We start from the raw sequence: 987,917 nt of genomic DNA on the forward strand, positions 1-987,917 counted from the left end.
CTTATGGAAGCTTCCAGGTGGGAGAGACTGACTGTGGGAGACACTGGGTCTTGTTCTGATGGGCGGGGCCATGCTCAGTGAATCTTTAATCCAATTTTCTGTTGATGGGCAGGGCTGTGTTCACTCTCTGTTGTTTGACCTGAGACCAAACTATGATGGAGGTAATGAAAGTAATGGCGACTTTCTTCAAAAGGTCCCATGCACTCACTGCCGCACTCAGTGTCCCTGACCCTGGAGCAGGCCACCGCCAACCAATGCCTCTGACAGAGACTCCTGGACACTCACAGGCAAGTCTGGATCAGTCTTTTGTGGGGTCATTGCTCCTTTCTCCTGGGTCCTGATGTGCACAAGATTTTCACACAAGTATGCAAACACTGCTTGAACTGTTGTTCAATGATTAACTGGTGATTGCTTCCATCAATACACCAGCAAATTTGGAAAACGCAGCAGTGGCCACAAGACTGGAAAAGGTCAGTTTTCACTCCAATACCAAAGAAAGACAATGCCAAAGGGTGTCCAAACTACTGCACAATTGCACTCATTTCACACACTAGCAAAGTAATGTTCAAAATTCTCCAAGCTAGACTTCAACAGTATGTGAACTGTGAACTTCCAGATGTGCGAGCTGGATTTAGAAAAGGCAAAGGAACCAAATCTCAAATTGCCAACATCCATTGGATCCTCAAAAAAGCAAGAGCGTTCCAGACAAACATTTACTTCTGCTTTATTGACTATGTCAAAGCCTTTGACTGTGTGGATCACAATAAATCATGGAAAATTCTGAAAGAGATGGGAATACCAGACCACCTGACCTGCCTCCTGAGAAATCCGTATGCAGGTCAGGAAGCAACAGTTAGAACTGGACATCGAACAACAGACTGGTTTCAAATAGGGATGTGAGTACATCAAGGCTATATATTCTAATCCTGCTTATTTAACTTATATGCGGAGTACATCATGTGAAATGCTGGGCTGGATGAAGCACAAGCTGGAATCAAGATTGCTGGGAGAAATATCAATAACCTCAGATATACAGATGACACCACCCTTATGGCAGAAAGAGAAGACGAACTGAAGAGCTTCTTGATGAAAGTGAAGGAGGAGAGTGAAAAAGCTGGAGTAAAACTCAACATTCAGAAAACTAAGATCTTGCCATCTGGTCCCATCACTTCATGGCAAATAGATAGGGAAACAATGGAAACAGTGAGAGATTCTATTTGGGGGGGGGGCTTCAAAATCACTGCAGATGGTGACTGCATGAAGTTAAAAGACACTTATTCCTCGGAAGAAAAGCTATGACCAATCTAGACAGCATATTAAAAAGCAGAGACATTACTTTACCAACAAAGGTCAGTCTAGTCAAAGCTATGGTTTTTCCAGTAGTCATGTATGGATGTGAGAGTTGGACTATAAAGAAAGCTAAGCACTGAAGAATCAGTGCTTTTGAACTATGGTGTTGAAGAAGACTCTTGTGAGTCCCTTGGACTGCAAGGAGATCCAACCAGTCCATCCTAAAGGAAATTAGTCCTGAATATTCATTGGAAGGACTAATGCTGAAGCTGAAGCTCCAATACTTTGGCCACTTGATGTGAAGAGGTGATTCGTTTGAAAAGACCCTGATGCTGGGAAAGGTGGAAGGCAGGAGGAGAAGAGGAGGACAGAGAATGAGATGGTTGGATGGCATCACCGACTCAAGGAACATGAGTTTGAACAAGCTCCAAGAGTTGGTGATGGACCGGGAAGCCTGGCATGCTGCAGTCCATGAGTGACTGAACTGAGGTAACAGGCCATCTACAGATTAATGGCAAACCCAAAATTAATGCCAAGGACGTCTGATGTCTATCTCATGCCCTTTCCACAGTAGCTGTTTTGGTTTTTTAACCAATTAGTTATGTTACACTATGTTTACTCATATACAGCTTTCATATTCCATGTGGTAAAGCAGACACATGGGTTGTAATGCCTCGTGTTGTCTGAGCCTGACTTCTGGTTCTATTTATTGCATTCCAACTTTTTGCCTATCCTTCAGACTTCCTACAATAAGACAATTGGTTGTGCCTTCTTGATGCAGACACCAGGTGGTGCCTGACATCAGATCTGGAGAGGCTGTTGTCAAGGGAACCCACCCTGTGCCAACTTAGGAGGTGGGCTGGCTTTTCCCCTCCTGGAAAGTTAGTCCAGAAGGGAGAGGTGGTTGTATGCTGGATAAACTAACTATCAAGAACTCTCCCATTCCTGTCATTTGGAAAGGAAGGGAATTTTAATTTTTTCAGAAGATAAAGTCTAAATTTATAAGAAAGTTTACTCCTAAATAGAGTCATATGACACCCAGCTGCCAAGTAATCCAAAATTGATAGCCTCTTGATGTGCATCCAAGGCCTTCCCTGGGAATGGCATTTCCAAAAGGGCCCATTTCTGTGGCAATAGGAGGAAGCAGAACATACGCTCTAATAAGAAAAGCAGTTATTTGAAGGTGAAGAGACTCCAAAGGGAGCTGAACTGCAGCTTTGAATGAGAAATAGTACCATATTTCATAGAAGCTAAGATAGCATCAGTTATAAGTCTCCTCGCCATTTTATTTGCACTAAGAAAGAAATAAATCTCGTCAATTCAATTAAATCATTGATAGTAAGGCCCAACCTAATTTTAGAGATATTAAAATGTGAAAAACTTCACGTCTTTGAATCAATGAAATACAGTAAATCTGAGAACAGTATTCAGAACCAGTTGCCTGATAGATGTCTTAGCCTTCTCTAGCCTACAGCACCAAGGAAATGGACTTGAAAACAATGAATGGTACCAGGCTGCCAGGAAAATGGTTCTTGGCTTTAATGAAATTAAATGTAGGCTGATTTGTCGTAGTTTATTTGGTATGCTATAACCAAAGGCTGGGTGGCTTATAAACAACAAAATGATTTCTCACAGTTCTGGAGGCTGGAAGTCTGAGATCACATGCCAGCATGGTTGGGTGAGGCTCCTTTTTCAGGTCATTCTCCTTGAACCCTCACATGGCTAAAGGGACTAGGGAGCTTTATAGGGTCTCTTTTATAAAGACACTAATCTCATTCATTTTTAAATTTTTTTATTTTATATTGGAATACAGCCGGTTAACAATATTGTGATGATCTCAGGTGGACAGCAAAGGGACTCAGTGATATATATCCATGTATCCCTTCTTATCAAACTCCCCTTCCATTCAGGCTGCCACATAATACTGAGCAGAGTTCCCTGTTGTATACAGTAGGACCTTACTGGTTATCCATTTTAAATATGGCAGTGTGTACATGTGAATTCCAAGTTCTCTGTCTGTTCCCACCATTCTTCCCCTGGCAACCATAAGTATGTTCTCTGAGTCTGTGAGTCTATTTTTTTCCCATAAATAAGTTCATTTGTATCATTTCTTTTTAGATTTCCCATATAAGGGATGTCATATGATATCTCTCCTTCTCTGACTTACTTCACTCAGCATAACAATCTCTAGGTCCATCCATGTGGCTGCAAATGGCAGTTTCCTTCTTTTTTATGCCTAAGTAATATTCCATTGTATATATGTACCACATCTTCTCATTTCTCTGTTGATGGACATTTAGGTTGTTTCCATTAATCTCATTCTTAAGGTCTCTATCTGCATGACTAAATCACCCCCAAGGATCCCACCTACTAATACCATTTTTGGGGAGTTAGGATTTCAACACAAAGAATTTGGAAGGACAAAAATATTCAGATCATAACAGGTTCTTTCTGATTCTCCTTGGAGAGATAAACCAACCTGTAGAGTTAGTGGTAATTCACTGTAGTCACTAGACCAAGTGTTGTTAAACTGGCTGTTGGACAAATCTGGCCAACTGCCTGTTTTGTAAAAATTGTTCTTAATGTGTGAACATTTGCTATCAGTTTGATGATAGAAAGCACTGATTATGACCCCAATTAAGTGAAATATTACCCTCCAAATAAGAATTTCATCTTTGTTACTAGTAGATTGATATTGTAAAAAATTATATTCAATTATTATTATTATATTTTGAATTTCATCAATGCTAAGTAATATCCTTAATTTTGCAGCTTGATGCTCAAGGTCTAAAATATTTGCTATCTGGTCCTTTACCAAAAAAAGTTTGTGGACCCCTTTTCTAGATCAAAATGGAAATCATAGCTTATCATTAACAGAAGTGCCAGGATATCTGAAGAGAAGTCAGACTGAATAAGTTAATCAATTCAGTCACTCAGCCATGTCCAACTCTTTGTGACCCTCATGGACTGCAGTATGCCAGGCTTCCCTGTCCATCACCAGCTCCCGGAGCTTACTCAAACTCATGTTCATCGAGTCGGTGATGCCATCCAATCATCTCATCCTCTGTCGTCCCCTTCTCCTCCCACCTTCAATATTTCCCAGCATCCTGGTCTTTTCCAATGAGTCAGTTCTTCACATCAAGGGCCAAAGTATTGGAGTTTCAGCTTCAGCATCAGCCCTTCCAATGAATATGCAGGACTGATTCCTTTGGGATAGACTGGTCCAACACCAACTGTGGTGTTGCAGTCCAACACCACAGTTCAAAAGCATCAATTCTTTGGTGCTCAGCTTTCTTTAGAGTCCTACTCTCATATCCATACATGACTGTATAAGTCAACTTGCTGCAAATGGCCAAACCCAGTCAACTGATACATATTAAGAATGTGGCAATAAAGTAAGGAGATTTTAAAACCACTGGAATTTACACATATAATATCAGAAATATTTCACTCAAAGTAGACACCTAAAAGAGACTGTGATTATTCTGAAATTCTCAGAATGCTCTTCAGAACTAGTTTATGACCCATGCAATGAAATCTATTATCCATTCTGACTAGCATTTCTTGAGAGTATGCTAGCATTAGACTCTGAAAGGAGTAAAAGATGAATAACATATTCTGGCTAGAAATTTATAGTCATAGTTCAGTTCGACCTCAAATAATATTTACCCAATTTTAATCACAGAATTTAACTCTAAATGACTTAGAACACATTTCAAAAATAATATATACCCTCAAAGTTTGTTGATTCACTACAAAATAAAGATACTGATATGCTGCTATCAAAAAAGAGAATTGTGAAGGAATTTCAGAAATATCTGGAGCAGTGGCACAACTGCAATCTCCCAATATGATTGAAAGGAGACACCCTCTAAAAACTCTGGAGCATGCACAAGACATATTTTTGATAAAAAGTTTATTCTGATATTTTTATGATCACACTTCATGTACTCATATACTACATTGAATATTTGAAAGATAGTGAAAAATTATACTGCTTCAGAATTAATGGTCTTGATCATTTTTTAAAATAAATTTTATCTTTTAATTTTAATTTTAATTTTGGCTTCATTGGGCCACGGTTGCTGCATGTGGACTTTCTATATTTGCAGCAAGTGGGGGCTCCTCTTAGTTGTGGTGTGCAGGCTTCTCATTGTGGTAGCTTTGTTGCAAAGCATAGACTCTAGGCTCGAGGGCTTCAGCAGTTGTGGTGGGTGCGCCCTAGAGCACGGGCTCAGTGGCTGTGGTGCATGAGCTTAGTTGCCCCTTGGCATGTGGAATCTATCTGAACCAGGGATCAAACCCATGTACCTTTCATTGACAGGTGGATTCTTAACCACTGGACTACCAGGGGAGTCCAGTCATGATCATTTTAAATTCCCAATTCTCCAAATCTGATTTATAGCTGATTTCCTTGAGTTCAGTTCGGTTGCTCAGTCATGTCCAACTCTTTGAGAGCCCATGGACTGCAGCACACCAGGCCTCCTGTCCATCACCAACTCCTGGAGTTTACTCAAACTTATGTCCATTGAGTCAGTGATGCCATCCAATCATCTCATCCTCTGTCATCCCCTTCTCCTCCCACCTTCAATCTTTCCCGGCATCAGGGTCTTTTCAAATAAGTCAGTTCTTCACATCAGGTGGCCAAAGTACTGGAGTTTTAGCTTCAAAATCCATCCTTCCAATAAATATTCAGGACTAATTTCCTTTAGGATTGACTAGTTGGATCTCCTGGCAGTCCAAGGGACTCTCAAGAGCCTTCTCCAACACCACAGTTCAAAAGCATCAATTTTTTGGTGCTCAGCTTTCTTTATAGTCCAACTCTCACATCCATACATGACCACTGGAAAACCATAGCCTTGACTAGATGGACCTTTGTTGGCAAAGTAATGTCTTTACTTTTTAATATGCTGTCTAGGTTGGCCATAACTTTCCTTCCAAGGAGTAAGTGTCTTTTAATTTCATGGCTGCAATCACCATCTGCAGTGATTTTGGAGCCCAGAAAAATAAAGGCAGCCACTGTTTCCACTGTTTCCCCATCTATTTGCCATGAATTGATAGGACTGGATGCCATGATCTTCGTTTTCTGAATGTTGAGCGTTAAGCCAACTTTTTCACTCTCTTCTTTCACTTTCATCAAGACACTCTCTAATTCCTCTTCTTTTTCTGCAATAAAGGTGGTGTCATCTGCAGATCTGAGGTTATTGATATTTCTCCCAGCAACCTTGATTCCAGCTTGTGCTTCATCCAGCCCAGTGTTTCTCATGATGTACTCTGCATATAAGTTAAGTAAGCAGGGTGACAATATATAGCCTTGACATACTACTTTTCCTATTTGAAACCAGTCTGTTGTTCCATGTCCAATTCTAACTGTTACTTCCTGACCTGCATACACATTTCTCAAGAGGCAGGTCATTTGGTCTGGTATTGCCATCCCTTGAAGAATTTTCCACAGTTTATTGTGATCCACCCAGTCAAAGGCTTTGGCATAGTCAATAAAGCAGAAATAGATGTTTTCTAGAACTCCCTTGCTTTTTTGATGATCCAATGGATGTTGGCAATTTGATCTCTGGTTCTTCTGCCTTTTCTAAATCCAGCTTGAACATCTGGAAGTTCACAGTTCCCGTATTGCTGAAGCCTGGCTTGGAGAATTTTGAGCATTACTTTGCGAGCATATGAGATAAGTGCAATTGTGTGGTAGTTTGAGCATTCTTTGGCATTGCCTTTCTTTGGGATTGGAAAGAAAACAGACCTTTTCTAGTCCTGCGGCCACTGCTGAGTTTCCAAATTTGCTGGCATATTGGTGTGCAGCACTTTCACAGCATCATCTTTCAGGATTTGAAATAGCTCAACTGGATTTCCATCACCTCCACTAGTTTTATTCGTAATGATGCTTCCAAAGGCCCACTTGACTTCACATTCCAGGATGTCTGGCTCTAGGTGAGTGATCACACCATCATGATTATCTGGGTCATGAAGATCTTTTTGTACAGTCCTGTGTATTCTTGCCACCTCTTCTTAATATCTTCTGCTTCTGTCAGATCCGTACCATTTCTGTCCTTTATTGAGCTCATCTTGGCATGAAATGTTCCCTTGGTATCTCTTATTTTCTTGTAGAGATCTCTAGTCTTTCCCATTCTATTATTTTCCTCTATTTCTTTGCACTGATTACTGAGGAAGGCTTTCTTATCTCTCCTTGCTATTCTTTGGGACTCTGCATTCAGTTGGGTATATCTTTCCTTTTCTCCTTTGCTTTTCACTTCTCTTCTTTTCACAGCTATTTGTAAGGCCTTCTCAGACAGCCATTTTGCTTTTTTTGCATTTCTTTTTCTTGAGGATGGTCTTGCTTCCTGTCTCCTGTACAATGTCATGAACCTCCGTCCATAGTTCATCAGGCATTCTGTCTATCAGCTCTAGTCCTTTAAATCTATTTCTCACTTCCACTGTATAATCATAAGGGATGTGATTTAGGTAATACTTGAATGGCCTAGTGGTTTTCCCTGCTTTCTTCAATTTAAGTCTGAATTTGGCAATAAAGAGTTCATGATCTGAGACATGATCTGAGTCAGCTCCCGACTGTGTAGAACTTCTCCATCTTTGTTTGCAAATTATGTAATCAATCTGATTTCAGTGTTGACCATCTGGTGATGTCCATGTGTAGAGTTTTCTCTTGTGTTGTTGGAAGAGGTTGTTTGCTATGACCAGTGCTTTGATTTCCTTAGTGGAACCCATATCTGATAGACTGCCCAGGAATCACTAGACAAGTTAATTTTGACTATTGCAGATCGTGTTTGAAAAAGGAGTGAGAGAGAGATTGATAGTGGGAGAGGAGAGAAGGACAGAGATACACGTACAGGTAGATATATAGAGAGAGGGGTTGAAAGAGTAGATTAAGCAATGCAACAGAATCCATTGTTATCAGCATGTGTTCAAGAGTTAGGAATTGGATTCAAAGTAGAATAAAGGAAAATGGGAAGGGCACTCTACCCTCCCAGCCCTCCCCATTTATCCTTTTTACATAATTAGATAAGCAGCTAGGGATGTAATAGTTTACATCACAGTTTATGTAATTTGACTTGACAAACTGACCAGACTCATTTAATTTCTTTCAGTAATTCTCTGTTCTAGTTTCTCATAAAACTATGTCTCTGTTTGGAGCAAGGTAAGTTGTACATTCAGGGACCTCTGTGAATTCACTTTTGTTAATTATCAATTAGGATCTTACTGTCCATAAGCTTGGTTTCTTGAGGCTTTAGCTCAGATGGTAATATTCTTAGTGGTCTCTGAAATTTATGTTTGGAGGGTGGGACATATCTATAAAAGATGTCAGTATAGTTACATTAAAACATACAATTTTGTCAGGCAACTTTCAAAATGATGTTTTGTCATTTATATCAATAAGGATGCTTTTCTTAAGCTTGTTTTTATCCTTCTTTTAATGAACTGGTGTTAAGCAAGGTCATTTATTGCAGTCTTATGTTAGTAGATAAAAAGGGGCTAGGAAATCGTGAAGAGTCAGGCTACGGCAATCTTCAAACCAAAGAGGATTCCTTGGTAAGAAGCAGAGTATCAGCTAGTCTTCTAATGCTTTGGGGAATGTGATGAAATGAATTATTTCAAGGGCTGTCAAATCTTTGGCCTTTCTTGGATTTTCAATATGGCAATGTAATCAAGATGCAACCTGGATGAGAAGAATGAAATCTTGCTATTTGTTGCAGCATGGATGAACCTGAGGGCATTATGCTAAATAAGTCAGGCAGAAAAGCACAGATACCATATGATTATACTTATATGTAGAATCTAAAAAAGAAAAACCCCAAAAAAACAGTCTCATAGATAACAGAGAATAGTTTCGTAGTTAGCAGAGATGGGAGGTGGGGGGTTGGGTGGGTGAAAAGGGTAAAAAGATTGAAACTTCCACTTATAAAATATACAGATCCTGAGGATGCAATATGCAGCATGACAATTATGGCTACCATATGTACTGCATATTTGAAAGTTGCTAAGAGAGTAGAGCTCAGAAGTTCTCATCACAAGAAAAAAAATTTAACTATGTATGCTGATGGACATTAACTAGACTTACTGTTGGTGATTACTTCCCAGTGTATACAAATAGTGAATCATTATGTTGCACACTTGAAACTAACGGAATGTTATATCTCACTTATATATCAATGTGAAAAAAGATGCAGCCTGCTTCAAATCCTTGTTATCTGCTGCACTAAGATGGCAAAATATCATTTTCAGCCAGCTTCCATGGGAAGACCCACAATGAATTGACACTAGCCATAAATGAAGTCATGAAATCTTGTATGCATTGTTCTTTTCATTTGCCTTCAGCTAATTCATATTTGGATACCAAACTTCACCAGAGTCAGATTTCATGTCTTATAGCCGCCCAAAAGAGTTTCCTGAAAGAAATTAATGCTGAATATTTTGTCTTGTGTTTGACTTGTATTAAAAATGTTCTTTGTACAGAGCTGTCTGGAACTGATTATTCAGTGAAGCATTTTCTTTTATATGTTTTTAATGTTCATCCAGAGGATTTAGCCCTGGCTCACTAGATAAAAGATTCCACACACTTATGCATTCAGAAGATTTTAATTTTTACAAAATAAAGTTGAAATGCCTATTTTTTTTGGGGGGGGTCCAGATGCTGATCCGTCATTTTTAACCTGGGAAAACCTTGGATGGCTTTGGTTTTCTAATTGCACATGGATTCTGTACGTTGTGCCTTCTGTCTGCATGGTACTTGTGACTGCAGCCCCTGGGAGTGGATGTTGGAAAGTAAAGAGGTAGTTGGGGTTGCCCCTTAGAGTATCCTTCATGAATTATGAAAAGAAATACTATTCTAATGGATATGACACTTTTTAGATAAGACATTTTTACTGAAATTGGCATCCAAATGCTTCTGGTGACACCTGCAAATGTTAACAGCTGTAGAAGACAGGGATAGAAGTATAATTGTGGCCATGATTGTCAACTTAGAATATGAGATTATGGCTTATTCTTTTACAAACTATCCATGACCTACCAGCACATTTAAACTTTTTCCCTAATATCACTTGGAGGAAAGAGAGCTTCATAGTACCATGAGTTTCTTCTTTATTTATATTCCATAAACCATAAAAGAACTTTCTATCAAAACACATAACTATTACTACACAATATTTATGTATATAATTTATTGATTTTGTAGAATCTGCCAGCACTGTTCTAAATATTTTTGTGTGTGTTGACCCTTTTAACCCTCACAATAACAGTATGAGGTATATATGTTCTTTTCCTTCCAGAAAGACAGACTCTAACACCTAGTCATATATTGTGTGTGCTCAGTCGTTCAGTTGTGTCTGACTCTTTGTGACCCTTTGGACTATAGCCTGCCAGGCGTCTCTGTCCATGGGATTTTCTAGGCAAGAATACTGAAGTGGGTTGCCATGTCCTCCAGGGGATATTCCTGACCCAGGGATTGAACCTGTGTCTCTTGTGTATCCGACATCAGCAGGCGGATTCTTTACCACTAGTGGCACCTTCACCACTAGTCACATATGCTGCTGCTGCTGCTGCTGCTGCTGCTGCTGCTGCTGCGTCTCTTCAGTCATGTCCGACTCTGTGCGACCCCATAGACAGCAGCCCATCAGGCTCCGCCGTCCCTGGGATTCTCCAGGCAAGAACACTGGAGTGGGTTGCCATTTACTAGCTAGTGCTAATAACCTCTGGATTTTATTCCTGTCTGGATTCATATTTTACTTTCAGACAGTGCTGCTGTGGGGAGGGCTCTTGGGTATTTTGAGAGGTTAGTGAGGAGACACAGCAGAGGAACACTCTGGCTTTTCTGAAACCTCATCCTCCTCCCTGTCATCTTGGCCATGACATGGGTGCATATTTCCTGGATGACTTCACAGGGTCCTGAACCCTCGCAAAATGCTATCAAGTCAAATACAGCATCTTTCATCACATTGACTATTATAGAAATACTGCTAGATATGAGAGATAAATGTTGCCTACTTTTGTAATTTTTTGTAACTTTTTATTGTTTGAATAAAGAGGGCCTTGGAGGCACATGATGTTAGCATTTCCTGTGATTCAATAACTATACATTTTATTTGACTAATGTGGCACTAATGTTTTATGTTTGGGAGCTAACTATTATTAGGGTGTCATTTAAAATTTTCTAAAGTGGTCTTAATGGAGACCTCATCTGCAATCATGTCTATCAGGCAAAAATCATCTAATTCCTTGAAGTCTATTCACGTATTTGAAAACTATATAGGTGAGCCTTATAAATCAATTGGGTATGTCATGTATTGGATTTTTCAAAGGAAATATACAATCTTTCTTCTTAAGCTCATATTAAGTCAATACCTTCATGTGACAGATGACAGAAACTGGGTGAAAACAAACAAGCAATTTAACAAACTGTAATGGTGAGAAAGGAGGTGAGAAATGTAGATGCAGAAGAATTTTTTTCTAAAGAGATGTTTATTTTGTGAAAGGAAAATCAGAATGGAATGAGTACTGCTAAGAGAGCTCTCTACAATGAAACTGGGAGGCCATTAAGGAAGTATGATTTATGCAAGTCTCAGACTGCGTGGAATGTGATCTTGGGAGGTCAGATGAAGACATCCAGGACACCTTCCAGAAATTCAAGATTCTTATAGGAACCTTATCCTAGAATAACTTATGACAACCCATCTACTTGTTGGATCCCTACCATAAAGCAACTTGTGACTGCTTAAAGACAGGTATTTGCTGTCTTGTGTCAGAGTCAATCACAGTGTTCATCAGGCAAATTTTACCAACCTTGTGGCTTTTTTTGTTTTTATAAGCCCCTGACTCTTTTTCTTCCTGGGAACTCTTTATCAGGGTTACCCAAATCCATGTCTTCCATGTTGCAATTCTTAAGACCACAAATATACTTTTCTTATTTATAACTCCCTGCATCATTTATTTTTTAGTTAACAATTTAAATAAGACAATTAAGTAGTTTGCCTTAAAGGCCACAGTCACAGACATAACTAACCCTTCTATGGTTGTTGGAAACTGAGACTGTGTAGTGTTCTGAAGAAATAACAATTTTGTTCTTTTTGAGTGCCGTTATCTATAAAGGAAAACTCTCTATGTAAGCCCTTTGGTTTTTATAAAAATGCTGTGGTTATTAATTCCGCTAAATACTTTTTGAAGTCATTTTCCCCTTACATTTTGGACTTTCATTTTTAATTCTCCCCTCCCTCAATTTTACTTCATCCCCTCCTGCCCTGCTTGTGGAAAGGCAAACGTTTGTTTCTAATTTTAATGGAATCTTGCATTCTTAATTAAAAAAATAGTTGCTTATGAGTAAGACAATGGAAAGATACAATTTTTCCCCCTCAGTAATTTCAATCACTTCCTTTCCCAACCTTAATGTTGAAAGTTCTGATGAAATCTTACTGCAAATCAGCAAACTACTTGGTTTGTTATTAGGGAGGGCCAAACTATAGAAAGTGCTGGTCTGAAGAATTTCTGATAACCCCTAAGATAATTCTAAGGTAGTATTTTTGGCTCTATCTATCTTAGAGGGGTGCATGCTCCTGGAAACAGCAGTTAGGATGTTGATCTTTAGAACTCTAATACCTTAATTTTGTTGTCACTGTATTGCTAACTTCCTTCTGGGCATTATTTTGCCCAGACATGATGATTCACCCTTCAGTCAAGAAACAATTAAGATAATAGTTTTTGTCAGGGAATCAACTTGTTTCCAGAGTGTTTTTTTTTTTTTCTTTCTAATCATTTTGATTTCTTTAACTATTTTCAATTGATGGGAAGTAAACAGTATGCAAATTCACTTTCCATCAGTTGAAAATAGTTAAAGAAATCAAAATGATTAAAAAAATACTTTGGCCACATGATGCAAAGAACTGACTCATTTGAAAAGACCCTGATGCTAGGAAAGACTGAAGGCAGGAGGAGAAGCAGATAAGAGGATGAGATGGTTGAATGGTATCACTGACTCAATGGGCATGAGTTTGAGTAAACTCCAGGAGTTGGTGATGGACAGGAAGGCCTGGAGTGCTGCAGTCCGTGGGGTCGCAAAGAGTCAGACATGACTGAGTAACTGAACTGAACTGAAAATTGTCAGTAAAAATAAAAGATTTGCCCTCTGTGGTTTTTTAACTGGATCTGACCACTGTTTAGATTAGAGAGAGTACTGAGAAAAGTCTTAGCCCATTGCATTGTATACAGTTGTTCACTTAAATGTGTTTCTACCAGATTATAGCCACTTGAAGGCAAGAATTGTGTTTTATTCATATTTATATTCCCAGAGCTAGTATAGTTTTTAGTATCTACTGGACACTCAGCACAGGATAAAGAATGAGTGAATGTTGAAAGAAGTCCTGGATCATTCCTCTAATTCTGAACAGGACTGCATCCAAGCATCTAAGTGACATGATTATAGTATATCTTAGAGTTTAAGTCTTTGGAAAAGAGCTGTCTGCAGAAACATATGTACCATGTGGCATATTTACACAGTGAACTTTCCAAAGCACTTACATTATCACTTCTAATGATTAGGCAGTGTGGAATTGATCCTACTTAGGCATTGCATATAACAGGCAATGAATACTTGCTGAATGAGTGGAGAGCTAAAAAATTTAGCAGATGAGAGAACTGAAACATAACTAGACTATGGCTGACTTAACATTGCAGAGCAAGTTAACATTAGAATTTGAACTAAACCCCAAATCTTCTTCCTATAAACATATCATTTTGTCTCTTAGTGCATCTCTAACCTTACATAAATAAAGTGGCCACTTCTTCCAGATACTTGTGAATTTTTTTAAAGCTCACTAACAGCTTCATTTGGAGGAAGGTCAATATGTGTGTGTGTGTGTTGCTCAGTTATGTCCAGCCCTTGGCAATCCCATAGACTGTAGCCCACCAGGCTTCTGTGTCCATTATCCTATGTCCTGGATTATCCAAGCAAGAATACTGGAGTGGGTTGCCATTTCCTATTCCAGGGTGTCTTACTGACCCAAGAATCGAACCCATGTCTCCTATGGCTCCTGCATTGGCAGACAGATTCTTTACCACTGAGCTACCTGTGACACCCCAAAGGTAATATGACCTACTATAAAATTAGAAGTATGACATTTAAAAAAATGGACTTTGACTTTCTTCACTTGGTTTTCAGGGCATGACTTTCTCAGTGTTTACCCCCTACCTTAGAGGTTGAGCCTTTTCAGTCTTTGCTGAGTTGCTGTAGTCCAAGGCTCAGCCTATGATCCTATTTTCTTCTCTATGTGCATTCACTCCCATGGTGATCTCATTCAGTCTAATTGCTTTGAGTACCATCTGTATGCTGATGACTCCTAAATTTATATCTCCAACCCAGTTCTTCCTCCCAAACTACAGACTTGGACAGCAAATTGCCTACTTATCTCCACTTGAACGTTTCATGGACATCTTAAATTTAATGCTTCCTAAACTGAGATTCTGACCATACTTTCCAAACCTGTACCACTTGAAGATTCCCCACACCAAGGGAACTTCATGCTTTCAGTTGCTCTTTCCAAACACTTGGTCACTTCCTTCTCTCTGTCTTTTAAACTTGAGAGAGTCTATATAATTTTTTGTGCAAACCAGGATACTTTCAGAATAGAAAGAAACACTATTACGGATTTGTCCCAGACAACAGTGTTGTGTGTGTTGTGTGTCAGTGGCTCAGTTGTGTTTGACCCTTTGTGACCCCATGGATTGCAGCCCACCAGGCTCTTCTGTGCATGGGACTCTCCAGGCAAAAATACTGGAGTGGGTTGCTGTTTCCTTCTCCAGACAACAGGGTTAGAAGTGGGATTTTCCAAGGCAAAGCAAATCTGTGACACCTTGCTTCTACCCTACATCTAAGTCATCAACAAATACAAGTTATACCTTCAGAATCGGTCCAAAACCTACCAATTTCTTACATCTGCCTCTACTACAATCCTGCTTCAAGCCACCTTCATTGTCTCTTCCCTGGATTACAGCAATAACATCCTAACTGGTTTCCCTGTTTCCAGTACAGCAAGTCCCCTACATACGAATGAGTTCCATTCTGAGAACACATTTGTAAGTCCAATTTATTCGTAAATCCAACAAATCAGCCTAGATACACAATGAACACAGTCGACTACATAGTACTGTATTGCAATAGGTTTATAATACTTTTCACACAAATAATACATAAAAAACAAATGCAGAAAATAAAGAAAGCATTTTTAATTTTATAGTTCAATATCTTGAAAAGTACAATAGTACAGTACAATGACGGGCATACAGGAGCTGGCATCAAGTGAACAGGCAAGAGAAGTTACTGACTGGAGGAGGGAGATGAGGTGGGAGATGGTAGAGCTGAAGGATTGTCAGTAACAGGAGAGGGAGGGCAAGCTGCAATTTCAGTCACGCTTGACATTGATGAAAAAGGTTCAGTAGTTGTGGCTTCTGGGTTCTGGAGCACAGGCTGTGACACATGGGTTTAGTTACTCTGTGGCATGTGGGATCTTCCTGGATTAGGGATCAAACCCAAATCTCCTGCGCTGGCCAGTGGATTATTCACCATTGAGCCATCAAGGAAGCTTTGGAATTTTTTTTTGAGAATTTCCCTCTGTGTTGAATATCCCTGCTTTGTAGCAAATTTCTACTCTTTGAAAGGGAATTTATTTTAAAAAAATAGTTCAAAGTAATTTTGAATTAAGTTCAGTAAATAAAATTGTAACCATGCTGGTTGCTGTTGCTTTAAATAACCACAGACTCAGGCAAGACAAGGTAGTAGCTGCCAGAAAGAACTGTAAAAAAGAATGGCTTAGCCCACTTAGGTTTACTTCCTATGAGCATTGCTTTGATCTGCTATTGAGACAGCTGCACTAGTTACTTTGAAGAAACATAGAGGCAGGAATAAAAAGAAAAGAAAACATGTATTGGTGTCTTTGAAAGGGAAGCCCCAGCTCCATCCTCATCAACATCACCAATAGTTATTGAACAGTTCTAACAATCTGATTTTTGTTGACTGGGAACATTCTACAGTGCATAGAAAAAGTTCTCCCTCTCAAGAGTGTAGGAAAAAGTGAATTTAAATTTAAGGGTCATCTCTACTACTTACAAACTATGTAACCTCCAGCTAGTCATTCAGTCAGCCTGAGTTAGGTTTTCCATCTAAGAAAAAGAAAACTTACTGATCTCATAGGGAAGCTGTGGAGCTCTATCAAAATAATCCATAAGAAGTGCTTTGTAAAGATAAGATCAAATGTTAGTGGTTAGTCATGAAATTTTATTATTTTGATCACTAGAAAGCTAACACTATCATAATTATTAATGATGATAAATGTTTGCTGTTTATTGTTCAGTCACTAAGTCGTGTCCGATTCTTTGTGACTCCATGGACTGCAGCATGCCAGGCTTCCCTTGTCTGTCACTATCTCCTGGAGTTTACCCAAATTCATGTCCATTGCTAAGACACTTCAGTCATGTCCAACTCTGTGCAACCCCATAGACAGCAGCCTGTCAGGCTCCCCCGTCCCTGGGATTCTCCAGGCAAGAACTCTGGAGTGGGTTGCCATTTCCTTCTCCAATGCATGAAAGTAAAAAGTGAAAGTGAAGTTGCTCAGTCGTGTCTGACTCTTAGCGACCCCATGGACTGCGGAATACTTATTATATTAAACTATAAGATTAATAAAATTATTTGAATAACTCTACTCAATACTGAATGAATTAAAGGAAAAGTATCATCTCACCCTACATTGGATAGATCTGGAACATTAAAAAAAACCCATTATTCACAGAATCTATTTTTTCTCACATATCCTTTGTAACTTTACTGTTACTAACGTATCAGCTCTAGACAAGACTTTTTATGAAGTTTTATGCATTTTCTACATTTGGATTCCTTTTAAAATTCATGTGTATGTTAGTTTTCTATTCATTTTCTAGGACTTGAATCATACCTTCATTTATTCAAGTGATTTTTAAGAGTAAGATAATTTTATTTAGTTTCTTATATGTATTTTTATCATATATAGTACATATATGGTTTACTATAAATTTATTTATTTTATTTAACTTTTATAGTCTTGAAACATATTTCATGTATATGAATTGTTATAAATATATTATTACTGTTAACATTATTGTATATGTTGATTTTAAATGCCAAGTATTATCCTAGGCACTTTATGTACTCAGTCACTCAGTTGTGTCTGACTCTTTGAGACCCTTTGGGTCCTCTGTCCATAGAATTTTTCAGGCAAAAATATTGGAGTGGGTTGCCATTTCTGAATCCGTATCTCCTTTGGCTCCTGCATCTCAGGTGGATTTTTTACCTCTGAGCCATGGAGAAGACTTTACATATCCTCACAATGGCAATCTTAGGTTGGTTGTAGTAGTATTCTTATTTCACAGATGAGGAATTTGAGATACAGAGAGGTTAACTCATTTGTCCAGCTCCCACAGCTACTGAATGGAGGACCTGCCCAGGCTTTACAGCTGGCTTTAGGCTGTGTCTCTAACCAGTATGTAAACTGCCTGTGGATTTCACTCCCAAAGTTACAGAATTCCCTGGGTTACAGAGGGAGGTGTGACTGAATACCCAGAAATTCTCTTAGATTTCTATTTGGAAGCAAGTAACCTCAGATATGCAGATGACACCACCCTTATGGCAGAAAGTGAATAGGAGCTAAAAAGCCTCCTGATGAAAGTGAAAGAGGAGAGTGAAAAAGTTGGCTTAAAGCTCAACATTCAGAAAACAAAGATCATGGCATCTGGTCCCATCACTTCATGGAAAATAGATGGGGAAACAGTAGAAACAGTGTCAGACTTTATTTTGGGGGGCTCCAAAATCACTGCAGATGGTGACTGCAGCCATGAAATTAAAAGACGCTTACTCCGTGGAAGAAAAGTCATGACCAACCTAGATAGTATATTCAAAAGCAGAGACATTACTTTGCCGACTAAGGTCCATCTAGTCAAGGCTATGGTTTTTCCTATGGTCATGTATGGATGTGAGAGTTGGACTGTGAAGAACGCTGAGAGCGGAAGTATTGATGCGTTTGAACTGTGGTGTTGGAGAAGACTCTTGAGGGTCCCTTGGACTGCAAGGAGATCCAACCAGTCTATTCTGAAGGAGATCAGCCCTGGGATTTCTTTGGAAGGAATGATACTAAAGCTGAAGCTCCAGTACTTTGGCCACCTCATGCGAAGAGTTGACTCATTGGAAAAGACTCTGATGCTGGGAGAGATTGGGGGCAGGAGGAGAAGGGGACGACCTAGGATGAGATGGCTGGATGGCATCACAGACTCGATGGACGTGAGTCTGAGTGAACCCCGGGAGATGGTGATGGACAGGGAGGACTGGCGTGCTGCAATTCATGGGGTCGCAAAGAGTCGGACACGACTGAGCAACTGAACTGAACTGAACTGATCCTTTTTTTCCTCTCAGATCTTCAGAATGGAAGTTAACAATAGCCCTTATTTCAGGTGGGTTTCTTCTACTTTTGTATCCATCACAAACTGCTGGTAGCTGTTCCAAAGAGGCTCAATAAAGGAATAAAAAGAAAATCTTAGAAAGAGAAAAGCAAATATTGTATACTAACACATATATAGGGAATCTATAAAAATAGTACTGATGAACCTATTTGCAGGGCAGGAATAGATATAGGGAATCTATAAAAATGGTGCTGATGAACCTCTTTGCAGGGCAGCAATAGAGGCATGGATGTAGAGAATGGACCTGTACATATGGGGAGTAGGGGAGAGGGGAAGGAGAGGCTGGGACAACTGAGAGTAACATTAACATACATACATTCACTACAATGCGTAAAATGGCTACTGGGAAGTTGCTATTTAACACAGGGAGCCTAGCTTGGTGTTCTGTGATGACCTAGGGGGCGAGATGGCGGGGAGGGAGGCTCAAGAAGGAGGGAATATATGTGTACTTACAGCTGATTCATCTTGTAGCACAACAGAAACTAACACGACATTGTAAAGCAATTGTACTCCAATTTAAATAAATAAATAACATAAAAGTCAGTTTGGGGAGAGCTGATATCAGAACAGCTTTCAGTTTTATAACCCAGGAATACAGAAAAAGTTGACATTTATTTAGATATTCTTTAATTTCTCTCAGCAATGTTTTATAATTTTCAGAACAGAGGTTCTTCACACAATTTAACAGATTTATTCCTAAAAAGTGCCTCACACTTTTTATTCTCTTATAAATGATGATATTAAAATATTTTCGCTTTCCAATTACTGGGTTTTAATATATTGAAATACAGTTGATTTTATTATATTGATCGAAAGCATTTTGAAGCCCTGCTAAACTCACTCATAAATTTCAGTAGATTTTTGTAAATTCCATTAGCTTTTCTATGTAATAGAATTTGTTGAATGTCAATAAAGACCATTTTAACATGCATATACATATATATATATAAGTTATTGTTATACTGGTTTGACTCCAAGACAATACTGAATAAAAATGATGAAATTGAAGAAGAAAAATAATAAAGTCTTCCAGGGAGGACCTTTCTAATCAAATCAGGCAGATGTCAGCAATAAATCATTGTCATTTTCCTTTTCATCCTCTACTCTTCTAGGCTGGTCTGAGAATTAAATTGACAGGAAACAGGGTTACAGGAGAAAATCAATCAACAGTTTAATAACATGTAAACATGGGAGGTGGTGCAGTGATAAAGAATCCACCTGCCAATGCATGAGACATGAGTTGATCCCTGGGTCAGGAAGATCCCCCAGAGAAGGAAATAGCAACCTGCTTTCAGTATTCTTGCCAGGGAAATCTCATGGGCAGAGGAGCCTGGCAGGCAATAGTCCATGGAGTTGCAAAAAAGCTGGACACGATTGAGCAGTTGAGCATGCACACACACCCAAACATTGGAAAGACCCAGGAGAACTGAGTAACTCCCCCAAATGGTTGAAACCCTCACTTTAAATGCCATCTTCAGCTAAAGACAAAAGAGGATGTTGGTGTGGTGGTTTGGAGCTTCAAAGGCAGGAAGGCAATTCACACAGAGACAGAAAAGCAGATGTTTGGTAAATAAATATTTGTTGCACTGTGAAGAGATGAGGGGACAGAGAGAAATTTTAACGAGTAGACTTCTTGTTATTCCAGCTTCTCCCTATTCACAAACCTAGTTCATACCATAGTCATCCATGCTGAAGGCTCCCTTCCTGGAACAGGTCCTCTACTTTATTTAGGCAGCTGTGGGGGAAGGTCAGTTTCTTCCTGAGTCTTTTGGGCCTTGATTGTTTTCAGCTCAAAATCATATGCATGCCAAAGAGACATTCTGAGGGCGGCAAGTTTTGCTCCCCTACACTCCAAATCATCAGGGCCTGGATCCTTCTGTGGCTTCAGAGTCTGTGTTGAGGCCAGAGGAGCAGATACAATAAGGTCATAATGAGATTCTCTCTTTTGATGTTAAACGAATGAGAAAATGGTGAGTGGGCTCCAGTGGCAAACTTAGAGGCAAACTTCAAATCTTGAAATTTTTACCATTGAGGGATATTTCAGATTGACAGAGAATGGTAGAAGGTAGGTTGTGCTTAGTAACAAGATATATCCATTTTGGAGTCTATTTTCTAAGCTTCGAAAACTATTGACTTGTCCAATTTCAAGCCAGCTCAGACATCTGTCACCAATAGATAAAACTGATGCTGTGCGATGATGCTGAGTGATGCTTCTGACTTTGGAAGTGACTGTCTCTTCTTGGAAAATGTCCCTTGCTCTTATGCATATGTCTTTTAATCCTCCATTTGGCTCAGTTTTGCAAGTGGTAACTTCAGCTGATGCAGAAATTCCAGTTATCTCATCCTTAACTGATTTGCCAGTAAACAGAATGATCCTGAGTGACTGCCATGATTTTGGATAGTGGCAGTGGCTTTAAAAAATTGTCAGCAGCCCCAGAGTAGGTTCTGAGAAAGCCTTTTAATTTCTGTTTTTATTAATGAGCTTTGAACTTGAAATAGGCAAGCAGCTGCACTGGATGGAATTTGGCCTGTTAAATTTTAAAGGAGGTCTAGATGACATGGTTTCTTGACTTCTTTCGGTTTGTGTCTCTGTGTAGTGCAAAGCTGTCATTTAGGATCTTCCCTGGGGTTGCATCATGGCTCACCCAGGATCTATACTTTCCAGTCACTATCCATGAGTTCTTACAGAGATGTTCACATCACCAATTCAGTTGATATTTAATAACATAGTCTGGTGCTTGGTCACATGAGACCTTCACAGTGTCTTAAACAAATATTTGGATCAAAAAATGTCCAAAAAGCAATCCTCTAAAATCTGTATTGTGAAGACCTGTGAGAATAAAATGCCTATAAAGAAGAGCTTTTTTTTTTTTTTTTTCATGATGAAGCCACGGCCAAGAATATAAGTAAAAATTTCCCCTATACTGGGTATAATAGGATGCTGATAATATGCAAGCTAACAGAGAATTTTTACTGAATTTTTAACTAGTTATCCTTAGCATTAGGAAAAGGGCAGCAGGAGAATAACTAGCTTATATAGAATTCCCTGTCCATATGGCAGTGAGGATTGTTGATTTTGATCAGAAAGAACTGATCATCCTTTTACAAAAGGAGAAAATGATGAAGGCATAAGTGGAACGTTCAAGTAGCCATGGAGAAAGTCTTATCTTGGCTTGAAGCCCATAGAGAATTGGGTTGGATTTGTTTATTTCTTTGGAATCATCTCTGTACGTCCAGCCAATGTTCGAGTGTGCTTGGAGTAAAAGACTCCTAAACAAAATCTCAGCTCATCAGAGGATTTCTCCTGGGATATTTCAGGCCATCTCAGGCCTCACAGGAGATGCTTTTGGATCCAGTACTCCCTTAGCATCCTCAGGGGCTTTAAAGTGTTTAACCCTTCGCATCATGCCAGGACCCCTCCAGATGCTCTGTGCTTAAGGAAGATGCCTCGACCAGCAGGGTGAGAAATCAGTACTCTCACCTGTCAGGGTCACTTCAGGCACTGGCCAACTTCAGTGTATTAATTAATGCCTTTCTTCACCTAGCCTTAGGGCTGAAAGAAGACATGGCCTCTCTTTTCAGAGACAGACTCAAAGAATATCTTCTTAGATATGGTTTTGATGGAAACAAATGGTGAATCTAGACAAATATCTACAAATAAAACAATTAGATGAGCTTGGGGTTACAGGTCCACAGTATGGATGCTCATCAATTGAAACTTGAGAGAATTACAGTCTAGGGCCTTACCATCCTGAATACACCCAATCTCACCTCCTCTTGGAAGTTAAGCTGGTTTGGGCCTGGTTAGTACTTGGATGGCAGAGAGAATTGCAGTTAGATAACCAGGACTAAAAAGTAATTCCTGTATGGTCCTGAACTGTTGTGAATACCCTGGTTGTCACCCCCTTTTCACTTTCCTCCTTGTGCTCCAACCATGAGGGATCCTTAGCTAAGGTGATCCCATTCCTCCTTTCCACAGTTATGGGTTCAGGGTTAGGTAGGTCTGAAGCCAATTCAGGGCAATGAGACTTGATAAAGAATCATCCAGGCTTCTGGGAAAGAATACTGAGACATTTCTGGAAATGGCTCTCTCTCCTGCTGGATGTGAAGAAACAGCATGGTAGCATTGCTACCTTAGGAAGCCTTAGGAAGAAGCCAACTTTATGGACAGGAGAATGGAGACAGGGGGCAGCAACTTGGGTCCTTGATGACATCATTGTGATGCCTGGATGAATCAATGCTTTGGACAGGGATCGAGAGAAATTATGGATCTTCATGCCTAGGCCATCAATCAAGGGTGGGCAAATTTTTTAAACTGCAATATGTGAGACTTCACAGAGGACAGGAATGAGTCACCTAGTGTTTAAACATGATCTAGACTTTGCTCAGAAGCGGTGTTTGGTTACAATTGATTTCTGATGTGGTAGGACTTGTAGTCTAGGAACCAGACCCTACTGAATGCAACTGATGATGGAGAGAGTAGTGTAGGGGGTCTGGTGAGATATCACTAGTTTTAAAATATCCTGTTCAACAGGACTTGGGAATAAAGATCAAGGTTGTGACTGACTTGGGGAGATTTGCATGTGGTCTGGAAAATCTGTACAAACTGGGGAAAGAGGGAGTCACTGAAAGTTCTCCATATGAATAACATTTAGTCACTAGGCTTGTTTCACATCTGTTCAGGAATGAATGACACCAAACAATGATCTAATATTTTAGGAGTGACATGGATATATGTGATATTTGAGGCTATTTATTACAAAAACTTCTTTTAAAAGTTCAGTTCAGTCACTCAATCGTGTCTGACTCTTTGCAACCTCATGAATTGCAGCACGCCAGGCCTCCCTGTTCATCACCAACTCCGGAGTTCACTCAAACTCATGTTCATTGAGTCGGTGATGCCATCAGGCCATCTCATATCTGTCATCCCCTTCTCCTCCTGCCCCCAATCCCTCCCAGCATTAGAGACTTTTCCAATGAGTCAGCTCCTTTCATGAGGTGGCCAAAGTACTGGAGTTTCAGCTTTAGCATCAGTCCTTCCAAAGAATACCCAGGACTGATCTCCTTTAGAATGGACTGGTTGGATCTCCTTGCAGTCCAAGGGACTCTCAAGGGTCTTCTCCAACACCACAGTTCAAAAGCATCAATTCTTCAGCACTCAGCTTTCTTCACAGTCCAACTCTCACATCCATATAAAGTAGTAAGTCTCAAAAAAGGTTATACCCTTTGCTGGCTCATTCTCTTTCTTTCCTTTTTCCCCAATCTCACTCTTTTACATTTTGTCTCCCTCCATTCCTCTCTCTCTCTGATTTCAGGTGCCTCTCTTTGTTAATCTTTCCCTAGTTCTCATTCTAGTAATAATGTGGAAGTGAGCAATCCATATTGCATTTAATTTTCATTTCTTTTTATGCTCATGGAATTTTCATAACATACTCATCTGATGCTTTTTGTAAGACTCTTATAAAACATTGATTAAATCTTGTGGATTTTCCTGACTCTAGATCAAACCTTGTTAAATTTAGTCATTGTTTTTGGTTTGTTTCCTAGGTGAAAATCACCTGGACGAAGTGGATAGGGCCAAACTCCTAGAAATCTTCTCAATAGCAAGGGCCCAGAGTAGTCAGTTCTCTTGGGTTCTTTCCTTCTTTTTTTTTTGTAAAAATTAGCTCCTTTACTTTGCTTCTGTTGCCTACTGAAACAACTGACTCTTGGTAGCAGGATGAATCAACAGATCTTCTGGATGTTTTAAGACAAAAGCCTTGAATGTTTGCTACTAGGATTACAACAAAGCAAAGAGATTATTTTGCAAAGCTCAAATACATTTGAAATTAACATTGCTGGACATTTTCAGTTTTTCTGTCCATCTTGAAGCTTCCCTTGAATCTCCCAGTGGTAATTAATCATTTTCTCCTTGGTACTTCTCTCTCATACACCTTACCAGAATCTCTCATCAAAGATCTATGTAATTACAATTTATAATATAGGCTTTGGGCCATATTCCATTTATCTCCATATGCTAGCACTTGGTTTAGAGCCAAATACATAGTACATGTTGAGTTAATACATAACTATAAGGAAATGGGACATTTAGACCTCACTCATCCAACAAATATTTATTGAGAATTTACTCAATACTAAGTATTGTTCTAGGCATTGAATATATCATGATAAGTAAGATAAGATAGTCAAAGTTTCTGCCTTCCTGGAGGTTTCACTCTAGTGGGAGAGATGACAGTATGCAGAGAGTATATAATATAATGTCAAGCCGTGAAGTGTTAACAAAGAAATACAGAATGACATGACATGGTGATAAAGAGGATGGAGTGAGAGGGGGGTGGGGCACAATTTTTAAGAGAACTTAGAGGAGATGACAGATATTCGATGTAATAACACTCCAAGCAGAGTGAGCAACATGGGCAAAGACCCTGTGACAAGAACAAATTAGGCTTAGCCCAGGAACTGCAAGGCCAATGTGACAAGCAAGAAATGGTTGGAGCAAAGATTGGAATTGGCAAGACCAGATCACGTGGGGTCTTGCAGGCCTGCAAAAGCTTATATTCTGTGTGATGAGAAGCCAGTGAAAAGTTGGGCAAGAAGGAGATATGATCAGATATGCATTTTTAAAAGATCACCCTGGATGCGATATCCAAGATGGATTACATGTGGTACAAGTGGCTGCAATGAAACAGACCTGGAGAAAATATCTCCAGTAGATGTCGATTAGAGTATAAGTGATGAGGGGACTGAGCTGTGGTTAGATTCTTCATACACTTTGCAGTTCAGGCTATCAGGATTTATTTTGACATATTGAAACTCTCCCATGAGTATGGCTCAGGAAACTCAAACAGGGGCTCTACATCAAACTAGAGGAGTGGGATGGAGAGGGAGATGGGAGGGAGCTTCAAAAGGGAGGGGATATGTATATACCTATGGCTGATTCCTGTTGAGGTTTGACAGAAAACAATAAAAGTCTGTAAAGCAACCTTAAATTAAAAAATAAATTAATTAAAAAAAACAACAACAAACAACTCTCCCATGAAGTCTGTACTTTATGGAAGTGACTCTAAAATGAAGACTGATATTTGACTGCCCAGGCTATACTCTAACATAATGTTTCTTGAACTTTTTGATCTGAAAGTTCTTTATACTCTTAAAAGTTATTGAGGACCTCAAAGAGTTTGTTAATATGGATTAGATCTATTGATAACTGTTTTAGAATATGCATCTGTTGATTAATTTTAGTTAGTTCGGTCACTCAATCGTGTCCGACTCTTTGCGACCCCATGAATCACAGCACACCAGGCCTCCCTGTCCATCACCAACTCCTGGAGTCCACTCAGATTCACGTCCATCGAGTCAGTGATGCCATCCAGCCATCTCATCCTCTGTCCTCCCCTTCTCCTCCTGCCCCCAATCCCTCCCAGCATCAGTCTTTTCCAATGAGTCAACTCTTCACATGAGGTGGCCAAAGTATTGGAGTTTCAGCTTTAGCATCATTCCTTCCAAAGAAATCCCAGGGCTGATCTCCTTCAGAATGGACTGGTTGGATCTCCTTGCAGTCCGTTGATTAATTTTAAAACAATAATAATAAACCTAAAATGAACAAACCCATTACATGTTAACAGAAATAACCCATTTTTTGGTGAAAGCCAACTATATTCTCCATGATGAAAAATATTTAGTGAGAATAATGCCACTGCTCTACATTTAAAAAGTCTGGGGGGGACTTTCTTGTGGTCCAGTGGTTAAGACCCTGTGCTTGCACTGCAGGGGTCACAAGTTGGATCCCTGGTCAGGGAACTAAGATCCTACATATTGTGTTGAGCAGCCAAAAAAATAATTTCTTTAAAGTCATATAACAGAAGATAGGGCTTCCCTTGAGGCTCAGCTGGTAAAGAATTTGCCTGCAATGTGGGAGACCTGGGTTCAATCCCTGGCTTGGGAAGATCTCCTAGAGAAGGGAAAGGCTACCTATTCCAGTATTCTGGCCTGAAAAATTCCATGGACTGTATAGTTCATGGGGTCGCAAAGAGTTGAGAATGACTGAGTGACTTTCACTTTCACTTTCTTTTCACTTTCAACAAAAGATAGATAACTGGATTCTCATATCTACTTCTTCATTCAATCTATTGTGATATTACACATCATGTAGCCTCTGGAGAACTCCACTGTACTCTTGTAAAAGGATAGAATTATATGACCAGTAATATCTTTTTTTTTTTTTTTTGGTATAACCATTTTATTAATAACACTGAAGACGGAAGAAAAAGGCAACATTTTCAGCATATTATGCTTTAGGATTTCCAGAAAGGCAAAAATGCAACTAAAATGAAAAACAAAGATTTGTGTAGCGTGTGGAGAAGGTACTGTGACGTATTGAACGTGTCAAAAATGGTGTGCGATGTTTCGTGCTGGAGATTTTTTGCTGGATGATACTCCATGGCTGAGTAGACCAGGTGAAGTTGATAGTGGTCATATCAAGACATCAACTGAGAAGGATCAACATTATACCATGCCAGGCCAGTAACATCTTAGTATCATTATTTTTTAAATGCTGACCTCACTGACTCCCTGAAAGTATTTCAGTGATCCCCAGAGTTCCTTAGACCTCACTTTGAGAACTGCTAATCTAAAGGTGAACAATCTTGGACTACACCTCTGTTTAAAAGAGATATTAGCATTAATCTCATTGAGTTAGATGATGAAGCCATTATAGACTCCCTTTATCACCTGTAATTACTGGCTTTGAAGGTATGTAGAAAACCAGACCACAGTTTAAAAACTGCTTTGAATTGGGGGTCCACAGCCTTTTAAGTCCTGATAACATTAATAGGGTTACGTGTGAAACAATAAAGATTTAGAGAGAGCACAAAAAGGCAAGGGAAAAGAAGAAGAAATAGTGGTAGACCAATGAGAAGAAAGAACTGATTACATAGAAATGGTATATGTTTCAGGAGCAGGAGACTTATGATAAAATTGCCTGCTCAGTGGCTCCAGATACCCAGTAGCCATTCTGATCTAACAAGCCGACTTTGTTTCAGCCATCAGTTCCAAATGGTGTGTCTGCAACCTTCCCCACAGATGGGCCCAAAAGTGGAGACACCACATGTCTCAAGCCATATATTGGTCTAACATTACTCCATAGTGCACAAAAACAACCTCTGCTTAAGCTTCTCCAACTCAGATGCCAACACTCCATTTCTCCCAGTGAGACTGGCTTGAAACACCATAACTGCCATATAGTCCACTGTAGGTAAGTGTGACTGAGGGTAAAACAACTCAGCGGCTCATTTGCCTAAATCAGAAAAGGATACAATCAGACAATACCACGAGTGAAAGGAAAAGGAAAAACTTACCTCCCAACTGGGCATCCGGCAAAAATCTCAGCTTCTCCTTCCAGAAAATACAATGAATTAGTAACAGCATTCAAAACCAAAACTACATTAACACTCAACATTTCTCCACAGGAGCCACAGGAATCCACATCATTACAAGGCCTTGAACTTCAAGATGATGTGAGAGACAGAACAAGTTTGAAGGCCAGGCACAGGTTTACAAAGAAAAGCTCCTGAGTCCCACTCAGCCTCATAGAACATAAACCCAACTAATGTTAAAAGCAAGGTAGCTCCGAACTTCTGTGCTAGGTGAAAGGTAACCCAAGGTTTTAGCGACCTGCTTACTCCTGTTGAGGGCACGGGGCTTGGTATTCTGCCATATGTGTGACACCATTGGGAAAGGTTATTTAAGCCCATCAGGAACGCTGGGAAAAAAGTCTAAATTCTTACCTGCTTGTGGTTAGAATGGGTGCACCTCATTGGATTATCATAGGGTTATATGGAATTAATTATATATTTTTTAATCTTAAAAGCTTCCTCTTCTTTTTCTTTTCAAAAATGCAAATGAGAATAGCAATGATGTCTCTGGGCTTTGAGGAACAGAGGCTGTCTGTTGTGCTGTAAGGCATGACTTAGGGCAACCAGGGGTTGAATGGGGAGTTGTGGTGTCAAGAGGGATGTTTTGCCAAGAACAAGGTGTAAATCTGTGAATTCATGACTCCAAAGCCATAAGATAATCACCACTCATTTCTAACAACTTGTTTTTTGACACTGGGGTCATTTAAGTTTGTATAAGTTTGAATAGAGAATGATGTACATAGATTGGTTTCTTTCGGAAAAAAGCATGTCTGAAGCATTCCTGAGGTTCTTGTAGCAGTTATTACTTCATCTTATTTGTAGTCCCAGTTTAGCACAAAATAAAATTTGGACTGTCTCTCTGTGTGAAGATTTTATGTCAACTGCTTCATCAGGTAAAATTTTGTTCTACCTTTGTTGTGAAAAGAGGCAGGTTGAGAGTCATTAGTCACTGCTGATGTTTTATCAGTTGTTTTTTTTTTTTTTCTGATTCACTCTAGTAGCATTAGAGACAATAAAATAGGCTGCTAAATAAAACCCCTTGCAGGCAAATTTATAAAGTGGAAAAGAGATTCTCTTTGAATTATTCTTCCTTAAAGACAGTGGATGATGTTGTAGTGATAGCAAGAAGAGTTAATGTCATGGGCTTTGCAATTAGAGAGATCTGCTTAAATTTCTTCATTCAACAAATGTTTATTGGGTACCTACTAAGTGCTAGATTCTGTTTCAGGCATTAGGATGCAAGAGTGAGGAAAAAGCAAGACACAGTGCCTTTCTGGTGGGAGAGGCAGCCTCTTTCATGTAGGTGACAAACTCAAGGCTGACTCAGCCATGTGCTGAGATAGTGGGGCAGGTGTCACCAATGCCTTCTTTCACACATTACTCTGTGGGGCGGGCTGGGATTCTGTGCATTTCTCCTTTGCCAGCTGGCTTCCTGTTGTGTGCAGGCTAAGTCGCTTCAGTTGTGTCTGACTCTTTGCGACCCCATGGACTGTAGTCCGCCAGGCTCCTTTGTCCATGAGATTCTTCAGGCAAGAATATTGGAGTAGATTGCCATGCCCTCCTCCAGGGGGTCGTCCTGACCCAGGGATCCAACTCCATCTCTTATGTCTCCTGCATTGGCAGGCAGAGTCTTTACTACTAGAACCACCTGGGTTGCTGCTGCTGCTGCTGCTGCTGTTGCTAAGTCACTTCAGTCGTGTCCAACTCTATGCGACCACAGAGACGGCAGTCTACCAGGCTCCCCCATCCCTGGGATTCTCCAGGCAAGAACACTGGAGTGGGTTGCCATTTCCTTCTTCAATGCATGAAAGTGAAAAAGTGAAAGTGAAGTCGCTCAGTCGTGTCTGACTCCTAGCGACCCCATGGACTGCAGCCTACCAGGCTCCTCCATCCATGGGATTTTCCAGGCAAGAGTACTGGAGTGGGTTGCCATTGCCTTCTCACCGCACCACCTGGGTTAGGGTCTGCAAACAGGGACAGCAGAGAGACTGCAAGGATGGAGGAAAGGCCTTTCTCCTCCCTGTTTTCCTGTTGTTCCTCGCAGTATCACTCCAGCAATGGCCTTTGTCTGACAGCAGCAGTTAGTTCTGGTCTGTAGTCTCACTTGGCGCTATTGAAACCAGCCCTTGGGCATGTTCTCAGAATGTTAGCAGCAGTGGGGTCATCCCCTCCTCAGAGATCTGAGCCCTATCTCTGTGGGGCTCTCTCTGAGCTTCTGAGCTCTGATAATTCCAACCTCTTTCCTGGATAGCAGCTGCTCTTGCTGTTGTATATCAAGGTTACCGCAGTGACCCTGTTGGCCCATTCAGTCTTCTACCATCTGGAAAACCAATTCCCTGAAGTAATTTCATGTTAAAAATTCCTCCTGTGGTTTTTGTTTTCTTTTCTGGATCCTGACATATATACCATACCAGTTCATCTTAACATTTGTTACAAGGGTACTGAAGAATGCTAATTTATTGATTATGAAACACATCATCCTGGCATAGTCACCATAGTCAATAATGAAAGAAGAGCGAGTGCTTTTATTTGTTGAATATTTTGCGTGGTTCCAAAGAGGAAGAAGTATAAATGTCAACATTTACTTTCAACAGACCAACATTGAGTCTTTTTTAGGGCTAGAGGAGAAATAATTTTGTTACATTTTACCAAAAAATAATTGGTATTGTAAATACATATATGTGTACAGGGCTTCCTAGGTTGCACTGTGGTAAAGAATTTGCCTGTCAAGGCAAGAGACAGAGATGCAAGAGACGCAAGATATGTGAGTTCAATCCCTAGGTTGGGAAAATCCTCTGGAGTAGGGCATGGCAACCTACCCCAGTATTCTTGCCTGGGGAATCCCAAGGACAGAGGAGCCCGATGGGCTACAGTCCATGGGATTGCAAAAAGTCGGACATGACTCAGTGACGGAATGACAAAAATACTTTTAAGCCAAGCCCTTACTACTTCTTCATGTTAATTGCTAAGTATAAAATGAAATATTCTTCAGATGCAATCTAGTATGTAATATATTAGACTTAATTTTTTAAATTTATTTATTTTAATTGGAGGCTAATTACTTTATAATATTGTAGTGGTCTTTGCCATACATTGACATGAATCAGCCACGGGTATACATGTGTTCTCCATCCTGAATCCCTCTCCCCCCTCCCTCCTCATCCCATCCCTCAGGGTGTATTAGACTTTAGAAAACCAACTTCTTCATTTAATAGGATCAGTGTCTCCTTTTCAGATATTGATATGCTTATTCCAGTTCTGTCATATTTCTGTCAACTTACGAATCTTGAACTATGAAATGAAGATAATATAATTTATTTTTATAAATCAGCATCAAGTATTTGTTGTCTATTGGGCTGGCCAAGATTTATTTAGGTTTTTCTGTAAGATGCTATAGAAAAATCCAAATGAACTTTTTGGTCAACCCAGTATTTGCTATACTCTTTTACAGTTGCTCTGATATATTCTATAAATGAACAGTTGGCAAGAAACTATAGATTTGTTCACAGGCCATGATAAAACAAAAAGCCTAAAGTGCACAGGTTCCAATTTCACCTAATTTTAAATTTACAAATAAGGTGCCTCTTGTGAAAGTGAAAGACTATAATGAGTTGAGTTAATAATAAAAAATGATCACTTGATAAGTTTCTGTAAAGCAACTCTGTTTAGCTAGATTTCCCAGGAGCTGAAAAGTGAATGGCTTTAATCCCTTAATAACATACCCTTTTACAAGGCAGATTGTTTTCAATTCCTTGTTATCAACAAAATTGAAGAGGACTCCTTTGAATTACTTTGCCTTTAAATTGTCAGATGAAAGATCATGAAAAAATAATTTTTGATGATACATCACTGTGTGATTTTCAGCATTTAACTTAGGAGATCCAAAAATTGAGTAACACTACTCTAAAGGATGCTTTCCAAGGCCCACTTGACTTCACATTCCAGGATGTCTGGCTCTAGATTAGTGATCACATCATCATGATTATCTGAGTCGTGAAGATCTTTTTTGTAAGGTTCTTCTGTGTATTTTTGCCACCTCTTCTTAATATCTTCTGCTTCTGTTAGGTCCAGACCATTTCTGTCCTTTATCGAGCCCATCTTTGCATGAAATGTTCCCTTGGTATCTCTCATTTTCTTGAAGACATCTCTAGTCTTTCCTATTCTGTTCTTTTCCTCTATTTCTTTGCATTGATCCCTGAAGAAGTCTTTCTTATCTCTTCTTGCTATTCTCTGGAACTCTGCATTCAGATGTTTATATCTTTCCTTTTCTCCTTTGCTTTTTGCTTCTCTTCTATTCACAGCTATTTGTAAGGCCTTCCCAGACAGCCATTTTGCTTTTTTGCATTTCTTTTCCATGGGGATGGTCTTGATCCCTGTCTCCTGTACAATGTCACCAACTTCATTCCATAGTTCATCAGACACTCTTTCTTTCAGTTCTAGGCCCTTAAATCTATTTCTCACTTCCACCGTATAATCATAAGGGATTTGACTTAGGTCATACCTGAATGGTCTAGTGGTTTTCCCTACTTTCTTCAATTTGAGTCTGAATTTGGTAATAAGGAGTTCATGATCTGACACTTACTCCTTGGAAGAAAAGTTATGACCAACCTAGATAGTATATTCAAAAGCAGAGACATTACTTTGCCAACTAAGGTCCGTCTAGCCAAGGCTATGGTTTTCCCAGTGGTCATGTATGGATGTGAGAGTTGGACTGTGAAGAAGGCTGAGTGCTGAAGAATTGATGCTTTTGAACTGTGGTGTTGGAGAAGACTCTTGAGGGTCCCTTGGACTGCAAGGAGATCCAACCAATCCTTTCTGAAGGAGATCAGCCCTGGGATTTCTTTGGAAGGAATGATGCTAAAGCTGAAACTCCAGTACTTTGGCCACCTCATGCGAAGAGTTGACTCATTGGAAAAGACTTTGGTGCTGGGAGGGATTGAGGGCAGGAGGAGAAGGGGATGACAGAGGATGAGATGGCTGGATGGCATCATGGACTCGATGGACGTGAGTCTGAGTGAACTCCGGGAGTTGGTGATGGACAGGGAGGCTTGGCATGCTGCGATTCATGGGGTCACAAAGAGTCGGACATGACTGAGCGACTGAACTGAACTGAACTGAACTGAACTCTAAATGAATTCTGTCCATTTCCACTGAATGATTCCTCAGCACATAAATGCTAAAGTTTAAGAATTAATAGGATTGAACTGATGCTGAATCATGTTTCATTTCAACACGAAACAATTTTCATCCAAGCTTACATAAATTAATTGAGAAAAAAATCCATTGTGTTGAGGTATATTCCCAGTAACATTTTACTTGTTTTGTCCAATAATTACTTTTCAAAATCGAAAACATGGCTATATTACTTTAATCAACCATCTACAACTAATGATTTTAAGAATAACACTATGAAAAAGTAATTTAACACTTAGAGCTTCATATTTGCAAAAGAAATAGGTTCTTTGTTAATCAATAAAATATTTTCCAGCATAGCATAATATTATATGAGGGTAAAATTATGTGAGGAAAGTAGAATGAAAAACTTCACAAGGAAAGAAAATGTTGTGAAAATGTCCAACTGTCAGAGTGTGTTCACGTACCTTTTAAATAGATGATAGTGGGTATCAAGCACTTTGGTATTTAGATTCCATTTTATTTATTTAAAAATTAATGAAATGATATTAATAAATGCAAATATTTGCAATATGCTGGAGATTATGTCTTTGCAACTATTTAAACTAATATTTAAACATTTAAGATAATGGTCAAGAATATGTAAAGGGGTAGTTATTTTTTTCATACTTTAGGTTAGGGGACATATGAGCAAGAAAATATGAAGAAAGACTACTGGCATAAAAAGACTAGAAAGTAGCCAGTTCAGAGCAGAGCATTCAGTGATTTTGATACCGCATCTAGCGGCAGGGGGCATCTCTTACAAGATTCCCTGCTGGTTTAGGGTACAGGATACCATTTTTCAAAGGTGGACCACTGCATAATTATGAAAACAAGTATAAAATTACATTTAGCATTTTTCTTTCACATGCATTACATTTTTTCAGAACTAAAATATTATTTGGCATTCTATTTTTAATATTCTACATTTTTTTTCCCCCTGCACTACTAGTGTTCCAAGGATCATCATCTTGGTGTACTATTTTAGTCCAACTCGTTGGTGTGTACTTTGTTCTTTGCTTGGCATGCAGAAGATAGCCAATAAATGTTGTTTAATTAAAATTAAATAAAATAAAGTCCAATCAATCTTTTATTATTTAAAAAGGTGAACCTTTAACACCAATAAATAAATTTAATTCCAAAGACATAGAGAAAACTGGTGTGTCATTCCATAACTACCACAGTGTAATAATGAAAGAAGAGGCAATGTGCCCATAGCACAGAAAGTCAAATTCTACCAGTGGATATCTGCAACAAAGAAACTTCCCAGGTAGCTCAGTGGTAAAGAATCTACCTGCAATACAGGAGATGCAAGTTTAATCCTGGGGTCAAGAAGATCTCCCAGAGAAGGGAATGGCTACCCACCTCAGTGTTCTTGCCTGGGAAATCCCAAGGACAGGGGAACCTGGCAGGCTACAGTCCATGGGGTCACAAAAAAGTTGGACATGACCTAGCCACTAAACAACAACAAAGCGTTTATTACAGGGTGGTGAGCAAGAGAGCAAAGAAGGCAATGGAACCCCATTCTAATACTCTTGCCTGGAAAATCCCATGGATGGAGAGCCTGGTAGGCTGCAGTCCATGGTGTCACTGAGGGTTGGACACAACTGAGTGACTTGACTTTCACTTTTCACTTTCATGCATTGGAGAAGGAAATGGCAACCCACTCCAGTGTTCTTGCCTGGAGAATCCCAGGGACGGGGGAGCCTGGTGGGCTGCCGTCTATGGGATCGCACAGAGTCGGACACGACTGAAGTGACTTAGCAGCAGCAGCAGAGCAAGAGAGAAGGAGACAAGTCTCAGATCCACTCTGTCTTAGTCTTTGAGTTTGTAGGTTTTAAAGGGGAACAACAAAAAAAGAGCTAAGATTAACCATCATCTTCACTGGATCATGGAAAAAGCAAGAGAGCTCCAGAAAAACATCTATTTCTGCTTTATTGACTATGCCAAAGCCTTTGACTGTGTGGATCACAATAAACTGTGGAAAATTCTGAGAGAGATGGGAATACAGACCACCTGACCTGCCTCTTGAGAACTCTGTATGCAGGTCAGGAAGCAACAGCTAGAACTGGACATGGAACAACAGACTGGCTCCAAATAGGAAAAAGAGTACGTCAAGGCTGTATACTGTCACCCTGCTTATATAACTTCTATGCAGAGTACATCATGAGAAACGCTGGACTGGAAGAAACCCAAGCTGGAATCAAGATTCCTGGGAGAAATATCAATAACCTCAGATATGCAGATGACACCACCCTTATGGCAGAAAGTGAAGAGGAGCTAAAAAGCCTCTTGATGAAAGTGAAAGAGGAGAGTGAAAAAGTTGGCTTAAAGCTCAACATTCAGAAAACAAAGATCATGGCATCCGGTCCCATCACTTCATGGGAAAGAGATGGGGAAACAGTGGAAACAGTGTCAGACTTTATTTTTTGGGGCTCCAAAATCACTGCAGATGGTTACTGCAGCCGTGAAATTAAAAGACACTTACTCCTTGGAAGAAAGTTATGACCAACCTAGATAGCATATTCAAAAGCAGAGACATTACTTTACCCACTAAGGTCCGTCTGGTCAAGGCTATGGTTTTTCCAGTAGTCATGTATGGATGTGAGAGTTGGACTGTGAAGAAAGCTGAGCACCGAAGAATTGATGCGTTTGAACTGTGGTGTTGGAGAGGACTCTTGAGAGTCCCTTGGACTGCAAGGAGATCCAACCAATCCATTCTGAAGGAAATCAGCTTTGGGATTTCTTTGGAAGGAATGATGCTAAAGCTGAAACTCCAGTACTTTGGCCACCTCATGTGAGGAGTTGACTCATTGGAAAAGGCTTTGATGCTGGGAGGGATTGGGGGAAGGAGGAGAAGGGGATGACAGAGGATGAGATGGTTGGATGGCATCACCGACTCGATGGACGTGAGTTTAAGTGAACTCTGCGAGTTGATGATGAGCAGGGAGGCCTGGCGTGCTACGATTCATGGGGTCGCAAAGAGTCGGACACGACTGAGAGACTGAACTGAACTGAACTGAACTGTGACATTTCTATGACATTTCTTAACCTTCGTTTTGGGAATCAAGATGTCTCAGGTTTATAATTCTCTGACCAGGTGGTCCATGGCTGGGAGGTCTGTTAGGTCATCTTGCCCTGTAGAAATAATCTGACTTTGTACATTAACAATGATATCTTTAATAGCAATCTTGGTACATTAACAATAACATCAAGAGCAGTGATTTTAGTATGTTAATGATGTTATCTACAGCAACAATTTTAGTTGCTGACTCTGGTTGACTGGTATTCAGTCACATAGGATTGAGGATTGAGGATTGAGGAGATAAGAAAAGGATTGAGGTCAGAGAGAACAAGAAATGGAATAAAATTGTGGATAGAGAGATTAATCATAAACTTGGTAAGCAGGTTTTAGGTGAACTTTGTTTCAACAGTTTACAGCTCATCTCCAATCTGGCTATATTTGGCTGGTCAAGGTGGAAAAACTGGTTACCTATCACTTTTCCATGCCCTGATTGGAAAGACTTGGATGCTTGGTTCTAAATAAGACTTTTCAAGTCTACAGGGTTTGTAGGTTGCTCAAGTTCATACCAAATGTGTAGCCTCTAGACATAACTACAGATTGTAAGACCTGTGATTATTTTGAGATGATATGAAGCTCTTTGAAATGCACAAGGAAGTGGAACAACCAAAATTAATCTTGCAAAGTATTGAAATGTAAACGTCAACTTATCCTCAATTGGTTATAAACATTCACAAACTTATGTTCAAGCACTGGGGGTGTCTGGAACATTTGAAAAGCAAAATCCTTACTCTAAAAAGCAAAAGCAAAAATGTAAGCCATTTCTTCCTCTGTTTACAAATGTGTTTAGCACAAGTTCTATCAAATCCTTGCTCTGAGAACCCAACTTGAGTCATTCTGTATAAATAAACTGTCAGTGTCCTAATTTCCTACCAAGAAGTGGCTGTATCCTTGAAACTGCTGTTATACAAGATTTTTTTCCATTTCCTACCTCCAGCCTCATGCACTTTTGCCCTAAAATTGATTCCAAACAGTAGCCAGAAAACATACCCAGGAAAAGTGTATTCTGTGCCAATCCAGCCTTCCTAAAAGCAAGCAATCTCTGTGCTCCTGCAATTTGTATAGCCATACCATAAATAACCTGCTGCTGATGCTAGTGTGCTTTTCATTTGCACTTTTACAAGGTTGGTGAAGCTGCTCTTTGTCAAAATAATTTCGCAAACTAGAGGGATGGGGCTGGGCAGGTCAGTTTCCTGAATACATGTCAAGGTGTCTCTTAGTTTTGTATCTGGAGTTAATTCTTATTTTTATTTGTGGTTGCACTGGATTCATAATGCTATGCATGGGCTTTCTCTAGTTGCAGTGAACAGAGGCTACTCCTTGTTGTGGTGCTCGGGCTTCTCACTGTGGTGGCTTCTCCTATTGCGGAGCACAGGCTCTAGGCCCATGAGCTTCAGCAGCTGCAGCATGTGGGTCAGTAGTTGTAGCTTCTGGGCTCTGGAGCACAGGATCAATAGTTGTGGCATACAGGCTTAGTTGCTCCGTGGCAGGTGAAATCTTCCCAGACCAGAGATAGAACCTGTGTCCCCTGCATTAGCAAGTGAATTCTTATCCTCTATACCACCAGGCAAGTCCTAGAGCTAATTCTTTATTTAACTAACACAGCCAAGAAGGGAGTCACAAGGTATAGTGCGAAAAGTGAATACCGAGTTATTTTGTGAGAATGAGACACAGTCGAAACTTTGGATTTGTCTCTGTCTTTTTATGTGCTGTCTGGAGAGAGTTCTCTCAAAAGCATCTTTGTGAACACATCCGCTTCCCAGTACAGTTGAAGGTAGGGTTTAATAAATAGCCTGAATCCTGTACCACTGGCGAATTCAGTAATCTCTATATTTGAGTAACATGCTTCAGTAGACATGTTAGCATTGTTAGAAGACCAAAAAGGGGCAGAATTTGTAGCCTTAAGAAGGAAGAGAACTCAGTGTTTTTACAGACATAAATGAATGATTTTGAATTAAAAGAATTCTTCCTTTAATTTACATAACCTCTTGAAGGCATCTACAGGTATACATAATAACTTGGTGGTTTCCCTGGTGGCTCATTGGAGAAGGAAATGGCAACCCACTCCAGTGTTCTTGCCTGGAGAATCCCAGGGATGGGGGGGCCTGGTGGGCTTCCGTCTATGGGGTCGCACAGAGTCGGACACGACTGAAGCAACTTAGCAGCAACAGCAGCAGCACTTCCCTGGTGGCTCAGATGGTAAAGCATCTGTCTAGAAGGTGGGAGACCCGAGTTCAATCCTTGGGTAGGGAAGATCCCCTGGAGAAGGAAATGGCAATCCACTCCCGTACTATTGCTTGGAAAATCCCATGGACAGAGGAGCTTGGTAGGCTACAGTCCATGGGGTTGCAAAAGTCGGACAAGACTGAGCGACTTAATAACTTGTGTGCTTAATCGTGTCTCTTTTGTGACCCCATGGACTGTAGCCTGCCAAGCTCCTCTGTCCATGGAATTTCCCAGGCAAGAATACTGGAGAGGGTTGCCATTTCCTCCTCTAGAGGATCTTCCCAACTGGGATCAAACCTCCCGCATTTGGCAGGTGAATTCTACAAGTGTATCTCCCTCTAAATATTTTATTAGCCGAATTAGAGCATTCACATACACGCTCAGTAAAAATGGATTTTAAAGTCAGTCAGAAGTTCACAACTGTTAATGAGTCTGTTTGAAGGTAATGGAAATCCTTAGAAATACTCAGCCTGTTTGGTCTTGTTTGGTGAGGAGGTCAGTTGCACTGAATGACCCCCTCTTCAGATGACTGTTAAATAGTGGTAAGATGTATCTCTGAGGGTCCCTTCATTGCGTATGAGGCCACCAGGAGAATCAATCAAGACTGCAGGCCCTTAACATTTGCTGTTTCATCACATCGAGGCTCTAGGAGCTAATAGTTAAAGCTGCTCATCCACTGTGATGAGTTCTGAGTGCTTGAAACTTCTCTGGAAAAAGATATATTATGGGCATTGATCACTGTACTAGTGAAGAGGAGCATGTGGTTGTGGAGGTCAGAAGAGCTAACAGTCTGCTCTGTTAAGAGGGGAAGGGATAATAAACTAGAGAGCACTTAATATCAGCACCGCTGGAGGTGGCATGGGAATTGACAGGTCCCAGGGAAGGGAAAGTCTTGTGCCACTACTAACAAACCCCTTAATCTTTAAGCTCTTGTCACAGAATGCTGTGTTCCTTTATGTGTTGGCTGGACCCTGGTTCACTTCCCAGTACAAGACTGTCCCTTGAGCCCTGTTCAGTATGCACAGGGAGGGTTGGGGTGTATATTAATATTCCCATGCCAACAAAGGTCCGTCTAGTCAAGGCTATGATTTTTCCAGTGGTCATGTATGGATGTGAGAGTTGGACTGTGAAGAAAGCTGAGCGCAGAAGAATTGATGCTTTTGAACTGTGGTGTTGGAGAAGACTCTTGAGAGTCCCTTGGACTGCAAGGAGATCCAACCAGTCCATCCTAAATGAGACCAATCCTGGGTGTTCATTGGAAGGACTGACGCTGAGGCTGAAACTCCAATACTTTGGCCACCTGATATGAAGAGCTGACTCACTTGAAAAGACCCTGATGCTGGGAAAGATTGAGGGCAGGAGGAGAAGGGGACAACAGAGGATGAGATGGCTGGATGGCATCACCGACTAGATGGACATGGGTTTGGGTGGATTCCGGGAGTTGGTGATGGACAGGGAGGCCTGGAGTGCTACGGTTCACGGGGTCGCAAAGAGTCGGACATGACTGAGCGACTGAACTGACTGAACTGAACTGACTGATGCACCCCACTACCACTTCACACGAACATGCATCTACTCCGACATGAAACGCACACTCTGGGCAGGTTCACACCAGTGTATTAGTGACCACTGCTGATGGAGCCAGAATGTCATTCTGCGTAATTCACAGATGTCTTTAGCTTTCTCTATTATTCTCCATGCCAACCCTGCCGTAATTGTAGGGTGTTTCAGGGCCCTGGAGGATGGGGGAATCAGCCCCCATTAGACCCTCACAATTTCCCAGAACTTTCTAAACTCATTCCACTTCAGCCACCTAGGTGGAAACCTGTGCGCTCTCCTTGATTCTTTCCTCCCTATATCAAGCTTTGCTTAATTACCTCTTGATTATTAAATCCATCCTTACAACCATGCCCTACTTTAGAGTCTGAAGTGTTTCTCCACTTCCTAATATCTTCATCCAACCCCTTTTCTACAGTTAGCAGTGTGACATATTTTATTCAAATGTAACTATGAAAGTGCAAGTAAACGTGTTAGTCTCTCAGTCATGTCTGACTCTTTGCGACCCCATGGACTGTAGCCCACCAGGCTCCTCTGTCCATGGAATTTGCTGGGAAAGAATACTAAAGTGGGTTGCCATTCCCTTCTCCAGTGGATCCTCCCAACCTAGGGATCAAACCCGGGTCTCTCACACTGCAGGCAAATTCTTTACCATCTGAACCACCAGGGAAGCTGAAATATAACTGTATCAATTATCTATTTAAATGCTCCAGTTGCATTTTCTATCAGTTTTCTACAGGATGAAACTGAAAACCCTTATTGTGCCATACCTTCATGAGCCGCTTCCTGCTTATCTCTAGTCTCCTCTCTTCATGCTGACTGTTCTCTGCCTTAGGCCTGTGGGCCGCAACACTGAATAGTTTGTAGCTCCCTGTGTGCACTTGCTTCCGTGCTTTTACTGATGCTGTTCCTTGTACCTGGACTACTCTTCATTCTCCATCTTGCTGAACTTCCATTTATCCTTTGGGACCTCCCGTGTGATACTCATTAGGTAGCCTTCTCCCACTTTATGAGTTAGATACTCTTCCTCCAGGCTCTCACACTTTCCTGGGCATTTCTCTATCATTGCACTCATTCACCAGTTGGAATTGTCTGCTTATGTTTCTCTAGCCCCATCCGTACTGAGTCTCTTGAAGTCCTGCTGCTGCTGCTAAGTCACTTCAGTCGTGTCCGACTCTGTGTGACGGCAGCCCACAGGCTCCCCCATCCCTGGGATTCTCCAGGCAAGAACACTGGAGTGGGTTGCCATTTCCTTCTCCAATGCATGAAAAGTGAAAAGTGAAAGTGAAGTCGCTCAGTCGTGTCTGACTCTTAGCGACCCCATGGACTGCAGCCTACCAGGCTCCTCCATCCATGGGATCTTCCAGGCAAGAGTACTGGAGTGGGGTGCCATTGTCTTCTCCATTCTTGAAGTCCTAGAAAGTGCTTATTCATATTTCTGTTTCAATGCTTTGCACGAAGTGAGACATAATGATGAAAATAGGGGTAATACACTAACAGTCCCTTATGTTCAAGGCATTTAATATACATCTTTTCTCATTGAGGAGCCTGGCAGGCTACAGTCCATGGGGAGGCAAAGGATCAGACACAGCTAAGCAGCTAACACATCTTATTTACTCCTCACCACAACTCTAAGCGGCGGTTATTGTGAAGTCTATTTTACAGTGAGGAAACTGAGATTCAGAAAGATGGTGACTTGGCAAGTGAGTAGCAGAATTACAATGTGAATCTGTTTGTCTGACTCCAGAATACACATTCTGTTTACAACAACCACAAGATGAAGGTCATCCTGGAAGGGTGCTCTACTCTCTGAATCATAATGAGATGAAAAAGAATGAAAGCCACTGATAAGAAAGTTAGTATATTAAGTATCTGGCTGGGCCCCTCACCCCAGGCAAATACAGAATTTCCTCATGCCTGCATTTTCACTTTCTTTACCCAGGTCATTCTTGTAGCTGAGGACACTCAAAAATATTTTACAGAGCGATTTACTAAAATAAAATAACTTATAGAGCAAAGAATGACATAAAGAATATGCCTTTCAGGTTTTGGTTATGTAAAGAAATTGAAGCCTTTACAGAAATACAGCACCCACAGATGCTGTTTCACTCAGTGTTATTTTTTTCATGATTTGTATGAAAAAAATCTTAAAGGCATATAAAATAAAGTTACCAATGTAATTAATTACAAACTTCATTTTGAAAAAAATAAAAATATATGGACTAAAGACTGTACAGAAAAGAGAAAATATGAGCACTATATTTTATGAACCATCCCAGTGTAGTTACAATAAGTATAGCGTAGATGGCATCTATGCATATTTGAAAACCAAATATCTGTGACTTAGATTAGCATCTGTTGTTGTGACAGCTGCAAATGATTCCCAAAGCTTCTTGTCTTTATGTGGGGACTAAGCCAGCCTATTAGTCAGCATCAAGTCAAAATCTTTCTCCATGATGTCAGCAAGTGGATTTCAATAAATCGAGAAAATTCGACAAATATCTATTGAACATCTGCTGCATAATCTGAGTCAGGCATTGTGTAGGATACAAAGATAGTACATCTCTCCCTTAAGACTCTTAACAAAATCATCTCAGATTAAAAGTTAAATCAGAATACAAGGTATTGTATTAAAAATGAGTGTCACAGACAATGGATATTAGAGACTCCCTCATCCTGCTTTATATTTTCTTCATTGCACTATTTCCTGGAATTAAAAGATATTAAGTATAAATATGTGTGTGAATATATAAATGTGTGTATATATATATGTATATATACTTGTTGTTTAGTAACTAAGTCATGTTCAACTCTTTGCTACCCCATGAACTGCAGCACTCCAGGCTTCCCTGTCCTTCACTATATCCTGGAGTTTGCTCAAACTCACTTTCACTGAGTCTATGATGCCATCCAACCATTTCATCCTCTGTTGCCCCCTTCTCCTGTTTCCTCAGTCTTCCCCAGCATCAGGGTCTTTTCCAATGAGTCAGCTCTTTGCATCAGGTGTCCAAAGTATTGGAGTATACACACACACACACACACACACACAAAAATTATATATATAATTTGTTGTTGTTAACCCTGGTCTTCTCCACTAGGATTTTAAGCTCAATAAGAGTAGGAACTTGTGTGTCTCCCTCACCATTGTATCAACAGTACCTATAACAGTATCTGACCTATAGTAGATACTCCATAAATATTTGCTGAATGAATTAATTTGGAGAATATAGAAATTGCTATAAGCAGAGTTGACTGAAGAATGAAGTTTGATATAATTTTTAAAGGATGAAGACAATGTGCATAGCAGCTGAGAGGCATTTCAAGAACAAGATTTGAGGGTAAAGGTTTGGAAGTGATAATAAACTTGCAATAGATTTGCTTGGCTGGAGAGTATGTTTCCTATTGTGAATTATTCCTCCATAAAATGGATTGGGGTCGCGTTGACCAATACGTAAAGAATTTCTTCTGGAGCATAGGCACTAGAACTCTTTGAGATGCCGATCACTTGTGTCGAAGCAATTTCTGTTTTTGTAAGTTTGTGGCAGTCTGTGCTTGTAATTACTGGTTCGCTTCAACTATATGGGACCCCATGAGCATTGTCTTCTTGCTTATAGCAAACACTAACAAGACCCGTGTTGAGCAGGCTGTCAGCACTGACAGCCTCAAGTGTTACACTCCACTGAAAATGACAGCTCTCTACCAACATATTTTGCAGAAAAATCCTTCGGAGCAAGGATACTGGCTTTTCCAGTATGTTTTAATTCCTATAATTCCCCCTATCCCCACCCATGTGCTGGAAGATTCATCTATCTTGATTTTGCTCTGGAAGCACCCACAAAGATTGATAATCAGCGATTCAGAGTTCAAACCCCCAGCACATCCCTTATCAATCCTCCAGATACGTCTGAATGAAGACTCTGAGAAGTGTGCCAAGCTGAGTGACTTTGTCATTGAGGTCATCCTCAGTGGAGATAAGTTTGGAAATTCTAACTTTGGGTAATCCAAGTAAACTGGATTTCAATATAGAATGTTATCTAGAAACCAAAATTTATTAATTTCCTGAGTTTTTTTCATTTTTTGGCCCTTGGAGTTTTATCAAATTTGATTTTTGCCTCATATTCTTCCTCAAGTTTTAAAAATGAACGGCAGGAAAAGTCTATATTTTACTTATGGAGATAAAAAACTCAATTTCCAGCATTAGGTCTTTGGTTAACTTTTCTTTAACAGAGCCTTTTGTTAAATCCTCAAAGTATCTCTAAGGTATAAAAGAGAAGAGAGTAGCTCTGATTAGGGAACGAGGCCCAGAGCGCCCCCTCCTGGTTACATGTTTTCCTGCCTCTCCACCCTCACCTGCACGGTGGTGGTTTAGTCTCCCAAGTCTTGTCCGACTCTTGCGACCCCCATGGACTGTGGCCCACCAGGTTCCTCTGTCCATGGAATTCTCCAGGCAAGAATACTGAAGTGGGTTGCCGTTTCCTTCTCCAGGAGGCATGGCAGGCACCATTCGTGAACTCCACCGAACACAGTTTTATAAGCACTGTATCAAAGTGATCCCTAAGAATATTTAGCTGGACTGCTGTAAGAACAGTCATTAATCAAGAGCCCCTCTGTATTATAGTGGCCGTGATTTACCCATATTCCCTGATGAATTATGCCACCAAGTGTTCTTATTCTTCTGGAAAGCTCTTCCTCACTCATGCTTATTCGCTCAGTCAAATCAGGCTCTTTGTGACCCTTTGGATTGTAACCTGTCAGGCTCCTCTGTCCATGGGGTTTTTCAGGCATGTGCTGGAAATTTAAGCTGGTAAAGTACAGCCTGCATTATGTTCTAACTAAACACAGAGCACTGTTACAACAGTATAAATGATTATTATGAGAAAAGAATCTTGCAAAATTCTTTAGATTTTGCGTGAACTCTCCACATTTCAGTCACTTAGTAAAATTTCAGTCAGTCCACAAAATAGATGGTGGATCTGAGTTGTGAAATATTAACATGGCATTTTGATGGTCACTGGGTTCTCGATGGTATATAACCTTTCACTAACATTCAGAACCCCTGTTCATTAGTGATGCTACTCCCACTCCTGCGCAGATGGTACAGGGTAGCTATGCAGGCTGCCATGAGGGGACAGGTCACATCCCAGGCATGGGATAGGCTTGGAGTCAGGCTTGGCTCTTACCCTTTGATCCTCTCTAAGAGTTGGGCTCCTTTCATGTCACCTACAATTGAAAAGTAGCCAGTGTTGCCTGAGGTTAATTATATTTGGAATAATAAACCCACTTGTAAAAATACTAGTGCAAAGTACTCATAAGAATTTACCAAGACAGTGTAAAATTAATTAAATTTGCCAAAGGGCAGCCTCAGTCAGAGGCTGTGCATAAGTTGCAGGGGAGGAAAAGAAAACACATTGAGTGTGAGAAGAAAATATTAGAAAATATTTAAATTTTATATCATTTTACCATTTTCCTACTTTAAAAATATGTGTGCATTATATGACTCTACAAGTACATAATTTATGAATCTATACATGTTTAGGTATTGAAGTGTGTTCTAGAAAGATTTTGCTAATAGGATGTGAGAACTACTTCCTATGTCTTTTACAGCAAAAAAGTTAGTTCATCATTTTATTTTTTCAATAGTTCAAATGAATACAGATCCAAAGAGAGGGGTATAGGAGACAGAATGAAGATTTTGCTACCAAGAGGTCCTAAGTTCAAATCTCAACTGATCACTTACCGCTGTGGTCATCTAGGACAAGATTACATCTCCGAACATCAATTTCCTCATCTGTAAAAAAAGGATAATAGCTCCCATTATTTTAAATGAGGTAATTTGTTTAAAGTGCCTAGTAGATTGCTTGGCACAATAGATAGTACCTATTATCACTTGTAAAATCCTTTATTCAAGTTGTCATCTTATTTGTCACATTTTTACATGTGTTAATGGAACATGGTTACATTAAAAACATAAATAATGTTTACTCCCTTGGGCTAGAGAGAGATGAAGGTTTTCTTGTCCTTTTCAGCTCAGACCGTAAAGTGTACACCCTGCACTTATTAATTTATGCAAGAGCCCTTGATTCTCGTCTTCATGGGCTCAGCTCTGCTCAGCCATAACTGGATTAATGCATGTCCACGTCCACATTACAAGATTCATTAAGAAAAGAAAAGTCAGCTCACACTATGTGGTTAAGGATAATGGAAATTTGCTTATTAGAAGTCTTCCGGAGAGAAAATTTCTTAATTACTTGCTTTCGATTAAAATGAAGGTAAACAGAAGCAATTCTGAAGTTAACCTTGTGATCCTGTTTTCCTGAACATAGTGTGGAAGTCTGACAATTAGGAAGCAATTTCCTGAAGTTCTGTTACATTTGTCTGAGTCTCAGACAGTTTGCAATCAAACAAATAAATAGGAGAGTCACCTCACATACTTTTTGGAAGAGGGTGATATGAAAGTAAGGAGTTTACCAAGAAAAAATTTGCATCAGATCAGCCTAATTCTTTTAAAGGAGAAACTAGACCAGCTTACTCCTTGGAAGAAAAGTTTTGACCAACCTAGATAGCATATTCAAAAGCAGAGACATTACTTTGCCGACTAAGGTCCGTCTGGTCAAGGCTATGGTTTTTCCAGTGGTCATGTATGGATGCGAGAGTTGGACTGTGAAGAAGGCTGAGCACTGAAGAATTGATGCTTTTGAACTGCGGTGTTGGAGAAGACTTTTGAGAGTCCCTTGGACTGCAAGGAGATCCAACCAATCCAACCAATCCATTCTGAAGGAGATCAACCCTGGGATTTCCAGGATCATTCCTGGAAGGAATGATGCTAAAGCTGAAACTCCAGTACTTTGGCCACCTCATGCGAAGAGCTGACTCATTGGAAAAGACTCTGATGCTGGGAGGGATTGGGGGCAGGAGGAGAAGGGGACGACAGAGGATGAGATGGCTGGATGGCATCACTGACTCGATGGACGTGAGTCTGAGTGAACTCCGGGAGTTGGTGATGGACAGGGAGGCCTGGCATGCTGCGATTCATGGGGTTGCAAAGAGTCGGACATGACTGAGTGACTGAACTGAGACCAGTTAGTCAAGGGACTGCCTTAGACACAATGTATCTGATTTCCAAAACCCATTTGCAGGGTATATTGTGACAACTCAGTAGCCAACATGGAATGTATGGTCCTGACCACATGGTGGTTAGGTATGTAGGATTGTAACCCAGTGTATACAGGACAGGGAGTGATTAGGCAGTAATGCCTTGAGTGATTGTTCAGAGGGAGATGGTTAATGATGTAACATTTTTGGACAATAAGGGAATTCATTTTTAGTTTGGACTATAAGAAGAAAGTGATTCTTCTGATATTAATATTTAAAATGCTCCTCAAATTATAACAGGTTTCAGAAAACCCTGGTTGTTTCAGAAACAATGCACACATACCGTGTAGACAAAAAGAATTCCAGAGCTATGTCGTCATACAACCGTTTCCAGAGAAAGCAGAGGGTCAGATTCTCTCATGGGAATCAATTGTTAAAAAAAATAATTACCATGGTCAAGGGTGTGAGCACACTATTAACGTTTTTCTAATTAGCAAGGAAGATCTTTAAGAGTGGTGTGCTGGTGAGTGTTTAACAATGTATGCATTATAGATACCACAGAAGTAAATAACCACAAGGTTGCTGTTGTGGTCACTAATAAATAACCACTTTTATAGTTATAGTAAAATGTAGTAAAACTGGGAAGTGACATTTTAGGCATTTATTGCCTTTTCCAAAAACTTTTTTTTGAAACTTTAAAAACTTTTCATTTTGAAATAATTTTAGATTGATAGAAGAGTTGTAAGATAGTATAGAAAGTCCCCTACATACCCTTCACTCATCTCCCAATGTTTTAACATGTTTTAGAACCATTGTACATTTATCAAAACTAAGAAATGAATGTTGATAAAACTCAGGCTTTATTTGGTTTTCACCGGTTTTCCCACTAATGTTCTTTTTCTGTCCAGGATCCCATTCAAGGTACTGTGCTGCATTTATTTGTCATGCTTCCTTAGTCTCCCCTGGTCTATCACAGTTTCTCAGGCTTTCCTTGTTTGTTCTACGGCAATTTCAATATAATTTACTTAATTGTCAGTTAATTTTTGAGTCAGTTACTCATACGCTCGTAACTTATTGGCGCACAATACTAAAGAGTGTGGTTTAATGGATCAATGTCATGTGGACAGAGGTTTCTAGGGACATAACCACAAGGATTTGTCATTGGTCTTTGCTCTTCAACAGTCTCAATGATGCCTTGGAAACAACTGTTGCTGCCATGCAAGTCATGGCTTCCCTGGTGGCTCAATCAGTAAAGAATCTACCATGCAAATCATATTGGCATGTGATACAGATGTGGGAATGCAATAAGTATGTTGGATTATAGTATAGAACCACAGAGATTACAACATAATAGACAAATTTAACAGCATAAAATTTTATAGAGATAAGTGTATTTTATAACATAAATGTAACCAACATTCATGTACCAAAGCCACTTCCGTAAATGTGCCGAGGGAGACATGATTTAACAGAAGTTCACGCTAAACACATGCTTAGGGCTTGGGCTTTGTGGACAGAGTGGGAGCCCCAGGGCCCAGCAGGAAGGGAGGCTTGGCTTCATTTCAGGGGCAGGATCTCTCCTGAATGTGAGGAAAATGTGAATATTTTCAGGGACATGTCCATCCAAAAATCACATAATTTGTCTCAAATGTGCCATGATAAGTGTGATGTAATTTTCAAGGGAGAGTGTCCAGAATCACAAAGAGCCTCTGCCCAGCGAAGGCAGTGTGAAAAGGGACCTGGAAAGGTGAGGACAAGCAGAACTGCCTCAGCTCATGATCATGTTGCCAAAGAGGTCTTGCATAAGGTTCCCATGGCCAAGGGCGAGGCTGTGCCCTCAGGCTTAAAATGTAGTCTCTCGGTAAGAGCATGAGTGACTGCAAGTGGTGAGCCAGCACTGTGATTTGATTGCCAGGGCTTATTCTCTTGCTCTGCATCTGTGGAACTACAGTGTCTAGCTCAAATGAGCTAATAGACTCGCTCATGTTTACACTGTTCAGTCAAATCAGGAGCATTATGGTCAGTTCTGGACATCAGAACTCCGAGTATTTTAAAGGAAGGGAGCTGGAGTGGTCAGAGAATGCTAACCAATGCCATAGAAGGAACATGAGAGAAACTGGGGGATGCTTAGCCTGCTGAAGAAAAGATGCAGGAGAGTGAAGATTACAGTTTCCCAATATTTGAAAAGCTCTCTCATGCAGAAGCACAATTAGACTTGGACAAATCATTGCACACAAGAGAAGGACAAATTTTAGCTCAACAAACAGAGGAGCTTTTAATTATTAGTTCAGTTCAGTCGCTCAGTCATGTCCGACTCTTTGCGACCCCATGAACTGCAGCACGCCAGGCCTCCCTGTCCATCACCAACTCCCAGAGTTTACCCAAACTCATGTCCATCGAGTTGGTGATGCCATCCAGCCATCTCATCTTCTGTTTTCCCCTTCTTCTCTGCCCACAATCCCTCCCAGGATCAGAGTCTTTTCCAGTGAGTCAATTCTTCGCATGAAGTGGCCAAAGTATTGGAGTTTCAGTTTCAGCATCAGTCCTTCCAATGAACACCCAGGACTGATCTCCTTTAGAATGGACTGGTTAGATCTCCTTGCAGTCCAAGGGACTCTCAAGAGTCTTCTCCAACACCACATTTCAAAAGCATCAATTCTTCGGCGCTCAGCTTTCTTCACAGTCCAACTCTCACATCCATACATGACCACTGGAAAAACCACAGCATTGACTAGACGGACTTTTGTTGGCAAAGTAATGTCTCTGCTTTTTAATATGCTGTCTAGGTTGGTCGTAACTTTTCATCCAAGGAGTAAGTGTCTTTTAATTTCATGGCTGCAATCACCATCTGCAGTGATTTTGGAGCCCCTCAAAATAAAGTCTGACACTGTTTCCACTGTTCCCCCATCTATTTCCCATGAAGTGATGGAGTGCTCTCTAAAAAGGGAGTAAGCTACCTCAGGCAGAAATATTTAAGTAGAAGCAAAATAAACACTTGGTAGAAATGTTGTCTAGAAGACTGTCTATTTTGCTATGACAGTTGTGTTTCTAAGTGTGACTTAGTTCGTATTCTGTTGGCCACCAGCATAATGCTATCAGGATGAAGTGGGATGTTGTATTGGATTGTTAATGATTCTCATCAGCCCTTTGATGCTTTGCACCATCAAGCATTGGTGCCAAAGTGCCCTCCCACTGCTGACCATGGTGTTTCAGCCATGGAGGGGTGCAGTGCAGTATCCAATGCGACCACACTCCACACTGTGTATTCCAGTTTAGGAATACCTGTGTACTCTCCCCAGTCTTTGTGATTTTCTCCATCAAATATCATCTCTTTTAAGGTTAAGTATTGCTTACTCTTTGCAATAGGAGTAAGGAAAGTTATGATCAACCTAGACAGCATATTAAAAAGCAGAGATATTACTTTGCCAACAAGTGTCCATCTAGTCAAGGCTGCGGTTTTTCCAGTGGCCATGTATGGATGTGAGAGTTGGACTATAAAGAGAGCTGAGTGCAGAAGAATTGATGCTTTCGAAATGTGGTGTTGGGGAAGACTTTTGAGAGTCCCTTGGACTGCAAGGAGATCCAAACAGTCCATCCTAAAGGAAATCAGTCCTGGGTGTTCATTGGAAGGACTGATGATGAAGCTGAAACTCCAATACTTTGGCCACCTGATGCGAAGAGCTGACTCATTTGAAAAGATCCTGATGCTGGGAAAGATTGAGGGCAGGAGGAGAAGGGGATGACAGAGGATGAAATGGTTGGATGGCATCACCAACTCAATGGACATAGATTTGGGTGGACTCTGGGAGTTGGTGATGGACAGGGAGGCCTGGCATGCTGCGGTTCATGGGATCACAAAGAGTCGGACACGACTGAGAGACTGAACTGAACTGACTGTATACTACACATATCTTTTCTGAAGAAGTAGCATTTTAAAAGCCATGCTAGTGTTTTTCTGTTACTTTTCTATTGTTACTACTTTTGTTAATACCCTGGTTATCAAGTTGCAGGTGTTTTCTGCAATCTGCCTCTTTATCTATTTTGCCCATAAACTCTGGAATTTTTAGGGTGTTATTTGGAAGAATAAATGGCAATAGGACAGAATTGTTTCTTTTGAGTTAGGATTTACAGCAATTGTTCTCAATCCTGACTGTACGTGTCAACTCGTGCTTGTGGTCAATTGCTCAGTCATGTCTGACTCTTTGCGACCCCATAGACTCCCCACCAGGTTCCTCTGTCCATGGAATTTCCCAGGCAAGAATACTGCAGTGGATTGCCATATCCTTCTCCAGGGATCTTTGCTACCCAGGTATTGAACCCTTGTCTCCTGCATTGGCAGGCAGATTCTCTACTGCTGAGCCACTTGGAAAGTCTTCCTAATCAACTAGGGCCTACCTAAATTCATTGGACCTACCTCAAGATCTCCTAGGGGCAGAACCTGCAATATTGTGTTTTTAACAAGTTCATTGCAGTAAGCGTGGAACCAGATAAGAAGCTTTGGTTTGTAATCACTAGACAGATAACTCTTAGCTCTGTAATTCTGCCCTCACCCCCACCTTCCCTGCCATCTATTAAGACAAGACAAATGCTATCCTTGAAATAGTGAAGTAGCAAAATAAACATTTCAATGTGGACACGGACATCTGCCAGCATGGCAGTGAACTTCAGGTGTCCTGTACAGTGTGTATGTTAGAACCATGGGAATTTTGCAAGATAAGCATCTCTGGTTGAAATAGCCTTCAAATCACAACATTTTTCATACCACTAAAGTTCAGCTCTCAAGAAGATTGTGTTTATTAGGTTATTTTGAAGGTGCTTTCAGCCAGGCAGTCAGGAGTTTGAACAGATTAGCACCATTAGGAGATCAGAAAGCAAGTTGGGAATTGGACGTCAATTTATGACCATTGTCATCCCAGTGAATTCCCCATTGACGGGACATTTTGACGTAAATGAACATTTTCACTTGTGAGAGGTGTTATTAGAACAGGAAGGGTGGAGCAGGTAAGCATGGAGGTTTGCTAGCTGTGCAGCTGGTCATTCACTTGGGAGTTGTTCAAATCAATTTTATGGCCACTAATCTCAATATTGCAATTATAAAATGTACTTCAAAGGCCATATGTATGGCATCTGCTCCCCATTTCGAGATTGTCTCTCCCCGTCCATCAATATAATTCCATGGTGACTGCTTAACAGTTTTAAACAGGCAAATCTTGAACTTTACATATCAAATAGGGATCTAACTTTCTAGAAAGTTATCTCATGGTAAGATGTTTTCTCAGTCTTGGATTAAGCATATATAGACAGCTGAACTATGAGCCCTTTGCTGTCGAATCTTGATAAGAGAGATGCCAGAGGCTTGAAGAAGAGGAATAAGAAAAACCTGATACAAAGCTGTGCTTCAGTACCCTAGCAAATTATGGGATATTTATAACCCATCTGAGTTGTCTGAAGTGCAAGCGGGCGTATTATGGCAGTACAGAGACTGCAACCTCCCTTGTGTATGTCAGCTGTTTGGCAAAACAGATTTAAAGCAAGAAACTTCACTCACAAATCAAAGGTGGAAAAGAATTCATTTAAAAAAACACTTCGTTTTCTTGAAATGACTAAGCCCATTCAGCAACTGTGCTCCACAGCTATTGAAGCAGAATCATTTTAGAATGGCAAGGGACACATTTTGCGGTCAGGAACCTACACCTTGCAGCTGTGGGCCTCGGAGTCGTCACTACTTGCCCTGGTTTCTTGTGCTTGTCTTTACAGCAGTCAAACCAGAACAGCCTTTCTTCAGTCTTGTTCTAGAACAATGTGTGTACAAAATCATACCGTACAGGTCAGAGGGCTAAAGATGTAGCCAGCTAATTCAAAATAATGGTAATAAGAAGAAAGGAGTGAAACAAGCCCCCAGTAGAAACCGGAATCCCTGCCACCCTCCACCCTAAGCAAGAACATGAAGTAAAAGCAAAATTTTTTACAGAGTCCCAAATTCTCTTAAATGAGCAAGACTGAATCAAAACTTTTAATAGTCTCCAGGTTACTATAAAATTTTTTCAATATATTTTATTTTTTAAACTTTTTATTTGGTTATTATTTTTGGCTATGTTGAGGCTTCATTGCTGCACTCAGGCCTTCTCTAGTTGCAGTCCAGGGCTTCTCACTGTGGTCCCTTCTCTTGTTGCAGAGCCTGGGCTCCAGGGTGCATGAGCTTCAGTAATTGTAGTGCACGAGCTTAGCTGCTCTGCAGCCTGGGTATCTTCTTGGACCAGGGACTGAACCTGTGTTGCCTGCATTGGCAGGTGGATTCTTAACCACTACACCACCACCAAGGAAGTCCTTATTTATTTTTTTAATTGAAGTATAGTTAATTTACAATTTTGCCTTAGTTTCAAGGGTACAACAAAGTGATTCAATTATATATATATGTATGTATACATATTTTTTCAGATTCTTTTCCATTATAAATTATTACAAGATATTGAGTATAGTTCCCTTTGCTATACAGTAGGTCCTTGTTGTTTACCTGTTTTCTATATAGTAGTGTGTATATGTTAATCCCAAACTCCTAATTTATCTCTCCACCTCTGCTCCTACTGTTCCCTTTGTTAAGCATAAATGTGTTTTCTGTATGTGAGTCTGCTTGTTTTTTTCAATAAGTTCTTTTGTATCATTTTTTAAATTTTTTAAAATATTTAACTTTATTTTTAAACAATAATAATTTGAAAAATATAAGAGCATCTCATTTCAAAACTACAAAGTGTGAGGAATAGATAGAAAAAATGAATTAATCAGAAAAATATAAAAGATTCTATAGACTCTTTTATGTATCATATTTTTAGATTTCACAAATAAGTTACATCATATGATATTGGTCTATCTCTAACTTACTTCACTTTAATATGATAATCTCTAGGTCCAGCCTGTTGCTGCAAATTGCATTATCTCACCTTTTATGGCTGAGTAATATTCCATTGGGTATATATACCACATCTTCTTTACCCATTCATCTGTTTATGGACTTTTAGATTATCTAGGCTACTTCTTCATTTCTCTGGCCATGATGAGGGTCTTGCAGGATCTTACTTCCCTGACCAGGGATTGAACTGGGGCCACTGTAGTGAAAGTGGCAAGTCCTATCTATTGGACTACCAGGAAATTCCCTAGACTACTTCTTGAAGGATAGACTCTAAAGAGGAGCAGTCAAAAGAATGACTTTACAAAAAGTAACTGAAAATATAAGCAAGAAATAAGAGAAGAGGAAGAATTGAGAGGAGAAAAAAGGAGAAAGAGAGAAAGAGAATGGATAGAGAGGAGAGTATTTGATGTGCTGGGTATGGCAACATCTTAGAAACACCACTAGGAAATGACTGTTTTTTTTTCCCAGGAAGTTAAATCAAATATCAAAACATTTGGTTTTTCCATTTCTACTTTATTGTAAACTCCTCTATTGTGATTTATTTTCTTTCAGAGTATTATCACACACCTAGCACATAGTGGCTGTTCAATTAATTGTGAAAGGGGGAGGGGGTGGCAGGTTAATATTTACTTATTTATTTTAAAACTTATTTTGTTCTATTTTTGAATAAATATTTTATTACAGAATGAATTGTATCCCCCACCCCCCACCAAATCCATATTCAACATTGAATTACACCTTCAAATGTGACTATAGATAAGGCCTTTAAGGAAATAGTTAAGGTTATTAAGCTGGGGCCCTGATCCATTAGGACTGATGTAAGAAGCAAAAGAGGTAGAGAAGTGCATTAAGACCGAGAAAAGGTCGCAGGACGACACAGCTAGAAGGCAGCTGTCTGCAAGGCAGGAAGAGGGATATCACCAGAAACCGATCCTGCAAGCACTTTGATATTGGACCTCCACTGTCTAGAACTGTAAGGAAATAAATCTCTGTTGTTTAAGCCACCCAGTCTGTAGTATTCTGCATGGCAGCCCAAAGAGACTACTACAATACGGTTCAAAGATTAAAAGGTGAAATGAAAAGTCTTCCTCCTACTCTTGCCTCTTCCCCAAATACCCTTCCCTGTCTTTAAAACAGCAGGAAGAATATTACTGAACAATTTCCTTACCGACTCATGACTAATGGGTCTATTAGTAATGCAGTGGGCACTAATGGATTGTGGGTAGTGATGTTCTTATGACATCACAAGTTATACAGGGCTTTGAACACTTCTTTTATCCTCACCTTGTGGTAACTTTCAATATTTTTTTATTTTTTAGGAAAGATTGAGAAACAATTTCTTTGACTGTTTACCAGCAGTGATTGGAACAGTTTTTGTGCTCATCACTAGTATCTGCTCCACTGATGGCTGATTACCAGCTCTGTTAACATTGTTTATAAAATAGGAGTTAGTAAGAGCTAAACAAGAGCTGAGCCTTTTTGTATGAGGAAAGCACCCAGGCTTTGATCTTCCTTTTACCTTTTCAGAAGTGCTTTAAATTTGTTGTCTAGTTTCTGGCTATGTTCTGGTAGTTGGGGTTGCTAGAGAAATAATTTCCAGTTAGCATTTTATATTCATAAATGATCATCTGCCTCTATGATTTCAGTCTAACATTAATGGCTTTGCCAGGAGCTAACACTGCTTTGCTTAAGAGCTTCGTTATGGGATTCCCAGTGCTTGCCAGTGAGAATTTCAAAAAGTCCACCTCTTCTCAACCTCTAAATTCCTTATTATTCCCAGGCGATGTAAGAGTTGTTACAGAAAACTAGTTAGAGCAGTATATTAAAAATGAAACAAGGAGCCCCTTTACTTAGGTAAAAGCTTTCCACTAGACATGCATGTGATGTTCTCTGGAAAGGCTCACTGTGGGTAGTGCTCAGGCTGATGGCTAGACTTTGAGAGCTCCTCTGACCTGCTGCCCACCAAGCATCATCACTATCACAGATTAAAACAAGAAAAAGAAAAATTGCTCTTTAATACTCTCTCCTAGTATAGGAAGGGAGCAGATCTTTTTTTGCTTCTTGTTGCTGTTGCTGCTGCTAAGTCGCTTCAGTCGTGTCTGACTCTGTGCGACCCCATAGACGGCAGCCCACTAGGCTCCTCTGTCCCTGGGATTCTCCAGGCAAGAATACTGGAGTGGGTTGCCATTTCCTTCTCCAATGCATGAAAAGTGAAAAGTGAAAGTGAAGTCGCTCAGTCGTGCCTGACTCTTGGTGACCCCGTGGACTGCAGCCCACCAGGCTCCTCCATCCATGGGATTTTCCAGGCAAGAGTACTGGAGTGGGATGCCGTTGCCTTCTCCTTTCTTGCTTCTTAGGTTAGACTTAACTATACAGTAAAATATGACTAGTTCTTCATACTTAGTCCATTTAGGAGAAACAGCCAGGCCTGCATGTACCTTTAGTCCTTGAGACACATGAGTCTGGAGTTTGATGAACCTGAGCTCAAATCTTGATTAAAGCACTCACTGGCCAAATGAGAATATTCAAGTTTCTTCATGTCTCCAAGTCTCATTTTCCTTTAATGTAAAATAGAAATATTATATGGCTACTTTATAGGATTGATATGAGAGTTAAGTGAGATGGTGGATGGGCAGAGGTTTTTACTGGGCCTTGTAGTATAGAAGCACTCAATAGTTGTGTTTCATCAACCCCTCAGTATGACCAACCCAGATAGCATATTCAAAAGCAGAGACATTACTTTGCCAACAAAAGTTCGTCAAGTCAAAGCTTTGGTTTTTCCAGTAGTCATGTATGGATGTGAGAGTTGGACCATGAAGAAAGCCAAACACCAAAGAATTGATGCTTTTGAACTGCGGTGTTTGGAGAAGACTCTTGAGAGTCCCTTGGACTGCAAGGAGATCCAACCAGTCCATCCTAAAGGAGATAAGTTCTAGGTGTTCATTGGATGGGCTGATGTTGATGCTGAAGCTCCAATACTTTGGCCACCTGATGTGAAGTACTGACTCATTTGAAAAGACCCTGATGCTGGGAAAGATTGAAGGCAGGAGGAGAAGGGGATAACAGAGGATGAGATGGTTGGATGGCATCACCAACTCAATGGACACGAGTTTGAGCAAGCTTCAGAAGTTGGTGATGAAAAAGGATAGCTGGCATACTGCAGTCCATGGGGTCACAAAGAGTCGGACATGACTGAGCAACTGAACTGAACCCCTCAGTGTCTGTGTCCAGCATGGATTCACCAGAGGTGGGCGATCTTTTGGTGCAGAGACCAATTTAGGACGTATTGAATATTTATGAGCCACTTTAAAAATGCAAACTTAAAATATATTTCAGTCCTCTGGAAAGAATATATATCCATACAAATTAAATTACCTACTTTGTTTGATAGAAGAGTGATGATAAAAAAAAATGGCGCTACTTATCCACAGAAATTCTGTTGTCATGGTACCACTCTCTAATCTTTCATCCTCAAATTAGCTCCTGAGCCAAAAGGGTCCCTTAGATCTTGGAACTTTGGAACAATGATAATAGCTGTCATAAATTTGACTAACTTGACTGACCCATTTTTTTGTCACCATCAATAAATCAATAAGTAGGACATGAAACCATACTGTGTATATTCAATATTGTTGTTTCAAGTCTCATCCTCTCCTCAAAACACAAAGCGTTTTATTTAACAAAATCTGTATCCTTTTTATTAAATGAGTCTACAAGAAATGCCTTTAAAATGGTGGTCTAAGACCAGAATCACACAAGGTTGTTAAAACGCAGATTTTTGAGGCAGGGCTGGTCCTGGGAATATGCAACATGAAGGTTCCAAGTAATGCCAAAGTTAGAGAATTTTTGCCCTAAAACATACACAGGTTGGCATTTCAAGCCTCCCTCTTGAATTTTCTTTCTTTCTCGTTTGTTTTTTTTTTTTTTGGTAATCACTACAGAGGAGCCTGGTGGACTACAGTCGATAGAGTCACAAAGAGTTGGACATGACAGAAGTGACATAGCATAGCACGCACAATGTTAAGCTAGAACAGTGAATTCAAACTCCAGGCCCCACCTGCTTCTGCTTTCAAAGTGGAATTGAATACATGGAATAAGGTTTAGATCATTCTGATGTTTCTCTAGGAACCACTGTTTTGGAAATTCTGATTGGATCAAAGTTTTTGTGATTGTTAACTAGTCCTTCTGACTGTAAGGCAAATATCTTTCTTCTGTTAATTCCTTTTTTCAAAAATAGATTACAGTAAGTTTTATCCTACTGTGACCTTAAGACACATCTCAAGCTTTTATCTGATGGAGTAGAGTACTTAGCACTCTGAACAATAATGAAACATTTGGAACTTTCAAGAACAATCTAGAAATTTCAGTTTTGCAAAAGTTTCTTAATACTCTATGATCTGGATAAACATATCCTTTTCTCTAGGCTGAGTTAAACCTGATAACTCTAATGCACTAATCCAGATAAGTAATTTATGCCCTGTCTCATTTTCAAAACCAGAGCTTTGTAGAGGCATATTCTACTTTTCCTCAGTAAAGTCATCTTCTCCCATCTGATGGAGGAAGCCATCCTCTTTGGCTATCACCTCAATTGGTTCACTTATTTTTTAAGTTAAATGATTTGGCTTCTCTGTAACTGGAAGGGGTTCAATTATCTTAAAAACTTCACTGGCTTCTTATTGAGTATTTTCAGCAATGACTTACATTAGGATAAAGAATACTTCTCTGAAGGGCCTCAAGAAGGTAGATCTCTTTTTGAATCACCTAGAGCTCAAGACTCAACTTCTCAGCAAGGATAGGTGTCCTTCTTATAAGTGGAAATGTCAATATTCAGCAAATGTTCACTGAGTTGGAGTCCTAGATCTCAGGGAACAAGAATGAATAAGACCTAGGACTTTGCTTGAAGTCATGAGTTGGAGATAACTCTTGTTTTAGTGGCTGTAATATAACACAATAAGGGTCCTCCTAGTAGGTGTTGAACCAGGAGTCAGGGGAGCCACATGCAGGAAATGGTTAGTCTGCCTGGGAGGTGAGAATGAGGTAGAGGCTCAGAGCAAATGTAATGCAGGGGATGACAGCTGCATTTGGTGATTGAAAGCACCTTTTTTGTTTCATATTGTGGGGTGAGGGGGAAGGTGTGGTAGGGAGAGAGGTCTACCTGTTCATTTTCCATCTTTGGTGGAGTATTTGACTTCTGGGAGTTAAAAGTTGGCATTTCTGAAGTGACATTTAAGATTAGTCATATGGTTTTCATTTGACAGTGATTTGAGATGTCAAATGATCTCTTTTACACTTTGGTTACATGATAATTCGATAGCTACTATAAAATGGCTAAACCACTTGCCAAATTTTGAAAAGCAGGCCGTCAATCCAAAGGGAATGACATTGAATTTATATACAACCAAGAATTGCAAATGCAATTTCAGCACCAGCTTCTTCATCTAAGTAATTTGCCAGACCCTTGCATAAATCAATAGTTAAGATTATTTTTAAAGTTCCCCAGTGATTTAATGATGACACTTTTCCTGTTATTGATTATACATAGACATTGGTAATCTACACAGAGTCTAATTAATTTGTCCAGTTTACATGCTGAGACCCCTAGAGAAACCCAGAAAATTTCAGAGAAGGGTTATTTCTTTCACTTTCTTTCTCATGTCACCAAATAATTCCTTATGAACTCTAGAAGGAGGTAATCTATGTGCTTTATCAGGTCTTTTATCTAACAAAATAATTCTACTGGTTTTGCTCTGAATCATTTTCTGTGAGCTCGCTTAACACAGACATAATTCTTTCCCCCTCGGACTGAGAAATGCCCTAAAACTTTCTTAATCACTCTAGGCTGCTATTACTTTTAGGACAGCACCAGTGTATACGTAACCGTTGCCTTCATGAATTCTGGTTTATCACAGTGGGTATGCAGCAATAACCACCTTTCATGGAGTGGCCTGCAATTACTGTGTTTAATGTATGCCATTTACTTTAATCTTGCTCTTCACGGATGGTATTGAAACCGCAGTGCAAGGGCAGTAGCCCAAGGTTACCAACCAAGTGGGCAGGAAGATTGGGATTTTAACTAGCCTTTGGTTTCTGAAACCTATTTTGATAAAACTCATAAAATAGTTCTTTGGTTTCACTAAGTCCCTTACCTATTTATATTGACCACTTTAAATTAATTAAGTTTATTAGTTAAACTTTTGTGATGGCTAGTGATAAAAATCCAACTCAAACTAGTGTAGTCAAAAATGGGAACCTCTTGGGGTTCAGTTGCCTGTGAGAGGAAGCAGTGTTGCTTCTGAGCCCAGACATCCTGGAGTCAGGGATTCCTGCTCTGCATTGCCTCCCTTTCTCTCCATCCCTTTTTTCCTGCACATGACATAAAAAAATGCTTGTAAGAATATGGAGAGAGCTTCCCTGATGGCTCAGCTGGCAAATAATCTGCTTGCAATGCAGGAGACCTGGCTGGATTCAATCCCTGGGTTGGGAAGATCCCCTGGTGAAGGAAATGGCAACCCACTCCAGTATTCTTGACAATGGAATCCTGTGGACAGAGGAGCCTGGTGGGCTGCTGTCCATAGGCTCATACAGAGTTGGACACAACTGAAGTGACTTAGCATCCATGCATGCATTGGAGGAGGAAATGGCAACCCACTTCAGTGTTCTTGCCTGGAGAATCCCAGGGACAGAAGAGCCTGGTGGGCTGCCCTCTATGGGGCTGCACAGAGTTGGACATGGCTGAAGCGACTTAGCAGCAGCAGCAGCAACCCACTCCAGTATTCTGGCCTGGAGGATTCCATGTACTGTATAGTTCATGGGGTCAAAAAGAGTCACCTTGCTTCCTCCCATAGGCAACTGAACCCCAAGAGGTTCCCATTTTTGACTACAATGATTTGAGTTGGTTGTTTTGTTTTTTTTTTTAATCACTGGCCATCACAAAAGTTTAACTAATAAACTTAATTAATTTAAAGTGGTCAATATAAATAGGTAAGGGACTTAGTGAAACCAAAGAATTATTTTATGAGTTTTATCAAAATAGGTTTTGGAAACCAAAAGCTAGTTAAAATACCAGTCTTCCTACCCAACTGTATATTGTCACCCTGCTTGTTTAATGTATATGCAGAGTACATCATGAGAAACGCTGGGCTAGATGAAGCACAAGCTGGAGTCAAGATTGCCAGGAGAAATATCAATCACCTCAGATACGCAGATGACACCACCCTTATGGCAGAAAGTGAAGAAGAACTAAAGAGCCTTTTGATGAAAGTAAAAGAGGAGAGTGAAAAAGTTGGCTTAAAGCTCAACATTCAGAAAACCAAGATCATGGCATCCAGTCCCATCACTTCATGACAAATAGATGGGGAAACAGTGGAAACAGTTGCAAACTTCATTTTGGGGGGCTCCAAAATCACTGCAGATGGTGACTGCAGCCATGAAATTAAAAGATGCTTACTTCTTGGAAGGAAAGTTATGACCAACCTAGACAGCATATTAAAAAGCAGAGACATTACTTTGCCAACAAAGGTCCATCTAGTCAAAGCTATGGTTTTTCCAATAGTCAGGTATGGATGTGAGAGTTGGACCATCAAGAAAGCTGAGTGCCAAAGAATTGATGCTTTTGACCTGCGGTGTTGGAGAAGACTCTTGAGAGTCACTTGGACTGCAAGGAGATCCAACCAGTCCATCCTAAAGGAAGTCAGTCCGAATATTCATTGGAAGTACTCATGTTGAAGCTGAAACTCCAATACTCTGGCCATCTGATGCAAAAAGCTGACTTATTTGAAAAGACCCTAATTCTGGGAAAGATTGAAGGCGGGAGGAGAAGGGGATGACAGAGAATGAGATGGTTGGATGGCATCACTGACTCAATGGACATGAGTTTGAGCAAACTCTGGGAGTTGGTGATGGACAGGGAGGCCTGGCATGCTGCAGTCCGTGGGGTCACAAAGAGTCGAACACGACTGAGCAACTGAACTGAACTGAAGAATATGGAGACAAGGAACCCCTTGTACACTGTTAGTGTGAATGTAAACTGGTAAAGTCATAATGGAAGGTAGTAAGATGTTTCCTCAAGAAATTAAAAATAGTACTATATGATCCAGGCTTCCCAAGTGGCTCAGATGATAAAGTGTCTGCCCGCAATGCAGGAGACTTGGGTTCGATCCCCAGGTCGGGAAGATCCCCTGGATAAGGAAATGGCAACCCATTCCAGTATCCTGGCCTGGAAAACCCCATGAACAGAGGAGCCTGGTAGGCTCCAGTCCATGGGGTCACAAAGAGTTGGACATAACTGAGGGACTGAGCATGCATGCACAAGTATATGTATATGTAATATTCAGCATTAAAAAAAGATATCCTGTAATTTGTAATAACTTGCTTGAACCCAGAGGGCATTATGCCTAAGTAAAATAAGCCAACAAAGAAAGACAAATACTGCATGGTATCACTTACATGCGGAACCTGAAACAAAAAAGAAAAAAAGGAAGTCAAGCTCAGAGAGTATAAGACCATTATCAGAAGCTGCAGGATGAGGGAAACAGGTAGAGGTTGGTGAAAAGTTAAGAGCATTCTAAGTTGAATAAGATCTGGGGGTCTAATATATAACATACCAACTATAAATGAAAACACTGTATTGTATAAATGAAATTTGCTGAGAGAGTAGAATTTAAATGTTCTCACCAAAAAGAATAAATATGTGAGGTAATGGATGTGTTAAACAAACGCAAAATGACTTCCTCCTCTTGGTCGGAAACAAAGCCTCCAGCAGTATCCTTGCCAGGTTTGGGTCACATACTCATCTTTGGACTTGGTCAGCTGTGGCCAAAAGAATGGGGTCCTACCACATGCAGCCCTCATTAGAACCTCTACATGTGTGAAGTCACGGAGAAAGAAGTTCCCCAAAAGAAGGAAGTTAGCATTCCCAGAAGGAGGGTGGCATGGCTCCCGTGCTGGGAGTCTTAAGTGAGATTACCAAATACGAAGCTTCAGCCACCTTGTTCCTTTTTAATAAGGGGATCTCCTCATATAATTTTGACTTGCATCTTCATAAGGATAGAATGCTTTTACCATGCCTCTAATTTAAATTATAATTTTTGATTTTCTTATGTCCTAACCACACTTCCTTATGCTATATCTCACCTAGCATGATGCCTAGCACCCAGGGGATGTTCAAACAGTATTCTTGAAAGTATAAATGCATTTCACCCACTTTACCTTCATTCCACTGCTTCACTTGCAAAATAATGTATTTGATACTATTACCCCTCTAAAAGGGAACTTCCCAGGTGGCACAGTGGTAAAGAATCTGCCTGCAATACAGGAGATGCACGTTCAATCCCTGGGTTGGGAAGATCTCCTGGAGTAGGAAATGGCAACCACTCCAGCATTCTTGCCTGGGAAGTGGCATGGACAGAGGCGGCTGCCCGGCTACAGTCCACAGGATCATAAAGAATCAGACATGACTGAGTGACTGAGCACATCCCTCTAAAATAATATGTTTAAGTGGTAAGAATTCTGTGTTTTTTCCCCAAGAAAATAACAGTTGTAAATCTCATTCTAACCCCAGCTCTGCAGCTTACTAAATGACTTCAACCTCCTGACACTGTGGATGACAAGATGTGTATGTAACAGGAATAAAAGCCAGAGCAAGGAGTCTCATAGAAAGAACTTTAATCCATCAAACAAAAGTAATTAAAAGCAATTCAAATCTTTATTGAAGATTCTTAGAAAATATGTAAGCAAGTCTAATTTGTAATTCTAACCATATATACTTTCTTCATTCCTGTTGTTCTTAATTATTGAACTGTACTACTGAATGTCCCCTATGTGCCACACATGCTTCCAGAGTGGACAAAGTTCCAGTGCCTGTAAGAGCTTGTATATCTTCCTTGCCTCCCCTTGTACTCAACTCTCAACCTTAAACTGCCTGTCCAGTGCAGCCAGATGGGACTCTTGACTTCTATGACCTCCTCTTCCCTTCCAAGGTCTTCTTTAATTCTGTGCTTTTTTAAAAAGTTTTTTTTTTTTTTTTTCTCCAACAAGTATCTTGATCTTTACATGTGAAATCTAATGACTCACAGGCAGCTCTTATCATCTCTGGGACTTGGTGGGGATGAAGATGGGCAGGGAGAAAGAACTGATCTGCAAAGGGTGGCTTTTCCTTAGTACATGGAGCAGGCTGCAAAAAGTGTAATAAATTTCATTATCTTTCCTGTTTACTGCATGGCATTTCAAAAAGTATTTTTCTATAGAGAGTGAAGAAAGGGAAACATCAGTTGGGGGAAGGAAGAGGAAAGGATCACAGACAATAAAAGAATGGTTGGCAGCTAAGGAAATGAGAGAGTGAAGAGATTCCAGGTAACCTGTCTGCCTCCTGCCCTCTCCTTCAGCTCCCCAAGCGCCGTGTTTGCCAGCCTTCCTCTTCCACAGGGAACTGCTCTCAGCTGCTCCCCTCACCCCCCTTTTCTCTTACTCCTGTCTGCTGTTGACAGCACAGAATTTAGTTTTGGAAAGGTGTAGAGTCGGAGAAGGCAATGGCACCCCACTAGTACTCTTGCCTGGGAAATCCCGTGGACGGGAGAGCCTGGTGGGCTGCAATCCATGGGGTCGCTAAAGAGTCAGACAGGACTGAGCGACTTCACTTTCACTTTTCACTTTCGTGCATTGGAGAAGGTAAAGGTAACCCACTCCAGTGTTCTTGCCTGGAGAATCCCAGGGACGGGGGAGCCTGGTGGGCTGCCATCTATGGGGTCGCACAGAGTCAGACATGACTGAAGTGACTTAGCAGCTGCAGCAGCAGCAGAGTGGGAGAACAAATGAAGAAAAATGGTTGACTGCAAAAGGAATCATAGGAGTTAACCAGGAGAATGTCTTAAAATAATATTCCATGCTTTGAGGTCGTTGATATTCTTCTCTAATCTATAGGAACCTAATCTGGTAACTTTGTTTGGCTTTTCCAACCAGGTATCTCTTCTCCAAATATACCAGAAGAAAGCAAATTGACAACTTTCAAATGATCAACTTTCATGTACACTGATGGAATCTATAGGCTTCACTTCTTGAAGTCCAAGGGTATTTCTTTCTATATATATCAAAAATAAGTTTGAATTCTTAAATGGAGTAAGCTTGTATTTGAAAGAAATACATGTTTAACTTGTTTCAGAGTTAAAACAGAACTGTCTGTGAGCTGCTGCTGAAGCACTGAGGAGACCATGCATATTTTCAAATAAACTTTGATGAATTCATGAAACCTGGCAGGGGTGTATTAGTACACAGCCTATAGATGAGCGTCACAAAAGCTTATCACAGGGTTAGAAGAAATTGATGTAAAAATTGATCACATGAACATCAGAAGTTTCCTTTTATTGGGAAACTTTTTGCAGTTTGGGAAGTCTCTTATCATTTAAAGACCTGAGTTGTAGTTTAGTTAATAGGCATTTAAATCTGGCACTAGAAGTAGGTGAGATTTTACAATATCCCTGCCAGACCCTCATCACTAGAATTTCTGGATACCTTGTTATCCAGTTGCCTTACTCAAACCGGTGCAGTCTTTTAAATTTCTGCCTAAATTGCACTGGCATCTTCAGATATATTGGCAGCATTTTAAAAGCAACTTATTTAAAAGAATATGTGAATTTGAAAAAAAAAAAAGCATGGTATATACAAACTCTTGGATCAGAGTGTTTGGATATGTTCTATATATAGCATTTGGCAGATATCTAGCTGTCACTCAAAAAAAAAAATAGCTAATGTTCAGGCTAATCTAAAATACCTACCTGAAGTCTGATTCATTTTTTCCCAAGTTGCTCTGATAACTAAATAGATTGTATTGATGTGATGGGAGGGAGTGGAATGAAGGAAGTGTTTCCAGTCATTTAATTTAATTTCATATGTTTAAACATTCACAGTGAACATTAGAGAGTTCTTCAAACAAATGTTGAATGTCAGTCTGCCATTTAACATTACATTTAATGTCCCCTAATCAGATTGACGCTGAAAAGGACAACAGTCATTCTTAGTGGTAATCAACTCAGGCCCAAATTCATCTTTATTTTGACCGTGAATAATCAAATGCTGATGACCACCTGTGCTGATTGAAGTGGTTATCTTATTCTGTTATAACAAAATACCAGAGACTGGGTGGCTTATAAACAACAGAAATTTATTTCTTACAGTTCTTGAGATGAGGAGGTCCAAGATGGAGGTGGCAGCAGGCTAGATGTCTGGTGAGGGCCTGCTCTGGTTTGTACATGGTGGCTTCTCTTGGTGCCCTCACATGATGGAAGGAGCTAGGAGCTCTCTAGCATTTCTTTGATTAGGACACCAATCACCTCCCAAAGACCCCCACCTCCTAATACCACCACTTTGGGCATTCAGTTTTCAACATATGAATTTTGGGGAGATATAAACATTAGACCATAACAACTGTGGATCAGAAGTCAACAGAATTTAGGGGTTTTGAGGGAGGGTAGTTTTGGGGGAGCTTGTAAAAATCTTTCATGGGATTAAAGCAGAGCAGGAATTCACATTCTTGGTGCTTGAAATTTATCCTCAGTGTATACATGGGGATTTAGGACAACTGATTCTAATGGACAATGTTGATGGCCTAACCTGGATATTTTTTTCTCCCTTTTTTTAATCAGAACTTTGATTTTGTTTGAGTATTTCTTCCTTCCCCATATAGTCATGTGTTTTGAGAGTAGCTGACCCCAATCCTGGCTCTAGGGATGGGCCTGACTGGCTGACATATCAGCCTCCCACCCTTTGTTAATAATCTGGTTCAGTGACAGACATGTGGCTCAGCTGTGGACAATGAAACCAGACACAAAGTCTGCTGATGAGGGTAGGAGAGGAGTTCTGAGGAGCATTCCTAAGAAAGAGTCATAAAAAAATGTTCCTCAATTTCTCTGAATGTTATTGTATCTGTATGTGATGCCTGGAACAGCTGCAGCCATTTTACAACCATCCTGAGGATAATGCAATACTGAGAGAAACAGAGGAATTGGAAAGAACTTGGGTCTTTGATGACATTGATAAGCCACTGAATCAACTAACTACCTCTAGACTTCTTCCTTTGTGAGACGATAAACTTTCCTATTGTTATGCCATTGGATTTCTTTTACCACCAGCCTAAAAGGCAGAGGAACCAGAGATCAAATTGCCAACATCCGCTGGATCATGGAAAAAGCAAGAGAGTTCCAGAAAAACATCTATTTCTGCTTTATTGACTATGCCAAAGCCTTTGACTGTGTGGATCACAATAAACTGTGGAAAATTCTGAAAGAGATGGGAATACCAGACTACCTAACCTGCCTCTTGAGAAATCTGTATGCAGGCCAGGAAGCAACAGTTAGAACTGGACATGGAACAACAGACTGGTTCCAAATAGGAAAAGGAGTACATCAAGGCTGTATATTGTCACCCTGCTTATTTAACTTCTATGCAGAGTACATCATGAGAAACGCTGAGCTGGAAGAAGCACAAGCTGGAATCAAGACTGCCGGGAGAAATATCAATAACCTCAGATATGTAGATGACATCAACCTTATGGCAGAAAGTGAAGAGGAGCTAAAAACCTCTTGATGAAAGTAAAAGAGGAGAGTGAAGAAATTGGCTTAAATCTCAACATTCAGAAAACGAAGATCATGGCATCCAGTCCCATCACTCCATGGGAAATAGATGGGGAAACAGTGGAAACAGTGTCAGACTTAATTTTTGGGGCTCCAAAATCACTGCAGATGGTGATTGCAGCCATGAAATTAAAAGACACTTACTCCTTGGAAGAAAAGTTATGACCAACCTAGATAGCATATTCAAAAGCAGAGACATTACTTTGCCGACTAAGGTCCGTCTAGTCAAGGCTATGGTTTTTCCAGTGGTCATGTATGGATGTGAGAGTTGGACTGTGAAGAAGGCTGAGCACCGAAGAATTGATGCTTTTGACCTGTGGTGTTGGAGAAGACTCTTGAGAGTCCCTTGGACTGCAAGGAGATCCAACCAGTCCATTCTAAAGGAGATCAGCCCTGGGATTTCTTTGGAAGGAATGATGCTGAAGCTGAAACTCCAGTACTTTGGTCACCTCATGCAAAGAGTTGACTCATTGGAAAAGACTTTGATGCTGGGAGGGATTGGGGGCAGGAGGAGAAGGGGATGACCGAGGATGAGATGGCTGGATGGCATCACTGACTCGGCGGACATGAATCTGAGTGAACTCTGGGAGTTGGTGATGGACAGGGAGGCCTGGCGTGCTGCGATTCATGGGGTCGCAAAGAGTCGGACATGACTGAGCGACTGAACTGAACTGAACTGAACAGACCATGACTGATAAAACCATCCAAGGGGAGCCTTGGTTGGAGTCTTGGCTGATTCAGTTGCTGAAATAGCTTTTCTAGTGCCAGAACTTAACATAACATAGGCTGTAACTATTCTATCAAAGATGAAAGTTGTATAAGACAGCTTAGTTGGAGTATTTGCCATTTTGAGTAAGAATCAAAGCTAGACTCTGTGATCCGAGGTGATCCAAAAAACTTCATTGTCAATTAAATAGGGCTAAAAGCACCTCTATTTCTCAGGAGTATTTTCAAGATAAATTAAATTATATAGTTTAAAAGTGCCTTTAGAAGAAAGATACATCATGAATTCAAATAATGATAGCCCTTTTCCACATGTCTTTATATCTACATAGGAATGAAGGCTTATAGCATTTCCTCTCCTGAGCCTACAGGGTAATCATATTTGCATGCTATTGTAATTTCAGTGGTAACAGTGAAAAAAAGACTAAGGATGTTCTACAAAAAATGTTTTTAGAGACAAACTCCCCAAATCCAAATATCCACACATATGTAACACATTAGTAGTAAAAAGTGGGTTGCCATGCTTTTCTCCAGGGGATCTTCCTGACCTGAGGATGAAACCTGGGTCTCCCCCATTGCACGCAGATTCCTTATCGTCTGATCCACCAGGGAAGCCCCACATAACAAATTAAGTATATAGAATTTCAGTGTTAGAATTCTGACACACTATTGAATATTCATTCTTTGATATCATATGAAAATCCATAGAATATTTCTGAAGCAAGTTTGAAGAAGTTAAAGTTCAATTATTTTTAAGAGGCAAAACATGACATGCTTATGAATTGTTTAGTCGCTAAATCGTGTCCTACTCTTTTTGACGCCATGGACTATAGCCCACCAGGCTCCTCTGTCCATGCCATTTCCCAGGCAAGAATACTGGAGTGGGTTGCCATTTCCTTCTCTAGGGAATCTTCCTAATCCAGGGATCAAACCCCCATCTCCTGTTTTGGCAGGTGGATTCTTTACCACTGAGCCACCAGGGAAGCCCATGCATATGGATAGAAGGATTCAAATTGAAACATGCTAAATTTTAACGAGCAGAAGAATGAATGAATATGTTGGAATGTTATATAGCAGGCAAAATTAACAGAATTTACATACATTCACATAAAGAGACTCTCTCTATATATACATAGATATACATATATAACCATGAACAGAAAAATCAGGTTGCAGAATATATACAATATGATTGTATTAATACAAAATATAGAGCCATATAAAATGAAACTATTCTTCAGGGATACATACATTTATATATTGGGCTTTCCTGGTGGCTCAGTGGTAAAGAATCTACCTACAATGCAGGAGACATGGGTTCAATCCATGAATTGAAAAGATCCCTTGGAGGAGGAAATGGCAACACACTCCAATATTCTCGCCTGATGAGCTACAATCCATGGGGTCACAAAAGAGTTGGATACGGCTTAATGACTAAACAACAATATTTATACAGTAAGTATTAAAAAACTCTCATATTGATGATAATCATATCGTTTAGGATAATTGCTTCCTCTGTGTATTAGGAAAGGGAATGCGATTGGAAGGAGAGGCATTTGGTACTTCAAGCTTTAAATTATATTGGAAATATTTTATTTTTTAAGTTGAATAATGAATTCATGAGTCTTCACTCTATAATTTTTTAAAAATATTTTGTCTGAAATGTACAATATATTAAAAAAAATAAAAATCTCAGTTTTCTGCACAATGAGAGTGCTAACAAATTTCCCAGCTTTGTGAGGATAGGATTCTCTCTTTCTGTCTAGAAGATTCTAGCTTTCCCATTCACTGTAATGTTTTCTAACTAAATAGGGATGGAAGCTTCTTAGTATCTATATAAGAGAAGTAGACAAACATGCAAATTTAATTAGATTATCTGACTGATATATCATAATGATTATTTTTCTTTTAATACATGTCTGATCGCTAAACCCTATTGTAGCGGGATAGGTGATACAATTTGAATACTCATCTCCTGGCAAGATAATTAAAATCGTCTTTATCTTTTGTTACTATAAGTGCATCATCCCACTGCACCTTGCAATAACTTCTCCTTCAGACTGTACACTGCACACCTCTCTTCCACAGCAGTTATATTTATTTGTGTGATTATTTTGTCAAGGTCTGTTTTCCAGATAGGATTGCAATATCCAAACAGTCAGTGATTATCAGTTTTGCTCACTATTATATTCCCAGAGTTTAGTAAAGTGTCTGGCACAGAATAAGTGTCCAATAAAACTGGTTGAATGGATTGAACAAAATAGAATTACATCACTTTTTCTTTCTCACTGTAGCCTACTAACATTAAGACCTTCTCAAATTTTTCCCAAGTGATATGAGAAAATGGTTTACTATCTTCTTTTTCACCAAATCCTTCCACTTTATTTTTTTTAAGTACTTTATATCATTACTTGACTGTTTTATTTTAGGTTTTCCCAAGCTAAAGCCTGACTTGGGTGCAGATGATACCAGGAAACATAGGAAAGACGTGGGAAGAGTGAGGCAGCAAAGAAGAAAAGCCAGGGAGGGAGATTGGAGCGATATCTGGACCTGAGGAGAAGGAGCCTGGAAATTTATACCTGAAACTGACTGGCTAGTCCTCATTTCTTACTATAAACTGCACAGGAGAATTGGGAGAGATACTGGAAATTAAGCCAGTCAAGTCAGTGAGCCATTTCATTGCTCATATAGTTCTGGGGACATGATGTGGCATAGAGGTTGAGATTTAGATTATAGAGTCAGCAGCCAGATGTTTTACTCTTGCCTCTTCCACGGCCTTGGATTGTGAGATCGAGGTCCCTGACCAGGGATTTTACCCTGTCCCCCTCCACTGGGAGCATGGAGTCTTAGCTACTGGACTACCCATGGTGATTCACCTGCTTTTTTTCCCAACTGGTTTAAAAAAAAAATAGAGAAATCTTGGTTCTTTGCTTTTTCATTATCCCTGGTGCTTCAAATGGTAAAGAATCTGCTGGCAATGCAGGAGACCTAGGTTTGATCCCTAGATTGAGAAGATCCCCTGGAGAAGGAAATGGCAACCCATTCCAGCATTCTTGCCTGGAGAATCCCACATACAGAGGAGCCTGGTGAGCTACAGTCCATGAGGTCAAAGTCTTGGATAGTAGGAAATTCAGGTCTTCTGACAGGATAGTAGAGATGATAATTTAAGCTGGAAAAAATGTCAGTGCCATTCATATCTAAAGTCTTACATGTCCATGCAGAGAGTGACCCAGCTATCTGAAATGGTGGTGAGCTAATGGCATTGGAGGGAGGGTTGAGAGGGATGGGTTAGAACTAGGTGTTTTATTTAATGAACCCTGGATTTACATGGATTTGCAATCAATGTTATTTGAATTTTCAGTTGTATTGGTGTTACACTGAATGATAATATTAATTTAGAACCACACAATTCTGTGGAGCAGTCCACATTAAATCTCATGCATGTTGTTTTTATTGAAGTAAGTTGCTCTACTAGATCTGTTCCTGTAGTCCTTGGAAAGGTGTGTCCACTATATACGCACTTATAAGTCATTTATTCAGTATTTACAGCTGTGTAATGGAAGGTGTGATAGTGGGAGGTGTGATTAAGCGAGGAAACTAATTTTATTTATGTAGCTTATTGAGAACTATATTTCATTATTTTACAGCTTTGGCATATAAGAGAGTTAGCTTAAAATTCTTAAGGCTAAAAATATTAAAACATTTTTCTTATAAAAATAATACATTCATCTTAAGAATCTGGAAACTACAGAGAATAATAAGTTAAAAGTTGAAATTATTACTAATGCCACTAATATTTTTTATCTTAGAAAATATCCCTGTATGTACGAATATAAAAGCTAAGATGTTTAAAATTGTTTTAAGCTATTTGAATTGTTAATTTTAATATTTATGATATATAAGGTATACATATCTTTAACATATATATCTTTATACATATACGTTCATCTTTAAGATGTATCTGTATGTATGTCTAAGAATTGATGCTTTTGAACTGTGGTGTTGGAGAAGACTCTTGAGAGTCCCTTGGACCACAAGGAGATCCAACCAGTCCATCCTAAAGGAGATCAGTCCTGGGTGTTCATTGGAACGACTGATGTTGAAGCTGAAACTCCAAAACTTTGGCCACCTGATGCGAAGAGCTGACTCATTGGAAAAGACCCTGATGCTGGGAAAGATTAAGGGCAGGAGGAGAAAGGAATAACAAAAGATGAGATGGTTGAATTGCATCATCGACTCAATGGACATGGGTTTGGGTGAACTCCAGGAGTTGGTGATGGACAGGGAGGCCTGGCACGCTGTGGTTCATGGGGTTGCAAAGAGTCGGACATGACTGAGCGACTGAACTGAACTGAACTGAACTGAAAATATACTAAAGCAGTTTGACTTTTATTTACATTTGGTTAGGTTAGTCAGACAATCTTTCCTTATTGGACATTATATCAGATTTCTATAAACATGACATTGTTTTCCAAAAAGAAATTAATTTGAACTATATATACATATTATACATTATATATAACATCTTTGTTTAAATGACCAAGTTATGTCTTTTACCTACAGGTATTAAACCTAAAAAAACACAAATTTCCTTGCAGTAGGGTTTCTGTGAAGTTGATAGCACTCATTTTTTAAGAAGACTTATCTGATTTGAAATTGAACGTTTGTTCTCTGGTTTTGCCTTGAGTCATTTGATGTTGACTTGGAGAATAGCTTGCCTGGAGCTTTCCTAAACTCACATTGAAACCATTTCCTCATCTGGCGATTTTATGTCAGAAAAGTTCTGTGAACTTGTATAACATTTGCTCCTTGGCACAATGTTACCATGTTACCTGGGGAGAATGGTAAATTGAATCTTTTTTAACAATATATAACTCCTAAGTCTAACACTGCCAAGAATATGAAACTCTAAATCCCTAGCCTGTGTAAATGTGTAATTATCTGTGAAACTAGATTTTTTTTTTTTTGAGTCAAAATAGTTTTTTTGCCATCACCTGTAGGTAATTAGTTGGGATTACAGGGCGTATCTGGCCATCCTTTTAGAAATCAGTCTCTGTTATGCAGAACAAATAAGGTTTCTGAGCCTGGAAACAGCCCCCTACTAACCTTGGTGAAATAGCAGTAGCACTCACAGCAACTCTACCTTGATTAAAAATTAATGGTGATGTGAGCAATGGGAATTAATTATAAACTGTGAAATCTATGTCTGATACATTTTAGAAAAAATGAAAGCTATGGCTGCTCAAAACTGACTTCTTTCAGTACATTTTGAATGTTTCCTTCATACAAAAGAAAAATGTTTAATTGATTTAATAGCTTTTTTCTCTTAAAGAACAATGTTAACGACATGTTTTGTTTTTCTATGATTTAAAGAAAATCTCAAATAATGCTTTCTTCCAAATAATTCTTTCCAATAAAATTGGCAATGCATTCTTAATTTTGTTGGCAATTTGAGTACAAGAATGTTTATATCTTATTGAAAGCTTAGGATAATGAGAATGAAGTCAGAAGAGGTTTGCTATTTGCTATTCTCTGTTATTTGTTAATATTATAATTACATGAAGTATATTTTGCATGAGATATTTCAATACGAAGGAACAGATGCTGGGGAAGATGTAAAGCAATCCCTTTGCCTTGGGAATTTTTTCTCCCATTTTTCATGATTTGGTATTTGGTGTTCTTCCAAGGTATTCTAGATACTTCATGAGGTCTGGGAAGAATGAGATGACAGGCTTATTGGAAGCGGTAATTTTTACAAATGGCTTCCTTCAGGATCTGCCCTCCGGATTTCACTACCCTATGTTTTCAAAGTAAAATCTTGACGTAAGTTACCTAAGTCTGAAATATTTGTGGGGTACATTTTTTTCCTCCACCCTCCTTGCCTGTCTGCCTTCCTCTTTTCTCTTTCCTCCCTTCTGTTCTTCCTTCCTTTCATGGAAAGGGAATGTTGTCTGCCATCAAGCCATGAGCCCTTGCAGTGACCAAATGTATGCCCTGAGGGGAATTCAGCATGAAGAAAAGCAGGAAACATTTGGTGCTCTGGATACTGGCCCTAGATAGTTAAGATGGATATCTAAGGAATAATTTCAGTGAACCCAGACTCTTGCACCTTCCCATACATAGAAAAGCATGAAAATCACTAAATGGAGATGTCTATTCTTTATGGTTAGCAGTAATCTTTTAATGTCCAACTACATGTTTTTTTCAACTACATGTTTTTTGTATTTTTCAGCAAAAACACTTATATATCATCCCGGATCCTCCCTTATCTCTTTGGAGCAGTTCCTCAGAACTATCTGAGAAACTATCTCCCAAACTATACTTTTCAATAAGATCCTCAAGTAAAACTTAAACTTTAGGTTGTGCCTTTTTCTTCAGGGTACCCTCCCTTCTTTCCTTCTGTTCTTCTTCCTTCTCCTTCATCTTTGTATGCAATCATTTATTCATCCTTCATTATTGATTGCCTTCTAGATATTCATTACATTTAGTTCTTTGTGGAAAGTGATCAAACAGAACAAAGCCTCAACTGAGCCTTTATTTAATCCCTCTAAAAACCCTATGTTTAAGGTTATTATTATTCTTGACTACTTTTAAGAAATTGAAGCTTGGAGATATTAAGTCCTTTTGCCTAAGGTTATTGAGCTAATAAACAAAAGGTCAGGGTTTTTTCTTCTGTCTTTCCCCACTTTGCAGTAAACCTTCTCCCAATATATCAGAGATGAGTCTACCCAGCTCTGTCATTTTCCAGAATGAAAGCTCATTATGCTACACTATTCTGCATTCAGACATAAAGACAGAAAAAATGTGTGAAAGAGAAAGTGTTGGTGGCTTTAAACAGAATCAGCTAAACTTCAGATGAATCTATGATGGCAAAAACTTTGGGAAATAAGAATAACTACCATTTGAGTGCTGTTGCTGTTTCCGTTATTTCCCCATCGGGAAATGCCGTGAAGTGATGGGACCGGATGCCATGATCTTAGTTTTTTGAATGTTGAGTTTTAAGCCAGGTTTTTCACTCTCCTCTTTCACATTCATCAAGAGGCTTTTCAGTTCCTCTTCACTTTCTGCCATAAGGGTGCTGTCATCTTCATATCTGAGGTTATTGATATTTCTCCCAGCAATCTTGATTATAGCTTGTGCTTCATCCAGTCTGGCATTAAGTAGAATGTACTCTACATATAAGTTAAATAAGCAAGGTGATAATATACACCCTTGACATAGTCCTTTCCTAATTTTGGACCAGTCTCTTCCACGTTCAGTTCTAACTGTTGCTTCTTGACCTGCATACAGGTTTCGCAGGAGGCAGTAAAGTGATTGTTATTTCCATGTCTTTAAGAATTTCCCACAGTTTGTTGTGATCCACACAGTCAAAGGCTTTAGTGTACTCAATGAAGCAAAAATAGATGTTTTTATGGAACTCTCTTTCTTTTTCGATGATCCAGCGGATGTGGCAATTTAATCTTTGGTTCCTCTGCCTTTTCTAAATCCAGCTTGAATATCTGGGAGTTCTTGGCTCATGTGCTGTTGAAGCCTAACTTGGAGAATTTTGAGCATTACTTTGCAAGTGTGTGAGATGAGTGCAGTTGTGTGGTAGTTTGAACATTCTTTGTCATTGCCTTTCTTTGAGATTGGAGTGAAAACTGACCTTTTCCAGTCCTGTGGCCACTGCTGAGTTTTCCAAATTTGCTGGCATATTGAGTGCAGCACTTGAACAACATATCTTTTAGGACTTGAAATAGCTCAGTTGGAATTCCATCACCTATACTAGCTTTATTTGTAGTGATGCTTCCTAAGGCCCACGTGACTTTGCACTCCAAGATGTCTGGCCCTAGGTGAGTAATCATACCATTGTGGTTATCTGGGTCATTAAGATCTCTTTCGTATAGTTCTGTGTATTCTTGCCACCTCTTCTTAATATCTTCTTCTGTTTGGTCCATACCATTTTTGTCCTTTATTTATTCTGTCCTTTATTTTCTTGGGCTGCAAAATCACTACAGATGGTGACTGAAGCCATAAAATTAAAAGACATCTGCTCCTTGGAAGAAAAGCTACGACAAACCTAGACAGCGTATTAAAAAGTAGAGACATTACTTTGCCAACAAAGGTCTGTCTAGTCAAAGCTATGGTTTTCCCAGTAGTCATGTATGGATGTGAGAGTTGGACTGTGAAGAAGGCTGAGCACCGAAGAACTGATGCTTTTGAACTGTGGTGTTGGAGAAGACTCTTGAGAGTCCCTTGGACTGCAAGGAGATCAAACCAGTCCATTCTAAAGAAAATCAGTCCTGAATATTCATTGGAAGGACTGATGCTGAAGCTGAAGCTCCATACTTTGGCCACCTGATGCGAAGAGCCGACTCCTTAGAAAGGACCCTGATGCTGGGAAAGATTGAAGACAGAAGGAGAAGGGGATGACAGAGGATGAGATGGTTGGATAGTGTCATCGACTCAATGGACATGAGTTTGAGCAAGCTCCAGGAGATGGGAAGGACAGGGAAGCCTGGTATGCTGTAGTCCATGGGGTTACAAAGAGTCGGACGTGACTGAGCATCTGAACAAGAACATTGAGTGCTGTTAGGTTCAGGAAACTTTCACATTTGCCTCCTATTTTTATAGCAGTTCTACAAAGGTTGCCCCCTTTATGGATGGAAAACTGTGGTCTAATTTAGAATGATTATCTTGATGAAAATTACAGTTTAGTAACAGATTGGAGATTTGAATCCAGGTTAATTTGATTTATGTTCTTTCCGCTACACCACATGATGTTTGGAGAATGAAGCCAGAAGGATCAACTAAGTATCTCAGACATTTTTTCTCTCTTTTATTTTTTACTCTGTTTTTTTTTTTTTTAATTTTTATTGGAATATAGTTGATTAACAGTGTTGTGTTATTTTCAAGTGTACAGCTAAGTTAATCAGTTATACATATACATATATCCACTCTTTCTTAACATTCTCTTCCTATATAGGCCATTTCAGAGTACTGCATCAAGTTCCCTGTGCTATATACAGCAGGCCCTTTTTAGTTATCAACTATATATATAGTAATGTATATATGTCAACCCCAATCTCCTGATTTATCCCTTGCTCCTTACTTCCTGGTAATCATGTTTATTTTCTACATCTGTAACTCTATTTCTGTTTTGTAGGTAAGTTCAGTTGTACCTTTTTTCAGTTCCACATGTAAGTGATATGACATGATGTTTATTTTTCTTGTTTGACTTACTTCACTCAGTTTGAGAATCTTCAGATCCATTCACGCAGCTGCGAATGGCATTATTTCATTCTCTTTCACAGCCGAGTCGTGCTCTCTCATTAAATGCTCATTGTGCCAGCGCTGCAGTGACTGTGGACACTCATAAAAACCTTCTCTCTAGTCCTTCTCGTATGGAAGCCAAAGTTGTTTTTAGCCCACTGTCTGTGAGAACATTTCTTATATGCTTATCTGTTTTGACTGAAATGGTGCATAAAATAGGGCCACATTTCTGAAACTGTTAATTAGGAGATTAGTTTTCTATTTATATGAAGGACAATTGACTTTTGTAAAGAGAGGAATAAATAGAAGTTCAGTGTTTATGGAACACTGGGCCACACTAACCATCACAAAAATGTAGGATGGAAGTCAGCTTTGGTGTGGCGTTCTCAGTTTTCAGTGTTTAGTTAAAAACTTTCTCCTAGTTGTTATGATTACATTTTATTCACAAAGGGGAAAGAGTAAAGGAAGTGACCTAAAGAAATAGTAATAAAAAGCCAACATTTGATGAGTATTCACTGCATGTATGCTGGGTACAGTGTCAAGTGCTTACACAGAGAATTTAATGTGATCCTCACAGTGACTCTAGGAGATAACCTTATAGCCCCCATTTCACAGAGGAGAAGGCTGGAGCACAGAGAAGTCTCAATATGGCCAAGGTCACACAGAAGAATGGGAATTTCACTAGGCAGTTGATGATCCAGATTAGTTAAATTCACTTAACAATTTATCATCTATCCCTTTATTTTGGTCATGGAAACACAGTATCTCATTCATTTCATTTAATTCAACTAGTAGTTTTGCTTTAAGCCCTCTACAGTATCATAATTATTCATAGTCATCACCATTTATTTAGCAACAACCTCATGCTTGGTGGTCAACATATATATATACAGTGTTTGGTAAAAGCTAAGGTGATATATTTTTCTTCCAAGTTTTTTATTTGTGTCCTCTCAATGTTGTATCTCTTCATATTCTTTCTGCAGAAAATGACAAGCTTTCTACAGAATACTAACGAGTTATTTCTTTTTATTCTGTGTAACACATTATTCAAATTATGGAAAATTTGTCAAAGTTTAGGTCAGTTAGCACAAGCATGTGGGATTCATTCAGGTTCTCATTTTTATAGCTATCTAAAATCAATAAGAACTGGAGTGTGTCTTGCTTTAAATTTTTTTTAGTATTTTGTCTTGCGAGATGATCTCAGTTCAGTTCAGTCGCTCAGCTGTGTCCGACTCTTTGTGACCCCATGAATCGCAGCACTCCAGGCCTCCCTGTCCATCACCATCTCCCAGAGTTCACTCAAACTCATGTCCATTGTGTCGGTGATGCCATCCAGCCATCTCATCCTCTGTCGTCCCCTTCTCCTCCTGCCCTCAATCTCTCCCAGCATCAGAGTCTTTTCCAGTGAGTCAACTCTTCTCATCAGGTGGCCAAAGTACTGGAGTTTCAGCTTTAGCATCATTCCTTCCAAAGAACACCCAGAACCGATCTCCTTTAGAATGGACTGGTTGGATCTCCTTGCAGTCCAAGGGACTCTCAAAGGTCTTCTCTAACACCACAGTTCTAGAGTTGACTAAGAATCAAGAAACAGGAAGCAAAGATCCATGCAAAGGTAATGCAAGACATAGGCTATTTGGTTGTGGGCAATCAAATAGTGGTTAAGAAAGGACATGGCTCAGATGGTGAAGAATCCACCTGCAATGCAGGAGACCTGGTTTCGATCCCTGAGTCAGAAGATCTCCTAGAGAAGGGAATGGCTACCCATTCTAGTATTCTTGTCTGGAGAATTCCATGGACATTAGGTCTGTGGGGTTGCAAAGAGTTAAACATGATTGAGCAACAAACACAAATATACAAGCCCCCCCCCCCCCCCCACACACACACACAGGAGGATCATTGTAGCCACCTCTGGCAGCAGGGAGCCAGGTTGACCTAGGGCTGCCTCTTGTTTGGCCATTCTTCATCCTTTGATGTGCTGTATCAGCATACCACTCCCAGCTCTGATCTCCAGCATTTCATTGTCAGCCATGGATATGTACCCTGCTGCTTCTCGCTTCCATCCCAAGGCCAGCCCCAGGCAGACTGTTTAAAAAAATAGCCTGTCTTGCTTCTCTGCAGATGGGATATTTTACATGAGAAATTATCCAGCTGATTCTTTTCTCCACAGTTTGAACAAGAATGAGCTAGCCTGTGGTTTAGTAGGGATTTGGGTCAGGAATGAGCTATGCCGTCAGAAGAAAAGGCAGTTAATGATGGGAGTTTGTGAACTCTTGGTTTTGAGCTCCAAATATTGATTTAGACATAAGTTCAAGAATTCAAGACCCTATACTGCTGTTTATTTGCCACCTCTGAGTCTCAGTTTCTTCTTCCATGAGCTCAAAAGTTAGTCCAAGAAGTAAAAGAGATGATGCTTACACCGTGTTTAACATATGGCCTGATACATGTTGAGTGCTCAATTAACATCATTTATTAGTGTTGTTGTTTTGGTTTTTATTTCATGGAGAAGGGAAAAACATCCAACCTCTGTTTTCAAATCTTCCCCAGAAGCATGGTCACCTACCTGTGTCCTACAAAACGGCTAATAATGTTGACCCCTTCACAACAATCCTGTTCTCATTGAGCTAGTTGACTATGCTTTGCCATATAAGTATCTAAGACTGTAAAAGGCCCTTCAACTAATGAATGACTTTTTCAGGAAATCCTCCTTTGGCATCTTATTGTAAATTTTGACCCTTCCTCTTTCCCCATCTTCCATATCCTTCCCTACTTTTGACTGATGATCTGTCCATTTTCTGAGAGACGTGTCTTTTAAAAATTATACCATGATGGTGCATTTTAAAGTTGCTCCTGATAATTACATCCATTTTTTACATTAGATGCTTTGTGTTTATATTGCTAGAAGCATGGAAATTAATACTTATATTACTTTCTTGGTATAACGTGCTTCTCGTCATCATGTAAAGTCTCTCTTTACCCTAATAGTACTTTCTGATTTAAATGTTCTTTTGCATGAAACTAATATTAAAGCACCGATTTTCCTTTCTGTAAATGGAACATTATTCAGCACTAAAAGAGAAAAAAATTAGTGATACATTTGATACGGATGAATCTCAAAAACATTAAACTGAATGAAAGAAGCCAGATAGAAAGATTAACTGTAGTAGAATTTATAGAAAACTTATAGAAAGTTATAATTTATAGAAAATTAGAAAAATTCTAATTTATAGACATAGAAATCAGGTCAGTGATTACTAGGGGATAAGCTGGTTGGAGGAATTGATTGGGAAGAGACATAAGGAAACCTTTCACAGTGAGGGAAATGTTCTGTACCTTGATTTGTAGTAGTAGTTACAAGTTTATATTTATTTGTCAAAGGTCATCAAATTATACCCTTAAAATGTTGCTGTTTAGTCGCTCACTCATGTCTGCCTCTTTGTGATCCCATGGACTTCTGCATGCCAGGCTTCCCTGTCCTTTGCTGTCTCCCGGCATGTGTTAAAACTGATGTCCATTGAGTTAATGATGCCATCCAACCATCTCATCCTCTGTCACCCTCTTCTGCCCTCAATCTTTTCCAGCATCAGGGTCTTTTCCAATGAGTCCCTCTTCACGTCAGGTGGCCAAAGTGTTGGAGCTTCAGCTTCAGCATCAGTTCTTCCAATGAATATTCAGGATTGTTTTCCTTTAGGATTGACTGGGATGGCTTTTATGGTATATAAAGTATGTTTTAATAAAGTTAAATAATATGAAAAGATCTGATTTGATGGTTTCTGTTCTTTAAAATATGAGCTTTTTTGCTCTCATTATGAATGATGGTTTAGCACCACACAAGTTTCTGGGTGGATAGTCATTTTCCCTCAAACTTCAGATGCGTTATTCTATTATCTGCATATCATTGTTCAGGAGAACTTAGTCCAGTTGCTTATGTCTTCTTTTCCTTCTTCCAATAGCTTTGAAGATTGATGTTTTGTTCCAGAAGTTGTACATTTTCACTAAGATATATATAGTTGAGGATTTGTTTTTTAATTGCTGTATTTGAAATTAAGTGTGATCCATAATGACTTACTTCTTTCTTCAATTCTGGAAAGTCCCTGGACATTCCTTCTTTGCATATTGGTGTTTTTTAATCTTCTCCATTATTTCCTTCTATAATTCTTGTCAGATATACGTTAGATTTCTTATGTTAAGTTTCTAATTTCTGAACACCCTTTTCACATTCCACATTTTGAGTGCTTATATCTCTTTGTGCTACATTATCCCAGAATGGTCCCCTTAGGCCTGTCTTCCACGTCACTAATTCTCTTTTCACCTGTTAAAGACTTTTATTTCAATGAAGGATTTTTATTTTACTCTTAAAATGTTAATTTTTAATACTTTTCAAACACATCTGTTTGTTTTTCTACTGTCCAGTTCTTGCTCTATGTTTTCTGTTTCTACCTTTATCTCTTTGCACATTTTAAATGTGTTTATTTCTAAGTCTGTTCATTTTCCTTTATTATCCCAGGTCACAGTGTGCCATTTCCACTTTCTGCTTTGTCTACATCCTATTTCTTTATATGGTCTGTGATTTTTTTTTTATCATAAGTTGATTTTCAGAAGGGTTTGTTTAATGTGTGAATCCCATAGGATCTGGAGTGATTTCGAGTTTGCCTCTGTGAGGTTGAGGTCCCTAGAGATTTCACTGGTTCTGGCCTGATTTTTATGTTTAACGTCTGTGCTAGATTGTGTTTCCATAGAGCATCATGACAGTATCTTCCCTCCCACAGGCTCTTTTATAAAGTGCTCTTGTCACTTTATTTAATTCCCCTTGCCCTGATTCCAGGCTGCCCTGTGACTGGCTTTAACTAATAGAATGTGGTGGAAATGATATTTTATAACTTCCAAGACTGAATTTTAAAATTTCCCCAACTTGTATTATCACCACTTAACTTGCTCCCTCTTGGAGGCCAGTCATCATGTTAGATGCCTAACTACCTTGAGACTACCATGCTGTGAAGAAATCTATGCTGTCCACATACAGAGGCAGAGGCTGAGAGAAAGGGCACCAAAGCAATCAACCATATGAGTGAAGATTTCTTGAAACTTTGCCTCACTCTAGCTGAGTCAACAGATAGATGCAGGCAAGTAAATAACCCAGCCTCAAGTAGAACAGAAGAAGCATCTAGCCAAGTTCTACCTGAATCCCTGACTACAAGATCATAAGCAAATAATTTCTTTTATATTGAATTTTGATATTTGAAATAATCTGAAACTATCAAAAAGCTTCATTTACATAGTCACATAGAAATGACCGAAACTCTAATTTTCTGTGGCTTTTATATTTCACAATTCTATTTTAAAGCATATTTGCTTTTTATTTTGTTTTTAAGTTGCATTAAACATTAAGATTTGTAGGAAAAACTAACCTAAGGACAGTAAAATTTTTCTTCTTGTTTCAAGCTTCAAAATAGGAGGTCCCTGGCTGTATTTTTTTCCCTCCAAACTTGAACTCTGCATAAACAAATAATTTTAATACACCATATATCTGCAGGTTTCTGATTCTTAATTGATGCTTTTCCACACATTAAGTGTTAGCCGCTCAGTCTTGTCTGACTCTTTGTGACCCCATGGACTGTAGCCACTGTGCTCCTCTGTCCATGGAATTCTCCAGGCAAGAATACAGAAGTGGGTAGCCATTCCCTTCTCCAAAGGATCTTCCTGACCCAGGGATTGAACCCAGGTCTCTTGCATTGCGGGCGGATTTTTCACCATATGAGTCACCAGGCAAGCATGGTATAGGTAAACGGCAAGCAATCTTACCACTGCCTTAATCTAGTGGATGCAGCCTTTCAAGTCCATCTTTCACTGAGGTCTTTCTATGTCCCCCAAAATGACTGGAAATGCATCCTAGCTCACTAGGACAATTCTCAACCCCTTTGGGATGATTTACTCTGATCATCATAAGGAAAATGAATATTTCCTCTCTCATGCTCTGTTCTACCCACAACATATAGTAGTTTCTAATTTTTTTTTTATAGAAGGAGAGTTTATTTTTTAGTTCAAGATATTTTTATTGAGGAAAATGCCATCTTTTCTGTCTCACTGGCCTTTTCACTTAGGTATGTCTCAGTCAAATTGAACTACCTACTCTTCCTATACATACCCCATTCTGCATCCTGTTTGTGGAGTTGCTCATGTTGTTCTCTTTGCATGAAATACCCAACCGTCTGGTGGCCATAAATAGATCTAACCAATCTTTCAGGCCCTGCTGAAGTGCTTTCTCTTCCATAAAGAATTTTTTTGATAGTTCAAGCTGTAATCTCTCCTCAATTGGTTTGTAATTGTCTTCTAATTTCTACGTTCTCAGGACTTTAAAGCGTAGTGGTTTAAAACAGAAGTTGGTGAAGTACAGCTCACACACATCCAGTAAACTGCTGGTTTTTGCAAATAAAGTTTTATTGGAACACAGTCACACTCATTCATTAATATACCATGTATCGTTACTTTGGCACTGCAATGGTAGAGTTGACTAGTTGGAACAGAGACCGTTAAACTCAAAAAGTCTAAAATATTTTCTATCTGGCCCTTTACAGAAAGATTTTGCCATCTCTGGTTTAAAGCATGAGAACAAGACTTCGTATCATTTTTTAACATTTATCAACTATTTGATCCACAGGCTTGCACTGGAAGTCAAATGATAAAAGGGGAATGAACTATTTTGGAACCTTTACAACATGAATATAGAGTATTTCTATTGCTGTTACTTTTGCCTTAACTTAGATCATATTATAGGGAATAAATCCTTCTCATAAAGAAATGAAAAGAAAGTAGAAAGATCATGGTGTTATGACATTATTACATTCTTTTCATACTATATATATATATATATATATATATATATATATAGACATATGCACACACACATATGAGGTGCTCTAGATAGGAGCTTCACTAAGCAAATAACTAGATTAAGCTTAGAAACAGAGAAGGCGATGTCACCCCACTCCAGTACTCTTGCCTGGCAAATCCCATGGACGGAGGAGCCCGGTGGGCTGCAGTCCATGGGGTCGCTAAGAGTTGGACACGACTGAGTGACTTCACTTTCACTTTTCACTTTCATGCATTGGAGAAGGAAATGGCAACCCACTCCAGTGTTCTTGCCTGGAGAATCCCAGGGATGGGGGAGCCTGGTGGGCTGCTGTCTATGGGGTTGCACAGAATCAGACACGACTGAAACGACTTAGCAGCAAGCTTAGAAAAAGAGGAAAAGTTTTCCTTTGTAAGCTCTAATGAGGTATGCTATGACTGCAAAGTAGACCAGCACATCTTTGGTTGTTTGTGTAAAATGTCCATCTCAAGATGATATTTAGAGAGTAAGGAAGTTGAAAGGATCCCTCAGCTTTGTGTTTTTGCAGAGCCAGATTTTGGAAAATAGAATGTCAAAGATGGTTTATCAGAATGAATAAAATAAGTGAAAGGTCACTGTCAAAAAAATAACCAAAAAATGGATAGCACCATGATGATGGTAAAGGGAGCCATATTTTAAAGAAAAATCTCTTAGCCAGTGGTATTTTAAAAGAAGGAATTACGTTCCATTAGGAAATTTTGCTTTCTTATCTCTTCTGAAAAAAAAATATTAAGTTTTTTTTCTAGGAAGGAGACCCCAGTAAACTATAAATTGTTTTCTTCACTATTAGTGCAGTGAAAATAGCAAGTGGGAGGGAGTATTTAAGGAGCCTGGCATTCTGCAGAGCATCGGGGCCTCTTTAATTAAGAGAGAGGCTGTCAGGGAAGATGGACAATGTCCCCTTTGTTAGAGCAACACAGTGTCTTTCAAAATCATATTTGTTTTTAAACTCAGTGGATTTGCATACAACCATGATGAGAAACAGTTTAGATGCTGCAGAAGAATATGAATAAGAGATGTTTGCCTTAAAAACTGTAACAAATAATGATACAGGCCTTGAAAACCAGGAGTTGCAATGAAAGAGTGCTATAAAAAGTTCACTCAAACTTTGAAATTTTCTGGTAAATGAGTTATATCAGCTTAAGGGGGACTATAATACACATGGATACTTTGGATATGAAAATGGAATCAAAACTATTCTCTTTCGGCAGTAAAAGTAAATTTTATGACAGTGGATTCTAGTTACCTTTGTTTTTTCTTTCTTGGGCTTCAATTTTACATACCTTCATACAGTAGTAAAATGATATAAATAGTGAAAACTTTAAAACATCTAGAAACATTTGACTCAGACAAGGAAATCAAGAGGGTTTATTGTTTCCAAGTATGTTAGTTCCAAGTATGTTCCAAGTATGTGATACCAAATTGTCCAAGGAATTTTATCTCTATGACAAATAGTCTAATATGGCTGGCTACTTAATAGTGTATTTATACCTTAACGAGGCTTTTCCTTTAAGAGAAGTGCCCTGGGGTTCGGGACCAGTTATTGAGATTCTGCCCAGGTCTCTGGGCATATAAAATGCATTTGTAGTGTTTATTTTCCCCAATGTGCTTTTATTATATGCAATGCTAGATTACCCAGAGTATAAAAAGCAGCAGCAAAGTAGGGACATTAAAAAAGAAGCAATTTGAGGTGGACAAAAATTGATACTGTGTGTGGATGTGTGTGTGTGCATTTATTCTTCATCAGTTCAGTTCAGTCACTTAGTCGTGTCTGACTGTGACCCCGTGGACTACAGCATGCAGGGCTTCCCTGTCCATCACCAACTCCTGGAGCTTGCTAAAACTCATGTCCATTGAGCCAGTGATGCCATCTAACCATTTCATCCTCTGTCGTCCCCTTCTCCTCCTGCCTTCAATCTTTCCCAGCATCAAGGTCTTTTCCAGTGAGTCAGTTTTTCCAAAGTACTGGAATATATATTATTCTTCATATATATATGTATATATAAAACAGCAGCAAAAATGAACTAAGAGTTATATAGAGAACTCTTTTTCCTCAATTTGCATGGTTAAAAATGTTTCTGAATATGCTTGTACACTTTATAAGAGCAATACTGCAAACAGAATTGACATTTCTTTGAAAGCTGATATTTTTCAGGGTCACACTGAGCAATTTTAAGTGACTTAGCACATATATATATGCATATGTATATACAGCATCAAAGTAATTTCCATAAAAATAAACAAGAGCTTTGTTGGACTTTCAGCTAATTTGTGTTTTTGTAGGGTTTCTATGCTGAATTATATGTTGAGGGAAGGGATACCATAATATTTTCAATCAGGACATGATTACATGTCTTGCATCATACTGGGCCTTTTAGAGGAAATTAAAGATACAACCCTTTTCTACAAGGAGCTTGTTACTTATACAAGCATGAAATATACCCAGGAAACAATTAGAGTTCTAGTTATAATTATATTTGTTTGACATTTATTTCATTTGATTATGTTGTTAACTATCATATTGATTGAGTCCCTTATTAAACTGTTAAATACCATATGTCCAAAATCTGGGTAATTTGCAGTTACTGATTAAATACCAAGAGAGATATTCCATCACATCACAGGTAGATAATCAGAGAGCATCTCTCCACAGTTGAAGTTTGCCCAGCTGTGGCCTAGTAGACTAAAAAGTATGGGAATAAGCTTCATGGGAATCCAGCTAACTGGAACTTTCAAATAATTGGAATTTCCCCCTTGCACTTAGGTTTGATGAAAAAGAAGCAATGCTAGGACAGTAACCAATGAGAGAAATTTTTTCATTGAGTTCCTGAGCATGGTTTTGAATCACTATATGTAAAGCCCAATTTCCTAGCCCATCTCCATGTGTAGTTCTGCTTAGTGAAAGCAATTATTGCTAAGAGTGGCCTTGAAAAACATCAGCTTTCAAAGGAATAATAATTCTGTTTGCAGTATTGCCCTTATAAAGTGGACAAGCATATTCAGAAGCATTTTTTTAACCATAAGAATTGTGACAAAAGAGTTCTCTGTATAACCCTTAGTTCATTTTTACTGAAATCACAGTTTTACTTACTTGGCTGTATTCTACCATTGAGGTAACTAAGTTTTATGTGTCTGGAAACGTGTTCTGTGGCCTGACACCCTTCTAAGGGTCTCTAAGGATGGCAACATCGCTAATCAGATCTACTAAAAAGATCCATCAACTAAGCTCACAACGTAATGAAGAGTATCCCAATTACCTCATGAGTCAGAGTTACTGGAAAGTCCATAGTTTAGGAGAGGAGTTGATTGCTGCAGGTACTGTAGGGCCAAGAACTGTGTTTGCCTTGTTCAGGGCTCCATGTCTAATGCAAGTGAATTAGTTGAATTAAGTATTTCCTATTAGAATGGTCATCATCTAGATTGTAGCTTTTGAATTGGTCATACAGAGATGCTGCTGAAGAAGAGAAGGAAAGACCTTCTGGGGGAAGAATGAGTGGTGAAAAAAATGCAGAGTGGAAAGAAAAGTGGGGAGTGGGGAGTGGGATTAGAAACTTCATTGAGTTAGAAAAAGTCATTTAGGAGATTATTCAGGGCACAATATCAGCCTTAAAGAAATATTAATTCTGTCTCATCTAATGCTTAGCCATGGTAGTGGCTTTAGAGAGGTACCATTTTATGTGTGTGTAGTTTTATTCTTCTATACATCATTCTTACCTGCTCCTCCTCTCCCCTACACACACATTTTAAATTAGAAGAAGGATCATTGCCTATTGCTAGGGTCAGCTTGAGTGTTAGCTTTGAAACACCCTAAACAAAATTGTTAACTGGGCATGTCTGCACCCCGAGGTGCAGAGCTGAAAGAAAGTTTTGCGAGATTCCAGAAGTATTTCATTTGACAGCATGTCTTCACTTTCCTTCAAGATGAACTCTTGGCTAAATCTCATTATTTTGCTATTCCTGAATCCATAAAGAAGCCACTTGAAGTGTCCCTGAAGGACACTAGTGTGTTGATTGTTAGCATGGCTGAGTTGGTGCATGAGGCCTTTGGCACTGTGTACCCTGCGGAAATGCCATCTCAAATGCATCATTTTGCTGAGTGCCTCTGCTCAATGCCAGTTCTGGTTTGTCCTCTGAGTAGGCGTGCTTCCTAGAAATTACCCTTCAGCTGACACCACAGCGCATCACACATTACATGTTCAGTGATGTCACGCCCATTCCCTGGCTGCAGACAAGAGACATCTGAGAAGGGGAAAGTTTATCATCGAAGGGAAGTGGAAAATGTTTATTTTATGTCTCATCAGAGGCTCGCTGCCAGACACACATTTCAGGGCCCAGTGTTCTGGACCTGCAGATGCACGTGGACACTGGAGTGTGGAGAATACAAGTGGAGTGCAAGACCAAAAAGACATGGGGAGGTCAGAGTGGTGTGTAATGACTTTAATTTGTTGCAAGGAAAATGTCAGTTTTCACATGAAGGAAGATTTTGGAAAGATTAGAAGTCCTGGAGCTAAATATCCCTAAAGACTGTTGTAAAATTTCCTTTTCAAATATGACAGATTCTCTCATTTCTGAGATGGATTAAATAGCACAGTCTTGCCATAAAACAAAGGGTTAATTCAGAAGCTCGCTTAAGGCATTTGTGCATCAGCCAAGTCTGTGTGACTGCTTCATGTCATTCAAAAATACAGTGACTCTGCAAATATAAGCGTCCTCCTATACTTACGTCCTCTAATTCCTTCCTGGGGTTAGCAATATTTGGGTTTGCTGAATATTAGAAAAAAAGAAAAGAAGAAATGTGGTTTGGGGCAGAGGGACTCTATTTAGTAATATGAACACCTTGAATGTTTAACAGAGCATCCATTACTCATCAGTAATTCAATCACCATTCTCTGCATAGCTAAAACTTTAATGACATTTTATGTAATCTCTGTTTACAAGAAAAATAGAAAGTGTGTGTGTGTGTGTGTGTCTGTGTGTGTGTGTGTGTGTGTAGCAGAAAAAAACAGAAAGACAATAAAATAAAAGATATTTTTTAAGTCAGTGGGTAAATATTTCATTTTAAAGCATACAGTGATAGGATGCTGATAGAAATAATATTTGGGGTTGGAGGAAGAATAAATATTTTGAATCTGTGTATACTCTAGAATTAGTTAATATCATTATATTTTTACAAAATTTGCTTCCTAAAAAGTTATTTGAGGTAGCTCACATTCATTCAACAAACATCACTGAATGCCTCATAATTGTCTATATTTGTTGAAAATAGGTAAGGAGTGTCAAATCAGACAAACTTCATAATGCCATGTACAGTGAATGTGATTACTAATAGGAGACAAATCTCAATTTGGCCTTGTAAGTTTATGTATATCTTGCCTTAGGGTTTCCCTCATGATTGTGATAAAGAACCAATTCAGGAGACACAAGAGATATGAGTTCAATGCCTGGGTTGAGAATGTCTTCTGGAGAAGAAAACCCACTCCAGTATTTTTACCTGGAAAATTTCACAGACAGAGGAGCCTGGTGTGTTACAGTCCATGGGGTCACAAAAGAGTCAGACACGACTTAATGACTAAGCAGCAACAACAGCATACCTTGCCTTTGTTCTGAATTAGCTTTTCAAGAATGTTTGTACAGCTACCAGTCTTGCAAGAGAAAGAATTTCCTTCAGGAGCAAAAGGCCAGCATGCTTACTGCCTATTATAAAGATCTGAGTTCTCTAAACTCAGGATTCTTCTACTATTAATAAAGGTAACCCACAGTGGGTGCAGGTTTGTGGTTTTTAAGTTATGTTGTAAGAACTGGGGCTTGGGGATTGGGTGCAAACACTGATACTCTGCCTGGAGTAATTGTTGAGAGTGCTAAATAGTTCTCTTCCTATAAATTACAGTCTTGTATCTCTGGTCTCAGGATCTTGGGCTTTAGTCAAGAGCCATAACTATGTACAGATACTTCCTTAGTTTGCATGTAGGGTAAAACCTCAGGCCGTTCACAAATCTTATCAACTACATTAAGTATTTGCACTTTATTCAAACACTGGAGCCAAACTAGTCCTTTCTTAAGGTGAAATATCTTCCTCGGTTTTTAATTTTCTTGTTAAATTTAAATTGAAAAACATTCTCAGGGGAAAAAGGGTAAAGGTTGTTGTAAATGAAGAAAGAGGTAAAATGGGGTGATGGGAATATCAAAAATAGTGGAAAAAAACAAGTCAAAGAAAAGAGCAGGGCATAGGTGTGAAACATTTTTGTATGTTTAGAGAAATGTAGTTTTTTTTTTAAATTTAAATTCATCCAATGGCTGTACTAATAGCCATGTTGCTGCTGCTGCTAAGTCGCTTCAGTCGTGTCCGACTCTGTGCAACCCCATAGACGGCAGCCCATACTTTTGTTGAAAATACAGAGAGGCTAATTTATCAGGAGAGAGGTGGTTTAATAATTTTCACCTATTTTTAAATGGCAAATTTTAATTGCAATTAAAAAATGGAGAAAATGGTAACTCATTTAAAATGTAAACTGATAAGAGTTAAAGGAAATGATAGTTTTCTAATGTTCTAATCATGCCATGCTTGTCCTGAATACTGCTGAATTCACCACTTGGAAGGGAAGACTAATCTTACTAGGACTATGTCATAATTTAGAATATGACTTCTCACTATTTCTTAATTACAAGTGTCAGTAAAAACTGCAAACTCAGTTATTTAAATATTCGATACCTTTGAAAATCCACATCTCTTCATCTATTAGACAAAATGAATTTATTTATAAGATCTGATTCATTTCATTTTAATAAAAATAAAAATAAAATAAAGTGAAATGAACTGGAAAAATAATAGCACAAGTCAGAAAGTAATTTTTAATGAGAGTAAATATTGGATAAACAGAATGCATTGTGACTGATTCAAAAATACTGTACATAGTGATTTTTAAAAAAGTATCATGATGGAAATAAGGCAGGTTTCATTTAGAAGAAAAGCATCACTGATTTCTTAATCAACTGAGAACACCCACAGGGGTAATTACAGTCCACTCTTGTCGTTAAACATGGGCTGCAAAATCCATCTAAATCAAGTAATCAGTCTGTTGATTAAAAAATAAAAAGGACTAAGATGATATATGCCTTAAAGAGAAATATAAGATGATCTGAGAGTATCATACGTGGTGGAAGGATTACTAATACAGGCAAAATTCTTTTCTCAAAATCTTTGAGTAGTGTTGAAAATGGTAGGACAGCCTGGTTTTTCAGGCTTATAAATTTGGGGCTGCTAACACTTTCTCACTTGGCATTCTTCATTATTTCTTCATAGTTGCTGTGTTTGCGGCACAGAGAAGTGAAAGATGCAAAGAAGAAAGAAATAAGTCAGGAAGCTTGTGATCTAATTGGGAAGTAAGGCCAAAAATAAAAGTCAAAATAAAGATTCAGATAATAGGACAAATTAATGTTAGAAGAAATGCCATGTGATAGGATGTGATTAACCAACAAAGATTTTTGCAAACTAATTGCTAGAATTCACATATAGGAATCTTTGGTAGACTAGGGTGTCCAAAAAGTCACCAATTTGATTTAGCCATGAAGGACAGTGAAAATTGTCTGCATGAAGAGTACAAAGATTAAGATGGGGTTGACAAACCAGTTTTGGGCTAAATCTGGCCTGGAGACTACTTTATACAACCTGCAGAACCAAGAACATTTTCCAGTTCAGTTCAGTTGCTCAGTTGTGTCCGACTCTGCAACCCCACGGACTGCAGCATGCCAGGCTTCCCTGTTCACCACCAACTCCCAGAGCTTACTCAAACTCATGTCCATTGAGTCAGTGATGCCATCCAACCATCTCATCCTCTGTCATCCACTTCTCCTCCTGCCTGCAATCTTTCCCAGCATCAGGGTCTTTTCTAGTGAGTTGGTTCTTCGCATCAGGTGGCCAAATTATTGGAGTTTCAGCTTCAACATCAGTCCTTCCAATCAATATTCAGGACTGATTTCCTTTAGTATAGACTAGTTGGGTCTCCTCATCAATTCTTCTGTGCTCAGCTTTCTTTATAGTCCTACTCTCACATCCATGCATGACCACTGGAAAAACCATAGCCGTGACTAGACAGACCTTTGTTGGCAAAGTAATAATATCTCTGCTTTTTAATATGCTGTCTAGGTTGATCATAGCTTTCCTTCCAAGGAGCAAGTGTCTTTTAATTTCATGGCTGTAGTCATCATCTGCAGTGATTTTGGAGCCCAGAAAACTAAAGTCAGCCACTGTTTCCACTGTTTCCCCATCTATCTGCCATGAAGTGATGGGACCAAATGCCATGATCTTAGTTTTCTGAATGTTGAACTTTAAGCCAACTTTTTCACTCTCCTCTTTCACTTTCATCAAGAGGCTCTTTAGTTCTTCTTTGCTTAGCCATAAGGGTGGTGTCATCTGCATATCTGAGGTTACTGATATTTCTCCCGGCAATCTTGATTCCAGCTTGGGCTTCATTCAGCCCAGCATTTCACATGATGTACCCTGCATATGAGGTAAATAAGCAGGGTGACAATATGCAGCCTTGATGTACTCCTTTCCCAATTTGGAACCAATCTGTTGTTCCCTGTCCAGTTATTACTTTTGTTTCTTAACCTGCATACATATTTCATACAAATATGTATTACATACGTATTTCTCAGGAGGCAGGTCAGGTGGTCTGGTATTCCCATCTCCTTCAGAATTTTCCACAGTTTGTTGTTATCCACACAGTCAAAGCTTTGGCGTAGTCAGTAAAGCAGAAATAGATGTTTTTCTGGAACTCTCTTGCTTTTTTGATAATCCAGTGGATGTTCCTCTGCCTTTTCTAAATCCAGCTTGAACATCTGGAAGTTCATGGTTCATGTACTGTTGAACCCTAGCTTGGAGAATTTTGAGCATTACTTTGCTAGTGTGTGAGATGAGTGCAATTGGGCGGTAGTTTGAACATTGCTTTTTTTGGGGATTGAAATAAAAACTGACCTTTTCCAGTCTTGTGGCCACTGCTGAGTTTCCAAATTTGCTGGCATATTGAGTGTAGCACTTTCACAGCATCATATTTTAGGATTTGAAATAGCTTAACTGAAATTCCATCACCTCCACTAGCTTTGTTCATAGTGATGTTTCCTAAGGCCCACTTGACTTTGCATTCCAGGATGTCTGGCTCTAGATGAGTGATCACACCATCGTGGTTACCTGGGTCATGAAGATCTTTTTTGTATAGTTCTGTGTATTCTTGCCTGCCAGGGTCCAGCCCCAGTGGATCCAGGGAATTCGAAGCGGGGACAGAGTTGGAGTCTGGGAAAGGACTATTTAATTAGAAATATAAAGAGATTAGGAAAGAATAGTGTAGTAGGAAAATTAGTGGAGAAAAGAGGCTGAATAACTTGGTTTACACAGAAAACTAATAAAACCTCGAGACAAGGTTTGAACTATCTACGTTAGACCACTGGTGCCCACTTGAATAGCGGAGGGTGCCCTGCCTTGGGCTCCCTCTTGTGTGGATCTTAGAAGCCAGGGCAAGTAAGTAGACTTGGCGAGCCTCTGTGCTCCAGATAGTAATTTAGCCAGAAAAGGGGAGAAAAGAACGACATGGGGGAGCCCAGCATCGGTGCAAGACTCAAGACTTTATTTTCAAAATCAGCTTATATACCCCAAGTTGTACATAAGGAAATAATGGAATACGCAGAGTTATGCAGGGGCAGCAGTCCTGACCCTCATTGAGACCAGGATTTCTTTTTGCATACCTTCCCGTATACAAAAGATCTCAGGTGGTTTACATTATCTTCTGGCCAAGAGGCCCGTTAACATTTTTATGGCTCTCTTCCTAGATAAACATCTATCAACCAGAAAACTTTTCCCTAGAAGTGTTTTTTCTTTACTCTGCATCACCCTCAAAGTACTTATAAAGTTACATTCCTGTGGAACAATGGTGTAGTGGGTTATAACAAAGAAAGTACTTAACTCAAAGACCTAATGTCGCTAATACCAGGTCTACTACCTGTTTTTCTACATACCAACTATATCTACAAACAAAAGATATGACAATTTGGCAGCAAGTATTGGCTTAACAAATGAAACCTTTAATCAGTCCTATTCTAATGATTTTGACTCCTTGGAAGCCCCTACATTCCTAGGATGTTTTAAGCTTCCTGTGCCTCTCACGGTCGGGAGGCCGCGAACAATCACATGTGCACCTGTAAGAGTCCAGCAGGCAGGCTAGAAAGCCATCAGAGGGGTTTTTGGATTGAAACAATCTTATTATGCCCAGGAGATTTATTATCTAAAAGCTCTTAATTAACTTTTTCGAGAAAAAGGTGGTGGGGGGACAGCCCCCTGTTAATGTCAGAAGAGTAGGTGGAAAGCATAACACAGTAAAGCAGGCAGACTCTGGTTTTTGGGGGTGGATGCTCAGGAAATTCCAGGGGGAACCCTGAAGCCTGATCACGCCCTTGCATTTTGTCAGGCTTCCTTCCTCATGACCTTTGCCATGGGAGGGATTCCTCACGCTGGCTCCCGGCACTTGCCACCTTTTCTTATGTTTGAAAAAAAAGAATCTTCATAACACTAAAATTTTATATGAAATTTAAACTTCAGTGTCCACCAATAAGGTTTTATTGGTACACAGCCATTATCCATTTGTTTACATCTATGGCTGCTTTTGTGGTACAATGCAGACTACAATGTACCTGTGTACCACAGGTACAATGTGGTACGGTGGCAGAACTGAGTAGTTGTGACAGAGAATAAATGGTTTAAAAAGTCTAAAATTTTACTGTATAGATCATTACTAACAAAGCTTGCTGACTCCTGGTGTAAGAGAATAATGGGCAATGATAATGGAAAGGAATGTTGGCATGCTTATAATATACCCAGCTTAAGATGAAAGGGAACCCTTGCAGGTTTTGAAAATAGGAGGAAGCCAAAATGCCTTTGCTTCCTAAACACATCACCTGTGCCTACAAATATCTGTTAAATCATAAAAAATGAACAACAGTGTTTCAGATTCTTAACCCCACTGTTGCTTTAGAATTGTTGCTCTTCAAAAGAATGAATGCCATTTCAGCAAAGGCCATGTACCGTGACTCTCTGAGGTTGTCCATCCTAATCTCCCACAAGTGTGCTGTGAGCAGCTCTCACAGATTTTGACATTGTTGGACGTGAAACAGTACCTTGTGTATTGGGTCTTCTCTAAGAGTGTATTTAGATGGCTCCTCCCTGGACCTTTCTTCTCTGGATTGTATGACATTGTTTGTCTTCTACTTTTCCTATATAGCTCAGATAGAGCTACAAAAAGTGAGACTTTGAACTGACACGAAGAATTGACCGAGAAAGCTAACTCTCTCTAGAGGGTTTGTGAGAGCCAGATGATTAGAGAAAAAGTGGTTCAGGTGAAGACACACTGCAGAAGGAGGCCAAATGTTAGACCCCTCCTGTGGGTGTTCATATCAGATCCACCATGGAGTCGTTTCAAATACCAAGTTTCTTCTAATATTCTAAGGCAGTGTGTCACCTAGCCTCGCTAAGGGGTGAAATATAAGAAGAGTGTAGAGAAACACATGGGAAGAACCTCACCATAAAAAGAAAACAAACTCTGGGAAATGTGGTTAAGAAATATCAGACTCAGTTAATAGTGGAGCCTTCAATAACTTTAGAGAAATCCAATACAAACCAAATTCAAATGACACGCCAGTGTTTCTAGCCATGTTTGCTTTCAGTTGACTATGTTTCTGAAAAATCTTAGGTGGAATTCTTTAAGGAAACCAAACCTGGTTAAAACCTACATTCTTCTAGGTAATAAAAGTTAAGTAAAATACCAATTTCACATTTTTCTCTTTTACTTAAAAAACAGATATCTTTTTAAATTTTTTGTCTCATTTAAAAAAATTTTTTTGAGAAATGATGGGACAATCATTTCTCAGTAGATCATTCAGTAGATTAGGGCAGAGATAAAGTTAAGGGAGAACATTGAGACTGAGAAAATTTACAATATTTTAAAAATGCAATTTAAAATAAAAATGTATAACTTGTTTTGGAGCTAATCCCAGAAAAGTATGACTATAGTGAGGGATAATGATGAAATCTGGATTAGAACTGTGTAAAGCTTTGAAAAAGCAGTAAGCTCAAGTGTTGGGAATGTAAAATGGATGAAATTTTGGAATGATCTTCTACCCTAAATGGAGGGCAATAAAGCTTAACTCACATGTCAATATAGTTTCATACTCACCTAGAAGAACACAACCACAGAATACTTGGATATAGATACAGATGCAGACACACATATGGACATGGACAAATAGACATGCTTTAGGGTATGAAAAAGTTCCTAGGACAAAATCGAAACAGTGCAATGCATTCTAGAAAAAAAATCATTTCCTATCCTGGCTGAGAATGTAAAAAAATGACTTCCCCACAACATTGTATAATGAATCTTCTAGCCACAGTCTCCTATAGAAGCATAATTTATGTAGTGGATGACAAGAAGAGTTTTATGATATCTGGAATTCATTTAAAAATTTTAGATGGGAAAAACTGAGATCCAATTAAAACTTTAATAAATGACTCTGCGTTGAATACAAATATATTAAATTAATATGTGTGCAAGATGAAATTGGAAAAGTTATGGGAGTCTGAATTTTAATTCTATTTCTATCAGGAAACATTATAACTCAGAGAATTATATGGTAATGGAACTGTTTACAATGAAAGCAAAACTGAATTTAAATAGGACATTTTAGCCCATGACTTGTCATAACTTACAAAATCTCAGGCTTAAGGCATATTAAAATTAAGGTGAAAGGCTGGTGAGGAAAAGGAAGATGGACCATTAGAGCCCAGAAGAACCCACAGGAGGCTGATGTAACAACAGGGCCCAAGGATCTTACCATGGAGGAAAGCAAAGGCTGGCAGGCCCCACCCACATCATACAACAATGAGAGATACAGCAGGAAGAGTCTTTGGTCAGATGAAATTCTCATGAACAGAAGGTGGTAATAGCTGGCTTTATGGGAAACCTGGATGGGATATGCAATGTCTTTGTTAAAGTAGGACCCAGGAGCTAGGGGTTGATAGATACAAGTGAGTATACCTATCCTGTACACTTGGGAAGACAGAATGTATTTATTCCCCACATACTTACATATTTGCTCTAGGTTTTGTATCCTAGTCTGTATCCTGCACGTGGCACATGTGCATGCTAAGTTGCTTCAGTTGTGTCCAACTCTTTACAACTCTATGGACCACAGCCCACCAGGCTCCTCTGCCCATGGGATTCTCCAGGCAAGAATACTAGAGTGGGTTGCCATGCCCTCCTCCAGGGAGTCTTCCCAACCCAGGGATAGAACCCCTATCTCTTACATCTTCCTGCATTGGTAGGCAGGTTCTTTACCATTAGTGCCTCCTGGGTAGGTCCCAGTATGTATTCTAGAGAGGATATAGTCTTACCCTTGGTTTTCTGACTATCAAATCTAAGACAATTAGATTAAACGTGAATGGTGTCAAATGATAGAGATTGGGCTCCTAATCTACCTGGGAGCTGAATGTAGCAGTTATGAGGGCAGACACAGAAGTCCAACTACCTCAGTTCAAATCTCTGTTGCCCTGCTTACCAGCTGAGAATGACAACATTCATATGGATGTCATGAGGATCAAATGGGATATTGTGTATTGTTGCAGGGTGCCTATGGTTGGTTATTATTATTTTTGGAAACAGGTTTTTGGCTTTAAGTCATGTAACTTGAGACTTAGAAAATTATGCTATATCTATGGGCTAAACTAAGCTATTCCTACAGTCTGGCTAGTTTTAAAACAGACAACCAGTACCCCCGCACATCTGGCTGTGTCTTCGTTCCCTAATAAGATCAGAATATGCTTTTATTACCATCCAACTGCTTTTTTTCTCACCCAACTTCTGTCCAGCTCAAAGAGTGACTATTAATATTGTTCTGTAAAACTTTTGGTCCAGACTTACTTTAGAATTGTTTGAGTTTGTTTTTAGGTTGTTATAAAATATAATAATTCCTGCCCCTATTTAGTTATAATTTATGGATGCTAACAAAAGAATAACATTTTGGGAAATGTGGACATGGGTGGGTGGGAGTTTGAGAGATCCATACACAAGACTGAGGGAGCTAGAGAAACCCTCTTGGCGATGTACCCAAGCCACAGGATGCTAGTTGTTTGCTCAGTGTTTATTTTTCTGAGACAGCCAAGAAGAATGGAAATCATCGTCTCTTTAGTCAACTTTTTTTTTTTTTTTTTTGCTTTAGAAAAAGAGCTACCATTTTGAGACTGTTCAAAGTGCCGGAGATTGAGGTGAGTGGATCTACAAGCATTATCTTATTTTTCACAAGGAATTACATATTATTAAATAAACTGAGGATTAAAGAGAGGTTAAGAAACTTGATCCAGGTCTTCCAGCAAGGAAGGGCTCAATGGGGTTGCTCGCTGGAGTCCACTGTGTTGTCTCCCAGAATGGAAAACTTTCTGGATGGAAAAAGAGAGCTCTATCTGCTCTTACCCTTCCCACCTGACACCCTGTCAGACTCAGTCCCTCTTTCCTTATAGGTTTGCTTCCACTTTGGATAAGGATCTTGTTGTGTTAGTCACTCAGCCATGTCCAGCTCTTTGTGACCCTTGGACTGTAGCCACCGGGCTCTTCTGTCTATAGGATTCTTCAGGCAAGAACACTAGAGTGAGTTGCCATTCCCTTCTCTAGGGGATCTTCCCGATCCAGGGATTGAATCTGGGTCTCCTGCATTGCAGGCAGATTCTTTACCATCTGAGCCATTAGGGAACCCTGGTTAAGGACCTTATCACATTGTATTATCATATATGTCTTATCTTTCCCACTTGACAGGACCTGAGATAATGTTAGAGACCACAGAAATCATTCTCTCATCTCTGATAGGTCCTGTAGTACTTCAATAAAAGTTTTCTCCTCCAGTTAATGTTAGCTCAAAAAATTTTTAATCTTCTAGTAGCAGCTCAATAAAAGTTTGTTGAATTCATAAACAGATGAAATACTGAGTATTCCTGACTCACTGAAGACCATGATAGAAAGTGGTGGTTTAAAACAAGCAGTCAGGATCAAGGAGTTCTTCCTTGAAAATACAGCAGATCTCTGAAACAGACGGAGGGGTTAGAGGAAGGAGTGGGAGAGCAGAGTCTCCTTCAGGGAGACTAAAAAGAGGAGTTTCCCTTGGGAGCAGGCCAGTTCCTCCACAGTCTCAGCCTCTGCAATCCCTCTCTGAGGTTCTTCCGGCTCTCCCAGGATTTTGCATGTTCTCATCAAGAAAACATCAAATGCCTTCCTTGACAGCGGGGTTTCTGTTCTATGGTTTGTGAGGCAATCTCAGATGTCACAGTCACCCTAGACTGTGCCAGTCACTATAGACTGGCAGCCTATAGTGCTTTTCCTGACTCCATGTAGGCAAACTAAACTGGGCTTCCAGCAAATGAAACTTTTTTTGGGTAAATATTTTGGGCCTAGTTTTAATATTTCTCTGACAGACCAAGTGGTGGAGATCTGTATACACACAGGTCAGTCTCTCCCTTTTTCTGCTATGTGTGTGATGTTACTTTCCACGTAGAAATAACTGTTTCTCTTAGTCAGTTCTGGATGGGGAATTGGGCTTTCCTTGTTGCTTTTCACTCAACAAGGAAAGGGGGCTTGCCGAAGAGAGGTGGAGAGGGCCCAGGACATGTCTTCTCCCAGATCACCTGCTTCTCAGGTGGAGCTGCTATACCTCACTGTGTTTTAGCATCAGAGTATTCAGGTTGGATCGGAGAAGGCAGTGGCACCCTACTCCAGTACACTTGCCTAGAAAATCCCATGGATGGAGGAGCCTGGTAGGTGCAGTCCATGGGGTCGCTACGAGTCAGACACGACTGAGTGACTTCACTTTTCACTTTCATGCATTGGAGAAGGAAATGGCAACCCACTCCAGTGTTCTTGCCTGGAGAATCGCAGGGACGAGGAAGCCTGGTGGGCAGCTGTCTATGGGGTCGCACAGAGTCGGACACGACTGAAGTGACTTAGCAGCAGCATTCAGGTTGGATGGTGAAAAATCGCCTCTCTGAATTTCCAATGCTAATAGGAAAGTTTAGATCTAACCTTGTTACTGAAACTGCAACAAAATTGTCAAATTCTAAACTTGTTGAAGGAAAGGGCAAAGTCCTGTGCGTGTGCATCCACGTGCGCACGCGCACACGCGCGCGCACACACACACACACACTTTATATATATATATACAGTTAATGTATTTATACGAGAATATATTTTCATATATACACATATTCTATTTAGTTTATTTATGTATACACACATTTTTCATGGGCTTCCCAGGTGGTGCTAGTGGTAAAGAACCTGCCGGCCATTGCAGGAGATGTAAGAGACACAGTTTTAATCCCTGGGTTGGGAAGATTCCCTGAAGAACCGCAGGCAATCAATTCCAGTAGTCTTCCCTAAAAACGTAAGCTTAAAGCAGGAAAGAGCAATGCGTTATCTGTTCAGTCGCTCAGTCGTGTCCGACTCTTTGCGACCCGGTGAACTGCAGCCTGCCAGGCTCCTCTGTCCATGAGATTCTTCAGGCAATGAAAGATCATCGAACCCAGGTCTCCCGCATTGCAGGCGGATTCTTTACCTCCTGAGCCACGAAAGGAGACATTGTGTACTTAGAAAAGAAATATATCCTACATAGGCTCCAGTTGGTTGTATCTTTCCTTGATTGATATCTGTGTTCCCTTTTAATGGCAAATTTAGATAAGGCCATCACAGGGTTTTAAAGTAGAATGAAGGCTCTTTCCTTGACCAGTTTAGGGAGAATTTTGCTACTTTTGAAGAATCCTTTGATGTACCCAAACCTGGAGAGAGATGATTCCAAACCCACTAAACTTCTTTAAAAGTGCGAAGGGTCTGCTATGAGTTCTCTGATCTGTTAGCGAAGACCGAATCGAGAAGAAAAGGCCACTTTCTCTCCCCAGCGGGACCCATCTGAGCTCCCAGCCTGCTGCTGAGCGACATTATATACGATGAACAGACAGAAGTTTACAGAAAAAAAAACAGAAAAGAAAAAGTAGCAAGTACCAAGAGGCAGCCGCAGGCGCCAGGGATGGCACGTGATCTGGGGGCGGGGCCTCGCAGGCCGCTAGCCAGTGGACGGGACCGGGGGCGGGCCCACGACCCAAGGGGCGGGGCCTGTGCCCGCGCAGCTCTCACCGCGGTCCCCTTATTTGGATCTGCGGGAATGTGGGCTGGAGCGGTCCTGCAGCGGTACCAGCCTCCAGCCTGTCGCCGGGACTGCCCCTGACCCAGGCGCGCCCGCTGCTCGGTGGCAGGAGGGCCGGCGGAGCGCCATGGCCTGCATCCTGAAGGTAACGAATCGCATCTATGGCTCGGACGCGTGGTTGGCCAGCCTCTTGCTGCTCAGAGGCGCGGAGTCAACCGCGGTCCCACCGCATCCTCATCTCAGTTGTCTTTTCCTGGCGTTGATTTTCTTTTTGTTCCTTTGGCAAATGCATATGGAGGGAGATTCAGAAACATGTAGCTGGCACGGTTTCTCTTCCCACCATTCCTGCCTGCTCGCGCCTGCATTGAAGGAACTGCAGACGGTTGGCTCCAGGGGAGAGAAGGGCTGTGTGCCGAATAATAGGGATGGCAGGGAGGGGAGGGGTGCTTCAGCGAATCCCGCGGCCCCGATGCCTGAGGCCTTTCTGAAGCCACGCACAGTAGAGCAAAGGCTGGCCACGGATTATTGGTGCTGAGGAGTAGAGCGCTTTTGAATGGGATGAGAGTGAGCAGAGGGAGTTCTGCCTCACATTTGATCATATGAAGACAGAAACTTCTGAGTTTACAGGTAGTCCCTTAGGAATGAGTTTTCTGTGAGATCAGCTAACTCTGTGCCCAAAGTTCCACTTTGGAAAAGTTCACAAGAGGATGTATTTATTAGTAGAGAATTTCAAGCCTAACTTTGGCTAAAAAATTTAAACAGTTGAACCTTTCTTTTGCTCACAAACAGATAAAATGCTTTCACTCCCTCTCAGAGTCTGCTCAGGCGCCCCTTCTTTGTTGAGTTTTCTTTCTCCACGTGTGTTCTTTGCCTGCAGTGAACATCTTTCCAGGTTCACAGCCTTGTAGCATCAGGTGGGAGGGCTTGGTTTGAGTGCCTCACTTGAGAACTTTTTATGCCACAGGGAATTTTGTTTATTTTTTCATTCAATTTGTTTGTTTGTTCATTGTTCTGCACTATTGTTTCTATTGGTGCCTAACCTGACTCCTGACTGTATATGAGTCAAAAACATTCACAGCATGAAAGTTTCCTGGGCCTTGACTGGAGAGTGTAAAGGCCTACTCGTTCCAAGTTTGGGGAAGCTGTGTGACAGAGGAAAAACACCAGAAATCAATGTGTGTGTGTGTGTAGGAGCGTTTGTTTTTCTGAGGGGTGATTTGAAGCCATCTACTGCTATATTAGTTACCTGAATCCTCTTCCAACATGCCTTGGTGTTAATGATGCAAATAAGAGACTAACCTAGTAGAGTTTGTTTCCATTTCTTATTGTAAAGGAGATGAGATATTTCCTGTGATTTCTCTGAACTTCCTTTGTTTGATTTCGGAACATTATCTGGGACGTAGTGGTAGCAAGATCAAATAATACATTTTTATTATTTACATTTGTACTGCAATGTGGGATTTTTACCTTGGAGACTTCTAGCACAAGGACTGAAATATGAATATGAGTCATCTCTACTATTTATTGGGTTATTAGCCTAAAGGGAAGCTGAGTGTGACATTTATTGTTGGCTGTCTTTTTCCCTTTTGATTTCTCCCCTATCTCATCTTGCATATGTTCCAAACATTTTTAAAACATCTCAAGCTACAGATGAATCTGATCCAACTTTGCCTTTCCAACCCCTCACATTGACCTCAGACATTTGGGACATATCTGATTGCTCAGACCTTGGGACATATCTGATTGCTCCTTGTTTTTTCTCCACTGAACCAAGCTGGAGTGCAGACAGGTAAACTGCAAAGAGCAAAGGCTTTGGACTCAGAAAGACCTTGGTCTGAACTCAGGCTCTGTCAGATGCTACCTGTGTGACCTTGGACAAGTCACTTAAAACATCTCTGAGTCTCAGTTTCCACAATATAAGATTAAAGTAACAGCACCACAAGGTTGTAATATTCCACAGGGTTGCTGTGGGGATGAAATAATATAAGATGTGAAAAATACTTTGTGGAACGGGCATTCAGTATGTGCTAGTTTCCCTCATAAATAATAATAACTACAATTTAATTAACCTTTACTATATCCTCAGCTCATTTCATATAACTTATTTTTATGTCAAGCCCTGCAAGGTGAGTATGTATCATTGTTTAAAACCTCATTTTACAGATGAGGAAGCTGAGGCTCCTGAGTTTAAGAGATTTACCCAGGGGAACAGGGTTAAGGGCAGGGTGAGCCTGGACTTAGATTCAGATCTGCCAGCCTTCTTTATATTTTAACTGTGTTCCCATGTGATGACTTTCTAAGTTGCTCTAAAACCATTCAGAATCCTTACCACCTTTGAGAAACAAAGTACCATTGTGCAACGATGGTCTTGATGGCCTATGGTTGACCTTTTCTCCTTGTCTTTGAAGGGCCATGTGTGGTGCAGTGGACAGTCCATACACCTAGATTCCATGCAAGCTTGATCTCCTGCATATATTAAACAGTCACTGCAACTTGGAACATCAGTTTGCCCAAGTTGTAGAATACCTGACAGGGTTTTGTGAGGGTAAGATGATATACTGTTTTTGTTGCTTTTGATGAAATATTTTCTGCCATATACTGGCCCTAGGCTTGCTGTTGGTATCACAAAATGTATAAGCCATTGACTCCATTCTCAATTGGCTTCCAGTATAGTAAGGGGGATAGAGAAGTAAATGAATGTTTATGTTACAATGTGAAGAGTAATAGGTCTGTGGAAGGCATAACAGAAGCATGAAGAGAGAAAGCAATGAACCCTCTAATTGGACAGTCAGGATGGACTTCTCACTCATATATGATTTGAACTGTAATTTGAAGATTGAATATGATGTAGTGTGATGAAGCTTGTGTTTTAGAAGGATAACTTTTGAGGCAGGGTCAACTTTATTCCATGGGCAAAACATAGTTCTCAACAGAGTTTAGAGGTAGATCTTCTTTTCCATTTTTACATATGAGAAAACTGAGATACAAAGAGGTTGATTAACCTATCATTATTGCCTAAATAGGACTTCCCTGGTGGCTCAGAGGTTAAAGCGTCTGCCTACAATGTGGGAGACCTGGGTTCGATCCCTGGGTCAGGAAGATCCCCTGGAGAAGGAAATGGCAACCCACTCCAGTATTCTTGCCTGGAGAATCCCATGGACGGAGGAGTTTGGTGGGCTACAGTCCACAGGTCGCAAAGAGTCGGACACGACTGAGCGACTTCACTATTGCCTAAATAGTGACCCTAAATAGGAATCCTTGACTAGCTAAGAGGAGGAGCCTATACTGTGGCAGTAAATGGTGGTCTTTGGGTGCCATACAGATTATCCCATACAGATTAGGTTTTATGCATAGTAAGGGCCCATTCTGCCCATGTGTAAAGCTGGTTCTCATAATGGAATAATGATTACCTACCTCAATAATCATTTTATTGTGGAATATATACTTACTCCACACTGCATGGACTTTAAAGAAATATGTGGGTTTTGTTTATGGCTCCACCACTTATTATTTGTGCAACCGCTAATAAGTTTCTTGATTTCATTGCCTCAGTTTCTGAAATGGAGATGATCTTGCATTCCTCAATGGGTTATTCTGCAGGTTAAATGGGAATATCTTCACATTAGTTAGAATACGCTAGTTTACTGTAGTAAAAAACAGCCTCAAGTCTTAGTAGGTTCATTTCTTGCCATGCTCCTGGTTAGGCAGCTCTTCTGGGGAGCTAGGCCATTGTGAACGAGCAAATAAAGGGCCACTCTCTTTCCATAGGGTGTTTTAAAAGTCTTTGAAATTTGGTAGACAAGAAAGATATTTACTTAGTACTTATTTGGTTATTAGTAAAGTAAAACTTTTAAATTTATAAAAGTCATTTGATTTTCTTCTCTTATAAATTAGACTTCCCTGGTGGCTCAGATGGTAAAGCGTCTGTCTACAATGTGGGAGACCTGGGTTCGATCCCTGGGTTGGGAAGATCCCCTGGAGAAGGAAATGGCAATCTACTCCAGGACTATTGCCTGGAAAATCCCATGGACAGAGGAGCCTGGTAGGCTACAGTCCATGGGGTCGCAAAGAGTCAGACACGACTGAGCGACTTATAAATTATAAGATTAGTATAAGTATTAATATCTTATAAATTACATATTAGTATTTGCTATAATGAAAACCTATTCATATTTTCTTTAATGATTTCTATCTTTGGCCAGCAGTTACTTTTTGAGAACAGTATCATGTATACCTTTGATGTTTAACATATATTTAGTGAGTTGTATTAAGCGTCTTCTTTTGGATTCTGTGCTGAAATGTACACTGAGTGGACATGTGGACACAGGACACTTCTTTCTGCCTTGGGAAAGATTATGGTTTTGCCAGGTTGCTGAGACTTAGGAACTTGAAGCAGTTAGACAATAGCACAATAGGTATATGACTAAGCTGCTGTTACCTTCTTTACCTGTCACCTATCCTTGTATGACCTTGATCTGTTTTTGGAGGGCCCTGCTGTGAGGCATGCAGGATCTTAATTCCCTGACCAGGGGTTGAACACATACCTCCTGCAGTGGAATGGAAGCTCAGAGTCTTAACCACTGTACCACCAGGGAAGTCCCTACCTTGATCTTGATTGATGGCAAATTTGATGCGTGTTGATATCCAGTTATGTATGGGCTTGGTGTCTTCTCATTTACTCTTCCCCCGCTGCTCGAGACCTAATCCTTCACCATGCAGCATCAATTCTATCTCAGGAAGATCTCTCAACTCTGCAGATTATTCTCCATCCCTGTCACCTCCGTCTTGTCCAGAGCCTCATATTTGGTCTGTGTTTTGAAATAGCCTCCTTTCCTTCGGGCTCCTTATAAACTCTCCCATCTTCCACATCACTCTCAGAGTACTGTGCTGAAGCACAGTGCTCATCAAGCCATTTGTAGGCTTAAATGCTTGTCTTGGCTCCCCAGCCCCTGCAAGATAAGCCCAGCTATTTAGCTTGACATTCAGGTTCCTTCTGAATCTGGCCCCTGCCTGCATATATGGCCTCACTGCCTACTACTCCCTTACCCATGATCTAGATACTTATCTAGATGAATTCCAAATCTTCAGATATACCTCCTTTCATGGTTCTGTGCCTTTGTAGTATAGTATAGGGATTGAAGGGGCTTCCTTGGTGGCTCAGATGGTAAAGCGTCTACCCGCAATATGGGAGACCTGGGGTTTGATCCCTGGGTTGGGAAAATCCCCTGGAGAAGGAAATGGCAAAAGCCTGGTCTCTGATGTCAGACCAACCTATTCCAGCAGTGAAATCTCTAAGCCTCAGTTTCCTCATCTGTGAAATGGGAGCAGAAATAGTGCCTACTTCTTAAGGTTATGAGGAATAAATGAGCTAACTTCTATAGCATATGACCTGACACATAATAAGTCCTTGATAAGTATTTGCTATTAGTTGTTATCGTACAGGCTGTTTTCTCTGCAGGAAATTCTCTCTGCTATCACTTTTCCTGCTCTGACAGAGTTCAACTTATCTTTCAACTCCTATTTCAGCATCACATTTGCAGTCAAGCCCTCCTTCCTCTGGCTCAGCAGACTTCCTTTGTGGCCCCACGGCTTGGTTTTTGTCTCCGTAGTGGACAAGTATTACCCTGTAGTGTAAATTAGCTGTTTATATGCTCAACTCTTTTGTTTTACTATGAATTCATAAAGCCCAGGGACTTTAGTAGGTTGATCAGCTAATGTTTCCTAAGCATATTGAGGGCTTCCCTGATAGCTCAGTTGGTAAATAATCTGTCTGCAATGCAGGAGACCCTAGTTTGGTTCCTGGTCAGGAAGATCCGCTGGAGAAGGGATAGGCTACCCACCCCAGTATTCTTAGGCTACCTTTGTGGCTCAACTGGTAAAGAATCCGCCTGCAATGTGGGAGATCGCTGGGTTCGATCCCTGGGTTGGGAAGACTCCCTGGAGAAGGGAAAGGCTACCCACTCCAGTATTCTGGCCTGAAGAGTTCCATGGACTGTATAGTAAATGAATACTGTTCTTGCTGTAAGTAAGACTATAGACTCAGTGAAAAGAAAGGAATACCTAGGGTATATGGGTGGTGGTGTTGGTAGTTATGTAATTGAATCTTGGAGGCAAGAAAGGTCTTGTCTTATTCAACTTGATATCCATAACAACTAGTCTGACTCTTAGTAAAGAGATTCCTGAATGTTGAATGGGCTTCCCAGGTGCTCAGTGGTAAATAATCCACGTGCCAATGCAGGAGACACAGATTCTGTCCCTGGGTTGGGAAGATCTCCTGCAGAAGGAAATGACAACCCCCTCTGGTATTTTTGCCTGGGAAATTCCATGGACAGAAGAGCCTGGTGGGCTACAGTCCATGGGGTCGTGAAAGAGTTGGACGCGACTTAGTGACAGAACAACAGCAATAACAAGATAGTGACTGTGTAAACGATATAATTTTTTTTGACATGCTAATTATAGACAACAGTCTAAGTTGGCCTCTTTTAGGAATAGCTGAATTCTTTTTAGATATAGCGTGGATTTTTCACTCTAATATAAGCAAGTAGATTGTAGTTTATCAATTAGTTTTCTTCTTAAGTTGCTTCTCAGTTCTGTTTCTTTTAGATCTGTGACTGCTTCTCATATAAAACTCTGGAGCCAGTCTGAAATCTGGAGGGAGGGAGAACAGAGAAATGGACTTGGAAGGAGAAAGAGGAAAGTATAGGAGTGACTTATGTAGTGTTACGATCATTTTGATTCTCTGGGTTAAAAGAAACGAAAAAAGCAAAAGCAAAAAACAAAAAACAAACTCCAGCATTCGCAACCATAATTTGTGTTTCTCAAACTATGAGATATCAAAAGAAAATAATATGGCTTCACTGAGACTGGACAGCCACAGAAATGTCACAGGTACACAGGTTGTAATCCTGAAACTCTAGGATAACCCCAGCACATAGAATAGACAAGGCACTTTGTTTAATAAATCTGCTTTATGACATTTCTTTCTGCTTCCCAAGGGATGCTGAAGTCTCCGTAATTGCCCAGCCTCATTTTTAGGCTTATGGTGTCTGAGCAGGTGCTTTTGCAACTTCCATCAGCTTACTTTGGGGAATGAGTTGCTTATGTAAAACTTTGCTCTTTGGATGAATTGAGAACAACAGCAGCAATAACAGTTGTTCTTTACTGAACACCTAGAGTGTGTTCAGGTTGGGTCCTGGGCTGCCTGCTTTTCATATATCATCTCACGTAAACTTTTACTGGGCTTTCCAGGTGGCTCAGTAGTAGAGAATCTGCCTGCCAATGCAGGAGACACAGGAGATGCGGTTTAATACCTGGGATACTGAAGTTCTGAGAAGCTAATTAGCTTGCCCCAGGTCCTGTGGTTAGTAAGTGGTGAAGGTGGGGTTGAACTTGGCTCTGGTTGGTGATGTAATGTGTATTTTACCTTCAGGGCCAATTTGGTGAATGTTCACAGGGGCTTTGAGTTTATTTCACCATCCTCTGAATCTACACAGCCTCCTAACATACTCCTGATGGGACTCATTTTTAGCTGTGTTATTTTTAGTTATCCCTTCCTCAGAGTTTCCTTTGTGACAGAGGAACTAGAGGATATAGAGGGGCCACAGAGAGGTGTGGAAATAAGGTTCTAACACTGCCTCTAAAAGATTAATAGCCTTTTGACCCTGAGCAAGTTGCATGATCACACACCCCCACTTTCCTGAGAAACTCCTATGTCCCTTTGAAGGTGGGAGTTAGCAGAGGAGTAATCGAGTTGGATTTACTGCTGGCCAAGCTTCAGGATCTGCACCCCACCCCACCCCCCTGACCCCACCCAAGGCTCTGAAGAAGTTCTGGCATTTTTGTATTTATAATATTATATTCATTTTCTTAAAGAGAACCACAGATTGTATAAGCTTCAGGCTTCCCAACCAAGATCCCCCCTGGGGTGGTGTTGGAATCTAAAAGAGATAAAGCTCGTGAATGTACTTTGAAAAGTAGAATGTGCTGTACACATAGGCAAATGATTATTAGTATTATTAATAATTAGATAACAGCTTGAATCAAGGAAACCTATCTTGGGGACTAGTAGGGGAAAGAAGAGTTTAGATTTGAGGAAAGCAGAGGGAATGCATTAAGCTTTCCGTCAGAGGTCTGGGAAAAGCTATGGTATCTCCTCCCCAGGAGAAAAATTTTTATCTGTTTGTAAAAATTTAACACATACTTATCCCCGAGGGTTGGAGATGGGATGAGTCCTCTGTTTTCTGGATTCAGCAAAAAGTGGAGGAAGGCATTTTTCTAATTGAACAGAGTAGATTTAAACAAGTGTTATCAGGATCCCATTACAGAAAGCTGCAGTTTAGCTCCTGGTTATTAAAAGGCTCATTATTCAGTTTATGGATTAGCCAGATCCTGTTGGTCCCTGGCCACTCTGATCTACACCTTTTATGCGTTTCAGTGCCAATTAGCACTCCCACCAGAGCCTGGAAAAGTCAGAGGAGCTAAGCCTCAAATTGGTTCATTCCTTTCCCTGTTAGCAGCTTTGTCAAGGTTTGTCAGCAGGAGGGTAAAGAAAAGGACTCAGATGCGGTGAAGAGATTATCTGTGATTTCACTATTGTTTTCTTTCTTCCTCAGCTGGAGAATTAAAAGTACTCTCTGGTTCTGATTTTAACTTGATTTAAAGTCACTAAATCAGAGATCTTGGCCTAGGGCATCCAGAGACTTCAATAAACAGCAGCCTCAGGGTAGGTAATATTTTCAGAGAGCCCTTTGTCCACATCCCACATCTCCAGGCCTCTGTCTCATTTCCTGTGAGATGTGGAGGGGTGGGGGCTCACAACTTCTGGTATTCGGGAGACTGGAAACAGTTAACTCCTAAAGAGATCGCTCAGGGGCCAGGAAAAGAGAGTCCTTGTCCTAAGTCATTCTAGTGTTTGTGTAAAAAATACGTGTCTCTACATACACATAGTAAATGGGCACTCACATTTATTCAATCATATCTTAATATGTATTGAGGTTTGAAAACCCTTGTATGTAAGATCCTTTTCTGGAAGGGACTTCTGTCTAACGTTCAGATCTGTTTCCTAGGGAATTTATTACCTGTGTGTTTACCAGACACAAAATAAAAGGTTCGGTCAGTTTTGAAAACTCTATTTGCATCTTGCTTTGAAAGATCACGATCACAAGGAAACTGGAAGTAAAATGTATGTGTCCTGCATTGGGAGTGGGTTGTAATGTGGGCTTATACTGTGCATGTGGTGCTCATCTTAGATTTTAAGGATCGGAACGAGCAAATGACTGTCCTTAGACACTTCCCCTCCTTCGGACAATAGGAGTGCACATCTGCAGAGAGCAGGGCTGCGATTCCCGGTATAGTTGTTTGGTGCTCTTGGCCCCAACGGTGTGCCTGACTTTGAAGAAATAGATGAGAAAGTCTCTCTCTGTGAAGGTTTGCCTTATCAATCAGGGAAAAGGGTAACCAAGAAAGAAGAGCTGTTCTCTAGGGTGTGGACAGGAAAAAGACCATGCTAACACAGACTCCAAGTCTGATTCCAGTTTTGTGATGAGTTTGAGTAATGACAATAATACCTTTATTTAATATTTTGCAGCAGTACTGTCCAGTAAAAATATAATGCAGGCCACTTAGGTAATTTTTTATTTGTAAGAGCCACATTAAAAAGAAAGTGAAAAGAAGTAGGCAGAATTTATTTAATAATATGTTTTGTTTAACCCCAAGTATTCAAAACATGTTAATGTTAATTTGGAGTCAATATCAATTTATAAATAAGCTATTTAACTTGTTTTATAAGTCTTCATGTCTGTGTATATTTTGTCATTGCAGCATATTTCAATTTGGATGACAAAGTTTCACGAGTTCTGGGAAACAAACTCACTCAGGACAATGCAGATAGTAGAGTGCAGTTTATTACACTGGCGGGCCCAGGGCAGAGTCTCCTCTTAGCCAAGGACCCCGACCAGCATTTGTGAAAATCTTTTATACTCCATGTGTATGTGTCTGAACCCACCACTCCAAATTCCTTGAGACTTACATAAACCAAGGAAAATACAATCCCGATAACCCCATCATTCACGTGCTGTGTGCTCATGTGCTCAAACAGTCAAACAATTAGCCAATAATCAATAAACCTGAGGTTACACTCTGATTAATACAGAAAAATTTATGGCCTGTCTGGAGGAAGGGGTGATTAGGGTATGTTTTCTCTCAGGCGATGAGTAACCAACATACGATCTTGGAGGTTCCCCTGTCTGGAGGGGGTCTTATCCTTCTGTTGTTTTCATAGGCACTAAACACAGAGTTCAGAGTCCATTGGAAAGGTGGCCGAGCATGATCAGCATGAACAGGCCTAAGATGGAGTCCAGGCCCTATGAATTCCGTCTTCAATACTTGACTCTATTTAGATTTTATAAAATGTTCAGTTGAAAAAGTAGATTCACATGTCTAAGTTGCTCCAAAGATGCATTTAAGCCTTTGATGAGCCCTTAAAATTTCATCTGAAATGGAGTCCTAAGCTTTTTCATATCCTGAGCCTGATTGGCCCCCCAGATGTTGAGCAGCTGTGAATTCTCCCAGGAGAGTGCTGCTTTGGTCTTAGTGAGGTAGGGTGAACTCCTGAAGGCTTTGAGGTCAGGGACAGACTTCATGCACTTTTATTTGAATAGTTCCTTTGCTCCAGGAGGGCGGTACACATATGGCAGCAATTTAGACCTACAGAGTAAACCACAAGTCTTCTTTTAAGTCAAGAGAGTAAGGTGATTGGAGTTCCTTTGTACAATTTGCTTATTTTTTGACTGTTTATTTGTGTCTATAAATTCAGCAATATGCTAATAGGTGTATGTCTGGTGGTACTTAGAATAAATCACTTTGTAAACCTGCAGCGCAGTTTTGCTTGCCTGCACTGAGTTGTATTCCTGCCCGGCTCTGCCTAGATTTCCTGAATCATAGAGTGTTAGCATTTTTTCATGCGGAGAATGTTTCATTGTCATAAAGACAGCAGGTGCCATTTGTTGAGTACCTTCTCTCTGGCAGACAGCCCGCCAGATATTTTACAGATATTTATTATCCCACAGCAAGATTACAGGATGGGTATTATTTCTTTCATCCAACAGATGACGAAACTCTAGTTCGTATCGCGTAACAACTTTGTTAATGCAAGAACCCTAGACCAAGGTCTGCAAACTAATAGCCCTTGGGTCAGATCCAGCCTGGTGCCTGTTTATATGTAGTATGCAAGTTCAGAATGGGTTTTGTGTTCTAAAATGGTTGAAAACAATCAAAAGAAGAAGATTTAATGATGTGAAAATGTTAAGAAATTCCAATATCGATGTCCCAGAATAAAGTTTTACTGGAATATAGCCATATTTATTCATGTCTTAGTGTCTTAGTGTGCTTTTATGCTGTAATGGCAGACTTGAGAAAGCTGACATGTAGGCTCTGTGGCTTGCAAAGCCTTAAATATTCACTGTCCTTCTCTTTACAGGTAATATGTGCCTACGCTGAACTGTTGAGTTCTTACTGTAAGAGCCAGGGTCAGGGGCAATCAGGGTACTCACACCTGGGCCTCACATCATGAATATCAGGGTTATTTAGTGACTATGAAGCCAAGAACTCCATGTGAAAGAGGAAACTAAAACCCAGAGAGGATAAGTAACTCCCCAAAGTCACATAGTGGGACTTTGATTCAGACTCCAAAGCTTGATCCCTAAGTCCATTGCTTCTCACAGATAAGCTGACCACTGCTGCTCAGCTTGAACTACAGGACCTCATGAAGGGCTTTTTACACCAGAGGTTTCTAAGCCCCACCCCCAGAGTCTATGATTCCGTAGTTCTGGACTGGCATCTAAGAATCTGCATTTCTAACAAGCTTCCAGGTGCTGCTGCTTGATGCCAATCATACTTCAGTTAGCCCTATCATACTACATCCTGCTCAATAAATTGCTGCTGAGTTATGAATGGCTTCAAAGCTGTGTGTGTGTTAGTCACTTAGTTGTGTCTGACTCTGTAACCCTATGGACTGTAGCTCACCAGGATCCACTGTCCATGGAATTCTCCAGGCGAGAAAACTGGAGTGGGTTGCCATTCCCTTTTTTAGAGGATCTTCCTGTCCCAAGGTTTGAACCTGGGTCTCCTGCTTTGGCAGGCAGATTCTTTACCATCTGAGCCATCAGGGAAGCCCTCAACTACAAATTTAAGTCAAGTGCATTCTAATGGCCTTTTCAGTCATTGCGATTGTTTGATTTCTGCCTACATTGTTCTCATTAAACTCCAAGCTTTCTGATGCTGTGGGACTCAGGCCATCATGAATGTTGAAATGCTTGTGCCTCTGTGTCTCGTAGCAAGGGACTGGGTCCGAAATGAATCTGTCATTGGTGCCATGCCTCTTGCATTTCTAGAAACTCTGTTTCTTTCAAATCAGTTTCAAAATCAGTTTATGAAGACTTAGAAACCGGGAATTTGGTTCCTGCTGATTGTATGTCAAGCCCTTTCTCACATTGTGACCCTCGTTTCTCTGCGGCTAACAAGAAGACCTGGGGGTGTAGGAAACAGCTTCTGTAGTCAGATTGTCCTGGCTTTGGTAGTGGAAGTTAATGGGTTAGTGCTGGAGTTCACTTTCTTAATTATTGACTTAGTCTCATATTTAAAAAGTCATTATTTTAGAATTAGGAATGGGAAAAATGAAGCCTGGTGAAAGATGATAGCTTTTGTTTTTTTCCATGTTCATGATTCATAGCCTTGTTTGGGACTTTAATAAGTAACAAAAAGCATTGGAAACTGCTGAGTTAATCTCTTATAGGCTTATATTGGCATAAAAAATAAAATAAATCTCTAAATGTTTGCTTTCTCCTGGATCTCCACTTATGTGCCTTTATTTATTGTGGAGCCCATTTTTCTGATTTTTCTGCTTTCATCTTTGGCCTCCTAGCCTGTCCCCAGTACAGGTGTTAAAGAGATCATTATCAAGTACAGCTCGTATCCAGGTATCCATCTATATCCAGGTATCCATCTGTCTCCTGGGGATTGGTTCCAACACCCATGGTGATACCAAAATCTGAGGATGCTCAAGTCCCTTATATAAAATAGCATCGTATTTGTATATGACCTAGGCATGTCCATCCACATGCTTTAAGTCATCTTTCATTGTGTGATAGTCACTCAGTCTTGTCTGACTCTTTGGGACTATAGCCTGCCAGGGTCCTCTGTCAGTGGAATTCTCCAGGCAAGCATACTGGAGTGGGTAGCCGTTCCCTTCTCCAGGGGATCTTCCCTACCCAGGGATTGAACCCAGGTCTCCTGCATTGCTGGCAGATTCTTTACCTTCTGAGGCACCAGGGAAGCCCAATCTTTGAATACTTACACTAATACAATGTACATTTTATGTAAAAAGTTGTAAATACAATGGAAATAGTTGCCAGCACAAGGCAGATCCAAGGTTTTGCTTTTGGAAACTTTCTGTAATTTGGTGGAGAGCAGAACTGGGATGAGCAGAAGCCACAGATGGCAGAAACTGGAAATGGCCAAACTTGGGGATGCAGGAACTTGTGGATGGCAGAACCTGAGTTCAGCTGGCTATGTCTAAAGAACCATTATCTTAGCCTTGTAAATCTTTGCTCTACAAGGGAAGCCTTATGGAACTCTGTTGCCAAGCAAATGAAATATCTTGCAGAGTAAGTTCCCAAGGTAAAACCCATTCCAATAGGAATTCTTCTCTGGGAAACCTAAGTCTTTTCTGTGTGTGCTCAATTGCTGTCGTGTCCAACTCTTTGTGATCTCATGGACCATAGTCCACCAGGCTCCTCTGTCCATGGCATTTTCCAGGCAAGAATATGGAAGTGGGTTGCCATTTCCTCCTCCAGGGGATCTTCCCCTCCAAGGGATCAAACCCTCACCTCCTGCATCTCCTGTATTGCTGTCAGATCCTTTACCACTGAGCCCCTGGGGCTCCTGGTGTAGAATCAGTGGTGTGGCATTGATGGCAGCCGATGGATGCCATCCCACACACCTTTGCCATGGCCTAGAGGCTGACTTTACTACTACTTTGCCCTTTTATTGCTGACTTTCTCCACCTTGTCCTCCTTTCTTTCTCCCTAGTTCTTGAAGAAAATTCATTCTCCAGCAGTAACAGGTACCTGAACCAACGACACCTTACGATGTTTTCTTAGTTATTCTTTACATTCTTTCAGTTGGGAGTTAGAAAATCTCTTTCTCTCATACCCTGATTTATGTCACTTAATTATTTGCTCCTTGGCAGGTTTAATATTTATTTAATTCTGCTTGCTGTTTAACCATAGCAACCTGGTTGATGACTTGAGCTGAGCCAAGATTTCTACACGTGACTTCTAACTTATTGGTAAATTGGGGTTTGTTTTCTTCTCATCCATTTTGTACCTTGATATTCAAATTTTACTTAAAGAAATGACATCTGAACCAAATACCACTCTAGAGTTCTGTGTTGGAACAATTGTAATTCACTGTATATTTTTCCAGATTTGTATAGGTTAAGGGGGTCTGTGTTTGACCTTTCCCCACCCCTCTTTTCTTCCATGAAGAGGAAGTTGATTACCAAGCAGTTAGAGAGAAGTCAAGTATTATGAGTAAGAGGAGGGGCAAAGGGAATGAAGATAAAACAGAAGCTGAAGATTTTAATTTCTTTCGAAATTATGGCCTGTATGAATAATAGTAACTGTAACAATAATCTACCATTGTTGTTGTTCAGTTACTAAGTCATGTCCGACTCTTTGTGACCCCATGGACTGCAGCATGCCAGGCTTCCCTGTCCTTCACCATCTCCTGGAGTTCACTCAAACTCCATTGAGTTGGTGATGCCATCCAACCATCTTATCTTCTGTCATCCCCTTTTCCTTCTGCCTTGTCTTTCCCTGCATCAGGGTCTTTTCCAATGAGTCAGCTTTACTGAGTGCTTACAGTTACTGTGTTGGGGCTTTATAGCTTTGTATCATCTCATTTAATCCTTTCAAGCTCATAAGATAGCTACTATTGTACATTTCCCATATAGATGAGGAAACTGAAGGTTGGAGAGGTTTGCTTAAGCTAAGTGACCTCCCCAAGATTGTACCCTTATTAAAGGAGAAGGTAGAATTTGAATTCAGGAGTTTGGTCAAAGATAATATTCCGATAGTCATATATGGGCAAACCTATTTGAAACTTGCCCACAATGATTTAGTAACCTAATGAATAAGATAACATCAGTATGCATTTTCTGGGCACTTGATGGTAGACACTGTGTTTAAGGCATATATATGGTTTCCTTTAATATTCAGAAGTCCTATTAGAAAAATACTATTATTATCACATCTGTTTTACCTGGGAGGAAACACTGATGCTTGCAGAAAACTTTAGTTCTTTGCCCCAGGTTCTTTGGCTAGTGGGTGTAAAATTTGTGTGAGCATATTATTTTATAATCATTTGTATTAATTAGCATTTGCTATATGCAGTAAGGGCCAGGCACTGTTCTCAGCACTTTACACTTATTGAGTCATTTAATTCCTGTTTTTCAGATAAGGAAACCAAGGCACAGAGTGGTTAGGTAAGGTCACCAAACTACTTTCGGCAGTAGTGAGAACTGAACCCAGGCAGTTTGGCTCTGGTGTCTGTATATGTACCAAGCGTGCACAAGACTACAGATCTCTCTGCCTCCCACCCCTCGACCCCCGCCCTGCACTTTGATGTTCTACCTCCTAATGCAGAGAATCACTTAGGACTATTGAAATCCATTCCAATATAAAATCAACCCACTTCAAAGGAGCTTGTGGAGATTTTTAAAGACTTTCTTGATTATTGATTGGATAAACTAAACTAAAAAATAAATTCTTGAGGTGTTTTATTTTATGCCTTTGAAGAATTTTGATTCAGATACATTTAGAAGAACCACTCGATCAAGTCAGACCTGGTGGCATTAGTTTCCAAGTGGAGGTGGAATTTCTAAGTGAGCATGAGACAGACTGTCATTCTGACTAGACGAGGGATGCCAGGCAATTTTTCCTCTTGACTGGTCTCCCTGTCCTTCCCTTCTTCACCTGTTTCCTGGAATAACTCCACAGGGAAACCAAAGTGGTTTTTAAAAAGTAAATCAGGTCATGTCAGTTTCCTTTTCTAAACTTTTTGGTGGCTTTCCATTTCACTTTGGATAACAACTCCTTTCCAAGGCTCACAAGTGTGCATGACCTTGCTCCTGCGTATTTTTGAGAAATCATCTGCATCTTGGACCCCTGATTATTTTCATTCCATCCAGTTCTTGGACCATGCCAAGTTCCTCTGCTTCAGAACCTTTGAGCTGTTATCCCCCTGCCTGCCATACTTTGGGTCCAGGTTCTCCTTGAGGCTATTTCTTCCTACCTTTCATGCCCTTAGTTAAAGTTTACTGCTTTGGACAGGCCTTTGCTGATTTATAACAATGAAATATAACTTCATGATATTCCCTGTTATGCTTCCCTATTTATTGTCTGTTTAACATTTTCTTAATATATGAATGCATGCATATTTGTTTGTTTACCTGTCAGTTGAAAGACTGAAAGGACAGAAATCATGGTTATTTTGTTTATCACTGTATGCCTAGCATCTAGCATAGTATAATCAAGAAAAGAAATGAATGATTTAAAGAATTACTATCAGGCAAAAAAGAATTGTAGGTGCAAAGATATGGTGGCATGAAGGAATAGGTCATTTTGGGGAAGAGTGAAAAGTTGTGGATGACTGTCACTAAGTTGGTTTTGGGAGCCGGAGGAAATGATATAGTTGATCAGATCATGAGTGGTCATGTTGGTCCTATCAAGTAGTGTGGACTTTTATCCTTTAGAAATGGGGAAACTAATGGGATTTAAATAGATCATTAAATGTGGTAGAGATATTGAGTCAGAGAGAATATTTTATTGTCTTATTTTAGAATACTTCAAGTCCTTGAAATGACTCTGGTCATTGTTCTTCATATTTGGAAATTACTTGTCCCAATTATGATTTTGCTACCATGTTTGCACAGGCAGAATTTCAAATAGAATGCTGGAAATAAAAATGTGCCAAAGATGTAAGTGTGCTTGTTTATAGCAGAGCCTGGAGTTTTATCCATGAAATAAGAAAAAGCCAATAACAGAATTAAACTAAACATTTTATACAAATAAATTATCGGTTGTTCAGGTTGTTGAACTTGCTGTTTAATGAAGGATAATGTCTTAGATTTGGACATTATCTTGGGTTGTTTAAACTCTGTGTGGTAGAGCTGACTCATATTCAGTTGACACTATTGCTGTTAAGGAGGATGTTGGGTCATTCTGCCCTGTGGGTCATTATGTAGCAACAGTCTTCCAGCCCTGCCTTGGAAGGACAGTAATATTGTCCTGGCAGCAGTTGTTATTTACAGAGCACCTGCCGCATGACAGGCACTGAGCTAATCACCTTACATTATGTGGGGGGAAACTTCCCAGCATCTGTTAGAGGTGTTTTGTATTCCCATTTTACAGATGGAGAAACAGGCCCAGGAAAGCTGAGTAAACCTCCCAAGTAGTGAAGTGAAGGGATTAAATTCAGATTTGTGTGACTCAGAATGCTCTGCTTTTAACTCTTGGCTTTCCTACCTCTAGAGGAGAGAATCATATAGGACTTTTGACGAAACATAACCACACTTTGAAGGAGCTTTTGAAAATAATTTTGATCTGAGTTAAACTGAATAGAAAAAGTCAAGGAATTCCAAAATAATTTTTTGATTGGAAGAACTTTTAAACTAGTTTACACTTTGGCAGACATTTATTTAAAACTCTTAGCTCAATTGAGCCCTAAGCTGAGCAGATATTTGAACAGAATCTTGATGAATAAGCGTGAGTATTATCAGGCAAACTAGCTGGGATGGCTACATTGTACTCATCTGGGCATCCCACCAGCTGTCTCCTCTTCTTCACTTATCACTCTGGAATCAGATCTTTGCATAGCAGCTAGAAGAAACTTTAAAAAATGCACATAAGATGATTTTATTTCCTTGCCTGACTGGTCATATTCTGGGAGAAAATATTTACAAATCATCTGTCTGATTGGTTAGTACCCAAAATGTGTAAAGAACTCGTTCAACTCAATAGCACAGCAAACAAAAACAAACAATTCAATTAAAAAATGGGCAGAAGATCTGAATATTTTTCCAAAAAAGATGTGTAAACAGCCAACAGGTACATGGAAATGTGCTCAACATCACTAATCATGAGGGAAATCAAAACAGTCATAAGGTATCACCTCATACCTATTAGAATGGCTCTTATCAAAGAGATAAGAAATCACAAATGTTGGCAAGGACAGGGGAAAAAAACCCTTATGCACTGCAGCCACTGTGAAACATAGTATGGTTCTTCCTCAAAAAATTTAAAAAAGTACCGTATGATCCAGTGATCCATGTCTGGGTATTTATCCATAGGAAATGAAAATACTAATTTGAAAAGAGGTGCAGACCTCTGTGTCCATTGAAGCATTATTGACATTTGACATTGTTTGTTCCAAATATGGTGGTCTTAATGATTACACAGCCAGAATTTTCTACTAGAAGGGTGTAAGATAAAATTTGGCAGTGTCATTTTTGTCCCTGGGTGTGGTACAATCAGTTACATATTTTTTACAATCAGTTACATTTAAGATACATGTTCCCTAAAGTCAAGGAGCTAGACCAGGATCCATTCTGTGTGTTCATGCTTTAAAGAGAGTGTGGCATCTGGACAATCTTTAAACTTCGGATAAGCAAATACACCAGTCCATTTTAAAGTGCTAATAAAACTAAAATATTATTGGCAAATGAAGCTGCTGAAATCTTTATTTAGCCTGGGCAGTCATAAGTTTTCAGTTCAGTTCAGTTGCTCAGTTGTGTTCGACTCTTTGCGACCCCATGGACTGTGGCACTGCAGGCTTCCCTGTCCATCTCCAACTTCTAGAGCTTGCTCAGATTCATGTTCATTGAGTCAGTGATGCCATCCAACCATCTCATCCTCTGTCATCTGCTTATCCTCCTGCCTTCAACATTTCCCAGCATCAGGGTCTTTTCCAACGAGTCAGTTTTTCACATCAGATGGCCAAAGTATTGGAGCTTCAGCTTTAGCATCAGTCCTTCCAATGAAGATTCAGGACTGATTTCCTTTAGGATTGACTGGTTGGATCTCCTTGCAGTCCAAGGGACTCTCAAGAGTCTTCTCCAACACCTCAGTTCAATACCATTAGTTCTTCGGTGCTCACCTTTCTTTATCGTCCAACTCTCACATCTATACATGACTACTGGAAAAACCATAGCTTTGATTAGACAGACCTTTGTTGGCAAAGTAATGTCTCTGCCTTTTAATATGCTGTCTAGGTTGGTCATATCTTTTATTCCAAGGAGAAAACGTCTTTCAATTTCATGGCTACAATCACCATCTACAGTGATTTTGGAGCCCCCAAAATGAAGTCAGCCACTGTTTCCACTGTTTCCCCATCTATTTTCCATGAAGTGATGGGACCAGATGCCATGATAATAGTTTTTTCAACATTGAGTTTTAAGCCAGCTTTTTCACTTTCTTCTTTCACTTTCATCAAGATGCTCTTTAGTTTTTCATCGCTTTCTGCCATAAGAGTGATATCTTCTGCATATCTGAGGTTATTGATATTTCTCCTGTGAATTTTGATTCCAGCTATGCTTCATCCAGCCTGGCATTTCACATGATGTACTCTGCATATAAGTTAAACAAGCAGAGCCTTTAGAACCTTTAGAAACAGAAGATATTAAGAAGAGGTGGCAAGAATACACAGAAGAACTATACAAAAAAGATCTTCATGACCCAGAGAGTCACAATGGTGTGATCACTCACCTGGAGCCAGACATCCTGGAATGTGAAGTCAAGTGGGCCTTAGAAAGCATCACTACGAACAAAGCTAGTGGATGTGATGGAAATCCAGTTGAGCTATTTCAAATCCTAAAAGATGATGCTGTGAAAATGCTGCACTCAATATGCCAGCAAATTTGGAAAACTCAGCAGTGGCCACAGAACTGGAAAAGGTCAGTTTTCGTTCTAATCCCAAAGAAAGGCAATGCCAATGAATGCTCAAACTCTGCACAATTGCACTCATCTCACATGCTAGTAAAGTAATGCTCAAAATTCTCCAAGCCAGGTTTCAGCAGTACGTGAACTGTGAACTTCCAGATGTTCAAGCTGGTTTTAGAAAAGGCAGAGGAACCAGAGATCAAATGCCAACATCTGTTGGATCATCAAAAAAGCAAGAGAGTTCCAGAAAAACATTTATTTCTGCTTTATTGACTATGCCAAAGCCTTTGACTGTGTGGATCACCACAAACTTTGGAAAATTCTGAAAGAGATGGGAATAGCAGACCACCTAACCTGCCTCTTGAGAAATCTGTGTGCGGGTCAGGAAACAACAGTTAGAGCTGGACATGGAACAACAAACTGATTCCAAAAAGGAGTATATCAAGGCTGTATATTGTCACCCTGCTTATTTACCTTATATGCAGAGTACATCATGAGAAACGCTGGGCTAGATGAAGCACAAACTGGAATCAAGATTGCTGGAGAAATATCAATCGCCTCAGATATGCAGATGACACCACCCTTATGGCAGAAAGTGAAGAAGAACTTAAGAGCCTCTTGATGAAAGTGAAAAAGAAGAGTGAAAAAGTTGGCTTAAAGCTCAATATTCAGAAAACTAAGATCATGGCATCTGGTCCCATCACTTCATGACAAATAGATGGGGAAACAGTGGAAACAGTGGTGGACATTATTTTTTTGGGCTCCAAAATCACTGCAGATGGTGACTGCAGCCATGAAATTAAAAGATGCTTACTCCTTGGAAGAAAACTTAAGACCAACCTAGACAACATATTAAAAAGCAGAGACATTACTTTGCCAACAAAGGTCCGTCTAGTCAAAGCTATGGTTTTTCCAGTGGTCATGTATAGATGTTTGAGTTCGACTATAACGAAAGCTGAGCGCTGAAGAATTAATGGTATTGAACTGAGGTGTTGGAGAAGACTCCTGAGAGTCCCTTGGACTGCAAGGAGATCCAACCAGTCAATCCTAAAGGAAATCAGTCCTGAATATTCATGGAAGGACTGATGCTGAAGCTGAAAGTCTAATACTTTGGCCACCTGATGTGAAGAACTGACTCATTTGTAAAGACCCTGATGTTGGGAAAGATTGAAAGTGCGAGGATAAGGGGACGACAGAGGATGTGATGGTTGGATGGCATTGCCAACTCAGTGGATATGATTTTGAGTAAACTCCAGGAGTTGGTGATGGACAGGGAAGCCTGACGTGCTGCAGTCCATGGAGTTGCAAAGAGTCGGAGACGACTGATAAACTGAACTAAACTGAACTGAACTTAGAGCCCTTAGAGCATTGATTCTTTTGAGCGCTTAGGGCGTTGATGTACAGTTCAGCTTCTTTCTGATACTGGTGAACAATGAGTGCTTGTAATCTTAAACTGTAATTTTGGATGAGTGAGGTACTTCTGGCCCATTGCCCATTAAATGTCTGCTGTTTCCTGAACCTGCCTTAGAATGTGGTTTCATATTACTGCCTTTGAAGCACCTTGTTTACATAGTAATACTGAGCTCCAGGGTCTTCCCTGGTGGCTTAGATGGTAAAGAATTTGCCTGCAATGCAGGAAACCCAGGTTTCATCCCTGGGTGGGAAGGACCCCTAGAGAAGGAAATGGCAACCCACTCCAGTCTTCTTGCCTGGAGAATTCCATGGACAGAGGAACCTGACGGTCCATGGCTTCACAAAGATTTGGATACAACTGAGTTGCCGGGAGAAATATCAATCACCTCAGATATGCAGATGACACCACCCTTATGGCAGAAAGTGAAGAAGAACTAAAAAGCCTCTTGATGAAAGTGAAAGAGGAGAGTGAAAAAGTTGGCTTAAAGCTCAGCATTCAGAAAATGAAGATCATGGCATTCGGTCCCATCACTTCATGGGAAATAGATGGGAAACAGTGGAAACAGTGTCAGACTTTCTTTTTTTGGGCTCCAAAATCACTGCAGATGGTGATTGCAGCCATGAAATTAAAAGATGCTTACTCCTTGGAAGAAAAGTTATGACCAACCTAGATAGCATATTCAAAAGCAGGGGCATTACTTTGCTGACTAAGATCTGTCTAGTCAAGGCTATGGTTGTTCCAGTAGTCATGTATGGATGTGAGAGTTGGACTGTGAAGAAGGCTGAGCACTGAAGAATTGATGCTTTTAAACTGTGGTGTTGGAGAAGACTCTTGAGAGTCCCTTGGACTGCAAGGAGATCCAACCAGTCCATTCTGAAGGAGATCAGCCCTGGGATTTCTTTGGAAGGAATGATGTTAAAGCTGAAACTCCAGTACTTTGGCCACCTCATGGGAAGGGTTGACTCATTGGAAAAGACTCTGATGCTGGGAGGGATTGGGGGCAGGAGGAGAAGGGGACGACAGAGGATGAGATGGCTGGCTGGCATCACTGACTCAGTGGACATGAATCTGAGTGAACTCCGGGTGTTGGTGATGGACAGGGAGGCCTGGTATGCTGCGATTCATGGGGTCGCAACGAGCTGGACACAACTGAGCAACTGAACTGAACTGAACTGAGTGACTGAACTGAACTGACTGAACTGAGTGAATGACACACACACACTGAGCTCCAGACATCAAAATAAGCTCCACATATGTATATGTGTCAGTGAAAGCTTCAGTATATCTGTGATTCTGTTTTGTAGTCTCCATGTGAATTTGTGCTGATGATGAGGAAATGTGGATTTAGAGAAATTGCTTGAGGTCGAAGAGTTAGTGGATCTAGGACCAGGGACTCCAACACGGTTCTAACTCCAAAATCCATGCTCTTAACCCCAGCCCTGTCCAAGATGTAAGGTTGTCCTTTAGACAGATCAGGATGTAGGGAGGAACATAGGGAGATCTCCTTTACTATAGATTGTAAATAAAAATGTCTTTCAAGCCATTTTGTCTAAAGCCGATCTTTCTGTCTTGGGTTCATTTCTCTGATTAGAGGTTCTTTGTTTTGCCTAATAAATATTGGAGGCATCAGTCTTGTAAACTCAATCAGAGTTAAATAAAGAAATCTGCTATTTCAAGGATTAGTTAATCCCTTGGTAAAGAATATTAATATTGAATTCACTATTCATATTAATTTCAAATAATATTCAATGTACTGAATATTAATACCTTAGTTATTATGGTTTATAACTTGACTGAAAAAAGTAACAATGGCAAAAGCTGATATTTGTTGATATATTAGGTTGTCTTATAAGCACTTTTTTCTTCTATGGGATTTCTAATTTGATCCTCACAACAACTCTGTGAGGTGGGTGCTATTATTGTGTCAATTTTCCAGAAGAGGAAACTGAGACACATGGAAGCTAGATGAAGGAACAGCTTCATGGCATGTGACATGTATGATCACAAAGCCTCATGCTAGAAGGGCCCACACTTGATTTAATGCTCTTTAATTGCTGTCTAAAAATTCTTCATAATTTTGAACAAAGGGCTTCACATTTTAATTTTGCTCAGGGTCCTTCAAATTATACTGTTGCTTCTGCCTAGGTGAGCTGTCCAAGGTCACTGTCCAAGGTCAGTGGCAGAGTTGGCATTCAAACCCAGACTGCCTGGCCTTAAGCTGACATGATTCCATTTACATTGTCTAGTTTCCCATATCTCATATTTGTAAAGCAAGGTCCCCCCTCAACCAGCTTTTTCTTTGGGACTGTCTTCAGAGGAGGGTGGTTTGATTCATCGTTGTTGAATTCTTTGGATTTAAACTTTGTTGGGCTGAGTGTCTGATACATACAATTTCCCAGTTAGGTTTGTAGAAGAGCAGTAAGGAAGATCTGAAGATATGGCAAGAATTGTACATCCTTGCCATAGTGAAAAAATCATAGACTAAAAATAAATAGGAGTAGCGTGGAATTACTGTGACATATTTGTTTTGTATTAATAGTTTTCCTTGGACAGCAGAAAAGAAAAGAAAAAGAAAGCCCTGGTGTATATGAAAGGCAAGCCATCCCTCAGCATTGCTTATCTGCATGCGGTGCTCTGTGGACTGGCAACACTTAATTACCCCATATAGTTTTATGGACTGTTTTATGAGAAGCTACTTTTTAGCCTTTCGTGGACTGCTTTAAAGGGAAATAGAGAAAGACAGAAGAGGATGTCTATCAGTTTGGTAAAAATTGTGCCTCCATGATCTATGCCTAGACCCTGAGACTACCTGAATTCCCCTCTCAACATTTCTTGAAAACTTTCTGTGAAGAAGTAGAGGCCAATGAGACACCAGGGTTTGAAGATGGAAAAAAGAGTGACTTTGCATAGTTACCTTAGGGTACCTGGGGCTACAACAGAGGCAGGCATCAGCCACAGGAGTCCCAGGAAAGCAGTTGACAAAGTTAAAAGTATAGGAAGCTCAGGGGAACTATCCAGGTGGAGAAGTGAGAGAGTGTTCTAGACGGAGGCAACAGTAACAACAAAATCATGGAGATGAAGGAGAAAATAGGGTGAACTGCAAGTATTTGGTCCTGGCTGGAGTGTTAGAGGTGATTTTGGACACGCAGGTGAAGACCAAATATTGATGAAGTTTGTATGGTAAGTTAAGGAGTGTGGATTTGTAGCCCAACTATTAGGGATGATAATGCCAATAGCCAACAAGGACTGAGGGCTTCTTCATAAATTATAACTCTCCATGTGGTTGCTTGGAGAAGGCAATGGCAACCCACTCTAGTACTCTTGCCTGGAAAAATCCCATGGACAGAGGAGCCTGGTAGGCTGCAGTCCACGGGGTCGCAAAGAGTCGGACACGACTGAGCGACTTCACTTTCACTTTTCAGTTTCCTGCATTGGAGAAGGAAATAGCAACCCACTCCAGTGTTCTTGCCTGGAGAATCCCAGGGACGACGGGGTGTGGTTTGCTGCCGTCTACAGGGTCTCACAGAGTCGGACACAACTGAAGCGACTTAGCATGTGGTTGCTGGTAACGTGTGCCTGTTTGAGTGATGTGTGTGCACACTCCCTGGTCATTTTTAGTGCATGAGATGACTGGGCACTCAGGTCTGTTAGGTCCTCACTTTACTATTTACAGCCCTTGGATCTGGGAGCAGGCAGCAAATGTTCCTGAACCTTTGTTTCGATCTCTAAATCATATCTGGTTTACTAATAATTGTTGGCAGGAACAACATGAAGTAAGACCTCATACTTTGGATAGACACAGTTTATTGTGTAAATTGTCCCTAGTGTAAGAAATTTTATTTACTACTGGTACTTTACTTTTGGGAGGAGTATCATTCATGGCAACTTTATGTACATTTCAAAGCTGGTGAGTTCTGGGTTCTAGAAGTGGACTGTGGTTAATTAGTTGCTTTTCACAAAGACTGGGTGAGTCATTGAGAACAGTTTCCTTCAGGCAGTGGGTCAGACTTCTCACTAGGTGTGACCTTGGGCATGTCACTTAACCTCTCTGAGCTGCAGTTTCCTTTTGGAAAATGAAGACAAAGCTGCCTACTTATAAAGACTATTGTGAAGAAGAATAAGTGAGATATTGGACATGAAGTGCTTGACACACAGCAGGTGTTAAATGGTAAATATTATTATTTTTTATCCCTGAAAAAACAGGAGTTAGTGATTCAGTGTTGAGTGTTAGAAGAGTAGGACACAGAGTGTAAGAGGTATTGATATACTTTCCTTCCTCTTCTCTTGGTTGTCCCTCCTCCCCGCATCTCCAATCTTTTTCTCCCCTCAAGGTGGAATGAAATTGGATGTCTCATAAATATGGTGCAGCCTTTGTTAGAGTGCCCTCAGACATGCCCTTCTAACATTTGGACAAATGAATCAAAACATGAACAGCCAAGGGAGATTGGGTTGAATTTTCTAACTGTTCATCCCGTCATGAGCGAGCTGGGTTAGTGCCAACACTGCCTGGTGAACTCAGCCCAGACAGATTGAAGGAGCTGGCACTGCTGGGAGAGGGCTCGGTTACCTAGGAAACATTTACCTGTGCTGATAACAGAGGGGCCCTCCCCACCACCTGACTCGTGCAGACGTGTATCAAGTTATGCGGAGATGGAAAGAAACAATTTTCTCTTGAAATGAGGTGGATGCAAGCATTAATTTCTTTTGAATGGCAGCTAATATTTTGTTTTTAGAGAAGCAGGATAAAGCTTAAACTTTAACTTCTGGCTAAAAATACTCAGCTTGTGAACCTGGCAAGGCCTCTTAAGGGAAAAGAAAAAAACAGTCCTGGCACTGGATTGTTAGGCTTCCTGTCTTTCAGCAGCTTATTGCATTTATTTTACTGCTTTGGGGGATTAGAAAATAGTCTCCAAAGGCCATTTCTTTAATGACTTGGAATATTAATGTGGAAAATCCGCCTGTTGGATAATACAGTGAATGCTATAGTTTTTGCCTCTAATTGGCTGTTGGGTCTTTCACTCCCCAAAATCTTTTTTTTCTTGTTTAATGTTTTCTTTACTGTGAAAGATAGTGCACACTATGAAAAGTACACAAAACAATAAACTAAGCTAATGACTTATCACAAAGTGAATGTCTTTGTGGGGCTTCCCAGGTGGCACTAGTGGTAAAGAACTGACCTGCCAGTGCAGGAGAAATAAGAGATATGGGTTCGATCCTTGGGTTGGGAAGATTCCCTGGAAGAGGGCATGGCAACCCACTCCAGTATTCTTGCCTGGAGAATCCCATGGACAGAGGAGCCTGGTTGGCTACAGTCCAGGGGGTTGCAAAGAGTTGGACATGACTGAGCAACTAAGCATGCCCACATGAATATCTTTGTTAATTAAAAATGTTACCTGCCATATCAGTAAACAAAGGATGTCACAATCATCAAGCCATCACATTACAGCCACCCCTGAAGGTGTACCCAGAAGGAACTTGAGGATGGAAACAGGATGTCTACCATCAGGCCATCAACAACTGCAGCCATTCCCCAGCAGGGCAGCCTGAGGAAACTCAGGGCAGGAAAACACAGCAAGCTGGCCCCAGATAACTGAGGCTGCATATGAAAGGAATGATTTCCATGAGCCCAGCCTTCTGCATCTTTCTATACATAGAAAGTGGAGAAGGCAATGGCACCCCACTCAGGTACTCTTGCCTGGAAAATCCCATGTATGGAGGAGCCTGATAGGCTGAAGTCCATGAGGTCGTTAAGAGTCGGAAACGACTGAGCGACTTCACTTTCACTTTTCACTTTCATGCATTGGAGAAGGAAATGGCAACCCACTCCAGTGTTCTTGCCTTGAGAATCCCAGGGACAGGGGAGCCTGGTGGGCTGCCGTCTATGGGGTCGTGCAGAGTCAGACACATCTGAAGTGACTTAGCAGCAGCAGCAGCAGCATACATAGAAAGTACTTCCCTGGTGTTTCAGTGATGAAGAATCTGCCTGCCAAGGTAGGAGATGTGGTTTGATTCTTGAGTGGACAAGATCCCCTGGAGAAGGAAATAGCAACTCAGTCCAGTATTCTTGCCTAGAGAATCCCCATGGACAGAAGGGCCTGGTGGGCTACAATCCATGGGGTCACAAAAGAGTTGGGCATGACTTAGTGACTAAACGACAGCAACAAAAATATGGAAAAGTGCTAAATTCACTAACTTGAAATGTCCGGTTTTCTTTAATTAACAGTAATCTTTTGGTATTCTGACTACCTGGTTTTTTTTTTTTTTTAAATTGTTGTTGTTTGTTTGTTTTGGCTACAAAACTCCTATTATACTGGCTCCTTGCTTCCCTCTTCAGAGCATCCCTTAGAACTATCTGAGAGCTGTCTCCTGGGCGTGAATTCCTCAGAAAGTCCACCAAATAAAACAAAACTCTCAACTTAGAGTCTGTGCATTTTTTTTTTCAGTCGACACGTTTATGATTATCACTGATACCGAGGTGTTCTAGAAGCACTCTTCCTATTACCTTCTCTCACTCCCAAGGAGATGACTGTCTTAACTTTGTAAAGAAAAGCTAAGAAATTATTACTAAAAGTTTTGTCCCCTATGCATATATTTCTAAACACTGTGGTTTAGTTTTGTGTTTATTTACTGTATGACATGGAGTCATACAGTAAAATATTGTTTTATGTCTGGCTTCTTTTTTCCCCAGCATTATGTATCTGAGTTTCTTCCCCCTTGTGCTATGTAGCTGTTATTCACTTGCTGGATTTTATTATCTGAATATACAATTTCTTTATCCATTTGGCCATTGATCGATGTTTGGAATGCTTCTAGTTTTTAGCTGTTGTAAGTAATGATGTTGTGAGCATTCTTGCACATGTCTCTTGGAGCACAGATGAACATGTTTCTGTTGGTTGGGATTGTTGGAGCATAGAATATATGTATATTTGGCCTTAGTGGCATTAAAGGATAGTTTGTTTGTTTTTTTTTTAAGTAAAATCATTACTCTGATACAAATATAAAATGAACATGTGTCAAAGATTTCTTTTGACACATCAATTAATGATAGAACCAATAAGATGTTACAACTGGTTCAAAGGAGAATTGAAAGACCCGTGCGTATACCGGCAACAAAGGATGCTGAAATGAATTGAATAGATGAAAAATGAGTCTGTACACAGTATTATCATCCATTGACGTCTACCAGACACAGTTCATTTGCATTTATATACATAAGAAGCATTTGTGTTATTAGTAGTTTTCTATAACTTAAGTAGTTGTAGAATAGCTCAAAGTCCATGAAAGGCAGGATACCATGAAAGGGGCACTAGTCTGGACCCTCAGTATATTTTTTCCCCTATTCAAAGTCTTTCACAATTTTTCCTAGCAATAGATAATACCAAATTGTTTTCCAAAGTAATTGTTTCAAATTACTCTCTCACTAGAAGTGTACCAGAGTTCCTATTGCTCCATTGTCTTGACAGCAGTTGATATTGTCAGATTTTAAACTTTTGCTGTTTCGTAGGTGTTTAATGGTATCTCTTTGTAATCATAATTTGTATTTCCCTGAAAGAATAAGATTAAGTATTTTTCACCTCTTTATTAGCTATTTGACTATCCCATATGTGAACAGCCTATTCCAGTCTCTTTTTTCCCCCATTAAAAAAAATGAGTTATACCTGCCTTTTTCCTTTTTTATTTGGTAAGAATTCTTTGTATATAGTCTGTACATTAATATATTATATATTTCTAATTATATGTGTTGCAGAGATCTTCTACCACTTTTTTGCTTGCCTTTTCCTTCTTTTACTGCATGTTTTGATGAACAAAGCAATTCTAATACAACCCAGTTTATTACTTCTATTTATGATTAATGATTTTTTAAAAATCTCTTCTTAGGAAGTTTTTGATTACCTAGATTTCTTAAAAATATTTTAGTGTATTAACTTTTAGAAACTATGTTATTTTACTCTTCAAATTTAGATTAAAGAACCTTTTCAAATTTATCAATTTGAATCAATTTGAAATCAATATCAAATCAATTTGAAATAAAGTATCAATTGCCCCTCCCCCAGTTTGATACCCAATTTTCCTGGCACCACTCCTTAAAAAGAGTGTTCCTTAAAGATACTGTTAAAACCAAAAAATAAAAATAAAAAGAGTGTTCTTCCATTCCCACCCAGCAGAGGCATCTTGGTCATATACCAAATATTCATATAAGTTTGGGCCTATTTCTGGGTCTTTTTTTAAATCCCATAGATTTGCTTGACTGTTTTTACACTGACACCACACTGTAGTGTTTTCATAGTAAGTTTTATAATGTATTTTGTTTTTTTTCTAATAGAGCCAGCCTTTGTACATGTTGTTGTTCTTTTTTTTTTTTTCATGTTGTTCTTCTTTAAGGCTAATTCTAACCCTTATATATCCTTTTGAATTTTAGAAGTAGTTCATCAAATTCCACAAAAACTGTGGAATTTTATTTGTGGTTTTTCAGACTGCATTGAATCCCCAGAAATTTTACTCCTAGGTGTTTATACTAGAGAAATGAAAACATATGTCTATGAAAGAGTTGTGCATGAATATTTATAGCATTTTATTCAGAATTGCTCAAGACTAGAAAGGACCAATGTGTTTGTATATTATAAAACTACCAGCAATGAAAAGGAGGGAGCTTCTGATACACCCAACAACATGGGTAGGTCTCAAAAATAGTGTCTTGAGCAGAAACCAGACCCAAGAGTACATATTGTGTAACTACCTTTATGAGAAGAGCTTCCCTGGTGGCTCATATGGTAAAGAATCTACCTGCAATGCAGGAGACCTGGGTTTGATCCCTGGGTTGGGAAGATCCCCTGGAGAAAGGAACAGCAACCCACTCCAGTATTCTTGCCTGGAGAATTCCATGGACAGAGGAGACTGGCAGTCTATAGTCCATGGGGTCCCAGAGAATTAGACACAACTGAGGGACTTTCACTTATAACAACCACAACTACTCTGTAGTGATAGATATGAAATCAGTGTTTGACTGGAGTGGAGAATGGAGGAGACTGGTGAGGGGAATGAGCTGTACAAGTCATATGGGTGCTGACTCTAGAGATGCCCCTTTAAAAATTTCTGACATTGGTTTTTCCTAATTAGTCATTCCAAAGGTTTATCAATTTTATTAATCTTTTTAACATTTCCCTTGGTTGATTCGCTGTATTATATTGTTGTTTTTATTTAGTTTAAGTTTACTGATTTTAAAAAATGATTTCTTCAAATGAGGTGCTTTATTCACTGATTCTCAGCTTTAATCCTATTATATATATTTAAATAATAAATTTCACTTTAAACATTATTTGTATTGCAAAGTTTTATATGAAATCATTTTATTATCATCAGATAATTTCTAATTTCTAACATAATTTCTAATTTCTACTGTCTTCTAGCTATTATTTTGTTATTGATTTTTAGCTGCATTGCATTGTGAGCAAAGAACATACTCTGATTTTAGTACTTTAAAATGTGTTGAGGCTTGTTTGGTTTCACAGCATATGGCCCATTTTTGTACCTGTTTGCTGTGGTCTTTAAATGTGTATTCTGTAGTTGATAGATACTTCTGTATATTCATTTGGCCAACTTTACCATTTATGTTCTTCAAATTTTCTCTGTCATCACTCGTTTTTATTTTTCTTATTTGTCCCATAGGTTTCTGAGAAAAATGTGTTCAAATCTCATACTTTGATTGTAGATTTATCATTTTTCTTCTTGTACTTTCATTAATTTTGCTGTTGTATATTTTAGAACTGTGTTAAATAAATTTGAAATTTGGAGTTGCTATATCTTCCTGATGAATTGAACTTTTTGACACTACAAATTGACTCCTCATACACCAAAAATGAGTTTTTGCCATACATTCTACTTTGTTTGCTATTAATAAAAACACACAAGCTTTCTTTTGGCTAATATTTGCCTAGCATATCTTTTTTTAAAAATCCTTTTAGTTCCCACATTTCTGTATCCATATGTTTAAATGTGTTTCTTATATTAATACATACAGTATATTATTGGATTTGACTGCTTTTGTCTTTAAATTGGAGCATTTGGTTCACTCACTTTTAATATAATTACACACAAAGTTGGGTTGAAATTACTATTGTATTAAGTGGATTTCTTTTAGTCCTGCTTGTTTCGTGTTCCTATTTTTCTTTTCTTCTTTTGGATTGAGTTTGTCTACCATTCCACTTTTTTTCTCTGTTAGCTTGAAAGTTTCACTTTCTTTTATTATTACTTTAATGATTACATTAGACATTTTAGTATGTATTCTTGATTTAGGCCTTAGAACTCTTTAATATAATTCAGATCTCTCTTGTTTCTTATTATTGTGCTATATTTTCTTTCTATATATTTCAAATGCCCAAGATACTACTATTGTTCTACACAAGCATTAATTCCGATTTACTCATGTATTTATTTTTCTCTTTGCTCTCCATTTATTCTTGTATCATTGATCTTCCATCTGGGATCACTTACTTAAGAAGAAATGTCCTTTAGTATTTCCTTTATTGTAGGTCTACTGGTGACAAATTCTTTCAGTTTTTTGTTTATCTTAAATGTCTTTATTTCACCACCATTCTTAAGGGTATTTCCTCTGGGCATAGATTTCTGGGCTAGCAATTAGGTTCTTTCATCACTTGGGCACACCTGGAAAATCTAGGATAAACTTCTTGCAGCACCTGTAATTTAATCATATCTTTTACCATATAAGGTAATGTTCACTCCTTTGCCATATGAAATAATATCCACAAGTTTCAAGAATTAGAACATGAATGTATCTTTTGGGGGGAGCCACCATTTACCCTACTGTACCATTCCATGCTGAAATTTTCAAGTAAACTTTTAACAAAATGTTTCAAGTCATTCCAAATATGAAGCCCTGTAGATCTATTTCTATTTCTGTTGTTTCTGCTAGTTTGTGTTTATATCTTCTTATCTTCTCAATTGCTGGTTATTTTTAATTGTGTGTGAGATACTATATTTGCACAATTGTTTGCAGATATGATTTGAGGTCAGTGTTATCCAGCTCTAGATGGGATTACATTTACTTCTGTAAGTACTTGGAGCTTAGTACTCCAGAAACAGCTTATTTCCGTTTCAGAGACTGAGGTGGTTTGAAGATAAGCTGCAGTCCTGTAGGGACCTGTTAGCTTTCTGTTCTTCCTTCCTGCTAGAGCGTATCTCTTTGGAGATCCTAACGCAAAGCAAATGATATGCTCAGATATTTTTACCCTGTTTCCAGCCTGCTGTGAACATAAATCTCTATTCTCCTGGCTCTTCAAGCATCTGTAGAGGGAAAACAGGTGCAAAATACCATCCCTTTTCTCTGGACTTCCTTTCTTCCCTTGATTCTTATTTAATGCCCCCCCCCATCTTGTTGACTTTGGGATATTTTTAAGTGTTTCATAAATATTTTGTCTATCTTCCCTTCTTGTCTTTGCTGGAAAGGTTTATCTGGCATATCTAATGGGTTATTCTCAGAAGCAAAAGTCTCCCTGAAGCTTTTCTCATCTATCTTAAATTTTTGTGATGAAAAATTTCTGACATCACAAAGGTAGAGAGAAAAGTACAAAAAAACAGGGTCTATACCACCACCCCAGTTCAACTATTATCAAGGTTTTGTATGTTTGCTTGGACATGTTCATGATGTATAACCAGAGAAAATTAGAAAGCAAGGCAGTATTTAAACCCTGAGTCATCCCTTTACCTCTTTGGTGCATTGGTCGCTCACTGTGTCCGACTCTTTGCGACCCCTAGTCTCCTGGATTGCATATGATTGTTTACCGTCTGAACTACCAGGGAAGCCATTTAAGTCCAGCATCAGAGACAGGACTTCTGCCCTGGTTACTGCTGTTCTCAGCTCCTAGCGCAGGGTATACCTGGTGTATATGTTGCAATTTGTGAGCTCCTGTTGAATGAATGAAATATTCTGTAATACCACAGGCTGTAGAAGCTGGAAGAAGCCTTCACTTTCCATAATGAACCTTGGTGTATAGAAGGAGATGCCGAGATCCTGAGATCTGAAGATGTGTTGAAGGTCATGCAGATGCATAGTAGAGTTAGGCCGAGGTCCTATAGCTCAGGGCTCTTTACAAATTCTGTACTTCTTCCTTACTTTGCTAGCTTGTTTAACCACCACTTTATCTTCTCTTCTGATAACACTGAAGTTTAAGGGCATTTCATTATAAGTATGATGATATAATATGGCATTAAGACACGACAAGGCAAGTTTTATTGGCCATTACTACATGCCTCAAGTGAGTGGCGAAGCCTTTGACCACTCAAGGCATATATTAATAGCTCCATAAAATACATCCTGGATTGCTAGTGCTATTATCATCTGGCTATTATATTTCCTAAAGTTATTGTACAAATACCGCTTTAAAGAATTTTCTTTTTTTTTTCTTTTTAACTGGGAAGGTTAGCCTTCTTTTATGAGGGACAATTCTTTATTGGTTAAAGAAACTAGAATTGTCAGTTAACTTGGGAATTTCTGAGTATGAGCTTTGGAGTCAGACTCATTTGTGTGCATATACTGCCTTCTTATTTACTGGGTCTGCAACATTTAGGCAATGTTTCTAACCTCTTTGAGCCTTAGTTTTCTCTCCTGTCAAATAACAACAAAATACCTATCTTTGAATTCATATGTGCAAAACACCTAACATAGTTTTTTGAACATAGTAAGAAGTCAATAAGTCATATATTGTCATTATTATTATGTCATATTATTGTCATTATTATTATGATGTTTGATCATATGATGTGATGATGAATGTAAAAGAGAGTTTTTCCCTTTGATTAGTCAATTTATTTGTAAGATTAAAAAGTGTCTCAGAGCGCTAACATTAACTTTATTTTAATTTCTTATCAATAAAAGAGCTAATATGAGTTGAACATTTGCTCTGTTCCAGAATGTGTACCAAGTGCCTATGTACACTGTTTAATTTAATCCTGGCTTTATGAGATAGATGCTGTTATTATATTCACTTACAGGTGAAGAAATTTAGAAGTTAAATGATTTGTCTGGGATTTTCAAGCTGTTAAGAGACAGAGCTCATGCTAAGCCTGGTATTCTCCTTGCTTGTGAACTTAACTATTTGGCTGCACTGCCTCCCTCCAGGACATCCTAAGCTCACAGTGATTCTGGGGAGTTCATTGAAAAGAAAACCTGTCTGAAAAAAGTGAAAATTGAGTGGGGAGAACTGGATCAGGAAAATGTTGCTAATGCGAACAGCTATGGTTAATTCAATGGACATGAATTTGAGCAACTGCAAGAGTGAGTGAAGGACAGGGAAACGTGACATGCTGCAATTCATGGGGTCGAACACAGCTTAGTGACTGAACAACAACAATTTGCTAATTTGGAGGCTGATGAATGTCTTGGATCAAAGTCTACACTGGTACTAATTTTGAAGGTAGTCATGGTTAAATAAATGAATCAGATGAACAAAAGAAATGTTCCTATTTAAGTAAATAGATGTTTCCCAAGCATTTTACCAGCCCTACACATACAACATTAAATGCAGTGTGTCCTAATGTGCTTATGATTGTGAATCCTTCATTTCTTCTCTGCTTGGTACACTTTTGGGCATTTGTTGGTTACTTTTTTTCAGTATCCACCTTCTTTTTCTCACAGCACGTAGATAATTCTTTTGGGAACCATTTTATACCTCATTCAGTAGTAGTCACTTAATTTGGGAAGAATGGATCCTGATTGGCAAGACCATCTTTCAAATACCATCCTCTTGAGGAGTACTGGTCAGTCTTTACTCAGTCAGTGCATAACATTTTCCCTGTCTATGTTGATGAGTTCAGCACTAGGCATGTGATCTGAATTGGATAAGTTAGTGTGATGCACTGAACTTTTGTTTGAGAAAGAGAAAATTGTTGTTTCTCAGGATGGTCTGGGTTGCTGTGTGAGGTCTGGAGCTGCTGCAGCTATTTTGCTTCCATGAGGAAAAGCAGCCTAAGGATGACACAGACACAAGGAGTAGGGAAAAGGTGAAAGAATTGCAGAGAAGCTCAGCTGGAGCAATGATCAAACCATCTCTAAGGTTTTTCCTGCTGCAGGACTTTTTTTGTTACATGAATTAATAAGTTTCTTTTGTTGTCCAAGCTAGTTTGAGTTTCCTGTTTTATGCACTTGACATTTTATTGCATTGTATATGTTGTTGTTGTTCAGTTGCTAAGTCATGTCCAACTCCTTGCAACCCCATTAACTGCAGCATGCCAGGCTCCTCTGTCCTTCACTATCTCCTGGAGTTTGCTCCAATTCATGTCCACTGAGTTGGTGATGCTATCCAACCATCTCATCCTCTGTCATCACCTTCTCCTCCTGCCTTCACTCTTTCCCAGTATCAGGGTCTTTTCCAGAGAGTTGGCTCTTCGCATCAGGTGGCCAAAGTGTTGGAACTTCAGCTTCAGCCTCAGTCCTTCCACTGCATTGTATATATACATTTCCTATGCTTTGGGTTTTTATGGTAATAGAGATTGAATCTCCCTATCACTGATTGGGGTAAACAAAGTTTAACTATTCAGGCAAAACTCCCTGGCAGAAAGCAATGTTGTCCATGTTCTCAAGAGCCATGTAACTTCTTGAGATTCCTTGGCAGGATTTTAGATGTGTTATATTATAGATCTTCTCTGTAAGCCTGTCTACTATGGGTCAATTTCTCCTTTACCCAGTTACGTGATATCTCTAACCCTCGCTTTCCACATTTGTAAATTCAGGATAGTAATAGTACCTAGTTTACTTGGGGGCTGTAAGGCCTAAGTAAGCTGATTTGTCTAGCATAGGGTCTGTCAGGTAGTGAATACTTAATCAGTGTGTTGTTTCTAATATTGGTATTATTGTTGTTGTTATGAGTTTTCTTAACACTCTCTTCCAGAGCAATCTTTGTTTCCTCTGTAGGCCTAAGCCCTAAAAAATTGAACTGAACAGTGTTGATTCGAGCAGAGAGGCAGACAGAACCATTTTGCAAAGTCTATAAAATGACCTTGAAAATTGTGATTTGTCTTCCCATGCTATGCTTCTGAGACTTGGGGGCTCTGTGAGTGAGTCCTGGCCTGTGCTTTGACCTCAGTGGTATGGCTTGTCCTTGGGATGCTGTGTCCTCCATGGGATTCTGTTGATGGCCTGCAGGGCTCCGTGCAGGGATCATGGGACAGTGCCACCAAGTTCTTCATAAGCTGACTAGCCCTGTTACTTGGTGAGATGAGGCAGAACAGTAGCAACAAAATACTTTTTTTTTTTTTTTTGCCTTTTTGAATTAAGCAAACAGAAAAATCCATTATTCAGATATGAGAAATGTTAATATTTAGATGGTCGAGAGTAGACTTATAATAACAACAGCAGTCTGGGACAGAGAATGATGACTGAAATCAGAAGGCCGGAGTACATAAATAAATCAGACAGTGGCACTTCCTGAGCATCTTTCTTCCCACAGGCTCACAGCTGCTATCATGGGAAAGACGTGTGTGGCAACATTCACTCTGAATTGGGAACACAGATATATGTATATTTCCCTTTGTCCGAGGTTTGTACATTTTAAAGAGCCTAAAGATGATTTTTTGTTGTCTTCCTGAGAAGTTAACTTCTGTCTGTCCCTTCCTGTGAGCCAAAAGAATAGTCGTCACATGCTACTCATGACTTTATGGAAAGAAACACAGGCCTCATTCAGAGTCTTCACCAACTGGCAAGCATTTCATGGTCATGGAGGGAATTTTCACTGCTGTCATGCACACGCGTTTCCCATCTGAGTGGAGTTGGCCCCTCTGCTGACTAACTTCTTCCCTGACTACTCTCATGAATACAATGGCTAATGAGAATGAAAACAACTATTGCTAATTAAGTATTCACCTAATCTATTATCTTTAAGAACATTCTCATTCTGTCCCATAATAATCAATAATCCAGTGTGGTTATTGGGTTAATAACATTAAGAACCCAATTATATTGGGTTAATAACGGGACAGGATAAATACCTGTCCTGTTTTTATCCTCCTTTCACTGAGGAGGGTTTAAACAGAGGCTTGGAGGGTTCAATAACTTGCCCAGGACACAATCTTAAGAAGTGCAGCCCTCTGCCCAACTCCAGATTGGTCTGACACTAGAGAATGTGTTCTTAACAACTATTCTACTCTTCTGTGATACCATGATGATTTCCTTGCATTGTAAATATTCTTGCATGTAGTGTTATGCTTGTATTCTTACTGTTCTTGATATGTAGAGGCGCCTTTATGCTTGCTCCTGCTCCCAGTTCCTTCCTGTTTAATCAGTATGCACATCTTTGTGACTGAGCCTCTTTTTCCTCTTACCCTACTCTCTAGCCCACCTCATGTTTACATAGTCCTATGGGTGGACAAGAGTGGGTAGCCCATGTACACAGGCTTTTCGGATGATGCACTGCGGAGAGTAATGGAAGCTCCAGTGGCAGGTCTAGGTTCTTTTTTCTACCTATTCCTTCCTTCTGCACCCCAGTGTATTTACTGTCTTTGCCCTTTTGCTCCCATATTCTTTTCCATTATCCTTGGAGCTCCCACACTCTGACATTCTCTCAGAGAACATTCAGATCTCCTGGATCTAGGCTACAAATCCCTAATACTTGGAGCAATTTTCGAAAGTGGGGAAAAGAGCTATTATTTTTAGCTATATATTTGGACTTACCTAACCCACTAAGTTATAAAGAGTAAAGTAGTGTTTGGTAAAAGAACTGAGGGACGGAGCAGCAACTCTATCAGAGCCTGGCTCTTACATACGTGATAATAGCTCAATATTGCCAATTTTCTTTCCACCATCTTCAAGTGCTTCCAAAGAAGATTTGATCATGGAAATGTTATAACCAGTAGTAAGCTGGTTCTCCCTGAGTTCATTTATTCAACAATGAGTTATTGTCTGTTCTCTTTAAGGTTCCTAAATTTCATTGCCTCAATAACCCTTTTAGAGAAAGCTATGGATTCTTTTCCCCTAAAAATCCACAGCTTTGCATGTAGGACTTGAAGTGATTCATGGACCTTTAAATTCCATCTGAAGACTCCCAGCTAGGAACCCCAGCTTTGTGAGGTACCACCTTTCTGGTTTAATCACATTCTAATCTCCACATCAAGTCCTTCTTCATATATGAATATATAGAGATATTCAACCCAGATTCTTAGATGGCACTGTACTCACCTAAGTCCTGTTTGTTCATCACTGAAACTTTACAAGGCTGTTAAAAAAGAAAGGAAGTAACTGTGCAGAATTACTCATAATCAAAGAGATGTCCTTAGCAAAGGCATCATCTTCATCTAGTCAGCCTTCTAAACTTGGTATGTAGGGTCTCTAAAATGTTTTATGGAGAATTTAAACACTTTGATTGAAATAAAGATCCTAGGAGATAGGAAAAAGAAAATCTCAGTTATGGTTAGGCATAGTGGGTTAGGTAAGTCTCAGTCATTTTGAAAAAGTAATACCAAATGCAATGAGTTCTCAAATCTGTAGATGTGTGTGTGTCTGTGTGTGTGTGTGTGTGTCTGTGTGTGTGTAATGTCTGAAGAAAATGATAATTTTCATACCAAAAAGAAAAGAGTGTCTTCCTTTGGGATTCCTTAGTCCACAGTAGTATGACAGCTAATCAGAAAGCTGCTACTCTGTGAGGGGTTTCACTGACTATGTTTTCATATTATTTTGTTGGATGATTTATAGTTTCTCTGACGGGTCTGCTGCAGCCTTTCAGTTCCTAGGAGAAATCATATATCACTCAGAGTCCTAAAACATAGGAAGAGAACAACTGTGCCTGCGCTTCATTGCTGCTGTGGTTTACATTGACTTCCATCACAAACAAAAGTTGACTGATTACAAAAAAACAAATAGAATTTTTTGCGGACTTTCTGGTTACACACTTACTGCTCCCTCTCCAGTAAGAGAAACAGGAGAATTCTCAAGCTGGAGCGGTATTGTGTTTCCATACAGAAAACCAAAACCTTGTATAAATTGAGATGAGATGCAAAGGCCATGAGATATTTGTCTTTCATTATTAGGTTTTCCACATTTCCACATTATACCACATATCATATACTATGGTATAATTGATCAAAGGGGCTCATTATCTAGAACTTCCCATACATTATTCTGGAATGTTCCACTCAAAGGAGAAGAAGCACAAGTCCCATCTTCACTGTTTGGTCAATGGGTAGTGTGTTCTGCTCAGTGCCAGAGTAACTTGCTGTAGCATTTTTGGAGAACCCGGATTCCTCTCTGGCCTGGCAGATCCTATCTTAGGCTGAGCGCAGAGAGGCTGCAGCCATATCTGCATCGCTTGCTCCTGGCTTTCTGCCAGGGCACCACGGAGAGCCTGGGTGAAGTCATTCTTCCCTGAAAACCGAGCCGGGAGATTTCTTCTGACATATCGGAATTGACTGAGAAGGTTAAGAAGAGCCTAGCTGAGAATCAGGCTGAGGAGGGTGCTCTTTCAAGTTTAGAAATGGATCACATTACTCTTACGTCTATGGTTTCCTCTACTAAAAAATTATTAAGATGAATTTCCACTGTAAAAAAAATGGCCATTTGAAAGTACTTGAGAATGTACTAAATTAAACATTCATTTTTAAAACTGTAAGGCACACTGTGTATGAGAAGATCAGGCAGTGCACTCAGAATTATCATTGAAGTTTAATTTGTCTCTTTGCTTATGGGTATCTGGATGGAAATCAATGGGGCTGGCCATGCTCATTTCTTCTTTCTCTACCTTATTCCCAAAGGGCCTCATTGTAATTCCTTTTTATCCTTTTAGTTCCTTCATTTTCTGCTCTCCACATCCTTTCTCCCCTGGAATCTCACTCTCAGGAAATAATCTGATCTCAGTTATCTATACCTTATAAGCTTTAATGTGAATGCAAACATGGATACTGATACTCCTGGGGGAATTAGAATGATGTCACTTACTGTGAAATAGAAGACTTGCTTCTTTCATGAAGGAGACAGAGACCAGTACCTAAATACATTTGAAAAATAAACTTGAATATTTACCAGGCAGGGGAGGTACCATGGTCACAAAGGTAGTTTTCCCATGGGGAGGCTCATCCATTACATTTGGATGTGCTGAGCTGTACAGTTTCTCCCAGTTGTGGAAAACACAGTTGCATAATTTGTCTAAATTAATGCTGAGTGTAACAGAGATACCAGATGTAGAAATAAAATTCTGTAGGCGGAGTTTGACCAACAAAACATAGTCACATATAGAAATTTGCAGAATCTAAGTGAGAGACTTGTGTTTCTAGTGGGCATGGAGTAGAGGGGGTTTCTAGCCACTCTTGAAGATCTGTCTAGATCTTAAAGGACAGATCAGGTGAAGCAGTTCCCAAATGACATTGTTACAAGATCTTATCTGCAAACCTAAAACTCTGATAAAGTCATGGTGGGTGAGCAAGTTTATAAGACAGTAGAAGGAAGAAGAAGAATCTGAAATGTGTTCCTTTTTGCTTCTGATTATACCTTTTGTATTATGTGATGACCTCATCCAGCAGTCAACAATGGTTTCCTTTTGGCCAGAGGTTATTTGACTGTTTGAGAGAGACCTAGAAAACAATTCCTTGGTTTCTTCTATGACCATTTGTGACTCACTGATGGCTGTCTTGCCTACTGTTGTTTCCTGGGTATTCTTAGGGAAATTCTGAGACAGACAAAGAAATTGTCTGTAGAAGTTAGCTCTGGAAATGACAAACGAAATTTTTATCTTCAAATAGTACACACTATTTAATCCCAGCTGGATAAAAATGTATGTATATTTACCAGTTTCCCTGAAAAAGTATAGGAAGCCTTGGCATCAAGATGGTAACTAGAGTAAGGAGTCCTACGGCAGTTTGCATAGCATCCTATCCTGTATTTTTGCCTTGTAGCATTTATCAAAATTGCAGTTCATTACTTGTGTAATGGTTGGTTATCAATTCCTTTCCTCAAACAAGGAATCTGTCCCATACCAGGCTCAGAGTAGTGTTAGCTAAACTTCTGACTGATGCAATAAGAGGTGCTTATTTTCTTGTTTCTGCTTTTCTCTAGTTTTACAGCTTCTACTGTGAGCATACTGTGTTCCTCATTACAAAATGCAAGTCTTACTAAAATGAAGGGTACATAATTAAGTATTCGCTATTACTTTTAAGAGAAGATATTTCTGCAGCTGAAGAAGAAACCTACATGGAAAGGACTAGCAAAGAAAGGGACACATTGAGGAGTGTGTGGAAATGGTAGGTTTCCTCTCTTGGATCTGAGCGCTTGTTAAGTAGAGGAGATATCCTAAAGAAAGCACAGAGCGTGCCAAGATCAAGAGAAGTCCATCCCCACAATAGCAGATAATTGACCTGGTGGCTTTGTCTTCACTTAAAATAACGACACAGTTCATATTTATTCTTTACCCTTTAGCATTGGGCTTGCTTTTTCAAGGAAAACAAAAATATGTGAGACTTACTACAGAATCACTTGTTAGCTGTATTATGTTTCAGGATATGTTTCTAGGCACTTCATGGTGGAAATTTGGCCCTCGGAGCTTAGCCTTGGTTTTCATTTATTTCCTGTGTCAGTATATTTTAGTATGTCTTTGAGTAAACTGGGTAGCAAACTCTCATCCCCAATAATTTATGACTGATCGGAATAGCTACAACTATTTTTACTGTCAGAAGAATTTAAACTTACTACATGACAGTCATATTCCACAGTCACATTTAGTATATTAGAACCACAGGAGAAGTTACTTACACAGAACAAGGGCAGTAGATCTTCAGTAATGGTCGTTTGGTAATGTATCTTTTGATTTTAGGTTGAAAAGAACCTTGATGTTTGGGGGTTTCTGATTTTCAGATGAGTGGCTAATAGCCTATTTTCAGAAAAGCACTGGGGACAGGAACATGTTCTTGGCTTCGTTGAATGCAGAAACTCTGCTTCTTGGTGGACCACAGTTTGACTTTGTTTGGAGAGCTGCTGTGATATAACAAAGCACCCTTTATGCCTTTGCAGTTTTCCTTGCCAGCCATCACCTGCCAATTGGTTCTTGTCTATGGAAGTGTTCTGAGTTGGAAAATGAGGTGAGAAATACTTTATTTAATTCTAGGCTACTCCTACCTTTTGGATACCATTACATTTGAAAGTTTGGGATTTGGCTGGTTCACTTGTTCATTTTTTCACTTGAAAATGTGCATTAACTTATCTTTGCTAATTTGTTAACTAATTTTTAAATTTGCTATCAGGGTACTGTGCTAGGCACTGTGGAATTAGATTCAGAGAGGAGAGACAGGCTGTGTTCTTATTAAGTTTACAGAATTAGAGACAAGAAAAACATCAAATGAAAAGCTACTCAGCCTTTAAAATTTTTTTTAAATTATTTATTGGAGTATTGTTAATTAACAATGTTGTGGTCATGTCAGGTGTACAGCAGAGTGATTCAGTTATACATACACATGTCAGCTATTCTTTTTCCAATTCTTTTCCCATTTAGGCTATTACAGAGTGTTGAGCAGAGTTCCCTGCACCCTACAGGGATGGTCCTTAGGTAGGTCCTTGTTTATCTGTTTTGAATAGAGCAGTGGCTACACAGCCTTTTAATTGCAGCTGTGATCTGGTCTGCTGTAGGTATTATGAGGAAGTCTAAGTGGAAGATACACTAGGGGGAAGATACACTAGATGGGAGGTATGCAGAAGGCCATGACTTTATGTGAAGGCCTTGAAGTAAGAAGGAGCTTCTGTCGTCACAGAGATGTGGTGACTGCCGCTCAGTGCGGGAGGGTGAGTATGCCCGCGGAGAAGATAGAGCAGGGGTCAGGGGTTAGATTGTAAGGCTCCTAGCCACGGTGAGAACTTCGGACTCTGAGCTCCGCACTTTCAGCTGATTTAAATGTCTCCTTTAGGAAGAATGTGTAGGGAACACATTTCATTTGCATGCAGTTTGGCCACCCCTCCATTAGCCCCCTCGCTGTTTTGGAAATCGCTTGCCTGTCGTTCTATCCCCATGATTATCATGGAGACAGTGGTGTTGCATTAGGCCATTCTGTGTCTCAACCACAGTGGATTTATCCAGGGGTTTTTCTTATTTAGTTCCCTGGGGTGTTGGAATTGACTCTGAGAACGAGAAGTTAGTTTCTTTCGTGATGGCTAAAACAGTGGACCAAAGTGAAGAGCTCTTAAGAGGCTCTGTTCTGTTGGGTGGCCTGAGACCAGAATGGAGGAATGAAGAACTGAAGGTGAAATCAGAGGTGGAATCCATTCCTGACTCCTCCACATGCTCCAGGCCTTGATTCTAGACATTTCTAGAGAAAAGCAGAAACAAGAAAATATGCATCTCTCATTCCATCACTCCGAAGTTTAATAAGAGTCCTCGTTTGAGGAAAGGAATTGATAACCAACCATTACACAAGTAATGAATTACAATTCTGATAAATGCTACAAAGAAAAAATATAGGACAGGATGCTATGAAAACTAGAATGGAACTCCTTACTCTAGTTAATATCTTGATGCCAAGTCTTCCTATACTTTTTCAGGGAAACTGGTAAATATACATGCATTTTATCTATTTGGGATTAGATAGTGCATACTATTTGAAGATAAAAATTTCATTTGTCAGGTCCTTTAGCCTTGGATTCCATAACATAATAGTATTCCTCTAAAAAGTCTTCTCACCCCGCTTTGTGTTAAAGCTAGCCAGAGTTAGTTTCAGTGACTAATGTAAAATTATTTTTTTTCTGTGTATGAAGATATTTATAGACATGTATTACAATTTTGCTTTAGGCCCATCTTCTGATTGTAAGTGAGCCTCAAAGCTTGTTAAGTCATGGAAAGTCAATTATCCTCTAGTTTAGTTTGAGGATACAAGAGAACAGGAGAAGTTCAGTTCATCTAACATTTGCCAAGAAGGAAAATGTGTTCCAAGGAAACTCTGCTGCTTAAGCAGAAACACTTTAACAGGATAATTTATGGATCTGAGTGTAAAACCTTAATGAGAAATGATATTTTACCTGTAGTATTCTCTCTCATCTGTGTCTTTACAGCTCACTCAGGTCTTATTTAGTTTTGAAGGTGGTGTAAATAGCAGTACTATTAGCATAAATTAAAAATGTGGTTTATTTATAAGCATGACCAACTGCATTTTCTGGTTTCTGTCTTTGCTGCACTCTCAGCTCTTGGAGTGAGCAGCTTTGCTAACAGAGGGTCACTTGCACCGGTCTGGCTTCTGGGTCTGCTAGTTTGAATGAACAGCCTCTGCCAACCACTGCTGAGATTTGAGAAAATGCTACTCTGAAAATAGGCAAATTAAAGACAATTCTGCCGTGGTGTGATTACCAGCTGCTCCTCTTACCTAGTTACCGAGCTCACTGCGAAACTGTACAGAACAGTAGAGAAGAACAGGATCTGTGGATTCAGGTCTGTGTGGAAACCCCGTCTCTGCTTTTCCCACACTGAGTGATTTCCAGCAAGTTACCGGATCTTTCTAAATCTCAACTTGCTTATCAATAAAATGGTTTACTAATAGTACTTACTGCATCAGAATCGTATGCTTCAGTAAAATAATACTTATGAAGCCATAATAAGCTTTTAAGTACTGCTGCTGCTGCTGCTAAGTCGCTTCAGTTGTGTCCGACTCTGTGCGACCCCATCGATGGCAGCCCACCAGGCTCCTCTGTCCCTGGGATTCTCCAGGCAAGAATACTGGAGTGGGTTGCCATTTCCTTCTCCAATACATGCATGCATGCTAAGTCCCTTCAGTCGTGTCTGACTCTGTGTGACCCTATGGACAGCAGCCCACCAGGCTCCTCTGTCCACGGGATTCTCCAGGAAGAATACTGGAGTGGGTTGCCATTTCCTTCTCCATTTAATTACTAGTATTGCTCATTATATTATGACTGTTATTATGTAAAGCAGTTACCACAATGCCTAGAATTTGATAAATGTTGTAACTCTTTTATTCTTAAAATGTACATATCCATATCTTTAAAAGTTCTCACCTGTCCTTTCTGTCCCTGCACAGCAGGTGAAGAATCCCTGACTCATTCCAACATCTCATTTTATAGGCAGAGACTGAAACCCAGAAGAGCGGCAGTTTCTTAAGGTCAAGCAGTGCCTGGCAGAGCTGGTTGTGGAACTCAGGGACCTCGTTCTTAATTCAGTTTTGTACACACAATGCCGCCTATTTCATATATAGACGACAGCACATTCTTTGGCTTCATTGATATGTATATGGAGGGCACATGACGTTTGTGAAAGATACGTTTGAGGCCATCCCAAACCTTCAGACTTGTGAATATGGAAATGTTAATATAAATCCTTGTTTGTCCCAAATCATATTTCTGTTAGAGATCACGTGTTTCCTGTGCAGAGCCTTATTTACTAAAGTATCTTCCTTTGGTTGGTGGCAAATTTTCCTAAGAATTCTGAGTTTGTAATCATTTCACAGGTATTATTGCACCCAAGAACAGGGAGGGAATGAATCTCCAAGTTTTATTGCCAGAAAGATTCTGGGCACCTGGATTCTAGATGATTGTCCCAAACACTTCTTACATTATCTGATGAGCTGTTTGTACTTCAATGAAATCGTACACTGGAACATGTCATGGATCTTTGGGATTGCTCATGAATAATTGAAGCAATGATTGTTAAGTCCTTTAATTCCAGACATTTACTCTATGATGGTTCCGTTATACTTGACATTGGTCAGACTACCGAGTTGCATGGAAGGCTATATTTTAAGAGGACTACAGCCAAACATAGTACACATAGGAGCAAGCAAAGAGGATGGGAGGAGTTCCAGGAGTTGAGTTCTGTGAAGGAGGGTAAATGAATGGGGTTTATTTGACCTGGAAGAGAGGTGAGGAGGGGTAGGAAATCTGCCTTCAAGTAAGTTCATCTGCATCACTTCTTTCCAGATTCCGTATATAAGGGATGCCGTATGATGTTTCTCCTTCTCTGTCTGACTTACTTACAGTACGACAATCTCTGGGTCCACCTGTGTTGCTAGAATGGCCTTATTTCATTCTTTTTAATGGTGAGGTAGTATTCCACTGTATATGTGTCCCACATCTTCTTTATCCATTCCTCTGTTGATGGATATTTACATTGCTTCTATGTCCTGGCTATTGTAAATGAACACTGCAGTGAACATTGGGGGTGCTTGTATCCTTTTGAATTTTTGTTTTCTTGCATATATGCCCAGGAGTGGGATTGCTAGGTCATATGGTAGTTTTATTTTTAGTCGTTTTTTAAGGAATGCAATACTGTTCATAGAGTGAACTCCGGGAGATGGTGATGGACAGGGAGGCCTGGCGTGCTGCGATTCATGGGGTCGCAAAGAGTCGGACACGACTGAGCGACTGAACTGAACTGAACTGATAGTGGCTGTATCAGTTTATGGTCCCACCAACAGTGCAAAAGGGTTCCCTTTTCTCCACACCCTCTCTGGCATTTATTGTTTGTAGATTGTTTAATGATGGCCATTTCTGACAGTGTGAAGGGATACCCCCGTATAGTTTTGATTTATATTTCTCTGATAATTAGTGACGTTGAATGCTGTGTCATGTGTTCGTGGGCCATCTGTATGTCTTCTTTGGAGAAATGTCTGTTCAGATTTTTTGTCCTAACAGAGCTCCTGATTCCTGTTCCTTCCCCACTGTTCTCTGTCTCAATAAATGGCATCATAGTCAACTCAGGTATATGAGTTTCCTATTGCTGGTGGAACAAATTACTACGAACTTAAAACAACAATAAATCTATGTCCCAGTTCTGGAGGCCAGAGTTCTCAAATGGGGTGGCAGGGCCACGTTCCTCCTGGAGCCTTCGTCTCATTGCCTTCTTCAGCTTCTGGAGGCTGCTTGTACTCCTCGGCTGCTGGCCCTGCGTCACTCTGACCTCTGCTTTCATCGTCACATCTCCTTTTCTGGCTCTGACCCTCCTGTCCCCGTATTTTCTTTCTGAGGACCCTTCAGATACATTGGGCCCACCCAGATAACCCAGGATAATCTCCCTCTCAACATCCTTAATTTAAACACATCAGCCAGTTTCTTTTAACATGGAATTGGAGATTAGAATGCAGATAATTTTGGAAGCCATTATTTGGCTTACTACATCTTTTCTGGTGGCTCAGATGGTAAAAAAAAAAAAAATCTGCCTACAGTGCTGGAAACCAGGTTCAGTCCCTGGGTCAGGAAGATCCCCTGGAGAAGGGAATGACAACCCACTCTAGTATTCTTGCCTGGAGAATCCCATGGACAGAGGAGCCTGGTGGGCTATGGTCTATGGGTCACAAAGAGTCAGACATGACTGAGCGACTAACACTTTCACACCAAGTTCTAGGGCCATAACTAAGGTGTTGCCCTGTTTTTCTTTCATCCAGTCCATCAAGTCCTGTTGGGGTCTCTACCATTACCACCTCACCTGCCACATTTTCTCACGTGTACCGCTGATGCCCAAGCCTTTTCATTTGGTTGCCCTGTGTCTGCCCTTGCCTCTCTCCTGTTTGTTCTCCTCACAGAAGCCAGAATGGCTTTTAAATATATGGGTCAGGTCATACCACTCCTCTGCACAAGCCCTCCAGGAAGTTTATATCTTACTCAGAAAAATACATCCACATCCCTTTCCATGGGTTATGGGCCTTACCCTTTGGCCCACTCAGCTGTGCATTTCTTACCTCCTCTCCTCTCTCTGCCTCGCTCTCTGCTCCAGCCACACCAGGTCTTTGCTGTTTTTAAGTTTGCTTGGGACATTCTTCCCCCAGATATCTACCTGGCTCCTTTCCTCCCTTCTTTCATGTCTCTGCTTGCATTTTACCTCCTCAAAGTAACAAAGTAAGTAACAAAGTAACAAAGACCATAAGCAGACAGTTAAATAGCACTGTTGAGTTAAGAATGGGCAGAGTGGGAAGTACCAGCTGCCCAGGGAAGGGTATCAAATCTGAGTGAGTGTGTGAGTGTGCTTCAGTTCAGTTCAGTTGCTCAGTTGTGTCCGACTCTTTGCGACCCCATGAACCTCAGCACACCAGGCCTCCCTGTCTATCACCAACTTCCGGAGTCTACCGAAACTCATGTCCATTGAGTCAGTGATGCCATCCAACCATCTCATCCTCGGTCATCCCCTTCTCCTGCCCTTTCCCAGCATCAGAGTCTTTTCAAATGAGTCAGTTCTTTGCATCAGGTGGCCAAAGTATTGGAGTGTCAGCTTCAGCATCAGTCCTTCCAATGAACACCCAGGACTGATCTCCTTCAGAATGGACTGGTTGGATCTCCTTGCAGTCCAAGGGACTCTCTAGAGTCTTCTGCAACACCACAGTTCAAAAGCATCAATTCTTCGGTGCTCAGCTTTCTTTATAGTCCAACTCTCACATCCATACATGACTACTGGAAAAAGCATAGCTTTGACTAGACGGACCTTTGTTGACAAAGTAATGTCTCTGCTTTTTAATATGCTGTCTAGGTTGCATATGTATTTATTTAGTTTTGGCCGTGCTGGGTCTTCGCTGCTTTGTGTGGGTTTTCTCTAGTTGCGGCGAGTGGGGCCTAGCTCTTTGTTGCTTGGGCTTCTCGTTGTGGTGGCTTCTCTTGTGCAGCACAGGCCCTAGGTGTATGGGCTTCAGTAGTTTTGGCACACAGGCTCAGAAGTTGTGGCTCTTGGGCTTAGTTGCTCCATGACATGTGCAGTCTTCCTGGACTAAGGATAGAACCCATGTCCCTTGCATTGGCAGATGGAGTCTTATCCAGTGTGCCACCAGAGAAGTCCCGTGAGTGTGTGTTTACTTGTGGCACTAAAAGGTTTGGTAGAGTGGCATTGACAGAAAAAGCCAGCAGAAAGACGTAATAGCTGAGGTAAGCTTTGAGGAAAGGTGCAGGGATTTTAAGACCAATAATCGTAGCTATCACTTATGGTAGTATGGCAGTGTTACACACCTGTAGTGGTTAATCACAAAGAGTCAGGAATGACTGAGCAACTAACATTTACTTACTTATTTACTTAGTGGTTAATAAGTAATAGTGATCACTTATTCTTCTTAGCGTGTTTCAGGGCCAGTGCAACTCATTTTATTTTCTATTACACTTATTCAGCACATTGTGTGTGTGTGTGAAGTCGCTCAGTCGTGTCCCACTCTTTGCAACCCTGTGGACTGTAGCCCGCCAGGCTGCTCTGTCAATGGGATTCTCCAGGCAAGAATACTGGAGTGGGTTGCCATTTCCTTCTCCAGGGGATCTTCCCAACCCAGGGATCGAACCAGGGTCTCCTGCTTTGCAGGCAGACGCTTTATCCTCTGAGCCACCAGGGAAGCCACCATTCAGCACATTACCTCATGTGAATCCTCACACATTTCTGTGAGATTGGTATGGTTATTCTCCCCATTTTTCAGATAGGAAAACTCAGTTGTAGAGGTCATTTGCCAAAGGCGATACAGCTAGCAAATGTCAGCAGTGGAATTTGGATTTTTCTTCAAAGCCTAATCTATTAACTACACAAACACTATTCTGCCTCTCCTCTTAAGGGTGTGTGTAGGTGTGTGTGGTTGGGGGGAGGTGCATGTATGTGCGTGAGAGGGAGGGGGCCCACCAACTGTGTTTTATTATTAAAGTATACAATAGGAGGTGGGGAAAATAAGGACATATGAGACACACGGCTGGCAGAACAGGCATGGTTCTGCTTCCATTTCCTAGGTTTAAGTATCAGGCTTTTCCTCTTTCCTCTTTCCTCACCCCCCAGGGGTGAGATTTCTAAGCAACAACTTTTGGAGTTATCCAAAGAGAAAAAGAATGCTCTTAGTCTCAGGTACAGCTGTGAGGCCTCAAAAGCTGGAGAAGTGAGGCCAGCAAATTGAGCTGGGCTCCTGACTGTGATTGCTGGAGCGCCAGGAGAAAGCTGCGCAATTCGATTCACCTCCATCTGCCCTTCCTTTTGGGGGGCCCATCTCACTGATGATGAGCTCGCGGTGGGAGGAGAGCCCGAGCCAAGTCCTGTTGGTGTCCCTGTGATGAAGAAATCACGTGCACCCTTTCAAGGTGATGTGAAGAGGTGACTAAACAATTTTGAGAAGCTCCAGCTAGAAATCTGGTTAGATGACATTGACTGGCCCAGGGAGGGGTTGGGTGCAGTCCCCCACACCTGACCTTGCATAATGTAGCATGTCCCCGGAATGTGACATGCAGTAGTCCATGTACTGTGTATTAAAAAGCTGTATTGGCTTATTCTTAACAGGGAACCAGCTCTGACCTGCATTTTACAGCAGCTGTCTGCTGCACTGTTCAGCATCAAGCACGAGGTCAGCCTGTCCCCAGCGTCTTTTCCTTTTGTGACAGTGTTATAAAAGAAAATGCTCCTTAATTGTTCCTGTTCTCCCTCATCTGTATTTGATGTCCTGTTTGCCACCTAGGCCTTTCAGAGAGCTCCTGTTGATCATACCCTTCTTCAGGTTTTGTTTAAATAAAATGTGGAGAAAGGTAAAGTGTTTGTGTGTAAACTGCAAATCTGCGTTGTCCAGTATGGCAGCTGCTAGCTACATGTGGCTCCTAAGCAGCACTTGGAATGTGGCTAGTCCAAGTAAGATCTCCTCTAAGGGTAAGATACACAGGAGATTACCAAGGCTCCATGCCACAAAAAAGAAAGAATGTAAAATACCTCATTAAGAATTTTTATATTGATTACTTAGTGGATGATAATATTTTGCTTTATTATATTAAAGTCTGATACTAAAGGGTTTCCCAGGTAGTGCTAGTGGTAAAGAACTTGCCTGCCAATACAGGAGATATAAGATGCAGGTTTGATCCCTGCGTTGGAAAGATCCCCTGAAAGAGGGCATGGCAACCCATTCCAATATTCTTGCCCAGAGAATCCCATGGACAGAGGAGCCTGGTGGGCTACAGTCCATAGGGTAGAAAAGTCAGACATGACTGAAGTGACTTAGCCTGCAGATGAAACTAAAGTTTATTTCCCTATTTATTTTTTACTTTTTAAATGTAACTCTGAGAAAATTAAAAATGATAAGTGTGGCCTACATTTTGGTTTGCAGTATGCTTTTGTGGGACAGCCCCTCTCAGCCTAATGAGATTTCTGCCTGCTGTAATCCATTCTTGGAGCAGAAGATCAAGTGAATTAAAAATATCCATCCTCTCCTCGCCCTTTGCCTTTGTGGTCCTGGACCCACTGATTAAATCCTGTTCAGGTATTAGGCACTGGGACTTTTGATCGCCAGGTTTTTACCATCCTTAGGCCTTTCTCTGGGCTCCTCAGCAGACTGTTCTCAATCTGCCAGCCCTAACTGTGAGCCATTTCGACGTTCTGATCTCAGCCTTCTTTCACTTTCCTCTGCTTCTCACTTTATACTTCCCTTGGGTGATTCTGTCCACGTTCATGGCTTCATTTACCATCTTCAGACTGATGATATACAAATTTGTATCTTCTGCCCCAACTCCTCTCCTGACATCACTGATTCAGCTGCTGGATGGATGACTGCAGTGAGTTGCCCTGCAGGTCCCTCAAAGCACAGCATGTCCTCAGTGGGACTCTGACTCTCTGTCCCATGTTTGTTTCTGTCCCATTTTGTCTTCAAGTCTTAGGAGTCATGGTAACATCCATCCATTTCTCCAAGGCAGGTACCCAAGCAATCACATCCTTGATGCCTGTCTCTTACATCTCTACGTCTAGTCAATACCCAGGCTCCATCAGTTCTGCTAAATCTTTTTGAGCCCACGCTCTTCTCACCACATTCTCTGCTACTTTCATAGCTCAGGACACTGTTTTCTTTCTATCTCCGTGTGCCTTCGTTTCCCCACTTCCTTCCTCTTTGCCTCTAGTCTTGCTTCCCTCCAGGTCCTTCTCTTCAGTACAACCAATATGATCTGTATAGGACATAAAAGGCCTTGCTTTTAGGATCAAGCCCATATTCCTTTATGTGGCCTACAGGGACCTGTGTTTTCTGGATTCTGCTAGCCTTTCCAGCCTTATCTCTTAGTTTTCTCCCCTCAACCCCAGTTCCCTATCCACTAGCCAAACCAGACTTTATGCCTCACAGGGCTTCCTCTCTTCCCTTGCTGGCTTTCTCAGTTTAGGTTAAACATTCCCACTGTGCTCCAGGCTTCCTCTACCACTGTTCTGATGCTGCTGCTGGGCCATAACTGTTGGTTTAATTGTCTTTCTGTGCCCTTTAGTCTATGAATCCAGGAGATCAGGGAGTCTGTCTTTCTTGTTTATCTGTATCACAAGGGCCTGTGCAGTGTCTAACTCATGCTGAGAACTTCAGTAAATCTTTGTGGAGTAAATGAATAGCTAATTCAACTATTGGAGGTGGTTATAACATTGGATGAACTTCCCAAGTGGATCAGTGGGTAAAGAATCTGCCTGCAGTGCAGGAGATGCAGGTTTGATCCCTGGGTTGGAAAGATCCCCTGGAGGAAGGCATGGTAACCCACTCTAGTATTCTTGCCTGAAGAACCGCATAGACAGGAGCCTGGTGAGCTACAGTCCATGGGGTCGCAAAGGGTCAGACATGACTGAAGTGACTGAGCATGCACGCATGCATAACATTGGACAGGAAGTGGAAGTCGGACTCACATCCCTTGGCTCCTTGCCTGTGGGTGGAGTGTGAGCACAGCCACTCAGAACAGTGCTAGCTGGCCACACGCCGGACTGGCTTCTGCTCCACCAGCTAGCTGTTCACCGATTAGTGACTGGATCACGGGGAGGCACAGAATCCTAGCAATCATTTGTGAAGTAAAGTGAAAGTTCAGTCGCTCAGTCAGAGTGGGTTGCCATTCCCTTCTCCAGGGCATCTTCCTGACCCAAGGACTGAACTCAGGTCTCCTGCATTGCAGGAAGATTCTTTACTTTCTGAGTCACCAGGAAACTGGCGCATACTGGTGAAAGATCTGGTGGGGGAAAGAGTTCACATTTAATGACTCAGAACAGTTTTTATTTGTGTCTGTGTGTATCTGGGACCTTCATTTACCTGTTTTGCTCTCACCTAAGCTTTCTAAGATGCATTGGCAAACTTGGAACACTTTATGATTGAAATGTACATGAGACAAGACCCCCGTGGGAGCTCTTCTCTTCTGTCTGTGGAGCATTTACCTGGCACTCCTGGGGAGGTGTATTTAACTTCCAGACAGTTGCAAGCAACAATGGCCAAGTGTGAGATGGAGATAGTTACACAACATGAAACATGTAAGATGGGCTTTGTTTCTCACCCAACAGTGCATTTCATGTCTACTTGAAGATGTGGTTTAGAGGTGTTCTCTAAGTTAAGTAAACATTTAGTGTCCAATTCGTTCTCACTTCGTTCCTCTGCAGGAAGACACAGGTGGCCTCTCCCTGTGCTTCTGGACTGTCTTTGCACTGCGTCTGCACTGAATCCTACCAAGTTGCTCACAACTTTGACAAGGTCTGAGGATTTGACAACGTTTAGGTCTGGATACAGCAGAATGATGAAACAGTGAGTGCTGGTGATCAGAATATGAGTGGTGGTTTGGGACTCAGCTTCACACTGAACCCCTTTCAGCTTGCAGTGCAAGGCTCTGTGGTCCATCTGGAAGGAACCATAAAGCATCTTTTGTCATCTTGTTTCAGTACCTAGAATAAATTCAGAAGATCAGAAGTGGGTTTCTCTGTACAAAAAAGCATGTGTTTCCCATCAGCAGACAGCAGACTCCTTTGTAGCTGGATTCAGAATCTTTGTTGTGGACTGCTCCTGGCATTATCTCAGCTTTTGCAGGTCTGGGGGTGACTCCTTTTCACTTCTATGCCTTCTCCTTAACAGCAAGATCTGCTTCATCCTGATATATTTTTAAGTACCAGTCAGGGTGTGACTTGTTCCCTTGCTAAGGTGTTCACTGATGCCCAGCACCCCAGTCTCTTACTTTAATTCCCAGTTTCTGTGTTAGAGTCTTATTTAGATAGATGGAACCAATTGAGTGGGCCCTGCTGAAGAGCCATATTCAGTTACTGTAAATCTTCCTCCTGGTGTTGCAGACAGTGAGGTCTCCTGGGATTTTGTTGGGAAATCTTATTGGATTTGCAAGACTTAAGATAATATAGAAACCCTCCTCAAATAGTAAAGGGCCTCATTTCTTTGCCTTGGAAGATGTTTTCAGAGTCTGTCTCAAGAGTCTTGCTGATAAGGAAGTTACTTCTAATATTTCAAGAAAAACAGAACACACAAAGCCTTCTATTTTCTTAGTGCTTTGCCTCTCCATGCCCTTATATCTCTTTAACATCATTTTTATGCTTTTCCTCTACATTTCTTTCCCTCTTTCTCTCACTCACTCTTTAACCTTAGGCCCGTGTTTCAAATGGACTTAATTACTAACCATGAAACTTGGTAATGATGCCCTTAGGGGAAAAGTCTTTCTTCTTTCATTTTCCCTGACTTTGGCGAGCAGGGAATGTCTCTTACAGACATAAGTGAATACGTTTCATGATAAAGTATGTTTTTTCCTAATCAAGTGAGCATCTCCTTGCTCATATAAAGGGTACAGTTCTGTTGCTCTGAGAAGCAGCATCTAACAGAAAAAAGAATGTTAGCCTTGGAGTCAGAACCATGTTAGAAACCCTGCTCCATCTTTATTTTGAGCACATTATATCACTGCTCTGCATGTCCATTAATTTGTCTGTAATACGGGGATAATAATATCTACTATGCCATGTTCACAGTTAGGAACAGTATGCACACTATAATAAGTACCTGGCATATAGTGGACATTCAAATGGTAGTTGTATACAACTCCAGCCAGGATCTTTGATAAATGTCTTCTTTCAGACTTCTTGAGTCCAGGAGCCTTTGTAACCTTCAAGCCTTCAGTAAGCTATATCTTGTGTTTCAAAAACTCAAAGACTAAAACTCTGGTTAAAACAAAATCCAGAGTCTTCCAGGTCTTCAGTGATGTTTTTAAAAGGAAAGTTTTGAGGCAGGAAATAAGATTTTTGGAATCATCTTTAAGATTTTTGTGTGCTCATGGTAATTAGCTTCATAAAATGCATGTCCTCAAAGATGTGGGTGGATGTGTAAACAAAGAAGCTGGTGTTACAGGAACCCATGCATCATGGAAGGCCCAAACAACTCCCTCTGAGGAAGAATGTCCTTGGGAGTTGGGCTTTAATCAACATGAGAAGCCATCATGTATGCCCCAGGCCATTAGTAATATTTCTATTGGCGGCAGAGTGATACTGTATCTGCTTGGCTAAAAAATATGAATTTTCTGGTCTCTTAATAACAGATGGTGGTGAAGGGGTACATAGTATCTGTTATGAGCTGCATGTTTGTATGCCCTCCAAAGTTCATATGCTGAAACCCTAGTCTTCAGTCTGATGGTATGTGGGCATGGAGCCTTTGGGAAGTAATGAGATCATGAGGGTATAACCTTCGTGATTAGACTAGTACCCTCATAAGAAGAGACGGGGAGAGCATGCTTCCCCTCTGTCTGTCTCTCTTTCTGTCTTTATCTCTCTGTCTCTCTCTGTCCTTTGTCTCTGTCCTCATCCCTGTTTCTGTCTGTCTCTCTCCTTTTTCTCTTGGCCATGTGAGTATCCATCCAGAAAGTGGCTCTCTATACACCAGACAATGGATCTGCAGTACCTTGATCTTGGATTTTCCAACCTCCCAAACTGTGAGAAATAAATGTCTATTTAAACCACCAGTCTATATTATTTTTTTTAGCAGCCCAAACTGACTAAGACAGCAGTGAAAGGGGCTGTGGCAAGTAGTATGTTATTCAAATAAAGTATGTAGACTTTAATGCAAATCAGAAATGGAAATAAAGTCAAGAGTCTGTATTTATTTATAATAAACTTTGTGTGTTAAGTGGGCTTTTCTGTTCTCATATTTTACTATGTGTTGAAATAATAAACATTTATGATATTCTTATGGCTTGTAGTGTTTTCACCATTTTATGTGGATTATCTTATTTATTCTTCACCATGGTGCTGAGGAAGGTATTAATATTTTCAGTAGCATCAAGAGGTTAGAATAAAGATTCCACAAGGGCACTTGGTAATGTGTTGGTGGTCTCTGTCTTCTGAGATTTCAGTGATGAAAGGGCCGTCTGCTCGTTCAGGGAGGCAGCCTCCTGTTAGTGTTATGAGCCATGGATTGTGTGCCTGGGTTTCTCCACACAAGGTAGGTGACCATGTGCACACCTTCCAGCTGTTCCCATTACCTTAGAACATCCACAGTCTCGATCACATCTTTAAGGCCCTATATGATTCAACTTCATCTTTTGTAACTCACCCCATATCTATCTTTTTCCTTATCCTGCTTTGTTTCCACATAGCAGGTGTTGCTACTTGACATTGCTATGTGTAGAACAGGAAGATCAAGCTACAAGCACCAGGTGAGGAGTCTTACCACGTGGATGATGGCAAAGAGCATGACAGTGCCAACCCACAGAGCTTAGCTCACTGCAGCACCTTCGCGCTCCAAGTCTCCAAGGAGGACTTAACACACAAAGTGCTGGTTGACACAGTGCTTTGCTTAGAAAGAAGTGATGCAGCAGGATCGGCATCTGTGGTGTGTCCTGTCTCTCACAGCCAGCGAGTCACTCCTGATAACTGACACACGGGATGGACTGCATATACCCTGCTGAACCTGAAGACCCCCTTCTCTTCCTGTGGAAAGGGCAGAGGGCAAACATGCTGGTGGGGCTTGCCAGGTGCTGAATAAAACACATGCTTAGGCAATACAAGGAAGTTCACTGCCTCCTGGAACAGGGGGCGATTTCTCCTAATGAGGAAGAGTGTCAGGCCAAGTAGCAGCTTGGCACCTGGCCTCCATAGGGAATGTTCCAGGCCCAGAGCACCCACTGGCAATCCTGGGTAGAAGATGCAGGTCATGCAGTGGCTGCTACCCCAACAGTCCACCCCCTGCCCTCAGCGTGATACTAGGAAAAGCAAAGCTTGTCACACTCAGTGGGACCATTGGCCACCTTGTACATGAGGCAGAGAGATGTTCTGTGTGGTTCATGCCCCACAGAGCCCCACAGTGCCCACCCAGTGGAAACAGCAGGTGGTCAGGGCCACTAACAGGACCTTATGAAGAGGTCCGACTTTCCTAGGAATATGACACTCAGCCAAGAGCCCCAGATGTCAGAGTTTAGCCAGCTGGAAAGGTCAAAGTGAGTGTAGAGGAAACTGGATTTACTGATGATAACCGTTCTGCCTTGGCATGATTTTTCTCCACCTCATTCTTTACTTTCCCCAAATTGTTGATATACATGCAGCAAGAGGTGTTAGCTAGAACACCCTGTTCTGCCAGCAGGTAACCCCACAGTGATCTGGTTACTCATCAGCAGCTTGGCTCATGAGTTCAGTGAGCCCTGTTGGTCCTAAATGGCCTGGATGGTGGAGTTAGCCATTTCTGCCATGGTCAAGGAGAGGGTGGGTATCATCATTTCTAGGGCCCATGTGCTATCCTGGTATTTAATTTCAGACAGTTGAGTGGAACCAACTGTCAGTCTTCCTCTTGGGAATGATGTCACCTGCCACCCTTCGATGGGCCAGCAGAGTGGGGACCCTCTAACCCATATGCAGTTACGCACCCAGATGGTAGGTCTAAGACCCTGAGGCAAAAAGACTTCTCCAGGGGAAAGGCCACAGCCCATCAAGGACCGCAAAGAAGCATATCTTGAGTGAGAGCCTGTGACTCACACTAGGGAGTGGTTGTTATATGTCATTGACTAATGCAGTTATACTTTATCTCTGCCTGCTGTTGCCAACTTGTGGCTTGAAGAGACAACTTATCCCTCTGCCCAGATTGCCTGTATGAGTCAGCAGCACCTGACTCCCTGCAGAGTCTTTTCCAATTGTGTTACAGGTGCCATTAACAGAGGACAGTGGAGCGATCCTGCATCTGAACTTGTAACAGTAGAGTCACTCAGTGGACAGATCCATTGATGGCCCAAGTCTTAAGTATTTGCCAGGCCACTAAGGTGGGAGACTGAGGCAATAGAGCCCTCAGTCTTGGGTGGCAGATGCAGCTTTGTTTCAGGGCATCTTGCTTGGCCATGGCAGTGCTGACTTTGATGAGGGTGTTGTCAATTTAGGCATCACCATGGGTCTTGGGAAGGAAGAGAGAGGTCAGTGCCCCAATCCCCATACCTCCCAAGGCAGGAGATGCTCCTTTTGTTGCTTGAAGCATGGAGTGTCTGGGGATGGCCACCCGGGCTGTCTGTCCTAACCCAGGGGCCAGCACTTCCTCAGGAACCCATTGCTCTTGCTGTTCCCTTCAGTCCTTTCAACCCATCATTTAGTCCAGGCAGTGAAGTTATTTCCTGTACAAGCTTGGCATGTCCTATAGCATCACCTGTGGAGAGGGGTTGGGAGTTCCTGATGCTGCCAGGGAATCCCAGTACTGTGGTATTCTGTGACTTGCCCCCTTAACAGCCCAGGGGACTCCATCAGCTTTCAGTTTGGCAGAACCATTGTTCAATCAGTCCATGACTTTGGAGGTGGTCCCTGGGTGGCTAGGGGAGCGGCCAGGGCATCCCTGTAGGCCACTCTGTTCACGCTCTCATGGTGGCTACCTGCTCATGGAGTCCATGAATCCCTCGAAGTCCTGGCTTGGCTTGGTTTGGGAATGACAAATTGGTAGAAATCCAAGTAAGGAGAGTCACATCTGGGCTCAGGGTCACATAAGGCCCTTCGATGGTGAGAGATTTCATTTCCACTGGAATCCAACAGCAGTGAGAGGCTTCCATCCAAAATGTCTACGTTGGGCAGTGGCTTCAGGCAGCTTGCAGGTCAAGAATCCCAGAGACTGGCACCCCAGTGTGACCACAGGCTGCAGTCAGCAGATGTGTGGGTGTGTGGGCATTGAGGCCACCTCACTTCCACAAACCTAGCAAGCACTGTGGTCACAAGGCCAGCCGCTGGCCTCAGCTTGTTGAGCAGCTTCCAGTGCTTGTTGTTGGGAGGAGTCCTATCCTAAGGCGGCTTCCAGAAGGACACCCAGAGGGGGTTTGTGCTGTCCCCAGTATCTGGAGAGGCCCTGAGCTTCCCCTTTGTTAGTGGGTGCAGCCAGCGACCGTGACCTCTTCAGCCTTCTCAAGAATACTCGCCTGATTCTTGTTGGTGTGCTCCTGACGTTGAGGTGTGGCAGCTGAACTCTGGCTGTGACTAGTATTCTGTTGGCTGCCTTGAGAAAATACTGGTCTGGGTTCATGTCATAAAAACCACCCTGCTTCAGAAACACTGTCTCTTTAAAGAAACTCTGAGTCTTAATAAATAACTTTTACCTGGTGGCTCAAATAGTAAAGAATCTGCCTTTAATGCAGAAGACCCAAGTTCAGTTCCTGGGTCAGGAAGATCCCCCTGGAGAAGGGAATGGCAACCTACTCCAGTATTCTTGCCTGGAGAATTCCATGGATGGAGGACCCTGGTGGGCTACAATCCACAGGGTTGCTAAGAGTCAGATACGGCTGAACAACTAACCCTTTTACTAAAACAGTAAAATTTTGCCATTATAAAGGTAACATTTTCTTCTTCAAAGAAAATTTGGGAAAAGAGAGAAAACTTAACTCATAGTCCCTCCAGTGCAAATATAGAACAGTTATGGTTCTAGTACGTTTCCTCCTATTCTGTTTGTATATTTGTTTGCTGCATGGCACAAAGCTGTGTTTATATTAATGCTTTGCTTTTTCAAATAATATATTTGCCATGTTGTCACATGACCCACTTTAAAAATGGACCGAATATTGAGTATCTACTGATACGACAGAGACAAAATGGGAGTTTCTACATAACTTAGCTCCTTTACTACAGCATCTAGTGAGGTGGATATCACTATCCTTATTTTGCAGTTGAGGAAATGAAGGCTCAGAATGTTTCCATCACTCGCCCAAATTGTAGAGCTAACAAGGGCCAGCATCCAAATTCATTGGACGTGGGACCGACTTCAAGAACCTGTGTTCTTTTGAGACGTCCCTGGTGGTCCAGTGGCTAAGACTCAGTGCTTCCAATACAGGGGGCCCAGGTTTGATCCCTGGTTGGGGAACTAGATCCCACATGCTGCTACTAAGAGTTCACCTGCTGCAACTAAAGATCCCTTGGGCCTCAACTAAGACCTCGTGCAAATAAAAATATTATAAAAAAGAGCCTGTGTGCTTTAATGGCTATTAAGTATGCTATCTAATTATGCTGTGTTGTGAAACTGAGCCAGTGAGAACCATGGTAAGGCTACCTGCCACCTGAGACATCCCTCCTCTTTTCGGGGAAAGTCTTGTCTTCCAGGCCCAACCCAGCACATGGGCATGTGGTAGAAAGGGGACTGCTTTCCTTCTTGGTGTAGATTTCTGTCCACAGGGCTCTACTGTGTTCTTGGGCACATCTGATTGGTTCCAGGTGTCACACTTGTCCCTAATTGTGTTGTGGCAAAGGGGCCCCCACAGCAATGCTCTTGAAAGGCTCTACACCATCCTAGAGTTGTAGCCCTGAATCTGTGACTTGGTTGCACACCCCAGAGTTTTCTGCTCTGGTTCCATCGGAGCCCTGTGCGTGGAGTGGACTCTTGTGGGGTCGGGCCTCTGGCGGTAGCTTGTCTGCAGTCTTCTGGAATCCGCTGTACAGGTCTGGGAAGCAGCGCTGCCTACCACAAACAGGCTCACAATGGAATTTCATTACAGGTGCTTTATTTGAGAAATTTATATCTTGCATTGTAAAGAGCTAATAAAACGAGACAGCTATAGGCCATTTATAGATGCACTGCTAGAAACAAAATTCAGAGGGTTTATTAAAAGGCAGGAGCCTGGTCAACAGCTGTTTTAAATGCATTTACTTCTGTTGGGAGGCAGCCTTTCTCCAAAATAGCTTTATTGTCAGTAGACTCTTCGTACCTTGATGTGTGCCTAACAGATACATTCATTCATTTACAGAATTTGCTAATGTGTGAGGGTTTTGAAATTAGTGGTAAAGTTGCAGTCTATAATGTATCATCTAGTCATCTTTGATAGACTCAGTTTTATTTTATTTTTTTTTCATAGGTACTACATTTTTGTTTGTTTCCATGTGCTATGCAATAGGATGTAGAATCAATTTTGAGTGGTGTCTTCTCTGATTCTCTGTAGAGATCTTAAAGCTAATTCTATTCTACTTGATTTTCACAGGGAAAAAATCCCCAAGAGGACTGTGTACTAAAGTGTGTGTATGTGTGTGTGTATGTGTGTGTGTGTTTGTGTAAAATACTCCTTTTAGATGAGCAAGCCCCAGAAGATGCTTGGTACTAAATAGCTTTCACAGTTGGGTAAGCATCAGAGGTGGGAAGGCCTGTGACCCCTGAATTATATGACATCTTTTGTGCACGCCTATTTCAGGAACCTTGTTGTTTAGGAAAATTTGGAACATTTGGGAAGCTATGTCTTTCAGAGAAGACAGTGGTACCCCACTCCAGCACTCTTGCCTGAAAAGTCCCATGGACGGAGGAGCCTGACCAGGCTGCAGTCCATGAGGTCACTAAGAGTCAGACACGACTGAGCGACTTCACTTTCACTTTTTACTTTCATGCATTGGAGAAGGAAGTGGCAACCCACTCCCGTATTCTTGCCTGGAGAATCCCAGGGATGGGGAAGCCTGGTGGGCTGCCGTCTATGGGGTCACACAGAGTCGGACACAACTGAAGTGACTTAGCAGCAGTAGCAGCATGTCTTTCTTTACAATTCCATGGTTAGGATGACTTGGAATCATAATCTTTGTCACTAACCCTTTGATGAGATAGTTCCTCCAAAGTCTGCTGAAATCTATAGGTCTTAGAAATGGCTATTCTCATACATATCCTGGTACTGATGTTAACCATTGTTTATCCAGTGTCAGCTCTAAGTGCTTGAAAAGTAACATCCTATCTAGTTTTATAATAGCTTATGAAGTTGATATTTTTAACTTACTTTTTTGATTGGAAAGCCAAAACTCAGATTTGTTTAGTAAGTTGGTCAGAATTATACAGCAGGAAAATGACAGAGGAAGGATTCAAAGTGAGGTTTGCCTGCTTAGGAATCTGTTTTCTGTCCACTCTATTGCCATCTCCTCTGCTACCCTGTCTGTTTAAGCAGGGAAGAGGTTAGTGCAAGGCTAAATGACTACCTGGAAGAAAACTCTGTGAAGCTGGTTCTTTCTATTATATTATCTCTGTCTGGGGAAGCCTGAGGATTTACTGTATTCTCAACATTTTTTTAGGCATCCTCAGCTACTAGCTGTTGTGTAGATCTAATGTTTGCCAGAGTTTTGGGGAACTAATGATCAGTTATGTGAGAATAAGATGACTTTTAAAAACTTGCTCCAAATAAACATGCTCCACAGTTGAAGTGTTTTGGTAGAAACATGTTTCTGGGAGGCAGGTGATCCAAGTGATAATGGTAAAGAAGCACAAGCTAGACAGAGATAAGACCCAAACAAATGCAATGAAAGTTCATGTTATTTTGTTCAAAGTAGAAACTTCCAGTGGAGAATGGCCCTGCCCTCCACCTCCATCAGCGCAGAAAATTTTGACTTAATAATTCTTTATGTGTCATCTTCAGCGTGTGAGCTCAGTCGTGCATGACTCTTTAAGGCCCCATGAATTGTAGCCTGCCAGGCTCCTCTGTCCATGGGATTTTCCAGGCAAGAATACTGGAGTGGGTTGTCATTTCCTTCTCCAGGGTATCTTCCCAGCCCAGGGATCAAATCCACATCTCTTGCGTCTCCTGTGTTGGCAGATGGATTCTTTACCACTAGTGTCTTTGAACAAAAGACATCACTGGCTTCCTTTCTCATCCAGTTAAGGTCATGTCCCCACAAGGGAAATTGTGGGTTACTGTGGGCTTCAGGATGGTGATTGTCTAGGCTAGAGATCCTTCTAAAGGATACAGTCCCTTACCTAGGGCCAAACTGCTTGTCTGGTTCAGCAGGAAATGACTACTTGAACATGCTTCTCTTGCTTTCAACTGTTTGTGACTGAATTCACTGGTGCCCTGGGGAAGTCTTCCCCAAATCTTTGACCAATACTCATTGGTAAGCCACTGACATGGCTTAAATGATTTCAGAGTCATGCTCTAAATATTGTTGCATCACCTCAAGAACAAATCGTCATGCTTTTATGGTAAAACTTGTTTCTGTGGTATTATATATGTGGTACATATATTAGGTAGTATCTTGGCTCAGGTAAACGTATGCTGTGCACCATGATAGGTTTTAGGGATATGGAGGAAGAAATACATGGTCTTTGCTCTAAAAGACTGCAGTCTATCGAAGAAGAATGCAGTGTCAGAATGTAAAAAAGTGTTAATTGAAAAGTTGTCACTTTTTATTAAACATAAGAAAAGCTAAGATCATTCTTAGAAGGGCTTGCGGAGGGGGATTTTCTGGTGCTTTAGGAGGACAACCCATTAATGCTTTAGAGCGATGGTCCCCAACCTCTGGGATCTAATGCCTGATGATTTAAGATAGAGCTAACATGATGATAATAGAAATAAATGGCACAATGAATGTAATGCACTTGAATCATCCCAAAATCATCCACTCCACCCCAGCCCATAGAAAATTTGTCTTCCACAGAAATGATCCCTAGTGCCAAAAAGGCTAGGGACTGCTGCTTTAGAGAGAGCCCAAAGCAGAAGGTCCTGGGGTGATGTGTCCTTTCAGGCTTCCTCGTGAGGGGATAGTGTAGGGTGCCTCCTGAGGGCAATATTGGTATTGCCAGCCTGGTCATGTGGAGACCAGTTAGGAAGTTTCAACAAGTGCATTAGCCATGGGCCAGAGTTTATTGCTTGAATCTTTGTAGCTCACATCACATGAGCTCTCTTGCTCTTTGTGGGCACCTCCCTAAATTGGTCATCATGAATAGATACAAACAGCCTTACAAGTAAAATACCACTGTTCAACTCAATGATTTTTTGTGTTATTTCTTTCTAAAATGGAGAGAAGTGAAACCTAGTATTTATTCACTTGGTGTACCTTTGCTGCTGCTGCTGCTTCTTTTCATAATTCAACATTTTAACACATTGAGTTATAATTGGCATATAACATTGTATAAGTTTGAGGAATACAGTGTATTGGTTTGGTACATTATATATTGCAATACAATTACTGCAGTAGCGTTAGCTGATGCTTTTATGAAGTCATATAATTATTATTTCTTTTTTTGTGTTGAGACCTACTAAAATCTAGTCTCTTAGCAACTTTGAAGTTTCATATATTACGGTATTGTTGACTGTAGTCACAATGCTGTGCATTAGATCTCCAGAGCTTTTTAACCTGTTTGTTTCAAGTTTGTACCCTAAAACAAATCTTTCCAACTTCCCCATCCCCCAGCCTCTGGTAACCAACATTCTACTCTCTATTTTCATTGAAGGAGAAAACAGACAGAGCTGGACTCCACGTTAGGCCTATTCATGCTGTTCATGCTCGGCCACCTCTCCAATGGACTCTGAACTCTGTGCTTAGTGTCTATGGAAACCACAGCAAAGGATAAGACCCCCTCTAGACAGGGGAATCTTGACGATCATATCCGGTTACTCATCGCCTAAGAGAAAACATACTCTAATCACCCCTGCCTCCAGACAGGTCATAAATTCGTTCTGTATCTATCGGAGTGTAACCACAGGCTTATTGATTATTAACTGTTTGGAAGGTAATTGTGGGCTTATTGATTATTAGCTGTTAGACACATAACACATGAATGATGGGGTTATTGTGATTGTATTTACCCTTCCTTTGTTTATGTAAGTCTCAAGGAATTTGGGGTGGTGGGTTTGGACATGTACACATGGGGTATAAAAGATTTTCACAAATGCTGGTTGGGGTCCTTGGCTGAAAGGAGACTCTGCCTTGGGCCCGCCGGTATAATAAACGGCACCCCACTATCTGCATTGTCCTTCTGAGAGCGTTTGTTTCCCGGAACACGTGGCTATAACATCACGAGTTCAGCCTTTTTTTAGATTCCACATGTGAATAATACCATACACTAGTATTTGTCTTCCTTTGTTTGACTTATGTTAGCATATCATCCTCAAAGTCGATTCATGTTTTCGTGAATGACAGCAATTCTTTCTTTCTCTTGGCCGAAGGATGGATACTCCCTTCTATCTGTCTGTTTCACATCTTTATCCACTCACCCATCAGTGGATGCTTAGGCTGTTTGCATGTCTTAGCTATTATGAATAATGTTTCAATGAACATGGGGTGCAGCTGTCTCTTCAAGATACTGATTTCAGTTCCTTCTCATATATAACCTAGGAGTGGGATTGCTGGATCATATCGTACCTCAAGGTTTTCTGATGAACTGTCATGCTGTTTCTCATATTGACTGTAACAATTAACCTTCCCACCAACAGTGTACATGGGTTCTCTTTCTCCACACTCTCACCAACATTTGTTATTTCTTTAAATAAAAGCCATCCTAATCATAGCTTCACATATATCTATATGTGTGTGTGTGTGTGTGTGCGTGCGTGTGTGTGTGCGTTTCTTCAGGATTTTGTTTACTTTTTAGAACTTTATTACAGTAACTTTTTCCATTCACCAAATACTAAAAAGGGCTACTAGGCAGGTGATCCCCCAGTAAGTATCCAGTGAGACAGATTTATAGTTTTGTAAACGCAGCCCAAACCAGCAGAATAAAGATTCCTATTTCCATTTCCTTCTCCTGCCCTCCATGATTATATGGTAGAGTTAAGAATATATACATAAATATATACATATTTAATATGCATGCATGCTTAGTTGCTTAGCTGTGTCCGACTCTTTGCGAGCCCATGGACTGTAGCCCGCCAGGCTTCTCTGTCCATGGAATTTTCCAGGCAAGAATACCAGAATGGATTGCCATTTCCTCCTCCAGGGGATCTTCCTGACCCATTGATTGAACCCTGGTTTCCCACAATTACATATACACACAATCAAACATGTAATCATATATATATGAACACTGCTGCTGCTGCTGCTGCTAATTTGCTTCGTTCGTGTCCGACTCTGTGCGACCCCATAGACGGCAGCCTACCAGGCTCCTCCATCCCTGGGATCCTCCAGGTAAGAACACTGGAGTGGGTTGCCATTTCCTTCTCCAATGTATGAAAGTGAAAAGTGAAAGTGAAGTCACTCAGCCGTGTCCGACTCTTAGCGACCCCATGGACTACAGCCCACCAGGCTCCTCCGTCCATGTGATTTTCCAGGCAAGAGGACTGGAGTGGGGTGCCACTGCCTTCTCCAATATATGCACACTGCTATAGACTAAATGCTTTTGGTGCCCCTCAGATTCTTATGTTAAGTCCTATTACTCACAGTGGTATTGTTTGGAAATGGAGCCTTTGAGAGGTGATTAGTACCCTTGTAAAAAAGACCCAAAGGTCCCTGTCCCTGCTACCATGTGAGGACACAGCCAGAAGACAGTCATTTATGAACCAGAAAACAGGCTGACAGCAGACAGTGAATCTACCGGCACCTTGAGCTTGTACTTCTAGCCTCCAGAATTGTGAAAAATAAATTTTTGTTGTTTATAAGTCACCCAGTCTATGGTAGTCTGTTACAGTAACCTAAATGGACAAATACATGCAGATTCACCAATGTGACCTTCACACACACACACACACACAGAGTAACCTAAATGGACAAATACATGCAAATTCACCAATGTGACCTTCACAGACACACAGACACACACACACACGTTCACAACTCTTAGACACACATATGCACATATACAGCACTGTTGCGTTCACACACAGATACAAATACACTTAAAAACATATGCATGTATGTACACATCTACACACACACACGTACAGTCTCATGAATGTTTCCTGCTTCCTGGGAGGAAACATGTATTTGGTGGCAGTGTGTTCTTTTCTTTAGTGTTTGCAGATCCACCCCTTAGCCTTCATCCCTGTAGGAAGCCAGGCTGAAAGCTTTTAAACAAGGACAGCTTTTGTCCTCATAGCTGTGTCTTCATGACATAGATTCTCAAGAGAGATGGGTATTAAAGGAAAAATGTCTCTAAGCAAAACATAATCTTTCCCGAATAAGTACTTGTCTAGTGCCAGGCTTCTGGGCTCAAGGAGGATTAGTGGGACAAGCTCTTGAGAGAGTGTTCAGGGCCTGAGTTCTAATTCCGGCTTTGCCGCTAACCAGCAGGGCAGGCACTTCCCTTCTCTGACTCCAGATTCTTCACCTGTAGATGAGGGACTGGCCAGATGATCTCTAAGATTTTATCTCTGAAATCCCATGCTTATCTCTTTCCCAATGACAGAGGAAGTAAAAAGCAGAATAGGATGGAAATCGTGTGTGACTAAGATCTGAAGATCTGAATCCCCACAAGTCTTGAGGAGGAATAAGATCAGTCCTCATCCCAAAATGAGAGATCCTCTGTACCCCCTGACTGCTGTGCTCAATGCATGTTAGGTGTCTCTGTCAATCACTGATTCATACAGGTGGTACCTCTTACCATGAAAACTAGGCTCTTGAACAATGTAATTGATCTAATTTTGGTTTTCTGATGCAGAAGTAAATGCTTCCCCTGCCTGTCCCTTGTCTCAGCTCTTATTGATTTTGATGGTGAAAGAGATTCATCTGATGCTCTGTGAAGCAGATATCAAGATTCTTTGAGCAGATATATTCAAATGGATAACTAACAAGGACAACGGATAACACATGGAATTCTACTCAATGTTATATGCCAGCCAGGATGGGAGGGGAGTTTGGGGGGAGAATGGATACATGTATATGTATGGCTGAGTCCCTTTGCTGTTCACTTGAAACCACAGTGACATTGTTAATTAGCTATACCCCATTACAAAATAAACAGTTTAAAGTTAGAAAAAAAAAAATCCTTTGAGCAGAGAGTTTTGCTTTCTGTCTGTTTGATATTTACAAGGTATTTCATTCATGCTGCGGTCAATTCATGTCCCTTTTACTTTTGGCCGCCCTTGCAGTACTGGTGAGGTTGGGAAGGCCTTCTTCTTGCCAGGTAAGGAACAAAAAAGGGGTGGCTGTAACACCTACCTGGAGCCTGATGGGCATTAGGTCCCTCTCAGGGCCCCTGGTAGTCAGATGGCTCCCAGCTTACCTGCCTGTCCTCATCTCTAGCCACTCCTACAGGTTCTTACACTTCCTTTAGCATAGTGCTTCTCAGAGATCTGTTTATTTCTGCCTCTTTCAGGACTGTGACAACCTTGAGGCTCTGTCTTATTTCTTATTGTATACTCAAATGACTTGCCTATAGTAGGTACTCAGCTCAATAAATATTTCTTGAAATTGTTAATGACAAGTTAATCTGGATGAAAGTGGAAGTGAATAGAGGAGGGGGTGGCCTGGAGACTTGTTTTTAGTACCCCATGCTGGGATGTCCCTAGCAGCTCCATCTACTGAGCTGGCACCAGCCAGGCTCCTTTGTGGCAGGCCTAAAGCATGTTTTTTTTTTTGGCCAGCCTGGCATATTTTATAATGCTGAATTGAAACACCCTGCATAGTGGAGACGGGTTTTGAGAGCTGTCCCATTCCTGGCTGGGAGAGAGAGTCCTCTTGTCTGTAGCACAGGGAAGAAATGAGTCTGCATGTCTGTCTACCTCTGGATAGCCTGAGAGGTGACCACAACTACTTGAATGCCAGACTGAAAGAGTCTAATATTCCAGCCAGACTCTGAAGCAAATAGTTCCTCCTTTGTCCCCCTTGGCCCATGTTCAAACCGCTTGAAGAGCCAGAGAATCCAGGTCAAATCTGGGGAGTCAAGATTTGACAAAAGATAGCATTCTTTTCTATTTTTTTTTAAGCATGAAAGACTGAAGCTTATCTTTTATGCAGATGGTCAGCATCATGTTTGCTCATGGCAGAAAAAGCCTAGAAAATATTTGGGGATATTTGCAGCTTAAAACATTTATTAAAATTGCTATTGTATGCCAGTTCTATAACCATGTTTTGGGAAAAATAACATGTATAGCTCCTCTTATCTGGAAATGAAGTAAAATTCTTTGGGCATTTTCATTATAATAGATATTTTAGGGTGCTTCATTCTTGTCGGAAGGATCTATTCCTTCATGTTTTCATGGGAGGGGAAATGTGGTATTTTAGGCTTTTCTAATGAGTGTCGAAGAATTTATGCTTTCGAATTGTGGTGTAGGAGAAGACTCTTGAGAGTTCTTTGGACTACAGAGATCAAACCAGTCAATCCTAAAGGCATTCAACCTTGCCTATTAATTGGAAGGACTGATGCTGAAGCTGAAGCTCCAATACTTTGGCCACCTGATGCAAAGAGCCAAGATTGAAGGCAAAAGGAGAAGAGGGCAGCAGAGGATGAGGTGGTTAAATAGTATCACTGACTCAATGGACATGAATTTGAGCAAACTCCGGGAGGTAGTGGATAGAAGCCTGGCATGTTGCCATCCATGGGGTTGCAAAGAGCTGGACACAACTTAGTGACTGAACTGACTCAAATGGAAAAGAGTCTCCTTGCAATGCAGGAGACCCAGGTTCAATCCCTGGGTTAGGAAGATCCCCTGGAGAAGGAAATGACAACCCATGCCAGTATTCTTGCCTGGAGAATCCCATGGACAGAGGAGCCTGGCGGGTTACAGTCCATGGGGTCACAAACAGTCGGACATGACTGAGTGGCTAATGCTTTCACTTTCACTTTAGTGACTGAACAGCAATAACGATACACTGCATTGCCCCTCCCAGGGAGAGATGAAGGGATATAGCCGTGAAACAATCAGGTCCCGTTCCAGTTAGTACCTGATCAAGTGCCGAAGCTTCAGATTCCAAGGGCAACAGAATCTCTAAGAAAGAGGGAGCTGTTAATGGAGGAATCTGTAGCGGGGAGACAGGAGAGGACATAGACCTTGCAGGGTGAATACGTTTGGTCAGAAAGAGGACCTCAATCAGGGGCAGGTATCCCCGAGACCAAAGACATGGAGATGGGAGGGCATGTCGGGAAGGCTGGAAAAATTCTATCTTGCTTGGGAAAGAAGTTCCAGATGAGTGAATTCATTAAGGAAGAGGCCAAGCTATTGGAACAGAGATTTTAAAAGTTAGGGACTTCAATTGAAGTTTGTTTCCCTTTCATGAGACAGTGTACGTGTAGCTGGGTGTCTAGAAAGGTTAGTTGGCTTTGTGCAATATGTCTTCCAGACACAGGTTTCATTTATTTCGGTGCCCCACCATCTCTTAGAGTCTTGTCTGTGTGCATGTGGTCACGTCTGTTTTGCCAGGGCTTCCCAGGTGGCACTAGTGGTAAAGAACCTGTGTGCCAATGCAGGAGACACAAGGGATGCAGGTTCAATCCCTGGGTTGAGAAGATCTCCTGGAGGAGGGCATGGCAACCCACTCCAGTATTCTTGCCTGGAGAATCCCATGGACAGAAGAGGAGCCTGGTGGGCTATAGTCCGTGGGGCTGAAGAGTTTGACATGACTGAATGCATTTGCATAGCCATTGGGAAGAGGAAGAAAGTCTTTTCATCCTTTTCAAGAAGAGACATGAAGTTACACGGCATTCTGAAGCACAGAATTAAGCTGTCTGGCTGTGCCTACCTGCAAGAGGGACGATAATGTAGCTTCTAATAGGGTAGGGGTACAGAATCTGTTGCTAAGAGAGGAAGGGAGACAGTCATCTCGGCCACTGTGCAATAAGTAATATGTGAATAAAAACTGTGAAAGACTTTAAATGCCTTAGCAGAGAACTTGTAGTCATTCTAAAGATACTGAAGAATCATGTTTTGAACCTTTTTAGCCGGTGAAGGAGCGGCCAGCTTTGGCTTTAAGCCATCTGGTGAGGGCAGAAGAGCAGAACTTGCTGGTAGTGGCCATGTGTCACTGTCTCGAAAACCTGATTTTTTAAAAAAAATTTTGCATCTACTTCTGGACTACATTACTGCAAGCCACATCGAGTCAATTCGCAGGAGGATTAGACATGAGTACACCATGTCTTTTATTTCTTCAGCTTTGTTCTGTTTGAATACGTTGGCCTGTAGCCAGAGCGGGGAGAGGATGTGGGAGAGATTACTTTCCTAACACAAGGAAATCAGATGCCTAAACTTGTGATACAGTGATTTTTAAAAAACCAGTTCTCAGGAAAATTGAACTTACTCTGTTTACCCTTATGATAGGCTTTCTGGGTGGTGGGGAGGAACCTATTTTTATTTCATGAAATGGATCTTGGCAGTAAAAGGTTTAAAACTAACATTGGATTTATTTAAAAAGTAATCTTCTTACCACTAACTTGTCTTCTGTTCTTAAAGAGAGAAGAATGTTTTTAGTGCTTAAAGAAGATGCAGTTCCTCTCCAGTTGTATGACAGTCTCATTAGCAAACTCATCTGTCAAAGCCTTGTTAAGTGATAACGAAAATACTAGCCCAGGACCCAATCAATGTGGACTTTTAACCAAGCCGTGTGTGTGTGTATCTATGTGCATGTGTGTGTGTCTGTTTATTTGTAGGTATATGTATGTCTATGTCTAAGTATGTGTGTGTGTGTGTGTGTGTGTGTATGTGTGTGTGTGTGTCTGTCCATCTGTCCCTGTGCATATTTGAAATGGGGTGTTTAGGACATGGTGATAAGACAGATGTACAGTATCCATTTTTTTGCCAAGTAGTCCCTCTGATAAAAGGCTGTATCCAGAAGAAGACTTAAAACATGTGAAAGAAAAAGTAGATTGAATGGTTTTGTTAGAATATAATACCAAACACTATGGCTTTTTTCTCTTAGCCTCTTCATGTTGGAGAATTCATAACAGTTTTCAAACAATTCAATAAATTACTCTTCAGCTCGCTCCCAAGTTGAGATAAGAACTGTGGGGGAGAGAAGCTGGTATCTAATAGCAATACTGAGGCTTCATTTGAAAAGAAACAGTCTTTCCTCCTGAGGCAGATGGGATCATTGCCCCTCATTTCAGGTACCAGAACGTACTTGAGATGAAGACTGTGAATCTGAAAGAGTAATGTCCAGGGCCTGCACATTGACAGGTGCAATATAGTTTTGGTTTGGGAGTATGGTTAGGAGAATGGCTTCTATAGCCAGATTGCCCAGGTTTTAAACTGACTTGGCCACTTCCTAGCTGGCTGACCTTGGGCAAGTCCCTAGCCTTTCTGGGCCTCAGGCTCCTCATCTGTGAAATGATGTGATGTCCCCTTGCACAGATGCTAAGAGGACTAAATGATGAACACCAGTAATGCTCAGAGAAGTGTCCAGCACATGGAAGCACTCAATAAAAGAACCAGGTTTTTACAACTCCAGAGCCCATGTTTTTCTTACTTTACCACAACACCTCCCAAGAAACAGGGGCTTGGGGATATAGCAGGCTCTTGGGCACAGAATGAGAGGATGAGGAAGCATCCTGCTCAGCCCAATGGATGGAGAAGGGTCACTAATGTTTGCTCAGAGAGCAAGAAAAGGGGAGGGGAAAGGAGAAATCAGAATAGCAAATGTCAGTAAGTAGGAAACTATAGCTTTCTTTCCAAAGTACTATTAAGAAAACGGATCTTAACTGCTTGTAGTCAGGGACTGTATCTTATTTATTGATATTTTTACATCTGTAGTGCTTGGCCCCTACTAGGAGCTCAATAAATGATGGAATGTGTTGGCCTCTTTCTGGATCATTCATTTATTCAGTCAGTAGGTAAATATTTAAGTATTTATTATGGACTAGGCATTGCTTAAGGATCTTGGTGATCAGCAGTAAGGAAAATAGACAGGGTCCCATCCCTCTGCCCCAGTGGAGCCTTCCTTCCAGCTGGACAGTGAGCCTGTGTTGGCTCGTATGTTCATCTCTTCTTTAAGTAAGTTCAATAGTCCACTTTCCCTCCCCCATCCAGTTTTGTTAAGCAAACTAGTCTCCAGTTCCTGATATTTTTATTTCTTGAAAGTTTGACATCAGTGGTTTTCTCAAATGTTGGTTACCAATGATGGTTTGGGGCTCCCCTTGGCTTCTTTCTTGGTGTCAGGAGACGTCCTGGAGTTGGATTTTAGCTCAGTTATGAGTTGGGTGGACTTGCATATCTTCCATGTTTCCAGTTTCTTTATTGCAAAATGAAAAGTGTGCTGTTTGTGTTAGTTGCTCAGCTGTGTCTGACTCTTTGTGACGCCCTGGACTGTGGCCTGCCAGGCTCCTCTGTCCATGGAGTTCTTCAGGCAAGAATACTGGAGTGGGTAGCTGTTCCCTCCTCCAGGGGAATCTTCCTGACCCAGGGGTTGAACCTGGGTCTCCTGCATTGCTAGTGGATTCTTTACCAGCTGAGCCACAAGGGAAGCCCAAGAATACTGGAGTGGTTAGCCTATCCCTTTTCCAGGGGACCTTCCCAGCCCAGGAACTGAGCCCAGGTCTCCTGCATTGAAGGCAGATTCTTTACCATCTGAGCCACCAGAAGAATGCTTGTTTCTCAGTAACTTATCTAGAACTTACTTGGTCCTAAGAATCAGCTGAGAATCTATAAAAATCTGAATCCCATACATTAACCCAGACTAACTTAAGAATACCCCTCTTTATTATTCTCAGCAGCTCAGAGTACAGAGCCTTGCACCAACACTACACTATAATTATTACACTACACTAGTATTTCGTTTCTCCTTTGCGTTTATTCTTCCAAATTTTGCACATATGATTCTCTAACCAGAGTTTTCTGAGTCTAACCAAACAGAAGGGGAGCCAGTACTTTTATAGAAGGTTCAACAGAAATCCGCAGGCAAACTAAGAGAACAGTTCAGTTGCTTTTACCCAGCTTAATTCGTCTAACCACACTGCCTTCCCTTCAGTCTCAGCCCTGGAAGATGGTCCATTCACTCATTTCTCAAAGAGTCCTGGATGTACAGCATTAGAGACATTTCTGGGGAGTTAGAAATGTGGAATCTCAGACCCCACCTCAGATCTACTGCATCAGAATCTGCCCTGTAATAAGCTTTTCACATTACTGTTTGAGAGGCACCAGTCCATTGACTACCTCTAGGTCAAACTACTATTCAGGTATACTGTTCTTTTTAAATGATGGTAATAGTTAGTGACTTGAAATTCATTACTGATGTAGGATTGCGTGGTTCTTTATTTTTATTTGGAACATTTATTTTAAAAAATTTGCTTATTTATTTATACATGACTGTACTGAGTCTTTGTTGCTGCACATGGAATTTCTCCAGTTGTGGTACGAGGTCTTCTCATGATGACGGCTTCTCTCGTGGAGCTCAGACTCGAGAGCACGCGGACTTCAGTAGTTGCAACTGGTGGGCCCCACAGCACAGGCTCAGTAGTTGTGGCACACAGGCTGAGTTGCTCTGTGGCATGTGGGATCTTCCTGGACTGGGGATTGAACCAGTGTCCCCTCTGTTGGCAGGCAGATTCTTAACCACTGGATCACCAGGGAAGTCCTGCATGGCTCTTTGAATAGATATATCTCTATAAATGCTGTTGCAATGACATCACAGAATTGCTGGGCTTTTATGAGCTAGAGAGTAAATTCTATATGTGTTGAAAAATTAGATGAATTTGAATTTCATATGACAGTATAATAGGGGCTTTAAAATTTTAACATGTATAAATCAGCTTCTGCTTTCTCAATGGCTTTCCTGAATAGTGGTATCAGAAAAGAAATTTGCATTATTCTGAGGCTTTTTTTTTCCCAATGTAGACTTATAAGTGATTAAATGATTAATTTACAAATTTGTTCTCTTATTAGGTGGTGACACTGATAATCTGGATCTGTACTGGTTTCCTAAGACAACCAGTACATAAACAGGTACATAAACAGAGATGGCTTCCCAGGTCTTTGCTGTTTAAGACTTATTGCCATCCTAAAGGTGTAAAGGCAATTTAATAAATACAGACAACCTGCTAAGCTGCCGAGGAAAAAGAGATGCTTAAATTATACGTGTCTGTGCGAGTGGACAAGATGTGCTTTTCAAGACTGATGATTTAAGATGCTCTTTACATCCGTAGCCTGATTAAACAAGGTTTAATTCTAAACGACACTTTCTTCTTTTCTTGCCTTTTCAAAATGCACTGTCCTTCTCCATCCCTTCAGGATTGATTGCTGGGGTGATCTAGGATGTTGCCTGTCTAAAGCCGTAACTTTGACTTTTTATAAAAGGAAGATTATCCCTTTCTTAATTCCTTGTTTTCATTGCTGTCAGATGAAGAGCTTTCAGAAAAAGTCAGTTAGCATTCATGGCAGCTTCCCAGAAGGTGGTTCAACTTTTGATTGAGATGTTCCTGAGGATTCCGTATTAGTGGCGTCTTGGCATCCTCCTGTCCTCTTTGACTTTGACGGCGCCTCCCTCCCCCTCCTCCCTGCTCTCCAGGCTGCGTCCAAGCAGATGTTTGCCTAGGCCTGTCATTCAACTCCTTTTCTCCCTTCGCAAATCCGTCCTTTTAAACACGGGGTTCTGTTTGTTGGTTGAACCACAGGACAACTCAGAACCTTTAATATGCTTCCAGGTGGGGGTTAAGTTGCTGGGTGTCTTAGTCGGAAATTTCTTTCCTGGTAGCACCCTCTTAGGAAATATTTAGTAAAACCAGTATTCAGTGAAATGTACTTTGGGACCTCTTCTTTGGTATTTCTCCCACGTACCTCTCTCTAGCCTATGCTATGTCTAATGATTGCATGTGCTGCTGCAAATTCAGTATTCTCGAATTTATCTCAATAGCTAACCTCTACTGATCATTGATTTCACTGCCAAGACGTTTACAAGCATTTTCTCAGAAAAGCTCCTTTGCCTCTTCAGTGTCTGTGAAATTAAATTTGAATACCTTAACCTGAAATTCAAGACCCTCTCTGCTCTTGAACCAACCAACTGGCAACCATGCTTCTCCTTTCCCTAGCATTCAGTATCCTCCATGCTTAGGTTTTCTTTTTAGGCCTTTGTTGTCATTGTTGTTTAGTCGCTAGGTCGTGTCTGACTCCTCTGTCATCCCATGGGCTAAGCCTGCCAGACTGTTCTGTCCATAGGATTTCCCAGGTGAGAATACTAGACTGAGTTGCCATTTCCTTCTCCAGGGGATCTTCCCCACCCAGGGATCGAACCCAGATCTTCTGCATGTCTCCTCTTTAACTGCTGAGTCACTGGGGAAGCCCCCTAATAGACTGTACCTTTCATTTATTTAGGTTATTGCCTGTCTTCCTCAACTAGAACATATGCTCCATGAGACTAGGATATTTGTTTGGTTCATATCTACCCCAAGCATCCACAACAGTGTCTAGCAAGTGGTAGGTGCTTGGTAAATGTTTCAAACTGAATGAATGATGAAGCATTCATCTCCTGCCTATGCTCAGTGTTGATTCTCTGCTCTTTCCTCATTCTTGTTCCCTTCTTTTAGCCCATCGTCTTCATCTGACATCATCTCTCTATCCCCCTTCAACACCTACCTCTCTAAGTACTGTTTATTCCAAAAAGTCTTCTCTAATCATGACCCTTCTCTCATTGTAAGGATCCTTCTCTATGGAATGCTGTTGTTTATACCTGTCTTGTCAGTAAATGTAGTCAACTTTTCAGTAAAGTTACTTTCAAACTGAAACACGATCGTGGGGTATTCATGTTTTCCTTTTACAGCACTGTAGAATATGCTCAGTAAGTGTATAAATGGAGGGAACAGACCCAAGCTTGTGCTTCTTGTAAGGTGAGCCCTGCTCGTGTCTGGGCTGCACGGGGTGGGTGTGGCAGTGCCCGCACGCCTGCATTCTCACTTGAGCCTTCCACGTGAATGCTTGACATCCTCAACAGTCGGTTAATGGGAATTTTTGCTTCCCCAAAGTTTTTTTTTTTTTTTTTCCTAAAAGATGTTTCTTTGGTACGTTACAGAGCTTGCATGGCAAAAATTTCAATTGCTCATCACATTAGGAGAGAACGGTCTAAGAACTGAGAGATGGGAGGGTGGCAAGCGGCTGGAGTTTATTTTCCTTTCAGGTTTCATTTGCCGATTTCATTCATTTTTCCCTCTTTGAGGCAAACAGGTTTCCCACTTCAGAGCAAAACTGTTTAAATGTTTTTATTTTTATCTTTATTTCTCTGTATCTTTGTTTCTTTCTCTGTTGTTTCCTTCCCCTCTCTTCCCTCAGAGAGAATTCAGACGCTCCCACAATGTATAAACAAATGCTGGGAAATTGCAATGCTCTTTTTCGCAAAGTACATTGCCATAGCCAGTGCTCGGCCCCGAGTGTGTTCTAAGGCTGCTGACACGGGATTTCCACTGAGCCACAAGAAAGTGTGCCATTCTTTCTCTTCCACAGAGTGACTTCTATCCCCCAAGGCACTCAGTGGCGGCCAACCCATAACTTGTCCTCTGGCTCATCAACCCTCTCTAATCCCGCAGGCCTTTTCTCATACGGCTTTTCCATTTATTCATTATCACTGGCTTTAATTTGTTCTGTTCCAAAGTGGGGGTTAACCAAATGAATGAATATATGTATTTGTTTGGGACATAGAATAGCAAAGGCTTGAAACCAGGCAGACTTTCATCCTCAGATTCTCATGGACTAGTTGTATAATCATAATTGTCTTCCCTTTCTAAGCCTCAGTTTCTTCATCTGTGAAATGGGGCTAGCATGCCTGCTTCATAAGTGTTGTGGCGAGAATCAGATCAGATAATTCACATGAAATTTGGAGCACAGTGTGTGGCTCCTGGTAGTCACTCTCTAAATGGCCAGCATAGGGGACTTCCCTCACAGTCCAGTGGCTAACACTTTGTGCTTATACTGCAGGGGGCAAGAGTTTTATCCCTGGTCGGGTAACTAAGATCCCACATGCTGTACAGTGCAGTCAAAATAAATAAATAAGCAAAAACAAATTAAATGGCCAAGACAGTGCATATAATGCTCTCAACCTTTCTGGCATCTGGGGTCTTAGGACCCAAACCCTTTTCAACCTCTATGCCTGACACATAATAGTCAAAGTGTTTTTGTTTCAAAGAAAAACACCCAAGATTTTACCTTCACAAGCCATTCAACTAAGTAAAGTGAGGAACAGGTTATGGGTGGCTCAGCCTGTTGCGTTCAGGCATTTAAAAGAGGAGGCTCGTACATGAAGCTCAGTGGAAAGGTGTATATTTCCTGGGAGTCTGGCTTCCCTATTAGTCTGTAAGCAGACCTGTAAGCAAAGGAGGGCCTTTATGAGCTGTTTAGTATTTTGGGTGACATTTCCTGGATGATATGGTGAGATTCTTGAGTAGGAATCTTGTTTTGTTCACGGATAAGTGAATGGAACAAACCCTGGGGTCCAGTAAAGCAAGCCCCAATTGTGTCACTGGCTGCACAGCGCCGATGGCATCAGTGCTCTCCAAGTGTCTCACTTGTGCCTTTGAGATGAAAGCTTGATGTCCTTCCCTGGAGCATGGCGGTGGCCTGGCAGAGGTGCCAGGAAGAGCTCTGCTTGGGAGAATGGGGTTTTCTTCCCATTCCTGCACACAGTCCTGCAGGCTTCTGGATTGCACTTCCTCCTCCGAAGGATGAGGAGACTTGGCTAGATTAGCTCTAGGATCTTCTAGCACTGAAGATGACATGTTTCAGGCCCCGGTAAAGAGCTTCTTTATATTTTCTGAGGGCATCTTCACCAGTCACCCCCTGGGGGGCTGGCTTTCACGTTGAGCACCCTGGTGTGAAAGGCATCCAACTCTCAAGTTGACCTCAAGCTTTCGTCTTTCACCTTTTCTGTTCCTGCTTCCCCTCTTCTTTCAAGGTGTCAAGTCAAGCCGACAGTGATGAATCAGATTTCCTCTTCTTTTGGTGACGTAGTATCGGTGAGCGGAGAGGTTTCGTCCCATCTCAGTGTGGGTGGACTCCGTTCCATTCTCACGGCCATGTTGCCTTTAGATGGCCCATGTGTCCCTTTCTGAAATTTCCTTGGAGTTTAGCATAGTCTCTCTTCATCATGTCTTTCTCTTCATCATCTAAGGTTTTCCGTAGGTAGTGCCATTTTCTTGCAACCTGCCGTGGAAAGCAACTCTGCTTGAATTCACAGGTTTGAGCAGATCCCTGGGGGAGTGTGGCTGGTACGGTGGTGATGGTGATGGTGGGAGGTGATGGTGGGATGCTGTGAAGCATCAGCAGAGGCGTGAGGATGGAGATGGGCGAGCAGTGATCACTCACCGCTTGGTTTCCATCTGTTTTATCTGGATGATGACAGCACCTCAGATGGGGTGCAAAGATTTCTCTAATGATAGTCCAATGATGGCCTGAATATCCAGCAGGTTGGGACCCAGAGGGACTATTTCAGCAGACCATGGCTGCAGCTGAGCCTGTTTCTGCCAAGCCAGGGGCTGTCTTGGTTTCAGTGGACCTGGGACTTTTGTAGCATTGTTATAGCCGGGGCTGTGATCCTGACGTTTCAACCTCTTGGACACTGAGGAGTGGTTGTGCCTTGAGTCTTCAGCCACAGCTCTCATTCAGCTTGCTCTGTGACCTGACATTTCTGGCATCTGGGCCCCTTTCTAAATGCATAATAACACATTGGCGGTCCCTATCAGAGAGGGAGCAGGGAGGGTGGGAAGTGGGGTAGATATGTTTTGATGCCTTTAGATCATTGCTCTGTCTTTGTTGGGGATTCCTGGGTTAGGACCCCTCAGTATTGGGAGGAGCCATCAGAACGGCCCTGAGCTGTTAAAGGGGAGATACACAGCTAAGCTGTGTCACTTTCAAATTTTGTATTCCTGTTTGCTCTGGAGAAAATTTACTACCTCCTACATCACAAGGAGAGAGTAATCATTTAAGAACAGACCATTTGCAAAGACTGAGACACTGATAGAAAGATACATAACCCCCTGCTCTAGTTTGAGTTTCCGCAGAAGCAGGACTTGAGACAAGAATTCCAGGTACCTTAGTTATTGGGGGATCACGCCGGAAAACAGTGCTGGGGACATGCGGAGTGAGGCAGGAGAAAGGATGTGTTAGCAGGCAAGCCGTCCTTGTGGACAACTGGCACCGGATCCCACAGGGAAAGTGGGGATACAGTGTAGCACAGACGACTTTGGGCTATCGTACCCGAGCTGTGAAGGGTCTGCTGGCCAGAGAGCTTTGGGGAAAGAGATGAAAGGGGGGACGTGACAGAGGCCGCGGCAGCTCTGTTCCAGCTGTTATCCCACATTCACCTTCCAAAGGATCATAAACAGGAGCTTAGTCATTTTCTTGTTTTTTGGCCTCACTGTGCGGCACGTGGGATCTTTGATCCCCAGCCAGGGATCAAACCCGTGGCTCCTGCGTTGGGAGCACAGAGTCTTAACCACTGGAGTGTCTGTGAAGTCCCTCAGTCATTATCTTCACAGAGAATGAATCCAAAACTCAGAAAAGTGACTGAGCCCCAAGGTCACAGAGCTAGTTCTTGAGATTCAAGGTCACAAGAATCCAGGTTTCCTGACTCGGGCTCTAGAGCTCTTTCCGCTTGACTACTCAAGGTAGAAATCTAAATTTGTAATGATTGATGAGGTGTATGGTATCTGATTAATGGAACAATATTCCCTTTTCGTTGTGGATTTGTTAGTCTTTTTCTAAGTGAAAAATTGTCAAAGGGATTCGATCCTGAGAGCCAGAAAAAGAGCAAAAATGAAAAAAAAAGGCTGAATGTGTAAATAAAGTCTCCCAGGAAGGTTATATTTTTGAAAGTGAAGTCGCTCAGTCGTGTCCGACTCTGTGCGACCCCGTGGACTGTAGCCCACCAGGCTCCTCCGTCCATGGGATTCTCCAGGCAAGAGAACTGGAGTGGGTTGCCATTTCCTTCTCCAAGGTATTTATTATTCATGTCTTTCTGTCACTGTCATATCTTAAGTGTTTACTTGGGCTTCGAGCTTTTTGCTTTTCCAAGGACACGGATGATCCATTCTAGAAGAGCCCAAAAGCCATCACCTTAACAATGGCTTATTAATATCCAGGTTATTTAAGATGCAGAAGAAATATTTATCACAGAAGAGCAGCTTCTAAATATGTCCCGCCAGGTGCGATGACAAAGGTGACTTGTGCGTATCATGCACTGTGGATCTCCTCTGGTCTGGATGAAAGGGTCGGGATTGTTTATAAAGCATCATGCTAGGTGAGAATCAGCTCACTTTTTGAGTCTGAAATACCCATAAGCCTTTGGTAATGCTGACAGAGTGAAGCATCTATCGATTTCCCAGGGCTAAACCAGAGGCTTTAACTAGCCTACACCGTAACCAGCCTCCACCAAGGGGAGCACACATGCTGAGCCTGCTGGGCATGACCTCTGACAGCAACAACACCCCCAGCAGCCTGGAAGTGTTTAAATTGTAAGTAAAATGCCTGGGTATAACTCTGAACCCATGGGACTAGCTAGAAGCATGACAGGTGAGCTTTGGGCTGCTCATGGGGTTAGCAAATGATGGTGGTAAAGTGGAGAAAAGGCTTGGAGATTCTATCTATACTTATGTCTAATTCTTGGATGCATTTTGGTTGTTGAGTTATTTCTCCGTTTTCTTATTTATCTGAAGCCAAAAGTTTAATGCCCATTATGTGGTCATTTATAAACTTTTAGAAAAGGGATCTTTCATATTCGAAAAGCTTGTCCAAGACTTCCTTTAGAATTCCCAGAAGGAAATTGCTAGGTCTTGAGGTCAGCACATTTTTTAAGGCATTTGGGCGCATCTAGTCTCCAGAAACGAGGAGCCCATTTTTATCCTCTCCTTTCTAGTGGTTTTTTTTTTTTTCTTTTTGTGGTATCTCTTTTCTTAGATCTTCTTCGGTAACGGATGTGTCATTCTTTTTAATTTTGCAAACCTGAGAAGAAGAAAATGATAGAACGTCATTGCTTTAATTTGCATTCCTTTGAGTATTATTGTGACATTTTTTCTTCTGACTGTTGCCTATTTGCACTTCATAGGAAGTTGCCTGTTGTTGAAGGACACTGATAATGCTCTCCTCCGCTGCTCTACCCTTTTCTGATGTAAGGATAACTTCAGCTAAGCCAGGCATTCCATTGCTACTTCCCCTGGGTCCCTATAAGCTATAGGCTAGAGGGCAACTGTGAGCCCCTGGGGAGATGGGCCACCCACTGGAGCTGCTTCCAGTGCAGGGCATCGCCTGCTTGTGTGTGAAAATTAGACCAAATGGTAGCATCTGGCTGACAAACCTGTTTGGCGGAAGGGCTTTCAGTCGCAGGATCATCCTCATTCACGACAATAATGCACAGAATGAGTCCAGGTAAGGAAGTCCGTTTTTTAGTCTCTAAAGTCAGACCTTTCTGTATTTTGTTGTTGGTGTAGCTTGTCCCATGTTGCCAACGTTTGACCACAAACTGTGTTTTCTTTAAAACAATAAACATGGCTTTCTTTGAGCACCTTGTTTTCACCTTCTAATGAAGTGATTGTAGGGAACAACCATATTCTCTGTAAGGACTTTCACTTCTCATTTTCCTCTATCTGGGATAATCTCTGGGATGCTGTTTTTGAGAGAAAGTCTGTTAAAATCAAGAACACCCTTGATTATCACCCTTTTGGTGTTTGCCCAGAGTTGGGACCCTTGGGAATGGTCAACTTTTCTCATTTGGGTGTTTCTTTAAGACCTTTCCTACTGGTTTAATGAGTTGGCTCGGTCATTGTTAGTGGTGATGAGATGTCAGCCATCGGTAGTCAGTGTTGAAGATGCGCTGTAAGCCAGGTAGATGCTGCTGGCTTTCGTCAGGAGAGAATTGAAGCTGAACCTGGCCCCATCCACATGAAAACAGGTATATTTATTTCCCCCAGGAATTTTCTTGTGTATGGGGATGACCTATTCTCTTGGAACACCACCACGATTGTAGGCAGATGCTTTACCATCTGAGCCACCAGGGAAATCCACGATAATGAAAAGGAGAAAGCAAAGAGCAGCAACCGGCAGCATGAACGGCAACCTGTAGTGACCGGTTTATCGAGATGTCTGGCACAGGCTTATACCCTGCATGCAGGACTCTTTCTATCCCACTAGAGGGCACTCTTGTCGCTCTTAAAGCGATAGTACCTGGGAAAAACTCTGGTTGTTTTTCAGTTAAGAAGTCCCCAGAAACACATTGCATTTAAGATGCTCCTCTGTGTCGCAGCTTCCATTCTCAAGGTGTGTTATGAATATAACACTCTCCAGCCCAGACAGGAGTGGCAAGATTAGTGTCTGGAAACTTCTGTGATAAATTAAGCATGGTCCCTGCTTATTTGTGTTTCATTAATGAAATGTGATTGCAACCCTGGGGCTTTTTGACACTTGCAGAAGCAGCATGCACATTTGAAGTGCTATACATCCAGTCTGCTCTTCTCCTTGTCCACCTACTTGGTATAAATGTGACTGCAGCAGGTTTGTATGGAGGTTGGTGGAAGATGAGGTCTTGGTCCTCTGTGTTGATCCTGTTTATTTTGGGAGAGCTGGAGAGTGCCCATGGTTGGGGTGCGTCAGCCTGACAGGAGATTTTCCATTTAGAGAGGATTTAGAATTTCAAGCAAGGGAAATTCAAGTCATATTTCACTCACTCAATGCATCACGGAGTGCTACCATTTAACAAAACCACCGTTCTGACTTCTGGGGTTTCTAGGTCATCTGGCAGCTGCTGTGTGGAATTGGTTCCTTGATCTTTGGTCTGAAGTTCTTCTGGATTACAAGGCATTTCTTTATTGACATCTTTGTATTTCCACCAGTCTTTTTTTTTTTTTTTTTTTAATTTGTCAGCCTTGGAGGACCTGTGAGGTGATCTGCCCTTTATTTGCAAGAATTGGGAGGGTAGTGGTGACTCCTCCCTAGAAAGCCACCAGTGTTAATCCCTAGAGCTGCAGGCAGTGCTATTCCTGATGGGGGTGTAGGTTTTGGGAGGGGTTGTTCCTTGGTGACTAGCTTAGTGACAGCTTATTTTCTGGATTCCTTTAACCTAAATTTCTACAGGAAGAGCATAAAGGACTAACATAGCAAGCATTCCTCCTCTCTACCCACTGCTACTCCCAGCATCATTCTGGTGCTTTAGTCGCTAAATCATGTCCGCCTCTTTTGTGACCCCATGAACTGTAGCCCACCAGGCTCCTCTGTCTACGGGATTCTCCAGGCAAGAATAATAGAGTGGATTGTCATTTCTTTCTGCAGGGGATCTTCCCCACCCAGGGATCAAACTCCGGTCTCCTGTGCTGTAGGCGGATTCTTTACCGACTGGGCCTTTGGGGAAGCCTCATCAGCATTGTTACCAGCTAGTAATTACATCACATTACTATGCCCCAGGCATGATTTATTTTTGTTTATTTTAATAAACTTTATGTTTTAGAACAGGTTTAGATTTACAGAAAAACTGCGAAGACAGTACAGAGAGTACCCTAGCATCCTATACTCAGTTCCCCCCTTTTTATTTAAATTAACATGGCACAACATGGCACATATATCACAGTTAGTAAACCGGTGTTCAGACCAGTTCAGCCGATCAGTTGTGTCTGACTCTGTGTGACCCCATGGACTGCAGCATGTCAGGCTTCCCTGTCCATCACCAACTCCCCGAGCTTGCCCAAACTCATGTGCGTTGAATTGGTGATGCCACCCAACCATCTCATCCTCAGTCATCCACTTCTTCTCCTGCCCTCAATCTTTCCCAACATCAGGGTTTTTTATAAAAAGTCAGTTCTTCGAATCAGGTGGTCAAAGTATTGGAGTTTCAGCTTCAGCATCAGTCCTTCCAATGAATATTCAGGACTGATTTCCTTTAGGATGGACTGGTTGGATTTCCTTGCAGTTCAAGGGCCTCTCAAGAGTCTTCTCCAACACCACAGTTCAAAAGCATCAATTCTTCGGCGCTCAACTTTCTCTGTTGTCCAACTCTCACATTCATACATGACTACTGGAAAAAGCATATTTTTGACTAGACGGACCTTTGTTGGCAAGGTAATGTCTCTACTTTTTAATATGCTGTCTAAGTTTCTCATAGCTTTCCTTCCAAGGAGCAAGCATCTTATAATTTCATGGCTGCAGTCACCATCTGCAGTGATTTTGGAGCCCAAGAAAATGAAGTCTGTTATGTTTCCATTGTTTCCTCATTTACTTGCCATGAAGTGATGGGACCAGATACCATGATCTTAGTTTTTTGAATGTTGAGTTTTAAGCCAACTTATTCACTCTCCTCTTTCACTTTGATCAAAAGACTCTTTAGTTCTTCACTTTCTGCCATAAAGGCGATGTCATCTGCAGATCTGAGGTTATTGATATTTCTCCCGGCAATCTTGATTCCAGCTTGTACTTCGTCCAGTGTTGATACATTGTTATTAACTAAACACCATACTTCAGATTTCTTTGGTTTTGACCCAGTGTCCCTTTTTTGTTCCAGGACCACATCATATTAATTGTCATGTCTCCTTAAGATCCTCTTGGCTGTGACAGTTTCTCAGATTTGATTTGCTTCTGATGACCTTGGCATTTTAAGAATGCTAGCCAGGTATTTTGTAGAATGTCCCTCTATTAGAACGTGTCTGAGGTTTTCCTATGATGAAAGTGGGGTTATGGACTTTTGAGAGGAAGACCACAGAGATGGAGTGCCATTCTCTTCACATCCTATCAAGGACACGTATCACTCACATGGTTTGTCATGGTTGGTGTTGACCTTTGTCACCTAGCTGAAGCAGTGTTTGGCAGGTTTCTTTCCTGTGAAGTTACTACCCCCATCCATACTGTGCTCTTAGAAGACAGTCATTGTGTGGAGTCTACCTGGAGGAGAGGGGAGTTATACTTCACTTTCTTGAGGGCAGAGTAGCTACACAAATTCTTTGAAATTTCCTGCCAGGGAAATTTGTCCCTTCTCACCTTTGTATTTATTTATTCAGTTGTTTATTTACATTATATGGATTAATGATTCATTTTATACTTTCAGTTCAGTTCAGTTCAGTCGCTCAGTCGTGTCCGACTCTTTGCGACCCCATGAATCGCAGCACGCCAGGCCTCCCTGTCCATCACCAACTCCCGGAGTTCACTCAGATTCACGTCCATCGAGTCCGTGATGCCATCCAGCCATCTCATCCTCTGTCGTCCCCTTCTCCTCCTGCCCCCAATCCCTCCCAGCATCAGAGTCTTTTCCAATGAGTCAACTCTTCGCATGAGGTGGCCAAAGTACTGGAGTTTCAGCTTTAGCATCATTCCTTCCAAAGAAATCCCAGGGCTGATCTCCTTCAGAATGGACTGGTTGGATCTCCTTGCAGTCCAAGGGACTCTCAAGAGTCTTCTCCAACACCACAGTTCAAAAGCATCAATTCTTTGGCGCTCAGCCTTCTTCACAGTCCAACTCTCACATCCATACATGACCACTGGAAAACCATAGCCTTTACTAGACGGACCTTAGTCGGCAAAGTAATGTCTCTGCTTTTGAATATGCTATCTAGGTTGGTCATAAGTTTTCTTCCAAGGAGTAAGCATCTTTTAATTTCATGGCTGCAGTCACCATCTGCAGTGATTTTGGACCCCCCAAAATAAAGTCTGACCCTGTTTCCACTGTTTCCCATCTATTTCCCATGGAGTGATGGAACCGGATGCCATGATGTTCGTTTTCTGAATGTTGAGCTTTAAGCCAACTTTTCCACTCTCCTCTTTCACTTTCATCAAGAGGCTTTTTAGTTCCTCTTCACTTTCTGCCATAAGGGTGTTGTCATCTGCATATCTGAGGTGATTGATATTTCTCCCGGAAATCTTGATTCCAGCTTGTGTTTCTGCAGTCCAGCGTTTCTCATGATGTACTCTGCATAGAAGTTAAATAAGCAGGGTGACAATATACAGCCTTGACATACTCCTTTTCCTGCTTGGAACCAGTCTGTTGTTCCATGTCCAGTTTTATACTTTGGGTTATAATAAAAGACTACTTTACTTTGTTGCTCCGATTGTTCCAGCTTTGGCCATGGGAGCTCTATCCATTGCTCTGTGTCCCTTTGACCTGCTTCTCTCATTGTGAGATGGTGGTGGTGGTGATTTTGAGTACTGTCTTATTTTCTGGCACAGGATACTCTAGGCTAATCTTGTGCATTTCCTGCCCTAGTCCTCAGTTCAGTTTAGTCGCTCAGTCATGTTCTACTCTTTGCAACCCCATGGACTGCAGCACTCCAGGCTTCCCTGTCCTTCACCAACTCTTGGAGCTTGCTCAAACCTCATATCCATCGAGTCAGTGATGCCATCCAACCATCTCATCCTCTGTCATCCCCTTCTTCTCCTGCCTTCAATCTTTCCCAGCATCAGGGTCTTTTCCAATGAGTCAGTACTTTGCATCAGGTGCCCATAGTATTGGAGCTTCAGCTTCAGCAGCAGTCCTGCCAGTGAATATTCAGGACTGATTTCCTTTAGGATGGTCTGGTTGGATCTCCTTGCAGTCCAAGGGCCTCTCAAGAGTCTTCTCCAATACCACAGTTCAAAAGCATCAGTTCTTCGGCGCTCAGCTCTCTTCACAGTCCAACTCTCACATCCATACATGACTGCTGGAAAAACCATAGCTTTGACTAGATGGACCTTTGTTGGCAAAGTAATGTCTCTGCTTTTTAATATGCTTTTAAATATGCTCTAGTCCTAGAATCAGTCATTTCTCCAAAGATGGTATTAGAAGCAAGATCTGGACACTAAGTGTCCTTGTTGCTACAGGGTTGCTGTTGCATATAGACCCTCTCACAGGACAGAGCCGGGAAATATATGTGTATGTATTAATTTGTAAATTTATGTGTATTTAACCATCTGTATCTGTATTAAGCTACACATAAGCATACAGATGTCTCCCAATCAAATTGATATCCACATGTGTCATTTGCTCCTCCTCGCCTTTGGGATCTGTGATTGCCTACTCCAACAATGGGGTAAACTTGGCTCCCACCACATGCCATGTATTTACCTAATCATTCAGTTCCAGTACATGTGTATAGCAGTGTCAGAATTTTGAACCAGACCCCCATGGAAAATAACTTTGTCCATAGAGTACTGTTTCTTATGTACAATTTCTTTGGCCTTTAGTTTTACAGACTCCTCATTTTCAGTTACTTAGTGAGCACCCTTTTTCCCCCACTGCTTTCAGTGAGGTTGTTTCATATATTTAAACACAGATTCTTTTGTCACAGTCTGCATTTCATCTTGAGATTCCCCTAATCTTTGCATGATTTTAAAAGTTGCATATGTGAAAGTTAACTCTTTGTGCTGTATATTTTAGTGGGTTTTTACATATCCAGGTATCTATACAGTGTTATAGAGAGTAGCTTCATCACCCTATGAATTTTCTGTTCTTCACCAATTCACCCTAGTTGACCCTCCCCTGATTTTTAATTGTCTAATTGTTTAATTGGTTTAATCCACTGATTTTTAATTGTCTCTGTAGCTTTGCTTTTTCCATAATGTCATATCATCTACTTGTAATAATACAGAACATGGCCTTTTCAGATTAGCTTCTTTCATTTAGCAAAATGCATTTAAGATTTCATGTCTTTTCGTGACTTGATAGCTCATTTCTTTTTACAATGTTTCATTCCATGGATATACTCCAATTTGTTTATCCATTCACTTATTTAAGGACATCTTCCTTGCTTCCAATTTTTGGTGGCTATGAATAAAGCTGCTATTCATTTGCCTGCAGGCTTTTATGTGGACATAGTTCTGAAGTCAGTTGGGTAAATACCTAGGAGGGTGATTGCTGGGTTACATGCTAGGACTATATTTAGCTTTGTAAGAAATTGTCAAACTGTCTTCCAAATTGATTCTGCCATATTTTATTCCTACCAGCAAAGGATTCAAGTTCCTGTTGCTCTTTTTCCTTGCTAGCAATTGGTATTGTCAATTTTTTAAAAATAATTTAACCATGCTAATAATATGGCTATGAGGTATGCTGTGATATCTCGTTGTTTTATTTTGTAACTTCCTAATAGTGATTTAAGGCTTCTTAGGTGGCTCAGTGGTAAAGAATCCACCTGCTAATGCAGAAGACATGCAGGAGATATGGGTATGATCCCTGAGTCAGGAAGATTGCCTGCAGAAGGAAATGGCAAACTGTTTCAGTATTCTTGCCTGGAAAAATCCCATGGACAGAGAAGCCTGGCGGGCTGCAGTCCATGGGTCATAGAGTTGGACATGACTGAGTGACTGAGCACGCATGCAGTAATGATTTAAAACTTTTTTTCATCTGCTTATTTGCCATCTATATGCCTTCTTTGGTGAAATCTCTGCTCAGATCTTTTGTCCATTTTTATTCAGTTCAGTTCAGTTCAGTCGCTCAGTTGTGTCTGACTCTTTGCAACCCCATGAACTGCAGCATGCCAGGTCTCCCTGTCTATCACCAACTCCCGGAGTCCACCCAAACCCATGTCCATTGACTTGATGATGCCATCCAACCATCTCATCCTCTATCGTCCCCTTCTCCTCCTGCCCTCAATCTTTCCCAGCATCAGGGTCTTTTCAAATGAGTCAGCTCTTCGCATGAGGTGGCCAAAGTATTAGAGTTTCAGCTTCAACATTAGTCCCACCAATGAACACCCAGGACTGATCTTTAGGATAGACTGGTTGGATCCTGTTGTAGTCCAAGAGACTCTCAGGCATCTTCTCCAACACCACAGTTCAAAAGCATCAGTTCTTTCATGCTCAGCTTTCTTTATAGTCCAACTCTCACATCCATACATGACCACTGGAAAACCATAGCCTTGACTAGATGGGCCTTTGTTGACAAAGTAATGTCTCTGCTTTTTAATATGCTGCCTAGGTTGGTCATAACTTTCCTTCCAAGGAGAGCATCTTTTAATTTCATGGCTACAATCACGATCTGCAGTGGTTTTGGAGCCCAGAAAAATAAAGTCAGCCACTGTTTCCCCATCTGTTTGCCATGAAGTGATGGGACCGTATGCCATGATCTTTGTTTTCTGAATGTTGAGCTTTAAGCCAACTTTTTCACTCTCCTCTTTCACTTTCATCAAGAGGCTCTTTAGTTCTTCTTCACTTTCTGCCATAAGGGTGTTGTCATCTGCATATCTGAGGTTATTGATATTTCTCCTGGTAATCTTGATTCCAGATTGTGCTTCCTCCAGCCCAGCGTTTCTCATGATGTACTCTGCATATAAGTTAAATAATTTTTATTAGGCTTTCTTATTGTTGAGTTTTATGAATTCTTTGGATACGAAGTCCTTTGTTAGATATGTGTTTACAAATGTCTACAAATTTCTGTGGCTTATCATAACAGTGTCTTTTGCAAAGCAGATATTTTTAATTTTAATAATGTTCAATATAGATCATCCTTCTAAAAACTCATCTCTAAACTTATGGTAAACTGGATTTTCTTCTTTGTTCTAAAAGTTTTACAGTTTTACATTTAGGTCTGTGATAATTTTGAGTCAATTTCAATGAGAGATATAAGGTCTGTGTTTAGCTTGTTGTCGTTGTTGTTTGCATCTAGATACATAGTTGTTCAGCACTGTTAGTTGGAAAGACTATCCTTTCTCCACTGAATTGCTTTTACTCATTTGTCAGTGGTCACGTGACTATTTGTGTGGATCTGCTTCTGAACTCTCTGTATTCTATTTCATTGATATATGTGTATATTCTTTCATTGCTGCTACTGCTAAGTCACTTCAGTCGTGTCCGACTCTGTGTGACCCCATAGACGGCAGCCCACTAGGCACCCCTGTCCCTAGGATTCTCCAGGCAAGAACACTGAAGTGGGTTGCCATTCCCTTCTCCAATGCATGAAATTGAAAAGTGAAAGTGAAGTTGCTCGGTCATGTCTGACCCTCAGCGACCCCATGGACTGCAGCCTTCCAGGCTCCTCCATCCATGGGATTTTCCAGGCAAGAGTACTGGACTGGGGTGCCATTGCTATGCTATTTTGATTACTGTAGCTTTACTATAAGTTTTGAAATCGTTTAGTATGATTCTTTTAATTTTTTTTATTCTTCAGTATTGCGTTTGCTAGTTTAGGTCTTTTGTTCTATGCATGGTTTTAAGTCCTTTACATATATTAACTCACAGTCCTCATAGTAACTCACTAAGTGGCCCAGAGAAGTTGAGAGCCCTGTTAAGAATCACAGAGCTGATAAGTGGAGGATGCAAGTCTGGGTGGTATGGCTGCAGAGGCTGACTCATAACCACCCAGCAGATGGCCTCTAAAGGTAATGAAGAAGGAATCCTTGTTTATTTTTAACAACTTAGTTATGATGTATACGAAGCAGTTTCCTAGACCCATTTTGTTGGAAAATAGCCAGCATAGTGGGGAGTTTCAGAGTTCTTGCTTTAATATCAGAAACTTAGGTTGACACCTGACTCCACCAGTTATAAGCCCCAGCTGGACCTTGAGCAAACAAGGCTCCAAGGTTGGAGTCTTTTCCTGTAAAATGAGAACATAGTGGACCCTTTTAATGGTACCCTGCTGGCTGACTAAACAGTTCTCTTTCTCAGCAGCAGCGGGGTGTTTGTGCAGTGTGGTTCTGATCCCTGGTCACAGCAGCTGGTTGAGTCAGGCCAATTAACTTCTCTAGCTTAGGAGTCTGAAACCCAGTAATGGGGATTTTTGGTGTTCAGGCGCCTTTATGCAGTCTAGAGCGCAGGTCTGTCAGCATTCACTGTTGCAGTTTCTGGGGTTGCCCCTGGTCTCTGCCCGGCCTGGGCTGATTGCTTTGTGTTTGATTCATTATTTTAGGAACTCCAGTACCTTAAAAAAAATTTTTTTTAAGTATTCTCATCTTTCTCCTTCTTCCTCTTCTTTCTTTTAGGTTTTTAAAACTTCAGTCCAGCAGAATCGTCTCCTATTGCTTACAAGTACTGTAGTTAGTACAGGAATAGTGGTAGCTATCATATTACTTCAAAGGATTAAATAAGATAACTCACAAAATACTTAGAAAAGTGCCTGTCAGTAAATAACCTGGTAACTAGCAACTTTTCTATTATTTAATAATAGCTCTTGATATTTACCTAGTGCTTTATAATGTAAACTGCATACTCTTTTGTTGCTTGCTTATTCAAGAAGATAACTTACAAAGTACTTGGAAAAGTGCTTATCAGTAAATACCTGGTAACTAGCAACTTTTCTATTATTTAATAATAGCTCTTGATACCTAGTGCTCCCTGGTGGCTCAGACGGTAAAGCATCTGTCTACAATGTGGGAGACCTGGGTTCGATCCCTGGGTCGGGAAGTTCCCTGGAGAAGGAAATGGCAACCCACTCCAGTACTCTTCCCTAGAAAATCCCGTGGACAGAGGAGCCTGGTGTCCATGGGGTTGCAAAGAGTCGGACGCGACTGAGAGACTTCACTTCACTTTATAATGTGGACTGCATACTCTTTCCTTGCTTGCTTATTCTCTTCAACAACTGGGTGGAAATGACATCCACATTTGATGGATGAGAAAACGGTGATATTGAGGAGCCTTCTCAGGATCTTGAGGCTGGCGAGTGGCTGAGCTGGGAACCCTACCAAGGCCCTTTGCTGGCAAGTGCAGGGGTCTCACCACTGTTTCAGGCTCCTCTGTGATTTAAGCAGGGATGAGTGATGATGGAGTGGAGAGGCAGTTTCCTTACCCACTTTCAATGGGAAAGCCCAGACACTTTCTAGCAGACAGGGCAGAACAGTCTAATTGAAGATGGTGTCTCCTTCTGTGGTCATGGTGAGTTGGGCTGGGGAATTTAGGCCTGGAGTCCTTTTCTGAACTGCCTCCTGAGCCATGGTCGGTGCCTGGAGTCTGCCTGTTTCTAGCTTCATCCATCTATATCCTGCTGTATTCATTGAACAATCATTTTATTTAGTGCCTTTCCTGTGCCAGACACATGCAGTAAGGACAGAGATGAAAAGATAAATGATGCTCATTAAAACTTCTGTCTTTTAAGTTACAAAATATTAAAGAAATCAGACATGAAAACAGTTAAACATAATACATTATAGAATCAGAGAGATGAAAACAAGTGTCTGGCAACACAGTAATTTAGGTGTGTGGTAATTTAGGAATGTGCATGCATTCTAAGTTGCTTCAGTTGTGTCTGACTCTTTGTGACCCTATGGACTGTTGCCCACAGACTCCTCTGTCCATGGGATTATCTGGGCAAGAACACTGGAGTGGGTTGCCACGCCCTCCTCCAGGGCTTCTTCCCAACCCAGGGATCGAACCCATGTCTCTTATATCTCCTGGATTGACAGGTTGGTTCTTCACCACTAGCACCACCTGGGAAGAACAATTTATGGAATACTTGCTGTTAGTATATGGGAGGCATTGTGCTAAATGCGTTAGTTAACTTAGTCTTCACATCAACCCTGTGAAGGAAGTAGTCATTGTTCCTGTTTGACAGATGGGGAAACTGAGGCAGGAGATGTTAAATAACTTGCCCAGGGTTATACAGATAGGAATTGTGAAGTCAAGTTCCAGAGCCTGCTCTGTTATTTATGGCACTGAACTGCTCCCACAGAACGTCTGAATATATAGTTCTTTCTGGGATAGTTGTTGAGACCTTCAGAGGAGGCATTATTTGAATGAACTATTAAAGGATGAATTGGAGTTTATAGATGAATTAGGGAAAGAGTGTTTCAAGTAGAAGAGACATGGGAGTTAAAGCACAGAGGGATGAAAGTATGTAATGTGTTCAGGGAATGCTTAGTAATCTCAGGGGTCAAGGGGTGGCAGGGAATGGTTGGCGATTAAACTCAAAGGATTAAAGCTAATGCAGCAAGCATTGGAGTACTCTCAGTAGAATTTAAGCAGGGGAGTAGTTACCTAAATATGTTTCAGAAAGATTCCTTTAGCGGCAGTATGGAGGCTGGCTTGAATGTGTGTCAAAACATTTTGTAGACAGGGGCACTTGCTGGAAGGCTTTCAATAGTCTAGATATGACAATGCATCAGCTCCCGAATAAGATGTGCCTGCCTCTGGTGGTTTTGAGAAGTTATACTTCACCAAGTGAAAGAAGAGATGTTACAGGTTCATTTGAGTCCCTCTGAGAAATACCACCTACGTGCTCCTTGAAGTAGTCCATCAGGGACTGTTTATTACTGTTCAGACCAAGATAGGGGACTTGCACCAAGATGTAAATCAATGCATTGCTTCCTTCATTGAGAAAGTCTTGGGGCACATATGTGTGTGCACGCACTCACACACACACACGGTAAGCTTCATGACAAAGTTGGTTTACATTCTAGAGCAAGCTTCTATCTCCTAGTAGCCTGGTAACAATTTATAGACCTTCACTAGACCACAACTGCAATTAGAGTTATTTGTTATATAATCAATTTATTATAGTTCTTATATGTAGGTATTATACTTTAAGTCTCTTTTTCTCTATGGTCAAAACTTACATGTAGAAATCATGGTTTCAACATTCTAAAAGTTTTCCTTTTATTTTACAGGCAAGCCACTTATGTCAAGGACTCCTCTTTTTTTGGAACCTTACATGATCACTTAACCTCGATTGATAATTAGTAACTCTCTATGTAGAGATGGGCTCATGACCTCGTCCTGCTCTCCAGTACTGTTAAGAGCTAGTTGCTGTTTAGACCTCAGGTTCTCTCCAATCTTCAAGACTTGGATTATGATTCCTCTCCAGGGTTTTCAGATATGACAGAGCCCTAGAGAGGGGGTGGGAGTAATGATCCCTCTATCACTTGAGTGTAAAGCGTAAACTGAATCAACACTTAGCAGTGATGTTATTAAAGGGATTCAAACATCAGTAAAGTGTCTAACTGACCTTGAATATTCTTTGTGACCCTGAGATTTTTTGGTTTGACTAAGGTCACAGAACTTACAGCAGAATGAGGACTGGCCTCTGGATCTCCCGAGCCTCTGTGACACTGCTTCCCTGCTTGATTCCAAGTCTCCTCCCCTCAGCCCTTTACCAAGAGCAAGAGAAGAAATGACAGGCTCCTCAGAGGATGAAACAGATGCCGAGGGTCTTCACTTAACCATGGGAGCTTTGGAGGCTTTCTTTCTGCTAATAAGCATGGCAAAATGATTTACATACTTTGCGTGCGTGCTAAGTCGCTTCAGTTGTGTCCAGCTCTTTGTGACCCTATGGACTCTGCCACCCTAGTCCACTGGGCTCCTCTCTCCATGGGATTCTCCGGGCAAGAATACTGGAGTGGGTTTCCATGCCCTCCTCCAGGGTTTGCATACTGTGCGTGCATGTGTGCTAGTCACTCCAGTCGTGTCCGACTCTGAGACCCCATGGACCATGGCCCGCCAGGCTCCTCTGTCCATGGGATTCTCCAGGCAAGAATACTGGAGTGGGTTGCCATTTCCTTTTCCAGTGAGAAAGTATGAAGTGAGTGAAGTGAGTAAAGTGAAGTTGCTCAGTTGTGTCCGACTCTTTGCGACCCCATGGACTGTAGCCTACCAGGCTCCTGCATCCATGGGATTTTCCAGGCAAGAGTACTGGAGTGGGGTGCCATTGCCTTCTCCCTTACATACTGTATTGAGATCTAAATTTAGGTAGCAGATGGGCTGACATTGATGTTCTAAAGTACACATTGGGAAGATAATTCCCAGTCTCCTGAGGAAAGAGGTGTCAAAATCAATTTTACTGATGAGCTTATCTATAATTTGGCTCTTCCAACTCTGGTTTGCCCCAGCAATGAGCCACATAATTTGCCAACCCTTGATTTGAACACAGTCTGTACAGATGGCAGTTTAACATAGTACCTAATATTGATTCTCTGCATTTTTATTGGTTTACCTTTTCTAAATTCTATTGAATTATAGTGGTTCCCATTGTTGTTTCAATTAAATATTATTGAACTTTCATCATAAACCCTTAACTGAAGATCAGAGTTGGTCAGAAAGTTTTTGGAAACAGATATTTGTCAGTGTCAGTTTGTCAAAGGCTTAGCACTTAGTTTGGGGTGTAGGACCAGGGGAAAAAAAAAGAACTTCAAAAAGTTTGTGTCAAAATTCTCTGAAATCCACTGTGAGTTCACCATTGTCCAGACTTACAGCTCATCACTTTAGCTTTGCTGCTCACCAGCTGTGTGGGTGGGCATGTTTCTCAGCTTCTCTGAGTCTGTTTCTGTATTATAAAGTAGAGATAAGTCCAAATCCATGGTATGATTGTGAGAATAAGCACCTCATGTCAGAGGTGTTTAGTCCACATTCAGGCAGTTGGAGGTTGCCAGGAAGAGTTTAACCTGAGTCTGTGGCACATGTACCTGGATGTCTCTGTGGACCATGTGATGCCGTTTTATTTCTGCCTCCATGGTTTTGCTTTGAGCCGGAGTTGGATATGGCCTAATGTTCAATGATCTGGTTTTGATGTCAGGCAATCCGGCTAGTGTTTCAATACTCTGTTGTGAGACATGGTGAATTAACTGACCTCTTCAAGCCTTAGTTTCCCCTGTTGATAAAGTGGCAGAAGTAATTGCACCCACCTTCCTGTAACGTGGTCAGGATTAACTGAGGTGAGGCTTATGAATGCTTTGTCAAGATAACCATGAGTCCACTTACAGAGCTCCTGTTTTGTGTTACTCCTGGACATTACTTTGCCAACTAAGGCCCATTTAGTCAAGGCTATGGTTTTTCCTGTCGTCATGTATGGATGTGAGAGTTGGGCTATAAAGAAAGCTGAGCGCCAAAGAATTGATGCTTTTGAACTGTGGTGTTGGAGAAGACTCTTGAGAGTCCCTTGGACTGCAAGGAGATCCAACCAGTCCATTCTGAAGGAGATCAGCCCTGGGATTTCTTTGGAAGGAATGATGCTAAAGCTGAAACTCCAGTACTTTGGCCACCTCATGCGAAGAGTTGACTCATTGGAAAAGACTCTGATGCTGGGAGAGATTGGGGGCAGGAGGAGAAGGGGACGACAGAGGATGAGATGGCTGGATGGCATCACTGACTTGATGGATGTGAGTCTGAGTGAACTCCGGGAGTTGGTGATGGACAGAGAGGCCTGGCGTGCTGCGATTCATGGGGTCACAAAGAGGCAGACACGACTGAGTGACTGAACTGAACTGAACTGGAGACAGAGTGGTAGGCAAACTGGACAGTACCTGCCATCATGGAATGGCCAGGTCTAATGAATATGTTACTATATACAGTTATAAATGTGGAAGTAAACAATTACAAGTAATTAAAGGGGTTCAAAGTCTTTAAAAGAGAAAAAGTGCTGGGAGCACTTAGAGGGGGACCCAGCCAAGTCTGGGAATCACATAAGATTTCACTGATAATGTGATGTTGAAGGTTGGTGTGAAGATTAAAGGCCAGATAACTGGGTCCAGAGGCAGAGAAAGATGGTTCCAGGAGAGGGAATAGCATGTGTTTAAACTCAGAGGCAGGAGAGCATGTGGTAGGTTTTGAAGGCGTGAGAAAAGTATGATATGTAAGTGTAAGATGTAAGATGTAAAGTGTAATTAAATTGCCATTGCTATTATCCTAAATTCTCTCTACGGCTACTGAATCCTAGCTCATAAGTTGGGGGTTTGTCTTAAGTCTCATTTTACCCTTTTCTTTCATGAAGTTATCTTTGGCTACCTTAGAACTGATTCTTTTTATTCTAAAAACTCATAGCATAGTCTGTACTATATATTTCAATATTTATGTTCTTGAAAACATGTTCTTAAAGTTTATGTATCTTTCTTGAATCAGATTGATGGAAAGTCCCTTGAGGAGAGAGCCTTGATTTTGTATTGTCTGGGTCTCCCAAGGGCTGAGCATAATGCTGAGTCTACAGTGATCAACAAATACATAATGCTGATGTTGGAAATAGTCCACCAAAAAATTTATAATATACCCTGTTATGTAGGGTACAGTGCCACATGATAAACTTGGGAGTGCATGCATTTGGGATCTGAATAAGTTAATTTGAACCCTGACTTTGTGATTTTGCATATGTGTGATCTTAGACGAATCACTCTTTTTGAGCCTCAGTTTCCTGAAAAAAAAAAATGAGGATGATATTATACAGTTCATTGATTTTTAAGACTCATTTTTTTCCTTCACATTTTAATGTATTTAGAACTTACATGTGTCTTACATGAATGATATATTATAATTGGCAGTATTCTTTTCTTCCTTGTTGGTGCATAAAATAATGGTGTGTCTTAACATTCAGTGACATTTTAAGGTTTGATGAAGTACAGTAACTTTTACTTTTTCTAAGATTGTTCTGAAAATTCGAGATGAAGTACACAATTCATCTGATATTTACCTGATGTGTCCACTACAGATTGAAGACTATAAAATCAGATCCAAGACTCAGTACAAGCTTTGCAAACTGTCAAAGTTAAAAAACTGACGGCCCATGCTTAGTGAAGCATTCCAAAGTTCAGAGCCACCTACCCTTAGTCTTCATGCCTCCAGATGTATTTTGCCAGTTTTAATATCATTAAGGTTCATAGCAAAATGCTCCAGATGCTGGGGTCTTTGAGAAGCTCTCTCTCCTGCCCAGGTTTGAACTTACTGTGGAATAAGATGAAAGAGCCAGCAGAGGGAAAACCAGAATGTCACTAGTTCTAGGTTAGAGTATGTAGCTTATATCTGTGGGTAGCTAGGCTCCCTGGTACTGCACCTGGAACTAACCTGTGCGTCACGGTGCACCAGCAGGAAAGGTGTGGAGGAACCAAGGAGATCTGGGTGCTCTGTGCTCTTTCCCAGAAGAGAAGGGAGGAGGAAGGAGCAGATGGCACAGGAGGCTCACAGATGAGATCAGTCACTCCCCAGCCCAAGAGAGGAACTCCAGCAGGGACCCCGCCAAGGAAAGGAGACTTGAGTAGGCAGAAATCAAAAAATTAGGAAATAGAAAAGAAAGGATGATGTTAGTCAATGACAAGGCTGATGTTGTGGAGTCAGAATGAAAAAGTATACTTGATTGAAAAAAAGTAGGCGTTTAAAAAATGTCCAAGGCTTTAAAAAATGCAGAAAGTAGTAGTAAGTTGCATTGCAGAAGAGAGGGGATAAAAATATTTAAGAAGGAAATTATTTCAAAGGTTTATATTGGATTTTGTCAAGCCTGGTTCATTAGTGAACTGTTCATCTCTTCACCCACCAGGGAGTTGACATGGAAGAGAGATCCATGGTGCTAAGAAAAAGCCACGAGTGTGTTTTGCACCGCATATGGTTTAGCTTTGTTTTTGTGTCAGACAAGCTGGTTTAATTTACAAGTGGAGTTTTGATACACTCAGGACTCTGAATAACTGTTGGGTGGGTAGGGGTTAGTTTGGTGAAAGGCAGACAAACCACAGTAGCTCATTTCCTTTCATTGATCCTAGCCCAAAGCATCCCTGTTGCATCTTAGATATTAAAATCCTTGATTCACATAAGAATAGTCTGGTGCAATGGGGATGACCCAGAAAGATGTTATGGGGAGGGAGGTGGGAGGGGGGTTCATGTTTGGGAATGCATGTAAGAATTAAAGATTTTAAAATTAAAAAAAAAATGTTATAAAAAAAAAAAGAAAAAAAAAAAGAATAGTCTGGTGCAATCTGGAAGGAAGTTGTCATGTTCTCTCAGAAGTAAATAATATTAATTTTTAAACACTCGCCAAGAATAATTAACATGATCTCAAGTATTCTAAAGCATTATGATGTACAGTATTTCTTACAGTGGAAGAAATAGCCAGATATTTTGAGAAAAGTACAAAGGTAGAACTGTGTGTTTTTAAGGACTAAATCTTTCTTCTGTTTGTTCTTAATTCACTGAGGCTATTGTGTGTGTGTTTTGGGGAGAATGTTATCCTAAATAATAAAATACAGATATACTCTATAATCTCCTACTCAAGAAACTTTCTGATAGATTCTACCTCTTATCCTATCTTGGCATTTCTCTAGTAGAGCTATGGATGTTGTCTAACCACTGTTTTCATTTTTATGAATGTCTTTCTAATATACACACAACTACATTAAAATTTTTATAATTATGTAATTTTAGGTATCGTATATATAAATTTTGGCATCCCCAGGTGGCTCCGTGGTAAAGAACCTGCTTGCCAATGCAGGAGATGTGGGTTTAATCCCTATGCCATGAATATCTCATGGAGGAGGAAATGGCAACCCACTCCAGTATTCTTGCTTGGGAAATCCCATGGACAGAGGAGCCTGGGGGACTACAGTTCATGGGGTGACAAAGAGTCGGACGTGACTCAGCAACTGAGCATATATACATTTTATGCGTATAAAGTGTATGAAAAATTTTATGTAAGTAAGATCATATATTGTTATATATTTTATTATATATGTATATATATAAGACAGTTTAATTGACAATGTTAATATACAAACTTAGATCATATTTATATATATTTTAATATATATAGTTATATATATCGTATAAAACACATTTGTATGTTTGTAGTCTGCCCATTTCTCTTTTGGAGAAGGGAATGGCAATCCACTCCAGTATTCTTTCCTGGGGAATCCCATGGACATAGAAGCCTGGGGGGCTGCAGTCCACGGGATTGCAAAGAGTCGGACACAACTGAGCAACTAACACACATACATTTCTCTTTTATTTAGTAATAAATCATGAAGGCTTTTTTTTATCAATAAACATTTCTATAATGTAATCCTTAATGGTATCCGTGTATTCCATTGTATGAAAACTGACTATTTACTTACCAATCTGCCTTTGATGGACATTTAGGTTTCTGATTTTTCTCTGTTGTGTAAGTGGCATCGTAAATATCTTTCCACATTCTTTTTTGTGCACATTGTTGATTTCTTCCTTTGTGTATTTTTTAGTGGTGTTTTTGCTGGATCAACATTATTCTTAAAATGAAAGACTTTGGACGTGTAAAACCAAAGCATCCTCCAGAAAGGCTGAAATTTAAGTTTACACCACCTTGGAGTTTCTTGAGTGTGCTTATTTTTCCATACCTTCTCATGCCAGAGAATCTCATTATTTTTAATGTCAGGCCAGAATATACAGTTGACCCTTGAACATCATGGAGGTTAGGGGCACTGACCCTCCGTGTATAATCTATAGTCGGCCCTTTGTATCTTCAGTTCCACGTCAAGAGATTGAGCCAACCATAGGTCATGTAGTATTACAGTATTTACTGTTGAGAAACAGTTCACATATAACTGAACCCATGCAGCTTAAACCCATGTTATTCAAGTGTCATCTGTGTTTTCATTTTTTATTTGCATTTTTTTGATTTTTTGATGTTAAATACTGCTAAGCTATTACTTTAGAGCAAAACTGAAATTATGAAGTCTTGGTTTGATTCCTTTGCTTTGAATCCCTTGGAGTCAGCTGCTCCCAGGCATAGGCTTTTGGGGTAGGCCTGGCCAGGATGGTGAACTTGTGGGGAAAGGAGTGAAATAAAGGTAGTTTGAGACTATCACTTCCCTCTAAGAGAAGTACCAAAACCTGAAAAAGAATTACAGAGAAACTAAACAGGGAAATCAAAGACATTAAAAAAAAAAAACAAAAAAACAAAAAACAACACCAAGATTCTTCTTGGGTCTGGTCTATGAAAAGAAAATTTCTTTCTCCCTGTTAGTTACCTTACCCCTTGGTCACTGTTCCAGAGCTTGAGACAGACTGTTTGCCTATACTTTGACTAATGTGGGTGGAATGATTTTTGTGTGATCTTTTAAGATTGGTGATCTCAATCACATCTTTAATATTGCATCTCCAGAAAAAATACTTTCTACATTACTAACATTGGGAATGTAAGTTATTGGTCATTTGGGGAACTACTTATCCTTTTATTTTTCAAATTTAAACATTAACCAAGGCAATCTGAGCTTTGCCTTTTTTTTTTTTCTCTTGGGTAACTTGATTCTCCAATTATGAATAATGATTATTTAATGTCTGTTAATTCTATGGCAGTTTAGGGTGAATTCTAATTAGCCTTTTCCCTACAATATGTGGTTTGTGGCTTGAAAGGCTTTCTAATGCCTTCCCACCCTGAAACTAATGACTCAGAACCAAGAAAGACTGACACAGATCTTCATATTAGGCCGGGGCTGCTAATGCTCCAGAGAGTGCCCACGCCCTCTTACAGCCTTGCTGCTCCATGGTGGATAATGCCCCCCACCAAGCTGGTCTCAGTATGGCTCCTGCTGTGCAATGTACCCAGAAGGCTTGGCTCGGCTCACATGATGCTCATTTCTGGGACGTCATAAGCACTATTTCTTCACTGGAGTCCTAGGTAGTCATTTCCCCTAGTGCTTTAAAAAGATTAAAATGTGGTTTTATGGATAATCATCTCCCAGAGTTTTGTGAAAATGTCTCTGATCCTAATTAATGGTATCAACAGATTCAGAGAGAGTAAAGAAAGATGTCTGCGGCTTCTGATTTAAATTAGGCTATCTGTATTGATTGGTCATTGTCTTAGTCTGTTCAGGCTCCTATAGCAGAATACCATAGACTGTATGATTTACAAACAACAGAAATCTATTTCTCACAGCTCTGGACACTGGAAGTCTGAGGTCAGGGTTCTGATGTCAGGTTCTGCTAAGAGCCCTTTTCCAGTTTACAGACTGCTGACTTATCGTTGCATCCGCACATGGCAGAATGAGAAGAAGCCCTTTTTTTTTTAGCCTCTTTTTACAAGGATACTAATCCAATTGATGAGCCATTATATTAGGGATTAGGTTAGGTTTTAACACATGTATTTCTGAAGAACTTAAGCATTCACAACGCTCACCAGCATTGGTCGGCAGATAAGAAGAATCATGCTCATGTACTCAGTTGTGACTGACCCTTTTTTTGACCCTATGGACTATGGTCCGCTGGGCTCCTCTGTTCATGAGATTTTCCAGGCAAGCATACTGGAGTGAGTTGCCATTTCCTTCTCCAAGGGATTTTCCTGACCCAGAGACTGAACTCTTCCGCATTGCACGTGGACTCATTACTGCTTGAGCCATCGGTAAAGCCCCGGTATGTAGATAATTGAAAATTAACTATGACTTTCTAGAACAAAATAACAGTTCTTTCCTGAGCATAATGTATAAACTGGGGTTAAAAGATGAGTTAAATCATAAAAAAGTTGCTCCTAATTTTATCCTATATGACATGTCATTCAAAATATTTAAAGAAGGGAGAATCCTGTTCAATAAAATTTTTGATTGAGTTAAATAGAGGGAAGTGGAAAGTTATTGCTTAATGAATACAGAGGTTCAGTTTTGCAAGGTGAAAAGGGATAGATGGTGGTGGTGTTTGTACAACAATGTGAATATATTTAATATCACCAAACAATGGTTAATGGGGTAAATTTTATGTTATTTGTTTTTCACCACAGTTGAAAAAGAATAATATGAGATTCCTTTTTTGAGACCTTTTTGATCCACGTTTTGACTTAGTAAATATGGGAGGTTAAATATAGCTTTGTGTGTCTCCTGGCTGTTTGAGAGTCATCCTTCTGCATGCAATCCTCATTTTACAGGACTGGAGAGGCAGAATATGTTTGGATCCAGGACATTTTTGAGAAGGAGTTTAAAATTTTCTTATATTGCTGTGCATTCCTGTAATTTGCATTCTTCTCCTAAATGTGCAGAGAGAAAAATAATTTGGATCCCAATTAATTGGGCTCTAATTGATCTTTGTTTTAGGCTGTATATTAAAAGATCAGCCACCCAAGGTATTGAATCATAATGATTTTGTATGTAACTGCACAGGAAGGGAAAGTTTAGGCGCAGCTTTCTTCACATTCGTGCTTTCCCTCAGCCATTGTGCTTTGCGTTCTTGAGATCCAGTGAATATTTTGAAGGTCAGCTGTGGTGCAGAGGAGAATTAATATTAAAATGCATTTAATAGATAAGCTGTCAGATGATTCCCTAAGATACCGTAGCAGCTGAAAACCTTCTTTCCGATCACTATGTACAGGGGAATGATGGTTAATATGGAGTCTCTGTTGGTGTCTCATAACGGGCCTTCAGTAATCATTTCTATCCCAGTCTTGCTCCATTGATGTCATCAGTCTTGAGTGACGGAGCAATTTTCTCACAGAAGACAGCCCCTCCCTGGGAAGGAGAGATAGTCATCTACCAGTATAACAGGAGGAAAATAGAAACAAAATCACAGATTTGGCAGAGAAGGCCTGCATACTGACCTTGTGTTCCTGGCAGTTTGAGTGAGGTTTTGGTCTTTGGTTTAAATTGTCATGATTATTTAATAGCATGTTATGGGGCCATGATTTTGAACTCTATGCTCTACATGGGCTCTGCCTGAAGGCAGAAGCTTAGGAAGATTAAACATTAATTAAAGTATCCAAAGCAACTACATAGAACAAAAAGTGTAAGAAGCAGAAAAATAACTGGCCTCCCCATTAGGGAAGGCCATTTTTAAAAGGAAGGTCTCATATTGTACTTTAGAAATGAATGTAATAGGACTTCACTAAACCCAAAGGCATGAGTAATTTCTCGGGAGAGTATTCTGCCTCTGATTCTTTAAAAGAAAATTGGAAAAGCTCAGCAGATTTTGGATCATCTCAGGGGCCCTAATGGTATGGAGAGAAAGGAAACAAGACCATGTTCAAGTTGTAACTGTACTTGATGTTTATTGAGAAACCACAGAGGGGATGGGAGACAGGGTTCCCAAGCCTGACTGGATGCCTTTCCTTCCTGGAGATTCCAGTCCAGTATTTTGGATGTAGACCTAAAGATTCCTGGTGTGCAGCATGGTTTGAAAACTACCAGTCAAGGTCAATAGTTTTCATGAAAATGACAGAGAGGGTAGTAGTACAGAGGGAAATTGACAAAAGGAAAGAGGGAGAAAGAGTTTTGGAACCCTTTGTCCAAATATCTGAGGAAGAGGACTATGTACCTCCATCCACAGCAGAGCTCTGCTGGCTGAACTGGAGGCAGGACACCTTTCTGAGTTTCCAAGGTCTGAGCAAGGCAGATTCACTCCTCATGCACTGGCCGGTGTAACGGCATTCCCTTCTTCCCCATCTGCTGCTCCACCTTCAGCCTCTCTCCACTGCCTCTCCCCTGTGTATCAACACTTCATGCACGTGATCTGCACTTGCAGCCATCTCTCCTGCTTCCTGTCTGTCTTCTGCTTTGGCTCAGTGGGCTCACAAGTGAGGCTCGAATTCAGCATGACACAGGTCTGCTTCCCCATAGTACTAGAACCTTCACTTTCCATGGGGTGGGGGAGCCCAGCCTGGTGGACATGACTGGACACTCAAGATGGGTCTGAATTAGATTTCAGACTAATTCTGACAGAAAGTGCACTGCGTAAAACAGCACGGTGATTTCAAGAGAGCATGGACTTTAAAGGCTGGTAGAGTTTCTGTAGGCTTCTCCTCAGTAAACGGCCCAGTGTCTTTCTATTTGCTAAGGACAAAATCCTTTGAGTCATCCTAATGATCTTCTGTCTTCTGTACCCCACACTTAAATAGTGATATATCCAGAGTCCATTTATTCTCACCGTCTTTATTATTTTTTAAATTTTATTTTATGTTGGCGAATAGTTGATTCGCAGTGTTGTGTTAGTTTCAGGTATATAGCAGATTGATTCAGTTATACATATACATATATCTATTCTTTTTCAGATTCTTCTGTCATTTAGGTTATTACAGAGTATTGAGTAGAGTTCCCTGTTCTCTATGGTACATCCTTGTTGATGATCTTTTTTATATATATAGAAGTGTGTATATGTCAATCTCAACCTCCTAATTTATCCCTCCCCCACATCTTTCCCCTTTGGAAGTCATAAGATTGTTTTCTAAGTCTGTGAGTCTATTCTGTTTTATAGGTAAGTTTATTTGTATAATTTTTAAAGATTGCACTTATAAGCAACATCTATGATATTTGTCTTTCTCTCTCTGACTTACCCTCACTTAGTATGATTATCTCTATGTCCATTCATGTTGCTGCAAATGGTATTATTTCATTCTTTTTATAGCTGAGTAATATTCCATCATATGTAAGTACTACATCTTCTTTATCCATCCATCCGTCAATGGACATTTAGGTTGCTTCCATGTCTTGGCTATTGTAAATGCACTGTATCTATTCTTAACACGTGGTCTAAACCATCATTGCTTGTCTGGATTATTGCCACAGTCTTCTAGCTGGTCTCACTGCTTCTGCCCTTGTTCCTCCAGTCTTTTCTCAGCACAGCAATCATAGTGATCCTTTCAAATATCACTTAGGCTCTCCCTTCTTCACTCAGAAGACTTCCCTCTCAGTGTCAGACCAGAGACTTTATGGTGTCCCACAAGACACCCCATGATGTGGTTTCTCCATCTCAGTTTCTCTCACCTCATCTCTGACTTACTTCTCTCTTGATCTCACTGCTCTAGCCATAGTTTCCTACTTGCTATTTCTCATTCGGCCAAGCAAATTCCTCTCCCTGGGTCACCTTCCTTGTTTCCTCTGCCTGAAGCATTTTAAAATGAAATATTTATATGATTCTCTCGTTTTCCTTCACATCTACTGATTTTTTGCTTTATGTCAATCTTGGACAGCTTATATAGAAATGGAACCGTTCAATGCAGGAGACACAAGAGACATGGGTTTGATCACTAGGTTTGAAAGATCCCCTGGAGAAGGAACCCTCTCCATTGTTCTTGGCCAGGAAATACCATGGACGGAGAAGCCTGGCGTGCTGCAGTCCAAGGGGTCGCAAAGAGTCGGACACAGCTGAGCACTCCTGCGATTCATTTCACATTTCTGCTTCGTTTTTCTGCACAGCACATTTCATCACCTGACATTGTTTGTTTTGTTGTGTTTGTCATACAAGCTCTGTGAGGGTAGGGCCTTTGTATTTTTTTACTGCAGATCCCCAGGTCTAGAAAAGTACCCAACACGTGGTAGGTGTTGAGAAAGAATTTGTTGAACAAATGTATTATGAGTAGATCTGGATTTTCAGTTTTATCGCTTATTATTAGCTTTATCACTTGTTATCTGTGTAACATTCAGTGTGCTATTCTTCAGAGTCCAGGTTTTCTCATTAAAAGAATGACCGTTGAACAGCATGGAGGTTAGGAGCACCAATCTTTCAGGTGGCTAAAATCTGCATATAATTTATAGTTGGCCTCCGTATCAATTGGGCTTCCCTTGTGGCTCAGCTGGTAAAGAATCCACCCGCAGTGTGCAAGACCTGGGTTCAATCCCTAGGTTGGGAAGATCCCCTGAGAAGAGAAACCTACCCACTCCAGTATGCTGGCCTGGAGAATTCCATGGACTGTATAGTCCGGGGGGTTGCAAAGAGTCGGACATGACTGAGCGACTTTCTTTCTTTCTTTCCATATCAATTGTATCTCGGTATCCTGAGCCCCGCAGCTGTGGACTCAACCAGCTGTGGCTGGAGTAGTTCTGTAACATTTACTATCGAAAAAATCCATTTATAAGTGGACCCTTGCAGTTCAAACCTATGTTGTTCAAAGATCAACTGTAACTTTTGTTTCATGGGGTACTTTCACAGAATAGAACTAACGTGTAAGTTTCCAACAAAAGTGTTAGATCAAGTTTGCACTAAACATATAATAGCTCTCATTATTTTTGCTGTTGTTGTTGTTAGTATTTATTGAGGTTTGATTTAAAAAACTGAATTTATTCAGGCATGGATTGGATTTCAATGAAAGTGGGATCCAGGAAGTGACTGCAACCCCGTAGGACAGTTTTGGTTGCTTCTATTCCACTTCTCCTAAAAGAGTGTGGGCTACCTGCTAATGGTTCTAGGGTTTTTGCTTGAAGGATCTTTGCATAAGTGAGAACTTCCATGGTGTAAATTTTCCTATTGTTAAGCAAATCTTTAAAATTAAATACAACTATAGAATGGAGACTATTCAATTTTTTTCAGTTACATCGGGTTTATGAAGGTTTTCCAATTGTATAGAGTTCATTCTGTATCTTTTTATACTTAATCAATATGCAATATTTTAAGTGCCTGTATCATTCATATGTTAAGGAGATAATATCCATGGTAACCAACCCTTTTTCACATTAGCCAAAAAAATATGGTTAGTGCTCAATTCTGTGAGAAGCATGCATCCAGATAGTTTGCTCATTAACTAGGTTACTAGGTTTGGTGTCATTCACACACTTATACTGTTAATAATTGCTAGCTATTAATATTGTAAATTTAGTTCAAATACTGTAAATGTCTGTTCTTTCAAGACTGAATGTTAAGATTGGAATTTAGTACAAGTATGTATAAATCATTTCAAATGAAAAAAAATGAATGCAAATCAGAGACCAGCTGGAGGGAGATTTGCATGATTATTTTAATGTTATGACAGGACACGAACACTCAGAAATTTGAATCAGAATGCCGTTTCTTATACCTGCAAGGGTTGTTGAATATCTCTTATGACCCAGCCTGTGTGATTAGCAGATCCTACTGATAAAAATTTGAGAGTCCACCATCAAGTCCACTCTGTTTATATGTTTTCTTTGTAGGCTGGGTTTGCAGATCGAAATGGAATAAGCATTTTCACCATAGTAAGCAGTGCTTAGCATTCACACTGGTGTTCCTTAGAATCACTCCAGGGTTTTTCAAGAGATAAATCATGCCATTTGATTATTGGAAATCATTTGTTCACTCAGCACCCTAATTCAGAATGCCCTCTGTGTACTGCACAGCCACCCTTAAGACAGAAGAAAAGAGTAACAACAATGCCATTTTTTGCCAGTGAGTCTGGACATTGTCTTTTCGATAGCATGGCTGATTGGGTCTTGTTGCAGATCATTTCTCATGAATGTGTTACATCCTTTACTGATATTCATAAAACCTCAAAATGATGACTTCATAGGAGATTCTTTTCTTTTCTGAGGCGTGATTATCTATCTGCTTTTAGTTTACTCTGTTGCACTGGGAGTGTGTGTGTGTGTATGTGTAACGTCCTCTAGCTTTTTTAGCAATGATTCTCATTTTAATTATTCGAATGAATTGCTGATTAAAATAAACTTTGATGGTCATGTTTATTTTTAAATATTGAAGATGATTCTGCTTTAAAAAGATAGCTGGACAAGTATTTCTTAAAATCAATAAGTAAGGTTATTTCTCCACATAAACAAAGTAATTTTTAGAAACAGAACACTTTATATATTGCTTGATGCTTCTGTCTGGTATGGTAGTTGAAGAGCATAAAGTTATAACAGAGATTTTCATTTTAATGGGAGAGTTGTAATACCCTCATAATTTTTTTTACTTCTCATTAGTTTTTACAACCTATGAATTACCTAAAACAACTTCAGTCATTTGAATTTTGACTTGCCACTTATTTTCCTGTGAGCGAAACTGTCATTTGAGAAATAGAGCCTATATTTATGGCGTTGGTGTCTAAGGCTATACGTGAGGAATATTACAGAGTTTGCAGATGCTGGCATGTGTTCTAATGCTGTCTATTTGGGGCTCTGTTCAATATAGGATTATGGAGAAGAATAGAAAAGAATGACAATGAAGTAGTGGTTACTGTCAGTCTTTTGGTGATATAATGAGAATTTAGGAGGCTTTTCTATACACCAATTTAGCTCTACTATTTTAGACTTGTCTGGAGGACATTTTGTATGATTTATTATAAGGTTATTTCTTCAGTTCATTTATTCATTGATATATTATCACATTATTATTTACCTACAAAACAGGTCAGCACAAGACTTCCAGTCTTAGTGTCCTTTTTGTTGTTGCTCTTGTCTACAATACATTTCAATAATGGCCTTTTTAGGGGAGTGGAATAACTATATGTACATATATGTTATATATGTATTGTTATATATGTATTCATATATGTTATTGATATGTATCACATATATGTTTTGGAAGGGTGGAGACAAGTGATGTTTATATATGCATATACAAGTTATTGAGTGTGCTGTATGTGTTACTGAAACCTCAGCTCATTGTCATGTACTACATGTACGTTGAGACACGGTCCAGTGTATGCATCCATATAGAATTATAACTGTGGATGTCATTTAGTGTTTGGTTTCTCTTGTTTCTCTGTGCCACTTCTCCTCTCCTTCTTTACTCTGAGTCTATCCAAGTAACCCATTTTAATAACTATTTTTATAATCCTTCATCATTTTCTTCCTTTAGCTCGTTTCCAATTGTTAACTGTGTTATGTGATCATCCTTACGTGAGCAAAATGCATCTCCATGGAAGCATTTCTCTGAGAAAACTGTTTCTGCTTCATTATAGATAAGCTAGCTTATCCAGGTCACAAAGTTCAGAGAGTTCTAGCTCTTCCCAGGTTTGCCCAGGACTAAAACTCGGAATACAGAATTGACCATTGACACTTTGAGCAAGGTCACATGGAGCAAACCAACTAATGAGACCCATCAGTGGGAGGTGATGCTGTTTGGGCTTGGGCTGGAAATCATGCTCGCTCTAGGGAGGTCATTGTGACTGATCAGAAGATGCTCTGTCACACACGGTGCATTGTGTTGGTTGGGGTGGGGTCTTATTTAGACCTGTTTATCCATGAGGGAGAGTTCTTATGTATCCAACTGTCTTATTTTGAGTTAAAAGCTTTGCCAGTGAGGATTTACTCCATTTTTCTTCCCACACTTCCCAGTTGAGCACAGCCATGCTCTTGTCCCTGGTGAGGAATGATAATGATAATGATCCTGAGTGTGATCTGAGAGCAACAGGGACCACTTGATGAACACTAGGTGCTCTCCCCTGCACTAACTTCTTTAAGCAGCCTGTCTCTTAACCCTTGTCACAACCCACAGCCCCATGAGCTATGGATAACCATATCTCCACTTTACAAGTGGGCAAACAGGATCAGAGAGGTAAAGTCACTTGCAGGTGGCCACCAGGCTAGTGAGGGGTGGAGCCGAGACTCGAATCTAGGGCTTCAGTTCTTCTGAACCCAAACCAATGTCATTCTGTGCTTCTGCTTCTCTTGATGCCTGACTTTGAGTTCAGTTCAAAAGCTACTCGCTGTGCCCTTCCTGTGGGTCTACAGGGACTGTTGCCAGCACTGCAGAATCAGAGATGACCAAGACATGGGCTTTGCATGGAGAAACTTACAGACAAATAGAGGAGGTAGACATGTAAATCATTTTACTGTAATGTAACTATGTCGTGCTAGGATGTAAGCTCCAGGAGAAGAGGCCTTTTCTTTTGTCTATTTCATTCCAAAGCACTTAAAATAGCACTTGGAACATAGTAGGGACTCAAATGCATGTATGGACATATCATGGAGGGAGACGCTTTTTGCCTTGTCTGTGGTTTTCAGTTGTGCTCTCACTCTGAACCCTACTCCTGACCCCTGATCCCTGGATAGCCTTGCCCACCAGCTTCTGGCACACTCTACTGCCCTTCCGTTGCACAAATGCTTTATGGAACACATGCAGTGTTCCAGGTATGGCTTTGGCATTAGGGACATAAAGATGGACAGGCTAAGCACAGGTTCTGTCCTTATGGAGGAATACTCATACTCAGACAATCCGAATTCATCTTAGCTCCTCCCTCACACATGATCCTCTGCCAACCGCCACCCCCCTCCCCCGCCCCCATCGCTGTGTCATTAGCAGGACTGAGTCTCATGGCAGAGAAGACCTACATGCCACAAGTCTGACTTGGTCAGATGCTGTACCCAATGACTTTCTCTGTAAAGACCTGCTGCCACAGATTCTCACATGAAGTCTACTTCTTTATTCATCTCATTATCCACGGAGGAAAGAAGTAGATCAAAATAAACTCATTGACCATTGAGAAGATTGTTAACAGGTATGAGTCTCTACTATGTGCCAGGCAATATTCTGGGCATTTCCTCCTTCATTTAATTTACAAAGTCACCTTGAGAATAAAGTGATATTTTCTCTGTTTTTCCAGACAAGGCCCAGTTAGCTTAGCAGGGTGTCCAGACTCAGAGGAGCAAAGGAGTGATCAAGTGGGGATGAGGAACGAAGCTCAGTCTCCCTGCCAACCTGCTTGTCTGGGACCGTGGTGTATTCCCAAGGCCATGAGAAAGGATCCAAGAGGGCTGGAGAGTGAGTGGCCCTGTGGTGCCTACTTATACCAGTGCCCTGAAAATTGTACCTGTAACTCGTTGCTGCCATCGTCTGTTTTCTGTAGCCTCATGGGGGGCATTTCTCATGTTCCTCTATAGATTAATGAGCTTGTATATGGTACTTCCACTCTACAGCAGTCTTTAAGAGTTCCCCGAAGATTCACATAGAGATCACAATTATTTAGGTTCTAAATTACCCTTGTCCAGTTTTAAGCAGATGAGCAGTATTTTCACCCTCTCAACAATGATTCCTAAGGCTTATTGCTGCAATAATATCACATTTAGTTTCCAAGGAAACTGCATATCCATTCCTTCTCTCCATCCCTTCCCTCCCACTTTCTCAAGCCTGAATTTTTTTTATTTTAAACTCAAAATGTGCCATTGTAGCCTCCTGCTATTGTTAAAGTTTTGGTTCTGGCACCAGTTCCTAAGAAATTACAGTTTTATTTCTGGTCTTCTTAATGTTTTGGATGCATCTCTGCAGAATAGCCATGCATTCTAAATGGCACTGAAACAAATTACTGCCTTCATTATGACTTACAATAGATGAATGCATCACATTTCAGAGTCACAGCTTCTTTAGGCAAAATACCCTGGTTGTTTAACATACTGTAGTTCTATAATTGCTTACTTGATATTCCATTGTGAGGCTGGGAAATAAAAGAAAGGTTAGGCTATGATATATATTTTACTCTCAGTGCATATCTATGATATATTCTGGCTAACTGACTGTATATATTCAATAAATTTTCAACCTCCAGATGAATTAATTACTGCATCTAAGCATCACTTTTTCATCAATTATGCTAGTAGTGAATAAAAAATATACTCGGACATTCCATAAACCACTGGATATGTTACTATGAAAGGCAAAGAAGTATGTACTTACTTTGTAATCCTATGGGAAGGCAGAGGGTAGCCACACAGTGCCATAGGATGCAGGCATGCAGATCCACTGCTTAGGCATTTGAGCTATGTTGATTGAAATATTTCTCTCCTGTCTCTCAGTTTCCCTACACTATCCTATGCTGCACACACACACACACACACACACACACACACTCGTCTCCTTGTAGAAAACAGCAGAGAACAGCCCTGTGTTTACAGAGACCCACTTGTGGCTGTGTGTACATGTGTATAGCAGCTAATGTCCTTTCCCTATCCTTCATGCTTTCCTGAATTCTCTGAGTTTTTCATATAGAGACCTACACCTTTGGAGCGTTTGTTTGTTTGTTTGTTTGTTTTTCTGAAAATTGCTCTGAGACTTAGCTCTTGGAGAATTTGGAATTTGGGATCTGATCTGTCTTCAAATAAATGAGTGGTAATTAACAGCTTATGAGTGGATAATAGTGGAATCGGTAATTGTATGTATTTTGTAGGTAAGGGCAAATGTGACTTACAGTGCTTTGGGGATTTGGAAGGAATTAGTTTATATAGGGTTAGATTGTGAAGTCAGCTAAGGGATTGTTGTACATGGAAAATGGATCTTCCATTTATCTAGTCTTTTAAGCACTTGGAAGTGCCTGGGGTTCTTACTAGGTACTAGTTTCTGGTAGGCAGTAGGTCCAGACCAGTCTCTCTAGAAGAGTTGGGTGGGGCCAAGAGGATGTAAGCCTCAAAGGATAATGGGAAAGCAAATTTCTTTAAGGGATTCTGGCTTTGCCAGGCTGTATTATCTGATAGAAGAATTTGTTCTTCTACAGGAAGAATGCACTTTGTGTGCCCACCTTTATACAGGTAAGTTCTTAAATTGTTTTCTTACAGTAAAGCAGCTTTTTTTTTTTTTTTTGCCTCTGTCTGTCACAACAACCCCTGTGTTGAGTCTATAATGTCCAGAAACCCAGAGATCAACCATGGGTGCATAGGACCTCTCTGGCTCTCTTGTGTCCATTTCTGTATGCAGTCACCCTGGACTTCTTGGTGTCCCCCTTTTCTTCTGAGCTGAAGTCTACAGGTCAGTACACAATGGAGTGAAACATGGACAGACTCAATTCACTTTGATCATTGTGATTAGTGAGTTTAGAATTTTCAAATCTGAGATGAATACATTTTATGATGAACAGTGACTAAAACGACCAATCAGAAAACAGAAGTTTGCAAAAAGTAAAACCACTACCAACAAAAAATAGTCTAGATTGGAAATGCCCTAAGTTTAAATGGAAATGCTGGCCTAATTTGCAATTAGATTTGTCTTCTCACCCCATGTGGAAGTGGAGAGAGACCAGCTCTTGGGGGAAGTAAGAACTCTCCAGCACAAATGGAGAGTTAAAGAACAGAAACAGGTAGAGGACAAGGCTAGCTATAGCTGGTAAAGGGTCTTCTGGTCCAGGATAAGGAGTTGGACCATCACCTTGGAGGCTTGAAGGGATCCTTGAGGGCTGTCAGGTAGGGGCTGACATTTCAAGAACCTTCCATGCCTGGCTGGAGGCATGAGTATCTAAGTCATTGGATTACAGAATGTGAATTCTGAGAGTTCTGTTGTAGGATATAAAGGAAAATTTATCTGATAGATGCTCTTTTCCTTATGAGAACCTTCTGACTTTGGGATAAAGCTCAATAATCCTTGCTTTAAGACAATTTGTATCTAACTGGTAATTAATACAACAAAAGTATTGTAGTTGTTCATGATATTCTCCAGTAGTCTTTTCTGCTTGTTTGTCCTGGAGTGTTCTGTGGTAGTGATAAGACCCAAGGATTGTATTGTCTGTGTCTGTGCTAATAGATTATAGTGTGAGAATAAGGATAAAAGACAGGAAGGAAAAATTTTTGGGTAGCAGTGTAAAATTGTTAGAAAAGTACACAGTAGCACCTTTCTACAGGGAAGTTCACTTCAGTTCAGTTGCTCAGTCGTGTCTGACTCTTTGAGACCCCATGGACTGTGGCATGGCAGGCTTCCCTGTCCATCACCAACTCCCAGAGCTTGCTCAAACTCATGTACATCAAGACGGTGATGCCATCCAACCATCTCATCCTCTGTCGTCCCCTTCTCCTCCTGCCCCCAATCCCTCCCAGCATCAGGGTCTTTTCCAAGGAGTCAACTCTTCGCATGAGGTGGCCAAAGTATTGGAGTTTCAGTTTTAGCATCAGTCCTTCCAAAGAACACCCAGGACTGATCTTCAGAATGGACTGGTTGGATCTCCTTGGAGTCCAAGGGACTCTCAAGAGTCTTCTCGAACACCACAGTTCAAAAGCATCAATTCTTCGGCACTCAGCTTTCTTTATAGCCCAACTGTCACATCCATACATGACCACTGGAAAAACCATAGCTTTGACTAGACGGACCTTAGTTGGCAAAGTAATGTCTCTGCTTTTTAATATGCTGCCTAGGTTGGTCATAGTGTTTCTTCCAAGGAGCAAGCACCTTTTAATTTCATGGCTGCAGTCACCATCTGCAGTGATTTTGGAGCCCAAGAAAGTAAAGTCTGTCAGTGTTTCCATTATTTCCCCATCTATTTGCCATGAAGTGATGGGACCAGATGCCATGATCTTCATTTTCTGAATGCTGAGTTTTAAGCCAACTTTTTCACTCTCCCCTTTCACTTTCATCAAGAAGTTCTTTAGTTCCTCTTCGCTTTTGGCCATAAGGGTGGTGTCATCTGCAAATCGGAGGTTATTGATAATTCTCCTGGCAATCTTGATTCCAGCTTGTGCTTCATCCAGCCTGGCATTTCTCATGATATACTCTGCATATAAGTTAAATAAGCAGGGTGACAATACAGCCTTGATGTACTCCTTCCCCAATTTTGAACCAGTCCATTGTTACATGTCTGGTTCTAACTGTTGCTTCTCGACCTGCATACGTATTTCTCAGGAGGTAGGTAAGGTGGTCTGGTAGTCCCATCTCTTTAAGAATTTTCCATAGTTTGTTGCAATCCATACAGTCAAAGTATTAGCATAGTCAATGAAGCAGAAGTAGATGTTTTTCTGAAATTCTGTTGCCTTTTCTATGATCCAATGGATGTTGGCAATTTGATTTCTGGTTCCTCTGCCTTTTCTAAATCCATATTGAACATCTAGAAGTTCTTGGTTCACGTACTGTTGAAGCCTCACTTGGAGAATATTGAGCATTACTTTCCTAGCATGTGAGATGAGTGCAATTGTGTGGTAGTTTGAGCGTTCTTTGGCTTTGCTTTTCTTTGGGATTGGAATGAAAACTGACCTCTTCCGGTCCTGTGGCCAACTGCTGAATTTTCCAAATTTGCCAGCCTATTGAATGTAGCACTTTCACAGCATCATCTTTTAGGATTTGAAATAGCTCAGCTGGAATTCCATCACCTCCACTAGCTTTGTTCATAGTGATGCTTCCTAAGGCCCACTTGACTCCACATTCCAGGATATCTGACTCTAGGTAAGTAATCATACCTTGTGGTTATCTGGGCCATTAAGATCTTTTTTGTATAGTTTCTGTGAATTCTTGCCACCTCTTCTTAATATCTTCTGCTTCTGTTAGGTCCATACTATTTCTGTCCTTTATTGAGCCTATCTTTGCATGAAATTTTCCCTTGGTATCTCAGATTTTCTTGAAGAGATCTCTAGTCTTACCCATTCTATTGTTTTCCTTTATTTCTTTGCATTGATCACTTAGAAAGGCTATCTTATCTCTCTTTCCTATTCACTGAGACTCTGCATTCAGATGGATATATCTTTTCTTTTCTCCTTTGCCTTTCACTTCTCTTCTTTCCTCAGCTATTTGTAAGCCCTCCTCAGACAACCATTTTGGCTTTTTACATTTCTTTTTCTTGAGGATGATTTTGATCACGGCCTCCTGTACAGTGTTATGTACTTCCATCCATAGTTCTTCAGGCTCTCTGTCTATCAGATCTAATCCCTTGAATTTAATCTCCAGGGAAAGTGAATCCCTACTGAGGCATGGCCAGTTGAGAAAGAATCTTGTCACCTTAAAGAAAAGAACACAGTAAAAGAAACTTTCAGCCTGGTCACTTATTGCTGCTCAGAAATGGTTGCCGTTTCCTTCTTTGTAAGCTTTGGGACATATGACCAACTGTTGGAAGGGTTTAGCTAACCTTATATTGAAAAATAAAGCAAGCCAAGCAAACAAAACAGCATCCCCTCCACTCCCACTGGTAAATACAATTTAGGTTATTTGGTGAGGTAATTAAAAAAAAAAATCAGCTTGATGTACAGAAATAGTTCTTGCTTCGGGTTCACAAGGGCTTTTGGAATTTAACCCACTCTGGCTGGTAAGATATGTAAAATAATGGTTCCATCACTTGCTGAAAAACTTTATTTGCTATTCAGAATATTTGTAATACACAGAGTTGACCTCTTCTTGAGATACAGGTTGCTGGTAATCTAGTCTGAACCCTGGCATTGACATGCTATTTGCCATTGTCCTTATACATATAGATGTATTGTGTATGTGTGTGTTTGTGAATTAGTGTTAGTTCGTGTTAGTCGTGTCTGACTCTTTTATGACCCTGTGTACTGCAGCCTGCCAGGCTCCTCTCTCCATGGGGATTCTGGGCAAAGATTCAGGTAAAGAGTCAGCCTGCAATGCAGGAGACCTGGGTTTGATCCCTGGGTTGGGAAGATCTCCTGTAGGAGAACATGGCAACCCACTCCAGTATTCTTCCCTGGGGAATACCCATGGACAGAGGAGCCTGGTGGGCTACAGTCCATAGGGTTGCAAAGAGTTGGACATGACTGAGTGGCTAAGCACACACACACATATATATGATAAATAAGATTGCACTATATTTATTTGAGGCCCTCAGGAGAAAACTGCTCTATTCAAAGGACATGTGAGTAGAATCAGGCAGTTTTCAATCCCCAGAATCCCATGAAAAAAAATGGATGTTGGTTCCAGTAGCATAGCTAGCAGCAGTGAAACTGGAGTGTAGAAACTTCTTGTGTGTGTCCTACTGACCAGAAGCATCAGCATCACCTGGGAGCTTGTGAAGAATTTAGAATCTCTGGTGCTTCTGCAGTCTTACTCATCAGTTGATTGCATATTAAAGTTTGAGAACACCTGGTGTGGACTACTCTTTCAGGAAGGCTGATTGTGCAGAAAGTTGTTGCGAGCGAAATGACACAAAGACAAAACACACGAGACACACAAGAGACAGACAATACACCACTCCGGGAGGAGGAAAAAAACTGCACAAAACTAATTGCGGTTTATTTTTATAAAGCCCCCTAGGCAGAATTCCAGACTGCATGAATAAGCCTTTTCAGTACAGCACAGGTGCATACATGTTATCGTACAGCAAGGGGAGTGAAATCCCTGTCTACTGCAGAGTCTATCCAGAGCCTTTTTTTTCTTCTTATCACAAGAAGGGAATGTTCCCTCATTTGCAAGGGACCATTAAACTCAAGGCTGTGTCCAGACTCCTTGGCAGAACGCCTCGTTTGCAAGCACGTTCAGCCCGAGCAGAGAGACCCGTTTGCAGGCACATCTCCGCTACCCTATTGTGGCTGCATTAACCCTTCAGAAAGTACAATAGATGTGGAGGAAGAAGGTTCTAGCTAGAGGTGGAGCATAGTCTCATGGCATTTTTTTAAAATTTGGACAAACCTTGAGTGAAAGAGGAGAGTGAAAAAGTTGGCTTAAGGCTCAACATTCAGAAAATGAAGATCATGGCATCTGGTCCCATCACTTCATGGAAAATAGATGGGAAACAGTAGAAACAGTGTCAGACTTTATTTTTTGGGGCTCCAAAGTCACTGCAGATGGTGACTGCAGCCATGAAATTAAAAGATGCTTACTCCTTGGAAGAAAACTTATGACCAACCTAGACAGCATATTCAAAAGCAGAGACATTACTTTGTCGACTAAGGAGGTCCGTCTAGTCAAGGCTATGGTTTTTCCTGTGGTCATGTATGGATGTGAGAGTTGAACTGTGAAGAAGGCTGAGTGCCAAAGAATTGATGCTTTTGAACTGTGGTGTTAGAGAAGACTCTTGAGAGTCCCTTGGACTCCAAGGAGATCCAACCAGTCCATTCTGAAGGAGATAGCCCTGGGATTTCTTTGGAAGGAATGATGCTAAAGCTGAAACTCCAGTACTTTGGCCACCTCATGCAAAGAGTTGACTCATTGGAAAAGACTCTGATGCTGGGAAGGATTGGGGGCAGGAGGAGAAGGGGATGACTGAGGATGAGATGGCTGGATGGCATCACGGACTCAATGGACGTGAGTCTGAGTGAACTCCGGGAAATGGTGATGGACAGGGAGGCATGGCGTGCTGTAATTCGTGGGGTTGCAAAGAGTCGGACACAACTTAGCGACTGAACTGAACTGAGTATGTATGTCCTTGTACAAAAGGCATTGTCTGGGAATGAGAGTTTTAAGTGAAAGGAGAGAAGTGGCTGAGGTTCTTGAGGATTTGGAGGAACAGAGACTCTGATGTCCAGGTTGGGAGCTAGGTTGACCTAGGTGATTGACACTTGTTCTTTTGAGGTGGGAGGGAGAGAGGAAAGGGTGGAGGTGTATATGAATTAGCTTCTATGTTGAGGAAGAATTAAGGAAGGAAGTTGGAAAGTTGAAAATAACAAAAAGTGACAGCTTGCTTTCATTGACAGTTTAGATAAGGTCATTTTCTGAGAGGGCAGACATGGCCATGGGACTTAAGGAAGTCCCAGGGACACTTGGAAAATCCGCTGTAGGGGGGAAAAAACCGTAACTGAGATTAAAGAGGAAATAGCTTACTTTGGCCATTGCTCTGACAATTTAAAACACCTTCCAGATGTCTGTAATAGAACAGTTATTCTAGATCTAAATATATTAAATTCCAGCACTAAATATCATATGGGCTTCCCTGGTGGCTCAGTGGTAAAGAATCTGCCTGCCAAGCAGGAGACACAGGTTTGATCCCTGGGTCAGGAAGATCCCCTGGAGAAGGAAATAGCAACCCACTCCTGTATTCTTGCCTGGGAAATCCCATGAGAGGAGCCTAGCAGGCTACAATCCGTGTGGTCACAAAAGAGTTGGAGACTACTTAGTGACTATACAACAAACATACAGATCTTCCTCAACTTAGGATGGTTAAGTGCGAAGTCGCTTCAGTCATGTCTGACTCTTTGTGACCCCATGGACTGTAGCCTGCCAGGCTCCTGTATCCATGGAACTTTCCAGGCAAGAATATTGGAGTGGGTTGCCATGTCCTCCTACAGGGGATCTTCTATAGGGTTGCCATTTCCTACTCCAGGGGATCTTTGAACCCAGGGATCGAACCTGCATCTGTCTCGTATGTTGACAGGTGGGTTCTTTACCACTAGTGCCACCTGGGAAGCCCTAGGATGGTTACAGTCCCCATAAATCCACCATAAGAGAAAATGCATGTTGAAAATGCACTTAATATACATAATCTACTGAATATTAGTCTAGCCTACCTTACACATGCTCAGAACACTCACATTAGCCTAGAGCTGGGCAAAATGATATCTCACAAAGTCTGCTGCTGCTAAGTCACTTCAGTCGTGTCCGACTCTGTGCGACCCCATAGACAGCAGCCCACTAGGCTCCCTCGTCTCTGGGATTCTCCAGGCAAGAACACTGGAGTGGGTTGCCATTTCCTTCTCCAATGCATGAAAGGGAAAAGGGGAAAGTGAAGTCACTCCGTCATGCCCGACTCTTAGTGACACCATGGACTGCAGCCCACCAGGCTCCTCCGTCTATGGGATTTTCCAGGCAAGAGTACCGGAGTGGGTTGCCATTGCCTCTCGCAAAGTCTGTTTTACAGCAAAGTGTTGAATATCTGTTGCTTACCCTCAAGATTGCATGGCTGAGTGAAAGCTGCTGCTTCTGCCTAACATCATAAAATAACATTGTACTGCCTATCACTAGCTAGGAAAAAAGTCAAAATCCACAACTTGAAGTAGAGTTTATATTGAATGTGTATCCCTTTCAAACTATTGTAAAGTAGAAAAATCATTAAATCCAACCATCATAAGTCAGGAACTGTGTGTATACTTAATATGCTGCTGCTGCTAAGTCACTGCAGTCGTGTCTGATTCTGTGTGACCCCATGACAGCAGCCCACCAAGCTCCCCTGTCCCTGGGATTCTCCATGCAAGAACACTGGAGTGGGTTGCTATTTCCTTCTCCAATGCATAAAAGTGAAAAATGAAAGTAAAGTCGCTCAGTCGTGTCCGACTTTTCACGACCCCATGGACTGTAGCCCACCAGGCTCCTCCGACCAAGGGATTTTCCAGGCAAGAGTACTGGAGTGGGGGGCCGTCGCCTTCTCCAGTATACTTAATATAGTGCTGGTCTAAAATGTAGTCCTGTGTTGACTGTATTAATGTTTACTTCTATAAAGCCAGAGCATCTTTACATATGATCTGATTTTCCTCAAAGGCCATTATCCTCACATGAAAGATGGAGATTCTTGGGCAAAGATAGAGGACAAGCTTTTTCCATAGTCACAAAGTGGGGTTGGTACCAGAATCTACTGGCTCCTAGGTTGAAGCTCCTTCCATGAGGCTATTTACAGTTCATGATTTATCAAAAACCTGCACTCTATTTGAGCTGGAAAAAGAGTTTTTGAAGAGTTCTGCTCTCACAGAACATCTGTGGGAATACTGAAGGAAAAGTTAAATTGAGACACACTTTAACATTAATAATTTATTGTCTTGACACAGCCTCAGAGGTCTCTTCTGCCAACAGGAAGTCATAGCTGTTTTTTATTCTTCTGCTGTCTGCTTATTGCTGGGGCCTGTATTTTGGTCAGAAGATGCTTTGTTTCTGAGGCCAGGTAGTTAAAATAGACTGGCTTAACAGGAATATTCATGGCTATGTACTTAGCACGATGGATCATTTTTCAAATCTTTTCACTGCTTTTGCTCTTTGATCAGGAAAAATCACTTAACAGAGAGACTGGAATCTCCTTTCATAGACTCCCATGTGTCCTTGTTTTCACCTGCTGGTCTTTGCTTGAAGAGTTTGACCTTATGAATTAAATTCTTTCTGATTGTAACATTAGTCAGGTGAATTGAGTAACTGGGGACTTTTGTTTATTGATCCTTTCATCTCCTCTGTTTTTGCCTGTAAAGGTCATTTTTCAATTTCCGCAGAAGGTAATTCTATTTCTGCTAGTAATTCTCAATGAACAGTAAGCTTAGGATATTAAAATAAAAGCCAGAATAAACATTAAGTTTAGAAGTGTCATTAAAAAAATCCTAGAAATAAGCATTTGTGCTTCTGAATGTAGCTTAAATTAGGTAGAAAAAACTCTAATAAGGTAAATTCTTCCATGCTGTGCAAGGTTCACAGAGGCCCCTTCTCTTTAGGAATCTAGATGTGAAGACTTCTCTTCATCCTTCAGTGAAATCATAAATGTAATTTTCTAAAAGATTACAGGAAATTAACCAAACTGATCACATGGATCACAGCCTTGTCTAACTCAATGAAACTATGAGCCATGCCATGAAGGGCCACCCAAGATGGATGGGTCATAGTGGGGAGTTCTGACAAAACGTGGTCTACTGGATAAGGGAATGGCAAACCACTTCAGTATTCTTGTCTGGAGAACCCCATGAACAGTATGAGAAGGCAAAAAAAGATATGAGACTGAAACATGAACTCCCACGTGGGCAGGTACCCAACATGCTACTGGAGAAGAGTAGAGAAAATAGCTCCAGAAAGAATGAAGAGGCTGAACCAAAGCACAGATAACACCCAGTTGTGGATGTGACTTATGATTGAAGTAAAGTTAGATGCTATAAAGAACAATATTGTATAGGAGGGGGAATGTTAGGTCCATGAATCAAGGCAAATTGAAGTGATCAAACAGGAGATGGCAAGAGTGAACATCGACATTTTAGGAATCAGTGAACTAAAATGGAATGGGCAAATTTAATTCAGATGACCGTTATATTTCCTACTATGGGCAAGAATCCCTTAGAAATGGAGTCGCCATCATAGTCAACAAGAGAGTCTGAAATGCAGTACTTGAGTACAGTCTCAAAAATGACAGAATGATCTCTGTTCATTTCCAAGGCAAACCATTCAATAGCACAGTAATCCAAGTCTATGCCCCAACCACTAATGCTGAAGAAATGGAACGGTTCTGTGAAGACCTACAAGACCTTCTATAACTAGTAGCAAAACAAGATGTCTTTTCCATCATAAGGGAGTGAAATATAAAAGCAGGAAGTCAAGAGATACCTGGAGTAACAGGCAAGTTTGGTTTTAGAGTACAAAACGCAACAGGGCAAAGGCTAACAGAGTTTTGCCAAGAGAATGCCCTGGTCATAGCAAACACCCTTTTCCAACAGCACAAGATGACTCTACACATGGAAATCACCACATGGTTAATGCAGAAGTCAGACTGATTATATTCTTTGCAGCCAGAGGTGAGGCTCTATACAGTCAGCAAAATAAGACCAGGAGCTGACTGTGGCTCAGATCATGAACTCTTTATTGCCAAATTCAGACTTAAATTGAAGAAAGTAGGGAAAACCACTATACCATTCAGGTAGGACCTAAATCAAATTCCTTATGATTATACAGTGTAAGTGACAATAGATTCAAGGGATTAGATCTGATAGACAGAGTGCCTGAAGAACTATGGATGGAGGTTCATGACACTGTACAGGAGACCATGATCAAAATCATGCTCAAGAAAAAGAAATGCAAAAAGGCAAAATGGTTGTCTGAGGAGGCCTTACAAAGAGCTGAGAAAAAAAGAGAGGCAAAAGGCAGAGGAGAAAAGAAAAGATGTACCCATTTGAATGCAGATGTGAAAGTCACTCAGTTGTGTCTGACTTTTGCGACTTCATGGACTACATAGTCCATGGAACTCTCCAGGCTAGAATACTGGAGTGGGTAGGCTTTCCTTTCTCCAGGGGATCTTCCCAACCCAAGGATAGAATCCAGGTCCTCTGTATCACAGGCAGATTTTAAATCACAAGGGAAGCCCATCTGAATGCAGAGTTCCAAAGAATAGCAGGAGGGATATGAAAGCCTTCTTAAGTGGTCAGTGCAAATAGAGGAAAACAATAGAATGGGAAAGAGTAGAGATCTTTTCAAGAAAATTAGAGATACCAAGGAAACATTTCATGCAAAGATGGGCTCAATAAAGGACAGAAATGGTATGTATCTAACAGAAGCAGAAGATACTAAGAAGAGGTGGCAAGAATACACAGAAGAACTATACAAAAAAGATCTTCATGACCCAGATAACCACAAGGTATGATCACTCACCTAGAGTCAGACATCCTGGTGTGCGGAGTCAAGTGGATCTTAGAAAGCATTGCTACAAACAAAGCTAGTGGAGGTGATGGAATTCCAGTTGAGCTGTTTCAAATCCTAAAAGATAACGCTGTGAAAGGGCTACACTTAATATGTCAGCAAATTTGGAAAACTCAGCAGTGGCTACAGGACTGGAAAATGTCAGTTTTCACTCCAATCCTGAAGAAAGGCAATGCCAAAGAATGTTCAAACTACAGCACAGTTGCACTCATCTGACACACTAGCAAAGTAATGCTGAAAATTCTCCAAGCGAGGCTTCAACAGTATGTGAACCAAGAACGTCTAGATGTTCAATCTGAGTTTAGAAAAGGCAGAGGAACCAAAGATCAGATTGTCAACATCCATTGGATCATAGAAAAAGGAAGAGAATTCCAGAAAATCTTCTGCTTCATTGATTATGTTAAACCCTTTGACTGTGTGTATTACAACAAACTGTGGGAAATTCTTGAAGAGATGGGAAGCCCTGCCCCCAGAAATCTGTATGCAGGTCAAGAAGCAACAGTTAGGACTGAACATGGAATAGCAGGCTGAGAACAAAGCTGGGAAAGCAGTACATCAAGGCTGTAATCATCACCCTGATCATTTAACTTATATGCAGAGTACATCATGTGAAATGCCGGTTTGGATGAAGCACAAGATGGAATCAAGATTTCCTGGAGAAATATCAATAACCTCAGATATGCAGATGATACCACCCTAATGGAGACAGTGAAGAGAAACTGAACAAAGTCTTGATGAAAGAGCAGAGTGAAAAAGCTGGCTTAAATCTCAGCATTAAAAAGATGAAGATCATGGCATCCGGTCCCATCAATTCATGGCAAATAGATGGGGAACAATGGAAACTGTGACAGACTGTTTTCTGTCAAAGAGTCAGACGTGACTGAACTGAAGAGATGCCTTCCTAAATGCCTACTTTCCTTCCAGTCTACATCAGTTGTGCCTTTTATATCTTCTCTTAATGTCTTTGACTTACTCCATAGCTTTTAACACAACTATCAGTTCAGTTCAGTTCAGTCACTAGTCGTGTCCGACTCTTTGAGACTCCATGGACTGCATCACGGCAGGCCTCCCTGTCCATCACCAACTCCCGGAGTTTACCCAAACTCATGTCCATTGAATCGATGTTGCCATCCAACTATCTCATCCTCTGTTGTCCCCTTCTTCTCCTGCCCTCAGTCTTTCCCAGCATCAGGGTCTCACCGGCTCAGCTGCCAATATACCATAGGTTAGGTGGCTTAAACAACAGAAATGTATTTTCTCATCATTTTTGAGATTAAATGTTCAAGATAAGGTCTGGCTGATTTGGTTTCTAGTTGGAATCCTCTTCCTGGCTTGCAGACAGCCACCTTCTTGCTGTATTCTCGCAGAATAGAGAAAGAACTAGCTCTCTGCTGTCTCTTCCTCTATGAACCCTAATCTCATCAGATTAGGGACTCACATTTATGATTTCATTTAACTTTAATGGCTTCCTTACTCAAAATACAATCTTTAATGAAGCGGGCACTATGATTACTTTTGCCTTATAAATGAAGATACTGAGGCTTAGAGCAAGGAGCTTTTTCAAGGTTACACTAGTAAATGGACTAGGTAGGTTTAAGTCAAAGTTATGGTGTACTCAGACTGGGCTCATATAGGTATAAAGATCTGAACTATGTTACATATACAATTTAGGTTTAAGTAGAGGTGTGATTATAGTTGGTTAGGTATAAACCAAGGAAGATTTTTGAAAGAGAAATAATCTGAGATACTTAGTAGGATTTTAAGGAACTATATACAAGGAGGAGGGTTTATAGACTAAAGCCATGTTCTCAAATTTTGTGTCTTAGGGCCTCCTATACTCTTAAAAACATTGAGAATTTTAAAAACCTCTTGTTTGTATGTTTCATCAATTTATCTTTATAGTTGCTGTTATTGTTGTTATTTAGTCATTAGGTTATGTTTGGCTCTTCTGTGACCCCGTGGCAACCCCCTGTAGTCTGCCAGGCTCCTCTCTCCATGGGATTTCCCAGGCAAGAATACTGGAGTGTGTTGCCATTTCCTTCTCCAGAGGATCTTCCTGACCCAGGGATCGAACCTAAGTCTCTTGCACTGGCAGAAGGATTCTTTATCACAGAGCCACCAGGGAAGCCCTAATACTTACAGTATTAGAAATAAAAACTGGGAAGATTAAAACCATTTATTAATCTATTAAAAGTAATAATGATAAACTCATGAATGTTAACACAAATAATATATATTTATGAGAAGTAGATGGTAAACTATTCCAGTGTTCTTGGTGGGAAAATCCCATGGATAGAGGAGCCTGGCAGGCTACAGTCCATAGGGTCACAAAGAGCTGGGCATGACTGAGTGACTGAGCATGCACACAGATAAGAAGTGATTATATTTTCCAAAAAAATTAGTGAGAATGTTAGCATTAAAACTTTTCTTTTTGCAAATCTCTCTAATGTCTGCCTTAATAGAAGACAGCTGGATTCTCATATCTTCTGCATTCAGTTTGTTGCAACATGTTGTACTGGTTGAAGTATATGAAGAAAATGCAATTTTACATGGATATTGGAAAAGGGAAGAATATTTAAATACCCTTTTCTGATAATTAGGGACATTTTGCTTTGGTACTATAGCAAAACTCCAAGTGGTAATTTTTTAAAGATTAGTTGCAGTGTGAAATCTGAAAGTGAATCAATGAACTTTTCATATTCTCTTATGTTAAAATTCCCTGTCTAGCTTGTACTCTGAGTGAAACTTCTACCCATTCATGATTTTGTCACATCTTGCATTGGTCATTTGAAAATATTGGTTCACTGAGTTAATGAAGATCGTTCAAATAATGACACATTTTATTACACAATAGCCAAATATTACATTCCTTAATATCACTTCAAATATCTCATCAGAAAAATCTTTTAAGTACTGGAAAGCTGTCAAGCGTGTGTTGGCAGATATAAGTTTTATAAAATCTTAAATTTCATTTGAAAAACTAAATATTTATCACAGGCATCAAGTACTGTTAGTTGCTTTTCTTGAAGTGGTAGGATCACTGCCTTCATTTTTCAGAAAAGAATCTGCCAAATGACCAAGTTTAAATAATCATACTTTGTTAGTTTTCCTTTCAAATAAAACTTGTGTTTAAGGAAAAAAGGCACTAGCTGAGCTCTTGAACCAAATAGTTGGACACATGCTTTTCCTTGTAACAGTTATATTTATCTATACGGAAGTACTTTTGGTATTTCCCCCATTTCATCACATAGAATATTTAAAGGAAGTGTATTCAAGGTTTAGTAAGATTGATAACTCTTACTGGTCCATTAAGAACACTCTTGATTGAAATCACTATTTATTTTATTGCATGGCCTTGAGGAACACAATGAATACCAGGGCAGTTTGGTGCCACTTCCTTAATCCACACTAAGGCACTAACACTTTAACCTACTACTGTTGCTTTTGTCTCTGTGGTGCCAGTGCTGACAAAGCAGCGAGGGCAAGTACACCTTTAATTGTATTGTTATGAAAGCATGTAGTCCACTACTGGGGTCTCAGGGACCTTCCCACCCCCAGGATCTCACTTTGAGAACAGCTGGGCTAGAGGAATGGTCTTGTGAGAATGGGTTCCCCAAGGGAAGGCAGGAAGCACTTGGTTTGAGTATAAATTTCAAGGATTAGCGGGTGTATCTTTGTAGTTGCTAGATGGGATTCTGCCCTATCCATTAAATTACCTCATAAGGATCAAGGATTAGCAACTCTGAAAGGAGTGTGGTATGGGTGACTGCTGGTATGGGTGACTGGGCAGACTGGGCAACCCTTGAATGAGGTTGATAGGAGGGAGAAAGATTTCAGCAGAGTCCTAAAGCTCAGAAGCTCAGATTCTGTGGTATTTGCTCTTCAAAGAATATTAGAAGTTTCTATAATTCATAGGAACAGAATGCTACTGTGCATTTCTTTCTTCATCTGCAAAATGGGAATGTAGTAGTAGTATTGTGTGAATTAATGTAGAAACAGCTAAGAACAGAGTCTGGTACATAGTAAGGCCTATATAACATAGTTATGGTGAAAATGGAGTTTGGAACTAGTTACAGGATGAATCAGGGAGCTGTTCTCGAACTTCAGTTGGCAGCAGAATGCCTTGGAGAACTTAAAACACCCATCGCTAGTCCCCACCTCTGGAGTTACTGATTAGGGATTTCTGAGGTGGAGGTCTGCTATTCTGTGCAACACATTCCCTGAAGCCCTGAGTCAGACGAGTCCACTCAGTGTCCTTTTCTTTCCTGGTTACTCAGCAAGCCATTGCCTTTTAGCTGATATCCTTGGATGAAAGGTAGTATCTTCTTATTCTTCTTGTTTCACTTGTTGGTTTCTTTTTTCATTTAATTTTGTCCAGGAGCTGAAATTTCCATGTGTGTATGTGTGGTTTTTCCTTGGGGACAGTACTGATTAAGTATTTACTTTTTAAAAATACGTGCTGTTTCGCCATGTGTAAAGTCACTTCAGTCATGTCCAACTCTTTGTGACTCGATGGACTGTAGCCTGGCTGGCTTCTCTGTCCATCGGATTCTCCAGGGAAGAGAGCTGGAAAGGCTGCTGTGCCCTCCTCTAGGGGATCTTCCCAACCCAGGGATTGGACCCACGTCTCATGTCTCCTGCATTGGCAGGTGGGTTCTTTACCACTAATGCCACCTGTAAAGCCATCCCTCATTTTTATTAAAGCCAGATCAGATGGTTAGTCTCTAAAAATTTGCCTAACTGATAATAACAGTTTTACTCACCTCCATGGTTTTCAACAGCTTCTAAATACCTTGTATAATGTCACGGGTATCTTTGTCACTTTTCTGAGCTTACCAAAGCTTACTTTTTTTCAGGACTTAGAAGTAAAGACAAGGCTTCTGATTTAAGACTGCTGATGAAGATGTCTTACATGAGGAGTGTTGGTAGTTTGATGATTACCAGTGATGTTAATTTCAAACTGTATATTCATTTATTTCAAATTGTATATTCATTTAATAGTAGGCAAGTGCCAGTTGTGTGAAAGGATTTGTGCTAGAAGCCAAGAACTAAACAAAAGGCAAGATAGGCATGGACAAGTCTGGGTCACTGATAAGCCAACCAACAGCTATGAAACATGGAAAGACTGGAACTGATTGGGCTGAAGGGGAACCTAATTCATGGGGCTAGATGTGTTCCCAGTATAAGTGATATCAGAGCTGAAACCTTAGGGAGACTATGAATTAGGTAAAGAAAGCAAGCAAACCACATAGACAGTATTCCAGGCTGCATAAATAGTGTGCAGGAAGACCTCAAGGAGCGTGAGATTACAGTATCTTTGGGAATAAGTTTAATTTGGCTGGGGTCAGGGGAATGGTGTAGAAGGTAGAAAATCACAAAAAGACAGGAAGGCTAGACAAAGCTCTCTATGCCTTTTGGGTTTCCCAGTCTCAGCTCTCTTGAATTTTGTGCCAGATATTTCTTTGTTGGGGTGGGGCTGGGGACTGTCCTATACATTATAGGATATTCATCCATATTTCAGGTGTCTGCCAACACCCTCCCCTCCAGACATTCCCAGTATCCCCTGAGAGTGGGCAGTAAAATTGCCACTGATTGAGACTTTTAAAGTTTTGCCTTTAAGAGTATTGGAGGGCAGTTGTCATATTTTAATCCGGTGAGTGATGTGAGTCAATTTACACCTTTGGCCAGACACTGTGATAGCAATGTGGAGACTGGTTGGGAGTTGGCAAGACTGGAGACATGGAAATACATTGCTGTAGGAGTTTGGGTGGAAAATACCAACCATTCGATCTAAGGTAGGGGGCTATAGGGATGGTGAGAAGTATGTAGATGTGAGATATATTTAAGTGATAGCATTGACAGGTGACTAATTATACATAATAGTGAAGGAAAGGGAGGAATCAAAGGTGTTCTCAAGGATTCTTCTTGCGCCCTGAAAAAGATGGTGGTGCTCTTCCCTGATGAAGGGAGCATAGGAGGAAGAACAGATTTCATTTTTAAACAAAACATTTTTAATATTACAGTACAGTACCTTGAAAAGGACAGTAGTACAGTACAACAGCTGGCACACAGGGGCTGGTATTGAGTGAAAAGGCAACACGAGTTACTGACTGAAGGAGGCAGAGGGGGTGGGAGATGGTAGAGCTGAAGGATCATCAGCAATGGAGTCAGAGGGCAAGCTGCAATTTCACTCATGTCTGACGTTGATGGCACAGGTTCTGGTTCTGAGGCTGGATTAAATTCTATTTACCCTCTTGAGAAAACAATCCAGTGATGTCTGGGTTGTTACTTAGTCACTAAGTTGTGTCTGACTCTTTTGCAACTTGATTGACAGTAACCCACCAGGCTTCTGTGTCCATGGGATTTCTCAAGTAAGAATACTGGAATGGGTCATCTTTTTTTTTTTTTTTTTTTTTTCTCCAATGGCTCTTCCTGACCCAGGGATCAAACCTGTGTCTGCTGCTTGGCAGGTGGATTCTTTACCACTGTGTCACTCGGGAAGATGTCTAGGTATATGCTGTACTTAGTTACTCAGTCATGTCTGACTTTTTGTGACCCATGGACTGTAGCCTGCCAGTCTCCTCTGTCCATGGGGGTTCTCCAGGCAAAAATCCTGGAGTGGGTTACCATGCCCTCCTCCAGGGGATCTTCCCAACCCAGTGATCGAACCCAGGTCTCCTACATTGCAGGTGGATTCTGTACCAATGGAGCTACCAGGAAAGTCCCTAGATATCTGGGTATTAGCTCTTTTTTTTTCTCATCATAAAAGACACAGTAGCCCTTAATTGCATTCCGAATGGCTGCTGCAACCTTCCTGTATCATTCTTCGTTTGGGTCCTATGCCTCAAAAACTAACAATACTAGGAAGAACAGATTTATTGGGGAGGATCAGGAGAAGATGTTGGGGATTTTGGATATGTCAAAATGGAGATAATTTATGACAGCCAAGAGGAAATTTTCATCTGTAAGTGAAGTTTTGGTTTCAGAACTTAGGAGAAAGATCACAGCCAATAATTTTGTGGAAGTTGAAACTCTAAGTGAGACTGAGGGAGAATGCATTGAGTGTGAAGAGCAGGATACTCAGGGCAGATCCTGGCAAGAGTAGGAGGGGCTGATATGGAGAAGGAAAAGCAGGATGTGGCAGTGGCAGTGAGGTTTAGAGGAGCTTGGTTCTGTGAAAAGGAGCTGACTGTGTGTCCACGTGTGTCTTTCCTTCAGTGAATTTAAGTTTCGTGTGGTTCCAGATGCTCATTAGGGTCATTCTACAGTGACTGGAAACTCCTAGATACAGAAGGGTATGACTGGTTGTGGAGACTGCCACATTTACTCCTGGTATGCCCCAAATAGATACTGTGAATCAGTAAATCCAGAATTGAAGACAGATGCTGTGCCTCTCCAGGCCTGATGCTGGCCTCCGCTGCTGAATTATATAGTGGGCTTTTGTAATGTAGACAAATCTCCCCATCCTGAGGTTGCTTGCCACTTCCAAAAAGAGAAATCTCTTTGGGGTTGATGAGTACCAGAACTGTGTTTCTGTTTCATAAAAGCCACTTTTGATGAAAAAGTAATAACTTTAATTTAGAGATTATGTAGCTATCACTGAAGGGTTATGATGACATATAACCAAGTCTCCAGGATCATTGGTGTATGATATTATATGATTTTTATTCCTGAGTGGTAGGTCCTCCAGATACCTGCCTGACCTTTGAAGGTACAATGTATTATTTACATGAAAGTAAGAGCCGGTACATTCTAAATGGCTATGGTTTATCATGACTGTTTCAGAGTTGGATCCTGTGGTCATATGCTAATTTGACTTGAAGGAAATTCTGTGCTGTGTACTTGGATTTCATGCTTAAATTTTTCATCAATAGTTTCAAGACTCTATTAATTAAAATAAGATGCTTCAAAACTTTTTCCCACATAATACGGAATGCACTGGGTAGCTCATATTTGAATTAAAACCCTTAGATGCTTTACATTTTCTGGTCTGGCAGTCTTTGTTTTTCTAATTTATGTGTCCCATTTGTCCAGAAGGAGTTGGGAAGTTGAAATTTACAGCCATCCCAACTGGGAGAATTAAGACTCTTGATTAAATGAGATCTTGTTTGTGTATTCAAATGGAAAACTGTGGTTGGGCAAAATAAAATTTGCAGTAAATTTCTAGTGAATTATCTCCCAAACTTAGTGGAGTGTCCCATCTCCTGGTAGTTCCACCTACCCAACTCTGTGTGGTGACCATGCTAAGTTGCGTCAGTCGTGTCTGACACTATGCGACCCCATAGATGGCAGCCCACGAGGCTCCGCTGTCCCTGGGATTCTCCAGGCAAGAACAATGGAGTGGGTTGCCATTTCCTACTCCAATGCATGAAAGTGAAAAGTGAAAGTGAAGTTGCTCAGTCGTGTCTGACTCTTAGTGACCCCATGGACTGCAGCCTACCAGGCTCCCCCATACCCTGGATTTTCCAGGCGAGAGTATTGGAGTGGGTCGCCATTGCTTTATAGGAGAAATCATTTTTGTATATACCACATTTTAGTAGTGACTGATTGGATCAAAATGGAATTTCAATACTAAGCTATGCTAACCAGCCCCTGCCTCTGGGACTTTGCAGTTGGTTCTACCAGATTCCCATCTCCTATCTTTAGGTGTGGCCATTTTCTGCTGTGTAAATAGTGAAACTGAAAAATCAGATCTACAGACACAGGATGAAGGATGAGGAGCAAAGACAAGCAACAGAGAGAAAGAATTTCTAGACTTCTCTGGAGCATCTCAGTCCCCAGTTCCAGAAAATTCTCAAGATCCAACTCATTCATGCCTTTGGGGATCCCTCATAGATCCCTGAATCCTTTGAATAAATAATCCTAAACCAGCTCACGGTTTCCTGTGCGCAGGAGCAGTGAAATGGGCTACATTGCCTAGATTTCTGTGTTCCAACTGGATGCTTGTTATTATGCTTTGTTTGTATCCTACAACTGGCTTTCTCATGAACTGAGCATCGTTTTATGGCTTTAAGTTGAGCTAGTCTTTGGTTTAAATGCTATTGATATTTTCTGAAAAATGTAAGAGTGAGTATAGGAAATGTAATAACACACACAGATAGAGTGCCTGATGAACTATGGAATGAGGTTTGGGACATTGTACAGGAGACAGGGATCAAGACCATCCCCATGGAAAAGAAATGCAAAACAGTAAAATGGCTGTCTGGGGAGGCCTTACAAATAGCTGTGAAAAGAAGAGAGGTGAAAAACAAAGGAGAAAAGGAAAGATATAAGCATCTGAATGCAGAGTTCCAAAGAATAGCAAGGAGAGATAAGAAAGCCTTCTTCAGTGATCAATGCAAAGAAATAGAGGAAAACAACAGAATGGGAAAGACTAGAGATGTCTTCAAGAAAATGAGAGATACCAAGGGAACATTTCATGCAAAGATGGGCTCGATAAAGGACAGAAATTGTATGGACCTAACAGAAGCAGAAGATATTAAGAATAGATGGCAGGAATACACAGAAGAACTGTACAAAAAGATCTTCACTACCCAGATAATCATGATGATGTGATCACTAATCTAGAGCCAGACATCTTGGAATGTGAAGTTAAGTGGGCCTTAGAAAGCATCACTACAAACAAAGCTAGTGGAGGTGTTGGAATTCCAGTTGAGCTGTTTCAAATCCTGAAAGATGATGCTGTGAAACTGCTGCACTCAATATGCCAGCAAATTTGGAAAACTCAGCAGTGGCCACAGGACTGGAGAAGGTCAGTTTTCGTTTCAATTCCAAAGAAAGGCAATGCCAAAGAATGCTCAAACTACCACACAATTGCACTCATCTCACATGCTAGTAAAGTAATGCTCAAAATTCTCCAAGCCAGGCTTCAGCAATACGTGAACCGTGAACTTCCTGATGTTCAAGCTGCTTTTAGAAAAGGCAGAGGAACCAGAGATCAAATTGCCAACATCCACTGGATCATGGAAAAAGCAAGAGAATTCCAGAAAAACATCTATTTCTGCTTTATTGACTATGCCAAAGCCTTTGACTGTGTGGATCACAATAAACTGTGGAAAATTCTGAAAGAGATGGGAATACCAGACAACCTGTCCTGCCTCTTGAGAAATCTGTATGCAGGTCAGGAAGCAACAGTTAGAACTGGACATGGAACAACAGACTGGTTCCAAATAGGAAAAGGAGTACGTCAAGGCTGTATATTGTCACCCTGCTTATTTAACTTCTATGCAGAGTACATCATGAGAAATGCTGGACTGGAAGAAACACAAGCTGGAATCAAGATTGCCAGGAGAAATATCAATCACCTCAGATATGCAGATGACACCACCCTTATGGCAGAAAGTGAAGAGGAGCTAAAAAGCCTCTTGATGAAAGTGAAAGAGGAGAGCAAAAAATTTGGCTTAAAGCTCAACATTCAGAAAACAAAGATCATGGCATCCGGTCCCATCACTCCATGGCAAATAGATGGGGAAACAGTGGAAACAGTGTCAGACTTTATTTTGGGGGGCTCCAAAATCACTGCAGATGGTGAGTGCAGCCATGAAATTAAAAGACGCTTACTCCTTGGAAGAAAAGTTATGACCAACCTAAATAGTATATTCAAAAACAGAGACATTACTTTGCCGACTAAGGTCCGTCTAGTCAAGGCTATGGTTTTTCCTGTGGTCATGTATGGATGTGAGCTGGACTGTGAAGAAGGCTGAGAACTGAAGAATTGATGCTTTTGAACTGTGGTGTTGGAGAAGACTCTTGAGAGTCCCTTGGACTGCAAGGAGATCCAACTAGTCCATTCTGAAGGAGATCAGCCCTGGGATTTCTTTGGAAGGAATGATGCTAAAGCTGAAACTCCAGTACTTTGGCCACCTCATGCGAAGAGTTAACTCATTGGAAAAGACTCTGATGCTGGGAGGGATTGTGGGCAGGAGGAGAAGGGGACGACAGAGGATGAGATGGCTGGATGGCATCATGGACTCGATGGACGTGAGTCTGAGTGAACTCCGGGAGTTGGTGATGAACAGGGAAGCCTGGCGTGCTGCGATTCATGGGGTCGCAAAGATTCGGACACGATGGAGCAACTGAACTGAACTGAACTGATTTGCAACCAGATTCTTAAAACAAAGGAAGATGTGTGTATAAGCAATGGTTGGTTCCAGGTCTAGAAGTCAAAGCCTTTTGAAGTTTGATGTTCAGACAAGGAACAGAATGCATTGTCTGAGTTGAGGTTAGGAGTGGTACTGTGGTGGCCAGAGGAGACCTTGGAGTGAAGAGGTGTTCCCAGGAGACTTTGTTACTCATTTTTTGGTCTTATTCCTCTGAGCCAACCAGTCCATCCTAAAGGAGATCAGTTCTGGGTGTTCATTGGAAGGACTCATGTTGAAGCTGAAACTCCAGTGCTTTGGCCACCTGATGCGAAGAGCTGACGCATTTGAAAAGACCCTGATGCTGAGAAAGATTGAGGGCAGGAGGAGAAGGGGACAACAGAGGATGAGATGGTTGGATGGCATCACCAACTTGATGGACATGGGATTGGGTAAACTCCGGGAGTTGGTGATGGACAGGGAGGCCTGGCGTGCTGTGGTTCATGGGGTCGCAATGATCAGACATGACAGAGCAATTGAAGTGAAGTGAACTGCCTGAAATACATACTTTGAGATCCCAGCCTAACCGGGGCCTCTGATTGCCCAGTGTTTTTAATGATTGGGAAGAAAACCGCTGTTGCGTCTTTGACTTTTGAAGGTTAATAATAATAAATAGCCTCCCAGAGTTCCTCTGACCATAGGATAGTAATGCAAAAATGAATTGCATCCCAGCGTATCTAGTATGTCCCTTTTTTTAAAAAAAAATTAATTTTTAATGGAGTATAGTTGCTTTACAGTGTTGTGTTTCTACTGCACAGAAAAATCAACCAGCCATACATATAAATGTATTTCCTCCCTTTTGGATTTGCTTCCCATTTAAGTGACCTCAGAGCACCGAGTAGAGTTCCCTGTGCTACACAGTATGTACTCATTAGTTGTCTATTTTATACATAGTATCAGTAGTGTATACCTGTCAATCCCAGCCTCACAGTTCCTCCCACCCTCCCTTCTCCCTCCATATCCATACATTTGTTCTCTATGTCTGTGTTCCTTTTTTATTACCCAAAAACTGGGAGTAAATGTGGGTTTATATACTGTATATATGAATATAAACATATAACCTAAACATAACCTAAACATAAACCTAAATATGCTGCTGCTGCTGCTGCTAAGTCACTTCAGTCGTGTCTGACTCTGTGCAACCCCATAGACGGCAGCCCACCAGGCTCCCCCGTCCCTGGGATTCTCCAGGCAAGAACACTGGAGTGGGTGGCCATTTCCTTCTCCAACGCATGAAAGTGAAAAGTAAAAGTGAAGTTGCTCAGTCGTGTCCAACTCTTAGCGACCCCATGGACTGCAGCCTACCAGGCTCCTCCGTCCATGGGATTTTCCAGGCAAGAGTCCTGGAGTGGGGTGCCATTGCCTTCTCCAACCTAAATATGAGTGTGTACTAATTAGGTTGTTAGATCTATGTGTGGTGTGTGTGTGTGTGTGTGTGCATGTGTATGTGTGTGTAAAGTTATAAGGGAAAATTGATGATTGACTTCTAACTATAATAGATTGGAAAATTCTGATTTCACTTAAAAATTTTTTAGATAAGTGAAAGTTGTGAATATCCACTTTCATTATTATTTAATTTCCAAATTATTTATTGATATCAATTGGTCTTTATGTAGCATGTTGCCATTTTAGAAATGCCAGTTATATTCATTTAAAGAAACCTTTTCACAGTCACTTTTATAATTTCACTTCATCTCATCCTGATTGTGGACTTCAGAATCCCAAAGTAAATTTCTTAGGAACTTCTAGGTACTTTTACTGAGTATTTATAAGTTAGCATCCTGTCATCAGTGTTTATGTAAGTGAGGGTGTATGGAAAAATGTTTAAGGGAAAGGGGAATTTGAGGAACTTGTCCAAGTATTATTCAGGATAAATGTGAATGAGCAATATTTCTTGGTTTTTCTTGGAATGAAAAAAAAAAAATTGTCGCAAACATTATGATAAAGAATCATACTTCTTGATTCTATTACTTGCTGGATCTTTGAATTTGGACAAGTTATTTAACCTTTCAGAGTCTTAGGCTTTTCATCTTCATTTATTCATTCATTAAATATGGTACAATACCATGATAATTCAAAAATTCCTCTTGGAACTTACCATCTACATTACTCCTAAAATTTTAGCAAGCATCAGAATCACCTGTGGACTTCAACACAGATAACTGCATTATGCTTCCAGATTTCTGATTTAGGCTGTCTCAGGTGTGAGTCCATAATTTCCATTTTTAACCAGTTCCCAGGCGAAACTGATGCTACTTGTTCCAGAACCACACACTGAGGGCCACCACTCTAGAGCTTGCCGGCATTAATCAAACTTGTCAAATTCCAACTTTCCATATAACTTCTAAATAGTGTGAAGAAGAAGGACCTGGTGCTACAAATGGGCATATGAACTTTGGGAGTTCAGGTAAGGTTTTCCTGACTATGCGATTCTTGAGCCGAAGGAAGAGAATGAATGGGTGGGTGAATGAGCAGTGAGGCTGAGTAGAGGTACTGAGAAGAGAGCCTGGAACATGCTAGTCATGGTTTAGTGGTTATGCTGAGAACCAGGGAGTTGGGGGTTATGAAATGAAACTGGATAGACAGGTAGGGCCAGTACAGAGCCATGCTAAGGATTTTGTCCTTTACTCAAAGGGTAGTGGGAGAGCACTTAATTTTCCTAAGGAGAGAAACAGAAAGTGATAGAATGGAATGGGAGGCAATGATGTGATCTGTTACATGTTTCAAGACAGGTCTCTTTACCATTGACTGCAGGGTTGAGAACATGAATGTGGGCAAACAAGAAAGAAGATAATGTCAACCTCCTGGTGAAAACTGATGGCACCTTTTAAAATAGGGTTACTAATACATAGGGTTGTAAAGATGAAGTAATGATACACATAAAATGCTCAGTGCTGGCATAGAGTAAGTACTTAGACAATACTATTTGCTATTATAATTAATAAAAACAAATATCTTGAGGCCCAGATGCTCTCAGGGCCATGGAAATTGCCATTAAAATGTCATCCATATTTGAACTTTCAGGCTTCTCCTACTCTACCCCAGGAAGAGTTACCTTTGAAAATATGATAGTGAGCAAAAAAGAAAAAAAAAAAAAGGAAAAGTTACCCAGATTATTGAATCCTTATGTTGAGACTGAGAATCTGAAAGGGAAAGAGAATTTATCACTGGGAGGAAACAGAACTGATAAGTGGCTGTATGGCTAGTTGGCACTGATGTTAATTGTTTGTAGTTCTCTTGTGTATAGGAAAAAATAATGGCTTCTCAGGAAGTAGGCGGTAGGGAGAAAATGTCTGTTCAAAAAAGGAAGACTACAATGAATAAAGTATATTTCAGTGGAGCTGCCAAATTGAAAAAAATAAGGGGGAAAAAAGATAAAAAGCCAGGGAGATTAAAAGCAAAAATGACAAAATAACATGAAAGGGTAACTCCCATAAGGTTATCAGCTGATTTCTAAACAGAAACTCTTCAAGCCGGTTGGGAATGGCATGATATATTTAAAATGATGAAAGGAAAGAAACTATAACCAGCAGTATTCTACCCAGCAAGACTCTCATTCAGGTTTGATAGAGAAATCGAAAGCTTTTCAGAGAAGCAAAATTTAAGAGAATTCATCACTACCAAACCAGTTTTACTACAAATACTAAGGAAACTATTCTAGGCAGGAACCACAAGAGAAGCAAAAGACTTACACAAAATAAACCCAAAACAATTAAGAAAATGGTAATAGGATTATACATATTGATAATTACCTTAACTGTAAATGGATTAAATGCTCCAACCAGAAGACACAGACTGGCTAGGTGGATGAGAACATATGCATGTATGAACTTCCCCTTACCACATCACTCTACTTAACCCCTCAAATTGTATGTAGTTAGTTTATATTGTTAGGTTAATCATGTTTCTGTTATGGCTTGCAATTGTAATTATCTTCTATTTTTTGTCTGGCTACTGATTGTGAAAAGTGATAAACATCCATTACTATTGTGATTATGTAACTATTATTAGTTTAACACCATTGTATCATGATTGGTCAACAGAAAATAATAGAATTCTATATCACAAAAACTAGCATTTAATAGAAAAAACTTGTAATCACTTTTTAAATTCAGATGCATAACAGAATTATCTTGGAATTTTTTGAAAAGTACAAATGCCCAGGTATTGCTTTTTTCTCCAAAGCTCCAGGTGTGTTTCTAATGAGCAGCCATGATTAAAAACAACTGGACTATATGATAATCTTTTACTTTTATCTAGTTTGTTTCACTTTTTCTATTTCATATTCAGTGCTCTCATTTCATGTATTCCAATTTCACCATCTCATTTTGTTTTGTTGTTGTTCTTTCTCAAACCTTTATCAAGCATAGTAGAAAAGCTTCTTTACACATATATATGTACGTATATACATATACATATATGTATATATGTGTGTGTATATATATGTGTGTACATATGTATATATATGTATTTTAGCAAAAAAGCATGGGAGAATCAGAGGCCTCAGCATGAAGGAGATAAAGAAGGGCCTTGGACAGAGTCATTTGGCATTCTAACAGGAAGACTTGCAACAGGGCATGAATCTGCTCTTGGTTGCAGAGTGTCAGTTTCTAGTTTATAATTACTCATAACCCAATGTACATAGTGTTTGGCATGTGCAAAATGTATTGGCAAATGCATTAGTAAAATATAACTATCCAAAGCTCTGGGAGCATTGACTTGGTAAAATAACAGAATCCATTAAAGCAAAAGTAATTAACTGACTCAGCACTCTTTCTGGGTAAAGTGGCAAGAAGTCAGGGATGACTGTGAAGGACACAGAGGGCAAATCAGGGGAATTTTCTGACTACAATACAAGGATGATTCATAGAGAGACAGAGCCATTGCACACACCTTTGACTTTAACTGAGAAGCACTGTTCCTCATCCAGAAAGCAGGGGGAAACTGTTAATTGATGTCATGGCATCTGGTCCCATAACTTCATGGCAAATAGATGGGGAAACAGTGGAAACAGTGACAGATGTTATTTTTGGAGCTCCAAAATCACTGCAGATGATGACTTCAGCCATGAAATTAAAAGACGCTTGCTCCTTGGAAGAAAAGTTATGAACAACCTAGGCAGCATATTAAATAGCAGAGACATTACTTTACCAGCAAAGGTCCGTCTAGTCAAAGCTATGGTTTTTCCAGTAGTCATGTATGGATGTGAGATTTGGACTATAAAGAAAGCTGAGCACAGAAGAATTGATGCTTTTGAACTGTGGTGTTGGAGAAGACTCTTGAGAGTGACTTGGACTGCAAGGAGATCCAACCAGTCCATCCTAAAGGAAATCAGTCCTGAATATTCATTGGAAGGACTGATGCTGAAGCTGAAACTCCAGTACTTTGGCCACCTGATGGGAAGAGCTGACTCACTGGAAAAGATCCTGATGCTGGGAAAGATTGATGGCAGGAGAAGGGGGTGACCGAGCATGAGATGGTTAGATGGCATCACCGACTGAAGGGACATGAGTTTGAGTAAACTCTGGGAGCTGGTGATGGACAGGGAGGCCTGGCGTGCTGCAGTCTATGGGATTGCAGAGAGTCAAACACAGCTGAGTGACTGAACTGAAGTGAAAGGGGTTCTTTAAGGATGTAGGGGTAGATTGTATGTGTGTATATATATATTCAATTAGCTCCAAGGTTTTAAAGAAACTCAACAGAAGTATTTATTATGAACCTTTGTGTAAGGCCTCTGAAAGGTTGTGGAGGTAATACATACATGGATGGAACCCTAAACTCTGCTTTCAGAAAGCTGAGCATTAGAGGAAGGTGAAGAGTGCCCCCACATCTACCCAAAGTCCTCGGCCTCATCCTCTTCCAGTCCTGGCTCTGTTGAAACTCTGCATGGGACCTGATGAATGTGCACAGTGAGTTATTGGAAAGGGAAGTAGAGGTGATTCTCAGACAACATCAGATGAAGAGGTGAAGAGTCTGCAATCAGAGACTGCCTATTTTATGCTGATGAGACCACTTAGTCTTAGATGTTGAGATACATTTTTTTCCCCCAGTGGAAAATCTGCCTAGAGCCTTTAAAAATTTAAGCCTGTCATCCATATGTGGCCTTAGTGCATTGCATTTTCAAAGTGCTGTTTTGTTAGGTGTATATCAATGTGGCCTCTAGGCTGTTGGTGTTAAAAAGGGAGATCTGAAAGTTCATCAGTTCATCTTAATTGTGAAGAAATTTTCTGTCAAGGAAGGAAATACTTCCTCAGATAATCAGGTCTATGGTTTTATAGGATTCAAGTATGGTCACTTTTAATGTATAATTAGACTATTGTTTCTGATTAATTTTTGGGAAGTTGTTGAATCAGGGTTTAGAAAGTTTTAAATGAAATTTCATTATATTTGGAAGAAAACTTAATGGCTGTCAGCCAAATGCAAGTACTGTGCTTGGTGTTAGGATATGTGTCAAAGAAATTGTTTGTTCTCAGTCTCAGCTTCAAAGTAGAGTCACCTGGAGCTTAAAGTCTATTAAGAAAATTTGGGAGACCCATGTGAAACTCAGATCAAGGAAAGCTTCACTCTGGTCAATGGAAGCAGCACTCAGATAAATGAATGAAACACTCAGGTCAATGAAGGACACAGATCAGCAAAAGTAGTGCTCAGATCAAAAAACTGGGCACTTAGATCAATGAAGGACACACTCTAGATCAATGGAAGCTGCACTCAAGTCAATGAAGGTAGAACTCACATCAATTAAATCAGAGTCTGTGGATATGTACCTAGATATCACTAGTTTAATAAAACTCCCCAGGTGATTTCACTGTGCAGCCATGTGTGAGACCTCAGTCAAAGCTCTGGAGAGTTAAAACGACCCAGTATTAATTAAATAAAACCTCTGGGGATTAGAGTAGTCATTGGTAAGTTTTACAGGCTCCCCAGGTGATTCTGATACACATTGAGGGTTGAGAATCCACGGAATGGACCCTTGCCCTCCAGAGGATACAGTTACGAGAGAGAAGAAGGTAATTTACGTGTGAACCTGTTCCTTAACAGTTTCCTGTACAAAAGTACAAGAAAGTCTATGTTCAAATACTGAAAATTTTGAATAAAAACCAAGGAGTCACAAGAAAACATAGGCAGTAATGTTTGATAATTAAATGATTTATGCTTAGCATATTGGCTGGATGGAAATTGTGTTTTCAACGTGTAGGAATTCTTGGAAATCCTTTTTTCCATCATACATTTTCACCATTTATTCTACATTATGGATAAAATCTTAATCCTCTCACCTTCCCGAATTACTCTAAATTCTAGAGTGAAAGAGCTGGAATTGACACTGCCCCTTTAATCTGGTCTCTGAACAAAGCCTAGTGTCTGTGGAGAAGAGAAGGGTGGAGCTGGGTGCCCTGGGAGAGCCATGAAGGTAGAAGGAGTTCTTTTTATCCCACTGTGGAGGTGGGAGATGGGGTGTGTCGGGGGGTGTAGTTGTTGGCCTGGATCCCTAGGAGCATGTTTCTCCTAGGTATCAAGTGAACAAACGTGCACTGTTCAGAATACTCCATATTGCAGGATGTGTGTTTTAATACTAAGACCAGGTAATAGCAGTGTTTTTCTATCAGGTGTAGAGAGATTTGATAGAATTTTCTCAAGTTAAATTTTATTGCCATGGGGGTGGCAGAGGATGAGATGGTTGCATAGCTTTACTGACTCAACGGACATGAATTTGAATAAGCTCTGGAGGAAAGAGGAGCCTGGCATACTGCAGTCCTTTGGGTTGCAAAGAGTTGAACATGCCTTAGTGACTGAATAGCAACAGATTTTATACATAGCGGTGTAAAAACAGATAACTAATGTGAATCACTAATGTGAATCTACTGTATAGCACAGAGAACTCAATGCTGTGTGGTGACCTAAATGGGAAGGAACTCCAAGGAAGAGGGGATATATGTATATGTGTGGCTGATTGGTTTTGCTGTACAGCAGAAACTAATATAACACCGTAAAACAATTATACTCCTAAAACAAGTAAATAAATAAATTTTACTGCCGTAAGTTTTTAGCACTTTGGTAACTGCTTCTTATAGTTTCTTAAGAAAACTCGACTGAGTGACTGAACTGAACTGAGGGATGACACAGGAGATTTCTTTGGATTTCCATAGCACTCCATCAGAATGCCAGTAGCCTTGGAATCTTGTATAATATTGTACCTTACTTTATAGGGGTCAAAAGGCAATGGCACCCCACTCTGGTACTTTTGCCTGGAAAGTCCCATGGATGGAGGAGCCTGGTGGGCTGCATTCCATGGGGTTGCTATGAGTCGGGCATGACTGAGCGACTTCACTTTCACTTTTCACTTTCATGCATTGGAGAAGGAAATGGCAACCCACTCCAGTGTTCTTGCCTGGAGAATCCCAGGGACAGAGGAGCCTAGTGGGCTGCCATCTATGGGGTCACACAGGGTCAGACACGACTGAAGTGACTTAGCAGCATCGAGACTTAAGTGAATTGGTATATGTGAATGCACTTATGACAATGCTGGGCTCCTGCCAAGCACTCAGTAAATGTTCAGTACAGTTCAGTTCAGTCACTGTCGTGTCTGACTGTTTGTGACCCCATGGACTACAGCATGCCAGGCCTCCCTGTCCGTCACCAACTCCCAGAGTTTACTCAAACTCATGTCCATTGAGTCGGTGATGCCATCTAACCATGTCATCCTCTATCATCCCCTTCTCCTGCCTTCAATCTTTCCCAGCATCAGGGTATTTTCAAATGAGCCCAGTTATTTGCATGAGGTGGCCAAAGTATTGGAGTTTCAGCTTCAGCATCAGTCCTTCCAATGAACATTCAGGACTGATTTCCTTTAGGATGGACTGGTTGAAACTCCTTGCAGTCCAAGGGACTCTCAAGAGCTTTTTCCAACACCACAGTTGAAAGGCATAAATTCTTTGGCACTCAGCTTTTTTTATTGTCCAACTCTCACATCCATACATGACTACTGGAAAAACCATAGCCTTGACTAGACGTACGTTTTTTGGGAAAGTAATGTCTCTGCTTTTTAATATGCTCTCCAGGTTGGTCATAAATTTTCTTCAAAGGAGAAAGTGTCTTTTAATTTCATGGCTGCAATCACCATCTGCAGTGATTTTGGAGCCCCCCAAAATAAAATCTGTCTTTGTTTCCACCGTTTCCCCATCTATTTGCAGTAAATGTTAGCAATTCTATAATTTCCTCACTACTAGAGTTGCTCCCATCATTTGTTTCCTGGGCTGTGGGGACCTTGAGGGCAGGCTAGATCTCTCCCTTGTCTTTCATTTCCCAGTCCCATACCACAGTGCTTGGCTCAGAATCATGACTCACTAAATGTGTGGTGAGTGAAAGATGGGCCAGCTTAGATCTGATTGGCCAAAAAGACTTGTGCAATTTTTCTAAGCGTAGTATGTCAGCATCTCGGTTCGACCTGTGTGAAGAGCTCATGCTGTGTCATGCTAGCACTGTGGGGAACAACTGCTTTAGAAGAAAGGGCAGTTTCTTGCTGTCTACTCACTGATTTACGGTCTCCCTTTGCCTACTTAATGTGGAGACTCCACTACGCCTCCCTGCGTCCCCCGATCACAGGTCAATCCCCAGGTCATCATGCCTTCTGGAAGACTGACTTCAGGGCCAGAAGCGTGGCAGAGGAAGTTGTGGGGAGGGCGAGATGCTGGTGATGTGCCTACTGGACATCTGAGCCCCATACAAAAGAGCATCTTGTGTGGTCCCAACTGGCATTCTCTGAGGGAAATAAGTGTGTGTTTGGGAATGGGACCCTTGCTGCTACTACTTTAATGTTGTCAAGGAGGAGGGGAATCTACAATAGGATTGAGAAATAATGAATATATATATATTTTTTCCTCCCAAAGAAACCAAAAGCATTTCCACAGCTGTATTATCCGATGCTGCTGATTTTATGCTTCAAAGAATGGAGAATGAATACCTGGCAGCAAGTACTAAATCTGTGTGTGGTGACTGACAGATTAAGCACTGGGGACGTTAAAGGAGATTAGACCATGGATTCCCCAAACAACAAATGTCAGTATTACTTTCCATCTTGGAATTGAATGAAGTTGCCTTTATGTTTCTCACTGTAGCCAGTGCCATTACATCCTCCCAATTTGGTTCTTACATTATTTCTCTCTTTAGAACCTCATTCATTTATTCAAATAGTGGTTTCTTGAACTCCTTTCGTGTAATGGCTTGGTTCTAGCTACTGAGAAGATATAACAAAACGTGAGGACTGGTCTTTAGATTCTAGAAGCTTATAAGTCAGGAGATAGAAAAAGGAGGTCGTAAAGAAAAACAAGACCATAAGATAATCCATGAAATCTTACATGATGAAGGTTTATGAAGCCATGTGGAAGGAATCTTTTCAGGTGAAGAGAGAACAGCACAGAAAATAATACCACCTTCGGGCATGAATATAATCTTTCCTCATCTGTTGTCAGCCTGAGATAGCTGAGGGCTGGTGGCTTTTAATTTTCTTCTAGGGTGTGGAAGATGGTGGGATGGTAGAATTAAGAGTATGGTCATTTGACCTATTTTTGACCTATTTTAGGATTTGAATCCAAATGGACTGGCCCTGCCAGTCTTCCACTGTAGGGCTTTCAACAGGTTGCCTGGGCTTCCCAGGTGGCGCTAGTTGTATCTAAACTGCCTGCCAATGCAGGAAACCCAAGAAATGTGGGTTCAGCCCCTGGGTCAGGAAGATCCCTTCGAGGAGGGCATGACAACCCACTCTAGTATTCTTGCCTAGAAAATCCCATGGATGGAGGAGCCTGGTGGGCTACAGTCCATAGGTTGCAAAGAGTTGGACATGACTGAAGCGACTTAGCATGCTTGCACACAGACAAGTTACTTAATATTTCTGAGCAAAACTAAATACATCTGTAACTTTCAGAGATATGTAAAGAGCAGCAGTAATGCTCACAGTTAGTAAAATACTGGCACTTAGAAGGCATTCAGTAGGTGGTGATGGTTAGTAACAACAATTATAGCAGTAAAAGTATTTCTACTGGGCCACTAAACTCACACATAAATGATTCCTTCCTGCAAAACAATTCCATTCACCTTGCTCAGGTTAACCTGTCTTTCTTTATATGACAGATTTAGTACTTTTCATTCCCCTAAATTAGCAGCATTAGACAATATATCATGGAGTGGTGCTTGCTTTCCTTGAGGAAGCAATATGTTTCTTTTTCCATTTTTTATTTTATTGACATTTCTTAAGAATTCCCAAAGAAGGAGGCCTCAGTTAGTTTCTACCCCATGTTAAGAGAGGGTTGTAAATCTAATATTTTTGACTTCTGGTTCTTCTATCTTTCTGTCTTTTTATAACAATAAGTTTTTTCCTCTTTATATTTGTCACTGTGTTGAATGTTTTACATGATTAATCTCGTTTAATTCTCCTAACAGTCCTGTGAGGTGGTTGTTAGCCCTGTTTTATAAATTATGAAGCCAGATCCACAGCTGGCCAGAGAGTGATACGGTGGGATTTGAATTCTGGTAGTTCTGCTCTAGAGCCTGTGCTTCTCCCCCATGGTGCCTGGCTGGCTGCTCCCTCTGCTCTTTGCACTTATGGGTTTAGCACCTTTTAGGAAACTACACAGTAAGGGTAGTTATCTGCCCCCGCCCCCCCGCCATTTCAAACTGATGCTAAAGGATGGATATTAAATTAATCTCCTCTCTGGTGTTGATTCTGCACAGTCCATGTTCTTTACTAGCTGTTCAGTTTTCACCTTGGATGCTCCAGTGTGCCTATCATATAAGTTCACCTTGGAACCTCCTTCATGAGGAAGCTGTACTGTCCTTAGACCTGTGCAAGAGGAACTGGACCCTTTGCACTGTCCCTGTGCTTCAGAGGAACACACCTTAGTGTTCCTTTGTGGCTGCTCCCACCCATGGAGTGAGGAGTCCTCACAGGCAAAGTGATGAACTGCCTGGAAACTATACCACCCCTTCTGCAACACAGGGACCCAGGACCCCAGAACTCTCCACCCCATCTCAGGACCTGCTGGGTCCTTTTCTCTGGGGCAGCTCTTGGGATGGTGCTGCATCTTACAGGATGTCCTGACAATCACTAAGACACCAAGTTTTCTGTATCAAAGTGTTCTACAGATGATAAGATGTTATCTTAATCTGTTTGGTCTTTTATAACAAAATGTCATACAGACTTGGTGGCTTATCAAAAAACAAAATTATATTTCTCATAGTTTGGGAGGCTAGAAGTCCAAGATCAGGGTGCTGGTATGGTTAGATGAGGGCCCTCTTTGGGGTGGCAGACTTCTCACTGTCTTTTTACATGGTGGAAGGGGAAAGGATCTTTCTGGACTCTCTTTTATAAGGGCATTAATCCCCCTTGTGAAGGCTCCAGCCTCATGATACAAGCACTTCCCAAAGGTCCCATTTGCTAATACCATCACCTTTTGTGGGGTAGAATTTCAACATATGAATTTTGGTGGGGACACACACTCTCAGATCATAGCAGGTGTTATACAAGTTTAGCCATCATAATCTTATACCTGCTTGGGCAGAAAAAGCTCAGGATTACAACCCAACATTTGATTGGAGAATTAGTCTGTGAAAGGATTAACAACAAAATCTACTGGAAGGAGAGCAGAGACTCAAACCATGTGCCTCTGTCTTCCAGAACCTTGGAATTGCTTCTGTGGATGAAATCCAAGGACTCTGAGTCTAAAACTTTCTGAGGGAAGCAGTCAGGGAACTTTTTAGTGCCAAGCCATTGAGTCAAACCTCAAAGGCCGAGGATGGGCTTGGAAAAGGTTGGGTGGGTTGCCATACCCGTTGCTGACTCATGTGCGACTAGGATCTGAGTGCCCTGTTAGCAGGATTCTCTTTCCGTTTTGATGATGGTGTTTCTGAATAATTGTTGATTCCCCACCTACCGTGGTTTTTTTTTCTTTTTTAATATATCTGCCTCTACCATTTTCCAGTCACATTGTACCTAGAGTAGTACACATCATAAATCTTTTTCACATTAAATGTTCTCTTGCACTGGGTTGTCTATATTTTGTAGGCTTTTTTTTCTTTTTTCACATTTCTCTGGATGATGAATGTTGGTAAGGATTTTATTTGCCTCTTTAACTCTCTCTTTGGTGTTTTCTTTCCTTCTCTTGGCCCAGTTTCAAATTTCTTTGGTCTCCAGAAATCTTCCATGCTTCATCTTTAGAGATGAATTTATCTTTTGTACTTCTAAAAGCTTTTGTGTTTAGTGGCTTATTCTGCACATATGTTAGTGCTTTCTTGGGTCTTTTATTACTTGATTCTCCGTTTTTCAAAGATGTCTTAGAATTTGCAGGGCTGATACAATTGACTTGGTGAATTCTAAGTTGCACTTTCTTTAGAGTAGGTGGGTGATGTTGTGCCCATCATGATGGCTGCTTCTACCTTGTGTCCATTGCACTTGAGGTGCTTCTTGTAACTATTGAGCTTGTGCTTGGATAAAAGCATGGACTTTTTACTTTTGTGAGTGCAGTGGCTCAGTTCAGTCGCTCAGTCGTGTCTGACTCTTTGGGACCCCATGGATCACAGCACGCCAGACACTCAGACTCACGTCCATGGAGTCAGTGATGCCATCCAGCCATCTCATCCTCTGTCGTCCCCTTCTCCTCCTGCCCCCAATCCCTCCCAGCATCAGAGTCTTTTCCAATGAGTCAACTCTTCGCATGAGGTGGCCAAAGTACTGGAGTTTCAGCTTTAGCATCATTCCTTCCAAAGAAATCCCAGGGTTGATCTCCTTCAGAATGGACTGGTTGGATCTCCTTGCAGTCCAAGGGACTCTCAACAGTCTTCTCCAACACCGCAGTTCAAACACATCAATTCTTTGGTGCTCAGCCTTCTTCACAGTCCAGCTCTAACATCCATACATGACCACAGGAAAAACCATAGCCTTGACTAGACGGACCTTAGTCGGCAAAGTAATGTCTCTGCTTTTGAATATGCTATCTAGGTTGGTCATAAGTTTTCTTCCAAGCAGTAAGCATCTTTTAATTTCATGGCTGCAGTCACCATCTGCAGTGATTTTGGAGCCCCCCAAAATAAAGTCTGCCTGTTTCCACTGTTTCCCCATTAATTTCCCATGAAGTGATGGGATTGGATGCCATGATCTTCGTTTTCTGAATGTTGAGCTTTAAGCCAACTTTTCCACTCTCCTTTTTCATTTTCATCAAGAGGCTTTTAGCTCCTCTTCACTTTCTGCCATAAGGGTGGTGTCATCTGCATATCTGAGGTGATTGATATTTCTCCCTGCAATCTTGATTCCAGCTTGTGTTTCTTCCAGTCCAGCGTTTCTCATGATGTACTCTGCATAGAGGTTAAATAAGCAGGGTGACAATATACAGCCTTGACGTACTCCTTTTCTTATTTGGAACCAGTCTGTTGTTCCCTGTCCAGTTCTAACTGTTGCTTCCTGACCTGCATACAGATTTGTCAAGAGGCAGGTCAGGTGGTCTGGCATCCCATCTCTTTCAGAATTTTCCACAGTTTATTGTGATCCACACAGTCAAAGGCTTTGGCATAGTCAATAAAGCAGAAATAGATGTTTTTCTGGAACTCTCTTGCTTTTTCCATTATCCAGTGGATGTTGGCAATTTGATCTCTGGTTCCTCTGTCTTTTCTAAAAGCAGCTTGAACATCAGGAAGTTCACGGTTCACATATTGCTGAAGTCTGGCTTGGAGAATTTTGAGCATAACTTTACTAGCATGTGAGATGAGTGCAATTGTGCGGTAGTTTGAGCATTCTTTGGCATTGCCTTTCTTTGAGATTGGTATGAAAACTGACTTTTCCAGTCCTGTGGCCACTGCTGAGGTTTCCAAATTTGCTGGTATATTGAGTGCAGCACTTTTACAGCATCATCTTTCAGGATTTGAAACAGCTCAACTGGAATTCCATCACCTCCACTAGCTTTGTTCGTAGTGATGCTTTCTAAGGCCCACTTAACTTTACCTTCCAGGATGTCTGGTTCTAGATGAGTGATCACATCATCGTGATTATCTGGGTCATGAAGATCTTTTTTGTACAGTTCTTCTGCGTATTCTTGCCATCTCTTCTTAATACCTTCTGCTTCTGTTAGGTCCAGACCATTTCTGTCTTTTATCGAGCCCATCTTTGCATGAAATGTTCCCTTGGTAGCTCTCATTTTCTTGAAGACATCTCTAGTCTTTCCCATTCTGTTCTTTTCCTCTGTTTCTTTGCATTGATCACTGAAGAAGGCTTTCTTATCTCTCCTTGCTATTCTTTGGAACTCTGCATTCAGATGCTTATATCTTTCCTTTTCTCCTTTGTTTTTCACCTCTCTTCTTCTCACAGCTATTTGTAAGGCCTCCCCAGACAGCCATTTTGCTGTTTTGCATTTCTTTTCCATGGGGATGGTCTTGATCCCTGTCTCCTGTACAATGTCACGAACCTCATTCCATAGTTCATCAGGCACTCTATCCATCAGATCTAGGCCCTTAAATCTATTTCTCACTTCCACCGGATAATCATAAGGGATTTGATTTAGGTCATACCTGAATGGTCTAGTGGATTTCCCTACTTTCTTCAATTTAAGTCTGAATTTGGTAATAAGGAGTTCATGATCTGAGCCACAGTCAGCTCCTGGTCTTGTTTTTGTTGACTGTATAGAGCTTCTCCATCTTTGGCTGCAAAGAATATAATCAGTCTGATTTCGGTGTTGACCATCTGGTGATGTCCATGTGTAGAGTCTTCTCTTGTGTTGTTGGAAGAGGGTGTTTGCTATGACCAGTGCATTTTTTTTGCAAAACTCTATTAGCCTTTGCCCTGCTTCGTTCTGTATTCCAGGGCCAAATTTGCCTGTTACTCCAGGTGTTTCTTGACGTCCTACTTTTGCATTCCAGTCCCCTATAATGAAAAGGACATCTTTTTTGGGTGTTAGTTCAAAAAGGTCTTGTAGGTCTTCATAGAACCGTTCACCTTCTTCAGCATTACTGGTTGGGGCATAGACTTGGATTAATGTGATACTGAATGGTTTGTCTTGGAAACTAACAGAGATCATTCTATCATTTTTGAGATTGCAACCAAGTACTGCATTTCGGACTCTTTTGTTAACCATAATGGCTCAGGAGGCTTTAAAAACTCTATCTTTTACATCAGAGCTTCTCATAGTCATGAAAATTGCTTCCTGCTCAAACATGCTGGCCCAAGGGCACAAATAGGGGCTGACTGCCAACCTTTGTTTCCCTTACCAAGCTTTGCACCTGGTTCAGGGCTGCACCCTCAAGGAGGACCCTTTTTCTAATACTGGAGAAGGTGTCATGTGGGCTGGTATCCTGTCTGCTTTAACTTATCTTCAGGGGAGAAGCTGGAAGAAGAGGTAGTGGTATTTCTTGTGGGGAACAAAGATCTGCTTACTCACCCGGAATCTTACTGCTGCTGCTGCTAAGTCGCTTCAGTCGTGTCCGACTCTGTGTGAGCCCATAGATGGCAGCCCACGAGGCTCCCTCGTTCCTGGGATTCTCCTGGCAAGAACACTGGAGTGGGTTGCCATTTCCTTCTCCAATCTTGAAGTACCCCAAATAAGAGAAGTTGTTAAAGGCCAAAGCAAGCTATATAAAAGTTGGTAAAGAACCACATAGCACGTGCTCATGCTTTTCATGCCGAGGATGATTTTTATGTTCCATCAGTTATTTAATACTCAGTGGAGGTCTTGCAGTGAGAGCCACCATCTGATTTCAGCCCGTGTAGCCCTTTGGTCACCCTTGCCTGCTATGTCCTACTCTCCCTAGAGAGTTGCTGCCCCCAAATTGTATTCAAGCAGCCTAGCTCTTTTAAGATACACTTGTCCCCAGGGTCTTCCATTTCCCACCTACTTGGGTTAATTCCTGGAGCAGCCCCACTGCGTTTTCTAGAAGTCAGTAACTCAGTAACTTGGCAGCCTTTGCCACACTGTAATTGCATCTGAGGGCTGCATATAGCTTAGGAATTTCATTTTTCCGCCCTCATATGAACCATAACTACCCGTTCTCCGACTTGTATGCTGAAGGGATAGTACACGTCCTTAGCAAATATTTCTTGATGTTGCCCTTTGTTCTGAGATCTGTGACTCAGACCTTATCTATAGTGAACTGAATTTGTTATCTTTTCTGGACACCTGTTCTAACATGGCCTGAGGCTCTCTGTATTCATCCTTCTATTTAGTACACTAGGACTCCATAACAAAATGCCGCAGACTGTGTGGAGTGAACAACAGAAGCTTATTTCTCACAGTTCTGGAGGCTGGAAATCTGAGATCAAGAACCCAGAAACGTTGGTTTCTGGTGAGAACCTTTTCCTTGTGTGTGTATTTGTGGTGTCTCTTTCTTTTCTTATAAGGACATCAGTCCAATTGGATTAGGGTCTCACCTCTATGACCTCTTTTAACTTAAATTAAATGCCTCATCTTCAAATACAGTCACATTGGGGTTAGGATTTCAACATGAATTGAGAGTGGATACAATTCAGTCCATAACAGCCCACACTTGCAAGCCTTTCTCATCTAAACATATCAAGTAGACATTAACAACATTTCATTGATAACTTTTTTGGGTCCATTTGGCCTCATGTAGCCATATTAAAGATTTCATTTCCACCGTCAGAAAAATGCTCCATCTCACAGTAATTACACTTCAGACCTTGCCCCTTAGATGGCGTCCTAATTGTTGTTTCCAAAAATCTAAGCCTCATTTTTGGAAACTGCTCCCCTACGTTAAATATAGTGAAATGCTTCCAGACAATCTCATTTTGTTAAAATTAAATTGGTGTTCTCTGGACCATATTTGTCCCATAAGCAGCATTTTCAAAGGGCTCAGCAGGCTGGGGCCTCCAGACTATGCTTGTAGTAATCATATTGATTTTTAATCAAGAGCCTTATTTTGGCAGGTTCTCTTTTTTGATCATTTGAAAAATGCTTCTTGATGGTTTACAGTTTAAATTCCCTGAACTTAAAGAGGTGCTGGATCACAGAGAGCAATTTTTCCTGGGAAAAAACACCTGCCTAATGTATAGTGCATTGGAGAAGGAAATGGCAACCCACTCGAGTGTTCTTGCCTGGAGAACCCCAGGGACGGGGGAGCCTGGTGGGCTGCCGTCTCTGGGGTCGCACAGAGTCGGACACGACTGAAGCGACTTAGCAGCAGCAGCAGCAGCAGCACTGTATAGTGCAGGCATGCATGTATGCCTGCTCAGTCGTGTCTGATTCTTTGTGACCCCATGGACTGTAGCCCACCAGGATCCTCTGTCTATGAAGTTTTCTAGGCAAGAATACTGGAGCAGGTTGCCATTTTCCTTCTCCAGGGAATCTTCCCTACCCAGGAATCAAACCTGCGTCTCTTGCTTCTCCGGTATTGGCAGGTGGATTCTTTACCACTGTGCCACCTGGGAAGTCCCTAGTATATATAGTATTAATGGTCAATTTTGCTAATGATAGTAATGGGGAGGATTTGATCATCCACCAAGGATCTTTAAAAATTTATGGAACATTACAATTTATTTCATGTCTGTCATGCAATATTGAAGAATTCCACAATTTGATTTTTTTCTATTTTTTTCTGGGCATGAGAGTGATTTCCATGAGAAGAGGTTTCTTTTTTTTTTTTTTTTTAAGACCATTTTGAAATGCAGGTGCATGATTAAAAAGTGCAAATTCTTTGGGGATTAATCATGAAATGTTTCAGGGTTGTTACAAGGAAGCTCATCAGTCTGGTGAAATTAAGACCACTTTCTTGGTACTGAATTTTCATTTGCACTATGTGATCAGTTACTTTCCGGGCTGGATAGTATCTGTGTATACCACTGATGGGTCTAAGACACGGGAAGAGAAAAAGAGAGCATCTGAGGTTTATATGGTAAAACCTGATCTGTTCTGTGCTGGAAACATTTAGTAAATAGCTATATCTGTTTCATATGCTTAAAATGAATAACTCGATGGATAAATGAATGCCTTCATTAATTCAGGATGGACTGTTTCTTAAATAACCCAACTTAGTGATAAGCAAAGACAATGCGATGTGTTCATCAAGCCTGTTCCTCCTGGCCACATGGCTAAAATTGCATTTCTCACTCTTTCCTGTTGTTGGATAGGGCCATGGGATTGAATTCTAGCCAATGAAGTTTGGTGGGAATGACATTTGGCACCTCAAAACCTGTTTCCTAAAAGTCCTCTTCTGTGATCCTGCACATACTGTCTCTTACCTTGTCCAATGATTGGATTCAGAGGGTACGGTGGAAAAGCTCAGGGATAGTGGAGCCAGAGACGGAAGCAGTCTGGTCCCTGAAACACTGCATGGAAAGAGTCCCCCATCAACTCACATGAAGCTGTGATGTGATCTGAACAAGAAATAGATCTTTATTGTGTTGTAAGCCACTTTAATTTGATTTTAGGGTTATGTTACAGTAGCTTGTATTACAATAATTATATTAAAGTTTCATCTTGGTTTTGTTTCTCAGTAATATTGTAATCAAAAGTGGGGTCCATCAGCTTGCCACTCAAACCAATAAAGAGACAAGTTCGGTGGAAAGAAAATTTGCTTTATCTTGAATGCCGGCAACTGTAGGGGTGGAGGGATGCCTGTCCGAAGGTCGACTCCTCCCCACTAACATTCAGAGGGCAAGGGCTTTTACAGGTGGGGGAGGGGGCGGCTACAAGCAGGAACAGTATAGTCAGCTCTGACAGTCATCTTGGAATTGGTCATTGGTGATCTGACCAGCATCATCTTGATTAAGTACAATTAATCTTCAGTTCCAGGGTCAGTTTGTTTCCATTTCCTTCAGGCTAATTCTTGGAACGTCGCTCAGTTGTGTCCGACTCTTTGCAATCCCATGGACTGTAGCCTACCAGGCTCCTCTGTCCATGGGATTTTCCAGGCAATAGTACTCGAGTGGTTTGCCATTTCCTTCTCCAGTGGATCTTCCCGACCCAGGGATCGAACCCGGGTCTCCCGCATTGTAAACAGATGCTTTACCGTCTGAGCCACCAGGGAAGTCCCTAATTCTTGGAATTGTGGCAGCTTAAATCATGGCTGTAGTCTGGTCATCATGTAGTTAACTTCTTCCGCCTGGTAAGCGTTTCAGTATCTATAAGACAGCTCACAGGATATGGCTCAGAATATTATCTATAGCCCTTGAGGGAGAACTGAAGGTCCTCGACTTTGCTTAGAGAACTAGAAAGAGAGAGAGAGTCTCTCAGTCATGTCCGACTCTTTTTGACCCCATGGACTGTAGCCCACCAGGATCTTCTGTCCATGGCATTCTCCAAGCCAGAATACTGGAGTGGGTTGCCAATTCCTTCTTCAGGGGATCCTCCCAACCCAGAGATTGAACCTGGATCTCCTATGCTGTAGGCAGATTCCTTACCCCCTGAGTCACCAGGGGAGCCCTTGCTTAATGACTAAACTATTATTATTTGGTCTCCTTTGACTGTTCTCCTTTGATTCCACAGTTTCTCACTTGTCTGATTAAACTCATTATTTGGGTAAAACTTTTCCGCAAACAAAAGACAGGCTGAGGACATGGGAGGCAAGGATCATAGTATCCTGCTCTGTTTCATTATTTATGCTGAAAAATATTTGACCTGAAAGCAACCACCACAACAAAATGTACCTATGTCAGTTTCTGACCTATTAAGACCATATTTTTTTGTTGTACTTATTCCAAGTAGAACCACAGGGATGTGCTAATTTAGAAGCCTATTGAATACTTATCAGAGGTCCTGTGAAGTTACATGCACATTAAAACAAACTTTTAGAGAGGGGAATAGTATCAGGTGTTATTCTTCCTCTAAAATCTGTTGAGGAATCTGCCTTTTCTAGACATAAGCCAGCAAGTGAGGTTATCTACCTCTGGTGGCTACCACCATCTGATTAAGGGAAGGCAGGCACCAATTCAGGCACGTGTTCTCCATTGTGAAAATTCCACAAAAGAGGTGCATTTGCAGAGACACAGCACATGAGTTCCATGTGTAAAGATTTGTTGTTTAGCCGTTCATTTGTGTCCAACTCTTTTGTGACACCATGGGCTATAACTCATCAGGCTTCTCTGTCAATGGGATTTCCCAGGCAAGAATACTGGAGGGGGTTGCCATTTCCTTCCCCAGGGGATTTTCCCGACCCAGGGATAGAACCTGTATCTCCTAAACTGGCAGGGGGTTTCTTTACTGCTGAAGGGAAGCCCCGATTAGGTATGATCATTACCTAATTTATTTTAGGTCAGAAGTGAATGCTTACTCTTTTTTGAATGCAATAATGGACTTCTTGCCCCTCAGAATTGTTTTAGGAGAAAACAACTAAATGTCATTGGAAGAAACCCAGGAAAAAGAAATAACCGAGGGCCATGAAGATTGAGTTTAGAAAATTTTTTGTCCCCCTCTCCACTTTGAGAGGTAGTCATTTCATATCCTACCTTCCTTTTTATAGCTGTGTGATCCAATATGGCAGCTGTTAGTCATATAGGACTACTTAAATTTAAGTAAAAATTAATTAAAATTAAATGAAAAAGAGATGGGAATACCAGACCACCTGACCTGCCTCTTAAGAAATCTGTATGCAGGTCAGGAGGTAACAGTTAGAACTGGACATGGATCAACAGACTGGTTCCAAATAGGAAAAGGAGTTCGTCAAGGCTGTATATTGTCACCCTGCTTATTTAACTTCTATGCAGAGTACATCATGAGAAATGCTGGGCTGGAAGAAACACAAACTGGAATCAAGATTGCTGGGAGAAATATCAATAACCTCAGATACGCAGATGACACCACTCTTATGGCAGAAAGTGAAGAGGAGCTAAAAAGCCTCTTGATGAAAGTGAAAGAGGAGAGTGAAAAAGTTGGCTTAAAGCTCAACATTCAGAAAACGAAGATCATGGCATCCAGTCCCATCACTTCATGGGAAATAGATGGGGAAACAGTGGAAACAGTGTCTTACTTTATTTTGGGGGGCTCCAGAATCACTGCAGATGGTGACTGCAGCCATGAAATTAAAAGACGCTTACTGCTTGGAAGAAAAGTTATGATCTAGATAGCATATTGAAAAGCAGAGATATAACTTTGCCGACTAAGGTCCGTTTAGTCAAGGCTATGGTTTTTCCAGTAGTCATGTATGGATGTGCGAGTTGGACTGTGAAGAAAGCTGAGCGCTGAAGAATTGATGCTTTTGAACTGTGGTGTTGGAGAAGACTCTTGAGAGTCCCTTGGACTGCAAGGAGATCCAACCAGTCCATTCTGAAGATCAGCCCTGGGATTTCTTTGGACTGAATGATGCTAAAGCTGAAACTCCAGTACTTTGGCCACCTCATGCAAAGAGTTGACTCATTGGAAAAGACTCTGATGCTGGGAGGGATTGGGGTCAGGAGGAGAAGGGGAGGAAATGATGAAAGAGGATAAGATGGCTGGATGGCATCACTGACTCGATGGACGTGAGTCTGAGTGAACTCCGGGAGTTGGTGATGGACAGGGAGGCCTGGCATGCTGCGATTCATGGGGTCGCAAAGAGTCAGACAGGACTTAGCGACTGAACTGAACTGAACAGTTTATTCCCTCAGTCACATTAGCCACATTTTAAGTGTGCAGTAGCATGACTGAAGCAACTTTGCAGCAGCAGCAGCAGCAGCCACGTGAGGCTAGTGGCTACCCTATTTGTCTTATTTGGACAGCTCAGATGTAGAATGTTTCCATCAGTCCTTAGAGTTCTATCAGCCAGGACTGGTACAGAGAGGTAGCTTTTGTATTTTCATTCTTTCATGCTGCAACTAAATTTCCAGATTTTCTCACTTCTCCTTTATTTAAAAAGCACTATTAAAAAAAACAGGCCCCAAATGGAGTCATTTATGGTAAGCCCAGTGTCACTAAACTGAGACTTAATTACACTTTTGCCTCTTTCAGAAGTGGAATACTAAACCAGTCAATCAGGAATCATTTGATCAGCGTTAGTCAGGTAATAGAATTGATTGCTGTTGTTTTGTTCAGTTGCTAAGTCATGTCCGACTCTTTGCCACCCCACTGACTGCAGCCCACTAGGCTACTCTGTTCATGGGATCTCCCAGGCAAGAATACTGGTGTGGGGTTGCTGTTTCCTCCTTCAGGGGATCTTCCCGACCCAGGGATCGAACCTGCATTTCCTGAATTGGCAAGTTGGTTCTTTTCCACTGAGACACCTGGGAAGCCCAATCTGTTTAATAAACCCTTGCTATCCTTAAAGGAAGTAAACTTGCAAGAACCAATCTGCTTTTTTTGTTCAGTGCAACTTACTCATTCCCGCTCCCTTCTTTCTATAAAATCTCTTGCCTTTTATAGCTCTTTGAAGCTCCTTTCTGTCTGCTAGTTGGAATGCTGCCTGTTTCATGAATCACTGAATAAAGCCAGTAAGATCTTAAAATTTACTCGGTTGAATTTTGCTTTTTTAACAGCACTATGCTATTTTTTTTTAAACACATGAAATGTTTTTAAGATTGTTGTAATATAAATTCTGGAAAAGGTTCTAGAACAAGTCACAAAAGGATGATTTCCGAGTACTCATAAAAGAAAGTTTGACAATTAGAAGCCATCAAGGATTCACAAGTGAAATTATGATAGATTCCTTTCATTTTCCTCTGTGATTGGCATAACAATATAAACTTCATGAAAGAAGAAATTTTTAAATCTATTTTTCATTGCTGAGTTCTCATATTTTCATTGCTTATACCGTAGAAGGTATTCAATAAATATGTGTTGAAACACTATTAGAAGAATAAGGTGGATGCAGTTAGTTTTAGTTTATCAAGACAAAGGAAACAGTTCTTTTGCTATCTATGAAGCAGTCATTGCTGGGTAATAAAACAATTGGGTGAGTTGCTAACTAGTAAATAAACTGTGGAAAATTCTGAAAGAGATGGGAATACCAGACCACCTGACCCGCCTCTTGAGAAATCTGTATGCAGGTCAGGAGGTAACAGTTAGAACTGGACATGGAACAACAGACTGATTCCAAATAGGAAAAGGAGTTCGTCAAGGCTGTATATTGTCACCCTGCATATTTAACTTCTATGCAGAGTACATCATGAGAAACGCTGGACTGGAAGAAGCACAAGCTGGTATCAAGATTGCTGGGAGAATTATCAATAACCTCAGATATGCAGATGACACCACCCTTATAGCAGAAAGTGAAGAGGAACTAAAAAGCCTCTTGATGAAAGTGAAAGAGGAGAGTGGAAAAGTTGGCTTAATGCTCAACATTCAGAAAACGAAGATCATGGCATCCGGTCCCATCACTCCATGGGAAATAGATGGGGAAACAGTGGAAACAGTGTCAGACTTTAATTTTTTGGGCTCCAAAATCACTGCAGATGGTGAGTGCAGCCGTGAAATTAAAAGACGCTTACTCCTTGGAAGAAAAGTTATGACCAACCTAGATAGCATATTCAAAAGCAGAGACATTACTTTGCTGACTAAGGTCCATCTAGTCAAGGCTATGGTTTTTCCAGTGGTCATGTATGGATGTGTGAGTAGGACTGTGAAGAAAGCTGAGTGCCGAAGAATTGATGTTTTTTAACTGTGGTGTTGGAGAAGACTCTTGAGAGTCCCTTGGACTGCAAGGAGATCCAACCAGTCCATTCTGAAGATCAGCCCTGGGATTTCTTTGGAAGGAATGATGCTAAAACTGAAACTCCAATACTTTGGCCACCTCATGTGAAGATTTGACTCATTGGAAAAGACTCTGATGCTGGGAGGGATTGTGGCAGGAGGAGAAGGGGACAACAGAGGATGAGATGGCTGGATGGCATCACTGACTCGATGAACTTGAGTCTGCGTGAACTCCAGCAGTTGATGATGGACAGGGAGGCCTGGCGTGCTGCGATTCATGGGGTCGCAAAGAGTCGGACACGATTGAGTGACTGAACTGTACTGAACTGAACTAGGTAACCGCGAGAAGCAGCTAATGAAAAGAGCTTTCAAGTTGCAGTTGGATTTAGAGTTAGCTTCAGTTGTTGGCTCTTTCACTTAATCTGTGTGATCCTTGGCAGTCATTTCACTTCTCTGAATCACTGGTTTCTCATCCATCTTCAGATTGTACATAATAATTTCAACATTATGAGGTTGTTGTGGGTGTCAGATATGGTGATATAAAAGGCTAGTGTGAACACAGCATGAAAGGAGGTTTCTAGTGGAATTTTAAAGGGTGAGTCTTCACTTCAATCTAGCTAATGTTCATATCTCTGATATCCGTAGGGATATATTGATTGGATTTGTGGATGACCTAACCTGAACTAAAAATCAGAATTCAAAGAGACTTTAATAGACTGAAAAGATAGTTTAAATCTAATCCTTTAAGGTGAAATCAGGAGAAATATGATGATTTACACTTGATTTAAAGAAATGTTGCAATGGGCATGGACAGAATTTGCGGCTTACAGTGCTGTGGCTGCCAGAAGTTAGTTTTAGCAATAGGATAGGACATCCAGGGTTGCACATTGGAACTCCTGGGAAGTTAAGCATGCTGATGACTGAGCCATTGGCACAGTTTCTCAGTTAATTGGTGTGGGACTCAGTGTTAGCACTGGGATTTTTAACCCCCCTTCCCTTACCCCTGGTGCTTCTAATGTGCAGCTAAGTTTGGGAACCACAGGTCTAAGCTGAGGGAGTCTCTCTGTATGTTCACTCCATGTTTACAGTCTTTAAATATTACTTGCATGGAAAAGTGCCTGCTGCAGGAAGTTCCAAATGTCCTTCTTAGGCTTGCAGTGTCTTCAGGGAAGATGTCAGGACAATGGGTGGACTGCCAGTTCTAACATTCTGAGGGCAAGTTGGAGGAAACAAAGCCCTTTGTGTGGAGAGGAGTTGGAAGAGGTAACAGTCTTGGACATTGCTTGCTTGTCCTGTCATAGGAAGCTAAGCTTAGTTCCTCTCTGGCATTTCAGAGAGTAGAAAGAGATCTTCTGAATGGAAGCCCCAGGAAAGGACTAGGAAAGTGCTTTGCCGACAGTAGTGCATCCTGGAGGTGGCCAGGATTGCCAGGCTCTGGAAATTTACACAGACCTCACAGATTTTATGGTGAATTTAAAGGCATTTAAACAGGCTGGGTGATAGGTTCGACCACCTCCAAGTTTTCTTTCATCCCATGCCTCAGGCACACTGGTCTCATTGCTGTTCTTTGAGCCCTGCCCCCATGCTTTCCAAGCACCTTTTCCATCTCATGGTCTCTGAAGTTGCTGTTTCTTCCTCTTGTAATATTTATTCTCCAGATATGTGCACAATTACTCTCACTTTCTTTAGGATTTTGCTCACATTACAGTTTATTCTTCTACTCTTTATCTCTATTTTTCTGTCACCATCTGAAATCACACACACACACACAGATACCGATGTGTCTATCTATATCTATAGGGCTTCTCTGTTGGCTCAGTGGTAAAGAATCCACCCGCAATGCAGGAGATGCGAGTTCAATCTTAGGTTGGGAAGATCCCCTCGAGAAGGAAGTAGCAACCCACTCCAGCAGCAGCAGCAGCAGCCAGCATTCTTGCCTGGAGTATTCCATGGAAGGTGAGCCTGATGGGCTACAGACCATGGGATCGAAAAGAGTTGGACACGACTGAGCGACTAAACAACAGAAACCATTCCTTCAATAGACTGTAAGCCTCAAATGGTCCAGGACTTTTGTCTGCAGTGTGCACTGATAAATCCCCAGGGCCAGAGAAGTGCTGGGCTTTCATACTGCTCAAGAAACATCTGCTGTTGCACCACTTATGTTTCATATTTTCTGTTCTGGCCTGGATAAATTTCCTGGAAGGAGGTCACCTAATTTATATCTTTGACAGATAAATTTGGTAATATACAGGCAGAATAACCACTTTCAAACTGTTTTCCTTTTTTTTTTTTCCTTTCTTCCCCTATGTCATATGGGAATAGCATCTTCTAAAGACAAAACTTTATTTATGATTAGTAGTTTTGAGACAACCAGTGAATGAAGTTCAATGTGAAAAGGAAATGTGAAACTTTACTGCAGTGTAATTTGTTTCTTCTGTACCACTTTGGGTACAGTAAAGGTCAATAATGCACAGAAAATCTGGGTTTAATGTCTTTGATGTGTAAAAATTAGTGCTTTGTCATCAATTGCAGATGCAGGAGGACAAATCACTGGCACATTAAGTTGTTCCTGCTACATAAATTACAAATCTTGTTAGGAAGAAAGTATTAGAAACATCCCTTGTTATTTTAAAAATGCCAGCTCTGATAAACAGTCAGCCTTGGGCATATATTAAAATGCTTGAATTCTCCTAAAATAAATTCAGCCTTTTAAGATAACACCTCATTTTAATTTCATACACGATTAAATCTATCAATTCAGAAGTCTTTTAACATATAAGTTTTGAAATCATAATAGTACTCTTTAACTCCCTGTGGAAAAACTTAAACCTCTCTCGGCTTCTTTAATAACTTTCCTTTATTGACAGAGAATTCTCAGAAATCCTCAGTAACTTTGTTTTGTGTTTTTGTGTGTTTTTCTCAAGGAGAAGAGGAAATTAAATTGTGATCCTAAATCCCTTTCATTTTTTGAAGCAGATTTTTCTTTTAATCATAGTCCAGAAGGAGGTTGAAAAAGCTCTGTGAATCAAGTATTTTATCTCTCTCATGATGAGATGGTCTGAATTATTGTCTTAGATCCAGCAAAATCTTTATTCCTACATCCAGTGGAACTTCTGAATTTCTCATTGTTAGCATAAATAGTGCCTCCTCACTGCCGCTCATTGTGACTGCTTCTTAGCTCTTTTGTAACTTAAAGGTGTTTTGCAAACATAAATTTGAGAAGACCAAAGGTCAGGGCAAGTTCTCACTGCCTGACCTGGCCCAGGAGGCTGTCTTTGGACAGAGCAGCACCATAGCCTTTCCAGAAGGTTGCGGCCTCCTGTCCAGCTTAGAGACCTTCGAGGCTTGAACTCATTCTGATGAGTACCTCTTTTCTCATCAGAAGCTCCTTTGAGAGGAAACTCTGTCAACAAGTATTTATTGTTATTGAGAACTTGTGCCTGTCGAAGTCTGCTTGGGGCTAGAGGTACAGTGGTGAGGAATTTCCTCAGCCTAAAGAATGAATGCAACATGTGCATATTGCCTGTTGGAAATAAAGAAAAGCTGAAAAAAAATGTTTATTTTCTGCAGAAAAGGTTATATATATATATATATACACAGTATATTCATATGTATCAATATTTATCAAATATTAATTTGCTTTTTCTTTCCCCACTCTTTCCTCTTTCCTCTTCCTTCTTTCTCCCTTCCCTCTTTTCTCCTCTTTCCTCTCTCCTTCCCTCTCACTCTACCCTCCATTCATCTATTCATGCATCTTGATTTTTATTACCTAAGTACTATATTGCAGATATAAGAATTAAGAGCAAAGCCTTCAGAATCAGAATGACCTATATGTGAATTCTAGCTCTGGCACTTCATAGTAATATTGTTGTATTTGTTATCACTACTGCTGTTATCCTTGTTGTTATTATTTTTAGTATAGATAACAATTGGGTTTCCCTTGTGGCACAGCTGGTAAAGCATCTGCCTGCAGTACGGGAGACTTGGGTTCGATCCCTGGGTTGGGAAGATCCCCTGGAGAAGGGAAAGTCTACCCACTCCAGTATTTTGGCCTGGAGAATTCCATGGACTATATAGCCGATGGGGTCCCAAAGAGTTGGACATGACTGAGTGACTTTCACTTTCACTTTCACGGATAACAATTACTTCTGCTGCTTGTATTTGCCACTTAACTGTATCAGAGACCCCAAGGGATTTGCATGCATTTTGTATTTAATTCTTTCAACAGTCCTGTGATGTAGGTAATGCTATGGTCCCTATTTTATAGCTAAGGAAATTATGCCTTGAGATTTTCTATAATATGTTGCTCAAGGTCACATGATTGTTAAGTAAGAAACAGCCTAGCTTTGTGATTTGAACTTTCTGATATTTGGTTTCCCCTTCGTAAAGCAAAGGTGCTCATTCCTGCCATGGAAACTGCTTGGATGATTCAGTGAGATGAATGGTTTCACATTTGCAGTTTGGTTCTTGGCACATGATAACAGAAGTACTCACAAGGCATATGGCTGATATGGTCTGCCTTCAGTGGTCTGTTTTGAAGACTGAATAATCTGCTTCCTTTCTTCTGTCTTCTTACTTAAGTTTGGACTTTGTTCTTGTCATCCTCCTAGATCACTTGTGATGCCTGAAGTATTGAGAACTCACGAAATGGTTTTGAGGTCCCATGTGATCCTATGATTAATGCAGAATGGGCGCAAATGTAAGCCTCCGGGCTCGTAGGTGTGACACCTCTGCCGGTGCTTTCTCCTGGCCTGTCTCTTCAGCCAAGCAGGTGCTGGGGGCAAGTGGGTCTTCTTCTTCCTGCACAGAAGTGAGCCCTCTCTAGAGGCACCACATGGGGGTTTTCCCGGTGACAAGGGCCCTGAAGACTGAATGGGAGGTTGGGTTTTGGCCATATGTTATTAAGTGCATGTTGTGAGTGGCATGAGGCAGTGGTAGGATAGGATATGGTGAACATGTCATATGATGTATGAAATGGCATTATTTGATAGTCTGAACTTTTCTCTCTGTAACTGAACAGAATTCTGTGGTAGAAATGACCCATTTGATGTATAGATTTGCATCCTCTAATTCTGTTTTAGTTCTTGTGGTAAGCCAGTTGGGGTTGAAGAATTGGATCTCTAGAGGCCTATGGAATGGTTCTAGATCTTGCTCTGGGCTCCTGAGCTGTAGCCTGTCATAGCCCTGCATCATTCCTGTGACTCGTGATGGTTCTTAAAGAGAAAGTGCTTATCAATGAATGAAGAAGAAGCTTATTATTATTTGTGAACACTGTTTTGCTTGAACATCTATAACGGCAAACTCTACTGAAGTAGAAGCTTTTTTCCCCCAATTAATTTCTTTTTACTGTAATTTTCTCAATTTTTTTGAAGGTTCTCACATTTCAAAGAACTTACTTAATGATCTAGTAAATTTTGTCAAAAGTGTGCGCAGAGGGTAAAACTTCTTAACTGTTTGCCCTGAAACTTTGGAGTATGATTATAAATAATTTCTTAAAGGCCTACCCATACTATCAATAGTTATGTATTTTGGGGCAGACAGTAAAGAGAAAAAGTTAAGTGTTGAAAGTATACATATAACACAAGTAAATTCTCAATTTTTATAGTTATTCTTTAAATGCATGTATTTTACACAAACTAAAAATATTTTAGTAGTTTGGTTCACTTTTTAAGGTATCTCCTATCTGTATGCCTGATTAATTGTCTTATTCATTCCATTTATTTAATACTTTAGTGTCTACTATATGCCAGGTGGGCTTCCCTGGTGGCTCAGATGGTAAAGCGTCTGGCTACAATGTGGAAGACCATGGTTCGATCCCTGGGTTGGGAAGATCCCCTGGAGAAGGAAATGGCGATCCACTCCAGTATTCTTGCCTGGAAAATTCCATGGACTGAGGAGCCTGGTAGGCTACAGTTCATGGATTTGCAAAGAGTCGGACACGACTGAGCAACTCCACTTCAACTTCACTTCATATGCCAGGTAGGGGGGCTACTTAAGCTTTCACAGATCCTGTAATCTATTGACAGACATAAATAAGTAATCAGATCATTGCAATTTAGGGGAAAGCACCATGGAAACACATAGTAGATAGAGGTGACCTAATTCTGACATGGGGAAGTTGGCAAGGGCTTCCTCCTGAAAAAATTAGAGTTAAAAAAAAAAAAATTGAAGGAGCAGTGAAAATTAACCTGGTTAAGCTGTTGGGATGGGAGAAGGGTTTGGACTGAGGAAATAGCTTATTCATATGCTTGGAACTGGGAACATAACATGGTGTTATTGGAGTCTTTATCAGAGATATTTATGAGAGCAAGAACTTCAAATTGTTCCTGATTGTGACATTTACAGTTTCGAAAGTATTGCAAAAACTTGGTGAATACCATCTCAGTCTTGACAGGTGCATAGTCCGATATGTCCAAAGATAAAACCGGCTGATGCCCTGCCCTTAGTTGGGGCACGAGCTTTAGCTTTTAGCAGTTTATTCTCACCCAGTGGTCAGGTTGGCTTTGAATTGATTAGTGCAGACTGATGCAGCTGGTATATGGGTCCTCCTGGGGATGAGGTGGGAATCCCTTGTAAATCCAAGATTACAGGACTGCTTCTGTTGGGAAGATAGAATTGATTGGTGTGAGATGTAAGAGTAAATATCAAGAAACTTTTTGTGTTCTGGAACCCCTAATGAAAATAAATTTTAGAGGCTTATGGATCCTTAGTTCTTGAGTATAATTTGATTAATCTCCCAAGAAACCAGATCCTGTTTTATGATGCATAGAGCTCTGAATTTGGGAAGAGTCCAAAAGGTCTGGGTTCTAGTTCCAGCCATGTGTTTTGGGGCCAATTATTTAATAACCAGCAGCACAGCTGTTATTGTTACGTGCTACTGCCACAATCGGGAACATCCTCCCTGGAGAAAGGAAAGGCTACCCACTCCAGTATTCTTGCCTGGAGAATTCCATGGACAGAGGAGCCTGGCGGGCTACAGTCCATAGAGTCAGGAAGAGTCATACGCAACTGAGCGACTAACACTTTCACTTTTTACTGCCACAGCATAGATTTGGCTGTAAGGGGCCCTAAATTACTATAGGATCAACTATGGCTCTCACCCAGCTGTAGCATTTTCTGGTCTTCATAGCATCTGTCTCCCAGTGCTTCCTGGAATATATTTTGTTGTATGTTGTTCAGATCGTCTTCCATCCATCATCCCAAGTCCTAGATTCTTGACTAAGTGATCAACAATGAGAACCTACTGACTACCCTATTTTTTCTTGCCTTCCCTCTTTCAAAATGAAAGAAGCACATGAAATATGTGCTCAACTATTCAAAACAAAAGAGGAAAACAGTATGATATGCATTTCTCATTGGATTTGAATGCAATCTTTGGAATAGGCTGCTTGTTCCTTGTAACAAATGATGGATTCTTCACGTAATTTAACTGAAGTGAGCAGATTATTGGTATAAAGATTATTGAGATAAAAACACTTTGACTCAAGAAATATCTCTGCCAATTCACACTCCATGCAATTTTGTTATCCAGCTCTTGGCATGAACTTTGTGTTGAAAGAATCAACTTGTGTTTCTGACTGTAATGTGAGTGATGAATAGGAGAATGATTGCTCTGTTGCTGGGTGGCCACCCTCATGAAGAAGATAATTCTGAAATTCTCTTTTCATCGCTTTTATTTCCCTGATTTTTGGCCTCATTGAAAGCTCTATCTCTTAAGAGTTAAAACTTAAATATTTGAAATGTACTTTTGGAAGTATGACAGGCCAGAGCTTATAAAAATCCATGTTACTGTCTTGATGTTGGCCAGTACAATTAAGAACCTGTGCAGTGGTGTTTTCTGCACCATTTCAACACTTTTTTCCATTGTCCAGACTCTAGTAATTCACTTTTCTGTTCTCCTTTTTGATGCCAGAATGATTACCCCTCCAGCTCCCCAACCAAAATAGTAATAATAATAAAAAACTCAGTTAAGTAAACTTTCTGGCTAAAACCTCTCTAGCTTTGCTGCTGCTGCTAAGTCGCTTCAGTTGTGTCCAACTGTGTGCGACCCCATAGATGGCAGCCCTCTCTAGCTTTAGGGATTCTTAAACCTGGGTCTACAAATTACAGTCAGGAAACTGGTGAACTCTCAGAATATGTATGCAAAATTTTATGTGTAAAGGATCCAGAGATTTAGTCTAAGTCTCAAAGGCATTCTTCTTTTGCCATTTTATTTGTATTTAATTGAAGAATAATTGCTTTACAGAAAGGCATTCTTGATCTACTCTAGAATATTGTAACTCTTTAATAAGAAACACACCTGTCCAACTTCACATGCAATCTCCAGCCATCATGTGATGATCGCTTCACATTGACCTGTTCAATAGTTCTGGGCCTTTTTTGCTTCCATACATTACTGCTTTGGGCGTTGATGATCATTCTGTTGTAATGCCTTTTCTTCATCCTGGGATTTGTCTGGTGAACTTCTATTTTACTTTCAAGATTTTATTCAAAGGCCACCTTCTCTGGAGAGATTTTATGTCCTTTGTCAGGAATAAAATGTTATTCTTTCATTTGTTTGCCTCTCTTATAATACTCATCACATTTGCCCCCTAAGTTTGAGGATAAGAAATGTATTCTGTTCATCTGTGTACGTCCAGCCTAGAAGATGGTGCTGGCACAAAGTAAAGTGAAAGTGTTAGTTGCTTAGTCACGTCTGACTCTTTCCAATCCCATGGACTGTAGCCCATCAGGCTCCTCTGTCCATGGGATTCTCCAAGCAAGAATACTAGAGTGGGTTGCCATTTTCTTCTCCAGGGGATCTTCCTGACCCAGGAATCGAACCCAAGTCTCCTGCATCACAGGCAGATTCTTTGCTGTCTGAGCCACCAGGAAAGCCCAGCCCAAAGTAAATGCTCATTAAATATTTGTTTAACAAATAGGCAAATGGTTGGTTGGAAAGCACCTTCTTTACTTAGATGGAGTTGAGACTGCCTTACAGAGCTACAGTGCTGGAATCAACATTGCCATCTTGCTGGTAAATGGTTTATATAATCTAAAATCAAGTTGCCTGTCCTCTGGATGAAGTATCATGGTCTCTCATGTTAAATAATTGTACATTGATTCTCTGTTCGACACAAACAGGTTATAATTGATTCATCTAAGTTTCATGAAACAAAAGATTTCTGGTGTTGGACATTGATTTCAGTACTTACAAGCTTCTCAGTAAATCTTGAAGGGGGCAGAAGGCCTAGACAGATAGAAAGATTTCCCCTAAATCAGCCTGATTAAAAAGTTCTGCATCACAGGATAGCCTTTGTCTTGTATTGAAATACACTGTTTTCCCACCAAGTGGCTTTGGACGGTACGTGAATCTCTTATGAAAAGAGAGATCTGATCTGGAGTCGTGGTCCCCTGGAGATTTATATTGTGGGCATCTGATGACAACAGAGAACCCTGAAGGGTCAGTTTGATTTACTTCTGAATTCATGGATGCCAACCTGGCATTATAGTATGGGTAGTTACCTAAACATATGGCCACTTCCTGACTTGTGGATCTGGAACAGGGACTGAGCAGCGGTCAGTGCAGTGATTCTTGCGATGCTTTTCTGAAGCCATCTTTTATTTTTTTCTACTGAGAAACTGAGCACCTACCTGTGTATCTATGAGACAAAACCTTCCTTATTTCAAAGTATGTTCAATATAATCAAAACCCGCTATTTGAAAAGACTTAAAAGAGACTCTAACTTTCCTGAAATGAGATTTAATCTGATATTGAATTTCGTGCCTTCTGTCCAAAGAATAACCCTTCCTCAACCCCCATACCTGTGTGTGGATGCTACAAATTTCATAATTATAAACTTGTTACTTTAGCTTAAAGTTTGGTCCCCTGTGAAGAACGCATTATGCTTTTTATGTAATGTGTGTTGGTTTGATGAGTTTATCAGAATCTCCTTTTCCTGAGATTAGACACTGATGGAGGTGAGAAAAGGAACTATTATAAACATGAGGGGAAAACCAGACCCATTAAAGAAAGAAAAGAACCCCTCCTCCTCCCCAGCCAACAATTGCATTTAAGGCCATCAGAGATAGTGTGGCCGATGTCACTATTTATCCTGGAGGCCGTTTCTAACCTAACATTAGCTTCACTGGATTTGGATGGCTTAGTTAAATGCCCTCTTGTTTTGTAAGGGAATAGTATTACTTAGGGGCTTCCCTGGTAGCTCAGAGGTTAAAGTGTCTGCCCACAGTGTGGGAGACCCTAGTTCAATACCTGGGTCGGGAAGATCCCCTGGAGAAGGAAATGGCAACCCACTCCAGTATTCTTGCCTAGAGAATCCCATGGAGGGAGGAGCCTGGTAGGCTACAGTCCACGGGGTCGCAAGGAGTCAGACACCACTGAGTTACTTCCCTTCACTTCAGTATTACTTAGATAACTGCTCACAGAAAAGTGGGAAAAGTGTTTACTAAGAAGTTGCATACAATTACACAGTGGAGAGAAAATAATGACAAATTGGGATGAGAGGGCTATGAATGTTATATGGAAATCAAAGATTTAAGTGTTGAAAGGAGCTATTTTAAGTCATTTTCTCTTTCTCTACTTATCTTAGAACACCAATTAATACTTGTTTGCTTCATCCTACCCCACTCCACCACACACCCACACATCAGTAACCCAAAATATCCCCAAGCGTTTTCTTTTAATGTTATTTTTGTGTTTAATCCTCATGAAGGTTAATAAAGTCTTCTCTCTCTATGTGGTATGAAAGCATAACCGATGACTTTATTGGTACAAATATATTATGGCTGCTTTGACATTTATGTTTTCAGCCCTGATAGATGAATGATTCCAATGATAGTAAATCAATTGCACCCAGACTATGGGTATAAAATACCGCACTGTGGATTTTCTTCCTGTCTGGCAGATAGTGGAGGGTGAGAAATATTGAAATTTGACTTAATACTGCATGTTTTTTCTGAAAGAGAGAATTCACTTTGTTTTGTACCCTAAAGCACATCTGGGATTAGTGTTTGGCCTGGTGTTTAGTACCAACATAGGGGCGGGTGTCTCTAATGCTGAGGCCTCTTTGCTCTCAAAGGAGCCTAGCTGGAATGACCTCTTTTTGCTACCAAAGGGTTGCATTCAATGAAAAATAATTACAAATATGACTATTAAGAATCTTGTTAGAGATAGCAAATAGAGTTTTACTAGAATCCCCATAAGTGGAAATTGTTGTTTTTCTGTTGCCTAGTCATGTCTGACTCTTTGCAACCCCATGGACTGCAACATGCTAGGCTTCTCTGTCCTCCACCGTCTCCCAGAGCTTGCTCAAACATACCAGGGAGTTATTCCAGTTTCTGGGTTCGGTATAAAAAGAGAAATACTTATTTATCATGAGGAAATACAAGTTTGCTTTTTGTTTGTTTTTGTTTTCTTGAAAGTAATTTGAGTTTACAATGGAGTTAAAACCAGATGCAACTGGAAATGTCAGCTGATGTGCAAACTGACAGGTAAATTCAAGAAGCGTTATCCCTATTTTCTTTTTGTTTTGAACCCTGTAATTCCTCCCTCTCCTATATTCAGTAGTACTGTGGCTCTGATCAATCAAAGTTGACTCTGGCCATAAATATCCAGTGTGGTGTTGGCGGTCTAGGCTGAATGGCAGCCTTTCCAGGTCCTTCCTGGAAGAAGTTGTTGCCTTCTCATTTTATATGCCTGAGAACTTCAAGATCAATCTCTTGTGGCATTTATCACATAGTATTAAAACTATTTGTTTGTTTTTCCATCTGAGTTTATCACTAGACAGTGAAGTCCTGAGGGCAAGGGCTGTATTTATATATCTTTGTATCTTCATCACCAATTTGATGGCATAACACAGAGACAGCTTTTAGTAAATATCTGAAAAATGCATTACAATTATAGAGGATGTTTAGAATATAACAGAAGCAGTCACAGAGGTGGAAAATAAACTTACAGTCACCAGGGGACTGGGAGAGGAGAGACACATTGGGAGACTGGGGTTGACATATGCATGCTAAATTGCTTTAGTCGTGTCCAACTCTTTGGGACCCTGTGGACTGTAGCCTGCCAGGCTCCTCCATCCATGGAATTCTCAAGACAAGAATTACTGGAGTGGGTTGCCATGCCCTCTTTCAGGGGAACTTCCTGACCCAGGAATCAAACCTTTATCTTGTATGTCTCCTACATTGACAGGCAGGTTCTTTACCACTAATGCCACCTGAGTAGTACATGTGTTAATCACTGGGTCCTATCTGACTCTTTGTGACCTCATGGACTATAGCCTGCCAGGCTCCTCTGTTTATGGAATTCTTCTCTAGGTAAGAATACTGGAGTAGGTAGCCATTCCCTTCTCTAGGGGATTTTCCCAACCCAGGGATCCAACCCCCTCTCCTACATTGGTTGGTGGATTCTTTACTATCTGAGTCATCAAGGAAGCCCAAGATACACAACCCAATATATATAAAATAGATAACTAATAAGAACCTGCTGGGAACTCAACTCAGTACTTTGTAATGACCTATATAGGAAAAGAATCTAAAGAAAAAAGAGTGGATATATGTGTATGTATAACTAATTTACTTTGCTATATACCCAAAACTAACACAACACTGTAAATCAACTATACTCCCAAAAATATTTTAAAAATAGAAACTTTAATCTAAACAAATGCAAATGTGTCTTTGTCTTGCGCACATTTCAGGATTTAGATCCCACTTACTGGAGTACATTTTAGCAGCAATTTAGGTTGTCAGCCTGATATTAACTGGGTGAATTTCTGACCTATATTTAAAAAAAATATTTAGGGAAGAAGATGCCAAAACTTCCTTAGTACTCTTTTTAAAAGTTCTATTATATTAATAATCAGTATCTACTGAGTATGAGGGTATGTCTGGTATTGTTTGCTCTCATGTCACCATATAGCATATGATTAGAGTGCTGCAAGAGATTTGCAGCTGGACTACACTAAACCTTGGAAAATACTATGCTAAACTTTTTGTAAGGGATTGGTTTCCAGAATTTCTGTTTGGGGAAAAATATCTAAAACCTGCAAGTACTCAATTGTGGAACATTTAATTTCATTACTTTGTTAACAAAGTGTGTTCCTGGAGGTAAACACCAATCAGCCACAATTATGCTTCAGGCTCAAGAGAATTGAGGTTAGGATGTCATGGCAGAAAGATGCGTATTGTAGCAAAATACATTTGCTCTAGATGAGGATGGATTTTCCTATTGAAATGTTGGAAATAAACCATGTCATAGAGGTTTGTCTACCACTTAGGAATTTTCAAGAACATTATAGTTCAAGAGTGCCAAATTTTAAGCAAAGCCTTGAGATTTCAGTAATACTGTGAATCAAATCATGACTGCTGTGAAAATAAGCTCTCTGACCAAGGTTGAGCTTTCTTCTCTATCTTGCATTAAACTGAGAAATTTATGGCACAGGTTCAATTCTTTTCCTTAAACACTTGTGCTAACCAGGTTAATTCAGAGGTGATCTGGTAACCCGAGAAAGAGAGGTCAGTTTGGAACCAGTGCATACGAAGTTCTTTCTAATTCATTTTGGCTCTATTTTACGTCTGACTTAATCCACCAAATTTCTATGTCTACGCTGTGCTCTGGGTCAGTCTTGCTGCACATTTAAAAACCCTGTAGGAAGTGGGTCTCAGAATGCTGACGAACTATTATGTTAGTCTTGCAAATTATTTTTTAATTACCCATTCCTCAGTGTCCCACTTGGTTTACTTCTGGAAAAACGTTATCTCTGTAAATGAGACATGCTCCCTATTGTAAGAAAACAAAATGTGTCACCCTTTTATTTTTAGCTGTGAGTAAATTTAGATCCAAATTGTTTAGTGTATATCAGTTTATAAGGTTAAAATGAAGCAACATAAACAGTTGTTTCTGCCTGGAAAAGTTCATGCTAGTTAGAGACAGAGCCCTGTGTGTGGATGGTCATTCTTAGATGATAAATCTTGATGGGTGTCTGAACAGAGAATAAAACAGCTTGGGGAAGGGAGCTGCCCTTCAGATTGGCTTTATCCGATTCAAGTTGGATCCACCAGGCCAGTTCTCACTGTACCTGCTTAGGTTCCATTTTGCACCGAGAGACTGAATATGCAAACAGACAGTGTGCCAGCCCACATATGAAAATAGAGATTTGACCTTTGACCTGCAGCAACCTGCCCAGGAAACCAACCACTTATCTACAATAAATAGCTCAGGCTATCTTACTGCTGTAAATTAGACATTTGTAAATCATTCTACTATCTCTAGTAACAACCCAAGAAGCTAAATGATAACTTCTATGACAATCAGGCCAGGCCAGGACTTTATTGATGATTGACAATTTCCCTACTTCTTCTTCCCACTTCTGGCTAAGGAGCAGCCAGAGAAAGCTAAATAAGTTCATCTAACCAGTCACATAGGATGTCCCATTTCTAGTTAGCTTCCTGGTGCTGGTGCTGACCTCCTGCAACAATCAGAGCACACCCGAAGTCTTCCCTTTTCCTCCCTATGACGCTTCCCACTCCTCTGCCTGCCTTTAAATCTCTGCCAAAACACAAGCAACTGTGGCTGGCTATCCCTCTCTGTATGTAGTAAGTGCTGAATAAATAGCCTGTGCTTGTGCTCATTTGGTTGGTCTTTGCTTATTTCCACAGGGCCTAGTTGGATAAGGAATGATATTATCCAGGAGGACTTTTTTAATCTCTGTAGGTGGGTGAATCTATGTGGATGTTGCTTTTAGGATACATTAGCATTTCCTGGCTCTAGAGGAGGCTGTGGCTGGCCTGAGAGAGATACACCATGCCTCCCCCTCCCCACCCCACCCGTTGCCTTTCTACGTGTGGAAAGGGCAGAGCAGTAAAGCACATTACTAAATGTCAAGGCAAGCATTAGGTATTACTATTCAGCGGAGGACCACATTCTCATGGCACTGAGTGGGGAGGTGCAGAGGGCTTCTTTGTGACAGAGATCAATGGCCAATGCCTTTTTTTTTTAATGTTAAAATATAAAGGAAAACCTTTTCAAATATTATCCTCAAAAGATTTGGAAATAGGAGATCTGAGTTTAGCAGGTCACCAAAAGGCTAATACTTGGCTTATAGATGAGTTGGCTTAGAAGCTCCAACTTCCTCATACTCTTGTTTTGACTCATAATAGGACTCAGTATGACAGGACTGAGAAACAAAAGCCAAGTTATTACTTTTTCTTTTCCTAATGAAAATTCAGTGACATTTCAACAGTGACCTCTCCTCAAACCTGGAGTACATATGAATGTTAAGATAAGAGTTGGAACAATGGCCTAAGGGCCATTTGAAACCATATCACACCTTATTTTGTTATTGTATTTAGTTCTTTCAGCATTGAGTTCATTATCTGTGTTCATTCCGTTATTACTATATTTAAAAATTGCAATTATGGAGCTTTGATAAAACAAAAGAAAGGTACATAGATACTTAAACATTGTTCATGATGAAAGATATACATTATTTTCACATTATCTTTTGTTACTCGAGCTTGTAGGCTCCTATGAATATATACTAGAGTCTAAGTGTTCTTTCAAAATAATTTTCTTCAATTATTAGCAGGTAAATGTAGTGATTGTATCAGTTTATAGAAGAACTGCGACATTAGCTTTATTAAATTTCATATTTTAGCTTTGGTTTGCCTTTTTAAAAAAGACTTTAGATATAGAAAGTCATATATCTCTATAAATGATATATAGCTTGTATATTTAGATATATATATAAAGACTGAGATATATATGCCTATTAGCAGTTGATGACTTCCTCATCTCTGTGATCAGGAGAAATACATTGGAAAGATACCAGCATCAACTGATTTGTCAATTGGCAAACATTTTTGGAATTTGAAGAATTATGACAATAACAAGCCTAACAACAAAACATAAGAACCCAGTATTGAATACTTGTACTGGTATAATACTGTACTGCTGGACACTGTCCTTAGCATTTTACTCCCGTCACCTTAAGTGGTAATTTCTTTGAGAAGATCTTTATAATTTCTTCACTGCTTATGCATGCCCATTTGCAGTCTAGATTTGATGTGTACCCTTCCCCACTCCTGAAGGGAATCTGTTTTTCCACTCTTGGAATCTAGGATAACTTTGTGACTTTCTTTGACCGACTATGGTGGAAGTGACGTTTGCAATTGCAAGTCAGAGTCTTGAGAGGTCCCACTTCTTGTCTCACCCTGGGAACACAGGACTAGGATGAAAGCCCACATAGTTTGGGAGGTCCAGCCGAGAGCTAGCACTAGCCTCTTGATATTTCAGTGAGGCTATAGTAGACTGGGTTCTCTAGAAAAATAGAACCAGTAGGAGATATCTAGATCTAGACTTATAAAGATATTTATTATAAGGATTTGTCTTAGGCAGTTATGGAGGCTAAGAAGTCCTAGGATTTGCAGTTGGCAAATCCAAAAACTGGAGGCCCAGGGGAGCTGATGGTATAGGTCTAGTCTGAGTCTGATTTCAAAGGCAGGAGAAGACTGATGTCCCAGCTCAAACACAGATGAACAGATATGGAGTATACCTTTAATTTTAAAATTTAACGGATGGGCAATTAAATGATAAGTCTAAAGAGGTTCCTTTGTTGTTGTTTAGTTGCTAAGTTATGGCTGACTCTTTAGCGACCCTCTGGACTGTAGTCCGCCAGGCTCCTCTGTCCTTGGGATTTCCCAGGCAAGAATTACTAGAGTGGGTTACCATTTCCTTCCCCAGGGGATCTTCCTGACCCAGGGATCGAACCTATATCTTTTACATGGCAGGCGGATTCTTTACTACTCAAGCATCAGGGAAGTCCAAAGAGGCTCCTTAAGGTGTTGGTAAATTTTTAAAAATATAAGAAGTACAGCCACCTGCTATTTTTTTTTTTATTAAATAGATGTGAAAATGTAGGTGGAGAGGAAGGTTAAATACTTTGCCCATGAACACAAAATGATTAGGTTTTGGGAGCTATGACTCAGACCCACATCTGTGGTGCCAGAGCCTGTGCTTTTATTCACTACCCCACACTGCCTCCTGGCGGCTTGCTCTCAGGGTGGGGAAAGAACTTTCTGACCTACCTTTCTCCAGGTATTTTCCTGCTTCCCTTCCTCCCAAATCCCTCTGTGCTGGCCTAGGACCTGTTACTGCTTTCCCCTGGTAGGATCTGAGATCCCACCTCCTTGGTATCATTGTTAGCCAGGAAGTGCTCCAGGACAAATTTTGGCTGCTGGGTTGGAGGAATGGATATTTGCATTTTAATATTATGTTGAAGAATTGCCCAGACTTAGCGATTTGAAACTGTGTGCTTTGTGTTAAAAGTGAAAGTGCTAGTCTCAGTCATGTCTGACTCTTTGCAACCCAATGGACTGTAGCCTGCCAATCTCTGTCCATGGGATTCTCCAGGCAAGACTACTGGAGTGAGTTGCCATTCCTTTCGCCAGGGGATGTTTCCAACCCAGGGATCAAACCCCGGTCTATTGCACTGCAGGCAGATTCTTTACTGTCTGAGCCACCAGTGCTTTGTGGACCCACGTAAATCATAACAGAAAGCAGATGCTTGTCTCTGAACGGCGCCTTGTCAGCCACATACCTTCATCTGACCCTCTTGACTAGAATCTCCTGCTGCTGTTTTATAAACTAGGCTCTACACCTGAGTTTCTCTGTATAGCAATTCCAAGAACATTCAATCTTCAAACACATTTCATCGTTAACAGAGGCAACCATGAGAAACACTTTGTAGTCGCTGTGAAAGGTTGTTGCTTTGGAAAAATTGAATAGACAGTCTCAGCTTTTTAACCAGGGTTTCTAGGATCAGTTTATCAGGAATAAGATTTCTTTTTCTTCTTCCCAGAGGGCCCATGGATGATGAGGAATTTAAGCAATAATAGCAAATCTATCAAATTTACCTTTAAACGCTTCCTTCACAAGAGCACCCCAGAGGGCCCTACTTAGATAATCAAATACCAATAGCCTACCCTTTCCTCCATCCAATACAGCCCACCTCTGGTCAGAATCAGGAAGGATGGGCTTCAGCTTCTCCAGAGATTCCAGTGTTTAAACCTGAGGGATTGGAGCCGCAGTGTGGGTACCCTCTGTAGGGGGCGCCAAGAGGCAGCCCCTCAGCTGATGGTCTCTGGCTCTCAAGGGAAAAGCAAGAACTGTTCAGAGCCCTTGTTCAAAAGAGAAAAATGGCTACTTCCCATGTATTTAGTACCCAGACTCACACATGTGAGTAAATTCCTTACCTACCTGGGAGGTCTATCAAAGCCAGGATTATTTTCTTGGAATAATAAATAAATAAGTGTCCCTTACTTGATAGAATAATAGTCTCTTGTGCCTCAGTTCTCCATCTTTAAAATGGGGATCATAAGAACACCCACATATATTAGATTTCAAGGGCTGCTATAACAAATACCACAAACAGGGGCTTAAACAACAGGAATTTATTGAGTCACAACTCTGGAGACTAGAAATCTTAGATCAAGGTGGTTCCTTCTGAGGTATTTTGATGTCTTGGTGGCAATCTTTGGCATTTCTGATCTCTGCCTTTATCTTCACATGGTTTTAGCCCTATGTGCAAGTCTATATCCAAATTTCTGCTTTTTATAAGGACACTGATCATATTGAAATAGGGGCCCATCCTACTCCAGTATAGCCTCCTCTTAACTAATACATCTGCTAAGAATACTGAAAATACTGGAGTGGGTTGCCATCTCCTTCTCCAGGGGATCTTCCCAACCCAGGGACTGAACCTGGGTTTCCTGCACTGCAGGTGGATTCTTGACCACTGAGCCACTGGGGAAGCCCAATATATCAGCAGGGACCCTATTTCCAAACAAAGTCATATTCTTAGTTACTGGGATTTAGAATTTTACCGTATACATTTGGAGAGGGACACAATTTAACCAGCAACACCACCTCATAGGGTTATCGCGTGGATTAAAAGGAGTAGTAGATAAAGTGCTGGAGAAGGCAATGGCACCCCACTCCAGTCCTCTTGCCTGGAAAACCCCATGGACGGAGGGGCCTGGTAGGCTGCAGTCCATGGGGTCACGAAGAGTCCGACACGACTGAGCGATTTCACTTTCACTTTTCACTTTCATGCATTGGAGAAGGAAATGGCAACCCACTCCAGTGTTCTCGCCTGGAGAATCCCAGGGACGGGGGAGCCTGGTGGGCTGCCGTCTATGGGGTCGCACAGAGTCGGACACGACTGAAGCGACTTAGCAGCAGCAGCAGCAGATAAAGCACTAGCCTTCCCCTGTGACTCAGCAGTAAAGGTTCGGCCTGCTAATGCCGTAACCACAGGAGAGGCAGGTTTAATCCTTGAGTCAGGAAAATACCCTGGAGGAGGGCATGGCAAACCAGTCCCGTATTCTTGCCTGGAGAATCCATGGACAGAGGAGCCTGGCGCGCTATAATCCATAGTGTCGCACCAAGCTGGACACAACAAAAGCGACTTAGCACACGCGCAGGTAAAGTACTGTGTGAGAATTTACTCTGATTATTACTGGCAAGCAGATATAGGACAGAATTGCAATATAAATAATTATTATTACTATTTGAGGCCCTACTATGTGTCAGGGACTATATTGTTATGCTTCCTTCTAATCCTCACAGTAATCTTCAAAGTACGTTATCTTCAGGATCCCCAGTTTACAAATGAATAAACTGAAGCTCTGTAAATGAATGAAGTATAGTCAAAACTATGGTTTTTCCAGTAGTCATTTATGGATGTGAGATTTGGACCATAAAGAAGGCTGAGCACTGAAGAACTGATGCTTTCAAACTGTGGTATTGGAGAAGACCTTGGACTGAAAGGAGATCAAACCAGTCCATCCTAAAGGAAACCAAACCTGAATATTCGTTGGAAGGACTGATACTGAAGCTGAAGCTCCAATACTCTGGCCACCAAATGCGAAGAGCCGACTCACTGGAAAAGACTCTGATACTGGGAAAGATTGAAGGCAGGAGGAGAAGGGGGCAACAGAGCATGAGACGGCTGGATGGCATCACTGACTCAATGGACATGAGTTGGTGCAAACTCCAGGAGATGATGAAGGACAGGGAAGCCTGGCATGCTGTAGTCCTTGGGTCACAAAGAGGCAGACATGACTGAGCAACTGCACAATGACAACAAAACTGAAGCTTATAGAGGTGAAATGATTTTAATGTGGTTGGAGCCTCCCAACTAGTTTATCATTGTAAATAAGACTGTCATCTCAACCCGATTGTGCAATACTTTGAATAATGGAAATAATGGAATTCTTAAAAATTTATAACTTCTTAGTTCCTTTGAATGTAAATGCAATTTTCCATGTAATGTATTGAGTTTTCATGATCAAGGTTCTGCCGCAATTTTCTATGTAGAAAGATCAGCTGCCGCATACAAACTGTTATTTAGACAAACATAAAATAGTCATTTTGATTTTGTCAGTAATTTCTTTAAAATATTGATGGTTTCCTGATTTAGTTAACACTCAGTGAACAGGGTGCCTGATACCATATTAGGAATCAGTAGACCAATAAAACGTGTCTCTTGCCTTCAGGGAACTTATGTTGGGTTCCTGAGTGTGCTGAAGGGGATGAGTCATTGGCCAGACTTGGGATTGGCCGAGCTGAGTGCATGGTGAGGGTCATGGTGAGGAAGAGTCAGAGTGATGGTATCTGGGGGAGGGATGTAGAAGGTCACATGGAACCCATGCATCCCTTCAGGCACTCTGATACTTATTTTCAATAAGTAGAGAGATGGGGACCCACTTCAGTTGCATATTTAGCCTCACTGAAGGAGCCAGTCAGCAAAGCTAAAAGGTCTTCTATAGGCTTACTTACATCAACCCTGATTTCCCAGAAATGCAGTAGAAGTTAAATGGTTTTTAGCTCAGAATTTATGAGGTAATCAGTGTAAGTGAAAACAGGAAAGTAGTTGTTGTTTTTTTTTTTGTCTTAGGGCCATCTCCCATGGAAATTCAGATGAGAATGAAAGAAAGTTACTTAGAGAGCGTTTAACACTCAATTACTCACCAGGACTCCTGACAAAATGAATATGTTTCTGTATATGGCAATGCTGTTTGGTGCCTTATGCAAAAATGCATATGGCATGGTCCTTGCTTTAGAAGAGTGTATGGCCTAGTTGGAGAACAGAGTTACTCCAAACTTTCCTCCTCATTGGTTTGAATATGAAACACTTCCTGCTCTTGAATGAATTATGTTGATGAATGATAATGGAATAATATTATTTTGCATTTGTAGGATGCTTTTAACTTTTCAAAGTGCTTTCCCATACTATTTTTCCTGCCAGACTCTCATACAAAAGCGCAGATGAATAGGGTCTGGGCTAAGACCAGAACTGGTATTTTGGGACTCTCAGCAGCCTAGCTGCCACTCTTGTGAGGGGAATGGCCTTCCCTTCCTTGCCATTCTTAGATTTTGGCTTCTGCTCTTCCTCTTCATTTCCCACACTGTGCTGTCACTGTTCTGTCTTCCTTGCTGTTGCCTTGGAGTTTTCTACATATCACACTGTGCTCTTTGGAGCAAAACTATTATAGAAATCTAATAAATAATAAATTTCAGTGCTCAGGCAGATCAATAAAATGCATGATAAGAAGAGGCCATTATGGCAAGTGAAAAAGCGCTAGAGGGTGCCCACAGCATGAGTCAACTTTCAGCCAGGAGACGCTGATCCTCTTGAAACACCAAAGGCATAGGTGTCTTGGGGGCATTTTGAAGTGTTTCTCCTTTCTTAGTTCATCCACAGAAGTTTGTTGAAGATCTGTGTCCTGCCAGACTGGGTGCTGGAAATTAGATGTGCAGAAGCATTCTGTATCCAGGAGCTCAACAATTTAGCCAAAGAGATGGGTGATGCAGCCATGGCTGATTGTAATGCAATGACATTGCCTCTGTAGACAATAAACAAAGATACCTGGAGAGCTCAGAGGAGGAAGAAACCGACTATGCAGAGGACAGGCTTTCATAAAAGTGATGACATTGGATTTCAACCATAAAGTATGGATAGGGATTTTTTTTTTTCTGGTGGAAGAGTTGAAATAAATGAGTGAGAATATTTGCTATGAGCAGGAAACAGCATGTGCACAAATGCTGGGTTGAACATATACTGACATGTCTAGGGATTTTTTTTTTTTTTTTGTCCAGACTTTTTATCAAAACATTTAAAGTCTTTCTCAGTCTGGGATGATGCAGATAACCAGCCTATCTTTTTTACTCAGCTTGCTCCAGTATTTTGGATTTTTACTGTTTAAGAAAATATAAGGCCCAGTGAGCAAGAAGTAAGCACAAGAGCAAGGATGCTCAGCCTCTAGCATGTTAGCAGAGCTGTTGTGGGCCACGAGCTGTTTCCTGTGGTTCTCAGGTTGGCCCAAGAGAGGGCAGAATCTGAAGGAAATGGTTCAGCCTTATTACCACCCTGGTCACATGGAGAGAACAGATGGAAGAAGGGGTGTTTTGCCTCAGTGATGCTCTTTCTAACTTTCCAGTTTCCTAATATGTGGCCCGAATCGTCATCCATGAACTTGATCTGTCAGTAACCCTAATCTTCTTCCATGGCAGAGAAGAGGAGAATGTGGAAATAGGAGGCTTGATTTCTCCTAGAAGGAAACAATTTTGTTATGAAATCTGATGCAAGGCTGAGGTGAAATGTTAAGAAAGCCCTGTGCCAGTAGAAGGTTCTGCTATTAGCACCTTAACCTTTTTCTTCTGGATTCTTCTCCATTTTAAAAAATCTTCCTACTCTTTATTTCCACCTCTCAGTTACAACATTTTATCCTCTGCATCATTTCAGCTTTTCCCTATTAAAATAGCCACTGATAAATTAATGGGGAAAAGTATATACACTTTGAAATCTATGAACTATTACTAGATTAGCACTGTCATTTTGGGAAAGTTAATTATCCTCTCTGGGTCTTAGTTTCCTTAAATGTCAATTGGGAAATAAATCTGTATCTCTAGATTTGCTCGTATGGTCAAAGCTATGGTTTGTCTAGTAGTAATGTTCAGACGTGAGTGTTGAACCATAAAGAAGGCTGAGAGCTGAAGCATTGATGCTTTTGAACTGTGGTGTTGGAGAAGACTCTTGAGAATCCCTTGCACTGCAAGGAGATCAAACCAGTCAATCCTAAAGGAAATCAACCCTGAGTATTCATTGAAAGGACTGATGCTGAAGCTCCAATACTTTGGCTACCTGATGCAAGGCGCCAACTCACTGGAAAAGACCCTGATGCTGGGAAAGATTGAAGGCGGGAGGAGAAGGGGACAACAGAGGACGAGATAGTTGGATGGCATCATCAACTCAGTGGACACAAATTTGAGCAAACCCCAGGATGGACACTAACAATGTTTTTTTCATTGTAGTTCTTCTTTAGTAGTGGTGTGATATACTGGAAAGAACTTCAGTCTGTAAGAGCACTCTCTCCAACAATTATTATCTGAAAACTGAAATTAGTCAAGGTTAAATAAGTTTCCCATGGACAAACAGATAATAATTGTTAGAGAGAACACTCTTATGGTCTCAAGTTCTTTCCAGTCTATCACACCACTACCAAAGAAGAAAATGGTACCCATCTCATTGAATTTTGGGCTTCCCATGTGGCTCAGCCTATAAAGAGTCCACCTCCACCTGCAATGCAGGAGACCTGGGTTCGATGCCTGGATTGGGAAGATCCCCTGGAGAAGGAAAAGGCTACCTACTCCGGTATTCTGGCCTGTAGGATTCCATGGACTGTATAGGGATCGAAAAGAGTCGGACACAATTTAGTGACTTTTACTCACTCACTCATTGAATTTTTGTGCAGGTTATTTGGGAAGACCTACATTAAATACTTAGCATGGTGTTTTACATAAAAGGAGCTTAAAATGCAAGCCTTTCCTCCTCTTTCAAGTCTATATTTAATTTATAGATTAACTCAGTTTAATCTTTGATAGTATTCTTCCTCAATTCCTTGCAGAATTATATCTAGTTAGCCATGCTGAGCAGTAACTTCTGACTGATCACCCCAATCAATTCTCTTATTCTTTTTTAGTTTGACCATCTCCATCTCCCAGCCCTCTTTGTAGTTAAGTGTGGCCATTTGACAAGTGTTTACCAGCAGAATGTGAGTGCAGGTGATGTGTGCCACTTCCAGGTTTGACCATCAATTTCCCACAAGTATCCTCTGTGCTGTTCCCTCCCTCCCAGACCACTGAGGTGCGTGACTATCCAAGGCCAGAGTGACCTTCCAAGGCCAGAGTGATCTTGGAAGCTAAGTTGCCCTCAACTTGAGTCCCTGAATAACTGCTGATCAGAGTAAACTCTCCACCACTACCACTCACACACACACACACACACACACACACACACACACACACACACACAGAAAGAAAGAATTGGAACATTTTTGTTCTGGCAGTTTAGCTTAACTTGATAATATTTTTACAGTTCGATCTCCCAAGTTTAAGTGACAAAGCTGGAAAATGTCACATTGTAAGCACTTTTGAAAGAGCACTGACCTAAAAGTAGAACTGAGTTTGAGACTTGATTTGCACCTAACAGCTATGTGATCTTAGGTCACAGCATTCTTGCCTGAGAAATCCCATGGACAGAGCAGCCTGGCAGGCTACAGTCCAGGGGGTTGCAATGATTTGGACATTACTTAGTGACCGAATAGCAACACAAATTGAACATTATCATTCAAAAAGGTAGCCACTAGCCATGCATTGATATTGAATACTTGAAATGCAGCTAATCTGAATTGAGATAATTTATAAGTATAAAACATGCTGGATTTTACAGGCTTGGTACAGGAATTTTGAAAAAAAATAAAGGTCAGTGGCTCAAATATTTTATTTGTTGATTGCTCATTGAAGTGATGATGTTTTAGATACATTAGGTTAAATAAAATGCATTATTGAAATGAATTCTCTTTTTTGAATGTGGAAGCCCACTTTCACTAGAAAATTTAACATGATAGACACAACTCACATTATTGGACAGTGCTGCTCTGAATGTTAAAGTTATCAGATATATATTTAGCATACTCGATATCCTTTAGTATCTCTGAACATGGGACCTGAGTAGTGGGAAATGGAAAGCAAGTTTTCATTAAATGAAGAGTATCGTTCTTAACTTGCTGGGCTGTTATTGGGGTTGAAGATTGTATATGTACAGTGCCTGGTGTGTAAACGATGTTCAGCAAATGACAGCTGTTGTTCTCCTACCTTTTTGTTTCACCCAAAAGCAGCTTACACGCTCATCAGTGACTGGCTTTGCATTTTCTCATTAAGGAAAACATTCTTTTGTTTCCTCTTTTAAAAATGCTTCTAAAATGTATTTGCATTATCAAAGCTGAGACTGCTTTTGTTCTCCTTTACAGCTTCTTTTTAATGTCACCATCTCCCTAAGTATAGTTATAACAGCTAACCTCTCTCTGGATCTAATCGAAGGAAACTGAGAGCAATTAGCTTCCTTGGAATTACGGAAATGTTTTTCAAGTCTAGCAATTCCTATTTAAAGCCCCATGCTTAGCTAATGTTTTTCTTTAATCAAATCACCACCTAACTTTTAAAAGAAGGGGGTGGAACTAAAAGGCTATTATTCTAAGCCCAGTTCAGTTCAGTCGCTCAGTCATGTCCAACTCTTTGCGACCCCATGAATCGCAGCATGCCAGGCCTCCCTGTCCATCACCAACTCCTGGAGTTCACTCAGACTCAGTCCATCGAGTCAGTGATGCCATACAGCCATCTCATCCTCTGTCGTCCCCTTCTCATCCTGTCCCCAATCCCTCCCAGCATCAGAATCTTTTCCAATGAGTCAACTCTTCGCATGAGGTGGACAAAGAAGAACTGTACAGAAAAGATCTTCACGACCCAGATAATCATGATGGTGTGATCACTCACCTAGAGCCAGACATCCTGGAATGTGAAGTCAAGTGGGCCTTAGAAAGCATCACTACGAACAAAGCTAGTGGAGGTGATGGAATTCCATTTGAGCTATTTCAAATCCTGAAAGATGATGCTGTGAAAGTGCTGCATTCAATATGTCAGCAAATTTGGAAAACTCAGCAGTGGCTGAAGGACTGGAAAAGGTCAGTTTTCATTCCAATCCCAAAGAAAGGCAATGCCAAAGAATGCTCAAACTACTGCACAGTTTTACTCATCTCACATGCTAGTAAAGTAATGCTCAAAATTCTCTAATTCAGGCTTCAGCAATATGTGAACCATGAACTTCCTGATGTTCAAGCTGGTTTTAGAAAAGGCAGAGGAACCAGAGATCCAATTGCCAACATCCGCTGGATCATCGAAAAAGCAAGAGACTTCCAGAAAAACATCTATTTCTGCTTTATTGACTGTGCCAAAGCCTTTGACTGTGTGAATCACAATAAACTGTGGAAAATTCTGAAAAAGATGGGAATACCAGACCACCTGACCTGCCTCTTGAGAAATCTGTATGCAGGTCAGGAAGCAACAGTTAGAACTGGACATGGAACAACAGACTGATTCCAAATAGGAAAAAGGAGTATGTCCAGGCTGTATATTGTCACCCTGCTTATTTAACTTCTATGCAGAGTACATCATGAGAAACGCTGGACTGGAAGAAGCACAAGCTGGAATCAAGATTGCAGGGAGAAATATCAATAACCTCAGATATTCTAAGCCCAGAAATGTTTTATTTTTCCTTGATTTTGGTTGATGATCCATAACTTGGACCATCTATCTGATGTACGTGTTTGTAAATTTTCTTTCTTCCTTTTTAAAATAATAGTGATATATTTACTTTTTGTAATATAGAGCTTCCCTCGTAGCTCTGCTGAAAAGAATCCACCTGCAATGCAGAAGACCCCGGTTAGATTCCTGGATCAGGAAGATTTCCTGAGGAAGGGATAGACTACCCATTCCAGTATTCCTGGGCTTCCCAGATGACTCAGACAGTAAAGAATCTGCCTGCAATTCGGGAGACCTGGGTTTGAACCCTGGATTGGGAAGATCCTCTGGAGAAGGGAATGGCTACCCACTCCAGTATTCTTGCCTGGAGAATTCCATAGAGAGAGGAGCCTGGCAAGCTGTACAGTTCATGAAGTCGCAAAGAGTCAGACACAATTGTGCAACTTTCACTTTTTCACTTAATTGAGACGTAATTCACTTACTATAAAATTTATCCTTTTAAAGTATACAATTCAATGGCTTTTAGTATTCTCAAAGAATTGTACAATCATTTCCTAATTTCTTCATTTCTTTGATCACCCCCAAAGAAGTATGTATTAGCAGTACTAATAAATACTCCCTAAAATCTCTGTTTTTATCTCTATTGATTTCCTGCTCTGGACATTTTCTGTAAATGGAATCATACAGTATGTGGCTTCCTGTGACTTGCTTCCTAGCATAATCTTTTTGGGGTTCATTTGTATTTAAACTTGCGTCAATACGTCATTGTTTTTATTGCCGAATATTATTGCCTTCTCTGAATTTACCACCTACTGTTTATCCATTCATCAAGTGTATTCACTTTCGGGCTATTATGAATAGTATTGCTATAAACATTTGTGTATAGGCTTTTGTATAAACGTGTTTTTAATTCTCTTGGGTATATACTTATGAGTGGGAGTGCTGATCATGAGGTAACCATGTGTCTAACCACCAAACTGTTTTAAAAAGTGGCTGTATCATTTTGCAAACCTACCAGAAATGTAAGAGGGGTAGAATTTCTTTACATCCTTGCTATCTCTTGTTATTTTCTGTCTTTCTGATTTTAGCCATCCTAGTGAAGATGAAGAAATCTTGTGACTTTTGAATTGCATTTCTCTGGTAATTAATAATGTTGATTACTTTTTGAGTGTTTAAGAGCCATTTGTATGTGTTCTTTGGAGAAAACAGTTTTTGAATGCTTTGCCCATTTAAAAAATTGAGTTATCTTCTTATTGTTGAATTGTAAGAGTGCTTTATATATTCTGCATACAAGTCCCTTACCAGATGTATGATTTGCAAGTATTTTCTCTGATTCTGTGGATCATCTTTTCGCTTTCTGATGGTATTCCTTGAAACACAAAATTTTAATTTTGATGAAGTCCACTTAATCTATTTACTGTTGTTGCTTGTGCTTTGAGTGTCATGTCTAAGGAATCATGACTTAATTCATAAAAGTTTCTTTCAGGGTTTAAAAACAGAGACATAATGAAGAAGCTAGTCTAGTTTATAATTTCTAACCTGCCCTTGTCAGGTCTCACTGGCTTCCAGACAAAGTTTTGGCTGTGCTATCAAAGAATTGTTAAAATCTTATTGTCATAGCAGGTCAGCGGTGTGAGGAGGGCACAGCTGCTAGGCATTTGGACACTGAAGCAATTGCCTTAATCGGGCATTCCTCACCTCTCCAGTCTGGCTTGTTAATGGCTTTTTAAGTGAGACGCACCAGCCAAATGAATTAGACTATTTGGCAAGTCAATTCTTGCTCACTTGGAAGCGTTAATCCATGGAAAATAAGCAGAGGCCTTCAGCCAGGAGGAAACCTGAATCACATTGCAGAGGTGAAAGAGAAAGAGCTGTTGTGTGCAATCTCAGAAGCTTCCAAGTTCACTTCCAAGGGCTGTCTGGGAAAAAGATCATCTTCCCTAACTACTGTCTCTCCACCACTCTTCCTTAATTCAGCAAATGCTTATTAGTACCTGTAACATGGCCATGAGGCATGCAAGGAAGGTGTGTCATGCTGTCTGCCCTAGAGGGCTTCTACTCACTGGAAGGAATAGAAAATACACACATGCGATGGTGAGAAGGAATTCTCTAATAATGGAAGATACTTTCCATTCTCTCAACTTTGTGTATTCTGGCCTCAGTCAACACTGTACACAAATTTCTTTTCTCAGAGAACAAGGAAAGTCACCAATAGCCTGTTGTTATTAAGTTGCTCAGTCAAGCTGAACTCTGCAGCCCTGTGGACTGCAGCACAGCTAGTTCCTCTGTACTCTGCTATCTCTCAGAGTTTGCTCAGATTCATGTCCTTTGAGTTGATGATGCTGTCTAGCCATCTTGTCTTCTGCCACCCCTTCTCCTTTTGCATTCAGTCTTTCCCAGCATCAGGACCTTTTCCAATGAGTGGGCTCTTCGCATCAGGTGCCAAAGTATTGGAGCTTTAGCTTCTGCATTAGCCCTTCCAATGAGTGTTCAGGGTTGATTTCCTTTAGGATTGACTGGTTTCATCTCCTTGCAGTCCAAGGGATTCTTGAGAGTCTTCTTTAGCATCAACTAAAAAGCATCAATTCTTTGGCAGTCGGCCTTCTTTATGGTCCAACTCTCACATCTGTACATGACTATTGGAAAAACTATAGCTTTGACTATAGTGACTTTGTTGGCAAAGTGATGTCTCTGCTTTTTAATACACTATCTAGGTTTGTCCTCTGAAGAGCAATTAAAAGAGCAAGAATCTTTTAATTTCATGGTTGCAGTCACCATCTGCAATGATTTTGGAACCCAAGAAAATAAAATCTGTCACTGCTTCCACCTTTTCCTCTTCTATCTGCCATGAAGTGATGGGACTGGATGCCATAATCTTAGTTTATTGAAAGTTGAATTTCAAGCCAGCCTTTCACTCTCCTCTTTCACCCTCATCATTAGGCTCTTTATTTCCTATTTACTTTCTGCCATTAGAGTGGTGTCATCTGCGTATCCAAGGTTGTTGACATTTCTCCCAGCAATCTTGATTTTAGCTAGTGATTCATCCAGCCACCATTCTGTGTGATAAACTCGGCATGTAATCTACTTGTTGCCAAACTTGATAAATTCCAAATTGGTGTCTACAGCCTTGACCATTCTTCTGGGCTCCACCCTGGATTTCCACTTGTCTATCACAGATCTTTACCTGCAAGTCTTGGCAGTACAAGTTTCAAACAACTAAAATTGAACTTCTTTTCTCCCTTCTTTCTCACTCCTTCTATCTTCACCCATCTACTCTACTCTTGATCATAGCGAAATCACCTACCTTGTAAATTACCAATTTCTACTATTTTTACCCCAGTGTCCCTGTGCATGCTAAGTCACTTCGGTTGTGTCTGATGACTCTTTGGGACCCCCTGGACTGTAGTCTGCCAGGCTCCTCTGTCCAAGGGATTTCCCAGGCAAGAATACTGAGCAGGGTGCCATTTCCTACTCCAGGGGATCTTCCCTACCCGGGCATCAAACCTGAGTCTCTTGAGACTCCTGTACTGATAGACAGACTCTTTACCACTGAACCACCTGCGAAGCCCCTCAGTGTCCCTAGTTATTAGTCTATTACTGTTTCCTCCTTTCCAGCCCTATTGTCTTAGTTCAGGTTTTGATTGTCTCTTTCCTGAATTTACAGTATAGAGCTGCTCTTCACTAATACACTCTCTAATCATTTGTCGACATTTCTACCAAAACTGTTTTTCAAAGCCCTGAGCTCTATTCTGCCAATGCTTTGTTTGCATCTCCAGTGACACCACAGCCTGACGTCTCAACTGTCTGTTAAGTAGCTTATGCAGACCTGTTAATTCTTCCTTCTACCTCCCTTTCTAAATCACCTTGTTCTCACATAGCTCTAACTTCCTCTCTGTTATCCAGTCACACTATGGGTTGCTATACATCCATGCCTTTGTCCACTCTCTTTCGTCTGCCTGGAGTAACCTTTCTCTTGCCTTTCTGCTCCATGAACTCTTTGTTTTTGTTTAGCTGTTAAGGAGTGTAGCCTGCCATGCTCTTCTGTCCATTGAATTTCCCAGGCAAGAGTACTGGAGTGGGTTGCCATTTCCTTCTCCAGGGGATCTTCCCCACCCGGGGACTGAATCTTGCATTGGCGGGCAGATTCTTTATTCCAGAGAATCCCATGAACTCTTACTCACCTTTAAGTTCTGAGACCCAAAATAAACCCCGGAAAGCCTTCCTTGACGCTCATGTCATCTTGCATTGGCTTCTGTTACAGTTGTTTTTTTTTTAATATAAATTTATTTTAATTGGAGTTATAGTTCTTGTCATACTTCTGTCATTGGTCACAAGTTTCTCTCTTGTCCCAGTCCCTCTCTCTGACTTTGACCAGTGCATTCTTTAATCCTTTGCTTTCCTTTCTCTCTCAATCTTTCTGAGTCCCCAGACTCCACTTACAAACCTATCAGCTCCTGGAAAAGCAGAGACTACCTTGCTACAGCACCTAGCCAAGTGCCTCACTCAGAAAAGATGTTAGGTAAAGGTTCTCATGAATGAGTTTGCCAGCTCAAATATGATTACTCCTCACCCACCTAAAGGCAAATATGTCCAAATTTTGAATTAGTCCACAGTATATTTTTTCATGTATCAATCGGCTTTGTTTGGGTCTTTTGGATGGTGGGAAGAGTTATTATGTAAGTGTAAGAAAACCCAGCTTCCCAGGTGATATTAGTGGTAAAGAACTTGCCTGCCAATGCAGGAGGGCCTAAATGACATGGGTTTGATCCCTGGGTCAGGAACATCCCCTGGAGGAGGGCATGGCAACCCACTCCAGTATTCTTGCCTGAAAAATCCCATGAACAGAGGAGTTAACTGGCTACAGTCCATAGAGTTGCAAAGAGTCAGACAGGACTGAAGCAACTTAGTGCACATACTGAAGGGACTTCGTGCACATGCATGACAAAACCCAGGAAAACCAGTGGGAGAAATTTAGTGATGCTGAATTGGTCATGGAGGGCCAGGGGCCAAGCCTGGAGTGGCTCATCTGGTCCTGCACTTGATTCAGCAGCTTCTATAACTGTGGCACCCAGTCCCCTAGAGCTGGCTTAGTGGATGGGTGGCATTGTAGTGTAGCAGTTGTGTGGACACTGGGATTGGAATCCAGGCTTATAGGTCTCATTTTAAGTCATCTGCCCAACTTCTCTGCACTTTGGTATCTAACACTGATATGAAACAAGCAATCCTCTCAAAGTTTTTGTGGGAATAACTAGGATAATATGTGTGCCAAGTCCTTGTGTGGGGTTGTCAAATGGGAGCTATTTCATACGTATCTTTGAAAAGGTATGTATGTATTATTTAACTAGTCTGGAAAATGTATAAATGATAATTTCTAATACATCTGACCTAGTTTCCTTAAGCACTGTCTCTTTTCATAATTTTTTCAACCAGGGACTAGGCTCAGATTCCTGAATGCTACTACTGGTCCTGAGAGAGATGTGCAGTTAAAGCCAGTGAACTGAAATTGTGCAAAGTGGAATTCTTCCTAGAATTTATATCCTTGGGGATATTTAAATAGCAATGTCCAAGGCTGTAAACACAGCTGAGAAATGCTGTTATTGCATTTAAGAATCTCTTTTCTGTAATATTAAGACATCTTGATTTAATTGGTAAGCTGCTCTGTGATAGCATTCAATTTAAATGAGGTTTGTGGAGTGGGAGATCATAAGGCAATCTTTCATGGATCAAAGACTGCTGATGAAGTCTACCTTATTGCCATGTGTCAGAAATTAAATCACTATCTACTGTCATGAACAGATCGATCAGATTCTCTTTTTGATGGTAGAATGCTAGTGGGGGCGGGAGGAGTAGACAAAGTGAGGATACAAAATAGAATTTTACGACTTCTGTATTGTTCTGCTCACTTTATAGATTGGATAGGCTCTGTCTTACTGTACTGGGGCATTATCAGTCATCATTTTCATATGATGCAATACATACTCAGAAACACACTTATAGACACAGACACAGGCACACATCCCAAGGCTGGAAATCTGAAGAAAATAGAATATAGAGAAAAGCATAATTTTGTTCTACAATGAGCCTTGGGTTTCTGTGTTTAGAATTATTTTCAATTCTGAACTTTCTTCTGCATTGTCCATCTATTAGTAAATTGACTACAGATTCCCTTCCTTTAAAAGGAGAGATAAGTGTTCTCTGAGTTTCCTGAAATCCTGGATTAAAAATTACTGTCATTGATGTCTTTGGGCTTGGATGAAGATGGAGGAGCTCATTTAAAAAATGAAGCCTTTCAGTATGAAAACTTCACATGAAGCTGAAGTGATGCAGAAGCAAAGCTTTTCTGAGAGCATGACAGAAAGAGATTGATTATGTCAGCACCCCATGTCTTGGAAATGTTTGCAAAGCATTGGGCTTCCCTGGTATATATCATGATCCTGCTAGGATGCATCTCAAATTTGGTCAAATTACCGAATTGTTTTCTGTTTCTTTTTTAAGATGGGCTTAATTGGAGCATACTTCCATGGAAAATTATGGGTGCAATTACATTAACCCTGGTCACCATGGTGACATATACTGATAAGCCTGGTTGAAAATACCGTAAGGCAGGCATACTGGGCATCATTTACTCTTAGCACAGGGGAACCTCTCTTTGCAGAACATCCTGACTTTTTTTTAGTTTCCAATATCCTAGCAGATGGCCTAGGTTCTTGGAGTACAATCAGTTCTCTGTGCACTGACGCATATCTTTCAGTGGGATTCTATGGAAAGATGGTGTGTGCAGCACAGATCTTGGGATTCTTCAAAGGACTCTCAAAGCCCTCAGTAGCCAATCAGTAGTTAAGGGGGAAATGGTGGTAAATGAGGTAGAAGCCTTCTGTGGATGAGATAATGATCTGGAAGGGCCTATAAGTTTGGATTCTCATTCTGTTAATTTTCTCTGTGACCTTGCCAATGACTTTTTCTCTGCCTTTGCAGAGAAAACTTCTCTACTTTTGTAGAAAGGAATCATGCAAATGGTCATCCACAACCTTGAAACCACAAAATGCTATAGAAATGCTAGATTTACACCATATAAGGCATATTCAAAAGCAGAGACATTACTTTGCTGACTAAGATCCGTCTAGTCAAGGCTATGGTTTTTCCTGCGGTCAGGTATGGATGTGAGAGTTGGACTGTGAAGAAGGCTGAGCACCAAAGAGTTGATGCTTTTGAACTGTGGTGTTGGCGAAGACTCTTGAGAGTCCCTTGGACTGCAAGGAGATCCAACCAGTCCATTCTGAAGGAGATCAGCCCTGGGATTTCTTTGGAAGGAATGATGCTAAAGCTGAAACTCCAGTACTTTGGCCACCTCATGCGAAGGGTTGACTCATTGGAAAAGACTCTGATGCTGGGAGGGATTGAGGGCAGGAGGAGAAGGGGATGACAGAGGATGAGATGGCTGGATGGCATCACTGACTCGATGGACGTGAGTCTGAGTGAACTCCGGGAGTTGGTGATGGACAGGGAGGCTTGGTGTGCTGCGATTCATGGGGTTGCACAGTCGGACACGACTGAGGGACTGAACTGAACTGAACTGAAAGTGTGATTTTCCTCTGCTCTTAGAGCAGTTACTATTTCTAGGCTCAAGTGGATCAAAGAATAGTATTCTGATGCTTTAAGAAGGAAACAGGTGTTAAGCTAGGTACTGGTGTGGTTAGCTACAATTAAATAAGCTGCTGTGGCTTTAGGGACTGACTCACCCTTCATCAGAATGGCAAAGCTGTCTCATGCTGGGTTTTTTATTTTTCTCCCCTATTCAATTTGTTAGAAGTTTCTCTTTTGTGATAGGAGAAAAGGACAATTATCTTCCTCTCTTGTTGTTTCCATTTTGGGTAAGCAGTCGGCAGAATTTCCACTGGATAGAATTTAAAAGGCTATTTTTTGTGAAAAATCATTCTTCTTGACACTGACAAAATGGTAGGGGAGAGACTAGAGTTGGCTTTTATTTCACCAGGTTCAGTCATCTCCAAAGGCTAAATTCAATGACTGTCGCATAGTTATTGCCACGATCTGCCTGTGAATGTCTAGCCTTAAAGATGTACTGAATTTTGCATTACACTGTTTTGTCCTGTGATGCTGACTACATTCAGTGTTGATTTCATTACCTGTTTCAGTTTCATCGACCTCCTCCCTTATACCACTGAATTGTTTGGGCTTGGGAGGAATACCAAACTGTTCTTAATGCAGGGTTAACTTGAACAAATTGTAGTTAAATGATAAAATTTTCAGGAAGAGAAGTTCACATTGAGGATGTGTGTATGCAGATTTTGGATTATCTGCTCTTTTGTTTTATATATTCTATAGTACTTTTGTATTGATGCCAATAAGAAAGGACCAATTGAACTTCCTGTTTGGAGGGAGATAAAACAAGGTGGGTAATGCAGTCTTGCCAAGGGTGCAAACTGGCCCTGTAAAGCTGAATCCAGCCCCTGTAGGTATTCTGTTCAGATGTTATAAACTTAAATACAACTGCATTTAAGTGACTTTCCAGTGTAGTTTGCTATAGTCCCCATTGCTCCTTAATGTCTTATACTCTTATCTCACCACCTTGATTGCCTCCTGCTCCCTGAATGAGTTTGCAGTCCCTGTTGAAAGACTCATTCCTACTAAGAAGCTGTGCCATTGATCTGTATGGCAGGAAAGGATATTTATGTATTGTTATTGTTTAGTCACTAAGTCGTGTCTGATTCTTTGCGACCCCATGGACTATAGACTCCTCTGTCCGTGGGATTTCCCAGGCAAGAATACTGAAGTGGGTTGTCATTTCTTTCTCCAGGGGATCTTCCCACCCCAGGGACTGAACCTTCATTTCTTGCATTGGCAGGTCGATTCTTTGCCACTGAGCCACCAGGGAAGTTCATATCTATGTATGCCAGAGCAATAGTTGGAAACTGAAAGGGTAGAAAGAAAGCAAAGACAAAAGCAAAAGGTGACAGAGGGGAGAGAGAAATGGAGTGTTGCTATTCAGTAGGTATGATGTTTCAGTTATGCAAAATAATTAAGTTCAAGAGATTTTCTTGAACAACATTGCATGTGTCTATAGTTGACAATACTGTGTTGTATACTTAGAACATTGTTAAGAGGGTGGAGCTCATGTTAAGTGTTCTTACCACAATAATAGAAAAAAAAAGCAAAAGGCAATATATAAATATCAGTAAAATAATAATATAAGGAAAATAAAATAAAAGTCAGTTGTCTTTTTTTCCATGAGAACTCCTATAAAGGAAAAGGAAAAAACAAAATAAAATGATAAAGGGTAAAAATAGAATTGAAAAAGTGAAAAGAATTTTAATGGTAAAACACACATACACACATGGTAAGATATAATTAAGGAAAGCTATGAAGGGCCCCCAAATCTAACTTACTTAACTAGTGTGGAAAAATATAGGTACTTATAATGTAAAAACTTGGCAAAATTGAAACTATCTAATTTTAAAGGTAAAAATTAAAGTACTTTAAAATAGTTTAAAAATATATTTCTACTTCATGTACATTTCACTTGTTATAACAAGTGTTAAATTACCTTTGTAATTTAAAAAGGGAAAGAAAAAAGGTAATAGTCTTCCTTCTCTCTCTTCAAATCTATTTCTTTGAAACAGCCATTGTTGAATACATTGCAAATCCACTCACTGTTTGAGATTGTAGTGATTTTTAAAGACAATTTTCATGTTAGAGAAGGGCAACTACTTGGAATATTCGCTAATCATAACAAAAAGACACTGAAACTCAGAGGCAGCAAGAGATGACCATTATGTGTGCAAAGCGTAGCAATGGAAAGGAAAGAAGGCTCCTGAACAAGCTCTTTTCCAGCCAGATTGTTGTATATTAAAGTGGTATCATAAGTGGCATTCTGTTGCTTCCATGAGTTTAAATTGTATCAACCAAAAATAAAAGACAATTAAAAAAATTAGAATTTGGAAGATACGTGTGTATAGGTTAGAACTGGGTCTGTGTTTTCGTAAGTAAGATTTAAAAATATCTCCTTCTGGTATTTATTATGGGTTTATAGGATGGCTGTAGATATCTCCAGCGGAATGGTTTGGAGTGTTTCATAAAGTTCTGAAAACAAAATTGCTTGGGATTATTTTTTTTTAGTCTTTAGGAAACTTGAACAAGTGCTGTGTAAGTTATAAACGGGACACCCTGAATAGTGATTTCACAAGAATGAGAAAAAAATACCTCAGCCACAAAAGTTAAAATTAGAGTAATCTGAGGCATTCACAATGCTTTGAATATCCTGTCCATATCCAGGGCTACTGATTATATTTCTAAAGAAACTTACAAAACCAGATGTCTGTCTGGCAATTGGTTTTGATGAATCTCCAAGTCTTAGCAGTGAGAAAATTTGACAGTTGTCAAAAGCAGATAGTTATTATGAGTGAGAGAGGAAATTTTCTTATCCGCAAGTTTGGAACTATTATGGGAGACTTTGCATTATAATGTTGAGTTTATAAAGAAGATTTTGGAGCATATAGTTTAAACCTCGAATTTTAAGAAGTGACAATTAATTGTGTGGGATGTTGGGAAGTATTTTAATACCTATGCTACATGAAGGTAGAGAAGGAAATGGCAATCCACTCCAGTATTCTTGCCTGGAGAATCCCATGGACAGAGAGGCCTGGCGGGCTACAGTCCATGGGGTCACAAAGAGTTGGATATGACTAAGTGACTCACACACACACACAACATGATTGTGGTTTTATTATCACCAATCAAGGTGCCTTCATATTTCTTAATTTAAAGAAATTCATTTTATGTTGCCAAGAATTTACATTGTGATGCTGATGTGGCTTTTAATAGTGGTTCTGAAGGCTGTGTATGCATGAAAATAATTTTGAGGTGTTTGTGAAATATTGCTTGGGTCCCTCCCCACTCTTGGGGATTCTGATTTAGTAAATCTAGGTGGAATTTAGTCATCTATATTTTCAGCAAGCCCCATGGGCAATTCTGAACCACAGTGAGGTTTGAAAAGCACTTGTTTGGGTAGCACCTGATTTAGCTCAAAGAATTTTCAAGTGTCTTTAGCTATGCTGGGCAATCCTATGGACAGAGGAGCCTGGTGAGCTATAGTCCATGGGGTTGCAAAAGACTTAGCCACTAAGCAACAACAAATCAGCAGCATTAGCTCCTCCTACTGAGTGTGCTGCTAAGTCGCTTCAGTCGTGTCCGACTCTGTGCGACCCCATAGATGGCAGTCCACCAGGCTCTGCCATCCCTGGGATTCTCCGCACAAGAACACTGGAGTGGGTTGCCATTTCCTTCTCCAGTGCATGAAAGTGAAAAGTGAAACTGAAGTCACTCAATCCTGTCCGACTCTTCGAGATCCCATGGACTGCAGCCTACCAGGCTCCTCCACCCGTGGGATTTTCCAGGCAAGAGTACTAGAGTGGGTTGCCATCAAGACTCAGTTCAGTTCAGTTCAGTTCAGTTGCTCAGTCGTGTCCAACTCTTTGCGACCCCATGAATCGCAGCACGCCAAGCCTCCCTGTCCATCACCATCTCCCGGAGTTCACTCAGACTCACGTCCATCGAGTCCGTGATGCCATCCAGCCATCTCATCCTCTGTCATCCCCTTCTCCTCCTGCCCCCAATCCCTCCCAGCATCAGAGTCTTTTCCAATGAGTCAACTCTGCATGAGGTGGCCAAAGTACTGGAGTTTCAGCTTCAGCATCATTCCTTCCAAAGAAATCCCAGGGCTGATCTCCTTCAGAATGGACTGGTTGGATCTCCTTGCAGTCCAAGGGACTCTCAAGAGTCTTCTCCAACACCACAGTTCAAAAGCATTAAGATTAGAACCCTTAATAAAGGCCTTGCCACATTCTGTACATTTATAACATCTATCCCCGGTAAGACTCCTACTGAGTGTAGGTTCCAGTAAATCTTCCCCATTTGCTTGTTAATTACCTTACTTGAGTCTCTGCTTATGCTCTGTCCCTAAATCCACTGTTTACTAATGAAAACCAGTAGCTTCTGAAATGGGTTAACTCACAGTTGATAATCAGCCTAGAAAGAATGACAGATAATTCTGTTGAATGAAATTGGGGAAAAGGAGTGTGAAAGAAGCCTAAGGATGTTATTTTATTTTCTATTCAGTATATTTGCACTTTTAGGTACTTTTCCTTTCATTAGATTGACTCTCACGCAGAATCTTCCTCTAGAGAGCAGATGAATGTGGAGCTCTTTGGCTGGCAGCCCTGCTCATTGGGCCTCCCTCTGACTCAGACACTGGTGTTCAGATGCCTCTCACGAACCTGAAAACTGCTGTGACCTTTAACCTTTTGTGTTCCATCTAAAGGCAATAAAGTATACTGCCATGGCTTTATCATGTTTAAATTGTCCGGTATAACTGGTATGTTCTCAAAGTAGAATTTGTCCTTGATTAAAATGATTTGTATAGAATTTAAAATGCCTTTTTATCATAAACCTATCCCCAGCTTTTAGCATGAGATTCGATTGTAAAGTAGGATGCAGTGTAAAGTTTAATTTTTTTGGAAGAAGACATTCTTTCAATAAATATTTTTAAGCACTTTGAAAGTATGACACAATTCAGTTTAAAAAGTGCTATTGTACTTCCTTATAAAATTGCATGATCTTTAAATTGGCAGGCCAGATATTATCATTTAAAATTGCTTCTTGAGGTCTTCACTTTCTTAGCTTTTTAAAGAAGTCAGCACCTTTAGCACAGATGGGTTTATATCTGGATGATAACTCCAGAGCCATCAGGGCTTTGGGTTGCTGTGGAAGGATATCAATTTATTGTTCACATGAAGGCTCCCCTGGGATGGAGAAATATTGGAGGAAGCGATGCAGTCTAGAGTGTCGACTTTTCAGGGGTTTGGGGTTTGCTTAAAAGATAAGTGATCTTGGACTTAAACTTCTTTTGAGTGCTGGCTATATATATAAGATTCTTTGGGAGGGCTGGGTGTACATGGCCTTGTAAGATGTGGCTCAGCTCACAAGGGGCTTGCAGTCTAGCTGAAAATAAATATCTGGAAGAAAGAAAACACAATGAATCCAAATAAAGGGTTTACACTCTGCATACTGCATGATGCATAACGTGGTGGAAGAAATAGAAATCACCAGGTTACACTTCAGACCTAGAAAAGCTGATAAGTTGTTTTAGACATACTTGTGATCCTCAAATTTTACTTCCTCAAAAATTTTCTAGTGAAGCCAGGGCATCAAAGAACTCCAAACTCTCCAGTGTGATTGGGGTGTCTTGTTTCTATGAGAAGATTTATAGTTTTCCTGCCTTTTCAATGCTGTTTTTCTATCTTATATGCTATAAACAAAATCTTGTTCAAGAAAATAGAAGATGAATGCATGCTCTGAAAAATATAGTATTATGACACTCAGCTCAAATGGCCATGATTTCTTTTAGGAAATGAAAAAAATTAAATATGTAGGTGAGAAGCATTAGAATGAAATGCTCTAGGTTACTATTTGCTTACAAGAAATTAGAAGCAACAATGGAAACTTCAAATGGCAGAAAAAATCAAATGCCAGACATTGGAGGGACTAAGGAATGTAGATACCTAAATGGAAGATGACATAGCGTAAGAGCTTGCGCTCAGAAGAGTGACTGCCTAGGTCTAAACTGTGGGTCATCACTGAGCAGGAGTGGTTACCTAACCTCTTCTAGTCTATTTCATGTGATAGTATCTATTCCATGAATTGCTGGGTAAAGCACTCAGCATAGTGCCTGGCACCTGGTCAGTGCTCAATAAATGTGAGCTGCTAATACCACCACGACCACCACCATCACTACTATCGTCCTTCTTTTCTTTCTTGAATAAGTCCATAATCTAATACTAGCACCTCCCTTTAAATAGTTTTAAAGCATCCGGTACTCCATAGATTGCTGTGGGGAAATTGGAACTGAAGTGGTGCTATGACCTATATGGTATTGGCAACGATGCCTCTTTCTCTATCAGCATATACATACTACAGAGCTGAGTATACACAGTCTGAAGCTGAATTTAATTAAACTTGGGCAGTGGCATTTTTTACTATCGATAAGCTTGCCTTATTTGCTCTGCTTTACAAGGTAGCTGGGGGTGTCCAGAAATTTAAGAATCTCTTTCCAAATTTAAAATCTTCTCCTTCCTTCCTATAGTTGCTCTAGAACCTACAGCAGCACTCCAGACGGTGAACCAGAAGACTGGCTCATCTGTCCTTTCTCATTCTCTTGCCCTCATTTTTCTTTTTTCTTTCTTTTTGCAACTGAAGCATGAAATAACTGGGCTGATCCATCGAGCTAATTAACCTCACCTGCTTCAGGGCCTTATAACCCAAAGACCTGTGGATGATCTGTGATCATGGCAAACAGGAAGTTTTGGAGGCCATGCTGCACATTTGAAATCATTCTGGTTTGAAAATGTGGGAGGAAAGCTGAGCAGCTAGAGTGGCATGTAGCTGCCTAATCAGAAGTTGAAATGGAAAGATGTTGGAATAGAAAATCAAATGTCATTTATTCATCGGCCCACGCTTTCACAAGTACCTTCCTGGAAACCTTAGCATATTCTTTGTGGTGGTGGCCTTTTAAATGTCAATCTGCAGAAGGATTTCTGTTTTTAGCAAAGGCTGATTTTGAAGGCAATTAGATGATAGTTAAAGTAAGAGCCACCAGTTATTGAGCACTTGCTATGTGCCAGCTACTGTGTTCAGCACTTTCTTTGCATTATCTCATTCAATCAGGACAATAGTCCTAGAAAGTGGGATATTATTAGCATCATTTTTGGTTGAGGCAGCTGAAGTTTAGAAATAAATGATGTGCCCAAGGTCACAGGTAGTTAGTTGCAGAGATGAAATATGAACCTGCATTTGTCTGATTGCAAAGCCTGTGCTCATAACCACTTTCCTATGTTTCTTCATGTCTATTTCAAGGGGTACAGTTTCTACTAAAAGAGTATTTTGGTTTGCAGGTAAATCAAAGAAACTAGGTCTAAAGAAAATTAGGTACAGACTCAGGTTAAATTCAGTGTGTCCAGCTCTGTCTTATTTCCCTTGGGCTCATTTTTTTTCACTTAACATTTTTTTAAGGGATTCTTTTAAAAAAAAGCAAACAAAAGTTAAAAAAATACCATGAAGATCCATCGAGGTTAATACATATCTGTTTGAGTTTTAATGGCTGCATGATATGGTTTGGATATACCATAATTTATTCAATTATTCTTTTATTGATTGTATACACCATAATTTATTTAATCATTCTTTTGTTGATGAGCATTCACAGTATTCCAGATTTTGCCAATTAGGTAAATTTTCCACTTGAAAGCTGCTGCTGTCTGTTTCTCCGTTGCTCTATGATAAAAAGGGGGTATTGGCGATGCTTGGGCAAGCAGGAGACACAAGTCCCGCAGGGAGCACCTAGATGGCCAACTCAGCTAGATCCTGGCCACCTGCTGTGTGACCTTGGCCAAGACATCCAGTCTCTTTAAGTCTCAATTTCTTCATGAAAAATTAGAGAAATATTGTTGCTCTCAAAGGATAACCCAGAGGACCAATGAATACGGCTTAGCACAGAGCCAGGCATGGAGTAGCTGCTATCCAACGGGGGCGATCATATCACCAGGACCCAACCAAATGTTCTCTGATTTGAACTAGAACATGAGTCTCTGAGCGCAGAACCACGCCATTCATCTTTAGGCTGGCTGCATAACAGAGACTCAGTAAATATTTGTTGATCAGAGAGGTCCGAAAACACTACTGTTCTGGGCAATATTTGTGTTTTCTTCCTTTGATCTTTATTCTAACTATTGCTGGACCACAGTTCAAGAGTGTCCTGGATGGAGAAGTTAGCAGTTTCAATAGTTTTACCAAGAAAATATTTTTCACGTGGAAAGAAGACAGGATGAAATTTTTAGAGACCTTGACTCACAGTTTTTATGTGCCCAAACCATGTGTTTATGGCTCCTATGCCTGAGCTCTTAACCACTAAACCACAGTGTGGTGATAATCATGATATGCTGATAGCCAACACTTACTGAACAGTTGTCATGTGCCACAAACTGTGCCCAGCACTCTCTCCAAACTATCTCCTATCAGCACAACAATCCTGTGCATATCATGGTGCATAGCTTATGGGCTTCTCTGGTGGCTCAGCAGTAGAGAATATGCCTGCAGGGCAGGCAATGCAGGAGACACACTTTCAATCCCTGGGTTGGGAAGATCCCCTGGACGAGGGTGTGGCAACTCACTTCTGTACTTTTGCCTGAAAATCCCATAGACTGAGGAACCTGGTGGGCTACAGTCCATAGGGTCCCACAGAATTGGAGATGATTAAAGCATGCATGCATGCCCATTTTATACTTATGGAGATGGAGACTCATTGAGATATATCGAATTTGCCCAGGTTGGTGGGGCCAGAACCCTAACTCAGCTCTGCCCAACACCAGAGCCCACCATGCCAATCCCATGCCATGCAGCTGTAACTGTGAATTACTGGCTCAGTTTTTATGGAAATCTGTATTGGTGAAGATATGGAAATATTTACTAAAATACATATGGTATTAAAAGAGGGATATACAAGGGCTAATATAGGAGAGTATTGCTTTGTCAAATTTGATGCCTCTTCTTTGATGTTAACAGATGGGTTGTCTAAGCAATCAACTTATAATCAGTTTGTCAACAAAGTTGGGATAAGATGAATACAATATTCAAGAGCCTGGTCTGGCTGCTTTGTGTAGATTGAGGTAGAGGTGATAAATGCTGGAAATGAGGAAAGCAGCTAAGAGACTGTTGCATTATTAGACATGAGGCAAGGAAATCTGGGGTGAGAAATGTTAATGGAAATAGAAGCAAATCAGCAAATGTGAAAAATGTTTGTAGTAGGATTTAACAGTGGTAATTAGATCTTCATCCTGGAGTGGATTGGGTGGCGGGACATGGTTCGCCATCCTTCAGGATGTCATCTGTCCCTGGAGTTTGGAAAGGTGTGCCTGAGTATTTCCTACTTCCCATTTTAAAACTTCAGGGAATAGTCACAGGTGGTATTTTCCAGGCTCTCAGAGTGGTGACCGTCATGTCCTTGATGAGGAAGTATCAATAGTTCCTTTTATCTGGGGCTCACTGGGTCCAGGGTTATGTGGTGATCTGAAGGCCATTTGGGTGAGGATCTTGTCTAAGGGTACCTCAGCCAAGTGTTCTCAGCATCAGTATCTTAGCTGAGCCAACATGGTTCAGACCTGACCTTCTGTCTAATGGGTATAGAAAAAATGGTTATCTTTAGGTCACCCAGTTCAGTCTCTGCCCCATGAAAGCTAAATTAGAAAAATAATATAAAGGTTATGGATCAAGTTCTTGCCACTTTTAACTGTGTTCAGTTCAGTTCAGTTGATCAGTCATGTCTGACTCTTTGTGACCCCATGGACTGCAGCACGCCAGGCCTCCCTGTCCATTGTCAACTCCTGGAGTTTACTCAAACCCATGTCCACTGAGTTGGTGATGCCATCCAACCATCTCATCCTCTGTTGTCCCCTTCTCCTCCCACTTTCAATTTTTTTCCAGCATCAGGGTCTTTTCAAATAAGTCAGCTTTTTGCATCAGGTAGGCAAAGTATTAGAGTTTCAGCTTCAACATCAGTCCTTCCAATGAATATTCAGGACTGATTTCCTTTAGGATGGACTGGTTGGATCTCCTTGCAATCCAGGGGTCTCTCAAGAGTCTTCTCCAACACCACAGTTCAAAGGCATCAGTTCTTTGGCGCTCAGCTTTCTTTATAGTCCAACTCTCACATCCATACATGACTACTGGAAAAACCATAGCCTTGACTAGACGGACCTTTGTTGGCAAAGTAATGTCTCTGCTTTTCAATATGCTATCTAGGTTGGTCATAACTTTCCTTCCAAGGAGCAAGGGTCTTTTAATTTCATGGCTGCAGTCACCATCTGCAGTGATTTTGGAGCCCCCCAAAATAAAGTCTGCCACTGTTTCCACTGTTTCCTCATCTATTTCTCATGAAGTGATGGGACCAGATGCCATGATCTTCATTTTCTGAATGTTGAGCTTTAAGCCAACTTTTTCAGTCTCCATTCACTTTCATCAAGAGGCTCTTTAGTTCTTCGCTTTCTGCCATAATGGTGGTGTCATCTGCATATTTGAGGATATTGATATTTTTCTCAGCAATCTTGATTCCACCTTGTGCTTCATCCAGCCCAATGTTTCTCATGATGTACTCTGCATATAAGTTAAATAAGCAGGATGACAATATATAGCCTTGACGTACTCCTTTCCCTATTTGGAACCAGTCTGTTGTTCCATGTCCAGTTCTAACTGTTGCTTCCTGACCTGCACACAAATTTCTCAAGAGGCATGTTAGGTGGTGTGGTATTCCAGTCTCTTTCAGAATTTTCTACAGGTTGTGATGATTCACACACTCAAAGGCTTTGGCATAGTCAGTAAAGCAGAAATAGATATTTTTCTGGAACTCTCTTGCTTTTTCGATAATCCAGTGGATATTGATAATTTGATCTCTGGTTCCTCTGCCTTTTCTAAAATCAGCTTGAACATCAGGAAGCTCATGTACTGTTGAAGCCTGGCTTGGAGAATTTTGAGCAGTATTTTGCAAGTGTGTAAGATGAGTGCAACTGTGCGGTAGTTTGAGCATTCTTTGGTATTGCCTTTCTTAGGGATTGGAATGAAAACTGACCTTTTTTTCCAGTCCTATGGCCACTGCTGAGTTTTCCAAGTTTGCTGGTGTATTGAGTGCAGCACTTTCACAGCATCATCTTATAGGATTTGAAATTGCTCAACTTGAATTCCATCACCTCCACTAGCTTTGTTCGTAGTGATGCTTTCTAAGGCCCACTTGATTTTGCATTCCAGAATGTCTGCTCTAGATGAATGATCACACCATTGTGATTATCTGGGTCATGAAGATCTTTTTTGTACAGTTCTTCTGTGTATTCTTGCCACCTCTTCTTAATATCTTCTGCTTCTGTTAGGTCCGTACCATTTAACTGTGTAACCGTGGGTAAGTTACTTAATGTCTCTTAGCTTCAGTTTCCTCACACTAGCATGGTATCTTCCTTGTAAGATGCTATGCTGATTAAATGGGCTCATGTGTGTAAAGCACTTATAGTAGTGGTAGCAGCATAGCAGGTTCTTGATAAACACTACATACTGGTATTATCATGACTGATCTATAAGTCAGAATTAACTTATCATTTGTGCTTGCTTTCTTGTGTGCTAAGTTGCTTCAGTTGTAGCTGACTCTGTATGTCGCTATGGACTGTAGCCCGCCAGGCTTCTCTGTCCATGGGATTCTCCAGGAAAGAATACTGAAGTGGGTTGCCATGACCTCCTCCAGGGGATCGTCCTCTATTATACAGTATCCTTTATATATAAATTCATATGTCAAGGACTGTCTGTGCCCCACTCCTTGTCACTTCTGTCTTCCACCCCCATTCTCTTATTAAGGTTACTGGGAACTATATCATTAATCAGATGGTAGCTCAAGGAACATGGAGTCAACAAAGAAAAGAGGTAATTTAGGCATATAATACTAAAGCTCTGGAAAAGTGACAAAATAGCCAAACCTCTGAATGGTGGTTATCTGTCTGGTAATGGAACTGTCTTAGTTTTCTCAGCTCCAATGTCTCATTCTTTTGGACACTGCTACGTAAAGATATTTGCCCCTCTAAACATCATGTTCCTCTAATGCTAATCCCTGGCAGTTGATGTATTCTTTCTGTCGATGTGTTAGTGTTATTCATTAAACCAAAGTCAGGGTCATCCTTCTTGTGGGCCTGGTGAGTGTTCTTTTTCTTTCCTTTGTCTGTTGATGATCTTTCGTGCCTGAATGGTATCTTGCAATGACATAGCATTATAATATCATTGTGACTTTGTACAACATGCAGAAACCTTTGCATACTCGTGGAGCTGGAAGGAACCACACAGATTACCTCCATCCCCCTCATTTTACAGATGAGGAACCTTCCTTAAGTAATAGCCTGAAATTCTATTAGAACCAGCAGAGAATGTGTCTGAAGGGAGTTGGGGTTAGCTCAAGGCAGCCGCTTCAGCATAATAGTAGTTACTTCAATTTTTCTTCATACTGCAGTGGATTCATTAGTTATAATGAACCTATCTATCTATATATATTATAGCCATCAAATTATCTTCAGTAACTAGATAGGTGTTATTAGTTTAAACGTTTAAGACCCGTGAAAATATTTTGGTTCACTGAGCACGTCTGCCATATGCACTTAAGGAGATTCTTCACTGAATGGTAATTGTAGCAACTGCTGCCCTACTCTTGTAATATCTTCTATAAAAATAATAATTTGTGCTTCAAATGTCTCTTTCTCTGAGTTGCTCCAAGTACTTTGCAGGAATCCTTTACTTATATCCATCCTTTGAGATGGAGTGTGGAATAGCTTACTGTGAGTAGCTCAGAAGGAGGTGGAGAAGAGTCTCAGGAGCTCCTATAATCTGGATCAAAACCCGGTCTTCTTCAGATGACATCCTTCTTAATCACATTAGAATAAGAACTTAGGTGTCCAAGACTATTTCACATTTGCTGAATTAATAGATTCTCATTAAATGCCTCTGAAATAATAGCAGTAGATATTGTGTTAGGTGATTAAAACAAGATTGTGCTCAGTTGCTTCAGACTCTTTGAGACCCCATGGACGGTAGCCCACCAGACTCCTCTGTCCATAAGATCTTTTCAGTAAGAATACTGGAGTGAGTTGCCATGCCCTCCTCCAGGAAATCTTCCCAACCCAGGGATCAAACCTGTGTCTCCTTCGTCTCCTGCATTGCAGGCAGATTGTTTACCTCTGAGCCACTGGGGCAGTCCAAGATAGGGAAGACTTATTTGGCCCTAATCTGATTATTGATAAAACCATACCCCATGACTCTTGACTATAAATCTAAGGCTTTGTCTGCTGGATTATATTACTTAGAGAAATGTTTTCCACTTTTAAGAAGTGGCCTTTACTCCTCTAGATTACAAAAAATAAATTACCTACACCTCATTATATGAAGCAAGTTAGCTCTTTCAGGAATATCAAGAGACCATTTACACAGCTTGTAAAAGATAGCACTCAATGCCATTTTGCTCCAGGAATGTTTATATAGGTAATATTTGACTCTGGCAACTGCTTTGAAGAAAGAAGAAAAGACATTTTGGCTAGAGGAAGGACAATTAAAAATTGACACATCATCTTTCAGGGTGTCATGTTTTGGGGGCATAATTCAACCTTTTGAAACCAATTATGGTTACCCCGAACATGAAGGTTACCTGTAGGCAGGTCACTATAGTTATGTGGAGTGGCAATACTAATACGATGTCACGATTTAGGAATGTTACAGGCTAGTAACCCAGCATTGCTAACCATCTTAAATCAAGGCCATGAAATTCAACTGTAACATTTCACTTCAGTGCACAAACATCACAGTGCTCATCTGTATTGCTATTTTCTTTCCTCCCTGTGTTTTTTCTACCTCTACTGCTCCTCATGTTCCTAAGTTGTGAAAACAACAGTGCCCACAAATGCAACTACATTTCCTCTCAGGTCTTTACTATAAGCATATACTTCCATCAAAATTAAAGTGAAGGCAGACTGAAAATGAGGCATAGGACATTCTACTTACTATTGGATCTGTGTCCAGTGTTCATTGAACTCATTCCTATGCATAAGAGCAAGGGTTTGGGATTTTGGCAGACCTGGGATGAATCCCAGCTCAGCTACTTACTGGTTGCATGACCTTGTTCAGGTCAGTTTCCTTATCTATAAAATAAGGAGGATAATACTTGCCTCATAGCCTAATTATAAGGATTAAAGAAAAGTGTGTATGAAGTCTCAAGCTTAGGACCTAGGATAGAGGGTTTTTCAGTAAATACATCTTTCTGTGTGTTTCAAATCATTGTATGCCTGAATATCACCTGCAGTGTGTATGAAAGCTTCAGATTCTTATACTCACAGCCATCCCCCTCCAAGGGTTTGGGAGCAGTAAATCTGATTAAAGCCTAGAAACCTACAGTTTTACAGATAGATGATCTGAGGATCATAGTTAGGAAAATCATGCTTCAGGTTCTAAGCAAGTGGGCTGTATAATGAGTTCTTCAAACTTTTCTGGGTTATGGTCAAATTCCCTCCATTTTTCAGAGGCAGAAATTATAACTTTCAGGGGTCACTTCACCGACTGCAAATAGCTAGTAGTAGAAAATTGGGTGTTGGGGAATGGAGTCACTTACCAAACGTTATTGGTCACCTTCTCTCTGGCAAACCCTCCCCCAGCTGCAGGCAAATCAGAGGGAGACAAGGCAGGCATGAAGGTGGAGCACTCAGTGACCACCTGCCTTTCCTGGGCACCCTGGGCTCCACTTCCCAGGACAGTTCTTTTTCAGCATCAGGGTGACTCTATCAAGCAGGTCTATAGATTCTTTCAAGTCCCCACTTTCTAGGATTTCTACTCTTGCTTCACAAATATGCTGGGTCATGAGAGAAACTGTTTCAGAGGAAGAAGAGCTGGAAGTCTCCACTTTGTTGGGACCAGACTCCACATTCTTGGCTAGGACCAGGAATTTACTTGTTCTTATCATCCAATGTGGGGCAACAGGTGTAACCTCTCACTTTCGAGGCTGCACCTTTAGAGGTGAAGCCTTTTAATGCCTAGAGGCAAGGTCAGGTCTCCAGAAACAAAACAAGAGCTTCTGAGGGCATGTTTCACAACTGGCTCAGTGGGTGCTATCTCCAGGTCTCATCTCCCTATTCTATCTTGATTCGAGCCATCCATGTGAGTTTCGCGTTGCCACCTTCCCTGTGAGTGTTAACAGTCACTAACCACACTCTCTTTTCTTCCACTTGAGGCAGGGATAGTCCAGCATGTTGGCAAGTTGGAAACTATCAATTTTGGCCTTATTTGACTCTCCAACCATGTTTTAAGTTTGGTGACCACATACGGTCTGAGGCTCAGCTGCTCTGGGGGAAACAGTCACAAGTGGCCCAGGGTTGTGTTATCATTGGGTTGTGCCCCATGGAGAGTTGTGCTCAGGCGTCCTTGAGAGATAGCATGGTAAATGGTGAGAGAACTGGGCTAGGGGTCATTAGTGCTAGTGAAAGCCCCTCTGCACCAGGCAGCTGCCCCCCCCTTGGCCAAGTCCCCCGTCCTTCTGGAGAGTTCCAACACTTCTTCCACTCTAGGACTGCTGTGGGGCAGGAGCAGACAGTGTCTGCATTGAGATCTTTTCCGACACACTTTGACTCAGGTTCCTGAGCCCTTGTCCCCAGGTATGGATCCTCAAGGTCTGTCCTCTTGATCATGACCCTTTGCTTGATGAACCTATGGAACTATCCGCCTCCTTCTTCCAGCTTGCACTGACCTCTCTTCTCTTGGACGTGGTCACTGGGCTGTTTAGTGTCTTGATAGATCATCTGCTCTGTTGCCTGCCTTCCCATCCCACCCAAGCTCTGTCCCACTGGGGTCCAAAGTCAGACAAGGCAGAACTGCATTCCTCTCACTGTCTCCCCCTCTGCCTCTCTCTTTCTTCCTTTGTTCCAGAGAAGAGCACCTGCATCCACCACCCCCCGCCCCCACCAAAGTGCTTTACCACCTTTTCTTCAGGGCCCCACTGAGAATCAGATAAAGATTCTGAAGGAAAATGTGTCAGCATTGAGGCTGAATATGAATCTGATCTTCATAATTCTCAGATCTGAAAATAGTATGTATTTTTTGAAGAAAGTAGACCATTATCTTAATTATCACCTCTGTAAAATTGCTAGAGGTCAGAGGCCCAGGAAATGACTTTGCTCTGACTATATGTGATATGCAAATGTAGTGAATTCATGGCTACTGAGACCCCGGCTTTAAAATCAGCTCTTTGTGAATCAAAAGCAGCCAATATTCTGTAAATCCTCCCCAGATAGGGTTTCTTACAGAAATACTGGCAGACTCTGTAATGACTGTGGCTGCTTTGATATGAGGATGTAGTCAATATCTCAGAAAAAAGACTTCAACTTTCTACCTTCAGCAGTATAGAGAGGAGGGGAGGAAGTACTTGATGTTCTCATGTCCGTCTGACTCAGCGACCAAAATGCTTTATAATTTTTTAATTGATTCGTCTGGATAGAGTCCGTTCCCTGTAGAACTCATAGATCTCCATTTACATAGGAGAGAAAATTGTAGTCATATCCCCATGGCTGCTTGAAATTCCGTTATTGATGTGATGAGCTCTTTGTTCCCCATTTTGACACAGAGAAGATATTGACTGAGGAAAATGTACAAAATATATCTTTCTCCACTAATAACCGAGAAGTGGTAGTGGTGATGTTTGTTAATTCAAGATTTGTTTTGCTTTGCCAAATGGATTTGCCATTAATTTCACTCAGGCCATGCAAAACTCTCCATCAGCAACATGCAGAAATAGAGGTAAGATTGTCGAGTGGTTGCCAGAGTTTGTCGTGATGCTACTTGAGGCAGATATAAGAGAGAGAGAAAGCAAAAGCAATACATTGTGCTGGGGCGCCGGAGCCATTGGCGGGGAAGGGTGCTCTGAGCTGACCCTTTCCTCCCTGAGCCCAGCCAGCTGACCCTCAACTTCCCCTTCAGTTCCCACACCCAACTCGTCAGCAAAACCATACATGGGTGATCTTGATTTGAAGAGAAAAAGAAATTGGGTCTTGAAGTCTCAGAGCTGAGGTACTTATGCAGTAAACTGTAAAAGGCATTTCATTTTTAACTAGCTTCATGTCTCCCTTGGTTTCACAACAACTCAAAGAAAATACTTCAGGAAGAAAGCAGAGCTGCTGGAAATTATGGGCAGTACCTGTCGACTGAATGAGCTTGACACAGCTTTGTTCCCATTGTTTTGACAGGATTGCATTTCACTTTATGCAGCTGGGGGTACGCTCTGCCTAACTGTGATGTTCCTGTCTTTCCCTGGCCCAACCAAGGGCTCCTTTGTAAGATCACTTTGTCACCAATACTACACATTTTGGCACTTTGTGTGGCCTTGTATTGCTGTTTCATGTTTAATACCTTCACAGGATTTAATGTTTTTTACTATAGAAAGACTGTATTCTACTAACGGGAGATTATATGACTTTGGTTTTAGACTATAAGCTGCAGTCAGCTGTGAAGAAGTTTGGAACCAAATTTGCAGCCCACCTCCAGCTAAGTGGATAGAATCGTGTGGTAGACACTGGGTCATGGCCCTATTCCTGGCTTTATAGTGTGCTTTCTTTCTCTTCCTCTCCTTTCTCCTTGTTATCTGTCTCTTCTAAATCTCTTTCAATCCTTTTAGGGATTAGGCCGAGTATAAATAACCTTCTATACGCTAAGCCAGAGGTCAACACAGGTGCTTGCAGCCTCCAGATAGGTAATGAAATGACTCAGCCCAGGGAAAAGGGCATGGCCTGTCTCCTCACAACACCGGGCAGCAGTGGCCGCACTGGAAGGAGGGCTGGTTATTGCCAAGTTTTTAGATTTTTCAAAACAAGTCAGATAGAATCTTAAGTAAACTCTACAATTTTTTAAACATAGCAATTCATGTGTGTGTATGTATGTTTTATATATATATATATATATATATATATATATATATATATATTCCTAGGTGCACCCCCAATCCCCCCCCCAACCCCAGTATTTAGCTGTCACAGTGCACCACTGGTTTGCACTATCTGTGTTAGAATTTTATTTGGTAGCTACCCGGTTGTAATAGGATTGACTGTCCTACTGTGGCTTTCTGCGTAGAAAGCCATGCGTATCTGGTCACTTGCCAAGTGCTATTTGCTGATCAGCAAAAGCTGTTGAAGGATTCTGAAAGAATAGAAAAAAGGAAAGCTAATTGCTTAGTTCCATAAAGACCATGGACTGTCACATTCGCTATGAATATACCTGACACAAAATCCTGGACCTTGCTAACGAGTGCTGTCTTCTCTCCCAGACTCTAACTGCTCTAGAATGTATGTGTGTCTGAAGCCCAGTGAGGCATTCAGTTAGAGTCGTAGCCATCTTGCCAGTGTCGGAATCCCTCTGAGGCTTTATCATTTTAGATAAGGGATTTATCTAGATAAGGGGGCATTTACAGCAGTGCTCTCCAAATGCTGGCTCCTGAGAAAATTTCTCTGACCTATAGCTGACACTATAGGTGTCAGAAAAACCAAGTATTGCATGAATTTAAAATTATTAAACTTACTTTGATATTATATACTTGTTATTTCCCCAGAATGTGCCAAAACACCCTGAAGAGTGCCTTTGCTCAACATAATGAAAAATTGACAACCTTAGAACGGTTCCTCCCTCCCCTCTTTTTTTCTAGATTGTGCTGGTCTTTGAAATGGAAGTGTTTGACCAGACTTGAGCAAAGCCTTTAGTTGATGGAAGGTGCAGAGAGGAGGACAGAGGGGCAGGGAACTCCAGTGCAGGAAGACAATATCCATTCTTAGTGAAAGTGATCACATTTGTGAGGGGGGCCTGTTCTCATTCAGTCCATGCTTGGAAGAAATTTACCTGAAAGCTATTGCAAGCAGGTCAAGGTTTTGTTTTCTTGTTGGCAGTGGTGGGGAGGGGGGCTACTGGTGATATTGACATTTTCCAGTTTTGGAAGGAGAATGTATGACTCTTGAGAAACAAAAGATCTTATTGTCAACATGTTTGAATTCAGCACACACACCTGGAATGGCCCCATCCAGGGATGATGGACTCAAAGAACATGGATGATACCATGTGATGTTGACCTATTTCATGTGAGAGTTGCTGAGCCTGCTTTTGGGAATTGGCTGCCATGTTTGTTTTATAAATTGATCCTCATATTGATTCTTTAATTGATGGCTGTGGAAGAGAAGTCTCCCTCTTGTTTATACTCATGTCTCCGTGGGGACATAAGGATCGGCCTGCTTATTAAATAAGCGTATCCCTAGTCCTTGATGACTTGGCAAGTTACTTTCTTGCTGAGAATTTTGCAAGCTGTAGAGTGGGTGTAAAGTGGTTTGCTATAATGGGAAAGGTTAGAAAAGAGGATCCTATGTCCATTTTTAAAAACATTACTCATTTGTCTGCACCAGGTCTTAGTTGAGGCATGTGGGATCTTCAGTTGCACCGTGTAAACACTTAGCTGCAGCACGTGGGATATAGTTCCCTGACTGGGGATTGAACCTTGGACCTCCGCGTTGAGAGCACGGAGTCTTCGCCACTGGACTTCCTTATCTCCATTTTGAAGTGATACTTAAGTAATATCACTTCTTAGAACCAGAAGAACTTATTCTTGGACTGAGAGAAATTATTCATAAATTCAAAATTAGTCACAGTAATTTATTGAGGACCCCTTTTATCCCAGGATCTATTCCAGGCACTGGAGCTATAAGCAATCACTAGATAAAACAGATCCAAAGGCCTATCCTCAGTGATTTTATGCTCCAGTGGGACAAAACAGACAAAATCAAAACAAAATCAAATCTACAACACAGGAGTACTATTACATAGTATGTAAAGAGGAGACAATTCTATGTGGAAAGCAGAGCCAGTTCAGGGTGATTAGAAGCATGGGAAAAGAGAATGCTACTTAAAACAGAGTGGTCAGAGCATATGCACCTGACTAGGAGACATGGAGTGGCAATTTTATTTATGCTTTAATAAAACTGCTTCCAGTGAGAGCAGACTGCAGAAAAGCTAGGATGGACGCATGGGGGACCCATTAGGAGGTCAATGCAATAATCCTGGTGAGAGAGGCTGGTGACTTGGAGCAGGTGGCAGCAATGGAGGGGTAAGAAGCAGATTCATACATTTATATGATTGGATACATTTATGAAATATGGAGGGACTTTAAGGATCGTTTAGACCTCATCTGAAGCCAAATAGGGAACAGAAGTGACTGAAACTAGCTGCGTGACAAAAAGAGCTTTTTAGAAACAGAGTGCTACACCCTATTACATTAAAATTTAAAACATCATGTGAACCGAACTAAATATATTTGCATAATTGGGCTGTGAACTTCCAAACTGCATCCTGTAATAGTCAAGCCCTTCATTTTACAGATGAGTGATTCAAGGTCCCAGGAACTCCATTGACTTGTCCAAGGTCATTAGAGGCAGAATCAGGATTGGAACCTCAGGCTTCTTTGTTTCTAGTCTAATGTTCTTTCATTACATCTGTACTTGAACCGTGAATAGCTTTTCCACCTTCATGTCACTCTCTGAGTAAGCGCCAATGGAGTAGAATGCTTTTTTTCTCCCACTGAGGCAGCATGATGTGTTTATTTTACCGTTCCTTTCATCTCTATCATCAAGTGTCATCTTCTTAAACCTGCAAACCCTCTCCTGTCCCAGCCCCCTACAGAACTCCCTTGGGACCGACTGTGCATGCCCTAAGGGTTGTGAATATTGAGAGTACAAGGGTAACTAAGATGCTCACTAGTTTGGTGGACACTGCAGTGAGGTAAAGAGTAACAGAGAGAATCTATACAGAATGGGACAGAGGGCTGTAGTTTGTTTTGAGCAGCTTGGTGGATGTATCAATGTTTACAAAACAGATCACAGAGATTATTGTGGGGGAGAAGAGAGTCCATTCATAAAAGTGTTCAAAGGTTTACTTATAGTCCTTTCAGTGATGTGAGGTTTGTTGCATTTATAAACTTAAAAAATTATAGTCTTTTCTCTTATAAAAGAAATATATCCTGGTATATGGAATAATTTAATGTATTTCATAAAATAGGCATTGTTAGGGAAAAATGTTGAGAAAATTAGATATCTGGGGAAGCATCAAGTTATATTTTCATCTCATATTGTAGACAGAAATAAAAACCTCCAAAGATTAGAATATAAATGAAAAAAAATCATAAAAAACTCTAAGGAAATTTAATGGGTTTTTATTTGATCTCAGAATGTAGAAGGATTTTGACTACCAGGAAAAGTAGAAAAAACATAGCATTTATTACATAAAAATTAAAACACAACCAGAAAAATATTCATAATACATATTTAAATAAAAGTTAATAACCTTAATGTAAAAAGTTTATGTGCTAAGTTGCTTTAGTCATGTCCAGCTCTTTGTGATCCTATGTATTGTAGCCCGTGAGGCTCCTCTATCTATGGGATTTTCCAGCCAAGAATACTGAGGTGGGTTGCCATCTCCTCCTCGAGGGGATCTTCCCGACCCAGGGATTGAACCCACTTCTCCTGTGTCTCCTGCATTGCAGGAGAATTCTTCAATGGCTAAGCCAAAGTTTATCTGTATCTTGAAGGAGAAAACCCAAACATTAATAGATAATTGAGAGGAAGAACTCAAAATTCACTAAAGAGGAAATCTAAATGGCAAATGAATTTACAGGAAAAGCTTTCACCTTCCTAGTATTCAAAGAAGATGAAAACTCCTCTGATGTCATTTTCTGTTTGTCAAGTTGGTAAAGGTAAAATACAAGTTTGAATGCTTAAAGCTAGTATAGACCCATTTGTATATTCCTGATAGAAATATTTCCTGCTATATCAGTCTGGAAAGCAATAGGCAACATTCATTGAAAGGCTTAAGATATTAATATTCATTGACTCATTAATATTACTTTTATTCTTAAAAAGAAAAAGCTAAAATTTGAGCAAAAGGTTTACATCACAACCATATTTATAATAGGGAACAGTTGGAAACAATCTAAATATCTGCTCAAGGTGTGTTTTTACTATACCACACATGCTCTGTCGCTAAGTCATGTCCGATGCTTTGAGACCCTGTGGACTGTAGCCTGCCAGGTTCCTCTGTCCATGGAATTCTCCAGGCAAGAATATGGGAATGGGTAGCCTTCCCTCCTCCAGGGGATCTTCCTTGACCCAAGAATCAAACCTGCGTTTCCTGTATATCCTGCATTGGCAGGTGGATTCTTTACCACTTTGCCTGGGATGGTAGAATGCTATTTCTGGAAGTTTCCTCACCACATACAGTCCTTATGCCTCTCTTGTGCTTTATATCCTATGGAGGTCTATTAAGTGTCTCTGACCATTTCCAAAGCCAGTGGCACCTCACTGCTTGATTCAGTGGGAACATGTTATATGGCTCAGAGATGAGAGTCTCATTTATCACAGAAACTTTGGAACATAAAACTAAAGGAAAGAAAAAGACCAGTCATAATCATGACTTCCAAAGTCAGACATATTTTGATATTTTTCTTTTTTTAATCTTTGTAAAATGTATTCATAGTTAGAGGGAATTTTACTTAACTGTCATCTGTCAATAATGAACAACTCTTTTAAACTATGCATAGATTATATATGTGTGTACTTGTTGGTTACAGATATATTTATGTATATATGTGAGCAAGTTTCATTCTAATTCTCTAACTTAATATAGACTCTGAACCTATTCCAATTTATATTAATTTTTTAAAGTTTTTATAAAGATTATAATTTACCCGCAGCCTTTTAAAAACACAACCTGCTGTGCAAAGTGAAGTTGGAGGACCCAGCTGTGAAATCTGTCTCTGTAAGTCTTTTAACCACTCAGTGGCCTGAAGCAAGCATGTAGCGAGCTTTCATGAGTTTGCCCTCAGCTCTCCCAACCTCCAGTAATACAGCCTGATCTCTGATCAGCCTCTTCTCCCATTACTCATTATTTCATGTCAGGAATCTCCAAGCAAGCAATTCAAGGACCTTGAGTGGAGCATGAGTTAAAGCTATTTCCTTGGCCCATATTTCTTCAATCAATAAAAGATTGCCAGCAGTTCTATAGTCAGAACTTAATAAATTCTAATTTTATTCTGATATTATTTTTAAAATGCTAGTCTCAGTCCTCCTTGTCTGATTTCTAATCTATGAAGCAAACAGTAAATGCAAACATAAGCAGTTTAAGGAGTGCTTGCATGATAAGTCGCCTCAGTCGTGTCCAACTCTTTGCAACCTTAGGGACTGTAGCCCACCAGGCTCCTCGGTCCATGGGATTCTCCAGGCAAGAATACTGGAGCAGGTTGCCATGCCCTCCTCCAGGGGATGTTCCCGACCCAGGAATCGAGCCTGCGTCTTTTATGTGTACTGCATTGGCAGGTAGCTTCTTTACCACTGGAGCCACCTGGGAAGCCCCTTAGTTTAAGGGGACAGGCATGAAATTGGGATGCTATTGCAGGATGCTCTCGTACTGTTTTCTTGGCAAAGTTGTGTGATTCAACAGTTACTGGTAGAAACTTTCATCAACAGTTTGTTACTATGACAGCAGAGGCACTCAAATCCAGTGGATGTTGAGCTTCACCTTGTGATGAATTCAAATCTGATTAAAAGCCATCGCTTCACTAGGAGATGGAAAAATGTCACTCTTTAAGACTGCATTAAGTGTGGTCTAGAGTTCTGCTTTATATACTGAGTGAGAGAATAATGACATAGCATCCTGGTAGACAGACTGACCTCCTGCCCATATAGAGACAGTGTTTTTCCAAAATCTGTTTGGTGCAGTTATAGTTTCTCAGCTTGTGGTAGATGTCCCTCTGGAAAAGTTCATTGCTCAAATGAGTTTAGAGAAAGATTCATTGCAGGGCTTTAAAATTCTAGGGAGCATTGTGAATCAATATGAACAGGTGGCAACATATAGCATTTCCTAAACCTATATGAACATGAACTCTTTGTTCATGAGAGAGAGTAGTGTTTTCGAAAGCTTACTTTGGGAAATTCTATCTCAGGGCCTTGCAGGTGCAGCAGATTTGAATCTTGGTCTACAAACTCAGACATGTAAGGATTAGCATTTTTATTTTTAGAAATATTAATTTCTAATTTTAAAGCCCACTACCTTTAAAATCAGAATTTTAATTTTAAAAATTTGTCCCCCTAGCTATTAGTGCCATGCCAAAGTTCTTGCTCATTTGTCTACACTTGAGCAGTTTTCTCTTGTCCTAGGCAGCTGTATGAGGAGGCCTTACAAATAGCTGTGAAAAGAAGGGAGGCAAAAAGCAAAGGAGAAAGGAAAGATATATCCATTAAAATGCAAAGTTTCAAAGAATAGCAAGGAGAGATAAGAAAGCCTTCCTCAACGATCAAAGCAAAGAAATAGAAGAAAACAATATAATGGGAAAGACTAGAGATCTCTTACAGAAAATTAGAGATACCAAGGGAACATTTCATGCAAAGATGGGCTCAATAAAGGACAGAAATTGTAGGGACCTAACAGAAGCAGAAGATATTAAGAAGAGGTGGCAAGAATACACAGAAGAACTGTACAAAAAAGATCTTCACGACCCAGACAATCATGATGATGTGATCACTCACCTAGAGCTAGACATCCTGGAATGTGAAGTCAAGTGGGCCTTAGGAAGTATTACTACGAACAAAGCTAGTGGAGGTGATGGAATTCCAGTTGAGCTCTTTCAAATCCTGAAAGATGATGCTGTGAAAGTGCTGCACTCAATACACCAGCAAATTTGGAAAACTCAGCAGTGGCCACAGGACTGGAAAAGGTCAGTTTTCATTCCAATCCCAACTACCACACAACTGCACTCATCTCACATGCTGGTAAAGTAATACTTAAAATTCTCCAAGCCAGGCTTCAGCAATACGTGAACCATGAACTTCCAGATGTTCAAGCTGGTTTTAGAAAAGGCAGAGGAAGCAGAGATCAGATTGCCAACATCTGCTGGATCATGGAAAAAGCAAGAGAGTTCCAGAAAAACATCTATTTCTGCTTTATTGACTATGTCAAAGCTTTGACCGTGTGGATCACAATAAACTGTGGAAAATTCTGAAAGAGATGGGAATACCAGACCATCTGACCTGCCTCTTGGGAAAACCTATTTTCAGGTCAGGAAGCAACAGTTAGACAACAGTTCCTGGACATGGAACAACAGACTGGTTCCAAATAGGAAAAGGAGTACGTCAAGGCTGTATATTGTCACCCTGCTTATTTAACTTCTATGCAGAGTACATCATGAGAAACGCTGGGCTGGAAGAAGCACAAGCTGGAATCAAGATTGCCGGGAGAAATATCAATAACCTCAGATATGTAGATGACACCACCCTTATGGCAAAAAGTGAAGGAGAACTAAAGAGCTTCTTGATGAAAGTGAAAGTGGATAGTGAAAAAGTTGACTTGAAGCTCAACATTCAGATAGTGAAGATCATGGCATCTGGTCCCATTTCTTCGTGGCAAATAGATGGAGAAACAGTGGAAACAGTGGCTGATTTTATTTTGGGGGCTCCAAAATCACTGCAGATGGTGATTTCAGCCATGAAATTGAAAGATGCTTACTCCTTGGAAGAAAAGTTATGACCAACCTAGATAGCATATTGAAAAGCAGAGACATTACTTTGCCAACAAAGGTCCATCTAGTCAAGGCTACGCTTTTTCCAGTGGTCATGTATGGATGTGAGAGTTGGACTATAAAGAAAACTGAGCGCCGAAGAATTGATGCTTTTAAACTGTGGTGTTGGAGAAGAGTCTTGAGAGTCACCTGGACTGCAAAGAGATCCAACCAGTCCATCCTAAAGGAGATCAGTCCTGGGTGTTCATTGGGAGGACTAATGTTGAAGCTGAAGCTGCAATACTTTGGCCACCTGATGCGAAGAGGTGACTCATTTGAAAAGACCCTGAAGCTGGGAAAGATTGAGGGCAGGAGGAGAAGGGGACAACAGAGGATGAGATGGTGGGATGACATCACCGACTTGATGGACATGGGTTTGGCTGAACTCTGGGAGTTGGTGATGGAGAGGGAGGCCTGGAGTGCTGCAGTTCATGGGGTTGCAAAAGCTGGGCACGACTAAGCGACTGAACTGAACTGAGGCAGTGCCTAATAACCATCTCGAGGTGTTTCCTGGACAATACTTTAGTTTTAAATAGGGATGTAAATCTTTCTCCTCTTCTGCTCTCTCTCTTTACTCCAAATGTGTTTTCCTCCTTATTCTTTTCTTTTATTTATTTAAACATGATTGATTTACAATATTGTGTTAGTTTCAGGTGTATAGCAAAGTGAATCCATAATACATTTATATATTTCTTCATATTATTTTCCATTATACGTTAGTACAAGATATTGGATATAGTTTCCTGTATTATACAGTAAATCCTTGTTGCTTTCTTATTTTATATATAGTTGTTTGCATATGTTAATCCCATACTTCTGATTCATGTTTCCCCTCCTTGCCTTTCCCCTTTGATAACCATAAATTTGTTTTCTATGTTTGTAAGTCTGTTTTTGTGTATCTTCCATTAATTTCTCCCATTTTATTTTTTCCTTAATTGATGGTTTCTTAGTATTTAATAAAGTTATCCCTCTAACACTTACATATTAAAAAAAAAACCAGGGGGGTATGTTGACTTATACTCCTGCATGGTTCACTGATAATGGACCAGGATTGGTTTGATTCAGCAGTTTAATAGTATCATCATGGCACCAATTTCATTCTTCCTTTTGAGGCTAAGATGTATTTCTTTGTCAGGAGGAAAATGGCTAAAGTGATTCCAGGCTTTATGTTTGCATACCGTATCTTCCAGAAGTAGAGACTGTTGACTTTGGGTAGCTTCTGAGAATATAAAAAATCCTTCTCTCACAGTAAGTGGTTTCCCTGGTGGTGCAGTGGTAAAGAATCTGCCTGCCAACACAGGGGGACACAAAAGACATGGGTTCCATCCTTGGGTCAAGAAGATCCTCTGGAGGAAGAAATGGCAACCCACTCCAGTATTCTTACCTGAAAAATCTCATGGACAGAGGAGCCTCGCAGGCTACAGGTATGGAGTTGCTAAGAGTTGGACGCAGCCTAGCACAAGACAAAACTCTCCTGTAATAATGCCCATCAAACCTCTCAAAACATCATATTGGTCTTTGTTGGATACCATAAGTCCATTAACATCATTTTATAACTTTAAAATATATATACCATATAGGATACATGGAGAATGGTGGTTTAGTTGCTAGGTCGTGTCCAACTCTTTGCCATTTCTTGGACTGTAACCTATCAGGCTCTTCTATGGGATTCTGAAAGCAGGAATACTGGAGTGGGTTGACCTTTCTATCTCTATGGAAAATAATATAATGGAAACTCTCATCTAGTTTAAAAAATATAGTATTACCAGTTCTGTTGGAGGCCCCTTCTAAACCTCCCTAGTTGTGCCTCCAACATTCACTGACTGAGCTAAGGTTTCTTTGTGTTTATTAATATCATGCTTTTTAACATAACTCTAGTCCATAGATACATATCCCTAAATAATATGTTGTTTAATGTATAGTTTTGAGTTTTTTGTTAATGATATACTTTATGTATATTCTTCTGCAACTTGCTTTCTTCATTCTGCATGGTTTGTGAGGTTTGCCTTTGTTGATGGACATTTTTGCTGTGACTTAGCATTTCATTGTGTAATTAAGCCACAGTTTATTCATCTGTCTACCCTTGAGGAACCTTGTTTTTTGGTTTCAGGTGAAGCCTATCATGAATAATGCTTCCAAGCAGCTCTCTTGTACATTCTGGTGCCTGCATGGAAGGTTTTCCCCAAATATACATATGTATAGTTAAGAATGACATTGCTGAATGAGATCAGGCACAAGTTTTAATGTTACTAGATAATGCAAAATTATTTTCCAAAAAGGATTAAAATAATTTTCAATGTGCATAAAATATCAGAAATCCTGTTGTTTCACATATTTTTTTCCATACTTGGTTTTGTCAGAATTTTGAATAGTTACCAAATTGGCCTGTGAAGATTACATTTTGTGGTTCAGTGTGCTTTTTTGACAAATTAATATACTTTGAGAAGATTTTCATTTGTTTATTGGTAGTTTTATTTCCTCTTTTCTGAAATATCTTTTAACATCTTACCTATTTTGCTATGGTGTTATTTTATTCTTGTAAATTGATTTGTACAAGTTCTTATATATTCTGCTTATAAATCAAGTGTCAGTTATTTATGTTGCAGTTTCTGCCCTTATTTTGTGATTTATAGTTTCACTTTTTGCATTTTTTAAAGTAATGTCTGTTAATAAATTTAAAAAATTAAGATGATTAAATATATCAAACTGTTCCTTATGGTTTATAGATTAGTGCCTTATTATTAAAATTATTTTCTCCCAAATTACTTCCTAATCCAGCTTCATCATACACATGCACATTCATACTCATAAATACTGCAGTTTTAATTAATCTTGCATGAAAAAGGAGCACCATTCCATTTATTTTTTGAATATGATTGTTATATGGTCTCAGCACCACTTATTTTCCCCAGTGATCTGCAATGACTTCACTGTTATCTACCAAGTTTCCATGTGTGTGTGGATTCCTTTCTGGACTCTTGTGTGCCATTATCTGTGTGTCTGTGTCAATATCATAATGTCATTGGCTTTTATGCCATTACCAGTTCAGTTCAGTTCAGTTCAGTCACTCAGTCGTGTCCGACTCTTTGCAACCCCATGAATCATAGCACGCCAGGCCTCCCTGTCCATCACCATCTCCCGGAGTTCACTCAGACTCACCTCCATCGAGTCCGTGATGCCATCCAGCCATCTCATCCTCTGTCGTCCCCTTCTCCTCCTGACCCCAATCCCTCCCAGCATCAGAGTCTTTTCCAATGAGTCAACTCTTCGCATGAGGTGGCCAAAGTACTGGAGTTTCAGCTTTAGCATCATTCCTTCCAAAGAAATCCCAGGGCTGATCTCCTTCAGAATGGACTGCTTGGATCTCCTTGCAGTCCAAGGGACTCTCAAGAGTCTTCTCCAACACCACAATTCAAAAGCATCAATTCTTCAGCGCTCAGCCTTCTTCACAGTCCAACTCTCACATCCATACATGACCACTGGAAAAACCATAGCCTTGACTAGACGGACCTTAGTCGGCAAAATAATGTCTCTACTTTTGAATATACTATCTAGGTTGGTCATAACTTTTCTTCCAAGGAGTAGCGTCTTTTAATTTCATGGCTGCAATCATCATCTGCAGTGATTTTGGAGCCCCCCCAATTAAAGTCTGACACTGTTTCCACATCTATTTCCCATGAAGTGATGGGACCGGATGCCATGATCTTAGTTTTCTGAATGTTGAGCTTTAAGCCAACTTTTTCACTTTCATCAAGAGGCTTTTAGCTCCTCTTCACTTTCTGCCATAAGGGTGGTGTCATCTGCATATCTGAGGTTATTGATATTTCTCCCAGCAATCTTAATTCCAGCTTGTGTTTCTTCCAGTCCAGCATTTCTCATGATGTGCTCTGCATAGAAGTTAAATAAGCAGGGTTACAATATACAGCCTTGACGTATTCCTTTTCCTATTTGGAACCAGTCTGTTGTTCCATGTCCAGTTCTAACTGCTGCTTCCTGACCTGCATACAGACTTCTCAAGAGGCAGGTTAGGTGGTCTGGTATTCCCATCTCTTGAAGAATTTTCCACAGTTAATTGTGATTCACACAGTCAAAGGCTTTGGTACAGTCAATAAAGCAGAAATAGATGTTTTTCTGGAACTCTCTTGCTTTTTTGATGATCCAGCGGATGTTGGCAATTGGATCTCTGGTTCCTCTGCCTTTTCTGAAACCAGCTTGAACATCAGGGAGTTCACGGTTCATGTGTTGCTGAAGTCTGGCTTGGAGAATTTTGAGCATTACTTTACTAGCATGTGAAATGAGTGCAATTGTGAGGTAGCTGGAGCATTCTTTGGCATTGTCTTTCTTTGGGGTTGGAATGAAAACTGACCTTTCCCAGTCCTGTGGCCACTGCTGGGTTTTCCAAATATGCTGGCATATTGAGTACAGCACTTTCACAGCATCATCTTTCAGGATTTGAAACAGCTCAACTGGATTCCGTCCTCTCCACTAGCTTTGTTCGTAGTGATGCTTTCTAAGGCCCACTTGACTTCGCATTCCAAGATGTCTGGCTCTAGCTGAGTGATCACATCATCATGATTATCTGGGCCATGAAGATCTTTTTTGTACAGTTCTTCCATGTATTCTTGCCACCTCTTCTTGATATCTTCTTCTTCTGTTAGGTCCATACCATTTCTGTCCTTTATTGAGCCCATCTTTGCATGAAATGTTCCCTTGGTATCTCTAATTTTCTTAAAGAGTTCTCTAGTCTTTCCCATTCTGTTGTTTTCCTCTATTTCTTTGCATTGATTGCTGAAGAAGGCTTTCTTATCTCTTCTTGCTGTTCTCTGGAACTCTGCATTCAGATGCTTATATCTTTCCTTTTCTCCTTTGCTTTTCGCCTCTTTTCTTTTTATAGCTATTTGTAAGCCCTCCCCAGACAGGATTTTGCTTTTTTGCATTTCTTTTCCATGAGGATTGTCTTGATCCCCGTCTCCTGTACAATGTCAGGAACCTCATCCCATAGTTCATCAGGCACTCTATCAATCAGATCCAGGCCCTTAAATCTATTTCTCACTTCCGCTGTATAATCATAAGGGATTTGATTTAGGTCATACCTGAATGGTCTAGCGATTTTCCCTACTTTATTCAATTTAAGTCTGAATTTGGTAATAAGGTGTTCATGATCTGAGCCACAGTCAGCTCCTGGTCTTGTTTTTGCTGACTGTATAGAGCTTCTCCATCTTTGGCTGGTGAGAATATAATCAATCTGATTTTGGTGTTACCATCTGGTGATGATGTCCATGGGTAGAGTCTTCTCTTGTGTTGTTGGAAGAGGATGTTTGCTATGACCAGTGCATCTGATTAGGCACCACCTTTCCACCTTCTATACATTTTTCTTCAGGAGTGCCTTGGCCATTCTTGGCTTTTTGCTCTTTTGCATAAGTTTTATTATTGCCGTGGAAGTTTCCAGTATTTTTATTGAATTACATTAAAATTATAGATTTGAGGGAGAACTGGAATCTTTATAATTTTATATATTGACTCTGTCTATCTGTAGCTTTATGTACTCATATCTTTGACCAGTTTAGGTCTTTGTGTCCTTAGTTGCTATTAGAAATGATATCTTTCAACATCACAGTTTCTAATTATTGCTAGGCATTTTTCTCACTGAACTTTAGTGTTTACATAGGACAAGAACAGCCTTTGATATCTTCTTACCTCCACTTTTTGATGAGCACAAATCCATGTGTCAAAGAATGTTAGAGTTTACTTACTTGTCAGAAAGGAGAAGGTACAAAAATTTTTAGAAATGGAGAACAATACAATTTAGAAGTAATTTAAATTAATTTGTCTGCCACACCTATATGATCTTACCCTCACCTCTCAGTGAAAGTGTTAGTTTGCTCAGTCATGTTTGACTCTTTGCAACCTCATGGATTTAGTCCAACAGGCTCCTCTGTTCATAGAATTCTTCAGGCAAGAGTACTGGAGTGGATAGCCATTCCCTTCTCCAGGGGATCTTCTGGACTCAGGGATCAAACTCAGATTTCCTGCCTTGCAAGCGGATTCTTTACTGTCTGAGCCACCAGGGAAACCCACCCTCACCTCTCAAGGTAGATGTTATTCCTGTTTGAATGACAAGGAATCCAAGGTTTAGAGAAGCCAAGTAACTTGCTTGAAGTTAATGTGTTTATGGCAAAGCCAGGATTTAAAAGTAAGTGAATTTCACTCCAAAATGGTTTTACTCATCATATTGTGCTTTCCCTCAGGCAAAAAGTATGTTCAGAATTTTCTAAGTGCTGAATACAATGACTGGAATGAATAATTCATTCTGTAGCCCAATTGTGTGACATTCCGCCCCCTCCCCAAAGTCGGCAGAGGTTTGATTGCACTGTGTCCCATTCCTCTTGTCACTGTTGCTGGCTGAGGAGACCACCTGGCCCCCAGGGGAGAGTTTTTACACACCTGAGGAAGCAGATAGCAGACGCCACTGGCATGCTTCCCTTAGGCTGCTTGTCGGTGTGCACAGCCAGTCTGGGGAACTGAAATAGTAATGCGGAAGTCTGTGTGGAGTCTTTTAATATTTTCTTAAACAGTCAGTGATGGAAGACTCTGATAACAACTCAAGTAAAAGCTTACGGCTGTGAAAAATCTCCTCTGCGGATTTGACTGGGAAGGATTCTCTGCTGAATATGGCCTGCATGCCTGAGCCCAATGCTCTTTGGTGAGAAAATTACCTCGAGTCATCTGGCCATCTGTGATCCTCATGGGTGAAATCGTCCGCTGGAAGACACAGTTGTTATCAATCAACCTGCACTATTCAGCAGGCCTCGGGAGCTTTGGTGGGATGTTGTTACAGAAGATACAGGAGGAGCCTTTGTGGGGAAGAGATGACTAGTGATCTTGATGGCTTGTTAGAGACAGGTAGCAGCCATTATCGAGTGAGTGCAGCATATGAAAGTGCTGGCTTCAGCTGTGGCGCCCGGGGTAATGTCTGCCAGCTGTCCACGTGGGGGCCATGGCCTCAGTCAGTCTCCCTGCTTTTTGGAGCCAGAGCACAACTGTGATTCCTGTACCAGCCATGCTGACCTCAGGGGCCTCACCTGGGTCTCCTCACCTGTGTCGCCTCAGAATCCAAAAATGAAATAGGAAGAATTAGGTTGAAAGTTTCCAAACATAGAGGTGATTTCAGAAACATGGTAGATATACGTTATTTAGCCAGAAGAGTTCTAAATACTTTCCTACCATAAAAGCTTTTGAGAAAACAGATGGTCAGAAATCATTCCTTCCCTCCCACGCATTTCTCTTTCTCTTTCCTTTTCTTGCCTCTGTCTCCTCTTTTCTCCCCTCTACCACTTGTTCTGTTCTGAGTCAACAATGCCAAAGTAGAAATTTGGGAACAATTCCAGAAGTCCTTTTCCTATATATTTCATCGGGTGTTTAAGTCTTTGGTGTGAGTAAACCAAGAATATGCTCTGAAAAATATGTTGCTAATAAAGATATACTGGAGACTGCTGCTCACAAATGTCTCTGTTTTCATTTGAGAACTACGGAGTCCTTTCCAGTTTGGGCACATGAATTACGTTTTTTGTATGATTCTTTCAGCACTTACTATTTTTAGCAAATGAATACCTAGTGTGCTATTGTGGGAGCTAAATTCATAATCATTTCGAACAAGGGTGAGGACTGTGATCTTTGGTTGGCATGTCTGTCAATGATGCCACCAGTGACAGAAGATTGAGTTGGCGGCACCATTGGCAGTGGCAGGGGCTGGTCTTTTGTACTATTACTAAGGATTCTTGTAAGAATGAAGTGAAATAATGGGCACAGAATTGAGAATGAAGTAAATGGTAGCTGTTATCACCATTATTAATGTTATATGCATGGTGTGGTACAAAATTTGGATTCAGATCAACCTCTTGTTCAAATTCCAACTCAGTCACATGCTAGCAAGTCACTTTATTCTATTTGAGACTGTTTTCTTTTTTGTAAATTGAGATCAAGAGCACACATTTATAGTTTGCTCATAGAGATGAATGAGATCATATATGAAATCATCTAATACAAAGAAAATGCTCACTGAAATTGCCTTTCTTCTCCCCACCTAAGATGATGTGTTTTGTAGATTTGACTCTTTAATATCGTAATAACCCTTTACTATTATTATGTTTTTACCCCATTTTCTGGGCTTCCCAGGTGGCTCAGTAGTAAAGGACCCAATGCAGGAGATACAAGTTCGATCCCTGGGTCAGGAAGATCTCCTGTAGGAGGAAATGGCAACCCACTCTAGTATACTTGACTGGAGAATCCCATTGACACAGGAGCCTGGCAGGCTATAGTCCATTGGGTTGCAAAAGAGTCAGACATGACTCAGCTACTAAACAGCAACAGCCCCATTTTACAGATAGGGACGCTAAAGCACAGAGAGGTTTAATAACTTGCCCAGAGCCACAAGGATAGTAACTGGCAGAGCCACTGTGACTTGTGTAAAGGTACCTGATTGTGAGCTTTCATCCTTTAAATTGAAGATGTTATTACCCTGAGACATTGCCTAGAATCAGTTGGGATTTTTCTCTTGAGTCTGCAAATTTTCCTAGGAATAAAACAACATGAAACAAAACTGCACTTAATTATGAGTTTATTTTCTGTATTCATGGAGTAGAGGGGTGAGTGGACTTTGTTTCGTTCCAGTCTGAGAGAGGCAGCGGATTGCAGCCCCGGCCGCTTGTCAGTGGTGAGGCTGGCCAGACAGTGACGCCTGCAGCCTGTGGGGCAGAGCCGGCGCCAGCTGCTGCGGTCATTTGCCTGCGCTTCTCTTCTGCACAGAGTGAGCGCAGTGTTCAAAGGCACACAGATGGGAATTCAAGTGGGGCCAGGATCACTGGGAAAACCACTGGAGAGTGAAGCCAAGCCAACAGACAGCACCCTTCTGTTTAACCAGAACTCGGGAGCCAGGTCCAGAGGATAATGACTACAAACTGGCTGTGGTTTGGGTTTATTCAGCATCTTGTTCTCATTTTCAAACGTTTGGTGCTTGGGAAGGCCCCAAGCCTCACTTTGCCACACGATTATACTGCCCATTTAGGAGCTTTCAAAGAAAATGGCCTGCATTCATTATTCTTGAAGATCATTAACATGTTTTTAGGCACAATTGACAGTAAGAAGAGGGAGGAAGAGACTGTATATTGAGCACACAGCAGGTGCCAGGTTCCTTGACAGCATTTCTACTTGTGTTCGCTGAATTGATGACAGGAGAGAAGCAGAAATACCTTCAGCAGTAATGGAAAAGGAAGGAAAAGGTTAATGGAGAGGGTAGGATGCACGGGAAGTGGAAATGGAAAAAGTAGAATGCCTTGAAACCTTTTTGATTCCAAAATTCATGTGCTTAAGTCATCTGAAGTGATTAGAAACAATATATAACCACCTTGTGTGAGAAGACAAGAATCATATTATGTGTATTTCTCATTTTTTTTCCCTCTCTTTCTGCTTGCTGAAGGAGTACAGCTTTATTTGTTCAATTCAATTCCTTTCCTTCTTTTTGTCTTGCCTTGAGATACTGGTGTTATTAAGCTTTTGTATGGATTTTAGGGTAGAGAGAGACAGTAAGAGGTTAATGGACACAAATACATATTCATGTTGCATTTATATTTTATATAACATAATTATATAATTTCATACATTATATATACATAGACAATATAAAATGAGATTATGCCATATTTAATCTTTTTAAAAATCTGTTTGAACTTTCAAGTTTATTATGAACATCTTGCCATGTCAAAATGTTTAAAACTACACTATCATTATTAATATTGCTTAAAACTCTATACTAACCATATGCTAAAACTTGATTATTGGATATTTAGGTCATTTCCAGTTTTTAGCTTTATTAACACTGTTGCAAGAAAAATTTGGAGAAAAAATTTGTTTTAAGTGGCGCAAATTCCTCTTTTTCAGGGAAAAGTTTTATTGTTTTTTTTTTTCTTAATTTTAAGTCAGAGGCATTATCTCTATTTTCAAGCTAATTTTTTTTTTAAGTACTAGAATCATTCTTGCAACAGTGTTTTATGGAAGAACCACTGTGTTGAAATCATAGAAATGGCACTTGCTTCCATGGATTTTCCTCTGCCCTGCAGTGACCCCTGAGCCTCCACAGTACCTCAGAATGCTCCAGGACTCTGAGCTAGGTATTAACTTTGTTTTCTGTGATGTTAGTATTTGCTTATGTTACACAGGACTGAAAATTTGTTTTTTGCTTGCACAGAAGAAAGTCTGTTTTCTTTTTGTAACTCGCATTGGTTTTTTTTTTAATGTTTATTTTTATTTATTTATCTATCGGACTTCACCAGGTCTGAGTTGCAGCATGTGGGATCTTTATTTGTGGCATGCAGACTCTTAGGAATTCTTAGCTGTGGCATGTGGGATCTAGTTCTCTGACCAGGGATTGAACCCGAGCCCCTTCTATTGGGAGCGTGGAGTCTTAGCCACTGGACCACCAGGGAAGTCCCTTCACACTGGGATGACCCTGAGGGATGGGATAGGGAGGGAGGTAGGAGGGGGGTTCATGATGCGGAACGCATGTACACCTGTGGCTGATTCATGTCAATGTATGGCAAAAACCACTACAATATTGTAAAGTAATTAGCCTCCAATTACAATAAATAAATTTAAAAATATATATATATATATTTTTTAATTGGAGGATAATTGCCTTACAGTATTGTGTTGGTTTCTGCCATATATCAACATGAATCAGCCACAGTATACATATGTCCCGTCCCTCCAACCCCCTTCCCGTCTCCCTCTCCACCCCCGACCCCACTTGTCACAGAGCACTGGGTTGAGCTCCCTGTGTCACACAGAAAATCCCCACTTGGAACAGGTTGAGTTTTGAGGTACTACTTAATGAAACACATTGATAATAATGTTCATTTTTATATATTATAATAGAGCCTTTATATTTAAACAAATTCAGACATGTTCAGGCAGTCTGGGGTAGAGCTCCCTGAAGGATTGATATGTATGAGCAGAACAGGAAGCCCATTCACCTTCCTTTGTCCCATCAATTTAGCAGAGGGCCCGAGGGATCAGGGCCTATGTGTCTCCTGAAACCAACAATGTAAAGAAAATCTGGCTTGGCTGGTACAACTAGCCTTCTCCAAGGATTTTTTTTTTTTTTTTTAATAATTTTATGTATCTATTTATCTTTGGCTGTGCTGAGTCTTCATTGTTGTGTGGGCTTTTTTCTAGTTGCTGTGAGTGGGGACTATACTCTAGTTGTGGTGAACGAGCTTCTCATTGCAGGGGCTTCTCTTGTTGCGGAGCACATCTTGGTCTTTCAGGCTTCAATAGTTACAGCCCCTAGGCTTTAGAGGATAGTTTCAATAGTTGTGGCCTGTAGACTTAGTTGCTCCGAGGCATGTGGGATTATCCTCCATCAGGGATTGAACCCATGTCTCCTGCATTGGCAGGCAGATTTTTTACCTCTGAGCCATCAGGGAAGCCTACTTCTCCATGGCTTGCCCTTTTTGATCTTAAGCTTGGGTTTGAAATGTTAACCCTACACATCTTGTCATACTTTAAATAGATTATTTTCCTTTGCAACAAGGTCCATTTTCTCTATGATTTCTATGTTTCTTTGATGCCGCTGAGATGGGAAGGAGTCGGGAAATATAATACAGGCATCCACTTTTGTGTTTTCATTGCATTTCTTTTGTATATTTCTTCCAAGGTGAATCCGAGTGTGATCACAGTTAGCTAATAAATAAAAAGGTGTCATTCCTTCTTCAGATGATGAGGTTTGAATTTCTTAGAAAATCACGTGTTGAGCCTAACTTACAGACTTCATGTGACCATACAAAAGGGAACCGTTATGAATATGTTATTAGGAATGTGATCTCTTTGTCATTCATACTTTTTGTGTCCTTGCTTGTTGAAAGATGAGAATTTTGTGATTGGTTTAAACCAATGGAAATATCAGAGAACTGAGTTAGATATGCATAGGGTATTGAAAGGACAGAAATTTATGCCTTAAGGTATTACCATTATTAGATTTATAATTTTAATTTTTCCTCTCATCTTTGATAAGGTGAATTGTTGACAGGTCTCTGAGACCAGAAGGAAATTAGAAGGTAAATGTGTGTAGGTAACACTGAAATCAGAGAGAGAAACCCATTAGCAAATACAAGCGAAGAGGAAGAGGGCATTATTGTAAACAAAACAGGTAAAAAAGGTTCAGGGCCAAGTGATCCTTTGAAAAGCAAGAAATCTCATCTAAAAGACCGCATTGGACCTATTTTTTTTTTTTTTACTGGAGCCAATGGAAATAGATAGGAAAGTACAATTGAAACAGGTGGGATTTAGTTGTTTTTTCAAATCTTTAACAAGCAAAAGAGGACATCTTTTTGGTCCAATTAGTAGCATTAAGATAAATTTAAAGTGCTGGCTTCCTGGGATTTGTGCCTTCAATTTATAAGCTTTACTGATAAAGAAGAAAATCAATTTCATTTTATTCTATTTCCCAAGAAAATAGCAAAAAGCTTAGGGATTTGGGGAGGACTTTTTAATTACGACTATTATAGAAACGAGTTAAAGAACCAAATAATACACCTGAAAACTATCTCTGGGGATAGCGTGTGGATGATGGTTAGGTTTGAAGGCAAATGATTATTCTCCGTCTTCATGAGCCAAGGTGATCAAATTTGCCTGCTCTTAAGCACACCATATGTCGCTGCCCTGCTAGTTCTCTGAGAAGACCAAAGAAGCTTTATTATGTTTGAGGTGCCGAGGCATCCTCAGATGATGGCGGTATGAGTTGCATCACCATGGGGCACCAGTACATGGTTGTGGATAGGAAAATGCATGGCTGCACACCCTTCTGCCTTCATCCAGCCAGGTCTCCCAGCAGGAGAGGCAGGAAATGAGGTGAGGAAAGGAGCATCTGATCCTGCTGGAGCTTCAGCTGCATTCCCAAGGCAGATGTCTAGTGGAGTGGACCTGGCTGCATGGAGAACTCCTTGTAGCTAACCTAGAACTAAGCGTGCAGGAACACCCATTTTGTTTCTATCCCGAACCTCTCACCAGAAGCTTCAATCTTAACCTTCCTGGATAAGGACAAGACAAGTGTTACCACCCTATCTGTGAGGAGTAAAAGAATGTACAGGAACAAAATAACCTTAGCCTCAAAGCTTAGAGGAGAAGTAAACTAGATGGTCTTGCTTAGAATTTTCTAGGCTGGAAATGCAGGTCCCCCCTCAACCACCTATTGGAAGGGTGTGGTATATGTGTGCAGAGGTGTGTGTATAAATAAAGACTCTGACTGCAGCCTCACAATAATTTTAGGAAATCTACAAAATATTAAATTTTCTTAATCAGGAGAAAAGCTAAATATAATAATAATGAGTACACAGTTATGAGAACATCCTGGATTATATTTGCCTCTATGCCAATGCAATCATAAAATGTGTTGTAATTATTTTTTCATACATGAAGGAGCCCATGAAGGCAAAAGTGCTGGGCCCATGAAAGTCAAAATGCAGCCCTGGTTGACTGGACAATCGTGATAGTCATAGATGGACGTGCACAGACAGACTGTCGAAGAGGGAGACAGAGACAGGACAGAGGGAGAAAGAGACAAGAAGAACACGCAGACTGAAAAAGAGGGAGACAGATAGAAGGAGAGAAAGAAGGACACACACTTGGAGGGAGAGACAGGCGGATACATGTACACATGCACGCGTGCACACACACACATACTCAGAAATCATCTGACAGATGCAGAGAGGCGGGGAGAGTGAAATAGACGGAGACCCAGGACAGACATCATTGAACTAGACAGACAGACAGACAAAGGTATCACAGGAAGCATTCTGCTGAAAAGGGGCAGCATCACCTTAGTGTGGTGCTTCCAACATCCTGGGAGCAAATGTGTCTGAAGAGTCACAGGCCTCTCTGACCACTCGCTTGTCTGTACTCACAGGGGATCAAGTGAGAGCAAAGGGAGGGCCAGACCTTCTTTGTTCCTGTGCTCCTGGGTACATAGCAGTCCTGAGAGGAAGGCTTATGCCAGTCCTTGGCTTTGACCTTGGGCTGTACTCCTCTTTGTGGGTGGAATGAGATTCAGTGGCCTGGCCCTTCCTCCCAAAAGCGCCATGGTTGATGCTCCAAAGCCACCAAGCTCATGGCTGTGCTTCTGCCAAAGCAGATGGGAATTGCAAAATTCAGGTTGGTCTGGGGACTGTCTTTCCACAGCCTGAACCCTAGGACGGCTGCCTTGATTGTGAATGTACCAGGAGAGTGGGACGATTGGAACATGAAGACCTTGTCACTAATTGAAAGTCACACAGTTCTTTTTCACTTATATTGTCTCTGGAAAATAGGGTTGGAGGTTGCTTATAAAAGATCCAGGGAGATATACACCATTTGAAGTGTCCTATAAGAAACTCCAGTGAAATGAAATAATTTACACTAAAAAGTGTATCTACTTCAATTTTCTCTGAATTCTGGTCTTCTAATCTTGCCAGGAGATGGTTGTAGGAAGAAATCAATAAAGTAAAAAAAAAAAAAAAAAGAGAGAGAGAGAGAGAGAAGTTATTAAACCAGGACAAGCTTGGCCTTTGTACCTTACAGGGCCAGAGAGGAAGTGATAGGCAGTGATACAGTGCCAGTCTTGAGGCAGAACTGTTCACATGTGCTTGGTTGTGAAAAGTGTTTTGGAGTGAAGTAATTGCTTATTTTGCACAAATGATCATAGTATGTGTCTATTTGTAAATTCATTCATAGCCACTGTCCAGCATCATTATGAAGATAATTTGCTTAGTTAAGAGAATAAGGACAGTTGAAGTTATAAGTTTGCCTTCTGTCCATTGAAGGTTATTTTTCTGCCATTTGCTGACACCAGTGGAGTGTGGGGTGGGGCATAAATCCCATCAGAAATGGAGTTATAGGATCACACTGAAGCCTCCCTCCCCCTTCTCAAGCCAATAGCTATTATTTTGGATTCATTTTGGTAGGTGTGAAAAGCTCATCTGTTTAGAAGATAAATAGTTTATCTAGGATATCTGGTAGCAGCAGGTTAATTAAAGAGTGACTCTGTCATCTCTAGCCCAGATTGTGGGTGCTATAAAAGCCAGCTTGCTTTATACTCTCCTGCAAGAAATGTACACAATGATGCCCAAAGAGTTCAAGCATTGTTAAGAGTTAGTCCCTTAGATGAGTTTGTTTTTCTTCCATATTATACAGACATAAAGAGCATCTGCTAGTTTCTTCTTTCCTGATTATATGCACTTTTTATTATATAAAAGTGCAAACAATAGTGTTTGCACTTGTGCAAACAGTAGTGCAGCTAACAACACTCTTCTAAGTGTAGCATATTTGTTACCACAGTCTTTGAGGTGAGAATACTTTATTAGCTCTACTTTCAAGTGAAGAAGCTGAGGCACAGAGTTGTTCAGTAAGTTTTCTAAGGCTGCACAGCTTGTGGGCAGAAGAGCTGGGAATAACACAGACTGCCTTAGGAACTAGCGCTATTATTGGTTACACTCCACTGCCTTTCTCAGAGGTAGCAATATTTGACTGAGAGAGCAAGCCCTTCTGCTCACTAGGATTTTTATCTGCTACCTTTTTAGCTTGTGGGCCAACTCTGTGACTATTGTCTAGAAGTTTTGGGTTAAAGGAGATAAAATCACTGTGGAAGCTGGAAGTGAAATGGTGCTTATTTTATCCTCCTCAGCCTTATATCTAATGTTAATGATTTTTGTTTGTTTGTTTGTTTTTGGCTGCACTGTGTATCATGAAGCCTCTTAGCTCCCCAACCAGGGATTGAACCTATGTTCCCTGGAGTAGAAGTGCAGAGCCCTGACTGCTGGATTATCAGGGAATTCCCATCCAGTGTAAATGTTTTTTCAAGTCCTGTGGTCCAGTGTCTGCTTTCAGAGTGACCAAAGCAATGTCTTTCCATACCCCTCTAAACAGATATTTTGGTATGCACATTGTAAGCAACAAACCACATCAGACCCCAGTTCCCCAAACATGCCAACCCATCAGTCACTATTTGCTGGGCTCTGTGGCAAGTACCTAGAAGTGTCAGTGCTAGCCAGGCTTTTCTGCCAGTTAATGATGGTCTCAGAAAGAATGGCATGCAGAACCAAGTCAACCCTTACAGCAAAGAGCTTCAGATGAACAGTGTACTCATTATGTGCCAGGAAGCTCAAACAAGTGACAGATCAAATCTTGCTGGGTAGGCAGGATTCTCCAAGGAGGCAACAGGGTGTGGGCTTGTTTTAGATGGGAAGGAGATTGGATTTGAGGTAGACCCTCAGAAGCAGGTTGGACTTGGATGACTGGAGAGAATGACATTGCTTGTGCAGAGCCTCTGGAAATGTGAGAAACAGGCATGGCCAGAGCCAGGGAGGGAGAATTGCTTTAGAAGTCCTAGGAGATGAGGTTGAAAAGATACCTAGTGACCCAGGCTCTCCCACAGGGAGAAGGAAAACATATACTTTGCTCACTGGGGGATGAAGGCGTGAAGCTCAAAAATCTGATTTTTGAGTGGAACCAGTCTTCACCCTCCGAAGTGAAGGTGTGTGTGTTCTCTTCTTGTTCAAGAAGCTTTATTTTTAGGTGCCACGAACTCAGGTAAAAACAGGTTTATTTTGTCTTTCCACTTGTGTTCCTGAAACCTGTGCTTACAGGACCTTACGTTACTTACACTCTGATCTGTTACCTTTAATCTCAACCTCTGTGTGCTGTAAACACGACGGAAAAGTGACACTTTTATTTGGAATAAACTCCATTGATCTCTGTCTATGAGGCATGTGAGGGCACATTTTATCTGAGAAGCAGCATGAACACAGAAGCAAGTCAGACTGTCTTCCTCAGTCAGACTGAGTTCGGACCCAGGTCTGACAAACGACGGTGGAACCTATGATAAGCACTTAACTTCTCTGTACCTCGGACTTCTCAGCTCGTGTGGATGAATAAGTATGTCCAATCAGGTGCAGTGCTTTAAGCAGTACCTGGTACCTAGTAAAGAATGAATAGCTGAAGTCATGCATCCTCAACAGGCATGAAAGCACTACCACAAGGGCAAAAATTCACGAATGGTGTAATTGGGGGAAAAAAGTGCCCTTTGGCAGGGGCTGGGATATATGTGTGCACAAAAAAAAGTACTAGGAAACTCTGATTTAAATCAACTCCATTAAATTAGACCCAATGAAGCATTGACCAGAAAAATCAAAAAAGTAATCTAGATGTACTTTGAGGCCTAATAATCAACAGAGTCTTTAGTTAATAGGCATCTAATGAGGGCCTGTTGGAAGCTCAGTCTGGGATCTACCTGTTCACTTTTTGGTCATTTGCAAAGTGAAATAACCAAGGGGAGTAACCCTCCTTCAGTTGAGTCCTTCCTTGGAGTCAGAGGTGGTGGAAGCGCTGAACTGAGGAGAGAGTGAGTTGCTTTGCCCATCTTGTCCAAGAGGAAAGTGGCCAGGACATGTGGGGTTTGGCCTGGGCAGATTAAATAGGAAAAGTTCATGTCTACCAAGCATTTTTTTTTTTTTTCCAGAGTAGTTTCATACACGTATCTCACAAGCACTCTTTTCCTTTAAAAATATCTTTTAATTAATTGCACACTCAATAAAGAAACACAATCTCTAATAGGAAAATTAACATATTATACATAAGAGTAAATATTCCCTTGGAACAGCACTTCCGGTCTCAGTTTCCTGCTCCCTTCACAGGGTTGGTCACCATTAATATTGTATTATACCCAATACAGTTCTATTCATTTGCATGCAAAGTATAAAAAATGTACAATGTTAACTTTGCACATTAATTCTTTTTACATTAATGATAGCATACCATACATAATTTCTACTACTAGCACTTTTATTTTTTAAACTCATGAGTATGTCTTGGAGATGATTCCATTATAAAACACACTGATTTGTCTCATTCTTTTGAACTGCTGCTTGCCCATGGAATGAATATTTCATTATTTACTTGCCCACTTCTCCTTCTGGGAGATATTTATGTTATTTCTGGTTTTTCCTTTAACTGCAGCAAAGACTACAGCCTCTTTGATTGATGTATTTCTATAGCTGGTCTTTGAAGCAGATGTTGTCCTACAGCAGCGGAAACCGAGTCCCAAGGGGTGACACAGGATGGGAATCCATGACTTTTTGTTCCAAATTCAAGTTTGGTGGCTGTTCTTCCCCTCCACTTCCAAAGCCATCTAACATTCTCCCAAGACTGGGCCCTTGGAGATATTATTTCTTCATAGTAGTGACATTTTAGGGGTATCCCCAAACATTGCTGCTTCATTTTCTCACTCAGTGATAGACCAGCTACTGCAAGTTCCCTGCAGGAAGGCGGCTCTCAGGAGACGGACAGCTCTGTGTGAATAAAAAGGGGTGGAGGAGACTGCGCAGACTGTAGAACCCAACCTAGTTACCAAGCTGTGGTGCCAAAGCAGGCACGGAGTTATCCATCCATGGCTGAATTTGAAAGCTCCAACCGAGAAATGTCAGAATGAAATAATTCATAAATTATTAAGGAAGAGAATACCAAAGAGGGTGAAGGATAATAACCTGTGGAGACTGGCTTATTTTGAACTGGAAAGGAGGAGATGGATGTTCTAATTGACTGTTTTACTTTAAAATAAAAAGGGTTCCTAGAGCCTACTAAAAAAGTTTAAATTTCAGACCTTCTTTTTGATGAGCCTTCTTCAATATTTTATAATATTGTTGAAAGAGTTTCTTGCTTAATTAAAGTCCCCCAGGATGTAGTTGGAGAGGGTGCAGGTCAGGATGGTTGATATCAGCCCTCTTTTCTCTAGCCTGCGGTGCCCCAGGCTAGGGTGTTTCCTTCCATCAGCTGCCCCAGCCCTGGGCAGGCCTGCAGCCCTGGCAGAGAGGATTCCAAGTGAAGCAGATTCCGGCAGAGAGCATGGAGCCCCTAGAGTTCATTGTGGCCTTGCTGGCCCAGTCCATCTGGACACTCCCCTGGACCCAATTAGCAGATTAGAAATACCATCCAAGTGTGTTGCATCCACTAAGTTAAAGAGGAATAGCAGACATGAAAGAATCAAGTGGGAAAAGAACATTTTGGATCCTGAAGGAGCACATTGCTTGTCAGAGATTTAACGAACCGAGACAAAATAAGTTGCTGCTCCTTAAGCCTTTTTTCTAACACTGCTGGGGTTCATTAGCTTGGGGAAAAGCACCGAAGTTGCAAAAGAAAAAAACGAATACTTATGGTTCCCATGTTCAATTTCTTACGTAATATAACTTTTCTTGGAAAAAAATATTTAATAGAAAAGGGAGGGCATCATTAATTTTAGAGTCTGCAAGAAATGAAAATAAAAAATGATCTGCTGATTAGTGATAGCAATTTGTTCCTTGAATATCTTCAATAATGTGTGAATGTCACATTACATAACACTTATAATGATTAAACCAGAAGATGAAATAAGATAGGCTAGATCTTGTGTTCTTCCCTTCACTAGTGGACAACTCATCTCATTAATCTCTCTAGGCTTGCAGCCTTAAATTGAATAAGCAGTGTTATTGGGGGGAGATTTATAGCCAGAAGGCTTAGCAGTCTCACCAAGGAAATCTTACAGTCCTATTTTGAGAGCTCTCCAAGACAATTGTGGGGATTTATATTCATTGTAGCCTGTCATAAAATATTGGCTGAACCAGTAATAAGGAGTGAAACTTCTTGGGAAGTTAATATTCTGATATTCTGACAGCAACACTGGAAATGGACAGTTGGCACCCCATGTCATAGGAAGTTAAAACATTCTTGATCCCCATTTATTTTGTTAGAAAAGGTGACTTCAGTCTAGTGGGAGACTATGCAATGATGTACCTGGGTGCTGAGAAATGCCCATGAAAAACCAGTGAGTTTTCAGCATCATAAGGGTAGGTTCCCACAGAGCAGGTGTAAGGAGACTTTACGAAATGTTTGTTGAAAGAATTAATCAACTGGTTACCATGAGTCCTCCTCTTTTCATTTGAGTACTTGCTGTGACTGAAGTTCTGACATTTGGAATATTAATTGGATTAAGTAAAATCAGCTTACTAAATCTAAGTTTTAAAGGAAATACCTTGCCACATCATGGACCAGTAACATGGAATTAAAATTAAAAAGAAATTTCATTTTCCACTCAGTTTTATTGAGGTATAATTTACAAATAAAGTTGTATATATTTAAAGTATACAGAGTAATGATTTGATATACATATACATTGTGAAACAATTAGTGTAATCAAGTTAAATAGCACATCAATGGCCTCACACAGTTACTCTGTGTGTGTGTGTGTATGTGTGTGTGATAATGATTAAGATCTATTCTCAAAGCAAATTTCAGGTATATATTACAGTATTATTTACTATAGTCATCATGCTGTATGTTAGATTTCCAGAACTTTTTAATCTTATAACTGAAGGTTTGTACTCTTCGACCAGTATCTTCTCATTCTGCCCCTTCCTCAGCTTCTGGTAACTACCATTCTACTTTCTGTTTCTGACTTCATTTTTTTTTGATACTACATTTACATGAAATGACAGAGTAATTATCTTTCTTTGTCTGGCTTATTTTACTAACATAATACGCTCTAGGTTCATCAGTGTTGCAAATAGCAGGATTTGAACTTGAAGTTCTTTCTTTCTCATAACCATATAACACACACACACATATTACATTTTTATCTGTACATCCATTGATGGACACTTGAAAAGGCAGTTTAACTTAACAAATCACCCAATACAAGATTTCCCTACACACAACTATATTTAAAATGCATAACCAATAAGGGCCTTATCTTCATAACCCAGAAAATCACAACGGTATGATCACTCACCTAGAGCCAGCTATCCTGGAATGTGAAGTCAAGTGGGCCTTAGGAAGCATCACTACGAACAAAGATAATGATGGAGTTCCAGCTGAGCTATTTCAAATCCTAAAAGATGATGCTGTGAAAGTGCTGCACTCAATATGCCAGCAAATTTGGAAAACTCAGCAGTGGCCACAACACTGGAAAAGGTGAGTTTTCATTGCAATCTCAAAGAAAGGCAATGCCAAAGAATACTCAAACTACCACACAATTGCACTCATCTCACATGCTAGTAAAGTAATGCTCAAAATTCTCCAAGCCAGGCTTCAGTAATACGTGAACCATGAACTTCCAGATGTTCAAGCTGGTTTTAGAAAAGGCAGAGGAACCAGAGATCAAATTGCCAGCATCCACTGGATCATCGAAAAAGCAAGAGAGTTCCAGAAAAACATCTTTTTCTGCTTTATTGACTATGCCAAAGCCTTTGACTGTGTGGATCACAATAAACTGTGGAAAATTCTGAAAGAGATGAGAATACCAGTCTACCTGATCTGCCTCTTTAGAAATCTGTGTGCCAGTCAGGAAGCAACAGTAAGAACTAGATATGGAACAACAGACTGGTTCCAAGTAGGAAAAGGAGTACGTCAAGGCTGTATATTGTCACCCTGCTTATTTAACTTATATGCAGAGTACATCATGAGAAATGCTGGGCTGGAGGAAGAACAAGCTGGAATCAAGATTGCTGAGAGAAATATCAATAACCTCAGATAGGCAGATGACACCACCCTTATGGCAGAAAGTGAAGAAGAATTAAAGAGTCTCTTGATGAGAGTGAAAGAGGAGAGTGAAAAAAATTGGCTTAAAGCTCAACCATCAGAAAACTAAGATCATAGCATCGGGTCCCATCACTTCATTGCAAATAGATTGGGAAACAGTGGAAACCGTGACAGACTTTATTTTTTTAGGCTCCAGAATCACTGTGGATGGTGATTGCAGCCATGAAATTAAAAGACGCTTATTCCTTGGAAGGAAAGTTATGACCAATCTAGACAGCATATTAAAAAGCAGAGACATTACTTTGCCAACAAAGGTCCATCTAGTCAAGGCTATGGCTTTTCCAGGATTCATGTATGGATGTGAGAGTTGGACTATAAAGAAAGCTGAGTGCAGAAGAATTGATGCTTTTGAACTGTGGTGTTGGAGAAGACTCTTGAGAGTCCCTTGGACTGTAAGCAGATCCAACCAGTCCATCCTAAAGGAGACCAGTCCTGGGTGTTCATTGGAAGGACTGATGTTGAAGCTGAAACTCTAATAATTTGGCCACCTGATGTGACGAGCTGACTCATTTGAAAAGACCCTGATGCTGGGAATGATTGAGGGCAGGAGGAGAAGGGGATGACAGAGGATGAGATTGTTGATGGCATCACTGACTCAATGGACACGAGTTTGAGTGAACTCCGGGAGTTGGTGATGGACAGGGAGGCCTGGCGTGCTACAGTTCATGGGGTAGCAAAGAATCAGACATGACTGAGTGACTGAACTGACTGACTGACTATATAGCACATTGAGAGAAAAGAAATAAAGAAAATGAAGTCACTCAGTTGTGTCTGACTCTGCGACTTCATGGACTGTAGCCTGCCAGACTTCTCTGTGCATGAGATTCTCAGGGCAAGAATACTGCAGTGGGTTTCCATTTCCTTCTCCGGGGGTCTTCCCAACTTAGGGATTGAACGTGGATCGACCATATTGCAGGTAGACTCTTTACCATCTGAGCCACCAGGGAATCCCCTATAGCGCATGGAACTCTGCTCAATATTATGTGGCAGCCTGGATGGGAGGGGAATTTGGGGGAGAATGGATACATGTACATGGATAGTTGAGTCCCTTAGCTGTTCACTTGAAACTATCACAACACTGTTAATTGGCTATCAGTTCAGTCACTCAGTTGTGTCCAACTTGTTGAGACCCCATGAATCACAGCATGCCAGGCCTCCCTGTCCATCACCAACTAACTGAGTTAACTCAAACTCATGTCCATTGAATCGGTTATGCCATCCAGGCATCTCATCCTCTGTCATCTCCTTCTCCTCCTGCCCTCAATCCCTCACAGAATCAGGGTCCTTTCCAATGAGTCAACTCTTTGCTTGAGGTGGCCAAAGTATTGGAGTTTCAGCTTCAGCATCAGTCCTTAAAATGAACACCCAGGACTGATCTCCTTTAGGATGGACTGGTTGGATCTCCTTGCAGTCCAAGGGACTCTCAAGAGGCTTCTCCAACACCACAGTTCAAAAGCATCAATTCTTCAGTGCTCAGCTTTCTTCACAGTCCAACTCTCACAATCATACATGACCACTGGAAAAACCATAGCCTTGACTAGACGGACCTTATTTGGCAAAGTAATATCTCTGCTTTTGAATATGCTGTCTAGGTTCCCTCCAAGGAGTAAACGTGTTTTAATTTCATGGCTACATTCACCATCTGCAGTGATTTTGGAGCCCCCCAAAATAAAGTCTGACATTGTTTCCACTGTTTCCCCATCTATTTCCCATGAAGTGATGGGACCCGATGCTATGATCTTTGTTTTTTGAATGTTGAGCTTTAAGCCAACATTTTCACTCTCCTCTTTCACTTTCATCAAGAGGCTTTTAGTTCCTCTTCACTTTCTGCCATAAGGGTGGTGTCATCTGCATGTCTGAGGTTATTGATATTTCTCCCGGCAATCTTGATTCCAGCTTGTGCTTCTTCCAGCCCAGTGTTTCCCATGATGTACTCTGCATATAAGTTAAATAAGGAGAGTGACAATATACAGCCTTGACATACTCCTTTTCCTATTTGGAACCAGTCTGTTGTTCCATGTCCAGTTCTAACTGTTGCCTCCAGACCTACACATAGGTTTCTCAAGACGCAGGTCAGGTGGTCTGGTATTCCTATCTCTTTCAGAATTTTCCACAGTTTATTGTGATCCACACAGTCAAAGGCTTTGGCATAGTCAATAAAGCAGAAATAGATATTGTTCTGGAACTCTTTTGCTTTTTCAATGATCCAGTGGATGTTGGCAATTTGATCTCTGGTTCCTCTGCCTTTTCGAAAACCAGCTTGAACATCAGGAAATTCATGGTTCACGTGCTAATGAAGCCTGGCTTGCAGTATTTTGAGCATTACTTTACTAGTGTGTGAGATGAGTGCAATTGTGCAGTAGTTTGAGCCTTCTTTGGCATTGCCTTTCTTTGGGATTGGAATGAACCCTGACCTTTTCTAGTCCTGTAGCCACTGCTAAGTTTTCCAAATTTGCTGGCATATTGAGTGCAGCACTTTACAGCATATTGAGTGTAGCGCTTTCTAGTAAATAGCTCAACTGGAATTCCATCACCTCCACTAGCTTTGTTCATAGTGATGCTTTCTAAGGCCTTCTTGACTTCACATTCCAGGATGTCTGGGTCTAGGTGAGTGATCACACCATCATGATTATCTGGGTCGTGAAGATCTTTTTTATACAGTTTTTCTGTGTATTCTTGCCACCTTTTCTTAATATATTCTTCTTCTGTTAGGTCCATACCATTTCTGTCCTTTATTGAGCCCATCTTTGCATGAAATGTTCCCTTGGTATCTCTAGTTTTCTTGAAGAGATCTCTAGTCTTTTCCATTCTGTTGTTTGCCTCTATTTCTTTGCATTGATCACTGAGGAATGCTTTCTTATCTCTCCTTGCTATTCTTTGGAACTCTGCATTCAGATGCTTATATCTTTCCTTTTCTCCTTTGCTTTTTGCTTCTCTTCTTATCATAGCTATTTGTAAGGCCTCCTCAGACAGCCATTTTGGCTATACCCCAGTACAAAATAAGAAGTTAGGAGACAAACAAACAAAAAAACAACTCACCAGTAACCCTTTGCATGAAGGCTTCTTCCTTTGGAGTTTTCACTTCATCAATACTTTGAGAGGAATCCGGTTCTGGACTTGAGCATGAGTCTCAGCCTATCTCTGTAGCTCCATATCTTGATTATGCCTGGGAAATAGTAAATACTGTAGAAACAGTTTCTAATATATGAAACAAAAGTTATTATTTGTATGAAGTCAAAATCTACCTCCCTGAAATTCCTCTTGGTAGACCTAGTTCTCAGAGTTTTCAGTGGCTTCAGTTGTGCCCAACAACTTGCAGCCCTATGGACTATCGCCCACTAGGGTCCTCTGTCCATGGGTTTCTCCAAGCAAGAATACTAGAGTGGGTTGCCATGCCATTCTCCAGGGATCTTCCCAACCCAGGGATTGAACCTGTGTTTTCTGTGTCTCCTGCATTGCGGGTGGATTGTTCATCACTGAGCCACCAGGGAAGCTCCCCTTAGGTCTATATGCTACTCAGAACAGAATGTGTCAACTTCTTCCTCTGAGTGAGAGTGTTTTGATGTTTAATCACTCATCAAGTTTTCCCTGCTCTAGATTAATCCTTATTTCCCTCAATTAATTATTTTCTTGAGCTGCTGTGTCAATCATTTTGAACTTTCTCATCAACTAAAACCTTAGGCCTATTTTCCCCTTCTAGTAATATCAAGGAAACATTTCCCTGCCATCTTTTATTGGAGCAATGCTTCCTCCCCCACCCCAATTTGTTATCTATCCCATTTATCATTGTACAATTTAATCATATTGGTTTTTCCCCATCTTTCTACCTTATTGAGAATTTTAATTGCTTATTTTGACAACATCATTGTTGTTGTTATGTTAAAATTTTTAAGATTTGATCAGTATAGTTGGTAACAGATAACTGTGGGTATTTGTACCTTGGTATACGCCATTAGGGTCTTTTTTCCCTTTATGGTGGCACTAATTCATCATTTACCTTTCTTATTTGATCATTAGGCCTACTAAATTTCCATACTGTGCTAGAAGGGACTTTTTAAAATATAAAATATATTGATTTTCTTCTCCAGTTCTGTGTATCAGGATACTGAATCCCAATAAGTCCAAAGTTACATAGTTGGTTAGCAGAAGCACCTAGATTTGAACCAGGGCCAAGTGCAGGTGCTGTTTCCTTTTTATTACAGCTACCACTTTGTAAAATAGACTTTTTAAGAGCAGTTTTAAGTTCACAACAAAATCAAGTTGAACATACAAAATTTTTCCACGTACTCTCTGTCCCCATTCATGAATAACCTCCCCCGCTATCTACATCCCTCACCAGAATGATTACAACTGATGAACCTATTATTATCAACTCATCATTATCAATACAGTCCATAGTTTAGGCTTCATTACTGGTATTCTACATTCTGTGGGTTTGGAAAAATTTATAATGACTTGTATCCATCATTGCAGTAACATATGGGGTAGTTAACTTCCCTAAATATCCTCTGTTCTTCACCTGTTCTTCTCTCCCTGTCTCCTAACTCCTGGCAACCACTGAACTTTCTTTTTTTTTTTTAAACTATCATGATAGTTTTGCCTTTTCAAAGTGTCATATAGTTGGAATCCTAGTAAGTAGCCTTTTCTAGTTAGCTTCTTTTATTTAGTAATATGCATTTAAAGTTCCTGCATGTCTTTTCATGGTTTGGAATGCATCTTTTTAGTGCTGAATAGTCCTTTGTCTGGCTTCCTGGTAGCTCAGTGATGAAGAATCTGCCTGCAATACAGGAGATGTAGGTTCAGTCCCTGGGTTGGAAAGATCCCCTAGAAGAAGGCATGGCAACAGACGCCAGTATTCTTGCCTGGAGAATCCTATGGACAGAGTAGCCTAGTCGATTACAGTCCATTGAGTTCCAGAGTCAGACACAATTGAAGTGATCAAGTACACATAGATACATGCATTCCATTTTCTGAATGTACCTCAGTTTATTTATCTATTCACATACTGAAGGACATTTGATGGCTTTCAAGTTTTGGCAAGTATGAATAAACCTGCCATAAACATCCATGTGCAGGTTTTATGTGGATATGGTTCTTATCTCCTTTGGAGCATGATTGCTGGATCATATGGTAATAGTATATTTAGTTTTGTAAGAAACCACTATCTTTCACAACTGTTGTTCTTCATATCATTCTCAAGTTTAACACTAGATAGACATTTAATGTTTAAATGTCTTCTTGAAATTTCCTAGTCTATTAGGTGAAAGTCATATACTAATGTTAATTTGGAGATAAGGTGGTAGTCTTTCCCCCTTTCTTTTTCTGAGACCATCAGTACAATTCCTTCCATTTCTAACAACTGGTACATTATAGGTAGAAGTGTGTGTGCGTGTGTGTATGCGTGTGTGTGTGTGCATAGCTCAACACCACAGTTAAGACTAGGAGAAACAGGATGATTTACTGGTCAGTGAAAACTTTTCGTGTAAAGGCAAACTGGTCATTTATGCACAGCCATTTGGGGTGAATGTAGCCTTGCTTCATGCTCACTAAGGGAGCTCTCTCTCTGATGAGACTGTGCATTTGTTCAATGGAAAGAAAATAGCTCTTTGTACCTTGCTGGCTGAATTCCTAACTATTCTTCAGGTCCCATTGTTCCCATTATTCAGTATTTAAATACACATAATGTCTTTAGTACCATTAGTCAGTATTTGCAAAGAGCTCTTTTTCTGAAATCTCTGAAATCCAGGACCAAAGAACACGTTTCTCTTAGGTGTATTTTATTACGGGTTACAATAGAACCATCCATAAATTTTCAAAGTGAAAAAACAGTAAGAAGAAGTTCCCCTTAAAATCTTCTTGGAACTTAGCTTTAGTATTAGACAATGTTTTTTTTAAAAAAGCACCTTTAAAATCTGTTGTTTCATCAGAATTGTTTGTAAGGAAAATGTAAACTCAGTATTGTTTAACTGTGGTCCAACAGAGGACTATCCTATTGCACTTCTAATCAAAAAACAAATTGAACATAGTGGTAGGCTTACAGAAAGAGAGAATTAGATTTGATTAGATTAGCTTTAACCTGCCTGGAATAAAACTGTCTGCCTTTCCTGTTATTCGTTAGTGTTTATAGCAGGTTTTGTCTACAATGCTTTCACTATTATTTCCAAGTGGTAAAATGCAGTCAAGCAGAAAAGACACTCATAAATGTCAGAAAAGAGTAAATTTTTTTGCATTTCAAGGGCGTTGAAAGTCAAGTTCAACCCACTTAAGGGAAGCAGGGTGATGGATGTGTATAGCATGTTGTTAGTTAATGTATTTAGGCATATAATTTATGTGAAATTAATGTATGTGTCTATTGTTTAAAGAAAGGGAAATATCCTGGGAAGATTCTATTTGTTGTATACATTTCATTCCCTGTTAGAAGGTACAATAAACCAAATTTCCATAATTTGGGATGAGGAAGGAAAGATGTTCAGTTTGTAAAAAGTGATCAGGATTTGGAGCACTGCAATTCTTTACTTGTGCTTCCCATTACAATCTGATTCTTCTTCCTGGCAGCTTCTCCACTCCATGCTATGAGAAAAGCTCTGTCAAGAATTTTTACAAACCAGTGAGAGATTTTTTTTCCTCCTGAAGACTTTATTGAGATGTTTTCTTTCTCTGTATGAGACTTTATTTTTTTTTACCCACCAGGGAGCCTGAGCAATTATAGTTTAAAGCTACCGAAAATAGGTATGTTCTTTGATATCAAAGAGCTTCTTGAAGATTTTTCCAACTAAGGAGACCCAAAGGTTGTATTTCAAGGTGTTACTAGCATGGGCCTTTGTAGTTTAAAACTCGGAATGTTCTACCAAGTGTATTATTCTTTGGAGGTGTTGTAGTACTCTTGCATTTGGTAAAGGTAAGGTATTTGAATCTCTGTGTGTGTGTGTATGTGTTTTCCCACCTCTGCTGAACTGAGACTTAGCAGTTACAAATTGTTTCTCTCATGATGTAGTGTGAATAGAGAGGTTAGGGAGTAGGAGATGGAAGAGACATTTACTGAATACTCACTGTGTGCCAGTTATGTAATATATATTACTTATTACTTTTTCAATCCTCAGTGTTACTATGAGAAGTGGTAGGTTACTATCCTCATTTTCCAGATTACAAATTCAGAGTGGTAAAGTGCACTTGTCTGGAAGCAAACTTAGGTTTCTTTAATGTCCATAGTTAGGGTCTTTGGCGTCTCCACTTGGGTAGGCTTCAGAGAGGAAGAATTATACATAGGGAAGAATAAATCCTGGAGATCAAAACCAAAGCGTGTGTGTGTGTCTCTGTGTGTGTGTGTGTCTCTCTGTGTGTGTGTGTGTCTGTGTGTGTGTGTGTCTCTGAGTGTGTGTGTGTCTCTGTGTATGTGTCTCTGTGTGTGTGTCTCTGTGTGTGTGTGTCTGTGTTTATATGTTAGCTGAAAGGAGGAAATACATTTTCATGGGATAAAATAAATACCTTGAGAACTGTAATATCAGTAGATGGTGAAAATTCATTCTTTCCTAAGAAAATGTCTTTTGGTCACTCCAGTTAGATCCTGGCTTTCTCCTACTTTCCTGCACATCTTTTCAACTGGCAAGCTTCTATTGCTTTTCCTAAGTGGAAAATTCACTTCTCTATTAACTTTTGCCCTCCATTTCCAGACCATGTCTTATCTTAGAAACCCCAAGTGTCCATGATAGTATTTTACTAAACAATGCGCTATGAATGTGTATTCAATAAATATATCTTGAGCACCATCTTTATACCAGGTACTATATGAGGATGATGTAGTACCAACAAAAAGAGAAATAGTTCCCACCCCTTATAGAATTTCAACCTAATAAGAAAAAATGACATTAAATTATTTTATAAGAAATACTTTAGTTTTTCTTCTTCATACTTTTCTGCTATCACCAGCTTTCTTATTTTAGGAAAACCGACTGAACTCAGACTGTATAGACATGGTGCATGTATATATGTGTTTAGTCACCTAGTTGTATCTGACTCTTTGCAACCCTATGGATTGTAGCCTGCCAGGCTCCTCTGCCCATGGAATTTTCCCAGTAAGAATACTGGATTGGTTGCCATTTCCTCCTCCAGGGGATCTTCCTGACCCAGGGATCAAACTGGTGTCTCCCGCATTTCTTGCATTGCAGGCAGATTCTTTACTGCAGAACCACCAGGGAAGCTTCAAAAATGTTAGACATGGTGTAGGTGCTCAATAAGTATGCATTGATTTATAGAAAATATTAAATTCTTTAGCTCTCATCATTCTGCTTACAAAAGTATTATTTTAACAAAGGAAAATATAAGCAAGGTGAAAAGACAGCCTTCTGAATGGGAGAAAATAATAGCAAATGAAGCAACTGACAAACAACTAATCTCAAAAATATACAAGCAACTTCTGCAGCTCAACTCCAGAAAAATAAACGACCCAATCAAAAAACGGGCCAAAGAACTAAATCGACATTTCTCCAAAGAAGACATACGGATGGCTAACAAACACATGAAAAGATGCTCAACATCACTCATTATTAGAGAAATGCAAATCAAAACCACAATGAGGTACCACTTCACACCAGTCAGAATGGCTGCGATCCAAAAATCTGCAAGCAATAAATGTTGGAGAGGGTGTGGAGAAAAGGGAACCCTCCTACACTGTTGGTGGGAATGCAAACTAGTACAGCCACTATGGAGAACAGTGTGGAGATTCCTTAAAAAATTGCAAATAGAACTACCTTATGACCCAGCAATCCCACTTCTGGGCATACACACCGAGGAAACCAGAATTGAAAGAGACACATGTACCCCAATGTTCATCGCAGCACTGTTTATAATAGCCAGGACATGGAAACAACCTAGATGTCCATCAGCAGATGAATGGATAAGAAAGCTTTGGTACATATACACAATGGAGTATTACTCAGCAGTTAAAAAGAATTCATTTGAATCAGTTCTGATGAGATGGATGAAACTGGAGCCGATTATACAGAGTGAAGTAAGCCAGAAAGAAAAACACCAATACAGTATACTAACACATATATATGGAATTTAGGAAGATGGCAATGACGACCCTGTATGCAAGATAGGGAAAGTGACACAGATGTGTATAACGGACTTTTGGACTCAGAGGGAGAGGGAGAGGGTGGGATGATTTGGGAGAATGGCATTCTAACATGTATACTATCATGTGAATTGAATCGCCAGTCTATGTCTGACGCAGGATGCAGCATGCTTGGGGCTGGTGCATGGGGATGACCCAGAAAGATGTTATGGGGAGGGAGGTGGGAGGGGGGTTCATGTTTGGGAATGCATGTAAGAATTAAAGATTTTAAAATTTAAAAAATTAAAAAAAATAAAAATAAAAATAAAAATAAATAGTCCTTAAGGAAAATCATCCTGTGTAGTTGACTGTCAAAATCAGTCAACATTTGTATGGAAATTAGGTGTTTATGAAGAAAGGGCTTTTGATAGGCTTTGATCCCCTGGAAAAGGTCATAGCTACTCACTCTAGTATTCTTGCCTGGAAAATTCCATGGACAAAGGAGCCTGGTGGGATACAGTCCATGGAGTCACAAAGAATCAGACACTACTGAGCAACTAACACTTTCATTTTTCACTTTCATAAGAGTTAAACCTCATAAATTTTTGAGGAAAGGGCTCTTACAATCTCCATTTTACACTTTAGGAATCTGTAGATAGGAACTAATTTGTCCACTCTGGAGCTAATTATAGTCTCTTGTCTCCAAATCATCTTTTGACTACACTGCCTCTTGAAAATGATTAAAACAAAGCATCAGGATATGTACAACATCTCAGTTTCCACTCATAATAACTGTTTTTTTTTTCATTTGAAAAGCACAGAGGCATTCATTTAATTTATTGATTCATCGACATTTCTTTCTTTTTCTTCACCAACATTTCTTGAGCACCTTGTATATGCCAAAGAATGAGTTTCCAAAACTAGGTGTCCAAAATGCAGTCTTTTCCTTCAAAGTATTATAGTTAATTGAAGTAGACAAAGATATAACTTAATAAATACAGAGCTATGAGATAAGATATCCTTGAGGTATAATGGAAAGATTACTAGATCCTTGGATAGTCTGGTTTGAATCTTGACATCACTACTTATTAGTTCTTGTCTTGAGACAATCACTTTTCCCCTTTGACCAGCAGTTTCCTCAACTGTAAAGTGGGGGATAAAAGTATTTCTGTGTATTTCAGTTGTAAATATTAGAGGAAATGTATGTAAAGGGTCTAGCACAATTCCACACAAGTAATAGATGCTCAATTAGTGCTACTACCATTACAAGATGACTGAACCAGGGAAAATTATGCATATATATGTATATATAGTTTGTTTTTATGTCTCTATTTGTTCTTTATCTCTCTTTCCTTTCCTCTCATCTGGCCAGGAACTCCCCAAGATCTAGGGATGGATTTCCTGATGAGGTAGTAGAAAGGCTAGGGGAACTGTCCAAAAGGAGGTAAAGTTTTTTAGAGTGTGAAGACAGATTTTTTGTTTGTTTGTTTTGTTTTATTGTGTGTGCGTGTGTGTGTTTTTTTTTTACCCCTGAACTGAACTTTTGAATGGAAGGAATTATGCTAATGTATGGAGCTATCAGAAAGCATAGAGCCTTTCAAGAAGCACAGGATGCTTACTGTAGCCAAAGTATGAAGAATGGGCTTTGGGAATACTGAGAGCTAGGCTAGACACACAGTCACAGGTCAGATCATAGAGGGGCTTGTATGTCATGTTAAGCCACCTGGACTTTACTTACCATATAAGCAACTTCTCACCTGAAGAGAAAAGGACCAGGCTAGAACTAAAATGGTTGAAACAACTTACCTTGGTTTGTGGAGTTCTTGGTTGCATAGAAAGGAGAGGAAATGTATTGAAAATGCATTTGAAAACCCAAAAAATGATGTATATTGACTAAGAATTTTTATAATCAGTGGATAATGGAGAGGTGAGAGTTCTAGTGAAATATACCATTAGGAAGCATCTTAAATCAAGTGCCAGAAGAAGCATGTGGTGTTGAAATGCCGCAGGCTAAAGCACCCTGGGGCAAATTTCATCCCTTACACAGCAAGTTCTAAAGCAGCAGAGACAGGTTCAGAGTTTCTGGACCCCAAATAGAACACTACCTTTTTCCCTGAAAGTCAACATAAATATTTGATAACGTCTCCCTTTCTGTAAAGGGGCCCTCTCTCAGTGGGAGTGGTATGTGGTTTCCCTCAGCAGAGCAGATTTATTTGTTTTCTTAAGGTTTTCTTTATGTCCCAGAGGTGGATTCTAAAAGCTCCTAAAGTATTTTGATTTTGAATTCTCACAAAAGTATTTTTTCCTTCACAGTAATTCAATATAAAAGGCAATAAAAGTGATATATTCAGAAGTATTCAGGACCTGCTATCAGTGCCACACGGGAATAAACTATCTTGCCACTTGCTCATCCCACAGGAGAAAAGACTCACAATTCACATACAGGAAATATTGCATGTGTTTGCCTCCGTTTTGCTTGTATTGTCTGCTCTGCTGAAAGGCAGATTTTTTTGCAGATAAAAGCCGCCCTGTCTTGCTGAACTGCTCATCTGTTTTGCTCAGGAAGAAAAGGCTTTGTTAAAATCAGGAGCAAAGTCTGATTTGCAAAATATCACCTAAAAATAACAAATCACAGAAAAATGTCAAAATATGCTGACTATGGTCCAACTTCATGCTTTGGGAAATTATTGAACAAAATCAGCAAATACTGTTTTTTTTTAAAGTGAACAGAAATGATGTGTTTTCTAAGCACCATCCTGGTCATTGGTGGTTCGATGGTTAGAGAGCAAACAAGGGTGTGGAGGTGGCCTCACCTTTCTAACTGACTATTTGTTGTTTACTCGCTAAGTCATGTCCAACTTTTTGTGACCCCATGAACTGTAGCCTGACCGGCTCCTTGGTCCATGGAATTTCCCAGGCAAGATTATTAGAGTGGGTTGTCGTTTTCTCCAGGGTATCTTCCTGACCCAAGGATGGAACCCGAGTCTTCTGCATTGGAAGGTGGATTCTTAACTATCTCAGCCACCAGGGAAGTCCTGTAGCTGACTGAGACCAGTAGACACGTAGTTTGAGAAGATGATCTGTGCCACACTCAGGCAGGCCTCCAAAACTGTTTCCAGATTCCTCATGTGTTTTGGAGGTCTGTTTACAGAAGGCTGCTGGCTTGGCTGCTTTTGCGGGTGGTGAAGCACTGTTGAATATGAGAGGTAGAGCTTTGGTTTTTCAAGAGTTCATAGTCCTGCAGAAAGAGAGATGTTAAGTTAGTCATTCCAAAAGTGAACAGAGACATTTAGTAAATAGGAAGTTCGGTGTTAGGGATGGTGGTAAACCCTTTAGGGGTTGTGAAAATTTAATCATTGGGACCTAATTCTGTAAAAGAATACCCACCTAGACAGGGTCTTGGGCACCAGAGCTGAAATTTTAGTTTAAATATTAAGATCTAGCACAAGCTTACCTCTCATCCACTGAATCTGTTTCTAAGTCTGGGGAAATGGCCTTTGTTTCTTCACAAATATTTATTGGTAATTCTTTTCCTGGAGCTATCATGGTATATATTTTTATGATAATGTTTACTGAATAAATCTGAATATTTGGCTCATGGAACTAATCTCCAGAGAAACTTCATCTTTAATGCAGTCACTTATAAGATACAATGGAGAAGGAAATGGCAACCCACTCCTGTACTCTTGCCTGGAAAATTCCGTGGATGGAGGAGCCTGGTAGGCTACCATTCATGGAGTCGCAAAGAATCAAATACGACTGAGCGACTTCACTTTCTTTCTTTCTATAGTTCCTTTTGGAGAGGGAAATGGCAACCCATTCCAGTGATCTTGCCTGGAGAATCCCAAGGATGGAGGGGCCTGGTGGGCTGCAGTCTATGGGGTTGCAAAAGTCAGACATGACTAAGCAACTAACACGTACATACACATAAGATACAAAAACAGATTTTTTTTCTTATTTTAATAAATATACATAGAATTGAAAATGTTCAGACTCTCTTTGCTTTGATATCAAGTTTTCAACAAAATAACTCAGTGGACATTTAAAATTCCTATTGGGAGGGTCAGGGCTCAGTGGAAGTGGTTTGGCCAGGGGTGTTAACCCGCTAGTGTCCATATACATGTGAAAGACTGAACCTGATCCTGTTCTATACAACTGGGTCAAATTACATGGAAACTTCTTTTCAGACAGGGTATAAAAAGGAAATAATCTCTTTTGCTGCAAACTTTTTCTCAGCAGGTACAAAATAGCTGCAATCAGGTAGGCTTTGGTAAGTGGCAGCTGCTATCTACCAAGCTGAAAGATCACAAATTCTCACCCCATTTCTATTTCAATTACATAGACACCAGGTTCAATTTTCAAGTGTCTGAAGGCATGCCTAACTCTGTGATAAGAAATGGGCCTGGACCCAGAATGGGGGCCTTGTGCAGAGCTATGCTGCAAACCTTTCTTGAACTGACATCAGTTTTGACCAATCAGGGTCCCTGGTCAACATTACAGTGTCATTAGACTTGACCACCAGCTGGTTTCCTAAAAATAGTCTGTCAAACAGGTGAGGAAATCAAGACCTAGAGAGGATAACAATCATATCTGTGGTCACACGGGTTATAGACTTATCAAGACATAGCCTCTGATCTTAAGTTGCTACCTGTTTTATGCCACAGAGGTAAATATACCAGGCTGATATATTAGCATTGCTACTGCCTGGAACATTGTGTTGAAAGGGTTTTGAACTTGCATCCTTACTCAAGGAGAAATGATACTATGGTTGATTAATTATGTCTGTCTGGGGAAAAAGAATGTGGAGGCATGGTATGCTATGTGTTTGCAGAATTTAGTTGAATGATGAAGGTTGCCTGTTAATTAAATAATTACTAGATGAATTATCTTCATGAATTATGCCTCAAAAAAAAAAGTGTTCTGAAATCTTCAAGGGTGATCAGGATCATTTTGGAAGAGATGACCTTTTGGCTTTGGTCTCAAAGAATAAGTAGCAGTTTTCTGACAGAGGCTTGCTTGGTGGCTCAGACAGTAAAGAATCCACGTGCAATGGGGGAGACCTGGGTTCAATCCCTAGATGGGGAAGATCCCCTGGAGAAGGGAATGGCTACTCACTCCAGTGTTCTGGCCTGAAGAATTCCATGGAGAGAGGAGCCTGGCAGGCTACTCAGACATGACTGAGTGACTTTTACTTTCTTTCACTTTCACTTTTCTGACAGAGAAAGGAAAGAAGAAGACATTCCATGAAAAAATGACAACTTGTGTAGGGGACTAGTATGTGGAGAACAGAAGGAAATTGATGATCATTTATTGCCTGCTATGCTTAGTCCTAAGCTTGGTCCTTTATGTGTTTTCTCTTTATTTAATTTTCATTATGATTCTATGATTTTATAGATGAGGAAGAAGGACAAAGAAAATTAAGATGTCCCATGTTGTATAGCTACTAAGCAGAGGTGAGATTTTAAGTATTGGCACTCCAAAGAGACTTTAATGGCAGCTACCCAGAAGCACACTAGGTAAGGAAGAGAAGGTATCATTAGTTTGGATTTGGACTACTGCTATTGCATTCGAGTTACCTCAGACGTCCAAATAGAGATGGCTAGTAGGCTATAGGAAATACAGCGCTGACTGATCTGGTTACGATAAAAAATATATCAGGAACTCACTGATGACAGACCTTGTGCATAACAATGGAGATCTTTCTGCCTTTGCTATTTTAGCACAGGAAACTATAAGTAATAAACTAATAGACTTTATGTTTCATGAGCAATTCAAATTACTGCCAAGAATTGATAGGAAACCTGTCTCACTTAGAAATTCGAATGTTCATGACACAGCACTATTTATTATCATCATGAAACTTATGCTCTGGCAAAACTCTAATTCTGTTCATAAAAAGACTGTTTAATATGTATGCATTCCTCTGCCAAGGTTCAACTTTGACCTCCAAGAGCATTCTTTAAAGAGATACTAGGAGGTGCAACAGTTGATATCAGTGCATGGAGATGGGGCCCATATGCGTGTGTGTGCAGGGTAGTCTAAACATTTTCCAAAAAAAGAGGGTGACTTTTTATAAACATTTTCCAAAAAAGAAGGTGACTTTTTATTTTTTGAACTTGTGCAATCTGGACAAGAGGGGAAAAAAGCCCTTGAGCGTTTTTACATTTGTGAATTCCATTGTCCTGGGAAGTTCCAGGGCTCTGTCAGACTCTGCGGATTTGTGGTTATGCTTCCTTTAGAGTTTAGGGTGAGGGACAGGTGTTTAAAATAGTCCAAGCTCCATTCTTGGTTCTCTGTTCCTTAGGATGACGATGATGATAACACTGACACCTATATCAGCAATACTGCCATTGCTCAGTTGCTCAGTTATGTCTGATATTTTGTGACCCCATGGACTGGAGCCTGTCAGGCTGCTCTGTCCAGGGGGTTATCCTGGCAAGAATATTGGAGTGGGTTGCCCTTTCCTTCTCCAGGGAATACCATCATATTTCATTTATTTAAAAATACCTTTCTATTTTTTTGCCTCTCTGAAAATGAACAGTTTTATACACAGTACCTAGCATTTGCTATTTCCCTACAATAAAGTTTAATTCATCCAGATGGGATTTGTATGTTGTTTCAGATGGTCATCTGGGGATACTACCATCCGGAGACCACTGTAAGTTGAATTATTTACTGACTTTTTCCTTGAATCACAGTGGTAATGTGAACTTGTATCAGAAGGCTGCTTGAGTACCTGACTGTAGTTCAGGTTCTTGGAGGAGATTATTTTTCCTTTCTGTCTTCTTGCTGTGCCTTTTTGGATGGCACCTTTATTTCTAGAATATTGTCACTTGAAAGGAACAGCATTTTGGTGTCGGCTCCCCACCTTGGTTTCCTTTCTTAACATATTTAGAGTAATATTGTGATGAACAATGGATGGTGTCTTAGATCTGATGAGATACTCTAACAATAAAAGCTGCATGTGTTAAGTACTTTCCTTTTGCCAGGCAGTGCTATAATGCCCTTCATAAGTAGTAACTCATTTAAACCTTTTACAATCATATTAGGCAGGTGCTATCCACCCCCGCCCCTGCCAATTTCATGTAAGAAAACAGAAGCACAAACAAGTTATACAGTGTGCCCAAGGTTACCTATATTGGCTCATTTAGTGTAACTTGACCACCCTGGGTCTACAGATAGGCTGCTGGTGAGAATCTAATTTCATCCCTATAAGATTCCTGGCACGGTACCTGATACTTGCTGAGCACACAGCTAACAGTTGCAGGTTCCTACTCTCAGAAAATGGGCCATTGTCCTTATTAGAAGGACAGGCTACCCTTTTGTTATCCACTTCTTATTCCATGATGTGGGATTCTAGCTTTAAGAGTTTTCCTCAGACAAGAGCCAGTTTTCTTAAAAATGTGAATTATTGTAAGTCTTTTCTTTATGTGCTGTAAAAAGGATGTTGCTCTAATCAGATCTGTGAGTTCTATCAGAACTTCAAAGCAATGCTCATTGAAAAGTCCAGTTTAACAAGGACTAGAATTCTTCCCACTTTAAGTTCCCCCATCGTAGTGTTCCTCTGTTCCTCCCTTGTCTCCTCTCCACACTCACATCAAATCTGCACAGATAGTTTTAAGTAAAGTGAATTATAAAGAAGAAAGAAAGGAAAAAATTGTAGGTTTTCCACTCATAAGAAAACATTTTTTTTCCTAATGACCCTAAACTACAACTTTTTGGATGATTTACTGCCTATATTTAGAAGAGAATAACTTTGAATCCATCCATCCTTTCTTTCTCTCTTTTATTCTTCAACAAATATTTGATATTCATTCTTTTAAATTCAAGACATTGTGTTTCGTGCTGCCTGTATGAGAGATGTTTCTCAGACTTTGTTCACATCCTCGAGGAATTTTTATGAACAGAATTATAGGAGAATCATTCCCCCTCCCTTCCTCACTCTGCATTTCTGCTAATCTCTTTCTTCTATCTTCTTTCATTACCCACCCCACCATTATTTATGAGCTGGGAGTCAGGGAGAAATAGAGAGCTTTGGGAAGATTACATGATTTAGGCTGAGTTATACTTGAACTTATAGAGATGGGGGTGGTAGAACACAGCAGGGCGATAGTGGGGAGCAGCCCAGACAGTCACAGGAACTGGGAGCCAAGGGGTTTTGGGGCAGAGTGAGAAGTCCAGCTGGAAACAGGAAGGGAATGAAAGGACAGAGGGGAGGTGAAACTTTCAAGCATCTGACCATCCCTTCTTGTTTCACTGGCTATGTGGAAAATCATGTGAGGTGGTAAGTCTGAAAGTGCTTAAAGGCAAGTGCTGTATACTGTAATGCTGTATAGATTCATCCTTGTCATTCTAATCATTATCATGATGCTTCTGGGCAGGAGCCCTGCCCTCATGACATCAGGACCACGAGAATTTATCCTTATGCTCCACTTCTGTGTCCTAAACAGAAAGTAAGAATTGGATTCTAAAAGACAAACTCAGTGGTTTAAGAGTGAACGATGCCAAGCTGATGTTTGTAGAAGCCTAGTAAGGCCAATGAAGACTATGTGTTGGCTGAGAATAAAACAAAAACTTTGGTCTGCTGACCTGATTGTCTTCATCACCCCTGGTTAGTTAGCACCTCTCTTCCCTCAACAGAATCCCAGGGGATAGGGAGAGAACAGCAGGTAGACTGGAACATATTTCTTCCTATAAGTACAAAGATTTAAGGACAAAAACATAACTTTAGGTTCATTTGCCCCAATCTCTGATGCTCTCACCATGAGAACTGGCCTTTTGGATTAAATCTCTCTATGTCTATCTGTACAGCCACACTGAGAGATTTTGCTTGCTGGGTCTTTCATTTTACATATTCAATATCCATCTTCAGTTCTATCTTGTGTTTCTGAAGAACTTTGATTTCTTTCTCTATATGAAAGGATATATGCTGAAGCAATATGTTTAAGATGAAGAAGCAAAATGATATAAAACTGGTTTTATATACTTTTACAAAATAAACTCAGTGAATGAAGCCATGATTGTTTTCATTTGATATTGTAGCAGTTTGAAAATCAAATTAGGCCAGGAAACCTAAACATCCTCCTCAAATAAAATAAGAAAAATGTGCAGGCATATTGAAAACTCATTGACATTTTTCATTAGGTTTTAAAATAAGTGTTAGAAAGTTCAGTGTGACCTCTTAACATGCCATCTGATACTCATAATGCTCATGTTAACTTGAACTTCTCTATAGGCTTCCTTGGTAGCTCAGCTGAAAGAATCCGCCTGCAATGCAGAAGCTCCCAGTTCGATTCCTGGGTTGAGAAGATACACTGGAGAAGGAATAGGCTACCCACTCCAGTATTCTTGGGATTCCCTGTTGGCTCAGAGAGTAAAGATCTGCCTGCAATGGAGGAGACCTGGGTTTGATCTCTGGGTTGGGAAGATACCCTGGAGAAGGGAATGGCAGCCCACTCAATTATTTTTACCTGAAGAATCCCCATGGACAGAGGAGCCTGCCTGGCTACAGTCAATGGGGTCACAAAGAGTCAGACACAGCTAAGCAACTAAGCACAGCACGTAGTGTTTGTAGCCACAGGAAGTTTCCTTTGGAGAAAAAAAAAATCCCCGAAGAGATTTTCAGTCAGTTCCATTCAGTTGCTCAGTTGTGTCTGACTCTTTGCAACCCCATGAACCACAGCACACCAGGCCTCCCTGTCCATCATCAACTCCTGGAGTTTACCCAAACTCATGTCCATTGAGTAGGTAATGCCATCCAACCATTTCATCCTCTGTCATCCCCTTCTCCTCCTGCTCTCAATCTTTCCCAACACAAGGGTCTTTTCAAATAAGTCAGCTTTTCACATCAGGTGGCCAAAATATTAGAGTTTCAGCTTCAACATCAACCCTTCCAATGAACACCCAGGACTGATCTCCTTTAGAATGGATTGGTTGGATCTCCTTGCAGTCCAAGGGACTCTCAAGCATCTTTTCCAACACCACAATTCAAAAGCATCAATTCTTCTGCACTCAGCTTTCTTTATAGTCCAACTCTTACATCCATACATGACTACTGGAAAACCATAGCCTTGACTAGACAGACCTTTGTTGACAAAGTAACGTCTCTGCTTTTTAATATGCTGTCTAGGTTGCTCATAACTTTCCTTCCAAGGAGTAAGCGTCTTTTAATTTCATGGCTACAGTTACCATCTGCAGTGATTTTGGAGCCCAGAAAAATAAAGTCAGCCACTGTTTCCACTGTTTCCCCATTTCTATTTCCCATGAAATGATGGGACTGGATGCCATGATCTTAGTTTTCTGAATGTTGAGCTTTCAGCAAACTTTTTCACTCTCCTCTTTCACTTTCATCAAGAGGCTCTTTAGTTCTTCTTCACTTTCTGCCATAAGGGTGGTGTCATCTGCATATCTGAGGTTATCGATATTTCTCCCGGCAATCTTGATTCCAGCTTGTGCTTCTTCCCGCCCAGCGTTTCTCATGATATACTCTGCATATAAGTTATATAAGCAGGGTGACAATATACAGCCTTGATGTACTCCTTTTCCTATTTGGAACCAGTCTGCTGTTCCATGTCCAGTTCTAACTGTTGCTTCCTAACCTGCATACAGATTTCTCAAGAGGCAGGTCAGGTGGTCTGGTATTCCCATCTCTTCAGGAATTTTCCACAGTTTCTTGTGATCCACACAGTCAAAGGCTTTGGCATAGTCAATAAAGCAGAAATACAATTATGGCCACATGTAATTTTCCTAGCATTTTGTATAGAATAGATTATTACAGTGGGGATGCCCACTGATGAGACCTCTACTGCTTTGGGTTTTGTTGATTGGATTTGTATTTCTTATTGGACTGTACCCATGTCTTAAAGTGACATGTTGATGTGGCTCCACATTCTTAAAATAGATCACCATATTGAAGATGTTCTACAACTTAACAAAATTCACTTTAATGGTTTGACTTTATTTATTTATGTGTTTATGTGTACAGTTATTTAAAGAAACCATCAATATTTTGCTGTTTGGCTGCATCTTCATTGAATAAAAAGATTATGGAATTGTGGAGCTGAGAAGGGAAGACATACCCATTCAGTCATGTTGGTTCCTGTAGACTTCCTGAATTAAGACTTCATACTATCGATTGACTAAGGGTACCTAATATTCTCTATCACAAGTGGAAGGATAATTGCTTTATTTTCCCTTAGAGCTAATGAATGGTACCCTGTAGTTGTATTTTTAATACTGGGAATAGAGCCAGAATTAAATCTGTCCACAAATTACTGATTTTGAAATAAATATAATTACCACATTTCAGAACAGCCCCTTAATTTTCCATATGAATTAGGTATTTTGCTTATTGACAAAATGTATTTAAAAATCTGCCTATGGCTAGTACCAGTTTTTAAAATTTCTGAACCAATCCTATAAGAGTGTTCCTCTTGGTATGAGTAACAATTAACAACTTAGTTAATTCATACACTAAAAGACAGACTCTAGAGTCAGAATATCTGAGTCCCATAGCTGTCTTTACTATTTTACTGCTCTGTGACCTTAGACACATTACTCAACCTCTCTATATCTCTATTTCTTAATCTAGAAGTTAGGGATTACAGATATATTTCTCCAACTAATATCACTCATTAAATGCTATCTTCTGTTAAGTTTATGATGGTTATTCACCCATGTCTGCTATATCTGGACTTTATTTCCATTGGCTTTTCTAGGAAAAGAAAAGCCAGGCATTGAATGTACTAATTGCAGTTTTCATATTGAGAATTTTTAGTGTCCATTAGTGATATCTGAAGAAGTAGTCCATTGTTGCCTTTTTTCATTGTCTTTCCTGAAGGACCTTTCCAGCCTCTCCATTCACTTACTACACTACCTCCAGAGTGAGCTTTCCATGATCAAGTCTGACCTCTCTATCCCACACTTAGACCCCTTCTTCAGAGTCTATAGTGAAAGTGCAGACTCTTTGGCATGATGTATAGCTTCCTGTAACCACATCCCTTCCTACTTTTTTAACTTCACTCTTCTGCCCTCTTCAAAGCTTGCTCCCAAAATGCATTGCTTTTTCCTATCACATTTTATTCATTAGCCTCCTGGATTCTGAAGTGCTGCTTATTCTCCCCTGTTGACCTTGTTTGACATTCACTTCTCTCTTCTTGATGGTCACAGTGATTCTATTACCAGCTAGCTGCCTAAGGCTGCCCTTGATAAGCTCTTGTGTGGACTCCACCAGTCTAGGATTGTCCACTTTTTTTTTTTAACCCTCTTTCTTATCCCCCCCAACACATGAGTGAGATTTTCCCCATAGTTTACCATAGTTTAGCAGTCAGGATCCAGTTTGTTGATTCAATAAATAAAATGAAACAAATGAAGGTTTTATTTATATACCCTGAGCTTTGCTAATTCATCCTTATACGAAAGGGATGAAGCTTTGTTGCATTCAGGGAGACCAGATTTGGAGCGTGGCCAATGGCACAAGGTAGAATTACATTGAAGATATAGCTTTTTATACAGGAAAAGAAATTGTATTTGATAAGTCACAAATAAGCAATGAGTAGAAAGCTGAGTACCGAAGAATTAATGCTTTTGAACTGTGGTGTTAGAGAAGACTCTTAAGAGTCCCTTGGACTGCAAGGAGATCCAACCAGTCCATTCTAAAGGAGATCAGCCCTGGGTGTTCATTGGAAGGACTGATGCTAAAGCTGAAACTCCAAAACTTTGGCCACCTCATGCAAAGAGTGGACCCCTTGGAAAAGACTCTGATGCTGGGAGGGATTGGGGGCAGGAGGAAAAGGGGACGACAGAGGATGAGATGGCTGGATGGCATCACTGACTCGATGGACATGAGTTTGAGTGAATTCCTGGAGTTGGTGATGGACAGGGAGGCCTGGCTTGTTGCAATTCATGGGGTCGCAGACAGTCGGACATGACTGAGCGACTGAAATGAACTGAACTGAACTGAGGTTCCCATGGCTGTGTGAGGTTACTAAGTAATGTTATAAATAATACAATTGACACTGTGTTTCATATTTATTATTGAGTGAGTGATAGCATATGGACAAAAGTGTTCCATTTTACTGCATAAACAGCTAATTCAGTCATTAAATAATACAATTTAAATAGAAAAATATACCTTTATACTGTTGTCTATCATTTACAGAAAATAAACCCCCCAAAAAATCTAGCAACCAACTAACCTAAAAGTTAAAGAACATATTCTGTGGTTAAAGTCTGTGATAAAAGAATGAAAACATAAAAATGTTAATATGGGTTGCAAAATTGCTAGGTCCACATATCTGCAATTGTTTTCTTCCTAAATCATGAATTCTCTGTGGGTTTTATTTTGAAATAGGTATTTCTGCTATAAAGTCTGATAAATGATATTTCTACCCTAAAGAGCAAGCAACTGGAATGCCACATTTTTGATGCATATTTTTGCAGCACAGAGGGGATTAAATTCTAAATATCTCAGCTGTTAAAGGTCCCTTCAGACTCGCCCAAAAGAAGGAGAAAGCTTTTCGTAAAGCAGTTCATCAGATCTATTTGGGCATGGTGACATTCTCTCAGAACTCGCGTGGATGAGTTGTGCTGAATGTTCATGTCTCTGCAGCTCCTTGGGATATTTAAGAAAAAGGTATCTCTCAGTTCTTATCATGTGTTCCCATGGGCTAGCCTGTGCTTATCACTGGCTCATGTCCTCCAAGGATTTCACAGTTAGTGGTCATATTGTAATAGTGACATCTTCCATTTTGTGTTCACTAGGTTCCCTGACCTGTGCTTTGCTTTTTCCACCTATTATATCATTTAGTGTTCACTGTGTGAGCTTAGGGGAATGACTTATTAAATTTATATCTGTTTTCTACAGTGTGAAAAGTTTGTTAAACTGAATCTTATCCATTATTAACTTGACAAGTATTTACTATTGCCTTCTCTTACCTAATTGTTGGTTGTTGAATCTGGGGAATGCTCTGATTACTTCAATAAAAACAGCAGTGATCAATTCCATAAACAAATTGTTAGATGTAGAACACACGTGTAAACAAGTAGAGTCATTTGCTGACTGTTGATGGACTTAAAACAGTTAAAAGAAGAAACAAATGACTGGATACACTAAAGTCAAACAACTGGAAACAAGTTGTGGTGTGTTAACTGGCAATTTGTAATATAAAGTGATGGACATATTTTCACTAGATTGGAAAGTGAAGTATACTTTAGAGTTATAAAACAGCACTTTATGCATTTATCATTTCATTATCCTAATGTATGGAAAGTGGGACAAATAAATGCATCTGACAATGCATTTGGTTTATTATTTTTTGTTATGATTTGAACCTTGTCCACTTCCCAGCGTATCTCCCACTACATATCAAATGTATTTGTCTTATCAAATGACTTGCATGTTTCTGACCAAATTCAGGCCTTTAAAAAACTTCTGTGCCTTTGTCTAAACTGTTCCCTCTGCCTGGAATGCCCTTCTCGTCTCCACTTGTCTATCTCCTCCTCATTCTTCAGGACTCCATTTCAACATCACCTCTTCAGACAAGCATTCTTTAGATTGTTTCATGCATGGCTCTCCCCTCTTTCCTCTGGGGTACCACACCGCCCTGTGCATACCTCTGTCACCCGATTTGATATGTGGTATTCTAATTTTCTGTTCACTTGCCAGGTGCACTAAGCTGTGACTCTTTGCAAGCATGGTCTATCTTCTGTAGTTTTGTTTCTGTTTTTCAGCACCTCGCCAAGTCTATACAGAGTGTGGACTCAGTGTGCAGTTATGACTTGGAGTAAATATATTCACATATATCATGAAGGCACATCTCTGGTGGCTCAGCAGTAAAGAATCCTCCTGCCAGTGCCTGTCAATGCAGGAGATATGGGTTCAATCCCTAGTCCAGGAAGATCCCCTGGAGAAGGAAATGGCAACCCACTCCAGTATTTTGCCTGGAAAATCCCATGGACAGAGGAGAGAGGAGGCTACAGTCCACAGGGTTGCAAAGAGCTGGACATGACTTAGCAACTAAATGACAACATATCATGTTGGTATTTTGTAACTTCCCCAGTTCCTATGTTCCTGTATAGACACACATACGTAATATTCTCACTGCATTCTGGTGTGTGGAAACTTCGAGTAGCCTCATTGTGGTTTTGTTTTAGCTGTTGAAACTCAAGGTCATGATCTGGCAGATGGGACTATGAGAAGAATGCACTCCACATTAAGTCCTGCTGTCCTTGAGTCCAGAATATGCTTGTAGACCTTTCCTAGTGAAACATCAGGGTGCTTCATATTAGGACTATGGGAATGAGTTTGTGTTAAACAAGAATATGGAAATATGAAGGAAGGCAAAGAATGAGGGTCAGACAATGCAGTAGAATCGAGGCTGGAAGCCGGAGCCATGGAAGAATCCTGTCTGGCCACTGTAGACTGTGGTGTAGGTCCAGTGCAGAGGAGTGGGCATCTGGCTTTCACTCCTCATTTGCCCCCCCTCATCCTCTCTATGCTCATTACTTGGTTCCCTTTGACAGAACATGGGAGGCAGACATGGATTGCTAGGTAGCAGGCTTTTACAACAATGATTTCATTCCATTTTGCAGTTTCTCTCAAAATGGCTGATTTATTTTCCTCCCATGGGTGCATTATGTATGTGTTGTTTTGTGAGATCAGTGAATTCACACAGGCCCTCCACGCTTTTGTCCCCCAACCCCAGCCATGCTGTGCAATGCAGCAGCTAAGAAGAGCAGAGAGCCACGCTGGGCACAAATCCCACCTGGTTTCCTTCAAAACAAGCTACTGGTTTGCAACAAACTACCGGATGGCGATAAAAAAGGTTCTTACCTGTTTACTTAATGGGTGACTGGCCCCTTTGCTTTTATTTAGCCATCTGTTCTGATCTATGTCCCTTTAAACTTGTGAGATCCATCACCTCATTTAAGCTGTTACCTTGACACATTGCAATGTTGTGGACATAATGTTCCCACAGAGGAACAAATTAAAACAGTTTTTCATGATTAGAAGGTTAAATGAGGGAAGGCTGTGGTAGTAAGTAGTGAGATAAGGGGTTCTAAGGAAGCAGAACTCAAGGGACTTTCAGGTGATTGGAAAATTAGGCTGGCTAGACAGGGGGATGGATGGGGCTTTTACAAATTCTGGGAGCTGGGCAAGAGAGAAGACTTCCTTTGGGTGTCTGACTTTGAGGCTTTATTCTGTTGCCCTTTCAGAGACTGTGACCATGGGCCCAGGGAGTATTCAGGGGCCAGCTTTGGGCTTCTTTTCTCCTTTGGGACATTCTGTGAGAAGTAAAAGGAAGCTGACTCTACCAGAAAGTGGCAAGCTAAAAACACAACAGCACCAACAACAAGCATTCAGTCTTCCCCAGAAAGTGATTTGGTTTCCCTTAAGTTTGAAGAAGAGTCAAGGGCAAAGCCCTTCCTTCAGGAAGGAATATTTCATTGTGTCTTCACCCTGGAGAGAAGGCAGTATTGTTCCTAACATCTGTCCTCAGCTCTCTTCTTTCTTCTTACTCTAGACTTGACTTTCTGTCTGACCCCTTGATGACCCATTTGCCCTTGAGAACTAGGACTTAGAAAGTCAAACTCTTTGTCCACTTACTCTCTTAAATCATTTCCTGCCCTGACCACCCTGATTTCTCCTGATATGATTAGTGTTATTGCAACTACCTGAACTCAACATCTGAGGCATCTCTGAATTTTCTGTCTGCCACTTCTATTCAGTCAGAAGCCAAGGTTTCTGTCTTCCACTTAAATTGAGTTTTTCTCATGTCTTTTCTCACCTTTTTACTACCCCCCCGCCCCGCTCCCCCGCCACTGTTCTCACTTCCATTCCTCATTACTTCTGTCCTAGACAACTGAAATAGTCTGCTAACTAGTTGCTGCCTGTGTTTGGTTTTACTCTGCTCCAAAGTGCCTCAAACACTGGCGTCTGATTATGACATAACAGTCACATTTCAAAAATTAAATAATTAAACAAAAAAATCTCCTCAAGTTTTCCATCATCTAACACACTCAGTAGAGACTTAGCTTGGTATCTGAGACAGTCTATAAAGTTATCATCTTTATTTTCAGCTTTTTCTTCTTCTCTGTGTCACAGTAAAACAAAATGCTATGTGGCTATGAATAACCTCATGTTTTCTTGCCTCCTTACTCTGTTCCCTCTTCCTAGAGAACTCTGCTCACACATGTCTAGTGAAAAATGCATGCATTTTATCAAGTTCAAGCACAAATACAGCTCTCCTTTCCCCATGGCAGTCTGATGCAGTTGCTCCTACTCTGCTTTGATGACAAACACATTTAGGGGATGTTCTTACGCTGCTTAATGTGTTTTTTTCCCTACTGTTAGTGTTAGCTTTTTTGAATCTTACTTTTGCATATCCTAAAGCACAAAGTTTCTTGCCTGTAAATGGTGCTGGATAAAGATACAGAATAATGATTTAAAATGAGCCTGGATCTACCAGAATGTGCAAAATCCATTTATTCATTCACACAAATGTTTGTGAGTGCCTACAGTATGTACTGTGCTAAGGACCTAGGATACAGAGCAATATGGCAGAGTGCAGCTCAGTTCTCCAGAAACTCAAAATTACGTGAAAGAAAAGTTATGTAAGGAATTATGCCATAAAAAATGTACAACAGGAGAAGGGCCTTCAAAGTACTGGAGGGGTGGGACTTCTTACCTCTATTAGGGTAGATAGGTTAGGAGTGAGGGGACAATACTGGGGAGGAAAATGAACAGGTAGGAAAGGCTTCCTATGGATGGGAAAGTCTGACTTGGATTTTGAAAGCTGCATAGGAATCACCAAGGATGATAGGAAGGTAAGGAGAAATAGGAATGGGGTGGAAATATAATCCATACTCGGTTTGTTTTCAGAGACTCAGCACATTAGGGCAATCTGGGCATCAAATAATTGTTTCCTGTCTCCAACTGAAATATCCTTTTTCTGAGACTATTTTTGATTGAAAGTCATTCATTCTTCTTCTTTTTTTAATGTTTTGTAGAGAAAGTCTGTGATTGCAGTGAGCTTCATAGCAGCATTTCTCTTCCTGCTGGTGGTGCGCCTTGTAAATGAAGTGAATTTCCCATTGCTACTAAACTGCTTTGGACAACCTGGTGCGAAATGGATACCATTCTCCTATACATACAGGCGGCCCCTTCGAACTCACTATGGATACATAAATGTGAGGACACAAGAGGTAAGACCTCAGAGGGTCACATAGGGTTTGAAGGTGTCCATGGTAACCACTTTTCTTTGGGTGCAAGGTGGCTTCCCATCACTGAACTTCCTCTATGGCCCAGTGAGCTTCTTTGGGTCCCTGACATTTCCTGGTTTCTGATTCTTAGACACTTTCTGACACATATCTAAAGTCTGTTGCCCCCTCCTGCATCAGATCTTCTGATTCGCTGGCTTCATGCGGAGTTGAGGAAGCAATTACTTGTTTTCCTGGTGGTTTGTGGCAGAACATACATATCTTTCCATTTAGAAACTCTGATCAGCAGTCGCCAGCTGGAGAAATGGCTGGCTTTATTTCCTGGAGGTCAGCTGGTTGGGGACAGCTCTTTGTAGAACTGCAAAGAGGCATTTATACTCTTTAAAACTCTATAATCCTTAGACCTGGAGCTAGAAAAGGCCAAGCTGATTTAAAAATTCTCAGTGGCTGCAGAGATAATGGGATTTAAAGAATTTCCAAATTTAAAGGGGTTAAAATCATTCAAATCCTATAATCACTGAACCTCTAAATCTTTGTAGCCCATTGATGGTACAGAAGAGGATGGAGGTATATTGACAAGTAGAAAGTGCACCCTGTGCTAGCATTTTTGCAAGCAACGATTTGTGTCATGGAGTGAAGTAAAAATAAAAAACTTCACAAAATATATGCAGTGTATAGAACTGATAATATAATTGTTTTCACTATTTGTTTCCATGGAGTGCGATGAGTGTGAGATTAATATTCATTGCTGCCAAGTCCAAGCCTTTGGAATTTGTTGGTGACAAAGGTACAAATCACGAGCGTGTCTACATCACTGGAAAGAATTTTGGATCAGATCCCACTGAAAGGGCATTTTTGCAAAAATACTAGAGAAGAGAGTTACCTACATAATGCAAATCCCATCCCAAGAATTATTCTTAGCGTCACTGAGGGATGTTGAAAACTGGCTTTGTCCATCCCGTTTTGTAGGCAATATCATGAATGATTCATTGCTTCTGGTTAATTTGATTCTTTGAAAATTGTTTCTATATATGCATGATTTATAGGCTTTTATTAGACTTTTATAGTTAAAAAGAAAAAGGCACCATTAATAACATATAAATTCTTAGGAGCCTTGCTTGTGTTTATCCTTTAATTGGCTTTGAATTAATTTTTTAAAGTGTCTATTGCTTGAATTTGTTGAATGTCCTAATAAATTGATTACTTATATAAAAATGTATCTCTTAGAGAATAGTTTGTTTCACTTTTGTCTTTTGTTACTTTATTTCAGACTGTCATTTAATATTCTGTAACTCTACTGGATTATGTTAATCATTTCACAAGTGCCTCTCATGGGTAGAAAATGAAACATGTGACTGAACTGTCTCATGAATTACTCTCATAAGAGAAATCTCATCAAATATCAAAGAACCTTTCATTTGTTTATATAATAATAGATTGGATTTTGGAATGTTAAGAAGAAAACTGACCTAGGGCTGCAATTATTTAATTACTCATATTAACTAGCCACTTTTGAAATTCTTTTGGTGTGATTTGTAATACAATGACTTTGCTACAAGATATTGATCATTATTTTGATCCTGTGAAGGTAATTTCTTGATAGGGAACATGATTACTGGAAAGAGTTTTTAGACTACAGATGCACACAGGCATGATTTGAGTACTAGTTCTCACACTTAGAAAAACAAGATCAACTAGCAAGTTATGGAAATGGCAACCCACTCCAATATTCTCTCCTGGAAAATCCCATCTACAGAAGAGCCTGGAGGGCTACAGTCCATGGGGTTGCAAGAGGCGGACACGACTTAGTGACTAAACCACCACAGCAAATTATTATGAGGATTAAATAGGACAAAGTACATGAAGTGCCCAGTTCTAAAGTGATGTTCAATGAATGAATTTCTTTTGCTTGCTTTGTACTTATCAGTTATGTCACAAAATGCCTAGTATGAACAACACCAAAATACAAAAGTTTAGAGTATGAAATGTAAAATTTTAAGGAATCTGGATTCAGGGCAGCAAATAAATGAAAGAGTTCCTAGTCTCATTAGAAATCAAAGTTTTGCAAATTTAAAGCCACAATGAGAAGGAAGAAAAAAGCACAAGGAAGTGAACGCTCACTAAAAATCACATTGACAAAAAGATCAAGAATCTGACAATACCAAGTGTTGGTGATGATGATGTGGAACAATAGAAACTCATATACTAGTAGAGGGAATAATTGCTTTGGCAAAAACAGCTTCCTATTTTCTAGTAAAGGCAAATATATGGATATTCTCAGTTCAGTTCAGTCGCTCAGTCATGTCCGACTCTTGCGACCCCATGAACTGCAGCACACCAGGCCTCCCTGTCCATCACCAACTCCTGGAGTTCACCCAAACTCACGTCCATCGAGTCAGTGATGCCATCCAGCCATCTTATCCTCTTTCATCATTTCCTCCCCTTCTCCTCCTGCCCCCAATCCCTCCCAGCATCAGAGTCTCTTCCAATGAGTCAACTCTTCGCATGAGGTGGCCACAGTACTGGAGTTTCAGCTTTAGCATCATTCCTTCCAAAGAACACCCAGGACTGATCTTCAGAATGGACTGGTTGGATCTCCTTGCAGTCCAAGGGACTCTCAAGAGGCTTCTCCAATACCACAGTTCAAAAGCATCAATTCTTCAGCGCTCAGCTTTCTTCACAGTCCAACTCTCACATCCATACATGACCACTGGAAAAACCATAGCCTTGACTAGACGATCTTTGTTAGCAAAGTAATGTCTCTGCTTTTGAATATGCTATCTAGGTTGGTCATAACTTTCCTTCCAAGGAGTAAGCGTCTTTTAATTTCACGGCTGCAGTCACCATCTGCAGTGATTTTGGAGCCCCCAAAATAAAATCAGCCACTGTTTCCACTGTTTCCCCATCTATTTGCCACGAAGTGATGGGACCAGAAGTCATGATCTTCATTTTCTGAATGTTGAGCTTTAAGTCAACTTTTTCACTCTCCTCTTTCACTTTCATCAAGAGGCTTTTTAGTTCTTCTTCACTTTCTGCCATAAGGGTGGTGTCACATCCCAGCATTTCTAATCATCCATGTATTCACTTGAGACATGCATGAACACATATAGTGGGAGGCATAGATGACATGTATAACAGCAATATTCTAGAACCTGGACATGTCTCTTAGTAGGAAAATGGTTAAATGCGTGGTATTCCATCCAATGGAGTACCACACATCAATGGAAATGAGGAAATTGCAGCTATATGTGACAACATGTGGGCTACCCAGGTGGCGCTAGTGGTTAAGAACCTGCCTGCAACCGCAGGAAACCTAAGAGATGAAGGTTTGATCCCTGGGTCATGAAGGTTCCCTGGAGGAGGGCATGAGAATCCACTCCAGTATCCTCTCCTGGAGAATCCCATGGACAGAGGAGCCTGGCAGGCTACAGTTCATAAAGTCGCAAAGTCAGACACAACTGAAGTGACTTAGCATGGATGCACATGACAACATGTATGGATTTAGAAAAGCATAATTTTGAGCAAAAGATGCAAAAATAAAAGAACACAAACAGTGTGATTCAATTTATAGATCACAGGAAGACTTTAAGGGAGATGTTTCAGAATGCTGAAACATCAGTGCAAGTAATAAGCAGAAAATTTTGCATGGAAGCTGAACAACAATGTATAACACCCCAAAAGAATGACAGATTTACCTCTGAATTCTGATAGTTGTAAGGCTAAATTGGGAGGAAAACAAAATTTGGTGGTTCTTTACCTCCATCCTCGTTATTTCATCTTTCTCAAAATTCTCCTCTTCCCACTGCATGTCTGCATTCTCTTACTCCCGAATGCTCTGTGCCTGGGTCCTTACCAAATAATGGCTTTAAGTGCAGGTCTTCCCAGAGATAGTTACATTAGACTATTAGACTCAGAAAGAAAATTCTTCAGGAGTCTAAGTAATACAGTAAAAATGGTAAGTGGTAGATTTGATGTTCTGGGGCAAATAGCTATATTAGTGGCCCTTGAATTTTGTTTCAAAGGTAACCACACACTCCTGTGTTCCTGTTCACTCAGTTCTAGTCTGGAAAAAGAGTCAATGGCTATGGCTGAGCTGAGTGGTCAACAAGATGATCTATTTATTTCAAGGTCTTGGTCCTTGAGGTTTTCTCAGAAGTTTCTCAGAAGAAAGCACATGCATTCTAGACACCACCAGATGTCCAAGAATTTTTTTGAACATGTAGACTTGCCAGCAATGATTTCCAGACTCAGAGCAGCTGCAAACATCACATTGTCAATGATGGTTTTATTGCCCAGTGTTTCAGTTGAATCAGACATTACTGCCACTAGACTAAGATTTTATGAGCAGAAATGTTTACAAGAAAGGATGTCTCTCCACTACTGTCTAAATAAAGATGTGGGATGGGACTGGCAGAATTAGGCTGAAGATTTTGTGGACACCAGAGAGCTGAGTTGCTTGGGAGCAAGCTGTGATTCTTTCGTTATCTTTAAAAGTGAGCTGAGTTCTGGTCCTTTAGGCTTGGCACAAGTAGAAGAATAAGTTGTCTCATGAATCTGTGACAATCTGTCATGAAGAACCCTCATATGGTAAATTATACCCAGTTGGAGCTTGGCTTCATTTGATCAACTCACATAGTTTTTGAACAATCTATTCCCCAAGGAAGTACAAGAAGTAACAGTACAAAGAACACGAGAGAAAAATAGATGGACTTGCTTATATTTCATATGTTGTTGCTCAGTTGCTAAGTTTTGTCTGACTTGTTGTGACCCATGGACTGCAGCATGCCAGCCTTCCCTGTCCTTCACTATCTCTCAGAGTTTGCTCAAACTCCATTGAGTCACTGATGTTATCCAGCCATCACATTTCATATGGTTGGAGTATTTTCTTTTTCTTGTCTAGATCCATAAAAAGGAATATGTAGTGAAAATTATGAGGGCCAGTCTAGAGGAGATAAATGGAAAGAATTTAAATACGCATCCCACCGTAATAATGACAGTCTAAATATTGGCTCCCATCTTTTGCCCTGTCTCCCTTCCCTTTCTTAATATAGGCTAAAGTTCTTCTATTTGGGGAATGAGAAATCTTGAGAAGCAGGGTAACAAAATGAGTGTCAGCTAACCTGGTGAGTGATGAAATTCAGGAAGTCCCTGCTGGCCAGAGAACCCAGAATTCCTCATCAATACTTGTTTGAGCTGACAACCAGCAAGAGGCAGTGCCATCCTGAAGCTGAGACTGTGAAAGATTTAGATTTTCAATAGGTCCTATAGCTCCCGTGTGTCCCACCCCCACTTTAATCCCTGACCCCCAAGCTGCTCACACTGGCCCTCTCATGTCACTACTGATGAATAATGCAACCTTCTATTTTAATAGGACCGAATTTGAGAAACTCCACGTATAGCTTTATGGCAGTTCCTGAATTATCATTTGACCTTGGACATAGCAAAAAGCATAAAACACCCATATGTGTTTCAAAAAGACACATCTATGCTTGTCAGTATCATGTGAATTCTCCTTTCTCCTTAATGCAGATTTTAATGATTTGTTTTGTGGCAGAATAAAAGATATAAAAGACTAAGGGACTGCAGGGCTTGGTTACAAGTAATCATTGTTTCTCCCTGTTGAGATCATGGCAGATCTGGAGGAAAGAGAGGAAAATGAACTCTAGGCTAGATTCTGTTTGCAATCTCCAGAGCATGGAATCTGTTGTCTTTTTGGTTGGTGACCTGATGTGAAGACATTGCTCAGAGCAAGCAACCTGCAACGTATTTGCATTAACTACTAAATAAGAGAGACAAGCTCTGGGGATCAATAGGATGCCACAGCCAGATCTTCCTGGTAATGGGGAGGAGGGTGACAGGTGTCTCCTTTAGATCTGATAAGAGAGTCCTAACACACTAGAACTGCAGAGGATTTCTAGTGTTTGGGGAAGAATGCCCATTCAGATGGTGCTAAAGATGCACTAAGTGAAGAGGCACAGGATTTCTAGAACATAGCAATCAAGTTGTAGGGCTGTATATTGATTTAACAATTTAATGAGGCCGAAATATGTCTCTTTAAAAAAGGAGGACATTTTAAAACCTCAGCTAGACTAAATAAGAATACATAGGATCAGTTGCTATGACAGGCCGTACTAGCCTAATTAAAGATGTGCATACCATATTGATGTTGTAATAGAATTTCCCAAATTGTGGTTATAGTGACAATTAAGAAACAGAGCTGACTTTCTTGGCAATAAAAGCACACACTCTACACATTCAAATAAATGTACACATGTAACTAAAGCTGACACGAATAGGCTTTCTGTTTTTGGGAATATGAGCTTTGGATTTTACATAAGTATACTGAGAGCAATTATATGCAAATATATGTTCCAGAAGTTTAAAACTCATCAATTTAATTGTTAATTAAAATCTGAACATTCCATTTGTATAACCGTAAAGTAAAATAACTTTCAACTATTAGATTGTTATAGAAAAGGAAACAACTAAATTAACATACAGCAAAGATGACTTCTTTGGCATGTGCATATTGAATTTGTCGTTTGGAAGATAATTTATCTTTTTCCTAAGTATGAGGACATATATTTATTGAGTGGAAAAAAGATTATGTTTCCTACTCTGGTTGTGAAATAGCAGCTCCCAAACAGTGGCTGATCTCAAGGCAATCTCAAGGGCACCACTGCCAAAGGAGAGGGACAGACCTTGCTGTGGGTTATAATTCTAGGAGGCATTGTTGGGGAGCTGAGACACATGCATAGGCTAAGGATTTGGATGGGACAGAGAAGAGAAAGCAGAGCTAAAGCAGAAGGTCTGACAGTAAATCGTCCATGTTCCTTCAGCTCCCACCACTCCCAACAGGCCAAGAGCTCTACGCAGAAGCCACAGTGAGCTCATGTTTGCACTAGGAATCCCCACCACCTCACACTCTGGTTCCCTTACCCTTAGTTCTTACCTTCCAGCTCCCCATATTTTTTGGTTGGTTATGCAGTCTTGGAGTATTCATATCTTGGTCCTGATGCCACAAAAAGTACATATAAGGTCACTTTTAATAATTCTTCATTCTGTGTACCCCTGACTTGGATATGGCACCCCATGCCCATGGGGCCCCTGAGATGCTACTATAGGTCTGCATGATTCTCTGACTTTCCAAAAAAGGAAATCAGACACATGTAGGGGCAGTAAGTAGGCCAATCTGCCTGGAATGCATTTTACTGTTGGGGATAGAAGATAGAGGTTACATTCACTGGGTAATTATGATCTGGGCATGTAAATGGAATCCCCGGAAAAGGAAAAACTATACTCTTACTTGCGAAACAGTAATATGTGTGTACAATTTATGCATTCATCTATATTCATGAACTAGTATATACAGATATACAAAAAATATATATTGACATATATAAGGACAGGATAAGTCACAAGACTTTCTTAAAGACAAACATACATAGACTATATACATATAACTATATTACATAATAAAATGATTAATGTATATAATTCCCCGATTAAGTGTATGTAGTGCCTTTTATGTTTGCCACTGTCCCTTCGTTACAGAAACAATCCCTTCACTTCTGACTACAGTGGTGAGCAGAAAATTCAGACCAGTGTTGGACGGATGCTCTGCGGGTTTAAGGGGTGGACACGTGGTCCCAGATGAGCCATTCTTAACCCTTCCAAAAGCTTATTGTTCTTCTGTGTAATGCTGTGAGAAAGACGCTCTTTTCTTTTGGGAAAAGAGATGCTGAGATAAGATGCTCTGGCTGTCAGTGGCTGTGTTCCCTGGAGTGAATGAGACCAAGACATTGAGAGAAGCAGAGCTCAAGCAAGGGCCTGGACAGAACTCTAGTACCGAGACCAGCCGTTCTTGAAGCCAGCCTACCCTCTTTTGTGGTTTGAGTGTGAAGCCAGTAAATTCCTGCCTTTCACGTCTGCAGGTGTAGGTTATGTTTTGGTCATCCACAACCAAAAGAGTCTAGCTGGTACCTACATTATATGTGATAATTGTTTTACAGCAACAGAAACCAAACATTGTGAAACTCACCTTTCAAGAAGGGGTTGCCTGGAGAATGTGAGGATCTATCCTTGCAAGCCCATACTCCAAGCCTGCTGGGAGGCTGAGCATAAGAAGAAATATCTGTCAGTCCATCAGTCGGTTCAGGTGTCCACAGAGATGCACACTGTATGTCTCCCTGATCAGGGACATGTGTTTAGGAAATTAGCTTGTGCTTTTGAGGGAGAAGTGTGAAGCTCACAACTTCCCCAGATTGTAAAGCCAAAAAATGGCCCAATAAGGCTCATTATTTACTGAATTTCTAGTCTTACTCAACTGATTAATCATATATTTTTATTATAATTATTCAGATGAAATCTTCCTTATTCTAAGAGACATCATCAGTCTAAACATTGATTTTCACTTTACAAATCATATCTGCTATTGAGGAAAGATCCAGTGTTATCATGGTTTTCAATGTAGTCATTGATTCCCCAGGAAGATAAAAGGGAATTTTATTCATTATCCTATCTTAAATAGAAAAATGCCATTTGCCAATTGTCATGTTAACAGTCTTGAAACAGGCTTATCAGGAATTCAAATATCAAATTGCCTCATTCATGACATGCAAAGAAAAACATAGGAGGGTAGCCACAGAGACCACTCTGAATTTAAAGTTGAAAAAGATCATAGAACTGGGGCTCCAATGGTAAGAATTTTTGTTCATCTTTTCTCCAGCTAATTGCCTGAGGGAGTGACCAGCACAAAACTATTCATCAAGTGGAAGTTGAGTCAACGAATATTGAGTACGTCCTTGTTCAGTTCCAGACAATGCGCTAAGGATCAACAATGAACTCTATTTAAAAAAGGAATTAAGATTGGAGTTCACTAAGGAAGAAGCTGGAGGAGGACATGGCAACCCACTCCAGTATTCTTGCCTGGAGAATCCCATGGACAAAGAAGCCTGGTGGGCTATGGTCCATAGGGTTGCAAAGAGTCAGACACAACTGAATGACTTAGCATGCATGCACACACAAGGAAGAGAACCAAATAGGTTTGATATGATCATAAGTACCTTGGAACAACACTACCTAGATAGCACTGACATTTCAGCATAACAAATTTATTCTGTTGCTGTTAAGAATAGATAGCATTCGAGTCATTTCAACTAAGCAATTGTATTCAATGTTTGGAAGATAATTTGTCACTAAGTAGATGGCATCAAATTGTGATTTCTCATTTTCCAGAGACTTATTTACAAAAGAAAAATATTCATTAAGTAATTTTTATTTCAAAAGTAACTATATAATGCCTATATCAAATATTATTACACAAGGCTTGGAAAGTGGTATACCTGGTTAATGAAAAATCTGGCTAATAGAATATTTTAAGTATTTAATAAATAGATTGTTTATTTAAAAGAAAAATGAAATTAAAGGTTCTGGTCTGGCAACATGGTAGACTAAGAAAACCTGACAACTCTGCTATAACACAAGGACGTGTTGGATAAAATATAAATTATTATTTAATGCTCAGCTGGCTTTGCTAGAAAGAAGGGAAATCGTCTGGCACCAGAAACTGAGAAGTAATGGAAAGAGAGATATAAGCAGGAAAACTGATGGTATTGTTTCCTGGGAGTTTATCAGCATCAGTGACTGAGGGGATGGGTAATATCCACCCTATAGGTTGGAGGGCAGGGCCTGGGTCCAGCAAAGGCAGAGAGTGAGAATCCCTTCCTCCCTTCCAACCTGAAGCTGGGCCCTTAACAAGCTTTCCCTAAGTGAAAGGGTGGGCTAGTAAGGAAATCCTGAAAACTGGCACAGGTAACAGATAAGGAAGCTTATTTATATCTTTGGCCTTTAGATAACAAAAAGTTATTCCTGGAAATGCGAAATGCCAGTCCTGAATGCTAGTGGGTCTTTTAATTTTACAAGTTGGTCCCTAGATGGTAATAAATTGAGGCTGAAGGAACTGGGACTCCTCTAGAGTCCAGCCACAAGGGATGTTAGAATCCACTTAAAAAAATTATAAGGAATTGGTCTATTTGTTGTGATGATTCACTTGCTTGGCTTTAGAAAACGTGACTGCTTGACTACAGTGTGTTTCCCTGTGCCCAGTCGTGTTTCATAATATATTGCACATTTGCGCTATCGTCCTCCTCAACTGAAGAATTCTGAATTCCAAAATATACCTAGTCAAAAGGGTTTGGGGTAAGGAATCATGGGCCTGTGTACTTAAATACTTCGCATACCATTATCTTTTAGCCCTTACAAACTACACACTATTTCATTGATTTAACTCATTGTCCAAGGCCCTAAATTGGTGATGCTATGCCTGTGACTTTGGTTATCCTGTGAGGGCAAAGGAAGAGAAGAAGATTGATTGTGTCAGCAAATTCCATTAAATTGTTTCATGGAGGCTTCCTCTGCTCAAGTCAGAAAACTCATTGGATCACACTTGCTGAAGCCACTATATGCTGGACACTATGCTAGGCTCTGGAATTGTAGAGAAGAAAACACTTAGTCTAAAAAAAATACAGACTAATTTTTGTTAATGTGAAATGGTAATAAGCCAGATAGAGTAGTATATGCCGAGGATTATTTTAACTCTAAATGTAGACATAGAAAAACGGTTTGAAGATAGTGCCTCAAAATATTAACTTTAGTGGTCTATGGAATCTGCCTGCAAGAGACACACTTCAATCACTGGATGGGGACGATCCCCCAGAGAAGGACATGAAAATCCACTCCAGTATTCCTGCCTGGGAAATTCCGGGGACAGATGAACCTGGTGGGCTTTAGTTCATGGGGTCACAAAGAGTCAGACACGACTGGGCAACTGAGGACTGCAGCACTGTCTGAAGTGTTACATTTTAGGTGACCTTTTACTTAAACGCATTTTCTAGTTTTTATACAATAAGCATGTGTTAGGGGAGCCTGGTGAGCTGCCGTCTGTGGGATCGCACAGAGTTGGACACGACTGAAGCGACTTAGCAGCAACAGCAGCATACTTGCTACAACAAATTATTAGAATTAAGTAGTTTATTTTTTAAGCAGTATCTTTCCATGAAACACTGTGTCTATCAAGAAATAGAGTTTAAATGTCTAGATAAATATATTACTTAGAGCAATTTTAGAAGTGAATATTCGTTTACTCCTTTGTGGGTAGCTTATAGTGACTTGCTTCCAAAAACATGGAAAGGGAGAAAAAAGTAATTTTATAGTGGAGAAACCTCACAAACACTACCTCAGCCAGGTGATCAAGGTCAGCAGTGATAAATCATGCTGGTAGCATGTTCCCTTAGGAGGATATGATGAAAATGGCACTTTGCCTCTGTGGTCTTCTATCTCCAAACCTGTAAACCCTAGCTAATGAGAAAAATCTAGGGCGGGGGGGGGGGGGAAACAGAAGGAAAATCTGAAAAACTACCAAAGCCAAGAGGATTCTAAGAAGATATGTCTACTAACTGTAATGTGGTACCCTGGATGGGCTCTTGAAACAGAAAAAGTGCATTACGTCAAAACTAAGGAGATATCAATCAAGAGTGAACTTTAGTTAGTGGTAATTTACCAATATTGTTTCATTCACTGTAACAAATCTATCATACCAAAATATCATTTTGATAATAGGGGAATCTGGATGTGGGGTGTATGGGAATTCTACATTGCCCTCTCATTTTCTATAAATCTAAAACTGTTCTAAGATAAGATAATTATTTTAAAAAGTGGATTTAGGTTTTTGACGTGTGTGTCTGGAAGGTCAGAATTGTCATTAACTGAGATAGAGGAAGCCCACAGAAAGAACGGTTGAAAATAGTTTAAAATATAAACTAGTCCAGCTCCATAGAGAAGGGCTGCATAAGACAAATGCATTGCAAATACATCATTGTTTTAATTTTGCATACTGAACACAATATACTTTCAGAAAAAAATTAGTATTATATTAATAGAAATAATTCCTGCCTTCTCAAAAAGTTTATGAAATATAAGTTCTTCAAGTATTCCCCCAAGAGTACATGTGGAGGTCAGTGTGAGCTTTTAAATTCCTTCTAGCTGTACTCATACACTTGAGCAGTTTATTATACAGCAAACCACTTTTTGGCAATGTAAATTATTTATGGAATTCCTGGGAAGAAAAGGTACAAAGTAAACAACTTTTTGGTGGATCCATATGGTATTATATTTTGCCAATAATTCTTTCTAATAAAGTTTAGTAATATTTGCTAGATTGAGAACACTTAGCTATCATTTACTTACTTTTCCCAAAGCTCACGGGACAATGTTTTCAGCATGTCCCCAAAGGATGGTAACTGTAACATAACAACAGTAATAATAGAGATGTTACAAGTGATAATAAACCAACACACATGGCACTTACTAGGTATCAGACATTGTTCTAAATGCTTTCAGATCAGTTCAGTTCAGTCGCTCAGTCGTGTCCGACTCTGCGACCCCATGAATTGCAGCACGCCAGGCCTCCCTGTCCATCACTAACTCCGGGAGTTCACTCACATTCATGTCCATCGAGCCATCTCATCCTCTGTCCTCTCCTTCTCCTCCTGCTCCCAGTTCCTCCCAGCATCAAAGTCTTTTCCAGTGAGTCAACTCTTCACATGAGGTGGCCAAAGTACTGGAGTTTCAGCTTTAGCATCATTCCTTCCAAAGAAATCCCAGGGCTGATCTCCTTCAGAATGGACTGGTTGGATCTCCTTGCAGTCCAAGGGACTAACAAGAGTCTTCTCCAATACCACAGTTCAGAAGCATCAATTCTTCAGTGCTCAGCTTTCTTCACAGTCCAACTCTCACATCCAAACATGACTACTGGAAAAACCATAGCCTTGACTAGATGGACCTTAGTCGGCCAAGTAATGTCTCTGCTTTTGAATATGCTGTCTAGGTTGGTCATAGCTTTTCTTCCAAGGAGTAAGCATCTTTTAATTTCATGGCTGTAGTCACCATCTGCAGTGATTTTGGAGCCCAGAAAGATAAAGTCTGACAGTGTTTCCATTGTTTCCCCATCTATTTCCCATGAAGTGATCGGACTGGATGCCATGATCTTTGTTTTCTGAGTGTTGAGCTTTAAGCCAACTTTTTCACTCTCCTCTGAAATGCTTTACGTATACTAATTTATTTAAGCCTCATAACAATGCTTATTAGAAGCGATTATTATCATCCCATTTTTCAATGAGAAAATGAGAAAAGAAAGGTTAAAAAAGACTTGCCAGAGGTTACATTGTCTTTAAGTGGCATTGCTGAAAGTTGTACCATGGCTCCAGAGTTCCTGCTCTTGACCACCACATATACCACTTCTTGTAATAATAGCTAACATTTATATAGAGTAATCACATTTCAGGTGTGGAAGGGCTTGTAAAACTTGAGGATAAAGAGTTCAGTTCAGTTCACTCACTCAGTCGTGTCCGACTCTTTGCGACCCCATGAATCGCAGCATGCCAGGCCTCCCTGTCCATCAACTCCAGAGTTCACCCAAACTCATGTGCAACGAGTAGGTGATGCCATCCAGCCATCTCATCCTCTGTCCTCCCCTTCTCCTCCTGCCCCAATCCCTCCCAACATCAGGGTCTTTTCCAATGAATCAACTATTTGCATGAGGTGGCCAAAGTATTGGAGTTTCAGCCTCGGCATCAGTCCTTCCAATTAACACCCAGGACTGGTCTCCTTTAGGATGGACTGGTTGGATCTCCTTGCAGTCCAACGGACTCGCAAAAGTCTTCTCCAACACCACAGTTCAAAAGCATCAATTCTTTGGTGCTCAGCTTTCTTCACAGTCCAAATCTCACATCCAAACATGACCACTGGAAAAACCAGGGCCTTGACTAGACAGACCTTTGTTGGCAAAGTAATATCTCTGCTTTTGAATATGCTGTTTAGAGTGGACATAACTTTCCTGCCAAGGAGTAAGCGTCTTTTAATTTCATGGCTGCAGTCATCATCTGCAGTTATTTTGGAGCCCCCCAAAAAAGCCGATAAAGTCAGCCACTGTTTCCACTGTTTCTCCATCTATTTCCCATGAAGTGATGGGACCAGATGCCATGATCTTAGTTTTCTGAATGTTGAGCTTTCAGCAAACTTTTTCACTCTCCTCTTTCACTTTCATCAAGAGGCTTTTTAGTTCCTCTTCACTTTCTGCCATAAGGGTGGTGTCATCTGCATATCTGAGGTGATTGATATTTCTCCCGGCAATCTTGATTCCAGCTTGTGCTTCTTCCAGTCCAACGTTTCTCATGCTATACTCTGTGTATAAGTTAAATAAGCAGGGTGACAATAAACAGCCTTGACGTACTCCTTTTCCTATTTGGAACCAGTCTGTTGTTCCATGTCCAGTTCTTACTGTTGCCTCCTGACCTGTATATAGGTTTCTCAAGAGGCAGGTCAGGTGGTCTGGTATTCCTATCTCTTTCAGAATTTTCCACAGTTTATTGTGATCCACACAGTCAAAGGCTTTGGCATAGTCAATAAAGCAGAAATAGATGTTTTTCTGGAACTCTTTCCCTTTTTCGATGATCCAGCAGATGTTGGCAATTTGATCTCTGGTTCCTCTGCCTTCTCTAAAACCGGCTTGAACATCGAGAAGTTCATGGTTCACATATTGCTGAAGCCTGGCTTGGAGAATTTTGAGCATTACTTTACTAGCGTGTGAGATGAGTGCAATTGTGCAGTAGTTTGAGCATTTTTTGGAATTTCCTTTCTTTGGGATTGAAATGAAAAGTGACCTTTTCCAGTCCTGTGGCCACTGCTGAGTTTTCCAAATTTGCCGGCATATTGACTACAGCACTTTCACGGTATCATCTTTCAGGATTTTAAATAGTTCAACTGGAATTCCATCTGTAACATTGTGTTTCTTTACCATCCCCATGGAAAAGAAATGCAAAAAAGCAAAATGGCTGTCTAAGGAGGCCTTACAAATAGCTGTGAAAAGAAGAGAAGCAAAAAGGAAAGGAGAAAAGGAAAGATGTTCCCTTTTGAATTCAGAATTCCAAAGACTAGCAAGGAGAGATAAGAAGGCCTTCCTCAGTGATCAATGCAAAGAAATAGAGGAAAACAATAGAGTGGGAAAGACTAGAGATCTCTTCAAGAAAATTGGAGATACCAAGGGAAAATTTCATGCAAAGATTGGCTCAATAAAGGACAGAAGTGGTATGGACCTAACAGAAGCAGAAGATATTAAAAAGAGGTGGCAAGAATACACAGAAGAACTGTACAAAAAAGATCTTCATAACCAAGATAATCAGGATGGTGTGATCACTCACCTAGAGCCAGACATCCTGGAATGTGAAGTCAAGTGGGCCTTAGAAAGCATCACTACGAACAAAGCTAGTGGAGGTGATGGAATTATAGTTGAGGATAAAGAGAGGGATTATTTTTTCCCTCAAAAATTGCCTCTTCTCCATTTCTTATATATGCCAGAGATAGGCAAATGCTCACAGAAGCATTTTGATAATTTAAAAATATCCTATATAGGTTATCTTGACTATAGTTTTAGTACATGGAAATGCTGTGCACAAATGTTATATTTTTCTGGGTCTCTATTATTTCTCCCCAAAACAGTTGAGACAAATGTATTTTTATTTAAATATGCTGTCGTGCAATCATTCTCTATATATTCTTTATCTTTATGTACACACATTTATGAAATTGTAATTGTGGTGTATGTGAAAGTTTGCATATTTCTTTTTACAATACTAAACTACTTATCATTATATTATTCTACAATCTTCTCTATCCCTTTGTTTTGGGATATTTTTATCATTTGATCTTCATGAACGGTGAAATGATTACCAATGTAGGTTCAGTTAATATCCATCTTCTCATATAGATACAATAAAAAAAGAAAAAAAAGAAGAGGAAAAGGATTATACTAATTTTAAACACTTTTCTGAAAAGTGTCTGTTTTGCCCATAATTTTTTTCCATTTTTTAATTAAAGTAGAGTCAATTTACAATATTGTGTTAGTTCCAGGCATACAGCAAAGTGATTCAGTTATATATATTTTCCATTACAGATTATTACAAAATTGAATATTGTTTGCTGTGTTATTCCTTGTTATTTCTGTGTTTTATGTATAGTAGTTTGAATCTGTTAGTCTCATAATCCTAGTTATACCCTCTCCTCCATTTGGTTACCATGTTTGTTTTCTATGTCTGTATGTCTCTTTCTGTTTTGTATATAGATTCATTTGTATTATTTTTAGATTCCTCATATAAGTGATATTATATAATATCTGTCTTTTCTTATCTGACTTACTTCACTTAGTATTCTCTAGGTCCATCCATGTTGCTGCAAATAGCAGTATTTCATTATTTTTTATGGCTAGTAGTCCATTGTGTGTCCATAGCCATACACATAATACTCCATTGTGTGTATGGCTAAGTATTAGTCTATTTTTTAATGGCTAATTAATACTCCACACCTATATGTATATATGGGCTTCTCAAATGACTCAGCAGGTAAAGAACCTGCCTGCATTGCCAGAGATGCAGGATATGTAGGTCCCATCCCTGGGCTGGGAAGATCCTGTGGAGGAGGGCATGGCAGCTCACTCCAGTATTCTTGCTAGGAAAATCCTGTGGACAGAGAAGCCTGGGGGCTACAATCCATAGGGTTGCAAAGAGTTGGACATGACTGAAGCAACTGAGCATGAATCTATATAAATTCACCTCTACATCATTTTCTTGAACAAAATAGAAACTCTTGGTTGTATCACACAACTATGTGCATAACAGTGCTTGTAACAAATCACCCCCAAACTCAGTGGCTTAAAGAATAGTCATTTATTCTTGCTCCCTCTTCTGTGGGTCAGTAGGGATCACCTGGGCTTAGTCTCAAGTCTGCAAGTTGGGTTCAGGTCTGCTTTCTGCATCACTCTTCACTGACGAACTCTGAGCCAACTGGAGTATATTCTCATGAGGAAGGCAAAAGCGCAAGAGATTAAGCCCCACTTTGGAGGCACACTGCCAGCTTCTACTGACTTCACATCTGCTGACATCTCATTGATCAAAAGTAAGTCACAGAGCCAAGCCCAAAAGAAGAGGCAAGAGAGGACACTTCACCCACCATGAGGCCAAGGCAAATTACATGGCCAAAGCCAACATCAGTGGAATGGAAATTGTACTCCTCCTATGGAGGTGAGAGTAGAGAGAATGGATATTTGCTCCAAATAACTTTATCAACCCACGCTAGTGACATGTTGATTAGAATCGCATTATATGTTAACTTAATAAAAACAGACATTTTAATAACAGTTGCTCTATTAAGAATATATTATCTATACAAGTAATTTTCTGAAAAAGAGCATGTATGTACCTTTTAATCAAAGTTCTTATGGAATCTAATAGAAGTCCAATAAATGTTTGCTGAACCATTTCACTTTTCTTATCTTTAGTACAAGTTTAAAATCATATTTATAGCCATTTAATTTTTGTATGCAGAAATGATATTAATTTTACATACTTGTCTTGCATTTGTTTGCTATACTGAAAAACTCTAGTTAAGGTGCAGACGTTTCCTTTGGCCTGTTCCAGTCTGCACTCTCAATGTTTTTAAATGATTTTTCTCACTTTTTTTCATTGTTTATCGCATTGACCAAAGCTTATCAAAAATTACGAATAACAGTTTCTGAAGAGAATTTTTTTAAAAGAATGCTTCTAATGTTTGATGACTCAACATAATGTTGACCTGACTCTTTACCATATTAAGGAAGAACTCAATTGCTTTTAGAACTATTTTTTCTAAAATTATACATGTTGAATTTTATCAAATGGCTTTGGGGCTTATATTGTTATGACTATGATTTTTCTTTTGAAATGTATCAAGATAGTACTTTCTTGCTTTGAACCATCTTTGCCAGTCAATTGTGTGTTTTTCATGATGTATGTATTAGTCAAGGTTCTCTAAAGAAACAGAACCAACAGGATGTGTGTATATATAGAAAGTGGTTTCTTTTAAAGGGTTGGCTCCTGCAGTTGTGGAGGCCTGGTGAGATGAAATAGTTCAGTGTGCTTGAGACTCAAGGAAGAGTTGCAGTTTGAGTCCAGAGGCAGTCGGTCAGTCTTTGTTTAATTAGGATTTCAACTGTTTGGATAAAGTCCATCATGTTATGGAGGGTAATCTGCTTCACTCAGTGCAAGTGATACTTGCATCCAAAAATCAACCTCACAGAAACATCCAGGATAATGTTTTACCAAATACTTGGATATCATGGTCTAGGCAAGTTGACGTTTGCAATTAACCATAACAGTGTGTAACTCTCTTAATGAATCATTGAATTTGAAAATTTCCCATGAATAGTTATGAGTTATATAAAATCATTCTCCTATATTGTAGATAAGGAAACTGAGATAAGAACAGATTATACAGCTTGCTCCAGGTCATACTTGCTCAGAAGGGTGGGACTGAGTCTTAAAATCCAGACTCCAGAGCATCCAGTGTACTGGAACCTTATTCTTTATATTGACCCTACTTCATTTGCTCAGGGGTCAACTGCCTAGGTCTTTCATATGTGACTTAATTGCTTTTGTTGAGCCAGATGATGAGTGTAAGAGTTGTGAATTGTACTTACTGGTATAAGCTGATATAAGTCGATTATCTTGGTGAAGTCCGCATCTGGACTGAGTACAAAAGTGAAGCCCACCTCTTGACTTTTTACTGTATTGTACTGCTAGGCATAACAACCACAAGACCACCATTCTTGCTGTCTTGTGATGAATTGACCTCCTGTTTATCTCCTTGCATTTTTTAAAAGAAACTGCTGTTTTGTGAGTTACTTAAGCTCTATTTCAAAAACAGTATGGCTGATAACTGTATTTCATCTCTGGATGCCCTGAGCCTCTTAACCCTGTAATTTTGAAACAATATAAGCTTTCAGACAGGATGTATTCAGAACAGCCTTTCAGAGTGAATATGTTGACTTTCTCAAATTAAAGAACTGGGGGAATATGGTAATAGAGTCTCTTGATTTTAAATTAGGTGGAAATTGATATTGTCTGTCAGGATCCACTGAGGATGAAAATGAGGCAAAGTTTTAGGTGCTGAGTTATGTGCCAAATAGCCCTTGTGTTTCTTCCTCAAATATCTACTTCAAAGAGGCAGATTTGTCTTTGATATCCCTGGGAACCACACAAATATGAACTAACTCCAATTACCCTCATCATCTCCAGAATTTATTTATTTATTTTTAGTGCATGGGTTTGTGGTTAATTTGCTTACTTGCTTCTCAAAACCAGCATGATCATTATAACTCTCCTTTTCATTAAATAACCCACTCTCAGCCTGTTGTTTTTATCCCCACTTAGAAGCTGCGAATGGGGTTACCTAACATGAGGTTATTCATCTCTTCAGTGAGTGGTGTGCCTCTGTTAGAAACACTTATGCTGACAAAAACATGGGAATCATGGCAACAGAATGATATTCACCATCTGAACTACCTTGACATATTCCTGCTAGCAGGAAGCTTTCTTTTTTCTGTTTTACTTTTAAGATAGAAGAATGCCTCAAATTCTATAGGCTACATAATCATGCCCATGAGCTTTCTCTTTTCAATGCATCCTGCCCCCATGACTTGTTTTTCCATAAGTGATGTTAAGTGTGAAGAAAGCCAATTAAGAGATTGCCCTTAGGATTTCTTCTCCTACTCATTTCTCAACGCTTATTGGCCTAACTACTAGAAAAAAATGATGTTAAAAGAAAAATAATGTATTCTATATTGGCCCTTCCATTTTTCACCTTCATACCTTAGCTCAGATTGGCAAGGTTCTCTGTGCTATCTTCACATGTAGAAAAATCTACCCATTCCTCAGAGCTCAGTCCAAAAGCTATTCCTCCATGGTGGTTTGCCTGATTCTCCATAGAAGCCATGGCTCCTTCCTGTGACCCTCTTCAGCACTTTTTGTTGTAACTAATAGTGATAAACACTTGCATAGTTCTTTAAGCTTTACAAAGCTTATAGACATATTATCCCATTTAATAAGTTTGTGAACTTGAGATATTCTCCACTTTGAATTGAAAACACTAAACCAAAGAAGCACAAAGAGGTTAAGTAATTTGTTAAGTGCCGCACAACTGTCCTCTGTATTCTGACATCAAATTTCTTCCTTTGTCAGCTATATTCAATTGCTCTCAAATCACCATCACCTTAGCTAGCCCTTACAGAGCACTTCTTTTCACCAGGCATTCCTCTAGGTGGGTAAATGCAGCAAAAGTAATACCTAACGCCTCCTTTTCAGATTCTCACAGTCTTCAAAGGAACTCTATGCAATATTATTATCCTTCTATTTACAAATGGTAATCCAAAGAATGTTCAAAATACTGCACAATTGGGTTCATCTCACACGATAGAAAAGCAATGCTCAGAATTCTCCAAGCTAGTCTTCAATAATCGTGAACTGAGAGCCTCATAGATGTTCAAGCTGGATTTAGAAAAGGCAGAGGAACCAGAGATCAAATTGCCAACATCTTTTGGATCACAGAAAAAGCAAGAGAATTCTAGAAAAACATCTTCTGTTTCATTGACTATGCTAAAGCCTTTGACTGTGGAGATCACAACAAACTGTGGAGAATTCTTAAAGAAATAGGAATACCAGACCACCTTACTTGCCTCCTGAGAAATATATATGCAGGTCAAGAAGCAACAGTTAGAACTGGACATGAAAAAATTGACTGGTTCCAAATTGGGAAACGAGGACATCAAGGCTGCATATTGTTACCTTGCTTATTTAACTTCTGTGAAGAGTACATCATGTGAAATATTGGACTGGATGAAGCACAAGCTAGAACCAAGATTGCAGGGAGAAATATCAATAACCTCAGATATGCAGATGACACCACTCTTATGGCAGAAAGTGAAGAAGAACTAAAGAGCCTCTTGATGGAAGTGAAAGAGGAGAGTGAAAAGTTGGCTTAAAGCTCAACATTCAGAAACCGAAGATCATGGCATCCAGTCCCATCACTTCATGGCAAATAGATGGGGAAACAATGGAAACAGTGACAGATTTTATTTTCCTGGGCTCCAAAATCACTGCAGATGGTGACTGCAGCCACAAAATTAAAAGATACTTGCTTCTTGGGAGAAACACTATGACAAACCTAAGTTAGTTCAGTCGCTCAGTCTTGTCCGACTCTTTGTAACCCCATGAATCGCAGCCCGCTAGGCCTGCCTGTCCATCACCAACTCCCGAAGTCCACCCAAACTCATGTGCATTGAGTCAGTGATGCCATCCAGCCATCTCATCTTCTGTTGTCCCCTTCTCCTGCCCCCAATTCTCCTAGCATCAGGATCTTTTTGAGTGAGTCAACTCTTCGCATGAGGTGGCCAAAGTATTGGAGTTTCAGCTTTAGCATCAGTCCTTCCAATGAACACCCAAGACTGATCTCCTTTAGGATGGACTGGTTGGATCTCCTTGCAGTCCTAGGGACTTTCAAGAGTCTTCTCTAACAACACAGTTCAAAAGCATCAATTCTTCGGCTCTCAGCTTTCTTCACAGTCCAGCTTTCACATCCATACATGACCACTGGAAAAACCATAGCCTTGACTAGATGGACCTTTGTTGGCAGTGTAATATCTCTGCTTTTTAAAATGCTATCTGGGTTGGTCATAACTTTCCTTCCAAGGAGTAAGCGTCTTTTAATTTCATGGCTGTAATCACCATCTGCAGTGATTTTGGAGCCCCCCCAAATAAAGTCTGACACTGTTTCCCATCTATTTCCCATGAAATGATGGGACCAGATGCCATGATCTTCATTTTCTGAATGTTGAGCTTTAAGCCAACTTTTTCACTCTCCTCTTTCACTTTCATCAAGAGGCTTTTAGTTCCTCTTCACTTTCTGCCATAAGGGTGGTGTCATCTGCATATCTGAGGTTACTGATATTTCTCCTAACAATCTTGATTCCAACAAACCTAGACAGCATATTAAAAGCACAGATATTACTTACTGACAAAGGTCCGTATAGTCAGTGCTATGCTTTTGCCAGTAGTCAATGCATGGATGTGAGACTTGGACCATAAAGAAAGCTGAGCTCTGAAGAATTGATGCTTTTTAACTGTGGTGTTGGAGAAAACTCTTGAGTGCCTTGGACTGCAAGGAGATCAAACCAGTCAATCCTAAAGGAAATCAATCCTGAATATTCATTGGAAGGACTGATGTTGAAGCTGAAGCTCCAATACTTTGGCCACCTATGTGAAGAACTGACTCATTTAAAAAGACCCCTAATGCTGGGAAAGATTGAAGGTGGGAGGAGAAGGGGATGAAAGAGGTTGAGATGGTTGGATGACATCACGGACTCAATGGACATGAATTTGAGCAAGCTCTGGGATTTAGTGATGGACAGGGAAGCCTGGTGTACTGCAGTCCATGGGGTCTCACAGAGGTGGACAGGACTCAGCCACTGAACTGAACTGAAACCAAAGTGCAGGGGTTTTCCTGGTAGCTCAGTCAGCAAAGAATCTGCCTGCAACGCAGAAGACTTGAAATCAATTCCTGGATTGGGAAGATCCCGTGGAAAGGGAAATGACAACCCACTCCAGTATTCTTGCCTGGAAAATCTCATGGACAGAGGAGCCTGGCGGGCTACAGTCTATGCGGTTGCAAGATTCGATACGACTTAATGACAAGACCACCACCACCACCAACCCAAAGGACAGTGATACACAACTTATTCAAGGTCAGGTAACTTTGAGAAACTACTGGGAGTGTCAGTATTCCACATCACAAATGTGGTATCTAATTAATGAAAATGCTACAGGTCACAACTGCCAGAGCTACCCTTTAGTCACCAATGCTACAGGAAGATTGAGTCCCAATTCAAAACTTGCAGGAGTGCATTCCATTACCAGAATCTGCATGGCATCCAGGACCCTAGTGGCCAGGAAATCTGGGAAATGTAGTTGTTAGTTTTCCAGCTTTTGCTATGTAGGATGGGGGGAGAGCATAGCAGGAGGTAAAAGACCAAAAGACAGTAGCTAGCACAGCTGTGATAATTTCGTGTAGCTACTGGCTATTCCTTTTGAATAAGATGCTGTTAAGATGTTCATTGAATATTTAGTACGTCAAATTTGCAATGGTTTCACTCAACCAAAAGAAAGAGATGAATCACTGCATAGTTTGATGTAAGGAACAGTTGTTTTTTTAACAAGTAGTATAATACAGGACTGAGAAAGGAGTGGATGTTTCCTATAGCTCATGAAGAGAAACTTATAATAACAGAAGCAAATGCTCAGAAGGCTATATCTAGATATATACTTTTGCAATCTTTCAGTGAATATGTGACTAACTCAATGCTTCTTTAATCCTTCAACTTTCTAAGTAGTGATTGAGTAGAAACTCTGTTCCCCTTTTCTGTTCAAATGCTATGTCATTAGCATTACTTTTTGCCCATAACCAATTATTTTCTAAATATTCTGCAACTTACTGATTTAAATATTGGATAAATTGCTATCAATTCCTCATCTGACCAGCCACTCATTTCACCAATTACTTGTGAACTCCTATTCTGGTAATGGTCTTACCATGAAAACGTCTCATGACTGTCTTTTCCCAGTGACTTCCAACTGATTAGGGCAAAGTTGGCTCTGATGAGTAAGTGTCTCAAGTGGGTCTTTGTTTGAAAATGTGTCACTACTTTTATGGGGAATTAATGTAAATGTAGACATTTATTTACTGAAGAGTCTGGACTCAGGAATTACTAGCTAATAATCACCCCACTTGTCATTGTCTTAGGTCTTTTCTGATTATTCCTCTCTTTTCATAAAGAAACCTGCCTACAATATCTCATGGATTTTCTCCCTCAAGTGTACTTTCAATGAAGTTTCCTGGAAGATTAATTGGAACAAGGATTTCAGTTCATGGCATCCTGTTACTCAGCTCAGATTTGTTAGTCACTAGTGCTATAACTTCTCTTGTGCTCACTTTCATGATTTTCTAACCTGGAGTTAATTCTGTGACAGTGTATTAATGTGGACAGCATATCTTTCACCAACTGAGTGTTTTTAATAGATCTTCCCAGGTTAATGACAATGGAGGACCCCAGAGGGAAAACAAGGCATTTAGTTCAGATGTCTTGTGGGATCTGAACCTACTAGAATGCTCTTATAGGGATCTCATCACTAATTGGCCAACAACAGGAGCCTGCACCTCATTCCCCTTCACTGAAGCTGTGGGATGTGGTGCAGTTTCTTTATCCAGCGATTTCCTTCTTCTCATTTTCTAACTCATGAAAGAGATCTGGAAACATTTGGAAGTGAAGAGGAACTAAAAAGCCTCTTGATGAAAGTGAAAGAGGAGAGTGAAAAAGTTGGCCTAAAGCTCAACATTCAGAAAACGAAGATCATGGCATCTGGTCCCATCACTTCATGGGAAATAGATGGGGAAACAGTGGAAACAGTGGCTGATTTTATTTTGGGGGCTCCAAAATCACTGCAGATGGTGACTGCAGCCATGAAATTAAAAGACGCTTATTCCTTGGAAGGAAAGTTATGACCAACCTAGATAGTATATTAAAAAGCAGAGACATTACTTTGCTGACTAAGGTCCATCTAGTCAAGGCTATGGTTTTTCCAGTAGTCATGTATAGATGTGAGAGTTAGACTGTGAAGAAGGCTGAGTGCCAAAGAATTGATGCTTTTGAACTGTGGTGTTGGAGAAGACTCTTGAGAGTCCCTTGGACTGCAAGGAGATCCAACCAGTCCATTCTGAAGATCAGCCCTGGGATTTCTTTGGAAGGAATGATGCTAAAGCTGAAACTCCAGTACTTTGGCCACCTCGTGCGAAGAGTTGACTCATTGGAAAAGACACTGATGCTGGGAGGGATTGGGGGCAGGAGGAGAAGGGGAGGACAGAGGATGAGATGGCTGGATGGCATCACTGACTCGATGGACGTGAGTCTGAGTGAACTCTGGGAGCTGGTGATGGACAGGGAGGCCTGGCATGCTGTGATTCATGGGGTTGCAAAGAGTCAGACACGACTGAGCGACTGAACTGAACTGAACTGAACTCATGAAAGAGATCTGGAAACATTTGGAAAACTTGGGACTCCGCAAATTGTGAGATTGATTTTCCTATGTTGTTCCCATAGTGTTCAGATTGAGATGAGGTACTTCACGTCACTGAACTCTAAGTTACCTTCTATAGAACAGAGTCAATACCACTTCCTTGGAAAGTAATAAGGCTGTGATGAGTCAGATTTTTACCATGTAGTCTGCACTAAGAGTCTCAGGGCTAATGGCATCACTTGAGGTAGCGGATAGGGTGGCCACAATGTAGAGCCTGTGCTGTGAACCAATCTATTAGTCCTTAAGACCATTCGAGGGACTTCTCTGGCAGTCCGTTGGTTAGGAATCCATGCTTCCACTGCAGAAGAACATGGGTTCGATCCTTGTTCAGGGAACTATTATACACACACACACACACGCACACACACACACAAACACATTCGGTCTATAGACTCTGACGTCTTCCTGCCTCTCAGCTAATCATTCATTTCATGCACTTCTTCCGAATGGTGCTCGATGCTTTGACTATGATGAATCACTTTGAATTCCAAAATACCCTATATATTCAAATCTTTCTGACTTTAAATGTCTACACCTCCCCTCACTTACCTGGTGAACTACTCACCCTCCAGGACTTTTCTGATTACCTTCTTCTCCTTGGAGTGCTTGGGTTCCTAATGTAGCTTCTACCTATTTCTGTTAGAGCACTTATAACCATTTATTACCCTTTCTTGTGTGCAGAGCTGACTTCCTCTATATACCCATAATCTCCTTAAAGGTAGGATCCTCTTGTCTCAAATCCCCTCTATTCCCTTCCTGTCTGTAGTGATGCCTCCAGACAGAGAGAAGCACATCCAAAAAATATTTTTTAATTTTGAGTTTAGAGGCAATATTTATTTCAACCCTAACAGAGAAACAAATTAGTTTTATCAGAAGATGTGGCTCTCCTCAGTTGTAATATGTTCAGTGGGTGTGAATTCTCTTGTATTTCATAAGAATCACAGGAAGGAGGACAGTGATTGGGAGTTGTGAAGGCACATTTGAACTCAATATAAGTATTAACTTTCTGGGCATTAGAACTCTTCAGAATTTGAAATGTGCTATGTTGTCAAATAATCAGGTCTCAATGACTGAAAGTATTTGTACCAAGACTCACAGATATGCTACCAAATATATATTCTCCTATTGATGTGGAATACATGCATTGCCAAGTTCTTTTCTAATTTTAAGATTCTAATTTTATCTGTAATTTAGTTCAAACACCATTAAGTTCTCATAATTGCTAATTATGGATTTGACATCCATCAATTTATCTCAGTCTTCATTTAAAATTTTTAATTAATCAAAGTCAATGAAAAAATTATCTTCTACCTCATTTTCCAATGAATCCAGCTGTCCTTGTTTGTGTGTGTTTTTACTCCTTTTCTATGTATATTATAAAATTCCCCAAATTTTTCTGATATCTTTCAATTTAAGAAAGCAAATACCTGAATGGGCCAAGTACAGCAGGAGATAAAAAGAACATATGATAATGATTATGGTAGCTAACATTTATCAAGTGTTTACTGGTGTTTTACACATATGAACACATTTGTCAGAACATTCCTATGTAGTTGGTACTATATTTCTTCCCATTTTATGAATTAGATTACTGTGGCACAGAGAGATTTACTAATTTGCCCAAGATCATAAGGTTGCTAGGTGGAAGAACCCAAGCAATCTGATCTGAAATCTAACCTATAACCAGTAAGCATTGTTGACCTTTGGTCAATAAATTTAATAAGATAATATCTCTTACTTCAAAGATTATTTCATCTAGTAGAGTTACCTGTGTTTATTATACACTGGATAAGGCAGTCTTTGCTAAAGATTTCTTCTTTGAAACTTCTCTTTATTGTTGTTGCTTTTGTTTCTTTATATTGTTGTTATACTGACATTGGCTAACTATACCATTTATGATTTTCTAAATTTGCTATCTAACTACATGTCTTTATTTTAAAACTTTATTTTTAAAATTTTATTGGAGTGTAGTTGATTTGCAATGTTATGTTAGTTTTTGGTGTACAGCAAAGTGAATCAGTTATACATATAAATCTACCCACTAGATTCTTTTCCCATATATGCCACTACACGGTATTGAGTAGAGTTCCCTGTGTTGTACAGTAGGTCCTTATCAGTTATCTCTTTTATATATAGTAGTGTGGATATGTCCATCCCAATCTCCTAATTCATCCCATCCCCCCACTTAACCCCTGATAACCATGTTTGTTTTCTACATCTGTAATTCTATTTCTGTTTTGTATATAAGTTCATTTGTATTCATTTTTTAGATTCCACATATAAAGTGATATCATACGACTCTGCCTTTCCCTGTCTGATTTACTTCACTCAGTATGACAATCTTGGTCCATCCGCTTTGCTGCAAATGGTGTTATTTCATTCTTTTATGGATGAGTAATACTCCATTGTATATATGCACCACATCTTCTTTATTCATTCCTCTGATAGACATTTAGGTTGCTTCCGTGTCCTGATTATTATAAATAGTCCTGCAGTGAACATTGGGGTGCACGTATCTTTTCAAATCTTTAGTTTGGACTCACAGGATGTGATTCTATTTTCAGGATTATGTTAATTATCCTCTGTGAGACTTCTCCATTTATATTTTTGTTTCTTTGGAAACCAAAATAGTATCAAATAATTCAAAGACAAGTTGACTTTTTCTATAAGCCCACCCTTGGACTTGGACTTCCTGGTGACTCAGACGGTTAAGCGTCTGTCTACAATGCAGGAAACCCAGGTTCAATCCCTGGGTTGGGAAGATCCTCTGGAGAAGGAAATGGCAATCCACTCCAGTACTATTTATTGCCTGGAAAATCCCACGGACCGAGGAGCCTGGTAGGCTACATGTAGTTCATGGGGTCGCAAAGAGTCGGACACAACTGAGCGACTTCACTGCACTTCATAAGCCCACCCAAGTCCCTGGAAAGATTTAGAGAAGCAATTTTCAAGCTTTAACATACATCAGACTCACCTGAAGGACTGGATCAACTACTCATTTCGGGGCCCTAATTCAGGGTTTCAGAGTCAGTTGATCTGGGGCCAGTTTCAAGCGTTTCCATGTGTAGCATATTCCCAGATAATGCTGATACTTCTGGTCCTGGAACCATACTTTGAGAGGCTAGGCTTTTTAGAGGTTAGGTGTTTCACGGATATCATGCATGTTTTTAGAACACTTCTAAAGCACACCAAGGAGTTACACACATTCACAGTATTATCCCAACTCTTTCACAATTTTTGAGTTGATGCCATTCAGTCCTCTACTGACTCTCTTAGTTTGGCCCAGAACACTACACTTTTCACTATTTGATAACATCCCTGCATCTACTTGGTCAAAAAAGTCATTTGGGAGTAGAAATCTGCTTGATGCCTACATAGGAAAAGACCAAGCAAATAATTGAGACTGTTAATACCTCCTTTTCCAAATTATATTTTGCAGTTTTCATACAACGTATATAGCAGATGCTCAAAGAATGTTTGTTAAGTGAATGAGTATCTCTTATGGGGAAACCTTATTCCGCCAGGCTAGACTGACTTACCACATATCTCTAACCATGCTGGAGTAGGGATAACTTATTTCTGATTAAAAAAATCATTAATTTTATTGATCCAAAAGAGCCATGTAAAATTATTTTTCTCTTCTTACTTGTTTCAATGTTTTCAATCTGGGCTCAGCCAGCAGTGCCACAGCTGAATGGGTTGCATAGATTTTAATAAGGACTCCTATTTCGAGGAAGGATAATAAGTGAGTCTGGAGGGCAGGGTCACTCTTTCAAAGGCAAAGATTAAAATGCTAGGGCAGGCTGAGAAGGCTGAGAAGAAGGTGCAATTTCTCACTGTGGATTTCCTCAGAGTGCCATTAGCTTACCAAGAAGAACTGGAGCTAGATTACATTTACATAAAAGAAGCAATGTGGAGCTGAGTTACCTTAATATTCTTTTGGCATCATTTCAATTATTTGTTAGAATAATAGGAATTTGATCTAAAACATGTTTTCTAGTATCGTATTTCTTAGCCTGGCAAAGCACAGAATATTTTCTGTTTTCCTCTAATGATTGTCATAGATGCCCTTACATTGACCATATAAGTGAATCCCAAGACACTTAAGTACAGAGATCTCCAATTCTAACAGTAGTGTATCTCTATTGCATAAATAAGGCTATTGTGTCTTGCTTGGCATCAATGCTAGAATCTTAGCATTTGGGGCAGCTTACAGCAATCATACACAGATTTGATCTCCATTAGAAATTAATGAGATAATCCTTGGGATTTTAGCCACATTATATAGGTATGGAGACTAAGTCACTACAATTTTAAGTGATTTGTCCAAAATAAACAACTATCAATGGTAAATAAGATTTATTTACCCCTTGCTCAATGTCAGATTCCAGATAATGTACTGCCCCACACCTCAGTAAAGCATAGCTTCTTTTATTCCCATTTCTCTGATGAAGAAAAATATGAGGCAGGGGCAAGATCAGGGCCAAAGGGCAAGGCTGATGGGGTGGTGTGAACAGGGGTGAAAGCTGATTCACTGGGGAAGTGCATCTCCTGAATCTAAGTAGAAACGCATTCCACCCTGCCATGTCAAAGGGATTCCTTAGTTTATATCCCTTTCCTCCCCTCTTAGTCTGGGCTGCTGCAGGTTTGTGAACAGCAGCTGCTCTAGCAAGTATCCAGGGCTCCCTCCAGATGAGCTGCTGTGCCGCCAGAGTGCAGACTAGCAGGGCTCCCCTCGCAGACCAAGAAAGAAATCTGCATTTGCCTTGCAGCCCCAATTATTCAAATCTGCTCACACCTCTGAGATGCGGAGATGCTGGTTGGTTCAAGCAGAGGCCAGCCTCTGTTCTTCGACTCTCCTTTACCAGCTTTGTCCCCTCCTGCTGCTTAAGCAGGGGCCAGGCTGTACCCCCTTGGACGAGGAGCACAGTCATTCCCGCAGTCTCCAAGACCCCTCTGGCTGCTCTGTCAGCAGTTGAATGCTTGCCTGGGCTCTGCAGGACTCTGGAGTCTGGAGCCTGTTGGCCCGGAGGCAAGAGGGCTGCCAGATGTGCTTGCAACCAAATGGCAGAAGCGACTGTGCAATTACAGTGATACAGAAATGATCTGGGAAATTCTTTCCCCACTAGGCTTGGAATGCAGAGTAACTGAGGTGAAACTAGTGTGCCAGTGGTTGTATCTGTTCAAGGATGTCTTCTCAGAATGAGGTCCTTTTCAGGGTAAGGGGTTTAAAAGCAGGTTGTTTAGTATTTGATACCGGAAGTGTGTCCTGTAGGTTACCATTCCTTGTAGGTGCTGGTTAGATGATATGTGAAATTCCGGGGCCCACTCCACACCTACCTAATGAATCAAAAGCTACATTTTAACAAGATCTACAGAAGGTTTGCTAGCATGTTTGAGAAGCCCTAACCTAAACAACACTCAGGAGCCTGGAGAGAATCTTAGGGGCTTGCTCAGCACTTGGCTGTGACATTTTCTGTGTCCTTTCCTAGCATAACTTGGTCACATCGAATGGGGTTTAACCTCCATTACTGGAGCGTGGGGTGATATTAACCCTTCTGTGCTTTCTGGCCCAGTGTGACATTTCCAGAGGACTGTGTGAAGTGGTGATGTTGAGACAAGGAATTAGTAATTGCATAAGGACTGCATGGCTTTCTCCTGGCTGTCCATGAGGCCATGGCCCTCCGTGGACCAGCCACTTCCAACATCACACCTTATAGTCAGAAAAACCCACAACAGCCCTGGTGGGGGCAGCTCCACAGCTAATGGAGGAAAAGCATACTGAAAATGATGTGGCTATTAACATTTTTATGGCTGGACTGCTTTGCAAAGCAGAGGGAAAGTATTACTCTTCTAGGATTAATATTTTTGACAAAAAGGCTGCAGGAGAGGAAGCTTTTGCTGATAAATATAATTCTGCTGCTGATTTATCTAGTAATGGAGACTTGAAATTACAGGAATCAATGTGTATGTGAAAGCCATTGTCATTTGGTTAATTGTGTTTTGCCAGCAGTATTGGGGAAGCGCTTTATGCTTGGTGCAGCCAAAAGCATTTCGGCCAGAATTCTGTATTGTAAGTGATGGGACTAAATGTAGATAAAGAAAATGACACCTACAATTTCAGGTCCCTGGACACTTGATGCGGCCGGAGGCTTGATGTCCCTGCTCCCTCGCACCTGGGCTGTGGCATTTAGATGTGTTTCCTCTATAGCAGTGGTTCTTATTTATTTATTTTACTTCTTTTTTTAAAACTATTTTTAATTGAAGAATACTTGCTTTACAATAATGTGTTGCTTTCTGCCATATATCAACATTAATCAGCCATAGGTGTGTATATATGTCCCCTCCCTCTTGAACTTCCCTCCCACCCCATCCCACCCCTCTTGATGTCCTACTCCATTCACAGGGTATGATCCACTGTAAAATGGACCTCGATCATTCATTCATTCCTTCAGTTATTAACAGTTATCCTGATTACCTATTATGTATCAGGATCTATTCTAAACCCCTGGGAGAGAGCAGTGAACAACACAGACTACCTCTAGCTCTAATCTAGTGACGGGATCCAATAAAATACAAAAAATATATAAATGTATAAGTGATACATAAGTGATAAGTGGTATGAAGGAAAACTGAAGCAGGAAAGGGAGTTGGAGTCCGGTCTATTCATAGGAGGTGTTTAGGGAAGGATTTTGTGAAAAGGTGACATGTAGCAGAAACCTCAAGAAAGTGAGGGAGAAAGTCATGTGAATACCTGGAGGAAGACTGTTCTCAGCAGAAGAAAAGGTGAGAACACATGGCCTGAGCTGGGAGCTTGTTTCAGGGATTTAAAGTACAGGGAGGGGTCAGGGTGTATAATGATAATATTACCTCACAGAGCTGCCACGAGAATTCTGGGCAGCAAACATGCAAACCCTGGGTAAATTTAAAAGCACCTTGCAAATACTCATTATTTTCATTGCTGTGGTCCCTCAGAGTGTAATAGTGGGGTTGCCAAGTGACTTGGAGGTTAAGCTTCATTTTCGGTCTCTACAAAAGCAAAGAGGGAATAGCTGTTGGCCCCAGACTCTGGTAATTGTGCACAGAGGCCCAGAAATAGGAGTATTTTCCCAACATGGAGCTGATGGCGAGTCTATGTGTGCCCTTCAGATTGACAAATCTTTTAGGTTGGTGAGGACAGAGTCGGTGGATGGAAGATCACTGTTGCCGTGACCAGTCTCACCGCGTACACCTCTCTGGTTCAGCAGAGTGCTCACCACAAGCCAGCTGAGGCTTCAGGCGAACAACTAGTCTCTCACAAAGGTACCCAGCTATACTGGGACAGAAATCACTGAGGAATTTAAAGACCTGGTCCCTGCATGGCCAGGGACCAGGGAGAAGCAGTTAGGGCAGCCTCTCACAGCCCAGGCTTGCCAACAACTAATCCCCAGGAGGAATCAAGCTCTCCCAAAGGATAAAATTGAAATATTTGAAATATAATCTGCACACATTTTTGTTTTTTTTTTTTCCCAAGGCAGGTGATGAAATGGTCTATTTTTTATAAAAGGCTGAGAAAATTAAAATGCTGAAAGGCTTTGTGTTTGGGAGTAAGACTTGACAGCTGGGGGCAGGGATTGGAGATGGCACCCCAAAGGCCCTGGGAGTCTAGACCTGGCCTGTCTGCCTACTCATTAACATCTTAGGTTTAAGGGGGCTTTTTCAATGTACTTTGCACCTCTAATCTCGTAATGACGACGGCAAGGTCATAGATGATGTGTGTGTCTTCCATCCTCCTTAGCTGAATAAGCCACTTGTAGCTGAAAGGCATTTCAGTCATTAATTTGATTATCCTGTTAGATTTTTTCCCTCAATGAGTTTCACTAAGCTGCCTTTCCCCACTCTTTGATAGATAAATGAAGTATCTTCAGAACTGAAAGATTAATGCTTGTGCTTTATCATCTGAGTTCTAAAACTTTCTCCTTTCAGACACACAGTAACAAAAGTTAAAATGGACATCTTTAGCTTTACCACTTTTCAGTGACAGGGTCTGTTTTATAAAACTTATGCTTTAATATCAGTTTATTCTGCAGTCTGGAGGGATTGTTAAGGAAAAAAGCAGGGGAACAGGAGGCTAAGCATAAAGACAACTCCAAACCAGGATAAATGAATATAAAAAATGTGAGATCATTATGTTCTCTGAGTTCTATGGGAACTGAGTCAACATCCTAGAAGGCTTGGGGAAGTAGTCCAGACCAGACAGAAACCAGGCAAGCAGCCAGGATGAGCAGCTAGAAAAACTCTGAGGCACCACGGCCTGTCAACGACTGGTATGAAGGCGGTGTCCCCTGTCCTCAAGGTCAGAGCAGATGCCTACTTCACTTCTTTCTTCTCTTTGACATCTATAGCAAACCCTACAGACTACAGAGGAGGAGAGAGAACCAAACGCCTCCTTCTAACTTTGAAGTGCTTTGATATTCTTTGCCTTTTATTTTCTTAAAGCCTTGATTATGTGTTACTGTCACGGAATAGCAGGATTCCTTTACATTATATGATAAATGTGCTGGTGAAAAGTAATTGTAAAACAACAGGTTTTTCACAGAGGAATTAAGGCTATCCATGATGATTGCTAGAAGGGTATATTCATTCATCTTCACAGAGTCGTCAGGCACTGAGCTGAGCATTGGATGTGGGCAGGTGTGGCAAGACCTTATCCTGGGCCTCCTGCTCATAAATATAAATGGTGGGGAGACAAACATGCAAATAAATAAACATGCAATTAAATCACAAGTTGTAGAAAGTGTTAGATGTGATATATGCTAGAGAGTGATGACTGCCTGGTAAATGATGAGGCAACTAGCTTTGTGTAGCCAGGACTGGCCTATCTGAGACCTGAATGATGAGGAAGAACAAGGTATATAGTAACAGACTAGGGATGGAAACAATTTTTCTCTAACTACTTTGAAAGACAGGAAAGTCTGTCAAAAGGAGATTTTGATTGACAGAGTCACCTGATCTAAGAAAAGCTTGTCCTCTTATGCCTCTAAGGAGACTTTATCTGTCCCCTCCCCACCTACCCCTTGTCATTTGGAAGTACTATTCCCTTTCTTCAGCATTTTTTCTCCTTAACTATTACTAATATCTGACATGCTTTCTAATTTGCTCATTTATCTAATTTATTGCCTATATACCCCAGTAGAATGTGAGTCTACAAGGACCTGCATTCTGTCCACTTTATTCACAATGACTGTCTCTGATTCCTAGAAGAATAGCCGGATGAAAACCGTTTCTGCTATACTAAGCTAGTTCTTTTGCCCCTAGAGAGGTGTACGGTTTGGAAGAAAGATCAACAATTTTGAGAACTGCCAGATCTGGAAAAACATGCTATACTTAAGGGTTACTGTGAGATTTGAATGAAGAAAATATATGTAAAAATGAGTCCCATGCTGGTATATTGTAAGGCCTGAGTAGTCGTCATTCTCCAATGGTTCCCCATCTCTCTTCTGGGGGTGAGAGCTGTAAACATTGTGAGGTAGAAGAAGGAATCAAAGTATTGAAAATCTCTCCATTCTCTGGTTTGGCTACCCTAGTATTTTTGAGTGCTTTCCTCTAGCCTTCTTCTCTATCACACATCACATGTGTCTGTACTCCTAGGCCCTCAGGACCATTGGCTCTGGTTTTCAAGGGAACAGCTGGTTAATCTGAAACTGATTCCTGCTGAACCCCACGCTTATGACTGCTCTCCCAGGAGCATGCCAGCCCTCTTTACCTATTCTGTGTAAGCATGGGCAAAGCAAGCAGACACCATCAACCTGCTTGTGGGCTCTGCTTCCCTCTCCCCTGGCAGTGAGGAACAGACACTGCACCTCTGAGCTTCTACCTATCCCGCTTCCTTGTTGCTAATTTTTTAATCCCTTTTTGCACCCCTTTTCCTTAGAGAAAAGCAGGGGAATGAGGCAGTATGGAAGAATGAGAAAACAAGGTTGGAGAGCAGAGGCAGAGAGGCGAGGGATGAGAGGAGAAGGGAGATCAGAGAATGAATCAAAGAGTGAAGGAGAATAGAGGCAGTGGGCAAACAAGCCTGCTGTGTGCATATAAGCATATCTCATACCCACGGAGAAGATGCTGACAGCGAGGTCCATGATAACCCTATCAGGGTAGTATCTCCAACTTGGAATATTATTTCTATAGCTAAAAGTAATAATACAATAATGTTCATTAATCACAGTGCTAAGAGTTTTATATACATTATCTCTTCTACATGTTTCTTTCAGTTGAAGGTAAATTCTTGTCATTCCTATGCTCAATATTCTTCAACCATGTTCCATCTTAGAGTAAACCCCAATATACTTATGGTATCCACTCCTCATCCCCACCTCTCAGTAGCATCAGCTTCTCACCCCCATGTCAGTATTTCTTCTCATTCCCTCCCTTGCTCACCTCATTCCATCCACATTGGCCTCTTTGCAATTCTTGGTCTTGTCCTGCCTCAAGAACTATGCACAGGTTCTTATTTTTCCCCAAACAATATTTTCCCAAATGTCCTTATAACTTTCTCCCTTGATTCCTTTGGGACTCTTCTTCCTTTGCTTCCTTCTTCCTTGTAAAATGTTAGTTCCCCATTGCCATCACATCCTCTTGCAACCCATTTTCCTCACCTTGCTTTAGTTTTCTCTGTACTACTTATTATCACCTGGCACAAATTATTTTATATCAATTGTTTGTCTTTTGACTCTAGACTGTGAATACCAGGACTATGTCAGCTTTCTTCTTAATTCATAGTAGACTTTTCTTGGACAATAAAACTTTCTTCGGCTTATTCTTTACCATTAATTATAGTCAAAATTCTATAAAGTTGAAGTTAATGAATAGAAAAGTATGAGATGCAAATCACTACCATCCAATAGAAAAGCAAATTATTTCTAATTGTAGAGAAGCTAACCCCAAATGTTTGGGTTTTCTTGCTCTCTAGACCATAAACACTTTTGGATATATATCTTAGAAATGTCATTTCAGCAGTCTTTTTTCCCGTCTATCTCTCCATCCATCTACCTGCCTGTCCCCCTACCTACCTACCTTCCTGTCAGTTTCTTATATTCTCTTTTGAATTAGCTTTATTGCTTTCTGGTTCCTTCATTAATGGTTTTAACATATCTTTGACACAGGCCTAGTCTGTATTTGTATGAGATTAATTATGTTTTTAACTTTGTGATGTATTCAATAGAATAGAATAGAATTGAGATGGAATGATACTATAATATAATATGGTCTCCTAGCAAGGAATTGGTGGTATCTGAGCGATTTAAATCCTGGTGAACCCTAACAACTGTCTAGTTCTCATGGTGCTACCCCCTGATAAAGTTGACTGCTTATAGCAGGGTTTACTCTACCTTTGTTTACTAGGTATGAGAAAGGTAGATCAGAGTGGTTAGGAACCAGGGTTTTGGTGCCAGATTGCTGGCATTCAAGTTCTTGCTTTGGCATTTATTAGCTTTTGTGATTGTGATGGTTAATCTTGTGTGTCAACTTGATTAGGCCAACTTGATTGGTTAAGTGTTGTTTCTGGGTGTGCCTGTAGGGTATTTTGGGGTGAGATTAACATTTAAATCAGTAGCCTGAGTAAAGGAGATTACCCTCTCCAATAGTGGTGAACCTCACCCAATAATTCTTTCTCTCCACCTGTCTTCAAGCTGGATTATTAATCCTCTCCTGCCTTTGGACTTGGACTGGAGCTGGAACAATACCAGCAGCTCTCCTGGGTCTCTAGCTTGCTAACTGTAGATCTTGGACTTCTCATTCTCCATAATCATGTTAGTCAATTCCTGATTTTAAAGAATCTTTTTGTATATCTATCTCTACATCTCTAGATGTATCTATCAGTCTATCCATTAATCCATTTAATCTATCATCTATCTATATCTGTCTATTTATCTATTTATCCATCTATCCATTCATCCATCTTATTAGCTGTGTTTCTCTGGAAAACCCATACTAATACAGTTGGGACAAGTTCAATTTGCTTATCTGTAAGGCTTTATTTGTATGTCTTATCTCAGAAAGCATTTTTAGAAGTACATTTTAAGTAGTGTTTATAAACTCTTCAGCATGGTGTCTGGTACGTGGTTTAACATATAATAGTTATTATGAAATGTGCCTGATGTTCATCTTAGAAACTTAAAGAAAATGGAACTTTACATGCTAATGATAGCATTTAATTTTAATACTCTCTCTGCAAACGTGGCAGTAATTGTGTAATGAGACAACTTTCTCCTGGTTTTCCAGAAGCCTATGAACCAGTAGCTCTGAGAAAAGTTTTTATAGTAAGGGATGTTCTATTTTTAGAGGACCCCTCAAAACAAAATCACCCATGCTGAATGCACTTGAAAAGTAGCTTCTGTTATTTATTTTCTAACTTTCTATATATACTGTGTTACAGAGTCAACTTATTATTTAGCACTGACTGTCTAGTCTGTAGTTCTATTGTCTTGTGCACTTTTTGACCCTATTGATTTACCCTGAAACTCTAATTTAGTGTGAGAGACCACCTGTGATTTTTGTATGTTTCAGAATGTGGAAGTATTCTTTCCAGCAACCTGTGCATTCTTATTTTCTTTGCACATGAGAGTTGATGTGGAAAAGGCAGCTGAGCAGAGGTTGGCAACCTTTCAGAAATGCAATGCCAAGTCTCCATTTATTCACTCTAATTTAAGGTTTTCTGTGCCAGAAAGAACCTCCTCTCCTCTAAACCATTGGAGACCATGAAGTTCCAAGACAAAGTGAGGCATAAATTGAAATTATCAATGAATGATAGATTTTTCCTTTTTTTTTCCAAATAACAAGAACTTTGAAAAAAATGATGCCAATTTTTATACTACTGAAGCAAGTTGATCATAGATGAGGTGGTTGCTGAGACAAGATTGTAGTTTTGGAATTTTTAAAGTTTTTCTCACATTTGTTATTTATGTTGCATATCTGTGTGCATGTACTGAGCGTTAAATTAATATTGGGCCCTTACCCTTATATATGCAATACTTAATTTTTTTTTAAATAAGGAATATAATGTATCTAAAGCACCTACCATAGTGCCTAGCTTATAGTAGGCATTCAGTGGTAAAAGTCAAGAGTTTAAAACTTTTTAAAATTGTACAAAGGTAATAAACGTAAATGTAAAGAATGTAATAGTACACAAGAACTGAAATAAAAAGGCAAAAATACCCTGTGTTGCTTCAGTTCTTTCCCAATCTTCTTTTTTTTTTTTTTTTTTGAGTCTTAGTTAAAAAAAAAAAAAAAAAAAGTTCTTCGGATAGTTGCCTCCGTTCAGTTCAGTCGCTCAGTCATGTCCGACTCTTTGCGACCCCATGAATCGCAGCACGCCAGGCCTCCCTGTCCATCACCATCTCCCAGAGTTCACTCAGACTCACGTCCATTGAGTCCATGATGCCATCCAGCCATCTCATCCTCTGTCGTCCCCTTCTCCTCCTGCCCCCAATCCCTCCCAGCATCAGGGTCTTTTTCAATGAGTCAGCTCTTTGCATGAGGTGGCCAAAGTATTGGAGTTTCAGCTACAGCATCAGTTCTTCCAATGAACACCCACGACTGATCTCCTTTAGGATGGACTGGTTGGATCTCCTTGCAGATAGTTGCCTATAGAGCATTAAATGATACAGGTACCAGTGGTTATACATTTTCCACTGAGCTCCCATGGATAAATTCCCTGCTGGGTCAATCTAGATTCACCTGGGTCAGATGCAAATTTCCCGCTTACCCTTTTTCAGGTGGGGGCCTTACAAGGGTTCATGATTGTGGAACTAGACCTTGCACTCATCTCACACGCTAATAAAGTAATGCTCAAAATTCTCCAAGCCAGATTTCAGCAATATGTGAACCATGAAGTTCCAGATATTCAAGCTGGTTTTAGAAAAGGCAGAGGAACCAGAGATCAAATTGCCAACATCCGCTGGATCATCGAAAAAGCAAGAGAGTTCCAGAAAAACATCTATTTCTGCCTTATTGACTATGCCAAAGCCTTGGACTCTATGGATCACAAGAAACAGCAGAAAATTATGAAAGAGATGGAAATACCAGACCACCTGACCTGCCTCTTGAGAAACCTATACTCAGGTCAGGAAGCAACAGTTAGAACTGGACATGGAACAACAGACTGGTTCCAAATAGGAAAAGGAGTACATCAAGGCTGTATATTGTCACCCTGCTTATTTAACTTCTATGCAAAGTACATCATGAGAAACACTGGAAGAAGCACAAGCTGGAATCAAGATTGGTGGGAGAAATATCAATCACCTCAGATATGCAGATGAGACCACCCTTATGGCAGGAAGTGAAGAGGAGCTAAAAGCCTCTTGATGAAAGTGAAAGAGGAGAGCGAAAAAGTTGGCTTAAAGCTCAACATTCAGAAAACGAAGATCATGGCATCTGGTCCCATCACTTCATGGGAAATAGATGGGGAAACAGTGGAAACAATGTCAGATTTTATTTTTGGGGGCTCCAAAATCACTGCAGATGGGTGATCGCAGCCATGAAATTACAAGACGCTTATTCCTTGGAAGGAAAGTTATGACCAACCTAGACAGCATATTAAAAAGCAGAGACATTACTTTGCCAACAAACCGTCTAGTCAAGGCTATGGTTTTTCCAGTGGTCATGTATGGATGTGAGAGTTGGATTGTGAAGAAAGCTGAGTGCCGAAGAATTGATGCTTTTGAACTGTGGTGTTGGAGAAGACTCTTGAGAGTCCCTTGGACTGCAAGGAGATCCAACCAGTCCATTCTGAAGGAGATCAGCCCTGGGATCTCTTTGGAAGGAATGATGCTAAAGCTCAAACTCCAATACTTTGGCCATCTCAGGCGAAGAGTTGACTCATTGGAAAAGACTTTGATGCTGGGAGGGGTCGAAGGCAGAAGGAGAAGGTGACAACAGAGGATGAGATGGCTGGATGGCATCACCGACTCGATGGACGTGAGTTTGAGTGAAGTCCGGGAGATGGTGATGGACAGGGAAGCCTGGGGTGCTAAAGAGTCGGACACAACTGAGCGACTGAACTCTACTGAACTGAGACCTGTTGTCCAGGTGGATGGCTTGGTGTGAAGTAGTCCACAGTTGAGGACAGCTCATCTGAATCCTTTCTGCACTGCTTTCCAGACCTCGTGGGAGCTGATCCTTTTCTGTCCCTCCAGGGTATCTTCCCCTTCCTTTCTCTGTGTCACCCCTCACCTTCTCTCATACTTTTCTCTGCATCCAGCCCTACTCAGCCTCTCCTAGAAGAAAAGCCCTGCAAATCTGAGTCTGGCTCTTTGAATCTTTGTTTTCCCCTTTGGTATAGGCTGAGGGTAAGTATGGAATGAGGAAAGTAACACTTGGGGAACAAATAAGAGAAAAGATGGGGAGAGAAATGCACAGGGAACAACTAAATTAGTATTCTGAGATAGGACCATCCTGCCTTATTTTTTTATTTGCCCTTGCTTGGCTTTTCAACTTGAGGCATTATTTATTGATTTCCCTCTATGCACAGGTGGGATTTCACTCATCCTCTCTCCCTACCTTTCTTCTCCTTCCCTTTCCAAAGTTTGATGGCTATGTTCATATTTCATTTCTTCTGCTAGTTCTCTTTTAGTTCTTTTTGTTTAGTTGCTAAATCGTGTCTGACTGTTTATGATCCCATGGACTGAGCCCACAAGGCTCCTCTGTTCATGGGATTTTCCAGACAAGAATACTGGAGTGGGTTGCCATTTCCTTCTCCAAGGGATCTTCCTGACTCAGGGATTGAACCCACGTCTCCTGCACATCTCCTATAATGCAGGCAGGTTCTTTGCAAGCAAGGTGAAAAGACAGCCTTCTGAATGGGAGAAAATAATAGCAAATGAAGCAACTGACAAACAACTAATCTCAAAAATATACAAGCAACTTATGCAGCCCTGTTTTCTTTTTAATTTTAAATAATAAACTTAGATTTTGATCTTTGTTCCATCACCACTAGGCAGCCTGTCTTGTCTCTCCACCAAGATGAGCATGTTGTCTCCCCTGCTCTTTTCTCCCTTTTTACATTGGCAAGGTTGCTAGTGTTCTGTTCTGTAATCATACTTGAAGTTTCCAGGTTTTATATATAATTTGATTATAAAAGTTGTAAACTAATAAACAGGATTTATAATAAGGCATGATTGGCAAAAGGAAAATGGACTGTATATTAGAAAAATTACTATTTACCTATTAAATTTCCTCATTTGCTAAATATGAACCATAGAAAGGAACCATCATTATACTTGCAGTATATATGATGAAGGGTCCAGAGGCATGCACTGTGTTTTCAAATACTTTAATAAGAATATGTATATAGGGACATATGGAAAGATTCCTAGATGGATAAAGAGATAAAGTAAATGTGGCAAGATGTTAACAACTGGTGATTCTAGGTACAGAAGATAAACATGTTCATTCTCTTACTCATGTAATTTTGATGTTGATTAACTTTTTCAAAATAAAAACTTGAAAGAAACAAACCAGTCTATTTCAAAGTTCAGAAATTTGAACAAGTTTAAAAAGATGAATGTATTAAATGTTCATATCTCCTTCACAAGATTTACCAAGTACTAAATTAAAAAAGAGAGATTTTAAGCTTAAGTTTTTTAAGATGTAAGAGAATTAATAAGACTAAGAGAAAAACTATGAAAATGTCCTTTGAGTGACACATTTTAAAAGCATTCATTAGAGTCAGATTCTTCAGCTCAAGTGCAATTAATAGTCTACTAAAAGTATCATCAATGAAATAGGTAAATGTGTGAACCATGTCTTAGATTTTTAAAACAAGACAGGTTGAAAATAAACACATTTTCCAGCTTCTCAGATAAGCTTTCTATTATACCAACTCTGTGACATGGATTAAAATTATGATAATGGATTAAGTGTATTGTTTTATCTCATCTAAAGCATGAAATATTAGTATCATAAAATCTTTTAGTGCTTACACTAATATGGGGACCGACAGTTGTGAAGCAAACATAGCGTTACTAGAGCTTTCCTAAGCATTATTATTCTGATATATGATCATACTATTTTAAACACCACATCTCAATTTTCTGACACATTTTTCACTTTTATAGTTCTAAGGATTTGCAGCATCACATTCTTCTCTAACTTCTTGCTCCTGTGACTAGGGAAAGTGTTAAACTAAGTACAAAAGTTTAGGGTGTAACCTAATGCTGAGAAGTAAGACAGATTTTTGTCCTGAATCATGCATATTAATCAGCTTGACCATTAATCAGTGATGGTGGATTAATTTGCTAGAATTTCTTTGGATGTGCATGTCTATCTTCGTATGAGAGACTACTTCTTTGTGTATTAACTGTCAAGTTTTGGCATTAGGCTTATGCTAGCTTTATAAAATGAATTGGATAACTTTCTGTCTCTTTTTTCAGCTTGGAAATATATTATGTAGCATATTATTATGTGTGTTTTGAAGTTTTCAAAAGATATTTTTCCAAAGAAATGTATGGCTTAAATTTGTTTTTGAAAATATTTCATCGATGACCATTTTAATTTCTTTCATGATTTCCCATACAGTTTTTAAGTCATTCTTGAGTTCATTTCAAAAATTTATACATCCCCCCTTTTATCTAGACTTTCAAATTTCTTAGTATAGAATGTATATACTTTCTATGACATTTAAATCTGTTATTTCTATATTTTGTGTTAGTTTCTGTTTTCTCTTTTTGTCTTGTCTTAGATTTTTCCATATTTGCTTATTTTTTTCATTTTTCTGACAAGCCAGCTCTTAGATTTATTGATTTGTCCATTTTAGAACTCATGTATTGCCAATTTTATCTTTACAGTCTATTTCAGAGTTCATGATGATCTCTGGATCACACATACTAGTTTGCTTGGGACATTTTGGTGTTTGCCTACTGTCCCAATACAGTTAGCAGTAACACCATTTCCTTTCAAAAATGTATCAGAAAAGTGAAAGTCGCTCAGTCGTGTTCGACTCTTTAAGGAATTCTTCAGGCCAGAATACTGGAGTGGGTAGCCTTGTCCAGTTTGTGTGTGTGTGTGTGTGTGTGTGTGTGTGTGTGTGTTTTGAACAAGAGTGATTATTTCAGAAATTTGACCATAGTTTTAGTTGGGTGGCTCCATATGGTTTGGATTGGGGCCCCTGCCAGGGCTGGGCCGGTGGGACAGAAAAGGTTAGAAAGAGGGCAGCTGGATGAGAGCCTTAGAGCTGCAGGAAGGTTTTGGGAGCCAGGTTGTAGGTGAGGACTTTACTCCTGGGCTCCAGGTTCATGGTCTTCACAATGTTGTCATCTATTGCTGTGGAGAATCTCTTGTGTCATCTATCTCAAAGAGTGGCAACAGAGAATTATTGAGTAATGGATCAATCTGTCCTTTTTCCATAGGCCATATGGGGTCAGCTAGGAGCTGAACATTGCCTTCCATCTTGTGGGCTCATCCCTGCTTTCCAGTTACAGAGGTATTGACCCTCAAATGGGCCCCCTTGGCCTTTCCAGCCCCATTCTTTTCCACAAACGCCAGCAAGTGGATCTTGGGAAATCCCAGGCTCAAGACGCCCTTCTTGCCCGTGTACAGCTCTGCCAGGTTCACCTGGTGTCCAGGCTCTCTTCACGCCATACCAAGGCCAGGGTGACATCTCTCACCTTGAGGGTGTAGAGGTGCTCCTGAAACTGTGGGTCCTGCCTCCTTCTGGTGGCTGTCCTGCTCCTACTGTTGTCATGACTACAGACACCCAGTGGCTGCCCCACTGAGAACAAATCAGCTTGACATCCTGTCCTAGGCTGCCTGATCTTGGCAGCCCTGCCTACCCGCTGGGCCACCATGTATCCTGTAGAGTAGTCCTGGAGTTTATCTTAGTTTGGGGCATGGCTCCTTTTTTCCTGTTGGTCTTTCACTTCCATCTTATCACCCCCATAGAAGAGGGGATCTTGTTGCTCCAGGTAAAATGCACCCTCAATAGCTAGAACAGCACCAGCCCCTCAGTAGGTATCAATATTTATCTCATATTTTATATAATGAACTTTTGGCTTAATTCTCATAGATCCAAATAATGAAATTTAATTTATTAAATGCCAAGGCTGTGCTGTATTAAAAGGATGATTGATCTGTCAGTTTGAAAATCAAATCAGTTTTTATTTATGTGAAATGTGTACCTATGTGGCTGGGTATATAGAGGAGAGGTCTCCTTTTTATTTCCTTCCAAATGATTAGTTATGCTTTGCCAGTATTGCTTCAGAAGTTCTATGAATGTTGGTTTGGGGAATGTAACCAGTACTGAGTTCTATGTTTATCTATATCTAGCTATCTGGTTAGTTATTTATGGTTTGTGTTTCTTTTTTCATTATGGTCCTTTAAAACAAAGCAAAGCAAAACAAAACATTTTTGTAGACTTTTTATTGAACTAAGAAGGGAAATTGTGAGGTTAAACAATATAAATTGTTTGAAATAATCTTTGGATGCAGAGACTGATTTCATGGACTAAAACAGCGTTTAAGAGGTATCTATGAATTCAGTATAATTTAATATATTTAGCATCTCAGCAGGGTGATTAGAATTGCCTGTGGTTTAGTCATCTCAAAACAATCAAGTGGATTCTTTTTTGTTTAAATTCAAAATGACTTGAATTGATACTAAAAAATCCTCTTCCCTCCCCAATTAATTTATTCTTTTGGTGGAGATGGCAAGCTGACAGAACTTTAAAATGACCCATGAGCTTATTGTCAAATAGTTTCAAGCCAGTGATCTGTCTTTTAAATCAGCCTGTTTTTATTTTTTTTTTCAAATTGCAGAGTAGTATGTATTTATTTTAAAGAAATAAAATAGAAAATATGCATATTCCCAGCAAAGAAATTTTCCATTTGAGTGTATTTCCTTTCAGTCCTTTTTTCTGATATATGATCTTTTTCTCTTTCACTTTGAGCTATGCATTGTGATTTCACTTTGTGATAAAGAGGATAAATCTGCTGGCTCGTTTCCTTTTATAGACTGCCACTTTCTCCACCAACGAAGAAAAAGTGTATTCTGGATTCCGCTTGGTTTGCAGCAATTTATGCTAGAAGAATTATAAAATGTAGAATCTGTAATCTGAATTTGGCCCATTCTGTATCAGAAAAAATAGCTTCCATCACAAGCCGAGAGGAAATTTTACGTATCACCCGGAGAGCCAGTGCTTTTGATACATATTTCATGATCACAGCTGAGGCTTTTCCAGGCTCAGAGTTGTCGTATCATTCATTCACTCTTTTAAACTGCAAAATTATTTTTGGCTCTTTGTGTTGGCATGCAGGACTCCCCTTCCTGATCTGCATGAACCATTTATCAAGACAAGGGTTTAATCTATCAAAGTCAGAATTTCTCTTTTCTGCTCTTCTGTCTTGGTTTCCCATATGGTACTGTAAATGTATACTGTTGGCTTAAAGAAGGTTATTTGGAATGCAAGGGTTTACCATGTTTCTCTGCTTTTTCAAAATAATATATTATGATGCAAGGTGATATTTTATAGGAAACAATAATACTGTTAATCAGTTTCTAGAATATCAGTCTCCAACCCAGCTTCTTTGCTAGTATTACTGGTTCCATTTTTGCCAGGAGACCCTACTTTTTCTACTTACTCACTCTGAAAACTTGAATTACCTTTGACTTCTTTCTCTCACCTTTTCCCAATGTTTATTGAATTATCAAATCCCTTAGATTTTCTACCTCCTGGATATTTGTTGAGTTCACCCATTCAGTAACACAGCATGCCTATGGGTGCCAAACTCTTTTCTAAGCTCTGGAGAAATGGCAATGAACGATAGAGTAAAAAACTTTTTTTTTACCTCATGAAGCTTACATTCTAGTGGGGACCGGGGAGAGAGACCAAAAATATCACATAAGTATGTAAAATGTAATATGTTGGAGGTTGTTAAGTGCTATGAAGAACTGTAAACCAATGAAGGGACATAAGGAGAGCTGGGGTGGACAAAGAAGGTATTAGATATAAAGCAGGTAATGGAGATGATAATGACATTTAATTAAAACTTAAAGGGATGTCATGGAAAAAAGAATACAGCAAAAGGTTATAGACACAGATGGAAATCAAGAATAACATTTGGTGAACTCAGACTGCCAATAGGAAACACTTTAAAATGCTTAGCCTAATATGCATAGTCCTCCATCAACTAGTTTTCCAACTTTTTCCCCTAGTGCTTCTGTTCACACTCCTTAATGCCAATCTTCTGATTTCCTTCCTTGCTGTCTTCTTTTTTTTACCCTGGCTGGAAGGCCTTTTATTTTTTTTTAACCATCTCTTCAGTTTATTCACCCTACTGGACTCTGCTGAATTTTTTTTTCCTATAAAAATGAAAACAATGACCACCTCTTCTGAATGGTAATAACAAATTCTTTGCGGGCACTTTGCATTGAGTTTACTTATACATCAGTGTGCCTTAACACTTCTGTTGAACTGAAACCTCTTTGAGAGTAAGTGTCTGCCCTGACTGATCTTGTATCATCCCTCACCCCCAGCAAGTGTGCAGCAGGGATGAGGGAATGATTAAAAACAGTGCTCTTGGGCATATTCAAGCAAAATATTGCCATAACAGAGTGCCTTCTTATGAAGACACTGGAACTGGAAGAATGTTGTGATATGCTTGATAGATGAAAGACAGGAGATGTTTAGGTTTGAGAAGAGAAGGGTAATGACAGATAAGTTTTTAAATTCTTTCCTTCCTTCTTCTTCTCCTCCACCTTCCCTTTTCTTTTTCTTTCTTTTCTTCCTTCTTTTTCTTAGCTAAAATTCTGGCAATATTTTTAGGTGTTTACCACTCCTAGTTTTTGAAACATTTTCTTCCTTCCATATCCAAGATATTAACTGATCCTTTTCCTCTTTCTTGCTGGCTTTTCTTCTCTTAGCTGGTGTTTAAATGTTGCAGTTTAAGCTTAAACTAGTAGCTCAGTTGGTTAAGAATCTGCCTGCAATTTAGGAGGCCAAGATTCCACCCCTGGGTCAGGAAGAACCCCTGCAGAAGGAAATGGCAATCCACTCCCGTACTCTTGCCTGGAGAATTCCATGGACAGAGGAGCCTGGCAGGCTATAGTCCAGGGGATTGCAAAGAATCGGACACAGCTGTGCAACTAAATTTCACTTTCAAGCTTTGTATCTTAGGTACTTTATTCTCCTCATTTTTGACTTGCTTATGCAATTGCAATATATATGGTGGAGATCTCTTATTTTTCCATTGTGGGCAAGGCTCTGAACCTCCATCTGCCAACTGAAAATTCCCTTCATGGGATTCTTAGACCCAACATGTGCGAGCAGAATTCATGAGCCTTTTCTGCTCTTTCCAATTTTAATGAATGGCACTGTTGGCTTTCCATGTACCCAAGCCAGAATTCTAAAAGTCATCTCTGACATTCCCTTCTCTTGACTCCTTATAAACAATCCACTTCCAAGCTCAGATTTGCCTCCTGACACATCTAGAACTCACTTAGAGACTAATCATTTCTAAGCAAGAGAACACCATCATCTCTTGCCTGGACCACACACATAGCCTCAAACTGGGCTTTTCTGATGCGCATTTGCCTCTCACCCTTTGTTCTTCACAGTTATTTACAGTAATGAGGGTGATTTGTAATTTTTAAATTAATTTTTATTGGAGTATAATTGCTTTACAATATTCTATTTTTGCTCTACAGTAAGTGAATTAGCTATATGTGTACATATATCCTGTCTGTTTTGTATTTCTTTCCCATTTAGGTTACTGCAGAGCACTGACTAGAGTTCCCTGTGCTGTACCGTAGGTTTGTAACAGGAATCTATTTTATACATAGTAATGGGAGCTCAGTGGTAAAGAATCCACCTGCCAAGCGGGAAAGCCAGGTTCCATCCCTGCTTCGGGAAGATCCCTTGGAGAAGGAAATGTCAACCCATTCCAGTATTCTTGCCTGGAAAATCCCATGGACAGAGGAGCCTGATGGGCTGCAATCCATGGGGTTTCAAAAGAGTCAGACTTAGTGACTAAAGAACAAGTGTATATATGTCAATCCCAATTTCCCAATTCATCCCAACTTCCCTTCCCCCCTGGTATCCATACATTTGTTCGCTATGTTTGTGTCTCTATTTCTGCTTTGCAAATAAGTTCATCTGTATCATTTTTCTAGACTCCACATATATCTGATATTATACAATGTTTGTTTTTCTCTTTTGACCAGGGTGATTTTTTAAAATGTAGATTTTATTGATTCATTTCCCTGAGTGAGACTCTCAGTGTTTAGCTATGCTTCCCCACAATCCTGTGGGTCTGGCCTGCGGGACTCTGTTTTATTCTTCCCTCCACTCCAGCCTCATCTCATGTCATGTTCCCCTCACCTCCTTGAGTCCCTCCTTTAAGCATGGAAGACGAGCTGCTGCCTCTATCCAGGATGCTTTTCTCTTCCTTCTTCAACTACCTACCTTTCAGGTACTTCACTTCTCAGATCAATCATAACATCCTCGAGGAAGCCTTTTCTCACCTATCTGATTAGTTCAAATCTACTATTAGAAAGCACATATTGCTATTGTAATTTTATATTTATCGTTGATGGTATCTGGGAGAAAAAATACACAGGGAGAAAGAGAGTTACAAGAAGTAAAACAAGAGAATTCTAGGGGCTGGATTATGAAGAATTTAGTAAAACGGGGATTTTATCCTAGAAGTAGTGAGGAGACATTCGATTATTTGAAGAGAAAGTGACAGTATCATATTTATATTTTGTAAGTGTATTGAGTTGAATTGTGTCCTCTCCATCCCACCCCTGCCATTCATATATTGAAGTCCTAGCCCCAGAACTTCAGAATGAGACTTTATTTGAAAATAAGGTCACTGCAGATGTAATTAGTTAAAAGTCAGATTGGAGTAGGATGGGCACTATTCCGATATGACTAGTGTCTTTATTTTTTAAAATGTCATGTGAATGACTAGATATGCACACAAAGAGAATGCCACAAGCTAAGAAAGTAGAAGCTAGGAGAGAAGCCTGGAAAAGACTCTTGCCTGGTGACTTTAAAAAAGGGTGTGGCTTGATTGTATCTTGAAATCAGAGCCTTGAACTCAGACTTCTAACTGCACAACTCTAAAAGACAATAAATTTCTGTTGTCTTGCCACTCAGTTTGTAGAACTTTGTGCCAATATGACTAACAATCTGATGGAGTGAGTATAAACCCAGATGCAGTATGGAGAATGGTTTGGAAGTTTGCAAAACTAGATTACAGGGAGAGAAGTAAAATAAAAGGTGATGCTGATTTGGGGAAAGATTAGAGAGTTCATTTTTAAAGTAAAGTCAACTAGGACACATGAGTGATTGGTCTTGGTTTGTTGAGAGAGGAGAAGAAAACCTTGAGAAATGATAAAGGATTTTAAGTTCTATTTATTAGTTGATGACTCCCAAATGTATACCTTTAGTTAAGACCTCTTTCCAGTCTTCCAGATTCTAATACTCAATGCCAGGTGAGTTCCACCTGGATTTTCCACATCCACTTTGATGATATTTGATTAGATAAATTAATTACTAATAATTAATAAGGGTTACATATAGATAAATAATCCATCCTTCCAAATAATTGTATACTGAAGGAAGATATACATCATTTTACCTAAGAAAAAATTTTTAATCAAACAGAACTTCCCAAAATGGAATGAATGCTCTTGGGAGATAGATTTTTATCTCTAATATCTTTGATCAAAGTCTAAGTGACAATGTCTATGACTTCAGTCTATTTTTCTCTCTTCTGAACTCCTATAGTCCTTTGTTTATTGTTTTTATATTGTTCTCGTTACATTTTAATTACATAGAGGCCTAGCTAAATTCCTCACTTTGTTATAAAAACTCTAAAAGCAAGGACTATGGTTTATTTTGCCAATAACTGTACCAAGCACTAAGCAGTATTGCTTAAAAACTGCTGCTCTGTGGAGAAGGAACATGTTTGAGCCCTAATTTCAAATATTCTCTATCCCAGCTAGTTCTTTCAATAGCTTAATAATAAATATACTTGTCTATTTCCTTACTTAATAATGAAAATGCAAAGTGTTGAGATGAAATATTTCTGGTGGCTAATCAATATTCCTGTTATCAATTATCTATGTAGAATGTATTATGCATTAATTTGATTCTGTGCTCTGCAGTCTGTGGTATGTGTATTGTGCAAAAGCATAATTGCTTGTGTTCATACATAATAAGTAGGTTGGGGAATTTGCCTGACGGTATATCTTAATTGTTAATAGTGATCATCAAGTGTACATTTCAAGCTTAGAAATTCACTGGCCTTCCGTGTCGGCGTCTCAATTTCAAGGAAAATTTAAACTTTTCCTTTCATGTATTCATGTTCATCAAATCCTGTCAAAATAGGAGATTTTGTGTGTTAGGAGAAAGAACTATAGGCTAATTAAAGGACTGATGGCAAGGGTTTCAGAGGCTTCTGATTTCTCTGCAAATGAGTGATGAATTAATTGTAAATAAGTCAGAAACATACCTTAGGGGTTTGTTTGTTTTTAAGATTTCCTTATTTTATTTATTTAACAAACACTTTATAATATTCACTAAGGACCAGGGACTTCTGTAAGCACTTCATAATCAGCAACTTATATAACCTTAATAATCCCATGGGGCAGATACCATTTTTATCAGTTTTATAGATAAAAAGGGAGAGGCCAAATAAGTTACATACCCCAAAGTCACACAACTAGCCAGTAACAGAGCGAAGATCTGAATACCCAGGATTGATGTCCTTTAGGATGGACTGGTTGGATCTCCTTGCAGTCCTAGGGACTCTCAAGAGTCTTCTCCAACACCACAGTTCAAAAGCATCAGTTCTTCAGGGCTCACCTTTCTTTATAGTCCAACTCTCACATCCATACATGACTACTGGAAAAACCATAGCCTTTTATGGTAAAAAAATATGTAACATAAAATTTACCACTTTAATCATTTTTAAGTGTATGGTTTCAGTAGCATTAAATACCTTCACATTAATTTTTGAATAGTTCTCCAGAACTTTTTCATCTTGTAAAACTGGAACTATATACCAATCAAACAACTCCCTTTCTCCTGTTCCTGCCCCCATCTCGTGATAGCCACCACTCTGCTTTATTCTATGAATTGAGCTACTTTAGATAGCTCTGTAAGTAGAATCATGCAATATTTGGTTTTTGTGACTGGCTTAATATAATGTTTTCCATGTCCATCCACGGTGTAGAGTGTGACAGAATTTCCTCCTTTTTTAAAGCTGAGTAATATTCCAGCTAATGCATATACCACATTTTGTTTATCCATTTATCTGTTGATGGACGTTACATCTACCTCTTGGCTATTGTGATATTTTAAAACTAAGTGTATTTTAAAATGTAAAGTACTTAGATAAGATTTGTGTTCAATTTTCCCTTTGTAAAAATTAAGAATATTTTATTTAATACACTTAAAAAATTATCAGAAGTCTTTGTCATTCAAGTCTGCTTATTCTAGATTGTTACTCTTTGACAATAGTGGTACCAAATATTTCTTTAATCAGGAAAACATTGTAAAACTCAGTGCAAGGAACATTTAAAATTCTAGAAAGAGATATTGGATGTTTTGACAGATAAGTGAATAGACTCTGGAAATGAATGACTCATGACCTTGTGAAGGATCAAGGAGACTGGACAGAGTTATTAAGAAAAATCTGTCCCTTTTAAAAACTCTTTAAAAATTAAATTCTTTTCCACCGTTACTGAAGACAAAGCTATTGTTTTTGTTTTAAAAGGGTACTGAGTAGATTTTTATGTGATATTTTAAATAATTTCAGAGTGTAGCGTCTGAAGCTCTGAGATTTGTAGTGAAAACCAATGTGTCATCCACATAGTTAAGATGTTTTCAAAGAATTCACAAGAACTTTGAGGATATATGTAAAAGTAAGCCATAGAATTCTTTCAAAATAATGACAAACATAATCTTTCCATTTTGTATGTTCTTAAAATTGATAAAGTAACAGATCATATGCACTGTCTCTATTTTCTGAAGATTATGTTCATTATTTTAATTCATTTTTCTTGTGTCAACTGCAAGAATATATATATATCTATAAATATAATTTTCCACTTTTGTTTGCTTTTTTCTCTCTTCTTTACTCTTTCCTTCAAATCATTATATTATCCACAGCTCCCAGTAAAACATGCATTAGGTGTGAAATTGAAAAATTGCCAGCATCAGAAAAAGTTATTGACTTACTACTTACTACTTACTACTTCAGACTGAGTCCCTCCTGTGTCTCGGTTCACATTTGATGGTTTCTTTATTTTCAGATTTAACATCTTGAATTTCTTTTTCTCTATGCTGATTCTTTTTTTTTTCTTAATTTTAAAATCTTTAATTCTTACATGCATTCCCAAACATGAACCCCCCTCCCACCTCCCTCCCCAAAACATCTCTCTGGGTCATCCCCATGCACCAGCCCCAAGCATGCTGCATCCTGCGTCAGACATAGACTGGCGATTCAATTCACATGATAGTATACATGTTAGAATGTCATTCTCCCAAATCATCGCACCCTCTCCCTCTCCCTCTGAGTCCAAAAGTCCGTTATACACATCTGTGTCTCTTTCCCTGTCTTGCATACAGGGTCGTCATTGCCATCTTCCTAAATTCCATATATATGTGTTAGTATACTGTATTGGTGTTTTTCTTTCTGGCTTACTTCACTCTGTATAAAATTCCTTTCAAGGCATTCAAAATGCATTGTCTTCTTTAGAAATCAATCTGTGCATGAAATATTCAGTTTTTAACCCAGCTTAATTTTTTTCAGTGCACTTTTTTTTTTTTTTTTTTTTTTGCTTTCGAAGCTGGAAAGAAATCTGTGAATTCAAGTCCATGGATCTTCTTTCAAAAATCTAACCTGATTAGCCCCTCCAAATTCTTTTCCTTGACTTTTAATTTAGCTTCTAAAATGAAGTATCTACTGCTTAAGACATTTGAAAGTAGATATTAAGTGCAAACAACGTGCACAGTCAATTTTACTTGATTCCTGAGTTTGTTGAAACATCACCTGTGAGGTTTTTTTCCCTCCACACATTATCTACTTCCCAAAAGAAGTAAATAATAAAAATGAATATAAGGACACCGGTTTCAAAATGACTGCCTTGTACCATGATCTTTCTCCCACTTTGAATATCTTACTTCATTGAGAAGCTCTAGGGCTTTCCCTCTTGGTTTGATTTCTTCTGTGTGATCCTGGATATAAAATGATTAAACAGGAACTTCTCATCCAGCAAATATCAAGGTCCCCCTGATATCATAACTTCAAATCAGTCAGAAAATCACTTTTTATTCTGGGTAATAACTAATTCTCATCTCCCTGGTCTGGCAGAAGGCTCAAGTGCTGAAAACAGAAAACTATAGGAGATAAATAGTACCATTGCTAGGCATGAGATTTGGAAGCTAGCACTTTGCAGGAACAATGGGAATAAACAAAACTCTATAGAAAAGCAGCTCATTAAATCTTTGTTATACAAAAGAGATTTAGAAGTCTTCAGAGTAGATATTAAAAATTCTGACGTAAAGAAATATCTGTTCTAGCAGATGAGTATTAGAAAATGGCAGTGTTGGACCCTGGGGCAGAGAATCAGTGGGACTGCAAAATCTAGACAAAATAAAGTAGAACAAGTTATAAATGACACCAGAAAGCAGAATATTCTCTGAGCAACACCTGGGTAATTCCTCAGTGTGAGGGAAATGGTGGTTGATATCGGAACCATATGGCTCATTATTCATGCAATTATACTTGTTACCTAAAGAGTGAACTATATGTAAAACTCATTTCAGAGCATTAATTCAATCAATATTGGTCTTTCCTTTTTCATTTATACATTAAATAAATACATATTGAGCACCCACCAATGTTTCAGGCACGGACTTACAGTGGTGAGAAAGATACAGCATTGCCCTCAGGGATCTTACAGGAATGGGGTGGTGGCAAGAAAGAACTGTTACTGTGTGTGAGCACAGTGCATGATGGGAACAGGAAGTGGGGATGTTTATCTGAATCCTTCTAGGCAATGAAAATAAATGTAACTTAAGAGCAAAAGATGGTAGGGTTGCAGGAGAGTAAGGGAGATGGTTCCAGGCAGAAGCAGACACTAAATATTGAGTGTGCTAGAGTTCACTGAAGCTTTTGCTGTCTTCCTAAAATTCTAAAGGAAAGGTTTTCTGCTCATATATTATTGATAGCTCTCTGAACTGGATGACTGTCAACTGTGATTTTAGAAAAGAACTGACGATGTGACCACACTGGGTATGCCACCTGCCTCCAGCATTTCATCTTAAGAGGACATGTCACATAGTTTGTCAGATAGTATGTTTATTCTGCATGTTGCTGGCAATTTGAGGCTATAGTTTAGAAACACAGTTTTTGGTCTCAGCAGCATGTAATGAGTTAGTGCCTGCCAGTAACTTGGAGAAAAGTATGTCCTATGAAAAATCTACACAAAGCGCAAATGTAAAAACATACCAAAAAGCACCTCTTTCTTTCAGAGTGCCACAAGAGCATTGCTTCAAGTTTGACTTGTAGCCTGCACAGGAAAGTGAACCTGTCGACATATTCCATTTTGCTTTATACTACTGTCCAATCCGGCATCAGAAAAATGCTGAAGGAAATTCACTGGGAGAGAGAGCTCACCACTTTGCCACTTGCCCTGTTATGCTCCAGAATTTTTTTTTCCATAAATGTGACATAGTAAATATTAGTCTTTGTAGACTATACAGTCTCTGTCACAACTACTCAACTCTACCATTTGTAGCATGAAACCAGATATAGACAGTATGTAAACGACTGTTCCAATAAAAGTTGATTTACAAGAGCAGTCAGTGTTCGGTGGGCCACACTTAATGGTTCTGTAATGCATGGCATCTGGACCCTGGCCCATGCGATTGCCAAGGCTTAGAATGCTGCTCCTCCCTCTCTTTGCCCAGCTGGATTGTGGTTATCCTTCAACTCTTTGGCATAGAAGTCATTCCTTCAATGAAGAAGCCCTCACCAGTGCCCCAAATCCAGGCTGTGGCCTTCACGAGCTCCCTCAGCCCTGTGTAGCTTTCCCTCCAGAGGACTGACTGATTCTAGTCATCCTGGGACTGGTCTCTCCACTCCATCCACTCCAGACTATGAACTCCACGAGGGCTGAAACCTGTCTGCTTTGTGCTCCTTGTATCCCCAGCACTGAACACACAGTGCCTGGGACATACAAGGGGACGAATCAGTATTAATGTGTGTTTAATGCTTGAGGAATGAAAGTATTTATGCCTTCCCTGACTCTGTTAGGATTGTACATCTAGCAGGTGAAATTTCTTTCTGGTTTTATAGTTTATGAGCCATGTCACATTTTATTCTCTGTATTGTAACAAAGCTACAGTTTACCTGTATCTTGATTCCTATGGCATTCAGAGGGCTGTGGACATCAATATTTGTAGCCCTTTGTTAGCTGAGTGCCATTTGGAGAGTCTGTGACCACTGACAATTTGTCCTCCTCCCCTTCCCCCATCTAGACCACTGCTCTCCTGAAGTGGAGAAGAGCGCCTCTCTGTCTCCAATAGTGTCTTACACTACTTAGAGGGGGTCCCAGGAACGTGCTGTCTGTGCTCCAGTGTTTAATAGGATTTTAGTAAAATGTCTCTTCCCTTTTTAATATAGCTCATTATCTCTGTAGAACCGAATAAGTCTCTTTGACTTATGAGACAAGCCTGGAGTCAGATCAGATGTAATCAGAATAATTCTGTCCTCCACGAAGATCGAGACTTTGTTACTGAATCTAAATCATGAAGCTTAGCCCTTGGGAAGAATTCTTTGCCAGGAAACTCCTCTAGCCCTTACAGGCACACACTTCAAAAAGTCCACCCCCAATTTGTCAACATGCCCAGACATCACTTTGAATCCTAGCCAGAGCAAGCTGAGACCTTGGCCACAGAGAATCTCTCTCTCTCTCTCTTTTTTTTTTTTTTTGTTTTTTCAGTTCTTCCACTTGCAGGAAGAACAACTAACAGATACGTAATGGAGCTCACTAGGCAGCAGGCATTCACTATCTACACATAGTAACTTATTTAACACTCATGAAAATTCGATTGCAGTATCTTTATTTTGCTAAAAAAATTATAGCACAGAGAAATTAGCTGCATCACCCAAAGTCACCCAGCTGGCAATCGTGGAACTAGAAGTTGAACTTGGATAAGCTGGTTCTGAGTTGGTGCATTCAGTCATTTCACTGATGCTACGGTCATTCACATTTTAGCCTTACTCCTTCCCATGGCATCTATAGTCTCCATTCTACTGTTCTTTTAAATTTTCAGAAAATAATGATAAAGAAGGGGCAGGAAACAAATAAGTGTCCATGATTTAATCTAGAAGCTGAGACAAGTAGAAATGTTCAGAGATCACATTAGAAATCAGGCAACAATGGCTCTACAATAGGCAGAAAATTCCAAATCAGGATATTGTGAGCCTTGAAAATCAGGAAGGAAATGAAAATGCCCTTGAATGGCTAGGCTGCTTTCTCCTTTCAAAGAGCTTGCCTGGAACACTGAAAAGATGTTCTTATTCACTGTTTTTCACAAAGTTTGAAGTAGAGTTTTAACCACAAATAGATGTTTTCTCTAAAATTGAAATCAACTTATGAAATAATGTAGAGAATATAATGCTATTTTTCCTAGTGACAATGCAACAGAGACCAAGCATGAGAAATGTAGCCGCCTTATTGGACCAGGTACTAACTCTGTCTATGGAATGGAGATGCATGAAATGATTCTCACTATTCCATGTTGCAAAGAAAAATTAGTGAACAATAATAATAAGCTTAACAAACTCACATGTGACACAGAAACTGATCACTAAGGATCTGAAGATCTCAGATCTCAATTGCTTTGTGAAAACTGTCTTCAGGATAGATGGTTAAATTAGCATAAACAGATATCCATTTTTTGATGTAAAAATCTTCCCTTTTTCTTCCAAACTTTTGCCATCTCATATTTTCATCTTCAATGGTTAGTTCTCACTTGAAAACAAAACAAAACAAAACATTACTTTTATAGGAAAATCCACAGGCTAAAAGATGTTCTTTCTGACCCAAAGAAACTGTTTCTTCATAAACTCATGGGCATTAAAATGTTTTTTACAAGGTCACCAGAAGTAACCTGTGCAGGGGCTTTTGAAGTCAGTTTAGCAATAAATTGAGAAATCAGATTCTCTGTCCTCTGTTTTTCTAAAATTATTGTGGATGAGATGAACCATCACTGTTTTTTTTTTTTTTTTTGGCCTGAGAAACTGATTTATATAGAGAATAGAAAATGTTCTGGGAAAGTTTATTTTCCCACTGATAAAGACGGTTTTCCACTTTGTAATCTATCCACCTACCCACTCATCCACAACTGATTTATTTTGTTTATTCTCTGCCTCACACTTTAGAATGTAAATTCTATTAGGTCAGAATGCTAGTCCCCTTTGTTCATAGCATATTCCCAGTACTTAGAATAGTACCTGGTGGTAAGTGATGATAAATGTGAGGTCTGTTGAGTGGCTTTTTATTAAATAAATATTTATTTACCATCTTCTACTGTTCCAAGTACTGGACTGACAGTCTAAAAAGATCCAAGGTGAAAGAGATATGGATCTCACTCTTAAGGAGATTCTAGATGAATAAGTCATCATCACAGTGTATTCTGTTAATAGCATCACTTTACAGGGAAAGTAGTTGTTACCATATGAGAAGTAAAGCAGAAGTGCTTCTTGCTGAAAGAAAGACTTCCCTGAGGAAGTGACATGTGAGAGAACCGTTGAATTGGAATGGGGGACAGGGATTTGGAAATGGGGAGTTGTAGTGGAACCACATTCTTAAAAAAACCCAGATAGTAAGGATCAACAAGTAGAGGTGGGAAATACAGGATATATAAGAGATGGAAAAGCAAGTGATTCCAATCAGAGGAAACTTGGAGACCTGAATAGCAGCAATGGAAGACCTATTTGGAAAGAGTGATTGGATCAAATTATGGAGAATTTTGACATCACTTGGTGGCAGTGGTGAGTCCAAGCTTCTCTTTCTCTGTTTTCTGAACCTCTCTATTTCATCTACATTATAGCTTCTGAGTGACTATATTCTGTGTTCCAGGTTTTGGGTTTCAGATCAGCAGCTTGGCCAACCCAGTTCCTAGAGCCTGGGAGGAATCTTGTGTGAAATGCAGATTTGGTCTTTGATCTACGTTTTGTAGGTCAACAAGCTCACTCACTTGGCAGTGATTACAGGGCTCACAAGGATGTTGTTCCTGAATAATTTATCTAATATATTAGCTACAAACAAGCTTTCACCACTAAGTAGCTCACTATCCTTGTTCTTGTCTTGCAGGAGGGAGCTATGTGTTGTCCATCCTCACTCCATTACAAGAGATTACTTCAAAGTTGATCTGGAGTATGGATTTCTATGTTCATCAGTCTTTCAGCCCTAGAGCTGTGAATTATGGAAAGTATTTTCTACTTCCAGTAGCATTTAGGGAGGACACCAAAAAGTGTTTTTCTCTTGGCATGTGAGCTTCTCGAGTATGTCCTTGCTCCATAAGTGTACTCTGGCACCAGGAAGCGGAGGCAGCAGCTTTCAAGTGATAGGAGAAGCAGGCTGATTAAGAGCTCTGCATGGCCAGACGGTACTAAAGCTGCTTGCAGAGTCCTTGCCTAACAGTTGGTGGTTTTAATGGAAATTTTTCCAATTTTGAATCTTTTGAGTAGAATTTATTATTTTCTCCTTCCCAGTTTCTTTACTTCTAAATTCCTTCCCTCTCAATGAATGCCATGAGTGTCCTATCTTTCTAGGTACTCAGATTTGAAACTTTAGTTTTAGGAAAAACTGGTAATAACATAATTTATTGAAATAAATTTAAATACTTTATTTATTTTAAAACACAGATGAGAACAATTTATTTAAATGTACAGTGAAGACCTGAGCTGATTTCTGTGGTATGGGTATTTGTTATTTCAGTTGATCTTCTCCCACTATTTTCACCACCTATCTCTTGAATGCATTCTGAAAAGAAAATGATATCAAGTGCTAATCCATCTGAGTGTGCCAGTTTTCCTACTCTGTGGGATATAGCATAGCTGTCTCCTCAAGAAAGCAATCAAGGTCATTTTCCCAGTGATTTCCCCGATCAGACCAGCCAGACATACTCCTGGCCTCCTCTCCCTTTCTATAATGATAAAAGATTGTATTTGTAATGACATCATACTTATTTTACATCCTCTTGAGGCTCTAATGATTATGACATTGAAGCGTTATCACTTGAGGAAAGACCTCAGGTGTGTGGCCAGGCAAACCTGTATTCAAAGGTTTGCATTTCGCCAAAGCATTCCATAGCCTCACCCTTCCTATCCCCAGCATTGTTTTCTTCTGGTACCTGGTCAAGATTACATTAAGATGTGAAGGAACACTTCAAGGTACCCAGCTGCCCATGTTCAAGGGCCACAGTTGCATTTCTCAGATTTATGTAGCCTGTGGTTCGACTACTAGAGAAAAGGAAACCTCATACATTTTGCAATGAGCCAAGGTAAAAGAGAACTCTTTTGTCAAGGTAATAATAACACTTAGCAAGTATATAGGACTTTTTATCTTCAAAGGGCTTTCTAAACATTAGCTAATTAAGAAGTCTGCTCAATGTGCAGCAGCTGTTGAAAAAATAAATGTGATGCTTGGGTATATTAAAAACGGGAGCAAAAACATGAGGACATCCTATATCAAGCAGCTGTGGTGCTCTGTCTTACTTGTTTGCTTCACCTGGTGGAATAGATCAGATGTTGACATAGTCCTGCCCCGAAGCAATAATGGTTAGGGATAAGGTAGAGCGTGCACACGCTGGAATCTTGCAAAGGTTACAGAATATTTAGCTGGAGAGGAAAAGTCAAAGAAAAGCCTCATCACTGCTCATTAAGCTTGCATAATCTCAGGCATATGCAACACTAATGAAACAGACATCTGACAAATAGGTAAGATGCACTAAGAAAAATCACTGGTATAAACAGGTATTCTCATTCATTTAAATTCACTCAACAAATATGCATTGAGCAATTACCAGACATTGGAGATGTATGTTTAAAAATTGCATGGGAACAATTTTAAAACAACTATGATTCCATCTTGGTATGTCACTTATCTATTGTGCCTTAATTTTACATTAATGTCAACACATGCTTGCATGCACACAAACATATTCAGTTCTATCCACATTTTCCTTTGTTGATTCACTGGCAGAAATGAGCTAACATACCAGTGCATGAGCTGAGCTCTGACTTTGGTTATGAAAACAAAAGAAACAAACTACTAAAAAATGCTTTTGGTTGTGGTTTTCCACACTTGGAGTTGGGAAATGGCCACATTTTCTTTTTTTCTTCCAAGTTTTATTACAGCAAAAAATTTATTTTTACTAGAATATTGTGTTTGTTGTTATTATATATTACATATATGTTATACTGTTATATAATTAATATACATAGGAATTTATAACTGCTAACTTTTTAAAGGGTCTATTTGAAAGATTTGAAATTCTGTAAAGGTGAGGTGAAGTGATACATGAAGAGGAAAGGGAGAGAGATCATATGATGTCAAACTATGAGTTTTTGCTCCACATTTGTGTGCATAGTCTGCTATTTATACCTGACTTCCCTGGTGGCTCAGACAGTAAGCATCTGCCTGCAATGCTGGAGACATGGGTTTGATCCCTGGGTCAGAAGATCTCCTGGAGAAGGAAATGACATCCCACTCCAGTAATCTTGCCTGGAGAATTCCATGGACAGAGGAGCCTGGCAGGCTACAGTCCATGGGGTCACAAAGAGTTGGACATGACTTAGTGACTAACACTCACTTTTCATGTGTCTGTAAAGCACATTAGAACATCTTACCTCCCTTGTCCTCAAGGAGAGAGGGCAGTTATACTTCTGATTGAGCTGCTTGTCAGATAGGGGTTGTAGGAAAAAGTAGTTGCTCATTCAAGGGGGACAAGTTGTGGCAGAGATGGCAGGGAGGTGAATAAAGGAGAGTGCTCTACGTTTGGGGAGGCAGTCTAGAGGAAAGTGGAGAAAAATGTTCTTAAAATGGAGAAAATTTTCTACAGGAAATTATAAATAGGTTCACTTTTATCAGGAAAAAAGTTGTAAGTCTAAAAATAAAGTAAAAATGGGAAGCTGAGTGGTGCAAAGCCAGGGACATGGCAACAAAGATAAATAAGCATCTGCTTAGTGTCTGTTAAGTTCAGCGCATAACACACTGTGAAGAGATTAAAAGATCTAGAGCTGACTTCCGAGACTGCAGACCGAAGGGTTGTGTGTGCATGTACAGGGTAGGACTGATGTGGTTAGAAAAAAATTCAGTGCTCACTGGCTCACCCTGAAGCATTAGTTATAATAGGAACTAATTAGAAATAAACTAAATACTCTTTTTTGTTGGATCATGTTTTTCAATGAAGAAAGAATTGACGAAGTAAATCAGGATTTATCTGTAGGAGGAATACTGTTCACCTGTTAAAACAAGGTGCTCTATCTACTAAAAGCTCAAAGATAAACTGATAAAGCAATGTGGGTGGTGGGGGAAAGTATATATGATATTAAAGCCTGTGATAAAACTGTGTAAAAGTCTGTGTGTTCATTCACACAGATTTCTATATGGAGAGACTGCAGACTATCTCTGGAAGGATAGGTAAAAAAATAGCCACAGTAATTACTGCTGGGGAAGAGAATGGTGGGATTGGGAGAGAGAAGCAAATGAGAGCCTTCCTTTTCAGTGTATATATTAAAAGAGAAAAATAATTTTTTATTTTGAGATGATTGTTGATTCACAGCAGTTGTAAGAAATAATACAGAGAGATTCTGTATATCCTCACCCAGCTACATTCAATGGTAACATTTTGCAAATGTATAATATCACAACCAGAAATTTGACAGTTGATGCAGATCATCAAGCTTATTCAGATTTTATTGGGTTTACATGCACAGGTGTATGTGTATGTGTTTATGTCTATGCAATTTTATCCCAGGTGTAAGTTTACATAACCAATACCACAGTCATGATGGAGAACGGTTACATCACAAGGATCTCTTGTGCTTCCACCGCCCTTTCTTAGCCATAGCCACCTCCCTCCTTTTCTCCTCTTCCTTACTCCTGGCAACAACTAATCTATTTTCCATGTCTATGATATTACCATTTTAAGACTGTTACATAAGTGGAATTACATGGTATGTAAATCACTTTTGAAATTGGCTTTTAAAGCAATATAATTCCCTTGAGACCTATCCAAGTCATTGCATGTGTCTATTATTATATACAGCATATTGTTGGATTGTTATTTTTATTCACTTTGCAAAAAACTCTGACTTTAATTGGTGTTTTTAGACCATTTACATGGAAGGTATTTATTGATATGTTAGGGCTTAAGTTTACCATTTTATTATTTTTTTTCTGTTTATTTCCTCCATTTCTCATCCCATTTCTCATCCTGAGGGTTACTTGAACATTTTTAGGATTCCATATATATTGATTTATAGTGTTTTTGATTGTATCACTTCATATAGTGTTCTTAGTGGTTGTCCTGGGTATTACCACATACATGTATAAATTTGCAAAATCTGTTAGTATTATTTTCCTTTATTAACTTTTGGAAGTTAGTAATGGGACCAAACTCATAGAATGGCTATGAGGATTTGCTGGGAAAATGTATGTAAAGTTCTTCGTATCATATCTTGCACATGACAAAAACTCAAATAAAGCATTGCTATTATGTAACTCATACCCCCAGTGCCTACTTTGACTCAGAGTTTGCAGTTGTAGAATGATATGGTGCCATTCTTCAGGCGAGAAGCTAGTGCCCCCAGACATGCCTTTTTGTGCTCTTAATTCCTCTGATGGCATAGATGGCACCATCTTTCCACTTTGCCAACAAGGCCAGATTTTACCATATGTTTATATGTCTGGGAGTGAAAAGGGCTTCCTCCAGTCCTCATGGCTCATTTCCTATGCTTAGACTAATGGTCTTGTATTGATAAAAGCAAAGGGTAACAAAAAGATAGATATGGATTCATAGGCTCATTCTTGGGAGGATGAAAAGATCTCAGAACTGGTGGCACTGTCCCTAGCAATAAGATACATAATCAGTCTTTTCCAACTTTCCACGCATCTTTGTTGACAGATCTTTGGGTAGAATCTCTTGCAGGGCATCAGTGATGCTTAGTTACTTTATACAGGACCCAGAGTATATGTAAATGACTCTTAGAGCTGCTTTTTTTGTGTGTTTTCTGTTGTATAGAAGATCATCCAGGTCTGTTAGATAACACGTCACACAATCAGAATGTGTGAGTTTAAGTTATTCTAACCAACCAGTCCATTCTAAAGGAGGTCAGTCCTGGGTATTCATTGGAAGGACTGATGCTAAAGCTGAAACTCCAGTACTTTGGCCACCTCATGCGAAGAGTTGACTCATTGGAAAAGACTCTGATGCTGGGAGGGATTGGGGGCAGGAGGAGAAGGGGACAACAGAGGATGAGATGGCTGGATGACATCACCGACTCGATGGACATGAGATTGAGTAAACTCCGGGAGTTGGTGATGGACAGGGAGGCCTGGTGTGCTGCGATTCATGGGGTCGCAAAGAGTTGGACACGACTGAGCAACTGAACTGAACTGAACTGAACCATACAGAGCACACTTCCCTGAAATGATTTTTATCTTCCTTATTCCTAACTTGATACATACATTTTCAAACCAGCAGAATATTTATGAGACCTAAAAATATTTTCCTCCTCTTGTGGCTCTTTCCTTTATGGATTCTTATCCTTTATTTAAACAATTTCTGATTCATTTTGACTATCTGTACATTTTTTCCCTAGGGCTTTTATCTCATATATCTTGCCAGTGTCCCTAATCCCATTTCACCCTTCACTAGATCCTACTAAATCTCCCATCGTGAATTTTATTCCCAGATTAGAAGTTTGGCCACATCTCCCATTCGACTGAGCAAAACTGAAAAGAGATTAAGACTAAGGGCAGTTTAGAGTCAACAAGAACTGAAAAAAAAGTTGCAGCTGGTGGTACCATCTGTGCTTGTCAAACTGTGGCCAAATAGTTTTCCATGGTGGAGAAAGACGGAGAATCTGATAATGGCTTTTGGTTTGAGGTTACTGAGAAATGAGGAATATTACCCTGGAGGAAGATTAAGAGAGCTGGTAGGCTGCTCGTTCTCTTTGCAATGTGTGGCTCATCTCCCAGAAAAACAGGCTTCTCCTGGCAAATGGTCAAATTTGACTTCCGAGACTGTAGAGTGGCCTCCTGTGTGTATTCCTTTTGTAGTCCATCTGCAGAATTCAGTTAGTGCCAGGTGCCCAACATGGCATGGGAAAGTAGTAGAGTCATGAGAGGAAATAAAAAAAACAAACCTCATAGAACTAACAAAGAACTTTTAAACAAACGTTTTCCAGGCTTCTGGTGATGCAGGAGCAGGAGGATGGTATAGAGTGGCGACAGGGGAGGAAGCGGGAGGATTCCTGCTGGCAGCATCCCAGGCTGTCCTCTGTTAGGGAGAGTCTGAGTCTTGGATGGAGTGAAGAAGTAAGCAGGAGAGTATGGCAGCCACAAAGTATGACCACATCATCCTGGTGAAGAAAATAAATGGAAGAAGGTGATGGGGCAAGGAGGGTGTTGAATTAACCACCTGAGAAGGGCTCCTGAGAAGGAAAGAAGACTTTTGAGAATTGTTCTTAAACTGGGTAAGAAACGGAACCGGCACTTCATGAAAGAGTGAAGGATAGTGAAATGGATAATGAATGAGTGGAAGGATACTCAACCTCATTACTCATCAGGATAATGCAAATTGAAACCGCGTGTGTGCGTGCTCAGTTGCTTCAGTCAAGTTCGACTCTGTGACTCTATGGATTGTAGCCTCAGGCTGCTCTGTCCATGGGAATCTCCAGGCAAGCATACCAGAGTGGGTTACCATGCCCTCCTCAAGGAGATCTTCTCGACCCAGGAATCGAATCTGGGTCTCCTTCATTGCAGGCAGATTCTTTACTGCTAAGCTGCCAGGGAAGCCCCAATTAAAACCACAATGAGATAAAAATATTATCAGAATGACCAAACCGAAATGACTGACAAATCCAAGTGTTAGCAAGGATATGCAGGAATTTGAACTTTGTTATGCTACTGGTGTGAAATAATTAACACAACCCCCTTGGTAAACTGTTTGCTAAGTCACTTCAGTCGTGTTCGACTCTGTGCGACCCCATAGACGGCAGCCCACCAAGCTCCCCTGTCCCTGGGATTCTCCAGGCAAGGAGTAGGTTGCCATTTCCTTCTCCAATCCATGAAAGTGAAAAGTGAAAGTGAAGTTGCTCAGTCATCACTATTAAATTGAACATATGCATACAGGCAATCCTTGCTTTACTATGCTTCTCTTTATTACACATTGGAGGTATTGCTTATTTTACAAATTGAAAGTTTGTGGCAACTTGATGAAAAAGAAGTCTATCAGCACCATTTTTCCAACAGCATTTGTTCTCTTCTTTTCTCTGTGTCACATTTTGGTAATTCTCACAGTATTTCAAACCTTTTCTTTATCGCCATTCTGTTTGTTATGGTAATCTGTGTTCAGTGATCTTTGATGTTACAATCATGACTCACTGAAGCTTCAGATAATGATTAGCAATTTTTTTAACAATAAAGTGTTTTTAAGTTAAGACATGTGCATTGCTTTTGTAGACAATGCTGTGCACACAATAGACCACAGTAGAGTGTAAACATAACTTTTATATGTACTGAGAAACCAAGAGATTTGTGTGACTTGATTTATTGCAGTATTACTTTATTGCAGCTGTCTGGAACTAAACTCCCAATAGCTCTAAGGTATGCCTATATCCTATAAGCTAACAATTCTACTTCTAGATATCTACTCAAACAAACTGAGTACATGTGAGCATTGAACATCATGCATATAAATGTTTATAGCCACTTTATTCATAATAGCTACATTTGAGAATGATAAAAAGGTCCATCAACAGTAGAGTGAATAAGCAAATTGTATATTTATATCGTGAAACACTATATGGTACTGAAAAAGGGTGAAATATGGGTTAGTCTCACATAGATGGGCTTCCCAGGTGGCTCAGTTGGTAAAGAATCTGCTTGCAATTTAGGAATCAGGGTAGATCCCTGGGTTGGAAAGATCTCCTGGAGGATGGCATGGCAACCCACTCCAGTATTCTTGCCTGGACAATCCCATGAACAGAGAAACCTGGCAGGCTACAGTCCATGGGGTCACATAGATGATAAAAAAGAAATCAGATGTTGAAAGCTACATACTGTGTGTTTCATTTATATAAAATTTAAATGAGTTTGGTTTTGTGGTTGTCTTTTGGGACCAGACAGGACAGTAATTGAGAAAGGACAGAGGGCTTTCTGAGGTCCTTGTAACCTTCCATTTCATGGCTCTTGGTGGTGGTTACATAATCATGAGCAATTTGAAATAATTCAGTAGCTTATACATTTATGATTTTTGCCTTTTTCTTATTCTGTACTTTAAAAAGTTTTATTAAAGAGGAGGAGGAGGAGTATTGGATTATGTCTTACATCTCATTTGTTTATTTAGCTATTATTTATTTTTAAATTTATTTTTGTTTTTAAATGATTATATTTTTCAACTCTATTCTTTTAACTGTGCCATTGTGCCCAAACAATATCACATGGGACCTAGACTATCTACCCTTCTGTATAATGTGTTCGGTTATTCCTCTTTTTGCTTTTTCCTTCCTAGCCCTTTCATACTACATACTTTCCTTCTGTGTGGTTCTCTTCTAGCAATGGAGAGTCTAGTATTGACGTTTAAGCCTTTCTGAGTCAGAGTTACTTTTGATTGTATGTGATAACTCCGCTGCCTCATCTAATACTTGTTTATTCAGATGTAAACAGACAGAATACTTAGGCCATGATGTATATTTAGCGTATTATGGAAGAAATACATAAGAACTTGAGTTCTTATGAGTACTAAAGAGGTGATGGTTATGCTCTAAGTTGTGTCTGACTCTTGCAACCCCATCGACTGTAGTCCGCCAGGCTCCTCTGTCCCTGGGATTTTCTGGGCAAGGATATTGGAGCGGTTTGCCATTTCCTTCTCCAGGGGATCTTCCCAACCCAGGGATTGAAACCAGGTCTCCTGCACTGAGGGCAGATTCTTTACCAACAGAGCTACCAAGGAAGCCTAAAATTAACTGAAAAGGCAAGCAAAGCAGAGTGAGGGATAAAATTCACTAGAAATTTTGGTTGAGCCATGAAGGGCCTTTCTATAGTAGGACTTAAGGAAGATAAAACACTTGGCAATGTTTTCAAAATTATGGCATTAATATTTAAGGATTATTTTGTTGGAAGAACTACAGTGTCAAAGAAATTGCCACTATGGTAGCAGTTTTTAAACTGGGTTCCTCAGAGTTTTAGGGCTCTAAGAGTATACAACTCAAGATTGTTTATCTATCTGTCAAAAGGAAGGTTGAGATAAAAGTAATCAGAATAGGCAGGTATAGATGCGTTTATTGGGAATCTATGTAAAATTTATTTGAAAATAGTTTGGGCTACTAAAACCAAAAATAAAACCAAATAACACACAAACATACACCCCTTTATCAAATTTTAAAGGACTTCATAGGACATTTTATGGTGATACAAGATTACCAGGCACCAGGAAAATCTGATATTATGTAACCTAAAGGCAATATATATGCACTTGCAATGCCAGGGACAAGTGTTGGAATAAAAGCACATGGAATTGTAAGTTTGGAGTAAGAGTTCCCAGGAACATTAACTAAAAGATGCTCCTGAACTAAACAATAGCTAATATGTAGAGCTCTTGACAGTGTGAATCACAACAAACTGTGGAAAATTCTTAAAGAGATGGGAGTACCAGACCATCTTACCTGTCTTCTGAAAAACCTGTGTGTGGGTCAGGAAAAAACAGTTAGAATCAGACATGGAACAACAGACTGGTTCCAAATTGGTAAATGAGTATGACAGGGCTATATATTGTCACCCTGCTTATTTCACTTCTATGTAGAGTACATCATGTGAAATGCTGAACTGGATGAATCCCAAGCTGGAGTCAAGATTGCTGGGAGAAATATCAACAACTTCATATATGCGGATGATACCACTCTAATGGCAGAAACTGGCTTGAAACAACATTCAAAAAACTAAGATCATGGCATCTGGTCCCACCACTTCATGACAAATAGGGAAAAAGTGGAAGCAGTGACAGCTTTTATTTTTTGGGGCTCCAAAATCACTGCAGATAGAGACTGCAAGCCATGAAATTAAAAAAATGCCTACTCCTTGAAAGGAAAGCTATGGCAAACCTAGACTGTGTGTTAAAAAGCAGAGACATCACTTTGCTGACAATATCCATATAGGCAGAGATACAGTTTTTCTAGTAGTCATGTACAGATGTGAGAGCTGGGCCATGAAGAAGTCTGAGCACTGAAGAATTGATGCTTTTGAATTATGGTACTGGAGAGGACTCTTGAGAGTCTCTTGGACAGCAACGAGATCAAACCAGTCCATCCTAAAGGAAATCAGTCCTGAATATTCATTGGAAGCTCTGTTGCTGATGCTGAAGCTCCAGTACTTTGGTAGCTGAGGTGAAGAGCTGACTCACTGGAAAAGATCCTGATGTTGGGAAAGATTGAAGGGAAAAGGAGAAGAGGATGGCAGAGGAGGAGGTAATTAGATGGCATCACTGACTCAATGGACATAAATTTGAACAAACTCCATGAGACAGTGGAGGAAAGAGGAGCATGGCATGCTATAATAATCCATGGGGTTGCAAAGAGTCCAGGAAGATTTACCAATTGAACAACAACAAAGGGATAATAATAACAGTAATATTGATTAAATATTTATGATTATTTAGTGATGTTAACTATTTTCTACAATATTTAATCCTGTAAGCAGACTGCTTACAGGAGTAGCTGGTATCAGACTTATTCTTCCACTAAGAATCTGGGTCAATTATTGTTTGAAGGCTTCAGAGCACACCTAAAGGGGCCAGAATTTGAGGGGTCAAGACAAATAAAAGAAGGGAATGTGAGCAGGATCTTTTCTGTGGCTTTGTTCCCCCCTTTTGATGCACTTGCAATACATAAAAGGGACATAGAACTGAAGAAAAAGTAGTGCCCTAGATCTCACAGGAATTTCAGTGGAACTAGGAGAGAAAAATTCATATTCAGGAATACTAAAATAGCCATAATATGCAGGACCAAGACACCACAGAAAAAGGAACTCAGAGACAGCTGAGCCAGCATTCTGCATGCAACTTTCCCTAGGAATTTGTGGACTTCTGAACTATGCACATGCAGAGTGAAAAATTGAGAAGCCAAGAATGCTACAGTTAAGAGACCAAAAGTACAAACAGGGATTTAAGCATTCCATAGAATTTAAGGGCAGAAATTAGAGTTCGGAACAAAATCCCCAAAGAAGAAGGGCCCTGGTAAAAATGGAAAACTCTCAGTTGAGACTTGGAAGAGCTAGATTCTAAAAGAAAAGAAAAACTGGAAATAGACCATTTTCTACAGGATCAAGATAATATTTCTATACTGTCTTACAGAAGAAAGTGAAGTCCTCTGTGTAGGAAGATATCATCCAAAGCTTTAACATCCTTAAATGTATAATAGTCAATGGACGTGTCCAGGTATGTCAGGAAATAAGACCAAATAACTGAATTTCAAAGACAGTGATATACTACAGGTTACTGACTTGGCTGATGGTACAATAGAAGGATGTGTACTCATCTTCTCCTATGAGAACACCAAAATTCAGCTAGTTGCTGAACAACCAAAGACAGGAGAATGTTGGAACCAACCAAAAAAAGATACCCCATGTCTAAGGGCAAAGGAGAAACTGCAGCAAGAAGCAACAATTAGAATTGGACATGGAACAACGGACTGGTTCAAAATTGGGAATGGAGTATGTCAAGGCTGTATATTGTCACCCTGCTTATTTAGCTTCTATCCAGAGTACATCATGCGAAATGCTGGGTTGGATGAAGCACAAGTTGGAATCAAGATTGCAAAAGATAAACCATGCAAACACTTATCAAAAGGAAACTGGTCTAAGTATACCGATAATAGATGCTGTCGATTTTAAGGAAATTAAATCATACTGAAAATGAAAGAAGCCATTTTATGGTGATGAAATGGAATTCCAAGAGTTCGAAACGAAATGGAATTTGAAAGGAATTTCAATAATCTTAAAAGATATGTATATAATAACACAAAATATTTGAAGCAAAAACTGAAAGAACAATAATCTGACAATCATAGTTGAAGATTTTAATAAATCTTACTCTGTCTTTAATTGTTGGCATTAGCAGACAAAAATATGACTAAGAATATATTATATTTGAGAACACAGTTAACAGATTTAACTTAAATAACATATATAGAACTCTACATCCCAAAGCTGCAAAATACACATTTTCAGATAAATATGACATGGGTGATAAAATTGATTATACACCAGTTAATAAAGTAAATCTTCAAAAAATTCAGTAGATTGAAGTTACATGTAGTATTTCCTCTTATCACAGTAGAATTAGACTACAAATCATAGCAAAAAGATACCAAGAACATACATATGTCTTGTGTTGTGCTTAGTTGCTCAGTTGAGTCCAGCTCTTTTCTACCCCATGGACTGTAGCCTATCAGGCACCTCTCTCATGGGAATTCTCCAGGTAAGAATACTGGAGTGGTTTGTCATGCTCTCCTTCAGGGGGATCTTCCCAACTCAGGGATCGAACTCAGGTCTCCTGCATTGCAGGAGGATTCTTTACCATCTGAGCAATCAGGGAAACCTAAGAATACAGGAGTGGGTGGCCTATCCCTTCTGTCGTGGATATTCTCAAACCAGGAATTGAACCAGGGTCTCCTGCATTGCAGGTGGATTCTTTACCAGCTGAGCTACCAGTGAAGCCCACAGATATCCTATGACCCAGTAATTCCATTCCTGGATATATAACACAAATGTGTACTTTTGGTAGGAAGGGAAATGTGCAACAATGTTCATGAAGCATAAAATAACCCTTTGTCTATCAACAGTAAAATGAAAAAATTATGTCATATATTTATACAATGGAATAATGAATGAAACACTGCTATATGTACACAAAATGAGTCTTGTAGATGCAATGATGAGCAAACCAAGTCAGACACAATAAAACATATCACATGTGATTCCATTTATAAATTCCAAGTGAAAGTCACTCAGTCATGTCTGACTCTGCAACGCCATGGACTATACAGTCCATGGAATTCTCTAGGCCAGCATACTGGAGTGGGTAGCCTTTCCTGTTTCCAGGGGATCTTCCCAACCCAGGGATTGAATCTAGGTCTCCCTCATTGCAGGCAGATTCTTTACCAATTGAGCTATCAGGAGAGTCTATAAAATCCAAATCAGGTAAAATTAAGCTATAATGATATGTCAGAATAGTGTTTTATTTTCTTACTATATATATATAGTACTTCATTAAATGTGTCTTTTAATAAAACTCCCCCCAAACAAAAAAAAACCTCAAGATAAGAAAATGAAGTGCCTTCTCCTTGAAAACGGTGGGCAAACATTACAAACAGGAAATTTCTTGGGTTCCAGTTCTGTATTTTTCATGAATCCTCCTCTACCTAATAAAATGTCTTACTTTTTTTAAACCCCATTAGCATTTTCATTTATTATTTATTATGGAAATAAACATACCAGCTAATGGTATTATTTGTCTCAGATCCTTGGGGCAGCATGATGTAGTGGTTAAAGAGAAAGCCCTGGAGACAGACTATTTGGTTTAAATCTCAGTTTAGTACTTGGACAAATCACTTGAACTCTCTGTGTCTTAGTTTCTTTACTGTAAAATCATGGTAGCAGTAATACCTATGTCATAGTGCTGTTTTGAGAATTAAATGAGTCAATAATTATTTCAAACAGTGTCTGGCACAAGAGTAAGCGCTCTATAAAAGTTTGTGATTGTCAATATTATTACCTTGGGGGATTTGACTGTTCTTTATATTTGTTTTAAATCCATCTAATACCTAGAACTGTACTTAGCAGTCAGGAAGCTGGGATTTCCAGAAAGCTAGAGGCATAGTTATTTTGGGAACCAACTCTGTTTTCTGCCTATGGATGAGGATGAACTTATACTGATGACAAGGTTGGCTCATGAACCAGAAGCTTAAATAGAGCAGCATAAATTAGTCTAAGTGTTAAGAATAAGATGAGAAGAATTTGTTTTCTTAATCCTGGCAGGACTCTATAAACCAGGAGAGTGTCAAGAGCAGCTTGGCACTGTGTTAGGGACCCAAATAGTAAGTGCAAAGACATGTAACATCAGTCCCTTCCTAAAGCACTTACCTTGCATCCACTGCTAAGAACTCATGGCTAAGTAAGTTGGAAACTTACAGCAATGGCATGCATATATCAGTTTCTGCAAATGTGTCAGATTCCTGAATACTGAGACCCTATGTATTTGAAAAAAAAAAAAGTTTGTGATTTTAATCTAATTTAATTATATTAATTTGAACTGAATTGACTATTCAGAGATAGTAAGAACTAGTTGAGTGGTTTAACTCATAGACTTTGGAGTCAGATAGATTTGAATTTATCAGATATGTAAATTTTCATAAAGCATTTAATTTCTCAGGGCCTCAGCTTCCTCATTTGTAATATGTGGGCAGTGATTATAGGAACACCACAGGGTTGTTGTAGGGATTAAATGAGATATGTGTTTGGTATATATATTAAATACTCAGTAAACAGTAGTTATCATTATTGTAGATGTTATTTTCTTAATTACCCTTAGCCAAGAGTCTAAAACCAAGCTGACCTGATTTATGAAAATGAGCGGTGAGCTTTCCAAATATTTCATTTCCCTCTTTCTTAAAGTCCATTTTATTCTCCTGGTAACCCTTAATATGGATAGGGAGGGGCTATTATCTGCAATTGGCATAGGAGATAACAGAGAAAGTGATTTTCCTAACAATTTCATAACTATTGCTGTTAGAGATGAACTTAGAAACCAGGCGTCCTCAATGCTAGCAATGAGATTTTTATTCCTTCCTGTTTTTCTACATTCTTATCTCCAGATATCCAGTGAGAGAATAGCACCTATGTAAAGGCTTCTTGAAAGAGAGGGATTATTTTCCTAAATTATCAGTACAAGAATATCCCATCTTTTCAGATGTAGTAGTTAGATGATTGACATAAGTCAGTAGAGGTTTTTAGGAAATTTAAGAGGTTTGATACAGAAGTTTCATTTAGGGATGCTCCCGCTTTTAGGACCCAACATTTTCACTCTCCCACACTATAGTTCATTTTAGCCTCAACCTCTCTCTAGAATGGCCTTTCATCTTCCTGAATTCTTGTTGTTCTCAGGTGAGATTTTTCTATTCTTCTGCTTCCCAGGCTGGAGATGATTATCACACTGTGGCTCCTACATTTGTTGCTCCTCATTTAAAACCATCAGCTCAGCAATGAGTTTTTGCATTGGAGCTCGGGGTTTCCTTGAAGAAAATTTAGGTCAACAGGCAAGCTATTTAAGTATTTTTTAAAAACTAACGTATTTCTAAGGCTGCAGGAAGCATTCTAGAATTCTACCTTCCCTCTTAGCAGTAACTGTGAGCTTCCTGACAGAATCCCCCAGGGCATGGAACATTACAAAGACTCATTAAGCAGTTCCTCAGTAAATGAATGATGTTCTGACTCAGAAACCCTTTACATTTTAGTTGATTTCCTATCGTTCGTATCCCTTTATCCATACTTTTCAAATTTTTGGTTTAGATTCTGTTTGGATGCTTTTGGAATTTTGATTATGTTAATGAACTCAGGTCTAGCTGCTCAGTGTACAAAAGCCAATAATTTTAGAGGCAAATATCAGCAGAAAGGAAAGGTGTTCTACTCAGAAAAGCTGGTAGTCTGAGGAGGAGGTGGACTTGTGTCCAGGGAGCAGCTCCAAAGATTCTGCTTAGCCATTACATTTTTCAAAGGGGAAAATGGGGGGAAGAATCTCAGTGAATCATTGAGACAGAAGGCTGGGTTCTGCATCATTCTCCATTGCACACAGACTGGTTGACTCACTTTTCAGGTGTTATCTTGCCCAGGTGTTCTACCTGCAGGATTCTTTAGGGGACTGGTGGGAGTAATGAAAGTAAAGTATGAGTCACTCAGTGGTGTCTGACTCTTTGCAACCCCATGGACTGTAGTCCGGCAGTTCGTGGAAATCTCTAGGCAAAAATCCTGGAGTGGCTACCCATTCCATTCTCCAGGGGATCTTCCCAACCCTGGGATCGAACCCGGATCTCCTGCATTGCAGGCAGATTCTTTACCATCTGAGCCACCAGGGAAGCCCATTCAGAGCAGAGAGCCAATCATTGTTTCACTACTTAATTCTTCATTCTTTTTATCTAGGAAAAGAACTGACAGGTTAGGCAAGGCGTGGTGTTCATTCAGGAAAGCATAAGTCAGGAGTTAGTTTCAACTGATTAGTGATCTTATCCCTATAGTTAGGTTTTTAAGGTTAGAGTGAAATAGAAATGGGTAAACAGGAAAGGGGCAAAAGAGTTCCTTCCAGTTATTTGGAAAGTATGTAGAATTGCTTTATATTCTAATTTAATTTCAAACTTCCTGGCTCCATAAAGTATTGTTTTCTACCCATACCCTGGTCCAAGTGTTTATGGCCATGAAGTTACCTGCTCTTGAATATTAGATTTCTTAGTAAATGAATTAAAAATGAAGCTATTAGTTTGTCTTAATTAAATTCTAGCACTGTTATTAAGTTATTAATACTTGGAAAACTTCAGATATAAGTTTTCTGATGATTAAGGTCATAGGATATTCTCAAAATTGGCTTTTTGTAAGATGCTACTTTCCACTTTCATTGCCAGAGCACACAGAATAGCATTTTGCCTCTATGAGCCATATTTTATTTCCCCTAATAAGACTTTTAATAGCCTTTTCTGACCAAACAAATAAACCTGTGAACAAATGAGCACCAAATAACCTCATGTAAGCTAGCCCGTGCTGGGTCTCCAGAGGAGTCTCTGGTGCTCTCTGGACCAGAAATGATGAGTTCCTTCAGACTCCTGGGCCTGCCTAATGCTATACAGGGAGCAGGGGAAGGTTGTTCGGCTTCCCTTTTGTGCTAAGACAACTGGAGACACTTTTAATCCACTGTATTTCAAACAGTTGCAAGCAAAGAAAAAATGTCATGGGAATATCCAGACTCGGGCAGATAACAACCCTGCTCTTTATGTCCCACTTATTAATCCATAGGAAAGAAGGGGAGAAATGGTCTTTGGATGGTCAGCTATCCATGTGCAGTAGTTGGATGCTGAGCCCTTTTCAAATGTACTCAGAATAAAAATGAAACCCTACTACTTGTTTTGCCCATTAGATAGCATTATCTCCATGGAACGCCAATTCATATCTCTTTGTGCTGTGTGTGGTTCTCACATATGGGATTTTAATAACCTCCATGCTGTGCTATGAATTTATAAGCAGGGCCGATAGAGAAAAGGCACCACAGGACTTTATTTTTTCATTATTACTCTTTTGACAAACAGGCTCTGCCTCATTTCTATAAGGTTCTTCTGACAACACTGACAGTGTTGCGGCTTGAAGTATAGTGTTACCATGGAAAGGAATAAGCTTTTTATTTATTTGCTATCTATTTTTTCTGGGCTCCGTTTCCCACCCCAATCCTGTCTTTAGCCCCCTCTGTAATATCCTATAGCACTGTACTTGCAGCTTCAGTGAACTGATTGCACAGAAATAGGCCCCGCTCTCCAGCTCTGTAGTTCATCTTACATTCTGATTTTTTTTTTCTGCAAATCCTTTTAAATGTGGTTGCATTTCTCCTCCATACATTTCTGAAAGTCACAAAAACCTGTTTAGTATGGTGGGTAGGAGAGAAGACTCTGAGCCAACTAGTCCTGGATATGAATGCTAGCTTTTCTCTCAGATTCAGGAAAAAAGTATTTGAATTATTTTAATTCATTTATACAATGGTAATGATACACCTTCCTCCTAAGGTTGATGGGATAGTTAATTGGTATATTATTTATGAGCTGTTTAGCACAATATTTGACAGTGTTAATAAGAGTTGCTATTATTGTTATTATTCATTTAACAAATATTTGCTGATTGCTACTAGATGTCAGACACTATTTCAGATGCTAGAGTTATACAAAGAACAAAACAATTACCTTGCTTTTATAAAACTCACTGATTAATAATCATTAAAACTGCAATTGAATATTATACTTTATACCCTTTTCAAATAACACTTAAAATCTGCCTTTTTCTTTTATTAAACGTGAAGGTTAAAATTGTTTTATAGTCTTATGTATAGATTAATAATCCTACAGTATTGTTAGTTTTTATTGGTCTTGCTTTCAAACCCCTCTTCTATTTTCATGTTTTATCCATCTGAACTGATCTGTTCAACCAAGAAAAAAAAAATCCTGTGATTCTGGATTCTCTAGCTATTATAACCCTTTTATTACAGATTCAAGTCTATTTTAGATTTAATCCCTCTAACTCACTATGGTACTTTATCTGAAATTTCACATTAGACCTCTTGGATGTTATAGTAAAATGAAGGTTAAAAAAAGCAAGTTTTGAAATGTGAAGGAGAGGAGAGAACTCAGGAGCTAAATCCTTACATATCTTTATAAAGACAGTGTCCCACAGAGCTGAGTGGGCATCTGTTTATAGGTATGTTTTGATATATGTGCACACATGCTTATGTACATAAGGGCATTTATTTGTGTGATTTAGACACGGAGTGCATTTTGTATTGTTTCCCAATTCAATAAGTAGTTCGTGAACTGTATATCCCCGTAGTACCAGAGATCTCCACATTGTTGGAGAATCCTCAGAATTCACTGCACTTAAAAAAAAAATTGAAGGCTTACTTTCTAACAAATCTAAATAAAGCAAAACCCTATTTAACATTGATGTTGGGTAATGGTGTTAAAACCACCCTCTCAGTAAACATCACAGATAACCAGTGTGATATTTACAGTACATCTGAGTCTGTTTTCATGAATTCAAATATTTATTAACACCTGCTCTGGGCAGGTAGCTTGTTTGTGTTGTTGATGCAGTGGCAAATAGATTGTTCTATTTCTCCAAGAAATTTAGGATCAAATAGGAGAGACTGACAATAAACAAGTAAATGGATTCATAAGCACATAAGTAAACTTATGGTAGTGTCTCTGAGGGTGCAATACTGTGAGCGATGAAAAGCTCTAATGGAGAGCATTTACTTTGAGCTGGATGGCTGGTCAGGACAAGACTTCTTTGAGAAGCTAACATTTAAGCTAAGTCCTGCTTGATGAGAAGGTACCTGCAAAAAAAGCAAGGGACATGGAGGGCAAATATTCTAGGACAAAAAGAAGCAGAATAGTCCAAACTTTGAGACTGAGACGAGAATATGACCTGGTCAAGAAACTGACAGAAATTAAGCTTGCTGGCTGATTATGACTGGAGCCGAAAGCCATGTGAATAGTTTGGAGTTTATTCTACATGCAGTAGGAACTTTGTTGATCTGAGGGTTAAATGAAATAAGAAAGCATAGAAAATGAAATAATAAGTCTCCTTAAGGAGACAATTCAAATAATGCCAGCTGACGGTGTCTTGCTTTACGTAGTTTGTGTTTGGATTCAGTTACTTTCCTGGACCCGTGTGTCTTTTGAGAGTGTGAAATATGGATTCTCAAGCTCAGGATCTCCATGTTTATTTTGAATGCTAATTACCACAAATATGTTTTTAATTGCTAACTATATCTTAGCACACTTCATTACACTTAACCTTTTAGATCACTTTTAATTCACCCTGTTAAAAAGTGTTTTCTATTAAGAAAGTATGGCACACATCAACCACATCTTAATTACTTTTTTTCTGGAAGACATTTGTCTTGGACAGGATTTATCTGTCAAAGAGGAAATGAAAAAAAATGATCATACTTTGCGAAAATAATGAAAATAAGATCAAGTGCCAAACATCCCAATGCATTTATTTACTTGATGATTTAGTATTGTTTTTACATGTGTAATGTGTGTGCCTAGTCTCTCAATCTCTTTGCGACTCTATGGACTGTAGCCCGCCAGGCTCCTCTGTCTGTGGGGATTCTCCAGGCAAGAATATTGGAGTGGGTTGCCATGCCCTCCTCCAGGGGATCTTCCTAACCTAGAGGCTGAACGCAGGCCTCCCACATTGCAGGTGGATTCTTTACCATCTGAGCCACCAGGGAACCATTCTGTTTTTGCATAATACTGTTTGTACATTCAGCTTAACTTTTTGGCACTGTTTATTAAGAATGTATATAATTTAATTTTTTGTAATAGCCAATGATTTAATACAGCTGGATATTTGCTTTCTCTCCTATCACTCATCTGCTACCACTTCCTATCATTATATCATACTGACCTTTAATCCAGCCTTTACATACAAAATCAGTTTTATGTATGATTCTTATTTTAATGGGTTTTGATAGATTTCCCTGTGCTCATTTATTTCTAGAAATGATTTATTATTTATATTGTTTTCATGGTACTTTTGTTTCTGTGTTTCATTTTGTTTTGAAGGAACCACCTTATATTCTAACAAACAATTCTGTGTTGGGTATACATGAATTTTAGAAAAGTTGTTCCATATAAATACTGATTATTCTTTCTGCCTGTATCTGCAGCTCTTATTATCTTTAATCTCCATATTTAAAATTTTTTTAAAGGAATTTATTGAATTAGATGAGAAGGACGTTGGTGTTAACTAATAGAGATGGCTGCTCCTCTCTGGCATCTACATTATCGATAATTTATTGACTACTGAACTTCTATAACACTAGCACCCATCAAATTTCAAAACTTAGCTATGATTTATTAAAGACTCTGCTACTGGTAATCAACGTTTTAGCTAATGGAGCATATACTGGGCTTTTGCACAGAGAAGGATGGTTCCCTCCCAAGGGGTTCTGGCTCCAGTGACGAAGTGTTGCTTTGTGGCTTTGGCAGCCATCAGAGGAGCCCGGCTGCTGGGAACTGAAATGCTCAGAGCTTGCCAGCCCCAAACCACTGTGTTCTTCACAGCTCTCTAGTGCCAGGAATCTGTGTGCCAAGGAAATAGAAACCTGTCTAGAAAATAAACTGTTTTCTCTTGACTTTTCCTTTAGGAAGACTAGGAGAGGCTGAACCTATAAGTTCCTTTAGATTAAAAAAGAACTTAAGGCTTTACCTTGGAAGTTTACTACTATAATTTCATACAGAAACAAAATGGTGCATTATTTATGCTCCCCCAAATTATTTTATTCCCAATTATCAAAATGTCTGTTAACTTTTTAAGTGATTAATAAAATGGTGGTGGTGGTAACAGTTATTTAAGCTCTTGTACTAAGGCAGTCCCTGTGTGTGAAAGGCCTGATGTGTAAATGGTGATGTGAGCCTGTGACTGGGTGGAAATTATTCCAGCGGGGTTAATATGGGTTATATGGGCAGGTAATGCTTATGATATTGATAGCATGTAAATTCACTAGCTAACAAAACCTTTTGCAGGATTGTATATTCTTTAGAAATAAATCACAAAGCTGTTTGGAATATACATGTTTGACCAATAACATTGGAATTGACTTTACTCACTTTTAGTCAACTGTCCCTGTCTCTTCTTATTTCCTCTCTTTGTATTATTTCGTATTTCTCCTTCAGTACATACTCTTCTCCATCCAGTTTTCATCAGAAGGAAAGTTTTCTACTTAATCTAGCACAAGACTGAGATGTAAATGTGGGATACTATGATGTTAGGGCTTGAGCTACATTAAGTACAACTAATATTGTTCTAAGAGGGTAGTCTCGTGAAAAATTGGTGAAACTTGGAGCACAGAAAAGATTAAATTCATAGCATTTGTATGGCTTAATTTTATTAGACTTATTGATAAGCAGTTATTAGAATTCCTTGATTTTTTTAGACCTGAGATTTTCATCCTCAGCAGTATTGACATTTCAAAAGAAAGTTGAAAGTGAAAGTCACTCAGTCATGTCCAACCCTTTGCAACCCCATGGACTATACAGTCCCTGGAATTCTCCAGGCCAGAATACTGGAGTGGGTAGCCTTTCCCTTCTCCAGGAGATCTTCCCAACACAGAGATCCAACTCAGGTCTCCCGCATTGCAGGCAGATTCTCCACCAGCTAAGATACAAGGGAAGGCCAAGATACTGGAGTGGGTATCCTATCCCTTCTCCAGGGGATCTTCTCAACCCAGGAATCGAACCAGAGTCTCCTGCATTGGAGGCGGATTCTTTACCAACTGAGCTATCAGGGAAGCCTTACTACTGGGCTTGCTATATGGCTTCCCTTGTGCCTCAGCTGGTAAAGAGTCTGTCTGCAATGTGGGAGACCTGGGTTTGATCCCTGGCAAGAATACTGGGGTGGGTTGCCATTTTCTTCTCCAGAGGGTCTTCCTGGCCCAGGGATCAAACCCATGCCTTCTGCATTGGCAGACAGATTCTTTACCACTGAGTCACCTGGGAAGCACATTAAGTGTAGTTTATTTTTTAAATCTGTTTTTAAAAACTGTATTTCCCCCACTTATCTCATTATTTCTAACAGCATTTCAAATTCAAAAGCTTATGTCCAATGTTAACAAAGCCTGAATAGATAGAAAGTAAACATCTTCCTTTTTATTAGATCAGATGTCCAGCAATGAAAAAGGATTAGCTTCCAAACGATACAAGCAGCTCATACAACTCAATTCCAGAAAAACAAACAACCCAATCAAAATGTGGGGAAAAGACCTAAACAAACATTTCTTCAAAGACATACAGATGGCTAACAAACATGTGAAAAGATGCTCAACATCGCTTATTATTAGAGAACTGCAAATCAAAACTACAAAGAGATATATCACCTCACACCAGTCAGAATGGTCATCATCAAAAAGTCTACAAACAATAAATGCTGGAGAGGGTGTGGAGAAAAGGGAATGCTCTTGCACTGTTGGTGGGAATGTAAATTGATACAGCCAGTATGGAAGACAGTATAGAGATGCCTTAAAACACTAGGAATAAAACCATCATATGACCCAGCAATCCCACTCCTAGGCATATACCCTGAGGAAACCAAAACTGAAAAAGACACGTGCATCCCATTTTTCACTGCAACACTATTTACAATAGCTAGGACATGGAAGCAACCTAGATGTCCATCGACAGATGAATGGATAAAGAAGTTGTGGTACATATATACAATGGAATATTACTCAGCCATAAAAAGGAAAAAATTTGAGTCAGTCCTGATGAGGTGGATGAACCTAGAACTTATTATACAGAGTGAAGTGAGTCAGAAAGAGAAAGATAAATATCGTATTCTAACGCACATATATGGAATCTAGAAAAATGGTACTGAAGAATTTATTTACAGGGCAGCAATGAAGAAACAGGACATAGAGAATAGACTTATAGACATGGAGAGAGAGAAGGAGAAGGTGAGATGTATGGAAAGAGTAACATGGAAACTTACATTGCCATATGTAAAATAGATAGCCAACAGGAATTTGCTGTATGGCTCAGGAAACCCAAACAAGGGCTCTGTATCAACCTAGAGGGGTGGGATGAGGAGGGAGATGGAAGGGAGCTTCGAAAGGGAGGGGAAATATGTATACCTATGGCTGATTCATGTTGAGGTTTGACAGAAAACAAAACTGTGCAAAGAAATTATCCTTCAACAAAAAAATAAGAAGAAAAAATTGTCTGTTTTTAAAGACTAGATTTCCCCAACTTATCTCATTATTTCCAACAGTATTTCAAATTCAAAAGCTTATGCCCAATGCTAACAAAGCCTGAAGAGATAGAAAGTAAGCATCTTCCTTTTTATTAGATAAGATGTCCAGCAATGAAAATCCCTGCATATAAAGAACTTGTTAAGATATATTATGTCAGATGAAAGTGCTATTTTAATAACTGATTGTTATTCTTAGCATGGATATTTTATTTTAGAAAACTGGATAATTAGCATTTTGGCTTATCACTTTGTCTCCATGAATACAAATAATTTGATAGACAGGCAACCAAGAGAGGCTTCATTAAATAATAGGTCTAATCATTCTGGGACTAGAGTAAATTAGAGGTTAGACTTCCAGCTTGAGAGTTGGAACTCAGAGTTTGGTGGCAATGTCATCTCATTCATCCAGGATATTTTTGTGGATTGAACTCATGTTGCAGTCAAAAACAAGAGCACAGGTCAACTGGCTAGAAATAAGAGTCAGAATTTAGCTTGGGAAGCCATAGGCTACACTGCATTTAACTTGCAGCTGGATAATTGCAAGAACACATTCAAAGCATAACTACAAGTCCTGTGGTGTTTGGACTTAGCACCTTCAATTTCGAAATAATGGTCCATTATTGATGTGGGAATATTAGAAAGTTTTTCAGGGAAAAAAAAATCAACCTGGAACCATTCCCCTTTGCATACATTATACACTTTACTGCCATCTGTGGTTATTCATACTACACAGAAAACCTAACTAGTTTTCCAAAAAGACTACAAATAACACTTTATTTTTTTGAGAACAGTCTTCCTAACATCCAGCCAGGAATCTATTTTGAAATTAATTTAAAAATAGTTTAACTTATCCTTTTATTAAAGAAACAAAGCCCGAGCTGTTTGATTTAGGACTATCTGATTGTCACTCAGAGGAGACAGACAACCATTAATGGAATTTTCCTGGCCTTGGTCATCTTTTGAAGCTTGCAGTGCAGTCTTAAGAATGGGTCACAATTGTTACTAAGATTTCCTCTGTGGGACAGTGGGAGAACTCGGGTCTGAGAAATTATTCCCATCATGAATGGAGAATGATTTTATTCACCATTCATACTCCACATACATGATCCAGCTCACACAGAAGCCTTCGCTCTGTGTGTCCTTAAGTTGCATTTGACATTTTACCTCCTGATGAAAACTAAGTAGCAATTTTGTGCCAAGCAGACTTGTGTGAAAAGAAAATGAAGGTAACAGTGTATGATGCTTCTGAATCACATCTATATTTATTCCTAACATCTTCTCGGAAAAATAGTAAAGCACAAAGCCCAAACAGAAGTATTTTATAAGTTCTGAAGGGAATCCTCACGTGATATAATGCAGGATATAAAAAGCCCTTATTTCCCCTTGAAAATGTGTGTGTGTGCTTTTATTTATTAATCACAAGATTTGTTATCGATGCATCTCTTAGGTGAGAAACTTCTTTCACTTAAGAAAGGTGAAAAAGTGAAAGTGCAATTGTTAGTTGCTCAGTCGTGTCTGACTCTTTGTGACCCCATGAACTGTAGCCTACCAGGCTCCCCTGTCCATGGAATTCTCCAGGCAAGAATACTGGAGTGGGTTGCCATTCCCTTCTCCAAAAGATCTTGATGCAGGGGTTGAATTCAGGGCTCCTGCATTGCAGGCAGATTCTTTACCATCTGAATCACGGAAGCCCTCTAAGAAGGGTGGATCCTGATAACTAGACAGTATTTAGGGGACTGGGGAGTGGAAGATGTGAGCATTCGAGCTTGAAGGAACCCAGAGAAATACACGGCTTTGTTAAAAAAAAAAAAAAAGGGGATATATTGGACTTCCTTGGTGGCCCAGTGGTTAAGAGTCTGCCTGCCAGTGCAGGAGATATGGATTCAGTCCCCGGTCAGGGAAACTTACACGTGCCAGAGGGCAACGCAGCCTGTGTGCCACGACTACTGAAGCCCACGTGCCTAGAGCTTGTGCTCTACAACAAGAGAAGCTGCCACAATGAGAAGCCCATGCACTGCAAATAGGCAGTAGCCCCTTCTGCTTACTGCAATAAGAGAAAGCCCACATACAGCAATGAAGACTCAGTGCAACTAATAAAAAAATAAATAATTTTTGTAAAAAGTAGAGAGAGAGAGTCTAGGGTATATTGTTTGGAAGAAATGAAGATCTGGAAGGGGAGAACCTTTTCCATATTCCCAAACCATTTTCAACTAAATTTCCATTCTCCAGATGAACTCTGTGTTGTTTTTTTTTTTTACTTTCGATGACTAGTTATATTGACTTTTACTCAGGTTTGCCATAGGGCAAATACAGAGGTTGCTCATGGATAACTAATAAATCAGTTGCACAAGTTAAGAAACAGAATCAAGAGTTGAAAAATCTTTGCTAAAGTACACAGATAGAAAGGATCAGAGAGGGAGTTGAATGCAAGTCTGATGAAAAGCCAGTGATTAATTTTATTCTATTATGCCACTAGGAACTGGTTCCATGACAATTTTCCTAAAACAGCTTAAATTCTTTAAGATGAGCTAGAAGCAGAATATGATTAAAGGTTGATGATATTGAAGTAACTCTATAAAATTATATACATTTATATATAAATGTTTGTATATTAAACTTTCAAAGTCCTGATATTAATGGCTTTTGTTTTAAATTATGTCTTCATTGTTTAACCCATTTTGGAAAAATGGTTTATGGGCAAATGTATGCTTTTGGAACCAAAAAGGCATAGAAATGATATGGCCATGGTATCATAAACTTTTTGTCTCCTGTAACAAGAAATAAACATTTAGTTGGAGCAAATCCCATATTTTGAAGTGTCACCTACACTTTGCCTATTATAAAATTAGCACTTGTTTGTTTACACATACACAAAACATTTTCATAAAAATTAGAATTAGAAAAATAATTTGACTCTTTGCACCCTCCCTCTCTGCTTCACCCACCTCATTTCCCCAACCTTCTAGTCCCCACCAAATGAATTATATGATACTGAAAGGTTATCTGTTTTTATGATAATCTGCATGCCAGTGTGCTGAGTTGCTTCAGTTATGTCCAACTCTTTAGGATCCATGGACTGTAGCCTGCCAGGCTCCTCTGTGGGATTCTCCAGGCAAGAATACTGGAGTGGGTTGCCATGCCCTCCTCCAGGGGATTTCCCAACCCAGGGATCAAATTCAAACCTCTTATGTCTCCTGCACAGGAAGGTTGGTTCTTTACCATTAGAGCCCTTTACCTATTAGCCCTTTACCTAGGAAGCCCTATGGTAATACATTTCTATCTAATTCATTAGATTGCTAATTAGGCCCTGTGTCTCAGACATGCAGCTACAGACTTGAGCCCAGGTCCGAGGCAGGGATGTTGGAACGGGGATTTGAATGTTACTTACAGCATGTGGCCACGACTCTTGCAAGGTTCAGATTTCCTTCTTTTAAGGTAAAAAGGAAACCCATTCTCTTCATGGCCTGTCAATAAACTTATATTGTAAGTGAAACAAAAGTTAAAAATCTGTTTCCATTTTGCATTGGCTATTTGCATTTTATGGCAATTGATCTGGTTTCACTTGAGAGCTCTTTTTTTCAGCTTTAAAATATGTAAGGTTGCTACAATATTCGATGCCTATGAGATGCTCAGATGGGGATTTTCAGATGGCGCTAGTGGTAAAGAATCCGCCTGCCAGTGCAGAAGTAAGAGAAGCCAGTTTGATCTCTGGGTTGGGGAGATCCCCTGGAGGAGGAAATAGCAACCCACTCCAGTATTTTCACCTGGAGAATCCCATGAATAGAGGAACCTGGCAGGCTACAGTCCATGGGGTTGCAAAGAGTGGAACATGGCTGAAGCGACCTAATATGTCTGCACAAGCAGGAGATGCCCAAAGTGCTTTTTATCAAAATGATCTCATGGAGAGTTAGTTCTAAAATCTGGTTGTATAGATTTTAGCAAAGACACTAAGAAAGTCTGAAATCTGCTCTTAAAACTGTGGCCAAGATGTACCATAGTTTTCAACAAAGTATTCTGGTTTACTCATCCTTCTAGTAATTGTTTGTTTATTGTTGTCATTTGATCTTTTGAGGCCTGAGTGGAGTCTTTAGTTTGTCTGGTTTCTACAATCTTGGGTCCTAGAAGAGTGGTAATTTTCACTTTTAGCTAATTGCTATGCTTTACATGGTTGTGCATTTTAGAAAACCACTTCATTAATGCATTAAAATACTGTGGGCTCAGTAATTTCATTTATTGGGTCAATAACCCATGATATCTAAAAGAAGATCTAAAATAGTTTAAAAATAATTATTCAAACAAGAAAGGGATTTCAAATTATAATTACCACAGCAATAAAGGAAAAAGAGACTCCAAAGCAAGCATAAATGTTATATTTAATATAATATCAGATTCTTTAACTCAAAGGGTTTAGCTTGTCCAATAGTAGTTTACAAGACCTTAGATCTGAAATAAACTTCTGCAAGCATTTAACATGGATATAGAAATTAAAATGCTTATTTTTCTTAAAACTACTTAGAATTCTGTATCCAGACAGCTTATTTATTCTTATATAAGGTGCTTATTTTTCTTAGGGCATTCATAAATTTCATATTGTTTTTTCCTTAGGTATTTTTCATGTTGGTTGCTACTGTACATTAGAGCTTTTTTTAATTCTAATTTTGTTTTTCCTGATGGCGCTGTTGGTCATTTTGTACATTTGTGGCTACAAGCTTTTTTAAATTCTGCCGTTAGTTCTAATTGTTTTTCTCTGATTAATTGTGCTTGCAAGAAAGATTATCATATCATCTACAAATAATGATGATTTTTCTCTTCTGTTCCAGTATTATACCTCCCCAACCTTGCCTCTGGGCTTCAGTTATTTCAGTGATCTCCAGTTACTTTGCTGAACTCCAGAACAATGTGAAATAATTATGGTATCAGTGGGCATTCACATCTTGTTCCCAGCCCTAACAAAAAACATATCTTGTGCAGAGTTTCCATACTATTTTCCAAATTCTTACCCCATAAAATATAAAAGTTTCCTTAACAGAAAAAAATGAGATGAGGTTTCCAAATAAATTTCTGAAACTGAATTAAACAAAATGAGACAGGTTTTCCTAGTGAATGACTTTATATAAACTTTAGTATTTAAAATGCATTGGCAGTCTTCAAGAGGTGGAGAATGTAGTGACATTTCTCAGCATGTCCTGTGCTGTGTTTCATCTTTCAGTCATGTCTGACTCTTTGCGACTCCCTGGACTATAGCCTGGCCATACTGCTCTGTCCATGGGGATTCTCCAGGCAAGTTAATGGAGTGGGTTACCATGCCCTCCTCCAGAGGATCTTCCCAACCCAGGAATCCACCAGGGGTCTCCTTCATTGCAGGTGGATTCTTCACCAGATGAGCTACCAAAGCACTGTTTTGGAAGATCATTGGATCAGATCATGAACTCCTTATTGCAAAGTCAGACTTAAATTGAAGAAAGTAGGGAAAACCACTGGACCATTCAGGTACGACCTATATCAAATCCCTTATGATTATACAGTGGAAGTGAAAAAATAGATTTAAGGGACTATATCTGATAGACAGAGTGCCTGATATCTGTCAAAATCAGGACAGAGGTTCATGACATTGTACAGGAGACAGGGATCAAGACCATCCTGAAGAAAAAGAAATGCAGAAAACTAAATGGCTGTCTGAGGAGGCTTTACAAATAACTCTGAAAAGAAGGGAAGTGAAAGGAAAGGAGAAGAGGAAAGATATACCCATTTGAATGCAGAGTTCCAAAGAATAGCAAAGAGAGATAAGAAGGCCTTCCTCAGTGATCAGCGCAAAGAAATAGAGGAAAACAATAGAATGGGAAAAACTAGAGCTCTCCTCAAGAAAATTAAGATTGGGGGCAGGAGGAGAAGGGGACGACAGAGGATGAGATGGCTGGATGGCATCACTGACTCAATGGACATGAGTCTGAGTGAACTCTGGGAGTTGGTGATGGACAGGGAGGCCTGGCGTGCTGTGATTCATGGGGTCGCAAAGAGTCAGACACGACTGAGCAACTGAACTGAACTGAACTGAACTAAAAAGGAACAATTCATGAAAAGATGGGCACAATAAAGGACAGAAACGGTATGGACCTAACAGAAGCAGAAGATATAAAGAAGAGGTGGCAAGAATACACAAGAACTGTACAAAAAAGATCTTCACCACCCTTCAATCACGATAGTGTCAATCACTTCAATCACTCACCTAGAGCCAGACATCCTGAAATGTGAAGTCAAGTGGGACTTAGAAAGCATCACTATGAACAAAGCTAGTGGAGGTGATGGAATTCCAGTTGAGCTATTTCAAATTCTAAAAGATGATGCTATGAAAGTGTTACATTCAATATGCCAGCAAATTTGGAAAACTCAGCAGTGGCCACAAGACTGGGAAAGGTCACTGTACATTCCAGTCTCAAAGAAAGGCAATGCCAAAGAATGCTCAACCTACTGCACAATTGCCCTCATCTCACACACCAGTAATTTAATAGTCAAAATTCTCCGAGCCAGGCTTAGCTAATATGTAAACCGTGAACTTCCAGATGTTCAAATGTAGAACAGATGTAGAAATGACAGAGGAACCAGAGATCAAATTGCTGACATCTGTTGGATCATCAAGAAAGCAAGAGAGTTCCAGAAAAACATCAACTTCTGCTTTATTTACTATGCCAAAGCCTTTGACTATGTGGATCACAATAAACTGTGGAAAATTCTGAAAGAGATGGGAATATCAGACCACCTGACCTGCCTCTTGAGAAATCTGTATGCAGATCAGGCAGCAACAGTTAAAACTGGACATGGAACAACGGACTGGTTCCAAATAGGAAAAGGAGTATGTCAAGGCTATATATTGTCACCTTACTTATTTAACTTATATGCAGATTACATCATGAGAAATGCTGGGCTGGATGAAGCACAAGCTGGAATCAAGATTGCCGGGAGAAATATCAATACCTCAGATATGCAGATGACACCACCCTTATGGCAGAAAGTGAAGAGGAACTAAAAAGCCTCTTGATGAAAGTGAAAGTGGAGAGTGAAAAAGTTGGCTTAAAGCTCAACATTCAGAAAACGAAGATCATGGCATCCAGTCCCATCACTTCATGGGAAATAGATGGGGAAGCAGTGGAAACAGTGTCAGACTTTATCTTTCTGGGCTCCAAAATCACTACAGATGGTGATTGCAGCCATGAAATTAAAAGATGCTTACTCTTTGGAAGGAAAGTTATGACCAACCTAGACAGCAGATTAAAAGGCAGAGACATTACTTTGCCAACAAAGGTCTGTCTAGTCAAGGCTATGGTTTTTCCAGTAGTCATGTATGGATGTGAGAGCTAGATTGTAAAGAAAGCTGAGTGCCGAAGAATTGATGCTTTTGAACTGTGGTGTTGGTGAAGACTCTTGAGAGTCCCCTTGGGCTGCAAGAAGATCCAACCAGTCTATCCTAAAGGAGATCAGTCCTGAGTGTTCATTGGAAGGACTGATGTTGAAGCTGAAACTCCAATACTTTGGCCACCTGATGCGAAGAGCTGACTCATTTGAAAAGACCCAATTGCTGGGAAAGATTGAAGGCAGGAGGAGAAGGGGATGACAGAGGATGAGATAGTTGGATGGCATGACCGACTCAATGAACATGAGTTTGAGTATACTCTGGGAGTTGGTGATGGACAAGGAGGCCTGGCATGCTGCAGTCCATGGGGTCGCAAACAGTCAGACATGACTGGGCGACTGAACTGAACTGAACTAACTACTGTCCTACAACATGTGACTGCTATTCTGATATGGCACTGTCCACTATGCTTTTGGTTTTGGTTTCAGAATGATGGTCCTTATCACATTAAAAAGCATCCTGTGCAGATGTGCTAGTTACTCAGTCCAGTTGTGTCTAACTCTTTGTGACCCCAAAGGCTATAGCCCACCAGGCTCCTCTGTTCATAGAATTCTCCAGGCAAGAATACTGGAGTGGGCTGCCAATCCCTTTTCCAGGGGATCCTCCTGACCCAGGGATGGAACCCTGGTCTCCTAAATTGCAGGTAGATTCTTTACCATCTGAGCTACCGGGGAAGTCCTTAAAAAAAAAAAAATCCTATTTCTAGTTTACTAAGAGTGTTGTATAAATAGAATCTTTTACTATGTGTTCCTTTGTAGCTGGCTTTTGCTCTACATAATGTTTTTAAGATTCATTCATGTTCATTTGTTTTCGATATTAGATGGTATTCCCTTGTACAAGTTTGTTGATGAAAATTTGTGTTATTTGCATTTAAAGGTTCTATAAAATTGCTTCTCTGAATAGTCTTGTAAATGAATCCTGGTACACAAAAGAATGCATTTTCATAGGATATACCTAGCAGGAAGTAGTATTTCTGGATTTAGGGTATATACATATATTCAAGTATATAGGATCAAGCTACAGTTTCACACTCTTATCAGTTATTGCTTTAGATTACCTGTTACTATACATAGGGACGGGGGGCATGAGGAGAAGGGGACGACAGAGGATGAGATGGCTGGATGGCATCACCGATTCGATGGACGTGAGTTTGAGTGAACTCCGGGAGTTGGTGATGGACAGGGAAGCCTGGTGTGCTGCAATTCATGGAGTCGCAAAGAGTCGGACACGACTGAGCGACAGAACTGAACTGAACTGAACTTATACATCCTTTTTAACACTTGATATTGTCAGACATTTTAATTACAGGCAACCTGGTAGATGAACAAGTACCTCTCATTGTTTTAATTTGCATTTTTCTGATTACTTACGATAGGCACCTTTTCTTATATTTGTTGTTTGAATTTCCTCTTTTATGTAATGACTGAATTTTTGTAGTCTTCCAGTTGCTTTGGCTGTCTACTTACTGTCTTTTATTATTAATTTTGATGAATTCATTATATATTTTGTATATTAACTCTTTCAGGATACACACACACATACACACACACTCACACGAGCATGCGTGTACCTCAAGAGAGGGAGAAAGTATATACAGTGGAAAGCATATACAACAAGAAGCTTAGAGGTACCAACCCTCCATGCAGTTGAAAATTCAGGCTTAATTTATACTCTGTTCTCCAAGGACATGGTTCCTCCATATTCCTGGATTCACGTCTGTGGATGCCACTAAGAGTAGACCATATAGTACTGTATTATTTGCTGTTGAAAAAATAATCCCTGTGTAAGTAGACCCTCGCAGTTCAAACCTGTGTTGTTCAAGGGTCAACTGTATAAATTTCTCTGTGGCCTGCCTTTTCACTCTTTAGTGCCATCTTTTGATGAACAGCTGTTCTTAGGTTTAACACAGTTCATCAATCTCTTTCTTGTTAGAGCTTTTATGTCTTAGGAAAAAATTTCCTATTCTGATATTATAAAAGTTTTCCTCATTTCTTTTTTTTCTTAAAGCTTACTGTTTTGTCTTTCAGATATAGGTTTCCAGTTCACCAGAAACAGATTTTTTTTTAATATAATTAAGAGTCTAGATGTACTTTTTTTCTATAAAATTATCCAGTCTTTCCAACTCCACTTTTTTTAAAGCCTGACTTTTTTCTCCATTACTCCGCTTGGTGCTTTCATCACAATTTTGTGGGCCCTATACTGTGTTCCTCGGGTATTTTTGTTTATCCTTGTGCCAGTAACAACAACCTTCAATCTGTAGACCCATATGAGGTGAATGTACATCTTTACTTACTAAGTTTTCGATTCTATGCCCATGTTATAACCCTCCATTTATGTGGAGTTTTAAAAATGTTTGTTGATAAATTTTGGTCATTTTCTCCACAGAGGTCTTGCCCATATTTTATGAGGGTTATTCCTAGGTATTTTATATTTTGATGTCATTGTAAATGCTTTACTTAAATTTTTTTTATTGTTGCTGTTGTATTGAAATACAATTGATTTGCATTCTAATTTGTATCTAACAATTCCAACTCTAATAAAAATGATAACAAACTATAGGTGGATACCATTTTAAGGGAGGAAAATTTTTCCCTTCTTTGGCCAGACTAATAATTAAACTGATATAAAACAGATTAACAGGAGAAAAGCAAACTTAATTTTGTACATATAGCAGTTCATAAAAATGTGGGAGTCAAAGAAATGACCAAAAGAGTCAGCTTTTATACCTTTTAGAAAAAATAGCAATGAATTTCTTAAGTAGCTTTAATTCAAAATAATCAGAACGCCAAGTGACATATTTTGGGGTGATTTGCCCTAAACACATCACCATTGTCATCTGTGAATAATTATATTTTCGTTTCTTCTTTCTCAATCCTTATATGGTTTTCACTGTTTTGCTTCAATGGCTAGGACGTCAGTATAATATTGCATAGCAATGTTGATAGTGGAAATCCCAATTTCAAAGAGTCAGATTCCAGCATTTTACCATTAAATGTGAAGTGCAGTGTTTGCTATAGGATTTTTGTTTTGTAGAAACATTTCATTAGGTTAAGGAATCTCCCTGTAACTTTCCCTTTACTGAGAGTTTTTAATCATTAGTTGGTGTTGAATTTTATCAAATTCTTTGTCTGCATCTACTGAGATGACCACATGATCATATGATTTTTCTTTTGAGGTGGTCATATTATTTTATTATTAATGTTTCAAGTTATATTGATTTTTCTTCCTAATACTTTTATTATGAAAAATTTCATATGAGTTGCAAGTTTCACTGAACATCATTTTTACTTGAAATAACAGCCAAGATTCATAACAGCCAGATTATGAATATTCAGATTTAGGTATTTGGCAGACATTTTCTCATATGAATGAAATGAGCTTGTCACTTCAAGAAAATAACAGGCAGCATATTTAGCTAATGACAAGAATTGAAATTTCAAGTCAAAATTAGCATTTTGGAAAATTTCTATTTTTCACCTTCAGCTTTCTGGTTTTCCAAAACTTAAAGGCTTTTCTGATGAATTCACTGGTAATATCAATTAATGTGTTTAAAATATACATTGGAAAATATCAGTGTTTCAAATATCTGCATAGCTTGCTGCTAAGTTGCTTCAGTCGTGTCTGACTCTGTGCGACCCCATAGATGACAGCCCACCAGGCTCCCCCGTCTGTGGGATTCTCCAGGCAAGAACACTGGAGTGGGTTGCCATTTCCTTCTCCAATGCAGGAAAGTGGAGTCGCTCAGTCGTGTCCAACTCTTTGTGACCCCATGGACTACAACCTACCAGGCTCCTCCATCCATGGGATTTTCCAGGCAAGAGTACTGGAGTGGGGTCCCATCGGCTTCTCCACTGCATAACTTATTGGACTCATATTTCTTCACATTAGCAGTGTATGATGCTATAAAATCATGCATGAGTTAAAGGTCTATGCAGGATGCTAAACAAATGAATTCTAACATAACAGGAGACAATTTTATTGATATGGTTTTAGATTATATATTGCAAATAAACTTTAAGAAATTGCCTGATCAAATTTGGTATAAATTCAAATAAAAATATCCACAATTATCTCCCTTTTCCTACTATAGATGTATATATCATTGTGAAACTGGATTTTCTTCATCTACTTCAACCAAAACAGCATATTTTAATGGATTGAAAGCAGGGAGATTTGTGAGAATCTAGCTATTTTCAATTAAGCTAGACATTAAAGAAATTTATAAAACTATAATATAAATAATAGTATTATTTTCACTATTTTTGTGGAAAATATGATTACTTTTCATAAAAATGTAAGTTAATATGAAATGGTCATACTATTGGGTTTTTTAATAGATGGATATTCAAAGTCTTTTCATTTTCAATTTTGAATATGGTAAGTATTGATGTATGTTCAGCTCACATAAACAGTAGATCCTTAGAATACTCAATAATTATCAAGACTGTCTATGGTACATGAGACCGAAAAGTGTGAGAACTACTGCCCTAGGAATACCAACCAGATGTCTTAAGTTTAGAAAATTACAATGTTATCCTCTTCCCATGACAATATAAGAACTTTAAGATATTTTTACTCCATTTGAAGTGAATTGAAGTCACTCTTTGAAGTGAATTATCCGACTCTTTGTGACCCCGTGGACTGTAGCCCACTCAGGCTCCTCTGTCCATGGGATACTCCAGGCAAGAATACTGGAGTGGATTGCCATTTCCTTCTCCAGGGGATCTTCCCAACCCAGGGATTGAACCTGGGTCTCCTGCACTGCAGGCAGACGCTTTATCCTCTGAGCCACCAGGGAAGCCCATTTACCCCCATCTCGAATTATATGCTCTTTTATGGTAATTTTGCTTCTGAAATTTTCTCTTTGTTTTTGTTTTTATGAAGCATCACTGTAATATGTTTAGATGTGAATTTATTTTTATTTATTTCTCCTGGCAAGTATCAGCTGAGCCTTTTGAATTTGGAGAGTCTTATAAGTTTTAGGGAATTCTCAGCTACTGACCTCTGTCCATTTTATCTCTTTCCTTCTTTGGTATTTCAGTAAAGTTGTGTTAGGCCTTTATATTATATTCTCTGCATTTCTGTCTCTCTCTCTCTCTCGTTTTTTAATCTCGTGTTTCTTTCTGAACAGTTGCTTCTGTCTTCTAGTTCACTAATTCTCTTTAACTTTTCTGGCAAGTTTGTCTAGCTAATTTGGTGTTAAATACATTCATTGAATCTTTTATGTCATGCACCATATTTATCAGTTCTAGAACTTCTAAGTGGTTCTTTTTCACATATGGTCCATCACTTTGTATAGTTTTCATTTCCCTGCCAACATTTTCACTAGGCTTTTATCTCCTGGAACACAGTGAACATCGTTGTTTTAGTCTGTGCCATGTAATTTCAAATGTGGAGCTCCTATGGGACTGCCTCTGTTGGTTACTTCTAATAATGTTTTGTCTTTTCAGATGTCTGGGTTTTTTAGATTGTGTGTTGGGAATTGTATTTGAAATTTTATTTGTAGCAATAATTCGAGGTCTAGGGGTGCTTTATTTCCCCTCCCCCCCCGGGGAAGAATTCCTTCAATTCTTCCAGGTATCTAAGGTCATTTAGAGTTTCAGTCCAGTTCATTTCTGCTGCTCAGTCGTGCCCAACTCTTTGAGACCCCATGAATTGCAGCACCCCAGGCCTCTCTGTCCATCACCAACTCCCGGAATTCACTCAGATTCATGTCCATCGAGTCGGTGATGCCGTCTAGCCATCTCATCCTCTATCGTCCCCTTCTCCTCCTACCCCCAACCCCTCCCAGCATCAGAATCTTTTCCAGTGAGTCAACTCTTTGCATGAGGTGGCCAAAGTACTGGAGTTTCAGCTTCAGCATCATTCCTTCCAAAGAAGACCCAGGACTGATCTCCTTCAGAATGGACTGGTTGGATCTCCTTGCAGTCCAAGGGACTCTCAAGAGTCTTCTCCAACACCACAGTTCAAAAGCATCAATTCTTCGGTGCTCAGCTTTCTTCACAGTCCAACTCTCATATCCATACGTGACTACTGGAAAAACCATAGTCTTGACTAGATGGACCTTTGCTGGCAAAGTAATGTCTCTGCTTTTGAATATGCCATCTAGGTTGGTAATAACTTTCCTTCCAAGGAGTAAGCGTTTTTTAATTTCATGACTACAATCACCATCTGAAGTGATTTTGAAGTCCCCAAAAATAAAGTCTGACACTTTCCACTGTTTTCCCATCTATTTCCCACAAAGTTATGGGATCAGATGCCATGATCTTTGTTTTCTGAATGTTGAGCTTTAAGCCAACTTTTTCACTCTCCTCTTTCAGTTTCATCAAGAGGCTTTTTAGTTCACTTTCTGCCATAAGGGTGGTGTCATCTGCATATCTGAGGTTATTGATATTTCTCCTGGCAATCTTGATTCCAGCTTGTGCTTCTTCCAGCCCAGCGTTTCTCATGATGTATTCTGCATAGAAGTTAAATAAGCAGGGTGACAATATACAGCCTTGATGTACTCCTTTTCCTATTTGGAACCAGTCTGTTGTTCCATGTCCAGTTCTAACTGTTGCTTCCTGACTTGCATACAGATTTCTCAAGAGGCAGGTCAGGTGGTCTGGTATTCTCATCTCCCTCAGAATTTTCCACAGTTTATTGTGATCCCCACAGTCAAAGGCTTTGGCATAGTCAATAAAGCAGAAATAGATGTTTTTCTGGAACTCTTTTGCTTTTTCGATGATCCAGCGGATGTTGGCAATTGGATCTCTGGTTCCTTTGCCTTTTTTAAAACGAGCTTGAACATCTGGAAGTTCACAGTTCACGTATTGCTGAAGCCTGGCTTGGAGAATTTTGAGCATTACTTTACTAGCGTGTGAGATGAGTGCAATTGTGTGGCAGTTTGAGCATTCTTTGGCATTGCCTTTCTTTGGGATTGAAATGGAAACTGAGCTTTTCCAGTCCTGTGGCCACTGCTGAGTTTTCCAAATTTGCTGGCATATTGAGTGCAACACTTTCACAGCATCATCTTCCAGGATTTGAAACAGCTCAACGGAAATTCCATCACCTCCACTAGCTTTGTTCATAGTGATGCTTTCTACGGCCCACTTGACTTCACATTCCAGGATGTCTGGCTCTAGGTGAGTAATCACACCTTCATGATTATCTTGGTCATGATCTTTTTTTGTACAGTTCTTCTGTGTATTCTTGCCACCTCTTTTTAATATCTTCTGCTTCCGTTAGGTTCATACCATTTCTGTCCTTTATCGAGCCCATCTTTGCATGAAATGTTCCCTTGGTATCTCTCATTTTCTTGAAGAGATCTCTAGTCTTTCCCATTCTGTTGTTTTCCTCTATTTCTTTGCATTGGTCCTTGAGGAAGGCTTTCTTATCTCTTTTTGCTATTCTCAGGAACTCTGCATTCAGATGCTTACATCTTTCCTTTTCTCCTTTGCTTTTCACTTCTCTTCTTTTCACAGCTATTTGTAAGGCCTCCTCAGACAGCCATTTTGCTTTTTTGCATTTCTTTTACATGGGGATGGTCTTGATCCCTGTCTCTTGTACAATGTTACGAACCTCCGTCCGTAGTTCATCAGGCACTCTGTCTATACAATTTCCAAAACAGGTTTTCAGAATCAACCAATTGACATTAAAGAAGATGACAGATTTTACAAGACTGTTTTTTTTTCAAAATTTATTCTTAGAATACATCTTAGAAGTCCTCATTCAAAGTGGATGTTGATTTACTCTTTTTGGGCTCTGGATTGTGATCTGTGTCTACTTAGACCGAAGAGGCTGACAGAAGCAGAATCCTGCTAATTATTCCAGAGCCACAAATACCTCCAGGGCAAAAATATTCCTTAGTGTTGATGTACCTCCTAGAATTCAAGACTTCTCCAAGCTGGCAATTCTCCACTATCTTGTTAGTTCTTGGATAGTCTTCAAGAGATGATTTTTTTTTTCTAGTTATTTTAGCTATCTGCCATGGAAAGGGTGGTCTGAATTCTTCAGGTTAACATAATGAAGCAGAATTGGTTCTCATTCTAGTTCTTTCTTTATTTCTATTGAATAAAAGGTTATTTAAATTCCATAGTGCTTCACAATTTTCAAAAGTTTCACACACATGATTTCATATAATTTCATAATAATCCTTTATTCCCCATCCCTATATTGCCCTCCCTCTCCCACTCCTTACTGGTAACCACTAGTTTGTTCTCTCCTTTTTTTTAAATTTTACTTGTTTTTTGTATTTTTTTAGATTCTTCACATGAATGATATCATGCAGTATTGGTCTTTCTCTGTCTGACTTATTTCACTTAACATAATGCCCTCCAAGTCCATCCACATTGCTACAAATAGCAAAATTTCATTCTATTTTATGGCTGAATGATATTCTGTTAGATACATATACCATATTTTCTTCATCCACTCATCTGTTGATAGACATTTAGGTTGCTTCCATATCTTGACAATTGGAAATAGTGCTGCTGTGAACATTGGGATGCATGTATCTTTTCAAATAAGTGTTTTGGTTATTTTCAGATATGTACCCAGAAGTGGAATTGCTGGATCATATGATAGTTATATATATATATATATATATATTTTTAGAAACCTCCATACTGCTTTCCACAGTGGCTGCACCAATTTGCATTCCCACCAATGAGCTTCCCTGGTGGCTCAGATGGTAACAAATCCACCTGCAATGCAGGAGACCTGGGTTCAATCGCTGGTTTGGGAAGGTCCCCTAGAGAAGGAAATGACTCCTCAGTCCAATATTCTTGCCTGGAGAATTCCACGGACAGAGGAGCCTGGCAGGCTATACTCCACGTGGACACAACTGAGTGACTAACACTTTTCACCTTTTCATGGTAGTTCTATTATTAGTTTTTTGAGAAACCTCCATACTATTCTCCATAGTGGCTGTACCAATTTATATTCCACCAATAATGTACAAGAGTTACCTTTTCTCCACATTATCATCAACATTTGTTATTTGTAATTTGATGATAGCCATTCTGACAGATGTGAGGTGATATCTTATTGTGGTTTTGATTGGCTTTTCCCTGATAATAAACAATATTGAGTATCTTTTCACATGCCTGTCAGTCATCTGCATTCCTCTTTGGAAAAGTATCTATTCAGGTCTTCTTCCCATTTTTCAATCAGAATTTTTTATATATTGAATTGTGTGAACTGTATATTTAGCCCCTTGTTTGCCACATTATTCACAAATATTTTTTCCCCATTCAGTAGGTTGTTTTTTTGTTTTGTCAATAGTTTCCTTCACTATCCAAAAGCTTTTAAGTTTAATTATGCCCTATTTGTTTATTATTGTTTTTATTTCCTTTGCTTTAGGATAGAAGTCCAAAAAATACTGCTACAATTTATGTCAAAGAGTGTTCTGCCTATGATTTGCTCTAGAAATTTTATGGTTTCTTGTCTCACATTTAGATCTTTAATCCATTTTGAATTTATTTTTGTATATGGTTTTAGAGAATGTTCTAATTTCATACTTTTGCATGTAGCTGTCAAGTTTACCCAATGCTACTTATTGAAGAGACTGTCTTCCCTTTGAATATTGAATATTTTTATCTCCTTACCATAAATTGACCATAAGTGTGTGGGTTAATTTCTGGGCTCTCTATTCTGTTCTATTGACCCATGTGTCTGTTTTTGTGCCAGTACCATATTGTTTGGATTCCTGTAGCTTTGTAGTATATTTTGAAGTCAGGAGCATGATTCCTTCAACTCTGTTCTTCTTTCTCAAGATTGTTGTGGCTATTCAGGGTCTTTGTGTTTCCATACAGATTTTTAAATTACTTGATTTTGTTCTGTGAAAAAAAGTGATGCTAATATTTTGATAGAGATTGCATTGAATCTGTAGACTTCCTTAGGTTGTATGGTCATCTAACAATATTAATTCTTTCAATGCAAGTACATGGTACTTTTTAACTATTAATGAATTTGAATATTCTCTATTCTTTGGCATTTGCATTTCCAAACTGGAAGGAATGACTTACACTACAGCTTCTTTCCTGAATTTTTTCTCAATTGAAATCATAGGCCTTTAATTTAAAGCCTAAATTAGCCACATTTTTCTCCTTATTTTCCAAATAAGCATAATCTTAGGGTATATGATACAAGCATCTCTCTCCCTATCTCCACTGAATGAACATAACCCCACTAAGACATTCTTGTTTCCTTATCTCTTCCATTTGCTCATTTTCTTACCATTTATTTCCTTCCACTATCAGCTTGAAATTTATATTATTAGTGCCCATAATTATTTTTCAGTGTCAAGCTTTCAGTATACCACTTGCCCCAAGCTTCAGCCCTGGATCAAGCTGGATAAGCTCTCTTCATCCTTGCCTCTGTGCCCCTAAACAGTACTTAGAAAGAATACAGAATCTTACAGTATCATCATCAAAAATATGCAATTTCTAAATTCTAACTGTGGCACAATTGGCAATCCTTTTGATTCTTGCCCAAAATGCTCTATTTCTCAAAAGTCCATATCTTTCCTTAATCCTGTTAACTTTACCTCTAAGTCTCTCAATTAACCCTTACTTGCTTTATAGAAATGTAAGGGAATCTGAGGTAAACTCTGGTTGTATTTCACTCTTGTAAGGTCACAGTTTCTTGTCATTCTTAATTCTTTTTTCGTGTCTTAGGGAAGAAGTGTCTATTTTTGCAAAGGCTGTCCATCCAACTGTATAGATAAAATAAATTTTATTTATTGTTGAACTAGTTGATTTAAAGTATTGTCTGCCTGCAATGCGAGAGACCTGGGTGCGATCCCTGGGTGGGGAAGATTCCCTGGAAAAGGAAATGGCAACCAATTCCAGTATTCTTGCCTGGAAAATACCATGGACAGAGGAGCCTTGTAGGCTACAGTCCGTGGGGTCGCAAAGAGTAGGATACAACTAAGCAACTTCACTTCACTATTGTGTTATATACCATATATATATTTATTCTTTTTCAGATTCTTTTTCATTATAGGTTATTAAAAGATGTTGAATATAGTTCCCTGTGCTATACAGTAAATCCTTGTTGTTTATCTAGTTCATATATACTACATGCATGCTCAGTCAGTCAGTTGTGTCTGACTCTTTGCAACTCCATGGACTGTAGTCTGACAGGCTTCTCTGTCCATTGACTTTTCTAGGCAAGAATAGTAGAATGGGTTGCCTTTTCCTACTCCAGGGGATCTTCCCAACATAGGGATCAAACCCACCTCTCCTGCATCTCTTGCACATGAGAAACCCATTTCATATAAAGTAATATGTATTTGTTATTCCCATGCTCCTAATTTATCCCCACCCCACCCATTCCCCCTTTGATAACCATAAGTTTGTTTTCTCTGACTGTGAATCTGTTTCTGTTTTAAAAATAAGTTTATTTATATTGCTTTTTAGATTCTACATATAAGTGATATCATAATATTTGTCTTTCACTGTCTAACTATTTGATTTAGTGTGATAAATCCCTAGGTCCATCCATGTTGCGGCAAATGGCAATATTTCATTCATTTTATGACCAAGTAATATTCCTCAAGAGTTTCCCTGATGGCTCAGTGGTAAAGAATCACCTGCCAAATGCAGGAGATTTGGGTTCTATCCCTGGGTCTGGAAGATCCCCTGGACTAGGAAATGCTAACCCACTCCAAAATTCTTGCTTAGGAAATCCCATGGACAGAAGAGCGTAGTGGGCTACAGTCCATGGGGTCACAAAAGAGTCAGACATGACTTAGCAACTAAGCAACATCAGTAATATTCCTTAAGTTATCAACTCCTCTCTTTTCTAGGTTCTCACTCCTTTAGTGGGCCTTTGTCATGTATTTGCAATTTCTCATCTTCACCAGCCCTTTCTCTCAAACTATAAACCCACTAAAGCATCCTTCAGCTTAGAAAATAGAACAAGATTAAAAAAAAACCTGTGTTGAATATTCGTCAACACATGTTCAGTTTATCGCTAGCTTTATATATCTGGCAAAAATTCTACATGACAATTAAAAACATTTATGAGGTAACATTAGTTTCCTAGGTTCCAAAGCAAATTCTAGCCAGAACGATAGCTATATAGAAATAAAATCCAGAGGTAAACTGGCCTCCCATACTTTGGCTACCTGATGCTAAGAGCTGACTCATTTGAAAAGACTCTAATGCTGTGAAAGATTGAGGGCAGGAGGAGAAGGGGACGACAGAGGATGAGATGGTTGGATGGCACCACTGACTCAATGGACATGAGTTTGGGTAAACTGCGGGAGTTGGTGATGGACAGGGAGGCCTGATGTGCTGTGGTTCATGGGGTTGCAAAGTCAGACGCGACTGAGTGACTGAACTGAACTGAACTGAAACTGGCCTCAAAATTAGTCAAATTTTTTTTATGACCTGACAGTGAAAATTACTCCCATTTTCTCATTCTATAGATAAAAATTCTTTTTTGGTTTGAAAAGACTCATTTGTCTTCTAATCCAGAGAATGCAAGGGGCTTCCCCAGTGGCTCAGCAATAAATAATCCATCTTCAGTGTAGGAGCTGCAGGAGGCACAGGTTTGATCTCTGGGTCTGGGAGGTCTTTCGGAGGAGGGCATGGCAACCCACTCCAGTATTCTTGCCTGGAGAATCCCATGGACAGAGGAGCGTGGTAGGCTACAGTCCATAGGGTCGCAAAGAGTTGGACATGACAGACGTGACTTAGCACACAGGCACCAGAGAAAGCAAACTGCTTTCATTTGGCATACCTGCATGATTATACAGATCCAGTTTTCACAGGAACTTCCAAATGAAGAGAACACATCATCTATGGTGACTGAGAAACTGAGTTTTATGTTGCTGGTTTTAGAATTATCTCTTGACATTAACATTTTTATGCACCCCCCTGTTAAGTTTTATGCTTGGATATAATGCCACCATGTAGGAATCAAGGTAAATGCCATATCCCAAACCCACAGAGAGCCAGAGCCAAACCGTGGGTTAGCAAATCAGTCTTTTTATGTGCAGTTACTCACACTGTATGATTTATACACACTGCTTTTGAAAGCTGCATTAACTGAAAGAAGCAGGTTTGTGGAGGGGCAAAGAAGTACATATACGGGCTGGCTTGGTTGAACTGTGTTGAATTCTCTTTAGAACCATCTTTACAAGTCTTTGCTCACAGTTAGAGGTCTGCTGAAAGTGACTCAGTGTGGATGAAAACAGCTTGCTTAATCATTCCTGAAACATGGGAAAAATTAAAATACATTTTTTTCTTTGTCAAGCAATAAAAACAATGCCAGATTGTTAATGCCTTTTTTGTACCTTTCACTTGAAAGACCTCAAAAGAACATCAAGGAGAATAAAGGCAAAATCTATTCCCCAATGGCATCATTATACATGTTGAAGCCTCTAAAACTAAAACTCTAAAGACATTCAGGAAGAGTAGAGAAATAAATGACAGCAAACTGAAGAGTGTGTCTCTGGAGCTTTGTTCAACCTGCTTTGTTCAAATTCATTCAAATTGCATGATGAAAAGCAAAGATCTCATTTGTTTCAACATTAAAGTAGGAAATTAGTGAGTGGTGAATTTGCTAATTGTCCTGTAAAGCATTTAAGATGCCAGGAGTGCCCCATTGCTAATATTTTAAATTGCATTCTCATGATTGAAGTGAAAGCAACCTTTAGAGTGGTGTAAAACAACGTTTTTAATAATTTAAGCTGGTTCGATTCAAACATGATTTTGTTCTGAAATATTTATTGAAGCTCCTGTTTTTATTTGAGATGAGCAAGTTTCATTTTAGACTTTAAGACATCAAATGGAAATTCATTTTGAATATAAGGATAAAATAGGGAGATAGATCAGTTCCATCCAGTGTGTGTTTCATCCCTGGCTGTGTCTGCTCGCTTCAAAGGATGTGGAATTAGCAGGTTTGGTTAAATTTTAGTTGAGTTTTTAGTGACCTTTTCTAATCCTGACTATTTCATAATTTAATGTCTTGACCTTCGTTTTCCATGGAGCCACCACAGTGATAAATGCAGAGATTTAATAACTAGAACTAGTTGACAGGTGACCTTTCGTACATGGCCATTTCTCTTTGCTGGGGAAACCACACTGTTTTGCAAGTTTTAATTCACAGATTTTAATTATCTATTCTATTGTCTATAAGCCTATTCATGGAGAAAAAAGTAAAGGTTAAATATTTCATTCTTCTTACTGATTAAAATGTAAAGCGCTTGGCAGTTGTCCCAATATATCATTCAAAAAGGATAGGGCAATTTGTCAGTTTCTTACCCAAAGAACAGAGAATGGACATTTTCCAGAGTGGTTTGGTTGGTAAGGAGCAGGATGGAAAAAGTGGTTAGGAGAATGAGCTGTCTCATTTGCAGGATGAGGGTGACTCTGTGTGTGTGTGTGTCTGTGTGTGTGTGTGTGTGTGTGTAAATTTAAAGCAGAGAAACAGAAAGAAGTCTTTAACTATATGTGTCCTAATTTGAAGAGAAAAGTGACTGTGACTCAATAAAAGGTGAGACTTCCTGATCAGAGTGAATGACCTATTAGTTTCGGTCATTTTTTTTTTAACCAGACAAGGATCAATTGGGCATGTCATAGTTCATTGGTTTCTAGAGTCTGCCTCAATAATATTTAGTCACAGGAAAATAAAGCTAATTATTAAAATACCACAGACTCTTCAAAAGAGATTAGAATGGCCTCATCTTCCTCTCTTACCACCATAGTATTAAGGATTCTCTTGCACTTGTATTCTTACGCATTTCTGCAAACAAGAATTCATTTCTGTACTGAATGCCCATGCTTATGATAAGTTAAAAATAAAAATCCACATGACTGTAAAATGACCTAAGGATGAACACAGTACCTAGGCACTCAGTGTCCTAGAATCTTCATATGTATGGAGAGGGGAGAGATTCAAAGAGTTAGAGGAGGGCTTGGCATCTCAGCTATCTTTGCTATCCAAGGAGTTGACAGTAGCCACTGTAAGCTTCTAAAGTGAATTTGCCTCCAAGAGACTTTGCACTGGGGAGAGGTATTCCTTTAGCCATGGAGCCCAGCTTATAAAAGCATCTGCCATGGCTTTGTGTTTTCTCAGACGTGGACTGTAATAATTTAATGCTTCAGAAAGAAACACAACTCACTCCTGTTACAAAAAAAGAGTTTGAAAAGCAAATTGAGTGAAAAATGTGGAGGACAATTTTAAAGCTAATAAAATCAGTCATGATTAGTTTATCTTAGACTGAAATTTCAGCCATATTTTACACTTAAAGATTAAGAAAAAATATCCACATAATTTCTTATGCCATCATAATGTCATTGCCAGAAAGGAGAGATTATGTCTATCCCCATACAAAACCCTAACACTCCTGAGGAGACTTTCATCAGTTAGGAAACTTTGTCCCCTTTTGGTGAAATTTTTGGCCATCAGCATATTTAAAAGCATTGATTTATAATAGTTTTAATATAATACTGGGTGAAAGTTGAGGTGTTTGCCTACATGTTTATTAGGGGTGGTGCAAATTTATAATAAATATTTCTTTACTACCTCCAACTTCTTATTAGCGCTATGAATGCATTTCATAAAAGATAATATGTGCTGTCTTTTTAACCTGAAAGATATCTAGTACTCACTGGACATCATGTTCATTTCAATTTCAGTTCAGTAATATGAAGTAAAAACTAACTTTAGAAGAATTTACTGAATGGAATAATGTAATGAAGTGCTGGGCAGGATGACTGGCCCATATTAGGTATTTAATCATGTTAATGTCAATAAATATAATACTCAGTATTCATATGTCTCCATCACACTGCTTTTTACCTCTCTCATCCTCTGCCTGCATGTCAGATAGGAATCAAATTCTTTTTCAAAAAGGAGGCAAATGTCAAGATTTGTTTTAGCAGAGAAAGGAGTTTTTCAAGGCAGTACATTAGACCTTTAAAACATTGGGTTGGCTAAAATGTTCATTCAGGTTTTCATAAGATGTTATGGAAAAACCCAAACCAACTTTTCAGCCAACCAATATTATATGAATTGACCCTGCTGCTGCTGCTGTTGCTGCTGCTAAGTCGCTTCAGTTGTGTCTGACTCTGTGCGACCCCATAGACAGCAGCCCACCAGGCTCCCCCATCCCTGGGATTCTCCAGGCAAGAACACTGGAGTGGATTGCCATTTCCTTCTCCAATGCATGAAAGTGAAAAGTGAAAATGAAGTCGCTCAGTCGTGTCCAACTCTAGTTGGTCATAAAACATCCCCACCTACCACAGAGCTGTATGCTGAGGTTAAAATTCACAGTAATTAAAATCCTAAAATTATTTTAGCCTTAACATAGCCTTGCACGGAACAAGTGCATGGTAAAAATTACTTGGTTGTGTCGACTAAAAAAAAAATGTACAGCTTGAGAGTTGTGAATTGTTTTATTTGGGGCAAAATGAGGACTACAGCCCGGGAGGCAGCACCTCACATAGCTCTGAGAGACTGCTCCAAAGCGGCAATGGGGGAAAGTCAATGTATAAGGTTTTGGTGAAGGGAGAGTTCAATGCCATGAAGCACTCATTTTATAAAAAGTTTTTGTTTGTCATGAGGATCTGATGTCACCGTGAAGGGATTTAGTGCTTCTCTAGATATGAGGAGATGCAAGGATTGAGATCATAAAATCTTTTCCTAAAAACATCCAACTCTCTAAGGACCTGTCCCACCAGATTCCCTGGGGTAAAGAGGGCCTCACTGGACCCTGAACTCCCTCAGGGGGTGTTGAAGGTCAACAGCTATAGCAGCATGGCATTCAGTCTCCGTAGAGGCAGGGCAAATGGCTGTGTTGTTCAGTCGTTGGCGATGCTCTTGGTAAGTGCCAATTTGTAGTTGACAGTTGTTTACTAGATATCATTGAATTAACTTTCCCCAAGTTGAGTATTTATTACCAGATATATAGTATAGTGGTAGTATATCTTATAAAGGGAGAAAATACCCAAATCAAATAAGGCAAACCTTGGAAATATTGCACATTCAGTTCCAGACCACTGCAATAAAGTGAATATTACAATAAAGTCACATGAATTTTCTGGTTTCCCAGGGTATATAAAAGTTATGCTTACACTATACTGTAGTCTGTTAGGCGTGCAATAGCCTATGTCTTAAAAAAGTACATCATTCATTTGACAAAACAGGGTTGCTACAAACTTTCATTGAGTCAGACAAGCTGTGGTCTGTGTGATCCGATTGGCTAGTTGTCTGTGATTGTGGTTTCAGTCTGTCTGCCCTCTGAGGCCCTCTCTCAGCACCTACTGTCTTACTTGGGTTTCTCTTACCTTGGACGTGGGGTATCTCTTCACGGCTGCTCCAGCAAACTGCAGCCACTGCTTCTTACCTTGGACGTGGGGTAACTCCTCTTGGCCACTGCCCCTGACCTTGGACATGGGATAGCTCCCCTTGGCTGCTCCTGAGCCATGGCCCAGCCATATACAGATGACACCACCCTTATGGCAGAAAGTGAAGAAGAACTAAAGAGCCTCTTGATGAAAGTAAAAGAGGAGAGTGAAAAAGTTGGCTTAAAGCTCAACATTCAGGAAACTAAGATCATGGCATCCGGTCCCATCACTTCTTGGGAAATAGATGGGGAAACAGTAGCTGACTTTATTGTTTTGGGCTCCAAAATCACTGCAGATGGTGATTGCAGCCATGAAATTAAAAGACGCTGGCTTACTCTTTGGAAGGAAAGTTATGACCAACCTAGACAGCATATTCAAAAGCAGAGACATTACTTTGTCAACAAAGGTCTGTCTAGTCAAGGCTATGGTTTTTCCAGTAGTCATGTATGGATATGAGAGTTAGACTATAAAGAAAGCTGAGTGCCAAAGAATTGATACTTTTGAACTGTGGTGTTGGAGAAGACTCTTGAGAGTCCCCTGGACTGCAAGGAGATCCAACCAGTCCATCCTAAAGGAGATCAGTCCTGGGTATTCATTGGAAGGAATGATGCTAAAGCTGAAACTCCAATACTTTGGCCACCTCATGTGCAGAGTTGACTCATTGGAAAAGACTCTGATGCTGGGAGGGATTGAGGGCAGGAGGAGAAGGGGACGATAGAGGATGAGATGGCTGGATGGCATCACCGACTCAATGGACATGAGTTTCAGTAACCTCCGGGAGTTGGTGATGGACAGGGAGGCCTGGTGAGCTGAGGTTCATTGGGTTGCAAAGAGTTGGACATAACTGAGTGACCGAACTGAACTGAACAAACCTTCAATTTGTTTTAAAAAAAAAAGAAAAAAAATAAAACACAGTATCTATGACGCTCAATAAAATGAAATGCAGTAAAGTAAGTTATGCCTATATAATGATATTACCCACCCCCCCAAAAAAATTCAGTATCTTAGACTTCAGATGAAAGGAAGCATTTGACATTTGTGAGATTTCTCTTAGGAACACAGCTGCCCAGATGGTTGGCTGAATATTTGTGGTAATCTCAGTTTATAGACACAGCCAAAGCTCAAGCATTTGGCTTGATGATGTTTTGAGTGTATGAGAGGGAAAGACAAAGAGGTCAAATTTGTTTTTAATGAAAAGAAACAAAAAATAGAGACAAGTCAACTGAAAAAGAGAGTTCAAAATTATGATAGGGCTTGATAAAGTGGAGCCAGATAAATCTTTCCAAAGGTCTCGGAAAATCCAGGGCCTGTATTTAGAAAGAAACTGCTTACTGAGGCAGAACTGAGCGAGTGGACACACATGGAATAAATTTTCAAGCAAAAGCCCCAAATCAAACAACATAAATGAGCTCAAGAAACAGCAGGACATTTTAACAAAGAAAGTTGAGATCACAAGATGCAGTGATAAAGCTAATAAAAGGAACTGAGATAACCAGATAAGAGCAGCCCTTGGGTCAAACATCCGTTCGTGCCCAGGTGTGTCTTTCTTTTTATCATGGCTTACTGTAGTTTGAAAGTGCCTTAAAATATATAGATGAGTCCCTTGTGCTTTAACAAGCTCTTCGTGTTACCTGAAGCTTCTGATTATGATTAGGAATGTTTCATTCATCTAGCCCTGCACTCCTATCATACTGCAAAGATGGTTCCTGCAACCATGTGGTAAATAGAATAGTCACACCTGCAGCCATGACTCCTGGTACCCCATTCAGGAAGCCAGACAGCTAGGCAGTTCTGAGACCAAGCAGTATAACATGAGGAAGTCTCATACAACCCTGGCCTTGGTGGCAATATGGCCAAGTGAATAGTATAAAAGAAAGGGGCAATTTAAAGATCACCACCTACCCCCAAAGGTATTATATTCATAGCACCCTGCCCAATTATGTATTTGTCATATAAACAAGAGGGCATTGTTCCCCATATTTGCCCTCAAGTTATCAGTCAGCTGCTGACCTCATAGTTGCACAGCTGATATGTTGTCATGAAACAGACTGTGATGTCTTAAGTGATCACTCTCAGAGGTTACAATTGTCAGGTGAAACCAGTATGCTGATTCTTATTAGTTAAATGAAGCCTTGTTGTAGCAGAATCAGCTAATTCACTTTAATGACTTGGAAATCCAGTGCAAATTGCTGCATTTTGGTTATTAGAATACCTCCAAGGCTTTTTCTTTATATCTTTCTTTTTGATTTTTTTTTTAATGTGTGGGGGTGGTACCCTAAAATGTTTTTAGTATACAGGGAAGCAACTTCTTGGAACACTAAATGGAACCTAACCTCCTGGCACCATATGCATTTTGGTGATAAATTGGAATGTGTCATGTGATACACAAATAAGGCATTGATTTATGTGACTGAGTTTGAAGGACTCAGCTAAGTCTAATGGATGTCAGGAAGAGCATTGTATTCTTCCTTACAATCTTCCCAAAGATTGTAGGGAAGGGGCTTAAATGCACGGGGAAGGGGCTTAAATGCATGAGGAAGAGGCTTAAATCAATGCCTATTCTACGAGGCATCCTCTTGTGCCTCCATTTGCCCTTTGGTGAAGTCTTTACTATGGCACCAACCTAGAAAATCCCATTGCCAAGTGCCCTAATACAGTCATCCACCTTGAGAGGAGCTATTCTGACCTGGTGCCTGGACCACCTGCTGCCCACCTAGGTTTAGAAATCTTACTGGAGCAGGAGTGAGGGACAGTCAGTCCATCTAATAGCAGACTTTTAAGGTACTTCAAAATGGACCTTTGTGGGCTGTATAAGTAAGGTTTTTAAAAATTCTTAATTTTGACATCTCAGATAAATAGATTCACTTGCCTAGATTGAACCTGTGGGTATGTTGATGTGTTTCTTCTGAATTGCTTTTCTCTTTTTAACTAAATCAGCAATTCTAGATGAATTGAAAAAGTCCACTTCTTTCCTAATATTATGTTTAGAGTCCTAATAAATTCTTTTCATTAAATTGCTTTCATTTCCTAACTTGACCATTGTGTATTTGAAATACTATAGTATTCCAGAGATTTCTGAGGAGTGGGGTTAAGTGAAGACAGACATTGAGCCTACTCTTATGGAGTTTGCTTTCTAGTGGACAGACATAATTAAATAATAAATTGTAACAGAACTAATACACAGTGTGGAAGAGGCCACTGACCAATAGGCACCAAGAAATCTGGGATCACACATCAGATATAAATGTAGAATCTCACAGAAAGAAAAGAAGAAAGGCATGTATCAGCAAAGTGCATTGTCCCCTTGTCACTCACTGTTTAAAAGTTCGCTTTTCTTTACTTGTGGGGGAATTGTAACAGGAATTTACAGTCATTCCTCCATACCCGAGGGGGGTCGATTCCAGGACCCCAGTGGATGCCAGAACCGGCAGATGCTCAATTCCCATGCCATGGGCTTTCCATATGCTCCAATTCTGCATCCACAGATCCAAGCAACCCGGATGGTGTGGTATTTTCTATCCGCAGAGCGTCGACAGTATTTGGTTTGCTTGCGAGTATGCTAAGTTATTTCAGTCGCGTCCAACTCTTGGCAACCCCATGGAGTGTATAGCCGGCCAGGCTCCTCTGAGAATCCATGGGATTCTCCAGGCAAGAATGGAGTGGGGTGCCTTCTCCTCCTCCAGGGGATTTTCCCAACCCAGGGATCGAATCCGTGTCTCTTCTGTCTCCTGCACTGGCTGGGTGGTTCTTCACCACTAGCGCCACCTGGGGAGGGAAAAAACAAGCAGAGAATAAGAGAGAGAGCGGTGGGTTTAGAGTTGGATCTAGAGTTGAATCTACCAATGCAACTGTATCACCTGCCAGCCCTGAAAGTTGATGCTTAGTCTCTCTGAGTCTCTGTTACCTCATTGGTTAAAGTAAGTGGAATCTAGAAAAATGATATAAATGAACCTATTTGCCGGGCAGAAATAGAGATGAGAATGGACGTGTGGACACTGGGCGGAGTCAGGGGGAGGGGAGAGTGAGACAAATTGGGAGATTAGGATTGCCGTATAGACGCTACCATCTGTAAAGTAGATAGCTAGTGGGAACCTCCGGTATAGCTCAGGAAACCCAGCTCAGTGTTCTGTGATGGCCTAGATGGGTGAGACGGTGGGGAGAATAGGGGGAGGGAGGTCCAGTAGGAAGGGGATATAAGTATAGGTATAGCTGATTCACTTCATTGTACAGCAGAAATTATCGCAGCATTGTGAAGCAATTAACTCCAATAAAGAAAGAAAAGGATGGTGGAGACTGTCTGTGTACGTGCCTTCTCTGAGTTCTTAAAAAGAAGCCTTTCCTATCCAACTAGAATAAACAAGAGCACAGCGGTTGTTTATCCATGGTGATGCAAGGGAATTTTTTAAGAATCTCTATTATATTTTTGCTAGCCTGAAATTTATCTTCAGTAGTTCTGGGTTTTGAAAATTCAGAATCTCATCATTTGCTGAATTTTTTATATTTTTATCAACCACTACATAATCATTCATACATATATGTAAACTTCAGAATTGATGCCTATATATACTTCTTTTGCATTTCTTTTTTTAGCCATCATCCTTATTAAAGAGAGCAAATCTTTCTGTATTTCCTTATTTCATTTGAAATAACAGTTTTGAATGAAGACATCATATAAAGTGGGAAACAAATGACTGCTTTTTCACTGAATTTCAAAGCAACACAAGAAAGAGAAATGAAAATTATTTCTTAGCAATCCATATTCACTTTTTAAATGGAGGCATGCCCCAAGCTTGATATCCTGTGGAGCTAGTGTTGGATTAGTATAAATATATTTCAGTGATATTCCCACACTCCACAATTATGCACAATATCTGGAATTTCTGTTTTCCCAGAAAAACTTGTTGGGATATGAGGAACTTTCTAATTTACACATTTCTCCTCCACTTGCCCTGTTTCTCTTTCTGTTTTTCAGCCTTTGCAACTGGACTGCAATCTTTGTGCCATCGTGTCAAACTCAGGTCAGATGGTCGGCCAGAAGGTGGGGAATGAGATAGATCAGTCATCCTGCATTTGGAGAATGAACAATGCACCCACCAAGGGCTATGAAGAGGATGTTGGCCGCATGACAATGATTCGCGTCGTATCCCATACCAGCGTTCCTCTTTTGCTGAAAAACCCTGATTATTTTTTCAAGGAAGCAAACGCTACTATTTATGTTATTTGGGGCCCTTTCCGCAATATGAGGAAAGATGGCAATGGCATTGTGTACAACATGTTGAAAAAGACTGTTGACATCTATCCCAATGCCCAAATTTATGTGACCACAGAGAAGCGCATGAGTTACTGTGATGGAGTGTTTAAGAAGGAAACTGGGAAAGACAGGTGAGTCCCCTGAGAAGTGGCCTTTTTGTCTTTCATGCTGTCTTTGCAGAATTCTTTTGCCAGCTATTAAATGAACAGTTATTTTTCAAACCGGTTGTTATATGTTTTTGACTATTATGATTACTTGATGAGCCAGCAGTGAGGCCCCATTTACTCCACCTACACCAACTTCTCTCTCTTCATTTTGATTGGATTGAACGCCCCCCCTCCACTGCAAAAACAAACAAACAAACAAACAAACACTGACTGCTTCCCCAAGATATCTTTAGGTTTGTTCTTGTTTAGTTCAATTTGCTATTGATTAAATTGGATATAAGCTGAAAGAAGTCTACACGTTTTTGTCTCAAAATAGAAATGTTAACTTTAGGAACTAAACTCCTTTGAAAGTTGTGGCAAAAATTTACTGAGACTGCAAAACAGAACAGGCTATTGATTCTGTAATAAGGTTGCAGAGTTTCTTGCCTGTAAATAGGCCCTACGTTTGTGAACTTGTGATCACCATAACTTAGCATTTAACATGTTAAGCAGAATATTATGTTGAAATTAAGCATTACTTAAAATCATTAACAGTGGGTTCTTGATGAGAAATGAGATATATATATAGATATATACCATTCACTTAATTAGCTAAAAACCAATTTGCATATTTTTATTACATATGGTTTTCTGCAGCATTCCGTAAACTACCTTTCCTGAGGTCTGCTTGTCTTACTTTTCTCCTGCTCCTTACTTTTCCTGCTTCCTCCCTGCTCCCTCTTCCTTCTCCTCTTCTTCATATAACTTACTTTTTTCTTCTTCTTTAGAAAGGTAACCAGCATATGACAGAGAAGCAGAGTTGTAAATCAGTCTATCTTTTATTTTAGTTCATATGTCTAGTACTGATAAAGAACTGCTGAAGGAAAAATTTTGAAACTGATTGCTAAAATTTTGAATTACCACTGAATATTGCTTACTTGTGCAATCAGTTCAGTTCAGTTCAGTTGCTCAGTCGTGTCTGATTCTTTGCGACCCCATGAATCGCAGCACGCCAGGCCTCCTTGTCCATCACCAACTCCCGGAATTCACTCAAACTCATGTCCATCGAGTCGGTGATGCCATCCAGCCATCTCATCCTCTGTCGTCCCCTTCTCCTCCTGTCCTCAATCCCTCCCAGCATCAGAGTCTTTTCCAATGAGTCAACTCTTTGCATGAGGTGACCAAACTATTGGAGACTCAGCTTTAGCATCAGTCCTTCCAAAGAACACCCAGGACTGATCTCCTTTAGAATGGACTGGTTGCAATATCATGGATAAATTGAGCATTGACTATAATTCCAATATTAACATTCTGATTTCCTCAAGCTGTATATCTTTTATCATTTATTATTATCAAATTTAAACCTTTAACTGTATTATGTGTTTGAGAAAGGGAGTTTCTAACATCTCTGGATAGAGTTTTAATGCTGGTAATTATTTTAAAAATCTTATGTGGACCAACTCTCTTATTGATAATGTGGGTCAAATTTAGTGTTTTCTGCTTCCGAGCACCAAAAATACATAGCTCCTAATGAAACGCAAGATAAATAGCCGTTGATAGTAGCCCCTTCCACTTTAGAGTTAGTGAGAAGAGTCCCAGTGTTTAAATTTGAATCAGTGTAGTGTAAGTGGTCCAAAGGGATAGGCAGTAGGGATAAAAGAAGGAGTTATGTGCTTCAAAGAAATATGGTCACCTGTATCATCATTCTGTATAAATATGATCCTTCTCAAGTGGCTTTAGAAATTTCTGATTTTTCTCTAGCCCAGAGCAATGCAGTTAATTAAGTATAGTTGGTTTTTCATTAGTAATAGTTTGCCCTTGGGCTATCACCTAGTCGAAACTATAGGCCCTTGAATAATTTAGGGGTATCAGAGAAGAACTCAGCATGCTGTTTGTTCCCGTGTGTTTTGCTTGTATCATGTTGGTTTTGCTGTGAGCTTTCAGAGACAGCACTGTCACAGATCTGTGGGCTGGGCAACAAGTGCTGGGAAAGAGTAGCTTTGGGAGGTTCATTTTCCGATTGTCTCTAAGGAGGAAAGCTGTTTATATAGTAGGAAAAGACTCAGTTGTTAAAATTAATTTTGCAGGTATAATTCATTTCATAGAGTTACCAAAAGAGAAGTATAAAAATCAAGCCAAAATGATTTTATGATAATTTGTAGCTGTTTTCTCCCCCAAATCTAATCCTGTGTTTCACTGAATACTGCAACCAGACCAAAGAAGACAACCAAGTAATAGAAATGAGCAGAATGGATAGTTTGGTAAAATCCATTTGAATGACAAAAGGCTGACCAAAATGATCTCAAGTGCTGCTATCTCCACTGTGATTTTAATCTGTGTCCTAAATATAGCTGTGTTGATTTGATTGTTAAAGATTTCCCATGGTGACCTGATGTACATTGCCACATTTCAAACAGAGACATTTTTAAACTTTTTATGAAGGGAAATGTCACACTTATAGAGAGACTAATCCTGTAATGAACTCCTGTGTACCCACAGTTCAGATTGAATATTATTAAGTCATAGACAGTCTTGTTCCATCTATACCTCTATTTGCTTTCTCCTTTCCCAGGGTTTGTTTTGAAGCAAATGGCAGGCATCATATTATTTTCATTCATAAATATTTCAGCATTTATCTCTAAAAGATAGACTCTTAAAAATAAACACTATGCCATTGCCCCACATAAAAATCAGTATACTCTCTTAATAACAATATATATTTAGTCTGCTTTCAAATTTCTCCAGTGATCTCATTAATATTTTTAACAGTTAATTGACTCAGGATTAGTGTTAAGGTCTATACATGTTCAAATAAGGATTAGCATTAGTCTATACATTATAAATAATTGATATGTCTCCTATATTTCTCCTAATCTATGGCTTCTTTCGGAAAAGGCAATGGCACCCCTCTCCAGTACTCTTGCCTGGAAAATCCCATGGATGGAGGAGCCTGGTAGGCTGCAGTCCATGGGGTCGCTAAGAGTCAAACACGACTGAGCGACTTCCCTTTCACTTTTCACCTTCGTGCACTGGAGAAGGAAATGGCAACCCACTTTCGTGTTCTTGCCTGGAGAATCCCAGGGACGGGGGAGCCTGATGGGCTTCCGTCTATGGGGTCACACAGTGTTGGACACGACTGAAGTGACTTAGCAGCAGCAGCAGCATGGCTTCTTTTCTCTCACTCTCTCCTCCCTTTATTATTGAAAAAATATCTAGTCATTTGTCCACAATCTATATTTTGCTGACTGCACCCCTATATTACTTCTGCTTTGATACCTTTGTACAGTAAGTCCCCTACATATGAATGAGTTCCATTCCAAGAGTGAATTTGTAAGTCTAATTTTTGTTCGTTTAAGTCCAACAAAGTTAACCTAGGTAGCCAACTAACACCATTGGTTATGTAGTATTGTACTGTAATAGGTTTATAATACTTTTCACAGAAATAATACATAAAAAACAAACACAAGAAATAAAGAAAATGGTTTTAATCTTAGAGTACCTTGAAAAGTACAGTATTGCAGTACAACAGTTGGCACTTCTTAGCAGTGCCAGCCACATCACCGTTGCTTTCACCCTTGCTTCTGGACATCCGGGGCTTGAAATAAAGATACTGTACTACAGTACTCTACACAGTACTGTACAACCACTTTTAGAGGATACACACACATATGACAGTGTATGCCAGACATGTGAATAACTTACTTAATTGGACATTCAAACACATGTTCACATCTTTGAAAGTTTGCAACTTGAAGGTTTCTATGTAGGGGACTTACTGATATTGAGGATTTATTGGATCTGGGTCTAATTTAAATTTTTTTTTATATCAAGATTACTAGGTAATACTTCTATCAGAATGAAGACTGTTTTCTCTCTTTTTATGTTAGCAGTCATTTATGATCATTGTCCAGATCTAATAATTCATTAGAATTATGGTGCAAAATGGTGATATTTCATATCTTTTTCAGTTATTAGCTGATATGCATTATAAACTTGCTGTCTTTAACCATTTGGTTACTGTGAGATATAAGATAGTACAAGTTCTTTCTCTTTGTTTATTAGTTTTAAGGCATTGACACCGTCATCCTCCAGAAAAGGACCAGTAAATTTATTGTTTTCAGTATTTACTTATCGACTTAGGTACTTAAACCTACTTGAAATACTTTAATTCATTAAAATTATGTTCTTATGCTTAAATCGTCCTATTTTGAGCTATAGGAACCTCTTTAAATTGGTTTTTGCATACTTTGGGCATGTCTTTAGTAGTCTTATAAAGCAAAGTCTTGTAAATAATTTTTATTTCCTAATATATGATGTTTAAGGCTTTTCTTGTACATATCCTGATGCATGCCATATCCAAATATTTTTCCCAATAACTTGGGTCCTTTTATTGATAGTATTGAAGAGAACATAATCTTGGCTCTACAGGTACTCATAACTACTGGATTGGTCTTTGTTTCTTGGTCTTTCCATTAGACTGAACTAGTATATAAACAACATATGCTATATATACTGTTTAAAGATAAAATGATTATGGGTTCAAATCGAAACTTCCAATTCAAATTCAGGACTATCAGGTTTTTATTTTATCTCATCGATCTTACATTTGTCTTCTTTCTGCCTTGCTGGCAATCACAGGTTCTAGAAACACCAATGTAAATACTCACCTGCTTTATCCCACAGTATACACACAACACTTAGAATTAAGAGTAACACTGCAACCAGAAATATGATTACTGTAAACATTTAAGATTATTCTGCATCAAAGAAGATGTTTTAATGCAAGCATTTGTGTGAGTCTATGCTCACAAAGAGTGTATTGCTTATATCCTAACAAAAGTTTTAAAATTTTTCTCCGAAGTAAATAGAATTAAGTGAATACATCATTGCAGGTATGAAGGGGTGAGGAAAAAGGAATGTCCGTATAATTTGACTTTTGTGTAAACTATTTGGTTGATTTGCCTGCACTTTCTGGAGGTAAGTGTTAATTTTCATCATCAGGTTTTTAGTGGTGACATTATGTCACCGTTATAGTGTATAATTCATAGAATTTAAAAAAAAAATGTGTCCCTAGTCATTAACATGATTCATGATAGGAAAATGATTAAATGGAGTTCTTCAAAGACCTATTTGCCTCTCAACTTGTTTCTTCAAATTATCAAAAATCCTTTAAAATATATATATAAGTCCCCTCCTCCATGTACAGTGGGCATCTTTTCATTTTTCTAGCTGTTTTAATTTTTATCTCAAGGAATTCGTTATTGAGAAAACATGAAGTAATGAAAGAAATACGTATCCTGTTAAATTTCTTAGAATGAATTTAGACCAACTCATACACATGTTGGAATACTTTTTCAAACCGAATGAAATTTAATTTGCTTTCTTATCAGTTACTGAATAAAATTATTTGGCTTGTCAATTAGAAAGGGTGACCTTGTGGGAAGGACTGAGAGAACAAAAAGAGAGGCTGCTTGCTCTTTCTCTGTTCATCTTCTGGGGCTCAGGTTTCTTTGGAATTCTAGGCCCTTTGGGTGATGGTCATCGTTATATCTTCACTTACCAAATATTTTTTTTCTGTAAAACAAACACCTTCAACAAACCAGGAAACTGGAATTAGAGGTCTTGTAATGAAAATAATCTGAACCAAAATGGATCTCTTTTCCCCCTTTGTATGATGGGTGTGCATACATAATAATAGCTTGCTGACATTTACACATTTGCATTAATACATCTTGAGACTGAAATACCCTAGAGGTGCTGCGGGGCTAACACTGGCTCCTGGTGCTACTTTCAGCATTTGAAGAATGGGATTATGCGCCTGGCCATGTACATTTGCAAAATGAATGTTAACTCTCCCGGAGAAGTGGCAGAGCCTGTGTGAGACGTTCTGCTTACCTATGGACAGATAGGCAGTTGCAGCTTGCCTCCCACTTTAGAAATACATTAGCAAATGCGGACACATTATTGAATTAAATAATAATTGAGAAAGCTATAGTTTTTATTAAAACTGCAAAGCTAATTCAGGCCTGATAAAGGGGCCTGAGCTGCCCTAAATAGGTCTTCATTAAGTGGACACCAATGTGGCTCTGCCTTCAGGAATGGATGAAATAAATGAAAGCTAGCAGCAAATAGATCAGTGTTTCGAGATGTTACTGCTTTAGGTTCAAAGGATGCGAAGGGAAGGAGTTACTTTTAAAGCATTTAGAAAACAGGATATACAAAAGTCACTTTCAGAAGACACTGTCAAAGTGAGAAACGGATTGGTAAGTATCAGCCATGCATGGCTAGGCTTTGTCTGTGTGCTCCATCCATTCCCATTCAATCTTGCAGAGAGAAAAAGAAATCAGCAATGTGTTGTTTCTCACCGTCTGATATTGGAGATGGATTTGTCATCCGGTGTGGGTTTTAAGTGCAGCCCAGTGGGTTTTAAGTGCAGCTTCGCTGTTTTAGCTGTCGACTAAATAGATGTACAACTTAAAAGTGGTGAGTTAAGTTTTATTTGGGGCAAAATGAGGACTGCAGCCAGGGAGACAGCACCTCAGATAGCTCTGAGAGACTGCTCCAAAGAGGCAGTTGGGGAAGGTCAATATATAAGGTTTTGGTGAAGGAGGAGTTCAATGCAGTCAAGTCTTTACTTACAAAAGGTTTTCTACTAGCCACGAGAAGCTAATGTCAGTAAGAAGGATTTTTCTGGGTACGAAAAATCTAGTGCTTTTCTAGATATGAAGAGATGCAAGGATTGGGATCATGAAATCAGTTTCTGAAAATATTTAACTACCTAAAGACCTGTTCCAACAGAATCCCTGGAGCAGAGCGCTTCACTTCACCCTAAATTCCCTAAAGGGGTGTTGAAGGTCAGCAGCTGTAGCAGCACAGGGTTCAACCTCCACAGAGGCAGATGGGAAATGCCCTTGTTGTGGTTGTTCACTCACTAGCAAATGCTCTTGTCAAGAGCCAATTTATAGTTGGCATAGCTTTGACCATTTTGAAAGTCTTTTGTGCTACTGTGTGATCGATTTTAGGGATTAAATTGGCTCACATCCCTTAGGTTTGCAAACCTTAGTAGTTCCTAGAGTGGAAAGAGGTTTCAAGCCTCTCCTTTGAGAATTTGGGAACTCCCTGAATGTCCCCCTTTGTTGGGACACAAAACAGGCAAACTGTCTCAACAAATGCAGTACAGCAAGGTGGGGGTGTTGGCAGAAACAAAACTCAGAAGCTGTGTTGGCCAGAGAGCCAGCCACAAGGCACAGACCCATGCTTAGTTGCCCAAAAAGGTACTGTTACTCTATCTGGACTCCAAAAACAAAGATGCCTAATTATTTCTAACTCAGGATAAATGGGTACTAACCTAGGAAAACCTGGCCCAAAAGAAAATAGGCAAAGTAGAAAAATTCTTGGATTGAGAGACAGAATATTAAAAACACTATTTTTCCTTTAAAGACGATCTTTGCAAATATAACAGCTCAGCACTTTTTTCAGGAGCAACATTGACACATCTCTGTTAACATGAATTAATGTTCTCACCCCAGCTGATGTATTTGGCAGAAACAGTGAGTTCACACAGCAGTTATGGCAGACCCATAGGACTCCTGAGTCAAAAAGCATAATAAGGCATCCAGGGCTGTGTTTTCATGCTAACAGGCATTAGGAAACAGGAGACTTCCTTTTTCCCATTATTCATGATGGCATCTAGTGACCTACATTAAGCCTCCTCTATAATACACATGGACTGGAAATTAAAATTTCAATAAAAAGAGGGAAGAATCTATTGTATTAATGGGAAGATGGAAGGGATGTTTGTAATTTATCAAGATATCAGTACTGAACTGTTGCATGTTTAAAAATACACACATTTGGGCAAGGGTGCACGCAGGTACATGCTAGGTAAAACTATATTTGACATGACAGCTTAGTCTAGGATTAAAACAAGAGAAACATCTTTAATTCAGTGACCGTATTTTTAAAAGGAAGTGTATCAGACTACTGGTAGTTGTAGAAATCAAAACTTGCAACCAGCCTACTTTGGAGACTGATCTTCTTCTGGGCCTTAGGATATGACTTGACTGAATAGCTCCATACATAGTGAGACTATGCTGTATAGAAAGACATCCCAATAGACAATTATGCTGAACACTCCCTCAATATAAAGGCTTTTGAACACTACAAAGGGTCTGAAACTCAAAGACAAATAGGCCTTCAATCAGAAGATTCATTAAAGTATATCTACACTTTTACCTTTATAAAGGCGTTAAGGTTTTTGTTTTTCATTTTCTTTTCCTGTTTATTTATTAATTTAAAGCCATCAGACTTTTATTTAAGTCATAAGGTTTATCTCTTCAGTTGTTTTACTTCCTACTATAATTTGGATTTCTCCTCTCCTTTAAAAAAAAATCATCTCTCTTCAAGTTTAGATAAAACCAAAAAAATTAAGAAAGATTATATATTTGTCCATAAGACATATGAACCAGGGGCAGTTTCTTTTTTCTTCAATTCTTACATGCCTGGACTTAAGACAGAGTTGGTTTCCTTGAAACTTTTCAGTCTATACCATGTCTATCTGTACTACTAGTTTTTTTTAACTGTTTGGTACCATTTCAGAGTACCTTGCACAGTGTCTGAGATGTTTTAGGAGCTCTACAAATGTTTATTGAATTGAATTTTTACTTCTCTGGAAACATGAGAGATTTTATTAGACGTGGTATTGTTGATGGACTTACCTTCTTAGCTTTTTGTTCTAAGAAATGAGTCTTCTTTGTACAGTACTTTTCTTTCTTTCCTTCTTCTTCCCTCCCTCCCTTCCTTGCTTTCTCTCACCTTCCCTCCCTCCCTGCCCTTCTTTCTGTTTAGTACAGTACTTTTCAAACTTGAGTGTGCTTTCAGTCACCTGCTGATTCAGGTGATTTGAAGTGGATCCTGAGAGTTTGCATTTTGAATAAGCTCCCACGCCAGGCCAGTGCTGTTAATCTCCAGATGATACTTTGAATTGTACTATTTGAGACTGCTTTGAATGAAGAGACAGGATATTTCACTGTTCCTTGAATCAGAGAAATATATAATGGAAGACTAGCTATTTCTCAAATAACCTTGGTAACTTGTTTGCAATTGGATTCCAATTTTGTGACTATGACCTGTTCCCGGCCATTTAAACGTAGTGCCCTGAAGTCCTTAAGAATCAATAAGGGTCTTATTTATCTGACCTTACTGTGTTTATTTGTCCATTTCTCTCATTAGACAACACAATTCATAAGAATAGGGATGTTGCTTATCTCCATTTTATTTCCAGACCTAGCATTTTATTTTCAGACCTAGTACAGTGTTGGGTTACCATCAAATAGCGTAGAAATGTGTTTTCACTCTAGTTCTTTCAGCTAAATGGCCCACAGATATTTCAGGATTCCTTGAAATGACCTCAGCCAATTACTCATGTTCTTTCTTCTATCATTACCACAAGTACTGCTCTAGTTGAACTCTTCTTTGCTTCTCACATGGGTGACCATGAATACAGCCTTGCCTTTATGTTTCTGTAGAAATTGCTCCTCTGTCTAAATTTTACTTCCTCCCATCACCATGCACACAAATGCATTCTTTATGACTAAATTAAATATTACCTCTTCCATGAAGCCTTTTGAAATACCTCTAATTAGAACTCATTTCCTACTCTGAAAGTCCATAGACTTTGGACTTTTTAAAAATAAAAGTCATCACTCTCTACCATGCATTATTGTCATTTATGTCTAATCTTCCAGGTAGTCCATACACTCTTTAAGGTAATATCAGCTCTTATATATTTGTTTCCCCACCACCTGATACTATGTTTGACTCTCCTAGGTATTTGGTATAATGTTTAATAGATGAATGAATTAATGAGTGAGTAAAGAGTGAAAGAAATAATACCAATAGTCTTTAAGTTTACAAGTCCCTTTGCCACTTGTTGAAACACTTGTGAACTTCCAAACACTTTCCTTCAGTATATAGGGGTCACAGTAATACCAAGTGAGGCAAGTTATAGAATTGGCTTTTGATAGAAAAGTTTCCACAATTCTGCTCAGACAGACCACCCCTTGCTCTGTCTTACCCAAAGGTTGGCAAGACTATTACCTTTTCCAGAAATTTTGTAGCTGGGCACTGGTTTTTTAATAAGTCAGTGACAGAGCCATTCTTCAAATACAGGTTTCCATTTTAGTTTCACTTCAGTGACAAAGCAGTTTCCAAGACTTCACTCACAGTTGTTAGCTGTCAGTTGCCCAATGAAAAAACCATTCCTAGGACCCAAGGTTGTACTCTTGGACCTTGGGCAGCAAACACAACAACCACCACAGAAGGCAGAAAAGAGAAAACCCAAGGAACGGAGAACTGATCACTGCCCAATTTATCTTCTAATTATTTTCTAGATAACATTTTCTTCACTGACAACAAAGAAAGTGAATTGCCTTAGTGAAAATACTTTTGAATAACTGCAGGAAGAACATTAAAAAAAAATAGTAGCGGTGTCTTTTAACCTGAGTCATAAATGGTTGATGAAATTATACATAGAGGAAAACTAATAAGTGCTTTGGCAGAATTCAGATCGTGTCGCTCTGCTGTTTAGTCCCCTGTTTCTCGTACAGTAAAAGCACGAGTTTTTATAATGACTTACAATGCCTTCCAGGGTGATCTGACCTCTTGTTTCCTCTCTGACTTCTGTGAACCAAACACTGGGCAAGCTCCCTCCTGCAGGCCTACATCTCAGCTCTTTGCTGGATCATCTTTCTCTTCATATATTGCATAATCAACTCCATCAACTCCTTCAAGCGTTTGCTCCTGTCACCCACTCAGTGAGTCTACCATGATGCTATTTAAAATTGAAATTCCCACACCTCATAAGCAGTATTCCCAGTTCACTTTACTTTGTTTAACTTTTCCTTTCTTTCCCCAGTAGCATTGTTTACCTTCTAACATTTTATATACTTACGGATTTTATCATTTATTATTTTTGTCATTCTCCCCTACCAAGATGTAAGCTCCTTCAGAGCAGGAATCATTGTCTGTTTTTGTGACTTATATATCCCAGCACCTAGAAGAGTGCATGGCATATAGTAGATACTTAATATTTGCTGAATGAATGAACAAGGGATGGAAAACCAATTAAGTCAATAAAGGATTCTGGCAAAGTTGCAAAACTTGTCTCATGGGGTCTGCCAAAGAAGCTTAAAAACTTAGCTTGAAAGGAAGAAAATACATGTGTTCAGAAACCATACAGTTAAGGTACAGATTTTTAAATTAATTTTTTAAATTGCAGTATAGTTGATTTGGGAGAAGGAAATGGCAACCCACTCCAGTACTCTTGCCAATCCATGGGGTTGCAAAGAGTCGGACATGACTGAGCAACTAACACACACATAGTTGATTTACAATGTGTCAGTTTCTGCTATATAACAAAATGAATCAGTTATATATATATCTATCTCCACTCTTTTTCAGATTCTATTCCCATATAGGTCATAACACAGTATTAAACAGAGTCTCCTGTGCTATACAGTAGAGAGTGTGTATAAGTCAATCCCAATCTTCTAATTTATTCCTCCGTCCTTTCCCCCTTAGTAACCGTGGGTTGTTTGCTATATCAAGGTACAGGTTTAAGGCAAATTCGTCTGCTTTTGTTCTACTAAAGGATACTAGGATGGCAACTCTCTTGTTTGAAGAGATCATCATGTTACTCAAGGAACCAGTTTGACTCATTTTTATTATTTAGCATATAGAGCAGTTGTTTAAACAGAATAGACCAAGTTATTTTTTTGGTATCTACCAAAAATCTCACTCTTTTTTGGGCTTGTAAAGCAATAGCTCTCAAGCATGAGCCTACACCTGAATCTTCTGGAGGGCTAGGTAAGACACAAATTGCTAGTCCTACCTCGATTGTTTCTGAGTTGATGGTTCTTGGACAAGATTCTGGAGTTTGAAGTTCTGACAAGTTCCCAGATAATGCTGTCATTGGTGGCCCTGGGACCACACTTTGAGAGCCACTGGATAGAGAAAAATTCTGAAATGGAATCATATTCAATTGTTTTGAATACATTTGGTCCTATAATCTTTATTCTGTTGGCAGAGTGTTCTGTCAGCATCCAAAGTTGTTTTTATTATGATTATTTTTAATGGTGAGGAATATTTTAGCCTCCTGTGAAAATCCTACTGTAGCTCTGCCATTTTACTCTTCCCTTTCCCACAGTCTTGCTCCTCTGTAATCATGCCAGATGGTGCTACTCATTAGCTTATGAAGAAGTGATGCTTTATCATTCTAGACAGAGACAAATCATTCTGTTCTCTGATTCTGAGTCAAGAATCAACATCTGGGTGTATGTTCAATCTACTATTTGCTTTACAATTTTGTTCATTAGGTATTTATTACCCTGACAGTATATGAGCTAGTCGTTATCCCTCTGTCATGTATTTTTCTTAAATTATATTCATTTAAAGTTCATATCAGTGCTGTTTGACAACAACCATCATCATAGCATTATCTCTACTAACATGTAATTTCTCTTTTGCCCAAATTATCTGGGTCAGGTGGTTATCTGGAGAGTATATCCATAAAATTAACCTAGTGGATAATATTCCATTCTCTGACTCAATATTCTAAAGGGATAAGTGGGGGGCAATTGCTGTTGCTGATTTGTGGAAAACCATAAAACCTAAGGACAATAAGTTATATTATGACCAATGTCATCACCTTCTTTTTCATTCATTGTATGTTTTTCTTAGAAGAAATCAGCAGGAGGAGCCTATATGATTTAATGAGAAGAATAAAGGATGAGGAACTTCCCAGGTGGTGCTAGTAGTAGAGAATCCACCTGCCAATGCAGACATAGGATACGCAGGTTCAATCCCTGGGTCAGGAAGATCCCTTGGAGGAGGGCAGGGCAACCCACTTCAGTATTCTTGCCTGGAGAATCCCATGGACAGAGGAGCCTGGCAGGCTGTAGTCCATAGGGTTGCAGAGTCAGACACGACTGCAGCAACTTAGCACACACCCATGCATAAAGGATGAGATGGTTAGATAGCATCACTGACTTAAATGGGCAGGAATTTGAGCAAACTTCAGGAGACAGTGGAGACAGAGGAGCCTGGCGTGCTGCACTCCATGGGATCACAAAAAGTTGGACATGACTTAGTTAGTGCTTGAACAACAACAGTAAAGAAACGAAACTAGAAACATTTAGTGAGACTGGCAATGTGGATGGAGAAGCTTTTCTCATGTGATGTGAAGAACTAGTTAAAACTCCAGATATGGAAAAAAAATAACATACTTGTGCTATTCAATTACTGGAACAAAACCACATTTTTAAAAATTGGTAATTTTCTCTAAAAGGATAATTCAAGTTACTGCTAAATAATGCATGAAAAGTGAAAGTGAAAGTCGCTCAGTCGTGTCCTACTCTGGTCCATGGAATTCTCCAGGCCAGAATACTGAAGTGGGTAGATGTTCCCTTCTTCAGGGGATCTTTCCAACCTAGGGATCAAACCCAGGTCTCCCACATTGCAGGCGGATTCTTTACCAGCTGAGTCATGAGGGAAGCCCAAGAATACTGGAGTGGGTAGCCTATCCCTTCTCCAGGGGATCTTCCCTACCCAGGAATTGAACTGGGGTCTCCGGCATTCCAGGTGGATTCTTTACCAACTGGGCTACTAGGGAAGCCCAGGCACTATTACCATGTAACAGTCTCTTGATGTGAATAGGTCATTTTTTCTCTCTAAGAATGCTTCTCCACCCAGTTGCAATATTGAACATGTCAAGTTTTCTTGAACTTTTGTTGATTCGGATATAGGAAAAAGATAAGGGGATATAGTTGAAGGCTTCTCGGAGAGGTTGTCAGTTTGTCTGAATTTGTCTAGTTGAGAGTAGATCTTTGACTATTAGATCTTTATTAACTAAGAGGTTCCTACTACGCAGCGTAGTTGTATCATTGTAGAGGTGCTGAAGCACTGAAGGTAAACGAAAACAAGGCATGCTTGCTTTTTCAAGGTGACTTTTCCACGATGCTTTCAGCATTTCTGTTAATGTTATGCAGTCCTAATCTGTCAGTCCATAACAAGCACAGTTGGGTTTACTTAGTAGTTCATTAAATTTTCTTCCATCAATGGAGCAAATTTCACTTATGTTTCATGGCAACCTAATCAATTCATTCTTTATAGTCCACTTTGCCCATAATTCATAGTTTACCATCCTACCTTAATTAGGAGACAAGATCCTTCCAGAGAGTGAAGCATTGGCAAGTCTGTCACCTGGAAAGAATTACATAAAATATGTTAAAAGCAGAAATGACTGCCTAACTGGTTCATCATATTCTCTTTAGCAGGTGGATTCTTAGTGGGTAGAGTGTGTGTTTCTGGTGCTTTTACTTGCCAAGCACATTGTGGGTGTTCAATAAATATTAAATAATAAGAAGAATTTCCTAATTAAGATGAACATTTTCCTCTATTAAGCAGATGGTGCTCAATAGGAGTAGCCCATTATTTACAAGTATGACACAAGGTGCTGGCAATTGTCAGGAAAGGTGGCTCTCACCTCGTATGCTGATTAGATGTTAAAGCAAACTTTTGTGACAAACAGCTTGATCGATATTAGTTAATGTTTGTGATAAGAACTGTCAATAGGGATGGAATTTGTGTGTATGGGTCTGTAATTTGGCTGCTTTGATTATTACTATTGGCTTCAACTATAAAATGTTTCTTGCTGTTTGCTGCAAGGCAAGTCTTGGCAAATCAGGGTTGATCTGAATTTATCCTGTAGGCTGGCCAAATGATTAAAACCCTCATTATTGCCTGATTTCTAAAGAAATTTTTCTTAAGTCCTTTCAGTATCTCTGGGTTACTAACACTGGATGTGAACACCTCTGTGATATTTGCAATGCTTATATTAGTAGCTAAGACCTCAGTGGAACTAACGAGAGTTAATTAAGCATTCCCAAAATACACATCATTTTATGATTTTGCAGATCACCCCAATGAAAATAACAGTCTAATTTTGTCAAGTCATATAAATTACAGTGAGAGGGATGATGAGAGGAGGCAATTCTCAGTTCTTTGGAGGAGTTAATTTTGTTGTCAGCACAGCCACATTTCGAAAAATCACAAACCACAGGCAGAACTTTCTAGCAAAAGTGAGATTTAGTAATCACATACTGTTTCCGTTTCTAACTTCTGCCTTCTATATGGTGTCTATGCAAATGGGGACTTTCAAGGATGTAAAACTCACAGCTTCCTCTATTAGGAGCTCAGTGAGCAGCTGCCATGCTTTCTCATAAAGGATAGAAAACATCCTGTTTACTAACATACCCACCCACATACACTCACACCAAGCTCTGCTATTTAAGCAGAACTTTTATTTTGGTTTGAGATAGGCAGTTAGAGTAGAGCATTATTCAAGTCTCTTACAAATGTTTCATTCATTCTTGTAGCACATATTCCCTGGGTGTTAACTAGGTGCCAGACAGTGTCCTCCATGTGGGGGATCCTCTGGCATTTGAAATGTGTTCTCTAGTTTTACTGGGAACTCATCAGAGATTCTGACATGTGTTGGCACGTTCTTTGCATCTGATCTCACCTCCTTATTTTTAATATTTATAAATCATTCTCATCAGGTTGTCAGTAGACAGGAAATGAAAGCAACTGAGAAAACTTGCCAAGATAGAACAAATCCCAGAGTGAACTAAAAGTATGTTGACCACAAGGATGTGCAGCAAACCAACATGTGTTCTTGAAGCAGCAAAAATAAGCACTGTGCCCAAGTCCAGGCTTTACCTTATTGTTGGAAAATTGGTGGCCTAGAGATTTTACCTATGCTATCTATAAGCCCTGTTAAGAAGACATGATCATGTTCTTTTCTAGAAGCCTGGAGTCTGCCCAAAACATGAGCTTATAAATATGTTAAAGTAAGGCTTATGATAATATAAAAGATGAATCATCTTCCTATTTTGAAAAGCATATATTCTATAACTGAATAAATCTGGAGATCTCCAAGGATCTGTATCATTTTTCACCTTTAGTTACTTTAGGTCTTGATTTAAATGTTGCCTTATCAGAGAGCCCTTCTTAGACAACACCCTCCCTCTGATCCCCCACCACAACCTGCTTACCAAACTCTATTGGCCTTCACGTCACTCTTATGGTTTGTTCTTGTTTTCCCTATCCCCGCATCCAGACTGTAAGTAACATGAGAGTTTTGTTCTTGTTTGGTTATGGAGACATTATGGTTTTGTTCTTGTTTTCCCCATCCCCACATCTAGACTGTAAGTAACATGAGAGTAGGCCTGTGTTTTACCCAGTGCTCTATCTCTGCCCTCTCACATAGCACTTGGCACACAGGTGATGCTCATTATGCAGTTATTGAGTGGATAAAGTGTCTGTTTGGAATTGTTATCTCCTTCATTTCAGAAGCAACATCGGATAAGAACTCTTAGGGTCGGACTGTAACTTAGAAATGTCTATCCCACTGTGTCCCAACATTTATGCAGTTTTACCCCTGTGGGCTTTATGCTTTGAAATATGTGATATACAAAAAACACACAGTACAATAGTGTTCCCTTCTCCATTTTTATAAATCTGAGACTAATAAAACTGCCATTAAAAATTCTGATGGCCAGAGGTGATACAGTTCCAGCTGGAAACTGAAAAAGTGGATGTGTCAATAAAACTTTGTGTTGGATAAATAAATGTCTCCTATTGACCTTTTGAAACTTTATACATAGTTTAAGAATTTCTCTTGCCAGTTTCTTGTATCCTTATCCAGAGATTTCAGTAAGGAATCTCCAAAATGAGCCCAACACATACATCTCACGGGTGAGGAAATCTGAGACCAGGATAGGTTTAGTGACTTTCTCAAGGTTGCATCACTTATTGTGTGAAGCTTTGATCACAGAGTCTTCTGAATCCTAAAAAAGTGTCATGTTTACCAGTTCACATATATATCCTGTGGACCACCTGTTTCAGAATCTCCTGGAGGGTGCTAACAAAAACATAGCCTGTTAGCCCTGTAGATTCATAATCTCCGGGAATAGAACTGGGGGCCCTGAATTTTAATCAGGTCCCCAGGTGTGTCTTATATATAGCAGTGTTTAAGAACCAGTAATCTATTATATGCCAGGATTCTTGATTCTCCTTCATCTGAACAGAAAAAAATCAACCGTTCAAGTCTTATTTGCCAAACTCTATGGATACATATTTATTGAACACTTTAACCAACATTTTTTCTCAGAGAGGGATGCTGGGGCATGTTAAAATCTGTTTCCTTTAATCATCAAGTTAGATAATATAAGCTACAAGTTACTTTGAAATTTGGGGTTTAAATCTAACTAGTTCAATAATTTCCTCCACAACATGTAGAGTCCAAGGGAGTCACAAATAATTGAGACAGGCCCAGTGTAGTTAGGGGAGACATACATGGTTTCAGGGGCTACAGGGAAGCCCTGAAGAGTGTGATGTCTCCATGCTGCTGCTGCTGCTGCTGCTGCTACTGCTAAGTCGCTTCAGTCGTGTCCAACTCTGTGCGACCCCATAGACAGCAGCCCACCAGGTTCCCCCATCCCTGGGATTCTAGAGGCCTCAAGTCCTATACCAGCTAAGGCTGAGGGGTTAGCAGACTTCATTTGTAAATCTCTTTGTAAACCACTGGGTATCCCTCCAGGTCCCCTAGACAGTGTCAGTCTTCACAGAAAGAATAATGAGTGAGTTCTCAGAAGTAAGGGATAGAAGCAAAATCTCTATTAGGTTATTAATATTATTTTTGTTATTGTTAGCTTCAGGACCCATGATTACTGCTGCCATAATCAACTGCCCAGTCACATTGCCCTTGGGCTTTGTTCTCATAAATGTCTTCCACTCTTCATCATCTCTGGGGATGTATCACACAGTTCATCAGCATTTTACTTCTTGACATACAACCCTGCGACTGAACAATTCAAAAAAATTTCTCAAAATGGCTCTGTGAGATGTTAATTTAATTCCCTGAAGGGCGAAAACTGTGTAAGACATTTTTTAGAGGTTAGGCTATTGAATATTTCATACCATGGAGACTGTCTGGGAGAGAGTTGGAGAATTAAGGCCACAAAAATGGAAGGAAACACACTTGAAGAAATCTTATAAACTAGAACTTCTTATAAGACTATTAATATATTATCTTTCTCCATCTTGAAATGTCCTCAGGCGTGTATTGAATGAGCTGACTTCATAGCTGTAGTTTCGTTGTTCTTTCTATGTTACTTTGCAATTCTCCCTGTGGCCATCATATTGATTTCAACACTGTGGTCATCATTATAGGAAAATGAAGGCATTAATAACTTGGTCTCCATGGACAGATTGTAATAGGAAGTCTTATAAATAATTGCCCACTAATGGGAAAATTGAAAATATGCACTGTACTATAGTGGTCATAATGTAATCATTTAAATTATAATTTTGTGACAATGAAAGAACTCATTATGCATTAGTTTATCTTTACATAATGTTAATAGCTAATGAAAGTGTGACAATTACATCTAATTAAGTTTAACAACATTTCCGCACTTCTTGTAAACGGACTACAGTTTGCTTAAAACAGTGTATATGGAGACATTAGTGAAACCAAGGTCCATCTCTATTATGAGCTTTGAAATGCAACCATCAGTTCAAGCAGAGACCATAACTTAATGCCATTTTGTTAAATGAACTGTAAATGTGAGCTCTTACTAAGGGTAGCTTTATAAAAAAAATTTACTGGATTATGTGATCGATAATATTTAAAATACCCACTAGCCCTTCCCCTCCCGCAAATGTGTATATGTGTGTTTGACTCAGATCTGTGTTTTATCTCTAATGATAGACTAGCTTTACTAAATTTTCAAGCTAGAAGAGGTTTGCTGAAATGGGGGTAGTGTTGGTTCTTTGCTTTAGATTATAGCACATGATTGTCCCCAACATCTAACCCGTGTGACTAAGGCCAAGAGTAACACTGTTTCCTACATGTAAAGTAAGGTTGGAATAATAATATCTGCCCTTTGTACTTTTGTTAGAATCAAAGTAATATTTATAAATGTCATAGCTAGAGCCCGGCACATGGTAAACATTAATAAAGATTTGTTATTATTATGAGTTATTTTACATCCATGTTACAATATCAAGAGAATAATTCCAAGCTAGTATCACTTTTCCTCCAACATTTTTTTAAATATAAAGTATAAGAAAGTCCTTACATGTATCATAATGAAAAGAGCATAATGGCCCATGATATGCAATCAACATGTTCTCCAGAATGGAGTTTTAAGACACTTGAGCCCTGGAAGACGTCGGTCAGGTCATCAGTGTTTCTAGCTATTCGGGTTTCACTTTCAGAGTGATGGACCCTTGACCACTGTCTTTGGTCATTAGGAAGCAGAGGCTACTCAAGGCAGTCCGGGTAGAAGTTGGTACATTGGTCAGTTGTTACTATACATCCAAGAAGCTGTAACACTGGTCTTTATTTTTCTTCTGATCCCTTGATATGTTAAGCACAAATGAAACATTCTCTCCCTGAGAGAACTCACTCAATTTCATAGTGTTGACCATCAGTATTATATGTTATCTCTACTCTGACATCACTTCTGAACACTGGTGTCTTAAATTATATCAGTCATGCAATTTCTAGGTGAAACTTAATATGTCTAAAACTTGGCTTATCTTTCCAAACCAAGCTTTGATTTAATTACCAAGTCTACCATATATTATTTCATAGTGCTGATTATATGTGCTATGCTCTGCTTAGTCACTCAGTTGTGTCCAACTCTGCAAACCCACGGACTGTAGCCTGCTAGGCTCCCCTGTCCATGGGGATCCTCCAGGCAAAAATACTGGAGTGAGTTGCCGTGCCCTCCTCCAGGGGACCTTCCTAACCCAGGGATCAAACCCAGGTCTTCCATGTTTCAGGCAGTTTCTTTACCATCCGAACCACCAGGGAAGCCTACTGATTATATGCTTTACTTCTATTTCAAGGTTCCCATCATCTCATGTTGAGACTACTAGAATTTTCTCCATCTGTTCTCTCCTTCCCATCATTTGTCCTTGAATCCACATTTTATACATCTACCACGTTTGTCATCTTAAATCACTTCTACATTTCATTCACCTACTCACAAATTTTTGATGGTTCCTCATGCCAATAGTATCTTTCATTTGGATCATTGTCCTAAGAGTTTTGCCCTGTCTTCTGTCCAAGTTTGTCACCAGCGTCTTTACCAATATTCTCTAGCCCAACCAAATGAGTCTGCTCATTACCTGCATGCTCTGAGCTTCGTATCTTTGCTGATACTGTTTCCCCAGCTGAAATGCCCTTCCTTCTGTATCCTTGTCATATAAATTTGTTCAGTCACAGCTTAAGAGACAACTCTTTCATGCAGCTGTTTTTAACAGCCATGTTTGTCTCGCCCTCCTATGAATTTTCAGGCATTTATTTTTCCTGCCCTATATCTTACACTTTGTTCAGGTTGCTTTGACTTTTTCTTATCCTTTATGTATGATTCTGGCTGACCAACGTGATTGGCCAGATTGGAAGTCCCCCACCCCCACCCCAAGGCTGTCTTCCATCTCTCTGTGCAGAGTACTAGGTATATTAGATCCTCAACAAACATTTGTTGATGAGAATGTCAATTTTGTAAGCACTTGGGGACAGCACTCAAAAGCCTTTTTGCAACTACTGGAATCTGCCTGGAGCCGATTTCATTACTTAGAAGGAATGTTTTCTGAGCCTCCTTCTTATAGGAGTCTTGTGAAACCTCTTGGCAGAATTAAGCACAATCCCCTCTGCCCTGAATTCAAAAACCTTCTCCTTGGGGAAGTATCCATTTAGCTGAGAGTTTGTGAAAACGGACAGAAACACACAGATCAGCATCACAGTTCTGGTAACCCCTCTCTGCCTGAGGGCAGCTTTCTCAATCTCCCATCTTAGTGGGGCCCTTAACTTCATTTCTGAAAGAGCAGGGGCTGGATCATCTGTAGCTGAGGCCACTTAGCAAACCCCAGAAACAAAAGCAGGTGAATGCCGAGTGTGCTTGCCTCAACTTTGTCACTAACTAACTGGGTGAACCTGGACAAGTCACTTCCCATAGTCTCTAGCCTCTATTTCCTTCATTCTAAAATGGGTAAAGAGCTCAAACATTAAAATTTGATGACTTTTTAATGTTTAATCAGTAGCTAGATAGATCCAAATAAAATGAAATCACATTTTGGTTTAAAAAAAAAAGTAAAATTCAAGACAAAACCACCTGATTTTTTGTAGCTCTTCATTTCATAGCTGCAAATCTATCTCAACTTCTCTCTTCTGTGTCATTTTCTGCCTCTCTGTCCCTCTCTCTCTCTCTCTCTCTCTCACACACACACACACACACACACACCACTTCTCTACCAGGTCAGTTTTTTCTCAGGTATGTCTTGCACCCTAAGTTCTCTTCCATGTAGGAAAAGCGGGCAATTAAATAAGATATGGAAATGGGATAAGAAAGTGATTTCCTTTTAGCAGGTTTTATTTCATACACTGAAAAATCCCAGCTAAAGGAAGCTAAGTTGCCTTCATCAGTTTTTCTTTTTTCTCTTTTATAGTGCTGAGTGATTTTGTTTTGTTAGAAATATTGACTATAAGTACACGTCATTTTCTTTCATTTGTTTCACCTAAAAACATTTTTATGGTTTAACAAAAAGCCAAAATACCTGGGTAGCTCACAAACTTGCACAGGTGGTCTTCGAAGGTGAAATGTGTGTGTGTGGTGGGGGTGGTTTGGCATCTTTAGTCTAGTGATGCTTTTCTTCTTGTGGTGATGCCTTTCTGCCTTCCCTGCTTCTTTCTGCCTCTCACGCCCACCCTCTCCTCTGGGTACCTGCTTTCTCTGTTCCCTCTGGATCTATCTCTCTATGTTCTTCCTCAGAGTTGTTGACTCTGCTACTCAGTGCTTTTTGGTGCCGCGGTTTTATAAGACAAGCTGATCTGATCACTGTCTTTTTCCCTTCCCTTTAAAAATTTTTTCCATCCTATGTATCATCCATATTTCTAGTAATACTTATCATTCTTGTAGGATTTTATTCTTGTTTTGATTTGAAGTTCAGTGAAGTTTTTCTTAACTCTATAAAAGAAAGATTTTACTCCTCCTCTATTCCAGGTTTTCTTTTCTGGTACATTTTGTACTTTGGAGATGCATTATGCCTTAAAGTCTGAGAAATGGTAGAGTAGGTGGTGGGCTTATGCATGATTTCTACTTTCTTCATTATAGTATTATATATTTTCTGAAATTGTTTCATGGTACATGTGTACAAATACTTATAGTTAGAAAGAAAAGGCAATGAAGCAATTTTAATTTTGGCATGGAAAAATATCATAATGAGTGCCTGGCTTTGGGTCTTGCTTCTAGTGTTCCATCAAATCTCCTTTTTTCTGTCTGTCATCACCACCAAGCGTGACTGCAATGGCTGGCTGAGCTGGAGATGGACAGCAGTCCCCAGGAATTGTGGAAGTGATCCAATGGTTAACAGATGCCTACAAAACTGTGAGTCATGGGTCACTTCCATTGAATTCCCCAAGGCTAGACTCTTGCTGCCAACTGTTATTGAATGGAGGAAATGGAAAGAAATAGCACTGACTACCTTAAGAAATCCAGCACTCTTTGTTAAATATGACAATTATTTTTAAAAGCTGCTGGTGATAACACATAGAGATGACATGTAGCAAGACATTCATTATAATAGTATCACACTGTGATTGCAGAGGTTTTAAAAAAAACCTTTTATCTATTCATTCATTCATTCATTCATTTATTTATGTTAGCTTTCTTATTGATTGCTCTTATTGATTGCTGGGTGCTCATTTAAGCTGCATGACCAGTGCTACTGCTTGCTCACTTCTCACAGATAACAACCTCAGAAAGCAAACCAGGGCAGGCCCCCTAGGAACCAAGATGGTAGGGCTCTGGATAAAATCTGGGCTCCCAGATTTCCTTCCAACTGATGTGATCATTAACATGGGTTAGAACTTGTCTTAGGTGGGAAGAGTCATAGGCAGAGATTATTTTTGGCCAGAGAGCAAGCCCATTTTTACACACCTGTAAAATTGCCACCTCTCATTGTGTACATGTGAACATAGACATGGTGTTTCATGACTATAAACTGGCATAGTCTAAACACTTTGGTCTATCAGGCTGTTAACTAAACAGAAGCTTGTCCTAAGGAATCAGCTCACATAGTATGACAAGTAAGCATTTTATCTATTTATGCCACAAGATTTATTGAGCATCTACTATGGGCTAAAAACCCTGCAATAATGAATAACATAGACATTTTTTAAAGCACTTCTTCTAGTGAGGGATGCAGACATTTTAACAAATGAATGCAAAGCAAGATTGTAAAAAGTATTTTAGAAGAGGTAGCTATTTACAGAACACAGTAGAGAGAAAAGTTAAAGCATAGCAAACTATTTTTTATCATCATGTGAACAAATATGTCTTTGTATTGAATTAACTGCAATTGACAAATACATGTGTACAACTGCACACAAGGAGCTGTCACTGGAAGATGACTTTTTATTGCTATTTTATATTTTGGTTGGGCTTCCCTAGTGGCTCAGTTGGCAAAGAATCTGCGTGCAATGCCGGAGACCTGGATTCCATCACTGGATTGGGAAGATCCCCTGGAGAAGGGAATGACTACCCATTCCAGTATTCTTCCTTGAAGAATCCCATTGACAGAGGAGCCTGACGAGCTACAGTCCTTGGGGTTGCACAGAGTCAGATAAGACTGGGTGGCAACTAAGCACACAGGCATACATGTTTTGGTAATTCACATTTAGTACTCTTATTTTCTCAGTATCTAGTTGTCTTTACTTATAAAGTAGAGTTAATAATTCATGTATTCAATGTGTAATAAGTATATAGATTAAGGATATTAAAAATATATATCAAAGAGTTGATTGAAAATATCAAGTCTGTGAATCTAAAAGCAATTTAAAAAATACATATATATCTATACATACACACATAAGATAAAAGATAATGTAGCTGTTATTATTAGGCTATATATGGGAAAAATGAGTAATTAAATAAATTTATACTTATTTATGGAAGACTAATTTATGAAAAGTATGACTGTAGCAAACAGTGAGAAAAATCTCGTATCTCCTATTTCAGAAATAAGGGACATTCTTATTTAGTTGCTAGAGCAAAGGTTAAAGGAAGGCTTAGCAGCCTGACGTTCCTATGTTTGAATGAGACATCACAGATAATGATTGTCATGAATGCTGGGTAAATAATTGAATAAATCTAAAATGTTTGGTCAAATAACATTGCTCAGGGAAAGAATTAGCAAGGCCTTGGTGCAGTGCACTTCACATTTTTAGATTTATTCAGTTATTTGACCAAAGCTAAAAAGACTTAGGACTCCCCTTGTAGCTCACTTGGTAAAGAATCTGCCTACAATGTAGGAGAAAAGCGAAAGTGAAAACGCTCAGTCATGTCCGACTCTTCGCGACCCCAGGGACTGTAGCCTACCAGGCTTCTCCGTCCATGGGATTTTCCAGGCAAGAGTACTGGAGTGGGTTGCCATTGCCTTCTCCAGGGGATCTTCCCAACCCAGGGATTGAACGCAGGTCTCCCGCATTGTAGGCAGATGCTTTACCCTCTGAGCCACCAGGGAAGCCCTGGGTTCAATCCCTGGGTTGGGAAGATCCCCTGGAGAAGGAAATGGCAACTCACTCCAGTATTCTTGCCTGGAGAATCCCATGGACAGCCAGGCTCCTCTGTCCATCGGGTTGCAAGAGTCAGACACGACTTAGCAACTAAACCACCACCACCACCAAAAAAGACTTAACTATAAATCTCCTAAAATGAATTCTTTTCCTTTCTGAAATAGTTTACATAGGATTATGGTTAATGTTTCAGTATAACTTTAAAATAATCTTTGTTTTGTCATGTTTGTGGTTGTTTTGGCAAACTATTTTCCACTGATGATTAAATGTCAATGATTCAGAGAATATCAAATGATAACATACCTAGTATCTTATACTTCACCTTTTTCCAAAATTCCTCAAATTGGAGTGAAAACTAAAATCACCTTCTTTGTTTTTAAAACTCCTTTGAATGAAATCTATAATCCAATCTCTTTTGCATTAAAACATTTGACTGAAAAAAAAGCTATAAATTTTCTGTGTCAATATATAATTTTCTAAATTCCTTTAAGCTCAGACTTTTAATAATCAAATGAGACAGAGTTTAAGCTAGATTAAAGGATAGATGACTGATAATGGTAATAATTCCCCAAGGACCTGGAAGCCCATCAGAATATCACTTTTGAGAACTGTTGGCCATTAAGGCTATCAGGTTATAAGTTTAAGCCTAAAGGGATGTGGCTTTCTTTTAGAATTGAATTAATCAGTGTTACTATTGAGTGATCCTGAATCACAATATTTTCATTTAATGAGGAATCTCAGGAATCAGGGTCAACATTTCTGTTTTACTTGTTTGTGGTATTTCAGTCATTACTTAATAAATATTGGAACTAAGCTCTTAACCAAATGTACAGTGGATATTTTAATGTTAGGGCTTCATTTTTAAAATTTATTTAACAAATCCTTAGTTTTGTACTGGACACTGTGCCAATTATTTTTTTTTCATATTATCTCATTTAATTCTTATAGTAGTTTCATAAGGAAAAATATACCTCTCCTTCCACACACACACCTGCATACCTGCGCACACACACACACACACACACACACACACACAGATAAGAGAATGGAAACATTAGGACCTTACATAATAATCCAAATTTATTTTTGCTTAAAATGATTTATAACATATTTGAAGATTTTTTAATTTAAAAACTTGTCCCTATTTTGAAAATTAACCCAACTGTTAATTATAGCATTGCCAATTTTAGGAAATGAACCATTGCATATTCTAAGAATTTTATCTCCAATCCTCAATCCAGGTGACATAATGGAAAGTGAACCCTTGCTGTGACCAGAGGTTTAGCATGGATGAGCTTTGCTATGCATTTGGCTGACCTAGTCTTACTATTATCAACACAGGGTTCTGAAAACTCTTTTTACCAATGAAGTGAAATGAAACTCGCTCAGTCGTGTCCAACTCTTTGCAACCCCATGGACTAAACAGTCAGTGGAATTCTCCAGGCCAGAATACTGGAGTGGGTAGCCTTTCCCTTCTCCAGGGGATCTTCCCAGCCCAGGAATCGAACCCAGGTCTCTGTCCCCACACACAAAAGAAAGTGTAATACACAAAACAAGGAAGACGCTTCCTAACCCTAGGTTAGGTTTCAATCATTGCCTTTTGGCAATCTGTTCAGTAGGATTTTCTATTGCCTGATTATTTTCACAGATTACTCTTTTGATTTCTAAAATGAATTTGTTTTCTGATAAACATATCCTTGGTTTACTTTTAGTTTCCAATGATGCCTTTTTTTTAAAACTTGCTAAATTTCTTATTACAGGAAGGTTACATGTAATTTTGTGTTAATAATGATTGATTATTTAGTTTCCTTTGGAACTTTTTCCATTTTTGTATTTTCTTAATTTCTTAAAATCATTTTTAAGAATTTTCTTGGCTAATAATAGGCTCTTGATAGCATTTATTTTAAAAATTAATGCCAAAATATAAAGAACTGAGTATTCTAAGTGTGATCAAAGCTTATGTAAGCTTATTTTTGCCTAAAATAATTCATTTTCCAAAGTTTTGAACCAAACCTGGATACTGATTTTTCAAATACTGATGACTTTTGGATCATTTAAATAACCTTAAGATTTTCCTTAAATTATCAGTTCTAATCATCATTACATGATATGCTATCAAACAACATATTCTGACTTTGTAATAAATCATTTAATTGTATTGATTCCTGCAGACCTCTGACTTCTTCCTTCACACATAAGATTCATGGCTATAGCCTCTGCCTTCCTTTTATGTAGCAGGAAAAATCTTTTTTATGATCCTCTCCCACCTCTCTCCTCCTTTTATAGTTTTAGACACCCTATGCTCCAACAAAACAATATTTTAAAGATTCTCTTTTTGCCTTTAGGTTTTTAAATGGTTTTCATCCTACCTGTAATTGTGGTCCCAACTGGCATCCTCCATACCTTCCTACCAGGTCAAGTAGGGTGCTTCCCTGAGGGTCAGAAGTGGCACCTCTTTGAGGAACCCTCCCTGCTCTAGCCCACACCTAGGCAGGGTGATTCCTTCTTTCATCTGAGCTCTGATACTTCTTAAATAGAGGCCAGATTATAGAATGGAATAGCTATTTGGGTAGATGTCTTCCTGGTCAGTTAGAAGTGAGCTTTCTTGAGAGCAAAGGGCAGTTTTATGCCTTTTTTTTTTTTTTGGTATCTATAACATTGTGCTCAATAAACATTAACTTGGAAATGAGAAAAGCAGTGATTCCATAAGCTAAGTGTCCCGTGGTTTATTTTTCTTCTTTGAAATAAGGACACAGTTGCTCTTTGCCACCCACGTTTCTTAAAGGCTGAGTGGATACTGAGATACCTTTAGAAATATCTGAAAGGTTTCTATAATAATACAGTAAAACTCTTCCATAATAATTCTTCAGCTAAACTTTGGTCAAGGTAAGTGATGTCCATGGAGGGCATGAAATATCATATATTATCTGTTTTCTTGTGACATTTAGTAGAAGTGAGTCCTGGAGAAATGATGTAGTAAAAATCTTTGCCAAAGAGTTACTGTCAAAACTAAACTAAGCTATTTCAAGAGGCTCTTAACTCTCTCTAATATGTATAGCTTAATATAAAATCTAATGGATAGAAATGAAAAAAGGACATTTATTTAAAAAGGTTTGGGCTTTGAAAAGCTATGCTTTATGTTTTCAATTTCTCCTTATATGTTTCAGAAACTCTTCAGGATTTAGTAGTGTGTAAGGCATTGGGTTATTGCTGTAGGCTGAAGCGTGTACTTTTACAAAAGTATGCCATCTCTGAAACTCATTATTTCCTCTCATCTACACACTCTCACTTATATTCAGTTGCCACTAAACCCATTTTTGCAACCCACTAAAGATGCAATAGCATACATGATGTTAAGGAGATCTGTAGAGAGCATAACTATAGTTTTCTTATTTGGATTCATGCAGTTGATAACCATTAGACAAGCACTGACTACATGTCTAAGATTCAGCACTGGACACTGAGAATCTGAAGGTAAACAAGAAAAGGAGCTTGTAACACATCAAACTGTAAAAAGGACAGAAGTGGCAGTATAAACAATATCCTACACTAGAAAAGAAGGCAGAATTAAATCTAACTGATTGAAAAAAAATAAAAATATTAAAAAAATATATCTAACTGATTGGAATTAGCTCCTTCTTACCAGTAGTGTGACTTTGGACATGTTATTTAAACTCTGTGTACCTCACTTTTCTGTAAATAGAGATGATATTAGTGCCGACTCATCCAATTTAATAGAGATTGAATTAACATTTATGTTGTAAGTGCTTAGATCAGTCCCTGACACCCAGTATGTGCTCAATAGATGATAAATATGAGTGGTTTCACAAAGGATATTTTGGACTTTTTAGAAGGGAAGATGAGAAAGGACTTCCCAGGCAGAGGTAATAGCTTGAGTAAAATCACAAAGGCGTGAAGTTAGGAAGTATGCTGAAGAGAAGTTCAGTGTTGGTAGATCTTTCTTTTCACAAAAAATATTGAGAAGATGTCCTGGGAGTGAAGTTAGGTGCCAGATGAAAAACAGCATCATATGCTAGACCAAGAATTTCTGAGCTTGATGTTTATATTTTCAAAAAATGAGTGCTGTGTCAGAGAATGACGTATTATAAAAAGATAGAACCAAGGACCCCAGTAAGGTCCATAACTGATTATTACAACAGCCCAAATTAGAGGTGGTAGGGCCAGGCTGTCTATGGAAAGGCAATAAATGCCAGGATCTGAAAACAGAGATTATATCAAGGGAAAAATACCCACTACAGGTATATCCCTTCACTTTTCCAGAAAATAGATTTGTGTTTGATAAAATCTTATTGTTCCTTATGAAATTCTGTTTCAAATTTTTGCCTTCAAATCACTCAGGAATATTATAGCCTCATAAACTATAATTGATTAATCTTATGACTCTCTATTTAAAGTAAATGGAAATTTTAAACTTGTTTTTTCTCGTGAGAGTCCTTGTCTGGCAGTAACTACACAGAGGAAGTAAGATAAAAGATGTACTTTTTTCCAAGAGCTACTGAATAGAAAGGGAGCAAAATGCAATGTGGACACCAAATCTTGAGGTATTATGAGAGCACCGTGAGCTTGCTGAAATCAGGAGGATGAATAAAGGTGTGTGGACCTATGATTTTTAATGATAATAAATATAATTTGTTGAACACTTGCATGCATGCATGCTAAGTCGCTTTAGTCATAACTGACTCCTTGCAACTCTATGGACTGTAGCCTGCCAGGCTCCTCTGTCCTTGGGATTCTCCAGGCAAGAATACTGGAGTGGGTTGCCCCGCCCTCCTCCAGGAGATCTTCCTAATCCAGGGATCGAACCTGCATCTTTTAGGTCTCCTGCATTAGCAGGAGGATTCTTTACCACCAGCACCACTGAATACTTAACTATATGCCAGACCCTGGGCTGTGTATACATACATCATTTCATCTGATAGTCTCAATAGCCCTATGAGACAGATACAAGTGTTAACTTCATTTTACAGGTAATGAAAGTAAGCCTCAGAAGACTATGTTACTCACCTAAGTCAGCAGGAGGAGGAACCATAGTGGAGAAAACGTGCTCAAGGCAGGGTTCCAACCCAGATTTAATCCTAGAACCCACACATGTACAGGTCCTATACTAAGAGGACCCCAAGAAACATTGCAGGAAACCCTGTGTGAAGCACTAAGCAATTTTAAATTGAGACAAATGTCATTATCCTTCGTCAAATAGGCTCTTTCTCTGGCCAAGATCTCTGAAGATGTACTTTGGCAGGGTAAGCTTCCCCCGATGCCCGTCTCAGTCATAAAGCATTTTAATCTCTCTAAACAGCCCTTTGATGATCTCTCATTCATCAGTTTAGAAGAGTTTTTTTGTTAGTGCATTTATATTCTTCCAGTCCACTCTAAGTATTAATGTGCAGATGCATGGAATACGTAGTAGGACTGAGTGGGAAGGATACTAGAGTCAGAGGTAAGGGACTTCTAATTTTCTGATCTGGGTCAGGTGAAGTAACCTCAGCTGTAGTTTCCCCTTTCAGATAATGAGTTGCTGTCCATTCCCATTTATAATAGAATGATCCATTAGCTCTAAATTTGCCACCTGGAATTTATCTACAGAAACACTCCATTCCATGCTGATTTATTCCTCCCACATCAGTTGTCTCCACGGCCAGTTGATGTATACTTAGAGGCTAGCCACTAATTTTCACATTTCCACAAGTAAAACACAAACACAAAGATAAACATGATGCCTCTCAAATAATACAATATTTTCTATAAACCCAAGAAAGGGACCTTCTGATTTTATACTCTGTTGTGTTATCCATGTTACTGTTTTGTTTCATTAGCATCACAGAGTTCAGAGTTGACTAGATTGGTTTTACTCCATGCACGTCCAAGAGCTAATCTATCTGTGTTGTGAGATAATTCATCTCAGGATTTATTGAGCAATGATGTGGACTAGGGAATAATGTATTAAGTGCTTTCTTTTTTCTTTTTCTTTTTGCTCAGTCTACCAAGAACACTTGCCTACTTTTTCCCCATCCGTTCACAGACTAGATCTGTTATGTGACAGGAATTTCCAGTTTGTACTCAGCCTGGCATTATTCTAACACCCCAGCAAGGGACAAAACTCAGTGGGCATTTTGACACTACTCTTTATAGGATCCCTCTTTTGACTTTCACCAGGAGAATGTGACTGCCAAACCAAAAATGTACCTTCATGGAATTAAAGACTCTGAAATCTGAGCGGAAACAACTTGGTTCTTCCTCTTTCATCAGACTCCTGGGGAATGCAGCCCTCATTTCTTCACACATAGGACAGATAAGGAAAGTCAAAATGGTCTCCTACCGTGTTTTGATCTTTCTCTTTTTTCTCTCTCTCTTTAAATTACTGACTTTCTATAGCTTCCTTCTGTGATCTCTGACATCTATAGTATCACAATTATGATTGCTCAAGATTTCTCTTCCTTGAAGTCTCAATTTCTAAAGTCTTGAGAGCACCAGCTTGGTTTTATTCCAGCACATTTACTGATATACTTTTGAATTATAAGATCCAAGTGTCTTGGCCAGACCAAAGCCAAAAGCAGAGCTACTATTGTTAATTAAAACAGTTTCTGGGACAAGTTAAAGCAGTGCTATTCAACTTGGCCTTAAAGAGTGATGGCTCTATCAGTTCATTTAGCCTGGAATTGGGAGGGCCCTGCCTCCCGTCTGCTAGAATATGTTGCAGAGTACAAGGCAGGACGTCTTAGAAGTCTTGATCATGGATGGGAACTCATGGCCTTTTGTAATTCCTAAGCATTCCCCCCCTTCCGTAATATTTACACATCAAGAATTTCTACACCAAAAGTATCTTACTTCCTGTTTTCAATAGCTTTGGCTAAAGTGTGAAGGAGACTGTAGTTTAGCTTTCCTGGCTTTGTCAAGTTTTTAAGCACAGTCTGATGCTCTATGAAAATTATTTTATGAAGTTTGAACAAAATGATTTGAAATAAAGATATTATGGTAGAAAGTATCCTCCTGATCTTTTAAAAAATTTTATTGGGATATAGTTGATTTATAATGTTGTATTACTTTCTGCTGTATGGCAAAATGACTCAGTTATACATATACATATATCCATTCTTTTTTAAAGTCTTTTTCCATATGGGCCATTGCAGAGAACTGAGTAGTTTCTGGAGCTATACAGAAGGTTCTTATTAGTTATCTATTTTATATATAGTGGTGTATATATGTCAATACCAATCTCCCAATTTATCCATCTCCCATGGAAACAGTGACAGACTTTATTTTCTTGGGCTCCAAAATCACTGCAGATGGTGACTGTAGCCATGAAATTAAAAGACACTTACTCCTTGAAAGGAAAGCTATAACAAACCTCAGTTCAGTTCAGTCACTCAGTCATGTTTGACTTTTTGCAACCCCATGGACTACAGCACACCAGGCTTCCCCATCCATCACCAACGCCCAAAGCTTGCTCAAATTCATGTCCATCGAATCAGTGATGCCATCTAACCATCTAATCATCTGTCATCCCCTTCTCCTGCCTTCAATCTTTGCCAGCATCAGGGTCTTTTCTAGTGAGTCAGTTCTTCTCATCAGGTGGCCAAAGTTTTGGAGTTTCCGCTTCAGCATCAGTCCTTCCAATGAATATTCAGTATTGATTTCCTTTAGGACTGACTGGTTGGATCTCCTTGCAGTCCAAGGGACTCTCAAGAGTCTTCTCCAACACCACAGTTCAAAAGCATTGATTCTTTGGCACTCAGCTTTCTTTACAGTCCGACTCTGACGTCCATACATGACCACTGGAAAACCATAGCTTTGACTAGATGGACCTCTGTTGGCAAAGTAATGTCTCTGCTGTCTAATATGCTGTCTCTATGTTGGTCATAGCTTTTTTCCCAAGGAGCAAGCGTCTTTTAATTTCAGGGCTGCAGTCACTATCTGCAGTGATTTTGGAGCCCAAGAAAATAAAGTCTGTCACTGTTTCCATTGTTTCCTCATCTATTTGCCATGAAGTGATGGGACTGGATGCCATGAGCTTAGTTTTCTGAATGTTGAGCTTTAAGCCAACTTTTCACTCTCTTTCACTTTCATCATCTTTAGTTCTTCTTCAGATTCTGCCATAAGGGCAGTGTAATCTGCATATCTGAGGATATTGATGTTTCTCCCAGCAATCTTGATTCCAGTGTATGCTTCATTCAGCCTGGCATTTCACATGATGTACTCTGCACATAAGTTAAATAAACAAAGTGACAACATACAACCTTGACGTACTCCTTTTCCTATTTGGAACCAGTCTTTTGTTCCATGTCCAATTCCAGCTAGACAGCGTATTAAAAAGCGGAGACGTTAGTTTGCCATCTAGTCAAAGCTATGGTTTTTCCAGTAGTCATGGATAGATGTGAGAGTTGGACCATAAAGGCTGAGCACCAAAGAATTGATGCTTTTGAACTGTGGTGTTAGAGAAGACTCTTGAGAGTCCCTTGGACTGCAAGGAGCTCAAACCAGTCAGTCCTAAAAGAAATCAGTCCTGAATATTCACTGGAAGGACTGATGCTACACCTGAAGCTCCAACACTTTGGCCACCTGATGTGAAGAGCTGACTCATTAGAAAATAGGACTCTGATGCTAGGAAAGATTGAAGGCAGGAGGAGAAGGGGACAACAGAGGATGAGATGGTTGCATGGCATCACCAGCTCGATGGACATGAGTTTGAGCAAGGTCTGGGAGATAGTGAAAGACAGGGAAGCCTGGCATGCTGCAGTCCCTGGGGCTGCAAAGAGTTAGACACAACTGAGTGACTGAACAGCAACATTTCCCCCCAGTAATCATAAGATTGCTTTCTACATCTGTAACTCTATTTGTGCTTTGTAAATAAGTTCATCAGTACCATTTTTTGATTCCATATATTAGTGATGTCATATGATATTTGTCCTTCTCTTTCTGGTTTATTTTACTCAGTGTGACAATCTCTAAGTATAGTCACTACAGAGAACAGTTCAGAGGTTCCTTAAAAAACTAAAAATAGTGCTACCATATGACCCTGGGCATATACCCAGAGAAAACCATAATTCAAAAAGATGAATGCACTCTCATGTTCATTTCAGCACTATTTGCAATAGCCAGGACGTAGAAGCAACCTAAATGTCTGTTGACAGAGGAGTGGATAAAGAAAATGTGGTACGTATATACATTGGAATATTATTCAGACATAAAATGAATGAAGACTGCAGCCTTCCGATCTTGACTTCTGCATAACAAAGACGTCAGGCTCTCACTCGAGAGATGGCAAGACAATTTATATTTCACATAAATGCGGTTTACTCTCACTCTAGAGAGTGAGACTTTGTAATGGGTACAATTTGGCATCTTAACAACTATTGGAAATAGTGTTTCCAGTCATTTCTTAAGAGAAATTTTCATTAGAGTAGTTTACTGGAGTAGTTCAGACCAGTGTTTCAGGTAACTGGAATTGACTTTCTACTCTTCACAGAATCAGAAGCGAAGAAGTTGGCTTCTTTCTAGAGAAAGAGGTTGCTCTTAATTTATGCTGCTGCTGCTTGCTGCTGCTAAGTCGCTTCAGTCGTGGCCGACTCTGTGTGACCCCATAAACAGCAGCCCACCAGCAATCCACCGTCCCTGGGATTGTCCAGGCAAGAACATTGGAGTGGGTTGCCATTTCCTTCTCCATAATTTATGCTGTACATGGCCAACTACAGGCATCATCATATCCAGAGTTCTTCCTTTTCCAGTGAGTCAGCTGATAGCTACTAGCATGACATCCAATCTTTAGCATTTATTTATCTAAAAATTAGTCTGATGATTGATCCTTTGAGTTAATTAAAGGGATATTAGAAGGTATTTTTTTCAATCCATCCAATTTCCTGGGGCTGGATGCTCTAAATGTACTCCCCAATTCTCTCATACAACTACAATATTTGCTTGCCATTTATTTGACAATTTTTACTCAGTACCAGTTCAAGGCTATACTCTGTGCTAGGCACACAGTCCAATGAGAGGCAGGCAAATTCACGAAACACCATAGTGAAGTGTAGTGAAGTGTGGAGAAGTTTTCAGAAATCAGCTCATGAAGAGACTCCTATTCTCATCTTGAAAATAATGTTGAAAATTCCTGGCAGATGAACATGACCATAAAGTCACAATACATTTACAGAGAACCTCTATTTTCTAAGTTAGTTTCGTACTTTTGATGTCATTGGAAATCTATGTCCACCCTGTGAAGTAAAGAGAGGGGATGTTTCTGTCTCCTGATTACAGATAAGAAAAAGGAGACTTATCCAGGATCACTCAGCTGGTGAGAGACAAGGCAGCCGTGAGGAAACAGGCTGTGGATTCCCAGATCAGAGGCATTTCATCCGTCAACCTCTGCTTAAGCACTTGGAGGGGAGAGAGTGGTATTCCCACTAATTACCTGTTTGTTCATGGGCAAGTGCTGATGCTATCTGAAAGATAACTGGGTCATCTCTGTCTCCTTGGCAGTGCTCACCACAATGACTTGAACCTAGTCAATGCTCAGTAAATGGCTTTCTGTGTGATGTATTATACACAGTCTGAGTTTCACATCATAAGTCCCCTTTATTTTTGTCCTCAGGAAATAATATAAATGTGAAAAAATTAATGAGGAGAAACTAGCTGGCCAACATGTGAGCAGAGACTGGTTTCTTTTTTGATGCATTCTTATCATTCTAAGCACCTGGGGATGCCCTTTCTGTTGCAGGGACTTCAAGGGCATAGGATCATGTCTGAGCTCTGGTAGGAGGCGCCAGTGTTGGTCCTTCTCCAGTTCTCCACTGTTCCCTCTGCACTGAAAAAATGATCAGAGGAACAGCATCCAACAGTGAGCAGAGCAACAGCAGGGAGTAGTCCTGACTCAACCAGTTGGTGTGTCTTGAGTCCTGAGCTTATTAGACTGAATTAGGACTTCCTTCCTCTTATTTTTAGGGACCCCAAACTTACTCAGGCCCCTTCCAGTCATCCCTAGTTCAGAAGATTTTGGTCATCAAACTATAATTCTTAAGCAATACTTTTTTTGTGTATCAAAGACATAGAAAATGCTAAGCACAGATGCTGATTTATCTGAAATGACCACTATTGACTAGAGAATTCTAGCCCCAAGCAGGAAGACATGATGCTAGTAGTTAGTATGTACAGTCCTGTCATTGGTAAATCCAGAATTTATGGTAAGTTTTGTGAGCAGTTGAAAATGATTTTTCAACCTGGTGAGAACTTCGGAAACTAGTTGGAACCATTCACAATGTGACTTGGGAGCATCTCCAGGAAGCCTGTGATGGCTGTGCTGGTCTCAGTGTATCAGAGAATCCTACACATAACATCACTTCAGCTCAGTTCAGTCGCTCAGTCGTGTCCGACTCTTTGCAACCCCATGAATCGCAGCACGCCAGGCCTCCCTGTCCATCACCAACTCCTGGAGTTCACTCAGATTCATGTCCATCAAGTCAGTGATGCCATCCAGCCATCTCATCCTCTGTCGTCCCCTTCTCCTCCTGCCCCTAATCCCTCTCAGCATCAAAGTCTTTTCCAATGAGTCAACTCTTTGCATGAGGTGGCCAGAGTGTTGGAATTTCAGTTTTAGCATCATTCCTTCCAAAGAAATCCCAGGGCTGATCTCCTTCAGAATGGACTGGTTGGATCTCCTTGCAGTCCAAGGGACTCTCAAGAGTCTTCTCCAACACCACAGTTGAAAAGCATCAATTCTTCGGCGCTCAGCCTTCTTCACAGTCTGACTCTCACATCCATACATGACTACTGGAAAAACCAAAGCCTTGACTAGATGGACCTTAGTCAGCAAAGTAATGTCTCTGCTTTTGAATATGCTGTCTAGGTTGGTCATAACTTTCCTTCCAAGGAGTAAGCGTCTTTTAATTTCATGGCTGCAGTCACCATCTGCAGTGATTTTGGAGCCCCCCAAAATAAAATCTGACACTGTTTCCACTGTTTCCCCATCTATTTCCCAGGAAGTGATGGGACCGGATGCCATGAACTTCATTTTCTGAATGTTGAGCTTTAAGCCAACTTTTTCACTCTCCTCTTTCACTTTCATCAAGAGGCTTTTTGGTTCTTCTTCACTTTCTGCCATAAGGGTGGTGTCATCTGCATATCTGAGGTGATTGATATTTCTTGTGGCAATCTTGATTCCAGCTTATGCTTCCTCCAGTCCAGCGTTTCTCATGATGTACTCTGCATAGAAGTTAAATAAGCAGGGTGACAATATACAGCCTTGATGTACTCCTTTTCCTATTTGGAACCAGTCTGTTGTTCCATGTCCAGTTCTAACTGTTGTTTCCTGAGCTGCATACAGATTTCTCAAGAGGCAGGTCAGGTGGTGTGGTATTCCCATCTCTCTCAGAATTTTCCACAGTTTATTGTGATCCCCACAGTCAAAGGCTTTGGCATAGTCAATAAAACAGAAATAGATGTTTTTCTGAAACTCTCTTGCTTTTTCGATGATCCAGCAGATGTTGGCAATTTGATCTCTGGTTCCTCTGCCTTTTCTAAAACCAGCTAGTGTTCAAAATGTGGTCCAAGGCCAGTGTCATCAGCATCTCCTGGAAATGTGTTAGAAAAGCAAATTCTTGGTCCCCGCCACAGATCTGTTCATCAGAAACACCTAGTGGAACGCTGAAGTCTGTTGAACCAAGCCTTCCAGGTTATTCTGATGCATGCTCAAGTCTGAGAACCCCTGCATCCTATTGGAAAGCACATCATATCAAAGCTGTCCTCTTACATGTGTGCCTCCATTTTGGACTGGAAGTTGTTTGAGGATAGGGCCTATTTGCTTTTATATCTACGGCATGTATTCACTGTGTGTGTCTGTGCATACCCATGTTTTACAAAATTGGAATTATACAAAATCGACTGTTGTATCTTACTCTTATTTTCTTCTCAACAATATATCATGAACATTCTTTCTTTTGGATGCAAATGTTTTGTGATATGGTATTTGATGGCTGTATAACACTTTACTATATTGGTTATATCAAAATCTTTAATTCTGTATTATAGGACAACATGAAGTTATTTTTTTAAATTAATGAAAATAATATATGCATGTTTAAAACTCTGTTTAAAAACAGCAGCCCATCCACTTCTCCCCACTTCTTATTCTTACCTCTAGTGGCGTTTACATCTCCACTGTGGATGATGCTATTTATATCCATGTTTCTAAATAACATACATATATGTCTCTGTTGTCTCAACTTTAGACATGACCTATTCAATTCCTGTGATGGCAGCTGAGAATTTTTCTCTCTCATGTCCTCACACACATTCTGCACCGATTTTCCCAGTAGAGCTTTAAGATAATTTTTAGTTAAAGCAAAAGTTTAGTGTTTAAAACTGTATAACTTTATCTTTATTGCAAAACAAAGAAATATGCTATGATTATGTTCTTGAAATTTTTTTCCAGTGATATTAATTGCCTTGTATGTTTACTTGTATAGTTTTCTAAACAGTCGATCAACACTGCCATATGCACATCAGTGTTTTTACCTGAACATTCAAACATATGTCCTCCAGGCCAATCACAGGGTAGACTTTATAGGACTGCATTTGTTGTTGTTGCACAAAAAATGTGGTTCCTACTCTTTCTCTTTGTTGGTAAATCTCTTATTTTTCTCTATGACCTCTTCCAGGAACTTCCTAAGAAAAAGTGACAAGAAAGATAGGGGGTTTTTTTTTTGCATTTTTTCTCCCTGACTGAGTCTTTATTCTAACCTCCTACTAGATTGATATTTGTTAAGAATAGCATTTAGCTAGGAAATCTTTTCCTTAAAAATTTTGGAGGAATTGTTCTATCATTTTATAGTTGGGGATCTGATTCTATCTTGATTTTTCGCTCCTTTGTGCCTGATTTTTTTTCTCATTAGGAACCTTAAGAAATTTTGTTCACCTCTGGAGTTATGATATTTAAATGTAGTAGGCTAAAATGTATATCCTCTTAAAAGAATTGTGCTCGACTTCAGTAAACAGATTGAGCGTGGAGATTCCAGTTTGATCTTATACTCTGGGAAATTTTCTTGGATTATTTCTTTGATAAATTCATCCTACCTATTTTTTTAGATCTCTTCCTGTTAATCTCAGATTACAGATATGGCTTTATTCTCTGGGTCTCTTTTCTTTTCACCTTTTTATTCTGCTTTAGAGCAGATTGACTTATATGTATATTCCAGTGAATAGGTTTTTAATATTCTGCTATTAAATTTTTCCTTTTCAAGAGTTCTTTTGCATCCTTAGATTCTTTCTGTCCCATAACAATCTGTTCTTATTTTATGGATGCAGTATCTTTTTTATTTATATCATGTCATTACATTTTTATGTTTCCTGCACATATTATGTATGCATATTACTTTTTACCATTTCCTTTATTCTGTTTGTTTTGATTTTTGACTTTCAGTTTGGAAGCGTTCCTCAATTTATGGCATCTTCTGCTGCTGATTTGTATTTAAGAATAAATCAAAGAATAAAAGCTGATTGAAAGTTGCATGTTGGGTGGAGTTTGCATTCATTGTAACTTGGTCTTGCTAATCCAGCTTTTTGAGAACTCTTAATTTTGTATGTGTAGGGTTTTTAAAAATAATTTTATTTATTTATTTATCTTGGCTGTGCTGGGTTTTTTGGCTGCATGGGCTTTTCTCTATTTGTGGCAAGTGGGGGCTACTCTCTAGTTGAGGTGCATGGTCTTCTCATTGAGGTGGCTTCTTTTGTTGCAGAGTGTGGACTCTAGGGTGCTCAGGCTTCAGTAGTTGGGGCATGTGGGCTCAATAGTTGCAGCCTCAGGCTCTAGAGCACAGGCTCAATGGTTGTGGCTCATGGGCTTAGTTGCTCCACGGCATGTGGGATCTTCCTGGATCAGGGATCAAACCACTGAGCACCCAGGAAAGCCCTATATGTTGGTTTTACTCTCGGGAGACATGATTTCTTCAGGGAATTGGGATATAACCTTGGTTTCTGGGATGCTGAGGATCTTTTCTCTTAGTGTGCATGTTTGGCGGTTTTTAGTTACAAGGTTTTGCCCCCACTTTCCGTGGCACCACTGCTCTCTCTATTTCAGCCACTCTAGATGAGAACTCTGCCTCCCCTCTGAGGGATAAATGCAGTTGCATCACTGTCATCTGACTACTGACTTTGAATCAGTTCTCCATCCATCTTCATCCTGGTGTTTTGCTTTGCCTCAGTGTACCTCGAATTCTTAGTCTAACTATTACTACCCCTACTGATGAATGTTGCTTAAATTTTCAGAGCTTCCTTACCCTTCTGTATAAAATGCCAACCTCACAAGAGCATTGTAAGGACTGAGTGAATTGCATATGTAAAACACTTTGTGAACTAACTGTAATAATTTTGAGTTGGCCAAAATGTTCATTCAGATATAAACCCAAGTGAAATTTTTGGCCACCCCAATATGTTTTTTGAAATAAGTTTGTCACTTTCCTGTGTGGCATTAGCTGAGATCCTCATACTTCTGTACCAGCATGCCCCGTGCTATGTTGCCAAAATTTTGTTTGGTTTGCTGGAGTTTATACAGTGCTTTTATTTATTTCTGAAGGCAGAGAATGAACTTGCTCCTTCAGTGACAGAAAACTGGTGGGAAATTTAAGTCTTTATAATGTTAAAAATACACATTTTTAAGATTGTACTTCTTGCATCTTGCTCCATAAAATCTCTGTTTTCATATAAAAATAATGTTCTTAGATCACTTATCATGGAAAAAATTGACAATTCAGGAAGATGTACTGTATTATTTCTGGTATTTATATAGTCCCAGCATGTCAATAAATATTCCAAGGACTGAACATATTTCTGCTTAAGTTGTACAGAAACAACTTCTCAACTATCAGTTCTAAGAAATTGGGTTCCTTCCTTTCCTTGTTCTTTAACTCAGATTCAAGATGGCCTGAAGAATCAAAATAGTGTCCTTAGACAATAACGTGTCACTATTTAATAGAGAGAAATATGAGGATAGAATGCAATTGATGGTGAGCTGCTGAGGGGAGTAGCTTATTACAGATATGTAAACATGCTTGCTCCTTGTCACTATACCAATTGCAAGGGGAGTCGAGAAGAAAATTCTCAGCATTTCCGTATTACTGAGGAGAAAAGTGGTGATGCTGAGAACAGAAATTATAGGCTATGCTCATTTAAATAAATACAGGTAACAAAATATGAACTTGGTTGAATGCACATCTATTTTACTTTCTGTGCATCCACAGCAAAAAATAGCATCTCATATTTGACTATTTAAAAGTGGAAAAACTGGCTACTTCTATAAGATGTTTTAACATGGGTAGTGCTGTGGAATACTTCTCATATGTTTCTTCCTTCCTAAATCTCCATCATCCTCTTACTTCCAGCTGGTAATTAGGATTTACTTTAAGCCTAAATAAATATCCATTTTAAGAGAAAACTGTGTTCATGCTTAGTAAACACAGTTTTTTGATTCTTTTATCAAAGTATAGTTGATTTATAATAATGTGTTAGTTTCAGGTGTACAATAAGGTTATTCAGTTATATGTATTTTTTCAAATTATTTTAATTATGGGTTATTAAAAGTTGATATTGAATATATTCCTGTGTTATGCATAAATGCTTGTTATCTATTTTACGTATGGTTGGGTTTAGTAAGTTGTGTCTGACTCTTGTGACCCCATGGAATATAACCTTCCAGAATCCGCTGGCCATGGGATTTCCCAGGCAAGAATACTGGAGTGGGTTGCCATTTCCTTCTCCAGGGGATCTTCCCAACCTGGAGACTGAACCTAAGTCTCCTGCATTGCACACAGATTCTTTACGGTCTGAACCACCAGGTAAGCCCCTTTATATGTAGTTTGTATCTGTTAATCTGATACTCCTAATTTATCCCTCTTACTATCTTCCTTTCCCCCTTGGTAACCAGAGGTTTTTTCTCTATGTCTCTAAGTCTGTTTCTGTTTTGTATGTAAATTCATTGTATTATTTTATAGATTCTACGTATAAGTGTTAGCGTGTTTGTCTTTCTCTGTTTGACTTACTTCATGTGTGTGCATGTACATGGTGCTCAGTGATATCAACCCTGTGACCATGTGGACCATAGCCCCCCTGGCTCCCCTGTCCATGACATTCTCCAGACAAGAATACTGGAATGCCATTTTATCTTTCAGGGGATCTTCCAACCCAGGGACTGAACCTGTGTCTCCTGTATTGACAGGTAGATTCTCTACCACTACTCTACTTGGGAAGCCTTACTTCACTTAGTATGATATTCTCTAGGTCATCCATGAGGCTACAAATGGCAGCTTCATTCTTGTATATGGCTGAGTAATATTTCTTTATATATATATATATATAAAGTATATATATATATACTATATATATATATATAGTATTCCATTATGTATGTGACTATAATATTCTATTAGATATATAGTATATATGTATGTGTGTGTATATATATACATGTGTGTATATATATATATGACAACTTCTTTAACCAATCATCTTTTGAGGGGCATTTGGGTTGTTTCCATGCCTTGAGTATTATAAATAATAGTTCTATGAACATTGGGTCACATGCATCTTTTCAAATTAAAGTTTTCATCTCTTTTGTATATATGCCCAGGAGAAGGATTGCTAGATCATACAGTAGCTCTATTTATAGTTTTTTTTAAAGGAAGCTCCATGTTCTCCATCATGATTTACCAATTTACATTCTCACCAACAGTTTTGGAGGGTTCTCTTTTCTTTATATCCTTTCCAGTATGTATTATTGGTAGACTTTCTGATGATGGCCATTCTGATCAATATGAGGTCATACCTCATTGTGGATTTAATTTGCACTTCTCTGATAATTAGTGATGTTGAGCATCTTTTTATGTGCCTGTTATCCATCTGTATGCTTTCTTTGGAGAAATGTCTATTTAGGTCTTCTGCCCTTTTTTAAAATTAATTTTGTAATATATTTTAATAAAGCAGTTACTCCCTACTATCCCTTCTCCAGACCCTGACATTTGCTCATTAATCTGCTTTCTGTTTCTATGAATTTGCTAATTCTGAGTATTTTGTATAAATGGGATCATGCAACATGTGGTCTTTGTATTTGGCTTCTTTCACTTAGCATATGTTCAAGATTTGTCCATGTTTTAGTGTGTGTCAGTACTTTATTCATTTTTATGTCTGGATATACTACATTTTTTTTGTTTGTTTATCCATTCATCAACTGATAAATATTTGAATTGTTTCTACCTTTTGGCTATTGTGAATAGTTGTGCTATGAATATTTTTGAAAAAGTACTTGTTGGAACACTATTTTTCAGTTCTTTAGGTATAAACTTAGGAGTTGAATTCATCTTATGATGATCCTATGTTTAACTTATTGAGGAACTGCCAAACTAGTTCATGGCATTGCAAAGAGTTGGACATGACTGAGTGACTGACACACACACACACACATAACTGCACTATTTTCATTTCTTCCAGCAATGTATGAGGGTTCCAACTTCTTTATATCCTTGCCAACACATTATTTTTTCTTTCTTTTTTTAATAGCTATCCTAATCCTTGTGAATTGGCATTCGTTGTGGCTTTGGTTTGCATTTCCATAATGACTAATGAGATTGAACATATTTTTATGTGCTTCTTGGCCATTTACATATCTTTGGAGACATATCAAGTCTTTTGCCCATTTTAAAATTCACTTGCCTTTGTGCTATAATATTTTAAGCATAAAACTCAAGACAAAAAATAAAGTTTCTTGGCTATTTTATTAAGAAGTAAACAATTTGGAAAAGTCTCAAGGATAAATATTGATAAGTTATTTGTCCACCATTCACTAAGAAGTGCCTTTCTTATTTCTTTCCCTTTGATCACTAGTCCCCTGGCTCCATCTGTCAAGAAACAAGGCAACATTTGATTCCAGCAAATAAATGATGCACTACAAAACCAAGTCTCACTTTGCACCTGGTTTCATCACTATGGGTTTCCAGGAGCTGGCATTGCCTTCAAAGACAATTGTTAAGAGGGCCTGACTTTATTCTTTTTCATTTGCATTAGCAACTGCTATAAGCTGGAACAAGATTATAACCCAAACCAGCATCCTGTTATCGTTCATTTATTTGATTTAACACATAGAGATGGAGTCTTTTAAAGAGCATTTAACTTCTTCACATCACCAAAATCATTCTCAATGGAAACATTTAGCCTGATAATGGGGATCTATTCCTTTTTAGATCCAGTGACTATGTTGGTGACTCAGAATTTCTGTTTCTGTTGAAGTATTTTGGGTAAGTGGGTAGAAGAAGGAATGGTAGCAGATTTTTACCATGGTTGGGTCAGAGTTCTGTAGTGAGATGTATACTAGTAATGTTTGTGATCGTTTTATTTGAATGTCTCATTTATTGAAGTAAGATCAGAGCATAAAAAATATAACTTAGGAAACATGGAAGTGGAAATTAAATCTTAGCAGTCAAGATTGGTCATTGTCTTCTTTAATCTGCCTCTTCTTCTTTCTTCTCACCTATAAAATTGTTCTTCGTAATATCCTCTATCTACTGGTAATTCATATTATCCAAGACTCCTCTAACTATGCTAAGCACATAGTGATCAACGATCAGTTATCATTTGCATCTTAGTTCAATTTAATGAGTTGGGCTTTATATTTAAGTTGTCTCTTCCCTGGTGGTTGCTCATGGCAGACTTTGAAGTTTGATAGCTATTCACTCCTTATTTTACATTTCATCTCTAAGTAATTATACCATGTGCTGTTTAGCCCCAAAAGCATCAGAATATTTAAAATCACACAATTAAACTATTCAAACAACAGTATTAAAACTTCAGGAAAAGATACTCCAGACCAATGACGCTTAATGTTGGAGCCTTTAGTCCACATCCTTCTCTAAAGACTTCAGGCCATGGTCTCTGTCTCAGCATGGACAACTGCCATGTTTGTACAAGTTCAGGAGGACACAGCCTCAGAAAGTCCAATCATTCGGGATACCATTTTGCAAGGGAGCTTTTATCTTGGAGGGAGAAAGCAGAAGGATGAGCTTGATGTTGACAGTGGTAGTGATAGTGGCAGTGAGCATATGTTGGATTCCTGGTACAATGCTAAGGTCCTTATTGTACATTGTCCTCCTTAATCTTCATCACAGCTCCTCTAGGTGGGCATCATTAACTTTCATTTTATAGATGGAAAGACTGAGGCTCAAAAGATTGTTCAAGGTCAGTCAGGTAATAAAAGACAGAATAAGGATTGAGACCTTGGTTACCTTAACTGAAGCCCTGAAAAAGCAACTTGGGCAGGTTCTTGAGGCTACCTAGCATGTCTTTAGCATGGCCTCCTGTGGACAGTGTACCTGACTTTCCAGTCTTGCTGACCACACAACCTCCTGTTTACTTGACATCCTGTATGTCTACAGCAGCTGATGTCATCTGTACAACAAGTATTTCCATACTTGTCTCCATCTTCCCAGATTGTGAACTTCTGGAGAGTACTGGTACTGAGTCTTTATCTCTCTATATGGAGAGAATAACACACAGCAGGAACTCAAAGTCTGTGGAATGAGTGGTTGAACTAATGGAAGAAAAATGTGTGTGAATGAACTAATAGGTTATTTCCTGAGTTCTGTCCCAACTCTTAATGTAAAACGGGCCCCGCCATCTCCATAGGTCCCTGAATAAATGACCCTGTTGTTTTTCTCTTTAGTTTCTCCAGTCCCCATCATTTTTTTTAAGGCTTCCTTGTACTTTCTTATTTTTCACAATTGGAATTTATATATAAGCTAAGCCAAATCAAGGCTTTTAACATTGTGGGTCTCTATCCATTAGTGAGTCTTGAAATTAATTTAGAGGGTAGTAGTCAGCAGTTTTTAAAGAAATAAATAGACCAGAAAAGAATACAGCTTATCAGCATGCATGGCAAATAGAAAGACACAGTATTTGTTTCAGATGGATGGATAAATAGAAGATTTCATGTATATCAGTAGTACTTTTTAAATATCATACATTAAAGCATGTTTTAAGCAGAGCAAATGCCACACTAACATTTAGGAAAATGCATATCAAAACGTTTGACCACTGTCTACACTAAGAAAAACATTTTGTGTTGTGATTCAGTATATATCTGAGTGTGTATTAGATTGCTATGTGAAGTCTATTGCATACTGTTTGAAATACACTGTCCTAAATGACATCCCACTGTGTGACAGTTGACCCAGAATCACCTGTCCTGCTTAAACAGTTCCTAAAGTTTTATATTTAGTCACCTTTCGTAAAACCTATGGTCAAGGCTTAGGAAGTTTCACCCTAGTACAATTATTTTAACACTGGTTTCCCAGATGACACTAGAGGTAAAGAACCCACCAATGCAGAAGATATAAGAGACATGGGTTCGATCCCTAGTCAGGAAGATCCCTGGGAGGAGGGCGTGGCAACCCACTCCAATTTTCTTACCTGGAGAATCCCATGGACAAAGGATCCTGGTGAACTATGGTCTGTAGAGTCGCAAAAAGTTGGACACAGCTGAAGTGACTTAGCATGCTACATGATCAAAAATAAAAATACCACAGAGAATTTTAATAGGAAAAATATAGAAAGTTTTTTAAAATGTAATGGTGGAAGCTTAACTTTGAAATTCACAGAATTATTTCATTTTTTGCTCTTCTTTAAATTTGCTTCTCCAAATGTTAACCTAAAAGTACTGCTGCTTTAGTTAAATTGTGGGGATCCATTTACATCAGTCAATAGCATTAATATAGGATTTAAACTTCAACTTGCTGGGAAGGAGCCAGACTTTGCTGTGGAATGCATTCATGTGCAGAGCTGCCTTGCACAGCTCATTGGAGATAAGACAGTTTTGACTTCACATGCCAAACTTTTGTCACTTTGTCTATTTTCCTATTTCTCCATGACTCCACAGAGACAAGCTTTTGATCAGTTTAGTAGCAAATTGAAAATATTCTTCTTTAAAAAAAATCCTGAAAATACTGAAGTGAAGAATACCCAAGTGACACCACTGTACCTATAACAAATATTTTTGAGAGCTTACTCTGAGCAAGGTAATTGTTGGACAATAAGATTACAAAGTGAGCCAGATGCGATTCTTTCTATCAAGGACCGTCTGGTCTACGAGTTTTCCCACTTTAAGACTTGGTTTCATCTTGCCTGGACTTATGGGTAGACCACAGGTCCTCCATCTGCCCTCCAGGCCCACTCTATGACCTTCACCTTGCTCTCTGCCCTGGGAGACTGGTCCACATGGATTGCAAGAACTCTCTTGCTCTCTGCCATCTGGTTGGGTTTAGCCAATGGATGCCCTAGCAGAAGATCAGAGGGAGGAAGGACAATGAAGAAGGAATATTTATTCTCCTTCCTTGCAAGGTCATGCCAGGCAGGCTCTATTACAATATCGAAAATCAGAGATCCTTTCAGGCTTTCTCTCCACACAGTTGTTTCTGTCTCTGCATTCCAGTAACCATTCCCCCTCCTCTTGTTCCTCCAATGCCCCTCTTTTGCTAGACCTGGGGTACAGTGTATCACTATGGTTTCTCTACCCTGATAACATCTTTCTAGATCACCCCTTCGGCATTGTATGCCTTGACAGAGCTCCACTTTTACTCTAATATTTCTCTGTAAGACCTTCCAGCTCTCCTGACTTATGCTTCAGTTAATTTTATGACAGACACATTTGAAACAATTTCAAAAGAGTTATTTATTTTTATATATGTTTCCAGGAAGCTATTTTATTAATCAATATGAAAAATTGTTTAAAACCACAACCTCTGGTTCCTACACAATACTTTATCTCTATCTAACAAATACTTGAAAAGCTCAATAAATTTGTCATTGTGGGTGATGTTGATCATGACCCATGAAGTGATCATAGCCTTCCTTGTTAATTACCCAGTTCACTAGGCTTTGTAGTATCTTGGGAGAAGGAGTCTTGTGGAAGAATGAGAGAACTGACCACCTTGCTAACAACTATCCCCCACTTTGTGAGTCCAAGTTGGGTATTTTCCGTCATCTGTTCTCAAGGAAGAATGCAAAAGTATAGGGGGATAACTTAAACCTCTGGCAGCAACAATGACAAAGCCTGTGGCCATCTATTTATTGCCTGCTGTATGCCAGGCTTTCTATATGACAGGCATCATACTAGAATCTTTATATTATCATTGCATTTAGTCATTGCAATCACTCTACAAGATGTCTCTTAACTCCATTCTATAGATGGAGAATTTGGGAGTTAAAGACGGTAAGTGACTTGTCCAGGATTACACAGCTAGTTTCAGGACTAAGGGTCAAACTCTAGCCTCATCTAATTCAGAAGTATTCTTTTCACTACTCTATCTCCCAAAAGCCTCTTTGTTTTTGCCATTAACTTTGCCAAAAATCTCATTTGCCATCATATCTGATCTTCTTAAAGATTCAAATGTGTTTTAACAAGTAGGCATTTTATAAATTGAAAAAATAATAAATCTGATTGGATCTATATCTTCCCTTTGAGTGATAAAAGACTAAAGAGCATGGAATTTGAAGGAGGAGGAGGAATAAATGAAATATATATTAGCAAGAGATTTTGGAAATCCTCAAGGAATAGCAATTAAGCATTGGATTTTTTGCACTTTAGATATTGAGTCATTTGCCCTAAAACCCAGTGAGACTTTCTCCTGAATTTGTTTCCTTGGGGGATAAAAGGCTTTATCATTGACCAGCTGGGTCACTTCTATGTGGTTTTAGAAGAACTCTACATACCCTCTATTCCCTTGGAAGTAAGAATTTCCCAGAGTTTCTATGCTAAGATGAGGGACTGGGGCTAAAAGAAAAGAGAAAGTCAAAAAATCTGTCTGAAAACTGTCAGTATCATCTCTCTTGATAGGGAGTTATGATGTTTTGACTTCAATGAAAGAGCAAAAGAAAGCAAACCAGTTGGTCATAAATTTAATTTATGAAAATACTACCACAGGCCTAAAGCATTCAACAGTACAACCATTGATTCTTCTTTCTTGTTCCTTGGGGAGCTGTTGCTATATTTGATATGGTGAACTTCAAATTGTCTTACTTTATCATTTAAATGTTAGAACAGCCATACCCTGAAAGCAGCTGAGGAGCTGCACACTTACTGGAAAAATACAAGGGAGTGTTTTTCACTTCTTTTAGAAACAAATATTCCTTGGTTGACAGATTTTCCCTGTTAGTGAGGAATGCTATTGTTTCCTATTCTTTTCTCTCTCCTTTGTTTTCACCACAATGCTCTGTTTCCTCAGCTCCATATGAGGCACTGGGAGAGGGTAAATCATGATGTTCCAGGTCTGTGGTCTTTCTGGTCTTTTCTTAACCTCTGGGATTATTTTCTTTAACACAGTTGTTGAAAAGTCAGCTGTTACCTGCCAGAAAATAAAACAACCGATTTTTTATCCCATGTGAAATAAACGTAGAAAAATCAGCATTGTACAAGGACCATTAGCTTATGTATCACTGTAAAATGTATTATGACTCTTGGCATAAAGGATGCTCATATAAAATAAATTGTGTTGTAAAAAACATTTTTCCCTGTCATGGTTTGTAATAGCCCTAATATCAAATAAATCTAAGTTGAATATTGTTAGTCTCCAGAAAAATTGACCTTCAGTTTCATATAGTTGGGTTAAATCATTGTGATGATGACACTGACTCAGATATAAGGAGATATAAACCTGTATCAGCTCCAGAGATGATCTTTTATTTAGAAGGGATGTCACAATGAGCTGAAATTGCTCTGGAGTGACCCATTTTATTTATGTATCTGCTTATTCCTTCTACCACTTCACCAAGTAAGAAACCTACACATAGTTCCCTGGGGGTTCTAGAGAGAGCAACCCGTAGAAATACCAAAATATTTTGTCGTTGCTTGTAATACTTGAGATCTAGACCCCTATCATTTGAGATTGAGGGACTGTAGAATTCAAGTCCAGTGTACAATGTGCCAGGGTAGGCGGGCGACCGTCCATGGGGTGGCAAAGAGTCTGACAGGACTGAGAGACTAAGAGTTCACTTCACTTCAAACCTCAACATGAATCAGCCATAGGTATGCATATATCCTCTCCCGTTTGAACCTCCCTCCAATCTCTCACCCCATCCCACCCCTCTAGATTGATACAGCACCCCTGTTTGAATTTCCTGAGGCATACAGCAAATTCCCATTGGCTATCTATTTTACGTATGGTTATGTAAGTTTCCACGTTACTCTTTCCATACCTCTCACCCACTCCTCCCCTCCCCTCATGTCCATAAGTCTATTCTCTATGTCTGTTTCTCCATTGTTGCCCTGTAAATAAATTCTTCAGTACCATTTTTCTAGATTCTGTATATATACGATAGAATATGATATGTATCTTTCTTTTTCTGACTCACTTCACTCTGTATAATAGGTTCTAAGTTCATCCACCTTCAGAACTGACTCAAATGTGTTCCTTTTTAGAGCCGAGTAATATTCCATTGTGTATATGTAGCAAAACTTCTTTAACCATTCATCTGTCGATGGACATCTAGGTTGATCCATCTTCCATTGTAAATAGTGCTCCAGTGAACAATGGGATACATGTGTCCTTTTCAATTTTAATTTCCTCAGGGTTTATGCCTTGGAGTGGGATCACTGGGTCATATGGTGCTTTTAGTCCTAGTTTTTTAAGGAATCTCCATATTTTCTTTCATATTGGCTGTATCAGTTTACATTCCCACCGACAGTGCAAGAGCATTCCCTTTTCTCCACATCCTTTCCAGCATTTATTGTTTGTAGACTTTTTGATGATGGCCATTCTGACCGGTGTGAGGTGATATCTCATTGTGGTTTTGATTTGTATTTCTTTAATAATGAGCAATGTTGAGCATCTTTTCTTGTGTTTGTTAGCCATTTGTATGTCCTCTTTGAAGAAATGTCTGTTTAGGTCTTTTTCCCACTTTTTGATTGGGTTGTTTGTTTTTCTGGTATTGAATTGTATGAGCTACTTGTATATTTTGGAAATGAATCCTTTGTCACTTATTTCATTTGCTATTATTTTCTCCCATTCTGATGATTGTCTTTTCACCTTGCTTATAGTTTCCTTTGCTGTGCAAAAGCTTTTAAGTTTAATCAGGTCCCGCTTGCTTACTTTTGTTTTTATTTCCATTACTCTAGGAGATGGGTCACGGAGGATCTTGCTTTGAATTATGTCATCAAGTGTTCTGCTTATGTTTTCCTCGAAGAGTTTTATAGTTTCTGGACTCACATTTATGTTTTTAATCCATTTTGAGTTTATCTTTGTGTATAGTGTTAGGAAGTGTTCTAATATCTTTCTTTTACATGTAGCTGTCCAGTTTTCCAAGCACCATTTATTGAAGAGGTTGTCTTTGCTCCATTGTATATTCCTGCCTCCTTTGGCAAAAATATGATACCCATAGGTGCATGAGTTTATTTATGGACTTTCTATCTTGTTCCATTGGTCTATATTTCTGTTTTCGTGCCATTACCATACTGTCTTGATGATTGTGGCTTTGTAGTATAATCTGAAGTCAGGAAAGTTGATTCCTCCAGCTCCATTCTTCTTTCTCAAGACTGCTTTGGCTATTCGGGGTCTTTTGTGTTTCCATATGAACTGTGAAATTTTTTGTTCTAGTTCTGTGAAAATGCCATTGGTAATTTGATAGGGATCGCATTGAACCTGTAGATTGTGTTTGGTAGTAGAGTCATTTTCACAATATCGATTCTTCTTACCCAGGATTGAATATCTCTCCATCTGTTTATGTCATCTTTGATTTCTTTCATTAGTGTCTTATAATTTTCTGTGTACAATTTTTTTGTCTCCTTAAGTAAGTTTATTCCTAGATATTTAATTCTTTTGTTGCAATGGTGAATGGGATTGATTCCCTAATTTCTCTTTTTGATTTTTCATTGTTAGTATATAGAAATGCAAGTGATTTTGGTGTATTGATTTTGTATCCTGAAACTTTGCTAGATTCACTCTAGTAATTTTCTGATAATATTTTTAGGGTTTTCTATGTACAGTATCATGTCATCTGCAAACAGTGAGAGCTTTACTTCTTCTTTTCTGATCTGGATTTCTTTTATTTCTTTTTCTTCTCTGATTGCTATAGCTAGGACGTCCAGAGTTATGTTGAATAACAGTGGTAAAAATGGACACCTTGTCTTATTCCTGATCTTAGGGGCAATGCTTTCAGTTTTTCACCATTGAGAATAATGTTTGCTGTGTAGGCTTATATACGGCCTTTCCTATGTTGAGGTAGGTTTCTTCTATGGCCATTTTTTGAAGCATTTTAATCATAAATGGGTGCTGAATTTGTCAAAGGCTTTTCTACATCTTTTGAGATTAAATGTTTTTTTTTATAATTCAATTTGTTAATATGGTGTATCACAATGATTGATTTGCCCTGTATTGAAGAATCCTTGCATTCCTGGAATAAACCCAACTTGATCATGGTGTATGAGCTTTTTGATGTGTTTCTGAATCCTGTTTGCTAAAATTTTGTTGAGGATTTTTGCATCTATATTCATCAGTGATATTGGCCTGTGGTTTTCTTTTTTGTGTGTTTTCTTTGTCTGGTTTTGGTGTGAGGGTGTTGATGGCCTCATAGAATGAGTTTGGAAGTTTTCCTTCCTCTGCAATTTTTTGAAAGAGTTTTAGAAGGACAGGCATTAGCTATTGTCTACATTTTTAATAGAATTCTCCTATGAAGCCATCTTGTTCTGGGCTTTTGTTTTGGGGGGAGATTTTTGATCACAGCTTCAATTTCAGTGTTGATAATTGGGTCGTTCATAATTTCCATTTCTTCCTTGTTCAGTCTTGGAAGATTGAACTTTTCTAAGAATCTGTCCATTTCTTCCAGGTTATCCATTTTAATACCTTATAGTTGTTCTTAATAGTCTCTTCTAATCCTTCGTATTTCTGCTTTGTCTGTTATAACCTCACCTTTTTCATTTCTGATTTTGTTGATGTGATTCTTCTCTCATTTTTTTCTTGATAAGTCTGGCTAAAGGCTTGTCAATTTTGTTTATCCTCTCAAAGAACCAGCTTTTAGTTTTATTAATCTTTACTATTGTTTCTTTCATTTCTTTTTAATTTATTTCTGCTCAGATTTTTGTGATTTCTTTCCTTCTACTAATTTTGAAGGGTTTTGTTCTTCTTTTCCCAGTTGTTTTAGGTGTAAAGTTAGGTTGTCTATTCAATGGTTTCCTTGCTTCTTGAGGTAGGATTGTATTGCTATAAACTTCCCTCTTGGAACTGCTTTTGGTGCATCCCATAGGTTTTGAGTTGCCGTGTCTTCATTGTCATTTGTTTCTAGAGATATGTGATTTCCCTCTTGGTTTCTTCAGTAACCTGTTGGTTATCTAGAAATGTGTTGTTTAATCTCCATGTGTTTGTGTTTCTTAAAGTTTTTTTTTATTATAATTGATGTCTACTCTTATAGCATTGTGGTCGGAGAAGATGCCTGATATGATTTCAATTTTCTTTAATTTACTGAGGTTTGATTTGTGACCCAAGATGTGATCTATCCTGGAGAATGTTCCATGTGCATTTGAGAGGAAGGTATATTCTTCTGAATTTGGATGGAATGTTCCAAATATATCAATGAGATCCTTCTCATCTAATGTACAATTTAAGACTTGTGTTTCCTTATTAATTTTCTTTTTTGATGCTTTGTCCATTGGTGTGAGTGGGGTGTTAAAGTCTCCTACTATTATTATGTTACTCTCAATTTCTCCTTTTATGTCTGTTAGTGTTTGTCATATGTATTGAGGTGCTCCTGTGTTGGGTGCATAGATACTTACAATTGTATGTCTTCCTCTTGGATTGATCCCTCTATCATTATGTAATGTCCTTCCTTATCTCTTGCAATCTTCTTTATTTTAAGGTCTATTTTGTCTGATAGGAGGATTGCTACTCCAGCTTTCTTTTGCTTCCCGTTTGCATGGAATATATTTTTCCATCCTCTCACTTTCAGTCTATATGTGTCTTTAGGTCTGAAGTGGGTTTCTTGTAGACAGAGTATATATGGGTCTTGTTTTTGTATCCATTCAGCCAGTCTATGTCTTTTGATTGGAGCATTTAATCCACTTACATTTAAAGTAATTATTCATATATATGTTCCTATTGCCATTTTCTTAATTGGGGTTGATTTTGTAGTTTTTTTTTTTTCTTCTTTTGTATTTCTTGGAGTATATAAGTCCATTTAACATTTGTTGTAAAGCTGGTTTGGTGGTACTGAATTCTCTTGACTTTTGCTTGGCTGAAAAGCTTTTGATTTCTCCGTTAATGTTGGATGAGATCCTTGCCAGATACAGTAATCTTGGTTGTAGATTTTTCCCTTTCAGTACTTTAAACATATCTTTCCATTCCCTTCTGGCCTGCAGAGTTTCTGCTGAAAGATCAGCTGTTAAGCATATGAGGTTTCCCTTGTGTTTTTCTTGTTGCTTCTCCCTTGCTGCTTTTAATATTTGTTCTTTGTGTTTCGTCTTTGTTAGTTTGATTAGTTTGTCTTGGCATGTTTCTCCTTGGGTTTATTCTGTATGGAACTCTTTGTGCCTCTTGGACTTGATTGACTATTTCCTTCTCCATGTTGGGGAAATTTTCATCTTGCAGCACAATCTCTTCAAAAATTTTCTCATAACCTTTCTTTTTCTCTTCTTCTTCTGGGACCCCTATAATTTGAATGTTGGTGCATCTGACATTGTCCCAGAGGTCTCTGAGACAATCTTCAGCTCTTTTCATTCTTTTTACTTTATTCTGCTCTTCAGAAGTAATTTCCATCATTTTATCTTCCAGCTCATTGATTCATTCTTCTGCTTCAGATATTCTGCTATTGATTCCTTCCAGAGTATTTTTAATTTCAGTAAGTGTGTTGTTTGTCACTGTATGTTTATTATTTAATTTTTCTAGGTCTTTGCTAATTGATTCTTGCATTTTCTCTATTTTGCTTTCAAGGTTTTTGATCATCTTTACTATCATTATTCTGAATTCTTTTTCAGGTAGTTTGCCTATTTTCTCTTCATTTATTTGGACTTCTGTGTTTCTAGTTTGTTCCTTCATTTGTGTAGTATGTTTCTGCATTTTCATTATTATTTTTTAAAACTTATTGTGTTTGAGGTCTCCTTTTCCCTGGCTTCAAGGTTGAATTTTTCTTCCCTTTGGTTTCTGCCCTCCTAAGGTTGATCCAGTGCTTTGTATAAGGTTCCTATAGGATGAGATTTGTGCTGAGTTTTTGTTCGTTTTTTTCTCTAGTGGGCAAGGCTGAGTGAGGTGGTAATCCTGTCTGCTGATGACTGGGCTTGTATTTTTGTTTTGTTTGTTGTTTAGATGAGGCATCCTGCACAGGTGTTACTAGTGGTTGGGTAATGCCAGGTCTTATATTCAGGTCATTTTCTTTGTGTGAGTTTTCACTGTTTAATACTCCCTACAGTTAGTTCTCTGGAGTCCAGGGTCTTGGAGCCAGTGCTCCCACTCCAATGGCTCAGGGCTTGATCTCTGGTCAGGAACAAATATTCCAAAAGTGGTTTGTTATGGCTTTAAGTGAGATTCAAACAAATATCCAAAATTGAGAAACCAAAGATCAACCCCAGACAAATAGCAGTTACAAAGTCAGGCAAATAATAAATAAAATAATGGAATATATACATATCCATATACACCCATGAACAAAGTCAAAACAGTCCATCAAAAATAAAGTACAGCAGACTGACTTGGTGAAAAAAGGAAACCATGTTGAGAGGAAAGGAAAGAAAGAATAGATATGCAAAGTTAAATAGAGGTAGATGAAGAAGATTTATATACATTAAAGATTAACTGCAAGGGGAAAAAGTAAGAAAGGCAAATACAGGAATAAATGTAGAAAAATATAATAGCTTTAAAACATTAAAAATTAAAATTAAAAGAAAGAGAAAAGAAAAAAATGGAAGAAGAAAGAAAATAGAAAAAAGGGAAACTCCACAGAACTGCAAAGACCAATGCAGAGGCAGAGTTTTATAAGAACAACAAAAGGTGTCACTGAATATATACATATACATATACACCCATTACCAAAATCAAAACAGTCCAACAAAAATATAAATTATAAATGCTTGACCCGGTGAACAAAGGAAAACAAAAATCATATCTACCAGACCAAAACTAACTAAAACACAAACTGGAAGCAAATCTAAAGTAAGGTGCCAATTGGGGAATAAAGCAATGAAAATAAAACTAACAAATATGTTGAGAGGAAAGAAAGAAAGTAAAGACAGAAAGAATAGATATGCAAGGTTAGAGAGAAGTAGATGAAGATTTATATATATTAAGGATTAACTGCAAAGGGAAAAGAACAGTAGGAAAAGCAAAGGAATAAATGTAGAAAAAATAATAATAGGTTTAAAAATTAAAAATTTAAATTTAAAAAAGAGAAAAGAAAAAATAAAAAAGAAAAGGAAAACTCCACAGGACTGCAAAAGCATGACATAGAGGCAGAGGGTTATAACAACAATAAAAAATGTGACAGAGGAAACAAAAAAAGCTCAAAAGCTTAATTAGATTTCATAGTGCCAATAAAATCGACAACTACAACAGAGAGGGGAAAAGGGAAAAGAAAAAAGAGAAAGAAAATTCAAAAGAATCTACAGAACAAGTCAAAAATTAAGAATAATAAATGTTTTCCTTAAGTCACTGCTATCACAGTCTTTTTGCTTGCTAGGAGTCACAGTCCCTCTCACCTCCCTAGGATGCTGCCCAACATATCCAGGGATCTCTGGACCTGCTGTGGTGCCAGCCCAGATTCTAATCTGGTCCTACTCTTACCTCCAATGTCCACAGGTATCAGAACAAGTACATTTTCTTTTGTGGGAGCTCTCAATGATCTTCTATATATTCCATAGACACAGAGTCTGCCTAGTTGATCGTGTGGACTTTGCAGTTGATTTGCAGCTTGTACAGCTGGTGGGAAGGTTTTGGGTCTTCTTCCTTAGCCACACTGCCCCTGGGTTTCACTTGTGGTTTTATTTCCACCTCTGCATGTGGGTTGTCCACTGGGGTTTGCTCCTGAGGCTGTCCTGTAGGACTTGGGTTTGTTCCTGTGAGGACCAGGTGTGGAGGTAGTGCAGCTGCTTCAGTCACAGGGGTTCTTGCAGCACCAGGTACTCAAGGGACTTGGTGGCTAGGGCAGCAGGAAATACAGTGCTCTAGAAGGGTATGGCAACCAGTACTGGCCAACGCACTCAAGTCTTCTTGGCTGGAGAACCCCCTCCCTGACAGAGAAGGCTGGCAAGCCACGGTCTACAGGGTCACGGAGTCAGACACTACTGAAGCGACCCTGTGAACATAGATGCAAGACTTTTTTTTTTACCTGTGGCAGCTCTGCCCCAGTGAGAGTTGAGCATGAAGGTGGCGCAGCTGCTTGGCTTGCAGGGACCCTGGCGGTGCCAAGTGTGCAGGGCCATGGACTGTCTCCACTGTAGGAGTTATGGCTCTCTCAGAGTCTTTTTTCCGAGCCTTTCGTAGCTGGCAATCAGAAGGCTTCTTTGGCCAGTCTTTGTGCATAGCTCTGCCCATTCAGGCACTTAGAGAGCTCCCTTGCCTGGGGTCCTTCTCTGTTGTTCAGCGCATCAGGCACATAGAGGGCCTCCCCTGGCTGGGGTCCTACTCTGTAGGTTGGCACGTCAGGCACTTAAAGGGCCACTCTGGCTGGGGTCCTGCTCTGTAGTTCAGTGCGCCAGGCATTTGATGAACCAGCCTCTCTGTTGTTCAGCTGCTAATGCTGGTGTGTGAGGAGAGAACTGGTGATGGCTCCATCCCGTTTGCTTGACTCAGCAGTGTTGTCTTGCTTCCATGGCTACCTGGGTTTCCTCCACTGGCATTTCCCACCACAGTCTCCTCCCTCACATCCCCTCGATCCATCTCTCCACAGTCAACAGCAGCCCTCGCCCTGGATTTGCTCCACAATCCCTAAACTCCAGCTCCCAGCCACTGAGCCTTCCAGGGGACCGGCGTCCCTGTCCAGGGTGTGTACAGCTGTGGCAAGGACTGTCTGATTCCCATTCCATTTAGGCTGCCGCAGATCAGCTGTCTCACTCTCAGCCTTAAATGTTTTTCCACTGACTCAGACAGTTGCCCAGATGTGGGGATTGGACCCCTGCTTCAGTTCCCCAACCTGCCAAGGGCAGGTCCAATCCTGCTAACACTCCTGTTTTTCCCCCTAGTTCTGCCATCCTATCAACTTTTGTGTGGTTCTCTATATTCTTTCCTCTGGTCAGGCACTCCTGGCCACTCTCAGCTGGTGTTCTGCATGCACTTCTGTGTCTTAAGGTATATTCTTGATATATCCATGGAGAGAGATGTACTCCACGTCCACCTACTCTTCTGCTATCTTGTTCTCCCCTGCACTTCTAATCAACAGCAAAAACTATAGAAATTTCTGCTTAACTTTTTATTGATTTTGTGTAAATATTTTTGAAGTAGAAAAAAAGAGGAGGCAAGAACAGAAGGAAGGAAGCAACAGAGGAAAAAGGAAGGTAGAGAGATGCTCTGGCATCACCTATGAAAAAATTAAGTCTTTACTTGATCACTGTATTTGCAGATGGGGTGTTTTCTGCTTCAGTCGTGTCTGACTCTTTGTGACCCAGTGGACTGTAGCCCACCAGGCTCCTCTGTCCATGGGATTCTCCAGGCAAGAATACTGGAGGGGGTTGCCATTTCCTTCTTCGGGAGATCTCCCGATCAAGCCCACATCTCTTATGTCTCCTGCATTGGCAGGTGCAGGCTGTTTACCACTAGTGACACCTGAGACACCTTGCAGATGGGGAATCATTGCTTTTTCTGCCTCAGTATATAAAAAAGAATGTCTCACAAGGGATGAGTTATTGATTATCATAATATTATTGGGATTTCCCTGGCGGTCCAGTGGTTAAAACTCTATGCTCCCAATGCAAGAGGCCCAGGTTCTATCCCTGGTTGGGAAACTAAGATCTCATATGCTGCATGGTACAACCAAGGAAACCTCCCCCAACACCCCCCAAAACAAAAGGCAGTGTTATTAACTAGGTAATAAAGTATTATTTATGCAGGAGACAATTACTGTGTCCATTTCTTATAAATTCCTCTGGTTATGTGTTGCAATGATTTAGCCTGGGGGTTAGCTAAAATGTTGGCTTTTATCTCTCCCTAACAAAAGACTTTTTTCCTGACTGTTTATTGCTACTGTAACTCCACACACCTCCTCCTGTTTCCTCCTACATGTCCTCATCATTTACATTTTTGTCACTTTCTTATGAATTTGAGGGATGATACCTAATAGTACAAAACATCAGATTGCCCCAGGATCCAGCACAGTGTCTTGCATAGTGTAGGCACTCAGTAAATATTGAATAAATTCAATTCAGAACCTTGGGGGAAAGAGTCACAAATTTATCAAATAATTCACAAAGAGACATATACCTGGCAGCTAATCCAGTTATCTGTATTAAGGGAAGCTGAATCCAGAACATGTTTCAAATCATTTCTCTTCTCATAAAAGTTTTGTTTAGTGGCTGGAACACTTGTTTCTCAGTATGTTGATCAAATATGACTTCAGCCAGAGAGATCCACAATAAATAACACTAGGAGGCTTATGAATGATGTATAAAGCCCGCCAATTTAATGACAGGTGAGGCAGAGGAGAGCAGTTACTTTATTTCAGAACAGCCAAAGCCAGCCTTGGCAAAGTATTGCTATCGTGGGAATACCGAGTAGCTGTGACCAACTTGTAGTAACTGCCCAGAATGAAAAAAGTTTGAAATGTTCAGATGGGTATTTGACTTATTTTTCTGTATTAAAGGAGCCACTGCTTCAGGTGATCAGAAATGAACATGACCCATGTTGAAATTGCTATATAACAGGGAGTCCAGCCTGGTGCTCAGTGTTCCTAGAGGGGTAGGATGGAGGGGAGGGGAGGGAGACTGAAGAGGGAGAAGATGTGAAAGTGAAAGTTGCTCAGTCGTGTCCTCTTTGTGACCCCATGGACTATACGGTCCATGGAATTCCTTAGGCCAGAATACTGGAGTGGGGGTAGCCTTTCCCTTCTCCAGGGGATCTTCTCAACCCAGGGACCAAACCCAGGTCTCCCACATTGCAGGCAGATTCCTTACCAGCTGAGCCACAAGGGAAGCCTGGGAGAAGATATATATATATATATATACACATACATACATATATGTATAATTATGACTGACTCATGTTGTATGGCAAAAACCAACACAACATTGTCAATTAAACTTTTATCAGTTCTGATGAGATGGATGAAACTGGAGCCGATTATACAGAGTGAAATAAGCCAGAAAGAAAAACACCAATACAGTATACTAACACATATATATGGAATTTAGGAAGATGGCAATGACGACCCTGTATGCAGGACAGGGAAAGAGACACAGATGTGTATAACGGACTTTTGGACTCAGAGGGAGAGGGAGAGGGTGGGATGATTTGGGAGAATGACATTCTAACATGTATACTACCATGTGAATTGAATCGCCAGTCTATGTCTGACGCAGGATGCAGCATGCTTGGGGCTGGTGCATGGGGATGACCCACAGAGATGTTATGGGGAAGGAGGTGGGAGGGGGTTCATGTTTGGGAATGCATGTAAGAATTAAAGATTTTAAAATTAAAAAAAATAATAATTATAAAAAAAAATAAAAATAAAAATAAGCAAATTATCCTCCAAAAAAAATAAATAAATAAAAGTAATTAAAACTAAAAAAAAAATAATAATAATAAAAAAAGAAAATTGCCCCACTTGTTTCCTCTAGCATTTGCCCAGTGGTCATTTTTCAGGCCAGCTGAGGGGCATTTCCAATATTAATCTCTTTGTACTTGCTACGACTCTATACTTTTTTTTTTGAAAACAGGATCTTTCATGACTTGTTTTCTCCCTAAAGCTTAGGTTCTGCAACAAATCCATCAGAAGATTTATTGCGTTGCTACTGTGTACCTAGTACTGTGATTCTCTGTGACTGACTTAGAAACATCATAATATTGTTGGGAACAGTATTGTTGGAAACAAATTATAGCTTGTGGGTGAAAGACATTCCAACATGATGTTTTAGATAGTCTAACCAAAGACTGGTTTCCTCTTCCACTAGATCTTTTCTATTTCTGCATATGAAACCAATCATCCTTTTCTTAAGTTTATTCATTAAATGAAGCTTTTATTGCTCCAGTCAGGATTCTTTTTATTTGAAAGTTAGATGAAAATTCCAGTTTAAAATGGCTTAGGCAGCTTAGGAATTATTATATCACAAGCATAAAATATACTCTTTCTTAAATTGTCTCTATTTTCAACAGGTTTTTCCCTCATATATACCCAAATATAATGGGGAAAAAATCAAGTGCTTTCTTCCCCAAGAGTTTGGACAAAAAGTTAAGCTCTGATTTCTTTAGTCCGAATTAGATCACATGTCCATCTCAAGAACTCATCACTGAGGCCAAGGTTTTGCCTGGGTGGACTGTTCTCCCCTGGAGCTAGGATCAGCTCCAACTAGGCTGAATGTGGGACAGGAATGATTTACTCAAGTGGTTTTACCAGAAACAGGAACTGGATGCTGTAACAGATGGCAGATGTCTACTCCACTGATTGATAGCTAGTTGTTGATAGAAATACAAGCATGACTTGGTTTTTTTTCTTTCCAAGAGAGAATCTCATCCCTCCTATCCATGTTAATACCACATTGCCAATTGAGCTCCTTAACTCAAAGTTCTAATCCCTTTCTATCACTCCTCAGTAATGTTGCTGATTCTTTATTGGGCTTCCCTGGTAGCTCCGATAATAAAGAATCTACCTGCAATGCAGGTAGACCTAGGTTTGACCTTTAGATCAGGGAGAGCCCCTGGAGAAGAGAATGGCTACCCACTCCTGTGTTCTTGCCTGGAGAATTCCATGGACAGAGGAGCCTGGTGGGCTACAGTCCATGAGGTCCTATTGATTAAAATACTAATTCCTTGGTTAATCTCCCAATTCTGGCGAAAGTGTTTGGTTATATATCTTTTGGGTTTTCTGGTCTCTATGGCTTTACCCTGAAACATTTATCTCCCTGCTTATCTATGGTAGTCTGAATCTCTTTCGGGTCCCAGTTCAAATACTATCTTCATAAAATACCTACCGAGTTCCTTATTTTAGTGTTTATAGTACATAACATGAACTTATAACAATTACTGTTTATTTAACAAATATTTGTTATATGCTTACTATATGCTTATAGCTGTTCCAAGTGTTTAAAGTATTTTTCCTACTTTGTATTATTGTTCATAATATTCTTGTTATTTTTCCCCTAGTGATTCATAAACTCATCAAAGATTACCCATCACGGGCACTCAGCATATGCCTCCTGAATGAATAAATGTTCACCAGTTTGCACATACAGTGAGCACTAGCATTTAAAGCCAAAGAGAGTAGGGCCTGTTTGTTTGTTTTTTCCCCCTCTCTGAATAGAGTATGGCAACATGCATGTACTTAGGATTCAATAAACATTTGTTGACTAAATGAGCTAGAAATGAAACATATTCAAATATCTGAGAATGAACTTTGCTTTACATTCTTCAGTCTTTTGGCATCATTCTTGAAAAGTTTTTGTTGTTATTTATTTTTCCAAATAGTGCTTATAAGAGTGTCTAAGGGCTTCCCTGCAGTCCAGTGGTTGGGACTTCATACTTTCATTGCTGAGGGTCCAGGTTCAATCCTTGGTTGGGTAACTAGGATCCCATAAACCATGCAGTGCGGCCAAAAGAGAAAGAAAGAAGAATGTCTTAAGTTCTTTTTTCGAACTTGAACCAGGATGCAGGTTATTTTTCAAACAATGGGGACTTTTTTCAGTATGGCACATACTGACATTGTTGACAAATTGTCAAAAGATGGGGTTTTATGAATTTCTAAGAGCTGTAGGACTTTGCAGGCCCATGCTCTGCGCAGGTGTTCGTGAGTAAGGTTATTCAACAGCCCTAGCAAAATTGGTGTTTAAGGAGGCAAACACTCGATTCGTGGGGTCGCTTAAAAGTATAATGAGCACTTGCCTCCATTTGTGAGTTTGTGATTTGAACTAACATTTCAGGTGTTTCTCTGTAGAAATGTGTTCTAAAATACATAAGCCATAGATGGGTGGGAGAAAAGATTCATTTTCTTGGTCTCAGCCATGCTGGACAAAGACCTGGTTTCCCATACTCTGCCCTCCCACCTGAACAGGAGATGGAAAGTCTCTGCTTTCTTCCTTTTCTGTTCTTTTCATTTCATTCCTCCTCATTTCTCTTCATGAGTAATTTGTCAGCTACCTGGAGAAGGGAATGGCTACCCACTCCAGTATTCTGGCCTGGAGAATTCCATGAACTTATAGTCCACGGAGTCACATAGAGTTGGACACAACTAAGCAGCTTTCACTTTCACTTTAGGTGAGTATCAACAAGTGTCCACTGAAACTGGAAATTAGCATGGCTTTGGTGATTTCATAAGAGCAGTTTCAGGGAAGCAGAGAAGGCACAGGCAGATTGCAGTGGACTAAAGCAATGAAGGGTAGAGTCAATAAAGTCTAGTGAGTGAGTCCACAGACTCTGAAACGCTTTTGACTATCGACAGGTTACCAAATATTTCTCTGCCTCAATCTCCTCTTCTACAAAACGATAATAAAAATAGAACTATCTCAAAGTTGTAATGAGGAGTAACGTGGACAAAATGGTTAGAACATTATTTATTTCCTTATAAGTCCTCAGTAAATATTAACTGTGGTTTTTGAAGTGTCTGCAAAGACAATTTAAGATTGCTTTTGAAGGTTGACCATGAGAACTGGACAGAAAATGAGGGTATAGTTTGGTAAGGGGCAGAGATTAGGAATTTTATTCCAGATAAGTGAAAGATGGATATTTTTTATGCTGGAGGGAAAGAAGCAGTTCTTTAAGAGCGAGGATTAAAGATGTAGAAAAATTAGGGATTAATTGATGAAATAGTACTAATGAGAAGATGAATGAAGATGGAATTTAGAGAAGAGGTGGATGGATGGATAAACCTTGGATAGAGGGGTTTCTTGTTTTCTAAGTCTAGGGCTAGGTTGGGGGTAGTAAAAAGGGGCAAAACTAAGAATGATCTTTTTGTGGGTGTGGAGCAGAAAGCTGAAAGCCTTTAAGACTAACAGCTGGTTGTCTTTGTGAAACAGGAATAAGCTCATCTAGAGGGAGAAAACAAGTGGCAAGAGTGAGGAATGGAGTAGGACTGATAAATGAAGCAGTTACACAGCAGTAACTTCCAGAGACAAGATGACACTATCCAGAATGTATAGTCTGACAAAGGAGTGAGAATTCTGGCCTGATAAGAAATTGTGTTCACAAAGTGACAGTGGTGTTTGCTTCCACCGGTGGAATATTTCTAGGTGATGACAAGTCTAAGGTGAGCATTTGAAAATGATTGTGGTCCATAGTGTGAAGTTAGAATTTATAATGATTCTCCACCAGAAAAAGATGACTCTTCACCACAAATAAATGATTGATTATACCATACTTTTCTTGCTTCATTGAGTCATCTTTCTCCTTACAAATTTGCAACACTACTAGAAAGGTAAATTTTATAGTTGGATTAGATCTTGCCCCTGTGCCACCCAACATGTTTTTGAATATACTTATACATGGGAAATTTTTTATAGGGCTGACCATTGTATTTTTGAGTAGACTGGAATCCACTAATGTAGAAGCATAAGTGCTAAAATACAGATTTTTTTTTCTTCTTGTGATGGTCACACAAAAAAGCCTTCCTACCCTACATGCCCTTTCACAATGTTATTTTGTCACTTTTCCCAACAAGAAGTGGAGTTTATCCCTTAAATCTGGGCTGTCCTTTTGACTCTGGGCTAGACTTATGAACGGAATGAAGTAAAAGTGACTAGTGTGACTTCTGTGCCTATGCCCTGGGAGACATTGCAGTTTCCTTTTCTACCCTCCAGAATTCCTCAGCTACCATATGAAAAAGTCCAACAACCCTGGCCTGCTGGAGAAAGAGGCAAGTAGATAGAGGCCCTAGGGGATGAAAAAGCATGGGAAGAGACAGGCCCACGTAGCCACAGCTAGCTCAACCACCCCAACAGTGTCACCAGACGTGTTAGTATTGCCAGCTTGATTCCTGCAGCCTTAAGTCAAGTTGCTCCAACCAATACATGAGGAGCAGAAACAAGCCATTGCCGCTGAGCTCTGCCCACCTTACAGAAACATGAGCAGCTAAATGGTGGTTTCCACTTTAAGCCTCCAGATTTTGAAAGCTTTATTATGCTGCAAAGGAACATGAAGGGAAAGATCTTAAGACAGGAGGTCAAATTAAAAGCCCTCGGACATAATCCGGGTGTCAGGTGATGATCTGCCAAGTACAGAAAGAGAAGTAGGGGAAAATGCGGGAGAACAGTAGGAGGCCAGGTTCAGTATGACCTGATGATTGGATGGGGAGCAAAGGAGAAGGGAAAATAAAATTATTATGAAATTCTATGTCTGGGTTGTGGGCAGAAATCTGTCTAGATAAAGAACTGTATTCTTGAGAAATGTAAGTCAAGTTTATAGTTAATTTTGATATGACAGCACAGCTTCCCTTTACAACTGCTCCCATAGCAGCTAGACTCACAGGCTGGAGCTGAGGGCTGAGTCAGGACTAGAATCATTAGAGGTTTCAACAAAAAGATGCAACTAGCTCTCCTTCCCTTTTGTTCCAGCCTAAAGGGTGTTTTCTAACTCCTTTTTCCTGTGTTTAGTTGCAAAAGCAGAAACATTAAGCAGAAGGCAGAAAGAAAGGAGAGGGAGAGAACACACACGTGAGAGAAAACAAGCAGCGTCTTATCCTGTGGGACTGTACCTTATTTTAGTTACACCTCCTGGAAGGCTATACTGCTTAAATAAAAGTTAGAATCACAACATACACACTCAACTAAAATTATCATATTCACAGATTCTCCCTTTAAATAACCTCAAATGAAAATAAGAAACTCTAACCTTAGCTTTTTAAATCACAATGAAATGACAAGAGATGTTTTCCTTTTATGAATTCTTAAACCTTCAGAAACGGTGCCTTTGTGTCTTAAGCAGAATGTCTGTGGGGTGTGTGTGTGTGTGCATGCATAGGAAGGAGGCTGAGACCCTGAGGCCTAAGGTTTCACCTAGCAGGCAATGTCATGACTTCCCATTTGCCAGGCTGTGCAGTATTTGTGGGGGGAAAAAAGGCAAAAAACTAAAGCATACTGCATCTCTTCTAAGGGAGTCAGTATTATGTTAAGATTCTATAGTATAAAGATTATGTGCCTTTGCTCCACAATCAGCTAGAACGGAGTTCAAGTCCTTGTCTCATTGTTACTAACCTTGAGGCTTGGACGCACTATTAGCCCCTCTGAGCCTCAGTCACCGCAGCTGTAAAAAGAGGAGAATGCTGTCTACCTCATGGAGTTGTTTTGAAGAGTCAATGCAACATTGTAAGTGAAGCACTTAATCTGATAAGGACACAGCAAGTGGTGCCTATGGTCATTAGACTTAGTGAAAATCTGGGGCTTTTTCATTTTCGGCCTATTGAGATGATTTTTCAGAAATGTTTACAACATAAGGAAATGAAGTCTGAGTGCATTTAGTCAATTATTTAAATGTAACACTTGTTTAATATAATATTATTTAATAACAGATCAGTTTATAATTTATGTGTCTTTATGATTTCTCTCTTGGGGGACAGTTTCTATTATTTTACAGAATCTTTGTAAATCTTTAGGCAAACCAGAACTGTCATGCTGGTTCCTCATTATTTCATTTTTCACAATTTTGGATGTAAGGAAGCAAACAATGTTCTAATGCAGGATTCAGCAAAAATTTTTTGTGAAAGACTAGACAGGAAATATTTTCATCTTGTGGATCTCTTATGATCTCTATCTCTTATTCTTCTTTGTTATTTTTTACAGCCTTTTAAAAGTGTACAAACCATTGTTTGCTCATATGAAAACAGGTTACTGGTTGAATTTAACCCATAGGCTATAGTTTGCAGACCACAACTCTAGTGTTAATTTGTATTATTTATTGCTAGGGTATTTATGCCAATGAGTACTGGAAGAAAAGAGTGAGAAAACACATTAAGTAAATAACATGTAAGCAATTCTGATTCTGATTCACACACATGCTGGCTTAAATAAGACCACTGATTATGTTCCTTGATGGAACAGGGCCATTTTTATTGAGAAGCAGTGAGCTTAGGTATGATTTTTGGGACTGGAAACCATTCAGCACATCAGTTCTGAACAATATCCTTGTGCTTTGCACAGATTTCTTTTTTTTTTTCCTCAGAGGAGAAGTTTAGACACAGGGTTTTATGGCATCAGGCACAAGCTGCCATTAAAACCCTAAACTGAAAATCTTGTTACCCTTTATGAAAATGAACAGCTGGCCCAGACCATTGGCTGCCAACACATCTATTTGTGTTGTGTACAAGTAGCTTGAATATCCCTTCATGATGAGGGGTTTTTAGGACATGTTTCAATCAGCCAGTGGGAGGGAAATCCTCATTGGTGGAAAATATCTCTTTCAGTCATTGCACCTGCCTTGGCTCCTGCCTCTCTGTGGACCCAGGAGAGAAATACTCTCCTGGAAGGCATAATCTAGGATTGTCTTGATCTTTTCTTTTCTGGCTTACATCCCAAGATGCTTCCTTGGAGACACCAGTAATGTCTTTCCCCTTCTCTTTACCCTGTTATTGTACCTATTTTTCCGCTTCTATTGACTAAAAAGAGAAAAAGGAGAAATATGTTTTAAACACAAAAAATATTCCCAAATATTTAGCACTGGCCATGCTGAGAGCAGACCCCATTGCTGTGTTTTAATCAAGCATGTTTTGATGAATCCTATATGATATGTTAAAGAGGCAGATGGAATCACGACCCACTAGCTATAAGTAGCACCTCAGCTGAGGTCTGGTCCACTGTGAGCCAAGCCGGACCAGCAGAGTTCCTTTTGGGTGGCTTGGTCTTGGTATATAACAAAGACCCTGGAGCAAATTAGGGCAAACAGCTTCCTTTCTTCCTTTTACCCTAAGCCTACTCCAGAGCCTGGCCTTTGGCATCTCATCCATCTAACAGGGAATGAAGGCTGGATCGGGAAGAACACATTTGTCAGGGAAGAGAAGCAGCTCAAGAAAGAACCTGAGCATGTTTGTCCAGGGTCCACGTCAGAGCTGGCCTGGGCTGCCTCTTCCAGACTTCTTGGGGCCCTCTGCTCCAGATGTTCTCAGAACAAGAGTTGCACCAAGAGAAAGAGAGCCTCCAACCTCCAGGCACTGCTTCATTCAATCACTAATCCACCCAACACAGGTTTATTGAGCAGCTTCGTAAGCCAGACACTCTTCTAAGTCCTGGCAATGAAGCAGTGAGCGTGAAACAAGGTATCTCGTCATTTTACTCCATACCTTGTTCTGAAGATACCATTTTTCCTTGGGTCTATCTTTGATTACTGATGTTCAGCACTGTGACACTTGTAGGCCAAAGAAAATGTCCTTGAACTGGACTAATCCATAGCATGGTCCTTTTTGGAAGGGTTGGTAGGGAGAAGTGATGAAAAGGGAGTTGTGAGTCTCTCCTGCCTACAGGTCATGTTTTGTTTTTTTTTTAAACTGTGGATGGTGATCTTTCATTCTCCCTGCCCACCAGGTCTCAAGAATAGGTGCAGTCATGTGAGTTTCATCTCTTAATTTCATCTGAGCCTATTGTGTTTGCTTGCTCTGGGCTAATTTCCCTTTACATGACTTTGTGGTCTTTAAGTCTAGTCTATGTAGGCCCGTGGCTGTCACACTGCCCTTGCAGATGTCATCCCTGCCATACCCTGCAGTCAAAGGTTGTTTTGTTTGGGGTAAGGATGTTTTTTCACTGGATGTAGGCCCCCTGTCCTGAGCTTTTGCAAACATATCCTTTTCTGTTTTGTGGTAGCCCTTTTGGTTTACTTTCTGAGAAAATTTTGTTGAAGCCCAGGTCGAACCAATGTTTGTTCTTTCTTTGATGTATCCAGGCTTTTCTGTTCTGACTGCTGTATGGTTGGTAATTTTAGAGAGACTTCAATTCCTCAGTGGAGTTGGGTTCCTTGACATCAGGCCCAGTATCTCTAACTCCTATGCAGATAGAGAATGGGCTTTTAATTCCCAGAAGACAAAGTGAATTTTTTCTGTTCTCAAATCAAGATACTCCCAGTACCATATATATATGTGCATATATATATATATATATATATATATATACACAGACATATATATACATATATTATAGTCATTTTGGTTCTAGATTTTTTATAATCTGGTTGACCTTCTTCTTCCTGTTTGTGGCTATAGCTCTTCCTCTATTCACTAATTGACAATACTCTTTCCAGCCAACACAGTATCAACATGCTTAAAATGCTATTCTGGAGACATATAGCACAACTGAAATACTGTCTAGTCTACATACATCTTTACATCTTAGAAGAGGCTACTCCAGGAAGTGGGTTGGGGGGGGACAGTCATTGGAATGTACAAAGTCAACAATCTTATTTTTCCCCCAAACCTCACTTAATGTCATACAGTCAAACAAGAACCTGATATATAGCCTGTAAGGACTTCCCTGAGTACATGAGTGTCAAACCCTTATTATCCAAATTTTTTATCCTTTTACTGGTCAATCCACCTATACGAAAAAAAAATCACATTTTTTAATATAGCATACTGACCAGAAAGTAGTGAAATTGTCTATAGTTGTTGGTTAATAAAAGAAACAAAACTGACAACTCTCATGTCTATAATTAAATGTGTGAAACTAACAAATGGAAATAATAAAGAAATGTTTTTTTTTTTTTGTTTACTGGTCATGTTGTGACATCAATTTGTATTAAACAATGAGAGTGGGAACTTGGAGGATTTGCTTTTCATTATGGTGCAAAATTAACATTCAACTACTGATCTGAAATAGATTTGCATAAGAGTTACCACTATCAATAATCGTTTAGAATTCATTTTATGAAATGAATAAATGATAAATCAAAATCTCCAGTCATAACATGCAAGACTTCTCCTTTGCACCGCTGAATGAAGATTAAAATAATGGCTTTTCCTTATAACTGGACCTTGAGGTTGGACACAAGTCTTGTATATGTGGCTTTCTCTATCGGTTCTTAGGTTTCTTTTAACTCCAAACATGAATTAATGCTTCATAAAACTAAAAGAATAAGATGGAATTCAAAGATAATTTGGACAGAAAAAGTCAGGAAGTCATAGGTAGAATAATACCAAAATGTCACCTACTCCATTCCCCTGTATGGGATACATAGGACCTCTGCTGCTGCTGCTACTAAGTCCCTTCAGTCGTGTCTGACTCTGTGCGACCCCGTAGATGGCCTCCTACCAGATTCCTCTGTCCCTGGGATTCTCCAGGCAAGAACACTGGAGTGGGTTGCCGTTTCCTTCTCCAATGCATGAAAGTGAAAAGTGAAAATGAAGTCAGTCAGTCGTGTCCGACTCTTAGCGACCTCATGGACTGCAGCCCACCAGGCTCCTCCGTCCATGGGATTTTCCAGGCAAGAGTACTGGAGTGGGGTGCCATTGCCTTCTCCCCATAGTACCTCTAGCAACTCTTATACTTAACTGATCTCCAGGAAGAAAGAGGAAAAAGATCCTTCAGCAATCATCTATTTAAGAGTCCCTTTACTCTTGACCCAAATACTAGTCCTTGAAATCTTTTTTATAGCAGTTAATTCTTATGTATGTGTATAGTTTAAAATGGCATATTTGTTAGAGATGATATATGTAATGATGAGCAGTAATCACTGTCCTGTTTTATTACCCTGCAAATATGGGATATAGCTGTAATATCAACCACAATCAAAATATCACATAGAGGTGTAGTGGATATTTCAACAGACTAGACACTCTTCTGAGTCCTTTTAAGCATCATTCCAATCCTATCCATTGCTACTTCTCTAAAGGAATAGAGACCTAGAGAAGAGAAGGTAAGTAATTTGCCCATTTCCAGTTTGTAAGGAACAGAGCTCGAACTTAGATCATCTCCTCCAAACCCTCCCTTTTTACCCATATGGATCCTGCTTCATCATAGAGTAACTGTGAATCTGCTGAAAAACTCTGATTAGGTCCCCTCTGGTGAGTTTCCCCATTTCTGAATTAATCATACCCCATTTCTAACAGTTTGTCATAGTGTCATGTCCTACCATTAGTCACTAACAGAGATGTATGGTGTGCTGTTATTTTAAATCCACACACATTAGGAAGGTAGTTACAGCTTCCTGATAATTAAGAATTTGTTGCTAGAGGAAGTTGTAGAATTTTCTCTTCTGAAAATATGAAAGAAAAGCATAGATAAGATTTTTAGAAACTCTGATTTGGACCCCAGTTTCCTGATTTTGGCAATGAACCATTCAGAATAGGTGATCTCCCTTGGGTCCCCAGTCCTAACATCCTGCAAGTCTGTAACTTCAAGTAAGGATTAGGTGTTTCAACCTTGCAAGGTCCTTTTTAGACTTCTATTTTTATACTTGAATGATTCTTGCCTCTCTTTGGTTCAGTTCCCTTTCTTGAGTCTCTTTCAAATGGAGATCTCATAAAAGTTATTATTTAACAGGATTCTAAATGCACAATGTACAGAATTATATACAACTCTGCATTTAGGGCTTCAGCAATCATAGTTCATCAGCACTGTCTCTTCGTTCTCCTATTTGATTAAGGTTAAACAACATGATGATATTTCCTCATTGGGTAGCATTTTAAAGTGCATTGTGTATGTGACAGATGGGATCTTATAAATGCATTAAGCATGCTTATTTTAATATCTAAGGATATGTAAAAGTTTTAGAAATATTTTACATGCAAATGTCTGGGGCTTTGCAAGGGCCTATAATAGAAATCCATACTCTTTGACTTCAAAGCCTTAGTCTCGACAACTAATCACTTGGCCATTTCTAAATCAAATTTCTTCAAACAAATCAAAGGCATTTGTCCTACCCAAGAACCAAGTTTAGTGGCAAGTTTGACATTTAAAAATCAAGCTGCTTATTGAGATATTCATTCACTGAAAAAGGCACCCAGAATTTCTTTCAAGGGATGAGAAACACCCTTTTTCATGCTCTAATGACTCAGAAATTTGTCAGAAAGAATTTTATCAAATTTTCTTCACACACAGACATACACACACCCCTCATCTTTGCAGTAGGAGCCAGCCTTTGGAATTTTAACCTAAAAGAGCTTTCATTTTCTGAAAGGTTATGAGCCACTGAGATTTCAATCCTCTTGGAGCCATAATCACTGTGTTGCTTCTGAGTTGTTAACAATAACACTGATTAAGAGGGAAAAAAGAGAAAATAGCCCACACACCAATATTAAATGGCTTCATGAAATAGGAATATTTTAAACACCACGGCATCTGCAGTGAGTAGAATAAAGTGCCCAATTTCCCAGGGAGCAGAGCAGAAAAGAAACAAAGAGAACAATCATGATAAATGATTAACCTTTATCCAGGGCTTCCAGTGTGCAAGGAACTGTGCCAATTCCTTCACATGCATTGTTCCATTGAATCTACTCAATAGCTCTCCAAGGAGGTACTTTTACTATAGCATTTTCACCCATGAGGAAACTGAGATTCAGAGAAATTAAATAACTTGACTGCAGTCACCTAGACCAAATTCAGGGTCTTTCCAAGTCTGTGTTCTTAACTGCTCAACTATGAACTGTCTTCTCTAAGAAAGGAGTATAATAAGAAGCCCTGGCAAAAAGAGGGAACTAAGGAATAAGAAGACCAGGATGAGCTTCCAATGGACCATTTTCAAGAGCCCACATCCCAGAACATACAGGCTGGCTCAGAACCAACACTTAATAAATATTTATGGAATGAATTACTAAATGAATGAATGAAAAGCAATGTAAGACAATGCAAGCATTCTGGCCTTTGACCCCCACTAAACTTCCCCAGTCATCCATTCTAGCTCATTCTGACATCTGTCATTTGTCTAAGATTGCCTATCAATCTGCTTCTGCTTCTAGAATCAGTGCTACACAAATGTGTGAAGAGAGCAAAATGCCTGTTTGGCAGCCTCTGCTCTTTCTTATTCTTTGCTGGTACTATTATTGCCCCAGCCCATGTTGTCCTCTATGCTTGCTGCTTGCTGCCCCAAACTCAGTAAGCCTAGGGAAAATCCCACTCATGGAATTTCTGTGATTGTCTTTCTTCTCCTTTCTCTTCCTCCTCAGTCAAAATTTCAAGGTTTCTGCAAACCACTGTTTCTTCGCTTGTCTGTCTTCTCTCTTTGAACAGTGAGACTTATAAAGACAAGAGCTGCATCATCATAGTATCTCCACTGCCCATCATGGTACCTGAAATAAAGAAGTTGTTTAGTCAACATCTGTTATCTCAATTAGTGAATGAATGGATGAATGCTTTCCACTGCAAACCCTGTTTATCAAGATTGCAGGGAATTGGGTACTACCACCGTTAATAATTATTGTAACATTGTACTTACTTAGAAGTATTACTATAGGAAGCTTTAGTTTTCAGAGTTGCATATATATGTGAAACTAGCTTGCTGTTCATTTATTCAACCAATAACTATTGAATAGTTACTATGAGCCAAGGCTTTTCTAGCATTAGGGTATATTGTTGATTAATATACAATCAAACCTGGAGAAGGGCATGGCAAACCACTCCAGTATTCTAGCCTGGAGAAACCCCATGGACAGAGGAACCTGGCAGGCTATAGTCCATGGGGTCACAAAGAGTCAGACACAACTGAGTGACTAAGTGTATACAATCAAAATACAACCTTGGTTGCTACCATCTCTTTACTTTTTTTTTTTTTTTTTTTTTTTTTGAGAAGGATTCTCTTTCCTTGAGTTTGGATGAAAATTCTAGTACACTTCATAATTCCTCTGCCTACTCACGGGTAAAATGGCCCTGAAATGTCTTGAAGTCACAAATACAGTCTTAATTCAGTAACTGTGATTTCTGGTTCTAAGGAATAACCAAAACTCTGAACATGAGTTTGCATTTGATCTTCTCCCTTCCCCAGGTGGAGCTCTGCAATCAAACAGGGGACCATGGGCATTTCAGATCACCCCAACACAGGGTTGAACAAGAGATGGGAGGAAGGTTAAAGGGGATAGTACCTCAGCCTTACTAGTTCTTACTTGACTGTTAGCTCTCTGAGTCTGCAAATGGTTCAAAGTGATCTGCCTGGTTGATGAAACTTTCGTGGGCCCTTCAGAGTTTCCCCACTTGGGCCCCTTCTGACGATTCTCATCCTAAGCAGGTTCCTGAGCATATTCTAGTCTAGATGCTCTCCTATGGCTTTTTCTTCTCAGCCCTTAGAAGCTGGATGGTACATATCCTGGGTGTGAGCCTTCTGGGCAGACTTCTTAGGGATGATGCAGGAAAATCCAACACTTGCTCTGTCTCCTATATGACCCAAGTCTGCCCCATGGAAACATGCATATCCTCCCTCCCATGAATGACTCTGGGAAGGTAGGCTGGTTAGTCAAGAATTGGATAGGCGTCAGTCTTCTCTAGCTCCTGACCAGGAAACACAGCCCACAGATCTCCCAGTGATCTTCCTCCTGATCCCCTCACCAGACTTGGGGTAGAGGTGAGGAGGTGGAGATTCAACAAAGCAAGAGTTTTCTCATGAAATTCCTTCATCATTTCTCTTCTTGCACCACACTCTAGACTCTCCTGGATTTTCAAAGTGGGGATTAAATTCTAGAATCCAGGAACAGTTTTTGAAAATCGTCATATGACGGGTTGATCTTAAAAATTCCTATATATTTTATATTGCAGTCTCTGCACATACTTCAGTTTTTACCATAATATTATGCTGCTGCTGCTGCTAAGTCGCTTCAGTCGTGTCCGACTCTGTGCGACCCCAAAGACGACAGCCCACCAGGCTCCCCCGTCCCTGGGATTCTCCAGGCAAGAACACTGGAGTGGGTTGCCATTTCCTTCTCCAAATATAATGCTAAACATATATATGTATATATATATATATATATATATATATATATATATATATATATATAGTATGTGTAGTATACATGAAAGTGAAAGTGATAGAGTTAGTTGCTCAGCTTTGTCTGACTCTTTGTGACCCCATGGACTGTAGCCTGTCAGGCCCCTCTGTCCATGGAATTCTCCAAGCAAGAGTACTGGAGCGGATTGCCATTTCCTCCTCCAGGAATCTTCCCTACCTAGGGATTGAACCTGGGTCTCCTGCATTGCAGGCAGATTCTTGACTGTCTGAGCCACTAGGGAAGCACTATATATAGTATATATAATATAGCATATATGTTATATATTTTATGGTACATATGTATACATATATATAGTATGTATATATGTATACATATATATAGTATGTACATATATATAGTATGTACATTCAAGTACATTGAAAACAGTTTGTGAAATATAATGACAAAATCATTTTGTCACCTCTCTCTTTAAAGTATTTTCAGTTTTTCCTCTGCTGTGGATGAAACCTCAGCTTGAATATACCCATGTCTTTTTCTGATACCTCTTAGGAAATAAAAATATTCTGATCACTTTAAGTAACAAGATACTGTCACAATTTGGAACTTGAAATGTCCAGTCCCGTAAAACACTCAAACCTTCTAACTTCATTCAAAGTTACAGCTCTTCTCTCTCTTCCCAGTGGGCCCACAGCCTGGAACTGTAATGTATTTGGTTTCTTTTATGCTCTGGCTTCTGTCTGCACTAGCTAGCTGCTATTTATAGACCATTTGGAATTGGAGCAAGAGGTGAGGAGGAGAGGCAAGCTCTTGCATGACCAGTTCTGCTGGATGTTGGCCTCAGGCCCCGTGGGTCTGACCTATTATATTAAAGCACTTTTTCCCATTGAACATTTGGAATTCGCCTCCCACCCTCAGTATTGGGAATCTCCCAGCAACACAATTCTCTTGATGCAGGCTATGATTCATTTTCTTCTAGTTCCTTACTCCTTCCATAGTCCCAAGGCAATAGGGCTGGGAGGATGAGGCTCAGCTTCTATTTGATGAGTTTTCCCATCTCAACGGCCCTATTAAACAGAATAGAACTTAACACAACCTCATTCTGGTCCCCTTGTTTACATGGGCTGTGTTTAATCTAAGACACACGCTCATACAATTTTTGTCCCAAGAAATTCTGGGAGACACTTCTCAAATCATTGTTGCCACTGAATGTTAGATGCCATTTTCACTACATCTACTCTGCTGTAGGGAATAGATACCACGTTTCCAAGTGGCCATGTCAAAGTCTCATCCAAAGTCTCTTGATTGGATGTAAAGGGATGAACACCCCTTTGGGGAAGGGACCTCATAGCGTAGCTCACACTGAAGTTCCTGCACATATTCTTTCCTGTCTCAAGCTTCTTATATTCTCTGTGGCTGACTTGCTTAAGATTATGAAATTGGTTTTAGTTGTCTCCTTTTCAAATCCTGCAGGTTGGTCTGTCTCATAAATCATTTTGGTGTCTATTGTCTATGAAAGCTGAATTTTCAGCCAAAACTTCCAATTTAACATCCTGATATGGATATGCAATTTAATGTACACTGTCCCAAGGCATTTGCAGCATATATTATTATTCCTGTTTGACAGATGAGTAAACTAAGTTTCAGAGAAGTTAGCAGCCCACACTGTGGCTAGTTAGATTTTCTCACTCCATAATCTTTGCTCTTTCCCTGCCAGTGAATTAACTCATTGCCCTTCTAAAAACGGACTGGAGGCCCAGTGAGTTAATGAATAGGAATAATTTTATTGGTGTTCTTTAAGCCTACAAAATTATCAAGAGAGCCTTACACTAGATAAATAAAACATAATTAATGAGAAGTAAAACAAAATAGATTTGATGATGCTTTCGTGTAAGTAATCTTATATGAGAAAAATGACTTACATCAAAAAGAAACAAAATCCAAAATATATGAGCTTATTAAAAATTAAAAAGAAAAAGCAATCTATATTGCAAACTAGCTATATGATTATTTGATGATAAAGTTTAATGTAGTTTGAAAGAAAACGGATTAGCAGAAGCTTATCACCAACATTGAACCCCACCCATTCCATACAAGGTGTCTTAGGAAACCAAGCTACCCTTGTGTAACACCATGGTAATATAAAGTATATATGCAAACCTAACTTGGGAATGGAAGTAAGCTGTGGTATAGGGCTACCTAGAGTACAGTATAAGCCACCCTGAGGGAAGTACTGAGCCGCAATCTAGGTAAATTCAAAATAAAACAATGAATACAGGGATAATTTGGGAATTAAATAAATATGTAACATTAATAAGCAGATTTTATTTTCTTGGGCTCCAAAATCCCTACAGATGGTGACTGCAGCCATGAAATTAAAAGACACTTGCTCCTTGAAAGAAACAGTATGACAAAGCTAGACAGTGTATTAAAAAGCAGAGACATTACTTTGCTGACAAAGGTCCATATTAGTCAAAGCTATGGTTTTCCAGCTTTGGAAAAAAGTATGGACATGAGAGTTGAATCATAAAGAAGTCTGAGTGCCAAGAATGGATGCTTTTGAATTGTGGTGATGGAGAAAGACTCTTAGACAGCAAAGAGATCAAACCAGTTAATCCTAAAGGAAATCTACCCTGAATCCTAAAGGAAACCTACCCAGTTCACTGGGAGGACTGATGCTAAAGCTAAAGCTCCAATACTTTGGCCACCTGATGCAAAGAGCCAAGTCATTAGAAAAGACTCTGATTCTGGGAAAGATTGAGGGCAGGAGAAGGCGATGACAGAGGATGAGATGGTTGGATGGCATCACCGACTCAATGGATGTGAGTTTGAACAAATTCCAGGAGACAGTGAAGGACAGGGAAACCTGGGGTGTTGCAGTCCATGGGGTCACATAGTCCATGGGGTCACAAATAGTCGGACATGACTTAGCAACTGAACAACAACAATAAGCAGCTGGATTTGGAAGTTTGGGGTACTGCAGATCTGTTGCACAGTAATGTCATTCATAAACCATATTTCATCTCCTGTTCTACTAACTAGCTGAATTTCTGTTCTCTCCTGGGGCCCTGAGATTGAATTGCTTTTAACCTTGCACCCTTACTTCACCCTAAGGGCTGGGCCTGTGAAAGGATGAGTGGGTAATATAGTTGACATCTTCTTACGTTTGTTGACTTATTTTTAAAGTACCACTAGACCTACTTTTGGGCTTCCCAGGTGGCACAGTAGGTAAAGAATCCACCTGCCAATGCAAGAGGCCTGGGATCAATCACTTGGTTGGGAAGATCCCCCAGAGAAGGAAATGGTAACCCACCCCACTATTCTTGCCTGGAAAATCCCGTGGACAGAGGAGATTAGTGGGCTGCAGTCCATGGGGTTACAAAAAAGTCAGACACGACTTAGAGACTGAAAAACAACAAGACCTACTTTTATATATCATTTTACTCCCTGTTGAGTTTAATTTTATATTCTTTTTTCTTCAATTGCTTATATCATTCAGTAACCTTTCAAAACTGAATGCTGTCTTTGGAAGTAAAGAATATCTATTATAAAACAATTTGTGCCAGACGTTTTTCAAGTGGCTGAAGAGGTAGATACTGCTGGGTAGAGTTGGCAGAGTCCAGAAGTCATGGCCTTGGGGCGCACCTAAAGAAGCTGAGAGAAACTGACAGGGAGACAACCCAGTCTTACGCCTTTGGAGTAGGACTTGGACAACAAGGGAATTTAGGGGACACCAGAAGTAGAAAGGTGATCTTAGTTTGAAAAGAAAGACCTAGAAACTACTGCTGTCATCTCTTCAGCTCTGGTGTCTGCTGAACCTTACCCTTTGCTCCTGATCTTGCATTAAGATCTCTATGTACTTAATTGACTCCTGACATCAATTATTTCTCAAATGTTCCCTGTTATCTTGAAATCATCTAGTTTTCTAAAATGTGAGCCTTCTTGAACTATCCAAAAGGAATACCTGTCTCCCAGCTTTGAATAAGATAACATGTTATAGGCATGTTTTCAGCTCTTTAGAATAAAAGACAGTGCAGGAATTTGGTATGCTATTTGTCTTTTTATTACAGTTTATAAGGCAATGGCACCCCACTCCATTACTCTTGCCTGGAAAATCCCACAGGCAGAGGAGCCTGGTAGGCTGCAGTCCATGGGGTCACAAAGAGTTGGACATAACTGACTGACTTCACTTTCACTTTTCACTTTCATGCATTGGAGAAGGAAATGGCAACCCACTCCAGTGTCCTTGCCTGGAAAATCCCAGGGACGGTGGAGCCTGGTGGGCTGCCATGTATGGGGTTGCACAGAGTCAGGCAGACTGAAGCGACTGAGCAGCAGCAGCAGCATTGTGATTTCAAAATATGAACAACGTGTATTGATTTATTTGTTTGGTCCACACTGTCCTTTCAGCATGTTCATTAAATAAGAAGAGGGATTGAATTTGGTCATTCAGAACTGTTTCAAATTGATATCAACAAGCTTATCAGGAATCTCCTTAATCTAAAAATGTTCCATTCAGTTCAGTTCAGCTTAGTCACTCAGTTGTGTCCGACTCTTTGCAACCCCATGAATCACAGTACGCCAGGCCTCCCTGTCCATCACCAACTCCCGGAGTTCACTCAGACTCACATCTATCAAGTCAGTATTGCCATCCAGCCATCTCATCCTCTGTCATCCCCTTCTCCTCCTGCCCCCAATCCCTCCCAGCATCAGAGTCTTTCCCAATGACTCTTTTCAACTCTTCGCATGAGGTGGCCAAAGTACTGGAGTTTCAGCTTTAGCATCATTCCTTCGAAAGAAATCCCAGGGCTGATCTTCAGAATGGACTGGTTGGATCTCCTTGCAGTCCAAGGGACTCTCAAGAGTCTTCTCCAACACCACAGTTCAAAAGCATCAATTCTTTGGTGCTCAGCTTTCTTCACAGCCCAACTCTCACATCCATACATGACCACAGGAAAAACCATAGCCTTGACTAGTCGGACCTTTGTTGGCTAAGTAATGTCTCTGCTTTTCAATATGCTGTCTAGGTTGGTCATAACTTTTCTTCCAAGGACTAAGTGTCTTTTAATTTCATGGCTGTAGTCACCATCTGCAGTGATTTTGGAGGCCCCCCCCCCCGAAAAAAGTCTGTACACAGGCATTTCCTCCTGGACACAAGCAAGTTCATGGAGATATCTCATATCTCCAAATTTGTTCCCCTTTCTCATCTGAGCACCTTTCTCATCTCTGCTCAGGCTCCTAGTAAGGTCTAGTTCATATCTCTATAAAGCTCCACAATTCTATGATGTTCTTCAAATAGAATATCTGTCAAAATGTCTTGGGATTTATCACAACATTGACTCAATCTTGGTCGTAGCATATCTGAATATATTTCTGGTTCCACTTTCCTAATACATCCCCTGTCCATTTTGAGGCCTAAATGATATTTTAACCACATCCTATGTTTCTTAGGATCCATACCACCTTAAATATTTAGCAATCCTATTTCTGATGTTCTACTAGAGAATCCTGGTTTTAAGTAAAGTTTCTTTTTTTGGAAGAAATTTTGGCCTTATTAAGTCTCTTGAATTAAGTTTTCTAATCCGTTTATTCATTTACAAACAATCATTGGTGTGTATTAGAGTTCTTCTGAGAAACAGAATAAAAAAAGATGGAATATATACATACATATGTGTGTGTATAGATACACACATATATGACTTACTTTAAGGAATTAGCTCTTGTGGTATGGAGGCTGACAAGTCCCAAGATTCGCAGTTGGGAAATGGACCCATGGTAGCCAGTGATCTAGTTCCAGTCCAAGGGCTTACAGGCTGAAGGCCTAAGAAGAGCCAATATTGAGTTCAAAGGCAGGAAAAAAACCCAACGTCCCAGCCAACGCAGTCAGGCAGGGGGAGTTTCTTCTTACTTACCAGAAGATCAATCTTTTATTTCTCTCCTGGTCTTCTACTGATAAGATGGGGCCCACCCATGTTAGAATGGGCAATCTGCTTTACTCAGCCTACTGACTGAGTCATAGTCAGCCACACTGGGGTACCCTGTGACTCAGTCAAGTTGACACTGAAGATTAACCTTCACAGAATGCTCATTGTGTGTATTCTAGGTACTCACTTAATAGACATTTTTACTGGTATTAGAAAATGGAGAGAATAATAGAAAGGGTAAGTTTTACTATTATTAGGAAAAAGTGCTGAAAATTACAGTATCCTTGTCATAATCTTGTTGCAGATAACTTGTCAGATACTGAAGGGGGGAATTTCTTGCTCTGCTTGACTTGCTATCCTATGGTTGACTTTGTAATCCCAAATAATGGTGTGTAAAGTCTCATTTGTTTGATAAAGTATTTGTCAAGGTAAGTAATGTTACCTTAGTGTCCTATAACAGTCTGGCCTGGTATTGTGCTAGCTTAATAAAAACAGTTATTTCTCACTTACATCATAGTCTGATAAAGGTCAGGAGGCTTTCCTAGGTCATTCACCTCCAGGTTGTAATTTCCAGTTGTAGAATCCTTCCATATGTTTGTGGTGGTTTGGGCTTCCCTGGTGGCTTAGCTGGTAAAGAATTCGCCTGTAATGCGGGAGACCTGGGTTCAGTCTCTGGGTTGGGAAGATCCCCTGGAGAAGGGAAAGATTACCCACTCCAGTGTTCTGGCCTGGATGGGGTCACAAAGAGTCGGAGATGACTGAGCGACTCTCATATTACCTGAGGCATATGAAGCATATCCATATGTTTAAATATAGATTTTTAAAACAATATGTATCTTACTGTACTTTGAAAGGGAAAGAGATATAAAATCAACCCCAAACATATACATGTAATTGATTACTGGCTTAGAAGTTGCATAATCTTAGATAGGTAACTTTTCTCCATTGATGATCTCTGTGGAACCCAGTAGGAAAAGACTACACACTGAGGTAGTAAATCAAGCTTTCCAAAAGTTTTATTATTTGAGAGTCTTCCTTTGCAGGGAATTTTAGAAATAAGGACTTGTTAGGATGTAGCTGAGGGAACCCACCAATTGAGTTGTAGATACAAGTACCAAACCATCCACATCAAGCTAGGTAACCTAGGCAAATATGTTAACTCTGTGCTTTAGTTTCCTACTTTTAAAACTTTGGATGTTGGCCTCACATATGTTTCTAAGATCACTTCCAAATCAAAATTTCAACTATGTTAATTGGACAACCATCCCTTTAGGTTTAAGGATGAGTTCTACTTAGAAGTGAGGGCAGGGAGTGAAAAGATGTGAAATGGTTCCCCTGTTCATATGAAATAATCCTTCTGAGATGCAGATAGGTGGTATTCAAAGCCTTAAGTCCATGGAGCATCAGCTGTGTTCCAAAGCGTGCTTTGTGCAAGCAAGACTGAGTTCACAGATCTTATTTACAGAATATTAGCTGCTTGTTAGTCACAGTGTGCCAGAGACTTAGCTGGAAAAGCTGAGGCAGAGGCAGCTCTGTAGATCTGTCACGACTACAGAGGGATGCAGAGGACCCATACCAGGCATTCTGGCTTCTTGGTTTGATATTTCTGGATTAGACATCCTCATTTTAATCTTTGTTCATTATTTCAATTTGTTAGCATTGTTATATCTGAGCTTCACCCAGAAGGCCGATTTGCTCAGACAAATTCCCAAGAGCTTGTAGCAGGAGCACTTAGAACCATCCTGGGCAGGCCCCAGCTGTGCCTGATGCATGCACTCCATTCTCAAAGAGTCACACAGACACTGCCTCTGAGCCACCCCACCCACAACCACACTGCTTCAACCTCAAGAGAAACCACCCATCTTGAGAGGTTTCCTTTCCTGTGAAGCAAGAGGAATAATTAGATTGTGTCCCAGCAGTGAAGGTTCCTTAATGACAATGGGCCAAAACTAATTGTATTGATTTGTTTATTACCGACTTAGGAGGCCCATCAAACAAATGGACTGAGACCATTTCCATATTCTTTTCTGTTGGGTAAATGAGAAACAAATGACCTCTCCATATGTCTGCATCCTAAAGTCACTGGCCTTGAAGGCTGACTGCTCTGTGGCCTCAGGTGGGAGCTTTCTCCAATGCAGGCCATTCTGCCATCTGCCTCCTTCACATGGGTGAAGAAACTGAAAAGTTTAGTTATTAGTTCTTTATTTTTAACTTATTTGGGGGATTCGTTTTTAATGCTTACCATTTGGAAACTTACCAAGGTACCAGATGGTCTGCTTTCTACAGGATATCTGTGCGTGCATGCTTCAGTTGTGTTCGACTCTTTGTGGCACCATGGACCATAGCTTGCCAGGGTCCTCTGTCCATGGGATTCTCCAGGCAATAATACTGGAGTGGGCTACCATGCCCTCCTCCAGGGAATCTTCCTGATCTGGGGATCAAACTGGTATCTGCCAACATCTCTTGCATTGCAGGGAGATTCTTTACCCACTGAGCCCTGGGGAAGCCCTCAGGGGACCTAGTCAGGAGTATTAATAACCCTAATTCAGGATTCTCTCAGGAAGGGAGGGGGAAGCTATAATATTGGAATGGCAGGAAATGAGGAGTCATTGATATCACATGAATTCAAAGAAAGGGACTCTCCATTTTCTGTCTGGGAGTGAGGTGTAACTGTGGGTGGCTTTGGAGGGGCCAGGGGAAGAAAGTCTGTTTTATCTGTGCCTGTTGGATCTTCTTGGTCTTTGGGAGCAAATCCATTTCCCAAACTGTTGATCCACAAATTAAGAGAAATGAAGAGGATTAGATGAGAGTTCTGTAGGGGGCCATGATAATGTCCAAGTCTGGAAAATTTGAGTCTAGGTGAAAGAGGATAAAATAAATATTGTTTAGCTTCAATATCAGCTTCAAAAGCATGAAGCTAAACCGTGGATGGGAGATTAATCTGTGAATCACTAAGGTGAATGAACAAAACTAAGCCTGATCCTTATAAAAGATGTAGAGGATACAGAAGGAAAACTAACATTTACTGGGTTTACATTCTGCTCCAATTACTCTGCTAAGTACCTTACACGTATTCTCTCTTGAATTCTCTCCCCTCTCCTGGCAGGTAGGCATTCACATCCCATTTTAGACAGGAGGCAGCTAGGGCTCAGAGAGGTTAAGTAACTTGCCTAACGGTTCACAGCTAGCATTGGTAGATTCAAAGCCAAAACTGTCCGCCTCAAAGGCCATGATCTTAAGGGGTAAATACTGATTTTTCTCTCTCTCCTTCTTCATGTTTATGATAGAAGACAAGCAAGTTCCATTCAGCACCTTCTCAACATGAGCAATATTCTCCTCTCTCTCAGTGTCCTCACTCTCCCCAAGGGAGGGCCTTGTCTGAAAGAGGAGAATGCAGGACAAGGCAAGAATGCAGAACGCCTGAGTGTCTTTGACCAGGCTGGGTCACAGGCAGGACAACATCAGCACTTTGGCTGAGCTCTCTCATGCTCTGTGCACTCATCTGAGATGGTTGGAGGAGCTTTGATCAATAAGAGAAAGAAGCCTTCATAAAATCCTCTCTTTGTCTTGCTTGAATTTTATATAGTTGATCACACAAATCTGAATTACATTTTCCTAAATCAAGGGGTTTTTTTTTTTTTTTTTTTGAAAAATTCAATTTCTAAAACTAGGTCACATTTTGACATCCTTAATTTGCAGGCCTAAACTACTTTACCACTCTTGTAGACTGTGAAGGGTGAAAAACCTCTGATAAACTTGGCCTCATTCAATTCTTAGAACAGCAGAGAGAAACAAAGGGAGACAGATGACAAAGTTTCCCTCTGTAGAGGTAGAAAATTACTGAAGTTTATGTGACTTATCCAAAATTACTTGCCTGGTAATTGGCTAGAATGAAATTCTGACTGCTTTCCTGTGTCATACATTAACCAGTTAGCATTAAAATATATCAGCACTTCACAATGGAAGCTGTAAGGAAAACAGTTGGTAGATTTGATTACTTAAGAAAATAAATCTTCTGCATAGAAATATTAGTGAATTAACAACATAAAAACACACATAATAACTTGCCCCACTTGATGGATAAAGGATTAATCTCCTAAATATGCAATAAACTCTTTACATATTAAGAAGAAAAATATAAACAATGAGAATCAAAGGAAAAAAAATAGACACAGAAGAAGACAAAGAATTGGTTCATGACCAAGAAAAGATGCTTAAACTTATATTGGTTGCCCAAAAAGTTTGCTTGGGTTTTTCAGTAAGATGTTAAGAAAAAACTCAACATTTTTGGTCAACCCACTATATAAAGAAATATTACTGTGATATTATTTTTCACTAACTGGCAATAATTTAAAAGTTTGATAATACAAAATATTGGTGAGGGTATGGGGAAAATCTCTAGGTGGGAGTAGAATTTGAAACAGCTTTTCTGGAGGGCAATTTGGCAATATTTATTATCACATCTTAGCCATGTTCATCATCTGTCAGAGTGTGAAGGTAGAGTCCCGTTATTGGAATTGAAGTATTAAAAAAAAACTCAGAAGTTTTGTTTGCTAGTCCTCTTAACTCCCTTATCAGACCACAAAGAGTCCAACTCAGATGAAAATCAGGGAGCCTCTGCTCTAATCTTTTTTCCTATGTCCTTTCTCACCTCCTCTTTTCATAATTCTGTCCCTCCTCACAGGGTTTTTTAAATTTTTGAGTCATCCTTCAGATTTACAGTTACCAGATTCTCAGTCCTATTAGGTCCTCCCTGGTTGGGATCCTCCTGTGTCCTGGGCTTAGTAGAAGGGAAGGGGCCCTATGGACTTCACTGTGAAAATATATAAGGTAGGAGAGCATTTCCCTTGCTGATTTTGATTGCCACAAACAGTATAACTCAAATGCACTGTACTAATAGAACTCTTCCTTGTAAGGAAGAGAGAAAATAGAGAAGGACATTCTATTCAACTATAATATACATTGACCAGAAATTACACTTGGAGGAATTTATGCCATAGACGTATGTGCAAGAGTACATGGAGATTTGAGGAAATTTATTGCAATCTTGTTTGTAATTGAAGAACATAAAATAGAAATGGCTGTCATAGACAAATAGCAAAATAAACCATTGTGCTTCTCTATTAGAGAGTACCAGGAAGCCCTTGGACTTCCCAGGTGGCTCAGGGGTAAAGAAGTCGCCTGCCAATGCAGGGGCTATAGAAGACGTGGGTTCAATCCCTGGGTTGGGAAGATCCCCCGGGAGGAGGAAATGACAACTCACTTCAGTATTCCTGTCTGGGCAGTCCCATGGACAGAGGAGCCTTGTGGGCTATAGTCTGTGGGCTTGAAAAGAGTCCACACAGCAATGCGCTCAGGCAGCCCTAAAGAATGGGAGATGGGAGGGAGGTTCAAAACGGAGGGGATATATGTATACCTGTGGCTGATTCATGCTGAGGTTTCATAGAAAACAAAATTATGTAAAGCAATTATCCTTCAATTAAAAAAAGAAAAGAAAAATGGGATAGATCTTCCATTACAACTCTCATAGAAAGTTGCCTAAAATGTAAAACAATCTCATACTCTCCAACATGAAAATTCTTTTTTAAAGGCTTTGGCTAACTTAAGTGTATATGCTTTTAGTATTATAAATGGAATAGTCAAATGTCTATTTATGTTTAATTTATTAATCTAGTTATATGGTTGCATTGAAGATCACATATCATGTAACATATTAGTTAATTTGGAAATGTCTCTACTTCTTTGCATTTCTTAAATCATTATTATTTATATTATTTAAATATTAAATAAACTGGATTTCTTTTCTGCGCCATCTAACCTATAATTTCCAAAGTACATGCATGCTAAGTCGCTTCAGTCTTGTCCGACTCTGTGACCCTATGGGCTGTAGCCCACCAGGCTTCTCTGTCCAGCTTCTCCAGGCAACAATACTGGAGTAGATGGCCATGCCTTTCTCCAGAGAATCTTCCCAACCCAGGGATCAAACCGCCTCCTGCAGCTCCTGGATTGCAGGCAGATTTTTTACTGCTGAATCAATAGGGAAGCCCCTAATTTCCAGAGTACATTTCACTTATTTCCATCTATTACTTGAGAGACAACATATGTTGGCCATCATCAGACACAGTCACTAGAAATTTTATCTGAGACCACAGGTGCCTGTTCACATAACATCAGGAAAATAGTTTTATCATTCATTCTGTAGATGTGTATGTGGTATTTCACATCACAGCTACTTATTCTGTTACCTATTAAATGATCTTTGAAAGACTTATTTACACAATGTCAAGCTTGAAATTTTGAGTTCTTGCCCTAAGAGTAAAAACTAATCAGATCAATTGATTGATTTCATTGCCCCCATTTTAATCAATTCCACCAGGAAATCTCAATAAGCGTTCAAAATTATTGTTGAATGAGGTTGTTGTAAGCTGATGCATCTTTCTCAAATAGCAATCTTTTGTTCAGAATTAAATAATGAGAAAAAAAAAAACCCTTAGGTTTACCAAAGGGGAAATGTGGGGGGAGGGATAAATTAGGAGTTTGGGATTAACATATACACACTACTATATGTAAAATAGATAATCAGCAAGGATCTACTCTATAGCATAGGGAACTCTGCTCAATACTCTGTAATAACCCACATGGGAAAAGAATCTGAAAAAGAATGGGTATATTTATAACTGAATCATTTTGCTGTACACCTGCAACTAACATAACATTGTAAATCAACTGTACTCCAATGTAAAATAAAAATTAAATTAAAACACAAGCGATGAGGAAAGCTCTCCATAATCTGAGAGATATTGCAAGGACCTCAAAATAATTATCCTTCCTTCTTGAAGGATAATTCTGGGAAAGCAATTTCACCATTTACTCAGGCATTTATGGAATGCATATGGATATGGGAAAATATCCAAGATGTATTTTGAAGTAAAAGAACAGGTTACAGAATAGTGTTTACTGTGAACCCATTTATACAAAATAAAAAGGCAATAGTAGTAAACATTATCTCTAATTATATGTGACTATGTATTCATAAACCTTTTCTGGATTAATGCATAGTGATTACTTCTAGGGTAGTGGGGGGAGGACTCCTGGAGGAGGAGGAAGACATATTTTTCTCTTTTTCCCTTGTTGCAGAATCGGCAGTACGGTATTAAATGGAAATTAGTTTAAAATGTGCTCCTTTCCTTATCCTCTCTGCCTCCTCATCCAGGCCATTTCTCATCTGGATTTCTGCTTGCTATTACCTTGGGCCAAATTAAACCATTGACCTCCTCCTGGAAAAGGCCAGAGCCTGTTCGATGATTCCAGTCTTTTTCCCATCCATTCTCTACTGCAGACAGTCCCCCCAGGCTCTGGGCCTGCTCTATCTATAATCTGTAAATCCCCAGATGTATACATGATGCTTTATAAGGCAAACCTTTCAAAAGGCAAGGTCCTTATCCCAGGAGATTATAGTCTAAGTCACACAAAACAAACACCGGGGAGACTAAACCGTTTTGTTGCGCTAAAACAGCAGGAGAGGAGGTCAGTTTAGGGGAAAAAATTGACTGAGGCGAGAAAAGGAATAGAAAAGAATAAAATATGCTTATGAACAAGCCAAATACAGTTTTTCCAAATTAATGATCTCAAAGATTGAGAAGCAGGATATGCAGGCAGCCTAAAAGAGTGAGGCTTAAGAGGCGGAGTCGGAAGGAAAGCCACAGAAGCTTAGACAGGCGAACAAGGGGAAAGGGAACCCATGTATGATGAGTGTACATTATGCAATAGCAGCCTTGTTTCTTCAGTTTGAAAATCCCTGGCTGAGATGCCCAAACAGTAGAAGTTTCTTCTTTCATAACAAGCAGTCTGGATCCAGGGAGTTGCTGGAGTTGATACAGCCAATCAGTGAAATCAGAGCTCCTGATCAGCTCAGCGTCTCTGTGATACTTTTGGCCTCCACAGCGTTCCCGCATTCTGAGACTTCAGTGTCAAGCATCACATCCTCCCACAGTCCACTTCCAAGCCTGAGACAAAGGGTGGCAAAAGGCAGTGCTTCTCCACCTGTGACTCTCTTGTCCAGGAACAATACCCTTCTCAAAACCCCTCCCCCCAGGCAGTTTCCCCTCACATCTCCTTAGCCGCTGCTGTGTCACCCTGTCCCAAGGATTGCACCCACATTTCTGAGATCGAGGGATCTTTTCCCAATACCTAAAGAAAAGTTGGAGCTCTGGTAGCAAGTAACAAAAGGTGCTGGTCTTTAGGCAAGTGACCAGCAATGTCTGACACATTAATGTTCTTAAATGACCTTAAGTAGTATTATTGTTATCAGTATTCGTTTTCTAGGGCCGTCATACCAAAGTACCACAATGTAGGTGGCTTAAACAACAGAAATTTTTTGTTTTATGGTTATGGAGGTTACAAGCCCAAAATTAGTGATGGAGGACTCTGAGGGAAAGATCTCTTCCAGATCTTTCTCCTTGGCTGTTTATTTTCCCTAGGTCTCTTCACATCACCCACCTTTTATGCAAGCCTGTGTATCCACGTTTTTCCTTTTTATAAGGATATCAGTTATGTTGTACTGAAGCGACACAACACAGCAACACAACACAGGGCCCACCTTAATGCACCTATTTTAGTTTGATTACCCTGACTTTATATCCAAATAAGTTAACATTCTGAGGTACCTGAGATTGGGACTTCAGCATATAAATTTTAGGAAGGCACAATTCGATCTATAACACCACTGAACAGAGGTCAGTAAAGATTAGATAACTTGCCCAAGACAACAGCAGCTCCAAACCTGTCTTTTTTTAGTAATAAAACTGTCATAAGAAAGCAAAAGTTAATGAATGAAAAGAGTAAATGAGTAATACTATGATATTTCTAATGTAATGTATATGACAGAATGTAGGAATATTATATGCTTATGTTAGTAAAATAAACACTTGAATCTATATCTGATCATGTGTGCTGTGCTTAGTCGCTCAGTCATGTCGAACTCCTTGTGACCCCATGGACAGTATGTAGCCTGCCAGGCTCCTCTATCCATGGGGATTCTCCAGGCAAGAATACTTACTGGCTAGAAATCATGAAACAGAACCTAAAAGTTTGGTATGTTTAAGCTCCATACACTAAAATAAATGAAGCCAGCAAAAGAATTCAAGAAATTGGGGGTAGAAAGAAAACCTGGCAAGGCTCAATTGGTCTAATTTGAGAATTTCATTTCATTTCCAAAGAGGGAAAGACTTCAGTAGGTTTGGATGGGGAATCACTTCTACATCCTCCGAGAGGCAGAGCTAGTCCCTCTGATTGTACATGGCTTGAAATGCAGCTGCTGCTGCTGCTGCTAAGTCGCTTCAGTCGTGTCCGACTGTGTGACCCCATAGATGGCAGCCCATCAGGCTCCCCTGTCCCTGGGATTCTCCAGGCAGGAACACTGGAGTGGGTTGCCATTTCCTTCTCCAATACATGAAAGTGAAGAGTGAAAGTGAAGTAGCTCAGTCGTGTCCAACTCTTAGCGACCCCATGGACTGCAGCCTACCAGAAATGCAGCATTATGTATTAAAAACATCGGAAATAAAGCTCAGAATGGAGGGCCTGCGGCTGCACTATCATGAATCTTTCACCTTTGCTGATCATAACAATCAGAAATAATTTTAAAATGGACACATGGGAGGAAGAAGTACCACTTAATTTCAGTGCCAGGCTCAGTGTTGATTTGACTGTACTTGTCAAGAAAGCCGCTGAAAGCAACCTTCTTAGTTAACAGCAGAGGGAAAAATGAAATATGTTCACCTCCTACCTTGAGACGGAATCATTATTTAATAATGTGCTGTATATGAAACGTGAGTTTTATTTGACACATCATATGCCAGTAAACTTCAGAATGTTGCTGAGTCCCATGGAAATGGGGTCTGTGAGATGCGGATAGTTTTCTGCTTTCATTAGGTAGTCCTCTGCACCCTATTGAATCTTGGGGCTCTTGCAAATCTTTATTAGCTGATGTATATCCAAAGGGAGAGAAAAGCTACTTCTACTATCACTGAAATATTACACAGGTTCTATAGTAGTAGAATAATACTGCCCTGATGTGGAATAAAGAAAGAAGACTCTTGTTTCAAGACAAAAAAGAGTCTGGGCCCATCCCAGGCAAAAGTGAATTCAGTGAAAAATCTCTTACACTAAAACCTCATCTTTCCTTTAATGGTCCCTTTCTCTCTTTCAGTGACCCGCATAAGCAGATGTTCATTGCCCTGAGGCTTTCCCTGGCTCTGTGCATCTTCGCAGGGCTGAGGTTATCAAAACCCTCCTCAGACTGTGCTGCTTGCTCCATACCTTCCCAACCTATTCTTTAGAAACATTACTGAACAACTGACTCGGTACTGGGGCAAATATGTGGGGGTATATTATTATGCTTTCCTTTCCAAGGCACATTTATGGTTCAAGGAGGACTTCTGTGTCTTATTCCAAAGGAGAGATAATAATGGGGGTTTTACGTTCAAGACATGAGGATTAGCTAGCTAGTGAAAAGGGGAGACTGGAGACACTTTGGTTCAGGAGGCTTGGATCAGATGACAACACTCAGATCATGTTGTAAAGGCGATCAGCCACCACCTCTCTTTGGAGGTCAGGCCCTGAAGAAATAATTAGAAATCAGCAGATATAAATACACATGAATGTTGACATAGTGGAGTGGAGCCTTGGAGCATACATGGAAGGTAACTGAAATAAATACTTAAGGTGAATATCCCTTTGGAAATAATGAAGAATCCCATGCAGTTGGGCTGTGGCAGGAGTTTTCAGGAAGAAACCAGCAGGATTAAGCAAATGCCCCCCTGCCATTCATTATTTCATGGGTTATGCAACTGATGCAGCTCAGGATATAATTGGGTGGGAAATATTCATTTGTTCCACTTCTTTTTTTATAAAACAAGTTTATTAAGATATAATTGACATGCCATATAATTGACTCATTCAAACTGTATAATGCAGTGGCTTTTAGTACAGTGGGAGTAACACAAGCATCACCATAATCAATTTTAGCACACTTTAATCACCCCCAAATGAAACCTACACCCCTTAGCTGTCATCTCTCAGGTCCTCAACCCCCTCTAGCCCTAGGAAACAACTAATCCATTTTCAACCTCTATGAATTTGCTTTCTTTGAGTGTTCCATATAAATGGGATCATACAATGTGTGGTCCTTTGTGACCGGCTTCTTTCAGCATGATGTTTTCAAAGTTCATGGATCAGTACTTCATTGTGACCCTGTGGACTGTAGCCCGCCAGGTTGCTCTGTCCATGGGATTTTCCAGGCGAGAATACTGGAGTGGGCTGCCATTTCCCTCTCCAAGGGATCTTCCCAACCCAGGGATGGAACCTACATCTCCTGCATTGGCAGGCAGATTCTTTGCCTCTGAGCCACCTGGGAAGCCCTGCGGAAGTGCTGGACTGTTGTTAAAGTAGTTGCATCATTTTACTTCCTAGCTAGTAGTGTGCTGCTGCTGCTGCTGCTGCTGAGTCACTTCAGTCGTGTCCGGCTCTGCGCGACCCCATAGACGGCAGCCCACCAGGCTCCCCCGTCCCTGGGATTCCCCAGGCAGGAACACTGGAGTGCCATTTCCTTCTCCAATGCATGAAAGTGAAAAGTGAAAGTGAAGTCGTTTAGTCATGTCTGACTCTTTGCGACCCCATGGACTGCAGCCCACCAGGCTCCTCTGTCCATGGGATTTTCCAGGCAAGAGTACTGGAATGGGGTGCCATTGCCTTCTCCAAGCCAGTAGTGTATAAAGGTCCAATTTCTTAGCATCCTTACCAATTACTTGCTATCATCTACTGGTATTTTAAAAAATATATCTATCCAATGGTTGGAAAGTGGTATGCCATTATGGTTTTGATTTGGATTTTCCTGGTGGCTAATAATGTTGAGCATCTTTTCATGCCCTTGTTGACTCCTCTCACTTTGATTGATGAGTATACATGCCTTAGACAGATTTGTACTGTAGAAGAGTTTCACCTCTGATGTCTGTGGACCAAACAGCCTCTTGACTGTCTGTAGAAAGACTCAGAAAAGCTGCAACCCACTTGAAGTTTGTCGCTTGAGTCCCAGTATGCTGAAGCATGATATCCAGAAATCTGCCACTAAAGCAAGTGTTGCTGAGCAAGGCATGTAGAGGAGGCCCTAAAAAGGGAGGGAGAAGGGTTTCACAGCAGGCACCAGTCAGGGGCTGAGCTGGACCCCAGGCTTCTAGGTGAGCATACCCCATGGCCTCCTCTCATTCTCTTCACTTTACGCTCTAAAATTGTAAAGATTTTGGAAAACAGAGTCACTTTTGCATTAATGAAAAGTTGACAATTGATGTTGAGTCTGAGACATTGAGCATATTTCTCATTTAAGAGCCAGTAAGAAAGGTTTTTTGGAGAAGGCAATGGCATCCCACTCCAGTACTCAAAATCCCATGGGCAGAGGAGCCTGGTAGGCTGCAGTCCATGGGGTCACTAAGAGTCAGACATGACTAAGCAACTTCATTTTCACTTTTCACTTTCATGCATTGGAGAAGGAAATGGCAACCCACTCCAGTGTTCTTGCCTGGAGAATCCCAGGGACGGGGGAGCCTGGTGGGATACCGTGTATGGGGTCTCACAGAGTCAAACACGACTGAAGCAACTGAGCAGCAGCAGCAGCAGCAATAGCAGCAGCAGGAAAGGTTTTTATTGTCACATGAAGATATACCAAAATTGCTAGAAAAAAAGAGTTCGTGAGCATACAGTGACAACTTAGTAAGGATAAATTACATTTAGAATAAATATATTACCAAGTAGGACAGAATTTTCTAGGTCCCAACAGCTTCTAATGTAAAAACCCATGACTTGAACAGATTGTTACTTTTAAACGCATCAAAAAATGGAAATGGGATTATTTATTCTGGAAAGACCAATAGAGTTAGTCTTCAATTATTGGTATATTATGAAATGATTTAAAAGCTGGTGGTCTAGGGAAGTATCTTTTATTACTCAGTTCAATCTAAGAAAAAAAATAAGTAAACAAATAAGCTAACATTAAATGGAAGCTGGAAGGTAAAGAAAAGGTGTGTGCTCACTATAGCTGCTATCGAAGTTTCATTCAAAGAATGATTTCAAAAATATCAGCAAAAATTCAAGAATGCTGGCTTGCATAAAATTGACTTACATATTAAGAATAGATGGAAATTTATAATATTGGGACTGTTTGAACTGATTCTACAGCAATATTTTGGTTAGAATCATAAAGAGAATGAAGAGCCATGCTTACTCTGACACTTAAATGTAAGAGCAGTTCTTGAGATATTGGAACTACATCAAAGGGAAGACATAAACTGGATATTGTTTGTACCAGTAAGATTCTAGTTAAGGGAATATATTGCAGCTGTGACAAATTACCACAGAATTACTGGTTTAAAACAACACAAATTTATTTTCTTATAGTTCTGGAATTACAAGTTGAAAATGGATTGGCAAGGTCCTTTGTGACTGGTCCTTCTAGAAGCTTGACGAGAAAATTTTGCTTTCTTGACTTTTCCAGCAAGAAATGCAAGGTCCTCCTCATTCCTTGGCTTATGGACCTATATCATTTTGACTTCTGTTCTATTGTCGTATCTCCTCTTCTATCTTTCCTGTCTTCCCCACCATTATTTTTCCTTGAAAAAGTAAAGTGACAATGATTGTCATGATAATTTCTCCATCTCAAGATCTTTAATTACAATTGCCAAGTCCCTTTTGCTATATAAGATAAGAATTCACAGTTTCAGGGATTAGAATGTAGACATCTTTAAGGGGCCATTCTAATTGGGAAGAAGGCATTGTCTCAATTATTTGAATATCAGCCTTAAGGTGGTAGAGAAGATGGTTTTGTTTTTATTTCTGGTTTTGTGTGTGTGTGTGTGTGTGTGTGTGTGAGGGCTGAGCCCAGCTCTTTAGAGCACCATTAAAACATGGTGGATTGTTCTGAAGTGTGTCATTTGCTAATGATGAAATCAAAGGCTTGAATGACATAGATTTCCCACATTAGAATAACAGATCATGGCACAAATACATGGGATGATTTAACCCACATCGTACTAGGAGCTGTAGACAGGAACTTTAGTATTCAGTATGGTGTCCATACTGAATTTATTTACATTTGGAGGCATGATTTTGAGCTAATATCATAAGATGTTTTGGGCTTTGGTTCCTACCCTTCACCAAAAATATCTTGAGGACCTTGAGTAAGGCAGTATGTGGGTGCTGGGGAAGGCAATACAAATGAGATACATAGATATCAGTCTAGCAGCCCTCAGCCAGAGACAGCACATGAATGTGTCATGATAGGAGCAACAGAGCAAGCTATGGAACCAGATGGGAGGGCCACTAGATGGCCCAGCAATTCAGAGCAGAAGGTACTACAGAGCAGAGAACCTAGGAGATTGAAGAATAACATTAATAATACCAAATAGTTTACTCTATGCCGTTCACTGGTCTCAGACCTTGTATGTATAAATTCATGTAATCCTCACAAGTCAAGGCTAGTAAATTAACCTCTAGACAGAGTTTCTCGGGCACGTCCATTTCCCCTACCTGCTGTTACCACTTTAATTCGGGACATCAGGATATTTTGCCCATGTTTCCTAATGGGCTTCCCAAGTGGCACCAGTGGTAAAGAACACACCGCCAGTGCAGGAGACAGAAGAGACACAGGTTCCATCTCTGGGTCGGAAAGATCCCCTGGAGAAGGAAATGGCAACTCACTCCAGTATTCTTGCCTGGGAAATTCCATGGACAGAGGAGCCTGGTGGGCCACAGTCAATGGGGTCACAAAGTCTGGCACAACAGAAGTGACTTAGCCAAGCTTCCCTCTCTTATCCTATGCCATAGAGATCCATTTATAAGGTAAATCTAACTGTGCTTTAAAACCCTTCATATCCTGTTCAGTATAAGACATAAATTTTTTAATTCTCCATTCAAAGGCCTAAAGAGTCTGACTTGGGTCCACCTCTTTGACCTCACCTTCACCCCTCTCTTTCCCCATTCACTCTTACTATTTACAGTCCAGATACAGTGGATTCTATCTCCCCATAGACAGTTGTGTGTTCACACCCTTGGGCCTGCCTTTTTACATTTACACCTCCTTCCCCCAGGTCAGTTCAGTTCAGTCACTCAGTCGCGTCCGCCTCTTTGCAACCCCCATGGACTGCAGCACACCAGGCTTCCCTGTCCATCAGCAACTCCCGGAGCTTACTCAGACTCATGTCCATCGTGTCAGTGATGCCATCCAGCCATCTCATCCTCTGTCATGCCCTTCTCCTCCCACCTTCAATCTTTCCCAGCATCAGAGTCTTTTCAAATGAGTCAGTTCTTTGCATCCAGGTGACCAAAGTATTGGAGTTTCAGCTTCAGCATCAGTACTAATTTCCTTCAGGATTGACTGATTTGATCTCCTTGCAGTCCAGGGGACTCTCAAGAGTTCTTCTCCAACACCACAGTAAATCCTGCACTTGTTCTCCCCTGAAATGCTGGCTTCTCCTCAGAAGTATTTGCCAGTCCCCTCCTCCTCTATCTGAGTGTGGTGCTGCTTACCCTCCTTCCCCCTACAACGCCTTGAGCACAGCCCCAGCTTACACCTCTGTTCTTTGCTGTAGATCTGAGGTGTCTTTAGACCAAGACCTCCCCTCTCCAGCCCTTGCACAATACTTGGTATACAAACCTTTGTTGTAGTCAACTAAACTGAGCAAAAACCTTCCCCCTGTACTATGACTATGCCTTATTGTATTCAGAGAGTAGCAGTACAATCGTGGGTGACTCAAGGACACTTACAAATGGAAAGGGCTTCAAAAGAAGGCCTATTGACAGTAATGAAAATGAATATCAAAATCAATATGCCATTCAGTTTAGGGATATGAATAAATGATTTCAAATGAATTGAATTTTCCTCTCAGCATTAAGTGGTGAAACAGCACGAATTATTAGGTAACATATTTGAAGTAATAGTTCTCTCCTGACTTCTCCTACAGTTTGTTTTCACTCCTCTTACAGACCTCTCTACTTCTGTCATGCCCACCTGAGAAATATTTATCTCCCTTAACCTTCCAAAGGGCAGGGACTGTATCTTAGGCTCCAGATTCAGAGTTATTTTCCGGTGTTAGTTTCTTCTTTTTCTGTGCAGCCATAACATCATTTCTTCCTTAAATGGTTCTTCTTACATGAGAAAACTTCATATTGGAATATTATGATTTTTGTAGGGGAGGAGTTTAATAATATGTAAAATAGAATTCAAAAATGTGAAAGATTGCCTCCATTTCTCCTCTAAAGTAACCTCTAGTAAAAGACTAGCTCTTTTTCTATGTGTATACATATACTCTCACACATCTTGCACTTATGTGGTATTTGTTCTTTCTGCTGCTTTTTTATTATTAGATAGATTTATATTAGCATTATCCAGCCACTTGAGTTCTTTTATGAATGTTCTTTCACAATATGTCTTGAGAATATTTCTATATAGATATATATATACATACATATTTACATATAAATATATATGTAAATATATACAGATTTGTGCATATATATTTATAACTATAAATAATCATATACATATATATAAATTTTCTTCCTCCTGTTGTTTGCTTTTAATGGATATATGATTTTTCCTTTTTGTTTTGATTACTTTTTGCTCAAACTAGTTGAGTTGGGCTTCTATAAATGGGAACTGAAAAGACTCCTCTCTACTTTTTTTCTTCTGCTATAACTGAGTATATATGGTTTTTGGATAAATGCAAGATTTTTGATAGAAGAGATTCCTAGAAGTGAGGTTGCAAGGCCAGGGTCTATGTGCATTTTATATTTTGATAGCTACACACTGACAGATTTCTTCAAAAAGAGTATATGCCTGGATAGTATCTGAACTTGCTCTTTACACTACATTGTCAAAAATACTATCAATTTTTTTCTACATTTGAAGTCTAATATATAGTACCTTATTTTGATTTTTATTCTATGTTAGTGAGATTGATGAATTTTGCCTAAATTCCTTAGCTACATACACTTCTTTTCCTGTTAGCTGTCCTTTGTTGAGATTTCTAATATTTTGTCTTCATAAATTTTTCAAAGAATTTTGCACAAAATTAATAATAAACCATTGTATATTATACATGTTATAGGCATTTCCTCCTAGTTATATTTTAACTTTGCTTATTGTAACTTTTTTAATATAGAAGTTTAAAAACATATTTTTAATAAAAGCATTTAGTCTTTTCCTTTATTTTTGCTAAACCAATTTATCATTTCATTCACAAATTTGGAATTGGATGAGATAAATCCAAATTAATTATGATCTAATTTCAAAGTTTTCTTTGATATTCTTGAACATCTTATTGTTCTGCCTGAACTAAGTAACTATCTGTTTAAATTTATAAATAACCATGGGATTGTGATTGAAATTTTATTAACTTTGTAGCTTTATATTGAGAAAATCAACAATTAAATTATGAACTTTTCTCACTCCAAAATATGATATATTGCTTCATTAATTCAGGTCTCCTTTTATGTCTTATATTAAATTTTCATCATTTTCTTTATATAGATCTTACATGTTTTGTGTAGATTTATGCCCTTGTGCTTTAGTTTTATTGTTCTAGTGAATATAATTTTTAAGTATGATCTTAATGTTTTATTTTAGGCATATAAAAAAGTTAATTACTTCTTATTTTTACCTAACTTATCTCATATGGTTTTTTATTAGACTCGTCAATTTTTTGTAGATCTTCTTTACTCTTGGAAAGAATCAGGTTTAACTGTGATTAATCAATCTTTTTTAAAGTTTACCTTCAATTACTGCTATGGTGTTTAGTTTCTACTTTTATTAATGCCTTCCTTTAATATTCTTTTATTTGCTTTGTTGTTTTTAACATTATTAAGTTGATAATTTAATTATTTCCTATATTCTTTTTGTTTTTAATTGGTGTATTTAAAGGCCACACTTTAAAAAATTTATTTTACCTTTAGGTTAGCCATTTTGATATGTAATCACTGTTATTCACTTCTAAGCAGATTTTGATTTTAACTTTGATTTCTTCTTAAAGTCAAGATTTATTAAAAGTAAAAGATTTTTGCATTTATAATTGGAGACTTATCTTGTTATCAGTTTTCTTTGTTTTGTAGGAAGGGATGGCTTGTTTTTCACTCTATCTAGTCAGACAATGGAGACTGTAATTTCTCCTTTCCAAAATGCATGAATTTTTTGTAGCTTTATGTAGCCAGTTTTTACAAATGTTCTATGGGTATTAAAACTGAGTCATTAGTTGATATGAAGTTTTAGCTGTATATATTTTAAAATACATGATAATGTTTAATATCAAAAAATCTGAATTCTTATTTACTTATGACTACTTCAGTCTGCTGATTTTTCAGAGAGATATAATTGCAGCATCTGAATATATTTGTAAATTTATTTCACCTTATATAATTCTAATAAGTTTACCTTATGTTGTTTATTTTATATTGTAAGTACATAATCATTTTAGTTCTTTTCATTTAAACTCAAGCACATTTATTATTGCTAGGGTTAGTCTTGCTTTACTGGTAAAATTTTATGTTCAACTTTTCTGTGCCATTGTAATATAGGTTTGACTACTTTAAAGATCATATAGCTGAAACTATTTGCATGTCCTATACAGCATCTATTTTAAATAAAGTATTTTAATTAATTCACATTTATTATAATAACTGAAATATGTATTCTGTGTTGATGTTCTTATTTCTCCTTTTCTATATTTAGTTGATTTTATTGAGTTTTTCTTCATTCCTTCTTTAGTAATTATACATTTCATTTTTTTCATAATTTATATGTTCAAATACACTATGAAAACCTACAATTTCAAATTCTGTGTTTACATTAAGTACTTTTCAAATTAACCTCCTGAACTAGATTCTTAGTATTTTTTCAGTTTCTCTTCACCTTCCTGCCCCTTCCTGTATTTTATTGAAGTGATCAGCAATTATATATTCAGTTTATTCATTTTTTTAAAAGAGCTTTCTTAGCAATTATCCATGGAAACTGCCTTAAGTGTCACAGCCTTATTGCCAATTGTTTTCTGGAGCATACCCTCAAGTGCTCCCTTCAAAAAGAACCTATGGGATAATACATCCTGAGGATGTGTCTTAAAATGTCAATTTCATTTTCACATTTGCAAAATAATTTAAATGTAAAATTCTAGGTTGAAACTCATGTTTCCTTAAAACTTTGAAGACATAGTTGGTTCTACAAGCTTTGGGCATCCAAATTTTCTGAAGAGACTGACATCAGTCAGTTCCTTGTTTCTCTGTAAGTAATCTTTATTCACTGTACTGTCCAAATTAGTAGCTGCCTACATCACTTATGATATTGAGCCTTTGAAATGTGGGTAGTGGGTAAATAAAATGAATTTTTAATTTTATTACATTTTAACTAAATTAAATGTAAATTTAGATACCCATGTATAGCTACTGACTATTGTACTAATACAGCTTTACACTCATGCAGATAGAGCTAGTTGTTTCATTAATCTTGATTAATACTCAGTATGGCCTTCCATTCTCCAAGAGTGTTTTTTCTTTCATACTCAACTCTGTCATTTGTACTGTTTTGTAGGAGAATCTCTCATTTTGATCTTCTAGTTTATTATTCAGTTGTCAACTATTCTGCTGATGTTTATCATAATTCTGTTTTTAATTTCCAAGAACTCTGCTAATTTATTTTTCATAGCAGCCAGTTGCTTTTATCACAAATAACATATTTTTAAAATATTTATGAAATTTAAAAAGTGTATATCTCTAATATACATGGTTTTTTTCCTTGTTTCCTTTGTTAATTTCTGTTTTCTTGCTGGTTACTTTCTGTTTGTTGAGTCAGTGACTCCTCCTGCTGTTGTTTCCATCAAATGTTTAGCAATTTGTACATGTTTGCTCATGTTTGTATCTGAGGATCTTGATTGAAAAGTATTGATAGTGACATTTATTTAGTCAGCACAAACGAGAATCTCTCTATTGACCTAGCAGCAAATACAGGCTCTGATAATAGGTTCCCGGGACTAAGCAAGGAAAGAGAGACTAACTAGACAGGCCCCTCTTTAGAGATAGTTCACAGCCTCTTATGTTGGCACTCTATCTTATTGTAGCCTCTTAGCTTGGCAGGAAATCTTCCTGACCCAGGGATCCAACTCAGGTCTCTCACCATAAGGCAGACTCTTTACCCACTGAGCCACCTGAGAAGCTCCTTATATAGCTATACTTAGACCTTAATTCTAAGGGCAATCATAGTTGGCTGCTCTAAGAGCCAGGGGTTGCCATAGTAAATTTCATACACACACACATAGAACAAAAGTACCTGACCAATCACCCAGCTTATTACTTCTAGCCTTCATCATTACTTCTAATCTTTTGGCTAGTTGAGGTTCTTCTGGAAATTTTCACTCATTTTGGAGGCCCTCACTTTTATCTGTATGGCTTACAAGTTCTAAGTTTTTTTATATCAGATACATTTGATTTTATCTTCCTGGTGGGCTGGCGCTTTATTATATGACCTTGTTTAGTCCTAGTAATCCTTTTGGCCTTATAATTTGGGGGCTGATATTGGTATAGCTATACCAGCTTTCTTTGAGTAGTATTTACCTGGTACATCAGTTCAGTTCAGTTCAGTCACTCAGTCATGTCCAACTCTTCGTGACTCCATGAATCGCAGCACGCCAGGCCTCCCTGTCCATCACCAACTCCCAGAGTTCACCCAGACTCACGTCCATCGAGTCAGTGATGCTATCCAGCCATCTCATCCTCTGTCGTCCCCTTCTCCTGCCCCCAATCCCTCCCATCATCAGAGTCTTTTTCAATGAGTCAACTCTTCACATGAGGTGGCCAAAGTACTGGAGTTTCAGCTTTAGCATCATTCCTTCCAAAGAAATCCCAGGGTTGATCTCCTTCAGAATGGACTGGTTGGATCTCCTTGCAGTCCAAGGGACTCTCAAGAGTCTTCTCCAACACCACAGTTCAAAAGCATCAATTCTTCGGCGCTCAGCCTTCTTCACAGTCCAACTTTCACATCCATACATGACTACTGGAAAAATCATAGCCTTGACTAGATGGACCTTAGTCAGCAAAGTAATGTCTCTGCTTTTGAATATGCTATCTAGGTTGGTCATAAGTTTTCTTCCAAGGAGTAAGCATCTTTTAATTTCATGGCTGCAGTCACCATCTGCAGTGATTTTGGAGCCCCAAAAAATAAAGTCTGACACTGTTTCCACTGTTTCCCATCTATTTCCCATGAAGTGATGGGACCGGATGCCATGATCTTCGTTTTCTGAATGTTGAGCTTTAAGCCAGCTTTTTCATTCTCCTCTTTCACTTTCATCAAGAGGCTTTTTACATAGTACCTTCTTATTGTTGTAAGCACATGTAACTTTTTAAGACCCAGCCTTTGAAAATATTAATATTTTACTTAAACTGTTTTGTCCATTTATAGTTAATGTGCTTATGTATTTGGGTTTACAATCACTTTCTTGTTTTTTAAAATTTGGCCCATCTGAGTGCTTTTTTAAATGCCTTTTACTTTTTTGTCTTCTTTGGGATTAATTGAGTTATTTTTGTCATTCAGTTTTTTTCTATTGAATATATTCTCAGCTTTACATTTAAAATAATAATTTCAATGGTTGAGATCAAAACATTTATCCATGACTTATTACAGCCTAATACAAATGATTATTTTTACCTCTTCTATAATAATAGAATTTATCCCTTTTGTATTACTGTGGTTACACATTTAATTCTACATATATTTTAAATTCCTTAAACATGACATTTTAAAAATTAATTTACTTTTATTGAAGGATAATTGCTTTACAGAATTTTGCTGTTTTCTGTCAAACCTCAACATGAATTCTGTGCCATTTATATTCAGCTATATCTACCCACATATCTCTATGTTGCTCCTAATTTCTTCCTCCATTTCTATATTTTCCTCTATGATCATACCCCTTTGGCCCCAAAACTTTCTTTAATATTCCCTTTAGTACAATCCTAATGACAATAAATTAATTACTTTTTATAGTAATATATATTTTTTAATTTTTGAGGTACATTTTCACTGGGTGTAGTATGCCATATTAACAATTATTTTGAACGCTTCTAAGGCATTATTCCATTGTCTTCTGACCTACTTCATTTTTATTGAGAGGTCAGCTGTTTTCTTACTGGTATTCCTTTGAAGATAGTATCTCTTTCTTCCCCTGAGTTCATTTAAGATTCATTATTTTTATTTCTCTTTTTAAACTCAGTTTCTTAATGATGTACCTTAATGATTTTTAAAATTATTTATTCTGCTTGTACTTTGCTGAGCATTTTGAATTTGTAAATTAATGTTTTTCTTCAGTTGGAAAAATTTTGTTCTCTCATCTCTTTAAATGTTGTTCCTTTTTGGTTATCCCTTCTTGTGATTTACCAATTACATCCATGTCATACTATTTCTCTTTTACTCTGTTTTTCTCTGCACGGATTCTTTGATTTCTCTCTCTGTACTTCCACTTGGATCTTTTCCCGTGACTCTCTCCAAGTTCACTATTTTTTTTTCCCTCAACTCTGTCCAGTTTGGTGTTCTATGCATTAATTTATTTCTTATTGTAATATAAGAGACTGTTTTACTTCTGCAATCTCCATCTAATTCTTTGTATAGTTTCCTTGGTGGTTTTTCATTGTGTCACTTACGCTCAGCTGAACAACACTTCCGAGAATTCTCTTGGTTGCATGTTTTTAGTTCATATGGACCACAGTAGACATTGTGTATGGGATCTGAGATTGAATTGGAGCAGTAGCCATATAGATTTACACTGAGAAGGTCACGCAGTGACATCAGATGCCATGGCACCTCACCCATGTCATCACTGGTCTGTTCACCTCACTGGGGTTGGGTGGCAGTCAGGTGTTCAGCCACTACTCCTCTTTCAGTTCTCTAAATTCTTAGCCAAATGTGTGTTCAACTGTGTGATGAAGGGTAAGAAATTTTTCTGCATGGCAGTTGCCACTAAAGTATAAATACTGAGTATAAATATTGAGGAGGTCCCAGATATTGTGATCTTGCATCAGACAAGGATTGTTTTTTCTCCTGCGAGGTAGAGTGAAATTGTTAGTCTCTCAGTCGTGTCTGACTCTTCACGACCCCAGGAACTGTAGCCCACCAGGCTCCTCTGTCCATGGGATTCTCCAGGCAAGATAACTGGAGTGGGTTCCCATTCCCTTCCCTAGGGGATCTTCCCCAACCAGGGATCAAACCCATCTCTCCTGCATTGCAGGCAAATTCTTTACCATTTGAGTCACCAGGGAAGTGCCAAGTGAGGGACTATTTTAATTCATTTAGGAATCAACCAGTTTGAGGGCTTTATTGAAGTTTTTATTAAACTGAAATAAAAACTCAGTCTATTGCTGTTTTCTCCTGCCTCTCATCCAGAGACCTCTATACTTTCAGTTAAGAGCCTGCCCTATTTACTAGGCCCATTAGCCATAGCAAGTCTGTCTTCTCAGCATAGGAGATGACAGGGTTTTCCACTGTACATCTCAGAGTTTGTAGTTTATCTCTTTAGTCTTCTATCTTGCATACTTTCAAGAGTATATATCTTGAGGGAGGAATCACTTCTCACTTGAAGCTCCCCAGGTATCCAATTGTGAGTTCATTTCAACTAAATAACAAGTATTTGCTGGTTTCTTTGTCTTTAGTAGTGGTCCTCTGCCCAGTGAGGCCCCTGGTTTCCAGCCTCCCCTTGGATGCTTCCAGGGAAAATGTCACTGAAGATGATTATTACATCCTTCCAAGAGTCCTCTTTCCACAACTTTAGCCTCTCTAGTCCTTATTATTTCTGAAGCTATGTATATAAATATTTAAAGAGAGGACTTTTGTGTTTTTCTGCTTTTTGAAAAAAATTCTCAGTGAGTGAATTGGTCTACCAAAAACTACATTAATCAATTAATACATGGGGCAGAAAGATCCGTCAATCTATTCTTATTTATTTCTTCCCAAATTCCTGTCAGTGTACTGCTCTGCTGTTAGGATGGCCAGTTTTCCAGTCTTTCCATGCTTTTTTTTCATTTTTCTATTTTCTGTCTGTGCCACACAGCATGCAGGATCTTAATTCCCCAACCAGAGATCAAACCCATGCCCTCTGCAGTGGAAGCGTGGTGTCTTAACCATTGGACCCCCAGGGAAGTCCCATGCCATGCTTTTATAATGGTTTGCTATAAAGTCACATCAGAAGTAACTTGAGAAGAAAGGCAGTACCTGCAGTAAGTCATTTGAGCTAGAAATCCCATAACATTTTGAACCTTCTGCCCTATATTATTGTTACTTCATTATATCTGTCCCTATGACTATATTATGCATTTCTTAAAGGTAAGAACTATACTTCATTCATGTTCGTACTTGCTATGAAAGTGAAAGTGTTAGTCACTCAGTCTTGTGACCCAGTAGACTTTAGCCACCCAGGATCCTCTGTCCATGAGATTCTCCAGGCATGAACACTGGAGTAGGTAGCCATTCCCTTCTCCAGTGGGTCTTCCCGACCTGGGATCAAACCCAGATCTCCTGCATTGCAGGCGGATTCTTCACCAGCTGAGCCCCCATGGAAGCCCCCGTGCTTGCTATAACACTTGGCATATGTAATCACGTGTAGTAGGTGCTCATCATTTACATGTTAACTAAATCATGAAGTAAATGAATAAATAGCCCTGAGGAACTCATGGTCAGTGACTTTATTTATATCTTTCACATTTTGAATAGTATTGCTTTTAAAAATCCAACAAATTGTATGAATATTAGAGAAATAGATGCAAATATTTTGTTTCTTTAAATAACATGGTATAGTCAATGCCCTTAAACAAAATTTAAACAATAATTAAAAACAATTTGTCTCTAGCTTCTCAAAGAGAATTCCTTAAAAATGAAGGACTTTAATCATCTTATCCCTATAGAATTTATAGCAGTTCAAAAAATATAGAAAAAAAAATCCTGATATATATTTAATTTCTCTTCTAACACGTATTTCCCTTTAGAAAAGAAAAAAAAATCTCATGAAAAAGAAAACTGAAAAGAAATGTTACCTAACACATAAAAAGTCATACTTTTCAAAGATTATATTTTCATTTCTACATAATATGCTCTCATTATGAAATCATCAGCGCATTTTTTTTAGTCATAAACAGGCACTGAAAAGAAAATGAATAGCAATGTAAATGGCTTTCCAGAAAGTGACATATATTCCAATCTCAGAAAAAGATTAACTTTCTGAAATATTAATTGATCATAATGAGGAGGCCAAACTTCAGATAAACAGATGAGCCAGGGAGTATTTCCCAGAGGCCTGCAGCTTGTTGTGAAGACACCTATGAACACTGGCTTTGAATTTAAATTTAAAGTAAATGAAAATAGATCAGAGTATCAAGCTGTCAACCTGAAGACTTCAACTGGGAACGCCATGCTTTGTTCTTCTTCAATTCAAACACAGAGAAGAAAGAAATACAATTGTGCGAGTAGATAAAATTGTCATGATTCCTGGCCATTAGAAAGGAATTCCTTAAAGATAAGCCTCTGTTCCTTTAATCTCTAATTTAGAAATAGATATGGGTATAGGTCATCCTGTGAGCCAGTGAACAAACGCCCAGTTGTTTTGGCAATATTTAAACCTGATTGAATATTAAGACTGAATATTAATATTCAAATATTCACGTAGAGAGTACATTAATCTAACACCTTTTTCATAAATGGTACAGGAGGCAGCACCGCTAGCTACAAACTTCCCAATCCCTTGTAGTCATCACATTCTGGACTTCTCCTTTGACTTTACACCTGAATATTTCATTTTCCATGAGACTACTGTTTATATAACTTGTTTGCAAGGAATAAAACAACTCATTCAACAGAGTTCCTTCAAACAGCAAACTTTCATTACTAGAAGCTTCAAATGGACATCTCTCTGGAGTGGGTCAAATGTGTGAATTAAAAAATGGAAGCAGACTGTCCAGATTCAATCTCAAGAACAAATGCCAAAAACAATGACAAATGCAGAAGCTGTGCAGTATGGTAAAGCATTCAGAAAGATGCCTGACCTTTCATCGTCTTTCCATTTTGTCCTCAAGTTGCTGCCACTGTATTTGGAATAGCATAAACTTAGAGGAATGAAGGCTCATCTGCCCCCTTCTTTTGCATATCTTTCCAGGAAGCTAGAACTTTCCTTTCTCTCCAGCATGCACCCTGTCCCTGTAGTTTGCAACCCTCCAGCTCTTCTCAGTGGCTTACTAGACACACAACTTCCATTTCCAGCACTGTTTGTCAAGCAGTGAGCTATAGGACCAAAATGAGGAAAATTTGTTTTTAGACTCTGGTCCCAGAAACCTGTGATTACAAATCCTGTGATTATAACTTCAGATAGTTTCATGCCCAGAGAGTGAGCTGTAGCCCTTTCCAAATGTTCATGCATGAAGTTCATTAATAATTTTCTTCTTTCAGTAACTGAAGATGAATCCTTTAATTTGAAGTAGCCATAACACTAATGAGTCATGTCATTACTCTGAAATCTTTTAAGTTGATTTTTTTTTCTTCACTGACTCAGTGAAGTAGAAATTAAGGACGGCTCCTATTAGCTCTCTATATGTCTGGAAACATTTGCTCATGGTTGTAAATTGATCCATCCTAAATATTTATTTGTCTGTAAATGTCATGGAGTCAACACTTCACTTTAGATTTTTCTTTTTTTTCCCAACACAAAATTTCTTGTAAAAGTTCTATCAATAGCATCATTTACAATTTAAATGACTTAAAAATATGATCTTTCCTACTGTGTTTTTTAATACTTCCTTCATATTTAATTGCTGTAGACACTTTAGTTCCTAATTAAACTTTATTGTTTATAATGTTGCAGTCATTAATAGACATGATAGGGGGAAAAAAAAACAGCTAGTTCTAGCAAATTCTCTGCTAATTCTAGCCTTAATACTTTTCTTAGCCATAAGGAATTCACAGGGCACAGAGGAGGATGGGTAGAAAGTGAGACAAAAGCAAGTACGCACTTGTTTTTGAAGATTAACTAGATATTCTGGAACACAAGCTTGAATTGGACTTAAATTGAATCGGACTTTTTGATTCATAGGGGAAATTACTTTAGAAATAGCATCTCAAACACTTGCAGGATGAATATCCTCATTTTTCAAGGCTCCTTTCTCCATCGTATCTCCAGGTTTTGCACTGGTAACAGAGAGGAGCATATATTGCCCACACAGAGCTTACCTCACTCTCAGAGCCTTAAAAGGCTTTTATTGTGAGAGAATGGAGACATTTGATGAATCCAATGGTTTTGGTCATAGAAAGATTTGCCATGAACCAATTGCAGCAGGGTTGAAATGCCCAAGAGGCTGACAAGCTTATTGCCCATTTCAGAGATTAAATAGTTTCAGAAAAATTTTCTCCCCTGGTGGTTGTAATTGTGTCTGTGAAATAAATGTTCATTCCGCTTGAGCAACGTGGTTTGAATGCTTCCTTGTCTATGTCCCCCTAGTGGATTGAGTCTTAAAAGATCTGCCCAGATTTCCCTGTACCAATGCAAATTAACCCATGAACTTGATAACATCTCCTTTGCCAATCAGAGGCACCATCAAGTTCCTTTATCATGCATTATCTTTGTAACTGTTTGAAGGGAGGGAAAGGAGTTGAAAAATCTTCAGGTTAATAATGTGGTAATAGGAAATGAACAAAAGCTACCATCAGTAACCTTGAGAGTCCTAAGCTGCCCTGCTGGGATAGCACTCATGAGTAGGTAAAGTGGTCATTTAGTTATTAGAACTTCTAAGGCATCTGGGAGGGCTTCAATTGCTCCAGATAAAATAGGGTGAGGATAACATCTCCAAAAGAGGGAACAAGCAGAAAAATACAGGCTCATCACAGACACATCAGCTATTCCCTGACTTTGCCCAGGGTCAACATTGCATATTAGTTTGCTAACTGCTGGCAAGGATCTGACCTTTGGGGTGATTTAGAGCATTTTTGTTTCTAGTCTGGGTAGATAAAAATGACCATGTGATAACAGAAACCACAGCATATTCCTTTTACACAGGCAGTAGTTATCTAGAATTCCTGGATTTATCATTTTAAAGAAGTCTCAATATCATACCTCAGAATTGAATGTGAAAACATCAAAGAACTCTGGAGACAGTTAATAATCTTTATTCCTGAATATTCGGTAAATCCCTGGCACTGGGCTGAGCCTGTGAGTGAACTATCTTATTTAATCCCATAGTAATTTTACCAGGTGGGTATTACCCTGGGGAAAGTGATACTCCAAGAGACTGAGCAACCTGCCTGAGATCACACAGTTAAGTAATTAGTTTAATCAATTTGAAGCCAGGTCAGGATGAGCTCATGCTAGAAAATGATTGTTTACTAACCAAGATTGTATGTTCACCTGCATTCAGTCTGATTTTTATGCCATTCTATTAAGGGATTGCCTTCTCAATATTTTTTAAAGTATTGCTTATGGCTGCAAATCCTCAGGTACCTTTCTATCTCCACTTTTTTGGGTTGTCAGTGTGATCAGCCTCCATAACTGAGGAGATGTACAGTAGTCACAGTATACAAGCGAAGAAGCAATGGCCAGAGACATCTTTGTTCAGGGGACTGGCAGGATTGCCTCGGCATCTCATGCTGTCTACAAGTAACCCTTAACCAGGTGACAAGAGAAATGAAAGGATCTCTACTGAACATAGCAAAAACCATACCAGATGTTAACATCAGGCAGATCCTTTTTGAGAAAAATTGAATTGGGGTGAGAAACAGGATATAGAATGTACACATAAAAACATGAAAATTCACAGAAAAAGCAAGTTTAATCAATGGAAGTGAGTCAACAATAAGATTAAGTGATTGATGTACAGACATTTGAAGTGAGTTGATTACTGTTTTCTTACATTTTAACCAATCAGAGGTGAATAATAATTATTATATGGATGAAAATGAAAGTGAAGTCGCTTAGTCCTGTCTGACTCTTTGCGACCCCATGGACTGTAGCCCACTAGGCTCCTCCATCCATGGAATTTTCTAGGCAAGAGTACTGGAGTGGGTTGCCGTTTCCTTCTCCAGGGGATCTTCCCAACCTGGGATTGAACCCGGGTCTTCCGCATTGTGGGCAGATGCTTTACTGTCTGAGCCACCAGGAAATCAAAGTTTATGTGTCAAGGGCAAACCTCTTAAGTCAGAGGATATTCTTTTTGCGTTTATTGCCCACATGTCTCTGTCATTCTTGGTTGTATGTGTTTCTTTCCTTACTTGGTTGATCTGAATTTTTTTCTTCCTTCATTTATCCACCGAGTATTTAGATACCAGCTAGTAGGAAGATTAAAAGCAGGTCAGGAGCCTTCCCTGTCTCACATGGATATTGTAAGGATTAACAAACTAACATATTCTAGAATGATTTTAAAAGGTGAAGTGCTATATGAGTGTCATGCATGATTAACTAGCAGCCAAGTTATTAGGCACCTGAATATTATGCATCTTTTCCTAATTTCAGAAAAATGGATATACATATTCATTTTCAAAAGGATGATTATTTGAATGATATTCAGACACTCAAAAGTCTAGCCCAATCCTAATTATCTCTACTTGTCTCATACCAGTCATGTAGATCTTAGGTGACATATTTATGCAACTGTGAGTAGGATAGATATAGTTACCAATCTCATAGAGTTTTCAGCACATCAGGACGAAGCACAACACAAAATATTAGTTGCTTTTCAACCTAAACCCCATACTTCTAGTGCAAGAAATATTGAGGCCTGCTGGTTAGGAGTGTGAACTCTAGCCCCAAATTTCCTGTAGCCAAACCTTCACTCCACTGCTGGTTAACTAAGTTTGGGCAACTAGCTTTACCTCTCTTTATAGTAGTTTATTTGTGTAAAAACTGAGGGTAATGATAGAATCTACTTTGTAGTTGATATGTATAAGGTGCTCAGAAAAGCAGTTCCTGGTTTTCAGTAACTGCTCCTTAAATGTCAGCTATTATAAGTTTTGTTAATACTCACTTAAGCCAGTTCCACACTCAGAGAGAGCAGTAACAAATCAGATTGGTAGTTAATTTGCTAAGACTCACATATGACATTTGGCAATTTACAAAGCCTATATCTACATAATATTAACCCATGATTTTTCAGCACTTTTGTAGGTGCTCATAACAACCTGGTGAGATGGGTTTAGGATAAGGTCAACTCTATTCCTTTATTTACTCAGCAAGGTTTTGATCCCCCTTCTTCTGGTAATTCACTCTAGCTACATTCTTTCACCCTAGGTGTAGGAGCAGGCACAACACCATGCCAGTTAATCAGGCCTCTTGTCCTAAGGTTAATATGGGAACCAGGAGGGCTTATTTCAGGCCTCCTCTGACATACCAGAGAAGGATTCAGTTTGAAAGTGAAAAATTTAAACAGTTATGCCTCTGGATTCATGATGCTGAAAGAATGTGAAGTTAGTATTAAAAGTGACCAGGTTCATTTCAAGTTGAGGAGGCATGGCTAAAATGGGAAAGAATGAAGTCAAGCAGAGCTGAGTCAAGAGATGATGAAGGGAGCGAGTCTGATGGTTTTGAATTCTAACCATAGCATTTGAGGACCAAGTTCCCATCCCCTGACTGGGTCAGATAGCCCAAAATCCTTCCCAGCCTTATGAGCCGGCAGACTTATTCTGTTTCTCTTCAGTTCAGTTAAGTCACTCAGTCGTGTCCGACTCTTTGCAACCCCATGAACCACAGCGTGCCAGGCCTCCCTGTCCATCACCAACTCCCAGAGCTTACTCAAGCTCATGTCCATTGAGTGGGTGATGCCATCCAACCATCACATACTGTGTAGTCCCCTTCTCCTCCTGCCCTCAGTCTTTTCCAGCATTAGGGTCTTTTCAAATGAGTCAGCTCTTCGCATCAGGTGGCCAAAGTATTGGAGTTTCACCCTCAACATCAGTCTTCCCAGTGAACACCCAGGACTGATCTCCTTTAGGATGGACTGGTTGTATCTTCTTGCAGTCCAATGGACTCTCAAGAGTCTTCTCCAACACCGCAGTTCAAAAGCATCAATTCTTCGGTGCTCAGCTTTCTTTGTACTCCAATGCTCACATCCATACATGACTACTGGGAAAACCATAGCCTTGACTACATGGACCTTTGTTGACAAAGTAATATCTCTGCTTTTTAATATGCTGTCTAGGTTGGTCATAACTTTCCTTCCAGGAAGTGAGCAAGCATCTTTTAATTTCATGGCTGCAATCACCATCTGCAGTGATTTTGGAGCCCAGAAAAATAAAGTCAGCCACTGTTTCCACTGTTTCCCCATCTATTTGCCATGAAATGATGGGACCGGATGCCATGATCTTAGTTTTCTGAATATTGAGCTTTAAGCCAACTTTTTCACTCTCTTCTTTCACTTTCAGCAAGAGGCTCTTTTGTTCTTCTTCACTTTCTGCCATAAAAGTGATTAAAAGTGATTTGAATTAGGTTTCTGTCACTTGCAACTTAATCCTTACAAGACAAATACTGTAATTCACCCATTTTATGCATAAATAAATCAAGGCTCCAAGAAGTTTAGTGATTTGTTTCTTGAAAATAACATTGCCAGTGATTTTCAGGATTTCATGCCCTATTTAATAAACCCAAATACTATATTCCAGGGAAGAGAGCAAAGCTGAAGAATTGGAGAGGGAGCTGGTTATTAATGAAAGGAGCAGAGAATTTTTAGGGCACTCTCAGGTCACAGCAATTCATCTAGTTAATTCATTCACTGGTTCATTAAATATTTGTTCAGTCACTAGAAACAATCTAAGGCAAGTTGTTTAGGTAGAGGAAGGAGTGGTCCGCAGGTACCTTCAGCTCTCCTGGCTGGTTGTCTGTTCTCAGCTGCTATCAGCACAAGAAGCGCTGAGATGCTGCAGAGACAACCTACATGAGTTTTTCAAGCTGCTATTCCAGTGAATGAAATGTATGCAGAACATGTCAAACACTGGAACCTCTCAGAAAATTGATTACGAAGCTTGCCCCTTCCTTAAAAAGCAAGCTTTTGTTTTTATTAGCATGTGTAAATATTGAATAATTTCTAAATGCAAATATGGATGACATTTTATTTTTCTGACATGTTTGGAAGCAGCCTGGGGCAAGGTGGCAGAAAATCAGTAAACATCATGGGTTCTACGCTGGGAATTCATCAACTGTGCACAAAATTAATGGGCTTATGCCATATGTTCCATAATAGTATGTTTGCTCACATGGGATTGGGCTGCCTGGTCGTATGACAGAGCTGCAACGTCAGTTCCTTGATGTATAGAAACAGGCTCTGCTAGCCAGATGTAGAAATCGAGCAAGGTCATTCTAGGAGTGATTTCCATTTTGTGTGCTTTTTTTCCCCCTCATTGACTGTAAGAGAATGTGATTTGCTTCATTACAATGTGATTCCAGGTGCATAACACAATAATGACCTTTATGCCAGAGTCTGAAGTTCACATAATTGATTAGATAGACTCTCATTCAGCAGGGCTGAAAACCATTAGCTGGGGCAGGAACCGTGTTAACTTCTTGGCACAGGAGATCAAAGGGTCAAGGTGAAAGCCCACATTTGGACTCAAATGAAAGGAAAACAGTGCTGCCTGGCATCATTGGGGTTTGAAATCTTCCCTCTGAGACACTCAGTGTGTAGTAAGCTAAGGGGAGGCCACTCCCCTTAGCATGTGATGAGCTAAGGGGAGGCCTGGGGAACCAAGGTGGGAACTGATAAAAGGGCAGCAGATTGCACTCCACAGCGATGGCCTTGAGTGATGGGCCTTTCCAAGCAGGAGTGCTGTGGTAGCTATCGTGTCCGTTCTCTTTTCAAATCTTTACTCATAACCTCTGCTTCACCTCTGACCCTAAAGTATGCCATCTATATAAAGATTTTTTTAGTTGATGTATAGTTGATTCAAAATATTGTGTTAGTTTCTGATGTACAACAAAGCGAATCAGTTATACATACATATATATATATATATATATATATATATATATATATATATATAGTTTTTTCATATTCTTTTCCATTATGGCTTATTGCAGAATATTGAATATAGTTTTCTGTGCTATATAGTAGGATATTGTTTATCCATTCTCTATATAGCCTCTCCTAACCACAGACTCCTCCTCCATCACTCTCCCACCCCACCCTTGGCAACAGCAGGTTAGTTCTCAATATCTGGAAGTCTGTTTTGAAAGTAAGCTCATTTGTGTCATATTTTAGAGTCCACATATAAGTGATATCACTTGGTGTTTGCCTTTGTCTGGCTTACTTCACTTAGTGTGATAATTCCAAGGTCCATCCATGTTGCTGCACACGGAATTATTTCATTCTGTTTATGGCTGTGTAATATTCCATTGGATATATCCTCCACATCTTCTTTATCCATTCTTCTATCCAATGGACAATGCGATTGCTTCCATCCATTTTTTATTCTAGACTGTTGGTGTTTACATGGGAAATCAAGGATTTCTTGTGGAGTCTTTTCAATAACTTGGGAAATCTGAGGAATCCATTTTCACTCACCCAGGAATGTGTTTGTTTCCTGCCAAAACCATGCCTGACTCCTGTCTTTTATTGAAAATGGCCAAACAAATTAAGTCTTTCGCTTGGTGATTATGGCAGTATTGACTGCCAGTTAATTAAACACACATTTACAAATGGCACCAGAATGTTCAATAATGCTCCAGACCTCAGGACCCTTGCTGTTCTTTCTCTTTCTTCTATTTTCACTCTGATGGAGAATGCAGTGTTTCATATCTCCTACAAATTACAAGAACTCTTACGTGAAAAATAGGCAATGAAAAGAGAAAGTGAAAAAGCACATGTTATCTGCAACCTGAAGCTTGTAAACAAGGAAAGAAGTAACAACCAGATGAGAATGCATTTGGTCAGAGGAAAAAGAATGGGAGCTTGAAGGTGTTAAGCAGAGGAAACAAGATGCTTAAAATGATAAGTAAAATGAATTGTTTGTTTACATTCCTGGAGTTATAAGTTTCTCTTTCTGACCATAGGTTAATAGTTTTTTAGTAGGAGTCTATTGTGTGTTTTATCAGTGTTTGATTTCCAGAGCTTCTAATTCAGTGTGAGACAAAGGCTCTAGCTTTCACTAATGCTCATAGATGAATAATACCTTTGTAAAATATTGCCAATTCCAGTGTCATTTCAGAACCCCAGAGACTCTGCTTAATAGGATGGCAGGCAAGCGAAGAAATGAGTTGGGTACAGAGGTGGCAGGGGTTAATTTCATATTCGTCACGAGATCTTGCATGATTTCCCTAAAAGATATTTAATTTCCACTGGGCATAATAACTTGCAGCTGCCGGAATATGCTGTATACTAGTGGTGAGTTCTTGTCTTCAGAGATTTATGCAAGTCGTTATTTAAAAATAGAGATCCGGGAGTTACAGCTGGCTAATTAATCTACCACTAAGGAAAGCTAAGCAAGTGACCCACTTAACTGTTTTCAGGAGCTGTGGCTACACTGAAGCAAACTTTCAAAAACTGTCCTGCACAAGGAACCAAGCTAATACATCTCTGTAGCATTTCTGTGGTCTTCTCATAGGGTGTGTATGGAGAAGAAAGGTAGATGAAGAAGGGATACACAGCCTGTACCTTGCATGGACTGGGTTTCCCTGCCTTTCTCCAGGGGGTCTTCTCGACCCAGGGATCAAACACACATCTCTTGCATCTCCTGCTTTGGCAGGCGGGTTCTTTACCACTAGCGCCACCTGCGAAGCCCCTCTTTCTTCTGTATGAGCACCACGACTTCAGCCCTCATCCACTTACATCTGAATGTTCCACAGTTTGAATTCCTAGGTGCTTCACCATTGGGGTCCTTTCTGAAGATGCTGGTAGGCTCTGCTTCCTTCATCTCCTCTTTCTCTGCATCCCTCACCTGCTCATGTTTTCTACCATCAGCTCCGAGGCTTCTGCCTGACTTCTGAGGGTCTCTTAAGAGATCCAAACCATTTATATGCCCATATTTCCCCCACTCCCTTCTCATGTACCTTCCCTTTCAGGCATAAAGGTCTTTCCTAGTGTCCCCACCTAGATCACATTTTTCCATTCCTCTCTCAGCCTAAACAAGGTCTATTCAGCCTACAAAGTTCCATTGTATCTCTCCCAGTCCACCTTGAGTTTTTTCTTGGGCTTGATGGTAGAGAGTTGACTTAACCAGATCATGATACAATTTCATCATGGGTTTGTGAGGGACCTGATCTTATTTATTATTTAATCAGTGAATTAATGGTTTTGTTTATTCCTATTCCCTTCCCTCTCTCTGTATAGACTAGCATTCTATTACATTTTACATGCATCATTCTTTATTGCATACACCTTTACCAAAAAAATTTTTTCTGTTACATGTACATTTATTTTACATAACACAAATATTAAATTTCATGTGTCTCCTAGTTTTTTACTCAGGCTTATACCTTTAAAGTCGCTCCGTGTCACTAAATCTGGCTGTTGCTTACTTCATGGTAGGCAACCATCACCTTCAGCTCTGTTTTCTCCACAGTGTACACACCCACATCCCTCCCACTCTCTGGATATCCCCTTCTCTGAAATTCCTTGGGCTACATTTACCCTACAACTGGGCTCTCTATTGTATTTTCCTACTAGTATTTAATTTTTTTTCCCTTTCTTTTGTGTAACTCCCTAGACATCAGGGAATATTTCTTGTACTCTTCCCTCCCTCACTCTACCCCTCCCCTCCCCATCCACCTCTGCAGAACTTTGGAGCCTGGTGCATAATTGGTGCTCTGTAAATCCTTGTTTATGTAGTGAACTGAAGAGCATGACTCTATGAGAACAGACATTTTCTCTGTCCCTAACCATATCTCCAGGGTCTAAATTGGTGCCTGGTATATGGTGTAGGTATATGTTTGATACAAATGAGTATCTCACTTTTCACATAAGAAAAGGGGTATGAAATAGGATAAATAAGGGTCAGGATGCAGTGCTCTAGTTTCTAATCTGCCACCAACTAAGTGTTCGACACTTAGCACATCATTTGCTGCTGCTGCTAAGTCACTTCAGTTGTGTCCGACTCTGTGCGACCCCATAGATGGCAGCCCACCAGGCTCCCCCGTCCCTGGGATTCTCCAGGCAAGAACACTGGAGTGGGTTGCCATTTCCTTCTCCAATGCATGAAAGTGAAAAGTGAAAGTGAAGTCACTCAGTCGTGTCCGACTCTTGGCAACCACATGGACTGTAGGCTATGAGGCTCCTCTGTCCATGGGATTTTCCAGGCAAGAGTGCTGGAGTGGGGTGCCATCGCCTTCTCCAGCACATCATTTAGGTCTTGGTTAAACTGAATGATTTCTTGAGTCTTTGTTCACTCTAACTTGCTAATCTTCTGTAACTTCAATAAAATTTTTCAACATGAAGAGAGTCTTTAATAGGAAATCATCTAATGGAGTACAGTAATCATATGCAAGGCTCTCCTGGGTTGAGGTGTTGGCTAGAGGTGAGAGCACGTCCTACGGCTTCTGACTGTAGACTCCCAGAATGATAGGAAAGGCAAAATGAGGACTACCTGTAAAGTTCTTAGAAGAGTGTCTAAAGTGAAGTATAAGTATTCACTCTTATTTTTTGTAAATTTAAGGAAATCTATTAGCATTTGCAACAATCTCTTTTCTGACATATAGAAATCTAGCCTTCTAGCTTATGTTTCCATGTGCCCAGAAAATGGCTCCAGGAATTCCAATATCATTGCTGAAATTAATAGCTTTCTTTTATAGGACAATAATCATCAGACAACAGTCTGATTTCTTTTAGGCTTGTTCTATTATCTTTCTGTTAATGGGCAAGTTCTAGTTTTCATGGGTTTTTAAAAGTAAAGCAAAAGAATATCATCCTTTAGGATCATGCAGCAGCTAATGAAGATGTTGGGACAAGAATCTTGAGTCCTATATTTGGTATCTATCAAAAACAACAGTTTCCTTTATAGAGCAGTTAGAAATGGAACAGAATATGAATGTATTAATATTTTATGCAGATGATATTTTTCCCTTTAGTGGGGAAGAAGTAACTAAATAATGTAATTTACTTCCCTTTATCTTTAAAAAAGTGACTTCAAATATTCAGCAAACCATTATTAAAATTCTGAACATCATTCAAATCATGAGCTTTGTCATTAGATGGCTTCTTTTTCTCCACGTCAAGAGGTAAAGCTATTTGTCTTAAAGAAAAAAAAAAAAGAAGCACTAAATGGTGTTAGTAATGGGCCACAGGTATATTAGCTTCATGAGCAAAAGTAGCATTTGATATCTATTTTATTCTACTGGGCAAATGAAATCTTAAACACTGCCTCAGTTTAATGCTCTTACATATAAAATCTGATTTGTGAATTTGCCTAAAGGATACAGCATGCTTGGGGCTGGTGCGTGGGGATGACCCAGAGAGATGTTATGGGGAGGGAGGTGGGAGGGGGGTTCATGTTTGGGAACGCATGTAAGAATTAAAGATTTTAAAATTAAAAAAATAAAGAAAGAAAGAAAGAAAAAAAACTTTTTTTAAAAAATCAGCTAAAAATACAAAATAAGAACTGAGGACTCCCTATGAAATTTTTGAACCAAAAATGGGTACAACCTCTAATTGAAAAGTTGGAGGAGTAAGTAGGTAGGTAAAATGTTCAGTTACCAACAACAGCACAGGAAAATGGCTTTGAATCATTTATTTTAGAGAACAGAAACACTGGAGCAGACTGCAAGAGTTACATACATGCAAAAGGTGAACGGGGATTATTTTTTTAAACCTGTGCTTTTGTTTCTGTTTCTGGATTTTTCTTTTGTTTGTATGTTTGTTTTTTTCTTTTACTCAGGAGCTTTATTGAAGGAGCACTATAGTTTCCTATTGAAATAAAGATAGGCTGTGTTCTCTTAACATCTTTCTCAGGTAGCTTTCAGATAAGCTGCCATTTATTCCCATATAGTATAAGTGGAGATTTTTAAAATATACATTTTGATTAGCCAAGAAAGATTGCCATGAAAATTAAAGGAGGTATAATATGTTGGAAGGTGCTCTGAAATACTAAAGTCCTATACACATATTTGTTTCTGTTTTTTGGGCATTCAATAAAAATCGGAAGAGTGCCTACTTTGTACCAAGAATACTTTAGGCACTGAGGATTCAGAGAAATAATAGTACTGGCTTGCCCTCAAGGATTTGTAATTAGGTTGGAGAAACAGGCATTATAAACAGAGAATGTAAAAGTATTATAGTAGTAACGGATGCATACCATGTACTTGGGAGCATAGAAACGGATCTCTGACTAAGTTTTTAGAGTCAGGGAGTTCAGAGAAAGTTAAGGAGAGGAGAGGAAGGGAGTCCCAGGAGACGAAGATGGCATGAATATAGCCTTGAGGTAAGAAGAAAGAGTGTGGTATATTCTGAGTCAGTAAAGGGATCAATATGACTAGAGCTTAAAATATCAAGCAGAGAATAGCAAAAGATGTGTCTTTTTAAAATTAATTTATTTTTTATTGAGGGATAATTGCTTTACAGAATTTTGCTGTTTTCTGTTAAACCTCAACATGAATCAGCCATAGGTATACATATCTCCCCTCTCTTTTGAACCTCCCTCCCATCTCTCTTCCCACCCCACCCCTCTAAATTGATACAGAGGCCCTGTTTGAGTTGAAAAATGGTACTGAAGATGTGTCTTTGAGAGGTCAGATTTACAGCAGGGCTGAATACTATGTTAAGGATTCAGATTTTACCCCATTGTTGATGGAAACCCAATAAAGCCAGGATATAAGGTGGTCACTCTGGGGGATGAAATGTGGGTTCGAGGGTCAGGGAGAGCAGAGAGGAGGGTATTGCTGTACTCCAGGTGAAAGACAGTGAGAGTGGGAACTTAGGCAGGGACAGTCAGATAGAACAAAGAGGGCAATATGAAAAATAGTGAAGCAAGGTAACAAACAGTGATTAATTTTATGAGCTGGTGAGGATGATCCTCAAGCTTATAGCTGACTAACTGGATCTAGTCGTTTATGTACAGAACACTGAGGGAGACTCGGATATATGACCTATGAGACATGTTCATTTTTTTATCATGTTTTTCTCAAGGTTTTTGTAAGACATTGGAGTGAAGGTGTCCAGGAGGCAACTGGATATATGGTCCTGAATTGTGAACAGCAGATCTGAGAAAGAAATTCAGATTTGTAAGTCATGAGCATTTTAGTGGTGATTAAAACCCTCAGAGAAGAGAAGCAAGGACAGAAACTTCGGAAGGGCAGAGTTTAGAGAGTAGGCCAAAGAGAAAGCTGAAACCCTAGAGGGGACAATGAGATGGGGTGAAGGGACTCGATAAAGTGTCATGGTGCAGAGGCCAGAGGGACAGAGTATCGGGAAAGTGGTGGGATGCAAAGGAGAACCAAAGCAATAACATTTAGTATAAGGACTCAAGAATACTCTTAACTGTGACTCCAGGTGACTGAATCAAAGCGAACTCTCTGCAGAGGTAGCAATCAACTACAATCAACTGAAGAATAAATGTGGGGAGAGTGAGTGCAGGTCTTTCTTTGCAGAGAATTTTGGATGAGAGGGAGGAGAGGGAATGCAGGGGCAGGAGCAGGTTATTTCAGGAGGAGAGAAATTAAATTAAGGTAGGAGGATGAAGGGGCTCCCCAGGTACCTCTAGTGGCGAAGAACCACCTGCAAATGCGGTTGACATAGGAGACATAGAGACGCGGATTTGATCCCTGGGTCGGGAAGATCCTCTGGAGAAGGGCATGGCAACCCACTCCAGTATTCTTGTCGGAGAATCCTGTGGACAGAATAGCCTGGTGGACTATGATATGTAGTGTCACACAGAGCTGGACATGACTGAAGCAACTTAGCATGCATTCACAGGAGGATGAATGGGAGGAAGCAATAACAGGAAAAGTAGAAATAAATAAGAAAACAGAGAATGTTCCCAAATGAAGTGGAAGGAGTGGAGGGGATGGGATCCACAGGAAAGGTTGGCTTTGTGCAGGAAGGACTCTTATACCTCCGAGGGTGGAAGGAAGACAGTGGGTGATGAGGAAGTGGAGGAAGATCTTGCTTCGTGGCTTCAGGACAAGGTCATTAGTATTTACTCATTCCCCCTGAGGACCAAACCCACTGACTTAGCAAGTGAAATCATCTTCAGAAGCCCTTCATTATCCATCTCAAGGTTGCTCTCACACCAGCCATTAAAGCTTTCCCCCTCTGCACCCTTGGCTCTTTTGCTGCTCCCACCTCTATGCGTAAGCTTTTCTCCAGCAATGCTGTGTTAGCCACACCCACGCACACATACGCATTGTCTTCCCCTTAAAATATCCCTTGTTTATCTGCCTTTGAGTATATTAGAAACTACTTCATTCAAAGATATAAAGATCTGATATGCAGTCAACTATACCTGACTTCCCAGAGGCATTCACCCTGAAGACAGACATGCAGACTTTCAGGAGCCTTGCCATATTAAGCACAACCCAATCTTCAGCATTTCTGCCCATGCTCCATCAATATGTACCCTCTGCTCTAGTCACACATATGTCTTCCCTTTTCCAGATAGTGAAGCACATGGTAGGAAGGTCACGTGGTTGGAATCATAGTCAAGACAGTGAAGAATTTCTGAGGTGTCCCTATTATCAGGTATGCCATGGGCAGTTCTGTAAAACAAGGTTGCCGCTGCTTCTTACATGGCATCTTCCAATATATGTACTCCCATTCATTAGAAGTTTTAAACTACGCACTAGGAGTACTATTTACCCCTTCTGTTTAATAGAAAGTTAGGAAAATTTGAATTGGTGCTACTTAAAAAAATCAGGCTTTACTGCTATCTGCTAGTTAGTGTCACAATCACAAAAGAAAAGGTTAAGTCATTTTCTTCTTGAAAATAGTGTTTTCCATTATGTCCAAACAATTTCCAAATGAATGGAAGGAAAAAATACCCACAAGTGCTCCTTCAGCTCAGTATCATGCCTAGATACCTTAATCCCAGATGTACTGGCTAAATCCAGGATGATAGCATGGCTGGGATAATAATAAAAACAGCCCAGAAGCTCTAATCTCTGTGGAATCTGTATCTAACATGTACAGCTTTATGGTTATTGGTACTGGTTTTAGAGTCAAACTGGTTTGCTTCCTGATTAACCACTTACAAGCTATGACACAATTCTCATGGAGTTGTGGGGATTAAGTATGATCATGAATTTAAAGGGCTTAGCCTCATTGCTAGTACACAGTAAGTTCTCAATAAATGGAGATTGCTATTGAATTATTACTATTAATAATTCATGTTTTGACTTAAGAAATTGCCTGGTTTAACTATCTCCAGGCAGAGGCTGCTTTCTTATCCTGCCTCAGTTATGGCTATAAAATGGTGAGTTTCCTCTTCAGATGTGCACACATATTCATTTCACTCTCATCACTGACGCCTACTCTGTATAGTCAATGAATATGATCCACCACTTAGGCTAATCATTTCCTAAGAACCAAATGTGCTTACACTGAGTGGCACCCACTGTAATCCTATTAATTTTTCCAATAATATTCTTCTAGTAGATAGGCATAGTATAAATGAGAAGCATAATGATAAGCTACCTCCCGTTTGCTCATTTTGAAGAGACTCATTAGGGACAGTGGTCCTCAATGTTAATGAAATGACATGATCTAATTAGAGACTTTGCAGTTATGCACACTAGTGTCAGCAAGAGGAATTGCTACCTGGAAGGTAATATCACTGTCTGCCTCTTGCTTTTGCCTTCCTTTAGGATGCTTCCACATTAGTCTCACCTTATCCTTTCCTTCGGCCTATTCAACCACCTTTTGAATGCTAGGAAAATCCTAAGCTATAAACAGCTTGCTTTTCGGTAGGATGATTCATGCCTGAAAAAGTTGATAATGATTTCAGAATTTCTTTTAATTGAGCTTTTAATTACAACACAGATAGCCAATATCTTACTCGTGTGAAATTTTAACAGAGATGACAAGCAATTTCATATTCTTTGGAGATCATTTGACAAGTGTGGGAGCCTACAGTTAAGTACAAACTGCCTTATTTTTGGACAACAGTACCTGACAATTACTCAGGGAAGATCAGAAACTGGAGCATCTGGATCTCAATAAATTATCTGATAGAAAAACCCAAGTGCTGTAACACAACCTGCCACAGGGAATGTAAATCTGATTGGTTGGCTCAGAATCTTGCTTTTCTAATTTATAGTCCATAGGATATGATTTGAGATGCTGTATAGCTAATTGGTGTATGGATAAGATTATACCGTAAATAAACTTTTCTATCTTTAGACTTTGTCAGCACATTGGGTAAGATTTACAAATAAACTTTTCTAAAATGCAGAGCTTAACCTTGAGATGGGTACCATGTTTCTTTGCTCCTTTTCTGACATTTACTTAAGGCTTCAAGAGCCTAAGCCCAGACTTTCAGAACTCCAGAACTAGAATTAGATCAAAGAAATTGCCATCTCAAAGAGCAGAGGACCAGCCCCACTCTGGCTTCACCCTACTATCACCTCCCACAAGCTTTTAAAGGCTGTTCATGTAGGCCATTATATCCAGAGCCCCAAGCTGAGTTATCTTTTTAACCACAGACCAGTAATTCTCAGATCTTTGAATTTCAAAGACTGGGAGAAGGAGGAGGGTGCAGGGAGGATCTACTTAATTGGAATCCTATGAAGGGTGGTCGCTTTTTAACTTTGCCAAAAATTCACATTTTTTCTTCCTTTTCACTCATTTGTGAACATTTATTGAGCCCATTCTACTTGCAGGTATTAGAGTATGCCCTGGGAATTCAGTGATCAGTGATCGACATAATCTATGCCCTCAAGTGTCATATAATCTGGTGTGAGAGGTAGTTAGTTATTAATCAATTACATTAAAATATATGAAATTCACAGTGAGGAAGGTGCTATTAAGGAAATAAGTGTGGTCCTCTGACAGCATCTTACACATTAATTTTATAAGGACAGCAAGGGTCAGGGCACTCTTCTTTAAAATTGATGTGTGGACTTAATAGGTCTCAGACTGTACACGGCCTTGTGGGCCATGATAAGGAATTTGAACTTTATGCTGAGAGTAATATAAAACAATTAAAGATTTTAAAGCAGGATTTATGTTTTTAAAAGATTCCTCTGGATACTATTTGAGAATGGACTGGAGGGAAATGGGAGTGGAAAGAGTAAGATCAGTTGGGGTGAAATTTTAGTGGAAATAGATACGACTAGGGTGACAGCTATGATGATGGTGAATAGTTGCGTTTGAAGAATATTTTGAAACTACAATTGCTGAAATATATTGATAGATGACTGGGCTTTCCAGGTGGCACTAGTAAAGAACTCACCTGCCATTGCAGGAGACCTAAGAGACACAGGTTCAATCCCTCTTTCAGGAAGATCCCTGGGAGGAGGGCACAGCAACCCACTCCAGCATTCTTGCCTGGAGAATCCCATGGACAGAGGAGCCTGGTGGGCTACAGACCATACCATCGCACAGAGTCAGACACAACTGAGGTGACTTAGCATGCACACATTCATTTTATTGTTTTTTTGCTTTATTATATATATATATATATATACACACACATATATGTATTTTACAAATTGAAGTTTTGTGGCAAACTTGCCTCAAACACATCTATCAGTGCCATTTTTCCAAAAGTCATTTTCTCAATTTGTCTTTCTGTCACCTTTTGGTAATTCTCACAATATTTCAAACTTTTTCATTATTTTATTTGTTATGGTGGTCTATGATCAGTGACCTTTGATGTTGCTATTATAATTATTTGGGAACACCATGAACCACACCCATATAAGAAGGTGAACTTGATATTGAAATAATGACATAGGATTTAGAATATTACATAAACTTAGTTGATAAAGTAGAGTTTGAGAGGGTTGACTCCAATTACAAAAGTTCATGGCATCCGATCCCATCACTTCATGCTAAAAAGATGGGGAAACAATGGAAATAGTGATAGACTTTATTTTCTTTGGCTCCAAAATCACTGCGTATTGTGACTGCAGCTGTGAAATTAAAAAATGCTTGCTCCCTGGAAGAAAATCTATGCAAACCTAGACAGTGTACTAAAAAAAACGGAGACTTACTTTGCCAACAAAGGTCCGTCTAGTCAATGCTACGGTTTTTCCAGTAGTCATGTATGGATGTGAGAGTTGGACTGTGAAGAAGGCTGAGCACCGAAAAATTGATGCTTTTGAACTGTGGTGCTGGAGAAGACTCTTGAAAGTCCCTTGGACTGCAAGGAGATCAAACCAGCCAATTCTAAAGGAAATCAACCCTGAACATTCATTGGAAGGACTTAAGCTGAAGCTGAAACTCCAGTACTTTGACCACCTGATTTGAAGAGCTGACTCATTTGAAAAGACCCTGATGCTAAGAAAGATTGAAGGTGGGAGGAGAAGGGGACGACAGAGGACAAGATGGTTGGATGGCATCACCAACTCAATGGACATGAGTTTGAGCACGCTCTGGGAGAGGGAAGCCTGGCATGCTACAATCCATTGGGTTGCAAAGAGTCAGACATGACTGAGCAACTGAACAACAAGAACCCCAGCTTTCAGCAGCCACCACTTTGATCAACCAACAATCATCAACATGGAGGCAAGATCCTCCACCAGCAAGAAAGATTACAGCTCACTAAAGATAGTTAGCATTTTTCAGCAATAAAGTATGTTTTAACCATGTATTATGCACATCGTTTTTTTTAGACATAATGCTGTTGCACATCAATGACAGCACAGTGTAAGCATAACTTTTATATGAATTGGGAAACTAAACAATCTGTGTGACTTGCTGCATTGTGATATTCACTTTGCTGTAGTGGTCTGAAATTAAACCTGCAATATCTCCACGGTATACGTGTACTCTGTGATTCTGGGAGCCTCTGAAAGAGAAGGGTGATGATTGTTTTTTACATGATTTGGAATCTCTCACAGCAACCTAGCATAATTCCCAATAAATGTTTGGAAGGTTGAGTACGTGGGTTTAAAATTAGCAGAAAAACTCCTTTAAACTGAGAATGTTCTGAGTGCTGCTGGTAGCGGGCAGGGTAACCACTGAAGGATTAATAAGTGTGGCCTGATCCACTGTTGGCACAACTGTGGGTCTGATTCTTACTTACACATTCTTATTCAGGACCTGGATGGAAAAAGGGAAGAGGCTGCATGTTTTTGGAATTCACTAATGGTTCCAATTTGGAAAGTATTGTGAGCAGCTCAGGCAACAGAAATAAAATGCAAACAACCTTTGAGACTTGAGGGATGTAGGCTGGGAATAATAACTTTGTGAGCATTTGAAAAAGGCAAGGCAGTGAGTACACCTGGGGGAAGAGAATCCAAACATAGAGCTGTTTTCGGGGAAGGCGACACCAGAACGCGGTGATGCCAAAGTAGGCCCAGGGGGCACAGCGGTCGCAAATTAAATTCAGGGCAGCCAGGCAGTCTGGCAGGATGAAAGGGAAGTCCAGGCTGAGGCTGCCTGTGCAGAAGGGCGCGGAGTAACAGTTCCTCTGTGGCCAGTTCTTGCTGAGTAGCACCTGGCCCCTCAGGCTGTGTTCCCGCCACCTTGGTTCCTAGGGAAGCACAGGCAATTTGGAAGAAGTGCGGAGAATAACAAGGGTGAATGAATCCAGGCGCCTGAGGAGAGGACTCAGATGAAAGAGCAAAAAGATTAGATAGCTAGAGTTTAGTTGCAGAAAGCTGAAAGAGGAGGGAGATATCCAGAAACTAATAATAAATATACAGGTCTATTCGAAAATAGCCAAGTGGAAACTGGCAGAATACCTGTCAAATTAAGACTTTTCAGATGAAAATGCACATTTTCCTCCAAGCAATGGGCTTCTTGCCTGAATCGGCACTCTGCCTACCCAGGTGCGCAGTAAATGCTGTCTTATAAAATAACCTTCGTTTGCTATAAAAGTATAAGATTCTGGAAATCGACCAGTAGGAAGCACATTAGAAAGTAAGCCAACCCTTTCCTTAATGCCCAGTGAGGACAGGATTAAAGCAACTAGAATTTTGTTGTGTAGTTCAAGTCAGACTCTTGTCGACAATGAAGTTGCCTCTTTCCATTCAGACAAATACAGAACAAAATGGAAACCTTTGTAACACAGGGAATGCCTGAGACACGGTTGGCTAGGCTCTGGTTAAATCCTATCATTGCAATTTACTTTATGTCAAGGGGATTGGGAGATGCTAATTTTTTTTTCCCCTTGGCGGTGGAGGAAGGGGTAGAGGAAGCTGTATCTCTGGATTTAAGGTGGACTAGGTAGAGTTCACTTTTAAAAATTCAAGCATAAAAATTCAAGCAAAATGGTTAGATGTTAATTCTTTGTTTTCTAGAGGGGAGTCTCTGAAAATAGCAACAACCTTCATCTTTCTTTCTAGATCAACTGGCACCTGAGAGTTTTTAGCCTGGCATCTGAGAGTCAAATATTCAGATTCCCAGCCAGTTGCAAATTGATCCATTTATCAAGCTCCAGTGTCACGGGTCTTTCCTGAGTTCCTCATACAGGCCTCAAACTTGCCCCCCCCTCTGCTGGCCTTGTCATCCTCCCCCTCCCCTGTCCCACACTCCTTTCTGCAGGGTTTGCTACCTCTCACACCCCTCCTCTCAAAGTAAAAGTCACATCTTCTAGAAGGTAAGTATTTGGAATGATTTGGGCTGCAGAAAGAAATCTTATTAAAAATGGCTCAAGCCAGTAGATCTTTATAACTTGCTAAAATGAAGTTCAGAGTAAACAGCTCACGGCCCATACCATGACTCAGCCACAGCATCAAGAGCCCAGGAACCTGCCCCTCTGCTCCACCCCCAGAACATATGGCTTCCATCTTCGTCATGTCAAGATGTCTGTTCCATGCCCAGCATCACATCTGTGCTGCAGGCAGAGTGGCATGCAAGGAGCTAAGGGAGCAGAAGGGCTTTCTTCTTTGGGAGACGCCCCTATTCCGAGTCGCCTAACTATGTCTAATTGGTTAGAACTGTGCTGCATGCAAGAGAGTCTGGAAAATCATGATTAGCTTCTCCACCTCTATCGTGGAGGAAAGCAAGGAAGAAGAGGGTATGTGAATAATTTCTGGCAGCCAAACCTGCCACAGCATGTGCCCTCCCCACAGTTATTCAGTCAGAGTTCTCTGCTCTTCCCTCCTGGGCATTTATCATGATTAGCAGATGTACATTTTTAATCCCCCTGGAATATATATATATATATATATATATACATATATATATATATACAAACACTCTCTTTGGTTGGGTCTCTCACACTGTATTGCCAGGACCTCGCTCTGTGCCTGATAAATGGCAGTTCAGTTCAGTCACACAGTTGTGTCCGACTCTTTGTGACCCCATGAACCACAGCATGCCAGGCTTCCCTATCCATCACCAACTCCCAGAGCTTCATGTCCATTGAGTCGGTGATGTCATCCAAGCATCTCATCCTCTGTCGTCCCCTTCTCCTCCTGCTTTCAATCTTTCCCAGCATCAGGGTCTTGTCTAATGAGTCAGTTCTTTGCATCAGGTGGCCAAAGTATTGAAGCTTGCAATCCAAGGGACTCTCAAGAGTTTTCTTCAGCATCGCAGTTGTTGGAGATAAATGGCAGGCATAAAATAAATATTGCCTCACTCGTGATCTGGTTGGCTTCTCAACGAAGAGAGAAGCTAGCTCTGAAATCATATAATCACAACCTCCTGGGAAAATAGGACTCTGATAATTAAAATTGTATATTTATAATAACTCCTTTTTATTTATTAAAAATATTTCAAATATAAAAAGAAGTATGATTGAAATAAAATACTGATTATTCAAATACTCACTACCCAACTCTGTCAGATTCACAGACTTTGCCATCCACCCTTGTGGTCTGTGGAAATTATTGCATTTTGACAAACGAAACATCTCAGATATAATTGAAGTCCCTGTGTCCCCTTCCCTAGTATGTGCTCCTTCCTTTCTCTCACTGGAGTAAACTAGTATCCTGAATTTGGGTTTACCCATCTAGTATGTTTTTATACTATGACTAAACATATATCCAGGGCTTCCACAATGGCTCAGTGGTAAAGAATCCACCCACAATGCAGGAGATGCAGGTTTGATCCCTGAGTCAGGAAGATCCTCTGGAGAAGGGAATGGGAATCCACTCCAGTATTCTTGCCTGGAGAATATATTGTTTAATATATTGCGTTGGCCAAAAAGTTCAAGTTTTTCCATACGATCTCATTTTGGTCAACCTGCTACTATGACTATTTACATATCCATAAGCACTATTATTTTATATGTTTTCTAACTGTATATAAATATTTTATTATGGGCCTCCCAGGTGCGCTAGTATTAAAGAACCTGCATGTCAATTCAGGAGAGATAAAGAGACGCAGCTTCAATCCCTGTGTCAGGGAAAAAAGAATACCCTGGAGAAGGGCATGGCAATCCACTCCAGTATTCTTGCCTGGAGAATCCCTTGGACAGAGGACCATATCATAGTATATTTTAATATTATTATATATATATATAGTTTCTTAATTTTTATTTTTACTTTATTTTACTTTACTGTATTGGTTTTGCCATACATTGACATGAATCCACCATGGGTGTACATGAGTTCCCAAACATGAATCCCCCTCCCACCTCCCTCCCCATACCATCTCTCTGGATCATCCCCATGCACCAGCCCAAAGCATCCTGAATCCTGCATCAAACATAGACTGGCGATTCATTTCTTACATGATAGTATACATGTTTCAATGCCGTTCTCCCAAATCATCCCACCCTCTCCCTCTCCCTCAGAGTCCAAAGTTCGCTGTACACATCTGTGTCTCTTTCCCTGTCTCGCATACAGGGTCATCATTACCATCTTCCTAAATTCCATATATATGTGTTAGTATACTGTATTGGTGTTTTTCTTTCTGGCTTACTTCACTCTGTATAATCAGCTCCAGTTTCATCCACCTCATTAGAACCGATTCAAATGTGTTCTTTTTAATGGCTGAGTAATACTCCATTGTGTATATGTACCACAGCTTTCTTATCCATTCATCTGCTGATGGACATCTAGGTTGCTTCCATGTCCTGGCTATTATAAACAGTGCTGTGATGAACATTGGGGTACATGTGTCTCTTTCAGTTCTGGTTTCCTCAGTGTGTATGCCCAGCAGTGGGATTGCTGGGTCATAAGGCAGTTCTATTTGCAATTTTTTAAGGAATCTCCACACTCTTCTCCATAGTGGCTGTACTAGTTTGCATTCCCACCAACAGTGCAAGAGGGTTCCCTTTTCTCCACACCTTCTCCAGCATTTATTGCTTGCAGACTTTTGGATTGGAGCCATTCTGACTTGTGTGAAGTGGTACCTCATTGTGGTCTTGACTTGCATTTCTCTAATAATGAGTGATGTTGAGCATCTTTTCATGTGTTTGTTAGCCATCCGTATGTCTTCTTTGAAGAAATGTCGATTTAGTTCTTTGGCCCATTTTTTGATTGGGTCGTTTACTTTTCTGGAATTGAGCTGCAGGTGTTGCTTGTATATTTTTGAGATTAGTTGTTTGTCAGTTGCTTCATTTGCTATTATTTTCTCCCATTCTGAAGGCTGTCTTTTCACCTTGCTTATATTTTCCTTTGTTGTGCAGAAGCTTTTAATTTTAATTAGATCCCATTTGTTTATTTTTGCTTTTATTTCCAGAATTCCAGGAGGTAGATCATAGAGGATCCTGCTGTGATTTATGTCTGAGAGTGTTATGCCTATGTTTTCCTCTAGGAGTTTTATAGTTCCTGGTCTTACATTTAGATCTTTAATCCATTTTGAGTTTATTTTTGTGTGTGGTGTTAGAAAGTGATCTACTTTCATTCTTTTACAAGTGGTTGACCAGTTTTCCCAGCACCACTTGTTAAAGAGATTGTCTTTTCTCCATTGTATATTCTTGCCTCCTTTGTCAAAGATAAGGTGTCCATAGGTGTGTGGATTTATCTCTGGGCTTTCTATTTTGTTCCATTGATCTGTATTTCTGTCTTTGTGCCAGTACCATCCTGTCTTGATGACTGTGGCTTTGTAGTAGAGCCTGAAGTCAGGCAATTGATTCCTCCAGTTCCATTCTTCTTTCTCAAGATTGCTTTGGCTATTCGAGGTTTTTTGTACTTCCATACAAATCTTGAGATTATTTGTTCTAGCTCTGTGAAAAATATCACTGGTAGCTTGATAGGGATTGCACTTAATCTGTAGATTGCTTTGGGTAGTATACTCATTTGCACTATATTGATTCTTCCAATCCATGACCATTGTGTATTTCTCCATCTATTAGTGTTCTCTTTGATTTCTTTCATCAGTGTTTTATAGTTTTCTATATATAGGTCTTTAGTTTCTTTAGGTAGATATATTCCTAAGTATTTTATTCTTTTCGTTGCAACAGTGAATGGAATTGTTTCCTTAATTTCTTTTTCTACTTTTCTCATTATTAGTGTATAGGAATGCAAGAGATTTCTGTGTGTTGATTTTATATCGTGCAACTTTACTATATTCATTGATTAGCTCTAGTAATTTTCTGGTGGAGTCTTTAGGGTTTTCTATGTAGAGGATCATGTCATCTGCAAACAGTGAGAGTTTTACTTCTTCTTTTCCAATTTGGATTCCTTTTATTTCTTTTTCTGCTCTGATTGCTGTGGCCAAAACTTCCAGAACTATGTTGAATAGTAGCGGTGAAAGTGGGCACCCTTGTCTTGTTCCTGACTTTAGGGGAAATGCTTTCATTTTTCACCATTGAGGATAATGTTTGCTGTGGGTTTGTCATATATAGCTTTTATTATGTTGAGGTATGTTCCTTCTATTCCTGCTTTCTGGAGAGTTTTTATCATAAATGGATGTTGAATTTTGTCAAAGGCCTTCTTGCATCTTTTGAGATAATCATATGGCTTTTATTTTTCAATTTGTTAATGTGGTGAGTTACATTAATTGATTTGCAAATATTGAAGAATCCTTGCATCCCTGGGATAAAGCCCACTTGGTCATGGTGTATGATCTTTTTAATGTGTTGTTGGATTCTGATTGCTAGAATTTTGTTGAGGATTTTTGCATCTATGTTCATCAGTGATATTGGCCTGTAGTTTTCTTTTTTTGTGGCATCTTTGTCAGGTTTTGGTATTAGGGTGATGGTGGCCTCATAGAATGAGTTTGGAAGTTTACCTTCCTCTGCAATTTTCTGGAAGAGTTTGAGTAGGATAGGTGTTAGCTCTTCTCGAAATTTTTGGTAGAATTCAGCTATGAAGCCGTCTGGACCTGGGCTTTTGTTTGCTGGAAGATTTCTGATTACAGTTTTAATTTCCGTGCTTGTGATGGTTCTGTTAAGATTTTCTGTTTCTTCCACATTGTCCATTTTATTGGCATATAATTGCTGATAGTAGTCTCTTAAGATCCTTTGTATTTCTGTGTTGTCTGTTGTGATCTCTCTGTTTTCATTTCTAATTTTATTGATTTGATTTTTCTCTCTTTGTTTCTTGATGAGTCTGGGTAATGGTTTGTCAAGTTTATTTATCCTTTCAAAGAACCAGCTTTTGGCTTTGTTGATTTTTGCTATGGTCTCTTTTGTTTATTTTGCATTTATTTCTGCCCTAATTTTTAAGATGTCTTTCCTTCTACTAACTCTGGGGTTCTCCATTTCTTCCTTTTCTAGTTGCTTTAGGTGTAGAGTTAGGTTATTTATTTGACTTTTTTCTTGTTTCTTGAGGAATGCCTGTATTGCTATGAACTTTCCTCTTAGCACTGCTTTTATAGTGTCCCACAGGTTTTGGGTTGTTGTGTTTTCATTTTCATTAGTTTCTATGCATATTTTGATTTCTTTTTTGATTTCTTCTGTGATTTGTTGGTTATTCAGAAGTGTGTTGTTCAGCCTCCATATGTTGGAATTTTTAATAGTTTTTCTCCTGTAATTGAGATCTAATCTTAATGCATTATGGTCAGAAAAGATGCTTGGAATGATTTCGAATTTTTTGAATTTATCAAGGTTAGATTTATGGTCCAGGATGTGATCTATCCTGGAGAAGGTTCCATGAGCACTTGAGAAAAAGGTGAAATTCATTGTTATGAATTGTGTGAATATTAAAAGTATCATTACTCAGTATTTCTGAACTATCATGTTATTGATATTTAACCATATTTTTTTATGTAGCTCTGGAGAGGGAAATGGCAACCCACTCCATCCAGTACCCTTGCCTAGAGAATCCTGTGGACAGTGGAGCCTAATGGGCTGCTGACCATAGGGTTGCACAGAGTCGGACACGACTGAAGCAACCGAGGATGCATGCATGCATTGGAGAAGGAAATGGCAACCCACTCCAGTATTCTTATCTGGAGAATCCCAGGGACAGATGAGCCTGGTGGGCTGCTGTTTATGGGTCACACAGAGTCAGACATGACTGAAGCAACATTGCTGCAGCAGCAGCAGTGTTTCACTATATAAATATACCACAATTTAGTTTTATTTTTTCTCTCAGTAAATATTTTGATTGTTTCAGTCCTTTCCTATTTTTATTCCAAATAATGTTACCTGTGACTAACATTCTTCTACGTATTTCTTTGTCACACATGTGAGAGTTTCTTGTTCTAAGGTATATACGCAGAAATAAAATTACAGGGTGAGAGAGGTATATTTTTTCTGTTTTCTTTGTTTTTGACAAAGTTCTATAAAATGTAGTGGATGAAAGAAATTGTGTCTGTATTCAACACTTGGTATCAGATCCTGATTTTTGTCAGTCTGTTGGTGCGAAATGCTATCTCATTGTTTTATGGTGTATTTCCCTGACAATGGGGAAGGCTGAGGATCCTTCAAAAGGTTTGTTGTGCAATCAGCTTTCTTTTGATTAAAATTGCCTTTTCACACCCATTGCCCTTTTGAGGGGAACAGGGGGCTGAGTTTTTCCTGATTGATTTATAAATTTCTTTTTATATTCCAGATAGCAATCCTATTAATTTGTAAAATTCTTTACATATTCTGGATAACAGTCCTCTCTTGTTAAAACACAGTGCAGATTTCTTCCCCCCACTGTTGCTTGACTATTTATGTTGTTTACAATGTAGCTTTATGAATGGAAGCATCGCATTGTAATATAGTAAAATATACCAACAGTGACTTTTGTGGTTTGGGCTTTTTATGTCTCTTGCTAAAAGATCCTTCTTTTTATCTCTAAAATATTAGATATTGCATCGTATTTTCTTTTGTGAAAAAGCTCAAGTTTCTGCTTCCCTATTAGTCCAGGTGGAGCCTAAAGGAATTTTATTTTATGTTTTTCATGTGGATAACCAACAGTCTCAGTTGAATGCTTCCTTTTTGGACACTGATTGATACCAAGTTTCCATTTATGCATGGGTCACTTTCTGGTTTTACTGCTATGTTTCAGTGGCTGTTTTTCGTCCCTATGTCCCTGTGTATCACCATAGCTTTATGGCCTCTATTGCTTAGGGGCAGGGCTCAGGAGCTGCTTGGATTTGGATCCTAACTCTGTCATTGCCTCTTCACCTTGGTACCTTGAGAGAAATCCTTAATTCTTTATGGCCTCATTTATTTCTTAACTAAAATAGTGACAATAATTGTACCAAACTCCTAATACATGAAAACGTTTTGCCTGGCATTTAATAAATGCTCAATGAAAGTTAGCTGCTTTATTTTTAGTTGTATCACTATTATTACTACTAATTGTGATATCTCATAGTTTGGGGCACGTTGACCCTTTTCTTCTTGAAAATGATCTTCACTATTATTGACTTTTTGTGCTCTTTCAAATGAATTTGAAGTCTGGCTTATAATGTCTCATGAAAAATGCTGTCAAAAATTTGAACGTCATTACCCTTATACATGGATTAATTTGAGTCTTCTTATCCATAAACTTGGTATACCTCTCTATCTATTCAGTTCTTTCAGTCAATCAGAAAGTACTTTCATAATTTATTCCATAAAGATCAATACATATTTGCTATATTTTTTCTTAGCTACACTTTAGTTTCCTGTTATTATAAATGAGGTACTTCTAAATATTATTATTCTCAAATGAATTATTATTGCTGTGTAGAAATCCCATTATTATTTTTAGGTTGATCATATATCCAGCTACCTTGCTGAACATTGACTAATTTTAATGGTCTGTAGATTCTCATGGATTATTTATGCAAACAAACTAATCATTTATAAAACAAAAATATAATTTTGTTTCTTTCCATTATGTACCTCATTTTATTTTTATTTTCTAAGTATGTTGACTGAGACCTCCTAAAAGTGTTAAAAACAGGTAGTCATGGCAGGCATCCTTGTTTTGAAAGTGAAAATTTCTCAGTCCTGTCTGACTCTTTTGGATCCCATGGACTATAGCCCACCAGGCTCCTCTGTGTATGAGATTCTCCAGACAAGAATACTAGAGTGGGTTGTGAATCCAGGGATCAAATATAGGTTTCTTACATTGCAGGCAGATTCTTTACCTTCTGAGCCACTGTCTTACTCTGCCTCTAACAGTAACTTTGTTAAGTTTTATTGTTAAGTTTGATCCTGGCTATAGATTTTTGATAGGTAATAGTTATCAAGTTTAGAAAGTTCCCTTGTATCCCAATTTACTGAGTTAAACATAAATGAATATTAAATTTAAATATTTTTATCATCTGTCAAGATTCTCATGGATTATTTATTCTTTATTAATGTTATGTAATATATTAATAGATTTTCTAATGTTAAAACATCTTTCACCTCTTAAAATAATATATACTGGTTATCAAGAGTATTTCAAAGAGAGACCTAGGTCTCTTCCTAAATTGCAAGAAACCTTAAGGTTTTTGAGGAATTGTTATTTTTATTTTACTTTACACGCACTTCTTTTTAGATCTTTGTGTATTTAGTTCACGATTTCTTTATTTCTTTCACTTTTTCTGTATTTCTACATTTTTAAAATGAAATATGTAAAATGTGTAATAATAGCAAAAGATATGAATAGTGGGAAATGAAGAGGGTGCAAGTATTAGTTCTGCTTATTTTGGACCATGAAGTAAGGGGATAGAAGAACTTCCAATCAGCCAACAATTTCTGAGGTAACTTGATCCAGTACCATGACCTTTTTTGAGGTGACTCATACTGGCCATTTGCCTACAAACTTGGTGAGACCTGTATCCAGAGTCATTTAGGAAATAGGCCCCTCATTGCTCCAGGTAACTGGGTACTGCTTGTGAACCAGGAGGGCTTGTCTTCCTAGACGCTGTCTTGGGTAGAGCTGATGGTGGTGAAGAATGCAACTTCTCTTATTCCCTTAGCACCACTTTTGATTTTTCCTGTTTTTATTCATCTTAGGTAATTGCATCCTTTTTGAGACTTATATACATGTAAAACCTTTTGTAGTTATGATGCTCAGCAAAGAAACTATATTCTGTTCAATAATTAGAGCTTCTATATTGCAAAATTATTTCAGTATAATTGCTCTTGGTGGTAAAATGTCAGGTCAGGGTAGAAATATGGTTGTGATGGTTGTTGAGGAGTCCTGCTTCTGAATATCAATCCTAATTATATGCACATATTCATACAATTATGGAAAAGTTACTGTACCAAGAGAACTGTACACAAAAAGTAACAATAATATGATGTCTTGGTCTGTTAGCTTTAAAAAAATTTTCAGAAATTGATTAAAATAGTTAATGTTAGTTTCATAGTTTTGTGAATCAAGTACAGTATACCAATTGGCAATGTGTTAGTAAGAGAATATTCTTATCACTCTCTCTCCTTCTTCATCATATAGAACATAGGGAGAAAAATACCAAACTCCTGGGAGTTATAATATCTCCTTACTTAGCTATGGAGTAATAAACACAGAGAAACAGCAACAATTTATGAAAGTAGATACTATATCTCCACCTTTATGGGCAGCATTTGCAATTGTCTTTATATTTGACAGATAAAGTGCATCTGTGAATGTTAAGTTTCTCCGGTTACAGTTAAGATATGTAATTAGACTTCAAGATACACTTCTTCCCCAAAACTTCTGCTACAAGGGGGAAAACCCAATTAATCCAGCTTTACTCAGCTTCAAGACAGAATTTCAACATGAAAATTGGTAGAAGAAAACTAATGAAGACACCTCTCCCCCTTAGAGCATGCTACTGCTTGATGGAGGTAATGCTACCTGGGGACAGAGGCTCTTCCTTCTCTGTTGCTGAAATGAGGATGTTTACTTGGTTAATAAAGCCAGTTCCTTTCAGTTCAGTTCAATTCTGTCGCTCAGTCGTGTCCAACTCTTTGCGACCCCATGAATCGCAGCTCGCCAGGCCTCCCTGTCCATCACCAACTCCCAGAGTTCACTCAGAGTCATGTCCATCGAGTCAGTGATGCCATCCAGCCATATTCATCCTCTGTCATCCCCTTCTACTCCTGCCCTCAATCCCTCCCAGCATCAGAGTCTTTTCCAATGAGTCAACTCTTCTCATGAGGTGGCCAAAGTACTGGAGTTTCAGCTTAAGCATCATTCCTTCCAAAGAATTCCCAGAGTTGATCTCCTTTAGAATGGACTGGTTGGATCTCCTTGCAGTCCAAGGGACTCTCAAGAGTCTTCTCCAACACCACAGTTCAAAAGCATCAATTCTTTGGCACTCAGCCTTCTTCACAGTCCAACTCTCACATGCATACATGACTACTGGAAAAACCATAGCCTTGACTAGACGGACCAGTTCCTTTAGACATATGAAATGATGCAAGGACAGGTGGAAATTAGCATCTTGAACATTTGTTGCATGTAGTTTTATAGTCATTTATACTTATTGAATGAAAATTGTCTGAGAAATTGTATTAATTCAAATAGACCAGTGAACAGCAGTTTTAATGCTCTGAAGCAAAAATAAATTCCAACAGTATAGTAATCTTTGAGTTGCTAAGAACTGATTCCAGGCTAGAAATACTTCCAGTAATCATAAAGACTATGATGATAAAAATAACTAATATTTCCTGAGCAGATACCACAGTATTGGGAGTTTTTAAGTACTTCCTAAATATTAATAAGCATTAACTTATACTCACAAAAAACATATATGATTAATATTCTGTCATTTTATAGTTAGAAACTGAGGTTCAGAAAAGTTGATTGATTTGTCCAAGGTTGCCTAAATGTCCCCTTTGACAGGTTAAATTCTTTCTCTTCTGTATAATGGAAACAGACTACTTGATTATTCCCTCTTATAAAATAGTCTTAATGACTGTAAAAGTAAAAGCTTCCTTGAATAATATAAGAAGGGACTTCAGGAAGACATTGGAAATGTCAACTTATTAGGTTAAACATATATTTTATTGCTAACAGGCACAGAAAATTCATGCAAAATGAAATTACTGTATATCTTCAAGAAGACTGTAATCTAATCAAGCAGATAAATACATTAAAAGTTACAAGATAATTTTTTAATATCAATAAATACAACAATGTATTATATGAGATGATTTTTAACATAAATACAACAATGTATTATGTGAGATAATTTTTTTAATATCAGTAAATACAACAGTGTAAAGTAGGCAAATACTTGGAATTGAATTGTCCCCTCATTTGGAATTGAATTGTTTCCTCAGGACCTCATTTGTATCAGCTCTAAAATGAAATGATGGAGCTGGTGTAGACGACTTCTTCCCTTTTCTTAAAATGTTCTTCCTGCTTGCAAACTTAAGTTGGTGATTCTAAGGAGCACATATGAACAAATCATATGTGGAAAAAGGACCCATTGAGCAAAGCAAAGAGGGGCTAGTCATTTAAGGTCTCCTATAGATGTCATTTGAATCAGATCCAAAGAAGGTAAAACATGTTGATCTGATTTGGGTTAGGGAGGAGAAAGACACTGAACAACTGGGGGAACAGTGAGAAGACAAGAGGTACACAGAAGGCGCACAAGCGGTAGACTGAATAAATGTTTCTAAAGTAGATGGACCGGGGAAATTAAAGGAAGAAGTTGAAAAAGTACACGTGAGAATTACTAGAGATCTATTATTTTTAAGACCAAGGTGCCAGAACAACTGAATCAGAAACTCTGGGAGTGGGTTATTGTTAGGGTTTATGGAGGTATATAGTTCACATTGGGCTTCCCCAGTGGTGCTACTGGTAAAGAACCTGCCTGCCAGTGCAGGAGTCATAGGTTCCATCCCTGGGACGGGAAGATCCCCTGGAGGGTGGCATGGCAACCCACTCCAGTATTCTTGCCTGGAGAATTGCATGGACAAAGCAGCTTGGTGGGCTATACAGTTCAAAGGGTTGCCAAGAGTCAGACACAACTGAAGCGACTTAGCATGCATACATGTGTAATTCACATACCATAATTTGCCCATTTAAAGCACACAATTCAGTGCTTTTCCCTCTATTTAGAGTTGTGCAGCAATCAGCACAATCAATTTTAGAACACTTTTTATCATCCTCCAAAAGAAACTGTACCCATTAGCAGTCACTCCCAATACCCTTAATCCCTCTGAGTTCTAGGCAACCACTAATCTATTTTCTGTCTCTATGTGTGTTAGTCACTCAGTCATGTCTCTTTGTGACCCCATGGACTGTAGCCCACCAGGCTCCTCTGTCCATGGGATTCTCCAGGCAAGAATACTGGAATGGCTTGCCATTTCCTTCTCCAGTCTGTCTGTATATATTTGATTATTCTGAATCTTTCATATCTGTAGAATTATATAATATGTGGCCTTTTTGACTGTCTTCTTTCACTTAGCCTAATGTTTTTAAGGTTTATCAAAACATAATATGCATTGGTACTTTAATTTTTGTGACAGAGAACTATTCCATTACACGGATATATACCAATACATCTTATTTATTCATTTATCAATCAGTACACATTTGGGTTGTTGATACTTTTTTGACTTTTGGGAATAATGCTGCTATGTGCATTCATGTACAAGTCTTTGTGTGACATATGTTTTTGTTTCTCTAGGGTATATACCTAGAACTAGAATTGCTGGGTCACTTGCTAACTCTATGCTGAACATTTTCAGAAACTCCCAGATTGTTTTTTGGAGCAGCTCTATCATTTTATATCCCCAGCAGCAATGTATGAGAGTTCCAGTTTCTACATTTTTGTCAACTTTCATTATTATCGAACCTTTGGTAATAGTCACACAAATGGTTATAAAACATTGTCTCATTGTGGGTTTGATTTGTACTGCCTTGATGCCTAATAATGTTGAACAACTTTTCATATGTTTATTGGTCATTTGTGTATCATCTTTAAAGAACTGCCTATTCAAATCTTTTGTTCCTTTTAATTCAGCTTTTTATTACTGAGCTGTAATTATTCTTTATATATTCTGCATACAAGTTCCTTTTCAAATATATAATCTAGAAATATATTCTCAAATTCTGTTGGGAGTCTTTCTACTTTCTTAACAGTGCCTTTTCAAGCACAAAATATTTTAATTTTGATGAAGTCCAGTTTACTGATTATTTCTTTTGTCATTTGTGCTTTTGGTATTATATCTAAGAAACCTTGCCATAAGCCAAGGTCAAAAACATTTACTTCGGTATTGTCTTTTTAAGAGTTTTACAGTTTTAGCTCTTACCCTTCTGATGAATTTTTAGTTAATTTTTGTGAATCATGTGAAGAACTTCATTCTTTTTTTATGCAGGTATCCAACTGTCCCAGCACTGTTTGTAGAAGAAACTGTTTTCCCTCTATTGAATTGTGTTAGCTGTCTTGTGAAAAATCAATTGATATAGCTGTATGGAACAAATTTTGAAACCAAAAAGTATGAGTTCTCCAACCTTCTGTCTTCTTTTTCAAGAGTGTGTCCCTTGAATTTTCATGTGAATTTTAGGATTAGCATGTCAGTGGGACATGGGTTTTTTTCAACTACCCAAGTGATTCTATGTATAGTCAGGGTTCCAAACTACCAATACGGAACCATGTATGTGTGTGTGTGCAGGGCTCAATCATGTTTGACTCTTTGCAGCTTCGTGGACTGTAGCCCACCAGGCTCCTCTGTCCATGGAATTTTTCAGACAAGAATATTGGGGCGGTTGCCACTTTCTACTCCATATTATCCTCCCAACCCAGGGATTGAAGCTGCACCTTTTGCATCTCCTGCATTGGCAGACAGATTCTTTACCACCTGGGAAGCCCTAACTTGGGGCTGAGAGGCAGGCAAATGACATTTACTAATCAACTACCATGCATCTAGCTTTGCAACTGGGTAGCTTACATTTTTAAAATCATTTGATCCTCACAGAAACTCTGTAGGAGAGATAGTATTATCTTTAATTATAGGTAGTAAATCTGAATCTAAGAAATGTGAAGTCTTGTCCATAGTTAATAAGTGATGTTGAGATTCCATTAGGTTTTTGCATTGGCTATTCTAACTCCTTTCCCAAGAAATGTAGATCATATAAGCTAGAAACTAACTCTTGCACTCCTATGGCCTTTTTATCACTATTATGCCATTAAAATTGTATTCGAGTTTGTATGTATGCTTCTGCCATTTGGAGAATGAGATTGGGTGGGGGCATTTCTAGCCAGAAGCAAAGAAGATAAACTAAGTCATGTTTGTTCAGTATGTTGTATCATAAGATGTGTAGGAGGAACATGACAAGAAATGAAGCTTGTCAGGCAGGGAAATTCATGATGTTTCACAAATGACAGACTGTGGTAAATATTTCCACCAGTACATAGGAACACAAGAAAAAAAAAAAAAAAGGGCAATCTGCTGAATTTTTAATAAAGCTAAATTTACTTAAAATATTTGACTTCTGACATTATTATACATCTATATAAAATATATTCTTGTTAAATTATGTAGAGAAATTATAAATACTATTTACCTATTGCTCTCTTGAATAATAATAAAAAGCTTGCAACCTTATCTAAGCCTTCCAGAATTATTTTACTTTGCTGGTTCATGGGGTCCAAGTCTAGAAATCGCTACTATACTCAACAGTAAACTACTAAAGAACTTCGAGTGTGAAATGAAATGAAACTATTATACTTATGTTTAATAAAGATCACCCTTTCAACAAAGGATGCTAGTATAACTGTATATCAAGTATAAAAGAATGAAGTTGGACACTACCTCATACAATAAACAAAAATTAACAAAGTGGATTATAGACTTAAACACAGGAAATAAAACTATAAAATTCCTAGAGAAATACACAAGAATAAATTTTCATGATCTTGACACCAGAAGCATTAGCAACAACAATAGCAAAACAGATAAACTGGATTTCATCAAAATTAAAAATTTTGTGCTTGAAAGGACACTGTTAAGAAAGTGAAAAGACAATCCACAGACTGGGATAAAATATTTACAAATTACTTATCTATTAAAGGACTTGTAGTACATATGTACTTGTGGTACTGGCACAAAGACAGAAATATAGATCAATGGAACAAAATAGAAAGCCCAGAGATAAATCCATGCACCTATGGACACCTTATCTTTGACAAAGGAGGCAAAAATATACAATGGAGTAAAGACAATCTCTTTAACAAGTGGTGCTGGGAAAACTGGTCAACCACTTGTAAAAGAATGCAATTCGAACAATTTCTAACAGGATACACAAAAATAAACTCAAAATGGATTAAAGATCTAAACATAACACCAGAAACTATAAAACTCCTAGAGGAGAACATAGGCAAAACACTCTCTGACATAAATCACAGCAGGATCCTCTATGACCCACCTCCCAGAGAAATGGAAATAAAAGCAAAAATAAGCAAATGGGACCTAATTAAACTTAAAAGCTTTTGCACAACAAAGGAAACTATAAGCAAGGTGAAAAGACAGCCTTCGGAATGAGAGAAAATAATAGCAAATGAAGCAACTGACAAAGAATTAATCTCAAAAATATATAGGCAACTCCTGCAGCTCAATTCCAGAAAAATATACGACCCAATCAAAAAATGGGCCAAAGAACTAAACAGACATTTCTTCAAAGAAGACATACACATGGCTAACAAACACATGAAAAGATGCTCAACATCACTCATTATCAGATAAATGCAAATCAAAACCACAATGAGGTACCATCTCATGCCAGTCGGAATGGCTGCTATCAAAACATCTACAAACAATAAATGCTGGAGAGGATGCAAAGAAAAGGAAACCCTCTTACACTGTTGGTGGGAATGCAAACTAGTACAGCCACTATGGAGAACAGTGTAGAGATTCCTTAAAAAACTGGAAATAGAACTGCCACATGACCCAGCAATCCCACTGCTGGGCATACACATTGACGAAACCAGAATTGAAAGAGACACGTGTACCCCGATGTTCATCACAGCACTGTTTATAATAGCCAGGACATGGAAGCAACCTAGATGTCCATCAGCAGATGAGTGGATAGGAGAGCTGCGGCACATATACACAATGGAGTATTACTCAGCTATTAGAAAGAATGCACTTGAATCAGTTCTAATGAGGTGGAAGCAACTGGAGCCTATTATACAGAGTGAGGTAAATAAGAAAGAAAAACACCAATACGGTATACTAACGCATATGTATGGAATTTAGAAAGATGGTAATGATGACTGATGACTGCATGTGTGAGACAGCAAAAGAGACGCAAATGTAAAGAACAGACTTTTGGACTCTGTGGGAGAAGGCGAGGGTGGGATGATTTGAGGGAATAGCATTGAAACATGTATATTACCATATGTGAAATAGATCAACAGTCCAGGTTCGATGCATGAGACAGGGTGCTCAGGGCTGGTGCACTGGGATGACCCTAAGGGATGGGATGGGGAGGGAGGTGAGACGGGGTTTCAGGATGGGGAACACATGTACACCCATGTCTGATTCATATCAATGTATGGCATAGACCACTACAATATTGTAAAGTAATAAGCCTCCAATTAAAATAAATAAATTAATTTACAAAAAAAGAATTATTACAACTCAATAACAAAAAGACTAATTACTTAATTTAAAAATAGACAAAAGATTTGAGTAAACATTTCTCCAAAAATTATATGAATGATCAATAGCACATGAAAAGATGTTCAACTTCATTAGACAACAGAGAAAATGCAAATGAAACCCACAGTAAGATACCACTTCATAACCATTTGCATAACTATTATCAAAAGGTAGATGAGAGTTGGCAAAGATGGAGAAACTGGTATTCTCATACATTGCTCCTGAGGATGTGAAATGGTACAGCTGGTCTGAAAAACAATCTGACAGTTTCTCAAAATGCTAAACATACAGCTGTATATGATCTAAACAATCTCACTCTAATATAATAAAAGCTTATGTTCTATGCTTAGTCACTAAGCTGTGTCCAACTCTCTGCAACCCTATGGATTGTAGCCTGCCAGGCTCCTGTCCATGGGGATTCTCCAAGCAAGAATACTGGAATGGGTTGCCATGCCCTCCTCCAAGGGATCTTCACAGCCCAGGAATCGAACCCAGGTCTCCCTCATTGCAGGCGGACTCTTTACTGTCTGAGCCACCAGGGAAGCCCATGAATACTGGAGTGCGTAGGCTATGCCTTCTTCTGGGGAATCTTCCTGACCCAGGAATCACACTGGGGTCTCCTGCATTGCAGGCAGATTCTTTACCAGGTAAGCTACCAAGGAAGCCCAATGAAAGCTTACTTTAGAACAAAAACTTGTACATGAATGTTCATGGTAACAGTGTTCATAATAGACCCAAAGTGGAAACAACTTAAAAGCTCGATTAATGAATGGATTTTTAAAACGTGGTCTATACACACAATAGATTATTCCTCAATAAAAAGTATAGACCAATGCTACAACATGGGTGAACGCTGTAAATATTATGCTAAAGTAAGTTACAAAAGGCCACATTATATAATTCCACTTATGTGAAATAGCTAGAATAGGCTGATTATAGAGGCAGAAAGCAGATTGATTAGTTGTCTCCTAGGGCTGGGGTAGGTATGAGAAGTGACTGCTAATGGGTATGGGATTTCTTATGGGGCTGACAAAAATGCTCTAAAATTAGGTTGTAGACAAACAATTGGCACACAACTCAGTGGATGTACTAAAACTCACTGAACTGTATACTTCAAATGAATGAATAGTATGATATATGAGTTATATCACAACAAAGTTGTTTAAAAAAAAAAAAGATTTTTAAGTGTCATTGTGGAAGACAGGTTGTCAGAGACCGTATTGTAGATAAAGAAACAAGCTCAAGAATGTACATAGAATTCTAAGACATGATAAGTAGGGGTTAAAATAACATAGTGGTAATGGGGATGATACAGTGGGAACAAATGCGAGATTATAAAGGGGTAACCAGGCAGGCTCCCCATCATCATCCCTGATGTTTGGTTAAATATCCCTCTATTTTGAAACACCCAGAGCTGAAGCCTCTGTCCATCACTTCTTATCCTCCTGCTGACCTAGGTAGAGAATCATTTTAATTCATTTTGCTGTTTTGAAGCAAAATTTATTTGTCTGCCTCATCTACCCATTGTCTTTAATTCCACCTAAAAACAGATATTTTGCTGTGATAATTTTAGAAAACTTTATTTTCCAACTATCAAGACCTGTTGTGGATTATAGAAAGTATATATGTTTGTACAATAAAGGTCAGAGAGATTAATTCTCTAATTAGAATTCTATTTTTAAAAAACTAAACTGCTAATCGAATGTGCAGATGACAGGATCAAACCCCCATGTGGTGCTCGCCCAGCTCTCTCACCATGAATACATCTGGGCTGTGCGTAATAGGCACAGCAGCCCCCATGCCAGGTGGGACTTTACTGACGGCATCTCTCTGGAATACTAAGAAGATACTATCGATACTCTTGACATTCAGCTTAATCAAGAGATGACCCTTTCAGGCAACCTAACAATATGTTTACATTACACAGACAGAATTTTTCTCTTAAGATTCCATTAAATATTTAACTAACCCCACTAAAGAAAAATATATCCAGCAAGCTAGCTGTATCAAAATGGGAAATCAATCAGTTTTCAATCTTGTTTGGTAACCTGCTCAATAAACCAGGCAGGTGGGAGACCCAGGGAAAGGGAAGAAGGGATCTTAGGCCTTGAGCCAGAGATGAAATTAGATCTTGTTGGCTCATCTATTTTAAAATCTACATCACTTCTATCAATTCAATGGACATGAGTTTAAGCAAACTCCAGGAGTTAGTGAAGGACAGGGAAGCCTGGCATGCTGTAGTCCATGGGGTTACCTAGTCAGACACGACTGAGCAACTGAACAGCAACAGATCAATTCCCAAGTGCTGACAAAGGGACAGACTGAGAGAGGTAGATGTCTGATGTCTCTCTTGTCTGGAGAATCAGGAGGTATCCTAGAAGTCATGCTTATTGTTTCCAGTACTTTATTTAAAATGTTTCTCTTTTTACTCTTGCAATTTGCTCCAGGATTCCTCAAAGGAAGATAGTTCTTAGGATTTCAGAGTCCCAGCAACACCCTGAAGACAAAGTTAGGCATATTTAGTAACCAATTTAACTCTGATACCCCAAAGCAGTAGAAATAATAGTAATAACAATAATAAGCATATTTTACATTTATTTAGCAGTGTGCAGTTATAAAAGTACTTTGCATATATTGTCTTATTTAATTTACCCAGTGGAGAAAAACTGTACTGTTTTGACTGTGAAATATATGCTTCGATTGATTTTATTATGAAAAAATGTGAAGCAACAATTTTTCCTCCATAGAAAAATACAAGCCATAGAAAGGATCTTAGCACAGCTTCCATGAGAGTGCTCAGCCATGTTCATCCTTCTTTCTGCCCCTGCAAACTGCAGCCATGAAATTAAAAGATGCTTCCTCTTTGGAAGAAAAGCTATGAGCAATCTAGACAGCATATTAAAAAGCAGAGATATTACCTTGCCAACAAATGGCCATATAGTCAAAGCTATGGTTTTTCCTCTAGTCATGTATGGATGTGAGAGCTGGACCATAAAGAAAGCTGAGTGCTGAAGAATTGATGCTTTTGAACCGTGGTGTTGGAGAAGACTCTTGAGAGTCCCTTGGACTGCAGCGAGATCAAACCAGTCAAACCTAAAAGAAATAAGTCCTGAATATTCATTGGAAGGACTGATGCTGAAGCTGAAACTCCAATACTTTGACCACCTGATGCAAAGAACTGAATCACTGGAAAAAACCCTGATGCTGGGAAAGACTGAAGGCAGGAGGAGAAGGAGATGACAGAGGATGAGATGGTTGGATGGTGTTACTGACTAGATAGGCATGAGTTTGAGTAAGCTCTGGGAGTTGGTGATGGACAGGGAAGCCTGGTGTGCTGCAGTCCATGGGGTCACAAAGAGTCAGACACAACTGAGTGACTGAGCTGAACTGAAAGAGTCTTTGGTTAAGAGTCAATGTTCTTAATAACCTTTAGCAGAAGAAGAAGGTAGTAATTTCTTCCATTTTGTTCAGGAAAGATCCATTAAGTATCCTATGTCCAGGGAGAAGTAGATAAACGGTATGGGAGGGAGCATACAATGAACTTGACAACATTCCCCTTTCTCTAATAAGGCCATTCATAGAAAGGAAGTAACTACCTCTTCTGGTCTGCTGATTTGCCTGTAAGTAGACCATACACATGGGAGTCCCAGATGGTGCAAGTGGTATAGAATTTGCCTGCCAATGCAGGAGACGAAGAGACTTGGGTTCAATCCCCAGTTTGGAAAGATCCCCCAGAGGAGGGCACATCAACCCATTCCAATATTCTTACCTGGAGAATCACATGGACAGAGGAGCCTGGCTGCAGTCCAGTGGGTCGCGAAGAGTGGGACATGACTGAAATGACTTAGCACGCATGCACAGAGATCATAGACTTAAACTTGCAGCATAAGTTCTTAGAGAAAACAGAGTAACATACTGGTATAAACTGAGAGCCAGAGATTTAGCATGAAGCCAAAGAAGCTTGGGCATCAGGACCCCTTCTTGCAGGGAGTAAAGAAAAGGAACTAAACTTTGATGTTTTCAATAATTTGCTGTGATTTATTTGTTCCCTCTAAGTATTTCCTTTCATACCTAATTTGGGTTTGTAATTTTATTTTTTTGTAAAGACCTTCTTGGCCCCAATCATATCAGCTTTAGGCTTCATATCACCTGGATCCATTCTTGCAGAGAATTTAATTCAAAATAATTATTCAGAAACTGCAACAAATGACTGCAAACTTCACAGGCCAGATGTGGGTTAAATACCAAACTAGTGGTAGATCCATTGGTGATACCAAACTGGTGAGATCTAAAGGTAACATGCAGATTCAAATATGCAAAGTAAAGGTGTCATGTTTATTTTTCTGAAGTTGATCTAATCTTCATGAGTTTTTACCTTCCTTCTGGGTAGGAGAGAAACATTACCTTGACAGTTCTGTTTCTTCTTTTTCATTCTATTTAAAATACTCCTTTCTAGGAGTTCCCTAGTTGTCAGTGGTTAAGACTTGGCACTTTCACTTCCTGGCCCCAGGTTCAATCCCTGATTGGGAAAGTAAGATCCCATTAATGCCAAAACAACAATAACAACAACAACAAAACTTCTCCCCAGGAAAATGCTTGACTTTTTCAGAATTTTACCTTTCCCTCATTCTGTTCCCAAAGATGTGATCTGGGTATATGGGGGTGGGGTGGAGGGTCCCCCGTTCCTGGTTTGGGATGGGCGGAGGGCTCTTCTGATCTCATTGATGATGTCAGCACTTTATTCTGGGCTCACACTGGGTAAACTTCACCAGGACTTGCCACACTGTGAACAAAATAAATCCAACTGAAAGCATTCCTGCTTCAGAGCTTATCACACATCCTCCTTCTGCCATCTTCCAGAGTACAGGAGGAAGTTTCTGGACAGCGTCTACAACAACATGAGTTGAGGAAGATTCTGGAGAGCTGAAATGAGCTGTTTTGCTTTGGCGGGGCCACCATGCAGTCTCCTCCCAGAACACAGCAGTCTCCCAAGAGACACCAAGACACATACGTTCCCATCAGTTTCCCCAGCACTCTCCTCCGCTTTCTTCCCAATTCCTGAGAGAAAGGGAAGCCCCTTCCATTTTCTCTTCCTCTCTTGAACTAGCTTCTTCTAAGTCATGTGTTTCTTCCTGGAACATATAGCTTCACATTTCAGCTGAGGTGTCAGAAAGGGTTTCTTGTCTACATCACAGAAAAAACCAAAAGCATTTTTGTTTTGTACCTCAGGTCCAGTTCTTGATGTGTTCACTGAAGCTAACAGATTTTAGAAAATCCTTCTCATTGTCAACAGAGTGTGTGCTTAGTCATGTCCAACTCTTTGTGATCCTGTGGACTATAGCCAACCAGGCTCCTCTGTCCATGGGATTCTCAAGGCAAGAATACTGGAGTGGGTTGCCATTTCCTTTTCCAAGGGATCTTCCCATCCCAGGGATCGTTACCATGTCTCATTCGCAGGTGGATTCTTTACCGCTGTGTCTTGCCTGGAGAATCCCAGGGATGGGGGCACCTGGTGGGCTGCCATCTATGGGGTTGCACAGAGTCAGACGCGACTGAAGCAACTTAGCAGCAGCAGCAGCAGTGCCACCTGGGAAGCTCACTATCAATAGAGCTAGAACAAATAATTTCACAATTTGTATGGAAATACAAAAAACCTGGAATAGCCAAGGCAATCTTGAGAAAGAAGAATGGAACTGGAGGAATCAACTTGCCTGACTTCAGGCTCTACTACAAAGCCACAGTCATCAAGACAGTATGGTACTGGCACAAAGACAGAAATACAGATCAATGAAACAAAATAGAAAGCCCAGAGATAAACCCACACACCTATGGACACCTTATCTTTGACAAAGGAGGCAAGAATATACAATGGAGTAAAGAAAATCTGTTTAACAAGTGGTGCTGGGAAAACTGGTCAACCACTTGTAAAAGAATGAAACTAGATCACTTTCTAACACCACACACAAAAATAAACTCAAAATGGATTAAAGATCTAAACGTAAGACCAGAAACTATAAAACTCCTAGAGGAAAACATAGGCAAAACACTCTGACATAAATCACAGCAGGATCCTCTATGACCCACTTCCCAGAATACTGGAAATAAAAGCAGAAATAAACAAATGGGATCTAATTAATATTAAAAGCTTCTGCACAACAAAGGAAACTATAAGCAAGGTGAAAAGACAACCTTCAAAATGGGAGAAAATAATAGCTAATGAAGCAACTGAAATCTCAAAAATATACAAGCAACTCCTGCAGCTCAATTCCAGAAAAATATACAACCCAATCAAAAAAATGGGCCAAAGAACTAAACAGACATTTCTTCAAAGAAGACATACAGATGGCTAACAAACACATGAAAAGATGCTCAACATCACTCATTATCAGAGAAATGCAAATCAAAACCACAATGAGGTACCATTTCACACCAGTCAGAATGGCTGCGATCCAAAAGTCTACAAGCAATAAATGCTGGAGAGGGTGTGGAGAAAAGGGAACCATCTTGCACTGTTGGTGGGAATGGAAACTAGTAGAGCCACTATGGAGAACAGTGTGGAGATTCCTTAAAAAACTGCAAATAGAACTGCCTTATGACCCAGCAATGGGGCATACACACCGAGGAAACCAGAATTGAAAGAGACACGTGTACCCCAGTGTTCATCGCAGCACTTTATAACAGCCAGGACATGGAAGCAACCTAGATGTCCATCAGCAGATGAATGGATAAGAAAGCTGTGGTACATATACACAATAGAGTATTACTCAGCCATTAAAAAGAATACATTTGAATCAGTTCTAATGAGGTGGATGAAACTGGAGCTGATTATACAGAGTGAAGTAAGTCAGAAAGAAAAACACCAATACAGTATGTTGCTGCTGCTGCTGCTAAGTCGCTTCAGTCGTGTCCGACTCTGTGCGACCCCAGAGAGGGCAGCCCACCAGGCTCCCCCATCCCTGGGATTCTCCAGGCAAGAACACTGGAGTGGGTTGCCATTTCCTTCTCCACTGCATGAAAGTGAAAAGTGAAAGTGAATTCACTCAGTCGTGTCCTACTAGTAGCGACCCCATGGACTGCAGCCTACCAGGCTCCTCTGTCCATGGGATTTGCCAGGCAAGAGTACTGGAGTGGGGTGCCATCGTCTTCTCCACCAATACAGTATACTAACACATATATATGGAATTTAGAAAGATGGTAACAATAACCTTGTATGCGAGACAGCAAAAGAGACACAGAGTATAGAACAGTTTTGGACTCTGTGGGAGAGGGAGAGGGTGGGATGATTTGGGAGAATGGCATTGAAACATGTATAATATCATATATGAAATGAATCACCAGTTCAGGTTTGATGCAGGATACAGGATGCTTGGGGCTTGTGCACTGGGATGACCCAGAGAGACGGTATGGGGAGGGAGGTGGGAGGGGGGTTCAGGATTGGGAACACGTGTACACCCGTGGTGGATTCATTTTGATGTATGGCAAAACCAATACAGTATTGTAAAGTAAAATAAAGTAAAAAAAAAAAATTATTGCTTTGCCACCTGTTCCAAAGATCTGAATATCCATCTCATCTTTCCTCTGATTTTTGCAATCCTGCACTAAGAAAACTCTTAATTCTCTCTGGAGCAAATGGATGCCTCTGGAACAATATGTGGGTATGCACAAAGGAATGAAGAGGAAAAGAGCCCATTAAATCATAATTGTTATCTCTCCCAATGGACTGTGAAAAGTCCCTTTTAAAAAGATTTTCTTGTGAAAGTGTTTCTATTTTGATCAGTGTTATATTTTTATTTTGTTTCAGTTATTGTTCTAAGTGAGAGTTTGGTATTGTGACATACTTAGAAACTAGTCAAGTGAGGTCATGTTTATATTTGGCTAGTAAATAACTTTGTTTTTAAAGAAAAGATGAGTTCTTTGGATAGTCTGTCTCTCATGGACAGAGTAGGAATGAGGTAATAGTAAATGACAGTAGCTTCTCCCCAGACTCAGAGTAAAAGCTCACCTTCTTGTAGATGTCCCAGCCGGTCCCCCATCTCTTACTCCCTGCGTTGTCTCACTCCATTCCAGCCACACTGGTCTCCTTCTGTTCCTCCCACTCTTCCACAGACTCCTGCCCCAGGGCCTTTCCTATTTCTGGAGTCCTCATTGCCTCTGCAGTCCTCCCTTATTTCCTTCCACCTTGTTGAAATGTCCCCTAACCCAAAAGTTTTTATTAGACTACCAGAAATAAAACGAGTCCTCTCCTTGCCTTACCCATCACTTCCTCTCTTATCCTGTTTCATTCTTCTTCCTAACACTTACTTGCTTTGTCAGAATTAATTTTTGGTCTCTCTTCATTGGAAAATATGCAGCGTGAGAAGGAATCTGCTTTATTTATTACTAAATGCCTAGCACTGGGGGTAGTACCTGAACAGATCAGGCTAGGAGCTACTCTAGGTCAATTAAGAAACCACCTCATTCTACTTTGCTTGGAAATTTCTGAGGGTTATCAGTGAAAACTTCACATCCTCGGAATCCATTCTGTCTCAGGAAATCTCAGACAGTTGGTCACCCCACTCTCAATGTGTTGAGCTGAAAGAAAGGAAATGAAAACAAATGTTGAATGAAAGAAAGGGAAAAAAGGGAAGAATGAAGACAGGAAAAAAGAGAGGGAACTAGGAAGAAATGGAGGGAGGGAGAGAGAGAGAAAAAGAGAGAGGAAAAGGATATTAATACTTATTTTTGTGGAAAGTAAAATATGTTTTTGCACAGTTTTTAGGAGATGCCTGGATCAAATTAAATATGTTTTTAAAGCCTCGAGACCCTTTTTTCTTGGTTTTGATGCTTCACAGTACCATAACACATCTGATTGGAATTTCAATTCCAGGTTTAATATACTATGCAAGCTGGTGTAGGCTCTATAATTATGCATATTCATGAGCACAATCAGGACCTTACTTTTGATATGACTGGCAAAGTAAGGTACCAACAAAAGAACAATAATCAAAGAAACAGGGGAAGTACCAATTGTTATTTACCTCTGACATTTTACTAGAAAAACTCAAGCAAAATAAAAGATTGTTTCCAATGATGTATTAAAACTAACAAAACAATATTATAAAATGCCATTTTTTTCTGTTTGCACAATAAAACATTTTAAAGCTGCACCACTAAGCAGTCACTCCATAAGACACAATAATATCTAGATGTGAGGTAGTTAATATTACAGTTTACATTCCTTTGATATTACAAAGATATCCTTTGAACTGCCCAAATCAAGTTAAACAGGTACTTATGGAAATAAATATTTCTCATGAATCCTTATGCTGTGGCTCTAAGAACCTACTGTGTGTCTGTCTCTTCTGGGTGCGGTTCAGTTATTTACCTTGACAATTTTCCAGTCATTCTTAGGTGGGTGTGTAAATCTGTAATCAGTTTTGTGGCATGTGATTAGGGAGGACCTGCCTTCCTCGGCTTGGAACTGTCAGTTGGGTATCAGGACCACGTGATTTCTATGGAGTATTTGTTGTATTCGACTTTAAGCAAATAGTCATATATCTCTCAGTGGTTGCATCAGTTTGGTAAAAATAAGATTATTGTCCCTTGAGGTCTTATGACAATGAGAGAAGATGCTTCAGAAATTAAAGAAAAAAACAGAACACTTGAAACTCAAGACAGAAATCACATCTTATCATTCGTATCCCGGGTGCCTCACAGAATGCCTGGATAACTCACAGTGGGTTTTAGGAGACTGCTTATCTGTAATGTCATTCCATCCGATAAGCCCTCCTGTGAAGTGGGTGTTACCACCGACTCCTATGAAGCTCAGAGAGGTTTGGCGCTCGTCCAGAGCTCAGATGGCACGTAAAAAGTAGAGACACGATTCGAACCCTGTACTTCCAACCATCATCTGGTACACATTCCAAGGTACCTGTGCACTTTCTCCAGCGATTGAACTGATTCATATGTTAAGCATTTCAGCTTGTTCTAACACACCAAAACTCGTGTACAAAAATGTTATGGAAGGTTTGTGCCCCAGCCTGCTTCCGTATTGTATGTGTACCTTCTTTCTGGCACTCACTCAGACCATCTCATTCCCAGCATGAGAGTTGTCTATAAACCCTGTGCGGTCGCATTGTAATTTGGAATCTCTGCAGGAGCCCGACTACTTTGAACTGATGCATGGATTAACACCTACTTCAACACACACAGCCATTCCCCACCTACACTGGCAGTTTTTACCCAACCAAACAATAGCAGACTGAGGTTCTGCATATGGAGAGGAGACGATGGAAAGGCACAGTGCAAACACTGACACGCTGTACATTACTTAGTGTGCAAGTGCATTAATGAGCCCTGCCTCAAATCCCAGGTTTGCCAAGAGTCTCTTGCTCGTGTATCAAAGCAGTCATCTTGGGTGTGAGTGGAAATGTTAGTAATGTTCATTCCTGCCTAAATATTTCCTGGAACCCATTACAAAAGGTTCATTTTCCAAATGGATTTTGTTAATTTAATTTATTGTGTTCCTGTTGTAGCTGGAAACTTAGAGGTAAACTGAGAAGAATAAATAGGTTAAATTGCCCCAGGGGAGTTTGTCCCCAGACGCATCCCAGGTATACTGAATGGCCCATAATGAGTACTGCTTGTCGAAGAATCTGATACACATTATACAGAATAAAATAACTCCTTTTTTTTCAGTTGAAAAATCATTCTCTAGGGAAATGAATGAAGAGCATATACTACTCTCTCTGCTGCCCAGATATACACTTGTTTGAGGTGAAGGCAGCAAAAACAAGACAATAAAAAATAAAATATGGGTTTCTCTATTTTCAAGTTACCTTTTCCTTCCAAGTCCTATTGTATCAGTACTAAACATGTTCTGTATTTGCAAGGAGGAGGAAGGATTCCAGCCTGAAAAGGGATTTCAGCCTGGCAAAAATGATTGAATGGAAACATGGCAAGTCAGTTATTTAACCCAGGCCAGGGGGCTGCCAAATTAACCCTATGTGAGCTGAGACAACTAAAGAAAATTCTGTTTGTTCTGCTGCAAAATTAGCCCAGGCAAATCAAAACAAGACTCCCAGGCAAATCAAAATGACACTTTCAAAATAAAATCATGTTAATATGGGTTGCGAATGCAACTTTATTACCAAATCAACTTAGGAAGTGCAGTCTGAATGTGAAAACCTGATTGCTTGGGGAAAAAAAAAACAAATAATTATTATCCTAATAAGACTACAATTAAGATCATGTAGGACAGCATTTAGGGAACTTCTTCCTGCTTATTTTTACTCTGTATATTATTTATGCCTGCAGGTTAGGTTATATCCCTAAATATCATATTTCTCACCAGAAACAGCGCTGAGTAATTGGATGCTGCAGGGCTTAATGTTCAGTACTGACTCATTTTGATTAGACCCATATTTTATCACTTCTGCTATTAGCATCAGAGTTTTTTTAAGTCATGAAACTTCTGTGTTCTTGGATTTGATGTCCTTAAAGTTAGGGAAATCAGTTCCTAACATCTCAAGATATCAAGTGACTTACTGTCTCAGCCATGTCTAGGTGGTTCAAATCACTGATCATTTTCGGCCTGAGGTTAATATAAACCAAATCCACTTTCTGTAATGAAGCAGCCCTTAAAGAAGGGCTGAGCTATGCTCTGAACTGTGGAAATAACGGATCTAATAGTTAATTCAGTCATTTCTGAATAGCGTGCACTTCTATTGGTTGAGTTAATAATGTCCATCTTAAATCAATGTGAAATTTAAAACTTTATGGACTATCTTTACAAAATATAAAACTTTATGGAATATCATTAAAACGTATGTATAGAAATGGGCAGTTCTGTGCTTTTGATCCTCTGCCCTCAGAGCAAAGGTCCTTATTTTGCCTCCCTCTGTCCTTCCCTTCCTTCCTTCCATTCCTTCCTTGCCCACCCCTCTTTCTTCCTTTTATGCCTTCAATTATTTCTCTGTACTCCTGATTTTTCTCCATACAGCCCATGAAGTTGCTTAATTCCATCCATTTTTCCTATTTTTCATTTTCTCATTCTCATATTCTCCTGGGTTTACTGTGATAAACCTCTAAAATATTTCGTATTAAAGTACTTCAAAGAGGTGTGTACTTTCCACGTTCTCTCCCTAAGTTTTCATTGACTCTGTAAACTTCAACTGGTTTTTCTTACTGCCACACCAATACATTCACCAGTGATGTTCTGTGTTGCCAAAGTGCACAGACATTTTCTTTTGTTTTACTTCTCTTTTGGGGCATTTGACACATTTCCCTTTATCAAAAGGCTCTCTTCTTTTGCCTTTGAGGACACCACTGTCTTTTCTTCTCCTTTGTTCTTTTGTCATCTCCTTCTACAGATTTTCTTCTTCTTAATCCAGAAATAATCTCCCTAGGACTTTATTTTCCCTCGGTTCTCTTCTCATTTTATGTGTAATCCTTAGGGGACTAAGCACATGCTCGTGGCCTCGGGTACCACTTAGATATTGTATTTTTAGCCTATGCTTGCTGAGACCCAAATATCAGTTATCTGCTAGATGTCTCTGTTTCAATATTCTTGAAGAAAACTCAGACTTCCTGAAACTGAACATATTCTCTTTTCTCCCCAAAATGACCTTGGCTTATTTTTCCAAAAGAGCAAAGATGAGGCACATCCTTGGTGATGAACAAGACTCCATTCTTTTCAGGCTTAAAGCCAGAATCTTAGTTATTTAAGATCCTTCTTCCTTGTTTACCACATCCAATGTTACATCAGATCTTATCTGTCCTACCTCATTACCGGTAATTGTTCTGTTCAGAGTTTCTATTTCTTCCTGACTCAGTATAAGAAGGTTATATATTTCTAGGACTTTATCCACTTTTTCCAGACTATCCACTGCTTCTTTGTGTCCAGAAACATGCTCACAGACATACCTGGAAATGATCTGTATCCAGTTATCTGGGCACCCCTTAGTCCAGTCAAATTCACACATACAATTAACCATCACACTTACTATATCTATTGTATAACTTCTATGGGCATTTTCTTTGCAGTTACCCTGGGGCTACGTAAAATGTAAAAATCTACTTTAAGCTGATAACAACTTCACTTGAATACAAGAACTACACACTTACCTCTTCCCCCACATTATCTGTTACTGATATCACAATTTGCATCCATTTTTATTGTATATTCATTAACATAATTTTGTTTATAGTTATTTTTGATACTTTGGCTTTTTCCTCTTATACTAGAATTAAAGGTGGTTTATCCACCATTCTTTCAGGAGTGCAGTAATGTGTATTTTTTTTAACATGTTGACCTTTACCAATGAGTTACATACTTTCTTGTACTATCTTACTGCTGTTTAGTGTCCTTTTGTTCCAGTCTGCAGAGCTCCCTTTAGCATTTCTTGTTAGGCAAGTCTAGTGTTTGCCTGAGAAAACCTTTTTCTTTCCTTTATTTTTGAATGATTTTTCCTGGTAATTCTTGGTCAACAGGTGTTTTTTTTTTGTTTGTTTGTTTTCAGCACTTTGAATATATCATCTTGTACCCTTCTCGCATGTAAGTTTCCTGCTGAAAAATCTGCTCATAGTCCCGTGGGTGTTCCCTTTTATATGACAAGTCAATCTTGTCTTGCTGTTTTAAGATTATCTCTTTGTTTTTGACCTTTGACAATTTTATTATACTGTACTTTTGTGTGGATTTGGTGGGGAAGGGATATCATCTTTTTTTGGGGGGTGGGGGATCTTTTGAGAATCCTGGATCTAAGTGTCTATTTCCTTCCCCAGATTTGGGAAATTTCCAGCCAATATTCTTTAGAATAAGATTTCTTTCACTCTTGCTCTTCTCCTAAATAATAAACACATTATACACCCATAATATGTACACTGATCTGTTTATGGTATCCCATAAGTCCTTTAAGCCATTTTTACTCTTTTTCTTTCTTTTTTCTTGTGTACCCACTGTTTCTAAACCCTGAGTTAGCAGATGAGACTTTTCTTGAACTTGTCCTGAACTTATCTCCAACCTACCTGGCTCTCTCCTGTCTCTGCTACTACAACAAACAACTTTTACTTTCACACATACATTATGTTTTTGCTTTTGTTTTTTTCATCAGTCTGTGCCTTCTCTTTGCACTGGAGAAACTTCCTGTAACCCATCCTCTTTCTCTTATAGCTATGTCCTACTTATTCTTCAAACCATTACCTTATCTTATTCTGCACCCATTATCACTTCCACTAAAAGTCTGATCTACTCCCTCTCCAGTTCATGTATCCTTCTCTTAGCACTTACTAAATGTTGCTACAGTCATTAATGGTAATGTTCTGTTTGCTTTCCTAAGCCTTGAACTTCTCATGCTACCTACCTCTTGTGGGATGTTCAATAAATTATTTCAGAAAAATGAACAAAAGATAGTGAAAAGTTAATAAATGACTGACCCATTCTTGATTCCTTAGATCAGAAAATGTGGGCTACTTCTGTAGCCCATCTGCTTTTAAAAGAAGTAGCATTCACATTTATAAAGGCTGGTAATCCTTGTACTGCAGCAATATACAAAAGAACTATACAAAAAAGATCTTCATGACCCAAATAACTACAAGCGTGTGATCACTCACCTAGAGCCAGACATGCTGGAATGCAAAGTCAAGTGGGCCTTAGGAAGCATCACTATGAACAAAGGTGGTGGAGGTGATGGAATTCCAATTGAGCTATTTCAAATTCCAAAAAATGATGCTGTGAAAGTGCTGCACTCAATATGCCAGTAAATCTGGAAAACTCAGCAGTGGCCACAGGACTGGAAAAGGTCAGTTTTCATTCCAGTTCCAAAGAAAGGCAATGCCAAAGAATGTTCAAACTACCACACAATTGTACTTTTCTCACATACTAGCAAAGTAATGCTCAAAATTCTCCAAGCCAGGTTTCAGCACTACATGAACCATGAACTTCCATATGTTCAAGCTGGTTTTAGGAAAGGCAGAGGAACCAGAAATTAAATTGCCGACATCCACTGGATCATGGAAAAGGAAGAGAGTTCCAGAAAAACATCTACTTCTGGTTTATTGACTATGCCAAAGCCTTTGGCTGTGTGGATCACAATAAACTGTGGAAAACTCTTAAAGAGATGAGAATACCAGACCACCTGTCTTGCTTCTTGAGCAATCTGTATACAGGTCAAGAAGCAATAGTTTGAACTGGACATGGAACAACAGACTGGTTCCAAATAGGGAAAGGAGTATATCAAAGCTGCATAGTGTCACCCTGTTTGTTTAACCTATATGCAGAATACATGATGCAAAATGCCAGGCTGGATGAAGCTGGAATCAAGATTTCAGGAGAAATATCAATAACCTCAGATATGCAGATGACGCTACCCTTATTCAGTTCAGTTCAGTTCAGTTGCTTAGTCGTGTCTGACACTTTGCGACCCCATGGACCACAGCACACCAGGCCTTCCTGTCCATCACCAACTCCCGGAGTTTACCCAAACTCATGTCCACTGAGTCAGTGATGCCATCCAACCATCTGATCCTCTGTCGTCCCCTTCGCCTCCTGCCCTCAATCTTTTCCAGCATCAGGGTCTTTTCAAATGAGTCAGCTCTTTGCATCAGGTGGCCAAAGTATTGGAGTTTCAGCTTCAACGTCAGTCCTTCCAATGAACACTCAGGACTGATCTCCTTTAGTATGGACTGGTTGGACCTCTTTGCAGTCCAAGAGACTCTCAAGAGTCTTCTCCAACACCACAGTTCAAAAGCATCAATTCTTCGGTGACCACACTAAGGGCAGAATGCAAAGAAGAAATAAAGAGCCTCTTGTTGAAAGTGAAAGAAGAGACTGAAAAAGTTGGCTTAAAACTCAACATTCAGAAAACTAAGATCATGGCATCCAGACCCATCACTTCATGGCAAATAGATGGGGAAACAATGGAAACACTGACAGACTTTATTTTGGAGGGGCTTCAAAATCACTGCAGATGGTGACTGCAGCCGTGAAATTAAAAAACTCTTGATCCTTGGAAGAAAAGCTATGACCAACCTAAACAGCAAATTTAAAAGCAGAAACATTACTTTGCCAACAAGGGTCTTCTAGTCAAAACTATGGTTTTTCCAGTAGTCATGTATGGATGTGAGAGTTGGACTATGAAGAAAGTTGAATGCCAAAGAATTGATGCTTTTGAACTGTGGGGTTGGAGAAGACTCTTGAGAGTCCCTTGGACTGTGAGGAGATCCAACAAGTCCATCCTAAAGGAAATCAGTCCTAAATATTCATTGGAAGGACTGATGCTGAAGCTGAAGCTCCAATACTTTGGCCACCTGATGCAAAGAACTGACTCATATGAAAAGACTTTGATGCTGAGAAAGATTGAAGGCTGGAGGAGATGGGGATAACAGAGGATGAGATGATTGGATGGCATCACCAACTTGATGGACATGAGTTTGAGTACGCTCCAGGAGTTGGTGATGGACAGGGAACCCTGGCATGCTGCAGTCCATGGAATCACGAAGAGTCTGACATGACTAAGTGACTGAACTGAACTGAATCCTGTACAGTTGAAGGATTTTCATAGCCATGATTTTTTTCAAGGTTGTAGAACTGCATCCTCTTCTTTAAAAAAAAAAAAAAAGTGTTTTGTTAGAGGACTGTGCTTAATTCTTCACTTCCATTAACCTCTGTTTTAAACCTTCAGAGGACTAGAAGTGTTTACTGTCTTAGAAATGCAAAAGATTCTTCTTCTTTGCTAGAAGAATAGAAAAGAATAGCTAGAATTTTATACCGGAAAGAAAGGTCCACTGTGCATGAGTGAATTGGTGCTATTTATTTACCGTACATAAAGGGTGGCTGAATTATCATCCTATTATGTACATTTTATTTTATTTTTTTTATTATGTACATTTTAATTCAAAACTGTTGTGGCTCTCACTATGTAGTTTATACTATTTGGTTCTGCTAGTTTGTAAGGTAATGATCTATGCAAATTCCACTTGGGTTTTCCTAATTCTCCTATTATGGAGAGGGAACACTTCTATGTTCTCTTGTAGTAACTCTCTTAGAAGAAATTCTTCCCCTTTTAATAAAAATACATAATGATAACATCACTTTGTATCTTCTACTGTTATCATATTCAGTTCAGTTCAGTGCAGTCGCTCAGTCATGTCCAATTCTCTGCGACCCCATGGACTGCAGCATGCTAAGCCTCCCTGTCCATCACCAACTTCCAGAGTTTACCCAAACTCATGCCCATTGAGCTGGTGATGCCAACCAACCATCTCATCCTGTTAGGCATTATTTATCACCATGCCAGGCATTATTTACTAAGCAAGTTATATTTTTCTCATTGAAAAATGATTATTTTCAACAAAAGAAATCAGCCAGAATTTTTACTGTAATTCTTTACTCTTCTTTTTTTCTTTTTCATTTTTAAATTGAGGTATAGTCAACATACATTATATTAGTTTCAGGTATATAACTCAGTAATTTTACATTTATATATAGTATGAATTGATCACTACAATAAGTTTAGTAACCATCTATCACCATGCAGTTATTACCATATTATTGAATAATTCTTCATGCTGTGCATAATGTCTCATAACTTTACTTTGTTAATTTCAATTTAATTTTTTTTTTTTGCCACATCATGAAGCATGTGGGATCTTAGTTCCCCAACCAGGGATTAAACCCACATCCCCTGCATCAGAAGCTCAGAGTCTTAACCACTGGACTGCTAGGGAAATCCCATGACTTATTATTTTATAACATGAAATTTGTACTTCTTAATCCTCTACATCCATTTCACCTATTGTGATTTTGATTTGCATTTCCTGATAATTAGTGATGTTGAATATCTATTCATATATCTGTTGGCCATTTGTGTATTTTCTTTGGAAAATGTCTATTTGGGTACTCTGCCAATTTTTAAAATCAGGTTATTTATTTTTTGCTATTGAGTTGTATGAGTTATTTGTCTATTTTGTATATTAACACCTTATCAGATATGTAATTTGCAAATATCTTCTCCCATTGAGTAAGCAGCCTTTTTGTTTTATTCACAGTCTCCTTTGCTGTGCAAACACTTTTTATATGATAAAGTCCCATTGTTTGTTTTTGCTTTTGTTTCCCTTGCCTGAGGAGAGATATCCAAAGAAATATTGCTAAGAATGGTATCAAAGAGTGTACTACCTATGCTTTCTTCTAGCAACTTTTTTGTTTCAGGTCTTACATTTAGCTCTTTAATCCATTTTGAGTTTATTTTTATATATACTATGAGAAACTAGTCCTGTTTAATTCTTTGCATATAGCTGTCCAGTTTTCCCAATACCATTTGTTGAAGAGGCTATCATTTCCCTATTGTATATTCTTGTCTCGTTTGTTATAGATGAATTGACCATATAAATATAGATTCATTTTTGTGGTCTCTATTCTTTTCTATTGTTCTGTATGTTTTTGTACTAGTGATTACTCTAGTTCTGTAGTATAGTTTAAGATCAGGGAGTATGATATCTCCAACTTTGTTCTCTTGCCTTAAGATTTATTTGACTGTTATCATTAGTATACTTACAGGGCTTGCATTGATCTGTAGGTTGCTTTGGGCTTCCCTAGTAGCTCAGACAGTAAGGAACCTGCCTGCAACGTGGGTAACCTGAGTTCGATTTCTGGGTTGGGAAGATCCTCTAGAGAAAGCAGTGGCTACCCCCTCCAGTATTCTTGCCTGGAGAATCCCACGGACAGAGGAGCCTGGTGAGCTACAGTCCATGGGGTTGCAGAGAGTCTTTGGCTCAAATGGGTATTCTAATGACAATAATTCTTTCAATTAATGATCAAGTGTCCATCTTTTCATTTTTGTGTGTTATCTTTATTTCTTTCATCAATGTCATTGTTTTCAAAGTACAGATTATTCACCTCCTTGACTAAATGTATTCCTAGGTATTTTATTCTTTTTGATGCAATTGTAAATGGGATTTATCTCTTAATTATCCCTCTCTGATAGTGCATTGTTAGTGTATGGAAAACTAACAGATTTCTGTCCATTGATTTTTTTATCCTGAAACTTTACTGGACTCATGTATTAATTTAAATAATTTATTAAATAATGTATTTGATGGAGTCTATAAGGTTTCTATATGGGCCTCTCTGGTGGCTCAGAGGTTAAAGCATCTGCCTGCAATGTGGGAGACCTGGGTTCGATCCCTGGGTCAGGAAGATCCCCTGGAGAAGGAAATGGCAACCCACTCCAGTATTCTTGCCTGGCGAAACCCATGGATGGAGGAGCCTGGTGGGCTACAGTCCAAGAGGTCGCAATGAGTTGGTTACGGCTGAGCGACTTCACTTCCACATAGGGTTTCTGCTACATCACGTCTTTGGAAAATAGTGATAGTTTCATTCCTTCTTTTCAATTTTGATGCCTTTCATCTCTCTCTTATCTGATTGCTACAGCAAGGACTTCTATTCTTCATTTTGCCTAACTTTCTCTGTTTTCATATACGAAGTTTATTAGCTGTGTCCCCCCCAAGTCCTGAAAGAGAAACCTTATGTAGAAAGAGTCCTGAGGGACCCAATGGCACAATTCCCCTGGTCTCCAGAGCTTGGTGCTCCAGTGGTATCTCCTGTGTGAATTATTTTGTTGTGATTAGTCTGTAATTGCTGTGAGCCTGCTGAGGCATAGGGTTGTCCTCCAGGCTGGCTGTCTTCAAGGTCCAAATGCAACTGCTGTGAGCAGGCGCCGCACCCCCGCCCCTCTTCCCCTGCTCCCAGAGCAAGAGCTGCTTTAGAGAAGTACCAGTGCTGGTGAAGCTAACTGCTGAGCAGGCTGGAACTCACCCTCCAGAATAGAAGTCACTTTATAGGGGCAACAGTGCCAGCCAGGGCTGTGTCCCAGGTTTGGTGGGTTGGTGGAAGGAAGCTTCTTTGAAAGGGCTGGCTGGGGTAGGTTCTCAGGAGAATGCCAGGGCAGGGTGCATGGTGGTAAGTAGGTTAATGGAAAGTAACATAAATGGTGCCTACCAGCTCCAGGCCAGCTAGGTGGAAGGAAAGGGGGAGAAAGGTACCCATGAGTGCTTCTGTCCCCAGAGAAAGTTTCATCATATCCCTGTATCTACCAGATCCAGCATGTGCCCTAAGAGTAACCAATGAATCTCCATCTCATATGATTGAGGTGCTTTGCAAGTCACTGCATATACGCCAGGACTGGAGACAGTGAGCTTGTGAGCAAGCCCTTCAATTTGCAGAGTCTCGGGTTCCTACAATCCTCTGAATCTCCCCGGCATAAGCCCTGCTGGTTTTCAAAGCCAGATATTTTGGGGGCTCATCATCCCAGTGCAGGTCCTGCAAGATGGGAAGCCCAGTGTGGGACTCAGATCCCTGCTCCTCGAAGAGGACCTCCGCCTGTAGTTCTGATGTCCCTCCCACATGTGCGTTGCTGCGCTAAGGCTGTGGCTTCTGACTACACTGCACCTCTGCCCTGACTGCTTGTCTCTATGTGGACTTTTTTTATATTCTTAGTTGTAAAAAAATGATATCTGTTCTACTAGTCTTCAGCTCATTCTGAGATAGTTGTTCTGTGTATTTGTAGTTTTGTTGTGTCCATGGAAGAAAGTGAGCAAAAACCTTCTTACTCTACCATGCTGATCCAGACTCCCTCTTTTTAAAAATGTTATCCCAAATAACCAGTGGATTGATTGGCTCTACAGTTTTTTGACATGAACTTATTTTTTTTTAACCTGTTGCAGTAATAGCCCGACATCTAATTTACAGTTTAAACAAAATTAAGATATTTTTAGCCTTATAACATACTTTCTCCTCTCTGTATAATAAAAGAAAATAGGTGACTTTGAGGTGGCTGAAACAGTGCCTGACATAGGGTAGATGCTCAAAAATGCTATATGAATGAATGCACTCAAATCCAGGATAAAGAATAAAGCAAAAATCAGAATGAGGCTGTGATTAGTTTCTTTGTTTGTTTTCATATCCAACACTTCTTGGTAGTTTCCCAAGAATGGTTAATTGTCCATGTGACAAGAACTGTATATCCTTATGTCACCTGCCTCTACCCCCGACCCCCACCAGTTTTTGAAATGATTTTATCAGACCACCAGATGCACTCTTAGCTGCTGAAGAATCTCTTGTCTGTCTCTTTAGCTTCTCCATAAATACACACATTTCTTCATTTGTTTTTGAGGCAATGCTGTGTGTGTAATCATGTGCAAATCTTTATTGAACACTTATGGAATGAGCCACCTGTTCTTACAAATTAGCCGAGTTCTCAAGAAGGCCCAAATTAGTGAATTAGTTGATGAAGGAAATTTGTTGCAGAGACAGCAGGCAGCTAAAGAATTTTTCATCTTGTCAAAAGTATTGTTAGTCTCATAGCTTGGCAAAGAGACAAGAAGATACCATTTTAAACAATTCTAGGTAGTGACTTAGTACCTTCAGCTCACCAGAGAAGAAAATGAAATTGCTTGTCTTATCAGTTAAGAGAAGCTTGGCTGATCTCAGACCATAGCCCGGAAAGTTAACTAAGTTTTGTAGAAGTGGATAATCTTTTCTCAGTGATCGATGTAGCAAGAGTAGAACTGTGTTGCCACGGGAGCTATGGGGAAATAGGTTTCATTGTTTTACTTGTACTTCTGGCTGAAAGCAATGCTGAAAAACCTTAGAAGTCACTTGGCCAGGTCTCATCCACGGAGCATGCAAGGCATCTAATGATTTCTACAGGCACTTTTTAAAAGTAATTACCAGTCTTTTTCAGTGAAACTGCCTTTCAGGTCCTCTCACAAGCATCCAGTTACTTGTTGAGGCATCAAAGCAATACGAACCCTCTGACATTCCTGCCTCCTCCTTTGACATTACAAATCCTGTTGTTGATTGACAGGCAGCAGCATCTATCACATATATTTCAAACACTCAGAGGCAGTGTTCTTATTTTCAGGGAAGCAGGGCTCTGCATGCAAGTTGCACAATAGGGGGCAACTCTAGACTGGACCCTGTCCTGATCCAGGGAACCCAATTGGACAGCTTGTCTCTGCTAACACCTTTGTGTGACTGTGAATTAGGTCGCATTGCCTGTGCTTCACTAACACAGAGAAAAAGGGAAAACATCCTCCTGATTCCACATTTAAAGAGATGCTGCCCAGACTTGTTCTCAGGCGTGGCCAGGGTGGGATCTTTTTCCTGTTCCACCTCTTTTTATTTTGGGGTCACATTGGTAATAATTTAAGAAAACCCATTATAAATGAAAAAGCATAAAGAAAAATAAGCATATTCATAATATACACACTGTTACCATTTTGTATTTGTCCTCTGGTTTTATACTTTTAGGAAACAAAAGAGTGATCTGGCTATGTTCTTTGAATATTTAATAGTTACAATAATTACGTTCTCTGACTATTTAGAGGACTGAATGGCTAGTAGAAGCAGTGGAGAAGGATACAAGGAAAATATCTGCTGTAGACAGACACTTTTTGCTTTGGTTCCATCCCTTCATTCTTTCTGGAGTTATTTTTTTCACTCATCTCCAGTAGCATATTGGGCACCTACTGACCTGGGGAGTTCATCTTTCAGTGTCCTCTTTTTGCCTTTTCATACTGTTCATGGGGTTCTCAAGGCAAGAATACTGAAGTGGTTTGCCATTCCCTTCTCCAGTGGACCACGTTTTGTCAGACCTCTCCACCATGACCGACCATCTTGGGTGGCCCCACGGGCATGGATTAGTTTCATTGAGTTAGACAAGGCTGTGGTCCATGTGATCAAATTGGCTAGTTGTCTGTGAATGTGGTTTCAGTCTGTCTGCCCTCTGAGGTCCTGTCTCAGGGCCTACCATCTGACTTGGTTTTCTCTTACCTTGAATGTGGGGTATCTCTTCATGGCTGCTCCACCAAAGCGCAGCTGCTGCTCCTTACCTCGGGCGTGGGGTGGCTCCTCTCAGCCTCACTTGTGCACCGTCAGAGCCGCCCGCACTCGTGCTCCATCACAGCCAGATGGGCGACATCGAAATCAGATTGATTATATTCATGGCAGCCAAAGATGGAGAAACTCTATACAATCAGCAGAAACAAGACTGAGAGCTGACTGTGGCTCAAATCATGAACTTCTTAATGCTGAATTCAGACTAAAATTGAAGAAAGTGGAGAAAACCACTAGACCATTCAGGTATGACCTAAATCAAATCTCTTATGACTATATACTGGAAGTGAGAAATAGATTTAAGGGACTATACCTAATAGATAGAGTACCTGATGAACTATGGACAGAGGTTCATGACATTGTACCGGAGACAGGAATCAGGACCATCCCCAAGAAAGAGAAATACAAAAAAGCAAAATGGCTATCTGAGGAAGACTTACAAATAGCTGTGAAAAGAAGGGAAGTGAAAAGCAAAGGAGAAAAAGAAAGATATAGCCATATGAATGCAGAGTTCCAAAGAATAGCAAGGAAAGATAAGAAAGCCTTTGTCAGTGATCAATGCAAAGATATAGAGGAAAAGAACAGAATGGGGAAGACTATAGATCTCTTCAAGAAAATTAGAGATACCAAGGGAACATTTCATGCAAAGATGGGCTCGATAAAGGACAGAAATGGTATGGACCTAACAGAAGCAAAAGATTTTAAGAAGAGATGGCAAGAATACACAGAAAAACTGTACAGAAAAGATCTTCATGACCAAGATAATCACAATGGTGTGATCACTCACCTAGAGCCACACATCCTGAAATGTGAAGTCAAGTGGGCCTTATGAAGCACCACTACAAACAAAGCTAGTGGAGGTGATAGAATTCCAATTGAGCTATTTCAAATCCTGAAAGATGATGCTGTGAAAGTGCTGCACTCAATATGCCAGCAAATGTGGAAAACTCAGCAGTGGCCACAGGACTGGAAAAGGTCAGTTTTCATTCCAATCCCAAAGAAAGGCAATGCCAAAGAATGCTCAAACTACCACACAATTGCACTCATCTCACATGCTAGTAAAGTGATGCTTAAAATTCTGCAAGCCAGGCTTTAGCAATATGTGAACTGTCAACTTCCAGATGTTCAAGCTAGTTTTAGAAAAGGCAGAGGAACCAGAGCTCAAAATGCCAACATCCGCTGGATCATGGAAAAAGCAAGAGAGTTCCAGAAAAGCATCTATTTCTGCTTTATTGACTATGCCAAAGCCTTTGACTGTGTGGATCACAATAAACTGTGGAAAATTCTGAAAGAGGTAGGAATACCAGACCACCTGACCTGCCTCTTGAGAAATCTGCATGCAGGTCAGGAAGCAACAGTTAGAACTGGACATGGAACAATAGACTGTTTCTAAATAGGAAAAGGAGATGTCAAGGCTGTATATTGTCACCCTGCTCACTTAACTTATATGCAGAATACATCATGAGAAACGCTGGGCTGGAAGAAGCACAAGCTGGAATCAAGATTGCCAGGAGAAATATCAATAACCTCAGATATGCAGATGACACTACCCTTATGGCAGAAAGTGAAGAAGAACTAAAGAGCCTCTTGATGAAAGTGAAAGTGGAGAGTGAAAAAGTTGGCTTAAAGCTCAACATACAGAAAACTAAGATCATGGCATCCAGGCCCATCACTTCATGACAAGTAGATGGGGAAACAGTGGAAACAGTGGCAGAATTTATTTTCCTGGGCTCCAAAATCACTGCAGGTGGTTATTGCAGCCATGAATTTAAAAGATGCTTACCCCTTGGAAGGAAAGTTATGACCAACCTAGACAGTATATTGAAAAGCAGAGACATTACTTTGTCAACAAAGGTCTGTCTAGTCAAGGCTGATTTTTTCAGTGGTCATATATGGATGTGAGAGTTGGACTATAAAGAAAGCTAAGTGCTGAAGAATTGATGCTTTTGAACTGTGATGTTGGAGAAAACTCTTAAGAGTCCCTTGGACTGGAAAGAGATCCAACCAGTCCATCCTAAAGGAGATCAGTCCTGGGTGTTCATTGGAAGGACTGATGTTGAGCTGAAACTCCAATACTTTGGCCACCTGATGCAAAGAGCTGACTCACTGGAAAAGATCCTGTTGCTGGGAGGGATTGAGGGCAGGAGGAGAAGGGGATGACAGAGGATGAGATGGTTGGATGGCATCACCGACTCAATGGACATGGGTTTGGGTAGACTCCAGGAGTTGGTGATGGACAGGGAGGCCTGGCGTGCTGTGGTCCATGGAGTTGCAAAGTGTTGGACATGACTGAGCAACTGAACTGAACTGATACCTTTGTCTTTTTTGTCTAATCTCGTGGGTAATAAAATCTTCATCATTTAATAAATGATAATTGAATGCCTACCGTGTACCAAGGACTGTTTTGGATACTGAAAACAATGCTCAGAAAGTAAACAGGAAAGGATGAAAACACTAATGCAAACCTAGAAACTTCTGTAAATAATTTTCAGCCAAACTGTTTTAAATAAATACGTTCAGGACCTTGTATCGGGAATGTTTTGAGTGATGACGTGTTAAATTCATAATCAGGAAAATTTGTATGTTATTTGTTGTGTCTAAAATAGTGGATTACATAAAAATGAGCTAGTCATATCAGTCTTATTTCGAGATGGTGTTTTATAGTCTTATGATAGTTATTTAAGCCTGCACATAGAATTTATCATAACTTGAGCCATATCTATAGATTATGATATGATAAGTTCATAGAATCTTAAAGATGGAAAAGAGTTGAATGTTTTATGGTTCACCCTCTCTGTTTTTACTTGCTCTACACTGCGTGGCTGAATCCTCTCCCCAGCATATTGCTGCTGCTGCTGCTAAGTTGCTTCAGTCGTGTCCAACTCTGCGTGACCCCATAGACAGCAACCCACCAGGCTCCCCCATCCCTGGAATTCTCTAGGCAAAAACACTGGAGTGGGTTGCCATTTCTTTCTCCAATGCATGAAAGTGAAAAGTCAAAGCCAAGTCATTTATTCGTGTCCTACTCTTTGTGACCCCATGGACTGCAGCCTACCAGGCTCCTCCATCCATGGGAATTTCCAGGCAAGAGTACTGGAATGGGGTGCCATTATTCACTTCTCATTGAAATCTTTAGGCACAAGAAGTTCTCTGCTTCCTGGGGCAACCCATTCTTCCAGCCACTAGCTCTAGTTTTAAAAATGATCTTCCTTCAACGAAGCTGAAATCCACAACCAAGAGTGTCTTCTGTTGAAAGTCATGTGCACGTCTCAGGAACTGTCTCAGGCAGTGAAGTTGAGGCAGGAGCAGATTTCTTTCTCAGGCATCAAAGGTCAAGCAACCAGGAAGAGCCCTGAAAGTGTCCAGGTGCTAGATTCTCTCCATAAAACAAGTGAGGAAGATCGTGGAGGGAGCAAGGAAACACCGGTGGGGTATGGAAGCTCTAGGACTGAGGTCGTCTGGCTTCGGCATCTGTCACTCCTCTGTCTGCAGAGCTGACTTTATCTAATTAGTCAGAAAGGTGGCACGCTCCTCCCTCACTGGTCCATGTGTGGCCTGCCTCACATTGCATCCCAAGGCAAAAGAGTGGATCTTTTAAGCTCTACCTGGACTTCTCTTTGGTCAAAGGTATCTGAATAGCTGAGTTATTTTAGTGGAAACTCTGAACATGGAATTGCAGTTTGAAGCAGCCCAAATATCTATTTTTATAGCTGAGAAGAGACTCTAACATGCAGTGTATGTCATGGAGAAGCCAGTGATGAAATATCTTGGTTTAAGCCATAACAAATGTTAATCTTGATGTGCAGGGGAAATTAAATTCCATTATAATTATCATTGGAAAGATAATCATTCTTAGGTTTCTTTTCAACATCCATGACAAACACACTAACAGTTTCAGGGTAAAAATAGAACAATTGAGTTTTTTCTCCATCTTTTGATTTTAATAACACTTTAAAACTATGGCCATATCCATTTATGTCCTTTGTGGCCAATTAGGAGGAGGGAATCATTAATTGCATCATTGATTTACTCACCAAACATATTGAGAACCTAGATTGTGTCAGACACTATCATTGTGCTGAGGATTCACAGACCAGTCAAACAGAGCATTCTCCCATCCCCCAAAGGAGCTCAAGGAGAGAGACAAATAAGTTATTTAGAGAAATGCACAAGGATATGAAAAACATCTACAAGGCATGTTCCAGAGGAAAAATCAGAATCACTTATTAATAGAAAAAGAAAGGGTAGGACATTCTGGGCATCATTGGCTTGTGTGTTATCTGATGGTAGTGGAGAGCCACTGAAGGGCTTGGAGGAAGGGAATAATAATAGAACATTTGTATTTGGGAGCAATCATTCCAACTACAGGGGGCTAGAAACAATTAAACAGGAATAAAGCTAAAACAAAGAGGGCACATGGGACCAAGGGTGGATGGCCATCTGTTTCATTCCAGTGAGAGCCTAAAATGAAGTAGTAGAATGTGGATGGATTGGGGTAGACTAGGTTAGAAGATATCAAGGAGAGAGTTTTGATGATAACAAAATATAGGAGTGGGGAAGGTTACAAAAGTAACTCACGTTTCTGACTCAGAGTGTTAAGGGGATGATGGTGCCCCCACCGCATAGGTGAGGAATCGTGAAGCAACAGCACACTGATGTAGACCTACAGGGAAAAGGCTGTGAGCCAAGGAGTGTTCACCAATTATAATATTCATGCACCAGGGTCTAGTAACTTTTCTTTAGGTATGGAAGCCCAGGCTCAGTGGTATGGTGGACTATGTGATGAATAGCTGGTATCTTTTCTTTGAAGCATCAGTTTTCATTTTTTAAATAAGAGCTCCTGGTTAAAAGTTGTATGTCAGATCCCATATGGGGACTCTAAGATCTAATTTTACATAAGGACTCCAAGGCACAGGGGCTAGCCAAGATTCTGAGAAGATATCAAATAAAAATCTTGGAACCTATGGAAAGCAATTTTCATAATTAGGAGGAACACAGAACCCCATATATCATCGTTAGCCTGAGACAAGGAACAGAAGGTTGGAGGGGGGAGGACAGTTTCTTTAAACAGGGAACAGGTGGCCAGCATAGTCAGGGCCAGCTCGGGAAACCTTAGGCAACTCTGCTCAAAGAGTTTCTCTCCTTCTCCCCTAGAGACTGTCAGATGCAGTGGAGAACAGGATTATTAGCTATTTGGCAAGGGATATTTTTCTTCATGATGATGTTTTTATTCTTACAGCAACACAGGGAAAAGCCAAGGGATAGAACTTAATGGAACCCACAGACACTATAGAAAATGAAATATATTTGTATCTCCTGATAAACCAAGGTGTTATGTCACAGAATGTCCAAAAAGAAATTTGGCTTTCATTTAAATTGCTTCCTGGAAAGTTAATTGTTTGCTCCCAATCCACAATTGATGATAGCCTTTTCCCTTGCTGCAGTTGGACCAAGGACTCTTGGCAGCCTCGTGCTGTGGAAGCCAGACACAAACAGGTAATAATGCCCCCAAGAAAAGCTGAAATATTAGTCTCCTGAGACACAGGCTGTGCAAATTTCTCTGACTTAAGAAAGAGACATAAGTCACAACTTAGAGCCTGGCTTATAGAACTTAGTTTCATAAAAGTTGTCTAATAACTCTGGAATGTACAGATAACATGTTAAAGAAAGACGAGAAGGATGAGCTCTGAGGAGCCTGATTAACCCTTTCCACGGTAGTCATGGAAATGAGAGCATTCTCATAGATGAACAATAGGTTTGCCTGTGTAACGAATTCCCTTCAGTCTCTTGATAGATAAAAAGATGATTGACAGGTAGATACATGTAAATAGATTGGTGATACATAAATATAGAGATAAATCTGTACATGAATAGATGTATTTCTCTCCTTCTCCATATGTGTATACCTATATCTATATATATAATGTGTATTTTTCTGAATCTACCATACACAATCTTTCTGGAGGCCAGAAGCTCCATTACTTATCTAGGAGGATAAGTAAGACCAAAAAATCCATTACTTATCTAGTGCTTCATTACTCCATTACTGACCTAGGAGGATCTCTAGCCCAGGAGTAGTGTCCCTTCCACTGTAACCACAAAAATTCTACCATCTTCTGCGTCCCATTCAAGCCCCTACTCCTCATCTCTCCTTCATGGAGCCCTTTCCTGATCACTATCAGTGTCCTTGATTCTCTTCTCCCCCAGCTATTTAGAGTCTGTAACATAACACAATGTCATCATCCACTCTGACAAATTGCACTTCAATGGTTACTCTCTGCTCCCTCAGTTCAGTTCAGTCACTCAGTCGTGTCCGATTTTGCGACCCCATGAATCACAGCACGCCAGGCCTCCCTGTCCATCACCAACTCCCGAAGTTCACGCAGAATCACGTCCATCGAGTCAGTGATGCCATCCAGCCATCTCATCCTCTGTGGTCCCTTTCTCCTCCTGCCCTCAATCCCTCCCAGCATCAGAGTCTTTTCCAATGAGTCAACTCTTTGCATGAGGTGGCCAAAGTACTGGAGTTTCAGCTTTAGTATCATTCCTTCCAAAGAAATCCCAGGGTTGATCTCCTTCAGAATGGACTGGTTGGATCTCTTTCCAGTCCAAGGGACTCTCAAGAGTCTTCTCCAACACCACAGTTCAAAAGATCAATTCTTCAGCACTCAGCTTTCTTCACAGTCCAACTCTCACATCCATACATGACCACTGGAAAAACCATAGCCTTGACTAGACGGACCTTTGTTGGCAAAGTAATGTCTCTGCTTTTCAATATGCTATCTAGGTTGCTCATAACTTTTCTTCCAAGGAGTAAGCATCTTAATTTCATGGCTGCAGTCACCATCTGCAGTGATTTTGGAGCCCAGGAAAATAAATACTGCCACTGTTTCCACTGTTTCCCCATCTATTTGTCATGAACTGATGGGCCTAGATGCCATGATCTTAGTTTTCTGAATGTTGAGCTTCAAGCCAACTTTTTCACTCTCTTCTTTTACTTTCATCAAGAGGCTCTTTAGTTCTTCTTCACTTTCTGCCATAAGGGTGGTTACATCTGCGTATCTGAGGTTATTGAAATTTCTCCCGGCAATCTTGATTCCAGCTTGTGCTTCTTCCAGTCCAGCGTTTCTCATGATGTACTCTGTGTATAAGTTAAATAAGCAGGGTGACAATATACAGCCTTGACGTACTCCTTTTCCTATTTGGAACCAGTCTGTTGTTCCACGTCCAGTTCTAACTGTTGCTTCTTGACCTGCATATAGGTTTCTCAAGAGGCAGGTCAAGTGGTCTGGTATTCCCATCTCTTTCAGAATTGTCCACAGTTTCTTGTGATCCCCACAGTCAAAGGCTTTGGCATAGTCAATAAAGCAGAAATAGATATTTTTCTGGAACTCTTGCTTTTTCGATGACCCAGAAGATGTTGGCAATTTGGTATCTGGTTCCTCTGCTTTTTCTAAAACCAGCTTGAACATCTGGAAGTTCATGGTTCGCGTATTGCTGAAGCCTAACTTGAAGAATTTTGAGCATTGCTTTACTAGCATGTGAGATGAGTGCAATTGTGCTGTAGTTTGAGCATTCTTTGGCATTGCCTTTCTTTGGGATTAGAATGAAAACTGACCTTTTCCAGTCCTGTGGCCACTGCTGAGTTTTCCAAATTTGCTGGCATATTGAGTGCAGCACTTTCACAGCATCATCTTTCAGGATTTGAAACAGCTCAACTGGAATTCTATCACCTCCACTATCTTTGTTCATAGTGATGCTTTCTGAAGCCCACTTGACTTTACATTCCAGGATGTCTGGCTCTAGGTGAGTGATCACATCATTGTGACTATCTTGGTCATGAAGATCATTTTTGTACAGTTCTTCTGTCTATTCTTGCCACCTCTTTTTAATATCTTCTGCTTCTGTTAGGTCCATACCATTTCTGTCCTTTATCGAGATCATCTTTGCATGAAATATGTGAACCGTGAACTTCCAGATGTTCAAGCTAGTTTTAGAAAAGGTAGAGGAACCAGATACCAAATTGCCAATATCCTCTGGATCATGGAAAAGCAAGAGTTCCAGAAAAACATCTATTTCTGCTTTATTGACTATGCCAAAGCCTTTGACTGTGGGGATCACAAGAAACTGCGGACAATTCTGAAAGAGATGGGGATACCAGACCACCTGACCTGCCTCTTGAGAAACTTATATGCAGGTCAGGAAGCAACAGTTAGAACTGGACATGGAACAACAGACTGGTTCCAAATAGGAAAAGGAGTATGTCAAGGCTGTATATTGTCACCCTGCTTATTTAACTTATATGCAGAGTACATCATGAGAAACGCTGGACTGGAAGAAGCACAAGCTGGAATCAAGATTGCCGGGAAAAATTTCAATAACCTCAGATATGCAGATGATACCGCCCTTATGGCAGAAAGTGAAGAGGAACTAAAAAGCCTCTTGATGAAAGTGAAAGAAGAGTGAAAAAGTTGGCTTGAAGCTCAACATTCAGAAAACTAAGATCATGGCATCTGGTCCCATCAGTTCATGACAAATAGATGGAGAAACAGTGGAAACAGTGTCAGAGTTTATTTTCCTGGGCTCCAAAATCACTGCAGATGGTGATTGCAGCCATGAAATTAAAAGACGCTTACTCCTTGGAAGAAAAGTTATGAGCAACCTAGATAGCATATTCAAAAGCAGAGACATTACTTTGCCGACTAAGGTCCGTGTAGTCAAGGCTATGGTTTTTCCAGTGGTCATGTATGGATGTGAGAGTTGGACTGTGAAGAAAGCTGAGTGCTGAAGAATTGATCTTTTGAACTGTGGTGTTGGAGAAGACTCTTGAGAGTCCCTTGGACTGCAAGGAGATCCAACCAGTCCATTCTGAAGGAGATCAGCCTTGGGATTTCTTTGGAAGGAATGATACTAAAGCTGAAACTCCAGTACTTTGGCCATCTCACGCAAAGAGTTGACTCATTGGAAAAGACTTTGATGCTGGGAGGGATTGGGGGCAGGAGGAGAAGGAGACGACAGAGGATGAGATGGCTGGATGGCATCACTGACTCGATGGACAAGGAAGCCTGGCGTGCTGCAATTCATAGGGTCGCAAAGATCAGACATGACTGAGTCACTGAACTGAACTGATCTGAACTGAGGGGATGGGTCATAGAGGATCTTGTTTTGATTTATGTCATCGAGTGTTCTGCCTGTTTTCCTCTAAGAGTTTTATGGTTTCTAGTCTTACATTTAGGTCTTTAATCCCTTTTGAATTAATCTTTGGGTTTGGTTAGTAAGTGTTCTAATTTCATTCTTTTACATGTAGTTGTCCAGTTTTCCAAGCACCATTTATTGAAGTGGCTGCCTTTTCCTCATTGTTTATCCTTGCATCCTTTGTCAGAAATAAGGTATCCATCGATGCATGGGTTTGTTTCTGGGCTTTCTATCTTGTTCCATTGGTCTAATTTTCTATTTTTGCGCCAATACCTTACTGTCTTGATGACCATGGCTTTGTAGTATAATTTGAAGTCAGGAGAGCTGGTTCCTCCAGCTCTATTCTTCTTTTGCAAGACTGCTTTGGTTATTTGGGGTCTTTTGTGTTTCCATATGAATTATGAAATTTTTTGTTCTAGTTCTGTGAAAAATGCCATTGGTAATTTGATAGGGATTGCACTGAATCTGTAGATTTCATTTGGTAGTATAGTCATTTTCACAATGTTGATTTTTCCTACCCAGGAACATGGAATATCTCTCCATCTGTTTATATCATCTTTGATTTCTTTCATTAGCATCTTATAATTTTCTGTGTACAGTTCTTTTGTCTCCTTAAGTAAGTTTATTCTTAGATATTTAATTATTTTTGTTGCAATGGTGAAAGGGATTGATTTCTTAATTTCTGTTTCTGATTTTTTATTGTTAGTATATAGAATTGCAAGTGATCTGTGTATTGATTTCATATCCTGCAACTTTGCTAAATTCACTGATTAACTCTAGTAATTTTCTGATACTATCTTTAGGGTTTTCTATGCACAGTATCATGTCATCTGCAAACAGTGAGAGCTTTACTTCTTTTCTGATCTGGATTCCTTTAATTTCTTTTTCTTCTCTGATTGCTGTAGCTAGGAAGTCCAGAACTATGTTGAATAACAGTGGTGAAAGTGGACACTCTTGTCTTGTTCCTAAACTTAGGGGGAATGCTTTCAGTTTTTCACCATTGAGAATAATGTTTGCTGTAGGCTTATCATACATGTCTTTCCTTTGTTGAGGTAGGTTCTTTCTATGGCCATTTTTTTTTGAAGAGTTTTAATCATAAATAAGTGCTGCATTTTGTCAAAGGCTTTTTCTGCATCTACTGAGATGATCATATGCTTTTTATAATTCAATTTGTTAATATGGTGTATCACGTTCATTGATTTGCATATATTGAAGAATCCTTGCATCCCTGGAATAAACCCAACTTGATATGGTATATGAGATTTTTGATGTGTTTCTGAATTCTGTTTGCTAAAATTTTGTTGAGGATTTTGCATCCATGTTCATCAGTGATATTGGCCTACAGTTTTCTTTTTTTGTGTGTTGTCTTTGTCTGTTTTTTTTTTTATCAGGGTGATGGTGGCCTCATAGAATGAGTTTGAAAGTGTTCCTTTCTCTGCAATTTTTTGAAAAAGAGTTTTGCAAGGATAAGCATTAGCTCTTCTCTAAATGTTTGATAGAATTTTGTGAAGCCATCTGGTCCTGGGCTTTTGTTTTTTGGGAGATGTTTAATCACAGCTTCAATTTCAGTGCTTGTAATTGGGTTGTTCATAATTTCTATTTCTTTCTTTTTCAGTCTTGGAAGATTGAACTTTTCTAAGAATCTGTCCATTTCTTCCAGGTTATCCATTTTATTGCCATATAGTGTTTCATAATAGTCTCTTCTAATCTTTTGTATTTCTGCATTGTCTGTTGGAACCTCTCCTTTTTCAGTTCTAATTTTGTTGATGTGATTCTTCACTCTCTTTTTCTTGATGAGTCTGGCTAACGGCTTGTCAATTTTGTTTATCTTCTTAAAGAACTAGCTTTTAGTTTTATTAATCTTTACTATTGTTTTTGTCAGTTCTTTTTCATTTATTTCTGCTCAGATCTTTAGGGTTTACTTCCTTCTACTAATTTTGGGTGGTTTTTTTTTTTCAGTTGTTGTAGGTGTAAAGTTAGGTTATCTACTCATTTTCCTTGCTTCTTGAGGCAGGATCACACTGCTATTATCTTCCCTCTTAGAACTGCTTTAGCTGCATCCCATACATTTTGAGTTGTTGTGTGTTTGTTGTCATTTGTTTCTAGAAATTTTTTGATTTCCCTTTTGATTTCTTCAGTAACCTGTTGCTCATTTAGAAATATGTTATTTAATCTCCCTGTGTTTGTGTTTCCTGCAGTTTTTTTCTTGAAATTGATATCTAGTCTCATAGTGTTGTGGTTAGAGAAGAAGCTTGATACAATTTCAATTTTCTTAAATTTGCTGAGGTTTGATTTGTGACCCAAGATGTGGTCTATCTGGACAATGTTCCACGTGTGCTTGAGAAGAAGGTGTATTCTTTCTGCATTTGGATGGAATGTCCTGAGGATATCAATGAGATCCACCTCATCTAATGTTATCATTTAAGACATGTTTCCTTATTACTTTTCTGTTTGGATGATCTGTCCATTGGTGTGAGTGGGATGTTAAAGACCCCTACTATGATTGTGTTACTGTCGATTTCTCCTTTTATGTCTTAGTGTTTGCTGTAGGTATTGAGGTGCTCCTATGTTGGGTGCATAGATATTTACAATTGTATGTCTTCCTCTTGGATTGATCCCTTGATCATTAGTTTGTGTCCTTCCTTATCTCTTGCAATCTTCTTTATTTTAAGGTCTATTTTGTCTGTTAGGAGGATTGCTACTCCAGCTTTCTTTTGCTTCCCGTTTGCATGGAATATATTTTTCCATTCTCTCACTTTCAGTCTATATGTATCTATAGGTCCGAAGTGGGTTTCTTGTAGACAACATATGCATGGGTATTGTGTTTGTATCCATTCAGCCAGTCTGTGTGTTTTGGTTGGAGTATTCAATCTATTTACATTTAAACTAATTATTGATATATATGTTCCTATTGTTGTTTTCTTAATTGTTTGGGGCTGATCTTGCAGATCTTTTTCTTTTCAAGTATTATTTCTTGGGCTATATAAGTCTCTTTGACATTTGCTATAAAGCTGGTTTGGTGATACTGAATTCTCTTAATTTTACTTGTTTGAAAAGCTTTTTATGTCTCCATCAATTTTGAATGAGATCTGCTGGATACAGTAATCTTGGCTGTAGAGTTTTCTCTTTCAGTACTTTAAATATATCCTGCAGTTCCCTTCTGGCCTGCATTTTCTACTGAAAGATCAGCTGTTAAGCCTATGCAGTTTCCCTTGTATGTTACTTGTTGCTTCTCCCTTGCTACTTTTAACATTCTTTCTTTGTGTTTCGTCTTTGTTAGTTTGATTAGTATGTATCTTGGAATGTTTATTCTTGGGTTTATCCTGAATGGGACTTTTTGCACCTCTTGGACTTGATTGACTCTTTCCTTTTCCATGTTGGGGAAAGTTTCAAATATAATCTCCTCACAAATTTTCTCATACCTTTTCTTTTTCTCTTCTTCTTCTGGGACCCCTAAGATTTGAATGCTGATGCATTTGATATTGTCCCAGTGGTCTCTGAGACAATCCTCAGTTCTTTTCATTCTTTTTACTTTATTCTGCTCTTCAGAAGTTATTTCCACCATTATCTTCCAGCTCACTGATTCATTCTTCTACTTCAGATATTCTGCTATCGATTTCTTCTAAGTATTTTTAATTTCAGTAATTGTTTGTCTCTGTATGTTTATTCTTTAATTCTTCTAGGTCTTTGTTAATTGATTCTTACATTTTCTCCATTTTGTTTTCAAGGTTTCTGATCATCTTTACTATCATTGTTTTGAATTCTTTTTCAGGTAGTTTGCCTATTTCCTCTTCATTTATTTGGATTTCTGTGTTTCTAGTTTGTTCCTGCATTTGTATAATGTTTCTCTGCCTTTTCATTATTATTTTTTTTAATTTGTGTTTGAGGTCTCCTTGTCAGAGGCTTCAAGGAAAGTTGAATTCTTTCCTTGAAGAAGGTTGAATTCTTTCTTCCTTTTGGTTTCTGCCCTCTTAAGGTTGGTCTGGTGGTCTGTGTAAGCTTCAGTATGTGAGATTTGTGCTGAGTTTTTGTTTGTTTGTTTGTTTTTCCTCTGATGGATAAGGCTGAGTGAGGTGGTAATCTTGTCTGCTGATAATTAGGTTTGTATTTTTTGTTTGTTTATTGTTTAGAGGAGGAGTGCTGCACAGGGTGCTATTGGTGTTTGGGTGATGCCAGGGTCTTGTAGTCAAGTGATTTCCTTTGTGTGAATTCTCACTATTTGATACTCCCTAGGGTTAGTTCTCTAGTAGTCTAGGATCTTGGAGTCAGTGTTCCCACTCCAAAGGCTCAGAGTTTGATCTCTGGTCAGGATTGAAGATTCCACAAGTGGTTTGTTATGGAATCAAGTGAGATTAAAACAAATATCCAAAAATGAGAAATCAAAGATGAACCCCAGACAAATGGCAGTTACAAAATCAAGCAAATAATATTTAAAATAATGGAATATACATACACAGCCACGAACAAAGTCTAAACGGTCCATCAAAAAGAAAGTACAGCAGATTAACCCAGTGAACAAAAAAATCAAAAGTTTTATTTACCAGTTAATAACAAAACTAACTAAAGCACAAACTGGAAAACAAAACTAAAGCAATGTGCCATGTGGGGAATAAAGCAACGAAAACAAAAGTAACAAATATGTTGAGAGGAAAGGAAAGAAAGAATAGAAATGCAAAGTTAAATAGACGTAGGTGAAGAAGATTTCTATACATTAAAGATTAATAGCAAGGGGAAAAGGACAGTAGGAAACATATGAATGAATGTAGAAAAAGTATAACAGGTTTTAAAAAATGAAAATTATGAAAAAGAAGAAAAAGGTAGAATAAAGATAAAAGGGGAAAAAAGAGGAAAACTCAACAGAACTGCAAAACTGCAATGTAGAGGCAGAAGTTTATAACAACAATAAAAGGTGTGACTGAATATAGCATGCGCATATACACCCATAAGCAAAACCAAAGCAGTCCCACAGAAATAAAGAACAATAGATTGACCTGTGGAACAAAGGAAAACAAAAATTATATTTACCAGAACAAAACTAACTAAAGCACAAACTGGAAAACTAAAACAAGGTGCCAATTGGGGAATAAACCAATGAAAATAAAACTAACAAATATGTTGAGAGGAAAGGAGAGAAAGAAAAAAATGAATAGATATGCAAAGTTAAATAGAGGTAGATAAAGAATACATTAAAGATTAACTATAAGGGGAAAAGAACAGTAGGAAAAGCAAACAAATGAATAAGGGTAGAAAAAATAATAGTTTTAAAATATTTTTAATTAAAATTTAACAAAAAAAAAAAGAGGAAAACTCCACAGAACTGCGAAAGCCCAACATAGAGGCAGAGGTTCATAAGAACAATAAAAATTGGGACAGAGGGAAAAAAATGTTCAAAACTTAATTAGATTTCTTAGTGCCAATTAAACCAACAACTATAACGGGGTTGTGGGGCGGGGAGAAAAGAAAAAAAAGTCCAAATGAATCTACAGAACAAGTGAAAAAATAAGAATAATAAATGTTTTTCCCGAGTCACTGCTATCAGTCCTTTCTCTTGCTGGGAGTCACAGTCCACCTTACCTCTCTAGGATGTCCTCCAACACTGCTGATCTCTGCACCTACTGTGGGGTAGCTCTCTGGACCTACTGTGGAGTGGTTCAGATTCTAATCTGGTCCTACTCCACTGTGTTTTGTGTCCAATGTCCACAGCTATTAGAACTAGTGTGTTTTCTTTTGTGGGAGCTCTCAGTGGCCTTTTATATATTCCATAGACACAGAGTGTGCCTAGTTGATTGTGTGGACTTAATTTGCAGCTTGTACAGCTGGTGGGAAGGTTTTGGATCTTCTCCCTTAACCTCACCGCCCCTGGGTTTCACTTGTGGTTTTATTTCCACTTCTGCCTGTGGGTCATCCACTGGGGTTTGCTCCTGAGGTTGCCCTGGAGGACTTGGGTTTGCCCCTGTGAGGACCAGGTGTGGAGATGGTGCTGCTGCCTGGGTCACAGGGGTTCTGGAAGCACCAGGTACTCAGGGGGGTTGCCGGCTAGGGCAGCAGGAAATACAGTGCTCTAGAAGGGTATGGCAGTTAGTATTGGGCAACACACTCAAGTCTTGTTGGCTGGAGAACCCCCTTCCCTGACAGAGAAGCCTGGCAGGCCACAGTCTACAGGGTCACAAAGAGTCGGACATGAGCATAGCTACCCTGCATGCATGGACTGAAGGCTCTTTTGCCGGTGGCAGCTCTACCACAGGGAGAGTTGAGCATGAAGGGGGCACATCTGCTTGACTTGTGGGGACCCGGGTGGTGCCAAGTGTGCAGGGCCACAGACGGCCTCCACCGCAGGAATCATGGCTCTGTGAGAGTCTATTTTTGAGTCTCTTGTAGCTGGCGATCAGAAGGCCTCTTCAGCCAGTCTTTCTCCATAGCTCTGCCTGTTCAGGTACATAGAGGGCTCCCTTGCCTGGGCTCCTTCTCTGTTGTTCAGCACGTCAGGCACATAGAAGGGCCCCCCTAACTAAGGTCCTACTCTGTAGATTGGCGCATCAGTCACTTAAAGGAGAACCCTGGGTGGGGTCCTACTCCGTAGTTCAGTGCGCCAGGTGTTTGATGGGCCAGCCTCGCTATTATTCAGCTGCAGGTGCTGGCTTGTGAGGAGAGAGAGGCTGTGGTGATGGCTCCACCCTCTACGTGTGACTCAGCAGTATCGCCTTGCTTCCATGGCTGCCTGGCTTCCTCCACTGGCATTTTCCACCACGATCTCCTCTCTCACATCCTCTCGATCCATGTCTCCACAGTCAACAGCAGCCCTCGCCCTGGGATTGCTCCACAATCCCTAAACTCCAGCTCCCAGCCATTGCGCTTTCCAGGGGACCAGTGTTCCAGTCCAGTGTATGTATGATGCCCCAAGGACTGTCTGATTCTCATTCCGTTTAGGCTTTCACAGATCAGCTGTTTCACTCTCAGCCTTAAACGTTTTTCCTCTGACTCAGACAATTGCCCCGATATGGGGCTCAGACCCCTGCTTCAGTTCCCCCACCCACCGAGGGCATGTCCAGTCCTACCAACACTCCTGTTTTCCCCTGAGTTCCCTCATCCTGCCGAGTTTTGCATGGTTCTATATATTCTTTCCTCTGGTCAGGTGCTCCTGTCTGCTCTCAGCTGGTGTTCTGCATACACTTCTGTGTCTTAAGGTGTATTCCTGATGTACCCATGGAGAGAGATGTATTCCACATCCACCTACTCTTCCACTATCTTGTTCTCTGGCCAATATTTTTTTAAAGGAGGGAAGATTGTCCCAGGTAAATACTTTTAGAGGTTTTCTTTCTTTTCTGATCTGTTTTGCTTTATTTAATTTGTCCTCATTTGAATCTTATCTAAGCAAAATTTGTTCATCTTCCCATTACTTTGATTTTGATGACAAAACTGTCGCATGGAATGCATTTTGATCCCTCCAAGGGAATTGTTTTGTAGAAAGGCCATGCTAGGTTTCCATAGCCATTGCCTCCTTCAGCTGGGAAGGTAACCTTTAGTGAGAGCTGTGGCCTCTTAATCTTTTAGTGGTAATTTCTCTTGTGAAAAGGGGGCCTGATAGAATCTTGGCTCACTAATTCATGCCATGTGGGCCAAAATTGAAGCATTAAAATTTCATAGATATAATATCATTTATAAATCATGTCATAAAAGCATTCATTTCCTGTAGACCTTGAAAAATAGGCATGCCTTCCTCCAGCTGCTGCTTAAGAGTTCAATGCATACATACTAGTAATTGTGAAAAATAAAGCTGTGGTAAAGGAGGGGGATATTTTGTATCAACACCCTAAGATCATCAAGGTGCTGTCCTTTCCCTGTAAACTGTGATTTAACCTGCAAGCCTGCCTCCACACAATGATAGAGCCCTACAGAGCTGTATTCATAGGCCAAGCAATTCCAGGAGGGCAGCTTTCTCAATTTTTTATGACAGTATTCCGTTCAGATGGAGAAAGAGACTGTTTATTACTCTCCCCAAGTTTCTCTTCTATAAAATTTCAATATGGTTAGTGGTAAGCACAGTAGACTAATTAAGTAGATGGTCAACATTTGCAACATTTCAAAAAACGACAGACGCTTCTTTTTGTTGTAGCAGATGGGAAGTTGACAATCATTTAAGTTACAGAAATAATTTGCCCTAGTTTACTACTCAGTTTTTTGAAAATTATCTTTGGCTATGCCTGGATAAAAATCCTTTTGTTCTTACAAAATGGTGGAAATTAGGAAAGCCACCTTCAGGTGTTTCCAGGAGGTATATGGCACACATGCTAATTTGCCCTAATAATGCAGAAGCCCCTAAGAGTTTCTATGTTGCATAAACAACTAGTTGTGGTAAGCAATCAGATGCAAGAGGCTATTATACAATAATCTGGGCTTTGTGGCTTTTCAGGAGTTTAGGGAGTGGTGGTTTTTGCTTGCTTGTATTTCCTTTTAAAAATTTTATTGTGTTAGCATTTCATAGGGCAGTATTAAGATAGATGCTTTGACCTGTGATATGAAAAGTAGGTGAACCATCTTTTTATTGCTTGATTTGTTGGAAGATTGTATATGTATTCAGTTTTAAAGATTAGCCCCAGGAAACTTGGAGCTGCTCTGCAGTGTGAATTCCCAAATCTAGTGCCTTTTCTCCAGGCTGGAATTGACCTAGACACAAATATTTGGTAGTGTAGAATTCCCTTCATCGTTGAGACCTGTTGTCCACATTTATGTGAACACACTTCATATATGCTACCTACCCATGCCTCATTTGTCTAGTACATAATCTGATATGTGACTTTGTGCTAATTGGAATATTGGTATATTTGTTTTCAGCCTGATCTCAGCCTTCTTCAGCAAGGTGAAATACATTGTCAAGCAGAATATATCAAAATAATGCATCTCAGGAGATATCTATGCATACACATATTTGTGTTTACATGGACATACATATTTTATATATTCTACACAATACACTTTGAGAGAAATTTCCTCTTTTCTGTCATGTTTACATGTATTCATATACTTCATGTGGTATAGCTTTGGCCCTGAGAAAACCAGACCATTAGGTGTATGCTAACTTGACTGAAAAACTTGAACTATTAATAGCTCAAATTATCAGTTCCTTGTGGTCTTTTGGGTATATGCAGTTTTATGTCCACTTTTTTTTTTCTCTTTATTGTGGAGAATTCCAAACATACACAAACATGAACAGAATACTATAATGAACCTCTGCATATCTATCACTGGCCCCAGAAAACATCAGCTAATCAATTTATCCTAACTCATCTTCACCATTAGTCACATTTCCCAAACCCACTTTGTATTATTTTGAGGGAAATCCAAGGTTGTATACTTTCATTATTTTATTTCTAAATAGTTCAGTTGTTGTTGTTGCTTAGTGGCTAAATCATGTCCAACTCTTTTGCAACCCTATGGCCTGCGGCCTGCAAGTCTCCTCTGCCCATCAGATTTCCCAGGCAAGAATACTCCTCCGTCTGCAGGATTTCCCAGAAAGAATACCCAGGCAAGATTTCTCAGGCATGAAATGGAGTGGGTTGCCATTTCCTTCTCAGGGGATCTTCCGACCCAGGGATCAAACACACGTCTCCTGCATCACAGGTGGATTCTTTATCAGTGAGCCACCAGGGAAGCCCCAAATGGTTTGGTGTTACTTCTAGAAGATAAAAACTCAGTTTTTATATATGGCCGGAATACTAATACCACAGTAAAAAATTAACCATGCATGTTTCTATTATCATGTTTCTATTATCCAGCCAATGTTTAAGTCTTCAATTATTTCATGTGTCATAGATATTTATACCTTTAAAAAAACTGGATCCAGATAAAGTTTATCTATTACATTGATTGATATGACTTTAAGATTCTTAGAAATAGATATATACTCCTCTCCTTTTTTTTTTCTTTTTAGTTCATTTGTTAAAGATACTTGGTATCCTACACCTTCTCTCAGTCTAGCTTTTGCTGATTGCATCTTCACAGTATAGTTTAAACTGTCCTTTGATCCTCTTACTTCTATAATTAGTAGTTGGATCTAGAGATTTGACCATGATTTTTTTGGTAATATAGCTACATATCTGATATTGTCTACTTAATAGAAAACATATACAATAGGTCCCCTACATATGAACTTTCAAGTTGTGAACTTTCAAAGATGTGAACATGAGCACTCATGTCCAATCACGTTAGTTCCCATGTCTGGCATACATTGTCATGTGTGTTCATCCTTGACCTGTGATTGTGCTTCTGTGTTCTTTATAGTAGTATATAGAGTACAGTAGTACAGTATCTTTCCTTCAAGCCCAAGATGCCCAGAAGCAAATGTAAAAGCACTGATGATGTAGATGATACTGCTAAGAAGCACCAAGAAATAGCAATGGAAATAGAGTGAAAATAATTGAAAGAGTGGAGTGAGGTGGAAAAAAATGGTAGACATCTCTCATTCTTATGACATTGAGCTTCTTGCTGTGCAACACAAGGAGCTCACTAATGAAGACCTGATAGAATTAGAGGTCCAGAGAAAGGAAAAAGAGAGACAAAAAGATTTAACTGAAGAGCCAAAGAGATTAATGATGCAGGAAATGACAGGGGAATTTATTTATTTGAGGAGGCATTGTTAGTTTTTCTGTGTGTGCTTTTTAAAAAAGATTTATTTATTTATTTTTGGCTGCACTGGGTCTTGCTGTCCACGGGCTTCTCATTGTGGTGGCTTCTCTTGAGAAGCATGGGCTTTGTTGCTTTGTGGGATGTGGGATCTTCCTGGACCAGGAATTGAACTTGTGTCCCCTGCATTGGCAGGCATACTCTTAATCACTAGACCCCCAGGGAGGCCCCACTGTTAGTTTCTGAGGCACAAGATCCAAAGTAGAATGGCACATGAAGGTTGCAGCAGCCATTCAGAATGCAATCCAGGACTACGGTGTCATCATCTATGATGAGAGAAGTGTTACTACCCAGACATCACTGGATAGTTTTTTCAAGAGGTAGATAGAACTGAGTTCAGCAAGTAACCAGAACCTGTGCCATCAATGTCAGATGTGAGTGAAATTGCAGCTTGCCCTCCATCTCCTATTCCTGATGATCCTTCAGCTCTACCATCTCCCATCTCCTCTTTCTCCTCCAGTCAATAACTCTTCTTACCTGTTCACATGATGCCAGCCTCTGTATGCCAGCTGTTGAACTGTACTACTGTACTTTTAAAGATACTGTATTAAGATTTAAAATGTTTTATTTTTTTGTGTTTGTTTTTATGCATTTTTTCTATGAAAAGTATTATAAACTTATTGCAGTATAGTACTATATAGCCGACTGCATTAGTTGGGTACCTAGGCTAACTTTGTTGGGCTTATGAACATGCTCTTAGAATGGAACTCATTCATATGTAGGGGACTTACTACAATGAAAGTAACTTACTACATTGTTTAAGACACTTAAAGGGCTTCCCTGATAGCTCTTCTCTGATAGCTCAGTTGGTAAACAATTCACCTGCAATGCAAGAGATCTCAGTTCAATTCCTGGGTCAGGAAGATCTGCTGTAGAAGGTATAGGCTACACTCTAGTATTCTTGGACTTCCTTTGTGTGGTTCAGCTGATAAAGAATCTACCTGAAATGTGGGAGACCTGGGTTTGATCCCTGGGTTTGGAAGATCCCTTGGAGAAGGGAAAGGGCATCCACTCCAGTATTCTGGCCTGGAGAATACCATGGACTGCATAGTCCATGGGGTCACAACGAGTCAGACACGACTGAGCAACTTTCACTTTCACATACTTAAATAATGTCTAGTTGTTTCTTTGAAAGATATTAGCTGTTAGAGCTCAAAGTCCAGATCCACTAATTCATTAGAGATTACAAGTTAGTGATTTTCTTATTTTGTCATTCATTCTTCATTTATTAGATGTAATATTTCTACAATCAAAAAAATTCCCCCTAATTACTCTTTGTCTAATAGTGGTACAGTTAGTGTTGAAAAGAGAAGATAAACTTTTCATTCCTTTATAGTTTTCAAAATAATGACTTAGCTCCCTGGCATTCTTGATCAGGGCCCATTATTTTTTTTTTACATCATGAAGAACACAAGCATTTAAAATATATTGAAGAGTTTCTATCTGTTATAGTTATTATCCTTATTGATGCTCAAACTGTCCCATCTTTGCCCAGTAGGAGCTCCTTAAAACTGGCTCTGCGCCTTTGACACATTTATGGCCACTATTCACTCTTTCGCAATTTTGTGTCTCAGAGACTCTGGAAGTGGGCTGCTCCCTCCCCATTTTATTCAGCCTCCCCATCCCACTTTCAGTTTATTCCAGGTGTTCTGCCACATGATTTCAACTCTGGGATAGCTTTTCAAGGAGCTAGTTTTTAAATGTAAATGACTGAGATACACAAAAGTGCCAGAACACATTAGTTTTCAACAACATGTCTTATTCTTCTCACATTTTCATGTTATCTTAGGGAAGCAAATTCACCTGGTGTTTAGAATTCTGATTTTTTTTTTTTCCTTTTGTTGATCCCTCAGTCCCAGACTGCAATTTGCTATGGTCTTCTGGGTCTCCTTCATCACTGCTTGGCACCTGGTAGCCACTGCAATACTTGTTGAATCAATCAATGATGAAAAAACAGATGAAAAAGATCCATGATCTCCTTTTACTTTCAGGAATAAATTCAGCTTTAGATATTGTGCTGTGAAACAGCACAATATTACCTGATGAGAGAGAGTTGATACTACACGAGCAGGATGAGAATGGATTTCCTGAGCCATTTGGCAGGAGGGCTTCAACAGGAAACTATCCCTTGTAGGAGAAGCATTCCCTGTGCAGCCTTTCAGATGCTAATTTTGACAAGCACCAAAGCAAGACACATGCTTTGGAGTGTTATGGGACTTTGTGCCAAGAGGTTGAAATAATTTAGTGAATCTGAAGGGGGTGGAGATAGAATAGAATTATGGTTGCTTTATCCATTTCTTCTGCTCTGTTTAGGTGATTTATCTATTCTGATTTCCCTGAATTGTTCAGTGCCGAGATTTCATGGAAATAGGTGTTCTAAAAGCCACTAAATACTGTTTTTTAATTACCTCACGGCCTCAAAGGAACAAGTAATCCTCATCTTCTTTTTATTGGCACTAAAATTCTCTATAACCACCATCTCCCATAAAGATCATTCTTTTTAAAGCCTTGTTTCTTTCTAAGGAATGTTGATTTTCTACATAGATCTCTGCAGAGTGAAGTCGGGCAAAGAATAATCATTGTCATTCAAGTCAGGGCTTCACAATATATCCGGGTGCTAAGAGCCACTCTAATTGGAAAGAGTCCATGTGTTATAATAAAGCTATCTATCCCCCCAGACAAAGATGGCAATAGTTTTGTAACATGTCATGTGTCAGTGCTTACATATAAAGTTGGAGAGCAATCTTGAATGGTTTCCCGTGTACTTACTAAATCCATGCTTATCATACATTTTATTCCTTAAATCTGTACTTTACAAACAGTTTTTTATTGCCTTCACTCTGAAGGTAAGTGATTTTTGAGCATTTAATCTCAATAAGTTAGATTAGGCCGTCTATATGAAATGGATATTTTATGGGTCCAAGCTATTTGAACATTGGCAATTTTCTATTTTTTCAACCTGAGTGGTCTTTCATGAACCCTCAGTCACCCTGGAGATAAGTAGGACCTAAAGAAGAGGATGGCTGATGGCTCATAAGGTGAAGAATCTGTCTGCAACATAAGAGACCCAGGTTCAATCCTTGGGCCTGGAAGATCCCCTGGAGAAGGAAATGGCAACCCACTCCAGTATTCTTGCTTGGAGAATCCCATGGCCAGAAGAGCCTGGCAGATTCACGGCTGAACAACTAAGCATATATTTGTATCTATTATTTACAAATACGCACATATATGCTATGAATGCTAATATACCAAGGCACAACTCTTAAGGTGAGGGCCAACAATATAATGGGTATAAATCTGTATTTTATATATGCTCCTAGTTTCTAAATTGTTTAGTTAGTTCTGCTCAGATCATCACAGCTTTAATCCTGGCACTGTGACTAGCAAGAAGCTTGACCTTGGATGGGGATATGTCAGCTCTGTCTGGTTTCTGCTGCATGCCTGTGTTTGCATTGGTAGTATTTTTGTCAATCTGTGGTTTCTTTGCAGGTATATCTTTAAGCCCATTGTGCACCTAATAGGGCTAATTAATACAAAATTAAATATAATAATAAACATATAACACAATTTGACTAGACCACCTAAATCAGAGTGTGTCACAGTATGCTGAATGTTAATATGCTGACTCTCTAACATATGGATGTGTGATGCTGCCACTGTGATGTAGAATGTTACATTTTAGTAGAACTTCATTTCTAATTTTTCAAATAGAAAATAGATATAAATGAAAGGTTAAATGTAATCAGAATTTTTTCCACCCACATGCGATCTTTCCCCATGGCTTGGATTTCTCACAGCATGGTGCCTGGGTTCTGAGAGAGACTCTTAAAATCAAGCATTCCAAGAACACAAGACAGACGCTGTGTAACTATGATCTAGCATTGGAAGTGCTATAGTATCACTGCAACCATCCTTTATTAATTAAAGCAATGACAAGTCTACCCAGATTCAGGAGAGAAACATAGACCCCACATTTCTACGGAAGGAATGTCAATTTGTCCAATTGACAATTTGTGGCCACTGTTTATAAACCACCATGCTATCCAGTTAATGAGTCCCATATATTTTGTCTGTAACAAATAGTCATCCAAGTTTACTACCTCTCGTGATAAGAAGCTCATTATTACAGAAGACAAACTATTCCTTTTTTGGATAGTATGAAACTTAGAAAAACTTTTCTCAAGTTAAATGAAAATATACTGTTTCATAAGTATCAGTGTTTTGGTCCTCCTTTAACTGGGCAGAGCATGTCAGTTTCCTTTTTTGTTTGAAAGTAGATTTCAAGTAAACCTTTTTCTTTGGATGCTCACATTCTTAGTTGCTCTAGCCAAGTTTCCTATATTTCTCATGACCTTTAATCAACAATAGTTTATTCTTAACCCTTTTTAAAATGCTTCTAAATGTGAACATGTTCCATTTAATATTGGGCTTCCCTGGTGGCTCAGGTTAAAGAGTCTGCCTGGAATGAGGGACACCCGGGTTTGATCCCTGGCTTAGGAAGATCCCCTAGAGAAGGAAATGGCAACCCACTCCAGTACTCTTGCCTGGAGAATCCCATGGAGGGAGCAGCCTGGTAGGCTACAGTCCATGGGGTCGCAAAGAGTCAGACACAACTGAGCTTGCCCCTTGCTACAAAGTTATTAGATTATGAACTGGTTTTCCCAAAGAAAACATATGTATTTACTGAAGAATTAATTAAAGAACATTGTTAATACATAATTTTAAGATCCTCAGAATGCCAGCATACTCTAAGCCAGTGAGAGCTGGTGTGGTAGACTATTCTATATGCTTCCATGTAGCAAATATTCGTGCCCCATATGGCAAATAATCTCAGCCAGTGAACATGCCACAGCATCATATTGAGTTGAAAGTGTTTAGCAATGTGCATTATATATACCCCTCAGAAGTCTCTCTTTTTGCCATATATTTTTGTGTTCTGGTGAATGGCTTCAAACCATAATGGCAGACAAAATGTATGCAAGTCTGCTGCAGATGAGGCAAAGAAACACAGGAAGAGTATCATACTGGGTGTTAACATGCAGGGCTTCTAGCAGCTTGAGGAGCTTTTGATGAAAAAGGTCAAGGTAGCAGATGGTAAAGATCAGCAGGAAATTAGGGATTGGTGCAAGTCCTTTCGACATTCTGAAGGGCACTGTAAAGCCTCCCTGTAGGATTGACCAACAATTGTCTGAAAAATTCCTAGAAGAAACCAAAGCTAGAGCATGTAATAACTCCTAGTGATTTAACAAAAATGGAAGACTGCTTGCCTGCATAAAATGCCAAGAACTCATCTTCATAGAGGCTATGTTCTTAGGAACCTGTGTGATTCAGTTGGTAATTCATTTTCAGAAATACAGGCCTCAAACCAAAAAGCATATTTCAATATTCTAGGTGAGTTTTGATCAGAGAAGGCTGAAGGAGAATTGACTTGCTAAAATATTAATATTTTCCATCTATTATTTCAGTTGGATTTAGGTTTTTTTAATAGCTACTTTATACCGTTGACCCATCATGAATTTTTTCAATGAAGACTTCCTGATCCTTTTCAGATGAAATTTTACAAAGCCAGATTCTCTTCCTCAGCCCTGTTCTAACATTTTATGTGATTGTGGTGATGACAAAACCCAGGACTAATGTTTACTGGGCATTCATCATGCTCCAGGCACATTTAAGTGCTTTCCACTATCTCAGGAAATCTTCACAACAAATCTATGAGGCAGTTACTTATATTCTCCCCACCTTGGTATGGAGAAAGTTATAGAAGCCAGGCAGGTAGGTCTTACAGTCAGCAAATGGCAGAGTTGGGATCAGTATAGCACTTGTAGTGATATCAGATATTGAACATGCCATTTATGACATCAACTATCCCTCCCAGGTTGGGTTATATTTATAAACTCCAGAAGGACACGACTTTATGTGGGACACTTCTTGCTTGATTGACAGAAATGCTCAACCAATGAATGAATGAATATGTTACGAGTCAGTCAACCATGAATCCACTAAAAAGCATATGATACTCCAGTTCCTCTTGATGCAAATCAAGTGTGTCACTCTTAATGTGTAATGAAAATTATTTATTTTAATCTATGATTCTATAATTATGTTGCAGTTTAATCACCAAGTCATGTCAGACTCTTTTATGATCCTATGGAGTATAGCCTGCCAGGCTCCTCTGTCCATGGGATTTTCCAGGGAAGAGTACTGGAGTGGGTTGCCATTTCCTACTCCAGGGGATCTTCCCAACCTAGGGACAGAACCCACATTTCCTACATTGGCAGGTAGATTCTTTATCACTGAGCCACCTGGGAAAGTGAAAGTGGCTCAGTTGTGTCTGAATCTTTGTGACCCCTGTACTATACAGTCCATGGAATTCTCTAGGCCAGAACACTGGAGTGGGTAGCCTTTCCCTTCTCCAGGGGATCTTCCCAACCCAAGGGTCGAACCCAGGTCTCCCACGTTGCAGGAGGATTCTTTACTAGCTGAGCTAGCAGGGAAGCCCTTCCATAATTATAAAATTCCATAAAAACATCCTTCTGGGAGAGTCAGCAGCACTGAGGCAGATAAGTCCTCTTTTTCAGGGCATGTTAGATGTCTCTGCTTTCCAAATATTTTAAAAGCTAGCGGCAACCTCAGACAGGAAATTATTTAATGGACAGCCCTGAAAGGAAAATCAAGCTTGAAAAACAGAGCATACAAGAAATCCTACTTCCAACTCTCAGTGGAAAGCGCCATGGGTCCTGCCAACTTTAGAGAAATAAGATACCCATCACTGAAATTATGTGTCAGAAGAAACAAAGCCAAATTATGCAATTGAGCTTTCTCAAAGGTGGAATAAGGGAGGGAATCTTAATAATTAGTTGTAGTAGATTGTTGAAAATATTGCTACTCCTTCCTATGGGACACCCCTCTGTGGAAAGATGATACACTCCCAAACCCACATCCCACTTCTCTGATATCCAGTTTGGACAGCTGACTTTTTTGAGCCAGTGGCATGTGAGCAGAAGTGATATGTGCCACTTTCAACAGAAAGTTTTCAGAATCCTTATGGAGCATACTGCCATGTGGCCTTTCTTTCCGTGACAAGGTCAGCAATGTCCTAAATATGAGGATTCCATTAGTTTGAGTCCCAGAATAAAGAACACGTCTAGCAAATCCATTCAGTTCATTTCAGTTCAGTAGCTCAGTCATGTCTGACTCTTTGCGACCCCATGAATCGCAGCACACCAGGCCTCCCTGTCCATCACCAACTCCCGGAGTTCACCCAAACTCATGTGCATCAAGTCGGTGATGCCATCCAGCCATCTCATCCTCTGTCATCCCCTTCTCCTCCTGCCCTCAATCCCTTGCAGCATCAGGGTCTTTTCCAGTGAGTCAGCTCTTCACATGAGGTGGCCAAAGTATTGGAGTTTCAGCCTCAGCATCAGTCCTTCCAATGAACACCCAGTACAGATCTCCTTTAGGATGGACTGGTTGGATCTCCTTGCAGTCGAAGGGACTTGCATCACTATGAAAAAGCTAGTGGAGGTGATGGAATTCCAGTTGAGCTATTTCAAATCCTGAAAGATGATGCTGTGAAAATGCTCCACTCAATATGCCAGCAAATTTGGAAAACTCAGCAGCGGCTGGAAACTGACTGGAAAAGTCAGTTTTCATTCCAATCCCAAAGAAAGGCAAACCCATTATGTTCATGTAACACCAGCAAGAGTTGTTAAGTTGTTACAAGTCACTGAGTACTTGAGGCTGTTTGTTACGTTTGTTACCACATCATGCTTTACCTAAGATTATTGATACTGGAAATAGATGGGAAACAGTGGAAACAGTGTCAGACTTTATTTTTGGGGGGCTCCAAAATCACTGCAGATGGTGACTGCAGCCATGAAATTAAAAGACGCTTACTCCTTGGAAGAAAAGTTATGACCAACCTAGATAGCATGTTCAAAAGCAGAGACATTACTTTGCCAACAAAGGTCCATCTAGTCAAGGCTATGATTTTTCCAGTAGTTATGTATGGATGTGAGAGTTGGACTGTGAAGAAGGCTGAGCGCCGAAGAATTGATGCTTTTGAACTGTGGTGTTGGAGAAGACTCTTGAGAGTCCCTTGGACTGCAAGGGGATCCAACCAGTCCATTTGAAGGAGATCAACCCTGGGATTTCTTTGGAAGGAATGATGCTGAAGCTGAAACTCCAGTACTTTGGCCACCTCATGTGAAGAGTTGACTCACTGGAAAAGACTCTGATGTAGGGAGGGATGGGGGCAGGAGGAGAAGGGGACGACAGAGGATGAGTTGGCTGGATGCCATCACTGACTTGATGGACGTGAGTCTGAGTAGACTCCGGGAGTTGGTGATGGACAGGGAGGCCTGGCGTGCTGCGATTCATGGGGCTGCAAAGAGTCGGACACGACTGAGCGACTGAACTGAACTGAGTGGCTATGCTTAAGGAGATCTGAACTAATGCTGGAGAAACATGTTAGGCATAAAAGAAGAGCAGCACCTTGCTGTCCCAGCCACATTCAGCAAAGGAAGAACCCAGCACAGACACCATCTCTGCGGGCAGAACTGGACAGACTGGGGATCAAGGCATACGCAGAGCAGTTGAACTGCCAAGATGGAACCAGGCCCAAAGCTGAGGGCCTGGGAGTTCTGTTAATGGAGTTAGTATCTTCCTGAGGAGTGGCAGAGAGTAAATAACATTTATTTCTCCTAATCACATTGCTTCTCTGGTATTAATCAACTGATTTCATAAGACCTTCCTTTGAAATACAATAGCTCTCTACAACCTGTGAGCACCTCAAAATCACCACAGTACCTTAAAATCAATCAGATACCAAACGAATTTTTATTTTACTTATTTATGGGTTATAGATTTAGGTTTTGCGTCTCAAGGTTGGCTGCGGCATTAAGAAGTCAAGGTTCTGGAGCATCCCTTGGCCCCTCATAAATCTACTGGCCTACTCCACTTCAATCCACTTCAAATATTTGGCTTCTAATTAAATTTCATTGTACAAAAGGTTCTGCAACCAAAAATGTGTAGAAAACCATGGCCTCAGAGAAGGCCATGAGATCATTTCAGCTATGTGAAATGATTCTCATCAGATTCTGTGGACTCTGTTCTGGTCTGTCCTAATCTCAACACTTCTTTTTCTGAGCATGTGACAGAAGAATCATCGCTACAGAGATAAATATTCATGTGTGTTGCGTTTTGCTCACAGGCACTGTATAAACTATATTTAGAACTCTGAATGTTGAGATGTACTGTGTCAACACTGAAATTTAATTACTGAGATGGACTTTAAATCCATGTACCTTCTTGCACTGTGGAGTGAATATTACCTCCTGTGTTTATTCATTCTCCTTTACGCTCCTGGAGGAAAGGGTTGCAATCTGTTTAACGAGAACACCCACCTGCCCTTCTCTTCCAAGTGAATGAAATGAGCTCTGAGTTTCACAACTCTTTTATCTTTGTATTGTGAAAAAGAAATATTGTCTTGCTAAACTCTTTGGACACTTCCCAATATGTGATATCTCCTTGCTACTCCTATTATCACTCATTCTGGTAATAAATGATAATGTTCATTGCTAGGATTTGTAAAGCTCTGTCAGTTAGCCCATTATTTTAAGCTCAGGTTAAGGTAAGGAATTTAGATTTATATGAGCCTGGAGCAGTCTCATTAGGAACCAAAAGCATTTTAATTTTTCTCTCAATCTATGCAAGAGACTTTATACATCTTAATGTTATATGAATCAGTGTTTTAATATTTCTTTCAAATATATCTATTCTTTGTATGCTATTTACTGTCTTTGTCAAAGTAAATGAGCAGGAAAAAAAGTATCTACATGGTAACTCAGGAACTACTACCTTCTTGGCCCTTATATAATAGCTAAGTGGATGCTTTTAAAACTGAAACTATCCCTGGGACTTTTCCTATCCCTGTATAGGATTTTTATTTTATTTAAAATGAATATCATAAACCTTAGGTCTGAAAACTAATAGAATTTTTGCATTTACCTGCTGGCCCATAGCCTTTATGTTAGAAAGGGTGTAAGTTTGCTCTCAGTTGGTTAGATGAAGCAATTCTTTAAACCAAAATGGAAAGATTTCTGTTATATTCCAGCAGGCACCAGATATGAAGGCCAGTTTGGGTGGATTATTATTAGAATGATTTTATATTAGTCTTGATACATGGTACAAAATAAGCTGTAGGAAGTAGATACAGCCCCCTAAATGAGAAGAGACAAGGAAAGAAATGTATTTGCTTATCTGACACCAATTCATTCTGTGAGAGGGAAGGCTGATTATAAGTCCAGGCACTGGGAGAGCATATTGTGTGAATCCTAGTCAGTACATGGTGGACTTGTACATGTCACTGGCTGGCCAGGTGTCCACAAAGGCCTTACTGCCCATCCAGTTCTCCTCGGCTCCTATCTGTGTACAGAGCTGTGACTGGCTTTGAGAAGTCTGGTTAAAAGGCCACATTCCTTAGATGCTGACACCTGGTGTAAATGAGGAGCAGCCTGCTGTACTGCTGCTCTGTACTGGCCCTGGGCTGTCAGAAGGTATAATGGAGTATGTGCTTGGACACAAAAGCCAGTTCAAATCACACTTCTCTGACTTACCAGTTGGATGAATCTGGGCAAACAACTTAATCTCCGAATCAGTCTCTTCATCTCTAAACTGGGAGTTCCTATGAGGATTAAATGAAATAATCCAGAAAAAGTGTCTGGTTCAATTCCAGACATATAATGGACTCTTGATGAATGGAATTTGTGAAGACACACCAACCTTCTGGCAATGAGATTCAAATCTAATTGAGTTTCAGTGGCACAAGAGAAATGGCAGGTGGGCAGGAAAGGAAGGCTGGGATTAACAAGAGGCAGGCTTACAGCACCAAAAGGTACAGACAGATCCCATTGCTGGCTGTGGCAGCATGAGCTCATCAAGAGCATCTACCAAGGATGATTTACCTGGGCCTCCAGGAACCTGGAAAGGGTACCAGGGGTGCTGTGCTCCAGCCAGCCTGAGGAATGCCAGAAGGGGATGGAGGTAAGCAGCAGGGTTGATTGATGCAGCGAACACATTTTGCTCCTCTCCTTTTTTACCTATAGATATTCTGCTCCTTGCTAGACACCCATCCTAAAAATGAAGGATGGACTTGGTAAATGCTCAATGGTCATTAGTACCTTTTTTAAAAAAAAGTCTGTCAAAAGAAACAAATTTAAATAGTAAAAATAAAACATTCCCTTAGAATTTTTTTTTTTAATGAAACTATATTCAAATAAAGTGTACAATGCCACTGTCTTCCACTTTTGGTACCTCCCTCTTGATCTCTGCTTTTCTGTCACAGCAAACTTCGGCATCTGAGTGTTATACAGGACACAAGAGATAGGTCCATAATAGTCAATAGAAATCTAAGGAGAAGAGAAAGTTAACTGAATTGCAAGGCTGATAGCACAGAAGGAATGCGCTTGATACTTGCCGTGGGTGGAAAGCTGGAGGGCAGTACATGTGTGCTGGTTGGCTATTTGCCTGTTTGTCCTTAGGTCCATTTCCCTCCCTTCCCCTGCTTTACTGTTAATCACAGGAAACACCATTTTTCAGGTTCCCTTGACAACCAAATTCTGGGTAATTTTCATCAGCAAGAGGTACTAGCAGAAGACTGGAGGATGGGAGGGCTGAGAAAGCAAGGTATTTCTCCCAGTGCCTTTGGGGGTATTTCCAATAGAAGCTGTTTCTCCTTTAGCTCTACCCACTCCCCAGGGGGCATCCCTTCCCTCCGTGGCCTCCAGCTTCTGCTCGGCAGCCTCCCTAATGGTACTTGTTCCAGCCTGAGTATACTGATTTCTGGAAATACCACTTCCTGGGGGTATTGGCTTCCTGCTGCTGCCTATATTTGTGATGCCTCATCTTCCCTTGATTGGCTTTTCATGTCTTTCTGTGTAACTAATTCCAGTGTTAAATTTTCTCTACTTGAAGTACAGAGTGGTTTCTTTTTGTGTCTAGACCCTGACTGATACATTGCACATGGTGATAGGAACCTTCTTCTGCCCACAGTGATTCCATTAGAATGGGAAAGCTAATGCAGTAGACGTCTATCTGCAAAGCTCTGAATAAAAACAAAAATGCATGAATAATGCACCGAAATGTTCTCTCATAACAAAGCACTGCTTTGGTCTCCAATATCTCCTGCTATTGGCAAATAACTATTTGTTATTCTGAGGACTTATCGTTAGGGCTAAACTGTTTCCCATGACAGTCAGACACTTCTACAGGAGCCTGTAAGAATTCTGTATTTTTCCAGGTGAGGAAAATAGCCCTGAACTGAGGTTTCCCTTCCCCCTGTGCTTTCTAACATATAGTTCAGTCCTACTCACCAGACTGCCTGCCCATTGCCCTGGTGTAAAGGGATTTGCCTGGTAGGCAGGACAAAGTGCCCTGACCTGGTTTTCACTCTCTCCTTCTGAATGACAAAAATTGGAGATTTTTATTAAGTAGTTAGAGAATAAAACTGGGTAATTTTTGTAAGAATTCAGACAGTAGCTAATAAAATGGGCCATTAAAATAATTCATGTCTGAAATTCAGCATTAATATGAAGCAACATGTCAGGTGGCTAGGGCTGCCTTTTCAGAGCTCTGGTCCTAACTGCACAGTTGCTTGAATAATATTCAGAGAATCCACCTGAAGCCAAGGGAACTAAAGACTGGCTTAAGGGTAGCTTAAATTATTATTGAAGATAGCGAAATTCTACCTGAAACAGATAAACTGGACATTCAGGTATTTAATGGCTTAGAAACAAGTTCTTGCTTGATGACCAGCACTCCTGCAGGCATATAGCTTTTTATCCACACCAAGTCTGGCAAACAGGGGGCAACAATACTCCTTACTTTCTCTCTGAGGGGTAGCAGGTAGATTCTAGTTTTATTCTTATAGTCCATTTTGTATTGTGGCACCTGCCTTTTCACTGGGCTAAGTTCCCTGAAAACTGGGCATGTATTTTAGTCACTTCTGGCTGAATCCAGTGGCAGCTAAGAGCAGGATCAGCAAAGGGACCTTGGAAAATGTGTTCAGTGTGGCTAAGTTGTATTATGGGCTTCCAAGGTGGTGCAATGCAGGAGATGCAAGAGATGCGGGTTTGATCCCTGGGCTGGGAAGATCCCCTAGAGGAGGAAGTGGCAACCCACTCCAGGATTCTTGCCTGGAGAATTCCATGGATAGAGGAGCCTGGTGGGCTACAGTCCATGGGGTCACAGAGTCAGACAGGACTGAGCATGCATGCCTCACATCTCTCACATCAAGTCATGTCATGTGGTGCATCTATACTCAAGAGGTGCCTCTATTTCCACTCCCCATTCCCTGGGGTTCGTGGAACCCTGTGTAATCAAGACCCACACTTTACTGAGGTTCTGATCAACCGCTTAATGTGACCGTCTTTCACCTGCCTGTGTCTTTTACTAGGAAAGGACCTATCCATTTTATAAAGGAATAGGATTAGGATTTTTAGGAAGGCTCTAAAATAATGCAACAATAAATTTTTCAATACCCAGTAGTCAGATCTGTTTCACTACATTGCAAATATCAGATTACTTTTTTAATTATTTCAAACTCACGCTGGGAATTATACAAGAACCATACATTAGAGGAGAAAATAGGCTTACCTTTTCGATTGTCAGACTCCAGGCACCCACATGGCTCTTTGTGGTGGAGATTTTAGCAGCTTGCTTAATACTAAGTTATTTCCAATCAGAGTTGAAAGATTAAAAAAGATGAACTCTCTGTGGGTCCACTCAATTTTTTAAAAACTCATGTTTAAAATTACTAATTTTCTTGGGCATTCAACATTGAATAATAAAGCTGAGCTCATTCACTTAAAGTTTTTAAATAGCTCTAGATTAGTTCTCTGTGACACAGGAAACCATTAACTGTCCCAGGATTTCATCCCTGATTGTGTGACTTTGGTCAGGATATTGTTCTCAGTGTCTATATTTTTTCTGGAAAACACAGATGCTAATGGTGTTTACCTTGAATAATTAATATGAGGATTAAATCAGATCCTTTGTTTGTCATTCCACATCTCCTACGTAACAGGCATGGAGCCTGTCTTGTCTAGCTTATGGTTTGGAAGAGGAAATAGAAATTAGTCAAATGATTACATGAAAGAGTATAACTCCTTGGAAGGAAAGTTCTGACCAACCTAGACAGCATATTGAAGAGCAGAGACATTACTTTGCCAACAAAGGTCCATCTAGCCAAGGCTATGGTTTTTCCAGTGGTCATGTGTGGATGTGAGAGTTGGACTGTGAAGAAAGCTGAGCACCAAAGAATTGATGCTTTTGAACTGTGGTGTTGGAGAAGACTCTTGAGAGTTCTTAGGACTGCAAGGAGATCCAACCAGTTCATTCTAAAGGAGATCAGCCCTGGGTGTTCTTTGGAAGGAATGATGTTAAAGCTGAAACTCCAGTCCTTTGGCCACCTCATGCGAGGAGTTGACTCATTGGAAAAGACTCTGATGCTGGGAGGGATTGGGGGCAGGAGGAGAAGGGGACGACAGAGGATGAGATGGCTGGATGGCATCACCGATTCGACGGACGTGAGTTTGAGTGAACTCTGGGAGTTGGTGATGGACAGGGAGGCCTGGTGTGCTGCGATTCATGGGGTCACAAAGAGTTGGACACTATTGAGTGACTGAACTGAACTGAACAGCTAAGAGGATAGCTGATGCTATAAGAATACACGACAGGGGAACTGCTTAATCTGGGGAGAGGTGGGGGATTAGAGAAGATTTTCTGAAAAAATGCAAATGAGAGTGAAGATATGGGGATTATTGAGTTAACTAGGTGGAGTGTGTTTGTGTCTACGTGTCTGTATGTGTGTGTAGGGGAGTGATGTTTCAAGCCTGTGCTCAGGTTCCCACTGGGAACCCACCCTCCCTGAGAAAACTATTGTTTTCTTTCTAGATTTGTTTATTTTTATTTTTCACCAAAACAAGTTTTATTTTTATCTGGAAATTTGGGGTATCACTTTGACTGTAAGTATTTATGTGGGTCCTCTGGTAAGGGGTCTGTACTTTGTAGAGTGTGAGGCTGATGCACATGAAGTCCATATATTCTGGACACATATGATGGACAGTATTTGTCATTCATTCAGAAAACATTTTCCAGCCAACTACTCCTGCCAAGCTCTACTCCATATGCTGAGGATATGGAGATGAAGGACGCACAGCCCTTGTCTTCAAGGACTTCAACCCTAGAGTTTAGTGATGAAAAGAGATTCCAAAATATGTATTTATAATATGCCATATCAGAGCTATTTGTGTTTGGCAATATATTCAGTAGCACAAAAAGATCCTGGCTGCCTCTGCCTGAGAGAGTCAGTGAAGACTCCCCAGGACATGTATTCCAGAACAGGTTGTACAAAGATACCACATCCGTATATCCAGAACCTAGAAAGTGACTGGTGCTTTGCATCTAAACAATAAATGTCAGTTTAATTTACAAATGGCACAGCACGGAGCTCTATAAGTTATTCTAAATGGTTCATGTATATCATGTGAGAGTCAACTTCTGTGTACGAAGCCAGAAGCGTAAACAAAAGTAAATTGGTGATTTTCTTAATACAAGGTAAAGAATACTAGTCTTGGTTCTCTGGTCTTAGTGGTGGAAAGCAATGGAAGTATTGTAAACAAAGATAATGACATAAAAGCTTTTCATTATAGAAAAATCACTGTGGCAGCAGTTTAGTAGATAGATAAGTGGGAGAAAAGGTTGCAAGCAGAGAGACTAGTCAAGAAGTGATGATAGCTGTCCAGAACAGGGATGATGAGGTTCTAAGTGAAAGACAAAGAGGATGAATTTGAGAAACAAAGAAAAATCCAGCAAGAGCATGGGCGTTAAAGGAGAACAAAGAGATGGAGACAACAAGGAAATGTTTCTGGCTACATGACTGCTGACAAACCTTAACTGAGATGAGGGTACAGAAATGCAAAAACAGTTGAGACAATACACAAAGAACAGTTCAGGGCCTGTTATTGATGAGGAGCACGATACACACACAGGAGAGACTATAAACTTACATACTTATTAGCTCCCTCACTCACTTATGGAAGAGAAGGCATCAAACAGAACCTTGGAGCCCTCTGTCTCTCAATCCAGCCTCTCTCTACTCTTCTTCATCTCAGACCTCCTGGTCCCTCCTTCTGAGTCACTGAAGACCTTGTGAACTGGCTTACACCCTCTCTTCAGCCAAATTCTTGCTATTGCCCAGCCATTGTCCTTAGACAAATTAGCTACTATGTGTTGACCTTTTCCAGACAGAAAAACCAAGATGACATCTTGCCCTGCTGGCCATCCATCTGGGGACATAGAGGAGAGGGAGATGCCCCTGATGTGATTTGGCAAGGCGGGGACTGAAGTATCATGTCTGCTCAGTGGCTCACTCCTGTCTGCTCTTTGTGACCCCATGGACTGTAGCTTGCCAGGCTCCCCTGTCCATGGACTTCTCCAGGTAAGAATTCTGGAGTGGATTGCAATTTCCTACTCCAGGGAATCTTCCTGACCCAGGGATCGAACCCACACCTCCTGTGTCCCCTGCACTGACAGGTGGCTTCTCTACCACTGAGCCACCTCAGAAGACTCAAAATATCATAGAGAGAAGCAAAGAATGTTTCATACAGCAGATTTCCTTTGAAAAGAACTACTCATTTCCTCACATGCAAAAGATTCTAATTTTGTGTGTTGACCTCATTCTTTTTTTTTCCCCCAATGGGTATCCACTCACAGTCGCTAAGTTGCTAAGAATTAAAACTGTCAACATGATTTCTTCTAAACAACTCTCTGGGAAAGCACTTAAAGCCTCCATTTATAATCCATATGTAACTTAAGGACAAGAATAGAGGAATTATTTTTGAAAGAAAATGATCAATGAATCATTTATCAGTTTTCCTGTCCCTGGTATAACATATTGTAATTAGTATGATGTCTTTGTTGGCAAGTGATTATCAGACAAAATGCAGTATAGAAACAAAGGAAGATTCTGTAAAGAATTGTATTGTTTTCCAGAGCTAATGGTGATGCTATCACTGGAATTTTATGTGATCACATTGTTAAGTTTTAATTTGATCTCCTTACTAGCAACAACGTTATTAGCTCCTACCTTGAGTTCTTAGTGCCCAAACTAGATAACAAAATCATGGCATGGTGAGCATTTTGAAATAACTATTCATCTTATTTAGATGAAAAAAAAAGAGATAATAAAAAGAGATCCAAAGCTCTGCTGGCCTTTAACAGGGCATGGTGTTAATAAATTAAACTTGGCAGAATAAAGAGATATTTTATAAACTATCTTTCTAAACTACTTTTATGTTTTCCTTCTTTGGTAAAGAATGTAACAACACTGTCCAGAGTCTCAAAATTACCTCCCAGACACTTTGTCTGAGACTGTTTGCTCTACTTCCCCCAAAGTTTATTTTCATTCCAATAATTAATTAATTATTGAATTCCTACCAGTTATGATACTTACTGGGGAATCAAAGTTAAATGGGACCCAGCCTCTGCTCTCAAGGTACTTATACTGGAGTCTGTACTTTGGCCACCTCATGTTAAGAGTTGACTCATTGGAAAAGACTCTGATGCTGGGAGGGACTGGGGGCAGGAGGAGAAGGGGACAACAGAGGATGAGATGGCTGGATGGCATCACCAACTTGATGGACATGAGTCTGAGTGAACTCCAGGAATTGATGATGAACAGGGAGGCCTGGCGTGCTGCAATTCATGGGGTGGCAAAGAGTCGGACACGACTGAGCGACTGAACTGAATTGAACTGAAGGGAAAAAGAAAGTTCAGTTGCTCAGTCGTGTCTGACTCTTTGCAACTCCATGGCCTGCAGCACACCAGGCTTCCCTGTCCATCACCAACTCCCAGAGCCTACTCAAACTCTTGTCCATTGCATTGGTGATGCTATCCAACCATCTCATCCTCTGTCGTTTCCTTCTCCTCTCACCTTCAATCTTTCCCAGCATCAGGGTGTTTTCCAAAGAGTCAGTTCTTCACATTAGTTGGCCAAAGTATTGGAGTTTCAGCTTCAGCATCAGTCCTTCCAATGAATATTCAGGACTGGTTTCCTTTAGGATGGACTGGTTGGATCTCCTTGCAGTCCAAGGGACTCTCAAGAGTCTTCTCCAACACCACAGTTCAAATTCATCAATTCTTCAGCACTCAGCTTTCTTTATAGTCCAACGCTCACATCCATATATGACTACTGGAAAAACCATAGCCTTGACTAGACAGATCTTTGTTGGTAAAGTAATGTCTCTGCTTTTCAATATGCTGTCTGGGTTGGTCATAGCTTTTCTTCCAAGGAGCAAATGTCTTTTAATTTCATGGCTGCAATCACCATCTGCAGTGATTTTGCAGCCCCCCAAAATAAAGACTGTCACTATTTCCGTTGTTTCCCCATCTGTTTGCCATGAAGTGATGGGACCAGATGCCGTGATCTTAGTTTTCTGAATGTTGAGCTTTAAGCCAACTTTTTCATTCTCCTCTTTCACTTTCATCAAGGGCTCTTTAGTTCTTCACTTTCTGCCATAAGGGTGGTGTCATCTCTGTATCTGAGGTTATTGACATTTCTCCCAGCAATCTTGATTCCAGCTTGTGCTTCATCCAACCCAGCATTTCTCATGATGTACTCTGCATATAAGTTAAACAAGCAGGGTGACAATATACAGCCTTGACATACTCTTTTCCTGATTTGGAACCAGTTTGTTTTTCCATGTCCAGTTCTAACTGTCACTTGTTGACCTGCATACAGATTTCTCAAGAGGCAGGTCAGGTGATCTGGAGTCTAAGGGAAATATAGCCCTTAAATAAATGGTTTCATTACAGTGGAATAAGTGTGCTGATGTCATAGGTCATGGGTTGGTGCCTTGATGGTGAAGAGGTGGGACTTAACTCTTATAGAATACACCAACCACTAACCTGCAGAAATCTCTTAAGACTTGTCCTGATTCACACAAAGCCCATTACAGTCAGCATAAGAAAGAACATGGGGTGGAAGGTGCCCTCATGATGCCCCTTCACCCTGCATTTTATCCAGAAGGGCCTCCTGGATTCCTTTAAGACATGACTCTAAACATGGGTTGCTGCATGTGTGATAAGTCACTTCAGTTGTGTCCGACTCTTTGTGACTCCATGGATTGTAGCCCGCCAGGCTCCTCTGTCCATGGGATTCTCCAGGCAAGGACACTGGAGTGGGTTGCCATTTCCTTCTCCAGGGGATCTTCCTGACCCAGGGACCAAACCCATATCTATCTCCTCCATTGACAGGCAGGTTGTTTACCACTAGCACCACCTGGAAAGCAAGGCGTAACTTTCAGTGGCTGCAGAAGTCGTTATATGGTCATGTGATTTTAGTTGTGATTCTTAGAAATGAATATATTTTTCTAAGAAATATAGAGAATGTAAAAGTACTGACATACAAATGAAGCTATTTAAACAGCTATTTTTTAAACACATCTAGAACTGATTTTGTTTTTAAATAGAAAGCTAGTAGTCTCAACAGTCAGTATTACAAACATGAGATCCCATGATTTCCATTTGCAAGATGATTTATGGATAGACAGAAAAGAAGAAAAACATAACACATCTACCCAATTCTTAAAATTTTCACTCTCCTCTTAGGACAAAAAACATACTTGTCCCTTAATATCCTTGACCTTTGGAACTTTCAAAAGTATGGAAGATGTGTAATCCCTCTTGTTGCATCTAGTTTTTCAGAAGACCTGAGTTATCAAATTGTACCCTATAATAAATTGTCTTTAACGATGTCCTGACATTGTCTTCTCAGGAAGGGAAACCTCAATAACATTAGGTAAATAGATTGATGGAATTGTTAGATGGATGCACATGTGGGCAGATGAACGGATGAATGGATGGGTAGATGGATGGATGGGTGGATGAATGGTGAATAGATGGCTGGACAGAAAGATAGATAGATGAATATGCCCCTTTGTACCCTTTTTTTTTCTTTGATTATCTTTGAATTAGCTATGATTGCACATAATTTGCCTGAACAGTTACATATACTACCACTGATCTTTGTACTGATGTGTGCAACCATTTAATAGAAGTGTGAAAGTGGATTTGGGTGTCAGAGAAAATATAACACCATTTCTCATCTATCTACAGCTTCTCTGAGAAGGTAGTGATACAGATAGTCAGTATCCACCAGGTAGTGTTCTTCTAACAGACTCAGGGTTCTCCCAGAAGCTACATTTGACAATTTAGTTGCTTAGAAAACTATAGGACAAGAAATGCAGCCTGCCAGAAGGGCAGCATCAGACTCTCCTCTCAGGGGATACCTTGCAGAATCCATACAGCTATCCAGAAGGTATCCTCTTGGCATCCAGGTGACAATGAAGTATACGAAAATAAGCTTCATGCCAGGCAGATGTGAGAGGTACCTTGGTCTAAAAGCCTCAAGCTTCACAGGAGCCTCTGTCTCCTATAACAACGTCATAGGTGTGGCTTCCAGGACCCCCACAAGGATCACGCCAATTAGAAGGGGTCCCCACACTCACACACTCAAGCAAACCTAAAGCTGTGGCTTCCCACAAGGTGTTTATTGTTCTCTCAGCTGAGATGCATTTTATCAACCAGATGACATTTTTATCAGAAGCGACGTTGGCCTAGTAACATAGCTGATATTCTACCTTATTAGGCTACAGGGGCAGAGAACTGGAAAGTTAGCTGAAGTTCAAATTCTCGTGCAGTAAATATATCACCACGGCATACTTAAAATGGTCAAAAACTACCCAGGATAGGTTAAATGAGACAGAAATCATTCTAAGTACTTATAATCCCAAAGGGTTTAGTCTGTAAGAATCTTCAGGTCCACACGCTGATCTGTAACTCTCAAGGCCCAGTATCTATCAATAAACATGGGAGTGAAGTGAAAGTCGCTCAGTCATGCCCGACTCTTTGTGACCCCATGGACGATACAGTCCATGGAATTCTCCAGGTCAGAATACTGGAGTAGGTAGCCTTTCCCTTCTCCAGGGGATCTTTGCAAAACAGGAATTAAACTCAGGTCTCCCACATTGCAGGAGGATTCTTTACAGCTGAGCCACAAGGATATGGCTGTCTAGGTTGTATGAGTATTAAGTCACTTTAGACCTGATTTTTACATTGAGTGCAGTTAGGTATACAAAAGTGAAGTTGTATAATTAAGACCTTTGGCTTTTATTGTATTTTCTTTCTATTTATTTCTTATATAAAAATATATATATTTCTAGTCCACCTTCCTCCAAAAATAATGGTCCCCTTGGCTTAGGGCAAAGAAGCTGTCCTGTAGCTGTTTACTATGGAAAAATAGTTCTCAGTCCTAGTGATAATTTACATCACTTGGAGAAATTTTTATATGGGATGGGTGACTGAAGCTTACCCCAGGGACTCTGAATTAAATGATTTGTGTAGTCTCCTTATCCCTATTTTTAAGTGCTCCCCAGGTAATTCTAATAGACAACTGAAGCTAAGAACCACTGCATTTAAAAATGTAAAATTTATCTTTTTAATTTATATAAACACATGAAATGTGGGCTTTGTTTATTAATATGAGGCCTGGAGGACTTCTGGAAAACTCTTCAAGGACTTCCTGCTTTAGCTTTTTGTTTCCCCTTTGCCTCCCCAAAAAGAATTAATTATTCCCTCCTTAATAACTTATGCATGCCTCTTTTATTTTATCATGTGAAGTTATATTTTAATGCCTATCTCTCCAGTTAAATAGTCAGTCTCTGAAATAGAGACCATCTACAGTCTATGTGAGATAGTCTCAGCTTTTAACATAGCTCCTGGTACATACTAGTTGCTCAATAAGAGCTTTAGGAATTGAAGTGTGTGTGTGTGTGTGTGTGTGTGTGTGTGTGTGTGTTCAGTTGTGTCCAACTATTTGTGATCCCTTGGACTATAGCCCACCAGGCTCCTCTGACTATGGAATTTTCCAATCAAGAATACTGGAAAGGGTTGCTCTTTCCTTCTCCAGGAATTTTCCTAATCCAGGGATTGAACCTGCATCTCCTGTGCCTCTTGTACTGGCAGGTGGATTCTTTACCACTATGCCACCTGGGGAGCTCCTAGGAAGTGAGGGTGGGTGTAAATCTGGAAAAAAAAAAAGATATAATGTGTTGTTTTATTATGAATTGAAAAAATTCTTCTTGGACAACACTGATTTCAATTTCCAAGGAGTTCAATATAGACAAATCTGCACTTGTATTGTCGTTGATAATTATAAGATACATGGCAGTTATCAAGCCTTTTATTTAAATAGTTTAGCCTAGCATCTCATTTTAAAAAACAAAGAAACATATAGTGACATAGGGATTGCTAACAAGTGAATGACTAATTCCATTAAGCCACACAAAACCAAAATAACATCAGCCCAGGACGTCCCCACTGTGTTTCATGTCAGAACATTTGTTATAACTGATGCTTTCAATGAATTGTACACTCGGCCAGCCACAATCTGGATCTCCACACACCAAGATGTTTGGGATGCTATTAGTCAGTCTCTTTAGAACTGAATTCAATTTTGATTGAACATGTTTATACTCGTAAGCTTATAATTATCTCTGAGTTCATTTTAAGAGATGGTTAAAAAGGTTTCTGTTTCTTCCTTCTTGCTAACCACTGCTGTGTTCTCAGAGAGATTTACTAGTCTAAAAGATTTCTGGGGACATTAATAAAAGAAAGAATAAAGAAAGAAAATCCATAGTTTAGTCTGAGTCTGGAGGCATAAAGCAAAGAGATAGTAGGCAGTTTTCTACTGATTAGTTTTCCCATTTGATGTGTGTAGGAGGCCTGCCAAAGACACTCCTACCCAGAACTTTCAGGGCATCGGGAAAAGCTCTAATATAGCAGCAGAAAGTCTGGGTATTTCAATTTGACTAATCAGTCAAGTCATCTTCTCTTCATTTATTCAATAAATTTAAGTTGTTTACTTACCATTTGCAGGGTCCTGGTCATGGCAGTGGTGAGTTTCCTTCCCTTTCTAATGGAAACCTATAGATACATACAAACCAGATACACACACACACACACACACACACACACCCTACTTGACTTCACACTTTCCATATAAAGCTGGGGAAGTTGCTGATAAAACTACTTCCCTGTTCTGAGAATGGTCCCAAAGGTCAGTAGACTATTCAGTAGCCCATCAGGCCCCTCTGTCCTTGGGATTCTTTAGGCAAGAATACTGGAGTGGGTTGCCAAGCCCTTCTCTAAGGTCTCCAAGGGATCAAACCTGTGTCTCTTAGGTCTCCTGCATCGGCAGGAGGGTTCTTCACTATTAGGGCCACCTGGGAAGCCCATATGAAGAAGTGGACTTGGCACTGAGTATAGATTCTGGAGAAGGCAGTTTTCCCTCTAACAATTGTGGGCATCATTTCTGGTGGGAGGGCAATGGGGAAACTGTATGCATTTCTCTCCAGATTTGCAATGGGCAAAAGGATTCTATTTTTCAAAAAGGTACCCTGATAATATAAGAAGTAAATAAAATATTCCTGGTTTTCAGCTTTAAAGGATCAGCTCAGACTGCCATTTTGAAGCAAATTTAAAAGTTGACTACTTTGGAGCTTCCCTGGTGGCTCAGATGATAAAAGCATCTACCTGCAGTGCGGGAGACCTGAGTTCAATCCCTGGGTTGGAAAGATCCCTTGGAGAAGGAAATGGCAACCCACTCCAGTACTCTTGCCTGGAAAATTCCATGGACTGAGGAGCCTGGTAGGCTGCAGTCCATGGCGTAGCAAAGAGTCGGACACGACTGAGCAACTTCACTTTCACTTTCAAACAAGCAAATGGATCTCTGAACAGCTGTTGACAACTTAAACTATTAGTAAGTAAAGGGCTTTTGTATTTTTATTGTCTCTTTACTAATGAAGAAACCTAGACTTAAAGAGATTGAGTGATGCATGCATATTCACACTAACCAGTGTTAGAGTTGGAATTGGGAACCTGGGATCTCTCTGTGCTTTTTCTAACATAATGCAACTCTGCTCTCTGTGCTCTCACCCTCTCTCTTTGCTCTGTCTGGCATACCTCTTGTCCAACAGGCCCAGACTGCAGTCATCCAGGCTCAGTTTAGGAACACATAACCAGTTCAGTTCAGTTCAGTTCAGTCACTCAGTCGTGTCCGACTCTTTGCAACCCCATGAATCACAGCACGCCAGGCCTCCCTGTCCATCACCAACTCCCGGAGTTCACTCAGACTCGCATCCATCGAGTCAGTGATGCCATCCAGCCATCTCATCCTCTGTCGTCCTCTTCTCCTCCTGCCCCCAATCCCTCCCAGCATCAGAGTCTTTTCCAATGAGTCAACTCTTCGCATGAGGTGGCCAAAGTACTGGAGCTTCAGCTTTAGCATCATTCCTTCCAAAGAAATCCCAGGGCTGATCTCCTTCAGAATGGACTGGTTGGATCTCCTTGCAGTCAAAGGGACTCTCAAGAGTCTTCTCCAACACCACAGTTCGAACGCATCAATTCTTCAGCACTCAGCCTTCTTCACAGTCCAACTCTCACATCCATACATGACCACAGGAAAAACCATAGCCTTGACTAGACGGACCTTAGTCAGCAAAGTAATATCTCTGCTTCTGAATATGCTATCTAGGTTGGTCATAACTTTTCTTCCAAGGAGTAAGCGTCTTTTAATTTTATGGCTGCAGTCACCATCTGCAGTGATTTTGGAGCCCCCCAAAATAAAGTCTGACACTGTTTCCACTGTTTCCCCATCTATTTCCCATGAAGTGATGGGACTGGATGCCACATAACCAGAGGCCTTCACAAAACGGATGGGAGACTCTTCATGTGAAAGTGAAAGAAAGTGAAGTTGCTTAGTTGTGTCTGACTCTTTGCAACTCCATGGAATGTAGCCTACCAGGCTCCTCTGTGCATGGGATTTTCCAGGCAAGAGTACTGGAGTGGGTTGTCTTTTCCTTCTCCAGGGGATCATCCTAACCCAGGGATCGAACCTGGGTCTCTGGCATTCCAAGCAGACACTTCACCATCTGAACCACCAGGGAAACCCTAAGGGTGCCAGTCAAACTCCCCAAGGGCAGGGATCCCATGTACCCCTGCACATCTGCCCACCCCATGGTATGTATCCAGAGCTTTCAGAAGGATAGAGTGTCCCTGGGGACCAAAGGAATGACTGGACTCAAGCTGCCAAGTAGAACTGTTTTGCAAAATGTTGCTTACAGATTCAGAATTTAAACTGATGATGAGGCCTTGGAAAAGAAATATAAATTCTAATCCTATTTCAATCTTTCTGTATCTAGAAACTTTTTGTATCGACTCCACTGTGTTCAGTGATGGAAAAAAGTAAAATACCTTTTCAAACCTCCACTAATCCTTCTGATCCCTACTATACCCTTGATTCAGGAGTGCTTTTATAGACAAGCACTGAGCTTCACTGTTCATTCCTATCTTAAATACTTCACAAAATAAAAAATAAATGGGCAACTTCTGGAAGACCAAAAGAAGGATTGTTTTTTAATAAGTATTTAAGTGGGGAGTAATTAGGGCATATGTTTCAATAATACTAATATCTACTATATACTTCTTTCTATATCTATACAAAAAATAAATTTCTGACAAAAATATGTGAAATCTAAGTAAATCTGTTTCTCACTGCACTTTTCTATTCTTCATGAAAGGCAAAAATACTTTATGGAACTGAATATTAAAATATTTATTTTTCAAAAATAATCCATCTTTATTAGTATACTTGCTTTTCCCCCCATGATTTTAGGTTCATTGCATCACTTTTTTCTTACATATATTTTTACAATTGCTTATTGCCATACATTTGATTAAAAAATACCTTTAATACTTCTCATTTCTTTTTCCTCATCTATTTGCATTAAAATAAATCATCTTTTATCATTCTCTTGTACATAAAATAATTGACTTGTTTATGTAAGATTTCTTTTTTCTTTTTTAGGTTTTAAAGTATGAACTTATTGTAAAAGAACAATTGTAGAGTAAACATTTCACGGTGAAAAAGCTCAGTGCTATGTCTACATATGAATATCCAAGAAATTATGGTTTTTAGCTTAGTGTGTTTGTGTGATAGAAATAGTGTTGCTTAAAAAAAAAACCCTTCCATTCTATCATATTTTATTATTTTTGGTAGTGCATGTCAATGAAATTATGATCATTTATGCAGTTTTCAGGACACAATTTGATAGCCTATGTGCTGTGTTCTATTCTCTACATCTGGAAAAATGATTTTGTGGGAAGAGAGAACTAGATAGGAATTAAAAATCCATTTTTGATCAAAAGTTAATATAAAGGTATACTAATCTGAAAATGGGATCACCTTCACTGCTCTTGAATGAAGAGTCTTATTTCAACCTACTTTTATTATTGGATACAACATTCTCTGAGGGCCTACTCTGACTACATACATTCTTTGGGAGCTAGGGATATAAATATCCAGGATATATAGGGATATAAGGGTTTCTGCTCATTTTTCTGTGTCCCCTTCCCCACCAGAAATTCCTGAAACGGATTATACACCTCATCCAGCATATAAATCTATCTTATCCAGTATATAATCTCATCCAGAATATAAATCTCTTCCACTTCTGTGGTATTTCACTGTGCTGAGACTGTGCCGTGCTGTGTCTTGAAGAAGTCTACTTGGTATGTTTTAAATCACGTCAGGGCTATTCTCAAATAAATGCATCAAAGCAACATTCTTTTTGCCGGCTTTCTATTTATGAATATGTATTAGCTTTAATAATCAGATTAGAGCACTACTTTAGAAGCCATTTATCTAATGTATTTTTCCCAATTCCATTTCACTAAAAAATTGCCTGACAATGGTCATCTACAAAATGGCAAAATATTGAGGCCATCTTCAGGTTTGTTTGTTGTTGTTTTGGTTTGTTTTTTTTTTTCAGGAAAACAACACACATTAAAGTTCACTAATTTCGGTTATCTTTTCTTATTTTCTAATATTCACTGAGATATAACTGAATAATTAATAAAAATAAAATGTGTAATGGAGTTTGAGGGAAATGTATAATTATTTTTTGTAAATAAAGGAATTAGGACATTGGGTCTTGGTTAAAAGAGTTAATTATGGGGTAAAAGAATTTCAATCACTAGCTCAAGAAGCAGCAGAAATTTATTTTTCAGTGTTAAAAGAGAAGATTAAAGAAGAGGCAACTAAACTTTTTTTTTTTTTTAAGAATTTACACTCAGAACTTCTATCACGTGCTAGCATGAAGCTCAAATACTGTTTTATTTAATCCTCACAGCAATTCAGTGAGGTAGGGCTAATTACTCCATTTGCAAGAACACTGACTGAGAAAAATTCGTTGTCTTTCTTCCCAACCTTAGAAGTCAGTAGCCAAACCAGGATTAAAGCTTAGATCTCCTAAGAAAAATCATTTGGAGTCTGTGGCTTAGAGACCGAATGGGAGAAGCCAGTTTGCAGCGGAATAGGAAGAAATGATCTGGGACTCATCAAAAAAAGGGGGGGAGGAGAAGAATCAAATCAACAAAATTAGAAATGAAAGTGGAGAAATCACAATAGATAACACAGAAATACAAAGGATCATAAGAGACTACTATCAGCAACTATGCCAATAAAATGGACAACATGGAAGAAATGGTCAAATTCTTAGAAAAGTATAACCTTCCAAAACTGAACCAGGAAGAAATAGAAAATCTTAACAGAGCCATCACAAGCACAGAAATTGAAACTGTAATCAGAAATTTTCCAACAAACGAAAGCCCAGGACTAGACAGCTTCACAGCTGAATTCTATGAAAAATTTAGAGAAGAGCTAACACCTATCCTACTCAAACTCTTCCAGAAAATTGCAGAGGAAGGTAAACTTCCAAACACATTCTATGAGGCCATCATCACCCTAATACCAAAACAAGGCAAAGATGCCACAAAAAAAATAAAACTACAGGCCAATATCACTGATGAAGATAGATGCAAAAATCCTTAACAAAATTCTAGAAAACAGAATCCAACAACATATTAAAAAGATCATACATCATGACCAAGAGGGCTTTATCCCAAGGGTGCAAGGATTCTTCAACATTTGCAAATCAATGTGATATACCACATTAACAAAGTGAAAGATAAAAACCCCATATGATTATCTCAATAGATGCAGAGAAAGCCTTTGACAAAATTCAACATCCATTTACGATAAAAACCCTCCAGAAAGCAGGCATAGAAGGAGCATACCTCAATATAATAAAAGCCATGTATGATAAACCCACAGCAAACATTATCCTCAATGGTGAAAAATTGAAATCATTTCCCCTAAAGTCAAGAACAAGATAAGGGTGCCCACTCTCACCACTACTATTTAACATAGTTTTGGAAGTTTTAACCACAGCAATCAGAGAAGAAAAAGAAATAAAAGGAATCCAGATTGGAAAAGAAGAAGTAAAACTCTCACTGTTTGCAGATGACATGATCCTCTACATAGAAAACCCTAAAGACTCCACCAGAAAGTTACTAGAGCTAATCAATGAATATAGTAAATTTGCAGGATATAAAACTAACACAAAGAAATCCCTTGCATTCCTATACACTAGCAATGAGAAAACAGAAAGAGAAATTAAGGAAACAATTCCATTCACCATTGCAACAAAAAGAATAAAATACTTACGAATAAATCTACCTAAAGAACAAAAGACCTATATACAGAAATCTGTGAAACACTGATGAAAGAAATCAAAGAGGACACAAATAGATGGAGAAATATACCATGTTCATGGATTGGAGGAATCAAAATATTGAAAATGAGTATAATACCCTAAGCAATCTATAGATTCAGTGCAATCCCTATCAAGCTATCAATGGTATTTTTCAGAGAACTAGAACAAATAATTTCACAATTTGTATGGAAATTAAAACAAAACAAAACAAAACAAAACAAAAACCTCGAATAGCTAAAGCAATCTTGAGAAAGAAGAATGAAACTGGAGGAATCAACCTGCCTGACTTCAGTCTTTACTACAAAGCTACTGTCATCAAGACAATGTGGTACTGGCACAAAGACAGAAAAATAGATCAGTGGAACAGAATAGAAAGCCCAGAGATAAAACCACGCACCTATGGACACCTTATCTTTGACAAAGGAGGCAAGAATATACAATGGAGAAAAGACAATCTCTTTAACAAGTGGTGCTGGGAAAACTGGTCAACCACTAGTAAAAGAATGAAACTTGAACACTTTCTAACACCATACACAAAATTAAACTCAAAATGGATTGAAGATCTAAATGTAAGACCCCGAAACTATAAAACTCCTAGAGGAAAACATAGGCAAAACACTCTCCGACATAAATCACAGCAGGATCCTCTATGACCCATCTCCCAGAGTAATGGAAATAAAAGCAAAAATAAACAAATGGGACCTAATTAAACTTAAAAGCTTCTGCACAACAAAGGAAACTATAAGCAAGGGGGAAAGACAGCCTTCAGAATGGAAGAAAATAATAGCAAATGAAGTAACTGACAAACAACTAATCTCAAAAATATACAAGCAACTCCTGCAGCTCAATTCCAGAAAAATAAATGACCCAATCAAAAAATGGGCCAAAGAACTAAATAGACATTTCTCCAAAGAAGACATACAGATGGCTAACAAACACATGAAAAGATGCTCAACATCACTCATTATCAGAGAAATGCAAATCAAAACCACAATGAGGTACCATCTCAGCCATCTCTCAGAATGGCTGCTATCAGAACGTCTACAGACAATAAATGCAGGAGAGGATGAGAAGAAAAAGAAAACCTCTTACATCGTTGGTGGGAATGCAAACTAGTACAGCCACTATGGAGAACAGTGTGGAGATTCCTTAAAAAAAAAACTGGAAATAGAACTGCCACATGATCCAGCAATCCGACTGCTGGGCATACACACTGAGGCAACCAGAATTGAAAGAGATACGTGTACCCCAATGTTCATCGCAGCACTGTTTATAATAGCCAGGACATGGAAGCAACCTAGATGTCCATCAGCAGATGAATGGATAAGAAAGCTGTGGTACATATACACAATGGAGTATTACTCAGCCATTAAAAAGAATGCATTTGAATCAGTTCTAATGAGGTGGATGAAACTGGAGCCTATTATACAGAGTGAAGTAAGCCAGAAAGAAAAACATCAATACAGTGTATTAACACATATATGGAATTTAGAAAAATGGTAACAATGACCATATATATGAGACACCAAAAGAGACACAGATATAAAGAACAGACTTTTGGACTCTGTGGAAGAAGGCAAGGGTGGGATGATTTGAGGGAATAGCATTGAAACATGTATATTACCATATGTGAAATAGATCAACAGTCCAGGTTAGATGCATGAGACAGGGTGCACAGGGCTGGTGCACTGGGATGACCCAGAGGGATGGGATGGGGAGGGAGGTGGGAGGGGGATTCAGGATGGGGAACACATGTACACCCATGGCTGATTCATATCAGTGTATGGGAAAAACCACTACAATATTGTAATTAACCTCCAATTAAAATAAATAATTTTTAAAAGATGGGCTGGGAATAAAGGGATTACCACAGGCAGTAGTGAAAATGACCAACTGAGGGAGGCAGGAGAGTACAGTTGTACACAGAGGAGAAAACATCAGGAATGGAGAGATTTTGAAGGAATAGGAGGAAGTCTAACTAGAGGTTGGCAGGGGCAGTATCCAAACACCAGGTCCCAAATGCAGTGGGAGATAGCTCTCTCAATCCAAATGAATGAAAACAGATACCAAATGAAGAAAGTTCAGTAGTGGGAAGATAGGGAGAAAGAAATATTCAGAGACTTAACCATCTCTAATTGCTTTTAAAAGAGGTGAAGACATCATCTGAGGACATTAATAAGGTATGTCGAAAGAGTAAAAAAACATTTTCAAATGTACATTTGACTGCTGAAGAAAAATACAGCATAGTTCAAATGGGTCAAAATTTAGAAAATAAAGTACTATGTTGATATGGGAGTTGTCATAAGGCTGTGTTGAAGTGACAACTATATTGACTGGCCTTGGAAATGGGTTTGTTCAGCCATTTGCATTAATGAGCATTTAAATGTAACAAGTATAATTTCAAGTGACTTAATATGAATTAATAAAAGTCAGTGCTCTTGAATTAAAAAAAGAAAGAATGAGAGAAAAGGATTGCAAAAAAAATGAATGGCAGCCCTGACTACTGACAGCTTGGTTAAGAATTGCACATAGCAAGCACGTATAGAAACAAGCTTAAGTATGAAAGTTTGGTGCTGGCAGTTCAGTTAAGTTCAGTTGTTCAGTCCAGTTCAGTTGTTCAGTCATGTCCGACTCTTTGCAACCCCATGAATTGCAGCACGCCAGGCTTCCCTGTCCATGCTGGCAGTGCACCCAAATTATGACTGGGGACCACTTCAGTGGCAGGGCAATTCTAGACTTGAGAGTGGGGAGAGAAAGAGATGCACAGGTGCACTATTTCTCCGTGTGCGTCATACATGTGTGAGTCCACGTGGGAGGTGATGCATGAGCAGAGAGGAGGATGGGAATCAGCAGGAGAAGCCACCCAAAGCTACACTTGAGGCCCCCCAAATCATTTTGTTTGTAAGTTGTTAGTATAATAAGTCCAAGTATAATATCAAATTTGTGATTTTTTTAACTGTAAGGCAAGCAAAGGAAATGTGCTTTTTAAAGAATCTTAAATTTGATATCCAGTTAGAAATGGATTTCCTAAAAACAGCTTCCAAAGCACAAGCTGTAAAGGAAAAGTTTGATGCATTTGATTACTCGTATTCATTATATTACTTAACTAATATTCTGATTTTATTTGTAAAAGCTTCATCAATTTAGCTGATTAATTTTAAGTTTAAATGTTTCCAAAGAAAAAAAATATAAAGATAAGCCACGGTGGTGAGGGGAGATACTTGTAATTCATACAGACAGGAGGAACATAAAGTATTAGTTAAAAATCATTAAGAAAAAGAACCCACTGGAAAATATAAACAATAACCTGAACAGTTTCACAGAAGTGGAAACATGGATAGCTGATAAACATGTGAAAATATTCTACACCTCATTAGTAATCAGGGCAATGCAAACTCAAACCCAAAATAAATACGATTATACACTCACCAAATTGGCAAAATTTTAGTCTAAAAATATACAGTATTATTGAGGATGTACAAAGAGCAGCAGGAACGATTATATGCTATTGATAGGCATAGAAATTGGTCCCAGACTCTAGAAAACAATTTGGAATTACCTTGTAGTTGAACATTTGCTTACCTTTCTACCTAACAATTCTACTCCCTACATATTTCCCTAGAGAAACACTAGTACAGGTGTGTGAATATTCATTGTAGTAATGTTTGCAAAAGAAAAAAGAAAAGTGGAAACATTTCAGATATCCACTGACAAAAGAATGGATAAATAAACTGTTATGTATTCATAATTGAATTTTACTATAATAGTAAAAATGAATGAATTATACCCACAAGCATAGCAGAGATGAGTCTCACAAACAAAATGTTGAATGAAAAAGACAAGTCACAAAAAATGCATGCAAAATGATGTCATGCATTATATATATAATATGCAAAGTTGAAAAACTCACAAAACCAAATAATATTCTGTTTGTGGACACATACTGCTGCTGCTGCTAAGTCGCTTCAGTCGTGTCCGACTCCGTGCGACCCCATAGACGGCAGCCTACCAGGCTCCGCCCCTTGGATTCTCCAGGCAAGAACACTGGAGTGGGTTGCCATTTCCTTCTCCAATGTATGAAAGTAAAAGTGAAAGTGAAGTCGCTCAGTCGTGTCCGACTCTTCGAGACCCCATGGACTGCAGCCCACCAGGCTCCTCCGTCCATGGGATTTTCCAGGCAAGAGTACTGGAGTGGGGTGCCATTGTAGGTTAAAACTATACTAAAAATAATGGAGTAATAAATCCAAAAACCAAAATAATGGTTACTCCTGCTCAGACTGGAATACTAGAGTCTGAATTCTTAATGCTGAGTTTCTTTAAGCTTGGCAGTTTATTATTCTGTGTACTGATGAATACATTACCTCTAGTCTTTCATCTATATGAATTATTTCATAGTAGTGGATGTAGATTGGGGACAAAGTTAAGTCAGAAATGAAAATTCAAATATATAGGAAACATTTGGTACTAGTCTATAAGCATACATGTTTGGATTAATGTGTAAATTTTTGTGACTTTCACCATGAACAATATAAAGAATTGACTGGTTCTAGCAAAGTCACAGTTCTTTGAAAGAGTGGTTGACCATTTGAATGATCAGGACAGATCAACTCAGTGTTTCATTTTTAATAGGTAAGAAGTACTTTATTATAATGAATATTATCAATTTAACTTCTGTACATAACACAAGATTACTAAAAATATATAGTATATTTTTTCCAGAATATGTTACATGAAACCTCAGAGGTCAAAGTTTCTATAATCAGATATGTTCCTCAGTGATCAATGCAAAGAAATAGAGGAAAACAATAAAATGGGAAAGACTAGAGATCTCGTCAAGAAAATTAGACATACCAAGGGAACATTTCATGGCAAATGGGCACAATAAAGGACAGAAACGATATGGATAGAAATTCGTGACATTGTACAGAAGGCAGTGATCAAGCATCCCCAAGAAAAAGAAATTCAAAGACAAAATGGTTGTCTGATGAGGCCTTACAAATAGCTGAGAAAAGAAGAGAAACTAAAGGCGAAGGAAAACAGGAAAGATATACCCACCTGACCGAATAGCAAGGAGACATAAGAAAGCCTTCCTCAGTGATCAATGCAAAGAAATAGAGGAAAACAACAGAATGGCAAAGATAGAGATCTCTTCAAGAAAATTAGAGATATCAAGGAAATATTTCATGCAAATATAAGCACAATAAAGGACAGAAATGGTATGGACTTAACAGAAGCAGAAGATATTAAGAAGAGGTTGCAAAAATAAACGGAAGAACTATACAAAAAAGATCTTCATGACCCAGGTAACCACGATGGTGTAATCACTCACCTAGAGCCAGATATCCTGGAATGGGAAGTCAAGTGGGCCTTTGGAAAGGTCAGCTTTCATTCCAATCCCAAAGAAAAGCAATGACAAAGAATGCTAAAACTACCGCACAATTGCACTCATCTCACACACTAGCAAAATAATGCTCAAAATTCTCCAAACCAGGCTTCAACACTAGATGATCCATGAACTTTCAGATGTCTAAGCTGGATTTAGAAAAGGCAGAGGAACCAGAGATCAGATTGCCAGCATTCTTTGGAGCATTGAAAAAGCAAGAAATTCCCAGAAAAACATCTACTTCTGCTTTATTGACTACACCAAATCCTTTAACTGTGGTGATCACAATAAACTGGAAAATTCTGAAAGACATGGGAATACCAGACCATCTGCCTCTTCAGAATTCTGTATGCATATCAGGAAGCAACGGTTAGAACTGGACATGAAATAACAGACTGGTTCCAAATTGGGAAAGGAATACATCAACACTATATATTGTCATCCTGCTTATTTAACTTATATGCAGAGTACATCATGAGAAACGCTGGGTTGGAGGAAACACAATCTGGAATCAAGATTGCTGGGAGAAATATCAATAACATCAGATATGCAGATGACACCACACTTATGGCAGAAAGCAATGAAGAACTAAAGTGCCTCTTGACGAAAGTGAAAGAGGAGAGTGAAAAAGTTGGCTTAAAACTCAACATTCAGAAAACTAAGATTATGGCATCGGGTCCCATCACTTCATGGCAAACAGATGCAGAAACAATGGAAACAGTGACAGATTTTATTTTGGGGGGCTGCAAAATCATTGCAGATGATGACTGCAGTGATGAAATTAAAAGATGCTTGCTCCTTGGAAGGAAAGTTATCACCAACCTAGAGAGCATATTAAAAGCAGAGACCTTACTTTGCCTACAAAGGTCCATCTAGTCCGTGCTATGGTTTTTCCAGTAGTCATGTATGGATTTGAGACTTGTACTATAAAGAAAGCTGAGTACTGAAAAATTGATGCTTTTGAACTGTGGTGTTGGAGAAGACTCTTGAGAATCCTTTGGACTGCAAGGAAATCCAACCAATCCATCCTAGGGGAAATCAGTCCTGAATATTTGTTGAAAAGACTGATGCTAAAGCAGAAACTCCAACACTTTGACCACCTGATGTGAAAAACTGACATGTGAAAAGACTTTGATGCTGGGAAAGATTGATGGAGGGAAGAGAATGGGACAACAGAGGATGAGATGGTTGATGGCATCACCGACTCAATGGACTTGAGTAAACTCCAGGAGTTGGTGATGGACAGGGAGGCCTGGCGTGCTGCAGTCCATGGGGTCACAAAAAGTCAGACACGACTGAGTGACTAAACTGAACTGAATCAGATGCGTTCAGGAAATTCTGGATGCTATACTCATAAAAGACAGTTACTCCTTGAAAGGAAAATTATGACCAACCTAGATAGCATATTAAAATACAGAGACATTACTTTGCCAACAAAGGTCTGTCTAGTCAAGGCTATGGTTTTTCCAGTAGTCATGTATGGATGTGAAAGTTGGACTGTGAAGAAAGCTGAGCACCAAAGAATTGATGCTTTTGAACTGTGGTTTTGGAGAAGACTCTTGAGAGTCCCTTGGACTGCAAGGAGATCCAACCAGTCCACTCTAAAGGATCAGTTCTGGGTATTCTTTTGAAAGAATGATGCTAAAGCTGAAACTCCTGTACTTTGGCCACCTCATGTGAAGAGTTGACTCATTGGAAAAGACTCTGATGCTGGGAGGGATTGGGAGCAGGAGGAGAAGAGGATGACAGAGGGTGAGATGGCTGAATGTCATCACCTACACAATGGACGTGAGTCTGAGTGAACTCCGGGAGTTGGTGATGGACAGGGAGGCCTGGCGTGCTGCAATTCATAGGGTCACAAAGAGTCGGACACAACTGAGCGACTGAACTGAACTGAACTGAACTGAACTGATACTCACTCTTAGAAATTCAGAAGTAAACACTTAATATGACTGTTATATTAATTTTTCTGTTAAAAACTTTAATGAAAAGAGCCCTATGCACAATTTAAATATGAGAGATGGAGAGAGAATATAAGTGTAATCTCTAGCCAAGTCTAAAAGGATCATGCATCAGATGACCTCTTGTGGTGTCTTCTCCATCTCTGTCTTCAACCTCTTGCCCTCTGCCAACACTTCAAATGTTAGAGTTCCTTAAAGATTCATTATTGTTCCTGTTCTCTCCTTAATCTCTTTTCTTCCTCTACAGTCCATTACCTGGTTATGTCAAGACTTCTCTATCTAAACCTGACTTGTCCAAACATTCTCAATTCATTTTTGAACTTCCCAGGCTCAGGTCCCAGAGGTATCTCAAAGTTAACACATCTATACCAAACCCTGTTCAATTACAGCCTAAAATATTGTGGCCTCTGGATTCTTCATCTCCACTCTCCATTCTCTACTAGGTGGGCATCAACATCCCACCTAATCTTCATATGAAAAATACCTTCAATTCACTCTTTGCTGCATCCTCGTGCATTCATTTTGCTATTCTGGAATGTTCTTTAGTTCTAGTCTCTCTTCTCTTTAATCCTTTGTCACACCTTAATCACCATCTTCATTATGTCTTAACTGGACTTCCTATCTTGTCGTTTTATCACCATTATTTCCCAAATGCAGTTCATAGTTAACACAGATTTATCATAAAAATCTAACCAAGTTATTTCCTGGCAAACATATGTTAGCTCCCTATAGGTTAAAATGTACAATGTACACAAATTGTACAAAGAGGCTCTTCTACAGTGCAGATTTAAAATCTGCTTCTTTCACCCCATTTCCTGCCACTCTCTTGTGTATACTCCCTTGTGTGGTGATAGTAAACTCCTTATCCCCTGAAGGTGCCAGAGTTTAACTTTTTTGTCTTTTGTCATATACCATCTCTCTGTCAGGAATGCTCTCACCTTTTTTATTCAACAAACAAACTCCTATTCATACTTTAATACCCAGAAATATCACCTTCCTAAGAATACCTTCTTCAACATTCTCAATTTGTGCCTTCATTGTAATACCTGACACCTTTTACTACCTCCTCACCTACCTCCATCCTCCTTGTATTTTCATAGCACCTGAAGGGATGCCACTAAACATATGAATTCATGAAAAGAAGGATAGATGGTACTTGTGTGTTAAATTTTTCTTGTTATCAATCTTACCGAACTTAATTTTGGGTATAAACTTATTCAGGATCTTTTTCAAGGTCATGTTTCCAGGATTGTTCTCACTTTGGTCTCTTTATTTTTATGTTTAATTTTTAAAAATTTTTGGTCAATGATTTAATGATGTAGAAAGTTAAGCAGTTTTTTTTGTTGTTGTTGTTGTACAGCAGAAACTAACACAACATTGTAATGCAATTATGTCTGTATTAGTTTCTCAGTCGTGTCTGACTCTTTGCAACTCCACCGACCAGGCTTCTCTGTCCATGGGATTCTCCAGGCAAGAACACTGGAGTGGATTGCCATTCCCTTCTCCAGAGGATCTTCCTGACTCAGGGATCAAACCCTGGTCTCCTGCCTTGCAGGCAGATTCTTTACCTTTTGAGCTACAGGGAAATCCCAAGCAGGTTTTAAAATCAGATTTTATAAGAGTATTCCACAGACAGGGAGGGGCTTTAGGCCTCTTATTTGGCTTCAGGCTTTGGAATAACAGGTTCTTAGTGGAATTCATTCTTAGAACCTATTCATTTAGATCTCTTTGTTTTTAAAAACTTTTTTTTTTTTTAGTTAAGCTTATTGGGATTTATTAAAATGAAGCATTTTGCTCTCCTAACTGCTAATTAGTGGAAGCTCTTTCTAGGGCTCTTTTTTTTTTTTTTTGGCAACCAATATATCTGTGGATTTGCTGGTGAGTTCCTTTTTTCTCTGCCTTCTGAACTGGTCCTTAATTTACTAAGGAAAGTCTTCAGTATGCTTAGACCCAATGCTATCATGAGTGAGTGAGTGAAAGTTGTTCAGTCATGTCCCACTGTTTGGACCCCATGGACTATACAGTCCATGGGATTCTCCAAGCCAGAATACTGGAGTGGGTAGCCTTTTCCTTCTCCACAGGATCTTTCTAACCCAGGGATCAAACCCAGGTCTCCTGCATTGCAGACAGATTCTTTATCAGCTTAGCCACAAGGGAAGGTAACGCTACCATATCCCCTCATTACAGAATAGAAAGTTGTACCCTCTAGGTGAGGGAATATTGAAGGGCATCTCTTTCTCTGGGCTGATGCAGCCAGAACCAAAGCATGAGTTTTAGCAAGCAGAATAAAGGCTGATTACAGGCCCCACATGCCCCAGCCTCTCTCCTGGCCCTGTGCCCTTGTATAGGGGACACACTGTCCAGCCATGACCTACAGCTCTGGTTCTGACTCAGCAACACTGTACCTTATATGGTCCCACGACTGCCCTAACCAAGCATAACATTTGCCTAATTAACCCTGGCAGCCAGCCTGCTGCTAGGTAACAGGCCTCTTAAATTACCTCGTTTATAAGAATCTTCTGATACACTGATATGAGCCAATCAGCCAACACAAATGGGAATTTTCATAGGCCTGTGACAGATTTCAGTTGAAATGTGGTTTGTACCCAAAGCTTTAATTCCCTGCTTCATATAAAGTACAGTTTCATTGCAAAATAGCAAGTCTAGCTTAAGCCAGTGAGGTAACCCTAAGTACATGAACCTAAGGCATGAACATACTGATATGAAAGAAAAAGGCAGTCACACATAAAACAAATTAATCAAGTCATCCAATGAATTTAGGAAATACTTAAGTAAATAGAAGAGACTAAATGATATTTATTCATTCAATCAACACACTATTATTGAGTCTCTGCTATATGACAAGTACTCTAGACCCTGGGAAAAGCAGAAATTAATCAAATAAATGACATTCATGAAATTTACAGTCAAATGGGAGGAGAAGAGTAAACAAGTCTCTATGGGCATTTGCCAGGTGGTGATGAGTGGTGTGGAGGAGAATGAGGCTGAGTGAGGGGACTAGGGGTGAGGAATGGTCAATTTGCTATTGATAACAGGTTGGTGAGGAGAAAGCACACCAAGAAGGAGCATTTGTCAGAGAGAAAACCAAAATTTGTTAGCCAGAAATGTGTGAACATGTGCAACTCTGCCCATTTTCTTCAGTGCTTTCCTTTTTCCAATCATTTTAAAAAGAAGTCTTTAAAACATTAGCCCTCTGTGTTCCATGTGTATCACCAATGTTTTTCCTCCACTTTGTCAATGTGTTTTACTTTTGTGATTATTTTTGCACAAGAGGAATTTTTTATTGAAGTATAGTTGATTTACAATGTGGTATTAATTTCTTCTCTAAGGTAAAGTGGTTCAATTATACATATACATACATTCTTTTTTTTTATATTATTGTCCATCATGGTTTATCACAAGATATTGGATATAGTTCCCTTGCTATACAGTAGGACCTTGTTTTTTATCATCCTATCATAGTATTTGTATCCTCAAACTCCAGTCTATCCCTCCCCCAACACCATCCTAGGCAACCACAAATCTGTTCTCTATGGCTGAGTCATTTTTTGGTAGATAAGTTCATTTGTGTCATATTTTAGTTTCCACATGTAAATGATATATGGTATTTGTCTTTCTGCCTTATTTCACATCTGGAGAAGGAATTGGCAGCCCACTCCAGTACTCTTGCCTGGAAAATCCCATGGACGGAGGAGCCTGGTAGGCTACTGTCCATGGGGTCGCAAAAATTCAGACACGACTGAGCGACTTCACTTCACTTAGTATAATATTCTTTAGTTTCATCCATGTTGCTGCAAATGAGATTATTTCATTATTTTTTATGGCCTAGTAATATACGACATCTTTATCCATTCATCTGTTGATGGACACCTAGGTTGTTTCCATGTCTTGGCCATTGTGAATAGTGCTGCTATTGCTATATGAACTATATCAGTGGAATTTTGATCAGAACTGCATTCAAGTGTGTTGATTTGGGCAGAATAGACATACTTACAGCCTTCAGTCTTTCCAGTGAGTGATATTGGTAGTCCAGTCTTGAATACTCCATAAGTTTTCATTAAGATTGTTATTTTGTATTTTTAAAATATTTTTGCTGTTATTATGAATTTTAGGAATATTTTAGTACATTATATTTTCTACCCATTAGTTCTGGTTATAAGGGAAAAAAGATAAGGTAAAAAAATGAGAAGATGAAACCTCATTTATATTTGATCATTTTATCAAATACTCTTATTTTATTAGCTTTTAACTTCCTTCTTTTATTAAATTTTATTTTCTTCATTAACATATAGTTGACTTATAATGTATTAGTGTACAGAAAATTGATTCAGGTGTACAACAAATTGGTTCAGATATATGTGTGTGTGTGATTCAGAATCATATATATGACTCAGAGATATATAATCATCTTTTTCAAATTATTTTCCCATATTTTAAAGAATACACACACACACACGTCAGTTTGCTATACCCCTGAATCAATTTGCTGTACACCTTAATCAATTTGCTGTACACTAACACAGCATTATTGGAGAAGGCAATGGCACCCTACCCCAGTACTCTTACCTGGAAAATCCCATGGACGGAGGAGCCTGGTGGGCTGCAGTCCAAGGGGTCTCGAAGAGTCGGACACGACTGAGTGACTTCACTTTGACTTTTCACTTTCATGCATTGGAGAAGGAAATGGCAACCCACTCCAGTATTCTTGCCTAGAGAATCCCAGGGATGGGGGAACCTTGTGGGCTGCCGTCTATGGGGTCGAACAGAGTCGGACATGACTGAAGCGACTTAGCAGCAGCAGCAGTAACACAGCATTATAAATTAACTATACTTCAATAAAGAAAATAAAAAATTTTAAAAAGTGTAGAAGAAAGTTAAAAGCTATTAGAATAAGAGAGTTTGATAAAATGGTCAAATACAATATATATTGATTCAGATGTACAGAAGATTGATTCAGATATCTATGTGTATGTATATACATATATTCTTTTTCAGATTCTTTTCCTTTATAGGTTATTAAGAATATTGAGTATAGTTCCCTGTGTTATACAGGATGTCCTTTCCTTCTATAAATTTTAAACAATTATTTCATGTAAGTATAAGAGCTCTGTCTCTTATCATTAGCATTTCATATCTTATTCCATTCTCTAAAATTTCCAGAACAATGTTAAAGAAAAAAAAATAATAGCATACACATTTTTCTTATTCCTGATCTCAGCAGCACATTCCTTTTAGTATTTTACAATTACTTATGATTCCAGCCCTTAGTCTAAGAGAGAGGGTTTTTTTTTGTTTTTTTTTTTTTCTCATCTTAAGGAGATATCCCTTTAGTCGTAGATTAAAACAGTTTTAATTGGATTGAATGTTGGATTGTATCAAATTCTTTCTAAAATCTCTTGAAGAAATGATACAGTATCTCCTTGAATGATTGATACAATGCATTAAATTAATATAGGATCCACCAAAGATGTTTCCCGGAGAACACATTTTCCTCAAGCTGGTTCATCCAAAAAAAAAAAAAAAAATGTGAAGGGAGGAAATTGTCATCTGGTCAAATAGCTTGGGGAAATGTTGCCTCATATATTCACTTCCTAGAGACATTAACTCTTATCGTATGGAAGATGATAAGTCCAGCAGTCAAGAAATTCAGCATATATATAGATACACCATAATGCTGTAGGGTAATTCTGTATTTGAAAGTTGCTGAGAGAGTAGATCCTAAAAGTTCTTATCACCAAAAAAACCACATGCTTTTTCTGTCTATTTGAGATGATGGATGTTTATTGAACTTATTGTGGAAATCTCTTCAAAATAGGTATAAATCAAATCATTATGCTGAACATCTTATGTACAGGCAGGGCTGTGTGTCAGTTATATCTCAACGTAATAAAAAAAGAAGTTGTTACCTGTTAAACCCACCATTCCAAAATATTACCTGTCCTTCTTTCCCTCATAAAATACTGGTTAGTATACCACTGATTTAGTGTTCAAAATAACACATTTGAGAAGTGTCATTTTAATAGTTTTCCTTGTATTAAGTTGTCCCTGCCCTCCTGGAGCAGAACCTGTTTGGTTGTAGAGTATGTCTATTTATTTTAGTGCTCTGATCAGTTGGCTGGATCTGTTTGTTAGTCTTAATATTTCTTTCTTTATTTGGCTCTGCTGGGTCTTAGTTGTGGCACATGGGATCTCTTTGTGGCATACGGGATCATTCAGTTGTGGCACAGGGGATCTAGTTCCCTGAGCAGGGATTGAACCAGGCCCCCGGTATTGGGAGCGATGAATCTTAGGCACTGGACCATTAGGAAAGTCCTATATTGTCTAGATTTTAATTGCAGATTTTTGAATCTGTAATTATAAATGGGATTGTACTGTCATTTTCTGCCCTGACTCTCTTTTGGTTCCTTCCTAGCTTTCATTATCAGTGTGATGTTAAATTGGTTATACAAACTGGGAAATTCGGTTCCATATTTTTGGGGGGAGGTTTATAAAACAATTTATACAGCATAAGAATTATCATAGGCTTTATTTTCTTCATTTGAAATATTTTCTATGAAATAGCCAAAAGAGAGATGAAGCCAAACAGTGTGCTAACTGGTTGTCAGCAAGCTTGTAGAATCCACCCTCGCCCTCGCCGCGTTAGCTCTGCTTTCTCTGCTGATGATGCTTCAAGCATCTCCATTTTTTCCTCACTGTGAGTAAACATGATTGCTCTTTGCTCCAGAGGGTTAGCAGTTCAGACAGCCTCCTCTGCTTAGAAGCAATAACTCCTTGCTCTTGTCACTCCGGTTCACCATAGAACAGGAGGGCATCAAAGACAGGTCAGAGAAGCAGGAAATGATAGAACCCCAGCCATGAGGATCAAACTTCTCCATGAGCACCTTGTCCCTGATGCTAGGAACAAAGTGAGGTGACAAGGACAAAGCCCTGACAAGGGGGAGAGAAGAAACAGAGCGAGCTGAATTGTGAGGGTCTAGGATCCCTAGAAGAGCATCGAAGAGTATCTATCAGGTTTTTAAAAACACTTCCTCTGAAGCACTGTTGGGACAGTGTTGAACATTCATGGTCTGGAAGGGAAGATACGGGGTGTTAGGTTCCCTTTTGAAATCAGTTCCTCACCCAGCCACAGAACCCTTTATTCAGAAAAATGCCATACTTGCATAGAAAAAAATACTTCAACGATCTTCTAAGGGCTTGGGCATGAAAACACACAAAGATGTTTATATGTTTTCCTTCCTGATACAAGAATTACTCAATATCAAAAAGCAAAATACTTTAGCTGTTCAGGGCCATGCTCATGGCAGGCACCTTGCTGTGCTTGGTGTTTGCGGAATAGCTGCATAGAGCTTGTTAAATAAATGCACTCGTGCTGTCTTCCCCTGTTTTTATGCAACTGATGTGCTCCTGAAACAATGTGGGTCATAAATTGAGAAAATTGAATCTTTTTTTCCAGGCTTTTTAAATGTACGTACACATATATCAAATAACTCCTTAATTGCTAAACATATATTGTTTTTTAATCCTTCATTAACTGATGCTTTTCTTAGCACTGGATCTTTAAATTTCAGTTTTCTTTCCCTCAGTACTTTCAAGGTGCAATAATCATTTCAGATATTTCAGCATATTCAAATGGACTTAATATTCAAAAATGATTCTTTCTAAATAAGCTAGTAAGTTACCAATTTTTTTTTCTCTTTGTATTTTTACATGCTGGATAGCTAAAAATAAAACTAGTGTACCTTTGTCTAAAGTACAAATTGCATGAGATGTAATTCTCTAACTAAATCCTGGATGTATTTCTTTTAAGACAAAAAGAAACTGCTAAGATCACGTATCCCTGAGTTGCCCTCCATAACATTATGAATGCCAAGAAAGAAAGTATGTGTGTTAGAGGGAAATAATGGTTGTCAATAGAAAAATGGTTCCTTCTCCATGCTCCATCCCACTTTTCACAAAAGCACGTTTGTCTAGGTGACTTGTTGGGAGGAACTAATTCATCCATTCATACACTCAAATTTCCTTCCACTTAATAGTGCTCAGCCTATGTTTAGCATGCTTATTAAATAGTTACTTTTGTATTAGTGTACAAAGGAAAAACTGATCATAATCGAAATGTTTTTGGTGGTATGTTGTAATATGAAATCAAGACTTGAATGGTCATGATGTTCTGAGTTCTTTGATGCGCCTTGATTAAAACAAAGCTAGCAATCATTCCTTACCCTTAATTAGAGAAAAATCTGATTTTCCTTTGCATTGCCTTCTTGAAAGAGATGATGAGGGCAAGTGCCACAGTGAAGAGCTGAAACTGAATCAAAGAATATTGATTTTGTGTCTAGCCCAGCTTGTGCTTTTTCAGTTTCAACACCTCACCAGGAAATACAGAGAGGCTGTTTCCACAATAAAGTCACCAGTGACTAGAGAAAATTATTGGCAGAGGAGATAGGAAAACATATCTTTCTCCACAGCAGTGCTTAAATGTTTCCCTTTTAAAAAATTTTGCCACTGTCCCTGCTTATTATTTTTTGTGATTATAAAGAAAATGCCAAGATTGTGAAGGGACATCCTGCTTGTTGGTAGTGGCTCCCTGAGGCTGCATTTGTATCCACTGTTTTGCCACTAGCCCAGCCACTACCTCATTCCCTTCTGTTAAATGTATACACAGATTTCAGCGATGCACCGCAGTGGCTCACTGTATTAATCTGAAGCCTACATCTAAGCTGCTTTATTACCCAGGGTTTCAAAGTAGTGTGTTGTTGTAGTCGCTAAGTTGTGCCCAACTATTTTGTGACCCCATGAGTCATAGCCCACCAGGATCCTCTGTCCATGGGATTTCCTTGGCAAGAATACTGGAGTGGGTTGCCATTTCCTTCTCCAGGGGGTCTTCCCAAATCACGGATCAAACCGGCATCAGCTGTATTGGCAGGCAGATTTTTTTTTTACCACTGAGCCACTAGCGAAGTCCTTTAAAGTAGTAGAGGGATACAAAGAAATAGATGTGAGAGAGAACATGAAGAGTTAACACAACTCGGTAACTAACGGAATGTGAAAGATGAGGAAGAGGGCAGAGTCAAGGGTGATGCACATATCCTGGAGAATCATAGAGCCATCATCCAAACAAACTAAATGAGATAATTTGGGAGCTGGAGCCATCTACCATCTGACATCTCTCTTGGCTGTGTTAATATCGCCATTAATTCTCAAACCACGAACGGAAGGAAGCAGTACTCGCAGCACCACAGCTTTGAGCACTTAGATTTTCCTCTCTTACAATGTGCAAATCGGCCATGGAAAGCTTGGGTCTTAGAAAGGTGTCTCAATAAGGCTGGACACATCCTACATGCATTATTAGTCCTATTAGCAGCATGCTAGTTATGGAGGATTGCTAGCACAGCCCGAGGTGAATGGCAAATACTCTTACAGTAGGGTTGCTCAAAGAAGTGGCAGGTCCAAAGCCATTTAAAAACTAGAAAGTGGCCTCCTGATAAATAAAATGGCACTTCTGAGACTGAACAAAGTTGAATGAGCTTTGTGCTGACAGGAAGACTGAAACTTTCCTGCCAAGGGGAGACCAGTATGCAAATGTCACTTTCTGGACTTTGTTAATTGCAAAACTGGTGGCAGCAGCAGTGACAAGAGGGGTACAGGACAGCAGTTACAGGGAGGAAGAGTCTTCCCTGTGTCTGCAGAATGACCTAAGACATTAATTGCCATGAGATTCTATTAAATATGTGCTTTATAACTTCAGGAAGGTACAGATGACACTTAATTTTCTGAGAGTTTGCTTTGCAGTGACAAATTCAAGAGATTAAAATTAACTTAGGTAACTTGATATGTTATCTCATGATTGCCGGAATTTAACAATGAATATAGCCCTTGATGTTGATAAATCCACTGTGGGTCCCATCAATTACAAAAACATATATTCCCACCTTCTGGAGCCCCATATTTGTTTATTCTCTTTTCTTTGGAGAACCATATATGGCCACCCCTGTGCTATGATTTGTTATTTATTAAAAAAAATACAGAGCACAATTCAATCCTGATAGATGAAACAGGAATTTTTTTATTGAACTATGGTTCAACTGACCAAAAAAAGGATTCTTTTTTCCATCTTAACTACAAGATAACTAAGAGCTGGGGATCTAATGTGCAGTACGGTAACTATAATTAACAATACCGTATTATATACCTGAAAATTTTTGAGAGAATAAATCTTAAATGTCAAGCACACACAAACTGTAATAATATAAAGGGATGGAAATGTTGCCTAACCACATTGTGGGGATCATTTTGCAGTGTGTTTATGTATCTAATTATTACACTGTACACCTTAAACTTTCATATATATGTGTCATTGTTGTGGTTCAGTCACTAAGTTGTGTCCGACTCTTTTGTAACCCCATGGACCGTAGCCTGCTGGCCTCCCCTGTCCATGGGGTTTCCCAGGCAACAATACTGAAGTGGGTTGCCATTTCCTTCTTTAAGCGATCTTCCTGACCCAGGGATTAAACCCATGCCTCCTGCATTGGCAGGTGGATTCTTTACCACTGAGCAACTAATTGTCATTAGTATCTCAATAGAGCTGGGAGGAAATCTGATTCTGGAGGTAAACAGATACAAGAGGTACGTATGGGTTTTATCAAATTTTGTATGATAATCTGGGTTGTATCTCTGACATGTAATATATTCTCAGATATATCAGTATCTCTATTATGAACTTCCCAGGTGGCTCAGTAGTAACGAATCTGCCTGATGATGCAGGAGATGCCAAAGATGCAGGTTCAGTCCCTGGGTTGGGAAGATCCTCTGGAGTTGGAAATGGCAACCCACTCCAGTATTTTTGCTGGGAGAATCCCAGGGACAGGGTTTTGCCTGACAGAGGAGTCCATGGACTCACAAAGGGTTGGACATGACTGAGCGCACATACACATTTCTATTATATCATTTATATATATATATTTGTGTGTATATATATATATATATATATATATATATATATATATATATATATAAACTATTTAAAGTTCCATGGGGAAAATGTTAGCAATTTCTTACTTAGGAACAGCTTGCTTTCCAAAATTATTCAACTAAGTTGAACCAATTGCCTGCCTACGGTCAGAGACATAACTTTTCCAACAAAGGTCTGTATAGTCAAAGCTATGGTTTTTTCAGTAGTCATGTATGAATGCGAGAACTGGACCATAAAGAAGGCTGACTGCCAAAGAATTCATGCCTTCACATTGTGGTGCTGGAGAAGACTCTTGAGAGTTTCTTGGGCTGCAAGGAAATCAAACCAATCAATCCTAAATGAAATCAATCCTGAATATCCATTGGAAGTACTGATGCTGAAGTTCCAGTACTCTGGCCTCCTGTTGCGAAGAGCTGACTCTTTGGAAAAGACCCTGATGCTGGGAAAGATTGAAGGCAAAAGGAAAAGTAAGCAGAGGATGAGATGGTTAGATAGCATCACTGATTCAATTGGCATGAATCTGAGCAAAGTCCAGTAGATTATGAAGGACAGAGAATTCTGGTATGCTGCAGTCCATTGGGTTACAAAAAGTCAGACACGACTTAGAGACTGAACAACCAAGTTATTACAAATAATGGCTATAGTTCAATGAATATTCAGGGTTGATTTCCTTTAGGATTGACTGGTTTGATCTCCTTGCAGTCCAAGGGACTTCACCAGCACCACAATGTGAAGGCATCAATTCTTCAGTCCTCAGCTTTCTTTATGGTGCATGTCTTACATCCATACATGACCATGGAAAAACCATACCTTCGACTACATGGACCCTTGTCAGCAAAGTGATATTTTTGCTTTTTAATACGTTGTTTAAGTGCCACAGCTTTCCTTCCAAGGAGCAAACGTCTTTTAATTTCCTAACTGCACTCACTGTCTACAGTGATTTTGTAGCCCAAGAAAATAAAATGTCACTGCTGTACAACTTTAAGTGGAATATAAACTATAAAGTATTGAATGACTATGCTGTATATCAGAAACGAACTAATATTGTAAATTAACTCTACTTCAATTAGATAAACAAACTTTTAAAAAGGCCAAGATATTTTTGGTGACCATCATCCCTTCACTGGCAAATAGCCAGTCAGTTTGCAAGTCAGCTATTTATAAATTGGGAAACATTTTCCTAAAGAAACAAATTTTTTAAGTGGTGGTTAGATTCTCAGGCTAATCCTCAAAAGCTAATTTAATTCATAATAAAATGGAACTCAACTTCTAATAGAATCCTCAAACCTAACAAGCATTTATAGCAGTGATTTTCAACCGTGGCTACACACATCACATTATAATCACCCAGAAAAGCTTTTTATTTTTCAAAATAACTTTTCCTAAGTACGAATACCAGACTTTACCCCTAGGAAAATAAAATCAGAACCCATTATCAGTAGCAGTGGTGGTAAATGGAGCTTGGGAAAAGGCGCAGATGATGGAAACAAGCCTTCTATAGAGAGTGGATCAGTGCTGTGTCTGGGAAGTGGAGCCAAGGCTCTGGGGGGTAGAGAGTGGGATCCAAGTACTAAAGAGGAAGACAGGATATCCCTGGGAGAAGGAAGGGATTGGGTTGTGGGGTTTAATCCCTAAGTCATGTCTGACTCTTGAGACCCCATGGACCTTAGCCTGCCAGGCTCTCCTGTCCATGGGATTCTCCAGGCAAGAATACTGGAGTGGGTTGCCATTTCCTTCTCCGGGGGATCTTCCTGACTCAGTATTTGAACCCAGGTCTCCTGCAGTGCAGGCAGATTCTTTACTGACTGAGCTATGAGAGGAGCCCTGGAGATAGGATTGTGGAGTCAAAATCATCACATCAGAGATGTTGGCCTCTGATGACAGTAAAGAGTTTTTCAGAATGAGAACATGGTGGAGGGGTCTGGAACACTGTGCTCTAGCAGCCCAAGGATTGGGGCTGTGATGATGGGGAGGGAGCAGGTAAGAGGCCAGTTAGTTGGCATCACTCACCACTTCCCTTTATCTGGTTCATGAGGCAGGAAGACTAAATTCCCTTCTATCTACTTTCTTATTTTGGAGTGAGGCTTTCACAAAATTTCATGCCTCACATATCTTCTCTACAAAAAGCAACGATGCAATTCTTTTCATCCTCTTGGCTTGACTATGGACACTTAAGACTAAGCAGAGGGAAGGGGACGAGAGGAGGAATGAAGGGAAGCCAGTTTTGGGGCTCCTAAAATAGGAGCAATTCTGTTCATCTCCTGCTGCTGTTCAACAGCTTTCAGAGTTCAGTAGCTCTTCTTGTCATTTCTTTGCAGCCTCTTTAGTTAGAAACATAGGCACAAAGTGTTATCACCAATTGGTGAAAGCAAAGATGCAAGGTGGAGGACCGTCTCAACTGTTTTCCTATGTCCTTTTCATTTATATAACTAGGCGTAGAGATTTCTGACATTCTGTGATTGTTTCAATGTAGGAAAGTCTGTGGAGAAAACAACACTCACATTTTAATCAGATGCTCTCAAATGAGAAGCATTTTCTAAGTTCTATTTCATATTTCTTTTGGCATTTTCTAAGATATATTCCTTTTGCTCTGTGTTCTAGTTCCCATTTTATGAAATTTTGTCTACTCTGGAGTCACAAAGTCACTGAGCTTAATGTATACACAAAAGAGAAATAGACTGGCAGACATAGAAAACAAACTTGTCATTACAAAGGGGAAAGGGAAGAGGGGAGAGACAAAGTATAGATAAGGGATTAACAGATATGAACTATTGTATGTAAAACAAATTAGCAACAAGGATAAAATGTATATAGCACAGGGCATTATACCTGATATCTTGCAATAACTAGCAAAAATACTGAATCACTATGCTGTACTCCTGAAACTAACACAATATTGTAAATCAATTATACCTCAAGAAGAAAAAAATTACTGGCCTGGAAGAATTCCAGAGACACATAAATGTCATCTCTTCTGCTGGAAAGAATGAAATTATTACCATTATCTTTTCTCTGATCAGAAAGTTGGTCCTTAAATAAAAAGACCCAGTACAGGAGACGTTTTGGTATGGGGAGGTTGTGTATAGAAGGATTTCTTCCCAGGAACAAACTTACTATAAGTAAACACAACAAACACACAGCTCCTTTCTGCAGTTTGCCAGCCAACCTGTGTATCAACACTATGGGGAAAACACACCTCCATGAAAGAAATTCTTCTCTTCACTAAGCAAGGGGTCTTGCTCAGTTGGAAAAATCTGGATAGACTTCAAACCCTATCCCATCTCAAGAATACAGATGAAAATGGATTTCTCAGGACTAAAATTCCTGGGCAGAATTAAATTGGAATAGCATTCTACCTTAGTGGACAAAAATCTTGTTTAGTAAGTGAGACTCCATTAGCTCTGATTATTTCAAGGAAGATTCCATCAGTGAGTCACTTGACTTCGGGTGTTTCACTAGAGCAAACAGATGCCCCCCCCCCCCCCCCTTAGGAATCCCTGGGTGCTGGAGCAGAAGAATTAGATCAGTGTGCCCTTTGACATACTGACAATAGCCTATAATTTGGCAAAGATACTGTGCGTAAGGTAGTCAATGAAAGTCAGCATGTTGGAAAAATGACAAATAAAACCTCCTTCTCTAAGTTAGATACTTAAATCCTCAGTCCCTGAAGACCTATGTGTCAGTGGTTGCTTCCGACCTTTACTAATTGAATTGTCCTTCTTTAGTGAGCTACAAAAAAGCAGTTGAATAAATGAGCATAAAGGGATACAGCATAACTTTTCCTATTAAAAATAAATATGTGTGTTCAGTCATGTCTCTTTGCAACCCATGAACAGTAGCCCACCAGGCTCCTCTGTCCTTGGGATTTTCCAGGCAAGAATGCTGGAGCATGTTTCTATTTCCTACTCTTCCTGACCCAGGGATAGAGCTGACAGCTTGAGAATCCTGCATTGGCAGACCGATTCATTACCACTGCGCCACCTAAAAGGAGTTAAAGTGAAAGTCGCTCAGTTGTGTCCAGTTCTTTGTGACCCTATGGCCTGTCCATGGAATTCTCCAGACTAGAATACTGGAGTAGGAAGCCTTTCCCTTCTCCAGGGGATTTTGCCATCCCAGAGATCAAACCCAGGTTTCCCACTCTGCAGGCAGAGTAACAGCTGAGCCACAAAGGAGGCCCAAGAATACTGGAGTGGGTAGCCTATCCCTTCTCCAGCGGGCCGTCCTGACCTAGGAATCAAGTGGGGTCTCCGGCATTGTAGGTGGATTCTTTACCAACTGAGTTATCAGGGTAACCCCACTGTACCAACTGTTCAGTTCAGTTCAGTCACTCAGTCGTGTCCGACTCTTTGTGACCCCATGAACCGCAGCACGCCAGGCCTCCCTATTCATCATCAACTTCCAGAGTTCTCCCAACCCATGTCCATTGAGTCAGTGATGCCATCCAGCCATCTCATCCTCTGTTGGCCTCTTCTCCTCCAACCCTCAATCTTTCCTGGCATCAGGGTCTTTTCCAATGAGTCTACTCTTCACGTGAGGTGGCCAAAGTACTGGAGTTTCAGCTTCAATGTCAGTCCTACCAATGAACATCCAGGACTGATCTCCTTTAGGATGCACTGGTTGGATCTCCTTGCAGTCCAAGGGACTCTCAAGAGTCTTCTCCAACACCACAGTTCAAAAGCATCAGTTCTTCGGCACTCAGCTTTCTTTATAGTCAAACTCTCAGATCCATACATGACCACTGGAAAAACAATAGCCTTTACTAGACGGACCTTTCTTGGCAAAGTAATGTCTCTGCTTTTTAATACCCTATCTAAGTTGGTCATAACTTTTCTTCCAAGGAGTAAGCGTCTTTCAATTTCATGGCTGCAATCACCATCTGCAGTGATTTTGGAGCCCCCCAAAATAAAGTTAGCCACTGTTTCCACTGTTTCCCCATCTATTTCCCATGAAGTGATGGGACCGGATGCCATGATCTTAGTTAACTGAATGTTGAGCTTTAAGTTAACTTTTTCACTCTCCTCTTTCACTTTCATCAAGAGGCTCTTTAGTTCTTCTTCAATTTCTGCCATCAGGGTGGTTACATCTGCATATCTGAGGTGATTGATATTTCTCCCGGCAATCTTGATTCCAGCTTGTGTTCCACCAGCCCAGCGTTTCTCATGATGTACTCTGCATATAAGTTAAATAAGCAGGGTGACAATATACAGCCTTGACGTACTCCTTTTCCTATTTGGAACCAGTCTGTTGTTCCATGTCCAGTTCTAACTGTTGCTTCCTGACCTGCAGACAGGTTTCTCAGGAGGCAGGTCAGGTGGTCTGGTATTCCCATCTCTTTTCAGAATTTTCCACAGTTTATTGTGACCCACACAGTCAAAGTCTTTGGCATAGTCAATAAAGCAGAAATAAATAGGTTTTAAAGTCCAATATTCCCCTCAAAATAATATACCTCAGGATTTATTAAGCCATGTTACTCAGAAAAAGTAGATTCAGATAGGCAAGAAATTGCAGCAAAGTTCATCATTTTAGCCAGAAGTTCACGACTGCTTTGTATTTTTGAAATTTCATTATTATGTGTAGCTGGTTGCTTGGCTGTGGCTGGAGCTGGCTTTGTAATGATCCCAATGGTACTGGAGACCTTAGCAATAAGCTTGGATTCCCAGTTCTCTTCCAGTGGGGTGAAACCATCTCAAGTCTCTGTCTTAATCCGTGTTAAAACTTTTAGTTGTTTAAAAATTATTTTTTTTAATCTGTAACTATGTGTGGTGATGAATGATAACTAAACATTGTGGTGACCATTTCAAAGTATATACAAATATCACAGCATTATGTTGTACAACTGAAACTAATATAATGCTGTATGTCAGTTATACCTCAACTTTTCAAAAAGTTATTTTTAAACAGAAATTTTCACTTTGAAAGTGAAACAAGGCTCAGAAAGCATATAAAAATGCTGATAAAACGGAAACAAGTTTGAGTCTGATTCTGTGCTAGAACAATTTCTAAAGGAAAAGCTTGGTTTAACACAAGTTCCAATTAACTTAAAAAACTAAGGGAAAGTGAGACCTTTCTTTTCTCTTCTAAAAACTAAAAGTGGCAGGAAAAAAATCTCTTATCTACTTAGATATTCTCCTACCTGATTATAACCTTTCATGTTTTTTTTCTGCCTTAGTCTTAAGGAAAGTATATGCAGAAGGAATTCCTGATAAGAGAACTAGGAGAGAAAGTCAAAACCTTCCTTTAATTACCTTTATCAGGTTAGCAGGGAACAGGCACCTATGCCTTAGGTAGAGAAAGGTGATTAGCATTCAGAATACTGAAGACTGCACCAATTTAGGAAGGGCACGATTTCAAGATAAGTTGAAGGGTAAGTTAGAAAGACGCAACTTACCTAAGCTTAAGTATAGAACTAGGATCAGATCAAATAGCGATAGCTAATGAGAATTAAGGATTTGGTAGAACTGACTCCCTAATTATACCCAGAGTATTAAGTAGACTCATTATGTTAGAAAGGATCTTGGAGGTCAACCAATCCAACTTTAAATCTTTGGTCACAAGGAACAGATGCCTCCTTCAGCTGACACAAGCCGAAGAGGACAATTTATTAAAATGTTAAGATCCTAGGGCTGAAAGGAAGCCATGCCTGGGGAATGAAGTAAACCTAGGAACTTGATCTTTATTTTCAGGACTTACCCCTTTATTTCTTTTTAAAGCTGATGCACATATCCATGTCAATGGCCTAAAGCCATTGTTTGAACATGACCACAGCTAAAATTTTAAAAAGTGTTTTGAATGTTAAAGCTATTAACACTTATCTATAAAGTGGTGATAATAATTCTTGTGCTAAAAATGTAGCTAGATGGCTATAATCTCTCTAACATGGATTAGGTTATTCCATACAACTACATTACAGAACTTTAGTGATGAAAGACCTGAAGCCTACCTAGGTCAATCCTCTTATTCTGCCATCAAGAAAAAAAAATATAAGGCCCCCAAAGAAGAAGCAACATGTTCAAGATTTCCTAGATATTTAACAGTAGAACCAGAAGAACTGAGGTCTTTTGATGGCTGGTCTGTCAGACCAAAATCACTGCAGATGGTGACTGCAGCCATGAAATTAAAAGATGTTTACTCCTTGGAAGGAAAGTTATGACCAATTTAGACAGCATATTAAAAAGCAGAGACATTACTTTGCCAACAAAGGTCCATCTAGTCAAGGCTATGGTTTTTCCAGTAGTCATATGTGAATGTGAGAGTTGGACTGTAAAGAAAGCTGAGCACAGAAGAACTGATGCTTTGAACTGTAATGTTGGAGAAGACTCTTGAGAGTCCCTTGGACTGCAAGAACATCCAACTAGTTTATCCTAAAGGAGATCAGTCTTGAGTGTTCATTGGAAGGACTGATGTTGAAGCTGAAACTCCAATACCTTGGCCACCTGATGGAAAGAGCTGACTCATTTGAAAAGACCCTGATGCTGGGAAAGATTGAAGGCAGGAGGAGAAGGGGACGACAGAGGATGAGATGGTTGGGTGGCATCACTGACTCAATGAACATGAGTTTGTGTAAACTCTGGAAGTTGGTGATGGACAGGGAGGCCTTGTGTGCTACAGTCCATGGGGTCACAAAGAATCGGACATACTGAGCGACTGAAGTGAACTGAACTGTCAGACATGTGATGCCTCAGGCAATGCTGAGAATGATGGTAAACAAGAGAGAGCTTAGTTAAGAACCTGAGTTCTCTGGCATGACAGTCTTTGGGCAAGTCCTTTATATGTTCCTGAACTTTCATTTGTATAATGGAGATATTAATTCTCCCCAAAGGATGGGGTTGTTGTGAGAATTAAACAAAATGACCTATATATTGCCCTTGGCACAATGTCTAGTACATATAAATTCTCCATAAATAATAGCAATTATTATTTATCAAAAAATATACTTAGCATTTTGCTGCTTATCAAATAACCCTGAAACTCAGTGGCTTACAAGAACATTTATTTACCACTCATAGATCTGTGATCAGCTGTAACTCTGCTAGATTTCACTGAACTTAACTCTAGTTTAGGGCTCAGATCTGCAGCCTGGGACCCAAACTGCATGAGCACTCTCTATCTAGGATGTGTTGTTCTCATGATGAAGAGAAGAAATGTAAGAAATGGGAAGCATGTAATATTTAAAATCTCTACTGAGAACTGTCTCCTTGTTCACTTCTACTAATAGTTTATGAGTTAAAGCAAGTCATTTGGCCAAGCCTTAAACAGTGAGGCAGGAAAGTTACTGACGCATGAGCAAGCCATGTGCAAGGAAGAAACAATCAGAACAATCTAGTACAGGAAAGCTGATAGAAAAACTATGGTCATTGAGACAAGGGACTCTATGGTAGCTTGAAGAGTCTGAAACTAGAAATCACATGGACCATCCATAACACCTCACATCCTCAAAACTATGGGCCATTTAGAAAAACCACAGGTCCAGGGAAGGCAACAGTTATTCAGAGTAGAGATTGGGCACATGATGTAATCCCGTCTCCAAGAAGCTTCACCGAGTAGAGATGTTGCTGTAGAGAACATTTAGTTCAGCATTTCTTGACCAGAAAGCAACTGCAAAGTGTTCATGTCTTTAAAGCAGCAATGGTATCCATTTTCATGTTCAATAATAATAATTTTAAAACCCTTGGTAAGTTAAATGTTTATGTAAAAACTGTTTCCTTTTTAAGTGCAGCAAGTTGAGAGCCTTTGGGTGTTTACTGAAGAAGTCTGCTTGGAGACTACATGGAGATTAGATCCATTTGCTCATGACTTGTAACTTAGTTTATAACACAGCTGAACACCACTGGGTACCTCCAACAGCCTCACACATTTTTAAATTGTTTTTATTCTTCATCATATATTGTTTACATTTTTCTCAGTTCTGAATTAATGAGGAATTTAATGAGGAAGTAAAAATATAATTCTGCCATTTTTCCCCTGGATACTTTTGCCAAATCCATAAATTTCCTTCAGCTGAAAAAACTAGGTATATAAAACATCAAGGTATCTCTAATATTTCAAAACATAATGTAAGGAAGATAAATAAATCCGCGTTAGTTGTGCATCCTGTCTCTAACCAATAATTTATTATGGAAATTAAGTACTGATGATGCTTTGAGGTTTGCTCCAGTTTAGAAGGCAGAGCAGAACTATTCTGTATTCTGGTTACTCGCATACCTCAGTGCAGTCCCATAGCCTGTTCCTCCTGCCTGAAAGGTGTCCTCCTGTTCCTTTATCTGCTTGGTCTTTACCCTTAGTCTGCAGCTTAGCTCTTACCTCCTACCTTCCCCAGTTGCCTCCAGCATGATCTGTTGCTCTTCCCTCAGTATTCTCATAACACCTGTAAGGGGATTACTCTCTCGATAGCCCTATTTTTGAAAACAGTCACTGAGTCTGTTTCCCCACCTTGACCTTGAGTTGAGATCAAGGGCGGCTTGGTCTTTTCAGCGCCTGGCACAGTGCCTCACACCTACAGTGCACTCACCAAATCTTTCTTGAATGGATGAGGGTAAGCAGAACCAAAGCTTCTTGATAAGATTAGAAACTGGAGAGGATGTGGGGAGAGCATTGCAGGAAGAAGGAAAATGTACACAAGTCAAGAGAAAAAAAGGCAGACTGATAGGCACAAGATGTACTAAGGAGCCATAAATGGACCCACGTGACTAGACTCGGGGGTTCAGAAAGAGTAGGGGGGGTTATGTTCGTTGGGGAAGAGCCCCAAGAGGTACCTGTTGTTTTAGTCTGCTTGGGCTCCTATAATAGAATACCATACTCTGGGTGGTTTAAAGAATAGGAATTCATTTTCTAATAGTGCTGGAAGCTGGCAGCCTGAGATTAAGGTGCCAACATGGTCAGTTTCTGGTGAGAATCTCCTTCTGGCTTGTGGCCTTCTTGCTACGTCCTCGTGTAACATGAAGGGAGCTCTGCTCTCTTCCTCTTCATATCAGGACAGTGGTGCCATCAGTAGGACCTTAACTTCATGACCTCATGTAAACCTAATTACCTCCAAAGACCCCATCTCCAAACACCATCAACATGAGTGTAAAGACTTAAACATAAAAATTTGGAGGGGCTACAATTCAGCCAATACTGAATGGTTAAGGATCCAGTCCTGCTTTAATGAAGTGGTCCAAAGAGACCTCCATTATCCATCCCTGTCATTCCTGAGGTTCCATTGTTCATTTAAAAAATTGAATGAAATCCCAGAAATCAACATTTCCAATTGAAGGGGCTTTAAAGCCCAAGGGCAGGAGCAAAATAACCTTCTAATTTCTGAGATGAATGAACAAAGTAATTTTTGTGAGTGGTATCTTCTATTTCTACAGCAGCCATAAATCATACCTTTGGGAGGTGAACCATTTTACTTTTAAATGTACATTTTGCAGAGAGCACAGTCATTTCTTATTATGCTCCTTTTGTACAATTTTGTTGCATTCATCACTAGTCAGAGTCCTGTTGATTCTACAGCAGGAAAACTATTTGTTATATTTACAGTCCAAGTGTCTACTGATTAGCTCAGACATTTTTGCATTAGCTGATCAGGATGGTAGTACAGTCTTAAAAGACTTATGGCTTTCTCCATTTACTCATGGTCCATATTTCATTATTTTCCAGACCGGGACTCCTTTTGTCCAGTGCATTCTTTTAGGAATCTTCCACAGTGTGACATGTTTATCCATTTGAAAAGTTTATGTCCATCTGTAAATGATTCAAGCCCAGATGGAGAATTCTGCCACCTGATTTGCAGAAAGTTGTTGCTGCCTAAAGATTTGCTGGGCACGTCCCATTGATAGATAGTACAAATATATACTGTTAATATAATGGTCAAGCCCCAGAGTATTACCATAGCTCCCAACTATCGAATGATATACAAAAATATATGACTTGGGGACAGCTGAAAATGTTTCCACACTTTGAGCTCTGCTTCCATTAGACTGGTTCACAATATTAGATTGAATCCCAAGGTGCTACTGATAATCATCAGCTGTTTTTCCTGGCCAGTCTCTTTGTTTAAATATGTTCTTTCATTATCCATGTGCTTTTGAAAAAAATAGAAGAATGTTTTTAATTGTATAATCTGTATTCTGCCAGATACTCCTTCTCCCTAGGAAGGTATATAGAAACTTACTTTACTATTTTTATTTATCCTGCCAGTGTAGTATATTGATGAGAGAACTGAGGCCCAATAGTGTTAAAATAAGATATGAAATATTGATTAAGTCTTTTTAAAAATTCCCTTTTTGCTCCTGAGTATAGCAGATTTCAGCAGAAACTGCTGCCACAGTTGTGCTATCCAATAAACCTTCATTGTTGGAAGGGTTTGGATCCCCTTTGGGCTTTGATAAATGATTATTATGCTTTTGAAATTTTCACTTGGAATGTCCTGGGCCTTGTTTGCATTGGATCGTAGAAGAAATGGATTAGAAACAGTAGAAACAAAGGCCCCAAAGGAACCATTCTGTGAAGAGGCGGCAGCCACAGAGGTGGAGGAAACTGGACTCCTCATCCTTGTTCCCTGACACTGGTTTCCCTTCCACATTGTACAGCCCCCGTTGTAGGCTAGGGACTTCCCTTTGGGTTTAGGCCAAGTAAGTACGCTGATTCTTAGGGCTATGTTGCAAGGTAAGATAATACTTCAGTATACACCAAACCTGAATGGCTTCAGATAGACTTGTCAAGATGCTTGGCTAGGTAAGGAAAGCCAGTGGGACAGTGAGCAGAAAGTATGGGAGTTGTACATAAGGAGAGCCTGGAGAGCCTGGATTGGGGTCAGAGACATCCCCATGGCAAATCTCTCTCAGCCAAAGACCACGCACCAGCAAGTCGAGAAGTCTACTGTCCTCTTAGAGCTCAGAGGAGCTTGGAACAAAGAGGAATCTGGTGAAATGTGCAAGAGAACTTATTACACAGGGCATACACCGCAACAGAGAAGTATCACATCTAAAGCAGGCCAAGATTTAAAAAACCCTGATATAGGGAAAGTGCTATTATTTTGCCCATTAAAGTATAAGCTTCTTGAGTTCAGAATCCAAGTCACTGAGCTAATGGTGCTCAATAATTAGAGCATCCTGTGTGTGTGCGTATGTTTAGTCACTCAGTCATGAGAGCATTCTGTAAATAGATAAATTCAATGTAAGTCAGCTTTCTTTTGAAAAGTAACCATTTCTGTTTCCTCAGTTCCTCCTCCAAAATTATCCCAAAGGGACTTGTCACTCACTAGAAAGTTCCAGCTTGCCAGGCATTAGGAGAAAAACGCTTCGCAGTATGTTTCCAGAAATGAGAAGATGAGGGAACATGCTCAGAAGCAAGGGTGCAGGTGAATGAAGATATTGGGATTGGTAAAAAAATAATAATAATAATAAGGCTAGCTGACAGACACATATACCTGTGGCCATGTGATGGCCTTTATCATTGAGGAACAGGGGTAAACATTGAGGGGCATGGTAGCTTATATTTTATTGGTAATAAAGTAAATGAAAAATCATATTTTAAATGATAGGCCTTCAAGCATGAGCTACATCAAGGTGTTGACAGCATCATTTTTCCAAGAGATGAGCAAGTAAATTTTAGCAGTTTCCAAGTGGTAAGTATCTTGATTACCAAGGAGCAGTGGGATGCGAAGTTGGCTGGTGAAAACAAATGATTGATAGCTTCCTTTTAACACTTGCCTTTTTTTTTTCCCCCCTACATGGCTCATTATTCTGCTGCATTAATTTAAGCTTTCCTATTGTACTGAATTAGGGGCTAACATTCTCTTATCATCCCTATGGGAATCTTGATTGTTTATTTGTAGGTGACAATAATTGTTTTTATCGATCCCCAATTGTGGAAGGTATAAAAAGTGCCATGGCTGATAGCCAGCTGGTACATAGTGCTATGTGCATGACTGACAAATTACAAGACAATATTTGGCCCAAGAGGTGACCCTTTTGGAATTTTTTAAGGCATCTGATAGTTATCACTAGGTATCTCCAAGCTAAGATGCATAAACAATTTCACGTATATCAGCTCAAGTCTTTTTGTTGCTGATTCTATTGAACCTTCAAAAGGTCAACTGGGGTGTAAAATTTATACTTCCTCCTTTCTAGTATACCCACACAGCAGGAGAGTTTAGAAATGGTGCAGCTACAAGAATTCCCAGATGCAGTGCCATCCAGGCCAACGAATTCCCTTAGGAACCCAGATCATCAGGGCATTTATTTGGAGTGAAGTGAAAGTTGCTCAGTTGTGTCCGACTCTTTGCAACCCCATGGACTATATAGTCCATGAGATTCTCTGGGCCAAAATACTGGAGTGGGTAGCCTTTCCCTTCTCCAGGGGATCTTCCCAACCCAGGAATTGAACCCAGGTCTCCCTCATTGCAGGCGGATTCTTTACCAACTGAGTCACAAGGGAAGCCCCTTTATTTATTTGGAAGAATTCCTCTATTAATCCAGCAGCTGCCATTCTTCCACTGAAAGTATCATTATATGGATATTAGCTGGAAGTATTGAGAAGAAACCACTTTGCTAGCCCAGGCAAGTATTATGGGTAGGAAACCTCATATGATTTTACATCCCAAATATGTCAGAGGCACCAGGGGGAAAAAAATGCAACTCTTTAATTAAATGATGGTTGTAGGACAGGGCACTTGGGCAGTATGAACCTCCTAGTCTGAATCAAATGCAACACAGCTTGCTCGAAGAGCTTTTGAGCTAATTATTATGCTGTCTCTCCAGAAACAATATAAATCAGTTGAAGCTTAAAAGCCATCGATATCAGAAATGGGGTAAAACTTTCCTTATTAGGTGGAGAGATGGAAAGATCTTTGACCAGAGGCCAAACCCTGAAATTTTTGACCCTCTTTTCCTGTGGTAAAGAGAAGACAAACACATAGAGAAATCACTTTGACAACTGTACCCTATTTATCCTTTGAGGGTTCTGCTAGGAAAGCCTGGCTGTTGGACTGTCAGAAACAACTATGTGGGTCGGACCAGAAAGAGCCAGAGGAGCTTATTTTGCCGAGTAGGGGTCCATATGTCTCATGAGCGATCCTCCCTTTGTCTCGGGGCTCTGATGCTATCTTGGTCCTTGACAGCAACTATGTGGAGGGAACAGTTCCTAGAAAAACACCGACTTGTTTTTAATTTTGTTTAAAAAGAAAACCGATTTGACTTAATTCAGATTTTTTTTCTCACTCGAATTAATCTTCATCCTCAATGGTAATGGTAGTGTATTTGGTTTTAGATAGCCATTCCAGCACCTTCTATGAGCAGTTGTATGAAAGAGAAAAATATGGAGCTTCTCTCTCCAAAAGTTGAGGGAAGGTAGCCACCACCACTGCCAGATAAAACTGTACACCCTTTCTGTATATACCTCAGGCACTCCAAGGCATTCCCGTGTTGCAAATGTGCATTTATTGTGACCTGACCAATTGTGTTATATGCTTGTTAATTACACACCCTGCATGCATGGAGCATGGAACTGCCACATGGCTAAAGATGAAAACAGATCGACTATTGTGGATAATGATGACAGAATCGTTTGATTTTAAAGTGAGAGTAAACCTTAGATAAGCCTTAGTTAAACTATCTCATTCTAGGGAAAAGGAAACTAAGATGCCCCAAAGAAGCTGAGTTGTCCAAAGCTTCACATTCCAGTCATATCACAGCTGGAATGGGAAACCAGATACCTTCACTCAGTTCTTTACTGTGCTTGGTATTAACTCTGAAACACACAGGTTCTGCTTTGTTACCCCATATTGTGATTAATTGCTTTAACATGTGTGGCCTCCCCCACTAGACTGTGTGCTCTTTAAGAAAATGCTCGATACTCATCACCGACTTTTAGTATAGTCAGTAGCACATAATAGGATCCCAATGAATGTTTGTTAAAAAAGGTGAATAAGTGGGTAAATATGTGAGACCTGTCTTTTCTCATCATGTGCAAATAAACACTGTAATTTTTTATGATCATTACTAATGCTTGGTCAGCCTAGTAATGAAGAATGGATAGGGAGGATTGGAAGGTAGAAAAGTAGAAGGAAAAGGCAAGAAGAGGGGAAAGAATACAATTCAACAGGAAGAATAACTGAAAAAAACTCAGTATGTAGATAAAATTTCTAGATTTGATTAAGGAGCTTTTGGTCAAGACTCTTGTCTATTCTGGTCTCTCCCAATTTTCAAATGACTTTTTCAGCAGATGGTGCTTTAAGCACTTTCGTTATTGCTGCTCCTCCTCAGACACCAGAATTGCAGGATTGACCGCAGGTTGCATTGTATTATAGGCAAAGTTGCTCTCTTCTATCTTCCCCTCCCTGTGGTATGTCTTCCCACCCATTTGGCACTTGTTCCTAACCCATGCTGTTGCAACTGTTCCTGTCACAGAGGAAAGTGCATGTAACTCAATGTGGTACTGTTTCTGGAATGTTTTCCATTTAGAAGACACACCAGGAGATACAAAGAAAGTCATTTTACATATTGGCATTTCAGACTCGGTGACAAATAGGCAGAGGGGGTGGATATAGATGCGCTGGGTTTGTTTCTCTTTGCAAATCAACCAAAGTTGATGAAAATAAAGACTAAAAATCCAGTTATCAACCCTCGCTGTGAGTTCCTTGCTCCTGAAATGCTTCCCTGTTGAGATTTGATACTAAGTGGTGCCTGTTTATAAAAGAATAAAAGGATTCAGGGTCCTAACTGTAGCACTATAGTGCTAACTGTAGTCCTGGAAAACTGCAGCAAGGATGTCGGACAGCAGTGGGAAACACTACCGGCAGGAATGCCGTACCAGTGGTGATGTGGAGGAGGAGAGATGACAGTGCGCCAGTTCACCAAGACATCTAGGTGGAAGATTGGAAATTTAGTCATTTTTAGAAAGTGGTGCTACACAGTTGGCAAACAACCTGGGGTGACCCAGATGCCCCTATGGGGAACGTTTTAGGGAGATGGGCAGTCATCTGTTTTGGATGGATTGGGTTGTCTTGGCCAAAGATGAATATGGAGATCCAGCTTTTCACCCAACATTCCCTTGAACCATTTGCAACTTGACAGACTCCTCAAATCAGCACTGATCTAATTTCTCTACCCCTTCAGTTATTCTGCTTCCCATCTCTTCCTTAAACATACGAGCACACATCCTCCTATCTGTGATATTGAGCACTTCCTGGAACACTTTTCCATCATATGGTCTGTTGAGCAAGTGGCATCTGTTGCTCATCATCAGGAGTAGAAGTCCAAACACTTCTGCCCACTGTGTCTTGGTATTGGAGTTACCAAAGAAAACACAACACAGTCAAGCGGTGCTTGGAACAGTGCTCTCCTTACATAGAGAAGAGAGACAGAGCAAGGTCGGCCGTAAGAGTGGACATCAGTGCACAGTCAGCAGGTCCCTCCCAGCAGCTGACACAGGACTGCTGGCCTGCGTGCAACCCTCTTGTACCACAGAACAAAGAACCCCATCCCCTTTTTGCAGGGAACAGTTATAGCAGTGAGGTTGGCCAGGTGCTATATGTCACATAAGCAGAGCAAAGGAGTACACGCTGAGTGTGGAACAGAAGAGGCTCCTCTCACACAAGGTGGTAAGTCCAGCACAGGCTGTGAAAACTCCTGGGTAAGGAAGTGTTCCAGGCCCAAGGCCTATTCTTGTGTGATCAAGAGGGGGTTGAAAGACTGCCCCCATGAGGCTGCCTCCCAGTAGGCCCATGTGGTTTCTTCCCATTCACCTCTCCTGCCCTCTCTTTTCCCCATATCTTTGTGTCTATTATCAAAAAGGCCTTCCCTGATTGACCTTTATAACATAGCCATCTTCAGATACAATCCTCTAAGCTCTGTGAAGACAAAAAGCCTTGTTTTGATACTTACTGTGTTTATACATCTGTGTCATCTACAGCAGTGATGGGCACATAGTAGGTGCTCAGTTAAAACATGTTCAGGAGATTGGTAACACAGGTCTTATAAAGGAAAAATCTTGTCTCATGATGCCAGGAAAACAGTGAAGGAAAACTTTTCAAATGCTTTCACAGACCAAGTCATTCACTTATACTGCATCCAATTTTCACTTAGAAGCCCAGCAAGCCTCCAAGAAAGTGATATGTCCAGGTAAGTAAGATAACACCATTCAGCTCCCATCAGGACTCCAAGCAACTTGAGAAAACCTGTCCTCTGATATACGGCACTAATTTGTGTCTTACGGAAAGTCAAATAAATTATTTTTCACCTGAAGGGAGCAGGATTATTTGACTCCAGATATTTGCCATATGGCTCCTCTTCCATACAACATAGCTTCTAGGCTTAAGGTAGTGAGAGCGAAAGCATGCCTATAAACTATTCAGAGATAATTCAAAATAAGTGTGTATCTTTGACAGATCGTCAAGTTTCCTTATGTTTTTTCTTGATAACAAGTGCTATGTTTTTGATAAAAGGTTGCTCATTTCTCATCACACTTTGCTGTTGCTCTGTGTATGTCTTCTGTGTTGTTTTGTTTGTTGTTTGTTTGTTTTCATTCCCCCCACAGAGTCCAGTCTGGCTCTTATCTCAGCACGGGGTGGTTCACCTTCATTCTGGCCATGGATGCCTGTTACGGCATTCACGTCTACGGGATGATAAATGACACCTACTGCAAGTAAGATCACGGGAAATTATTTTTATGCATCTCCAATTCTGATATCTTGTCAAAATATCACAATTCATTCTAATACCATAAATCTGAGAAACAGGTAAAGCAAAATTTTTTTCCTGGCATTCTTTGCTGACATGACATTTTATTGTCAGTGCATCAAGTTGTGACTTTTAGGGATGATAAAAAGGAAAATATTTACCGCAGTCTAATGTCAAATGTCAGAAGGAACATTTTTCCCTTCATCTGTGGCATGTCAGGGACTTGTGGCTTGAAAATACAGAACAGGTTCAATGGTTATTTAATTTGCAGAACAGGTTTGTTGTTTCTGCTGCTCTAATGGCTGATGAATGGCTATCTACTCAATGGTTATATTTGATCTTGAAGGACGAAATGTCCTGAAGCCTCTGAGAAGCTGATACCTTAACAAGAATTCCTGGAAATTATATTTCACTGCTAAGTGAGTAATCTGTTCAGATCCTTATTTAAAATGTGTGTGTTTATCCACAGTATATCCCTGCTGGTAGGATAGTTTCTAATTAGATAATAAAACAAACCTTCCATGCTTCATCAAGGTAATGAAATAGATTTCCCTACCAACAATTGGCACAGTATCATTCAGAGAGTGTTTTAATCGTATTGTCGAATGGTACCTAAGCCACAGTCTTCATAATCAAATATTTCTACTTTAACTATAAGCATAATGGAGCACAGATGAACCAAATATCTTATTCTGAAAATCATTAAGCTTCCTCAAGCTCTGCTAAAGCAATCAGGTTATCCAAAGTTTGTTTCCATTATACACCATTTCCTCCCTCAAAGAATGGCTCTATGTTTGCGTATAATTGGTGTGATGCATAAATTTTATTTGATTTATTAAAGCACTAAGGACCTAGTGTGTCTTTCTAAAAGCTTTTGTGTATAATAGCTTTTAACTGAGTTCATGGACAAGAATAAGACATGGGTTTGCAAGTAATGCATTTACTGGGCACATAATGGATTCTAATAAATGAGTGCTTCATTTTTCATCTCTGTCTTTCTCTTCTTTTCTTTTTTTCTTTTCTAGGACAGAAGGGTATAGAAAAGTCCCCTACCATTACTATGAACAAGGAAGAGATGAATGTGATGAATATTTTCTTCATGAACATGCCCCATATGGGGGGCATAGGTTTATCACTGAAAAGAAAGTGTTTGCTAAATGGGCCAAGAAACACAGGATAATATTTACACACCCAAACTGGACAGTGTCTTGATGATGGCTTTTCTGACCTTGCCACACCGCCTGACATGATCATGATGCTGAGATTGTGATGCTAACAATGCTGATACTGATGACGGTGATGATAAAGACAACGATGATCAAGTTTCTGTACATTCTCAGATATGGATGGTGATTCTACCTGTAATTTGAACTTGGGATTTTGTGGAGGCTGGTTGTGCTCATTACGTTCTTTCTGAAGGTTCAACATTACATATTGCACTTTATAATTTAACTGGAATTGAAATGAAGGCCAGTAATATGACAACAGTGACCTAAGAAATTGGAAGATTATCCTTCAAGATAGCTGCCCAGGATTCTTGGATGGTGAATAACTTCCAAAATCCCTGGGATCTGACCTCATGAGGCAAGGTTACTGACTCTAGTCTCTTGAGCCTGAGCAGCTCCACCATCTTGAAGAATGGTTGATTGTCAAACACTGACCCAAGAAATGCTCTCTGGGTAAACTTGCCACAGTGACAGCTTGGCTTTGGGGCAGGGAAGAAATCTCTTTCTGACTTCCCCTCTTCCTACAGTACCTCCAACAGATAAAGCCTCAGGCCATTTCCTTATTAATGAGGAAGATACCATGGATACCCTACCCATCAGGATTACTTGACTATCTCAAACACTTCATTCAGAATGGGCCAACTAGCAAATCTTGATGAATTTCTACTCTTATCACCATTCTTACTACCCCCCCCCCCCAAATATAACTAAACACATTACTAGAATGACCTGTATTAATGTTTGGTTATTTTTGGTCAAGTCCTAAATATTTCAGAAAGCTATTTAACATATAATATACCAACACTGTAATAACATATACTGTGAAAACATTCTTAAAACATAACCAAAAGGGTTTACTAACTCTACTACAACATCCGACAACACAAAATTTGATGCTTTTTAAAATCATGAAACAGGGAAAGCAAAGCATATTTTTACATCAATTTGTATCCTACCATACTTCATAATATATATTTGTATATTCAAATTTCTATTTTATAGGCCCAAGATGTATCTCTCCACACATTACATTATCATTGCCAAGTGCCAACTGTTAGACATGGAGAGGAAATGATTTCTTGTGTTTAATTTGACTGGAGCTTTTGCCTTCTTGGGGGTTTATTTTCCCCAGAGTGTATCAATTGCTATACCACAATAACACAATAATAACGACCTTGATGTCCAAAGTGCTTTGTCATGTAGAGTCTTTCACGTATGCTGTCTCATGTGACTCCCGTGACCACCCCATTGGGCTATTGCCTACACATTCTGACATATTAGCAGACGATCTATAATTTGTTAATTGCTCTATTATATTCCAGGTTGCTCCCCTTGCTAATATTTGTATAGAATGGCATTTGTGTAGACTAGCAACCAATTGATTTCAGTGCCAAATAAATGTATTATATCAAGATTATGCAGAAAGTATCCCAAGGATGGTCTTGGCCATAGACTAGGAACCCTGTGAACAAAGGGTATTTTTGATATTTTCCCCATGACTCCATTTAGTTGGGGGAAAGATGAGGTAAAGGGACAACAGGAAGGAATAGAAGTCAAGAAATATAGTTTCTTGTCTCCATCTTAAGATTACATTGTTCTCCAGACACTTGTTGCTTGTCAAATATTAGAGGGTTGAATTACTGAGAGAGGAGCTCAGAGACCAAAGACATCCTTTCCAGTATTCAGAGGACAAAGCTGGGCTCAACTCACAGCCTGTTCCAGAGGCTGCAAGTGATGATACTCTTCACCTCAGGAGCTCTCTGTAGGTCTCCACCAGTGCTAAGTCCCACCATTAGCTGTCCTTAAAATGGCTTCTCTTGTGCAAAATCCTCTTTCCTGTTCTCTTCTGCCATTTCAATACCTCAGTACTCACATCAGCAAAAATGACCAAGTGCCACTTTCATTGTCGAAATTGTTATTGTTGTTTTTCTTTTGCTGTTTCCTCATGTGATTTTCAGTTGTATATATGTTAGTTTTTGCAAGCTAATGATGGATAGAAATGCCCACTCAAAGAAAAATAAACAGATGAAAATGTCACGGTGGTAATACAGACTGTTTTTCCTCCCTGTTGTGATATAGAAGTTCCACATTTAAATAAAAAGGAAACCTTGGTTATCAGCGTGTTTCAAGGAATGACATAATGTAATTGATTTAGTTTTCTGGTAAATGGAAGGCCAACCCTATTTGTTTTACTGAGAAACTTCAAAAAACATCCGTGTTCTCCTGCCTCACTGTGGTGCTCTGTTAATGGAGACTTCTGCAAAGCCCTGTATCCCTCACTCTGTGATGGTAGATATGTGTAGAATAGGCAGTGTTTAAACCCCAGTTTTATGCTTTTTGTTGTTGTCTCTTATCTCCTTTTTTCTCTAGGGTTGGGAAACAAAAATCAGATTATTCTCATTGTGTAGGCCTAATTGAATGACTTCCAGTGCCATCATCATTTTGATAGAATTATGTGACTTATTTTTCTTTGCGGTCTTAACATTCTCTGCTTCCATCTCCTGTTCTTCTTCTTTTTAAAATTATTTTATTATTCCTATTGTTATTTTATTTATTTCTACTTTTTGGCTATGCCCCATGACATGTGGGATCTTAGTTCCCCAACCAGTGATCAGACTTGCATGCCTTGCATTGGAAGCATAGAGTCTTAAATGCTGGGCTACCAGGAAAGTCCCGTCTACCTTCAGCTTTCTACTGCTAGTGGAAATACAAAGTCTAATTTGTCCTATGTTGAGAAATTTTCCACCTAAGGTTTACTGACAGAGAAGTGAATGGTAAAGGAGCAAAATTCAAGGAGAGAACTTTTTGTGCGAATTTGTGGTCCACACCACAGGTTCTAGTTAACTAAAAAGGGGTTTTTCCCAGCATCTTAACATTGAAAAATTTGACTAAACTCATTTATTAATGATATGTATGTATCTCAGAAGTTAGTTAATATTTGTAAAAAGTAAAAATATTTCCATATCATCCAAGGCTCTAGGCAAATGGATTCTGGAAAATGGCCATGATTTTCTGAAATGAACATAAAAATGTGCAAACTAAAAATAATAAAGTAAATGTTATTTTTAATTCTGCAGAATCCTTGATGAAAAGCAAGAAAATTTTAAAAGGGTTTTTAAAATTAATGTTTGAATCCTTTCTAAGTTAGTCTAATGATCAGTATTTACTTATATTTTTATGGTAGTAATGTTAGAAACCTTTTAAAATATATGATTTTACATTGTTATCAAATTTATCAAAGAAAAAACAATTTGGAAGGATGTTTTGTATATATGCACATAGAGTCTCTGTGTATATATGTGTATTTATGTGTGTTTGTGTGTATACAAAGGTATACATGCAAACCTGTATTTCTCACTGATGTGTATGAATTACAGAAAATCTAGTTTAGACTTGATCTGAAATTTGTTGGGTTACAATTTGAATCTTGAAGAAAAAAGAAGATCCAGATTAAGTGTACTGATTGCTGAGAGTATGTAAAACACAATCAGCAGCTGGCCAAAAGAATAAAACTAGAGAAGCTGCTACATCCAGAACTGAGGACACAATTATATGCCACGGCAGTCACAAATCAGACCTGGAAGTACAGCAATCTGTATCACAGGCTCTGCCGATTGCAGCTCAGCTAAAGTCACATTGAAAAACATCGCATCAAGCTCCATTCACACTGACGTGAATGAACACTGGTCCCCTTATTCAAATAAGCCTGTCTTTACCATAAGCAAACTCTGATTTGCATGATTTTTATTATATGGCTAGAGAACTGTGACCATTGTGAAAAAGAGAAAATTGTATAAGGAGATTGCTCCTTGAAGATTTGGAATGAATCAGCTCACGTGGGAACAAGAGTCTGAACTGGGGACCTCACTGACCTTTCCAGAAGTATAAAGCCACTAGAAGAGAATCACTCATTACTTCCTTAGAAAACAAAAACAAAAAACACTAAAGTACTTCACCTGGTGGTGTTAATTGGACATTAATTATAAGCTCAGTTTAATTTCAATAAGCAAGAAAATATAATCAGATGACTCATTTTTTAAAAAAAGTAGTGTTTAATATAGCATGTCAAATGCAAAGAACAAACTCTGTTACCCAGCGTCAGTTGTTTGCATGTCTTAGCACAATAAATAATTTATAGTCCCAGGGCCAAGAGGGGAAAATGCTTTTTCCTTGACTGCAGTTTTAAAAGGCAAGACCTCATCATTTTCATAGTATACATAGATCTTGTGACTGAAGGAGCCTGTGCCAGCCTTTGTACATTGTCTGGACTTGTAAAACTGCAACAGACTTTAGAGACCAAACCATTCAACTGCTGCATCTTGGATTTGAGGAAATTGACTGGTGGAGGTGAAACGACTTGCCAGTGGCTATAAACCAGACTAATAGCAGCAGACTTAATCTCATGTCTCTTTCTTTAGTACTTTCTCCATTATGTTGAATTTGTTTTAGCAGAGAATAGTAGCTGGAAAATGCATACTGACTTATTGGAAGACTATTCCTGGAAGCCACAGGCTCCAATTAGTGTTGATTCTACTCATGATCAAAATAATTCTTCCACTGAACTATAGAAATATTTGTATAACTGAAGTAATAGCTCAGTAATTGTTAATACTCTGTTATTTATATGGGCTTCCCTGGAGGCTCAGATGGTAAAGAATCTGCTGCAATACAGGAGTCAGGTTTGATCCTTGGTCAGAAGATCCTCTGGAGAAGGGAATGGCTATCCATTCCAGTATTCTTGCCTGGAAAATCCCATGAACAGAGAAGCCTGGTCCATGTGGTCACAAGGAGTTGGACACAACTGAGCAACTAACACTTTCTATCATCGATGTTTGTTGGTAACTATAGGCCACGTCCGATTGTCATAAAATTCAAGGATTAAAGAATGGATGGATAAAAGTCAGTGTCATCTTTTGTTATTGAGGATGATGAAGTCATTAATACTCTTAAGGGCTGTTGAATACAGAGGTTACCTGGTATAACTGGCAGGTCCTATTGTTGAATTGTCCCCAGAGCCTCATCTCTGGCAGCAGTTCAGCTGCCTGGGTTAATGAAATAAGACATCTACAATGGCAGGTGAAATAGTACCCTTTGGTTTCACACTCATCTCTGTACTATACATGATCTTTGAGTCTATGTACTCTCTGGATGGTAAATCAAATGCCCCACAAGACTCAATCACCGTGAAGATTGAAAGGTTTTTTTTTGTTTGTTTGTTTTTTTGGTTTTTTTACAGCCCATTCATGTGATATTGTTTGAAGAGGAGAATTTTGAAATATATGCACCAGGCTCTGAAATGGCTCAGAGACAGCATATTGTCCTATTGCTTATTTTTGCTGAATCTTAGAGAATCCACTAGAGTAAAATTCCATGTAAATTGGTAAGGCATCAAATCAGAACTGTCCTTGGGCATCATAACACTGCAGAATACATCTATTATTTTTGTTGTTCTCTACCTTTTTTTTTTTTTTTTTCAGAATAGGCAAGATTTGTTTATGGAGTAAAAAGCTCCTCTTTTTCCATGGATAGGTTTCCTTTTGTTCCTGCCTTGACTTCAGAAAAATAGAAGCTCACTTTCATAAAAGTGAAGAACATCTTGACAAATAAATAGCCAATATTTGCCTACCTAGTGAGCAGTTTCTTCTAAGAAACTCCAAAGGGACTAAAAGCAGGGCATTTCATGGTTTCTTGTTATCTAACCTACAAAGCAATCACTTCCCTGTGTTTGACTTTGTTGTCATTGCTACTGAGTAAATACCCATTTCTATTACATACAGTATATTTTATGCTTCACTCATTTTTCTGAGTTCACACAATTTTTGCCGTAGTCTTTCATTCACTTTAAAAACCTGTAATCTTCATCTATTTATAGAAGAAACTGTAAATGCACAGTTGTGCATTTGGTGAGGATTTATTTTCCACTGGCTTCATATTGCTTTATTTATAAGCATCATGCCTTAGAATAAAGCTTACTAAGTGGCAGAGGACTACTGGTATATTTCAGTTTGGTTTACTTTTATGACAAGACAAATGAGGAGAGGTGAACAAAGCCAGAGAACATATGTCAGGAGGGGAAAAATGCTGAGTGGCAGTGGGGGAGAGAGATTCAATATCCAAGGCAGAAAAACTTCTGGGATACTACTATAGACAATGGCAAGCAAAGATGTTGGTCAGCCTCCAAAATTTGCTTTGTCAACATTAACTATCTGATGCTGAGGTATATTGCTTATCTTGCTATGTTAGACCTGTTAGCAAAGTTGAGTTAGTACACAAGCTGCTTAAAATAGAGAAGGCTGCATTCTCTCTTCCCTCTCTCTTTCATTACTTCCTTTTCTTTCGTTTCTTCCATTCTCCTTTACTTCCTTTCTACAAAACTCAGCAGTCTTGAAGTTGAATATCATATATGGATAGTTTCTCATGCTACAAATTAGAGTACTTTAGCAAACCTATATAGCAGTCCCAAACCCTTTTGACACCAGCGACCAGATTTATGGAAGATCATTTGAAGACTAGGGAGGGGGGATGGTTTCAGGATGATTCAAGTGCATTACATTTATTATGCACTTTATTGATTTTATTTTTACATCAGCTCCACCATAGATCATCAGTCATTAGATCCCAGAGGTTGAGAATCCCTGCTATAAGAGATCCATATTTGAATATGATCTTAAAATGAGAATCTTTCAGGGAAAAAAGTAATAATAACGTTGACTTCAAGGGATTTGATTTAGGTCACACCTGAATGGCCTAGTAGTTTCCCCCATATTTCCAATTTAATTCTGAATTTGGTGATAAGGAGTTCATGATCTGAGCCACAGTCAGCTCCTGGTATTATTTTTGCTGACTGTATAGAGCTTCTCCATCTTTGGCTGCAAAGAATATAATCAATCTGATTTTGGTATTGACCATGTGTAGAGTCTTCTCTTGTGTTGTTGGAAGAGGGTGTTTGCTATGACCAGTGCATTCTCTTGGCAAAACTCTGTTAGCCTTTGCCCTGTTTCATTTTGTACTCCAAGGCCAAATTTGCCTGTTACTCCAGGTATCTCTTGACTTCCTACTTTTGCATTCCAGTCCCCTATAATGAAAAAGACATATTTTTTGGTTGTTAGTTCTACAAGGTCTTATAGGTCTTCATAGAACCTTTCAGCTTTAGCTTATTCAGCATTACTGGTTGGGGCATAGACTTGGATTACTGTGATATTGAATGGTTTGCCTTGGAAACAAACAAGATCATTCTGTTGTTTTTGAGATTGCATCCAAGGACTGCATTTCAGACTCTTTTTTGTTGACTATGAGAGCTACTCCATTTCTTCTAAGGGATTCTTGCCCACAGTAGTAGATATAATGGTTATCTGAGTTAAATTCTGCCATTCCAGTCCATTTTAGTTCACTGATTCCTAAAATGTCGATGTTCACTCTTGCCATCCCCTGTTTGACCACTTCCAATTTACTTTGATTCATGGACCTAACAGTTCAGGTTCATACGCAATATTGTTCTTTATAGCATCGGACTTTACTTCCATCACCAGTCACAACCACAACTGGGCATTGTTTTTGCTTTAGATCTCTCTCTTCATTCTTTTTGGACTTCTTTCTCCACTCTTCTCCAGTAGCATATTGGGCACCTACTGACCTGGGGATTTCATCTTTTAGTGTCATATCTTTTGCCTTTTCATACTGTTTATGGGGTTCTCAAGGCAAGAATACTGAAGTGGTTTGCCATTCCATTATCCAGTGGAACACATTTTGTCAGAACTCTCCACCGTGACCCGTCCGTCTTGGGTGGTGCTGCATGGCATGGCTCATAGTTTCATTGAGTTAGACAAGGCTGTGATCCATGTGATTAGTTTGATTAGTTTTTTGTGACTGTGGTTTTCATCCTGTCTGCCCTCTGATGGATAAGGACATGAAGCTTATGGAAGCATCCTGATAGGAGAGACTGTGGGGGAAGCTGGTTCTTGTTCTGATGGGCATGGCTGCTCTCAGGAAATCTTTAATTTAATTTCATATATGAGAAAATTGAATAACAGATAACTAACATGTCCATGGTTGCCTCGTTAGAAATGGAATGAGATTTTGAACCTAGGCAATTTGACCCAGAATCAATACCTAGTTGGGACAAGCTAATCAATTCAGTTCAGTTTCTTAGTCATGTCTGACTCTTTGCAACCCCATGGACTGCAGCACACAAGGCTTTCCTGTCCATCATCAACTCCCAGAGCTAACTCAAACTCATGTCCACAGAGTCAGTGATGCCATCCAACCATCTCATCCTCTGTCTTCCCCTTCTCCTCCTGCCTTGGGGAGGCGAATTGGGGCAAGCTAATAAATATAACCAAAACCCCTCAAATTTCAGTGACAATAAAACGTTTTTTTCTTTCTAAAACATGAGTCCCTTATAGATGATCTGCTCTAACAAGCTTGTCTCCAAGAATTACTCAGAGAGAGACACAGGCTCCTTCAATCATGTGGCTATGCCCTCCACTGCATACTTAGAGACCTCTGTATGGGCCTGCCAATGGGGAAAGTATGGGGAACTTGTTTTACAGGCAAGTCTAGAAGTGGTGTACATAATTCCATCCACATTCTATTGGCCTGACTCAATCACATGACCTGGCAACTTGTTTAACTGTGTGCCCAAGAGGGGAACAAAAAGGACATTCAGCAGTCTCTGCCATAATATTCATAGACATGTTGATATATAGCCTTTAAGAAAATCACTCAATTTGGTGCAGATATATGGATGACTCATTTATGTTGATGATCCTTATCAGGAACACTTAAAAAAATTTCTTTACATGGATGTCAGTACCCACACCTCGGACAAAATAAACTAGGGAGCAAAACATTGTTTTAGATTCTATTATGCCACAAGATGATATGATTTCCTTTTCCAGAGGAAGTGAAAAGGGAAACTAGTAAGTAAGGAACACATCTAAGTAACTTTACCAACAGTAGAAGAAACATGACCTTTAACGTCTTAATGATCTGTGGTTAAAATCATAGGGATTGATCCTTGCCTTTGATCATCTCATCTTTTGGGGCACCTATTTCCTTTGCAAAGATTAGCCTCTCTTTTCAATTTTCCTTTGGTCTTCAGATCTATTCGGTGCTGCAATGATATGTTAAAATTTTTTAAAAAATGAAACTGCTGGTTTTAATATTTTAAAATGACAAATATCTCTCTCATATCTTCCTCCCATTCTCTGTTCACATTGGCATGTGAACTTGTTCAAGGGAAAAGGTCCAAATATGGCATAAAAGGGTTGTCCATCACCCAAATGGCACAGGTATACTCTCATGGAGAGAAGCCCCTCTAACTAACTGTCTCTTCAACTCCCAGTGTTTCTATTCCCTTCCCAGTACTTTCTATCCTTTGATGTTACTTTCTATAAGCCACATAGAAACCTTTTTCTCCTAATACCAATTGTATTTCACATTCTAAAATTCTTTATCATTTAATGGGAAACTGTTTTCTTGAGAAAAAAAATACTTTGCAAGCATATAGATTTTCCTAGCTTGTCTATCAAGGCAGATTAGTTGAGGCTCTAAAAACAAAATTATTAGAGAAGAGAATCTGCCAGTGTTTACCTTCTTCTGGGTCAATGTGAAATTCCTTTTCAAGACAAGAAACTATAGCACCTAATTGGTAAATGACAAAAGTTGGAATTTTTAACAGTTGTAACTGGTGATAAGAATACCTTAAAATGTTTGACAAGAATAAAATAAGATTCTGACTAACCCTAATCCCATGGCTAACATTCTTGAATAACACAAGTATAGTGTACACCAGTAGCATGTTATACCATGCACTGTTAAGAGTTCTTGCACCTAACATTGGTAAAACTTTTCAAGTATACTATTTTCTATGCTTATGAAATCATTGTAATCTCTCCAAATTCTTTTCCTACAAATTCCTGAATTTCTCCCAAACACCTACAATGGAACAAACTCAGAATGGTCTTCCATCTTTGGTGGCAGTTTTGCTTCAAATTAAAATGACTTGTCCAACATATCTTTTGGTGACAATGATTATAACAGGTCTCATCTCTAGTTAAAAAGGGCATATACAATGCTACAGTCTTTGATGGATAAAAGGGTGTTAAAGTTGGATGAGGACATTAATACCATGCAAATGCATCTGTGGATCATGCAGAGGTGTGGATGGCTCTTTAATATGGGGCAATAGAAACAACAACTATATATATATATATATATTTAACAGTCCAAAGTATGTGTTCAATGAAACCAAATCACATTTGAAAGGAACAAACGTAAAACCAGGCACTTAGGTTCGAAAGAGAAAGGAGCATGACTTAACAATAGTATTTATAAAAAAAATATTTAGAGGCATTAGAACAATCTGCTGCTAAGTCACTTCAGTCGTGTCCGACTGTACGACTCCATAGACGGCAGCCCACCAGGCTCCCCAGTCCCTGGGATTCTCCAAGCAAGAACACTGGAGTGGGTTGCCATTTCCTTCTGCAATGCATGAAAGTGAAAAGTGAAAGTGAAGTCGCTCAGTCGTGTCCGACTGTTAGCGACCCCATGGACTGCAGCCTACCAGGCTCCTCTGCCCATGGAATTTTCCAAGCAAGAATACTGGAGTGGGGTGCCATTGCCTTCTCGGTTAGAACAATCTAAGATGTAGCAATTTTAAAAGGTCATTAAGACCCAAGATGCTAAGAGAGTCTAAGAACAAGTAGCAAGGTTCAGGATTAATCAGATCACTTCTGAAATAGTTTTAAAACTCATTTTTACTTGATTTCTAATTGGACAAGTAGTAAATCTCCACTGTCAAAAACATCGAAAAGACAGAAAGGTATGATACTCATTATCATACTGCTTGGCATTTCTCTGGTACTTTTCTATAGATACTAGATAAATTACATAAATATAAAATGTTCTATTTTATAGCCTGTTTTGCTCCTTAGTAAGAAATCACATTTTCTCAATGTCACTAAATTATCCTACAACATTTTCAGTTGCTACATTTTGCCATAATCTATTTAACCATTCCTCTATTGTCATTTTTTTCTATATGATAAATAAGTTTGTGTTTGAATTTTTGAACACTCCTCTGATCTTTTTCTTTTATTGCTCCATCATACAGTGGTGTCTGCTTCCCTGCATCCTTGTCAAAATTGGTATTTTTTTCATCTTTGCCAAATTTACCCATGCATAAAAGGGTGACTAGCTTTAAATAGATGGGGAAACAGTGGGAACAGTGTCAGACTTTATTTTGGGGGGCTCCAAAATCACTGCAGATGGTGATTGCAGCCATAAAATTAAAAGATGCTTACTTCTTGGAAGGAGAGTTATGACCAACCTAGATAGCATATTCAAAAGCAGAGACATTACTTTGCCAACAAAGGTCTGTCTAGTCAAGGCTATGGTTTTTCCAGTGGTCATGTATGGATGTGAGAGTTGGACTGTGAAGAAAGCTGAGTGCTGAAGAATTGATGCTTTTGAACTGTGGTGTTGGAGAAGACCCTTGAGAGTCCCTTGGACTGCAAGGAGATCCAACCAGTCCATTCTAAAGGAGATCAGCCCTGGGATTTCTTTGGAAGGAATGATGCTGAAGCTGAAACTCCAGTACTTTGGCCACCTCATGTGAAGAGTTGACTCATTGGAAAAGGCTCTGATGCTGGGAGGGGTTAGGGGCAGGAAGAGAAGGGGATGATGGAAGATGAGATGGCTGGATTGCATCACTGACTCGATGGATGTGAGTTTGAGTGAACTCCGGGAGTTGGTGATGGACAGAGAGGCCTGGTATGCTGCGATTCATGGGGTCTCAAAGAGTCCGACATGACTGAGCAACTGAACTGAACTGAACTGAAGCTTTAATTAGCATTTAATTGATTATCATGGAAGGTAAATATTTTTGCGCGTTTTTTGACACTTTATATATTTTTTCTTTCATGAATTAGACATTCCAATATTTTGTCTATTTTTCTATCACAGTGAGAGTCACAACACTTTGAAGATACAGACAAATAAGAGTTTGTTTGAAAGAGATAGAACCAGGATCTCTTGGGAACTGGAAGTCATATCATACCAGGAATTGAAAACATTTATCTGGATTTATAGAATGTTTAAAGGAGAACTAAATTCAAACATTTTAGAAGTTAATGGAGGTGCAAAATTAGTGTTAAACTCTATGACTCCATTGGACAGAACTATTACCAATGAATGAAATTTCAGATTATATCTCAGGAGAATATTCAGAAGAGTCCCGAAGTAAAGTGTGGATTTTTAGAATGAGTGGATTTGTGTGACATCTTTTCAGATAGATCAGACCATCCCCTTGTTCAGTGTTTCACCCAACTAGAAATTTGGACTTACTGACCCTACCCCAGACTCCCTTCAAAGCCCACATTCTATGAGATAGGATGCAACTCTGAGTGGGAAGTTTTCAAACTGAAGCTGTGTAAAAGTTAGCCTAAAGTGACTGTATTTTGGGAGGCCCTTGCTTTACCAGCACTGTATTCAGAAGACATCTTTTAAAACAAGTTGTTTCTGATGATGGCAAACGTCGCCAAATTCATGTTCAGAGTTGGTTCTTGAATTCTGCGGATACATTCAATTGCTGCTAGGTACACACACACAACTTCCCTGATCATCTGATTGTTAAGACTCTGGGGTGCTTCCACTGCAGGGGACACAAGTTTGATCCCTGGTCTGGGAACTAAGGTCCCACATGTCACATGGCATAGCCTCTTCACCAAAAAAAAAAAAAAAAGTTAAAAATAAAATCTGCTTTTTGGGCAGATTTTTCTCTGGTAGCTCAGACAGTAAAGAATCTGCCTGCAATGCAGGAGACCTGGGTTCATTCTCTGGTTTAGGAAGATTCCCTGGAGAAGGGAATGACATCTCACGCCAGTATTCTGATCTGGTGAATACCATCGACAGGGGAGCCTGGTGGGCTATAGTCCATGGGGTTGCAAAGAGTGGGACACGACTGAGTGACTTTCACTCTCTTCACTCACACACACCCTAACAGACACACCCTACATCTCTGCCACCCCCAGCTTTACAACTGCCTAACACTGACTTCATTCTTGTAACACTTCGCAAGGAGCCATAATTTCCTCTGCTTCCCTGTGAGGGAAATTTGCTCACATTTCATATATCCACATTTTTATATACTTGGTATTGTGCTATGTCTTTGAAATGTAATGACTCAAGAAAATTACATTTAGTATCATAGCATTCCTCATATTGGTAACTTATTATAATGGATATTACTGTAGATTTAGGAGTCATTTATATTGTCCACCTTTTCCTATTACTGCTAGATTAAATAAATTCTTCATATTGAATTTAGTTTCATTTTTCAGTTTTCTAATCTGTACCACTCACTTTCAGTATATTTATAGTCTTTTTGTCTGATATTGTAGTTTCAAAATGATGCCTTGGATATTTTAAGTTTTGAGCCATCAATGCCCTTTTCAAATTGCCCTCTTAAGATAATATTCTCCATAATACAACTTTAAATTACCTGCCTTTTCCTTTACTAGACTTAATCCAAAAAGGCTAATTGAACATTAAGCATTTTAATCATCCCACACCATCAAATCTGTCTCCTTGTTACTGAGACTTGGATAGGCCATAAGCTTGATTGTGTTCCTGGCAATGTAACTAGAGAGAAAAGTCTATAATATAATTGGTATATAACTAAGGAATTAGTCCTGATCTTTAATATCTATAAAAAATTGTTTCAACAAATATACACTGAATATAACCAAATTCATGGTACTTCATTAGAGCTTTGGAAAATACAGAAATGGGTAGCCTGTAGTATTTATCTTTATGGAGTTTACTGAAGAACTAGAAACATAAATCAAAATTTCCGGTAATACCAGATGGCCCAGAACAAAAAAATAAACAAAAGAATAATGTAAAAAAATATATGTTATATAGAAGAATAAGAAGTATAAGGAAATGATGATTCAGTTATAAAAACTGTCACTGCATTATGTCCAACTCTGCGACCCCATGGACTGTAGCCCACCAGGCTCCTCCATCCATGGGATTCTCCAGGCAAGAATACTGGAGTGGGTTGCCATTTCCTTCTCCAGGGGAACTTCCCAACCCAGGGATTCAACCCAGGTCTCCCGCATTGTAAGCAGATGCTTTAATCTCTGAGCCACCTGGGAAGCCCATTATATGTACAAGTAATGTTCAAATACATCTATAGGAATATACCACATGTTATGACTATATCACGTTAGATCTCAAGAAGTGCATTTTGAACCACTGTTAGCAATGCCTTTTGGAAATCTTTAATATAGGAGATAGCCACCAAGACATAAAGATGCTTTCATCTAAAACAACATGAGGCTTCTTGATAGCAGTATCTTATAGAATAGCAATGTTTATTTGAAAATGTATGGGTTATTTTTGGAAAATGAAACAAATATGTCCACAATACAGCACAATAAAAATATCTTTTCCCTTGTATTGTCTGAAATTTGCTAGCTTTGACTCCAGTCAAGGCTTTGGTACTATTTTTTTTTTTTTTAGTTTTTTATTTTTTAAATTTTAAAATCTTTAATTCTTACATGCATTCCCAAACATGAACCCCCTCCCACCTCCCTCCCCATAACATCTTTCTGGGTCATCCCCATGCACCAGCCCCAAGCATGCTGCATCCTGCGTCAGACATAGACTGGCGATTCAATTCACATGATAGTATACATGTTAGAATGTCATTCTCCCAAATCATCCCACCCTCTCCCTCTCCCTCTGAGTCCAAAAGTCCATTATACACATCTGTGTCTCTTTCCCTGTCTTGCATACAGGGTCGTCGTTGCCATCTTCCTAAATTCCATATATATGTGTTAGTATACTGTATTGGTGTTTTTCTTTCTGGCTTACTTCACTCTGTATAATCGGCTCCAGTTTCATCCATCTCATCAGAACTGATTCAAATGAATTCTTTTTAACGGCTGAGTAATACTCCATTGTGTATATGTACCAAAGCTTTCTTATCCATTTGTCTGCTGATGGACATCTAGGTTGTTTCCATGTCCTGGCTATTATAAACAGTGCTGTGATGAACATTGGGGTACATGTGTCTCTTTCAATTCTGGTTTCCTCGGTGTGTATGCCCAGCAGTGGGATTGCTGGGTCATAAGGTAGTTCTATTTGCAATTTTTTAAGGAATCTCCACACTGTTCTCCATAGTGGCTGTACTAGTTTGCATTCCCACCAACAGTGTAGGAGGGTTCCCTTTTCTCCACACCCTCTCCAGCATTTATTGCTTGCAGATTTTTGGATCGCAGCCATTCTGACTGGTGTGAAGTGGTACCTCATTGTGGTTTTGATTTGCATTTCTCTAATAATGAGTGATGTTGAGCATCTTTTCATGTGTTTGTTAGCCATCCGTATGTCTTCTTTGGAGAAATGTCTATTTAGTTCTTTGGCCCATTTTTTGATTGGGTCGTTTACTTTTCTGGAATTGAGCTGCAGAAGTTGCTTGTATATTTTTGAGATTAGTTGTTTGTCAGTTGCTTCATTTGCTATTATTTTCTCCCATTCAGAAGGCTGTCTTTTCACCTTGCTTATATTTTCCTTTGTTGTGCAGAAGCTTTTAATTTTAATTAGATCCCATTTGTTTATTTTTGCTTTTATTTCCAGAATTCTGGGAGGTGGATCATAGAGGATCCTGCTGTGATTTATGTCAGAGAGTGTTTTGCCTATGTTCTCCTCTAGGAGTTTTATAGTTTCTGATCTTACATTTAGATCTTTAATCCATTTTGAGTTTATTTTTGTGTGCGGTGTTAGGAAGTGATCTAGTTTCATTCTTTTACAAGTGGTTGACCAGTTTTCCCAGCACCTATTTTTAAATGTATTCATTGAGCAAATAACACCTTTAAAGGACATTTCAAAGTAAGCTGTAAATTCAAATAACATCAGATGTGGAACCAATGTAGGTAAATATGGATCCATTTTATCCTATTTATCCATGTAGATCAATTAGTCTGTTGTTATTATTCTCCATATGCATTCACTCTCAGCTTTAGGAGTTACCATGAATGTGAATTACCCTGATTATGCTTTTTCTCATGATGGTTTCATCTATACTTATCTACTGAGCTTGAATGAAAATTTTCTAATGTAGCAATATGCATCTAATTGAAGACTTACGCAGGGCTAAGAAACAGACTGGGAAAGCAGAAATCATAATATGTACCTGTCCTGATTGTCAGCTGTTGTCTACAATTTCCAAAGAAAATCTAATGAAGGAATCACAATTTTTCCTTTGATTAAGTAAGTTTCACGACCTAAATAACCTACTTACTCTGGGAAACATTTCTGTCCTGTGTAGTAGTTACCTTGAATGGGGAATAGGGCAGAGGGAGAGGAGAGAGGTAGTTGCAAGATTAGATATTAATAATTTTACATATCTCTTCTCAGTCTCTGTGGTTATCTTACACTCTTTTTTAACGATTGGTTCTCCTTCTCCGTTACATACCAGCTCTCATGAGTTATGGCCATTGAGTCCAAACACAAAAAAAGATTTTCATATATTTGATCAATTGATTTTCAGAGATGCCATAGTAACTTAATGGAAAAAGAATAGTCTTTTCAACATATGGTATTGAAATAACTGGATATCTACATGGAAAAAAAAAATCTCAATTATTCCCTCACACCATACAAAAAAATTAACCTGAAAAGAATGATTGATTTAAGCTTTGAAGATAAAGGAAACAAACAATTTTCAAGGAAAACAAAGTATAAAATCATCATGACTTTTGGTTAATAAAGATTTCCTAGTATATAAAAATCATAAAAGAAAAATATTAATAATGAGACACAAATTTAAACTTTTTTGGAAAGACCCTATTAAGAAAATGAAAATACAAGCCGCAAAGAGGGAAAGATACTTGCAAATGACTCATTCTGAATAGATACGAATTCTTAAAACTAAATAATAAAAAGACAAACATTTGATTTTAAAATGATTTAAACATGTGTCTCACAAGAAAAGATGTAAAAATGGCCAATAAACACATTAAAAGGTGTTTAACATTACAGCGAACAGGAAATATCAATTAAAACTGAACACTTTACTAGGATGAGGGACATATTGGTGAAAAAATTCAACATAGTTTTTGCTTTCATAGAGTTTATAGTATAATGATAGAGACAAACAAGTTAATATGCTTTCACAAACAATTGGATAAGTGCTGAGACAGAAAAAATACAGGTGCTTTGGAGAAGATGACAGAGGAGATCTTATCACAGACAACAGATTGGACAAAGGGATTATCAAACCAGGCTTTCTGATAAAAGTGAATTTAAGTTGATATCAATAAGACGAACAGAAACAAACTGAGTAAAAGGGGTATGAAGAATACAAGCAGACAAGAAGCAGTCTAATGCAGAAAATCAAGAGAAGAGAGAAGGCACAAGTTCAAGAATCTAAAAGAAGTTTACTACAGACGGTTGGAGAAAAACCACAGGGGTGAGAGGTGGAAGGTGGCAGTAAGAGATAAATGAGCAATTCAATCAGATATCAGACCACGTAAGTCTTCATATCTTGTCATAAAATATTTTAACTTTATTATGAAAACAACATATGGAATGTATAGAAAAAAATAAAATAAATCCAAATTTGAAAGAAGTAAAACTGTCACTATTTGCAGATGACATAATACTACACACATAAAATCCTAAAGCTGCCACCAAAAAAATCAGAGCTAATAAATAAATTCAGCAAAGTTTCAGGATATGGAATTAATATACAGAAATCTGTTGCAATTCTTTATACTACCAACAAGCTGTCATAAGGAGACGTTATGAAATCCATCCAGCTTAGGATTGCATAAAAAAAAAATAAATAAAATACCCAGGAATAAATCTAACTAAGGAGGTAGAAAACCTGTACTCAGAAAACTATAAGACACTGATGGATTAACTTGAAGAATGAATTGGAAGAATTAATATTACTACATGACCACATTGTCCAAGGCAATCTAGAGAATCAATGTGTTCAGCATGGGGAATATAGTCAGTAATAATGTAATATGGAACTTCTCTTGTGGTCCAGTGGTTAAAAATCCACCTGCCAATGTAGGGGACACAGATTCAATCCTGATGCAGGAAGATTTCACATTCCATGGGTCAACTAAGCCTGTACACCACAACTACTGATACCTATGGACCCGAAAGTCCATGCTTCGTAACCAGAGAAGCCACTGCAATGAGAAGCCTGTGCACTAAAATTAGAGTAACTCCTTCTCGCTGCGATTAGAGAAAGCCCATGTGTAGCAACAATGACCCAGCATGGCCAAAAATAAATAAATTAATTTTTAAAAAGTTAAGATGAAACATGCATCATGAATGTCAATATATAAAAGGAAAATTGTAAGATCTCAAAAAAGACAAAAATGTCTTTGATATTTGATGTTCTGAATGGACAACATTTATTATTCATTTAAAATGCATTTACTTAACAAATTTTTACTAAGTAATTGTTGGAAGTTTAAATAAAAGTAGTCTGGGGCATTTTTAAGGTAGGAAACTATAATATTTCAAATTAGTACTCAAGCCTGGTGCTAGGTTATCTATATCACAGCTGGAATGTGGCAAAGGGATAGGAAAAAAAAAATAGTAAAGATCTTTCAGATCTATACCACCTATGGCTAAAATAAAGTTGAGGTTTCTTGTCTGGCTCAAATGATAGAAAATATTCCTGATCTGGGAACACAAAGTGACATTTCAGAACTCCTGGCAGAAAGAAGAAAGTTAACTTTAGAATATTTTACTATAAGTAATAATTTCAGGAACTTCTCTGTTATCCTTCTCGAAGGAAAAACTTGTGAATGATATAGAATGAAACTGAAGAAAAAATAAAATACTCAACCAAAAGAAAAGATAAGCAAATTACATCAGGTATAATATTGGGTTCTCTTATTGCCCACTGTATTAAGGTTAGATAGCTGTGCTTTTTCTTTTCCCAACACATATTCTTTTCTTTTCCTTGTATATTCATCCAGTAACAAACCATGCAGAGAAGGTGATGGCACCCCACTCCAGTACTCTAGCCTGGCAAATCCCATGGACAGAGGAGCCTGATAGGCTGCAGTCCACAGGGTCTCTAGGAGTCGGACAGGACTGACTAGCGACTTCACTTTCACTTTTCACTTTCATGCATTGAAGAAGGAAATGGCAACCCACTCCAGTGTTCTTGCCTGGAGGATCCCAGGGAAGGGGGAGCCTGGTGGGCTTCTATCTATGGGGTCGCATAGAGTCAGACACGACTGAAGTGACTTAGCAGCAGCAGCAGCAGCAACAGATCATGATCATACAGGTAGTCCAGGATGGACCTGTAGTCCACAATAGGCCAGTAGTCCATGATGGACCAAAGTTTGTTCTGTATCACATTGGCCATGATAATTAGTTTGGTATGGATATCTATCCCAAGAAGTCATCAGATCTCTTTCTCATGTCTGATGCATAGATTCTGGGAGAATGAAATTAACTCTTCACAATGGTGTTACTACAAAGTTATGCTAACAGGCTATCTGGCCAATAGCTATCACCTCTTTAATGAGAAAAAATGCCCATGTTTCAGGAAATGGCAACCCACTCCAGTGTTCTTGCCTGGAGAATCCCAAGGATGGGGTCGCACAGAGTCGGACATGACTGAAGTGACTTGGCAGCAGCAGCAGCATATAAGAAAAGAGATAAAAGTTTTCTGGTTGATGTTACTTTTGAACCCTCAAAAAATCATAAATTATGTCATTCCAGTATGTTTCTCAGGATTACATCAGTCAATAAATGCCCCCTTTTCTATTTAGCTTCTGAGAAATTGTCTAAACACAAAATTGTATTTTTGCTATTTTGTTATTTGCTGTCAAACAATGTAGACTAATAAAATCTACCAACAACATGAAGGTCCCATGTTTTGAAAGATACTGTCTACTACATTACATTTATTAAGTAAAAGCAATTTGTTTTACATTTTTAATAACTGAGAAATTTTACATCTATTCTAAACTTTTAATAAGAATAAGAAAACAAAAATTACTAATTGAGCTGACAAAATTCCAACCAAAGAAAATAAATGTAATGCTTCACTAGTTTGGAAGTTTAATTAAAGGCAAATATACCATTACTGTGAAGTTTTTCAAAATACCACAAAAGTTTTGGGATCTACATGACTATCCTCAAAGTGTTTGAGATTCCAGACACTCCACTGTGGAAACTATACTCACAAAGATAAATCTCTCATAGTATTTACAATATAACAGTGTAACACATGATTTCTTTGCCTATATCCCCTATCAGACCTTCAAATTTTTGGAAATAGAGAGTGGTTCAAAAATTGCTATCTTTCCCCTAATATATGCTTTTTCCATTCTCCCATAATGACAAAGATTCTAATTTTTGACTGGGAATATAGTCACATACATTTGCAGATGGGAATAAGCATATTAAATTCTGGTCAGTGACATGTAGGCATGGATATTGTATAAACATGAGGTTGATACTTTCTTTAAGAATAGCTAACAGTTTTCTAATATCATTTAAGGAATAAACACACTCCACTCTATCTCCCACTGACTAAAGCTAAAATGATACAGCTACACCAGAAACACCTGGGCTATTTCTAATAATATTAAGCATGTAACTACCTTATGACCTAGGCATTTAAATAAAAAAACTTATTCAGAACAAAAACATGCATGAGAATATTTATATTAATATTATTTAAAATCACCTCAACTGGAAAGAGCCAAAATATTCTTCAGTGGGTGAAAGGATTAATTGCAGTATATCCACACAGTGGGCTATTGCTCTGTAATAAAAAGAATAAGCTATTATTCACACAATAGGATGGATTTCAGTTACATTATACTATATCAAAAAAGGAGCTTCCTAGGTTGTGCAAGTGGTAAAGAATCCACCTGCCAATGCAGGAGATGCAAGAGACGTGGGTTTAATCCCTGAGTTGGGAAGATTCCCTGGAGTAGGAAATGGTAACCCACTCCAGGATTCTTGCCTAGAAGATTTCAGGGACAGAGGAACCTGGTGGGCTATAGTCCATCGGGCCACAAATAGACACGACTGAGTGACTGAACATATAACATATAAGAAGCCAAAGCTAAAAAGTTGAATGCCTTTATGATATATAATTCTGTTTATATGACATTCTGTAAAAGGCAAAACTATAGAAATGGAGAACAGGCCAGCAGTTGCCAGGGGCTGTTTGTTGAGGAAGTTGATTACAAAGAGGTAGTATGAAGAAATTTGGGGGCTGATGGAATTACTCTGTATTTTATCTGTGATGGTGAAACTGAGCAGGACCCTTTGGGGCCCCCTGAAGCCTTTCAAACAATCTAATCTAGAAAGGGAGCAACGGTCAAGAAACAGTAAAGCACCCTAGAGGCAGGGTCCTACTTCCTCCTCAAGGGATACACATAACTTTATCTTTGAGCTTTTCACAGAACTAAAACCCTCACGGAATGGAAGATACTAGCATTCTTCATTCCAGAGAACTCATCAAGAGACCACCTGAGGCTACCTGCACACACCCTGATTCTTATCAGCAACTCCACCCTTCAACCATTGCTATAAAACTCCTCACCAAATCTTCCCAGTTGAGACACACCTTTTTGAGGGACATGAACCCACTTTCCCTGGCAAAGCAGTATAGCTGTTCTTTTCTACTTCGGCCAAAAACCTGTCTCTGAGATTCGATTCAGCAGCGGTGCACAGAGGCAGAGTTTTCAGTGGTGGCTACCCAAATCTACATATGTGCTAAAACTCAAAACTGCATGCAAAAAGTTGATTTTTCAATATGAAAACTAAAATAATGATAATTAAAAGGCTTTCAAAACTGGACAGCTGATACCCAAACTTTGTCCCTTCTACTTTGTCCTGGGAACATGAATGCCAGTTTGGACCATGACAACATGGATGGTGGAAATTACCTGGAAATAAGCAATACCTCTACCGAATATTATTTTGGGATTTTCTGTTAGCAGCAGTCAAAACCATTCTAATTAATATAGTCAGTATCTTTCATTTAATGATCCCCCCAAGTCTAACAATGTGTGCACTCAGTAAATAACTATTGGGCAAATAAAGATTACTTTAAATGAAATGTTTAAAAAAAAACAAATAAATGAAATGTTACCAATTAATTATCAAAATACTATATTCCTCAGTTAGGCAAGCAATAAAATATTGCTAAAACCATTTCACTAATGAGTTGAAAGAGAAGTGTTTATCATCATATTCTTCCCTGGTAAGATGATGGATTTAGTTGCGTCTGTCCTGGATAAAGTCAGGCATGGTATCTATGGAACCACCATATGAAATAATCCAGTTAGCTGATTTAAAACTATTTAATCTAAACACAACTGTCAAACTCTCTCCTGGCTCAGGTTTCCAGGACTCTGACTGGTGTTATCCCTGTCCACATTTTCCTGGACTGTTCAATTTAGATTAAAATTTTTGTTTTGAAGACTCTGAATTCCCAAACGCTCCATCATATATATCAGATTCTAATACTGCAATCTGTTGGAGTATTAGAATGCCTTTTTAATTAAAAAAAAAAAAAAAGGCAATACTTCAGAGGTGCCTTTACTTTGAAATAACCTTTGCTAAATCCTGTGAACAAGCACCTCACATTTAAGAATTTCCTGTAGCAATGAGAACAACACTTCAACAATTTTCTTGAAATCCAGTTGCTAATTCAATAATTATGCATTTTCCACAGTAAGAATTAAATCTGGAATTTGGAAGATGTTCTGGTTTCATCCTGTCTAGGCTGTCAACCTTCTTCATCATAAATATCACCCCCACAACCCCCCCCCCCCCCCCCCCCTCCCCCCACACTCCTGTCGCTCCTATTTTGGAAATAAGTATTCTTTTCAATACTTTTCATATCCCTGTCTGCATCTACCTTTGCAGCTTCCCTGGTGGCTCAGAGGATAAACCGTCTGCCTGCAATGCGGGAGACTTGGGTTTGATCCCTGGGTGGGGAAGATCCCCTGGAGAAGGAAATGGCAACCCGCTTCAGCACTCTTGCCTGGAAAACTCCATGGATGGAGAAGCCTGATGGGCTACAGTCCATGGAGTCGCAAAGAGTCCGACGTGAGTAAGTGACTTCACTTTCACTAACATTAAAATACTTCTTTTAAAAGTAGCAATAATAAAAACCATAATTCAAAAGACTAGAAAAGGAAAAATAAATATTCTTATAGCGAGTCATTGAACAAAGGGAAAGAAGGAAATGGACAGACATTTTCAGCAACACATTTATCAGTTGTTTGCCCCTCACTGGGCCTTTGGTCTATGTATTTATGGTTCCTCTGGTGCCATAGCTGCTGTTGGACTCTAGAGATTAGACCTCTTTTCCGCAATGGATCAAAATGTGATTATGGTTTTGGATCAAAATCAGAGGAACACTTTGAGGCCTTAAGGCTTCTGAACTCTGACAACACGAGGATGTTAGATCAAAGTGTCAGTAGCAGAATACCTATTTCGTGTAGGATGAATAAATCCTGGGGAGTTAAAGGTGTTCAGAATTTCTGTGTCTGACTTTTCTGACATTATTTTAAAACTTTGATGTAGTTTAGCTGGCTCACTTTTCTGCGTCTATATTCACCTATCACGATAACTCTTCAATAGCAACTTTATGGAAAATTTTAACTCAAAGAAAATGAGTTTAATATTTTTTTAATTGGGAGACTGTCAATAAAAATTTATTAATTCATCCAGTCAGTAATATATATACTATATGTAGGGAAAGATGTTATAAATAAAAGATCAACCAGTCTTCTAGGAGTTTATCACTTAATAGTAAAGATAAAATATGTACATCAAAAATTACAATTTGAAAAGCATGATAAGAGGTTCTGATTCTAGTGATGGCATACTAACTTGTACAGGACTAACTTCTACTGTCAAGAAAAACTGGGAAAGCTGAATAAAATACGAACCAAAAAAAAAAAAGGGTCTGTTGGAAAACACTGGGAAGCCATCAAGGGAGCAAGATTTTTAGAGAAGGGAAGTACAAAGATATAAGCCTGACACTTGGCTCTGCTTTTCCCTTCAAAGCATTGGCTGATTTGTAGGCAGCCTCTGAGAGGCTGAGAAGCTAAGCAAAATTTTAGACTAATAGGGCTTGGAGTAAAAAAATTCAAGTTTGAGGCCCTCAAAGAGAAGAGACTATGGTAAACATCTAAGGTTTCCAGCTGATATCTTTGAAAGGCTCACTCAGGAGAAAAAAGGTTAACAAGAAATAGGCCAGCCCCACATGAAACCAGATTCCAATCATCCCTTTTCTCAAAGTGAATTAAAGTAATTTATCCCCAGGCTAACTGCCTTCTAGCAGGGAAAACAAAACAAAACCTCTTAAAGAAAATATTTCATATGACCCTAAATCAAATTATGTCTAAGTTATTTTTTATATGTAAGATCCAAAAAGTTTTTATTAAAATTTTAATAGGCAAATCAATAGAAGAGACCAATAAGGGAAAAAAGTAGATAACAGAAATGAACCTATGGAAAATACAAATATTGTGGTTATCATATATAAAACAAAAATATCTATGACCAATATACTCAAGAAAAATATGGCAAGATGAACAGTTCAACAGATAAATAAAAAATTTGGACTCCCCTGGAGATCTAGCAGTTAAGACTCCATGCTTCCAATACAGAGGGCCTGGGTCAATCTCTCTGGACAGGAAATGAGATACCTTATGCCTACAGGCTGCAACTAAAACCCAGCACAACCAAGTGAAAATTAAATAAAAAAATTTTTTTAAAGAAGAAAAACAGTTGAGGTACAGAAAGAACTATTTGTGTCTAAAGAGTGAAACTGAATTATGGGATCACAGATCAGCACCACCCCCTCTTCCCCAAACCAGAAAAAATCAAGTAGAAATTTTACAACAAGCAAATTACAAAACTGAAAATGAAACTCAATAAATGAGTTCAATAGCAGACTGGACATAGCTGAAGAGAAGAAAGACCAGTGACCTGAATGATAGGTTAGTATTAGAGATCCAAGTTTGCATAGGAAAAATTTAACCTACATGTAATTGAAGTCCTAGAAGGAGAAAAGAATGTACATATTTGAAGATATGTAGTCAAAAGTTTTCTAAAACAAGAAAGATATCAAGTCATGGATTCAAGAAACACTTTAAACTCCAAGAAGGATAAACACAAAGAAACCAACCCTTAAACATCTCATAATACAGCTGGGAAAAAAGGAAGAGAAATTCTTAAAAAAGGTTAAAACAAAAAACAATCATTTCAAAGGAGCAACAATAATACTGACAGATGGCTTCTCAATAGAAATAATAAAACCAGGAGTAATGTAATGCCATCTTCAATACTGCCAACTTCAAATTTTTAACCAGTGATAATATCCTATAAGCATGAAATCAAAACAAAGACATTTTCACAAAAATGTATTTTTCACCAGTAAACCTAGGATGAAAAAGAGATGAAGGGATTTCTTATGACAGAAGATAGAAATCTATCCTAAATGGAAATAAAGAAATATCAGAAGTATTAGATACACAAAGCAATAGAAAGATTGATGTGTACGTAAATACATATTGATAGCATATGATCAAGTTGTGAAATTTAAAATATGTTAAGTAGAAATGTATGACACAGAAACTAATAGGCATGAAAAGGATAAATAAAAATTTTTAAATCCCTTATATTAATTAGGAAATAGTAAAAGCACAGATTCATTTCAGACTTTAATAAAGGAAGGATGGATTGAAATCTTGAGCTAACCACCAAAAAATAATAAAAGATGATACCACTAACAAGTACTAGAAATAGAAAATATGATAAGAATAATTAATGTAAAAGTAGGCAATAAAATATAGTGAAGAAGTATCAAACATATGAAACAAATGGAATCCAAATAGTAAAACCTACTTTCTTACTGTCCAATATATCAGCAAATAAATTAAATGTGGTGGTGGCGATTTAGTTACGAAGTCATGTCCAACTCTTTGCGACCTCATGGACCGTAGCTCACCAGGTTCCTTTGTCCATGGGATTTTCCAGGCAAGAATACTGAAATATTCTTGTATTGTTGCCACTTCTTTCTCCAGGGGATCTTCCTGACCGAGAGACCAAACCTTCAGACCTGCATCTCCTGAACTGCGGGCAGATTCTCTCACCACTGAGCCACCAGAGAAGCCCTAAATTAAATGTATGAATTGATAAATAATGACACAAGTAAAATAAGCTGACACACCTTAAATATATACAGAATAACTGAACATTAAATGATAAAAGCAGATAAACTGTACAAACACTAATCAAAGAAAGCTAACGCATCTGGACCAACATCAAAGCAGATTTGAAGGCAAGAACCTTCACTAAAGATAAAGTAGGACATTTCATCATAAAATGGTCAATTCACTAGACAGATATAAAAGTTTCAAATTTGTGTTCACATAATAATAGAACCTCAAAGTATACACAGCAAAATCTGACTGAAATAACCTGAGAAGTGGAAAAAAAAAAAAAAACCACACAACTATATTGGGAAATTTTAACAAACTACGCTCAATAAGTGATATTTTAAAAAAACCAATTTATAAACAGTAGGAATTTAGAACTTTTGATTAATGTAAATAACAAAGCTATCATAACTGAAATATATAGAATACTGTGCTCAAAAATAACAGAATATATATTTTAAAATGTTTTTTGAGATGAACCATTTTTAAAGTCTTTATTGAATTTGTTACAATATTGCTTCTGTTTCATATTTGAGTTTTTTGGCCACGAAGCTGTGGGATCTTACCTCTCTGGCCAGGGATTGAACTCGCACCTGCCTTAGAAGGCAAAATCTTAACCACACCATCTTTCTAAATTCCATATATATGTGTTGTATACTGTATTGGTGTTTTTCTTTCTGGCTTACTTCACTCTGTATAATAGGCTCCAGTTTCATCCACCTCATCAGAACTGATTCAAATGCATTCTTTTTAATGGCTGAGTAATACTCCATTGTGTATATGTACCACAGCTTTCTTATCCGTTCCTCTGCTGATGGACATCTAGGTTGCTTCCATGTCCTGGCTATTATAAACAGTGCTGTGATGAACATTGGGGTACACGTGTCTCTTTCAGTTCTGGTTTCCATGGTGTGTATGCCCAGCAGTGGAATTGCTGGGTCATAAGGCAGTTCTAGTTCCAGTTTTTTAAGGAATCTCCACACTGTTCATAGTGGCTGTACAAGTTTGCATTCCCACCAACAGTGTAAGAGGGTTCACATGGAAAATTTTTCTAGAATTGAGCATACGATGAACCACATCACAAGTCTCTAAATATTTCACAGGAAACTGTACCAAGTGTTGTTTTCTCAGAGTGGAATAATGCTACTTTAAAAAAAAAATAGAGATACCTAGAGAATTACCAAGCATTTGGAGCTTAATTAATATATATACATTTCCAAATAACCCATGGGTCAAAGATGAAAGTTGCAGTGGAAATTTAAAAATATTTTAAACTGAATGATAATGAAGATATGACATAATAATACATATAACTCAACTAAAGCTATCCATAGAGATAAATGTGTTGTTTCAAATGTATATAAAAAAGAGAGAAAGAGAGATGCTGAAAAACTGTGAACTTAGCATCCATTTAAGGAAGGTGAGAAAAGAACAGCAAAAATAAATGAAAGGGAAGCAAAAGATTGGAAACATACCTAACCCCAAGACCTCAGTAGGGAGACAAATAGTAAAGCAAAATTCCATTTTTTATAAAATCCATGCTATTTGGCTCTCTCTTTGACTGTTTCTTCTAATTTTTGTCATCCTTTGGCTATTAGGATTATTTGGCTATTAGTAACCCCTCATCACTCACAGAGCATTAATGCTTCTATTTTCTTCTATCCTATCTATGGTCATAATGATTTGTGATGGTGAGGTAAACCGTACATTGAATAAGCAATTTAAGATTATGAGTAACACACAACTTTGTGCTTCGTACAGTCCCTTTAAATTTTATTGAATGGAGGTGAGTTTTCTTTTCCATAGGAGGAAGAATTGAATTTTTCTGGTCATTTCCAGGTACTATAACACCACCTGGTCATTAAAAACAAGGCTCAAATCAGAAATGAAAATACTTTGTCCCATGTAACAGTGAATATTCTGAATATTTATTTAGGAATCATGTCTTCTCCTCTCCCCAGCTCTTGGAGCTTTGGGTTAGAGGCTTCTACTCTCTATTTTTATCTTGTTAGTCTCCACATCCATTTGCTATGCGTTTTGGCTCCCCACTGGAGTCTTGGAGTTGGGTATATGAAGAGAAGAGAAGTAAAGAAATAAGCCTGTTCTTATGTGGCTAGCTAGCCTCCAGAATGTAGGTTTGGGGGATGGTAGCCAGCTGACTCTCCTACCAGAGTTCTTTAAAGGTTCCCACAAGGTCCCTCTCTCCTACAGCTCTTTCATCCTGGGATTGATAGATCCACATTCTGGGCAGCTCCTTGACAAAGGTTAAGTACTATCATCATTCCCCCATTAATATATGGAGAAAGTGAAATTCAGGGAAGTTAAGAAAGTTTCTTAATAAGCGACTGAGCAGAATTTTATTACAGGTCTGATGGACCGCAAATCTTGAGCTGTTCTCAAGTTACCAGGGAGCATAAGGTCTAGAGAGAGAGTTAAGAAAGCACCTGGAAGGACAGAGAAGAATCAGGTTTTACTTGAAAGATGCACAACATAAGTTGTGACTTTAAGTTTTATTCAGGGTCTTGCTGAGGACTGTACCCTGGGAGACAGCCACTCAGCTTTGAGGAGACTGCTCTAAAGAGGTGGGGAAAAGCCAGTTTATATATGATTTTTGGCAAGGAATACATGCAGTCAAGCATATAACTTGGTTAAAGACTACTGCTAATTAAAAAAAAAAAAAACAGATATCTCAAGGGAATGATTTTAGTCCTTTTCTATATATGGGAAGATGCAAGAATCTGGAGTCACTAAAATTCTTCCTGAGATATCCATCTTACCATTTAAGGGGCCTACTTGTTCAAAGCGCAGAGTGTCATATCTTGATATCATCTAACTTCTTCGCTGAATGCACTGTTATTTGGCAACTGCAGTAGGTAACAACTTAACCCTTGTAGAACTGGGTGGTGAGCAACCCTCTTTGTTTTAGCAATCCTGATTCTTCTGCTTGCATATGCCAAAAAGGCAGATTTTGGGGTGGCGAACTGTTCCCCTTCAGTAGACTAGTTTCATCTGATCTTTTCATGTTTCCAATCTGACTGGTATTCACAGGAATTTCTGGTGGCATTCCATGCATTCTACCTTGGTTGGCAAGTCATCCGCTTGTCTGTTCTTAGCACACTATCTTGCCTTAGGTTTTGAGTAGACAGGAAAAGCTTCTAGAGAGACTTTCATGAAGAAACCAGCTCCTCTGGAAACCATGGATCCCTCTTCTATGATTCTATCAAGCCTTTCTTCCTTTAACTTTCCTGTTGTCAGGTCTTCCTGCCAGGGGTTGAAGCCATGCCTCTAACCACATCAAAGCCTGTATGAATTGGATTAAAAAGCTTAACCTCTGGAATCAAAAGACTTAGTTTTCAAATCCAGCCTCCAACTTACTCAAGTGTGTAGTCTTGAACAAAACACTGAAGATAATGAAGGCGATGCTTACCTATCATGTGTTGGGTGCTTACTCTCTGCTAGGCACTGTAGCTAGGCACTTTTCCCACATTACCTCACTTAGCACTAACAACTCAAGAAAATTCGGTAAGTACCTACATTGTCAGATGAGGATCTGAGGCTTTGCAGATTCACTACTCATAAAATGCGTGACTTTGAGCAAGTTACTTAATCTTTCTATACCTCATATACAAATGCTAAAGTATCTAGTTTCTGTTGTCATTGACATGATTAAATAGGGATGCATAGAAAGAACTTGGCCTAGATTGAACCAAATAAGTATTATCTGCTGGTATTATGTTACCCTACACTCTCCCCTATGAGAATTGTTTATCTACTATATGAAAAAAGCAAAAATTTATATTAACTAGTTCCAAGAGTTGCAACCAAATTGAATTATTCCAACCAAAGTCTTCAGTTTCATGATTTATCCACTTCATTTTGCATTATGAAAGCAGCATTTAAGATATAAACATATGAGTTTAGGTGTCAGGTTAAAGATAAGCACATAATCTGGGACCACTTTAAAAAATACCAGAAAGGTCCCTGGATCATCTAGTGATAAGCAGGCAGACAGATGTCCCTTCCCACCTGCCTCCTCATCATCTCCACATTCACATAGTTGAGAAAATTCCAGATGCCTCAGTTCTCCACCCACTTCATCGCCTATACTATGTCATACCAAGTAACCCAAGCTCAGCTTCCCCTTCGAGCACCACACAAATGCTGCTGCTCTCGCTTAGCGCAGTCCTTCGTTTATCACTCCGGCATCTGAGTTCTCACAACTCCAGAGGGAAGAATCAATGCAGTCACTGTTCATTTCCATCTATCATGACACCTCAAAGGGATGTCCTTCACAATGACACCATCTTACTCTAATGCTTTACAAAACATATTCTTTTGTCTCATTAATAACTTGACTGATGATAAAAGATGCCTTGAGATTCAGCTTGCCTGTCTGTGGTCTTGCTGTCTGATGATTCCAATTATGTCCAGATGTTTTCCTGCCCTGTCTACTTCTAGACACACACAAAGGAAAATAAAAGTATCCTTTATTTTACTTTTTATTACTGATGGTGTAGTCGTCCTGAAGTCGTGTCGTCGTGAAGTCGCTCAGTCTTGTCCTACTCTTTGTGATCCCATGGACTATAGTCTACCAGGTTTTTCTGTTCATGAGATTTTCCAGGCAAGAGTACTGGAGTGGGTTGCCATTTCCTTCTCCAGGGGATCTTCCTGACCCAGGGATTGAACCCAGGTCTTCTGCATTGCAGGCAGACGCTTTACCTTCTGAGCCACCAGGGAAGCCCAATGGTGTAGCAGTTTCAGAAAATATGATTAATTCCATGTTCTCATGTGATTTTTGGTTTTGAATTCTTAAATTTGTCATTAAAAAAGTAAAACAGTATTGGCCAGCACACATGCCAAAAGGGGATTTCCATAATCAATAAATGACAGAAATAAATTCAAGCCAGCTGACCTTTCTTGTGAGACATACGTTAACAAATATTTTTCTTTGATAAAAAAATTTAAAGAGTCTCTCTTCTATGACAAGAAAAGGCTAAATATAGCTTTTTGCCTGAAAACAACCAAAAAGATAAACCAAATATATAAAACCTTAGTTTTCAAAATACTGATTACTAAGCAACAAAGGACAGTAACTTTCTGAGAAATGGGAAATAAATGAGATGAGTCTTATGACTGCTCTGGCTTACTACTTGAGAGTTTCCAGGCTGTGTCTCAGGGAGGGGGACTGAAGAAAAATCTGCTGAATGCCATGGACAGAGAATAAGCTGGGACTCTACAGAGACCAAGGTGACTAGAGGGGGAGGGACAGAGCACCAGAAAGGAAAAGGATGCATAGAGAGGGAACTTCAGGGATTTGCAGAAGGCCCCCTAGAGCCTTCAGAAAGCTATGGACACACACCTTTGAAAGAAATGCTCAGTGGTAAAAATTCTGCCCTCAATGCCGGAGACACAGAAGATGTGGGTTCAATACCTGGGTTGGGAAGACTTTCCTGGAGGAGGTAATGGCAACCCACTCTAGTGTTCTTGCCTAAAAAGTCCCATGAACAGAGGAATCTGGTGGGCTACAGTCCATGGTGTCGCAAAAGAGTCGAACATGACCTAAAGAAACTAAAGACCTATATATAGAAAATTATAAAACACTGATGAAAGAAATCAAAGAGGACACTAATAGATGGAGAAATATACCATGTTCATGGATCAGAAGAATCAATATAGTGAAAATGAGTATACTACCCAAAGCAATTTACAAATTCAATGCAATCCCTATCAAGCTACCAGCCATATTTTTCACAGAACTAGAACAAATAATTTCAAGATTTGTATGGAAATACAAAAAACCTCTAATAGCTAAAGCAATCTTGAGAAAGAAGAATGGAACTGGAGGAATCAACTTGCCTGACTTCAGGCTCTACTACAAAGCCACAGTCATCAAGACAGTATGGTACTGGCACAAAGACAGACATATAGATCAATGGAACAAAATAGAAAGCCCAGAGATAAATCCACACACATATGGACACCTTATCTTTGACAAAGGAGGCAAGAATATACAATGGAGTAAAGACAATCTCTTTAACAAGCGGTGCTGGGAAAACTGGTCAACCCCTTGTAAAAGAATGAAACTAGATCACTTTCTAACACCACACACAAAAATAAACTCACAGTGGATTAAAGATCTAAATGTAAGACCAGAAACTATAAAACTCCCAGAGGAGAATATAGGCAAAACACTCTCCAACATAAATCACAGCAGGATCCTTTATGATCCACCTCCCAGAATACTGGAAATAAAAGCAAAAATAAACAAATGGGATCTAATTAAAATTAAAAGCTTCTGCACAACAAAGGAAACTATAAGCAAGGTGAAAAGACAGCCTTCTGAAAGGGAGAAAATAATAGCAAATGAAGCAACTGACAAACAACTAATCTCAAAAATATACAAGCAACTTCTGCAGCTCAATTCCAGAAAAGTAAACGACCCAATCAAAAAATGGGCCAAAGAACTAAATAGACATTTCTCCAAAGAAGACATACAGATGGCTAACAAACACATGAAAAGATGCTCAACATCACTCATTATTAGAGAAATGCAAATCAAAACCACAAAGAGGTACCACTTCACACCAGTCAGAATGGCTGCGATCCAAAAATCTGCAAGCAATAAATGCTGGCGAGGGTGTGGAGAAAAGGGAACCCTCCTACACTGTTGGTGAGAATGCAAACTAGTACAGCCACTTTGGAGAACAGTGTGGAGATTCCTTAAAAAATTGCAAATAGAACTACCTTATGACCCAGCAATCCCACTGTTGGGCATACACACCGAGGAAACCAGAACTGAAAGAGACACATGTACCCCAATGTTCATCACAGCACTGTTTATAATAGCCAGGACATGGAAACAACCTAGATGTCCATCAGCAGATGAATGGATAAGAAAGCTTTGGTACATATACACAATGGAGTATTACTCAGCCATTAAAAAGAATACATTTGAATCAGTTCTGATGAGATGGATGAAACTGGAGCCAATTATACAGAGTGAAGTAAGCCAGAAAGAAAAACACCAATACAGTATACTAACACATATATGTGGAATTTAGAAAGATGGCAATGACGACCTTGTATGCAAGACAGCAAAAAAGACACAGATGTGTATAACAGACTTTTGGACTCAGAGAGAGAGGGAGAGGGTGGGATGATTTGGGAGAATGGCATTGTAACATGCATACTATCATGCAAGAATCGAATCGCCAGTCTATGTCTGCCGCAGGATACAGCATGCTTGGGGCTGGTGCACGGTGATGACCCAGAGAGATGTTATGGGGAGGGAGGTGGGAGAGGGGCTCATGTTTGGGGACACATATACACCCATGCTGGATTCATGTCAATGTATGGCAAAACCAATACAGTATTGTAAAGTAAAATAAAGTAAAAATTAAAATTAAAAAAAAAAGTATTAGAGGGAACAATTGTAAAAGTTCACACAGGGCCATGAATACTGCCCACTCTCATTAGCAAAACTGGAAAATCCCATTGTTAATAGAGCTCAGAGTATGGTATTTGACTTAAGTTCTTGACTGAATAATGAGGAATAAGTGTTGTTGTTGCTGTTCTGTCACTAAGTCATGTCTGACTCTTTGTGACCCCACGGATTATAGCCCTCTTGGCTCCCTGGTCCATGGACTTCCATAGCAAGAATACTGGAGTGGGTTGTCATTTCCTTCTCCAGGGGATCTTCCCCACCCAGGGATTGAATCTGTGTCTCCTGCATTGGCAGGTGGATTCTTTACCACCGAGTCACCTGGGAAGCCCTTGGGGAATAATTAGGTCTCTCCTTAACACCACTCTGCTGCTGCTGCTAAGTCGCTTCAGTCATGTCTGACTCTGTGGGACCCCATAGACGGCATCCCACCAGGCTCCCACTTCCCTGGGATTCTCCAGGCAAGGACACTGGAGTGGGTTGCCATTTCCTTCTCCAATGCATGAAAGTGAAAAGTGAAAGTGAAGTCGGTTAGCCGTGTCCAACTCCCAGTGACCCCATGGACTGCAGCCTACCAGGCTCCTTCATCCATGGGAATTTCCAGGCAAGAGTACTGGAGTAGGTTGCCATTTCCTGATCTAGTCCCACCTAACAAATCTTAAGAACAGGATCTGAACGAATTAAGCTAAAGGGCTTTCCTGGTAGCTCAGCTGGTAAAGCATCTGCTTGCAATGCAGGAGACCCCAGTTCAATCTCTGAGTTGGGAAGATACTCTGCAGAAGGGAATGCCAACCCACTCCAGTATTCTTGCCTGGAGAATTCCATGTACAGAGGAGCCTGACAGGCTATAGTCCATGGGGTCCCAAAGAGTTGGACATAACTGAGCGGCTTTCATTTCACTTCACTTCACTTTATTAGTAGTAACTTAGCTATGTCCCAAAACAAAGGTCAAGATTATTTCTAGAAATACAAAGATGTCCATTACCCAACAAAGTAAAATCTGCAATATCTGGCATTCAACTAAAAGTTACTAAGAATGTGAAGAAATAGGAAAATATGAAGAAAAATTAATTGACTAAAACCAATCCAAAATTGACACAGATATTAGAATTAGCAAAGATATTTCTTAAATTATTATAGCTGTTTTCCTTATGCTGACATTTCTAGACATGAAAACTTTAGCGTATGGGATTAAAAATACAACAGGATGAAATTTAAAAAAAATTTTGGAGTATAGCTGTTTTACAATGTTGAGTTATTTCCTACTGTACAGCAAAGTGAGTCAGTTATATGTACACATATATCCTCTCTTTTTAGATTTCCTTCCCATTTAGGTCACCACAGAACATTGAATAGATTTCCCTGAATTATACAGTAGGTATAATTAGTCTTTTATTTTAAATATAGTAATGTATATATGTCAATCCCAATCTCTCAATTCATCCCACTCCCCTTTCCCCTTTGGCAACTGTAAGTTCATTCTCTACACCCATGTCTTTATTTCTGCTTTGCAAATAAGTTCATCTGTATTATTTTTCTAGATCCCACGTATAAGGGAAATTATATGGTGTTTTTCTTTTTCTAACTTACTGCATTCTCTATGAAAGTCTCTAGGTTTACCCATGTCTCTGTAATGGCACTGTTTCATTCCTTTTTCATAGGATGAAATTAACAGTAGATAATTATGGAAAGAAAATATAAAACTAGTCAGCTTGAAGACATAGCAGTAAAAGCCATCTGAAATGAAACATGGAGAGAAAAAATAAATAAAGGGATGCTCAGAAAGGATCTCACTGATTTTTAAACAAAAAATTTGAAGTAGGCAGGAACATGATATCCAAAGGAAGACTAGCCCAGGCATTACTGGAAACGATGGCTGCAGAGGGAGAAATCATCAAGTATTTAACATAATATTTAGCATTTAACAAGCATTTAAGAGATTAAATTTATTATTGCTAATGTTATCAGTCCTGAATATGCATTGGAAGGACTGATGCTGAAGCTGAAACTCCAATACTTTGGCCATCTGATGCGAAGAACTGACTCATTTGAAAAGACCCTGATGCTTGGAAAGATTGAAGGCAGGAGAAGAAGGGGACAACAGAGGATGAAATGGTTGGATGGCATCACCAACTCAATGCACATGAGTTTGTGTAAGCTCCAGGAGTTGGTGATGGACAGGGAAGCCTGGCGTGCTACAGTGCATGGGGTCACAAAGAGCTCGACATGATGAGCGACTGAACTAAACTGGACTGAATGTTACTATTGTCATTTTTAAACACTGTGAGTCTGAGAAGGGAATGCATGTATATAGGGGCTTCCTTTTGATGGCATTCATCTAGGTGTTTCCATATATATATATATTACTTCACAGGTGGTAAAGAACTTGCTTTCTGGTACAAGAGACGTGAGACACTTGAGTTTGACCCCGGGGCAGGGCAGATCCCCTGGAGGGGGCATGACAACCCACTCCAGCATTCTTGCCTGGAGAATCCCATGGACACAGGAGCTTGGTGGGCTACAGCCCAAGTGTCACAAAGAATTGGACACAACTGAGCAATCAACACTTTCACTTTTCACAGGTAACTCCATTTTATAGAGAAGAAAGCAGATACTTTGGGGAATTGAGATATTTTTGCAAAGTCACCAAGAGTCTAAGTGAAAGTGAAAGTCTCTCAGTTGTGTCCAACTCTTTGTGACCCCAATGACTATATAATTCATGGAAATCTCCAGGCAAGAATACTGGAGTGGGTAGCCTTTCCCTTCTCTAGGGGATCTTCCCAACCCAGGGATCAAACCTAGGTCTCCTGCATTGCAGACAGATTCTTTACCAGCTGAGCCACAAGGGGCTTCCCTGATAGCTCAGTTGGTAAAGAGTCTAAGACAGAAGCATAATTTGACCTCAGGCTTCTTTAACTTCAAATCTTATCTATGTTCCATTCCTCTACATAGAATTTGCAAGCTTGGGGAAGTAAGTGTTCCACATTTTCACACATTTTTGTCTTGCCCAGGGGATACAAATTCAAATAGAGCTACCATGACAGAGATGTGTATGGGAGGAAAAGCAAGTTAGCAGTCACTATTCAGTCCTGAGTTAATACAGACAAAACAGAAGGTAGACAAGTGTTGCCTGGGCTTTTTGTAAGAGAAGTCAGATATCTATGATATTTTCTAATTTTTAAAGTTTTTATAAAATGTCTTTATTTTAAAACTTTAAATATGGGCCATTCAAAAGATGATTTATGATCCTAAACATAGATTTGGAACAATTTGTTTGCCAGTTCTAGTCTAGGTAATTAATTAATCTACATAACTATATGGTGCAGAGGTCTGACAGAATGTGGTCCACTGGAGAAGGGAATGGCAAACCACTTCAATATTCTTGCCTTGTGAACCCCATGAACAGTATGAAAAGGCAAAAAGATAGGACACTTACATATGAACTCCCCAGGTCAGTAGGTGCCCAATATGCTACTGGAGATCAGTGGAAAAATAACTCCAGAAAGAATGAAGGAATGGAGCCAAGCAAAAACAACAGCCAGTTGTGGATGGGACTGGTGATAGAAGCAAGGTTTAATGCTGTATAGAGCAATATTGCATAGGAACCAGAAATGTCAGGTCCATGAATCAAGGCAAATTGGAAGTGGTCAAACAGGAGATGGCAGGAGTGAACATCGACATTCTAGGAATCTGCAAACTAAGATGGACTAGAATGGGTGAATTTAACTCAGATGACCATTATATCTACTACTGGGGGCAAGAATCCCTTAGAATAAATGGAGTAGCCATCATAGTCAACAAAAGAGTCTGAAATGCAGTAATTGGATGCAATCTCAAAAACAACAGAATGATCTTTGTTTGTTTCCAAGGCAAACCATTCAATATTACAGTAATCCAAGTCTATGCCCTGACCAGTAACGCTGAAGAAGCTGAAGTTGAGTGGTTCTATGAAGAACTACAAGGCCTTCTAGAACTAACTCCCAAAAAAGATATCCTTATAATTATAGGGGACTGGAATGCAAAAGTAGGAAGCCGAGAAAAACCTGGAGTAATAGGAAAATTTGGCCTTGGAATACATAATGAGGCAGGGCAAAGGCTAATAGAGTTCTGCCAAGAGAACACACTGGTCATAGCAAACATCCTCTTCCAACAACACAAGAAAAGACTCTACACATAGACATCACCAGATGGTCAACACTGAAATCAGACTGATTATATTCTTTGCAGCCAAAGATGGAGAAGCTCTATACAGTCAACAAAAACAAGACCAGGAGCTGACTGTGGCTCAGATCATGAACTCCTTATTGCCAAATTCAGACTTAAATTGGAAATATGGGGGAAACCACTAGGCCATTCAGCTGTGACCTAAATCAAATCCCTTATGATTATACAGTGGAAGAGAGAAATAGGTTTAAGGGACTAGATCTGATAGACAGAGTGCTTGATGAACTATGGACAGAGGTTCATGACATTGTACAGGAAAAAGGAATCAAGACCATCCCCAAGAAAAAGAAATGCAAAAAAAGCAAAATGACTATCTGAAGAGGCCTTACAAATAGCTGTGAAAGAAGAGAAGGGAAAAGCAAAGGAGAAAAGGAAATCTATACCCATTTGAATGCAGAGTTTCAAAGAACAGCAAGAAGAGATAAGAAAGCCTTCCTCAGTGATCAATGCAAAGAAATAAAGGAAAACAATAGAATGGGAAAGACTAGAGATCTTTTCAATAAAATTAGAGATACCAAGGGAACATTTCATGCAAAGACGGGCTCAATAAAGGACAGAAAAGGTAGGGACCTAACAGAAGCAGAAGATATTAAGAAGAGGTGGCAAGAATACACAGAAGAACTGTACAAAAAAGATCTTCATGACCAAGATAATCACGATGGTGTGATCACTCACCTAGAGCCAGACATCCTGGACTGTGAAATTAAGCGGACCTTAGAAAGCATCACTGTGAACAAAGCTAGTGGAGGTGATGGAATTCCAGTTGAGCTATTTCAAATCCTGGAAGATGATGCTGTGAAAGTGCTGCACTCAATATGCCAGCACATTTGGAAAACTCAGTAGTGGCCACAGATTTGGAAAAGGTCAGTTTTCATTCCAATCCCAAAGAAAGGCAATGCCAAAGAATGCTCAAACTACTGCACAATTGCACTCATCTCACACGCTAGTAAAGCAATGCTCAAAACTCTCCAAGCCAGGCTTCAGCACTACATGAACCATGAACTTCCAGATTTTCAAGCTGGTTTTAGAAAAGACAGAGGAACCAGAGATCAAATTGCCAACATTTGCTGGATCATCAGAAGAGCAAGAGATTTCCAGAAAAACATCTATTTCTGCTTTATTGACTATGCCAAAGCCTTTGACTGTGTGGATCATGATAAACTGTGGAAAATTCTGAAAGAGACGGGAATACCAGACCATCTGACTTGCCTCTTGAGAAACCTGTATGCAGGTCAGGACGCAACAGTTAGAACTGGACATGGAACAACAGACTGGTTGCAAATAGGAAAAAAGATTACTTCAAGGCTGTATATTGTCACCCTGCTTATTTAACTTCTATGTAGAGTACATCATGAGAAATGCTGGACTGAAGGAAGCACAAGCTGAAATCAAGGTTGCCAGGAGAAATATCAATAACATCAGATATGCAGATGACACCACCCTTATGGCAGAAAGTGAAGAAGAACTAAAGGGCTTCTTGGGAAAGTGAAAGAGGAGAGTGAAAAAGTTGGCTTAAAGCTCAACATTCAGAAAACTAAGATCTTGGCATCTGGTCCCATCACTTCATGGCAAATAGATGGGGAAACAGTGGAAACAGTGGCTGACTTTATTTTCCTGGGCTCCAAAATCACTGCAGATGGTGAATGCAGCCATGAAATTAAAAGATACTTACTCCTTGGAAGGAAAGTTATGACTAATCTAGACAGCATATTAAAAAGCAGAGACATCACTTTGTCAACAAGGGTCCGTCTAGTCAAGGTTATGGTTTTTCCAGTGGTCATGTATGGATATGAGAGTTGGACTGTGAAGAAAGCTGAGCACTGAAGAATTGATGCTTTTGAACTGTGGTGAAGACTCATTGGAGAAGACTCTTGAGAGTCCCTTGGACCCCAAGGAGATCCAACCAGTCCATCCTGAAGGAAATCTGTCCTGGGTGTTCATTGGGAGGACTGATGTTGAAGCTGAAACTCCAATACTTTGGCCACCTGATGCGAAGAGCTGACTCATTGGAAAAGACCCTGATACTGGGAAAGATTGAGGGCAGAAGGAGAAGGGGACGACAGAGGATGAGATGGTTGGATGGCATCACCAACTCAATGGGCATGGGTTTGGGTGGACTCCGAGAGTTGGTGATGGACAGGGAGGCCTGGCGTGCTGTGGTTCATGGGATCACAAAGAGTCAGACACGACTGAGCGACTGAACTGAACTGATAAGTATATTGTTTTTTCTGATTATAAAAATGATGCATATATGTGGTTAACTAGGTTTTGAATAAAAGTAGAGGGTATTACATTGAGTGAAATAAGACAGACACAAAAAGATAAATGCTATATGATCTCACTTATATGTGGGATCTATAATGGTCAAACTCATAAGAACAGAGAATTGAAGGGTGATTATTAGAGGACAAGGATGGGGCAAATAGGGGAATGCTGGCCAAAGGGTACAAATTTTCATTTATAAGATGAAAACTTTCTGGAGACCTAATGTACAGCATGATGACTGTAGTTAGTAAAAATGTATTACAGACTGCTCTTGAAATTTGCTGAGAAAATAGATCTTAAATATTTTTACTGCACACACTAAAATAACTATATGAGTTGATGAATACGTTAATTAGCTTGATTGTAGTAATCACAATGTATACAAATGTTCCTGATGTTTTGATCATTTTAAATATATATAATTTTTATTTGTCAATTATACCTCAATAAAGCCAGGGGGTGGGGAAAAGAATACATACTGAATGAAAGAAATTTGCTAAGTGTTCTCACCACACACACACACACGCACACACACACACTCAAATGGAAACTAAATGAGGTGATGATGTGTTAAATTACTTGATCATGGTTATCATCTCACAATGTACAGGCATTTCAGATAATCACCTTGTATTTCTTAAATATATGTAATTTTTATTTGTCAACGATGCATCAATAAAGCTAGGAAAAAATTTTAGATTAAAAGGAAGAAGTACATAGTGAGTAAATGAAATCATTGTTCTCACAGTATCACTAAGCATCACACTATCCAGTTAATTTACCTTGCAGCCCTCACATATGCCCTGAAACTTCTCACACTCTTACTTCCACATTGACCCTGGGCTAATATCAAAACCATTGTCCCCCAAGATGGAACTCAAAGGTCATCTCCACTGTGAAGCCTTTCTTCATGCCCCATTCTGTTTTGAAAATCATTGCTAGGCTTCTCTACCTTCTAGTAGAATCATTTGTCTCATCCTTCTTACAAAATTGTCGTTTACCTAAGAATAAACCAGCCTTATTTTCTGTAGCTTTTCTTTTATCCAACACAGCACATAGGAAAATCTTCTAAGAAAGTTTTTATTATGAGAAATTTAAAATATACACAAAGTATAAGGAATTGTGTAATGAACCCTTATTACCTATCACCCAAGTTCATCAATTCCCAATGTATTGCCTAATTTGTTTTACTGTACCTCAAACCTCTTGCTGATTATTTCATACAGCTTTATTTAGATATAATTTGTATACTGTAGGGCTACCCTTATAGCTCAGTTGGTAAACAATCAGTTGGATTCCTGGGTCAGGACGATCAGCTAGAGAAAGGATACCCTACCCACTCCAGTATTCTTGGGCTTCCCTTGTTGCTAAGCTGGTAAAGAATCTGCCTGCAATGTGGGAGGCTTGGGTTTGATCCCTGGGTTGGGAAGAAAGGCTACCCACTCCACTATTCTGACCTAGAGAATTCCATGGACTGTATAGTCCATGGGGTTACAAATAATCAGACACTACTGAGCCACTTTGACTTTCTATACTGTAAGGCTTCACAGGTGGCGCTAGTGGTAAAGAACCCACCTGCCAGTGCAGGAGACATAAGAGACTTGGGTTCGATCCCCAAGATATGAAGATCCCCTGGAGAAGGAAATGGCAACCCACTCCAGTATTATTCTTGGAGAATTCCATGCACAGAGGAGCCTCGTGGGCTTATAGACCATGGGGTTGCAAAGAGTCAAACATGACTGAAGCAGAAAACTCATCCATTTTAAGTGTAGAGGTCAAAATCTTTCAGTAAATTAACAAGTCCTATATCATCACAGTACAGTTTTTTTAACATTTCCATCAGCCTAACAAGCTTCTCCAGGATCTTCTCTTGCCACCAGTTCAGACAACTACTGATCTATGTTCTGTCATTATAGAGTTGCTTTTTCTGGATATTTCATACATACTGACTCTCATTTGATATGTAATCTTTTGTGTCTGTCTTCTTTTATTTAATATACATTTGGGGGATTCACTCATGCTATATTACATACCAAGAGTCTGTTTCTATCTACTATGAAGTAGCATTGCTTTGAAAGCATTAACCACATTTTGTTGTCCATGGTCAACTGATATGCAAATATTCAAAAAGCACAAAAAGAATTAAAGAGAAAGCAAAATGTACTGGAATATCTACAAGTAAAAACTACTATGCCCTTTTAATACATATTTTTCTGTTGTTCATAGATCTTGTATTAAACAGCTAGTGCTGCATTAAAGAAAAGGCTTGAATAGACATTCCTCCAAAGAAGACATATGTGACCAATAAGCACATGAAATGATGCTCAATATCACTAGTCATTATGGAAATGCAAAAGGGAAAAGTAAATCACAACCAACAGTGAGGTAGCACTTCATATCCAGAGAGAAAGCTATTATAAAAAAAGAGAAAAGAAAAAGGAAATAAATGTTGGTGAGGTTGTAGAAAAACTGGAACCCTTGTGTATTGCCAGTGGGAGTGTAAAATGGCCCAGCAACTGTAGAAAACAGTATGGAAATTCTTAAAAATGATTCATGTCAATGTCTGACAAAAACCACCACAATATTGTAAAGTAAGTAGCCTCCAATTAAAATAAATTAATTTTAACAGGATGCTTGGGGCTGGTGCACAGGGATGATCCTGAGGGATGATGTGGGGTGGGAGGTGGGAGGGGGGTTCATGTTTGGGAGCTCATGTACACCCGTGGTGGATTCATGTCAATGTATGCCAAAACCAATACAGTATTGTAAAGTAAAATAAAGTAAAAATAAAAATAAAAAATAAATAAATAAATAAAAATAAGAATACTGGAAAAAAAAATTAGTTATAGAATTACTGGATGATCCAACAATTTCACTTCTGGATGTATAACCAAAAGTGAAAGTAAAGACTTAAGAACAAGAAGCCAGTCTACACTCAGACATGAAGATATATTTGTGTATCTTTACATAAAAGACATCCTGTATATCTAGCTCATTCATAATAAATCACATAATTGAAATAATCTGGTTCCTAGTTTTAAAACTTTCAAAGCCCACAAAATTTTCTATTAAACTTAGACATAAAAAGAGAAATATTTACAACTTCTTTGACTTTTGGTAGAAATTTGAATTTTTTTCCTTTTTTTTTTTTTTGCTACTTTGCACCTGTGAGTTTCCCCAGAATTCAACCACAATATTTATGAATCTAAATAGTGATACAAGTAACTTAGAAAGTAAATAAGGAACACTAAGGAACAGGTGTCATTAACTTCCCAGAACCTACAAAGATATATTAGCCATTTAGGGAGAGAAATGATTTTCAGACTCCATAGGGCCTTAGATGAGATGGACCATGTAGAAAAACTGAGCTGTAATTTCAAGAGATTCTAAAACCAAGAGTGCTCCATTCCAAATGAAAGGACTAGTCTTTTTTTTTTTTCTTTCTTTTTTGAAAGAAAGGATTAGAAAAAGAGATAGAAGCATAAAATTCTCTCCTTAAGAAGGGGACTTCCATAAAATGTTTCCATTTGCCCAAGGTCAAAAACAAAAAGAATCTCAGATCTAGTATATTTTTACCAAATAAGAGCCTTTTCAAGCCTGAAATATTTATTTTTCACCTAGATATTCAGTCAGCAGGAGTTGGAAATATAAATCGTACGTCATCAGATAGTTGTGTTTCTATTAAAACACAGTGTAATGTTTTGATCAAATGAACTTCCAGACTGTGATCTGCTAGGTGTCTGACCTTTGTCCTGAGGGTTATTTTGAGGAACAATATCATTTTATAATAGTGGTAGTACAACCCCTTTATTCTCTCAGTGCTTTGGACACAAAGACCATGGGATTAATTATATACTGTGAGCAACAATTCATGAATATTTAACACACTCATCTATACTTAATGAATAAATTTGCATCTTGGCACTATTATTTAATGCGCTTTAAGGAAATACTGCTCATTACCTTTCAATTTTGTAGATTAGTTGAATGTAATCAGAATGATAAGGCAGGAGAGATATAGTATTATTTAAATAACATGGTTTTTTATGACTGCTTCTGCTTCCCTGAGTTTCCCTCACTCTTTTAAGCAGCTAGGTTTATTTCATTCTATTCTGGCTGTTCTATATTAATCATTTTGTCTCCATGTTCCTTGCAGAAGGGAGTTTCTTTAGTTTCATGGAAAAACAATGCAAATTAAATAATCAGTGTTTTGCTTCCCTCTGTGTGTTCTCTAACAGGGTATTCTTTCACACAAAATGTCCCAGTACAATTGGCAGTAATTGCGTCCTGGGCTGGCAGGCTCTGCGAGGTTGCTCCAACCTGCACAGTGAGCAGAGGGCGCTGCATGATGAATGGCAATGAGCAGAAACCTCTAAACTTTCCTAAAAGTGTAGAATCCCAAGCAATCAGTCCCAGCTGCAAAAAGCCAGCTAACTGGCAAGGGTGCAGTGGGAGATAAGCCTTTCTGTTTGTCCGTTTGTGAGTCTTTGTCTCATTGTGAGGAACTTTTTGTCATAAGGGTCCTTTGTGAGGGGGGCGTCTAATCTACATACCCAATTTAGGGAGTCTGGGCTTGAGAATGCACCTTTAGGAATCTTATTTGCACGCAGGTTCCAAGGTCTTTCCAAAAGGAAGGGGTCTGGAAATCAAGAGATAAGACTTCCCAACAAAGATGAAGGACAAAATTGGACAATAGTACGTGGAACAGAAAAGGAAATAAATCTAGATGCCAGACACTGTACTAAATATCTATATATATCATCTTGCTTAATCCTTTATGAGATCTGTCATCATAACTTCCACTTTACAAATGCAGAAATTGAAGCTCAGATAGCTTAACACAGATATTGAAAAACAGAGCTAGGATTTTAATCCAATTCTGTCGGATTCATATACTTTTAACAGTTCTCAACTAATTGGAACTTTATGTTTGCTTTACTAGCAAACATACTGGAGCTGAGTTAAAATAGAGAAGCCTTCTTTACCCTGCAGTCCTTGGTTGAATTTTATGTTGATTACAGAATATATATATACATCTGTATATATATATAATGCATATAATACATACATATATGTGTGTATATATATATCACCCTCCCCCCCTCCACTATGCCATAAACTCTAACAGGACAGGGACACCTGTGTGCTCAGCTCTCCACTCCTGGCACCTTGCAGAGTACTGGCACAATGTAGTCATGCGTGTGTGTGTGTGTGTGTGTGTGTGTGTGTGTGTGTCAGTTTCTTCATCTATAAAAATGTGGTGAAAATACCTACCTCGTGGTGAGAGTTAAATGAGATAATTTATGTCATGTGACTATCACAGAGCCTAGAAGATAAAGTATTCAATAAATGGCAATTTAAAAAGGTAAAGATATGTAAGATGCTCTGAGACCCTGGGAAAAGGATGAGGCCAGGTTTTGGATCCTGACGACAAAACCAAGGGGCTACAAGTCAAATACAGAAGCTCTCAGTGGTCCCCAAGACTAGTGTGACCCAGGAAACCAAGAAAAGAGAACTCTAAAGAATATAGAAATAGCAGATATGAGAAGCAGTCTTACCTTAGGGTGAGATGTAAACAGATTAGATAGCATAAAGAGTAATAATGACGAGATTTGAACTCTCAGTCTTCATGGGGCCTGTCCAGATGCTCACTGTGTTTCACCTGATTTCAGAAATACAGATATAATGGAAATGGAGGAAAATGTTTACACACTCTCCTTCAGCTCACTTCACAGTCCTACTACTTTTTATTCAGGCGGCAGGATTCCAGATTTCTGTGTCAGCTTTAAGGTACCATTAACAACACTTTGGAACTGAGGCCTTAAGAAACCAGAAAAAGAAAAAAAAAATGAAAAGCTATAAAAGGGAATGCATAATCTAAACAAATAGCATGAAAATATCTTCAAAATTATGACTCATTACTAAAGACATTCAGAACTCAATCAAGAATTGAGAGAAGGTAAAGAACCCGCCTGCCAGTGCGGATTTGTCTCTTACGTCTCGCAAGTTTGATCCCTAGGTCAGGAAGATCTCCTGGAGCAGGGCATGGCAATCCACTCCAGTATTTTTGCCTGGAGACTCCCTTGGACAGAGGAGCCTGGTGGCCTATAGTCCATAGGGTGGCAGAGTTGGACACGAGTTGAAACAACTTAGCACACACGCACTTTTTAAATTTGAGTGAAAATATAGAATTCCTGCCACCCAAATCACATGAAAGAATTGGTAGAGGTATGACCTTCACGTTCTTTATTGACATAGGGAATAATTTTTTTAAAGGACTAAATGTATCTGTATATGCTTCAGAAAGAATAATTTGGGTGAATTTAGCCCCTATATCTCCCCTGTGGTCTCAAAATCTTGATCAATAAATAAGGCTGGGGACTTCCCTGGTGGTCCAGTCAACAAGACTCAGCAATCCCAATGCATGGGGCCAGGATTTAATCCCTGGTCAGGGAACTGGATTTCACATGCCTGTGGCATCTTAAGAGTTCTCACGCGGCAACTAAGAGTTTGCATGCCACAAAGGAAGATCCTACCAGCTGCATCTAAGACCTGGCACAGCCAAAATTATTTTTAAAAAAAAAATGTAAAGCTTTTCCTGTCTAAAATGTTGAGTATAACATGAATATGAATTACTGACACAATAACCTTAGCTAACTAGAGATTAAATTGTCTCATAGCTAACTAAGTATCTTTTCCACTCTGAGAAGGTTTGGAAATAAATAAAGAATGAATAAGCAACTCAAAACTGCAGTGTAAATACTGCTGTCTAGTTCAAGATAATCCATATTTTTTATGTAAAATGATCATATATATATTGAATCATTACACTGTATATTTGAAACTAATATAATGTTATATGTCAATTATATCTTGATTAAAAGGTTAAAAAAAGAGCGTACTAGAAAAAATGATTATAGTATTGAAGATAATTGGAATATCATATCGGGAAGATTAGCCTTCTATTGCTAAAATTAAATTAGTAATTGATTTTAGAATTATGATTTAAATTGAAATCTCTATAAGAAGTTGGCTATCAACAAATCGGAATGCTTATGTGAATTCAAAATTTCCTATACAAGTTTAACTTATTAAATTTATAAGGATTGCTTAAGTATTTGAGAAGATTTTGCTGGTTAGGATTTTCAGTTTTCCCTATCAGGCATTTTAAAGGTTATAAAAGAAAATTAAATGTCTTCGGTATACAAATGAAGTTGGAAAGTCTAAGCATATTTTATTAATTAAGCCTGTAAAGAGGACTCCTTGTTTAAAAGGGTATGTATCGGTCAGGGTCCAATTAAGAGAAAAAGTTCGTACAGAAATTGTTGCAGGCAAAGTTTAAAAGACTTATATCTACAAAGGGAGATTGAAGAAGGGATTGTCTAGTAAGAAGGAAAAAGCACCCTAAAGAATAAAGGAATAGTACATATAGGAGGCAGTCTTATCCTTTGTTGTTGTTTAATCACTAAGTCGTGTCTGACTCTTTTCAACTCATGGACTATAGGCCACCAAGATGAGTAAGAGCATCCTGGAAGAGGCCTACCCTGGATTGAGATCCAGACCTTGGTGAAGATGTCTCACTGGATGGAAGAAAAGTCGCTATGGAGCTCTACTGGTAAAACTTTCCAGAAATCTACTCTCTAAGATACCAGGGAAAGCTGTTTACAGGGATATCGTACCAGAGGCATCCTGCTAGGAAACCTGAGGGGGCTCTGAGGAGAGATGTTGGCTTCCAGGTGTACACAGTGGGCAGCGGGCGCTGGAGGAACCACCCACACAGAAGGAGCTGGATGTGGAGAATCAATCTTCACAGAAATTTCTAGACTTTGGAGAAGCCACTCACAGCACGGTAGATGGGCACATGGAGAAACTGCATTTGTGCAGGAGCCTTTCAAGAGGAAAAGCCCCTTCCTGCTGCAGTGTCTCTGCAGAGCCCACTGCTGATGCCAGGCCACTGGCAAAAAACACAGTATTTCAAGAGTTCATTTAGGATTGATTTTTGTAGAGCAAATAATGATGGATGGAGTGGTCCAACTGACAACAGTCACAGCAAATTTAGTCTGTTATCCTGAATTAATGGACACTGATAAATTGTTTCTATTTTATGCCAAAATTACTAAGTTAATAACTAGAATAACAAGACTTGCTAGTTAAAGGCTGAAAGAAAACCAGATTTTAAAATTATGACTGATTTTAATCAACTAATAATTAGTTTAAAACTCAGGTAAATAAAAATAAAACCAATTTATTTCTATGCTCAAAAGCCACCATTGAATATTAAAATTTTCATATGGACACTCAGGTCTTATTCTAAAGAATCTTATAAGCAGGTAAAGGAAAAAAAAAAAAAAGAGAGACTCAAATGGCAGGCAGATTATTGATGAAAGCTGATATTAGAGACTGGGGATTTAGGTCTACTGGCCAAGTGAGTCTTGTCATACTTTGTCCTGATTTAAACAGACTTATCCATCCACAATGGCAACCCACTCCAAGATTCTTGCCTGGAAAATCCCGTGTTCAGAGGAGCCTGGCAGGCTATAGTTCATGAGGTCACAGAGTCTGCAGGACTGAGTGACTAACACTCCCGTATTTATCCATACACAATCATTGGAATTGATGAATAGCCACAGGCTTGTCCTAGAAGAGAGGAGCCAATCAGAGCATAATTTATACATTCAGTCACTTACAGCCTCCAAAGACTCCAGGGAGAGGAAGGAACTTAACATTGTGAACTTAATGCCCCCAGCTGTATTGGTTAATTGAGGTTTCATCCTACAGAAATCTGAAGCTGGAAAAATTAGTTTCTCTCTGGATATTCCCTAATCCTAGGGTCAATCAGGGCTGAGGTTATTCCATGGAAGGAAGAAATCACCCTTTACCAACCACTAGTGGGCAGTTTCAATTTTGTTCCAGAAAACTCTGAAGTTGGCTAGAACAAAATAGGAGAGGACAGTACAAGGTCATTCTATACCCAAGGCTGATTTGCTCTGTCATTTGGTTCCCCAACCTAAATCATTTCCATCACCATGGCTAATTTAGCTCTTTACTGATTCTGCAACCTACAGACTCTCCAGTAAAAAAAAAACACTGCCACATATTATAACTTAAGCCATCTCCCTTGTGAATTCCCAAGGAGAAACTGAACTTCAAAGAACAAAGTCCCAAAGAATGATGGACTTCAACTGAACATTAAAGGCTCTTACCTCTTCCCTGCAAAACCATAAACATGGAGGAACAAAGCAGATTGTGTATTTCCTGAGGGAAGCTATCTCTGAGAGACGGAGGAAGTGCTCAGTCATGCCTGCCCTGCTCTTTCCAAACTCACTAACCAGTGAAACTCCAGCAGATGTCCCCAAGGAAGGAAGAAGTACTCCTCCCTCTGACACACTTACAACACATACAGTAGACCAACCCCCAGAAGGGCTGCAGCAAGACTGCTATTTTATACGTAGGCAATAAAGATAAGTTTATGGTTCATGTGGAATTTCGCATCTATATGGATAGCTTTTCCTTGTTTTTGTTTTTTTGTTTTTTTTTTTTTTTTTTATAAAAAAAGCACTTACTGCACCTGGGCTTTTCAACATCTTTTGAGAGAAAGTTAGGTAGAAGGGGTACTTTCAAGCCCTTTTGACATAAGGAAAATTTGCATCCTTTTAGAAAGAGGCCAATCTGTGTTCAGAGCCCTTGACTTAGAACCTCTTCCCCAGAAACTGTGAGGTTCATTTCAGAGCTTGGTGGGCTCTGACTGAAATGCTAAGTCTTCTATTGTGGAAAAACTCCATCCAAGTATCCCCAGGAGAAACTCTTCTCCAAAATCACAGAGTTCCCTACCTGCTTATGCAGACTCAGATACTCATTTTAAATTCATTACCACATTTACTCCTTGGAAGGAAAGTTATGACCAACCTAGACAGCATATTCAAAAGCAGAGACATTACTTTGTCAACAAAGGTCCTTCTAGTCAAGGTTATGGTTTTCCCAGTGGTCATGTATCAATGCGAGACTTGGACTATAAAGAGGGCTGAGTGCAGAAGAACTGATGCTTTTGGACTGTGGTGTTGGAGAAGACTCTTGAGAGTCCTTTGGACTGCGAGGAGATCCAACCAGTCCATCCTAAGGGAAATCGGTCGTGGGTGTTCATTGGAAGGACTGATGTTGAAGCTGAAACTCCAGTATTTTGACCACCTGATGCAAAAAGCTAACTCATTTTAAAAGACCCTGATGTTGGGAAAGATTGAAAGCAGGAAGAGAAAGGGACGACAGAGGATGAGATGGTTAGATGGCATCATTGACTCAATGGACGTGAGTTTGGGTAAACTCCGGGAGTTGGTGATGGACAGGGAGGCCTGGCATGCTGCGGTTCATGGGGTCACAAAGAGTCAGACACGACTGAGTGACTGAACTGAACTGAACTGTGGAAATACTACTATATATCATCACCATCTCTAAGTTTGTAATTTAAAAAATTATTGACAAAGTAATGAGATTCCTTTCTAAGCTTTCAATTTCCTTTCCAAACTTTAAATAACAGTGAACAGCCCTAGAGAATCCAATCTATCTCTACTTTATTTTACCACACAGTGTGGCTTGTGGATCTCAGTTCCCTGAACCAGGCCCTGGCAGTGAAAGCCAGGAATCCTAACCACGAGGCTGCCAGGGAACTCCCAACCTATTTCTACTTTTATTCTGTTGAAAAAGAAAGAAAACTACATCAGGGGATGCATGACCTTTCTTTAAAATATTTTTTATTGGAGTATAATTGATTTAAAATGTTGTATGTTTCTGTTATAAAGTGAAGTGAATCAGTTATTTATGTATATCCACGCTTTTTTCTCACTCATTTTTAGATTCTTTTCCATTAGGTCATTATAGAGTATTGAGAAGAAGAGTTCCCTGTGCTATAAAGTAGGTCCTTACTAGTTACCTGTTTTATATATAGTAGTATGAATATATGTCAATCCCAATCTCCCAATTTATCCCTCAATGAATAACCTTTGATTTAGCCTAAATTGTCTTGGTGTTCATCAGACTTATCTGGGGAGAGAAAAGTACAATGTTACCCCAGTTTGTTCTACTATGTCTGAGCAAATGCTCCCAAGATCCAAGTAAAGGAACTTAGGTGAAAGTGAGACAGATGGTCCATTTTGCTGCTTCTGCTGGCAAACAAAGTTATAGAATGTGAAAAAGCTGTAGAATTCCTGCAGATACTACCCAGAATCCATTTTTCCAACTCTGTAGACATTGCAGACAAGTGTCACAGAGATGGTCAAGGCAGGAGCGGCACCAGCTGCAATGATTCTAGGTCTAGAACCCTGGATCACAGGAGACAAAAGCATGAATTCTTTCCTCCAGTGATGGTAGTGACCCTGGGAATCACTGGAGAATGGTTTGAGAACACTTTAGAACCTTCTAGTACCCGCCCCATAAGTCTTTCGGAGAACTTTGAAAGGAACTGATTCTCCATCTTAAATTCCTTCTTGCTTTAAGTATTTTGAGAGTTCTGTCTCCTGTATGAATCTCTGACTGACTCATGATTAGCTCTAAAGCCACATAGTTCACCCAGTTAACTCTCAGGTATAAGTCAGCCAATCATTATTTTCTTGGAATCTCACTTGTCTTCTGTTTTTGGACTCAACACTGAGCACTGTTTATCATCCAGTTTCATTCGGGGTTCTAGCACAGTAATCTTGTGGTGTGATATCCCACATCTTGGTACAACTAGGACAGGGTCAGAAGTGATTTCGCTGACTTCAAAACAAGAATGTGGTTCCCACCATACTAAGCATTCAGGATGATCTGGAAATTCTTTTCCCCAGAAAAGGTATTATAAAACTGTTCCTTAAAGAATTAAACTTGCAAGGAAGAACAACTTGTTAGCAAATGGCTATTATAAGTTTTAAAAGTTTGGTTAATTTTGACCTGATTCACAAGCATCAAGATGCAGAAACAACCCAAATGTTCATCACAGATGAATAGATGAGTACCACGTGGTATACACATGTAATGGTATGTTATTTATCCATAAAACAGAATGAAGTTCTGATACATGCTACCATATGGATGAAAGTTGAAAACATTTTGGTTAGTGAAATCAGCCATATGCGAAAGGACAGATGTATAGTTTCACTTACATGAAATATCTTCAATAAGCAAATTCACAGAGATAGAAAGTAGATTAAAGGTTACCAGAGACTGGGGTTGGGAAGAGGAAGGATTGTAAGTTATTGCTTAATCGTTAGATATTCTATTTAGGGAGATGAAACATTTTAGAAATTGATGGTTACACAATATTGTGAATGTAATTAATACCACTTAATTGAATTGTACCTCAATAATTATTAAAATTTCAAATTTTATATTATGTACATTTTACCACCACCAATACCAAAAAAGTTTAAGTAAATGGAAATTATATAAAAGCAGTGTTTAATACCCCCAAAGGTTTCTGGTAACAGTTTTGGGGATTAATGATGATAAAATGCAGTACTAATCAGGGGGGCAGAATATTGGGAGGTCATCTCTAACATAAGAATTCTCTTAGAGATTTCTTTCTGTTTTCTTGTCTAAATGTTCTACTTCCTCATGCCTCCAGCTAGCCTCTATCTAACTCTGTTGTTCTCCACTGTCTCCTTGGGTCAACATTCTTTCTCTTCTGATCTTCTTTATCTTGTTGGAGATTCATATTTTCTATCCTTGGAAATGACCCTGAATACCTTCAGTCTTTCTGATTTCCTTAGTCTGATACTGAGGGCCTAGAAAGAGCTAAAATGGAACAAAGGAGGTATCTTAAAGGACCTGGGGGAATTACCAGGAGATCTCACATGGGTACTGGATGCATTGCTGGTTTTTATGTCCCTCCTTTAAAAGGGAGGGAAGTGAAGAGGAAAAATAAGCTCATAGAGATATTAACAGCCTACAACTCCAAGTTACTTCACATCAGATAAGGAAGTTCCAGCTATAACACCTTCCCTCATGCTCTCCATACTACACAAGCGCTCTCCTGAAACTGACTCCAAATATGAGTTCTAATCTTATTCATTTGAGAAGGGAAGGGCATACCACTCCAGTATTCTTGCCTTGAGAATCCCATGAAAAGTATAAAAAAGCCAAAAGTCCAGTCCCATCACTTCATAGCAACTAGATGGGGGAAAAGTGGAAACAGTGACATATTTTATTTTCTTGAGCTCCAAAATCACAGAGGATGGTGAGAGTGAAAATTAAAAGACGCTTGCTCCTTGGAAGAAAAGCTATGACAAACCTAGACAGCATATTTAAAAAGCAGAGATCACTTTGCTAACAAAGGTCCATATAGTCAAAGCTATGGTTTTTCCTATAGTCAGGTATGGATGTGAGAGCTGGGCCATAAAGAAGCCCGAGTGCCAAAGAATTGTGGTGCTGGAGAGAAGACCCTTGGGAGTCCCTTGGACTGCAAGGAGATCAAACCAGTCCATCCTAAAGGAAATCAACCCTGAATATTCATTGAAAGGACTGCTGCTGAAGCTGAAGGTCCAATACTTTGGCCACCTGATGCAAAAAACTCACTCATTGGAAAAGACCTCAATGCTAGGAAAGATTGAGGGCAGGAGGAGAAGAGGACAACAGAGGATGACATGGTTGGATGGCATTACTAACTCAATTGACATGAATTTGAGCAAACTCCAGGAGATGGTGACGGACAAGGAAGCCTAGCCTGCTGCAGTCCATGGGGTCACAAAGACTTGGACATGCCTTAGTGACTGAACAACAACAACGTGATTCAGTCATTCAGGGCAGGGCCAGAGACCCGCTCACTCCCGGCTGGAGGCAGCACCTTCTTGAACATCTCAGACAAGGCTGTAAAACTTAACCTGAATGGTCATACATGTGTGTCAGAGGCAAAAACCAGAGGGAAAAAAGATGGTTGCAGAAGTCAGTCTCATCAAGTAAAAACCATACCACTAAAAAGCTTTTCTAAACTTATAATTGGCACCCAAAATAGGCTTCAAAAGTGTAGGAGGAGGACAATTCATTCAAACAAAAGGAACTTAGGGGAATTCTTTGCCTCAGAAAATGTCTTTCAATCTCTCTCAGATCAAAATACAAAGCTTGATTTGCTTTCTCGCCTACATATATTTCTCTTTCTTAATCTTAATATCAGAATAACATAATAGCTCTCATATAAATCTGTCTCTGACAAACAGCTTTATTATTAGATATGCCAATGCTGGACCACACCATAGCTCCTGGAATATCTGCATCTCAAGGTTAAGTAGAGTGTTAGTCATAGAATTCTAAAAATAAGAAGGGTGTTTCTCGAAATTCATAATGCTTTTTGTGCAGTTGACGGTAATTTTCCCCAGATTTGTAAGTCTCTCTAGATTCTATTCACTGACCTTGTAACCTCTGGGCTATAGGATTTGTTGTTTAAACTATGAAAATGGCTCTAAACAAGATGATGTTTTCTCCACGTGACCTGTTCATGTGGGACATGGTTGAAAATGCATCACCCACAGACTGTGGGGTTAATGAGGGCACTTCTGCCTGGTTCCAGGGAAGATCTAGTTTTCACCTAGCCCTCAAGTTCATTTACAGAGTAAAATTACCTGAATGTGGCTACTGAATTATCATTTTGAAGTCTATGTATATAACTGATAATAAACTGCTCAAAAAAGTGACAATCTTAAGAAATAAGTTCCTTACCAGAAACTTCTTTTTTTGCTTAAATTGATAATTAAAAAAAACTTTAAATTTTATATTGGAGTATAGCCAATTAACAAAGTTGTGATAGTTTCAGGTGGATAGCAAAAGGACTCCGCCATACATACCTATACACCCATTCTCTCACAAACTCCCCTCCCATCTAGGCTGCCACATAGCATTGAGCAGCATTCCCTGAGCTATACAGTAGGTCCTTATTGGTTATCCATTTTAAATATAGCAGTGTGTCCCTGTCAAATTTTCTTTAACACTTATCAACTCCTATCTTCCTTTACACACTTCACAAACCCTCACATACAACTACAACCTAAATAAAGGAATTATTTTTCATCCTACCCCATTGAGAGAACTGTATGCTTTTATATGACAGAGACACCATTCAAATGTGATATCTGACATCACTTATTCCATTTTAAGTTACTAACACTTATGGGTGGATAGGAGCTTTAAGACAATAAATACATACAAGGGAAAATCAGAGGCACTGGGTTGGTGATGGATGCTAGGTGAACAGAATAATTAAAATCATACTTCAGGCTCAATAGGTTTTTGAAGAGCTAGAAAGACCTTGGAGGTGTTTTAACACTTTAGACCAATTCCTCCACTTTAAACAAGAGGGATGCTGAAGCTTGAGAAATTGAAAAATCTAATCCCAATCTGGACCAGACCACTGGCTGTGATGAGTCCCTTCATGGATACAGGCCTCCTGAGAATGGTGCATCATTTGGTGCTGGTCCCCATCTATGTGCTGCCTGCTGTTGGCTATGTGCTATCATAATGAAAGGACGATGGAAGGAAACAGACGTGGAATGAAACTGAACCCTTCTCTCACCTGTCAGAATTAACATATCACATTAGAGCTGTGATGGCCTCTTGCATACCTACATGGTTTGATAAATCAGTTGTGGCCTGGGAAGCAGAAACATAGATTTGTCTGATGCAGGATACAGCATGCTTGGGGCTGGTGCACGGGGATGACCCAGAGGGATGTTGCGGGGAGGGAGGTGGGAGGGGGTTCATGTTTGGGATCGCATGTATACCCGTGGTGGATTCATGTCAATGTATGGCAAAACCAATACAGTATTGTAAAGTAAAATAAAGTAAAAATAAAAAATTTTAAAAAAATTTAAAAAAAAAAGGGCATGTTTCTGGCACCCTCTGCCTCTGCCCATTCATATGTTCTATGTCAAAGTTTTCCCCACCTCAATTCCCAAAACCCATAGGCAAGTCAGAAGACAAGTAGGTAGTAAAGCATTTGCCTGCACTCATAAGAAACAAATTTTATTCTGTTGTTCAAAAAGATGATGAGGAGAAGAGTGACTGCTACTGAAATAAACCAAGGGGAAGAAGTTTATAAACTTTCAATGGGCACAATGGCTCCATTTCTTGCATGAAGAGTTGCATGAGAGACCACTGACACAGTGAGCTCAAGAAAGAAAACAAGAGGGGGAAGAGAAATAAAAGGTGGGAGGCAGAAAGACAGAAAGGAGAGTAAGACAGAGAAATAGGGAGAACTTCTCAGATTTTTAAAATGCAAAAGAGACTTTATTAAGCCATTTTCCCCTTATTAAATACTAAATAGAGTGCTTATCCAGTGCTCTCGCCACCCTTGCTCAGGGCCTGCCTTACTAGTAAACAAGTTCTTTTATGCTACTTGCTTAAGATAACATCATTGGAGAGGTTATTTAACTTTATGCTAAACTCTAAGCTGTGGCAGGTTGCATTAGAATGATATTGCATGGTAATCAGTGGTTTTTAAACCATGGAGCATCCTGAATTAACTTACCTGATGAATCTCAGGAATGATCCCACTCAATTATAAGTTGTGTTTCCTTATCTGATCACACTGCTCTTCTCAGCATGGAAGACTGACACTTTGGCCCATATAGAATACTCACATCAACACAGTCATTTCAAGTGGGATTCTTTTTTTCCCCCCCAATATTCACTGAAATTCTTTTTACAGTCACTTGTTAGTCCATTGACACAAGTAAAAGAAATGCCAGGCCGACTGTGGCCTGCTGTTTACCCACGATGGGGAGGGGGCTCAGATTGACAAAGTGCCTACCAACTTCATACTAGCATGATTCTGATGGGATTATTCACTGTCAAAACATGACATTTCTGTTTCAGAGATAACATGGAAAATTAAGAATGCTTGTTCTCTCAATGCTGATATTAATGAAAGACTTATGACCCAGAGAGATGTTATGGGGAGGGAGGTGGGAGGGGGGTTCATGTTTGGGAACGCATGTAAGAATTAAAGATTTTAAAATTTAAAAAATAAAAAACTAAAAAAAAAAAAAAGAATATAAAAAAGAACATTAAAAAAAAAAAAAGGTGGAACCAGACACTATCCAAATGGAAACAACTTTGTCCTTGGAATGGAAAGTTGGATTTGGACTCTGTTTTTCATTCATTCAGTAAGTATTTACTGATAGTCTACTAGTTTTCAGGCACTATGCTAGGAATTCTGACACTTACGACCTGGGCATGATATTTAATATGCTCATTCTTCATTTAGTTTTTGCAGTGCCCAACTGCCTACCTGTACATGGCAGCCGAGCCTCAGAACCTATGATGCCATCCTTTCTGCAAAGATGTGTGCATTCTTTTGCCATTGTCACACATCTGAAAAGTAAACACAGGCACAGCCCTCAAGGGCATTTCCTGCTGGCAAATCTCTCTTTCAAACTTCCCAATACATCCTATAAACACATGGAGGGTGGTTCAAGATGGAAAGAAGGTGGAATCTTTGAGCCCCTAAATATCTAGAATCCATGACAGCGTTCCCACTTTCATTTATTTATTTTTAATTGAAGTACCCTGGTGGCTCAGGCAATAAAGAATCTTCCTGCAATGTGGGAGACTCAGGTTCAATCCCTGGGTGAGAAGATCCCCTGGAGAAGGAAATGGCTCCTCATTCCAGTATTCTTGCCTGGAGAATTCCATGGACAGAGGAGTCTAGCAGGCTACAGTCCATGGGGGCAGCAAAGAGTCAGACATGACTGAGTGACTAACACTAACAGACTGTCTATAGTTGATTTACAATATTATATTAGTTTTCCATATACAGCATAGTGATTGAGTATTTTTGTAGATCATATTCCATTATAAGTTATTACAAGGTAATAGATCTAATTCCCTATGCTATACAATATATCCTTGTTGCTTATCTGTTTTATATATAGTAGTTTGTATCTCTCAATCCCATACTTCACATTTGTCCCCTCCCCCATTCCTTCCCCTTGGGGAACCACAAGTTTGTTTTCTGTATCTGTGAGTCTGTTTCTGTTTGTATTACTTTGTATAATTCACATCCAAGTGATATGATACAGTATTTATGTAATATTCTCTCTTTTAAAAGTTAGTCACAAAAGCAATGGGGCAGGAAAAATTGGGAGTGAACCAATCTCTACATATGTGAAACTCTTGAACAGCTGCATTTATTCTCAACAGGAAATCTGTCTCTCTAGTACTGGGGCCATTTACCACATTACCCTACCAAGTCATTTAATATCCCTGAGTATCTGTGGATTTTATTGATATTATCTTCATTGTTTTCTTCATCCTTATCAGAAAAAACATGATTGGGAGACTCTCCCTTCAGGCTGTCCAACACCCTTTGTGGGTAGGCAGACTGCCTGGATGGGGTGAGAAACTCCATCTTTCACCTGTGATCTCTCAAAAATGGAAAGGCTGTCTGCCTATCAGAAACCTGTCTATGCGACTGCCTTCCACAACCAATCCAGACATCTAGGAATGAAAGGGAACCATGGCAACCTTACACACAATCAGCCTCATAGACCCATAGAGCTCTTCATCTTCATCCTTTTAATAAACCCAACTGGGTTTGTCACTGGCCCTGACAAAATAATAGGAGCCCCCGCTTCAAGACTGTCCTGAAAGGCTCAATCCCCTGGCTGTAATGATGAGAAGTTTGTTGGGGTCTGGGGGTGGGGAGGATGAGTGCTTCCTTGTGCTTCAGATTCTGGCAGGAAGCTGATAGCAGAGTTCCCAACCCCACTCTCATCCTGAGAACCTCTCGAGGGAGGCCACGTGATTATCCAAGCCCTGGAGCAGCTGTACACTCAAGCGGTGCTGGCAGCTCAGTGCCCAGAGGGAGAACATTTTCAGTTCCCATCTCTGTGAGATGACACAAAAATTAATTTTTCCAAAAGAATAGTACCAGGGGCATTGAAGGTCAGAGCAGGGAGTCCTGGCAGTCCCCGTCTGGCCAACGAATCCTCCTCATTTAATACGGCTGGTGAAAAAGGTTATAGCATTTCCTAGGTTACAGTGATTGCTTGCTTGGCTTTGCACAGCCAAAAGGATATTCCTGGGAATACTAGGTCATGGTTTGAGGTCCAGTTCTTACCACTAGGAACCAGGAAAAGCCTAGAAGAACTGAATCAGAGCTGGGTAGCTGGTTACCAAAGGAGGGGAGTTATGGAGTTGGGAATCCTACATTGTTCTATACTTGCGTGAGTTCATACACTGGGCAGCCTAAGCCTACAGGATAAGATGTGTACCATGAAACAGCTCTTACAACTTAATGGGGTTTAGTGTTGGACCTCTTTTTGACACATTAGAAACCAGTTTGTTAGCCTTAAAAATAAATTAAGGTGACAAAAAATATTTTAGATTGATAGACAAGATGAAAAGAAAGATTCCAAGTGGGAGATTCAGTAACCTACTCAACCTGTCTCTCTCAGTCACAGCCTTCTGCTCTTTGAATAAACAATGATTCTAAAAGAGACTGCGAGGCAACCCACACACATAACATGCTCTCGCTTATGCCAGGTATCATTTAAAATGCCTGTGCCACCCAATCCCCTTCTCAGGGAATCTGCCCAACCCCACACTCTTTGTCTATGGGTCCAGCCAGGCTCTGCACCACCTCAGTGAGGTACCAGGGGTAAGCATCTCTTCCAAGGGCAGTCCAAAGCAAAGTGGACTTTTGTGACCAGGATCAAAGTGTTTAGGTGAGGTGGGCCAATGAAGTTTCTCTATGAATGTTTGGAACTGGAAAGCTGAGAGACTCATTCTGTTATGTGGACCACCACAAATAGAATGACGCAGGTTTAGGGCAAGCCTAGTGGGATACACATAGTCTGAGGTAACAGGGACTGAACCACGAGTAAGCAAAGGAAGGTAATGGTGGAAGAGGGGCCCAGAGCAGATAAAAGCAGAAACAGAACGCTACCTGGAGGGAAAGATCAAACAGAGGGAACCCTGAGCTCTTCTCCCCCCTGCCATTCCTGACGTGCATGTGCTCACAGGCAACTCCTCTCTTCTTGCCACTAATACGCACAAATGCTGAATTTACAATACCCCTCTGGTCAGTCCAGGGACAGGCTGGCATTTGCCAGGGGCTACGTCAGGGTGGTCCATGAAGGCACATTTCTCTTTCCATCTTCAGCTAAATGGAGTGTCCAGACTCTTATAGGACATGATTTCCCCCACCTATTCACAGGCAGAAGCGCTTTTGCTTGAGCACTCTTACCTGCATCCAGGTCAGCTGGTGGGAAGTGGCAGCCTTTACCCAGAAACTTATTGCTTGATCATAGACTTATTAAAGCTGGAAAACATCCCTTTTGCAATGATTCTTTACTGCAGTCTTGACAACAGTCTCATTTTTCTTCCTGAGGGACACATTTGAAACAGCCAGATGGTACGTATGCTGCAGCAGAACTGTCTGTGTTCTCTCTCTCACCCCCTTAGCTTAGCTTCAAACACTTCCTTTCTATTCAGAGAAAATATTTATGCACATTTGTTTGGCATTATCCAAGATATTTCATTTGGTCCTCAAGCAAAGAGATGATGGAAGTACAAGAGTTATTATCTTGTATATAAATATAAAACTAGAGAGAGACAGTGACTAACAGAAGGTCACACAGCATTGGCAAAAAGCAGAGCAGAAATCTGGATCCAGGTCTTCTGATGTATGTCCAGTGCTAGGACGTGTCTAATTTTAAAATCATTTCTTAAATTTTTTTTTTCAGTCAGAGTTTCTCCTTTAAATCAATACTATAAATAGATGATTAGGTTGAATCAAAAGTCTCTTGCCTTTGGACAGAATATCCTTAGGGTACAGATGTATGCAGCAAATAAAATACACACTGGATTTTCGCTACTCATCTGCAAAGGCCACCAGAACTCAAAACTAATGACACTCAAACTGCCGATTGAATCAAGGTGTTCATTGTATTCTTCCAATTATTCATATATTTAAAATGGACTTACTGAGTGCCTGCTAAGTACCAGCTGTTACTGTGTCAACTAGGAAGAAACATGAATAAAATGAGATCAAGTCCCTATCTTCATGGAACTTGAATTTTGGAGGGGAGATACACGGTAATAAAGAATTATACCTGTGGCGGATTCGTGTCAATGTATGGCAAAACCCACCATTATACTGTAAAGTAATTAGTCTCCAATTAAAATAAATAAATTTAAAAAAAAGAATTATAGAAAGACATGTACTGACAAACGTTATGAAAGAAACAAAAAGCATATTAAAAAAAATAGTGAATGACAGGGAGATCATAAGGGAGTCAGACCAGGACTGAGGAAAAGACCACTGGGTAGCGACCTGAGTGAGGTACGAAAACAAGTCCTACAGAAATGTGGGGAAGAGTTCCAGCAAGAAGGAGCAGAAAGTGCAAAGCCCTGCACAGGAAGAATGCTTGGTGCCTCCAAAGGAAAACAAGGAGGCTGGCATGGCTGCAGCTGCTTATTTGAGGGATGAGTAGTAGGAAAAAAGGGCGCAGGATCGGACAAACTGTGAAAGGGCCTTTGGATTTTATTTTAAGTGTGGTAGGAAAGAGGGCATGACATTGTTTGGTTTATGGTATAAGAGGATAACACTCAGGGGATATTTGGAGAAAAGACTGTAGGACTGCAGATGTAAGAAAACCAAAGAGAAAACCACCGCAGTGGTCAAGGCAAGAGAGGATGGAGCTGTACGATGCTCCCTGCTGCTGCTAAGTCACTTCAGTCGTGTCCGACTCTGTGTGACCCTATAGACAGCAGCTCGCCAGGCTCCCCCGTCCCTGGGATTCTCCAGGCAAGAACACTGGAGTGGGTTGCCATTTCCTTCTCCAATGCATGAAAGTGAAAAGTGAAAGTGAAGTTGCTCAGTCGTGTCCGAGTCTTCACGACCCCATGGACTGCAGCCCACCAGGCTCCTCCATCCATGGGATTTTCCAGGCAAGAGTACTGGACTGGGGTGCCATTGCCTTGTCTGATGATGCTCCCAGTAGCTTACAAATACACTGCTGTTCTTTCCATTCCTCCCAACCTCCACATCCCCAGCATCCACTGCCTGAGTTCTCTCCTCTTCTTTGCACCAAATCTCTTCCAAAGCAGAGAAGATTCACTGTCTTCACTTTCTCTATTCTCACTGTCTCTTCATCTCCTAACATTCATGTTTTTATGACCACCACTCCTCTGAAACTCCTCCTCAAAGTCATTCATGGCACACCATTGCTCCACTTAGTGATCAGTTCCTGGTCCTTATCTTACCCATCAAAAGCAAGGGTGGCCATGTACAGATGTGCAGGTGGTGCCGATGCAGACGCTTGGAAAATGGATGGAGGGGTGAAATTGAATCCACACAGCAACTGTTTAGATGCAGGTTGGTAGGAGCCGGGCTCCCCGGATGAGCCTCGTACAAGGCACTGTCTTGATCAACAGCAGTAGGCCTGTCAGCAGTGTTGACGTAGTTAATTGTGCCTTCCTCCTTTTTACACTTTCTTCACATGGCTTCCAGAACCGCACATTCTTGGTTTTTCTCTCAACTCACCAGTTGCTCTTCTCCATCTCTTTTTACTAATTCTTCACCTTCTCTTGGTGGATGTGCTAATGTGGGAATGCCTCTCAGCATTTTTGATTCTCTTCTCTTTTTTTTTGCACACTTACACTGAAATGAGCTCAACCAGTCACTTGACTTTAATGCTATCTTTATGTCCTTGATACCCAAAATTATAACTCCAATCCAAACATATTTCCTGCACTCTCACTGAATTCCCAGCTCTTAAATCCAACTGCATCTTCAGAGTCTCCACTTAGATGTCTATAAACATGTCAGACTTAGCATGGACCCACACTGAATCCTGGCCTCTGCCCCCTGAAGTCTGCCCACCCCCCACTCTGCCTATCCTCATACAGGGCAGCTCTACCACTCCATGTGCTGCACCCAGGCACCTCAAATGACTCTCACACAGCTGCTTCTCTTGCACCCCTATCTCACCCATCAGCACACGCTGCTGATGCCACCTTCAAAAATCCATCTAGAATGGAATTTCTTAGCTCTCACCATCCTACCCTGGACAAGCCACCAGCACTGTGCCTGCTTTACACTAGCCTCCTAACTCATTTCCTTTCCCACCTTGTCCCCATACATTCTTTTTTTTTCTTTTAAGTATTTTATTTTTCTGAAGTATAGTAGATTTACAATGTGGTACCAATCTCTGCTCTTTTTACAAATTATTTTTCATGTAATTTCCCTTATGGTTTATTATAGGATATTAAAAGTAGCTCCCTATGCTATACAATAGGATCTTGTTGTTTATCCATCCTATATATTAATATAATAATTTGCATTTACTAATCTCAAACTCCAACTCCATCCCTCCCATGGCCCTTCTCTCCCTTGGCAGACACAAGTCTGTTTCTGATTTAGCACTCAACAGATCCTGTGAAAACAGAAGTCAGGCTGTGTCATTCCCCTGCTCAAAACACTCTGGGGGGGGTCCCCATTTCCCTCAGAGAAAAAGTCAAAACTCTTGATCTTCCCTCTTTGCCTCTCAGACCACGTCCTACTCTCTTCTCCTGTCCAGCTGCCTTGCTGTGCCTTGAACATGACAATTACATTGTGACCTCAGGACCTTGGCATTGGCCATTTCCTCTGTTAGAAACACTTTCTCCAAAACATCTATGTGACTAACTCACTCTCCCCATTCAAGACTTTTTTTCAACTTTATTTTTTTAAATGAATACTTTTTCCCTGCTTCCCTGATATACTCTGTCCCTTTTACTTTGTTTTATTCTTTTCCACAGTGCTTATCATCTTCAGATATTTAGCTATTGTGCTGAGTTAGTGGTCTGTCTCCCCCGACTACAATGTAAGTTCCTTGAAGGCAAGAGTTTTGTCTTTTCCCTAATGAAGTCAAAGTGTTTGGAATAGAATCTTGCACACAGTTAGTGTTCAAAAAATATTTATTGAATGGGTGAAGGAAAGAGAAGATGCTACTAAATGTTGACTTATTTTTACTTTAAAGGTGTTCCCAAAGGTAGTACCAAGCAATCATGTAAACTGTTAGAATATTTAATGACTTGGAAAGCTATTTATGGTCTAGTACTAAAAGTTTTATGATCAGGCTTCAGGAAAATAGGTACAATACGATCTACCTTTTATTTAAGCGATGTGTATATTTTCTTTAGAGAAGAATGGGAGGAAATATTTATTTAACCAATACTTCTGAAATGCCTACTATGCACCAGACAGGCATTGTGCCTGTTAACTCTCCCTAGGGTGAGATGATACACCGATTTTATTTCTTCTTTTTGCTTGTGTGTATTTCTACATTAGCCATTTATTAATTTTATATTAAGAATAAACTGAGGGCTTTTGTTTGTTGATGTGCTTTAGTGGCTGTTTTTAGAAAGCACATTTTCAGAGTACATGCACTGTAGGCATACTGGTGTACTATAGTAGCCATGGGAAGGCTACAAATGGAGTTTCTTCTTAAATTCCACTAACTAGAGAGAATCCCAGATCTCATTGCCTGTTCAAACAGCTGCAAGGACAGCTATCACATCAGCAATCAACATTCCTCCTGCAACCAAGGAGATATTCTGAGCAATTTGTAAGCTCCTGGGATAAGAGCAGACATTTTCCCATTGTCTACCAATCCAGGTCTCTCGTATTTTAATTGCTTGTTAGTAAGACACTTTGGAAAGTATTGAGCATGAGAGAAATAACACACTGTAAATTTCAGTATAATTTCCTTGTATTCATTAAATCACTGCCAACTTGAACGTGATTTCCTTAGCACAGAGGGTGTGCTATCATTTCTAAAAACAGTAAATTCTATGTATAGGCTTGAAGAGCAAACTTTACCTGGAGTTTATTCCCTGTAGGTATTTCTATAATATGCTATTTGAAGATTCCTCCCTTTCAATTTTTAAAAACCTCCATCTGTAGATGCTGTCCTAGGCAGGGAAATTCTCAGGATTCAAGTGGGACAGATGTTTCCTCATGCTGAATTTTTTTTTCCATTGTCACTGTGTGCTTTGTTATATCAGTCAGATAATGAAATGCTTAATTAGCTCTTTCCTTTTGCCACAGGATCATTTTATAAAACAGTAAATTAAGAGCTTTGAAAATGAGACATTTCTATGTGGCACAAAGGTACCAAAGGCCAGGTATGTCCTTTAGCTACCTTTGGCTAGTTGAAATAATCACACAGGGTTGCTTCTTGTTCCACATGGAAAGACAGGCTTCTCTATAGGCATGGGTTGCTGGGGACAGTGGCCACACCGGCTCTGCTTCCTGAGGAGCCTGAAAATCACTTACTTTATCTGTAAATGACCAACTGAGGCAAATCACATGGAGTCATTCTGGTTTCTGGGAAAATACTTTCAGTGAAGTTCACTCTTGGCTACTTAGATTTGTCTCTCAGACGACATTAACAGTGAAAGTCTTCACCCACCTTGACCACTCCATGGTGGGCAATCCAGTTGGAGAGTCAATAACTTTTCTTTCTGGAGGGTTCTTCTGCCCCCCCAACGCAGTTCATGTTGTCAGGTCTAATTTAATCCACTGACTGCTCTAACGTTAAAGAGGAGAACTTCCCTCCACTCAGCCCACCTTGTCACCCCTGTCCTCTGCTCCAGTCTGTGTTTTCCTCCTTATACAAATGATGTGCTCAGCCAGCCATCTGCATGTTTCCTTTCCTGTTCAGCCTCTTTGACCATGTTGTTTAGTTACCAAGTGGCATCTGACTCTTTTGCGACTCCATGGGCTGTAGCCTGCAAGGCTCTTCTGTCCATGGGATTTCCCAGGCAAGAATACTGGAGTGGGTTGCCATTTCCTTCTCCAGGGGATCTTCCCAATCCAGGGATTGAAGCTGTGTGTCCTGTACTGGCAGGCGGATTCTTCACTGCTGAGCCACCAGGAAGCCCTCTTTGGCTCTAGGAGGGAAAAAAAGGTGTTTTCTGAACAAGAGAGTATTTTATCTGTGGTCAAACTGCAATTTCCAGTGTGAGCTCTTTTTTCCTCTTGGCTGGCTTATATTTGCTCAGGGAAAAGCTAGCAGGCAAATCAGCTGACATATACTGCCTGAGGTGTCCAGTCGAAAAATAAGACCTTTCAGGATGTTGCTAAAACTCCTATTTTCAGCCAGAAGAGACATCCTTTCTGCTAGGAAGGATGGCAATTTGGTTGGTTTAGGAGGTGCCATAGGAAACAGAGCTCAAGGCTGATCACCATTATGCAGACCTGGATGACGGCTCATGCATGAGCAGCTGATTGCATTAATGTATCAGTGCATTCAATTAATGTAGTCAAGGTCAAGGAGGTCTGCTTCTCGGTGGTGCTAGACAGGAAGCTCAAAATATTATGTATGCCAGCAACAAGTGCCATGATTGATTTCTGTTATGGAATTAATCTGTCAAGAGTTGCAGTTGGAGGTTTGCTGCCAGGAATTATATCTCTGGTGCAGCTGGAAGACCCAGTGCCGGAGAAAAAGGGCTAAGCTGTCTTTGGCTATTTGCCTTAATCTCAGGTTTGTTAAATGCTTGCTGTTTCTACCATTGATAAGAGAGGTAGATGTGAAGGCTGGGGCCAACCATCCTTCCATTAAAACTGCAAGGAAAAGAAACCCCCCTCCCCCAACACACACAAGCCCTGCAGTGGCAGCCAGACCAAATATGGATGGATGGTTGATTTGAGTTGTTTAACCTGTGGGTTTCTCTGCAGAGATTCTGATTTGGTACATCTGGGTGGAGCCCACAGAGCCACCATTAACAGACACTACAGGGAGTCAGCTGGAAAACAGGAATTAAGATGCAGAGACTTCACCATGGTTGCTGGTGAGTCACTAGACAAAGAATTTATATGTCATACCTTAGACGTGAGGGAAGCCAGTAAGAGGCATTAGGTAGAGATGAACTGGCATTTTATAAGGAATATTCAAGCAGTAGTACACAAATGGATGGGAACAGAGAAGTCAAAGAGAGTGAGAACAGTGAGGAAGCTGCAATGCCAAAGGGAATTATTACATTATCTCAAAGTAGGGGCTCCCATTAAGGCTGCCATCCTGATCCCCAACAAAGCTCAGTATTCACAGTAAAGGGATGTATTCACCATGGCCCAAGGCAATCATCCTTCATTTTGTATCCATCACACTGTAAAGTCATTGCATAACCTGGTTTCTTTTGAAATGAATTTGATTTTGACACCCGCTTCCCTCTTCTTTCCATTTCTAGCCCTGATGCTCCTAGGTGCCCAAGTGCTGGTTTGAGGAAAGCTATATTTTTTATTTGAGAGTCATAAAATAATTATATGAGCAATTGTTCCAACATACTATTCATTAATATTCAAACACAGGTAGTCCAGCTGTTTTAAAGAATCATGAATTGTTGTTGTTTTTGTTTTGTTTTTCAACAGTGTCTCAGCCTATGCTCAACTGATTGGCAATTTTAATCTCTTAAAGATAGGGAATATAGAAACACGGGATCCTGGAATCTCAGAAGAGGCAGATCCCTTATTGATTGTCCAGTGAAACTCATTTAAAGCATGGATTTCTTCTACAACAATCTCTCCATGAAATGCTACTACTAATAGACTAATTATGTCTAAAATATTAGACTAATAATGTCTAAAGCTTACATTGCACTAATGTGCTTTACATTTGTTAATTATTTAATCCTCATAACAACCATATGAGGCAGGCATTGCTTTTATCTCCATTTTGCACTGAGGCACAAAAAGGCACAGCTTGTCAGGGACAGAGTTTGGGACTTGAACCCAGGCAATCTGAGGCACAAAAAGGCACAGCTTGTCAGGGACAGAGTTTGGGACTTGAACCCAGGCAATCTGAGGCACAAAAAGGCACAGCTTGTCAGGGACAGAATTTGGGACTTAAACCCAGGCAATCTGTCTTTACTCATTACTCTCTCCTGACTTAAATGCAGGTTTTGCTAGACCACTTGCAGAAGTGGGGAGTTTACTAGCCCCAGAAACAACCTCCTTCATTCTTGTCCATTATGGTGGTTGGACATGTCTTCCAAAGACTCTAATATTTCTACCCATTGAGTCCTCTGGAGTAATAAAAATGTTTAATCTGTCTGTTGTTAAAAATCTTTTCCTGGGAATTCAAATTTCTCCTCTGTGACTTAATCTCTAAGTCAGTTCTCCATTAAGTTTCTGTGTGTTGCAATTAAAAGCTGTTTTGTTTTGTTTTTTTTCTTTGTGAGTTCTATTGGTCTCATTCCAAGTCTGTGTTTAATTACCACTGTATTTGTGTGTTTGGAGATATAATTTTTTTAAATCATAGGAATAGAATTTTATATTTCCTTGTTAAATTTCTTTCAAAATTGAGCCTATTTGCAGCAACCTATTGAGATCTACTGCTGGGTTCATATTATTAAATAACAAAACAGGAAGAAATCGAAGCTTAGAGAGATTAAGTTACCCAAGGATTTAGAAAGCGGAATTTGCACCCAGTTCTCTGGTCTTCCCTGGTGGCTCAGCTGGTAAAGAATCTGCCTGCAATGTGGGGGACCTGGGTTCAATCCCTGGGTTGGGAAGATCCCCTGGAGAAGGGAAAGGCTACCCACTCCAGTATTCTGGCCTGGAGAATTCCATAGTCCGTGGGGTCAGTTGGACTCAACTAGCTAGTTTCATTTCATTTCATTTTCATTTCTCTGTAACTTACATATATATATATATATATATATATATATATATACACATATACACACACATATGCATACACATATGTAAATGAACTTATTTACAAAACAGAAACCGACTCACAGACTTAGTAAACAATGTTATAGTTACCAAAAGGGAAAGGTGGTGGTAATGGGGATAAATTAGGAGTTTAGGATTAACATATACACACTACTATACTAAGCAACCAGGGCCTATGGTATAGCACAGAGAACTATACTCAATAATCTGTAATAAGCTATAATGGGAAAAGAATCTGAAAAAGTATGGATATATGTGTATGCATAATTGAATCACTTTGCTGTACACCTGGAACTAACACAACATTCTGAATAAATTATACTCTAATATAAAATAAAATTTAAATTTAAAAAATGCACACTCCGGTTGCTCACTCTTGCTCCCAGATCTGCTTTTCACTGAGTCTGTTTCTGACTTGATCCTGCTCAAGCCCTGGTCTCCACACTAATGTGAAAAGGGCATGACTGCAGAGGATTGCCTTGTTTCAGCAGCCACCTCACTCCCTATCCCTCATTTTTATTTGACTTGAATTGTGAAGAAAGATGTTGTCCTGATATATTGTCTAATAATAGTGCAGCTTTTGGCGTGATAGTGACTCTTTTTAGCCATCTCAACTGTATCATCTGAGATGATGGTTTAAAAAAGCTTAATCAAAGCCATAATGAAATTAATTCACTGTCAAACTAACAGTGTTCAAAAAAATTATTCCAAAGGCCAATGTGAATAAGTAGAAGGGTTTTTAAAGCTCTGTTATTGGTCTAGGGGATGATACAAAGTCAAAACTGCCAGCATTATTTTTTCAAGACTGCCTGATGCTTAGCAAGGTATTTGCAAGTTGTATAAACCAGATAGAAATATGCAACTGTCAAGTGGTATGACAGCCTGTACTAAGAGGGAAGGGTGTAGTGACAGTGGAGATCACCTCAAAGATCACTTTGAATCCTAAAAATAAGGACGGTGATAAGGGAAAAAATAGAATTCTCACTGAAGGATCTTGAGATAATTTCTAATCTTCTCCAATTTTTCTTTCCCCTTCCTCTTACCAAAATATATCTATAGACACATTTGTTACCAAGAAGTACTGGGCTCCATTTCCATCTTAAATCATGTTTTGCACATCCTTTCTTCTTTAATCAACCTTACAGGGTATTATCAGAAACCAACTATGATCTTACAACTATCCAAGTTACACTGAAAGAGTCATCGAAAGATAGCCACACTATTCTTTCCAGAATTTTGAATCAGTTGGTGAAGCAGACTACACAGAGAGGAAACAGCCCTCCTACTGATATATTCAGTATATCTTCCGGGACGGAACCCACCATGCTAGATACATATGCTATATGAATCACATAATTTATTCATTTATCCTAAAGACATCCAGTGAATGCCTGCATGTGTAGGATTCTGGAGAAAGCCTGGAGAAACAAAGATGAATCAGATACACTCCCTGACCTCAGGGACGTGAATGCTCCTGAGAGAGAGAGAAACATAAACAGATGATCAGAAATCACTATGCCATGAACAGAAATCCAAGCTTTTTGTTAAGCCTGGAAAGATGGATAGGGTTTTATTTGATGCAGAGGAGAAAAGAGCCAGTGAGATGGTACAGTTCAGTTCAGCAGGAGGAAAAGAGAAATATAGGAGGATGGTAAGGTACACAGCCTGGGGAGGGAAGTGGCTTTTTATTTAGAGGGGGATTACATAGCAGAGGAGTGAGAAACCAGCCTGATTCGCAGGCCCACCTCAGGGATTCAGCAGTTACGGTGTTCCTAGGACCTTGTGTTGGGAAAACTTGTAGCAAGAAGTTGTGCTTCACTAAAAGAGACCCAAAGTGGGGACATTCCTGTTGGTCCACTGGTTAAGAATCCAGCTGCCATTGCAGGGAACATGGGTTCCATTCCTAATCTGGGAAGATCCCACATGATTTGGGGCAACTAAGCCCGTGCTTCACAATTACTGATCCTGCAGGCCTCGAGTCTATACTCTGCGACAAGAGAAGCCACCTCCTGAGATGCCTATGCACCACAACCCCGCTCACAGCAACTGAACAAAACCCATGCATAGCAACAAAGACTCAGCACAGCCAAAAATAAATAAGTAAATGAATAAAATTTTTTAAAATAATATTTAAAAGAGATACCTAAAGCATTTATTTTTCATAACCTTTATTTTACATATTCTTGCATTGTTTTGTGACATGATTTTATATATACCCCAGCCCTAATAATATCCTTCTACCCCTTGTACTGCAATCCTAATATCTATAGCACCCAGGCCAAGTAATACAGTATGTTTAAATATTTATAATTCATAAATCAATATAACAAAATGTCACATGAAAGTTGTTCTATCTTTCTACCTTGAAAAATATAACTTCATAATCTGAAAGATCAGCTTTGAATTTAAGAGTTCTTGGTACTCTCCAAGTTCCATGCTGGAATTTGGTGGTTGGGAAAATCTCATCAATAGCCTACTGCTCACTCTTCCCATCCTTGACTCCATCTCACACTGTGGGATGGTCAAATATACCTGAATACTTCTGTCAGTTGCCAAGCTCCATCACACTCCCTCCTCCACCAAAACCAACCACTCACTGGTCACACCAAGGCCTGGAGGGATCTTCACCTGAGGTTTGGTCCACTCTTGGGAGAACATTCTGCATAATGTCAAGGAAGAATTCTGCATAAGGCTTAGTAATGGGCTTTGAGACATGGATGATGAGTCCCCAGAATGCAGCCTAGGAGTCAATGTTTGGGGATATTCAGGTTCTTGGTGGGCCTGTTCCTTTGCCCCTGGTACTTCTTCCCAGGGTAGGGAAGAATAAAGACACACAGGGCCAAGGTTAGGTTCCCTAAAGTGCAAGACATAGGGGTAAAGGGTAGGGAGATCTCTTTCTCAGTTCTAAGGGTGGTATTTTCCCCAACCCACCTTGCAGTGGTTGAGTTATCTTGAGTCCTTTACCTTTCCAAGGACAGCACTGTTGGTGACAACTGAAGATTTTCTATGCTGATGTTACTAAAGTTTCCAATAAAATGGTTCCTTCATTCAACTGTTACATTTTAATGTCTCCCTAAAGGTCTCTTTGAGGCTTCCCTGGTGACTCAGGGGTAAAGAATCCATCTGCCAAAGCAGGAGACACAGGAGACGTGGGTTCAATTCCTGAGTCAGGAAGATCCCCCAGAGAAGGAAATGGCAACCCACTCCAGCATTCTTGCATGGGAAATCCAATGGATAGAGGAGCCTGGAGGGCTACAGTCCAGGGGATTGGAAAAGAGTCTGACTCAAATTAGCAACTAAACAGCAGTGACAACAAAGGCCTATCTATTGCAACCATCTTCCTCCAAGTAAGAGTTAACAGGCAGTTTGTGCACGTATGTGTGGGAAAGAAGAGTGGAATGGAAGATTCACCTTTCTTACAGGCCAAACTAAATTATTATGATAGATTATTATCAAACATTAAGCACTTTCCAAAATTCTTTAGCTCATAGTTTACCCTGTGCTTCCCCACTAGTCCACAGAACCATACCTTCTTTCACCACTGAGACTGGACAGGGAATAAAAGAATACAAGGTAGACACAGAAAAAGCCTTGCCTCTCCTGTGTGAAAGGAAGGTGGGCAGGAGTCCAGCAGAGCAAGGAGAAGGGTTGGCAGTGAAAGTGTTGTGCTGTGGGCTCCACCCTGGAAGGAAGGGGAAGGGCTTTGGATTATGGACCAGAGCTCTGAAGGCACAAAGACTGCCATCCCACTCTCTTTATAGTAGTGTTGAGGAGGCTACTTCACAGGCTTGTGCTAACCACAGTGGCCCCACCATAGATGGCCATTAAGGTTAGCAGAAAGGGGAAGCCTGAATGTTCTTATCAGACTCCCTTTCTCCTTGGCTCCTTGACAGCAGGACAAGAGCCCAGTGCCCTGAATACTAGAAGCTAGCAGTAGCAGCTTTTGGTCTCACTCATTCATTTACATCTGCCTCCATCAACTGAAATATACAATCACTAGATCCTTTGGGTTTGTTGTTCAATTCTTAGTCCTCATCTAACTTAGTAACTTTTGACACCGTTAATTAAGCCTTTACTCCTTGAAAAGCTTTTTCATGAGCTTTCAGCAGGTGATTTTTTATTTTATATCCTATCTCACTAGCTTCTTTCTTTTTTTTTTGGTCATTTTTGCTTGTTCTTCCCCATCTCCCTATCCCATAAACATTAGATTTCCCCTTGATTCAGTCTTCAGAAGTCTACACTTCTTTCTTGTTTTCAATCTGTGTGTGATCTCATTCAGCGCTTTGGCCTGAAAGATCGCATATATGCAAGGATTCTTAGATTTGCGTTTCCACATTGGACCTCTCTTCTGAACTCCAGGCTCGTCTAGGCATCTGCTTACTCGAGAGTTTATCTGAAAGTCTGTCATTACACTAAAATTGGATATTGACAATTTAGAAGGTAAAGTGGTCTTTCCTGGTGGTTCAGATGGTGAAGAATCTGCCTGCAATGCAGGAGACCTGAGTTTGGTCCCTGTGTTGGGAAGATGCCCTGGAGAAGGAAATGACAACACGCCCCAGTATTCTGACAGAGAAATCTCACGGAGAGAGGAGCCTAACAGGCTACAGGGTTGCAAAGAATTGAACACAACTAAGGTCCGTCTAGTCAAGGCTATGGTTTTTCCTGTGGTCATGTATGGATGTGAGAGTTGGACTGTGAAGAAGGCTGAGCACTGAAAAATTGATGCTTTTGAACTGTAGTGTTGGAGAAGACTCTTGAGAGTCCCTTGGACTACAAGGAGATCCAGTCAGTCCATTCTGAAGGAGATCAGCCCTGGGATCTCTTTGGAAGGAATGATGCTAAAGCTGAAACTTCAGTACTTTGGCCACCTCGTGTGAAGAGTTGACTCATTGGAAAAGACTCTGATGCTGGGAGGGATTGGGGGCAGGAGGAGAAGGGGACGACTGATCTGTAACTGATCTGAAGCACACACACATACATACAATGCATACACACATAGATGAAATTTAAAGAGCACACTGAATGTTTTTGTACCCTCAAACTCCAGAATACATATTCTTCTTTGGTACATGTCGTATAATCATAAAAATTAATGATGTTCTGGGCTATAGAGAAAGCCTCAATACATTTTAAAGGATTCAGTTCAGTTCACTTCAGTTGCTCAGTCATGTCCAACTCTTTGCGACCCCATGAATTGCAGCACGCCAGGCCTCCCTGTCCATCACCAACTCCCGGAGTCCACCCAAACCCATGTCAGTGATGCCATCCAACCATCTCATCCTCCGTCGTCCCCTTCTCCTCCTGCCCTCAATATTTCCCAGCATCAGGGTCTTTTCCAATGAGTCAACTCTTCACATCAGGTGGCCAAAGTATTGGAGTTTCAGCTTCAACATCAGTCCTTCCAATGAACACCCAGGACTGATCTCCTTTAGGATGGACTGGTTGGATCTCCTTGCAGTCCAAGGGACTCTCAAGAGTCTTCTCCAACACCACAGCTCAAAAGCATCAATTCTTCGGTGCTCAGCTTTCTTTATAGTCCAGCTCTCACATCCATACATGACTACTGGAAAAACCATAGCATTGACTAGACAGACCTTTGTGGGCAAAGTATGTCTCTGCTTTTTAATATGCTGTCTAGGTTGGACATAACTTTCCTTCCAAGAAGTAAGCGTCTTTTAATTTCGTGGCTGCAGTCACCATCTGCAGTGATTTTGGAGCCCAGAAAAGTAAAGTCAGCCACTGTTTCCACTGTTTTCCCATCTATTTCCCATGAAGTGATGGGACCAGATGCCAGGATCTTCATTTTCTGAATGTTGAGCTTTAAGCCAACTTTTTCGCTCTCCTCTTTCACTTTTATCAAGAGGCTCTTTAGTTTCTCTTCATTTTCTACCATAAGGGTGGTGTTATCTGCATATCTGAGGTTATTGATTTTTCTCCTGGTAATCTTGATTCCAGCCTGTGCTTCTTCCAGCCCAGCGTTTCTCATGATGTACTCTGAATATAAGTTAAATAAGCAGGGTGACAATATACAGCCTTGATGTACTCCTTTTCCTATTTGGAACCAGTCTGTTGTTCCATGTCCAGTTCTAACTGTTGTTTCCTGACTGCATACAGATTTCTCAAGTAGTAGCAAACACAATTTCCTGATTACAATGCACATAGTTAGAAATTAACAACAATAAAAACAAAAATTAAAGACAGCCTAAATGCCTGGAAATTATATCTCAAGAGAATTCTTAGTAAGGCTTCCCTGGTGGCTTAGATTTTGGGCTCCCAATGCAGGGGTCCTGGATGTGATCCCTGGTCAGGGAAATAAGATTCCACATGCTGCAACTAAGAGTTCACCTGTGATGACTAAAATTCCCAAGTGCCACAACTAAGACCCGGTGCAGCCAAGCAAGCAAACAAATAAATATTAAAAGAATTCATAATAAAAAAAATTCCAGTGGAAATAAAGAAATATTTATAATTAAATATTTTTGGAACAATAGTTGTCAAAACTTGTGGTGTGCAGCTAATGTGTTATACTTAGAGAATTTACAGCATTAAATGCCTTATGAGAAAATAAGAACAACTGAAAATCAATAAATTTGGTTAGAAACAGAACCCAAGGTAAACATTAAAATAGCAGAAGAAAGGAAATAATAAGGATAAGAGTAGGCATCAATGAAATGGAGAAGAGAAAAGGTACCTTAAACAGTGTGAACAAACCAAATATCTGTTCTTTAAGAAAGGTAAGTTCCTTAAAAGAGGCAAAAATATGGAAAGAATAAACTAAAAGATTGAATAACGAATAACTTTAAGAAGACATTAGGTATAATAACACGTGGAGAGATTAGGAAATGAAAATATTTAGATTAACTTCATGCCAAAAAAATGGAAATCTAAGGTGAATTAGACAAATTCCTTAACACTTATGACTTATCAAATTGACTCACAAATAAATAAGAAAATTGAATAGTCACATCAGTTCAGTTCAGTTCAGTTCAGTTCAATCGCTCAGTCGTGTCCGACTCTTTGCGACCCCATGAATCACAGCACGCCAGGCCTCCCTGTCCATCACCAACTCCTGGAGTTCACTCAGACTCATGCCCATCGAGTCAGTGATGCCATCCAGCCATCTCATCCTCTGTCGTCCCCTTCTCCTCCTGCCCCCAATTCCTCCCAGCATCAGAGTCTTTTCCAATGAGTCAACTCTTCACATGAGGTGGCCAAAGTACTGGAGCTTCAGCTTTAGCATCTTTCCTTCCAAAGAAATCCCAGGGCTGATCTCCTTCAGAATGGACTGGTTGGATCTCCTTGCAGTCCAAGGGACTCTCAAGAGTCTTCTCCAACACTACACTTCAAAAGCATCAATTCTTCGGCACTCAGCCTTCTTCACAGTCCAAATTTCACATCCATACATGACTACTAGAAAAACCATAGCCTTGACTAAACAGACCTTAGTCGGCAAAGTAATGTCTCTGCTTTTGAATATACTATCTAGGTTGGTCATAACTTTTCTTCCAAGGAGTAAGTGTCTTTTAATTTCATGGCTGCAGTCACCACCTGCAGTGATTTTGGAGCCCCCAAAAATAAAGTCTGACACTGTTTCCACTGTTTCCCCATCTATTTCCCATGAAGTGATGGGACCGGATGCCATGATCTTTGTTTTCTGAATGTTGAGCTTTAAGCCAACTTTTTCACTCTCCTCGTTCACTTTCATCAAGAGGCTTTTAGTTCCTCTTCACTTTTTGCCATAAGGGCGGTGTCATCTGCATATCTGAGGTTATTGACATTTCTCTTGGCAATCTTGATTCCAGCTTGTGTTTCTTCCAGTTCAGCATTTCTCATGATGTACTCTGCATATAAGTTAAATAAGCAGGGTGACAATATACAGCCTTGACATACTCCTTTAATAGTCACATAACCATCAGTAAAACAAGACCAGATGTTTTTGCTAGTCTTATTGATATTTCTGTAAGATATTAGAGACAAATTATTATTCTAATCTCACATAAAATATCTCCAGCAAAGAAAAAAAAGAGTCCATTATCTTTTTAATTTATTAAGATTCATATAACTTGGATATCAAAATTTGATGATGATTGCACAAGAGGGAAAAGTTACATTCCAACGTTTCTTATGAGCACAAATATAGAAGTGCTATATTATTGGCCAACCAAATCCAAACATGACTGACCACGTTGTGTTTATCTCAGAAATTCAAAACTGACTTAACTTTGGAAAATTGATAAATATGATTGACTACAATAACAAACAGAAAAAAATGATATGAACATCTCAATGACTACAGAATAAATTTACTTTGATGCATTTCAATAAAGCAAGAAACAAAAGACTTTTAAAGGTAAAATTATAAACTCTTATTGAGAGATATTAAAATATTAAATAAAATAGAGAACTTTGCCATGATTATGAATAAGAGAATTCAATATCATACAGTTGCCTATTTTTCCACAAAGGGAAATTAAGGCAAGATTCCTAAAATATATTTTAAAAATGTTTTATATAGCTTTAACAATTATCAGGTTTGTTTTGGCTTGCTGTTGCTGCCGCATCGCTTCATTAGTGTCCGACTCTGTGCGACCCCATAGACGACAGCCCACCAGGCTCCCCCGTCCCTGGGATTCTCCAGGCAAGAACACTGGAGTGGGTTGCCATTTCCTTCTCCAGTGCATGAAAGTAAAAAGTGAAAGTGAAGTTGCTCAGTTGTGTCCAACTCTTAGCGACCCCATTGTTTGCAGCCTACCAGGCTCCTCTGCCCATGGGATTTTCCAGGCAAGAGTACTGGAGTGGGTTGCCATTGCCTTCTCCATGTTTTGGCTTAGCGATAGATAAATAACAGAACAGCAAGAGTCTAGAAATGAACTCATTTAATATAGAAACACAATATATGAGAAAACCAGCATTGCAGATTAGTGGGGACAATGACAGATTATTTAATAAAAGGCACTGGGACAATTGGCTCTTCACTGAGCAAAACATGAAATTGGATTCTTACTTCATGCCAGATACAAAAATCGACTTCAAATAATTTAAATAGCTACATGTAAAAGGAAAATTATAAAACTTTTAGAACAGAATATAGGAAAATTCCTCTAGGACTTGGGGCAATAAAGATTTCCTAAACAAAACTTAAAACTCAATTTATAAACTAAAAGTAATACAATACATCAAATGGAATTTTTAAGTGCCTGTTCACTAAAAGATACAATGAATAGAGATATGAGACTCCAAGTACTGAATAAAAGATGTTATTACATTTATCCAACAATGGATTAGTATCCCAAGTAAATAATAGGAAATTATCAAATGTAGATGATAATGTGCAAAAGTAAGAACTCTCAGACAGAGCTGGTAGGATTATAAATGTGTACAGCCTCTTTGTAAAACTCTTTGACTTTACTGTGAATTTGAACATCTATGACCATTATCTGTGACCATGTATTTTCCACATGTAATCAAGGAAATATTGTATATGTGTATGAGGAGACAGGTAAGAATATTTATAGTAGCAAAACCTAGAAACAATTCACTCTCCATCAACAGCAGAATGGATAAATTGTGATAATTGTATTTTAAGTAGAAAACAATATACAGTAGTTAAAGTGAGTGAACAGCAGAGCACATATGAACATGGATGGTTTTTAAGAGAACAGTTTGAATGAAAAAAAGTAAATCATTGATAGGGTTTATTATCACATGTATGTAAAGCGCAAGCAATATGGAGAAGGAAATTGAAACACACTCCAGTATTCTTTACTTGGAAATCCCATGGACAGAGGAGCCTGATGGGCTACAGTCCACAGGGTTGCAAAGAGTGAGACTCTGAAGTAAGTAGCATGTGTGCAAGATAAAGTTTATCTCAGAAGCAGGAGAAAAGTGAGTAGCCTGTTGGAAAGGGGAATCAGTAGGGCTTCTAGGATACAGCAAATGTTATAGTCCAAAGCTGAATGGTAGGTGCATTTTAAAATTGTAGATATATTTTGAGTTGGTCAAAAAGTTCGTCTGGGTTTTCTGGTAAAACTGAACAAACTTTTTGGCCAACCCAATATTTTAATTTCTTTGAAGCATTTCACCATACAAGAAAGAAATGAATATGAATGTCTTGGAAAATCTTGTTAAAGATAAATGACATTTAAAATGACTATCAAATTAGATGTGGGAGAGACAACTATGAAAGGGAGTTGGAAATTTGCTCTTTTTAAGAAAATTGAAACAAAAACACAGAAAACACAGAGGGTATACTTTATGCAAAAAAGATAAGATTCACGAATTAATAATCCACACACAAATGAAAGTCCTTGAGTTTATATCAAAAGCTAGGCAAAACTACACCTATTTATATGTTTCAAGTTGCAATCCTTAACGTATTTATGATTCTACTTTTGTGATTTCCTGCTTTGCTAAGCTTTTTCAAATATCCAACCAAATATGGATAATGAGAACATCAGATAAGAAGGCTTCTGTGGTATTATATTACTCAATTGAACTAAAATCTAGTTTCTTTTCTTTTTCCTTTACCAGTGGGTGGCAGCTTGTGAAAGAGTGAATAGCTAATAGATAACATATATATCTGTGTATAGTGTGAATAAAATTTTAGTCCTCTTAACATAAGTATCTTACATGCTCATCATTTAAAAAATACCATGTCTACTTAATCTATGTTGACTATTGTGACAGACACTACCTGCTTTTCTTCTCCTAGGATAATTGCTCAAAAACATTTCCTGACCTCCCTTGAAATTGGATATGGTTGTAAAACTGAATAGCGGGTGGTGGAATATAGGTGGGAGTGATGTACACAATTTCTAGGTCTATGGAAATTTTACTATAAGAAACTCCCAGGTATAATATTACTTATATACTCCCAGGTATCCCAGGTATAATACTATAAGAACCTCCCCTTCCAGCTGACTTGAATGAAGGTGACCCCTCAGTATAACCTGGACACATAGGTGGGAGGCAGTGGGGTTTTAAGATGAAAACAGACTTAGTCACTGTGACATAGTTTGCAAACAAGCTTACCTGACCAGGAGCATCTGCCCTGGATGCCATGAGTAAAGAATAAGTTCAGTGATAAAATACTTCAAAGATGTTGGGGTTTATCTGTAACAGCTGTTAGAATTTATCCTAATCAATATTAGGAAAGCTATTTAAGGGAAAAGGAGAAGGAGGAGCTTCCCTAACAGCTCAACCGGTAAAGAATCTGCCTGCAATACAGGAGACCTGAATTTGTTCCCTGGATTGGGAAGATCTTCTGGAGGAGGGCATGGCAATCCACTCCAGCGTTCCTTCCTGGAGAACCCTATGGACAGAGGAGCCTGGTGGGCTACAGTCCATGGGGTCACAAAGAGTTGGACAGCACTGAGTGACTAAGCACAGCACAGCACAAAGGACAAGGCAGCAGTTGGATATCTTTTTCTTCTCTCTAGAGAACAGATCTAGAGCAGTTCCATGTACATCAAGTGGCTGGGCAAAAGTCTAAGGAGAGGCAACTCTGATCATTTGCTGCCCAATGATCTTTATAAACTGCGGCATAGCTGTCTGTTACTAAAGTTGTATTATCACCAGTGGCTAAACAGCTGACCAGGGAGAAGATGTAAGGTTATGAAGAGTTTGAATTGAATTGACATAAATTCATGGATTCAGCAAAAGTATTTATTGAGCAATTACTGTGTACTATGTGTTGGAAACTGTAAAAGTTCTAAGGATACAGTGTTATAAAATACCTTCCAAAGTGGAAATGTCCAGTATTATAATATTGGAATTAGTGAATGTTTAGAATTCAATAATTAATAACAGACTTCCCTGGTGGCTCAGACAGTAAAGAATCTGCCTGCAATGTGGGAGACACTTGTTCAGTCTCTGGGTCAGCAAGATCCCCTGGAGAAGGGAATGGCTAAGCTTACTCCTTGGAAGGAAAGCTATGATCAACCTAGATAACATATTCAAAAGTAGAGACATTACTTTGCCAACTAAGATCCGTCTAGTCAAGGCTATGGTTTTTCCTGTGGTCATGTATGGATGTGAGAGTTGGACTGTGAAGAAGGCTGAGTGCCGAAGAATTGATGCTTTTGAGCTGTGGTGTTGGAGAAGACTCTTGAGAGTCCCTTGGACTGCAAGGAGATCCAGCCAGTCCATTCTGAAGGAGATCAGCCCCGGGATTTCTTTGGAAGGAATGATGCAAAAGCTGAAACTCCAGTACTTTGGCCACCTCTTGCGAAGAGTTGACTCATTGGAAAAGACTCTGATGCTGAACCTTGGGAGGAATTATGGGCAGGAGGAGGAGGGGACGACAGAGGATGAGATGGCTGGATGGCATCGCTGACTCGATGGACGTGAATCTGAGTGAACTTCGGGAGTTGGTGATGGACAGGGAGGCCTGGCGTGCTGCTATTCGTGGGGTAGCAAAGAGTCGGACATGACTGAGTGACTGAACTGAACTGAACTGAACTGAACTGAAGCACTCCAGTATTCTTGCCTGGAGTATCCCATGGACAGAGGAGCCTGGAGGGCTACAGTCCATGGGGTTGCAGAGTTAGACATGTCTGAGTGACTAAACACTAAACTAGAATTCATTAATCCCCTAAACCCTCCACACTCTTGAGAGGAAGGGCAATTTCTTCACCTTGAACTTTCCTTTTCCCTCCTCTCAATAAAAATAATTCTATTTTTTTAACTATATGGCTGAAAGTGTTGTTATCAAAAAATATCCTCACTCACAAAATGAGCTTCACTGTAATTTTCTGTCTTCATGTGTTTAGGTGGGTGCATGTGAGTAGTTCCTGCTAGTGGAAAATGAAAAGAAGTCTACCTCTTTTCTAACCTGAGGCAGAGAAGGGCAGATGTGCCCTCTCCACATACTTTCTCTCTCCAAAAAAGAAGCCCAAAGCAAAAGATTCTGGGATTCCCCAGTTGCAAGATGCAAACAGTCTGGTCCCTGAGTCATAGCTCAGATGAGAGCCACACAGGATTGCCACATGGCCTGCATTGAACTGTGCCATAAGTAAGAAATAAACATTGATTGTATTAATTTAACAACAATGGACTGGTTCCAAATCGGGAAAGGACCACGTCAAGGCTATATATTGTTAACCTCTTTATTTAACTTATATGCAGAGTACATCATGCAAAATGCTGGACTGGATGAAGCATAAGCTAGAATCAAGATTGCCAGGAGAAATATTAATAACTTCAGATCTGCAGATGACACCACCCTTATGGATGAAAGTGAAGAAAAACTAAAGAGCCTTTGATGAAAGTGAAAGTGGAGAGTGAAAAGTTGACTTAAAACTCAATATTCAGAAAACTAAGATCATGGCATCTGGTCCCATCACTTCATGGCAAATAGATGGGGAAACAATGGAAACAGTGTCCAACTATTGGGGTGGGGGCGGGCTCCAAAATCACTGCAGATGGTGACTGCAGCTGTGAAATTAAAAGATGCTTCCTCCTTGGAAGAAAAATTATGACCAACCTAGACAGCATATTGAAAAGCAGAGACATTACTTTGCCAACAAAGGTCTGTCTAGCCAATGCTATGGTTTTTCCAGTAGTCGTGTATGAATCTGAGAGTTGGACTATAAAGAAATCTGAGCTCCAAAGTACTGAATGCTTTTGAACTGTGGTGTTGGAGAAGACTCTTGAGAGTCCCTTGGACTGCAAGGAGATCCAATCAGTCCGTCCTAGAGGAAATCAATATTGAATATCATGGGAAGGACTGATGCTGAAGCTGAAACTCCAATACCTTGGCCACCTGATGCGAAGAACTAACTCATTGGAAAGACCCTGATGCTGGGAATGATTGAAGGTGGGAGGAGAAGAGGATGACAGAGGATGAGATGGCTGGATGGCATCACCGACTCAATGGACATGAGTTTGGGTAAGCTCCAGGAGTTGGTGATGGGCAGAGAAGCCTGGCATGCTACAGTCCATGGGGTCGCAAAGAGTTGGACAAGACTGAGTGACTGAACTGAACTCAACTGAGGGCTTTATTTAAAGAACTTCTTCCTTATAAATAAAAGACTCTGTACTATGTATTCAGAAAAAGGAAAACAGCAAAAGGTAATGCAATTTATTAAAAGATTAGAAGGGAAAACATGGAAAAAAGTACAATCTCAATCTCACTTGTATATTCCTAAAGAAGCCTTCTGTTGAAATTGGCAAATGAAGGTGCGGATCCCAGTCCCCTCTTAATACCTCTGTGGTTTGCTCTTCCTTTCCATATGACTGATCACAATAACATTGAAACATATACATTACCACATGTAATATAGATAACCAGTGTGAGTCTGATGTATGACACAGGGTACCCAAGGCCAGAGCTCTGTGACAACCTGGAGAGCTAGGGTTGGGAGGGAGGTGGGGGGGTTTCAGGATGGGGGAACACATGTATACCTATGGCCAATTCACACTGATGTATGGCAAAAACCATCACAATATTGTAAAGTAATTATCCTCAATAAAAATTAATTAACTAAAATAAACAAAAAATGCCACATGTAGAAGCTGAAATGGAAGATGAACTGTTACAAAGGACTTATTTATTTACCACATCTCAGTGGAAGTCTGAAACTCCAACATTAACATAATTGGAAAATTTTGTGAGTCGATGTGGAATTACTAATGATTTCTTTCTAGCGCAAGGGAATTGATTTAACTGGGAAAGAGAATTAAAATACTTTATTAATGTTGCTAACGTAATTATCATTAAATATTATTAATATATCAGTAGTGATATATGCACTGATATGCCACTGGGAGAATAAATGAGAAAACAATAAAGGCTTTGCATCAATTTGTAGATTTGAGAGGGTAGAGCTATTCCCTAGTGCAGGAATTTTTGTATGGTGTTTGTAAAAGAAAAAGGTTCCTTTCTCAAAGTCTGCTAAAGAGAATGAAGTCAAGAACAGAGTACATTGGATGCAAACAACTGCTTTCTTTACCATGAACACTGAATGCTGCCAAAGAAAATATTGAAAAGATGATACTACATAGTAATAAACAAGTTTCTGTGCTCTTTTTTTTTTTTTTTTTTTTTTGGTAAAATACAATTTACCTAGAGTGGCATAAGCTGGAAGGGTTTCTTCTGAAAATTTTCCCTTACTGTTTTTCAATGTTTTTGGTCAATAATCAGCAAAGCTTCACTACTTATTAAGAAAGAACTATGTTTATTCTTTAAGTAATACATGTATTCTCTAAGAATTCTGCTGCTATCAGTCTGTTGATAGCTGCATTTATGAGCCAATTCAAAATCCTAAATATTTGCTTCTGATATTAGCTACAGGGAGTACACATTCATAAAGATACGTTCTTGCAGTGTAATTTCCTCTTTCTTATTAATCACCTTTCTGAGCTCCTTGTTTGCCAGATTTTGGCTGTATTTTTGTATTTTCTAATCAGTGAAATGCATTTCCTGAAGAAAATAGCTTGTTGCTATTTCTGCGTAGCAAGGAAGCACAGTTGCTTGGTGCTTTCAACCAGCTCCCACTGTGATACGATAAGACATGTTTAAACATGTAATCACAATCTCCAGAGGTTAGCTAAGGCTGGCTTCAGACTTAAAAATCTCATCATGGCAATCTAGGAAGGGACCAGGTTCTGGAAGAAATTTGCATAACTTCCTTAATAATCACTAGCCTTATTTCTCCAATCGTCCCTCAAACCAAGTTTCTATTACCTCTGTAATGATACACTGAATGAAAAGAAGCTGTTGATGTATTCAGAAAAACAAAGGCTTCACAATTTGTATACATGGAAAGAGATATTAGTTTGCTTGAGCAATGTTGATACAGTGTACTCAGACAACAAAATATGCAGGATGGAGTGTTTGGGTCATATAGCCTCATATTGGAAAATAATTAAAATCATAAAATCACAAACCTTTAGATCTGGAAAACATCTCTTACACTGTCATCATTCAATACCTTTATTTTCAGAGAAGGAAACAGAGCTCAGAAAGGTAAATTGATTTATTTAAAATCACATAGCTAGTCAGAGACAGATCTGGGGCTAGAAATTTAGGTCTTTCAAATAGTCCAACATTTCTTTTGTGCGTGCAATGCAGAGGGTTGACAAGACAAGTCATGAGTGAATGGAGGCTCATTCACTAGCCAAGTGATTCATGGGGATACCTGTAGGCAAAGCTATTCATTGATTTGCAACAGACGTTGCAAAGGAACTTGAAAACACTGATCTCAGAACTTATTCACTTGAATTTCAATATAACAAATGCTTATGGAGAATTTGTGAAGTCACAGAGACAGGGAATTTTGGCACTTCCTTTTTTAGCATCTAATAAAATCCTTGAGGATATTTTCATGGAAGCCACACCATGGCCTCTGCATATTTTAATTTGCATATATTCATCATCAGGCAATAGGGAGAGGAGTATTTCAATTGTTGTGAGAAGAAATGGAAAGGACAGCAGGAAAAAGGTAGACTAGGTCTCTTCCGCATCTAAACTAGAAGTCAATTTCTGTTTTATTTTTTCTCTATTCCCAGTTTTCTCTTCCCTTCCTTCCCCTCTTCTTTCTTTCTTTCTCCAGGGCTTCTCAGGCTTCAGGTATTTTTTGTCTTTCTTTTTTGAGGCTCTAAGTACATAAAAATTAAAAAGTGACAAATCTAGACATAAATGTTTTCACTTAAAAAATTGACAATTTTCACACACATGTAGCAATATAATTGCACTATTCATAAGATAATTATAATATTTTAAAAGAATTATTTCAGTGCACTGTGATCTGAAATAATGCACAAGTGTCAAATTGTTAAAAGGCTGCCCTCTCTCTAACCTGAGTTTCTAACCTCTTTCGAACCTGTCTTATGTGAGAAGACAGAAGCTTAAATTTGAAGACTTTTGTGTACACGTCAACTGAGTACCCTCCTCCCTCACCCCCTCTCCTCTCCCATCTTAATAATCACCATATAATTAATAACCACTTAACAGTTTCCCTTTCTCCTATTGTCTGTCCCCACACACGGCAGAGCCTTGTCAAGAAGCACAAGTTCAAGGCCACTCTTAGGCCCTCTCTCTAGATTGCAGAGGTAGGGAGGTGGGGACTGCATACCAAAATAAAAGAGTTTACTCAAGGAAACACCAACAACTATTTCAAGGGAATAAAATCTAATAGCAAATCAAGTCAAAGAGTAAATGGGATAAGCATGATATTATTTTGAACCCAGACCCAAACCTCAAGTTGAAATTTGAATGACAGTCCAAGGTGTGGGCTGAGCAGGGCAGTGAGTGAAATTAGAGCAGGGCACGTTAGACACTGGAGTTTGCTGTGCAAACTCTACAGAGGGAGACTTGTCTTTTCAGCCCATTTTCTTTTCTTTCTTTCTTTAAAATTTTGGCTAGGCTGGGTCTTTCTCGGGGCCCACCGGCTCAGTAGTTGTGGCGCTCCGGCTTCTCTAATCATAGCATGCGGGCTTAGTTGCTCCACAGCATATAGGATCTTAGTTTCCCAACCTGGGATTGAACTATATCCCCTGCATTGGAAGGTGGATTCTTAACCACTGGACTGCCAGGGAAGTCTTTGCCTATTTTTATAGCCCCTCTGGCATCAGACTTAAAATGTCATTATGACAATTTTTCCATCATGTTGAACCTGAATGCAGAGAAGTTTGGTTCACTGGTGAGACCCGAGTTGGAAGAAAAATATGGACAAAGCCATTCTCTAATCTTTTACTTCTTCTCTATCTCAAAACTAACAGTCTACTTTCAATACTCAAGAGCTGATTATCTAAAATTCTCTCTGCGTCCACACACTAGACATTTGCTTTCATTGCTTCTCCACCAGCTTAAACATGGGAAGAAAAGAGGGAAAAATCCAAACCAGTTAGAATTTGGCTTGGTAAGAAGGCTAGGAAAACCATTTAGTTATAATCATTTTTTTTTTACCTTGATTTCATTTCACCATTATCACTGGCTTCATTAAGCCAAATGTTTGAGAACTGGCAATTGCATACTTTTTACCTGGATAAGGGATTGTGTAAATCGATAACAGCCACTTCTTATGTATAAGTCTCAGTCTAGGACTGCTAGCTTCCTACTAGGATTCTATCCCTGAAATTTCATGCAAAACTGGTATGTCTGTACATTTTCCTGGGGTGATTGTCTACAGATTCCATTAGATCCTCAAAACAGGTCTATGACCTTAAAAGTATAAAAATATTTTGTTGTTTTATAGCTTCACATTCATTCCCTGCCCTAAGCAACCTTCTTCCAGGTCAAAAGATAATTTACTTTGTTCATTTTACATGTGTCAAACATCAAAATGGTCCTACACCAGAAAGAATATACCATTAAAAACAGTCTCTTCCACATAAGCTTGTTATATAAGGCATAATGAGCACAGCTGGCTTGCAGCCCCAGGCTGGGACCAGACCAGATTGTTGGAAAACACAGACTGGAGTGGCTGGGGCTTCTGTACACATCAGTTTTCCAGGAAAGTTGAGGTTCAAGTCCTGGTTATTGTTCAGTCATTAAGTTGTGTCTGACTCTTTGTAATCCATGGACTGCAGCATGCCAGGCTTCCCTGTCCTTCACTGTCTCCTGGAGTTTGCTCAGTCTCATGTCTCTGGTAACTACATGCTTTAATTCTGTGCTATAAAACTATAGGACAGGAATAGGAAAAGGGATCTAAGATTGAGTTTCATGCAGACTTTCCCCACAGAGAGGGAGGTGTGCATTTTTTCTTGTCATAAACACCAAGTCTTTGAGTCTTCTCCAACGAAAGACAAAATGGAAGATGTTCCCTATCCATCTTAAATGACTTAACGATGGTCCTGCCCGTAGGCAGAAAGAGGGACCAAATGACACCCCCCTCAAGGACCTCTTAGTTTCCAGCATTCCATGAAGCAGAAATTTCTATTTTGTATTCCTTCAATCTACCTTGAAAACAGCCAGAAAAGACCTTGTTACAAGAATCCAAACTCTGTCTCCAGGCAGGTGTCTGGGTCTTGAAGGGCTGAGCCTTTCCTCCATTCTGTCAAATGCACTTAGATAGAACACTTTTCTTATACTTTAACTGCATTTCAGTGCCTGACCCTTTGTCTAGATCATTGTTTTCAGCCAGCCTGACGTTTGGCTGACTCCTAGGTTTCTGGTAACTACATTTGGAAGGGTATATCTGAAAATGGAGAAGGCCATATAAGTTGTACTTAGAAGTGTATACATTCTAAAAACTTCATGAGACACATCTGTCATTCCTGGATACCAAAGTGATTTTATAGATCATGTAATTGTTCTGAACACCCTCTCTTTTCAACCCTCATTTTTGAACTTATAGCTGTTTCATTTATTACAGTTATTTGGATCATTTAAAATTATTCCACTTTTCTTCAGGTGATGTATGTTGTGTTTATAAGTCCATTTTGACATCTTCTTCCATTTCTTCCACCAAAAAAAAAAAAAAATTATCAGCCCTACAATCTGAGTGGAGGCATCATTTACAGCTAGAGAGGCATATCTTGAAAATGCATTACCTTAAGATAGTAGGATTCATCATATCTGAGTTCATATGTCTGATAGCCAAAAAGCCCCATTTCATTTCAAAAGAAAAATTGCTTCTGTCAGTGTAAACAGAATGCATTATCCTCTTTTAATAACCATTCTTAAGTATGCTGCTGTATTACTTTTTCACAGCTGTATTCCAATAAGCTGTAGAGTAATTGCCAGTTCTCCTATCTAATAGGTTCATTATTCTTTTGCCATAATTGCAGCCATTAAGTGTTCAATTGTTAAATTTCCACTCCTACATTTACTTAGTGTTATATTTTATAATGGGGCATGTCATTACAGCACCCCAGTGACCATGGCTGTTGTTCAAAGTATTTCTAAAAGTCAATGAGATCTCTGTGAAATATGTCTTCATTTTTCATTTGTTCAGATATCCCCCCTTCACCCTGCTCCATGACCTTCTTTTCCCTTTGCAGACCTCCTATACAGGCTCTTAGAAATTGGTAGATTTTACTTGAAGTTTAAGGACCTGACCTAGGCTGGGAGACATAAAGCTAAGCACTCAATATCTATGGGCACCATTTGTTTACTCTAATGCCATGATTCATGTATAACAGGGTGAAGAAGCAAAGATTTCACTACGGAAACGAACGCTTATGACAATGCTTTTTTCAAGAGCTCTGATTTATGTTTTATCATGTTCAATTTGTGGGGCTTTTTCATCAAATGAAAGACACATTGGTCGGAGGTTATAGGATTGTTAACCCTGGTCTGCAGCATTCTTGGTAATAAAGCAAATGCCTTCCCTTTATTGCTTGACATTTCCAGATGTGCCGCAACCTCGGGTCAAGGTTCACCTATTCCATGTGATGCAATGGACTGCATTACTTTGGGGAGTTATGCTGGTGAAAAATGGATAGGGAAATGGTAAGATATTTTAACTTAATCACTGTGTACAGTCCAGTGTCTCCTGACTTGTTTGGCTTTGTTTGTTTGCTTTATTTGCTTTGGGGTTTCAGGATAAGGCTAAAAGTTATTCGTAAGACAACTTGTGTTTCTCAAGTACTCAAATATTAGCCACAAACTTTGATCTAAGTCATATTTCATTTTTAAAGACTTTTCTAATCTTCTATTCATCAGTTAATCATCCTTTTCAAGGTAATTTTATTTTACTTCTATTCATTGCATTACCTTTTATTTTCTTCAGAAGTTGAAAATAATTTTTACAGCCAGTGGGTTAGCATTGTAATTTTGTCAAACTCATTTTAGCTCTATATTCTTTCAGGAATCTTCTATGATTTAGAGTACATTTTGAATTTTGGTAAACCAACAGAAGCCTTTTTAATAACATTGCTCATGGCATTAGATGTGGTTTTACCCTTCACACCACAAACACTATTATCCACATATCTACTTTCTTCTTGCCTCAATATTAGTAAAAATAATACTCTCATCCTGTCTCTGTATTATATGATTATTTATATTTTCTCATTTAATACCTATGAGGTAAATACATTTATTATTCTCATTTTACACATGAGGAAATTGAGTCTAGAGAGGTTAAACAACTTGCACAAAGTTATAGCTAGTAACTGAGTCCAGAGCCCCCACGTTTTACTTCTGCTCAATATTATTATTAAGAGAGTATTGCCATAGCAGTGAAAAGAAACTTATAGGTATTAATGAAGCAGCAAATGGAAAACAACTCTTGAGAATTCTGCCACCACTCTAGGTAGATAGTTTGGGAACTTACTAAAAGTTACAGGGCAAAAGAGATATCCAAGACAGAATTTTTCTGCCCTCGGTTCTCCTACACAGTAGACTGCTCATAAAATAGATTAAAGAAAAAAAACTCTAAAATTGACCTTAGAGTGGCTTATAGTTTATAGTCCCATCAATGCTCCTAAAAAAGAAAAAAGTAGGTGCAACTTCTTTAGCATAGATACATGCATCCTTAAAACTCTGTCCAAGTATCCAGGCATTCCTGTCTTTCACATATCGCTAATATAAATTTTGTAGTAAGACTTTAGATATAATTTTATTGCTAATGAATAAAACTGAAAAAGACTTCTTTTTCTTTTCCCTGGCTACATTGGCTTTGCAACATTCCCGAAAGAGAACATTTGCTGTTGTCAACAAAGCAGTCAGTTTTGTCAGTTAGGGAAGAGATATATGGAGTGGGATGGTATTATTTGGACAATCACTTTCTTCCAAAGCAATATAGTAAATGTACCTTATTTTGCTCATTTATTCACAACACAATGGCCAAGACGGAAAAAGAAAGAGCACAGCGTAGTGTGGAGTCGATAAGAAAGCCATATAGTGTGATTAACAAAAAGAGACACACTACTTGATGGAGAAAAAGGCATCACTCGAGAAGAATGACTACAATGGCTGCAAGAATAATGGGAGAGGGAGTGAAAAGACAAGCATCCCTATGTCTGAAAACAGATTTCTTACCAGTCTCATTAGGCAGGTAATCTTTTCACAGTGCCATATTTTAGAAAATGGTCAGCTACAAAAAAAAAAAAAAAAAAAAGAAGTCACAAAAGATTTGCCAATCATAAAATGGCTATCATTAGAGTTTATTTAGTGCAAGATAAAATTGGCTGATCAACTCCTTGAAATTTTTTGCAAGGATTGAGTATAAAGTGGTTTTTTAAAAAAGTATGTTTTCTGCTCAAATTCTCTTTAGATTTGAGATGCACAAAGAATTGACATAACTAAAGAAAATACATACAAAATCCATCTCTCTACCTAGTATAATACATTTAAAAGCGTCTGCCAGATCTTGAGAGTTTGCTCCAGTAACAAACCCTGTGCTAATAAGTGTCAGGGTTTGGTAAAAATTACTGTTTTCGGATATATATGTATGAAGATTATAAATGGTGAAACAGAGAAAGAGATCAAAGAGTGATTTCCCCCCCTGTTTTATAGAAACATTGAATGATTTAAAGACCTCTCATATCCTGCCCCTTAACAGAAAAAAAGTTACATAAATATGAGATATCTGAAGAGGTTTAGAACGGAGGAGCCTGGTGGGCTGCAGTCCATGGGGTCGCGAAGAGTTGGACACGACTGAGCAACTTCACTTTCACTTTTCACTTTCATGCGTTGGAGAAGGAAATGGCAAACACTCCAGTGTTCTTGCCAGGAGAATCCCAGGGACAGGGTAGCCTGGTGGGCTGCCATCTATGGGGTCGCACAGAGTCGGACACAACTGAAGCAACTTAGCAGCAGCAGCAGCAGCAGCAGAAAGTGTAAACTGAATCTCTCTATTAGATGGGAAACTAACCCAGATGTGATTCTACTCTCTAAATCTAATCCAATCCAGCCGTCATAGAAAGATTCATGGTGCCAAAACATTGTAAGAGCAGTGCAAGAAACCCCTGGAGAAACAGAGTATTCCGGGGGTGTAAAGGAGCAGGAAAGCGCCTAGAGTAGAAACAGAGCAGGGAGGCGGGGAAAGTTTTCTTATAGTGCATTTTGCTCGACATTATATTGCCCTTTGTAGAGCAAAAACTCAGCGACTTTAACCCAACTAACTAGGTATTTTGTTTACTACGCTTTCTAGATAGTAGTCATCATTGCCTCTGAATAGTGAACTTGGTGATAGCCATTGTCATCTTCTCAGTTGGTTTGTGTATATATAGTTATTACTTTGTGTGTGTAATTGTCAATTGAAATGTCTTTAAAACAGTTGCACTATTATCAAGATGTTGGGTGTGTTTTTTTCAGTCATGCCATGCAGCTTGTGGGATTTCGATATCTTGACAAGGGAATGAAACAGACAATAGCACTGAACTGTCAAATCATAACCACTAGACCACCAGGGGATTCCCTATTAGTAAGTTTTTGAAAGAAAACTTATTGAGTACACAAAAAGGAACAGAAACAGAGAAATACGGCATAAACTAGATATTCAGTTCAGTTTAGTCACTCAGTCGTGTCTGACTCTTTGTGACCCCATGAATTGCAGCATGCCAAGCCTCTCTGTCCATCACCATCTCCCGGAGTTCACTCAGACTCACGTCCATCGAGTCAGTGATGCCATCCAGCCATCTCATCCTCGGTCGACCCCTTCTCCTCCTGCCCCCAATCCCTCCCAGCATCAGAGTGTTTTCCAATGAGTTAACTCTTCACATGAGGTGGCCAAAGTACTGGAGTTTCAGCTTTAGCATCGTTCCTTCCAAAGAAATCCCAGGGCTGATGTCCTTCAGAATGGACTGGTTGGATCTCCTTGCAGTCCAAGGGACTCTTAAGAGTCTTCTCCAACACCACAGTTCAAAAGCAGCAATTCTTCAGCACTCAGCTTTCTTCACAGTCCAACTCTCACATCCATACATGACTACTGGAAAAAACATAGCTTTGACTAGACAAACCTTAGTCAGCAAAGTAATGTCTCTGCTTTTAAATATGCTATCTAGGTTGCTCATAACTTTTCTGATAAGCGTCTTTTAATTTCATGGCTGCAATCACCATCTGCAGTGATTTGGGAGCCCCCCAAAATAAAGTTTGACACTGTTTCCACTGTTTCCCCATCTATTTCCCATGAAGTGATGGGACCAGATGCCATGATCTTCGTTTTCTGAGTGTTGAGCTTTAAGCCAACTTTTTCACTCTCCTCTTTCACTTTCACCAAGAGGCTTTTTAGTTCCTCTTCACTTTTTGCCATAAGGGTGGTGTCATCTGCATATCTGAGGTTAGTGATATTTCTCCTGGCAATCTTGATTCCAGCTTGTGCTTCTTCCAGCCCGGCATTTCTCATGATGTACTCTTCATGTAAGTTACATAAGCAGGGTGACAATATACAGCCTTGACATACTCCTTTTCCTATTTGGAACCAGTCTGTTGTTCCATGTCCAGTTCTAACTGTTGCCTCCTGACCTGCATATAGGTTTCTCAAGAGGCCAGTCAGGTGGTCTGGTATTCCCATCTCTTTCAGAATTTCCCACAGTTGATTGTGATCCACACAGTCAAAGGCTTTGGCATAGTCAATAAAGCAGAAATAGATGTTTTTTCTGGAACTTTCTTACTTTTCCCATGGTCCAGCAGATGTTGGCAATTTGATCTCTGGTTCCTCTGTCTTTTCTAAAACCAGCTTGAACATCTGGGAGTTCATGGTTCACATATTGCTGAAGCCTGGCTTGGAGAATTTTGAGCATTACCTTCTAGTGTGTGAGATGAGTGCAACTGTGCGGTAGTTTGAGCATTCTTTGGCATTGCCTTTCTTTAATGTAGTAAATATTCATTATGAGAGGTATAATCATATCTAATGGGAGGAAAATACTATATTTTCCTGCAAAACAAAGTGCTATATAAAAGAAAATAAAGGAAACTGTCAATAAGCAGATAGAGTTGTGTGATGGGTTCACGTATTGCTGAAGGATGGCTTGGAGAATTTTGAGCATTACTTTACTAGTGTGTGAGATGAGTGCAATTGTGGGGTAGATTGAGCATTCTGTAATTAGTGAAAAATAATTTTCTGCCACATATCAAGCAAGAAAATTGAGAGAAGAACCTCCCTAAACCCTGAAAATATCATCAAATCCTTCTGTACAAATAAAGATTAATTCATGCGGTGTGCAGGACTATTGCTATGGCAATGTCAGAATGTAATTGGCATTTTTTTTTTCTTTCTTAGGAGAAAATAATGATAGTCTTAACAACTGAGAAAAAATTACAGGCTCAATGTGAAATAGTATGAATTCTAATAATACTCATGATGATAATATAAAATGACAGCTGCATTTCTTTATAACTCTTTTATTTATTTTTCTTGTCTTATTGTGCTTGTTGGAATCTCCAATAAACACTAAAAGAATTGAAGATGGAAACCTTCTGTCTTTTACTGATGCTAAAGACAAAGCCTTCAAATTTTCGCTTCAAACATGAGGTTTAAAAAAAGTCATTGCAATTACCTTAATGGCTTAAGAAACTTTCCTAGTTTGCTTAGAGTTTCAATCATAAATAGATGTTATATGTGCATGCTCCGTTGTGCCAACTTCCTGTGACTCCATGGACTGTAGCCCACCAGGTTCCTCTGTCCATGATATTCTTCAAGCAATAATAAATAGATGTTAAGTCTTCTCAAGCAATTTTTCTAAATCTATGGAGATAATTATGTGAGTTGTTTTCTTTCCACCTGTTGATGTGATAGCTTACATTCATTAATTTTGCTAATGTCACACTTATCCTGAAGTATTCAGTTAAAATCAAATTTTTTTATAATGTATATGTATTATCACCACTTATTTTCTGGATTTAATTTAACATTTTGTTTGGGTTTTTTGCATCTAAATATATAAATGGCCTGTATTCTTCCTTTCTTGAATAATCCTTTCAATTCTTAGTATCAAGATTAAACTAGCCTCATAAAGTGAGTTTGAGAGCTTTCCTTCTTCTTTATATTTTTTCTTCAATCATTTGCTGGGGGTTAGAAGTAGCTTTGGGCATCCTCAGTGGCTCAGTAAAGAATCCATTTGCAACACAGGAGGCATAAGAGACTCGGGTTTGGTCTCTGGGTCAGTAAGATTCCCTGAGGAGGGCACAACAACCCACTCCAGTATTCTTGCCTGGAGAATCCTATGGACAGAAGAGCGTGGTGACAACAGTCCATAGGGTTGCAAAGAGTTAGATACAAATGGCATCCTACTCCAGTATTCTTGCTCGGAGAATCCCATGGAAGAGAAGCCTGGTGGGCAACAGTCTGCAGAATCCAAAGAGTTGGACATGACTGAAGCAACAGCACAGCAAAGCATGAAGTGACTTAGCAGGTACACACTGAACTACCTTTTCTTGAACACTTAGTGAAATGTGCCAGTGCAGCCATCTGGTCCTGGAATTTGCATTATGAGAAGAATTTTGACTGCTAATATAATTTCTTTAATATTTATAGCTCTATCGTTTTCCTGTTTCTTCCATTCACATGCTAGTGAGGTAATGCTTTAAGTCCTTCAAGCTAGACTTCAACAGTACATGAACCAAGAACTTTCCAAAATGCACAAGCTGGATTTAGAAAAAGCAGAGGAATCAAGATCAAATTTCCAACATCCGTTGGATCATAGAGAAAGCAAGGGAATTCCAGGAAGAAACACCTACCTCATTGACTATGCTAAAGCCTTTGCGTGGATCACAACAAACTGGAAAATTCTTAAAGAGGTAGGAATACCAGATCACCTTACCTGCCTACTGAGAAACTTGTACACAGGTCAAGAAGCAACAGTTAGAACAGGACATGAAACAACAGATTGGTTCCAAATTGGGAAAGGAATGTGTCAAGGCTGTATATTGTCACCCTGCTTATTTAACTTATATGCAGAATAGTAGTAGTGTTAAGCACTCAGTCATGTCAGATACTTTGTGACTCCATGGACTGCCAGGATCCTCTGTCCATGGGATTTTCCAGGCAAGAATACTGGAGTGGGTAGACATTCCCTTTCCAGGGGATCTTCCTAACCTAGGAATTGACCCCGGGTCTCCTTTATCACAGGCAGATTCTTTACTGCCTGAACAATAGGGAAGCAGTATATCATGCAAAATCCTGGGCTGGGTAAAGCACCAATTGGATCAAGTTTGCCAGGAGAAATAGCAACAAACTCAGATATGCAGATGATAGCACTTTAATGGCAGAAAGTGAAGAGGAAACTAACAGTTTCTTGAAGAAAGTGAAAGAGGAGTGTGAGAAAGCTGGCTTAAAACTCAATCAAAAAATGAAGATCATGGAATCCAGTCCCATCACTTCATGACAGATAGATGGGGAAAAAATGGAAACAGTGTCATGTTTCATTTACCTGGGCTCCAAAATCATTGTGGATGGTGACTGCAGCCATGAAGTTAGAAGATGCTTGCTCCTTAAAAGAAAAGCAATGACAGACCTAGACAGTGTATTATAAAGCAGAGATGTCACTCTGCTGACAAAAGTCTGTCTTGTCAAAGCTATGGATTTCCCGGTAGTCATATATGGAGGTGAGAGTTGGGCAATAAAGAAGACTGAGCACTGAAGAATCAATGCTATTGAACTGTGGTGGCTGGAGAAGACACTTGAACATCCATGGACAGCAAGGAGATCAGGCCAGTTAATCTTAAAGGAAATCAACTTCGAATAACTATTGGAAGGGCTGATGCTAAAGCTCCAATACTTTGCCTACCAGATGTGAAGAGCTGACTCACTGGAAAGAACACTGATGCTGGGAAAGATTGATGGCAGGAGGAGAAGGGGCAACAGAGGATGAGATGGTTGGGTGACATCACTGACTCAAAGGACAAGAGTTTGAGCAACCTTGGGAAATGATGAACGACAGGGAAGCCTGGCACACTGCAGTCCATGGGGTCACAAAGAGTTGGCAACTGAAAAATAACATCAAAAATGGTGAATATAACCTATTATAGAACAGTATTATATTCATATTTCATATTATATTAGATTACAACCTCTCTCATCTGTATTTCTAAGTTATTTCTATGAAACTGCCTATACATTAATAATATTTTATTTTATCTAATTTCTGAAGCATCTACATTTTACATTCTTAATACAGTTTATTTATTTATTTATTTTTTGCTCTCACTCATCAGTTTAGTTCAGTTGCTCAGTAGAGTCCAACTCTTTGAGACCCCATGGACTGCAGCACACCAGGCTTCCTTCTCTATCACCAACTCCCAGAGCTTGCTCAAACTCACGTCCATCGAGCTGGTGATGCCATCGAACCATCTCAATCTCTGTCGTCCACTTCTCCTCCTGCCTTCAATTTTTCCCAGCATCAGGGTCTTTTCCAATGAGTCAGTTCTTCACATCAGGTGGCCAAAAGTATTGGAGTTTAAGCATCAGTCCTTCCAACGAGTATTCAAGACTGATATCATTTATGATTGACTGGTTTAATCTCCTTGCAGTCCAGGGGTCTCTCAAGAGTCTTCTCCAATACCACCGTTTAGAAGTATAAATCCTTCAGTGGTCGGCTTTCTTTATAGTCCAACTTGCACATCCATACATGACGACTGGAAAAACCATAGCTTTGGCTAGACAGACCTTTGTTGACAAAATAATGTCTCTGCTTTTTAATATGCTGTCTAGGTTTGTCACAGCTTGTCTTCCAAGGAGCAAGCATCTTTCAATTTCATGGCTGCAGTCACCATCTGCAGTGATTTTGGAGCCCCCCCAAATAAAGTCTGTCACAGTTTCCATTGTTTCCCCATTTGCCATGAGCTGGTGGGACTAGATGCCATAATTTTAGTTTTCTGAAAGTTGAGTTTTAAGCCAGTTTTTTCGCCCTCCTCTTTCACTTTCATCAAGAGGCTTTTTAGCTCCTCTTCACTTTCTGCCATAAGGGTGGTGTCATCTGTGTATCTGAGGTTATTTATATTTCTCCGGCAATCTTGATTCCAGCTTGTGCTTCATTCATCTCGGCATTTCTCTTGACGTACTCTGTATATAAGTTAAATAAGCAGGGTGATGACATACAGCCTTGATATATTTGATATATTCCTTTCCCAATTTGGAGCCAGTTTGTTGTTCCATGTCCAGTTATAACTGTTGCTTCTTGACCTGCATACAGATTTCTCAGGAGGCAGGTAAGATGATCTGGTATTCCCATCTCCATAAGAACTTTCCACAGTCTGTTGTGATTCACACAGTCAAAGGCTTAGGTATAATCAATAAAACAAAAGTAGATTTTTTCTGGAACTCTCTTGCTTTTTTGATGATCCACTGGATGTTGGCAATTTGATCTCTGGTTCCTCTGCCTTTTCTAAATCCAGCTTGAACATCTGGAAATACATGGTTCACATCCTGTTGAAACCTGCCTTGGAGAATTTTGAGCATTACTTTGCTAGTGTGTGAGATGAGTGCAATTGTGCAGTAGTTTGAACATTCTTTGGCATTGCCTTTCTTTGGGATTGAAATGAAAACTGACATTTTCCGGTCCTGTGACCACTGCTGAGTTTTCCAGATTCACTCATCAGTTTGTCAATTATATTTGTTCTTTTAAAGAAGAGTTTGTCTCTAAAATTGTCTATATTTTATCTTTTAACTGTATTAATTAATTGCTACTTATCAGTTCAGTTCAGTCACTCAGTCATGTCCAACTCTTTGCAACCCCATAAATCGCAGCACGCCAGGCCTCCCTGTCCATCACCATCTCCCGGAGTTCACTCAGACTCACGTCCATCGAGTCCATGATGCCGTCCAGCCATCTCATAGCTTTTATTTATTTTGTTCTTTGAGTTTATTTCATGGTTATTTTCTAAGTTTAGTTTGGATAATTAGCTTATCAACTTTTTTTAACTTTTCCTACCTTTCAGTGTCAGCATTTTACATTATACAGCTACATAATTACCTCTAGTTTTTGTTGAATCCCATATTTTATATGTAGCATTTTAATTCATTTCAGTTCCAATGTTTTTTTTTTTAATTTCCAATGTGACTTCTTATTCATGCTACTGCTACTACTAAGTCACTTCAGTCATGTCCCACTCTTACGACCCCATGGACTGTAGCCTGCAATGCTCCTCTGTCCATGGGATCATCCAGGTAAGAATATTGTAACGGTTTGCCAACCCATTCCAACCCAGGGATCAAACCCAGGTCTCTTGCACTGCAGGCAGATCCTTTACCATCCAAGCCATCTTATTCATGGGTTTACTTAAAAAATACATATTCCAAATATAATTTTTAAAAATTTAATTCCTAACTTAATTGCATTATGGTTAGAGTATGTATCTATATGATTCCAATATTTAGGTGTTTGTTGAGGTTTGTTTTGTGAACTAGAAATTGTTCAAATTCTCCATGTGATTAAATAGAATGAAATATATTCTATGTAGTTGTTGAGTATAATGTTCTATATGAGTCCATTGCATGAATTTTGGTAATCATATTACTTAATCTCCCCCTAAAACCAAACATCACAAGTGTAATGTAATTGTCATTAAAAATTAAGCAATATGGCAAGGACTAAAAGTGGTTTAGAAATGACACACATATAACATTGTTCACACTCTAAATGTGTTCAGTCTTTGCCATAAATATTACAGAATTATTGTTTAAAAAAATGATGTTGGATGAAGATGTAAAAGAGAATATCAAAATCATAAAATATAAGGTAGGTAGCAAGAAAATATAGGGTTTTGTTTTTTTTTACAAAGTGTTTGAACTTACATGACTATGTCTAAGGCCAACAGATATAGTAAAGGCTTAACATACTTGAAAAACAGGATAACCACATACATTAGATTCACAAAAATCAAAAAGAAGAGAACACAAACATAAAGTAAAAGGAAATCTGCAATGGAAACCGCAAAAAGAAAGAGAAGGAGACCTAGAAGAAACACAGATATCAACTGAAAAATAAAATTTAAAATGGCAATAAAAGCATATTTATCAATAATTACCTTGTATGTCAATAGACTAAATACTTCAATCAAAGGACATAAAGTGGCAAACTGGATTAAAAACAGGAGCCCACAATATTCTGTCTACAAGAGACCCACATTAAGGAAATGGACATATTAATACATAGATTAAAAGTAAGGATGGAAAAAGGGATAAAAAGGGATGGAAAAAGATATATCATGCAAAAGGAAATGACAAAAAGCAGGGATAGGAATACTCTTATAAGACAAAATAGACTTTAAAACAAAGTTCATAAAGAAAGACACTGTATAATGATAAAAGTATCAACATAAGAAGAGGTTCTTACACTCATCAACATGTTCAGTTCAGGTCAGTTCAGTCGTTCAGTCCAATTCAGTCGTTCAGTCGTGTCCGACTCTTTGTGACCCCATGAATAGCAGCACGCCAGGCCTCCCAGTCCATCACCAACTTCCGGAGTTCACTCAGACTCATGTCCATCGAGTCGATGATGCCATTCAGCCATCTCATCCTCTGTCGTCCCCTTCTCCTCCTGCCCCCAATCCCTCCCAGCATCAGAGTCTTTTCCAATGAGTCAACTCTTTGCATGAGGTCGCCAAAGTACTGGAGTTTCAGCTTTAGCATCATTCCTTCCAAAGAACACCCAGGACCGATCTCCTTCAGAATGGACTGGCTGGATCTCCTTGCAGTCCAAAGGACTCTCAAGAGTCTTCTCCAACATGTATTCACCTAAAACAGGAGCATCTAAATACACAAAACAAATACTAAGAGACATAAAAGAAGAAATTGATGGCAATACAGTAACAGTAGGAGACTTTAATACCCCATTCACATTAATGGACAGATCTTCTAAACAGAAAACCAATAAAGCAACAAAGATCTTAAATGACAGAATAGAACAGGTAGCCTTAAAAGATATTTTCAGGACATTACATCTAAAAAAATGAGAATACATATTCTTTTCAAGTTCACATGGAACATTGTGTAGGATTGACCATGCACTAAGGTACAAAACAAATGTAAATAAATTTAAGAATACAGAAATTATTTCACATATCTTCCCTGCCCACAATGTCATGAAGCTAGAAATCAACCACAGATAAAGAACTCAGAAAAATACAGCTATGTGGAGTCTAAACAACTTGCTACTAAAAAACCAATGAGTCAACAAAGAAATTATAAAGGAAATTTAAAAACACCTTGAGATATTACATTTAGAATGGATAAAGAATAAGATCCTAATGTATAGCACAGGGAACTATACTGAATATTCTGTGATAAACCATAATGGAAAAGAATATTAAAATATATATATATATATATGTGTATATATATATCAACTATACTTCTATTAAAAATTTTTTCAATATACTGTGAGACAAAGGAAAAAGAAAACACAAGCATGCAAATCTATGGGACGTAGCAAAAGTGGTTATTACAAGGAAGTTTATAGCATTGTAAGCCTTCCTCAAAAAAACAAGAAAAATCCCAGATAAATGACCTAAACTACCACCTAAATTACTAGAAAAAGAAGAAACAAAACCTATAGTCAGCAGAAGAAAGGAAATAATTACAACCAGAGAGGAAATAAAATAGAGATTAAAAATAGAAAATAATCAATCAAACCAAGAGCTGCTTCTTTGAAAGAGTAAACAAAACTGACAAACCTCTGGTCAGGTTCACCAAGAACAAAATAGAGAGAACCTAAATAACCAAATAAGCAAAATAAGAAATGAAAAAGGAGAAATATCAACCAACAGTATATAAATACAAAAAAAAAAAAGAGAGAATTCTATGAACAGCTGCATGCCAACAAATTCAACAACCTAGAGGAAATGGACAACTTTCTAGAAAAATACAGCCCACCGAAACTGAAACAAGAAGAAGTAATTTAAATAGACCTATAACTAGAAGTTAAATAGAATATGTAATTTATAAAACTTCCCACAAACAAATATGCAAGACTAGATGACTTCACAGGTGAATTCTACTAAACACACAAAGAAATTTTATCAACGCTTCTCAAATTCTTCCAAAAGACTGAAGAGGAGAGAATACTCCCAAAGACATTCAGTGAAGCTACAATCATCCTGATACCAAAACCAGACAAAGATACCACCAAAAAAAGAAAATTACAGGCCAATAACTTTAATGAAAGTAGATGCAAAAATTCTCAACAAAATATTAGCAAACTAAACCCAGCAACACATAAAAAGATCATATACCACAACCACAAGGGATTCATCCCAAGTTCACAAAGATGGGTCAATATATACAAATAAATCAACGTGATACACCACATCAACAAAAGAGAAAACAAAATCCGCATGATCATCTCAATAAATGCAGGGAAAAGATTTGACAAAATTCAACATCCATTCATGATAAAAAAAAAAAAGCTAGAAAATCAGCCTCTATATGTTTAAGGAAATAACAACAAAGATATTAATACTATACACTGTAGTGAACAATATCAGTAAAGCAGCATATGTTAGCACACTTGAAATAATGTATTTGCTGTAAGCTGCTGGAAAAGCAGCCACACTCATGTTCCTTGAAATGCAGGTACTTCTTACCTGACATCTGCTGAAAAACATTTCTCCCATCATTCTACCCTAAAGAAGAGTCTGAAATTATTGTGTATGCAACAAAAGCTTAATTGTAGATGGAAATGTTCATGGTTTTTTTTTTTTTTTTTTTAATCTTGAAAGTTAACCACATTGTTGTGTGGCCTCATTTCTCAATTCAAGATTTAAAAACAATTTTTTTTCTCAATTTGACTGAGTGGAAGAAAAAAATTAAAGGCAAAAGTATTAGAAATTTTAAAAAGTGAAGGTATTAGCCTTAAATCTACTTCAGAAAATAGATATGATCCTTTTCAAGAAATACTCAAAGCTTTGGTTTGCTTCAGCAAAATTGCATTATCACAATAGACCAAATTTTCAGTTTCATGAGTTGAAGTGGAGTTATGTTTTGTACCTAATTAGCTTAGTGAAGTTAGCTTGCTACCACTAGGAAGAGAAGAATGCATAATAATCATTGATGCCAGTATCTTCCTCATAGATAGGATCCTATCCTGGCAGAATGGGTGAAATGACACCTTGTTTCTCCCCTGATTCTAAATAAAAGTTAGTATCTATTGTAAAAGTGCAATATGGCGATCATAGTTACTGACAGCACTGCTGATAATCAACAACACTGAGAAATAGTGTGTCATTTCAAATATCTAAAATTTAATTACTGAAATTTTTAACATTTAAATTGCAACAATTACATTTTCATAAAATTTCGATTTTATTCTCATAAAGCAATTCATTCTACTAGGATGAAGTTAACATTTGGCCTCAACTTTGGCTGCCTATGTGCTTAGTTGTGTCTGACTCTTTGTGACAGTATGTAGCCCCTCAGGCTCCTCTGTCCATGGGGTTTTCCAGGCAGGAATACTGGAGCGGATTGCCATTTTCTTCTCCAGGGGATCTTTCTAACCCAGAGATTGAACCAATGTCTCCTGTGTCTCCTGCACTGCAGGCAGAGTTTTTACCTGCTGAGCCATCTGGGAACGTTGAATATTGATTTGTAAACCCTACTAAAATGTACATTTGGTATATTTCCAGAATATAGCTTAGAGAAACTTCTGAATGTGTGCATCCAGAAACGTGTTCAAAATTGGTTATTGCAGCTCTATTCATAATTTATAAATTGGAAACACAAACACCTATCACTATTAAATTGAATAAATAAATTTTGCTCTATTCATACAATCTGATATTACTTAGAGATGATAAAAAACAAGAGATAGCACATTAACAGGGATGAATCTTATAAATATAATTTTAGTGAAAGAATCAAGTTCCTGAAGAATGTGTGGTATAACTCTATCCACATAAATAACCAGACATAATTAAACATCATGAGGAAGAGAAGAAAGGAAGACACAAACATTATTTCTAAAAGAGCAAGGAAAGAATAATACCCAGTTCTGAACTCTGTGTACCTTTGGGAAAGAGGCAGTGGAATAGGATAGTTGAGAAGCACTTAGGAGATAAGTGTTGATTTAGGTGATTAATTCATGGTTTACCATATCATTATGAAAAGGGATAAAAATAGCTATCTCTGCACAGAGTGATCATAGTAGTGCGCCATGAACCAAGAATTGTGACTAACACAGTTCTGTGCACCTGGGACTTATGAGAAGAAGCAACAAAGTCAGGGAATGGTTATCACCCACAAATCAAGGTAGTACTTCCTGACCTTGGCTACCAATGGTTCATGAGAGAAGGGGCCGCAATCGGGAGTCTCTAAGGTATTGGCAACATTCCAGTTTCCAATTTAGATTGTGGTTGTACAACGATTCACTTCATAATTATTTAGTAGATGGCACTTGTAGGTTTCTTATATTTCCCTGTATGTATAAAATAATCCATGATTTTTAAAAGGTAAAGGCAAACACATACACACAGACACACAAACAAACGCAAGGATGCATTCATATTACATGTTCACTTGTATATATTAAACACAGGGAGGTAAGTTTTGGTGGGAGTGGTCAGTGGCACTAGTCACTGGAGATGGGAACCAGGAGTCAGCAAATCTGTTTCTGATAGGTTAATGGTTTTGCAGGTCTGCTTATACTCCATCTCTATAACTGATGAGTGTGGAAAGACACCCATATGCTTAATGCTTCCCTCATGGCTCAGACAGTAAAGCGTCTACCTGCAATGCGGAAGACCTGGGTTCGATTCCTGGGTCGGGAAGTTCCCCTGGAGAAGGAAATGGTAATCCACTTGAGCACTCTTGCCTGGAAAATCCCATGGATGGAGGAGCCTGATAGGCTACAGTCCATGAGGTCGCAAAGAGTCGGACACGACTGAGCGATTTTACTTACTTTTACTTTATACTCCATCTCTATAACTGATGAGTGTGGAAAGACACCCATATGCTTAAGGCCAAGGCTCAGAACAGCTCCACTGGACTCACTTCATCTGCCTGAACATTTTTATTATGAAAGGTAAATTACATTACACATTCTCACAGTAATTTTCCTCTGCTGAACTAAAGCAACAAAATTTCCACATGAGTCAGCATTGCGTTATAGACCATCTTTGCCAGTTTACTCCATCATTTACTATTTTTATCAGTCTATTGCCACTAAAATATATCAGTCTATTGTCATTAAAATATATCACTTCTTAAGGCCAATTTTGAAAAAGAAAAGAAATCAACCATAAGTCCACCAAACTAACATAATTCTATTGTGCACATTTTCTTTCTACTCACATACACATTTTGAAACAGATGCAATCATAATGTACCCTGTGTTTTAATTCAGCTTTTTTTCTCTTAACATCATAGTGGAAACATTTTCCCTTGTTTTTCAAGGTCTTCATAATTATAATTTTAATGGCTGAATAATATTCCATAGACTTAATGTTCTGTAATTTACTAAACAATTTCACAACTGTTTTATACATATATCATTTCTCAGAACACTTTTGTAGTTATTATTATAAAGCTGCTACAATGAATATTTTCTTGTATGTAGATGTTTTGCTTCTGCGCAATTATTTTCTTAGGACACATTCCCCAGGGTGAGATTCTGGGTTAAGGGCTATGACTTTCTACAGTTGTTGCTTTGTGTTTCCATATTGCTTTCAAGAGAATCATACTAGTTTACAATTGTTATCAGTAATGTACCAAAGTGCCAATTTGAATGAAAGCAGCTGCCATTTGTGGGATTAGTCATTGCTGCTATCAGAAATTCTTTCCCCAAGATAGAAATGTTTGACTCTTTGCTTTTCTTTCTTTTTAAAAAATCAAAACTTCCCAAACTCTGGCTTGTCCAAAGTTTCTTCACCAGCTAGACTGATGGCTATAGAAGTTTCAGTTTGGCACAACTTAATGGATAGTCACGCAGGCTCTTCCTCTCTACCAATTGCCATTTCTTCTGTAACAGGAATGCATACTGGCTGAAACCAGGCAGAAATACATAAGGAATCTGTATTGCCTGAGGTTCCCATTTCACCCAAGTATATCTCAGTAGTTTCTTGAAGATATTTTTAAGATCTTCATTCCCAAATGGACTTTCTATTACACTGGATAGCTTGCTTGTGTGTGTGTGTGTGTGTGTGTGTGTGTGTGTGTGTTAGTTGCTCAGCCGTCTCTTTCGATCCCAAGCACTGTAGCCCACTAGGCTCCTTGTTCATGGAATTCTCCAGGCAAGAATATTGTAGTGGGTAGCCATTCCCTATACCAGGGGATCTTCCCGACCCAGGGATCGAACCTGGGTATCCTGCATTGCAAGCAGATTCGTCACCATCTGAGTCACCAGGGAAGCCCAGCATGCTTATATATCTCCCCAAATCTTGGGCCTTTACCTTATCTCTGCTGCCTTCATCATGTCCTATTTCTGCTTTACTTTTTTGTTTTTAATCAAGCATTTCTTTTCAAAAGAGTTCTTTCCTACCAGTCTTTCGACATGGGCAGGAGCTGTTTGAAATTAAAGTCCTGTCACTGTTATTTTCTGTCACCTGCATTTCCAAAACACAAGAATTAGAGACTAGAACAGTGATGCATTAAGTAAGCCCAGCCCTAGGCTCCTGTCCAGGGGAAGCCCCATCTACTGTCATTCCGCTGAACTCAACAAGCCATTCCAGGGCTTATCCAAAACACCCCATCAATGAATCCACATGCCTGCTAGGAGAACATAGAGAGAAGACACTAAAATTGACACCAGATATTCACAGGCAGTTTTACTCTCTTCTCTAAGGTTAACTCATAAGTTATATTCTCCCATATTCTCTTGTTTTATTCTTCCAAGCTCTTTTTGCATAGTTTCTGCTTCCAGAGTATATAGCTGGACCCGTAACTCATGCAGAGACCCTAAAGGAAAGAGCAGTTCCTTCATAAATAAATCCCAGGGACCAAGTTCTTCTTAAACCCTGGAAAGAGGGGTCCCCCAAAGACCCAATATTTCCAAAAGGAATGGCCCCTATAAAGTATTTTAACCACCCCCACTGCTTTCAAACTTCCATGGATATTTGGAAAGAAAGTGTTAGTTGTGCAGTCGTGTCCAACTTTTTGTGACCTCATGGTCTGTTCTTGGAATTCTCTAGGCAAGTGAGTTGCCATGGCCTTCTCCAGGGGATCTTCCCAACCCAGGGATAGAATCAGAGTCTCCTGCACTGCAGGTGGATTCTTTACCATCTGAGCTATGAGGGAAGCAGGCAATGGATATCTAGCTGGGTATATTTGTCCAGACTAAAATTTTACCTCCAGGAATTTCACAGGTCACAGCAGAAAACAATGCATCTGTGAGCCAGTGGAAGAGCTGAGATATCTATTCAAAAGACAGGCATCATTGACAGATAAGGTTCATGGCAAATAGATGGGGAAACAATGGAAACAGTGGCTGACTTTTATTTTGGGGGCTCCAAAATCACTGCAGATGGTGACTGCAGCCATGAAATTAAAAGATGCTTGCTACTTGGAAGAAAAGCTATGACCAACCTAGACAGCATATTAAAACACAGACATTACTTTGCTGACAAAATTCCGTCTAGTCAAAGCTGTGGTTTTTCCAGTAGTATGGATGTGAGAGTTGAACTATAAAGAAACCTGGGTGCTGAAGAATTGATGCTTTTATACTGCGGTGTTGGAGAAGACTCTTGAGAGTCCCTTGGACTTCAAGATCCAACCAGTCCATCCTAAAGGAGATCAGTCCTGACTGATGTTGAAGCTGAAACTCCAATACGTTGACCTTCTGATGCAAAAAGCCAACTCAATGGAGAAGACCTTGATGCTGGGAAAGATTGAAGGTGGGAGGAGAAGGGGATAACAGAAGATGAGATGGTTGGATGGCATCACTGACACGATGGACGTGAGTTTGAGTAGGCTCTGGGAGTTGGTGATGGACAGAGAATCCTGGCATGCTGTAGACCATGGAGTCTCAAAGAGTCAGACATGACTGAGCAATTGAACTGAACTGAACTGAAAGTGATAAAGTGGGCAGGCTCCTATTCAGAGCCTTTATGGTACTTGGGGTTTCTTTTGTTTCCTTGACTGATATGGTTCTTGACAACTGTCTGGCTCTTGATTGCCTTCTGGTAGAACAAAGCAGAGTGCATTCATAATTTTGGCAGGGGCAATGTTATCTCCGTTGTCTGGTCAACAGTTAAGGAGGCCAAAATTGATCCTGGTTCTATTCCTTGTGTGCTCAGTAACTCAGTCATGTCCGACTCTTTGCGACCCCATGGACTATAGCCCACCAGGCTCCTCTGTTCATCGAATTTTCCAGGCAAGAATACAGGAGTGGGTTGTCATTTCTTTTCCAGGGGATCTTCCTGACCCTGGGATTGGTTCCTTCCCTTTAATGGCTATTGTTGTTCTCCTTTTTAGCCCTTGTTTGAGTAACCTTTTGGTTACGTTTGCATCTTTTAGGCTCCAACTGTTTGAAGTAAAGCTCACAATGGCTCAAGAAATTCAGCCCATTCCAGTAGAGGATGGCCCAGGTCTTTACAGGTCCTTGAAACAGTCAGTGAAGTACCTCTACACCTCTAGGGTAGGTCAGGGTCTGTGGCCCCTGTTCAGCAGGAAGAAGTTTCAGAAGAAGAGACCTTCACCCCCTTACCTTTAAGAATAAAGGTGTAGAGTCTCTTTGGTGAAAATGAGACAGGCTGGAATCTGGGACTCTGCTGCAATGCTTGCATCTGCACACACCTCTCCTAGAACAGAAGACAAAGAAACAGTATGAGACTAAAAACAACTGGCTGGATGCACAGTTGAGGAAAATTTTGGATCCAAAAGCTACAAAGAGACCAAAAAACCCATCTGCCATTTTTTAGGAGCAAAAGCAGGGTACTGTACATGCCCCCTGCATACATTGCCACATAAGGGGTGGGCAAAACCCCTGAGCCACACCTCTAGCCTGACCCCTGAACATACCTCTATCCTCACCCCATATAAGGTACAAGCTCCCTGCTCCTTGCAGAGCAGGCAAGCAAGGGAACCTGTGGTTTGTTCTCTTTCTCCCTGCTGCAGCAGAGGACCTAATACAGCCTTGCTGGGAAAAAAAAAGACAACACTCATAAACCTATTTCAGCCATAAAGTTATATACTCGGCACCGAAAACAGTTTGTGCTGTAGCCATAGAGAGAAACACGGACAAATCTTGTTGATGAAAGCATTTAAACAGGTACTTCATTGTGCACAATGTTAAAATCCCAGAAGAAGGTAACTTACCTCTTCTAGCCTTCCAAGTGCCTATCAAACCTCTGTCAGAATATGCTATAGTACAATGATATTGAAACTTGAATCAGAAACCATATCCTTACAAAAGCATCTATCCCAGATTACATCCTATCTCTTTTCCTCTTCTCTGTTAAATGTCTGGGAAAGGAATAGCCTTTTTTTTTTTTTTTTTTTTAAATCCTGTGAAGCAGATGCATTAGGTTAAAAACACACACACAAAAGCAAAACTGTTCCTCCTGCTTTTAATCAGCAGCCATGGTCTTCCATAGGCTGGCTTCAATTTAGTAACATTACATAATTTAATAACAATTCATGAAATGAAAATGAGCATTGCAATGCTCCCTTTAACACATTATCACCTCTAATATCTTTCTTTTGTGCACATTTAAACTTGAAATTAATTTTCACAGGCTATAACATTTACCAGAAAGTATGTGTCACTCTGATATTGGAACTTGAGTTTTTACCTGAAACATTTTTCTTTTGGACCTTAGCCACAAAGTTGATATATCTAATTTCGGAACATTTGCATACTGAACTGTAAAAATCTCTAAGTTTTAGCAGATGATTCTCTGTGCTTTTATTCTTTATATGGAGAAAAAAAACTTTCAGACTATGTTTCTATATAAAGCATATGACTGGTAACTAAACGAGCACATCCTTGTTTACAGGACCCAGAATATCCTACAAAAGCAGGCAAGAGTCATTGGCAGACTGGATGAGGAAGTTCAAAGAAATAAGGAAGACAGGAGTAAAAGGCAGGCCTAAAGCATCAGAGAGAGTGCATAGGTGACTAGGAGCTCATAAAAATCTGTAGGGGAAAACTTCATTTATTCACAGTTTTTCTCCATTTGCCAGAGTTTTTAAAATATCCTTTTACATCCCCCTACCATCAAAACAATTGAGCTTTTTGTTCATAGTGCTAAGTCAATTTAGTTGTGCTGACTCTTTGCAACCCTATGGATTGTAGCCCACCAGGTTCCTCTGTCCATGGGATCCTCCAGGCAAGAATACTGAAGTGAGTTGCCATGCCCTCCTCCAGGGGATCTTCCCCTCTCAGGTATCGTGGAACACAGACAATTCTGAATTCTAAGAAAAACAATAAATTTGAAATGCTTCTAAAGAGAAAAAAGAACAATCAACAAATTAGTATTCGAAACCTCATATAAAACACTGCTGTTGATGCTAAGTCACTTCAGTCGTGTCCGACTCTGTGAGACCCCAGAGATGGCAGCCCACAAGGCTCCCCCATCCTTGGGATTCTCCAGGCAAGAACACTGGAGTGGGCTGCCATTTCTCCAATGCATGAAAGTGAAAAGTGAAAGGGAAGTCGCTCAGTCGTGTCCGACTCCTAGTGACCCCATGGACTGCAGCCCACCAGGCTCCTCCGACCATGGTATTTGCCAGGCAAGAGTACTGGAGTGGGGTGCCATTGCCTTCTCTGCGTATAAAACACTAGACTGTGGAAAATTATAGAGAAATGTCTTTAAGCTATATCAATTTTGAACATAGATTTATTCGCCAAGCCAACAAATGAAAGAATAGAGTTTTAGACACACAAAGGTTCAGAAGGCACACCACACAATAATTCCTTCTGCCAGAATATACTTCTGCAGCACAAAAGAAAATCCAAGCAGGAGGAAAGCTTGGGATGTAAGCAGAAAATGGTGATAAAAGGACCAATAAGACAAAGAACTATTTACATCTGCATTAATTAGGTGTTAATGACTGCTGCTTTTTCTGGTCATGACAGAGTATCAGGGACTGGATGAGAAGTCCTATTTGAAAATACTGGAAAATCAGTCAAAAGAGATGATGACACCTTGGTTTTCATTCATTGAATAATGGCAACAAGTTTGGTCCTGCCACTTTCTTAGTTTACTGCTTGGGGTGATTTTCCAAGCCTCTGTGCAGAGAAGGAGAAGCCAGATATCTCAGCAGTTGCAGAGCTGAGCTATGTCATATTACCGAGATGGCAAATGACCAGTGATGTCAAAGGGCAGAACACCTGGGGTGAGGGAGCAGCCCAAAGACACAACTCTATAGAGATCTGCAGAGAGATCCCCTTACATCTTAGTTTAATCGGCACATGCATGAGAAAAAAAAATCTCCACATCTAGAGAAGCATTGGAAGGGACTACAGTAAGTCGCCTGCATATGAATGAATTCCATTCCCAGAGTATATTCATGAGTCCAATTTTTTCGTTAAGTACAGCAAAGTTAGCCTAGATACCCAACTAACACAATCAGCTCTATAGTACTGTACTGTAATAGGTTTATAATACTATTCACACAAATAATACATAAAGCAAACACAAATAATAAAGAAAATATGTTTACATATTGTGGGAACAATCTCTGGAGCTCCCACAGGGATGGGAAGGGTCTGGGTTCAAACCAGGAAAGGTAGAAGACCAACCAAATATGTAAAGCATTGAGTAGAGGAGAGTGTTAATTAGTAATTAATTAATTAACCCTTGATTAAAGACTGCTTTGGATCCACCTTCACAAAACTTAAAAATAAATCTTGAAAGAATGAAACTTATTTCAAGTAATTTAATGACATCCCAGAACAAAACCAAACAATATTTAAAGAAATCTAGCATCTAATATTCTAAAACTCACAGTGCCTAAACTCTACTAAAAAATTATGAGGCATATGAAGACTAAAGAAAATACAACTCTTCAGCAAGAAAAAAGTCCACTAGAGGAAAGACATCAGCAAACATGGTGGAGTCAGGAGATCCAAATTACATTTTCCCATAAAGATAATGAAAAAAACTGTTAAAAGCTTTCAGAATCAACTTTTTCAGAACTCTGAAAATTAACAAAAGCCTTACAACAGTCTGGATATCACCTACTCAAAAAAAGCAGCTGATTCTCAGTAAGAACAGAGAACTCTGTGGCATTTTAGTTTACCTTAGTTCCATCCCCTGCTTCTCAGCTTAGCCAGTAGCCATGAAGATAATAGCCCTTATTCCCCATACCAGAGGGAGTAAAGGGCCCTCATTTGAGAGACTTGCAATTATTTGCTCTGACTTTGGTGGCTCCCTGAAAGATAAGCTCAAAGGCTTTGTCCTTATCACCTGGTCCAATGCTAAAGCTGCTTCCCATGAGGCATTTATTGAAAGCCTTTTCAGGCTAATGTTTTAGTTGCTGCTGCCTAAGGTACAGTTGGAACAAACAATAAACTAACAAAAAAACTTGGAAGGAAAACCTAGAAAATGAGATGCCTATTTGGGCTTTGAAAAACTCCAACACATTCCTGGGAATCTCAAAGGCCATGTGCATGCTCTGGGCTGTGTGTCAGGAGAGCAGAGGACCTTGAGGCTCTGTGAGTGCAGGAAATAAAGTCTGCATTAGATTTGTAAGCTACTGGCTGAGTATTGAAGGAGGATCCAGACAGGCACACAACTTCAACACAGTCTGCTGTCTTTACTGGTTCCAAGAGTTCAAGAAAATCTCTAGCCAATCACTGGTTGACTATTAAACTAAAGAAACAGAGACTTTTAGAGACAGATTCAAAGTTGGAGGATTTATATCATCTGATTGCAAGACTTACTATAAAGCTACAGTAGTCAACATTATATAATATTGGAACAGAATGGAATGTCCTGAATTAGACCCATGCATATGTGGTTTTCTTTGTATATGTGTCTGTGTTTTGTTGTTGTTGTTGTTGTTGTTTTTTAATGGGAAGGGGATTGGTTGTGCTGCCCAGGTTGCAGGATCTTAGTTCCCCAACTGGGGAATGAACTTGGGCCCCCTTCAGTGGAAGCACGGAGTCCTAACCACTGAACTGCCAGGGAATTCCCAGTCACTTTGTTCTGATAAAGCTATCATAGAGAGATGATGGATGAATGGAGAGATATTATGTTTTTAACTCAAAACTAACACAACATTGTAAATCAACTATATTTCAACAAAATTTTTTTTTTAATTTTTTTATTTTTTAAATTTTAAAATCTTTAATTCTTACATGCATTCCCAAACATGAACCCCCCTCCCACCTCCCTCCCCGTAACATCTTTCTGGGTCATCCCCATGCACCAGCCCCAAGCATGCTGCATCCTGCGACAGACATAGACTGGCGATTCAATTCACATGATAGTATACATGTTAGAATGTCATTCTCCCAAATCATCCCACCCTCTCCCTCTCCCTCTGAGTCCAAAAGTCCGTTATACACATCTGTGTCTCTTTCCCTGTCTTGCATACAGGGTCGTCACTGCCATCTTCCTAAATTCCATATATATGTGTTAGTATACTGTATTGGTGTTTTTCTTTCTGGCTTACTTCACTCTGTATAATCGGCTCCAGTTTCATCCATCTCATCAGAACTGATTCAAATGAATTCTTTTTAACGGCTGAGTAATACTCCATTGTGTATATGTACCACAAAAATTTAATTTTAAAAATTTAAAAAATTAAATTAAATGCATTAGAAAAAAAAAATTGAAGGTTTGTGGCAATCCTGTTTGTACCAAGCAAATCTATTGGCACCATTTTCCTAATAGCATTTGCTCACTTTGTGTCTCTGTAGCACATTTTGGTAATTCTCACAATATTTCAAACTTTTTCATTACTACTATATTTGTTATGGTGATCTGTGATCAGTGATCACTGATGTTACTATTTTAATTGTTTTGGGGTTCCATGGACCGTGCCTGTATAAGACAGTGAACTGAATCAATACATGTGTGTGTTCTGACGGCTCCACTGACACTTTCCTTATCTATCTCCCTCTCTTTGGGCTTCCCTATTCCCTGAGACACAACAATATGGAAATTAGATCAATTAAGAATCTTTCAACAGCCTCGATGTGTTGCAGTAAAAATAATAATCACATGTATCTTATTTTAAATCAAAAACTGTAAATGATTAGGCTTACTGAGGAAAGCATATTAAATGCTGAGATAGGCTGAAAGCTAGGCCTCTTGCACCAAACAGCTAGTTAAGATATGAATGTAAAGAAAAAGTTCTTGAAGGAAATTAAAAGTGTTTCTCCAATGAACAAACAAATGGCAAGCAAGTGAAACAACATTATTGTTAATATGGAGAAAGTTTTATTGGTCTGGATGAAGAAGAAATCAGACATAACATTTCCTTAAGCCAAAGCCTATTACAGCACAAAGCCTCAACCCTCTTCAATTCGATTAAGGCTGAGAGAGGTGATGAAGCCAAAGAAGAAAGGTTTGAAGCTTGCAGAGCTTGGTTCATGAGGTTTAAGAAGCCATCTTCGTCATATAGATGTGCAAGGTGAAGCAGCAAATGCTGATATTGAAGCTAAATAAGTTATCCAGATCTAGCTAAAATAATTAATAAAGCTTACTGTATTAAACAACAATTTTTTAAGCTCTTTTAACAAAACAGTCTTGTTTTGAAAGCAGATGCCTTTAACAAATGCCTTTGACAAAATGACTCTCTTGTTAGGAGCTAACACAGCTGGTGACTTTAAGTTAAATCCAAAGCTCATTTACCATTTCCCCAAATTTTAGGTCTCTTAAGAATCATGCTAACTGTACTCTGCCTGTGCTCTATAAATAGAAAAACAATGCCTGGATAACAGCACATTAGTTTTCAGCTTGGTTCACTGAATATTTTAAGTCCATTGCTGAAAGCTACTGCTCAGAAAAAAGAATTCTCTCAAAATACTGCTCACTGACAAAGCACTTGGTCATCCAAGAGCTTCAGTAGAGATGTGCAACCATATTAATGTTGTTCGAGTGTGCATATTAGTCGCCTAATTGTGCTTAACTCTTTGTGGCCCCATGGACTGTAGCCTGTCAGGCTCCTCTATCTATGGAATTCTTGTCCAGGTAAAAATACTGGAGTGGATAGCCATTCTTTTCTCCAAGGGATCTTCCTGACCCAGGGATCAAACCCGGTTCTCCTGCATTGCAAGCTGATTCTTTGCCATCTGAGCCATTTACACATCTGCTAACATATCCATTCTACAGCTCATGGATCAAGGAGTAATTTCTACTTTCAAGTCTTGCTATTTGAGAAACATGCTTGGTAAAGCTGTAGCTGCCATGGACATGGTCCATGGTCCTCTGATGGACCTAGGCAAAGTAAATTGAAAACCTTCTGGAAAGAATTCATCATTACTCTGGAATTCATGGGAAGAAATCATAACACCAACATTCACAGGAATTTGGAAGAAGTTGATTCCAACTCTCATGGATGACTTTAAAGGGTTCAAGACTTCAAGTGGAGGAGGTAATCGAACATAAGATAAAAATAGCAAGAGAACTGGAATTAGAAGTGGAGCCAGAAGACATACCTGGATCTCTGCAATGTCGTGACAAAATCTCAACAGATGAGGAGATGTTTCTTCAGTTCAGTCACTCAGTTGTGTCCAACTCTTTGCGACCCCATGGACTGAAGTGCTCCAGGCCTCTCTGTCCATCACCAACTCCCGGAGTTTACTCAAACTCATGTCCATTGAGTCAGTGATGCCATCCAACCATCTTAACCTCTGTCATCCCCTTCTCTTCCTGCCCCAGCATCAAGGTCTTTTCCAATAAGTCAGATCTTCTCATCAGGTGGCCAAAGTATTGGAGTTTCTGGATGAAGAAAGAAGGCAGTTTCTTGGGATGAAATCTGCTCCTGGTTAAGACAGTTTGAAGACTGCTGAAATGATAACAAAGGATTTAGAATATTACAAAATTAGTTGATAAAGCAGCAGCAGGATTTGAGAGACTAGACTCCAATTTTGAAAGAGGTTATACCATGGGTAAAATACTATCAAACAGTATCTTATACTACAAGGAAATCATTCATGAGAGGGATTGTCAATCAATGCAGCAAACTTCATTGTTATCTTATTTTACGAGATTGCCACAGCCACCTAGCCTTCAGCAATCACCATCCTGTCCGGTCAACAAACATCAACATGGAAGAAGACCCTCCACCCTCAAAAAGATTACATTTCACAGAAGGCTTTGATAAGTTAGCATTTTTTAGCAAAAAGAAAAAAAAAGGATTTTTAAATTAATATATACTAATTGTTTTGGTTTTTGTTGCTTTTTGTTTTTCTGTACATTGTATTTTTAGACATATAGCTATTATGTACTTAATAGACTATAGCATAAGTGTTTTCAAATTGTAGTGCTGAAGAAGACTCTTGAGAGTCCCTTGGACTGCAAGGAGATCAAACCAGTCAATCCTAAAGAAAATTAACCCTGAATATTTATTGTAAGGTCTGATGCTGAAGCCAAAGCTCCAATACTTTGGCCACCTGATACGGAGAGTCAACTCATTGGAAAAGACCCTGATGCTGGGAAAGATTGAAGCCAAAAGGAGAAGAGGGTGGCAGCAGAGGATGAGATGATTAGATAGCATCACTGACTCAATGGACATGAATCTGAGCAAACTCTGGGAGATAGCAGAGAACAGGGCAGCCTAGCATACTGAAGTCCATGGGGTCACAAAGAGTCGGACAGAAACAGAAACAACAATAGTGTAAACATAACTTTTAATTTTAGGGGGAAACCAAAAAATTGTGTGATTTCCTTTATTGCAACATTCACTTTATTGTGGTGGTCTAGAACCAACCCATAATATCTCTGAGGTAGATATGCCTATATCTTGATTTTGGTTGTGGTTATACAACTATTAATATTTGTCAAAACTTATTGCATTGCAAATTAGGAATATGGAATTAACAGATACAAAATAATAAGCAACAAGGATATATTGGATAGCACAGGAAATTATAGCCATTATCTTGTAATAACTTATAATGGAATATAGCCTGCAAAAATACTAAATCCCTATGCTGTACACCTGAATATAATTTTGTAAATCAACTATACTTCAATATTTTTTTTAAAATGTACTGTATTGTACTTAAAATTGGTGATTTTTATTGTGAACCATACCTTGACAAAATTAGTTATAAACATGAAAGAAAAAATATATTAAAACAACTAATTTGCCTAACATAGGAATTTGAAATTTGAGTAGAATAACTACATATACAATTTTTTGTCTTCATTTGTCAGTTTTCCTTAATGTTGCATATAAGTGATGGTGAAACTTAAGATAAACTTAAAGTATTGGTTTCCAAAGATAAGACAAGATCAATGGGGACAAATAGCTCTCTAGCACTAAATCCCAAGGTTTTTCCATAAGGCATGGGAGAAGCTAGGGGAGTTGTAAAGAATGCTAAATATCTTGGGTAGACTTAGAAGGTATAGAGATTAAATGCATGTAAGAAAATATCAAGTGAACCCCTACAAGGAAAGAGATAAGATACATGACTTTAAAACTGCTGAGGGAAAAAGCAAAGAGAACAAAGAAAAGCAATCTAGATAAACATAAAAAGAATTATAATGAATTCAAATGCATCAAATATCCCCATTAAAAGATCCTGAGATTAGGTGAGATAACAAAACTCTGGTAGGTGTTATTTACAAGAGACATACCTCAAATAAAATTACATAGCAACATTGAAAATAAAGAGAAGAACAAAGCTCTATCAGGCAAACACCAGCGAGAACAAAGTAGAACTAGCAATATTCACTACGAACAAAATAATTCAACATAAAGAACTATAAAAGATAATATATAATTATGATTTAAATTATTTACCATAGCCAGAAGGGAATAGAAATGGACTGTGTAGCTGGAAAGGCTTCGAGTAAGATTGAGTCCCTGAAATGAACCATATTTGTGGTGATTGATGAGTAGAGGAGAATTGGGAAATTTCTATACAGAAGGAACCAAGTAAGGAGAGTGTGATAGATTGCAAATATGGCCATACAGCCCTTGAGGCCCCTACCAAGAAGTAGAGTCTTCTTCCTCACCCCATGAATATTAGTTGACTTTATAACTTGTTTTCGTGAGCAGAAAATATCAGAAATGGCATTGTGCAAGTGTCCAGCCTTGGCCTTGCAGATTTGCTCTCAGGACAGGAGCATTTCCATCTCCATGCAAACAAGCCTGAGCTAGCCACTTGGTGGATAAGAGACATTTTGAAGGAGGACTCCAGTGGTTCCAGCTCTCCCAGATGAGGCCCCAGACATCTGAAGGGGCCAACTGAAAATAGGTAAGCTCCACCCAGACCAGAAGACCATACTGCTGAGTCCTGTCCAAATTACCAGCAGAACTCTGAGCTAAATAAACTATTGTTTTACACCCCTAGGTTTTGGGGTAGATAACTGATTCAGAAAGGTATTTTGTTTGAGATGTCATTGGATGAGACCACTCTCCCTAAGCAGCAGGAAAAACTCTTCTGTGAAAGTATCTCTCAAACACCTACTGATGATGGTGCCTCATTTAAGGCATAACCACAGGTCTGGAGGGACCATTTGTACCGAAGGTATAGGGGTCCCACGTTACACTGTTCAATTTCAGTCTGATACCCACCGGGTCGCTTTATCCCACAGCTGTCTTTGCCTCCAGCTGACAGTAGTGCCAAAGACAAAGAAACACCATTTAAGTTTTACGGTCACATTCAGAGGATTTATTCAAATGCAGCTTCAAGTGTCACAGAGCGCCTTTTGAACTGAAGTTCTAGAAACAGTGCAGCTTCAGTGATGGAAGGACAGGTTAGGGAAGAAGCGTGGTGAGATACAAAAATGATGGTCTTTCAAAGTCAGGGAAGCTTGGTCTGAGTCACAGTTCTGACTCATCATAGATGCACGACACACATCAACATCTCTAAGCCTCAGTCTCCTCCTCAGCAAATGAGAGTTAAATTATGCATCCTGAGGAGGCACCTTGAGAACAAAACATGGCTGAGACCATAGGATCTGGAGCCAGAATGCCTGGTGTGGGCTTGGTATTAATCTCCCTATACCTCAGTTATCTCATTCATAAAAAGAGAAGGATGGTAGCACCTACATAAAATTCTCAAGACACTACCTGGCATGTAGGAAGTCTTTAATAAAATGTTACTTCTTGCTCTTGTTTTCCCTTTCCTTCTTCCTTTGTGTGTTCTCAAGTGAACAACCTAACAAAGAGCCCTGAAATCCTACGTTATAGAGTTATTTTCAATATTAAAAAGACAGAAAGCACCTTGTACAGTTCTTGGCATGTAGTGAGCAATCATCAAATGATACAGATGAAGAGGCAAGGGGAAGGAGCCACAACCGTGAGATGGGGGACAGAGAACAGCAGGTAGGATGGTCAAGAGGGATATTTTGAGTGTGTACAAACTAGTGTGCCCCTCTCAGTTTCAGAGTCTTGTGAATCAAGACAAATCCTAGGAGCTTTCCTGGTGACTCAGTGGTAAAGAATCTGCCTGCTAATGCAGGAGACACGGGTTCCATCCCTGGTCCAGGAATATCCCACATGCTGGAGCAGCTAAGCCCATGCCCTACACCTGAGGCTGAACTCTAGAGCCCAGGAGCCACAAATATTGACGCCTGTGTGCCCTACAGTCCTTGCTCCACAGCAAGAGAAATGACTGCAGTAAGACTGCACGCCACAGCTAGAGAGGAGCCCTTGCTCTCCACTGCAGAAAAGCCCTCCCAGCAACGAAGACCCAGCACAGCCAGAAATAAATTAATTAAATTATAAAAATTACACATCCTCGAAAGAGGGTAGGCTCTGTATCCAGATAGCTTTTCATGCAGCAGGTCTTGGGCATGTTATTTAAAAATTTAATCCACAAATGGGAGATCATTGTTCTTCCCTTTTATGTGCTTTAAAGGAATATTTAAAGTGTATATAAAATATTGAGAACATAGTATATTCTTAATAAATCATAGAGTTATTTGTCCTCTGAGATTGGGAAAGCAGTATTACTATTCCTATAACAAAACATCCGAGAGTGCATGGGATTTGCCTGTGAGCACACAGCAAGCGCGTGGCAGCATGTAAGCCCAGATCTCCTGACTCTATCAGGCTTCTACCGTGTGCATGCGTTTATACCAGACAATGCAACATTGAGGCTCCTGGCACAGATTTAGAGTTAGGCTGCTTAGGGTCAGTTTCAAGTCATCCCCTATATAACTTTGAAGAAGTCATTTAATTATTTGGTACATCAGTTTATTCATCTGTGAAATGGGGAAGCTGAGAGGTTGTTGAGAGGATTCACGCATGTAAAGTGCTTGGCATGTAGTAAGTACTCAATAAACGTGACCTTTTATTATTACACATTATTACACTACATGGCTTCATGAGATTTACCTGGATGAGTCCTTTCTGTGGGGTGTTTTACAGCCACCCTACTTCATAGTAAGTATGTGGGAGGCTCAGGACCGTTTTACTACAATCAGCTAATGCTGATTGAAGAACAAGGAAACTGAACCATGATTATAAACCAGCTCTCTTACTCTAGTAGTGAGACTTTCTGGACACGTGAGGCATATGTTCATCTTTGCTGCTGCTGCTGCTGCTAAGTCGCTTCAGTCGTGTCCGACTCTGTGGGACCTCATAGACGGCAGCCCACCAGGCTCCCCCGTCCCTGGGATTCTCTAGGCAAGAATACTGGAGTGGGTCGCCATTTCCTTCTCCAATGCATAAAGTGAAAAGTGAAAGTGAAGTCGCTCAGTCACTCTTCATGATCCCATGGACTGCAGCCTACCAGGCTCCTCCGTCCATGGGGTTTTCCAGGCAAGAGTACTGGAGTGGGGTGCCATCGCCTTAGACACCATCAAATGGCCTTGTTTAGCCTGGTGCTGAGGCCAAAGCATTTTCTTTGGCTTCCACTTCTGGGCAATTTTGAAACAGGCTCAGTCAGTAAACAGCTTTTCACCTCCCTGATGATTCAGCGTTTAAGTGTAATTAAAAGTGCAACTACTGGAATTTCCCTGGCAGTCCAGTGGTTAAGACTGAATGCTTCCAATGGGGGTGGCAGGGAGTACCGGAGGGTGGGGGGGTGGGAAGGGCATGGGTTTGATCCTTGTTCAGGGAACTAAGATCCCACATGCCCCGAGGTGTGGCCAAAACATAAATAAAATTTTAAAAAATGTACCTATCTTCTCTTAACATCATTGGAAAAAGGGGTGGGATTTTTAAAAATTCTGTCCTTTCGCAGTACAGCTCAGCACAGTCTTGGGGCTAACATAGCTCTTGATGTGCATTTATCCTGTCACCTAGAGGAACTATTAGTTTCCTTCTTACTCAAAGGACAAATGTGAAACACCCAAGCATCCATCAAGATGAAGGATTAAAAATATTTTAAGAGGTGTCATTATTTACATATTACATGGCCCATAACCAAACTGACAGGTCCATACTGTGGTCCAATGAGCAGACAACTTGAAATCCTGCAGCTTCATCTGTTAAAGAATAGCAGTAGGGTTTCGTGGACAAGAGGACAGGTGACAACAGAGAGAGAGGCAAAGAAGGGTTTTGTCTACATATGTGTAGATGTGTCTGCCTCGAAAGAGACTAAGAGGAAGGAGTTCTGGACTGGGTGTGTCCCAAGCAGTGGAAAACAATGACGAGGAGATAAGGACTGTTCATTGGGTGGGTGACACTTTTCACCGTGATCATATCTATTCTTTGCAACAACTCTACAAAACAGGTAATCCCATCTCTATTTTCCAGATGACAAAACCAAGAGCTCAAGAGAGGTTTCACAAACTGGCAAGGTCACAGAAGAGAGAGCAGACCCAGGATTTCAAGCATGATCACCAGGCACCCAAGTGCTTGCTCTTTCTGTAACTCCCGTCATTTTTTGTTTTCACATTAATCAGTTATTCTGTGAATATAGAATGTTCCCAATTGCAGCTCAGATATTTCAGGCAAAATAAGATTTCCACACACACTGCCCATCTAGAAGACGTTCATTTAAGTAAAGATGAAGTCATTTAGATCCTAAATCTCTCTCCCCACTCCTCTCCTGCCTCCACCCGACTAACCAACCACACGAGAAGAGATAAAGGCACTGATGAGAAGAAAGCATGTGTGAACAAAGTGGGACAAAGCATGAAAGTCAGTTCTCTACGTACAATTGGCTTCAATTAGGAGTTAAGTGTGTGAGTGTATGCCCGTGTGCTCAGTTGCTCGGTCGTGTCTGATTCTTTGCAATCCCGTGGACTATAGCCCATCAAGTTCCTCTGTCCATGGAATTTTCCAGGCAAGAATACTCAAGTGGGTTACATTTCCTACTCCACAAGTGCATGAGAGTCTAGATTAAACCATTTATGTATAATTATCAGGAAAATGATTTTGAGATCCTGAGATGACATCTTGTTACTCTGTGCGTCTGCTCTTGCCTGAGACCCTGTGCTGCTTATTTTCATCTTTTAATAAGGTTCCATCAGAGTTCAGACAACAGAACCCTTATAGCTGTGAATATGCCCCTGGATTCCATTATTCTTTGCAAATTCCTAACAAATAGCTAATTTTACTAATGACACAAAGTTGAAGGAGGAAGATGATTTTTCTCGAAGGTGCCAGGGAGCAGAAATGTCTAATGGCCTCACCACTCACAACTGCTTGATGTCTATTTTTCTAATTTCTCCCCTTGGTGCTTTCCTTTCTTTCTCTCCCCCCCCCTTTTTTTTTCCTGCTCACGTTGTCTTATTCATCTCTCTCTCTCTTTCTGATGTCAACCCTGCTAGTGGCACTCAAGGATAAAGAGTTTTCTTGTTCCTGATTAAAATATCCAAAGATTCACATGTGTTTCCCTCTTCCCAAGAGCCTACTGGGAGATTCTTCCCACACATTACTTACTTTGGAATAACTTAATACTACTAGTTGGTCTGAACAAGCTTCCTGTAGGGTAATGGCTTGAACTCCCTGGTTCAATTCATCATCACCATTCTGCAGGACCACTTTAACGACCTCTTTTACGTCATATCCCTAGTTACAGTCTATCACCCCTCTCTGCAATCCATTCTCACTCTGCTGCTAGGAGAGTTGGGGGTGGGTGTGTGTGTGTGAGAGAGAGAGTTTAATACAAATCCATTCATGTTGCTGCTGCTGCTGCTAAGTCACTTCAGTCGTGTCCGACTCTGTGCGACCTCATAGACGGCAGCCCACCAGGCTCCCCAGTCCCTGGGGTTCTCCAGGCAAGAACCCTGGAGTGGGTTGCCATTTCCTTCTCCAATGCATCAAAGTGAAAAGTGAAAGTGAAGTCGCTCAGTCGTGTCCGACTCTTTGCAACCCCATGGACTGCAGCCTTCCAGGCTCCTCCGTCCATGGGATTTTTCCAGGCAAGAGTACTGGAAAGGGGTGCAATTGTCTACTCTACTGCTTAAAATCCTCCAATGGCCCTGATCACACAGAGAAATAATTGCATAGAAAGTTGCAGGTCCCTGCCTCCCTCTCTACTTCAACCTCTTACTCACCTTCCCTTCCTGACCCACCCCAGCAGCAAGGACCCTCTCTTTGTTCCCACAGCTTGCCAATCTCCATCTCTCTCTAAGCCCTTGCACTAGCTGCTCTCTCTATGCTCTTCTTCAGATCTTCTCATACCCGGTTGCTTTTGTCATTTGATTCACTGCTTAATATCATTTTCTGAAGGAGAGGCCCCTCTGCCTAGCGTACAAAAACATCCCTCAAGCTCCATCAATCACGTCTGCCTGCTGTGTGGTCACTGTATCTTCTTTTTTTTTTTTTTTTTTTAGTTTTTTATTTTTTAAATTTTAAAAACTTTAATTCTTACATGTATTCCCAAACATGAACCCCCCTCCCACCTCCCTCCCCATAACATCTCTCTGGCTCATCCCCATGCACCAGCCCCAAGCATGCTGCATCCTGCGTCAGACATAGACTGGCGATTCAATTCACATGATTGTATACATGTAAGAATGTCATTCTCCCAAATCATCCCACCCTCTCCCTCTCCCTCTGAGTCCAAAAGTCCGTTATTATGTCTTTATTTTCTCTTCTCTTCATATCTCCACCAGAATAAGTCCTCCATGAAGTCTGGAATTTCCTCTTTCCTTCACAAATCTCCATGCCCAGAAGAGTGCCTAGCACATAACAAATGCTTAATAAATGAATATATATTTGCAGTCTATTTTCAATGGGAAAAATAAGCTTAAGATAGGCACACCTGCATTTTTGTAAATATGAGTATGTGTGTAGGTGCCTCTGTGTTGCATGTACAGAAAGTAGCATAAATAGGGTCTTCTTGGTGGTCGAGCGGTAAAGAATCTACTTTGTAATACAGGGATTCCTGGCCAGGGAACCAAGATTTCACATGCCATGGAGCAACTCATGCTCTACAACTACAGAGCCCACCAACTCTGGAGCTCCAGAGGCACAACTAGAGAGTTCATGTGCCTCAATGAAAGATCCTGCATGAATCAACAAAGATCGTGCCTGCTGCATCTAAGACTCATTCATCTCTGCTCAGTCACTCAGTCGTGTTCAGCTCTGCAATCCCACGGTCTCTATAGCCCACCAGGCTCCTCTGTCCATGGGATTTTCCAGGCAAGAATACTGGTGTGGGTTGCCATTTCCTTCTCCAGGGGATCTTCCCAACTCAAGTACCAAACCTGCATCTTCTGCATCTCCTGAATTAGCAAACAGGTTCTTCACCACTGAACCACCAGGGAAGCCCCTAACTAAGACACAATGCAGCCAAAAAGGAAAAGTAGCACAATTAGAAATAGTGGTGGTTTCTAGGTGACTATGGACAGTTTTCGTGTCTCTCTTTGTAAAATGTCTATAACTTCTGTGTTCTTCACTTATCATGCATTGGCACAGGATTACCGGGTCAGATCTTCCTTCCCAACATTTGTGCTGAGTCTGTCCAGCCCTCTGCTGAGTCTTAGCTAGCCACTCCATGGAGCTTGCAGGTTACTGCACCTGGAATTTCAACTGGTAAGTCGTCCCTTTCAGTGTGTGCTTTGTGTGAGCGTGTAGATGACACAAGCACACACCACGACAGCCATGGAGTGGAGCAAGAAATCGAGCTGACAGTGAAATGCCTAGCCCAGGAAACACCCCCGCGGCACTTTCAAACACGAACAGAAGCAAGACGCGTACAAATCACATGAAACTGTGCCCCTAGCAGAGAGCTTGAGACATGTGGACACTCAGTAAGCCTCTACTGAATAGATTGGAATATTACAGGGTTTATTGTTTACAATAAAATAAGAGGCAGAACACACGGCTGGATGTTCCCATCTTGGAGCAGCTCTGTGGTTCCTGCCCTTGGCAACATGACCTCATCAACCTGTATACTTTGTGATTTGAAGAGGATGGAAATCACAAAATGAAAGTACAGGTGGCCATGGCCTTGGTGTCATTTGGCTGTCACTTCCAAGACACCTACCTCTCACTTCACAAGGAGGAGCTGGCAAAACGGCTCAGCTGGAGGGAATTAGGTGCTTTCGGGTTTCACCTCCCTTCTTCGGTGCCCGTGGCATTCAGCAGCAAGCCACTGTCATTTTCCCTTTTGCAGCAATGACAGCCAAATGGGCTCTGGTTATGTGGCTATCGGTTATGCAAAATCAATTTTTTAATGCCATAATTATCAGCTCTTCTGAAGAAACTGAGTTTATCGATGATTGTCAGCAAGTCCTATGCATATGATATATCGAGGTGAAAGCACTGCTCTATCTGTTAACTGCTCGGTGAACAAGGTTGGGTGTCTGCAATTTTCATTATGAAGAATTGTTGACCCAAGATAGATTTTCTGACCTGTCCGCTATCATTTCTTTCTACTAGGGCAATCCCACTGCCGCAGTGGTGGCTGTTACTGAAACTTGAATGTGGAAATAAAGCTAAACATTACCAGGCTAAGGCATAGCGTGTTTTCAGATCAATAATCAGCACTTGGCAAGTGAGGTTGGAATGTATAGAATGAGCCTCTCTGATTCATTTTTATTAAGGCAAAGTGGGTTTTATTGTAGCTGTTATGATCAATTGAAGACAAATAAAGAGAGGGAACTCTACACAGAAGAGGGAAGGGGTGCCTATCAAGGGCAGCTAGAAATCCATCACGTCGACCTAATCACACCTGGCACACTGTGATCCTGGTGATTCACCAAAGAGCTTTCCATCAGCACACCAGCAAAAGAAACAGTGTGCGGTTTTGTGAGCTTCACAATTGCTGAAAATGCCTAGTAAATTTCTCATTCCCATAATCTTACTTAAAACTCTAGTGTGAGGTAGCAAAATGAAAATTCTTATGGCTGAAGCTGGAATCATAATCACATGTTTTCTACTCAGGTTCATTAAAATTAAGCACAACTCTGCCTATGGGAAAAGAGGGGCAGATCTGCAAATAAATGCTCCAGATTCACAGAGTGAAATTGAAAAGCAGATGGGAAATGTATGAATATTTGCACAAACATGTCGACGAGGTACCAATAATCCGTGTGACTCCAATTCTCTCTCCTTCAACATTTGTGCCACCTCAGCTCTAATGTGTTTGCAGAGGAAGTAAGTGATCGTGACAGCAACAGCTTAGTGCAGTAAAGCCTCATTAAGTCCATCGTCACTTATTTGAAGTTTTCTGTGCTCCAAGGCACTTGGTTTTGACAGTCTCTTCCCATCCTGGAATGCCTTGCTTTCTGGCATGGCCGCATCACTGTTTGTGCTGCCCGCTCCTCCACTGAGAAAGTGCCCCCACCCCACGGCCACCTATCACTGTCCTGCCTCACCTGTGGACCCCACTCCTTCATTCACCTCCACGTGGCTCTCTCTGGGATCCTCTATCAGAAATGCCCCTCCCCCGACACACACCGTGCACATCCACATTGCCCTTTGTCCTTGCTCCTCGCTCCAGGTTCCGCCCCACCCCTCACAAGCCATAGACAGCTACAGACTGACTTCACCTCTCAGCTCTTCAGTAACATGGGGAAGACAACAGTACTGTGTGAAAATCAAATAAAAGCATGCACTCTCAGCATCATATCTTACAAAGAGAAAACATTCACTAAACATGGTTACTATCTGTTTTATATGAACATAACCTTTTGTTAATTTCAGTATAGTTTATTTACAATATTGTGTTCATATCAGGTGTACAGGCAAGTGATTCAGTTACAGTCATACATATATGCATCTATATGCTTTTTTCAATTATTTTCCATTATTGTTTATTATAAGACATTGAATACAGTTCCCTGTGCTATACAGGAAATGCTTGTTGTTTATCTATTTTATATATGGTAATATATATCCTTACACATCTTAATTTCTTTTAGGCAATCAATTTCTTCCCTTTCAATGCATGTGGCTAAAGTGAAGGTGACAGAGAACCCCCATTCATCCCCTCCTTTTCCATCCGTGAGCACACGACATAAGGTCAGATCAGAGCATCTGTCTCACTGGCCACGGTGATCAGCACAAGGATTGGTAGGTCACTTCAATTTACGAGGGACTATTAGGGAAGAGAAAGTTTCTTTCTGCTGGGTTCTCTCTCTCTCTCTCTCTCTTTTTTTTTCTTTTGACTGTGCCACATGGCATGTGGGATCTTGCTTCCCCACCCAGGGATCAAACGCATGCTCCCTGTATTGAAAGTGTAGAGTCTTAACCCCTGGGCTTTCAAAGAAATCCCTATTATCACCATTTTTAAAGCTATATCCCTATTGGATAACACTGCTGTAGAATCTAGATTTAAAGATATGGCTTTATTTATTTATTTGGTTGCATTGGGTCTTAGTTGCCTCTTGCAAATCTTTCCTTGCTATTTGAGGCATCCAGGCTCAGTAGTATAATAGTTGTGGAGCACAGGCCCAGTTACTCCAGCGCCTGTGGGATCCTGGATCCCCAACCAGGGACTGAACCCATGTCTCCTGCACTGCAAGGTGGTTTCTTAACCACTTGACCACCAGGGAAGTCCCCACTGGGTTTTCTGAGTGAGAAGGTGTAAATTTGGGCTGCTGATAGCCACCAGAAAGAGATAGCTATTCTGCAAAGGAAGCCAACATGGGTGAAATATTTAAGAGAGAGAGAGAGAGGTTGATTCCAAGATGACAGGGCTTGAGCACCTGGGTCCAGTTGTGCCTAGAAACAGTCACATCCAGGGACTGGCAAGAGAGAGAGTCCTATATAAGTTTCTCTCCTTTCTGTACCTCCAGGATTTTGAAATCCTAATGGGCAAGTCTTGCCCTTCCACAACAATGCCCACCACTGTTCACTGTGCAAAACAGGTGCTCAGCGTCTTTGAAGCTAATTTGTCTTTAAATCACTGCTAGCTCCAACTGACCCAGTACCTGGAGCCCGAAGACCTCAGCCACCTGGTGCTCTTCCACCAGCCTTGCCCTCCTGCTGAGTCAAGCCCTCTGTGCAGGGGAGAGAGCAGTGGTCTAGAGACCACATTTTCTCCCATTCCTAGTAAGATGCCCCTTCACCTCCTCCCCACTCACGGAGCTGCCGTGGATGCTGAGCTGCTTCTGAGGAGGCCCCCGGCCCTCCTCCAGGTCCACACACCATTCTAAATAATAGCAGTGACCTGTACCATAAAGCTTTCCCTGACTATCTTCCTTCCATAAACAATGAGAGCTGACCCCAGGAAAGCGCACATCTCTGATTCCCCCAGGCACAGCAGATAGTCAAGTTGATGGTTTTCATTTATTATCACACCCCTTCTGTTCTTCCAAAACTTCTAGGTTACCCTCTGACGTTCAGTCTGTCACCAACAGTCTCCCCAGTCTTCTCTGAAACTGGACCTAACCTTCTGGCTCTAGGTCAGTGGGTTCTCAGGGGGTAGTCTGTGAACCAGCAGCATCAGCATTGTCTGCAAATGTAATATAAATGCAAACTCTCAGGCCCCACACTAGACTTATAGAATCCGAGGCTCTGGAGATGGCACCCAGAAACCTGTGTTTCAACAAGTCTCCAAGAGGATTCTGATGTTCTACCTGGAACTAGGATTTCCCTTAAAGATGCTGCTTTTCTCACAACTTTCCCAAAGATGGTTTCCCACTTGCATCTCTCCTAGGCCTGTTATCTTAGGCATAGGAATAGGGTATGTCCTGCTTGCTCCAATTTGCTATTCCCAAAGCTATTATTCTCCTTCCTCCAAGAGCCCTTACAGTGCAAATCTTCAAATGTGATCCTTGCCCTCTTTCCCGGTTGTTTCCATCCATGAACGCCACAGTCCCTTCTACTGAATGGCAGCTATAGCATCTGAGCCTCTGTCTTCAACTCCACCTCTGTTCTTGCAGTCATTGCAAGTGGCTTCCCATCCATAGGGAGGACCAGCCATTATTCCTTGACATATTATCCACTACCTTCTACTTTTATACCTCCTTACTGAGATCCTAATTTAGGCATCAATCCCACCAGCCCGCCAGACTCCTCTATCTATGGGATTTTCCAAGCAAGACTGCTGGAGTGGCTAACCATTCCCTTCTCCAGGGAATCTTCCTGACCCAGAGATCGAACCCAGGTCTCCTGCATTACTGGCAGATTCTTTACCATTTGAACCACCAGGGAAGCCCCCAGTCCCACCAATAACACACACAAACTTCCAATTTATCCTGCCCTCAGAATACTCTTTCTACCATTCCAGTTTTCTTATTCTGCTCCTCCCAATCCAGCGGTCAGTCTACTGACCCTTCATCTCCTCACTATTCTCATGACTTCCAAGTCTACATTTCCAATCCTGACCCTGCCATGAATAATGGACCTAGATTTATGACTACCTATGAGATACATCTACTTGGATGTCTAAAAAAAAAATGCTCTAAATTTAATGTCTTAAGCTCAGCAGTGGCCACAGGACAAGAAAAGGTCAGTTTTCATTCCAATCCCAAAGAAAGGCAATGCCAAAGAATGCTCAAACTACCGCACAATTGCACTCATCTCACGTGCTAGTAAAGTAATGCTCAAAATTCTCCAAGCCAGGCTTCAGCAATACGTGAACCATGAACTTCCTGATGTTCAAGCTGGTTTTAGAAAAGGAAGAGGAACCAGAGATCAAATTGCCAACATCTGCTGGATCATGGAAAAAGCAAGAGAGTTCCAGAAAAACATCTATTTCTGCTTTATTGACTATGCCAAAGCCCTTGACTGTGTGGATCACAATCAACTGTGGGAAATTCTGAAAGAGTTGGGAATACCAGACCACCTAACCTTCCTCTAGAGAAATGTGTATGCAGGTCAGGAAGCAACAGTTAGAACTGGACATGGAACAACAGACTGGTTCCAAATAGGAAAAGGAGTATGTCAAGGCTGCATATTGTCACCCTGCTTATTTAACTTATATGCAGATTACATCATGAGAAACGCTGGACTAGAAGAAACACAAGCTGGAATCAAGATTGCCAGGAGAAATATCAATCACCTCAGATATGCAGATGACACCAGCCTTATGGCAGAAAGTGAAGAGGTGCTAAAAAGCCTCTTGATGAATGTGAAAGAGGAGAATGAAAAAGTTGGCTTAAAGCTCAACATTCAGAAAACGAAGATCATGGCATCCGGTCCCATCACTTCATGGGAAATAGATGGGGAAACAGCAGAAACAGTGTCAGACTTTATTTTTGGGGGCTCCAAAATCACTGCAGATGGTGACTGCAGCCATGAAATTAAAAGACGCTCACTCCTTGGAAGAAAAGTTATGACCAACCTAGATAGTATATTCAAAAGCAGAGACATTGCTTTGCTGACTAAGGTCTGTCTAGTCAAGGCTATGGTTTTTCCTGTGGTCATGTATGGATGTGAGAGTTGGACTGTGAAGAAGGCTGAGCACTGAAGAATTGCTGCTTTTGAACTGTGGTGTTGGAGAAGACTCTTAAGAGTCCCTTGGACTGCAAGGAGATCCAACAAGTCCATTCTGAAGGAGATCAGTCCTGAGTTTTCTTTGGAAGGAATGATGCTAAAGCTGAAGCTCCAGTCCTTTGGCCACCTCATGCGAAGAGTTGACTCATTGGAAAAGACTCTGATGCTGGGAGGGATTGTGGGCAGGAGGAGAAGGGGACGACCGAGGATGAGATGGCTAGATGGCATCACGGACTCGATGGGCGTGAGTCTGAGTGAACTCCAGGAGATGATGATGGACAGGGAGGTCTGGCGTGCTGAGATTCATGGGGTTGCAAAGAGTCAGACACGACTGAGCGACTGAACTGAACTGAAACTAAGCTCTTGATTTTATCTCTCAAAATTGCTCTTTTCCCAGTGGTTCACATTTCAGTGAATGGCAGTACCAGCCAGGAAGCTGTTCAAACTAAAACTCTAAAATGGCCATCTATGTTTTTACTGTTTTCAATATAACCTTCATTCAGTCCTTCAGCAAATATTGTAGGCCTGTCTATCAACATTTACATGCTAAATCACCTCAGTTGTGTCCAACTCTTTGAGTTCCTATGGACTATAGCCCACCAGGCTCCTCTGTCCATGGAATTCCCCAGGCAAGAATATTGGAGTGGGCTGCCATGCCTTCCTCCAGGGAATCTTTCTGACCCAGGGATCAAACCTTTGTCTCTCATATCTTCTGCATTGGCAGGCGGGTTCTTTACCACTAGCTACACCTGGGAAGATCTGTCTGTCAACATTTATCCCAACCTAATCACTTCTCTCCAGCTCAGACTTCTAAAGCTTCACTTAGCTCTTGCTTAGACTAATGCATTAGCTCTTGATTTCCTATTTCCTTTTTGTCTCCCAAATCCAATGCTCTGCACTGCAGCCAGAGTGATCTCACACTTACATGAAAGCATAACACCCATGGCACACAACACCTACTGTCTTTCCATGGCAAAGGTATCAGGGAAGGCTTACTCTCCTGCTGAACTCATCTCCTCGCCCTTCTCTCCCATTTAATATATTCTAGCTACACCAGCCTTCTTTCTGTTCCTTGAACACATTATTTTCCATCCTGTCTGAAGGTCTTTGCACATGTTCTCCCCTCTGCGTTGTCCTCTTCCTCCCACAAATTAGTTTGACTGTCTTTCTGTCATCATGAAGATTTTAAACCAAGTAACATAAACTTCAAGAGCTCCCCTAATACTCTAAAGTAGCCCCCATCTCCCCAGAAATATTTTATTCTCACTCCCTATTTAGTGTGTTTATTGCACTTTGTGATGGGCTTCCCAGATGGCGCTAGTGATAAAGAACCTGCCTGCCAATGCAGGAGACACAAGAGACTCAGGTTCAATCCCTGGGTCGGGGAGATCCCCTGGAGGAGAGCATGGCAACCCACTCCAGTATTCTTGCCTGGAGAATCCCATAGACGGAGGAACCTGGTGGGCTATAGTCCATAGGGTCACGAAGAGTTGGACACGACTGAAGTGATTTAGCATGCACACATAGCACTTTGTGATATAAAAATGTGTTGTTAGAATAAATCTCCTATCTCACCATCCCATTCACCAAAATAACTGAAAGTTGTATGAGGTCAGGAACTTGGGACATATAGTTTAGGTTATGTCTCTCAAGACCTAGATTAGACCTAAATTAAATTGAGAGATGGCCTACAACTTAATTTTGTACTAATAGAGATGAAAGGAGTGTGCTTCAGAACAATGAAATGTATAAGGGAGTTTTCAAAGAGGATGTTGGACTACAACATAGAACAAAATCTTGAACCATTTTTTGTTGCTTCGTGGCTCAGTCATATCCACTCTCTTGCAACCCCGTGAACTGTGCCCTCCAGGCTCCTCTACCCATGGGATTTTCCTGGAGTCCTGGAGTGGGTTGTCATGTCCTCCTCCAGGGTATCTTCCAGACCCAGGGATTGAACCCAAGTGTTCTGCATTAGCAGGTGGATTCTTTCCTGCTGAGCCATGAGGGAAGCCCCTTAACCATTTAAAGAGGCACCCATTTCCATACTAACCTTGTGATCAGCTAAATACTCATGCTGCAGCTTTGACTTAATAGCCATAAATATTTTTTTTACTTCTGTGTTAGGGCAGGACAGCTGTCCAGCAACACGTCAGTTGGCATAATTTCTAACACAACACAGAGCAAGCATCATGATGTGCATAATTGTTTTAGAAGAGCCCACAGTTCAGACATTTTACTAATTATGCCAAACTAGAACAGTTTAATTAGATATGATCTTTGCACTGTATGCCAGTGTGACAAGGATGGTTTTAAGTAGTCAGCAGTGGGATTGTTAAAGGAACATTGCAAGGATGTGCATCCCACCAATCTGGTCCAGGATGGCAGCCAAGTATTTGTGAGCAGCCACCAGTCTTCATCACTATTATTTTTTAAAAACACATGTCTATAGAGACATAAAAAAATGGCTGATTAATTGCTGGAAATCTTTAGCTAACAGTTGACAGAGCTTGACCAGAGCTACACACAGACTGGAATTGTACTGTGTGTGTGTGTGTGTATGTGTGTCTGTTTGTGTGCATGCTAACTCTCTTCAGTTGTATCCGACTCTTTGTAACCCTATGGACTGTAGCCCACCAGGCTCCTCTGTCCATGGGATTCTCCAGGCAAAAATACTGGAGTGGGTTGCCATGCCCTCCTCCCAGAGATCTTCCCTACCCAGGGATCAAACCCTGTGTCTCTTATGACTCCATGCAGGTTCTTTACCACTGGCCTTAACTGGGAAGCCTCTGTGCTGTCTCTAATTGTTCAAATGTACTCTGTCCTGAGTTTGTTTAGGTAGTACCAGGACACATGTGACAGGTTTCATTTTGTTTGGAATCTGAAGAAAATGCAATAATACTGAGCAGAAGGCAATTGCCATTTATAGTCAGAAAGGTTAGCTCTTGTTAAAAATCATATCCTATAAAAATAGGATAAAACTCCCACTAGAGCTTTCTCCTGTTCATCCTATGATTCCTTTACTCCTAATAGTATTCATCCTCATCAGGTCACCCAGGCTGAAACCTTGGTGTCATCAGAACCTGTCATTCTCTCCTTCCTGTTGCCTCTTAAGCTCAGATTTCTTCCACTCTGTTGGTTCCTATCTGTGTTTTTATCTAGCATTGAAAAAATCGCCTCATTAAACTACCTCCCTGCCTTCTGTACCCAATTCTCTCTGTTTCCAGCATTGAGGACTGGGGAGTGGGTGCAGGGAGCCTTGCTGAATCCCTGAAGGCAGGCATGGGAACTGTCAACTCCCTCTTAGCCTCATTACAATGGGGAGGTCAAAGGACCCAGAGGAAAAGGCCTTTGCTCTTGCCCCGTGCAATTCATCATTGGATGATTAGATCATCCATGGCAAGTAAGCCCTACCAAAGAAAAACTTCCTGAAACAGAACAGAAGCTGTTATTGATAGACCATCCCCACTCCTGTGGAGATTAAGTACTGCTCCTCCACACACCTTCAGCTCCTGGGCACGGCTTTGTCGGGAATCTAACGGCCACATGTAGGGAGTTTATATAATTAAAGCTTTGTCTGACTCACTTGAGCTCCTAAGACCACATACCTACATTATCATCATTTTATCCCTATTACATATTACATAATGCCTAACACAAAATAGGACCCTCATAGGAGTCATGTAAAAGGCATGCAGTAACTCTGACTCAATGGACATAAATCTGAGCAAACTCCAGGAGATAGCGAAGGACAGGGGAGCCTGGCATGCTGTAGTTTATGGGGTCACAGAGAGTTGGAGATGACTTAGTGACTAGAAAAAACCACAATTCTCTGGCTAGGGCTTCCCTGGTGGCTCAGTGGTAAGGAATCTGCCTGCCAATGCAGGAGATGTGGGTTTGATCCCTGGATCTGGAAGATCCCCTGGAGAAAGAAATGGCAACTCATGCCAGTATTCTTGCCTAGAAATCCCATGGACAGAAGAACCTGGTAGGCTAAAGTCTGGAGAGTCAAAAAGAGTTGGACATGACTTAGCAACAAAACAAGAGATCTCTGGTTAACCAATTAAATAGTTATTGCATGATTGACTAATTACTCAGGTTGTCCATGGGCTGGAGGAGACGGCATTAGGGACTTAGTAATCTGTTTTTGAGTACACAGAAGATGTGGCACCAAGAGCTACAAATAGACCTCGAGCAGCTGATGATCTCGGTGCTATACTGTGAGAGAAAAAAGTTAATCTTTTTAAACTCTTCATTTTTATATGTTAGGAAACATATGCTCCCTAAAGTAAGGTCTTAATTCCCTGTGTTCATTCTATTCTTCTTCAGAGCTTGTGGATGGTACTTTGCATATGGACTTTGATTCAAGCAATTGGACTTGAAAATCCAAGGTTCCTTAATGAGCCAACAGAAGAAAGATATTAATTTCTCTACATTCTCATCACATCCACCCATGGCTCTTTTTAGTAACATTTTATTCAGCACATACTGCATGCCAGGCACTGTAGTCATCCTTTTCAGTTCAGTTCAGTTTAGTTCAGTCGCTCAGTCGTGTCCGACTCTGCGACCCCATGGACTGCAGCACATCAGGCTTCTGTGTCCATCACCACCTCCCAGAGCTTACCCAGACTCATGTCCATCGAGTCCATGATGCCATCCAATCATCTCATTCTCTGTCGTCCCCTTCTCCTCCCGCCTTCAATCTTTCCCAGCATTAGGGTCTTTTCTAATAAGTCAGTTCTTCGCATCAGGTGGCCAAAGTATTGGAGTTTCAGCTTCAGCATCAGTCCTTCCAATGAATATTCAGGACTGATTTCCTTTAGGATTGACTGGTTAGATCTCCTTACAGTCCAAGGGATTCTCAAGAGTCTTCTCCAACACCACAGTCCAAAAGCATCAATTCTTCAGCACTCAGCTTTCTTTATAGTCCAACTCTCACATCCATACAGGACTACTGGAAAAACCATAGATTTGACTAGATGGACCTTTGTTGGCAAAGTAATGTCATCCTTTTAGATGCACCAAAGCACTTAATCACTGTAATATTCCCATGAGGTGAGTTTTAAAACTTGAGTTTTAGGAAAGTTGAATGCCTAAAGTCACCAAGCTAGTAAATACAGAGCAAGAATTCTAAACCAGTTCTGTCTAATCAGTAAGCAATGGCCTAAGCACTGTGATATTGGCCTAAGTCCAAAGATGAAGGTAAACGTAGAAAAGAGAGGGGAGACAAGCACCTGTTTTCAGAGCAGTACTCTGATGCAGTGCCAGCATCAGCAGACAGGCTAAGGTTAACTTCAGATTACCCACAGGAGGACAGCAAGGTCCCTCCACGGGTTGTCAGTAGTGAGTCATATATGTGTCACTGTGTGTGCCTTGAAGGTGTATGTATGTGCTGCAGGGAACAAAGTCAGTAAGACGTGACACCTCTTCTAGAGAGTGCCTTAATGTGAAGATGAGATAAAGGTATGTTCTCAGAAATACTAGGAACAATCTTGTGGTCTGGTCTGAAATCTGGGAAGACTTCCTGGAGAAGCTGATGCCTGAGTTAGGTATCAGAAGAAAAGGAAGAAAGGATTTCTAGGCTAAAGGAACAGAACTCATAAAAATTCAGAGGGTTTAAATCGCTTAGTAGAAAAACCTGAAAATATTTGAGAGCATAAAAGAGAAATTAGGGGATGAGTAGAAGAATGGGGTGACTATATGGCTAAATTTTCCTGAGATGGTAAAGGTTTTTGTTTTGTTTGTGTTCATTTTGTAATTTTTATTGGGGCAATAACTGATTTACAATGTTGTGTTAGTTTCAGGTGTAAACCAAAGAGTTATATAAATACATTTATCCACTCTTCTTTAGATTCTATTCCCATATAGGCCATTACAGAGTGTTGAATTAGAGTCCCCTGTGTGGTGCAGTTTTATACCCAATGTTCCAAGAAAGTTAACTTGTGATCATTATTTTACCCTCAAAAGTATGCTGGTTTGTGTGATAAATTATATTACATCCTACAATCACCCTACAGATGAAGCTACAAAGTGAGCACAAAGGTCTAAGCATAGACAGTCATTTATTTCACACTGAGAAATTTCCAAAAGTGTAGTATGTTTATTACTGATATTTGGAGATAATTTTAGATAATAAACGCATTTTAAAAATCATTAATAGTTATATGGTTTTTTATGTATATTGGGGAGAAGCATAACTAGCCCATCAAACTTCTGATTTCATGAATATTATTGCCTTGGATAGACTAAAATAGTTATTGCTCTGATGATCATTTATATTACTTGGGCTCCTAAGTTTCAAGCCCAGTGCTTTTTTTTTTTTTTTTTCTGGCTGCTCTGGGTCTTCACTGTGGTACTCGGGCTCTTCATTGCAGAATGCAGCACGCAGACTTAGTTGCCTTGTGGCATGTAGGATCTTAGTTCCCCAATCAGGGATTGAAGCCAAGTCCCCTGCTTTGGAAGGCAGATTATTAACCACTGGACCACCAGGGAAGTCCCAGGCCTGGTGTTCCGGCAAGAACATTTCAGACCTTGGATAACTGAAACTCCCTTCTCAACTCTTTGGAAGGTTTGGAAGAACACATGACATGGGTTGGTCTTCTGAACTGTCCAGTACAGAACATCATGGGTATCAATGTAGTCTTTCAACAGTACACCAAATATCGCTTTCAATGGTGTAGGACTCTGGCAACAACATGCTGAAAGCCAGGAAAAACTGCAGTAGGAGACAAAGAGTGTGAACAGCTCGAGACCAAGGATTTCCTTGGGAATCTCCCTATTTTACACTCCTACTTTTAAACTCTTCTCTCTGGTCCCAGGTTAGACTTCAGGAGGTAATGCTGAAAGGATAAAATCTAGGTGGAAAATTATTTTTGTAATTCAGGTAAATGGTGGTGAAGACTTAAAACTAACAAGGTAGTGGTGAGGTGGAGAGAAGGCAATATTTTGAGATATATTTAGGAGCTAAACATAAACAAGACTTGAGATTGATCAGAGGCAGGAGAAAGAAAGGGTCTAGTGTGACTCCTACATCTCTGACTCAGACAAGTGGGTAAAAAGGGATTCCATTAACCAAGGAATGGAGGAGAAGCAGCAGGTTTGAAGCAGAAGATGGTGAATTCATCAGGTCTCTGGTTGACAGCATGGAAGTGGGAGGTAGATGAGATGTTTGGAAAAGAGCATCACATTCAGATTAAGAACTTGTTCAAGTTTCAGTTTTGTTATTTACTCCTGAAAATATGCACAATATAGTAGGAGGTTGGAGAAGGAAATGGCAACCCACTCCAGTGTTCTTGCCTGGAGAATTCCAGGGACGGTGGAGCCTGGTGGGCTGCCGTCTATGGGGTCGCACAGAGTCAGACACGACTGAAGCGACTTAGCAGCGGCAGCAGCAGCAGCAGCAGCACAGTAGGAGGTTGTTGTGAGAATTAAATGAGAGGCTATGTGTGAAAGCACTTTGTAAATTGCTAAGTGTCAGTTGTTATTTTGAAGTAAATAAGTAGAAGTGATAATGAATTCTAAGTGTTTAGAAATTATAAGGCTCAAAAGCACACTTAAGGAAGCTGACCACATGGTCTGTCCTTGGTGTGTTTCACTTCAAACACTGCTCACAGATGAGACACCAGCTTATTTTTAACTCCTAGCGAAAGTAACCTTATTAACCCATTTCAGAATTTTAAAGCTCTTGCTATTTAACGTTACCTAGACAATGGCAACCCACTCCAGTACTCTTGCCTGGAAAATCCCATGGGCGGAGAGCCTGGTAGGCTGCAGTCCATGGGGTCGCTAAAAGTCGGACACGACTGAGTGACTTCACTTTCACTTTTCACTTTCATGCATTGGAGAAGGAAATGGCAACCCACTCCAGTGTTCTTGCCTGGAGAATCCCAGGGACGGGGGAGCCCAGTGCTGTCTATGGGGTCGCACAGAGTCGGACATGACTGAAGCAACTTAGCAGCAGCAGCAGCAGCAGACTAATTTTATTGTGCTTCAGCTCCTCTCGTCTATATGTGCTTGGGTTCCTTATATTCTTGAAAACCCTTCAGGAAAGTCTTCAATCTTTTCTTCCAACTCATAATACCTTATCTATTAAGCTATCTGTAATAGCATATTAAAAAGCAGAGACATTACTTTGCCAACAAAGGTCTGTCTAGTCAAGGCTGTGGTTTTTCCAGTGGTCATGTATGGATGTGAGAGTTGGACTGTGAAGAAAGCTGAGAGCCAAAGAATCAATGCTTGTGAAGTGTGGTGTTAGAGAAGACTCTTGAGAGTTCCTTGGACTGCAAGGAGATCCAGCCAGTCCATTCTAAAGGAGATCAGTCCTGGGTGTTCTTTGGAAGGACTGATGTTGAAGCTGAAACTCCAGTACTTTGGCCACCTCATGCAAAGAGTTGACTCATTGGAAAAGACTCTGATGCTGGGAGGGATTGGGGGCAGGAGGAGAAGGGGACGACAGAGAATGAGATGGCTGGATGGCATCATGGACTCGATGGACATGAGTTTGAGTGAACTCCTGGAGCTGGTGATGGACTGGGAGGCCTGGCATGCTGCAATTCAGGGGGTCACAGAGCAACTGGAATGAACTGAACTGAACCAAACTGAAGGAGCCCTTTCCCCAAAATCAGAGAAAAGGTTTCATTTATTTAACAAGTATGTACTGCATGCTGATTTTATCAAGCCTTGTGTTCTTAATACATCAACTGTTTATGTGGTTCATTCTTCTCTGTGCCCCTAAACGTTCTGCACTAGACCGGTCCCTGTGGCAAGTTTTTACCATAGCCTGAACTTCCCAGCCAGCCAGTATGCTTCCAGGTCACTTCTCTTCTCCAAGAACTTCCTTTCCTTTTCTCTTTCTCTCCTTCCAGCCAGTTCACTTGGTACCAAACATCTTTCCAATGCAGATGGAATAAAAACTAATTTTACTATTAGCTTAAGCAAAGCAAATAAGATGTAAATCCTCTGCCAAAGAAGTCATGCAGTGCATTTCAAAGCCCCGTTTTATATTCAGTTTTAAGATGATCTACTGTTTGGCATGATTTATGACACTGTTCTCCTTCCATTAACTCACAGTTAATTATGTGACCTCTTCTTTTCACCAGATGAGATTTCCGAATTGAATCCAGCATTTTAAGAGGCCCTGTTTCTCTTAGCAGCCACCACTATTGTATTAAAATACACAGCATTGCGCATCAGAAGCCCTCCACCCCCATCCCATCAGCATCTTGCCTGGTGCTTATAAACCACCCACAAGGGCTAAATAGAGTTCCCAAGACACTAGCAACTTCCTGCATCATTGAGTCCATGTATCAGCACAAAATTTCATGAAAACTTTAGGTGAAAAGATAGTAGAGCAGTTCTGAAAATAACATTGTAAGGGCTCAAATTAATCTCTGAAAGTAGAAATTTCATAATTCAAAGCTCTTGCCGGGGGATTCCTTTTGTCCATTTATGCTTCACTGCCTCACCAAGCTCTCCCTCTCACTGAGAGGTTTGGTTGTCTGCAGTTATTTTTCCTAGGCCTTTGTTTTCACAAAACTTTTCTTTTTATGTTTTCTTTTCTTTTTTCTCCTGCACCTCTTCCTTTTCATTTTTTCTTCTTGTTCTTCTAATCTCTCATTTCTTCAATTTGCCTGCCTTTGCTGCAAATGATATTTGCTAGTACTTTCAACTGAAGTTCAAAAGTAAATGCAATTTCCTGGTTGCTAATGGTAAAGAGTTGGTGATGGACAGGGAGGCCTGGCGTGCTGCAATTCATGGGGTCGCAAGGAGTCGGACATGATTGAGCGACTGAACTGAAATGAACTGAACTGAACTGAACTGAATGGTAAGTGCACAATGCTGCCGAAGTGTCTCATTATCATGTAACTGGTCATTTTACCTTGCTGCACCAACTTCTTTGACTGCGCTTATTATGCCCTCAACATGAAATCACACTTCCTTATCAAAGCCTTCATTTACTCATTCAATCAAGCAAATGTGTTTTTAGCTAACCTGTGTGCTAGGCAATGGTTCCAGTACACATACATACATTATTTAACAAGATATCAAAGACCCTCACAGAATTTACATCCTAGTGTGAGACAGTGAGATAATAAAAAAAATGGGTAATATAATTTTTGATATAAACTAGGAAGAAAATAAAGAAGGATAAGTGAGAGAGAAAGGGCTCTTAAGCTAGGATGGTTAGGAACCCTCTCTGAGGGGTGACACAGACCTGAAACCTGAATCAGTTCAGTTCAGTCGCTCACTCGTGTCTGACTCTTTGCGACCCTATGAATCGCAGCACGCCAGGCCTCTCTGTCCATCACCAACTCCTGGAGTTCACCTAGACTCGCGTCCATCGAGTCAGTGATGCCATCCAGCCATCTCATCCTCGGTCGTCCCCTTCTCCTCCTGCCCACAATCCCTCCTAGCATCAGAGTCTTTTCCAATGAGCCAACTCTTCGCATGAGGTGGCCAAAGTACTGGAGTTCAGCTTTAGTATCATTCCTTCCAAAGAAATCCCAGGGCTGATCTCCTTCAGAATGGACTGGTTGGATCTCGTTGCAGTCCAAGGGACTCTCAAGAGTCTTCTCCAACACCACAGTTCAAAAGCATCAATTCTTCAGCGCTCAGCCTTCTTCACAGTCCAACTCTCACATCCATACATGACTACTAGAAAAACCATAGCCTTGACTAGATGGACCTTAGTCAGCAAAGCAATGCCTCTGCTTTTGAATACGCTATCTAGGTTGGTCATAACTTTTCTTCCAAGGAGTAAGCGTCTTTTAATTTCATGGCTACAATCACCATCTGCAGTGATTTTGGAGCCCAAAAATATAAAGTCTGACACTGTTTCCAGTTTCTCCATCTATTTCCCATGGAGTGATGGGACCAGATGCCATGATCTTCGTTTTCTGAGTGTTGAGCTTTAAGCCAACTTTTTCACTCTCCTCTTTCACTTTCATCAAGAGGCTTTTTAGCTCTTCTTCACTTTCTGCCATAAGGGTGGTGTCATCTGCATATCTGAAGTTATTGATATTTCTCCTGGCAATCTTGATTCCAGCTTGTGTTGCTTCCAGTCCAGCGTTTCTCATGATGTACTCTGCATATAAATTAAATAAGCAGGGTGACAATATACAGCCTTGACATACTCCTTTTCCTATTTGGAATCAGTCTGTTGTTCCATGTCCAGTTCTAACTGTTGCTTCCTGACCTGCATACACATTTCTCAAGAGGAAGGTTAGGTGGTCTGGTATTCCCATCTCTTTCAGAATTTCCCACAGTTGATTGTGATCCACACAGTCAAAGGGTTTGGCATAATCAATAAAGCAGAAATAGATGTTTTTCTGGAACTCTCTTGCTTTTTCCATGATCCAGCAGATGTTGGCAATTTGATCTCTGGTTCCTCTTCCTTTTCTAAAACCAGCTTGAACATCAGGGAGTTCCCAGTTCACGTATTGCTGAAGCCTGGCTTGGAGAATTTTGAGCATTACTTTACTAGCCTGTGAGATGAGTGCAATTGTGCGGTAGTTTGAGCATTCTTTGGCATTGCCTTTCTTTGGAATTGGAATGAAAACTGACCTTTTCCAGTCCTGGCCACTGCTGAGTTTTCCAAATTTGCTGGCATATTGAATGCAGCACTTTCACAGCATCATCTTTCAGGATTTGAAATAGCTCTACTGGAATTCCATCACCTCCACTAGCTTTGTTCGTAGTGATGCTTTCTAAGGCCCACTTGACTTCACATTCCAGGATGTCTGGCTCTAGATGAGTGATCACACCATCGTGATTACCCGGTCGTGAAGATCCTTTTTGTACAGTTCTTCTGTGTATTCTTGCCACCTCTTCTTAATATCTTCTGCTTCTGTTAGGTCCATACCATTTCTGAATGACAAGATTGAAATATTAGTTACCTATGGAATTCAGTAATAGGAATTAGTCATTCTCTTATATGTGAATTTTACTTTGTAAAATTAGTTTGAATAACAATCTAACTTTGTCTATTTCTACATATTGCTTCTTGTAAACTAAACTTTTGTACTTGTATGCGTCTTTTAAGTGAATAGAATCAAACAGTTGGAGGAAGTACAAACTCTCTTCCAGTTAGTCATGCTACTTTTTAAAATATGAGTCTTATTAGGCTTGAAAGCCCTGAGTATTATGAGACCTTGAGCAATGGAGTTTCCATATCAGGTAGAAAATGAGAGCATCTAATATCTAAGACTCCTTCCAAGTCTAAAATGTCTAAGATGCCATGATTCCATTTCAAGTTATATACTTATGATCTAGCAAAACCTGGTACCTAGGCTGACATAAATCTAATAATCTATGAAATAATGTTTTAATGGCCACAAGGTAATTAATAAAAATTGATGGATTATCATGTTTCAAAAATTAATTTATGGTTTAACTTCTTCTAAATCTATTATGTATGCTAAGACCTGTAAACGCTCCAGTGTTAGTGTTTTAATTCTTTTTGAATTCCAATGTTTGTAATTTTAGTAGACCGTCTAAGAAGTGGCTTTGTCTTTGCAATTTTAAGATATATAAAAAGAAAATTGGATAATGATAGCCAATACTATCAAGAACCCTGCTTTAACTCTTACATGTAAATATTAACTTGTCCTTTTCAACAACACTGATATAGGTTATGATACTCTTTACAGAAGAGAAGTCAAAGTACGGCTCTTTTAATAGTCCAAAACCATTAAATGGAAAAGTTGGGAATTGTTCCCAAGCAGTCATATATCAGAGGCTACACTTTTAATCACTATATTATACTCTTATGCCTTGCATTGACGACTTTAGATAGGTAAAGGCAAATTTACACTTAACAATACAGCTATGAGGGTGGGGGGAGGGAATCAGAATGGTTTTCACAGTCTTTAAGTTAATGCAATATCAAAGTGTGGTCTAGAAGTTACTCTACTCTGAGAATCCTTTGAAGGACCTCTCTCCACTTAAAGTAATGGTATCCACTTTAGAATATAAGGCAATATGTTACATATGCCCTTTGGCAAGTCATATGGGCTCCCCTGGTAGCTTAGTGGTATAGAATCTGCTTGCTGATGCAGGAGATGTAGTTTGATCCCTGGGTCTCGAAAGTTCCCTGGAGGAAGGAAATGGCAACCCACTCCAGTATTCTTGCCTGAGAAATCCCATGAACAGAGGACCCTGGTGGGCTATAGCCCATGGGGTCGCAAAAGAATCAGACACAACTTAGTGACTAAACAATAACCTATAGGTGTGAGGAGGCAGAGGCATGGAATTCACATGCCTCTTTAGGACCACAGTGTAGGGGAGGGATCGAGACCACAATGAAACCCACAAAGCAAATGCGTGACAATTCTGATAACTAGCTTTACAGATATGAGGTAAAAGGGAAAGGAGTTCAATTCATGTTCATGCTAAGATTAACTAGGTCAATTTCAGGTTTGATGGGCACAACTTTGTTAAGATTTACTCACTAGACTCAGGCCAAATAGCAGTGAAATGTGACCTTAGGTATCATATTATACATAAATCCAATAAGCATAATAAAATTAGGCTGACAGTTGCACCTGTATAAGAAATGAATGCAAACTTCATATATGATTTTCCTTCATACACAGAGAAGGAATGTGAGATACTGAGAAATAAAGACTATTCTTTAGAGCACATGCTGCTGACTCTAGGGGCTACTTTTCTCTCTTTAACAGGAAAAGAAGCCTCTCTCCACTCTGCTGTAAAGGAGAATAGCATTAGGTCCATAACTCACTAGAAGACCCAGTGAGACACAGACTGTTATTGCTCAGTGAATTGACTCTGATGGGAGATACTGAGAAGAGGGATTACTATCATCATCCTAGCTATTACTGATCAGTGGGCTGGACTTGTTAACAGGCCAAGCCTCACAGGAAGCTTCTCACTGAGTTTTGACCCCTGGAAGTCATCCTTTAACTCTTCCTGCCTCCCAGTGTTTCTCAGGGCTCCACAGGCTACTCTTACAGGTGGGCTTATCCCATGTTATTTTCTTGCAGCGATGAATGTACAATCTATTTACAACCTTCTAAAGTCAGTTTTATAAATAATCTTCACAATGTGCAAGACATTTGGGATGCAGCAATAGCAGAAGGATACAAAGATGAATAAGATATAGTCTCTGCTCTCAAAAACATGATTTTAAAAAATCATGCAAGGGACTTCCCTGGTGGACCAGTGGTGAAGGCTCTCCAAAGTCCAAAGCAGGGGGTGCTGATTTGTACCCTGATTGGGGAACTAAGATACAACATGTGGGTTTGTGTAGCCAAAAATAATTAATTAAAAAACAAAACATACTACTATAATACAAGGCAAAGTGAAATTCATTCTAAAAGCCTTCCAAGAAAGAAACTGTAGCATGCTTGGGGCTGGTGCATGGGGATGACCCAGAGGGATGTTGTGGGGAGGGAGGTGGGAGGGGGGTTCATGTTTGGGATTGCATGTAAGAATTGAAGATTTTAAAATTTAAAAAATAAAAAACTAAAAATAAGTAAATAAAAAAAATAAAGAGAAAAAAAAAAGAAAAGAAACTGTAGGAGGACAGAGTATTACAAATTCTTAAAATTTAGTATAGAGCTAGGAATTTCAAAGCCACCAATCAGCTGCAAGCAACAGACAACACTCCCATTAATATGAACACAAAGTGAATTGAATAAAGGTGCATTGGGTAGCTTACAAAATCTCTAAGAGAGGCAGGTAAGGAGGCTTGGCTGGCAAGAGCAGTATATCACATATCAGATATGTGATGGCGAAATCACATATCACAGAGCAGGTTTGATGAAGACACCTTTGCCACAAGAGCTGGGCGCAGATTCCACGACACAGGCATCGAACCACAATTGCATTCTGTCATCTCAGAAAACTGCATGACACTGCTGAAACTCTCATGAGAGCAGAGCCCACGCAATTCTGGCTTCTTCATCCTGCCAGCCTCCAGCTGCAAGCCTATCTCTCACTGACTGGGTCATGTACCTACACCGTAATTTCAAGGGTCTGGGAGAATAATCATGTTTTCAGCTTCTCAGGTAGGATCCAGCTCTTATCATCTGATGTGGGAGGAAGTGGTTCGTAAACATATGAAAGTGCATTGCAATATCCACTCCATCAAGCAAGCTATACTGGACACCCAGTTTAAGGGGAGGAGATCTGTAGGCAGGCCATTTTAGCTTTCATGTCCTTCTTCCTTTTTACAATGAGATAATGCTTTTTATCACTTGCTACCATTCTGCCTTCCCTTTTATCTTGGAGCATTTTGCAGTCTCCTTGGTGAGACAGTCAGAGCTGGGACTCTTAGGCTTTATTCAATCGTGGTATTTTCATCTATGTTCAGGATTATAAACAAGGTTATATTGAAGGGCCAAATGCTTAATTAAAGGGGACTATGATAATTATTTTAAATCAAGTGATGGTGTGGAAGAAAAATAGATACTATTGTAACTCGTGTTTTCACAGAGACAGTTGGAAATGACTCATAGAGGTAGAAGGTTCATCTGACAACCAAGCAAAGTTTGAGACTGTAGAAGCAGAAGTAACACCATCAGTTCTTTGTTTCCTGATAATGAGTAATATTCATTACAATGCATTTAAGGCTGCAGAATGATTTCAGGTACAACAAAGGTAAAATCTCACTCAAGTATTTAACAGGATAATATGGAAAAGATTTTCCAGTGCATGCATCTTAAGCCACTTCAGTCATATCCGACTTTTTTGACCCCATGGGCCGTAGTCCACCAGGCTCCTCTGTCCATGGGATTCTTCATGCAGACTACTGGAATGGGTTGCCAAGCCCTCCTCCAGGGGATCTTCCTGATCCAAGGATCAAATGCAAATCTCTTATGTCTTCTGCGTTGGCAGGCAGGTTCTCTACCACTAGCACCACCTGCAAAGCTCTAATTCACTAACAGATGCTTCCCTGAATTCCTCTGACCTTTAAGTGAAAAAACTTTTCCTAACTAAAAAGAAGTGCAAATTAAATGATTACACAGCATAAATGACTATTTAGAAGATTCAAGGAATTCCCTCTAAATTTCATAGACACAAATGTTCCCAAATACATAACCCTCAACACCTCACCAACAACAACTGAATTATATTAACATCTCATCAGTCTTCATTTCCTCCTCAGCAAATAAAGCTGTTATATGCCTGGACAACCAATCAGGAGCTAGAACCTCACAAAACATCTTCCCCAACCTATCCTCCAATATCTATTGAATTATAATATTTCTCAAATGTTATGCCCCAAATATGCTTTCAGTCTGCCTGTTTCTGTCAGTCCTCATCACCATCACCCCAGGTGAAGGCCCTGTCAGCTTTCACAGGAACATGGCCGTGTGCTCCTGCTTGCTCTCCTACCCTGGACCTGTCTCCCTCAGAGTCGTCCTCCACCCACCAGTCAAAGGCCTTTTGAAACTCAGATCTCATCATGGCTCCTCCTTGCATGGATTTTTGGATTCCAATTATTACACTTTTGAATTCCGACTTCTTCACTTATTAGTAAGGTAGATTAGACAAGTCACTCAACCTCTCTAAGCCTCAATATCTTCATTTTAAAATGAAAATAATGCTTTTTTTCATTAATAATCCTTACAGTAAGGATTATTAATAAAAAGAAAATGTGTTGAAAGTGTCCTGCCCAGTAGTCAGGATAAAATAAATCTTTCGATGAAATTTTCATTAGTCATTAAAATAGAAAGCCTTGTCAGTGTAGAGTCACCATTAGAGGAGACTTTAATACAAATCAGATTTTTTTTTTCTTGTTGTTTAAAAAAGGAAGCAGAAATAACAATGGATAAATGATTATTTGCATGCCATAAGGAGTGCCATGTAATAAATGACACCCTTGGAATCTCCCAAGGGGAAAGGGGGTTGTTTACTTCTCAGTGGGAGCAGTGTGCCAATGCAAAAAAAGAAACACGAAATCCACTGAGATGCATGAGGAGTGACAGCAGCAACAGAGGCAGCACCGTTAAATGTTTTCCAGTATTCATTCATTCATGTATTCATCAAACATTTATTAAGCACCTATCATGTGCCCTGCACTTCTTGGTGGGAATACCAAGGAAAGAATTCAGTGTGTGCTCTTAAGGAAGCTCACAGTTTAACACACATACTTAATGTGTTTTGTAATGGAAATACACCCCATGTCCCTTGAGACCTGTAAGACTTCCATTAAACGAGGGATGAACTGAAGGGAGTGACAAGGGTAAGAGGCATGAGAGGGGACTAGAAGGCCAGAGCAGCACACTGATGGACATGTCATGGGAGAGATCCCAAAGGACGAGTCAGTGATGGGTCGTTGAATGTGGCTGAAGCATGTGAATCTGGTTGTAGCAGGCTCGTGCTTGGCCCTGGGCCATCAACCTGGGACAATAGTAGATTTACTACTATTGCCTCTAAAGCCTGGGGTCATCTAAGGTGCCTCCTTGATCACTGGTCTCTCCTGCATCCAAGTTTAATTCATCCAAAGGTCAATACTCCTTCAACCCCTTCTCCATCAAAAGGCACAGGGGAGTGAAATCCTTTCCTGGCTATTCTGTCTGTCTTCTTCCACCTGATTAGGTTCTCTGAAAGATGCAGTGGCTTAAGTCTTGCTGGAGAGATAACAGAAGCCAGGAAGAGAGTAATCTAAGGCCACATTTTAATCACTTGATTCATGTCCTTGGCCAAACAAGGATTTTCCATACTCAGTGCTTTACAGGGAAGGAAGACAGAGAGCACTCTCATTCAACTCTGATTCTCCTATTCCCTCTCTCTCATCTCTCACTCTCTCTCGCTATCTCTTGCCTGTCCTTTCTTCTCCATACCACTCTTTCATATCTCTGTTAAAACACCCAAATTGTATTGCTCAAGAAACCTAAAATCTTCCTATCAAATTTCTTTCTGCATGTTCCTGCCTCAGTTGCTCATGGCATTCTCTTCAGCCCAGTCATTGAAGGCCCCAAATAAAGAAAGGAGGACTATAGTTTCCTCAATTGCAATTTCATTTCCTTCTCAATAAGACCTGTGTTTCCCCTGACTTCCTTACTAATGCTGAAGTCATGTTACCCAGATTTGGATCCTAGTTCAAACTCCATCTGCAAGACTTTTGAAGATTTACTTAATCACTCTATAAAATGGTAAGAATCATAATATCTACCTGATGCTGTCTCCTGATTAAATTAATTAATACATATGAAGTATTTAGAATGTGTACAGGTGCTAAGATGCTTCAGTTATGTCTGACTCTGTGACCCCATGGACTGTACCCTGCCAGGCTTTTCTGTCCATGGGATTCTCCAGGCAAGAATACTGGAATGGTTTGCCATGCCCTCCTCCAGGGGATCTTCCCCACTCAGGGATCAAACCCATGTCATCTGCATCTCCTGTATTAGCAGGTGGGTTCTTTACAATTAGAGCTGCCTGGGAAGCCTGGGATTAAAATAGTGCTGTTATATAGCAAGTGGTAAATACCATTAATACCAATGAAGCAAGCACAATTGAAGAGGTATTCATTAAGCTTTCTCATGAAAAAGTCCACATCTTTGGATGAGAGGATATTTTGCTAATTGGTACAGTGTTGGCTTGTCTTATAGCCTTGTCTCTGATGCCTCCGATATCAGCAGGTGGGTACTCTACCACTAGCGTCACCTGGGAAGCCCTGGAGTGGGTGACCTATCTCTTTTCCAGCAGATCTTCCCAACCCAGGAATCGAACTGGGGTCTCCAGCATTGCAGGTAGATTCTTTACTAGCTGAGCTACCAGGAAAACCCTGTAGGTTAACTACCCCATCTTACACTGAGAAACCCTTGGCTGTTACTGCCTCACATGAGTTTGGTTGTGGTATGAGACATTTACTGCCAATCACATGGGCTTTCCTGGTGGCTCAGTGGTAAAGAATCCTCCTGTAATGCAGAACATGTGAGTTTGATCCTTGGGTTGGGAAAATCCTCTGGAGAAGGAAATGACAACTCACTCCAGTATACTTGCCTGAAAATTCCCATGGACAAAGGAGCCTGGTGGGCAACTGTCCATGGAGCTGTAAAAGAGTCAGACACAACTGACCAATCATATGAGACATACCAGGGGGTTAGGATTTTAATCCCAAAGCCGTGGGTATCTGCTGAGATTCTTGAAGGAAAAACAAGAGATTAAGTTTTCTTTCTGGAAAGAGATTTCTGGCAGCAGTTTATGTAGCTATATTGGATTGGAGGCAGGAAAGGTTGGAGGCAGAAAGACCATATAGGACATTGTTAAAACAGTCCAGGAAAGAGATGATGTGGGGCTGGCCCCAAGCATGGCAGAAGAAATGGATTTCTTCTGAAATAGACATACTGAAATGTTGATGTGGAAGGGAGGGATAAGAAGTTTTTAGCTTAGACAACTGAGCAGATAGTGGCACCATAAGTTGAGACAGAAATAGAGAAACTTGAGGGAAGACAATGAGCCCAACTTGCTATGTTGGTGTTATCTCCAGGTGAAGGTGTGTAGTAGGCTCTTGGAAATATGGATCCATCTCTAGGTCCAGGAGATAAAGACCTGGGGTCATCACCATGTAAGTGAGGGCTAAAATCACTAAAATAGATGAGGTTGCTGAAAGCAAGATACAGAGCAGGGGAGAAAGAGGCCCAAGAACAAAACTCTAACATCCAAGGTAGATGAAGAAGGTCAAGTGCAAGTGAAGGAAGGTTGGGTCAGGGAGGCCACAGGAAAGCCAAAGAGTGTGGCATCACAGGAGCTAAGCAATGAAGGACATTCAATGTTGTTAATTTAACCCAACATTTATAGAACATCTACTATGTGGCAGGTACTACTGTATGTACTAAAAATACACCTCCAAAAACAGCATTGTCCCTGCCCTCAAAAAGTTATATTCAGATTCAGAAACAGATCAGGAACAGGTAGATAGTGATACATACCTGAAACAATATAAAGCAGGTTAGGGAATTGGAAGTGATGAGGGAAGAGGGTGCTGTTGGAGATACCAGTGTGCAGGAGGGCCTCTTTATTGATTTTATTTTTTATTGGAATGTAATTGCTTTTCAGTGTCATGTTAGTTTCTGCCATACATCAGCATGAATCAGCTATATGTATAAATATATCCTCTCCCTCTTGAACCTCCCTCCTAACCCCTGCCCCCATCCCATCCCTCTAGGTCATCACAGAGACCGAACTGAGCTCTCTGTGCTATACTGCAGCTTCCCACTAGCTGTCTGTCTTACACATGGTAGGGTGTATATGTTGATGCTACTCTGTCTTTGAAAAACGACATTTACATAGAGATGCAAATGAAGAGAAGGAGAGAGCCATGCAAATATCTGGGAGAGTAATGTTCCGGAGGCAAAGGCATTGGCATGTGCAAAGGCCATGAAACGGCAGTGCTGGCTTGTTTGCAGACCAGTAGGTGGATCGATATTGCTGCAGAGGGGTGAGTAAGGGGGATGTAGTGGGAATGAGGTGAAAGAGCTGGCCTTGGGCCAGACCATGTGGAGTCTCGCTGAGAGGTCAAGCCCGATGACTGAGAAGATTCTATTGGATTCAACGATTAAGGGGCCATTGATGACCATTAGGAGAGCAATTCAGTCAAGTGCCGTGGAAAGAAGCCAAATAGAGGCAGGAGTTGAAATGCTGGTTGCACGAGAGAAAGGAGTGACAGGCAGAATCAGCTCTCTTTCAAGATATGTGTCAATGAAGCAAAGAAGAAAGGGCAGGAACCTGATGGCGTTATAGGTTTGAGACAGGAGTTGGTGCAATGTGGGGAAAACTTGATGAAAAGGAAGATGCAAGAGAGAAAGAGGGGGAAATCATGAAGAAAAAAAGGCCATGTAGATAAGGGATGGGATCAGAAGCACAAGTGCAGGGTAGCTTTGGAGAGCAAGGAAGAACCTCTGCCCGTACACTGCCGTGCACACACAGCGGGGTGAGGGGAGCTTGGGAGCTGGCGTGCACTGGCCTCTGTTCCTCCTGAGAATGAGAAGGTCAAGTCCTCTGCTGACACTGAGACAGCTGGGCACAAGTGGGAGCCTGGGCAGGACGGGAAAAGGAGATATGTGAAAGAAGAGGCCTGCAATCAGAGACGGGGTTGGGAGAGTGACTGGGCACACTGAGGACACTGATGGAGGCAGGAAGCCCACGAGAGGATGTGAGAACCCCTGCATCCAAGGAGGGCCATGGCAGAACCTTGGGGGTTGGAGGGGGGCAGTCTGGCCAGAAAGGACCCCAGGGGGTAAAAGGGAGGAGGTGAAGGCAGACTAGGAGACATCTGGGAATCTGATGGCTATACACTAGTGCCAACCCCTAGTGCAAAGAAAGAGGCAGTTCAGGAAAAATCCACACTGTACAACCTCACTTAGCAGTGCTTGTTTTCAGCTAGTTAAATCCACGCACACAATCTGTTCATATCCAACTATTTCCTGTGTTTCTAAAGTTATGGTAAAACACATCTTTCAAGTATGGTTGACTGATAAATACTTAAAACAGAAAGGATTTCAGTGTCAATCATCAGGATGTTATATAATACTGGCCAAGACCATTGTCTCTGACACCAGACTGACTGGGTTTGAACCCCTCCTCTGACACCAGCTCCGTGACTTTGGGCAAGTTTCTCATCCTTACTATGCCCTGTTCATCGGAAATCATAATAGCTACCCTCACAACATTATTATGAATATTTATAAATCATTTAGGATTGGGTCTAGCCATATAAACACGATAGAAATATTTTTTTAATAATAAAATTATCTTTTGGTCAGTAATCATGTTAACCATTGAAGACGAATTAGGCCAGTCCTTCAAAGACTGTAAGATAGGTTTCATTGTTCCCATTTTACAGAAGAAATAGAGTTAGGAAGGTAAATGACTCCCCAAGATCACACAGCAAGGAAGAAAAAGAGCTGGAATTTGAACTCATGTTTATCTGCTCCCAAAGCATGTTCTCCTTTCACTAAATCACAGTACGCGGTGAAAGTTTGTACTTGCAAAACACTTCCTCAGTATGGTAATTTCTGGTTACAAAAGGCCATCTATATACTTAATGTTGTTCCTTTTGAATGACTTATGTGGGCTGTTTTCATACGCACCTTGCCTATAGAATTCAAATCACATACAAGTACACACACACGCATGCACACACATACATACACACATACACGCATGCACACACATACATACACACATACATGCATGCACACACACACACACATACACGCATGCACACACATGTACACCCAAGCTCAGCACTGAACCACAACCTGGATTGTGAGGTTAAGTTTAAAGTATATTAGACTTGGTTTATTGTTCTACACCTTTAATGATATTTGATACATTAACTTGCTGCCACCCTGAAGTATTTTCAAAATGTCAGCTGAAACGATTGGTTGTGCTCACCTTTTTTAAGGTTGCTCAAGCCCTACCACAAAATAGAGATGCCTAATCAAAGAAAAATGAGCCATTTCATCTGTCTGCCTTAGGAATTCCCTCTGTAAATAGCACGGTGCATTTCAGTTCTGGGTTCCTTGCTGTCATATCGCCTTCAGAGCAGCTGCCTGGGGCTTCCGAACTGCCAGTCCAGACTGTTCTGTGATGATGTTATCACAGGTATGCAGGATAATGGGGAGAATAGAATAAAAACATCCACACACACTCAATTTGTGGGGGGTTTTTTTCAGGAAGAACTGTTTTGTTAGAAACAATATCACACCGTATTCAAAATCACATCATATACTCTGGAGCTAGACTTAAAAATTCAACTCCCAGCCTCACTACCTTCCAGAGGGTGATCCTAGGCAACTTTTAAATCTGGTTCCTCAGATTCCCTTTTAAAATGGAGGTAGTATTTTCAACCTTACAGTTTTTTGTGAGGATTAATTCAGTGCACACACATAAAGCATTTAGAATATGTCTGGCACATAGCACTCAAAACACATAACCCACCAATATCATCATGATATTTTGTCCTTTCTACCTGTTTGGTTTGGGAAACATACTTTTGTAAACAGTATCACTAGCACACCTTTGTTAGAGATGTTGGTTTGGGGTATTTTGGTTTGGTACTTGGTTATTGTTTTAATATTCTTACTTGGAAAAAAAAAAGTTTAAATGATGCTGCTAGCCCACAATGACTGTTCCTTTACATTTTGTCATTTGTTGCTGTTTTAATATGTTTATTTGACAAAAGAAAACATTTATAAATCTATGTCAGTCTTTAATTTTAAAAAATTTACTGGTCTGTGACACCTCCAAATTTGGGTATCACTATTCAATATCAGGAATTCCTCAATAAAATAGCTACATCACCAGTTCCTGTGCAGCCACAAACTGTAGGCTGTTCCATTTTAATTCAAGCCAGTGGGAAATAGCAATACAATAAAGACAGCTACCGAAACTCCTGGGACCCTTTTGCCAACCCATCTAATTAAAGTCTGCTGCAGTTATTGAAGCAAGGCAAAAGATTATCATCAGCTTAAGTTAATGAAACTAGTTTTATAATTTGAGCAGTTGGGGATATCAGAGGGCAGTGTGCCCATTTGCTTTACAAAATATCTGGTATGGTTGACCTAAGATTTTCTTTTAAATGTGAAATAACTTCAATGTAGCTAAAATTAACTTTACTCACAAATAGACAGAAATTTTTAAATTGAGCCTTAAACTTATGAAAATCTTAAACTTCCAAAAATATGTTCTTTGTTGCTGTTGTTAGTCATGAAGTCACATCTGCCTCTGTAACCCCATGAACTACAGAACTCCAGGGTTCTCTGTCTTCCACCATCTCCCGGAGTTTGCTCAAATTCATGTCCACTGAGTCAGTGGTACTATGCAACCATCTCATTTTCTGCTGCCCTCTCTTCCTTTTGCCTTCAGTCTTTCCCAGCATCAGGGTCTTTTCCAATGATGCTCTTTGCATCAGGCGGCCAAAGAATTGGAGTTTCCATTTCAGCATCCGTCCTTCCAATGAATATTCAGGGTTGATTTCCTTTGGGCTTGACTGGTTTGATCTTGCAGTCCAAGAAACTCTCAAGGGTCTTCTCCAGCACCATGATTTGAAAGTATCAATTCTTTGGCACTCAATCTCTTAGACTGATATAATTGTTATTCTGTTAAGCTTGTTTAGCAGCATTTCTCAAGGTAAGTTCTTCAAAGCAGGATTCCCTTGAATACCGTATTATTTTCCTGGGGCTGCCATAACAAAGTACCACAAGCTGAGTGGTTTAAGCAACAAATATTTGTTCTCTCATAGTTCTCGAGGCTAGAAATGTGAGATGGAGGCGTCACCAGGGCTACAGTCCCTCTGAAGGCTGGGATTTCTTCAGGCCTGGAAGAAGAAAACTCGTTTCAGGGGTACACTGCGCTTTGATAGCCCCAAATGCTCAAATTATAAAACTAGTTTCAGGCCTGGAAGAAGCCTGGAGGAAGATTTCTTGCAGGCCTTTCTCCTAGCTTCTGGTAGTTTTTTGGCTTGCAGCAGTATATCTCCAATATTCACATGGCGTTCTTCCTGTATGCGTGTGTCTCTGTTGATATGTCCAAATTCCCCCCTTTTGTAATGACTGTAGTCATATTGGATTAGGGGCCCAGCCTACTCCAGTACAACCTCATGTTAAACTAATTGCATCTTCAATGACTCTATTTTCAAATAAAGTCACATTCCACGGTGCTGGAATTAGGGCTTCCAGGCTGAATGTTGTGTCCCCAAAATTCAAAGGTCAAAACCTCTTCCCCAAAATGATGGTCTTAGGAGGTGGGGGCTTCAGGAGGTGATTAGATCATGAGGGTAGACTATTGAGAAGTGGGCTAGTGTTAGTGACATTTTATAAAAGAGCCCCCAGGGAACTGCTTTGCCTCTTCCACCATGTGAGCAGTGTGAGAAGATAGCCATCTAAAACTAGGAAGTTCACCTTCACCAGACACGGAATCTGCCAGTACCTTGATCTTGAACTCTCCAGACTGCAGAACTGCGAGACACAAATCTTGGCTATGCCGCCAAATCTATGGTATTTTTGTTTTCACAGACCAAACTAAAACAGTCCCTCAATATATGAATTTAGGGAAACACATTTCAACCCATAAATATTCTCCTCAAGTAGGGTTCTGAGGCTAAAATAACTGGGAAATTTTGTTGACTCTATCAACTGTTTGCAATCACAAGGCACGTCAACCTCTTAAAAATACTGAGCCATGGGCTTCCCTGCTGGTTCAGTGATAAAGAATCCGCCTGCCAATGCAGGAGACACGAGTTCGATCCCTGGTCTGGGAAGATCCCACCTGCCATGGAGCAATGAAGCCCAAGCACCACAATTACTGAACCTGTGTTATAACGCCTGCTTCACAACGAGAGAAGCCCAAGCCCCGCAACTAGAGGGTAGATCCCACTCGTAGCAACCAGAGAAAAACCCACGCGGCAGTGAAGACCCAGCAAGCCAAAATAAATAAATAAATGTGTTGTGTCTCTGTACAATAAACAAGAATTGTACAATAAGAAATCTTTGTAATACCCAGTGTTTTGATGACTTGGGAAGCTATTTTCTTAAATGACATTCATATACGTCCCACTAATATCCCCCAGAAAACGCAGTTGGATTACAGGCAGAACCACCCAAGGCAAAAACCAGGGTCATCACCTATAACAACTACAGAAACAAATTCCAGGGAAGGCAGCAAGCCTTGGGCAGTCAATAACCCTCTGGCCTCTTCTTGTCTCTTAGGCAGGAGCGTGGGAATGTTACAGACTCCTGGACATAGAAGCTTTTTGTGGCAGTTATGACAGACTCAGAATCAGGTGGCCAAATGGGATGCCACTATTAAAGGTGGAGGGGAAAACACGACACTGACATTCTGCCAAAGTTCTGTGAATGAGGCCGTGCACTTGAGTGCACAGGCGATTGCTGATAATCGGCAGTACAGGAAGAGCTGGGAGGAAACTAGAGAGCAAGGTAGTGGCCATTTTCAAAAACTAGAGAGCAAGGTAGTGACTGTTTTCAAAAACTAGAGAGCAAGGTAGTGACTGTTTTCTGAGCAAGGAGGAAAAGGGAGGCAGTGGGGACTAGTACCAGAACTGCCCTCTCCTCTGACCATAATCAGATCCACAGCCAGCTTCCTGGAGCAGGAGTTCAGTGGGCCTGGGGCCCCAGGCACACGAGGGCCAAGCTCCCTGGCCTCCCTGCAGTGCTGTGGTTAGTTGTTCTGCTAATCCCACCGTGCACATCCTCCTGCTAGACAGGAGCAGAAGAAAAGTCACGAGGCAGGAACTGATGTACCTTCTTTTACAAGCAGATGCTGCTTTATTGGACACCTGACTTTGTGATTAACTTTGGCTTATTTTTGCCATATGCCTTTCCCAAAGCCGCTTTAGTTCCCAGTGCAAGCTGAGCCCTTGCGATTTCATTAATCCAGTACTGCCTCTGCTGTCCACAACTGGCTCACCAGTGTGGGTCTGCAACTGGCATTTTGCTTGCCTCCTTTGGCCTGGCTAGAACAATTGCTGGCCTATTTGTCTCAATAGGCTCATTATCGATTTAGCCCATAGACTCATATCAGACACTGCAGAGCCACTGTCTTTATTCGGAGCTGAAAGAAAAATATGCTAAAGATGACAACACCTGTGGTGTCTTTTTCACCCTGGTTTAGAAAGGGGAGACATGAACAATTGTAATGCACAGAAGAGGAGGACAGCCAACAAGGGGCATTTCATTGGAAAGCAAACTAGTCTCTGATATGTGAAGATGCGGGAAGTGACACTCGAATTTTGATGAGAAACAAATACTGAATAAAACATTTGAAACAGATGGGGAAGAACATGGAGTCTACTTTTTAAAGAAAACCTACTCGACTGAATTCACATAAAAGGAGATGTGATCTGGTAATAAAAAGGTAATTGGCATCCTCTGGTTAAAAATGTGGTTTCAAAAGCAAACTTCCAGGACTTTCAGTTATGGCCTCTGAATCCCAAACATGGGCCTTTATCCATATGAAACAATTGGTTGTCAGGTGAATGATTAGCTGAACAGGAAGATCAGAGATTGACACACTCACACGACACTAGTATCATGAAACCCAATCAAGTGGGTTCAGGGAGAGAAGCCTGAGCTCCTATTTGGTCATTATTTGAAGCTGTAGAAGAAGATCTATTGTCTTCCCTATTTCCACATCCCAAAAGACTCAAGTATACACACACACGCACACACACACACACAGCTGGAATCTCTGCTTCCCCATTTAGGATCAGATCTGTATTTGCAGCCTGCTCGCCAAGGGCATACATGTTTACCAGCCTCCCCCATTCATTCTATCTTAAGGGAGGACATGGAACAAAATAAAAGTGAACATATTGGAGAAAACTGCGGGAAAATATGACTTGGTTCTCCTGGTGAGAAATGGAAACCCAACAAGACTTTTGGATAAAATGCAGTTGTTCTTCAGTTAGCAATACACTGTAAATTCTTCCTTGGAAACCAAATGGAAGGACTGCAGAAAGCTTGGAGATCAGGAAAGAAAACGAAACACAGTGGGTGGTTAGTGATTCCCCACAAGTGGTCTGGGAAGTTCTTTAAAACCGCAGGCTCCCTGCAGGCCTTTTTCTAAGCAATTCCTTCTAAATGCCCTCAGAGTGCAAACATGTTATAAGTTCAAGGAAGAATGAATTTCTGAGATGGAATATGCAACCTCATTGGGATCTGTGAACCAGAGGGTGCTTTGGGAGGGCCTTTTGATGCTAGAATTAGAATTGCTACAAGAGATAGATTGCTACAGAGTGGGAATACAACCCTGTTTTGGCAAAGCTTATAATATTTTGCAAAGTTTTCACAAGCAAAGAGAAAAACTCAAAGCATTTAATTTGCAACAGTGTTGCTCTCTTTCCCACCTCAATGCTGCCCATTTGCTGTTTCCACTCATAAATCATTCTAATAGTAGAGAAGCCCTGAGACGGTGACTTTCTATTCAAATGCCCTTTATTGTCATTGAGACTAATATAAGGTGTGTCCTGCAATGCCTTTCAGAATGGTATCCTCTAACCCAAGGTTCTTGACCTTGGTTGAACGTTGGTATGACCTCAGAAAATTTTAAAACTGTTAATTACTGGACTCTCCCTCCCCAGAGATTTTAACTAAGCTGGGGTGCAGCATGTCACTGGAATTTTTAAAAACCATATATATATAAGCTTCTAGGCTGGTAAGTCCCATGGACGGAGGAGCCTGGTAGGCTGCAGTCCATGGGGTCACTAAGAGTCGGACATGACTGAGCAACTTCACTTTCACTTTTCACTTTCATGCATTGGAGAAGGAAATGGCAACCCACTCCAGTGTTCTTGCCTGGAGAATCCCAGGGACAGAGGAGCCTGGTGGGCTGCTGTCTATGGGGTCGCACAGAGTCAAACATGACTGAAGCAATTTAGCAGCAGCAGCAGATGGGATTTAGAAGAATAGGAGATTCTACTGAATTGTAATTTCTTGAGTCTCTGGGAAAAAGCTGGTTGCTTGCGAGGGCTTTGAAAGAAGATCCATTCTCTACTTTCCGCCCAGCTCTGGCGATTTACTGGCATTCGTCAGATGGCCAATTATTCCTCCAAGCCAGTGTTCTTGGCTTGTAGATGAATCCTTCTCATCTCTGCCTTCATCTTCACATGGCATTCTTGCTGTATGTGTGTTTGTTTCTGTGTTTAAATTTGCCCTTTTTACAAGGACCCAAGGAGCTTCCCTGGTGGTTCACTGGTAAATAATCTGTCCACAATGCAGGAGACGTGTGTTTGCTCGCTGGGTCAAGAAGATCCTCCAGAGAAGGAAATGGTAACCCACTCCATTGTTCTTGCCTGGGAAATCCCATGGACAGGGGAAACTGATGGGCTACAGGCCATGGGGTTACAAAGAGTCAGACATGACTTAGTGACTAAACAACAATAACAACAAGGACTCAATCAAATTGGATCACACCCTAATCTTCCCTTCTTTTTTATTTTATTTTATTTTTTTTTATTGGAGGATAATTGCTTTACAGTATTGTGTTGGTTTCTGCCATAAATCAACATGGATCAGCCACAAGTATACATATGTCTCCTTAACTTGATAATTTACAAAAAGTCTACTTCCAGATACAGGTACATCCAAAGAAACTGGGGGTTAGGACTTAAACATATTTGGTGGTGGGGGAACATATGTAACCCATACCCTAAATATGTAAAAAATGCATGATAATGATAAATTCTAAATAAAGAAAAGTGGTTACCTGAGGGAAAAAGGCAGAATGTGTATTCAGGAAGAGGTTAACAGAGAAGTCAACTGATGTGGGAATATTTTATTCCTTAAATTGACCATGAATGCACAACTGTTCTATTATTCTTTGTAATTCTTCTGATGTCTACTTTGTGATAATCATTAAATATGCATACCAAGACAATTGAAATACTTTTCTTCTTCTTAATGTAGGTCTTCAAATTACTTTGGAACACACACACAAGCCTAGCACAATGCTTGGTGTGTAGTAGGCATTCAGTAAATCCCTGAATTAGTTAATGAGGCATATTATTATGCTACTTGAAGATGAGTAAATTGAAGTGCAGAGGAGGAACCTGAGGTTATAACTGTATCAGTGGATGCTCAGCAAAGTCAGGGCTTTAATTCAAAGAAAGGGATACCCATTCTTGGTAAGTAGAAGGAGAATTGAACACCCCAGAAATTCAAACAGCCATTTCATTTACTGTTGTCTTAGGATGCTCAGCAGCTATGGGGGCAGAGACACTCAGATATTAACGGGCCTCAGCATCTTTAATGGATTTGGAGACCAAGTTGTTAACATGTGAGATCCATGGCCTGCCAGTATATGAATCTGGCCTGGATGTAGGTGGATAGCCTTGAAGAATTACAGTGATTATCTCTTCCTTATGGCAAAAGCATATAAATAATGAGCTGAAAGGATCAAGAAGGAAAAATGTGTAAGATACAGCTTGTCTCAGGATACAAATACCTAGTAAGTCTGCCCATATTCCAGACTGTTTCCTCTTATTTGAGAATTGTCTCTTGGTCCACAGAAGCGCATCCTGCCATCAAGTTGACATTACATGTCCCCACCCCTCTCATTATGGTTGATTAGACCAGGGGTAAGCACTGGACTAAAGCCCACCATTTAGATGGGGTATTGAACTAGGCCTGGATGGCAGTGGTCAGTCTCTGAAGCTGAACAAAATAGTAACATGCGAATTTGGGTGCTGTGGGGTGGCCGCATTCCACCTGATGGACCAGAATCCTGAGAAGAGGGTCTACAGAGAAAGACACAGAGAGGGAGACAGGGACAGGGAGATGGGCAGGGAGAAAGCCAGTGAATCATGAGACACAGAGGAAAGGGATAAAAAAGGAAGACAGCTGAAGATTTATTCCAGATCCTTCCTGAGGTCACTTGTCCTTGGCTTCTGTGCAAGATCCCTGTACACAGATCTAAAATAAACGTCCGTTTTATTTAAGTGAGGTTGTTAGTTCCTGCTACTTCTAACCAAAGAGACCTGACTAACACAGCTTGGCAGATGGTGGGGACAAAGCGCAAAAGAGAAAGGAATGAATTTCTCAGCCTAACAGGTGGCAGGCATGAGGCACCCAGTCCCGCTTTCCCAGCCTCGCCCACCTGCTACCTTTCCATCCCACTCAGCAGACAAATTTCCATTTTTTGGAAACCATAATGGGAAACAAATGAAAGAAACAAAACCTTCTAAATTATTATCACAAGCCAAATGGAGCTGGACAGCCTCCAGCTACCCACTCAGCCACCCTCAAGCAGCTGTCTCTAACAGCTAAATGGAAACAACCAAGCCAATAGGAATTCAGCACTGGGAGCATGGAGGAGCCTATCCCAGTTCCAGGAGGAGGGACACCGGGGTGGGCTTGGGAGTAGGAAAGGGTTCCAGGGCTGAGAAGTTTGAGTGACAGAGGCAAGAAAAGAGCCACCAAATATCTTCTTTAAGCTCTTTAAGGGCTACACGAGTCACTATCAGATGAGTCAGGAATAGTCTGCAGCCAAAAAGTAAAGGAAAATAATTCAGACTCATTTATTGGAATGTTTCCATGTCTACCAGTTGCCCCACATGGGCAACAGACAGATATTAGATGAACAGCATCACCTTTAAGGAGGTAGGCAGAACTCAGAAGCCATGTCTTATTCAACTTTGTCTCACTGGTAATCAGCCTGGTGCCTAATTTAGAGCTGGCTCTTGAAACAGGCTTGAGAAATTAATTCAACTGTATTGAGTGTGCTCAAGATTATTAGTATTGATTCTGACTGATCAAGTTGGAAATATCCTCTTGGTTAGTGCAGCCAGAGGTGAAAGGCTAATACCAACACATTCAACCAGCGGTTCTGCCAAGGGAGAAAATCAGAAAGCTGCTTTTCTACCAAAAAAAGTTCAAGACAAGGTCTCCTACAGTGTAGCATAATCAGAAAGACAAAGCATAGAAAGAGGGACTAAAGCATCCAGTTTATAAAGACAGAGCTTTGGCTCTAAGCTAAGTAAGAGAGTGAAGCACTCTTCACAGAGCTAGTGTGGTTTCTCTACAGTGAAACCCACCCACATTCCCTTACCCAATGCAAACACTCTATCAGCATCAAACATTTTCATCATTTAACTAAAGGAGCTTAAGAATGTCCCAGGCTTCCCAGGTGATTCAGTGGTAAAGAATCTACCTGCCAATGCAGGAGACTCGGGTTCGATCCCTGGGTCAGGAAGATCCCTTGGAGAAGGAAATGGCAACCCACTCCAGTATTCTTGCCTGGGAAATCCCACAGACAAGAGAAGCCTGGCGGGCTATAGACCAAAGCGTCACAAAGAGCCAGACACAACTGAAGCAACTAAACAGCAACAGCATGAGTGTCCCAGAGGGGTTGAAAAGTGGAGGAATGTCCACTTGGGCAGTAGATGGAACTACAAAGCCTCACTTCTGGTGCACAACCCACTAACAGGTGTGCTGAAAGCCATTACTAAAATCACTCCACCAGGCATCAGGGACGCCATGAAGAGTTTGCGTGGATTCTTAGCTCAGATGTGGGTAGTGCCCCTCATCATGCTGGTGGATGGCCTGCAGGGTTGGTCTGGCTTCCACAAGCCCCACCCTCCCATGGCTCAGTAACCTTCTGTTGTTGACTTTGAATCCTTCTCTGTGGTTCCCTTAGACAGGGGCCCCACCCTTGCTCCTTCTCCAAATCCATGCCCCATCCTACCACCTACTTCCTTTCAGGTCTCAAATGCTGAAAGCTTTGCATGTATTAGCTTAGCATTTGCATCATTTTGAGGCCCTGGAAGCAATTTGTCTGGATCTTTTTGTTTCCCTTTCCAGTGTGATATTCTGGCACAGTCTTTAGGTCCTGCATGCTTGAGGGCTACCTTTGTGATTTTCAAAGCCTCTCCTTTCATAATGAACCTCTTCTAACTTAAAAGTTTCACCTTTCAAAACTTATTTCTACTGTGGCCTCCAATAGCCTATAATGAAAGTCAGAAAACCTCCACTTGACTTTTTTCTTCTTTACATTTCTGTGGCAACAATTCTCATTCTTTTCAAGGCAGAGTGGATGCCTTCAAAAGGCTAAGGAACACATCAATCATCTTCAAGGAAGTGTGGAGGACAAAAGTGCACATTTCTTGTCATTATTTTCATGTATCATCTTAACAAGAATCAGGTGGCCAGCACTTTGCCGTCTTTTGGAGGAAGAAAACTTGATAATATTATTTCTAAATTTGTATCTAACACCAGCTAAAAGCGGGGTTCTAAATAGGGAATTTAAAAGCTGATAGTTCTTTCTCAAGTTTTATAGCAAAGAATTGAAGTGCCTGGATTCTGACCCCCAGCTAAGCTTCTAATGGGTAGAGGCCCAATAAAGGCCCCAGGAAATGTAAACTCATCACTAGCTAGGCTTTTGCTCCACTTTTCTTTCAGGTCTTCCCCTGGTGAACTGGGCTGGCATTTGTGAGACTTGCAAGAATGCTTTAACCTTTAAGGCTAAAATCAGGGCTACAGAAAGACTGCCCTCCCACCTTCCCCTTGGAGCCCACCTTTGACTTTTCATATGATGATGAGGTTAATAACTCAGGGGTTCCCTGGGGTCAATGCTATATGAGATAGAAGGAAGAATGAAAAGTAGAAGAAGAGAAGCAAGAAAAAATGGGAGAAGACAACTCTTTAACCCTATCCTTTCCTCTCCTCCAATTCAGTTACATTCCTATCAGAGAAATCCCATTGCATGTAACTCAAAGATTCTGTGTTGTCATTTATCCTTTCTCAAGATTTGTACTGTCCAAATATGGTAGTCACACGTGAATATTTAAATTTTAGCTAATTCAGTTCAGTTCAGTCACTCAGTCATGTCCGACTCTTTGCAACCCCATGAATCGCAGCACGCCAGGCCTCCCTGTCCATCACCAACTCCCAGAGTTCACTCAGACTCACGTCCATCGAGTCAGTGATGCCATCCAGCCATCTCATCCTCGGTCGTCCCCTTCTCCTCCTGCCCACAATCCCTCCCAGCATCAGAGTCTTTTCCAATGAGTCAACTTTTCATATGAGGTGGCCAAAGTACTGGAGTTTCAACATTAGCATCATTCCTTCCAAAGAAATCCCAGGGCTGAACTTCTTCAGAATGGACTGGTTGGATCTCCTTGCAGTCCAAGGGACTCTCAAGAGTCTTTTCCAACACCACAGTTCAAAAGCATCAATTCTTCGGTGCTCAGCCTTCTTCACAGTCCAACTCTCACATCCATACATGACCACTGGGAAAACCATAGCCTTGACTAGATGGACATTAGTCGGCATAGTAATGTCTCTGCTTCTCAATATGCTGTCTAGGTTGGTCATAACTTTTCTTCCAAGGAGTAAGCGTCTTTTAATTTCATGGCTGCAGTCACCATCTGCAATGATTTTGGAGCCGAAAGAAATAAAGTCTGACACTATTTCCACTGTTTTCCTATCTATTTCCCATGAAGTGATGGAACCAGATGCCATGATCTTCATTTTCTGAATGTTGAGCTTTAAGCCAACTTTTTCACTCTCCTCTTTCATTTTCAAGCTCCTCTTCACTTTCTGCCATAAGGGTGGTGTCATCTGCATATCTGAGGTTATTGATATTTCTCCTGGTAATCTTGATTCCAGCTTTTGCTTCTTCCAGCCCAGCATTTCTCATGATGTACTCTGCATATAAATTAAATAAGCAGGGTGACACTATACAGCCTTGATGTACTCATTTTCCTATTTGGAACCAGTCTGTTGTTCCATGTTCAGTTCTAACTGTTGCTTCCTGACCTGCATATAGGTTTCTCAAGAGGCAGGTCAGGTAGTCTGGTATTCCCATCTCTTTCAGAATTTTCCACAGTTTATTGTGATCCACACAGTTAAAGGCTTTGGCATAGTCAATAAAGCAGAAATAGATGCTTTTCTGTAACTCTCTTGCTTTTTCAACGATCCAGCGGATGTTGGCAATTTGATCTCTGGATCCTCTAGGATGACATAAAATTAAAGATTTGGTTTCTCAGTTATACTAGACACATTTTGAAGGATCAAGAGCCACTTTAGTATAACTAAGGGATACTCTTTGGACAGTGCAAACACAGACATTTCCACTATTGCAAAAATAGGCAGCTGGAAATCTAGACAATGGAGAGAGAGGAGGAGGGGTTGGAGCTCTTAGAGTTTAGTGAGTGTGACCAGTAAAGGTGACATCACAAAGTGGACTCAGGTAGTGGGTGGTGGTCATGGTAATAGCATTTATTAAGTATCTACTGAGGTGGGTATTGGAATTATTCCCACTTCACAAAAGGAACAGGAAGATTACAAAATATGCTCAAGCTTACATAGCTATGAGGCAAGGAGACAACTTTGGATACAGAGAATGGGCACAGAGTCCACTCTCTCAACCAGGATGTAGGATATAGAAAAGGTTCCTCCTTCATAGAACCTGAAAGAAGAGTTTCCCATCCTAGACAGATGGAGCCTAATAAAGAAATGTTTGACAAATCAGAAGGACTTTGCTTTTGTAGACACTGGCTATAGCTTTCCATCAGCTACTCAGAGGGAAGAATTGGGGCAGCAGTATCAGAACCTAATTGTGCATCATTTGTGTGTATATTTGCAGATGTTGGTAGAATGTAAAATACATGTTTGTTTGTTTGTTTGTTTGTTTTAATTTTAAAGTCTTTAATTCTTACATGCGTTCCCAAACATGAACCCACCTCCCTCCCCATAACATCTCTGTGGGTCATCCCCATGCACCAGCCCCAAGCATGCTGTATCCTGCATCAGACATAGACTGGCCATTCAATTCTTACATGATAGTATACATGTTAGAATGCCATTCTCCCAAATCATCCCACCCTCTCCCTCTCCCTCTGAGTCCAAAAGTCCATTATACACATCTGTGTCTTTTTTGCTGTCTTGCATACAGGGTCGTCATTGCCATCTTTCTAAATTCCATATATATGTGTTAGTATACTGTATTGGTGTTTTTCTTTCTGGCTTACTTCACTCTGTATAATCGGCTCCAGTTTCATCCATCTCATCAGAACTGATTCAAATGAATTCTTTTTAATGGCTGAGTAATATTCCATGATCTCAAATAATCCTTCAGCTGTTATCATAATCTTCCCAGGTTATAAGGCTCCACGGAGGAGGGGATCATGTTTGTCTTTTGAATGACTGTGTCACCAATATTTAACAGAGATTTTAGTAGTCTCCCGATATATATATATTTGCCTGAACAATGAAGAAATAAATAAAAATAATCTCTTCAAGGTATTTTATACATAGATATGTGGACTGGTGGGAGCTCCACAATCATTGAAATCAGTATAAAGAATTATTCACATACTTTGATGATACAGATACTCCCTTTTTAGAATGTCTCTCCTATGTAATAGGCAATTGTTGGTTTTGCACTTATCTTGAATTCTGTCATCCAGAGGTTCAATTCAGTTCAGTCACTCAGTCATGTCCGACTCTTTGTAACCCCCATGAATTGCAGCACGCCAGGCCTACCTGTCCATCACCAACTCCCGGAGTTCACTCAAACTCACCTCCATCAGGTCAGTGATGCCATCCAGCCATCTCATCCTCTGTCGTCCCCTTCTCCTCCTGCCCCCATCCCTCCCAGCATCAGAGTCTTTTCCAATGAGTCAACTCTTTGCATGAGGTGGCCAAAGTACGGGAGTTTCAACTTTAGCATCATTCCTTCCAAAGAAAACCCAGGGCTGATGTCCTTCAGAATGGACTGGTTGGATCTCCTTGCAGTCCATGGGACTCTCAAGAGTCTTTTCCAACACCACAGTTCAAAAGTATCAGTTCTTCAGCACTCAGCTTTCTTCACAGTCCAATTCTCACATCCACACATGACTACTGGAAAACCATAGCCTTGACTACACGGACCTTTGTTGGCAAAGTAATGTCTCTGCTTCTCAATATGCTATCTAGGTTGGTCATAACTTTCCTTCCAAGGAGTAAGCGTCTTTTAATTTCATGGCTGCAATCACCATCTGCAGTGATTTTGGAGCCCCCCAAAATAAAATCTGACACTGTTTCCACTATTTCCCCATCTATTTCCCATGAAGTGATGGGACCAGATGCCATGATCTTCGTTTTCTGAATGTTGAGCTTTAAGCCAACCTTTCCACTCTCCTTTTTCACTTTCATCAAGAGGCTTTTAGTTCCTCTTCACTTTCTGCCATAAGTGTGGTGTCATCTGCATATCTGATGTTATTGATATTTCTCCTGGCAATCTTGATTCCAGCTTGTGCTTCTTTCAGCCCAGCGTTTCTCATGATGTACTCTGAGTATAAGTTAAGTTAGCAGGGTGACAATATACAGCCTTGATGTACTCCTTTTCCTATTTGGAACCAGTCTGTTGTTCCATGTCCAGTTCTAACTGTTGCTTCCTGACCTGCATATAGGTTTCTCAAGAGGCAGGTCAGGTGGCCTGTATTCCCATCTCTTTCAGAATTTTCCACAGTTTATGATTATACAGTGGAAGTGAGAAATAGATATAAGGGACTAGATCTGATAGAGTGCCTGATGAACTATGGATGGAGGTTCGTGACATTGTACAGGAGACAGGGATCAATACCATCCCCATGGAAAAGAAATGCAAAAAAGCAAAATGATTGTCTGAGGAGGCCTTACAAATAGCTGTGAAAAGAAGAGAAGCAAAAAGCAAAGGAGAAAAGAAAAGATATAAGCATCCGAATGCAGAGTCCCAAAGAATAGCAAGAAGAGATAAGAAAGCCTTCCTCAGTGATCAATCCAAAGAAATAGAGGAAAACAACAGAATGGGAAAGTCTACATATCTCTTTAAGAAAAAAGAGATACCAAGGGAACATCCTGAGGTACAGCACCCCAATTTTTAAATGGAGGAATGGCTCCTTCCCACTGTGTGCACTCTTGGAAAACTGTCAGTCGAGGAGACCTGTTCTTCTCTAGCCATGCAGCAAGTCAAGGTGGACCAGCCCAGCTCCCCCTCCAGACCGAGACATCCAAGTACAGTAGCGCAGGAGCAGCCAGCCAGCTGCAACAGATTCACCCCAGCTGCAATGCCCTCAAGACTGTCCTTGTTTCCTGAACCCAGACCCCTGGAAAGTTCTGATTTCTTCCTGTTCTGAACATAATTTGTCAGCTGTTCTTACAGTTTTGTGAGTATCCTGCATCCTTTCCAAACAAAACAAAGGAAAACAAAGTGATTTTATTAAGTTAGCAAAGTTGGTTTTGCTTTCTTTAAACCAAAGTAGCAACCAGTGCATCTAAAGTTTTTCCCAATTTGCCTGTGCTTAGCAACTCATGACTATCATACCACCCAGGGCTGGCTATATCACTTGTGCGCCCCATACAAAATGAAATTGTGGGGCTTCTTATCCAAAACAGGGAAAGGTGTCATTAAAGGTATTAAAATATAAGCTTTCCCTTTCTTCTGTGGTCTGTCAACTCATCATGGAGGTTTGGTTTTTTTTTAATTTAATGTTGTTCTAAGTGAGCTTTCAGATGTTCAAGCTGGTTTTAGAAAAGGCAGAGGAATCAGAGATCAAATTGCCAACATCTGCTGGATCATCGAAAAAGCAAGAGAGTTCCAGAAAAACATCTATTTCTGCTTTATTGACTATGCCAAAGCCTTTGACTGTGTGGATCACAATAAACTGTGGAAATTTCTGAAAGAGATGGGAATACCAGATGACCTGACCCTTCTCTTGAGAAATATGTATGCAGGTCAGGAAGCAACAGTTAGAACTGGACATGGAATGACAAACTGGTTCCAAATAGGAAAAGGAGTACATCAAGGCTGTATATTGTCACCCTGCTTATTTAACTTATATGCAGAGTACATCATGAGAAACGTTGGGTCTGTTGAAGCACAAGCTGGAATCAAGATTGCCGGGAGAAATATCAATAAGAACTAAAGAGCCTCTTAATGAAATTGAAAGAGGAGAAAGAAAAAGTTGGCTTAAAACTCAGCATTCAGAAAACTAAGATCATGGCATCCAGTCCCATCACTTTATGGCCAATATATGGAAACAATGGAAACAGTGACAGATTTTATTTTGGGGGGCTCCAAAATCACTGCAGATTGTGACCGCAGCCATGAAATTAAAAGACGCTTGCTCCTGGAAGGAAAGTTATGACCAACCTAGACAGCATATTAAAAAGCAGAGACATTACTTTGCCAACAAAGGTCCGTCTAGTCAGTCCATGGGGTCACAAACAGTCGGATACAACTGAGCGACTGAACTGAAGTAAAAAAGAAATTAAAATTTTAAATTATCATGAATTTTACTGTTTATATTTACATTGTGCAATGTTTGTTTCAAATGCAAATAACAAAGCATTTAACTGATAGACAAAATCACCAGAATTACACAGTTCATATTTTGTAGCTCATACATATGTGTTTTGTTGTTCTAGGAGAATGAAAACACTGTACAAAACTAACCCAACTGGTTTTATGCCACTTTTTGGTACATACACATTCCACCTTTGACTTACGGTTGAGTGTCCTTTTATTAATGATTTTCAACATATGTCTCAAGGAAGCAACACAAGGGAGAAAGGATCTGATAATCTTCCTTGGTGCTTCATGTTTTTTAGAAATCACTGCCTTCTTCCTGTATGCAAAGCAAGTTCTGGTTAGTATGGTAAGCATGGCCCCCTGGAGGCTGTCAGCACTGAGTCAAACAGGTACCACCTGACAGTACCTTCATTCAGTTCAGTTCAGTCCCTCAGTCATGTCCGACTCTTTGTGACCCCATGAATCACAGCACGCCAGGCCTCCCTGTCCATCACCAACTCCCAGAGTTCACTCAGACTCACGTCCATCGAGTCAGTGATGCCATCCAGCCATCTCATCCTCGGTCGTCCCCTTCTCCTGCCCACAATCCCTCCCAGCATCAGAGTCTTTTCCAGTGAGTCAACTCTTCGCATGAGGTCACCAAAGTACTGGAGTTTCAGCTTTAGCATCATTCCTTCCAAAGAAATCCCAGGGCTGATCTCCTTCAGAATGGACTGTTGGATCTCCTTGCAGTCCATGGGACTCTCAAGAGTCTTCTCCAACACCACAGTTCACAAGCATCAATTCTTCAGCGCTCAGCCTTCTTCACAGTCCAACTCTCACATCCATACATGACTACTAGAAAAACCATAGCCTTGACTAGATGGACCTTAGTTGGCAAAGTAATGTCTCTGGTTTTGATTATGCTATCTAGGTTGATCATAACTTTTCTTCCCAGGAGTAAGCGTCTTTTACTTTCATGGCTGCAATCACCATCTGCAGTGATTTTGGAGCCCCCCCAAAAATAAAATCTGACACTGTTTCCACTGTTTCCCCATCTATTTCCCATGAAGTGATGGGACCGGATGCCATGATCTTTGTTTTCTGAATGTTGAGCTTTAAGCCAACTTTTTCACTCTCCTCTTTTACTTTTATCAAGAGGTTTTTAGTTCCTCTTCACTTTCTGCCATAAGGGTGGTGTCATCTGCATATCTGAGGTTATTGATATTTCTCCCAGCAATCTTGATTCCAGCTTGTGCTTCTTCCAGCCCAGCGTTTCTCATGATGTATTCTACATAGAAGTTAAATAAGCAGGGTGACAATATACAGCCTTGACATATACTCCTTTTCCTATCTGGAACCAGTCAGTTATTCCATGTCCAGTTCTAACTGTTGCTTCTTGACCTGCATACAGATTTCTCAAGAGGCAGGTTAGGTGGTCTGGTATTCACATCTCTTTCAGAATTTTCCGCAGTTTCTTGTGATCCACACAGTTAAAGGCTTTGGCATAGTCAATAAAGCAGAAATAGATGTTTTTCTGGAACTCTCTTGCTTTTTCCATGATCCAGTGGATGTTGGCAATTCGATCTCTGGTTCCTCTGCCTTTCCTAAAACCAGCTTGAACATCAGGCAGTTCATGGTTCACATATTGCTGAAGCCTGGCTTGGAGAATTTTGAACATTACTTTACTAGCATGTGAGATGAGTGCAATTGTGTGGTAGTTTGAGCATTCTTTGGCATTGCCTTTCTTTGGGATTGGAATGAAAACTAACCTTTTTCAGTCCTGTGGCCACTGCTGAGTTTTCCAAATGCGCTGGCATATTGAATGCAGCACTTTCACAGCATCATCTTTCAGGATTTGAAATAGCTCAACTCAAATTCCATCACCTCCACTAGCTTTGTACATAGTGATGCTTTTTCTTTTTTTTTTTTTTTAGTTTTTTATTTTTTAAATTTTAAAATCTTTAATTCTTACATGCATTCCCAAACATGAACCCCCCTCCCACCTCCCTCCCCATAACATCTTTCTGGGTCATCCCCATGCACCATCCCCAAGCATGCTGCATCCTGCGTCAGACATAGACTGGCGATTCAATTCACATGATAGTATACATGTTAGAATGTCATTCTCCCAAATCATCCCACCCTCTCCCTCTCCCTCTGAGTCCAAAAGTCCGTTATACACATCTGTGTCTCTTTCCCTGTCTTGCATACAGGGTCGTCATTGCCATCTTCCTAAATTCCATATATATGTGTTAGTATACTGTATTGGTGTTTTTCTTTCTGGCTTACTTCACTCTGTATAATTGGCTCCAGTTTCATCCATCTCATCAGAACTGATTCAAATGAATTCTTTTTAACGGCTGAGTAATACTCCATTGTGTATATGTACCACAGCTTTCTTATCCATTCATCTGCTGATGGACATCTAGGTTGTTTCCATGTCCTGGCTATTATAAACAGTGCTGCGATGAACATTGGGGTACATGTGTCTCTTTCAATTCTGGTTTCCTCGGTGTGTATGCCCAGAAGTGGGATTGCTGGGTCATAAGGTAGTTCTATTTGCAATTTTTAAGGAATCTCCACACTGTTTTCCATAGTGGCTGTACTAGTTTGCATTCCCACCAACAGTGTAGGAGGGTTCCCTTTTCTCCACACCCTCGCCAGCATTTATTGCTTGCAGATTTTTGGATCGCAGCCATTCTGACTGGTGTGAAGTGGTACCTCATTGTGGTTTTGATTTGCATTTCTCTAATAATGAGTGATGTTGAGCATCTTTTCATGTGTTTGTTAGCCATCCGTATGTCTTCTTTGGAGAAATGTCTATTTAGTTCTTTGGCCCATTTTTTGATTGGGTCGTTTATTTTTCTGGAATTGAGCTGCAGAAGTTGCTTGTATATTTTTGAGATTAGTTGTTTGTCAGTTGCTTCATTTGCTATTATTTTCTCCCATTCAGAAGGCTGTCTTTTCACCTTGCTTATAGTTTCCTTTGTTGTGCAGAAGCTTTTAATTTTAATTAGATCCCATTTGTTTATTTTTGCTTTTATTTCCAGAATTCTGGGAGGTGGATCATAGAGGATCCTGCTGTGATTTATGTCTGAGAGTGTTTTGCCTATGTTCTCCTCTAGGAGTTTTATAGTTTCTGATCTTACATTTAGATCTTTAATCCATTTTGAGTTTATTTTTGTGTGCGGTGTTAGAAAGTGATCTAGTTTCATTCTTTTACAAGTGGTTGACCAGTTTTCCCAGCACCACTTGTTAAAGAGATTGTCTTTACTCCATTGTATATTCTTGCCTCCTTTGTCAAAGATAAGGTGTCCATATGTGTGTGGATTTATCTCTGGGCTTTCTATTTTGTTCCATTGATCTATATGTCTGTCTTTGTGCCAGTACCATACTGTCTTGATGACTGTGGCTTTGTAGTAGAGCCTGAAGTCAGGCAAGTTGATTCCTCCAGTTCCATTCTTGTTTCTCAAGATTGCTTTGGCTATTCGAGGTTTTTGTATTTCCATACAAATCTTGAAATGATTTGTTCTAGTTCTGTGAAAAATGTGGCTGGTAGCTTGATAGGGATTGCATTGAATTTGTAAATTGCTTTGGGTAGTATACTCATTTTCACTATATTGATTCTTCCAATCCATGAACATGGTATATTTCTCCATCTATTAGTGTCCTCTTTGATTTCTTTCATCAGTGTTTTATAGTTTTCTATATATAGGTCTTTAGTTTCTTTAGGTAGATATATTCCTAAGTATTTTATTCTTTTCGTTGCAATGGTGAATGGAATTGTTTCCTTAATTTCTTTTTCTACTTTCTCATTATTCGTGTATAGGAATGCAAGGGATTTCTGTGTGTTGATTTTATATCCTGCAACTTTACTATATTCATTGATGATCTCTAGTAATTTTCTGGTGGAGTCTTTAGGGTTTTCCATGTAGAGGATCATGTCATCTGCAAACAGTGAGAGTTTTACTTCTTCTTTTCCAATTTGGATTCCTTTTATTTCTTTTTCTGCTCTGATTGCTGTGGCCAAAACTTCCAGAACTATGTTGAATAGTAGCGGTGAAAGTGGACACCCTTGTCTTGTTCCTGACTTTAGGGGAAATGCTTTCAATTTTTCACCATTGAGGATAATGTTTGCTGTGGGTTTGTCATAGATAGCTTTTATTATGTTGAGGTATGTTCCTTCTATTCCTGCTTTCTGGAGAGTTTTTATCATAAATGGATGTTGAATTTTGTCAAAGGCCTTCTCTGCATCTATTGAGATAATCATATGGTTTTTATTTTTCAATTTGTTAATGTGGTGAATTACATTGATTGATTTGCGGATATTGAAGAATCCTTGCATCCCTGGGATAAAGCCCACTTGGTCATGGTGTATGATCTTTTTAATGTGTTGTTGGATTCTGATTGCTAGAATTTTGTTGAGGATTTTTGCATCTATGTTCATCAGAGATATTGGCCTGTAGTTTTCTTTTTTTGTGACATCTTTGTCAGGTTTTGGTATTAGGGTGATGGTGGCCTCATAGAATGAGTTTGGAAGTTTACCTTCCTCTGCAATTTCTGGAAGAGTTTGAGTAGGATAGGTGTTAGCTCTTCTCGAAATTTTTGGTAGAATTCAGCTGTGAAGCCATCTGGACCTGGGCTTTTGTTTGCTGGAAGAAGGCCCACTTGACTTCACATTCCAGGATGTCTGGCTCTAGATGAATGATCACACCATCGTGATTATCTGGGTCGTGAAGATCTTTTTTGTACAGTTCTTCTGTGTATTCTTGCCACCTCTTCTTAATATCTTCTGCTTCTGTTAGGTCCATACCATTTCTGTCCTTTATCAAGCCCAAGGAGCATGGCTGCGCAGGTGCAGGAGGGCCTAGAGGAGCTATCCCACATTGAACTTCAGGAACGGTGGTGGTGAGGAGATACCCCTCATCCAAGGTAAGGAGCAGCAGCTGTGCTTTGCTGGAGCAGACGTGAAGAAATACCCCATGCCCAAGGTAAGAGAAACCCAAGTAAGATGGTAGGTGTTGCAAGAGGGCATCAGAGGGCAGACACACTGAAACCATACTCACAGAAAACTAGTCAGTCTAATCACACTAAGACCACAGCCTTGTCTCACTCAATGAAACTAAGCCGTGCCCGCCGGACAACCCAAGATGGGCAGGTCATGATGGAGAGGTCTGACAGAATGTGGTCCACTGGAGAAGGGAATGGCAGACCACTTCAGTATTCTTGCCTTGAGAACTCCACGAACAGTATGAAAAGGCAAAATGACAGGATACTACCTTCCGTAGAGTCAGTGAATTTCCACATTGTGAATCCACCAGATTCTGTGCCCTTGGGGCGCTGGAAAGGCTATATGCAACTGAAGTGACAAAGAACAGTAGTGGGCATGCATATTGCTGGAGAAGGAAATGGCAGCCCACTCCAGTGCTCTTGCCTAGCAAATCCCAAGGACGGAGGAACCTGGTGGGTACAGTTCATGGGGTCGCAGGGAGTCAGACATGACTGAGCGATTGAGCACGCCCATTGCTTGTATCTGCACTACTCATATACCTACTCCATTATCCCTTTGGACTATAAAATATAAGTTAAAGGATAAAATGTTTAAGAACTCTACAAGAGTGAAAAGGCACACCCCTTGTGGGCAGGGGCCTCTGTGTGACTGCACAGGTCAGATGCCATGAAACTCACCCTGACACCGTGAGAACTTGCATTTGGAGCAAGAGCTGTCAAACAGCCTACCCTCCCATTAGCTTCAGCCCTGAAGTCTGCCTAGCCTGCAGACTTCCCATTACAAGGAGGTGTCTCTGTATAATGCTCACCCCAGTGTCCTTCCTATAGGACTCTGGAAGCATAAGAGGAGGTAGAGTTTCAAATAATAATTTTATACTTTCCTACAGAGGTGCATTTCAAAGAAGCCTCTATAACCATACTTAATAAAGGGGTAGGAAGAAAAATTTGAGTATTCTACTACTTCCTGCAACTGCAAATGAAGGGAGATTTTTACACAGCAAGAGAGTATCCAGTAGTGACCCCCTACAGAAAAGATGCAAATGTTGCTGAAAACATCCTCAGAGAAAAGCCTGGACAGTGACCTTCCTTGTTCCCACAGACCCAGTTCTGCGCTCCTGTTGTTTCAGTTCCAATGTGATAACACTGGAGACCTGGAATTACAACAATTTTGAATTGGAAGCTAACTTTGAAGTCAGCAGGCCCAACTCACTTTACAGATGAGATTAGATGACTTCCTGAGGTCGCAGCACTAGTGAGTAGAGGACCAGCCGCAGATCTTAATTTATAACTTTTCTCTATCTTCAGCTACAACATTCTTTCCCCTAAAGACAAAAACAAAGGATATGCTGATGATTCTAGTTACATGATGTTTTTTAAATAGCAAACTTACAGAAATGGGGAGTAGATTAGTGATTGCCAGGGGTTAGAGATAAAGGGTGACAATATACAGCCTTGACGTAATCCTTTTCCTATTTGGAACCAGTCTGTTGTTCCATGTCTAGTTCTAACTGTTGCTTCTTGACCTGCATATAGGTTTCTCAAAAGGCAGGTCAGGTGGTCTGGTATTCCCATCTCTTTCAGAATTTTCCGCAGTTTCTTGTGATCCACACAGTCAAAGGCTTTGGCATAGTCAATAAAGCAGAAATAGATGTTTTCTGGAACTCTCATGCTTTTTTGATGATCCAGCGGATGTTGGCAATTTGATCTCTGGTTCCTCTGCCTTTCCTAAAACCGGCTTGAATATCTGGAAGTTCACGGTTCATGTATTGCTGAAGCCTGGCTTGGAGAATTTTGAGCATTACTTTACTAGCGTGTGAGATGAGTACAATTGTGCGGTAGTTTGAGCATTCTTTGGCATTGCCTTTCTTTGGGATTGGAATGAAAACTAACCTTTTTCAGTCCTGTGGCCACTGCTGAGTTTTCCAAATTTGCTGGCATATTGATTGCAGCACTTTCACAGCATCATCTTTCAGGATTTGAAATAGCTCTACCGGAATTCCATCACCTCCACTAGCTTTGTTCATAGTGATGCTTTCTAAGGCCCACTTGACTTCACATTCCAGGATGTCTGGCTCTAGGTGAGTGATCACACAATCATGATTATCTGGGTTGTGAAGATCTTTTTTGTACAGTTCTTCTGTGTATTCTTGCCACCTCTTCTTAATATCTTCTGCTTCTGTTAGGTCCATACTATTTCTGTACTTTATCGAGCCCATCTTTGCATGAAATGCTCCCTTGGTATCTCTAATTTTCTTGAAGAGATAGCTAGTCTTTCCCATTCTGTTGTTTTCCTCTGTTTCTTTGCATTGATTGCTCAGGACGGCTTTCTTATCTCTGCTCGCTATTCTTTGTAACTCTGCATTCAAATGGGAATATGCACATGACATGGCTTAGTTTCATTGAGTTAGACAAGGGTGTGGTCCATGTGATCAGGCTAGTTTTCTGTGATTATGATTTCAGTGTTTGAATGCAGAGGCTGTATATTGTCACCCTGCTTATTCAACTTATATGCAGAGTACATCATGAGAAATGCTGGGCTGGAAGAAGCACAAGCTGGAATCAAGATTGCCAGGAGAAATATCAATAACCTCAGATATGCAGATGACACCACCCTTATGGCAGAAAGTGAAGAGGAGCTAAAAAGCCTTTTGATGAAAGTGAAAGAGGAGAGTGAAAAAGTTGGCTTAGAGCTCAACATTCAGAAAACGAAGATCATGGCATCCGGTCCCATCACTTCATGGGAAATAGATGGGAAACAGTGGAAACAGTGTCAGACTTTATTTTTTTCAGCTCCAAAATCACTGCAGATGGTGATTGCAGCCATGAAATTAAAAGACGCTTACTCCGTGGAAGGAAAGTTATGACCAAACTACACAGCATATTCAAAAGCAGAGATATTACTTTGCCAACAAAGGTCCGTCTAGTCAAGGCTATGGTCTTTCCAGTGGTCATGTGTGGATGTGAGAGTTGGACTGTGAAGAAAGCTGAGCGCCGATTAATTGATGCTTTTGAACTGTGGTGTTGTAGAAGACTCTTGCAAGTCCCTTGAACTGCAAGGGGTTCCAACCAGTCCATCCTAAGTGAGGCTAGTCCTGGATGTTCATTGGAAGGACTGATGCTGAGGCTGAAACTCCAATACTTTGGCCACCTCATGTGACTAGTTGACTCACTGGAAAAGACTCTGATGCTGGGAGGGATTGGGGGCAGGAGGAGAAGGGGACAACAGAGGATGAGCTGGCTGGATGGCATCACCGACTCGATTGACATGAGTTTGGGTAAACTCCGGGAGTTGGTGATAGACAGGGAGGCCTGGTGTACTGCGATTCATGGGGTCGCAAAGAGTCAGACACGACTGAGCAACTGAACTGAACTGACTGAGAGATAGAGGAGAGTGGAGGAAGAGGGTGTGGCTCTGACAAGAAAGTTTGGAATTCTTGTCAGACCTCTGTCTTGACTGTGTCAATATTAATGGTCCGGTAATGATGTTGTGCCATAGTTATAAAAAGAACTCTTTGGGGGAAACTGGATAAAATTTACACAGGGTCTCTTTGTTTTAATTTATAAGTGCATATCAGCCTACAATCATTTCAAAGCAAAATTTTCATTTAAAAAATAAAGAGAGCTTCCATAGTGGCTCGGTGGTGAAGAATCCAGCTGCCAGTGCGGGAGATGCAGGTTTGATCTCTGATCTGGGAAGATCCCACATGTTGGGCAACCATGCCCCTGAGCCACAACTACTGAGCCCATGCTCTAGAGCCCGGGAGCTGCAATTACTGAGCCCACATGCCACAACTGCTGGTGACTACTGAAGCCAGCATTCTCTAGAGCCCATGCTCTGCAGCAAGAGGAGCCACCCCACGTAATGACTAGAGAGTAGTCCCCACTCTCTGCAACTACAGCAAAGCCTGTGTAGCAACAAAGACCCAGTGCAACCAAAAACAAATTGAAAACTATTTTTCAAAATAAATTAAAAAGTAAAGAGGATATTTGTCCATCAGCAGATGAATGGATAAGAAAGCCGTGGTACATATACACAATGGAGTATTACTCAGCCATTAAAAAGAATACATTTGAATCAGTTCTGTTGAGATGGATGAAACTGGAGCTGATTATACAGAGTGAAGTAAGCCAGAAAGAAAAACACCAATACAGTATACTAACACATATATATGGAATTTAGAAAGATGGCAATGATGACCCTGTGTGCAAGACAGCAAAAAAGAGGCAGATGTGTATAGCGGACTTTTGGACTCAGAGGGAGAGGGTGGGATGATTTGGGAGAATGGCATTGAAACATGTATACTATCATGTAAGAATCGAATCACCAGTCTATGTCTGATGCAGGATACAGCATGCTTGGGGCTGGTGCACGGGGATGATCCAGAGGGATGTTGTGGGGAGGGAGGTGGGAAAGGGGTTCATGTTTGGGATCGCATGTACACCCGTGGTGGATTCATGTCAACGTATGGCAAAACCAATACAGTATTGTAAAGTAAAATAAAGTAAAAATAAAAATTTTAAAAAATGAAAAAATAAAGAGGATATTTGAAGTTTAACCTCAATCATTTAAGCTAAATAATAAAGGAATCAAATACTAAATTGATAATCATTGAAACATTGAAATGAACCTTATTCTCTAACATAAGTGACATGAGGGTATACCCAAGCCATCACAGGAATATGCTATTCCTGTCTTTTCATAATTATTATCTTAATTTTAGCAAGCCTTACTCTTCAAAGATTTTCTCTCATAGGCTCTTGGACACCACTCTTCGAAAAATGCCAGAAGTCACAGTTCCAGTATACACACAATGGAGATGACATTGATACCACTGGTAGCTAAAAAATATTTATGTTGTTTAGAACTCAGAGAGATTAAAAACATCATGTTGTACCTCTAGATGTTGTTGTTTCATCTCTTCAGGATGTCTCAGTTAGGGGAAGAGAAATCTTTAAAAGAATGTCCATTGAATAAAAAATCACCTAGCAGATTATTGAGGCCATGGGAGGCTGGTAGAGCCCATTCAAAAGAACCAAGAAATACTAGAGTGCTCCACATTCTTTAGCCTCATCTCAAATGCTGCTGCTGCTGCTAAGTCACTTCAGTCGTGTCCGACTCTGTGCGACCCCATAGATGGCAGCCCACCAGGCTCCCCCGTCCCTGGGATTCTCCAGGCAAGAACACTGGAGTGGGTTGCCATTTCCTTCTCCAATGCATGAAAATGAAAACTGAAAGTGAAGTCGCTCAGTCGTATCCAACTCGTAGCGACCCCATGGACTGCAGCCCACCAGGCTCCTCCATCCATAGGATTTTCCAGGCAAGAGTACTGGAGTGGGGTGCCATTGCCTTCTCAAATGCTACGAATTGCCAAATGATGGTCTCAAATCAGCCTTCTGTCCTAACTACCATTAGAGAAGAATTATTCATTTGTTGGTCAGATAATATCCTCCCTAACAGGTGTTTTGGAATATAACTTTAAAGAAAGCAGGAAAGAGAAAAAGGATACAGACATTAAAATTCACAATAAGAATAATAAATTAGCTTCAAAGGAAGTTCTAAACAGGAAAGCTCTTTGTTCTACAAAATTCCCAGTGGGTCCATGTTGATTCCATTTCGAGGTAAAGCTAAACCATGATCACTAAAAACTGAAATAAATTCAAGGGTGGATGTGAATTGCCTTTTTCATAGACGTGATTGCTTTGTTAATATAATAATCATGAAACAGAAGTTATGTGTATTATTAGAATCCTTAGGAGTATGAATACATAAAAAATATCAGTGCACTAGTTTGGGCATTTATCCTGATTTTGACTTTAGTCCAATATTTGAAATAAAATAAATGTAGTTTGGCCAATTTGGACTTCTCATTCTCTTAAGGAAAAAAAAAAGAATCATTTCCTTCTAAAAGGAAAAGGAAAAAAGTGCGGTACTTATCCATTCATTCCTCTAAAAAATAGTATTCTATGTGAGTGCTGTACTAGCTAGGTAGTGGGGATGTGGCTGTGAGGAATAATTATAGCAGCATAGTTTTGTCTGGTTTATGTAAGCACCAGGCACCATTACAACAATCATTAAATCATGCAGTTTTTCTAACAGCCCTGTGAAGTAGGTATTACTGTCACCTTGCTGTACGGCTCAGGAAACTGGACTTTCCCAAGGTTACAAAACTAACAGTAGTGAATCTGGAAAGTGAACACAGTAATCCCAGCTCCAAAGCCAAATTCTTAACTCCATGGTGCTCAGTGGTAGAAAACCCGCCTGTCAATACAGGAGACGCAGGTTCGATTTCCAGGTTGGTAAGATCCCCTGGAGAAGGAAATGGCAATCCATGCCAGTATTCTTGCCTGGGAATTCCCACGGGTAGAGGAGCCCAGCGGGTTAGAGTCCACGGGGTCGCAAAAGAGGCAGACATGACTTAGCAATTAAACAACAACAACAGCACTCACTACGCCTTACACAGAGATTGAGAAACCCCCATGGAGCTTTTCAATTTATCAGACTGAAAAGGAGAAACAGACATTAAGCAAATAACGTAAAAGAATACTGAACTGGAAATGCAGGGTCTGCTGAGGGTAACCCAGGGGAAGTGATCCTTTCCTGTTTTCTCTCCCTGAGTGTTCTGTTCCTCCTCCTCTCTCCGACTCCCGCCCTGTGCTTGTGTGTCTTCTTTGCTGAGCACGGAGCAGCCACTTGCCTTGCACTGGATCCTGGCTATCTTCAGCATGATGCGTATGGAATCTTGTAAATTCTCCAGAAGAAAAATCATCTCCGGTCCACGGTAAAGAGCAAGACTGTAAACTGTGCTGGCAATCAAGTGTCAATTTCCCAGCTCCTTTCTGTGAGCTTCTTTTTTTTTTTTTTTTTAAGTATTTGCTGTTAGTATTTTATATGTTTAGCTGATATTTCCACTGAAAATAATTTTATTAATGTGAGATTTCAAAAGGACAACATGAAAGGAAAATTAACTATTTTTTTCATATTACAAAGCCTTCATGTGGGAACTGATGCCGAAAGCTCAATCTTCTCTGCTCCTCAGGGCCCACAAGCCTAATTAACACTGGCTCGCAATCAAGGCTATTATTCCAGTGGCTACTTCCTCCACAGGCCTGCCACCATAGCACTTCTGACCCTACTTCTTGTTTTCAAGTTCACATAATAGATCTTTTCTTGAATGTCTCTTTTACCTTTATGAGAATGAAAATAGTGGTATTAGCTGTGTTCCCCACTGCTTTTCTTTGCGATTCCTTTTTTTTTTCTTTTTTTTTTTATTCCTAGGGTTCTCTCTGGAATGAAAGCACTTTTTCTATTTGGCAAAGGCTTCCTTTCACACTACAAAAATTGGAGTTTGCTACTAAGTAAAGTGGAGGCCCTCTGACAGTAAAATGATTAGAAAGCACTTTGTTCAGAATTCTAACCCTCTGCCCCACTGTGAGCACAGGATTACTCCCCAGAACACGTTCGAAGGGTCCTGCAGGGAAATGGAAGGACACAGACTTCAGAGTCAGTGAGATTTAATTTAGAATTCTAACTCCAACACCTGTTTGACCTTGGGCAAGTTAGCTGAACTGCACAAGCCTCAGTTTCCTCATTTGTAAACAGAGATAATAACATTTGCTTTGCAGAGCTGGTTTCAAGATTCTGTAAGAAAAGAACAGTGCCTTCAGCAAAGTGAGTCTTTTCCTGGGAGAAGGGGGATCAAGATCAGAGTATAGAAGCATCAGATAGAGAATTAAAGGAGGACAGAAGAGGGACTTCTGTGGTGGTCCAGAGTTTAAGAATGCAAGGGACTCTAGTTCAATCCCTGTTCAAGGGACTAAGGTCCCACTTGCCCATGAGCCACAACTGCTGAGCCTGTGCATCCCAACAGAAGGTTCTGTATGATACCACAAAGATTCCACGTGCCACAATTAAGTCCTGAGGCAGCCAAATAAATAAAATAAATTAAACAAACAAACAAATGGAGGCCAGAGAACAGTGTTCAGAGCTGGGTCTGAGAATTAGCAACCATAAAGAAAACACCCTGCAAGGGGAGCATTCAGCGAGAACTTCAGTGTGGGGTCCTCCAGGTCAGTGACATGTAAGGTCCCCAGTCAGACAGACCTGGGTTAAAACCAATCCTCACCACTTAACTAGTTATGTGTTCTCTCATTCTCCTATAATTGGGGAAATTAATCTTTGTTTTAAAATGTCATGATAAAGATTAAATTAGCTAATATTTGCAAAGTGTTTAGCCCAGTGCCTGGCACATAGTAACCTCTCAATAAGTGATAGCTGTTTTTATTCATCTTGGTAGCCATTAGTTGTCAGTTTTACTTTAAGCAACTTTCTCAGTTTTTCCAGGCCTGAATTTTCTCATCTGTAAAATAGGTGTAGTAGGAGGTACCTCATACAGCTATTTTTAGAACTGAGACAGACCATGTAAAAACAAATGGCAATATACTCACCCCCTAGTGTGTAATCAGTACTAATTTCCTCTCTTGACTCTTCTGCTAATTATAATGCTAGCTGAAGATTACTCTCTTGACTTTCTGAAAACATACCTCCATGCATGAATATATTCTGTTACTTATACCTCTCATAGCTTCTCTGTTAGTGTGTCTCTTCAGCTCTTTGAAACCTTGGTTTTTCCTGTCATTTTTGGAACTGTCCTTGGGGTGAGATCCTTGCTGATTACCTAGGAGATATGTCTAAAGTTTTCCAGGAAGACACACATTCCGAAACATGTCCCTACTAGGGATCCATGTTTTTTTACCATTAGTGCTTTATTTCACCATGTTCTTCATAAAACAGAAAACTGTATTTACACTTCAGCTAGAGTATATGAAAACTTTCCTTCTTAGGAGGAAAACTAAATATCTTGGAAGAGATTGGGAGACAAAGAAAATGAAGGATGTAGACACAGAAGATAAAGCTTTTAAGAAGGCAGAGGGGAGGACCCTCAATAGACATCATCTTCATATTTTTTGCAGCGCTTTAAGGAACGGTCCAAGGCCTTTGAAAGCTAGCTTCTGTGCTTTCTCAATTCCTCCCCCACTCCCGCTTCTGTCTCTTTCTTTCCATCCCCCTCTCCTTCCTTCCTTTTCTGATTCACAGTTATTTTTGTTCACTTAAACAACTGTCCTTGCTTTCTCTTTTTCTGTGCAGAGTGTTTTAAACTGTTTCCCATTTTCCCTTCTCCGTTTCAGATACTGTTTTTACTGCATTTGCAATCCATGTGCTGACACAGCACCATTCCCCTCCCTCCCTTTTCCCATTTCTATCAAACACTGTGCAGAAAATTCTTCCTGCTCAGTGTCAAATGCCAGATCCACTTTGGATATGCATTATTTTTGTTCAAGGTAGGTTTTATTCTTACTGTCTTTCTCACAACCCTCACAACACAGACATACACACTCTCACACACACGTTCCCAATCATTACCTGACCAGTAAATCAAGAAACTGTCTACTCTTTATACCCTTTAGAAATGTGTGGAAATATGAGATGGTGAAAGCTGGATCAGTCCAGAGTGAATTAGTGCCCAAAAGCTAGGAAGCATGGAAGCTTATCTTATCAGATTTCTTCCTTTTTTTCCATGAAACATATTGGCTTTTGAATGTGTAAAAGTGAATGAATAATTTGGTGAGAAACAGATCCCTGAGATTTTCATAGCCTTCAACTTCTCTTTAGGGCTGAATTTTCCAAAGAACATTCTTTCCTTCTGGCAGTTGAAGAAATTCAGGTCCAGGGAAGAAGAGTGGACTCACAATTGAGAGACACACAGCTGGAGGAAACACATATGCTCTTAGAAATCTTAAGTGAATCTGCAGTCAGCAATGCATGTTTGAGTGCCATGTACTCTGAATACAGAGATCACTGTTTACCCTAGTGGTAGCTTTCAGATCTATGACCAAAACGACTAGAGAAACCCACCCACAGCAATGCCCACACAGTCAGACCCCAAACAGGTAAATTTGTAGGGATGCCAATAAGAAAATGCTTTGAACTATAATTGAGATCTTATGTCTGTCTACACTCACTCCAGTCTCTCTGAAGGAAGGTTGTGTGTGCCTTACTTATTTTCTGAGCCCTTGGTCCTCTAGCACAGTACACATGGCATGTCTCCCATAAAGACTTTCTGAGGCAAATGGAACTGAGTGGAGTTTAACTAAGCCATGCTTAGTGAGTGAAGTGCAAGATGAAGAAACTATTTTCAACCTATAGCAACAAACCTATTATCACATTCCACAGTGTTGTTCCAAACAGATTCGACACAGATCTAGGCTCAACTTAAAGACAGAGCCTGTGACCAGAGAGAGACTGCCTTTCTCCCAGATTCTTTTTTTTTTTTTTCCCTCCTTTGGTAACAGTGCTATGTATGTTTCATTTATCTGGTTTGTTGTTTCACTGAATTGTGCATGCAATCCAGTAGCACCAGACTGTGGGTTGAGATGATCAATTTATATGCAACCAGAGAGATCTGGGGAAGCACTCATGTTGCACTGAAACAGTTTTGTCCTGACAGGAGGCTATTAACAACAAGCTCATCACTCCCAGAAAGATTTACTTTTCTAAAACCACAAGGCAGCCATTCATTAGAGCATCATTTTTCATAGAACCTTGGAATGAGGAATTCTGGTTTCTACTTCTGTCTCTTCTCACACTTGGCTTTGGGACCATAGACAGATCACTAAACCTCTCTAAACCTCCCCAGCTGCACCTTGAATTTGTGCTTTTATATGTGTTATCTCATGTTTGTCCTTAATTCAGCTTTGTATGTTACACGTTGCTATGCTTGTTTTACAGGTTCAATAGCAAATGCTTGTTGAGCACTGAACTATGAGACCTGTGCTGTTCTAGGTGCTGGAGATGATCAAAGGTATGGCCCCTAGACCTTTAATATCAAGGGCACTGCCTAGAAATTTCTTCTAATGATGTTGTTTAGTCATTCAGCCATGTCCGACTCTTTGCAGCCCCATGGACTGCAGCACTCCAAACTTCCCTGTCCTTCACCATCTCCCAGAGTTTGCTCAGATGCATGTCCATTGAGTTGGTGATGCCATTCAACTATTTCATCCACTGCCATTCCCATCTTCTATATGGCAACTACGTAATTTTAATTAACCCTCAAACTGAACACAACAAAAAAGAGAGATAAATGTAAAAAGTATCTCTTAAAAGCACATAAGAACTAACACAACCCCAAGAATAATGGGGCCACAGTCTAGGTGTTGCTGAGGATCCAGAGAAGCAAGTCCAGCATCCAAAGTTGTTTTGTGCTGAGCACAGTTACCTAGTGGGAAGGAAGAGCAGGCAAACTAAGTCGTACTTCTGATGGCCTTGAAAAGAGATGGGAAAACAACCCCCAGGACCTGCCCATCTGGAGAATCTGACAATCCTCCTACATTAAGGTGGGACCCCAAAGGGCTACAGACTCAAGAGTAAATCAGAAATAAACAGACTCTTGCATCTCAGGTTTATGGCAACTAGTAGATCTAAGGAACCACACTCTTGAACTTACATTAACATTTTCTGAGATTAGTATTTCTCAAGTCCCTAGGAGAGGAAAAATCCTCTTGGAGAAAAGTGTCATTATCCTAGGCTCCAGTTTTTTGAATTATAATGTCAAGTACAGAAATATAATTAGACAAGTAGGAGACATAAGTCAACAAGAGTATCTTCCCTATACATAAAGAATTGTTATGCTTGAAATAGATATAAATAATGAAGCAATACTTTACTTGCTATATTTAAAGGAATAAAAAGCATGGTATAAACTCAGTTCAGTTGCTCAGTCATGTCTGACTCTGCGACCCCATGGACTTCAGCACACCAGGCTTCCCTGTCTATCACCAACTCCCAGAGACTACTCAAACTCATATCCATTGCATCAGAGATGCCATCCAATTATCTCATCCTCTGTTGTCCCCTTGTCCTCCTGCCTCCAATCTTTCCCAGCGTCAGGGTCTTTTCCAATGAGTCAGTTCTTCACATCACGGGGCCAAAGTATTGGAGCTTCAGCTTCAGCATCAGTCCTTCCAATGAATATTCAGGACTGATTTCCTCTAGGATGGACTGGTTGGATCTCCTTGCTGACGAAGGGACTCTCAAGAGTCTTCTCCAACACCACAGTTCAAAAGCATCAATTCTTCAGTGCTCAGTATTCTTTATATTCCAACTCTCATATCTATACATGACTACAGGAAAAACCATAGCTTTGACTAGGCAGACATTTGTTGGAAAAGTAATGTCTCTGATTTTTAATATGTTGTCTAGCTTGGTCATAGCTTTTCTTCCAAGGAGTAAGCATCTTTTAATTTCATGGCTGCAATCACCATCTGCAGTGATTTTGGAACCCCCAAAAATAAAATCTCTCACTGTTTCCATTGTTTCCCCATCTATTTGCCATAAAGTGATGGAACCAGATGCTGTGATCTTAGTTTTCTGAATGTTGAGTTTTAAGCCAACTTTTTCACTCTTCTCTTTCACTTTCATCAAGAGGCTCTTTAGTTCTTAACTTTCTGACATAAGGGTGGTGTCATGTGCCTATTTGAGGTTATTGATATTTCTCCTGGAAATCTTGATTCCAGTGTGTGCTTCATCCAGCCTGGCATTTGACATGATGTGCTCTGCATAAAAGTTAAATAAGCAAGATGACAATATACAGCCTTGATGTACTCCTTTCCCAATTTGGAACCTGTCTGTTGTTCCATGTCCAGTTCTAACTATTGCTTCTTGACCTGCATACAGATTTCTCAGCAGGCAGGTCAGGTGGTCTGATATTCCCATCTCTTGAAGAATTTTCCATAGTTTGTTGTGATCCACACAGTCAAAGGCTTTGGCATAATCAATAAAGCAAAAGTAGGTGTTTTTCTGGAACTCTGGATTTTTCGATGATCCAGAGGATGTTGAGAATTTGATCTCTGGTTCCTCTGCTTTTCTGAATCCAGGTTGAACATCTGGAAGTTCATGGTTCACGTACTGTTGAAGACTGGCTTGGAGAATTTTGAACATTACTTTGCTAGTATGTGAGATGAGTGCAATTGTGCAGTAGTTTGAACATTTCTTTGGCAGTGCCTTTCTTGGTATTGGAATGAAAACTTATCTTTTCAAGTCTTGAGGCCACTGCTGAGTTTTCCAAATGTGCTGAAATATTGAGTGCAGCACTTTCACAGAATTATAGGATTTGAAACAGCTCAGCTGGAATTCCATCATCTCCACTAGCTTTGTTCATAGTGATGCTTCCTAAGGCCCACTTGACTTCACATTTCAGGATGTCTGGCTCTAGGTGAGGGATCACACCATCATGGTTACCTGGGTTATGAAAATCTTTCTTGTACAGTTCTTTTGTGTATTCTTGCCACATCTTCTTAATATCTTCTGCTTCTATTAGGTCCATACCAATCTGCCTTTTATTGTGCTCACCTTTGCATGAAATGTTCCCTTGGCATCTCTAATTTTCTTGAAGAGATCTGTAGTCTTTCCCATTCTGTTGTTTTCCTCTATTTGTTTGCACTGATCACTGAGGAAGGTTTTATCTCTCCTTGCCGTTCTTTGGAACTCTGCATTCAAATGGGTATATCTTTTCTCTTCTCTTTTGTCTTTCACTTCTCTTCTTTCCTCAGCTGTTTGTAAGGCCTCCTCAGAAAACCATTTTGAATTTTTGCATTTCTTTTTCTTGGAGATGATCTTGATCATGGCCTCCTTTACAGTGTTAATAACCTCCATTCATAGTTCTTCAGACAGTCTGTGAATCATATCTAATCCCTTGAATCTATCTGTTACTTCCACTGTATAATCATAAGGGATTTGATTTAGGTCATACCTGAATGGTCTACTGATTTTCCCTACTTTCTTCAATTTAAGTCTGAATTTTGCAATAAGGAGTCCACTATCTGAGCCACAGTCAGCTCCCAGTCTTTTTTTTTTGCTGACTGTATAGAGCTTGTCCATCTTTGGCTGCAAATAATGTCAATCTGATTTCAGTATTATGAAACTATGAGAAGTAATAAATAAAAAATAAAAAATAAAATAAAAAATAAGTAAACTCTAAAACTCAAATTACAATAACAGATTAGAAACTGAGTGGTTGTATTTAAACTATATTAAATCCAGATAAAGAGAGAACTGGTGAGCTGGAAGACAGATCAGAAGATATTGTACAGAATATAGCACACACACAAAAATAAAGAATATAAAAGAGAAAATAAAGTACATAGAAGATACTGTGAGAATGTCTAACACACGTGTAAACCAGATTTTCAGAAAGAGAGGAGAGAGAGCATAGTAAGGGAGCAATATTTGAGAAGTCAATGGCAGATAATTTTCCAAAAATGAGGAATTAAATTTGGGACTCATAACCTTAAACTGTATGCTCTTTCCTTGTGTTTGGAAGAGTCATGGAACTCTTCATCCCAGCCTTCTTTATTGTTTGATATTTACCCTTTTCCTTCATTTACTCTTATCATCTGTATTTGTTCTGGAAAACTTCTGTAGTATATCTGGTCCTTAGAAAAGTGGTGATGATATAGTTCTCCATCTTTTATGCAGTAAAAAAGTGAGTGACTCAAAAAGAGCTCATTCACAATGTCAAATAATCAGTGCTGGAGCAATGTGTTTTTAAAACAGTGCTGTGGGGAGCATAGTGCAAGAAACAGCTAACTCAGTCAGGGGGAGTTTGAAAAGCCTTCATGAAGGAGATGACACTTCAGCTGGATCACAAAGAGCCTTGAGGGATGCATGGGAGTTCGCCATCTAATAAGGGCTTCCCTGATAACTCAGTTGGTAAAGAATCCACCTGCAATGTAGGAGACCCTGGTTTGATTTCTGGGTTAGGAAGATCCCCTGGAGAAGTGAAAGGTTACCCACTCCAGTATTCTGCCCTAGAGAATTCCATGGAGAGCCCATGGGGTCGAAAAGAGTCAGACACGACTGAGTGACTTTCACGTTCACTTTCAAGGTGGAATGGCCACTAGAGGCAGAAGGAAGAAAATATGTACTTGCATCAAGACATGATTATTCATAGAAAGTTTAAAAGAGAAACAATTGATATGGCTGAAAGATACAGTATATGATAGGAGAGGAGGAAAGGTCTGCTGAACAACTGTTTGCTTGTTGTTTAGTACCTAAGCTGTATCCAACTCTTGTGACTCCATGAACTGCAGCCCACCAGGCTCCTCTGTCCATGGGATTTCCCAAGCAAAAATACTGGAGTGGGTAGCCATTCATTTCTCCAGAGGATCTTCCCGATCCAGGGATCAAACTTGTGTCTCCTGCATTGGCAGGTAGATTCTTTAACACTGAGCCACCAGAGAAGTCCACTAAAATGGAATGAACACCCACTTAATGAACTTGGTCTCATCCTATAGACCAGCTGTCATCTATGGTTTTTCTGGTAGTTATGTGTGGATGTGAGATTTGGACCATAAAGAAAGCTGAGTGCTGAAGAATTGATGCTTTTGAACTGTGGTGTTGGAGAAGACTCTTGAGAGTCCCTTAGACTGCAAGGAGATCCAGCCAGTCAATCCTAAAGGAAATCAGTCCTGAATATTCATTGGAGGGACTGATGCTAAAGCTGAAACTCCAGTACTTTGGCTACCTGATGCGAAGATCTGCCTCATTGGAAAAGACCCTGATGCTGAGGAAGATTGAAGGCAGGAGGAGAAGGGAATGACAGAGGAGGAGATGGTTGGATGGCATCACTGACTCAACGGACATGAGTTTGAGCAAGCTCTGGGAGTTGGTAATGGACAGGGAAGCCTGGAGTGCTGTAGTCCATGATGTCACAGTTGGACACAACTGAGTGACTGAATTGAACTGAACTATAGGCCAATATTTCTTAAACTGGAGTACATGGATAATTGGGGTGGACACTCTTGAGATGCAAAAGCTTTCTTTTCCCCCATTTTGATAAGGAGCCAAGCAAAACAAAAGCAAACAAACAAAAGCTCTAAAATGAATACAGATATATTCTGGATCATTTTGATTGCTAGTGTGCTTGTTGTCCATGGTTACACTGTCACCTGGATCCACTGTGGGAGCTGAATACTTAATAGATTCCATTTTGCAAATAAATGATCATGCTGGCTATCAACAATCAAGAGTTGAAGGGTCCATGGTATATTATAGATTACATGCCTCATTTTAAAAAGTATTCAAATATGATGTTTAAAAAAAACTGTGGCATTCAAACAAAACATGGTACTTCCAGTTTGCAACCCTGACCTAAAGTAGCAGTTTTCAACTTTTAATGTGTTAGTAAGTGTATTTGATTGCATGGGGCTATATCAACACATATTAATGGCAAAGTGACAACTGTCCTGCACTGAATTCATTGTATTTATGTTGAATTATTTCATCAGTTATTATGAAAAAAATGTTTATTTCTCATTGACAATTGAAATAAAACACATTTTACTAGAATATGATTTTTGTTAAATTAGACAATAAATTGAGACTCTGATGTGAGACCATGAAGACGAGCATTGCAAGTGGAATGGTGGCCCCTTCAAGTGTTTCTGGCTGATGACAAATGATCAGAGACAGATTTATTAAGTAAATGCTTTGTTTATGCCAAATAAAGGCCCAATAACATCATGGGACATCATACAAAGAAGGTTTTGTTTTAGTTTGAATAGACTTTTTTCCAAACTTCAGACAAAATGGAAACAATGATAGGAAACTTGATTTATGGTCAAATCATTTCAAAATGGTCTGAATGAATTAGACCATTATTTACTGACATTTTTTCACTAGCTCTGTGTTGCAGCCATGAGAATTTCTTCAAAAAATATAGGAAACAAAAAATGACTTCAAATGTTATTTTCCTATTCACGAGTCCAGTAATAATTGGATTAGGTAATCTTTTAATGCAAATTTAAGCATGCCATAATAACAACCTTATCTTCAAGTTACCAAGATAGCCTCTTAGGGATCAAGAGACAGCTCATTAACACTGGCATTTGATGATTATTCCACAGAATAAGCTGGGCAGAATTAGGATAAGTAGGTGGTCTGGCTATCTTAAAGTAGTAAATAAACCTGTGATGTTACTTAATACCACTATCAATAACATTCTTAAATAAAAATATTGTCCTCCTTAGTATTTTTAAGTTTAAGATACAGAAACAGATTAAAGATAGAACATGAAAATAGAGAAAGATTTAGTTTTATCTTTTTACTATCAATCTTTCATTATTAATTAGTGTTGTTACTATGAATTATATTGGTTTTATAGTTTTGTTTATATTTAATTGTATATTTATTTTGAGATTTAAATTTGAACATAATCTGAGAAAAAGCAGCTGTTACATCTAGTCTTATGTGTCCATAGATTTAGCTAATATCATACTAAATAATTTAAGTCAACACTAGGAATCTGAAAGAACAGTTTTTCTTCAAGGGGGAAAAAAAAGCACTGTTATAGGCTCCATGTAGCTGCAGAAAGATTTAAAAGAGTGAATAGGTGATCGGAGTTTCATTTTGAATCTGCCCTCAGAAGGGGTGTGAAGATTAGAATGAGAAGGAGCAAGAGCCAAGGCAGTTCAGTCAGGAAGCAGTGGTCTACCTGAGAGGTAATGAGAATGTTAACAAAGTATGTTGTTTTAGGAGAAACTGTGGCATGCCAAGTGGGTCCCTTGTGGCTCATCTCCTGTTATGTACAATGGTTTGGGGTATATTTGACAATGTCACAAGGCAAGGACTTAAAAATATACATTTCGGGGGGAAAAGGATAACTTACAATCTGGATCCTGAAAAAGGATAACTTACAATAGATGGAGAAACAATGAAAACAGTGACAGACTTGATTTTCTTGGGCTCCCAAATCACTGCAGATGGTGACTGCAGCCATGAAATTAAAAGATGCTTGCTCCTTGGAAGTAAAGCTATGGCCAACCTAGACAGCATATTAAAAAGCAGAGACATTACTTTGCCAACAAATGTCTGTCTTTTCCAGTGGTTATGTATGGATATGAGAGTTGGAATATAAAGAAAGCTGAGTGCCAAAAAATTGATGCTTTTGAACTGCAGTGTTGGAGAAGACTCTTGAGAGTCCCTTGGACTGCAAAGAGATCAAACCAGTCTATCCTAAAGGAAATCAGTCCTGAACATTCATCTGAAGGACTGATGCTGAAGCTGAAACTCCAATACTTGGGCCTCCTGGTGCAAAGAACTGACTAAATGGAAAAGACCCTGATGCTGGGGAAAATTGAAGGCAGGAGGAGAAGGGGATGACAGAGGATAAGATGGTTGGATGGCATCACCAACTCGATGGACATGAGTTTGAGAAAGCTCCGGGAGTTGGTGATGGACAGGGAAGCCTGGCGTGCTACAGTCCATGGGGTCACAAAGAGACATGACTGAGCCACTGAACTGAACTGAACAACCTGGATCAAGGAGCCAGAAGAAGGTGAGATTCTCCAGATCTTAGCATTATTTCACAGAGGGCATGCTGGGGTCTAAACCTGCTGGACATACATCTTGGGTCTACGTTCCAGGAGAAAGATGTCCCCTATTAACTATAGGTCTGTCTCTTCGTAAGACAAGCTTGAAAAATCAGCTTAGCCATTTCAGGAATACATAGGCTGCCTAGTATAAAGCTATCAGAATTTGAGGTACTAGCAGTCTGAGAATGGACCTGGAGTTCTGGTCTTCAAAACCTGAAAGTTTGGACCCGTTAAATGATGAGGTTGACCCTACTGAAAGGAGCACACCTCTTGGCCCATGGAAAGTGGAGCTCGGGTGCAGTTCCTCCATCTGGGAGAAGAAAATCCTTAGTTCCAGCTAGTTCACTGTTCAAATAATGAGAGCGAGCGTCCAGCATCACCTTTGGACAATTCTGCTCATCAAAACACAATAAGGCTTCCCTGGAGGCTCAGTGGTAAAGATTCTGCCAGCCAGTGCAGAAGATACTGGTTCAGTCCCTGATCCAGGAAAATTCCACTAGCCACAGAGAAACTAAGCTTGCGCACCGCAACTATGGAGCCTGTGCTCTAGAGCCTGAGAGCTGTGACCACTGAAGCCCATGCTCAGCAACAAGGGAAGCCCCTGCAACGAGAAGCTCTTTCACCGCAACTAGAGAGTAGGCCCTGCTCGTTGCAACTAGAGAAGAGCCCTCAAAGCAACGAAGACACAGCAGAGTCAACAAATAAATGCAATTATATATAAAACACAATGAAAAGTTATTTTATGGAGAGAATATATCAAACTTGGTGATTGATTTGATTTGGAGGAGTGTGTAAGACCAGGAAAAAGGAGTTCAGAATTACTCTTTCATTTACACCTTAGTTAACTGAGTATATGATGATTCCACTGACGGAGATAAGGATGCAAGAGAGGGAAAGTCTTTCTAGGTAGGGGAAAGGATGCATTCACAGGTAGATATATTGAGTTTGAGGTATCTCTGATACATTCATGTGAAAGAAATGGAGGCTAGGGAACACAGATTTGAAAGTCAGATGCATTAGTCATGCCTGAAACTTCGGAGGTGAATGACAATGACATCTTTCTATGTAGACTGTGAAGAAAGAGGAAGGGAATTTTAACATTTAAAAGGCAGTTCAGAATAGTAGATCAATTGTTGAGTGGGGATAAACTAAGATGGGGATCAGGCTGAGGGTGGGAAAAGAAAAAACATATTTTAGAAGCCTAAGAGCTATCAACATAATGAACCATTCAGAAAATGTGAGAATTTTTAGGAAAGAAGTGAAAGCACATTTCGCCATTGTTTAAGAAATGCTTGAGTTTAGGAAGCAGATGACTCTTTTTCTCAAGCTTGCCGATGGAGAGGAGAGATGGATTAGGAATCATAGAGAAACCATAGGAGAGGGTGATATTATTTATTATAATATCATATTATTATGATGATATAATATTATTATAATATTCCCTATACTTACTATATAAATACAGTGCTTCTCTATATTTACTATATTCCCTGTATTTACTATATTCCCTATATTTACTATAATATATTTTAAAAAATACCTACAAGGCTTTGGGTTGACAATATAAAAGATGCATGGGATAAAGCTGGATCATATTTGCCTACCTGAAGTTTTTTTTTAATGATAATTATTTTTAAGGTATTTGCCAGAAGAGATTTTACTTTAAGTATAAAGTGATCTGGCTGAGCACAGAAGAGCAGACACTTTCAAATTGCAGTGCTGGAGAAGACTCTTGAGAGTCCATCCCTTTAACTGTGAGCAGATCAAACCAGTCAATCCTAAAGGATATCAACCCTGTATATTCACTGAAAAGATTGATGCTGAAGCTGAAGCTCCAATACCTTGGCCACTTGATGTGAAGAACTGACTCATCAGAAAAGACCCTGATGCTGGGAAAGATTGAAGGTAAGAGAAGTGGGAGGCAGAAGATAAGATGGTTAGACAGCATCAACTCAATGGACATCAGTTCAGTTCAGTTCAGTCTCTCAGTCGTGTCCATTTCTGCAAACCCATGAATCACAGCAAGCCAGGCCTCCCTGTCCATCACCAACTCCCGGAGTTCAATCAAACTCATATCCAATGAGTCAGTGATGCCATTCAGCCATTTCATCCTCTGTCATCCCCTTCTCCTCCTGCCCCTAATCCCTCCCAGCATCAGAGTCTTTTTCAGTGAGTCAACTCTTCCCATGAGGTGGCCTAAGTATTGGAGTTACAGCTTCAGCATCAGTCCTTCCAAAGAACACCCAGGACTGATCTTTAGAATGGACTGGTTGGATCTCCTTGCAGTCCAAGGGACTCTCAAGAGTCTTCTCCAACACCACAGTTCAAAACTATCAATTCTTCGGTGCTCAGCTTTCTTCACAGTCCAACTCTCACATCCATACATGACCACTAGAAAAACCTTAGCCTTGACTAGATGGACATTTGTTGGCAAAGTAATATCTCTTCTTTTCAATATGCAATCTAGGTTGGTCATAACTTTCCTTCCAAGGAGTAAGCATCTTTTAATTTCATGGCTGCAATCACCATCTGCAGTGATTTTGGAGCCCCAAAAAATAAAGTCTGACACTGTTTCCATTGTTTTCCCTTTTATTTCCCATGAAGTGATGGGACCAGATGCCATGATCTTCGTTTTCTGAATGTTGAGCTTTAAGCCAACTTTTTCACTCTCCACTTTCACTTTCATCAAGAGGCTTTTTAGCGCCTCTTCACGTTCTGCCAAAGGATGGTGTCATCTGCATATCTGAGGTTATTGATATTTCTCCCGGCAATCTTGATTCCAGCTTGGGCTTCTTCCAGCCTAGCGTTTCTCATGATGTACTCTGCATATAAGTTAAATAAGCAGGGTGACAATATACAGCCTTGATGTACTCCTTTTTCCTATTTGGAACCAGTCTGTTGTTCCATGTCCAGTTCTAACTGTTGCTTCCTGACCTGCATACAGATTTCTCAAGAGACAGGTCAGGTGGTCTGGTATTCCCATGTCCTTCAGAATTTTCCTCAATGGACATAAGTTTGAGCAAACTCTGGGAGACAACGAAGGACAGGGAAGCCTGGCATGTTGCAGTCCATGGGGTCACAAAGTCAGACACAACTTAGCGACTGAACAACAACAAATTAAGTGATCTGCAAAATACTTTATCTATTTCAACACCTTTCTATTGCTCACCCTGCCTTTATTTCCAGCCCCTCTGACTCAGCCCTCCCTCCAATTCCCAAGACTATGGTAATCTGTCAAAGTTAAAATCTATCAGCATGTCACATCACTGAGCTGCTCATGCTTTTCATGATTTGCTCCCTGCCCATATTCAAATATCTATTTAGCATGTATTCATTACATACCACTACAAGCAGTCTGATATGGGACACAGGCATGTGAATGAGTGATCTTAATACAGCATGGTACCTTCTAAGATAGGGAGACCTGGCAAACCAGATTCAGTTAGTTCCCCAGCTTGGAGATGACTGAGCTGAGTTCTAAGAGAATGTCAAGAGCTCATTGCACCTTTCATAAATGCTCCACTTAGCTCTGGCCTTTTGGTTTCAATGTCCGTGCCTTTGTATATGCTGTTCTTTCCAACTGAAATGCCCCCCTCCACATCCATCAGCCTGTAGAATTCCTATTTATCTTCAGGACTTCACATACACATCATCTTGTCCTTGATGCTTCTTTTACATTCCTCAATTGGGTTAAGTGCCCTGGTTTTACAGTTCCAGAGGACATTGCACTTACGTCTGCAGAAACACTTGTCTCCAATCTACCAATGTGTGCACTGTCTTTCAAGGCAGGATATGTCTTTTATCTCTAACATCTTCCTCCTAGTATATTGCTTGGCATGTAGCAAAGGCTCAATGAATATTTGTTAAATGACTGAGTGAATAAAAGGTGCTTAACAAGTGAGTTATCTAATGTTAGAACTTTTTAAGATTTGGGGCAAGAGGCTGCTCTGACCTTTGAAAAACTCCAATATCTCTGAACTTCTCCAGCTTTGTCTTTGGCTATTGATCACCAAGGTCCTTTATCACAATAAAATCTTGTTACTCTATTTGACTCTGTGTTTATGAGTATAATATGCATAAGATCTAATTGCTCAAACATGTCTGTTATCAGCAGAGTCTGATAGATTATGCAATTCATTTGACATTCAACCAATATTTGTTAAACACTTACTGCATACAAGGATCTCTTCTCAATGTAAATACTAACCATGCAGTTCAAAAGGTTTACCTTCATGGACTTTATGATCTAATAAGGGAAATGTAGTTTTAAAAAAAGAAAAAAAAACTAAGCTTGTATATAAATACAATTTGAGGTAAAAGTTATGGAAGAAAAATAACATGGTATAGCAAGATAGACTAAAAGGAAAGGGTTGCTTTGAATTATGGGGTCAGAATAGATCTACATGGTGAAGGAATATTTAAAGCCAAAATCTAATGGGTGTATAGGAAGTGAGGAGAGTGGACATTTCCTTCTAAGAGGAGGCCTTTGAGGATGTGTTTTGACAGTGAAATTGGTATGTTCAGAGCCTGGCAAAGGTGGTTGTTAAGTTCTTGGAGATAAGGTTGGAGAAGTAAGCAGAGATCAGATCATGCAAAAGACTGTAGAATTACTTCTACAGATAATGAGAAATTATTTGAAGGGTTTTGAATAAGGATATTATATAACCATTTTCATTTTAAAATGTCCCTTGTCTTTGGTATAGAAAACAGAATTGAAGGGACAAGAAGGAATATGACAGCCCAATTAAAAGACCTTTTGGTTGGTTGCTTATAATAGAAATCCCTAGAGAACAATGGCTTATAGGCTAGATCTGAATCTCCTTCTTTGTAAAAGGAAGAGCAAACTAGGGCTGGGGCAGAGGTGTCTATGATTATATGGGCTTTTATGTCACGGCGTGGTCATAAGATGGCCACTCAAATATCCACCTTTCAGAGACGAAGGGGGAAAAAAGCTCTAGGGCAAAAGTGGGACATGCACTCAAGCATCTGTCCTCACCCCCTTTTAAAAGACTTTCCCAGAATCCACCCAAAAAGTATAGTGTTACTCATATTTCACTTTTACAGCTGTGTCATATGGCCAATATATTGGCAAGAGAGCTGAGAAATGCTGATTAAAAAAAATAATAATAAAGCAGGGTCTGCTGTCAGCCTAGACAAAACCATCCTTAGAAAAACAGAGAAATGGGTATTTGATAGGCAATAGAAAGGAAAGTTATGACCAACCTAGATAGCATATTGAAAAGCAGAGACATTACTTTGCCAACAAAGGTCCATCTAGTCAAGGCTATGGTTTTTCCAGTGGTCATGTATGGATGTGAGAGTTGGACTGTGAAGAAAGCTAAGCACCGAAGAATTGATGCTTTTGAACTGTGGTGTTGGAGAAGACTCTTGAGAGTCCCTTGGACTGCAAGGAGATCCAACCAGTCCATTCTAAAGGAGATCAGTCCTGGGTGTTCTTTGGAAGGACTGATGCTGAAGCTGAAACTACAATACTTTGGCCACCTGATGCGAAGAGTTAACTCATTGGAAAAGACTCTGATGCTGGGAGGGATTGGGGGCAGGAGGAAAAGGGGATGACAGAGGATGAGATGGCTGGATGGCATCACCGACTCGATGGATGTGAGTCTGAGTGAACTCCGGGAGTTGGTGATGGACAGGAAGGCCTGGCGTGCTGCAATTCATGGGGTGGCAAAGAGTTGGACACGACTGAGCGACTGAACTGAACTGAACTGAACTGAAACTGTCTCTGCCTCTATCCACCTCTCTCTATCTCTTGAAGGGAGGATGATCATGATCTATTTGTATGAGAGGTGGCTATACTAGATTAGGCAAAAGTCAAGCTGTGTTTATCTTTAATGATGGGATGACAACTGTGCTTGAATGTCCAGTTCAGTCGCTCAGTTCGGTCTGACTCTTTGCAACCCCATGGCTGCAGCACGCCAGGCCTCCCTGTCCATCACCAGCTCCCAGAGCTTGCTCAAACTCATATCCATTGAGTCAGTGATGCCATCCAACCATCTCATTCTCTGTCATCCCCTTCTCCTCCTGCCTTCAATCTTTCCCAGCATCAGGGTCTTTTCCAATGAGTCAGATCTTTGTATCAGGTGGCCAAAGTACTGGAGTTTCAGTTTCAGCACCAGTCCTTCCAATGAATATTGAGGAGGATTGATTTCCTTTAGGATTGACTGGTTTGATTAATTGGATCAATTTGAATATATAAGGGCACAAAAGGAGGCCTGGAAGATACTGGAAGGTGGCTCACTCAAAACCCATTCAGCTTTCTTTTAACATGCTTTCCTAAACTAGATTCCTAGGCTCCTTTGCAGCTAGAATGCTCCATATTTTCTAGCTTACACCCATCCTAAAAAGCCTCCCAAATTTGGGATGCAGACTCAAACCATATGTAGTGGTACGTCAACACTTGTAGAGACATGAGCTTTTCTGGCAAGCATATCTGTTCTGCTTGTGCAGTCAGAGGTACTAACAGCCAGGTGTGTGGTTGGGTATTTGGTCTGAGTCTTTTGTCCTGGCTATGTTGTTCCTGGCTGGCTACGCAGTATCAAAACCTAATTTTCTGGCCAGCTGATAGATTTTTTTAGTTAACTGGTTTTCTTTAACAAATACTCTCTTGCAACAAGCAGTTTGAGTGGATTCAGTTGTTTACAACTAAGGACGCTAATCAGTATCACAAGTACTACTAACCCATGAGACAGTGTATAGACAGTTTCTTACACTTTTGTGAATATACAATGTTTATATAATATGATGAATAATACACACCATTTTATTAAAGGTTGACTGTATACCAAGTGCCCACTTAACTCTCCTTTTGGAGATCTCAAATATACCCGACACGCAAAATGTCCTTATCAAAATATTTGTCTTTCTACCTTGGTCTTATGGCTTTGGGTTATATAGTCCAGAAATTTAGATTTTCCCCTCAGTATATACACTCATTGCATAACCAGGTTATATTATGCCTCCTAAGTGTCTCTGAATTTTATCCACTTTTCTGTATTTCCACGGTCACCCTCTAGTTGACCCTGTCATGATCTCTCTTCTCAACTACTAAATTAACCTCTTAAATGATCTAGTTGCATATTCTATGGTTCCCCTCTAACCCAGTTTTTACAATTTTGCCAGTTTTCAACATGGAATATTGTAGATTTAGACAAAATGATTAAATCATCCCACAGGCCTGCAGAGTCTGGCCCTTTCCCACTTCTTCTGGGACACCTGTCCCTTGACTCTTGTTCTTTGTCTCACTGACCACACTCCCAGCCACTGCACATGCTCATTCCTCGCCTAGATGCTCCTTTTTCCCTTCTCTGCCTTGGGAGAGGGAGAGTTTACACATCCTTTAGACCTTGGCTTAAGCACAACTTTCTACTTGAGTAGGATCATGAAACTACCCTTAATAGTTTATTACGGATAGCTATCATGGATAGCATTTATCACAGTGGCAAGTTTGTTTTGTGTGATTTATGCTTATCGAAACACACTAGACTGTCAGTTCTAAGTAAAAAGGAACAATGTCTTATTTGATAATATATATATTACATATTGTTTTAATTTGTATTTCTTTTTGCTGAAGTTGAGCAAGTACAGTGCCTTTTTAAAAACATTATTATTAATTAGAGGATTATTGCATTACAGTGTGGTTTCTGCTTTACAACAACTTCAATCAGTCATAAGTATACATATATCCTCTCCCTCTTGAGCCTCCCTCCCACCCCTCTAGGTTGTCACAGAGCACCAGGCTGAGCTCTCTGTATAACAGAGCAACTTCCCACTAGCTATCTGTTTTACACATAGTAATGTACATCAGTTCAGTTCAGTCACTCAGTCGTGCCCGACTTTTTGTGACCCCGTGGACTGCAGCATGCCAGGCTTCCCTGTCCATCACCAACTCCTGGAGCTTGCTCAAACTCATGTCCATCGAATCGGTGATGACATCCAGCCATCTCATCCTCTGTCGTCGCCTTCTCCCGCCTTCAATCTTTCCCAGCATCAGGGTCTTTTCCAGTGAATCACTTCTTCACATCAGGTGGCCAAAGTATTGGAGTTTTAGCTTCAGCATCAGTCCTTCCAATGAATGTTCAGGACTGATTTCCTTTAGGATGGACTGGTTGGATCTTCTTGCAGTCCAAGGGACTCTCAAGAGTCTTCTCCAACACCACAGTTCAAAAGCATCAATTCTTTGGTGCTCAGCTTTCTTTATATTCCATCTCTCACATCCATACATGACTACTGGAAAAATCATAGCTTTGACTAAATGGACCTTTGTTGGCAATGTCTCTGGTTTTTAATACGCTGTCTAGGTTGGTCATACCTTTTCTTCCAAGGAGCAGGTGTCTTTTAATTTCATGGCTGCAGTCACCATCTGCAATGATTTTGGAGCCCAAGAAAATAAAGTCTCTCACTGTTTCCATAGTTTCCTCATCTATTTGCCATGAAGTGATGGGACCAGATGCCATGATCTTAGTTTTCTGCGCATATTTCAGTGCTACTCTCTGTTTGTCCCACCCTCTCCTTTGCCTTTGTGTCCACAAGTGTGTTCTCTACATCTGTGTCTCTCTTCCTGCCCTGCAAACAGGCTCATCAGTACCATTTTTCTAAACTCTGTATGTATATGTTAATATATGATATTTGTTTTCTCTCTTTCTGACTTACTTCACTCTGTATAACTGGCTGTAGGTTTGCCCACCTCAGTTTAACTGACTCAAATTTGCTCCTTTTAAGGCTGAGTAATATTTCATTGTATATATATATGTACTACATCTTTTTCCATTCACATGTCTATGGACATCTAGGTTAATTTCATGTCCTAGCTATTGTAAATAGTGCTGCAATGAACATTGGGGCACATATATCTTTTTGAATTATGGTTTTCTCAGAGTATATGCCCAGTGGTGGGATTGCTGGATCATACAGTAGTCTTAGTCCTAGTTTGTTAAGGAATCTCCATACTATTCCCCTTAGTGGCTGTATCAATTTACATTCCCACCAACAGAAGCACAGTGCCTTTTGAACCTTGAATAAAAGAATGAACAAAAAAGAACATTGCATATGTAATTAATAATTTTTATATCAAAACTGCAAAGTAAGAAAACTCTCAATTTACAGACATATTCCACAAACAGTAAGCAGCAGAGGCAGGCCTGTTTAAATCAAAAAAGCTGGAATTCTTTCCATTTCATCATTCTGACTTCTTCTTTTAACCAAGACAGTGAAGGTAAGAGCATTTTGCAAAAAATATTAGTGAGGGCTGGGTGTTTTTATCATTATCATCTAGGCTGAGAGAATAAACAAAGGGCAGTATTGCTGCTCACCATCAATATGAGATACCAAATGATGAAGAAAAATCTCTAGCACACCCTGCTTGCACAGAGTCACACTGTCAGCATCCTTGCATTTTGGTTTGCTTGGCAGTCTCAGTAATTTAGTATTTTGCTTAGATGTCTTGTGATAGCAACCACTAAAAATACAATTCATCTTGATTATTAATGTCTCTTGAATATTTCTATAATAAATATAGTGTGCTGATCTGAACCAGATAAAACTAAGACTTTATTCAACTCTCCCTATCTTAGAAACTCATAAGTCATCAAGGATGTAAGGTTAGAGGCAAGAACAAAGGGGTAGGAAGATGAGTACAAAGGAAACCTACTCATCATTTTCTTATCTCTGAGGAATGTGCCCTCCCTGTATTTCTGACCAACTCCAGACAATTACTTTGATTTGTAGCTGAGAGCTGGTAGCCTGCATGTCTGCTCCTTCTACTTAGCAGAAGGGAAGGTGCATAGTTCCTCAGAATCTCAAGGGGACCCTAGTCCTGAGGGCAATCATGAAAGCAGGCTGGGACTCAGGGACCATTTCAAGAGCAAGAGGAGCAGGAACTCTTAAGGCTATAAATGTCACAGCTTACTGATCACCAACTACTGCCGGTCCTCATTTCAAATGAGGACAGGAAGGAAACAAAATCAGGAGTTTTTTTTTTTTTTTTTCAATATATTCCACATAACCAAAACAACTTGTAAGTGGTGATAAATAGTATGAATAATGCTCTGGTATATTGCTTTAAAAAAATAACATTTATAACCTTTACTATTTTGCTATTGAAGATTTGATAGAAAGGTTAATGTAAGAAATAGCAAGATATTAATAAAAAATTTGCCAGTAAAGGTGTTATCCACAAATAACTTCTGTTAATTTTTGATGAGACACATTCACTTCCAGTATTTTATATGACTATTTTCATGTAGCTGTTAATATCTAAATATATAATTTTATATTCTTTTTATAAGATATTATACTATAATCTTACCATGTCATTAAAAATTCTTCAAAAACATAATTTTAAGAGTCAACATCTTTATTTCATTATAAAGACGTACATATTTTACTTAACCTTGGCTTAACTGAAGATATCTTCTTTCTTCTTTTATCATATGGCACTATAATAAATGTTCATGTCACTAAATTTTCCTATGTATATGTCATTAGTGTCACTAAATTTTTCTATGTATATGTCATTATCTCAGACTACATTCTAGAGCGGTGACTTTTACATTAAAAATTATGAAGAAAAGGTTTCCAATAATATTTCCAAATTCCTTTCCACTGCCAGCATGAGTTCATTTGACCATATTTTCATGACTTTTAAGTGAAAGTGAGGTCGCTCAGTCATGTCCGACTCTTTGCAACCCCATGAACTGTAGCCTACCAGGCTCCTCTGTCCATGGGATTTTCCAGGCAATAGTACTGGAGTGGATTGCCATTTCCTTCTCCAGGGAATCTTCCCGACCCAGGGACTGAACTCAGTTCTCCTGCATTCTAGACAGACGCTTTACTGTCTGAGCCACCAGGAAACTCCAAAAATGAAGTCGCTTAGTCATGTCCAACTCTGGGACCCTGTGGACTGTAGTCTACCAGGCTCCTCCATCCATAGGATTTTCCAGGTGTTAGTGCTGGAGTGGATGGCCATTTTCTTATCCAGGGGGTTCTTCCCGACCCAAGGATCAAACCGAGATCTCCGCATTGTAGACAGACGTTTTACCCTCTGAGCCATCAAGGAAGCATGAGTTCATTTGACCATATTTTCATGACTTTTAAGTATTAGCAATTTTAAAAATCTTTACTAGTCCAATATTTTAAAATCTTTACTAGTCCACTTCAGTATTCTTGCCTTGAGAACCCCATGAACAGTATGAAAAGGCAAAATGATAGGATACTGAAAGAGGAACTCCCCAGGTGGGTAGGTGCCCAATATTCTACTGGAGATCAGTGGAGAAATAGCTCCAGAAAGAATGAAGGGATGGAGCCAAAGCAAAAACAATACCCAGTTGTGGATGCGACTGGTGATAGAAGCAAGGTCCGATGCTGTAAAGAGCAATATTGCATGCTGCTGCTGCTGTCGCTTCAGTCATGTCTGACTCTGTGCGATCCCATAGAGGGCAGCCTACCAGGGTCCCCCGTCCCTGGGATTCTCCAGGCAAGAGTACTGGAGTGGGGTGCCACTGCCTTCTCCGGCAATATTGCATAGGAATCTGGAATGTTAGGTCCATGAATCAGGGCAAATTGGAAGTGGTCAAACAGGAGATGGCAAGAGAGAACATTGACATTCCAGGAATCATTGACTAAAATGCACTGGAATGGGTGTATTTAACTCAGATGACCATTATATCCACTACTGTGGGCAGGAATCCCTCAGAAGAAATGGAGTAGCCAACACGGTCAATGAAAGAGTCCAAAATGGAGTACTTGGATGCAATCTCAAAAACAACAGAATGATCTCTATTTGTTTCCAAGGCAAATCACTCAATATTGCAGTAATCCAAGCCTATGCCCTAACCAGAAACGCTGAAGAAGCTGAAGTCTTCTAAGAAGACTTACAAGATATTTTAGAACTAACACCCAAAACAGATGTCCTTTTCATTATAGAGGACTGGAATGCAAAAGCAGGAAGTCAAGAAACACCTGGAGTAACAGGCAAATTTGGCCTTGAAGTATAGAATGAAGCAGGCCAAAGGTTTATAGACTTTTGCCAAGAGAACACACTGGTCATAGCAAACACCCTCTTCCAACAACACAAGAGAAGACTGTATACATGGACATCACCAGATGGTCAACACCAAAATCAGATTGATTATATTCTTTGCAGCCAAAGATGGAGAAGCTCTATACAGTCAGCAAAAACAAGACCGGGAGCTGACTGTGGCTCAGATCATGAACTCCTTATTGCCAAATTCAGACTTAAATTGAAGAAAGTAGGGGAAACTACTAGACCATTCAGGTATGACCTAAATCAAATCCCTTATGATTATATGGTGGAAGTGAGAAATAGGTTTAAGGGCCTAGATCTGATAGATAGAGTGCCTGATGAACTATGGGCGGAGGTTCATGACATTGTACAGGAGTCAGGGATCAAGACCATCCCCATGGAAAAGAAATGCAAAAAAGCAAAATGACTGTCTGAGGAGGGCTTATAAATAGCTGTGAAAAGAAGAGAAGCCAAAAATAAAGGAGAAAAGAAAAGATATAAGCATGTGAATCCAGAGTTCCAAAGAATAGCAAGGAGAGATAAGAAAACCTTCCTCAGCGATCAATGCAAACAAATAGAGGAAAATAACAGGATGGAAAAGACTGGAGATCTCTTCAAGAAAATTAGAGACACCAAGGGAACATTTCATGCAAAGATGGGGTCAGTAAAGGACAGAAATGGTATGGACCTAACAGAAGCAGAAGATATTAAGAAGAGGTGGCAAGAATACACAGAAGAACAGTACAAAAAAGATCTTCATGACCCAGATAATCACAATGGTGTGATCACTTACCTAAAGCCAGACATCCTGGAATGTGAGGTCAAGTGGGCCTTAGAAAGCATCACTGTGAACAAAGCTAGTGGAGATGATGGAATTCCAGTAGAGCTATTTCAAATCCTGGAAGATGATGCTGTGAAAGTGCTGCACTCAATATGCCAGCAAATTTGGAAAATTCAGCAGTGGCCACAGGACCGGAAAAGGTTAGTTTTCATTCCAATCCCAAAGAAAGGCAATGCCAAAGAATGCTCAAACTACTGCACAATTGCACTCATCTCACATGCTCAAAATTCTCCAAGCCAGGATTAAGCAATACATGAACTGTGAACTTCCAGATGTTCAAGCTGGTTTTAGAAAAGACAGAGGAACCAGAGATCAAATTGCCAACATCCACTAGATCATGGAAAAAGCAACAGAGTTCCAGAAAAACATCTACTTCTGCTTTATTGACTATGCCAAAGCCTTTGACTGTGTGGATCACAAGAAACTGTGGAAAATTCTGAAAGAGATGGGAATACCAGACCACCTAACCTGCCTCTTGAGAAACCTATATGTAGGTCAGAAAGCAACAGTTGGAACTGGACATGGAACAACAGACTGGTTCCAAATAGGAAAAGGAGTACGTCAAGGCTGTATATTGTCACCCTGCTTATTTAACTTATACACAGAGTACATCACGAGAAACGCTGGGCTGGATAAAGCACAAGCTGGAATCAAGATTGCCAGGAGAAACATAAATAACCTCAGATATGCAGATGACACCACCCTTATGGTAGAAAGTGAAGAAGAACATCTTGACGAAAGTGAAAGAAGAGAGTGAAAAAGTTGGCTTAAAGCTCAACATTCAGAAAACTAAGATCATGGTATCCGGTCCCATCACTTCACGGCAAATAGATGGGGAAACACTGGAAGCAGTGGCTGACTTTATTTTGGGGGGGCTCCAAAATCACTGCAGATGGTGATTGCAGCCATGAAATTAAAAGACGCTTATTCCTTGGAAGGAAAGTTATGACCAACCTAGATAGCATCTTAAAAAGCAGAGATATTACATTGCCAACAAAGATCTGTCTAGTCAAGGCTATGATTTTTCCAGTTGTCATGTATGGATGGGACTGTAAAGAGAGCTTAGCACTGAAGAATTGCTTTTGAACTGTGGTGTTGGAGAAGACTCTTGAGAGTCCCTTGGACTGCAAGGAGAGCCAACCAGTCCATCCTAAAGGAGATCAGTCCTGGGTTTTCATTGGGAGGACTGATGCTGAAGTTGAAATTCCAATATTTTGGCCACCTGATGCAAAGAGCTGACTCATTGGAAAAGACCCTGATGCTGGGAAAGAGTGAAGGCAGGAGGAAAAGGGGACGACAGAGGATGAGATGGTTGGATGGCATCACTGACTCAATGGACATGAGTTTGGGTAAACTCTGGGAGTTGGCAATGGACAGGGAGGCCTGGTGTGCTGCAGTCCATGGGGTTGCAAAGAGTCAAACATGACTGAGTGACTGAACTGAACTGAACTGAACTGAAGTCATTCCCTCCAAAAAAAGTGAGATGGGGGAATAATACCACCAGGGCTATAATAAGTATATGAGATTCCCTCTGGAGTGAAAATTTAGAAACAGCATTCCCACTAATACCAAAGAAGGGGTACGTGTATAAAGTGAGGAGATAAATTCTCTTGCAGTTGCAAAAGGACCAGTGAAGACATCACCTTTTAGAGTAACACAAATCAGTAAATGGAATAATGTCATTTTTATTACTACCACTGTGTCATGAAAAAATGCTTTTTATTCCCATTGGCATTCAATAAGTTTAAATAACTCGCCCAAGAGTAGATTAATGGTATAAGAAGACAGGACCAATGTACGTTTTTTTTTAATTTATTATTTTTTTTACTTTAAAATATTGTATTGGTTTTGCCATACATCAACATGAATCTGCCAATGTATGTTTTGACTTCATAGCTACACTCAGAACCACTAAGGTGTTCAATACATGATATCTGAATGAATGAATAAACATTGAACATGAGAAGATCCTCAAAGCCAATGATGCAATCAAAACCCCTAGATTTTTTCCTTTGGAGGGTTTAAAATTCTAGGTAGAAGATAAGACTTGGGGATCCACATTGCATTTTTTTTAATTAATTAATTTATTTTAGTTGGAGGCTAATTGCTTTATAGTATTGTAGTGGTTTTTGCCATACATTGACATGAATCAGCCATGGGTGTACATGTGTTCCCCATCCTGAATCCCCCTCCAACCTCCCTCCCCATCCTATCCCTCAGGGTCATCCCAGTGCACCCACCCTGAGCACCCTGTCTCATGCATTGAACCTGGACTGGCGATCTGTTTCACATACGGTAATATACATGTTTCAATGCTATTCTCTCAAATCATCCCATCCTCTCCTTCTCCCACAGAGTCCAAAAGTCTGTTCTTTACATCTGTGTCTCTTTTGCTGTCTTGCATACTGGGTCATTGTTACCATCTTTCTAAATTCCATATATATGCGTTAGTATACTGTATTGGTGTTTTTCTTTCTGACTTACTTCACTCTGTATAATAGGCTCCAGTTTCATCCACTTCATCAGAACTGATTCAAATGCATTCTTTTTAATGGCTGAGTAATACTCCATTGTGTATATGTACCATGGCTTTCTAATCCATTCATCTGCTAATGGACATCTAGGTTGCTTCCCTGTCCTGGCTACTATAAATAGTGCTGCGATGAACGTTAGAGTACATGTGTCTCTTTCAATTTTGGTTGTGTTAGTTTCTACTGTGCAGCAAAATGAATCAGCCATACACACATATATATATATGGATATATATATATCTCCATATACATCCCCTCCATTTTGGATTTCCTTCCCATTCAGGTGACCAGGGTGCATTCAGTAGAATTCCTCGAGCTCTATAGTAAGGTCTGTTTAGTTGTCTATTTTATACATGTTATCACTAGTGTATATTTATCAATCCAAATCTCCCAATTCCTCCCATCCTCTTACCCCCATGTATCTGTTTTACAGAAACTGGAATGGAATGAAACCAGGACAATGACATGGCAATGGCTAGGATGTAAGTGGGGCAAGAAAGCATGAAGTTCCTGAATACAATGTCCTGCAGGCAGGGGAAAGAAGCAGGCTGACTTACAAACTGCTTGGGAAATAAAAGCCAACCTGGCTTGCATGGGAGACAGGAGAGTGAAGCATCACAAATGACTCATCAGATTTGAAACATCTGCACTTTCGTCTTTTCTCTTTCGCAAGTCTCAGTTAAAACGTCATTTCTTCAAAGCAGTCTCTGACTGCGTTAGCAAAAATAAAGTCCTTCCCCAGGTTCTGTCTATCCCATCATCCTGCTAATGTTCTTCATAACAGCAATCTCAAGCAAACATTGTTTTACCTATTTGTTTACTAGTTTTTGCCTCTCTCATTACATCATAAACTCAATGAGGAGAAAGACCTTATATGTCCTCTTCATCAGCATGGGGCCAGACACATTCTAGGGGTATAAGAAGTGATAGCTGAGTTCACGTTTTCTAATTTGGGCAACTGAAAGCTGGTGGTGCCAATGACAAAGTTAGAAAATACAGAAGAAATGCCAGAATTTTGTGGGGATGGAGGAGGAAGAGAAGGAATTCTGCTTTGTATGTTTTGAAGTTTAAGTATCAGTTTTAAGTTTTTGAGGATGCATGTGAGGCTTCGGGCACCGATGCAGGCTGGAAATAGGGATTTAAGAGCACAGGAAACCAGATAGAGTTCTCCAAAAGAGGTCCTAATGTGATAGCTGGGGCTAGGAGGATATACACGGGATTGGACTCGGATGGTGCTTGATTAAGGGGCTTGAACATGTCTGATAAGGAAAAGCTTGTCAAATTGGAAGCACTCTACCAGGATACAAGATTTAACACCTGACAAGGACTTTGGAAGATAATGTGAATATGCTACCTGAATAATATCCAGAAGCATGGTAAAAATGATGATCCATGCACAACAGATATTTTAAAAAGGAGGGGGAATAAAAGACTCAGAAAAGGGAGTCATAATACAGTGGATATACTATCAGTTCAGTTCAATTCAGTCGCTCAGTTGTGTCTGACTCTATGCGACCCCACACACTGCAAAACACAAGGCCTCCATGTCCATCACCAACTCCCGGAGTTTACCCAAACCCATATCCATTGGGTCGGTGATGCCATCCAACCATATCATTCTCTTTCGTCCCCTTCTCCTCCTGCCTTCAATCTTTCCCAGCATCAGGGTCTTTTCCAATGAGTCAGCTCTTTGCATCAGGTGGCCAAAGTGTTGGAGTTTCAGCTTCAACATCAGTTCTTCCAATGAACACTCAGGTCTGATCTCCTATAGGATGAACTGGTTGGATCTCCTTGCAGTCCAAGAGACTCTCAAGGGTCTTCTCCAACACCACAGTTCAAAAGCATCAATTCTTCGGCGCTCGGGTTTCTTTATAGTCTAACTCTCACATCCATACATGACCACTGGAAAAACCATAGCCTTGACTAGACAGATATTTGTTGGCAATGTAATATCTCCGCTTTTTAATATGCTGTCTAGGTTGGTCATAACTTTCTTTCCAAGGAGTAAGTGTCTTTTAATTTCATGGCTACAGTCACCATCTGCAGTGATTTTTGGAGCCCCCAAAAATAAAGTCAGCCAGTTTCCCCATCTATTTGCCATGAAGTGATGGGACCGGATGCCATGATCTTAGTTTTCTGAACATTGGGCTTTAAGCCAACTTTTTTATTCTCCTCTTTCACTTTCATCAAGAGGTTCTTTAGTTCTTCTTCACTTTCTGCCATAAGGGTGATGTCATCTGCATATCTGAGGTTATTTATGTTTCTCCCGGCAATCTTGATTCCAGCTTGTGCTTCATCCAGCCCAGAGTTTCTCATGATGTACTCTGCATATAAGTTAAACAAACAGGGTGACAATATACAGCCTTGATGTACTCCTTTTCCTATTTGGAACCAGTCTGTTGTTTCATGTCCAGTTCTAACTGTTGCCTCCTGACCTGCATACAGATTTCTTAAGAGGCAGGTCAGGTGGTCTGGTATTTCCCATCTCTTTCAGAATTTTCCACAGTTTGTTGTGATCCACATAGTGAAAGGGTTTGGCATAGTCAATAAAGTAGAAATAGATGTTTATCTGGAACTCTCTTGCTTTTCCAATGATCCAGCAGATGTTTGCAATTTGATCTCTGGTTCCTCTGCCTTTTCTAAAACCAGTTTGAACATCTGGAAATTCACTGTTCATGTATTGCTGAAGCCTGGCAGGAGAATTTTGAGCATTGCTTTACTACATAGTTCTATAGGATATTCAATGCAGGGCTGAAAAGCCAACTAAAGGACTATGTCCCACCAGAGAGCCCAAATGATACACCAACACCAAAGTTATAAAGAATGTACTGGTGAGATGGGTGCCAAGATCACTAAGAAGTTCAGTGGTGCCTCTCTTCTACAGGCCAGAGTGATCTGGAGATTCCATTATAGTACTAGATTCACAAATAGCAAGTGGATGGTAAGACTCTGAAACATAGGGCCAGATGCCAGAGGCCTAATGGATGCAGTTATGGTGAGTGACAAAGTCAGAAATGCAAGCAAGGGCCCTTACCTACAGAGGATTACACGTGCATGCTCAGTTGCTCAGCTGTGTCCAGCTCTGCCACGCTATGGACTGTAGCCCACCAGGCTTCTCTGTTCATGCGATTCTCCAGGCAAGAATAATGGAGTGGTTTGCCATTTCCTCCACCCAAGCCAGGTTTCAAACCTGCATCTCCTGCATTGGCAGGCAGATTCTTTACCACTGAGCCACCTAGGAAGCCCACAGAGGACTATGAAGACGGTTAACTATATTTGGCATTCCTCAATGGGGAGGTAAAGAATAAATGAGAAGCCAGTAATGGTACTAGTCAATATACATAATCAAAAGATATTAAGGATAGATGAACTGATACCTGACAAAGATTAAAACCAAGGAAGAAGGCAGTCACCCAGAATTAAGACCACAATTTCTCACCCTGTTTGCAGGCCTGAGCCAGGTTTCAGACACAGAATCCTTTAACTGATAGAGATGGTGTGCCCCAGGGAGAAGGGTCTTCTGAGACCATGCAAGTAACATAACAGTGATTCTCCCAAAAAGACCTATAGCCATTTACTTGATTAGCTGAAAATTTCAGAAAGAAGTTTACCCATTGAGAGGACTCTTGGACACAGAGTATGAGCTGCCATTGACACCCAAAAGTGGCATCATGGTCCCACATTAGCATGAACATATAGAAAGGCTAGGAAATAAGTGAGCCCTGGACCAGGTTCAGGTCACAGTTGGGTCTGCTGAGTCCATGGACCCATCAGTATTCACTTCTCAAGTCCAAAAATATAGCAGTCGACACTACTGACACAGATCGGGCTTGGCCTGTGTGGCAAGTGATATCACAGTGAGGAAAGCCAAGAAGAAAACTCTAAGATTGCTCCACACTCCAAGCTAAGATGGGAGATCAAAAATAATGTCACATCTCAGAGAGAATAGCAGAAATTAGTGCTACTATTACACCTGAAAGATGTAGGGTTGATTATTCCCATCATAACAACATTTAATTAATAAGTCTGGCCCCTATAGGGAAACAGATGGATTCTGGAGGATGACAGAATGCTATTCTATTGCAGACTCAAAAAGTAGGAGCCCCAGTTGCAGCTGCTATGTTAGAATTATTATATGCCAGAGCGGATTAACACAATCTCAGATATATGCTATGAAGCTATTGATCTGGCAGATGAATTATTCTCCATCTCTATCAGATAAGAGGATCAGAAATAGCTGCACTCACTTGAACAGACAGCCATGTATGTTTGCAGTCTTGCCCCAGGGCTTTGAGAAAAAGACAGATCACAGGGCATCAAATGGCCATACAGCTAGAACTGTCCATCATGACCTAAGTTTCATCAGACCCATCAAGTCATAAAATTGGATGGGGCCAGCAGCAAGTCATCTTAAATTGGAAGTGACACAGCCAGGGTTGAGCATGAGCGATTCTAGAGTACACAGACAAGCTCCAAGAAGCGTTAGGATAGACCCACTTGTCAGCCACCACTGTTTCCCAATAGCAGTTCTCCCTGCACTTCAACATAAGCCTCCTGGGAGATCTCTCACGATCCATTAATGGAAAATAACCCCCAAGCATGGTCAAGGGGAGGTTAATTTGGTATAGGAATGAAAGCTACACACCAACAGTCACAGCAACTCCACCTTACTCAGAGGTGTCCTTGATGGACAATGAGAGGAAATCCTATCCACGGGCAGAGCTTTGGGCAGTTTACTGAGTCATCCAATACGTGTGCAAAGAGACGTGGCCCAAGGTAAGATGTGGCCATGGGCAGTGGCAAGTGACTTGGTTGGCTGGTTAGCTTAGGCTCTGAAAGGCGCAATATGGGAATCCCAGGAACAAGGAGTTCTGGAGAAGAGGGACAGGGTAGTGGGCCCCAAATGTTTATAATCTGCTAAGATTATAGTGCAGCTTGTAGTCCCTCCATCCAATCCTTCTTCCTGCTTTCCCTTCCCCATGTGTTGAATCCATGCATATAATCTAATAAACCTCCAGTTTAGAGTCTGCTCCCTTAAAAACCACCTGTAAACATTACCTAAAACACTGAAATCAGAACTTTGTTTTCTGCTCTATCCCCAGTGCTAGCTCTGCTTGACACATTTAGTTCAGCTCAGTTCAGTCGCTCAGTCCTGTCTAACTCTTTGCGACCCCATGAATCGCAGCACGCCAGGTCTCCCTGTCCATCACCATCTCCCGGAGTTCACTCAGATTCATGTCCATCGAGTCCGTGATGCCATCCAGCCATCCTCTGTTGTCCCCTTCTCCTCCTGCCCCCAATCCCTCCCAGCATCAGCGTCTTTTCCAATGAGTCAACTCTTCGACGCATTAGATTCTTAATAAATACTTGTGAATAAGTGACTAGATCCGAGGGATGCCAATTGGGCAAGTTCATGACAGAACTACTTCTTGTGTTGTTGTTGCTATTTAATTGCTAAGTCCTGTTTGACTCTTTGAGACCTCACGGACTGTAGCCTGCCAGGGTTCTCTCTTTGTGAGATTTCCCAGGCAAGAATACTGGAGTGGGTTACATCCCTTCTGCACAGCATTTTCCTGACCCAGGGATCAAATCTGTGTCTCCTGCATAGGCAGGCTGAGTCTTTACCACTGAGCCACCATGGAAGTCACTCTGGGGTCTGTATCCTCATGCATAATAAATTCTGGCCCTCTTGGCTTTAACACAGGTTTCAGTAGCCTGAGGAAGACACAAATGGTAGGAGTAAGAGGATCATTCCTGCTACGATTTGTCATCCCCCAGTTGTTATGACTGCAAGCACACATCCCTTAGCTCAAACAGACACAACAAAACACACATTTTTGTCTGCACCTTATTATAGATACCCAGATTGCATATTAGTAATTTTCAAAACCATCAATAACATCACAAATCATTATCACACAGCAGTTATTAAACTTCTATTCTCAGTAAATTATCTTACAGAAATATAGCATTTGGTAGAGAATTAGAATTTTTCACACACCTACACAATAAGTCACTTGTTATTCAGTCTTCCTGCTTAAAATTCTCATGGATGTTCAAATGCAGCTCAAAAGTAAAGTTGAAAATGTGATTCATACTGTAAAAACTGTATCTTTTCATATTTTAAAAGGACAGAAACATAAATAAATTTTGTTAAAATACATGTGATATTGGTTGCAAGGTCATGCTCCAAAGAGAAAATTGGAAAGGAGTTTGAAACATGATCTTGGTGAGATCAGATGTCCTGCATAATACCCTCCTTTCTAAAATGTGAGGAATTTACTTACTCTTTGTTAAATTCTTTTTCTAACTTGCTCTCATACTCTGCTTTCTGAAAAGAGAAAGAACTGTCAAGTTCTGCTTGCACCATTTGTGGGATAATAAAAATTCTTATTTTTATCAAAATACTTTCCTATTTAGATGAACCAAAACAACTGGAAGAATATGAAGTTAAGAGATTGAATGTTAAAATTCTCACACAGTTTAATAGAACTGTGTTGACCCAGCCTGGGTGTAGGCAACTGCAAGTGACTTCTGAAGTGTCCAAAGCCTGTGGTGGCGGCAGCAGCGGCAGCCTGGCTTGGTATCCTAGTGTATGACAGTTATCTGGGACATTCAGGTGACAGCGTTTTAACAGTCAATTGTAGGTGCACCGGAGAGAGTATACATAGTATACATATCCCAAAATTTTTGGTCCAAATCATTGGTAAAATTTTAAGGTAATCTCTATTGGTTCATATTTCACTCATTTGTTTAATTGTTTAGATATATTTACCATGTTATAAAACATACATAAATGTCCTGTAAAATAAATGCTATAGTTATAGCTCTCCCCTTCCCTTCCCGTTTCAATCCATATGGCATCTTTATGAACAGGTAATGTAGTGTATGAAGGTAAAGATACATAAATCTTTTTAGATGCATTGATTTTTATATAAATGAGTCATAAAAGTCATCTGGATTTTTGTGCCTTTTTTCAATCTTTGACTAGATGGTCTGTATTTTGGGTACATTTTGTTTTGCAAATTTTAATTTCGTCTCTGCTTTTTGTTCTTCTGGGTATTGCTTCTGTAACTACACGAAATGTACGTGTGTCTCCTTGGTTTAACACTGCTGCACTGAATCAGTGAGACTCCAGTATGAAAGCTGAAGATAGTAGAGCATATTCATCTCTCACTTCTCTCCAAGCCCTCACCATCTCACATCTCGGGTTTTGTCAGTTGTGTTATTACTTCTACCTTGTCAAGTGTAACATTTACATTGTGGTCCTCAACCTTGACTGCCATAGTCTATGACTATATTCTTCCTTACTGTGGTTTTCTAATGCCAGAGCTCTTCATCTGACTCTCCTGATTGCCTTGATTTCTTTATCATCTATAGCTCAAATGTTTGAGAAGCTATTTCCTCCTACTTTTATTAATGAACAGTTTGACTTCATTTACTCTCTCTTCTAAGACCACTAAAGATATTGCTCCAATACCTCCAAACTTTGAGGCCAGTCTGATTTTTTTTCTTCCTGAGTGCCTTTTGCTTTTTCTACCTAGATTACAATAGGGATCTTTTTTTAGTTTTCTTGTGTTTTGCCACTTCAGCATTCCATGCCTTGGAATTATTTATTTTTTTATACCCTTTTGTTGTTATTGTTTCTAGAACAAACTTATGTGAGGGAATAAATTACTCGTCTGGAGATCAGAAAACCTGGATTCTAGATTTTGAGGTAAATGGATGACTGGATCAGTCACTGAAGTTCTCTGGGACTTTACTTCCATACAGTAATGTAGAAGGAAATATTATATAATCGCCAGCAAATCTTTTACCTTCCAAATTCAATGATACCCATGCAGAAGCATGGCTTTATACAATATATATCTATTATATTCAGTTCAGTTCATTCGCTCAGTCATGTCCGACTCTCTGCGACCCCATGAATCGCAGCACGCCAGGCCTCCCTGTCCATCACCAACTCCTGGAGTTCACTCAGACTCACATCCATCAAGTCAGTGATGCCATCCAGCCATCTCATCCTCTGTTGCCCCCTTCTCCTCCTGCCCGCAATTCCTCCCAGCATCAGAGTCTTTTCCAATGAGTCAACTCTTCGCATGATATTATGCCACTACAATTCTTGATAAACTTTGAATATTATAAGAAACAAGATGATTATAACAAAGAAGAGAGAATAGATGTGGATATCTCTTTAACTCTTCCTCCTTGATATATGTTGAATGGGTTACATCTAACATAATAAATAAATGCTCATATATGTGATGTTATGAGGCTATGGGAGATTTACTAAGAGGGGAAAAGAACAGTCAAAGCCTCAAGCTTCATTCTCAGGTTCTGGGTTCATCCTTGCTTGGAGGCATCATAGTGAGTTAGAAGAGCATTTAGCTATGAGTCAGAAAACCCAGGTTCTTGTCTTATTAATGTAACTGATCCACTGGTGTGAGTTGAGCAATCAATGCAGATAAACTTAGGTTTGAATCCTAGTTATGCCATTTCCTAGCTGTGTGACATTTGGCAAATTATAAAGCCTCTCTGAGCCTCTGCTTCCTTGGATATATATGACAATAACTAGTTCAACTTTCTAATTATGTCATGGTTATTAAATGAAGAAAATTTATTTAAATGGATGTTTAGCTCTCTACCTCCCAGCCACTTTCTCTCTGAGCTCTCTTCTCATGTTAACATTCTCTGAGTCTAATTAAAATTTAGATAATATAATATATGATTCATTTCCCCTTATTTTGCTGTGATATTTCTATAAGGTGCTTGCCATTATAGCTTGGGTGTAATATTTTTCTACTACTTGGAAATCTCATTTTTAATGAAATATTTGCTGAAGACCTATTTCCAGTCCCTAATTAGGCATGACAGATGGGTATCCCTGTGACCACCATTTAGTAGCTGCAAAACAGATATCATGAAAATACATAAAGAGGAACAAAATTGCCTGAGAGCAGCCAGATTCTCCTCATTCCTCTACCTAGCAGTTTCATTAGATTGGGGGAATTCTCTGAGGTCAAAGAGAAATTACGTATGTGAACAAGAAATTTGACGTTTTACTTCCAAAAAATCCATCTGCAGACTCTGAATCTGATATGAAATCTTACTCAATTAAAGAAAATAACAAGATAAATAGTCATTTGCAAATAACAAACAGGTGTTGGTATATGTACTGTATTCTGATTTTGTTAAAATGCAAAAGAGAAATAAAATATATGTTTTAGTGCTTAAATGCTTTTAATTTTGCTTCCTGAAGCCATATATCATCTGGCTAGATGATTGATGATATCATTTAAATTCAGTGCCCCCCCCACAAAAAAGTAATCCATTAGGTTGCAAATAAAATTGTCATATTTTCCACTTACAAGAAAGAAAAGGTAGAAGGTGAATAAATTAGTAGTCTAACATCCCCCCTCAGGGAGTCTTGTATTAATCTTTTTAAAGTAATGAACAGTGTGATAGAATCAGCATGGGAATCAGCACTATTTACTAGCAGCCTGATCTTGGGCAAATTGCTCAGCTTCCTCCGGCCTCATTCTCTTCATCTATAAAGTAGGGGTAAAAAACAACAGCAGCAACAACTCACAGGTTTGTTTTGAAGACTTGATTAAGATAGCAACTCTGAAATGGCACGGTAAACCAAAATGAAATTCTGGCATCCTTTTTTTTGCTTATTTCACTTCATGAAGTGAAGTGAAATGAAGTAGCTCAGTCGTGTCCGACTCTTTTGACTCCATGGACTGTAGCCTACCACGCTCCTCCCTCCATGGGATTCTCCAGGCAAGAGTACTGGAGTGAGTTGTCATTTCCTTCTCCAGGGGAATCTTCCCGACCCAGGGATCGAACCCGGGTCTCCAGCATTCCAGGCAGATGCTTTAACCTCTGAGCCACCAGGGAAGCTAGCCAACTCTAACTCTAAAACATTTTTATTTCTCTTCTTTCTCCCAATGTGTAAGGGAAAGTATGAGTTTTAAGAAACCATCATGTTCCTCTAAATTTTACTTCCAAATTTAAAGCCTTAGTAAGGGCTTTCCAAGCGGCACTAGTGGTAAAGAACCCTCCTATCAATGTAGGAGATGTAAGACATGAAGGTTCAATCCCTGGGTCAGGAAGATCCCCTGGAGGAGGAAATGGCAATCCACTCCAGTATTCTTGCCGGGAGAATCCCATTGACAGACGAGTCTGATGGGCTACAATGGTCCATTGTATCGTAGAGATTCAGACATGACTGAAGTGACTTAGCACACACAGCATAAGTACCATCTAATCAAATCAACACATCTTTGCTGAGCTTCTCATGTGTGCAGTACGTTGCATTATGTACTGTAAGGACAGAGGAGACAGAGGCATGTTCATTTATGGTACTTAATGAATCCTACTTATAGAATCATATTAAGATTCTTATATTAAGCAAAACCTGTCTTCACTGCAAATGGTGCTGGATACTTAAGTCATCCTGTTAAAAGGATTGGTACTTCTCTTCTACCCAGTATGTTGGATTCTTTTTTGAAGAATGGAGTGGAGGCATGTCAATTTTTTTTTTAGTTGGAGGATAATTGCTTTACAATGTTGTGGTGGTCTCTGCCATACATCAACATATATCAGTAATAATTATATACCTTCTCCCTCTTGAACCTCCCTAGGCTCAAAGTCCCACACCTCTAGATCCTCACAGATTGCCAGACTGGGCTCCCTGTGTTATACAGCAGTTTCCCACTTGTTATCTGTTTTACACACGATACTGTATATATGTCAATGCTACTTTCTCAATTTGTCCTACCCTCTCCTTCCCCTGCTGTGTCTACCAGACCATTCTCTATGTTTGCATCTTCATTTCTTTGCTGTAAACAGGTTCACCAGTACTGTTTTTCTAGATTCCATAAATATGTGTTAATATACAATATTTGTTTTTCTCTTTCTAACACTTACTTTCCTCTGTATAACAGGCTCTAGTCTTATCTACCTCACTAAAACTACAAATTTGTTCCTTCTTATGGCTGAGTAATATTCCATTGTATATATGTACAACTTTTTAATCCATTCATTTATCACATCTGTCAGTGGACATTTAGGTGGCTTCAATGTCCTGGCTATTGTAAATAGTGCTGCAATTAACATTGGGATGCATGTGTATTTTTGAATTGTGGTTTTCTCAAGGTATATGCCCAGTAGTGGTATTGCTGGGGCATATGGTATTTTTATTTCTAGTTTGTTAAGGAATCTCCATACTGTTCTTTTTAAAGGCTGTACCAATTTACATTCCCACCAACAGTGCAGTAGGGTTTCATTTTCTCCACATCCTCTCCAGCATTTAGTTTGTAGTTTTTTTGATGATGGCCATTCTGATTGCTGTGAGGTGACACCTCATTGTAGTTTGATTAGCATTTCTTTAATAATGAGCAATGTTGAGCATTTTTTCATGTGCTTATTGGCCATTTGCATGTCTTCTTTGGAATCTTCATTTTGCTTCCACAGACCCATCTCTCTGCTTTGGATCGTGGTCTCTGCCCTCTGGAGGTGGGTCTGTCTGGCTTCATGGTGGACTGCCTGGTGGAGTTCAGTGAACATGCAGAGGAATGAAGGTGGGAAGGAGGGTGATATTGTGCTTTTTCCCAGCTCCTCCTATGGGGTGCTCCAGCTGAAGGCCACAGCCTCTCTTTTGTTTCTATTCTGGCAATTACTCCTTTCTCTACCCTTGCTAATCTAAGGTGTTCATGGTATCCAGACACTGTACTTCGTTTATGGTTTTCCTGGACCCTGAGCACCTTCGGAAATACTCTTCAGTAAACTCTCCTCATGACTCAGCTTAAATGTCCTTCTATTTGCTGACAAGCCGGATACACCCACCGATCCCAACCTCCCTCCCACCTGTACCTATCCCATATCTACTTCCAATTCTAGGTACTACTTGGTTTGATGTCTCTATACCAATGTTTCTCAGACTTAGGACCTTGCAGACCTCTGAAAATACATTTATGGACTCCAGGAGTCCACAAACACGAGTGTGAAAAGCACAGGTTTGTCCACCATTCTCACCCCCACTCCCCTCAATATAAGATCCCAACGGGTTTTCTGTTTAAAGGAATCTGTTCTTGCTGGAAAGAGGTCAAAGTAACAATTATATATCATCATTCATTTTTTGCTGCATTGGGTCTTCATTGCTGCACACAGGGCCAGTGCTTGGGCTCCTCATTGCAGCGGCTTCTTTTCTCGTGGAGCACAGGCTCTAAGACACAGGCTCAGTAGTTTTGGCTCATGAGTCTAGTTGCCCTGTGGCATGTGGAATCTTCCTGGGCCAGGGATTGAACCCATGCCCCCTACAAAGGCAGGTGGATTCTTAACCACTAGACTACCAGGGAAGCTCTGTCATTTGTTTTTATAATTTATTAGATATTATAAAATCCCAGTGGTGTACAAAACCTAATATTTAAGGATGAAAAAAATATGAGTTTAATCTAGCACTTTCATTTTATAAACGAATGAACCCAGATTTAGAGAAGCTAAGTAATTTACCTGGCACCATACAGTTTTCATTGGCTAGAACTACAATCAGCCTCCTGATGGAGTTCTAATTCGGTGTTACATTCAGCCCAACACCATACCTAACTTTCACTATATTATAGAGAAAACAATGAGAAATAAAATGTTATGTACCTGAACAGTAAAACTACTAACACTCTATTCCTAAAAGCTGGGGGAAAATACAGATTGTCAAGATATTAGGTCTCAAAGATACTTTCAGCCTCCCCCTGAGTTTATAGGCAGGAGATCTGAGTCCCACAAAAATATCAAACTATCTTGTTTCTCCTGTTTCCTGAAGTATTTCCATAACATTTTCTCCATCACTTTCAGGATCTCTAAGGGAACTTTGAATAATTTGACATGTAGAGTGTCTTCATAAATCTATCATTTTTTTTCCTATGAGAGGATTTTAAGACTCAAAGGGGCGGTAAGATAGAGAATAACAAAAACATGAAATATGCCATCTGATGGAGAATATCCTAAGAGCTAACCTGTAAATTGAAAGACGAGTTAGTTAGCAGTTTCCTTTATACTCATTTGACGGAAGCTGACAAAGGCTCTCTGAAAGAAGACTCCCTTGATTAGTGAGCCTGCTAAGTCAGGGTACCTATGATGATGAAATGTTCCATCAACCTGCACACTGATGCTGATGTTTGTCCAGGACGCCTTCACCTGTGCAAGACATTCAGGATGAAGTTTTCAATCTCTGTCTGAGGAAGGCGCGACTGCCATTCAATCCACAGGAGCACTTTCTCAGCGTCAAAAGATGCTGTTAACTCTGAGCTGGCATCATTTTTCTTCTTAAAGAGGATATTAAACAAGCACAGTAAATTCATACAGGTGAGCCAACGTGTGCTAGCCATAAAACAGCACACTGTTCAGGTTGAATTCTTTTATTAAGGCTTATTCTGTGAGGCAAATGGCCAATAACTTTGCCAAATTGTTACGATCTATATTAAGGAAGCCCCCACCGTGATAAATTCGGCTCCAATTTTCTTATTCTCCCATTACAGAGTGGTATTTTGGAAATGGACAGAGGCCCCTGAGTTTTGTCCTTATATGTCCCTTTCAGGCACCACAAGGCTACTCATCCCCAAGGTCTCATCATCCTTCGCTCACCTTAGAACAGGATTATCTCTTTGAACACAGGCATTTTGCTAAGTCAGGTAAGAGCATCTCTTTAATAAAACAAGAGATGGGGGGCGGGGGTGGAAAGGTGAAGTGACTCCAAGTCAGACATCCTATTGAGGAAATTCAAGGACTAGATGATCCCCCAAATCCTTTCATACTTTCTAATCCTCCGGTTTAGGACCACAACAAATGCCTCTGCTACAGACTGTAGACTGATTTCAGCTGAATGTAATCCATGGTGGTTTGCTGCAGAATAATCTAGGCTTCTGAGTCTCATTCCAAAATATTTCTCCCCCTCCTCCCCTACTCTACCCTCCGTCCCAAACGGGAGTGCTATGATTTTCTGAGACTGACCTGGCCAAGAGAGTGTTCTCTAGGATGGCAGAGGATTTCTCAGGCTTATCCTTCTGTGTGAAACTCCCCCTAATTGGCTGCAAAGCTATGAGAGTCCAGAAATAGAGCCCATGGAGTCTGCTGGAGTGTTTTACCCAATTTACTATAGAGAGAGGGCCTTGAATTCATAGTGCTGGACCTGAATCTTGATATAATCTTAGCCCAACTGAATAACTTCTCCAAGTGTTACCCTAGAAAACTGAGTGTAGGTATTTACCCACTGGGGTGGATAAAGGGTTAAAAGAGACTCTATGTGAGCCTTGCATAGACATTCAGCTTCATCCTTGCGGTTCAGCCAAAAAATATGGCTTTAGCTTTAACTTTGGCCTTGATCTTTGGAAGGTACTAACAGATAGTTTGCCTACTTCATCATCATTTCTGGCATCCCCCACCTTGAAAGTCGTCAACTACACAATATCAATATGATACACAGCAAAATTGGCAACAAGCAAGAGTTTCTATTCAGCCTCATCATTAATGCACGAATATTCATCCTCCAGTATAGGTGAGCTATCCCTGGCCCTGCTTTATTTCTCTACCTGATCCTCATGACTACCTGACTGGATAATACAATATCTACGCACTTTCTATGCATTGTGTATCTCCCTAATTAGTATTCAAACTGTACCAGAGCAGGAATTTATTTGATTTTGTTCACTGCAGCATCCCAAACATCTAAAAACTGTGCTAGCCACTTCACAGTCACTTAATAAATTATTCTTGAATGAGAGAATATGCAACAGACCTTAATCTCTATCCTTATACTCAATTCTGCAAGAACAATTATTTTCTCTATATTTCCATAACTGAATTTAGCTGTTCTTCACCAGATTAGCAGTATAAGATTCAGCTCCATGTTTCTGTGGTGGGGTCGTCCATCATACCTAAGATCTGGGGAACCTTACATAATTTTAAGGGGTTGAAGAGTTGACAACACATCCTCCCAGTCATCTGTCCATGTTGACACCCACAGAAACATGCCCTCTAGTTCCCTCTGGGCTACTCCCCCGCCTCCCCGACACTTCTCTGGGTTTAGTGGCACTTTTGCTCTCTCTCTCTGCTACTTCTGGGCCACTCCTGGGCACACTTTTGGGACCATAATTAGGCAATTCCCAGGCCCTACTGGAATTCAGGGGTATTCTCAGTATTTAATATCCATTCCACCTACAGAACACAATCACTTCTTTTCTGGAGCCTTGTCACTTACTCAGAACTCTACTTAGGAGAGGGCTAAGAGACCCTCTGTTTTCAAATCTGGGTTTTCCAGTGGGCTCACACACCTTGGCCAGAGGCTGGGTCCAAAGAGCAGAGCACTTAGAATTTCATTCTTAGGGATTCACCCCTGCTTCTTGTCTGACTGTCTTCCATCTCTAGTGACTTACTTTTTTTTCCATTCTTAGTTGGAGAATCTGAAAATCTCACCAGAATCTGTGCTTTGGAAACTCGAAAGCCAGGAAAAGATTTCCTTTTCTCTGCCTATGGCGCCGCTTGCTTCTTCTGTGCCAGTGAACATAGACTGGTTTCAGTTCAGTTCAGTCACTCAGTTGTGTCCGACTCTTTGCGACCCCATGAATCGCAGCACGCCAGGCCTCCTTTCCATCACCATCTCCTGGAGTTCACTCAGACTCACATCCATCGAGTCAGTGATCCCATCCAGCCATGTGATCCCCTGTGGTCCCCTTTTCCTCCTGCCCACAATCCCTCCCAGCATCAGAGTCTTTTCCAATGAGTCAACTCTTTGCATGAGGTGGCCAAAGTACTGGAGTTTCAGCTTTAGCATCATTCCTTCTAAAGAAATCCCAGGGCTGATCTTCTTCAAGAATGGACTGGTTGGACCTCCTTGCAGTCCAAGGGACTCTCAAGAGTCTTCTCCAACACCACAGTTCAAAAGCATCAATTCTTCAGTGTTCAGCCTTCTTCACAGTCCAACTGTCACATCCATACATGACCACAGGGAAAACCATAGCCTTGACTAGACGGACCTTAGTCGGCAAAGTAATGTCTCTGCTTTTGAATATGCTAACTATTTTGGTCATAACTTTTCTCCAAGAAGTAAGCATCTTTTAATTTCATGGCTGCAATCAACATCTGCAGTGATTTTGGAGCCCAAAAAATAAAGTCTGACACTGTTTTCACTGTTTCCCCATCTATTTCCCATGAAGCGATGGGACCAGATGCCAAGGTGATCAAAATGTGGAATAAGGGTCAAGATATAAAAAGAAATACGGGAAAACAGTTATTAACATTTCTAAGCTTCATACACACACAGTAAATTGAAAAAAAAACCAATCCAGTTGTTAAGTTGTTTAAGCCTCTCAGTGAAAATCTCCAGCTCTCTCTTCTTTGGGAAATGGCAGATCAATTTTTATAAGAGCCTCTCAAACCCTCCTTCCAGTAAGTTTGCCTAAGGCAGGCCAACAGTGTCTAGAAATACCAAACTCCTAATGTCTAGGCACCTCACTGGGTAGCAGACACCCTGTTCATCTTCTCCAGTCTGCTTAAGCATCACCTTCTCTGAGAAGCCTCGTCTGGTCACCGCATATAAAGTCATCCATCCCTTGTTAGTGTCCCTCACTGTATTCCATAGCATTAATAATAATTCAGCCAAAGCAGGCTGGAAGTTGCAGAGAACTCAAAAGTATTGAAAATATATATATGTTTACTTTTCCTCTCATGAAATTTGAAAGTAAGAACCCCAAGGCTGGAAACTGGCTTCAGGAGCATCAAGGATCTAGGCTGGGGAGAGGTGGGGCGAGAAGACATTTGCTTTGCTATTGCCCCCACTCCCTCCCTATAGGACCTTCTCCTTGGGTATAAGATGGCAGCTCACACTCTAGCTACCACATTCCAGGTAGCAGAAAGAGAAAGGCAGACAGTAAAGGAATGTCCCTTAACCTTCAGGAAACATCCCAGATGGTACACACAGAGCTCCTGCCTATCTCCCATGGGCTGTTACTTAATTGCAAGGCTGTTACTTAATTGTCAAATGGAGTTCGCAAAACAGTGTTTTAACTGAACTGCAATGTTCCAACAAAATTTGGGGTTCTCATATGCAAGAAAGAGGAACAGATGGGTACTAGAAGACAGCTAGCAGTTTCCTTCACTCCTGCTTGTAAATAAAATGGTTACCACATTTGTTTACCTGTTTTCTTAATGATATGGTAAATTCCTTGAAAAAAAAACAAAACAGTGTCTCATTCATCTTTCTTCCCCAAATTCTAGCACAAAGGCAGACTGGAGTTATACTCAATGTTTATTAGTAAAGGAGAATTTTAAGCCCCTGCAATGGAAGGCGCTTGATAAATACAAGGGGCTTTCACAGTGGTTCAGATGGCAAAGAATTTGTTCACAATGCAGGAGACCTGGGTTTGATCCCTGGGTCAGGAAAATCCCCTGGAAAAGGGAATGGCAACCCACTCCAGTATTCTTGCCTGGAGAATTCTATGGACAGAGGAGCCTGGTAGACCCCAGCCCACGGGGTCGCAAAGAGTCAGACATGACTGAGAGACTAACACTTTCACTTTTTTTGGAAGCTGTGAACTCTAGTTCTTAATTAAAATAAAAAACAAAAACCAATAAAGGTATATTTAAGAACCTGTTTCTATTCCATTTTATGAAAAATAGGAAACAGTCTCAGAGATATTAAGTAAGTCACACAAGATCTCAGGTCCTGTGAGTGGCAGTGAAGTGAAGTGAAATTCACCGTCATGTCTGACTCTTTGCCACCCCATGGGGCTTTTCAGTCCACGGAGTTCTCCAGGCCAAAATGCTTGAGGGAATAGCTGTTCCCTCCTTCAGGGGATCTTCCCAACCCAGGGATCAAACCCTGTGAGTGGCAGAGATTGGACTTAGAGCACCGCCTGACTCCAAAGTCACACTCACTGTATTACGTGGGCTCTTCTGCTGGCTGCTTCTAGCCTTTCCTTACCTACCACTAATGTGCCACTTAATGAACCTTGGTTTACGAATCTGTATCCTGGATACACCACTGGATAAAATGACTAATGAGAGCAGTGCATCCTGGCTCTTGAGGACGAAAGCATGGTACAACTCCTTAACAATAAGTCCCTGCATATGAACCTTCAAGTTTCAAATTTTCAAAGATGCAAAACATGCATTCCATCAATATCAGGCTTGAGTGAAACTGCAGCTTGCCCTCTGCCTCCTATTGCTGGTGACCCTTCAGCTCTACCATCTTCCGCCTCCTCTATATTCAGTCAGTAACTCTTCCGGCCTGTTCACTCAATGCCAGCCCCTATATGCCGGCTGTTGTGCTGTATTACTGTACATTTCAAGGTACTGTACTGTAAGATTTAAAAGGGTTTCTTCATTTTTTCTTTTTTTTGTACTACTTGTGTGAAAAGTATTATAAACTTATAACAATACAGCACTATACAGCCAATCGTGTTAGTTGGGAACCGAGACTAACTTTGATGGACCTATGAACAAATTAGCCTTACAAACTCAGTCTTGGAACAGAACTTGTGTATATGGGACTTACTGTACTTATGATAAAAACCCATCCCCATTTGCTTTCACACTATATCATCGATTCCATCCCTTCACTTCCACTCCCACCTCAAAAGCCAGCTTGTAAGACCATGTTCTGCTTTGCCTTGATAACTGCTTACTTCCTTTGCATGCAATCTTGCTCAACCTAGTATCTTATCATGCGGAGGGACTAGTACCTGAGCCACCAAGAGTGCTGGAAAAGTCCCTTCTCAGCCAAGAGAACCCCACTTCATAAGGTTCTGATTGCTATTCGTGGCTCTCACCATTGCTGTGGTCACAAAAACAGATATTCTCACAGCTGCCTCCTCTCCATCTCGATAGTACCTTCAAATACTTTACTATCTAAAAATCTGTTCCCCCAATCCATTGATTTAGTGTATTCTATTCTTCATATAACACAAATTACTTCCAAGCATATGTAACCACATAATTATATCTTTATAAACCCTCTAACAAAATACATTTTATATGTTTATTAATTACACTAACAAAATTCCCAATAAAATTTCAGACTGATCAATATTACACATCACATCACACTATTTTCCTGTCTAATAGAAATTCGTAAAAGCACTTTATCATATGACTATACAACTAGAATTGGAGAATGAAATGGCAACCCACTCCAGTATTCTTGCCAGGATAATCCCAGGGACAGGGCTAGAGTCCATAGCCTCTCAAGAGTCAGACTTCACTGGGTAAATATGCATACAACTAGAATGAGTCACAGATCAAGTTTAGAATGTAAGGTCTTTGGAGATTTGGACTAACTATATGTCTTAAATGTCTATACTCTCTGGCCCTCACCTTGCTGTACATCATATCAGCTCTCATTTATTTCTCAGACTGATCCATATGGGAGAGTCAAGTCTAGAGCCAGCTGAATTGGGGCTTCAACTCTAAATGTCCATTGGATTATTTTCAGCAACAAATTATGTTATCCTATGAAAGCAATATTGTAATATTATGATCAATAATGCTGAATTCTTTGTCTTCTTTCCAAAACAAATCTTTACAAGAAACCAGTATGACTTAGGAAAAGAAGGTTTTATCCACTCTTGGGTCCTACATTTTCTTACTAAGCTGGGTGGTTAATGAATAGCATTTTTTTTTAATTATTTTACCAGAATAGCAAACTGCCCAAGGAGGAGCATTTCTCATTTTCCTCAAGAAGTATTTATGAGAGCCCTGCCAGCATCTCACCAACCTTGAATTACAGCCAGCGAGAGACAAGTACCCAACACCACTGGCATCTCTGAGGCTCAGAGTTGAGGCCCAGAATATCAGGGGATAGCGGGGGACTTGAACCTGGACTAGATCTGCAAATCTTAAACTGTAGAAGAAGAATTTTAAGCCATAAACCAATTCTATTTTAACTAAATTCAATAAATAGGTACTGAGTGCTTACTACACAGCAGGAGCAATATTAGGTACCAGGGACACAAAGAAATGAGAAGACACTTCTCAAAAGGTTTACAAACTAAGGAGAGAGACAGAGCTAGACACAATTAGCTGATGTTTGTCTCACTGTGCCATGTATCCTGATAAAGCCTGAGGAATATTAATAATAACAAAAACAAGAATATAAATATTAATAAAAGAATGACTAATATTTGCTGATGCCTACTGTCACTCTAAATGCATTATCTTGTTTATTCCTCATGGCAGCCTATAAGATCTAAGTCACTACTCCCCATTTTGCAAAAAAGAAATGCTATTGGGATGAGCAGAAGGAAATAACAAAGCCTGCCTTCAGGCATTGGGAAAGGCTTCATGGAGAAAGTAACATTTGTTGGAATCACCAAATCTGGTTTCTCATACAGCCCCCAGCATGCAGCAATGGAATTTCATAATAAAGTCACTAATAGAAATTACATACTAGGGGATTTCCAAAGCAATTGCTAATGGGGAAACTGCCTACACTAGATGACTAAATATGTTGTTCTGGGTCATTAAAACTGTATTATGCATATGCTGAGGTTGGGATTGGCTAAAATGTTATAGAGAGCCGCTAATCTGATCACTAGACCATGTTCAGCAAATTTGTTCAGGGATGAGCCAAAGTTAAAAGTATAAATCCAGCCGTAAATAAGGAAATAATTGGACTGTCTGCATCGGTTGATGAAAATCTGTGGCCAGCTGAAACCTTTTTAAAATTTTATTTTTCATGAACTATTTCATAGATTCAAAAAATTATGTCTAGGTAATAGCTAAAGTATAAAGAATGATTGACTGACCCTCCATGTGCCCAAGCCAGCTTAAGAAACAGAAAGTGACTAATTCTGGCAAAGCCCCTTTTCCCAATAGTTTTTCTTATTTCCCTTCCTCCCCACCAAGGATTATGTCTCTGTAAAACAGTTTATTATATACGCACGTAAACTAGAAATATATGCCACTTATTTTTGTACATTTGAAATTTATCAGGTGAACTCAGTGTGTCCTTCTGTGATTTGCTTTCTTTCCTCTGCATTGTGCTTTGATTCTCATCCATGTTGAAGCATGCAGTTGTATTCAATCATCTTCACCGCTATACTATGCAAATTATTGATCCATTCTCCTGGCAATGGACATTTGGATAGACATTTGTGTAGACACAGTAAGAATATTTTTGCACACTGCACACATGAATTTCTTTACAGTATATACCTAAGAAAGAAATGACCAAGGAATGGGATATGTTTTATTCAAGTTTTAAAAATCATGACAAATAGTTTTCCAAAGTGTTATACTCTAACAAGGTCTCACATTCTCATCACAGCTAGCATTGTCCAGCCTTGCTAGTCTGATGCGTATAAGGCATTAATTCATTGTAGTTTTAATTTGGATTTCTCTGGTTGCTAATTAGGTCTAATACTTCCTTCATATATGTTTAATATGAGCGGTTTTTTGTTCTGTGGAATGACTTTTTCATGTCTTTTGCTCATTTTCTTTTGAGTTTTATTTTTATTTATCTGCCTTCTGATAAACATAAAATTTTATGCTAATGTCATCAAATTCATTCCCTTTTCCTTTGTGGTTTCTATTTTGTGTGAACTGTTTAAAAAATGCTACTTCGCTCCCTGAGGTAAAGATTTTATCCTATATTCTATTTCAGAAGGTTTAAAGATTTCTTTTCACTATCAAAGTTTTAAGTCACCTGAACTAGATTTTTTTTGGAATACAAGGCCTAGGCCCAATTGTACTTATTTGAACAGAGAGAGTCAATGGTCCCAACATAATCAACAGCACAGCCCATTTTCCTGCTTGGTCTGCAATGTGAGCTCTGTATAAGTCAGGTTTCTGTGTATGAGTGGGTCTGTTTCTGACTCTCCTGTTTCAGTGATCTCTTTATGTATCCATACACCAAGCTAATGAAAGTGAAAGTCAATCAGTTGTGTCTGACTCTTTGCAACCCCATGGATAGTCCATGGAATTCTCTAAGCCAGAATATTGGAGTGTGTAGCTGTTCCCTTCTCCAAGGGATCTTCCCAACCCAGGGATCAAATCCAGGTTTCCTGCATTGCAAGTGGATTCTTTACCAGCTGAGCCACCAGGAAAGTCCACATCAAACAAATACAAAGCATTAAAATAAGTCTTTACAGTTCTAGGTCAAGTTTCCCCACATTTTTATTTTCAAGCTGTTCTTGGCTGTTTACTTGCCTTTTTCCCTTTCCTTTACACTTTAGATGCTATCTAAAGTGAGCGAAGAGTTGACTCATTGGAAAAGACTCCGATGCTGGGAAGGATTGGGGGCAGGAGGAGAAGGGGACGACAGAGGTTGAGATGGCTGAATGGCATCACCGACTCGATGGACATGAGTCTGAGTGAACTCTGGGAGTTGGTGATGGACAGGGAGGCCTGGCATGCTGCGATTCATGGGGTCGCAAAGAGTCAGACATGACTGAGCCACTGAACTGAACTAAACTGAGATTTACCAACAACTCAATTGCTATGTTAACAGATCAGTTATGGGAGACCTGATCATCATACCTAGCAACATGTCATGTCTCCATTTATTTAGGTCTTCTTTCTACGCAACAGACATCTTTTGTTAAATTTATTCCTCAGTATAAATTGTTGTTGCTATTTTAAAACACTTTATACAAATTAACCCTTTATAACTATTGGTTGCTATTGTATTACTATGCAATTGGCTTTTAATAATCTTACATCTAGCAGTCTTCCTAAACTATCCTAATGTGTTGTGTGTGTGTGTGTGTGTGTACATGTAAACACAGTAATCCTTCTACTTGAACAATTTTCATGTCATCTCTGAATACTCAGTTTTGCTTATTTCTTTCCACTCATGGCAACTTTTATTTCATTTTCTTGCCTTACTCCAGTGGCCAAAACCTCCAATAATGGAGGTTCTGACTCAATATGACTGAGTAAAAGTCATAACACATGACTTCCAAAATTAAAATAAATCAATAACTTCTTGCACGGGAGTCATGCTAATATTTCTGAACTCATTCCAGGGTTGGTATAGGTGCTGCCAAAGTGAGACAGAGCTCTGTGGCCTCAGGTGGCAGCCGGCCCCTCCTGGGTGCACATGCAAGGACCTGAGATGACTCCACAGGTGAGCTCTGCTTTCTGAGGAGGAAGAGGCTGTTTTCAGAACAAGTTTGAGCCTTTGGACCAGAATCATACCTTTAACCACCTCTCCCTTTAGCCCACCTCCTTGAATAAAGTCTCCTAAGAAGCCATGACATTTTTCTGTTTTCAACTACTTTGAAAAAGTGAGGCATCACTTGTGCCACAAGGTGAGCAGTAGGAGATCCCAGGCAAATACATTATCAATCCTCCAGAGGACCAAATTTGCATTAGGCACTAATACACTTGATTATCTTGCCAGCCCCAGATGTGTCATCTTTATTACCTAAGTAACAAAGTGAATGTGCTGAGGATTTTCAGCATGCAGTCTCTCGCCTTTCCTTCTAAATTCCTATTAGACAAATTGGACTTTCAGCAGCCAGTGGCAGATTTTGGTCCATGTTACTCTTTTCTGGTTTACGAAAGTGAAATTGAGCATTCGGTTTAAACTCCGCTGGATATTTAATCTACAGCATAAACTGGGACATTGACAGTGAAAAGGGGTGCTAAATAAATTAGATGTCTAGGCAGAGGTCTAAACTGCAACTCTCCTGAAAAACCCAGGGCATCTAACCACTTCAGCTACGCCACTTTTATAAGTGCCCTTTCTTTCTCTAGATGCTCTCGCCATGATGTTTCTTCCTGTCATGTCTCATGCCTAATTCAAATGTTTCTCAGTTCTATTTTGCAAGGGATTCACCCAACCAGCAGCCAGCCTACACAGTCCACTTGTAAACCGTGAAACCGCAAATGAGGTATAGTTTAAGTACCTGATGAAAAATGATTTCAAAGAAACTCTGATTGACCTCAAATGCTGTGTTTCACATCCTTTGTAGTGTTGCAGATAAGGCTCTAATCTTCTCACCTGTACTTTACGTTCCAAATTACATTATCCAAATTTCCTGTACAATGGATGGCATGCATTATTTAACACATATACACACACACAAAATACAACATAAATGATCTATTTGTCCTTGATCAGGGAAATCTGCTGTAAACAGCACAGCATCAAGATGCTTTTCGGGATGCTTTTGTGTTTTCCTGGTGATGCTCAGAGGAAGGCATTTCAGCTGTTTTCAAAGAACATTTAAATGGGTTTCTGGCTTATTCTGCCAACCTGACAGGCCTCCTGGGCAGCTCCGTTTCTGAACACTTCTGCCACAATTCAACATCATCTTATGCCAGCGTTATCATTTATTAATTGCATTTTAATTGGTTTCAACTATTGCCAGCTAACAAGAGGAGATGACCACCAAGTGTGGTTAGACATTAACTGAAAGAGAATAGAGTAGGAACCACTCCAATTGAGGAACTGGCTTATCTGAGACAGATAAAAATTTCCACAAACCACATTTCTTGATACTCCAAGTAGTCTCCTACTGGTCCCCAATTTTATATTTGCATAAGAAAATAAAATGTTTATCTGTCAAGAAAGATGGATCTAAAGAGCTGGATTCAAGATGAGCACTGAGTCAAGTCTTACAGGTACATGGAGAATAAGAAGCTCACAAGATGGCAAATGGTAATAATTAATATTTGTTAAATTCCCACCATATGCAGGGATCTTATTACGTCAATAGCTTAATAGCTATTATCTCATCTAATCTTCACTACCCTGTGATGTTGGTACCTATGTTATCTTCACTTAACAGTTGAGAAAACTGAGTACTTGCTTGAGGCTGTAACATGGAGTGGTAGAGCTGGGATCTGACGCCAGAGGAGGTGCCCTTGAATAACCCAGTATACAATAAGGCTGGTTTTCTGTATGTATTAAGTGCAAATCTCTGATGTTTGCCTTCCAAATATCGTGCAACCAGCTTCTGCATATGTACCCAGCATGACTAAGGCATGCCTTACCTGTGCCCCATGACTGTAGTAAGATACAAACATTTATAATTCCCATAGTGATTCATTCACCAAAAATACACATTGCTACAGTTACACAAAGGAGTCCCACTTGCAGGCTATGACAATAAAGAAAAATTTCACAAGGAAGGTTACAGTTGACCTATTCTAAAAGTGAGGATGGGAATCATTCAAAGTTAGAAGAAATAAAATGTGATAAGATACAGAGTTTGGAAAGCATAAGTATTGCTTAAGAAATACGGTAGTTCACTGTAGACATAGCATAAGACACTGTGATAGAAAATTCATTTGGAAATGCAGATTGGGCCAGATCATAGAAGTTATAAGATTAATTATTCAGGCTGCCACACACATCCCAGGAAGACTGATGGTTCCTTAGAGTCAGGGACAGTAACATTCATGTTAGCGACCTCCTCTCCCACACAGGATATTGCATGGTGTCTAGCTCATTAAAGACATTTACAAATATGCTAAATATATAAGAAAATAAAGTATCAGTCTGTCCAAGGCAATGTGCGTGCTAAGCTGCTTCAGTCATGTCTGTCCCCTTATGGACTCTAGGCCGCCAGGCTGCTCTGTTCATGGGGATTCTCCAGGCAAGAATACTGGAGTGGGTCTTCCCAACTGAGGGACTGAACTGTGGTCTCTTAAATCTCCTGCATTGGCAGATAGGTTCTTTACCACTAGCGCCACCTGGGAAGCCCCCAAGGCAACAGGCTTTTTTTTTTTTTTTTATCTTCAGGATAATTTTTATTTTTTTATTTTATTTTATTTTATTTTATCATTTCACAATATGTGTGTATTAAATCCTCACATTGTACATTTTAAACTTACACAATGTTACTTGTCAACTATATCTTTTTTTTTTCTTTCTTTTTTTTTTTTTAAATTTTAAAATCTTTAATTCTTACATGCATTCCCAAACATGAACCCCCCTCCCACCTCCCTCCCCATAACATCTTTCTGGGTCATCCCCATGCACCAGCCCCAAGCATGCTGCATCCTGCGTCAGACATAGACTGGCGATTCAATCCACATGATAGTATACATGTTAGAATGTCATTCTCCCAAATCATCCCACCCTCTCCCTCTCCCTCTGAGTCCAAAAGTCCGTTATACACATCTGTGTCTCTTTCCCTGTCTTGCATACAGGCTTTTTTAAAAAACATGAATCAAAGCCTCAAGTGAGCAGAAGTCACTCAAGTGGTGCAGTGGGGCTCCCTTAAGAAAACAGAGAAGAATTTAAGGAGTTAGCAGCATCTCCCTAGAATTCCTAAAACTGCACGAACTTATAATAACTAATATTTTCTGGGCTCTCACTGTGTGTCTGCCTTTGTCCTTGCTGTTACATTCAGCATCTCACTTTACCTCCACAAACCCTATGAAAACAAAGAATTATTATTCTTGGTGTCCATCCAGGGATTCTGAGGGCTATTAATAACTTTTGTCACATTGAACTAAAATTAACGTGTAAGCAAAATTTAGGGAAGTCTCAAAATCAGGATTCTATTAAGCCTGACCACTCTTCAAGGTTTGGCAACACTGGAAATCTTATTCTACATGAAAATATACATAGTTAAAACTCCCAATGTTTAGAGGAAGAAAGATTGTTATTAGAATATTATTAGTGTCCTGAAAGGCAGTGCAAAGAAAATGCTAATTATGCTCACCAACCACTCCTGACAATATTATAGTACATACTCATCTGCTTATTTCATTATTGCATGGCTTCTGCAACATAATACAAGCACCAGGAAAAGGAAAAGCCCTTGTTTGGTTCACAGCTGTGTCCTTAGCACCTAGAACAGTGGCCAGCACATAGGGGCCTGTCAATAAATAGGAACAAATTGGCTAAAAGGAAAGTTTGTCAGTTGTCCCGGGACTAACATTGTGTTAACCCTTATGTGAGGAGCAATGTTGAGAACAGTGGTTTTATAAAGAGGCAAGAGAGTATTCTTTGTGGTACCATGTCTTTTTACCCTTAATAAAAGCCAGAGATATCCACATGACGTGTCTCAGAAAGGCAGTTCAGTGGAGAACTAAGCATGTCATTTCTAGTAATCAAATTTGATCAAAGGGCCATAAAATGGGAGAGTTCAATAAAATATTGGTGGCAGGATCAAGGTGGTGGAAATTATGTCAGTTTTGCTGTGAGTTTGAAAATGTTCTTAATTGAGTGTTTGGAGAACATCCCTCAAAAAAGAACATTATTAGTGTGTTCTTGATTGATCAGGGTTTTCAACAGGTGCTAGGCTTGCTTTTTAATTACTGTTACTTTAGTTTCCTTATTTTTAATTCAATGTTTCAGTTCAGTTCAATCGATCAGTTGTGTCCGACTCTTTCTGACCCCATGCCAGGCCTCCCTGTCCATCACCAACTCCCAGAGCTTGCTTAAACTCATGTCCATCAAGTTGGTGATGCCATCCAGCCATCTCTTCCTCTGTGGTCTCCTTCTCCTCTCGCCTTCAATCTTTCCCAGCATCAGGGTCTTTTCCAATGGGTCCAGGGTCTTTACCAATTCAATGTTTATGGATTAATAGCTCTAAAGTTGATAATGTCTTTGGAAGAGCCTATAATTTTTTGGAAACAAATATGAAAGAGTTTGAGTGTAGTGCTTATTATTTTGTTTTCCTCCAATTTTTTTTGCTGCCATAGAGTTGTTTTTTAATCCTAGGAAATGGGAAGGAGTACAGCAGCCGCAAGACAGATGAATCAAAGACTCTTTTGCTCCATATAAGCAGGAGGCAGTCAAAAAATAAAAGGGAAAAAAGTGACCTAGAAGTGTGTGTGTTTGTGTGTTCTCAGTTGTGTCTGACTCTCTACAACCCCCTGGACTGTAGCCCTCCAGGCTCCTCTGTCCATGAGATTTCCCAGACAAGAATACTGGAGTGGGTTGCCATTTCCTACTCCAGGGGATCTTCCTGACCCAGGGATCAAACCCTGGTCTCTCATATCTCCTGCATTAGCAGGTGGATTCTTTATCACTGCACCACCAGGGGAAACTGACCTAGAAGAGCAATGCTAAGTTAATGTCACTGGATAATCCTTGCCCTCTGCTCTCAGATCTGACACCTCTTATCAGTCATGACATTTTCTTTCCCTGAGCTAAGGTGCAGCTTCAGATTCCTTCCTAACTCAGCATTCCAGATAGCATGTGGGCAGAGGAGTCGGTCCCTATTTGCAATCTGTCCTATAGCTATAGTCTAATCTTTGATTGGAAAAGACTCTGCAACATAATTACTCCTTATAAGTTTATTGTTTTGGTTGGCACACACAGGACCATTTAACAATATCAACATTATCACTCATATAACCATCTTTATGCATCATGCTAAGGGTTTTATAGATTATCTCTCTTCATTCTCACAATAACCATCTCAGGCAAGGACAATGGATCTTTATTTTGTGATACCTCTGTAGTCTAGAAGGTGAATCATATTTCCAAGTGACTGACTTGCTAGGCCCCCAGGTCCTAGCAACTAATGACATCTTAGTCTTTGAACAAAAGAGAAAAGTTTCTAGAATAATGCTCTAGAAAAGCTTTAAATGACCAATATTTAAGTGATCCTGAAATTATGTGAATGTGAGTGTTATGAAAAAAGAATTCTCATAAGAGATAAGGAGGCTGTATAGTGGAAATTTTTCAAGGTGAACAAGGTTAGGACTAAAATTAAGCCTCTCTATAAAATATAAAGTATATTCTACAGGAGTATGTGATAGGGAATGTGACAGTTATTTTCACCATGTTTATTCGCCACAACTATGGGGCATGAGTGTTATTAATCAGTTCTATGAAAAACAGTATTGAGTGGGATGAAGGTACTTTTCAAAGTCTCACCTCTAGGAGCCAGGATTCAAACAGCTCATCTGAATCCAAAGCCTGGACCCACCCTGATGAGGCAACCTGAGGAGAAAAATCAGGGTCAGCTTTAAGTGATGTTTGACGGGGCTCAGAAAGCACTGACACCGAAATTCAAAGACTGGATCCTACACTGGGGACTGGTCAAGGTCTATGATGGATTCAAGAATAAGCTATAAGCAACTTTTATGGTTAGGTACAAAAATGGGAAATGGGTTTCCCAGGTGGTGCTAGTGGTATAGAATCCACCTGCAAGGCAGGAGACATCAGGGACATGGGTTCAATCCCTGGGTCAGGAAGATCCCCTGGAGAAGAGAATGGCAACCCACTCCAGTATTCTTGCCTGGGAAATCCCAAAGACAGAGGAGCCTGATGGGCTACAGTCCAGGGGGTTGCAGAGTCAGAGACCACTGAGCACACACACACACACACACACACACACACTGTCACCTCTGAAATGGAAAATGGAGTTAGCCACACATTTGAACACTCTTTTACCCAACAGCTTTTCATTTCAATCAAATATTTCTTCTCTCCCCTAGGGCAAACTCTTTTCTTTTCTAACCCACTGTGCAGGTGCTACAAGCTGACATCATTCATTTTACCCCATTGTAGTGTCATCAGGCAAATCATGCCCGTGATTATTTCTGTTCACTTGCCAGAGAAAATGCATCAGGAAATGTCAGCCTTCCATTTCTCATCTTAAGGACGACGGCATTAAACAAGAACCAAAATTCACACAGGTGAACCCATCTGTGCTAAGCATAAACTCACACAGTTCTCAGGATGAATTATTTCAACATTTAAGCTTTTAGTCACATGACCAATTTGGTCAAATTATTAACATGTTGACTGTTTTTATTTTCTCTCAGAAAATGACAGTTTAGAAGGAAATTCTAACTTATGCCTTCTTGGCATCTTGGGTTTCAACGATTCAGATTTTCCTAACATTTGGAAAGCAGTTGGTGGTTGGAGAACTTGCATCCTTTTTCCCTCTTGTCCTTCATTAAAAAATATGTATCTGCTATTAATCCACCAACCATTAGGCAGCTCTGAAGTCAAATGTGCTTCCTCATTGTTCTCCCATCCGCCTGAGATAATAACCAAGCTTCTTTGAAATCTCATTTAGTTGATGGTACAGATATTGCAGGGACCCACTACAAGGGTCAAGACTGGGAACCTGTAACTTTTCTTATGGCTCACTTTGCCTTAATCTAAAAAAAAATTCAGGGAAATATCTTTCCCTTCACAAAATATTTATTCAAATGGAGCATGATTTATATACTAAATGTTTTTTAAAAAATTGTAAATTCTTCTCCTAGCAAGTAAATGAAACATAAAATTACTTTTATAAGCATTTAAAGAGCATATTGCTAAATTTATTAGTTTTAGTCATAATAATTAATACCAGTCTTTTCAGAATTGTTTGCTGAGTCTTTCATTTTATTTCCCATGGACAGAGGAGTCTAGCAGGCTACAGTCCATTAGGTTGCAAGAGCTGGACAAGACTTGGTGACTAAATTACCACCACCACTGTTTTATTTCATGTATAATAAGGCTCAAAATTAGTAGCTTAAAAATAAAAAATTAGACTTAAACATAATTACCCAACTTCTTACACCCTAAATAAATATATTATTTGATTATTTTTCTTATCACAAGAGTGATGCATGTGCTTTTTATGTCTTCCAAGTTTTTCTAAAAGCAAAATAAAACATAAAATTCACCCAGAGTCCACCATCCAGAGTTAAGCTCTGCTAATATTTTAATGTAGATGTCCCTGACTTTCATCTTTCCCCATGAATTAACATATAGATTATGTACTTATTGGATGTGGGCTAAGGAAACTTAATTTAAGGAATTAATGCAAAAGAGGGGATTTATAATAAGCATAGTAGGATGCCTCCATGAACTCAAAAGAAGGAAGGCAGCCAGGTCTTAGACACAGACTAAAGCATGGCAGGGAACTGGAAAAGTTTCTTCTCTCCATCCCTCACTGTTTCCTCCTCTTATAGCAGAAAAGGACACAAACTACCATCTTGTGATTTTTCAATTTCCTCTATTCAAGCAAGCAGCCAGACAGAGACCGGACATTCTTGGTCACAGTCCCAAAGCTCCCAGGGAAGGGCATCAGGACTCTTTAAAGAGCCCATCACGATCCAAGGGGCCTGCTTGTGTCCCAGCAATACGGCTGCTTCCATTGTAACTGCAGGTCTGGGTTGAAGGACAGTAACAAGGGAGGCATCACTGTGAGACACAGAATCTACTAGCAATAGCTGTTACTTTTCAAAGGTGAAAGTAAACCACATGTATTGTTTTATAACTTGCCCTCTCACTTAATACATGTTGACCAATATTCAAATCGGCTTCCTTTATTCTTCCTTTATTTTTGTTATTGATGAGACTTTCTCTGCATATTCATTTCCCTTAAATAGTTCTTTCCAACCTTTTTTACATGATGACATATGTGCATGGAAAATAATACTTCTGTTGCACACTCAGGAAACTGGAGGAAATATGAAGGCTTGGTGCAAAATATTTTTTCTTTATATTATGAAATTATGATTAAAAATGAAAAAGTAAAACTGAGGAACATTTAAAATACAAAATTTAGGATAGAAAGCGCAGAGACAAACCCACACACCTACCGTCACTTAATCTATGACAAAGGAGGCAAGAAGATACAATGGTTAAAAGACAGTCTCTTCAATAAGTGGTGCTGGGAAAACTGGACAGCTACATGTAAAAGAGTAAAACTAGAACACTGACACCATACACAAAAATAAACCCAATGGATTAGTGACCTAAATGTAAGACCAGATACTATAAAGCTCTTAGAGGAAAACATAGGCAGAACATTCTCTGACATAAATCCCAGCAAAATCTTTTTTGACCCACTTCCTAATGAAAATAAAGACAAACAAAAAACAACAACAAATGGAGCCTAATTAAACTTAAAAGCTCTTGCATGGCAAAAGAAACCATAAACAAAATGAAGATAGCCCTCAGAATGGGAGAAAATATTTTGCAACCAACAAGGGGTTAATCTCCAACACATACAAACAGCTCATGCAGTTCAATATATATATATATAATACCCAATCAAAAAATGAGCAGAAGACCTAAATGGAGATTCTCCAAAGCAGACATACAGATGGCCAAGAGGCACACAAAAAGATTCTCAACTAATTCTCACTGCTGCTAAGTCGCTTCAGTCGTGTCCGACTCTGTGCGACCCCATAGACGACAGCCTATCAGGCTTCCCTGTCCCTGGGATTCTCCAGGCAAGAACACTGGAGTGGGTTGCCATTTCCTTCTCCAATGCATGAAAGTGAAAAGTGAAAGTGAAGTTGCTCCGTCGTGTCCGACTCTTCGCGACCCCATGGACTGCAGCCTACCAGGCTCCTCCGTCCATGGGATTTTCCAGGCAAGAGTACTGGAGTGGGGTGCCATTGCCTTCTCCAGTAACTAATCAAAATTACAATTAGGTATCACCTCACACCAATCAGAATGGTCATCAGAAATTTTACAAACATTAAATGCTGGAAAGGGTGTGGAGGAAAGGAAACCCTCCTATGCTGACAATGCTCTAATTTTCAGAAACAGCATATGCTCTCAAAGAGGGCATCCTGAAGCTGGCTAAGTTGCCACTAAAGAGGCATTCTGCCACCAATGGGCATATGTTTTCAGATGTATGTAAAAACAGGGAACTGTGCCCACCTGGACACCCCTACACTGGACGAGCATCACAGGAAGCTAAGTGTGGTTCTCCCACTACAACTGGTGAACACTGGCTGCTGAAAGAGGGGGATCCAGGATGCACAAGTGCTTCCTCATCTGTGCTCTGGCACAGCCCCAAAGAGCAGAGGGCAAATGTAGAAAGGCATGGCCAGCCTGTGGGGGCTAAGAGGCACCATCAGATCACTTCACCCGTCAGGAAGCCCTGGACGTAGCTCCATGTCAAAAACTATGGGAATCCAACAGCCCCAGGCTTGCTCACCCACCCCATAGTCAGAGGAGATCATTATCTTGAAGCTGGAGTCCATTCATAACACCTTGGCAAAAGCTGTGACATGGAAGATGACATGGAAGATTTATTCATTCTATCTATTAGACAATATCTATTAAGATAATGGTTTTCAAATTTTGCTCCATGAGCTCCAAGATTTTGTTCCAGGGCCTCTGAGTCCTCAGGTAGATCCAAGGGAAGCCCAGGGGTCACAGTTTTGAGTGTACTGTTCTCTCTCAACCAGAGCAGGCATCACTATGACCTCTTTTATATTTAGGTGCGTGGGTGTGTGAAGAGGGAAAGAGGAAAATTTCAACTACTAAAAACAAAAAGGTGTTAAGCTACTATATTGGTGTTCATCTTTGAAACTTTTAAAAAGCACATATAAAGGACTTCCCTGGTGGTCCAGGGGTTAAGATTCCATGCTTCCAATGCAGGGGAGCACAGGTTTGATCCCTGGTGGGGGAACTAAGATCCCACATGCCACACAGTGCAGCCAAAAAAATTAAATAAAAATAATTTTTTTAAGTTAGCTACTTTTTAAAAAATTTGTGGAAACATATATTTCTATTAACATCAAACATGAAACAGTATACTTCTTCCTATAGAATGTGACATTTTTGTTAAAATGATCTAGGCCTTTAAATTTCAATCTTTTCAGTACTTTTTTGACATTATGTATCTTCTCTTTCCCTTTATTTTTGACATTTGCAGTAAGTTCCATAACTACATTAGCAATAATAATCTAAATTTAATGCTATTTCACTGGTTTCATCTTTCACTACATTTTCTTTTATAAATCCTCTTGATTTCTAAATTCTTAATTATGATTAATTTCTTGGTTCACTGGAGCACTTAGTCAATACTTTTTTTCAGGAAAGGTACACTAACAGAATGCATTTTGAAGCCTTGTACATTGAAGATTGTTTTCCTTCTACCCTCCCATGTGAAGGCTAATGTGTCTGGGGCTAGACTCAGGAATACAATGTTTGTGCCTCAAAATTCCTTCAAAAAAAAAAGGAAATCTGTACTGTTATGTGGCCAGTGTTCCATTGTTTTCTTCCAGTGTTTATTTTTTAAAGAAGAGTTCTGATGTCAGTTGGATTATTTTCCATTATAATGAATATTTCCCTTGAATCTGCATGCTTTAAAGCACTCAAAAATCATTGAATTAAGAAACTTTGCCCTGACGTAGCTAGACATTTTAATTAACTGTAAGAGTCAAATTTTTCCTCCACTTAAAAATATTTTTCTTTCACTATTTCCTGCACCTATAATGTCCTCTCTGGAAAGCATTTCAGCTATGCGATATCAGCTCACTTATTAATAGATCATGTCACATGTTTCTTTGCTCTCAGTGTTTCTATTCCTTTATTCTTTCCCTTACTGTCTTGGGAGAGTTTATCAGCCTTACTTTTCATGTATTAATTCCATTTTCTCCTGAGTTCAAATCACTAGCTGCTTCTTCCACTGAATGAATTCAGAGTTAATGTTCTTCATCTCTGAGATGAAAACTTTCAACAGAAATAGACTCACAAACTTAGAGAATGAACTTATGGTTGCTGGGGGGAAGGATGGGGTGAAGGGATAGTTAGGGAGTTTCGGATGTACATGTACACACTGCTAGATATAAAATGGATAGCCTATAAAGTCCTACTGTGTAGCACAGGGAACTCTGCTCAAGGTTATGTGGCAGCCTGGATGGGAGAGAAGTTTGGATACATGTATATGTAGGGCTGGGCTTCTCTGGTGGCTCAACAGTAAAGAATCTACCTGAATTTCAGGAGACTCTGGAGATGCACCTTCAATCCATGTGTCTGGAAGATCCCCTGAAGGAGGGCATGGCAACCTACTCCAGTATTCTTGCCTGGAAAATCTCATAGACAGAGGAGCCTGGCAGGCTACAGTCCATGGGGTTGCAAAGAGTTGAACACTACTGAGCAACTGAGCACACACCCACGTAGGCCAGTTTCTCTGCTGTTCACCTAAACCTATCACAACATTGTTAACCGACTATACTCCAAAATAAAATAAAATGTTTAAAAAAAGATGAAAACTTTCAGACTCCTCCCTTTTCCAGACTGCCTGCTTTTTCATCATAAATGCAATTTACTCCTATTGAGAATGCAAATAAGAGGTTATCTGAGAGTTTTCCTTCTTCTTCCTGTGACTGACAGGGTGACACCTGCCCTGTGGCATGAGGATGCCTGCTGTCTTTAGAGCTGCTGTTTCATATCACATGCCCAGTGAGCAAGTGTTCTCTGTTTGCCCACTCAGAAGAGGAGCAGCTATGTTTACCCAGCATTGATCAGGCAGATTCTGCCACAAAGACTGCGGGTCTTTGATCAAATATTTCCAACAATATTGGACACATATTAAAATAAGAATATTTAGATATACTGTAGTTTTACTTGTGAGATTAGAAGGATGGCTACTGTCTGGGAGGGGCCTTCCTGTTGACTCAGCAGTAAAGAATCACCAGCAGTGCAGGAGACGCAGGTTCAATCCCTGGGGAAGATTCCCTGGAGGAGGGCATGTCAACCCACTCCAGCATTTTTGCCTGGAGAATCCCATGGACAAAGGAGTCCGGTGGGATAAAGTCCACGGGGGTCACAAGGAGTCAGACATGAGTGAAGTGACTTAGTATGCATGCACAGCCCTCTGTGCATTCGGAGGAAGTCTGCAGCCCAGGTCAGTCCCTGCAGGTAACCTCATCCCTATGCAGTGGCTATTTTCCACAGGTGACTTGGCAGCCAGAAAGTTATCTGGAGCTCCAGGCTTCCCTTCTCTAAAGGATACAACCACGTTCCCTGGGAGCCCACACAGCTTAACTCATCATCCAAGCCAATTACAGACTCAGTGAGTGCTCTGAAGGCGCTGGTTTCCTCCCACACCAGAGGGGTTGCTAGGATTGAATACTTACCTCGTGGTGGTATATGAGGATTGGATGGACACCTCACACGCACACACACACACATCTGCCCCATGTGCCCCGGCCTTTTCCTCACGTCACAGCAATCTCAGAGCTGGAAAGCACTTCCCTTGGTCTGAACTCACCATCTTTTCCAATTACAATATTTTGTTGTGTTCAGTGAGAATTTGAAGGAGGGAGTAAGTTCTTACCCCACTCCAACAATATCTGGCACAAAGTCAGAGCTTTTTAATTTATTTATATTTATTTATTTTATTTATTTTTAATTGGATAATTGCTTTACAGCACTGTTAGTTTCTGCCATACATGAACATGAATAAGCCATAGGTATATATATGTCCCCTCCCTCCTGAACCTCCCTACCACCACCCACAAAGTCAGATCTTAATTTTTATCTGTTGAATGAAAGGTGATTCATAGTATCAGCTCCCCCTCTTGATTCTAAAGCTGTCCTGTTTATGAGAAAGTGACCTAATGTCACCTCCAGAATGTCAGGGCTTACTGAAAACAGTTTTATCACAGTTGGCAGCAGCTGACACCAATCAAAGTCCAATTAGTTGATGAGAATGCTGGAGAAATGATTTTAGAGCCCTTTAGGGCTGGGAGTTGGAAAGGCAATCGGTCAGTGGTGTTAGACAAGAGGCTTGGAAATTTACTGAAGAGTTTTTAAAGGAGTTGGAACACCTAAATGAACATATCCTAATCAAAGATAGACCGAGCAGCTGAAATCTGTTCAAAGGCTTTGAGAGCTTCAGCACTGAGCTAATTTTAATCACCGTCTTTAGATAAGAGAGAAATAAGCAGGTCACTTTGGCGCATTTAGAAATTCTATGTGAGGTTTGAGACTGAGAAGTGAGGAAGGGGAAGACAGAGCCTAAAATTTCTCCCCACACCAAGACTGCAGAGTCCCAAATACATCAGGAGACTGACACTACTTCTCAGTTTCTGGAATAAGTTCAAAAGAATATTAGATTTGGAAAATAGAATTCATTTTGGAGCAACAAAATTAATCCTTTTTTAATGACGAAAAACATGGTACATCCATGATCAAAACGAATTTCAGAATGGCAAGAGACAAACTATAGAAACAAACTAAGAGGATTTGCAGTACAAGAAAATAACAATAAAAATTCAGACCTTCATGAGGCTTTCTCCCAGTGGATTTGGTTGTACACAGTACAAAGGGACATTGGTCAGATAAGTTCAAAGCAATGATAGCACATGACAATTTTCCTAGTAACACCAAATAGCAGGCTGTATCCTAAAGAAAGTGGAGCTCCCCTCACCCGACCATAAAGGAGAGCTTTAAACTCTTGTTAAGCCACTAAGAAACAGGAGTTTATTTCTGCAGTACATTCTAGCTTTAATATTAGCTTTCACTAAGGATTTCTTTGGCAGGAATGATGCTAAAGCTGAAACTCCAGTACTTTGGCCACCTCATGCGAAGAGTTGACTCATTGGAAAAGACTCTGATGCTGGGAGGGATTGGGGGCAGGAGGAGAAGGGGACGACAGAGGATGAGATGGCTGGATGGCATCACTGACTCGATGGACATGAGTCTGAGTGAACTCCGGGAGTTGGTGATGGACAGGGAGGCCTGGCGTGCTGCGATTCATGGGGTCGCAAAGAGTCGGACACGACTGAGCGACTGAACTGAACTGAAGGTATGCTGTGAAAACAACCACAAAATATCAGTAGCTTAGAACACTGTTAGATATTCTCACATTAGATGTGGTTGTGGATCGGCTGTGTATCTGCTTTATGTGTCTTCACTCAGGCGTTTAGGGTGAAGAAGCGGACCTAGCTGGGGTGCTGCTATTCTCGTAGCAGAGGCAAGAAAGTGGGAGGACCCATGAGATGGCTTTTAAAGCTTCTGCTCAGAAGGGGCACGCAATAGTTCTGTCGCCATTTCATTGCTCACACCAAGTCACATGGCCATGCTTACTACAAAGGAGCAGAGAACTATAATCGCTCCACAGAGAGGAGCAGCAAATAATTCGGACCAATAATATTAATATAACTTACCATAATACCTTACCCTGGCTAATACACATATTGAGAACAGAAGCAGTGAGCTGTCACCAAATAACAAATCAAAAACAAATCCCCCAGAATTATCATATGTGGCATTGGTCCAGCAGTGAGATATTAAGAAGACTGATTTCTGAAGTTAGAGAGATGGAGATCCATGTATCATATTTGGTAAAACCACCTTCTGAGATAACATGAAAAGCAGACTGTGTGTCTACTGAGCAGGCATCTTTAGATGAAGAGATAGGAAAACGGAAATGTAATTTTATGTATGTTGTTACTGGCTGTGTTTGGCAATATTACAAGACAAATAATACCACATGGGGGAACAAACAGCAATTTCGATCAGTAGCAAAGTAAATAGAGAGTCTAGAAATGGAGGGTGTTACAGAAAAACTAAGTTCCAGACCCCACAGTGATATATGAGATGTCAAAACAACTTTAAGTGACAAACTAAAAAAGGGAAATTTGATTTTTCCAACAGAACTTACCCTGGTCCATCTATCCATCTAATTCTGGACCAATACATGAAAGATAAACTTTTATCTTATCTAAGCTAGTATGTTTTGGGGGTATCTTTGTTATAGCAGTTTAGCTTGTACCCTAGCCCACAACAGTAAAGTCTCTTTATCATTGCTTCCAAAATTCAAATGTATAGCCTCCTAGAGATCAGAAAAATTATCCAGCACTGGTGACATCTAACATGACATTGAGTAACTTCTTGTTCATTTAGCCTTTATAATTACCAAAAGAAAGAATCTCATCTAATTCATTTCCCACTTACTATGAAGTATCACTCTTAGGGAAATATCAAAGAAGTCAAAGCACTGCAAGAAATTATAATATGGTGTAATTATTACAATCTGGTATAACTATTACATTCTGGTGCATGTGTACATGTGTGCTAAGCCACTTCAGTCGTGTCCAACTCTGTGCAACCCCATGGACTCTGGCCTGCCAGCCTCCTCTGTCCATGAGATTCTCCAGGCAAGAATACTGGAGTAGGTTGCCATGCTCTCCTCCAAGGGATCTTCCCAACACAGGGATCAAACCCACATCTCCAGTAGCCTCTGCATTGCAGGCAGATTCTTTACTGCTGAGCCACGAGGGAAGCCCAGTATAATCTGTTATAGTTATTATAATCTGGCACCAGAGAAAACTTAAGATTTCCTTGGACTGCAAGGAGATCAAATCAGTCAATCCTAAAGAAAATCAATTCTGAATATTCATTGGAAGAACTGTTGCTGAAGCGGAAATTCCAGTATTTTGGCCAGCTGATGTGAAGAGCTAACTCACTGGAAAAGACCCTGATGCTGGGAAAGATTGGGGGCAGAAGGGGGTGATAGAGGATGAGGTGGTTGGATGGCATCGTCAGCTCAGTGGACATGAAAAGAGCAAACTCCAGGAGATAGTGGAGGACAGAGGAGCTTGGATCCCTGAAGTCCATGGGGTTGCTAAGGGTAGGACATGACCGAACAACAACAATAGACTTACACTGAATTGAAAGACCAGTGAAGATGCAAGGCCAAATCTAGGTAATGACATTCTCCCCAGTTCAGTTCAGTTGCTCAGACATTTACTGCAGCCTGGGAGACTGAGAGATAGACAGTTTTTGCCCTCAAGAAAGTTCCTATTGATTAAGAGAAATTACAAATATGCAGAAAGTTGTAATATAGTACAGTAGGTGCTACGGCAAAGCAAAGTGCTACATGGAGTGCTACAGGGACATGGATGCACAACACCTATCTCAGCTGGAGGCAAGTGCTTAGGGCAGGTTTTGCGGAGAAGGAGATGCTTTATCAGAATTCTACAGGAAAAAGTGAAAAAACATCTTTGCAAAGGGAAAAAATAGTATTAATATTATAGGCAGAAAGAGCCAAGTCAAGTATGTGAAGGCAACACCTTTATTCCTGTTCCAGGGTCTCCAACTGAGTACTTTAGCTCTATCACTCTTTGTTGAGTACATGGCCACTGGGACTCTGGAAATTACCTCTTGTGCTTGCCGTACTTTTGTTGGGAAACCATTTCAGATGGCCAGGCTAGAGAGTGTCCTTACACACTTGGTCATGTGTATAAAGTCGCTAGGGGCTTAATAGTCTTTCTCTCATATGTTGGTTGACAATTCTCAATAGCGTTTCTGTTTTTCTTATATCAGCTTTTGTTCCACACTGTTTTTTCAAGGTTGCCTGTGTAACAGACAGCCTTGGAAGACAGAGATAATATCTCCCTCCAGGACAGAAAGCGCTTTAACTTCATGATCCAGGGTGATGAAGATAATGTCTGCTTCCAAAGATTATCCCAAGGTTGGGCAAGTTTACTAGAATAACACTTTCAAAAATAGGGATTTCCTCAACTGTGATTCACAACTTCACCTAGGTCCCCAGTGAGACTTGGGCACAAGGGGAACCAACGTGAGCATGAAGCTCATGCGGCCTGCAAAGCCATCAGCATCAGAGTCATTTGTCTCTGACACAGAAGACACCTGTCTCCTACTAGCTTGTGTGAAATTGTGGCAGGCTAGCTTGTTAGCTTTCGAGTAAATAAAATCTGAGACTCCTCATAGTTCTTGACATTACAGGGATATTTTCTTTTTGGATCAGAAAACATTTCCTTAAACTAGGAGGGTGAATTTCTAATGAAGAATTGCCAGACACTAACAGCAGATAAAGAAATATTTTTTCAGCAATGAACCCTCTCACGGCCACCACCATTCCCAGCTGTGTGTTAGGACAGCCCTGAGTGGTTTGGAACTGGCTCACCCTCTGAAAGGAAGAAGTGGAAAGTCAAGGTGAATGGAGCCTTCAGAAGGAGATGCTTGTCAATGTATACGTGCATATGTGTGTGCTGTGCTCAGTCATGTCTGACTCTTTGGGACCCCATGGACTGTAACCCACCAGGTTCCTTTGTCCACAGCGTTTTCCAGGCAAGAATACTGGAGTGGTGGTAATGGTTTAGTCGCTAAGTTATGTCTGACTCTTGCAATTCCATGGACTATAGCCTGCCAGGCTCTTCTGTCCATGGGATTTTCCAGGCAAGAATACTGGGGGCTGGGGTGGGGGTGGGGGTTGCCATTTTCTATGGAAAGGATATTCCCAACCCAGGGATTGAACCTGTGTCTCCTGTGTCTCCTGCATTGACAGGTAGATTCTTTACAGAGCCACCTGGGAAGCTTACTTTTCAATGTACTGCAAGAAAAATTTCTTTGGAAGCCTGGAAATGATTTATAATCCATGGGTACAATGTGTCATGTTCTAGAGTGTGGAAGCAAGTTAAATCAACTTTGTGTGAAACCACACATGTCAAAATCCTTCCTTCTGAACTATAGAGGCTTTGTCATCTCCCGGGAAGTGATCCTAGTTATATAATCAAAGCCATCTCAGCAGCACAGGATCCATTTTCAGCCCATGGGAAAGCAGAAAGTGAGCATATGGAATTCAAGCAAATGTCTCTAAGTGGCATGGAAGTTGCATACTTCCCTTCTGCTCATCATCTTTGGGAGAACTTGTTCATATGGCCACACTCAGCTGCAAGGGGAGCTGGGAGATGTTGCCTTGGGGTGCATTGCCTCTAGTTGTGTGTCCTGATAAAGTCTGGTGGGGTTGCATAGCAGCTATATGAGTACAGAAAGGGGAGATACAATACTGGAAAAGAGATAGCTGTCTTTTTCACAGACTGAAAATATGATCATTCACGGTCTTGTGCATCCTTGCAATAAATCCACTTATCAAAGGTAATCTGTATGAGTCAGTTTCTTAAAATGTCCAACTAGTGTATGTATGGGTCTTAAACAAAGTTTCTAATTTAACCTGGTGAGATGAAGAAGTGCTTTCCCTTTATTTATGCAGAGTGACTACAACAGCACCTGTTGAGTGTCTGTCATAGGTCCAGAGCGAGGCCCAGAGTTGATGCCCCCACAGAAATGAAAATCTCTTGTGTACCTGGCCAACTGCAGTTACTCAGTGGAGAGAAATCAACATCCCTTATGTTGACGAGCAGTAGAAACTTCTATGTTACCACATTACTATAGATGAAAAGCCGCTGAGATCCCATTCCTGAGCATGGTTCTCTAGAAAGCCATAATCTGAAAAGATACATACAGCCCAGTGTTCATTACAGCATTATTTACAATTGCCAGGACATGGAAGCAACCTAAATGTCCACAGACAGAAGAATAGATAAAGATGCGGTACATATATACAATGGAACATGCAGTTCAATTCAGTTCAGTCGCTCAGTCATGTCCGACTTTTTGCGACCCCATGAATTGCAGCATGCCAGGCCTCCTTGTTCATCACCAACTCCCGGAGTTCACTCAGACTCACGTCCATCGAGTCAGTGATGCCATCCAGCCATCTCATCCTCTGCCGTCCGCTTCTCCTCCTGCCCCCAATCCCTCCCAGCATCAGAGTCTTTTCCAATGAGTCAACTCTTCACATAAGATGGCCAAAGTACTGGAGTTTCAGCTTTAGCATCATTCCTTCCAAAGAACACCCAGGACCGATCTCCTTTAGAATGGACTGGTTGGATCTCCTTGCAGTCCAAAGGACTGTCAAGAGTCTTCTCCAACATCACAGTTCAAAAGCCTCAATTCTTCGGCACTCAGCTTTCTTCACAGTCCAACTCTCGCATCCATATATGATCACTGGAATACACCATAGCCTTGACTAGACAGACCTTTGTTGGCAAAGTAATGTCTCTGCTTTTCGATATGATATCTAAGTTGGTCATAACTTTTCTTCCAAGGAGCAGTGGCTGCAGAGGGCCTAGAGGAGCTACTCCATGTTCAAGGTCAGTAGGGGTGGCGGTGAGGAGATACCCCTCATCCAAGGTAAGGAGCAATGGCTGCATTTTGCTGGAGCAGACATGAAGAGATACCCCACGTCCAAGGTAAGAGAAACCCAAGTAAGATGGTAGGTGTTGCAAGAGGGCATCAGAGGGCAGACGCACTGAAACCATAATCACAGAAAACTAGTTAATCTAATCACACTAAGACCACAACCTTGTTTAACTCAATGAAACTAAGCCATGCCCTGTGGGGCTACCCAAGACAGGCGGGTCATGGTGGAGAGGATGTGGTCCACTGGAGAAGGGAATGGCAAACCACTTCAGTATTCTTGCCTTGAGAACCCCATGAACAGTATGAAAAGGCAAAATAATAGGATACTGAAAGAGGAACTCCCCAGGTCAGTGGGTGTCAAATATTCTACTGGAGATCAGTGGAGAAATAACTCCAGAAAGAATGAAGGGATGGAGCCAAAGCAAAAACAATACCCAGCTGTGGATGTGACTGGTGATAGAAGCAAGGTCCAATGCTATAAAGAGCAATATTGCATAGGCACCTGGAATGTTAGGTCCATGAATCAAGGCAAATTGGAAGTGGTCAAACAAGAGATAACAAGAGTAAACATCGACATTCTAGGCATCAGTGAACTAAAATGAACTGGAATGGGTGAATTTAACTCAGATGACCATTGTATCTATTACTGTGGACAGGAATCCCTCAGAAGAAATGGAGTAGCCTTCCATCATGGTCAACAAAAGAGTCCAAAGTGCAGTACTTGGATGCAGTCTCAAAAATGACAGAATGATCTGTTCATTTTCAAAGCAAACCATTCAATATCACAGTAATCCAAGTCTATGCCCCAACCAGTAGTGCTGAAGAAGCTGAAGTCGAGCGGTTCTATGAAGACCTACAAGACCTTTTAGAACTAACACCCGAAAAAGATGTGCTTTTCATTACAGGGGACAGGAATGCAATGGAATATTCAGTTCAGTTCAGTTCAGTCACTCAGTCATGTCTGACTCTTTGCAACCCCATGAATCGCAGCATGCCAGGCCTCCCTGTCCATCACTATCTCCCGGAGTTCACTCAAACTCACATCCATCGAGTCAGTGATGCCATCCAGCCATCTCATCCTCTGTCGACCCCTTCTCCTCCTGCCCCTAATCTCTCCCAGAATCAGAGTCTTTTCCAATGAGTCAACTCTTCTCATGAGGTGGCCAAAGTATTGGAGTTTCAGCTTTAGCATCATTCCTTCCAAAAGAAATCCCAGGGCTGATCTCCTTCAGAATGGACTGGTTGGATCTCCTTGCAGTCCAAGGGACTCTCAAGAGTCTTCTCCAACACTACAGTTCAAAAGCATCAATTCTTTGGTGCTCAGCTTTCTTCACAGTCCAACTCTTGCATCTATACATGACTGAAAAACCATAGCCTTGACTAGATGGACCTTTGTTGGCAAAGTAATGTCTCTGCTTTTGAATATACTATCTAGGTTGGTCATAACTTTTCTTCCAAGGAGTAAGCGTCTTCTAATTTCATGGCTGCAGTCAACATCTGTAGTGATTTTGGAGCCCCAAAATATAAAGTCTGACACTGTTTTCACTGTTTCCCCATCTATTTCCCATAAAGTGATGAGACCAGATGCCAGGATCTTCGTTTTCTGAATGCTGAGCTTTAAGCCAACTTTGCCACTCTCCTCTTTCACTTTCATCAAGAGGCTTGTTAGTTCCTCTTCACTTTCTGCCATAAGGGTGGTGTCATCTGCATATCTGAGGTTATTGATATTTATCCTGGCAATCTTGATTCCAGCTTGTGCTTCTTCCAGCCCAGCATTTCTCATGATGTACTCTGCATATAAGTTAAATAAGCAGGGTGACAATATACAGCCTTGATGTACTCCTTTTCCTATTTGGAACCAGTCTGTTGTTCCATGTCCAGTTCTAACCATTGCTTCCTGACCAGCATACAGATTTCTCAAGAGGCAGGTTAGGTGGTCTGGTATTCCCATCTCTTTCAGAATTTTCCACAGTTTCTTATGATCCTCACAGTCAAAGGCTTTGGCATAGTCAATGAAGCAGAAATAAATGTTTTTCTGGAACTCTCTTGC

General features: G+C 39.8%; 1 protein-coding gene across 4 annotated transcripts; it reads left to right on the plus strand.

Moving 5' to 3' along the window:
* The first annotated feature begins 101,941 nt into the window (after positions 1 to 101,941).
* On the plus strand, positions 101,942 to 737,120 carry ST6GALNAC3 (ST6 N-acetylgalactosaminide alpha-2,6-sialyltransferase 3). Of its 4 annotated transcripts, none has more exons than XM_012174000.3 (5): positions 101,942 to 102,080; positions 370,555 to 370,749; positions 482,371 to 482,780; positions 733,715 to 733,822; positions 734,883 to 737,120. In XM_012174000.3, the coding sequence occupies exons 1-5, from the start codon at positions 102,063 to 102,065 to the stop codon at positions 735,067 to 735,069; spliced, it is 918 nt and encodes a 305-aa protein (XP_012029390.1). In that variant the 5' UTR covers positions 101,942 to 102,062; the 3' UTR covers positions 735,070 to 737,120. The 4 variants fall into 4 exon arrangements, with proteins under 4 accessions (XP_012029390.1, XP_060266886.1, XP_060266878.1 ...); XM_060410895.1 differs by lacking the exon at positions 101,942 to 102,080 and adding an exon at positions 102,105 to 129,334; XM_042249883.2 differs by lacking the exon at positions 101,942 to 102,080 and adding an exon at positions 414,194 to 414,267 and having other exon boundaries at positions 370,640 to 370,749.
* The last annotated feature ends 250,797 nt before the right edge of the window (positions 737,121 to 987,917 follow it).

Source organism: Ovis aries, chromosome 1 (genome assembly GCF_016772045.2).
Source record: "Ovis aries strain OAR_USU_Benz2616 breed Rambouillet chromosome 1, ARS-UI_Ramb_v3.0, whole genome shotgun sequence".
In the NCBI taxonomy this organism is placed as follows: Eukaryota; Metazoa; Chordata; class Mammalia; order Artiodactyla; family Bovidae; genus Ovis; species Ovis aries.

Bases quoted from the DNA above. Each gene is read 5' to 3' on its own strand.
- ST6GALNAC3 (XM_060410895.1), top strand. From the start codon at position 129,314: ATGAAGAATCTGCCTGCCAAG. The intron at 129,335-370,554 runs GTAGGAGATGTG...AATGTTTTGTAG, and splicing joins TGAAGAATCTGCCTGCCAAG to AGAAAGTCTGTGATTGCAGT. The intron at 370,750-482,370 runs GTAAGACCTCAG...TCTGTTTTTCAG, and splicing joins TAAATGTGAGGACACAAGAG to CCTTTGCAACTGGACTGCAA.